Below are 1,068,684 nucleotides of genomic sequence, written 5' to 3'. Positions count from 1 at the left end.
GAGTCCTCCAGGGTGTTGAGGAAAAGGCTAGACAGCACTCCACCCCACCCTCGCACATGCACAGAGGCCTGGGGCTTGGTCAGCACCTGCTTGCTGAATGACCAGGGGCAAGTCCCCTGACATACCCCAGGCTGGACTTCTCTACTATGGAGCAGGCCACCACTGCCTACCTCCTGGCCTGAGTGCAAATTCAAGGCCAAAACATTCGGGCAAGCTCAGTCCCCACAGTAAAGTGACTAGCAAACCATGGTCTCTTCCTGGCCTGGCATGCTCTCCCTTCTCCAACACCTGCTCTACTTAGATACCCACTCCAAACCCTTACCCAGCACACACACAACTCTATCGCTTGGTCTTAAAGGGCTCCCCACACCCACCCTCTTGCCTGTCTGTCTAGCATTACCTGCTTGGATGCCCTGGACCACACAGAAAACAGCCTGTCAACACCTAATGCCACAGTTATGGCTCTGAGCCATGCTGAGGATCCTAGGTCCCAAGCCTGCAGTATCCTGTTTTCTTCAGGGCTCACCTGCACTGCCTCGGTGTTGTGAGAGTTTTTACCCTGGGGGGAACTAAGCAACATCCACATGCCCCTTCCCAATGTCCCCATGATTAAAAGTTGGAGTCTATACCTAAATTCACCCTGGGAACCACTGGATGTGTTAGGTTCAGTTATAGGGCAGTGAGTGAGGGGTGTGTGTTACCTTAAAGCAGCCACACTGGAAGGGCTTCACCCAGCAGAGATGGCGGAGACCCACCACCCTTTAGTCCTTCCCTACCTATATAGTCTAGCCCCTCCCTGAGACCCAACCTCCTTAAGGCCATATAGAATAGAGCAGAAATGCATACAGTCGATTGGGGGGGCAGCTGCATGTGTAGGTGAGGGTCCTATAACCCTCCCAACCCTCCTCCTAGGAGGAAACATCAGCAGTTAAGAAGCCAGGTGGGATGACATTTTGGAACAGTCCCTGCTGGCCCCCGATGATGGTGAACTTGGCATGGAGAATAGTCATGTACGACCCTCTCTGACCCCCAGTCAGAGCCAGGCCTCCCCTTTGGGCCCCATGCCCAACACCTGCACCTCTCAGCCATAGAACCCATTGTCCCTGTTTATTCTGTGCATGTCCATCACAACAGAAACATGAGTCCCCGTGGACTCTCTGCACAGACTCCTGCCTTTCTGAACTCGTGGTGAATGTTGCTGTGTCCCTGCTGTCCAGCCATGTCCCCATAGTGACACCGTAGAGCCTGAATGGCTCAGATGAACACCCTGCTTCAATGGGTCATGATGATGAAGAGTCAACTGGGGCTAAGCTAGAGATACACCAGCAAGGTCCTCCGGAGCCTCCATGTCCCCCTCATGAAGGAGCAGCCTCCATTCCACATCCGCGTGAGCTCCCGCCGCTTCATGGCTGATGCTAGAAGAATCTACACAGATGCCTCCTCTTCCTTGTCCCTCAGTCACTGCCACAGCTCTCCCACAGCTCCTTCCAAGAAACTTTCCAGTGAGTGTTTCCTCTCATATCCAGAACACGCACAGAGGGCCAGATGTGCCCCTAATCCTGAGGCCTGGATCCCAGAGGCAGGCCTCTGGCAAGGGTTAGGGTTAGTGACATGGATAGTAGCTTTACAAGAGTAGACAGAAGAGCTATTAGATGTGAGATACCTTTAAACCAGGAAGAAAGCCCCCTCCACAGAATCATGTTGGCCTGAATCTCCACCTTGGACCTGATCTTGAACTGTAACTGTCAGAGCTATGTGAGAAAATACATTTCTGAAAGCATCCAGGCTACAGCTTTGTTATAATGTCCCAAGTTGACAAATGTGCATAAAGCTTACATGTCCTTCGTGGATAACCACTAAGTAACTAGACAGACTTGCTATATCCTTTCTTCTGTAACTGACCTCTCTGCCAGGAGGAGGACACAGCCCCTCCAGGCCTGCCACAACTTACTCTCCCCCGAATGTGAGTGTCCTCCTTAAGTCCCCTGTTGAAACCGAATCAGTACCAGGAAGAAGGTCTTTAGGAAGTGATGAGATTGGGACTGGAGAGGTGAGTCATCGCTTAAGAGCACTGGCCGCTCTTCCAGAGGACCCCCGGATCCCACATGACAGCCCACACCTGTTTGTAACTCAGTTCCAGGGAACGTGAAACCTTCACACCAATATACATAAAGTAAAATTAAATTATTTTTAAAAAAATCCTCCCAGGTCAAAATGAAGCAGAGAAGTACTGCTTACTGGCTTGCTCTCTGCTTAGTTTCTTATACACGATGGGCAGGAATGGCACTGCCCATAGTGATCTGGGCCCTCTTTTTTTTTTTTTTTTTTTTTTTTTTTTGGTTTTTCAAGACAGGGTTTCTCTGTGGCTTTGGAGGCTGTCCTGGAACTCGCTTGGTAGTCCAGCCTGGTCTCGAACTTACAGAGATCCGCCTGCCTCTGCCTCCCGAGTGCTGGGATTAAAGGCGTGCGCCACCAACGCCCGGCTTGTGATCTGGGCCCTCTTACAACCATTAGCAACCACTATAATGCCCCATAGATAAGGCCACAGGTCAATTTTATCCAGACAGTTCTTCATTTGAGGTTCTCTCTCCCAAGTGACTGAGTTCTGTCAAGTTGACAACTGAAGCTAACTCTGATAGGTGTCTATATAGCACCCCAGAGATGACCACTTTTACTAGTTTGGGGACTTCCTATAAGCAGACTTATGGGATCTGACTGTAGTTGGAATTTTCTTTGGCTGCCAACCAGCTCCCAAATAAAGACACAGGTACTTAATATGAATGTTGGGCCTTAGCCTAGGCTTGTCCCACTAGCTCTTTTAACTTAACCTGTTCCTATTCATTTATGTTTTGCCTCAGGACTTTTTTACCTTTCTTTCGTTCTGTATGTCCTACCTTCCTGTTTCCTCTATGTCTGGCTGGCTGGCCCTTGGCATCTCCCTGGCGTCTCTTTTTCTTTCTTTTTTTCCCCTCTGTCTCCCTCTGTCTCTGTTGAGCCTAGATCCCTCCTCCTACTTACTCTCTATCTGGAAGTCCTGCCTATACCTCTTGCCTTGCTATTGACCAGTTAGCTTTTTATTAGACCAATCAGGTACCTTAGGCAGGCAAGGTAAACAAATGCAACACATATTTACATAGTTAAACAAATATTCCACAACATAAATAAGTCCAACACGTCTTTACATAGTTAAACAAATATTCCTCAGCATAAACAAACACAGCACATCTTTGCACAGTTAAACAAATATTCCGTGTCATCTGACTGTCTCTTTTGCTAGATGCTATGATGTCTCTGAGACTCACTCAGGCTCTTCGGTATGTAGCTGTGATTTGTTTCTTATGTGCTGCTGTGTGTGGTTTCCCATTGCTGAACCATGCTGCAGTCTATCCAGTTTTAATGGGTGCACAGGGTAGCTGTCAGTTTAAAAGTTGAATGGTCATGTCTCCTGTATCTCAGCACTTGCATGGTTTGTGGGTGTTCCTCTCTGTGTGGATGTTAAGCATTGAGAAGATTGTTCCTGCTGCCCAGCCTCCTACAGAGAGCTGTTGCCCTGGCTTGTGGGGTCAGCTACTCACTGTTCCCACTGCTGAGTCCAGCACCCTCTGGCTGGGCCCTCATACCAGTGATAATGGCCAGACATCAACTCTGCATCCCCTGCCTTCCCTCATCCTCCTCTAGGCAGCCTTGTAGGCCCCCAGACTCTAGGGCTCTTCTCCCTACTTCCTGTACTCCAGGCTCCCTGCTTCCAGATGCTAGGCCTAAATTCTGAAGTCTCATGGTGTATACCCCAGCTGCACTTCCCTGTATGCCTCATTTGCTCCTCCACTAGACACCGGCAACTTCTGTGACAAGGTGAACCCCTCAGACTCTGCATTTGCACAATCTGGTCACCGCCTAGCCTGCTATCTTCAAATCACCCCTTTTTCTCTCTCCTTCATTCAGAATCTACAGGCTAAATGACCTCTCCAATGGCAGCCAGTGAGCCTCAAGAAGATCCTTAGATAACCCTGAATCTCACATCACACTTCTTGCCTCCTGTAGAAGTACACAGCCCATCACTTCTTGAATTAGGTGTGACTGTGAGATATGCTTTGGACCAAGGAATGTGAAGCATTCAGAGTGTCCTCTGAGATGGCACACTACAGCCTCTGTGTGCCTTACTGAGTCTTTTCTTTTTCATGTCCAGGAATCTTAGGGAAAATACTCATCCAAGTAAAGCCTCCATAGACCCTGAGTGACTACAGATACCAAGACCCCTTATCACATGTGTAGGGTTAGCAAGTACAAACCCATGCTGCATGGAGTCACTAAGTCCATGCTGCTTGTTTCTGCAGCACACCTTTACCTGCCCTGACTATACCCTTGTGCACCAGGTGGAGGCAAAGCATTCCCACATGCTTTCTCCTCCTGTCGCTAGAACGGACCAAGTGACACTGTGCCAGGAAAAGCAGTTCACAAGCACCTCTTGGGCATACCACAGGCCATCAAGAAGAGTTGGCTTCAAGGACTAGGGGCATAGCTTAGTGGGAGCTTCCCTAGCAACATGAAAGGTGCTGGGTTTGATCCTCAGCATTGTAAGAAACATAACAAAATGAATTGGCTGCCGGTCTGACCCTCACCATCTTCATCCAGAACCTAGGCTCATCAGTGAGTCAGTGTTTGTTACAGCTCCTTTCATTCAAGACATAAAACCAGGGCTGGGGAGATGGCTCCATGGGTAAGAATGCTTGCAGTCCAAACATGAAAACTCAATTCAACCCCCCACACCCGTGTAAAAGAATAGGTGTGGCTGTTCCCCAGTCTATAACCCTGGCCCTGTAGGGGCCAGAGACAGGAGGATCACTGGGGTTTGTTGGCTGCCAGGCTAGTTTCAGGTTCAATAATAGATGCTCTCTCAAAGGAATAGAGTTCTGATCCAGTGTCTTCTCTGGCCTCTGTGTGTACACAGCCATGCATATCTGCACACACATGTGTACACATACCACATCCATATACCACACTCTCTTAAATCCTTATGCACATTGAAAGAAAGGCAAGTGAGAGAGAGACTGAGACCTTTTCATGCCTTCTGGTCATACCCTCCTTCTTCCCTTCTTCCCAAAGGCAAACACTGTTCCAGAGCTAGCCCTTACACTATTCATTTCTATTCTTTAACATGTGCACACACATTTGAATTAAATTTGTGTAATTTTAGAATTTATATAAACATTATCATATCGACTTCCCCTTGCTGCAAATCGCTTTTTCCCCCTCTTCAGAGCATGGTTTCTTTCAACCCTACGTAATTTCCCTCATTGATCTTGAGTGCAGGAAGGAAGCAATCGATGGTGTGTGTGCTGCACTTGCTCTGAGAACCTTCTTCACAGATCTGGTTGTGTGTGCCCTGGCTGAGTCCGTGTTTACTAGCATCATGGGGATGGCAGGAAATCAGCCACAGTGAAAATTTACATCCCAGGAGCCATCAAAAGCTACAAGTTTAAGCTTTACTCTCCAGACAGACTGTTGTTAAGCGTTTATCTGTGGCCGCAGTGAACTCTCATTTCTCCAGCCCTGCTTCCACTCCCCCGATGGGCATTTGCTTGTCTCCAAACTCTCAGGACTGCAGCAGCACTGCAGTGCCAACCTCTCGCACAGGTCCGGACACCCAAAGGGCAAGGCTTCTGGGGACGTGGAGGGGGTCCCTGGGTGACAGTGAAGTACATATTTGACATCTGCTTGTTGCCATCCTGAGAAACAATGTCCTCCTGCTGCAGGGCATGAGTCTCTGCCACAAGGACTCATAGAAGATGCTAATCTTCATGCAGTGAAATTTACCAGTGCTGTCATTTGGATATGTCACCTTCTGTCTCCTGTTGGGTCCATAATCTCCATACCTTGAGCTGTGGGGGAGATCTGCAGTGTGTGTTCTGTCCCTGTTCACAGGTGAAGACATGCATTGGAGAGGTGACCCATCTCAAGCACACTACTGTGCAGTTGAGGAGGGACCACACTACCCACTTCCCCATATGAAGAGCCTAATTCCAGACCATCCATTGAACGGTACATCCCCTCCCCACTCACCTCTGCCACCACTTGGCTTCTGCACCAGGTCCCTGTATAGATGTGAGTCTGCTTCCAGACTCTGTTCGGCTCCATTAATCTTTTTGTCTGGTTCGTGTAACAGTACCACCCTGCTTAGGTAGTATAGTCCATACCTGACAGACCACGGGTTGCATCGTGGCTTTTCTTCAGAACTGTCTTAGCTACTCCTGGGTTTTTACTCTCTACATAGATTCCTAACCATTCAGATCCATTACAAGTACTTGTGAGGGAATCTGAGATGGCTCTGTAGTATGTGCTCTTGCAGAGAGCTCAGGTTCATTCAGTTCCAGCACCTACATCGGAAGGTTATGACTCCTTTAAAAGCTGTGGTCTCATTGAAGGAAGTGGGTCACTGGAGGTGGCTCTTGAGGTTTTGTAGCCCAGCCCCTTCTTGCTTGCTCTCAGCTTTCTGACTGTAGAAAAATGTGTCCATGCATTTCCACTACCATGCCTTACCTGCCCCGGGGTTGTACCTTCAAACTGTAAGTAAAAATAAAGCCTGCCTCCTGTAAGGTGTTTCTCATCAAGAATTTGGCCGTGATGATGACAAAAGGACCCAATTCAATGATCTGTCTGTAGGTTCATTAGATTTTCTCTCAGCCTTATCAATTAAATCTTATTGTTTTCTTCACAACAAAAGTAGCAATCATGGGGCTGGAAAAAAATGTTTCATAAGTTAAGAGTACTCGTTACTTTTGAAGAGGACCCAGGTTTCATCCTCGGCACCCACACAGTGGATTCAACACTCTCTTCTGGCTTCTGAGGGCATTACCACACAGGGTGTGCAGACATACATGCAGGTCAACACCCACACATATAAATAAAAAGAAATCTTTTTAATGATAGCAAGCATCCAGCTGGATACATTATGCGTCAGCTACTGCTTTAAAGTCTTTACATCTAATTTCGTCTTCCCAGCTCTTCTCTGAGATAGGCATTGCTATGATCTCCCTATGAGAAAACTGGGGTGATTGGACAATTCATGAAAGCCAGAAAGTAGCAGTGACCTGAAGCCAGGTGGTCTGGGATGGGGACTCTGATCTGGCCTGCTGAACTACTCCCCACCATCACCAGAGAAAGCTGGGACACACAGTCTTCAAGTTTGCTATAAGTCTCTGTGGGACTGTTAGCACTACACAGAGGGTTCCCCCTTCTCACTTATTCTAATTAGTACCACTGTCCAACATGAACACTGCTCATTTCTCCGTTGTACAGTACCAGCAACTATATTGAATTGTCATATACTTCTAACAGCTTAGAGTGATTCTCAGTCCCCTCCCCATTTTGCCCGCATTTCTCTTTTTTAATGTTTGATTGGTTGGTTTGATTCGAGACAGACTCTCCTGGAACCCAAGTTGTCCTTGAACTCCAGACAGATCCTCATGCTCCATCACCACACCCAGTCTCTCTTGGGTTTTCTATACAGTCATATTATCTGAAGCCAAAGACAGTTTTGACTTTCCCCTGCCGTTCCTCAACACTTACCTGTCTGTTCCAGTCACTCTCAAGATGGCTAAGTACTGAGCAGTGGTGGTGACAGAGACACCTTTGTCTTCGTTTAAAAACGCTTTTAATGTCTCACCATGAAAAATGATGTTAACTGTTGTGTTTTAGTTTGGGGTTTGTCTTCGTTGGGTGCTGTGAAAAAAATATGACCAAAAGCAACTTGAGGGAAGCAAAGGTTTATTCCATCAGGGCAGGAACTCACAGCAGGGACTGAGTCAGCGGCTGTGGATGGACACAGCTTGTTGGTTTGCTCCACATGGATTACTCAGCCTGCTTTAAAGTACCCAGGACAGCAGCCCAGGGGACACCATCTACAGTGGGCTGAGCCCTCCCACATCAGTCATCAAGGAAGAAAATGGGCCACAGGCTTGCCCATAGGCCAGTGTGGTGGGTGCTTTTTCTCAATCGAGGTTCCCTCTTCCCGAATGACTCTAGCTTGTGTCAAGTTGACAATAATAATAGTAACAATAACCAGCACTGCGGTTTTTGTTTGTTTGTTTGTTTATTTGTCTTTCTGTTTGGTTGGATTTGATACAATGTCTCCTGTAGGCTAGACTCAAACTTGGTGAGGATGACTTTGAACTGCTGATCCTCCTCCTTTGTCTCCAAAGTGCTGGGTTACAAGCATGTACCACCATGTCTGCTCTCTTGTGATCCTAGGGATCAAATTCAAGGACCCATGCATTCAAGACAGGCACTTTACCAACTGAGTCACACACACACACACACACACACACACACACACACACACACACACACACAGCTGCCGTGGCTTTGATGTTTGATTGCTGTCTTGTGAGTTGGGAACTCCCTGGTTTTCTGAGAGGGTGGTCAATGGATTTTTCTGTAACTGGGATTATTTGCCTTTTACCATTAGTCTGTGATAAGAGTGAGTTAGAAAGAAACATTGTCTTCAATCAGCCTCATGATCCTAGAGAACCCTACTTGGTCAAAACAGAAATAAATAGACACATGTCCAGCTTCTTTTTTATACTATTTTGGAGTTTTGCATCTAGGTGTAGCAGTTACCCTGGTTAGTGAGTCTCTTTTCCTGTGGTTTTCTAGCAGGTCAATCCCCAGGTCACAAAATCAGTTGAAAAACTTTCTTTGCATGCTTTGAGGTCTCGTGCAACAGAGGCCATTTTCCAAATTGTATGGTCATCAGGTGGGGACTCCAGTTTCTCTGTGTCTTTGCCAACACTCAGTGGCCCAGGCTTCTCGCTATTGGCCTTTGCAGCAGGGTCAGGGGAGCATTCATTGTGACTTTAGTGCCCTGCTTTGTGGCTAACACCATCACCTTTTCTCCTGTTTGTCATCTGTGCAAACAGCTTTGCTTAAGCGTCAGTTCTGGCATTTTGCCCACTTGCTAATTAATTCGTTGTTTTCTTATTAGTGACTTTTGAAAGATTTTCCCCATAGTTTTAATACAACTCACTGTCAGACATAAGCTTTGCAAAGATTTTTCTCCCAATCCAGCACTTATCTTCTGTTTACTTAATATGGTTTCCAAAGAAGAGACATTTTCCATTTTTGGGAAGCTCAAGTTCTTTGGGATTTTCTTCTTTTTTGGGTCCTGCTTCAAATGCCAAATCCAAGAAACATTTTGTTAATTCAAGGCCACAGAATCACAAAGGTGTATACCCTGTTTTCCTCAACCGCAAAAATTGGCAGTGTTGGCAACTGCCTATTTTGAGCTGTGGAGTGTCAGAGGAACACAGCTGTCCCCATCCATTTATGCATCTTACAGCCTCTTTCACAGTACTGTGTCAGGCTCGCCAGTGACCACAAGACCCACAATCCTAAAATGCTTCGCTCCTTTAAGACAAAGGACCCTATGAGAACATTCATAAAATTATGGCTTGTGTATAAGATCTGTGTGGTTCATTTTGATTTCATTTTTTACATGGTGCACAGTATGGACTGAAGCTCTTCTATGCTATCTACAATCATTTTCATGTGTGTGCATGTGCATTATGTACATGTGTGTATATGTATGTGTGTGTGTGCATGTGTGTGCACAGTTGTCAGAGGTCAATACTTAATGTCTTCCTCTATCACTTCTCTCCTTATTTTTTTTCTTTTTTGAGACAGAATCTCTCAGTGAAACCTGAAGTTCTCCTTTTCAGCTTGACTGACTGGCCAGTGAGTTCCTGGGATCCCCTGTCTCTACCGTCTCAATGCTGAGGTTTAGACACACATTGGACACCAGCTTTTACATGGGTTCTGTGGATCTGAACTCGGGTCCTCATTCTTGCGTTTATCCTTTTGTATTTCCTAAAAATCAGGTGTGTGAGGCACCATAGCATGTGAGTCTATTTCTGGTCTCAGATCTCTCCCACTGACCTACTTATCTGCCTTGGCACCAGGAACCCCTGAGTCAGTGGCAAAGCTCTTCGAGTGTTTAAATCAGTTAGTCCTCTGGCTTTGTTTCTTTATTTCATAGTTAAAGTTCTGCCAGAACCTTTGCATTTGTAGATGACTTCTAGATTCAGTGGTTGATTTCTTTCCTTTTTTAAAAAGTTTTAAAGTCTTTTGAGACAGGATTTCTCTGTATAGCCCTGGAATTCACTTTGTAGACCAGGCTGACCTCGAACTCACAAAGACCCACCTGTCTATGTCTCTCCAGTGCTGGGATTAAAGGCTTGTGCCACCAATGCCTGGCATCAACTTCTTATAAAAAAAATGTAAGCCAGGTGTTGGTGGTGTACGCCTTTAATCCCAGCACTCGGGAGGCAGAAGCAGGCAGATCTCTGTGAGTTTGAGGCCAGCCTGGTCTACAGAGTGAGTTCCAGGACAGCCTCCAAAACAATACAGAGAAACCCTGTCTTGAAAAACCAAAAAAAGAAAAAATGTGTTCTGTTCCGATTTCATTTGGATGTTAATGCATGGGTTAGTTTGGACACATTTGACTTATTAGCCATTCTCAGTCTTCTAATCCACTGGTATAATCTCTCTTCATTTTCTCAGATCTTCTGCATTTTGATTTCTATCACCAAAGTCTTACAATCTTAAGTACATCACTCTCCATACTTGTGTCAGAAATATGTTCCCACCTTCTGTGAATCAGCAGTGTTCTCATCAGGCAGATGGGAGCAGGTGCTGTCCTCGGTCGGGTGAGCCTGCATGCCATTCCATGGATCCCTCTGGCTCTTCTTCCTGCTTCGCAGCTTCCTCATGCGTGTGCTTGTGAGCACCAGAGAGCTCAGGCTAGCCTCTGATATCGAAAGCTTACCCTGCTCCATTCATCTGCCTGGGTGAGTCTCCCACCCCTGCTCTGCCATCTCAGCTCAGAGGCTCCACAGGGCTGGGTGGGTAATGTCTGCCTGGTGTTCAGCTGGGAGAATGATGGAAGCATCCATGCTGTGCCCTAAATTCTGCTCCTAATAGTCCTTCTTGGGCAGAAGCCAGAATTCACATTTACCTTTGAATATAGGGAAGCCAGGCACCCTGGGTCCTGCCCTTACCAAGTGGGATTCCAGTGGTATCCCCTATAAACCTCCTCCATTGCCCACCAAAGGTGGAAGGATCTTGCCACCAGCCCCAAGCGGCCAGTTTTCTTTGGGAATCTGTTCTCTTCCCCTTAGCAGATCACAGTTAGTTGACTTGGATGTTTAAGAAGGAAAGGAAGCCATGGATGCTACTTGAGGATTGGTGGGGCAGAGAGACACCTGACTTTGCCATTCCAGCAGGTGCAATGCACCCCGATCCCTGCCAGTCCTCCCTTGGGCTTCAAACTTAAAGTGCAAGGTGTCCCTTTGTCCCCTACCCCATACACACACTGAAGTCAATAAAAATAAATGGGTACAAAGCTAATCCCTCGCTGAGGCTAGCCCTGGGGAAATTTGGAGAACTGGCCATTAAGCATGATCGAGCAGTTTGGCCTAGAAGTGATGTGAGCTCGTCTGTGTGCGCCTCTCTGGTGAGCAATAATTCACAGCACTTGCTGGCCCAGCAAGCATAGATGCCCACATCAGCTCTGGTCTCAGGAGCCACACTGTAGGTCCTCGCTCACTCTGCTTGCCACCTGGGCCTGGTGACGTCAGGAGGAAAAGACAGACCCTCAGGGTGGGCTCCGGAGAGCTTGATGTAATGGCCCAGGGGCCAGCCTGTCATCTGTGGTCACACTCTGTCCATCAGTGAAGTGATCACTCTGTCCAGCAGCATCCATAGAGAGACACTTTCTCCTGTGAGCCTTCCTTTATTAGCTCGGTGCTTAAAGACATCGCTAAGCCCTGATCGAACTAATTTGTTCATTTAATTTTCAAATGACTGGTCAGGGCTAGAAGGATGACTGGCTCAGTGGGTAAAAGTGCTTGCAGGGTTAAACTGGTGACCTGGGATCAATTCCCACATCCCACAGCAGAAAGACAGAACTGATTCACACAAGTCGTCCTCTGACTTACACACACACACACACACACACACACCATGGCACATGCACCACCCCCTCACACACACAAGCACATATCAAGTTAATAATAAACACATTTTAAAAAGCAACAACAACCATAACATAGTCCCAAGGGAGATGGCTGGGGATTCAGAGGGGGCAGGTGAATGAAGAAACACCATAGACCATGCATCCCCAAGAATGAAGGACCCCAAGTGTCTGACAAATGGCCCACGCTACAAGGACCATACCCACCCTATGAATGTGCGAATGCTCTAAGTCTCCCTCGAAGATCCCACAGGTTGGACTCAGTATCTCCATGTCACTGATGGGAAACTCTGGCCTAAGGACATTAGGTAACCTCAGCCACCTATGAGCGGGTACCAGCCCTGAGGCCAGGAACCTGGCTCAAGAGCAGTAGCAAACAGGCAGGACCTGGCTAGACGTTCAGCTCCACCTCAGCACTGGGCTGCTAACCTTCAGGGAGCAAGGTCTGGGAAGAGCCCATGTCAACGCCACCTGCTGACTTTGTCGCAATGCTTGGCTGCACCAGAGACAACAGGAAGCTCAACCAGGACTCTGCAGGAGCTAGAAAGGCAGTCTGAACTAGTTTAGTCTGAAAGGGGACACACGCTACACAAAGAAAAGCCAGAGACTTCGCCCTGCCTGGAGGCCAGACTCCGCCCACAACACCTGGTGTCTTTCCACATCCTGTTCTCAGATGTTTTTTTGGGGTCACCGGGTCATGATCTTGTGCGGGGTAGACTGGAAAAGTCAGAGCCTCCATGGCAACCTGCCACCAGCCAGAACCCAGAAGATTCAGAATTGCTCCAGCCTACCTGTCCTTTGTAACTCACTTCTAGAGCCTCTGAGGAGGAGAGGGTGGGTTCCCCAGTCTCTGTATCATGGACATTCGGATATGTCCTGGGATCATAAATGAACCATCTACATCCCCAGGCTTCTGAGAAACTCAGACTGTGGTGCTCTGTGGAGAGATAGTAGGTGCAAACTAGTCAGAGAAGAGCGGCTGCCCTCCAGAGCCAGGGCCTCTGCAGCAGTGCCCGGATCCCAGCTGTGGGGCTGGGCTTTGGGGTTTATGTATTTTTATTTTATGTATATGGGCGTTTTACCTGCATACACATATGTGCACTACCTGCACACAGTTCCTGTGGAGGCCAGTAGAGGGCACCAGATCCCCTGGAACTGGAGGTGCAGATACTGCCAGCCTCCAGGCGGTGCTGGAAATCGGACACTGGGGTCAGTGCTCTTTCTTAACCACTGAACCATCTCTCCAGTCCCAGGGGACTAGACTTAGGAAAACTGCAGTTCCGACCTGTCAAGGTGACAATGATCTACAGTGCCTTGGGGACCCTATAGGAACCCCCACTCCTTCCACACTGATCCCCATTATTCTTCCAACGTAGCACGCATGCCTTGCCTCAGACCTTTGTATCTGCTGCCTCCACTCCATGCCCATCCTACCTCACCCTATCATTATTTCTTAAGTCCCTTCAAGGCTTAGTCTCTCTAAGATATTCTCAGATGTCACCTCCGTGGGGCTAACTAAGCTCTCCCTCTTAGTGCTTATCTCTTCTTAACAACTTGAGAGGCAGGGAGTGGGCTCCACGATAGGATGCTTGCCTGGCTTGCCTGAGGCCCCAGCACCACAAGGAAACAAACATCATAAGATACCATTTGGTCTTTCATCTTAGCCACGCCTTATTGTAGTGGTTCTCACGACCCCTCTGGAGTCACATATCAGATATCCTGCGTATCAGACATTGGCATTACGATTCATAACAGTGGCAAAATCACAGCTGCAAAGTAGCAATTAAAATAATGTTATGGTTCAGGGGGTCACCACAACAAGGGGAACTGCATTAAAGGGTCTCAGCGTTAGGAAGGCTGAGAACCACTGCCTTATTGTCTGACCCCCCACCCCCAACTCTAAATACAAGTCGTCATTGTCCCCAGGCCAGTCTCCTAGCATCACCACCCGTCTTGACTGAATTGTGCTGTGGGTGATGACAAAGTGGTCACCAATTTGACCATCAAAGTGACATGCTGCAGTCGGCATGCTAGGGCGTGACATCAAACACATGATACGTGTTAGATAGATTCACTACAAAATAGGAGGTACATCCAACACTGGGCTTTTTCAAGAAGCATCAGCAGCTAGCTCTGGGTTACCTGGAGTTACACTTGCTCCTGAAGGCTTGGAGGATGGGAGGGGCAGAACCCCCATCTCCATTCCAGTTGCTTCTAACATCTGAAGTGCTCTAGGCTTCACTGAGCCCTCCCCCACTCCCACCCCACCCCCCATTAATGATTTTTCTCTTTGGTCAGGAGCCACAGCTTTAAAATCACACCCACCTCAGTGTACTCTGTTGCTTAGCAACAGCCATAAATCAACAGAACATGCTGGAATGTGCAGGCAACCCTGCCTGGCTGTTAGACGCTTTGGCTTTTTAAAATCCAAATGTGTCATCTGCCCCACATCTTGGCTGTCAGCCCCCAGGGTTCACAGAGCTCCCGGTAGATGCCTTCCCAAACCATCCCTGGTCTGCTGGACTTTTCACCGAGTTGTTTTGCTTTCCTGGCATTCTGACCAGCACCCACAGATGGGACAGGGCAAGCTCTCTGCCATGGAATGGAAAGGACCCTCCTATCTGAACTGGAGGCCTCTATTTTTTGCTCTGCTCCTGACCCAGATTGCCCTGCAACTGTGTGGGCACACAGGGTATGTTGTTTCCTTGCCATAGGTCCCCCAAATAGCCCATCAGCACAGCGCTCTGGGCCCATCATGATATTTTTCCTTGAGTACCCAGGGATCCCTCACATGGACCCATTCTTCTTCATTCACCCATTCACTCAAGCACTCCCGCAATCATTCAGTTGGTTAACAATCTAGAGCACTTCTTGTACCCAGGACCCCTCAGAGAACTAACCTTGGAGAGCTTGGATCCCTTTTGAGGACAAAAACAACACTGGTCCCCTAAGTAGGGACCATGTAGACCAGGCTCAGCACCAGAAGTCCCAGCTCAGTCCTTTCCTGAGCAGCCAACAGCCCATGCCATAGCTGGTGAGCTCCCAAGATGCTCATCGGCACAGGTAGGCACCTGGGGCTGCAGGAGGCAAGTCCACGAGCGGGAGCACGGTGAGCAGGAGACCAGCCTGCTGGAAAGTGGCGGCTGGGTGGGCTTTCTAGGTACAGAAACTGGAAATGAGCAGTATAGGAAGGAAGCAGCCCCCATAGTTGGCCCATCGTGTTGGTGGCTAGGGAGGTGGGCCAGAGAGCTGTCTCCCTGCCCCTTAGCGCCTTACCTGCTTAGCCTGCCCTGCCCAGCACAGCCATGGCACTGGGCAAAGGCAGCTCACAGCTCTGAGCACACAGGGCCAAAGCCCATGCCCATTCCTTCGCTGCCATTCACCCATCTGCCACTCCTAAGCCCACCCTGGCAACAGTACACTGGCCTCGGCACCTCAAATGCCACACTGACTAATGAAGGGCTGCAGCACAGGCTGAGACCCCAAACAAAGTGGCTGGGAAGGAGGACAGTATCAGCCACCTTTCTCCTTGCAGTGACGAAATACTTGGTAAAAGCAGATGAAGGGAAGACAGCCTTCCTTTTGACTCAGTTTGAGGGCACAGCCCGTCATGGCTGAATAGTCATGGGGAGCCGAGCAGAAAGCCACATTGTGTCAAAGTCTGGAAGCAGAGAGAGACAAATGCTCCAGCCCATGGGAAGGGGCTCTTCAGCCAAACCTCTTTAGAAGCATCCTTGAGGACTGGAGGGGGCCCTCAGTAGATGGTGATGAAGTATTGCTCCCTCACTGGAAGGAAAGGAAGTCTCACCCTGTCTCAAGCTCTACTCAAAAATAAAATTACGACTAAATTATAGAGCAGACCAAAAAATCAAACAGCTTTTGGAAAACATTACAGAAAACTACCACCATGACCCTGGGGTAGTACAGGACTTCGCAAAACGTCCAAAGCGCACATGGCCAAAGAAAGTCACTTTTGGCTCTCCACAAACAGGTGCAAAGACCAGGCAGGAGCTGGAAGAACACATTTGCCACCCACGGAATGAGCAGCTGATAGACTGAAAAAAAATGTGTGAGGGATTCTAGTGTCCAGTAAGAAATCCAAGGACCCAATTAAAACATTTGCAAGAACTAGAGCATAGCACTGCCCATGGAGTCAGACAGAAACACTTAGAAACAGGGGAGGGCTGCCAAGAAATGGAAATTATAGACCCAGGAGAGGTTATGGGCATGCCCAGACCTGTAAGGGCTAAAGAGCCAGGGCTGGGACTGTAGCTCACTGGTAGAGTGCCTAGTTAGCATGTGCAAGACCCCAGGTTCAACCCTCAGCACCAAAAAACCAAAAACCAAAAAACCAAATATGAGTGCCCCCCACCAAGGTGGGCAAGTCCCCAGGGCACATTCATGTATGGCTGGTGATGTCCAAACCGTCTGTGGGATGCTGTAGTCAAGACACAATAACGTTGGCATGCCACCCCAAACCCAGCAGTTTCTCTCTAGCTCCTATAGAATCAGCCCCAGGCCCCACAGTCTGAGAGATGTGATAATTGCCTCAGGGCATGGTCATAAGTACAAAAAGCAGGCTATCAGGAGAGGTGGATCCATGCCAGGTCTGTCACTAAGGGGACAGTGCCCAAGCATAAAGAGCCACGTAGCTACTACCTGCAGTGACTTATAACTGAGATAAAAAGGCAGTCATTAAAGAACACAGGCACAGAACTCAGCTAAATGAGGGGGCAGACGTGATCAACCACTAGCGCTGACTGGCAGGGGTTGTGGGGGAGGGCTACAAGGGAGGACACAAAGTCATGCTCTGTGCATAAGGGACAGGTCTTGGAAATTGTGTCCAGTCTGTGACAGGGCTGCAGGTGCATGCTGAACCACCCCAAATGGGTAGTGCATTCCTAGGTGCCACACACACCTGCTGGCCCAGGACTTGAGGACCTTCCTAGATAGAACAAAGTGACTCCAGCAGGCACCAACAGGACAAGTATCACTCCTGCCACCTCACCATCCTAGAAGGGACCTTGCCATGGCATCTCAGGCATACGACTGGTGAAACAGGGGAACTAAAACTATTACACCTCTCCTCTTCCCCTCTCTCTTCCCCTCCTCCTCTTCCTTCCCCTCCCCCTCTCTTCCCCTCCTCCTCCTCTTCTTCCTCCCCCTCCCCTCTGTCTTCCCCTCCTCCTTCTCTTCTTCCTCCCCTCCCCCTCTGTCTCCCCCTCCTCCTTCTCTTCTTCCTCCCCCTCCTCCTTCTCTTCTTCCTCCCCCTCCTCCTCCTCTTCTTCCTCCCTCTCCCCCTCTCTTCCCCTCCTCCTCTTCCTTCCCCTCCCCCTCTCTTCCCCTCCTCCTCCTCTTCTTCCTCCCCCTCCCCCTCTCTTCCCCTCCTCCTTCTCTTCTCCCTCCCCTCCCCCTCTCTCTTCCCCTCCTCCTTCTCTTCCCCCTCCCCCTCCCCCATTTAGCTTGAGAAACACAAACCAGTTGGGTATCACAGAACAAAACAGACCCTGCAAAGCAGCTAAGGGAAAACAGCAGGAAATGGTGACAGTGACGAGGAGCAGAGGGCCTGGGATGAAGGTACCAAGTGACCACGCTTTGTTTTCGGGCTTTCCAACAATCTGAGGCCCGGCAGCCAGGCCATCCTTGTCCTCTCAGGCCAGCACTCAGGTTCCATGGCCTGGATGCCTGGCTCAATGAAAAAAAAACCTTGATGCATGGAGGGCAGATGAACTCAGTCATGGGCATGTCCTCTGTCCTCTGAAAGACCTGGCCTAAAAAAGAATGAGATAGGCACGAAGTCCACTTGAGCCTCCCCAAAGTCTTAGTTAGGGTTTCTATTGCTGTAATGAAACACCTTGATCAAAAGCAACTTGGAGAGGAAAGGATTTATTTGGCTTACACTTCCACATTGCTGTTCATCGCTGAAAGAAATCAAGACAAGAACTCCAAAGGGGAAGCAACCTGGAGGCAGGACTTACAGAGGAGGAGTGCTGCTTACTGGCTTGCTCTCCATGGCTTGCTCAGCCTGCTTTCTTATAGAACCCAGGACCAGCAGTGCAGGGAGGGCAACACCCACTATGGACTGGGCCCTCCCCCATTGTCCTACAGGCTTGCATACAGCACAATATTATGGAGGCATTTACTCAATTGAGGCTTTCTCATGTCCGATAACTCTAGCTTATGTCAAGTTGACGTGAGACTAGCCAGTACATGCTGTTAACCCCCAAATCACTATTTCATCTCTTTTTTTATTGTTAATATAGCTGATTACAGTTTCCCCTCTCTGTACCCCTCCCAGTTCCTCCCATCCAGATCCACTTCCTTTCTGTCTCTTATTAGAAAAGAACAGGTTTCTGTCAGGCATTGATGGCTCACACCTTTAATACCAGCACTTGGGAGACAGAGGCAGGCAGAACTCTGTGAGTTCAAGGCCAGCCTGGTCTGAAGATTGTGTTCCAGGACAGCCAGTGCTGTTACACAGAGAAACCCTGTCTCAAAAAACAAACAAGGAAGAAAGGAAGGAAGGAAGGAAAAGGTTTCTCAGAGATAATAATGAAATGTAACAAAATAAAATATAATAGGATAAAACAAAAAAACATCACACTGAAGTTGGACAAGTCAACTGAAGGAATAGAGCCCATGAGAAGGCACAAGAATCAGAGACCCGCTTGTTCAGAAATCCCATAAAAACATTCAACTGAAAGCTGTAATATATACTCAGAGGACCTGGTACAGACCAGTGTCAGCCCTGCGCAAGCTGCTTCAGTCTCTGTGGTCCTTAGCAGCTTTGTTTACATTGACTTAGATACAGGGTCTTGTTCTCCCGATGTCCTCCATCCCCTCTGGCTCTTACACTCTTTCTGCCTCCTCTTCTGAAGCTCCAAGGTGAAGGACTTGGTGGAGACATTCCATTTAGGACTGAGTGTTCCAGGGTCTCAATCTCGGTGTAATGTCTGCCTGTGGGTCTCTGTATTTGTTCCCACCTGCTTTAGGAGAAGCATCTTTAATGATGGCTGAACAAGGTCCTGATCTATGAGTATGGCAGAATATCATTAGGAGCTATCTTATCACTGCTATTGTTTTGTTTTTAAGAACAATAGTATTTGATTTGACCCTAGGTCCCAGGGTTATCTAGTCTCTGGCTCTTGGTCACCAGGAAGCATTTTCTTAATTGAGGCTCCCTCCTCTCAGAGGACTTTAGCTTGAGTCATGTTGACATAAAAATGCACAACACACCCAGCCTCACACCCTTCCTTCCCTCATCCTTTCTGTTGTCCTTCCCTCAGTCTTTGTGAGTTCAACATGACCAGCCCAGACGCAGCCCAAGGCCTTTACACACACTTCCGTTCTGCATGGGACTCTCCTCCCCGCTGACTTTGTACCCTATGGGCTCCCTGGGCATTAGGTGTCACCTGCCCTGAGTGGCACAGATCTTTCCTGGTCAATCCACACTCAGACACACTCAAATAATGCTTCCTAGGCACTGCTCCTTTGTGTAACATAAAAACTGGCCCTTGAAGTCATCACCACACCTGGATACCCGAACGCTCCCCATCACTGCAATCCCCCGCTCCAGTATGAGCTGCACCCAGCCTTCTCCACCTCCACAGTACTCCCAGATGTGACACACAGGAAGTTGCCTCTCCTCCCACTGCGTGTGAGCTTCTGAGGAGAAACGTGTGGATCTCTTCACTGCATCTCCAGGTTAGAACTGTAAATGCTGAAGGACAGATGTTGGGGCGGCAAGGCAGGTGTCTTATGGAGATTCCTCATAAGGACAGAGAGAAGACAGGGTTTGTCCAGGCCTGTCCACCCCATCTGTCCAGGCTGTGGGCTTAAACAGCATCGTTTGGAAGGTACCCTGCTCCCATAGGAACACACCTGGCTCCCATTACCCCAGAAGGGGCACCAATCACCTTCCTAGAGGCTGCCATGTCATGTGACCAGGAAGAAGGGAGGTGTGTGCTGGTTAGATTTATGTCAGCTTGACACAACCCCTGTCAGTTTGGAAGAGGGAACCTCAACTGAGGTCCGCACCAGATTAGCCTATGTGCAAGCCTGTAGTGTATTTTCTTGATTGATGGTTGATGGGGGAGGGTCCAGTTCACTGTGGGTAGTGCCACCTCCAGGCTGGTGGTCTGGATGCTGTAAGAAAGGCTGAGCAAGCCAATAAACAACACACCTCCACTGCCTCTGCATCAGCTCCTGACGCCAGCTTCCAGCCACTTGGTTTCTGCCATTCTTGAGTCCCGCCCTGACTTCCTTCGATGATGGACTGTGACGTGGAGCTGCTTATGGTTGTGTTTTATCACAGCAACAGAAACTCCAACTAAGACAAGGTGTGTTTAAGCTGAGTGCAGGAAGCTTCTCCATCCACCACCAGTGACAAATAGCCTAAGGGCCCTGCACAGCACACATTCTCTGGACACCCCAGAGGGAAAGCTCCAAAATCCCAGACACAGGATAAATTGCTCTAATTTAGGAGATCATCTCTAATTCTGCAGGGCCCTGGGGGAGCTCGGTTTAATGGTGACAAAAGCTGATACTGGCAGAACGGTCACATTAGCGGCAGTCAAGCACAGGCACCCGCACATCCTTGTGTGTTGGGGGCAGACTTCAGCAGGGAGGACGGTGGCGCTCTTCCCTGCTGCCTTCCAGATGAGCAGGACGTGTCTGTGCAACTCTGGAGGAGGAATAATCATTGCGAAGGAGGCTTTTTTAAGCTGGGATAGTGAGCTATAAATTATTCAGCGATCCGGATGCTATTTTCTGACAAAAGCTCAGATTCTGCACCTCCCTTGCATGGGGTCCAGAATGCTGGGCTTGGATCCTGCGCCTTGTCTGCCCAGGGGCTGCCATAAAATGTGATTTACTAGTCCTAGGAGCAGAGGAAATAATTACTATGGGGCCTGGGAGCATCTCTGAAAGTAACGTGGTGGCTGGACAGGATGCACTCCACAAGCTCATGCGCCCCATCTGTACCAGGGACGCCAGCCTGACAGAATGGGGATTTAGCTAGAGTCCCGTCTTTCCTCTGCAAATACTTACAAAGCCCCCATAGTAGAAGGAGCACTACTGCAATCACAGGTGCTCAGGACTGTAGTGCACAGTGGTGAGTGGACACTAGCTGTCATAGTTACTGTTGCGTATTACTGTCATGTTATTTTGTATTGTATGTCTATTACTGTGAAGAGACACCATGACCAAGACACTTTATAAACAAAAGCATTAAATTGTGGGCTTACCTACAGTTTCAGAGAGTGAGTCCATGACCATCATGGCAGGGAGCATGGCATCAGGCAGGCACAGGGCTGGAGCCATAACTGAGAGCTTACATCTGATCCTCAATCAGGAGGCAAAGACAGACAGACAGCCTATTGACACACCTCCTCCAACAAGGCTTTATCTCCTAATCCTTCCAAAACATTCTCCCCACTGAGGCATATATGAGCCCATGGAGGTATTCTCATTCAAACCACCACATAACTTGTGGAGGACAGTGAGTGGCCGGGGGTCTGTCCCAGGAACAGCACCAAGGTGTGATCTTGCCTGTGAAGAGCCATTTTTTTTTTTTTTTTGGTTTTTCGAGACAGGGTTTCTCTGTGGCTTTGGAGGCTATCCTGGAACTCGCTTGGTAGTCCAGGCTGGTCTCGAACTTACAGAGATCCGCCTGCCTCTGCCTCCCGAGTGCTGGGTAAAGGCGTGCGCCACCAGCGCCCGGCTTGTGAAGAGTCATTGTTAAGTCTCTAAAGAGGTAATGTGTTCTCTAGTTGGAGGCTAGCGGGGCACAGGGGAACTTGTCCTAGTTTTGTTTCTGTTGCTGTGCTAAAACGCCTTGACAAAAATGCAGGTTAGGGGAGGAAGTGTTTACTTAGCTCATAATTACAAGTTATAGTTCATCCTTGGGCAGAATTCAAGGCAGAAACTTCAAACAGTTAATCATATCATAGCCACAGTCAAGAGCAGAGAGAAATAAATCCACAGATACTGACTGTCTTGTTTGCTTGATCTCAGTTAGATTCCTCCTCTCTTACACAGTCTAGGACACTAAGCCTAGGGAATGGTGCCACCCACGGTGGACTGGGTCGTCCCATATCAGTTAACATAAAGACAGTCCCTCACAGTCATGCCCACACGCCAACCTAATCCAGACAATTCATTTAGCATTCTTCCCAGGTCATTTTAGGCTGTATTAAGTTGAACAATTTAAAACCAGACATCAGGGATCTGAAGCCTGGAAGAGGGGGCAGGGAGTGAGCAAAGCTCCATCCTCCTGGGAGATGAGTCTAGTGTGACTACAAGGAGCCTTGTTACTGGCCTCCACAGAGGAGCTGAGTGGAGCAGCTAGACCCGGTTGGCCCTTCCTTCCTGAGGCCTGGAGGGGGCATCCAGGAGGTGAGCATGGAAGGGAAGTCAGACCCGAGGTTGGAGCAAACAGACACACCAGGGTTCCCAGCTCCACCCTGTCAGTGATGCAGCCTCCAACAGCAGGTGTGCAGAGTAGCCCTGCGGAGGCCTGGAGTGGGTGCCCAGGCAGGCAGGCCTGGAGGGTTTCCTAAACCTCCCTCCTCCTACTATGATTTGTGTGTGTGGTCTCCATAGAGGAAGCACCCTCTCTGAAATGGCCATCCCCTAGTCTCTGGAACGAATTGCCTTGGTTCAAAACAACCTAGGAAACTATTTCACAAATCCCTGGTGACAGTAAATTAAATCAACACTTGTTCTGAGGCATGCTAAAAATATTCAAATACAGATGGGGTGTAGAAGCCAGGCCTCTTACACTAGGCAGCTGGGAAATACAAAAGCAGCCACATGAACAAACCCAGATTCACTTTATGTGAGGGAAAACTCATTTTCCTCCTTTTCACATTTTTTTGTCTTTTCAGGAAATACAAAGCCTGTTATAATTGGATTATTCTTTTCCTATTTATCTAAGTATCAGGTGGAAAATGCCCTGCAATTAATCTTTTCAATTCTCTGAACCTATGATTGCAAAAGATTTAATTTCATTTGCTGAATGAGCCAACTGGAAGGCTCTGTATTCAATTAAAGAAGTATTTACCACAGGTTGGAGAGATGGCTCAGCAGTTAAGAGCACTTGCTGTTCTTGCAGAAGACCAAGAGTTCAGTTCCCAGCACCCACACCAGGCAGTTCACAATCACGTGTCCATACTCCCAGGTCCAATGGCTCTGACGTCCTCTTCTGGCTTCTGTAGGTACTGCATACATATGGCATATACTCACACAGCACACAGACACATAAATAAGTCTTTACAAAAGAAAACAGGAGTGTTTATCAGCCATCCCGGTGACCTAGACCTGCATTCTCAACTGTTTCAAGAACTGAGGCAGGAGGATTGCAAGTACGAGGTTGGCTTGGATAACTCAGTGAGACAATGTCTCAAAAAGTAGAATGAAGACTGGGTATCACTGACCATGTCTACAATGATCCTATGTCTAAATTATGACTCATATGCCAGTATTAGGAGTGAGGGCCCACTATACCACTTGGGGGCACACTGTTCAGACACAACAGGGTGCCATGTAGATGGTGCTGCTTGGAGACACCTCTTGAAGGAAGCAACAATTTTAAATGTTAAAGGTAGCATCCAGGCAGTCCTGTCTCTTTAAATCTTAACCAGGAAGATGAAATGAGAATGCAAACACTTGAAAACTAGGACTCTCATAAGATTCAGAACCTTCTCAGGCCCACTGGGAGAGCAATAGACAAATACTTGTGGCCAGCATCTACTGAGTGCCTATCGTGTGCAGGGCACCAGGCTGGAGAGGGGTCTGCACTGTTGAGCAGCAAAGGCCCCGCATTCTGAACTGAGGTGGATGTGATCTGAGCTGGACAGTTCAGTGGGCATGGGTCAAGACCTGGCTTCTCCTGCTGGTTTTCTCAAGCATAACCTGAGAACCACAGCAGAACTCACCTCCAACCACTGGCTATGAGTTAAAGTCAGTGCTGCTAGAGATATCACAGGGGTGCATGCAAGGTGTGGGAAACAGAGTGGATTCTTCTGGAAAAGCTAGCCGGGACCCCTACTCAGCTCACACTTATCAAGCCTGCCACAGGTCACAGCACATCAGGTGATTGGGACCACGTCTATATATTGGAAAATGAGGTATGGACTGGACCACATCCCTCTGGAACCTACAGGGAGTGCCCTTCCTTGCCCTGGGCCTTTCTGGTACATGAGGGCAATCCTTGGCTCTCTCTGGCTTGTAGCAACAGCACAGCTGTCTGGGTCTGTGGCCATGTGGCCCTCTCTGGTGCTTCTCTTTCTGGGGTCCTCAGTCCTGGTTCACTCTAATGATCACACCTGCAGAAACTCACTTCCAAACAAGTTCAAAACTGAGGTCTGGGAATCAAGGTTTATGACAATATACCTTTGGGGGGCACAATTCATGTTGTATCAGTACTGGGGACATTTTTCTGGCCCAGGTAACCTTAGGACTATCCAGTGTGTTTCCAGATACCTCATGGTCCCAACACCTCCCCCTTAGAGTCCTGCCCCAAGAGACCCAAGACCCTGGGAGTATCTCTTAATTCTGTGATCTATGAAGAGGAAAATTACAAGGACATTGCGTCAGAAAGCTGAGTGCACCACAATCCCCACTGTGCCTCTTCCAGCCGTCAATGCTCCTACCAGGTGGAGATGGCTACCCTGCTTATAGATAAGCTGTCTGCATCTCAGAGTCGGACCTTTATCCCTGCCATGCCTGGGACCTAGCCCAGTCCAGCTTCCAACCCCACCTACCATCCATCTGTCTATTGCTCCAGGTGTGGGTAGCACCCTAGACTTCAGTGTTAGGAAATCTCACTACCAGGCACATGCTGACTGTCCTAGTTTGCTTTCTGTTGCTATAATAAAACACCGGGGGGGGGGGACAGGTTGACTAGGAAAGGGTTTACTTGCCTTACAGGTCCTAGTTCATCATCAAGGGAAGTCAAGGCAGAAATTCATGGCAGGGGTTTGAAGTGATAGCCGTGGAGGGATGCTGCTCACTGCCTGGCCACCTCTGGCTTGCCACCTCTGGCTTGCCACCTCTGGCTTGCCACCTCTGGCTTGCTCAGATACTTCCCCTAGCCCAGTACCATCTGCCTAGAGATGGCACCCCAACTTGGGCTAGACACTCCCCATATCAATTAGCAGGGAAGAAAATGCCCCACCAACAAATCTAAGGGAGGCAATGCCTCAGTTGAGACCCTCTGGGTCAGACCCTTCTGGCAAGCCCACACCATGACAAACTATCAACCAACCAATGTGGATCCTAACACTTCAGGCAGAAGTCACTGAAAAGTAATTTAAGAATGCTCTATCAAGACACCAATGTGCAGACAGACTCCTGAATAACAACACATGACCGAAGCCACTCAAAAGTGTCACTCAGCCGGGCGTTGGTGGCGCATGCCTTTAATCCCAGCACTTGGGAGGCAGAGGCAGGCGGATCTCTGTGAGTTCGAGGCCAGCCTGGTCTACAAGAGCTAGTTTCAGGACAGCCTCCAAAGCCACAGAGAAACCCTGTCTCGAAAAACAACAAAAAAAAGTGTCACTCAAAATTGCTATGCTAAATCACCTCCACTGGCAAGATTCTGCAAAGGTGTGTGTGGACAGTCAAGCATTCCGGATGCTCAGCTCAGGAGAGGCCAGACCAATGTCCAGTTTCTTCCTTTCCCCAGCAAGTCCAGTATGTGTTGTACAACCACGTTAGCAGAGCCTGCCCTGGCACTTGGTCAACCTACCTAGAGTGACGTTATTAAAGAAAACTGACTCACCTTCTCTCAACAACTATCAAATGCCCGAAACTCCTCAGCTAGTGGTGTGATTTTGTGCCCATCTTCCCACGCACTTTCCATGCTGGTGTTTTTGACCAGCTTGAGTTTGCCCAACGTTGGATGGGTAGGGAGGTGAGGGTGGAGAAAATGGTCATGGGAGGAGTTGGGGATGTAAATATGATCAAAATTCATTGTATGAAATTCTCAAAGAATTAATAAAATATTTTAATTACTGTCCAGAGTTAGTGAATGGCTCAGTGGGTAAAGGTGCTTGCCACCAAGTCTGATGACCTGAGTGTGATTTCTGGGACTCACATGGCAGAAGGCGAGTACAGAGTGCTACAGTTTGTCACTGTGGTGGGTGCATGGGCACATACACAGCTATTTAAACGCAATTAAGAAAAATCACTGCACTGCACAGGGGCAGGCTCACTGGTTAAAAGCACTGACTGTTCTTCCAGAGGACCTGAGTTCAATTCCCAACTCCTACATGACAGTTCACAATTTCAGTTTCAGGGGATTCAACACCTCATATGGACATACATGCAGGCGAAACACCAATGTACATAAAATAAAAATAGATAAAATTTTTTGAAAAGAAAGAAAAAGAACCCCCCCCCCCGCATCGAACCTTTAAAAAACTGGGCAGGTTTCTTTGATGGAATGCTGTCTTTTTAGGATAGTGCGAGGCTTAATCAGAGAGCAAGGGTCCACAGAAGAGGCGTGGGTGGGGCAGGACCCTGGATCTCATCCCAGGTGAATGCTGACTTGTTAGCTCCAGACCAGGCTTTGCACCTCATGTCCTTAGCTTCTCTTGTGGACACTGAGCTTTCGCTCATGTGCCAGCTGGGGCTGCTGTGACAGCTTATTCTCTTTGTTTGTTTGTTTGTTTTTGTTTTTGTTTGGAGGCTGTCCTAGAACTCACTCTGTAGACCAGGCTGGCCTCGAACTCACAGAGATCCGCCTGCCTCTGCCTCCCGAGTGCTGGGATCAAAGGCTTGCACCACCATTGCCCAGCTCTGACAGCTTATTCTTTAGAGCCTCAGTTCCCACACTAAAAACTGAACTCAATGTGTCCAGATGTGCTTCCATCTGGAAGCCGCCATATGGATTCCAACAAGGTATAGTAATAAAATCAAAGTGACTAGCCATGTATCCACCACTGACTGTTGCAGACCCCATAGGAGAAGTTTTCTCAAGAGACTGAAGAAGCACAGAGACTTGAGCCCCCTCCCACAGCAACGCAGATTTGACTGGTGGCTAAACGATAGTGACCCTGGGGGAAAACAGTGGCAGCTGCTGACTTAACACTAAATAAGTTCACAGCCACAGTACTTAGAGCTGTGCAGCCCCACCCAGGCAATTCCTGCAATGTCCATCCCTGCAGAAGCAGGGAATACAGGTCAAGAGAGTGGTCCCATTTCACTCACAGTTAGTGGAAAGTCACCAGTGAGACGGGGTTGGTGGCATCACCCCTCCTGATTTTGCACATAAGGCCATGTCCCTGAAAGATGGTTGACACAAAGAAGATGCTCAGTAAGCACCAGGCATGGCCACAGAGACATAAATGACAGCACTGAGAGATACCCCACTTCCGCAACCTCAATGAGGTCCACAAGAATTACTTTAAAGTGGTTATTCAGGGAGCTGGAGGGGTGGCTCAGAGATTAAGAGCAAATACTGATCTTCCAGAAGATCAGAGTTCAATTCCCCGGCACCCAATGCAACAACCTGGAGCTCCATCTCCAGGGAGACCCAACTCCTGTGGTCTCTATGAGCATAACAGTCAAATACACATACCTACACACAGACACACAGACACACACACACAGTTAAAAACAATAAAATTAAAACATAAAGTAGTCATCCCCATTTTACAGATTATAGGATCAAAGATCAGAGTGGTACTGTAACTAGTCTAGAGTCACACAGCTGGTGAGGCCCAGTTCCAGCCAAGACTCCCAAAGTGTATACCTGTCACTAAGTATTTCAGTGTCCCTTCTAAACTCAGTAGTGCAAAATCCAGGGATCACAGATACTTGATAATCTAAGGCGATAGTTGTTTTTTTATTTTTAAGCTTAAGCATGTGTTTCCAAAGGGAGAGAGAAATGAGAATGAAGGCCCCAAGGGCTCATGGACCCATAAGGCTCTCCATGCGAGGTCACGATTTCAGCACCAAGAACAGCGGCTGTCTGAGTCTCAGCGCCCTCTGGTGTCAGACACAGGGAAGAACAGGACGTGACAAGGGGCTGTTAAAACAGGAGCTAGGGAAAGAGAAGGGAGGTGTAGAAAGCTGAACAGAGAGAGAATGGTGCTAGGCACAAGTGCAGAGGTTTCCAAAAGCACTCAAAGACTTGCATTCACCAGAGACCCTGGAGGTGAGGCTTGTGCAAACCAGACATGGGTTTACACCATAGGTCCTCTATGATGGACAGCTTTAATTGTTGACCCAAAGCAGTCTAGACTCGTCAGGAAAGAGTCCCAGTGAGAGACTGTCCACATTGAGTTGCTCTGTAGAGATCATCTTAATCAACTTAATGGAAACTGAAGACCCACTGTGGATGGCAGCATTCCTAGATGGGGACCCTAAAACATATAAAAGTAGAAAAATGGAGCAGAGCATAAACATACACACATTCTCTTATATTTCTGTTGGTGAGCCTAGCCTTTAATGGCCGACCTATCCCGTCAGCCCGCATGCATGCATTCTCTCCCTGCCCTTGACCTCAGGTAACCTGCTGTCTCAAGCTCCTGTTGCAGCGATTGACTACACCCATTTTCCCTAAGTGGCTTCATGTCTAATATTATCACCACAGCAACAGAAGGACAGCTACGACATTCTGCAAGCACACAGCCACTCAGATCACTATGGTGACCCTGCCACACTTGCTTCCTCTGTCCCATCCCCCTCCTGCCTACGTCAGCCCCCTGTACTCCAGTAAACATCTCTAAAAACATGGCTCTTTGTACATAACTACAACAATGCTGGCACTCTAAAAAGCAGCAATTGCTCTTTGTTCTTACCCACCAGAGGCACGGGCCACTAGTGGATGGGTCAGCAGACACTAGGTGTTTTCAAGGAACAGTTGGGCACTTGCCTCATCTATACAAAGTATCCCTGCCAGGAGAACAGCATGAGCCTCCTGTAATAAAACCCATGCAGGCTCCACGTTACAGAATGCAGAGAAGACTGGGGACATGCCCATGACACTGCAAGAAAGCTCTGTCCAGAAGGCAGGGTGCTCTCTGGGGCCAAGGACTTAGTGTCTGCAGTCAGTTCCCTCCAATGTGTAGAGGGTTTATCTTTCTACCTCACGTACTCACACAGAGAAACACAGAGACATGTTCGTGCATTTCTCACATATCGAAAAGAAAGTTGTACAAAAGGGATCATAGGCCTAAATGATGTAAACCAATAACTATGATTCAACATTTCTTTTCTTTTCTTTTTTTATTTAAATTAGAATCAAGCCTGTTTTACATGTCAATCCCAGCTCCCCTCCTACCCTGATCCCCACCCCCACCGGCCCCCTATCCTGTTCCCTTTCAGTTCCCCGGGGATGGTGAGGCCTTCCATAGGGGATCTTTAAAGTCTGTCATATCATTTGGAGCAGGACCTAGACCCATGTGTGAGAGTATCTCTCTATGTGAATTGGGCTCCCAAAGTCCATTCATATACTAAGGATAAATACTGATCCACTACCAAAGGCCGCATAGATTAACCAGACCTCCAAACTAAAATCCTCATTTAGGGGGTCTGGAACAGTCCTATGCTAGTTCCCAGCTATTAGTCTGGGGTCCATGAACAATCCCTTGTTCAGGTCAGTTGTTTCTGTGGGTTTCTCCATTCTGGTCTTGACCCCTTTGCTCATTACTCCTCCCTCTCTGCAACTGGATTCCAGAGTCCAGCTCAGTGTTTAGCTGTGGGTATCTGCTTATGCTTCCATCAGCTACTGGATGAAAGCTCTAGAATGTCATATAAGGTAGACATCAATCTCATTATTGGAGAAGAGCATTTAAGGTAGCCTCTCGACTATTGCTTAGATTCTTAGTTGGACTCAACCTTGTAGGTCTCTGGACCTTTCCCTAGTGCCAGATTTCTCTTTAAACCTATAATGGCTCCCACTATCATTTCCTTGCTCTCCTCTATTCTTCCCCTGACCCAATCTTCCTGCTCTTTCCTGTCCTCCTCTCCCCTCCTCTTCTCCCCTTCTCTTTCTTCTAACTCCCTCTCCCTTGTCCTTTTGTCTTGTCCTTTTCCCCTTCTCCAGGGAACCATGTAGGTCCCTTTAGGGTCCTCCTTGTTTCCTAGCTTCTCCAGCCGTGTGGATTGTAGGCTGGTACTCCTTTGCTCTATGTATAAAATCCATATATGAGTGAGTACATACCATGTTTGTCTTTTTGTAACTGGGTTCCTCACTCAGGATGGTTTCTTCTACTTCCATTCATTTGCCTGCGAATTTCAAGATTCTATTGGGTTTTTTTTCTGCTAAGTAGTACTCCCTTGTGTAAATGTACCACATTTCCTCCATCCATTCTTTAGGTGAGGGGCATCTAGGTTGCTTCCAGGTTCTGGCTATTACAAATAATGCTGGTATGAACATGATTAAACAGATGTCCTTGCTGTATGAATGTGTATCTTTTGGGTATATGCCTAAGAGTGGAATTGCTGGATCTTATGGTAGACTGATTCCCTTTTTTCTGAGGAAACATACTGATTTCCAAAGTGGCTGTACCAGTTTGCACTCCCACCAGCAGTGGAGGAATGTTCCCCTTTCTCCACATCCTTTCCAGCATTGGTGTTTTTTATTTTAGCCATTCTGACTGGAGTAAGATGGTACCTCAGAGTTATTTTGATTTGCATTTCCCTGATGACTAAGGATGTTGAGCACTTTCTTATGTGTCTTTCAGTCATTTTAGATTCCTCTATTAAGAATTCTCTACTTACTTTTGTACCCCACTTTTTAATTGGATTATCTTAGTGTCTGTGCTACTGGTGTTATAGTTAGGAAGCAATCTCTTGTACCAATTCATTCCAAGGTACCTCCTACTTTCTCTTCTAAGAGGTGGCTGTATTGATGTTGAGGTCTTTGATCCATTTGGACTTCAGTTTTGTGCATGGTGATAGATATGGATATATCTGCAGTCTTCTACACACCAGCATCCAGTTATGCCAGCACAATTTGTTGAAGATGCTTTCTTTTTTCCATTGTATAATTTTAGCTTCTTTGTCAAAAATCAGGTGTTCGTAGGTGTGTGGGTTGATGCCAGGGTTTTCAATTTGATTCCATTGGTCTACCTGTAAAATTTTGTGCCAATACCAAGCTGCTTTCAGGACTATTGCTCTATAAAAGAGCTTGACATCAGGGATGGTGATGCCTCCGGACGTTGCCTTGTTGAACAGGGTTGTTTTGGCTATCCTGGGTTTTTTGTTTTTCCATATAAAGTTGAGAATTGTTCTTTCAAGATCTGTGAAGAATTGTGCTGGGTTTTGGTGGGGATTGCATTGAATCTGTAGATTGCTTTTGGTAAAATTGCCATTTTTATTATGTTGATCCTACCTATCCAAGAGCATGGGAGATCTTTCTATTTTCTGGTGTCTTTTTAATTTCTTTCTTTAAAAACTCAAAGTTCTTGTGATACAGGTTTTTCACTTGTTTGGTTAGCGTTACCCCGAGGTATTTTATGTTGTTTGTGGCAATTGTAAAGGGTGATGTTTCTCTAATTTCTTTCTTAGTCCATTTATCATCTGTAGATAGTAGGGCTATTGATTTTTTGGAGTTGATCTTATATCCTGCCACTTTGCTGAAGGTGTTTATCAGCTCTAGGAATTCTCTGTAGAGTTTTACAGGTCACTTGTGTAAACTATCATATTATCTGCAAATAGTGAAAGTTTGACTTCTTCTTTTCCAATTTGTTTCCCCTTGATCTCCTTTTGTTGTCTTGTTGCTCTAGCTAGAACTTCAAGTACAATATTGAAGATGTATGCAGAGTGTGGACAGCCTTGTCTTGTTCCTGATTTTAGAGGAATTGCCTTGAGTTTCTCTCCATTGAGCTTGATGTTGGCTGTTGGTTTGCTGTATATAGCTTTTATTATGTTTAGGTTTGTTCCTGTTATCACTGATCTCTCCAAGACCTTTATCATGAAGGGGTGCTGGATTTTGTCAAAGGATTTTTAAGCATCTAATGAGATGATCATGTGATTTTTCTTTCTTAGTTTGTTTATATAATGGTTTACATTGATGGATTTTCCTTTGTTGAACCATCCCTGCATCCCTGGGATGAAGCTTACTTGATCATGGTGGATGATTTTTCTGATATGTTCTTGGATTTGATTTGCCAGTATTTCACTGAGTATTTTTGCATCAATGTTCATGAGGTATAATGGTCTGTAGTTCTTTCTTAGTTGTATCTTTGTGTGGTTTGGGTAACAAGTAATTGTATCCTCATAAAAAAGAGTTTGGCATTGACCCTTCTGCTTCTATTGTGTGGAATACTTTGAGGAGAATTAATATTAGCTGTTCTTTGAATTTCTGGTAGAATTCTGCACTGAGGTCATCTGGCCCTGGGCTTTTTTGGGTGGGGAGGCTTTTGATCACTGTTTCTATTTCATTAGGGTTTATAGGTCTATTTAAATAGCTTATCTGTTCTTGATTTAATTTTGGCAAGTGATATCTATCCAGAAAATTATTCACTTCCTTTAGATTTTTGAATTTTGAGGAGTACAGGTTTTCAAATTATGACCTGATGATTCTCTGGATTTCCTCAGTGTCTGTTGTTATGTCCCCTTTTCATTTCTGATTTTGCTAATTTGCATGTTCAGTCTCTGCCATTTGGTAAGTTTGGACAAAGGTTTGTCTATTTTGTTGATTTTCTCAAAGAACCAACTCTTTGTTACATTGATTCTTTGTATTGTTTTCCTAGTTTCTACTTTATTGAGTTCAGCCCTCAATTTGATTATTTCCTGTCATCTACTTCCCCCGGGTGAGTTTGCTTTGTGTTCTAGAGCTTTTAGTTGTGCTGCTAATTCTCTAGTGTGACTATTCTCTAATTTCTTCATATGGGCGCTTAGTGCTGTGAACTTTCCTCTTAGCACTGCTTTCAAAGTGTCCCATAATTTTGGGTATGTTGTGTCTTCATTCTCATTGAATTCTAGGAAGTCTTTAATTTCTTTTTTTATTTCTTCCTTGACCCAGGAATGGTGTAATTGTGCATTACTCAGTTTCCACGAGTTTGTAGGTTTCCTGCAGTTTGTGTTGTTGCTGAATTCTAACTTTAAAGCATGGTGGTCTGATAAGATACAGGGGATTATTCCAATTTTTTGAACCTGTTGAGTTTTGCTATGTTGCCAAGTATGTGGTCGATTTTTGAGAAGGTTCCATGTGGCACTGAGAAGAAGGTATATTCTTTTGTGTTTGAATAGAATGTTCTATAGATGTCTGTTAAACCCAATTGGGCCATAACTTCTATTAGTTCCTTTCTCTCTTTGTTAAATTCTGTCTAGTGTTCTTGTCTAGCAGTGAGAGTGGATTGTTGATGTCTCCCACTATAAGTCCGTGAGGTTTTATATGTGATTTGAGTTTTAATAATGTTTCTTTTATGAATGTGTCTTTGGGCCATAGATGTTCAGAATTGAGACTTCATTTTGATGGATTTCTCCTTTGATGAGAGATACCTTTCTGTAAATCTGTCTCTTATTGGTTGTTGAATAAAGCACTGTTGGCCAATAGGGAAGTAATTAATTCATAATTAATATAGCATCCTGTGTGTTCATTTGGGACTGATGTGGCTCTGGGACCAGGCTGGCAGGAAGGTTTCTCTCTACACTCCTTCATCTCTTATTATTGATTTTAGTTTAAAATCTAATTTGTTAGATATTAGGATTACTATCCCTGCTTGTTTCTTGGGTCCATTTGATTGGAAAATCGTTTCCCAACCCTTAACTCTGAGGTACCATCTGTCTTTGAAGTTGAGGTGTGTTTCTTGTATGTAGCAGAAGGATGGATTCTGTCTTCATATCCATTCTGTCACCCTGTGTCTTTTTATGGGTGAGTTAAGACCATTAATATTGAGGGATATTAATGACCATTGTTTGTTCATTGTTTGTTTTGAATTTGTTGGTGGTGGTTGAATTGTGTGTGGATTTCCACCCTCCTTTTTTTTGGATGTTGATAAAGTGGGATAATCTATTGCCTATGTTTTTCTGGTTGTAGTTAACTTCCTTGGGTTGGAGTTTTCCTTCCAGAACTTTCTGTAGAGCTGGATTAGTCTGGGCTGGCATCTGTGGTCTCTTAGTGTTGGTAGAATATCTATCTAGGACCTTCTGGTTTTCAGGATTTCATGGAGAAGTCAGGTGTAATTCTGATAGGTTTGCCTTTATATGTTACTTGACTTTTTCCTTAGCTGCTCTTAGTATTCTTTCTGTATTCTGTATGTTTGAGGTTTTGATTTGTGTGGTTCACTCCAGTATTCTGTAAGCTTCTTGTACTTTCATTGGCATGCCTTTCTTTAGCTTGGGAAAGTTTTCTTCTATGATTTGTTGAATATGTCTTGTGCACCTTTGAGGTGTGTTTGTTCGCCTTCTTCTATACCTGTTATTCTTAGGTTTGGTCTTTTCACCGTGTCCCATATTTCCTGGATATTTTGTATTAAGGATTTGTCGGACTTAAGATTTTCTCTGGTCGATGAATCTATTTCTTCTCGTGTATTTTCAAAGCCTGAGATTCTCTCTTCCATCTCTTGTATTCTGTTGGTTATGCTTGATTCTGTAGTTCCTGGTTGTTTACCCAGCTTTTCTATTTCCAGAATTCCCACAGTTTGTGTTTTTTATTGTCTCTATTTCAGTTTTCATGTCTTGAACTGTTTAAAGTGTTCCCTTCTGTTGGGCCTAAGAAAGGCTGGGATGTGAGGCCCAGTGTAAGCTCCTGAGCCTGACTTGAGTTTTGGGCTCAGATGTGAGACTCAGTGTAACTAACCTCCTGAACCTGGCTAGAGTTTAGTGACCTGTCTCTAACCTGTAACCTCCATGTGGGAGTGACTCAGCTAGATCTGATGCAAGATTGCCCCCTGCCTAGCTACCTGCCTGCTTGGTGGAATACTATTGGCCCTTAACTCCTCATATCACCTTACTCTATCCTAAGATTCCCATCCCCTACCTCAGTCCTATATAAGTTCCTGTGTGTTGGAATAAATCGAGATCCTGCTTCTACAGACTCCCGACTCAGTGTGTGTCGTCCCCCCCCCGTAACTAATGGAGGGAGGGTCTGAGTAGTAGGCACTCACCATCCCGCTCAGCCCCCTGGAAGAGGCCGGCTGGACCGGTCCTTCCCCCACTCTACCTGCAGGGAGAGCCCTGCACCCTTCATCTGTTTGATTGTTTTTCCTTGGCTTTCTTTAAGATTTTGATTTCTTGTATTTTTGGTTTGGTTTTTCTTCCATTCATTTAAAGGATTTTTCTCTTATCCTCTTTGAGGGCCTCTATCATTTTCATGAAGTTGTTTTTAAAGTCATTCTCTTCTGTTTCATCTGTGTTAGGATGCTCAGGTCTTGCTGGTATAGAGTCTCTAAACTCCCATGATGTCATATTGGTTTTTTGTTGTTGTTGTTGTTGAATGTGTTTTTATATTGTCTTCTTCCCATCCCTTCTTCCAGTGGGTGCAGAAGGAGTCTCTTCCTCTCCTTTTGGGTAAGGGACCAAGGTTCCCTTCCGGTGGGTACAAGCAGGTCCAATAGTCTGATGGCCCTCCTCTTCCTGTGGATGGAGGCAGGACTAGTATTAGAGCCTTGGCAGTCTCTGGGTGGACTGGACCCTGCTGGGATGGGATCCACAGTGCTCAGTCACCAGGCCTTACGTGGCTCCGAGCAGGGCACTGGAAGGTGGGCAGGAAACAGGCCCATGCTTACCTCATCCAGTGGGTGAAAAGGGCCTATGATGCTGGCAGTTTTGGGTGGGCTGGAGCCTGCTGGGATGGAATTCGCAGTGCCTGATTCAACATTTCTAATCTTGGGAACAATACAAATTAGAATCATAGTAGAAACTACTTGGATGGTGGATGTGGTCACATGACATCTGAGGGGACAACAAAAAGCCCCATGTATCCTCCAGCTAACTGGAACGATGTGTTTTCCTACCCAGCGTGTGCCATGCTGCAGACACCAACTGGGAGGTTTGTGACTGACCTAACCCTGGCTGGCAGCTGTAACTTGAGCATCTCCCAAGACAACATCTCAGTCAGATGTTGGGAGAAATGCACTCAGGTGACATTGCAAAGCTGATTATTTTTAAAAAGTGGCAAAGCAAACCCTCATCATGTGCCACCACTCAGCACTTTATTTCCAATTTGTCACTTGGCTGTTTGCAGCACAAAGAGCAGCTGAGATCATGGGCACTGAGGCAGAGGCTAGTCCCACAGGCCTGGGCTCCAGTGTATTTCACACTTTGCCTTTGTAACCTTGGACAAGTCTAAAAAGTCTTGTCCCCATTGACAAAGTAAGGCTGAATACCTGCCTTTGTCCCCACTGGTGCCTGTGGCCCCCTGCTGGCAGCAGTTCTGATCAGCTCTCTTTTCCATTTGTCATTCCACATCTCCAGCCAGCACCCTCAGGTGACCTCCATTCTCTCAGGGACACATGAGACCCTCCTCAGATATCCCATTGGCCTCTACATCCATACCTCACCACTGTTTTCTCCACTAACCTTACCCTGGCTACCCCCAACCCATGCCCTTCAGCAAACACCAGCATTCCCAGGACTTGAGCCCGACCCCTCTGCCAGGAATCTGCAGGATCCCCTCCTCCATCCTCACTGCCCAGCTTCATGGTTCTCCTCCGGAAGGGGCCCTGCCCTGGACAGACCTGGCAATCCTCACTCCGGCAGCAGGTTCTGGGATGCCAGGGACCAGGATTTCTCCAGACCTCCCTCCACCAGGTATATCCCCTTCCCATTTCCAGTCTTTCCTAGTCTCTAAGCTGTGCAGCCTGATGATTAGTCGGGAAACTCTACAGTTCAAATGCCAGCCGTCCCACATGTGAGCATCTTAAGTAAGCTTTGTCCCCCTTTACGTGTTTACCCCTGACCCAGGCAGGGACAAGAAACACAGAGGGTCAGGTGGTAATGGCATATGCCTTTAATCCCAGCACTTAGGAAGCAGGGTCAAATGGATCTCTGAGTTCAAGACCAGCCTGGTGTACAGAGTAAGTTCCAGGATAGCCAGGGCTACACAAAGAAACCCTGTCTCAAAAAAAAAAAAAAAGAAAGAAAGAAAGAAAGAAAGAAAGAAAGAAAGAAGGAAAGAAAAGGAAAAGAAAAGAAAGAAGGAAAAAGGAAAAACCACCACAGAAGGTTCACAGGGAAGTGGGTCCTTGGTGTGGCACATGCAGGCCATTCCCATGGGGGTCTTGTGGAACTGGTTCTCCTCACCTTCCAGCTCCTTGAGGCTGCCCATCCATCATGGCCTTGGCCCCTTCCCTCTTACCCCCTACACACACCCGAAACCAGCAATGGCTTGCTGAAACTTTTGGAGATTCTTCCTTCCTCTTTCTCATATTGGCTATTTCGCTGTCACTAGAATAAAAATGAAGAAGAAATGGGTTTTTTTTGCTCACAGCTGCAGTAGGAAAAGAATTTATCATAGCTTGGAAGGCATGGCAGCAGGGGCACGAGTGTGGCCTAGCAGGAAACAGTGACCACTTTTCATCCACTCTCAGGAAGGAGGGGGGTGTCAGGCTATAAACCTCAAAGTCCTCTGCCAACGAAGCACTTCCTCCAGCACACCCCATCCTCCCCGAACAGAGCCACCGATGGGACTAAGTGTTCAAACACGAGTCTTTGGGTGACAGTTCTCATTCAGGCTACAGCAGACACTCATCAACATCCCATGGCACAGCACTTTATTGTCCTTGGAGGTGAGAAGTACTACCTGATGTCACTCAAGAGCCAGCCTCAGGGCAGGCATACCCATTCCTCAGGTATGTATGCCTCCATATTTGTTGGGCTATCCCTGAAGGCAGAATTCGCCCCACACTTTGGATCATGGATGGTTTCACCTACAGAAAAGGCAGTGGTTTAGGGGACCAGTGAAGCACCTTGGGACTCCCAGAGATGTATAATGAAGACCTGAGCTCAGATCCCCAGCATCCATGTAAATATGGTGAGAATCTGTAACCCCAAGACTAGGAGGCTCTCTGAAGCTACTGGCCAGCCATCTTGACCAATCAGTGAGCTCCAGGTTCAGTGAGAGATGCTATCTCAAAACATCAGGTGTAGAGTTGTACAGGAAGATATTCCAAGTCAACCTCTGACCTCCACATGCATGTATACACACATGCACACACAGACATGTACATGCACCACACACATACAAATAAGGTACAGTAAGTACAACATTCTAACTTACAATGCAAATATACACTTTTGGTTTTATGCTTATATGCTGAGAAATGATGAAAGGGAAATATTAAATAATTGTTTCTGAGAGTAAACAACTTATGTTTCTGTGAGAGCAGAAATGTTATCTGTTTAGTGAAAACAATGCAATTCATAGCACATCTGAACCGAGATGTTTCAAGTGGTGTTTGCTATGTGGCCTGTCAGCCTGTACTGTGCAAAGTGCTTGTGCTGTGTTTTAAGATCCAAGGCTGCAGTGACATCACCTGAAGCCAAATGAGTGATCACAGCCAGAAATACCTCAGATTTTTTTTACAGGTTTGAGTGTGGTATTACACGTACAGAAACCTTTTTCCATAGCCAAGATTTTTGCCGCCTCACACATGTGGTCATGACACACAATTTAAGAAGCTATGGTCAGGCTGAAGAGATGGCACAGCAGTTGACAGCACTGGCTACTCTTCCTGGGAACCCAGGTTCCCTTCCTAGAGTCCACATGGCGGCTCACACCCCATTGGCGAACACTTGTCATGCAAAGGAGGCTGGGAAATGTAGCCCAACTGTGAGTCCGCAGGGGGCAGTTTCCACACAAGTTGGTAAACTGATACTCACATCTGCGTGGAATCTAGAGAACTTCGGGCCTGTGGGCAAGGTGGAGAGGGATCAATGCTTGCTCAGAGAATAACCTGTCTTCAGGTCGCATTTGCTGAGGGGCAAGTGACAGAACAAGTCAGAGTCACAGCTCTGCCCCACACTGCCCAGGAAACCCCCAAACCATAGGCTTCCTGCTCTCCAGGGAGGGACCACAGAGGGGCTCAGAGAATTGCTCTCCTACTAGCTGGGAAGTCACCAGTCCTAATGGGCTGGGAGATGGGAACTTCATTCATGTAGACCTCATTTCCCTCACAACTCATGCATCCCCTATTATCACATTCCATTTTATGGAGATCAAAGAGATTAAACACCTGTCCTAGCTCACCATCCAGGACCCCAGATTTAATTCTAAACCTACCAACCTTGACCCCTCCATATCTATGTCTGTAAAAGCCAGTTTTGCTCCATTGAAATGGACTCAAAAGTTTCGAGTCAAGCCACCCTGAGGCTAGAAGTCTGCATGCAGGCGATTGTTATCCCGGAAGGCAATCCGGTGCGGGAGACAGCTGCAGTCTCCAAGGTTTGGGACACCAGCCTTCTTGGGCTGTAAGGCCACCAGCTGGGGACGAGAACTGCACCGAGTACTCCAGCCGACAGGGGGCGCAGCACCGCGCCAAGCTCGTGCCCTACCCGTCGGCGCGCACTCCCGCCGACAGGGGGCGCCGAGGTCCACGGACCCGGAAGTGGGCCGCTCCGCCGGGGACCCGCCGCTGGGGCAGCGTCCCGCCCGCCCAACTATGGGGCCGCTGCTCTGGCTGTCGCTACTCGGCCAGCTGCTGCTGCTGCGGCCGCCGGCGACCTGGTCGGCCGGCCGCATCCAGGTCTTCGTGTTGCCCCACAGCCACATGGACGTGGGCTGGGTCTTCACGGTCCAGGTAAGTGACGGGTCCCTGAGCCCTTGCACAGTTGCTGCCCCCTGCGGGGTGCACTCGGCCCAGCCGGGAAAGGGGCTGGCCTGGGCTCCAGCCGCCACCCTGGGACCTGCTGTCTGAACCGCAGCCTTGGGAGGGCCACTTCCTGCCTCGGAGTCCTAGTATCACATCTTATTGGATGGTTCCTGAAAAAGTCAGGGCAGGGGAGTGTGTCCCCAAAGTGTGGGTTGACAGGTAACCAATCTTCAGGAGTAGCATACAGTGCGGCTTGCTTCCAAGCAGGTGAATGTCAGCTGACTACTGAGAAGTGGGCGGCCCTCTGGGGGTGCTGACACAGGGTCTAGCCGGTTCAGCTTCCTCTACACACTCCAACCCAGCCAGATGAGCTATGTGTTGAGCCTGTAACCTCGTGATTCTTTCTGTTCAGAACCTTGGACAGGGCGGCTTTTTCCGTCCATTGCCTCAGTTTCCCCATCTGTAAAGAGAAAGTGGTGATCCCTACCCATACCCCTTGGTCTCCGGATCTTCTCTTTGGTCCTTTGGGCTCACCACCACCCGCAGCCTCTCTGGATCTGTTGTGATGGCGTCTGCCTCCTCAGGAGAGCATGCGGGCCTATGCTGCCAATGTCTACACCACCGTGGTGGCGGAACTGACCCGCGGGGAGCAACGCCGCTTCATCGCTGTGGAGCAAGAGTTCTTCCGGCTGTGGTGGGATGGTGTGGCCTCTGAGCAACAGAAACACCAGGTAAGGCAGGGACAGGGGTGGCAGGATATGGGTCCCCAGGTACCCCAGGTGTCATATGAAAGTCCCAGCAGAAGACTAGATAGATAATGTGCTCAAGAACATGCCAGCTGAAGGGGGGGGGGGAGGCTGCTGCCCAGAGACAGGGTGATGTGGTCTTTTCTTTTTCTGCCTGTTCTTGGGAGGGAAAAAAATCCCCTACAAGCCAGCACTCCTTCCCAAGAGGCATGGGGGTTGGTGCTGAATCAACACCAGGTGAACCTTGCCCCCTCCCCTATCTGCACACACTGACTTTCCCCTGCCCCTGCTGGCTGTGTTTGGGATCCTTGTGGCTCAGGGGCAGTTAGTATCACACAATACAGAGAACCTGGGCAGGTTGGTGCCTGGTCCTGCCACTGGCATTTGTAAGCCATGGCTTCGGGAGATAGCTGATTCCCCTCTCAGACAGCTCATGCCAAGAATGAATCTGAAGAAACACCTGGAACAGTGCTTGGGAGCTCTTAGTTTTCTTCCCAGAATTTTTCTTTTCTTTTCTTTTTCCTGTGTAGCTCTGGCTGTGCTGGAACTTGCTCGGTAGACCAGGCTGGCCTCCAACTCACAGAGATCCGCCTGCCTCTGCCTCCCCAGTGCTGGGATTAAAGGCATGCACCTCCACTGCCTGGCTGCATTCTGAACAGTCACTGCACATGAGCTTTAAAGAGCATAAGTAACTTGAGGTAGCATACTAAGCAGGCTTAGCAAGGGACTGTTGGGTCTTTCTGGGGCCAGGTTGGGGAGTCTTGTCAGGCCTGTCAAGTCATAGTGCATAACCTCATGTTTGAGGCCCCTTGCATGTACCAGCGATGGGGACTGTCATGTAGACTTACAGAGATGATCCGGCTAGTGTCTCAAGGGTTTACAGTTTATGAATAAACAGGTGTGATTTTGAAACAGGAATGTCAGACTTCAAGCCTGCCTCTTCTGGTGGGGTCTGTCTCCAGTCCTCTGAGAGGGGTGTGGCTTTTGGGTAAAGCTCTAGGTAGGAATCTACTAGTACAGTTCCCTGGAGGCCAGGATTTTGTCTGCTACGTTCAGTGCAGAATCTGCAATAGCTGGACAGCCCCCCATATGTAGCAGGTGGCATTGGGAAAGCCACCTCAGCACACAAGCCGAAAGCACCATACAGACAGCCTGGTAGCCTATTGCCCACCTTCATGCCCATCATTTTTCTCTACCTATCCCTGCTTTCATTTATCTAACATACATTCACCAGCAAGACCACACTGAACCCAAACCTGTCTCCTTCCAAGGCGTCAGGCTCCCAAAGAAGACAGCTGAGGAACTGTTGCCCGAATAAAGGATCTGAATGAAAGGTGACAGTTTAGAGTGACAGATGGCCCCAAGCTGGATGGGTGTGCCAGGAGAGGAAACTGGTGGGACACTTGGAGAGTCATGTGAAGCCTGGGGATTGCACAGGAAAGTCTTGGTGTTCTGTTTCCTGGTTGGGGTGATAATACTGGGGTCAGCATCACCCTCATTCCACTGCGGCATGCTCAAAGGCGCTCAGAGTAGGGCAGGCTGCGGCTAACTCACCGTAAGTTATTTGAAAATTAAAAACACATTTACGGTTACAGACATGGATCTAGGTCTGAGACAGCTGTCGTGGGCTGTGTGCTCCTGGAGGACTTGGTATGCAGCGGGACAGTGTCCGGATTTTTGTGAAGTGAGCCGGGGTGGGGGTTTCATGAAGGCACCAGAGAAGGGTTTGGGACTTATGACCTGGCTGTCTTCTGCCTGCCTGTGCCCAGGTCCGCCAGCTCCTGGATGAAGGACGCCTGGAATTTGTTCTCGGAGGCCAGGTCATGCATGACGAGGCTGTGACCCACTTGGATGACCAGATCCTGCAGCTCACAGGTTTGGCCACTGTATTCACTTCTTTGTCATTGCTGATAAGCAGCAGCTGAGAACACCGGTTAAGCTGTTTGCCCGGCTTACAGTTTCTGCGAGTTCAGTCCCTGGCTCTGCTGACTGTGGGCCTTTGTTGGAGCAAAATGGCAGCAGGACCATGTGGATGAGGAACTGTTGATGTCATGGTAGACAGGAAGGAACCAGAGACAAAGTGGACCTGCCCCAACGACCTACAACCTCCAGTCAGACCCTGCACCCTAAACTTTCCAATGCCTCCCACAATAGGACCAAGCCCCCAGTATATGCGCCTATGGGGCAGTGGTTCTCAACTTGTGGGTCTCAACCCTCTGTGAGTCGCATATCAGATATGTACACTCGTAACAATAGCAAAATTACCGCTATGAAGTAGCAATGAAATAATTGTCTAATCAGGGGTCGCGCCATGGGAACTGTATTAAAGAGTCACAGCATTAGGAAGGTTGAGAACCACTGCTGTAGGGGGTATTTCACATTCAAGCCATAACAGCTACCCTGCCCCGTCACTCAGGCCTGGAGTGAGTAGAAGTGTATGCTGGCCTCCATGTCCTGAGTTCAGCCTGCTCCTCTGAGCAGGGTGCTTCGGCAAAGGGAAACAGTGATCTTCCCGGTCTACAGGGGTTTGAGTGGAGGGGTGAAAAGTCAGGGGTTCAGAGTCAGGTGACCAAGAACCATCATGGCCCCATGGACCTTGGCCTCAGGAAAGGGATGTATCAGCAAACGCCAGCTTCTTCCTTGAGAGATTAGTTTGATATGCTACTATCTGCCTCTTGAGAGAACTAAGTGGGGGTAAATTCATCTGAAGTACTTTAAGTAGAATATATGGTTCCCAAATGAATGCCCAGTGTATGGTATCTGCTTCCACCACCGGCATCACCATCACGACTGCCATCATCACCGCAGTCACCGTCACCACCATCATCTCACCACTGTCTCCACCGGGGTCCCATCACTGCCACTGCAGTTACACCTGCTCCTCTGTGTCCCTTCTCCCTTCCGTCACCTCCAGTTGCAGGGATGCACTGTGCTCACACAGTCCTCGTGGAGGCTGAGGATGCCCGGGGATCCCCAGCCTCACTTAGCACATGTGAAAACTGAGCCCCCGGGGACTGCAGAGATGCCAGTGGTTAAGAACAGTTGCTGTTCCTGTAGAGGGTCTGGGCTCAGTCCTAGACCCACATCAGGAAGCTCACGATTGTCTGCAACTCCAGCTCCGGTCTCTGTGGACACCTGCACTCACATACACGTGTCTGCCTAGAGGCACGTATTTTCAAAACTATAAATCTTAAAAATAGAGTTGTAAAAACTGCGACCCAGTGAACGAAGTGACTCAGCCAAGGACCAATAACCGGTACTGGGCTCAGGGCTGGTGACTGAGCAACAAGCCCCACGATCTCTGCACTCTGGCCTGGGCCCAGCTTCCCCCAGTAAAGCACAGAAGGACACCACAACATACCATAAAGGACATCAGCAACTTTCTTGGCTCTTTTGAAATAAGGGAGGAGATCTTCACTTGAGGCCCACCCAGCTTATTAGCCCACATGTTATCAGCTGTCTCCATAATCCGTGGTGTTAAAAGATAAATTTAAATACATTAAAGTGATGGGGTTGATTTAGACAAGCAACACCAGGCAATGCCTGGAAACATTAACAAGATTGAAGGGGGACGTGGAACGAACACCTTGGTGGTTCCTGACTGAGCTTACTCTCCTGTGGAGACGTCGCGGTCTCATGAATTATCCATCACTGACTAAGCTTGTTCTCTGGTCCTGTTAGCTACAAGATCAAATGTCTTATGGAAGAGTTAGCATGCCTTTGACTCAGACTCACTGCATCCTTCACCACAGGCTGGCACTGTGCCCTGAACAGTGAGGACTCTGCCAGTATGGGAGTGGCCTAGGGAGTTTACCTGCCCTCAACATGCTGTTGACCATGCAGCCTCTTGCTCCAACCTCCGTTTCCTGCCCATCCCGACCTGCCCCGCTGGCAGAACGATGCTTGTCTGTGCCCTCTGCCTAACACTTACCCACGCCACACACCTAACCCACCAGACCACAAGCTTCCCCCGTTCCTTGTGCCCTTTCCCGACCACCCTTGCTCTCTGTGTCCCTACCTTGCTTACGATCTGCTATCCTACTTCCAAATCCTGGCACCACCTGGGGCTCAGTCAGAGTCTCAGGCCTTAGAGAGTCACTGAGTCCCTGTTACCAGTCCATTGGGTAGCAGGAAGACTGCACTTGGAGAAAGGTTTGGGGGAGATTGTCAGTGGTTCATTCAACACATGAGTTTCTTTCTCCTATATCCCCGAACCCAGTGATTATTCCATTGTGGTGGCTTCTGATTGATGTTCAGTGAACAAATGGTCGGATAAGTCTGGCCCAGAGTGCTCTGCTCTGTAACAAACTACCCCCAAACTTAGTAACAGCCAACAGCAAACATGTAGTATGTCCACTTTCTAGATGAGGTACTCAAGGTGCCTTGGAGTTGTCCTCAGGGTGTCAGGCCTGGCTGCATAATCTGAGACAGGAAGCTCCCTCACCTAGTCCTAAGGGAAATGAGCCACACACATAAGGACCAGTGCTTTGGGTTCCTCTTACAGGAGACCCCAGACTCCACCAGATCAAGAGAGACATTTAGAATGCTGCTCCTGGGGGGTGGGAAGTTATGTTTTAGTTTTGCAAGAATCAAAGTTCTGTAACTGAATGATGGTATTGTGAATGTACTTAAGCCTAGTAAATTGAATTCAATGTGCTCAATTAAGAGTTAAGATCAAAACCCTGCTCTGCCACCCTGACATGCTCAGCCTCAGAACTAACACTGAAGCTTCACAGGGTACCCAGAGAGTCGGGGTGAAAGTGGTGGGAGAGACCACCCTGGCCAGCCCAGCTAGGTGACCACTGTCTTTGCAGAAGGACACGGCTTTCTCTATGAAACATTTGGGATTCAGCCACAGTTCTCCTGGCACGTGGACCCCTTTGGTGCATCAGCGACAACCCCGACCCTGTTTGCCATGGCAGGCTTCAATGCCCATGTCATCTCCCGGATTGACTACAACCTCAAGGATGCCATGCAGGAAGCCCAGGTATGTCCCACGCTATATCTGCTGTCACCTCCTCCTGCCTTCCTGCCCTTTACTGGGCTTCATGGCAACTGCCTGACCCTAGCCTGCCTCCTGTAGCCGCCTCAAAGGGTGGCCTCTGCCTCTGGGCCTTTCCACCCTTTAGCTGGGCCTGAGCCAGGGTTGGCTTCTTCCCAGGGCTGTCTGTGAGGATTGGAGCTGAGCTGCACTCTAGAAGTGTGGATGGAGGACTAGAGGGACAGGCAGAGCATTCAGCTGGGGACGTCACACAAGCAGCCACAGTAGGCTGACTGTGTACTAGGAAGGACCAGGCCTGGTGCCACCTCCATCCGCCCTGGACCTGCTTGGGAGGTGAAGTGTCAGCTAGAGGCTGCAGGTGCTAGGCCAAGGCGGTGTGTGCCCGTGGAGTGGTGGTGAAGGACAGGGTGCTGTTCCTGAAGGCCAGGGCTGCGGTCTGCCGTAGCCTCTCCCCTTGGCACGCTGGTAGCCATTTTCTCCTCACATCTCTACCGTGGTGCGCCATGTCTATGACTCCCACCCCGCATTTTTCTCTCAACAACCTTTCTTCTTCTCCCTTTACCTCCTCTCCTTCCCCTCCCTTCCCCTCTTCCTCACTGCCTCCCCCTCCTCATCTCCTCTCCCTTTCTCTCTCCTCCCTTTACTTTTTCTGGTCTGTTCTGTTCTGTTCTGTTGGTGCTAGAAGATTACAGCTGGGGCCACCTTACAATGTTCAGAGAACACTCTGCCACTGGGTCACATCCACACCCTTTCCATCTGGACACCGGCCCTTCTGTGTTAGGAACCTTTTTTTTGAGATGTATTTTATTTTTAATTACATGTGGGTGTGTCTGTGTGCAGATTATGTATAGAAAGGCCGGAGGGTCAGATGCCCTGGGCCTGGAGTTACAGGCAGTTGTGACTGCCTGGCATGTCTGCTGGGAATCAAACTCCAGTCTCCTGAAAGAGCAGTTTATGCTGGTAAGCACAGAGCCATCTCTCCGGTCCCAGTTAGGACCCTCCTGATGACCTCATGTTGACCCAGCCACTCCACATGGAGTGCCATTTGTGCTAACAGAGAGCATGTCTTTGTGCGGGGCTTTGTTAGAGTTATCCTGCCTTGCAGATGGGGAGAGCAAGGTTCCAGAGGAAAAGATATCCTATGCAAGATTGCCCCAGGAACAGTGGTAGAGCTGGCCAGCCAGAGTCACACAGTGGTGGTGTCTGATGCAGGAAAGCATGATGAGGAGCATTTCGTTGTCACCTACAAAAGCACAGGCTACTATTCCTGAAGCTGAGCTCGTGCACATTGCTAATTTCACCCGTGGATGGCCCTAGAGTACTGAGCGTGGCTTCTCCCCGTTTTTCACTCAGACACCAGGTCAAAGATGGGTCTGGGGGTTTGTACAGGGTCCCCAAGCAGTGCTGAGAAGAGCTGGCTCTGGGACCGCAAGCCTGTCTTATGCCCTCTGAGACTAGACTGCACAGTAGTGAGCTTGCCATAGCTGGGGGTATTCAGACAGAGTAGAATGAGCTCCTGTGAGGCCTGGCCTTGGGGAGCTGGCACTGAGGAGCAGGTGCTGTGGGGACACGTGCAGCTCCAGAAGACTGATCTCCCAGCTACAGGTGACCCTGGTAGTACCTGGCCTGAGAGAGTCTTACAGAGGTGGTGACGAAAGGGGGCCTTGTCCCTGAGCCTCTGAGAGAGGCTAAGGGTACAGACATGCCATGGAGGCGCAAGGCGGCTGAGGGAGGAGGACCAGGATACAAGCATTATCCTTGCCCCTGCCCTGTTGTTCCTGGTTCACAGGCGCTGCAGTTTGTATGGCGCGGGTCCCCAACCCTGTCAGAGAAGCAGGAAATCTTCACTCATGTCATGGACTGTTACAGCTACTGCACTCCCTCACACATCCCCTTCTCTAACAGGTAGGTGTCCCTGTCTGCAGCTGCCCTGCCTAGCTGTGACACCGTCTGCTCCTGGGAACAGCTGCGCAGGCCCTGGGCCCTGGGGATCAGAACAGCTTTTTTTAGCAGTAGCTCCCACAAGGTTTCCCATGTCCGAGTCTTCCAAGCATGAGGGTGCTTTACTAGTCCAAAAGCCAGGGGTTGACATCTTAGAAAACAGAGGTGACTCCTGAGGTGTTGTCCCCAAGGTTGTCCTCTGGCTTCCATATGCATGCACACATGCCCGCACACATATACAGGATGAGGGATTTTTTTCAGGTGTGGGCTTATTTGTCTCCACGTGTGCCTGGCTTTGTGGGGTCAGCTGGAGAGTCATTTGTTAGCTAAACCTGTAGTTCAAGGTCCTTGCCCCCATCAGGGATCACAATGTACAGGTGTCTGGAACGCAAAGGGGCACCGTACTGTCTCACAGAGTCAGCGGGCATGCGCCCTGCGGTGAGGAGGTCCCTCCGCCAACAACAGACAGCCTGCACTCTCAAGTCTGGCAGGCCGAGGTTCAGACCCTGCTTCTGTGCCGTGCACCTGCAAGTCCCCTTATGAGGTGCTCACGGCCTGGGAGTGGAAAGTGAACACGAGGAGGTGGGAACTTGCCATTTGCCAGGCCGCTCTGCCAGGCACGGTCTCTAGCTTCTATGCCACAGATTGTTCCTGTTACTCCTCCCATCGTCTCATTGTTTACCAAGGGAAACAGGGCTTGGCAAAGGTGGTCTGGCCATGGCAACAGGGATCTCATGACTGCCACTCAGTGCTGCATGGCATGAACAGGGGTGGCAATTCCTGGGCTTCTCTGGACCCTGGAGGCCGGGAGAACCTGTTAGAGAGAATCCTGATGCTGTATACTCATCACAGATCTGAGGGTTGGTTTTGAGAGGGGATTTTTTTTTGGTATGGTTGGGTGGTTCTGGTTTGATTTATGTGTGTGTGGGGTGTGTGTGTATGTGTGTGTGTGTTTCAGATTTTTTTTTCATTTTATGTGTATGGGATGTTTTCCCTACATCTATGTGTGTGTACCAGTGCCTGCAGGGGTCAGAAGAGGGCACGGGATTCCCTGGAATTGGAGTTGCGGGTGTTTGTGAGTCTCCATGTAGGTGCTGGGAATTGAACTCAGGTCCTCAGCAAGAGATGGCTTGGGACTACTAAACCATGTCTTCAGCCCCAGGGTTTGTTTTTTCTGATGCAGTTTCCCTCTGTAGCCCATGCTGGCCTTAAACGTGTCTGAGTCTTCCTGTTTTGGACTGGTGAGTGCTAGGGTGACAGCTGTGAGGCATCACTCCCTGCTTTAATTTTTATTTAATTGCATTAAAATATTCAGTAGCTTAACGTCTGATATTTGGGGGCAGTTTTTACCCAAGATGAATCTTCACCCTGGCCTCAGCCAAGCAAGGTGGCGGCTTATAGGAGCCAAGGCACAGGTGACCCTCATCTGATCCCCATTTGGCCATTGTGAAGGGGAAGACAAGGCAGCTGGCTCCATGTGGCCCTGAAATGATATTCCCATGATCCAACTGGCAAACCACACTCAGGGCTAAGCCATCGGTGTCTCCTGCTCTGCCTCTGTTCCCCCCTCAGGTCTGGATTTTACTGGAATGGTGTAGCTGTCTTCCCGGAGCCACCCCCAGATGGCGTGTATCCCAATATGAGTGAGCCCGTGACTCTAGACAACATCCACCTATACGCAGAAGCTCTGGTGGCCAATGTTAAGCAGAGGGCCACGTGGTTCCGGACTCCCCACGTCCTCTGGCCCTGGGTATGGCATATTCCACTTGGGTGTCCTCAGCATGACCAGGGCCTTCATTGCAGCCTGGATGTGACCCTGTGACAGGAACAGCCTGCACATGAGACAGACTCTAACCTAGCCCATCTCTACGTGGTTCTCAATGCTCCATCTTTCCCTGCACGCCCCTAGGCCTCACCCACTATTCCACCCCACCCTGCTGCCCCTCCAGGCTGATAGATAACCTCACAGCCATACCTACCTCTACTCCCACCACCCACATTGTTTGGGCTGAAAACCTGACTGGCCTTCTTAACTCTCCATACATCAGGCCCCCCATCTCCCCATCTGTGCACTGGATTTATAGTGCTACCTGCCTTGAGGCTCGGGAGAGGGGCATTCCTGGGGGACAGCCCCACACCCCATCACCAACTTTATTAAACTACCAACTGCTCTGCAGGGTATTTGTCTCATCCATCTAACTGGTACCACTAAACCCAAGAGGAAGGCATTTCTGAAATCCATTTTGCAGGAAGGATCTGAGACTTGGAGAGATTAAGGAAGTGTCCCAAGGCCACACAGTTACTTAGCAGAGCAAATAGAAAGGGGGAGGGCTTCTGTATGGAGCTGGGCAGGTGACCCACAGCCTGCCTTCCTAGTCCATGGCTGCTTGTGGTCAGGACATGTGAGTCACGGCTATGGAATAATAATAATATCACATTATCACAGTTAGTCCTAGTGATGGTTACTTAGGAAAGGCCTGACAGCTATAGGAGTCTTTCCAGTGTCCTTGTTGGCCAAGGAGGGTCAGCATGCTGCTGGGGATGGCAGTGATAAGCCCTTTTGCCTGGGCAAAGGCTCTGAAGGTTCTTAGAGCTTCAGGCCACTGCTCTGTGTCCTGCAGGGATGTGACAAGCAGTTCTTCAATGCCTCAGTGCAGTTTAGGAACATGGACCCCTTGCTGGAGTACATCAACAACCGTGCTGCCCAGTATGGCATCTCAGTGCAGTATGCCACACTCAGGGACTACTTCCAAGCCTTGCATGCCTCCAACATGACCTGGGGCATCCATGACCACCATGACTTCCTTCCCTATTCTTCAGGTATGAGCCTCAGGAGGCTGCGGTGCGAGTGGGTGGGAGTGGCAATTTAGTATCGTACAGACCTTTCTCTGAGCTCAGTGTGGGCTGGGGGTGGGGGGGGACCAGGATGGTTCTCACCTGCTCTCCCCACATAGACCGCTGTTTCCCGTCCCCACACTTGTGCAGTCACAGGGCCCCCTCCTAGGAGTGCCCTTATGCCCGCTCTTCCTACATGCCCCTCCCCTCGGCAGCACCTTCTCACACTGAGGGCAGGCTGTTCAGTGCCTCCCTTTATTAGAGCAGCCATACTGTCTTCTTGCTGTTCTGTCATTGTCATTGTGAGGGACGTCATCTGTTTCTTACCTGTGTCCTCAGGCCTGAGCCTAAGCAGACTTCAGCATTCAGCCTCTGCTGCCAGGCTGGGTAAAGTCTGGGACCACCAGCCTCATAGTAGGGACCCTGATGGTGCCATTGTGTCCCTACGACTAGAACTATGACTATGACTATGACTATGACTATGACTATGACTATGACTATGACTATGACTATGACTATGACTATGACTATGACCCATCCTGTCCCTGTTCTGGATGCTCCACAATATAGTGAAGGCATCCAGCTTCAGCACCTCCTGCTGGCAGCTACAGCAGGCAGGCTGATCTCCTCTGCCTAGCTTCTAGCAGAGAGCCAGGACATGTTGAAAGCACTTTCCTCAGGCCCTGTGTCAGAACATCACAGAGTAATGCTTTGTGTCTTTGCTGTGGGGCTGGGGTACAGCTCTGTGGTAGAGCACTTGTCTAGCATGTAGAAGACATGGGCTCCATCCCCAATGCCAAAGACAAAATGCAAATTTCTTGGTTGCATATGTCACAGTCTGTGAGGGGCCATATGACCCAGTTATGCCTTTGCCCAGATACGGAAGTCAGGCAACATTGGTAGGATGCTGACTGCCACGCTTGAGCAGGACAGCTAAGAGGTCAGAACAACCATACCTCCCAGTGAGCTTTGCCCTGCTCACCAGTCCAAGACCTGGGAAGGAAACAAACTTGGATGGTGTCTGCTGGCTGACCATTTAGGACCATGTGATCAGGAAGCCAGGAGCACTGGTTTTATCAGTGAAGGATTAGGAGAGGAGACCTCTGTGAAGGTTCCTTCCCTTCTCCCTTGCAAAGTCACTGCACACATAGGCACACATAGGCTCCAACTTCAGGGTCCAGGACCTGGGTTGCCTGCCCCCCTTGACTCAGTTGCTGTAATTCTCAGGCCCCTTGTACCACACTATTTGCAGACATGGAAGGGATGGGGGCAGGAATGTGGGCACCACCACAACAATAGTAGGATAGGATGTGTTTTGTGAGAATAGTTAGAGTCCAAGTGGGTGAGGTCTCATCTGTGGGCATCATTAGAGATGTGGGCATGTCACATGCGCATGGCTGAGTGGAGGTGGCCGGGTACAATACAGAAGTCAGTGTGTGGATGGTGCCGGACACACAGCTTGGGGAGCAGAGTTACAGTGAATTCCTAGCCTCTGTCCACTCGCTTTGTTGGTGCTACTTGACTACCCACCTATGGCCTTTCCTTGGGGCCGTGTGACCACTCTCTGGAATCTGGTCCCAGTCCTGTAGAGAAAGCCTAGGAAATAGAGGAGGAAGCTGGACCTGGAAGAGGCGAGAAAACAAAACTCACAAAAGCCTAAGACCTGCCTTCCAAAAAAGGAGGCTGCCAACCGGGTGTTGGTGGCACACGCCTTTAATCCCAGCACTCGGGAGGCAGAGGCAGGTGGATCTCTGTGAGTTCGAGGCCAGTCTGGTCTACAGAGTGAGTTCCAGGACAGCCTCCAAAACAATACAGAGAAACCCTGTCTTGAAAAAATGGGGAGGGCTGCCTCCACCCTGGTCACTTGCTCTGCCTCTGACATAGACCACTGTTTCCCGCCCTCACACTTGTGCAGTCACAGGGCCCCCTCCTAGGAGTGCCCTTATGCCCACTCTTCCTACATGCCCCTCCCCTCGGCAGCACCTTGCTGACATTCAAGCTTACCTGGGACTTCTGAAGCCCACCGAGTCCCTAACCAAAGTGTCTGTGGCTGTTCAAGGCTCCTCATTGCACGCCGCCCACTGAAGCCTCACGTCTCCCTCCCTCCCCCAGCTCTTCCAGCCCTTCATTTGTGTGGAGGCTGCATGTTTCCTAAGTATGCCATGGGCTGTCTTCTGTCTATTGTGGAACTGCAGCACCTACCTTGTCCGCAGTCTGCCCAGCGTAGCCTGATACTCCCATCAAGCAACAGAGCCTGTCTAGAAATCCTAGGTCCTGGTGTCACCAGTAGTCCTGCATGGTGACTCTGAGTGGCCAGGCAGACCTAGTTAGTACCCTTAGCTGTTCCCAGATCCACACTCAGCTTCACAGGCTAGCCCCTCAACCTCACTGCATGTGCTTACCTCCCAGAACCATGGCAGGCCTGGACCGGCTTCTACGCATCCCGCAGCACCCTCAAGGGGCTAGCAAGGCAAGCCAGTGCCATGTTGTATGCCGGGGAGTCCATGTTCGCACGCTACATGTGGCCAAAACCCCATGGGACTATGGACCCTACGTGGGCCTTGCAGCAGCTCCAACAGCTTCGCTGGGCTGTGTCTGAGGTAAAGCCCCTGGATGGCCTACTGAGACCGAGTCCTCATGGTGTAGTGTATATCTATCTCCTCATGACTCGAGGGTCCACTGTCTAGGGGAGAAAACCGTGGTCCCCTCTGGTTGCAAGCCTGGTACTATATGAAACTGAGCCACAGCTGGACCCGTCTCAAGGCACCCAGTGGGTGGCTTCCCCAAGCTTCATGCCTGATTTTACAAAGAACGGAGAATAGAACGGCACTAGTGGAGTGCCAAACGTTCATGACTTTCCCTCTCTGGCTGCAACTTCTTCCCTGTAATCCACCTCCACAGGGTGGTATGGCAATGGAATGGCATGGTGGCCATCTCTGCCTGCCTCCCTCCCCTGTATCCATGGGGAAATGGAGACAGGGAAAGTGGCTGGGTCAGTCAGGCTGTTTTACAGACTCCTGGAAGTAAATCTCCAGGAGCTGTGCTTAGAAGAAGCTGGTAGAATTTCATTGTGTGTCAGGCTAGTGGAATATGTGGTTTCCACCAGGGGACATCAGTCTCCTGCTCTGTGAAAGGAGACGGTCCAGCTCCCCCTGGTGCAGTGGGAACTATACACCCTACACAGTGTACCAGGAGGAACCAGTGCACACGTGGGGAAATCACGATTGAGGGGAAGCTCGATCCCTACCAAAAGGAGGACACTGATAGGGCATCTCTATGAGTTCAGGAAAAGATGGGCCAGTTCTTTAGCCTCTTGCCTCAGTTTCCCTTCTATAAGACAGGAGGGATGCTTCCCTTCTCCTGATCTTCTGTAGAGCAGGTATCTCCCAGGACCAAGTTTGACACCCTTCTTCCTTGACTCTGGTGGCACTAGGTTCAGCACCACGATGCCATCACAGGCACCGAGTCCCCCAAGGTGAACAACATGTACGTGGAGCATCTAGGAACGGCAATGCTGGGCATACGCAAAATGATGGCCTCCATCGCCCTGGACAGGCCCTCGGTGTCTGACATAGGTAAGCCAGACCCTTGCAGGGAGGCAGTGACTTTGCATTGAAAAGAATCTTGGACCAGGAGTGGCAGCACATACCAGCACTAGGGAGGCAGAGGCAAGTGGATCTCTATAAGCTTGAAGCTAGCCTGGTGTACATAACAAATTCCAGGACAGCTAGAACCATGGAATAGAGAGGCCCTGACTCAAAACAACAACAACCTCAAAACTGGGATAGTTGGAGGAGACCAGAAGCTCACATGAGCCTGAGGCCCTGATCCCAGTACTGTGTATGACCTTGCCAACTGGTTCAGTGCTTTGGGCCCATTTCCTCATCCTGGAAACCAGGATGGACTAACGGCTCAGTTGGACTGAGCAAGACCACTAATGAGTTCTGGGTGTTTTCTAAGTCTCAAATGTTCCCTGTAGGCATTTAATGCCTTGCACTGTCTATGAGAGGGAGTCTCGTTTTTTTGAACCAAAGAAACTGAGATTTAGAGGGGTCAGGGCTCAGCTCGGTCTCACTAGCTAGGGAGAAGAAAAGCCGAAGTCTGAACCTGTACTCTGTGCTCCCTGGGACATTTTCTAGCCTAGCCCTGCCTGGTCTCTGCTTTCCCTCTCAAGCCCAGCTGGACTGCTGGTCACCTCCAGGCAACCATGGCCCAGCCTCTTTGTCCATCAAGGATCACTCCTGTAGAGTGACCCATCACACAACTGGGATGTTTAGGTTTGAAACCAGGGAAACCATGAGCAGACAAGGACAAGGCTCTAGGCCCCTTCTTTGCTCATCTTGGACTTTTTGCTGGTCCTTTCTAGCCCCTCTGGTCTCCTCACTTCCCTGATAGGATCTGGGCCGTGCCTCCCACCTTCCCTGACCTTCCATTTCTCTGTGTGTGACTCAGTCTGGCCTGTAGTTTCTGCCCAGGGCTAGCACAGGGGACACAAGTCTGATAGGAGCAACAGTGGCAGAAAGAAGAACCTGGGTTGTGACATCAGTGCCAGGTAGGGCAGTAAGGTGGGCTGTGCCTTCCCGTGAGCACACAGGTGGGCTTCCCCCAGCAGGGAGTAGGTAGAAAAGAACCAAATAGTGACTAGATAGAGGGGACAGCAAGGCCAGAGGAGGGGGCTGGAGACTGAGCAGTGTGTCCAAGAATCAATGCACAACGGATGGAAGAGACAGGGAGCCAGACCCACACCACAAAAGCCTCCTGTGCTGGCCGGGCACTCAAAGCCTTGCATCCAGATCTTACACCTCCCCCCCTCGCCCCTGCCCGAGGGGCTCTGGAAGGCCAAGTCTTACCTACTTCATATTCAGGAGCTCCCAAAAGCATCAGGAGGCCTCAAGTGACACCAATTCTCTCTGTAGACACAGGTCCTGTGGGATACTTTGCCTCTGTATACAACCCGCTGGCCTGGAAGATCACCACCATTGTCACACTGACTGTCGCTTTCCCCAATGTAAACGTCACGGATGAGTTGGATCAGCCAGTGTCAGCACAGGTATGGGGGAGAAGTCTTGCTGGAGAGTGTTTGCTGCTGTCGGCCACTTGGCAACCTTATGCAATCTATCTGGCTCTGGACATCTTTTGCTTTGTTTTGCTTTTTGTTTTTCGAAATAGGGTTTTTCAGTATTGTTTTGGAGGCCATCCTGGAACTCACTCTATAGACCAGGCTGGCCTCCAAGTCACAGAGATCCGCCTGCCTCTGCCTCACGAGTGCTGGGATTAAAGGTGTACGCCACCAATGCCCGGCATGCTCCGGGCAGAAGTGCCAAGGTTGGGGTGGGATCTAGGCCTGCCCCCTCCACACTCCTAAGACACTCAGTATAAGTCACATAGTCTGCCTTCCAACCCCTCCCACTGCCAGGATGGGGAAGGGCAAGACATACAGAGAAGTGAGTGGAAGGAAGGTCTGTTCAGAAAGCAAAACCAAAGCTTGTAAAGATGTCATCTGCGTCTTTACAGGAGGTAGAAGGATACCACTGTCCGAGTGGATGGTGAGCACCCGTTCCAGGAGTGTGAGGCAGGGTTATGGGGTGACTAAGGAGACTTCCTTCCCATGCTGCTGGCTTGCAGATCCAGAACTCTACGAATGACCCTTCTGCCTATGACCTGCTTATCCTGACCACCATCCCAGGCCTCAGCTACCGGCACTACAAAATTAGGCACACCTATGGGGACCAGGCAGACACCAAGGAACCGGTCGTCCCCCTGGCCAGTACCCTCAAGTTTAGTCCCAAGCTGAGGAACCAGACCAGCCAGGAAGTCAAGCTCCTGATACCTGTGACGAATGACTGCTATACTTTGCTGTTCGACCAGGACAGTAACATGTTACATAGTATTCAGGAGAGGTAAGCTAAAGCCAGCACTGCCTGGGAAGTGTGCCTGGTGCCTGGACAGTGTCCTATGATCCCCTTCCTGCTCTTGTGTTCCTTTAGAGGGAGGCTTGGTCACTCAAAAAGATCACTTCAACTGTCTTATTCCAGAGCCCTGACCGGTAGGCAAGAGGGACTAAGAGGCCCCACGAGAAAGGTGCTCCTGCGGTCTACTTGTCTAACTACAGAAGCTGAATTTCTGTTCAGGAAACAGTTATGCTGTTTACAACACAAAGGGCCTTTAAACCCTTTTTCCACCCACCACCCCTCACTTGTCCGTCTGTCCACTGAGCCAGCCATCTTACGCGACTGTGTATCCATATAACCAGATTCCCCCTACCCATGTATCCATCCATTCACCCACACCCGTGGGGATCAGGAGACTCTAAGGGCATGAAGTATCTCTGGCATGTGGCACAGGGATGGCTCCTGTTAGCGTGACAAATCTCCACTCTTATGCTAGTGTGGCTCCCGGACCACTAAATAGCGGTCTGGGGAAAATGCTCCCTAATGGCATCGGTGTGTAGGCTCCCTCTTGTGACTTCACCTGACAGTCCTTAGCTATGTGTGGGGTCAGAGGTTTTCCCTGAGGCTTCTGGTAACTTCCTCAGGCTCTTCCAGGGCATCTTTTTTCTCTCCTGATCCCCAGCAAGTGCCCTGCTGCAGATGAATGATCTCGTTGAAGGTAACACCAGCCATTCTCCTCTTCTGTCCCTGCAGACAGAGCAACCGCACGGTGCGCATGACCCAAGAGTTCCTGGAGTACTGGGCCAATGGAGATGTGAAACAGGGCCCCATTTCTGACAACTACATGTTTACGTCCAATGACACCGCTAAGCCTACCTGGGAGGCAGTGGGGATGGAGATGGTGGTGGGCCCGCTGGCAACCGACATAAGGCAGTACTTCTACAGGTGCCTCCCCTGGGTGCCGCAGCCCCTGCCAGGTTCAGGAGTGGGTGGGGCAATGAGCCTCTGTCCCTGTGCTTGGGCATGGCTCTGGCATGTGACTAATTAATGAATTGTTAACTTCTACCTGTGCTTTTTGTGTACGCCTTAACAGTCATGTTGTTGGTAGTTGAGTCAGAGAATGGGAGAGAGACTTTTGTCACAGGGGCCATAGTATCTTCATGGGGTTGCTGTGTCCAGTATTGCCAGGGCGCACCAGCATATAGCTGCCCTAGCTCCCAGCTTCCTATATGAAGGAGCTGGTGTCCAGCCGAACAGCATTCCCTTCTGTGCCCCCTTCCCAGGAATATAATAGACCAGGATTACATCTATTCGATTCACTCTCGTCTGGCCCATGTGCATCCGAACCCCGCTGGGGAACTGCTCTGCCAACGGATAGAGCAGCAGTACCGCGCAGGCCCCCTGGAGCTGAACCGTGAGGCTATCCTGAGGATCAGCAGTGACCTGAACAGCCAGAAGATCCTCTACTCTGACAACAATGGCTACCAGATGCAGCAGAGGCTCCACAAGGCTTTCAAGAGCAATCCCATCGCCCGGGTATGCCTGCAGCAGCTCCACACTACACCCCAGCGTGTTTTTCCTGACCCTGTTAAGCTTCTACTCATAGCAATAGAGGCTTCTTGGGAAAGCTATTTCAATGGCCCTAGCCAGCATCCTGCCCTGTGGTCTCTGCATCTTGACAGTGCCACTTCCAAGACCTATTCCCCTGTCCCCTCTTGGCTTTGTCAGAGGTTGTTCTTGATGCCATGTGTGTTGAGCACTTAGCAGGGGCCCAGAGTCCTGTCAGCCAGGCTACGTGACTAGGAAGCAGCAGACTGGGAGCTGTGCCTCTGTGCCTCAGGGACAGCTGGTGTCTGCCTGATCCTGTACTGAAGCTGCCACTGGGGGGCATTTATGTCTGCAGAATTACTACCCCATGGTACAGTCAGCCTTCATCGAAGATGACAAGAGCAGGCTGGTGCTACTGGCAGATCAAGCGCATGGTGTCTCGAGCCAGGAGAACGGGCAGGTGGAGGTAAGAGAGGCCCAGTTGTCCTCCCGTGGGCCCTCATAGCCATCCACTGCATGGCCAGGGGCAAGGAAGGACCTCAGGTGATCTCTGCAGGTAATGCTCCATCGGCGCCTGTGGAACAACCTGGACTGGAACCTGAAGTACAACCTCACGCTGAATGACACCTCCGTTGTGCACTCGGGGCTCTGGCTTCTGCTGGGCCCTAAATCCGTCACTACTGGCCTGTACCCGAGGAGCGGCGTGGCGCTGCAGCACAGGCCTATCGTGTTGTTCAGAGAGCTGACTGAAGAAGAGGCCCCCATTCAGAGTGAGCATCATGGCTGTCCAGGATGCGCCCATCTGGGCCAGTGGCCTCTAAGAGGCTCCTGCCTCAGGATGCTGGGCAGCTTTAGAAGGGACCTCAAAGTCTGTGCGCTGACAGTGGCCCCCTCAAGCTTACTCTGCTAGTCAGGGCAGAGCTGAGACTCACACCTGTTCTGCTCTCTCTCTTCCTGAGATCTCCCTCCCTGATACCTTTTTTCCTTCTTAGCATGACCCTGCATCACAATGGTATTTCAAGTGTCGAAAGCACACCGTTTAAAAGACTGACTGGCTGAGTCAGGGTAGGCTGTCAGTATGGGAGAGTGCTTCTAGTTCCAGGGGTGTCCAGCCTTCTGGCTCCTTCTGATAACACAAGACAAAGATTTGTCGTGGGCACACACATTAAATCCAGGAGTACACAATGCATGGCCCATGGCTTGTAAGAGTGTACATATTTATTTCATGTGATACCACAAAGTGACTGTCTCCTGCAAATGCTTACACTTGAGAACTGCAGTTGGTTTCCAAAATGAACAACAACAGAATCACTAAATGACCTCAGTGTCTTGGTTAAGTTTATGATCTTATGATGGCTGCACCTGTAGCTGTCCTGGGCCATAGGTGGACACCCCTGCAGAACCACCTAACCATGATCCAAGTGCAACATTTGTGTCATGCCTCCTCTAGGGCTTTTCTCTCTAGGAACGTGGCTGGCTCCATGTGCTTTCTTCCTACTCACCAGCAGAGGCTTGCATTAGAATGCTTTATTTTTTCAACCAGAATCCTCCCCAGGCATCAGAAGAAGGCAGGTGGCTGTCACTCACCCATGCGAGGAATGCTGTCTCCTCCATGCAGTGTGTAAGGTCCAGCCTCTGCCTACTAGCAAGGGCCTGGCACCTTGTGTTTGAGAGAGCATCTCTCTCTCTCTCTCTCTCTCTCTCTCTCTCTCTCTCTCTCTCTCTCTCTCTCTCTCTCTCTCTCACACACACACACAGTCAGGGTACCAGGGACCAGATGCAGACACAGTGACTGATTGGGCAGCCTGGTGAATTCATTAAGGAAGAGCTAAAGCCAAACATGGCAACCCATGCCTGTAATCTTAAAACTTGGAAACCTGAGGCAGGAGAATTGCTGTGTGTTTAAGGCCATCTTGGTCTAAACTATAAACTCCTCTTAAAAAGAGAGGAAAATATCCATGTATTGATGGTATATGCCTTTAATCCCAGCACTTGGGAGACAGAAGCAGGCGGATCTCTAAGTTCAAGACCAGCCTGGCCTACAGAGTGAGTTCCAGGACAGCCAGAGCTACACAGAGAAACCCTGTCATGAAAAAAGAATTTAAATACTAAAAAAAGTAAAAAGAGACAAATGAAAAGGAAGGAAGGGGAGGGAAATAGAGAAAGGAGAAGCTGAGTGAGAAGGCAGGATGGCTGTGGGTATCCAGAGAGCAGGTATTCCTGGTTCCTTCCTGTCCTCACACTGCACACTGAGGATGGCGGTGTGAGGTGTGGGCTCCCCCTGGTGGCTAGGATCTTTGCTGCAGGCGAAGATTCAGTATGTCTGAGAAATCTGTCTGTCTGTCTCTGTCTCTGTCTCTGTCTCTGTCTCTCTCTCTCTCTCTCTCTCCTTCAATCCCTCTTGAGCAGCTGGGGCCACCGGAGAATTTAATCTGAGGCCGAAACACCACAGGGCTGTACTTGAGCTCAGGGTCCGGAACCTCCATAGGCCGTCCCTCATCTCACCTGTCTGCCTTTCCCTCCTCCTCTCCCTCTTTCTCTTCCTCTCCCCTCCTCCTTCTCCCGGGACAGGACTATACACCTCCTTGGCTTCTCTCAGAAAACAGCTGTCTCACACTATGTAAATCGTATGTTTGTCTGTGTCGCAGAACACCTGTGATAACCAACTTAAAAGCAAGGACATTTTATTTTAGTTCATGGTTTCCTGGCCTTAGTCTGCGGCCACCTGTCTCTGCTGCCTTTGGTGGCATACTACATCATTTTGGAGAATACAGAGCAAAGACAGCTGACAAGCAAAGATGGAGAGGAAGCGCCTGGAGTCCCAGTGACCTTTACAGGGGCACAATCTAGCGACCTAGCTTCCTCCCTGGGACTCACCTCCTAAAATTCTGAAAATTGCACCACCCAGTAACCCACAGTCTGCAGACAAAGCTTTTAGCACACGGGAAACAGAAGATCCAAACCTCACAGTGTGCAAAAGGGGCTGAGACCGATTTTCAGGACTGATCCTGTTGGTTCCATCTGAATCAAGTGACCCATGCCTAGGCAAGCCCGTGTCACTTGGTAATGAAGAAAGGGACAAGTGAGCATTCTGGGTCCAGAATAGAAAGCAGGCTGTGTAGGCTTGTCTTGTGAGTGTGAGCAGATGTGTCCCTCTCTGGCCTTAGTCTCCTTATCTGGAGTCTGAAGTGGCCAGGTGGCAAGTTGATGTCCCTCCCTAACTGAAGCTGTGCACACTCAGCAGCTGGATGCGGAGAGAGCAGCATGGGGGCAGAAGAGGCCTGTGGGGTGGGGCAAGGGTAGAGCAGGGCACTGAGATCTGATCTTCAGGCTCACTGTGCTGTGGGTTGCACATGGCCAAGTGGGGCATGGTGGGAGGGCAGAGGCCCCCATGCGGACACTGAGTGCCTGAAGGAGTTAGTTGCAAAGCCTTCCTCACTATCTGTCTTCCTCGCAGGACCCCAGAACCACCGGGCTGTGACATTGCCCCCCAACCTGCACCTGCAGATCCTCAGCATACCTGGCTGGAACTACAGCAGCAACCATGGCCTGCACCTGAAGAACCTTCAGAGAGGTGAGGCAGCCTACCAGGGTGACTCCCTCCCCTAGTCCACCAGGCAGTCTTCACAGCTCCATCAGGGCACATAAGAGACCAAGGCCTGTAGAGGGGTGGAGAATTACCAGTCAGTCAGCCATCTGGGGCAGTGTGGTCCCAGCCTCTGGCCCCCAGCCCAGGACCAGCCACACTACTCTGCAGATGAATGACGTGCAGCCCCCAGGCGGCAGGCCACATGCTGCCCAGCCCTTGGGGCTGCCCTGCGCCAGTATCTATGTTGGTCAACCTTTTCATCTGATGACAAAACACCTGAGAAAATCAACTGGGGTGGACAGGGCTGATCACACAGCCATGGAGACTTCAGCCCTTCGTGGCAGGCAACATGTGGCAGAGTAGCAGCTCAGTGCTTGATGCAGTTTCTCCTTTCCTCTCGTTTTCCACATGGGCCTCTATGGGAAGATGGCAACGGCATTTAGGGTAGGTCTTCCCACCTAGCTTGAGCCTCTTGGAGAACATCAAGAATGTGCTGTGCCAATCTCCTAGGTGTCTCTTAATCCAATCAAGCTGTCAATCAAGATCAACCATCATGTGCAGACAGTCCTCCTATAGCTCCCAGGACCTCAGTTTCCACTTACCGTCAGAACTAGGACAGCCTGACAGTCGGGAGTTTCATTGACTCAGAAGATGCTCCTTTCGGGTGCCAGAGTCCTGTTTCCTGAGCTTGTTAGACAGGCTGACAATGAGAAGGGAAGCAGACATCAGGGATGGCACCCACTAGGAAACAACATTCCTCTTGTGCTCACTGTGTGTTGAGCCATGTGACCGACCACACAGCCATATGATCACACCCAACTCCAGAGGGGACAGAGAGGAACTGGAGGATTTGAGGACAGGCCCAAAGTTGGGTCACTAGAGGAATGAGGACACTGGCATCAGCCCCGTTAGTATGCTAGAGGTACAGGGCTGGCGCAGCCCATCTGGGCCCAGCCTCCGCTGCACATGAGCCATGTGACCATGGGCAAATGATAGCCGCTCTGGCGGCCAGCTGCAGGTGCCCTGAAGAGAGGCTGGGATGTGGAATGGAGTTCAAACTGTGAAGTGCCAGGTCAAGACTGTAGCTTTGAGCAAGCTTGGTGGGGTCCTCACTGCCACATCCACCCTTACAGGCCACCCAGAGAAGCCCCAGGCCAACCTGCAGCGTGTGCTGCTGCGCCTGCACCACCTGTATGAAGCAGGGGAGGACTCAGTGCTCTCTCAGCCTGTGACAGTGGATCTCAAGGTAAACAGCCATGCTTACCCCGCCCCAGCCTGTCAGGCCCCAAGAATGCCCTTCCTCTGGGGAAGCAAGTCCGGTCCTGAGCTACACCTTTGTCAGAGGATCACTGGGCATGTTCACAGATGAGACATGCTGGACTCCCATTGTATGCTCTCCCTTCAGGATGAACAAAATTTCCCAGTTAGCTCCACAGGCCACATCTGGTGCTTTTGTGTTTGATTCTGTACTCTCTGGGGGTGGGACATATGGTGCACATACATGTTTGTATGGCTCTGTGCACATGGGATCAGGACTCAATGTCAGGGTACCATCGTCTCATTTTTCGGCCTTATTTTTCAAGGCTGGTTCTCCCACTGAACCTGGAGCTCACTAGGTGGCTGGACGGACCACTGGGCCCCAGGGAACCTCCTGTCTCTGTCCTCCGCCCTCATCCCTAGCACTGGGGTTCCAGACAAGGCAGGCAGGTGAGCTACTGCCTCAGTCCACTGCAAAACCTTTCAAACAACATGGACAGTCATTTGTAACATCAGAAAACCAACCAGGACTCCCTGGACTTTCCAAGAAAGGTGACTTAGAGTCAGAGAATTGAAGGTCTGTGTCCAGGTGTGCAGATAGATCCAGCTCCCCCGACCTCCTGAGCCTCAGTCTCCCTACCAGCAAAGTTAGGGAGGTACCAGTTCTTGACTCGGAAGGCTGCAGAGAGACTCTGGGGCAACTATGTGAGCATAGTGCCCTCTGTCTCTGCAGGCTTCCAGGCACCTCTCCTGGAAGCCCTGGAGCCTGTCCTCATGTGGGCTTGCTCATCTGGCAGATCATCTATGGAGGCTCACACTGCCGGGCCTAGTTTCCTTACCTGTGAGCAGGTTGGCAATCTGCTCTTTCGGATAAATTGCTGTAGGTGCTAGGCACTGAGGCAGGGCCTCAGGACCCGAGGCACAGTTGGTGGCCACCCTTCTGTCTTGGTTAAGTGAGCTTCCTGGATCTGAGGCATCAATAGAGTCCACCCCTCCCTTTGCTCCGGCCCCTGCAGGTTACACTTCAAGGACTAGGGTCCGTAGTAGCTGTGGAGGAACGCTCACTCACAGGGACCTGGGACATGCACAGGCTGCAGCGCTGGCAGTGGAGGACAAGGACTGGCCACCAAGGTTTGGGACCCCTGGATATCCCTGCCAGGCTGGGGAACAACACAGACCTTCCCTGTGCCGGGTGGCCTCGTATAGCTACATTCCATCTCTGGATCCACAACCTTTGTTAATTACCAGATTAGGTTAACAATAGCTTTGTGTCAGTCCCCTCCTGCCAGGGCTCCACACAGGTGTGGGGGGGAGGGGGTCTGTCTGTGTGGGAGAGTGGGGGATATTTCAGCTATGCCTGGAGGAAACAGGCACATGAAGAGGCTTCCTGCCAAGGCTGGAGCCCAAGCCCCCAGCAGGACTTAAATGGAGCTGGTAAGATAAAGGACTGCTTTGCAAATGCTCCCACTCAGTCCTTAGGTGTTCAGTGCAGCCCCACAGGGAAAGCAGAATGGTGGGCAGTACACTGGCCTCAGTGTAGCCCCAGAAGAAGCTAAATGGTAAGACCCACTTTAGCAGGAGTCCTCGGAGGAGGGGGCAGCCAAGGGCCATCTCCACGGGGGAGCCATAGCCGACTAGAAAGCTGCTGCGGTGTGTGGGGAGTCCGGGAGGAAGAGGCAGACAGACTGACTCCTTGTTGTCCACAGGCAACCCTACCTCCCCAGCAGAGTCAGCAGGAAGCTCCATCATCACTGTGTACCCCAAGGAAATCCGGACTTTCTTCGTTTACTTCCAGCAGTGATGCCAATGCAGTTGGCCCCAGGGCCATGGAACTGGGATCCCCCACCCCCCCACCCCCAAAAAAGAACGATGAGGAGGGACTCAGAGGGAGGCGAAAGCTGCTCATTGGATTGCTGTGTGGCAGAAAGTAGCCATGTGGGGAGAGGATCTCTCATTTTTATTTTTAATAAAAAATTAAGGTCTGGGCTCTTCCTTCCCATGCTCAAGCCAGCCCTTCCCTCCCTTGTCACATGAATGGCCCCTCCCTGCCTTGTTCCCTTCCCTCCCTCCTTCACCCCTCCTTGCCTTAACCCTCCCTCCGTTTTCAAAAAGAGCCTTTATTCTTCAAAAGTTAATGTGAATGAATTGTTGAAAACTGGAAGACAGCAAGAGGAGGGTCAGCCACCGCTCATCGCTCACAGCAGATCTTTAGGACCTGTGTCTGAGCACAGCATGACCCAGTGTGTGCCCAAGATGTACCGTGTGTGTCTGTCATACTTCCCATACCTTTACTGATCCAAAACCCCATTATGTGAAAATGTTGGTGACCAAGAATACAGTTTACTGACTCCAACTATTTTACAGAAAAAAATCTGGCCTCAGACCTTGTGTGCAGCAAATATTGTAGATACTGTACTGGTGGAGTTGGGTTAACCTCATGCTCTTCTTAGACACAGGGTACACTGTGGGATATCATTAAGAGTGTCCAGTATCATGTTCATACTGTTAATAATGCTGCTGTGGGGGTACCCACCTGTAATAATAGCAGAGGTTGAGAGAAGAGGATTGTGAGTTCTAGGCTGGCCTGAGCTACACAGTGAAACTCTTACTGTTAAAGGGGGGGGGGCGCTGGGGATGACAGCTGGCAGAGTATTTGTATAGTATTCACAGGCTCAGAGTTCAGTCCCCAGTATTGCATAAACTACATGTGGCTGTATACACTTGTAATCCTAGCACTTGGAAGAAGGAGGATCAGGAATTTTAAGTCATCCTGAGCTATATAGCAAGTTCTAGGCCTGCCTGGGATGCATGAGACCCTTCCTCAAAACACACACACATAATTAACACTAGTGAGAAGGTGTATTGCACCAAATTGCCTCATGCGTCTCTGTAGTGCAGCCAGCCAAGATTGGTGCACACAGCTGGATTTGAGCTGCTTGCTAGTGCTTGCCCTGCCTGTGTGGGGCCCTAGGCTCATCCCTAGCACTGTCCACCCCTTCAACAGTCAATCTGATCCCAGCTTTCCTGTGTACTCCGTTCTGCCTCTGCCACCTACTGAACAAATCCTGACACACTGTTGCTGTAGCAGACGTCCATGTTCATCTTTCCTCTTAATCAGAAATAGATGCTAGAAAAGCTGCTGGCCCCCAGCTCCTCACACGTCACCTCGGAACCCCCATAAAGCCTGGTGCTTCAAAGTAGAGCCAACTGCTACAGTGAACACGGACGCCGTATCTAAAAGTGGAGACACATGCAGAGTGCTGGCAAGGGACTCTTCCCACCCCACCCCTGCTTCCCTTCTCCATTCCCAGCACAGTCCCTGCGAGCTCCTCCCCTAGCAGAAGTCCCTTCTAAGGACTAGCAGGATGTCCAGGGATCAGCTACATACCTTGAGTATTAGGCTATGTTTACCCTTCAGTAAACAGCTGGGATGGGGCAGTTGGGCGCAGTGCCTTTGTGACCAGCAGTTCTCCTCATGTTGTCCCTGTTACCCAGGAAGCAATCAACACCCCAAGGGGCCAACATTAACAACTCTGGTCCCAGAGAGCAACTGCCTTGGGATCACAAAGCCACCAAGCTTGCCTTAGCCTCTGCTGCTCTGTTGTTCCCCCAGTAGGGATGAGCAAACTGTAGCAGACAGCAAAGGCTGCAGACTGAAAGGGACTTCCAGATATGGACTGGGAGCTAGAGACATCCCCTCTCTCTTCTGCCAACCCAGGGACATGCACCCACCTGTGATACTGGGGTCTTAACGTATGTCCACTGGTGATTTTGCAAAGTGGCCCTTGTCTGTTCCCTCGCTGCACTGGTCACCATGGCAGTCTCTAGCATCTGGGAAATGAGATGCTGTGAACTAGGACCTGACTGTTCCTGACATCTAGCGTATACAGGGAACAGTAAGGTACCACACAGTGACACAGGGACATAGCTCAACCACTCCTGCTTATGCCTTATTGAAAGCCCCAAGACAGCGCTCTACATACCCCCTCCATAACATGTGTGCAAATCAGTGTCTGAGTCTCGTAAAAAGGGTTTAACCATCCTCCCACAAAATAACATTTCACTAGAACTTCAACAAAGTGACATCTATAAAATGTGTTCTGTCCCTGCATCTGCTTTTAAAAGACCTGGCACTTTATGTCTCAAAAGCCCAAGCACTTCAAGAAGGAACTACCACCATTATCACATAATACAAAAGTGCCTTCCACACATAACAGTGTGCCCATAACCCTTTCCAGTCTTCTGCCATTGTATGGGACCCCAGGTATGGTGGTTTGAATAGGTATGGCCCCCATAGACAACATGCATTTGAATTATTCGCCCATAGGGAATGGCACTATTAAGAGGTGTGGCCTAGTTGAAGTGTGTATAGCCTTGTTGGAGGAAGTGTGTCACGGCAGGAGCAGACTTTGAGGTCTCATATGCTCAAGCTACACCCAGTGTGTGGTACACAGTTCACCTCCTGTTACCAGTGGATCAAGATATAGAACTCTCAACTCCTTCTCAAAGCACCATGTCTGCCTGCATGCCACCATGCCCCACCACAATGATAATGGACAAAACCTCTGAAACTAAAAGGTAGCCCCAATTAAATATTTTTTTCTTTATGAGAGTTGCTGTGGGTTGGGCAGTGGTAATGCTCACCTTTAATCCCAGCACTCAGGAGGCAGAGGCAGGTGGATCTCTGAGTTTGAGGCCAGATAGGTCTACAAGAGCTAGTTCCAGGACAGCCTCCTGATGGGAGATGCTATTCTGTAAATTTGTCTCTTATTGGTTGTTGGATAAAGCACTGTTGGCCAATAGGGAAGCAAGATACGTGGGACTAGGAGTTGAGGAGGATTCTGGGAAAGAGAAACATGAGAGTCATCATGTAGCACCATAGAAGTAAGAGGTCCGGACCCTTTCTCCAGTAAGAGAAATACTTAGATTAACAATTAAGGGTTAAATACTTAAGTCAGAGATAGCCAGTAAGAAACCAAGCAAACAGCCAACAGCTTCATGATTAATAAAGCCTCCTGTGTGTTCATTTGGGACTGATGTGGCTCTGGAACCAGGCTGGCAGGAAGACTTCACTCTACAGCCTCCAAAGCTACAGAGAAACCCTGTCTCGAAAAATCAAAAACAAAAACCCAAGAGTTGTTCTGGTAATGGTGTCTCTTCACAGCAATAGAAACCCTCAGATACTGGGTGTCATTCCATTTCACTTCCTGGAACTGGGGCGTAGCTCTGAGGTGGTAGATTTGACTATTATGTTCCAGGTCTTATCTTCTCTCCCCACAACATCAGAAAGAAAGAATAAAGGTAGAAGGAAGGAAAGAGGTCATTTTCAGAAAATATTTCTAATAGAGGAAATCTACAGGTCCTTGCAAAGTGACCCTGTGAACATATTTCCGGGAAGCTTCATCACATTTTAGTAACATCTTCACCCCTGTCTGGCCCGGATGCTCTGGAGGCACAGAGCCCACTTCAAATTGTATAAAGCTGGCCTCCAGTAAGGCCTTCACATCTCGTGTGCATATTGACCTCACACACCTGCACTTCTGAGGCTCACAGTTCTGCCTCCACCTCAGTGTTGAGATTACACGTGTGCACCACCATGCCTGGCTCCTCCCTCGTGAGTATGAAAGATCTACTGTTTTTTTCCTAGCCGTCACTTTCTAGTGTTTGAATTGCTGCTTGGGTTCATTTGTTTGACTTTGGTCCTAACGTTTTGGTGTGAAGACCGCAGACAGGAAAGGAGTGGAACCTGTGAGTTTCCCTCATGTTTAGGGGCAGAAACCAGCGGTCTCAACCAACAGGAGCCGCTATAGCAAACTACCCCAGGTAGGCATTTGTTTTTTGCACTTCCAGAGAAAGGTATCAACAGATACCTGTTTGGGGGCTGCCCCCTGCTTTGCAGATGATTGCCTGTACAATGCATCCTCATGTGACAGATAGCAGAGGGCAAGATGAAGCTTCTGTGACTCTGGCTGCCCTGGATCTTGCTCTACAAACCAGGCTGGCCTCAAACTCAGAGAATGTCCCCCTCTATCTCCTGAATGCTGGGGCTAAAGGCATGTGCCATCACTGCCCTGCTACGGACATTAATCTTATCATGGAGGTCCCATACTCAAGACCAAATCTAGCCCTTAGTGCCTTTGAAGAGACCCATCTCCTATGAATGGTTAGGAAATCAATAGATGAATTTGAAAAGGGTCATAGGGTGGTTTGAAAGAAAATGGCCCCCAAAGGGAATGTCACTATTAGGAGATGTGGTTTTGTTGGAGTAGGTATGGTCTTATTGGAGGAAGTGTCATTGTGGGGGTGGGCTTTGAGATTTCCTCCTATGCTCAAGCTACCCTGAATGATACCGTACACTTTGATGCCTGTGAATCAAGATGTAGAACTCTCAGCTCCTTCTCCAGCACCATCTCTGCCTGCACGCCACCATGTCCCACGGTGATAATGGACTGAACCTCTGCAAACCACCCCAGCTAAATGTTTTTTGATTTTTTTTTATAAGAGTTGCCATGGTCATAGTGTCTCCTCACAGCAATAGAAGCCCTAACTAAAACAGGTCATATTTAGTACAAGGCACAAAATTCCTTCCCGCCTTGACAACGAAGCCTATCATCAACCTTGGAGCACCTATCCTCAGCACCAGCTGCAGTGCAGAGACCACAGATGTGCAAGGAGCTCCCTCCCACGTGCCCAGGGCCATGCTGTCTCTGGAAGTCATTTAAGACAGCTCCATACTCTAAGTTTCTAAGCATGGTGCATTCAGGGTCACTTGAGAGAGAATCAAGAGGGAACAGAAGCTGGCACCTCTTGCCCTACAGGTCTGGACCTGAGCCGCAGGACTTGGAGTTGAGGTTTTTCCCCAACATAGCCTTCCTCGCCACTTCTAAGACAAACTGTTTTCCATCTCCAGTTGGGGAAATGAGGCTGTTTACCAGTGCTGGTCAGCTGATAATCCTACACTCTGTTTATTTCCCAGAAGTTCCTGCCATGCCCTGAGGTGGCCATGATCAAGCTGATTGCAAAACTGCATCCTCAACTTCTTTATTTTGAGACAGGGTCTTACTATTTCACCCTGGCTGTCCTGGAACTTACTATGTAGACCAGACCTCATCTCAAAAAAGCAAACTTAAAAACAATTCAGAACAGGAATAAACATACTCCTGTTTGTTTTTCTTTTCTTTCTTTTCTTTTTCTTTTTCTTTTTCTTTTTTTTTTTTTGGTTTTTCGAGACAGGGTTTCTCTGTATTGTTTTGGAAGCTGTCCTGGAACTCGCTCTGTAGATCACGCTGGCCTTGAACTCACAGAGATCCACCTGCCTCTGCCTCCGGAGTGCTGGGATTAAAGGCATGGGCCACCAAAGCCCAGCTGTTTGTTTTTCAAGACAGGATTTCTCCGTGTAACAACCCTAGTTGTCCTGGAACTATCTCTGTAGACCTGGCTGGCCTCGAAATCACAGAGCTCCATCTGCCTCTGCTTCTGCCTCTGCCTCCCAAGTGTTGAGATTAAAGGTGTGTACCATGTGCACCACTATAGCCCTGCTAAACATACTCTTTAAAAAAAATATCCAAAGTTATGTGAAACATCTCAAGTCACACATCATCAGAATTTAGGGGCTGAAATGCTATATTAGAAACAAAGAAAAGTGCTAATTTCAATTTTACTTAAGGAACTAAACATAATAAAGAAAAAGGTTAGAGAACAGGGCTAGGGAAAAATGACTTAGCAGGTAAATCGCTGAAAGCACAAAGGCCAATGTTTGAATCCCCGAACTCAGGTAAAGCCAAGCACAGTAGCTCTTGTGTACTTCTTGACCAGATAGAAGGTGGAGACAGGAAAATCACTTGAAGCTTATAGGTCAGCTAGCCCATATAAACAGCAACAGAAACAAACAAAAGACAGACCCTGCACATATGCTCTCGAACACACATGTACACACACACACACACACACACACACACACACACACTCATGGGAGTGGGGGGCAGAAGAAGGACAGAATAATGGCTCAGCAGATAAGGGTACTTGCTGCCAAGCTTAAAACCTGAGTTTGATCCCTCAGACCCACATGTGGAAAGAAAAAACAAACTGAGCCCTACAAATTGCCCTCTGCATTCTACAAGCCCACAAGAGCAATGGCACCTCCTCCCCACCCTACTCTAACATTAAAAACAAATAACCAAAAGAAGAAAGACCAGAAACTACAAATAGAAAGCAAAGCTCCAGGGATGACCACTGCACAGGTATGCTTTGTGCCCTGCCCCTGGAGCAGTGAGAGTCATTTGGTCATGACCTGTTCTTGGGTGTGGGTGAATGGTGGGTAGGGTGGATATGACCATTTGTGAAACTATGAAGAGCAGGGGTCTACATGGGTGTCTTCCTCCATTGCTCTCCACCTTATTCTTTTCGAGACAGAGTTTTCCCTGATCCTGGTGCTTCCCAATTCAGCTAGACCGGCTGATCATCAAGCTTGAGATGCAGCTGTCTACACACACACACACACACACACACACACACACACACACACACACACACACACACGTGCTGGGGTTATAGACATGAGCCACTGCACCCTCTTCACATGGATAATAAGGGTCTGCACTCAGGTCTCCCAATTTGCACAGTGAGCACATTAGCGTCCCAGCCTGTCCCATCCCCTTTCACATCATTTTGTTCCCCCCACAGGGCTTTCAGGTTCCCAGGGAGAGTGAGCAGAAAGGGCAGAGTTCTTGCATGACCTCTCCCACCAACAACCCTACACTAGTGGAGCATGGCTTCCAGCAATGAGCCTACAGTGCACAGCGCTAGCAGCAAAGCAGCTTCTGTTATGGTTCTCACCTGGAAACTGTGTGGATTCAGACTAATGTATGATGGCATATGTGCATCATTACTGTGTCTCTGAGTCCTAAAAAACTTCCATGCTCTATCTGCTTGTTCCACTATTCTGAACCAACCTTTCATCTTTCTGTATCCCTGCCTGCCCTTTCTGGAAGCCCAAGTAGTTAGAACCATGAGGTAGACTTGCAGGTGGACCTCATCCATTTAGTAACACTTAAGACTTGGTGTATCTTTTCATTGTTTGGTTGCTTATTCCTTTTAGTGCCGAATGACATTCCATTGTTCATTCATCTACTAAAGCTGTTTGCTTCTGACTTTGCACAGTAACAAATAAAGGGGTAGTAAACATTATTGCAGGATTGTAGCAGTGCAATGTTATAAAAAAAATATCTTACATTCTAAGAGACTGGAACTTTTGCTAAACAACCAAAGTTAATAATACACCTGAGGTCACTATGACTACTATGTACTCAAACTGTTGGTTTAACTCACCTTTAAGAGAACAATGAAAAACCAATCTTACTTGCCTTGAATGCCCTATGTAATCGACTTTTACAACCTAAGCTAATGCATCTCTATAAATTATATACTCTTCCATGCCCTTGACCCAGAAAAGTAGAAAATATAAAAATTGAAAATAGGCCGGGCGGTGGTGGCGCACGCCTTTAATCCCAGCACTTGGGAGGCAGAGGCAGGCGGATCTCTGTGAGTTCGAGGCCAGGCTGGACCGATAGCCTCCAAAACAATACAGAGAAACCCTGTCTCGTAAAAACCAAAAAAAAAATTGAAAATAACTTCCTAAAATCTACTGTAATGGTTGAAAACAACCATTTATGGCTATTGGTTGATAATGATGCTTGTTTGTTGGGTCATTTGGAGTTAGTGACTTAATCCCTTATACAACTCTGTTAAAGATTTCTGTAAAGTGTCCCATTCCTTCCCCACATGATGCTTTCAATGTCATTCAGTAACGATAGAGCAAAACCCTTTGTTAAGGACAGATACACCACACACAGACAGAAGAGACAGCTCACACCACACAGAGACACAAGTAGACAGGAATGGTCACAGGGACAAACCGATTCACAAGGCATCCTTCAGGCAGGCACAGATTCAGACTCATGCAACAGACAGACAGACGACAGAAAACACAGGAAGTGTGAGCAGACAATTCTCCACAGGGAAGGACTTCTAGTTCTTTCCTTAATGTGACACTGATGCATTATTGGCAACTGGGAGCAAATCACTAATGTGTGTAATCCTTGCACTGGGTTTTGTGGGGATATATGGGCTCAACTCATTTGCTGGGTTGTACAATAGAATAGAGATCACATCCCTCCCTCCATTCTCCCCAAAAAGGATTTCCCAGGTCCATGCTTACCAGATTTTCCCCATGTCAGGGATTTGCAATCTAACTATCCTAGTGCCATGAGAACAGTATTCATTGTGCTTTAAGCCATTTGCTTTTTTTTTTTTTTTTGCATCCTCTGATGTCAAGAAAACCAAGGGATGTATTTTTTTTAAATAAAAGCCACTGAGTGTAAAGAATCTAAGAAACTAAATAAAAACCTGCACTTTAAGCAAGACAGTGGTGATGCACACCTTTAATCCCAGCACCCTAGAGAAAGAGACAGGAGGATCTCTGTGAGTTTGAGGTCAGCCTGATCTACAAAGTGAGTTCCAGGACAGCAAAGGCTATCACATAGAGAAACCTGTCTTGAAAAAACAAAAAAACACATGAGTTACCAAAAACATGCACTTTATATATGCCTATGGTTGGTATTTACAAAGTGGTTTCATGACTCTTGACTGGGAAACCATCCAAATACAGTTCAGACTCCAGAAAATACTGTCTGATCAGTAGATTAAGAATTCTGCATCGTTCCTTAAAGTTCTGTATTGAGTGACTGTTAACACAAACTTAAGCTACGTGAGCCAAGTTCTGTCCTTTTCACACCAACTGAACTTTGGTCAGCTGGGGCCTCAGGATCCAGGAGACAGAAGTTTCACTTTAGAGAGCCAGAAGCTCTGTCTGGTTAAAAACACACCCAGCACAAGTGCCTGGCTGAAGAGGAGGGGCTATGAGCAGGATGGCTACCCTCTGTACAGATTAGAAAAGCTAGTTTGCTTGGTTGGTTTTGTTTTGTTCTGTTTTTATTGTTGGAGGTTTGTTGGTTGGCTTTTTTTGTTTTGTTTTGCCTTGCTTTGAGACAGGGTCTCACTATGTAAATATATAACTATGTAACTATATTGGAACTCACTATGTAGATCAGGCTGGCCTCGAACCCAGAGATCCACTTTCCTCTGTCCCTGAGAGCTGGGATTAAAGATGAGAACCACCACGTCCAGCTTTTTCTTTTTCTTTTCTTTCTTACTTTCTTCCACCCGGGAATTTGAGGCAAGAGGAGTTCAAGACTAGTTTTAGCCACATAATTGAGTTCCAGGACAGCTTTGGCTACAGCGTGAGATCCTGTCCCCCCCCCAAAAAATAATAATAAAATAAGAATAAGATACAGTAAAGTGTGATCCTGGCAACATCCAGAATCCACAGAGAGCTGATGTACGCGCGTGGCCGCGAAGGCGCTAGCCCCGCCCCTTCATGGACGTGCGCGCGCCCGCACCTCGCCGCGCGACCGTAAAGAGGGGCGCGGCGGTGTCGTGAAAGGGGTCGCAAGGCGCAGAGCTCTGGTTGACGGTTAGAACTCCATTTTGTTCGCCGCTCGTCAGCTCGGCAGTCGCCGCTCTCCGTGGCTTCACCTAGGCGGAAAGTTGAGCAGCGGCGGAAGTTTTGAGGACTCGGCCGGAGCTCGGTCACTGAGTGTCCCGCAGACGAGCATAGCGGCAGAGATGCGGCCCCTGGACGCGGTGGAGCTGGCGGAGCCCGAGGAGGTGGAGGTGCTGGAGCCCGAGGAGGACTTCGAGCAGTTTCTGCTGCCCGTCATCCACGAGATGCGCGAGGACATCGCGTCGCTGACGCGCGAGCGCGGGCGCGCGCCCGTGCGCAACCGGGGCAAGCTGTGGGAGATGGACAATATGCTGATCCAGATCAAGACGCAAGTGGAGGCCTCTGAGGAGAGCGCGCTCAACCACCTGCAGGGCGCGGGCGGCGCCGAGCCCCGCGGCCCCAGGGCGGAGAAGGCCGAGGAGAAGGCGCAGGAGATGGCGAAGATGGCTGAGATGCTGGTGCAGCTGGTGCGGCGGATAGAGAAGAGCGAGTCGTCGTGAGCGGGCCGCGGTAAGGCAGGGGGCCTGGCAGGGCGTGGGCGACCGTGGGGAGGAGGCTGGCATGTCGCCCCGGGAGTGAACTAGGCCCCTCTGGGTGAGGGCTGTAGCAAATTGTCGGTGGGGAGGCCGTGGAAGATTCCAGATTGTGCTGGAAGGCGTGGGCCTCCGAGTGAGGCAGCCTCCAGGAGAGGCCCGGTGTTTGCTGTGCGGTCCGGCGGGATTAACATCTCGGTGATGAATCTCTCCCGCCCGTGCTTTAGGTTTCCAGCCAATGGAGTCTGGTCGAGTGATGACGATTGGCTGACATGACACCCTAGAGAAGCTGAAACCAGAGAACCTTTTGTTTTCCCTTTTTTCTTTTCTTTTTTTTCAACCCCCCCTCCTCTGTCTTCACTCTGTTCTCACTGACACTACGTTTCTGCTACGGTCTGCGGTTGACGACCTCGATATGAGTTTTTGATTATCCAGTGGTTCCTTTTTTTGTTTGTTGGTTTGTTTGGGGGAAATAACTTTGATTTGGAAAATGCGCTCACATACGGGAATTAGGGCCTAGATTGTAAGCCCTTGTGGCAGTCGAATGACGTTCGTTCCTGGCCTTTGGTTGTTGTTTATGCGTTTTGAGGTGCTTTGCTCTTTCTTGGGTGACCTAATAGCTCCCTGGAACTTTGGGTCCTTGTGACACTTGAGACTCGGGTTAGAGCTCACTGGCTCTGGAAGTTCTGGAGGAGCTGCATTCGTTCTAGAAGACCACTCCATGCAGCAACGGCAGAAGAAGGGACCAGACTTCATCTGGGACTGTGGATGGACCTTACATGGCTAACCCTGATCACCTGGGAGAAGGGTCAGAGGATAGTGTTGTTTCTATGGGGGGGGGGGGGCTTTAATTTCTGTGTGAGACCAAAGGAGGAGAGATGTATTTTGTGCAAAATTTAAATTTTATGTGCTCCACTCTCTATTGTAACCTGTCTGGTAAGTTTGTTTGGACAGCCTAACTCATTTCTAAATGAAATGGAATCCAGAATGGGAGATGAAGTCTTGTTATTCTGTACAAGTTGGGATTTTATCCCCATGTATTTGAGGAGATCCTGGGCATAAAATGAAAGATACTTGCAGTGCCCTTTGTGGACTGGGAAGGAAAACTTGGAACTGCCTGCAATGGACCCTAAACTTCGAGGAAGAGGCGTCTTCAAGGTTCATATGTAGTCAAGCTATTAAGTGTATTGAGTAGCAGACCTGAGAAGCATTTGAGGACAAAACCCCTACCGTGTTTGAAAAACAAAATCTTACATGTTAATAAAAGTATTCGTTTGCTTGAAAAGATAATAAACTCAGAAAATTATTAAGAAACACTAAGTGAAGTCTTCAGTGTTCTGTGCTTAGTTGGAATGAACATCAATCCTGCAGTGTTGGGAGCTCTGGGTAGGCAGACAGAAGGGAGTTTCCACTCTGGCTTCTGTGGGGCCTGAGTGAGAACAGGAGACGCTTGGTTCCCATAAGAAGGAGCCGTAAGTCCACAGCCTCGTTCTGCCTCCTGTTCTGCACTGTAGAGGAGACTAGTGTTGACGTACTGTTGCATGTCCAGATGACAGCTGCAAGAATGCATCAGCGCCCTTCAGAAAAGGGCTGGGCCCCCAGCTGCTGGGATTGACCCTCTTTGCGAAGTACTCCTACCAAACTAGCCTTGGCCCATAACCCTCTTTCGTGGGTAACTCAAGCCTATAGGCCCCTGCCTTGTAAAGACTTGCCAAACATCTCAGAATTCCTTGTCTGCTGAGTGAACTGCAGCCCAGCCCAACTTGTAACTGCCCAATGTGTTCCTTTCTGGGGGTGTTAATCTCTGAAGAACTTCACCTGTATAGTTCCTTCTTAGTACTGCTTCCTGAGGTACCAGCTTGCAAGCTCTTACCAGACATAACTAATTGCCTTGGAACATGGTAGGGAGGTGCAGGAAGGCTTTCCAGAGCAATGGGTTGATAAGCTTGGCCTTGGAGGGTGAGCACAACTTCCAAGGTCAGGAAGAATGGGAGGTGGGCGGGGCACTGAGGGAAGTGTGAGTTCTGGTAGTGGAGAGAAGGGTCCAGTAGGAATAAGACTCAGGAGGCAACCACCATTGCTACAGATGTTACTCAGATTTTGTTTTACTGATCCAGGATAGCGTATCGCACTGGTGTGCTGATTCTTAAAGTGGATAGTCAGGACTGGAAATGGCTAAAGGGTAAAGGCAAGCCTGTAGCCATGCCTAAGGAACTGAGGTTGGTCTCAGGGACCCACTTGGTAGGAGGCAAGAACTGATTGCCACAAGTGGTCCTCTGACCTCCACATGCCCGTTGTGACATGTGAGAGAGATGACGGTTCAGCAGTTGAGGGCCCAAATTCAGACCCAGCACCCCCATGGCAGCTCACAACTATAAACTTGCCTTCTGAACTTAGGAGACACTGGCACATTTGTGGTGCACATGCATGCATGCATGTATGCATGCAAACATACACATAAAAACAAAATGCTTTACTTAAAAATGACACAATTCAAGGTAGAGGTGTTCTCCTTTCTTTCTTAAGCATTGAACAGCCACTTAATCATCTAACCCTGCCAACGGTGCATATATTTGACATAGTGGCTCCTTCCAGTTTCTGGTTTTTGGTTTTAGATAGGCTTTCGTTGTATAGCCTAGGCTGCTGGCCTCTGAATTCTCCTGCCTTAGCCTCCCCAGTGCTGCAATCATGAGTGCACACCATAAGCCTTAACACCCCTCCCCCACGCCATCTAAACCTGGCTTGGAAGCCTCTCTGGGTTTTCCCTTCTTGTGATGCCAGAGATGGACCCCAGGGCCTCTCACCTGCAGTCACTTCTGAACAGCATCCCCAGCTTCTTTCCTCCCTCTATAAAGACTGAACAGTAGTCATTGTACCGGTGGTTTTTACACCTAAGTTGCCAGCAGATGGAGATCAATAGAATGTTGACTTTGTAAGCACAAGAAGGAGTGAGTGGCTCTAAGAGGCACTCTTGGTAGCATTGCAGCACTGAGTTGATCTGGCTCCATTTGCCATAATTTATTATAGAATTTTAAGTCTTTCATGAGCCTCTGGCTCCAGAGGTCACATCATGGAGGGCTATGCAGAAAGGCTTATTGGGGTTCTTGGGCCAGGTGCAGATGCCATCTCAAGCTCAGACAGGTCTGTTTCATAAGGTGTTATGGGCATCAACAAACTGCTTTATAGAATGAGGTGTCACCTACTCTGAGGTCAGAAAAGACACCCAGGGTGACGGAGCATGTGACATGAACCGATGAGAAAAGAGCATCTAGTGAACAGCTCTTTGGCTTCTGAGCGCTTCATCAAGTAGAGATGACCTCTAGGAAGAACGAAGGTTTAATTTTCGTGAACATTGTAGTCCATGGTACAACACTGGAGTGAGGGAACCATTAACAGATGTTGGCTTCCAGGAGAGGCCTCCCCGAAGAACTCTGCACCCTGCTGAAGGTAGTGGGTTCAGGAGCAGAGCAGGGGAACAGAAAGCCTTCACTCACCTGTCCAGCTCCCTGCTTCCCTGCTTATGGGGTTTTGGGCAGGCACTAATCTGTTCAGGTTTTGCCAGAACTAGAGTGGAATACCATAGTCATTAGTGCCACTCACACATGAACTTCGCTTCTCTACCTTCTGGGCACACAGTAGGGTTACATGTCCTGGCCCCTGTGTTTAAGTGGGGCCATGTGAATGATTCTACCTATGAGATATGAGGGAAGGTGACACCTGTCGGTCCAGCCAGAGACTCCAATATGACACTTTCCAAAGTGCACTCTCCAGTCTGGCATGGAAGCAGCAACATTTTGAGTCATTTATAGTCAGCTTTTTTTTTTTTTTTTTTGACAAGCATGGTTTCTTGCCACTCTATGGTCAACATGTAATACAAATGAGGTCAATTGCTATGCCTCTGAGATGGGACTGTGTGCTAATGGTGTCATAGCCTTCACTAAGGTGACCAGTGTAAATGCTTGCTCCTTTACTGGTTTACAGGAAGGCCTGTTCACCCTATCAGAGACAGTGTTTTCATCTGTGAGCAAATCATCCCCCTGCCCAGAGGCCTTGCCAGGTACATTGCCTTCCACTGGTTTCCTTTGCTGTACCTTCTTAAGGACTCCAAGGCAACAGGAATCCCAAAAGCAAGCTGAGGCCCTGGCCACCCTCCCTATCTTGAGAGCAGATCAATCTGGAGTACATGGTTTCCAACATCATCTAAAGATCAATAGGGTTTGTCGTCCCATTCATACTGTAGCCATGTAAACCAGGCAGGGCTTACTTCAGTCACTGCCCCAACTATGTGGGACTTTACCAAGACCCCCATAGTGTCCATGGCCCTTATTCCTTCATCCTGTCAAACTAATTCATGATTCACAATCTTTTTCATAAGTTTTACCAGCTGAGGCCAAACTGCCCAGAACATCACCCTGCCGGTGATGGGGTCTAGCAGCACTCAGTCACGGCCTGTGCAGACAGACAGTGAACTGCTGGAGTCATCGGGGCTACATGTAGCCAGAAGTTAAGGAAAACAAAACAAGCTAGGAGTAGGGGAAGGGGCATTACTGCAACACTGGACCATGAAGTACCAACAGATGTGTGAGGAAATGAGCAGAGAAAAGTAGCTATTGGCATGAATTGAGGGCCAGGAAGATAGGCGGGACTGCAGCCATCACCAGCCCCAGGTCACTTTCCAGAGGGGTTTATGTGAGAACCAGACAGTGGTGAGCCCACCCAGTGAACACTGCTTTCTGTTGAACCTTTGGTGGTGTCTGTGGACTGAGGATACCAGGGGCTTCCTATTTTGTGCTGTTGGAGTTGAAGAATGTGCTGCAACACTTTATCACAGCACTGCCTGGAGAGCTCACTAGGCAACAGTTTCCCCAGGGGAGTGACTCATGAGACCCAGAGAAGCTGGAACCCCAGGTGTCACTATCCCTTCTCTGTGCTCTGTCTGTCAGAAAAAAGTGCAGCCAACACTCCAGCAGAGGCAGGGAAAGGAATGGTGAAGACCGCGAACACAGCTTTCCGCGAACACAGCTTTAAAACTGCCACAGGCAGGGCCGGAGGGATGGCTCAGCACGTGTTGCCCTTGCAGAGGACCCAGGTTCACAGCCACTTTAACTCCAGCTCCAGGGGATCCAGCGCCCTCCTCTGTTCTTCTCCAGCATGAGGTACACATGATGCACAGACATACATGCAAGCAAAATATCCGCACATAAATTAATCTAAAAAAATTAAACCATTAAAACCAACGCAGTCAGGGCTGGAGAGATGGCTCAGTGGTTAAGAGTACTGATTACTCTTCCAGAGGATCTCGGTTCGATTCCCAGCACCCACTTAACTGTTCACAACTATCTGTAATTCCAGTTCCAGGAGACCTGACACTCATGGCAAAACACCAATGCATATAAACAAAACAAAAAACCACAGCACCATGACATGCCCACAACAGACTATCTAAAATATTGTAGATCCAAATAATCTGTTACCAATATTAACAATAATAGCTTCTGGGTTTTGAGAGACCATGACAGCACATTAAAATGTGAAACACTTCTAACCAGAAAGCAAAGGGAAGAGGTCTACAAAGTATAGTATGAACCAACAAACTAATGGTGTGCATGTTTCCTTGGAATACAATAGCAAGTGGCTACAAACTTACTTGCTTAAAACAACACAAGTTCTCAGTTCTGGAGGCAGGCCTGAAATCAAGTGTGGGTAGGGCTGCCTCCCTCTGAAGGATGCAGAGAAGTCTCCAGTCTCTCTCCCTAGTCCAGCACAGACAGTCCTTGGCTTCCCTTTTGTTGATTCATCAGTCCTATCTGCCTTCTCATCAGTCTCTCTGTCTTCACATGGTCTCAAAAGACACCAGTCATTGGACTTGGGGCCCACCTTAACCCAGCACCTCAAATGGTTGGGTTGCAAAGACCTTGTTTTCAAAAAGTTCACTTTTTGAGCTTTGAGTAAACACGAATTTTGGAAGGGCACTCCAGTACAATTGATAACAAGATTTTTTTTGAAGATTTGTTTATTTCTGTGTAAGTGTAAGTTTTTCTGTGTGTATGGCTATGCACACTTGTGTCCCCACAGAGTTCAGAGTAGGTATTGGATCCCCTGGAGCTGGAGTTACAGGAGGTTGTGAACTGCCCGGTGTGGTTGCTGACTCAGGTCATTTGCAAGAGAAGTGCTCTTAACTACTGACCCATATCTCTAGCCTGAAAATTGTTACATAGGTAAAATTTTGTTTCTGAGACACAGAGCCCAGCTATGTAGCCCTGGCTGGCCTAGACCTCCCTGTGTAAACCAGACCAGCTTCAAACTCAGAGATCTATCTGCCTGCCTCTGCCTCTGAGTGCTGGAATTAAGGCCCAGCAGCAATTTTAATATGTGAAAAGTTTGAGTAAAATCATATCAAATCAGAATGAATTTAAAAACAAGAATTACAGAATTGGTATTATAATTGTCCAAACTGGTCCAGTGAGTCAACAGAACCACTAGAAATCTCTTCAGGAATTCCAGGACATTGGCTGGGGTAGCTCAGTTGGCAGAGTGCTTATCTAGCATGCATGAAACCCTAGGTTCCACCCCCAGCACCTTAGAAGCTACTCAAGAGGTAGAAGCAGAAGGATCAGAAATCCAAGGTCATTCTTGACTACATAGTCAAGTAGTAGGATTGCATGGGACACATGAAAAAAAAAGGAAGGAAGGATAGGAAAAGAGCTGGGTGATGATTCAGTCATGCAAGTGTGAGGACTGGAGTTTGGCTCCCCAGAACCCCGAGCATGGTGGCCTGCCTGTAATTCCAGTACATGGACAGCAGAGACAGGCGATCCCTAGAGCAAGCTGCTACCTAGACCAGCATCATTGGAGAACTCTGGGTTCAACTGACAGACCTTGTTTCAGTGACCAAAATGGACAGTGATGCATGTCAGCTTTGGGCACATACACGGAGATACATGCAAAGGGAGAAAAAAGAGAAAGAAGTGATCCTCCATGAACTTTAGGGCACCTCTTTTCACCATTTGGGTCTGGTGTTTCCTGTCATGCTGACTGGTAGGGGGTCTTTAGTCTGGAAGAGGAAAGAGAGAGACTGGTCAAATCTAGGTGAAGTTAACCATGTGTTACAATTTAAAGTAAATATTTCTCAGTGGCCAATGTGTCTGTGTAGAGCTGGCCAGGATCCAATCCAAAGGCTAAGACAGCAAAGGGGACAGATCCAGCATGACAACAGAGATGCAGACCTCCCCCAGCCCAGTCATCCACAATGTCTGTGGCCAAGTGAAAAGTCAAAGCTGGGAGCAGAAACAGCAGTGACTTAGGCCACTGTTACCTCAACCACAGAGCAGAGGCATGATCTGGGAGAAGTCTCACTGTTCTGTCTAGCTGCGTGACCTCCAAATCAGTGACCTTTAAGCCAACTAGGAGCCACTAAAGCAAAGAGGCTGATTTGGGGCTTTCATGGGTAAGGCAGTTTATAGTAATTGCCAGTGTGATGTTGAGCCAGTGATGGGGCCAGCAGAGCAGAGTGAGTCTTAAGAGAGCAGACCTGCAGATGACGGGGCAGAAATGACACCACCGACCAGAGGCATTGGTGAAAGTCCAGGGTGCTGAACCCGGAGAACCGGCCACACACACAAGGGAAGCTGCAGTTAGGTCCCTGCCTCAGACACACTGAAGTCACTTCCAGATGGCTAGGAAGAAGGAAGCAGTAAATACTTTCAAGAATATAAAGAACATTTTTGTCATCACAGGACAGGAAACAGTGTCTTCAAACAGAAAGGAAAAACATAAAAGGAAAGCTTGATGCTGCCTTCTTCAAAACTAAAAACGTACACATACATGTTTATACCAACAGTTTTCATAACAACCCAAGGGTGGAAACAACCCAGATGGCAGTCAGCGGGTGAGCGGATCGACACCTCTCGGAACAAGACAGCGCCCAGCTACAGAAAGGAATAAAGGCTCTCACACTCACACAACCCGATGAACCTTAAAAGACCAGTGAGCAGAGTTAAAGCAGAAGGCCACACTGTGGGGGTGCTGTGGCCAAGCCAGGGCCTGGCTCATGCTAGCCACGTGTTCTGCCACTAAGCTCAACTCAAGGGTCATATGATTCCTTCTCTAAAGTGGTGGCCTGTACCATGCTTCTCTCCCAAATTCATCCATGGAATCACTGACTAAACATGAAAATACGCTCTAAAGAGGAAATTGAGGCAGATGAAGAATGTGAAAAACGGGTCCCTAATCCCATATGAACAGTGCCTTCTAAGAGGGCAAACACCAGGGAAAACTCCAAACTCTTCAAGAAGAGAGGCATCAGGAGAAACCAGCTCTGTCATCGACCCGAGTGTGTGAGAATGTGTGAGTTTTGTGAAGTGACCAGTCTGTGGCATTCTGTGACGGTGCCTGGTCATCTTAGAGGCAGACGGTAGGTCCGTCGTTGCCAGAAGAGGAGAGATGGAATGTGAAGTGAGTGGATGCTGGATACTTCCCGGATGACTCAAAAGGTCTGAGACTAGAGAGAGCTGGTGTCTGTCAGCACGCTCACAGCCTCAGAGCTTACAAGTTCACAATGTCATGTGGACATGTGAGTTTCACCTCAGGTTTCTCAGAAGCAGGGGCAGTCGTTCCTAGAGGCAGTGAGGGCATTAGAGAGCCTCAGAGCCAGGAGCAGTGCTGGGTAGTTAGTGTTTAATGGGAACAGTTCCAATTTGGGGGAGGTGAGTGTTCTGGGCATGGAGGGACAGCCGGTACAGGGTGTGCTTAGGGCCACTGAATTGCATGCCCTGGCAGTTATAATGATGAGTGCAGGTTGTGCACATTTTACCAGAAGAATTTAAAATAGAATGATGTGCTTATCAATTAAGTAGTAATCTTTTTTTTTTTAATGGACAAGGTGTGGCAGCACATGCTAGTAATCCTAGCACTGGGGAGAGTGAGACATTTGAGGCCAGCCCTATACTGTGACACTGTCCCTACTTCATATTAAGAGCAAGCTCATTTCATAGTAAGAGCTCTGGACACTCAGAGTAGTAGGGCAGTTTATTTCATGACTTGCAAAGTCCTATCGGGCTAGGATAGCAGCAGGAAGGCTGGTTGAGCAAAGAACAGTCCTTATTTATTTTTCTCTTTTTGTATTTCTTTTTTTAAATTAAACTTTTTCGTTTACATACCAACCACCTCCCCCCATGTCCCGTCTATCCCCCACATCCACTCCTCCTCCAAGACAGTCCTTATAAACACCAATGTGGTCTCGAGAGATGGTTCAGAGGTTAAGAGCACTGGGAGCTCTTCTCAAAGACCTGGGTCCAGTTCTCTGGGTTCAATTCCCAGCACCCGCATATCGACTCACAGCTCTCTGCAACTTCAGGTCCAGCTGATTCTATGCCTTCTCTGACCTCTGTGGATACTAGGCACACACGTGGTATGCAGACATAACATACAAACAAAACCCCATACACATAAATAATAATAAAACTCCAATACATGACCCTCCCTCCCTTTTTTGAATAATTGGGAGGGAATAATCTTTTTTTGTTTGTTTGTTTTTTGGGTTTTACGAGACAGGGTTTCTCTGTATTGTTTTGGAGGCTGTCGGTCCAGCCCAGCTTTGAACTCATAGAGATCCGCCTGCCTCTGCCTCCTGAGTGCTGGGATTAAAGGTGTGCGCCACCACCGCCCAGCAGGAGGGAACAATCTTACATATCACCTGGGCCTCATTTTCCCTCTGTCACTTGTTGGCCCATTTTTCAACAAAAATCTTGTATGGGTTTTGAAGCAAAACCCATAGCTTTCATCTCAAAGAGAGTAAGAGCCGTCTTGAGTGACCATGGCCAGGAAACACAAATTCAGGTTACCCAAAATTCCATGTTCTAATATAGAAGCAATTTCCTGGACTTTTTATAGTTTTACAGAGCAAAGAAAGCCATAAACCAAAGAAAGTTTACGATACACTGGTGCCTACATCAAAAAGGCAGGAACATCAAGATGAGGAAAGTTGTTCTATCGATAGGCTCAAAGTGCTATCTGGTGGCATCCTTAGCTTTTGGATTGGTAGAAGCTAGTTGCCTGCAAGTCAATAGTTTCTAAAAAGGCTTTTAATCTAGTGTCACAGATGTTAGTTTTGACACAGGAATGGCTGTTTTAGAGGACTGGTAGTCAGTCCGAGTTAAGGTCATTAGCCTCTGGGCCTGTAACACTCCAGTCTCTCTGCAGTAGGAAATTCTGATCAGCCAGTTAGTCTCTGCAGACAGATTCCTTTCATGTTCCTTCATAGTCGGATGCAGCTTCTTTGCAGAAGTTTTCCATCACAGGGCTGGTCTCTACATCTTACATCCTGTTTATTTAGAGCTTATCAGACACAAGATCTTGCAGGCCAGCTTGACCATAATTTTCTACTCTAACTTATAGTTTGGCAGGGAGGAGTAGCTTAGTAGAGTTGGGGAAGGAGTTAGACCAGCAGGCACTAGCAAAGGGGGGAGGGTAGGATAGTTAGACCAGCAGGCATTAGCAAGAGGGGGAACAGTTAGACCAGCAGGAATTAGCAAAGGTCTAGTGTTTTCTATTCATTTGTAGCTGGACGGAAGCTGACTCCTGGCCCCCACCCCACCCCACCTCTGCTGGTTTTTGTTGTTGTTGTTGTTTTATTTGATTCTTTTTGGTTTTTCAAGACGGTGTTTCTTTTTGTTTGTTTGTTTGTTTGTTTGTTTTTCGAGATAGGATTGGATTTCTTTGTGTAGATTTGTACACCAGACTGGCCTCAAACTCACAGAGATCCACCTGTCTCTGCCTCACAAATTCTGGGATTAAAGGTGTGCGCCATCACTTCCCAGCTCAAGACAGGGTTTCTTTGTGTAACATCCCTGACTGTCCTGGAACTCACTCTGTAGACCAGGCTGGCCTCGTTCTCACAAAGATCCACCTTCCTCTGCCTCCTGAGTGCTGGGATTAGAGCCACCACTGCCCATCTGACTCCTGTCACTTTTAAAAGAACCAGAAGATATTATGTCTAAGAGATGCACACTTGCAATCCCAGCACTGGGAAGGTGGAATTAAAGATTAACAGATTCCTTTGGCTCCATGGTCAACCAACCTAGCTTACTCAGTGAGCTTCAGGCCAATGAGAGATCACGTTCAAAAATGAATGAATGAATGAATGAATGAATGAATGAATGGGGCCAGGTGGTGGTGGCACAAGCCTTTAATCCCAGCACTCAGGAGGCAGAGGCAGGCAGATCTCTGTGAGTTCGAGGCTTGCCTGGTGTACAGAACGAGTGCCAGGGCTCCAAAGCTACACAGAAATTCTGTCTCAAAAAACAAAAACAAACAAACAAAAAAGTGGTGAGGGCTAGAGCAATGGTTTAGTAGTTAAGAGCACACACTGCTCTTGCAGAGGACTGGGTTCAGATCCCAGAACCTAAAAGGCTGTTCACAACCATCTGTAATGCCAATTCCAGGGAATCCAACACTCTCTTCTGACCTCTGCAGACACACATGCAGTGCACATACATACATGCAGACAAAACTTTCATACACATAAAAGAAATAAATCTTTAAAAAAAAATCTCATGACATCTGTCACACACACACCACATGCAAACAAAAATAAATAGAGGCCAATAAGACAGCTGAGCAGGTAAAGGCCCCTGCTCCCACACTGATAATGTGTGCTCAATCTGCAGGACCCACAGGGAATGGCCCAGGGGCGGGACTGTGAGGAGGTGTACCTGTGGGGGTGTGGCTGAGTGGGACTATGTACATGTCCATGGGGCACAAGATTGTGAGGGGCCACAGGTTGAGGGGGTCTTGTTGAGCATCAAGGCAAGGGTCAGGGACACCAAGTTAAGGAGTCTAGTTTTTATAAAGATGGCCATCAGGCGGGGCTGTCACTCAGTTAGCAGAGCACTTGGTCCTCATGTCCTCTGGGTTGACCTCCAGTACCACTACAGACCATACAAGGGCAGCCTGGGCTAAAAAGGGAGGGAGGAAGAGGAAAGAAGAAGGCAACTTACTGACTTGCACAGGGTTCTAAGTTGCCCACAGGTGGACTCTGGTTAATTGGAAAGGGGCATCCATACCCAGCAGAAGCCATCCTTCTTTTCCCTATCAGTGTTAAACACTGTTTCCAGACTTTATTAAGGGACTTCAATGTATTAGGTTTGGAAAAGGCAGCTCTGATGACATGGTGTGTGTGTGTGTGTGTGTGTGTGTGTGGGGGGCACACATGAGATCATAGGCACAGTGACTACATGCAAAATGGGTCCTAGGAATTTGATCTCATGCTCCCTTGCTTCATAGCAAGTATTCTTGCCCACTAAACCATCTCCCCAGCCTTTTTACCTTATTTTCCAAGATGGGGGCTCTCCCTGAACCTGGAACTCATCTATCTGGCTATGCTGGGCCAGCCAGTGAGCCCTAGGGATCCTCTTGTCTCTTCCCAGGAGTGGGATTATAGGTATGTGATGCTGCACCTGGTGTTGGAATTTATCTAAAACGCCTCAAAGAGAAGTCACACCATACAACAAGGCTCACAGGTTTATTTGAAGAGGAGAGAGAAGAGGCAGAGAGGTGGGCAGGGGCCGGCTCCTGGGGACATGAGGAGAGACTGAGTGAAGAAACAGACACAGAGAGACAGGATGTGGACAAGGCCCACCTTTTAAAAGGGAGCATAGTGAATGTGTACAGGAGGTGCTCTTAGTGGCTGCAGCTGAGGACATACCCTGTGAGGACCCCAAGGGCAGGCCAGTACACATGCCTGAATACTAACACCTGGCCTTTTACATGTGTGCTGGGTGTATAATCTGATGACATGACTACTCCACGGTATGGTTGAAGGGAAGGTTTCTATTGTAGGTGTGAGAGAGAGAACAGCCAGAGGCGTCTGGAAGAGTCCAGAGCAGAGGGAGAAAGTAGATTGAACATGGCCAGCATACTGGACCTGGCCAGGGCTATCTGTGAGAGAAGAGATAATAACAGGGATGGAGAAAACACAGTGAGAGAAGCAGGAGCAGAGCATAGAGAGGGAGCATAGGAGAACGAGGAGCTGTGGGGAGGAACGTCCCCGAGCTAGGGAAAGTTTAGGGTAGGAGAGAAGCTGAGAATGGCTGGGTACTAGCATGGGCTTTGAAATGTCCAACAAGTACTTGTGATATTGGAGGAGCCTGGAGGCCAGCATGCCCTTTGACATACTGATAGGCACCACAGAAAGTCCTATGTCCCTTCTGCCAGAGGTAAAGGAATGATTCCTTTTGGCAGATGGGAACCAGTTTCACAAGTTCCTGAGGAACTCTGGCTTTTAACCAATCTCCAGAAATCCTATAGTCCAGGTTGAGCTCATTTCTAGATGTCTGGACTACCCTTTGGAGTTTCCGTTGGACTTAACACTGGGGATCTGAACTCGGGGCCTCATGTTTGCATAAGAAGCACTTTGTCAGCTGAACTGCCTCCCCAGCCCCCATTTTGTGCTTTGATCTTTACTATTATTTTTATTACTTACTTATTTAGTGTGTGTGTGTGTGTGTGAATGAGCTGTGAGAGTGCCATGGCATCCATGGAGAGGTCAGAGGACAACTTTCAGGAGTCCTTGCCTTGCACCATGTGGGTTCCAAGGATTTCTCCCAGATCGGCAGGCATGGCTGTGGGCATCTCCACCAGCTACACTGTCTCACCAGCCCCTGATGTGTTTTTTAAATGCTGCCTAATGGAATTTTAGGACACACTTCTGCAGGCAAGAAGACAGAACTTGTTGCAGATGGAGAAGTAGCTAGAGAAGATTGAGAGGGTCCAGGAGAGTCTCAGGCTTGAGAGGGGTGGGCAGGAGTTGGGAGATTCTGGGAGATGGCATTTCCAACGGCCAAAAGCAGCTTTTTGCTTTGTTTTGTTCTGTTTTCCACAAATACAATTTTCTTAGCGTGATAAGTAGCACACACATGTGATCTACCTGGTGAGTTACTTGGCGTGGAGAGGTGTGGAAGTTAGGTAAAAGGCAGATGGAGATCTGGAACTGGGAGAAAGGAGCTGAAAATTACTGCTCAAGCCTGGTCCTGTGAACAGCCAGGCAAACTATTGTAAAACCTCTGCCCCAGGTTTCACAATAGGCCTCCATTTAAAAAATAACAATGTCTCAACCATAGGACAGCCAGGAGTCAGTCCCGGGAGTTAGAGATGAGATAAGCAAGAAAACTGAAGCTGTGCCTCCCAATGGTCAGAATGTCCCTTTGTGGTTAAGCGTCCTTGAGGCTACAGACCGGTTGTTCCCTCTGAATCAGAAGTAAAGACTCTGGGACATTTTCCCACACAGGCACTAGCTGGGGACAGCAGCCTCAGATGAACTCGGCTTCATTGTAATATCATTTATTGTGTGGTTTTTTTCCCTCTCCCCTTTGTGAGCTTTTCTAGAGAATTATGGGAAAAAATACCCTAAAGGAAGAATACTTTTGATCAGCTATGATTTGGGATGGACAAAAAGATCACCTTACATTATGAATATGCCACCCACCTAAAAATATTCATAACCCTTCTTTAAAATTCAAAATGCAGACCCACTGGGCTGCTAGACCACCTGGGAGAGCCCACTTCCAGTCTCTTTGGAATGCTTGGCTTGCTTTGATAAATAAACGGCCTGTGTCTCTCAATGGAATTCTTTCTTTTGAGTGGACAAGAACCACAAGGAGCCCACACGATAAGCACACACACTGCTTTAGGTTAAACTTCCCTGATAGAGCACATTCTGCCTTGGGGCCCTGGTGAGCTGGGGAAGGAAGGGTGGAGCTAAGCTCAGTGGGGATGGCAGGGATGGCGGGGATGGCGGGGATGGCATTTTCCAGGCTAGGCTTTCAGCACAGGCTTTACCAGGATGTGTTCCGATGATGTTCTTTTTCTTGAGGAACTAATGGCAAGCAGCTTTTAGAATCTCCACACAAATGATCAAAGCCATTGCCAGGAAAATGAGGAACATAACTTTTCCCCCCAAACAAAAGGTCTCCTTGTTTGTGATCTTTGTTGACTGGTTTAGGAGGTGGCTATGGGCCTGGAATAGGAAGGAGCATTGATTGCAGGAGTAAGGGGGGTGGGGCAGATCTCAGAGTGAGACAGCCCTCCTGAAAACTTTCAGCATCTGAGACTCATTAGGTCATCAATCATGCGCTGTGACCAGAGAACTCCAAGGGAGAGAAAGCTTTTCCAGAGAGTTCTCCCAGGTGATCCAGTGGGTTGATGGGTCTATAAGGCCACGATTACAGTGTAGAAGGTTTATAAGCCCATGGTCATGGTGCAGATCCACAGATAAAGATACTTAGGGAACAGATGCTTGTATAGCTGGATGGACACTTGGAAGGTGCTTGGTCACAGTCAGCATGGCCTAAGTACATGTTAAATAAATAGGTTGGGCCAGGGGTGTAGCTCAGTTGTGTGGCATGCTTACCTTGTGTGTGTGAAGCCTTGGGTTTGATCCCCAGAAACACATAAAATGGGCGTGGAAGTGAACACCTGTAACCCCATCACTTGGGAGGAAGAGGAGTTCAGGGTTGTCCTCCGCTAGTACAGCAACTTCAAGGCCAGCTAGGCTATGTAAGATATGAGTCCCAGTCTCAAAACAAACACTTCCTGGGTGAAGGAAGCAGGAAATGATTGTACCAGCGAGTACAGGAAAGAACTCAAGGGGCTCTGGAGGAGGAAGGGAAGGGGACAGAGGTTGCAGTTTATGTAGAATGGTCAGGTGACATGCCTAATATAGGGACGTTTCAGTGAAAGTAGATGTGTGGAGAATACGTCAGGGTAAAAAAGTGTTCCAGGAAGGTAGACCAACCTGAGTTATCATGAGACCTGGGTCAGTATGGCATATCAAGGTCACAGGGGCAGTCTCTAGAAGGTGAGTGACCTAGACAACAGATGGGGACACTCCGAGGAGCCTTAGCTGGACAGAGTAAGGAGCAAGCAGGGAGAGCTATGGTACACAGCAGAGGTCACAGACTGTCCAAGGAAGGTGTTGCTGAGGCCCCTGGGACCTAGGAGGCATGAGCACATGTTTAAGGTGGCCCTCTTATCCCTCACACAGGGCCACTTTAGAAAATGAAAAGTGGCCTTGTGGGTAATTGCTCTGGGACTGACTTCCAGGGAGCAAAGCTGTGGAGACCCTGTGCCTTTTTAGTGTTTGGGCGTGGCACTGAGGGGGTGGGGAGAGCAGTAGGGGAAACTTTCAAACCGGCTGACTCAACTCTAGGACAGAGCAGGAGCAGAGGGAACAGTGAAGGACAGGTCAAAGTTCATATGGCCTGAAAAGCTGGACAATGAGTTAGATAAATAATCACACTGACTGATAAAGCAGGTGTGGGGGGCGCAAGGATGGGTGGACAGCAAAAGCTCTCCCATGACTTGGCAGAAATCTGAATGTCACCTTGTGGACCTGTGCTCCTCCCACTGACTCCTTGTACTCTGGGGTACACCTGTAAGAAAGGGAACATCCCTGGAGCCCAGTGATGTATCGGTGTGTTCCTGATGGGTTTATCTGCACATTTGATAGGCAAATACTTTCTAGTTTTTAAAATAAGTACCAAGGGCCAAGGAAGCCTCGCCTAGTGGGGGATGTAGCTGGCTCTGCCCAACCTCTAGGGAAGTACCATCAGAGGCTGAAGTGCAGCCAAGGCCTGGACGGGTTCAAGGCCAGCTTCTGTTCCTGAGTTTAGGGCCTGCCACTCTGCATTTCTGGCTGGACAAGGTCTCAACCCTCTGAAGTAAAGGATGATCTGAAAACCTTCAGGAAGCCCGCAATAGTGGTGCAGGCCTTTAACCCCAGCACTTGGGAGGCACAGGCAGGCAGACCTCAGTGAGTTCGAGGCCAGCCTGGTCTACAAAGTGAGTTTCAGGATAATGAGGCCTGTTACACAGAGAAACCCTATCTTAAAAAAAAGAAAGGAAAGGAAGGAAGGAAGACAGGAAGGAAAGAAAGAAAGAAAGAAAGAAAGAAAGAAAGAAAGAAAGAAAGAAAGAAAGAAAGAAAGGAAGGAAGGAAGAAAGAAAGGAAGGAAGAAAGGAAGGAAGGAAGAGAAAGAACCTTCAGGAATCAGAGTGAGGAGCAGACACGGAGGACCAAGGACGCAGCAGCACTTGTGTTGGTGGATGTGGGGGTGGTGGGTGATGAGAGGTCATTGCTGTGAGTGGTTGGAGGTGAGCAGACCTCTGACCTGTCTCTGCTGCCCTATAACCGCAATATGGACAGAAACAACTTAAAGGAGGAAGAATGCATTCTGGCTGAGAGGTGACGGGGCTTCCCGCCATCTTATGGGGAGGGGGGTGCTTTGAATAGAGTGGCCCCCACAGGCTCAGATGTTTGAACGTTTGTCCACAGTTGGTGGAAGAGTTTGGGAGGAGTTAGGAAGTCTGTCTGGTCTTTTTGGAGGAGGTCACTGGGGGTGGGCTCTGAGGCTTCAAAGCCCACACCACCCCCAGTGAGCTTTCTGTCATCTGGCTGTGGCTCAGATGTACACTCTCCACTACTGCTCCAGGGCTCTGCCTGCTGCCATGAGCCTTGCTGTGATGGTCGTGGACGCTAGCCCTCTGCCACAGTGAGCTCTCTCTTATAAATTGCTTAGGTCATGGTGTTTTGCCATGGCAACAGGAAAGCAACTAAGACAAGGGTAGTAGCCATGCTTGTGGTAAGGGGAGCGTTTGATAAAGTTTGTGACATCAAGAGCCGAAGCTGCCTTTTCTGTTGCTCCAGTGCGAATTCCTCCCTCAGCTTCTTTCTGGTGGTGTTGATCTCGGTACAGCTGAGGACCCTTCTCAGAAGCTTGCCTCTCCTTTGCATGCCTCTCTCGGCCAACACTGTTCTACCGAATGTCTTTTGTCTTTCTCTGTACTCTTGCTCACAATTCCCACTGTAAACCTGGCTGAACAATAGCACCAATCACCATGTCAGGGCCTGGATGCTGAGCTGTTTAGAAACGTCCTCTGCCAAATCAGAGTTCAGGTTCACTCAACATGTTAGGACACAGACTAAATACAGACTGATTCCATGCTGGAAGGTCACATGAGCCATCTCTTGTCCACTTCCAAACAAAGTCCTTTTTCCCACGGAAAACCTCATGAATGTGGCCTTCACAATCTGAATTTCTGCTGGCCTTGTGCTCTTCCGCAGCTCCCCCCCAGAAAGGTCCACCGAGCTCTTCTGACAGCATCCTAAGGCTTCTATAGCTTCAAACTCTTCCAGATTTCCTAAGAATCACAGCAACAGCACCTCTCTTGGCACCAATTTTCTGCTTTTGCATCTATCTGTGTGGCCACAAAACGTGGCAGAAATAGCGTGAGGAAGGAAGAATTTTCTTTTTTGAGACAGGATTTTTCTGTGTAACCTTGGGGGTCCTGGAACTCTCTCTGTAGACCAGGCTGGCCTCAAACTCATAGAGATCCACCCTACCTCTGCCTCCCAAGTGCTGGGATTAAAGATAGATGCTGCCGGGCGGTGGCGGTGCACGCCTTTGATCCCAGCACTTGGGAGGCAGAGGCAGGTGGATCTCTATGAGTTTGAGGCCAGGCTGGACCGACAGCCTCCAAAACAATACAGAGGAACTCTGTCTCGGAAAACCAAAAAAAAAAAAAAAAAAAAGGCATATGCCATCACTGCCCAACTTAAGAATTTATTTTTTTATATATTTTATTTTGAAAAGCCTTACAAATAAGCATGTATTTTGGCTCACCGTTTCATAGGGCCTTAGTTCATCATGGCAGGGTTTGTAATGGCAGAGCGTGTGCCAGAGCCGCCTGTACACTGGAGCAGAAAGGAAACAGGGAGGCCAGGCTACAGCCTTCAAGGCCTTCCACTAGTAACTCAGCTCTACCAGCTAGATCTCACCTCCTAAAGACTCCTGTAGCCTTCCAAAACAGCACCACCCACTGAGGAGCAAACTGGGGAATGAGCATTCAAAACATCAGCCCGTTGGGACTGGAGAGGTGGCTAAGCAGCTAAGAGCATGGGCCGCTCTTCCAGGGGACCTGGGTCTGATTCCCAGCACTCACGTGGGGATTTACAACTGTCTGTATCATCTGTCCCAGGGGACCTGGTGCCTTCTGCATTCTGCAGGCACCAGACACACATGTGGCTATCAAGACACCCATCTGCATAAAATAAACTTAAAATTTTAATTATCAACAGTGAGCTCATGAGAAACGATACAGATTCAAACCATACCCAGTCCTGTGCCAGGCCCAAGCCTCCCTCTGAATCCCACAAAGTTCTAAGTGGCCTAGCTTTCCTTGGATGAGTGGACCCCAGCCTTCCCTCCTTTTTTTTTTTTTTGGTTTTTATGAGACAGGGTTTCTCTGTATTGTTTCGGAGGCTATCGGTCCAGCCCGGCCTCGAACTCACAGAGATCCGCCTGCCTCTGCCTCCCAAGTGCTGGGATCAAAGGCGTGCGCCACCACCGCCCGGCGCCTTCCCTCCTTTTTCTGAAGCCATAGTCAGAGGTACAGCCACAAGAATCTTCAGTTCTACACATCCCCCCAAGTCATTCTAGTCAAGACCCATGTGCCCCTTCACACCCCACTTTCTCTTGACATGAGTCCTGTACTCTGAGGACCAAGGTGTCCCCAGCCCTGCTTGGGATCCCCAAACACAGCCTTGTATCTCTTCATTTGGACCAGGACCATCCCACTAACCTTTCCATTGACCCCCCCCCCCAGTTCTTTTCCTGGCATGATCTTTTTAAAACTATTCATTTATTCATATATATTTATTTACATGTCTGACTATATCAATATCTGTGCATGGTGATGTACCTGTGAGCACAGAGAGACGACAGAAGAAGCAGAGGGTGTCTGACTGTATCACTCTTCATCTATTTGAGCCAATGTGTCTCCATGAACCTGGGTCTTTCATTTTCTGGACCAAACTAGAATTCAGTGAGCCCCAGTGTCTCTCCTGCCTCAACCTTCCTCAGAGCTGGGGTTACAGGCATGTACAGGGCACCCAGCTTATTACATAGATGCTGAGATGGCAACTCTGGTTCTCATCGTTGCACAACAAGAACTCTTAATGGGTAAGTTCTCTCTCCAGCCCCTCCTTTGCAATCTCATGTAGCTGGGTTCTTTGTGGGATAATAGTGGGCTCCTGATTCACGTACTAGCATACTGCTAGGAAAGTGTTCTAAAGAAGCTGGAGCAGGCTCCCAAATAGGCTGTCCCTCTGCCTACTAGGCCCCAGGCAGCCCTCTGTGGACAGTGGATAGCTCACCAGCAGCCCCAAGCTCCTTGCTGACAGATACAGTTGACAACCTAAGGAATATCTCACTGTTGAGGCAGCTCACTGCTTTGCATCTTGGGATGAGTCTGTCATGTCTTGCTTCTTCCTGCCCAAATGCAGCCTTCGTGGCAGCTGCATCCCTCCTCCTAACCCAATGCTCAGAACATAGGCAGTGGTCTTCTCAAGATGGGCAGTGTTGTCACAGTCTCCCCCATACTCTCTGCATGCTGAGATGGATAGAGACATAAGCACTCCTCCTTTACCAAGATAGTGGTCCATGAGCAGGGATTGTGTTCTTGTCTTGGGATGCTGCCAGCCCACCTCCTTAGACATTTCATACTTAGTCAAATAGCATAGTGCTGAATACATGCTGGCTGCCAGCCAGTCAGAGGGAGGGCAGCAGCCCTAGACTTCTCTTTCCACAATCTACCTCTGGCCCTGGCGTAGGCAGGAGGAGGTAAGGGCAGATTAAATTACAGCCCTGGCTTCTGCATCTGTGGGCTGTGCCACCATAGGAGAGGACCTGGCCTTCGGAAATCTCCTTGCGTCTTAGTCAGGGTCTGCATTGCTGTGATTAAACACTGCAGTTAAAAGCAACTTGGGGAGAAAAGCATTTATTTCACCTTGCAACCCTCAGGTCACAGTCCATCACTGAGGGAAGTCAGGGCAGGAACTGAAACAGAGGCCAAGGAAGAACAATGCTGACGGGCTTGCTCCCTGTGGCTTGGTCAGCCTGCTTTCTTATAGATCACAGAACTGTCTGTCTAAGGATGGCCCCGTCCACAGTGGCCTGGGCCCTCCCATATCAATCACTAATTAAGAAGACGCCCCACAGGCCAATCTTATTGAGGCATTTTTTCTTTTGGTCAGACATGGTTCTCTGGTTCTGTATTCTTAGATAGCTCTAGCTTGTGCCAAGCTGACATAAACTTAGCTTGCACGCTCTCATTGTATCCATAACATGGCCAGCTTGTCACTGCCTGTGTCCCCAGGCTGGTGGGAGAACTGCTTTTAAGAAAAAACTTTCCTGTAAGGAACTGGATAGCAGATGTTTTAGGGGCTCTGACCCAGCTTTGCAGCCTGGGAAGTGCATCCCTGCAGCTCCCCTCATTTGAAGGAGTGCAGAGGAAAACACATGGGACACACAGGCAATCCAGCCCTGCAGCTCTCTCTCTCTCTCTCTCTCTCTCTCTCTCTCTCTCTCTCTCTCTCTCTCTCTCTCTCTCTCTCTCTCTCTCTCTCTCTGTGTGTGTGTGTGTGTAAAGCCACACCTGCACTAAGAGAGTAGAAGTCTCCACCTAGCCAACATTTCCACCAACAGAAAGATGAGAAACAGGGCACACATCAAGGCAACCTGGGGCTGGACGCGGCAGGAACGGTGGGATAATGGACAGACACAGCCGAGGTGAGTTTTAAACACTTGCTCCCATGGATCTGAAGAACTCATCACCCTCTATGGACAAGCCAGCATTCAAGAGCTCTATGAGATGGAAAGAAAGGCCTCTTTCAGTGGCCTGGGTGCTCCCAAACCATTGCTCCCAAAGCAACATCTTAACCCTAGAGTGCTTGAGGGTCATACACACAGGATAGGAATGAGGAGAGAGAGAAGTAGGCTATTGGACATGTGAGGTATTTATGCCCTGTCTGGGAGTGAGTGGAGATCTTTGGAGGATCTCAGTGTTTCCTCCTTTCATTTCTTTCATGGCCTGCATTTTTCAGTAGATGTCTTTAGCACTGAAGTGGGGAAAAGATATCTAGGGCAATAACCATGTATTACAGTTCCGGACAAAACATTTCTTAATGATCAGTGTGTCTTCGTGCAGAGCTGACCCAGGATCTGAGAAAAGAAGATAGAGATGCTGACCTCTCCCCATGCCAGTCACAGTAGATGCCTGTGGCTGAGTGAAGAGTCAGTGCTAAAAGCAGAAGCAGAAGAAACCTAGGCAACAGTTATCCTTGCACCAGAGGAGTTCCATCTGTCGCAGAGCTGGGGGTGGGGCTCACTGGGCTGTCTAACTGCAGGACTGTCAGATTTAGTGACCTTTGCTCCGACTGAGAGCCAGTGAAGCTGGAAGACTGATTTGGGGCTCTCCTCTGTACAGAGGCCACATTCCTTCTCATCTAACTGCAGAGAGCTCCTCTAGCCTGTCTAGGCAGCAGAGTGACCAGGATGCTGGCCTTTCATTCTGCCCCGGTTGCCCAAAGCTCCAGGAAAAATGGCCCTCCTCTGGCATTGAAAGTCTCCACAACCCATACCCCTGTCCTGTGAACCCTTCAAGCCCTGCTCCCCAGTTACCCTGTGTGCTTCTGAGAGTCACCAAGATGTGGAGCTTGGCAGGGGCTACTGGGTGCAAATGGAGTTGAGATATAAGCTGCTTATCCGGATCACAAGGGCTATCCTTTCCTTCACCCACCCACCGTTCCTTCTCAAATACTTCTCAACTTGACCTTCTAAATGCTGGCACCTTCTGACATAGTGGGGAAGTCCTGTTATGATTCATTGGTGACTCCAAGGGACCACATGGCACAGTGTGGTCCCCTCAGGAGCAGGCTGCAGAAAGGGTCACAACCACACCTTCCATAGGATCCGGTTAATCAAATGGGGAGGGACAGAGCTATTTACCACCCCATCCTCTGTTGGTGTGAGGCCAGCCTTATAAAGGTCCAGGGACCTCCGTCTAGAGTATTTGCCTTTGGCCACACCAATCCCAAGAGCAAGGCAGACCCACACCACCACCATGACGGGGCTGGAAACAGCCATTTGCCCAGTCATCAAAGTCATCAACAGGTAGATGGTCAGTGACGACAACAGTTGGAGGCTGAGGAAGAGGAAGCTGAAGAGGCTGATGGAGAAGGAGCTCCCAGATCTCCTGAAGGTAAGGCCAGGCAGGCAATAATGAGAGCCTGGGAGGCAGGAAGAACAAGGGCCAGACCCATCGTCTGTGACCCACAGTGCTAGGAGGAGGAGGAGGCAGCAGACCCTGAGAGGTGTAAGCACAGTCGAGGAATGGCCCATAAGCCCCACCGAGGAAACAGTGGAGCACCAGAGTCCAGAGGGCATGCTCAGAAGGAGCCTAGGAACATAGAGAAGAGCCCCAAGGCATTTGTGACCAGGAATCTTTCCCCGTAAGGACAGGACTCCTGCCTAAGACAGAGAGTGGGATGTAGCTGGAGTTTCTTTCCAGCCTGGTCCCGCAGCCGATTAGCCCCAAATAAACAGGCAAAGACTTATATTAATTTGTAAGCTGTTGGTTACAAATGGCTAGGGCTTCTTACTGGCTAGCTCTCTCTTAATTATTAACCCAAAGCTACTAATCTATGTATTTCTACATGGCCTTATCTTACCAGAGAACACCTGGCACATCCTATCTTCCCGGCCTCTACATGGATTCTCTCCCTGGCCTCTCTCCCCACACCTCTCCCCAGGATTCTCCTCATCTGGTAGCCCTGCCTATGCTTCTTGCCTGGATACTGGCCAATCAGTATTTTATGTATCAACCAATAAGAGAAACATAAATACAGAAGAACATCTCCCATCAGTGGGATCCAAGGCAATCCCTGAGGCTGTCCACCTGACCCTCAGAGCTATTTGTCTCCAGGACTTCAATCTTCTAAAATGTTCCTTCACCCATGCCAGGTCCCCTTGTGACCTGGTATTAGTGGAACCACCAATAAGGATTAGTGAGGTCTTCACCTGGCTGCTCTAGACCCCCACCCCACCCCCACCCCTGCAGGCAGCAGTCTCCCTTGAGCTCATTGCTCAAGCAGGACCCCAGAGCCAGGAGCCTCCCAAGAGGCCAGAGCCAGGCAGCTTTTGCTGTGGGTGGCCCACGGTGGATCTAAGCAGTCTCCCTCCCTCCATCCTCCCCTTAGTCTCTTTGATCTTCTCTCTGCTCATTTCTCTTTTTTCACCCCCTTATTCCCCACCGCTCTGCCCTCCTGCCATCAGATCCACATGGATGCTGGCAACTGAAGATGAAAGTTAGAATGGTCAGCCCCGCTCTTCCTGTAAGCGACCTCTGGTAACCTGTGAAGATGGTTCGCTACTCTCTCAACCCAAAAACCCTACGAAATCATGCAAGTCAAGAGGTTCAAATCTCCAGGTTCTCTTTAAGAATACCGTGAAACTGCCCAGGTCATCAAGGGTATGCATATCCAAAAAGTCACCAAATACCTGAAGGATGTCACTTTGAAGAAGCAATGTGTGCCATTCCGTCGGTACAATGGTGGAGTCAGCAGATGGGCCCAGGCCAAACAGTGGGACAGGACACAGTGTCGGTGGCCAAAAAAGAGTGCTGAGTATTTGCTACACAGGCTTAAAAATGCAGAGAGTAATGCTGAGCTTAAGGGTCTAGTTGTAAATTCTCTGGTCACCGAACACATCCAGGTGAACAAAGCAGCTAAGATGCGTCGATGAATTTACAGAGCTCACGGCCAGATTAACCCATACTTGAGCTCCCCCTGCCATATCGAGATGATCCTCACAGAGAAGGAACAGATTGTTCCAAAGCCAGAAAAGGAAGTTGCACAGAAGAAAAGATATATCCTAGAAGAAACAAAAACTTATGGCGCAGGAATAAATTCAGCATAAAATAAAGGCTGATAAAAGTAAAAAAAAAAAAAAAGAATGTTCAGCCCCAAGTGTCACTCAGAGTCACCTAGTACCCCAGAACATTGTGTGTCTGTCCTAAACAGGAATACAGTGACGACATATTTTTACAATAAAATCCATCTGTTTTGTTTTTACTAGAAATGTGTTTGTAAATGACAGAAAAATACAAACTTGTGAAGAAAAAAATGAGCCATCTTGAATACAAACTTTCGTTTTCTTGTCTTTTCCTCAAATAAGCATTTTTGCTAGTAAAATTCTGATTAATATGAAAGTTGCTATTGTTTGGGGGTTAACATAATGGTGTGGATTCTCTATTCTGGGCTTCTCTGAGGACAGCCAACCCATTGCTGACTTGTGTGTGGGGCATGGGCTGTTCTGAGGATTATCAAAGTTTGAGAAATTAATCTTCAGTGAGTGAATGTGTGTGTGTGTGTGTGTGTGTCTGTGTCATGCAGCATGGGTGTGCACCTGTGTTCACGAGTGTATGTACATAGGTGTACATGCTTGTGGAGGTCAGAGGTCAACCTTAGACATATTTCCTCAAGAGCTCCTACCTTGAGTTTTTTAATGTTTATTATTTTTATTTTTTGACAGTTTCATACACGTATTTTTGTTTGTTTGTTTTTCAAGACAGGATTTCTCTGGGTAGCTTTGGAGCCTGTCCTGGAACTCACTTTGTAGACCAGGCCTGCCTTGAACTCACAGAGATCTGCTTGTCTCTGGCTCCTGAATGCTGGAATTAAAGGCATGTGTCACCAATGCTTGGCCTTCATACACATATTTTGATCATTTTCACACACCCATTATCCTCCCTCATCATTTCTCTCTCCTGCTGAGCCCTCTTCCAATAATTCCTGCTTTTGTGTTTTTTCTGTTTTGTGTATGTGACCCCATGAGTTTAGTTAGGATTGTGTGCACAATCATTGGGAGGTTATTTACTGGAAATGAGCAACTCACCAGTGCCTACATAGCTGAAGAACTAGCGTCCCTGCCCCAAGCACTGCTGACTGCCAGGAGCTCCTCAGACAGAGGTGTCCCACATGAGCCTGTCCCCTCTCCATGGTGGAATGTTGATGGACCCCATCTTGTGCAGGTGTTATACAAGTGACCACAGTCCCTACAAGTTCATAAGTGTGACAGCCACGTCAGCTTTTAACAGCACCCCTTCCCATCCTCCAGCTCTTAACCCCCCCCTTTTCTGTGATAGTCCCTGAACTTTCGAGGAAGGGAGTGGTATAGATGTCCCATTAGGGCTCAGCACCCAACAGTCACTTACCCTCGGCATTTTGGCGAGTTGTGTCTCTGCATTGACCTTTGCACTGCAGACAGAAGCTTCTCTGCTCAAGGCTAAGAGCAACACTCTGATTGTTGGCGGCTTCTCTGGATACCCTTCCTTCCTTCCTTCCTTCCTTCCTTCCTTCCTCCTTTCCTTCCCTCCTTCCACAAGGTCTTTGACCTGAACTCACCAATTAAGCTAGGCTGGCTAGCCAGCAAGTCCCAAGGGTTCATCTGTCTCCACCTGCCTGGCCCTGGGATTACAAGCACATTCTACCCCCTTCAGCATTTTTATGTGGGTTCTGGGGATCAAACCCACATCCTGCAACAAGCACTTTATGAACTGAGCCACCAGGTGCAGGTATTCTGATGTGTGTGGGGTGTCTAGGTGGGTGTGTCCCGCTATCTTTGACTGTGAATTTGTAGCATCCCCTTATTTAGCCATTCTGACCTGCCATAATTAACACCTACTTCCATGCACACAGTCGCTGCTTAGTGAGTGGTCTGAACTCACACTTTCTAAAACAACCACAGGAACATAAAATGCTTCCGTCTTCAGGTGAGTTAGTAGTCCCCAGCCCTCAGCCCCCACCCAGCCATGCTGATGCTCAGATCTGCCCTCTGTTCTCTCTGTGACGATGGTGTATTAGCCCTAACTGTCCCGTGAGCAGGCGTTCAGATTCTGCACCAGACTTATCCTCTCCAAAAAAAGACCTGGGATCTGAGTGGAGTGCTGGCGCAAAGAAGAGCAGGGCCTCTGTGCAGGTCCCTTGGGCTCTCTGGGCCTATTAATCTTCATCACTAACAAACACAGGGTGGCAGAATCCTTGCCTTATAGTTGTGAGTCCTGCAGGCTCCCGTAAAGCAGATAACCCAGTCAAAAGCAAGGAGGGGCTGGGAAGATGGCTCAGTAGGTAAAAAGCTTGTCATCCAGGCATGTGGATTTTTTTAAAGATTTATTTATTACATATACAGTGTTCTGCCTACATGCCAGACGAAGACACCAGATTGAATTGTAGATGGTTGTGAGCCACCATGTGGTTGCTGGGAATTGAACTCAGGACCTCTGGAAGAGCAGTCAGTGCTCTTAACCTCTGAGCCATCTTACCAGCCTGCATGTGGATCTTTTTTTTTTTCAAAATTTTTTTAATTTTAAATAGCTTGTTTTACATGTCAATCCCAGTTCCCTCTCCCTCCCCTCCTCCCCCACTCCCCTTTCCCCCCACCCTCCCACCCTATTGCCAAATCCTTCCACATAGGGGATATCAGAGTCTGTCATTTTACTCTGGGTAGGGTCCAGGCACTCCCCTAAGAGTCCAGGCTGAGAGAGCATCCCTCTTTGTGCTATAGGCACACGAAGACTGTTTGTATATCAGGGATAGACACTGATCCACAGCTCAGGGCCCCATAGGTTGCCCAGGCCTTCTCGCTGACACTCACATTTGGGGGGTCCAGATCAGTCCCATACTGGCCTCCTCACTGTCAGTCTGGGATCCAAGAGCTCTCCCCTGTTCAGATCAGCTGTCTCTGCTGGTTTTTGCCAGCCCATTCTTTGCCAATTTGCTCATCACTCCTCTCTCTCTGTCACTGGGTTCCTTGGGTTCAGTTCAGTGATTAATTGTGTGTTTACCTCTGCTTCCATCAGTCACAGGATGAAGGCTCCCGGATGGTTATAGACATCAAGTTCATTATCAGGAATGGGCATTCGAGGTGGTCTCTCCACTATTGCTTAGCTTGCCAATTGGTGTTATCCCTTTAGATCACTCGAGGTCGCTCTGGTGCCTGATCTGTATTCGATCCTATGATTCCCTCTTCCCCCTATTCTACCCCCCTGCATGTGGATCTTAATTGAGATCCCCCGGCACCTACATAAAACTAGGTGTGAGAGCCTGGGAGATGGCTCAGAAGTTAAGGCTAGTTGATGTCCTGTCATACCACCCAGAGCATCTCACAGCCTGTATATAGCTGTGTGTCTTTGCGTGGCCAAGGCGTGGCTGGCTCCACAGCTGGACTGGCATGTGGCCCACTCATGGGTGCCTTTTCCCTTCCTTCAGACACTGGGGCTGGAGCTGCCTGAGGCCCACTGCATCCCTATTGCTGACTCCGGCCCCTCTCTCCTCTAGACTGGGGGAGATGCAGAAGGCCTGAACAAGTGCTCAAGGAGCTAGACACCAACAGAGATGCCCTGCTGGACTTCAGTGAGTTCATTATGGCTGCTCTCACCTCTGCCCGGCACTGTCGCTTCCTGAGAGAGGAAACGAAATGATTCAGGAGGGTGTTGAATGATGCCTTGGAGGACAGATTCCTCATGGAGTTCCCAGGAGGGCCTTGGCAGTGGATCATCAGCTTCCAGAAAGTTCTTGCTGGCAGTTACTTGCTTGGGCTGATCTGGCCAGTGTCCCTCTGGTTAATAAATGCTTATGAAGTACTAGTGGGCTCAGGGAACCCAGACATTTCCTTTATACCTTGAAGTCTTTGCCCAACAAAGAGATACCTCATTGGGAGGACCCAGCTGGGCAAACCTGTAGTCATCTGCATCATAGTCACATTTTGATGGACAGAGGGTCCTGGCTCTGTAGAGTTATTACCATGGATAAGCATTGGTGCACTGGCCCCATGGCCACTTGAGACATTAGTAATTGATGCTGCTCTTAGCAATAGTTTTTGAGAAAGGCCAGATACACCCAGAGGCAGACTGAGAAACTATGCATTACAAGTGAGAATGAGAACTGCCAATGAACCACTGTCCTCACTCATTTAGTCTCACGATATTGTCTTTAGGAAGTGAAGAGTGACCCAGGTGAAGTCATGGAGAAGTCACTGGTGACTTTGTCTGGTTTCAGGGATTTTCCCATCCTCTGGATACCCAACGTGTGACACCTGTCTAAGTGTTCTGAAGGAATTCTGAACTTCAAGAGGACATGATATGTGGGCTACCCCTTTACGGAGGAGATGCAGACATATCTGTAAAAGGGATAGTCTTGGGTTGGGCACACACATCTCAAGATGGATGGGAGGTGATGTTAACATGGCAGGCTGGGACGTAAAGGATGCATCAGAGCCCAGACTGTTTTCTCTTTTTTCTTGCTGCTTAACAAGTCAGTCGCCTTGCTCTGGGTGACAATCTCACAGCTTGTTAGTTTTGGGGAGAGGTGAAGCCTATGGAGCTTCTTCAAGCATCAAAGTCCCCACTGTCTAGCCTTACTCAGACCTGAGGTGTGGAAACCTCACCAGGATCCCGGCTTCAGCAATTGATGCAGAGAAGCAGGACATGTGAAGGTTACATTTGGGGGGGGTTGTTTTGTTTTGTTTGTTTGGTTGGTTGGTTTGGTTTTTCGAGACAGGGTTTCTCTGTGGCTTTGGAGGCTGTCCTGGAACTAGGTCTTGTAGACCAGGCTGGCCTTGAACTCACAGAGATCTGCCTGCCTCTACCTCCCGAGTGCTGGGATTAAAGGCATGCACCACCAATGCCCTGCCTGGTTGCATGGGTTTTGTAGCAAGCTTCAGGAGGCCTCGAGCTGGGTAGCCCTGAACTCAGCTCTCAGAGAAGTCTTCTGGAATTCAGTCACTGAGGGTGGACTTCTATGCTTTCCAACCAAGACCTAGAGGTGTGTAGCATGGAAACGTCAGTGTGGCATCTCTGCAAGCATCCTTCTATAACAGGACTTTTTTGCTGGGCTTTCTTTGGACTGCCAGCCACCAAATAATGACACAAAGACTTATTAATTATGAATGCTTGACCTTAGCTTAGGCTTGTTCCCAACTAGCTCTAATAACTTAAATTAACCCATTTCTATTAATCTACGTTCTACCGTGTGGTTCTTTATCTCTCCTCCATTCTGTATGTTAGACTCCTGTGTCTGGCTGATGAATTCCTGCCTTTTTTCTTCCCAGAGTTCCTCTTTCTCCACAGAAGTCCAGCCTATCCTCTCCTGCCTAGCTATTGGCTATTCAGCTCTTTATCAAACCAATCAGGTGCCTTAGGCAGGTGAGGTAAACATAGACACATTTTCATACGGTGTGATCAAGTATCCCCCAACATCCTTCTCCAGCTTCTCTGATTGGGCCTGGTAAACCTCTCTTTTTCTTTTCTTTTCTTTTTTTGGGGGAGGGGTTTGGACTTTGTTTTGGTTTTTTTTCTTTTTCGTTTTTTGTTTTTTTACGAGACAGGGTTTCTCTGTATTGTTTTGGAGGCTGTCGGTCCAGCCCGGCCTCGAACTCACAGAGATCTGCCTGCCTCTGCCTCCCGAGTGCTGGGATTAAAGGCATGCCCTACCACCGCCCAGCTCTCCCTCTCTTTTTCTTAAGACAGTCATATGTACAGCTGGCTGACCTCAAACTCATTATGTATCTGAGGACAACCTTGAACTTCTGATCTTCTAGCCTCCATGTCAAGTGCTGAGATTACAGGTGTGCTTTACTTACTTAATGTGATACTGAGGATGGAACCCAGGCTTCATGCATGTTGGGCCAGCACTCACCCGAACCATATCCCTTGCCTTTCTGTCAATCTTTCTGTTTCCTCCACAGGAGGGACTCTGACTGAATGCCCTATATTTTCTAGAGGTAAGACTTTCATGACTTCATGGTTGCCCTGGCAATTCTCACCTCACTGTGACTCCTCTTCTGCTCCGACAGTGGACATTGTGTCTGGTTTCCCCTTCTCTAAGAGACCTGTGGCTCTCCACCACCCCACTATGGAGCCTGCTGGGATGCAGACACACACTGTACCTCCAGAGTGAGGACCACAACCACCTCTTTGGAGTTCACACCTTCCTGGGTGTGAAGTAAGAGACACATTCAAAGAGCACATGAACCCCCCATCCAAGACAGCATTAATATATTCATGAGATCCTGACTGACTGATTACCTTCCACCATCTTCACGCTATGCTAGGTGTAGTAGTTTGAATGAGAATGACCCTCATAGGCTCATAGATTTCGATGCTTGGTCCTTAGTTGTGGAACTGTTTGGAAAGGATTAGAAGATGTGGCCTTGCTGGAGGAAGTGTGTCACCAGAGGGCTGGGCTTCAAAAGCCCACACCATTCCCAGTGGCTCTCGCTCTCTCTCCACCTCCTACTTTTGTATGTAACTCTCAACTACTGCTCCAGTGTGTTGCCTCGTCTTCCCTGCCATGATGGACTCTACCCGTCTTGAACTGTAAGCAGAAATAAGTCCTTTCTCCATTAAGTTGTTTTTGTCAGGGTCAGGGTATTTTTATCACAACAACACAACAAAGTAACTGAAACAAAAATGAAAGAAACAGACTCCAATGATAAAAGCAAAGCCTTCATGATATGGTTGCTTTTTTCTCCTCTGTGGTATTAAGCACTGTGGGGCACTTGTGTCTTCACATATTGCTGTTGGTATAAACCAGTGATCTCCCATTTTAGTCAGTGGGCTGTGGTTTGTTACTATTATTTTGCTTTTTTGATGATCAAATTGTTGCTGAACTAACAAGAAAGAGGTAACTTAAGCTGACAACTGTATACTCTTGGTCCATGCCCAACATTCTTTGATGGTATTCTCCTTGTTCTGCCTCTAGAGCAGATCATTTCCCTAAGCAGTCCCTTTAGTGGAAAGTGGTATCTAAAAGCCAAGATCTTATGGGTAGGTATGCTTCTAGTCCTTCTCAATGTACAGAACTAACAGACATTGTAGCTATACACATAAGATTGTGTGCACACCCAGAATTCTATATCCATTCCATATATTGAATTCCAAAAAATTACTATTGAGAACTCTACCCTAAACAATGTCAGAGTTCCTTCTATATGACGGTTCTCCTTTGCCCTTCACCCTGCTCAGACTCTGTACCCCCTAAAGTCTTTCTCTGAAAAGACATCTTCCTCATCTCCCAGGTGGTCATTTCTAAGACTTCCCTCTTCAGTTACTACCTCATCCTCCTGGCTCAAGCAGTACCATGATGATGACCCGTGTGTGGACACTGTCCTTGCTCTACTAGAATACCTCTGAGAACTGGCTTCCCTCTCAGAGCTGATTTCCCAGCAAGGATTTCCATCCTATACCAGAAGCTCTCTCCACTGAATACACTATTTACACTGGGGACACTCTCCCTACCTTCTCATAGGGGCTCTGAAACGTGTAGGGATTCCTTTCTACTCCACTTGGACTCTGGACCCTGCTCTGGATGCAAAGCCCCACAACTTCTCATCAGGACACCTTAGGCTAATTACCATGTGTGAGAAGGGAGTATAGCTAGTCTGCCTTTCTCGTGGAATTTATATTTGAAGATTGCCTTAGTTTTGCTTCCTGTTGCTTTGATAAAATAACATGGCAAAGCAACTCGAGGAAGACAGGGTTTATTTGGCTCAGCAGTTACAGGTGCAGTCCATCATGAAGTCAAAGTGGTAGGAGTGTGAAGCAGAGCCATATCAAATCCACAGCCAAGAGCAAAGATCAGTGAATTAATGCATGCTTGCATATACACAGCTCAAATTCTCTGTTCTCATAGAGTCCAGGGTCCTCTGCCCAGGGAATGGTGCTTCCCACAGGTGGCAAATCTTCCAGCCTCAACTAATGTAATCAAAACAATTCCTCATAGGCAAACTTGATCTAGTCAGTCCTAAGACTCTCATCCGTGGTGATTCAAGTTTATGTCAAGCTGACACCACTTATTGAAGTGTGAGCCTTCAGGGTACTGGAGAGACAGCTCAGCGTTTAAGAGAGCTGGCTGCTCTACCAGAAGTCATGAGTTCATTTCCCAACAACCACTTGGTGGCTCACAACCATCTATAGTGTGATCTGATGCCTTTTCTAGCATAAAGGTGTACATGCAAATAGAGTACTCATACAGAAAATAAATTAATTAAAAAATAAATTGTGAGCTTTCAAATCACAGCAGATGCAGAACAGCACATCTCTGACTCTCTGAAACTCCAACTGGGAGTCATCCTGCCTCCTCCCATCACTCCTGTGCTGAAAATAAGAATCCTTTATAGAACTCAGAACCAACTGGGGCATTTTGTCTTTTTGAGTGTTTTGTCTGTTTGGCTGGTGTCACTGCACTGTTTAAAGCGGTCTTCCTGGTTCTAATGGCATGAGCAAATAAAACATCTAACACAGAATGATTTTTTGAGACAGGGTCTCATTATGAAGCTCTTACTGTCCTGGTACTCTCTCTGTGTGTGTACACAGAAATCCACCTGACTCCTCCTCCCAAGTGCTAGAATTAAAGGTGTGTGCCACCATGACCAGAAAACAAAATGAATTTCTTAAGGCCAGTAGGGGAATGAAAGCCCAGTTCACTCAAGCTGATCTGCTAACAGGATTGGGGTAACATTGAAGGCTGAGAGCCTGTTAGACAGTTAAATGCTTGAGGCAGCTGAAAACAAGGAGATGAATCCAAGGTGCAGGCAGACTCCATGCACCTTGGTGACAGACTGAAGCGGGGAGGTGCTGAGCAGGGGAATTGTCAAGAACAAAATGTTTGCATTGGTAGCTTACAGTTAAATTTAATTTTCAAAAGCTGGGTATAGTGGCACATTTGTATGACATTGCTGCTGTAGAGGTGGAGACAAGCAGGCCTCTGGAGCTTGCGGGCCATCCAGTCTAGCCAATCAGTAAGCTTTGAGTTCAGGAAGAGGCTGTGTCTCAAAAAGTAAGGTGAGGCTGGTTGGATAGTTTAGATGGCAGATGCATCTTCTACAGAGCCTAATAACTTGAGTTACATCCCCAGGACACACATGGCAGACAGAGAGAACTAATTGGGTATGTTGTTCTCTGACCTCTACACTTGTACCTTGACACACAAAAGCCCACACAAATAAATATGCAATTAAATCTTAAAATATAAGATGGAGAATGACAGTGGAAGATACTAATGCTAATCTCTGTCATCCACACATCTGTTCATAGACACACATACTTACATGTAGGTACACAAATATGACACACACGTGCACGCATGCCCACACACACACACACACACACACACACACACACACACACACTCAGACACACATTTACTTTTCATGCCTTATTGACATTTGATTGTCCTGAGTATTTAGCACCAACCATTTGTGTGCCACATGCTGGTCTACGTTCTTGGAATTCAGCCGTGAACAACGTCTATCTCCAGAGGCTGATAATCTACAGAGAGAAGCCAGATGATTCTATTTGCATTTTAAGTATTAATAAGAAAATAGAGAATAAGGGAGGCTGGCAGTGCCTCTGGATCACAGTGGAATAGGAAGATGTTGGCAGACTTGAAACCTGGAATGATGAATCATGTGGACATCAGGCTCTGACAGTGTTTCCAGAAGAAACAGAACTCAGTGGTCAGTCCAGTCATCACCAGCCAGTGCAGATGAAGGCAGTGGAAACTGCTGGGTCTTTTGGAAGACAGCACAAAATCTCAGATTTCAGAGAAAGGGGAGTTTTAGAATGACAGGACAGACTAATGGCTTCCAGAGCTGCTGACAAAGCCAATATCAGTGGCAAGGTGACTAGGAAGTTGCTTAGATTCTACAAATACATGATCACTTATGAAATGAAGATGAGTTAAGTGAGAAATACACACGAAACCATGCGTGCTTCTATATTCCATTTCATCAAGCAAGGACTATGGCTATGGAGAGATGGCTTAGTGGTTAAGAGTGCTGGCTGCTCTCCCAGAGGACCCACATCAGGTAGCTCACAGCCTTCTATGGTTCCCGCTCCAGGGGATCCACTGCCCTTTTCTGACCTCCATGGAGACCTGTACACATGTGACAAACACACACATACACACATAAAAATTTCAGGCTAGACAGTGGTGGCGCATGCCTTTAAGCCCAGCACTTGGGAGACAGAGGCAGGAAGATTTATGTGAGTTTGAGGCCTGGCTGGCCTACAGAGCAGCTTCCAGGACAGTTCCAAAGCTACAAAGAGAAACCCTTTCTGGGCTGGAAATATGGCTTGGTGGTTACAAGCACTTGTTCTTGCAGAGGACCCAGGTTCGACTCCCAGAACCTACATGATGGCCCACAACTGTCTGTAACTCCAGTTCCAGGCCATCCAATGATTTCTTCTGAGCTCTGCAGTCATTAGGCATGAAATGGTACACAGACAACATGCAGACAAAACAGCCATACATGGAAAAATGTTTTTAAGATTTGTTTTTATTGTATATATACGGGTGTTTTGCCTAAAAGTATGTCTATGAGCAATATGAGTACCTGGTACCTTTGGAAGTCAGAAGAGGGCATAAGATCCCTGGGAACTGAAATTATAGACAATTATAAGCTATATGATGAGGGTATGAGGAATTGAACCCAGAACCTCTGTAAAAGCAACCACAAAGCTGCCTCTACAGCCCCCATGTAGTCAGTTTTTTAAAATGTGTATAGTCAATTTGACATACAAACTAGAGTCATCTGAAATGAGGGAACTCAAATGAGAAAATGTCTCTATAAGATCTGTCTGTAAGGTATTTTCTTAACTAGTAATTGATGGGGGAAGGGCTCAGCTCCTTGCGGGTGGTGCCATCCCTGGGCAGGTGGTCCTGGGTTCTATAAGAAAGCAAGCTGTGATGAGTGGTGGTGGCACACACTTTTAATCACAGAACTTTGGAGGCAGAGGCAGGTGGATCTCTGTGAGTTCAAGGCCAGCCTGGTTTATGTAGTGAGTTCCAGGGTAGGCTTCAAAGCTACAGAGAAACCCTATCTTGAAAAACAAAACAAAAAAGAAAGAAAGGAGGGAAGAAAAAGAAAGAAAGAAAGAAAGAAAGAAAGAAAGAAAGAAAGAAAGAAAGAAAGAAAGAAGCCTCCATGGCCCCTGTATCAGCTCTTGTCTCCAGGTTCCTGCCCTGTTTGAGTTTCTGTCCTGACTGCCTTTAATGATAAATAGTGATATGACAGTGTAAACTGAATAAACCCTTTTCTCCCCAACTTGCTTTTTGGTCATGGTGTTTTGTTGCAGCGGTAGAAACCCTAACTAAGATAGTTCCCTGTCTTCCATTCTTCCACTAACCACTAAACTGAAGTTGAATAAGCTTTGTGAACTACAGGCATGATCATCACTTCCCAGATAATCAGAAATTGTCAATGGCCCCAGCAGTACCTGTCCACTGAAGAACACAAAGCCAGGAACACGAGGCTTGGGAGCAAGGCAGGGAACACGAGGAGGTAACAGCTATGTTTTATGATTTCATTTTGCACATAAACCCAAAAGGTGTGTCCATGTTTATTGTGAGCATGTATTTTCTCTTATAAAATTGTATTCATCACTGGGCAGTGGTGGTGCATGCCTTTAATCCCAGCTCTCAGGAGGCAGAAACTAGCATTCTGTGAGTTGGAGGCCAGCCTGGTCTACAAAGTGAGTTCCAGGACAGCCATGTAGTTACACAGAGAGATCCTGTCTTGAGGAACAAAAGAAAGGAAGGAAGGAAGGAAGGAAGGAAGGAAGGAAGGAAGGAAGGAAGGAAGGAAGGAAAGAAGAAGAGGCTATATATAATAAAGTATTTATGTTAAATGAATTGTATTTGTCAGTTCTAGGAACCAAAGCCTGCTTGTTTGGCTATGACTGTGAGTGAAACTCTAGAGTGAAAAGACCTCACTGAAGTGCAGGCCTTTGACAATGAATGAATTTCTTAATGAAAACCTCCATTGCATGTCTCCCAGAATGCCTCTCCCTCTGTAAATTGTAACCCTAGCCATCTCCCAGCCTGAACTAGGGTTTTTCACTCTGACTGTTGCTTCCTGCCCCTCAGATGCCTTTGCTGTTTTCCCTTTCAGGGTCTGTACTCAGCATTCAAGGCCCAGCGATATCACGGTTGCTCTGAAAAGCATCCAGATGCCCCTGTCAGCTGTGACTCCCCCATCTGGCTCTTGAGATAACCGTAACATCATTCCCAGATTTCATTTCTCTCCACACCTCTGGTCAGTCCATGTCTTGCCTTTACCAGTGCCTTACACAGGATGTGAACTGCACCACATCAGACACTGCCACAGGCAAAAGACAGGGGCTTGGGTTAGTGGAAGGCCTGAAGCTTGTTCTACCATACCGTTGCCATGACTCCAGAAACCATTGTCCCCCACAGTACTTACTGGGAGTCTTGCAAGATACACAAGTCTATCCTGCTTGACACTGAGGACTCAAGGGAGAACATCATTTTTGTTCAGTGATTCATTTATGACTCCATTTATTAACACCCACAGGGACTTCTGTTCTCTAAACAAAAACTTCATTATTCTTTTATTTAAAGATTATTATTGTTGTATGTGTTCTGTGCACGTGCCAGTGAGTGTATTCCACTTGTGTATAAGAGCCCATAGATGCCAGAAGAGAGCATCTGGTCCCCTAGAGCTGGAGTTATAGGCAGTTGCAGCTGCCTGATATAGGTGCTGGGAGCCAAGTTCAGGTCCTCAGAGAGAACAGCCTGTCCTTTTAACCACTAAGCCACCTCTCCATTTCCATCATTCTTTAACTAAATAAACAAAAGACAAAAAACAAAAATACAATTTAAAAAAGCAGAAACAAAGCCCAGTTTCCTAGTGAATCTTTTGAGGCAAATGAACACTCAGTGAGTGCTTGGTTTTGACCTTGAATAGCTGTCAGAGCTGCTGCCTGGGCCCTGATAATGTTTCCCCTTATTCAGCATCTCTGTCCACCATCTCTGATGCTTTTCTCAGAAGCCCCTGTGACAGTGAGGGCTATGACAGTCATGTACAGTTCTTGCTCTCTATTCAAGCTTCATTACCATACAGTATCAGATAGATTTTTAAAAATTAACCTGAAGTTACACAACTCAGACAATGTGCCACAACATAGTTCTCCTCTTTTGTCTCACAGAGCAGCTGAAATTCCGAAGTACAGACAAAGCCATCCATTTTCTGAATCCTCCAGTTTGTGCAACAGAATCTTATCCACACAGTCTTCACTAACTACCGTACAGTCTAGTCATGCCTAGAACTATACCAACACCAGTAGATTTTGACCACAATTCCCCACAGATTTCGAAGTGCCAGAAAAGGATCAGGTCATACAGATAACATCAAAACCCAGCCATTTTCACTCTTCAAAACACAGCAGAGTGATGAGTATTCTGGTGTGAACCAACTTCCTTTAATGAAAGATATCTTTGAAGACCCAAATGCATTGAAGATCCACATTTGATTCAAAGTCACCACACAGACACCATAAGGTTACAAAACCACGATGCAGAACATAATGCTAGTTCCAATAGAATGGTCACCCAAAGTATACCTGCCTAGGCATAGCATATGGGGAAACTGAAGACCATTCAGCAAGACAGGAGAATATGAATGTAGGAAAGAGAAACAAGCAAGCATATAGGCAGAGAGAGGCTCTTACTAATACTTTCCAGATGTTTCTAGAAGGCAAGTATATCAGAGGACCCTGGACCAAGAAAGTAGCATTCCCAGAAGTGATTAAAATTCTCTTTTTTAACCTCTAGATTTGAAAGGCTGACCATTCACGGTGTGCATGACAAGTTCCTCCCAGCTGTGGTTTAGGTTCACAGGGATGGACTTGGGTCAGCTGGTACAGATGGACTGATATGGTGAGGAATTGAACAAGCTTGTAGTTTTCTCTATTTTGTTACTCAAAGTTGTTTTTGTTTTTCTTTAATTCCCAATTCCCAGTGGGGAAAGATGTCATGTAAACTTTACCCAGGAAGAGTATGTGTCGAACACCCAACTCTGTTTCCATCACCTGGTCTTTTGCACTGGGTGTGAGAGTGCCTACCTGTGTATGAGTGAGTCAACAGTCAGCAGTCCAAGTCTTCCTCAATTGCTGCCCACCTTCTCAACTGCTACCCTAAGACTGTCTTCACATGACAGTGTTGAAGAATAAGACCATACGTTTCCTAGAAATCTACAGGGATGCATGGAGATGCCACCTTGGATGTTTCTAAGAATCTTAAGGATTTTACCCCTATCTTGTGTTTTTCCCCTGGCAACACTGGAAAGCAAGGACATGAAGGGAATGCCCTGGCATGTCCACATTATCTTTGTGGGAAAGGCTAAGGCCTGGGAGGAATATTCTTAGCTCTTTTCACAAAACCAAAGAGGATAATGACACCTGGTATGTTTCCTTGCTGTTCTTGTACTTGCTTAAGCTGATTATAAACATCACCTCACGTTTTGCTTGCTTTAATAAAAATGAAAAGTGCTTTGCACTACTCTTGAGCTCAAATGTCTGGAGTCCCCTGACTCCTCAAGCAGGTCTTTGGAATATCATAGCATCTGCAGAGACTTAGCCTCGCTGGTCACAGGGCAGGTGGAGAAACAAGTAATCTGCAAGAAGGTCCCATGGACCTCTTCAGATCTATTTTATTGTATTCCTCTTACATTATCATTTATCAATTTACCATCTATCTACCTATGAATCATCTATTGGTTTGTTCAAGCAGGGTCTCACTATGCAGCCCTAGCTGGCCTGAAACCGGCCAGACTGGCCTTGAACTCAAGAGATCTGTCTCTGAAGCGCTGGGATTAAAAGCATATGCCACGATTGGCCTAATCTATTTATCATCTATCTTTTATCTATCTGCATTCTAGCTATCTTCTATCATCTAATCACCATCCTTTTTGGATTATCAACATGTGGAAAGAGAACCAGAACACATCATGAACAAGCAGGCAAGGCTGACAGTAGCAGATTGGACACTCTCGGGATCAAAGGTTAGCCGACTGGTAAAAAGCATGACGCATTCAAGCAGCGCCGGAAGCAGGGAACGCGGGACCGTGACGTAACCGCGTAGTGCCGGAAGCGGCTGAGCGGGCCATGGAGGACGGACCCGCGGGCGGAAACCTCCCGCGAGAGGCCTCGACTGAGGAGGCTGAGCCGCTGGGTGCTACGTGGAGCGGGGACAGCGGCCACGTGTCGCAGAGCCAGAGCAGCGCGTCAGGGCCGTGGGAGGATGATGGCTCCGAGGACGCGCCGGGCCGCGACCTGCCGCTGCTGCGCCGTGCTGCCTTGGGTTACGCCTCCAGCCTGCTGCCGGCCGCGGGGCCGCGGCCCGAGGTGGAGGCTCTGGACGCCAGCCTGGAAGACCTGCTGGCCAGGGTGGACGAGTTCGTGGGCATGCTGGACATGATTCGCGGAGACTCGTCCCACGTGGTGAGCGAGGGCGTGCCGCGGATTCACGCCAAAGCCGCGGAGATGAGGCGCATCTACGGCCGGATCGACAAGCTCGAGGCTTTCGTGCGGATGATCGGCTGCAGCGTGGCCAGGATGGAGGAGCAGGTCACCAAGGCCGAGGCCGAGCTGGGGACCTTCCCTCGGGCCTTCCGGAGGCTGTTGCACACCATCAGCGTCCCCGCTCTCTTCAAGTCCGCACCCACCGGGCCCCAGCGTTCCGCCTACGAACCGCCGGTCCTGTTTCGGACCGAGGACCACTTCCCCGGCTGCGATGACAGACCGCAGCTCTGATCCTGCACCTTTACCGCAGGAGAACTGCAGTAAGACTCTTGTTCCGAGTGTTAAGAGATCCTGCCAAACCGGTGTATATGATATCGGAATGTGAACTGTTAAAAGTGTATTTTCTGCAAACGACTCGATATCGTCAATATTCAATGTCGAGAATGTAGATCCCCGTGTCTTCCAGTTCTGATCCTAAAGTTGTTTGGTGGTGGGGTCTGGGGGAGCCAACTGAATTAATTTATCTGTGCAATATGGCAGAGCTGTTATTTTTGTGGCCTTTATTACAGTTAACAGTGTTACCTTAAGATTTATATATTTATATGATCAAAAGTGACCAAGAAATTAAAGCTGTATTCTTAAATCCTAACAGTGAAGTGGTTCAGTTTTTGTAGCTTTCTAGGATAGATGGCAGATTATTTAGTATCATATTCAACTTTACAGATTGTAGGCCAAAGGAAATAAGATAGTTTCTCGATGTAGCCAAACTGGGTGTGTTTTGTTGCAGCAAGTTTTGAAGTTGTATTTGACAGTATGATTCAAAGGCTTAGTTTATCATAGCAAGCATATTAATGTATGGTTATCAGTGTTCAGTTGATAGCACATTAATTAAAATGTTAAATTTCATTGAAGGAGGTTTCCTTCTGGAAATTATTTAATGTATTTCCTGTTTCGTTTGGAAATAAGCCTGTCGTTCATGTTTTTAATAGTGGAGTAAGAAAAGGCAGCTTCCTTCTTCAAAAGCTGGTGTGAAAAACCAACCTTGCTGCTGTCTTCACTGCTCTGCTTTCTCCCTGGGTCCCATGGGAGTCGTAGGAGGGATTTGTTCTTTCACTTCGGGGATACAGAATGTGTGAAGGCCTCTTACTAACAAACTACAGTTCCCTAAGTTGGTTCTCCCAGGCAGTAGCCTCAAGGAAGTACTCAGCTGGGTGCATTGCTGTCAGTGAGGGTAAGTAAAATCAGCAATAGAGCCGGGTGTGATGGCACACATTGCAGTCCCAGCACTCGGGACGCTGGCAGGAAGAGCACAGGTACCAGGATAGCCTGGGCTATAGAGTAAGTTCCAAGTCAGCTTAGATAGCTAGGAAGACCATGGATCAGAAAATAAATGACTTAGCCAGGCACAGTGAAGCATGTCTCTAATCCCAGCACTCAGGAGGCAGAGGTAGGCAGATCGCTATTAGTTTGAGGCCAGCCTGATCTACATAGAGAGTTCGAGGACAGCCAGGGCTACATAAAGAAAACCCATCTCCGAAAACAAATAAACTTGATAATGAAATCTCATTTTTGGCTTTTCATGGACCTTCTGTGTTTTATGGTGACATTTATTCATTTGGCTTGTGGTTCAAATCAAAGAACATGTAAGTTTAGGTAAACAAGTGGCCTACATTTGCTGTTCAGAATCTAGTGGGTGCTACTACAAGTTATGTATTTATTTCTGTCACAGTCACTGAATGTGAAAACAGAGTTCCAGACCAACCTGTGCTAAAGAGTAGCACCCTGTCTCAAAAACACCAAAAAAAGATTGCTTCCATAGGTGCATGGCTCTGCAGTTAAGAGCATGGTCTTTTCCCCCATCCACTTCATTTTTGTGAGAGCTCACAATGCCTGAAGCTCCGCTCCACAGGATCTACCTGATGCTCTCCTCTAGCCTCTGAGGTCACCTGCACTCAAATGCACAAACCCATGCTCCCGCACAGAAGTACGGATGATTGTAAATAAATTCTCTTTAAAAGATTGTTTATCCCTGGCCATGATGGCACATGCCTTTAATCCTAGTGGAAGGCAATGGCAAGCAGATCTCTGAGTTCAAGGCCAGCCTAATCCACAGAGCAAGTTCCAGGAAGCAAGGGCTGTGCAGAAAAACCCTGTCTTGAGAAACAACAAAAGATTGTTTGTATATCTTTAGAAAAAATGGATTTTAAACATTCTTCAAGATAGCATAGTAAATAGGACAAAGTGTGAAAATATTTAAAATGTGAAATTTAGTTTCTATACAGTAAAACCCTTAAATTTCAGAAAGCACAAATTAAGTGTTCTATAAAGTAATCGATTATGTTACATATTAGAAAACCATAAGCTAGGCTGAGAAAAAAGTGATAAGTGCTAGGGAAAGAGACTCAATGTTTTAAAGCTCATCATAAAGCCTTCAGATAGTATATGCAGAAGTCCTGGTTCCAATGATAACTTGCATACTTCCCTGTGAGCCTTATTTCCAATGCATGCAGGTGCCTGAAATTCCAGTTAGCGGGTACTTCTGGGAATTCCAGTAGAGATGTGTGAAGAGTTGCTGGCTTGCATGGTACAGGACATTAGATGAAGGTCATTTGCCTGCCTCAAAAATGGAGGTTGCAGCTAAATATGACTAATACCTGTAATCCCAGCAAAAACAAAAGGAATGTAGGTGCTCCTATACTGTTTGGCAGTGCTGCCTCCAGGCTTCTTGGCTCCCTCTTCTGACTTGGACACCTCAGGAACCTCTGGATCTTTGAAAACTGTTTCTTCTTCCCACGTAGGAAAAGTCTTTGTAGCCCATTCATTAAATATAGGACAGGGGCTGGAGAGATGGCTCAGTGACTAAGAGTATTGGCTGCTGTTCCAGAGGACACCAGTTCAATTCCCAGCAACCATGTGGAGGCTCACAGCTATCTGTAACTCCAGTTTGGAGAGCGTCAAGCCAGAACTTTCAGGGGTCAGTCTTGAAACTGTTCCTATTGCCTGGTGTGAACCTGCTAACCAATACAGGGAGCAGTCAATACTGCCCAAAAGGCCAGTTGGCCAAGGTTTTAAAATCATAGGCATATGGTCCCATGGCTGATCACCTGCTCTTACAGTGCAGAAACATCTGGAGACCATGTGTAAACCACTGTGCATGGCTGTATGCCAATAACACAGTTCTTGAGACATAGGAGATACAAAAGGGCTGAGGAGATGACAGTGGGTAATGTGCTGGCTATGCAGGCATGATGACCTCAGTCTGCCTCTCCAGCTGGGCATAAAATATGGCTATGGTGTTGTGCATCTGTAACCCCAGCCAGCACTGAGGGGCAGAGACAAGTGGATCACAGGAGATCTCTGGCCAGCCATTCTAGGTAAACAGCTCTAGGCTCAGTAAGAAACACACACACACACACACACACACACACACACACACACACACAGTGGGTGTTAAAACCCCACAATTAAAACTCTAATAATGGGAAGGCCCAGTGTCAGTTCCTAAGGATGTTTTCCTTGCTGTTCAAACTGAACAAGATGAAAGAGGGGTCAGGATGTGTGGCAGGGAGTGCAGGTCTTATGAGACCTAGTCACAAAAATGTGGAGTCCCACTATGGGGTCCTACCTGACTAGTGACTGACTTTCTGAACTTGGTCACAGCACTATCTTCTGAGTTCTGTTCCTGAGGGTGGTCTGCTGTTAAGAAAGAAAGCAGTGGCATCAAGTTGTCACTGGATTGTCCCCAGTGCACCCCCATAGCCCACAGGCACCACCAGCAGCTCTGGGTGGTTGCCGGTTTTTTTCCTTGCTCTCCACATTGTACACACAAGCTAGGGTGGGTTTAAAAGCTGAGTCTGGCTGGGAGATGGCTCTGTTTATAAAGTGCTTGCTCTGTATGCTCTAGCGCCTGAGTTTGAAAGACCAGGTATGGTTATATGCACTTACCAGGAGGCAGAGGCAGTAGGACCCCTGGAACTTGCTTGTTAGCCAGCCTAGCCTACATGGGTGAGCTATGAGAAACTCCATTGCAAAAGAAACAAAAACAAGGTGCATGGTGTGTCCTGAGAAATGATACGCAAAGCTGTCTTCTGTCCTTTCCATGCATGGTCACACACATGCACACATATGTACATACACACACACTCACAGCCACACACCCACAAAACTTGTGTGGGCACTAGAATAAAACCAGAAATCTGTTGTGGGCTGCTGGTTCCCATAGGACCCAAACCCAACACCACAACAACCTTATTTCCTGTTTGAGAGAGGCCCAGAGTGCCCTGTATATCAGTGGCTGTGGCATTCATTATCTAACTAACCTGCCTCACCACCTGCAGGCATGACCATGGGGATGCCCACTCTATGGATCCTGCTTGGCTTGCCTGGATTCTCAGCAATAGCAATGTGCTAGGAACATTCAGATGTCTGTCAAATGAAAGTCTGGCTCAGTGAGTGAGCTATACCATAACTGGGTACGGTAACAAAACAGAAAAGCAAATAAACTTATGTTCGCCAGGAAGCCAATACCATAGGAGGGCCAAGAACACACAGAGAAAATATGGGATTTCTGACCCAAGAACAAGGCAGACAGGTAGCAGAGACCAGATGCCAGTTTAGTCCAAACCATGGTTCCAAGACTACACTGGTTAAACCCAATACATGTATTTCTAGGGGAACCATGTGGGCTTTGTGCTAACGCCACCAAGCATAAGAGCAGGACGTGTGTAGAATTCACAGTTTCTAAGAAGATCTTAAATGTGCTATGAGGCTATAAAGTCAAGAACATTTTTCAAAGTGGCCTAAACCATTAGTCCATCAATGGAGAGCAAAAACATTCCTTTTAGGCTCTTCCTCGACAAAAGAGGGAGGGAGGGCATCCTTGCAGTGAAAGCCAGCTGGGGAAAGTGAGATAAAAAGGTGGTTTTATATATGTAAAAAAAAAAAGCATCTACTCAAGACCATCTGGCTGCAGGACAGCTCCTTCCCACCAGAGGGCGCGACAGGCGCAGGAGGGCGCAAAAAGAGCGAATCTAGCCACAGCCTTAAAAAATTCACAATTCACCGTCCAATATTCAGAGATGGACTCAGACCCAAAACTCAAACCCCATGATAGACACACAGAGGACAAATACAAAATGAACCAAAGCCAAGGTGCAATGTCTGTTCCACTTCCTGTAGTGGGGTATGAGGAGGAGGCTGCATGCTAGTATTTGGGAATAACCATCTGGTAGGCATCACAGTCGCCACGCTGTTCACCCTGCGCTATCTTCATAGCTCTGACCTCCCTCCAAAAGAAGCGTGGCCATTTATTTACTTATTTATTGTCTTCTGGTTAAGGGTAGGGCTTGAACTTTGTCCCTTTTGTCCATTCTGAGCCAGTGGCACCTAGGGTCGAGCCCATTACAGCAAGCACTATCGATGTATTAGGGATGAATGGAGGGGGCAATAGGGACCAGGAGACAGCTGACAGGGAGGTAGAGCGGGTGCCTGCAAGACTCTGGGTCCCTATTATGTGTTCTGGCCTTGGCTTTTGGGGCATCTCCTTCCAACCTCTTTTTGTGTCCTCGGGGTATAGCCATGTCTTGCCAGCCTGATGTGCACATGCCTTAGAGCAGCTCTTACCCTCTTAGCCCTCCTACGTCAGCCCAGTTCCCCTCTTCCTCCTCTCTGCCACACTGCATCAGTCAGAGCTCTCCAGAGAGGCCAAGCCAAGAACACACACACATAGCTCTATAGGAAGGGGTCCTTGGAGAATTGGCTCTTGTGGTTGCAGAGGCTGAAAAGGCAGCAGTCCGTCTGAAAGGCTCTGGGTGGCTTTGCCCAAGTCCAGTGCACCAGGGCAGCAGAAGGTGGTTGAACACGGAGAGGCTGTCTCTATTCTGAGTGGGACAAAGAGGTCTAGGGAAAGGGGCATCTTATCTGGCAGGAGCAGAGTGCCCAGTGTTGTTCTAGGGTATTCCAGGATGGACAGGGCCATTAGGCAAGTGGTGTTGCCTATGCTGAGCTTAAAACAGAGGCCAGAAGATATCCAGAATATGTCAGGAGGCAGAGCTCAAGAGGCAGCATATTGAGAGGCCCTGAGGTGGCCACAAGAGTAGCATGCCGCCTCGCCATCGGGTTTTGTTTACTTATTTTTGTCTTTCTTCTCCTCCTCCCCACACCTGGGTCTCATGAAACCCAGGTTGGCAGCAAAACCTTTCTCTGTAGCCAAGAATGGCCAGATCCTCTACGTCCTTGGTGTGCCCTGGAGTTACAGGCATGTACCACCATGCCAGCTCCTATCAGGTGTTTTTTTGGTTTTGGTTTTGGTTTAAGACATGGTTTCTCTGTGTAGCCCTGGTTGTCCTGGAACTCACTGTGTACACCAGGCTGTCCTGGAACTCACAGAGATGTGCCTGCCTCTGCCTCATGAGTGCTGGCATTAAAGGCGATACTCTCTCTCTCTCTCTCTCTCTCTCTCTCTCTCTCTCTCTCTCTCTCTCTCTCTCTCTCTCTCTCTCTGTCTCTCTCTCTCCCTCTGTGTGTGTGTGTCTCTGTCTCTGTCTGTCTCTCTCTGTGTGTCTCTCTGTCTCTGTCTGTCTGTCTGTCTGTCTCTCTCTCTCTCTCTCTCGTCAGGAGGACTCTGGCACTGAAGCTGAAATCGTTTCTACATGGGGGACTCAGCATCCAAGTCGTTTATCATGACTGGTGTAAGAACTCAGGCTTTATGCTGGCCTGCCCTTGTCGGTATGCCCTCAGGCAGTACCCTGGTCAGCCCAGGTTCCATGACTGCTAGTCTGCACGCAAGCGCAAAAGACCCCTTTAAAAGAAAGACCCACTCCCGCTCTTTTTCGAGTTCCTCTGTTTCCCGCTGTTCCCCTGGGGCCGACAGGAATTTTCCTGCCTCCCTCTTCTCTTCTGTCCTGTCTCTGTATCTCTATCTCTGTGTCTCTTTACGTCTTTTCTCTTTCCTCCCCCTGCTCCCTTTTCTAATGAAACTCCTCACTTAAGCTCTGTCTGCTCCTCATGTTTTTCCATGTCTAGAGGAACAGTGAAACTCATGTACGACCCCCAGAAGAGAGATCAGGGCTAGTGGGATGGTACACAGCTGTAACCCAGCACTCAGGAGGCAGAGGAAGGAGGATTGTGAGTTGGAGGCCAGCCTGGTCTACGTAGTGAGGTATTGTCTCAGAACCCAGAGATCGAGAGAGAGGGTCAAGCACAGAGAAGGGGAGGGGAGGGGAGGGGAGAGGGATAAAGGAAAAGGGAAAGATCAGAAAGTCTTCCTATTCCAGGTAAGAGACATGTATGTGCCCCCTTGTGTAGAGACACATTCTTGAGCATGAACACAGAGAACGCCATGGGGTCAAGAGGAGGCTGCCGGGTTTTCTAGGAAGAAAAGAGGAAAAGGAGCTGTGCTCGGGTCGGGATGGATGCGAAGCGCCTATGTTCAGGTCCCTCAGCCTGTCCTTTCTGTAAAGCCTGTTTTGTGGGGATTTTGACCGGGAGAACCAGGTGAGAAGTCATGGGGTTTATCTGAGGTGCAGAGCCCCCATCCCTCACTAGCACTAATAGCAGCTGTCACCCAGAACCCTGCCAAGGCTACCAGTTAGTCACTAGCCTCAGGAGAGCCTGGTCCCTGACTAACACCTTAGAAGCCCTGGCCTTGTGCTCAGGACATGCTACCTGTGGCCACGAGGGGGCAGTGTGGTGTAGCATTGCCCAGCAAAGTGGTCTTAAGCTGATTATTTTGCTCCCTGGACCTCAGTTTCCTGCTCTGGAAATAATGACGGAGAATCCATGAGTTCAATGTACCTATGAGCGTCTTCTGAGGTCCTGGTAAGCCCCACCCTGTGCCAGGCTCAGAGGGCATTTACATGCATGGATGGCTAGAATTGGGTCAGTGTTCATGACCAGCCATTGCAGTCCCCAAACCCCATTCCTTGGAGATGCTCCTCTAGAGGGCTATATGCTGTGAGAAAGCCCCAACCAGCTCCCAGGAAGGGCTGTGGGGAGAGGCCAGAGGAGGAGCTGAGTCCCCTGATGGACAGCCTGGTCACTGCAATGAGGACTGAGCAAGTCCTGGCTTTTCCAGCCCAGCAGTGTAGTCCCACACAATTCCAGAGCCCAAGAATCTTCATAAACAGTTGTTTGGTCATACAATCTTGAGTGATGTTCTCCATAGCCAATGTGATAAGAGTACTGACATACACCACACCACACCCACACCACATCATGAACCAGACCTGGGCTCAGGCAGGTCTGAGCTCCATGGCCCATCTGTCATTTACCAGCCATGAAACTGGGTCACGTGTCTGCGGTTCTTTGACCACCAGTTCCCATCTCTGTAGGAGGGGCTCCTGCAGCCCACCTCCTGGGCTTATAGAGGAGCTGTCCACTTCATGGCCAGGGCACTGAGACTCAGTGGCTGTTTTCATTGGCCACTGATTTCTTTTGTCTGTGTCCTGGAGTGGGAGGCAGAGGGAAGGAAGCTGGGAGCTGCGCCCTCTAGCAACCAGTCTACCTGTAAACTGTTTGCTGCGAGTGTACGTGCCTCCAGGGCCACCAGAGCCAGAGGCCTATCAAAGGCTTCAGATAGATGGCAGGTACGCTCACTGTTCATGCCAAGCTGGGCCTCCCCTTCATAAAGACCTGGTTTTTGTTGGCTGCTCTCCTGGCTCCAGAGCCAAGCTCGGTGATCTATTCTAAGCAGTCTGCTGTCCCTGGGCACACTCAGGCCTTCTGTTTGCCCACGGCCAGCCTGTGAAACTCTCATAATGTAGCCTTGTTCTCCTCACCACACAGCGGCCGGCTGCTCAGAGCCTGCCTGGGGAGGAAGCTGTGCCAGCTACACTGAGCTGGTTTCCAGGAAGACACAAACGCTGTGTGTGGCCAGAGATGGAGACACCTCTCTGTTGGCAATCCCTTCAAATTAGGGTCAATTTGTTATGGGCAAAAGGCATTTTCAATAAGCAGAGAAATCTGGCTTTCCACTGAGCTCCAACACACCAAAGCTATAGGGCCTTTGCATAGACAATCTGGCCCTTATGAGACAACCTCATCCTTCTTCAAGACCAAGCTAACGTTGCCCTGTTTCCTGCTGGATGGGCATATGCAGCTGAAGCCCTTCTCTGTCATCTTGCCCTGTTGGTTTTCCCTGTGTGTGTTTTCTGTCTTATCTATAAACTCTCACTACTCTCCCTCTCTTCTCTGTCCAATTCCTGCCCTGCCTTTCTCCATGGAAGTGATAAGTCTACCTATTTCCAATACAAAGAACTTGGGTTAGACCAGGCCTGTCCTGACTTGCCTATCCTCTGTCCCTGACATTCACGAAAAGTAGCTCATAGTACCCACTTGGTGACCATTTCTTGCGGAGTAAACAATGAACCTACTACCCTCTTAGTTCATTCTTAGGCTGGGTGGGTCAGAACCCTATGTACCAAACGTTTAGCCAGTAATATTGGTTTTGTGGTTTTTGTCGTTCCGTTTAGTGTTGCCAGTCAAACTCAGATCTTCTGCATATCATCAAAGTGCTCCTCTGAAAGAGAGCAAGAGTAAAGAAAGAGCTGTACCCCAGGAACTTCTGGGTACAGAGTTGGCTCTGAAGCCTCAAACCTGCCACCAGTTATAGCAAGGGTTGAAGGAACAGAGCAACAGGTAGGTATTGAGTGGTCAGCAGGGGCAGAGGAGGGCATGTGGGAGTGGCCAGGCGGGGATCCCCAGGGAGGAATCCACACTGGAGCCCCGGGCAAAGAACTGTGACTCTGTGTGTAGGGGCCCTGAACAGGCAGCGTGTGTGACAGACTAGAGGTGCAGGACGTGTGGAGCTGGCCACAGATGTACAGGGACCTGGATTTGTCCTGCTGAGTCAGTAACCAATGTCAGCAGTGAAGCCCAGGCACACATGCTTTATTTCACTCCAAGCGCACATTTCCCAGAGGTGGGGCCATGAGATCCGGGAAATTCAGGGCCAGGAAGGAGATTCCCATCCCTGGGGGTATACAAGTCCAGAGCTGTGGAGGGAGATGAGGGGCTTGCTGGGAGAAGAAGCCTGCCAAATCCTTTCTGACCCAGAGAATCTGCAGACTGAAAACTGCCTTGTTCAGGCCCAGAGAGTGTTTAGCTGGGAGCTTGTCTACAAATATGTGCAATGGTAAGTTTTTTTACTGCAATAGGGAAAACTCTTAGAAATCACACTTCCAGAAAGTTATCCTATTGGTCAGCACCCCTGTACCCAGCTGATGTCATTTCCACGTTAGTAACAGAGGAAGATTAGAATGTTCATTATACAGGTGACCTAGCTGAATGTTCATTATACAGGTGACCTAGCTGAATGTTCATTATACAGGTGTGGTCTCTTCCTGACAGCCTCTAAAATACACAGACACACACACACACACACACACACACACACACACACACACACACAGTTTCCAGCTGAAGGAATTAAATAAAGCTTAAAGGTAGCTTTTGTCAGGCCCCCTCTTGTTTTTGCTTTCCATTCTGTCTGCGATAAATAATTAGAATTTTAATGTGAGAACTTTTAAGGACTAATGAATGCCAGGATGACAAAAACCAAAACCCCTCACTCGCCAAACTCTGCGAGTGATTTTCAAAGCAAAGCTGCACCGTGGCAGGCCCCTTGGAACGTTTGTAGCAGCACCTTCGGCATCTAGCTACAGTCGCACCACCTCAACCCAGCTTGTTTGGGAAAAAAATCATTTTCTCCAGGGCCAGGCTGACACCACCAGCCCCGCCCTCCACGATGACTTCTATAGTTGGCCAGGACGAAGGCTCCACCCTTATCTGGGCTCCCAAGCTGTCCCCGCTGTGCCCTTCCCTACTCCACTTCTTTCTGCTGCTACAGATAGCAGATTCTCTGGTGGGAAGAATCACCTCTGAATTTGACTTCCAAAACAAGCAATCCCTCTCCGGGTTGGGGGAGGGGACAGAGCCAGCAACCTGTTGGAAAATGCTCAAGGCTATATGAACTGGTGCTTTCCTGTTCTTCTTTTGGACAAGCATAGGGCCTGAACCTCCAAGCTGGGCTGGTATCAAAGCTACCTGCCATTATCACCATTCATCGCCCATGACAGAAGAGGGCTTCCTGGTTACTACTGGTGATGTGAAAGGGCATGACCCATAGTAGAAAGTAGAGCCCACCTGGGATGGGTGGACACCAGGGTCTCCACCGTCTGGGTGGAGAACAGTGCTGTGCAAGACTCTCAAAGTGACGACTACTACAGACTATGCTAATCTTATCCTTCATCCCCAGACTCTCTCACTCCTACCCTTTCAGTGAGATGGATATAGGATTTTGCAGAGACACTAAGATTAGCTGGAGCAGGGCTAGTACTCTTTAGTATAGGGCAGACAGGGTATTCGCTGGAAGAAGAAGATGAAGGAGAAGGAGAAGGGTACCCAGGGTTCTTCAGTGACAGCATTAATCTATGAATCTCAGTGGGGTACCTGTGGATGGATGGGTGGGGGTGGATGGGTGGATGGATGGATAGGTGGGTGGATGGATGGATGGGTGGATGGAAAGATAGAAACTCAGCTGTGGTGAGGAAAGCACCAGGCTTCAGAACATCCCAGAATAATAACCCACCTGCTTCCAGTCCTGGCAACTGGAGAAAGAGCAGGAAACAGGAGTCTCCAAGTCACCGTCCTACGAAACAGTGCTAGGCCACTGAGAGGGCTCACTCAGGCACTTACCAGCATTGGTGCACACATATCTACTGGACACACACCCACTCATACCCAGCTGAAGTGCAGACTCTGAGGTTCTTTCTTGTCTTGAGGTAGGTCACAGTGTCCTGAGCTTGACAGGCACAAGCAGAACTTTTCTTTTTCTTTCTTTTTTGCTGCCTCCTAAGTCTGGGATTAATGCATATGCCACCGCTGCCCAGCAAAATGTTATTTATTTACTTATTTACCTATTTAATATGCATTGGTATTTTGCCTGGATGCATATTTGTGCATCATGTGCGTGCCTCATACCTGAGGAGGCCAGAAGAGGGCACCAGATGCCCTGGGACTGAGATTACAAACAGTTCTGAGATGCCCTTCTCTTTCCTCCCTGAAACTGACAACCACTAAGTCAAGCCCCCCCCCTTTTTTCTGCCACTTTCCCACTGCCCCAGTGGCAGGCTCCATTTTCAGATGCAGGTGACATTAGTGAGTCACCCCAGTGGTGCCATGGGCCTCATTCCCCGAGCTCAGGCCCTCCCGCTGGTGCCTCCCGCTTTATCTTTCCTGGCACAGAGCCACCTCAGAGGGTGAGGAGCTAAAAGGGGAAGTACTGAAGACGGGCGCAAAGGGCGCTGGCTGTCGGGCTTCCGAAAACACCTTGCAGGAAATGCCAGTGCAAGCGCTTGCCCCCACCCATCACCACTGTCACAACTGAACAAGGGCCCAGCTCATCAGCTCGTGACAACACTGCATGAAGCAGGCTCGGGCTTCTACCTGCAGCAGGATCTCCTGTCTGAGCTGTCACTCTCTGTGTACAGCCCTGGCTTTTCCAGTCTCCCCTGCACTCTGAGGAAGCCCCCAGGCTCTGTGAGGTCTGAGGAGGGGTTCAGTTCTGTCAGCTGAGAAGGTCCTCTCCAGAGTGGGTGGCAGGCATCTTGGCATCTTTCCTGGCACTGCCCTGTGAGCACCTTGCTTTTTGTCCTCTCCCACCCCCACCCCTAGGTTGACAGGGAATCAATGGTCAGTCTGTGACATGAGTTAAAACTGAGCATCATATCAGGGACGGTGGGGACCCACAACATAGCACAGAGGCCGAGGCACCCGTGGACCCAGAAGCCCTGAATGAGAAAACCCCTCAGGGAGGTTTGGCCTTCCTCAAAACAAGGGATGTGGGTGACTGAAGGGACAGCTACTTGCTGATGCCTGGGTGACGGAATGAATAAATGGTGGGAGAGATCGGCTCTGGCACTCCGTCTATATGGCATCTTTAGGGAGAATCTGCCCTGCTGACGATCTAGAAGGTTCCAAGGCCACACGTGTACTTTAGGCCTGGACTGATAACCCCCTGAGGGACCAGAGTGCTAGGCATAGCTGCCTGTGGCTGGCTCTGTGTTTGCTTCCCCAGCTAATCAAGTCCCTGTCATGCTAACCTGTGTGTGGACAACTGAGCCAAAGAGCCCAGTCCTCCACATCAGTATGCCCTGTGGTGTGTGCAGGGTGCTCGATACCGCGTCAGCAGAGCTGTGTGTTTGTGAAGGTGTACACGAGAGGGAAGGAGGTGTGGGGCAGAGCTGTATGTGTTTGCCTGTGAGCGAGAGGGGCATGCACAGGTGGGCTTCCCATGGGAACAGTGAGGGGGCACCAGGAAGTTTTTCCAGCTCTCTGCCTTCTCTCCACCTCCCAACACTTGCCCAGGCTTGGGCCGGGCTGGCTGGGCCCAGACCCGGAGCCTCTGGTGTTCAGCCCAAGCTCTTTTAAGGCATTTCATCCAGCCGCACCCCTTCCTGTCAGCTGCTCCCAGCCTCTCTTAAGCTTCTCCTCTTTTTCTGTCCCTGTCCCTGCTTCCATGTCCTTCGCCACCCCCATCTCTCCGCAGTCTCTGTCATACACCTCCCTTTTCAGGAAGCGCTGGCTGCAGCCCTGTCAGGCTTTCCTGGCAGACACAGCCTCTCTGTCCTCACCCCTGCTGGAGGAGGGAGGGCTCTGGGAAGCTTCTCCCTTGTTGGTGACTTAGCACCCTGTCACTTCCTTTTATACGACTTTAATGAGTCCATTCAGGCAGATGGAACTGCGGCAGGGTGTGGGGACAGACACAATAATTAGAGACGGTGCCAGTAGCCAGCATGGCTGGCACCATGGCGCTCAGGCATAAATATAAAAGGGAGCCTCGCCATAAGCCCTGAGGTGTGTCACTTCTGGGTCCCAGGGTAATGCCTGAGCAGATGTGGTCTCCGTGTTAGCTAAGGCTGTCACTCTCAGGTCCCTGGGAGCCAAGGTCACAGGGCACTGCAAGCCTTTGTGATGATGGCCCTGCCCTCAGGCTGTTCAGGCTGGGGAGAGGAACCTTGAGCTACCAGGCTCAGAAGCCAAGGGGGCTGTCCACCAGTGGGACATCAAATTTCCCCATAGTCTTCCATACTGGGGTTTGTCGTCTGCCACAGTGAAGTGTTTGTTTGTTTGTTTGTCTTTCACTGAGTGCATCCTGGAGTCTGGCAGGATACTGTGGATCTCTTCATTTTGTCTCATGCATTCACTTGTTTACCTCAGCTGTAGCGCTCACAGGCGCTATGACACTTGCTGTGCTGGACCCTGGTGTGGGGTGGGGCAGAGGAAAATGAGAATGTAGGAAGCAGTGCCAGGGGCAGAAGTAAGTCAGGGAGTCCCCCAAGGCCCGGCCACAAGTTGCCTCCCTGGGTTAGCTCTGTCTGAACCCCTGGTCCTGAGCCCCCACCCTCATGTTTGCCTTTCTGCCCATCTTGGTGGCACTCACTCAATGTGTTTGTCACCAGCCTCCACTGGCTTGTGTCTCCTGAAGCCACACATCCAGCATGGACAGCGAGATACCTCCTAAGCAGTGGGGCTCATGCTAAGCTGGGGTAGGGCTGTAGGAAGGACCTCAAGGCTGACTTTAGGCAGTGGTCTAGGAGATCAGCCAAGGCAGGGTGGCCTCAGGAGACCAGGGAGTAGCTTGGCCTTGGTCTCTGAGGATGATGCTTGTGACTGCCAAGAAAACCTTATGTGGTTCTAATCCCCTTTGGGGTGGTCCTTTCCCCAAGCCTGGTCACCTTAGGCCCCAAAGACTCCCCAGCTCAAAAAATTTACAGGTGGAGAAACTGAGGCTCAAAAGGGTTCTTTTTTGAAGATACTCAGCTACTAGAAGCAGAGCTAAGAATGCAAATCTCTGACTCCTCCTGAATCTAGCAGTCACCCTCCATCGACCCTGATAATAGGTCGGTAACAGGGACGGCAGCAGACCTTCCCAGCCTGAGCTGTTGAAATGCACATTCTCTACCCGGCTTCCAGGGACTCAGTGAGGCAGAAGTTCCTGTCAATTGGGAAACTGAACCTCAGAACCAGTCTACCTCACACGGAGGGAATGAGGCCGGGCCTGCTTCTTGGCGAGGGTTTGTCAGGGCAGCTGAGTAGGGACAGGGCTGCCACCCACCATAGATGCTGTAGTTCTGGTACTGGCCTACAAACATGTTGGGTGGCCTGGTCCTCAGGGAAGAATGACAGCTCCAAGAAGAACAGGGTGCAGCCCAGCCAGCCTGCTCCCACCACCCTGCTGGAGACACCAAGGAGGTCTCCAGTGTCACCCTGCCAGGGTCCGCCCTCTCTGACCTGTTTTCCTGGCAGCTGTGGCTCAGGGCGGGTCAGCTCAACCCTGGGTGTCCTGCCAAAAGCCGAGGTGGCTGTGGGGTCAGAAGCAGCTTCCTCCCCCCATGCCTCTGCTGTGCCACCTTGCACTTCCATGAAGGACTTAGTTGTCCATCTCCCTTCCCTAACAATCTGACTACCAGAGAGCCTCGGTCCTGTCCAGGAGTCCAACTTCCACCCTTTGCCCCGTAAGGGGGTGTCGCGAGCGACTGCCCTCTGAGCCGAGCAATGGCCATTTTGGGGCGTTCAGCTGCCCCAAAAGGTCATCTCAGCTTTTTGACGCGTCCACTCTCACATCGAGGGGCAGGGCAAGGCTGGGGTTCTCACCCGAGTATCCAGTTGTTTGTGTCCTACCACTAGGCATTGTGGCCTGGGGGTGGGGGGTAGAGTATACAAAGGCCAGGATGACTAGAGTGAGGACTTCATTCACATGGCTGTGAGGAAGCCCCCAGCTGACCTGAGTAATGCTCTTCATGTGCAGCAGGTTGTGGGAGGGGTGCCCGTACCCCTGTAAGTAACCCCACCTAGGCTCTGTAAGGAAGCCCAATAGGTTCATTAGTTCCCTAGGGTGAACTTTGGCAGAACCATGCCTTAGTTTTTTGTTGGGACCCCGGGAGGAGGGGTAGATGTGGCTTTATGCTTCCCCAGGGAAGAAATTTGAGCAACAGGGGGTCACTTTCAGTAAGCATGGGCCCTGTAACTCAGGATGTTTGCAAGACGGAGGGAATAGGTCCAATCAAGGTGTCCTACAGCCACTCCTAAACTGACTTCTCCTCTTGCTACTCATGCCAGGAAGGAGGAAGTGGCACAGAGGGGTCAGGAAACTTGCCCAGGATCACACTGAGAGTACGTGACAGACCTGGGTTAGAACACTGGCCATCTGGTGCTCTAGTCGACTCACTGTGCACAGATGGCTGCTTCACAAGGAGCTCTTTGCTGGTCCTTGAAGACTCACTCCCACTGGGAAGCAGAGCCAGAACATGGTAGGGCTAGCATGGAGGATGGAGGACCGCTGGATGCCAACTGACGGTGGGCTGCATGCCCTTAGCAGCAGTAACCATTCTGAGTGGTTTCTCATGCTATATGACTGGCCCCTTATAACTGAGAAATCAGGCAAGGGAGGCAAAGCGGGCAATTCCTGCCTCCTCGGGAGGTGGTGAGGACTACCCCAAACAAGGGCATAGAAGCACCTGCCACGCTGTAGCCAGGGCCAGCACCCTGTGCCTGCAGCTGTCTCCTGTGACTGCGCCCCTGCGCATGGCGGTTGGTGCCTGCGAGAATGTGGGGGTGACATAGCTCAGGGTAGAAGGCGGAGCACAGGCCGAGAGTTGGGGGAGCGGGTGGGCAGCACCAGGAGAGTTGCGGATCCAGGCTGGGGTGCACCTATACAGGGGCCTGCTGGAGGCTCGAAGTGGTCTGAGGTTGGAAGCTCTGGTTTGACTTCATCTGTAGACTCTGTGCTGGCTCTGGGCCAGGCACGGTTTACTTTCTTTTCTAGGCTCAGAGGGTTTCTGGGGTGGGGTGGGGTGGCACAACGCTGAGTCAGAAAGGTCCTAAGGTGAAAGACTATCTCAACAAGAGTTTCAGTGTGGGTGCCCAGGTCTTACCTTGCACAGGGTTCAGGTTTGCCTGCCAGCTGGGCCCAAGGTAAAAGGTACGAGCTAGGAAGTTTGGCTTCCTGTATGAATGTACAAAAGATTCTTGCTCACCTTAGGAGTGAAAGCAGAAGGTATGATGGCACATGCCTCTAATCCCAGCACTGGAGGGGCAGAGGCAGGGGGTTTGCAGCAAACTTGAGGCCAGCTTGGTCTCCATAGAGTTGTGGGCTAGCTAGGGCCCCACAGTGAGACCCTGTCTCAAAAACCGAAAAGACCAGCCAAAGAAGAATAAAAGTGGAAAAGCTAAAACAATACCAAATTTATACTGTAGTCTTCCTGTTGGCCCAAGGAGCCCTGCCACCCTGGTGGTGGGCGGCCCTCTGGGTGGTTTTGCCACATGAACTGGTTAAAATCTAGCTTTCCACGGAATTCACCGTCAGCAATTTCATTTCAGTCCTGACTCTAGAGTTACGTCTTCTGTTTCCGATTGGTCATTGTAAAAACAAATGAGTGACTGAAAGGTGAAGCAGAGGAAGCTCTAGGGAAAGGAAAGTGAAAGTCTCCACTGTGCCCAGCCCAGGGTGAAGTCTGCACGCATCCAGGCAAGGGCATAGACCAGGGGCATGTGTGGCATGAATCAGGCTCAGGCTGGCCTGGCCTCAAGTCCTCCTCTATAGATAACTCCTCGGCTGTCCGTTTCCTGTCTCTGGAACTGATCATCTGGCCCACCCCAGCTACTGGAGGGACTAAGAACCGACAAAAAGCACCCTGAGTGAAAATAGATAAAACATTAAGAACAGTATGCAGTAAGTGCTCAATAAATGCCTCGTGGAAACAAGGATGAGAGCCACACACTAGATGAGGACTTCATGTTGTAAGCTTCAGATGACTGAATTGGAGAGACTTTTACCAGAGGGCAGTGAGAAAGGTCACCCACTGAGTGGGGTCTGGGACAGCCATGGAAGGAAGCAACACGCAGGCATCTGCTGCAAACCTGTTGGCCTTCGAGACAGGCTCCACGAGAAATGCCAGCCACCAGAGGCTGAATACTGCACTGTGTGATTCCACAGGAAGCCAGTAGGGATGAGGCAGCTCAGCAGTTGCTAGGGAAGGGACAGGGGGAGGATCAGGGGTGGACATGTGGTAGGCATGGAGTTCTAGCTTTGATGGGGGCTAAGCTGTAGAGTACTTGCCAGGCATGTCTGGTTTCCATCCCCAGCACTTGAGAAATAAACAAATAAATAGATGTGAGGTCACCTTTGGAGAGAGGGACATGTTTTAGAACTACACAGAGATGACAGTCACACAATGTTGTAGGTGGATACATGCCACAGAACTGGCACTTTAAATGACTAAGTATCTGTGGTGTGCATTTTACCTCAGTTTTAACAACAAATGGGCTAGTATTGAACTCACAGTGATCCTCCGGCCTTTAACTCTTGAGTGTTGGGATTACACACATGCCCTTCCATGCTCTGCTTAATTTCAGTCTATAAAAAGAGAAGAGAAAGATGGAGTGACTTGCTACGGGCACAGTCTTCCATCTGTCAGAGTGTGTGTGACTCAGCATGACGCCCCGTCTCCCAAGCTGAGTCATCTAGTTAAAGATCACCAGGTCAAAGGTGCCTACATGGCCACCCATATCACCACCTGTGTGGGCAGGGGCTGACATTGCACTTCAGGATCGACGCCAGAGAGTCCCAAGGTCAGAGGCTGGGCGGTTCTTTGGCCTGATTTCCACATCTGCCTCCAGCTTGCCTGAGTTGTGGTTAATGCTGCCTGCACACCTTCAGAAACCAGGACTCAGTAGTCCTTCATGCTCCAGAGTCCTGTGGGTACCATCACAACACAGAATGGCCTTGGATGGCCACATAGTATCCAAAGTCACCTTGCTCCTCCTAGCCTCAGTTTCCACAGCTAAAGCCACATGTAACCACCACAGGAAGGTGGAGAAGGACAAGGAACTCGAAGTGTGTGTCATGGAACTGGGCATGTTGGGAAAAGGTACCAGGGACTATTGCTCTCACCTGCTCTCATCCTTGGTTGCTCCCAGAAACCTTCAAGCATTACCTGGATTAAAGATATGTCTGAGGCCACAGCTCAGGGAATGAGCACAGTGTGTGACCACCCAGCAGGCAGCCACTACTATCACTTATTCCAACTCTTTTTGTGTTTTTATTTATTTTTTGATTTTTTTTTTACACAGGGTTTCTCTGTGTAGCTTCGGGTCTCCTTGGACTCTCTGTAGACCAGGCTGGTCTCAAACTCACAGATATCTGCCTGCCTCTGCCTCCTAGGTACCTGGATTAAACGCATGTACCACCACCGCCCAGCTAAAATGTGTAGCAGAGGTTGGCCTTGAACTCATGATCCTTCCTCCAGCCTCAGCTTCCTTCAGCAAATCCTACCAGCATGTGCCACCACCACTGGCTACTCCAGCTCTTGATTGCTCACACATGCTTCCATACTCTCAGATGCTTCCAGGAGCTCACACTGAAAAGTTGTGAACAACCAAGTCCTCCTGGGAATGGCAGAGAAAGGGTTTTCACTGGAAACTATTCCGTTTTATTGAGCGTTTCCACCATGTACTGCTCTTATACCAAATCTTAATTTAAAATCAATTAACCTCTGAAACAAAAACTCCGTCTGAGTTCCCAGTGGAAGAGACGAGAGCTATGACTCTTGGTCTCCCCTCTTCCATGAACCCCACCGCCACCCAGGTTCATGCTTCTCCCAGCTTAAGGGCTCACACTGCTTGTCACTGTCTCCCTGTCCACTTCCCTCATAAAACTCAGAACTAGGAGAGCTACTTGGAAGGGCCTGTCTGATTCACCCCAGATCTCCACTGACTGAAGGAACGAGGCTCAGTGAGGGTTAGCTCGCTAGCTTGCCTGAGATCACAGAGTAGGCGGTTTGGCTAGACTCTGGGCTCTCATCATACCACACCCGGACTTCTTTAGGATTACCCTCCCACTCTCTAAAAATGTTTCTAAAAGGCCTACCTGGATGCTGTCCAGATGGCCTTCAGTCATTGTACAGATGCTGTGTCACTTAGGAATGGGGAGGAAAGGTCCTTCTGGCCCCAAGTGGCAGCTGGAAACACCAGCTGGGTATGTAAAATGCCAGCCAACCAGAAAAACAACAAAAGACATGTGGTTTGCCCTCTTATGTCTGCTTATCTGTCACTTCAAAACTAAGATCTCAGTCTCCTGAACCCAGGGGCAAATTCTCCTGATGCTAGAAATGTCCTCCAGGCAAAATGCCACTGTCCCAGAGGCCCTGTGAGGCAGTTCTACAAACTGACTCCGCAGATGAGAAAACTGAGAGTCAGAGAGAGGGAATACCTTACCTTAGATCTTAGGACTATCAGCATCAGAATAGGGTTTCAACTCAGCCCTTTGGAGCCTGAAGCTTTGTGAACAGTGACACAGCTTTAAGTTTGTCAGCCTAGCTTTACAGTTGCTATGAACTCCCAGGGCCTTATGAGGATAAAGTATCTAAGTGTGCAGAAATACTTTGAACCTGTGTTCTGCACCAATAGACACTTCAAATCTTGACATTTGTGGCTAATGATGCTCTCCCAGAAATGAATAAGGTGTCCCTCTTGGTGACCTTACCAGCACAATGCCATCTCCTCTCTGGAGACTTCAGTACCCTCTAAACACACAAAGTAGGCAGCAAGAATTGGGAAGAGGCTCCAATCTTTTTTGTTTGCTTGTTTTTATAAGCATACTATATTCTCATCAGTATTGGAGGCTCAACTCCCACAGGCTGAGAACTTTGTGTTATATGTTGTCCTAGTGAGAAATTGTTCCTAGTGTCATAAAGCCTAAAAATAAGGGTGTGGGGTGTTATTCATTGATTCATGGTACACAGGGTACACTTAATATTTGCAAGGCTCTGGGTTTGGCTTACAGAACCAAAAGTCAACCATTCAAGCATAGAAAATGAATCTAAAATAATCATGGTACCTTACTTACTGTTCTGTTGCTGTGAAGAGACACAAGACAGCTTATAAAGAAAGCATTAGTGCTCGCTTTGGCAACACATATACTAAAATTGGAATGATACAGAGAAGATTAGCATGGCCCCTGCACAAGAAAGCATTAGCTGAGGGCTTGCTTATAGTTTCAGAGAGTGACTCCATAACCATGGCAGGGAGTATGGCAGCCGCAGGCAGACATGAAGCTGAAGCAGGGGCTAAGAATTTGAATTCTAATGCAGGGGAGGGAAGGGATAGAGGGAAGGAGAGAGAGGGAGGGAGGGAGAGAGGGGGGAGGGAGGAAGGGGGGAGGGAGGGAGGGAGGGAGGGAGGCAGGCAGGGGGAATAAGGCTCCAATCTTACCTTTGTGAACCCTGCTGAACCCAGGGGTGGCACCCAGTCTGTAACCTGTAGCCTGCTGGACTGCCTGCCAGCTTGCCTGCTAGAAGGTCTGTGGCCAGCTGATGGTCACTCAGAACCACAGAAATCTGGCCTGTCCAGAGCAGACTGACCTCAGCCTCCCAGCTGCCCTTAGCTGCTTGTTTTCTGTGACCATTCTGCCAGCAGCCAACCTCGCCCATGCCCTAAAACCAGTAAGCTCAAATTTTAAATTTTGCTTCTAAAATGAGGGTACTTGGGGAGAAAGGCTCTTGATTTTCTTTGAAAAATGTATCCTGATGGCCTAATGACTTTGGCTCATATAGCCCCTCATAATTTAAACCCGTCTGGCTGAGACCCTCACCAAGTCTCCCTCAGACCTCTGGACTAGCCTTCTGCCTGGTTCCCCCACTTCATCCTCTTCTTCCTCTCCCTCCAAAGCCTGACCTAAAGTTTGCCTGCTTACTATCACCAGGAGTGCCTATAACCTGGAGTGCCACACATCATCCCCCAGGTGAGGCATTTTAATCCAGGACTTGGTGTTATCTGGCCCTGGATGGGCCTCCAGCCTTATTTCCTATCAGCTCCACTCCTGCCTCATACCACACATGGCAGGCTCATGTTCTGTAGGGGAGGGACCCCAAGGACCCACTCTGCATCTGCCCATCCTGGGGGCTGCTGGAATTTAATGAGATCTAGAATGCTGGCCAGAGAGGTGTGCTGTGTGGTCAGCGTTTATGTCCTACCCTCCTGCCACCAGCCAGAGTTCTCACCCTTTCAGCCACCGCTCTGGAGCATCGTGAGCTGAGCTTGCAGAATGGAAAGACAGCTGACCACAGGGCAGGGTCCGGGAGGAGATCAGGCCACTCGTAATGTATGTGAGTGACCTCAGAAGAGTCCTTCCTGTCTCCAGACTTCAATGCTCCATTTGCAAAATGAGGAGCGAGGATTATTGATTAGTGCCCCATGTTCCTGGGTATTTTCTCCTTCCATGTCCCTTTCCACGGAGCGCCAGCTCCTTGTTACTACGCAGCAGTCTGTGGGTGGGCTATGTGCCCCACATGTAGCCTCTTCACACATTTTTACTGCCCTGAACAACCCTCAGAACAGAGAACCTGGTAAACCCTGGCATGCAGCTTTTAAGGGACTCTGTTGTTAGCTTCTGAGGGGTGGTGACTCCTGGCAGGCTGAGGACAAAAGAAACTCTGTCCTTATGTCTGGTAACTGCTCATGTCACACCTTGGAGAGGAACAGTGCAGAAGAAGCTCACATGGACCCTCTTTTCTCACAGAAATGTGCTAGTGTCCAGAGGCTACGTGGAGGCCAAGCCTGGCATCTGTGAGGAGGATGGCAGGAGCATCCCCAGTGATGCTCAGGCTCCAGTTGCCGAGGTAGAACAGAAGGTCCAGAGTGGCTCAGAGGCTGAGTTAGGACTTGCCATCAGGATTGGGCAAGGTTCAGCCTTGGAGGGTGGCACTTTGGAAGGCACGTGGACATAGGACCCCCAGCCAACACCAGCCCAGGCCTGGAACTTCTGCTTGTGTGGTTCTCTTTTACATTTCTATGGAAATGTAGTTTTTATGTCAAATTATCTATGTGGACTCAGCGTGTCTGGCTCCACAGCAGCCCTCACTGAACTACAGATACTCACTTCACAGATGTCTTGTGGCCATTTTATTTCTGTGGCACTAGGGATCGAACCCAGGGCTTCCTGCATGGTAGGAAAAAAACCACCTGTGGTGGTTTTAAATCATGTCCCTAATGCCCTTGGTGCATCTTGCATTGAGTCCTGCATGGAACCTGTGCCTTTGGTGGTGGTGACTTTCAATGCCAATACCAGAAGACAGAGGGGACCTGTCCTGTGAGCCCTGGACTAACTACACAGTTTCTCTATTCAGGTGACTGTTTATCACCCCCAACTCACACGTCTCCTCACTCTGGAGGTAACATAGCAGGTGTGTGTGGGAGTAGGTTCAGAGATGACTAAGTCATGACTTTTTTTTTGGTTTTTCAAGACAGGGTTACTCTGTGGCTTTGGAGGCTGTCCTGACACTAGCTCTTGTAGACCAGACTGGTTTCGAACTCACAGAGATCCACCTGCCTCTGCCTCCCGGATGACACCCGGCACAGAAAAGCTGTGCCCACGGGCACTCCTCATATATACTTCTAGTCTCATACCATTCTACAGTATGGCAAAATGAATGAATGAATAAAGGAGAAAAGAAGAAGGCCAGCGTGCATTCATGTATATGAAATTCAAAATAGGCAAAAGCAAATGGAATCTCTGGAGACAGGATCAGAATGGAAGTGCTGAGGGGAAGGGATTTCAAGGAATATTTCAGATCATGAGACTGTCCTATCTGTTGGTTGGATGTATTTTGTAAGTCTGTCAGGCACATAAACTGTGGGGTTTTTTTGTTGTTGTTTGTTTGTTTTGTTTTTTGTTTTGTGAGACATTGGAACCTGTCCTGGAACTTGCTTTGTAGACCAGGCTGTCCTCCAACTCACAGAGATCTGTCTGCCTCTGCTTCCCAAGTGCTGGGATTAAAGGTGTGCGCCACCACTGCCCGGCCTCTACCATACTTTTTTTTTTTGAGACAGGTTCTCTCACCAAATACAGAGCTCCCTGATTCAGTTAGACTGTCTGGCCAGCAAGCCCCATGGATCCTCTTGGGGCTTCCATGTCTCTGGGCTAGGATCATAGGCACACACTGGTGCTCCTGAATTTACATGCTGGTCTTCATACTTGCACTTTACTGATTGAGCCATCTCCCAGGCTTCTGGCCAGTCTCCAGAACACACTTGTGTGTGCTGTTTGAAGTGCACACTGCATTCTAGACTATTGTGTGAAACTATGTTGCTTCTCTCTCTTGCCCAGCTCTTTTAGCTCAGTGAGCCTAGCTCAGAGTTCCTCCAGCATGTCTCAGGGTCCTCCCTGACTGCTTCCATGAGCCGGAGCAGGGTCCTGTATAAGAATGCAGAGAACCATATTTTAAATGTCAGTTACAATCTCTGAGTCCATGTACAATTCTCAAAAGTAGAAAATGAGCAGAGGGATGTGTAGTCACTATGAGGCTTCCTCCTGGTGCCAGCCAGTCTCCTTCTAGGAAGAGGAAAGTGTATGTAAAGAAATTTGCAGGACCAAGGCTGGGTGTGCCATTCTGGGATCTGCAGGGCAGGCCAGCAAGCTGCAGACCCCAAGGCAGGATTCTTTTTCCCTTAGGTAAGTCGCCTTGAGGAAGTGTCTGTTTTGCTCCTTAGGCCTTCCACTGCTTGGGTGAGGCCTACAAGAGCACTCGTCTTTGCTAACTATGGATAGTGGCTACAAACTACAGCTGCAGAATACCACCAAGCAACGCCTATAGTAGGCGCTGAATAAGTAGGACTGTAGCCTGGCCAGGTTGACACATAGACTAACCCCTTCCTGAAAGGGATCCTTCCCTCTATCTTTGATGTCCCTGTGGAAACAATTTCCCCAGGACACCATTTCCATTGCTTTCTTGGGGGCCAACTAGGCTGCCCAATTGCCTTTCCCAGTCCAGGAATCTTTCAGGGCACAAGAGTTGGGGGTTCATTCTTTCCTCATCTGGTTGGGAAGGAGAAGCTTGCCCAGGCTCTAGAATTCCAGCCTGAGTACAGAGCCCAGTTGGGACACTCATCCCTGAGGTGTCCAGAGGGTTCTGTTGCAGAGTCCCAGAGCTGGAGGCCTGATAGGAGGCCGTGGGGCCCCATAGGAACCCGCCAGCTGTTTGGAGCTAGGGTTGTCTCTCTTCCCTGCCCCCACAGGCAACTACACCACTTCCTCTCCTTCACTCTCACCTACTCTTCTCCAGGCGTCCCTATTCCTGCTTGCCTGTAGCTACCACCCATCCCTAGCCCCAAGGATACTTGCTCTGCTCATTTTGAAAGAATAAGAGCAGTCAGCTGGGGACAAATGTGAACACAACTCAAGGCTCAGGCTGTCCCAGGCGTGGCCCACTCTCCTACGTGACCCTGGGAACATTGCTGGCTTTAGATTTCTCCTTGTGCTTCTGTCCTTGAGGAAGCCAGCCTTCCTTAAAAGGCTGAGGACTGCAGACTCAGGCCATGGGTTCCCTAAGGCTCTCAGTTCATTTTTTAAAGTCACCCTGGCCAGGTCACCCCAATCTCCCAGTCCGTGGCCTGCCTCTAGGGACCCTTCCCCAGTTATGGAATTTTTGTCTTGGTTGTTTCTGGGGTTCCAGGTCACATATCTGGGGGTAAAAGGTCTCTATTGTGCAGCTTAGATGTCACTTCCAGGGGGATGAGTGGAGTCACTTTCCAAAAAAAAAAAAAAGTGCTTTGTGAGAGAACCTGCACACACCCACAGGCACAGTGAGTTAGGGTTTAGCTCTGTCTCTCAGGCCACCTGCTGAGTACCTGTCACTTCTGTTGGGCCTGATCCACAGTGGCTCAGGTGGCCATAGCCTGGACTCAACTAAGTGTTCTCAGACCCACCAGGTAGGTCACCCAGAGTTCCAGTCTGGGAGGTCTCAGGTCCATATGAACTCTCTACTCTTCATTCAGAGTTGAGTTTTTGTTTTTGTTTTTTTGTTTTGTTTTGTTTTGTTTTTTTTGGTTTTTCGAGACAGGGTTTCTCTGTGGCTTTGGAGGCTGTCCTGGAACTAGCTCTTGTAGACCAGGCTGGCCTCGACTCACAGAGATCCGCCTGCCTCTGCCTCCCAAGTGCTGGGATTAAAGGCATGCGCCACCAACGCCCGGCCGAGTTTTTGTTTTGTTTTGCTGTCGTTTCTAAGCCTATGTAAGACTTACTAGTAACCATGGTTGGTGGAGTGGGAAATTCAGCACAGAGGGCGTTTCCAGAAGCACCATGCTGGCACCTGTTCAGGGAGCCATAGCTGAGGGATATATTTGACTCACAGAGATGGACTTCTTCTCAGCTCGATGCCTTTAACTCCTTGGCACTAGACCTGGTGAAGCACCCTTCTTTGTAATGAGAACCTTAGTACAAGTGGGCATAATGACCCAACTAATGTGAACTCTGGTCACTGTTCCCCACGGTTTCCCGAAGGTATCCCACATTCCTGTCAAGACTGAGACAGAGTGAGATAAGAGACATGAACATCCGCCAGAAAAGCCTATCTTCAAGTTCACCTCCCACACAAGCAACAGACTGCATAAACCGCCGAGGAGGTTGCTGCCACTTGGTGAAGAACCTGGTACCTTAACTGGTTGCAGAGCATCTGAAGTGCTAATGATCCTCTGGTTTCCTAGGAAGTCACTATCACTGTAGTAGAAATAAGTAGCTAGCTGTGCCAAGTGGAAAGACATTGCAAGACCACCTCTAAGAAGAAATGTATTCATAGCTTCTTATCTGATGCTCCCTGCCACCCAGAATCTTACTCAGTAACTGTGGCTGGCCTAGAGCTCACTCACTATGTAATTCAAACTGGTCAGGAACTCATGATGATCTTCTAGCCTCAGCACCCTGAGCACCAGGATTATAAACATGAACCACCAAACCTAGCTTGTCTCCCATTTCTTTTCCTGTGGCGCTAAGGACTAAATACAGAGCCTTATGAGTGTGTCCCACTGAGCCACACCATCCAGCCCTGCCATCAATCCCCTTTCCTACTGCCTCCCTCACTGTGTCCATGAAAGATTTGCAGATGAGAAGACTGCCACAGACGATAAGTGACAGAACAGGTCTATGTGGCACCACAACCCTTTTCCTGTGAGCCATGCCCCAGCCTCTTTGCAGAAACATATCCGAACCCCTTAAAAGAGATTTTAATTCCTGGGGAGACAGGCACCTGTCCCAAGCTCATAACTAGAATTTGAATCTGCCCTGGGAAATTAACCATGAATGACATTCACTGCTAAGCAAACCCTGGTTCCTTGTAAGCCAATCACCCAGAATAGCCACTGGGTCCTGAGCAGGGGCATTAACCCTTGACAGTAGGTAGAGGCACTCTCTGGGAGCTCTGCCTTCTCACAGGACATGGTCATGCCTGAGGGTGGCTGAGCAGGAAGGTCACTTTCCTAGGCATTCACAGCCTCTCTGTGTGCTCCTTCCCCTCTGGCATCTCTAGCTTGTACCTAGCCTGGGCAAATGGAGTTGTGTATCAATACAGCCCAGTTGGTGCTTGTGAGCACATTCATTTCCGGAAGCCAAAAAAGTGGTGTTGAAGACAGTATCCCTTGGTTGGTCTCTCTTAGGACAGAGCACTGTTTTGGACCCTTCAGGCAGGCTGGCTTTCTATGGACAATGCTATTAAAGGGCATCTGGTGCAGCTTACACAAGGTGATAGGGAGAGAGTGGAGCCTGGGGTGACCAGTTACTCTTGGGAGCTACTGATTCAAACTGCTGACCTCTCAGTGAAAGGACTTTGTCTTGGAAGTTCATTATTTTTCCAAACAACCCCAAGGGGCAGCTCCTGACCACTGCCCTTTTACAATGAGCAAACTGAGGACCAAAAGCTTAAGTAACCTGTCTTAGGTCACAGAGATGGTGACCCATGGAGCTGGGCTTTGAACCCAGGGATTCTGGCTCTAAGGCAGGCCACCTCCACATTCCTGGACTTCTGGTTCTTCATCTATAAAGTGGAAGATAAGGGCGCCTCCCTTCCCAGTTCCTGGGTGAGTTACGACATCTCTCCCAAGCCAGCTCAGCTGCCAGTCCCAGAACCAAGACCCCAGTGATGCTCCTGGGTGCCACCCTTTCCTGGATGCTCCTGGGTGCCACCCTTTCCAGGGACTGGAAGGGCAGGGCAGGCTGTGTTTCTCAAGTGTGTCACAGGACAAGGTCCCTCTCCCTCTGGACATGGGGCACTGTAAGAGGTGGACTGCCTCTGTCTAGTGGAGGTTCCTTCTATCCTGTGCCTGGTGCCCCCAGGAGGAAGCCAGGCTCACTGGTAAGCTGGGGGCTATGCCCACACATTCGTCCCTGTGCTTGTTCAAAGGATGAGGGGCCCTCACTGGGACAGCTCAGGGCAAGTGAGCTCAGCCATGATTGTGGAGACCGGCTACCACACACTTCCTGGGATGAGGTCTTCCTAGGGGCCACAGGAATGGAGTCAAGTGACTCCAAGCACAGGCTCTGGATTACAAAACCAGGGAGGATTCTTAATTCCACCACCAACCAGCTATGTGAGTTGAGCCAAGTTGCCTGGCCTCTTTGAGCTTGTTTTTCTTATCAATAAAATGGGGGTGAATTTCAGAAAATTGAGGACAGTTTTGTTTGACTGCTGATTTTCGGAAAGGTCCTTGACTCCTCTAATTCTGAATGGCAATAGGGTGCCACATCAACACAGCCATCTCTGAACACCTACTATGTGCAGAAGGTATGTGAATACCTGCTATGTAGTACAACCCAGGTGTTCTTTGGCAGTAATGTGTGTCTGCACCCATGCCTCACTAGAGGGACTCTGGCTGACTTCAAAAGGACAACCACCTAGGACCTAGTGGGTTCAGGTTGGGACAGTGCTGAGCAGGAACCTTTTGCTGTATTTTGAACTTTGCATCAGATGACTGTGACTCTGTTCTAGATCTAACACTTACATTAAGATTAGCCTTAAACCGGGAGGTGGTGGCACCCACCTTTAAATCCCAGCACTCGGGAGGCAGAGGCAGGCGGATCTCTGTGAGTTCGAGGCTAGTCTGGTCTACAGAGCTACACAGAGAAACCCTGTCTCAAAAAGCAAAAACAAAAAAACAAAAAACAAAAAACCAAACCAAAACAAAACAAAACAAAAAACAAAGATTAGCCTTAGTGGATGTAGCAGAGACGGCCAGTAAGAACATTTGCTGGGCAAACACGAAGGCCTGACTTCAGGTCCTCAGTTCCCGTGTAAAAGGACTGATACCATCTGGCATGCTTGTAATCCCAGGACTGTGGAAGGTGGAGACAGGAGGACCCCAAGGGCTTGCAAGTCCACTAGCCTAGCTGCAGGTTTGGTGACAATATTTCAAGGGAATAAGGCAAAGAGTGCTAGAGCAGGACACCTGACACCCTCCCGTGGCATCCCTGTGCAGCCCCCGCCCCCACTACAAATACCACCCACACACTGCATATACACTCTCACACACAAATAAACAAGTAAATAAATAAATGTTAGCCTTAGCGATTTGTTGTTTGACCTTTAACATGACCTGCCAGGGAGCTTGATCTCCAAGCATTCGACAGAGAAAGGTGACATGACTTGTTTGGGATGACAGAGCAGGAAGGCCCAAGTGGGGCTTGGACCCTGATGACTCTGTCCCTGGTGACTAGCCGCCTAAAAAGCTCCCAGGCCTAAGTGGAGGGCCGGGAGCGCTAGATAGGAAGGAGGAGCCGCAGGGCTACGCCCACTGGCCTCAGGGAGGCGTGACCCTAGTGTCCTGGATCTGCGTCGCAGGTTTCACAGGAGAACCTGCCCCCTTGGGCCTCAGCTCTGCAGGGGGGAAGAAATAAAAATAACCAGGGAGAGAGGCCAGCGCCTGGGCTGTGGACAGAGCGCATGCCTTTCGCATGACTCTCTTTGGCCTGCCCTGAGAGGTCCTGGGTGCCAGGCCCTAGGCTGGGCCCCAAGAGGCAAAGCCCAGCAAGCAGGGCCCCGCCTACAGGGAGAGGCTCCAGAACTGTAGACAGATTTGTGCGAGACCTCTCACCCGCTCCCTCCTCCCCACGCGAAAGCTTCCAGAAGAGTCACGTTGGAGAAAAAACGGTAGTTACTTACGCAGAGGCGCTGGGGCCTTCCAGGAAGTGACAGAGACGGAACAGAGTGACAGACGTGATGCTAGAGAGAAAAGCAGGCCGTCAGGGACACATGGGGCCAGTGGGCAGGCTGCACAGTCCTGGCTGGAGCCAGGAGCTTCAGGACTATGGGGCAGTGGGCAACCAAAGGAGGTTTAAGGTGCAGGGGGTGCGACATGATCTCATCATCCCAAGATCCAGTTATCTTAACCTCAACCTGATGCCTCCCTTTTGCCACCTGAGTTCCCGGGGAGCGGAGGGTGGAGGGTGTCACCATTCTGGTAACTTGCATGCCTTCCCGCCAGCCGGTCCCCCGCCCCAACACATGTTTGTTCAATGGTCAGCTTCTGAGGGCCTCAAGCTAAGATACCTTATCTTGGGCTCAGAAGGTCTCTGCAGTCCAGTGAAGGGGTCAGCAAGACAGACAATGGAATGAGCTACTTAAGGCAATGCAGAGTGGGGTCTCTGTAACTCTAAGAACCAGAGTCGGCCACCCTCTTACAGACGAGGTAGTGCAGGACAGAAGGAGATGCTGGGGATGCTGGGAAGGAGGCCGAAAAGCTTTTTTAAGGGCTTTGTTTGCTATGGAATGAACAAATAATTGTGAGTAGTGACAGAGAACATCAGGTGATGAGTAAACATCTATGAATCCCAGTCCCCAAGAGCGTGCAGGGCGTGTGTAGCAGGAATCTAGGCTTTAGTTCTGGAATGTGAATTACTGTGTTTCTGAGAAATTTTGTCACTATATAACCAAAATGGAACAACTTTTCAAATGTCAAGCATTTCTGACTCTTATTTCCATAGAGAGGCAGAGAAGGAGGGCCGAAGGTGTCCATACTGCCCCTTCCTGTTGAATGTGGTCAGCAACCTCCTCAGGAGGCTCTTGGGACAGTTTACTAGTGGAAGTTTGAAGGAGGAAGCTGGGAGAAGAAGGGGTCCTTCCTCAATGGCCTCCAAGCCTCCTAATGTCTGTCCAGTTGCCTAACATTCTCCCCTGGAGAGTTGATGCTCTGAAATTATTTAGGAAATGGATGTCCAGTCAGTATGACTGCTCCTGGCTGACACTGGGGGAACGGAGGGCTTTAGGGCTTCAACTCTTGCTGATTTTCAGGAATTGAAAGGTGATCAAAGGTCCGTGACAGATGGAGTTAGACTGGACTGCCTGAGTGCCATGGACTGTAAAGGAGAGCAGATAAAATTAAGACAGTAGTTGAGTACATGAGGTCACTACTATAACCTAGCTCACTACTATGTTATAACTGATTAAACCTATTTTTACTATGAAGAACCTGGTTTAGAGCTGTTCACCAATGGAATGGTGATGTTTAGTGGGGTTTTTAGACCTCATGGACCAAAGGAGATAAGAGCAGAATTATCAGAAATATGTGAGTAGCGAGTGGTGTGTTAGGAAAAACATGAGACTCCTCTAGCTTGATTATGGCTTGTGTGGCTGTGACTACTCCACCTGGCATGTCAGTGGCCCATTTGGAGGCTAGTAAAGCCTCTTCCATTATTATTTGCTTTATATTATTATCAATTGCTTTAATGTTGGTTTATACTTTTCTGTGACTTCCCCTTGCCCGACAAGGCCAGTTGAGGGTCTGGTCCTCAGGGCCACTTGGGCCTTGAGCAAAGTCTGTGGCCCCTTGAGCCTTCCTGTTACCAGTTGTCCCATCTGTGTAGGGGTTTGTCAAGGGCCCTGCTTAGCCACTGCTTTGGTTGGAAACACTGAGGAAAACTTCCCCTCACATTGGCCTTCCTCTGTGTAGAATAGATACTGGTAAGGTCCATGTGGTGGGGTCTCCATGGTCTTCCTGAAAAAAATGACAGGTAGCTCATCAAGGCTAACCTGGGATCTAACTGACTTTGGAGGTAAGTGACAAAATATTGTCCCTTTTAATCCCTCTGTCTACTTTAGTATAGGCCTCTGAATATAGTTGTTGGAAACCCAGAAAGTCAGCTACACTCATCTGGCACTTTTAACTATCATGGAATGTAGAAATAAAGCTTAGATCATGAATAATCTTAAATAAATTTTGAGTAGAATACATTTTGTTTGGGGGGGTTGTTTATTTGTTTGGCTGGCTGCTGTTTTGTTTTGTTTTTGTTTTTGGAGACAGGGTTTCTCTGTGTAGCACTGCCTGTCCTGGAACTCACTCTATAGATCAGGCAGGCCTTGAACTTATAGAGATCCACCTGCCTCTGCCTCCTGAGTGCTGAGATTAAAGGCCACCATACCTGGCTACATTTTATTTTTGAGTCAGTGCTTGTGTTACCAATAACAAATCAATTACTTAAGAGAACTATTAGGTTAAATAGAATCGTGATTGAACTTTGACCTTAGAAGAGCTCTTGTGATTTGCTTAGGTGTTCCAGCTTTCTTTCTTTCTTTCTTTCTTTCTTTTTTTTGGTTTTTCGAGACAGGGTTTCTCTGTAGCTTTGGAGGCTGTCCTGGAACTCACTTTGTAGACCAGGCTGGCCTCGAACTCACAGAGATCCACCTGCCTCTGACTCCCAAGTGCTGGGATTAAAGGTGTGCACCACCAACGCCCGGCCCCAGCTTTCTTTTTCATTTTAGAAAAGTATTTAGACAAAATCTTAGCCCACAGAAAGCACAGGGTCTGATGTCCCCTACTGAATCTGATGTGGGAAATGAATGGACCTCATTACATGACAATAGAGACACCCAGGAAACAACATGTAAGCAGCTAGGGTAGGGGGAGCTTGGATCAGCATGATTGAGTAGCACCCCTTGGGGAGAAAGTGTTTGGTAAGTCAGCTGGGTCCAGAAATGGGGGCGAGGGCAGAAAAACAACTCTGTGAGCCTCAGTGTACATCTGGAAATGGGTGAACTCAGGGAGACGCATAGAGAACAGTGCATAGGGTCCAGAAGAACCCAGAAGCTTCTCAGGGTGAAGGAAAGGAAGAGCAGAGGCTCTGGTAAGATCAGAAGTCCAAGAAAGAGGGGACAGGACCCCAGAAAAAAGGTAAAGAGCCCAGCAAAGAGGAGATGCTGTCAGAACCTCAGCAGGAGGGCTAAAGCTCAGAGAGGCTACCAGAATCCTTACAGTGGGACTAAACCTGGAGGGGCCCCCAAAACCTCAATGAAATGTGAGGTTAGTGAGGAAAGAAGAGAGGTACCTGACTGTAAACAGATGGGCAGGAAACCTGAGGGGATAAAGGATAAATAGAAGAGTTAATGACAGAGCAGGTGCCAGGGAAGGGTGTGTCTATAATGCTTAATTCTTGCCTTTAGAGGAGGCCATAGGAAAGGTATCAGAGAGTGAGCATATATTTTAAGAGGGCTGTAGTAGATTTCTTTAATTTTATTTATTTTTATTTTTATGTGCATTGTGTTTTGCCTGGATGTATGCGTCATGTGTGAGGATATCACATCTTGGAGTAACAGATAGTTGTGAGCTGTCATGTGGGTGCCAGGAATTGAACTCGGGCCCTCTAGGAGAACTGTCAGTTCTCTTAACCACTGAGCCATCTCTCCAAACCCTAGTAGATTTCTTTAAAGTGAATCCCCTCTAATAATTTTTGAGATTTGGTCACAAAATATTGTCATAAACATGGAAGGGTAATAAATTGGCTATTGCAAATGTTAACATAGTCCAGGACAATTTTGGCTTTGGACCTGTAACATTTTAACTCTCTACACTCATCATTGAAGTTTTGGTGACACAAGTGTAGTTTGTTGATGGTTTAACATAACTGTAGCCTAGAAATGGTAATTTGCTATGAACATAATAAAATATTTCTGTTTTAAAGAAGCAAAGACAGAAGATGAAGGAGACAGGTGTTCTAACTTAGAAGAGTTTAAATATAGCCTCCCCCAAAATGGTTTAATTAAGGTAGGGCCTCTGGGTAAACACACATTTATTTATGTATTCCAGAAAGATCTAAAATGGTTTTTACTTGTAGTCTTATCAGAATCATGATTAGTGATTATTGTCACTGAGGAACAACCTGGGAAAAATTTAGCATCTTGTAAACATAGCAGGATTTACAAAGTATAAAGTACAGTCCTTTCCCTTTAGGCTGGAGGGAGTCACGATTTATTAGTAGCAAAAAAAAATTTAACTAAGGATCAGCAATGCTGTCTTCACCAAGACAGCAAGCTGGGTGAAGATGGACTTACCATTTTAGAAGGACTGAGAATTCAGGACTTGGCTTGATCTAAAAGTCTGGAGGAACTGCAGGTAGAGATGGGATGGGCTTTTCTCCCCCCTGGAAGGCAGTTCTGATCCAGGAGCCTACTGTGAAAGGGAATGGCCACTGCAGAGTTGGGTGGGCTTGGTGGCGGTGGTGGTGGGTGAGTGTAGGAGAATGGGAAGCAGGAAGAAATGGGGAGATTTGGCAAAGATGCTTTCAGAGAGGAGGTGTTGGTGGACACAAGGATACAAGCCAGAACACACATCTGAGACTTCTTATCTGATTGCAGCAGGGAATTTTGGTTAGGCATGGTGAGGTTTTTCTGATGAGAACAGCAATGGCTGGTTCCTAGACTGACAGGCCTGGAGGGGGGTACAGACCTGACACCACACATAAAGGGTGACTGAGCAGAAAGTACCCCTGTCACTCTCTGCTGGGAGAAACATAGAATTTTGCTGAAGAAAGAGAACCTGGGTATCCCCTGGAGAAGCTGGGACTGATCAGATCAGGGAGGTGGGTTAGGAAGCAGGTTTTGCTAGCTGCTAATTATGCAGCTGGCTTCAGGAAAGAGGCATAGATCCTCAGGAGCAGGCTTTGGGAGGCAACATATAGGTGACAGAGCAGGCAGTTGTGTGGTGAGAGAAAGAACGTGAGCAGGGCAAATTAGGAGGACCAGGTCTAGGAGACTGATGGAGAAAGAGGACCTGAGAGGCAGAGAGGGTGAGCAGAAAGATGGAAGCAGCTTCAGATAAAGTCTGGAATGCAGGAAACTTCGGATCATCATCATCGTGTTAATGCAAGGTCCTTTTAAATCTGAAAGTCAGACATGTTGCCTTCTGGTCAGTGGTAACCATGATGTGTACTGTTGCCAGGCTACTGCAATGGAAAGATTTTTGAGGAGACATGCCAAAAAGTCTCTAGGTAGTTAGAGGATTGCTGGCCCATGGCTATCAGGCGGGGTGAGAAAGGAAATTCTTCCAGGCAGAAAGTAGGTCTAAAGGAAGAAGTGTCCCCTAACCAATCGTTTGGTTCAGCAAGACCTTCCAGAGAACAGAGATGTCTCTATCGGACTCTTAAAGGAAAACCACAGTCCCATCTAGGAGAAGTTCTCCAACCAGAACTCGGGTTTCTGAGAAGTCTTCCTGGCAAATTTCAGAAAGAAAGAGTTTCGAAGAAGGAAAGGAAATCTCAAAACTCACACAAGGCCAGTACAACTGGTGGGGATGTATGGATTGAGAGACTGTGGAGTCGCTCAAGTAGATGAGTGGGTACAAGAACCAGAGGGGGAGATGAGGGGTGAGGGAAAAAGAAGCAGAGGGCCCTTGTCGGAGAGCCTACACACCAGCTCCTGGTACAGGCAACCAAATGGTAGTTCAGTGAGAAGGAAAGAAAGACAAGGGAACCAGTGACTTAAAACAGTAAAGACTTCTATTTGTGGGCTGGGGGTGACCTACAAAGGGAGTGTGGTAGTTTGAATGAGAGCAACCCCTCCACCACAGGCTCATACGTGGCCCCCAGTTGGTGGAACTGTTTGGGAAGGATTAGAAGGTGTGGCTTTGTTGAAGGAAATGTATCCCTAAGGGTGGGCTTTGAGATTTAAAAAGCCCACACCATTCCCAGCTCATCTTTTGCCTACTACTTGTGGATAAGGATGCAAGCCCTGAGCTTCTGCTTTAGTGCCATGGTTACCTACCTGCTGCCATGATCCTTGTCGTGATGGTTGTGGACTTACTCTCTAAAACTGTAAGCAGGTCCCCCAACAACTGCTTCCTTATATAAGTTGCCTTGGTCATGGTGTTTTTGTCATGACGACGGAAAAGTAACTAACATAGGGGCGGCCCTCGGGAATCAGAATGTGAGCCCACCATCTCCTTACAAACAAGGTGGGTGTAGGGCAGAAGGGGGTGCAGGGAAAGAGGCTGAAAAACTTCCTCTTTTGGTCTTTGCTCCAAGTGAATAAAGAACGGTGATTAGTCAGTTGATAGGTAAGCATCTCCTATGGCCAGCCATCATCAAGAGTCTGTAGGGGGTGTATGACAGGAATCTAGACTTTAGTTCTGGGATGCTAATTGCTGTGGTTTAAGTAAGTGTCAGTATTTAATGCAAATACAAGACAAATACCTTCACAGACAAGGGTAGGTTCCAATCCTGCCTCTGTCACTTTCTTGCTTTATGCCTTTGAGCAAATTGCTGTTCTCTTCCAGAGTCTGTTTCCTCATCTTACAAGAGGTGAGGGCCTTAGGGATCCCTAATCAGGTCAGAGAATTGTTGGATATAAACCCCTGTGCACACAGCAGGTACTCAGGAAAAGAGAGTATCACATCACACAGTGAGCTGTTGTTAGCTCTTGCTTTTCTGCCTTCCCCAGTGCAGAAAGCCCAGGCTTTGCTGTCCCCTGAGCTGTCAGTCTTCCTAGGGACAAAAGAAGCTTGTTTTGTTTCCTGGATGCAAAGTACCAGCTGATTGTTTTCTCCAAGCCTGGCCTTCTCCAGGCAGCCTTACTCCTAGTGACATTAGTGCTGTCTAGGAAACTGAAATTTGGAAGAGGGCTTTTCTGAGCGCCTCAAAATGAGAGGAAAGCACAGGCCCTGTTCCAGCCCAAGGGGCAGGGAGACCAGAAGGTTTCCAGGCAGAATCCAGTGGTCCCTGGGATGCTGTTAATTAAGCCATCTTGGGTGTGGCCATGACAACTATATGCAGTTTCTTTCTCAAAGTCAGGCCACCGTGTGTCATTGCCAGTCTTTTGTTCCATTTGACTTTGGAAATGAATCAGATAATAGATGCTGGTAGTTTTGGCCTTAAATTGAGAGGATTTCCTTTGAATAATTTTGGTTTTCTTCTTGAGCATGTATTTTAAAAATAATTTTTATCACATTTTATGTATTTGTTGGGGACCCGCACAGTTGGAGAGTGGATATCAGAGGACAAGCTGTAGGAGTCAGTTCTCTTTCCACAATAGGAGTCCAAAGGATCAAACTCAGGTTGTCAGACTTGGCAGTGGTGCCTTTACCTGCTGAGCCATGCCGAGAGCTCCAGAATGTATTCTTTTTATCGTGTCTTCAAAAGAGGTGTGAAGTAGAGCCTTCGTATAATTCTATACTTACTGGTTTGCTTTCGTTTTCCAGTAGGGCAACTAAGGAACACCCTCAGGGGCTGGGCACTGTTTAGTTACTAAGGGGAACAATAGCAGCTCAGAACCCCCATGGTGTGACCTTGAGAATGGTTTCTGTGATTTCATGAGTACATTGCATTCTGGATGGGAGAGGCCCCATGAGGAGAGAGGCCCTGTGGTGAAGCCCTGTGGAGAGGGGCCTAAGTGATGAGAGAGGCTCTGTGTAGGAGAAAGTCTTTATGTGGGGAGAAACCCTGTGAAGAGGAGAAATCTTTGGAGGGAGATGCTCTAGGGATGGGAGAAATCCTGAACAAGATAGAAGTCCTGTGAAGGGAGATTCCTTATGGAAGAAAGAAGCACTGTGAAGGGAACAGGTGCTCCTGAGGAGAAAGACTCTATGTAGGGAGAGGTCCTGCGGAGGAGAAACATTTGTCTGGATGAGAGAAATCTTGCATAAAACAAAGCCCCTGTGGAGGGGAGAGGCCCTAAGGAAGGGAAAGGTCCGTAGAGAGGTAGAGGCTTTGTGGATGGGAGAAGCTCTGTGGAGGGGAGAGGCCCTGTAGAGCAGAGAGGCCTTGTGGAAAGGCAGAGGTTTTATGGAGGGGAGGGGGCCTGTGCAGAGGATAGGGCCTGTGGAGGAGAGAGGCCCTGTGTGGGTAGGGGCCCTGTTTGGGGACAGGCACTGTGTGGGGAGAGGCAGGGAGGTGCAAAGCTCTTTGGATGGGAGCTTTCCTGTTGAGAGAAGCTCCACAGAGGGAAGAGACTCTCTGAGGAAAAAAGGCCCCCGGAAGGGAGAAACCCCATCATGTGGACAGAACAGTGTTAAACAGCTGACTTTGAGCCCTTTGCCCAGATCTGCCACTTCCTGGCTAAACAACCTTGGCCACAGTCACTCTTTCTATCGAAACCGAGGGCCACAGTAGCACACCAGGGCTGCTGTAACTCCTTGCAGTATGTAGCAGCAGCTGGGCTGGCACAGGCTGAGTGCTCAGTACATGCTGATGTTGTTGTCACTTGAGGCCCTGTGGCTGCTGAAGCAGACAGCAGGCAAAGTAATTCTTTCAATGCAGGAGGCACAAAAGCCGCTCTGCGAATGAGGCTAAGAAGAGAAGAATCACTGTATCTTTATTCCCAAATAGCCCAAAGTGGAAATCTACCAAGAGCTCACAGACAGCTGAATGGATAAATGAAATGTGAACTACCAGTTAATTCCATCGGGATATTAATTCAGCTTGGAAAAAGGAGGGAGGATCTGAAACACTTACATGGATGAACTGCAAGGCTAGCAGGCGATGTGAAACAACCCCTTCCAAAGAGACTATCCCTGCCCATCCTCTGCTGGATCCTGGGACTGTCATCTCCTGGATGTGAAACAACCCCTTCCAGAAAGACTATCCCTGCCCATCCTCTGCTGGATCCTGGGACTGTCATCTCCTGGATGTGAAACAACCCCTTCCAGAAAGACTATCCCTGCCCATCCTCTGCTGGATCCAGGGACTGCAGACAAAGGAGAAGAAATGAGTTGCAAACAAGAAGGAATTCAGCAAATGCTTGCTGAGGCTCTACCATATACTCAGCCCTACCTTGGGGCCACGTCCTATTTGGGGGGGGGGTAAGAGGCAGACACCTGAATGGACAGGAGCAGATTAGAGGAAGGAAGAGACAGACAACATGGTGGAGAAAGATGGGAATGAACAAGGGTGAGTCAAGCTCCTGGCTGGTGAGAAGGCACTGGACCAGGAACACCGGGGCTGCATCCCAGGCCCATTCTGAGCAGAGGTGCAGGAGTTAAATTCTCCCAGCCCAGCCAGCCTGGGAGTGAGGGTGGATGACCACTGAGAAAATATAGAATTTATATTTAATTCTTGCGTCTTGTGGGAATCAGTGAGAACTTTGAGAATCCCTTCCTAGAGCAAGGTTACAATATCCTAACCAGTTCCCTGCAGCCCCCCACCTCCTCAGGGCTCTGTCAGTTCTATTCCACCATGCTGGAACCCAGGATTTCAGCATATAAAGCACCAGAGTTAGCCATATCCAAACCACATCAATGGTCTGCCATGTGCAGAGCTCCTGTTCAAGGCTAGGAACCCTGAGGAGACCATGAGGCTGTAGACGCCTTTGTGAGTTGGTGGCAAAGGTCTGTGGGGGTGGGGGTGGGGGGTGGGGCAGAGTGGTGGGTATCCTCATCATTGAGGTCTTCCAGTATTTGATGAGGGAATCTGAAAGGCCTGTCTAAGTCCCCTGAGAAATATAATCAACTGCTTTTTTTTTTAGATTTATTTATTTGTTATGTATACAGTGTTCTGCCTGCATGTGTGCCTGCAGGTCAGAAAGCACACCAGGTCTCATTTCAGATGGTTGTGAGCCGCCATGTGGTTGCTGGGAATTGAACTCAGGACCTCTGGAAGAGCACCGAGTGCTCTTAACCTCTGGGCCCCCGTAATCAACTGCTTTTGACTAAGGGCTGGCTCTGGGTTGGCCTTGTACCAGATGGCCTACCTGGGTCGGGGAGGGAGAATCTTGCCTTCTTACCTCAAGTCATTTTTTCCTGGAAGAGACTACTTCCTGAACTGTCATCAGTCTGAAATAATTATGGTGTATAAACATAAATATGTCCATTTTAGTAAATATCAATTACATGTACTTCCCCTATAAAGACCAGAGCATTATTGGCTGTTAGTGTCAATTCTTTACAGTCCAAGCAAGGCTGTAAACCTGTGGCACTCCCTGAGTAACTACTACCCTTCTTGTCTCCCCGAGGATCTGGCACCATGAATGTGTCCAAGTCATCCTTCAAGCCTATAGAGAAAAAATGGCACAGTGGTAGGAATCTTCAGACATACTCTTGTCCAGACCATATGTGGTGCAGCAGTGTTTGTTACAGACTGTAGGGAAGTGTTATAGGGCTCACCTATAATATCTTCCCTAGCCTCTCACCACTCTCAACGGTACTCTTGGCGTTCTCTGGACATCCATGGATATTTGAACTGGAAAGATCACTGGAAGGGAGAGAGCATGACTAAAACTTAGGACTTTGCAGATGCTAGGCATGCAGGCTACTGTTACAACTCCAGCTTTTGTTTTTGACATAGAGTCTCATATAGTCCAACTACTCTCAAGGATGGAGCCAAGGATGGCCTTAAACTTATCCTCCTGCTTCTACCTTCTGAGTGCCACTGTACCCTTGTTTGCTTGGTGCTAGGGAACAGACCAGAGCGTTATACATAACCACTCTACCCACCTACTGACAATCTTTTTTCTTTTCTTTTCTTTGAAAAGGGTCTCACTCCATAGCCAAGGCCAGCCTGAAACTCTCTGTGTAGCCTAGGTTGGCTTCAAACTTATATTAGCTCTCCTGCCTCAGTCTCCCAAGTGCTGAGATTACAGGTATGAGCCACTCACTATACCTGGCTTCCAGACCATTTAAAGTTTTGATTTATTTGTTGTTGTTATTATTATTATTATTTATTACTGTTTAGGGTCTTGTTATGTAGCGAAGTCTGGACTCAAACTTATTGCAATCTTCTTGCCTTTGCCTCTTGAATACTAGGATTGCAAGTGTGAGCCAACATGCCTGGTGTTTATTTTTATTTTGAGACAGGTGTGAGAAACTGTCAGAATAGCCTTGAACTCTCAGTCCTCTTGCCTTAGCCTACCAAGTAGTTAGAATTAAAGTGCAGCCCTCATGCCTGGCTTAAGTGCCTTACAAAGGCTTTGGGGATGATAGGTAAAGTTGCAATGAAACAATATACATAAAAAATTTTAGTCTGGCGGTGGTGGTGCACGCCTTTAATCCCAGCACTCGGGAGGCAGAGGCAGGTGGATCTCTGTGAGTTCGAGGCCTGGCTGGACTGACAGCTTCCAAAACAATACAGAGAAACCCTGTCTCGTAAAAACCAAAAAAAAAAATTTTAAGCCGGGCAGTGGTGGTACACGCCTTTAATCCCAGCACTCGGGAGGCAGAGACAGGAGGATCTCTGTGAGTTCAAGACCAGCCTGGTCTACAAGAGCTAGTTCCAGGACAGCCTCCAAAACCACAGAGAAACCCTGTCTCCCAAAAACCAAAAAAAAAATCTTTATTTTAGTTTGATGGTGGCAGTACATACCTTTAATCCCAGCACTTAGGAGGCAGAGTCAGACAGATCTCTGAGTTCAAGGTCAGCCTCGTCTACAGAGTGTGTTCTAGAACAGCCTGGGCTACACAGAGAAACCCTGTCTTGATAAAGCAAGAAAAAACCTCACTCTGTACACATCTGTATGTGAGTGTACTTGATATGTATGTGAATGTAAGTGAATGCATGCCACACCCTAAAGTGGAGATCAGAAGACAACTTTGTGGAGTAGGTTCTCTCTTTTCACCTTCCCATGGGTTCCTAGGATAAAACTCAAGCTCTTAAGCTTGCATGGCAAGTGCCTCTATCCAACTGAACCATCTTCGTTAAATATTTGTTTATCTATTTATTAATGTGTACACATGCCTGAATAGGTTTCTATGCACCACAAGCATGGAACTGGAGTTACAGGTGGTTGTGAGTAGCTTGATATGGGTGTTGGGAACTGAGTTCATTCCTCTGCAAAAGCAGTAAGTTCTCTCACCACTGAGCCATCTTTCCATCATTCCCCTGTTGAGCCCTTTTGCTGGTCCTGTATGTAGAACTTCTTAGCATAGTGCCTGTACAGTGTATACAGCAAGTGCTCAATGCAAGCATCCACCACTAGCAATCTGGAGACTGACTGGCCTCCTGGAGGGTGATTTTGGCATGAAGCTCCAGTTATTGGTGTATTTTCTGTTCCAGATATGTAGAAGTCTTAGTTAGAAGATGAAGAAACTAAGGCTTGGTGACTACTTGAGGTTTGACAGCTGCAGCCAGATGTGGCTCTTCGCACTATATAAATGATTTCCCATACCTAAGACATTGTTAGGGACGAAGAATGGGTCACTAGAGGGAACAATCTCATCCCTCTTCTTCAGAGGTTCTGGGGGCACTCCACAGAGGAAGCAGAAATCCTGAAGGGGACATAGCTGGCATCTCTAAGCAAAGGCCACCCAGAGGCTAGTCCCTTTTCCTATGGCACAGCTCTTCAGACAGCTGGGGTCTCATTCCTGAATAATGGCCTTGCCTAAAGGACATCTTCACATTGAATTGTGACCTAGGGTCAAGACCATCCTTAGTGTGATCTAAACTCCGAGTAAGCACAATGGAAACTGGTAAGTAGAAAGAGGGTTATCCACAGCGAACTTACACACATTTCTGCCAGCATTCCACACTGAATTGTGACGTAGGGTCAAGGCCATCCTTAGTGTGATCTAAACTCCAAGTAAGCACAATGGAAACTGGTAAGTAGAAAGAGGGTTATCCACAGTGAACTTACACACATTTCTGCCAGCATTCCACACTGAATTGTGACGTAGGGTCAAGGCCATCCTTAGTGTGATCTAAACTCCAAGTAAGCACAATGGAAACTGGTAAGTAGAAAGAGGGTTATCCACAGTGAACTTACACACATTTCTTCCAGCATTCCTAGCATATTCTGAACTCGTGCCTCGGCGACGAAGTCCTGGCTTATCTGTGCTCTGTACCTGGATAGATATTACACCTCATCAAAATCACCTGAACTCCTCCAGCTGCGACCGACTGCTTTCAGTTTCTCAGTGCACTATGCCCTGTCCTAACTCAGGACCTTGTCCTTGCTTATCTTCGAATCTCATATATTTACTTCCCATAGCCTGTCATCCCTTCCTGATGGGAAAGAGTTGGCTCTCTTCCTCCCTCTCACCCTCCTTCGCTCCTTTTTTTTTTTTTTGTGTATGTATATGAGCACAGATGTGTGTGTGTGGGGGTAAGTCTAAGGTGATTGAAGGATGTAGTTCCTTAGGAGTCATGGGGTTTGGGTGGGGTGTCAAAATCAGGTCCTCCTGCATGACAAGCATGCTCTGTCTCTTCAGCTCCAGGAAGAAATGATCTTTCTTCTTCCAGTCTAAATCAAATGTCCTGCCCTAAAGAAGCTTTTTGCCGGGCTGGAGAGATGGCTCAGTCATTAAAGGCTAGGCTCACAACCAAAAATATAAGAAGCTTTTTGCGGACACCACCCCTAAATAGATTTCTCCATTTGTTTTTTTCTAATAGTGCTTCCCACAGTTGGTAACATTGTAACTTAACTTTGAATAATCCTCTGCAGCGAAGACTAAGGGTCCCATGAACACATTATTGCTGTGTTTATTAACTACCTCCTAAGAGTTTAGTGTTGAGTGTGCCACACTATTGCACACAGGGATGTTAGAATTGGTGTTTAACTTTGTTTTCCAGTCCTGGCACATACCAACTGAACTGTTAGTTATCTAAGCCTCTGTTTCCTAGCCTGAAAAACAAAGATGGTGGTAGTTCTGCCCTTTCCAGGGAGAATTGAATGAGATGGGATTGAGCAATGTGAAACACTAGGAACACCATGGGTCTCTTCAGACAGGTGCATAGAAGCCTCACCCCTAAGATGTCTGAGTGAACTATCATTTGGAAAGTTTGTCTTTACAGATTCCAATAGTGAGGATGAGGACAGACCTCAAAGGGTTTGCCTCTGGGCCACTGGGTGCTGGGTCTGTAGCAGGAGTGAGTCTCGAGGTAAGGGAGTCACATATTGGCACCTTATGATTGGAAGAAAGAAACAGTTTGCAATGGTGACATCCTGATTTTTATATAGCGTCACTCCCACCCAGGACCCTGGAAAGAAGGAGCCATTAACTTGTCTAGTTCTAGGCTTGGAGGTCAATGAGAGGGGTTCAGGTCCAGCCCAGCTCTGGTGCTGGGACCTGCTTCTCTACATAGTCTTCTCCCTGCCTTGCTGAACTTGGGGACAGCAAACACAGTTCTACAGAGAGGAGGTGGTCCTGCAGAAGCAGCCTCCTCTGCAGAGGCCTGGCTGCTGTGGCAGGCTGCAGGTTCTGAAGCTGCTTTCATCAGCCCTGGGGCCACGAGGGATGGAGGTAGCAGTGGAGTAGGAAGGAACTGGGGAAGAGGAAACATCAAAGGCAAGGTAGGAACAGAGCTCTTGCAGCCTGGGGGCTGATGCTGGCTTTGACTCACTGTGAACAGGGTACTGTTTTGAACCCTGTATGAGGATCATTTCCTTCAACAGCAAACCTTGACGCCTGATACTATCATTGTGAACATCTTAAAGATGAGAGTGGCAGGAGCTTCTCAATGGCAGTGATCTTAGACAAGTGGGGCCTGGCCTCTACTCAGTAGTCCAGTTCCATGCTTCACCTCCGTGCTAGCCTACCTCTGTGATGGACAGTTGTTGACTTCACTGTTTAACTCTATTGGATGGGTTGGTGGGGTAGGTACCGAATAGTCCTTGGAAGAAGTTTGGGAGGACAATGAGGGGACTTGACACTGGCAACTTAGTGTCTTCAGAGCATGACATACTTTTGACTTGGTTTGGCTCCAGTACAGGTGCAGGACAAAACTACAACTCCTCTGTCCTTTCGTGTATGTCTTAGTTAGGGTTTCTATCGCTGTGAAGAGACACTGTGACTCTTACAAAAGGAAGACATTTAATTGGGGCTGACTTACAATTTCAGAAGTTTAGTCCATTAGCATTATGGCAGGACATGGTGGTGTGTAGGCAGACATGATGCTGAGAGTCCTACATCTTTATCCACAAGCAGCAGAAAGAAAAACTGTGTACCATACTGGGTATAGCTTGAGCATATATGAGACCTCAAAGCCTACCTCTACAATGACACATGTATTCTAGCATACCAATACCGTCACTCCCTATGGGCCAAGAATTCAAACACATGAGTCTATGGGCACCATACCTATTCAAACCATCATAATATACTAGGGAATTAAAGGCTCAGAAAACTAAGCAGTTATAATCAAGAGGCCACATCAGAGGCGAGGCCTTGACTGAAGCCCTGGAATGGAGTTTGCACCATTTGGAGGAACGCAGGGCTAGTGAGAAAGGAGATGCTAGGAAGGGAGTGGTCTTGGGAAGCTGGAAGAGAAGTCTCCAACAAGTTTGGTGATACAGTCATGTAATACCAGCTACCTAGGAGGCTAATGCAGGAGAATTCCAAGTTCAAGGTCTGCCTAGGCTACAGACTGAGTACAAAGCCAGTCTGGGCAGTTTTGTATGACTCTGTTTGAAAATAAAAGAAAGAAAATTCAAGATATATGTCAGTGGTGGAGCACTTGGCCCACATGATGGATTAGGGTCAATGCCTGGAACCTGTAACAAATAAATAGGGAGAGAAAAGGGAAGAGATCTGAGGAGCACAGGACTTATGGTGTCTGGGCTGAGTTGAATGGTTAGGGGTGCCCTACATGAGGTGCTCTGTCTGAGACAGACCATGGAAACTCATCATCACTTATGATAGGTTTTCATGAAATGGCATTAATGTGTAACAGGGATAGGGCTGGGATGTTACCCAGTGGCTGCTTACTCACTGTGAGACACACAAAAAAAATCTACAAACCTCTTTGGAGCCTCAGCCTGTAGCTGCCAAGGGTGGAGAACCCCTTTTGTGGCAAAGGCCGAGTACAGAATGGTGTGTATAATAATGTGGGTATCATTAGCATTGGTCATGTGTTGAATACAGTCCCCTTAATCAGTGTTGCGTCACTGAAAATTTCATTTAGAAAGTTTTACAGACCAAGGGCAGGGTGGGCTTTGGAAATCTTCCTCCTTAAGTGCTTTGTTGTATACATGGGGAAGGTGAGGCTCAGTTAGTGAGATTAGGTATAGAAGATCCTAGATCTTAGGAGGCTTGGCCCTGCCTTCAACTCACCAGAGTGCTATTGAATGTCACAAATCACCTTCAAGCTGGGCTTTGGTGGCACACACCTTTAATCCCAGCACTTGGGAGGCAGAGGCAGGCGGATCTCTGTGAGTTCCAGGACAGTCTCCAAAACAGTACAGAGAAACCCTGTCTTGAAAAACCAAAACCAACCAACCAAACAAACAAAACCCCCCACAAACAAACAAATAAAAACAAACAAAAAACCAAATCACCTTCAATTCCAGCCTGCTCTCCAAACACATAAGTGACAAACTGCCTCAGCAGGTACTTTCTAGGATCCCTACTAGGGCTGAGAATATGAGTCAAATGGTGGGGGCTGTCATCTTCACCTGTCACTGATGTGTGCAGGGGTCAGGTACACTGGTAGGTGCTCTTGGACCTCTCTCTCGCTCTTTCTCTTCTATGATAGTTTTTTTGCAAATCATGGTGAATGAAGAGGCTCTGCCACTGCCTCCTTACTGCCTCTTCCTCTGCCGCTTTGTTTCAGCCAGAGGCCTCTGACCTCCTTTTTGTTCCCTGGGGACCACAGCCATGGCACCAGGGCTACAGTTATCCTGAGTTTACCTCTGCTGATCTGTACCCAGAAACTTTAAGGGAGACGGTGTGCGGAGTGGCAAAGGAAGAGCATAGAAGGCCAGGTTGCAGAAATGAACCCCATAGAGAAGGGCACTTCTCTCCTGGAATAAGGGTCTTGATGGGAAAACAAATGCACAGAGAAGATATTCTCAAGTGTTGATAAGAATGGGGAGCCCAGAAACAACACAAGATTGGGAAGGTAGACTGCTATAAACTGGGCATCAGGGAAAGTGTATCTGGATAGTTGACACTCCTGGCCATGGGACACGGAGGAGCCAGCCAGGCAAAGATCTGTAGGGCCTGTGCGAATCCTCAGCAAGTGCAAAGGTCCTGGAGTCCACCACCTTCTGGGGCTTTTGACCAACACGATCTCAAACACCAGAGTTGATTCCTTAGGGGAACTGTTTTCAGTCCTTGGTGAACTTCCTCACTGCCTCCAAATCCTCCTCATCCAAGTTGATTCCTAATCGCTATGAATTTTTTCTTTTAGGAAATTCTTCCTAAAACTTTAGGACGTTCTAGTAATCCATGGGTTATGAAAAAGTGGCCTGTGATTCAGCAACAAAAATAAAGTTAGGGGGTTGGGGTAGATGGCAGCACAGTTAGTAAAAGCCTCTGCATGTAAGCATGAGAAGTTAAGTTTGCGTCCCCAGAATCCATATTTAAAAAATAAGTAGGAATGGGGTATATGCCTTTTTCTTTTGGTTTTTGTTTCCTATTTACTTTGAGACCGGGTCTCACTATATAGCCGTAGGTGTCTGGAACCCACTGTGTAGAACACACTGGTCTTGAACTCAGATATCTGCCTGCCTCTATCTCCTGAGTGCTGGGATTGAAGGCATGTGCCACCACACCTGGCCTAAGGAGTGCACACCTTTAATCATAGCACTGGGAATCGAGAACAGGAGGATCCCTGGAGTTGGCTGGACAGCTAGTCTAGCTGAGCCAATGAACGCCAGGTTCAACAGAAGGCCATGTCTCAAAATAAAAGGAAAAAAAAAAAAGACAGAGGGCCCATAAGAGATGGCTCAGTAGGTAAAAGAGCTTGTTGTCACACCTGAAAGACCTAAGTTTGATTCCTGGAATTAATACGGCAGAAGGAGAGGAACTGGCTCCTGTGAGTTGTCCTCTGACTAGGGCTGAGTATGTGTATATACGCTAATAAATAAATCTTAGAGAGAGTGTTTCCCTCTGGCCTCTACATGCGCTTGCCCACAAAAACCCCAGGAACACATACACACAGAAAATAGTCAATAAATGGTATAGCTACAAAGTGACTGTGTTTTCTTTTCTTTCAGATATTTGAGATACATTGTTACTATTTTGAAACTTCTGTACTGTGCCTTTATATAAGGTACAGAAGACTAGGTGACAGTAATGTTAGGAATGTACCAAAAATATGTGCAAGTTCTCCATATTTTGGGAAATGTTTCACTGGTCTGTGCAACCCTGGGTTCTGGGGTCCTGAAGATTTTTTTTTTTTTTTTGGTTTTACGAGACAGGGTTTCTCTGTATTGTTTTGGAGGCTATCGGTCCAGCCCAGCCTCGAACTCACAGAGATCCGCCTGCCTCTGCCTCCCGAGTTCTGGGATTAAAGGCGTGCGCCACCACCGCCCGGCTCTCCTGAAGATTCTAATGCTATTTATCTCCACCTTTGCTTCTAGACGGCCCTGGATTTTCCACTGTCTCCCCATGTTATGAGAGTTCAGTTGGCTGCCCAGACACAAACCATGCCTAGAACAGGTAATCAAAAGATGTGTACTAAATATGGTTTGTGGCTCACCAGGGATGCACCCGAGGCAAAAAAGGGGGGGGGGAGCATGCTGATGAAGGGGAAGAATTGGGCAAAGGGAAAGACTCCCTCCCATCAGAGCCAAGGATCTGGGCTCAAAACCTGCCTCCATCCAGAGACACCATCCACTCACTGCCAGCCTGTTCTGAGCCGCACTTCTTTCCAGCGAAAAGGCCAGTAAGGCTTTCCCACTGGGGTTCTTGGGGAGAGTGAAAAGGGGTTTGGAGAAACAGCGTGGATTCTGTGGAAGGACAGTTTTAGGTTCCTGTCCCTGGCTTACAGACCAGTTGAGCCTATCTCAGCGGAAAAGTACTTCCAATTCTCTGCTCCTCCCACAAGCTGTGAGCTGAGTATGAGAACTTCAGGTTTCAGGCTCTGAACCCAAGAGCAGGGCCTGGTGCCTAGGGGTGCTCTCAGTGAGTTCAGTGAACACATGACTGCACAGGCCACTGACCTTCTAGACCTGTCCTTGCCTCTGTACAGTAGCACATCCCAGGCTTTCCTTCCTGGTACCTCTGACATCTATATCTGCTTTTCTAGAAGAGCCTAGGAGTCACATTTAGGGAAGGTGAGTAGGAGGAAAGAGACTTTGACTAAAAGGTTAGTGCGCATTTTTGGCTCCCACTTCCGAATCTTCCAGAAGGTCTTTTATTTTTTGCCTACTTAATAATAACATAAAAAAGCCATGTCACTTTAAAAAAAATTGAAGTCTTTATGTTAAGCCGCCCACTCCAGCCATCCCAGGACACGGTGAGGAGGGGGCGCGGACAGGTGAAGCTCGAGAGGGAAAGCGGGGGTGGGGTGTGTGTATATGGGGGCTCTCCGCTAAGCCTGGTCTGAGCGCCCCGGTGGGAGTCATCGACCAAGGCGCCGGCTCTCAGGATCTGGTAAATCTTCAAAGTCTCAGATCCCCAGGTCGGCATCCTGCCCTCTGCGCCTACTGCTCCTCCACCCACGGTACGAGGGCGGTGCCCCGGCGCGCTGATGTAATCCCGGCGCCTGGGCGGAAGGATATGGAACGCCGCACTGGCTGGCTGGGCGCTGAGGCCGTTGCCAGGTAACGCAGCGGAGCCGCTGCCGCGCGCCGCCTCCCGCCCTCCGCCGCTTGGCGCTGGGGCCGCCGCCGCCGCCGCCGCCGCTGCTGCCGCCGCTTTACGTAAGGCGCAGGCCAGGGCCGCCCGGCGCTCGGCAGTCGCCTGCAGCCCTCGGAGCGCAAGGAGAGGCTCCCTCCCGGCAGCCTTGGCAGGTAGGCGGGGGCCGGGAGCGGGGCTGTGGCGGGTGACTAGCTCGAGAGACGCCGGGCCCGAGGCCCCCGCGGGCGGCGTGCGATGAGTGCGCACAATGGGCCGCGACGGGCTGAGGCGGCCCGGCCTGAGGGACAGCGGCCGAGCCTCGCCCCGCGCCCTCAGCTTTGTCCTTCGGCGGCCAGGGGCGGGCGCGGCGCGGTGAGTGGCGGGCGCGCGGGCCTATGGCGCGGGGTCGGCGAAGGTGACGGCCGAGGGCAGAAATGACAGTCCCCCGAAGTCGCCGGCCTGTGCGCGTCGCCGCCCGGACCCTTGCGGCCCGGCTTCCGGCCGGCGTCCCTGGAGCTCCCGGCGTCTCCCGCCGGCCCAGAATCAGGCTGGCTGAGCGCTTTGCGCAGAGGCCGGGGACAGGATGAGCTCTGGGGAGCAGACCCCCGAACCTGGCAGTCCCTCCCTTCAGTGTTTGCCCTTCTGTAGACAGACCTCAAAGATTTAACCAAGAAAAAGTGGGATGGAGATAAGCTGGGGAGGGGGACATGGCGACTCCGGAGTCATTTACTAAATGGAGTTCTTGGTTCTTATCACCTGCATCGTAGACTTTGCCTTGTTGCCCAAGTAACTGACAATGCATTTTGCATTTCTGAGTCTTGGCTTGCTAAAGAAACGGTGGGAGAGGATTTCTGAGGAGCTGGGGACGAGCAGTTTGGAAAACAGGTGATGCCATGGAAAAGAGTATGCAATTAAAACCCCACACAGGATTTCTGCTATCAGTATAGGACCCGTTGCACGACACTTTGTCGGTTTTAGATACTTCAGATTTAAAGGGAGGAGAAAAAAAGTACCTGTCACTCTGCATTCTGAAGGTCAAATATTTGCCCGCAGATATTTTGGGCTGAACCATTCTAACTAGGTCTTAGGATCTTTATGACAAAAACCACTCTGTAACTGTGCCTTTGAAATACCCATGGAGGCTCCTTGAATTAATAGTTATTATCTTGGATTCAATTGCTGTTTTTGCCAAATAATGTACTTTAAAAATTTATTCTGGCCGGGCTTTGTTGGCGCACGCCTTTAATCCCAGCACTTGGGAGGCAGAGGCAGGCGGATCTCTGAGTTCGAGACCACCCTGGTCTACTAGAGCTAGTTCCAGGACAACCTCCAAAGCCACAGAGAAACCCTGTCTCGAAAAAAAAAATCTGTCATAAGTTCATGCATATATAAAAATGTACTTTTATCATATTTCACATTATCTTCTCATTCAAATAATTAGTTGTAGTCATGTATGTATTCTTGTGCTTGTATATGGTCATGTGTTTGGGTATGCATATATATACATGTGGAGGCCAGTTATCAATATTAGATGTCTTCAGTTGCTCTATACCTTATATTTTGAGATAGTGTCTCACTAGGTATACCAGGCTGGACAAGAACTCTAGAGATCTGCCTGTCTCTGTCTCGAATATTCTGGGATTAAAGTCATGTGTCACCAACCTTTAGCTCCACAGACAGGGTCTCTCACTGAACCTTGAGCTCACCAGTCAGGCTGGATATGCTGGCTAGTAAACTTCAAAGATCCTCCCATCATGGGCCTCCCCAAGGCTGGAATTACAAAGCATGAGTGTAGCACCCTGGACTCGAACTTGGGCCTTGAACTTGTGTGGCAAGCACTTTCCTGGCTGAGCCAGTCACAAATTTTTAATCATTTGAAAAGTAGTTAGGGCTGGGGGTGTAGACCAGGTGAAGCTCAGGATTAAATTCTCAGAACCTAAAACAAAATAGGGCTTCACCTTGAGTGTAACAGGTTTTCATGAGTCTGTTTTCATTTAAGAAAGTGCCACCTTGGCCGGGCGGTGGTGGCGCACGCTATCTCGTAAAACCAAAAAAAAAAAAAAAAAAAAAAAAAGAAAGTGCCACCTTAGTGAAATATTTATTAAGAGAAAAGTTTTGCTCTTGTCAGGAGATGTATTATTCTTTGAACGTAAGGGAACAGATTTTTAACATAGCAGCATAAGGCAAATCTGTTTAAAGGACTATCAGTTTATTTGAAACCTAAAGGTGTTTTGACTTGTCCCCTGTGGTCACGTATCTTCTCTCTGTGCCTGACTTTATCCCAGGGCTCTTTAAAAGAGGTGGACTTGTTATTCCTTATTTGTGTGGAAATGTACTGAGCCTGAGCTTTGCCCCTGTTTTTGTATCATTTGACTTGGAGCAGTTAATGGCCTCTGAGCCAGTTTTGTCACCTGTGAAATGGGAAGAATGGTGATACCTGTCTTGCAGGATGGATAAGCAGAGAGGAATGATGTGAAGTAATTCCATCCATACTCAAGCTCTCAAAATGGCTGGGTTACTGCTGATATTTCTAAGTCCTCAGATTGCCCTGCTGGCTCAAAGCTGTCACTTGTCTTTGGGCCACTATTGCTTCTTCTCTACTTTTCATGGGCTTCTAGGATTCTCTTTCCCAAACCCAAGTCTGCCTCTGGCCCTGCAAGCTTCTAAGTGCCTGCGATTTGGGGCTCAGAATGCAGTTGTACATATCAACACAGTGTTGGAGGCCCATTGCGGTTCACCCCTCCTTCTGTACTGGTCACCCCACTTCCATATTTCTTGCTAAGACTACTGCTGTTCTATACATGCCAAACAGTTTCAGACTTTCTTGATAGATATATACTCTTCCTTCTGATCTGAGTGGCCCCTAACTTATACTTTCCCTAGTTTTTAAAAGTATTTATAACCGTATCCTCTCTGGAGCCTTTGGAAATCCTTCAGAATTCCTCCTTGCTGTAGGCCTTGTCTTCTATTTTTTTCCATTATTATCTATGTGTGTGCAAATGCTTCCCTTGGAGGCCAGAAGACATCAAACTCTGGCTATGGTGCTCCTGCTATTGTTTTATTCCTAACATCTTGCTGGGATCTTTTTTTTTTTTTTGGTTTTTTATGAGACAGTGTTTCTCTGTATTGTTTTGGAGGCTGTTGGTCCAGCCCGGCCTGGAACTCACAGAGATCCGCCTGCCTCTGCCTCCCGAGTGCTGGGATTAAAGGCGTGCGCCACCACCGCCCGGCCTTGCTGGGATCTTTAAACACAGGGAAATGTGTCAATGCTTGCTAAATAAAAGTCTGCCAGTTCTGAACATATTAATATTATAAGTAATTTTAATAAAACGTTAACACCAATTAAAGTGTTAGAAATACAGTTTTTTTTTTTTTTTTTTTTTTGGTTTTTCGAGACAGGGTTTCTCTGTATTGTTTTGGAGACTGTCCTGGAACTAGCTCTGTAGACCAGGATGGCCTCGAACTCACAGAGATCCGCCTGCCTCTGCCTCCCAAGTGCTGGGATTAAAGGCGTGCGCCACCAACGCCCGGCTAGAAATACAGTTTTACCATGTTGAAGGTATAGTTACTATTTAAAAGATTTCTGTGCAGTTGTTTTTGGCTTCTTACATAATTATGTCCTGGGTGAAGCTGTCACTCTGCCATCTGTTTCTGAACTCTCAGAGTCTGCAAAGTGACTATTCTGCCCCATGTCATGGGCAGGGGAACCAGAGTCCAAAGCTGAAAACACTCCCTTGTACAAAGGGTAACTCTAACTCCTATGTTGGTCCATGGCATGCTTTTTCTTAAAAAATATTTTGGGATATTTAATATAGAATATTATTACTTTCTAGAAGACTTATGAACTCATTAGTACTGAATTGGAAAGACTTGAGTTACATTTTTGCCCCTCTCTTGCTTCCTGGGTCACCATGGAATCTCTTGACCTTCAGTCTTTCTGTGAAACAAGTTTCATCCCATGTCTTTTTTTATTTTTTTGAGACAGGATTTCTCTGTATTGTTTTGGAATCTGTCCTGGAACTAGCTCTGTAGACCAGACTGGCCTTGAACTCACAGAGATCTGCCTGTCTCCGCCTCCCGAGTGCTGGAATTAAAGGTGTGCGCCACCAACACCTGGCTCATCCCATGTCTTTTGCTTTGTAGTGAGCTGGGCTCTTGTGATTCAACTCAGATTTCTGGACTTGCTTGACAAATGCCTTTATACATCTTGCTGGCCCTAGGGGCTTCTTTTTGATGACCAAATTTTGGTGGTGCACCTCTTTAATCCCAGCACTCAGGAGGCAGAGGCAGGTGAATCTCTGTGAGTTTGAGGCCAGCCTGGTCTACAGAGCGAATTCCAGGACAACCTCCAAAGCAATAGAGAGAAACCCTGTCTTGAAAAACCAAAAAAAATTTTTATTTTTATATATGTGTGTGGACACCAGATGAGGGTGTTGGATTTCTCTGGTGCCATAGTTACAGGCAGTTATGGTCTGCCTGATTTGGGAGCTGGAAACGGAATTCCAGTCCTGTCAAAGAGCAGTACATATTCTTTGTGGCTGAGCTATGGCCTCAGGCCCAGGTACTAGATTTTCCAGCTCTGCATTTATACTTCTGTTGTCCCTGTTTCCTGTTCCCCTCCTTTTTGTGTGTGTGTGTGTGTGCTTAGGATCAAACCCAGAGCAGCATCATGCATTCTAGACAGATACCCTGCCAACTAAGTTACATCCCCTGCTCTGCTATGCATTTTTTGTTTTGGTTTATTGAGACAGGGTTTTTCTGTGTAACAATCCTAGCTGTCCTGGAACTCGATCTGTAGACCAGGCTGGTCTCAAACTCAGACATCTGCTTGCTTCTGCCTCCAAGGTATGTCAATCTTATTTGATTTTTTTTTCCCTCCCTGGTCCCCCTGCGCCTCATCCCCACCCCCAAGCTATCACCAGGTCCTTAGGGAAGAATGTACATTCTCTTCCCTTGGCTAAGAGGTAGCGTTGAAAGGGTTAAGAGTGCACTCTGAAAGCATTACCATCTGTGCTTATAGAGTCTCTTAATTACATCTGAAACTGTGTATCTTCTTGTTACCTCATAGGTTAGGCAGCTCCCAGAACACCTGGTATAAAAATCTCTGGGAGGGAAGATCTATTTTGGATCATTGTTTCTGAGCTTTCAGTCTTACCATGAAGGACTTGGTGGCTGGAAGATCTCAACCTAGTGGAAGCCAGGAAACAGTGAAAGACAGACAGATATCCCAAAGACCTGCCTCCCATGACCTACTACTATCTGCTAAATCTCACCTTCTAATATTTTCAGCATCTTCAAAAATAGTACTCTCAGCTGTTCAAATGAGACTGAGGGGCACAATTCAGATCCATAACATTCTACCTCAGCCCCCAAAGGTTAATTAATGGGCCCCTCATAATGCAAAAATGCATTTACTCTAAGAAGTCCCCAGTGTATTATATTTCAGCATTGCTCAAAGTCCCAAGTCCAAAGTCTCTTTCTGAGACTTGAGGCAATCTCTCAGCTATGAGTCCCAGTAAAATAAAAAAAAATGAAATTACATACATAAGGATACAGTAAACATTTCTATTCTAAAAAGCATAACAGAGTAGCCAGTGAGGATTGAACCAAAACAAGATCATATTCCAGCAGGGCAAACTTTAAATCTTGTTTCTCAATGCCTGTCATCTGAAGTGTGTTGTGAGCTTCACTGGACTTGGACAGCCCTGCCCCTTTGGCTTTGCTGTTCACATGCAGCCCATATGACCTCTCTTGGGTTGGCTCCACTTAGTGCCATCTTGGACTGTCATAGTGCAGGGACCCTAATTTTATCACACATTCCTGATCTCTCAGGCTTTTCTTTGAAATCTGGGTGGAAGCCTCTATGGCCCTTAAGTGTATTTTGCTTGCCTGCTGACCCAGTGTCACTTAGTAGTGCCAAGATTTGCTGCCAGCTACTGCAGAAACCAGGCTCCCATGGCTATAACAGCCTGGGTGACTGAGCACAATAAAACAAATCCTGGGAAACAGTTTTCCAGGTAGCCTTGTCGTTGTTCATGATGTTCTTAAAGCTCTCTCGTCTCAAGGGGTAACTATTCCAAATTAGTTTATGTTTTACTATCCTTGAACCTGCAATGTGTGGGGTCTGGCCAGTTTCTCAGATGCCCTGAAGACACTTTTTGTCTTGATGCTAATCCTTGACTTTTATAATGGCCCTAATTTCTTTAGTAGTCACACTTTCTTTGGCTTCATCTTTACCTCTGCTGCATTTTCTGACCACGTTGCAAGCTTTTCAGTCTTTTTTGCTTTTTTCTTAATATAATTTTTAGGAGCTGTTAGCAAAACTCATCCACAGCTACCTTGGAATTTCTAATAGATCACTTGTGAACTCAGGCTGTCACAGAGTTTGGAGTTTGGGGAAATGGATAAAATTTAGACATGTTTTTGTTATAATGCAACATGTGCAGTCTCTAGTCCAATTTCCAGCAGTCTTTGCTTCTGAAACCTGTCTTTATCATCTGCATTCCTAGTGGCTTCTGGTCTTCTGAGATCCCACTAGAATTGTCCATTAAGCTCTGCTGATAGCATTCTTGGCTTTGGCTTGTTTTTCTTGCTATAAGACTGGGTCCAAAGGCTTCTGACCCACATCAGCAACAGTCAGCAATGAATGACCTCACTTCTCTGGGGCCAATTTTCTGTGTTAGACTTTCATCATTGTCAAAAATCTGACATGCACAACTTAAGTGGAAGAAAGGTTTGTGTTGGTTTGTGGTTTCAGTCCTCTCATGGTGGAAGGACATATGTTGGGGCAAAGTTTCTCACCTCTTGACATCCAGGAAGAGAGAGGGAGAGAAGGGGAGAGGAGATGGGTGATGAGAGATGGACAGATAAAGTATCCATAAGATCTATTAGTGTCACCGGGCGGTGGTGGCGCACGCCTTTAATCTCAGCACTTGGGAGGCAGAGGCAGGCGGATCTCTGTGAGTTCGAGGCTGGGCTGGACCGATAGCCTCCAAAACAATACAGAGAAACTCTGTCTCGTAAAAACCAAAAAAAAAAAAAAAAAAAAAAAAAAGATCTATTAGTGTCCCACTTCCAGCTAACCTTTGCCTCTTAGGATTTCCAGCATTTCCTAGTAAAGTGCCACTAACCTGCAGAAGACCAAGTGTTCAGCATGTGAGCCTGTGGGGGACATTTCTGATTCAAGCCAGAGCACCTTATATCTTAGCAGGAAATTGCTGGCTGCCTCATGATTGTTCAGATTCTGTATTTGTTCTTTCCACCCATCATGCTATTGAAATGTTGAAGATTTCGCTGATATATTCTTTGTACTTCTGTAACCAGATTTTCAGAATTAACTCTTTACTCTTCCACACAGTGTTTGGCTGATACCTCAATTTTTTCCAGTTTAATTATAGTAATTTATTTAATGTGTGTGTTTGTGTTTTCATGCACCACATGTGTGCAGGTGCCTATGGAGGCCAAATCCCCTGGAATTGGAGGTATAGGTAGTTACAAGCTGCCCAGTGTGTGCGCTGGGAACTAAACCTGGGTCCTCTACAAGAGCAATAAATGAACCATCTCTCTAGTCTAATCCTTCAAATTGTTTTGTTGTTGTTGTTTACTTATGACATTTTAGGGTTTTGTGTGTTTTTGTTTTGTTTTGCATGGAGGTATCTCCTGGATTCTTATTTCTAGAGGGAAGAGGGAACTCTTGTTTGATGATTCCTTCTAGTGTGCAGTATAATCTTTTTGCATAGTACTCATTCATTAGATGTTTGACTGAATTAACTCACAATCAGTTTTCAATCTGATTTCAGAAGGAAAGGACTTGGGTCAGAGTAGCATTTTGGGAGAATTTTGTGACCCAGTGCAGGACCCAAAATATAGCAGATATATAAGTAAGTGGCAGCTTTTGGTTCATTTGAACACGTGTAGAAAACACTAGAGTTTGGTGTGTAGAGTATAGTCTTCCCACCAGCCTGGTTCCAGAGCCGCATCAGTCCCAAATGAACACACATGAGGCTATATTAATTATGAAGCTGTTGGCCGTTTGCTTGGCTTCTTACTGGCTATCTCTGACTTAAGTATTTAACCCATAATTGTTAATCTAAGTATTTCTCCTACCGGTGAAAGGGTCCGGTCCTCTTACTCCTCTGGCATCTCTCTTTCCCAGAATCCTCCTCGACTCCTAGTCCCACCTATCTTGTTTCCCTATTGGCCAACAGTGCTTTATTCAAACCAATCAGACACATTTTTTTATTTTTTATTATTTATTTTTAAATTTAAATTAGAAACAAGGTTGTTTCACATGTCAATTCCAGGTCCCTCTCCGTTTTCCCTCCCCTCCTCCCATACCCTCCCACCAACCCCCCCCAATATCTCCTCATTTCCCCAGGGAGGGTGTCAACCTGACAAGGGTTAGCTCTTGAATCCCAGGCTGGTGCTTGGGAATCCAGCATGGGTCTGATCAAGACCCCCTGAATGTGGGTGTCAGTGAGGAGGCCTAGGTAATCTATTGAGCCTTGGGCAGTAGATCAGTATTTATCCCGGGTATACAAATGGACTTTGGACTCCCATCCAACAATGTGAGATGCACTCTCCCCTGAACTTGTGGGGGAGGGTCTAGGCCCTGCCCTGGATGAAATCAGACACATTTTTACAGAATGACATCTCCCAACATTGGTGCCTTAGTTACTTTGGTGTTTCTGTTAGCATAGTACCTGATGGAAACAACTTCAGTGATTTTGGGCTCATGGTTTCATAGGGTTTTAATCCATTTGGGGACAGCATGTGGAAGTACTTCACTTCATGGTGGCAGGAGCATATGATGGAGGCTGTTCATATCATGGCAGCCAGCAAGCAGAAAATGAGACAGTAAATGGGCAGGGATAATAGAACCCCAGAGTCCCTTCTCCCAGCGACCTTCTTCCTTCAGCTAGTTCCACCTCCTGAAGTGTTCAGTCCTTAAGTAGCACTGTTGGTTAGGGACCAGGCTTTCAGAACATGAGCCAGTGGGGTGGGGGTAGTTCATATTCAGATTCTTATATTTGGCCTTTGCTGTCCCAAGGCTCATGGCCATCTCAAATGCATTTAATTCAAACTCAACTACTTAAACAGTTTTGATGTTGTTAGAAAGTCTGGTGCCAGGTGGTCAGCCCTGAAACCTTATATACACAGGTAACATTATATGGATTGAGCAGGTTGTATTTATATATTTAGGAAAAATGCACACATGCGCGCGTGCACACACACACACACATTTATACAATTAAAGAAAAAAAAAGACTATGAATTTGAGAGACAACAAGGGAGTGCCTGGGAAGACTTGGGAGGAGGGGAGAGGGGGGGAAGAAATGGTATGATTATACTGTAATTTGAAAAAATAAAAAGTTATTATAAAAAAGTCTGTCTCCAAAAGGTTCAAAGTAGTGTCTAGCTATTGGCCCTTTCTTCTGTGATAGTTAATTTTCATTGTCAACTTGACTAGATTTAGAATTACTTAGGAAAGAAATGTCTGAGAATATCTGTGAGAGTGTTCTAACATGAGTTTAACTGAGGAGGAAAGACCCTTTGTGTATGTGGGTGGTGCCATCCCACAGGTTGAGGTCTAGGGCTGGATAAAATGGATGTAAAGCTGATCACTATCATTCATCTCTGTTTGCTATCTGCAGACATGTGACTAGCCACCTTATATACTGCAGCCATGCTTTGCTTGCCTTGAAATCCTCCTTTAAGATGCATTTGTCAGATACTTTGGCACAACAATGAGAAAAGTACTTAACACCTTGTAACATCAAAAATGAAATAACATACTTTTGTGTACAATGACATAGTAAACATTACCATTCTAAAAGGGAGGAGATAGACTGGAAGGATGGACCAAAGCAAGGTTGGAACCCAGGTTGGTAAACAGTAAGTCCTGCAGTTCCTGGGGCAGATGGTGATGTGATTAGAGCTTTAGTGGCCTGGGTAGCTCTGTTCCTGTGGCCTTGGCATCCCATTCCACATGATCTCTCTACTGTACTGGTCCCATTTGGTATCTTTCTTCAGCAGATGTTCTGTGCTCTGGCATCTCCAATATCTTGGTGTCTGTTTTAACTTAGACTTTTTCCCCACCCTCACAGCTTTTATGCATGGTCTCTAGAGGAATCTGACCTTCCCACACATTGCCTGGCCTTCCTAACCAATATGTCTAGAAGCCTCTATATCTCTGTAACTGTAGCATTCTGCATACCTGCAAAGCCAGTATCCATCATGTGGCTTACTTCCAGTTTAGTCAGTAACCATGCTTATTTGGTGCACAGCTGTAGCAGGCTTTTGAGTGCTTGGATGGCTGGATCTGGAAAAACATTCCTCTAAGCAACTCCTATCAGAGAAAGGTCTTTCACAGGAATTTATAATTGTATTCCCCTGCAACCTGTTATTGGTGAGTTTGGTCAATTTCCCACTGTCCAGTGACAGTCCTCTTAGCTTCCAGTCTCTAATAACCACACACTTGTTTGTCTGCAGCTTCCAACTTAATCCTATTCTGTGCAGATTTCACATTTGTCAAATCCTCTGTTTTGTTTGTTGTCAGTTCTCACTGTAAATCTGACTAGAAGCCTTCAGCAATAACAGTGCCATAGCCCAAATATTCCTCTGCCACAGTAATTAGCCCATTAGCCTTTTTGCTTTTGTAGTCTTTATTTTAATACTATGTGTAGGTGTTTTGCTTGTATGTATGTTTGTGTATCAGGTATGAGCAGTACCCAAGGAAACCAGAAGTGGATATTTGATCCCCTGGGACTGGGGTTCCAGGTAGCTGTGAGTTGCCCTATGGGTGCTGGGAATTGAACCAGGGTCCTCTGAAAGAGCAACCAGTGCTCTTAACCACTGAGCTGTTTCTTCAGCTTCTGGTCTATTGGTTTTAAACTCAGCCTTCCACAGAAGTCTTCTAGGTCCCAACAGAATCATATATGATGGTCTTTTAGCATTCTGTAGCTTCTCTATTTCATTTCTATAAACTCTTTTTAATATTTCCCAGAAATCATTTCCAGAGGCTACTTGAACATATTTAGTCTACTGAGGTAGACCCTGTTTTTGGTATCATTTTTCTGTATCCACTTTTCACTGGTTGTTACCAAATGCCTAACAGAAACAGGAGAAAAAGTAGATTTTGGCTCATGGTTTCAGTTTTTCAGGTCGGGAAGATGTGGCTGGGGAATACAATGGAAGCATGTGGCAGAGACTATTCACATTATGGTGGGTGATGGAGCACATGGTGAGATGGGATGGTCATGAATATACCCCAAGGAACTAGGGCCCCTTCTCCTATGACCTATTCCTCCAGCTAGGTCCCACTTGCCAAAATTTCTAAAGCCTCCCAAAATTATGCCACCACAGGAGTCTGCAGGGGATATTCCAGATTTGAATTATAGTATTAAGTGAGTTGATTGATTATTTACACTACTTTTTTTTTCCTGAGACAGGGTCTCTCTATGTAGTTCTGGCCTTCAACATGTAGATCACAAAGATCTTAAACTCACAAAGATCTGCCTGCCTCTGCCAGTGCTGGGATTAACGGTGTGGCCAGCACCATCTCGCTTAGGGATGAACTGGAGAGGACTTTTGCACAGATTCAGTATGGAATCTTAAACTATCTTGAAAATGAGGAAGTTGTAGGTAAACAGGTTTTTTGTGTATGGCTTAGGTAATTTAGTGGAAAATCAGAGTTGTTAGATATTACCTGCTGTTTTCACTTTAATCTTTCAAAATGTATTTGGGGTAGCTGTTGAAATCTATATCCCCCCCTGCCCCCTGTTGCTAAGTTTTGTCCATACCATTCTGTCTCTTTTGTTTTTATCATTATCCCACCTCCCTTTAATGTTGATGCTATTTAAGTTATGTGCTTTACTGATTAAGTCTTCAAAAGTGGTACCTGTTGGTTCCGATATTACATAGAGCTCCTTCCCTGGAGTAGCATATTAGTGGTAATTTCTTGTGTTGGCTATTTCATGTTTATCTCATTTTCTTAATCATTGGAACCTGTGTATTGCTAATCTCTTAAAATCTGCTCCAATGATTTGGGAATGATAGTATTGTCTCAGCACATGAACTTGCTGTATTGCTAGTGTCTGTGTTACAAATAAAGGCATTAGGGCAGTGAATACAGAATGCTTGAGAATCTTCTCTGTGTGCATGTTTCTAACCTAAGCAGTGAATGAATGAGTTCTAAGAATGTGGGATGTGTGTATTGGGGGGGGGTGGTTATGGAGATGTGGCCAAGTAAATATTTAACATGAGTCAGTTGGTTCTGTGGAATGTAAAACACACGAGAGTAAATGAGTAAAAAAAATCATGCCACAGGATACATCCAGGTACACTCTGTGTGTGTGTGTGTGTGTGTGTGTGTGTGTGTGTGTGTGTGTGATAGTCTTATATAATTGTGACAAAGGTGTTTAAATGAGTAGGAGAGATTTGTTTTCCTTTTACCCTGGGGTCTGTTTCTAACTCAAAGCACCTTTGGAGTTATAGCCAGTGCATCCGTATTTCAAAACTGACTTTGACTACAACTTTTTTGTGGGGAGTGGTAATGGGGAGGTTCTTCATTTATAACCCCAAACTTGGGCTTTTCCTGCCTCATCCTTCCAAGTTGCTGCAGTTATAGACATGCTCCTGTCTTTGTACTCTCTGAAGGAATGTTAGGATACGCTTTAAGTTGAAGTTCATTTTGTTAAAGTTTTAGTTTAGCCAGTTTTGTCATTGCTTTAATGAAGTGTCTGCATTGTCCTGTTTGCAAAGAAAAGAGGTTTATATGGCTTACAGTTTTTGGAGGTTGAAGGACTGGTGGCTCCACCTTTCTGAGGTTACTACTGCAGTGTAGTTTACCATAATGTGTTTTGGGTATTAGTAGCTGTTAGAAAGCTTACTCTTTTTTTCTTAAATAAAATATTTGCTATTTTATTTGTGTGTGAATATATGTGTCTGTTACACATGTGTGGGTGCCCAGCCTGTGAGCTGGAATTACAGGTGGCTCTGAGCTGCTTGCTGTTGGTATGGGGAACTAGACTGGAGTCCCCTGGAAGACCAGCAAGCTCTCTTAATTGTTAAGTCATCTCTCTAGTCTATAAGCTTATTTTTCACTTTATTTTATGTGAATGATTGTTTTGCCTGCATATATGTAGGGTTTGTGTTTTTGTTTTTTGAGACAGGGTTTCTCTGTGGCTTTAGAGGCTGTCCTGGAACTAGCTCTTGTTGACCAGGCTGGTCTTGAACTCACAGAGATCCACCTGCCTCTGCCTCACGAGTGCTGAGATTAAAGGCATGTGTCACCACTGCCCGGCATATGTAGGTTTAATATATTTTACAGTTCGTAGCTGTAGAAGTTTTATACCTAGGCACTTTGACAAGCTATGAGCTAATATGTTACATGAAAAATGTTTTTCAACTTTGACAGAGTAAGTTTTGTGGAGAAATATTCATATCTGAGAAAATAAAGATAACAAGTCCCTATGGAGCAATTTTCACTATACAAGACTAGTCCAGAAAGCATCCTGAGGGAAAAAAAAATTGTGGAACCTTTGCTGTTGGACCAGAAACAGCCAAATGAATGAATTTGATTGTCAGCTTTCAGTTAACTGCAGCCCTGCTTTGTAACATTGGCTAATCAAAATTTTACCTTCATTTGCATGGCAAGAACTGCTTGGAGGAAGGTAGCTCTCCAGTCCCTTACCTCCAGCAGGCAGGTTGGTGGTAGGTCTGTCTGGCAGGTGTTTTGTTCCTGTCCCTGCTCCTACACTGTGTACTAGACAGTTGTCTTTTTCTGTTCTGGTCTGAAGGGTGAATTCTTTTGCCTACATGCCAATTCCCTTCACAGGTTTCATCATGTTTTCTAGTAACAGACATTCTGAAAACCCCCTTTTGTTTGTTTCTAGGTAAACTTGCTTAGGAAAAAAATGTGTTGGTTTTGTTTGTTTGTTTGTTGTTTTGGTTTTTCAAGACTGGGTTTCTCTGTAGCTTTGGAGCCTGTCCTGAACTCTCTCAGTAGACCAGACTGGCCTCAAACTCACAGAGGTCCACCTGCCTCTGCCTCCCAGAGTGCTGGGATTAAAGCAACAGTTTGTTTTTGAGACAATGTCTCACTGTGTAGCTCTGGCTGGCCTAGAACTCACTGTGTAAACTAGGCTAGCCTTGAACTCACAAAGATCTACCTGCCTCTGCCTCCGAATGCTGGGATTAAAGGCATGTGCTGCTATTCCCAAATTAGAAATTTTAAAATGCATATTTTAGAGTGAAGTTTTAATCTCTCTTAATTCAAGTTTTAATTTTATAAATTTTAGTTGTTTATTTTTCAATAGTTTTCATCAATTTCATGTTTTTTAATTAAAGACAATTATCATTATCATCATCATTATTATTACTACTACTATTTTGTGTGTGTAATGTGCCTTGGTGTGTGTGTGTGTGTGATGGTCAGAGGACAGTTTTGTGGATTGATTCTCTCCTTCTACCTTTTATGTGGTTTCCATGATTGAATTTAGGTAGCCTGCCTTCAGCAAACACCTTTTTACTTGCTGAGCCATCTCATCTGGCCTAATTTCATTTTCATTCATTATTTTTCCAACAAATCTTTTAGGATTCCATCCCACTGAACTTTGTTTTTGCCTTGGGATTTTGTTTGCTGGCTGTGATTTTTCTGCATGGGTACATTGTCTATTTCAGTTGTATATACATTTCTTTTCTCTTTGGTCCACATCTCTTAAGTTTTTAATTTTGTAAACTGTTGAACATGAAGTTTGCCCCTGCTAGGAAAAAGGATCCTTTTTTTTTAAAGGTATATAAACTGTAATTTTGTAGCCCCACTGAGTGAACTGAACATCTACACTGGTTATTGTAAAATGAGAAGGTATACAAGGTTTCTTCTGTACATAGCTTTTCAAACCAGACATTAGTAGACACCCATCAAATCTTTCAGAGAATTGGTCCAGATTGATGAGAAACTTCCCTTTATTGACTCATCACAGGTATGATGACCTAGCTCTTGATTGCTCTGCTTTAATGGAAATCCAGTCAGTACTTTGTGGAACTTAACTGCTTCCACCTACACTGGACTCTTATAAAAATTTGGTTCTTCTTTTAGTCTTCATCTTCATTTTTTCTTTCTCTTCCTCTTTTTTTTTTTTTTCTGTTGATGGTGGTCTAACCCGGGGCTCATGCCTACCAGCACATGCTTTACTGGTACTCTCTTCTTTTTCCTCCTTTTTAACTAATATTTTTCTGCTGGACATGGTCATACTTGTCTTTAATCCCAGTGCTTGCAGAGGCAGACATATCTCTGTGAGTTTGAGGCCTGCCTGGTCTACATGGTGAGTTCCAGGCCAGTTAGGCCTACCTACATGGTGAAACCCAATCTCAAAACAAAACGAAAACAATCCTTTTATTTATCATTTGACAATTTCATACATATATACAATGTATTTTGATTATATCCACCCCAATTCCCTTTCTACTCTTCCCAGACACCTCTTAAGACAGTCCATCCCCCTTCCCTTCTTCATCCATCTGTCTGTCTATGTATGTATGTATGTATGTATGTATGTATGTATCTATCTATCTATCTATCTATCTATCTATCTATCTATCTATCTATGTATCTCCACTGAATCCAATTAGTGCTGCTTGTTGGGATGCTGACTGAATGTGATGGCTTGTTTTTAATGCAGAAAGTATAGCTACAGTGAGTTCATGAGTGCAGTGTCTATGTCCTACGACAGTACTTTTCATCCAGCTCTTGCCTCTTCCATGATATTCCCTGAGCCTTGAGGGAGGAGAAAATTAATACAGCTATCCCTTCGAGAGCTGAGCATTTCCATTTTATAAAGGTATTTACTAAGTTAGTATCAGGTAGTAATCTAATAATAGTCCTGTGGTATGAAAAGAATTGTCATTGGGGAGACTGTGCTTCCTAGTATAGATCATTAGTTTGTTTCTGTTACTTGACTAGTAAAAATGGAGCTGCTTAATCTTCATGCAGCTCTTCCTGTTGCCATAAAAAGAATGTGATCCCATATTTGTTTTTTTATTATATTATCTTGAAAATAAGCTTTATTCATTTCCTACGACTTGACACATTTCTAGAATAGGGCAGAAACTAGGGCTAGAGAACTGTCCATTTGTATTTAGTCTCTTCAGATACATACAGGAAGCAAGTTGACAGAATCAGCTTTTAGCCCTTCTTTGCTGGTTTCAGTGCTAGTTTTAGTTTGGGTTGTAGAGTCTTCATAGTTCTTTTGGCTATACATAGGCTTTGGTGGCTGGATGCCTCCTAAAGTGAATGAGAAGTGTCTGCTTCAAATTGTGTGCCAAGGTCAGGAATAGTAAGCAAGGCTTAGTTACAAGTGTGTTACTGCTTCGTGTATGAGCACACTTCATGTTTGCTGGACAGAGAGTATGCTGGGGTTGGGTATAGCAAGCAAGGCTTGTTTACAAATGTGTAACTTCTTCATGTTATGTACCTCATGCTTGCTGGGCAGACACTGCATAGGATTTCCAGACCTCCCCGCCCCCAAAAAAGTAGCTTCTGAAAGCCAGAATCTTTTTTACGAGACAGGGTTTCTCTGTATTGTTTTGGAGGCTATTGGTCCAGCCTGGCCTCGAACTCACAGAGATCCGCCTACCTCTGCCTCCCGAGTGCTGGGATTAAAGGCGTGCACCACCACCACCTGGCCTGAAAGCCAGAATCTTAAGATTTCAGATATTCTTGCCTTTGTTCTCTTCTGTTTCTTTTTCTGGTCTTCTTCCTCTCCTCCATCTCCATTTATTTACTTTTCAAAAGTATACTTAAATGTGTATAAGTTTGTGTAGGCATGCATGTGGAGGTGAGGGTCATCTCTCTCCTTCCACCATGTGAGTCTTGGGGAATTGAACTCAGGTCATCATGAGGTTTAGTGTCAAGTGCCTTTACCTGCTGAACCATCCACCCCCCCCCACCCATCCATCCATCCTTTGTGTGAAACTCCCATTGACACCCAAGTTAAATAATTAAGGAAATAAAATTCCAAGTAAAATGTGTTGGCATGCTCTTTGTAGTTAGGATCTGTTAAAACACAGGTAGACTGGAGCATGTGTAGTGATAGATTCATTGTTTGTAATCTATCAAATAAAGGTTGACTAAAGATCAGAAAAGCCAAGCAGCCAACCACTAGAGAGTTCTTACTCTACCAAGGCTAAGGCCAAAGCAGGGGTGATTCTGTCCTCAGAGTAGCTCCAGACTGCAATGCTCTCAACCAAACCTCAGACAGCTTCTGAGACTGCACTGAGCTCCTTCCTGCCTTATATTCCTCCCTAGTGCTAGGATTAAAGGCGTGTCATCCCAAGTTCTGAGATCAAAGCTCTGTTTCTCTTTTAGATTGATTCGATCTCCTGTAGCCTAGGGTGGTGGCCTTGAACTCACAGAGATCCATCTGCCTCTTTCCTGAGCACTGGAATTAAAGATGTGGCCACCACTACCTGTCCTCTATGGCCAACTAGTGGCTTAGTGTATGTGTGGCTAACAGTGGCTCTGTATTCTGATCCTCAGGCAAGCTTTATTTGTTAGATTACAAACAATATCACTACAATACATACTGCAGAAGCATCCTATGAGATAGAAGAGAATGACTGCAGGATTGATTCACCGGGAAGTGGAAGTTGGCATATCCAAGCCTACTACAGAAGAGTTTGGAAACTACTGAGGGGGAAAACCTTTTGGCTGTTGTCTTTGTGTTGCCAGTACTGTGCATAGGGCCTGGAAGTAGGTAGCTCATGATACATGTGGGGTGGTAAAAGGTGAGTTAGAATCCTGGGTGACAGTCTTAATACCCATACTAGTAAACTCACAGTGTAATCAGAGTTGTATTCACCGTAATGCTGCTACATTGTTATTTCCCAAACCTCTCTTCTCACAATTTATTCTCCTGTATTTGGACTTAGGAAATCATTAGTTCAATGCAGTTTTGATCACCTGCTAAGGCCTAAGCATTCTACTAAGTAGGACATGGGAGTGTGTCACAGTTTCTACTGAAAACCTTGCAACCTCATTTGTGACAAAACCTACCCCAGAAGCCCAAAGTAGTCTTAAAGGATGTCATAGGCTCAGTGTGCTAAAGATGGTGATTGCCTGTTTGTTGGCAGAGTTGATGGCCTGAAGGAATAATGGAGGCAGGAGGCTAGACTCCTACTGATGGTGACAGTAGCATTTTAACTGACTCGACACTGTTTGAAACCTTTCTAAGAATAATTAATGTTTTCTCTTTTATAAATCACCTTTCTTTTACAGTTTTATTTGTGCTAATAAAATTTCCCCTATTTAGAGTGCTAATTTTTAAGACAATTTATTTTTATTTTATGAGCATTGACTGATGCATGTGTATGAGTGTGTAGGATCTCCTGGAACTGGAGTTATAGGTAGTTATGAGCTGCCATGTGGGAATTGTGTCCTGGGTCCTCTGGAAGAGAGCAGCTAGTGCTCATAACTTCTATCTCTGTAGCCCCCATAGCGCTCATTGTTAACTATGTAAAATGTTTTCTATTAATGTCCTTTTATTTTGCCTCTTGAAGTCATTGTGGCTGGTGACATCAACTCCTGTTAAAGTGAGGCCTGGGGACTTGCTTGAAGTATAAGCAGCTCACATCCAAGAAGCTTTCAGAGCATCAGGGTATACTGTGGCACAGGACTTGATTCCTTCGGTCCCTGGGTTCCAGATGGTGACTGTTTTATTACCTGTGTCCTAGGTGGATCACACTTGGTGACAGTGGCCTTGAGCATCCCTGCCAAAGCTAGATGAACATGTGGCATGAGGGAGTTGCAGCCCTTTTGAGTTAAGACATTAAAATTTAGGAGGTTGTACCTCTGCAGCACTGTGTACCTATTTTATCTGAACCTTTTTTCTTGTTATCCTGGTTATTTGGCTTCTACATTGTCAATGTGCTTCATTTGTTCTTGTTGTCCTGTACAGTCTGACCTTGTCATTGAACCATCCACAAGTTCACTGAGCTGTAGTGTAATTTGACCTGTTGGAATTTAGTCCTGTGAAGCATGATTTCTACCCTGTATTCATGGGAGAAGGGGCCTATAAGCTGTTGAAGGGTATTAAGTCTTTAGCTCAGCATTTGCAGGAGTGAGTCAAGGCCAGTATGCAGTAGAACTTCTGGGCAGTGTGAATGTCCCATATTATTACAGTAATCATCAGATGTATGTAGTATTTGGGCACTTGAAGTGTGGCTAGTGTGACAGAAAGACTAGCTTTTTTGTTGTTTTTGACTATTTCAGCACAGACTGGCCTTAAACTCTAGGTTCTCGTGCTCAGCCTCCAAGACACTAGAATTCTAATGTGCTACCATACTCAGCTCAAGAGACTGATTTTAACCTGGATAGTGCAGTGGCACTCTAGAGCAGTGTGGCGTATGACAGTGCTGCTGGGAAGGAGGCAAAGCATTTGCATGCTGTGTAGGGAAAAGGGACCAGTCAAAGAAACACACCCTGAGCAGAGCCAAAGAAACACACTTTGGCCCTGCAACCAGAACCAAAGAAATGTGCCTTGACCCTGAGACCAGTGCCAAAAGAACACACTTTGTCCCTGGAATCAGAGTCAGTAAAAAAAAAAAAAAAAAATGCACCCTGACCCTAAAATTGGAGCCAAAAGGCTAAAAAGGACCAGAGAAAGAAACACACTTTGGCTGTGAAACCAGAGCCAAATGTGACCCTAATCCTGTGCAGAAAAGTAACCAATCCCTGAGCAGAGCTCTAGCCAATCTGAGCTCAGCACTAAAATCTGACCAATTGCCACCCTGGAAGCCCTATATAAACCTTGTGTCTGTTCAGCTTATGTCTGTTGCCCTACCAGGCTGGCTGTCCTCTGCCACTCTGGCAGAGGGCAGCCACTCTCATGGATTCTTCCCTTCCAATAAACCCCTTCACTGAGCTTTGGGTGAAGATCTTCTTTTGCGGCAGCGTCGGAGCAGAGGCAACCCTGGGCAGAGCAGAGCAGAGAGCAGAGAGCAGAGAGCAGAGAGCAGAGCGAGCAGGGCTGTAACACTTGCCCGGGAAAGCTTCGCTTGGCAACTCCTCTCCCCACTGTCTGCTCTCCAGGAGCAGAGCTGAACTGTAGCAACTTCACCTGAGAAACCTCCTGCCGAGCAAAACTGGGGAAGCCTTTCTCTGAGGCAAGGCTGTAAGCAGCTAAGCTTACTGCAACCTGTGGTGGTCCTTGGCTTCTGAGCTCCAGGATGCCTTTCCATCTGAGCTGTGTAACACTCAGTATTCTGTGACTCCCCGAGTGCCAGAATACCTGATCCACTCCTGTTCCATCCCGAACTGGCCCAAAATGCCTACATTTGGTGCTGAAACCCGGGATGCTGTGTTTGACATGTGACACAATGAGATGCTAAGTTTTCAGGTGCTCAAATTGTGTGTTCCTATTTAAGAAACTTTTTTTTTTTTTTTTTTTTTTTTTGGTTTTTCGAGACAGGGTTTCTCTGTGGCTGTGGAGGCTGTCCTGGAACTCACTTGGTAGTCCAGGCTGGTCTCGAACTCACAGAGATCCGCCTGCCTCTGCCTCCCGAGTACTGGGATTAAAGGCATGTGCCACCAACGCCCGGCAGGAAACTTGTTTTTTTAAACTTATAAAAAAGTTTGTATACTTTGCAAGGTAAAGGAGCAGAAAGAAATAGTCTGCTCCCGAAGCAAGTGTAGTAGGCTCCACAGTAGTCAGCCAGATTCTCATAACTGTCTCTTGGCCACTCTGTGAATGGTTACACTGGAACACAAGAGAGTCTAGGAACAATTCAGACATTGTCTGTATTATCATGCCATAAAGATACTGTAGGCTGGAGAGGTGACTCAGTTCATAAAGTGTTCACCATGTAAGCAGAAGGACTTTTCAAGACAGGGTTTCTCTGTATAACAGTCTGTCCTGGAACTCTCTTTGTAGACCAGGCTGGTCATGAACTCACAGAGATGCACTAGCCTCTGCCTCCCAAGTGCACCACTATGCCCAGCAAGATATGTAATTTTTAAAAAAAACTTAAAAAATTTTATTGCATGTTTATTTGTGTGTGTGTGCGTGCGCGTGTGCATGTGTGTACATACATATATGCGTGTGTTCCACAGTATGCATGTGGAGGTCAGAGACAACTTGCAGGGACAATTCTCTTAGTTTATCATGTGGATTTCAGGAATGGAATTTAGGCCTCCTGGCTTGAATAGCAAGTGCCTTTACCTGCTTAGCCATCTCTCTAACCCTAAAGATGAAACAGATGTAGCTGGTATTTGTGACTGTCTTTGTTTCTTTAAGTGGATCCACATTTTGTGCTGGAATAATTTTACTTCTGCTTAAAGGACTTTTCATATTTCCTGTAGGGCAGGTTTGTTGGGAATAAGTTCCTTTAGTTTTCATATGTCTGAAAAAGTCTTATTTCATTTTTGCTTTGAAAGATAGCTTCATAAGTATGGAGTACTAGGTTGACAGGGTGCTTTGGTGTTTGTCTTGACCTGCTTACTTACATTGTTTCCAACCAGAACAGGATGCTAGCCTTACCTTTGAACAATTAATGTTTCTGTTTTACTCTGGCTGCTTTGGAATTTTTCTGTTGGTTACAGATTTGAGTTACTTTATTGTGCTGAGCTATTTTCTTCCTGTTTCATGCACTTGGGGGTTACTTGAATTCTTGTTCATTTAATTCCTATCAATTTTGAAATTAATTATTCAAAAACATAGGTATGTGTGTGCACACATGCATGCAAGTTTTTAGTTTATTTAAGTGAATTTATTTTCCTCTCATTTTTTTTCCTGTTTTGAATAGTTGTCAGACATTGTAAATTTATCTTCTTAGGTTCTCGTGTTTTTGAATTCCTATAAATATCCTTGGGCTTTGTTCTGAAATCATAGTAAAGTTAACTGAAAATAGTTTGGTTCTTTGGGATCCTGTAAGATTTGTTCTGGGACAGTCATGGTTGTTGGAGCCAGGTTAGGAGATGGAGGCTGGAGGATCAGTTCAAGGTCAGGCCACCCTGATCTACATGGGATCCTGTTTCAAGACAGCACCACCACCACCCACCCAAAAAGAACCAGCAAAAGACTTTTTAGGCAGGACCAGACCAGTATTTAGACAATGGTTAATTCTTCCCAAATACAAAGACCAGACTTGCTGAGTTGTGAGTTTCCTAGCCTGACTGGAGGTACAGCTTGCTGCTGTTGAGGATCAGGTACTGACTGACTCATCCTTCACAGGGATTCATCCTGTGCTGTGGGGCCTCTGTGACCACCAGAGCTGACAGAGTAACTTATCTGTGTGAAGCAATAGGATATACCATTCAACACATTTCAGTAACTAGTGTTGATTCAAATATCTAGAGTCTGACATCGGACAGTAGGTGTATTTCTGGTATAACATAATCTCATATACACAAGGAATCATAATTACATCAAAACTCTTCTGAAAGTACTGTCATCACTTCTTCCATGAAGATGGGTTCTAGAGATAGGCTGCATGTGTTATCTTAAGGGCTTGGGGGAGGATCTGACGTGGTCTCAGTCATATAGATAGCATAGAGGTCATTTAGACCATTAGCCACCCTTGGTCCTGGTTGTGGGAGCTTGGAGAAGTCAGGTATGTCCTGGTCCTACAGATAGAACAGGGGTTACCAAGACAGATGTGAGCGCACGCTCGCGCACGTGTGCGTGTTTGTGTGTGTGTGTACCCTTTCCCAGGGGTCATTTATCAGATATTACTATTCATAATGGTAGCATTACAGTTATGAAGTAGTAGCTAAATGATTCTTTGGTTGGGGCTTGCCGCAATATGGGGGTTGCAGCTTTCAGGAGGTTGAAAAACACTAACTTAGTCTATTAACCACCTCCATTCCCATCTTCTGGGTGGCAAACAGGTTATATACATTTTTTTCCTTTGAAAAGACAACTTGTATATTTAACATTCCTGGTTTCTGTAATGCTTATCTTGAGCACAAGAACCTTTGTGCTCCCAGCAGTGGCCTAGATTAGTTTCTTACTTATGCACACCCATGGATACTCTAAGTACTCCAGTACAGCCCATTGCAAGTCTCTGATGCTACTTTGTGCAAATCTTTCTCTAACTCCCTGTGAGTTCAAGCTGCCTGGATTCTGTCACTCTCCTTCAACTATTTCAAGTCCCTTCAGCCTTGTCTGGTTTTCACTAAGTAACTTGTCAACTTGTTTCAAGTGAGCTAGGACTGGATGTGTTACTGGCGATCTGTCTGTTATCTTGCCTGGGAACCAAACATTTATTAAATGATTTATGGAAAGTGTTTTAATTTTGAGAGACAGCTGGAAAATATCAGCTGAAGAAAAGAATAGAAAATCTTCACTTTATCTTTCATAGTTTAATAAAGACAGCGTATTAGTGAGGATATTTGAAAGTAGTATAACACTTAATCACACAGATTAGCCTAATAGCTTAGTTATACAATGAATTTAGACTTGTTTTATGTGTATTTGTGTAAATTTTATTGACACCTGGGAAACTCAGGCATACATCATTTCACCGAAGATGCTGCTCTGAGTTGTGCTTGGTGGCTGAAGTTCACGAACTAGGGTGATCAGTGTTGCTTCCCATTTTCATTTCTTAGCAAGCTACATAGCTAGACTCTGCATTAAAAAACCCAAACCTGCTGGGTGGTGGTGGTGGTGATGGTGCACCCCTTCAATCCCAGCACTCGGGAAGCAGAAGCTGGAAGATCTCTTGAGTTCAAGGCCAGACAGAGATTCCAGCACAGTCAAAGCCACTCAGAGAAACTCTGTCTTGAAAAACAGCAACAAATAAACAAACAAAAACCCAAACTCAAAAGATGAACAAATAAACTCATTATTGAAAGTGGTGTGTGTAGGGGATGGCGTTGAAGAAAAGATGTCACTGAAGCAGAAGTCCAGCAAGGAGAAGACAGCAGGTCTGACAGTGTGGCCTGTAGTTGTAAGACAGGTCTGCTTCACCTCTCGTTGTATGAATCCCTGATCACCATCCTCAGTTTTATACTTAATAATGACCTGTGAAGCTAAATTTAAAGATTGTTTTTTAACCATCATTTTGATGACACTATTTAACCATTGTTTCCATTGTATTTAAATGCAAACTAGTGCTTTGCTGTAAACATTTTACCAGTCCAGTCTCTCGAGATAGGAAATGATCATTAGTGTCATTGAGCACAGGCAGAGATCTCCCTTGTTCTCACTCAAGATGATAACAAGCTTTTAAATTTGCAGTGTTACTCAGTTTAAAATGCCAAATACTCCACAGGGAAAATATATTGTTCCAAGTTAGCAGCAGGTACATTTTAAAAGGAGGAACACCTTCCTTTTTAGAAAATCCTCCTCCTCTGGGTTGTGGCAGCTCACACCTGTAATCCCAGCACTTGGAAGGCAGAGGTCAGGTGATCTCTGAGTTTGAGGTCATCCTGGTTTACAGAGTGGAGTTCTAAGATAGCCAGGGCTACACAGAGAAACCCTACCTAGAAAAATCTAAATAAATGAATAATAAATACATAAAGATAAGTCACCTCACAACTTTGTCTCTACAATAAATAAATAATAAATGTATAAAGATAAGTCATCTCACAACTTTCTGTCTACATGTGACTCATTGCTTTCTTTTTCATTTCTGTAGGTTCTGTCAGAGACTGACATTTGGCCTCAGTGTGAAATGAAAGTTGAAAATTGCATCTCCGTGTGTGTTGCTATCATGGTGTTGATTCACTGGTCATGCCTGAAGAGGGAAATTGTGTTGTAGAGAGCTGACTGCTGTGCGGTCTCTGCTGTCCTCCATGTTCAGCTCCTCTCCTTTCTGCTGGAGTGAAATCCTCTCCGGATACCAACAGATCGTCCACTGTTGAAAATGCTTTGCATTTTAAGGATGTCAGCAACCTAAATTCATGTGCCCTGTCTCTACAGTTGTTGTGGATGGTTTGCCATCTGAAAGCACCTCAAGTTCTTATCCAGGTCTCGTGTCTGTTTCTGACATGTCTCTGCTTCATGCTTTGGGTCCAGTGCAAACCTGGCTGGGACAAGAGCTCGAGAAATGTGGCATTGATGCCATGATTTATTCGCGGTATATCCTCAGTCTTCTGCTGCATGACAACTATGACTATGACCTTCAGGAACAGGTATTGATGTGTGTTAAGTGCTTTGTGACACTTGATGGTTATGTCTGTGTCTAGTTACATTCTATTTTTGTGATAAAAATACCTCAACTGAAGTTTAACTTAAGGGAAAAAGTTTATTTGGCTCAGAAATCCAGATTATGGTTCCTAATGACAGGGTAGTCACAGTTGCAGGAGCTGGAGAGAACTGGTCTCATATCCAGTCAAGAGCAGAGTGAATGAATGCCTGCATGCTAGTGCTCAGCTTGCCCTCTCCATTCTATACAGTCCAGGATACTCTGCTCAGGGAATGATGCCACCCATAATAAAGATGGATTTTTCCCACATCAAGTCAAGCAAGATAATCCCTCACACATTCTCAGAGGTGCCTTAATCTAGACAGTCCCACACAGGTGTGCCTTTAGGCTTGCCTTTTAGGTATCAAGTACTCCCTTGGTATTTGTGTATTCTTTTATTTATTTTTGATGTGGAGGGGCACATATGCCACAGCATTTGTGTGGAGATCAGATGACAATTTGTAGCAGTTGATTCTCTTTCTACCTTGTAGGTTCTAGGCATTAAACTCTGGTTGTCAGGTTTCACAGCAGGCACCTTTACTTGCTAAACTATCTAACCAACCCTGTATGTCTACATTCTTAAGGATTTAAACTTTTTTTATTTTATGCTTATGTGGATATATATGCACCATGTATGTGCCTGGTGCCTATGAACATCAAAAACGTGGATCTGCAGTTGTAAGCCACCATGTGGATACTGGGACCTGAACCTGGATTCTTGGCAAGAGCAGCAAGTGCTCTGAACTGCTGGGCCATCTCTCCAGGCCCATAGGTGTACATTCTTAAGATTTCAAGTAGTCCAGCTCAGAAATAATCTTTGTAATGTGAGGAATTTGTGAAAATTCCTGTTAGTAACAAGATTGTAGTAGAATATCACTGTCTGTCCCAGTTGTTAACCTCGTAGACTTTATCCTTGTTGCTTCCATTCTCACATGGACTTTGTGTCTCATCTGTACTAGGAATACATTGATGACCTGCTGCCTTTGCATACCACTGCCCTGTATGTTGGCTTCTACTGTTAGGAAAGTTAGTCACATGTCTATTTTATTTCCTTCTGTTCCTAGGAAAATATTGTGTTTATCTGGAAGAATGATACTAATCACGGTTGACAAGACATATCACTACCCTTAAAAGTCCTGTCAAGGCCGGGCGTTGGTGGCGCATGCCTTTAATCCCAGCACTCGGGAGGCAGAGGCAGGCGGATCTCTGTGAGTTTGAGGCCAGCCTGGTCTACAAGAGCTAGTTCCAGGACAGCCTCCAAAGCCACAGAGAAACCCTGTCTTGAAAAAAAGAGTAGGTTTAATCAATAGCAATATATTTCCCAAGGCAAGGTATTTATGTACCAAGTGCTGTGGGATGTAGAGGGTAAAGTGTAGATGTGGTCAAAGGAGAGTGTGTATACACATGACTCTGACACACTTGGTCAACTGTTCTCTGGTTTTTTATTCATTGCAACAAGTTGGGGGTCAGGGATCAGAGAAATAGTGAGTCTCCACCCAAATTTGGTCCTCCTCCCAGGTTCTGGTTTATTGCTTATAGACAAAGTATATAAAAGCTGGGGAAAGCACACTAAGTCTGGAGTTATGAGGAGGAGTATATGCAGATTGACAGCCCTAAAGTACTATGGGGGGGCATTGTGTGTGTATGTGCATGTTCAAAAATGTGTCAGTACCAACAGAGGCCTGTGACATCAGATTATCTTCCACAGCTACTCACCACTTTATTGTGACAGGGCTGTTGAACCTGGATTATGCCAATTCCAATTCATCTCGTGAGCTTGCCTCTGGGGCTCTCTATCTCTGCCCCAAATGCTAAGATTATGGTTGGCTGCCATGCCTGGCCAACTTTTTACATAGGTTGTAGGAATCCAAACTCTGGTCTTCACATTTATACAGTGAGTGCTTTATCCATTGAGCATCTCCCCAGTCACCGAAAATACTTTTCTATTGAGTGTTGGTAAGGAAGAGGATACCTTGGCTTGTGGTAGGGAAGGTCAAATAAAAAAATTTACTGCTTTTGTTAAATTTATTTTCATTATGTTTTATTTATGTGTATATGGGCACATTTGTGCAGGTGCTCTTGGAGATATTTTAGATTCCCCTGAGCTAGAGATACAGGTGGTTTGTGAGCCATTCAATATAGGTGATAGGAACCAAACTGGGATCTGCTTCAAGGTCAGTCAGTGCTCTTAACCTCAATCCTGCAGTTGTCAACCCGCTGTGAAGGTGACAGAAAGAAATGTGTGTTTAAAATTAAAACTACCCTTGGGGCTGGAGAGATGGTGGTTAAGAGCACTCATTGCTCTTCTAGAGGACCCAGGTTCAATTTCTAGCACTCACATGGCAGCTCACAACTGTAACTCCAGTTCCAGGAGATCTGACATCTTTACACCAATGCACATAAAATACATCTAAATAAATTATTTTTAAAAGACAGTACTACCTATTAAGTGTAGAATTACTTTGTAGGAACATGTAGTGATAATGGGAAATGCTAAAATAGAAGAAATGTATGTGAGGAATGTGCAAGTCAGAGCAGCATCAGTACTCATGCTGATGTCATGAACTTGGCTCCATATTCTGCCCAGGACACCAGAAGAATTTATTTTTCTTTTTGAGACATGGTCTTATGTAGCCTAGCCCGGCCTTGACCTCACTGTATAACCAAGGATGACCTTGATTTTCTGGTTCTCCTCCTTCTACTTTACAAGTGCTAAGATTAAGTTGAGCACCACCATGCCCAATTGGTGTCATGCTAATAATTGAACCCAGGATTTCCTGCATGCTAGGCAAGCACTCAGCCAAGTGAACTACATCTGTAGCTCCTTTGTTTACATTAAAAAAATGTTTTTAATCATGTGTGTGTGTGTGTGTGTGTTGTGAGTATGGATGCCTGAAGAGGTTAGAGGCATCAGATCCTCTCGAATTGGAGTTCCATATGGTTGCCACCTGATGTGGGTTTGAGGAATAGAACTCATGCCTTCGGGAAGTGCAGTAATGGGCTTTTAATCTCACTGAACCATTTCTCCAGTCTGTTTACATTTTTTTGCATGTGATTTAAAAATATTTTTGTGGAACAAAGAAGTCTTGATGATAAGTATTGCATTTTGAAGATTCAGTTTCTACTTTTTTTTTTTTTTTTTTTTTTTTTTGGTTTTTCGAGACAGGGTTTCTCTGAATTGTTTTGGAGGCTATCGGTCCAGCCCAGCCTCGAACTCACAGAGATCCGCCTGCCTCTGCCTCCCGAGTGCTGGGATTAAAGGCGTGCGCCACCACTGTCTGGCTCAGTTTCTACTTTTTACTTAACATGTTGCAGCATAATACATGCCTAATACAGTATTGGGCTCAGAGACAACTAAGGATGGGTCCCTACAAGGTATTTGACAGTTTGCAGAGCAACAAAACACTGACTGGGTTGGCTGAGTTTGAGGACAGGGACACCTGGTGACCATGTGTGGGCTGGAGACTGTTGTAAGTGATAGAGCTGTGAGCTGAGAGCAATTAGGAGAAGATGCTGAAGAACCTGCTGTGGTACATATTTTTAGTTTAATCATAGAGACAAGAAACCAGCATTCCATCAGCCATCAGTGCAGAGCTCCATGGCAGTGGGGATACAGACTTTGGGTTGCTGAAGTAAGGGGGCCACTGAGGAGACATCCACTGTTGGGGTAAGGTGTAGAGGTTAGAAGTGGGTCTAGCTGCTGTGAAAATCCATTTGTTTGTTTGGAGTTTCCTGTTTTTTCTAGCAGCAGGCATTGGTTTTTAGCAGTGGGATGAGAGGTTAGTGGATTAATGGACATCTTTCTGCCATAGTTTCCTTTCATAAGTGCCTTAAAAAGTCCAACCTGAACTGGCTTGAGGGGATGTCACCTGGTTACACGTCCCGAAGTAGGGCTGGCCTTTGCTTTGTTTGATTCCAAGCTTTGATGTCACTGGGCTTCTCCTCTGCTTCTCTGGCTGCTTCCTCCTTTCAACTTGGTTTTGACCTAGCTCCTCGTAGGGGTAGAGAGTGGTGATGCTGAGCATCATGATGTTCTCACATGCCGTGCAGAACCATGCAGTGCTCATTTCTGACTGATCTCATGGCTCTCTTGAGCAGATCCTTGAAGGCGAGCCCTGCTACTTTGCTTTCAACCACCTAGGGCCTGAAGTGGGAGCAAAGATGTGAGGAAACAGGAACAATTTCAAGAATGGGGGTCAATGGGGTGTGCTTTTGAGGGTATATCTTGTCCCTGGCTGATTCCGCATTGTCCTTACTCTACTTCTCAGATGCTAGGAGATAAGAAGGTTCCTGTTGCTGTGCTCTTCTACCATGTTTCAGTATAAAACACTGAAACTTGCTGGGCAGTGGTGGCACATGCTTTTAATCCCAGCACTTAGGCAGGTCTGAGTTTGAGGCCAGCCTGACTTAAAGAGCGAGTTCCAGGACAGCTAGGGTCACACAGAGAAATCCTGTCTCGAAAAACAAACAAACAAGCCCAATGAAACCAGCCCACTATGAACAAATCTCTGAAACTGTGAGCCAAAATAATCTTTCCCCCTTTCAGTGTGTGTGTGTGTGTGTGTGTGTGTGTGTGTGTGTGTGTGTGTGTGCATGTGTATTTTGTTACAGCAACAGAAAGCTCACTGATGCATAGTGTTACCTTTTTATCATCTATGCCCCACTAAGAGTTGACTGGTTGACACTGAATAAGATCAAGTATGTTTTTCCAAAGCCCTAATCTGGAAGGCAGAACACAATTATCAAGTACCAAAAGCAGATGAGGCAGAAGAGCTCCCCAGGCGACCATCTATTTATTAGCAGTTGCTTTTCTAGACACACTGGTGAGGTGACATAAGGTTAGGGCTTTGATTGACTTCCTCATTCTGTCTCCTTTCAAAAAGGAGATTGGGAACTGGAGAAAGAAAAAGAACATGGTATTCTAAAATACAGCTGGTGTCACTGATGTCTGCTGCTAAGCACCCACCCATGCCTCCCATGTCTTCTTGTTAACAGCCTCCCGAGGAACAGAAGCCCAGTGAGTCTGAATGAGACTGTGTTCCCCTTCTCCCCTAGCACACACACTACCACTCACTTCAGGCCCTAGGTGGTTGAAAGCAAAGTAGCAGGGCTCGCCTTCAAGGATCTGCTCAAGAGAGCCATGAGATCAGTCAGAAATGAGCACTGCATGGTTCTGCACGGCATGTGAGAACATCATGATGCTCAGTGTCACCACTCTCTACCCCTACGAGGAGCTAGGTCAAAACCAAGTTGAAAGGAGGAAGCAGCCAGAGAAGCAGAGGAGAAGCCCAGTGACATCAAAGCTTGGAATCAAACCAAGCAAAGGCCAGCCCTACTTCGGGACGTGTAACCAGGTGACATCCCCTCAAGCCAGTTCAGCATGAACTCAGCAGTGGGGGACATTTATATTCATTATAAAACAGAAGTGTTTGAGTCTTTTTATACTATACTGTTTTAAGAATCTGATGATTAGTCCAGTGACTTTTTTTTTAGTAAAATGTTGGCTAATAACTTATATAATATATAAAACAAAAATATGAAATGGGAGAGCTCTCGAAGTAAGTGGAAAGAATAGAATGTAAAATGTATATGTGATGTGCTATATTTTTATGTAGCTTTTGTTACAGGTTTTATGTTTCCCAGAGAGTTGAACCTAAAGAGGGCAAATAGCTCTGTGTACCTATAATGCAGTGAAAAATTTAACAGATGTTAGGGTGATAAATCATACTAAACTGTTTCACATGCTTCTACAGCACACCAATGTATTAATAGGCAACCAAAAAGAAAAGATTTGGTTTTGTAAATAACCTTCTAAGTACACTTGGGCTTTCTGATTAATGCCAGAATTTGATAAGTGTCTGTATGAGGTCATTATCAAAAATAAAATACAGAAGATCTTTTTGTGAGTAACTATTAACAGGACAGTTGAGAAGAAAAGGCATCCAGATTAGAAAGAAGTAAAACTATCTCTAGTCAGATATGACATAGTCTTACTGAAGAGATGACAGTTAAAGGATGAATATCCAGATTGGGAGAAGGGAGAATAATTGTTGCTAGGGATACATTTCAGTGATAGAGTGTTTTCCTAGATTGTGGAGGTCCTGGTTCATCACTAGTAGTATAAAAACCAAACAAAGTGGGGAAGGGGAGAAGTGTAAGGAAGAAGGTACCCTAAAGGAATGACGACAATTCCATGTATAGTAGTTTCAAAAACAAAATATTAGTACATTTATCAGAAGTGTGGGACTTCTGTATGAAAGCGATAAATGTGTTTCAAAGACCTCAAAACCTGAATAAATGGGAAAATGTGTTCATGATTAACAAACTTGGTGTCATTAAAATGGCAGTACTCCTCAGACTGATCTGTAGACTCACCAGTCATCTTCAGAACCCTTACACTTTTATATTGCAAAGGTTGACATGATGATCCTGAAATTTATATGAGAAACTCATGGGATACACAGTAACCGAAATTTCTTGGAAGCAACTAACAAAAAGATAGCATCTTTAGAGAACTTACTTCCCAATTTCAGATTTCCTACAAGACTCTGAAATGACAATTTAGTCCTGGCTTATGACTAGGAGTCATAAGTCAGTAAACTGAAATCAAGAATCCAGAAATGAACCCTTCCATCTATGTTCAGGTGATTTCCAACAATGTGGAAGGACAGTCTTTCAGCGAATGGTCCTGGGCCCCTGGGTACCAGACAGAATGAAGCTTTGTTTATTTCAGCAGCACATACAATAAAATTGGAGCAATGCAGAGAAGATTAGCATGACACAGGGATGGCATGCAGATTCACAAAGCATTCTGTGTTTTTTATGATACTAAAATAAAGAATGGAGCTTAGCTTCTGCCTCCTACCATATTGAATGGACCAGACACTTGAATATAAGGGTTAAAAACTTGGGTTAGGCAGTGGTTGCTCAGATATGAGGCAAAAGCATAAGAATCTAGAGGCTATCTGTATAAACTAGTAAGACCTTACTACAAAACTGTTTGCACTTCAGATAACACCATCATGGAGGTGAAGAGGCAAGTCATATTGTCAAAGATGCACAGGCAGTTGGATTAGGAGCTCTTGTAGCTCAGCACTGAGAAGGGCCCTATGCTACATCTGTCACAGACAGTATGGTGATGACATTCAGTCCGCAGGAAGGGGCTTAGCATCAGTTGTTATTAGAGGGTGGGTACAACAAAGAACTTAAGACAGTTAAAAATGCTGGCTAAGTGCTGATGTGATTGTATAGCATCTTCTTTGGAAAATATCCTAGTAGTTCTTCAAATATTAAACACAGTTCAAATGTGGTCCAACCCATCCATCCATCCATCCATCCATCCATCCATCCATCCATCCATCCATCCATCAGTCCATCCTTTATCTGTACCAAGAACATTGAAACTTGGTGTCTATGCCAAGACTTATATTTGAACGTCCATAGCAGTGTGGAAATAGCTCAAACATTTTTTTGTGGATGAATTGATAGACAAAACACTTCTACCATATTAATATTTACATTAATTACAACCAATATTAATTTGGTCATAAACAGGAATGAAACACTGATCCAATGGTATTACAGTATGGATGAGCATTAGAAGACTAAGCCCAAAGGGTAGGCATTACATAACCCCTTTGTTAGTATATGCACAGGTAGGACTATGTGTGAATGGAAAGTGCTCACAGGCAATTTCTTTTTTGGTTGAAGGAAGTATTTAAAGTTAAATAGTGATGCCCGTTATGTAGCCTTGTGTATACACACACACACACACACACACACACACACACACACACACACACACACACACACACACACCCAAAAACCTAAATGATGGTAAAAGTAAAGGGTGGTATATGAAAGCTCTAGGTTTCATTTCTAGCACCAAAATTAAACAAAAGTTTTACAGTGTGTGAATCATGTCATTATTAGCACCTAACCTTAAAAGGTGGTGTGCATGGTGTGTGTGTGTGTGTGTGTGTGTGTACTTAGACTTACTATTTATTAGCGTGTGTGTGTTTGGAGGCAGGCATGCCACAGTGCATGTGTAGAAACCAGAGAACAACTTGCAGAATTTGGTTCTCCTTCCTCTTGTGGATCCCAGATATCTAACTCAGGCTGTGAGGTTCAGCAGCAAGTTTCTTTACCTGTTGAACCATCTCACTGGTGATACTTTTGTTTCTGAGACAGTCTTACTGTATAGTCCAAGATGCCTTGAAGCTCATGGTACTCCTGCATCATCTTCCTAAGTACTGAGATTACAGGTGCCTGACATCTAAGGTGTCCTATCTTATGTATGTCTTGCCTGATTTGTGTCTTTCTAGAACCGTAAAATACTCACTTTAACAACTGAATATTTGCGATTCATTTGTTTTGTTTTCTTGCAGTGGTCTTATTATTTTACCCAGGCTGGCCTGAAACTCCTGGGTTCAAGTCATCTTCCTGCCTCAGTGCTTGAGTATCAGGGACCACAGTCCTTCATGACCATGCCTGGCTTGGCTTGTTGGTTTTCATGGGTAGAAATGCTAACTTTGACCTCTAATCAGTCAAATACTACCCTCCTCCCAAAGAATTAGTCATCTTTGGCAGAGAGATGGAATCTAGGACCTCTGTGCTAGAGCCCTGCAGGTATGGGCCCCGCCTACAAAGCCCATTCTCACTAGTATAGATATATTATACAGATTTGTTATTGAATTAAATTTAAATTTTCAACAGTAAAAATTTTAGAAATATTTTTTTCTACATTGTTTCCTTAAATTATCTATTCTTTTAACCATCAACTATTTCTAGTCAGACCCTTTGTTGTTGTTGTTGTTGTTGTTGTTTTTTTTTTGAGACAGGGTTTCTCTGTGGCTTTGGAGGCTGTCCTGGAACTCGCTCTGTAGACCAGGCTGGCCTCGAACTCATAGAGATCCGCCTGCCTCTGCCTCCCGAGTGCTGGGATTAAAGGCATGTGCCACCAACACCCGGCGGTCAGACCCTTTTTTAAGAAAAATAAATTTATTTTATGTGCATTGATGTGAAAGTGTCAGATCCAAAGTGTCAGATTCCCTGGAACTAGAGTTGCAGACAGTTGTGAGCTACCATATGGTTGCTGGGAATTGAACCCAGATCCTCTGAAAGAATAGCCAGTGTCTTAACCACTGACCCATTTCTCCAGCTCCTTAGTCAGACTCTTTACAGAGTATGTATTTTATGCCTTGTGAAGTCCACCGTTTCTTCTGCATAATTTGCCCCCTCAGCTGGCCAGACTTCTAGTTAGTGTTTATAGTGTTTATAGTGTGCATTAGTGACCATTTCTCCTCGGAAACCATTGTTTATCTCTTAGACCAAGAAGAGAACATGCCTCTTTAGCATTTCCTTAATGATTGCCACCCAGAATGTTTGGCTCACTGCTTCTGCTAGACTGTACATCTCCAGCAAGTGGAGATTATGTTGTGTTCTGTGTTGCAACCTAATGCCAAAGGGAAAGCCTGGCACAAAGGCCTGGCAGACAGGAAGCCTAAGGATGTTGCCAGATTCCAGGTTCAGGTTGAGATTCACAGGCTGCCTCTTACTTCTGTCAACTTCCAAACTTTGAGTGTAAAGCTTTTTGAACTTTTTAAGTATGACTCATAAGACAGTATAAATGATAAAATCTTGTTTTGTTTCTTGTGATTGTATTCATAGCATTTCTTAGATGTTTGAGAGAGAGACTAAAATAAGATCATATTGTAGTTTAACTAGTATAGTACCATAGCATTCCATGCTAGTCCTCCTCAAGTTCCTGCCCTGTCCCATGTCGGCATGAATCATGACTTATTTAGCTATGTTCTCCTATTTGACATTTAGGTTGTCTCTCCTTATTCTCCATTATTGACAACGATACAGTCAACATAGCTTTGCTAAAATCTTTTACATTAGTGATTATTTCCTCAGGGATTCCCAGAAAGACTTATTGGATCAAAAGTATTGCTTAAGATGTTTGACATATGTTGTCAAATTGTGCTTCAGAAAGACCGCATGTCCTTGTGAGTTCGCAGTTTGTACAGACTGCTGAGTGAGTGTCACCTCTGTTGAGCTACAATAGATTTCAGGGTCCTGATGCTCATTAAGAGGAAAACTAATCTCAGCCCATATAGAACTAAACTCCATCCATTTGCAGTAATTTGCAAGAAGTTCTCCTGCATGCTTTTTTTAAATATACTTTTTTAGTGCATGTGTATGGGTGTTTTCCTGCATGTATATCTGTGTACCACATTCATGTCTGGTGCTTACAGAGACCAGAGGAATGTATTGGGTCACCTGGCCCTGAAGTTACAGAAAGATGTGTATGGGTGCTGGGAATCAAATCCAGGTGTTCGTTCCAGAAGAGCAACCAATGGTGTTAACTGATGAGTCATCCTTCCTGCCTCACATTTATTTATTTGTCTATCTATTTATTTATTAAATATAGTGTGAACCACAGGAGCTTGGAGCATTTTCTCTGTCTTGAAGAACTTTTGAGTCAACATTGTTAGGACTCTGGCCTATGTTCTTGTTATAGGACACAATCTGTCTCTGGAAGATACCCATGGATAAGAAGTGTTGGATCTCAGATGTTGTTCAGCTAGACAGTCAGTAAATGGAAACACTGGTCATTCTCATTTGACCACCAGCATTGTTTCATTGGAAAATGGAATTAACGTCATTCACCCAAAAAATGAATTCTAAAAACCTGGTCAGCAAATGATTATTACAGGTTCTGAGTGTGAGAGGCACACAGGGGTCATCTGCTTCCACTCATATTTGACAGTATAAAAAGTCATTTCTGTTTTGGAGCAAAGAAAAATGGGGTTGGCGGTTGATAGTTTGCATCTTGTTCTTAAAAAACATGGTTGGAATATATAGTTGTGATTCTTTTCCTTCTGTATCCCATGTCCTTCATTTGCTTTTCTCTATTTCCTGAGACCAGTACCCTTCTGAATAGTAACTTCATTCATTCAGTCATTATCTGCTCTGTCTATTCTTTTTACATCTTGTCTTTCTATTCTTTTAATCACTTTATCAAATAAAAGACTTTGCCTGCAAAACAGACTAGCAAAGTGATGGAAAGTAATTTCATAAGTTTCTGCTTTAGAGAAAGAGTTAAGTAAACCTTGATTGGGTTATTATATAGCCAAAGAGTTTGTAAAGTGGATAATGATCAGATACAAAGTTATTCAAGTCCTGCTATGCCTTGCTAAGTACCCTTTAAAAGAACCTGGGAAAACTAACTGAGGCATGCTCAGGTTTTCTCGTTTTTTACTGAGTGGCAGTATAGTGGCTGGTGTTCCCTTCTCACCTTCTTGCTTTTGAAATGGTCTTTAGATTTTTATACTGGCATTTATAAGGCAGGGAAAATAAAATGGCAGTCTCGGTAAAATGCTTTGTATCTGTTGGGTGTTCTTTAGACAATAAGGTAGAGAAAAAGGGATGTAACCATTTACCTGATAAGCTGTAAAAGCCACACCGTAATCTCAATACTCACTGAAAAGCAGAAACTAAAGAGACATTTAGTGTATAGTACAGTTTTTATTGGGTTTCAGTTACATTTCTGTTTATGCACAAGCATGAGTTGACTTGCTTGCCAGTTGGCTTATTTTACCACTGCAAATAGTCAGGTTCTTGAGAAGATGAATAATCTTAGCAGACTATGAGTGCCAGGTTCTAAGGTGCTCATCTTGAGTATTTGATAGCAAATGTGTGTGTAAGCAGTTGTATGCAGGGCTCCTTAAACTGATTCTCCAGTCTTAGTCGTCTAACCTGGTATAATCTCATTGCAGGAGAATGACATCTTGGGATGGGAGAAAGGAGCTTATAAGAAATGGGGAAGGAGTAAGAAGAAGTGTTCAGATCTAACGCTAGAGGAGATGAAAAAGCAGGCTGCTGTCCAGTGTCTGCGCTCTGCTTCTGATGAAGTAAGTTTGTTTTCTAATGCTTAAGGGGAGGGAGTGCTCCTAGAAGTTTATACCACAATAATGACAAAAACAACCTAGAAATAAACTACTCATCTCACTATTGAGAGGTAGACATTTTTATTTTATAAACTTTTTCATGTCTTGGGATTTTATTTTGTTTGTTTTGTTTTGTTTTTTTGTTTGTTTGTTTGGTTTTTTTTTGCTTTTGAGACAGAGTCCCACTATGTAGCCCTGGTTGGTCTGGAACTTAGTATGTAGTCCAGGCTGGCCTCAAACTCACAGAAATCTGCCTTTCTCTGAATCCTGAGTGCTGGGATTAAAGGTGTGACCACTATGCATGCCTTACATTTTGTTTTGTAAAATACATTTTTATTTCATGTGGCACTCTAATCTAATTAATGAATACACACATTGTTTTAAATTCAGGTCCTTGGAGTGGGCTCGGTGACAGCTCAGCTACTGAGCTATATCCCAACCCTGTGTCTTTTAAAAAAGAAAAAACAATTCATCCTGTTGTTATTTTTTAATTGTATTTCATCAAATAATATCCCAGTAGTATTTTAACATAGTGGTCACTGCTGGATAGTTGATTTACTCTTGATTTTCTGCTGTGGTGTCTGGAATATGATGTAGATGGTGCCTTATGTTTTATGTGTGCTTATTTTGGATATATTCGTAGACGTGGTCTAGTACTTCTTATGCCTTGAGTACCATTTTTGTTTATGATTCAGATCCTTTTGTTTTCTTTGTTAGAAGATTAGCTTATTTTAAAGCTCTTTATATAAAATACATTCTACACTAAATTTGCTTTAGAAAGTGATCATCTGTTTAAATAAATATTGCCAATTCTTTGTCACTCACTCTTATGATGAAATCTCTGAAATTATAATGACTTGAAATGGCTTTGTGGTGAGATAGTACAGTTTTTAAATGGTGTTACAATGGAAGGTTGAATTGAGAGGGTTGAGGAGGTCCTGTGATCTAATGCTGTGATAGCAAGTTTGCTTCATCTGTGACCTGTGGAGTTTACTCATCTGGCTGCATCTGTTCCAAGTTAGTCCTTGTCTTCCTCCTTGTCTCAGTCCATGCTATCCCCTCATCCCCATCTCCCACTGTGTTCTCAGCCAATTCACAATTCACAAACCTGTTTTCCTAGCTTGGTGGCCTCCATACTTGTGCATCACCCTATGTCACAACCTCAACCTAGATTTCCATTGTTAATTTGTGCCCTTTGGAGCAAAGGGTGGTCTGTCTGTCTGTCTTTTTTTTTTTTTTTTAACCTTGGAGTGCCTATCAGGCTGAATTCTGAATATAGATGCTATTGAATTTCTCTAGAAATAGTAGAGTATTCATTGTTAAGACCTACCCCCCCCCGCCGTCGTGGAAATTCTCTTCCTAGCTCTTTTTCTCTCCTCCTTCCCTTTGACTTTTTAATTCTAAATTGCTTGAAGTTACTGCTCATGCACCACATCTACTGGGGATAGGAATTTAAAAGCTGCAGCTTCTGTAGATAGTGCTGGTTACTTCTCTCTTGTAATCGGGTTTTGGTAGAAGCAACTTTAGGAAGGAAGTGTTTGCTTTGTTTAGGGTTTTGGGGATTACAGTCCATCCTGGTGGCAAAGGCATGGTGTCGGGGTAGATTGTCTGGGGCCAGGAGAACTTGAGGCTTAGTTTGTTAGCTTTTGGAGGATCAGGATGCAGACGTTTGGCCAGGCTAGAAGCCTTCAAAGGCCTTCTCCTAGGCACCTTGCTTCAAAAGCACCATAACTTTGTAAAATAGTGTTGCTAGCTAGGAAATCATGTTTATGCATATGAACCCCTAAGGCACTTTCCAGATTCAGTCCATAATGTACGGCTCTCTATTGTAGAACCATTGCATTACTGAAAGCAAGAACATCGTTCATGTAGTTTAACAAAAGTAGAACTGTCTCACTGAATTTGTGGGCTGAAAGTATAAAGGCCCCAAGAGGATCCTAAACTGGGAACAGCAAATAATGCTATTGTCTCCCTTGACTTAAAGTCTTCCATTGCCTTTCTCCCCACTTGGGGGTCTTTCCTTTCTTTGTGAATTCCAGCTTTCTGCATTAGCATAAATGTGTTAAAGAATGGCCCCTTCCAGCCTAAGCTGGGTACTGCTGCAGTATCCAGCGTTGGTCTCTAGAAAAGGAATCCTATAGGTTGTGCACATGTCCACCCTACTGTGATGAAGAGCGGTAATGAACAGACAGCAGAAGATGGTGGGATTAGACAGTCACGGAAGAGGATTGATAAGGTGAATGGAGCTTGTAAAGGCACCATTGAACATTTCAAAAGTGGGAGGTGCCTGTCTGGATGCTTTCCTCACATAGCGAGAAAGAAGTTGAGACCGCAATCACTAAGTCCAGGAACTGAGAACACTCAGAGCTGCAGTGCTGTCTGGAGCCTGGCCTTCTCTTCCTAGTGCACGAATGAATGTATGGATGGGCTTTGTAAAGTCTTTGGCTTTCCGCCAAGAAACCCTGAAGGATTGGAGGGTTTGGAAAAGAGGATGATTTGGTATGACTTAAATGATGATTATAGCTTATGGCTGCTGCCTAGAGACTGAATGGCTAACTGGGGTAGAGTGCAGAGTGGGGGGAATCAGTGAAGAACCTGTGTGGAGGCTGAGGATCATGGGTTGGAGAGCATTCTTACTACAGTGAGACTGTCTGAGAAAGCAAAAAGAAGCAGTAGCTGTTGCAGTGACCCTGTGGCAGATGGGAGAGCTAGTCAGACTCTATTGAAGGCAAAGTTGACCAGACCAAATTGCATATAGGGTAGGGAAAAGGCAAACAGTGTGTGTGTGTGTGTGTGTGTGTGTGTGTGTGTGTGTGTGTGTGTGTGTGTGTGTGTGTGTTGGGGGGGGTTGACAAAGGACTGTAGTCTGAGCACCTTCGGGAGTTCAGTTTCCTGTTTCCAGAGAAAGGAATCCCATCTGAGTGGGTGGGGGATGAAAAACTACTGGAGTGTAAGGCACCTCCCCAAGAGGGAGATTGAGGTATAGATGACTGCATGTGCAGGTTTGGTCAGCTGAGTGGCTCGTGGGCCTCAGAAGCCTTAAATAGTAAAATGCTTTCATGCTGCTTATGTAGCCTGGAGCTTCTCTCTCCAGAAAGATGCAAAATTGAGGCTTCTGCAAAAATTCCTGATCTTTCAAATATTTAAAAGTGAGGACCTGAGAAAAGAAACAAGTGGGAGAGACTGTTCTAAAAACCTCCAAGTTCAGTGAGGAGGGAACATAAGAATAGGCCTGTATGGGTTACAGTGTGAGGAACATTCCCAGAGCTTGAGCCTTCTGCCCACCCTCTTGGCCCTTCCCCATACTTGCTTTTATTTCTTAGGGTTACTTTGCATGTTCTTCAAATAGCACCATTCTATGTTTGTTTGACAACTTTTTTAAATGTTTAAAATTTTGTGTTTATAGCCATTGTGTTCCCCTCCTGTGTGTGTGTGTGTATGTATGTATATATATGTGTGTGTGTGTGTATATATATATATATATATATACATATATATATACATATATATACCCTCTCTCCTCTCTCTGTCTCCTCCAGCTAGGCATGGTGGGTCATATCTGTAATCACAACATTTGGGGAACGGAGACAGGAAGCTGGTGAGTCTAAGGTCAGCTGGGCTACAGAGTAAGATCTGCCTCAAATTATTTAAGCAGTTTTGCAAATCAAAATACAGTTTTGCAAACTCTAGTCTAAGTCCTGCTTTAAACTTGACCTTTCTTATTAAAGGGACAGTGCAATATTAATGAGCGTATCCAAAAAGCTCAACCCAGAACCTTCCAAGCTTCTGGCCTGAATCATCAGAGTTTTGTTTTTACTGAAGGCACATGGATATCTGAAGAGAAAAGAAATAGCCTAGTAACGATGGGATGTTTTCCTGTCTGTTGAAAACAAAACTTGCCTATGTTTACAAGATGACATAAGGAAATAGGAATGTTCGAGAACTCAATTCAAGTTATGCTTGATGGCAGCACAGAACAATTAATAGTTCATCTGTCCTCATACCTTGAAGGTTGTTTAGTGAATTCTTGTGCCTTTGGAGAAGTCCAGCCTACAACCCAACACAATCATATATTACTTTGATTTTTGTATAGTTACTGTTACTCAAGGCACTCAGTTCTCAAGGGTGAACTTTGCAGATGGCTGTCTTGTCAAAATGATAAATGACTCACATCATTTCCCTACTGAAGACTGAGGCAAAACAGAGTTGCCTTTTTGTAAGCTGTGATTGTGGTTTTTATTGTTTGTTTTGCTTTTTGGTTGGGGTTTATGTTTGTTTTGTTTTTTAGAATGGATTTCATTGTGTAGACCAGGCCACCCTCAAACTGGGCATCCTCCTATTTCATCCTTCAAGTGGCTGGTATTACAAGCATGTGTCACCATGCTTGACCAATGGTGTTATTTTGTCATCACTTATAGCAGATGTTGATAACCTCTTTTTTGAGGGGGTGGAGAAGATAGTGCTTGACTGGAACCTAGGGTCCACATATACTAGGCAGGTACTGTAGCAGTGACCTGTGTGCTGCCCAGACAGAACCTTTCCTCTTTGTCTGTCTTCTCTGCACTACCTCAGCAGGGTGCAGTCTATGTCCTAGACCTCTGTCCTCCCTGCATATGGCATGTGTCCATCCAGTGGGTGCTTCTCTCCTAATCTGTATCATTTCTAAAGAACTGGCGGCACCCTGGAGCAGCTCTTGTGTTCAAAGATGGAACTGTTATCCTCGCTGTGGCCTTAGAGCAAACAGCCTTTTAGTTTGGGGATTTAAAAATCTTTTACTATTTCTTGACCCTGAAAGCAAGAGTTTGTGAACATCAGCTCTGTGTTCTCAGTCTTCTCAATTGGTGTTTTTTTGCTTCCTAGTTTACCACTGACAGTTCTAAATTTTATAAAGGTTTTTAAAGCTTTCAGACATTAAAGTATGAAGCTGTTCCTCTACTGTCACCAGTAGTCATTCTTTCGATACCTTACCTGAGCTTCTTTCCATTCCCTTTCCAGCTCTGCTGTAGAAATTAAAGATTCTAATCCATAAAACTAAAAGAGACCCTGTGCAGTAGGGGACTGAAACCACTGTGTTTGATTTCATAGTTCTCTGGGAAATTCTGCTGGTTTTGTTTGTGGTCCCATGCAGATGAAATGGGGTAGCAATTATTCCTCTCTTCACAGTGCTAGTGATATAGCAGGCATAGTCTGTGGAGCCAGGAGTTGTCATTCTAAAAGCAATTTGCCCCCATTACTAATGTGTTTTCATTTGGGGGCGGGGTGCTAAGCAGCAAGTGCTGAACAACATGATTCACTTGTGGTACCAGAGTGAGGGGCTGCCCTCTAGCACTGATGTTCTAGAGAGACTGAAGCAGTTTGAACTGTGAGTTATTGGGCTTCATAGAGAGAAAACACACAGGAGGATGATCCAGCAGCAGAAAAACAGAGCAAATAAGAGACAAGGCACTCTCATAGATTCTAACCATGGCAGTAAATATGAAAACAAATTTAATAGAAGGCTTAGAGTATGCAGTTGTGACACTAGGAAGAACAGAGGAATGAAGAGGTTGAGGGACCAGTGTAGGAAGTTCAATAATCAGCCTCTGCAGGTGGTCTTCCAAACATGGAAACTGAGGCTGGAATAGGGCAGTGATTTATGTGAAGTCTTGTAGTTTACTATAACTTTAGACCCACATCTCTTGGAGTTGTTCACTGCTCCATGTTCAAATGGAAGTTAAAGATAGCTTAACTAGGTGAGTGTTGAGAGAGAACTGGAGCTATTCTTGGGTTTAGAGAGCTAGAGCAAAAGCATATCCCTGAATTCCTCTGTGTGTGTGTGTGTGTGTGTGTGTGTGTGTGTGTGTGTGTGTGTGTGTGTGTGTGTGTGTGTCAGGGCAGGAATTCAGAGCCAGGTGTGAAGACCCCAAGCCCAAGTCTTTCCCACTTAACCCTGTTCCCAGAAAAGTAAGAGATACTGCCATGTGACTTCTAGGAGGACAGGTCCTTATTCTCCATGTGACCTGCCTGGCATGTGGGCTGCCTATACCACTTGCTTGCTGGGTGATGGTTCATTATTGCCCGTTGAGTGTCCAGTCATGCTTCTAGGAGTTGTCTTCTAAACAGCTCTGGAAACAGGACCATCCTGCATATTGCTCCACTGTGCATTTTAGAGTGCACTTGCTCTGCAAAGCACTTCCCTCAAGTTTTGGACATTGGTGGATGAGTATGGTCACAGTGAGGAGAGACCAGGCAGAGTGCCACAGCAGAGCCACAGCATCTTCTCTCACAGGTGCTCCTGTGGGATTTCTAGCACACAGATACACCCTAATCTTTGTTCCTTCTTAAGACCTTTAAGCTAAGTATTTTCCAACACTTCTGTGGATGTGATAGACTAGTAAAATATAAATATTAAAAATTTCAATAGCATATATCATAGGTAGAAATGGAATTGAAATTTCTCAGTAACAGTTCTAATTAAACTCTTTAGAATACTTACCGGCATATAATGGTATGATTGCAGTTTTTGGTGCCTTTATGCTATTAATTTTACTATTAGGATATCATGATGGACTAATCATTATTAAAAATACTAACTAGAGTGAGTTTAGTCTCTAGTACTATAAAAAAATGTATGGTAGTGGTGTGTTTCTTTGTGAGTATGCATGTACACATGTAGGGTAGCACAATAGCTAAGGAAAGAAAACAGAAACCTGGTCAGTAAAGCTTGATATACATATAGAGTAAGGAGTAAGACACTGTTTCTTATGCTGTTTGTATTTGAAAACACAGGTATTTTATATATGAGTATATACACATATACACACTATGAATGGATGATAGTTACATGTATATTGCCTTCATGTGTAACTAGTTGCATGTGTGTAGTTTATGCTAACTACAAGATAGTGTGTATACCTTGCTCACAGGTTGTCATGGCCATTCTTCACGGGTGGGAAATGGTAGGCTATTTTAGAGGTTGAAAGGAACTTGGTAAACAGTTTCCAGAGGTTACACATTCTGCACTGGAGATAGCCCCAGGTTTGCAAGCAGTGACATAGACTTGTACAAGACAGTATGCAGCGTGTCAGCTGACATCCGTGTTAGTGTTTCAGGATCCTGGAGAAGGGACTATAATTGTCAGCCTCATTACCCCTTGACCATGATGGTAAGCAGACCTCAGTGGTGGAGTTAGGCATTCTATTACTGCTGAAGGTATTGTCTGCCTGCCTTTCAAAGTGTAAGTAAGAGGCAGCTGTCCTCTGGTCTGTTTTTTTCCTTTCTCTTTTAAAGACTGGGAAATTCTGTAGATGACAGTAACTGTGGGTATTTATAGTTTACCTTCCTAATTGTAATCTGTTTCTTGTAGTTAGAACTGTGTAAGGGGGTCTTTTTTCTTTAGAACATCTGCCATACTTTGCTGAGTCATTTTGGGTTCAGCGAATGGGTGATGTTTATTTTTAGCTCTTGGAGGCGAAGAGCAGAGGCACAGAGGCTCAGGCAACTCTTGTGTGTGCAGCTGTCCAGCTGTGTCCTTTCAAAGAAACAAGATTCCAACCCAGACATAGCTTGTCCCTGAAGAAATCCAAAGGTTTTAAGGCACACTCTCACTTTTCTGTCCATTGTGCAGATTTTTCTTTTTTCTTGGAAAAAAAAAAAGAGAGAATTTGAAGTAAGGGAAAGATCTTGTGCTGTGACTGTTTCTAGTGAACATTTTTTCTTTGGAGCTTGACTAATCCTCAGCTCCAGATCCTTTTGTGCCCTCTCTGTGTACTTATGGCCTGTGGAACTTGTGAGAGTCTGTTCTCTCCTTTCACTTTTTAGGTTCTGGGCATTGAACTCAGGTTGTCACACTTGGGGGCAAACGCTTTTACATCAGCTGAACCATCTTGCTGGCCCTCTTGCGTGTCTTTGTAGAAGTATAGTTGTGCCTGTCTCTTAAGATAACTTAGAGCTTCCATGTGTGCTTTGTGCTTCAGTTGTGTGAGTTCAATTTAAAAGGAGGAGGAGAAGAAGACAAGTAAGGGAAGAGAAGGAGCACTTACTCTGTTTTCTTTGGACTGTAATCTCCTAGAGGACTAAGGAGGTTTTGTAATCTTTTTGTTGAGTTTGTACGAAACCACGATTACAAAGAGTCTTGGTGCTGTTCTGTGGGTGACTGACTTTTGTCAGATGATGAACACTTAGATCTGCCTTACTGAGCAAGACAGATGCTATTCTGGGAGCTATATTCATATTGCCACATTGTATCAGGAAGTCCCACTTAATGCCCTTTATTAGTAAGATGCTAACACTAGGTTGGCTTTCCATGTGGATTGTTTTTGGACTCTGGGATTTACTTAAGAATTTCATACTGTTCCTTTTGGAACATGGAAGACTTGTATTCCTTGGTAGTAGCATAAAATGCCTGTCTTGTCTGCACCTGGTGATGAGCTGACTGTCTTCTGTCTCACACAGAGCTCTGGAATCGAGACTTTAGTAGAGGAACTCTGCTGCAGATTGAAAGATCTACAGAGTGAGCAAGGTGAGCATGCTGGGGTAGTCACCACAGCCCTGCAGGTTACTTCTTAGTATTGAGTGTGTCATCAGGCTGGTGTTTATCATCACCCTCAGTTCTGCAAGAGGTTGCAGTGAGGTCCCTAGTGGCCACATGGGAAAACCCTGCTCCCAAAGGAGGGCTGTAGTTGACTGATGCCCTGTCAGACCTGAAGGAACCTCTGTCTTCATTGAGTGGTTTGGGTAGGCCAACTTGCCAGGCTCATTCAGTCTCTTGGGTTCCTAAGTGCTTTGCAGGACCTCAGGAAGAGTCTGCATTTAGACTAAGGAACCTTGTTCCTGTCTTTGTCAAGGTCATTGTGCAGCACACTCTCTTGAAGCCTTCTGCTATGGGCACAGCTTGTTTTTAATTTAAGACAATCTCTTGGACCAGGCTAAGTGGATAGGCTTTGTTTCTGTTGGCACTGAAGCATGGGTTGTGCTTACTTACATGTTAAGTCACAGATCTAACTGGAGTGAGGAGTTTTCTTTACAGATTAGTATTAATCAAAATGAGTCAATACAAAGGCCATGACTCAGAATTTTGTGAGAAAATATTTTTGGAATATGAGCAGATGTTCACTCCTTCTGGCCTAATTAATAAGTACAGAGGGAATGTCAGGCTCTCGGTTAAGAGCCTGCAGTGTGGCTTTGGTGATGAGATAAAGGACTCTTGTTTAGCCTGCAGCCCAGTCCTTATGTGGGTTGGCCAGAGAGTGCCTTCTGTACACTCAGTACCTCAGTGTTTGCTGAAGAAGCACACTGGCATGGGCTTCTCTCTCCAGGATGTAAAATCTGTATCATAGCTGATTAAAATTACTTAAATGTTCTAAAGCATAATGTTTTTAACTGGATGCATGATAATTTTTTTCTGAATTTTTGTTTTATAACAGAAGAGAAGATTCACAAAAAGTTAGAGGGATCTCCCTCTCCAGAGGCAGAATTTTCCCCTACAGCAAAGGATCAAGTGGAAATGTATGTAAGACTATACTCGGTATGAACTATGCATTGTTAAAACCAGACTGGTTACTGCTGTGTATGGCTTCCATCTCTGTCATCTGTGTGATTTCTTCATTTAGAAAACACATTGAACACTTAAGTGCTTGGTACTGAGTGCAAAAGTAAATAAGGTGGTCTTGTATCCAGTCAGTGTTTATGAAGTGGAGGAAACAGGGACTGTGGCTTTTTACTGAAGCCACTTGTAGCAGCACCTTTGAAACTGACATACAGTCTTTGAGACAGCTATAAGAAATCATAATTATTCCTGTACACAGACTAGAAAGCTGGATTTCCACTGTCTCCCACACAGGACCTAACCAGACTTGTTTCTTGTATCTTTATACTTACAACTTCTGTTATAAGTGATTAACATTGAAATAATCTGTATTATAAACAGACTTCCTTGCTATGCATTTTATTTTAATCTCCTAAATCTCTAATAAAAAATTGCCTTTGTTTGGTTGTATTGTAAGTATAATGTTCTCAGTAGAGATGAAGAACAGTATAAAAACTACAAAACAGTAGTACATTAATCAGTTTAATATCAATTACATGTTGAAGTGATAATATTCTAATAAGTTATCGGAATTAACTTTACCAGTTTCTACATGACCTCTAGATTGCTAGAATGTTGAAAATTATGTATGGGGTTAGAGAGATGATTCAGCAGTTACGAGCACTTGCTGCTCTTCCAGAGGACCTGAGTTCAGTTCACTGCACCCCTGTCAGTCAAGTGGATCACAACCATTTGTCATGCCAGCTCCAGGGGATCCAATGTTTCTTCTGGCCCCCTCGGACAATCCTGCACACATGTGACATACACTCACACCCCCCCCACATACATATAAATAAAAAATCATTTTTAAAAATAAAATTATATATAAAGCTTGTAATATTTTGTACTGTACAGCTTTAATACAGATAGTCACATTCGGCACCTGTGTAAACATGGCATTTGCGCTTAGTATTGTTTCTGGAAGAGCAATGCACTCAGGAGCCAGCATAGCTTTAGACATCCTTTGGGGATCCATTTTGCTCTTAAGTCTTCAATAGCTGCCAGTTTTTCTAGCAAGTCAAAAGTATTTCCTCCTCTTTCATGGTCTTCTAAGCATGTCCAGGGGCTTCCAGGCCATTCAGGTTTCCATCCTAGAACACAATATGAGATCATACACCTCACATTGCTCACTAATCCCAACTGTGATCCCTATCTCTGATTGCACCAGTGTCCTCCTCATTCATGAGCACTTGACTGTGACAATCCCTACTATTCCTGAGAGACTGCTTAAATGCCAAGCTCCATGCTGTTGCCCCAGTAATATAGAAGAAGTGAGGACTTGGAATGGGATTTCTTGTAGTGATCCTTTATTCTTGCTCATGAGGTAGACGGACACTCTTACTCCTATTTTGTGCCACAGAGAGATTATGTAATATGCCTAAAGGTGCATAGAAAGTAAGCAGTAGAGTCAGTTTCAGTCTCAGGGGATGTGGCTACAGAGCTTCTGTTCTTGAGTCATATGCTAAGCATCTTTCAGCACCACTTATTTCTACTATTCACAACTTTGTGAGGTTAGTTATATACTCACTATTTTAGAGAGAGGAAGTGGTCTAAAATATCAGATTGTGAGTTTAACATCACAAGCATTGTAAGTGACCAAGATGAGATTCAAGTTCAGACATTTCCTATTAGCACAATACATTCTTCCTATTACATTGTTTTTGTCATTTCTTCCTAGTTGAAAATGATAAGTCCATTATCTTACATATTTTCATAATGTTTGCACAGTCTCTCAAGTCTGAGACTGACTATAATGCGTAGCACAGTTTCCTGCTTTGTAATTGTTTTGAAATTAATGGTTTGTTGATGTTGTAAATGCTAACACTAGTGAGCTGAAGTGCTGCCTCTGGTTGGCATTGCTGTCTTTGCATAGCAAAGTCTAAAAAGTGGCTTGCTTTTGAGTTTTTCTCTGTTTTGCAGGTACTATGAAGCGTTCCCACCACTTTCTGAGAAGCCGGTTTGCCTGCAAGAGATCATGACTGTGTGGAACAAGTCCAAACCCTGTTCTTACTCTAGCTCCTCTTCATCATCCACAGCCCCACCAGCAAGCACAGATACATCTTCTCCAAAGGACTGTAATAGTGAGAGTGAGACCATCAGAGAAAGAAGCACTGCCGCCTCCATCCCCATACATGAGAAAGCCCAGAGCAGGAGCAGACATGAGAAGGAGAACAAGTTGAGCAATGGCACCCTCGAAGAAAAGCCTGCCTTGTACAAAAAGCAGATCCGACACAAACCTGAAGGAAAGATTCGCCCTCGCTCATGGTCATCTGGTTCTAGTGAAGCAGGCTCAAGTTCAAGTGGTAATCAGGGAGAATTAAAAGCATCCATGAAGTATGTTAAAGTCAGACACAAGGCACGAGAAGTTCGAAACAAAAAAGGGCGGAATGGGCAAAGCAGGCTGTCACTTAAACATTGTGAGAAGGCAGAAAGAAGTGTTCATGCAGGCGGCAGCAGCAGCAGTAGCAGCAGTGGGTCCATCAGGCAGCTGTGCAAGCGGGGTAAAAGACCAGCAAAGGAGACAGGGAGGAGTGACCCCGGGAACACCGCCGTGAAAGACCTGTATGCGGAGAGCAGAAACAACAAAGAGTACAAGGAAGAGCCACTGTGGTACACTGAACCCATTGCTGAATATTTTGTTCCTTTGAGTAGAAAAAGCAAACTAGAAACCACATACCGAAACAGGGAAGATACAAGTGCTTTGACAGCAGAGGCAGTGGAAGACTTGTCTGAATCCGTGCATGGTCTGTGTATCAGCAACAGTAATATCCATAGAACATACCTCGCAGCAGGTACTTTTATTGATGGTCATTTTGTAGAAATGCCTGCAGTTATAAATGAGGATATTGACCTCGCTGGGACCTCATTATGTTCTCTACCAGAGGACAATAAATACCTGGATGATATTCATCTGTCAGAACTAACACACTTCTATGAAGTGGATATTGATCAATCCATGTTGGATCCTGGTGCCTCAGAAACAATGCAAGGAGAAAGTCGGATATTGAATATGATTCGACAAAAAAGCAAGGAGAATACAGATTTTGAGGCAGAATGTTGCATAGTGTTAGATGGTATGGAGTTGCAAGGGGAACGTGCAATATGGACAGATTCTACCAGCTCAGTGGGTGCCGAGGGCTTCTTCCTGCAAGACCTTGGCAATCTGGCTCAGTTTTGGGAGTGTTGTTCATCTAGTTCTGGTGATGCTGATGGGGAGAGTTTTGGAGGAGACTCTCCAGTTAGACTTTCTCCTATCTTGGATAGCACGATACTTAGTTCACACGTGCTTGCTGGCAATCAAGAGCCCTTTTCCAATATTAATGAAGGATCTGGTATAAACTCTTGTTTTTCAGTATTTGAAGTGCAATGCAGTAATTCTGTTTTACCATTTTCTTTTGAAACACTTAACTTGGGAAGTGAACCTACAGATTCTAGTGCTAATATGCTGGGGAAAACACAGTCTAGATTGCTAATATGGACCAAAAATAGTGCCTTTGAAGAAAACGAACACTGTTCTAATCTTTCAACAAGAACTTGTAGTCCGTGGTCCCATTCAGAAGAAGCACGCTCGGACAACGAGACACTAAACATTCAGTTTGAAGAATCAACACAATTTACTGCGGAAGATATTAATTATGTAGTTCCCAGAGTCTCGTCAGATTATGTAGATGAAGAACTTCTAGATTTTTTGCAAGATGAAACTTGCCAGCAAAACAATAGAACTTTAGGAGAAATTCCTACATTAGTTTTCAAAAAAAGATCTAAGCTAGAATCTGTGTGTGGTATTCAGCTAGAACAAAAGGCAGAAAACAAGAACTTTGAAACTACACAGGCATGTAGTGAAAGCAGTCCACATGGAGATGGCTACAGCTCAGGGGTTATTAAAGACATTTGGACAAAGATGGCAGATAGGAATTCTGTGGCTGCAGTAGAGACAGAAAGAACTGGGGAGGAGTTATTTTCCACAGATATAAATAACTACTGCTGCTGTTTGGACACTGATGCTAAGATGGAAGTCCTTCAGGAACCTAGTAGGGCTGTGCAGAGATCAGAGTATCATCTCTGGGAGGGACAGAAGGAGAACCTGGAGAAAAGAGCATTTATCTCTAGTGAACTGTCCAAGGTGGATGGTGGTGATTACACCACACCCTCTAAACCTTGGGATGTGGCCCAAGACAAAGAGAACACATTCATTCTTGGAGGAGTTTATGGAGAACTCAAAACATTCAACAGCGATGGGGAATGGGCAGTTGTGCCACCTGGTCACACAAAGGGGAGTTTGTTACAATGTGCAGCCTCTGATGTAGTGACAATAGCTGGTACAGATGTCTTTATGACCCCTGGAAACAGCTTTGCTCCTGGTCACAGGCAGCTCTGGAAGCCCTTTGTGTCATTTGAACAGAATGATATGCCGAAGAGTGGGGAAAATGGATTAAACAAGGGATTTTCTTTTATCTTCCATGAAGACTTGCTAGGAGCCTGCAGTAACTTTCAAGTTGAAGATCCTGGGCTTGAATATTCATTCTCTTCCTTTGACCTAAACAATCCATTCTCACAAGTTCTCCACGTAGAGTGTTCATTTGAACCAGAAGGGATTGCATCTTTCAGCCCCAGTTTTAAGCCGAAATCAATCCTTTGCTCTGATTCAGACAGTGAAGTTTTTCACCCCAGAATATGTGGTGTTGACAGGACACAGTACAGGGCTATACGAATCTCTCCTCGGACTCACTTTCGCCCAATTTCTGCATCTGAACTGTCCCCTGGAGGAGGAAGTGAGTCAGAGTTTGAATCTGAGAGAGATGAAGCAAACATTTCCATTCCTTCTCAAGTTGATGTATTTGAAGACCCACAAGCAGATCTCAAACCTCTGGAAGAAGATGCAGAAAAGGAAGGCCACTATTATGGGAAATTAGAGCTCGAGTCTGGGAAGTTCCTGCCCAGGTTAAAAAAGTCTGGAATGGAAAAGAGTGCTCAGACATCACTGGATTCTCAGGAGGAGGCAACAGGGATTCTGCCAGTGGGAAAACAAAATCAGTGTTTGGAATGTAACTTTAATGAATCTCTGGAGATAAATTTAGAAAGCTCAGCAGTAAACTGTAAAATAATGGCACAATGTGAAGAGGAAATCAATGATTTTTGCAGTTGCAAAGCAGGTTGTCAGTTCCCTGCTTGTGAAGATAATCCAGTGTCTTCAGGACAACTGGAAGAGGTATGTGGCAGTATTGAATAAGGGATTTGATCAGACATTAATGAAGAGTAGCCTTATCAGACAAGAAAAATGGGGCTGAATTACTGGGATATTAACTTACAATTCTTAGTTTACATTTAAGGACTTAAATGGATTTGTTATTTACAGATCTGAAGTACATAATTGGCTGTGTGGAAAAGGCATAATAATTCACAAGATGTAAAGTTCTTATGTAATAATGTATGGATTGTGGGTAAAACATAAGGCTTGTGTGTAAGTGTTCTAGCTTTCAGAGTTGGGGAGCCAGAATGTAGCTCTGAGTAAAGAATGTTGGCTAGCTGTGTATTCTGTGTAAAATACCTTGCATCTGAACACTGTTCTCTAAGTGTGTTGTGGTTCATGTATGAATGAACCATTGATCCAAGTGAAGTGACATGTCTTTTCCAGTGCTCTGCAAGCAGGGGCTCTGGAGCAGGGAGTTTCATGTGGAACTGTTGGGTGAGGTTAGGGTCATCAATTTTGTTAATGGAGTCCTCACACCCCTTGAGTATATTTCTAGGAAGTACCTTTAAGTTAAATTGACGACACCAGAACTGACACAACAGTAAGCTGTTCCATGGAAAAGCAGAGCTGCCTGCCCACTTTATTTGATGATTAGTTGGCATAGCAGTACCTGGCTTTTTTCCAGAATCAGGTTGTTAAGCAGAGTTGGAGGCAGTCACAAGCCATAACCATCTGAAATGGATGGATGTGTGTTGTTCTTCCTCTGGTTTGTCCTGCTCACTGGCTCCTGCCCATCCTGTGAGGCCTTCACATCTGCCTCCTTCACTGATACCTCTCTGAATCCCACCTCTTATCAGTATCCATTTCTCCCTTTCCTTAATTTATCTGCATTCTCTGTCTCTCTTTTATTTCATTTTTTGTCTTGTGAGTTTCTGACCTTTTTTTTTTTTTTTCTTTCTCCAGTACTTTACTATTGGCTTCTATGGCTGGGCACTGTACTGACTTGTTTAAGTCAGAGCACCTAGGTGCAGCTGCTTGCCTTTGGGTGGTTGCAAAAGCCTCAGGGGAAACTTAAGAATTGCTGCTCTAGTCAGTCTGCTTCTTGGTCCATAGAAGGCCAAGTTTAATGCTCTTGAATCCCTGAAATCTGAATTGCTAAGGAAAACCCAGCAATGTTGTTAGCCTTTATGTGTTGTTGTGTTGCCCCATTTTTCCTCCTTAAATGTTCCTTTATGTACTTTGTATTTCACCTGGTTCCAGATTGGGAAGAAAGAAAATGAGGAAAGAAGCAAGATCCCACCTACTACTACCATATTCCTTCGCTTTCTAGTATGTTGATGTATTTCCATGTTCTCAGAATTCTGGGTTTTGGTTGTTTTTTGTTTTTTGAGAGGCCTTATCTTGCAGCAGATGTGTGGGGACATCTTGAGACTGGGTGCTGTCATAATGTCAGCATCACTGCAGATTGGAGCTCATTTCATAGGCTAACTTGAGGGACAGTTTGGGACCAGACTGAGACTAAAACTTTTCTGTCTACCTCATCCATAATCACCAGGTCAGTTATGAGTAGTTCCTTAGAGTGCCTTTGCCTAAGCAGAGCCAGTCTCTGGAAGGCATGGATATACTACTTAAAGATTGCTAAGATTCCTTCTGTTTCAGTGCAAGAGGATGAAAACATAGGGTTTCCATTAGATTTAGCATTTAGGACCATGGAAAGAATATGATTTAATTAAAATTCAAGTCTAACTGGCAGACATGGTTTGGATACCTGTATGTGACTGTCACTAAGGGAAGAGCCCTAATGAGTAAGGTGCCCTCCTTGTCTGTGAGAAGCTCAGTCTAGGCAAGAAGCCTAGTTTGTAAATCATATATTTTAACTGAAATGAGCTGTTTATAAAGTTAAAGGAGGGAATGCTCACAGTGAAAAGGGCTCCTCCCACTGGCCCTTGTTAGTGCTAGTTGTGGCAAACTCCACCAAGAGTATTTTCCACATGATAAGTTTTCCTTTTAACTGAAATGGCCTTTATTCTAACTACTCTTATGAGTAACCACTTTATTGCAACCACTCTCCTTATGTCCCATATACTGTTCCACTGTGTGGTTTCACCACAGTGGACCAGTTTCTTATCTTTTGGGACATCGTGCTAGTGCAGTTGTCAGTGATGTAGTAGGCAGAACAGTGGAAATGAGGCCTGGAGGCTGTGGGAACTTCACCAGAATCTTCTCAGGGTATGGACACTGCAGGTGTTTTGAACACAACTAGATGTGTAGTTGCAGAGGGTGGGAAGCAGGCTGGCCATGTGAGCAGAAGGTCAGGTAGAGAAACTGGGCTGCAGAGGTGTGTTCCATGAGTTCTGAACACAGCTTATCCAGTTGTAGTGGAAGGCAAAAACTATCACAGAGGGAGATTGTACCCCATGTGTCTCTTGCACAGAAATAAGGCATGGGTGTCCTCTTCTCCTGAAATCTGCTGCCTGCTTAATGTGAAGAACTTTGAACATAGAAGAGAAGCCAGATTCTTAGTCCTTATCTTCAAGGACTTTTCAGTCCTTTGGGAGATGAGCTCATTTTGTCCCAGCAAGATTACACTGTGAAGGTTGGTAAGTGTGGAGGTTGGAGAGGTAGCAGGGTCATCCTGTCTTGTGGCACACATCCTTCCTGTACCAACTTTATTAGTATTGTCCTACTAGACATCCACATAGACTTATTTACCCACCTGGTAGCTAGGAATGTTTATGTTTCAAAAAGAGAATCAGCCTATCCAACACTGGGGTCAGACAGCACTCTTCTGACTCTATGCCTCCAGAAGCAGAGAGCAGAGCAGGCCCTTTCAGTCTCCCATGGATGTTTTCTTGTTTATACTATGCCTTTCTAAAGAGAGGTCCACAGAAAGCTTTCTTTGCCATTTGTGACCCAGTGATGAAGAATGACCAATGGGAAAGAGGTACTGGAACCTAAGGAAAGGAAACCCCAGCACCTTTCTCTTCAACAGAAATAGACTATTTAGTGGGAGTGTCAACTATGGAGTCTTTATCTCTTCTCTTGATTGACAGCTCCTGAAGAACTTCTTAGAGTTGCTAAGAACATCTGTGAAGTTTGTACCTTCCCTCCCTTTTCATTGTCCTGTTCATTATTCATGGAGCATGTATGGAGTGTCCTCTACCCAGCACTGTTACAGATGCTGGAATCATTAGCCAAGAGCCTGTGTGGAGTTTCCCTGCAGGTTTGTGTGCTAACAGCAAACATTGTAGGCTAATGCTGTGTGAGGTTGTAAGCACCACTTGAAGGAGCATTGGACTAGACACTGGATGGATTGGGAGTGCTGGAAGCAGTTTGCTGTGTTAAGAAAGAAGCCAGGCAGGCTTTCTCCCAGAGCTGCCTTTTGAGTATTCACTTGAGGTGGGCAGATGCATCTCCAATGGGTGGTGCTGCTCTGATGTGCCCTTTTCCAGTTTCTTCTGTTCTGTTGTTTCCCATTCCCCACCCCCATCCTAGGCTGCCTGTGAACTCATTCTGTATAACTAGGAGATTACCTTGAGTTTGTGATCCTCCTTCTTCTCCCTCTCTGTGTTCTTTGCATTCATTGAGTTGGAACATTAAACAGGCCTCATAGGAGCAAATCGTGGTAGTGTTAGCTGTGCTCCCCTAAAGCTGGGAATAACTGGGTGGAAAGGTGTCATGAAATGATGCATGCTTGTTGAATATGGATGTCTGCTGCAGCATAAAAGAGAAGATAGTCTTGGCCGTAGGAATTGGCACTCAAATGGAGGCTTCAGAAAAGACTCCTCAAATAATGGCAGACACTGGCAAGAGCCACAACAGGGTGAAGAGAGGACTTGATGTGTTCTGGAATCAGAGACTAAGCCTGGGAGCCAGTTTCTGCTCTGCCTAGAGGTGCAGAGATAGCCAAGAAAGCAATCTTGTCATTAAGCTTGCAGTGCCCTCAAATCTGATCATATCTTGGTGCGTACCCCAGTTCCTGGGTGGTGTCTTGGTCTGTCAAACCTGTTTGCCTCACCAGGCCTGACCTTGACTAACTCTGTATTTCTTCCATTTCACAAGAGGAGTAGAAGATAATTAACCTCACAGATGGGAACTCAGATAGCAACCTGTTGCCTCTTCTCTCTTCAGTAGTACAGTGGGATGGTGGAAATAATTCTGCCACTCTCCCTTGCTGTCCTAAACAGCATCAAGTAATCTCCCAGAATATAGAAGGCCTTCATGTGCTGCATATTGGTAATAGGTGTTAGTACCCACTTTTACTGCAGCCCATGTATACCACTGGCTTAATTTGCATTTAGCTCAGCCTTGTCGGGTCCTTCAGCAGTACTCATTTGTATTAGAATAGACCACAGGGGAAATAAGAAAAGTTAATTGACTACTCTGGACAGACGGTACAGTTTTCCTTTGTTCCTAATTTAGAACTATTTCTGAAAAGTTATATTAAATGAAAATAAAAATTTAAAATATATTTCCCAGTACATTATGTAATTCTTAAAAACTTACTAGATGGAGCAATTTTAGACCCATAAAGTAATTTACAGTTCACAGTACAACAAAACACTTGAAACAGTTCAGATTGTGAACTTGAACACATGATGTCATGAGATTGCACACAGTTCACAGGTATTCTGGTGTGAGCACAGCATGGAGACTTGGGAAAATACAAAGATGGAGAGCTTTTCTATAGGGAGCTGGTGGCAGGCCTCTCAGGCCCAGTGAAGAAGTGAGCCACCACCAGCATACCAGGGTATATGTATCTATAAGAGGGACTCTGAGGTTCATGACTACTCCAAGAACTTGTTGGTCACCAGTCTTCACTTCTGGTACCCAGTCTTCACTGTCCATGAGGGAGGGCAGGGTCCGAGCAGCTTTAAACAGTCCACTTGGGAAAGATGGAACCCTTTTTTTCACAGCCCCCTCAGGCTTAGGCTGTTGTTATCTATTGCACTTCAGTAGTCTAGGACAATTACTCATTTGTTGTCTTAGGTTTTGTAAGAGGTTTTTGTCAAGATTTTTGCTCTACTTGGATTTGAAGTACTTCTTAAAAGGCTTCCTTTATTGTGAGCATATGAACCTTTTCCCTTTGTAACTCACTAACCTATGTTTGTAGTCCTGCAGTAGTAATGCTTAATTTTTCTGTCTGTCCTGAAGGATTATAAACATGCTCTGTGTTTGGCTTCATTTAAACAGTTTCCTGTACTGAACACTGATGTGCACGAAGTGACGAGAAATCAAGAAAAGCAGAGCTGGTGGGAAAAAGCCTTGTACTCTCCTCTTTTTCCCTCATCAGAGTGTGAAGGTAAGGAGACTGTGTGTTATCAGTGTGTTCAAATTTCTAATTCACCAAGAGCAGCAGGCTGTGAATATAGTCCAGGAAACACCAAAAATGTTCCTGTGGCCAGCACTTTGTTACACCCTAAGGACACAGAAATGAATGCAAACTGGACCCTGCTCTTAGACCTAGCCACAGGCTGGTGAAGGGTTTGGAAGCATACATGGTTTGGACCTTTGATGAGATTGAGATGGCCACCATGACCATAGAGAAGGAAGTCCTCTGGCAATCTTTGGGCAAAGAAGGCCTCAGTGTAAGGCAGGTTGAAAGGCCAGGATCCCACTGGGCTCTGCTAGTTTGGAGCTGAGCCAGAGTCTGATAGGAAGGAGCATAGAGGTATTGGAGCCTGGCTGCTGCCTTGAGCTAGCTGTGCGTTGAGGGCTGGCACTGGAGGACTATAGTATGAAGGGTTGGGGTCAGATGTGTGCTGGAAGACTTTTAGCAACAACACAGATGAAATTGTAGCTGGGGAGTTAGGTAATGGGAGTAGAATGGAGAGATTTTGTAGTGGTTGCACCTGCCCTGAGACTGAAGCATGAACAACAGGAGGGAGTTGGGGAAGGCTCTAGAGCAATGGTTCTCAACCTGTGGGTTGGGACCCCATTGGGGTCCCATATCAGATGTTTACAATCAATAACAGTAGCAAAATTACAGTTATGGAGTAGCAACAAAATAATTTTATGGTTGGGGGGGTCACCACAACATGAGGATCTCTACTGAAGCAAGGGTCACAGCATTAGGAAGGTTGAGAACACTATTCTAGAGAGAAGGGTGGTAAGGACAGCTCTAGTTTGCCAAGGAAAATGTAAGGGTGATAGGTAGACCCAGTCTCCTGAGTAACCAGTCTTTGAGCAAGGTGAGTTTAAGATGCAGGTGCAGCTAACAGTACAGGTCAGAGACCCCCAGACCTGTGCCCAAGAAGCCCCTCCCTGCAAAGAGCTAGGAGAGGAAGGGGAATATCACTTTGTAGCAAAGAAACTACTTCCTTTGAGGATGATTTTAAACACTGAGTTCATACTTCCTTAGCTTGGTTCATTCTGTCCATTAGTAGGAACCCAGTTTCAACTCAGTTCTGAATTTTGGATATCCAGTCTATTGGCTGGTGCCAGTGAATGCTGTATGTAATGCTTTTGTGTGCGTATGTAAATGGTACATAAAGAAGCTTGGTGGAGAAAGAATGGTGACTTTTGAATGACAGCTGTAAGTTTAATTCCTGTGATACTCCCTTACAGTGACAGTATGAAGCATTCTTTCTGTTCAAATACCACGTAGCCTCATATGGGGAGTTATACAAGAAGACAACTAGCTACTCACCTTTTAAAAGAACCAGGCATTTCTGAAGGTTCTAGTATCAGAAATGGTTGGTAATGAACCCATTCTGTTCTGGAAACTGGCTAACTAAAACTCTGAGCGTCCCCGGGGAGAAAGACTATTTTCTTGTTGAGTCTGGTAAGGAGATGGGGTATGTCTTGCTGAAAGCCCATGTGCTAGACACTTGTGCTGTGTGTATGTGTCTCTCTGAGCAGAGTGCTGCTCTGGGGATGTGCAGACACACTGCCAGTCCTAGGTGAGTGTCTTCTGAGGGGCTGGGGGTAGGGTACAGACTAGCACGGTGGCTGGGGCTGTAGAGAAATTAGCACTAACTGCTGAACCGTGATGGCACAGGAGTGTAGTTGGGATAAGGCCACCCAGGGCCAGAGACTATGGAGGGGTTGGTAGCATTCTCCAGTATTTGCACTGCAGCTATTCTGTGCTTTGGAGGCTCAGTTGACATTGGCATGTATTATCCAGGTTGTGTGGAATGAATCCTTTGGGGAGCAGCACAGACGGTGATGGGGGAGCCTCATAAGGCTGAGCTGGAGCCTCATGCCTCTGTGCACAGCCACTGGGCCTTTCTGTGCTCCGCTGTCTTTATTTGTAAAGGAAGCCATCCCTGTCGGAATAATTGTGAGGAATAAAGATGTCCATAATTGGTTGTTTTTTTTTTTTTTTATGAGACAGGGTTTCTCTGTATTGTTTTGGAGGCTGTCGGTCCAGCCCGGCCTCGAACTCACAGAGATCCACCTGCCTCTGCCTCCCGAGTGCTGGGATTAAAGGTGTGCACCACCACCGCCGGCTAAGATGTCCATAATTGTAACCCACACACAATGATTACTCAATAAACAGAAGCTGTCCCTATGAACATTACAAGAAACATGGGATGAGTTGAGCATGGTTCTTTGCCAACCCTCTGCATGAAGGTGTAGAGATGGACATCCTTCTGTCCAATAGTATTCCTGAGTCAGAAAGAGCCGCCTTCCCTGCCACAGTCCCTCTTCTGGGCATAGTGTGTGTATGTATGTAGAATGAATGGGATGAAATGAGGGCCCCTCCATCATAGTGCAGTGGCCTCTCAGCCCTCTCAGAACCCATGTTCTGGGTTAGTGACTATCAAAGACATTGCTGTACCTGGCCACTTCTCCCATAGCATCTCCTTTAAGAGGATGGTGTTGCTTCTGTTTTATAGAGGTGGGGCATGTAGCTTTGAGAGTCATGTCATAAATAAAGAGTAGAACCTGGCATCTACTATGACTTGTCACTCAAAGCCAGGGTTATTCACGTAATGCCCAGGACTGGTAGATTATAGAGAATGGCAAGAAAAGTCTGTACTTGGTGCCCAGGAGTGTAACACTAATTAAGGCTGGACTTGTCCTCTGTAGTTCTGGGCACACAGTAGCCATAACTTCCCATTGCCATCTGTGGTGTAAACCCAGTGAGCAGGGCTGCTATAAGGGATCAGTGTTCCTGAGTTCTTCTCAGAGCCAGGTCCAAACTATTTTGGTTGGAGTCTCCACCTTCTCTGTAACTCCTATCACAGTTGACTTCTTCATGGGGTTGGTGGGCCAGAGACTACAGTAGACTAAGACTAGGTTCAGCAGCACAGGGTCTGTGGTCAAGAATCACCTGGAAGCTTCTCAGAAGGTATGATGGTCAGTCTTCTGGGGCCTAGGTTTCTCCAAGTTCTCTGGGTGGCTGAATAGCATCCAGCATGGTTGAAGTACAGTTGGACCTGCTGGTGAATTGGATTCATCAACTTGGTTTGCATTGCCTTCACATCCTGTGGGCCTTGGCCAACTGCACCATGAACCTCCTTTCCCCAGTGCACAAGTGTTTCAGACTGTGGTGGGTGTGGTGTTCAGCTATAACAGACCAGCTGTTTACCTGCTTTGCTTTCTCATTGGGCTGCCCCTGTCTGGAACCTCTGTTCCTGTTCCATGAGCATATCTGTGATACATCGTCTGTCTCCCTTCTCTTGACACTCATTCTTGAGAGTGCAGGCCTTGCTAGTCTTTTTCCCTGTGTTCCCAGGACCATCCCGTCATAGGTCTGTGTGTATATTTGTTGAATTGTTGAGAGAATGTTTTGCAGTAGAATATGCTTAAGCTGGATGGTTTTTATTATTATTCATTACACACTTGTGGCTGAAAGTTTTCAGTTGGCATCATGTTTTCTTGTACACTCTTAGCTGACTGCTTTCAGTGACAACTTCAACCTCCAGAGGGTGGGGAGGCCTAGCTTCTCAGTGAGGTTAAACAAGAGTGTGTGTTTCATAACCGTCTTAATTGAATTTCCCCCTTTCCCTCTTTTCCCTTCTCCATTCAAAATGATTAAGAATGTTATACAAATGCCAAGGGAGAGAATGGTATAGAAGAATATCCAGATGCTAAAGAGACACCCAGTCGTGAAGAGCGTCTGTTAGATTTTAATAGGGTAAGTGGACTATCCTCCCTACCACTCTAGTCACAAACTTGGGAGTCCTGTGACCCACCCTGGCCCCCATTCCCCAGATCCATGGGTGTTGCCTTTCTCCTCTTGGCCCTTCCTTTGGGTCTGCCTCACCCCACTGCCCACCCCTGACCATTTGCCAGACCTTCATGAAGAGCCCCTGATGTCCCCCCAGCTTTCCCTATGCTGCTGGTATAGGGGGGGATTTAATGCTGTGCTAAGCATGTTGCTCCTTGTTCAATCCTGGGGGCAGCATCTTCTTTCTTCCTGTGTACTTTTCCAACCTGTGTGGAACACACCCTGCCCTTCCTGTGCTCTTACGTAGTCTCTTGGTACAGCCCCACCGCCCCACATGCCCGTGAGCACCATGAAGGTACAGTCAAGACCTTGACCTACTTTTAGCTCAGTCTCAGGCAGGTTAACCAGTGAATCAAAGAAAACCAATTTTCTCCTCATATTTGTCAGTGTTAGCTCAAGCTCTGTGAGAATTCTCCAAAGCACCATGTGGTACCAATCCTGCTGACCTATCAGGTTGTTCATGTTTCCCAGTCCACATGCAAGGCCTCCCCATAGCCTTCCACCCTCAGGAATGGCTACCCCACCACCTGTCTCTCCACTGTCTCTTCCTCTCACCTCTACACACAGTGTGTCTACCAGCCTGTTAATGCACCTCACCTTCAGTTTCCATCCACCTCTCTCCTCCACACCATCCTTTCCACATGGTTCAGATCACTACCACTCCTCAACAGCGGTCACAGCCTTTCTTGTTCTTGCTTCTGCTTGTCCTTGATAATCATCTCCATTCAGCAAGACAGCAACCTCACAACAACCCTGTGAACTTAATAGTCTTGGCATACCCATTTGCAGAGTGGAAAATGGAGGCATCTGGAGATGGAACACAGACGTGGCTACCTGCCCCTACAGTCTAGCTGTAGGATCCATGCTCCTACCCTGTACAGTTGGAAGAACTCTAAACTCCTCCATGCCTGGGAGCCTTATATGCTTTGCTCTCACATGGCTTTTCTGTGCTTCTGCCCCTGGCTTCAATGTAGGGACTGTGATGGGGTGGTGCTGGTGGTGGATGTTGTGATGGGCCGGGAAGTGTTGCTAGTCGCTGTAAATGGTGAAAGGATTACCATTGGCATTTGGTGTCCTAGGGTCCCCAGATGCCAGCCTTCCTATGAACACAACAAAGAGACGCTCTGTACCATGCTAGGTAGTGCTAACACTGCAGTGCAGAGCACCAGCCTTTGCTCAGGAGTGCCACCTTCTAGAGCACTCTGTTCCTGTCGGGAGTGCCCCTTACCAGTAGTCTACAATCTGAAGCTATGTCCTTTGGTTTGCTTGTCTGCTGAAACTGTGAGCCCCATGAACATGACCATGTATCTTTCCAGGGGAGCCTATGTGAAGCTTCATAGGCTATCCTGAATCAGGTACCCAAAGACTTGTTGAGAGTTAAGGAGGCCCTTTGTCCTACCCTAATATGGCCACAGTATTCCTGTGACTAGACATGCAGAATTAGAATTGACCCTTCAAGGACAAGGGAGAAGAGGTTTCCTCTAAAAGTGTTACTTTACATCTTTGTTACTCTCCATAGGACACATCAGTGATTGCTACTTCATCTGTCTATAAATAGAATCAGTTCTTGGGGCGGAAGGGGTGTGTGTGCCTCTGATTTTTGGTGTAATGAAAATTGTTTCTTGAATTGTAGGTGTCTTCTGTTTATGAAGCAAGATGCACAGGAGAGAGAGGTTCTGAGGCAAAACCAAATGGCCTCCACAGGAAGATGTGTTCCAGCGCCAGCTCTGACACGGGTGACACAGGCTCCGAAGTCGGCGGAGAGTGGGTGGGCCCCAGCACAGAGGAGCTCTTCTCCCGAACACATCTCTGACCCTGCAGAGTAGTACCAGTCGTTGAAAATGCTGTGATGATGGGCAATTGCCTTCTGTGAGGCCTGTTAGTCTAAAGCAGCAACCTAGGTTTCTTCTCCAATTAACTGATCCGCATCAGTGATTACCTTTCTCTTCTTGCTTATTTTAGCGTTGAGGACGGCTGTCCTGTTGAAGATTTGTTTCCAAGCTGTTAAGTTCTTGCTCTCTGAAGTAGACTAGACTGTACTGTCCAGTGAGGAATGGGTGTGCATGTGCTTGTCCTAGCGCGTCCCGCTTCTGCATCGCAGCTGCAGGCCTCTGGTGGCAGTATCGCCATCACCTTGTCAGCACTGTGGCGACAACCGCCACCGTCCAGAGACTCTAGCTCTGTTCTCTGAGCCAGGAGATCAGTCCTCCCCAGCAGTGGGTCAGGGCCTTGCTGAAGGAGGAGGGAAGCATGGTGACTCATCTGCAGGCTCATTCAGAAGATCTCATGGACTTTGCTATAGGAACTCAAGGGTATGCTTTAGAGACTTACAGAATACTGTGCTCTCTCTTAGGATTCCCCTAAAGTACCATGGAAGATACTGTGGCTTGTGACTTTCTTGCTAGCTGAAGAAGCCAAGGATTTGAGGCATGGGGTGGATGGGGTAATTTCGGTGGATGCAGTGGGGTTCTCTGAGCTGCCTCTCCAGCACATAGTTGAGTACCTTACCTGCAAATTATTTCCTGGTGACTACATTGAACTGAAGTCTCCAAATGAACTTAAAAACATTTGACATGCAATGAGGCCACCTCATCACCCCAAAGAAATCTTTGGCTGCTGCAGCTAGCTGCTCTTGTGGCTGTGATGTAGTATAGCTTGTATCTCATTTTGTGTTTGAGAGAATGTTCTGGGCAAGTTCTGCTTGCGGTGGGCTGGGCTGGGTAGAGGAATTTCCTACATACCTGTGTGATTGCTGTTCTTGTCATTGCCTCATGTGACTTGGTGAAGCAGGCAGGAGGCACGCCGCTCACAGATGCATCTAAGCGCGCTCATCACCTCTTTGAGCTCTCTCTTGCAGCACTGCCACAGGCACTAGGAGGGCCAATTGTGCAAAGCCTAAACATCCAAAATTATTTTTCTTTTAGCCAACTTGTTTTTAAAAACACCCTGTGACATGAGTTCAGCATGTCCAGAACTTCAGGAATGACTGAGAGGTCTGAAGTAGCCAAGCTGGCCTCACCAGTAAGTGGGGCATCACTGGCCACAAGTCTGGCTGCCCCTGAGGTCTTGCTGGTAGTACTTGAGTTGGTTGCCTGTTTCTCAGGAACACAGGAAATACCATGGAGGCTGTGCAGTCACTGCAGTTCTGTGCATCCTCACCATGGGAAGCCTGGCTTGTTGGCTGGGGGCATCTTGCCACCTTAGGGTTTGTTTTCATACAGCACATCTTCTGACACTTTACAGTGGCTTGTGTGTGCGTGTGTGCATGTGGAAGGTTTCATGTTGCTCTTATTTATTTACAGACATCAGATAAGTTTTATGTATTTCTTTCTTCTGGAGCTTCCTAAAATCTGATTAACATCTGCACTGAAATATAACCTATCATCAAAGGTAAAAAGGATTGAAAGTTGTAAATTCCTAAAATCAATGCAGTCATAATTACTCTAGAAATTGTTGCTCTGACCAAATGGATTTCATACTCAGCCATGAGCTTGGATGACCTGGACAGCCAGTGTTTGTCAGGAAAGGGCTCCAGGTAGCAAAGACACCTACCCCCTCAGCTGTAGGGAGAGACCCCCTAAAGGGGATGCGGTGGTCATAAAAGGCAAAGGGATGAATAGATTCTGTATTTGGTTTCTTTTCGTAGTTAAGTGGCTGAAGCTCAGAAGCTTTGGCACAGAATTAAAGTGTGGTTTTTAGTTTCATGAATGGATGATCACAAAAAAGCATTAAAAAAAAGTTGGCAAACGCTGAAACGCACTGTGGTATGAAGCGCGTTGCATATCCGTAGCACTGAAGTATCAGCTCCATTCCTGGGCTGAGATTTTTTTCCGTGGTTGTATTGTTCTGATTTCACGTACACCAGAGTAACTGATTGTTTTGTTTTGTTTTGTTTTCTTGTGGAGTTAACACCAAATAAAAAAATTCAAAAATGCTTGTTGTTTATATTTATCATAGCAGTTTTTTTAAGTGAAGAAGCAGCCTCCTCTTACTTAACTGAGAACAACAAGAGAAAGTCAGAACCCTTCCTCTTGAGGGCAGTTATCCTCCTAGAGCAACTCCCCAGAGCTGGGAAAGAAAGCAGGTGGGGTGGCCCTGCCCCTCCCTGTTAGACAAGTCTTCCTCATTGGTGTTCTGTTCTGGAAGGAAAAAAAGTATTCTTCACATGTTAATGTGCATGGTGTTCATTGTACACAGAAGTCAGCAGGATGGCTTGGTGGGAAAAGGTGCTTACTGCGTAAACCTCAGAATCCACTGGAAGGTGGGAAGAGAGAATGACCCTACAATATTGTCCTCTGACTTTTGAATGTGTGCCATGTACTGTACTCACACATGTATGTATATATACACAATAATACATACCACTGCCGTGAGAAGCAGCTTCTAGCAGCTCAGGGATTGAAGGACAGCTGTGGAGTCAGTGGACTAATCACTCAACTTGTCTTTTCTATCCGAGGGAGTGAAACTTAGCTCTCTGGGGTTGGCGAAAACAGGAAAAAGCACACACACTCTTGGGGGTCTTTCTATCATCTTTTATCTCTGTTTTTTCTTCTCTTTGTTTTTCCTTTGCAGCTTATATGTTCCAACAAAATCTTCAGGCAATATAAAAATTACAGTGTGGTTACATTCTAATTTTCAAGTGAATGATTATAATGAATACAAGTAAAAAAAAGTTTCCCATTTCCCTTACATAATTGAACATCCCACAAACTATAGATGAAAAACAAATTATCCCAAGAATCCACGTACATTCACATCCAAGCAACTTGTTAGACTTGAACAGAGTGTAATAAGCAAGGTATTTTTCTCAGGTAGTTCTTTTACTTGCAGGCTGCATTTTGCAGTTACAAAGAAAGGGTTAATCACTTTATTACTTATCTCAAAAGGTAATCTTATAAGGAATCCTAAAAGAATCACAAACCTAAACTTTTATATATGAAAACCAGTCAATCAGCTCTACTTTAAAATCTTTAGGGCACATCCTCACTCATCAACAGTTTTTATATCAGGAAGCTGAGGGCAGAAATGGGCACAAAGAATTAATCATCACCCTTGATTACCAACCCATTCCTAGCAAGAAAGGTACGTCAGCCAACAATAACCAGGCTGTTGTTGTTCTTGTCCCAACCTCAATGAGTCCTTCACTCAACTATGTGCCTTTCTAAAGTTTAGGTTGTTTCTCGTTTTTTTCCCCCCCACAAAGCTATTAACAGAAACATCTTAACCTTAAATCATATTTAATAAAGCTTTATTGTAGCTATGATGCACACCAAAACCTGTGAATACATCTCCCAACATGAAGATTAAAAGATTAAAAGAGCGGCCGGGCGGTGGTGGCGCACGCCTTTAATCCCAGCAATCGGGAGGCAGAGGCAGGCGGATCTCTGTGAGTTCGAGGCCAGGCTGGACCGACAGCCTCGAAAACAATACAGAGAAACCCTGTCTCGAAACAACAACAACAACAACAACAACAACAAAAAGATTAAAAGAGCTAGCTAGGTGTCTGGGACTCAATTGTTTTCTTAATAATTAGCCTAAGCCACAGTCTATATGGCTTCCTCAAGAATAATTAGCTGTATGACATTTCCTTGTTCTAATTTTCTATCCTCTACAGCCCCTGCTTTTATGGGTGGGGTGTAACATCATATCTTGCTTTTACCTATATTAGTTTTTCCACTAAGCTAACTTCTGTCATAATTCCTTACTGTATTTATTAAAGACCCTCAATCATAAAAATTCTATTTAAACAGACAGTATTATTGTATAAAATCATGTATCAGTTAAACAGCACAGCTTAAGAGGAAGTCATCTTCACAATAATCCACAAGTAAAAATGCCCAGTAGAACAGGATATTTCCATGAGATAATCACACTACATTAAAGCAGTAGGGATCTCCCCATGTCAGATATCATAGAAAAGTGGCAGCAGCAAACAAGCAAAGGCACAACAATAGCAAGAGACATTCTGGAAGCTGAAGCCCTCAGGGCCTTGCCTATCTGAGATTCACTTATCAGAGCTTTACTTCCTGGTGGGCTGACCTCCCTGAAGTCAGTTGCCACTTACTGCTCTTTTGCCACGGCTACTGACATACCATAAGCCCATACATGTATACACAATAACAGTAAATAAAAACCCAGTGTCTGAAGAAGTATGAAGGAAAGTGCACTGTTGTCTCTAGGTGTGTGCGCCCATGTGTGCACAGTAATTCTACAGACTGTCTCGCCTGTCCTGCAACTTGAGAATCCCTGTGTTGTCTGCAGTCAGAGCTGAAACTCTTCACACTGTGACCCACTGAAGATTGAGCAGGTTCCTCACTGACTGACAGAGAACTTTCCTTTTTGTTTCTTTGGTCTTTGACAGGGTCACTGGGAGTCTACATGGATCTTGAACTTCTTAGCTCCTGATCATCCTGCCTCTACCTCTGAGTAAGGATTCAGCTTCATTGTTCACAACTCCTCAGACACCCTGACACAATTTTATAAAGCCCATGGCTTTGTGGTAACACCTTGGTGGATGAACCAAGCAACTCCACTGCTTGCTTCCTTCCTGGGTTTGAGTGGGAAGGGTTCCTCTAAACTGGCCTCTCGACATCATTGCAACTGCGTCTTCCTCAGGGGTGCCCCAGGTGCTCAGTGGGGAACCAAGGTCATGATATGCTTCTGGGTGTCCAGCTGGCACACACTGTGACATGGCTAAGCGCCTTTCCCTGTTGACTTGCTCTGAGCACAGATGTGCCCAGGGCTGTGCTGACTACCCCCTCTGCTTTCTGTGGAGTTCTTTATAGACTGTCAACCCAGGGCCTCACAGATGCTCTACCTGCACCTGTCCTCAGGAGTGTGACCAACCTGAGTTCAGAGAGCATAAAGGCTGTGACCACCAATGCTGTTGTCTGATACTGTACGCATCACTTTCTAGGTTCTAGACATGCGATAAGTTGCCAATTACAGTTCCTTGCACCCTGCTTCTATCCAGGAGTCTGGGAACAGAAAGTAAGGCCCAGCAAGGCTGCTCATCAGATGCCTGCCCAGGTTGGCACTGTTGAAAGCACCAAGACCAAGAAGCCCTGCTGGCACAGAACTGCCTTGCACTTCAGGCTCTAGAGCATTTGCAGAATAGTTGTCTCATGGTCAGGCGGGCGGTCGCTGACTGCTCCAATAGCACTGATTGCACCAGCTAATGCTGGGGATCAGTGTTCCAGGCACAAACACACCATGTGGCCAAGAAGACTAAGGAATGGTGATGTTACGAGGAGCTTGCTCAAGGTCTCAAACCTGGTCAGTTCAAGGCTGAACTTTGCAACTCATGTTTGTCAAGTCAAAACTTCCTCATTCCAGTTCATTCAGTGTGTGAGGGAATCGGCCAATTTCTGTAGGCAGCCATTTTCTGATTCCAGTAAGCATTGCTTGCCTATTTGCAAGGATGTTGTTCCCAAGAGTCTGTTTCCATTACCCTAAGCTTCGTGTTTGTGTAAGCCCTGCGTTGTATCCATGGGTCTATTAGTAGTCTTTTGTCAGGCTTCGACCAGTTCATCCCCACTGCACAGTAAAACACAAAGGTACCAAGATGTCCTTGCCCCAGAGAGCTGTACCAATTTCCTATGGACTGCTGGTTCCTTGAGGAGAAACTGCTCGTGGCAGAGGTGCCACATGAGTGGGCAGCAGGAGAGAATCACAGGCATTTGTGCTGCCTTGTTTTCTCTGGTAACAATCTTTCAAGGGTACTTCCGAGGTCTGAAACCCCAAACCACCCGCAGAGCCATACCCTCAGTCTCTGTGGAACCCACAGAGCTGACAGATGTCAGGCCCTGATAGGCCGTACACCATGGCTCCTCTGGTTGTCCTGTACTCTGAGCGGTGGCTGGGCTGGAAGGCTGGGGTCAAGGACAAAAGAAGAGCCAGATCGAGGAGCTCAGAACACCATGCCATTGTGGAGAGTGAATAGTGCAGCCTGGGTACCACAGTCCAGGTACCACTTAGAGCCCCACAGATGGTGAAGGCCTTATATCCCTATAGGCCCTGTCATAGATAGGGACAATGTCCCTTCCTAGATTGTCTTGAAGGTTAGTTGAGAGGCACTTACCAAAGCTACCAAGGAAATGGATCTTCAGGGCAAGCCAAAGACCATGTTGTAGGGTACTTCAGCCATTCTGCTTTGCTGTCACCTGGAATGGCATGATGGGAAGATCCCTGCCCTCTCGCTCCCCCACTCCCATGCAGCAGAAACTTCACCTCACCTTGGCAGGGTCTACAGGCTCTCAAGCACTCCTTGCCTTCTTACACTCCTTCATCCCAGGGGGTGGCAATATTCCTCTCCTGTCCTCCCATGTTCCCACCAGTGCTCAACTTAACCAGCTGCACAAAGCATATCCAACTTGCATGCCCACCATTGTCCCCCAAGTTCTGAGAACGAGGAGCTGAGGTGATTTACTAGAATCTCAAGCACAGGGCTATCCCCCGACACCAGAGAACTCCAAGTTGGAAAGCGCCCCACTGTTGCAGGCAGGGAACTAGGGTGTAGGTCTCCCTCGAGGGCTTAGAGACCCTTGCTGAGTACCTTGGGCACAGGCGTGTCCTCCAGAAGAACACAGGCTATGAACTCAAGGCAGCACCCCAGTGTACCATGCATTCTAAGCTGCCTCCCCTCCAAGGGTGTCAAAGCATGGGCTGGTGGAGAGGAGGCTCAGGCTATGGGAATAGGACTATCTGAGGCTGAGTTGGGGGTGCTTCAGGGCTACAATGAACCTTGACTATCTAGGGTCATAGGAAAACCACAGTTGGGAACCCAGGAAACATTCTGGAGGCCATAGGGTGGCTGGAATTGTAGCCGCAGCCTCTTGGAGATGGGCTGTCCCTTGATACCACTCAGAAGAGGTGGTCAGAGGGTACTGCCATCCTTCATGCTCCTCTACAAACATCCTTGGGGTTCTTCTCGACTCCTCTCCACAGATGCTGCTCCTCATCTTTAGGGAAAGAGCAGACCTCATCATCTCCAATCCTTAGTTCTCAGCCCTGAGCCAGCTGAAACCAACTAACCAGAGACAGGATGCCTGATACCGTTGGGACAATAGCACGAGGAAGGCCTTCCAGAATACTGGTTGCTATCTCACCTTGTTCCCCAGGCTGCCTGTTCTTCACCCTTCCAAAGCTTGATCTCTGGATCTCCATCTTCCAATAAAACAAGGCCAACGTAGGCCCACATGCCTAAAAACTCAGCATCCAAGAGGCTTAAGAAAGGAGGTGGCAAGTTCTAGTCCAGCTTGGGCTACATAGGGAGAACCTGTCTCAAAACACAAAGGGCACTCCTGTCTCTTGTCCCCCAGGTAGGCATATAACCCTGAGGGCAATGTGGTCAGTGCTGTGTGGAGGTTCTGAGAGTAGAGAGGATCCCAGGCCTTTGCTCATTTTCCTGTCTCTGGTATTATGCGCAGTGCCTGACTCAGAGATGAATGTGAGGGAGGAAAGCAGTGGCATAGTTGGGGAGGGACAGCTGGGGTGGCAGTAGTCACGGAGAGAGGTTAGTTGGCTTCAGCTGGCTCAGGGCTGAGAACTAAGGATTGGAGATGATGAGGTCTGATCTTTCCCTAAAGATGAGGGGCAGCATCTGTAGAGAGGAGTCAAGAAGAACCCCAAAGATGTTTGTAGGGGAGCATGAAGGATGGCAGTACCCTCTGACCACCTCTTCTGAGTGATATCAAGTCACTCCCCCCAAAACTGAGACAGGAGATGTGCCCCTTCTAAAAGAGAGAGCCAAGGTTCAGAGAGTCTGAATAACTTTATCAATGTCACACACAAAACCCTAGAACTGGGATTCCAGCGTAGGACACTGCAGGCACCTCTTCATCCAGGTGCTACCCACAAACAGTACCACATCCGGTCAGCCTCTGCAAGCCTCTGCATCCATAGGTGGAAGGTTCCTCAGAGAGCCTTAGTTTCTTGTCTGTGAGTGTGAGGATGAAGGAGGCTCCATACACACCAGAGAGCCACATAGAGGAGGCGGAGGGTCTTTGGGAGTGCACCCTTCTGGAGGGGAGAGAGGTGGGGGAGTCAAGGGTGATTTTCTGAGGGTGGCAGCACCTGGTGACAACCTACACAAGTCATTTAAGGAGAGAGGACTCAAAGAGGGAGGTTGGGGAGGTATGAGCATGGGGGGGGGTGGAGCAGGTGCAAGGGTATGCCCAGGAGGGGGCTCTTGCCACTTCTGAGAAGTCCTGTGTATCCCTGTGTTGGGCCCAGAAAGGCCCGGACGCAAGACCTAGTGGAATTTCCTGAACCTGGCTAGAGTTTGGAGACCTGTCTCTGAGCTATCACTTCCGCAAAAGAGTGATTCAACAAAACTGCCTCTGCCCAGCTACTGCTAACGTGGTGGGTGTTTTTGGCTTTTACACCTCACCCCGTCCTGAGGTCCCTACCCTCTTTTCCAACCCTATTTAAGCGCATGCCTGTTACAATGAAGTGGGACTCCGCCTCGACAGGTCTCCACGATTCAGTGTGGTTTCCTCAGTGGGACCCTGACAGAGATCCCAGCAGATTGGTGCCCCATGTGAGGAATTCGTCTCTCTTGGAAGATGCTGATGGGCCAATTGGTCTTTGGGTAAGTTTACCCCCATAAATTATGGGGCAGTCCTTCAAACCAAACTCCAGTTCCTTATGCCAGCCTGAACCCTGGTTTCTGTCCTCAGACCCTTTTGGGAGCTCCCCCTGGCCTGCCGGGGAACCACCCTCCTTAAGTCCCCCCCACTAATCCCTTTCAAAATCCTTCTATACTGTACTGTCGCCCTATCATGGGGATGGCACCCCTGAGGGGGATAACGGCCAGTCTCTTTCCTGTAAATGTTAACTCCAGCGACAGTCACCCCAATGACTGGTACCTCTGGGAAGCCCAGGAGCACAAGAGACTGTGTCTTGCCATCAAAAGGTCTTGTTGGGGGCATATCCTAAGGAGCAACCTCACTTTTCAGAGGCACCTACCTTTTCTCCTATGCCTTTGGGCTGTTAGTAGGTATACACACCTGGGGGTAGGCATGAATCTTCCAGCTCTGACCGGGGGCCAGGTGCTAGTCATTACCTGTTCTCGGAGGGTGCACAGAAATGCTCACAGGTGTGGCTACTGTGACCTCTTCAGGTGGAAGGGGTTAATGGCTCTGAAGCAGTCTCAGATGCCTCTCTTTTACCCTATTCCAGTGGCCTCTCAGCCTCCATTCCCTATCACATTTGCGATGCTTTCAGGCACCGCTGATCAATTCTCTGCAGGCCTTCAACAGGCTGCCATTCCTGATCTGTATCAGTATCTGGTGCGAACGATAGGACTAGCTGCATGGAAAAAACTAGAGGAGGGTCCGACTGAAGCCCCTGTCTTGGGAATTACTCAAAAAAGCTAGCGAGGACCTAACCTCCTTTATAGAGAGAGTTGGAAAAAGCTTACAAAGGAAGTTCCCTTCTGGTACACTGCGGTGATTTCAACAAACTGAGCCCAATATGCAGCGCTGTCCACTTCCAGAGATGGTCTTTGTCTGCAGGGGCAGGATGGCCTATGACTTCTACCCACCAATTGATTGGGCCTATGTGTCCTAGCCACCTTAATCCCCGAGATGAGGCCCTTCCCCGACCCTCCTTTGATTACATCGGAAGGAGACCCGAAAGAGCTATACACATGATATCATTACTCGCTGGTTAAGAATAACTGCGAGAATGGCCACTGGGGTACGGTTATAAAGGAGGAGAAAGCTCTTCACCCGTGGCAGTTAGGTCCAGGACTGCCCCTACTTGGCGTAGGTGGACAGTCTGCATCATGGGAGACAGCTAGCTGGCTGCCTTGAAACTATCCCAACGGTAACCATGGGAGGCGCGCCCCCTAGTGGTTTCCGGCCTGACGGCCAACCTCCTAGATTAGGATATTCTTGGAGAGGCCTTTATCACTACTGATCATAAGGAATATTATGATGACAAGCATGAACAGCAATTTAAGGAAGGACGAGTTAGCCACCTTGATTATAGAGATAATCCTCATTTTTAAAAAACTTGGCGAAAACACGCCCAGGTTCACCTCCAATTCTAAGGGCCACTGCTCGTCCGGATACCTGGGGATCCCGTATGGGTTGAGCAGTGGCCTCTACCTACCCTTAAACTGCACCAACTCCACAAGCTGGCTACACAGCAATTGGCCCTGGGGCATGAGCAGCCCTGGACAAGTCCCTGGAATTCCCCCGTCTTTGTGATAAAAAAGGCCAATGGTTCTTGGAGGTGCCTACATGATTTAAGGAAAATAAATGGAAGGATGATACCCTTCGGAACCCCTCAAAGGGGGCTCCCCTGAATCCCGTAAATCCCCAACACCTATTACCTAACTATTATTTATATTAAAGATTGTTTTTTCCTATTCCATTACATCCAGATGATATGGAAAAATTTGCATTTTCATTACCCTCAACCAACTGGAGGTTTGCATGGACAGTCCTGCCCCAGGGCATGGCTAAAAACCCTCTTATATGTCAGTACTACATGCTACATATTTTTTCCTCTTTGATGGTCCACTCCAATATTTTATTTTTTATCTATATGGACGACATATTTTGAGGAGCCTCAACTCATCTGATCTTAATGACCTTATGGTGACCCCTGAAAAGATTCAAACAGGTTCTCCCTTTAAGATTTAGGCTCAATTCTGTCCCTTGATCCGGTCTCTTCTGTTAAGCCCCAATTACATGTCCAGGATTCCTATACCCTACCTCAGCTCCAAAAGGTGTTGGGGGAGATCAACTGGATGAAACCGTGGATACCCATTTTCACGGAACAGTTGTCTCCATTATTCGAGATCTTAAAGGGTCCCAACTTTTCTTCCCAAATTACTTTATCCCCTTACAATCGGCAGATTTTACATCAAGTCCAACAGGCCATAGATACAGCAGTGCTAAGAAGATTTGACCCCGACCTGCCTGTTTCCTTGTACATCTTCCCTGGGGAGATTTGTGCATGACACTAGTGGCACAAGAGGGTGAGCCCATCCACTGGGTTCACTTTCAGTGGGCGGGGACCCTAGGGTCCATTCTATGACCAGTAAAATAGCAGATTGCATCATTAAGGGCAGGGACACTTCTGTCAGGGCGTTTGGAACCCTTTAAAATAACAGACAACAGGATTGCCATGGCCCTTGAGGGCTTTATGGGAAACATTGATTGCCACTATGGCCCTCATAAATGGATGAGCTCCTTCTGATTAGAGTAGAGCCCCCCCCCAGGCTTTTCTTGTCTCAACCCAACCCTGATTTCCTCACCATATTTACTGATGGAGGACATGTGGGGGCCTCCCTGGTAATATTCCCATCTCCCATCAAATCCATCTCCCATGAAGTTGAGGGATCCACACAGTTCAAAGAACTATTTGCTGTGGTCCTCACCTCAGACATTGTAATAGAGCCCTTTATTTTTATTTTTGTTTTTTAGAGACAGGGTTTCTCTGTATTGTTTTGGAGGCTGTCCTGGAACTCACTCTGTAGACCAGGCTGGCTTCGAACTCACAGAGATCTGCCTGCCTCTGCCTCCCCAGTGTTGGGATTACAGGCGTGGGCCACCAACACCTGGCTTTTTCTTTCTTTTTCTTTTTGCTTTGTTTTTTTTTGTAATTTGTTCTCTGATAGTCTCTAGTTGATAATGTACTGCCTAGTTTGGTTGAAGCTTATATTAAATTAGACTCTAATCCTATTTCCCCTCTTATGATCCAGGAACCAGACTTTTCAAGTCTCAATTACAAAAACAAAGGGGGGGGGGAATCTCTGCCTGCACATGTATTTTAAATTTTTCTAAAGAAGACAAATACCTCTTTACTCCCATGATGCTTCGAAGGAGGCCTGCTTCCTGCACACATCTAAATTGGGCTTTACTCTCAATGGTTGGCAGCAGCAAGCAACTGGGTGATGCTTTAAAGACAAAGCTGTTTGGAAAATTCCATTTTGGTATGCTACGGCACAGAGCCCCATTCTTAGTTACAGTCTCAGGCTTACAGCATGGTCACTTCCTAGGGAACACTGAACTGGGCCACAGGCCATCTGCACCTCTCTCTCTCCCCCATCTCCAACCTGCTCCAGGCTGAGGTGAGGCTTCAGGGGGTTCCATTTCTTCTGTTGTGACTTACTCTTCCTGTCAATTAGGATGCATGGGATATGAGTGATATTGGGTTATGAGTCAGGCCTGCCTGGAACAGGGCTCTCAAGTAACTTATGGGCACCACTGGCCTCCTGGAATGGCTACAGTCTGGAGTCTCACAGCCCAGCAGTCACGGGGCTTGGATGGTCCTCACTCTCAATAGCAGTCAGTGCTGTTAGACTTATGGGGCTGGAAACTTCTTGGGTAGGTGTTGTCCTGTCCATCTAATGGCACAAGGCTGGGCTTAGCTCAAGGCTCTGGTGTGATGGGCTGAGAGCCTCACTCTTATGGCCTCAAGTGGCTGTGTGATACATAAACACTGCTTCCTTGAGAACCAGCACACCTCCTGGGGAAGTTTAAAAGTCACAACACATGGACAGAAGCAAGACACTCACATATGGCCAGGAGCTCAGTCTGCTGTTTCTTCCTCTCCTCCTCACTCACGCTTGGAACTGAACTCAGGGCACTGAGCTACCATCCCCCAGCCTCTTTCTTCTTTATCCTTAGGGATGGTGTGCATTTCCTAGCTTTTGAGCCCCAGCCTTGGAAAGTGCTTCCTCTGTGCTGTATTCAGATTTGTGAAAGTATTTAATGATGATTGAGAGAGTTGTACAGGAGTTGAACCATAACCCAATGTTTCAGAATGAGTGTCAATTAAAGCAGGAGTAGTGGGACGATCCTGTAATCCCAGCACTGGGGAGACAGAGGCAGGGGAATCAGGAGCTCAAAGTCATCTTTTTCTAGGTTGCAACTTTGAAGCTAGCATGAACTAAATGAACTAAGAGCTGTAACCAGGACAAATGGATCCCCTCCCGCATGCCTCCAGGTGTCTGCCAGGGCAGGAAGATTCCTCCTCCTGTAAGCCTATGATGGTTCAAGCCTTCCCACAGACTGAGCTGTAGCCAGACTTTGGGGTCTGTTTGTTTTTGTTAATTCCTCAGGCTCTGACAACCCCTAGGATAAACATAGCTAATTCTTAGTCTTTTAGGTATGAATCCAACAAACACTCTAGTCTCTATATTATTCCAGGATCAGTAAACGGTAGGCTCAGGAAGCGAAACCGGGTCAGTGATCTGGAGGGAGACATCCTCTACAAGCACCTGGCTGAATTCTTCTCGGCGATAGCATATTTTATCCTCTGAATTAGATTTGTTCATAGATTGTATCTCTGTAGTTTTTGCTACTTAAATAACCTGTACATAAAGTCGGGTGTGCTGGCACACTTCTTTAGGCAGAGGCAGGCGGATCTCTGTGAGTTCGAGACCAGCATGGTCTACAAGAGCTAGTCTCCAAAGCCACAGAGACCCTGTCTCGAAAAACAAACAAAAAAGAAGCAGTCTAGTGAGGCCCCGTCTAGTTCCTAAGCGAGTTCATCACACAGCCTTGAAAACACACTAATGAACCCTGTACATCACCTCCTGAGGACCGGCCTGCTGGACTTTGGGCACTGAAATATTGAAGACGAAAGTTTGGGAACTACAGCGCTAGGCACTGTGAGTCAGTGCGATGAGTCGGTGATCAGAAATGCCCGTTTCACATATGAAGAGTCTAAGGCTGTACTGGGAAGACGCACAGATCCATACCCAGCTTTCAGGTGTCCTCCCAAACACTCCCCGTGGGCCTTGCGAAGGTTCCCCCAGATGCTGGACAGGGGCACCCCATCGATGAGCTCCGCTCCTCGGCTCCCCATGCCTAGCCCAGCCCCGTGCGCTTCTTCCCCCTCCCTCTGCTTCCCACTTCCAAGATGGCCGCGGGCGGAGCTGACCAGGTAAGGGGCCCGGGTCGGGCTTCTGCGGTGCCAGTGTGGACGCTGTGACTCTCTCAGGACTACCTTCGCACCTCCGCTTGGGCCTGGGGATAGAGAAATGTCGGGGACACAACTCCCGAAGCTTAGGGCGGACGCTTGGGCAGGCCGGAGGAGCGACACCAGTGAGCGTCAGGCTCCAAGCTCAGCATAGGCGCGGCGGGGGACGAGAGCCCGGGCGGAAGAGCGGCGGAGGACTGATAGGGGCGTGGCCAGGGAGCGTGAGGGTGTGGTTAGGGAGCGCGGGGCGTGGCAACAGGGCTGTCCCAGGGAGTGCCCTAATCAGGGTGGACTGCCGGAACGGAAGAGCGGAGGGCATGGCTAGTGAGCTCTCGGTGGGCGTGTCTATGGAGCATGGGGCGTGGCGGTGCTCCTGAGGCCCCAGAGCCGGAGTTTGCAGTTGGGTGTTGGCTGCTGAGGCTCGGTGGAGGACGAGTGGGGGCGTGGCTATGGGGCACGGGGCGTGAGGGGGCGGGGCCCGGCGCTAGCTGCTTTTGGCCCCGGCAGCTGACAGGCACCTGCTGCGGCCGGGCGTCAGCAGTTTTCTCGGCCAGCAAGTTGCGGGCCCCACGGGGCCTGGGCTGCGGGCCACGGGCCCGGAGATGGCGTTGGAGCTGCGGTAGCTCGGGTACTGAGGGCCTCTGCGGGGTCAGGCTGAGTGGTTGAGGAGGGCTGGCGAGAGGCGCTGCCACCTGCTGCTGTGCTGGCCTGGCGGGGCCGGCCCGTGAGTGGTCAGGTTCCTGAGAGGGAGGATGGGAAGGAGGGTTGGTGTGCGGCTGCCCTCGGCCAGAGTCTGTCGTGACTTGTGCCTTTTCCACAACTTGGTGAAAAGTTTTCTCCTCAGATACCGTGCTGCGAGTCACAGAGGAGTCTGCCCTGCTCGTCCCGAGCTAGCGTCCTCCTCAGACCCCTGTCATGTTCAGATCTCTGCCCTTAGTCCTCCTCAAACCACTGTGGTATTCTGATCTCTGTCCTCAAACTCCTCTCTTCAGATCCTAGGCCTCCTCAGACTTCCTCAGGTCTCTCGTCCCCCGCCTGTTCGGATTCAGTCCTCAGAACCCCCCTGGTGTGTCTCGGACTCCTTTCCTCTTAATACCCCATTTCCTTGAGTTTTCTTAGGCGCTGGACTGCCGCTGACTCATCTGACTTGAGCACCAGGCTGTGGGTTGCGCATGAGTCTGACCTGAGCATCATGAGCCTGAATTCTCCTCATACCCCTAACCTATTCAAACCTTTGTTCTCCTCAGTCCTTCCTCCTCAGTCCTTTGTGGTGTGTTCATTTCTTCTTCCTCCTCGTACAGAGTTCTCAGACTGCCAAACCTCTTCCTTAAATCTCCTGACCCACTCGGTCCTCTGCCCTCTTGGCCCTCCTTACCTTGGTCCCTGGGCTGCAGAAGGTCCTCCAGTTAGGGACCTTAGACCCTACTCTCCTCAGATTCCTACTGCCTGGGCCATGTCTCCTCAGATCTTCCACTCATACTGTAGAACCTATTTTCTCTCTAGACCCTCAGTAGTAGGCTAGAGAAACAATCTGACCTCTCCCCCTAACTCCTACTAGTCTCTTGTCAACCCTGCAGGGGCTTGGCTAGCTTTTGAGAGGGTGCTAGCCAGCACAGTCTGCTGATGGAACCCCATAGAAGCTGGGACTGTCAGAGACACCTCCTGACCAGGCCTAGTAAAACTCAAAACTGCACCTGACTTAAAGTGAAATAGATGGGACCTTATCTCCCAGGTGGAATTAGAAGTTTTGCTCTGGAAGATTCTATATGTACTACTGCAGTTTGTCACCTGTGGAGGCCCTGGCTATCCTATGATTATTTCATGTTGGCTGGCTGAAGAGGGAGTCCTGGTGTTTGGTGACAGTAGTCCCCTTCTCCCCAGCACTCTCATCTGCAAGAGGTCAGCACAGGGTTGCCTGTGGCTGTTGGCAGCTCTGCTAAAGGGACTGGGCTAGCCTTTGTAGCAACACACTTGTGTGCCAGCACCAAACTGGTCTCAGCTTTGGTACGTCTCCCCTCCCCCAGCTCTTTCTCTGCTTGTTTTCGTGCTTTGTTGTGTGGGTCTGACCCATTGAGATCTGAGCTCCATTATCCTAATAAGACCTAGCTGAAATGGGAACCTGGTGTGTACCTGCTGCTTAGGGTTATTGAGTGCATTCTTCCGGAACATTGAGAGATCAGGAGATACGACTATGGGAGTTGAGGTGAGAGAGAGACTGAGGTGGGGTGTAGATTGAGGCTGATACATCACAAGACAAGACTCTGCTCACCCTGGTGTTCTCGGTGGCCCCAGCAGGCCCTGGTGTGTGTTTGTTTAGCACCTTTGTTACATGAATTAGGCTTGCTTTCTTCTTTTTGTACTCTGCCTCAGCCCGTCTCTTTACATTCAGCATCTCACTTGGCTCCTGGGGATCTGTGTCTTTTTAGCACCTTCAGGTAGCCCTGACTCTTGTTATGCAGAGAGTGAGTTCCCTATCTCCCTTGTCGGCTTCCCCTCCTCCACCAGGACCAGTTCTCTCTTTGTGTAAGCCTCTCTAACAGTGAGGCGAACTTTACTTCAGGGAGCCTTGCCTTAAAGTCTGACTCCCCATGGGTTCGAGACCCTTAACTTCATGTTCCCAGCCTCAGCACAGAGTATATTTGCCTCATGATGTGGGGTCCTGAGACCTTGGAGAGGATTTTTCAGAATAGACATTTAGGAATTGAGTATGTATGGTCTCCCGACATTTGCTTTAAGATTGGATATAAAGCAAGTGTCTTGGGCTAGGAGTATTGAGACTGTTGAGCTGGAAGTCTCTCAGGAGTAGATTAAGTTGACTAATTTCACTTTTTACTCTGGAAAATTGAGGCCCAGAGTTCAATCAGTGCCACATAGCATGTGTGACGAGAGAAGCTGCACAGCCCTGTGTACATGGAATGGCTATGTGTGGGCTTTCTTTTTCTTTGTTCATCTTATTTTTTGTGTGCATTGGTGTTTTGCCTGCATATATATCCGTGTGAGGATGTTGGATCCTCTGGAACTCAAGTTAGAGTTCTGAGTTGCCAGGTGGGTGCTGGGAATTGAACCCTGGTGTTTTGGAAGAGGCATCTAGTGCTCTTAATCACTGATTCATCTCTTCAGCCCCTAGAGTGTCTGAACTTTCTAATGCAAAGATGTTGTTAAAATAGTGGATCTGAGTCGTCCATCTCTGTGCCAAGAAGTATAACACTAGCCAAGATGTTCTAAGGCTTAGCGTATGCTAGGCATGGTTCTAAAAGCATTATGTGACTTTTTTTCCCTTAAAATTGTTAATTGCCTGGTAAAAGGCTAGTATTGACTTCATTTTGCAGTGGAACTGAGGCACATGAAGTTCATTTAATTCAAGGTCACACAATTGGCTAATGGAGGAACTGGGATTCGAATCCAGGAAGTCTACTCCAGAGTCTGTAGCTCCTCCCATACTACTTACTTTAAAAACATTTTGTAAACATTCATATATTTATTTGTGTATGTAGGACAACTTCTTAGTCAGTTTTCTCCTACTTGTGGGTCCTGTGGATTGAACTCAGGTTGTTAGGCTTGGCAGCAAGCACCTTTACCAACACCTGATCCATCTCTCGGATCCTAACAACTTTTATAAACTTTTTTATTGTTGTGTTTGATATGATGTGTGTGTGGTTGAGCATGCCATGCTGTGTGTGTGAAGGTTGGAAGACAACTTTTGGAGTCAGTTCTTTCTTTCTACATTTATGAGGGTTCTGGGGATGGAATTCAGGTTACTAGGCATGTGCACCAAGTGCCTTTACCCACAGAACCATCTTGCTGGCTCTATTTTAAAACAGTTTTTGGGACTGGAGATATGGCTCAATACTTATGAGCACTTGGCTGCTCTTCCAAAGGGTTCAGGTTCAATTCCCAACAGCCACATGGCAGCTCACAATGGTGTAACTCCAGTTCCAGAGGATCTGGTGTGCTCTTTTGACTTCAGTGGACACCAGGCACACACCTGGTGCACAGACATATATGGAGGCAAAAAAAAAACACTTGCATACATAAAATAATTTTAAAATTCCATTTCTATTTAAATTTATCATATAGAATGGTAAAAGTTGTGTTTGGTTTACTGATTAGCACAAGATTGAGGACTTGTATTAAGTATTTCAGCAGGCCATGTGTGGGGCTCTGATGTCATACCTGGCCTGAATCCAGTTTTCCTTGTGCAACTTTGAGCAAATTGCTTTGCTTATCTATATTTCGGTGTTTACGGTATAGTTAGCATATTTATGACTACTAGGTCATGTGGCCCCTTAAATGTACAGCACGTGGTGACTGCTAACAGTGGTCTCTTCTATTAAGAATCCAACACATCTTTACTACTCTGGAGGCAGAGGCAGGCAGATCTCTGTGAGTTTGAGGCCAGCTTGGTCTACTTAGTGAGCTCCAGACCAGCCAGCAGTACATAGTGAGAGAAATCCCAAACAGGAAGTAAAGAGTTTAAATTATGTTGCATTTATGAAGTGGTCTGCATATCTTCCTGATCCATCAATACTTCACAAATGTGTGTTTAGTCATTAAATGTAGCTGGAACATTTGGGAGAGGAAGGAACACTCCACATATTCAGTGTCCTTAATTTAAAGTGTCTCATTTAGGCCTTTTGATTATAGCACCTGTGGCCAGTGTGAGTTAAGTATCTGTTCTTTAGAGCTTTGAGGGAGACTTTGGAACTCTCAACAGTTTAGTGCCACAAGCTTTGAAGTCTGCTGTGCTGAAATATGCATGGATGGAACTGTTCACCCAGAATGTGGGAACTTCAGGTAAGTTGCCATTCATCTTCCAGAGGAGTGGATGAGTTTAGCAAATTGTTTTAGGACTGTTAATAACCCATCTAAAAAGAAAGCACTTTTATTATTGGCTTCCTTGCTGTGCAGTGGCAGTGATCAGTATTCCAGGGAGCTTGAGTTAGATCCAGGTTAGCCCAGCATGCTGTTTTCTTATCCCTGGCCCTTACTTAATCTTGAGCTTAGGTTTGCTAGTGCATCTCTCAGTAAGTAGATTGCTGTGAAGGCTGAGCATCTGGCAGGCTCTGGGTTCCTGGCAGGTGGTTGTTCCTATAAACTGGTAATGCTCTGGTACCTAGGACTGTCCTGGCCCCTTTGTCTTTCTTGCCAGTCAGGACTTATAGAGAGACTCAACCTCCTGGTTCGTTCCTGTGGAACTCTCTGCAGTACAGGGTAATTCACACAAGTGTACCACTTTTATCTGTGGGTCTCCTTGGGATTAGACCTCATTCCTGGCCTCTCCTGAGCTTAAGTTTGTCTTGAACACCCTGTGTTCTGGGCTGAGATGCAGTCTGGTGGAGCCACTGCTTCTGTGAGGAAACTAAAGGCCTCATCAGAACTCACACTGTAAAACATGGGGGACTCGAAGAGCTTTCTCAAGAATTTTGTAGGTGCTAGATACAGAAGACTTGGTGGGGCCTGTTCAGTTTCCAACAGAGCCTGGTCTGCACGGTGGTTTTATGGTGCTATGCAAGTGGAAGGTGTTACTGGTGTGACCCTGCTGTCCTGTGCTTGACTCTATGCGAGTGGAAGGTGTTACTGGTGTGACCCTGCTGTCCTGTACTTGACTCTATGCTAGTGGAAGGTGTTACTGGTGTGACCCTGCTGTCCTGTACTTGACTCTATGATTTTGTGACCCCAGGCATGACTGAGTAGAAACAAGCCATGGGTGCTTTGCCCTTAGAATAAGACCTGGAAATCAGGTAGAACAGGGCTGAGGGGAGGCGGGGCAGCTAAGGTGAGTATACTGTCCTGTCCTTTGGTGGTCAGAGAGAGCAGCAGTGTTGTTCCCTTATTGGTGGTTTCAGGAAGCTCCTTTCCCCAGGAACATCCAGAGAGGAGCTGGGTCAGCCTGCTTGGGTCCATATCCTTTAGTCAGGGGCAGTCCCCAGGAATGGTGCTGGGGCCTGTCTGTTCTGTAGCCACCAGGGAGGCTATTTCTCTCTCTGAGGACTAAGCTAAATCATTTGGTCTGGGTTTCAGAATTTTTTTTTTTTGTGAAGGTTCTGGCCATGTCCCAAGTCTTGGATTTTGGGGAGGATGAAATCAAGTGGTTGCTTCTGGATTAGACTGTCTCACATAGCCCTGTCCACATCACCGGTAGAGTCTCTTTGTCACTTGTCTTACACTAAGAACTGGCCTAAGGGGTGACAGTTGGGCTGTTCCAGACCCTCAGGGAGTTTCCTTTTGCTTCTTGCAGAACATATGAAACTCACGTGGTCTTGCTATGAGGTTAAAAACAGCCTTCCTCTTACGCCTGCTTCATATCGTGTGTGTTTTCCTCTAGTCCGGAAAGTGGTGACTAATCACCATTTACCCTGCGTTGTGTGCCTCCCCTGGCAGTGTGCTTCTTCCTCCTTTGATGGACTCAGCCAGTGCCTGAGTCTACTCAGACTAGATTGGCTGCTGCAGGCAGATTGTGATGCTCTGATGTTACTCATGTAGATGTCAGAAAATTAGTGTAGAGAGGGATATTGTTTCCTTTTCCTGACTTTCTAGATGGTGGTTCCCACTGTCAGATCTGCATGTAACCTGTTGTGCTGGGTGGGTTGCCCAGTTGCTGGTGTCTGGTATGTCCACATAGCCAGGACTCAGTGGGATTTTCCTACTTATATTGCTTCTGTTAAGTGCTTCTTAGACTATAACCCAGATTTCAGTTGAATGTGCACGAATGGGACTGTCTTGAAAACCTTCCCACTTGAGGACTTGGCTGTCAGGAATTAATTCAGCATGCATTTTTTAATCCTTAATCCATGGTAGGCATTTGGCCAGACACTGAAATTCAGAAATGTGTAGAACTGTTCCTGCCCTGAAGTCTGGGATCTGGTGGCAAGAAACAGGAAAATAGTTGTAGAATCCCATCATTTTAGGTGAGGGTGGCAGAAGAGCATAGAAAGAACTTTACAGCTTCTTGAAGGAGCTGGGGCCAGGGCGAGGGCAAAGAGCTCCTGCAGTGGCCCCAGTTTGGTTGCATGCTAAAAGGTGGGGATGACAGGGGATAGGAGCACCTTTGAGTCTGCTTAGTGTGGGGAATTCCAGCTCAATTTCTATTTAGAAGGCATGTGACTAGGAGGCAGGCCACCTGCTTTAGGCCGGCTTCCAAAGTTCACCCTACAGCCTTGTCTCAAAAGCATGTGCCTTGTTTGTGCAACCTCCCCCTTATTAGGGCACTGGCAGAAGGTAGGAGGCCTGGAGTGTGGCCTCTGGTTTTATGGCATTGGTAGTACCAGGTAAAAGGGCTCAAGGACCAAGTGGCCCTGGCCCTTTGCAGAAGTTGGTTCCAGAGTATTGTCTTCATTAGGGTTACTGTTGTGACAAAACATCATGACCAAAAAGCAAGTTGAGAGGAAAAGGTTTATATTGCTGTTCATCATCAAAGGAAGTCAGGACAGGAACTCAAAACAGGGCAGGAACCTGGAGGTAGGAGCTGATGCAGAGGCCATGAAGGGGTGCTGCTTATTGACCTGATTCCCCTAGGTAGCTCAGCCTGCTTCCCAGGACCACCAGCCCAGGGATGGCATCACCCACAATGGGGTAGGCCCTCCTCCATCAATCATTAATTTAAAAAATGTTTTACATCTTATGGAGGAATCTCACTTAAGATCCCCCTATTTCAAATAACTCTATTTGTGTGTCAAGTTGACCTAAGACCAGCCAGCACAAATATGTTGCAAGCTGGAGAACTCTTTCCCCTTTAGGCTTATTTCCTCAAAGATTGACACCCTGTTCCTGAGGCTTAATGAATCACCAGAGGCCTCAGAGTTCATTTGGCTTTTCCCTGGAAGAGGCCCAGGGATAGAGAACCATGGCTTTGGACTTGCAGCCCTACTTCCTTCCCCATTTCTTGACTCTGGGAGCAAAATCTCTTGTTAACAGTTGAACTGCATGCATTTCTTGCAGGCACTTTGGCTAGATGTGACTAGAAAACAATGAAATGTGTCTATGGAGCACCCGTGAGGTTAGCTGTCCCACTTCATCACACTGTCTTGTTTCTTTTGTATTCAGACCAGCCTGTAGTATAGTATTGCCATGGTTCATTGCTGGGGAGGCAGGAAGTTGAGGCTCAGAAAGGTTAAGTACTTCTTCTGAGGTCCTGAGGTCACTGCAGCTGGTAAGCGGCAGAGCCAGAATTTCAGCTGTGCATGTAAAGATTTCCTCTTCTGACCAAGGCTTTGCGCCAGTTTGATCTGTTGGAAGCTGATGATGGTGTTTTGATATCTAGTAACCTTTGCCTTTGTCAAAGATTAGCTCTCAACTATGTGATAAAATGTTTCTTATTGTGTTCTTGCTTTAGTTAAAAAGAGTACAACTTTCAGTTTGTGTATGTTTGAATCTATTGTATCTTTGTGCGATTCTTGTTTCTTTAGATAATTGATTAGGTTTCCCCACAGCAGGGAACACAGAGAGGGTGTCTGATGTCCTTGAGGGGCACGTGACTGCTGGACTCAGGGTGGACATTAGGGCAGTGTGAGCCATGAAAATCAGAAGATATTCAACACCTGCTGAAGTGACTCACAGATCCTTGTGTAGAAAAAACTGAGTTTTTGTCTGTAGGTTTGAAAACTTTTTTCCAGCCCTTATATAATTTTTGTTTCTGTAACAAGCTAAATTTGCCCGTGTTTTTCTTGTGACGTGGTTCACTGTGTTTCTAACTTGTAAGAAAAATGGGTTATCAGTACAACTCTGGAGTTAAATGAACCTTACTTTCAGGATCATAGTTTTCTGTGGCTGAGTCTATTTCTGAATTCCACCTTTCACTCCTGTTTCTATTTCTGTTCTTTGCTGTGTTGTCTGAATCGCTCCTTCAGCTTCTGGGAGGGGGAGATTACTTCCCTTCCTCTTTTTTGTTTTAATCAGTTTTGCTTCTGCCACACTTAGGAGACTGGCTTCCTGAGGGCTGAGAAGGCTTCTGGTAGAAGCTAGGCTAATTCCTAGCAGTGCCTTGGACCTTCAGCCACTTCTTGTTTGATGATAGCAGCTGTCCCCCTCGGCCCGCTGCCCAGTCATTACTTTCCTTGACATTTAATTTTCCCAAGGTTGTCTGTAGTGGGGTTACAGTCCAGGAGTTGTTAGAGTCTGGACTTCTGGTCCTTATGCTCTACTCTGTGGTCAGGTTACAGTGTACTGTCTGATCTCTTTAGTTCTGACATTTTAGAAGAAAAAGAGAAGGTAACCTTTCACGGGTGAGGGTTGACAGTGTGCTAGGGGTTGTGTTCCTCAGACCGGTGTTTTCTCCTTGCTTGTGCCTGCCTCTTTGGCTAGAGAGCTCTGGGCATGGTCTTTGAGGTGTATGTGACCAGTGCTTTAGACTCTTTCAAGTGTTGGCCTTTGCTCTTCTATTATTAACATATCTTTACTAAACTAGCCTCCTGACATGAGTTAAGGACACTGTCCCAAGCCAATTAAAACTAGGTATGGCCTTGCCTCTTGACCCCCAAATCCTACCTCTCTAGCTAAGTCTGATCTTGGACTATTCTGAGTGGTTGGTTTCTGTTGTGAAGGAATAGCATGCCCTGTCTAGGACTTGAGTGAGCATGGTAATGCTGTGGAAAGGTATGGCCAGTTGGGGTATGATGGGCAGTCTTACTGCAGATGGTGTGTTTGTGTGTATGTGTTAATTCACTTTGCTGTTTTTTTGTCTTACAGCATAACAACCAAGCTAATGATTAGGACTGAACCCATGGCTTTGCTCATTCTAGCCAGGCACCACTACTGAGCTATATTCCCAGCCCCTAAATCACATATTTTAGTCAGAGGTATCCTATTTATAGTTTGTCCCCTGTGTTATCATTATACCACTGTTACAGAATGCTTGGGATAAACAACTTGTAAGAATGAAAGGCTTATTTCAGCTCATTGTTTCAGAGATTTCATCAGGCCATGTTTTTGGCATTGTTGCTTTGGGCTCAGGGAAGTACACAGTGTCATAATAGGAGCAGGTGGCAAAAGAATCCTGATTACTTCATGGCATTCAAAAGGAAGGGCTGGGGGTCTAAATGTGAACTTTAATTCAACCTCCTAAAGGCTCCACCATCCTCTAGTTGCACAGTAGTCTTGGAATCAAGCCTTCAACATGTGGGCATACAAAATCCACATTGTAGCGTATTCCCACAAGATTTCCTTCCCACCCGGCACAGATTTTGTGCCTCCATTGCTGACCTGGATGCCAGAGATGTGACTGGGTGATGGAACTGATGATGACACTGATTGCTTTTCCTAGGCGATCTTCTGTGTGAACTATTGCCCTGCTGTTTCATGTCAAGAGAGTGTGTTCAAGTTTTTGCTCTGGGCCTCAGTTAGAACTTGAATGCCTAGGACATTTTCTTTATTTCTTTTTGATATTGGGTATCATACAGACTGCTCTCAAATTCACAAGCTTCTTGCCCAAGTCTCTTAGCATTGGTTTTACAAGTGTGTGCCACTGTGTACAACTTGTAGGACTCTTTCAAAGGCACCCTTTTTAGCAAGACAATACAGCATTTGGAGCTATGTGTCCAAAGATGCCTGAGGAATTGTATCTTTGGATTTATATACACATTTTAAATTTCTATGTTTGTATTTCTCTAGTTTCTTCTTGGACCAAGATGACTGATGGAAACCTTTCCACCTCTATGAATGGTGTAGCATTGATGGGCATTCTAGATGGTCAGCCAGGAGACTCCCTTCAGGATCTGCAACACCTGAGTGTCAAGACACCCAGATCTGTTTCAATGCCTGACTGTGGACACACACTAAAACTTGGTGCTTTGGAAGATCGCCACAGCCTTCAGTCAGTAGACTCAGGCATTCCTACCTTGGAGATTGGCAACCCAGAACCTGTCCCCTGCAGTGTGGTCCATGTAAAGAGAAAGCAGTCTGAGTCAGAGGTCATCCATGAACGGGCCTTCCAAAGTGCATGCCCCCTGCCGTCCTGTGCACCCTTAGCTCCCACCAGCAGCGAGCAGGAGCAAGTTGTGCGGAAGTCTTCCACATTTCCCAGGACAGGCTATGATTCAGTGAAACTCTACAGCCCCACCTCCAAAGCCTTGAGCCGAAGTGACAATGTCTCTGTCTGTAGTGTGTCTAGTCTCAGCACAGAACTGTCAACTACATTGTCGGTCAGCAATGAGGACATCTTGGACCTTATGGTCACAAGCAGTTCCAGCGCCATTGTGACCCTAGAGAATGATGATGACCAAAACTTTACTGATGTCACTCTGAGTTCCATCAAGGAAACCAGTGACTTACACCAGCAGGATTGTGTTGCTGAGACTGAGGAGGGGAGGAAGTTGAAACTATTCCAGCCATTCAGCCACTTCTTTACAAGGTAACATCTTTGCTATTTGGAGCAGGGCTAGGGCACCAGATGTAGACCTGTTGCCTTGTGCTTTCTTGTCTAATTGTGTAGTATGTCTTCTGTGCACATTATTAAGAGCTATGTCCTATAGACAGTTGTGCCTTTCTCCTGAGCCTCAGAGTACTGTGGAGTAGTGTGGGCCATGTCTGCTGCTGAATCAGCTGTTTGGCCTCTCACTGCCATCTCCTGCTTCTGTGTCCTTGGCTCACTTAAACAGTGTTTGTTGCTTCTTGGCCTCCTGCCTTTTGTGGATGGAGTCACCCACAGGTGGTCTTTACTCTTACTTTGTCAGTCACTGATTACTTCAGTTTCTTAGGTCAAGCAAAAGGATCCTGTTGAGATTGGTACCAGCATTAACAACTCTGTTTCTAATACTTCTAGTGGCAGACACGGGCTGGCGTTTCCAAGTGCTCCAGTCATACTTCCAGAGTACCTGTCTGGGCCTTTTCATGTGTTCTGGCCCTGGCCCTACAATTCTTACTGTGCTGATTCTGCCGTGTGCACCTTTCCTTTAGTGTCTTGTCACCCAGATCTCCAACAAGCCTATTGGGCTTCCTGTGTGTCCTCTAGAGCCCTGTGAGGAGAGTTGCTTCCATTTGTTTGTTTGTTTGTTTGTGTTCTTTTGCTTTTGAGAGTCATAGGGTAGTAGGCATGATCTTAGGTCATGAAGGAGGTAAACTTATAATCTGAGGTTGGGATCCCCCCATCAATCAGTTACAGAAACTGTGAGATTCTCTGCATAAGCATGTGGGGGCTGTGGATCATATGTACAGAATTATAATCAGCCCCATATTTTTCTTTGGAGGCTTCTGGGCTATGGGCTTGGCAGGTGAATCATCTGGCACATGTTTCTAGCAAGTCAGTGTTGGACTTTGAAGTACTTGGTGTGTTGTTGTGCCTAGATTCAGCTGGAGACATCCAAGTCTGGGAACATGTAGTAACCTACAGTTTCGCAGTTGCTTCATCAGGCAAATGTAGAGTGTCTCCAGTCAGCCTAAGACCAGTTCTGAGTGAGATGATCTTCACATGGCATGCAGGCTTCTGGGGACACCTTTTCTCTGGTAGGTACCCTGCACCTCAGTGGAGTCCTGGTCACAGAACTTGATATTCAGTGATTGCCTTCAGGAGCCTTAGGGAGCCCTTGTGTGTCAGAGTCCTTCTGAGACATCCCGTACTAGGGATCTCATCCTTGTAGCTGGCTGGTTCCTGCTAACTTAGATGAGTGTTTGTAGTTTTCTGGAGTGTCTTATGTGACTCCTCAGATTTATCTCAGAGGGTGAAAGGAACGAAGACAAGTTTTCAGTCACCTAGGAGACAGAGATTCTTTTTTTTTTTTTTTTTTTTGGTTTTTACGAGACAGGGTTTTCTCTGTATTGTTTTGGAGGCTGTCGGTCCAGCCTAGCCTCGAACTCACATAGATATGCCTGCCTCTGCCTCCCGGGTGCTGGGATTAAAGGCGTGTGCCACCACCGCCCGGCGAGACAGAGATTCTTTTTTTTTTTTTTTTTTAGGTTTTCCAGCTTAACTGATTTTTATTTTTTTTATTTTTTATTTTTATATTTTATTTTCCAGTTTAAATTTAGATAAGAAACGAGATTGCTTCACAAGTCAGTTCCAGGTCCCTCTCCCATTCCCTCCCCTCCTCCCATGCCCTCCCCCCAATCCCCCCCCATTATCCCCTCATTCCCCCAGGGAGGGTGAGGCCCTCCATGGGGGTGTCCATAGTCAAGACAGAGATTCTTAGTGAACCTGGAAACCCGTTTTGTTTTGTTTTTTTCGAGACAGGGTTTCTCTGTATTGTTTTGGAGACTGTCCTGGAACTAGCTCTGTAGACCAGGCTGGCCTCGAACTCACAGAGATCTGCCTGCCTCTGCCTCTCGTGTGCTGTGGAAACCCGTTTTTTAAATCGAGGTGATGTAGCATAGTGCGAACAGCTTGGTTTATAGGTCACATCCTAGCTATGTGACCTTGAACATCACTTACCCTCACTGAGGTTTCTGAATCCCTAGCAGAGTACTGAGAAAGGGACTGGGTGCCTGGTTTGTCATTGGTCCTTTTCACTCACCTCTGTTATCCCCATCATCAGGTGTTTGCTGTCTCGGCTCATTTCCCCCAGAATTGGAGTGAGGAGTCCAGTTGTGGTTGTGGAATTAAGTGGGTTAATATGTGCAAGGTTTAGTGCAGATTCTGACACATGGATAATATCTTTGTTAGGGTTACTGTTGCTGTGATGAAACACCATGGCCAAAAGCAAATTGGGGGAGGTAAGGGTTTAGTTGGTTTACACTTCATATCACTGTTAATTATTGAAGGAATTTAGCACAGGAACTCAAATAGGGCAGGAACATGAATGCAGGAGCTGATGCAGAGGCCATAGTGTGTGTGTGTGTGTGTGTGTGTGTGTGTGTGTGTGTGTGTGTGTGTGTGTGCACGACATGTGTGTGGGTAGGGGCTGGAGAGCTGCTGCCTACTGGCTTGCTTAACATGACTTGCTCAGCCTGCTTTCTTACAGAATGGAGGAGCACTAGCCCAGGGATAGCATTACCCACAATGGGCTGGGACCTCTCCCATCAATCACTAATTAAGAAAATACCCTACAGCCAGATATTATGAAGGCATTTTCGTAATTGAAGTTCCCTCCCTAAGCTGACTTTAGTCTGTGTCAAGTTGATATAAAACTATCCAGCACAGATGACTTTATATATCAGCTGTAAGGGGTGATCATGACTGTCTCCTGATTTATTGCTGTCTTTGTCTTATGGGGAAATGGCAGAGTTGAATTGTTTGTTGAAGTCTCTTCCCCTTTGGAGGAAATAACCTCAAAATTTGCAGTTTCTAGACCCTCTTATTTCTTGGTTCCTGCCTTTTATCTTTATCCAGCTCTGACACTGTTATAGGGAGCCACACTGAAATGCTGAAGCAGATGGAGTATAAAAACAAATGAATCAAGGTGATATGGTAGGACACCGGGTCTAGTGGTTTCCCTTCCCTTTTCTAGAGTCTTAAAGTCTTAGAGAAGAATTCCAACCTAGAACTTTGAGGGCCAGCGTCAGTGGGACACACACTGAACACAGGCAAGTTAAGTATAGCCACAGACAATGTTCAAGAATGTAGCCCAAAGCCTAACCCAGGTGTTTAGAGGACTGTGAACTGCAACAGTGTGTAGGGTGGACCAGGGCTAGAATTGGTCCTATGGGGATCCCAGGCCAGGCCATACCATCTTTTTCCTTGTCTAGCCCCTCACCCTCCTACATTCTTTCTACAACTTCAGCAAGTTATCTCTGAGCTGTAGAAAGATGTGTGGGTGGTACTGTGGGAAGCTGGTCTAGGAGAATATGGAAGTAGTAGAGATGGTCAGAGAGCTTCTGAACCTGACTTCTTGATGAGGTGCCTACATGAAGACAGGAGCAGCAGTAGTTGCCCCATGGAAGTTGTAGGCATAGCCATTATTCGCTCTTTCTTTACTTGGCTGTAACATACACCTGTGTACCAGATTACTCTGAGCTGTGACTGGTTCCTGTCCTCCTAGACATGGTGTATATCTTGTGAGAATGGGCACTACAGTTGGGAGCATTGGTTCAAGGCTCAGGTGGGCCAGGTTTATTGTCAGCTCTTCTCTTTCATAATTGTGTGACCTTGAACAGCTTTAATGGGGGAAAATGGCTCAAGTAAGATCAAATAGCTAAGGCATCTAGCTTCTTGGGATTACTTAAGTAGTAGCTTTCTCTGGTTTGAACAAACATATTTGTTTCCTAATGCACTTGTGAGCTTTTGACCCCATACTGTACATTCTTCAGTTGAAACCGTTGCCCAGTACCTTAGAGCAGGATTTCTGCACCAGGCACTGTTGATGTTTGAGATGGATACTTCCTGTGGGCAGCTGTTCTGTGTGTTGCAACAATTCTGACCTCTGCCCACTAGATACTCTGGTACCATCCTCCAATTGTGAAGACCAAAATGTCTCTAGACATTATTGCCACATGTCCTGGGGTGGAGGTGGGTGAAGAATGGGGAGAATCACCAACCTTTCAGATGCAGTGAGTTAACAGGTTATAACTTCCTCGGAGGTCGTTCGCTAGTGTCATATGAGCAGAATCTTTGGCTTATATGGAAGAGAGCTGTGTTAAGGGATCCTATGAATCCAGTGTAGTAGAACCCAGAGAACAGTGGCCAAGGAATTCAGTAGCATGCTAGTGATGTGGCTGTTTTCCTCAGGTGATGGGGCTGGTTTTCATGAAGCCAAAGGTTTAATCTGCTAATCTACATGGGTCTATGAAGTAATAATTAGCTTTTCCTGCTTATATCTTCTGTCATGTGGCCTTTTATTAAGCTCTCAGAGGAGGTGATCAGAGAGTTCTTTGTTAAAAATGTCCATTTGAAGCCAAAGCAGCAAAACAACAGCAACAAAAACAAAAAAATAAGAAAGATAAAAGGAGAAGAAAGCCAGGAGGTGGTGGTCCACGCCTTTAATCCCAGCACTAGGGAGTCAGAGGCAGGTGGATCTTTGAGTTTGAGGCCAGCTTGGTCTATAGAGTTCCAGGATAGCTCAGACTACACAGAGAAATCCTGTCTCAAAAAGCAAACAAAACAACAACAACAACAACAAAATGAAGGCAAAACAGATCTTGCCAAAGGAAGGTACAGGGGATAGAGATAGCCTTTGTAAATGTATCCATCTGGAATGATGGATTTTCTAGTCTGCTTCCTGGCCTGGCAGAGAGCCCTTTGGAGGTATAGTCTGTGTCTCACTAACCCTGCTTCTTCTTATAATCAAAAATAGAGTGGGAGGATCATGGTGGTTTGAGGGCTGGGGCTGGGGAGCCTCACCATCTCTGTCATTTTGTGCTATGTGACCCTGAAAAAGTCATTTAACCTCTGCAGCCTCTAGTGTGAACTTGAGTTCCTAGGACTAATGGTTCCTCTAGAAAAGAACTAATGTGAGAGGGATAGAGCCATACACAACTCAGTGTTAGAGCATATGCCTGGTGCATGTGAAGTCCTGGGTTCCATCACTAGCACCATAAAACAAATACAAAAACCACCCAGGTGAAGAGTTAATAATGCAAGTGTTAAATGAGGAAATAGAAGTTAACTCTCAAGGCAGAATGTGCTCAATACATAAACTGTTTCTGGTCTCCTTTTCTCCTTTTGTTGGGGTTTCATATGAGGTTTCAGTGTTATTTTAAAATTTTTTTCACTATGTTTGTGACCGCTGATTTAAAAGTGAATCTTCATTCACATATGACTTGAATGTGTTTAGCCACAGTCTTAGTTCTGTAAAGCTAGGCTAGGCTTTTGGGATTTGACCATTGACTGGTGACCATAGAATAGGGTAAGGAGGAAATTTAGGGACAGGAGGCAGCTTATGAAGAGGAGTTGAGTTCGTTTACTAGGAGGTGGGTGTTCTTTTGTGTGCCTGGTGCTGTTCTTTGCTTTGCATGACTGCCTTTTTCAGGGAGGCTTTTCTATAGCTTTGACAGTGTCTTTCCAGCTTCCTGGATGCTGAGAGCAGTTGTCGTTCAGAAGAGCCCCATGTTCCCTTCCAGAGGCAGTGATGTTACTTCCTACTGGGTTTCTTGAGTTCAGCAATTCCAGTAGCAGTTCCTGTTTGCATCTCAGGTACATCAGTTCCGTGTTGCTCAGTGACCTATTCCTAGGAGCCAGGGGATCGTTCAGAACCAACTTCTTCATATGATCTCGGAATCATCTTATTCCTTGTGTTAAATCCATTTCTGCGTTACATACCTAGAATTTCCCCCTCCCCCAACTGGGAACTTACTGATTCAGGAACATATTGGTAATTTTTCTTGTATGTGTGGAAACCATGACAGAGGCTGACTAACTTGCCAGGGGATTTAGGGCTTAGGTCACACTTCAAGTGTTGTTGGGTGAAATGGGGAGGGATGTACCTGGATGTATATTAGGTATGTGACTGGCATAGTAATAGTGGTTCAGTTATATGTTGCTTGACTTATTTTCTAATGCTATGACTATTTTAGAATTAGCACCAGTGAAATGAGAGGTCACATTTGAAATGATTTATAATTATGAGTTTTCTGCACAATCTGTTTGCTAGTGTCCTATGTCTTTGAGCATTTTAGGTATACCAGAACATTTTCTGTGTATTTGAGCTGCTGCTTGTGCATTGCTGGTACCAGGAGGAGGGCTGGGCAATGGTTTATTAACCTAGCTGTGTAATAGTGTCCTGGCCTGTGGTCTTAGACAAGGCAGACACTCAGGCTTAGTCTTTGTGTGCTTGTCTGTGAAATAAGCTGAGGTACTTAATTATGGATCTGTAAGAATGAAAAGAGCCATCTCATGTAATCAGCATATTGAGCTCCAAGAGCCAGGCAGAAGAGAAGGGAGAAGACTTCAAGATGAGTAGGCTGCTGCAGAGGCCACTATGTCAAATCTCTCTGCTGTGGAATGAGGATAAGAAAGACAATAATAAGATAAAATGAAAACCAATAGATTGGAATAGGACAGAACAAACAGAAGGAAAAGAGCCTAAGAAAAGGCACATGAGAGAGAGTGGTCGCAGCGATTGTGGTGCTGATCACCTGGGAGCAAATTAAAAATGGGCGATGTTGAGAAAGGTAAGAAGATATTTGTTCAGAAGTGTACCCAGTGCCACACTGTGGAAAGGGAGGCGAGCATAAGACTGGACCAAATCTCCATGGTCTGTTAGGGAGGAAGGCAGGCCAGGCTGCTGGTTTCTCGTAAACAGATGCCAACAAGAACAAAGGCATCACCTGGGGAGAGAATACCCTGATGGAGTATTTGGAGAATCCCAAAAAGTACATCCCTGGAATAAAAATGATCTTTGCTGGAATTCAGAAGGGAGAGAGGGCGGACCTAATAGCTTATCTTGAAAAAGCTACTAATGAGTAACTTCGCTGCCTTATTTACTACAAAACAAATGTCACATGACTTTTAATGTGTACCATAATTTTGATCTTTGCTAGAATTCAGAAGGGAGAGAGGGCGGACCTAATAGCTTATCTTGAAAAAGCTACTAATGAGTAACTTTGCTGCCTTATTTACTACAAAACAAATGTCACATGACTTTTAATGTGTACCATAATTTAATTCATAAACTAAAATTCATATCATGAATGGCTAACAATGTTTTTGTTGGACAGTCCTGATTTAAGTAAAAATGACTTGTAGTAAAATGGATATGATCTTTTTTAAAATAACAATTCCAGCTGCATAAATACTATCACTGCTCTCCCTTTCCCATATAGGATTGGACTGAATAATTAAAGTTCTACTTTCCACAAAAACGGGGGTGTCACCTCAAACCTATTGGATGGTTTTATACTTAAATTTATATAACCAGGCATATGAGTATGTTTAAACACTGGGGGGAAAAAACCTGTCACTGTCTCGGAAATGAGAAGACTCACTTGTGTTTTAGTTTATATTCATTGGCCTGTTACAGGCAATCATCAAGAAGTAACTGTCTGTTCTTGACTTGATGATGTCATTTTAGTTAGAATTCCTTAAGTCAAAGGATGCTGCCTTTTACCACTGAAAGGCACTTACTGTTGTCTATGTATAATATCAAATAAAGAGTATTTAGCAAAAGAGAGAGAGAGAGATAAAGATGTAGAGGCTACTTATTTATACACAGGAATCCCATGAAGATGCTCAACTGGAAGTCATAATATATATGCAAAGGACCTGTAGGGTAAAAAGAGAAAAATATATAAAAATAAAAGATAAAAATTTTTTAAAAGGCCCTAACTTGATATTATGACTGAGAAAAGGAGCCTACAATGATGCTGTTTGAGTTTCTTTTCTGTTGGCCATCTAGTACTGGACATGCAGCCTGCCCTTAAGAGGAGTTTGTTTCCCCAGTTGAGAGTTCCTTAGGAAAACTAAATTTCCATTTGCAAATGGTTGTCAATTGGAGATAGTTTCTGGCTTAGGAATGGGGGTATATGTCCATTTCTCCTTTCAGCTCTTAAGACTCTGTCTGGTACAGATCTGTGTACATGCTGCCTCAGTCTCTGTGAGTTTATATAGTTTTCTGTTGCTTTAGAGGGTATAACCAATTTTTAAAACCTGATATTTTTCTGTATGGATTTGGCATAGTTTATCTATTTACTCGATGAAGGGCATCTTCGTTGCTTCTAAGTTTTGGCATATATGACCAGTTGCCATTTGTAAAGATCCGTGTGGGTGTAGGTTTTCAGATCTTTTGGGTACTTGCCATGGAGTGCAATTGCTATACTGTATGATAAGCTTATTTAGTGTTGAAGAAACTGCCTGTTTTCCTTTCCACCAGTGATGAATGAGAATTCCTGTTGTTCTGTCCAGTGTTTGCTATTATCATTTCTCGTTTTCTGTTTTCTTGGCCCAGCAGGAAGCAGGGTCCTTAGTTGACAATGTTCTGGGATAAGTTTCTGTAACAAAATACCATTGAAATGAATGGGCTGGAAACACCAATTCTGAAAGCTGGGAAGTTAAAGATAGAGGTTCAGCAGATTCGGTATCCATTGACACACTGAGCTTGTTTTGATGGATGGTGTGTTAGTTACTTTTCTTGTTCCTGGGAGCAACTTAAGGAAGGACGGGCTTTATTTTGCCTCACAGCTTGTAGGTACTGTTCATCATGGCAGGGAAGGTATGTTGACAGGAGCATGAGGCAGCTGGGTTACATTGTATCTGAAGTCAGGAAGAGAGACAGGTGAGCCTATGGGATGGTGCAACTCATATTCAGAGTGGGTCTTCCTTCTTCCATTAAGTCTTTCTGGAAATACCCTTATAGATATACTGGGGATGTATTTCTACTGTAATCCTATATCCCATCAAATTAGCAGTCAAGATTAACAATTCCAGACAGCCATCTTTAAAAAATTAACAATTTTAATATTTATTTTTATTATGTGGAGGTTGGGTACATGGATGCCAGAGAAAAGTATTGGATCCCTTGGAACTGGAGTTACAGGTAGTTGTGAATTGCCCAGTGTGAATTCTGGGAACCAAACTTGGGACCTCTGAAGAACAGCAAGCCCTCTTAACCACTGAGCCATATCTCCAACCCAAATAGCCATTTTTGTTATACCCTCATGTGCCAAAGGGGCATGTCAACTCTTTGGGGTCTCTTTTAAATGGGCACCAATTTCAGTCATGTGGGCTCTTGCCTGAAATACTTTCCAAATCTGCCACTCAGTACTGTCAATTTGGGGATTAGTATTTCAGCATGTGAATTTGGGGGTGGCAAACACATACTCAGGCCATAGCCACAAGGGTGGAGTATGGGTTTGAGGGGAGGGGTAGTGCTAAGGTTATCCTGAAAAATGGATATTTGGGCAGAGAGGGAAACATTGCTGTGTCCTGCTGAGTGAGTGGAAACCAGTCAGTGTGCATCTGTATGCCTCAGTCCCAGCTATGTTCCCTGCACAGGCACTGGTGTAGGGTGGTGGTGTAGTTTTCTGAATACAATGAAGTAAGTCAAAGGTAAGAGTAAAGGATGCACTTAAGTGTGGTCACAGAAGTGAGGTTTGATTTTGTGCTGGGTAGCATAGGCCCCTTGTTGGTGATGGACAGTGAAAGGAGGGGTCAGCACCCTTATTTTCAGACCCAGTGAAAGGAAGGGGTCAGAAAGAGCTTGGTGGCAACTTTGAGGTTGGTCTGTATTTTCCTGCATGGACCTATTACACTTAACTGGTGATTTCAGCTATGTTTGGAGACTCTGGCCAGGAAAGGTCGAGGAAAAGAGGCAAGGTGCTCTCATTTTATTTACACACACACACACACACACACACACACACACACACACACACACACACACACACACACACACACACACACACACCCCTTATATGTTGGGGGTTGAGCAAAGCAGAATGCCATCTCGAGTTCCTTTTCTCATAGGTACTGCTTTGATGGGCAGGCCTTGATAAGAGAGACATGTGCATGGTATAAGAAGATTCCACTTATGAATAGCACCCATCTTTCATGGAGGGGTTGTCTTGGGCTGGAGGGTAGTACATGATTCCTATGTCTTGGGGTAGGGGAGGGCTCTGAATAGCCCTGAATGTAGGGCATGCAGATGCCCCTTCTCAAGGGCCCACTGGTGACTATAGTACTCCGGAGGTATGTGGGCCAGGGATGCTTGGCATACTCTCCTCTTAGGTGGGCATAACTAAGCACTGTCTTCTAGAGAGGTCCAGGTTGCTATAATAAGAGGAGAAGTAAATATAAGAGGAAATGCTCAGGAGGAACATGGACCATCATCATGTGGGTGTGAAGTACTACTTCCTCTTCTTTAGTCCTGGTCCTCTCTAGGGACCCCACCCTTAGTTCCAGCTGGTTGTCTACATTTAATGCTTACTTGGCATTCACCACTAGGTAAGAACCTGTATAGCTTCCCCTCCCTAGGACCAGCCTGCAGAAAAGAAGACTTACTCAGTGATGGTGTTTCTGTGCTTCTCTTAAGAGGCCATATCCTGAGTCATGTATGCAAATGCTTAACCTAGCCAGCATGTTTTCTCCAACTTTGGAGGTCTTCTGTGCACCCCAAATAGTTCGTATCCTCAGTAGACTAGCTCATAGAGGGTGCTGGGGGAGTATATGTCATCACAAGCTGCTCTATACTATTGCTTTGGCTGCTTTTTGTGGGTCCAATCTTTAGTTCCTTGGGTATTCCATGTAGCAACACTCAGCAGACTATCTGTTCTGATTGGAAGCAATCACAGACAGCATGGGGTCTGCAAGCTAAGGGGGATCCCTTAGCTGACTGATAGGGTGGCTGCACTCCTGAGCTTCTGTGGACTTACCTGGAGTGAGGACTGAAGAGACACAGTGAAGCCCTGAAGGTGTCTGATGACAGTCTCTTTTTCAGGAGTAGAAGCTGCCTAGTCATGCCATCCTTTCATGTGATTTATGGAGAAGTTGCTTTGTAGACTTTGTTTTCCTGTGTGTTACATAGAGATTTGGCCTGTCTGTTTTCAGAGTCACCCACTAAGAGCTTTCCTGAATCACAACTTACAGCCCATCTTTCTGTAGGCCAAGAGACCCCTCTGATTATGGGTTCCTTCTACCTCTTACTGCTGTGAATACTCTAACAAGGAAACCTCTGGAATTAGAGGGCTCCCTTCATGATGTTTTGCAATTACTTGTGTGTTTTTAGTTAGGGAGTATCGTTGAACAGTGTCAACTGTACTAGACTGAGAAAACATCTCTGATTAATTCTGTGCTTACACTAGACAATAACTCAGTAAATGCTTGTCAAGCAAAAGATCTGAATTTAGACACCACACATTTCCACATACAGTCTTCATCCAAGGACCCAGCTCTATAGTGGGCAGTACCTACTTGCCACACTTAAGATCCCATTTTGCCTGTGTAGTCTGAGTGCATTCTGGAGAGTGGTGGTACACTTGCTGCCATACTGTAGGTACCATGGGGGAGAGAAAGCAGGTGTTAGGGAATATGGGGGTGAGAAAACTGAAAAGGTTGTGTCTAGACAGGGTGTTTGGCAACTGGGGCTTGCTGAGCAGGTGACATTCAAGTAAAGATTTTAGTTTGGGGTAAAGGAGAGTGCTCTCCATGGATATCATTGCAGGGACAGAGTTTCTAAGACTGGTGGGACTTGCCTCATTTATTACATGTCTGTCTTGTAGTTGTTCAGGACCTGTGTCAGCTGGTCCCAGACCCCCATGACAGTTTGTACTCGTTTAGCAAATTTGCTCCTTTTGGTTGTCTGGAGTCTGCTTTGCAGAGTCTGGCCCTGTGCTGCCCAGTGTACTAGCCAATAGTTAAAGCTACTTAGAATAACTTCAAATGGAAAATTGAGCTCCTCAGCCTTACTAGCCACATTCAGGCACTCAGTAGCCATGTGGGAGTCAGCGACTGCTGCATTGAATGGCTCAGATGGGTACATTGCCATTGCAGTCTGTTGCCAGCCTACTGTAGAGGACAACCTGCGACTTTATTTTTAAACGTGTTCCTTTGATGTATAACAGCAAAACAGAGTGGCTGTTTAACTAGCACACCATAATAAAGGGGGTGAAGCTAACAGAAGCCTACAGAGAGCACCATGCACAGGGCCAGGGCCATGCTGACATTGCTCTTGACCTTCGAGCCATCTCTAGCACCTGTGTATAGGAGTAAAGCTTCTCTTTGTACGCAGCAAAGCTTTGGATGTCATTCTCCTTTCGTACCTACTATGATTTTTCTTTGTTTCCTTACAGACTTTTTACAAGTTTTAAACATTAAAAAACAAAGTGAAGTAGACTAGTGCTGGGATCTGCCTCAGAGGTAGTGACATGCTTAGTTGGGTCCCATGCTCAGTTCTGCAAAAATAAAACAACAGTATCAGCTAAAACCATAGGCTTCTTCTATGGTTTGGTGTCCTACATTTTAGCTTAGACAAGACAGTTTCTTACATAATTAAAACTTGTTGATATGCTTATTAACAATGTCTTTGTGGTCTTCCACCCTATGAATCATTTACTTGCCCAACAATAAGGAAGTGGTCTTTGTTTCTGCCATGTGTACTACAGCTTGCTTGGTCTGCATTTTAGATGATGAAATGGGGGATTGGCTCACAGGGCTTCTTTATGACCATTGTCCCTGACTGCTGATCAGCTCCCCCACCTCTCCCTGCTGAGATCATAGTGCTGTATGCCAGGAGCCTTTTTTTTTTAACCCCTCCCCCCTTGGAGGAAGTTTCTAGGCTCTCCTAGCAATGGCCAGTGGCTGCTGGAATTTGTCATGGCTTTGGCTTCTACTTAGTCTGATATGGGTTTGGAGAGGACTTTTCTCGGGTGTACCTTGAACCTTCTCTTTTTCTTATAGACTCTGGCTCCAGTGCTCTGGTTCATACTTCCTGCTTCTGCCTGAGGTACTCCCTCCCTTCTACTCCTTCTGTCTCTGCCCAGTTACAGCTTGTTTTTTGAGATACTTTCTTAGTGTACTCTTGGCTGTCCTGAAATTTGCTCTGTAGTTCAGATTGGCCCCGAACTCATAGAAATCCACCTACCTCTGCCTTCCAAGTGCTGGAATTAAAAGTGTGTGCCCCTACTGCAGGACTAATTGCAGCATTCTTAAGGGCCAACATAACGGACACCCTTCTCTGAAGCTTCTCCAAAGCAGAGGTAACTGCTATAGAGTACTGTATTCTTTCCTGTCTCCTACAGGTCACTATATACTGGAATTGTCACTCTGTCTACCCAACTCATGCAGGCCCACTGTAGTCTAGTATTACCATATAGCCCCTGCTTTTTCTGTGAACTCCCCAAGGACTGGGTCTGGGTCTTAGTCATTTCTGATCTCAGTTCCTCCCAGCTACTGTTCTATTAGTCTTGGAACATCAACAGCACATAGTGGCTTCACCTCTACCGTATAGACTCTTGTTTCTGGATTTTAATCCTGTGGTAGGAGATACTCTACGGTTTGATGTTTGCTGTATGAGGGAAAACAAGGGATCTGCTGGCTTATGGGGAAAGTGGCCCAGATTTGCTGGGGGACAGAGGGATGACACATTGGGTTTTAGAAACCCATTGGGTTAGGAATCTGCATCTATCTTGGATCAGTGAGCTAAAAGAATCTAAGATACTAGACAGCTCACATTGTACTACAGGGCAGGGCTTGCTGTTTTACTTTGCTTTGGCGAGTAGAAATGAGGCATAGATTTAAAGCAAAGTCTAAAGATAACCATAAATAGTAAGTTATCTTAAATGCATACAGAGTAAAACATCAATTAAAGAAGTAAGAAGCTTTTATTGGTTAAAGAGCAAAGTTCTCAGCACAATAGATGTGTCAGGGGACATGTTAATAAAAAGTTGAGCTTGCCATGCGTTGGTGGCAAACACCTTCAATCCCAGCACTTGAGAGGCAGAGGCAGGCGGATATTTGTGAGTTCGAGGCCAGCCTGGTCTAGTGAGTTTCAGGACAGGCTCCAAAACAATACAGAGAAACCCTGTCTCAAAAACAAAAAACAAAAACAAAACAAAAACCAAAATGTTCAGCTGGAGATATAGCTCAGTGACTGAACATGTGTTTACTATGTGGAGGCCCTAGATTCAGTCCTCAACACTGAAAAAGAAAAATAAATATGAAAATTCCTATTTGTTGAGAAAAAGCACCCAAGTCCCACTCCCAGAGGTTAGACTTAACTGGTTTTGGGTGAGATGTGTGCATCAGAACTTGTAAGCACTCCTGAAGCAATTCTGGAATGTAGTACAAGCAAGGCCAGCTTTCAAGTATGGGCTGTGCTTGGAGAGTGCTTCCCTCTGCTGCACACCTCAGGCAGGTAGTTTCCACATTGCCTTCTCTTTGGGGAAAGTCATCCCTTAGGGTATAAATAGTGTGCCGCCCAGTGGTAAGCTGCTTGGAGAAGGGGACCTAATCTTGTGGTTATCAGTGATTACTCCTAGTGTGTGTGGCATAGTGCCTAGGACATAAGTTGATTCAAAATGCATTTTTTGAATGAAAAAAATAATTTATATCAATATGTTTCATATTAAATGAGATGAGATGCTTGGTCTTATGTAACTAATCAGTTGTTCTCTGGTTGGGAACCGAGTGGTATCATCACTATTCTGTGAATGAAGGCTGCAAGGGATCATTTCTGCCCAGAGTCAGGCAGGCTAGGCAGCTGTGGTTTGAGTCCCTATCATAGGAATAGTTTCTACTTCAGTAGACTTTTCTTTTCTCCTTAAGATTTCTAGTACTAAAGGAGCATAGTCCTCTTATGGCTCTCTTGAGATTGTTGCAATTCCAAGATTACTTATGATTACCATGTGGACAAACTGTTCACTATTGACCTTTCTTTTCCCTCATTTTCTTAGTATTCAGTTGGAAATTAGGAATAGACTGTGTTTTCTTTCTTTTTTTGGGGGTGGGGAGTTTTTGAGGCAGGGTTTCTCTGTGGCTTTGGAGGCTGTCCTGGAACTACCTCTTGTAGACCAGGCTGGTCTCAAACTCACAGAGATCTGCCTGCCTCTGCCTCCCAAGTGCTGGGATTGAAGGCGTGTGCCACCACTGCCTGACTTAGACTGTGTTTTCTTAGTAAAGTACATTTTATATTAATTTACATAGATACCTCATGCTGCCTCCTTCTTTCAGATTTAGTTTGATTTTTTAAAATTGTGTGTAGGTGTGTGTGTCTGCATGTGTACATGGAGGCCCCTGGAGTGGAGTTACAGAAGGTTATAAGCTGTGCTGTGTAGGTGCTGGGAACTGAACTTGGGTCCTCTGGGAGAGCAGCAAATGTTCTTAATGGCTGATCATCTTTCTAGCACCTTTGCTCTGCTTTCTTTCTCTCTTCATAAAAATATAAGTTGATATGAGAGAGTGGAGCCCCTGCTTAATTTTTCCTTCCTGTATTTACATATTAGGGAGTGTTTAGAAGAGATTGGGAAGTTGTGGGTAGGAAAAATACAGGCCTTTTGGGATCTGTGACCTTCTGTGGAGACTTGCAAAGGAGTCATTTCAGGGTTAGATTAATGAGTTATTGAGCAGGTTTTATGCCAGGCCTCAGGATACAGAGACCGCATAGGAAGGCCCTCACCATGTAGTGGGAGGTAGACTTGTAGGAACTAGAATCCTGGGCCTGTCAGGTGTCTCAGCAGGTTTAGGCACTTGTCTCCTGCCAAGCCTGATGACCTGGACCTACATAGTGGTCCTTTAATCTCCACATGTGATTGGAAAAAAACCAAAAAAAAAAAAAAACAAAAATATTTCCTATAAAAAGGAAAGAAAGAGAAAGAAACTAGAATCCATGCTTCCAGCTCTCCTTGGAAAAGAGTGGTGATAGTGGTTTAGGAAAACAGGAGGGGCTGTGTTGGGAGGGACTTCCAGCCAGGCTGTAGAGGTGGTAGAGCTGAATCCACTTTGTTAAAGTTGTGTGTGCAGCCAAGCACACGGATCTTAGGCATTGAGTGTGAGCACCCTCATGTGAATGCCACTGGATTAGCAGCCTGCAGAAGCCTCTTTGGGGGGGGGCTTCCCTGACAATACCTGTCTTGTAGGTGTCCAGTAGTTTTAGCTAAATGGAGTAACATGGTTTGTACTCCTGGATCTGGCCTCCTTTGCTGTCACTGTGTGATCCTGTGAGTGGTCCTTTGCCGAGTTTCAGCACTGAAAGGTGATGCCGATAATAATACTTTTGTGCCTGTACTTTGAGGCACACTTACCTGGGCAGAATCTCAGTCCGCTTTGTCCCTGCCAAGCCTCTTCCTAGTGTGTATACAGCACTTCACACTTCACTGACTCTGTTGGCCATCAGCTTGGTCAGCAGCCTCTTTAGACATAGGTATTGGCAATTTTGTTTCCTTTGTTCATCTTGGTGACAAGATAGGGCTGTACAGGTTTTAATTTGAATTTTTGTTTTAATGATAGGCTGTATATTTTTATATTGTATTTGACACTTGTAATTTCTCTTTTTGTGGTTTCTGTTTGTTGTTTATTGTTTTTCCTATGAAGCTGGGAGGAATTTAGACCTTATGCTTGTTGAGCATCTCTGGGCTATATCTCCATAAAATTGGTTTATAGATACATTTTGTATATTCAGGATAAGTATCCCTTTTCTGATACATGTGCCACAAATACCATGTCCTTCTCTGTGACTTTTTTTTTTACATACTGCTTAGTATGTTGCTCACATTGATCTCAAATTCCTAGATTCAAGTGTTCTTCCCTAGTGCTTGGGAGTAAATGTATACACTACCACACCCAGCTCATAGCTTATGTTTTAATTTTCCTAATATTTGTTATGTTTTGTTTTCTATGTAGCAAAAATATTTTAGGCTATAACTAAGTCTACATCTATGTGAGTGGCCTGGTACCTGCCAAGGGTTCTCTCCTGCTTGTTCTTCTCTGGCATTGCCTTGGCTGGCCTTGGTGCTTTACATTTCCATGGCAATTTTATAGTTTGGCAGTTTTCCTTTTTAAAACATTCTCCAGGTTTTGTTTGGGATTTTATTGACATTATAAATCAATGAAGACTATTCTTGAATGTGTTAATTTCTCCATAAGTTTAGTTTTTTTTATTTCTTTAAGCTTAGTTTTAAAAATGTAAAGGTCTTATCTTTCTTTCAATAAATGTATTCCAAAAATAGGCTAGCGAAATGCCTCAAGAGATAAAGGCACCTGCTGCTAAGCCTGACAGCCTGAGTCCCACCCCCAGGACCCCATGATAGAAGGAGATACCAACCTTCTACAGTTGTTCTCAGGCCTTCACTTGCATGCTGTGGCATATGCTTCCCATAATACATAAATAAACATTTAATTAAAAATATTCCAAGATACTATTTGTGGTAGTCTTATACGATATAGTTGTGACTCTGGGTAGTGTTGATTTTTTTTGTTTGTTTTTGAGATAGGGTTTCTCTGTGTAGCCCTGGCTGTCACTCTGTAGACCAGGCTGGCTTCCAACTTGCAGAGATGGGCCTGCCTCTGCCTCCTGAGTTCTGGGATTTAAGGTGTACACCACCACCACCAGGCTCATAGTATTAGTTTTAATGTATATAGTTTGAGTTTATTTTTAAACCCTTTTGGATTTTTTTTCTGTAGACAGTAACCATTGTCTTTGCATGAACTTGTTTCTTTTCCATCTGCTACTTCTCATCTTGTTTGCTTGCCTTAAATTGCTTACTTACCCTTTCCACACGGTATTACATTGAAGTGGTGATAGCAGAATCCCTGCCTGGGTCCTGATCTCTGAGAGTGTGGTCCATATTGCTATAGGATATCTTTGGTCAGATGTGTGGCTTTCTAATAGATACCTTTTCCTTTTTGTGTGTTTTTTTTAATTTTTGTTTTTACATCACAAAATTTCCCCTCCCTCTTCTCTTCGAAGTTTCTCCCCCTCCCCACCCTCTCCACTCTCCCCTGAACATTCCTTTTTACTCCTTGTTTTAAGGTCTTAAAAAATCATGCCTGTCTTACACTTTATTGGATGGTCATTCTCCATCTGTTACTGGCTATGTTTTCTCCTTTAGCTTTTTTTTTTTTTTTGCAGTGGGGTGGGAATATCATTGTATTTTTCTAATGATTTAATATTCTTAGGACAATTCGTTTATGATACTTTATATTTGATAATGTTTTGGTTTGAATTTTTCTCTATTCGTGAGAATATGGGCTATGTTTTCCTTTTTGTTTTGGTATCAAAAACCTCATATGATGTATGCTCTTTCTGTGTTTTCAGTCTCTATAATTTTCTCTGGGACTGGTTGGATGGCTCAGCTGGTAGGTAGTTGCCACTAAGCATGATGACCTTTGTTCAGTCCCAGGGACCCCCCTTCCCCCACAGTGATGAGAGAAGTTGTCCTCTGAGGTTCACAGGCATGCTGTAGCAAATACACCTCCCCTCCACACACACAATACACAAAAATATAATAAAAAAGGTATTTTTCCTTTGGTGGTTGAATCTATGAATATGTTAAAACACATTGACCTATATGCCCCCAGAGTCAGCTTTACTGTATCTGAATTCCATAATAAAAATACTTCAGTGTAGTGTAGGGTACTTTTAAACATGTGTTCATACCCCACTCCCAAACTTTATATCAAATGTCCCTCGGAGGGACAGCAGAAAGTCCTTGAGCACTTCCTACCCCTTTCTTCTCCTTCACTACAGACTGAACCTAGGGCTCTGTGTGGTCTAGTCAGGTGTTCTGTCACTCAGTTGTTTTTCTTAGTAAATGATGCCAGTGAATTTGTTTTTTGAGTGATCTAATAAGTTCTTGGGATGAGCTTTGGAAAGGAGAAAGACTAAGAAAGACTTGTTTTTTAGTGTCTGTATTTCTTCTTTCCATGTTTGGAAGACTATCAGGGAGGCCATCTGAACCTGGAATTTTCTTTGTGTGTTTTTAAGTTACAGAGTTAACATTTTTTATTGTCCTAAATTATGTAAACTAAAACTACAGAAGGCTGAGAAAGTTAGAGACAGGAGGCTGTGGGCTTTGTACTGCAGGGGAACAGAAGGCTCCTCCTATCTCCTTCCTTCCCCTCCTCTTCCTTTCCACAGTGTATCAAATGACATTGCTTTCCTTGGAGTCACCACCTCCTTGTCCCAGAGAAGGTCACTGTTCAGCAAATGTTCTACGGTAGCTACAGACAGGATTTCTCTGTTAAGTGGTGGTAAAGGTGACAACTGCCGGTGGAGGGGCTTTTACTGGATGATGGTTGGCATGTGGTTTGATGACAGCCCCTAGGAGAACCAACCTGTAATAACTATTGGTGGGCTTAGAGCTGATCTCTTAATGAACATGAATTGTTAGATCTTTCTTGTTCTTGAGCCAGCATCTCACTATGTATCCTGGAACTCTCTGTATAGTTCAGGTTGACCTCAAATACTCGTCTCTCCTGCCCTAGCTTCTGGAGTGCTGAGTTTATGACTTATCACACTTAGGGTTTTTTTTTTTAAAGACAGGGTCTCAGTTGCCCAGGCTCATAAATTTATATATAGCCAAGGATGACCTTGAACTTCTGATCCTTCTGTTGTCACCTGTTGTTTTGTTTTGTTTTGTTTTTTGAGACAGAGTTTCTCGTGTAACGGCTCTGACTGTCCTTGAACTTGCTTTGTAGACCAAGCTGGCTTTGAACTCACAGATATCTGCTTGCCTCTGCCTCCCTAGTGCTGGGATTAAAGGCCACCATGCCCGGCCTGTTGTTAATGCTGGAATTATGGGATTGTGCCATCATGCCAGGTTGATTGATGCTAGAGATCAAACCCAGGGCTTCCAGAATGCTAGGCAAGCAATTGAGTTATATCCTTAGCCCTAACCTGTTTATTATTTTTTTAAAGATCTATCTAATTTTAATTTGTGTGTGCATGTGTGTGTGCCGTAAGATGTCAGTTTTCCTGGAGCTGGAGTTGAGGAACCGAAGTCAAGTCCTCTAGAAGAGCAGGAAGTTCTTTTAACCACTGAGTCATTTCTCTAGCTTCTGTTTTATTTTTTTTTTAAAGCAGTATCTGTATTTGTGAATGAGAGAGAATTCTGCCAGTGGTGGTTTTCAAGTGAGTGTTTGGACAGTGAGTCACATGATATGGTCCACTTACATACTTAACACTTTCATGTCTCCTCCACGCAGCACAAGTAGTCACAGGTGTTGTTTGGACAGCAATTTGTACAGTGCTGTTGTACTTCTAAGTGAAGTAGCAGTGGGGTTTATGATCAGGAGGTGGCCAGTCCTGTACTGTTTGATTTGTATTGGAGCTATGTTCTGGCCTGGGGACCTATGCACTCAGGCTTTGCTGCCCCACTTTGCCTGCCTTCTCTGCCTCCACCCTCCCTGTGACTGGTAAGGTGCCCCACCCCTTCCCTTCCAGCTGATCGGCTCCTTCCTGCAAGCCTTCACCGTTTGGAACAGGTAGAAGGAGGACACTGTGATGTGGCCCTGACATTGTGGCTTGCCAGGTATGTGTCACCAGATTCAAAGCATCTGCGGCTGGTCCCTGAGAGCTGTGTGGTCACAGTAGAATCATGGCTGTTTCCCCTGTGCTCCTGTTCATGGACAGGTGAGTGGCTGTTATGCCTCTCTAGCTTGGGTAACTGGAGACAGCCAGAGCAGAGTCTTTTTCACTGTAGTGGAGGATTTGATGCCCTTGATATGTTAGGGAAGTGTCCTTGGGTGGCCCAGTTTAAAACAGACATAACCGCTTGTGTTTAGGAAGGATATGGGGGTTGGAGCTCTCTGAGACAGTGTTAGTGCTGGCCACTAACCCCCATCCCTTCACCAACACTCACCCCTGATCATGAACAGGCTCTCTTTTACTTTGTTTCTGTGTAGTTGTGGGATTGCTGAGGAAAATGGGTAGCAGCCTTGTGGCTGTTGAAGTGGTTCTTTGTTTCCTTGCTTTCTCAAAGCAAGGCTAGAGGCAACTGTAGATGCACATACATTCAGGTTTTGAGGGTAGAAAACACTGATGAGCTGGAGAGGATCATCTATGTTCTTTCTTTCTGTGTCTCTTTAGGTCAGTGGTTCCTATTCTTCTTAATGCTGCCACCCTTTAATACAGTTCTTCATGTTGTAGCAATCCCCAAACATAAAATTGTTTTATTGATACTTCATAACTATAATTTTACTATAGTTATGAATTGTAATGTAAATATTGATATGCAGGCTATATGATAGTTCACACCTGTGAAAGGGTTGTTCAACACCCTTACCTCTACTGAGGGGGTCTTGACCCACAGGTTAAGAACCACTGTTCTTGCTGCTTCTTTGCCCTTTGCCTCTTTGTGTTTATTTGGTGGCTGGGTACTGGGAGGGGAATGTAAAATGCATGAGAAATGTCTGGTTCAGCTTTAGGTGGCAGGAAAGTGACCTATGACAGGCAGCTGTGACTAGGGAGTGGGCCAGCAGCTCTTTTGGAGAGGAGTACTGCAGTTCAGCTTTGTATTCTGATGTCATGAACCAAAGGAGGGAAAGAATAAGGCGTGATGGCTGACTCTAATAGCAAGCTGCATGCCCCTCAGACGTGCAGTACTCAAGGGTGGAGACCTTTAGCTTCACTTCCTTGATACCTCAGCAGAGTTTTAGAAATCCCTCAGGAGTGTCTGGCTGGTTGAACCTGCTCCACTAGGGCAAGGACGGTCATCTACCCACTCAGCCAGCCTCCTCCTCCAACACCTCATCCTAGTTCCATGCAGCTGGATGTCTCTTGGACTGCTCCAGATCCTAGCTTCCTCTATTGCAAGTGTACAGTAGTAATCCGCCTGTAACCCTTATAAAAATTCCTTGGCTAAGACTTTTATTTTTTATTTTTAAGACAGTCTTGTGTAGCCTAAGTTGTCCCCAAACTTATGTGTAGTCAAATGTGACTTTAAATTTCTGGTCATTTTGTTTCTACCTTCTGAATATTGGAATTACAGGCATGTACCGATGCACTTGTTTTATGCTGTGCTAGGAATGGAACTTCGTATGCAAGGACTCTGCCCACTGAACTATGTCCTTGGAGCCTGAACAAGCATGTTGTATATATCTAGAACCTATTCTGGGCACTACAGATGAATCAGTGAGTGGCAGAGGTACTGTGCAGCCTTGGAAGCTTTATACCTGGTGAAGAAACACATTAGACAACACATTAGGTTGATGTGTCCCTGTGCTCTCTGTGACTGCCTTCTGAGAGGGCAGAGTGTCTTGTCAGTGAGCATTCATATTGCTTTAAAGTCATCTTTTGATTTTAGCATATCCCAAAAGTTAATGGGGGATAAGTGTAACAATATTTGTGAAGCCAGCTCATATTTAACAATAGGGCACGAACTTTGGCTCTAGTGCTTTCTGGAGTCTCCTTGGCTGCTGACATGCTCCAGGCTTCACAGGCCAGAGTGCTGAGACTGAATATGGGACAATGTTAATGGTTCTTAGCCTCTAGAACCTCTCATTTATCTCTAATTTTGTGTTCATAGTTAATTTTAAGAAGATTCTTAAAAAATCTTCTGTCTAAACTATCAAACCTTAGAGTCTCTAAACCTTGGATCAGCTCCTCCCTGAAAAAAAGATGATGGAAATGCTGGTGTTGGCCATTCGATAAAATGTTGGGGGCAGTGCTGGATGATACAGACCAAAAGCATCCTAGAGAAGCCTGAAACCTAGGTGTGTGTGTGTGTGTGTGTGTGTGTGTGTGTGTGTGTGTGTGTGTGAGAGAGAGAGAGAGAGAGAGAGAGAGAGAGATTTCTAAAAAAAAAAAAAAAAAAGAATGTTCACCAGTACATCATGTTGAAGAACACTTTGTAGACAGAAAACAGGCCACTGGTGAGTCATCTTTGCCCATGACCTCTCAGCATCTCTAGCATGGAGCTACAAGTAAGTGTGGAACTCCGTGATTTGTCTATCATTCCACTTGGTTCTCACAGTGACTCAAGGATGAAGTTAGCCTTATCTTCATGTAGAATGAAGAGCATGGGAGTCCAGGGCTCTGAGATAGTGGTTGCTTGTCCTGGGCTTCTGCTCTGGAGGGGCAGAGCTGGCAGAATCAGCTGGTCTCCGTGTAGCTGCTTTGCTTCACTTCTGAGTTCTGTATGGGGACAGGAGTTTGTTCCCGCTGTTCACCTGTCTTGATGTAGATTGGGAATACCAGTGTGTTGCTGGGTTCAGGATTGGGGCTTTTCTTACCAGGAAGACGGTTTCTTTTTACCCCTTGATTCTGCAAATAGGTGGTCCAAGAGTGAGGGGAGTGCACAAAAGAGGTGGACAGTGAGCAAGCTGCTTTACCAGTCTCCCCCTTTCCTGTTTTTACTTAGAAGTTGAACAGAACTGGAGAATGTTTCCCACTCTGCTGAGAGGAGTCAGCCATTCATCATGTGCACTGAGAGAAAACCTAGACTTGTGGGCCATGTCCAGTTGAGCAGATGCCATTTATTTTCTGGCACTTGCCTTTCTATATACTCGTAAACCTGTGTTCCTTCTTCTTGTTCCTAAGCATGGCTCTGGCTGTTGTCTTTGGACACTGTCTCCTCAGCCATGGGGGAGGAATTCAGGTTGGTGATGGAGTAGTGCTTGGTACATAACACATTGGGGGTGGGGTGGGGAAAGATAGGGAGCGAGAGAAATGAGAACTGGTTGATAATTTAACAGGTATCTTGACTTCTGTCTTTTACTTCTTCTCCTCCCCTGTGCTGGCATTCTTCCTAGTTGCTTCTTACATCATCCCCTGTATGTCAGTGAGCCATTTTGTTTGGGGCTTCTTGAAGGCTCACCTGCCTGTTTTATGGTCTGTGCTTTGAGCACAGTAGTTGCTCACTAAGTGTGCCTGGGCCTGACTGGGCCTGACTAGCATCATGCTTCCTTATCTTAGTACAGTGGTTCTCAACCTTCCTAATTCTGTGACACTTTAATACAGTTTCTTATGTTGTGATGACTCCCAACCATAAAATTATTTTCATTGATACTTCATAACTGTAATTTTGCTATTGTTATGAATTGTAGTGCAGGATGTAATAAATCTGATATGCAGGATGGTCTTAGGTGACCCCTGTGAAAGGGGTTGAAACTCATAGGCTGAGAACCACGACGTTGGCTAATGGAATTGTGGATGATAGAAAAGAAGCTCAGAAGAAATGTCTACCAAGGTTAGAGCCAGGGTACAGGTCCAGCTTGTGCTGCCCCTCTAATGCCCTTGACCTGCTTGGATGTGCTCCACTGAATGCCTTGCCTTTGGTCCCTGCCACATTCCCTCCAGGCTCAATATGAACGCTGGGCTCCTTTCCTCTGCTACTGCTGTTTTTAGATTGGGGCAGGAGCTCAGCCTTCTGGAAGTACAGCATGAAAGGCCCAGTAAAGAGTTCCTGGGGTGTGCTAATCACATAGGGTGTAGGGATGGCATTCTTCATCAAGCCCCCTCTCAGCCCTGCCCACACTGTCCATGAGGCACAGCAAAGGGTTATACCTGAGTGCAGTGATTTGAGCCAAAGTTTATATGTCAGCACCTGAGCAAACTCATTAGTTCCTCTTCCAAAGGCTTTGGTTTGCGGTGTCTGTGGAATGTCACTGAGTAATTTCATTTTGCCTTTAACTTTTCCCTTGCTAAGGCTACTTCTGATCACCAAGAACTTGTTTGTACTCACTGGAGTTTTAGTTGCTGGGTCTGCAGAAAATTCAAGGACTTAGTGGGGCTTGATTGCCTATGGGAGTTATGCAGTGGGTGTCTGATGTAGTAGGGGAGTGATTCTGTGTGGGAGAGATGCTTTGGGGTGATAAAAAAGTGTTTTGATTTCTAGTGATAGAAATATCTGGCTTTGCAGTGGCCGTTTCTTATTTATAAACTTTAAAACAGATGATACATTTTCATGGTTCACAATTCAGAAAGTACAATGGAGTTTGTGGTAGAAAGTTGCATATGATATCTCGTAACTTGTCACAGAGTAGTGACTGTTAGCAAGTAGTCCATGTCTGGACAAGCAGAGGCTGCCACCTGTATTCTGTGGCTTACCTGATACTGTTAGGATCCTGGCTTTTATCTGTGACAATAGATAATTCTCAGTTTCTAAGAAAATGTTCCTTGTCCTTCTTTTGTTTTTTTTTTTGTTTTTGTTTTTGTTTTTCGTTTTTTTGTTTTTTGAGACAGGATTTCTCTGTATTGTTTTTTGGACCATGTCCTGGAACTCGCTCTGTAGACCAGGCTGGTCTCAAACTCACAGAGATCCACCTGCCTCTGCCTCCCGAGTGCTGGGATTAAAGGCGTGCACCACCACCGCCCGGCTTGTCCTTCCTTCTTAAATCTATTTTTAAATGTGCCACAAACTTTTGGTTTTCACTCTTTATGACATTTAAAAAATAACATTGTGTTTCAGTCACTGCCTTGTCTTCCATTTTTCAGACATTCAGTAGGGACAATGGGTAGTGGCTCCATTGTGTATAGTGCAATCCCAAACCCTTTGTCTGCAGGTAAGGAGAATTTCTGTCTTAGATTTAGTGTTCTTCTTGACACCTAGCACCTAGTCTCCTACTTCCTGTTGTATAGGGTACGGGGGGGGGGTGGCTTAAGAGTAAAGCCTGCTAGGAATTGGAGGAGGCTGGGTGCATGCTGGAACCCTAGTAGGTCCCAGATAAATGTGTCAACAACTGTCTTGTTCCCAATTCCAGTGACATCCTGTGTGTTTCACACTTGTCATTGTACCTTAGAGTTTTTTTCTGGCTTCACAGAAACTGACATACTACTGTTTTGATTATCACTTTGTCTTGAGTGTCTGTGTCTTTACCCAATTTATTAATTAGCTACTGAGATGAAAATAATGACTTTGCCAGCCACTGGATAAAACAGCTACAGCTCAGCTTTGCCTGCCTATGGTTATTTAACCCTCACTTCTAGCTATTAAAATTCATATTTAGTCTCTTGTGCTTGGCTGTGGCTTCACCATTGACACTTCTTCCACTGTCCCCCTACCCTAGTCTTAGTGTCTGAGAGGTTGAGACAACTTCAATAGGATTCTGGAATCACCTTGGTGCAGTCAGCTTCTTGGGCTGGTAGAGGAGATCTGGCTGCTGCTTCTTAGACTACCTTCTTTGGGAACTCCCTGTTCTAACAAACTAGCTCATTCTCTGCAAATTTCTGTGTTTTGGGGGTGCTAAGCATGGACATAGTAACAGTCCCTGCTCTCATTGCTCACTTAATGGAAAACCTTGGAATCATCTGATAGGTGGGGACAGATTTCCTGCAGGCCAAGAATGTGGCTATGCTGGGCTCTTGCCTCCACCTTATTTAACACTCACATCATTTTATTTCCAAACACTGATGGACCTGGGGAGCAGCCTGTGGCATAGGGATGGAGGTGGAGTCGGGCCACATGCCATAAAAAAAAAAACAGGTTCAAGTCACTGACAAGCCTTAAGAACAAGGCTAGTGTGAGGCATTTCTGCCTTCAGGGGGTAGTGCTTGTAGATGTATTTGGGGCCTCAGGTACAGGGCAGTACAGTGCCTGAAGGATAGCTGGAGAAAGGGCTAGGAGTTGTGCACAGGTACGACAAGCCTCTTCCTGGATCGTAGACAAGGCAGCTACTGGAAAGAGGCCTTTCTTCACCTGGGACTTCTGTCATTGAATACAGTTGAGGTCTTGGGAAATATGGCAGGAATGAGGCCTGGAGGCTGCTCAGTCCCAGCCTGCAGAAGAGCTTTTTCCCCAGTCTGAGAACTTTAGAAAGAGGTTGTGCCTCCTCTGTGGAAGGGGGATTTATTTGAGTGAGCATCTGGGAAGAAGTGAGTAGTGAGGAACTAAGACAGGCTTGCATCAGTGCGTGCGTGCGTGCGTGCGTGCGTGTGTGTGTGTGTGTGTGTGTGTGTGTGTGTGTGTGTGCCACATTAGTGTGTGTTCATTAACACACAGGATTTGTGATCTGGGGTCTGAGATGGTCAGGGAGCTATGTGGGCAGTATGGTGAAAGAGTATGTGGGGGCTTCAGGTACTACACTATCTGCTCAATGTTCTGGATCTCTTGGCTCAGAGACTGCTTGGGGGTCAGCAGCTATCTGTCCCTAATGTTTCAAGGTTACTTTGCCTCTTTGAGACATCAATGTATCTTCCCACTGAGCAGCCATGATTTGCTGGGGATAGAGAACAAAGGAGTCCAGCATTTATGGGAATAGTTTTCTCTAAAGTGCTTCTCTGTAGTGGACACTCTCCTCCTGTAGATTATTCCCCACCTTTCCCTCCCTAAGGGCATAGTGGATGCTCTTTCTCCTCTGGTGTCTCCAGTCTCCACTTTCCACTGCCCCTTCTTTTGTGTGTGTGTGTGTGTGTGTGTGTGTGTGTGTGTGTGTGTGTGTGTGTGTGTGTACACAGGCATGTGGAGGCCAAGGTCAACCTGAGGAACTGTCCATCTTGGGGTTTTTGTTTTTGCTTTTTAGACAAGACCTCTTACTGGAACCTGGGACTCACTTATTAGGGTAGCTGGCTAGCCAAGGAGCCCCAGGGACCTACCTGCCTCTGCTTCCTGCATGTGTACCATGCCTGACATTTCATTTAGGTTCTGGGGATTTAATTCTGGTCCTCATGCTTGTATGGCAAGCACTTTATTGACTGAAATGTCCCCTCAGCCTCATGTTGCCCCTTCTTTTCTGGGATCTCCTACTTCTGCCCTGAGATAATCTTTGTTGACCTTGTGGTATAAAAAGGTATAAGATTGTTGTCTCCTTATCTTCAGCATGTGTGACTGTGTGTATTAGTCATATTTCAGTCTCTGTGACAAAACCCCTGAGGAAAACAACTCGGAGGAGAGGACTTAATTTGCCTCATAGTTTCAGAGGCTTCGTTTCTGGGTCAGCTGGCTCCATTACTTCTGGGCTTGTGGTAAGATGAGCAGAAAGCCTTGAGAACAGCAAGAAGGGTCCAGGATTACATAATACCCTTCAAGAGTACTTCCTTTGACCTACTTATAATCAGGCCTTGCCTCCCAATGAATAGCCCATTCAGTTGTGAACTCAACAGTGGGTTAACCCACGATGAAATCAATCACCTTTCATTAATGCCACCAGCTGGAGACCAAGCCTTTGGCACATGAGCCTCTTGTGGGATTTCATATTAAACTCTGACTGTATTGTTAACCATGCTTTTTCATTCCCCCTGCCCCTGCCTCTTTGCAAACACACATGGTGGCCCCTCTACTTGCCAGAAAACACGGTGAACATCTACTGCTTGCTAGATAGACTTCAGGAGTGTAGGGGTGACTTCCCTGCCTCCTGCTAGGGATAAAAAGCAGAGAAGAGGGAATAGAGTCTATGTTAAAGGTACAGCCCAAAGTAATGAGTGCTATGGAAGCAGTACTAGGGCCTTGAACTACTGTGAAGGTCTATTGCTGGGTGGAGACAGGCATTCTAAAGTCTCAAAAGAGTAAACTTGAATACAGCTGCTCCCTGTTCTCTATCCCCTGGGCAGTGTAGGTGGATAGTGACTCATGGGGTCACATAGCCTTGGAAAGGGGCTGCTGAATACTAGGCAAGAGTGGCACCATGGGCATGGGTTCTAAAAGCTGTCCGGACCCTGGGCAGGAGGATTACACTGGTACAACAGAGTTCTGGCTTGTGCCTGCCTGTTCCTGTGTGCTTACAGTGTCTGACTGGGCACTGGCTTTGGTCATGTGACTTTTGGTCACCCAATTCTGAAGGGCACTCTTGTGTGTTCAGAGCACCTGTGTATGGTGCCATTTTATATGTAGCATTGTTATTTAGGTTTTTCAAGGTGTTAACTATAAAAAATATTCAAGATGCTTTCCATAAATCTGTCAAGTTTTGGTTTGTTTGTAAGTTTAAGATCTTAGAGCAACACTAACAAAGCAGCTTTGAATTTTGATGCTCTTTAGTTTTGTCTTCCAGTGTGCAGTCTCAGGCAGCATAGCTTCAGGTGCACCGTTTCATCATCATCTTTCTTTTGTTGGAGTGAATAGCACTATTAATGCTCAGTCTCCCAAAGCACAAGTGCAAGAGCCAGGTGCCCAGATCTCTTCATGTATCCCATACCTGGTTGCTCTGTGAGGTCTCAAATTCCTTCCCTGGACCTGTAGCACTATCCTTCCCTACTGCTACCGCCAGTGCAAGACCTTCCCTTCCCTGTGTCTTGTTATTTACCACCTGTGCCAGCTTCCTTCCCCTGAAAGGGCAGCTGCCCTTCAGCCAGATGTAACCCTTCCAGTAACTCAGGTTCTGGGCGTCCCATGTCCTTAGCATCTGTGGCTGCCTGAGGCTTTACTTGTTTAAATTGCTAAGTCTTTCCTAGATGATGAATGGGTTGGAGCTCTAGAGTGCCCAAAGTTCATTTATTTATTCATTTTTACAAATATAACTAGGAATTAAATTGGACTGTGGAAGTAGATTCCATTATAACTGCAACAAAAACATGGAAAGAAAATAGTGAAACAAGTTCATTCTCATAGTCCCTCCCTTCCTCCCTCCTTTCCTTTTCTATTTCTCCCTCCCCCCTCTTTCCACTCTCTTTTTTTGACAGTCTTGCTATAATGTAGCCCAAGATGGCCTCAGACTTATTACAAAGCCTAGGCTGGTCTTAAACTTGTAAGAATCCTCTTGCTTCAGAATCTAGAATTCTGGGATTATATGTGTCCTGTACCATATCTGGTCATTTGCTTCTTTTTGAAGTTTTTGTCACTTTGTTTTGATATATTTTTAAACTTACTGGAAAGCTGCAGCCATGTCTGCTTTTGGGGAGCCCTGGAGTCCATTTGTGCTAATGACTGCACCTGTACAGTGCATCTGAGAACCAGGCTGATTTATACTGCCAGTTAGGATATGTAGTTTTGGGAGCTTTTGTTTACATGTTGTTGGGAAAGATCTTGAGACCATCTAAGGAATGATGATGGGCTGTATAGATAATTTAAGCTAGAGATTAGCTACTAAAACAACTCTGGTCTGAAAGACTGGCTGTCCTTGAAATGTCAATTTGTAAATGAACTTGTGGATCACAAATGGGGTCTGTCTGTCACTCATTGGAAACTGAGACTAAGGTTACTCTCCTGGTCCAGACTCACAGCTAGTGAATGGCTGAGCCAGGCATTCAGTTCATTTTGGCCAGTTTCTGCTGATATACTTTATCATTGAACACATTTCTTATTCTAAATTTCAGAATTTGCACACATAATGGTTGATCAATAAAAGCTTGTGTCTGAGATCTGTATGTGTGTAGTTCTGTGTGTGTGTAAGCCAAGTGTGAGTTGTTAACGTGTGCTCAAGGCCCATAGTCCCTCTCAAAACAAAGTTTGATTTGTTCATGTCAGCTTGTCTTGGCTGTCGGAGTGTCTCTATAATACCCAGAAATGACCTAGCCCTTTTCTTTTCTTTCTATAGGAATTTGCTTGCTAGAAAACAAAATGCAAGACTTGATAGACAGAGAGACTTGGGATGGAAGCTATTTGGAAAAGTCCCACTTCGAGAGACTGCTCAGAAAGAGTCAAAGAAAACACAAAAGGTAAGCCACTATCTGTGAGGGTGTACTCATGAACCACACTGATGACCCTTGCTGAGGTTTGAAGTTGGAAAGCTCTCTGTATTTGTTACGAGCCTTGGTTCTTTTTTTTTTTTTTTCCGAGACAGGGTTTCTCTGTATTGTTTTGGAGGCTGTCCTGGAACTCGCTCTGTAGACCAGGCTGGCCTCGAACTCAAAGAGATCCACCTGCCTCTGTCTCCCGAGTGCTGGGATTAAAGGCGTGCACCACCAGCGCCTGGTGTGCCTTGGTTCTTAAACTTAAATTGTACTCAGTGTGTGCAGGGATTTAACTCTCTTCACTTCTTTACAGCTTTTAACATACAAACAGGGAAGTTCAGCTGGGCTTTAGATATTTAAACTTGATGAATTTTAGTCAGTCTTTCTAGTAACAGTTGCAGATGTGTTTATTTTTTATTATATATACATATAATATTGTATGTACACACACACACACATATATATAATTATATATTCATTATTTTGTCTGCATGTATCCCTAAAGGCCAGAAGAGGGTACCAGATCTCATTACAGGTGGTTGTGAGCCATAATGTGGTTGTTGGGAATTGAACTCAGGACCTCTGGAAGAGCAGCCAGTGCTCTTAACCTCTGGACCATCTCTCCAGCCCTGCAAATGTGTTTCTAATCAAGATTTTATTGTATTTGATACTGAAGTCTCCTCACATTTCTTAGAGCTTAGATCCTTCATTTTGAGTCAGGTGAAGGTGGCACATGCCTTTAATCCCAGCACTCGGGAGGCAGCAGGCAGATCTCTTTAAGTTCAAGGCTAGCCTGGTCTAAAGAGAGAGTGCCAGGATAGGCTCCAAAGCTACAGAGAAGCCCTGTTTCTAAAACCAAAACAAAAAATCCTTCGTTTTACTCTGGGATATGTGGATTTGGCCATCATGTTCCCAGGCTTTGGGACGACCCTGCCCCGTGCTTACTTATTTATTGTCTTTGAGGGTTGGGATTCAAGTATTCTAGGTCAGGCCTGCACCAACATCCCACTGACTTCCTTGCTCCTCAAGTCTGAAGCCAGGAGTACCTGCTTATCTTCTCAGGGAGAAGCCCATGCCAAATGGTGGCAGCCCCTAGGCAGCCCCGACTATTAGTACCAACAACTTCTTTGGGGCTCTGAACCTGTATACCTTGAAGGTCAGATGTTGCTCAAGTACTGTGGCTCTGAAAATTGTTGCCTTGAGGGTCTGCTGTTGGCCAAGTGGTTGTCCTCAGTAGACTTCTTCCCACCTTAGATTTAAATTCACTGATAGTTGTTCTTTGGATCCTCCTGAGAACCAACTAAAGCTGGTCCTTATGACTAACATTGGGCCTTGAGGAAGGACATGGCCCAGTTCAGGCAGGCAAGATCCACCTAAGGCAGGGCATGGAAAGTAGGCAGGTCTTTCTCCCTGAGGTGGCACAGCTGATAGGGGACCGTTTGCTCAGGGGTTACTATGTGCTAGTTTTAGACAGTACCATTTGTGCTTCTAGTTTTTTATTTAAAACAATGACCCATGATGTTCCTTGAGTCTCAGGTATAAGTGTTGTGTTATAGATGCATCAACTGGGACTAGGCATCCTACTGTCAGTTGTTCTCTTCATTTTTATCAGTTGTGACATTCTGTAATAGTATCCATCTACTGCAAAAAAGATTCTTTGACTATGGGTAAGAGCTATACTTATGTGCAGATAATAAAGATAGGTATCTAGGGGGAGCTGAAGACACCACCAGAGTCTAGAGATTCTATACCAGCAAGACCTAAACACCCTAATGCAGATGAAGCAGAAGGGAATGACCTTAAAAACAAATTAGTGAAAATGATAGAGGCCCTCAAAAAGGATATGAGAAAATCCCTTAAGGAAATAGAAGAAAAAACAAAACAAAAAATACAAGAAATGGAGGAAAAAACAAACCAACAAATGCAAGAAAGGGAGGGAAAGACAAAGCAAAAATTACAAGAAACAATTAAAACAGTGCAAGGGTTGAAAGCTGAAATAGAGACAGTAAAAAAAAACACAGTCTGAAGGAATGCTGGAAATAGAAAAGCTGGGGAAATGGTCAGGTACTACAAATGCAAGCATAACCAACAGAATACAAGAGATGGAAGAGAGAATCTCAGGTGTTGAAGACACACTAGGAGAAATAGATTCATCGACTAAAGAAAATCTTTTTTTTTCCTGGTTTTACGAGACAGAGTTTCTCTGTATTGTTTGGGAGGCTGTCGGACCAGCTCGGCCTTGAACTCACAGAGATCCGCCTGCCTCTGCCTCCCGAGTGCTGGGATTAAAGGCGTGTGCCACCACCGCCTGGCTGACTAAAGAAAATCTTAAGTTCAACAAATACATAACACAAAATATCCAGGAAATATGGGACACCATGAGAAGACCAAACCTAAGAATAATAGGTATAGAAGAAGGTGAAGAAACCCACCTCAAAGGTGCAGAAAACATATTCAATAATCCCACTTTACCAACAGCCAAAAGAGAAAAGGGGTGGAAATCCACATACAATTCTACCACCAACAACCATTCCAAAACAAGAATGAGCAATCAATGGTCATTAATATCCCTCAATATTAATGGTCTTAACTCGCCCATAAAAAGACACAGGCTAAGAAACTCAATTCACACATAAAACCTCACACACTTGTAGTGGGAAACCTCCACACCCCACTCTCACCACTAGACAGGACTACCAGACAGAAACTTAACAAAGAAACAAAGGAACTAATTAATAGAAGTTATGACCCAGTTGGGTTTAACAGACATCTATGAAACATTCCATCCAAATACAAAAGAATATACCTTCTTCTCAGTGCCACATGGAACCTTCTCAAAAATCAACCACACACTTGGCAACATAGCAAACCTCAACAGGTATAAAAAGTTGGGATAACTACATGTATCTTATCATACCACCATGCTTTAACGTTAGAATTCAGCAACAACACAAATTGCAGAAACCCTATAAACTCATGGAAATTGAACAATGTGCAATTGCACCACTCCTGGGTCAAAGAAGAAATAAAAAAGAAATTAAAGACTTCCTAGAATTCAATGAGAATGAAGACACAACATACCCAAACTTGTGGGACACTTTGAAAACAATGCTAAGAGGAAAGTTCATAACACTAAGTGCCCACATGAAAAAACTAGAGAATAGTCACACTAGAGAATTAACAGCACAACTGAAAGCTCTAGAACAAAAAGAAGCAAACTCACCCCAGAGGAGTAGAAGCCAGGAAATAATCAAGTTGAGGACTGAACTCAGTAAAGTAGAAACTAGAAAAACAATATAAAGAATCAATGTTATGAAGAGTTGGTTCTTGGAGAAAACCACTAGAAAACCACAAGCTAGACAAACCTTTATCCAAACTTATGAAACAGCAGAGTGTGAACATGTAAATCAACAAAATCAGAAGTGAAAAGGGGGACATAACAACGGACACTGAGAAAATCCAGAGAATCATCAGGTCATACTTTGAAAACCTGTACTCCATAAAATTTGAAAATTTAAAGGAAATGTACAATTTTCTGAATAGCTATCACTTGCCAAGATTAAATCAAGCACAGATAAGCAATTTAAATACATCTGTTACTCCTAAAGAAATAGAAACAGTCATCAAAAGTTTCCCAACCAAAAAAAGCCTGGGTTCAGATGGCCTCAGTGCAGAATTCTACCAGAAATTCAAAGATCAGCTTATACCAATTCTCTTCAAAGTATCCCATGCAATAGAAGCAGAAGAGTCTTTGCCAAACTCTTTTTACGAGGCCTCAATAACCTTGATACCCAAGCCACACAAAGACACAACTAAGAAAGAGAGCTTCAGACCAATATCCCTCATGAACATTGATGCAAAACTAATCAATAAAATACTGGCAAATTGGATCCAAGAACACATCAGAAAAATCATCCACCATGATCAAGTAGGTTTCATACCAGAGATGGAGGGATGGTTCAACATATGAAAATGCATCAATGTAATCCACCATATAAACAAGGTGAGAAACAAAAATTGCATGATCATCTCACTAGATGCTGAAAAAGCCTTTGACAAAATCCAACACCCATTCATGATAAAGGTCTTGTAGAAAGCAGAGCTAACAGGAACATACCTAAACATAATAAAAGCTATATACAGCACACCAACAGCCAACATCAAACTAAATGGACAGAAACTCAAAGCAATTCCTCTAAAATCAGGAACAAGACAAGGCTGTCCACTCTCCATACCTCTTCAATACTGTACTTGAAGTTCTAGCTAGAGCAGTAGGACAACAAAATGAGATCAAGGGGATACAAGTTGGAAAGGAAGAGGTTAAACTTTCACTATTTGCAGATGATATGATAGTTTATATAAGTGACCCGAAAAAACTCCATCAGGGAACCCCTGCAGCTGATAAATTCCTTCAGCAAAGTGGCAGGATATAAGTTCAACTCAAGAAAATCAGTTGCCCTACTATATACAGACAATAAAAGGGCCGAGAAAGAAATCAGAGAAACATCACCCTTTACAATTGCCACAAACAACATAAAATACCTTGGGGTAATGCTAACCAAACAAGTGAAAGACTTGTATCGCAAGAACTTTGAGTCTTCAAAGAAATAAATTAAATAAGACACCAGAAAATGGAAAGATCTCCCATGCTCTTGGTTAGGTAGGATCAACCTCGTAAAAATGGCAATCTTATCAAAAGCAATCTACAGATTCAATGCAATCCCCATTAAAATCCCAGCACAATTCTTCACAGACCTTGGAAGAACAATTCTCAACTTTATATGGAAAAACAAAAGACCCAGGATAGCCAAAACAACCCTGTTCAACAAAGGAACGTCTAGAGGCATCACCATTTCTGACTTCAAGCTCTATTATAGAACTATAGTCCTGAAAACAGCTTGGTATTGACACAAAAATAGACAGGTAAACAAATGGAATCGAATTGAAAACCCTGACATTAACCCACATACGCATGAACACTTGGTTTTTGACAAAGAAGCTAAAATTATACAATGGAAAAAAGAAAGCATCTTCAACAAACAGAGCTGGCATAACTGGATGCTGGCATGTAGAAGCCTGCAGATAGATCCATGTCTATCACTATGCACAAAACTTAAGTCCAAATGGATCAAAGACCTCAACATAAACCCAGTCACACTGAACCTCTTAGAAGAGAAAGTGGGGGTATCCTTGAACGAATTGGTACAGGAGACCACTTCCTGAACGTAACACCAGTAGCACAGACACTGAGATCAACAATTACTAAATGGGACCTCCTGAAACTGAGAAGCTTCTGCAAGGCAAAGGACACAGTCAACAAGACAAAAGGCAGCCCACAGAATGGGAAAAGATCTTCACTAACCCCACATCTGACAGAGGGCTGATCTCCAAAATTTACAAAGAACTCAAGAAACAAGTCTCCAAAGCACCAAAGGATCCAGTTGAAAAGTGGGGTACAGAATTCTCAATAGAGGAGTCTAAAATGGCTGAGAGACACTTAAGAAAGTGCTCAGTATCCCGAGCAATCAGGGAAATGCAAATCAAAACAACTCTGAGATATCATCTTACTCCTGTCAGAATGACTAAAATCAAAAACACCAATGATGGTTTATGCTGGAGAGGTTGTGGAAAAAGGAGAGTGCTGGTGGGAGTGCCAACTGGTACAGCCATTATGGATATCAAATATGGAGATTCCTCAGGACAATGGAAATCAGTCTACCACAAGACCCAGCAATTCCAGTCTTAGGCATATATCCAAAAGATGCACATTCATACAACAAGGACGTCTATTCCACTATGTTTATAGCAACACTATTTGTAATAGCCAGAACCTGGAAGCAATCTAGATGCCCCTCAACTGTAGACTGAATAGAGAAAATGTGGTACATTTACACAATGGAGAACTACTCAGCAGAAAAAACCAACAATGGAATCTTGAAATTTGCAGGCAAATGGACAGCACTAGAAGAAACCATTCTGAGTGAGGTAACCCAGCCACAAAAAGACAAACATGGTATGTACTCACTCATATATGGACTTTAGACATGGATCAGGGGAGTTCCAGCCTACAATCCCACTGCCAGAGAGTCTGGAAAACAGGAAGGGCCCTAAGAGAGATATGCATGGTACTCTAGAGAAGGTGGAATAAGGCAAGATCTCCTGAGCAGATTGGGAGCATGGGAGGAGGGGAGAGGGAGCCAGGAAAAAGAGAGGGGGAAAAGAGGAGGGGAGAGGAATACATGGGGGAGTAGGCAGGTTGAGTCGGAGGAAGAATATAGGAGAGCAGGATGAGAGATACCATAATAGAGGGAGTCATTTTAGGTTTGAGGAGAGAGCTGACACTAGTGAGATTTCCAGAGATCTACAAGGATGATACCAACTGGCAAACTAAGCAATAGTGAAGAGACTACCTTAAATGCCGCTCCCTGATAATGAGTTTGACGACTCTCTTATATATACCATCCTAGAACCTCCATGACAGACAGAAGCAGACACCTACAGCTAAACACTGAACTGAACTCCTAGAACAAAGGGGTCAAGACTGGGCTGGTGAAACCCAGAGAAACAGCTGACCTGAATAAGGGGGAGCTCTTGAACATAACATGTTCTATGTCTTTTTCTATTATGTTAATTGTTCTTTAGCTCTCCTCTCTCTCTCAACATTGCCTTCCCTGCCCAGATAACAAAGGGGGTAGAAATTTTAAGAGCCAGAGGACTAGGACATCTGCTGCAAGATAGTACATATGCAAATGACAGGGAACTGAACCCATCAAATCTTATCAGTATTGTCATCTAAACAGGACCTGTACAGTAACACTACCAGTTGACAGCCTATCACGATGGGGGGAATATCGACAGGTCCTCCCCCTAGATGAAGAGCTGCAAGTAACTGATGACTACTGAGAGAGTAAGAATCAGTCTTTTCCAGAGATTAACCCCCTGATGGGTTATCTAATCCCAAGTGGCCATCCCTAAACACATAGACATTTGAGCAATACTGAATGGACTCAGCAAATTGTATGTGTATATACATATAATATATATTATGTATATGTAATAAAATAGTTAAAGAAAACATTGTGCATTTGAGAGAAAGTAGGGGGACACACAGGAATACTTGGGAGGGGAAAGGGTGCTGTAGGAAGGATGTACACGCAGTGCCCTTCTCATAAAACAGAATAAAACTTCCCCCACCTTAGGAGGAAGATGCAGTCATTGTCTTCAGCTTACTGAGGACATGTGGAGATGCAGAGGCTGAGTGACTTGTGCAGAGTCCTCATAGTTAGAGAATTGTAGAGCTGAAATGCCATCCCATGCAGTCAGGAACCAGAACTAGTCAGGTGGTGAATGATATGAGCCCCGAGAGTTGAGCCTCAGGAACAGAGGAGAGGTTGTCTGTGATCTGAGTGGTGTGCTGGTGTCCCTCTCTGATGGGGGTACTTTCTTTAGCATAGTGTGGTAGGTAAGCTTACTTGCAAGTCCACGTTGGGGAAGAGGGTATCTGGCCCAGCTGAGGTCATTGTGGAGTGCCAAGAACAGGGCTGATGACTCTTAGGTATAGGGTATGCAAGGGTGAGACAGGTTTCCACACAGTGAATTTTCATATTTTTGCAAATAAAATTTATAGGAATATTGTCTACCATTTCCCTGGAAGACTCACTAAGGTTATCACTGTTGGAATTTATCTTTATAAATTATTACATTTTGGTTTTGAGTCATTGTGGAGGCTTTTTAAGTGAACGACGACAATTAAATATGAGTTTGTATGCAAAACTCAGCTGTAACTTTTCTAGGAGATGAAGTAACGGTACTGTTGTAAAGAATCTACACTTAAGGAGGAATGACAAATATGTTAATAGACATCCATATGGCTCCTGAGATCTCTTGTTTCATGTATTATCTGCTCTGGATTCTTATTGGTGAACTGGAATGCCTAGGCCAGCTGGCTGTGCAGTAACACGGCTCTGCTGAGAAGACCTTTGGCTTTAGCTATCAATAATGAAAAAAGTAACCGTACCCCCATGCATGAGTCACACAGTCCTGCCTGGGACCTGTTTGTATATCCTTTGTGTTTGGCCCTCTCATCTCTCATCCCAAGATGGCAAGGCCAGAGAGGGAGCCAGGGTCAGGTCTCCTGGGCACCAGTGGCTTGAGCTGGCTTCTGTTGCTACTGTTAGTGCTGACTTTGCAGAGGCCAGAGTTGGATCCTTGATTGTCTATACTTGTGATCTGATATGGTGATAGTAAACCTGTTTAGAGCTAAATCATAAACAAATGTCCAGGATTCTCTGTATTCTTTTTCTTAGTCTGGAATTTTTTTCTTTCTTAGAGAAGCATCATCAGATGGTGCTTTAAGAACTTAACTTTGGAGCTGCTGTGATGGCTCAGTGGGTGAAGGTACTTGCTGTGAGTGCAATCTATGGGATCCACATAGTGGAAGGAGAGAACTGTCTCTTGAAAGTTGTATTTTGACCTCTGCACAGAGGCACATGTGTACCAACACACAAGTGCACATACACACACACACACACAAACATACACACACAAAAGTGTGCTGGTTCTTTCTGAGGCAGCTGCTGGTTATGGCAAGCATAGGCTTACAAATTCAGTGTTAGCTTTGTATACCCAGGATCATCTTAGATGGTCTTCCAGAATCAAGTCAGTGTTTAGATATTAGAGAACCTCAGAAAGTAGTAAATCCAGAGCAGCTTGGAGTAACATTCATTCTCCTGTGCTCTGGTTTCTGAGAGCTCTAGGACATAAAAGGTTTACATATTACAGGAAGGATATGTCTGGCTGAAATCCTACAATTTTTAAAACAATAAGAAAACAATCTTGATTTTCATCAATACTCTGCTCAGTAAGTAAAGGCACTTGCCACCACGTCTAATTTCTAACCCCAGGACATGGTAAAAAGAGAGAAGCAACTCTTACAAGTTAGTTTCTGACTTCCACTTGTGTGGCATAGCACGTGCATGTATATACACATTAAAATTTTAAAGGAGAAATAAATAGAACAAGGTCCCAGTTCCAGGTATAGCAGAGTAAGCATGTACCACTTCTGCTTGCCCAGTAAACACACTGTTTGAACAGAGTGCACAGGACATCTGCTGTCTGGTGCTGGAGAACACATGGTAGCAGGACTGTTCAAGAAGACCCTAACTCAGAGTAATGCTGAATTGAAACAGAATTTATGGATTTTTTCCCTCTCTGACATTTTTATCCTGAACTCAGGCAGACCAAATGCAAAAAGAAGTGTTAACATACAGAGAGCACCAGAAGGGAGCCTGTGACTGGGGGAAGAATGAGTCCAATGCTGAGAGATAGGCAGAGACTCCCCTTTGCATTATTTTCCCTCTGTTACTAAAAAGGGCTTATTTACTTCATTATTTATGTGTATGAGTGTTTTGCCTCCCTGTATGTATGTATACCACATGTTTGACTGGTGCCCAAGGAGATCATTAGATGACGATAGAACCACTGGGATTGAAGACATACACAGTTTTGAACCACCATGTGGCTGCTTGTGGTTGAACCTGGGTCCTCTTAGCTGAGCCGACTCTCCAGTCCTCCTCTCTCTGTTCTTTCCAATCTAGTGCTCATACAGTTTCATGGCAGTACTCACAGTGTCTAACAGGAGCCTAACATTGTCAGGAGGGAAAGCTGGTAAGAGAAGGAGATTGTACCTCTGGTTTGTCCTCTCTCACCAACACAGTTGTGGGGAGACTCAGGGAACCAGAAGACACTGGTGATTACAAAGAGATGTGAGGGAAAGTGACTTCTTTAAAGTTGCTATGACTCCTGGATTTCCTGTCACTGTCTGTCTGGGTACATAGCTCTGACCCTAAGAAGTTTAAGTAGAACTGAATGGATAGAGCACATGCAAATCTCTGACTGGCCACTGGGTGGTGCACATGCAAGACAGAGTCAAAGTGCTGAAAACTGAGTTTGGAACCACAATTTGATAGAAAAACTGGCTGGAACTTGTAGGTCTTTATGTCTGGAATCCAAATAGGTTACAACAGTGTCAGCATTTACACAAGGCCAAGTCTTGTAACGTAGTGTTTGAATAGTCTATGGGCTGGAGAATTGGCTCAGTGGTTAAGAGCACTTGTTTTTTGCAAAGGACCTGGGTTCTATTCCCAGCACCCACATGGAGGCTCACCACTTCCTCAGCACCAAGCATGCATTTGGTACACAGACATAATGCAGGCAAAACACTTAACACACAAAATAAATCTGAAAAAATATTAAAAAATAAAATTCCAGTATATAGTTCAAAATCATTGGGCTTAAGTTCTAGGTTGTCTTTTGATGACCAGTAGACTTCAATCCTAAAAGCAATGCATGTTGGGATTGTGTAGGACTTTAAAGAACCTCCAGCAAGAAGGGTAGACACTCTTGAGAGTGGAAGACAGAAAAGTTTATTTGAGAAATAGAAAATATAAGAAATAAATGAACATTTATAACAGAAAAATACTAGCAGACCACTCAGTAGCAGAACAAACACATTAGGAAAAGGGTAAGTTTTAAGGCAGATTAGTAGAACTTATGCAGTCTAACAGTACTGATTAAAAGAAGGTCAATAAAGTAATATAATCTTGAACATAGGAGACACCACTAAAATGTTTTAAAATCCAGCAAGATGGAGATGGTTTAGCAGGTGTAGGTGCTTGGATACATGTCTTACATCCTGAGTTGAATTCCTAGACTTAATACTGTTGTAGGGAACCAACTTCTAAAAATTGTCCCCTGGCTTTCACAATGCTCCATGGACATATGTGCCTATACTCACACACAGTCACATACACAATAAATTATTTTAAAAATTAGAAAGTAGAAGCCATGCCGGGCGGTGGTGGCGCATGCCTTTAATCCCAGCACTCGGGAGGCAGAGGCAGGCGGATCTCTGTGAGTTCGAGGCCGGGCTGGACCGATAGCCTCCAAGACAATACAGAGAAACCCTGTTTCGTAAAAACCAAAAAAAAAAAAAAAAAAAAAAAAAAGTAGAAGCCCAGATCACTGAAGTCTGGATTTGTGCCATGGAAGACTCAGGAGAGAGAATGCATTACTTAAAAAAAAAAAAAACTAGAATAAGTAAATGACTTGGCCAGGTGGTGGTGGCGCAAGCCTTTATCCCAGCACTCAGGAGGCAGAAGCAGGCGGACCTCTGTGAGTTCGAGGCCAGCCTGGTCTACAAAGCTACATAGAGAAACCCTTTCTTGAAAAAAAGTAAATGACTGTGTCCCAAATTTGTAAAATACATAAACCTACAGATTTAAATCAGTCAAGTCAGTGACCCCATAAACAGGTTAAGTTCTAAGAAGCCCATGACTTGACAAGTTGTATCCAACTGCTGAAAATAAAGGCAAAAAGTCCTACACACATCTAGAGAAAAACAGGGCATTACTTACTATGAATTTCTCATCAGAAACCACAGAGGGGGCTGGAGAAATGATGGCTCAGCAATCAGAGCAGCTACTGCACTTGCAAATGACCATAGTTAAGTTCACAACACCCAGGTTAGGCGGCTCAGCCACCAGTAACTTGTGCTCCAAAGAACCAATGTCCTCTTTTGAGCCTTTACTAGCACACGCAGACACTTGCACAAAACTCCTACCTACATTCCCACAATTAGAAATACATTAAAAATCTAAAAAAACCCAAAATACACACACATCAAGGGAATCAATATTTTTGGATTTGTTGAGAGAAAATAATTGCTAACTGAGAGTGTTGTATCAAGAACAAAGGTGAAAGGAAAGTGTTCTCAGATGAAGACTAAGAGCATTTGCCGCCAGGAGCCTTGTTGAAAGAGGGTTGGCCAAAGGCTATACTTTCAGGGATCATTTTTTAGTTTGTATAAGAGTTGGCCACTGGAGGTTCATTGTACTAGAAGGAATCTTGGAACATAGGAAGAAAATTACATACACATATTTCAGCTCTGGGGTCAACCACTAAACTATGTTGAAAGATGACCAAAAACATGATAAATAAATTAAAATGGAAATACAAAATTCAGAAAACTTAAAATGAAGGTAGAAACAGGAAAGAACAAAGAAAAAACAAGAAAGATGACATTTAAATTAGACATACCACATTACATTGCATACAGATGACCTAAGCACACCAATGCAGTCAAAGAGGCTTGAAAAAAAGTAACTCAATTCTGTCATCTACAAGGAACTCTTCTAATATCCAGTATGTAAGATAACACTCTTAAGTGGTAGAATTTGTGCTTAGTGTGTATGAAGCCCTGGATTCAATCTTTAGCACCTCCCTTAAGGTAGACCTATTAATGTCATAAAAAGTAAAACCTGAACTTCAATGACAGTTCCCAGATATAAAGAGGACTGTTGCCTAATGAAGACCATATAGCTCTGAGTGTTTCTGCACCTAATGACTAATGCAAATCCACCAAACAGAGATCAGAAAACTGGATCTGTCTACTTTACAAGTGGAGGGCCAGGGCTGCTCTAAGACCTGTGAGAAGGAGCAGCTGCAGACAGAGCAAACCAGGATATGGAGAATCTGAACATTACTTTCCAGCAGCTGAATGACCTGTCCAGAACATCCCTCAAATAGTAGCCGTCCCCAGTGCATGTGGAGCATTCACCAGATGTGTGGGTCATAAAAGAAACTTTAAAGATTCAAAAGGATTAAAGTTAAGTAAAATACATTTCTAACTACAGTGTTATTAGACTACAAAACAGTATCAAATATTAAGAACATCTCTTTAAATGTGGATATTAAATAACTAGCAAACTTCTGAGGAATCCACAAGGAAAATTAGAAAATATTTTGACACAAATAAAAATACTACATATCAAAACTTGGAAGGTGAAATTTGGATAGGAAATATATATCATAAAAATAAAAGAAGAAAGGTCTCACATCAGTTATCCAGGTTCCTGTCTTAAGACTATAAAAAGCAGAAGTGAAACAAATGATACAGAAAAATAGAAATGAAATTAGAATTGTAGATGGTAGTGAGGGAGACCAGGGCTGATTCTTTGAATGTCCTTTGTCTTAACCAATCTTAGCTGAACAGCCAAGGAAAGAGAAACAAAATTTCAACAAAAGGAATGAGCAAAGGGGGCAGTTGCACTGTGGACCCTGCAGAACTAAGAAGGAAAATGAAATTCTTTGAGCAACTCTTTACAGGAATTTGTCATCTCAGATGAAATGGTCTATTTTCTCAGAAATTAGAAATCACCAGAACTCACCCAAGGCAAAAGATAAACTGATTCATACTGCAATTTTGGTTTTGTTCTTTTTTTTTTTTTAAGACAGGAAAATTAACAGTTAGGGCTTGGGAGATGGTTCAGTGGTTATGAGCACTGGCTGTCTTTCCAGAGGACCTGGGTTCAATTCCCAGCACCCACATGGTGGCTAATAACTGTCCTTAACTCCAGTTCCAGGGATCCAACACCCTTACAGAGATATACATGCAGGCAGAACACCAATGCACATAAAATAAAAATAACTAAAAAAAAAGAAAATTGCAGTTAAATACTGTGATGGTTTAAATGTGCAATGTTCCTCACAGGCTCATGTGTTTGAACACTTGGTCCCCAGCTGCTGGAGCTACTTGAGAAGGTTATGGAACTTTCAGGAGGTGGAACCTTAGTAGAGAAAGTGGACCATTGGGCAGGCCTTGAGGGGCTGGGGCTCCATTTCTTGTTCACTCTGTGCCTCCTGTGTGTTGATGCAGTATGATTAGTTGGTCTTTGGCTTTCCCTACCACTGTGGACTCCATCCTTCTTGAACTGTGAGCCACAATAAACCCTTTCTTCTTAAGTTGCTTTTTTAGGGTAGTTGACCACAACAAGGAGAATAATATGACTGATACTTTCCAGAAAATGTAGCTCCTGGCCCACATGATTTCACTGATGAGATCTGCTTAAAAACACTGCCAAATTTAGAAGGAAAAGGACATTTCCTGACTCATTCCTTGATGCTTGTGCTGCTGACACTGAACCCTGGCCCAGTGTCCTTTATGAACATATGATCCTCAGCATGTTATTAACAAATTGAACCCAAGACATTTTTTTTAAAGACAACATACAGGACTAATTGACATTTATCCTAGGAATGCAAGGCTGGCATGATGTATGAAAACAGTCACTGTCATCACTTGTATTGCTAACCTAAAGAAAACCACATGATCCTCTTGAGTCAGAAAAAGTATTTGACAAAATCGGTATTCATTTTTGATAAAAACTCAACAAAGTAGAAACAGAAAATTTTTCACCTGGTAGAGGTCACTAAAAAGGAAGCTACAGTGACTGGGAAGGACCATGTCACCGATGGGGTTTCTTACAGTGTGAAACCTAGATAGTTGTCTCATAGTGTCATGTGAGAAATTTGTTCCAGAACCTTCTATGGATCTGCAAATTCTGGGACACTAGAGTCCCTTTTATAAAATGGTAACCTAATATTGTCATGTACACTTTAAATTATTTCTACATTACTTATACTTCCTAATACAGTGTTGTGGTAATATTTTATGATCTAATAAAGCTTGCCTGAAGACCAGGAAAGCAAAGCAGCCAATGACCAGAGAGTTCTTACCTCTACCAAGGCTTGGGCCATCCTATCCTCAGTGTAAATGAAGACTGAATTCTGCCTGAGATCCTGTCTTATATTCTTCTCTAGTGCTGGGATTAAAGGCGTGCACCACCAACCGCCCAACTTCTATGGCTGACAAGTGTGGCTGTTAGGATTTTAAAGGTGTGTACCGCCACTGCCTAGCCTCTATGGCTGTGGCTAGCTTTGCATTGTGATCTTCAGGCAAGCTTTATTTGTTCATAAACAAAATACCATCACACAGTGTAACTGCTGTGTAAGAAGTATTGTGTTGTTTAAGGAATTATGATGATCAGTCCAAACAACATTGTTTTCCTCCTTGAGGAATGCTTTTGATCTGCAGTTGTTTAAATCTGACTGCAGAACTTGCAGACCAAATGTTCTTAAGATTAGCTTCCCAATCCCCTCATAGGTGTTCGCTATAAAGACGTTAAAGTTGGTGATGGTACAAACTCACCTGTATAAAGTTTCTCAGTGCAAACCCTCTTGGCTACTGATCACATGGGGCTGAATATGTGTTCTTTGCTATAAACTTGGAAGGACCACCTCCAAGTGGTCCTTCACACATTTTCTTCCTCCCCTATTCTGACTTCTCAGTTGCCCTATGCAACTTTCTTCAACGTGGTTTTCAAAGGGTGGTCATAGCTCAGATGGTGTCTTCTCAGATTTCACTTGACCACCTGAAGTCTAAAGGGATTTCATTAGGATTCTAGGATATTTTTTGCACAGAATTTTTCTTCATTGGAAATTCTTGTCCATGTGTTTGTGGCTTTATAGTGTGTCTCTCAAGCGGCACCAGCATGTATTCAGGAGAGCCAGGATCAGACTGCATTTGCTTGTTGATGGCTTAGGATGGTGCTTGGCTTTACTGTATGGTTAACTTATAGACCATCTCTAATTTTTGACAACACATGTATTTTTCTATAGCTTCACATATTGTTGCATGATTTTGTTTTCATTTAGTGGTCTTTGGAGTTGCTATTTCATAATTTACTGAACAGTACCCTGGATTGGGCACTGGAGTTATTCCTACAATCATCATTTGATCCTTGTGGTTGTTCAGTGACCTTTTGGGTGTTTGATATGCTGGGACGTGAACAGTGAGTGAGTCAGTCTTGCCTCCCTGACTTCAAAGGGTAGAGATAGAGATGTCTGTGTTACAGACACCCAATAAGCAGATAGTCCAAACACTCTAACGGAGAGGCAGGAAGCCTGGGAATGCACTATGGTTAATACAGGAAAGAGGAAAACTTGGTATCTGGTTTAAGACGTGTAATATTCCATGCCATTATTTGAGGGAGAAAAGTCTTGAAAGATGTGATTGGTCCTTTAAGTTTCATACATTGGTTAAAGCCACCCTGATTTCTATCTCATGGTATAATATGTAGTCCAAACTTTGTAAATGGTATTCATTCCTAAAGTATGATACAGAAATTACACATCCTACCACATTTTTAGTACATGCTTATGGCCATCTTTAACGGATTTAATGTGAGTGAATCTGTGGGCTCAGTTCTGGCTCCAGTTGGCTAACTTTTTTTAAAAAGATTTATTTATTTGTTACATATACAGTGTTCTGTCTACATGCCAGAAGAGGACACCATATTGAATTGTAGATGGTTGTGAGCCATCATGTGGTTGCTGGGAATTGAACTCAGGACCCCTGGAAGAGCAGTCAGTGCTCTTAACCTCTGAGCCATCTCTCCAGCCCCAGTTGGCTAACTTGTAAAACGTTGGGTGGGCACTAGGTGTTAAGAGTCCAGGTAATAGCAACAGGCATGGAGAGGCCAAGAACTTGCTCTTGTCCCTGAGAACTGAGCTTCACAGTGCTTAACTCTCCTCCAACTGCAAGCATTGTTTCTAGAAAGGCACTATTAATTGCTTTCTCTGAGACTGCAGTAGTGTTTGTTGTTCCCTCCTCAACCTCTGTTTTCTGTTACATCATTGAGCACTGGTATGGGCATTGCCTGTTTTTCTGTGAGTGACTAGGACAAGAACTTTGTTCTTTATAGCTAAGGCCAAGCACTTGGAGTACTTGCTGGATGGCAGGCAGGACAGATGGCTTCTTGTAATGGCATGCTGATTCCACAAGTGCTGTGTACCTTCTCTTCCAGGTGCTTCACTGGACCCTCACCAGCTCAGTGAGAGAATGTGAGTCAGATGGCCATGTAATGATGAGTTATACATGCCACTGAAACCAGGATGTAGGGCCTTGCTGAGCTAAGGCACTGGGGAGTGTTTCTGTGAGGGTGTGCAGTGAAGGTGAGACTGAAGGACAGTTACCTAGGTTCCTCACTGCATTCTTCCTCTTGGGAGCTGGATGGTGTAGTAGTTAGAAGAAGATATGGCGTCTGCAACTTCTTTCGAAGGGTAAAATGTTTTAAAACTAAATAAGGTGAATACTGTAACATTTTTCACTATTGTGATATGGGTGGAGTTTGTATATGTGCTCATTACATTATTTCTTGAGCACTTCCACAGATTTGATCCCCCCCTTTTTTTTGCAGTACTAAGTTTGATTCCAGTGCCTGCCACACTGGGCATACATGCTACCCACGAACTAATGTGCCATGAAATCTTCTCACTGTAAATGCTTAGTGACTCCCAATGTATGCACACTTACCCACCTGCCATTGCATCCAGCTTTGGAAGCTTTCCATCACCCAAAGTGTGCAGCCAGTCCCCACTCCCTTCATCAGACAAATATCAGTTGTATATTCTCTCTAGAGATTTTCCTTTTGTAAAGCTTCGTCTACATGGCCCCACCCTGGCTGGCTTCCTTCTGGCAGCTTTTGCTTACTGCACTGTTTCCGAGGCACTTTCACCAGCAGCGCGTGTCAGTAATTTCCTCTTGTTGCTGGTTCAGAGCTGTGTGTGCATTCCTCAGCTGGTGGACGTTTGTATTGTTTTAGAGTTTGGTTCACAAGTGCTGTGCGGTTTTGTAGGCAGGGCTTTTTGTAGGTGGTTTCTCTTGAATACATCCCTCAGGTGTGTGACTTATGTGGGTTGAACTATATAAGAAACTAGGAAACTTGCTTCCAAAGTGGTCCACTGTTTTGTATTGTCCCCAGGGATTTAGGAGGATCCCAGCTTTTCTGCATGGGTGCTACTATGTGCCACGCCAGTGCCCCCTTTTCTGGTTATTCTCCTGGGCCCCTTCATTGTGAGAAGGTTTCTGTTGTTGAATGAATAATTAGCATCGAGTTTCTAGAAATCCAGTGGTGGGTGAGGTGTCTTGTAACTACTAGTCCAGGACACTTGTGTGAGGGTCCAGTAAGGACAGAGAGCTATATGGTGTTCTTACTGGATTTGTTCCAGAGCACTGGATTGCCTACTCACTAGAAATAATTTTGGTCCTTATACAGATTTGTAAACCTTTTTTTAAAATAAGGTATAGTTTACAGTGGAGTCCTCTGATCTGAAGGTATTAATTCTGTTTTAATTAATATTAAGATAATACTTTTTTCACCCTGGAAGGTATCAGATGCCTCTCCAGGTAGCTTTCCAGAAACAAGCTCTATCATAGATCCTGCCAGTATGTACTTTATGCTCATAACCAGCCAGCTTCTGAGACCGTACCAGTGTTAATTATGCTTATGGAGTTTCTTTTGGTGACACATTTGTTTGTGTTTTTTGTTTTTTTGTTTTTCCCATAATCTTACAAAGTAGAACTTGGTCCTTTCTCTCCAGCATGCTGTCTTTTGCTTACTCCTCCCACTATAGTTAGAACTCCAAGGTTCCTCTCTGGGGCTGGCTGCCTCAAGACTGGCAGGGAGGCCACTGAGCTTTGGCTCAGCCAGCCCCGCCCATCTTCTGTGTAGGAGGTCCCTGCCAGTTAGACCAGCCCAACCTAGGAACACTGAGCAGGGATCCGGGAATCGCTGTATCTGTGAGCGATTGATTGTCCTGCCGTCCCGGCCGCCCCGCCTGCCTCACCCGCTCAGTGTGGAGCTGCGTGTAGAACCTTGGTCCAGAGGCAGGAGGGAGGCCGGCCTCCACTCACTGGGCATGGATCCGCCGGCCACGCGCCCCTGAGGCCTGGTGTTCATGGTGAGTCTTCTGTGGGTCTGGAGTCCCAGCTTGGCTTCCATTGGTGTCTCGGCCTGCCCTTCCAGGCCTGCTTGGTCCTGTGCGCGGTTTGTGCGGGTGTGTGCTTAGAAGCCCAAGTGCAGGTGTGAGTACATCCCATGCATCTGTTTTACCCATTGACCAGAGCTTGCAGGGGACACCAGTGAGGCACCTCCTCCCATAGCCTTCTTTGTGTCTGCTGCTCGCAGGATTTTCTTTTATAATCCAGTACGGAGAGATCGCCCTTCCAGCCCTTATTCTTACTCCTAGAGCCGCTGCTCCGTTTCCAGAGTCCCGTCAGTTTAGGCCAGGGATCACCTAGAGATGGAGTGGTCTTGTTTGAAGGAGTCTGAGGAACAGTAGACTCAGGACAGACCACAGCTGCGTTTCTCAGAACTCGTGCCGTTTGGTTCATTTCAGTTCCCGGTGCCCGTGTTAACTTTTGTGTTCTTAATGTTTGTATGTAATTTGACCACTAGAGAAGGTCTCCTGAGAGCTGTTCCCAGTGCCAGCATTCCTGGGAACTTAAGATGATTTCTGGGAGGATACCATGCAGAGAAGAGGAGTTTTCCCAGGTGTTCAGGGCCTTTACCTACCTGTGCTGTGGCTAAGGCTCTGTGTCTCCATCACTGTCTTCTGGAAGCTGAACACCTGTAAAACCTGAATGGGTCACTCCCTCTTCAAATGGCAGAACCACTCCATGCCTAGAACAGCAGTCTTCTCCCAAACACTTGCTTGTTACACAGCTTGGGGTTTATTTGTCTTTTCCACAGCTCCATCAAGTACTTTTCAGAGAAATGCTGTGGGAAATTATTTTATAGTAATACAGTGGCAACCATATACCTGACATTTCTGGCATCTCCTTTGGGTACATGTCTCATGCCTGCTTGTTCACTGAGCACCATCTTCCCCTCCATGCCTAACCTTCACCCTTAATAGACAAAGAAACAAGCATGGAGGAGAAGATGGTGCTCAGGAAGGCAGTGCTGGTGGGGGTGGCCCATCCTCCATCCACTCTGCCTGTGTCGTGGCAGACCCACCCCATGCTTTTTTTTTGGTTAGTTTATGCTATCCCAAGTCCCCTAAGGGATGGCCTATTCCAGGTATAGGTCCTGAACCCTGGACTTACATTAGCAGATAAAGTCTGCTGCTGTAGATGGCTGAGTCAGATGTGAGCACAGGCCTGATTGTTAGCCCTTTCTTCTTGGTGGACTAACCCAAGAAGTTAGTGGGGGTCTGATTAGATTGTTGGCATTCTTGGCTATCTTAGTAGCACAACTCCAGTTCTAGGGGTAGTATTGATGGGCCATCTCTCCTGTCTTCCTCCTGGAAGGCATTCTTCCATTGCTTTGAATCTGACCTTCTCTTCCTTTGAATACAAATTTTGTCTGTTGCAGGGTATGTGTGTGCATGTGCATATATGTGCGTGTTCTGTCTCTTTTTAAAGCAAATTCAGTTGTCTACTGATTTTCTTCTGGTTCTTGACCCTAAGCAGTCTTCAGATAAGGTCTAACACACATTCACACTCCACTTTACAGCACTATACCGAGTCTAACTCTTCTCCTCCCATGGGTAGCTATGTGTTTAGACCATAATGGCTAGGCAAAACAATTTTGACTCAATATCAACCCTGTTTAAAATGTTCTTGCTAACTCATGGACCAGAATCTATGTCTGAAATAGGCCATCCCATGAAGGAGAGATTTGAGCTAGCATAAACTAGTCTAAGAGACAGCATAGGGTGGGTCTGCCAAGAACACAGGCAGTATGCAGGGAGCACCATCCCACTAGCACTGGGTGCCCCTTGGCTACTGCTTGAGTTGTCAGAAGGTCTCTCGCCCTTTTGGCCTCAGGATTAAACCTTATTGTCTTTGCTTAAGTGGTATGGATAATGAGGTGTAGTGTCTTTTGTTTTTTCCTGACCCTTTACTTCTTGTTGCTTACCCATCCACGTTTCTCATGGTCTGCGCTGTGAGTAGCTTTTGCCTGCTTTCCCTGCAGAGTGACCCCTGCATGGTAGGGGGCGAGGGTCTCTTAAAGAGTAGGTCCACACGGTCTCTTCACAAATGAGCTTCTTCTTCATGTGGTCTTCTTCCCTCTTTTCCACTAAATTTGCCTTGCTCATAGCCCCTACCTAGAGCTGAGGCTTCTTGATGCTTTTCTCTGAACTTACTCATTCATCATACCACACCCTACAGCTTCTTCCATGGTTAGCAGCTGCACTGGCCTGGTCTCATCTTCTCCAGTGAGATTTATTGTCAACTGTTCAGGTCAGGGATTTCATCCAGGTACTTCTAAGTCACTGTCTTGCAAAGTGTTTTTGGTTTGTTTGTTTTTAATGACCCACACTTAGGTAGTTTGAATGTCTGCACAGATAGGCGTAGAATAGAGACATGTTTTTAATAGGTGTACTTTTTAATTGTTTTATTTTTAACTTTCAAATTACATTTATTTATTTTCTGTCTATATATCTATTCTATATATCTATACTATAGATATAGATATGTTTATGCATGTTTGCCATATTGTACATGTGGGAGTCAGGGGATAGCTTGTGGGAATGGGTTCTTTCTTTCAACCATGTGGGTTCTAGGGATTGAACCTGCTGAGCCTCTTGGCTCTTACTGTTTTAAGTCTTTCATGGCCAATTAAACTGACTTACAGTAGGACTTTGAAGAATACTGTCCTAAATTCCTTTCTGCTGGGTGGGTGAGGCCACAGTTGATTGTATAAGCAGTTTGTTTTACTCATTGGTCTGCAGGACTTTTGATAAACCCAGTGGTGCAGAGAAGTGTTACTTGACTTAAGGTAAAAAACTCCCTAACTTGGTTCCATGCAGGAAAAACTTTGGGGTGACAAGTTAGATGGACATAGACTGTACAGATTTTGCTTGGCATGCAGAAAGATCTCAGTCCATCAGAGAGCAGGCAGCCATCACAGTATGCTATCCTGTGTAACTCTCACAGTGGCCTTACCGGTCGCTTCTGTTTATAATGAGGTAGTGGATGCATGAGGTCGTCCAGGCTTGCCTAAGGTCATGGGCAGGACTTAGATGTTGGTCTTCTAAACCTTTACTTCTGTTGCATTGTGTATGGCGCTAGTGTTGATGAGTCAGTAGTGAGTGCTTTTTCTCAGGCCTTAGAGTGAATACCGTCTTCTTGTATCTGGAGCTGGTTTGTCTGGTTGTATAGAGAGCCTACTGTGGACATCTCTAGGTGGCTGTAGGAGAACAACTGGGTCTCGGGCAGGACTTGTGACCATTCCCAGTGCTGTTCCATTTGTATTTGCAAGTACCATTTGGGTTTTGAAAAGGTTCTACCTGGGATTTCAAGTTTGGGCAGGCCAGGCTCTATCATTTTACTCATGCATCACTGTGTGATGAAGCATACTCTTTGACCCCATTTGGCACTAACTGACTCAGGATTATAGGTTTCTTTCAGGGTTGAAAGCTTCGTTGAGGCTGAATGCAACGAGATTGCTTCCAATGGAGTCCTACTTATGAGCAGCTTACATGGTTGGTGAGGAAACGAACCCAGTGCTAAGAGTCTGATCAATTTCCCCATTCTCTACAAAGCAAATCTGTGATATCAGTGGGCCTCCACATATCCATTAGGATTGGGGTGGTGGTGGTAGTGGTGACACCTTTAGCCTCTGAGGATTGGTGTACAGATTAAATCAACTCTGCTTGTGAGGTCCCTGGGAAGTGCTTGCTGCATTAGCCTGATCAGCTGCCACTGCCCAGTGTTGTTACTCAAATTAGTAAGAAGTGCTTGTTGACAAAACCTGGTGTTCCAGCCTTGAATTAAGGCATTCCCTTTCTGTTGCTTCTGTATTTGGCTTGCAAACTTTGCTGGACTCCTTGATTGGTTGAGAGCTGCAGTATTTTCCCTTGCATTATGGAGTCATTTCAGGTCTGAGGGAAAATTTAATGGTGCATGCAATCCTATTCCTGGGTTGCAGGGGCTGTGCTGACTGCATGGCCATCTCCCTGCTGTTGGCAGCAGCCTGCTGTGATAGTGCTCATGTCCATTTGGTAGCTGTGGGAGCCATGCTTGAGAATTCTAAGAACATGCTTTGCCTGAGTCTTAGTGACTGGTTAGTGGATCTGTGTTTTGTTTCAAGTTCCACTCTAGTTTCAGAAGCCTCCCTAACCCATGTTTTCTCTCCCAAACTACATATTTGTTTGGGTATAGTCACAAAAGAGGTCTGGCCTCCTTAGGGTGGCAGTACAGAGAGATCTGCAGCTCCAGCCCTGAACTTTGAACTTGCATCACTTTGTCTGTAAGGTGGGGTGATAGAGCCACAGCAAATGGAAAGGAGATTCTGGGGTGTCTCACTTTTGGTGTGAGATTACTGGCCTTAGCGTAAATTGTGCTAGACCAGGCTCAGTGCATCCAGTGGGGTTATTGTTACTAATTCTTGCCGGATTGTTACATGCCTTAGAATCACTGTCAGCACACAGCTTTGGGTATATTTCATATTGACCTGAAGATATTGACATCTACTTACTGGATTTGGAACATCTTGCTACTGGTACTGAGCTGTCACCACCCAGCCTTGTACAGGATCTGAAGCCAGTATCAATCTCTCAGCTCTAACAGATAGGTAACTAGAAGGGATTTCCCCCTTCAAAGGGACCATTTCAGGGTAAGTAGGGTAGGATCCTAACTCTACACACTCCAGTGTAAGAAGCTGTTGCAGTTTTTAGAAGCCTTAGTTGACTTTTCTGGGTGAGAGAATAATATTCTAGCTTGTGCCAATAAATCCTCTTCACAGGATACTGTGGCTCATCATCCAGAATGGCACGAATTTATCAGAGTTCCACACTTGCTTTCTTTCAAGCCAGATAGTCTCCCTTAGGGATGCCCCTCACCTGTGTTAGACAATCAGAAAATAATGTTTTGATTTTACAGGGATCCCAAATCTCACATTATTCTAGAAGCTGACTCTCCTGAACCCTCCTACTGGGTGTTTCGATTGTGGGTCACTATGTGTGACTAAGCTTTTGTGGCTTCAGTCTGTGGATCAAATTAGCGACTCTGAATATGGAGGTCACTTTTAGATTTCCAGGGCAAGGTAGTATTATTGACAGAACAATGTGCAGTGATGGCATGGCAGTGGCCATTACAATAGCCATTCATCTCTTAACCAGAAGTACAAAAGACTTGCCACTACATGGGAATCCTGGTTAAGGGGCTACAGACCCTTGTAACTCCATAGCCATCACAAGGGAAGTATGCAGACCTGTCCTAAGGCATTACCATAGCAGGGAGCTCTTGGACTCCTTCAGCCTGTAGCTTTCCTTCTGAACAACAAGGAAGACTTGGAATGCATCCTTACAATGAATTCATTTACAAGCAGTTCCTTTTTTTTTTTTTTTTTTTTTTTTTTCCTTTTTGGTAATATGAAACTGGCTGGGCTTAGAGTCACCTTGGTGTTTTTGTCTTAGGAATATGAAGACAAGGCTGGAAGACCAAGCAGGCCACCCTCTCCAAAGCAGAATGTGAGGAAGAACCTGGATTTTGAGCCGTTGTCCACCACGGCACTGATCCTTGAGGACAGACCCGCGTGAGTCTGAGGAAAAGCCTCTGTGCTGTCTGCTGTTGGGATAAGGCTAGCTTGCCACTCCTTTTCCAAAGGCAGGAGAGGGGAGAAGAGTGGCTGGGTCTCTTCTTAACTCCATGTCAGCCTTCACTCAATGTGACATGAAATGGTGATTTGGGAAACTGTTCTGTGAAATTTAACCAGGATTTTTCTTTCAGGCAGTATTTGCCTTAGTTTATCATTCAGGTTCTCATTATGTAGCTGTTGTAAGTGCTAGGCCAATTTGGGAGTTCAAGAAACCCTACAAGTATGCTCCAGAGTGGTGCTGTAAAGGTACCTTTGTTTGCAGGACACCTCCTAGAGTGGCCTGTGCAGTCTCTTTGGTGGTTCAGGTCAGGATTTCTCTCTCTCTGAACCTTGGTATCCCTGCTGTGTGATGAGGAGATCATGCTTAGAGGCCTTCCTGGAGTAGGGAGTCATAGCTAAACTAGTTACTGAATTTACACAAAACAGTGTGTTGGGGAGAAGGTTTCCCCAACCTAAGGAAGAGCAAGAACAACAAGAGGCTAGCTGTCTAGTCAATTCCAGGATCCTGTCCATCTCTGATATTTAAAATTGTGAGGTCAGACCAGCGGGACAGTCAATGCGTAAAGAAAGACGCTGCCAAGCCTGATGAGTTTGGTTCCTAGCACTTATATGGTGGAAAGAGACAGCTGATTTTTGCAAGTTATTCTCTCATCCCCCCCATACACAGAGTGGGGGGGGGGTTAAGGGAGGAAAGAGGAAGAAGAGAAATGTAATTTAAAAAATTAAACTGTGAAGTCTAATGAGAAGTATATCTGCTGTTAGTTCCTGGTTCTTGGAGACAGGAGTGGGGGAAATCCTGAGAAGGAGGTTGGGACTTTAGTGTGCTGAGAGCTAGACTGGGGCTTGCCACCTTTAGCCAGCAGCAGTGGGGTTGCAGTCTCACAGAGAACTTAGATGGTTGATGTACTTGTGAGATGTAGGCCAGGTGCCACCACATCTCATTAAGTCAGCTGCCAGAGTCCAGAGGCATTTTCCACCGGATATGGATAGCTTCTCTGTGCATTTGTATGGAACAGAGCAAAGGAGCTACAGAACTACACAAGTTCTTGCTCTCATTGCTGTGGCAAAAGAAGCTCAAGGGTTCAAGGGTTTATCTTGTCTCGTGCTTTGAGGGTATAGTCCATTATAGTTGAGAGAGCATGGTGGTAGGCATGTGAGGTGCTGATGACATTGCATCAGCAGTCAGGAAGCAGAGATAATGCTGGTGCTCAGATTGCTTCCTCCTAGCTTTTGGAAAGGTGTCACCCACATTCCTTCTTTAAACCAGTCTGGAAATACCCTCACAGATACACCCAGAGGAATGTTTCTTAAGGGGTTGTACCAGACAGTGTGATTAACTATCACAAGAGCTGATCTGAAACTGAGCACTTAAATTGGCATATAATATATGCTGTGAGGTCATCCTGATGCAAGGGCCAGCTGTCGACACTTACTGCTTTGCAGTCAAATCCGAGTTTTTGGAGAATAGGGTGACTTCTTTATCAACATCTTTATAGCCCAGGATTTCACAGTGAGTATTTTGCTTTGTAAGAATTATCTTTGTAGGGAGATAGCTTGGTGGTGGAGCCCTTGGCTACTGTGTGTAAAGCCCCAACTGAGCAATGTAGCGTATACCTGTAGTCCCAGCACTTGGGAGGCTAAATTAGTAGGGTCTCCTGGGCTATGTAAAACTGTCTCAACAAAACAAATATAGTTTTAGTTTATGAAAGAACTGTAGTTTTAAATAATTGATTTTTTTTTTACTTTGGGTTTTACAACTTTTTGCAATAGTGCTTCAGGGATTTTTTTCTCTCTCAGACTTTTATCTAGTTGTAACATGCAAACCTATTTATTTCCTGTCAAGAAATCTCCCAGCAAAACCAGCTGAAGAAGCCCAAAAGCATAGACAGCAATATGAAGAGATGGTGGTGCAGGCCAAGAAACGAGGTACTGTGAAAGCGAGTCAAATTCTGTGGTGTGGGTGTTTTCTTCTTATCTTTTGGAGCTCTTTAACTTTATCCTTGATGAAGGTTTTCATACTTTGACATGTATAGTTTTTCCATTAAACAAACAAATAAGAATGCTTCTCTCCATTCCTGGCAGCATAATAGTCCCAAATGAGAATAGGGTGTGGTAACCCAGCGCTTGGGAAGTTAGATGGACTCTTGAGTTTAAAGCCAGTCTTTGACTAGACCCTGTCACAAAGAACATGTAGACTTACCTGAGAAAAGATAGTATAGGATAAGAAGTGTGTGCTGGAAAGAATTGGCACCAATAGTGACATGCAGCTGTTTTTCTCTCCTTGGACTGTTGTTTTCACAAGATGTAAGTGGATTTGATAAGTTCCTTTGCAACACACTTAATGTCTTAGATAGGGTTTCTATTGCTATGAAGTTACCATGACCAGAATGACTTTATAAAGGAAAACATTTAATTGAGGCTGGCTTACAGTTTCAGAGGTTTTGTACATTATCATGGTGGAGAGCATGGTGGCATGCAGACAGACATGGTACTGAAGAAGGAGCTGAGAGTTCTACATATTGATCCACAGGTAACAGGAAGTGAACTGAGACACACTTCCTCCAACAAGACCATACCTTTTAGTGGTGCTACTCCCTATGAGCCTATGGGGCCAATTACATTCAAACTACCACACCTAAAAAGCTAGAGTACTATGACTCTAGAGTGTTTGTTTTGTTTTTTGTTTTTCAAGACAGGGTTTCTCTATAAGCCTTGGTGTTCCTGGAACTCTTTTTGTAGGACTTTAGAGTATTTAAAGTACATATGATAAACAAATGGAATATCATTCACCCTTTAGAAGGAAATTCTGACACATTACAAAATGATTGAATTTGATTGATCCAAAGTGAAACAAACCAGGAACCAAATGACAAATACTATGATTCCATTTCTTTGGGGTTCCAAGAGGCAGTGTATTGAGATCCTTTTAAGTAGAAGGGGATCTACCCAGGGAGGGACAAACAGAGAATTAGTGGTTAATGAAGACAAGTTTGATCACAGAGAAGATGAGAAGCTCCTAGATATGATAGTGATGGGAGTGCATCATGGTATGAATAAATGTTATGAAATTATATAGTTAAGTTGATTAAAATAGTAAATTATATGTTATGTCTCTCTATCATAAAAAGCTAACTGTCCTCAAGTATCCATGAGTGAGTGGGTTCTACAACCTCTTGCTGTTGCCTGGATCTAAGTTGCTCAAGGCTTGTTTATAAAATGGCATGTACTGTGTACCTATAAACTTTATAAGTACATCTTCTTGTATCCTTCAGGTCATCTGTAGATTTCCCACAGTAGTTGTATGCTATGTAGATATTTATCAGAGGATTATTCAGGGAATATGTTAGGAAATCAGTCTGCACATGTTTGATACAGCCGCTGTTTGATTAGATTAGTCTGAGGCTGGTGAACCCATGGATGTAGAAGTTACCACGGAGTAAATTAAGGAAATTGTATATATGGTCTTCCTCAGAACTGCTGCTGGTAAATCAAGAGTAAATGCCAGGGGCTGGAGCCGTGGCTCAGTGGTTGAGAGCACTTGTTGCTCTTGTAAAGGACCCAAGCTGAGTTCCCAGCACACATATGGTGACTCACAACCATCTGTAATTCCAGTTTCAGGGGTTTGATGCCCTCTTTAGACCTCTGAGGGTGCCAGGCATATACATGATATACATACGTACATGAGGCAAAACACCCATATATATAAAATAATAATAATATAATAAAAAGAACACTGCACAAGCTGTTAAGAGTAAGCTTAGGGGTCACATTCAGAAAGACTGGGTTGGGGACCATGATTGTTCTTGTCATACATTCTGTTGTTTGATTGGATGGTTCCCTAGACTTGTATATTTTGTGTTCATTGAATTCTATTTGGATAATGTACTTTTCTAGAAGAATAAATTATACTCAATGTATTTATTGAAGGATAGATAGCATTAAGTGGTGTATATAGTCTATGGGGAGAAGGGTATGGTAGAGTATACTTATAATCTCAGCAAATCTGGAGTAAGAGGAAAATGATGGGTCAACCTGGGCTACATATCAAGACCCTGAGTTCAAAAATAAACCCATAGAATATGAATTGAGTATCAAGAGCAGACATTTGCTGTTTGCCCACACCCCCATCTGTGATCTGTGTGAGTGTGTTGTGTGTGTGCGTGTGTAAGTGCAGCACACGTGTGTTCACATAGTGGCCAGAGGAGGCCATCAAGTGTCCTATCACTGTCCATCTTATTCTTTGAGTCAAGATCTCTTGCTGAACTTGAAGCTTGCTAGACTAGTAGCCAACAAGCCCTACCAATCATCTTGTGTCCATGTTTTCCTCAGTGCTGGGGTAACAGGCATGCATAGGACCATACTTAGCTTTTCTATGGGTGTAGAGATCTGAATCCCAGCCTCATGCTTTTGCAGCCAACACTTAACCACAGAGCCATATCTCCAATTCCTCCACATGGAGTTTACTTTCTTTGTGGCAAAAGTAAGCCATTGTGCAAGAAAGTTCTCTTGCCTCAACTGCTGACCGTATGCTGTCCAAATTGAACAAGCAGGACACAAGAGAGAGTGCCAAACCTTCAAAAATCTGCTTCATAGAAAAGTCTGTCAAATATTCTAGGCCTTTAGGCCAAAGATGGAACTTGGGTGACTGTCCAGGTAGCCAGTTGTTCTCATCATTTTTCACATTTTTTTGGAAGTTGCTTGCTCACACTTCCCATTACTCAGTTAATATTATTTCCTTCTCAGGTCCCCGAGGGAGTTGAAGACTAGATATAGTTATAGTTTCCTTGTTTACTAGACTCAGAAAAGAAACTCAATAAAGAGGTGTCATGTGTAAAAGGTTGAGAGATATCAAAAGATAATTTGATAATGCAAATTAGTATATAAAGTGAATTAATTACAACACTTTGGACGCATTAAGATAGAATAGATAATGGAGTATTTTCAAATGCAAATGGACTAGACATTGTTGATGTATTTATTGCATGTATATATTGTATGTAGTTATTGTTCTTATTATATATAGTTTTTCTTATATGAGTTATATAGACATGTGTTGATATTTTATGATCTACCAAATAAAGCTTGCCTGAAGATCAGAGTGCAAAGCTAGCCACATTAGTTCGCCATAGTGGGCAGGCAGTGGTGGCACATATCTTTAATCCCAGCACTTGGGAGACAAAGGCAGACAGTTCTCTGTTAGTTCAAGACTACCCTGGGATGCATGAAAGTGATCCAGTCTAAAAGAGAAACAGTTCACACAAAGGTGATCCGAGCACTTAGAGTGACATGCTTTAATCCCAGGACTAAGGAGGTGGAGAGAGGAAGGTATATGTCTGGGTGGAGAGAGGAATATAAGGGGGTAGGAGACTGGAACTCAGGGCAGTCTAGGCAGAAGGCAGTCTGAGGAGCAGTTCAGTCTGAGGAACAGTGCAGTCTAGGCAGTCTGAAGGATCACCCCTTTGGTCTGAGCATTGGTAGAGGTAAGAACTCTCTAGTGGCTACCTGCTTTGCCTCTCTGATCTTCAGCATTAATCCCAAAATCTGACTCTTGAGTTTTTATTATTAAGAACAATTAGACTGGATGGTGGCAGTACATGCATTTAGTTCCAGTACTCGGGAAGCAGAGGCAGGTGGATCTCTGTGAATTCAGGACCAGCCTGGTTTACAAAGTGAGTTGCAGGACAGCCAGGGCTACAAAGAGAAACCCTGTTTTGAAAAACCACACACACACACACACACACACACACACACACACACACACACACACACACACACACAAAGCAAAAAAACAACTAGAATTTGTGCTACATCTTCACTGCTATTTTTCTGATGTTTTTGCACCGTGATTCTTTGTGAAGAATCACAGAACTTGTAAGTGGTGAGTACTGGCTATTCATTGTTTTTCTTCTTTATTTTAATTATGATTTATAGAGCTTAAAGAAGCCCAGAGACGGAAGAAGCAGCTGGAGGAAAGGTGCAAAGTTGAAGAAAGCATAGGAAATGCTGTTCTCACCTGGAATAATGAGATCTTGCCTAACTGGGAAACCATGTAAGCATTGTCTCACTGATGCTGTTGAGTGTGGCCACTCCTTTCTTGAGTCTGTGGGCAGCAACTGTAGTTGAATGAACACATTGTGAAGCCTTTGATAAAATCAGCTTTTGTCTTGGTGCAGTCCTGTTGTTCCTTGCTGAACATGGTGACAGCATCTTCCAGTTTATCTTTTGAGAACCTGAGTCATGCTTGCAAAGCTTATGCCTGTGTCACTCCATACTTAAAATTTGGTAACTTTTTGTGAGTCTCCATATGAAATTTGAACTAACTGTGTACCTAAGTGGACAGCCTTCTGTGTGAGATGACCTGCCCTGCCTCTGCAAACTTCCCTGGTACTACACCAACAGGAATTGCTAACCTATAACATCTGGAGCTTTGTCTGCCCTTTCCCTGTCTACAGTGTCCTGGACCTCTATGTCTTTCTCAATTCTGTTTTTTCTCTAGCTCAATCTTCCCAGGGAATTTACTCCTTCCCCCAACACCCCTCCCCCAACTCCCTGTAGAAATTCCTTTGAGTCTCCTGGAACAGTCTCCTTGAGCATCTGTCTCTGTCTGAGGGTAGAAACCACTTATCTTTGATGTCATCCTGCAGTGTCAGTACAGAGTTGCACCCCACAGTGTCTGGCAGCTGTGGAATCCTCACTTCTGAGGGTCTGTTGTACATCTCATTTATTCCTGTGTGGCCAGCACAGGCAGGATCATCGTGACTTACTGACTTGAATGACTGTGTTGTTCAGAAGTTCACAGTTAGCATCCTGTCTACAGTAGTGTGTGACTGTCACCTGGTTCTGGGCTGCCCTATGAGGCTCCTTGGAGCCTCCTTCCCTCTACACTTGTGTAGGAGAGAGCTGACAACATGCCTCCCCTATGCCCAACATGCTTCCCCAATGCCTGCACTCATCTGTTCACAGCTCTTTACAGTCCTGTAGGTGATCCCTCTGTTTCCTGTCCGTGTTTTCTGCTCAGAACGTCCTTTCAATCCTTCATATGTGCAGACTTCTACCAGTCACTCTCAACCTGGTTCTGGAAGGTTTCTTGGCTCTTTGTTCTGTGACATTCCCTTCACAGTGCCTGGTTGTCTGGTTTTCAGTAGACCCAGAAGGGTGAGCTCCCAAGGGAAGGGACAAGTGGGTGAGGCTCGTGTGCAATAAGCCATTCTCATCTTATCTCATCTTTCTCAGAGAGCAAACTCAGAAACTCGTGCTTCCATTCTGTTCAGGTGGTGCTCTAAGAAGGTTCGAGACTTGTGGTGGCAGGGAATTCCTCCGAGTGTGAGAGGCAAAGTATGGAGCTTGGCCATTGGCAACGAGTTGAATATCACCCACGGTGAGTGGCTTGCATGATCCTAGATGTTAAGGATAGTCCTGGGGTTCTGGGACTCCCTTGTGTCACTTTTGCCATGTTAGAGGGGTGGTAACCACTGCCATGAAGCCATGGTGAATATGTCTTTTCTGAGAAGGTCTCTGGGTAGTGGGTTCAATACTGGCTGCTCCCCTTTCTGGAGAGGTCAAAGCAGGTTTCTTAAAGAAGAGGACAGCAGACACAGGGCTCCAATTCTCAGTTGGAGTTGGGTAGACAGAATCTCTTCTCGGAGTCAGACAGGACATTAGAGGTGGTTAGGTACTTAGGGTACCCTTTGGTGGTTTTGTTATTGTTTGCTTGCTTGTTTTGTTTTTGTTTTTTTTTTTTTTTTAGCCCTAGAGAAGCTAGGGCTGGTATCATTAGGACATTAAGCTAATACGGGAGGGAGGGAGGGAGGGGAAAGAGGGAGGGAGGGAGGGAAGGAGGGGAGACCCTTCCTTGAAGTTTTTAAGTTGTTTATCATGTTTCTCAAGTACTTAGCTCTATAGGAGAGTGGTTGACTAGCATATGCAAAGCCCTGGGTTCGATCTCTAGTACTGGAATTTTGAGAAAAAAACATGTGGGCATGGTGGTATACACCTTCACTTGAGAGGCTGAGACTTAAGGGGTGTTGGGAGATTTAGGACAGTTTGTCGAGTGCTTAGCTTGTGTGTGCTCTGCCACACCAGCCTCAGTTCACTTCTGTCTCTAGTGCCCTGTTGGGTTCTGGATGTCAGAGTCCTAGGAGCACACAGATGAAACTGAAGCCTTGATACAGGGGAGTCCCATTTCCTTCCGTTGAAAGTAAGCTGCTCTGGCAGGCAGGCCTTCCTTCTTCCTGTTATGTCCCCGTGCCTACCTACACATTGAAATCAAGTTGCTTTTCCTCTGGTAGAGGCTTAAGTTTAAGGCAGATTGCTTCTGCCTCACCCCTCTAGTTAGGTTATTGTGCTCATCTTGACAATGTAGCTTCTCCCATGACTGTATGTAGCTGTCAGTTAGGTGATGATGACTGATTTCCTTCAAGAAGGATGGCAGTGCAGGAAACCTTCTTCTCCAAACTGTAACATGAATAATAAAAACCCAGAGACAGATATTGGGGTTCAAGCGGAGGATCAGAAAAGGAAAGCAGCCAGGCACTAGCTCTAACCTCTACCTTAGACCAAAATGGGTGATGCTGTCTCCATGAATTTTCAGAGTGCAATCCAGACTACTCTACTCTCCACCAAGTCTCAGACTGCAATCCTCTGAGCTTCTGTCTCCTCCCACCTTATAGTCCTCTCTCTGCCCAGACATATTACTCCTGTCTCCGCCTCCCTAGTGCTGGAATTAAAGTTGTGTGATCCCAAGTGCTGAAATCACCTTTGTGTGAGTTGTTTCTCTTTTAGACGGAATCAGTTGTGTGTAGCTCAGTATAGCCTTGAACTAACAGAGATCCATCTGCCTCTGTCTTCCGAGTCCTAGGATTAAAGGTATACACCACCACCCCTGGCCTCTATGGCTAGCTAGTATGGCTGCTAGTGTTAAAGGTGTGTATCACCACTACCTGACTCTATGACTATGGCTAGCTTTGCACTTTGATCTCCAGTGCCTTTATTGAATCATAAATAATAAAACACCACATCAAACTCCTTTTCTGGCTAAATCTGTTCCTGCAAAAATGTTCACTGTAAGATCTTTATTTGAGAAGATGTGTAATATGTGATTTGAAGTAGATCTTAGCCTCTCAGAAGAAGAGGTGAGAAGTTGCTGAGCATACAAAGATCTGTGTGCTTGAGTCTTCTAAACTCTACCAACATTTTCTGTATGGCTAATTGAATACAACATGTAGTGTTTGCATATTTAATTTTTGACTCTCCCTTATGCTTGGGTTTAATTTACTTAAAGTAAAACCTGTGATGGACTAGATGACAGATGGTGCTAAGCAGCTTCCTAATTGTGTATACATCTTGCCCATTTACCTGTGCCTTGGTACTAGCTCACTCTGTCATATAGTGTATGTCTTTCTGCAGTGAATGCGACATCATGTCCATTGTCCCCACTATAGTGACCTTACTGCACTGTTATCTACTCTGTCATTTGTGCCCAGCCTAATCTTCTTCACATGGCAGGCCCCTGTAATGAGCATTCTTCCCGCCAGCCTGGTCCCAGAGCCACATCAGTCCCAAATGAACATGCAGGACACTCTATTAATTATGAAGCTGTTGGCCGTTTGCTGTGGTTTCTTGTTGGCTAGCTCTGACTTAATTATTAACCCATAACTGCTAATCTGAGTATTTTCACATGGTCTTCTCTTACCGGAGAAAGGGTCTGGACCTCTTACTCCTCTCTCTTCCTACGTGGTGACTGACTGTGCCCATTTCCCAGAATCCTCCACCTCTCCTAGTCCCACCTATCTTGCTTTCCTATTTGCCAACTGTGCTTTATTCATCAACCAATAAGACAAACATATACACAGAAGACCATTTCCCATCATCTTCTCTTGGCCTATGGGCTGAAGATGGATGCCCCTGTCCAGATAGCGAGATGTCTCTGTCGATTCTAGTGTTTGTGTATTATCCTTCTGTGGTCTTTGATGGAGGTGAAGACAGGTAGTTATAGTTATAGTTTTCCTTAGTTATGATAAAAAATAAGCTACATATAATGACTTTAGACTCACACAGATAAGATAGATGATAGAATACTTTAAATCTTATTAAATGTTAATGAACTAAATATTGTAACTATAGTTCTTACTTGATAACTGTTTTGTTGTATATTTTACTATGTTAAAGTTAAAACCATTCTTTTTATTTAGACAGAAAAGACGAAGTATTTGTTGAGTAAATAAAAGCACTTTAGGAACTTGCTTCTGACCTCATCTTACTATTTTTCCCAGCCAGTCTGAGACAGTGCTCTTGATCTGTTGGGTGCCAAGCACCAGCTGTTGTTCACTACCTCATGTCTTATTTAACATCGGCTGTGATGGTTTCAGGCAGGTCTTGGGGCCTCATTGTCTTCTTGAAAAGGTTAGGCACTGTGCCCTGTATCTGTGGCCAGTGTGTGTGGGATCAAGGTTCTCATTCCACTTCTGCCTGGTTCTGAAGTTCATGTTCAGACTTGAAAAGACCCAGATTTTTTTTTTCTTTTTGTGGATATAGAACTGGAAACTTACTGAGCCTTACTGGGTGTCCAATAGCACTACTAAACTTTACTCTGGGACAGGCATTGTGCTCCTGTTTATATCTCATGAGGCATTGCGGGGGGGGGTAGTTTGACAACAACAAAATCCAATAACAAACAACACCAACTCCTCCTGATATAAACAACATGCACATAAAACAAAACACCCAAGCCTTACTCCCAGGGAAGATAGGCTTGTACTTTGAAATTGGGGCTGATGGCCTGGTCCCATGGCTTAGCAAGTAAAGGCACTTACCATGCAAACCTAGTGATCTATGTTTGATCCCTGAAACCCATATAAAGGTAGAGGGAGAGAACTCACTCCACAAAGTTGTCCTCTGGCCTCCACATGTATGCTGTGGAACATGTGTGTCCCTTCCCCCATCACACACATATGTGTTGCACGTCAGTAAGTAGAATTTTAAAAAGAGTTTGTAGGTGGGATCCTGAGATAAAAGTATAATCATTCTGCTCCATCTGCTATATATGCTGACAGTAAAACTGGAGGAGATTCTGTGAGCTCAGACATGGACTCTTCATTCCTAGGTGGCCAGTCTCTGCTTCTAGCTATCACATTCTTCACTTGTGATGTGGAGGCCTGATGGTCACATGCCATGCAGTTGTTTTGTGTACCTCCTCTGAGAATGACAAAAATGTTTTGAGCAAAACCCTGATTTTGGATTCCAAGCCTGACTTGCCCACTAAGGAAGTCTTAATAGTCTGAATATGTTTAGTTGCAGGAAATTTCCAATTGTTCAGTTTTTAAAAAGAACAAAGCTGAGGGTTCCCAAATAAGAACATGCCCACCTCCTGGAAGCTGAGTGGGCAGAGGTCCCAGCCCATGCTGTAGCCCCCCAGACCATCCTGTAGCACCACCCCCAGCCCTGGACACCTTTGTGTTTCTTTTGGATAACAACAATACATAGATGTATGTCACAACTGTGCCATTTTGCCATGGCACACAAGTATAGTTTGTATACATATTAGAGCTGTCACAAGACCAGAATGGAATCATTACTCAAGACATTACTTGCTTTATTATAATAGTGTCAATAGAATGAGTTACACTTAGTAAAATGCATGAAGGCACCTGTGCTTGGCTTTACCCTGCAGAGTAAATAATGAAAAAGGTAAAGTGGTAAACACTCTGCCGTAGTCTCAGTGAAAGGCAGTGATTTGTTAGCATCCCTCAAAGAGAGTATGAGAGCTGGGGATCATACATGCCAGAGGTACAGGGAGTAGGCGTGGTGGAGGAGCTGGGGCACTGAGACAAACCCAATGCATGGGACATGGATGTACCCAGGAGGTCTATGTGTACTGTTGAGTCATGAGCATGGCTTGTGCCCCAGTGGCCCAGTCTGTCAATGTGTAGTGGTTATTTGGAAGCTGAAGTTATCTGACTTATTAGCAAACTACCTGGGAAGCAGGGCTACTGAAACACAGATTCTGAAAATGGAAGAGATTTGGAGGCTTACGGCAATTTTCTGACGGCAAGAATACTTGTTCTTTGAGAGATCTGCCTGTTCAGGGTACTATTTCCCACTCCCAACCCCCTTCCAATAACAAGATGAGGAATTCTGTGCCATATGGGATTATTTCTTAATCCCAGAAATGATAGTTCTGAAAGTTAAAATTCTGAATATTGAAATCCTGGAAACTGAATTTCAAAAACAATTCCCGTGGAGAAAAGGCTACATGAGAAGGCCAGATTCTCTGGAAGAATTGATCATGCAAAGCAGCAGGGTCTAAAATGCCAGTATTCAAAAACAAACAAACAAACAAACAACAAAAACCATTTGTCTGCGGTGGTGTTTCTCCAAGCTAATGACATTCAGTAGCTTTTCAGGAACTCAAGCAGCATTTGCCTGAAGAAGTCAACAGTTACTTACTGGTTGAAAATAATTATGTGGGATACTTCTAGAAGCTGGCAGCAGTTTTACAGGATGATCACTGGAACTGCTTCTGCAGCTTCTGCTTCTGTGGTTTGTTGAATGCAAGTGGAATGGGTGCAGGAAGTATGGTGCACATGTCACAGGGAATAGTCATGTCTGTGTATGGTGAATCATAGAGGAATTTAGAAAATGAACATGGATATGTCTCCAAGGAGAACCATGACCTAAGGAAAGAGCAACGTGGTGTACTGTGTCAGCCGTTATGGGCTACCTCCATGGAGCTGCCCATATTCTACCCCTGTAAAATGGTTTCCTTTATAAAATGTCCTTTACTCTATTTTGTTTTTAAGCCCCCCTCCCAAATTGTCAGCATTTTTTGCAGTTTGCTATGCTGTGTGTGTGTGTCTGTGTGTGTTTTAAGATTGTACTTGACTTTTATTTTGGGGGTGTGGTATTTTGCTTGCACATATGTCTGTGTACTACATGTGTGTGGTGCCTGGAGAAGATGACATCCAGAGAGGCCGTCAGATCCCCTGGAACTGGAGCTAGCAGATGGTTGTGAGCCACAGTGTGGGTGCTGAGAATTGAACCCAGGTTCTCAGTCAGTCAGTGCTCGCTCTTACTGCGTAGCCATCTGTCTAGCCCCTGTGCTCTGTGCGTTATCTTCATACCACTTTCAATATGCCAAGTAAGAAATTGTATATAAACTTTAGATTGCCCCAATTCATTTTATGCATTTCTTTTGGATCCTACTGTGTGTATGTGTGTTACTACGATGTTGATTGTGTGCAGATAGGACATCTGCATTTGTAGAACATTCTCTTTGGGTGACTATATGTGCAATGGTAGCCTATCTTAGTTTTGATCAAAGATTTAGGTTGTCTGACCCAGTGTTTCACATGGCCAGTTAGGAACCTTGGTGCCCAGTTATGAACCATAGTGATAGTTGTTCATACACTTTGCTTTTTAGCATGTTTCTGTGTATATAGGTCATCTGCTTATGATTTAGACATATAATGTCTTTTATTCACTGTGATGCTTACAGCTCACACTGTGATGCGCATAAAGTATTCTGTTGTTTTTATGTTTCTCAAATCCCCCTCTTGATGTAAGTAAATGTCTTTAAATTTGTTTTTTTAGAATTGTAATTTTAGGATTTGTAAGGATTTCAACATTTAAGATTAAAGCATTTGGGGTTGTCTTTTGAGATTATGTCCATCCATCCCTTAGTCCATAGATGAGCTCTGTATCCAGGGCATTGGTCTGGATACAGAGGTAAGCAAGAGTCTTTGACCATCCAAGAAAGTCAGAGCAAGGCATGAATAAGTAGCTGCATAGCAGAGGAAGGCACTGGGTACTGTGGCAGTGTTCGTGCTCTTCCATTGCAACTGGCTGTCTTTAGGCAAGGTGCTTTCAAGCTAAGCTGGGAGGAGTCTTGGTGAAGGATATAGTTTTATGTTCTTCTCTGGGTTAGGGTTAGGGAGCATGTGTAAGTAAGACTCACCAGAGGCTTTTCTTTCAGAGCTTTTTGACATCTGTCTTGCTCGGGCCAAGGAGCGGTGGCGATCTCTCAGCACTGGAGGCTCAGAAGTGGAGAACGAAGGTATAGCTCTTCCCTCGCTGAGCAGTCACTCACAGCAGTAGTACTCCTCACCAGCTGCAGTGTGGCTTTATGGACTGTTAAAAATGGAGAGAAAATAACTTTTAAGAGAAACAAAACCCCACAGTTCCTGCTCTTAACCAGCTACTTTTAAGTAAAGTTGCCCAGTAGCCTGGTTCATTGAGTGTTAGAGGTGGCAGCAGTGCATATCTGTGAGGTTATGGAAATGCACACAAGAACAATACCTCTGTGGGTAGGCAGTATGACTTTTCATGCTATCTTGTACTGGAATTTAAAAATACGTAAAACATTATTTATGAATATTTGAACATAAACTTACTATTTTTATTATATTTTTTAATTGACAAGATTTTTATGCCTATCATGCACAACATGTTTTGAAGCATTTATAACACTATGATAAAAATGTAAGTAAATGTCATTAAGTTTTTTAAAATTTAGAATTATATTTTCAGGAATTTAGACGTTAGGTATTTCAACTGTTAGGATTTATGTATAAATCTAGGTAGTTTATACTAGGTAGTACACATTACTTCACATAGATTGCTCCCTCTCCTCTCTCTACCTCAGCACTGGGGATGGAGCTCAGGGCCATCCTTTTGGTTTTTTTGTTTTGTTTTGTTTTGTTTTAAAGATTTATTTATTTATCGTGTATACAGTGTTCTATCTGCATGCATCCCTGCAGGTCAGAAGGGGGCACCAGATCTCATTACAGATGGTTGTGAGCCCACCATGTGGTTGCTGGGAATTGAACTCAGGACCTCTGAAAGAGCAGCCAATGCTCTTAACCCCTGAGCCATCTCCCCAGCCCTAGGCCATCTCTTTTGTTACTGATCTATGTCCCTAGTCCTTAGTTTAGGGCTTTTTTAAATAGGGAAAACAACTTTCCTCTGTTCTCAGTTTCAAGGATACTATGTATAGTATATAGCTATATATATATATATATATATATAGCTATAGCCACTATTTTGTAGGGATTTTCTTTTATCTGAAATTTTGTATTTTTTGGCCAGTATCTCCCTCCTTCTTGCCCATCCTCCCCTGCCTCTGGTAAACCCATTCTGGCATCTTGTTTCTTTGAGTTCGATGTTTTTAGATTGAGTCCACAAATGATATCGTATAGTTCTTTCTTGTCTTTCTGTGACTGGTTTATTTGTTTGGCACAATGTTCCTCAGCTCATCTGTTGTCCATGTCTGCTACCTTTTCTTCATCTGTTACCCGCAGACAGCCATGCACACCCAGGAGTTTCGTGACTCCTGTGCATAGTGCTGCAGTTACATGGAGATGCCATCTCACTTCCTTCAGCTGCACACCAGGAGTGGAATTGCTGGATCATACTTTTAATTTTTTGAGGCAACACATAACAAATTCTCACCAGGGATTCTTTTTTTTTTTTTTTTTTTTTTTTTTTGGTTTTTCGAGACAGGGTTTCCCTGTGGCTTTGGAGGCTGTCCTGGAACTCGCTCGGTAGACCAGGTTGGTCTCGAACTCACAGTGATCCGCCTGCCTCTGCCTCCCGAGTGCTGGGATTAAAGGCGTGCGCCACCAACGCCCGGCCTCACCAGGGATTCTTTAGGTGAAACAGTCATCTTTGTTATGATTTCCCATGCCTGGGTTCATTGGGTGCATTCCCCAACTTGCATTTATTTTCCTGATTGCTGTTGATGACAAGTAATATCTAACTAGAGTTTGATTTTTAAACTCTAGAAGATAATCTTATATTCTGGCTGGTACTGTGAGGTACTTTGGTCCCTGGAGTGAGATGCTGCACTTGCCATGCACTCTTCATGAAGGTGGACACTGTGTAGACGAAACATAACTCACCTGTGCTAGCGAAGACTTTCTTTATTTCACAGTATAAAGCTCCAGAGCCTGGTAATGACTCCTGTTTGTCTAAGGAGTGCAATGACTTTGGCTTTTTTTTTTTTTTGACAGATGCCGGATTTTCAGCAGCAGACAGAGAAGCCAGTCTGGAGCTTATTAAGCTGGACATTTCTAGAACATTTCCTAATCTCTGCATTTTCCAGCAAGTAAGTGGTAGGAATTTGTCACAAGTGTTCTCTGTTTAAGTTTTAGGAATGCTGAGCCGCATATATTTGTAGGCTGGTTTGAAAGGTTAGCTAGGGTTTTGGTGGGAAATTAGGTTGGTGTCACTGACAGTGCATTTAGATATTTAAAATCAGTATAATTGGTTCTTATTAATCATATATCTGTTTTAAAGGTTTGTTTTGCATGCCAGAACCTCAGTAGGTAGTGCAGAGAGCTTATGGGTAGTTGTGTTGTCAGAATGTTCCTCATGCTCTTCTGATTTTAGGACTGTACGTAGCTGTGTCCTCTTGGTAGGAGCCTCCATGTGATTTCAGGGAACTGCTGAAAGTAGGTTCAGGAAGGAGTGCCTCATAGCTTTGATGTAGCCAGGATGGTTGGCTGAACAGAGGTGGTGGGATTTCTGAGATGATGAGCCAGGAGATAATCGGGAATGAACTCTTGTTTTTCTGGATGTTAGTGGAGCTAGAGAGGTCTCCCCTCAGTCATTTGGGCTCTGACTAGGATATCTGGCAGTAGATCTTAGAATCTTCTCTCAAGGCTTTGTGTTCTTTGAGCGAGGAGACATACACTCAGAGGTCTCCTTTGAGACCTTCCTCCTGAACTAACAGTATCACCAGCTCTCTTCCATAATATTTCTACAGGTTTCCCTTTTCAGTACTCACTGTTTTATTTGAGCGTCTAGCGGCCCCCGGGGGGAGCTGCCCTGCCTGCCCTGCCTCCTGATACTCCTTGCCTGTTGAACAGTATTAGAATTTCCAGTTATGCACCATGATTCCCAGCTTGCTTACATGGCTTACACATGATGGCTTGCTGGGAAAAGGTGGTGTCACAAACCGGGATGAGTTGTTTAAATGGCTGCAAAATGAACAGGCCCAGAGCATCCCAGAGCATCGGGTTTAGGTGGTCTTGGGAAGAATGTGGTTGGGCGAACAATCTGAACAATCTGACAGCACAGGAGAGTCAGTGTCCCCTTCTGGAGTATGGAGAATCAGAGGTCACAGAGTGAACAGTCTTGTCTGTGCATGCATTAGGTTTAATTAATGTAGTCTTGCAGAGAGCATGTGCCTAGTAGAAGCACAACTGGAACAGAAATGTTGGGACCCTGTTCCTGTACAAGAATCAGTGTAGAGGACACAGTTGTGCCTGCAACCTCCTTAGAGGGTTTCTCTGTCCTGATGGATACAGAACTGGTAAGGACTGCTTCTACGCTAGAGCAGAGTATGTTGACTCTGGGACTCTGATTTGTGGCTGAGAATCAGGCAGCTAGCATGATGTGGCCAGGCATTAGGGACTATCCAGCTTCAAGGGCAGCACCAGTCTGAGTACTGTGGGTGCTTAGGGAGGGGGAGGGTCAAGAGAAGTCTTTGGGTTCCAGTGACAAGGTTGTTGCTGTCTCAGTGATTCCACAAAGCAGGGTCTCAGTATCTAGGTGTGGAGCATCTTAATTCAGCTGGAAATGTTTGCATTTGAGTCTTTAGGACTCTTTCAGTCAAAGCTAGGGGAAAACTCTATAAAGCTGTTCAGAAGTACCATAAACCCTGGGAGTACTGCCCAGGCTTGGTGGCATGTGTGGATTCAGCTGGGCAGCATCTTCTGAATAGTCCTTTCTCTCTTAGAAGGATTGTCTTTCTCCTCTCAGCACACTTCTGTAGGCTTCAGCCCATACCACACCTTGTAGCCCACTCCCTGATCATCTCCTTAGAGGCCTTCTGCTTGCTGACCCTTTGGGCCTTTCCTCCTCAATGGGGCTCCTATGACTCCAGCTCTGAAGGGGCTTAGGCAGTGCTGCTTTTTGAAGGGGGTTGACTTTGGTCTCAGAGATTTGGGTTTCATTCTCATCAGTTGCCTCCTTTTTTGTTTGTTTGTTTGTTTTTTTGTTTTGTTGTTTTTCGAGACAGGGTTTCTCTGTATTGTTTTGGAGGCTGTCCTGTAACTCCGAAGACTAGGGTGGCCTCCAACTCACAGAGATCTGCCTATCTCTGCCTCCTGAGTGCTGGGATTAAAGGCGTGCGCTACCAATGCTTGGTTGCCTTCTTGTTAGTAGTTTGGTCTCAGGTAAAACATTTGATCCCTCTACCCCATAATCTGTTCATCTGTGACTGGGAATGATCTATGCAGCCTTAAAGCCTTGTTCATAGTGTTTGACTTAGAGGGAAGCCATCAGTGCTATACTGGCTGTTAATTATCTTTGACTGTATTTGAAACTAAACGACAGTGGGACCCACCAAACCCTTCGCACTTCAGGCAGCCCAGAAGTGGGGACATGGGAGTCTTCAGAGGGAGCTCATGGTGCCTGATCTCTTGACTGCCAGGGAGAAGCTTTGTACCCTTTCTCATTGGTAGAAGTAAAACCAGAGATTTTACAGGGAAGCAAGTAGGACTGAGAGCATGGCAGGGCAGGTGTCCCAGCATGTTTCTGAGGGTCCTGCTGTGCTGAGGGCCAAACCTCAGGGCTATGGAGCCCTAAGAGCCTGTGAAGGCTCTGCAGAGGCTGAGGCTCAACTTTGCATTACTGGGTTTGAGAGGGCTTCTCCTGAAACATGGTCCCTAAATTCTGCTTCAGAAATGTTGAAATGAAGAGTCCCTGGTGCTTACTTGGGAGCAGAGGGCGAACTCTAAAGAGAGGGGACATGGAAGCTCTGTGGTCCTTTCCAGGTAGATTGTTCTCTCAGGATTCCTTTGAGACCTCTTTGTTCAATGGTTTTTGGTTTTGGTTTTGGGAACGGATAGCGTTACATGTAAAGGCTGAGGGAAGAACCTGAGAACCCAGCACAAGCAAAGGACACTCAGGAAAAGGAGCTGGCACCAACATGAGCGGTGGAATGACAAAGTGGAAAGCCCTTTAAGGAAAGAACAGTATAGGTTCTCTCAGTCTCGGATCACATAGAATCTCTCTACAGTCACTCTGGTCCTCGAGTAGCTTGTGGATCTGCCTCCATTGTCCCCAGCCCTGTATCCCCCCCCATTGTATTTTCCTTATTTGGCTCTTTGTGCTTTGAAAATGTCTCTTTAATATAGCTTTTATATATAGGTGAGAGTGCAATGGTCTCTGCTGGGAGTTGTGGCGTATACATGTAATTTCTGCACTGAAGAGGTTGAGGCAGGGATTTGGCTCTCCTTGGCTATACAGTGAGATCCTATTACCAACTAACCAGCCAACCAGCCAACCAACCAACAAAATAAAAAAAGAAAATGTGATCATCTGGTTTTTGTCATTCCTTTGTAAGCCACCCAAAGGCACCTGTGGAGAGACTTCATAGTCATATATGCCAGAAAGAATATTTATTCCTGTGTTATATGAGGGCATGTGGTAGATTAAGGCACTAGGAGCTTCATTTAGGTCCAGCCAGTTCCTTTAGAGTGTCTCTGGCATACTAACATCAGTGTGGGACAGCTCTGGGTTTACCTCCTTGTTGCAAGAGCAAATGGGAGTCTTAGCAGGTAGAAGGGCTAGGAGAGCACTTGAAATGGAATCTACTAGGAGCTTTCCAAACCTGCTGTTGAGAAAGATGCAGAGGGAACAGAGTGATGGGCAGAAGAGAGGCAGGAAGAACCATACTTGTTGTGGGCACAAGGCTAAGTCTCAGCAGTCTTGTCACTTGCTGTGAGGAGTCTTGGCCACCTGGTTTACGTACTGAACTTGGAATAGAACATGATTCTATAACGTGAGCCAAAGGAAGGACATTTCTCGAGGGTACTGCTCACAGCTAACCCTTTAGCTTTTCTAGAATAGCTTCATAGACAGAACTGCAGATTTCTCATTAACAGCAAGTTAATAGCTCATTTATTAAATTGCATAATGCATCTAGAGCTGCTCAGCAAAGTCCCTCCTGTATGATCAGCAGGATGACAGTGGTGACAGTAGCAGCAATGGTATTAGATGCTATTCTAAGGCTAACAGTACTTATGCATGTGTTGATTGTGGCATGTCAATCCTTTTAGGGTGGTCCATATCATGACATGTTGCACAGTATTTTGGGCGCTTATACTTGCTACCGGCCGGATGTGGGTTATGTAAGTGATGCTTTCCAGTTTTTTTTATTATGTTACAGTCTATAAAGAAAGTCAAAGCATTTCCCCGCTCTCATATTTAATGCTATCATGACCTTTTGAAGAATATGAAAAATCTTGAGATAAATGGGTTGATTCAGTTTCCTTGGAGAAATTGGCTTGACATGGCTACTCTGTGGTATTCATCAGCACATTTTAACTAGGTTTGATGTTTATTTTTTGCATGTGATTTACCCCCGAAATTAAGTAGAGAAGGCTTTACCATTAACCATTTTTCAAAAGTGTGCTGCTGCTAAACAGATGTGTATGTATGCATGATCTTACTTAAACCTGCAAAGTTCATACATGTGACCACAACCCAGCATGGCACATACCAGATGGCATTATTTCAGATGTCAAAGGCCTAAAGTGTGGTTAGCTTATGATTTTCCATTAGAAGGGGGAGCAGATGGAGGGAGAGAGCAGGTGGCTGATAGGCAAAGCTGTGGCTCTGGGAGGGTGGGTCTGATCTAACAGGGTTTATTTAGGGAGTGAATGGGTGGCTGTGAGGGCCTTTTTAATGGGAAGGTGTTTTGGTTTCTCTTAACACGTAAAAACTGCTCTGACCTTTGTGGCCACATTAGTTAACATAACGTTTCTCTCCTTTCTCAGGTTCAGGGCATGTCCTTTATAGCGGCAGTGTTGATCTTGAACCTAGATACTGCAGATGCCTTTATTGCTTTTTCTAACCTTTTGAATAAACCCTGTCAAATGGCATTTTTCCGAGTGGACCATGGCCTTGTGAGTATGCTCTGTGTATGTCCCAGCACCATGTCTTTATGCAGCAAGAACTACCCAATCATTCTGTCTTTTCAAGGCATGATGGACTGTTTATAATGAGAAATGCATGAACTTAAGTATAGAAACATATAGTCCATTTCCCCTTGTATGAACAGATTACTACATTCTCCTAGAGAGACAGTGTGTCTGAAATGCTATATTCTTTCAATGGAGGTGGAGCGTGAGTCCTTTGCAAGTATGTGCACTTTGTGTTAGGGAGATATAACAGCAGTACTCTCAGTTGAATAGAATACCTGAGGGCTGATGTGTGCTGCTACTCAGAGGGAGATGTGCTCCTGACCATATTCCCTTACTTCAATAAGGCGGTGGTTTAGAGTGCTGTGTAGATGGCCTTTACCATTGGTGGCCGTTAAGAGACCCCCCACATACTTCACAGCTGAGTCCCCTGCATTGTCCAGATGTGGGAACAGACTGAGGAGGGAAGTGGCTTGTCCAAGACATGTCTGGTACATGGGAGAGCTGAGGGTTGAATCCATTCTGGGTCCTAAACTTTGTTCTTACTGGAAGAAAACTCGCTATTCCATTAGCTTTTAAGTTGGTGTTGCTTTGATTTCCTGGTCATTAACACTATTGTATCAAGACCTCAACTATTTGATGGTATATGTCAACTTGGAGCCCTTCTTCCTTAAATGTCTTCAGGATCCCAGTAGTCTTTGTTCTGAAGCTGCTGCTCACTCTGACTTTAGGGGGGAGTGTCAGGGTTAGGGTCCTTCAGGAAGATTGTTTGGTATTCCATTTCTGTAGCTCAAAGTGGCTTCAATACAAAGTTCTTATAAGAATTGGTTCTGAGGCCAGGTGGTGGTAGCAAATGCCTTTAATACCAGCACTTGGGAGGCAGAGGCAAGTGGATTTCAGTGAGTTGGAGGCCAGCCTGGTCTACCAAGCCAGTTCCAGGACAGCCAGGACTGTTACACATAGAAACTGTGTTTCAAAGAACAAACAACAACAACAAAAAGCCGGGCATTGGTGGCGCACGCCTTTAATCCCAGCATTTGGGAGGTAGAGGTAGGCAGATCTCTGTGAATTTGAGGCTAGCCTGGTCTACAGAGCGAGTTCCAGGACAGCCTCCAAAACAATACAGAGAAACCCTGTCTCGAAAAAAACAAAACAAAACAAAACAAAAAAAACAAAAAAAGGTGGTTCTGAGAAAAATCATATTTGTGAGCAAAGCAATATGCATAGAGATTATTATTTACAATTGTAAATATGAGAAGGGTTTTAAATGGGTTGGGGAAATGGGGTGATAAATGAAATCTGCCAAGATCCCTAGTGCAGCAGTGACTCACTGCTGTATAACGAGTGTGAGGTAGACCTAGTGCAGCAGTACTCTGTGTAGCACTGTTAAAAAGGGATTATACCTCAAAGCAGTAGCGCTTATGGACAGGTACTTCATGAATAGTATTTTTGTCATTTTGTTTCATATTTTGAGGCCTGGTCTTACTATGTAGCCCAGACTGTCCTTAAACTCCTGGTCCCCTGCCATAGTTTCCTAACTGCTAGTATTACAGGGAATACTACAGGCTTGGCTTGTTGCTTCTATGCTTAGTTTTCTTCACTGAGCAGTATAGGGACCCTTTCATAAGCAGATAAAAAGTTTCCAAGAAAAGAGTGAAGTCTTTAGGAGAGATTCTCACCTTTGAACAGCTTGATGCTACTAACCTACTGACGTTATATTGCCTATGTATTAGTCCTAGGAAGTAGTTCCTGAATGTCAACTTAAATTTGCTTTGTTTTGGAACAAGGTCTTAACTGATAACCCAGCTGACCTTGAATTCATAAGCCTACTGTTTCAGTCTCCTGTCTGCTGGGGTTATAGTTGTGTTCCACCATGTTGAGCTTTAATTTTCTCTTTCTATATATAGAAAGATGGTACCCGTTTTTGCTAATTTTGAAGACCCCAGCTTTCTGTCTTTAATATGGAATGAGGAAAGGGAGAAGCAGCTTGTTAGTGTTGAGTGGGACCTTTGCTCTGGGCAGCATGACAAACTTTAAGCCAGATGACTGCTGTAGGGCTTCCTGCTCATTGAAGGCTTCTGCACACTAATGCCACCCCATCCCACAAGTGTCCCTAGACATGGCCTCATGTCCTGTGGTCTACATGAAAATGAGTAAAGGAAGTCAGGGTTGGGCTCTGCCTCGGCACTTGGTGGATGATGAGTAGAGCAGAGTCGCCAGCCCAGGCATGGTTGCTCCCATCCAGCAGAGCTCTTCTTCCTACATATTGATTGCTCCATGCTGTTTCTCCCCCCACCCTGCTTCTTTCTTTTCTTACAAAGCTTATGAGAACCTGGCCTGTTGCTGCCTCCTTGCAGTGTCTTCGTTTGCTGTGGTCAAAGGCTTACATGTTTAAGCTGGAACTGTGTTGTCCTTCCCTCAGACTCTAGTCTTGTCTCTTCCTCTGTGAATGTGCTAGACTTGGGCAGCAGGCAGCTTGCTTTCCCAGGTTATCTCTCACAATGCAGCTGCAACCTTCATAGCATTACAGGCCGTGGTTCAAGTCCCAGCTCTACCATGTACCGGTACTTTGCCCCTGTGTGGCAAGTTAAACAATTGCTCTGGGTTTCAGTGTCTTTCCCTGTAACTTGAAGGAATGATAGAATGTGGACAGAACTGCTGTGAGAAGCTTAGAGACAGTATTATGCTTATCTACTTGTTACCTACCTGGGTAACAATTATTAGATTCTAAGTGCGCAAAACTCTTGACTCTTGTGGATTGGAAACTCGTACTGATAATTAGTTTACTAGTGTATTTAACATTGTCTCCCTAGATGTTGACTTACTTTGCTGCATTTGAGGTATTCTTTGAAGAAAACTTGCCGAAATTGTTTGCACATTTCAAGAAAAACAACTTAACTGCAGACATCTACCTAATTGATTGGTAAGACTCAGCTTTCTTGCTTTCCAGAGCACTTCTCATCCCTTGCCTGTTTTCCTGTTGTCACTGTCACTTTCTTGGAGGACTCAGCTGAGTCTCCTTGCCCTGCTTCCCAGCTCCCCTCTGCCTTGAATGCCTATTTATTTTCCAGGCTCTTTGTCCCAGTGACTTGACTGACCTTCTAGACTCCCTCAATGGACCTTCTGTTTTTAAGGCACTATTGCCAATCCATTAAATGAGATGTCTCTAGGCAGCAAGTGCATGCCACACCTTTTACTAGAAGTCCACTGATAGGAGCTTGAGTGAGTGTGGAAGGGAGAAACAGCATGTGAATTTCAGAACTTGAGTCACTGTGCTGCCCTGTAGGAGAGACAGATAGAAGGGGAGAGAAGAGGTGATAGATCCCAATCTAGGGTGATGGGGTGTGGGAAACAGCATATAGGGGCTCAGAATAAGCCAGAGCATAGCAGCTGGGCTGGTGGCATTGGGGGACATCATAAAAGGCTGAGGATAAGGGTGGGGAGTTTGGGAAACCAGAACATCTGAGTCTCAGAGGCCAAGCTGTGGGCCACAGGAGATGATTGACAGCCTGTGCTTGTTGTATAAGTCAGCTCCAAGCAGCCTGGGGGGTAGGAGCTCCTGGGTGAGAGCTCAATGAAGGAAAGCAAGGCCTGATGGAGATTAGGGAGAGGAGTCATTGACAGATCCTAGGAAATGTGTTGTGGACTTGCCAGGGGATCATGGTGTTTGTGATAGTACTGATAAGGGATTGCTTGTGTTAGCGGCTGATATCTGAAACACAGAGGAACAAATTTGACTTTGAGCATGAAGATTTTATGGGAGATCTAAATAGAAGTTTCCTGAGACCTGTAAGTAGGAGGCTCCAGAATTGTGAACTGAAACAGTAGATCAGTTACATCTCTGCACAGAAGTAGTTGTGGTCATAAAGAGAGGATGGCTGTCACCTTCAAGTGCACCAGGTTGAGGGCCAGGTAAGGGACCTGGAGACCTGAGTGCTGCAAGGAAAAGTTGTCATGTGGTAGAAGAGTGTGCTTCAGGACCCTTGTGCCCCAGCCAGGCATGATGTACTGTGCTATGGTCTACAGGGGCCAGGGAACTCTTCTAATTGTGCTCCTGCAGAGACCATGATAACTGGCTATTCAAGGCATTTCAGAGTGACTACTCTGTCTTGGAGAAGGGGCTTTTTGTGAGGAGAGATGTCATTTGGCCAAAAGGCCCATCTGAACTGCAACACTACCTCAGAGAGGAAAAATGAGCTCCTCTGCCACCCTGGACAGAGAACTGGCTGGTTTAGGTTTCTCCTCACTTTCTTCAGGAAGCAAGAGGACTTCTAGATGATAAATAAGTACTGTCCAAGCCTACGTCAAATCACTCAGTAGAGCAGACCTGTCTACATCCTTGGGAATGAGTGTCAGATATCCATTGTGTTGCTTCTGCCGTAAGCTGGTGCCTGGTTCAGCATGTATGAGGGTTTACACTTGTATATGAAGTCACTGGCGCTGATATAGAATGTAAGCACCAGGCTTAGATGGGCCATCATTGGGAATACTCAGCTGTTCTGTCTGCTTGTGCTACACATAAATGTTTGGAACATCCTTTTAAAGGGGTCCCTTTGTTTAACAGATGATTTTTATCCTCCCATGAACATTTGAGTGCACAGATGGCTCCTTGCCACCCTGAACTTTGTATCTATATTGGACTGTCAACTCTGAACCCTTAGATCTCCCTTGCTTAGAGCTCAGAACAAGAGATCATTAGAAGACAGACTCTCCCCACAACTAGAAGCCTAGACATCTACCTGGTTCTATTGAAGCCTTCCATAGGAATTTTAAGTTTTAGGCTAGATTCTATTCAAATCTTTTTTTCACCTTGGGTTAGAAAACACTGCATGTAACCGGGCGTTGGTGGCGCACGCCTTTAATCCCAGCACTCGGGAGGCAGAGGCAGGCGGATCTCTGTGAGTTCGAGGCCAGGCTGGACCGATAGCCTCCAAAACAGAGAAACCCTGTCTCGTAAAACCAAAAAAAAGAAAAAAGAAAAAAGAAAACACTGCATGTTATGTGGTAACCCAGTAGAACATTAACTTGTGTATACTGGGACAGAGACTCCATGAAGCAGAACCAGCTTGACATTATGGAAAGCGTTCTGAAATGTTCTGTCGATAATGGCAAACTCTCACTGACTTGGAGTCTGACTGTGTCCTGAAAGCCATAGCCTAAAGGGCAGCTTTGTTTTTTCCTGTCCCAGCCAGCAGGGCTGTGAGTTCAGGGTGTCCACAAGGAAAGGAAGCTCTATGGGGTTTTGTTCTGAGATATTACGTCGTGATGTGATTGATGCCAAAGCCTTCTGAGTACTGTTCTTCCCTGCAGGGTGGCTTGTTCCTCACGTGATGTTGTTGCGTTCTGGAGTAAGGGCCAAGTAGGGCACCTGCTGCATGTGCAGTCCCATTACAGGGTTAGGTGCACAGGAAGGCTCTAGAAGCGCTGTACTAAAGTTGAACTGAGTTGAGGGAGTGCCTTCTCCTGATTGTTGTTACTCTGCTTATTAATGGTCTGCAGTAAGTCTGATGTCCATAGGTGCTGATGGTCAGAGGAAGCCTCAGTCACTAGAGACTGCATGTGAAAATACTCATTGCTTTGTCTCTGACGTTTTCTCACCCAGTGTCACCCTCTAGTGTGCATGCTGTGTAGTGTGACTCCAGAGCCTTGCTCTTTTGTGTCCTACCACCTCCTCAAGCTGCATCTACACTTAAAATTGCCTTGAACTGTGTTCATGTGACCTGCACAGTGCACAGTGTGTGAGAGTGTCCAGCCCCAGGGATTAAGTGACTGAGCTACCTCCTCTTCTGTGTGGCTCCATGGGTGCTCAGAGATGGCTACATAGGGTGAGCAGACACCTGGATGCCCTGCTGTCTACCCTCCTCCAACACTACCTGTACACTCATAGTTCCTCTCAGAGCTTCAGGGTTCACTTCTATATCCTTAAGGCCTGACCCCATCCTTGGTTCAAGTCCTAGGCGGGACAAGGACATTTTTGTTTCCAAGAGTCCCTTTAGGTGCCAGTGGCCTAAAGCCACCTGTTCCCTTGTCCACTTTTCTGCTGCACAGGCTCCTCCCCTTATAGCCCTGCAGGACAGAGCTTCATGAAGAAAGCTGGCCAGATGACTTGTTTAGCTGTCTGCCTCTCTGCTGTGGACTTGAAGATCAGAGAAATGGCCTGTCACCTACCTTCATTTCCTATGGAGTTTTGAGTGGTCTGACTATCAAGGCTCTAGATGCTATAGGGGAGCTGATCAGAAGTAGCTTAACTTCCCAAAAGATTTCTCTCTTGTTATCCAGTGGCAGAGTTATTTGAGGATGTGAGTGAGTTTTATAACAATAATATTGAGCTAGTCAAAAGACCTAGCAGAGTGCTACATATATGATGATGCTTTGAGATGAAGAGCTGTCACTCTGTGGGGTTTCTCCTTGTGGGAAGGTTCAAAGAGGTGGATGTTGGTGATTTGGGTTTCTGTTGCATTCTGTACTAAGTTCATTCATGGGTCTCACCTTCTACCCAGGACACCTTGAGAATAGGTAATACATTGGACCAGAGGGGGGGGGAGGGAGAGAGAGAGAGAGAGAGAGAGAGAGAGAGAGAGAGAGAGAGAGAGAGAGAGAGAGAGAGAGAGAGAGAGAGAGAGAGAGAGAGAGAGAGAGAGAGAGAGAGAGAGAGAGAGAGAGAGAGAGAGGAGAGAGAGGAGAGAGAGAGAGAGAGAGAGAGAGAGAGAGAGAGAGAGAGAGAGAGAGAGAGAGAGAGAGAGAGAGAGAGAGAGAGAGAGTTTCCTAGTTTTCCTAGAAACATGGGGAACTGGGTAGGATAGTAACTGAGGGTGCTCCTGAACCAGCGGTGGGTGAAAGGCTCATTTCTAGGAACCAGTCAGGTTGAGGAAGTTGGACACAGCTAGAAGTTGGTGCCATGGCCTGTAGGTTCAAATCATTAGCCATAGGTTCTCTATGGGCAAGACTGTTAGGTGACATTTTCTCCACCCAAAGCTGTGATCAGGTTTCTACCATGCTCTTTGTTTTGAATATCATCATCTGCAAAGTGGAGGTGAGACTGCCTTCTCTTGGGGTTGTATTGAGGAGGCATGTCCCATGGAAGAGCAAGAGTACCCCTGGGTTGCTGTTTGCAGCCTGGGGCTGCTCACTTGTAGCCCAGGGTCTCTCTCTAAGAAGGACTGGCTCACTGGGAGTGGGTGGGGAGGGGGGAGATTTCTGTCCTGGAACTTCAGTTCTTTTCATAGCTAACCCAATGATTAGGCTGGGCATGGCTAGATAAACATATTTCTGGGAATAGTGAAGGATCAGCAGGAAAGATTATCCCTTCTGTCCACATCTGTTAGAGAGAAATGGATGCTCACATTGCTGTCTTGAAAGCCCATGGCACTGGCACAGCAGCACAGAAATGCATTGCTTTGCAATAGTTGGACTCAGCCCTGAAAGTGCCTTGCTTAATATTTTGTTCAGTATTTGAGGGGCCTGAGGGAGGGAACAAAGAAACATTTCTTCTTGAATTCTGTCTTCCCACTGTGGTAGGAACACCAGAAGGACCTGGGGAAGCCAAGGGCCTTCACTATCCACCCTACTCCAGAACATAGTCACTGACTGGGAGCAGGATGCAGCCTTAAGCCATAGAGAAGATGTGAATTTGGGCTCTAAGATGTGGGAGGGCTATGTGCATATATTGGCCCTCCTATTCCATCCACTTTTTCAGGGCCAGGGCTAACCTGGCATCAACTCCTGGCCTGTGACTGAGCCAAGTGACTCACCAGCCCATGGGTGTGCTGCCCAGATTCTTTTCTCTGACTTTTGAGTCTAAATGTTGTTTGAAATCTAGTTAAGCATTTGCAGTCTCCTGGTAATAAGGGGAGAGAAGAGAGTGGTGGCATCAGCTTCCAAGCATTTGAGCTGGGAGAAGGGAATATGAAGGGACTGTTGAGAACTGAAGGTCTGAGTCCTAGAGTCACTTGCAGCCAAGAGCCGAGGACAGGAGTTTAGTCACAGCCACATACTCTTAGAGGAAGCCCATGCTTTGATGGCTGTAGGTGCCCCCTGACCTGAGCAGAGGGGCATTTGGAAGCATGTTACTGAGATGCCTGCTGGAGTCTGCAAGGCCCTAAAGATGTGAAGGTACGAAAGGCATGAAAAATAACTCAGTATTAATAACAACAGAGCCCCTCCTTTCCAGCACTGCACTGTCTCTGAGAGAACTGTGGCTGCTCTTGATGACAGCTAGGAAAGGGATGCATGAGGTACAAAGTGAACATTGACAGGAAACACTTCGTTATGACTGTGTGGAGACACAGGGAGGAGCGGGCCTTCTACAAGCCAGGGAAAAGGTCTCAGAAGAAGCTGGGGATCCCTGCTTATTCTACCTTGATCTCATGAAGACACTGAATTGTGAGGAAATAGCTATCCATGTTTAAGCCCAAACAAGACAAACCAAAATGCCCCCAAACAAAACAACAAACCAACAGGAAGATTCATCTATCCTGAGGGTTAGAAATGGCCTCCCAAGGAAGTCACCAGGGCTGAGACTTGGATGAAGAGGCATCTTCTATGAAACAAAAATTTTCTTTAAAAGGCACATAAATATAAAGGTAATATAACATTCTAAGCCATAATCATTTGCACTCTTTTATAGAACAAAGAATAGTTGTTAACAGTGAGGTCAGGTAGACTCTTCTATGTGCAGTGAGGCTGGAGAGCAGTTTGATAGCCTTCACTTTCTGATCCTGGTTGTCTTTTCTTGGCTTGGTGCTTTCTACACAGACTATATGCACAACTATGTTACTGGCACAGAACTTCTCTTTGAACCGACAATCAATACATTTATCACCTGAATGTCTGACTTTCAGCACATAACATGTCTCCCACTCAGAGTATAAAATGACAGTTTCATCCTTTGGGTGGCTCAGCCAGTGACCTGATGTCTTGGGTTTCTCCTTTGCTTCCCCACCACTGTCCAGGTAGTACCTGATTTGGGCCAATTCTCCTGCTCCCTTTCTGCTCTATGACTGCAGCTATCTGGGTCATCTGCCCAGCCTGCATCCCCTCCAGGAACTGTCAGCCTGCTACTTCCTTGAACTGCCTCAGTTCACTGAGAATAAAGTCCAGAGCCTATAAAACAGTCCTTTCTCATCTGTGCCCATGTTCTTCCCAGACAGCCTTTTCTCCACTACCTGGTTTGCTTCATCAACTGGCATGATTCATCGTCATGCTGCCCTCAGACATGTAGTTATCCTAAACTCTGCTGCAGGTGTGGGGAAAATCCTGGAGCTCCTCTCCTGGCTGCCTGCTTCCTTTTTAGGGTGGATGGCACTGCTTCTCCTCAACATTGTGTTCTTCCCCATCATCCGATGTAGAAGAGCATTCGCATGCATTTAACCTTCTATGCATGCATAGTGCATACCCTCCTAACAATCCCTTTCTATCCTTAAGCCCCATCTGTGTGTGTTTGTCCTTTGTGCTCCTGAGCTGTCTGTTCAGCACTTTGTATCTTTATCACCAATCACTAGCAAGTAGCATACAGCAGGCTTCAAAAAAGTATGTATGACCTAGGACTCTGAGACTTGACACAGGAGGATGGCAAGTTTGAGGTCATCCTGGTCTACTGCTTTCTTTTTAAAGATGTCTAGTGGGCTGGAGAGATTGTTCATTGGTTAAGTGCACACCCTACTCCTCCAGAGGACCCAAGTTTGGTTCCCATCAGGTGGTTCACAACCACTTGTAACTCCAACTCCAAGGGGACCATGATGCCTCCAAGGAGACCTATACTCATGTGCACATACTCACACATATATACATATTTTAAAATATTAAAAATATATCTTGGTAGAAAAAAAGGTGCCTGACCTGAGCTATTTTGAATCAGAAAGGATTGGTACCATAGCCATCCTCAGGGAGACAGGGCTTTGCTAGTCAGTGCCCTTTCATACCTGCCTAAAGGAGTTGATGGAGATCCACATGCAAATCTGAATTCAGTAGTTTTATGCTATATGAGAAAAAGAATCAAGTTTACTTCATGGATTTGGGATAAAAACTGGGGGATCCTTTTTGTTGCTCTTGTTGGCCCCATCAGTCTTTAAGGAGATGGGAGACATGGTTCCCGTGTGTGGACTGCGGTTTGTGTGTGGGAAGTGTGGGCTAGGTTTCTACACTTTCGTTTTTAGTTGTTTTTATACAGAGTTCTGCTTTATAACTCAGACAGGCCTGAACTTGCTATCCTCCTGCCTCTCAGGACTGAGGTTACACATGTGCATTGCCATACCCAGACTTCTCACTTTATAATACTGAACAGAGCTCTAGCTCTGGACCTACATGGTGACATAGGCCCAATCCAGGTTAGAAGTGCTTGACCCCAGGGCACAGGTGTTATTCCAACACAGTTGTTAGGTAGTTTGGATTGTGCTTATCATTTGTATTTGAGTGCATTCACATGTACAAGCCAGGGGTCATTTCTCAGAAGCTATTCAACTTGGTTTTTTTGGGGGAAGGGGTTGAGACAAGGTTTCTCTGTGGCTTTGGAGGCTGTCCTGGAACTAGTTCTTGTAGACCAGGCTGGTCTCGAACTCACAGAGATCCACCTGCCTCTGCCTCCCGAGTGCTGGGATTAAAGGCGTTCACCACCACCTCCTGTTTTTGTTTTGGTTTTTTTGTTTGTTTGTTTTTGTTTTTGTTTTGTTTTGGTCAACTTGTTTTCAAGTACAGGTTTTCTCATTGTCCTGGAGTTATCAAGTAGACAGACTGCCCAGTGAGCCCCAAGGATTTGCCTTTGCCACCCAAGCTCTGAGGTTACAAGTGCATGCCGTTGTACCTGGGTGCTTTGTGTCAAATTCAGGTCCTCACATTACCACTGAGTTATCTCACCAACTTTCAATTATATTTTTAAGCTAATACCTTTCATCTGATGGTTTGCATTATTAAAGTGTAAGATCAGTTTTTAATAATCTACAGTCAGGAGCCGGGCGTTGGTGGCGCACGCCTTTAATCCCAGCACTCGGGAGGCAGAGACAGGCGGATCACTGTGAGTTCGAGACCAGCCTGGTCTACTGAGTGAGTTCCAGGACAGGCTCCAAAACAATACAGAGAAACCCTGTCTCGGAAAAAAAAAAAAATCTACAGTCAGATTTATCAAGAAAGCCAGGCATAGTGGCATACACCTATATCCCATCACTCAGAAGTTGTAATGAATTCCAAGCCAGCATAGTTTGCTACATAACTAGATTCTGTCTCAAAAACCAAACTATGACAACAGAAAAATTTACACCTTGCTGCATTGCTGGCCCCCTACAAGGAGAATAACAAATAGCACTCTGTCCTCTCAGTTCTCATTTCCTAGCTGACGCCAAGCTCTACTGAGGTATAAAACCTGTCTTATTAGATCTAGTATGCAACACCTGTCTCATTGAGCACATAGTATCTGATTGATAGACTTCTGCTCCAAGTAGGAATTATCTAATATCCATGATCCAGAAACTGTGTAGTGTTTGATAACACATTGATGCTGACAGTGCTGTTTTGTGTGACATGTAAATCGGCCTTCAGAGTGATTGCAGGACAGTGTTGTCCACAGTGTGTAAAAGTCAGGGACCCAGGATGTTGTGCATGCCTTATGCCATCCCAAACCTAAAAGCTCCATTTTTCCCCAGGATCTTCACCTTGTATAGTAAGTCCCTGCCCTTGGACCTCGCTTGCCGCATCTGGGATGTGTTCTGTCGAGATGGGGAGGAATTTCTCTTCCGCACAGCTCTGGGCATCCTGAAGCTCTTTGAGGATATCCTGACGAGGATGGACTTCATCCACAGTGCCCAGTTTCTGACAAGGCTGCCTGAGGACCTGCCAGCAGATGAAGTGTTCGCAGCCATCTCCACTGTCCAGATGCAGAGCCGGAACAAGAAATGGGCACAGGTAAGTCAGGATGTGCATAGCTGTGAGACACTGAACCTTTGAGAAGGCTGTCTTTGGAAATGGTGCTCAGGCTGAAGGTACACGGTCTGACTCATGGCTGGGTTTCTGACAGCTTGGAGGAATGTGTGTAGGGAGAGACAACCCCCCCCCCCATTCTGTATTGTCAGCACTTCTAGGTCACCTCTGTAGGACTCCACCAGAAAGGTCCCCTCCTCAACTTTTTTTTTGCATTTATTGTTTTCTGTGTGTATGACTATATGAGAGAGGGCCAGTGCATGTGCCACAATGAGAGTATGTAGGTCAGAAGGCAACTCATGGAAATTGGTTCTCCTCTCCTACTGTGTGAGTCCCAGCATCGAGTGCAAGTCTTCTGGCTTGGTGGCAAGTACTTTTACCCACTGAGCTGTCTCAACAGCCGGAGGCATTTCTTGAGGTGATGAAAATGCTTTAAAGTTGCCTTTTGGTGAGGTTGACTTGCATGCTTTATGTGGGTGAATTGCCTATGAATTATAGTTCAGCAAAGCAATTAAAAAGGTATACTTAGTTCACATGAGAGCAGAACTGACTGTGCTGTCATCAGGGATCCAGGGGCAGAGGAGAGCCTTTCTTTGACTAATAAACAAAGAAAAGTATGAATAGAAACATGGCCTTGGCTCTAAAGTTACTGAGAATTTCAAGATGAGCCTGAAGCTAAGGAGAGTCCATTTGAAAGCTGGGTGGGGCCAGTGTGAAGGTTTTTGGAATCTTCCAACCTATTGCTTATGGTGGCTTTTGAATCCACACGGAAAAGTAAGGTGTAAGATGATGGCAGTCTGGCCTCATAGAGTGCTCTGCTTGGCATGCAGTTGGTGTTCGGGAATGTTATCACTGCTGCCTAAAGGTGGGGTGCTCCTTAAAGTGTCAACCAAGAGCTGGGAGAGCAGAGGAGAGAACAGTCACTTCAAGACCATGTCACACCTCTGTCTGGCCAACTTCCTGATGAAAGGGATCAGCTATATCAGTAACATGGAGTAGGGGAGCTTGTTAGTGCCCTGGGGGAAACCTGGGCCTCTGCTGTGTTCAGGGGCTAGCCAGCAGCTCAGAGAACAGGCATATAGGGGGATGGGGTAGGAGTGTTAAATGGCTGCTGTTTTTCAACTGTTTTGTGAGGTTCTCAGGTCAGTGTGGCCTGTGAATCTAACCATAGCTGTCTTTTCTGTGATTCTAGGTGCTGTCTGCGCTGCAGAAAGACAGCCGGGAAATGGAAAAAGGAAGCCCATCCCTCAGACACTGAGGCTCAGGGGTGACTCCCACTTGGCACTGAAGCAGAGCTCCACATGGCACCTGTGTGCTTTCAGACTGAAGCCTGGGAAGAACAGGGGCTCTTTCCATGTTGGATTTCTAATGCTGAAGTTGGCCTTAAAACAAAACAGCTCTTAAAGAATTACATCCAGGCTTAGCCTTAAGCAGCTCAGTGGACCTGTGCACTGGCATTGGTCATGACTAGCCACTGCATTTTCCACATGGACTCAAGAAAGGGCAGGCTGTCTCCTTGCTCCTTTATTCCAGCAACAGTTAATTAAATTGTGATGCCATTATGCCAACTACTGGAAGGTACATTACAATCTTTCTTAGCCAAGATGCATGAGAAATATTAGGAGACCTCAGAGATGTTATTGGTTCATATGTTGGATAAGAAAGGAATTACTTATTTAGTTACTGAAATAATTTTTCCAGAGATGAAGGGTATGTTTTAAATTTCCCTACCAAGGAAAAGTGTAAGGAAGATGGACCCTGTAGGGTAGTTACTGGTGAGTGTTCATAGGCTCCTGAAAATTCACCTGACTTTAAAAAAAAAAATTGTTTCTTGAGACATGGTTTCTCTGTTTAGCTTTGGAGCCTAACCTGGCACTCCCTCTGTGAACCAGAGATTCACCTGTCTCTGCCTCCTGAGTGCTGGGATTAAAGGTGTCCACCACCAACGCCTGGCTTCACCTGATTTTTGTGTGACATTTGACCCTGTTGCCTTGACACATGATAGCAGGAAGGCTGAGAGTTCACATTAGGATCCCACTCTCTAGAGTAGCACTCACTGCATCTTAGGAGCCATAGTGGTTGGAGCAGGGGAGCCACATGCTGGAAAGGGATACAGATGGGCCCTGTAAAGAAAGGGGTAGGAAGAAACTACAAAATTTACTCCTCTCTTACCTGCTTGTTTCTGAGCAGCTGGGCATGGCAGCCTCTGAAAACACCGTTGTGTGGGAGATGGTTTCCTTGCTTTAGCTGAATGTCCTTTTTTTGCCTTTGTCACCTAAGTAGCTGGACCTCTTCTAAGTGCCAGTGGTTGTCTCCTGTCCCCATCTGGCTTTATAAAATAAGCTTCACACACTGCAGTGAGGACCACCAGATTCTCAGTGTCATCAGCCCTTCTCGATTTTTCTCAGCTCATTGGTGAGGTTCTTATTGTTGTACCTTTTCCTTGGCTTGAGAACTTTGTATAAGTAATTTGATTGTCCAAATTAACAGAAATGAGTAGTTTTTGCATAGGATAATACAAAAGACATCCAGTAGCTGTGGAAATTGATTACCTCCTGATAATCCACTGGCATCCTTGTTCCTGGAGGTACAGGCAGGCCAGGGTTGAGAACAGTTTCCAGCAAATGCCTGTGTGATCTTCACAGCCCTTTGCAACCAGACCTGCTACCCCCAGAAATTATCCTCCCCATTGTTATAGTTTCTGATAGCCATTGGGGAGCCCTTGACTGATTTGTGGCACGAAGACTTGGGCCAGCCTCATGACAGTGCGTTTGCATGGGTTTCTTTTATCTTCTATGCTTGTTGGTGATAGTCCAGTGCATCAGCAGGCTGTCATGTCCATGCCATTCACCATGCTACCACTTTTTTTTCCTGGAGTCTCATTTGTAGTCCCATGGCTTCTCCAGGGAGGCTGCAGAGCACCCTCCATATAGCTGTCTGCCTTAGTGTGAAAGGTTGATGCCTGACCTCTTGGAGGAGGATGTCTTCACCAGCCATCCAGTGGCCTCTAGATCCAGCCATTCTTGACATCAGTTACTGAATGTAGCCCAGGCCCAGCTGGCCTATGAGAAGCGGACTACCCAACCCTGTCTGCTGTCATTCCTTGCAGATGTACTTAATTTTATTCCATGACATGGGCATCTGTTCTCTCAAGATGTATATATTTTCTTACTGTACATAAAGACATTCCTTAAGTCATACAGAAAGTGTTGTGACAAGGGGACTTGGGCACCTTGTTGTGAATGCCATTGTGGAATCCTCTGTGTTCACAGCCCAGCTCTTAACTTTCTTGTTTGACATAAATCTGTGGGCATGCATGAAGTTCTCAAACAAGACTCCATGCCAGCCAAGCACTGACTGATCTCCAAACAGGGTTTTCATAGCCTGTTTGTGTGAGCCTGATGTTCCCTCTTTAGAAGCTGTATAGTTCCAAGTTCCTCTACTCTGAGGGCATCTCATAATCCTCCCTGTTTGGGCAAACTGGAACAGAGTCTGCACCTTCCACCTCACTTGCCATGACTTTCAGTCCCAAACTTGAGGGTGCTGGGCAGCTCTCACTCCAGAGGGAGCTTGCAGGAGAGGCTTCCTGTCACCTTGGGAGCAGTGCTCACTTCAAAGGTACTTCTAACTGTTCAGTTTGTGACTATTTTTAAACAGTTTGCCAATAGGAAACTCCTGATAACACTTGCTACATATCATGTTTTAATTGCTTGTACAGTTAACCTTTATTTAGTAAAGTGTATCAAACTAGGGCTTTTTGAATTGTAAATATGTGGTTTTATTAAAATAAAGTCATGTAAAATTGTTACTTATGTTCATTGTGTCCTTTGGTTTAAAGCTGACATTCTTGCTTTGAAGTGCAGCAGAGAGTATTTTAACTCAGGACTTGGGAGACACAAAGCAGAGCAGTTACTTTCCTCAGGGGATTCCAGAGTTCAGATGTCCTCTTCAAGTTGCTGGGGCTCCCAGCTGTGCTGCACTCCCTGAAGCCTGTTGCCTTGACCTTCCCCACCATAAGTCTGCAATCCCATGAGAGCCGACAACCACATTTGTTTACTCTGTGCTAGCTGCTGAACCAAGGCTCTTCACACTCTGGAGCTTTCCTAGAACCTGTAAACCTGGGGGTACAAGGGGTGAGCCCCTTCCTGTGAGCCACTTAGGAAAGTGGCTGTGTATGTAGTGGGCTTCACAAGCTACTTGGAGCCAGACGAGACAAATGCTTGTATATGTCACTCTCCTTTCAGTTCCCGCTGCTGTAACCTCCAAACTGCCCAAGACTGCTAGGAGATAGATTGCCCAATGTGTTACAGTCTCCATCAGGGACAGACACAGGACTTGCCTTCCCCTCTAAACCAATGACTTCATTCTCTGAGCCACTGTTCTTTGCAGGCAGTAAAGTGAGGTGATAGACTCTGGGGTTGCTGAGGGCTGGCTGCCTGCTCCAGCCACACCAGGCTATGGACCAAGTGTTCTACATGGATTATTAATCTCCACGGCAGCCCCATGTAAGAGACTGGGTGTTTCCATTCCAAGAATATGATACAAAATGCTTGCTCCAGCTCCTGCAGCAGATTCAGAGCTGGTAACCATACCACCTCTGAGAAAAGTGCTGGCTCCTGCGTGCCTTTTGGAGAAATGCTTGCTTTGGACCTTTTGGAACCCAAACACAGGGCTGGTTGTGGCCTAGATTTCTCATTCCTTTCAATACTTCCAGCGTGCATTGCTGGATGCCTTCAATGTGGGCCAGCAGTTAAGAAACCCTGCCCATCATGAGCTGTCTGAAGAGTGGGGGAACTGTTGAGCTCACATCTAGCAGGAGGAAAGTGACATTGCTGAACCTTGAGCAAAGCTTTCAGGTGGACAGAGCACGGGCCTGCCCAGCAGAGGGCAGCCTTAGACCCTAAGACCAGCTCTTAAATGGGACCTCATCAAGACCTGCAAATGCTTGAACTTGAATGGAAATGAGTAGATATGCTTTGTGTGGAACTAAATATGCTATGAAATATTTGATGTTATTCAGGCTTGCTGAATAACACGGGCCATGGCCATGATGTAGTGTGTATGTATCTCTTCTGTCAGCACTGCCGGCAGTGCCCACTGCTAGCTCATTCTGGATGATGTACTGCTCTCCTTAAATCAGCCAACAAAGCCCCCCTTCCCCCAGGATTCCTACATAGTTTTGTGTGGCATGAGGGAACCACTTCTCCAAATAGCTTCTTGACTCTGTTCTAGAGTTCCAGTAGATCTACTACTAACCAGAAATAAACCCAGATGGCAGATAGCTTGGCTAGAGGGCAAGAGCAGGACCCTGGAGTTGAATCTCAATCGGTGATCTTGGAGAATTCACTGAAATTCTCCAAACCTTTTTTTCTCCCCTTGTAACTAAAGGTTGTGGGTCTTAGCTCCTTTCCATAGGCTTATGGAGTATTAATAAGAGACAGAACTGCCCTTTTACCCGTGAACATTCTCCAGGCAGTTAGATTTGTACCTTTAGCCTATAAACTTTTAGTACCTGTGTGAGAGAGTGAGAGGAGAGAGAAAGGGAGAGAAAAATGTGGTCTCATTTTGTAGCTGATGATGCTGGAATTATAGGTATGTACCAAGCCCTGCTTAAACTGGTACGTGGCTGTACATTTTTCAGTTTAGTGCTGGGGAACCAACTCAAGGCCTTGCTCATGCTAGACTAACACTCTATCCCTGATGTACATCTTCAGGACTTTTATTATCTTCTGCTTGTGAATTTATGGGTTTAAAAATATTTCCTTGAATATTTGTATGTTATTTGCTATTTATATATTATAAATATCATGAAAAAATATGAGATAAGGATTTGAAGAAGCACAAAGGGAAGATTCCTCTTAATTTTATCATCCAAAGGAAGTCATTCTTCTTTTTTTCAAATGTTTCTACATTTTGTGAATCAGTACAGTGTGTCTCAGACAGGTGTCCATTCAGGTCAGCAGGATCACAGTTTGGGCATTACCATATCTTTTAGGTATACTTATATTCCTCCTTGACAGTATTTGGACAAAATGTTAAAGTTGACATTGGTAATAGTAGTATTTTGGGAAGATCAGTTGGCCTATATAGTGAGACCTTATCTAAAGTTTTTTTTTAATTAGGGAGTGTAATTTTATTGAGCTGGGGTGGTGGTGGTGGTGCATGCCCTTAATCCCACCACTTGGAAGGCAGAGGCAGAGGCAGACACAGACAGATCTCTGGGTTTGAGGTCAACCTGGTCTATAGAGCTAGTTCCAGAACAGCCAGGCTACACAGGGAAACCCTGTCTTAAAAAAAACAAACCAAATATTTTATTAAAATATGCACATACTTGTCATTGAGTATTTAAGTAAAAATAAGGATATTTTGAAGGGAGTTGAATTGGTCACTGCACAGCTCATGTGCTCTAAGGTGCTTTCCTTCCATAGTGTCTGTGTCACTTGCACTCTGGAACTTTCTGAGGTTAAATACATGAGCAGTACTTAGCTGGAAGGCATTGACTCTGCTACTTTATGGACAGAAAGCTCATACCAGTGTCAAAATCCTAAACTATTATCTGCAGATGAACGTACACAGGCCTATTTCTACTCACATAATTTAGTAACCTTAGTTGTAGCAAGTCCAGTACTTTAGGCTGTCTCTGAGTGGGTGGCTGTGTTACAGACCCTCCTTTGCTATTGAAAGGGACACTTCTCATGCATATCAACTTAAACTATCAGGCAGAATGTGTTCAGTGCTTACATTTTTTACAGGCCCTTAACTACTTGATGAAATTTCATGATCAAGCACTCATCATGAATCTAATTAGAACCACATGGGGAGGTAATCAAAAATGAAGGGTGTCTTGTAATTAGTTGTAGTCCCTCCAGCACATGAGGTGTTGTGATTGAGGACCTACTGGTGACTTACTATATAATAGGATACATTTGCAGCTTAGGGCATGCTAACCTTAGTGCCCTGCATGACCCACTGCTTACCTTGTTCAAGGTTCATGAGGGAGCATTCAGTTCGTTAGCTGATGGGGAGAAATCAGCTGAATGAATCAAAACCCTGAAGGACACCATTACAATGAAAACCATTCTTGTCACTTCCAGTACCACTGCAAGTTTCACTTGGGAGCATCCCCAACTATGGAACCCTTGGTCCCTCTGCTGTTGGAGCCACAAAGATGACATTGACATTTCCAGTTGCAGCAATTTACTGCTTCATTATGGTCTTGATAGACAGGGTAGAGGGAAAACCAAAACTGTAGCAACCAAGAGGTGGAGGTAGATGGGAGAAATCAGTTTTTGAGCCATCCTTAGTAATGCATTTGAATGGTCTTAGGTAAAAAGCCATGGAAGTCACAAAAGGGATTTTAACGTTCATTGACTTCAAAGCCAATATATTTTAGTAAACAAAACTGTGTCATCTAAAGGAAGCAGGGTTATGAAGTGCCAACAGCCATATCACTGATGCAGGTTATGGCTCAGAAGGCAAGAGTGTTTGTTTGAAAGCATGAGGATCTGAATTCAAATCCCCAGCACCCACATAAAAAAGCCAGGCTTGGCCTTGCATGCCTATAACCCCAGTGTTTGGCAACAGAGATAGGCAGATCCTAAGATCATCATGCTAGCTGGGCAGTCTAACCCAAACTGCAAGCTTCTGTCTCAAAAACATCAAGGTGAAGAGCAAGAGATGCTGGTATGTTCCTCTGGTCACCACATGCCCACACACACCCACAAACAGAGATGAAGAGAACTTGGAAGCTAACTGAGACAGTGATTCAAGACTATACAGTTTAATCAGTACAAAGGTGATCAGGGATTTTTCTGTACCTTAGCTACTGGTTAAACCTTTAAACCATCCTTACATATAGACAAGGAACAGTTTTAACACTCTTCTAGACTATGGGACTGCTTGACTAGGAAGGCTGTTCATCATTAGTTGGTTTAAAACTCCCCCTCTCGATATATTTTACTTAACCTCATGTAGAACTACTAACTGATGCTCTCAGGAGGAATTTGGAAGCTGGAAATGACAAAAATAAAGTTGCATCCCAAGTCACATAGAATGACAGTGGGAGGGCAGAAGAGAGTGGGGTGTAAAGTTCCTAGAGTTTTGGAGGTTTTGTCAAATGTCCTGTCAAGGAATGTCAAGAGGGGAGGAACGTTTTGGCTTCCCTGATCTTTTGCTTCACCCCTTTGCAGGACAAAGTGAGCCCTGCGTGATGGCGCTTCAGGGATTCCAGACGCTGGTTAAGAAATTCTGTCTTATCCACCTTTTCTTCTAGGTCTCGGAGGAGTGATTCCTTACCCAGAAGCCCACATTTCTGATTCAGTTTGATGTTGTCAATTCGAAAGCTGTCTCGGGCTTGCTTTGTCTTTGTCAATAGGTCTCTTCCCAGGGCCACCTGGGCCTCGATTTCCAAAAGTTGTGCCTTTTTGCATGAGTTCTCCATGTCTATGAAAGACAGCTTTTCCTTCACGTGGGTTATAATCTGCACGTTGCTGGTCACCTTAGTGCGCAGTTTTAGAAGTTCCTCATTTCTTTCTTCGACTTTCTCGTTGAAGGTCTGGTTTTCAATTTTGAGCTGTTCAAAGTCGATGAGGAGCAGCCCCTCAGCCAAGTCCTCCTGGGCCTTCATCCTGGTTTCAAAGTGTACCAGGCTCTGCTTCAGCTGCACGTTCTCGAGACGCAACACGCTCATCTCCTTCTCCTTTTTATCCTCCAGCGCCTGGATCTGTTCCACCTCCCTCAGAGCTGCTTGGCGCCCACCGCGCATGCGGCAGCTGCCCATTACCTGCATCACCACCTGCTTCTTGAGGGCCTGGAAGCGACGCCACTCTTTCTCCACCCTGGCCTGCTTCTCCTGGCACTGATGCTTCATCTCACGCACCTCCTCGCGGTACCACTCTAGGTCGTCCGCCTCCTGTTTTTTCAGCTCCTCCAGCATGGCCAGATAACGCAAGTATGCTTGCTCTTTCTCGGGAGAATCCTTTTCCGCACTCTTGTCCGCAGGTTCAGCTGCTTCCAGGCCCTTCTTGCGTAACGTCTCGGAGATCTTCTGCTGTAGGTACACATTGTAGCGCTGGTACCGGTTCCGCTCCACCAGCAGTGTGTGGTACTGGTCCACTAGCTCACCGCGCAGCTGCTGTTCTTGCAGCTTCCGAACATCTGCAGACCACTCAAAGTCCTCGAGGTCTTCCTTCTCTTGCTCTTCCTCCTCTGCAGGGTGAAGATGCTCTTCTGTGCTTTTCTTGCGTCCTTCACCTGTCACCTCGATCTCCTCGCTACCTCGCTTCTTCTCTGACTCCTTCTCTGACTCCTTCTCCTCCTCTTTCTCTTTCTCAGTCGCTGGGGCTGGAGCAGCTGCCTCCTCGTCGATCGTGGTCAGCGGCAGTAGGGGCCGGAACCGGGACTCCTTGCTCTTCACCCTCTTCACCTTGTCCTTCTTCTCCGGCCGGTCGGGTTCCTTGTCTTCGTCTTCATCGTCGTCTTCGTCCTCGTCCTCGTCCTCGTCCTCCTCCAGCTCCTGGAACTCCCGCTCGGTCTCGGGATGCGGCTCTGGCAGACTCTCAGGCTCCCGGGACTCGAGCTCGCTCGCGGCCTCTGCTGTCTCGCCCTCAGTCTTAGCGGCCTCCAGACTTTCCTGGACCTCGACATGCGCGTAATCACTCCCCTCCGAAGCCTCTGCTTTGGGGTCGTCCTCCACCGGTTGGGTCTCCGCCTCAGGCTCTGGCGGCTCTGACTCCGACTCCTGCTCCGGCTCTGCCTCCGCAGGCTCGGCCTGGGTCTGAGGTTCGGAGACGACCTTGCTCTCGGACGACTGCCTGGTCAGGGCTTCTTCAGCTCCTTCTTCTTCGCCCTCGGTATCCTCGGTTTCCTCGTAGTGGCTGTCCATGCTCGACCCGCAGTCTCAGGTCTGAGGACCGCTGCAGCCTGCTGTTAGGTTTCCCGGGGCAACCAGGGCGCGCGCGGTGGGTCCCGCGATTGGTCGCCCGCATTCCTTTCCTCGCCGCCTCCCAGAAATATTAAGCCAATGAAGGGCAACGAACAGGTGGATGTAGGCGCTGATTGGACGCTGGCTCTTGAGAGGTGTGGCGCACACGATCGACTTCCGGTCTCCGCCTTGCCGGCTGTCAGGCTTGGGGCGGGGCCTTGCGGCTGCGCGAGCCCATGAGGCCGAGGGAGGCAGCGGCGCGCAGGCGCAGAGCGCAGGCTTGGCCGTCCGCAAGAGGGCGCGCGCGGGGCGCCTGCGCGATGCGGCGGGGAGACGGCGGCGGCGGCGGCGGCGGCGGCCGGGCCGGGCCGGAGGGCGCCTGCGTGCTGAGGCGGGACGCAGCCCGCCTGGCGGGCTCCGGCGGCGCCTGGGCGGGGGCGGCCGTGGCAGCGGCCGGCAGCAGCGCGGGCGCGGCGGGCGCGGTGGGCCCGGCAGGCGGCGGGTCGCTGACGACCGGGGGCGCGGCGGCTGCGGGCCGGGCGGCGGGCGAGCGGGGGAAGATGGCGGAGCTGGGCAAGAAGTACTGCGTGTACTGCCTGGCCGAGGTGAGCCCGCTGCGCTTCCGCTGCACAGAGTGCCAGGACATCGAGCTGTGCCCCGAGTGCTTCTCGGCTGGCGCGGAGATCGGCCACCACCGCCGCTACCACGGTTACCAACTGGTGGACGGTGGACGATTCACTCTCTGGGGGCCTGAGGCGGAGGGCGGCTGGACCAGCCGTGAGGAGCAGCTGCTGTTGGACGCCATCGAGCAGTTCGGCTTCGGCAACTGGGTGAGCGGCGGGCCCTGACTAGGAGGAGGGCATGGCTGACTGGCTTGGTGCACACTGCGGAGGGCCGCAGGTGGCCGGGCGGGATCGTCCAGAGAATGCTGGGCGCCACACAGCTGGCAGAGCAGAGCCTTGACCCGTGGCCCCGACAGTGAGCTGTCTGCCCTTCACACTCGTCCTCAGAATGTGTGCATTGAACGCGGGCGGTGGGCAGGCCCTGTGTCTTGCCAAGCTTCTCCTCGAGCCAGATGGCAGCAAGCGAGACCCTACTGTCCCTTCTGAGTTCCCTGGTAGGGTTGGGTTCTCCTGGGCACAGTGATGAGGAAGGCTAGAAGCCTGGGCTACCCATCCCGCATGCACTTAGTCTGCTTCTTGTGCTTTCTGTGGGTGTCAACATGTGCCCTGTGCTAGGGTTCTCCGTGGGTATCAGTGCCTTGTTTAGTTCTTGTTCTCCACAGCACCCAGAACATAGTGTGATAGGTGGTCAGTAAAGAATGAACAAAGGCGTCTCCGTGAGGAGGCATGTCGCAAGGGGTCTGCTTTCTAGCTGTCAGGTTTCGGTAGAGGTGGTTTGCTGGTGGCAAGAGTGTTGGTGTGCCAGCCAGATAGTGTGCTGGGCTCCTGGTTGTTCTCTAGGGATCTCTAAGGAGCTCTCTTATTATTCCTCACCTATATTAGGGAAGAGCTGCATTGTCACCGTTACTACCAGGCACATGTAGTGTCTTAAGCTTTCAGAGAAAAGGGAGCTAAGTATGGCCTGTCCTGTCCAGACTCTTTCCCAGTGTGGCTGGGTCCTGCTTCTCTAATCTTCCCTACTCTAGCCAGACTGCCTTACTATTCCAGGTCATCATACAGTGATTGACCCTTTGGACCCACCTTTCCCCACCTAGGAAAGAGTCTACTCTACAGATTCTTTCCTGATGGCCAACACCTTGACTCCTGCTCTCCAAGAACATCTGGTTGCTTTGTCTATAAGTGGTGTTTTTTGGTGTATATTGAGCATTTGCTTTGTACAGATCAGGCAGCATGAAGCACCCTGAAGAAGAGCCTCAGAGCTGAAGATGTTGCATTTGTTTCCTCTGTTCCTAGAGCTTGTCTGTTACCTGATGACATCCATCCCTTTCTATCTCATTGCCCATGGTGATCCAGTCTCACTTCATCCTCAGCTACAGAGTCAACTTAAAACCTTCATCTACTCCCAGTTGGTCAGTTGTCATCTATTTTTTAAAAATGTGCAGAATGTAACTGCTAATTCTGGTCTGAACCATGCTGGCATTTACCTCTTACTGTTTTAGCTTCTCATGGTTTACCTGCTTTCTCCTTGTGTTCTATAGCCCTTCTTACACACCAGCACAGGGCTTTTAAAACATAAGCTGCATCTCTTTGGCCCTCAGCAACTTCCAGTTCTACTTAGATTACACTGTAATGCCTACAAGGCCTGACAACATCTCTGGTTCCCTGTGATCTCATGCTTACTCCCTTGATCAGTTTCCTTTCTTCTGCCTACAATGCCTTCACCCTAGTCAAGACTACCAACCGATCTTTGTCCTTATGTGTCATTGCTTCAGAGAGACACTTCTTCCTCATATCATTCCTCCAGGACTATCTCTAGAGTAGTCACTGAAAAGAGTGAGAGTGTTAGTTCTGGGGAGCCCAGCGCTGCTCTTGTTTTATCTCCTGAAACTTGGGCCATACTTAGGGAACCATGTGGAAGAGGAGGCAGAAAGAGTGTAAGAGTCAGAAGGGAAAGGACACAAGGAGAACAAGGCCTTCGGAATCGAGTGAGCACAGCAAGCACAGGGCCAACGTGAGTCTCTGCGTTTATATTACAGCTTTCAGTTTAGTATGTTTATGGGACTCATGAGTGTGTGAGTGAGTGGGTTGCTGATTCTTGTCACTTCTCTTGGGGCTCTTCTTCATTGGTTTGACTTGTCCAACTTCAATGTGATAGTTTTATTCTATCATATCATATTTTATTTTGTTAAAGAAAAGAAAGGGCTTGGGCTGTAGTGTTTGTGCTGCATTGGTGCAACACAGTCAGAATCACATAGCAGCCAGGAACAAAAGCATATAAAATGTGGATGAATAAACAGGCTGGATGGGAAGGCCTCTTCTGAAGCAGCACTTTCAGGCTTTAAGGCCAGAGGAACTTGAATTAAGATGCAGGTTCTCATGAGGTCCAGGCTCAGCTTTGGAAGAAGTAAAACCCAAGAGGAAGCATCTTGGGGCTTGGCTGCCTGTGTGTAGATAATGGATTGCTACTTGCTGAAGCAGTAGGAGTCTCAGGGGCTAGTCTGAGAGATGCACACAGTGACCCTGCTACCTGTGACCCCACTACCTGTGCTCTCTTAGACTGGTTGCTTTGTTCCTTCAGAGGCACCACAGCTTAGATATATGGTTCTGTTCTGAGCTTGCGTGCTATTACACAGAGTATGTCCCAGTTTGGACCTGTGTAGAGCCTGTGCTAGCTCTATGCTGTATCCTTGATGTACGCAAGTCATGTGACTTGCACAAGCTACACTGTGAGGGTGAATTTATGTTCTTAGTTTGCAGTTGAAAGACTGCAACCGTGAGAATCTAAGATGCTTGCCAAAAATTCTATAGCTTTGGCCATGATGGCTGGTGTGATTATAATCTGGGCCTCCACTACAACACTAAAAGCCTTAAGTAATGTAGTTAGAGACCAAGCTTACTGGTACAGTTGGTGGTGTGGTATTATCAGAAAGCTTTACACAAGCTCTAGTTGGGATCTGTACCACAGAGAAAGAAGTCCCAGAAAGGATGATACCATAGTAGGGAGGTTGACTGAGGAAAGAGGTGGGCGTCAGCAACACACACGGGTCAGGCCTGCCAGGGTGCTCAGAGCCTCCAGACAGCTGCTGCACTTGGTGGGCTCTGCTGGTTGAATGATGCAGGACCTCTGGAACGTGTGAACACAAACATGTGGGCATGCAGAAGTTCAGAATGACTAGAGCCTTTGGTAGATGAGCCATCAATTTTGTCACCCAGCTCTGAAGACATTAAACTGTCATAGAGGAGGCAGTTTGAGATGACTAGCCCTCCACAGGGTTATCCAGCAGAGGGAAGTAGGGTTCAGGCCAGCCTACACGGTTTTGAATGTAGTAAGAGGAACCAGTGGAGAGGGTTCTTGTGCCTAGGGGCAGGTGGAGTAGCCTGGGTAGTACATCTTCTGTCTTTAGATGACAATTGACATCCACAGGTGAACCATGCCCTGTGTGCAGATTGCCATAGCGTGCATTCATTCCTCTGTCCACTGGCATGTGTTTAACAATCTGGTATGTGCTAGCCCCTGTGGAGATGTTGCTGGGACAGCTGGGACAGCTGGGACCTTGCAGTGTGGGTGAGTAGAACTCCATGTCCAGTGGTGAGAAGGACAAGAAAAGTCTGCGTGGGTGGGAAAGTAGCATGGAGGAAGGAGGTATTTTGTGTTCTTCGAGTTGGTTATATTTGTGAGCTAGGCAGAAGCTGGCTTGTCCCAGGTGAAAGACAGAAGAGGAGGATTCTTCCTGTGGGGTGGTCAATGAATGCATATTAGCTTGCATATAGTCATGATTGGAAAAAACCTTAAGCCCCAGCCAGTGTGTGATTGGGGTGTTAAAATTCCCACTCCTTTGTGCCAGGTGACAGACAGGGCTGTCATGGAGTATTAAGGCTGATGCTCATTCCCTGGTTCAAGACATCAAGACAGGCATGTTGAATTGGTCTCTCATTCTTATGATTGTTTCAAACTCTGTGGCAGATGTCTCCCACTTACTGATGAAAAGCAAGTGTTCTGAAGGATGAGCCCAGCTAGAATCTGGGCCCAGGTCTTTGTGGTTCATGTCTCATTGGGTCACTGACAACATAGCACAGGCCTCCTGGTGCCAAGTACCAGCCCAGACACTGACTTGTCATCTGTCGAATCTCAGGGACTCCCAGGCTATAAAACCATCACCTTTTCACTAGGTGTCTTAGGGTTTTTATTGCTGTGAAGAGACACCATGACCATGTCAACTCTTATAAAGGAAAAACATTTAATTGGAGTGGCTTATGTTTTCAGAGGGTTAGTCCAGTATCATCATGGTGGGAATGTTGATGTGCAGGCAGACATGGTGCTGGCTACATCTTGATCAGAAGGCAACAGGAAGTGGACTGAACCACTGGGAGTGACTTGAACATATATGACACTTCAAAACCAACCTCCACAGTGATACATTCCCTCCAACAAGGCCATACCTACTCCAACAAAATCACACCTCCTACTAGTGCCACTCCCTTTGGGGGCCATTTTCTTTTAAACCACCCCAGGGCAGAAGGCTGTCGGGGTTAGTAGAAGGAGTGTGTCACCAGCCTGTATCTGACAGAAGGGTTGGTAGAGAAGATAAGGATGGGCTAGAGGAGGAGAGAGCCTAGGCAGGATCATGTAGAACACTGGCTCCCAATTGTTAGCTGAACCAGAACAACCTGAGGAGTGCACTAAACACAGAAGAGGTGAGGAGCAATGCCCAGGAAAATGAGATCTCAGGGCTGTCAAATATCCCAGGAGAGTAGTGTGAGTTGGCCATCTCAAGGACCAGTTGTGCCCTGTGAGGCAGAAAGAAAAGTCATTCTAGATGTCCCTTTGTATAACTGCTGAGCTAGCCTGCAAGCCAAGGAGCTTGTGGTGGCTCAGCCTGCCTTTTCCTGGCCACACTATCCTGCTGCCACTCTCTAGATTCTGGGAGGGTCTGAACTGAGGGTGTACAGAGCCCTGACAAAGTAGCAGGTTCAGCATTGACTTAGCTGTGAGAGCTCATGGTGGGCTTGAGAGGTTGACAGTAGCTTTGTTCAGCACTGGCCATCTGGGGGTGAGGAGATGAGGTAGAAATGCCTAGAAGTCATTTACATGATACTGTGATCAGTGCTTTGTCCCTGCCCTTCCCCTGGGTGACTTCAGAATGCTCTCAGGTGGATTATGTTTCCTGTTTCCTCCTGGCCCCTGAGGTACTGCCTGCTTCCTGGTGGCCCCTTACTGCACCTCTCCAGGAAAGTGGGCTGCCTTTGGCTTCTGCCCCTTTAGAAGCTCCTTCATCTGCAGGGGGGAGGGACAGAGCTCCCTCTAGACACAGGGAACACGCTCCTATCCCAAAATCCAGCCCCTGGTCATGGCCAACCTCAGCCTGCTTTGTTCCTCACAATCCAGTTGCTGGCAAAATAGACAACAATGGAGTTAACTATCAGCTGGGTTGTGGCAGGGTTGTCTGCTGAAGAGGAAGGACAGGAAGGAAATTGTGAGGCCCGCCTGACTCAAGGTTGTCTGCCCCAGGCAAGGTGCTGGAAGCATCAGAAGCCTTGTGCATAGCACCCTGCTGCCAGTCAGAGTCAGGACCTGCTGTCCTGTGGAGCTTCTTTGAGAGCTGGTTGAACCAGGAAGAAGCAGTGGCCTGCAGTCCAGCCCTGCCCTGTGTGCTGACAGTGCCAGGAACTGTGTGAGGCAAAGACTCCTCAGCACATACTGCACTGACAGTCACGAGAGGCCTGGGGTGACTAGCACTTGGTGACATGCAGTGCTCCTAGCCAGACTACTAAATTTGAGCTGCACAATGTCGACTGGCCTTGTGCCCTAGGGTAGCTTGCCCAAAGGTTTAGTGACCTTGAATTGTGGGTAGTGAGCGCACTGCTCTCCTGGGTGCAGCTGTTAGGTCTCAGTGAGATGGTGTATGTAGGTGCTCTTGCCTGTTACTTTTAATTGGACTCCAACAAAATCCCCAAGACAGACTGGGAAGCAGCAAGAGTGAAGAGAACAGGAGGTGGAGCAGAAAGTCTTGCGCGCGCACATGTATAAACACACACACACACACACACACACACACACACACACACACAGATTCCAGTGAACCTGATAGTTTCCAGTAGCAGGACTGATGATGCAGATCACAAACTGCCTGGGTACTGTGCTTGTGCCTACCAATGCGTCTGACCCTCCCTCTTACCTCTCTGTGAATAGGATCTCAGCTGAGGATCTCAGATCCTTGGGCATAGTGGTCAGCTAATAGAGCTGAATTGGTTCCGTAAGAAAGAGACCAAAGAAAGTGGGGAGTGATTAAGGAATAGACCTGATGTCATCTTCTGACCTCTGCAGTACATGCACATGTATGTGCAAATTAAGTGAGAGAGAGGCCTTAGAGGTCACCCCTAGAACTTTTCACCAAGGCCTGGAGGAGCATCTCCAAGGAAACCAGACCCTGTCTGATCTGAGTATGGTTGTTTCTTTTTAGACAGGATCAGAGGCTCTGCAAATACCAGCAGCAGCCAGGGATAGCCATGCTTTGGTGTTTTAGAATGCTTCCTGAGAGAAACAATTAAGGGTGAGGCTAATGACATTTAAAGTTGGAGTCCTATAATTGACCCCTAGAAGACCAGAGTATATCCCTTGCTGTAATCTTTACTTTTTTCCTTAGGAGTCTTAGGTGAACCTGCACCTGTGTCTCTGAACTACTTTTTTCATTCTGCTTTGTTAAGGTTAACTTTCAATGTCAGGCCAGTGGGAAGGGTCCCAGCTCCATGCTCCAGGTGTATGCCACAGAGAAGGCCCAGATGGAGGGCTGCTCAGCTGAGTTGGGCTTTTTTTTTTTTTTTACCTTCCACAGCACCTAGCTCCAACTGGCTGTCAGGGGCACAGAGACTGGATTAGGCATGACCATTTGGGGCCCAAAGCAACTTGCCCCTCACTGAGCTATGTATAACCTGAAACTCAAAGAGGTGCTGCTGGTTCTGGGACTAGTGTTGAGAATAGCAGCCGGGAAATGAGTGTGCATTTTGAGCAATTACTTTCTGAAGTGGCTTTAGTGGTTGACTTTAAGGAAGAGGCCTCTTGGCAAAAGGAAAAGATTGAGGGAGCCATTTAGTTTCCTCTCGTGCAGGAGTGGAGAATGTTTGCAGCGGTGGTGGCACTATAGTCAGTCTCTGTATGCCCGTCATCCACAGCCACCTAAGAGAGGAACAAGCTTAGGTGTCAGAACCTAAGGCTGGGACAATGCTGAAATAGTCCTGACCCTTTTTCTTCTAGAGCTGCAGCAAGGAACAGTCCCCTGCCAGATGATGGGGACATACACCTTTAATCCCAAGATTGGGGAGGCAGATACAGGCAGATCTCTGTGAGTTTGAGGCCAGCATCATCCTCAGAGCGAGTTTCAGAATAGGCTCCAAAACTAGAGAGAAACCCTGTCTCCAAAAACAAACCAAAAAAAAAAAAAAAAAGAAAGGAAGAAAAGAAACAGTCCTCTTTTGTCATGCTGCATGGACTTGCTTTGCCCTGTGGACAAGTTGGCAAGTCTGTTGTCTAGTCTGAGTGAAAAGTGTGTCAGGGTTTGCAGTGGCTAAAACAGACAAGAGCACATGGCTGAGTTTCTCTTTAAGAAGTCAGGGAATGAAGAATGATTTTCAGGCTGGGTGGTGGCACACGCCTTTAATCCCAACACTCAGGAGGCAGAGGCAGGTGGATCTCTGAGTTCAGGGCTAGCCTGGTCTACAGAATGAATTCCAGGACAGGACAGCCAGGACTGTGATAGAGAAAAACCTTATCTTAGGTTTCTTTCTTTCCTTCTTTTTTTTTCTAAAGAATGACTTTTAGGAGTTCTCATCCCAGCTTTGTCACCAGCTCTCACATAGCCTTGAACAAGTCTGTGGCCCTGGACCTTCCCTCTTGAGTACATCTGTGTAGGCTTTGTCAGTGCTAGGTGGGATGTATATCTGAACGCATTTGGGGAAATAATGGATGTGTGCGCGCATGAGAGAGATGGAGAGAGACAGAGAGAGGGGGTTGGGGGAGAGGGAGAGGGAGGGAGGGAGAGAGACAGAGAGAGAACGAGAACATTGATTATAGGAAGTAGCCCAAGTAAAACTACTATGAGAAATGAAGGAAGGACTTTGGTTGTCTGGCTTTTGTCATTTTAGGAAGATATGGCTGCACATGTTGGTGCTTCGAGGACTCCCCAGGAAGTGATGGAGCACTACGTCAGCATGTACATCCATGGGAACTTGGGCAAAGCCTGCATCCCTGACACCATCCCCAACCGGGTGACAGATCACACCTGCCCTAGTGGGGGCCCTCTCTCGCCTAGCCTCACCACCCCTTTGCCCCCACTGGACATCTCGGTGGCTGAGCAGCAGCAGCTGGGCTACATGCCACTCCGTGATGACTATGAGATCGAGTATGACCAGGATGCTGAGACGCTCATCAGTGGGCTTTCTGTGAACTATGATGATGATGATGTGGAGATCGAGCTCAAGCGTGCCCATGTAGACATGTATGTGCGAAAGCTGAAGGAGAGGCAGCGCAGAAAGAACATTGCCCGTGACTACAACCTGGTACCAGCCTTCCTGGGCAAGGATAAGAAGGAGAAGGAGAAGACACTAAAGCGAAAGATAACCAAGGAGGAGAAGGAGCTGCGGCTGAAGCTGCGGCCACTCTACCAGTTCATGTCCTGCAAAGAGTTTGACGATTTATTTGAAAACATGCACAAGGAGAAGATGCTTCGTGCCAAGATCAGAGAGCTGCAGCGGTACCGGCGCAACGGCATTACAAAGATGGAAGAGTCGGCCGAGTACGAGGCTGCCAGACACAAACGGGAGAGGAGGAAGGAGAACAAAAACCTGGCCAGCTCCAAAAGGGGTAAGGAAGATGGCAAAGATGGCGAGTTTGCAGCCATTGAGAACCTTCCTGGGTTTGAGCTGCTGTCAGATCGGGAGAAGGTTCTCTGTAGCTCTTTGAACTTGAGTCCCGCACGCTATGTGACTGTGAAGACTATTATAATTAAAGATCACCTCCAGAAGCGACAAGGGATCCCCTCTAAAAGTCGCCTTCCCAGCTATCTGGACAAGGTCCTAAAGAAAAGGATTTTAAATTTCCTCACAGAAAGTGGGTGGATATCCAGGGACGCTTCCTGAGGCCAGAGGATGCTAAAGCAGCTTGTGAGCCAAATGACCTGGGGTCCCCTCCCAACATTGTTGCTCTTTTAAACAAATTGAATTCTGTTTTTCAAAGCTTAAATTTTTTTCATGACCCTCTGGAAGAAGCAATAGTAGCAATCTTAAACTGACTTGTGGGGGAGACATATCTTTCTAACTTAGTGCTAAGGTAATCCTTTCAGAAGAGGGCTTGCCTTGTGTCCCTCTGAAGACTGCCCCCACCTCGAACTAGTCCCCTTTATTTCATGAGCCTTTCCCCCATTGGGTTCAGAAGCTGTTATGCTGTGGGAGCCAAGAGCTATGTGTTCCTGCCATCAGCTTTTACCTGGTGACACAAGCTTTACTCAGGTGGGCTGTTGTTGGCACCCCTTTGCTGAGCCCACTGCTGCCCCCAGCCAGTACCCCAAGCACAGCCCCGGCACACCGCACTTTACCAGGAGGCAGGCTGTGCACAGAACCCTCTGCTGTGGAGGCCAGAGATCACCACCAGGCCCTCTTCCCCCACTGAGCCACTTAAGATGAGCCCCTCATTTGCACACAGTGACCACATGAGCTTCCACTTACCTGACAGTAGCCTCTCTTGGCACATTCTTATCCCTGTGGTTGGGAAAGCAGTTAATGGGAAGGCCACAGGGTCAGGAGGGGGCTTCCCTTCACTGCTGTGAACCCCTATAGTACACCTGACTTGGGAGACCCTTTTGAGTTCAAGGCTGAGTGCAGTGCTGAGTTGGGGCAGTAGCTGCTCAGGACTTCACCACCATTGCAGATTCCCTTTCACTAAATATAGGACATACTAGATATCCCGGCTCAGTGAGCTGATCAGGGTATGGCCAGGTCCCTCCGACCGGGTAGAGCCACAGGACCAGCTGGCAGGGGCCCTGGGGAGTGCAGAGCATCCTGCCTGTGCCTTGGAGCCTGTGCGCTGCTTTTGTTTGTGGTCTTGAAACAAACTCAGAAATGGCTCCTTCCCAGATTGACTGAAAAGCTTGTCTCTGGGGGCCTCCTTCAAGGATTCATATGGTACCTTCCTTCTAAACTTGAGGAAGGCATTTGTCTTCCGGCTGCTCAGGGTTCTCACGCCCAGACCCTGCTTTAGAGTCCTGGAGTGACCACAGCCCCTGCCCCCTGTCCCTGCGGTACAAGAGCCTGTTTACCTCATAGAGTGTGTGGGCTCAGAAGTGAAAGTGAAGTTATTTTGAAGAAAAACAACTCATTTCCAAGGACGACTTGATGACGTGCCTTTTCATTTTACATCCACTGTCCCCTAGGGTAAGTTTTTCAGCATTAAATAAAACATTTCAAATATACTATATACGGCTTTAGTTGTAAAGTGCATTGTAGGCTAACAGGGAAGTGCCCTGTGAGCCAGGCCCAGATTTCTCTTGACACCAGAAGATGCTGAGCAGTGGTGTCAAAGGACCAACTCCACACTGCCCCCTACAGGTGAATAGTGGACAGTAACTGGTGTCACTGAACACCAATGGGGGAGTGCTCAGTGCCTAGTTGTTAAGCCAGTGGTTCTCAAAGTGGGGTTCTCAGGCACTTGTCAGAAATACAGAATTCTACCCCATCTAACTCTGTTGAGGCAGAGATTTGGGGACTTCATTAACAGGGACGACCAGGGTGTTTTTTCAAACCCTCCAGGTGGCTGGGATACAAACTCAAGTTTGAGAACCACTGGTTTTGTTCTGGTGTCCCAGCTTGGTGAGGTTTGAAGCTTCAGTGTCTTCTACAAAATGACAGCTAGACCTACATTAGCTTGAGAAGCAGAGGATCCTGTCAACATGTGGCCAAGAGCTGTCGGACAAAAAGCTGTGCTTAAGCAGGCGTATAGTGTGTACATCTTTCGATGATATGAATTTATTTGGGCGTGACTGTTTTAAAACACCATAATGAATGTATAATTAATTTATGTTCAAGTATTAATATTGTTACAAGGGAAAAGTAATATTAGGATTGTTTGCTCTCCTGTCTGCCCCAGCTGTTTCTGTCACATTACTCTTTGGTTAGCTCAGACCTTGACATGTTTGTATTTAATTCTCATGATAAATTAACTACCACAACCCCATGGAACCAAGTCTTTTCAAAACTAAACAAACTGTCTTTGAGTCAGGAAAGTTAGATAATTCTTCAACTGTTTGAGATAATGCTGTCTAGGAGGCCAACATTCCAAGAATGTATTAAAGAATCGAAACCCTACCATTTTTATTATTCTTTTTCATTAAACTGTTGAGAACAAAGTCTTGTCTGTTTGCTTCTTGGTCCTCCAACCTCACAGCACTTTGCTGTCAAGCCAGTTTCTTAAGAAGCCCAAGGTAGAAAGGTGCTGTCAACAAAGCAGAAGTCCCCCTGGGCCATACAGCTACACATCCAGTAAGCCTGATCCCGAGAGTACCAGCTAGGCCAAAGATGATTTCCAGGGAGCAGGGCCCATTTCCAGCTGCCTCTAAAGTTCTGGTTAACCACACTCTACAACTTAACCAACTACTACCATTCAGCTTCCAGTCACTAGACTTGAATTTCCAGGGGAAATGTGTGCGAATCTGTTTATCTCCTATTAGTACTGACTGATGAACTTGCCAACATTGTCACATTTAGGCTAGTCATTCCTGACTGGTTCCAGGACCCACCTCCCTTCCAGGAAACCAAAAAATAGCTTATATAAGACAGCAGACCCTACCTACACACTCTCCAGGATGCCATGCACAGACAGTGCACTTGGAGACCGGAAATCTGTCCATGTTTGAATTCAACAGTTCTTAACCTTGATTACTGTGTCTGAGTGCAGTCAGGGGTCAAAGGACAACTTTGAGTATCTTCTCTCTTCGTGGGGGTTCTGGAGATTGAATTAACGTTGTCAGGCTTCACAGCAGGTGCTTTTACTGGCTGAGTCATCTTGCTGGCCTTTGACAGTTTTTCTTGAGTCTAACATGGAACTTGTGAACAAGGCTGATCTAGATCTTGTGGGTTGAGCTTTGTACTGCCCAGCAGCTACCAGATGGTGTGTGCATAGCTATGCAGCATAAAAGCACATTGCCTCTGCTGTGTCACGCTGCCTTTATTCTGGCTTTTGTCTAAATAGTTCAAGGCAGCTAAAAGGAGAATGTATGAAGACTGAACCTTGAATTTTGGGATTACTTCTATCTTTCAAATTTTAATAGCAAAAAACTATCCCCTCAGCTCTATGCATTTACTATACTGCCTGGCTTCTGCCCAAGAGTGTAATCAATCCCTTACTCTGGCACCGGTTTCTTTACATCAGCAATTCTTATCTTTTTCTGAGCTCTCTATAGAAATGGGAAAGAGGACTTGTGGCTAGTGGGAGCCTGAAGTCAGCTTCTGCCATGTGGCTTTGGCTCCTTGGTTTTCTCCTATGATCTGTATTGTAACTACATGTAAGGTCAAGGTGTACAACCCAGGCACAGGCAACTTCTCTGCTGCATTCCTGCAGCTCCAAGCTTGAGCTGTGAGATGAGTGAACCAGGCTCTCTCCCTAGGAGCTCACCAGATCTCCACTAGATGACAAAATCCAATACCAGAAAATTAGGAAGACAAAAGAAGACTTTTAAAGAAAATCCTCTTAAACAACCTGAAAAGTAGAAATGCCTGAAGCATGCTAGCCACGCAGCTTCTCCATTCAAAATGGTCTGTGTTGACAGTGTGTAATGTCCTTAGCAACTACTTGGCTACTGACTTAAGATACTGAGAAGACTGGAAACAGGTAAAAACTAAGTATGTTCAAGTTCAGGTGGTCCCTTCCCAGTTCAAAGGCTGCCTGCCATTCACAGCAGCTAAATCTCACCTATGAAGGACTCATGCTCTTGAAGGTCTTAGCTTTGCTGGCAAGAACAGTGTTCCCACTCTGGCCCTTCCCTTTGAAAGAGCCCCACCATGCTGAGTGAGTGACACCAGTGCCTTGGCACCCAGAGGTAGACTGTGCAGCGCAGATGTAGCCAAAGACCTTTTATTTGTGTAGTTATCAATCACCAGGTGGAACAGATACAGTGTTAGTCAACACTACTCCTGAGGCCCTGCTGGCCCTCTTCTGAAGTAGGTGGCGCTAAACTCAGTGACCAGGCTCCCAGAGTCCCTGACACAGTATGCAAGCAGCTTCACGTTCTGCTTAGCTTACTTAAGATTTCCAACAAGGCCGGGCAAAGATCAGACGTGTTCACAGATGAGAAATTACAAGCCTGCCTTCCGAGTTCTAGCAAGTGACCTACAAAGTCCAGAGCCGAGGGAGGCAGCTAAGCTTCCTTCACAACCCCTACCAGAGCTGGCCTGAGGGTGCGACCATGTAGCTTGTAGCCCACTTTGCTAACTAGTGCCACTGTGCCCGGCTCTTTTCCCTCCACAGGGGTGTGGAACAAGGCCTCGTGTTCGTAAGGGTCAAACTTGGCCCCAATGGGGTCGAGCTTGAGCAAGCCATGTTTTGTGAACACCTTCTGAATCTGGACTTCAGTCATCACGAGCCCTTCATACAGGCTCTTCAAGTGAGGGTTATTGTTGCTGATTTCCTCCTTTGGAACACTCTGGGTTGCCTTCTCCAGGATGTCTGCAACCTCCAGCAAGTCCTTGCAGAAGCCCTGGATACCTGCATGAAGAAAAGATTTTTTTCACTTAGTATCAGTTGCATGGGCTCATCCAACAGGGCTGTTCTGATGTCTGGCCAAATGATATGTCATAGAACCACAGTACTTCTGAGATAAGAGCAGGAAATATGTACTAAAATGAGGAAAGGAAGAAAGCACAGGTAGTGAGAGAAATTAGCTTAGCGTGCCCCAGGATCACAACCCAAGGTGCCCCATGCTGACCAGGCAGGCCACAGCCAGCTGAGCAACAGGAGAGTAACATGAAGACAGCAGGAGCTCTATCTACATGCGAGTCACAGCTGCAGCTCTGCTCTCCCCACTCAAGACTAAAATGTTCTGCTTACCATACAACTTGGCCTCCTCCACCAGCTTCTGGCTTCTCTGCCGTAGATTCTCAGTATCTGCCAAAGCTCGTTTGTATTTTTCCTAAAGGAAAAAGAAAAACAAGAAAAGATTTAATTATGTCACAAATGTGTGAGAATCGAAATGATTATATAGCAAACTCCAAATCAGGACATAAAAATAAAACTTGTCATGAATTGAGATTTTTGGACAGTTTAAGACAAATAGTTTACACCTGTGCTGGTGTCTCAGAGGTGGGGGGACAGGGAATAAATAATGTGAGAGACTCCTACCCAAGGGCACAGAGGAAAAGAGCTAGAAAGTCCTGCTTATGTGCTCATGCCTTTGTTATCCCTCAGGGAAGAATGCTACTTTCCTGTCCAACTTAAAGGTGTCAAAGCACATCACTGGGGGTCACCTACCTCAGTTCCCTGCCTCCCCAGAGGAAGATAACCTGGGAGGAAATCTCAAAGAGGCCATGCCCTGCCAATTAATTACTGGGACCAGAGATAGGACAGATCTCCACCGTCTCTGTGGGCACCATTTCTGACCATCTCCAGTTTAATATCCACTGGTGGACTCCAGACGTCTCTACAACACCTCTGAACTCAGTTTTCAGGCAGTCATGAAGCAAGGCTCTAAGACAACTTGTCCTGGGCTAGCCTTGGTAACTTGGGAAACTCCACTATCTTTTTTGTACTCAGTTTCCTCATCTATGAAGGGACTGTGGCTGAGGATTAACAGAGTTCAGCACAGTGCCAGCCATGTGGTACTACCAATTGCTCCCACACTTAGGGAATTTGACTGCTGCCTGCTTTTCAATGTGGAGTGATAATCTATCACTGACTCCCACACTCAGCTCCTGTACATAATTTTCCGGTTTCCCTCCTAAGTCCCAGCTTTATCACATCAAGTATCCCTTATTCGTATTGAAGACCTTGCAATATTTTTGTTTGTTTTTTGACAGGCTTCTTCTGTGTAGCAGCCCTGGCTGTCCTGGAACTTGCTTTGTAGATCAGGCTGACGTGAACTCACAGAGATCCGCCTGCCTCCTGAGTACTGGGATTAAAGGCGTTGTTTTCCCATAATAAAGAAACTTTCCAGGTCGGAAGCAGAGCCACAGAGGGTTTGGCAGTTAGTTTGCCACCTGGGCCCACAGCAGGCGGTAGACAAATGATTAAATGTCCTTGGCTATACCCTGTCACCTGTGACCTTGGAAGTTGTCATGTGGACCATGCAGGTAGCAATCCAACAGTGTGTACACTGAGGGTCTGTGGTAGCCCTCAAAGGAATTGGCATGGTTAGGAGGAAGTAAGTGTGTCACTGGAGCTGGGCTTTGAGGTTTCATCTATGCTCAAGCCGTGCCAGTTAAACAGTTCACTTCCTGTTGCCTAGGAGATGCAGGACTCTCAGCTACTTCCCTAGCACCATGTCTGCCTGCACCATCCCCTACCAGGATGATAGTGGACTGCACCTCTGAACTGTAAGCCAGTCACCCTAATTAAATGTTTTCATCTAGAAGGACTGCCATGGTCATGTGTCTCTTCACAGCAACAGAAGCGCCAACTGAAACAGGGTCCTTACCATGGTCTCCCTCAGCTGCTCTTCCAGCTTCACCTTCTCTTCCAGGACGCTCTTGTCTGCAGAGGGTGGCTCTGTCTTTGGCTCACAATGACCCAAGTCCTCTTCCAGGTTCTGGCCATTATTCTTCTGTTTCGTAGCTGTGCACAACAAGCGAGGAGAAGGCCTAAGGAAAAGCCCACATGTAAGAAGTGAAGATAGACTAAAGACACAGACATAGAAATTTGGGTCTTTGAGATGGCTCAGTGGGTAAGGGCACTGGCCACCAAGCCTGATGACCAGAGTTCTAGTCCAGAGGACCCACACGGTAGGAAGAGAGAACAAATCCTTCACAAGTTGTCCCAATCTCCACACATGTACTGTATAATGTACAAACCCTCTTCCCCAACAAAGTAAATGCTTAAAGAAAAGATTAAATTTGGATAATTGCAAACTATTTTCTAGAAAAGACGTATCTCAGACCTAACAAAGGAAATTGTAACACACAAAATACTTGCACTGTAGGGATGGGGAGGTGGCTCGGGAGGTAAAGTCCTGCAGGGCAAGCAAAAGACCTGAACCTCCAGAACCCACATAAGAAAGCTGAGCATGGAGGCACACCTGTAGCCCTGGTCCTGAGGTGGCAGAGACAAGCAGATCCCTGAAGCCCACTGGCCAGCCACCCTAGCTGAAATCATGAGCTTCAATCTAGCTCATTGGGTCACGACATGAGTTCAATCCCTAGGACCTATGTGGTGGAAACAGAGAACTAATTTCTGCAAGTTGTCCTCCGACTGCCCCACATTTGCTGTGGTAGCTGTCCCTAACAAGTAAGTAAATGAGACAGAAGAAGATACCTGATGTTGACCTTGGGCCTTCCCCATGTGCTCATATTGCACACACCACACAAACGATATGGTGCCTCTTTATGTGGCCCCACATTTGCTGTGGTAGCTGTTCCTAACAAGTAAGTAAATGAGACAGAAGAAGATACCTGATGTTGACCTTGGGCCTTCCCCATGTGCTCATATTGCACACACCACACAAACGATATGGTGCCTCTTTATGTGGCATACTCAAGTATGCCACATGAGTATGGTGTCCTAGGAGACCAGAATGGTGTATCAAATCCCCTGGAGCTAGAGTTTCAGGTGGTTGTGAATTGTCTAACGTGAGTGCTGGGAACTGAACTTAGGTCCTATGGAAAAGAAGCAAGCACTCTTAACCAGTGAGCCATCTCTCCAGCCCTGTTCCCAGCCTGACTCTTTAACAGTGCATGACATATAGGTGGCTGTGGTGGTGGTAATGCACTGATGCCTACTACCTAACAAATCACCTGACAACACAGTTCACAGAAAGCTGCCCTGTCATTAAGTGACATGTAGTGTCCCTAACTACCTCCTCATATATTCTAAGGTGTCTCCTTGAGTCAAAGCACACTTGGCATCCTACTGAAGACAGTGGCCTGAGCAGAAATCCTTTCATCAGACAGAAAAAGCAAACACCCAGAACACATTGGCCCGTGGCTTCCGTGATGACGGGATCCATGGCTGCAGAAGGCCCAGAGCAGGGAGACCCAGGAGACTTCACTGTGTAACTCAGGCTGGCTTGGAATTCACTATAACAGGTTGGCCCTAGACTCAATGGAGTTCTGCCTGCCTCTGCCTCCCAAGTGTTGGGATTAAAGATGTGGACTGCAATGCCCAACAAGCTGACTGGAGGAAAATGTACTGCTATTATATCCAATTATATGTAAGTATGTCCCTGTTTGAGTCTTTGTATGTGTATGTCTGTGTAAGTGTAGATGCCCAAGCCAAAGCCACCAGATACTTTGGAGCTGGAATTACAGGCAGCTGTGTTCTGTCCAGTGTGGATGCTAGGAGCTGAACTTGGGTCCTGTACAGGAGTGGTGAGTACTCTTAACCACTGAGACTTCTCTCTCTAGGCCCTGGTTTTCTTTTTGATGCATTTATTTATCCAGACTGAGTCTGACAGTAAGCTTGCAATCCTCTTGCCTCAGTCTTCCATGTGCTGGGATTGCAGGTCCACAGAAGGCTCTGCAGGCCAGGTGAGTTACAGAGGAGTAGGGTAGACAGGAGATGCATTTCAGGGACCAGGTATCACTTGGACAGAGGGCTGGAAATGGGATTACAAGTGCTGTGCAGGGGAAATGGAAAGAGGAGTCCAAATGAATCCTGGAAGTAAGCCAGAAGAAGCATGGAATCTCCTTGGAGCTGGAGTCACAGGTGGCTGTGGGCCACCCAGTGAAGGTGTGGGGAACTAAACCCAGGTCCTCCACAAAAGCAGCCACTACTTTTAACCACTGAGCGCCCTCTCTGGCCCCAGCAGTGACTTCTAATTTTACTCTTCCTTTCATGATTTTTAAAAGGCCAAGAATCTGGGCTGCAGAGTTGGCTCAGTAGTTGAGAACACTTGCTACTCTTTTGGAGGACCTGAATTTGATCCCCAGTACCCACATAGCAGCTAACAAACCATCTAACTATAAATTCCAAATCCAGGGTATCTGACACTTTCTCCTGACCTCTGAGGGCACCAGGCATGCACCTGGTGCATGGACATACATAAATAAGGTAAAACACCCATACACAACAAAACAAAACAGAGCCTAATTTTGAAAAGCATAATTAAGGTAAGAATATAAAAACCTATAAAATGTGAAGCCCGTTTTCAGTATGAATTATTTCCACCCCTTTGGGATGACAATTACAGCCTTTGGGCAGGTCAGCTCTACTGTACTGATCCTCTCCCCTAGAGCCGTGTCCCAGAGGGAAGAGGGCAGCCAAGCGTAGGGATACTATGGGAGCTATGACTATCAGGCATACAGCTCTCTGGCCTCCCTCCTAGAGTACCTTTCTTCAAAACCACAATTTCAGGGGCTGACATGAACCAAGCTGAGGGGACGTGGGAGGGGCTGCCTTCCTGCCAATCAACTCCAAATGCAGCAGCACAAATGAGAAGGGCTCCTGCAGGAATATTCCAGGAGGCAGCTTTGCTCCCAGCTCTTTGCATACGTAAGCCTGTTTCCATCTTGTCGTCACCTTTCAAGACATCAACCACTTGCTTGCCCTCACCAGATGAAAAGACCAGCTCCCATTCTACCTAGTTTCCACAAGATTCAGCCAAAGTAGCTTTCCACTAACCAGTAACTCGGTCCTAACAAGGAACGAAGTAAGGATGGTATTTGCCTAACTTTGGAGCTGTGACTCAAAAGCCCGAAGTCACGGATTAAGGTATAATGATGGAGGAAAATGCGCATTTGTCTAAATAAACTGCAGACACACTAGTTTTGTTGTTCCTTGGACCTCACATTTCATCCCGAAGGACAACAGTGGAGAAGGAACGTTTGGGACAGTGGAAAAAGCCCGTAAACCGGCCAGCCCGAGTTAGCCCCGGCCCCGAAGTGCACACTGCAGCTACCTACCAGTATTAGCAACCCCAGCCCCTGAGCGGGCGGGCTTCTGCCTGGCTGCCTGACCTTGGGCAAGTCTCTGGCTTCTGGAGTTATCTTTTGCAATCCCAGCACGGGTAGTGCCCCGTGCCTGTGAGCAGGCGGTGTCGCCAGAAAACCAGTGGCGGAACCTTCCACCTGGCGTTCCACTGCAGAGCCCGGATCCCCACGCCTACACCCCAGCGGCTCTGCTCCTCGGCTCTCGAGCCCAGTTCGGGCAGCGTCGAACAGCAGATCTCCGGACGCCCGCGCGGAGAAGCCAGGCACGGGGATCAGGCAGTGAGGGAGGCTCCAGGGCGCACGGGTATCGGCTGTGGGGACCCCAGACCGCTGCGAAGGCCTCAGCCAGAACTCTCGGCGGCGAGTGGGTGCGACGCGGAGGGCACTCTCTTACCTGAACGACAGCGCCAACGCCGGGAGACTGCGCCGCGCCAGCCTCACGCACTGAGCCGCCATGATTGCCCCCGCGGCTGCGTCACTGAGCCCACACTGCGCATGCACGGAAGCTCCTACGCCAGCTTCCCTACCCACTGCTGCTTTTTAGCTAATCCGTGACCATTGTTGCTATGATGGACAACCGTGACCACCAATAATCGCTAGTCATGACGGAGTACCGGCTTCCCGGATGAGGGAGTACTGAGGCTTCTGGGAGCTCCGAAGGTGAGGAGGTGAAAGGTGAAGGGAGCGTGGGGGCGGAGGGGGGGGGCGGGGACGGAGACCCTATGGGCGGGGCGCGAAAAGGAGTAGCCAATGGGGAGAGAAAGCTCGGAGGCGGGGCGGGCGATGATGGAGGAGAGGACGAGACCCGGGAACTTGTGCAGGTTGGATGGTGCTAGTTTAAAGCTTCCGCGGCGTTTTGCGTGAGGAACTTGGGAGGACCGGGAAGGAAGGGTATGTGTGACCGGAGGAACATGACTTGGTTTTGTACCTTCTGTCACCTCCGGTTTTCTCAGAACGCAACATAAGCCGGGCGTTGATGATGCACGCCTTTAATCCCAGCACTCGGGAGGCAGAGGCAGGTGAATCCCTGTGAGTTCGAGACCAGCCTGGTCTACCGAGCGAGGTCCAGGACAGGCTCCAAAACAATACAGAGAAACCCTGCCTCGCAAAAACAAAAACAAAAAAACCATAAGCAAATGAACTAGCATCACTGTTCATCTGCTTATGTTTCGAGGAGAGGGGTGCAATGTTTGGTCAGTGCTCTGGGGGAGGTTACAGTAGGGCAGCGTCCTGTCCTATCCTCTCTGTATCTGCTTCATTCTTCGCCAGTCTCTCTCCCATCCCGAGACCTGGACTACAGCCTGCGAGTGCACTCGAAAGGGCCAAAACTCTTTATTATTTAGCTTCGCTCTTAATAAAATCATTTGCTCAACATATGGTACTGTTTGCCAGGGGTGGGGCATGTCCACACGAAAGCACAGCTCTCACCTCAAAAGGAATAAGTTTATTCTGGAGCCAATTATGAGTGACCCTGGCCCAGAAACACAGTTTTAGGATAACCCAAATTCAATGTTCCAACGTGAAAGCAGTTTCAGGACGTTTGTGTAGTGTAGTAGCAGGACAAAGAAAGCCATAATTCAAGACATAAAATGCATTGGAGGAAACATTAAGTAGATGATAAGACCAAAGAAGAAAATCCTTAGTTTATCAAAATGTTAGGTCTGACATAGAATGTCCAGAAACCTACTGGTGGAGATGGAGCAGCTACTTGGGGCAGCTGTCTGAGATCCTTTCAACAGTGGTCAGGGCAGTCCAGGGGAGACAGAGATGCAGGAGGATCAAATGAAAACATGGGGCAGACCCAGAGAGGATGGGGTGGTGTCTGTGAAGAAAAGCAGTCCTCAGAAGGTCATGCAGATGGCTCAACAGCATGACTGTGGGTGTGATATGCATTACAGCAGAATGCCTGCCATGTACCAGGCTCTTTAAGATGTCCGCTTGTGGAGCAGCCCCAAGACTTGCTGGGAGAGGAATGGTGGACCTGGTTAGGTGACTCACACAGCTGAAGAAGGCAAAGCTCTTGACTATTTCTTCACACTGACCCAGCATGTACTGGGGTGTAAAGCAGAACCAGCATGTTCTTTCAACGGTGTTTCTTGCTGCTTCAGTGGCATGGTGGTCTCTCAGGAGGTGACTCTTCATCCCCTCATGCAACTTGGAGGCTGGCCAGTTTTGCGACACCTGGGATTGACGGTTCATCTTCATTATCATCTTGACTGGATTTGAAATCACATTGGGGGACACTTCAGGGTGTGTCTGTAATAGTGTCTCCAGAGACATTTAACTGAGGGAAGAGCCACTCTAAATGTGGGTGTCACTATCCCATGGACTGAAGCCAAGACCGAAAGAAAGAAAAGGAGAAAGCCCGAGGAGCACAGTCATCATCTCTCTCCTGCTTCCTGGTCCACTGAAATGTGAGCAGGCAGCCTCAAGCTCCTGCCACGTGCTTTCCTCACCGGGATGAGCTATCACCCTCAAGAACCCAAATGAACCTTTCTTCCCTCAAGGTGCTCCTTCTCAGGTGTTTTGTCACAGTAATGGAAAAGGTAACTGGTACACAGGGGTAGCAGGCAGTTGTAAAGATGGACTCCAAGGGTCATCCCATGCCCTACCCATCACTCAACCAGACACTAATCTAGGTACTGCTGGACAGGAGTTGCACTTCGCATCAGTGTCCCAAGACCATTGTCCTTGAGGTAGTGAGCAACTTGTAAGTTTGAGGTTTTGAGCCCTTTAGAGGCAGCGGAAAGTGGGATCCAGGTGAAGTCAGGAGGAAAGGTAGAATCCCCGCCCCTGGCTGGAAGGCGGAGGTGTGACCCTAGGAGAGGCTGAAGCCAGTCAGACTATGAGCAATTCAAACCTGCAGCCTCCAAGAGTGGAGATTACCAGCCACTGGGTTGCACCTGAGCGTGGGCCCTTCCCCAGAACCCAGTGTCAGGAGAGCCAGTTTATTCACAGAAGCCACAGCACTGCCCCATGAGGCAACATTGCTGCCTTCTCCCTGCTTTGTTCTATTCTTACTGTGAGCTTTGATGTGTAGAATGGAAATGTGTCCTGAACCTTGGTTCCTAAGCACATAAGCTCCAAATGGAAAGATCTCTGGTAGGAAAAACGTCAGTGGAGGAGGGCGTGCCCTGGATGGTCCAGTTGAAGTCACCTCCAGCAGACACTTTGTGGGAGTTGAGCAAACACAAAATTAGCCTCCATTTCCTGGGAACATTTCAGGGCTGGATGCAGTTGACTGGAACTAGTGGCATCTGGGTTGTCCCCAGCGTACTCACAGGGGTGGGTGTGAAGTGGCCTTAGCTGGTCCAAAGGAGAGTTGGAGGTGCTGAAGTCCCAGGATCCTGATGACCACATCTTATGAAGCTGGTGGGTTGAGAGAAGGTTTGATTGTAAAAGTGGCTATGTTGTCTGCCTGAAGCCCCATGCTCCATGAACCCTTTGGTGGTTGGTCAGATTGGTCAGACAGAAAAATGTCAGAATTGGGAAGGTGCCATGGGTACAGTGAAGTGAGGAGTCTTATGCAATAGGGGGTGCTCATCAGGGGATGCTGGGAAGTGACTTACAGAATCATTTAGGAATGACAGTTTTTCCCTTATGGGTTCCCTTTCTATTGGTTGCTGGCCCAGGCATGCCTGCCATCCCAGTTCACCCACTATGGGGGAGATGGCTGTGTGGACAATTACTACACACAGCGCTATGAAAGGGCCAGCATTTACTCCCTCATAGTTCTGGGAGGCAGAAGTCTAGAGTCCGCTTCCCTGGGCTGAAGCCAGGGCATGACAGAGCTGGCTCTCCTTGGGGCCCCAGGGAAGCTGCACGAGGCTTTCTTGACTGTGTGCCGCCCGTGTATCTCCCACCACCATCTGCCCTTCCTCTGCGGCTCCCTCCAGCCCTCCTCACCCCCCACATCAGAGAAAGTTCATGATTACAGTGAGACACAGGTGTCCTCAGTTCCTTAACTACTTCTGTGTGGCTGTGTTACTGCAGCGCTCAGAATAGGGCACATCTGGGTGCCGTCATTTAGCTCTGAGGAAGAACAGTGCCACTGTTTGGATCTGCTGTGTCCCAGAAGCATGCATGCTGGAAGCTTGGTTCCCAGTACAGCAGTTTTCAGAGGAAGGTGACTGGATCGTGACTGGATCATGTCAGTGTGAAAATTCACTGATGTACTTAGAGGCTAATGGGTTTGGGGGCAGAAACTTGCTATAAGAGTCCCTCCCTTGCTTCCTGATGGCCATCGGGTGGGCAGATGCCCTACTACATGCTCCCTACCATAAATTCTTATCTCACCATAGGCCAGAATCAATGGTGGCAGGGGTGAAACCGCAGAAGTCATGTGAAGAACAGGCCCTTCCCCCTTTCAGGTGATTGTTTCAGCTATTTTAGCACAGCCATGGAAAGCTGACAACACACAGGGCTGCCAACAAAACCCACAAATGAACCCTACTCCTCTGTGCATTATGGAGAAAGAATATTCCAAAAGAGGTAATGTGGGAAGCAGGGTTTCCACTTGCCTGGGGCTAGGAAGGAAGGAGGATATGGCCTGAGGGCTCTCGTGGACAGCCCTACCTCCCTAGATGACTGCAGGGATGGACCTCTGACCTCTCTCTTTCCTGTGAGGTCACTCCTATATTTGCCAGCTCCTCTCCAAGTGCTCCTCTGTCCTCAATACACCATGGGCTTGACATAGGGCAGAATCGTTTTTCTTGTTTGAGACAGGCTCTTGTGATTTAGTCATGACTGGCCGGGAACTCAGAGAGATAGCTCACCTTTGCTTCCATAGTGCTGGTATTAAAGGTGTGGAATCAATTCCTGGATCCTACAGTGGATGGATAGAAAGAACTCCTGAAAGTTTCCCTCTCACTTCCACACATTCACACGACAGCAAATTTAAAATAAATCTAAAAAACCCATTTTAATAGGAAGGTATATATATATTTCTTTGCAGTTACTTTCAGGTACCTTTGCTTCCTGCCCCTGCCAAGATCAGCCCAACATAGCCCCTGAGAGCTACTGCCACCTTGTGGCCACATCTTTATCCCATTTTTTTTTTTTGTCTTACTTTTTTTTTGTCTAAGTGTCCTGTTGCCACTTAGATTTGTTTTCAGTCTATTACTATTGTGTGTGGGGGGAGGGGGTTTGCATGCATGCACAAGTGTGCTCATGCTCACAGGCACATATATACCTACGTGTGTGCAGGTAGGTGCCTGTGTGTGGGAATGCATGTAGAGACCAGAGGTGGCATCAGATGTCATTCCTCAGGAATAGCGCCCTTATTACAATCGTGGTGCTACTTCCAGCTTTCTATGTGGATTCTGGGATTGAACTCAGGCTTCATGCTTGGCGGCAAGCACTTTATCTACTGAGACGTCTCCCCGGTCCCCATCAGTACTATTTGTGAAGTAGCTTCTTGATCAGCTCTGTCCTCTACATGACATGCCTTCTGTCTCTTACATACCATTTCATTTTCTTATCTTATTGCATTTGCCTTGATTCAATGTCGATTTTTAAAAATTGAAATCTTTATTATTTTGTCCTATTTTGGAGATAGGGTGTCATCATGTAGCCCAGGCTGATCAAAATCATGACACCCTTGAAGCTTATTGTAGAAAATCCTTTGTTTATTTGGATGCATAAAAATTGTGCTTATTTGTGGGGTGTTGCATGACACTGTCACACATGCACACATTGTGTGACATTAGATCGTGGCAGGCCTGTCTGCTGTCTCTAATATTCATCAAATCTTTGTTGTGAAACACAAAACCTTCCCTTTAAGTTTTTGTTTTGTTTTTTGCCAATGCTTTGAGAATACAGTTGTAAGGGAGGTTGCCCCCTCAGGGTACAAGACATACCCAGACACCAAATTCTTAGCACGACAGAGATTATTGCCCTGGAGGGTCAAGCAGTGGGAGTGGGGGAGGGGAGGCTGCAAAGGCAGACAGCTGCCGCAGCGATGCTAGCCATGCTTGGGCCTGTGCGTTAGAGCCCTCCAACAGCACTTTACTGTCTAGTCATCTTGAGGGGCGACACTTATTTACATCACTCAGTGTCCATTATGCATCCTTTGCCACCCTCTTCTCCATTCAGCCGGGGTCTACCTTGCCTTGTCTCTGACTTCAATGAAGTCGGTTTGAAGCTTCCTACTCTAGCCCTTGCTGTCAGCTCCCAGTATTAAAGGGGACTCTGTTCAAGCATGCCCAAGACCCTTCCTGTCATGTCCGTGACATCCTCTCCTGGGGTGACTTCGTCAAACTCTTACTTCTCACTTTCACACTTTACAGCCTTCTCCCAAGTCTTTTTGAGTTGTCTCACAAAGTCACAATTGAGGCAGAGGTGGAGGGCTGAGGTGGGCTCTGTGGAGGGGTGAGGTGGGCTCTGTGGGGGGCTGAGATGGAGGGGTGAGGTGGGCTCTGTGGGGGACTGAGATGGAGGGGTGAGGTGGGCTCTGTGGGGGCTGAGATGGAGGGGTGAGGTGGAGGGCTGAGATGGAGGGCTGAGATGGAGGGCTGAGATGGAGGGGTGAGGCGGGCTCTGGGGCTGAGATGGAGGGGTGAGGCGGGCTCGTGTGGCTTGCTCATCCATCTGCCATTGTGTGCTTTGCATGTGGTGTCATTGAACTTGGCCGTGCTCACTCACTTGGGAGAGGGCCGTGTGAAGCTTTCCACTGCAGCACTGTGGTGGAGAGCACGGGCCTTAGGGGTGTGCAGTAATTGCCCCTTGCTCCTTATTACACGTTTGTGACCCTGAGTGTTACACGCAGCTAAATTCACACTCAGGGCAAAGGAAGCCCAAAGTGTGTCCTACTCACAAAAATGGACTGGACACAGCAAAGGGTAAATGAATGGGAGCCTAGAAATGCCTAGCAGCAGCCCCCCTCCAAAGCTGCCAGATCTGCGGAGGAGCGAGGTGGGGAAGTGGACCCATCTGTTGCTCAGTTAGCTGCCCTAATGCCCCGTTCTAGGCTGTGTGGCCACACCAGCCCCTCCTTTGCCCAAACTGGTGTGGCCTCCTTTCACAGCAGCTGTCCTTGCAAGAGCACCCAGCCCCCTCCATCACAGCCCCTGCACAGAGCCCACCTCACTCCTCCGTGTCAGCTCCCCCACAGACCTCATGCCTCCATGCTTTCCACATGATGATGATGGACTAAACCCGGGAACCTGTAAGTCAGCCCCAACTAGAGAGATGACTCAGCAGTTAAGAGCACTGGCTGCTCTTCCAGAGCTTCTGAGTTCAATTCCCAGCAACCATATGGTGGCTCACTACTATCTGTAATGATATATGGTGCCCTCTTCTGGCATGCAGGGATATAATGAATAAATAAATCTTAAAAAACAAAACAATACTTGCCATGGTCGTAGTGCCTCCTCACAGCAATAAATCCCTAAATAAGACAGTAAATAACTCAAAATAGCTTCAGGAAGTCCCTGAGACTGACCTGATTGTCTAGACTCCTCCCTGCCAGAGTAGACAGCTGAGAGTCTGCCACAGAGGAGAGAAGGTGCGCTGCAAGGAAGATTCCGAGCTGCAGAGAAGACTCTCGGAGGAGAAAAGCTGCAAAGAAGACTCAGAGAAGACCAGCTGACCACCTGGAAGAAGCAGACACCAGCGGAGCACCTGGAAAGGACACCCCAACCTGTCGCGATGCCTGCAGGCTGGGCAGTGTCCTCCAGGCTCCCAGCAGTGGGAGCGCTGACTCATGCTGGGGTGGGCTTTGCTGATGCAGCTGTTTTTGAGCCATTTCTGCTCCTGTAAGTGACCCCTCACCCACACTCCTGTGAGCAACCCCAATAACGCCTTCATTTGCCAAATTGAACTTTGGTGGTATCCATATTTCAGTCTGTCGTGGGTTCCCTATCTGGGATGAGCAGGCATGTGTTGAACCCCCCCCCAAATTTGTGTCACACAACAGGTGGCACCATCCCATAGACAGGGGTGCTGGAATGGGATAAAAAGGGAAAGTCAGTCAGCCTCTCTCTGTTTCTGCCTCCCCCTCCCCCACTCTGTCACTCTCTTGCTTTCTCCACCTCCATCTCTACCTCCCCCGTTTTCCTCCCCCCCATCTGTTCCCTTCTCCTTATCTCCCTTCCCTCTCCCCTCTCTCCCCCCTCTCTCTGTCCCCTATGCATCACCCCTCCTTCCCTTCCTCCCTGCCTTCCTCCTTCAGGCTTCCTTGAGGTAAGCAGGCTTTCCACAGCTTCAACCACCAAGATGCTCTGCATCACCACAGAGCCAAGGCCTGAACCACCCAGGAACCCTGAAGCAAATCCAGCGGTCCCTCTAAGGTACTCTTCTGTGTCAGCGCTTCTCAGCCTTCCTACTGTCATGCTGGCCCCGCCACACAATTATTTTCACTGCTACTTCATAACTAAATTTGCTGCTGTTGTGGATTATAAATGTAGACATCTTAGGTGACCCCTGTGACAGGGTAATTTGACCCTGGGGGTTACCACCCACAGGTTGAGAACTTCTGTTATGAACTCGCCGCTGAGATGGGAAACTGAGGAAAGCAGCATGCTCCAGAAGAGGAGAGCAGTTAGCAGCAACTTGGCAATCTCTCCCTGCAGTGCCCTTCCTGTGTGACACCCAGAGATCTGTGGGTAGTGGCAAGTTTTCTTTTCTTTGGTCTTAGCTACTGCTAATAATGAACATATATTATTTTTAAATTAAACATTATGTTACTCCACGATCCCTGTGTGTGTGTGAGAGAGAGAGAGAGAGAGACAGACAGACAGACAGAGAGAGGGGGGACAGAGAGACAGAGAGACAGAGAGAGAGAGGGGAGAGAGAGAGAGAGACAGAGACAGAGACAGAGAGAGACAGAGAGATCCAACCTTACAAAACTGAAGCTGGCAGAGCCCTAGGCTGTCTCCATTCAAGTGTCCCTCCCAGAACACCTGCAACCTGATTTCCTAGAGAGCCCCTAACTCACAGTTCTAGAACAATGTATACATAGGAGACCCATGTTCCTCACAGATACTGAGTTTTACCCACACTACACTGCTCATTTTTCCTTCTAACTAAAACCCCCAGGGCTATTTGGATATGCAAGTTGGCTTTTGCTGCCCTGTTATCTTGTTGAATGAATGCTGACTCAATTTATCTGAACCCTATCCAAGGGCATTTAAAATGTTTCCAATTCTTTTTTTTTCTCTGTATTGTTGTGGATGCTGTCCTGGAACTTGCTCTGTAGACCAGGCTGGCTTCAAACTCACAGAGATCCACCTGCCTCTGCCTCCCAAGTGCTGGGATTAAAGGCTTGCACCACCAACGCCCGGTTTAAAATGTTTCCAGTTCTTATCAGCCAGGCATAATGGTTTATTCCCATATTGCCAACACTCAGGAGACAGAATCAGGGTGTATCCCTGTGAGTTCAAGGCTAGCCTGGTCTACACAGCAAGTTCAAGGCTAGTCTGGTCTCATAGTGAGTTATAGAACAGCCAGAGCTCTGTAGTGAGATCCTGTCTCAAACAAATTAAAACAAAAAAGTTTCCAATTCTTTTGAACATGCATCCACATACTTAAATTGTAGAAGTGGTACAGAATTGTTATAGACACTTCTGGCATCCAGAATATAGAAAGTAAAAAACCTGAAGTCCGTCTGAGAAAAATACTTCTGGGTGTACCGGATATTAACATAGGAAAGACTTGACTGTGACCGCTGTCTCATGTTGGCTCAGAAAGTCCCCTCCGTGCAGTTGCAGATCTGTGTGGGAGGTGAAAATGAAAAGCTCCTAATTCTCAGAAGGGCTCCCATCCCATGAACCATTATCAACTGGCAACTTAAGAGCTTCTGTCATCAAAGAGGGTAAAAACAAACACCTGCCCCCACCCCAGACAGGCTTTCTCTGTGTAGCCCTGGCTGTCCTGGAACTCATCAGTAGATGAGTTAATGAGATCCTCCTGCCTCTGCCTCCCAAGTGCTTGGGATTAAAGATGTGTGCCACCACTGCCCAGCATGAAAGAAACTCTTATCATGAGGGCTAATTGGTTATAGCTGTAATCTGTGTGAGGACTCATGTCCAGAATAGAATCGTAGTTTACAGAGAATAGAAAATCCCATGGAGGATGGTGCACTTCACAGAATGTGTGTTAGTAATTTTTTCTTGTTACCTGGCAGAGCAACTTAAGGAAGAGTTTATTGTGGCTCTCAGTTCAAGAGTACAGCCCATCATGGCAGGAAGCAGAGCCACGCATGCTCGCTTTTCCTTTTTATTCAGTCTAGGACCCCAGTCTATGGGATGGAACCACTCACATTCAGAGTGGGTCTTCCCACACCCATCAGACAAATCTAGAAACTCCCTGGCAAATATTGCTCTGCAGTTTGTTTACATGGTGAGTCTAAATGTCATCAAGTTGACAGGATGAATCACTACCTAAGGATATTGGCAACAAACATGGAAAAGTGCTGAATTTCATCAACCATGAACAAGATGCACACACAATCACAATGTCAAGACATTACCTACTCCACCAACAATTGAAATGAGAAAGCAGTATTATGTGGGATGTCATCCTGAGCTGTTGGGTTTGGGATTGTTTGTTATGCAGCTGTAGAAGGGTTTTAGGAATGGTTCAGAGGGTGAAAGTGTTAGCATCCAAGCACATCTTGGCCCCACCCCTTGGGAACCTGCCACAGAGCTTAACCCCTCTGCGCATGGATGGCAAGCAGTACCCTGGTTCTGTAAGCAGGTATGGTCCCTTTAAGAGACAAGCCCTGCCCTCTCTTCTCTCTCTCTTTCTCTCTCCCATTTCTATGAGGAGGCAGGTCACTGTCTCTGTCTCTTTCTCTCTCTCTCTTGTTTCTTTCTCTCTTCTCTCTCCCGTCATTCCCCTCTCTTTCCCAATAAACTTCCTTCCCATCTAAGTTCTTCCTGATGGTGTGTTTGTCCTCTGCCATGGGATCCGTTATCCTACCTCAAGCCACATATCATAGAATAAAATGGTACCTTTGGGAGGCAGGTTTTTAAAAGATTTTTAAATTATGTGTGTGGAGGGGGCACTGATGGTTCCAAGTATGGGGGGCATCAGATCCTTGCAGCTGGAAGTTGCAAGGTGGTTGTAGACCACCTGGAATGGGTACAAGGAACTGAACTTGGGTCTTCTGCAAGAGCAGTTCATTCTTTTAAGCCCTGAATCATTTCTTCAGCCCCCTGGGACTCAAGGTTTTAGAGCTGGATGTATTTTCTATTCAGATATAGTATAAAGCCAAGCAAAGGCAGGGCTCACTGTAATCACAGCACTGGGAGGCTAGGCAGGAAGACTGTGAATATGAGGCCAGCCTCGGCTACATGAGTGAGATATGTCTTACCTCCCCAAACCCAAAGCTTTGAAAACATTGAAGGTTTTGGAGAGCTTTTTACTTTTATTGAATTAAGTCATAATGGCTCTGATCCTTACTTTCCATGGCTGACCCTGCTTTGATGTGCAGATTTCGTCCCTGTCCTGGGAAACTCACCACTCTGGGTCAGAACATCACTGAAGCTGCTGTGCCCTGTGCTGGATGCCAAGAGGGAAAGATAATTCATGTGAGAAAATGCTTGCAAGCAAGCATGCACGAGCATGTCACTGAGACGGGGTCTGACCTTTAAAACCAATTATCTGTAGGGACATGGCAAGCTGAACTGTGAGCTGCCACCCATGGGACACACTGCACGAGCTTTGGAACACACACCAGCTGTTCAGTCTGATTCTGCCCTTGGAATGACCAAACCATGCTGTGTCCCTAGAACCTTCTGCAGGGGACCCAACTCATTGCTGCAACCTTGCCCACAGATGGCATGACCATCCTTGATGGGACTTGCAGCAGGGGTAGGGACTGGCCCTTGTTCTGGCCTTCTGACAGGACAGCTTGACAGGCTGCTCCTGGGCTGTGCACTCTTTTCTCTGCCATGACAGCCATTCCAGGGTCAGGTCTCCTATGCTCAAGCTCCACCCAGTGTCACAGTTCACTCTCTGTGGCCTGCAGATGAAGATGCAGAATTCTCAGCTCTTCTCCAGCACTTTCTCTGCCTGTTTGATGGTGATAATGGACTAGACCTCTGAAACTGTAAGCCACCCCAGTTAAATGTCTCTTCACAGCAATAGGAGCCCTAACTAAGACAGCTATCCCGGTCACACTGGTATTCATTCCCACACTTACTCACACTGACCATAGAGGGCTATGACATTAGTTACCCTCTGCCCTCCACCACATCCTTCCCACATGCAAAATGCCTTCACCCCTATCATTCCCAAAGCCCTGTGAATTCTAGTATTGCCTTGAGATCAGGATCTCACACCATCAATGCTAAGTCCCAATGCTAAGTCTCTACTTTCTCTGAGGTTGGGCCTTGCATAGAGTCTTGAAAGTTGTCCTTTGACCTCCACGTACATGGCAGGATGTGTATCCCACCCAAATAAATAAGATAAAAACAAAAATATACATGCAATCTAGTGGTTTTTACTGTATCCACAAGCAGGTACAGCTATTGTGCAAAGTAAATACCCACTCACCTTATTCACCAACACCCACTTTTGACGCTCCGTTCTTGTCTCCCACCCTGCTCTGGGAACCCCATGTAAATGGGGTCTCACAATCCCTGGCTTGTGTAAATGGCTTCTTTAAATTGACATCAGATTTTAAAGGTACACCTATGCTGTGTCCTATTTCAGAGCTTCACTCCTTTCTGTGGCTAAATACTATTCCCTGCTGTCTCTTTGTGTGGACAGGCCATGTTTTCTTCCCTTGACATTTGATGGACATTTGGGCCACGCCCACCTTTTGGCGTCTGTGAATATCTGTATTTGCACTTCGTGTAGATATCTTCTTTCATTTTTAGATATTAGTCGCTTTTCTTGCTGCTACAACAAATGCTGGGCCTAAGCAACTTAAGGGAGAGTGCTATTTTGGGCTGTGGTTTGGGGGTACAGTTCATCAAGGCAGGAAAGTATTTCCACAGGAGGCAGTTGGTTACAAGTGTCCACTGTCAGGAGGCAGCTGGTTACATTGTATCCTTAGTCAGGAAGCAGAGCATGCAAGTGGATAGCTTGCTTGCTTCTTTTTATTCAGTCTGACTACAGTGGGGTGGTGCCACTCTGACAGAGAGGCTGCAGGACATCTACTAATTGATTTGGAATCTGGTGGGGCTGGTAGGAGAGATTCCCCACCATGGGTGTGTGTGTGTGTGTGTGTGTGTGTGTGTGTGTGTGTGTGTGTGTGTGTGTGTACCCAGAATTGGCATGTGGGCCTCATAGAATTCCACTGGAGAAGAGCAGAGTGGCTTCCAGAGCAATCGCAGTGGTTCATGTCCCCATCAGCAACACCTATGCCCTTATTTTTCTGTCTTAGTGGACTCATGCCATTATCTCCTGGTGGTTTGGATCTGCAGTTCTCTGCTGGCTAATGAGCCCAGCATCTCTTCATAGGCTTCCGCAGCACACCTGCAGAGGTCGTCGCCTCTTTATGATTCTGTTGCAGGACTGCTTTTTGCATTCTGATACAATCTCTTAGCAGATGTGCGGTTTAAAGTGTTTTCTCATAGTGGGTTGTCTTTCTCCTCTTTGAGCGTGTCCTTTGATAAGCAATGTAGCAATGTTTTGGTTTTGATGTTATCTCCTGTGCCCAACATTTTGTTATTGTTCAGTCCCCCCTTTCTGTTTTCATTTTTTCTGGTTGATGGTAAATTCGAGACTATGAGATGCAACCCTATGTATTCTGTCTGCATGGTGTCCATTACTGGCCTGAAGCTTGCCAATTCAGCCAGGCTGGCCAACCAGCAAGCCCCAGGGATCCTGCTGGCCCTGCCTCTCCAGTGCTCATAGAACACACGTGTGTCACCTTTGCTGAGTTTTTCCCATGGGTTCAGGTCCTCATGTGTGTGTGAGTGAGCCACCCCCCCCAGCTCCCACCCTGTGTCTTCTTGGGTGGTAGAGTTTGAGCTCCTCTTAGACAGCCATCTGATCCTATGTGAAGAAACCCAGCAGTTCAGCTTGGAACAGAGGGAAGGTCCATCCCTGCTGCAATCTGCAGAGCTGTCAGGGGACCTAGGATAGAGCTGGGCCAGTCAGTGTTGGGGAGTACTCAGTGAGACTGAGCCTAGCTCAGTTACAATAGTCTGGAAGCTTCAAAAGGTAGCTGAAAGACCAGCCATGGGTGCTCCCTCAAGAGCCTGCAATAGGATGGAAATAGGCATTGAGGGTCTTAAGGAGGAAGGTTTTCTGTCTTATAGAGACTAGGCAGGAATTCTCAGAGTTGAGTTAGAACCAGCTCCGAGCCCCCAGTCCCCACCTCCACATAGGGAAGAACTGTTGCAGGTTGGGGAGGGGCCCTGGTGGCCAGATTATAACCTAAGAGCCAAAGACCCATTGCCTATCCTTGGGCCTCTGGGAGTGCAGAATCTCCTGGACCACTCCATTTGGTATGAGAATCCTGCTTCAGGCTCCTTTATCTGGCTAACAGCCATCTTTTTATTTAGATCCTAATCTGGCTGTCACCTCCCTTGGGCAGCATTCCAGGATTTTCCCACTTTGGTTTCTGCATGTCCCTTCTCTGTCCCTCTCCCCCTGGCATGGGCATGCTGGGAGATCTTTGCTTCCACCTGGGCTGCAGGCAGCTGCCCCAGGGATTCTGAGGGAGCTGTTTTCCCTTCTGCCCTCCCTCTTTCCTGCTTCCTTGCTGGGAGCATTCACCCCCATCGCTTTGCTGATTCCCCCATGCTGGGATAATTGCAGAGCTGGCAGGGGACTGGCAGAGCCTGATGCCCTGTTGAGTCCAGCCTCCTTCTGGGCCCCTCCTTGCCTTCAGGTCCTCCAAGCCAGCCTGATTTACTGGACATAGTGGGCCTATTTGCCAGGTGTCTGGCCCCGTCTGGAAACAAGTGGTTTGCCTCTAGGTGATAAATGGGCCCAGTGGGGCTCAGCCCGAAGCCAGCGGGTGTGAGTGGTGCAGCCTGGCTGCCTCTGCTCTTATTGCAGACTTCAGCCAAGAAAGCATTTAAAATACAAAACCCCGGCCCTGAATTTTCTTTGTTCCTGGAGTTCTCTTCACACACTGTATATGTTTTGAGAAATCTATGCTCGGAACCATGTTCAATATGCCCTGTAGCTGGAAAGATGATGCTCTTTTGGTTCCTCGATTTGTATTCCTCCCACCTTGAGGTGACCATGGCATGGGGTATGTCCTCTCAGGGCTCAGCATGAACAGCCTTGTATCATGCTGCTTTGTGTCCCTGGGAAAGTCTGGCATCCTCGGCTTGTGAGAATTCTGAGTGACTAACATGGCTCAGTGTGGCCTTTCTGGGGCTTGCTGAGAAACTGTCGGAGACCCTGTCAACATGGTGCCGCCTGAAGAAGAACCCATCCATCCCCTTTCTGCTGCTGTGTACTGGGAGCCCAAGGCTGTTGATGGGGTTGATCGGGACCTTGTGTGTGACCCAACCCTGACCAGCCAAGGGAGCTGGATAGGAAGGTGAGGATTAGATATTCCCAGCCACTGAACACCCTTCTCCAGTTGTTCCAGCTCCTCCCACAGGCCCCTCGCATCTCCTTCTGAGCTGTCTTTTGTTTCAAGACAGGGTTTCTCTTTATAACCCTGGCTGTCCTGGAACTCTCTCTGTAGACCAGGCTGGCCTCAAACTCAGAGATCTGCCTGCCTCTGCCTCCCAAGTGCTGGGATTAAAGGTGTGTGCCTGGCCTTCTGTGCCGTCTAACAGGTTCTTCTGGGGCACTGGATAAGACAACCATACCCTTTTGAACAATGCCCTGTGCTGAGTGACCTAGTGCCCCTTGCTGTTCCAGTGTGTAGGCACCCTCCACATGCCTGTGTCTGTATACATACATGTGAGTGCATGTGTGTATGTTTTCGGTGTGGACAGGTGTAGGGGTATGCACGCATGTGCTCTGTGGACATATAAGTGAAGAAGTCCATATGTGTGTTCTGTATAGGCACGTGTATGAACTCACATATGTGAGTTCACATACATTTGTGTCCTGTTGACAAGGGGTAAAGTTGTGATGGTTAGGGTTAGCATTACTGGCCAACTTGACAGACTCTAGAATCATTAGGGAGATAGGCCTCTGGGCATGTCCCTGGGGGGATTTCTTGATTGCAGTAACTGAGGTGTGAAGACCCTCCCACAGTGGGTGGCACCATTCCCTCACCAGGGCCTGTATATGTGGAGAAAGGGAGCTGAGCAGCAGCAGCAGCAGCAGCAGCAGCAGCAGCATTCACCAGCTCTGCTTTCCAACTGAGGATGTGAGATGAGCAGCTGCTTCAAGCTCCTGATGCCTTGACTTGGACTTTGACGGTACAAGGCTCTATGACAGGACGTACCTTGAACTGCAGTGGAAAAAGATCTTTCTCTCTTGGGTTGCTTTCGTCATGGTATTTCATTGCAGAAATGGGGAAAAAGCCAACTAAATCACTGCCCCATCTGTCCGGGCTGCAGCCCGGCCCTCTGTGTGTGACCACTGGGTACAGGGCTAAGGCAGGGGAGACCCGGGACCTGGGCTGCCTGGTTCAAGCCTTGCCTCTGCCACAGCAGGCCACCAAACCTTGAGAGTTCAGGACACCTCTGTTCCTCAGCTTCTGCTTCTAGATACAGGGATGGCCTTTGCCCCCACAGCCCAATGGAAGGCCTATGGGGTGAAGCAAGATGGTGATTTTCGACACAGCGTCTGAGCTGATGGGTCCACAGAGATCCCCTCTGTGTAAGCAGAGTTAGGCTGAACGGGCCATTAGAGCCCCGCAAAGTCTCTCTCAGCCTTGGAGTTTGTCCTACAGGAGTGCCCCAGAAGCCTGGTTCCTGACTTATTCCCACTGTTCCCCTGGCCATGCTCATCTGGGGTAAGTGACAAACTGTGGCATCCTAGCTCTTGCACTCCTCAGCTCGGTTCTCTAGGCTGCTGAGGACCAAGGAGCTCTTTGGCTACCTTTTATACCAAGGGCGATTCAGGCCTGGCAGTTCCTGTTTGGTCACTGCTGTGTGACAGTTACCCTCTGAGTCTCCTTTCTCCTTCCTTTGCTCCTTGTCCTCTCTGCTTGAGTCTCCCTCAATATCCATCCAAGCCCTTGGTGTGAGATCTGCTCATACCTGCCCCTACTGTGGTCTCTCACAGGGACGAGGCCAAGGCCATTCCATTCATGTATGTGTGTGAAGGCAGCAGGGAGGGGAGAGGCAGCTCGCACAGTCAGGAAGCGGCCCTGAGCACCTCTCAGGTCCTCGTTTCCTAGCTGGATCATGGTGTCTTCTCGCCCACACCTGCTCCCCTCTAAACTGGGCTCGCCTGCTCTTTATAGTGCTGTCGAAGACCAAATGCAGTGTGGCTGCCTGAGATCTTTGGAAACAGCATAGGCCTCTTTGTATTTCTGTTTTGTTGAATGATTCTCATGTAAACAAAATGTCCCTGTTTAAACATAAAAAAACCAAAAACCTCACCAAACTAAAGCTCAAGCACTGAAAAAAGTTGAAGTGCATACGCATCTATAAAACGTAGTCTCACACTGTGTCTCAGGGGCTGCTGCTTGCATTAAGCCGGTTACAGGTTACAGAGATGGAGACAAGGCGAGGGGAGTCTCAGGCAGGGGAGGCTGGGCTCTTCCTGGCTCTGCATGCGCACAGCTGTGTGTTCTGGGCAAGTCATGCAGCCCTGGGGGCTTGGCTCTCCTTGTTCATGGCCAGGCCACCCTCACCGTTACCTCACTGCCGGGTAGGGTGACTGCTCGCCACCTGCCTGGGGGATTTACAGTGGAGAGGTGCTGGTTTGCTGATCTAGCACCCGCTGGTCACAGCTAGGGGTTTGCAGAGGCTGGGTGGCTCCTGTCAGGATTCCAGGGCAGTTTTCATGGTAAATAAGCCATACATTTTTGGCTTCCCCAAAGGAAACTAATGCTATCCATGCTGTGTATTTCAGGTCATCTGTCCAGAGACATTTAAAAATTGTAATACAATACACATAGCGTAAACATTTCCATCACAATGATTTTTCTTGATGTCAGTTCAGTGGCACTAATTACATTCATATTGCTTGGTGACCATTACCACATCTGTCTCCAGAACTCTGTTTTTATTTTTTGACTTTGCTTCTGTTCCCCGCTTCTTTTCTTTTGAGACAAGGTCTCATTTAGTCTAGTATGACCTCAAGCTCAGTATATAGCTGAGGGTAACCTTGAACCTCTGATTCTCTTGTGTGTCTGGTTCTCCAGAGCAGTTCGCCTCTGCAAAGACAGCCTCCTCATCCATCCCATTCTGTGGTCCTGGCACCCACCATCCCACTGAACTGTGACTCTGACACAGATGTGTCCTCTGAGCTGTGAGCAGACTGTGCAGGGTGCTAAGGAGTAGCTATGAATACCAGCCAGTCTTTCCCCAGATGGGGAAACCAAGTCATAGGAAGTCATACTGTTCGTCATAGAATTAGCTTGGAACTCAGGCATCTGTAGCGCCGGTTACTGCTCTTGACAGCTGCCTTGGCAGTGACTTTCTGTACAGGTGCCAGGAGGCACTCACTCTCAGTGGCAGGGAGTGGATGGCTCATCTCACAGGGAGACGCAGGACTGGGTGATGTTGAGCTGGGATTAGTTCTGCCTCTCTTGCAGACCAGTGCTGCTGGTTTCTCAGCTTAGTTGCATGTAGCAGTTTTTCCTGGCAGGCCGGCCTCCAAGGTTCCTGGAACTCAGATCGCAGAGCCAGCAAGCATCCCCTCCCTCTCGATCTGTGCACAGAATCGGGGAGGTGGTTTGGTGCCAAGAGCAGTCATTCAGTCCAAGAGTGGGCTGGTTCTACAGGGGTCTGGCAGTCAAGGGGACCCACATGAGGGCAGAGAAGCAGGCTGGGCAGGGCAGGGGAGAGCAGAGGGTTGGGACAGGGTGGGACACCGGTCTGTATCTGATGTGGAAGGCAGAGGCTCTAAACATGTTTCACCTGCTAACTGATTGAAGTAAAAAACAGCTCGCCTTTGAAGAACACTTCGAAGTCTACCACTGAAGGGCCTTCTGGTGTCTACAGGATGGTAGTTTATACTGGGCTTCACGGCACACATAGACAGCCCTCTGCCTGCTGCTCAGCACACAGAACCCTACCAGGCCTTAACTCTGTGTGTCCCACAGGCTGAGCTACATTTGTCCCAGCAGTGGCAGGGCCTGGGCTGTGCAAACGGCTCAGAGCCAGAGGCGTGGCTAGGGTTTTGTCCTGTGCCAGGCTGCTGGCTTGTGGTTTGTAAGTGGCCTCTGCAGCTGGGGATATGTATGGGAGTGTTATAGTTTATTGCAGAAAGACCCGAATCAATTGGGGGGTGTCCCCTCATCTTTCATCTCCTTTTACTTTCCCCAAGACATCAGGACCCTGGCATTGTCCTCCACAAGTTATCAGAACTGTATCTGGTTGGTGTCTGTGAAATTCTGAGCCCCTGGGAAACACAAGACCAGGTAAATCAGGTGGACTGAGTGGGCCCGGTGGATGGAGATGGGTGTCAGAACTGTGGGTGGCGTCCATGTGTGAGCCAGGGAGGGGATGCTGGTACCATACAGGGATCACCACTTGTGCTGATGTGGGCAGAGATAGGGGACCCAGTATAGAGGAGGGAACGTGGCTGCCCCAGCAGCAGTGACAGGCAAAGAAAAGCCAGGCAGCAGGCAGGCCTGGGCAGACAATGCTGGCATTGAACCTACAATGCTTTGAGAGGTCTGCCCTTTCTAGGAGCAAGATGGGCCATCATGTTTTATTGCTTTTTAATTTTAGCCTTTTTATTGATAGGCAGGCATTTCTTATACAGTGTACTTCACCCATTGGGCATGTGCAGCTCAGTGGATGGCAGTATGTTCATAATTGTGTCTTCATTACTTTGTGAAGAAACTGGATCTCTTCTAGTTTTGAGTTCCAAACCCATAGCAACTATGAATTTGTCTTCCTGTAGGTTTGCCTTCTGTGGGCACATCATAGAACAAAGACTTCTGAGCATGTCATGGAGTGTGATCTTCCCCTGGGCATGTCATGGAGTGTGGTCTCCTGGGAATGTCACGGTCCCTTTGTGCAGTGAGGTCTTTTGTGACCAGCTTCCCTGAACATCATGTTTTCATGATCAGTCACACTGTGGCAGGCCTTAGAGCTTCAGTCCTTTCTGTGGCTGGCTCATGTCAATCATCCTGATTTTCCTGAGGCTCTGGCAGGGAGGAACATGAGATTGAGGGCATGGTGGGTCGGGGGAGAATCGCAAAGGAGAAGAAAAGAAAGGCAGACCTGTCAGGCTAGTGGGTTGGAAAACTGTGCCTTTGAACTCACTTAAATGTCACGGCCGTTTTAGAAGAGCTGAGTACTGGTTTCCCCTAATGCTTGTGTTGAGCCTAGAATAATTCCTTAGGGATTGGATAGGTAATGTTTGCGCAGGACACAATGTTTGAAATATTCAAAGGAGAACTCCAAGGGTCCAGGCTCCTCCTCAGCCTGTCCCTGACCATCACAACCTTTTCCCTGCAGATATCTGTGACTAGCCTAGGGCCATATTGTCACCAGTCCAGCATCTCTCAGCTGGGAAGAGGGTTTCTATATGGTCTGTGACTCATCAGGCAGAGCTGAGTTCCACAGCACCTAGCCACCTTTCAGCACACGTATTTTTTACTTGTGATGGGGTCATGTCCTGGTGGACCTGTCTGCGTGGGCAGCTTTGTGTGGGCTATGTATGAAGTGCAGAAGTGTTCACTTTGGCTCATGTTTCTGGAGGCCAAAGTCTAAGTGGCCCCATTGGTCTGAGCATGTTGTGAGGCCAACATAGCGTATGTAGAGTGAATACCCACATGTCAAGCCAGGAAATGAAGAGAATGAGAGGAGACATATCCCATGTTCTTTGATGACCTGAGACCTTCCACTGAATTTCTCCTCCTAAAGGCCCTCAGTGTCTCCCAATGTTCCCATCCTGGGGGACCAAACCTTTGCATATTCACCTTTGAGGAACACCCACCCAAGGCTGAGGACCATCAGGTTAAAAAAAAAAAGTAAGCTGGAAGGAATTTACCACACCCTCCCTATGGACTGCCGTGGCTTCAAAGCTCAGAGCTGTAGAGACAGCTTAGATCCTTTCCCCTCAGGATCTCATGGCCCCGAGGACCTGCAGTATCTCAGGAGTGTGCCACCACATGTTGCCACCCTGGGAAAGTACTCAACCTCCAAGTTGCAAGTGCAATTCCTATATCTAGCGTACATCACTGTTGCACCCTTGTGGAGACAGAGTATGTAACAAAATGGAGACGGTGATGGTTGAAGTATCAACTTGCTGTAGCCTTGAGCGACACCGGAGGAGGTCTGGAGGAAGGAGTGCCTGCATCAGGTTGGCCTGTGGCACCTCTGTGGGATGATTGTCTTGATGGCCTCTCCCGAGGCGGGAAGACCCACCCTGAATGTGAGGACACCATCTCAGACTGATCCCTAACCCGTAAGAATGAAGAAAGCAAGCTGAGAGCAGGCAAGGACCCGTGCTTCTCTGGGCGGTGTCCAGTTCTCTCGTGTAACCCCATTGCCAGAGGAAGCAGAACTCTGGTCTTTGAAGCATTTCACTACCTCTTCCCCTCAAGGCCACCTGCTTCCTGTTACTGCCTTCCCAGCAGTTGGCTCTGCCCACACAGGGTCCTCTCCACCAGGGATGCCTCTAATTAAGAAATGTCTCCCCTCATCAATTTATTCTAATTGGTCAGTGTTAGTTCCACAGAGCTAACTATTATCTGATATAAGAAGCAAGCCCCTCCTGTTGGTGGGGAAATTCGTCACAGAAGTGCACATTTGTTTTGGGATGCACAGAAGCACCCTACACATAGTAGGTGCCTTTTCACCTTATTAGTGTTGGCTGTTTCAAGGCAGAACAAGGATTTGAATATTTTTAGTTATGTGTATGCATGTGTATCTGTATGAATTTATGTGCACTACATGTTCAAAGGAGTCTACAGAGGCCAGAAGAGGGAGGGCATCAGATCCCCTGAAACTGGAGTTACAAATGGCTGTGAGCTCTATGTGGTGCTGGGAACTGAACCTGGGTCCTCTACAAGAGCAGTCAGTGCTCTTAGCTGCTGAACCATTATCTTTCCAGCCCCCAGAGCTGGGATTTGAAGTCAAGTATTGCCTTAGTTAGGGTTTCTATCTCTATGATGAAACACTATGACCAAGGCAACTTGGGGAGGAAAGGGTTTATTTCAGCTTACACTTCCAGGTGACAGTCATCACCGAGGGAAGTCAAGGCAGGAACTCAAACAGGGCAGGAACTTAGAGGTAGGAGCTGATGCAGAATCATGGAGGGTGCTGCTTACTGGCTTATTCATGACTTGCTCATCCTGCTTTCTTATAGAACCCAGGACCACCAACCCAAGGATGGCACCACCCACAATGGGCTGGGTTCTCCCTCATCAATCAGTAATTAAGAAAATTCCCTACAGGTTTGCCCACAGGCTAGATCTTATGGAGGCATTTTCCTTCTTCTCAGATATGTCAAGTTGACAGTAGTTTGAGCAGTTTTGCATGCTTGCTACCAAATGGGCATCTGCAAAAGTACTTGGGTGGCATTGGCTCACAGTAGGAACTTTAGAGATATTGTCCAGCTGAAAGCTGAAGTTTTTAGTTGAAGCACTCATCTCTTGATATAAATGCCTTCCAGTTCAGGCCCCTAAGTGGACGCATAAGAAAGTGTGGACAGTGCCAGCACACAGTGCGAGTGTGCTAAAAAGGGAACCTGGGGGTTGAAGCATTATTATCTCCAAGGAGTGTTGAACATGGACCACCATCCAGACGTGCTCAGGTGGGGCTTGCACACATTGGGTACCCAGTGGTGCTTCTTGGCCCATAGCATCACTCTTTGCCTTAGCCCTCTCCCCAGTGCTTCCCCATGCTCTGTCGTCCCCCCAGTGTCATTGTCACCCCACCAGTGACAAGGGACTATGAGCAGAGGACGGGGCAAGGTTGCCAAAAATGCAGACTTGAAACCAGATGTTTCCACAAGAAAAAGAATTCTAGAAACTTGGGAGCTTTTTTTTTTTCAAGAGAATCAGTCAGCTGCAGCCCTCCTTGGCTTCTCTGCACACTTTTCCTCTGATTTTCCTCTAAGACATGTTGCAGAGACTAAGCTGGTACCCAGAACCCGAGCATCTGAGACGTGTTGCAGAGACTAAGCTGGTACCCAGAACCCGAGCATCTGAGACGTGTTGCAGAGACTAAGCTGGTACCCAGAACCCGAGCATCTGAGACGTGTTGCAGAGACTAAGCTGGTACCCAGAACCTGAGCATCTGAGACGTGTTGCAGAGACTAAGCTGGTACTCAGAACCCGAGCATCTGAGACGTGTTACAGAGACTAAGCTGGTACCCAGAACCCGAGCATCTGAGACGTGTTACAGAGACTAAGCTGGTACCCAGAACCCGAGCATCTGCAGCCCTTCTTTCATTGCATTTGCATAGCATCTCACACTTCAGCTCAGGCTGGCCTCAGACATGCAGTGATTCTCCTGCCTCAGTCTTCCCAGAGTGCTGGGCTCAACAGCAGGTGTGTGCCACCGTGCCCCCTTCCTTCCTTTTTTTTTTTTTCTTTGAGACAGGGTTTCTCTGAGTAGTCCTAGCTGTCACAAAACTTGCTCTATAGACCAGGATGGACTCAAACTTACAGAGATCGGCCTGCCTCTGCCTACCAAGTGCTGAGATTAAAGGCGTGCACCACCACCGCCTGGCTACTTTCTAGTTTATTTCCTTTTTTTTTTTTTTTTTTTTTTGGTTTTCGAGACAGGGTTTCTCTGTATTGTTTTGGAGGCTGTCCCAGAACTCACTCTGTAGACCAGGCTGGTCTCAAACTCACAGAGATCCGCTTGCCTCTGCCTCCCGAGTGCTGGGACTAAAGGTGTGCACCACCAACGCCCGGCTATTTCCTTTTTCTTAAAGATTTATCTTTCCAGCATTTGGGAGGCAGAAGCAGGTGGATCTATGTGAGTTAAAGGCCAGCCTGGTCTACAGAGTACCAGGACAGGTTTCGAAGCTACACAGAGAAATCCTGCCTCAACAAAACAAAACCAAAAAAGGATTTTTTTTTTATGTATACAGTGTTCTGCCTGCACGAATGCCTGCAGGCCAGAAGAGGGCATCAGATCTCATTTTAGATGGTTGTAAACCATCATGTGGTTGCTGGCAACTGAACTCAGGACCTGTGGAAGAGCAGCCAGTGTTCTTAACCTCTGAGCCATTTCTCCAGCCCCTACCTTTTAGTTTCTTAGCAGACATTATTCCTCAGAGTGGCATTCAATTTGTGGCAGAATTGAGCAGCAAGCATGGGAGCCCATGTGTGTTCCATCTGTCCCACAGTGCACATACACAGCCTCCCCAGTGTCATTGTCCCTCAGCATGGCCCCTTTTGTGAACCAGTGGCCCTACATTGATGTGTAATTGTTGTAAACTGACCTGAGGGTCACTCATCTACTGCCTGCTGACCCTGCCTCTCCACTGTCCTTTCACACAGAATAGTCTTTGCCTTGAGTGCCCTCCATGCCCTGCCCAGAATTCTTTTTTTAGGGGGGGGTAGGTTTGAGGCAGGGTTTCTCTGTGTAGCTTTGTAGATCAGGCTGGCCTTGAACTCACAGAGATCCACCTGCCTCTGCCTCAGAGTGCCAGGATTAAAGGCGAGTGTCACCACCGCCCAGCAGGAATTCTTTTTACTAGCATTTATGGATCGCTATGAAGAGGGCTTGTGGATGATGCTGTAAAATACGGTTGCTGAGTGACTCATGATAGATGCTCTTTACTGCTCTGACTGGCTGTGAAACACAACTTTGTCCTTCCTCCAGGGTTTAACTCAGGAGCCGCCCCAGTCACTGCAGCTCCTCTCTCTGCCTCTTTGGTGAGGGGCTGCTTGTGACTGAGAAGAACCGGATAGCCAGGGGTTCAGGTCCAAGTCTAGACTGCCAGCTGCAGGGGCTGGAGCAAGGTCAGGGTCCCTGGGCCTCACCTTTCCAGTTGTCCAGTGCTCAGGGCAGTGCTCACTCACCAATGCCTCACCTTCCCTGCCTCCCAATGAGCTTGGGACCCTTCTCTGCAGGCACCTGCAAAAGCAGTCGTGTGGGCTTGGATCACCTTCCTAGACTGGTGTGGAGAATGCATGTCGGCCTCCTTGGAGAGTCCCCATTACCTCCTTGGCTCTGTAGTGCTCAGGGATTGGGCATCACAGGCAGTAGCAATGGGTTTTCTCTGTCTGGGCTCAATACTAGGTTGTAGGGGCCCAGGACAGAGTCTGGGTGAGTATATAAAGTGGGGAATGCTCGAGATTATGGTCGTACCCTAACTTTCACATGCTAAACAGCAGGCTGTGGAGTTGTGCGAAATGAATGGAGACCCCTCAACTGGAGAGGCTCTCTAGGCAGGTATTTTAAAAGAGAAAACTGATGCAGAAACACGGGGGGGGTGCTTTGAGACCTCCCAATCCTAAATACAGGGTCTGGGGTGCACCTGCTTTCTGCACCAGCACAAAGCCCACAGCCTGTCTTTATGCACTGACTTTTGAACAGTTCCCTGGGGGCCAATGAGGCTGGCATTGATTGACAGCCCTAGGAGACAGACTGTAGTCAGTCTGAACCAACACAGGACCTAATTTGAAATTCAAATTCTCCTAAACAGAAAATTAATATGAATCTCATGTTTTCTTTTCACAGGCCCAGCTGTGCCTCTGCCAGCCAACATGGCAGCCCCACACAGTCCTGTTGTCCCCACTTTCTGCTAAGTGAGGAGGAAGGCTTTCCTCTCTTTGTATTTGACCTGCAAGTAAGAGGAGTTCCAACTTGGAACTCAACACAACCAACCTCAACCCTGAACCCAACACAGACAACTTCAACCCAGAACCCCAACACAGAAAATTTCAGCCCAGAACCCCAACACAGACAACCTCAATCCAGAACCCAACACAGACAACTTCAATCTAGAACCCAATACAGACAACCTCAACCTGAAACTCAATAGAGACAACCTCAACCCACAACCCCAACAGACAACCTCAACCTGAAACCCAACACAGACAACTCAGTTCAGAACTCCAACACAGTCAGCCAACTTCAACTCAGAGCCCTGACACAGATAACCTCAAATCCAGAAACCAACACATCCAGACAACTTCAACATAGATTCCTAACACAGTCAGCCAACTTCAACCCAGAGCCCCAACACAGCCAACCTAAACTCATTATCCCAACACAGGCAACTCATTCAGAGAAGGTACAGAAAGGGTACTTAGAGGCAGCCTTCTGGGTTTGCTTGGCAAGAGGCCTGGGATTTAGAGCAGCTTTGGTTGGGGCCCCTGGGACTGCTGAGGTCTGTGCTGTGGGCAGAGGGGACTATGGGAAGTCCTGGCTAGACCTGAGAGCAGAGCTGAGGAGGTCATTGGACCCCTGCAGTAGGCAGGAGCCTCCTTCCTGTCATAGATTTTCAGTCCTCACTGGTGCATACTCTGTTATCCCACATCACTCCTTACTACTGTGGGGGCAGGGCTGTGATCCGGTTTCTATTGCTGGTCTGATCTACTCTCTCTCTATTTAGCCCCTTTCAGAACATCCCAGCCATTCCCACACTCAGTAACCCTCAGTGACTCTCTATTGCTCGAGAGGCAAGATGGCATCATAATGGTGAACATGGTCTGTGAGCTCAAATCTTGACTTGGCGATTTCATTAGCAGTATCACAGCTGCTTTGAACTTGTTTGCTAATCCATGAAGTGGGGATTGGAGCGCTGTTGTGGTCAGGTGTGGTGGTATATGGGAGGCACTGGAGATGCTGTGTATGGCAAGCTCTGTTGCTTTTGAATTTGTTGCTGACCTGGGGCCTGGCCACCTCTTATACTCAAGACAAGGGCAAGGACCTAATCCTGGAGCTCCTTTGTGTCCTATCTGGAGCTCCTGTGCTTGGCTTCCACAGTTCTTGTCCTGGGGAAGGGCATCCCCACCCAGCACTTGTCAATCTTTCATCAGCATATGAGGATGAGGCTGGACCAAGTTCATCTTTATTGTCATACTCTGCCTTAGCATAAGCCTGCCTCATATTGGGATGGGGAACCTTGGGGACTCTTAGATCCTCTCAGTAAACTTTTGTTTTTATTCCTTCTAGTCTGTCTTAGGAGGTCCTCCTGGAGATAGATGCTCAAATCCTAGCTTCCTGGGGCCCTGCTGGTATCCCAGTCCCTAAAGTAGGGGTTTGGTGTTACCTGCTGCTCATCCATCCCATCTTTGTGACTCACCAACCCAACCAGAGCAATGATTTGGGCCTGGGATGCTAGCTAGGCCCAACATGACATGAGGACAAGGTATCTGTTTTCCTTGGCTGTCTTGGTGCAGATGAACCGGTTGGAAGCGGTGTCTATCTGCTTTAAGGGCTTTGGGAAGCAGGATGGGACCAGAACCGCCTCCTATGCTTGTTCCCAGTGATGTTTCGTGCCTGGCACACAGCAGTGCTCATTGATGAGTAGCTGACAGGTCACCGATGTCTCGCAGAATCGTCCCTCACCATCACTCACCTGTAGGGATGGAATGGGACTGCATAGTGTCTGGGTGTGAGCAGAGGTATCAGGTTGCTGAGACTTCTAGAACACTGTGAAATGAAACTACTCTGTGGACTTCTTGCCTTGGTCCTTGATAGACGAGATGCCTCTAACATTTCTACCAAGCGATCAGGAGGATTCGTGCTCACTTTGGTTGTGAACCATCCATGCATTCTGAGGATTCTTGACCATCAGACACTTATACAAAGTAGGTTTATGCTTGCTGGACTGTGCGTTTTCACCCTTGTGTTTTGGCATTAATATTGTCTGCATTGTGGTTGCCATTTGTCCCCTAGTGATTTACTTCTTGGGAACTGACTCCTCAGTGTGGTGATATCAGGAGGTAGTAGGACCTTCAAGAAGATCAGTGGAAGGCTGATGGTGAGTGTACCCTTGGAAGAGATTCATGTAGTTCTGGTGGGGCCTTGAGGGAAGGCTGGCCCCTCTCTGTTCTCTGTCTTCCTGTATTACTATGAATGCTCCCTCTCCTACACAAACTTCTGCCATGTGTCATCCACTATGAGGCTGTCACTAGATGTCAAATCAATAGTCACTTAACCTTGGGCTTTCCTAAGTAAACCTTCTTTGCTTATACCTAATTCAGATGGAGGTGTCTTGTTGCAGCAAAAGAAAACAGATGGATCAAAGTTATACCAGTGTTTGGGGTGGTAAATACTTGCCACAGGTAGCATTTTTATTAACCTAAAATTCCATGTTTTTAAAAAATATGCCTTCTCTGATCCATGTTGAGCTTTGTTTTCTGGAAGACAAAAACTGTGAAAGCGCTGCTGTCAGAGCAGTAATGTAACTCCTGGAAATGCCATTTAGAGGCCTCCGAGAAAGGGGGGGCTTTCATTTTGTTCCCTTTGTTTTTTAGTTTGAATTCGTGCAGTTTTGGGGAAAGAGCACGTGGCAGAACTCTTATATGTCCACATGCGCTTTGAAAATACAAACTCATTCTCGGCTCTCCATTTTATGGAGTCCTAAGCAGGGCAAGTCCCATCGCAGGGGACCTGTGCAGCAGCCACACTGCAATGTGGCTGGGGGAGGGCGGAGCCTGGGCTGCTGTTCATCCAGCAGCCTTGAAAAGAAAAGCGGGGGGGGCTTCCAAGCCAGCTCAGGCTCAGTGAGTCAGGTTCATGTCTACATGTTCAGCACCCACAGAAAGCCTGGGAGGGTGAGACATGAGGCTCTCCAAAGCCTGCTGATCAGTCAGACTAGCTTCATCAGTGAGTTCCAGGTATAGAGAGAGGCCCTGTTTCCAACAAACAAACAAAAAACCATAGGGTAATGACTGGAGAGATGGCTCAGTGGTTAAGAGCGTCAGGTGTTCTTCAGGGGACCTGGCTTCAATTCCCAACACAGTTCCAGGGGGATTTGATGCCCTCTTCTAGCTTCCACAATCATTGTGTGAGCATGGCACCCAGACACTCATGCAGAAGACACCCATATATATAAAATAAAAATATATTTATGAAAAAATAAGATAGGGAGTGATGGAGAAAAGGACCTATCATTGACCTCCTGATGTCCCTATGTACATGGGCACTCATGCACACACACTCATATGTACACACATGTAACATACACTTAGGGAATTCCTTCTGAAAGCTGAGTCCCATGCATGTGTGGTGCACAGCTCTGTCGGGGTCAGCCTTGTGGGAATCAGGGTCAAGGGAAAAAATACAGAAATTAAAGTCAAGACCAGGAGGAACCCTAAAATACCACCCTTGGGTACCAAGAACTACAGAAGCCACCGACAGTTTTTAGGTAGCTGTAGTCCAGAGCTTCCAGAAAGGAGCTGCTGTTGTGTCTAGAACTTTCCTTCTTGGCTCAAACATTTACTCTTGGGAGTTGGGGGAAGAAAGAGAGTTGGAATCACAGGGGTGGGTGTGGCGAGTGTATTCTCACTGGCTACAGGCTGGAAGAGTCTTTGTTTTCATAAAAATGGCAGTGATGAAAACTTAATTTAGGGAGATAATTATGGTAAAAACACAAAAGGAAGAAGTGTACACATTGTATGATACAGGTGCAAAATTTTCAAATAAAAAGCTTCCAGCTGATGGTGGGGATGGCTGAAATATTTCCATAGCTAATATTCATGTCTCATTCAAGAGAAAGGGTTGGGGCTGATAGCAGGATGTTGCTTTCTCCCAAGTCCCTTCACATCCCTGTGAGGCAGGTCTAAGTCCCAGACAGTGAATTTGGGCAATGTCATTCTCAGGGGAGGGAGACATTGTTCTCTGTGAAAGGTCAACAGAGGGTCAGGATGAGCACCTGACTCCTGTATCTGCTGGCTGTGATACCAGATCACTATTTCACCTCCCTAGTAGGGTTTACCTATCTGTAAAATGGGCTTCAACTGTCTAAGAGGACCTGCTTGTTACAAGGTATTGGCAGACAGTGTGCACCTGCTATGGTGCCTTAGGGTCTGTTTTGCAGAGAGATGACAGACAGAAGTAGACAGAGAACACTCTTTTGACACTGCTTAGCAGGAGGTGGGGCAGGCCTTGGCCACAAATCCTGCTGTCACTCAGGGAGAGGATTTCTTGCAGGGTTCAACTCCAGACAGCTCTTCCCCACATCCTGCTCCGACTGTCCTGAGGCCCCATTTGCATAGAAGCATTTCCACCCTGCACAGAGCTCAGTCAACAGCCTACTGTCCCAGAAGAAGGGAGCTCTGTTAGTCAGGCCTTGGGATCTGGGCCACAGTGCAGCTCCTCTCTGGGCTCCAACCACCTTGCATAGTTCAGGGTTGCAGACTCAGGATGTGTGCGCCACCTCCTTACAGGAAGCCTCTGCAGTCCATCTCCCTGTCTCTTTTCACAATATCTGTACACCCTCGAGGCTATCCATGGAGACCAGGGCAGTATGGGTGCTTGAGTTCTTCATGACAGCTGGTGTGGCATTTGCACAGGTCTGTGCACCCCTCCCACAGATGGGAAGTCATCTGCAGATGACACAAACCCTGCAGCAATGTAAGTGCTCTACAAATATTTGCCACGCTTTGTGTTGGAAATCATGACCATAAAGATGCCTGGATGGACATATTTGCAATAGATGCAGTTTTGTTTTCTTTTTTTTTTCTTTTTGGTTTTTCCGAGACAGGGTTTCTCTGTGGCTTTGGAGGCTGTCCTGGAACTCACTTGGTAGTCCAGGCTGGTCTCGAACTCACAGAGATCCGCCTGCCTCTGCTTCCCGAGTGCTGGGATTAAAGGCGTGCGCCACTAACGCCCGGCTGCAGTTTTGTTTTCTATATGTGCTTATTGTGTGTGTGCTTGTGTGTGTGTGTGGGGGTGGGTGTGTGTGGTCAGATGATATCCTATGGGACTCAGTTCTTCTCTGTTCTGTCCTTATACTGTGTAGGTTCTAAGAATTAAAATCAGGCTGTCAGCACCTTTATAGGCTGAGTCATCTCTGGCCCCAGTTTTTCCTTATTATTTTAGATCTTCCTTTGAATTCATGGATTTGAATTCACTGAATGCAGAACAGTCAACTGCACACACACACACACACACACACACACACACACACACACAAATACATACACCACACACATATATGATACATATACCACATACTACATACTTATATACCATATACACACATATATACATACTATATACTATACATATGCATGTGCTGCACACAAACATGTATACACACACTATACACACCACACACATTAAACACACATATACTACATATACAACACACACATATACTATGCACACTATACATATACTATGCATACTACCCATAGACTAAATGCACACACACAACACACAAACCATGCACATATACATTATACACACACACCACACTAAACATACATACACATATATACACACAACTCACACATGCACAACATATTCACATACCATATGATCATGGAGAGTATTACAAGGTGACTACCAGATGTACAAAGGGATAGATTATGTCAGGGTAGGAGGACAGAACAGGGCCACTTGAGTTCTTTTCTTATTACTCAGAGTCAGACATAAAAGAACATTATGGATGTTTAATTCTGGAAATTTCTGTTAAATAACTGGACTGAGGAGGACAGAAGGTGAGTGAAGCTGTGGAAAATGAACTTGGGGCTAAGAAGAGATGTCAGCCCACACCCCTCTGGAGAAGCCTGATCAAAGCTGGCCTGTGACATCTGGACTCGAGAGGCACCACGGCACAAGAGTCCTGAATCTGTCTCTTGGTAAGTTCCTCCTGGATTCAAGGGCCTGACTTCTCCTGCTGTCCATCTATTTGTTAGCAACCGCGAGGAACTCTGTTCCTACAGGAAATCCCATCCTGGAGTTGGAAAGCTGCGTCTCACATTCCAGCCACGTGCTCATTTCTGAGCCTTTCTCCCTGCTTCTTCCAGTGGACCATCCCTGTCCGGGAATTTCTCCAGTTCCTCCTGCGATCCTCCCCCGCACTCCTGCCCGGTACCTCTGGCTGACACTGCTCTCCTCTGGCTGCTCAGATCTGCCTTTCCTAATCTCAGCTCATAAATCACATCCCAGCCATTAATCATCCTGTCTCTAAGAGCAATCTCCCTGCTTCCTCCTGTGGGTAACAATGCAGATTTCCCCCTTCCTGTCCCCAAATGGAGACAGATTCTCTGCCCGTGGGTATGGGTAGAGTGACCACGTCCTGCGCTCACCCTGGGTGGGGCAGGAAGGCGCTCCAGCAGCCTTCCTTGCACTGCTCTGAACCATCCAGCCCTGCACAGGCACAGCTAGAATGGATATATGGAGACGGGGGAGAAGGAGAGGCTTCCCAGTAGTCCTTACCTGAATAATAGATACCACTGTGTCCCAGCCCACGCCAGGGGCCACTATCTGAACCTGGGCTCACCCAGTCATATACCCTGCCCACTTTTAGTGAGAGCAATCCTGTCTCAGGCAGATCTGACCTGCCAAATCTATGTGAAAGCTGAGGAGGGAGGGGGCAAATGCTCAGCCTCCCTCTGGGCGACTGCCTGACCTCCTTTGTTTATAATCTCCTCCGGTCAGGTCTAGCCCTGTGACCTGGGTATGTCGACCTACCCCTTGCCTCAGAGCCTGTGTGGGCTTTGCCCACTTTTGAGTCTCAGTTCATCCTAAGATAAATGTCAGCAATGATGATGCCATTCTGCTGCTGTTTTGCCTCTCCCTCATCTGCCTGGCACTGAGTTAAGTACACACTTGATGGTCACCATCTTGCCAATCCTTCTATAACCCCTGAGGACCTCTGTGGCTTTTGGCCTTCCTTTTGTAGTAACCTGTCCCCCATTTTAGCAGCCATCACAGGCTAACATGTGCTTGCATGACCTTGTAGCTCCTGTCCTGGTCACTAGGAGCTCAGATGCCCTCTCGTGGGAAGAAGCCAATCAGAAGTTAGCTGGCAGGGTTGTACTTCACAGCTCTGGGTGTACTTCACAGACAGTGCACAACAGTGACATGCAGAGCATAGCAACCGCCCTGGAGGGCCTATGGGTCATAACAACCAGTTGACCAGTCAACACAGGGTAGGTCACCCAAACCTGGAAGTGCACCAATCCTGAGACTGTTTCATACCCCCTAGACACCCCCCTTACGCTGCCCTTTAAGATCCCTGCTTTGAGGTTGCTCCGGGTTTTTCTCCAGCCATCCGCCATGGTGGAGGGGTGAAGGGCCCGAGCTAATGGGTTTAGCTCGTTAAATAACTTCAATAAAAAACTCTTTGCTTTTGCATCAAAATGGGCCTCTTGGTGATTTTGGGGTTCAGAATTGGGCACAACACTTTTTCAGATGGGAACACAGGTACAGAAGATCTGTGAATGTCTTACAGCTCGTATTACTGGGAGCAAAGGTTTGCTTGCTTTTTGGATACGGTATCTCACTATGAAGCCAAGGCTGGGTTTGAACTCACAATTCTGCCAAGTACTGAGATTTCATGTCTATGCTACCATTCCTTACCTGGCGCTGGGGTTTAAGCCAGGCCTGTCAAAACCTGGAGCATGTCTTCTTGCCTAGAACATGTGGGGGCCCAGCTGTCTCCCCTTTCCCTCTGCCGTGTCTGTCATTCATACCTACCACATACTATTCTGCAAGCTCCAAGTTTTCACCCCTAACCTCAGAGCCCACCAGTGTTTGCCGTGTTTGGAATGTGTGAGGGCTTCGTTGTGGCATTTTCCCTCATGTGTGTCAATATAATTTAACCCCCTCATAAAAACCTTTCATGACACTGATGCAGGCTTTGAAACGAGCTGGTCACAGAATATCTCTGCTTTGGGCTCATTGGCTGTTTAGAAAAGATCCTGGTGAACCGTTACGCTGTCTTCTTGGAACGCAGGACTCCACAGAGGAGGTTGGTTTGTGGCTGCAGCTTGGTTGCAATACTGGCTGAGCGGTTTCCACAGCTTGTCCTGGGGCTAAGATACTTTCCTTCTGTGATAGTTCTGTGACTTTAGAATGGCATTATTTTGACTGCGTTAATAGTGGCCGTGCATCACGGGTAGCCTGGGTCTCCTCTCTTACCTGCCCTGAAGCTATGTTGTCTCCTCTTTGTCCCAGAGTGTGGTAACTTGCCACTGTTACTGTCTTTTCTTTATAATAATGATTATGAATTCAGCCTGGGGAGCCCCTCCACATCAGACATCCTTGCCATTTCAAAAGTTCGTATTACTTAATTACTCTCACCATTTATTTAGTGCAGTGTTCCAGATCCATGCAGCCATATCTGCTCAGTGCACTTCAGGCTTGGCTTTCTTTGGTGGAAGCAGCTTGGGGTCCAGGGTCTTGGCTGAGTGATGAAAGGCCTGAGTTACCCCCTACCTCTATCAGAGACGATAGGCTGAGAGCAAATGACTAGAGTCAGAGCCAGCAGGGCAACAGCTGAGATCCCTAGAGCTGGCCTCTCTGGGGTGTTCTCCTTTCTAAAGACAGACAGTCCCCCACACCCCATGCTGGCAGAGAAGGTAGTCTAACACAGCTTTGGGTTCCCACCTCAGGAGGTGGACAGTCATTTCCCACTATGCCTCTTGGGGTTCATTGATCTGACATCATTCCTGGTTAGGTCACAGCTTTCCCCATGCTTAGGCCTCCTAGAACTCCCAGGCTATGCTTCTGTCCCTCAGGTGGGTCACTCATCTTTCACTGAGGGAAGAGAGCATGCCTGAACCAAGGCACACTTTCTGAATGCTCTGGAGTAAACAGTCTGCTCTGGGAGGGGTCAATCTGGCCTTGTTTCCAAGTTCTTGGACCCCACCTAACTCATCTGGACCAGAAGCGGCATTTAAACAGGGAAGTAGGAAACCTGGAAGGGATGATTAGGAGGAGGAGGCCGCCTCTCGTGTCCTGGCTACACACCCCTGCTTACATGACGTTGGGTGCGGGTTCCCAGGTAGCAGAAGGAAGAGTCAAGGTTCAGTGTCCAAGCCTTCCCTTTGTGTTGTCTGGCTGTGTCGCTCTGGATGAGAAAGCCACCTGGAGATCTTGGGGTCTAGTTTCCTGGTTCCTGGTGATAGCGTCTGTCCGAGCCCTCAGGTTTAGTGAGTTAAGAGACGAGTAGGAAAGAGCTGGCCAGAATCTGCCATGTGCTTTGTGGCTAATCAACAGTGGCTGGTGGTTTTGTTTTTGTTTTTGTCTTTTTGAGTTTTACCAAATAGAATAATGAAATTCCAAGTACATGGTCACTGGGCCCATTGTTAGTAGTTAACAGAAGCGGGGAGGGGCTCACAGTAGCTTTCCTCAGGTTTCCCACAGCTGTGACCTAAGGCCCATCTCAGCCACTGGGGACCTCAGCCTGCACTAAGTGAGGGGGGACTTCTGTTTCCTAGGATGTGTGGTGCTCCTCTCCCATGTGTAGTTGTGAAGTCAGGGGACAACTTGCGGGAGTCAGCTCTCTCCTTCCGCCATGTGGGTCCCAGGGATCAAACTCGGGTTGCCAGTCTGTGTGTCAAGTGCCTTTACCTGTTGCAGGGTCAAGGGTAGGGAGAGGTGTGGTAAGAGGAATTGGGGATGCCATGTGCTTCCTGAGACTCAAGTGGCACGGAGGGCATCAGGGCATGGAGGGACATAGCCAGACACTGGGCTGCTCGAGTGTGTGTCCTGAATACAGACTGTGCATGTCTTGATTGGGTCTACTTGGGGTTGCTGTGACACAATACTCCAGGCAGGATGTGTTATAAAGAGCAGCTTCATTTCTTTCAGTTCTGGAGGCTAGGCAGCCTGAGGTTAAGGTGCTGACGACATCTGGTTAGAGGCAGACATCTGGTGAAGACCTGCATGTAGCTTCACCCGTGGCAGAGGACAGAACAGCAATAATGTCCATGCATGAGAACAAGAGGGCACGATTCAATTCTGTATCAAACCCATCCTGCAGGCAGAGCTCATGGCCTTCACATCTCTTCAAGGCCCTACCTCTTGGCCCTGGGCCTTCAGAAGAGGAGGGCAGAGTGGATGGAGCAGAGCCATCCCTGAGGACAGACTGAATCAGTAGTGACTATGGAAACCATGAACCTCTAGCTAGCACCCACTCACTCTTCATTTATAGGTGCTTTGAAAGGAGAATGAGAGAGGTGGGATGAGGGGTGGGCAGGCAGACCCCAGGAAGGTTCCGGAAACGAGGAAAAGCATGACCGTGGCAACTTAAAAAAGACAGTTTATTTGGGCTTACAGTTCCAGAGGGATAGAGTCCATCATGGTAGAGAGGCATGGCAGTGGGGGCTGGCATGGCAGCTGGATCAGGAATCTGAGAGTTTGCATCTTGAACTGCAAGCAAGAAGCAGAGAGAGCAAACTAGAAGTGGCCTGAGGTCTTAATCTCAAAGCCTGCTCTTAGTGACGCACTTCCTCCAGCAAGGCTGCACCACCTAAACCTCCCCAAATAGCACCACCAACTGGGAATCAAGTGTTCAAGAACCCGAGCCTATGGGAGACATCACTCCTTTAAATTTCCGCTGGGCAGTCTGGGTTTGATAGTGGTGCAGTGAGAGCCAGGATCCTGTGTTCCAGGGGGCTAGGAAGAGCATTGGGCTGGGATTCAGGCATTGCTGGGGAAGCAGCCTGCCCCAACCCCTCAGGGGAGCATGTAGAAGGCCTGGGGCCACTCAGCTATTGGAAGTTATCCCACGGCTTGTCAAGTCTCTGTCACAAGATGGAGACACAGCTCAGAAGAGTCTGGCAGAAGTTTGGTCAAGGAGAGTCGGCCTCAGATCTCTCTCCAGCTTCTGGGGGTGGCAGCTGTCCTTGGCATTTCTGAACTTGGAGAAGCATCACACCAACCTCTGCCTTCGTCTTCCTACGGTGTCACTACGGGTACTGGGTCGAGCCCTTCCTTCTGTGTGATATCAATCCTGTTGGGTTAGGCACTTTTTTTTCCAGTGTGGCTTCTCTGATGTAGTGACCTGTATCCACTCTGTCTTTGAATCCTGGCTTCCAGGGACAAAACTCCATCCATGACAGGCAGTTTAAAACATTTTTTTTTGGTTTTTTGAGACAGGGTTTCTCTGTGGCTTTGGAGCCTGTCCTGGAACTAGCTCTTGTAGACCAGGCTGGTCTCGAACTCACAAAGATCCGCCAGCCTCTGCCTCCCAAGTGCTGGGATTAAAGGCGTGCACCACCAACGCCTGGCTTAAAACAATTTTTATGGGCCTGGAGAAATGGCTTGGTGGGTAAGAGCACTGGTTGCTGCTCTTCCAGAGAATCCAGGTTCAATTCCTAGCAATTCTGGCCTCCACAGACACTGCACACACATATTGCACAATTGAAAACAAAAAACCAAATACACATGAATAAAGAAACACTTAAAAAAAGGAAACCAAGTGGTGGTGGTCCATGCCTTTAATCCCAGCACTCAGGAGGCAGAGGAAAGTGGATCTCTGGTCTACAGCATAAGTTCCAGGACAGCCGGGATTGTTAACACAGAGAAACCCTGTCGCAAAAAACCAAACCCAAACCATTTTTATTACACATATTTATTTGTGCATGTGTGTGGTGGAGGGCTACATATGTCATAGTGTAGTTGTGGAGTCAGAGGACCACTTGTAGGAGTCAGTTTTCTCCTTCCGACATGTGGGTCCCAAGGATCAAACTCAGGTTGTCAGGCTGTGTGGCAAATTCTGCTTTAAATACCAGAGGGAGTGTGGGGTAAGAGATAGTACTTCCGGCTGTCCTTCATTCTGCCCCTTTCCCTTCACTCTGGAAGGATGCCGCATGCTCAACTGGTGCAAGCCTTTTGAACCCTTCACCTGCAAAGGGACTTACTCCAGACTGGAAGCTACCGGAAGTCTGGGGAGGTCAGAGGCACAAAGCTGGCCTGGCTGAAGGTCATGACTCTACCAGGAGTGGAGACAGGAGTTGAAGTGTGCTCCCGGGTGCCTCGTTTCCCATTACATAGTGCTGAGTTTGCCTGTCTGACCTGAGAAACAGCAGCCAGGCAGAGCAGGGAAGTTCTCTGGGGACAGTGAGTTCTGTAACACCTCTGGGGAGCTGCAGCCCACTTTCCAAGTGGACCAGCGGTGGCTCCTGTGGTTTTTCTGTGTCCATGTAGGGTGGCTGTCTGATTCAGCTGCCTCCCAGGCCTCGTCTATAGCCCAGGAACTCATGAATCAAACATGTGGGAGTGGCCTGAGGTTGCAGTGTAGTTGCTGGAGAGCATGGGTGACATAATGTGCCATGCTGACAGTGTAAGGGGCGTGGTCTGGGGGCAGTGAGGCAGTTCGCTGCTCACATCTAGCCCTGCCAATGCCTCTCCTTCCAGGATTTCATCCTTAGCCTTGGGACTTGCAGAGTTGGATCTGAAAGCCCTCTTTGGAGATCTGAATGAAAATGGTCCCATAGGCCCATAGGGAGTGGCATTATTAGGGGGCGTGGCTTTGTTGGAATAGGTGTGGCCTTGTTGGAGGAAGTATCAGTGGGTCTGGGCTTTGAGGTTTCAGATGTTCAAGCCAGGTCTAGTGTCACTATTTCTTCCTATTGCCTGTGAATTAAGATGTACAACTCTCAGCTCCTTCTCCAGCACCGTGTCTGCCTGCATGCTGCCATGCTTCTCACCATGACTATAACGGACTAGACTTCTAACTGTAAACCAGCCCCAATGAAATGTTTTCTTTTATAAGAGTTGCCAAGGTCATGGTGTCTCTTCACAGCAATAGAGATCCTAACTAAGACACCCCACCCACTCTATCATCAGCTTGCTATATGTCTGGGTCCAGAGTTGCACAAGTCAAGTTCCAGTCTCAGGTCTGATGCATGACTAGGGATCCAAAAGCAACTCATGAAAGAAGGGGCTCATTTGGCTCAAAGTCCTGGGTTATGGTCCATCATTATAGGGAAGTCAAGGTGGCAAGACTGTGATGGACAGGTCACATCCCCAGTCAAGAACAGAGAATGAATGCATGTTGTGCTCAGCTCACCTTGCATATACTTTTATACAGCTCAGAATCTCCTGCCTAGGGAATGATGCCACCCACAGTGGGCTGGGTCTTCCCACATCAATTAATATCACTAAGATAATCTTCTACAGACATGCGCAGTAAACTTCCTGGGTATATAGGACAGTGTTCAGGGGAAAGTGCTGTTTTTGGGTAGGTCCATGGAGTAGTGGAATCTGGAAACGGATGCCAGCTGTAGACTTCCCAAATACTAACCCCCTAATAAAAACCTCTGGAGATGGTCTGTTCCCATTTATGCCCACAGTCTGCAATGATACTGAGCTTACGGGTGGGGACCAGCCAGGCCACACAGAATTTAGTTCTATAAGCACCTTCCATGCTGTCTGTCTGGTCACAAAATGGGAGCAGCATCTAGGCTCTGTTGGGGAGTGGCAGTTTGCAGAGATAGACAAGCACATATCCAGGAACAGCAGAGCAACAGGACCTGTATGAAGCTGCACTGGGAATGAGGAGCACAGCCTATGAGAGAGTAGATGTCAGGGAGGACTTCCTGGAAGAATGAGCATCAGTTTTAAGAGATGGAAAGAACTAGCCAGGATCAAGGAAACGTGAACATGAGCACTGTGAAAAAAACCAAGGTGGGATTCATGGTGGTCCAAGTGATGTGGTGGGAGCCAGTTTGGTCCCTTCTTTTGTCCCATAGGACTTACTGGTGATCAGTCCAGAGAAAAGGCAGTGTTTTCTCATGGAGCAACAGCTTCTCAAGGCAGATGGTTAGGGCAGGGCTGAGCCTGGAGGCTGCATCTGCACAACTAGCCTCGGGCATAATTTATTACTCCCAATGGGGGCTTAAGCAGCAGCATCACTCTGGAGGTTGAAGGCTGAACCAGGGTACAGCAGGAAGTGAGTACCAAGTGGGAGGCTCTCTCTTGAGCTTCCATGTGGCTGCCTTCAGGGATAAAGAGAGGAGAGGTAGAAAGAGGAAGAAGGGAGAGAAGAAAGATGGAAAGAAAGAAAGAAAGGGGAGAAAGAGAGGATGTTCTTTGGCATCTCTTATTAAGTATTTTTATATGTTTGTATGTGTGTTTGTGTCTGTGTGTGTGCATGTGAGTGCAGGTGCCAACAGAGGCCAGAGGTGGAGCTGTAGTTGCAGGAGTTGGTGAACTGCTCACTGTGGGTGCTGGGAATTGAACTCGGATTTCCTGGAAGAGCAGTGTGGCCTCCTACGAGCTGAGTCATCTCCCAAGCCTGGTGTCTCTTCTTATAAGGGAGTTAATCCCATTACAGGGGCCGCACCCTCATGAATTCATCTAGCCTGATCACTTCCCAGCAGCCCTACCTCCACATGCCATCACCATGTAGGGTAGGGCTCCCAGGTGTGAGTCAGGAGACATTGCCTCAGTCTGCAGCAGAGGAAAACTCTTCCGGCCTGTTGGTCTCTCAGCCTCTGAAGTGTATGAAATCAGCCTTCTTCCATACTTGAAAAAAATGTGCTGATTTTGCACTCCAGCTCCCCTCCCCTGGCCCTGTCACACTGATCACCAGTGTGGACGGAGGGAATTGCACGCCACGAAAGGCCTGCGCTTTGGAGAGGATAAAACGCCCTCTAAATGCACATTATTGTTATTTTTATTACAGGCATCAGAGCAAAACCACTGGTTCAAAAGAGCTAATTTAGTTAGATCAGGAATAAGAGCTACTTGAGCTGAAAACTCATTCTCCTTGGTGATATTTTCTTTGGGTATAAATCAAGAGAAGGGCTTTTAAAATATTTTTAGTACAAATATATTTCAATCACCCGGTCAGTCACCTCTTAGCATGGTTACTGAATAGGGGCTCCTGGGAAGAGAGAACTGGATGGCTGTGGAGTTCTGCAATCCTCCCTTCCCTTCTCACCATATTTGATTTCATTGATCTGAAACAGGAGGATGGGAAATTACTGGTTTATGGCAAATCAGGTGTTCTGCAGGTGGCAGAGGGCTCTGTGACACACCTGACCTCAACCTGGAGTTGGACATTATTCTGGTAGTATCAGGTGGGGACTCCGTGAAAGTTCCAGCATCCAGTATGACCTGCTCTAGCCTTGCATTAAGGTCAAGTGTCCATGGGAGGCTATGGACCTTAAGTCATGATGGATAACCATGCCACTTGACTGTTGATGTTCCTAAGCCCATGACAGACAGACATTGCTAATGCAGGCACAGCTTCCCACTAAGTCTTGATCTCAACTGGGAGCTCCTGACAGATATTCCTGGTGGATAAATCTTTGGAATAGTTGATCTTGGTTGTCAACCTGATTGAATTGTGATTGTGAGACACCTGGGGGAGTGGTAAAGTACTTTTATGTGTGCTTCTGTAAAGATGTTTTTGAGCTGAGTGTGGTGAAGCATGCCAGAGGCAGGCTGATCTCTGTGAGTTCAAGGCCAGTCTAGTCTACATAGTGAGTTCCAGGATAGCCAGAGATACATAGTGATACCCTGTCTTGATAAAAACAAAAAACCAAAACCAAACCAAAACAAAACAAAACAAAAAAACCCCAACCATTTCTGATGTCCATTGATGTCTACAACACCGGAATGGGCTATTAGAGGAGTCAGATCTGTGGAAGGTGGGCTTGGTTGGAGGAAGTGGATACTTGGGGTGTGTCGTTGTGTTTGTATCTTGCCCTGGCCCCTTCCCATCATTCCTCAGTGTCTCCTGATGCCACAAGGCATGCTGCTTCTCTGCCCTGATGTTTCTTCCAGCTGTGATGTCCTTTCTCACCATGGGCCCAAGTGATGGAATCAACAGCTATGAGCTGAGACCTCTGAAACCAAGATGCCGGACAAACTCGTCCTCCCCTGAGTGTGTGCTCAGGGAAGAAGCTGCCTGGCACACTCGCCCAGCCTGGAAACACAGTGGGGCTGGCGAGGAAGAGCTGTGAGGGCTGTAAGTGCAACCCACATGCTTTAGAAGGCATGGGAAGGAGGGCTGCCTGAGTGACTGCTGGGATGCTCAGTTAGGAGGATTGGGAGTTCCAGGTCAGCCTGGGTTACGTAGTGAGACCTCCTCAAACAAACAAGAGGCAAACTAAAAACTAAGCCAGTTCACCCATTCACATATGATTCTCATCCAGAAACACTACCACAAACCCTCAGGACCCATGCTGAATCATCGGTGTGCATTCCAGTCCCTGTCACATGGACATGAAGTCACCTGTCACGATGGTGCTGTGAGGATGTGGCAGAGGGGCTGTTATGTCTTGCTGTCATGGAACTCTGTTAGGAAGTCCCCCCAGGAGATGCCCTGCTCTGAACCAGGACTTCTGTTTGGCTGGCCCTGAAAGCATGCTTCTTCTAGCTGTGTGCAAACTCCTTAGGTTCTTTCAATTAAGGTAAGACGCTGCCTCCATGGGAGGTGTGCCTTTTCAAAGATTATGCACAGCGTGGGGAGCAGGAATTGAAAGGCAGCTTCCGTCCATCCTGAGTCACTTTGTGTGGGAGCATGCCACCTTCCCCGTGTTTCCTGTCATTCTATAAGTGGATTCAGGCAGGTGGCCTCTGCTGACTGTGGTGACGACAGCCTCTTGACAAAGCAGCAAAGAGCTTGCTTGCCATAAGGAAAAGGTGGCAGAGGCCTGGTAGATGTAGCCCATAGCCCACTGTGCCAAAATAGCATTTCCAGAAAGGATAAGATCATTTGCGTGTATGCCTGCTGGTCTCAGGGAGGATACTCTAGTTGACGACTCAAAGACTTGCTGAGGTTTGGACCCGAACAATCTGTTTCCTCTGCTAGAATCTACTGATGCTGAGTCAGTGTGGGGCTGGGATGCAGGGTCCTACCTTCCTTTCCTGTGACTGCATCACAAATGACCACAGTGCTCTGTCATAGTAGAGAAGGCCATGAATACAAGGTCAGAGTGTGGGCAGGCCAATTCCTTCTGCAGCTGTGAGGGAGGCTCAAGAGGCCTCTGTCCGACTTCTGTTGCCATGTTGCTGAGGGCTGTCTGTGTTCCTCGGACTGCAGACATACTACTCCAGCCTCCCCTGCTCCACATGGCCTTCCCTCCAAGGTTGCTTCTCTCACTCTCTCCTTACCCCCCCTTTCTGCATGTATGCTGTATGATGTTCATGCGTATATTATATGCACTTGTGGGGGACACATATGTGAAGGTTTGAGGACAACTCAGATGTTGGTCATTGGCTCCCATCTTTTTGCTGTTTGCATCTGTAAGCTTCAGGGGATTCTACTATCCACAAGGCCATCTTGATGTAGGAACATGTGGTGGTTTGGATAAGAATGGCCCTCATAGGCTCATATATTTGAATGAGGAGGATTAGGAGGTGTGGCCTTGCTGGAGGAAGGTGTCACCTTGTGGGTGGGCTTTGAGGTTTTCAGAAGCCTAAGCCAGGCCTGGTGGCTTGCTGCTCGTTCCTGCTGCCTGCAGATCCCGATGTTGAACTTTCAGCTCCTTCAGGACCATGCCTACCATGTGTGCCAATGCTTCCCACCATGCTAATAATGGACCAAACCTCTGAAACTGTGAGCAAGTCCCAGGTAAATGCTTTGCTTTATGGGAGTTGCTGTGGTCACGGTGTCTCTTCACAGCAATAGAACAATGACTAAGACCAAGGGCTAGGATTACAGACACATGTTTCTACACGGGGCACATAGGATCTGGGGATTCAAACTCAGGTTGTCAAGCTTGTGCATCAAGTGTTTCAACACACTGAGCCATATCCCTAGTTTTCTCTCCTGTGTTTTATAAGGCTATGTGTCATGCCAGGGGCTTTGGACCACCCTGAACCAGGCTGTTTAGATTTAGCCTTGGGATCCCTAACATATCTTATTCATTAGGACCATGCTTCCAGATAATGGCATATCCCCAGCTTCTTAGTGTCAAGGTGGGGACACATCTTTGTGATGGGCACATGCCAATCACTATAGAAGAAAATTTCTTAGAATAACTCTCAGAGTGGTGTGCCTTGCTGGATGGAGGAAGGTGTCACCCTGTGGGTGGACTTTGAGGTTTTCAGAAGCCTAAGTCAATGAGGAAGCTGAGACTCAGAGGGTAGATGCCTCTGCACAAGGGACCAGGAAGCTCAGGACCCTGGCACAGGTTGTGGAGTGTGGCTGGGAGATGGGGAGGCAGACAAGAGCTATTGTGTGGCGAGGGGACTGAGGATCAGCTCAGGGGGTCAAGGATCAGGGCCAGAGTATGACAGAGTGATCCCAGCTGAGTCTTCAGCAACAAGCTGGCTCAGATCCGGAGAAGCTGAGACCCTGAGCTTCTGGAGGCTGTGTGAGTGTGGGATGGCTAAAAGCTGTGGAGTTCAAGGTGAGACTTGGACAGGTGGTGGGTTATGGAAACTGGCACAGTGTGCTTAATGTCTCTTTGCTCTTCTCATTTGTGGAAAGGAATGAGAGTAAGAGGGGAGGGCTTCAGGAAGGCAGGAAAATGCTTGCCTTTCAGTCACCAGTAGCCACTGGTATGGTCATTCCACTCTGTCCAAGATAGGGCAGACCCACAGGAATGGCAGTTAAACAAGCAGTGACAGCTGGACGCACATTTCTGTCTTTAAAAAAAGCTTTATTGAGGTATAACTTACACACCATAAAACCCATCCACATAAAGTGTGCCCTTCAGTGAGTTTTGGCCAGTTATAGCTGTGTGTAACCACTCCACAGTCCAGCTTAAGAGTGGCTGGCATCCTCTCCCTGTCCCATTTGCAAGCAGCCACTGTTCCACTCTGGCCCAGGGCCATACAGTATTGCTTTCTGTGTCTGTAAATTTCAAATAAGTGGAATCATACACCATGGGATTTTCTGTCTGGTTTGCTCTCACTGGGAAAAATATTTGGGTAGTGCATCCCTGCTACACCATGTCCACTAGTCCTTTTAGGAGGTACCCAGTACCTGGGACTTCACTGTGTGGGGCTGCTGGGCTGTACCCTCCTCAGGTGCTGCGTGATAGTGCTACCGTCTTGCTGAGTCATTGGGAATGACTGCTACGGTTCAACCATGCATGGCTAGCTTCTCACACCCTCTTTAACAGGGGACTTTTAATGTCACCCCCCTTTACAGACAGTTGAATAGGGGCCCAGATGCTGTGTTGTGAGATATTCACTGTGAACTTTCTGAAAACTACCATGTCTCCCCAAAGTGGTTGTGCCATTACACATTACATCAGCCATGTATGACATCTTCTGGGTGCTTCTTAGCAAGTGCTCTATCACTGAGCTACATCCTCAGAGTGGAGTCCTGTCTTCACTAGAGTTACTTGTTGGATATGGGAATTTGCAATGACTAAGGATGGTCTCTTGTGTGTGTGTTTGTGTGTGAGAGAGAGGGGGGAAGGAGAGAGGGGGAGAAGGAGAGGGAGGGAGGGAAGGAGAGAGAGAGAGAGAGAGAGAGAGAGAGAGAGAGAGAGAGAGAGAGAGAGAGAGAGAGAGAGAGACACTTTAGTAGTGGTGTAGTGGTGGCTGTCCTGGAATTTACTAGACTCTGTAGACCAGACTGTCCATGAACTCACAGAGATCCACCTGCCTCTGCTTCCTCAGTACTGGAATTAAAGGCATGCACCATGTCCGATTATGCTCATGCTTTGCTGAGTGAAATGCCCGTTTAAATTCAGCTCTTTTCTCAAGTTCAAATTGAAATTTATAATTAATGCATGTGTTTGTGTGTGTGTGTGTGTGTGTGTGTGTGTGTGTTGTGTTGTGCTGTAGGAGTTGGTTTTCTCCTTCTATCCTGTGGGTCTCAAAGATTGAACTCAGGTCATCAGTGTTCATAACAGGGTTCTTTACTCACTGAGCCATCTTGCTGGCCTGAAATTTCTTTTCTTCTTTTTTCTTATATTTTTGGTTGTGAGCCTAGCCTTTAACGGCTGAGCTATCTCTCCAGCCCCTTTTCTTCTTTTTTCCAAGTCTTGTTAAGTTTTAAGAGTTTTCTGTAGAGTCAGAAACTATTTGGTCCTTTCTGCAATGAGTTATTTTAGCCTTGGCCAGAAATCAGTTTCCTCAAAACCCATCAGCGGATAGCCGGCTGTCCTGACCTTTGGGAGTGGGCAGTGGCTTAGGGGTCAGACTGCACTGGTCCTCCAGTTTTGCTTTTCTTTTCAAGATTGTTTTGACAACTCTAGATCTCTGGTCTTTCCATTAAAATTCAAGACTAGCTAATCAACTACTATTAAAAGCCCACAAAACTTGACAGAGATTGGGTTGGTTTTATAGATTAGTCTGTGGAAATCGCCATCTTGATAATACTGACACCTCTAACTCAGCAGCAAAGACTGTTAACCTTATGAATGTTTATGGATGTTCATGTAGTTCCTGATGTTCTTTTGTTAAGTTTCCTTCTAAGTATTTTGTTCATTTTGATGCTGTTTGAAAGAAAACAATCCTTGCACAGTAACTTGTTTGGGCTAATTTTTATATATTGTCCTTATATTGCACAACCTTACTGTATTAGTTAGTTTTTTATTGCTGTGATAAAATACCACAACCGAGATAACTTATAGTTGATCTGGGCTTTTGACTTTAGAGGGACAGAGTCCATGATGGCTGAGGAAGCAGCAGAAGGCAGACATGGTGGCTGGAGCAGAAGATGAGAGCTCATGTCTTAAACCACAGGAATCAGAGAGAGTGAACTGGGGATAATGCCTGGGGATGGAAACCTTAAAGGCCACTCCAGTGACTTCCTCCAGCAAGGGACACCTCCTAAACCTACCCAAACAGCACCCCAACTGGAAACAAAACTTTCAAATGCCTGAGACTATGGGGCATCTATGTTATTAGCCTTTTTTAGTAGTTCTAATTTTTAAAAAATGAGGACATTAGAATTTTCTATATGAAAGGTCAGTTTAGCCATGAGAAAGATAGTTTAATTTGCTATTGAAAATTTATTTTGTCTTATTGTCTTATTGAGCATCTGGTAGCTCTTTTAAAACTAAAGATGATGAACACTGTACACATGCCTGCTTCTGTTCCGAGGGGCTAATGTTCTTTTTTTCTTTTCACTACTGAGTATGAAACTGGCTGTGGGTTTTTATCAATACCCTTTACCAGGCAGAGGAAGCTCCCTTTGTAGATAAAATTAAAATACCTTTGGTCAACAAGAGCACTGAATTTTTCATATATCTTTTCTTTGAGATAGGTGTTTCCTCTTTGAGGGATGCTGCATTAGCTGATGCCCTAATGCCAAACATCCATATTCCTGGTTAACTCTCCCTGGGCAGAGTCTTGATGAAATGCTGATTGGGTCTGCAGTATTTCTTTTCCCAAGGACTTTTGTCTTCACTTAGCAAAGGGTTTTCTTTTTTTGGGTTTCCTGCTGTGTTTTTATAAGGTTTTGCCATCAGGTGATTAGCATGGTTCCTTCATTATTTCCTGAAAAGTTTCTTTTTTTTTTCTTAGATATTTATCAGAATCCATCAGGGAAGTCATGTCTGGCTTTTCATTGTGGAAAGCTTTTAAATTGTCAATTTCACTCTTATTTGTCATCTTGAATCAACTTGGATACCTTGAGCATGTCCGGAAATTCACTTGTTTGTCTTAATTTGTTTAACTCATCAACATAAAATTATTTATAGAACACACTCTTCCTTTTTCTTCCCTCCACCACTTTCTTTCCAGAGTGTTGCTATGCAGCTCAGACTACTCTCAAACTCACAATCCTTCTGCCTCAGTCACTTGGTTGTGTGACTGCTAGCCTGCCCTACTGCCCTTGGCTGTCTTTATAGAACTTATGACTCACCTGTTTTTTGTTGGACTGGTAGTGATGTCTCTTTTTTGATTCCTGTTATAAATTCTGTTTGTGTTTCTCTTTCTCTCACTTCCTCTCTCATCTGGTTAAAAGTTTATCAATTTTATGATATTGTTAGCATTCCCTTTTGTTTTTGTTTTATTGGTTTCCCTATTTTTCTGCTTTCTACTTCTGACACAGTGTTTAAAGATATAGATTTTTATTTCTTTAAAGTTGTAGAAGTCTATACAATTTCATATACTGTGAGTATTTTATACCCATTGAAATTTCTTCTAATTTCTCTCATGATTTCTTTTTTAACTTGGGAGTTATTTAGAAGTGTGGCTTTCAACTTTGGACTTTTGGTCTTTTTTGGCTGCAGCATTGCCAGAGATTACGGTTCTCATGAGTTCAGTCTTTTTACATTCACTGGGGCTTATTCACATCTTCACATTCTTAGAGGGTGACCCATGTGTGTGTAAGGAGAATATACCTGTAGCCATGACTCAGTTAGTGTAGGATGAAAGAGAAGGTGCTCCAATCTTATGTTGTCTTGATGATTTTCCTCACTTAATTATCTCATAAGTTATTGAAGAGATAATCTGATTTCTGTAAAACTGCAAAAGACTTCTATTTGCATAGTTTGAGGCTGTTGTATTAAGGGTGAATGTGTTTGTAATTTTTTCTATCTTTTTAATGTTTTGAGCCACTGGCCATTGAAAATGACTCTCTTTGTGGCTAGTAGTATTCTTGTCTTTCAGTTTATTTTGTTAAACATTAGAATTATTGTAGTTAGTACATTTATGGCATATTATAGCTCTATTCTTATGTCTCTGATAGACTTGTATCTTTGAACACAGTGCATGGATTTTTATTTTTTTAAAAATAGAATCTAGTAATACCTTATTTATTTTCCCAGCTTTACAGTCTCTGCCTTTGATTGGGGAATGTTTAGGCTATTTATGTTTAGTGTGTGATTTGTATCATACTGTGTTTATAGTCACCATTTTTGTCTTTGTATATATCTCTTATTTTTTCTTCTATTCCTTTTTTACTGGTTTTTGTATTAAATATTTTGGGGTTTTTTTTTCAAGACAGGGTTTCTCTGTATTGTTTTGGAGGCTTCCTGGAACTCGCTCTGTAGACCAGGCTGGTCTCGAACTCACAGAGATCCTCTTGCCTCTGCCTCCCGAGTGCTGGGACTAAAGGCGTGTGCCTCCAACACCTGGCTTGTGTGTATATATAGTGTTCTGTCTGCTTGTCTGCCTGCATGCTAGAAGGTATCAGATCTCATTATAGATGGTTGTGAGCTACCATCTCATTGAATTCAGGACCTCTGGAAGAACAGTCAGTATTCAACCTCTGATTCATCTCTCTAACCCATATTAAATATTTTTAATGTCTGATTTTATTTCTTGCTTTTTAAAAAGCTATATGTGATGACTAGTTTTATGTCATCCTTATACAAGTTATATATTTGAGGATAGAGAACCTCCATAGGATTGAGGTTGAGAAAATGCCTCCATAAGATTAGATTATAGGCAAGCCTGTAGGGCATTTTCTTGATTAGCGATTGTTGGGGGAGGGTCCAGCCCATTGTGAGTGGTTCCATTCATGGCAGGTGGTCCTGGTTGCTATAAGAAAGCAGACTTAGCAAGCCAGGGGAAACAAGCCAGTAAGAAGCACCCCCTCCATGGCCTCTGCATCAGCTCCTCCCTCTGGGATCCTGTTCTGTTTGAGTTCCTATCCTGATTTCCTTCTATGAGGAACAGTGATATGGAAATGTGAGCCAAATAAACAGTTTTCTCCTCAAGTTGCTTTGATTATGGTGTTTCATCATAGCCACAGCAACCCTAACTAGGACACCATGTATTTATATTCTTGAATAATCTGTGTACCAAAAGCACTTTTAGCTTGTCAGATCAACACTAACTTTTAAAGATTTGTTTCGATGTGTGTCTCTTCTTACCCATCTATGTGCTAGACTTGTTGCCTGTATCTTTAAACTAATTCCAAAGAAGTCTGGAATTGAGAGTGTTTCACATCAGCTTTCACAGTTACCATTCCTCGTGTTCCCTGACTCTTCTTGTGGACTGCACTTAGCCCTCCCAAGTCTTTCTGTCTGATGGACTTTCGACATTTATTTATTATCTTTTTATTTTTGGCAAAGCATGTTTACTAGCAAGGAATTCTACCAATAGTTTTCATTATTTCTTTAAAACACTATTGTTTTTTGTATTGCTTTCCCCCCCCACTTTCATTTTGATAGGATAGTGTTTCTGGGTATTGATTTTTTAATTGACGTTTTTTTTTATAGCTATTCTATAGCCTTCTGTCCTACCATCCCCCCACAAAAGGCTGTTAATTATATTATTGTTCCTCGATATACGATGAATTGTTTTACTCTTGCTTCCTCATGCTTTTCTGTGTTTTTCCCTTGTTCAGTTGTGATGCACTTATGTAATCATTTATTTAGCCTGTATGGAAGTAGCAGGATTGTTTAGACATTTAAAAGTTTACATCAGCCTTAGGAAATTTCACCGTGGTTCTTTTATATATTCTTTTAGCACCTTCCTTTCTCTCTGCTTGTCTGGGTTTTTCTTACTTAATGTACTTGTGTATGGATGCTGTCTCGTAAGCAGTGAAGGATGATCTGTTTTCCTCCCTGTGTTCGTGGTCATGGAAAGCCTTTATTCCTTCAATTTCACCATTTTTTCTGCTCTTTCACATCTGTTGTTGAAGCAGTTCAGTGTGTTTTCCATATTACTATATTTGTCAATCTTAGAAATTTTGTTTCTTTAATGTTGGTTTTCCTGTATTTATTGAGACTCAGCTTATTGATTTATGGTTGTCAATAACAATTTCTGGGTTTTTTTTGGTGTGTTTCTTGCGAAGTCCAACATTTGTAGACCTCCATCCCTGCAGAGAACAGATAGTATTTCCATTTCTTTGCATTTCTCATGTTTTAGTAACACTTGGCATCAAGGCATGGTAATTCCCTTCATGGATGCCTGTGCTAACTGTGGCGTTATCTCTTTGCTATGTTGCTACTAGTGCTTGGGGTATTTTTTCCCCTAAGCTTAAGTTGGCCATTGTGCCCTGTGTCTGCATAACTCAGAGACCAGGCTAGCTTCAGACACTTAGGTCTTGTCAGCCTTCTATACATTGCCAAGGGCTTTGTGTGGGAAGGGAGCATTCAGAACTCAGATGTGTCCAGTCTGCTTGGCTGCTTCCTCTTGCTGGAATCTTCATTTGCTGCATGCTTTACTCAGCCTTAGGATCAGCTAGAACCCGGCACTCACTGGCGTCCTCTTCAGGCTCCACTACACCAGTGCACAGTCATGTTACACAGCCTCTCAGGCTGTCACTTTCAAGGCCAGTGTCACTGCATAGGCACGCTGCTCTCAGGTGTAGATTTTGGGGATTCACTAGAATGCAACATGTATGGCTCCTGCTGCATGTTTCCTGGGAAAGAATCCACCAGGTATGCCCAGCAGGAAAGGGATATGGAAAAGGCCTTGGGCCAGAGTCCTCTATACTCCACCCTCTCTCCCTGAAGGTCTGAGGCTCTCAGGCGTAAACCTCCCCAGCCTGGAGCACTGCTGTATGATTCCAGAGCGTGGAGATAGTGTCTCTATCAATCCTGTGCAGCTTTGGGGAGGATTTGCCAACCTCACATTTGATCATAAGCATGTGTGCTGCATCCCAGAGGTGTTTCTGAGTAGGAAGTGTTTTGGGCAGAGATGAGATCGTTAGGGAGGATGAAGTAGGAAGCAGTGGCTGAATATGAGGCTGAAAGATGTCCTGGCCAAGGCTGTCCATTATTTGAGGAGGAACATTGTGGCATCTCTCAGGGGAGGGATTTTAGGATGTCAGAGGAGACAGGACACTCAACTCCCAGCTCAGGGCTCTTCCCTATAGAACACATGGCTGGTTACAGCACTAACTGTAGCTGAGAGTTAAGATCTAGAAAACTTCTAGGTGACAGGCATATCCACCTACTTGTCCCCTATCACCCTTTCATCCTTACCCACTTACTCATCCATCCATCCAACCAACCATCCATCCATCCATCCATCCATCCATCCATCCATCCACCCATCCATCTTTCCACACACCATCCATTGTTCATCTCTCTACCAGTTCACCGACTCACTCATAATCTGTGCATTCATCCATTTACCTGTCCATCTACTGATCCATTTACCTAACCATCCATTCATCCACCCATTATCTATCCATCTATCCATTTACCCACTCATCTATCTATACACTTGTTCACCATCCATCCATTTATCATCCATCCATACACCCACTCACTCATTCATTCATCTACCCAGCCACATTCCCATTTCCCCCTACTTATCCTTCCTTCCATCCATCCATCCGTCCATCCACCCCGCACCAACTTATCCATCCACCCACCCACCTACCTTTCCATCCATCCACCCACCCACCTACTTTCCCATCCATCCATCCATCCATCCATCCATCCATCCATCCATCCACCTACCCACCTCAAAATACAAGTATCTGCTATGGTGAACAAAAACTGGGTATCCCATGACTCCTACAGCCTCAGAATGGGGTCCCTTTGCCTAGCCTCACAGATATGATTTGAAGACATAACCTGTGCCTGCTCACTCCTTTTTATTAAAGAAGTTGTTCTGAGGAAAATGAGTTTTAGTCAACCCCCAATCTGAAATTGCTCAAGTCATGATTTTCTACCAAATTTTTATGATGAGAATTCTTAAACCTGGAAGCAGTTTAAGTCAGCATCAGTTTCACATGGAGTAATTTGATAGCAAAACTTATGATTTCTGAAATGAATCTCACAAACAAGAGCACCACGAGGCTGCTCAAATGCCTATGAGAGTGGAGGGCTCTGGAAGACTCCTCCAGAGGAATCTAGAATGGGGAGGCTTGGTGGTGAGCTCCAGAGCTGCAGTGTGCACAGACCTTGCCAAATGCTCCTGGCTGCCAGTGTGGGAACCAGGAGGCTCAGTGGAGGATGGGGTTGTTCTTTCTAAATGGCAAGTAATTGGATCTCTGGAAACAGGAGCTTTGCACTAACTCCTGAGTCATCTCCCAAAGTACCTAGACAGCCTTTGAGTGCTTCCTTCTTAGTCTTCCCATTGACCTCCAGGAGTCGTAAGTCCCTAGACACAGCCTTGGAGGATCTTAGGTGCTTCCTGCTTAGTCCTGTCGTCGACCTCCAGCAGTCATGAGTCTTCAGCCATTCCCGAAGAGCTTCTGAGCTCTCCCTAGTGGGGTGTGGTATCAATGCCTGTGATGTCCCATGCTGTATGCCTCTCAGCCTCCCATGCTAGCCCCACCTTGTGTGATATGAATTGTGGAGGAACCCTGGAGCATCTTGGAGTTCACTGGCTCTCTCTTTTCTGTCATCTGTGATCTCAAAATCACAACTGTCATCTGTGATCTCAAAGCTACAGGTTCTAGAAAGCAAAGCTAAAGATAGAGGCAGGACCCTTGTCTTTTTTTCATTGACACCAGACTTTGGGAAAGGATAAAATGAACTTTTCTTGGGATGCACACTGAGACCTGAGGCTAGTTTGGCATGGCAGTCCCACCTGGCTACTCCCAGCTTATCCCACCAGGAAGACTCACAGACACTGCAAAAGCCATACCAAGACACACTGGCACCTTCTTCACGTAGGTGTGCTCCAGACAGAGGGTGTTATCAAACACCACAGGGTCCCCTGGCTGCCTTCTCATTCTCATCCTGTACAGTTCAGGTCCTGGGGTTCCCCTATCCCCTTCTCTGCTCGCCTCTCCTCCTGCTCACATCTCATTGCTCCTGGCCCTAGCCTTGTCCTGACTCCTCTGCTCTCTGTTCCCTCCAGCCTTTAGAAGCTGCTAGAACTCACTTTCCAAATCACAGATCTGATCGTGTGATTGCTATTTGTAAAAACACTAGAAGGTTCTCTTTGACTTCAGAATAAAACCTAGGCACCTTAGTTTGGAGACCTGAAGGCTCTGGGGCTGTCTTCCTGGAGGCTGGCCTCTACCAAGAGACTCACTTCTGCTTCCTGGGCAGCTGGGAGCCTCCCTACTCACTTCCATGCACCTGTGTGTGTGGTATGGTGTGGTGTGTGTACATGTCTGTGTGTGTATTGTGTTGTGTGTGTGTGTGTGTGTGTGTTTTGCTTCCACTGGGTCCTGACTCCATCATTCAATGCACATTGTATTTTTTTTGAACGCCAGTTCCTCAGGCAGAATAAATCCTTCTTAGTCTTCCTTCAGCCACATTCAGCACGTATTTCCATAATGGCCTGCGTTCTCCAGGGTGTTTGTAGCTGTTAAACAGAAATAAAGAGCTACAGGGTCAAAAAGTTGGGGAAACAATGGAATCAAGCGAAGTCAAGTAGGGTTTTAAGTTGCATTACCTTGCAAGTCCTTAGTGTGCAAAGTCACATGACTTCTTAAGACAGGCAGAGAGTTGGCAGCAACTTCCGTCTGAAGAGGGCCCCAGAGGATCTCTAGAGTTCTAAGATAACCCATCCTCTCTTTTGACAGATGGGGAGTCAGAGACCCAAAGTATACGACTGGAGAGACTTGGAGATGATGGAGGGACAAAGCATGCTTATGTGTGGGGGGAAGGGTAGGGTGATGGTGGTTGTGGCAGGATGTGGGTAGGGGTGTGGGTGAGGAGTGGCTACTCTTATGCAGAACGTGGTGCCCAGTAAATGCTTGTTTTGTAAACGAATGCTCTCTGTGGCTTTAGGGGAGGTGTCAAAAAGAACTGACATGGACTCTACCTCATAGGGATGTCAGTGGAACAACCTAGGGCTATCCCACTATTGTGGACATTTTAACAGCACACATGGCAGATATCATTTTCTAAATGGCTTCTGGAACATGGTACAGAGACTTGTTTATATGAATGGCAAGTGGGACTCCACTGTGATTGGAGGCTGGGTCACTCTAAGAGGCAATTCTAGTAGGCAGCCTGGGATGTGTCCTGGAAGTGAAAGGGGAAGCGGGAGCGCGCGTGTGTGTGTGTGTGTGTGTGTGTGTGTGTGTGTGTGAGGAGAATGCACACACACATGCCTTCAGCCTCTCTCTGCTTCCAGGCTTGAACTCTGACTGTCCCTTATCATTCTTCCTTGTCTGAGCAGCTGTCAGCATGCAAGCCCAAGGAGGCAGGGATTTTGCCTGGTTAGTCCCTTGCCATCTTCCTGTGGCCCTAAACAGTGCCAGGCACAACACAGATGCTCTGTGAACAGCTGGCGAATGGAAGAAATGAACATGTTCCTTGTGCAGTGCATTAACCATGCCTCTCATTAGCACCAGGGCTGGCTGGCCCACACATGTGTGTTCCAAGGGTCAAGGAGTCCCTGGCTCCACCACAAAGCAAGCCCTTTAAAATTTAGCACACCACAGAATGGCAGAGCCCACCTTTCTCCTGTCTCTACTCTCTTTATTGGCTCACCGAGGTGCCTGTTCTGCGCCACACTCCGACTCCTGATCCCAGTTAAGGATCTGACCTACTGCTGTCCCTGCTGCCTTGCTCTGTTGCCCCTGACAACCTGATGAGGAGATGTTGCGCTTGATCCTCCTGGCTCAGAGCTATTGCCTTTTATCCTTAGGAGTCCTAAGGAGATATCTCTGCTGCTCACTACTGCCAGAGACAGCAGAAAGATATGGGGTGTGCCCCAGGGGCCTCTCCTTGGTTGAATTCCTTGTTTCATGTGGCACTCACTCTCGGGTCCCTTTCCCGTCTCTGAGATTGGCCCCACTTGGGGCGATGCACAGTTTTAACTTCTCATGTGTATAAAGACTAAGATATCACCTCTACAGACCTTTGGCAAGCTGTGACTTTTAATGAGCCAGTGCAATGATTAGTGTACAAAAGACAGCATCCCTCCTCCTTCTGGGACACAGTATAGTCACAGGACTGGCAGGGGACAGGGTTTGCCACCAGAAAGTCAGGACTCAGCTGAGTTCTGCTCTCGGTCAAGGTTCTACTATGTTCCAATCCCTTAATATTCATTATCTCCTGAACTCTTTAGTCTTCCTAAATCATCCTTTATTTTACCTTAAACTTTTGTTCTATTTGTCTTCTTCCCTCCCGTCCTCTCTTGTTTTCTCCCCCTTCCTCTATTTTCTCCCCTTTTTACTTTTTGGGGGTCGGTTGTTGGGTCTTTCTTTGTAGCCCAGGTTGACTTTAGATCTGCTATCCAGACTCCTTGATGCTGAGTCTACACCATCATCCCCATCTCCCCTGACTTCTTATAAAAATCCATCCCTGGGACCAGCCGTGGTGTAGCATGCTCTTGATTCCAGCCCTTTGAAGTCAGAGGGAGGTGGGTTCCTGTGAGTTCGAAGTCATGTTAAATAGTGAGGTCCAGTCCAGAGTGAGGCCTAGGCCATCAGACCCTGTCTTGAAGAAGCAGAAGCAGAAGCAGAAGCAGAAGCAGAAGCAGAAGCAGAAGCAGAAGCAGAAGAGGAAGAGGAAGAGGAAGAGGAAGAGGAAGAGGAAGAAGAAGAAGAAGAAGAAGAAGAAGAAGAAGAAGAAGAAGAAGAAGAAGAAGAAGAAGAAGAAGAAGAAGAAGAAGAAAGTCCATGTCATTAATCAGGGCTGACCTCGTCAATTCAGACCTGGGGTGGGCATGTGTCTGGCCTGTGCAAAGCCCTATGTTTCACCCAGCACTGAGGGAAAATGATGGGGACAGGGGTCTGTATTGGAGGCACAGTCAGATCACCCCGGGAGCTTAAGATGACTGGATGCTGGGATTCCAACAGAAAACATGAGGCCTGGAGCGAGACCCCAGTGTTGGAATGTTCCTCAAGTTGCCAAGGCAAGTCTAAAATGCAGCCTGGGACACTGGGATAAGGTCAGCTTTCAAGTTTGGGGTGTTTGAGATCTACCAGTGATGTGCTAAGACCTAGGCCCTGGATCACAACCTGGGTCTTTTGTTTTTTCTAGGTCTGTGTGGCGCCAGGAGCCTGCATTTTTCACCAGTTCCCTGAAAACGTTGCACATGCTCACCCAGGCACTGCACTTTGAGAAGCTCAAGGTCATGGCAGGCTGGGTCTGTTTGACAGTGAGACATCTGAGGACCAGGTGGAGTTGCAGTACCTGGGGAAGTGGGACACTGGATAACCAGGGTCCCCGGCTGAGTTCCATGTGAGCTTCCTGTGGAGACACATTCCCTGTGGTCTGGGATGTATGAGTTTGGTGAGTGAGTCCACCTGGAGCCAGGTTGGCCTACAGTGGACATTCAGGACCAGATCCCGAGGTCATTGCTGGATCGACTCCCAGTCCCTTCCCTTGGAGTACCCGCTTAGTGTCACTGCCTGTGAGGCTGTGAGGTCCCAGGAGCAGGATCAAACTCTGGTCTTCACTGGGGTGTGGAGCATGGAGCTGAGCTGGTGGGGAGGATGTCCGGGGCAGTCTCTGTCTCAGGACCTCTGTATTTTGAATACCAGGAGCTTTACAGCCCTGAAGAGAATTGCATTTCTCTGATTCCCTTGGAGGGTCTGTGCTGAATCACAGCTCCCGCATGTGCTTGGACCCTAGACTCCTGCTAGACTTTAGGAAAGGCATCCCATCCGCCCTTCACATCCCTCTGTCTGCTGAGCCTCTGGCCACCCTGGCATTCATTGCTGATGGTGCTCCCTCTTACTCCAGTGGAGACATCAGACTCGATGCCTAGAGGTGGCCAGTCAGTTCTCTCTACTCTCCTCCTTTCCTCTTGCGCCTGTGTGTCCCCAAGTCTTTCCTCTGGTCTCTGAGGAAGATGAATCAAGGAAGTGGGAAGTTCCTGGAAGTGCGGTGACAGGTCTCTGTAGAGTTTTCCTTTATTCCCTCCTCTTTCCAGACTCTCTCTAGCCCTTTGCGGCAGTTCCTTCTGGGTCTCTGTGCCTGTCCTCACGGCCAGGGTGGCGGCTGTCAAAAAACCAGTAACCTCACTCCCCTGCTTCAAACACTCCAGCCACACACCATCAGCCTCTGAATACCAACTGAGCTACTCCTGGGCCCACCAGTGGGATCACCGCTCAAGGGCTCTTCCCTCTGCCACGACAGCACCTGTCATGGCTGTGACTGGCTCCATCTTGACCCTTGCTTCCTTGGTTGACAGTTCTGTTTCCTCGCAATAAGTGGGGCATCCTCCACCCCTGCTCCCTTCACCCTTCATCACACAGCAGCTTTCTTTTTTCCCGGTGCCAGCTAGTAGCTGAGATATTTAGTATCTGACCATTTTCCTGGGCCCGAGCCTCCTCTCCTTCATCTTTGTCCCTGGGTCCAGCCATAGCAGTAAACTGAATGATCCCAACTGCTTTGGGCTGTGGGTTCATGGAATAGATGAACTAGCCATACTCTCTCAAATTCCTTTAGCCTCACTGGAGTAGAGAGGCAACAGATTGTTCTGGAAAGAGCACTGGCAGGACATCACACCTGTATTCCAGGCTTGGACTGCCTCCTCTATTCATGGGGGGCCTTGACCAAGTCTCTGTGACCTGTCTCAGGTAGGCTGCGGTGGCCAGCGTGGTTCCCATCTCCCCCCTGTCTGGTTCCATCCTCTGGGGTTGAGTTTCTGAGTGGAGTAGTATTCCAGAACCCTATTCCCAGGTGATGAGAGGTATGGGTGGTACAGAGGATGCCACCTCGGATCAGAGCACCTGGGTTGAAATCTGGTCCCTGACACGCACTGGCTAGGTGACTTCAGGCTGGAACTGAACTTCTGAGTGTGTTTTCTCATTTGTAAATGGGCATGGTTCTATCCACTACCTGTTCTGGCCATGAGCTGGCAATTGATAACCTGCGGTGGCAACCTACCAGGCACAGAAGCACCCAAGAAAATGCCCAGCACGTAGTAGGTGTTTAGTAGTCCGTCATAGTATGAGGTTTTTCTCTTATTATTTAGAAGCTTTACAAAAAAATTAAAATGCAATAAAGCCAAACTTATTCAAAGCCGGAGGAGACCACAGCAATGGTGGCTTACAGTTGCGACTTGGAGCCGCCTCCCACCAGCTGGGAAAGGCAGCTTGGGAGTCAGAGCATCCTCTGCTAGTTTCCCATCCTCTCCCCCCCCCCCCTTCATCCCTTCACCGACAGCTTCACCATCCTTTCTTTGCTAGGACCAAATGTTGCCGCAGCTGTGCATCCTCCCTTCACGCTCGACTTTGGACATCAGCTCCTGAGGATTTCAGGTTGGAAGCTGACATCAGGGTGCAGCCCGAGCACATTCCACAGGAGGAGACCTTCTTAGACACCCTGTAGGGGCAGCCCTGGCCTCTTCTGAGCAGGAGCTCCTGGAGAGGGTACTGGTGGCAAGTTCAGACTTTGCTGCATGCTTTGTCCTCCACTCGATTTGGTTCTCTGAAGTGAAGAGACTCAGCAGGCAGTGGAATGTGACCTGGACCCTGAGATTGAGATAGGGAGGGGCCAGGGCTCACCTGCAGTCCTGGCCTTATTTGGAGGGCTCCTGCCCTCACAAGCGGGTCTGAATGGCAGATGGCTGCTTTCCTGGACATTGAGTTAAAGCGGTCAAATGACTTTGGCTGGGAACTTGGTGAGCTTTGGGTCTAGCGGTGGCCTAGGCTGTCTGGTTGGGACCTCTCTTTGTCCTTCTCTTCTGGCCACTGGTTTTCATGACTCTCAGGCATCCATCCCCGACCCTCTCCAGCAGCGTCCAGAGGAGGCACTGTCACTGCTTCTGCTGATGGGCTGCTCTGGAGTTGTCTGGCCTCTAACCAGGCTACTTGGGTGTGGCCTGCCTCTCTTTGTTGCACCCTGTTGTGCCCCAAGTGTCTGGAACTCTGGCTGGCCAAGTGTAAGTGCTCCGTAAACGTCCTGAGAAAGGCAGGGAGGATGGAAAGAGGGAGGGAGACGAGGATCTAGAGTAAGGCTGGGAGTCACCGTGAGGGAAGGAAGGGATCTTGGAAGTGCATCTGTGCTCAGGACATCCTGGTCTGGCCCAGCCCGGCCCGGCCCGGCCCGGCCCAGAGCTACGGTGACTCGCGCGCGGCCAGCAGGTGGCGCTGCTCTCTTGGCTGCGTGGAGGCTTTGAGTCCCCTCCTCCCGCGCTCCCTCCCTCCCGGCTCCTTTCTCTGCTCTGCGCTCCTGCTCGAGCTCCCAGCGCCCTCCAGCTCTCCCGGCCACGGTGTCGCCCGCACCGCCCCACCGCTGCTTACCGGAGACCATGGTGCACCAGGGAATCCCGAGCGCCCCGAAACGTCCTGACCTCACTGTGCCGGCCCCGAGGTCCCACGCTCCGCCGCCTCCGCGCTGGCCGCGCTTGTGGCCGCTGGTGTTGGTGGTGCTGGTGCTGGTGGCTGTCTGCGGGGCGGCGGGGAGCTCCCCCGAGTCCGGGAGCCTGGGTCCCAGCGTGCAGGTCACCCGGCTGCTGCACGCGGGACACCCGGAGTCCGGCGATCGCGAGGATCGGCAGGCACAAGGATCCGAGCCCAGCGCCTCGGGTCATGGTCCGGGTCTTGCTTCGGGTACAAGCGCAGATGGCGCCCCAGCTCCAGGCAAGGGGCGCAGGGCGCGGGCGGTTCCGGTGGCCGGTTCGGCTTCCCGCGCGCAGGTCTCGCTCATCAGCACGTCGTTCGTGCTCAAGGGAGACGCGACACACAACCAGGCAATGGTGCACTGGACAGGAGAGAACAGCAGCGTAAGTGACCTCCTTGAGCCCCCGGCCCTTCCCGGACACCTCTGAATACTCAGGGAGACCACCACAGCCCCCCCCCACTTCCGGACCACCCACGGTCACCCCCGCTGGGCATTCTTGGCTACTTGGGGGACGCGGGTCACCTCGGCGGCGCCCCTACTGGCTTCTGGCTATGGGTTACTTTTGGAAAGGTCCTCAAATTTGCGAGACTCGTTCTTTCTCAGGTGGCATTCCCGAGGCTCTGGGGACCCCCAACCATTCCTGGGCTACGGGAAAGTCCCTAGAGTCTTCAGGATCGGGGCAGCATGACTACAAGTCCTTGAGGGCCACCTAGCTCTGTGCTGCGTGGATGGTGGGTCGCCCACACACTGCACTGCACCCAGCGGCTCCAGAGTGCACCTCTGGAATTGCTGGCACTAGAGTCCTTAGGACTCAATCTACCCCGATCTTGAGAGCCAGGATAACCCTGTCAGTTCCATGTCCTATTCTAAGACTCTTAATCCTAGGATTGTTCCTCTCCGTGTGTCCCATGGCTGTCTTTGGGCCTCCCAGACCTAGGACCTAGGGGTGTTTAACGTATTTTAACGATGTGAGGTCTTTAGCTCTGGGTACCAACTCCCTGCCTTTCTCTCATACCTCTCCCTCTGGCTGGAAACCTCCAGCATCCTTCACCTTACACACCCACATCTAGGATCTAGCCTACCCCGTTCCTGTTTTGGTAGTGCACCTCAGGGCCTTTGTTCTTCCTGGTTAAAGGCCATAGTTACTCTGTCCCCGCTGAGCATTCCCAGGTGTATGGATGCCAGTTTTGCAAGTTTGTGCTATCCGGAGAAGTGTGTTTCATGAAGAGGGAGGCAGGAATCCCTCCTCACTGACTGGCCACCGCCTGCTCACACTTTCCAATTGCCCTCCACCCCCAGCAGCTGCTCCACCTCTTCTCTTTATCTCACAAGTTTGGGTGAAAACACACAGGACCAGAGTTCCTGCATTTACTGGAGGTGGAGTGGGCCGGTCTCTTTTTTTTTTTTTTTTTTTTTTTGGTTGTCAGGGCCTGCAGACACTTTTACCCCGTCCCTTCTCCTAGTACTCTTGGTGACTGCTAGGTTTCCATTTGTGCTGGAGAAGGGACAACCAAGTGGCCTTTGGCTGGCCCAAAGCCTAGTCCTGCTGGCCCCTCCCGCACTGGCTGGCAGCATTCAGGATGCAGGTGCCTTTACTGGTCCCTTGTCAATGGCATCTCCGGGAAGACTAGCAGCCCTCAGAGGGCAGAGCTAGTGCTGTGGATGCAGCTGGCCAGCAGGGGGCAGTCAGGGTGCTGATCAGCGTGCCTCACTGAAGGCGGGTGCTCTTCCCAAGGGCGTGGAGGTGCCCTGCTGCCCCCACACCTGAACCTTGAGCAAGCCCTCAGACTCTATGGTCCCAGTCTTTCAGAGATGGCTCGTAACTAAGAGAAACTGTGTCCCCTGTGCCACAGGCTATTCTTCAGAACTGAAAGGCAGCCAAGAAACCAAGAACTGAAAGAGACACTGAGAGTAAGCTCCATGCATTTGGAGTGTTGGGGTTGTTGATCCAACTAGCTTACTCCTGTCACTCTGTCACTTATCTTCGTGGGAGGAGGGCATGAAAGAAGTGTGGGACACTGGGTGTGTGGGGGGCGTGGAGGAACCACAGGGAAGGAGACCAGCTGCCTCTAGGATAGGTTGGTGTCCAGCTGGACCCCTTCTAGACTCCGAGCCTGGATCCTGAGTGACTTCCTTGGAGGGTTGAGAATGGAGAATGACTGGCCAAAGAATTGGAAAGAAGCCTTGAGGGGCCCTCTCCTGCAGCCATTATGACAAAGGAGCAGGCACAGGATGTGGACAGTAGGGCACAGCCTGGTACCTAGCTGACGCCTAGCTGAATGTGTGTGGGGCAGCATGGGCACAGTGCCCGGCATCTGACCTGACCCTTCTCCCTCCTCCTCCTCACTCATGAACTCAGCCCTGGGCCGTCAGGAAGATGGGATGGGATTCTTTCCAGGAAACCTGCTCACCCATGGTTGGGGATGCTCTCAGAGGTTCACTTTGCCGGGAAAACCCAGGAATGGAAAAAGATGGGTGAGGGCTGCACCTGGGAGCAGCCTCAGTAAACTAGCCCCTTTAAATGTGGTTCTCTCGGATCTGGTTGTGCACAGCACATTCTTGGCACATGGAGTGTCTTGGAAATGCACTGCTCCCTCCATGCTCAATGTGCAGCCACAGGGACAGAGATGAGAGCCAGCACTTGGCAGCTGGCTGTACCTCTTGCCCGAAGCACCGCCTCTGTGAGCTTGGATGAGAAAGGAGCAGACCAAGGGACTCTTTGCTGAGTGCTGTCTTTATGAAGTTGCCTCTGCTGCTTGCCCCTGCCCTCTGTGGATGTGGTCCACAGCAGAGCATTTTGCTTTATCATGTCAGGTGCTTTTCAAAATAAGAGCCCTGGGGGAGGGGCATGGACTCTCAGAAATGGCATTAGAGCACATCCCGATAGGGATGGGCTGAGGGATTGCGGGACTCAAGCTGGTTCCCAGACAGTCCCTGTCACTGCAGCTCTGGGAACATATGTGAGTTTTCCTAGCAAAGTCTCGATTCTTCCTGCTCCCATGGAGATAGGGAAGGGGGCTCTCTTGGAAGTTCAAACAGTGCCTCTCCAGCTGACGTTTAGCTGTGGCAACACATTGTTATGTGTGAGATGAATGCTTCGTGGAAACCGACCACGGTTGCCTCTTGATACACCCGGATTGGGCTACGCACACAAGGCCCTGGGTCTCCACACGGCCCTCGGAGGCAGTTAGGTTATATGAAGGCCACAGTGCTGAACTCCACCTGAGGGTGGCGGTTTCTTGTTAGCCTGGTAGGAGTGCTTTGGGGGAATTGTGTACTTTAAGCACAGCCTCCCCACCCCCCCACTTCCCACAAGGCACTTGCATTGCAATTTTGACTCATGGTTCGACTTGGACCTGAGCTTCCCAGAGCCGGGTCCCATCTCTGTACCTCAGACTGACCATTTACCTCCCTCCCGCCCGCCTCACCCTCTGCTGTGTCTCCCAGCAGTGGGGGTGAGTGTTCACAGCTAATTCTGGTCAGAGAAAGCACACCAACCAGGCATCTGGTTGGACTCCCTCCCTGTGTCATTTTGTGTAAATGCAGACAGCCCAAGCATTGGAAGGTTGAAGGCAGGCAGTCTGCCTCAGTTTCTTCTGTAGAGGTTTCATGGCCTCTGTCTTAGTTGTGTGGGAATTCTGTCATGACCCCTGTGCAGGTCAGATTCCTTGAGGGCAGGTGCATTTGTTTGCTCTAGCTTTGAGACAAAGGACCGTGATAGCGTGGGCCATGGACAGAAAACTCCTTTTGTCCCTTTGTTTGCACCTGGGATAGTGTTATTCCTTCCAATTGGAACACCAGTTGGGGTAGGGCCACCTTGACAGACTCATTATAATGGAATCACTGTTAGAAGCCCTACTCCAGATCCACTCAAGTTTGGAGGTCCCGAATTAGGATTTCAATTTATGAACCTTGGGGGAAGGGCTGACTCAATTCAGCCCCCAAGAGCAGGGAGTAGGTCTCACTTGTCATTCTCTGAGCGTAGCACCTGGAGCTCAGAGTCATCTGGTGGGCGAGATGAGATGGGGGTAAACAGGCAGATAGGTGGAGAGCATCATCAGGGAGGACAGCATAGAAGAGGCGGCCTCAGGGCTGGCCCAGAGGATAAGCAGGCGGAGCAGACGTGAGAGGGAGAATGCTCTGGCAGGAGGGACAGCCTGCGTGAGGCCTGCGAGGTAGGAATTGGAAGGTCCCAGGGCCACATAGAGACATTGAATGCGCTGTGTAGAAGCAGAAGCCGAAGGAGAGAAGCTGGGAGGAGAGTGAAGTTGTCCCTGCTCCCCAGATACGTGGCTGACGAGCCCGTGACGATGTTGGGTTGGTGGATAATTAAGCTTTGGAGCCTGCTGGGCTGGGTGTGTCTCAGGCTCACCTTCTGGCCTTGGCTCCTAGGACAGATGGAGATGCTCCAGGCCCCTGTCTTCACCAAGGAAAGATGGACTTGCAGCTTCGTAGGCTGGTTGTGCAAGGGTTAGATTTTGAAATGAATGGATCAGAGCATGGTGTGCAGCTAGAAGTTAGCATGACAGCCAGCCCGGGTGGGGCCGGAAAGGCCACAGGGGGAGAGCAGGGCTGAGGCTAGTGGGACTCTGTACTGTTCCGGCCGTGCCTGCACTGTGTTGGGGAGAGTGAGTCCAAAGGAGGTGCCCAGGTAAAGATGAATGGTGGGTGTCCTGTCAGCCTCTCACTCTTCGGTGCAGGGCTCTGAGGCCCCAGGCCAGTCTCCACCTACTGAGACCTTCTGAGGTCTGAAAGGAATGGGCCCTCACCTGACTAACAGTCTTGCTTCCTACGGCTGTGTTTTTGTGGTGTCCCAGTGGAAGCATCTCAGTGACTCCTGGGCATTGCAAATTCCTGAGTTCAAGGCTCTGGCGGGGGGCAGTGTCCCTTTGTTCTGGGGCTGGAGTCTGGCTTCCCATGGAAGCTGAGGCTGACAGCCTGCAGACACTGAGCATTTGTCTTTGTAGCCACTATGAAGGTGTCCAGTGGCCACCCAAGTGAGACAGTGACCAAGGATGCTGCGGCTGATGTGGAATGTCTGTCACATGGGCTGTCAGGAGCTTGCCGCTGGTGTGCAAGCCTGTCAGGACCTTACGTCTAGTGTCTGGATGAAGACTGAGGAGAGAGACATAGACTCCTGTGCCGTGTGACAGGTGGCAGTCACAGAGCATGTCTGTGGAGCAAACCACAGGTGCACACTCTAGGGCTTCCTCCTCTATGCTGAGGGTACCCCAGGGTCCTGTGCTGAGGGTGTCCAGGGTCTTGTACTAAGGGTGCCCTGGCTTCTGTGTTATGCAGAGCGGCATTATATGGAGCGATCACAGGTGCTGAGGGACCCTGCCAGAATCTGTGTGTGAGCATGACCATTTGTATCCTGTATAACTTTCCTCCCAATTGCGGGGGGGCTCTGGTAACACCAAGAGCCATTCTTGAGGGCAGGGAGGCATGCTGCATTTTCCCTTGGGCCCAGGCTGACACTCAGAGACTGAGCCGGGGAAGATGAAGAGGCACAGATGGGGTTTGGGAAGGGAGGAATGGGACAGCTCATTTTAACTATGGAGGAGCCTGAGGAGAATTAAGTCAATTGACCAGATTAGTGAGCCAGGTGTGGGGAGCAACAGAGGCCTGGGTGGGAGGGGGCACTTGGGGCTGAAGGGGCTGCAGGCCTCCCCCACTCCACAGTGAATGCCGCCTGAGTCAGGAGCTCTTTCAGGGATCTCCTGGCTGCGGTTTGAGGGGGGACTCTTGGCTCTGGTGGCACCACCCACTTCCACTTTCCCATTGGGCACCTTCTTTGGCTGGAGGTGGACAGCTGCCTTCCTTTGCATTCTCCTCTAGGGTTAACAGGTGTAGTGTCACTGTGCATTGATGTTCTCCTGCACCCTGTGTCACCTCTGGGCACCTCAGGCCTGATCTGTTCTTGTTGCTTCTCAGGATTACTTACGGTTCCCAACTTCACTCACCCAGTACCTCCCATGGACCCTAAGGTCCTGATCTGCTTAGTTCTCTCCTGGGCAGTCCAGAGTCTGGAAGACCTGCCTGTGTGTGTGTGTGTGTGTGCCTGTGGTGTGTGTGTGTGTGTGTGTGTGTGTGTGTGTGTGTAGCATCTAGGGTGGGTTCTTGCCTCCAGCTCTTCTGTGTAGGACATGCATGGCCAGTAAGGCCACAGGAGCTGTGTTTGGGAAGCTCTCATGCTCTTCTAGAGCTACTGAGCTCCTAGAGTTCGAATTGTTTGACAAGGGATGAGATGTCTGCTCCAGGCCTTGCTGAGGACTGTCAGCACTGGGTAGGAGGAGGCTGGGCATGCAGAGTGTGAGCTGGTGTGAGCCACCGTGAGGTGGGACCCATGGCAAGTGATCCCAAGGGTGGAAGACGGAGGGTGTGGTCACTAGTTTGAGCCCCTGTGTGGTGGGACGCATGCCTTTCTCTCAGTCTCTGACCCTGGGAACTCTGCCCTGTCCTCCAGGATGTCCACTCTTCTCCCCACTAACCCTGGACTTTTATTCCTCTCCACCTTTAGTCAGAAGCCCACTACTCCAGAGCCTGCCCCTGCTGAAAGTGTTTACCCATGCACCCATGAACCTATGCACCCATGCTTTCTTGGGTCTCGGTTTCCTCATCTGTAACATGAGTAGCAGTGCCGGGTGATCTCCAAATCACTACCAACTATGGGCTCTGTGCATACATTTAATTTATTTACACTTTATTTATAGATGTGGTGAGCAGGATTGAAGAGAGGGAGGGCTTGCAAGGACCAGTGTTGGTACACACAGCTCCCTCTTCTCAATGCTGCTGTAGGTGCAGGTCTTAATGCCCCAGAGGTTCCAGTGTGGACTCCGGCATCAGGCTCTGCCAGGCTCACCCCCGATCCTGCTGTTCTACATGGGTGAGATTAGAATATCTCTGAGCCTACTTCTAATTGATAATAAAGCATGGATAACAATTCATGTGTCAGGCTGGTAGTTGGGCCTGGGTACCTGTGCAGAGCCTGGGCAGCATGGGTGGGGCCTAGCCAGCATGTTGTCAACACCCTCTTCCACTTTGTGGTTTTCCAAGACCGTGGACGTCACTTCCTTGTTCTTTCTTTTCCAGCAACAGTGTAGGCCCCAGCTCCCAGGAGCTGTGAACTCAGCTAATATTTGCTAAGCGTTTCTTGTGTACCTGGCAAGGTCAACTGCCAGGGCTGCCCCAGTGAAGCAAAGGCTTTGCCTGGTGAGATGCTGAGTAGGGACAGAATCCTGCCCAGAGTGTCCTCAGGACTGTGTGAGCACATGGGCAGGGGAATTTGGTAAGACTTCCTGAAGGAGGTGCAGATGGAGTCAGTCTGAAGGACAAGGAGACCTGAGGCAGAGACTGGGAAAGTGGGAATACTGAGGCCAAAGGGAGATGAGGACCTCAGAAGCCTGGAGAGTTCGCAGGCAGAGAAGGGGCATGTCTGCCGTCATCAGGAAGCCTGCCTGGCTCAGAGGTGCCAGGACAGCCCTCCAGCAAAGTTCCTGACACACTTCACACACCCACTCCTGTTTTAATGAAGGGCCTCTTGTGTAGTTGCAGAAGGTTCTAGAACGCATTCTAAAAGGGTCACAAATTAGCTGGTCCCCGCACCCCCATAAATTAGCTCATCCGCGCACCCCCGCAGGGCTAGAGTGCAGCCTGTGGCTTGCACAGGCCTCTCCAGAGTTGCCGTTACTCCATGATGATGAATTTTCAATCAGGCCAGGACTTGCCAGGGATGATGTAAAGGCACACAGATTTGGAGAACCCAGAAAATCAGCTGGGTGCCTTCAGGGGGGCCTGAGCTTATATGCTGCCTTCTGGCTGGAGCCCTCTTGGACCCACCCTCTAGGAGGGGATTCCTTACTGACCTTGCCAGGAGCCCGCTTCTGCTTCATCTACTTGATGGCCCTCTTTGGGTGCTCTGGGGGGTCACTAAGGGAGGCTAAGCCCTGAGGGTGTAATGATGTCACTGGGACTGCTCCCCAGGGCCATTATATTGCCTCTGGAAGTTCAGTGAGCTGGGCTGGCCTCTGCCCCTCAGGACTTCTAGTTTGTAAAATATGGATAACAATCTATATGTGTTAGGCGGGTTTTTGGCCTGGGCATCATGGGCATCAGCAGGGTGCATGCTGGCTGCTTCGGCTATGGGAAAGCCTTTCTGGGTCTCGTGAGTGTGATCTGGATTGTGGGTGTGAAAAGAGGGATGGTGGGGATGGGCATGCCCACACAGCAGGTCCATGCCATCACACGCCTTCCTGGACCCGACCACAAGGATGGAAACTGAAGACGCAGACATCTGCCTCCCAACCTGTGTAGGTGCTGGGTGATGGTGACAGCAGGCGCTGGGCCTTTTCCGTGACACCCTAGGATCGCCGACACTTGGCAGTCCATAGAGTGCTCATCACCCTGAATCCAATTAAGCTCTATTCATCATTTGAACATTGACTAGGGCTACCTGAGTGAGAGCGGGCCCTGGAAAGCTAGAAATAAGAAATAAAAAGGCCATCATTCTTTGAAGGTGGAAAAGCCCCTTCCTCGCTTGCATTTCTGTAGTGGTTGGGTGCTTATTTGCACAGAAAATTACAATCATTTAATTAGTTTCTTCTCACATGGGCTCGGAGGTCTTAAAATAACAGCACTCTCCCTTCCTTACTAATTTTCTTGCAGAAGCAGATGATTTGCTCCAACGTTGAGCTAGCCTCAATTTGAGCACAGCACGGCTCTTGCGGACGCCATTTCCTGACGCTCATGGATAAATCGAGTTCAAATGAAAGCAAGAAAAGAGCCAGGCCAAGTTCAGGAGTTCAAGATTTCTTTTTGAGTTTGCTTGCCCCTGTGTATTTTGTGAAGTAGCAGAATAGCTACCGTTGCCGGGGCTCAGAGGAGAGGTGGCCTCCTCCAGTGAGGCTCGTTTCCTGCCTCTCTGCCTCTGGTGCAGTTTGACTTTATCCCTGCATTCTTCTGTTTGCATAGAGTTCTGGATTGTGAACAATAAAATGGATAACCGCAGACCCTTAGAACTCGCTACTCGTCAGTCTGTGCTCCCTCATTCAAAGATGATACTACCATATCATTTACAGCTAAGACCGATACGCATGCAGTTGTCCCCGGGGCTTGCTGGGCAGAGCCATTAAGGATCCCAGGCATGATTTGAATATCATTAGTCTTGAACACACGCTCTCTCTCTCTCTCTCTCTCTCTCTCTCTCTCTCTCTGTCTCTCTCTCTCTCTCTCTCTCTGTCTCTCTCTCTCTCTCTCTCTCTCTCTCTCTCTCTCTCTCTCTCTCTCTCTCTCTGTCTCTCTCTCTCTCTCTCTCTGTCTCTCTCTCTCTCTCTCTCTCTCTCTCTCGGGGCCAATGAGATGGCTCAGCTGGTAAAAAGGTGCTTGCTGCTTGGAACTCACATGGTAGAAGGAGAGTCTCTGACCTCTACATGCATGCCACAGCATGCGTGAATGCACACACGTATATAACACAAGAAGTGTAAACATTTTAAAAAGAAATATGTTTATTTGTCTTTGCTGTGGTTTGAGCTGTGGTTATATAACATATCTCGCTGTACCTATTTTTAAATGCACAGCTCAGCAGCATTAGGGCACCTGTGTTGCTGTGCAACCACCCCCACCATTCATTGCCAGTGTGCTACCCCAGCTGAAACTGTCTCTACTAAGTGTTATCCCCCCAGGTCCAGGAGCCACCGCTCTGTGAGTTTGACAGCTCTGGACCTCGTGTGAGTGGGTGTTACAGTATCTGCCCTCTGTGTCCTATGTTCATCCATGTTGTGACATGTCCAAGTATGTCCTCTTTTGGGGGGCATATACTACTCCATTGAGTGAATGGACCACATTTTGTTTCCATTCATCTGTGGATGGATGTTTGAATCATTTCCACCTTTGGCTACAGTGAATGAAGCTGTTGAGTGCAGACCCATTGTAACCTGTTTAGTCCTGGCTTCAGATTCTTTGGGTATTTGCTTGGAAGTAGAACTGCTGGGCCACAGGGTGACTGTTTAGTTTCTGGATTGAGCATGAACTTGAATGGTAGCAAAGTCCCTTTTGTGCTGCCTGGAATTTTGACACCTGCCAGATTGGTGTATGACTGCAATCCTTAGAGAACCCTGAGGCTGCCATGGCCTGCCTATGCCCAGGAAGGAGGGTGGCACGGTGGGTGCCGGAGCCAGGGTGCTTCTGAGACTTAAGAATGCTGGTGAGCCCAGGAAACCTATATCTATCACTTGTGTGGTACAGAACTGGGCTGTGTGGTGCCGGGCCAAAGTGGCCACCACCATCCTGAGGCAGAGGTACCCTCCAGGTATTGTGGAAGCTGCAGGTTGCATTTCAAGTTCATGCTTCCTTCTTTTTTTCCTAGTTTTTAGGCATTTTTCCCTATCGACTTCCTCATTGACCAGCTAAGTAATTCAATTTTCATTCCGTAAAAATAAAGCACTCAATAAAAATCTCTATGTTTTTCTCAATTTATTCTCATCAATACCTCTTAACCCTGTTGGAGTTTGTGTCTGATTTACCATTTGATGGCCAAGCAGGGCTTTTGGTGTTTGAGCCCTACAATCCAAATACCCCTCTCTGTGATTTGAGGCAGCTTCTGGGTACCTACCTTCCTCAGGCCCCAAGGGGAGCCCCAGCACACAGTGTGGCATTTCCTGGCTTGGTGAACCCCTTGTCCTGGCATGGGGGTTCCTACCTCTCTGCTATAGATTCCACCCACCTCATCCCTGGAAGAGTACATGAGGGGCTCTCTTGGAATTTGAATTTTATAGTTATTGTAAAATGTATAGATATAAAGGAGGCTGACTCTTTGTGAAGTTATCAAAACACAGCTAATTACTTTGAAAACATTTGACAAGAGGGTGGGCCAGGAGTAGGAATCATGGAGAATGGGTCATGCTATCCCCCAGTGAGTGATAGATGCTCAGTTAACACCTGCTTATGATGTGATATGTCAGGAGACCACTGACCCAACTCAGAGGCCCAGCTACTGAGCTCCTGTAAGCACAAAGGAATCTCCATCTTATGCTGTAAGGCCCAGGGCATATCTCCACAAGGAGAACAACTAAGAGGAGCCAGGCTGGAAGGGAGGAGCTACTTGCCCAGGAGGAGCCAGGATGGAATGCAGCAGCTACCTGACTCCTGTTGGGGCCTGTGCAGCCAGACTACAGCACAGGCTGTGCCCATTGCTGGACCAGCCTCAGTCCTCCTGCCTGAACAGGTCAGCCAGGAGCCAGGGTACTCAGTGGAGAGGAAACACTGGCTCCCAAAGGAATTTGGGTCATTTAAATAGTGGCCTTGTTCTCAGTCCATCTCACTTATGAAGGGCGGAGCCAAGCAGAAAACCCAGGGCACACAACTACCTAGCCGTTGACAAAGAGACTTGGCAGAGATCAGAGACTGTGGGCAGGTGGAGCTGCTAAAGAACTTTCTGGAAAGAGCAAATGGGAGGATTTGAGTGTCAGGGTTAGCGGGGAAGAGAGCTCTTCCACAAAGAGCACCTTGCTAAGCCGCTGGTCTATTCCACTGCCCACCTACTCAGTCACCCTCATTCCTTCTGGGACACTGCCTTACAGTCAGTGTCCAGGGATCCCAGTTTTGGGAGTCTGGGGATCCCTCTGGGGAGGAGTCCCTCAGATGACCTCTGCGAGTGTCCGGGGCCTTGACTTTATTCTGTATCTGGGAATTAACATGATACTTCTAAAAGGCTGAAGAGGTGCCCTCCTGCTTGTGGCCTTCTCCTGCCTCCTCCTGTCCAGTACGTAACCCCACCCCACCATGCAGCCTGAGATAGGGGGCCTCCTGCTTATGCTCTAATGTGTTGGGCTGTGGCCTCCTTGATGGGTGGTTGTACGCATAGCTCTGAGGAAGGGCTCTTTCCCCTGTATTACTGGGCCTCAGTTGCTCCTGGACTGTCAGAGAAGGGACTGGCCACCTAGTTGCCAGAAATCATAATTTTTCTGGCTTCTTAAAACAGGGGTCCACGTGGTTCCATTTTCTTCCCATTTCCGGAGTTGCCCACTTAAATAAAACAAAGGCTCCCGGCCCCTTGTGAAACACTCATCTCTAGGGCCTGTCTCTGAAGAGAGCCTTTCTCGTTGACATCTGGTTTTTCACAAGTTTCCCCGAGCTGAGTTATTGCTGGAATGCTACCTCTTAAGAGTAAGCCAGACTTTCTCTCCCAGTCGCTGGAGGCGGAGCAGAGGCCTGGCAGTGGCCAGGAAACCTGAAACCCCATGCTTCTGGGGCCAGTGTAGGGACAGGACCCCTGAGCTTGGAGCTCAGTGCTGGCTTTGCCTGCTCCTTCCTTGGGCGAGGCTCTGGGTGGCAGCCACTGGTATAGGGGAAACTGTGGCATTGAGGTGACCTCTCTCTGGTCCGGCTGCTCCAGCTTGGCATTTGATTCTGGCCACTTGAACTTGTGAGCTGGTGTTGGTGGGGACTTGATGCTGTCTGTCCATGTGGTATTGCAGAGAGACCTATTGTCCCTCTTTTTCAGGACAGGGAAAAGTACTGCTCCTACTGTGTTTCCAGTGGTGGGGTTTGCTAGAGGCTTTGAGCATGGCCAGACAGGAAGAACAGTGCCTGTTCTCTAGACATACTCTGTGTCAGGCTTGGCTTAAGGGCTTCCTGAGTTCAGAGTTGCAAAGACCCTCCTGGCTTGCTTGATTTAGTCTTATCCGTGTGTGTGTGTGTGTGTGTGTGTGTGTGTGTGTGTGTGTGTGTGTGTGTGATGGGCTAGCCCACCCACAAGAACATGGGCTACATGGGATGTTGCTCAAGGGCTCTGCAATGGGCTTTTTATTATTATTATTATTATTTTTGCATACATGAAGTCACAGGCTCTCACTTGTGATGTGGTCTCTTAGCTCTTAGTGTGTGAGCTCCGACACTGATCACTTGGGTCTCCCCGTCAGCCCTGCTGCCCATGCTCTCCATGACTCAAGTTCTTCCTTCAGGAAGGCCCTGTAGCTCTGCTCCCAGGGCCAGCCAGCACTGCTCACTGGGTAAGGTGAGGGGCAGCAAGTGGCTGTGTCTGGGGCACCTGCTAAGTGTGGCAGTATTGTATGGTTGTTGCTGCCTGTATCCCCACAGTAATGAAGAGGTAACTGGTGACGACTCTGTGCTCTGCCTCAATCCTAGGAGCCCAGCCTCACCTCCCTGGGTTTCCCCTCATCCTGGCCTTTGCAGGACTCGCCTGTCCTCCCACCAGGAGATTCTCTCCCTGGTCTTGTCATGGAGCCTGTGGAGGGCTGCCTCATCTCGTGCTGATTCTCAAGCTTCCGAGGGACAGGAGAGGGCTCTGAGACTAGTGGGGAGCAGAGTGCACAGTCTGTGTGCCAAGGGAGGGTGGCTCCTGCAAAGACAGCCATCCGCCTGCCCCGGTGGCCCTGCAGCCATCTTTGTCTGTGAGCACACCCTGTCCTCCTGCTTGTACAGTTGTGCAGCCTCTATGAGATGTTGACCTCATGAACTTGGTCCTGTTCCTCAGGCAATGTGATTGGCCAGGCCTGGTGGAGGCCACATGTACCTGGCACTGTGCTGAGAGACCATCACCGGCTCGCACGCTGCCCTCTCACCGACCCGTCACCCCAGCTCCCTGTCCGTGAGGATTTGGTCTTGTGTCCGACACCTTGGTCCTCTAGGCTTTCTCTTAGCTTCTGACTCTTCTTCTGTCTGGGTGGCCTATCCTGGGGTCCTTAGACTCCCGTGGTCCTGAAGAAAGGACTCTCTTTGGGAAGCCCCGAACCTCCTCTGCATACCCTACAGTGCCGAAAGAGCCTCTGCTGTGGGAAGGGACCTTCATGCTGGAGCCAGGGTGGACTAGCTCCCAAGGTGTAGTGGCTGCCCCATCCCTCTGGAGCTGGTCTGTGAGCTCTGAGACAGCCTCAATCTGGTTTTTCTTGTCTCCTGAGCTCCCTTCCGACCTGTGGGGTCAGGGTTGGGCATGACTGGGAAGGGAGCCGAGTGCCAGGTGAGTCCTCCAAGCTGCCAGTCTGCTTACTTTTGCTATGCCTGGACTTGGCCTAATTTGACTTTGACCCAGACAGTTAGTACTAGTGATGCTTTGGAGTAGCTGATTCATCCGTGGAGCTGTGAGGGATTTCCTGGCTAGATCCTTCACAAGGGGATTGGTATCTTCCTGCTGTGGTTACAGCCCAGTGGGAGGGGCCTGTGATAACCTGGGCACAGGTGGGGAGTAGCTTCGGGGAGGAAGCTCTGAGGCAGAAGCCCAGTGAAGTGTGTGTGTGTGTGTGTTGCAGAGGATGACATAGAATTGTGGTAGGGAGAGGACATTCAGGAATGACGTCGGGCTGGACCCTGCTCACCATAATTACCCACCTGCCTTCTGTCTGCTGGGGTCTATGTCCCTGTTGCTGACCTCTGTCTGCTGGGGTCTGTGTCCCTTGCTGACTTGATGCTGGCTCACAGCTGACCACTATGACCATCCTGCCTGTCTGCGTCAGGCAGATGATGCCTGGCCTCCCTGAACATGAGCCCCGGGAAAGCAGGCATATGTGGTGTTCTCCTTATACAATTACTGTCAGGGCTGCTCTCTATTCCTTTACCTCCTGTTGGTCCTCATCCAGGACCCCACGACCATTGAGCCTTTTAGTGGGGCTTAGTGAGTCCAAACACCGTGGTGCCCACAGGACCCTGAGTGGATTGTGGCTCGATGAACTTTGTCAGAACCCTGCTGGCTGATAGCAGAGTTGAGTCATGGTCTCAGACTCTGCTCAAGAAACCTCACATTTCTGTATATTTTTCTCAATTCTGCACTGAGCCTCCACTCTACTGCAAGAAAGAAATCCTCCAAACTCCCTGCCTGAAGGAGTCTGGAAGCTTCTAAGGATGATGGGGCCGAGGAGGGAGGAACTTAGAAGGGCGTTTCCTCAGGGCAGGCAGTGACTTGTGGTCATCCCCTTACACTCCCAAGGCAGCTTTTGAAAGGCTGTGGTTCATTCTTGTGAAATTCGACCAAGTACAGACACATCCCAATGGCCCTTAAGAGGGAAGCAGGTGTGCTGAGTGGGGGCCATTTCAAGAAGGGGCTATGTGTGGCTAAGACTCCATCCCTAATCCTCTAATCTTTAATCCCCTTTATTCTCTCTCTGGAAGAAAGTGAAAGGACACTTTTTTATGGCAGTGGAAGTAGATAATGACTGCTCTCTAGTGTTGGTAGCTATTCCATCCATATGACGGTGGCTGTGCATGTATATATGTGTGTGCATACGTGTGTGTGCATACGTGTGTGTGCATACATGTGTGCATACGTGTGTGTATGTGTGTGTGATTCTTACTGAAACTGAAGATAGGTGGAGAGTGCGTGTTGCAGGGTGGCTCCTTCATCTCCAGGATGCTGTATTCTGTCTCTTGGTTCTAGAACTTTCCTCTCCTACCAGTGTCTGCACCCCATCCTCTTGACCCTGATGGGCTGTGTTCTGGCTAGCCTTCCCAGTCAGGTTTCAAGTTGGGTGCATGCCTCCACTTCCTTCTGCTGGTGTGCCCTGTAATGTTATCCTCAAGAGCAGGACTCTTGGTTACAGGTCACAGAAGTCCAGCCTCTGCTAGCTGAAGTGTGGGATTGGAATTCACTCAGAACAGAATCCCCCCTGTGCTGGCGTCAGCCATGTCTGGTCCTAGGGGCTCTGATGTAGGCACCAGTCTTGGTCCCTTGAGCTGTGTGAACTCTGGCTCTCTATGCTTTGCTTCCTTCTTGAAGCCCTAAGTCACTCTGTGAGACTCAGGCTAAAGATGGCTGCATCTCTCAAGCTTGTCAAGAAGCTTACAATACAACTGAAGCTTTGGCCTCCCTTGAGCCCTTCTCCGTTGGCCAGGGACTAGAATGCTGGGTGAGCAGTCTGGATTCACAGACCCACCCTGAAACCACTAGCTTGGATTCTGGGGATGGAGTTTTGTCTCCATACATACATCAAGTACCCCCAGTAGAGCAGAAGGGTGCTTTGAGCAGGGAGGAGTCAGAATGATCTCAGCAACCACCTCTATTGGCTTCTTTACTGAGGGTCATTGCTGATGTAAGATAATGCCACCCCGCCCCAGCCACCCTCCATCAAGAGGTGTCAGCTCTGGGCTGTGACTGTTGCTGGGAATGGTGGCTCAGGAGGCCCTACAGTATCCTTCACACTTGCATTTTACTGTGTGCCCCTGGTGGTCCCCAGATCTGGTATCCTGGGGTCACTTGGCCCAGGTTGAGGACATTCACAGGTAAAAGAAGCGTGGCTGTCCTGCCCGGTGTCTCTGTCCTTCAGACCAGCATACTCTGTGAATTCACTGTGATGACGGGTCAGAGGGGGAAGTGCAGGTAAGATGACGAGCATGCCCAAAGGACCTCCGTTTCCTGGTCATGCAAGGCAGCTCTATCAGAAGTGGTTGGGCAAATATGTCAGGAAATGCGATTGTCATATCTCTTGAGATGGGGACCTCAAGATCACCTCTGTTTTCATCATACATTGATGATGTGTTTCAGCAGCTTTGGGTACACCCCAAAAATCAGAACCAAAGAAGTTGAGGATCTCTGTGTAGGGTTAGGGAAGACTGGCCATAATGTGTTGTGGAGCCTTGTCAGAGATCCCTTTGCAGAATTGAGAAAGGCCTGCTCGGAGATTGGGGGTGCTCAGTAGGGTTCCACCTCTGAGATTGAACATCCTATCAACCAGGTCTGGCCTTCCCAGGCTAGCACCTCTCCAGAGGGACCTAGAGAGTCTGGGATACCCCTGGGACAGAGCTTCAGGGTCTCAGAAGACAGAAGAGCTGTGAGGTTTCTGCAGTGAGTAAGTGAATGAGCCTCCCTGTCCCTGGAGGTGGGGTTGTTTCCTATGCCAAGAAGCTGCCTGGGAGGTTTTGTTTGGGTGCCTTCAGCCTCCAGCCTGGCATTAGTGATTGCTGAAGTGTTTATAGGAAATTGGAGTGGAGGTGAACCCCAGATGGGGATCCTTATGGAAAGCCAAAAAGGAAGCCAGGCTCTGCCCACGACTCTGCCTGCCAGAGACAGCTGGAAGACAGATCCATTCAGCAAACACCATGTGGGTACTTGCCATGTGTGTGGTGGTCTCCAGAGCAGTACCAGGGCACTCACAGGCCTTTAGAGTTTCCAGGGTGCTTGGAGGGTGACTGCTGGGATACCCTAGACGTGGGTGGCTTGCCTATTGCTGAATCAGCACATTCCAGTGTGTCTGGTCTTTGCTAAGAGGTGAGGTCAGTGGAGCTGGGCTTGTACAGGATGAGGAGGCTGCACCAGGGCCGCTTGTGCAGGGGATTTGAGGATGCCTGGAGCTGGCAGGAGCATTTCTACATAGGAAGCTCAGGGAAGGTGGTGGAGTCAGTGCTCAGTGGTGCTGAGCTCTGCCGAGTAGTCCCGGGTGCTGGCAGATGGAAGAAAGCAGATGTTAAAGAGAGATCGACTTTCTCAGCCTTGGAAGGGGGGGCTTCCCACCTCATAGAACACCTAGGTCATAGTGGGTCCACCTGGAGCTGGGGTGGGACCTCTGCAGCTTGAGGCTGCTGCAATGAACCACACAAACCACCATTAAAACAACTCAGGTTTGTTCTTGTCTATCTTGGACGGCACAAGTCAGCCATATTGAGTCAAAGTCAGTGGTGGGTAGGACTGGCTCTTCCAGAGGGGTGTGTGTGTGTGTGTGTGTGTGTGTGTGTACTTGTGTATATGTGTGCTTATGTGCATGTGTTTGTGTATGTGCTTGTATGTATATATATGTATGTGTGTTTGTGTGCGTGTGTACATATGTATGTGTGTATGTGTGTGCATATATGTATGTGTTTATGTATGTGTGTGTGCTTGTGTGTGCATATGGTTGTGTGCGTGTAGGTTCTGTTCATCTGTTCAGTTGCTTCAGATATCCCAGTTTCTGACCCTTTGATCTTTCTTCTCATTTGTTGTCTCTCTGCTCCTAATGTAACAGGTTTCTTTCTCATGATAACCTTCCTGGATTCCTCAGAGAGGACCCTGTGATGACAGTGGACAATCCTGCCCCCCCCTATTCTAAGACCTTCAGTGCCATCCACAATGTTCCTCATTAGAGAACCAATGCCTGACTCTGGGACTTGGCTGTAGGTGTTTCGGGGAGCATTCCTGTCATCCTGCAGTACAAAGGAAAAGGGGAAGTAAGTGTGAACTCTGGGCCATCAACACTGCAGCCCCTCTGAGGCCTTGGCTCTGATGTCATGTGTTAGCTTAGAACCCTGCAGAGGCTTCCTCTCCTGCTAGTTCAGGAGTGGGCCTACCTTTGTCACGGAGGTCATGCCACTTCACCCCTCTGCAGCCTCCTTCTAACCATTTCCGGCAAGCCCCTACCCTACTGGCTGTTTCTTTCACTTTCTGGCCCCTGGTTCCCTGCTGTTGCCCTTCTTAGGTCCTCCGCGCTAGGGTTCACCACCCTTGCTGACCTTTCGTGTCCACTGGTCCGGCCATGGCCATGGGCATTGTGGTACTGCTCAGCATGTGGCTGGGGACAGGGCTGTGCATGGGCGCTTGTGGAGAAGATGCAGGGAGCCACAGGAAGGGGGCTTAAAACGATGTGTGTGTGTGTGTGTGTGTGTGTGTGTGTGTGTGTGTGTGTGTGTGTGTGCCCATGGAGGCCAGAAGAGGGCGTGAGAATCTCTGACGCTAGAGTTGCAGGTGATTGTGAGCTGCCTGATGCGGGTCTTCGGGGCCAAGCTCAAGCTGTGTAGAAGAGCGGGAGGTACTCTTAACCATCGAGCCATCTTTCTAGACCCATATAAAAGATAAAGCCGTTGGCTAGACCTGCCACCTTGATGCCTCTCTGTTCAGCCTCCATCTGTGGCCGTGCTTTGGCTCCACAGAACATGAAGTGCAGCTGGAGGCTCAGTGTCACCTACTTGTCAACACTGAGGCCTTGGGGCTGCCGTGATGTCTAGAATGGCAGGTGGCTCCTGGGCTGGGGAAGGGAGTGGCCTCTGCACCTGCCACAAGCATGTCCAGAGCCTGTTGTTAGTGTCCTTGTTACTTCCTGCTCCGTGTGTGTGACAAACATAGAAACAAGGTAATGAAACAGTACCCAGTTGTTAAATATGAGTCAGAAGAGAACCCATGTTGGGTAGGGCCATTGTGGCCCAAAGGGTCAGGAGGACATCAAAGACAATAGGGTTTTTCCATGGATGTATGTGCTTTGGGGTGTGCAGTTGAGAGCCTGGGAGAGGGGACATCTGGCTGGCATCACAGGGACAGAGGTCAAGTCTTCCTCTGTCACAGTTAACAGAACAACTTAAGCAGGTGATGGCCTTCGAGGCCTGGCTTCCCTGAGTATAAATTGGGCCCTTGGCTATATGTGACCCACACAACTAGACTTCAGAGGTCAAGGTCTGGACGTTTATGTTCCCAAGGACTTGGCTAAGCTAAAGTTCATGGTAGACAACTGGAGATACCCTGGTGAGGGTGTCCATGCTGTTAACTGTGCCTGGCTCGCTGCCTTGCTGTGGCCAGGTAACCCCCATCTGTGAAGGATGGAGCCTAATGGTTCTCTTTGCCTCTGCCTCAGAGCAGAGAAGTTTCAGGTGCAAGCCTGCTTTCACTGTTAGAGACCAAACTATTTACCCAGAGAGCTGCTGATCAGGCCACACCCTACCCTAAGTTATTCCATGTTGTGTAAATGTGAATTTATCGTTATTCAGTGAATTCTAAAATTGTGGAAGGACACATGTGTTCATCTGTTTCTGTCACAACAAAATCTCCTGAGAATTGGTAGGCTGAGGAATTTTTCTTTCTTTGCCTTTAACGTTTCATAGGCATTAATTATAGATATTGACTCCAGCCCAGGAAAATAATTCCTCTCTCCAGAGACTAAAGGCATTTAAAGACAGTTCCCTGTTGAATCCATGAGACTCGTACTTTGTGTGGGGTGGGCATGTGGGCCTAAGGAGATTGAGGACTGTTTGAGGGCATGACCGACCTGTCCTTGGCCCCACCATCCCAGACCCTGCTTGCCCTGAAGCCTTCCTGCACTGCTCTTGTCCGTGCCTTTAGGAGATGACCAACACTCAGGGTAATGAGGCCACATTGTCATGATGATAAGAACATGTATCTCATTCCCTGTAAGCCACCCGAGACTCATCTGATGGCTTCAACACAAATCTGCCAGCAGTATTTAGAGATCAGCTATCTCCTCCTCCAGTCCCAGAAGCAGAGTCTGAACTCACTGAATCGGGTCGAGGCTGCAGATTAGAGGCCCTGATGATATTGTGTCCTGGTTGGTGGAGGGAGCTCTAATGTGGAGAGCCCACTGTTGAGGACACAAGCTCAGTGCTAGGAGCTGCCCTAAAGCAGAGATCGAAGTTTAGGGACAGTAGGCGACAGCCTAGGACCTCAGGGAGTGACTGAAGGTAGGAAATGAGCTTAGAACAGAGCCTCAGAGGGAGAGGGCCCGGAGTAGTCTCGTGGTGCCTCACGGTGAGTTTTCATACCAGTTTTCTGGAACTATCAACCCATCATTCACTTAGATGAATAGGTTGGTTCAGGCAGGTGGATTGGCTGCTTCCTGGCTCAGGGGCAGCAGGGCTGTGGATGCTCCCCAGTTCTGGAAAGTTCAGCGTGCGGAGACTTGAGTCAGGTGCTATTTTTGTGGGTGTGGTGTGGCTGCTGTGGACACTTGGATGTGTGTTCCTTCCCACCGCAAGCTTGGACTGCAAGCAGGGGCTAGGGACAGGGCATGAGATCCAGTGACATTTCCTGCACACTCCCATGTTGCTCTTTTTGTTTCCAAACTGCTGTAGAAACTAAATGATTAATTAAGTGGCACCCACACAGATTTTTTTTTCAAGAATGATTTTTTTTTTAAAACAAAGCAATGCTCCAGTGGCTTGTGTGGTTGTGGTGGGGGGGAGGTAGAAAGCTTTAATGGTCTGAATAAATCACAGTTACTCACATGTCTGCATAGATGCATCAGGCAGAGGAGGTGCCTGATTAAGCATCTAATTGTGTTGGCTGAGTTGGCCACGCCCCCGAGGGGTGGCCATATTGCCCAGAGATCCTGTGAGCAATCCCTACCACCGCTTCTTGTTTTCCTGCTTGTTGCAGAACCAGTGCTACAGAGGAGTCTCTCCTGACCTTTGACAGCCACCTTTTGGTGGCTTTACACCAAGGTGGATGTGGGAACCACCTTAGTTCTCTCAGGGGGTGGGGTGTGCAGCCTCCTCCTCTGGCAGCATGGCCAGAGGCACAAGGACTCTACAGCTGTGGCCTGTGTGGCCAGCCCCGCCCTAGTACCCTCAATCTCAGGTCTGTGATGATTGGGTTGCCAGGCGGTGGAGGCGCACACCTTTAATTCCAGTACTTGGGAGGCAGAGGCAGGCGATCTCCGCCGAAGCTGGAAAGAATGGTGCACTTAGGGCCAGCAGCATTCTGCAAGGGGACACTCGTGGAGCCCCCGGTCTCTTCTGAGGTAGCGGCTCAGACATGGCTCTTACGGGGAAACACTGCCATAGAGAGTGACATAAACGCAGTCACTGCTGTGTGGAAAAGTCTAGCAGCAGCCACCTGAAGGATCTAGAGTAGTGAGGATGGATGTGGGGAGGGAGGGGCATTTTCAGAGCCAGAGGTAGAAATGCGTGTGTCCCATTGGGGAGACAAAGCACGGCAGCGTCGTGACCCAGCAATCTCCCTCTGAAGCATAGTTCGAAGCTCATGCCTACATTGTGACTTGCACATGAATTCTCTGCTATATTTTAACAGCCCAAAGCTGTTGCTGGCAGCAACCCTAATGCCCAGCTGCAGATCTGCGAATAAACTAAATGTGGTATAGCCACACAACAGACCATTGGTTATGAGAGGGAGCGAAATACAGACGCTCACTAAAACATGGCAGCACCTCGAAAACCTTAGGCTAAGTCTCAGAGTCTCAGAAGGCCACATAGAGTTTGATTTCCTCCTTATGAAATGACTACAACAGGGAAACCTATGGAGACAGGAAGTGGACCGGCGGTTGCTTTAGCCTGAAGGAGGTTGGGGGTCAGTAGCTTAGGGTAGGGCAGCGGAATGCTCTGAGGTTGGTGTTGTGGGGGGATCGGCAGATGTCCTGAAAACCTTGGGCTGTACCCTTGGATGGATCAGAGCAGCACAGTAGTGACGTCTCTGAAGCTTTGGAAAGAGAGGAATGAGGGGAGACCAAAGGGTGGCGGGAAGGGGCCGCCTGCTGATACATGCAGGGGCAAAGGGAATGGGCAGAGAGCGGGGAGCTAGCATAGCAACACAGGCACAGCGGCAGGGGACCCAGGGCTGCTGGGTCAGGGGGAGGGGCCTTGGGGACCCAGGGCTGCTGGGTCAGGGGGAGGGGTCCTGCCAGAACTGCGAAGAAGATCATTCTTGCTAGTCTCACCTCTGCTGCAGCTCTCTACTGGGAGAGCCCGAGTCCGCTGTGGCTGTCTGCCCTGGGTCTCTCCCCCATGAGGTCTCTTCGTGGCTCTCTGCTGTGTCTCTGCCGTGGGCTTTCTGCTGTGGCCCTCTGCCTTGACCCACATCTTCCTTCTCTCAGTGTGGCAGGAGCCTTAGAAGTCACCGAGAGAGAGCCACTTCCCTTATCAGATGCCTGTCCAGGTTGGGGGGAGGGGAGGGTTGTTCCCTCTCCAGTGGAGTAATACCACAGAATTTGGGGCTTCACCTAAATGACACCATAGTGAGAAAGTGTGGCTCTGGTAAGTCTGAACCACAAACAGCCTCTTTAGCTCGAGACCTCTGAGATGACAGCACCCCCGACCTCTGTATGATGGAGGCCTGAAGTGCCCCGGGCCAGCCTGAGGTCACTGCTAGAGTCTGCCCTAGGCCTGACCCTTGGCTTCCACATATCTAGCCAGAGCCGGGATCCAGGGCAGGATGTGGTGGGGGCATGAAGCATTCCCTGGGTGCCGACTAGAACATCTCTGTTTGCTCAAGGGTTAAGTCTGGTCGAGGGTCGCCTGGTGTGGAGATTTATGAAGAGGATTTATTGCTAACAGGTGGAGGGTGCAGGCATTTCTGGAGACCCAGAGACAGCCTGCCAGATGCCTTGCAGATAACGAAATGGAACGGCCCTTTCCCCTGAGACCCACTAATCCAGAGGCCATCTGTCCCCATGAGTCATTTCTCTGGTTAATATGCAGAGACTCCCCAGGTTGCAATGTGGAGCTGCCGTTGGTCATAGCACACAGGGAAGGCAAGAGACTGGTCCTGAGTTCCTCTGGTTTTTTGGTGGGGGCACCCCCCACTCACCAGGCCATGCCTTGGAGGACATCCAGGAACTTCCGGGTGTGGCTCCTTCCTGTTTCATTTTCCTGAACTGGTCCTGACCCTGGATTTCAGCGTTCTAACTGAACAACATGCTTCACCAGGGGATGATTCATGGACTGGGGTTGAGGGAAAGGGAGTCGCTGTCACTCCGAGCGTGCCCCACACCTGCTCAGGCTTGGAAGTCAAGCATGCCTGTTTAGCACCTGAAGCTAACCAGACCTGAGCTGTACGTTCAGTCTTTCAGGCTGTGTGAGACTGGTTCCAACCTTTAGTCCGCCCCCTTTCTGACTGAAGATGTCCCTTAAATCCTCCACGAATGCCCAGGGTTTGGTGCTTACATGCTCTCTGGCTGCACACCCCGCTGTGTGGGTGGAGGTGAGCGATATCAAGCTTTTTTCTCAGACTCTGGAAAAGTGCCCTCAGCACCACACGGTGAGAAAGTATGTGGGTGAGGGACTGGTCAGTTAGAGTGGGTGGTGGTAGGGGCACCTTGCATCTTCTACATGGACAGGGAGGAGGAACCTGGGACCCCTTACTGCAGGGAGGCTGTGGGGACTGGGGACAAGCTTCATGTGTCTGCACCTTCCTCATTGTCACCTTTCTGTCCTCATACTCTGGGGCAAGACAAAGGTGAGGCAGGTCCAACTTCTCCCAAGGTCTCCTTTGACTTCCAGATGGCATCTTCCCCCTGGGTCCTTACAGCAGCAGCCCTTTGTCCCTGTGTCCTAAATATTTATGAAGATGCCAGTCACTGGATGTAGACCTACCCTTGTGACCTGTTAACCTCAGGTCTAGTTATGGGGTCCTGGGCTTAGTTTCAGCCTGTGGGTACAGGAGAAAGCCAAGGCCCCTGTTGTCTTGGTTACTTTTCTATTGCTGTGAAGGGACACCATCACCAAGGCAACCTAGGAAGCGTTGGATTGGGGGGCTTGCTTACATTTTCAGAGGGTGAATCCATGACTACCATGGTGGTGAACATGGCAGCAGGCAGACATGGTGCTGGAGCAGTGGCTGAGAGCTCACATCTATCCAGAGAGAGAGAGAGAGAGAGAGAGAGAGAGAGAGAGAGAGAGAGAGAGAGAGAGAGAGACAGAGACAGAGACAGAGAGACAGAGAGACAGAGAGACAGAGAGAGACAGAGAGACAGAGAGAGACAGAGACAGAGACAGAGACAGAGAGAGACAGAGAGAGACAGAGAGAGACAGAGAGAGAGAGGTCTGCCAATGGGAATTTCCTGTTTGCTCTCTGGATCAGGAGGCAGGGAGCCTGCTCTCCACAGATAGCCCTGTTTCTTCTGTTCGTCCTCTTTCCTCCATCTAGGATCTAGCAAAAAATGGCTACCCCCAGTAATAGACATCCCTCACCTAGAAAGTTCACAGTGCCAGTCTCCTCCATCCCTCACCTAGAAAGTTCACAGTGCCAGTCTCCTCCAATCCCCCAGAGGGAGAAGGAGCCTTCTTCCTTGTGCAGGGGCTGAAAGCATTTCTAGAAGGAACTTCCCCATATGGGAAGATTGTCCTCCAGCCAGAGCACCCTGGTGGACGTGACTACTGGTCCTCCAGGTGCTGGAGGCTGGGATGGTCCTCTTGGGAGCCTGGGGTTCCTCCTGGCCTCCAGGCTGGATCTCTTTGCTTACTCCAAGGGTACAGAGGATGGCTAGTCATCTAGGTAGATGGCCTAAGGGCCACTGACAGGGTTGGCTGTGGTGTGGCAGCAAGAAATGCTATCTTGCGGTCACATCTGTCATTAAAGTGCTGGCAGTGTCACCATGTGAGGGAAACAGACCCCAGCATCACAGTCAGGATCTCCAGCGAAATGAGAATGCTGGAGGCAGGTGGGCAGATAATGTGACATCTACGTCAACTAAAACATTACGTGTGTGTTTTGCCTGCTTCTATGTCTATACACCATGTGAGTGCAGTGCCTGTGGAGGTAAGAGAAAGAGTAAGATATCCTGGAAATAATAGCGCTACTGACGTGAGTTATCACGCGAGCTCATGCCCTCTGAAAGAACAACCAGTGCTCTTGACTGCGGAGCCATCTCTCTAGCCCCAGCACCAATGTTTTTATATTTGTGCACGGAAACCTCTTGTGGGTAGTGCCATCCTTGGACATGTGGTCCTGGGGTGTATAACAATGCCCCAGAATTCCTCCCATCTCCATTTCCCTAGCATTGGCATTACGAGCATACTGCTTGCCATTTTTGACTTGGGGTCTGGGGATGGTGCTCAGGCCTTCCCACTTGCAAGATAAGCTCTTTAGCAACTGAGTCACTTACCTTGTCCAGTCTCTGATTTTCTATAGCCAGGTTCATAGGGCCTAAAAACCTGTGCCACCATCACCACCAAGACACTGTTAGAGATGCCGCTGCTTGAATCCCCTCTGCATTCCAACAGAAGTTTTAGGTGTCACAGGGACGCTCAGGTTTGAGAAGCTGATGTTAGATGCTGCACTGGTTAGTTTTATGTCAACACAAGCTAGAGTCATTTGGGAAGAGGTACTTTCTTTTTTTAAATTTATTCTTAATTATTTCTAATTTAAATTAAAACAATCTTATTTTACATATTAATCCCAGTTCCCTCTCCTGTCCTCCCATTCCCCCCATGGGGGATCATCTAAGTTTGTCCCATTATTGGGGCAGGACGTAGGTCCTCCCCCATGTATCTAGGCTGAGAGAATATCCTTCCATGGGGAACAGGCTCCTAAAGCCCATTCGTGCACTAGGGATAAATACTGGTTCTACTGCCAGAGTTCCCATAGACTTCCCAGGCCCCCCAACTGACACTCACTTTCAGGAGGCCTGGTTTGGTCCTATGCTGGTTCCCCAGCTGTCAGACTGGGGTCAGTGAGCTCCCACTTGCTCAGGTCAGATGTTTCTGTAGGTTTCCCCAGCATGGTCTTGACCCCTTTGCTCATCACTCCTCCATCTCTACAGCTGGATTCCAGGAGTTCAGCTCAGTGCTTAGCTGTGATTCTCTGCTTCTGCTTCCATCAGCTACTGGGTGAAGGCTCTATGATGACATATAAGGTAGTCATCAATCTCAATATAGAGGAAGGGCATTTAAGTTAGCCTCTCCACTATTGCTTAGATTCTTAGTTGGGGTCATCCTTGTGAATCTCTGGAGATTTCCCTAGTGCCAGGTTTCTCATTAAGAACATAACAGCTCCTTCTATTAAGGTATCTTTTTCCTTGCTCTCCTTCTCTGTTCTTCCCCCAACTCTATCTTCCTGATCCCTCATGTTCTATTTCCTCCTCCCCTTCTCCACTCCTATTTCTCCTCCCTCCCTCCCCTCCTGCATGCTCCCAATTTACTCAGGAGATCTTGTCCCTTTCTCCTTCTGGGGGGGTGTCCATGTATGTCTCTCTTGGGGTCCTCCTTGTTTCCTAGCTTCTCTGTGGTACATGCACACAATGGAGTACTACTCATCAGAAAAAAAAACAATGACATCTTGAAATTTGCAGGCAGCGGGGCGGTGGTGGTGCATGCCTTTAATCCCAGCACTGGGGATGCAGAGGCAGGAGGATCTCTGTGAGTTTGAGACCAGCCTTGTCTTCAAAGAGAGTTCCAGGACAGTCTCCAAAAACTGCAAAGAAGCCCTGTCTTGAAAACCAAAAACCAAAAAAAAAATTTGCAGGCAAATGGATGGAACTAGAAGAAACCACCCTGAGTGAGATAACCCAGACACAGAAAGAAAGAAAAACATGGTATGTACTCACTCATAGTGGATATTAGACATAGAGCAAAGGATTACCAGTCTACAAACCACAACTCCAGGGAAGAGGTACTTTCAGTTGAGAAAACGCCTGTGTGACTGGCCCGTAGGCAAGTCTGTAGTGATTGACGAGGAAGGGCTCAGCCACATGTGGGCAGTGCCATTTCTGAGAGGGTGGTCCTTGCATGTACAGCAAAGGCTGAGCAACCCCGGAACCGAAAGCCAGTGAGCAGCACTCCTGCATGGCCTCTGTTTCAGTCCCTGCCTCGAGAACCTGCTTCGACTTCCTTCGTTGATGCACTCCAATCTGAGAATTATAAACTGAGACACCTTTTCTTCCTCAGGTTGCATCTGGTTATGGTGTTTTAGCAAACGGCGACAGAAACCCTAACAGGGCAGGTGCTGAGGGCACGATGGTAGCTGGAGCCGCTATCCTGTGTGTCCTGGGATAGCTCAGCATGGAGAAGGGCTAGAGGGTCACAGGCTGTGGGCCATGGGGTACCTTTGGGATGGCAGGTAGAGAGTTGTAGGGAGAGTCCTCAAGCAAGACTGATGGGAGACGAGGGACAGGGAGAGCTGTCTGATGGGTGGGAGGAGGGTGGTGTGCCCTGGCGACACGGCTACCTTAGCTTGGGGAGGCTGCCGTGGTCTGAGCCAGCGCAGGGTCATCCTTCTGGGCTCCTCTCTGGGTGCTGCTGGTTCCAGGGGCCCCTGTCCTGGTGTGCTAGTTAGTGAGTGGCAGGTGGCCTCATTATGCCACACTGGGCAGCTCAGGATGCCCATTCATTCTTTTCATCATCTCCACAGTCCCCCAGGGTTCCCATCCAAGCTCTTAATTTGCTTCTCTGCCAAGCCTCACGGTCCATGACCTTTAGACTTAGCTGCTTGCTTGGATCTGGGTCTGTGCTGGGCTTTGCATAATGTGTAGCCCCCCAGCCCGCTCCAGCTGCCCTGCCTCTGCAGGAGGGTGCCCCGCCGTCAGCTGATTGCCTGCTCTCCCTCACCCCGCTTTGAGTCGCTGTGGGCCGCCATGAACTCCATCTGTGGGTAGCAGTGCTGTGAGTGCACCAGGGGCCGAGTCCATGTCCAACCAGAAAACGGAAGGGTATCAGTCAAGCCAGGGAAAAAGTCCAGGGTTGGCAGGGTCCTGGTGACTCCTGTTTATGGGCCACCCCTGAAACGGCTCTGTGCCAGATCCGCTCTGCTCCCTCTGGTACAAGTTAGCCAAGCCAGGGGAACCTGACTCCAGGGCCTATCTGTGCAATCATGGCCTCCCTGCCAGTTTTCCTAGCTAGGATCAAGTATGGTCCTCTTTTCCCCGGCAGTGAGAAATGTCCCCAGGTGCTACAGGAAACCCAGCACCGGGCATTAGGAATGGCCTGGCAGAGGCATGGCGAGGAGAGCTGCTGAGGCAGGGCCAGGTCCAGGCAGCCCCGAGTCTGGGCAGGCTTCTGTGCTGGTGTACACAGACACTGCAGTGTTGGCTGAACCCTGTTCAGCCTCTTTCTACCTTCTTCTGCCACTTAAGGAAGGGATCCCGAGGTCTGTCCCTGGCTGTCACAGGTTGGGGAAAGTGGCTGCTCTGGGCCAGGTGGGTGGCAGGAGATGTTTGTCTGGGAGGAGAGCAGGATGTAAATTCTGAGAGCCGAGAGCTGGGCTCTGTGGTGGGACAGACAGGGGTCCTGCTGGCCTCCTCCTGGCCTCCAGTGACCCATCTTCTCTGAGCCTCAGTGCCACTTGGGGATCTAGATTCAGAGTGTGGGGAGGCACTCCCTGAGTGGATGGTGGCCCTGTGCTGGCCTCTGGGAGGTGTTCCACGCATTTGCCTCTCTGGTTATTGCTCTGGTTTCTGCTCACACTCTCTCTGCCAATGCCCAAATGTGTCTAGTGGGCTCTCAGGGGGTGGGCAGACACGGGCCTGGTGAGAGGTCAGGCTCTGGTATAACCTGCAGAACAGACCTTGAGTCTGGAGCTGTGAAGACCTTGTCACTCCAAGGCCAGGCCTGGTCCTTTCAGTCCCAAGGTCTCTGGTCTCTGTGCTCGCAAAGACATCTCTGGATGCCATGGAAGTGGGGTAGGTGGGCGGCTCTCTGAGTGACTGGAGAGAGAGAGGGGAGGTGCTCAGGGTCTGGCCCTGGTTGCAAAGTGTCTCCCCTGGGTCTGTGGGCACCCGCAGTGGCAGGCTTGGGAAGCTCAGTTGGAGGTGCTGCACCTGAAACAGAGCCCTGTAGCGCCAAGAGGTCCCTGGCTGGATGCCACAGCCACAGTTTGTGGCAGGCTGTGTTGTCACTGCCGTAATTGAGTTTACAGACAAGCGTAGGCACTGCTGAGCCCACAGGAGTGATCGCACATCCGGAATTTTTTCCTGGGCTCCTGTCTCTGTGAGGCATCCATCCAGAGTCTGAGGGTGTGGCAGCAAGAAAACTGGTAAAATCCTGCTCTGAACAGAATCTAAACAAGATGCATTGGTAAACGCACACTGGTTAACATGCACCTGTGCACTGTCATGTGTGGGGAGCCACACATGTATCCTCGTGTATCCGCACATCAGTGTGCACATGTGTGCGCAATGGAGATGAACCAGGGAGCTAGTCTGTGGACATGGATCGAGTTGCATCTTTGGGGAGTTTGTAGGCACGGATTGAGAAGGCATTTTCAATACGGAGGCCAGAGGAGGTCTTACTCTAAAGGGATCAGGGGGTTCTGTGAGGGAAGAGAGGGCCTGGGAGAGCCCGACATTCCAGACAGCAGCTCAGTAGGTACAGAGACCCTGAGGCAAGCATGCACTGATGGGTCTAGGTACCAGTGGTGTGTCATTAGCAGAACCATGAGCTGGTGAGAGTGTTCCCTACCAGGAGGTGATAGACAGCAGGGCAGATGGCCCAGGTGAGGGGCACTCATGTGAGCATGCTAGCCCCGGCTCCCACTGCAGCCCAATAGCCACCGAGGTTTAGACTCTAATCCAGGCTGATGTCCCTCAGGAGGAAGATGCCTCTAGTATGGAGACCCCGCCTTGGGGAACTTGCACATTCTGGCTAGGGACCAGACTCATCCGTGAAGGGCAAGAGGGCCATGCCTGGTTCACTTAGCTCACGACGCTAGCCTCTGTGACACACAGTTGCAGATGGCTATATTTAGTTCCTGGCAGAGGCAAGCGAGGAGTCCAGGGCCTCGAGTCCAGTCAGGAACAGCAATACAGAAATAGAAAGTGAAGTTCTGCTGAGCTACAGATAACAAGATGATTTCCACCGTTCTCTTTAGTAAATCCAACTTTAACAGAATTGATTGCAATAAAAATAGATGGCCTTTCACGATGTCGGAGAAAGCCTGCCATCCAAAGGGATTCCTGCTTCAAACAGTTTTCCTTTGTGGTTGGGAAAAGGGCTTTTCTTCCAGTGGCTCTGTGGGCCAACACCAGATCTCTCTAGAAGAGATACCCTTGGCTGCTGGCCTCTGCCCACCACAGCTCTTCCTTCCAGGAGGACCCCACCCATGTCTGCCTTTCACAGTCATGGCAAGGAACAGCCTGAGTCCCAGACACCCCACCCCCCCAACCCCGCCCAGGGCCTGGTTCCAATCTCAGCACTAGGGCTGTTAATGCATCACAAACACCATGTCTTACTGGTGAGCCTCTGTTTTTCCATCTGGAGAGTGGGAATAGCCTCAGCATGCTGAAATCCTGTGTAGAAAGCCCCATGGGACCATAGGAAGATGCACCCCAAAGGCAAGTCACTCCTATCTTCTGGTTGGAGAATGTCTTCAAGGCTAGAATCATGATCCTTTCACAATATGTATCTCTGCTCTGTAGCCCAGGCTGGCCTTGCTTTCATGATTCCTCCCATTGCCCCGCCCCTCTTCCTTCCTAGACGTGGGCAGATAGATCCAGGTCAGCAATACATTTTCGGTCATTACTAGAGACCCAACCAGTGAAAGCAAAGGGGCCAAGACTAAAATCCACGTGGAACCTCCCACACTCAGCGTAACTTCCCAGGCTCTGCAGGAAAGGGCAGGAATGACGCGGTCGTGTTTGCGGGAGCAAGATGAAATTATCATTACGGTGTTCTTCCATAAACAACATGACCTCAGAAGAATAAACGGCGATTTTTATTAAGTTTTGGATGCTGGCACTTGAGAGAAGAGGACTCAATTAGGTGTAATTGGAAGAGGTTTGAGGTGGAGGAGAGTTGCTGCGGAGCCCACACAGGGGCCCTGGGCACCAGCTGCTGCCCTTCTCCACCCCACTGTGCTACTCATGACAAGTCACAGGTGTACTGTCCATGACCCTCTCAGGAAGCCAAGGCCCTGGTGGACAAGGTAGCCAGACACTGAGGGGTGCCGTTGGCACAGAACGGCTGGGTTGCACTTGGATGTCCATGGACTGTGATCTGGTGTTGTGCACAGTGGAAGCTGGGCTTGTGCTAGCCTCATTGTGTCTGCATCATTAAATAGCTAAACTAGGTGTGAGGGCCTCCTCCTGAGCCTGACTGGATCTGATCCCTTTTCCCTCTGTTCAGCCCTGTGCTTCAGTCTTTGTCTGGAGAGAGTGACAATCTCCTCCCCAGTGCTAACAGCACAGACCGTCTCAGTTTCCCTCTGAGGTCCACCATGGTCCTGTGGCCATACTCCATGTGACTTGACCTGAGGTTCTTGCAGTTTGGGGTTCATGTCACAGGTATCCCTATCCTTAGCCAGAGCCATCATCTTCTCTTGTCCACTGAAGGTCCTTGTTGGTGTGCTCAGCCTGCCTCCTCCCTCCCCCCTCCCTCCCCCTCCCTCCCTCTGTCCCCCCTCCCTCCCTCCGTCTCTTCTTGTCCTCGTGCCCCAAAGCCTTCTCCTCTCTTGGAAGTAGACAGAGAAAAATGCTAGCTTTCAGTTCATTTTCTCCTCCTCACTCAGCCCAGAGCTCCGGCCCATCGGGTGGTGTCTCCCACACTCAGGGTGGTTCTTCCATGCCCTGTTATCCCTCTCTGCACTCACTCACAGACACCTCAGAAGCCTATCTCCTAGGTGACTGTAAATCCTGCCAAGCTGTCAGTGAAGATGAATGACCACATAGTGTCTCATCCTCACTCTCCAGAGCCTGGCCCTGAGGGACCCATGGCAGGACAGCAATCACAAGGCCCCTTGACTATGAAGCCCATCTACCTGCCCAGAATCTTCCAGGCTCCTAAACAGTAATGGTCACCCTAGAGACCCATGCATCTCCTTCTGCTTTTCTTTGTCTCCTGGGAGGAGTTCTGTTTTTTTTCAACCTTCCTAACCTGTGGCCTCCCCTGGGTCAAAGTCACTATCCTCAGGCTGCAGACCCTGAGCTTCTCAAGGGACTTAGTGAAGATAGTAAGAAGTAGAAGCAGCTTCCGGGGGAGGGGGACAGAGATGCTCTTGGGCTAGGAGCCACTGCCATTTGTGAGCCAGAAATCTGAGGCTGGACTGAGAAATTCTACAAAGAACATTGGCGCTTTCCCACATTAGGAGAGCAACAAAGGAGCCAGAAAACTGCCCTTTGACGTCGTCGTGTTTTGAAGTGACAAGCTCAGAGACCCATCAAAGAGGGCGAGGCCCCTGCCTCACCTGTCCCTGTCGCTGAAACTGCTCTGATAAAGGTGGGCATTGTGGGGCTGGCTTTGTGCCTGGCCCCTGTGGTAGGGGCTTTAGTGCCACAAAAAGGGACTCAGTGTCTTGATGGGTGTGAGCTCTATTTTCAACTCTGGGTTGGGCCTTCAAACTGTGGAGACAACATATGTTCTGGATTGTGGTAGTTCCCATAGGGGGCTCCTCACCCAAAGGTAGGTGTAGCTCAGTCAGTAGAGCACTTTAGAATGTCTGAAGCCCTGGGTTCAATCCCCAGTACTGCATGAACCACATCTGATGGAGCATACCTGTACACAGGAATGAGAGGCAGGAGGACCAGAAATTCAGAGTCATCCTTAGCTATATAGCTAGTTTGAAGCCAGCCTGGGCTACATGAGATCTTGTTTAAAAAGTAAAGAAGACAAACAAACAAAAAGCAGACAGTAAGGCCCAAGTAGTTGTATGGTCTCTGGTACCTCAGAGCTTCCTGTGTCCTGGGAGCAGGGTGTGGTGGCCCCAGGTCTGGCCCCTGGCCATGCACAGGCTTCACCTGCTCTGGAGGAAGGAGGGGGGAAGCCCACCAAGCCAAACCCCCCTCTAATCAGGTTTTACTTCTCTAAGAAATGTTTCACCTGCAAATTACCTTGACGAGTCTTTCCTGGGACTCATAATTTGTTTGATACGTAACGTGGTGTCAGTCGGAATGAAAGATAAACTCTAATTTGCTGGGAGCTCCGTGCCGCTGGAGTGAGGGTAATTAGAGTGATTTTCCTCTCGTGATGCTGTGACATTCCCCCTTCCCCTCATCATGGAGGTCGGCACCAGGGAAGAAGGCTGGCATCACAGGGTGCTGCCTCCAGGTCTGGCCACTCCAAGTGGTCCCTGGTCCCCGCTGATTCTGCAGCCCGAGGGGCCACGTTCTAATGTGGCCTTCACCTCTCAGTTGTGGTTCATTTAGAATCTTGAAGCTGCAACTTGTGTCTCTCTGGAGGAGCCTTAACCAGGCTGCCTTTTGCAGGGCACCTTTGTGGATAGTCGTTGACAAGGACAGAGCGCCTTGATCCACAGTTACCAGACACCACGCAGGAGGCTCAGCTGACTTCAGTTTCAGATAAACAATGGACAATTCTTGGAATAAGAACATCCTAGATATTGCCCAGGGACAGACTTAAACTAAGAAATTATTCTGCATATTTGAACTTAAAATTCAAATAAATATCTCGTGGGCTAGATGTTAAAAATGATTCTTTGTTTGTTTGAAATTCAAATTCAAAAATCACATGGGACACACTTACCTAAAAACAAGTCTTAAGAATCTGTTGTTTGTTTGAAGTCCAGGTTTGCCTGTATCTCTCGTTTTCGTTGGTTTTCCCTGCAGCCTGGACACATGCCTCCCTCTGTTGGTGCACCAGGGTGGAGTAGATCTCTCAGATTTGATGCTCCACTAAACTGATGTCCCAGGGTAGCTGGAAGCATTGAGACACCATGTGGAGGTCCTGCTGGCCTCACTAGCTAGGGAGGCCCAGCTCAGCCCACATACCAGCCCTTCTCCCATCTGTCACAAAAGCCTACCCCTTCATGGCTCTTTCATACAGTTCCCTGCGTCATTCAGGTGGGTAGCCTGCTGTAGGCTGGAGGGGCCAGGCCTTGGTGAGCTGAGGCTGTCCAGCTGTGTCCCAGCTTCTGCCTCTCTTTATGTCCGCTGTGGGTTCTGGCTGGTGCCAAAAAAAGGTCCATCTGTTCTGCCCTGAGCTTTAGGGTTGCCTGGGCCATGCTTTTATTCCAAATGCCTCTTCAGGAAGAGAAGTAGAGGGGGAGCAATGGCCAAGTGAGTTCAGGTGTGGGTCATTGGTGAGCTTGGAGATGCTCCCTCATTGTCTGTGGGTCAACTGGGTAGAGGGTCTACTTGGTCTATCCTGATACTCAGGACAAATGCCAGCTGGCTTCAGTGTGTTCAGCTGGGCTGTCTGGGGCCCCACCAGTGCTGCTGCCATCTGGGGTTGGTGGTTCCTATCGGCTGTTACAGCCCTGAGCACCCCCACCCTGACCATAGCTTCCACATTGGTTCTGAGGTTGGGTCTCAGAGGAAGGTTAAATGGGTGCTCCTCTCTGAATCATCCCCGACTCTTCGGGGACTGCACTTCCATTCTGTGCACCCCTCCTCTATCTCCTTCCTGCCTCCCCCTGCACCAGCCAACCGTACCTTTCCTTCCGTCATCCTGTCCTTATGGACAGATGTCTTCCTCTGCTCTGTTTCTGGAGTCAGCTCATTCTGGAGACCCAGTTCTGACCCAGTCAGCACGTAGGTAAAGCTTCCCCCAGCATCTGGACAGACTGCTCCGCTCTTCTCCCAGGACCCCAGCTGATGTTTTGATGTCTTGTATCAGAGTTAGCTGTATACGTCTTTTTTGTCACCCCAGTAGGCAGGCCCATGCCCCATCAATCCCAAGTCTCCTCAAGGTCACTTGACCTGATCACACTCAGGGCTTCAGTCAGTCCCAATGAAGATACTGGGATCAGCAGAGAGGAATCCTTCGTGGGCAAAGCCCAGGAAACCAGGCACCAGCTCCTAGAATCTTCTCACAGAGGAGTCACATAGGACACATCTCTACCCCCTGGCCAGGGACTTAGGGAAGATGCTGTGTTCAGGGTTACCCTCTGTCCAAACCCCAGGCTCTCAGGAGGAAAGCGGGTGCTGCAGACACAACCCTCATTGTCTACACAGCCAGCAGGGCCACAGGGAGAGCCTCCTACCTGCTGGGGCAGACACTGTCCCAAGTTCAGGTTATTGTTGTCTGCTAAGCACCAGGGCTCCCTATGGAGAAAAGACACTTGCTGTGTCTGCTGAAAGCCATAGAGCTCACCCCTGAAGCCTGATTTCCCATTGTCAGATGTATGCTCCTTTCTGGGACCCAGGCAGGGCTGGCAGAAAGGGGGATTCTAGTGTGTGCTGGGTGTGTGCTGGGTGTGTGCTGAGTGTGTGCTGGGTGTGTGCTGGGTGTGCTGAGGTTCATGGTCCGGAAGAAAACACCCACTCCTTGCAGTGTGGAATTGACCCACTCTGCTGAGCCGCCTGCCCCTGTCTCGGTTCCCACTTGAGTCCCTGTGTTGGGAATGAGAGCTTGAACACCCAAAACACATGGATGGGGCCTCGTGAGAGCCAGCCCCTCCTCTTGGCATGCGGAGTGGGCCCTTTCCTGGCCTTGGAGCTTGCGGCACTCCAGCTCTCCTCCTGAAGCCCTGCTGTGGAGGCCCTTATGCTCAGGGAGTTGGGGGGAGCACTTCTGAGTCTCTCACTGAAGCAGAGATGCCCCATACTCCCCAAGGACAGCCTGCCCTTTTCATGGTGGCGTGCTCCTCCAGTAATGACTGTCCATCCTTGATAGAGGCCCCAGCCCCCTCCTTGCTCCTGGCCACTACACTGCATGCTAATTAACAGTGGAGCAGGAGGCCTGCCAGGCCCTTTCATTGCCTTGCATTCCCAGGGGTGATACAGAGTAGGGCGAAGGCACTGTGGGTGTTGGGCCTGGCCCCACGTCCCTGGCTCTGAGCCCCAGGGCTCCATTGAGCCACTGGGGAGCTGCGAGCTCTACAGACCCCCTTGGAGCTGTTGCTGGGACCACTTCCCTCCTCTGCCCACCCATACCCACACTCTTGTTAAACACTCAGGGAAATCCTTTGGAGCAATTAGGGAAGTGTGGAGCCAACACAGGCTGCCCAGTGGGCTTCATTCTTAGTGGTGGTGGTATGGGGGCTGGCAGTGCTGGTAAGGGTGCTGGGCACTTTAATATGCAAGGCAGAACAACTAGGATGCCAGAGCCAGGTTCCCCAGCCGGACTCTGGCCCTCCTTGGCCAACTGGATGAGAAGCCAGGGGAAGAGAGGAAGCAGCCATGGGAATCTGTTCTTCACCGCCCTTGGAATCCTACAGGTACCTGGGGGCAACTCCCTTCCAGTTCGCCATTTGACCCTTGGCCCTGTAGCTCCCCAACAGGGACTCTTTTCTGAGAAGTGAACAGAATGACAGCAGTGACCCTAGTCCTGCCAAAGTGTCCTGCCAAAGAGGTGCAAGGATAGCTCACCAGTGACTTCACACCATATGGTTGCCATCCTTGATCAATACTGGCAAAAGCTATAGCCCGGCAGGATGGTAGGAGGAATGCTAACTCCTTCAATGACCCGACACTCTGGGACCCAGCACAGGCCTCTCAGGGTCTGATTTATGAGCATCCAGTCACACCAGTCAGGGCTCTAGACCACTCTTTCCTTGGTGGAAACTGCATTCCTGCCTCTACCCCATAGATGCCAGGATCCAGTGTCACAGTCATGTGACACTATTGGTCTCTCTTTGGTCCTCTGAGAAGACATGCCCGTCCCCCCCACCCCCAGATGTTTCTAGAAAACCCATCTCACTTGTAGCTTTGGTGATAGCTAATCTTGCCAGTGACTCCAAACCAAGGCACCATGTCTGGGAGTCAGGCCTTGATGTGCCCATCTGGTGGGCAGGACAGAGACAGTCTGTACTCTGACACCCTTGAAGGTGCCGTCCCTAAACTTAATGGGAAGGCTCCTCATGTGTGCTCCCTGAGGTGGGGGCGCCTAGCACTAAGAGGACCCAGAGGATGGCATGTTGAGGGTCAGAACTCTTCTCCCCAGTGCAGCCCAGCCCACAGCTCTACCCCTTTCCTGCGGCCTCTGCCTCAGTGGAGATGTCTGTTGCCCAAGGGCCCCAGAAGCCTGGCACTTGCCCTGCCCCAAATGGATGCTCTTAGGATCAGCAGACCTACCTAGGGCAGAGCCGCCTGCAAAGCTGGCAGAAGTCGGGCTGTGCCAGTGCAGGCATGACTCTGATGAGGTGCTGGGGCAACCCTAGTTGTTCCCTAAGCCCCTGTCACCAGTACCATTCATTCATACTACAGCAGGAGTGAACAGAGGCCATGGTGTGTCAGAGTGGGGGCATGGCCTCTCTGTCGGGATTTTGTCTGCTAAAGCCTGTTGTGGCTGCTAAGGATTACTGAGTGAACACCGTCCTCAGTTCGGATGTACTTACCAGCAGCTCTGATGTTTCTTGGGAATGGAATCATTACAGGTCTGCAGTGCAACACCTTAGCAGATTCTCAGAATGAATAAACAAAGTCCTATTCACCCCCAAACAACTCTTTTGAATTTCACAAAACCCGTTTCCTCCATACTTGCTCTGTGGGCCTGGGGACTGTGCACAGCCTGTGAAACAAAGCTAAGACGCAGACTTGTAAGCCATCAGCAGTCACTTCCTGTGTGTGTTTTCCTTGGCACATTTGTGATGAGCATGGTGTTAGGAGAGCTGGCAGGTGGCTCGGGCCCCATGTTGTTATAAGTGTGACTGAGGCTGGAGAGGGAGCATAGTCTGGAGACCAGGGGCAATCTGACTTTGCTGCTCTGGAGGAGTCAGGCCAAGTGGTGGATTTTGACCCTGGAGGACCACTGTGGGAGCACTAGATGGTGGTGGGGCAGGGCTTCCTGAAACTGAGGTCAAACAACCACTGTTGATGGCTCTATTACCTAAGGAGGGTGTGACTTTGCTCGACCCTCAGGAGCCCACCTGAAATGCTTGGAAAGCTAGTTCTTACAGAGAAATTGCTCCCTGGGAAGAATGCTGGAGACAAGGACAGCCATGGAGGCCTGGGCACCAGGAAAGGTTTTCATGGTTTGCCCAGGCAAACTTCAGCAGCCCAATGTGACCACTGCCTAAAGAGCTTCCCCAAGCCAGCTATCATCTATGAACTGGGGCAGCTGTGTGATTGTTCATGTTCTTGGAGGAGCTGGTAGGAGATGGTTTGGGGTGAACCCTGGCCAGATGGAGCGTTCTCTACAGCTGTGAGTTGGAGTGAAAGTCCAGGTTCCCCTTCTGATGATGTCCAGGGTGATGTGAGACGCTAGGGAGATGCAGTTTCCTAACAGCAACACCAGCTGTGTATCCATCCCATCTGTCAAATGTCTTAACTTCTCTTTGCCTCTAGTTCTTTATCTGTAGAAAGAAAGCCACTCCCTGATGGCTCCTCACAAGTTCATGTTCAAAAAGAGTCGAGCATGTGAAAAGTGGTTGCTCACTGACCACATGACCTGGACTAGCAGCTGGCAAGTCTCTTTCTCTCTGAAGATTTCCTCCTCCAGGCACACATTTATGTGGGATTTGTAATATTGCAAATTGTGCTCTGGTCAGACACCATACAACCTCTGTGGCAGAGAAGGTGTTCCCTGCATGGCCTTGTGAGTGAGGCAGCTTCTGTTGGACCAGGCATAATTTAGGCAGCTCAGAGGTAGAGTGTTGGGAGGTTGTGTTTGGGACTGGAGTAGTCATGACACCATGGGTGACCCACCATGGTTCTCTCTGGGAGCATCAAGGGCCCTTCATGTTTGTATATTGCACCCTATTTTGGCCACAGTGTGTGGGAGTATGTAGTGTGTATCAGTCAGGACATCCGAGTAATGCTGCAGTAACAAACATTCCCAATTCTCAATGATATCGAGTGCTACTTGCTAATTAATATGGCTCATGAAGCTGTGGCTTGGCTATCCTGTCTTGATGGCTTTTGCTTGGTTGGGGTTCTCTAAAGGCTTGAATAACTTCGGGTGGCCAGATCCACCACCCTCTCTATGAAGCCTTTCCTTGGGGGCTATGCCCTTGTGTCATCACGGTGGCTCACAGGAAGCAGAAGCTGGCAAGCTGCTGCACCTTATGGCAGGTCACAGAGCTGCCTGGACTCAAGGGAGATGATGCAGCCTTCTTACCTGCCATAGCCTCCACGTGTGATGGCTCAGGGAGCCAAGCACTGCTGTGAGCTGGCCACATCATCACCTTGAAGCCCCACACATATGCGGGGAGATGAGTCTTACTGTAGTCCCACTTTACAGTTGAGGAAATGAAGGAGTGGGGGAGCGTGTGATGAGACCAGACTCAGTTTCCCCTGCTGCAGCAGAGATGCTTGTGTCCCACACACGGAAGTTGCTGAGACCCTGATTTCTCCACTCTAGTGAGAGCAGATTTTAAAAAACCACACCCCATGAGAGTGGCCTAGGATACACAGGTCTTGTTCTCTGCAGGTGAGGTGGAATGTGTCTTCTACAAGAAAGGGGCTGCAAACATATGGTCACGTGGGCCTCATGTCTCTGCATCATTTTGGTCAGTAGGCTGTGGTATTCCTGATCCAAAGCTGCATGGATCCTTGGTCCTTCACAGTGGGAATTCTGAGATCTCCTGGTGAAGTTTCAAGCACCAGCTTATTTCAGCCAGCTCACAGAGAGTCTTAATAAAAACAGCGTGTATGTTTGCCTGTTTCCATAGAGACCTCCCTGGATTTATGTTCAAGGGATGTGTCTTGGACCCTGTGGAATGGCTTCTTCCTGACATCCCTCGATAGTCTGCAAGTCTTCTGGGCAGATGTGGTGTGTGTTTGTATCACTGGAAGAAAGGATGGGCTTAGTGGGTACCAGGATGCTCATGGTGAGGGTGCCAGGTGCTGAATAAAGCACTTGCAGCACAGTAATCAGCCACAGTAAAGAGGCCAGAGCCATAGGCAGTGGGACCAGCAGGTTCTCTCTGCTTTGCTGTGGAATAGTGGAAATCTAGGCTTCCATCCAAGACAAACACTAGAACACCTCATCAGCTTGGCCTGTGGGAAAGCCAGGACTTGCTGGGGCAGGAGTAAGCACAGAGCTCTTGTCTCTACAGCTGAAGGCTAAGTGGCTGGAGAAAGACAGAGCTCATTGGACAGCAGTTTCTTCATTTGCAAAATGAGATAAAATACTAGAAAACTAGAAATGAAAAGATGATGAAAAATGAAAGACCAGAGGTAAAGAAGAAAAGAAAGCGAAAGAGGAATTCTCTTGTTGACAACCTTGGTTGTTACCCTTGGAAGGGGCTGAACTGACCCAGCCAGGTAGACAAGAGGCAGCTAGGAACCATCAGAAACCACCGGACCAAGGGACACACGTTGACACAGAAGCAAGGGAGGCTGACAGGGTCTCTCACCACATCCCAGAACTGTTCTTGGGTACCAGAAGGGAGAGGGGTAAGGCTGTCAGGAAGAATGGTTTTCAGCCTAACGCGTCGTGAACAGCCAAACAGGCCAATCCAGCACCACTTACAATATGCAAGAACTCACATGGCTTAGCTGGGATATCATTTTGACGATGGTTGGTAGGAAAGGGGGTCCCGACAAGAGAGGAAAGAGGTGAAGAGTAGAGAAACCTGCCATAGGATAATGTAGGAAAATAACAGGAATTCCAAAGTGGCAATGTCACGCAAATCAAGTTTATACACATAAATAAGGGGTTCTGCCTCTGAGTGCTGGATGGAAGGATGGCTAATGAGTCACAGGCCATCTGTGACTCTAGTGAACTAGTGATTGCCCACGTTCAGAATCAATCTGCGGACGGAAGCCAGGTGAGAGTCAAACATGCGTGAACCTCACAAAGCGATGGCTACTAACCCCTTGGGGGCAGCTTGCCCATGTTCTCAATGCGACCAGGATAAACGGGCAACAAAATCAGCAGGAGCCAGGGTGGCCACTGGCAGGAAGAGCTAATGAATTGCTGGGAGCTGCAGGGCAGCCAAACCCTACGCATGTACACGGCAGACACATCAACACAATATTGGAACTATTATTACCTAAACACACAGGACAAGTTCCTGAAGAGTTAAAATTTGAGAGATAAAACCTTTCTGTGAATGGAGGCGAATAATGAATATCATTATACATTCAATTGCTTTCTGTAACTATGGGCATTTGTTACTCGAGATAATCATCTTTTCTAAAAATGTAAACAACTACTGAATTAAAACTTTAAGAAAAAATGGGTCCATTAAAGTGATAGACTTCCACTGTGGCTCATACTAGCATTAGAACGAGAGTATACTAGAGTTTCCAGGGGTGGATGTGTGGCTTCAGGTGTGGCTTGATCCAGGGGCCAGTGATAACTTTAGAGCTCTGTCTCTTTTGCTTGCTTAGTTTTTGGGCTCTGCTATGTGAAGGACTGTTGTTCTGAGGGTAGTAAGGAGGCTTAAACACACACACACACACACACACACACACACACACACACTAAGCTCTTAGGGGGTCCTGTGTCACAGAGTGCAGAGGCTTCTTGTGATCTAAACACTGTACCAGTGTGCTTGGGAAGAGAATTTGGACTGAGGGCCAGGACTGATAGTGGTTCTGGGAGGGAGACCCCCTACTTACCTTGGCTGCCCACTGATGCCTTGATGAGCAGCTGGTAACACTGGAAGAGACCATCCAGAACTGTTCTGGGATGCGGTGAGCAACCCTGTCAGCGTCTCCCTTGCTTCTGTGTCAACGTGTGTCACTTGGTCCTGTGGTTCCTGTTGGTTCCCAACTGCCTGCTGTCTACCTGGATGGGTCAGTTAAGCCCCTTCTATGGGTAACAACCAATCCCTGGTGGTGAACAGGGCAAGAAGGTAAGGGGTGTATTTACCTTGAACTGAAAGTTATCTGGGATCAGTTCATCTGTGCCAACATGGTAGCTTCTTTCCCTTTCACCTCCTGCCTTCCTGCTGTGCTCCCAACATGCGGCTCACATCCTTATGTTTACAAGATGGCTGCCATACCTGCTGGCATCATGCCTACATTCCAACCCCCAAGTAGGGAAGACTATGGAGGGAGACGTTCTTATGTCTCATTGGTTGGAAGTGGTTATGTGGCCCTCCTAGAGCAGTGTTGCAGAAAGCACAGTGATCAGCCAGTGCATTGCCTTTTGGACGAAATCTGATTACGGTTCACGGATGAAGGACACATGGGCCCTTGGGCAGCCGCACTCTCCAGAAGGCTTCCAGCACTAACAGTGCTATCCAGTATGTCTGTAGCCTGGCCCTTGCTATGCAGAGCATGTGTCTCATTTTGTCTGCAAGGTGGAGGGGACTCATAAGGCTCGGGGGTACCCTCTTCTTCCTAGCAGCATCATCTTCCGCAGGAAGTCTGCCCTCCCCACCCTGAGACAAGACCCCAGTCTGAGAGACCTGGCCCAGTGGATGCAAAGGAGCTGGCCAGCTGAGGTAGAGGCCCAGAGTGGGCATGACTGCAGACATACTGGATAGCACTTCCTGGCTGTGAGGGAACAAAGGCCTTGAGCATGAAACTCTGGGGAGGCGCTGTGTGGGCAGAACATAGGTAGTCATGGAGACAGAGGTGGGATGACAGGCTTGGGAGGAACGGGCAGGGGCACAGGGCCTGCAGGTGTGTATGCTCAGAGTGTATGCCAGGGGTCATGCCAGTGCTTCTCACCCCCTGCCCTTTGCAGAAACGTGTGCTCACGTGGACACGTGTCTGTGGAGGCTGGAAGTCAGTCTCCGCTGTTGTTCTGCAGGAGCTGTCCACCTCGTTTGAGATGGTATCTCTCATTGGTCTGAAGCTCAGACATTAGGTTAGCTGGTTGACTGGTGAGTGAGCCCAGGGACCCACCTGTGTGCCTCCCAGCACTGGGATTATAAGCACATGTCATCATGCCTGTCTTTTTATCCAGGTTCTGGGGTTCAAACTCAGGTCTCTATTCTTGTGTGGCAAGTACTTTACCTGCTGGGCCATATCCCAGCCCTGGTTGGGAATATCTGTATGGAATATATATTTTTATAATGAGAAGAAAGGAATGGAACAATTTTACTTTTGACACTAAATATTTTCCCAAACGACCATGTACTCCCTTGTGTCCATGACAGTCCAAATGACTGAGCCATTAGTTAGCTGGGATGCCCGAGGGGAGATGGGTGTGGCTGGTACATGTCAGGTGCAAGCTAGGACCACTGCAGTCATGCCAGGTCTTTCTCACCTGTGTCCCGGAATCAAGAGGCTTGTATAAATCAAAGGCAAAAGTCCACAGCTGGCACATGGCTCACGGACATCGCTCTGCTGGAAGACTTTGAAACAGGTGTACGGAAATGTCCTGGTAGCACTGGATTTCAGTATCACTGGTGATGGGTCCTGACTTTGTCAGCATTCAGGATGCAGACCCTAGCAGCCTCAGCTCGGAGGCCCCACTGTAACTAAGACCTGGCAGCTTTTCCAGGCTTCTGGAGGACTGATGAGATGTACGCTAGTCAGCATGTGAGTAGTGCAACCCATGACATGTGACCTTCCCTAGCATCAAGGTCACAGGCCAGCCACCCCCGAGAATGAGCCATTCTATCCTCCCTGCCAGTGTTCCATCCTGAGCCTGTGGTGCAGCAGCCCTGTCTCCTGCAGCCTGGCTACCGTTTGTCTCAGCAGTACCATGATAGAGGCACAGACAGGGCTTCTGTCCAGGAAGACAGTAGCGAGGACCTCCAGAGGTGGAGCTGGGAGCCATGGGAAGCAGACCACAGGCTGCAGACTTGCTCATTTGGGTTCTAGGCAGCTCGCAGATGTAATGGGGAATGGTAGATGCGTGGACATGTCCTAGGGACCAACCCCAGGATGGCACACAGTTGGAGGCTGTGTTCCTGTTGGGTGGTGTGTGACGTGGTGGTGTGTGACGTGTGCAAGCCTGGTAGGTGAAGTGCTGATCCCAGGCCCCAGCCAGGGCTACTCCAGGGGACTATGGACCTGACGTAGCGTTTCCCTGTTTTTGAATTCGTGAGAGATGCTGGAAAGCACTTTAGGGGACTGTTTTAGTGTGGATATTGACAACACCAAGTTAACAATACCCAAACAGAACTTATGACATCAAATCTGTGCCCATTCAGCTTGAGCCCTGGACAGGAGCTGGAAGCCATGGGATATGTTTGCCCTTCCCCACTGTTCTGTCGCTCTTTGGTACTGCTACTCTAAGGCAGGTTCGAGCTGAACTGGGTGTAGAGTATGCCCTCTAGCTTAGAACCAGGGGTGGGTCAGGGTAAGGCTTGAGTATCCTAAACTTATGCTTCAGACATAGTAGGGATGCTCATGGACAGGGAGGACCAGGAAGAGTCAGCCCCTGGGGATGTGGGGGTGAGATGCTCCTTTATTGACCTTGCATCTTGCATCACAGGGAATAGAGGTGCAGAGGTGTCTGGAAATCGACAAACACTTTGATGAGGGACTCAAGGCCCATTTGTGGAAAAAGTAAGAGGTTGAGGCTGGTCATAATGGCAGAATGTGGGAAGCCAGGTAGAGAGGTAGTGATTCTTCTGCTGAGGCCCTAGCTTCCCCCAGGCCGACCTGTTCCTGTCAGAACTCAGCCTGTCCTTAGAAGCCATGGCGAGTGACCCATCCTTCATCAGCATGTAGTAGGTAGGAGCTCATGGTGCCTGATCATCCTGGGAGACTTGAACTCAAACCTTTCTGAGTGGGACACAGGAAAAGTCCCTATACCCTATATGGATCTGTGTCCTCAGGGAAGGGACATGACTCTGTCCCTTAAGTGTGGGCTGTGTCCCTATCTTCCTGTCAACAAAGGCATTTGAGGAGGGCTGGCTGAGAAAGGGATGACCTTAGTCCCATCGTCAATGGTGGGTCCTGATGTGACAGAGTGAGGATTGTGTTTGCTGTTGAGCAGACCTGGCAGTGTCTCTATGTCCTAGCCTGGCAAGGAGTGGCTTCATAGGCTCCTCACTGAAGGACTTTTACTCCCTCTCTGGCCTCCTTTCTTCCAAAGACACGTCCAGGACCCTTCTAACTAGGTCAGGAACCAGGCAAGACAGCTTTTGGTGTCACCACTTGGTGTGCTCCTGTGTCTCATGGGTTGACACTGTGAAGTTTCTGGGGCCTGCACCAGAGCTGGGTCCCAAGGTCAGTGTGGTGACCTTAAAGAGCAATTCTGGAGGAATGTGAAGACCAACTTTGAGTTCAGTCTGTGTGAATTCTCCTCAGTTTCTGACCCAATGCCTGCTGCCAACCCCTTCTAGAAACTTCTTTATTAATATACATACATACAATGTTCTGCCTGAATGTATGCCTGCATGACAGGCGAAGGCACCAGATTTCATCATAGATAGTTGCGAGTCACCATGTGGATGCTGGGAATTGAACTCAGGACCTCTGGAAGAGCAGCCAATGATCTTAACCTCTAAGCCATCTTTCCAGCCCTCTTTATTAATTCTTAAGCTATTTTCCCCCTAGAGACTTCTTTCTTGCTTGTCCTAAGAGGCTCATGGAAAGAGGCAAGGACTGATTTATGGGGCACAGAAAACTGAGGCACGGAAAGGTTAAGCAGCTTTCCATGGTCATTCAACTAGCAGTGGCTGAGCTGAGCTCTGAGTCCAAACAATTGCTTCTGGAGGTCATAGAAGCTGCTGGTGTGGCCAACATCTTTTCTGAGAGCAGCCAAGACCTTGGCATGAGTAACCACAGGGGGTGAGTTGACAAGGGCTTCCCTGGATCAGTCTGGCATATGGTTCCCCGTCTCTCATGGCCTAGGTAGCAGTGGAGGTCACTTGTCTGGCCAACAACTTAAGCTCTGTGTTCTGTCCATTTCAGTCTTTAGTAGCTAGCAGGTGTCTATTCTGTTTTTGAATGCTAGGTTTTACAGGCAGTCCTTTCATTCAAGCTTCAGGGGTTGGGAGAGCCGATGAAGCCTTTGTGATGAGCTTAGGAGGAGATGGGTCTCCCAAGTGGCCCCCATGGGGCATCATGAAGGTCATAAGTGTGTCATGCTTAGATATTGGGCCAGACAGACTGTGTGGCTTCTTGAGTCAATGTTTGTTTTTGCCAGGGATGGCCTGAATGGTTGAGACCCTGGGGTTGCACTCATGCAGTGCAAATCACGCCATGGAAATTTATTTCCTCTCCTTGCACCCCATCTCACCCCTGGTTTATGAAACATACAGATCCTTCTTTAAACAATCCCTCAAAAGCTCTGACTTGCAAATTAGCTCCTTGAGTGATCAGCTGTATATATTCTGCATTTAATAAACTCAGTTATTAAAGAAGAGGCAATTGCTTATTTGATTACCATGGATGAGGAGTGAGGCTCTGCAGAACACTGCTGGAGACAAGGGTTGAGCATTAATAAAGGAAGGAAGACACCCTTGAACTGGCCTTGGCCTTGGTGAATTCCCTAGAGGCAGGGAAGGTGCCAGAAGGCCCAGCAAAGATCCCAGGTCCTTGCAGGAGTTTTGGGAAGCCAGCCTCGACTTCTTGCTTTGTAAAGCTGTCTGTGAGCACAGACTGGAGATGCTTCCATCTGATTTGTGTGGATTTGGGGGATTTGCACTGTGTATGAAATGCAATTTGCATTTCACTCCAGAAAAAAGAGCAACATTGATAAATGCATTTTATGTGTATACAAAATAGGTTTGGGCAAGACATGGGGGGTCCTTGGAAAGGAGGTGCATGCAAGGAAAGTAGCTTTGTAGAAATGGTGTTAGCAAGGCAGAAAGAGCTGATGCAAACTCCAAGAGCATAGCAAGAAATGTACGGTCAGACATCTCCATCTGCTCCAACAAGCCAGCCTATGCACAGCCTTCTGGGTTCATCTCACAATAACACACAGCTATGAAATCATCATTGAGGAGTGCAACACAAGTCTCTGCCATAGCTATCATCTGTCTTCTGATTGGTTCTCGTTGGAAGCACATGGATCTGTCCACTCACCTGCTCACCTATCATGTATCCTTCCATTCACATATCTACCCACCTATTCACCGTCATCCATCCATTCATCCTTTTACTTACTTATACACCTATTTCCATAGTTTTGGTCCTAAAATCTACCTATTCACTCATCTGTCCACATATTCATCATCTAACCATCCAACTATCTTCCTACCATTTATCCACCTACCCACCATCAACCATCCATCCCCTTCATCCACTGTGATAGTGACTTCCATGGCATTCCTCAATGATGATTTCATGACTGTGTGTTCTGAATTTTATGTGCCGTCCCACCAAGGTTTGGAGTATCACATGACCTTGCCCAACTATGCCTGCAGAAGGTGGTCTTCTGGCCTTAGGCCACAGCAGGAAGTTCCTGGGACCCTGTGCAGTGATAGCCAGCTAGCATGAGACTTGTTCAAGCCTGGTAACTTCTGGATTCCTCCACGGAGGTCTTTCCCTGGCTGGATCTCAGGAGTTCATTCCCAAAGCTTGGCATTTTTGTGCTGCTCCCAGGAGGCCACAGAGTGCTAAATAGGGGCTCTGGAACCAGACACTGGGGGTGACATGTGTCACTCACCAAGCAGTGGTTTCTTTGTTTGGGAAACTGGGCAAAATGACTCAGCTTGAGAGAGAGAGAGAGAGAGAGAGAGAGAGAGAGAGAGAGAGAGAGAGAGAGAGAGAGAGAGAGAGAGAGACACCATGGGTTCCTCTTACTGCTTTATAAATGAGTAGTGATGTCTGATGTCTGGGAGTCCCACAGGGTAGTATACTGGAGAAAGGATGGATCATGACTGGGGACAGGGTTAAGGTTAGGGGAAGGTACTTCCCCTGTCTGTTCACATCTGGGAGTGTTCTGGGGTACTGGTACTGGACCCTGGTATGAAGCCAGGATGCTATCAGTGGGGTTGCTAGTCTCTGAAGACACTGTTGTCTTGTCTGGTCAGAGCCTGTGTGTGACATTATCACGGAGCTAACAATCGTTCTGGTTCTGAGTTCACTGTTGCCTTCTTGGCTAGGGAGCCTCTTCTGGTCCTTGCTTTCCCCTAAACCCATAGGCTCTGCCAACCTGGCTTCCAGGTACCCACGGCTCCTATGAGGGTCACAGGCCCCTTCTGTGCTGGAGTTGTGGGGCTGGAGAAACTCCAAAGTGAACCCTGGGAGCCACTGGGGTGAGGGCCTGTGCTCGAGTCCTCACTAGATGTTAATGCCAGGCTGGTCATGGGGCTTGCCAAGGCCTCCAGGGCCTGCGTCCTTCCTGCTGTTGATCATGGTATCAGCAAGCTGATGGAGTGCCTCTTGCACCTATTCAGTCATTCTCTTATTCATTTACTCACTAATTCTCACACATAGACTAGTCTTGAGGAACTAATATATACCAGGCCTAGCAGGGTCCTAAGGTTCTTGTCCCTCAGAAGCTCCCAGGCAGATGGGTGCAGACAAATAGAGAAACATAACTACATGAATCACACACCAAGACTGAAGGAAACCAGAGAAGCTGTGGGGTTCAGCGATGGAACCAGAAGGCTTCTCTGAGGAGATGCCATTTGAGCCTTTCAAGTTGTTACCTGATACTGCAAGCAGGCATCCCTTGCTACAGAACGAAAGGGGGCAGTCCTGGCTTTACAGGCCGTTCGTGCCCTTCACTCTGAGCCTGGCCATTGGCCATGAGGCTGTGACCTTGCCTGTGCACTGTGGCAAGCTGAAGGGCGTTCCTGAGATCTGTGGGAAGAAGGCCCACGAGGCAGGCTTGTAGTGGGAATGTGCTCAGGGCCACCCTAGGGCCTAATGGACTCTGCTGTCCAGCAGAAGAGGTGATGGTCTCGAAGCTGTGAGTGTGTGACTCACTTCAGCTGGGAAATGTCTATCTGGGCCTGTGAGAAGAAGGCAGGATTTTCCTTTCCTGATGCCTTCAAAAGCCATTGCTATTATTGGGTTGCTGGTTCCTTCGGCACCCCCCTTTATTCCTAGAAGCAGGGTGTTAAATTCATGGATGCTTGTTTTCAGCTTCTTTGTATCACACACCTGCTTGGGTCTTTGGAGAAGCCTCACGAGAGAAGCTCCCCGCAGTTCTGAGGGCCAGCTCCAGTTGGAGCCTGCCCCTCCTACCTACCTGCAGCAGAGACGGGAGGATCACAAAGCTGGTACCCGGAGCTCCCACAAGGAGCCTCCTGTGGTCTTTCCCCTCTTAGGTGCACCCAAAGCCCCGAGGACTGGGGTTGGTGTTCCTTCCACGGGACTGAAGCTGAAGCAAACAGGAGACATTAATACCCTCATCAAGCTCCTTGTGGATCCTGACTAATGGTTTAAAGGGCTTTTCTTCCTTTGAAAAGCATACATTTCTTTGTTAGGTGTATTCATTCACAAAGCAACAGGCTTCCTCATGACAATCTGCTCAAATTTATGTTACAGTTTGACCACAGTCACCTCGTCACCTTCTCCTATCCTCCTCCTGCCAGTGTCTTTCCATACTTTTTGTACGTGTGTGTGTGTGTGTGTGTGTGTTTTACCTAGGCTCTCCATGTGAGAGAAAACTTGTAATGATTTCTGTTTGAGGCTGGCTTAATTCACTTAACACGGTGATCTCTCATTTCATCAAATAGAATAATGCATTTTCCTGCAAATGACATATCATCTTACCTTGCTATGGCTGACCAAAAATATTGTGAATGTGTGTCACATTTTGTGTAATCCATTCTTATAGCAATGCCATCTATTCGCCTTTATCTTTTCTTTTTTTTTTGTATAGTGGAAAATGGAATTTATTTCAACTTGTAATTCCAGATTATAGACCATTATTGTGGGAAGTCAATGCAGAAACTCTAAACAGCTAGTCACATCACATACACAGTACAGAGCAGAGAAAAAATGACTGTACAGATGTGCACTTGCTGCCTCCCAGCTTGACTTCTCCACTATTACACAGTTCAAGACCCTGTTGCTAGGGAATGGCACCGTTCACAGTGGGCTTGTGTTCACCCTTATTTTTGTTGATCTAAACTAGCAGGTGAGTTGGCTGAGGCTGAGTGTCTGGGCAGGTAGGACACAGACAGACAGCTTCCGCTTATCTGTGTATGGGCCTGTCAGTGACCCATCAGTGAAGGCAGGCCAGAGCTAAGTGTCATCTTGGTTAGAGATGACAGTGATTTGTAGAGCCAGGGTACTCCTGTGAGTAAGGAAGCTTAGAGGGAACATAAAGAAGGCACCAACCCACCCTGGGGGTGGGATGGAGAAGGATCCGGGGGTGGGGAAGGTGCTAAGTGTATCTCAAAGCTCTTGTGATGGTGTGACCCTCAAAGATACCCGCCCATGTTCAGGGGAGAGGACTAGAGTCTAGGGTGAGACACAGAGAATAAAGTGGGGAAAGGGAGGAGGGGGTAATGAGGGCACATTGGGACTAGGGAAGAAGAGTAGGGCAGGGATGGAGGAGGTCCTTAGGGATCTTGAGAACACTGATGACAGCTGGTGGTTGACTGGCTGTTGGGACTAAGGGAGGAGGGGGAGGAGGCAATGACAGCACATTCAGAGTTGGTGTCACTGGTGTCCCCTCTCCCAGGCCCTGGAAGAGTCCCGAGGGTTGCTACCTGGTAGAACTGACCACCTACTGGCAGGGTAAGACCTGGGTGACATCATGGAGCTAAGAGCACCCGGGACTTGAACTAGCAAGAGCTTGAGTGGGTGGGATAGGAAAGTGGCCGATGGTAGAGGAAGCCGGCTGGGTGAAGGTTGTGCTGACTGGTCAGGGCTGACAGGCATTGCTGGGGACCTACTGCTGACCACAGTGGACACTTGATAGTGTTCTAGAGGATTTCAAGGGACAGTCTTCATGCTAGCCCCTGCTGCCTGTGGGAGGGATTAATGTTGAGGTGTGGTCTTTACAGATGGAATTAAGTTAAAGACTTTTCAATGATGTCATCTGAGAAGGAGGGATGGGAGACCTACACAGAGCAGGCTAGGTGAGACCTCAACCAGGGCATGGGGCTCCAGTCCAAAGTGAACCAAAGGCTGAGGAAATGTCTGAAGCCATGAAGGTCTGAGGCCTTTGATTTCCTACAGACCACTGCTGGTCACGTGATCTCTCTCTCTCTCTCTCTCTCTCTCTCTCTGTCTCTCTCTCTCTGTCTCTCTCTCTCTCTCTCTCTCTGTCTCTCTCTCTCTCTCTCTCTCTGTCTCTCTCTCTCTCTCTCTCTCTCTCTCTCTCTCTCTCTCTCTCTCTCTCTCTGTGTTTCTCTGTCTGTCCCTATCTCTCAGAAGAATATCATGAAGCTCATGAAGTCCAGGCTTTGGTCCCCCTCCCTCTACCTCCTGAGTGCCAGGATTACAGGCATGCTTCACCTAGCTTTGCCCTGCCCCTTAGTTTCTTCAGTGATTCTGAGTTAACATTCTGGACTCCCGAGCTGCGAGGAAGAGACAAGCCTGTGGTTCTCAGGCCCTGTGTGTACTGCTCTGTCCTCAGCCCTAGCAACTAGTATGCTGTTAGATCACACCCAGACATCTGCCATGCTCAGGGACTCCACCCACCAGCAGGGTCACAGTACAGGCTGTAGGGGCTGAGGGCATGTGTGTGCATACCAGAAACACATGTGAATACAGGCTAGCCTGTGGTCCTCTCAAGTGTGGGCAGGACTGTGCCCTGCTCAGGATTGGGGGCGGTCCACCCCCTCAGCTAGGGCTCCACCTCCATCTCCTGGAGTTGGATATTTTTAAAGACACGTCTGGCAACTAATTGTTGCTGAGAAAATTGTGGCTTAGAACACTTAACCTAAAATTAAAATGTGCCGTTTCACTGGCAAAGGAATCTTCCCAAAGCCGCAGTTTCCTTGAAGCCACTGTCAAGGAGGTGAGGACCAAAATAGTTCCCTTTCACTTTAGCTAGGCGCCTGCCAGACGTAATGTGAGCAGAGGGGCCTCCAGACTGGGAGGATGTCAGGGAAGGAGAGGTTCCTTTCCTGAGTTTTAGTGCTAAACCCCTGGAGAAGGAAGTTCAAGGGCTCAGTGGCTTCCCTTCTAAACACAGGATGCACCGAAGTAGCGGCTGTGCTCCCCGGCACAAGTGAAAGACAGTCCTTGTGAGGGATGGGGCACCAGATGACTCCAACTGGTGGCTGCTGGGCATCTTTCTAGTCAGCATTGTTCCTACTTCCCCTTGGGGACCTTGCTGCTCTGCTCCGAGCATGTCCACCATTTTGCCATTCTTTCAGAGAAAGAGCCAGAAAGTCTTGGTAGCTCACAAGGCTCTACGGTTGGAGTCCCTGTATCTTTGGCTGCATCTGGTTTCCTCTGTCTCTCCCAGCCTCACTGGCCTCCACTCTCTTCTGCTTCACGAGCCGATGGGGCACCATCTGGTCTTGACCTGGTCACCTGCTCTTTCTTGGGTCTGGAAATGTCATTTCTTAAACAGCCAATGCCTTCCCTCCTCATCTCCTTCACGTCTGTGATGCCCCCTACTCAAGGATGTCCTCTCGCAATTCTAAAGTGCTGACACCCAGGACCTCACCTCACACATCTTCCTGACAGTGTTTGCTCAAGACAGTTATTCCCAGTGGGATACCGGGTGCCTAATCAAGCCTCTGTCTTACAAACAGCTCCTCCCCAGAGCTCAAGCTCGGTGAAGGCAGGGTTCCACCTGCCTGGTTTGCTGTGGCCTCCCAGTATTGGCTTTGGCAAGTGATAGGAGACAGTAGAACCCCACTAGAGGCCTGAGGTCTTGGGAGTGAATGAGTTTCCCACCTGAAAGAAGATTGTGTGTAGAGACTAGGGAGGGGGGGTATGTGTTTAGATTGTGTGCAGAGACTAGGGAGGGGGTATGTGTTTTGGGACCAGGGAGAGGTGGATCCTGAGTAAGGCCAAGATTTCTACAAAGGTTCAGGGGTGGGGGTGGGCTCTGGGGGTTTAATATGGAGTCCTGGTCCAGCCTGGCCCAAAGACAGCAGGGAGGTCTCTGGTCTTCTTTTTTTTTTTTTTAATTTCAAGACAGAGTTTCTCTGTGTAGCCCTGGATGTCCTAGAACTCACTATGAAGACCAGGATGACCTCAAACTCACAGAGATCTGCCTTCCTCTACCTCCTGAGGGCTGGTATTAAAGGCATGCACCCCACTGCCTGTCTCTGGTCTTCTTTTAACTTATGAAAATTACATATTAATTAATTAATTAGCTAACTAATTAATTAATGTGTGTGTGTGTAGGTCAGAGGGAGTCTCTTCTTTCACTCTGGGGGTCCTGGGGATGGAACTCAGGACGTTGGGCTTGGTGGCATGTGCTTTTACTCAGTTCACCCCTTTGGTCCAGTCTCTGAGCTTTGAAGCCTTTCGAAATGTGCTTATTAACAAGTGGCAGTGTGCGAGCATGTGTGCACAGGCTGGGACAGTCCGAGACCTTTGAAGATGGCAGATGTCACTGTAGAGAACTTGGGATGGGCCCTGTCATTCTAGGTAACTTGGATGGGCCCTTCATTCTGGCCACTGAAGTCCATTTAAAAGTCCCCTGCTCTCATTACCAGCTGCAAACGTAGTGACAAGTGTGTCATGGCTAGACAAGGAAGGAGGCCAACAGTAAGGGTATGGTCTTGCTTTGCAGTTTTTAACACCCGAACACTGGATTTCATCTGCACTGAAACTCTCAGATGTACTCCAAGACTGCCATTATTTGACTATCATTGAGGACTGGCATTGATTAAAAGCCACATCCTCACTTCAGAGATGATAAAACGAGAAAATAACGCAGGTCCAAGAATCAATTGTCTGTGAGAATAATGGACCATGCAGACACCGCCTGGCACGCTGGCGTCTTTGTAAATGTGGGCAGTTGTAGTTTATATTCTGGAGAGCCCGGGGGACCTCGGCTCACGTGCACAGAGGCCACCATGGAGGCCAAACCTCTGTGTGTTTACAGAGAGCTGGCCCTGAGATGGGGCTTGGGACTTTCAGCTGATAGACGCTTAGAGGAATTGTGCCATCTGGGGCCCCCATCCTGGGATAATGACAATCAGATCCTGTGCTTCAGGGCGTAAGCTGAACTCCCGAAGAGGCGGGGAGGAATGCACCCTCAAGTAGAAGCCTGCAAAAGTTTCCAGAGCATTCGAGAGTGCTTCCGCTCCAGTTTCCACCGTGGCTGAGGCTCTCCAAGACCCTTCTCTGTAATCATTTCTACTCACCCCGAGGGCTGGAACTTCCCACCCAGTGAGCCCTGGACTAATGCAGCAGGTTTGAGGGGCTGTGTGTGGAGAGGCACGGATGGAACCAGAAGTGTCAGGACCTCCTTTCTAGGATTGAGGAAATCTGTAGACCTACCTGCTGCCTTAACTGGCTGCTAGAACAAGTATTTTCAGGGTGTGGAGGGGGCTGTGTGTTTTAAATCACATCTGGCTGCCAGCATCTGATGAGATACCCAGTATCCCTTATGAATATTTAGGAGGATGCAAAGCAGATGTAAATGTACAATGTGAAACCATACCGTGGCTGACATGGCCTGTGTGGGGGAGGACTCTCTGAACAGCTGAGGGAGGTGAGGGGAAAAATGACACAGGGGCCTCCTCTCCTCCACTCAGTCTTCCCCTGCCTCGGGAACTCCATAAAATCCTGTGTGAGGTTTTATCACCACTCTGATGGGTGGTCTCCCAGAGCAGACCCTGGGATGAGGCGTGGATTTGAATGCAGGCGTGAGGCAGCTGGATTTCGGGTCCTATGGAGACTCTGGAAGCCAGTGGGGGACAATCACAGGTGGTGTTCCACCTGGAGAGTGAGAAAGCTGGGTTGCTTACCCATCAGCCTCCTTCAACCTCACTGCTGGGGGACTGCTTCCCTCTGGCACCTGGGGCCTGCCCAGGACAGCAGACTTGGAAACTCAAGGCCAGCATGTGGAGAGAGTCTCTATATGGAGCCAGAAGCTTCTAGAAAGGAGTGGGGGTGTGACTGGGGTCTAGGCCCCAGATTGTGGCTTTAACAATGTCTTTAAACTCTGAGATCAGAGAGCCAAGCACACTGACTGGTACTGACTCTGCCCAGAAGGGAGTATCCACACATGGGCGACTGCTTACTGAGCCTCTGGAAGTAGGCTGAGAGGAGAGCCTGATGCTTCCTGAGTGTCACACACTTGAGCCAACTTAGACGTTGCTCCGATAAAGAGAGAGGAAGAGGAGCTTGGGGTGCTGCTGCAGTACAAGGCAGGGCAGGTGTCCTGGGGGCCTAGGGGAAGGGCTGGTCTCCTGAGGTCAAGAAGGAGAATGGTGACCTTCACTGAGGCAACTCCAAGGGTCTCCGGCAAGGGTTCAAGAGCATGTGGCCTCTGATGGGAGAGTAGTAGTGGAAGTTCACGGAGACCATCCATGGTACATCAGCAGATGTGAGGGGGCCCAGAGGAATTCAACATGTGTGAAACCACACCAGTGACGGAGGGCATGCGGGCATCTCTCACCAGAAAGTGTCTAAACTAAGTGGGGTTAAGCTGGCAAGGACGGAGGTGTTGGGTAAGGGTCAGGAGCACAGGGGTAGGACCTGGCACTGCAGGCGAGCCTTCCTGCCCCAGGATGGGTGAGTGAAGTAGTGAATCCGTTTCGTGCCGGTGAAGACCAGCAGAGCACATGCGGAAGCACTGATCACAAATGCCCCGCAGCCTCTTTCCCAGGTTGCCCTTGACTAATGATCTTCCTGCCTCCACCTTCCTGATGCTGGGATGACAGGCCTGTACTGCCACTCGTCACGATAAATGCCAGCTTTAACAAGGGCTGAGAACCCACTCGTTCTGTCTGGTTGCGATTTTGTTCATGGCATGTTTGCACCTAGGGAAAGTACTAGGAGGAAAGAGCAGAGGCTGCCCTGGTGGAGTTTTGTCTTAGGACCCAGGCTCACTTATCCTGTTTCTGCCTCCGTTTCCTTGACCGTGATCATTTCCTTGTCAAAGGAGGCAGAGTCTAGGACCCCACGCGGGAGGTCTGAACTGTGTGCTCTTCTGGTTATCGTCTTCCACAGCCCCAGCCTTCCCTCAGGAGTGTCACCTGCAGCCCGTAGAGCTTGCCCTGCGTATTGTTTATGAGTAGATGGCTTGAGACTGTGAAGTGAGGTGCCCTTTATGAATATAATGTTCTGATTACATGCTTATTAGCATGGGCACCTGTGAATGGGGTCCATGTACATGGAGAAGGGGGATTTTATTCTTCAACAGAGTCTCCTTCCCCTTTTCCTCATCATCTGCCAGAGTGCCTGTGGCAGAACCAGAGACGTGTGCCAAGTTGGATAGCAAAGCCATGGCCTCAGGAACCTCATAAGCTAGCAAATGAGATGACGTTGGAGTTGGTGTAGACAGTTCTCCCAGCAAACTGCCCCTTCATATTAGCTGATCCCAGCTCTCTTGGGCCACTGAGGATTTCCTGGGTGGGCTGAGCAGGGGACAGGTGTAAGTTTATTAAAGGGGTTGGTAATGTTGTGGATCTGAAGTCACCTTAGGTGAAAGTGACTCCTTCCTTGGAAACCACGTGGCTGGCAGGATCCTCTACTCTCTGAACCTCATTCATCCTCTGCACACAGAGATCAGAGTGGATCCCTCCATCCCCCAGCTGTGTGGAAAGATGAGACACAGTAGTGTTTTGAGCACTTGCCTTGGGAGTGAACTTGTTATAGTAATAGGGGTCACCGAGGGGATAGTGTTGGGGTACCTGACATGGAGCCAAGATCTGGCAAGTGCTCTCCACACACCTGAATGGAAGTGGCTCTTCCTTGCCTCTCCATTGACCTGGACTCCATTAACTCAGCCCTGTTCCTTCTCGTGGACGGTCACTCTCTCCTGCCTGCCTGGCACACAGTCTCTGCTGCCCAAAGACAGAGTGGTCAGATTGAAACAAGAATCTGTGCTACTTCCCTTCAGGCAGCTCTGAGTTTCAGGTGTGCTGGTTGTGAGTAGGGCCCCTTCATGTGTCCACGGAGCTGAAGGCAAGGGCAGGGTTTGCTCATAACTGCACTCACTCTTGCGTCATTTCGGCTCTGCTCAGCCCGCATCCCTGTTCTCTGATGGAGAGGGATCAGGCTGGCTCCATGGAGACACTGGCATGGAGTCTTGGATCTGGGTCTCTGCTCCATCAGCACCATGCTTACTGCTTCTTGGGTATATTTTCCTAGTCTCTGAAGTTGGGGTTCTAGTGTGCATCCTGTGGGGCTGTCCAAGTGAGAAAGAAGATGGGTGCACACAGTGAGTGCTTGGGGAGCACCAGGTGCCTAAACCTGGCAACCCTTTGTTCCTTTTTTAAAGCCAGGGTTTTACTCTGTAACACTGGTCTCAAACTTTCAATAATCCTCCTGCCTCTCAGCCTCCTAACTGCTGGGATTGCAGGTGTACCTCACCACACCTGGCTCACTGACACCTGTAAATGCAGACACATTGTGTTTAATTCTCACTTTTGATGAAGGCCTTTCCAAAATGAATCCATAATTTTTTGGGGACAAAGGAACAGCTTCATCATGGCTATGCATGTTCTTAGACTCTAGAATCTAGAGATCTACCCTCAGGAGTCTGTCTTTTCATCTGGAAGGGAGAGGAGGACCACAGTTGTAAGCATTTGATGGACAATGTCCCTGGGATCCATCAGGTGTCCTAGAATAGATAGCAGAGGACGTGACTGTTAATCTCTCCCTAACTTGGAGTCATCATTAAATGCATGAGGACAGGGCCATAAGGATAAGGGTTGCTGCAGATGGGTTTGATCCTGGCGAGCTTTCCTACTAAATGCATCCAAATAAAACCTAGCAGTCAACTGTTTGCTCCGTCACCCAGTGCCTGTCACATGCCAGGCACGTGCTGGGTTCTGGCCAGTTGCTGGCATTATCTCGTTGTCAGGGGCAACTAGACTATGTCAGTGGCTGCTTAGCTAATGCCATGGGTCCCATGCTTCCTGGAGTCACCACAGTGCTGATTACAGACGTCTTTTCATGTATAGTGATGTGACCGTGCTTCTTGTTATCACTTCCTCATGCTGCTTGCATGCTGCTTTGAGTTTCTTCTGGTCTCCCATGGCCTAGAAGCCAGCACTGCCAAGTGACCACTGTTGTATGCAAGGTAGAGCATTGTACTCTCTGGGCCAGCAATAACGGACACTTTCCAATGGTGAAGCGAGGAAGCTTTGATGTGGGATACTGTGACATTTACTCTGCTTCTGGCCAGGAACTGACACCTATGTCTGACCCCTCCCTCCCTCCCTCCCTCCCTCCCTCCCTCCCTCCCTCCCTCCCTCCTCCCTCCCTCCCTTCCTCCCTTCCTCCCTCCTACTCACCAGAGCAAACACTATGTCAAGAGTGAAGGTTCCATAACCCATGCTTGGGGAAGGCAAGATCAAACATATCCAGGTAATTTCTGACCCCTAAGTTTGGAGTATGTGGAGTGTCAGACCACGGCCTGGTTCTGGCATGAGAAGCTGCCTGCGCAAGGATGGTGACCCTCCTTATTGCCAGCTCTTTGTGTGAGCCAAGCAGACTCTTACCTGAGCTCTTCCCATCCTCTCAGACAGGACTGAACTCTCAGCTGTGACAGTGACCGCTGGCTGCAGGGGCCCTGGGCAGTGTGGGTTCTGTGAACAGAACTTTCCCCACCATTTTCAAGAGGAATCAAAAAGCTTTACAGAAATGTGAGATGGCACAGATAAAGCAAGTGTGGAAATAGGTAGGAATCAGACAACACTGGTGGGGACAGGCTCGGGATGCGTCGTGTTGCCAAGGCCAGCCACAGACATGAGAGCTTCCTAGCAGCTAAAGCAAGGAGGGAAATCTACACAGACAAAAGTGAGGAGTTGCTCAAGGAATGCTCCCGGACCCCAGGGGTAACTGAAGTCTGCAGGTCTACAGGCACATCAAATAGCCCTGTGATGGACAGTCTGTTTCATTCAGCCACTGCAGCGCCTCAGATGCATTTTGAGGGATTAATCTTGGAGCCTGCTTCATAGGTGGTGTCTGCAGAAATCAAGACCCCAGTTCAAGGTCACGCTTTTCCCTGCTCCAGAGGGCCCAGTCTGTGCAGGTCTTAGCAGCCAGAGAGGCACATGGGAGGGGGCGGGTGCCAGAGAGGCCACCCACGGAGCTGGCTTATTCCTAGAACAGGAAACAATTTGACTACTCAAAACCTGTGAGTGACATTTGTATCCATAGTTAGTTAATAGGACAAGATGAAAACAAAATTGGAAAGAAATGTCTGTTTACGTGTATTCCAACTTGTTAATTCACCATGTTGTATATTGCGACCTTCAGCTGAATGTGTAATCTCCAATGGGGGGATTGTTCCAGGTAGATCCCACCCATACCTGAAACGGAACTTCAAATTCCTTACCTTTTTTTTCTCAAATGGACCAATTGGACCCAGTTTCTGTAGCTGTGCTCTGTAGCTCAGCATGAAGCCAGTGCCTGGCACCCAGACTCTGTGCTCTATCTGATCCACAGAAGGTGCCTGACCAGGGTCTTAGAAATGAGCCAAGGAGGGAATAATAATTGAGGCCTCTCTTCCATCTCCCAGGAGGCTGTTCCGAGAGCTTCATTAGTGAAGTGTGTCACAGCCCTGAGCACAGGTCACTGAGTGAAAGGCATATTGTTTGGAACCTCTGAATTTTTGAAGCTCAGTCACATAAAATAAGGCATGTTGACCAAGACCCAGCACAAGAGGGTGTGGCTTCTCGCTGCTTTTCCCCATCAGCCTCATGGGTGGATTCAGAACTCCGGGTCACTCTCATGACGGCACATCCCGTTCCCGCCATCCAGCTGCTGATGCTGTGGCAAGTCGTTATGTTTCAGTAAATGTTCCCCGTCTCTGTGTGTGGCAAGTGTGCAACTTTTTTTGGGTGTCCCGATGCTCTGTTGTGGGGACTCGGGTGCCTGCTCCCTCCAGCGGTCACCTGCACCACATCTTAGCTCACTTGCCCTCAGGAGACCCTTCCTGTCTCTTCCAGCTATATCAGGCCACCGGGCCACCAGGCGCAACTTTTCCCTGGCCACCTAGGGCATCTTCACTCCCGTACCGAGCTGTCAGCGAGGGAGTGAGGAGTGACCCTACCTTGATGGCAGCAAGCAGTGGATCTCAGGGTTCTGGAGTCACTGGATAGTTCTTCCTTCTCCTGCCCACTCGCCTGTCTTCTGGGGTCTGCTCGTGTGTTCCCCTACCACCTTCCCGTATGACGAAAGCCAGCCAGTGGGAAGGAGGCACCCTGGTCAGAACCTACTTGGTTTCTCCTCTAAGTGTGTGTCTTCAGCAATAGGGCCTCATCAGCAAAATTTTGGTGGGTAACCAAGAACACTCAATGTGATCTTAAATAGTGTCCCAGACTCCCCGAGTGGTCTCCAGGATACCCCCAGTGTCCTCATGGGTGAGATGGAGAGAGGATCCACAGGACCGTGACATGAATGAGGGGGACCTTGATTGTACTTGCCAGAGTGACAGGGGTCTGGGGATAGGCCCAAGAGCCGCTGAGGCAGCGGCTTCCAGATGTGGCTCCTTGTTCTTCTGGGCCTCTGGCGACAGCTTCCTCTGCCAACATTTTACCCATGCTAACTAAGTGCAGGACTTGGGGTTCCTTGGGGGGAATCTCAGTTCTTGCTTGGTAGTGGACCCAGGCTCTCGTTGGGAGCAAGCAGACAGAAGATGAGAACCTTCATTCAGATGAGGAGAGACAGGGCTTGCCGGGCAGAAATGATGGCTTTGGCTGCAGATCTTAGGCTGGGACCATCAGGCCTTGCTGACTGATGGGCACCCAAGTGGGTCTGAGGCTTCCAGGAGCTGAGTCCTGGCCCTTCTGCACAGAGGTTGCTTCGGCTGCAGTCACGCCTGAGCATCAGAAGCCAATACTCAGTGGGTGATACTGTCCAAGTGTCAAGCGCAGAAACCTGGAGCTCTGTACCCAGGAGGAGGCCAGAGACAGTGATCCTTGCTCTATCTGGTTTCCAGCAGTCTGGGGTTAAGTTGGCAAGATACAGAACTCTAGGTCATGGCCTTGTCATTCAGAAGTGGGTAGGTGGGTGGGTATATCCCATTCTCCTCTAGAGAGACGACTAAGTCTCACAAGTTTACAGACAATACTTTGTCTTAGAAAGACATCTTTTAAATGGGCTACTACAGTGAATGTGCTCACTAGGTAAGTACTCACTTTGCAGGTGTGAGGACCCACCTGAGTTTGGCTCTCAGAGCTTGCATTAATAAACTGGGTGTGGTGGTGCATGTGTCTTATCTCAGTGCTGCAGAGACAGAGGCAGGGGGATCACCGGGGCTCACTGTGGCTGGCCAGCCCAGCCTAATTAGTGAGGTCTAAGCCAATGAGAGACCCTGCCTCAAAAATCAAGGTAGACAGCTTCTGAGGAATGAAAACCCAAGTTGATCTTTGGCCTCCACATGTTTGCACACAGATGTACACGCACAGCCACCCCTCCCCCCCACTGCCACCAAGAAATATTCTCTGATACTGATATTGGCAATCTTTAATTTGACACCTGGCTGAGAGGGAATATAGTAGTTTTTTGGTAATTTGGAAATGTTGACCCAACATTGCAGGAGGCCTGGTTTTGTGACCTTGCCGATTTATTCAAAGAGTCAAGGACATAAGGGCTTTGCTCTTGAAGGCATGGTTGCTGCTTCTGCTTGCTTAAAAATGTTTTCTTGGGCTGGAGAGGTGGCTCAGTGATTAAGAGCACTGACTGCTCCCTCAGAGGACCCGGGTTCGATTCCAAGCACCCACATGGCAGCTCACAACTGTCTGTAACTCCAGTTCCAAGGGATCTAACACCCTCACACAGATGTACATGGGGCAAAATACCAATGCACATAAATAAATCTATTTAAAATGTTTTCTTATCTGGAGGTAAAGTTTTTAACCTGTGCCTCAAGGCTGTCATGCTCAGCCACCTCCAGGCTCTTCCCACAGCCTTGTTCCATCCCTCTGAATTTGGTCTAGAGGATGGGTTGTTGGGGTCACTAATCTGGACCATGACAGCAGGATGCCTTTATGAAAACCAGTCCCTTCAGTGGGCCTCATCTGATGGTTTTAGAGAGAGTCTCGGGGGGTTCTGTAGTGCAGGAAGACTCAAAAGCTTGGGACTAATGAGTGGCTAATCTGTGGAAATCCCTGGGAATTGGCCCGAATCATCTGCCATATCCTCAAGACGCTCCCTGACGAAGAAGCCGGCTGAGCTGTGAGAACTTGAACCTTTTGTGTACCTCCCCGTGCTTGGTGGGGTCTTGCAGTGTGATGTCCTGCTGGGATGGGGCCTCATTTTTTTTCACTTTGGAGGCTGTTAGGGACAGGGGGGGTGAGGGCTTTGGGCTGCATGCATACTCCCTGCTGCTGTGCACAGTGCCACAGATGGGGTGTAGACAATGTGATGTGGGCCCCACACTCCCCAGGTTGGTGGCCAGAGCTCAATGGTGGCAGAGCTGGAAACTGGGGGACGCTCATCAGCCTGCCTTCTGCCTTGCTTTCCCGTCTCCTGAGATCATGGTCCTCTCAGACGGGGCCTCCTGTCGCTACCTCATTAAATCCTCACAGTCTCTTCACAATCCCCGTCTCTTGGCAGTCTTATGGGAGTTGGGGGGCAGGGTATGGCTCTGTCTGTCACAGGGACCTAAGGCTAAGCCCCTCTTGAGGTCCTGTTGCCCAGACAGGTGCCCTCCTACTTCAGGAATCTTCCCTTCTCTCTCTGAGCTTCCATGCACTGACTAACCCATTCCTCCATTCTGGGGATGCCATTGAGGTTAGATTGGGAGACAGTTGGGTAGAGCTAACCGTAGAAGATACCTGCCCAGTCTGTTTGTGTATAGGTGACATATAGGGCTCCTTCTTCTAAGAAACCAGATACGATTAAGGCAGTCTAGGGGAGTGTGCAGTTAGGACCTTCTGGACTGTAAGGTCCCTGGTCTTCACAGGTGTAGACCTCTCACTGGGACACCCTGTTCCTCCTCTGCATCATGTCCTGGTCTGTAGCAGGCCAGACCTACTGCTCACCCTCTGTTTCAGATACCTGCCACTCTCCCTGGCACTGAGTGCAAGGGCAGTAAATAGTCATTGACGGAATGAAGCCTCCCGCTGCCCGGAACGGTGCCGGACACCAAGTGGGCACGTGATAAATGCCTGATGAATTGGATGCGTTGAAGTCAGCAATGTGGATCGGCAGCCACTGCCAAAGAGACGGGGGCTGCAGTTAATAAAGCCCTCACAGACCTGGGACATGAGTGAAATATCACAATTTATGTAAAGCTTTTCATTATAACTCTGCAGGGACGGCCCTCCAGTATTAGCATTTTCCAGACTCTCTTATCAGCCGCACTTCAAGGATAAAAGCCGGAGCTGCAGAAGGCAGCGTGGGAGAACAAACAAGAGCTATTTGCACATCCCAAATAGAGAGGGCAGTGGGCTGGATCTTTACCTGCTTCACCTAGGCAACATTGCTGCTTCAAAGGAGGACAAAGTCTCTTTTAAGGGCTGGGACTGTGTGTGTGTGTGTGTGTGTGTGTGTGTGTGTGTATGCTGAGTGTGGATGTCCTGATCTCCGTCTTATTTTCTTGAGACAGGGCCTCTCACTGAACCCAGAGCTAGGCTGGAGGCTATCCCCAACAGTGCTGGGGCTTCAGAGGGCATGACCACGATTTTTTTGAGTGTGTGGGTACTGGGAATTCGAAGTTAGTTTCTGTTGCTTGCTCAGCAAGTGTGTTTAACCACTAACCCATCTCCTAGCCCCTCAATGGCACCCTTTTTAATGTCTGCTGTCCTTGCATTGGGACAATCCTACTTTTTCCCGTGGACATCTGGGACGTGTGTGTGTGTGTGTGTGTGTGTGTGTGTGTGTGTGTGTGCAAACAGCATCTTCTCATCCTAGTGTGTAGAGTGCTCATCCTGGCAGCCTTAGCCCTATGCTGATAGAGAACACATTTTGAAGTCAAATGAGCTTTCAACCCATACCTGGGCTGGTCTTTCTGTCTGTCAGGGATCTTGGAGCCTGGCTGTGGTTACAGCTGTCCCTGTACCTATTTTGTAGGTCTTGGTGGCATGTGAGTGGTCTTGGGTACAGCTTGGTAACTGGCTGTTAGTGGTATATTGGTGACTGCTTCGAAAGACTATGGGTGCCCGGAAGCTGGTGGCTTTGTAGGCAGTAGCTCTTCTGCCTGCTGTGCCCAGGGCCACTTTGGGTTATCACCCTGTATCTACTGGGCTGCAGCTCCTGCAGAGCAGTGCCTGTCCTGCCAGATGAGGTAGGAGATTGGGTGTTGCCCGGCACTGTGCCCACAGGGCTCCCTGCTTCATGTATCTATTCACTGGTCAGATGGGAAATCATGGCCTGCTGAGGGAAAGGACTAATTCATAGCAGGTCAGTGATAGGTCTCCATGCTCCAGTATCACACACACACACACACACACACACACACACACACACACACACACACACACGAGAGAGAGAGAGAGAGAGAGAGAGAGAGAGAGAGAGAGAGAGAGAGAATGTGTGAGTAGGTGCACATGTGTTTATGCAGACATGTGCACATATGTGTGTATGTTGGGTGTGGATGGTAGGACTGCCCTCTAAGTTGGCATTCTAACTGAGTGAGACAGTTTGCTCACTCATTCATTCCACAGATGCAGGCAGGGCCTGAACGGGCTCCAAGCCTGATGGGGGATACTGTGGAGATCCAGGAAGGAGGCCCTTGCAGCATGACAGGAAGAGAACTGACAAATAGCTGTTTCTTTATTCCAACAGGTAATTAAAGATTCAATAGGGGCAGAGGAGACTCCTGGCTGAGATTGGGGGAGTCTTCTCTGAGGAAGGGCAGAGATATACCAGGGACCAATCAGAGAAGGCTGAGGAGGTGAGGTGCTTGAAGAAGTATTGTCCCCCACCCCGCCCTGCCCAGGGTAGGGGTTTGCAGTGTGTGCAAAGATCCTGGGGGGGAGAGACCTTGGCTACTCATTCCAGAGTCAGATGGGACACCGGAGGGATGGAGCCCAGTGCAGGTGAGGTAGGAGATGCGGTGTGAAGCCTGTGCTTCACAGGAGGATTTTATCAGCATCCAGCAGGAGAGGCCAGGTCCTCTTTCTGTAGGAGACCTGTGGCTGAGGAGCCTGTTGTGAAGTCAGCTGTGCTGTGAATGATACTGAGGCCTGGTTCAGGAGTCAAGACAGGGTAACAAGAGGACAGAAAGTCACCTGGTATTGGTGACAGCTGGAGGTGAAGCCAGGCCTCTGTGCCCACTGAAAAATCTCTGGTTTCTGTCTGATATGCCTGGGATGGTGGCCCATCCTGCCTCTGTGCTTCAGGTCCTATTCCCTGTGTGGGGATGTAGGCCTGTGACCATCCAAGTGTCTCTGTGGGCACAGTGAGTAAACCGAGGCATGTGAACTGACTGAGACCTCTCTACACAGGCCCAGCCTGTGGGGTCTCAGAAGGAGGTAAACAGGGCAGGGGGCCCAGGACTGTCCACAGGTCTTGTGCATGACCAACCCGTGTTCTTGTGTGGTTCTCCCTGGAGCCCAGTGATGAATTCTGTCTTGGAGGAGAGAAAGCCCGTGTGCAGAGGAAGGCCACATGGGTTGCTCAAGGTCACAACACATAGACCTCACAGCTTGTTCCACTTGAGTGACACATGCCAATCATCCTGACTGCCTGCACATTAGGGGTAGGGAAAGCTGTGCTCAGGGGTACAGCTGGCTGAGATGGGAGCTGGTGGGTTGGGGGACAGGAGACATTTCTCAGGGGAGAACTTGGGAAGTGAGGCCTGACCCTGGCTCTTGGCATTGACCAGAGTGCTGGAATCATTCCACTCCTTGGGGAGAGAAGTGAGAGGATGCCCCTTCTCATGCTCTGCCCCCTTCAAGCTTGCTGTTCAGGTACCCCCGGAGCTCCATGGATCTCAGAGGACCTGAGGCAGGGGTGCACCCAGACTTGCTAACAAAGGCAAAATGGCAGGTTTGTCCATAGTCAGTCACTCCTGGGGGTCTGGCTGTCCTGGGAGGGAACATCCACCTGTCACCAGCAGGACACAGGGGAGGAGAAGGCTGTGCCGGTTTAGGGGGTTTACAGTTCTCCAGCTCTTTGTTCTCTTATGTCTGGAGGGAGAGGAGGTCTAGGCTGCATTGAGAACGAACAAAAAGTAACAAAAGGGGTTGGGGGTCTTTGCTGACATCTGCCTGCTGCTACGTCAAATCCAGCCTCCATGATGGAGCTCGGAGGACAGGATAAGGTTCTGCATCTGTGGCGGGTAGGGTGATGAGGATGACTCTGGCACAGAGCCCATGCCCTTCTATGAAGTTTGGCAGCATGTGGCATGGGCTTTCTTTCAGAGGCACTTATTAATTGAAAATGGAAAACAAGGCTAAGAAAGGAGGAAGGAAGCTGGTCTATCTAGATAGCCACAGCTGGGTTCTCTGCTGTTCCTCCTCTGACTTTTCCTGAATGGTGGTGACTAAGGTTTTCTTGATCACACACCTTTGTTTCCTTACAGATTCCTCTCTCTCGGCTTGATGTCACACGGATTCCCTTCATGGTCCCCAGAGAAGCAGCTTTTAGTCATAGCCCAGATTTCCACTGAGTGGATATTCTAGAATGTGTTGGGTTTGCTGTGGTTATTTTTGGTTCCTTTTGAGTTGAGATGGTGTTTCTTCAGCAGGTGGTCCTAAAGATAGCCCTGGACAGAGGGATGAACATTTGGGGATCCAGGTGAGGCTTACCTCTTGCTTTCTGTAGCGTTGATGGACAGCCGACTTGGCTGGGACAGCAGACTTCTCCCCCAGGATGCTGGACACAGGCCAACATTTTGGATTCTGGAACAGGCAGCCTCTTGGCAGGAGGCTGCAAACAGTGCACATGTTGATGCACAGCTGGCTTTGCACGCACCAGGGCTCACGCACATGGGCTCATTTCCATAGCTTATGGCATTAGCTTCTTGTACAATGCTGACACCCCATCCAGCAGGTCATACTTGGAGTATGACCCCACTGGGATTTTCCCATTTGCTAAAGGTGCAGCTGTACAACCCAGTTACTGTAACACACACACACACACACACACACACACACACACACGAGAGAGAGAGAGAGAGAGAGAGAGAGAGAGAGAGAGAGAGAGAGAGAGAGAGAGAGAGAGAGTACATGTGTGGCTGAATCGGGCCAAGGATGATATATTGTGTCGTGGTAGGAGAGGTACATGAGGACAGGGAGGGCTTTTGTTGGCAGACAGGAGATGGGCTCTTATACAGGAAGTCTGAGCAAAGGACTGTTGAGGGATAGATGGAAGGACCAAGTGTACTCTTGGGTAACAGGACAGTGGCCAGGAGTTGGAGGGAAAGAGGAATCATGGTCCAAGAGATAGCTGAGATGAGACAAGGGCCAGGTGCATGGTTGTCTGCCGATGATGCTTGAGAAGTTACTGCATGGAACTTGGTCTGATCCATCTTCATTCTCCACAAACTGATAAGCAAAGCAGCAATGCCAGACCCATTTCCTGGTTGTTTATGTTCTACTACTACTGCCTTGGTCCTTGGCACTACCTGGCTGTGTACTTTGGGTGGCTCAAGAGGGGTACTGATACGTGACAGCCCACCCATCCTGAGATGCTTGCTGTTGCCCTATCTCCCATTGATTTACAACAACTGCAGCCCCCTAGATGAAGACCCTGGCATGGGGTGCTTTGTGGCACAGCCTGAGCCTATCTTTCTTTTTAAAATTTTATTTATTTATTTATTTTTTTAATTTCATTTTACATCCCAACCTCAGTTCTCCCTGACACCCCCCCCCTCCCACTCTCCCTCATATCCCCCACCCCCATCCACTCCTTTGGCTCCCATGAGGAGTCAACAAATCTGGTACATTAAGTTGGGGCAGGACCAAACTCCTATTCCATGCATTAAGGCTGACCATGGCATCCCGTCACAGGGAATGGGCTCCAACAAGCAGCTCGTGTACCAGGGTATATCCTGGTCCTACTGCCAGGGGCCCCGCTGGTAGTCCAAGCTTCACAACTGTCTCCAACATATGGAGTGCCTAGTTCAGTCCCATGGAGTCTCCACAGCTGTCAGTCTAGAGCTTATGAGTTTCCACAAGCTTAGTTCAGCTGTCTCTGTAGATTTCTCCATCATGATCTTGACCTCCCTTGCTCATATTTACCCTCCTCCCTCTCCGACTGGATTCCTGGAGCTCAGCCTGGTGCTTGGTTGTGTATCTCTGCATCTGGTTCCATCAATTACTGGACGAAGGCTGAGCCTATCTTTCCATTTGTACTATTAAGTGGGCCGTGGTCCTAATGTCCCATGGAGGCCTTGGTTCTTTGATGAAAACCTCCTGTGTGCCAGGCTCCTTGCAGTGGTTGTTGCTCTGTGAGTGTTTTGTTCTGGGACTTGTGTGGGTGGGATCTAGGCATCACAGCATCAAAGAAACCAGTGGCTTTGCCTTCCCGGCTCCCCTAGTGGACCACCCTTTATTGTCTCTGCTCCTGGGACTACTTCCTTTGTTGGTGTTTAGTTGATTGGTCTGTTCATGTCTCTGCTGGTGTAACTGGAAAGGAGTCAGTGCACCTGCCTGCTGTTGAGAAGAGCAAACATCAGAATTTGCCACAGCAGCTGGATGTCATGGCTTGGCACTCAGCCCACCTGGCACTAGGTTAGCCTGGGGAGGACATGATTTGCATTGGGTCAGGAGCTAGTGAGAGGCTATCGGAGATGGCTTGAGCCACTTCTCACCTTCTCCACCAGGAAGGTAAGATTAGATGCCCCCTCTGACTTGCAGGTGGGGAAACTGAGGCATCAGTAAGTGAAATCTCTGGCCACGACCTGAAGACGGTAGGCCCAAGTCTGAAGCTACTGTGCTCTTGCCTAGCAGAGCTGAGGAGGACAGATAATGCCCATTGCTCAGCTTGGGAGACAGAGGCTGGCTCCAGGCTGCATGCTCTGTGCCTGTGAACTCTGTTCTCCTATGGAGAGGGTGAGCCGTAGCCAGCCTTTGGAGAGATGTAGCTGTGGAGATTTCCAGGTCATCATAGTAGCCTCAGCACTGAGCAGGGAGCACCTTTGTCTGGGAGCACTCACCCTAAATTCAGGAGCCCATCAGTACCTGCTGTGGGCCCATCTTCCTGCTGTTTGACCCCGTGACCCAAGCATCCTCGTCATCTTCCACTTCCTGTCCTGCCTTTCCCTCCCTCCTTCCTCTTCCTTCTTTCTTGACTTTGTTTGTTCTTTCTCCCCCTTCGTCTCCCCTTTCTATTTCCCTCTAACTACAGCTCCTCCCACCCCTTCTGGTCCTTCCCTTTCCCCTCCCTCCTCCCATCTTCCACAGAGCAACCCTCATGGCCACCCACACAATGAGGCGATTGTGAGCTGGAGTCCCACTGAAGGGCAGGAACATGGCGGAGGCCTGATTTTCATGAATGATCAAATGCCCAGCCCGGCCCACTGCAGGCAGCAACCTGAGCTTGGGCGGCCAGCCGGGTGGTTTGCTTCAGGGCTTTGTCTGGGGATGAAGAGCCCCTGGCTAGGAGCCATGTTGCCTTGGCAGTGAGGAGGAGGGACAGGGATGGCGGTTGGAGCCTGTAGGATAGACTGAGTCAGCTGGGCCCCTGAGCCCAGCGGTCAGGATCCTGGTCAGAATCTATGGGTAGTAAGGGTCAGGCTGGCCTCCGGTAAGATTCTGGGGAACAGGCCTACTATGTGCTACTCACAACATTCCCACAGTGGCCAGGAAGATACTGGAACCATGTGACCACAGTGTCGCCATGGTGGGTGGGTTGTGGGTCATCCTTGGAAGACGGCCTCTCCACCATCCAGGGGACTCATTTTCTGGCCAGGGCTTTGGTTTTCTTATCTGCCTGGTGGGCATCTCAACCCTGCCCTGCCTGGGTGTAGTGCAGGCGAGTCAGGGTGGGGACACAAGGTGCCCAACACACAGCAGTAAACTTGAGTGAAAAATGACAGACCAGTGCAGATGACACTGTGCCCCAGGGCTTCTCTGGGGGCGGTGTGGCCCTGCCCTCTGCAGGTCTGTGTGGGACTCCTCCAGAACAGCCCTTTCCAGCAGTGGGGTTGGTACTCAGTGCCTGCCCTGTAGGCTCTGGCTACAGTGACACCTGCTGGTGGCCAGGCTGCTCCTGATCGTGTGGCTTCTGGGGTGGCCCTCCCAGGTCCTGCCTCCTAGCTACCCAGATTATCTACTGAGCTCTCCACAGGGGCATCCCTGGAGTGAGTGATGGTTTTTCTCCCTAGTGGCTTGTTGTTGAGGAACCTCATCTGGACCATGGTTTCTCTCTCTGATAGTGTGTTAGAGGCAAGCCTTGGTGTGGATCATGGAGCCTTGCATTTGGCTGGTTCATTTCCGGTAGTTAAGGGAGGCTTGTGAGCCAAGAGTGGGCAGCCCTGGTCAAGCTCTGCCTTCTCCCCAAAGGCCTGTGGGTGGGACTTGGTAGACTTGGCGAAGCCCTGGAACTCTGTGAGACTCCCACTCCCCATCCTACTGCCTTTCCACACCTGGCTCAGTGGTGGCCGAGGGCACTGCAGGACAAGTGGACAGACACAAACGTACACTTTACACAGTAACTAAGTTTCTCTAAGCCTCAGATCACTTCCCATCAAATTGGATCACAGTTCCTCAAGTCCCTCAGAATAATGGGAAAAAGACTGCAAAACTAACCAACTCCCAACCCCTGCCACCAAGGGAATGCACAGAGAACTCCCCAGGAGGCTGTGGGCCCTCTGCGATGGGTGGGTAACTTCATCCTTGTCCTCCATAATTTCATAGTCACTGACTGTTGGGGGCCACGAGGGGCCTGGGTGCCTCTACTTCCTAGTGTTCCCCAGGTAAAGTCCATCTGACTGGCCTGGCCTCTGAGGTACAAGACAGCCTTCATGACCCTCCTTGTCCAGAAACCAACATCTTCTGCTCTCTGGGGATCTGCTCATGCACTTGAGTTCTTGAGATGCTAATGCTCACTCTCCTGTCTTGAGATTAGATGACTCCATGCCTCTGTGGATGCCTGGGGACCAACCCTTGGACCAATCCCTCCTCGCTGGGATGATCACATCTTCTGCCAGGCCCCTGCTCTGTGGTAGGTGGTGACAGCAGGGATCCTACATGCAGCTTGCCATCTTCCTTCCTGAATGGCACACTGGCCACAGGAGGAATCATCAAATACCCGTTCACCACCAAGCCATGCCAGAAGGGGTGCCGTGCAGTCTCTGCCAGGCTGTCATCAGGGCATAGCCTTGCCCCTAGTCTGAAAGCTACTTTTGTGTTCATTTTATGAGACTCCACCCTTCCCTCACTTCAGAGTCCTTCCTCGGTCCATGACCCTCTTTGAAGGTCAGGGAGTCTGTGGGGTCAAGCAACCAAGCCATTCAGAGCTGATGCCTCCCTTCCAAATCCCCAGAACTCTGGCTTCCAGGGCCAAGACACATCTCTCTGGTTGTGTCCTTATCCCTGTGTAAGTCGTGTGACCTGAATGTGCCCAGGAGCATCATAGGGGAGGATGCAAGGGGGATGGGTCTTGCTTGTGCAGCTTGGTACCCACAAGGGAGCATACAAGGCCCCGGGGCTCAGGATGCCTGCGGTGCTCACTGTGCCCCTCACTGAGGGACAATGCAAAAGTGGGGTGTCGGGAGGGTGGCTTGATCCCTTCTGGGATCTTGCTGTGGACTCTGGGATGATTTCAGGGGTCATGACAATTTGAAACTGAGGGTCAGGGCAGAATTTTCTGGAAGATGATAGGAGCTTTATCACGCTCTGCTAGATTAGCAGCCCAGATTTGGGCTAGACCTGGCAGCCAGGACCCGTCTCCGGATTTGAAGGTGGGTGCCAGGACGGCAGGAGTGATGGACAAGGTGAGGAGTGGCTGCCCTGGTTCTAGCCTCAGGCTGACCCCAACGTGGGCGTCACGGGGAAGGAAGGCCTCGAATGTACTGAGCCACAACCTGGCTCAGTCTGCGTCAGCTCAGGCCTGAGCCCACTGCGTGTGGTACTGGGCACAGAAAGCCTAGAGTGGCTGGGACATATGTGGGGGCAGATGGGAGGGGTCGGGGAGCAGACAGCACGCAGGAGTTAACAAAGCGGTGGGCTGAGTCAGGCCTTTACAGTGTCCTTGCTGGCTCTTGTCTTTGGTGGTGGCTACCTTGTCAGTTAGTGTGCAGATGGGCAGAGGCCACTCACTCCTAGAGTTCTGAGTGTTTCAGACTGGGTCCTCGTGAGAAAACTGTTGCCCGTCAGGGGAGCAGCGGCCTACCAAGGGCTGGACCCCTATCTGCTCCGGCTTGGCCTGTTCCCCTCACAAAGCCCACCTCCAGAGCTGCCTGTCTCTGAAAGAGAGCAGCATCCAGTCCTGAGGGACCATCCGGCCTGAGACCTTTCCCCTTCCTTCTAAGGCCGAGGACGGTGGTCTGTTCTGTCTTGGTGCCATCTCGGGGCAAAGCAGCTTGAGTTCCTGGGCTCTTCCTGGGCTGTCTCCTCCTGTTTTTCCTTCTTAGAGCTGTGTGCAGAAGTTGCTCAGGTTTTGGGTCTGAAAATTGCATTCACCCTGTTTCTTTCCTCACCTCAAAGCAGTGGAACCCTGGTGGATAGGGTCTGGCAGGCAGCTTGTGCTCTTGCTATCCACCTCACTCTGGGGCTCAGATGGACCTGGAAATCACCTATGGGCATTTATGCTCCCCATACTCCAGGCTCAGCGCCTGCTTCTCCACCCAGCCCAACACATGGGTGTCCTTCCAGAACCACTGAACCCAGCAGAAGTGTGCATGTGTTTGTGTAAGTGTGTGTGTGGGGGGGCAGGTTCCTGCTACAGGTCCTCTACACTTGGAGACAGACTGGTGAGACAAGTTTTTCTTGTTGGGGACTGCTGAGTCAAGACAGAGGGGGATGCACCGCCCTCCACTGGCCAAGGAAGGATTAGAAGGCAAAGTGGAAGATTGCCACCAATGGGCACTGGTTGGGTCTCGGGACCGTCAAGGACAATGTTAATGTTACTACAGGCGGAGGTGCTAGGAAGGACTTGTCTGAAGGAGATAGGTAGTAGCAGGCTTTCCTCAGAACTCAGGGCTAGGATGCTGAGGGGTTCTGAGACTATTTCCCTGTGCTGTGAGAGATGTTTGTCCCAGTGTCTCTGGCACTTTGCCAAGGCCCGGGCAGAGCTCTGAGGACCATTAGCACCATCAAAGCTCCACCCTAGCACAGTGCACACACTGACTCACAGGCCGTGTATTGGTGTACTTCATCATCTTTGCAGATGAAGACACAGGCACAGGCTATATATGTATCATGCCAGGTTCTCAATGCCCATTCCCTGGGCTGCCAATTTTAATACCATTGTGGTAAGTGGGGCATCTCATGCGTTGGCCGGCCTGTTGTCAGACTAGTTCAATCTCACTTTGCAGCAGCCAGGTTGCCAACTGAGATCTTGAAGATCTGTATGCAGGGTAGGGCCTCTTCCCATGCCTTTCCTGGTCCCTTCTACTCCTTCACTCCAGCTTCCATCTTGAGTTGGCCTGCCCCGTATCTGAAGGGTCATGTGGCCTCGGACCAAGCTCTCCTGTCTCTCTGAGTCAGGGCTCACTGGGCTTTCTCTGTATTCCATCACACAGCCAATGAGCTTGCATTCAATGCCAACCACTCAGCTACTTGTTTACACCACCAGTGTTGGCTTATTGGCAACTGTGCCGGGCACCAGAAACACAGCAGCTGCCATAGGAGAGCTCCTGTTAAGGTCATTCAGTTCTTAGGAAGCCATCCTTATGTGCTGCAGTCCAGGATTCAAGGGCAGGGCTGCCACTGGCGGCCTGTGGGACGTGGAGTGAACAGTTCTCTGGGTTCTTCTCCCTAGGGGTGGCTGGGATCCTGAGAGTCTCAGCCCTGAAGGAGCCCTGTGTATGTGTCTTTCCACAGGAGGAGGTGGAATGAGGCATCTTCCCTCACATTCCTACTAGTGTCTCTGGCTCCTGAATGCTCTGAGGCTTACAAACACCAGAGGGTGGGGTTTACACTGACAAACCCTTTTCCTACAGTTCCTCCTTGCAGGGCTCCTCCTTACCCCAGTCCCTTCCCTCCTGGGCCCCTGACACCCTCAAGGAGCATCCTACCTACCTACCTAAGAGATGGATCTTGAGTTGTATAACAAAGTATGTGGGCAGCCCGATTGTCTACACTGCACTGTCTACACCCTCGTTAAGCCTTTCAGTGTGAGACACGGTTCCAGTCTCTGGTTCTCATGTCTGGTCATATCCCCATCAGCCACATTGTGAGCTCTTCACAGCAGACACCATCTTGTGACCCTATTTGTGGGTCACCACCTGCAAGGATGCCAGCTGGGAATACTGTGTGGTAATGCACCTCTCACAATCACCGGGGTCATTGCCACCCTGGTATGGGCTTGTTGGGCACATTCCTGCCACAGGCCTTGGCCTCTGCCTTATCGTCACCTCTCTTCTAGCAGCCAGGTGTCTGACTGGCTTTCTCCCACCCTATCAGCTTCCTCTGTAAAATGGCATCCCAGGGTCCAGCCTGGCTGCTCCGTGGCCCAGTTCCCTTCTGTTTTTCTACGTGATGTTCATAGCTGGACCAGGCTGGGTCCTTTACCGGTCGATTTTTTTGTCTTCCTTCCCCAGCAACGTAAGCTCATATTGTCTGTTTTGTTCTCTGTTGTATCTGCAGCTTCTAGAACCGTGTCAGCACATAGTGGACGATCAATAAATATGCCTCCTGTAAATGTGCATGCGTATGTGCCCCCAGCCCAGTGTGTGCGTGTGTCCTTGTTCCCATTGATGGGCTATAATAGGAATCGTGTCAGTATTTCATAGCGTCAGGAAACACAATTCCGTCTGACTGGCACTTCCGAACTCCTTGATCAGCCGTGACTAATCTTGGCGTGTGCTGTGAGAGGGTCCCCAACCCAGCCCTGGGCCTTTTCCTTGGTTGGAGAGGGTCTCCGTGCCCCTGGGCTGCTGAGGTGCCTCGGTGCCATGATGGGGTATTACTGTAGCAGGTGCTCCTGGCTATTCCTCTACATCCACATGAGAGCTCAGACAGGGTAATAAACAGCAAGGCTAATTTGATTTTCCAAAATGAGTGTCCCCAGAGGACTTTTAAAAAATGGAGCTGGCACAGGGTCAGGGAAAGACGGTCACTGTGGGGATCGTCGGTTCCAGAGGGAAATCCAATATTCCAGCCAACGAGGCAGTCCCAGCTTCATTAAGTGAGGGATGGTGACTTCTTAACCTTGTCAAGAACCAAAGGCCTTGACTTGACTCATGGCTGTCCCCTGCTGGTGACAGTGGTGATGAATAGGATAGTGAAGGCCAGGGGGGGTCTCTGCTTTCTCTGGTTCTGCCTTTGTGTGTGTGTGTGTGGTGTGTGTGTGTTCACACACATGCACATGAGCAAACACGTGTGTGCTCTGGTGCATGTGTGGAGGTCAGAGGTCAGTCCTAGGCATCAGTCTTTGCCACCTTGTTTGAGGCAGGGTTTCTTGTTGATTGCCCCTGTGTACTCCAGGCTAGTTGGTTCAAGACCTTCCAGGAATTCTCCTGCCTTCCTTCCATGTCCCTGTTGGTGTTCTGGTTTTATAGACATGTGCAGGTTACTGTGTCTAGACTTATGTAGGTTGCAGGATCCATATTAGTACGCCCATGACTTTTCCCTTTCTTTCCCCCCTTCTCCTCTTGTTCTTTGTGTGTGTGAGTATACACGTGCAGATGGAGGCCAGAGTTGACGTCGGGCGTCAACTCGATCACTTTAGGTTTTGAGGCAGGCACGTCGCTGACTCTGCAGCCCACTTATCTGGCTGACTGGGTGGCCAGCCCAGGGACCTCCTCATCCCCGCCTCAGACACTGGGATGGCAGGCACGCGCTGCTGCTGTCCACTTCCTTGCACAGGTTCTGGGGATCAGGCGCAGGCACAAATGCTTGAACAACAAGCGCTATGCTTCTGAGCATCGGCCAGCCCTGCCTTGTCTGGAAAGGAAGCAATCCTGCCCATCTGTTGCTTCCTCATCCCCTACACACTCTGTTGCTCCCTGACCTGCAAGGGGTGAACGCTATCATCCTGGATCCCACCGGTCCCCTCAACCAGCCCTTGTCTTGTCTTCCCTGTTCTGTTTTTGTCTACACCCTGTAACCCAGTGCACTGCCAAGTTCAACGCAACTTCTTTTTTAATCTCTCACATTATGTATTTATTTAGGGATAGGGTCTCAGTATATAATCAAGCTGGCCATGAACTTCACCACGCCTATACCTCCCTTTCAGTGTTAATTTCTGCCATTGGCAGTGACCTCAGTGCTCATTAAGCTCCTTTGGAAAGTGGGTGCTCATTCATTTTAGGGGCTCTGTTAGTGGTCAAGGCACTCACCAGGACCCTGAGCAGCAGCGTACAGCCAGTGGAATTCAGGGTGGAAAGTATCTTCCAAGGCAGACAGAGCTCAGGCTGAACCAGAGCTCACTGTTTAGGTGGCAATGGTTGCACCCACTATGGACCTGTCCTGAGACAGGAATGACAAAGGCAGAAGCGGAAATCCCCACAGTTGGGTACCCCACCCCCCAAACCGACCCTGTACACGTGTGTAGGATCCTTCCAAGACATGTGCCTTGGACTGTCTTCAGCCTTCATTCGTAAATGCAATCTGATGCCAGGCTAGCACATTGTACATTTCCTTACTTGTTCTCATTTATTTCTTCATTTGTTCAAGAGACGCCTGTGAGGTCTCTCAGTGCTAGAGGCAAATGGCCAAACCAAATCTTGATTTTCTGTTTTTCCTTTTGATCTCACGTTCTCATCTGCTTCTGATGATGACAAACCAAGAGTCAGGTTTGGGGAGATGGCTCAGAGTAAGACTGCTTGCTGGCCAAGTATGATGACCTGAGTTTAAATCCCCAGCACACATTTCTTTTTTAAAAGCCAGGTGTGACTTTGCAGAAAGCTAAAGCCTCATTGTTTGGGGTATGGAGACAGGAGGATTGCTTCGGCTTGCTGTCCGCCAGCCTAGCTGACAAAAAGCAAACTCCAAATTCAGTGAGACAGCCTCCCCCCCCCGACTGTCTCAGGAGAATGAGGCAAAAAGTGACAGAGCAGTACCCCTGATCTTCTTTGATCTTTGCAAATGCATCTGCAAACACATGAATACATGTATCACATACACAGAAACACTCACACAATGCATGTGTGCCTGTATGTGTGCATGTGTACACACACACAAGCACACACCATACCAAACCAAACTAAATAAAGCACAAGAGGCAACAGTCCTCTTGTGACAGGGATGACAGGGTCCCAGTGGATGTGTGGGGAGAAGGGTCTTTCCCTGGTTCTCTCCCACCCTCTGTGTCTCTGTCCCCTTCCCCTTGTCGTCTTCAGGCATTATTCATCTTAGCATCCCTCCTAGACGCTGTACCGAGGCTGCAGGTAGGGAACCTTCCTTTCTGTAAGTTCAACCAGTAGTGCAGGGTGCTTATTGAGCCAGTGGTCAAAGACTGGACACTGCGTCCTTGTCATAACACACACCTCATTCCCAACATGCACATGGGTGAGTGGAAATGGGACACATCCTGTATGTTCAGGAGACAGCAGTTGCTCTGAGCTTTTCTTCTTCCTCAGCTAGGGGCACCTCCAGCTGAGAGGAGAGAGTGGAGACCTGCAGGGCAGTGGGCCAGAAGGCCTGCTTGTCCGGAGGCACAGAGAGAGCGAGAAGATCCTGGAGGCTGTTAGGAGCCTTTCCTAGGCAGAGGTCAAGAGATCAGAGTCTGGAGAAGGACTGGAACTGCCCGAGTCAGCACAAGTCTGGGCTGGGGTGTGGCTCGGTGGATGCCTGAGGTTTACATTCCCAGCACCACACATGCAAAAGCCAGAATGACTCACTGGACCCTTTTGTTCTCAACCTGAAGTTGTATAGCATTTGTGGTGGTGCAGCTGAGCCAGTCTGCTGGGGAAATACATGGAGACTTTGCGTTAAAGGCCTGATTCCGACCAGTGGAAACCCAGGGGGTGCACCTGTCTCGGATTCTGTGACCCTGACTGGTGACATGGGAATCGTGGTGACCCAGATGATGAAGTGACCCTGTTTGTCCCATTTTATTGCTTTTCTTTTATTTTGTTTTATTGCGACAGGACTTGCCTTGCAGCTTAGGCTGGACTAGAACTCTCAGTCCTCCTGAGTGCTGGGGTCACAGATGCACCATCATACCCAACCTCTTGTCTCATTTCTGCCTCATTTTCCTTGAGAACTTCCTTGTGCTAGAACCCATCCAGTCAGGAGGGATACTGACCAGTTCTGAAACTAGATGTGGGGGTGCTCCCCCATGGAGCTCTGCTACCTGTGGCTGTGGGATCTGTCCCCTTCTTTTCTTCCCTGTAGGCACAGTGGGTGGTGGACAGGGATAGGACACATTTGTCTGCACCTTGGTTTGGAGCAGAGTGGAAGCATCTTGCTGGCTGGCATGTGTTGTCCAGAGTGGGTGTCTGACTGGTGGCTCAAATCAGGGCTCTGGGTCTCATCCACTCTCAGGTCCTGGTAGCCTCTGGAAAAGTGGAAAGGGGTGGGCACCATTATGTGGAGGTGCCCTTGGGGCAGGCCTGACTGTGCCCATGGTGTGTTTCTGGGCTTCAGTCTTTCACCAACAGGGTCTCCCATGCATTCCCCATCATCCCTTTGCGGGACGAATGCTTGCGGTGTACAAAGATGGATAGAGTGATCTCTGTGTTCTGTTTTGAGGTTGACTTTGATGCAATTCAGACAGAGCAGGCTCAGGACAGGGTACCTGGGAGGTAGGTGGGAAACACTGATGGGATCGCTGGAGGCCTGTGGCTCTGAATTCACAAAGGGTGACCACGGTGAGGCTGAGGTGTGTCTAGTGCTGTCCTAGGGTTGTCTCCCTTAGCGACACCTGTAGAGCTTCTGGCAGACCACAGTAAGGTGTGGGCCCTGGAAATGGTCAGCCTGTGGGCTCAGGGAACAGAGGAGGAAATGGAGGGACTTCTGAGTCAGGATGTTCATAGGGGCCAAGCTCTTGGTGTGGAGCAGCCGGGTCAGTGCATTGACAAGACAGTATCTGTATTCTAGTGTGTGGACCGGAGAAAGCTCCGTTTGCTTCTGTTTCTTGAGACATCTGATTCTTGGCTCTTTCTCTGTGTGGTGGGAAAACAGGCTGAGGAAGACTAAGCACTCTCCAGGCCGGGGTGAGTTGCAGGGGCTGGACCGCTCCGAAGAGGACATCAGCCGTACAGCCCCTGCATTCTCTCCCCCTCCCCTTCACCACAGCCTTTCAGAGCTAGACAAAGGCAGTGCTGTGCCAGGGAGGGCCTGCTCGTGGTCCCCAGGGTGCATTCCGGAAGACCCTACGCGTGACCTTCCTCGCTTGCTTCCGAGCAGTCTGGAAGTTTCTTCCATAACAAATTCATCTAGAAAAGGGGAGACAACCCATAGATGTGCCCAGTTTCCGGCCTACCTCCCAAATCATTCCCTGTGGGCCTATGCCCAGGAGTGTTTCTCTTCCTTAGTGGGCAAGGAGACTGAGGCCCAGGGAGTGATCGGCCTGCCCTGGTCACCACGAACCAGGGCTCAGCCCCATGCCTGCTGGACTTTTCAGGCAGGATTCTTCCTTGGACTCAGCTCTCTAGCCTCTCCAGCATTTTCCCTCTGAGGGTGGGTGCTGACAACTGTTCTGTAAACAGCCAGGGAGGACAGCTTGGTGGGGCAGCTGTGAGGCTGAGAGCAGGATCGTGTGTTTGTGTGTGCATGTCAGCCTATGTGTGAGGGAATGTGTGTGTGTGCACATTGCTGTGAGTGTGCGTGACTGCATGTGTGAAGTGTGTCAGTATGGGCATATGAGAGCGAGGAAGAGAGAGACAGAGACAGAGAGAGACACATAGACACACACACACACAGAGTCAGCATGCATGTGTATGTAAGGGAGTATATGTTTGCCTGTTGATGTAGATGAGAGCCTGTGTGTGAGTACATACATGTGCCTGTGCGTGTGCATGGTCGTGAGTACATACATGTGCCTGTGCGTGTGCATGGTCGTGAGTACATACATGTGCCTGTGCGTGTGCATGGTCGTGAGTACATACATGTGCCTGTGCGTGTGCATGGTCGTGAGTACATACATGTGCCTGTGCGTGTGTATGGTCGTGAGTACATACATGTGCCTGTGCGTGTGCATGGTCGTGAGTGGGGAGAGATGGTTTTTACCCTGTCTTTGCCTTTCTGAGGTGCCTCTTCAAGCAAACTGGTGCAACAGGACATGGGACCTGTTCTGTTCAGGACTGTGGTCTCCCCAAGCCCTTTCATCTGTATCCTCAGGGTCTGACTTGGCTCTGACCCAGGCTGAGTCCCTGCTAGATTCCCTGATGTCATTTTACTTACAGACCTCATGATGGTGGGGTCCCTCCCAGGCCCCCTCCTCACAGCTCCTGCTCTAGTCTTCTTAGCAGCCCAAGGCTTCTAGTTCTCACTCAGAGACCTGTGATGGTGCCTGGTGCCAGTGCTTGGGAGAGATTGGGTGACGTTTGGCAGCACCATGGCCTCCCCTGCTCTGTAGACGTTTCCCTCTTTCTTGCATGTGAATGAAAAACAGCCTTAGAGAGGTGAAGTGGCCCACCCAGGTCACCCTGCACTGGGGGACATGTGGGTGATGGCAGCAGAGTATTGGGCTCCTGACTTTGGTCTTGTTTCTTAGCAATGTGAAACTTGGGGTCAGAGTGCTTTGGGGGGCACCTGCTAACCACAAGGAGCTGTGTCCCTAACTATAGCAGAATATATCTTCACAGGATCCAATGACTCATGGTCTCCTCCTGGTGTGTCCTGGTAGGAAACTAATGGGGACATGGGTGGAGTGCCTAGATTCCCATGGACCCCAGGACAGCTGAGACTAGGGCTGTTCCAGGCCTATGGCTCCAGTCTGTGGCTGAGATCCTTCCAGGCACCAGAAAGGAGGGGACCCTCAGTGGCTGCGCTGGCCCCTTCCCAGGAAATTTGAAGGAAAAACAGATTTGGCCTATCTGTGCAGAAAATCCCCCATGCTGGCCTGGCCTGTCTTGGTCCATCTGGGTAGTAGCTCTGCATGGCAGGGAGGTTCCCCTGTGGAAGAGCTGAGGATCACATGTGAGAAAACTTCTATAGGGCAAGAGAGGCCATAGTCCTGCCAAACGCAACACCCGGTCTCTCCAAGTCACTGGCCTCAGAGACCACCACCTGGGGGCTGAGGGAGGTTTTGGCTTACAGAGAATCAGGACACTAGGAAACTATGGGGGATTCAACCCCAAAACCTGTGGTTTTCCACTTTAGAAGGAATTAGAATTGGAGAGCAGAAGGCAAAACTTCAAATGTAAAGGTGCTGCCTCAGGACCAGGGCACATGCTGTCTACACAGCCTTGGCTTTAGCAGTGGACTTCCATTCTGCACAGTGGGAGAGAGCTTGGGGAGTTGCTCAAGTGGCGGAGAGAATGCCTAGCATGCATGAGGCCTTGGGCTCCACACTTTCACATACAGAAATTGACGTTAAATTGCTTTTCTCAATGGGGAGGCGGGGTTTCTATGTATTTTATAAGTTGGCTTTTGCAAAAGATTCCACTGTAAACCTGGGTTGGGAATCCATGTACTGTATTACCCTCTGCCCCCAAATCCAAAGCCAATCCCTCCAGGACAGGCCCCATGGCAGAGCTGGAGCTGAGCCCAGAAGCGTTTCCAGGGTCCTGACCTTGTATCTAGGTTAGCCCTCTGTGGTCTTGAGAGATATTAAGCTGCAAAGAGATTTTTATCAAGAAATCTTGGCCAGTCACCCCAAAGGAAAATGCGAACTGCTCCTTGCTGTGAACAGGGTACGGCTCATTGAATTTTGGGGTCACACCACATCCTCCAAGGCAATGTACTGGCCTCAGGCAGCTTTGGAAAAGAGGCAGTTTTTTGTTGTTGTATTTTTTTTTGAGGAGGTTATTGGGAAATACAACAGGTTGCATGCTCTCACAGCATACAGTGGGGCTGAGTGTTGGCATAAGCACATGACCTGTAGCTGTCACTTCAACTGGATGAATGCGACAACCCACAGCCCCTCTTGTCCTGTTGATCAGCCCCTCATCCTCCCAGGAATCCACTTCCTGTTGGCTTCTCCTGGGATTTTGCCTGAGTGTGTAGCACATGCTCTTGTCTGGATTATGCCACCAAGTGTCACTCTTCTGGCATTCATGTATGTCATGACATGGACCCATAAACATATGTCCCCTTTATTTTCCCACTTGGAAAACTATTTTCCCACTTGTGTGTGGTAGGCACTTACACTATTGCCAGGCCTGGGCTGTTACAAATATAGCCACCACGAGCCTTCCTGCATCTGTCTTGTGGGGACATGGGTCTTCCTTTCTTTGGGTAAATACCCAGGAGAGATGATTCAATCACGTTAGGAATCCATTGCATGTTATTAAAAAGCAACCAAACACAGAGTTTTACATTAGCAATACCAATGGGAGTTCCAGTCCCTCCCTGGCCTTGTCCTGCTGGGTTTGGTGAGGAGAGGAGAGAATGACCTTGCTCTCAGTGCTCTCTGTGGCCTTGTGCAGGGGGACAACAGGCTAAAAGTCTGTGAGATGCAGGAGTGCATGTTTAATGAATTTTGATTAATTGTTAAAAACCTTACGTGGCTGCGCATACTTGATGCCACATATCTGTAATCGTAGCACTAGAGGGATGGAGGCAGGAGGATTGTCATGAATTTGATGCTAGCACGGGGTACAGAGTGAGACCTTGGCTCACAACAAGAACAAGGAAAGACATTATATGCAGAGTGCAGGGCCAGGGGACCTTGTGAATCAGCCTTGCTGAGGCCCCACCTCGGCCAGCATGACAAATTCATCCGTAACATCCATAACCAAGAGCCAGAGCAGGGGATGGGGGTGGAGGAGCAGCTGTTTCCTTGGCGCTAATTCTTTGCCATCATCCCCACTGCAGGAGGTCTAGGGTTTTGAGTAAGTTGTTGGGGTTCAAGCCAGCCTCTGCCAGCCCCAGGATGAGTGATGGCAGGCAGGTCACCATCTGAGAGCATCAGCCCTGACCGTGGTAAAGGCCATGGAGGGCCGTCTGCTGGTGCCTGTGGTGCAGCAGGTGCTCCGATTGTGTGTTCTGGTTCTTTTTTTGTGTGTTCTCATTCTGGGCCCTGGTTGACTCTCCTGAGGAAGCTGCCCCCCTACCTGTCTGTCTGCCTGTCAGATGGAGGCACAAGGGTCCTTGACCTGGAGAGCTCAGAGTGGGGCAGGGTGTCAGATGAGATCATTGGGCAGCCAAGGAGGTACTGGGCTCTCTCCTTTCTCATGTTTTTCTTCCCTCCAGGGACTCCCATATCTCCTACAGCCATCTCTGTGGAGAATCTTCCCTTTGTCTTGGTAAGGATGCATTCACACTGCTCTACCCCCATTGTGGTTGTTAATGTCCATAGCATCTCTCAGGGGCTTGCTGCAGGCTCTGTGTCTGCACATCTTTACCCCCAGTGTGGAAGAGAGGAAGCAGATACCCATGCCCCCGTCCTACTGTACACTCCTCCATCACCACCAGGCACCTCTCCACCCATCCACCTGCCCGTCTGATATCTCTCCATCCATCATTCCATGTGTCGTTTTGTCTATTCCTCCCTTCTGTCCACCTTCCCTCTTTCCTCCCTCTTCCCCTCTCCCCTTCTTCCTTCTCCTCCCTCCTTCCTTTTAATCATCCATCTGTCCATCCATCCACCCACCCACTCACCCATGTGTCCGTCCGTCCATCCGTCTGTCCATCCATCCATCCAGCCAGCCATCCATCCATCCATCCATCCATCCATCCATCCATCCAGCACATACTTGTCAGGTATCTCTAGTATGTCTGACACTGTGCTGCAGGAAGGTACAAAAAGCATGCAAGTGCAGTGTGGATGGGATACTCCCACAATGCAAGTGCAGTGTGCATGGGATACTCCCACAATGCAAGTGCAGTGTGGATGGGATACTCCCACAATGCAAGTGCAGTGTGGATGGGATGCTCCCACAAACACAAGTCAAGGGCTTAGAGCAGCCTTGGTGTGTGCTTGGGACAGCTGGCTCTTGAGATCTCATGAGTACCAGCACCGTGGCCCCAAGCAAGTCAGCTAATCTTCCAGTGCCTTTGCATGGACTGGATGAGAGGAGGGATATGAGGTACTTGTCTTAGCAAATGTCAACTTTTATTATTAGCTATGAGGGCTGACAGTGAAGTTTGAGTGCTGAGGTATCCTCCTATAGAACGAAGAAGTGTGTCTCAGAACAGCAGAGTTTGTACATGGCTCTCAGCCATTCTGGGTGTAGGTACTAGCCCTTAGCCCTCAGAGTCAGGAGTCAGGAGGTTAGGGGGATGTTACCACCCCCAGGCTTTTAAAGTACCAGAGAAGAGATGCAGAGTCACCACTGCCTTGAGGTGAGCCTCCATAGCTCACAAGTTCATGACGGCAGAGTTCAATATTACAAACTCCCCTGCCCTACTCCCCGCTTGTGTTCTCAGACATCACATACTATTGGGTGGATGGTAACCCCACTTGGTTTGGAGCAGTCAGTGGAGGCAGAGGTGCCCAGCCCACTGACAGCACGTGGGTGGGTTGAGGGCTTCCTTCCTTCTGTGAGCTTCTGTGGGAAGGTGTGCCAAGAAAGGACGTGGGTCTTAATTCCTATCTCAGCTGTGATAGGTGAATGCCGACGCTGTGGAGTTGGTTGCATTGCTGGAAGCCCCTCCTACGTGAAAGCCTGAGAGATGGAGAAATGACTTGGGTGAAAGAGAATGTCTCTGCCCCACAGCCAGGTTAAGACTAGCCCTGGGGGCAGTGTGCGCAGGGACCCAAGCTAGGAGAGGCTCTCCATAGCCTGCCTTGAGCAGCTGGCACTCCGGGAGGCTCCTTGGCCCCTCACACTCCTTATTTATACGTTTGCAAACACACACGGCTGCACATGCTTGCTTGTCCCAGGGGGAATTTAAGTCAGTGTTGTTGCTGAAGAAAGGTCATGGTCGTCTGGGATGATTCCTGCTATCTAGAGACAAAACACCCCGGCTTCCTGCCGTGGCTCTGCTCATGGTTCAGTGCTCACAGGAAATTAACCTTTCTGTCTCCATCTTTGAAGTGTCAGGATGCTGGATTCAGCCTGCATGGAGCCCTGGAGCCCAGGTTACCCTAAATCCCCAGGAATTCCAGGTACACAGCTGGGTACCAGGGCTTCATTTTGCAGGCACTCACGGAGTGCCTGCCTTATTCTGGATGTTGGTTAGTTGGGAGGACACAGAAGGGAGCAATCCTCTACCTCTGCAGTAGGAGAATAGCTGCATAATAAATACCCAGCTGCCTATGAGACAAAAGCTCAGGAAAGAGAGGTGGGGATGGCGGCCATGACCCTGCGGGATTCCTTCTGGTCCCCGGACTGCATTCTTCTGGTGCTCCACCTTAGTGGTTTGCAGGTGTACTGCCCCTTGTTAGATCAGGGGATGGGTCTGTTTGCCGAAGATGCCTCAGGCCTGGTAGAGTCCACTGAACACATGCATGCAGTCAGACATGTCGGGCTTTTGGCTTGCTGCTGGAGTTTGGGAATGAATTTTCCCTCTGGCTCCTGCTTTGCCCAGGAGATGCGACTAGAATCAACCCCTGGGGTTATGAGGAGGGTTAAAGGAACACACCCAGAGTCCAGTGGCTGGCACATTAAAAGACCTTGCTCAATGGTGAGAAGTTCTAAGTGAGTGATTGTCAACCTTTGGGGGGTAAATTGAGACTTTCACAGGAGTTGCCTAAGACCATCCTGCAATTAGATATTTATATTAAAATTCACAATAGTAACAAAATTATAGTTATGGAATAGCGATGAAATGAATTTTATTGTTGAGGGTTACCACAACAGCTGATAAGCAAGTGTGTGCAGCCACGGCAGCACTGCCGTAGTGAAACACAGATCACTTGTGCTGTGCCCCATATCTCCGAGTGACCCTGACAACCAGTAACTGGGGGCGTGCCCCTTTGTGGAATCCGTGGCATGGTGTGCATCACTGGAGACTTCTTCTCTGACTGTGCATTCGAGATTCATCCTTGCCATAGTCTCTGCCTCTTTCATCTGCTTCTTGACCATGTGTGGAAAAGCCACAGATTGTTTCTGACACTTGTCGCCTGGTTGTTCCCATTGCTGGGGGGCTGGTTAGAGGCGAGTTTGGTGTTTAGCTTGTGCTGCAACTGTTGTGTTGCAACTGATTGGCTGTGTGCAGGAGAAACACCATTGGTGCCACACTTGAGAATGACGGTACACCTCCCCACTTCATTAGCAAGGTCCCTTCTAAGTGGAGCCTGCTTGGGTTTTATGGCCTAAGGATCGGGTTGGACCCTCTGATTTGTGTCTTCAGACTTGCATGGCATTTCCCAGAATTTTCAAAGCAGCTCTGATGCCACCTCTCTCCTGTGTGTGTATACCTTTATGTCCACACCCATATGGATGTAGAGGCCAGAGGAAGATGCTGGGTGTTCTTCTCTATTGATCTATGTCTATTCCCATGAGACAGCATCTCACTGCACCTGAAGCTTGATTGTCCTCAGCTAGACTGGTGGCCAGTAAGCCCCAGGGATGCTCCTGCCTCTACCACCTCCCCAGGGATGGAGTTATAGGCATGCACAGCCACACACAGCTTTTTATGTGAATGCTGAGATTTGAACTCAGGTCATCAGGCGTTTACCCATCGAGCCACCTTCCCAGCCCCACTCTAGCTTCTCTTGAAAACAGAAATGTGGATAGTCATGGAGGCTTGGCATTGCCTGAGAGGCCAGGAGTCAGCTGGTGCAATGTCTGGCTGCCCACCCTTAGCCTAGATCCCTGCTAAACTCTTGCATTTCTCTTGTCTCTTCAGATGGTTGAGCTTTGGCATCTGACTACTCAGTTGTCCTGGGGGAGATGCATACATTTGATAAAAATAGGTTCCTGCCATAGTCATGAGAATTAAGCCAAAAGCAAGTTTTGCTGGAGGTTTTGGGAGACTCAGCTTTGGGGAGCTCTTTCCCACACATGATGGTGGCTCTAACAAGGGGTGGCTTTTCTTGTTCCCATTGGACTATAGCTCGGCACAGGAGGTGGGTGTGCCTGTCACCAGGCAGAGGTGTGGCTTTAAAGGTGGACCGTGGATCCCCTGGAAGAGGAGGCATTCTACCACTTTGTAGGAAGGATGGTCAAGAGACCTGTGATATTACCTGCTGGGAAGATTCACACTTGGCATTTTAGTTTGAGACTGAAGCTTTCTGTTGCCAGATGGCTGGAGCAACAGCTGGCATTAGCCAGACGACTGCGCAGGGATTGAGAAATGCAAACATCCACACATTTGCACATTGGGGGGGGGCATGATGGATGGAGTTGGTCAAGGCTTTGCTGACCCATAAGGGCTGGGCCCTGGGTCACCATCAGGTGTTTGTGGAAGCTGGGAAGGGGCAGAGTAGAAGGAATTGAGAGTGGTAGGCCAGGTCACGTTCTACTTGGCTCACCAGGGTCACTCAGTTCTGTGGGCAATAGTTATTTATTTACTTATATGAGAAACAAGCTTGCTTCACATGTCAATCCCATCTCCTCCCTCCCCTCCTCTTCTGCCCCCCAACCCCCCCCACAACCCCCCCACCCAATCCCTACTCCACTCTCTGGGGAGGGTGAGGCCCTTCATGTGGGAATCTACAAAGTCTGTCATATCATCCAGGGCAGGGACTAGGCCCTCTTCCATGTGCCCAGGCTGAGAGAGCATCCCTCCATGTGGTTTGGGCTCCCAAAGTCCAGTCAGATGCCAGGGATAAATGCTGATCTAGTACCCGAGGTCCCAAAGATTGTGGAGGCCTCCTCTGTGGGCAATTTTTGATCAATGGGCAGAAGCATTAAGACAAGGAGGCCAAGCAGGAGGCTAGTGAGGAGTGCTGGCCTATGTGTGTCTGTGTATGTGTGTGTGTGTGTGTGTGTGAGAGAGAGAGAGAGAGAGAGAGAGAGAGAGAGAGAGAGAGGACAGTGTTGTCACTCCACATGATGGAGTAACACGGGAACTCAGCCAAGGCCAAGGTGAGGACATATGGACATATACATGCCCTGGAAAGTGATATTGGCAGATGGACCTGCAGCCAGGGCCAGGAGGGACTGTTGGATTGTCACCATTTGGGCTTTAGGGGTGGTGGCCTGGTCTAATGTAAGGCTTACAGAGGTGCTGATCATTTGTTAGGCCCACCGACTTGTTCTGACTCCACCTGAAGCAGGCCTAGGACTTAAGCTAGTGAGCCAACCAGAGTCATCAGACAGGCTGGGTTAGAACCAGCTGCCTAGTTTGGAAATCCAACACTGTCCTCAGGGGCGGAGACAGACAGACACGGACACCTAGGCCTGGGAGTGGGACAATGACGATGACGATGAGGACACGGATGAGCTTCATACTCAACTCACCTTGGTGTCATCCTCGACTGTACAGAGAAAGTTGCCTCCCATCACCCTCCCTCCCTCCCTTTCTCCTGAGCACAGTGCAGCTCAGCCCATTCCTTCCCATGTTCATTTCCTTTCTCTGGATCCTACTGAGATGCTGTGTATGATGCAGTCCTGCCTGCCTTCCCCGACTTGAGATGGCTGCCTTCCACGTCTACCAGTGCTCTGGGGGCCACTGGGCGAATGTTGATGAGTGACTGGCTTACAAGAATTCTGTGATGGCAAGGACAGGGGCAGTGGCCTCTGCGGTATGGTGACCTGCCACTCCCCTTTGCTCACGGTCTCCACCCCGGCTGCACACCCTCCTCTAAACCCAGTGTCTGCTCAGGATGCCCCCCTACTCACAGGGGAAACCTGGCGCTCTGGTCCAGTGAGCAGGGCCATTGAGATGTTCACGGGTGTGCTGGGAGGAAGAGCTGGAAAGCAGGCCCTGAGCAGAGCAGGCTGGGAACATGGAGGGCACAGACCAGACAAGGCCATCGCACAGTCAGCCTCGGGCAGTCTCCCCAAAAGGGCACTAATGACGTTGTTTCTGACCTCTGCTATGACCTTAAGGACTATCTCCCTTTACTGTCCTCCTTGAGCTAGTTTGCTGGTGTTGTAACATGGAAAGGCCTTTATAACTGTGTTATTATGCAAACATCACTTAGTGATAAAGTAGACTATCACTTAGATATTCATAACAGCCTACCTCACAAGTGTGTGTGTGACTAAAATAACGAATTGTGAGGGAATTAGTGCAAAGTGCACACTGTGGCAGAAGGAAAACCAAAGGCCTCTAGGTGTGACAGTGAACACTGACAATCCAATTAGTGAACACCCAAGAGGCTGAGAGAGGAGGATGGTCACAAGTATGAGGCTAGCCTGAGCTACATAGTAACACTGTATTAGTTATTTTTTCTCAAGACTGATAAACTACCTGGAAAAAGCTACCTAGATAAGGAAGGGCTTGTTTCTGGTTCGTGGTCTGAGGGTGTGGTCCATCGTGGTTAGGAGGTTGTGGCAGTGAGTGGTTGTAGCTGTGGCAGGAGCCTGAACGGTCACAAGTTCATCAGCTGGGATTGGGGGGATGATCAGCTGTTCTTCTCTTCTTACTCTGTCCAGGTTGGCAGACTATGCAATGGCGTCACCCTCTTCATTTAACCCAATCTAGAAACTACGCTACAGATGAGCCCGGAGGCATGTCTTATAGGCGATTCTAAGTCTAGTCTAGTTGACAATGAAAATTAAGGCTCACAATGGTGCTGTCTCAGGAAAACAGAAACAATAAAAATATTAAAAAAAAACCCAAACAGCTAAAGGCAAATAAAACACGAGGAACAGCCTAGCAGCCCAGGGGGTGTGGGTGTCGACTTGGGGTGCAGCAGTCCATAGGCCCCTGCTCATGCCGGTAGGTGGCTGAGTCACGGTTTCCTTTAGATCCCAGCGGGGAGTGAAGTATACTCCTGGGCTTCAGTGTGAATGGGTAAAGGTGTTTCCAGCCCGCTTGTCTGGCTGTGAGGAGGGAGGATGTTGGGGCAGTGGGGGGGATCTGAGAGGCTCTTTGAGGGGGTGGGAGAGACAAAGCTATTCCTGTCTAGGGGTCAGTACAGTCACAAGATGGCTCTCTGTCATGGGTGGGTCTACACACTGCTTACCACTTCCTGGTGTCAAGTGCATATTTGCCTCCTCCATGCTAATTCTCTCCGAGTGTCAGTCTTCCTGCCTCGGGAGGAGGAGCATGGAGCCTTGTCAGCTAGGATCACTGGGGGCTGTGGAAAAACACATTCCAAGATCAAGGCTAGGCAGTGTGCCATTCTGGCAGCGGCTATTGTTTGAAGGATAGTGCTCTTGTAGGTATACATGTAGGTGTATACCGCACGCATATCACACGGTCCGTGGCGAGAGCCAGGGTATAACACTGACAACTCCCTGGGTACCACTTGGGCTACATAGTTCTGCCACCAATGCCATCATGCTTGTGTGGCAGATATCCAGGAGCGGCCAGTTGTTGCAGGCTCTGGAAGCCCAGAAGCACAGGTGACAGACTGGGATTCAAACCCAGGCAGTCTGGCTCTAAAGCCTGTTCCTTTTCCACTAAGCCAGGCTGCCTTGGTGTAGTCCTTGGTGATGGCACCCGGCTCTGTTCTCCTAACCCGTGTCTCTCAGTGACAGGTGGATGCTGGTGTCTAGCGGGGCTGCTTGGAAGTGCTGAACCTTGAGGGCAGATGCATGGCAGAGTGCCCGCCCCTCGCACCGGGTGCTCCAGTAGCTCAGATGAGGTTAGCAGGAGGGGGGAGGGGCTGTCCACTGCTTCCACCCCCACTAGCCCAGCTGTCATGAGGGACTGTTCCTCCGAGTCACTTCCCCCAGAGCTCTTGTTAAGAAGGGCGTGGTTCACCTCCTGTTTCCCAGTCTCCTGTGTGCTTTAATTGCAGAGGAAAGGAGATTGGGTCCTTGGGACCTGGACTGCCCTTGGGGCCCATCTGGTACGGCTGGCTGGACAGCATGCCTAGGCCATCAGAACAGATGACCATCTCATTCAAATATCTAGTTCTGCTGTATTTGGAGGGCAACTGCTGCCATGTGAAGACACACCACAGCAGCGCCCTGTCTTCAAGTAAGGCACTCTTGTCACTCTTAGGCTGTGCCAGTCCCCCGTGGGTGGCAGAGCAGTTACTGAGCCCTTGTACCTTCCCACAGGGTTGATGCTGCCTCTATGGAGTTGCTGGGATTCGGGGAAGCTGTTGTCTGGAAACAGGAGCATGGAGAGCCATGTTCCTGTCTTAGAGAAAGTTGGCCAGAGCAAAGGGCCAGACCGTCGCCCAGTGCTGAGTGCTAGTGCAGGCTGCTGCGCACCTCCCCTGGGGTCCTCTCAGCCGCTCTGGGGTGGTTGGGCCCCTTTAAGAGGAGCAGGTGCCAGAGGAAGAGGACTGGAGGAGTCATCTATGGCTCCTCCCCCCAAACACTGACCCTTTAAATGTGGGTAGATTTGATACCTGCTGGCCGAACTGCAAACCCCGCCTCCATGTGCTACAGTATCCCCATCTGTAAAATGAGCTTCTTATAGTGAGATTTAAATAGGATGACAAGGAAGAGAAAGCATGGGGCCCTGCACATACTAGGCGTAGGGAATAGGTGGAGGATTGGTTTATGAACAGATGCACAGATAATAGTTGGGTAAATGGATGGATGGATGGACGGACGGGTGGATGGATGGATAAAAATAAGGGACAGCTGAGAGGAGTAGCTGGATTTATCTGAAAGGAGAAGCTTCTGCAGGTTCTTGGGGTCCTGGCAGGGCATGCTGAGCTGGTGTGTGGGCTGATCCCCTGAAGATGACTTCCAAATGTTCCCCCTGGATGCAGTTGGGTTTTCCTGATAACTAGTGAGCTCATCACACCTGGGCTCGTGCATGCAGCACTGGGAGGCACCAAGCAGGGTGTGTTGGGGGTGCACACCATCTTGGTAAAATCAAGTGACCCTCAGTTTCCTGCAGCCGAATGCTGGGACTTAGTCCCAGCTGTCGATGCTCAGACACCTAGACCACCACATCACTACTCTCAGGCATCTGCTCGATGCTGGGTGGGTTTGCTGGAGTGGGGGCAGAGAGTGGGGACCCCAGCACCCCTAGGTGAAGGTAGAGATGAACAGGACAGCCTTCTTAAGGTACACAAAGAACACGGGACAGAGAAACAGGGAGGGGAGTCCCAGGTGGAGAGGTCAATGGTGACAGTGGCTCAGAGGCAGAGGCAGATGAGGGGGGACTGTATTCCGGGGGTGCAGAGCAGGCTTTATCTCCTTCTCAGATCAAATGCGGGGAGCTGAGAGGCTCTGCACAGCAAGGCAGCTTAGCAGGATGTGAGACAGGGAGTGTGGTTCCAGGGGAGGTCTAGCAAGGTGTGAGACTCAGCCACAGGGCTTCCTGTGTGGCTTCCTTGATTCAGCTTGCTCCTGTAAAATGAGGGTGTATTCCCACCCCCATGTGGCCCTTCAGCGCCCTCTCAATGCAACACTTCCATAATGTCATCCTGAGTGTAGCGCCCAGATCAACCTGCCTATGGCTGTCACTTCTCTTCTCTTCCCTTATATCTGATCTGGATATGTCTTGACCGCACCTACGTGACCCTGTCCATGGCCAGTCTTTCTTAGGAACATCTGTCACTGGAGCTGAACATTGGAAGGTTATTCCATCAGGGTTGGGTTGAGTCGCCATCCCACACTTGAGTGGCACTGAGGCTCAGCAGGGCTGGCTGCCTAGGCTGAGGGGACACAGTCCTACCAGTCAGGACAGTGGGTCTCCTCAGATGTGCCGGTTCTGAGCGCAGGTGGAAGGGCTGGGAATAGTGTGCAGCTCCAGCTCTGCTCACGCCCAAATGTCATCTCAGCCCCTGACCCTCTGGATCCTGTTGCTCTGGTCACCATAGCATTCTCCTCAGGGAATGGGACATCACATCTTTGTGGAACACAAGGACTGGCCCCAAGCTAGTGTCTATGTGTTCTAGGTGACCTGGGCATCATGGTAAACGATTCTATCTCCATTCTCTGTCCCCAGCAGAAGTCATTGCTGTTAGAGTGGGCACTGGCTTCCTGGGCAGTGGTGGGGACACTCAGGAGCCAGGACCTGGGTCACTGGAACCAAAAGCAGACAGAGACCAGGAGACACTCCCGCCCCTTTGTTCAGGCTGTGCATAACAGAGGCTGAGGCCCTGGGGGAGCAGAGCAAGACCATCTCCAGCCAGGCCTCCCGTGTGGACTGCCCTCTGTCTCTCCCTAATCAGAAAATGCCCAAGGAAGGACATCTTGCTGCTCCACAGAACAGTGAGGGGCCACCCAGGAACCCTAGCATGGGACCCCTTCTGGTATGCTTCTCTTATACTAAACCATATCTACCCACCTTCATCGTCTCTGACGGTGCTCTGAGGCCCTCAAAGGCAGGCAGTACGGGGCCTCCTGAGGTCTAGTACCTATGATGGAGTTAGCCTTCTCATCACAGGCAAATGTCCTAGTCACCTTTAAATGACCTCTAAATCTGGGATGACTGAGAGAGGCTGGAGAGACTGGACCTGGGCCCTGGCCAATGGCCAGCTTAGCGTCTGTGGACCCAGTGTTGGGCAGGAAGTGCTATCCACTGGAGGTTGAAGGGCAGGGCATCTGGTGTGGGTGGGTTTGGCATGAGGCCAGCACACCCTGGGTTGCTTGTGAAGGGCCTATTGATGGGCCGTGGCCCTGGGCTGGATAAAGGGCTTTGTGGCTGTCCCGTCTCCTAGGACTCTGCATCATCAGGACACGGCGGCCCCTGAAGAAGTGTGAGATCGAGGTGTGGGCAGTTGCCTGAGGTTTGGGGCAGCTCCTCCCCACCTCAGCTCCCTTGCTTTGCCTCTGTGTCACTCCCACCTCTGTCACTGTCTTCACGCACGTCTGTCCCCACACTGCTTTAGTGTCTAAACAGTCACTGGATGAGGCCTATCCAGTAGAGAAAGCCCTCACCCTATCCCACCAAGTGAATTTTCACTCTGGGACACCAGAGGTATATATGCAGGCATGGTGGTTTGAAAGAAAATGGCCTCCAAAGGGAGTGGCACCATTAGGAGGTGTGGCTTTGCTGGAGTAGGTGTGGCCTTGTTGGAGGAAGTGTGCCACTGTGGAGGCAGACTCTGAGGTCTCATCTGGGCCCAGTATACTACCCAGTGTCTTAGCTCTCTTCCTGTTGCCTTTGGGTTAAGATGTAGTGCTCTCAGCTCCGGCACCGTGTCTGCCTGCAGGCCGCCATGCTTCCCGCCATGATGATAACGGACTAACCCTCTGACTGTAAGCAAACCACCCCAGTTAAGTGTTTTCATTTAGAAGAGTTGCTATGGTCATGGCATTTATTCACAGCAATAGAAACCCTAACTAAGACGGGGGGGGGGACACTCTCTACCCAGCTATGGAACTTAGCCCCCGCCTGACATCCCAGGCAGACCCCACTTATTCTCCTCCCTTCACAGCTGCTTCTCCTGTGTCCCCTCTCCCCATGCTTGCCCCCCTGTTCTGGAAACATCCAGTGTCTCTCCAGACATGTATCCTGGCAGTTACGGTCCCTGAGATCTCTACTTCTGCTGGCCTCTAAATCTGTTTGCTCCTCCCAGGCCTGGTCCTCCTGTCTTCTTTTGTGAAGCCTTCTAAGAGGGCTCCAGCTAGTACAGTCCCCACTGTGGCTTTTCTGGAGTTGTTGATGACATTTAGTAGTTCCCTTTGAGGTCAGGAACTTCCTGTTCCATGTCTCAGCCAGCTTTCTTCCCCACTGCAGAGGGCGTGAGATGCCATGTGCCAAGCAAGTGTCACCACTGCATGCTCTTGGCCACTCCAGGAGGTGGCATTGTCATCATTCTCCTCTTACAGAGGAGGACATAGGCTCTGAGAGCTAAAGCCACTCACCCAGGACTCCGCAGTAGTTGGAGCTCAGATCTGTGTAGGTCCCCGTGGTAGGTGCTCCTTGGCTGTCACATGTGGAAGTCACAACCAGCAGCTGAAGGTGCTTACCTCACCCTGGCTCATTGGCTGGCTAAGGTTCTGGGGCCGAGAGACCCTGGGCAGATTACCCTTGGCGATGCAGTTGGACAGTAAGGTGTGTTCCTCCAGGCCCAGGTAGACAGGGACACTGCAAACAAGAAGGAAGGCCAGTCAGGAGGCACTGGAGGCTGTCACCACTGTGTCTGGAAATCTGGGATCCTCTACCTGTCTAAACAGGGGGCACAGATTCAGCTTCTCCTCCACAGGGATTCCAGAAGGTCTGGAGTTCTGAGCTCCTTTGCAGGTGGCCTGGGGCTCAGAGGGCAAGCCACCAGGCTACCTGCAATAAGCCTATATGGTAAGACCCACTAAGCTCGGGAAGTGGAGCTGGGAGGGGCATCAGGTCAAAGGGAAGAGAAGACTTACTATCCACAGAGGAAGACTGCCCAGTCATACTACAGCCCCCGGTAGTGCAGCCTTCCCAGATGCTAGGTGATGTTGGGTTTTCTTTTGTAAAGACTTTCAGGTCAGAGTTCCTACCATCTCAGTTCATGGAAGAACTGAAGGTATGAGAGCTGCCTGGCTGCTGTGACAAGCAGCCCCAGGCCCAGTCAGTGGCTTGGAATACTTGTGTTAGTGCACAATGTAGGGCTGTGGCTTATGCAGCTCTGGGTGTTAACCCAATCCCCTGCCTTTTCTAACATCCACGGGCCACTGTCATTCCATTCCTGTTCCACAATCACTCTAGCTACTGGCTTTGGGGGCCATGTGTCCTCTCTCCTTTTCATTTACTCTCCCTCTCCCTCTGGTGATGGGATTTCAACTTATGTGGATAATTTGAGGTCATCTGCCTAGTTCAGACCCTCAACAGGAGCAGGTCTGCCCAGCCTCTTTGCTGGGTGAAGTGACTGTACAGTGTCACTGGGTTAGTGCATATGTCTTTGAGATGTCCAGCATGCAGCCTGGGGACATTTCAAGCTTGGTTTTCCCAGAGACAGAGTGTGTACTTAAGTTGTGCCCACCACACATGCCTTCACTCAGGGAGCAGCAGAGACATCTTCTGCTAATGGAACATCCTGGCAGCCTCAGCCAGGACTCGTCCCCAGCTCTCTCCTCCTACTTGGCCTGAAATCTAGAAATGATGTCAGAACTTAGCAGTAAAATCAGAATTGGAAACACAGATGATTACTATCATGAGTAACCCTGCTTGCCTCAGAACTTTGTGGAGGTTTCTTTTGGCTCAGGAAACAGATACACAGAGGGAAAGAATGTTCTGGAGGTTTCCCAGAAGTCTGCAGCGAACTATGGAGCCTCTAGGCCCCCAGATGTCCCCCACCATGTTTATTTCACTGGGCTATTCTTGGTGCTGGGGGATGACCACGAACGATGCTCAGTCTCTGTTCCCAGGACTTGGGCTCCTTCCTGTGAGCTAGACAGACTGAAGTGGGAGTGAGGTTGGGGTTACGTCCTAGAGGGCAAGGATATCCAGTGGTTGGTGCCAGACAGGGAGGCAAGCTCAGACATCTGCGCTGGGGAGCCTGTGGCAGCTGTAGAGGGCAGGGTGGGGACATGGGAGGAGGACCAGCGTCCTTGTGGAGGACCAAAGTCTGAGCTTCATTTTTTTTTTTTTTTGGACTTGAGACAGATGCAGGGAGGTGACCTAGTCTGTCCTGTCCCTGGCTGTGGCTAGAGACAGCTTTTTCAATAGAGTTTCAAGGGGCCTGATCCCTTAGACTCCATGTGTCTGGGCCCAAGGAAGCTCAGATCTGGGCCACTACCAGGTGGGGGTGTCTGCAGGTGGCAAGCCGTTATGCTAGTTTGAACACTCAGTGTGTATCTTTGCACAGCTGAAGCGGGGGTGATCCTCGGACACCCTGGCTGAGGGGATAGCTGAACCCTGGTGCAGGCAGAAGCAAGGAGAGCAAGGGGGGCTAACCCATGCACTGAGTGGAGGAGCCTCTGTTTGTCCTCACAGTAGCTCTTTCTCATGGTAGTCTACCCACAGCCTCCAGGGATCTTCTAAAATGCTGGCTTTGATGCAGCGGGTCAGGGTGAAGGCCAGAGACTGTTTCTAACGAGATCCCAGGTGGCCAAGGAGGCTAGCCTACAGAGTGGGGGGGCAGTGGTGCAAGGCTTCCCTCCCACGTGACAGATGGGGGACTGGAGCACCATGAGAAATGAGCATCATGAGAATGGGAGTGACTGGTGCTCTACCTGGCTGTCGCAAAGGTTGGGGTTCTTCCCAGAGGGTGACCCTCTTAAAGCATGAGTACCTCATGCACGGGAAGGAGGAAAAAGATCCCTGTGTCTGTGGAGTGCCTCCTGTGGCCCAGGATTGCCCTTGCCCTTACTGCAGGTGGCATTCTGTCCTTGCTTCCTCCATGCCAGAAGCTCAGTTACTGAGACTTGAATCTCCAAATCAGGACAGGAGGACTCTGAACACCCACCTGCTGGTTAGCGACACCACTGTAGGTAGGAGTCCTGGGGACTGTGTGCATCTTCATCCATGACTTGGTTCTTCTGAGACTTTCTGCTTCCTAGGAAGCAACCCTTCAGAGGCACCCAGGGATCCCAGACAAGGGTGTTTTCCTGGAGTTAGATGGTGGCATTCCCTGTGCGCATGTGTGTGCGCGTGTGTGTGTGTGTGTGTGTGTGTGTGTGTGTGTGTGTGTGTGTGTACAGGCAGCTCCCATACCCACCCTACCTCTGCCAGGCTTAGGGTCGTGGAAGACTCAGGCCAAGGCATGGAGATCCCTGGAGCACACTCTGGGGTGGATAGGCCAAGGACGGATATAAGTCCCATAGAGCCTTTCTGGAGCACTGCAAAATGCAACACACCAGTCTCAACTAGACAGAGGTTGATGAAGAAATGTACCAACTTGTACAACCACAGTCTCTACCTCCCCCCCAATAGCCTAAAGATGATGTCATCTGCCCCATGCTAGGGCTCAAGGACTGTCACCTAGAGTGACAGAGCTGCTGGAGGGACAGAGGGATGGGTTTTACACTTAAGCCCCAGCTTCACCTTTTCACACTAGTGCTTGAACCAGACTCTGTTTTCCCATCAGTGAAATGGGGAACATCTTCCTGAAAAGACTGTTTACTGAGGCTTTGAGTGAGCATGAAACTGCTGACAGGGGGTAGACACTTGGAAGAGGTTGTTAGCATACGGTGGGCAGTGCCATCCGGGCATGACAGATACAGCCTGAAGAGGATGCAACTCATAGGCAGGCGGGCAGCTGTCCTGCTGTGCCCACACCCCTGCCGATAGGGGTCCTGTCTCTAGTTGGTTTTTGCTTTAGGATTTGAAGGAGAATCTGAGTCAAGACTTGGGAACCCACATCTGTCTCTGAGATGAGTGTCAGCGCCCCCTTCTCCCAGGGACAGCATTAATTCAGGTGCTGGGTTCTTCCTGCCCCACGGCTTTCCTTTAAGTCAAAAGGAACTGCCCATGCCTGCCTGGCCTGTGGTCTGAAGAATTGCTGGGGTTATAGTTACCTTGGCAAATGTGTGAAGTGAGCTCTAAGGTAGGGGCGGGTTTGCTGAGAAGGTCTGGTAGCCCCTAAGCTACTTTGCTGATTGTGTTTGGGTGAGAGACACTTGCCTGGGAGACTTGGTTCTGCCTCTGTCTCAAGAAGAGGAGACTGAGGGCCAGACAGAGAGCCTCCACCTGACCTGTAGAACTGGCCAGGGCCTGGCTCTGGGTGCCTCGTTGCTGAGCTGGAGCCCGGCACCCAGGTCTCCCCAGCAGTCTCCACGCTGGCTGCTTTCAGCCATCTGAAAGCAATAAGGGTGAAGCGAGGGATGAAATACCTTTAACATGAAGTTTTATCTTGTGGTTTGTGATTCTTTTGGTCAGAACACTTCTCAGTGTGGAGCTCGTGGGGGAAGGGCCAAGGAAGCCGGGTCCTTGCCAGGACCTCACAGGGAGCGGCCAGCTGCAGCCTCTGAAGCAGGCCGCTCACCAGAGTGTTCCTTGACCCCCCTCCTCCACCTCTGCTCCTCAGGCCGGACCGTGCATTTTCTCAGACCAGAGCTGCTGGGTTTAGACGGGCTCCCAAGCCTTCTATGACTCCATTCACCTTAGGACCTGGTGTAGCCTTGGGAGGCTTTCCGGGGTACCAAACTCCTAGAAGTGGGTCTGAGTGAGGGTCTCCTTGACCTTTGTGCTCCCCTGTTTCAGCCCTGCTTTCCCTTCTCCCTCCCTCCCTCCCTCCCTCCCTCCTTCCCTCCCTCCCTCCGTCCCTCCCTGCTGTAGCCCTCGGAGCATCCTATGGTTCTGTCTCCTGCCCTGGTCCCTGGCTAGTCCTCACCCCTGCTCCCCCAGATTCCAGCACGTTCTATGGCCCCTGTCACCTCTGATACTCCACATCCAGAGCCTGTCCAATCCTTGTGGCCACTCACTCTGACGACCAAGCCATGAATGTTTATCACCGAGTTCCCAGGTCATGCACTTAATGTTACATAGTGAATGTGTATGGCTGCTGATGGTGACTGGGTATCATTGCTGAACCTTTATTTGAGGCCTAAATTCAGCTCACAGATGGGTAGGATATTTGGATGGGCTGGGTCACAGAGAGGAAGAGGATGGGGTCTTGCAGACGTGGAGAAGAGGAGGAGGTAGACCCCGAGGACGTGGAGAAGACAGGACAGGATCTGGCTTCATCGGAACACTGACTGGGTGATGCTGGTGCGGCGCAATGCCCAGGACTCAGAGAGGCAAGGGCTTATTTTACGGCCGTCCTGGGGAGGCTTTGTGGAGGAAGCAGCATTCGTCATTTGGGCAGGCCTTGCAGCGGGAGGAGGAGCTGGCCAGGGGCATTCTTGGCAGGAAGATCGGCAAGTGTTGGACTGCTGGGGATTTGATGGCAGCAGAGAGCAGTGTGTTTGTTCCTGGGTCACATGGGCTTGGGGGGTGAGGATGGGGAGGAGAGAAGCTCAGGGGGTGGATAGAGCTGACCAGGCCAAGCTTTCAGCGTGGTGGCAGGGGTGAGCCACAGAGTTACACAGAGAGCACCCACCTCTCCCCTCCAGCAATGCTGCCAAAGCACCCAGCCGCCTGTGGCTGGATGCACATTTATACTGTGCAAAGAAGTTCCCTGTCCCTTTGTCCAGGCACACCCTGCAGATGTCATCTTTTGTTCCTCTAGTTGGAGGCCCTGCAGGTCTTTACTCTGGCAGTCTCTTTTCAGGTCTCTACTTGTGTGGGTAATGAGAAAGTGATTTTGTTCAAGACCTTGCTTTGGGACTCAGGGGAATCTTGGGGGAGGGGAGCTTTGAAATCTTAAACATTTTGCAGAGAACACAAACACGCCAGAGGACTGCCTCGGGTTCCTTCAGACCGACAAGCAGAGCACTGCCTTCCTGTTAGCCGGCCCCTGCTTCCCTCTTGCCTCGAATCTTTGTGCACTTCTTGGACACACCCCAAGGCCCAGCCTTTCAGGGAGACGGCTTAGCCTTGCTGCAGAGAGCTGAGGTGGTTACCCTGAGCCCCAAGTGTCTTTGACTTCCTGAGAACCCTGACTTAGACCTTGTCCCATAGGGCATCTAAGAGTGAAATGGGGGCTGGGTTGGGGGGCGACTGAAGGCTCCTCAACTGCCAGGAGTAGCACCTGGCCCACCACGGGGATGCTTTGGGAGGCCAGGGCACTTGGATGCTAACTAGTTACCACTCAGCTCTGCCCTCTCCTGGTGGGGCTTCCAACACACTTTCTCTCTGATTTGTGACCTGTAGGCCTGACCCAGGGCAGCCTTATAGTGTATTCTCTAAGGCTTGCTTTCTCAGCCAGTGTCCCAGGCAGGTGGCAATTGCCTGGTCCCACTTCCCAGTTGTGCTGTTATCTGAGGGAGCTAGGTGAAAAAATGGTGTAACTCTAACCTGGGCAGCTAAGGTCCTCTATCCCTAGCCTGGCTGTTTCCTGACCTATATGGCAAGGCTGCTTCCCATAGCCCCCAGCTCCCTGCCAGAGATCCAGGGAACAACTGTCTTTATTGTTGGGAGGTGACTGTGCATGCTTGTGGGTTGGTGACACAGGTTCAATGGGAGCTAAGAATCTGTTCTCCTTCCCCAAGACCCCATCTTCTTCCAGACATTTTCCTGGCGCCAGACGTAGGCCAATGAGAATAGTGAGTAGGCAGTTGTCCTCTTCCAGGTCAGGACGCTTCCCCGAATCTACCATCTTGCAGAAAGGCCAAGAGCAGTCATGGTGGCTGGGCCCGGAGAATGCTCTGAAAGCCAGGCTGTGTGGACTAGTGAGGCTGGGCCCAGGGGTGGGAGGGCTGGGGCCTGCTTGATAGACCTGAGTGCAGGTCTCATGTGACCTCAGAGTCACTCTGAGTGGCACAGAGGTCCCCATTCCCATCTCACATGGAAATAAGAGACTCTTACTGTACAGCAGGGGCAGGAGGACTTGCGAGGCTAATCTGGATACAAGTATCTGGTATACACCAAGGGTTTAAGTAATCCTGCCTCAGCAGTGACAAGACGCAGCTCTCTGCATCAGAGATCTATCGCGCCCCACCCCCAGCCCGAAGGCTCCCAGGGGAAAATCACATATCCCACCCTGGACTTCCTGGTTAACCAGCTGGCCCCTGTGCTTGTTCACTACTGAGCATGCTCTGTGCTGGGCTGAATGACAAGAGCCAACAGCCATGCTGGTCCCCAGTCTGTCTGAGAAGTACAGTCCAGTGGTACAGGAAGACAGCAGGGGTTTTGTGGTGGCTTGATGGTCAGGCCATGGATGGGGGAGAGATACTTGAGACAGTGACCTTTGGACTTATTCGGGCAGCGCTTGGGTGCTGTAGGACTGTTGTGCAAAGGCCCTGAGGCACAGGAAACCTGCTTTATTGGAAGAGCTGTGGGAGATCAAGCATGGTGAGGTGGCCAGACCACAGGGTGTAATCACGAAAGCGTCTGCATAGCCCCAGGAACGCCAGGAAGCCCAGCTACCCTCAGCCAACAAGTGTAGGGAAGACCTCGCTCCCTCTCGGGGGTCATGCAGCCACCGTGGGTGGCCCTGGGCTCTTCTCACATCTCCCTGGAGGCCCCTGTATCTTTGCATACTTGTGCACGAGCTAGGACCTCCCCTGACCTATAAGCTCAGGGCTCATCTGACTTCCATCCTCTGAGGCATCGGGGCAATGGTTCTGGGGAACCGCCCTCCCCCAGCTATAGAATACACTTTCAAAGCACAGGACTCAGCCCCTGGAAGACATTGGTGAATGAATGGATGGACCAGCGAATGAATGGCATGCTGGGCTGGATACCCCGTGATGAACACAGCTCCCAGATTAAAGTCCTCTGTTCCAGGTCCCTCTGTGCTGGTGGGGAAACAGCAGTGCCATATGGGGTGAGGAAAGATACCTTGACTCCCCCTCCAGTGTTCACTCAGTGTGCTTCCTTCTCCCTCTGCTGGCGCCTGCCCCCCCCCACGCAGCTAGCACATAAAATGGTAATGCTCTCATTTATTCTTTAAAAATTAATCTAAAAATATTTTATGCAGTGTCTCGATCACAGTTGGGAACCATTTAATTAATCCCAAGTGGTGGGACACCAGACAGCCGCCTTAATTGGTTACAATTCCTCTGGCCCACGCGGCCTATTTCGAAGCTGTGGCTCCCAGCCTGAAAGGCATTTCTGCAGAGTTTGGGGCACCTGTCCCTTCCACAGGCTCACTTTTGTTTCTGTCTCCTGGGCTTCCCTCTGCTGCTCCACCTTCCAATGGAGCTACAACTTATGCACCTTTTTAAGTCTCAAGTGTGATCCGGAGGGTTGGCAACCTGGTGTCACCTGACATTTGTTGGGGTCCAGATCTGATTGTGGGCTTCATGAAGATGAAGTGGGAGAGACCCTGCAGGGGAGGGAGCCAAAGTGTAACGTGCAGTGTCCTCCAGGGGAGGGAGGCATGGATGATTGGCAGGTGTCCTCCAGGGGAGGGAGGCGTGGATGATTGGCAGGTGTCTTTCAGGGAAAGGGGGAGGCATGGGATGACTGGCAGGTACCATCAGGAGGACTGTGTCCGTGTCCTACTTTAGAAACCAGAGGGGGATTCTGGGGAGTATCCCGCCTCGTGTCTCAGGAATCTCTGTCTGAGTGAACAGTCAATTTTACTATTCATGTGGCCTATACCCATTTACCAAAAATCCCTCCCTCCTCCAGGTTGAGCACAGTGGGAGTCTACAGTTAACCAGGGCATGGTGCTACCATCCATTTATGGACAGAGTGCTTATCTCATGTCAAACCCTAGCCTAGAAATGAGGCTGATGGGGTCTGCCTTTGCATCACCGCTCAAAGGGATTTGAGCCTGGCTAGCTGGGTCTGAAGGCTTCCTACAATCTCTGAGAGTTTCACTGGGACTGGAGTTGAGCAGGGCCAAGTGGTTGCATGTATGTGTGCGTGTGAATGAGTGTGTGTGTGAGAGTGTGTTTCCTTTGGTTTTAGAGACAGAGCTCTCACTGGCTCAGAGCTCACAGGTTAGGCTAAACTGCTGGTCAGGAAGCTCCAGGTGCCCTCCTGTCTCCATCTCCCCACTTCTGGGATTATAAACATATGCCCTTGTGCCAGGCCTTTTAGTGTGGATTGTGGGGATTGAACTTAGGTCCTTGTGCTTGTGAGGCAAACACTTTACACCTTGAGCCATCTCCCAAGACCCCAAATAGTGCCTTGTGCCTCTAGGAGCTGCTTCCCGGTCCCCAGCAAAGGTGGGTGCCGCGCCCGCTGCGCAGCCTGTATCCGAGAATGTGCGGAGGGTGTCGGGATTGATGACACAGAGACCAGTCGATGATGTAAAGAAAACTTTAAGCAGGCCCCAAGAAGACTCAAGAAAACTTCCCAAGAAAGGCTTCCCTCAAGAAAAGCTTCCGCTCCCTTCCTTACCCATGGCTGGTTCTGCTCTGACCCCAGAGACTGTGGTGGGTGGGTCAGGAAGAGATGGTTAGTCTTTTGAAAAGGTCGAGGTCAGGGCGTTCCTGTGGGTGAGCCCTTTTCAGGAACTTATTGCTCCAGTAAACATTTCTTATGGACACCGGATTGTTTTCAGTAAACATGTTTTCAGTAAACATTGTCTTACAGCTGCCTGCTCCCAGGCTGATGGGGAAGTGGGCCTCTGGCCAGGCCAAGGTCTTTTGTTCCCACAATTCCCCCTTTTTTATTTTCTTATGAGGCACTCCTGTCTTAGGTCAAGTGGGGTCACCCTCCCTTGCCCGTCCTTGGGGGACCTGGCGACCCCTGTCTTAGGTGGGAGGTCTCTACCCCACAGGTTGCCCATCATCAGGTGGGCTTCTGCTGTTCCAGGAACCATGTGGATCTTTGGGCACTGCTCTAGTCTCTGTATTTGGAGTCACTGGAGCTGGACCCTTGTCACATGGCCTTATATATTTTGTTGCCAGTCCTAGGCCCATCCAGTAGGAAACTGGCCTTTTCCATTCCTTGATGGAGGGAGCCCAGGAGATGTCATGCAGCCATTGGAGATAGTGGGTCTGAAAGGGAAGTGGCAGTGCACCTGGCAGGATTCCTGGGACCCAGCCTGTTGTGTTTCCTGGAGCCCAAGAAGAAGGCAATGAGGTTCTTCAGCCTTGCATACCCAAAGGGCTTCTGCAGCCCTGATAACGAGGTGTCCCTATGAAGTGTGGCATACACTAATATGCCTTCAAGAATGTCTAAGTGGCTAAGTAGCTGCTCATGTGGTTGGTAATTATAACCATTGTCAACCTTCCCAGCTGTGGGCAGGACACATGCTAATTGGATGTCTCCCATTGTAAATCACAGTTGCCAGGGTTGAAGGAAGAAGGAAGTACCTTGAAGGTGGCTACACCGTTTCCCTGGTGCCTGTGAAATCTCCGCCTTCTCTGAGCAGCCCCCAGGGCACAGATCAAGGGATTTCAGGTGGATGAGGGTCTGCAAAGGGAACTGTGGGGAAGGGAGAAGAATGACAGTTCTTTACCCTGTCACTATGGTCCTGGGCCTGTGCATGTCACGCCCTTGAGACAGAGACATGGGGTGGTGCTCAGCCTGCCTGTCTGCACCTTTGCTTTTGGACTGTGACGGGTGGATGTGTGGCCACTGAACCCAGAGGTTTCTTCAGGCTCACAGATGCGGGGCACATGTGGCTGTATGTGGCAGCATCAGTCTGCGGTGCTGGAGGAGGCACTTAAGCCTTGGGAACAGGCCTGAGACCCATGATGCCGAGTGAGAGCCCAAGCAAGGGACACACCTGGGCCTCAGCTTCCTCTATGTCAAGGTGGGGTGTGTACCCCCCCACAGAGCTAGCAAGACCTCCCATCAGCTAGTTTCTCTGCCGGCATAGGACAGTCACCGGGGTCTGAGACTGTGTGGGGCAAGCGGCAGACTTCACAGCCCAGTATTGCTGTGGTTGCTTTCCACCTGGATGACCTTGTTCACGTGGTTATTAACCACCTGCCTCAGCCTCCCCATCTGGAAATCAGACTCACAGGGAGACAGGATGAAGTGCTCGGCTAGGTAGGGAGGTGACACCTCCTTGGAACGTTGGAAGGGCGCAGCTAATGCACAGCATACAGTAAGCACTCAGAATGCTGGCTTACCAACTAAACACCTGCCACATCTATTCCTGCGTGGAGGACATCCCTGAGTACAGTCACTTGGTCCTACACATGTGCCAGGAGCCTGCCTTTAGACTCTTTGCTGACATGTCTTGGGATGGCAGTTAAGAGAACATGGCAATTCTCGAATGCTTATCACAGGCTCCCAGAGCTCTATTCCCAGGCTCACACATGAATGTGAACATAGGGCATGAATACATTTGGGCTGTACATCCTGACACTCCATACCTGACCCACTTACATGAAGGCAGGGCTACCTGTCTTGAATCATTTTGACCCAGTTTACAACCAGGCCTTTGCTCTCACCTTGCCCTCAGAATGGTCTTGGATTTACAGACATGAGCACCCCACCTGCGGAGTCTAGCCACCTAAGAATCCCACCTGCACAGTATAGCCGTATGAGCATCTCACCTGGGGAGTCTAGTCACATGAGCACCCCACCTGCGGAGCCTAGCCATATGAGCACCCCACCTGCAGAGCCTAGCCATATGAACACCCCACCTGCAGAGCCTAGCCACGTGAGCACCCCATCTACAGAAGCTGTCCATGAATCTTCTTTCCGACACTAAGCAGTCATTCAGACACAGAGGACCATGGCTCCCTGAGAGGCTAACCCAGGAACCCATGGAACCTCTGGAAATGAAAGAAAACCAGCCACCCTTTCTAGGCCTTCACTGCTGCTGGCCACTGACAGAAGGAAGGCTAGACAGAGAGTCAGGGACCATGGGCTGTCACAGCAGTGGGCCTGTGCCTTAGTCACCTGGGTCCTCAGAACAGAGCCACCAGGTGGCCTTCCTTCTGGGACTGAGGGCTACAAGGAGGTAAGGGGCCTGACCATTTCGTGCACCAGGGGAAAGTTCAGTGGGCAGAGTGGGGGAAGAGCATTCGAGGGTGGGATTGTGTGTGACTTTGACCCACTGAGCCCGTTCCAAACTAGGGCAGGAAGTCAGGAGGAAAGGCCAGGCTGGAGGGAGCTGGCTCATTTTTGGAAATGAGGCCTTAGTTGGCAAAGCTAAGAGAAATTTCCAGAGTCTGCCTCTACTTATCACCACAGACAGACTCATTACTTATCCTCACTGCCAACATATGGTCTGCTCAGCACTACCCTGGAGGAGGCAGGAGCAGGAGAGAATTTAGAAGCCTGCGCTGGGGGCCACCCAGATCCACAGCTCATTGGTACCCGGGGAAGTGGACGTCATGACACCCCGAGCCTGGTTCTCGAAGCTCCTCCAGGCAGCTCCCCAGTGAGGACGGTGCTGAAGAGAGCCTGGCTTTTTCCCCTTGTAGCTGACTGTAGTGGATTTCCTTCCAGGGACTTGGATAGATGATGGGACAGAGATACGTGAGAAGTTTACACTGTAATTAAAAAAAAAGTGTTACCACCCTGCACTGGGACTGGCTTTCAAAGCAAGCCTCTGGGGCTGTGGAAGTTTGCTCCTGAGGGCCGACAGTATTTATTTCTTCTCTGTGCCTGACGTGAAACCTTAAAACTTGACAGCGTTGTGGTATAGGAAGATTGAGTGCCATGGAACTCCCAGACCCACACTGCGTGGAGAAAACATGGATTAGACATGATTTCAGGGCAGTGGGAGAGTGCCAGCCTGCTTCTTTGCACAGTTATGTGTGCTTTGGGGAGAGTCTGCCAGAGCTTTGCCGGCAGCTACATCAGTTGGCAGGGGGATGACAGCACTCAGTAAGGGGGACTCAGGGTCTCTTGGCACCCCTTCTAATGCTCTGCAGAGCCCCATCAATGCTGTTGGCTAGCAGGCTTATCTGAGGTGAACCCCAAGATGTCTCCAATCTTCAGTTTCCCATCCACGACTTACAGTGACCTGAAAAAAATAGATGATCACGATGGTCCTCTTCTTAAGATCTTGAAGTGATGGCTTGGCTCTCCAGGAATGGCAGCGAAGCTCTAAGATCTCCTGTGGTCCTGATCAACAGACCCAGGCTGCCCTCTGGCACCCTCCCATCCTCGCTCCAGTTTCGGGCGTCTCCCTATCCATCCATCCTCTTCTACCTCTGGGTTTCCCTCTCTCGCTCCCTCCACATGTGGTGATTTCTTCCCCCTCAGCTCTGGCCAGTGCCTCTTCCTTCACAGACAGCCCAAGTGGGAAAGTCACCAAGTCTGTCAATTATCTCCCAAAATCAGCCTTTGGGTCAATGATTTGTCTTTGTTTATCTCCATTAAGATCTGCATTTATTTCCTCTGTCACGTTTGTGCCTCTTCTTGTGGCTGCTTGAGGTAGGCCTCGGTGGCTAGATTCACCCTCCTGTCCCTCACACCCATTGAAGCTGTGCATCTCCCTGTCAGGGCTGCTGCGGCTGCATCCCAGACAACACCGGGCTGAGCTTCTCCTAGCTCGCTCTTTGGTTTCCTTCTTTGATACCTGGGTTATTTAGAAATCTTTTGTTTTCAAATGTTTGAGGTTCCCCAACTTCCTTCTGTTGCTCATTCTTCTTTTAGTTCTATTATGGTTCAAGAGCACAGTTTGTGTGATTTAACTCTTAGACAGACAGTTGTAATCCGCCCAAGAGATGCTCCAGGTGCACTTGAAAAGATGTGTTCTGCTGTCAGGGCGAGTACTCTGTGAATGTCTATTAGGTCTAGTCGACTGGTTGATAATCTCACTCAGTTTTATATCCTTACTGACCTTATGTCTAGCTATTCTAAATCATTATTGAGAACTGCAAATTGACAAGTTGATTTTTCCCCTTTTTGTTCTTTGTTTTTGTGTTTGGGGACTGTGTTATGAAGTGCATATGTATTTGTACTTGCTTGCCAGACTCCCAACCATGACTTTCCAAGGATTCTCATGTTTTGTTGACATGAGGTAATGTCAAACCCATTCAGTTTTTTTTCTGGCCAGCACCTAACACAATACCTCCCTATTGCATGTAGTGGATCTTGTTGATCATATGCAATCTCACAGTCACGCGGGGCAACATATTAATAGTGGTTATTTTATTACACTTTTATTTGTTTGCTGTACTGTGCTCACACATGGAAGTCAGAGGACAGCTTGCTGGAATCAGTTCCATCCAGCACATGGGTCCTGGGCCTGGATCTTAAGTTATTAAGCTTGCTGGAATCAGTTCAATCCAGCACATGGGTCCTGGGCCTGGATCTTAAGTTATTAAGCTTGCTGGAATCAGTTCAATCCAGCACATGGGTCCTGGGCCTGGATCTTAAGTTATTAGGCTTGGAAACACACATCTTTATCTGCTGAGACATTGCACCAGCCCAACATTGACTATTTTAAAGCTGAGCATAGATCCTTGATGTGCTATGTACATGTATTTTAATGTTATTGGATTGGAACATGGACTTTCTCCAGGGAAGGTGTCAGAATAACTCCTCCAGGTCTCCATGTTTGGGGCCTCAGAATCACCTGTCTGAGGTGGGAATTTGTAGGAGGTGGGCACCTGTCTGAGGTGGATTATCTGGCTGAGGTGGAGCACCTGTCTGAGGTGGATTATCTGTCTGAGGTGGAGCACCTGTCTGAGGTGGGAATTTGTAGGAGGTGGGCACCTGTCTGAGGTGGATTATCTGGCTGAGATGGAGCACCTGTCTGAGGCGGAGCATCTGTCTGAGGTGGAGCACCTGTCTGAGGCGGAGCATCTGTAGGAGGTGGATCACCTGCCTGAGGTAGGCACTTGTGCCTATGCCAGTTCTGCTTTCTGTTTAAATTTGCTTTGGCAACATGTCTTACCTGCTTTCCTGCTTGGTCTCTTGGATCTGTTTGTGATGGACTCTCTAAGTTCTGTGTGCACCAGCTGTTATGAATATAACCGAATAAGGCTAAAGTAAAAAGCACTTACTATGTGCCAAGCACTCTGTTGAGCCTTCTATAAACCCATGTCAGTCTTTCTCTATCCCATGGCATTTTCATATCCCTCTGCAGATGAGGGACTCGAGGTCCAGGGAGTGTGGCATGTTTGGCCAAGACCACACAACAATCACATAACAGCTGGAAAGTTCATCTGGGTGTTTAGATCCCACCCTTAGTTCATTTTCTTCATTCCCCGAGTGCCTCGGATGCCACTCCCAGTAGTAGTAGTAGTAGTAGTAGTAGTAGTAGTAGTAGTAGTAGTAGTAGTAGCAGTAGTAGTGTGTGTGTGTGTGTGTGCGCGCGCGTGCGTGTGCGTGCGCTTTGCCTTTGACATTAGAGTTCTCTGACTTTAAACCATGGTATCTAAAACAAGGAGAAACTCTGTAGTAGCTATATTTTGAGGCAAATTAACCTTGATAAGATCTTCAGTGTCATGTATTAGACTATTTCCCTTAGTAATGCATTAAAACTGTCAAACCCGGTATGATTGCACAATTAGCGAGATTACACATGATGTAAATTTCAAGTCATGATTACGGTGTCTGTGCTAATAGATTTGCGATTAACACTCTCAAACCATGCTGGTTCAAAAGGACAGCTACCTGTGAATCACTCTGAGTGAGCAGCAGCCACAGCCGCGCCTGTGACGTGTGGTGGGGATGGGTCCTGCAACATCTAATGATTTCCCAAGATTAGCAGTGAAGAGAGAGTTAATTACGGGTGGTCTCTTGGTGAAGCCACAGAGTAGGGAAGCTGATGCGAGCATGTGTTGGGTCACCCTGCCTGCCTGTCTGAGTTCCTGGGGAAATGGCTCTCCGCAGACTCCTGTCCGTCATTCTGCCCACACTTCGTTCTTCCATCCCTGCTGGCTTTCTGGCAAGAATCATGAAACTGAAGTTCAGGCAGAGCTCATACTGTGAGAGGAAACTGTTCTGTAAACTTGAAGAATAAGGATGCTTAGCATCTGCTCATTGTGTTCTTACAAGATGCCTTGTGCTGTTTACAGGCGACCTTCTCTGTGTGTTCATTTATTCTGATCTCCCTGTAGCGTGACCCCCACTTCATGGAAGGGGAAAATGATTTCTAAACAATAAGCTCACATGGTTTGTTGGGAATAGTTCCCTGTGGGTCTCTAGCTGTCCCCCAACCCTGCTGTCACACTATGAGAAAGCCTGCTGCTCTGGTGGAAAAACTCACCTGGACAGAACATGTTTGCAGCATGATCCAGTGTGATTCTTGGTTGCTGGAATTTCAGATGTGTCCCACAAGTGGTCTGAATGTCACCCTTTTAGTGCTAGCCTGGAGTGAACCACATAGCTACGGTTGGAAAACTGGCTTCTCACGCTGGGGCTGGGTTGGATGGAGTATTAGACACCATACTAGGGAGATTTGACCCTTTGTGTTGGGTTCTGTGTCTGAGTCCCAATAGACTCTGAGGTTCATGTAGCATGATTGGGCATGCAGTTCTCACTCCCTAGCATGGAGCTAGCTGCAGAGACTGCTGGGTGGATTTTGAGGGAAGGGGTACTCAGGTGTGATTCTGCAGGCGGGGATGCAGGGAAGCAGCAGGTATGTGTGGGGGGGAGGATTTCTTGCGTGGCAGTAGCAGGGACAGCAAGGAGCAAGCATTAAAGAATTTTCATTAAGGCCCCTTGGCAGCCTTTCTAATAAAATACCACCAGTCATAACTGCTCTTTTAAACTGGCCATGAATAACTCGTGACTATTAATTGCTGCCATAATGGCTACAGTCCCTGGCACAGTCAGGCTCACTTTGGAGCACACCCCAGGTGCGGCTCCTTCAACCCGGCTCATTCTACATGTTTTCTGCAAGCTCAAAATGTGCCCTGCACATGTCTACCCTTGATATGCTGTGTTTGGCCCCATGGCTAAGAAGTGCTAGAGTGACCTCCTTCGATGTGTGTGTGTCCGTCCGCGAGCATGTATGTATGTGTGTGTTCACGGCTGATGCTCTATGTCACTGCACTCAGGGCATGATTAGGCTTCCACCAAGGACAGATGACTCTAACACACATGCCGACACACCCCTCACCTGTTGGAAGTATGTTGCACCCACTGCCCTTACTTCTCCATGGTGTCTGATGCATAGCGAAGCACGAGCCCAGTGCTCTGCTACAGGAGTCACAGTCACACACCCCAGGTGAGGTTGTGAGCATACAGCAGCTAGTTTGCTGTTTCCTGACACACCCTCCTGATGCAGCACTTCAGAAGCATTCTCAAGTGGAGTCTGTACTAAACCCATGTTGGGGTGACCGTTGTCTGTCACCTGACTATGACCTTGAGAGCTGGCACCACCTTCTCTCCTCTGCCCTCCCACCTCTTCCCCAGCATTGCTCTCTGCTTGTTTCCCTGTTCCCGCCCCCTTTCTCTGCCCACCCTCTCATTTCTTTTGGACTGGCTTATTTGTCCCTTTTCCTTTATTTATGCTTGCCTGACTCTCTTGTTCAATGGGTTCTGGGTCACAGTATTCTGGCCAGGACTTTCTAGGAGAGTATCTGTGGGACACAGAGGGGTAAACAGCTCCTATCCCTCTGCGGTCAATGTCCTGATTAGCTTCAACTGTCAACCTGGCAAATCTAGAGTCATCTGACAAGGGAGTCTCTACTGAGCAATTGCCCAGACCAGACTGTCTGTGGGGCATTGCCTTGCTAGTTAATGTGGAAGGGTTTTGCCCCTATAGGGAACACCATTCCCTGGGCAGGCAGGCAGTCCTTGACTGTATAGTTAGCCAAGCATGAACCCATGAGTGAGTCAGTAAGGCATTGTTCTTTCATGGTTTCTGCCTTCAAATTTCCACTTAAGTTCTGCACTCCTCCCTCAATGATGGACTACGACCTGGAAGTGAAAGCTGAAACAAACCCTTGCTCCCCTCAGTTGCTTTGGTCAGGGTGTTTTATCACAGCAACAAAAAGGCAACTCAAAGAAGTCAGAAAAGCCCCATTCACCTTCCTTACCTATTCACTCGTTTAGCTATGTATCTACTCACCTATTACTTATCTCCCAACCCATTGTCTGCTTACCTAACCAAAACATTTATTCACTCATTGCTTATCTATCCATGTTTATCCATCATCAATCCATCCACCCATCCATGCACCCATCCATCCATCCATCCATCCATCCATCCATCCATCCATCATCCATCCATTCGCCTCTCATCCATCCCATATACACACTCACCTATTCCTCCACCCAACTATGCATCCGTGTATGCATCCATCTAGCTATCCACTCACCCACTAGCCCTTCCTTCTTCTTTCTTCCCCACCTCTACCACACACAATTACCCTCCCATCTACCCACACATTCACCCACCAGCCCATTCTTCTACTTGCCCATTCACATACCTACTCGTCCATCTAGCCACCTATTCCTTACCAGTCCCTCGCTCCCTCCCTCCCTTATTTAACCACGGTTCCACCCATCCCACTCATCCCTAACTCTCCCCACAAACCCATAGGCATGTCCACATCTACCTATCCATGCACATAATTTTCCATCCATCCAACATGGCCTGAGACCTGTTATGAGCAAGGTGTTGTGGTTTCAGTGATGATGTGTGGGGTGGGGTCATTGCTCCTTCTTTGGAATTCTCAGCCATGGTTGCTTTAAATATTCAGTGTGTATGCAACTCTGTCTGCTCTTCCGATGCAGGACACCTCTACCCCTCAGTTCTGTGTTAAGGTGCCAACTTTTGGTGTACACTAATTTGGGCAAATGGATGGCATGGCACCATATCTTAGCAGTTCAGTTTTTAAGTGACCTTGGAGGTGATCTACACTTTGTAGCCCGATCTACACCTTGTGTCCAAAGTGGGGGTTGGACTCTTTCAGTCTCTTGGTTCCTCTTCCATTGCTATCCTGTGTCTTACTGTTTGTTTTCAACGGTGAGCTAGGGCTTAGCATGAGCATCAGTGTCTTTCCTGGGCTCAGACTTGGAGAAGCCAGTGGTTGGTCTTGCAGTATGTCCACGTGGTCCCGAAAGTCTATGCTACCTCTGCAATGACCTGGGCCCAGTGTTGTTTGTGTCCATCAGTGAGGCCTGGACAGATGTGTATTGTGGATGCTTAGGGCCATTTCAGGGACTCCCAGCTGTCCCAGTGTGGATGATACGAGGGGGTGGCCTTAGAGAGCAGGACACTGAGGTCTGTGGGTGATCAACTTCAGGATTGTGACTTCTTGGATTCTCTGTGGGCTAAGACAGGCATGAGGACCACCACATGGTCTCCTTTTCTGAATTAGCAAGTGACCAGGACATTCAGCCTCTTGCTCAGTCTGTGGTGAGTCTCCTCCATTCTAGAGCCCACCACTCAGTGCCAACACGGAAGAAAGGTACTGCAGTGATAGTCCTGTTGGAAAGGGGTAGAGGGGGCATCAGCTAATAGCAAGGGACCTAAGGATGCAGCTGCTGACAGGCAAAGGCCCTCAGAATAGATGGAGTTGAGCAGGGCCAGGGTGCTAGGCTATATAAACTTGGCACTTTACCTGGCAGCCACTGTGTGAGCTGGAACTTGGGGACCTGGCAGGGCTACAGTCAGGACCCTGGTTGGCTGTGGAGGTTATGCATATCTCAGCCTGACCAATGTGGGTACCCCTGGAGGGATACTTACAGGGGCTCTGAATGTTAGTCCATTGGTCCAGACCAAGGCTCGACGAACTCAAGGACAGGAGTGTAGCCATGTGCCTCCCAGTCTGAGAGTGGCCTACTCTGAGCCTACCAGAGCCTTCTCCTTGTCCCACAGCAGTGGTTGAAAGGGCCTGCAGGAGAATCTGGGACTGGTAGAGCCTCTGGAGACTGCCAGGGGATGAGGAGGCGGAGCCCAGCAGGATGGACTTGCCTGTGCTCTGGGGAGGCTGGCACAAGTCCAAATGTATCATTAGGATGTTGGGCAGGGAGTGTCCAGTTGGCAGTGAGGCTATTTTGGAAGGGTCTCCTTCCTGAACTCTCCTCAGATAAATATTTACAGTCCGTGAAGCGACTTGCAGCTTGTTTGTGACAGGCACCTCTGCTGCCTTCATGCAGGCCCAGCCTATACCTCCCTGCACGCTTACTTTCACTCCTGGAAGCTGTGACTTCCAGGGTCCCGAGTTCTCAGTGGACCCACATCTGGCACCAGTTTTGTATCTCGTCACTAGCAGGATTTTAGGCCCTGTTCCTTGTTATTCTCAGCACAGTTTCCTTTCCTCATGCCCTGCTGCACTGGGATACTCTCGGGAGGAGCCTCACAGTCCCACATGAGCCAAAGAGAGAGGCTGCCCTGCCCTGACTCAGCACATGGACAGGCAGCAAAGACACTCCTGCCCTTGATCTGGACATGCACCTGTGCATGTCTGCCCATGACAGGCAAGGAGACCTGACTCTGTTCTGTGACCCTGTAAAAATTCCAGAGGGCATCCAGGAGCTTTACAAGCGGGAGCAGAAAGGAACAAGAGCAGATTAAAGGAGAGAGCTTGTGTAGTACCAGCTGAGAAAGCAGCAGGGTGAGGGAGGAAGAAGGAGAAAAAACCCTGTGGGCAGCAGCTGGGATCTTGGGCTGAAATCCCAATTCTACAGTAAGCGCAACCCAACTCACCCTCATCCACAGATCATCAAACTACTGGTTCCTTTTCCTATGTGCTAGAGGCATTGTCAGGGTCCTCTTACATTTCATAATGATGTGGCTTTTAACAGTTCTTTCTGGATCTCAATTTCATTATTTGTTTCCAAAGAATAAAAAAGTGATAGAAAAATACTTCCAGGTTTTTAAACTCTATGTATTGCTGAAAATACCAGGATTCAGTTCATAAACATGTCTCCAGAACTGTATTTCCCTCTGTTGGTGTCATTCTGGATGAGGAAAGCATTCTGGACTCAGGGGAAGCAGCTTAAGCCCCACACTGATGCCAGCCACAGCTGCCCCTCCACCCCATATGATTTGCAGTTTCTGTTGTGCAGGGTCCTCATCCTTCCCATGGATCAGAACACATTCCCCTAGAGTGCTTGGAGACACACAGTTCTGACACATTTCCTGTGCACCAGAGGAGGCTGCCCACGGTGACTAAAGGCTCCATGTAGAGTACAGAGTGTGCGTCTGGATGTTAATTTCTCCATTCATGCTCCCACCAGGGCCTGGGCCTGGTGGGTAGGGCTCCTTCAGTGGTGATGTTGAGACCTTTACCTTGGGATGCTGACATTCCTGGGACTTCTGAGACCTTCATTCCCCACATATAGGAGGCTCATAGCAGGAGGTTAGCAAGGAGGTGAACAGGGAAGTGGATGGCCGCTGTAAACCTTGGGGACTAGGCCTCTGAAGTGCAGAGAGCAGGGCTGGGTGGTACACCATCAAACTGGACTTTGGGAGGCTGGGAAATGCCATCTTCTGCCAGCCCAGGAGGACAGGAAACAGCCTTGGTGTTGAATACTTAGTATTTCTCGACTCCTGTCTGTCATTCCTGTCTGAAAGAGATTGGGAAGCCAGGCCCCAACCCTACCTGACCACTCTGCTTTCTCTGCCCCGGTCCCCTTCTCTCTGGCTGCTGGATCTAGCATATTCTGGCCTTATGTCCAGAGTCTGATGATGCCTCAGTGCTGCCTGGACCACTGTCCCCAATCCTGCCAGGACCGGCCTCTTCCTGTCCTTCAGGTCTCACTCCTCTTCGAAGAGGACCTTTCTCGTGTGATAGCCTGAAAACACGTGTCCCTGGCCCTTGGGGACACTCACCCAAGAGACCCCTGTGCTCTGTTGAGTCTTTCCCTGCAGTGTGCGCTTTGCTGATCATTTGCTTTGGGTTTTCATATTCGCCCCTATGCTACTATATCAAAATACCAAAAACTGGGAAGCTTACACAACAGAAATTTATCTTTCATAGCAGCGGAGGGTGGAATTTCAAACTCAAGTTGGCAGCTGACTTTCTGGGTTGGCGAGGGCTCTTGGGCTGCTGGCCACCACATTCCTGTTGCGTTCTCACAAAGTCTACCATGGTGTGGGCATGGAGAGAGTTCTCTTCTCTTCCAAAGGCCCCACCTTCAAATACCGCTGCATTGGGAATGAGGGCTTAAGTATAGGGCTGGAGCAAGCCTCTGTGCGCAGCAGCTTCTCTGTACCTGGGACAGAATGCAGGGCAGGGAGCTCATGTGTCCCCTGTGAAGCTGTGTCTTTGGGGATTAACAGGCATCTAGTACATGATAATGGTTTGCTGAGTGAATGAATGAATGTGTTGATGAATGAACGTTCTGGGATCTCTACAGAGGCCCCAGCCTGGGCTCATCCTGCACCTACTACTGGCCATGTGTTCTCCACCCAGCCCTTGCCAAGCACCACACCACACGTTTTATGTCCATCATTTCCCATCTTCCCAAAGAGTTTAGGAGAGATCAGAACATCACTGTGGTGAGGAACTGGTAGGGAGAGAGAGAGAGAGAGAGAGAGAGAGAGAGAGAGAGAGAGAGAGAGAGAGAGAGAGAGACGGCCTTAGGAAGGGTCACAGGGCCCAGTGTGTCTCCTTTGCCTGTGACCTGAAGCAGACAGACCTGCCAGTTTTTTTCAGAACCACAGTTAATATAAGTTCTAACTAGACTGACAACTGCTAGCTTCTGAGTCCCTTGTGGGAAGTCAGTTCTTTCTCATGAATGGAAACCAAAGAGACCACACTCCCTGGTTCTCAGAGTCTAACAGAGACAACCTTAGCTAATGGGGCACATGTTGGTGAACATGGCCTGCAGAGCAAGCAGCACCGAGCTGAGATGTCTGAGAAGGGATGAAATAATATCCGGTTGTGCTACTTACTAATGCTGCTGCTCCCTGCTGCAGTGAGTGATGGAGTGATGGTGGTGATGCAACAATGATGAAGTAAAATGCAGTGGTAAGGTAGCAGTGGTAAGGGAGGGGATGATGATGCGGTGATAACAGAGTGATGATGTTGTGATGCAAGGATGATGAGTGATGCACAGTGGTGCTGGAGTGCTGATGCAGTGGTGCTGGAGTGCTGCTGATGCAGTGGTGCTGAAGTGCTGCTGATGCAGTGGTGCTGGAGTGCTGATGCAGTGGTGCTGGGGTGAGTGCTGATGCAGTAATGATGCAGAGATAATGGAATTATGGTGGAGTGCTGATGGAGTGATGATGGCACAGTAGGGTGATGAGGTAGTGATGATAAAATGATGATGGAGTGGAAATGGCAGAGTGATGATGCACCAGTGAAGTGATAGCGTGACGGTCCAGTGATGGAGTGATGATGCAGTGATGGAGTGATGATGCAGTGATGGAGTGATGGTCCAGTGATAGAGTGATGATGCAGTGATGGAGTGATGGTCCAGTGATGGAGTGATGATGCAGTGATGGAGTGATGGTCCAGTGATGGAGTGATGGTCCAGTGATGGAGTGATGGTCCAGTGATGGAGTGATGGTCCAGTGATGGAGTGATGATGCAGTGATGGAGTGATGTTGGAGTGATGATGTCATGATGATGGAGTGATGATGGAGTGATGATGTCATGATGATGGAGTGATGATGGAGTGATGTTGGAGTGATGATGGAGTGGAAATGTCATGATGATGTCATGATGATGGAGTGGAAATGTCATGATGATGTCATGATGATGGAGTGATGTTGGAGTGGAAATGTCATGATGATGTCATGATGATGGAGTGATGATGTTATGATGATGGAGTGATGATGTCATGATGATGGAGTGATGGTGATGATGCAACAATGATGAAGTAAAATGCAGTGGTAAGGTAGCAATAAAGGAGGGGACAAATGAGCCACTCTGTCCAACTCCCGAGCCCCCAAGGTCCTCCTTCCTCTTCACAAAGGTTGTGTTTCAGCCATATAAGTGAGGGGCCCCATTGTGCATGTCCTCAGTCACAGGTGATGATCCTGGAAAGTCATGGAGTGGCTCTCACTTCAGTGTCCACTGAGAGTGGAAGGTGCTGAGAACAGCAAGTTATTGGAGCAGAGGGTGGCTCTCCTCCTGGGCAGACTCAAGTGAATCTTCCTTTGGAGATGGAGGTGGCAGGTATCCTCTCAAGCTGTGAGTCAGCAGAAGGTTTTAGTAATACTGTTTGGGTCTCAGGGATCCTGGTCTGTTGCTCTTTTATTGTCTATCAAGGCCTAAGAGCAGGAATGGTAAACAGTTGTCTGTCTCATCCGTTTCTTCTGTCTCTCTCAGGTGCCTGTTTAATGAGCACTGGGTTAATGGGTTAATTTGATGACAACTTCTTACTGGTTGCATCTTCTTCATGCGTTACCTTCCAGGGTCAGTTCCTTCTGTCCTCACTGGAACAGACACCCCAGGTTGTCACCACGATGCGGCAATCATTTGGACTCATGATTTTCAGGGTGCTACCCCAGTTGACCCTGTTGCTTTGGGCCTGTGGGGAGGAATCACCTCCAGGTGGGAGCATGTAGCTGAGCAGAACCACTTGTCTTGCAGTCAAGGAACGAACGAGATTAGAGGAAGAGACTGGGGCTCTTCAAGGCCCCAGTTACCTGAAGCACTCCCTTTAGACCTCACCTCTTAGTGGTCCATATTCCTCCAAATGGTGACACCCTGGGGGCCCCAGCCTCCACCACACAGGCCTGTGGTCGATGTCCCAGATACAGTCACCACAGAGCACCTGCTGCCCAGGTTCTATTGTTACATCATCACCAGGGAGGGGTCGTTCTTTGGGGAGCAAGCAGTTTTGAGGCTCAGAGCTGCAACTGACTGCCCAGGCTTAGGTTCCAGGACCTAACCGGGTGATGTGCCCTAGGTACCCTGGATCACTGTCTGCATATGGCTAGGTGGACATGGGGCTCATAGTGTGCCACACCCCTGGAGAAGGTCCCTGTGTCTCCATCAGCTCTGTAAAGGATGACATCACTTATCACATCGGGGGTTCCCTCAGCAAGTCAGCACAGGACAGCGGCTACAACCCAGACACAGCGCTGCATGTCTGCCACACGGAGGGCTTGAGCCTCTTCAAATGAGCTTGTGTCTCACCCTGACTCAACAGGGAGCTGGAGGCTAAGGTCGAGCAAACTCAGGCTAGTCCCCTCTGTGTGTGTGTGTGTGTGTGTGTGTGTGTGTGTGTGTGTGTGTGTGTCCTAGTTTCTTCTGACTTCATTCAGATTGGATGGGGGCCATCCTAGTGACCTCACTTTATCTTACCTCAGAACCCATTCTGAAGTCCTGTTGGGCAGGGAGGCACACGACCTGCATACAAAGTTTGCAGTTACTGACAAATGTGGGATCTCTGGTTTCTGAGTCTGGGTAAGGATTGTTTTGACAAACGGGAAGGTATAACCACATAGGACCCCTTACCACCTAAGTCCTGCCCACTGTGCTGTAACCGTCTTCTTGTCCTTAATGCACTGTAGTTGGTGTCCTTTGAGACAGCGGTTGAAGATACATGTTCTTGGGTCCAAATACCATGAATTGAAATTAAAGAAGCCCCATGGCCCGGTGGGAAACCCTCTACAAGTTACAGGCCTCTGGGAAGCTATATTACAGCATGACCATTGCTCCCACTCCCCTCACATTTTGTCAGACTCCCCTGAGCCTGTCCTGGCTGAGCTAGACCTGGGACTTGTGCATAGTGAGCACCCAATAGGCTGTCGCTATTAGCAGTGACATGTTCGGGCCCCAGCGTGGAAAGCAGGTCAAGGGCATACAGCTGAGCTTCCAGGTGCTTCAGTGAGAGTCTCTTGCTCTTGTCCACTGAGCTGTGTCTGCAGGTCTCCAGCACCCACAAACTCCAGGCTCTACAGATGGCAATTTATTTTTAGGACGAGTCACTCAGGACGTGGGCTCGGGCTGCTTGGCTTGTTTAATTGCCTTTGTGGAAGCAGAGGCTGTCGCGGGATCTAAAAATACTCAGTCCACTTCCTTGTCTGTGTTGCTGCATTGGAAGGCTCTGTGGTATTTCTGAAGGCCTGAGCCAGAGGATTCCTACGACTGGCAGAAACACCTCTGGCTCTGACCTCTGCCAGCCACTGTGGGAGCCTCACTCTGCAGGAACGGACTTGCTTCCCTGCTGAACATACCCCATTTATGACTGAAAACATTAATGTAACTGGATGAAAATCAGGTCAACAGGATGAAAAATAAATAGCTCTTTAACCCGAGGGAGACAGATGGGCCCCTATGGGCAGCTTCCACCGAGAGACCACCCCTCTCACATCAGGATGACATCCGCAGGGGTTTGTACAGTGGCAAGTAAGATGGGCCCATCTGGGCCAGAGTAACATTTGCTCCTGTGTGTGTTTACCCAGATAGGGGCTGGGCAACACTAACTACAGTTGCAGTAGTATAGGTAATGGTGGCTGCGGTTTGCAAGAGTGTAACAGTAACAGCCATGATGATGCTTCGGTGGGCACACCGTTTTAATGGCTTCTCACAGTGTTTTATTTCAACCCACACTCATGAGAGGTGTAATTATCTTTTAAATATTCTCACCATTAATTGACTATTAAATGTCGCTGCTCTGCCAGCTGTGAGCTTGGAGGTAGACAAGGCCACCCTGACAATGTCAGTTCAGGCTTTCTTCACAGACCTGCCATGCCATCTTGTAGATCTTATAGGTGACTCAGGAATGTGAGACATGCCCCAGGTATCCCAGAGGAACAGCAGTGGGGGAAGAAATGTGATCCTTCTTGGCTGACATGACTGCCCCACTCTCGCCCTGTACAGCACTGTCTTAGTTAGGGTTTCTATTGCTATGAAGAGACGCCATGATCATGGCAAGACACCATGATCTTATGAAGAAAACATTTAATTGGGTAGCTTAGTTTCAGAGGTTCTGACTATTATCACCATATTGGGACATAGTGGTGTGCAGGCCAACATGGAGCTGCAGAAGTAGCTGGGAGTTCTACATTTTGCACAGGCAACAGGAAGTAAACTGAATGGAACACTGAGGGAAGCTTGAGCACAGGAAACCTCAAAGCCCACCCCAACAGTGACATAGTTTCTCCAATAAGGCCACACCTACTCCAACAAAGCCACACCTCTTAATAGTGCCACTCCTTCTAGACTTATGGGGGCCAATTACATTCAAACTACCATAAGAACCCTAGTGGGTCTTATCTCCAGATCCTGGCCAGGCCCATACCATCCCGAGTCCTTTTATGATCCTTAAGTCCCAGATGGGCCTTATGTGCTCCTGCAAAGCCACCATTATTGTCTTTAGGACAACATCAAAGTCCTAGACTGCATTCAGCCCTTGCTTCACTCCTTCCTCTTCTTCTGAATACTTCCTTAATGTCCCTGTCAAAAGGAGCAGAATGATACCTCCTGGCCCAGCATCAGCCTCTTAGAGCTCATAGCGAGTAGCCCATGGAATTCTGATGTCAGGGAGGCCATAGTCTTGATTGTAGTAGCAGTGCTCTCATGGACCAAGTGAACCTATTCTGGATGGATGGCAGGGCTTTCGCCTGTGTCTCCTGCTGTAATTTCTCCCAGCCCTGTAAGGTGACAAATGTGCAATCTGCCTAGTCCTGATGGACAGCCACATGGCCCCAGGGAGCATGGAGACCTGTGCTATAGAAGAGCTGTCCCATGTCCTATGTGGCCTGTAACTCCTGCAGGAGCAAGATGTAGTTGTGGAACCCATGGGATGGCTGTCCTGTGGCTTAGGAGGTGATCTGCAGCTCTCTGGTGGATCCTGCTAATCGGGAAAAGGAAAAGGGTGTCAGGAGTGGTTACTTTGGCATTATCACAGCTTGTGTTGCAGAGAATCTAGGCTGAATCTGCCCAATGTTTAATCCCTTAGGCTGTGGTCAAAGCTCCCTTGGGGACAGGATACCTCATGGGTGAATTATTTGTGGCCTCCAAGACAGTATAAAGACAAAGGAGACTCTTGAGAGTCTTTGAGATGCTAGGCTCTTCCTAGATGATGCTGTCTTCTCATGCTAAGATCTGTGGCTCAGAGTTGTTGTCCATTCAGGATATCACAGTAGCCCAGAAGCTAAGCAATAAGTGGATGTGTGTGTGGGTACCTGGGTTATAAACCTGGGATGTGAGATGAGGTGGGTCTAGCATCAGAGTCCTTGAGTGCTAAATGAGAGCTATAGTCCATGGACCCATGAACACGAAGTCACAAGAACACTACACTTAGAGTCACTGTTCTCCTGTGGGCTTGTTCTGCTTTTGTCCTTGAAGGCGGCACTTAGGTGGGCATTCAGTAGTACATGGTATGAGACAGTGCTAGGTGGCAGGGATATGGAGACAGGTCTGTGCTTAGTGGGGAATGGTGCTGGGTACTTGTGGTTCACGGTACCTGATTCCATAGATGCTGAAGGGCATTCAGTGTGTGGTCTCCTGACTGGCTCCCAAGGCTGTTGTAAGACAGTGGATGAGGGATGAGGACCCAGGAAGCCGGTGGAGTATCAATGCAGCAGGGAGGGAATGTGCTTGCATGGGGCAGGGATGCTCTTGAGAACCCCTGTTGACATCTCCCAATCAGCAGCCCTAAAACCTCAGAGCTTTGTTTTATGGGTCAGTTTTGCTGGGTATATATGTGTCCTGTCTGGATCTGATTTTTTTTTTTGTTTTTTGATAATGGGGCATGTGACCCTCTCCAGGCCTCTGGTAGCTCCTACTCTTCCCCAGGAAGCCAGAGTCAGCTAGCCTTGGCAGGAGTCTTGGGTGGCTGCCTGATTGAAAGATGAGGGCTTGGGTAAGTACAACAGTGCCACTTTGGATGCTCGGCTTTGACCTTCCTGTGACTTCATGGGTGTGGGTCTGTAGAAGTTGGGGGTCAATGGTTGTGTGGGGGACTAGTGTCAGGTACACCTCCCCATTGTGTTCCCGGAGTGAGCTCACTCCTGCCCATGAGGAACTCAGCAGTCAAGCGTCTGACTTCCTGGGCACTCCCTATCTGAATACCTGGTACTGGGCCCATGGAGGCTGAGCGTGGGGTGGTACTGTCTTCTTTGGTTTGCTTCTGACACTGTCCCTGAGTCTTTCTGACTATTTTGAACATGAGAGCACAGCTCCTGGCCAGTTCTGGTTCTGATCTGTCCAGTTTCCACAGTTCTTATACCCAGATTCTGGATCCTTCTGCAATTCCAGCTCCCAGGTAGCATACCACAGCCAGCAGGCCTTCTGTCTCTTTTTTTCTGGAGTGCTTTTTTTTTATCCAACTCTTATCACAGATCCTCCCCCAACCCTCCACACATACTCCCCATCAGCAGCTCCATAATTTAGTGAACAAAATACATAATTTGGAGGTAACTTCATTAGGTTTAATTGTACCACATGGATGCCAAGTGGATTTTAAAAACGATGATCGATTATGAGTTCCCTCATGGAAGTATCATCAACATAATGGCTTTGAAAATGCGTCCGTGTCTCCGGTGACTGCTGCCCCCATTAATGTCACCCCTTGTCAAGAAGGAGAGAGGTGCTCTCGTTGCAAAGTGAACGCCTACAGCTGTTACCCAAATTAGCAGTGCCTCTTCCGGAGCACGCATGGTAGACAGGCCTCCTGCCATGCTGAGGGAGAGCACATACCTCCTGTCCCACTGCCTGGCATGGGCTGGATGATGGAAGGGTTGTGGCTCCTGCCTCTGTCACTATAATCCCCAGGAAGTGGTTATAGGAATAACATTTGTTTATAAAGTGAAAACGGAAAGCCTGCTTGTCTGACTCTGGCATCACAGACTGAGACACCCCTCTTGCCAGTCAGCAGCTGTAAGGCTCCAATTAGCCATTCCTTCCCACAAGGAAGGGATCAGGGAGTGCAGGGAACTGTATGGGTGGAGGCTAGTGCCATAGTGCTAGCTTCCATGCTGGACTGAAGCAAACACTGGCACACAGATGCTGGCAGAGAACAGGGCCTGTATCCTTGGCTAGGAGTGGCCTCTGCATCTTTTCATGATGTTAAGGTAGTTTCAGGAAATCCGTGGCTCATCTGTCTGATGGGAGTGTCAGGGCCAAAGGAGCTCTGACCTGCATCCAGGTATCTGAGTTAGTGTTTGTCCTTGAGTTTCATGGCTAATGTCTCTTGTTGACTTAAATAGGTAAGAATCACCCTTGGGTACACCTGTGAGGGTGTGGCCCTGTCTCTTGGGCCTGGGTCCCAGAAGGAATAATGACAAAAGGGGGAAGACTGCTGAGTGCCAGTCTCTCTCCCTGCCAGCTTCTACATCTGCCCAGATGTGAGCAAGCAACCTCGTGGTTCCAGAGATAGGAACTGGTCCTACAGCTAGTCCTTTCCCACAGTGATGGAGCAGATGTATATATACCTCCGGAGCCACAAGACAAAACAAACGTCTCCCCCCTTCAGCTGCTGCTTCACAGATATTTGATCACAAGGAAAAGAGAAGTAGCTAATAGACTCAGTGAAGAGGAGGGCATGTGGAAGGCAGAGGGGTCATGTGTGTTGAGGCAGGGCCGTGAGAGTGTCCCTGGTATCTATAGCACCCTCCTACAGCTACAGCACCTCTGATTGCCCACCTCAGTCTGGAAACTAGGAATGTGGCATCGTAATGGGTGAGTGTTGGTGCTTGTTAGGAAATGGTGCCCCTGGCTGGTGCCCTTACTCAGTGTTCCTCCATGTCTCTAAACTTCTTCTAAGCGGATTTCACTGCCCTAGAGGAGGAGCTGACATCCCAACTTTAGGCCTCTGACAGATTTGACTTTTCATGCAGAATTGCAGAACTGTTGATAGGATTCACTGAGCAGTGGATCAACACCTCCAGCCATTGGCCAATTTATGGGTACCTAGAGCAGCCATGTCTATGATGTGGCCTGGTTTGCCCAAGAGGGCATGCCTTTAAGAAGCCACAGTTCCCAGCACAGGCTGACCACAAAGACTGGCACCTCCCTGGGTAGAATGTGAGCAGTGATTAGGCTAATCACCTCTGCCATCCCACCATCACAAACATCGGCACCGGCACCACCACCACCACCACCACCACCACCACCACAATCAATACTATTACTACTACTGTCAGCATCATATACCACCACCATCACCATAAACTCTATCAACACCATCATCACCACTATCACCACTATGACCACTACCATCAGTACCACCGTTACCACCAATACCATTACCATTAACACCACCATCAATGCCATCACCATCACCACCACATCAACATCACACACCACCACCATCTCCATAGACATCATCACCACTGCCTCCATCACCACCATCACCACCTCCCCCATCATTACCGACACAACCGTCACCCTTCAATACCATCACCATCATCCTCACCATCACTACCACCATATCCTCACCATTATTACAATCATGACCAACATTACCATCAATAGCTTCACCCCTCTTATTACCATCATCATCACCACTATCACCATCAATATCATCAATACTGTCACCACTATCATTACCACCATCATCACTACTATCATGAGTACTATTTCAACACCACTACCACTTGACCATGAACACCATTGTTACCATTACCATCTCTACAATCATCACGTCCATTTCTACCAACAACGCCATTGTCAATACCATGGCCATTACCAGCACCGCCGCCATCATCATCATCATCAGTATTGCCACTATCAACACCATCACTGTCAATATTGTTACGACCATCACTACCACCACCACACCCTGAATGTTCACTGAAACAGTTGTGGCCTGTGTTGTAGTAAAAGTCAGAGTCCAGTGAGAGCCAGGGTCAGAGTTCTGCCAGCTGCATGGCACCAGTGGGTCCTGGGAGGTGGTTGGTTTGATTTACCTTTTGGAGTCATGGCTTTAGTTGCAGCATGGTAGGTAGAAGGGAAGCCCAAATGTCCCCGATGACCATGCCGAGTGGTCTCTATGAGAGGGAGGGGCCCTGCTGGAGTGGACTGTAAGGTGCATGTGAGCAGAAGACTGCGCAGGACTGAGGGAACCCTAGTGTGGAGTTGGAGGGGAGCGTGTCAGTGGGGATCAGGTGGGCTACAGGCTAAGATGGATATCTGGCTCAAGGCAGAGTTTTGAGCCAGGGGCCATCAGGCATTCCACTTTTTATGTAGGAGGTCAGCGACTCTCATACATTCTGAAACCCATAGCAGTTTCGCACAGGGTCTTGGAGAGTGCTGGTGTGTAAGACAACAAGATACGGGATATTGTGGGAGACAGCTGTCTGCACGCCCTGCAGACTGGGCCCACGGGCATCTGCCATTCTCGGAACCCGCATGTGGCAGCCGCAGGCTCCTGAGTTCCACACCTGTGTTTGTGGTTGTTCCTCTCACCAGAGCTGCCTTAATGAGAAAAGCCATGCACACATTTCATAGACACCCCAGGAAGAGAGACCTCTCGCCTTGGTAGAGTGTCAGATCAATTCACAGCCAACCCTTGCTTCTGTCTCACTTGGCAGGGATCAGGGGCATCACTGTTTGGACTGGGCTTTCCCCACCGCCACCATCGAGACTGAACATCAGTGTAATAAGCCCAGAAGCTGGTGAGTGTGGCTTGACATCTCTAGGTATAGGATGTAGGCTCACCGTCCTTACTCTGGTTGTCATGGTGGCAGCAGCAGCAGCAGTATAGCTACATAGTTCTATGTCAGAGCCACAGAAGCTGGTCAGGGAGAGTGGGCAGGTACCCAGGAGCCCTGCCGCCACCTCCTCCGTGGTGCTTGTCATGTGTAGATGGGCAAGGGAAGCCTGGGGACCTTTTGGCACTGCCTCTCCTTCTCTTGTCCCTTGGTTTCCTGCTAGCTCTTAACTTCACCCCTTATTTCACCTGTGTGGACAGCACTAACCCACTCTAGACTTCCCTGGTGACAGCGGTCTAGTCAGACCCTCTGAGGGCCAGATGGCCTTGTCTTCTCAAGCATCCATCCCTCATGTCCTCACCCCTGATGACCTATGGTAAGTTCATCCCATGCAGAGACAGGCCCCCTTACCTGCTCCCATGAATATGCCTCACTGTGAGGTGGACCATATGTGGGTGGGCGTGAATGTGTGTGCCTGTGTGTGTGTGTGTGTGTGTGTGTGCGTGTGTGCGTGTGTGTGTGTGTGTGTGTGTGTCGTCTACCTTGAAAAGAATCAGGCATTGTCTCAGGGTGGAGGCCTGTCTGTTCTCTCCTGCATCTCTGGTAGATCTGGGTGCATCAGAAAGATTGAGGAGTTGGTTGTAAAACAGAGGTTTTTTCCCTCTATTGTTATCCTATTGGGTAACCCCTCACCTGAGCCTCCGATGAGAGAGGAACTTGGAAGTTCATGGGAGTTTGTGGGCAAATTGATGGGAGCCTGCCCTGGCCAGAGTCACAGGCGGGAGCATCTTCAGAAACAGGGGTTCAGAGTATTGAGGCTCTTTTTCTTTTAAAAATTAGAAACAAGGTTGCTTCACATGTTGATCCCAGCTCCCTCTCTCTCCCCTCCTCCCATGCTCTCCCAACAAGCCCCGCAGCCCCCATCCAATCCCCCCAGCTCCCTCTCCCTCCGCTTCTCCCACACCCTCCCAACAACCCCCCAACCCCCCACCCAATCCCCACTCTGTTCCCCAAGGAGGGTGAGGCCCTCCATGGGGGATATCCAGAGTTTGTCATTTCGTTCAGGGCAGAGCCTAGGCCCTCTCCTAAGAGTCCAGGCTGAGAGAGCATCCATCATTGTGGGATGGGCACCCAAAGTCCATTTGTATGTCAGGGACAAATACTGATCTACTACCCAAGGCCCCATAGATTGACTAGGCCTCCTCACTGACACTCACATTCAGGGGGTCTGGATCAGTCCCATGCTGGCCTCCAAGTCATAAGCCTGGGGTTCAAGAGCTCCCCCTTGTTCAGGTTATCTGTTTCTGTGGGTTAAACAAGCCCAATCTTGATCTCTTTGCTCATCAGTCCTCCCCCTTGTCACTGGGTTCCAGGAGTTCAGTTCAGTGTTTAGCTGTGGGTGTCTGTCTCTGCTTCCATCAGTCATTGGTTGAAAGTTCTAGGATGGCATATAAGGAAGCAGTTGAACTCATTATCAGGGAGGGGCATTTAAGGTAGTCTCTGCACTATTGCTTAGCTTGCCAGTTGGTGTCATTCTTGTAGATCTCTGGAAATCTCACTAGTGCCAGATCTCTCCTCAAACTTATAATGACTCCCTCTATTATGGTATCTCTCCTCCTGCTCTCCTCTATTCTTTCCCCAACTCAAATTTCCTGGTTCCCCCCTCCCCTCCTCTTCTCCCCCTCTCTTTTTCTCCGGCTCCCTCTCCTCTCCCTCCATGCTACCAATCTGTTCAGGAATTCTTGCCTCATTCCCCTTCTCTGGGGTACCATGCATATCTCTCTTAGGGTCCTACCTGTTTCCCAGACTCTCTGGTAGTGGGATTGTAGGCTGGCACTCCACTGATTCACGTCTAAAATCCATAAATGAGTGAATACATACCATGTTTGTCCTTTTGTGACAGGGTTGCCTCACTCATGATGGTTTCTTCTAGTTCCGTCCATTTGCTTGCAAATTTCAAGATTCCATTGTTTTTTTTTCCGCTGAGTAGTACTCCATTGTGTAAATGTACCACATTTTCTCTATCCATTCTTCAGATGAGGGGCATCTAGATTGCTTCGAGGTTCTGGCTATTACAAATAACACTGATATGAATACAATGGAACAAACGTCCTTGTTGTATGGATGTGCATCTTTTGGATATATGCCTAAGAGTGGAATTGCTGGGTCTTGTGGTAGACTGATTCCCATTTTCCTGAGGAATTTCCATACTGATTTCCAAAGTGGCTGTACGAGTTGGCACTCCCACCAGCAGTGGAGAAGTGTTCTCCTCTCTCCACATCCTCTCCAGCATAAACTGTCATTTGTGTTTTTGATTTTAGCCATTCTGACAGGAGTAAGATGGTATCTCAGAGTTGTTTTGATTTGTATTTCCCTGATGGCTAGGGATATTGAACACTTTCTTAAGTGTCTCTCAGCCATTTTAGACTCCTCTATTGAGAATTCTCTATTTAGTTCTGTACCCCCACCTTTTAATTGGATCCTTTGGTGTTTTGGCACGACTCCAGATACAGTGGGGAGTCCTGCCCAGTGTATCAGAGGATAGGCCCTAAGGGGCGCCTGGTGATGGCAATGACATCATCTCAGCTGTGTTAATGGAAGTACAGATTTTTCTGTAAGGAAGTGTTTATCCTGCCATATTTGACACTGACCTGACTATTCAAGCAAAGCCACCATTTGGGGGACACCACAACCTTGAGTATGTTTAGAGAGGAGAGATCCAGTCAGCTCAACAACAGTGAAGTGCTGGGTCTCAGACCTAACAGCCTGGGTGTGAGTTCCCACTGTTCAACCTTTGGCAAGTCTCTTAACCTCTCTGGGCTTCAAGCTCCCCATGTAAACATTCTTATTTAGGCTTCAGTGTTGTTGAAAGCCTTAGGCGTCAACTTTTCCGAGGGACACCCACCATACCAGTGCATGGGTGAAGCAGAAGAGGGTGTCTAGGTGTGTCCTCAGGGTCCTCCCCCACCTACCACCATTAGCTGTGCAGACTGACCCTTTGCAGAGAGAGGAAATGCTGCCAGCCTGCTCCTGAGCTGCTCTTGGCTCTGAGTCTCACTGGGAAATTGCTCGTTACAGCAGTGGTGAGAACATGTATCGGAGTCGCAGTTTATTTTTAAATAAATTTGGGGGAGTGGGAAAACATAAAGAGATGTTTTCAAAAGAAAGGCCTCCAGGCGTAATGGAGACATTGGCAGGGTCCCAAGCCCTGACCCCAAATCTCAGCTCTGGAGATCCCTCCCCTAACAGCTCCTCCTTCTCTGTCTCATGCACCATGCCAGCAGATTTTCACTCTTGCCTCTGTGTGTGGAACGGTTCAGCCCCCAGGCTTAGTCTGGCCCCAGGAGGCTTGGATCCTTTCTTCCCCTCAGGGTTCTTGGCCATTCCTCCAGTGCCCGGCTTCTGTGTCCCCTGGTCCCGGGTGTGGCGATGGTGATAGGGTGGGCACACAGGGCCCGACTCTGGTCATGAAAACCAGGAAACGGCTCCAGGACACCTTGGCACTGGAAGCTGCTACTGTGTCGAAAAGGTCCCAGTGTGTTGACAGGGATTTTACATGAGTCAGGTCTGCCCATCACAGCTGCCCTCTGGCACAGACAGGGAAGCCAGAGAACTAAGAATGGTATTGGCTACCTAAGCTACCGGACACGGCTCACAAGCCTCCCTTGGGGCTGTGTCTGCCACATGCAGAGGTCACATTAACAATCCCCAATTTCCCAGGGTAAGAGAGACGGGTGGGAATGAACTCACTCCAGCCTTTCCCCCTACAGGGCTAGAAATATCCTCCCGGTTCCGTCCCTTTTCAGTCTCCACCAGTCCGCTTGCTCTGCCTCTTCCCCTGTTCATCATGCTCTCTACAGAGTAGCCCCCGCCACCCCACAGTGGCTCTTACCAGGACACAGTCCCTCATCCTGGTCCTGCTGTTCTCTGTCCCTGTCTTCTGGCAGGCAGGGGACATGGGAGCTGTGCGAGCTTGGGCAGTGAGCCTCCTCCCCGAGTCTCTCTCGATTTCCTCACAAGAGAAGCTGGGGTTCCCAATGTGGGGGCAGCTTAGAGAGAGGCTCAGCACACCCAGGGCCAGCAATTCCAGCTGTGCTCCCATGGCAGGCCTGCCACATCCCACCTCCTGTCAGCCTTCCCAGTGTCCCGGCCAGGCCCTCCATTCTGACTGAGGAGTCAGGTCCCTGGCTCTCCCCAGAGCTGTGTGCAAAGCAAGCCTCAGAAGTCGATAGCTTCTGACAGCAGCTGGGCCGTGTTCTCGTCTTTGTAGCCTGCAGCCTGACCTCGGGTTTCAGTTCTCCTCTTACAGCCTCCAGCATCTCTGTAGAGTCCTCTGAGCTCCAGGGTGTGAACCCAAGCAAAGGCCTGCAGCACCAGGCCCGGAGCCTGCTTTGAGCCAAGAAGGCTCTACTTGGGGAGGAGGAGGGGGGAAGTGTATTCAGGGACAGCTGGGTTGCTTGGGAACCTCGTCATTACAATTCCTCGATAATGAGCTGTAGAGAAGGTGAGAGCAGAATTAACTCCAGAAGACACAATTAGGGTCGTCAGCAGCCAAATTCTTATTGAAAAACAATAAGCAGATGTTGCCTGAGATTTTCGGGGAGAGAGAGAGAGAGAGAGAGAGAGAGAGAGAGAGAGAGAGAGAGAGAGCCTGTGTCCTGTGTGAGCAGGTGAAGTCAGCGTGCTGGCACTACAGTGCCATCCCTTTTGTTACCATGCTGTGCTCTGTGCCGTGGTGGCTTCACGGGGCTCTCAGTGCTCCCTCAGTCCCGAGCTGTTTCCTTTGCTCGGGTTCCTCTGGCCTGACACTGCTATCGCTCCCTTTATTCTCCAGCTGGTGCCTCCTTCCCACATCCCAGCCCTTCACATCTGCAGGCTGTCTTCGGCCATTTTTTCCTTGGCTTCCCAGTCAGTAGGTGCCTGCTTGTCTCCCAGGCAGCCATGGCTTATCCCACCCCACCAACCTCAGCTGCTCATTCAGGAAGTTGCTCTCTTTGGGCCCTGCACCTCAGAAAGCCACCTCCCCCATGCCCACACTCTGGGAGCTGCACATGCAAGCCAAGGCTTTCCCAGATTGGGTTGTGTATTGGACAGGTAGTGTCCCCTCTGGCCCTTTGGAACTAACAGCATGTTGGAGGCACCAGGGTTCTCTCAGGACTGCTAAACCCAGCATGGAGCCCTACCATTCTCTGCAGCCCAGAGCTCAGGTGGCTCTGCTCTGTCCTCCTGGGGATGTGCCATGCTTGCCTGGTTTCCATGGTGATGTCAGTTTCCCATGCCAACTGTCTTTGGGAGGATTATGAATTCATTATTTCCCATGTAGGTCTTGCACTCCGCCTCCTTCTGCTTCCGATTTCGATGTGTTGGTGAGAACTTTATCCATTTATCATCAGATGAAGAAAGCACGGGTTGAGTCTGAACCTAGGATGTCCTTTCTCTTGTGTGTGGGCCCACAGATGGTTGGTGGTGTAGAGCTGTGGGCTCTAATGATTCTCAGTTGAACTGAGGTGCTGTGTAGCCGCCTACACTAGCCTGGGGAGCATGCAACCTGGAGCTTCATCACTTTGGGGTCTTGTACCCTGCAAAGGATGCTGTGTCGACTTCACCTCATCAAGCCTCAGTTTCCACGTGTGTTGGTGCTCGTGACAGCTCCTTGCTTAGCTGTCATGATGGTTGTGCAAGATGACAGAAATAGGTGCCTGCATGCTGGAGAACTGTGGAAAGGCAGAGTCAGCTCTGGCTGGAGGCTGTGGGGCTTGTGGGGAACTGAGCACAGCTGCCCAATGCTGGCATGTACCCCAGGACAAGGGGCAGGAAGAGGGCAGTATATGGGGAGCCTGGGCTAAGAGGACATCAGAGGTGACATCAAGGAGTGGACTTGGGAATCTCCACACTGACACATGCTGTTGAAGACTTTGTGGCAGTGTGACGTGACCCGTTTGCTTCGACTCTAGACACTGCAGAGGCCAGATGTGCAGAGGATGTATGGATCTGGTGTTTGTAAGCCAATGCTGACACAGTGAAAGTTCTTGTTATTTGATGTAGGTTTGTTGAGGTATAATTGGTTGTGGTACCTGTGCCACGAGTGAGCCTAATGTATTGGGTGAAAGCCTGGAGATTTAAATGAAAGACAAGACGTCCTGCTGTTTGTGCTAAGAGAATGTGTGTGTGTGTGTGTGTGTGTGTGTGTCTGTGTGTTTGTGTGTCTTGCAAGGAGGGAGCAGCCTTATATACAGACTTACAGCACAGTGGAGAAACCCCAGGTGTAGGAGTTCGTGTTTTCATAATTAGAGGTTGATACCAGAGGGGCAAGGCCGGGGCTGTAAGCCAGAACTAGAAAACAGGATGCACCTGTGGTTATTGGCTGACAAGCAACTCACAGAGACCCCGTGGGGGCTGGGGCCCAACACTAAAGCAGGCCTTTTAAAGTGTGTTCCTTGGTAAGTTTTGATCATGTGGTGTGAGCACCGGCATCATGCTCCCCCGTGACAACATCCAGCAGCCCAGGACCTCACCCTTTGTACTCAATACCCTGCACCTGTGACTCTGTCTCTCACTTTCCCAGAATGCTGTGCAAGGGGACTGATGTGGGGTGTACTATCTTCTGAGCCAGGCTTGTTCCACACTCCTGCAATCACGCGTATTAGTCTGAATTTTGTTTCTGTGGCAAATACTCATTTAAGGACAAAAGATCTTTGCTGGCTTGTGGTTTCAGCACAGCTCAGCCCACAGAGGTGGAGCATCATGGTGAAGGAGCATACATTATAGTGGGAGGACATGCATCATGGTAGAAGGGCATGCTAGAGTAGATATGCTCTCCTCATGGTGGCCATAGACAAACTAGGATCAGGGGTTCTAGAATCTTGTTTAAGGGCATACCCCTCAATGACTTCACTTCCTCTAACTAGGTCACAACTCTTAAAATTTCCTCACAAAATAGCCCCACTAGATTGGACCAAATCTTTAATATCTGAATCTGTGGGACACTTCATACTCAACTGTGATGCCTGCAGACCATCTGTGTAGTGTGTGGCAGGAGTTTGTTCCTTTGTGGTGCCTCATGGGCTCCTGACACACAGGCCAGAAGTTTCTCCATCCTTTCCCTGACTGAAGGACATCTTGGGAGCTCCTATGTTCCTTTCTGTCATGTGCAAGCCGCTATGAACCCTGCACTGGTCTTTGTGTAGACACACACTGCGAGGGGCCACTCATGTATGAAAGAATGTATTTAACTTCATAAAATAATGTCAATTGATTCTAGGACCATGCAGTCCCAAGCCTGGGTCAGAACAGCGCCATTTACCCCATCCTTGTAGTTCCCTGTATTGTCAACTTCTATATTTTGGACATTCTTGTAAGTGTAAGGTTTGCATTGTGGTCCGATTTACATTTCTCCAGTAACTAATGACACCGAACACATCTTCCTGGGCTCATTTGCCATCTGTAGGTTTACTTTGGCAATGGGAGTGTTCAAACATGGGACTTTGTTATTCTCCCCATTAGACTGGCCTGTATGCATATCTGTGGGGGCATTTTCATGATTGACAATTGATGAAGGGGGTGTCCAATTGATGAAGGAGAGTCCAGTCCTCTCCCTGGGCAGTAGCACCCCTGGACAGGTGGATCTACAATGTATAAGAAAGGGAGCTGAACAAGCTGGAGAGAAGAAGCCAGTAAGCAGTGATGCTCAGTGGTCTCTGTCCAACCCCTGCCCTGGCTGCTCACCCTGATGACTGGCCATGCACAGTAACCTGCAATGAATAAATCCATCCTTTCCAGGTTGCTTGTGGTTAGTGTTTTATCTCAACGAAAGAGAAGCTAACGACAATACTTCCTTCTCTCCCCTCTCCTTCCCCCGCTTCCCTTTGAGGTACTGGAGGGTGGAGCGCAGGCCTCCCAAGTGCTATCCAGGCACTTCACACCGAGCCACACCAGTCCACCCATTTCATAAGTACTAGTAGTTATCAGGCCCAAAAGAAACTCAGGACAAATACCTAAGTTTTTAGTAGTGGTAGATCTAGTTTATTCATATTTTTCTATCGTGCTGTATGCATTGATGTCTCAGCCATAAATCTTTGACTGACTCAACGTTGCCTATTTCCTGTCTACCATACTCTATAAGCTTGATAGTTCTAGTTTATCTCTGGCTCTGGGGTCTATTCTGAGTTCCCAGTTGTCTGGGATGTGGCATGGGGACTGGGAGTCTTGTTCACAGAGTGGAACATTTGGTCATTGGTTTAGACACTGTGTCAGTCAACCTCACAAGATGAGACAAGGCGTGGCAGAGAGGTAGTATGGATTCAACCAGACTCCTGTTGGGGGTCCAGGCTTTTCCAGTGTGTGTGTATGTGGGGGAGAGGCTGGGGGAGATCTGTGTGGCACTACCCCTTCCTGGATGATGTCAGCTTAGCATGGCTATCTGATTCTTCCCACAGTGGTGGTCCACTGCAGTAGTAGGCTACCACCGGGGCCCTGGTTTCTCAGATGGGCAGCAGTTACACCACCTGGCCAAACCACCTTTGTGGGACCCATGGTCAGACCTTGGCCCTGCCTGTCCTGAAGCCATGCATTCAGGAGCAACTTTTGACCCGATCACTCCTCTGACATGGGATCAGGTTCCTGAAGGTTCACCAAGTCACACAATTACCCTACCTCTGCCTGCACTGTTCAGTTGAGGTAGACAGTGGGGACTTCCTGCACGCCCAAGCTGACTATAGGGCTGGACAGAGTCTGTGGGAGAGGAGCTTGTCTTCTCAGGGGGACTTAGTCACAGGTACGTCTTCATCTGGCTCCTTGCAGAGAAATGTGCAGCCAGTGGCAAGTGTCCCCAGGGATTCTGGTACAGTGACAGGGACAGAATGCGAGGAAGGCTCTAGTCAGCACATGTGACATAAACACCTAAGCCAAGTGACTGTAACCACTTGAAGCCAGGTCAGGAAGTAGCACTTGCCTCAAAGTAGGAGCACATCTTTGTGCAGCTGTCACAGACACTACCTCTTCTGCTGTGCAGATAACTTGCTTGCTGGAAAATAGTAGGAATATGAAGAAGAGTGAGAAACTGACTCATGACAGCCAGGAGTCATTGCTCGAAGTGCAGATGGAGATGCCATTCTTGCCTGTGTGCTTTACACACACACACACACACACACACACACACACACACACACACACACACACACTCTCTCTTTGGGCTCCTGTGGATGTGTGCATGCACATGTGTCTGTGGGTCTCTGGGAAGATGTACACATACATCTCTGTTGGGGTTTCTATGGAGATGTGTATACACAAATGTCTGTATTGGTTCCTTTGGAGCCATGCAAGCACACATATTTTTAAATTTACCATAAAGAGATCATGTGCCACGTTCCAGTTCAATAAGTACTTACAGATGTCTGCTGGACCCTGGCTCTGTTTCTAGGGCTGGAAACGAACATGGTTTGTGTCTGCAAAGATCAGGAAATAGACAAGTAAACAGACACTTTAGAGTCCGTGTGGAAAAAGGGAGGGAATGCCACACTGTGTGGTAGTTGAGTGTTTCTGCTAGTTTCTGGAATGGTCCTCGACTGGGCTGGTCCCTGGCTTGTTATTGTAAATACAATGTTGTCATAAAGTGCAATGAGCACGGACTCCAGCCTGGGATGCTGACAAGCAGATGTGTCGGCACAGCCCCAGAGCTGCGATGTGATGGTGGCTACAGCTCAGATCTCTGCCAGCGTTCCGATGTTGAGGAAGGGGTGCATCAGAAAGCCACATGGCCCTGTGCCCTACAGGATCTCAGAAGATGCCCATCACTGGTTCCCAGATGCATGCCACGACCACGTCTTGACGCACATGAAAATAATTTTTGCCAAATTTGTACTATCATTAACTTTGAATCATGGTCAATTTTAGACAAGGCTCTTAATTCAGGTTTTTTGTCTTTGTCACAGTGATGGAGAGGGCTCTGTTTTTAGCCACAGGGGATGGTGTTGAGGCCCTCCCTCACCCCCAAGGAGGAAGGCTCTCTGCCACAGCTGAGAGAGACAGAGCTCATCAACCCGGAAGCTTGCCAGGGATTTGATGTGATGTGTGTGCTGTAGAACAGTTTCCTCCATCCAGGGAGCCTTCGGGTTGATGGTCTTAAGATGCAGTTCAGCCACATGCTTGGCCCCTGCAGGACCATCTGCAGTCCTTCCTTTGGAGAAAGAGGCACTGTGCACACCCTGGGGAGAGCTTGTGAAGTGGATTTCAGAAAGGAAATCGTTTCGCGTTCAGAAACTTCCATCCTCCCCACAGGAGTTGTCACATGCTCAGTGTTCACTAAGAACATAAGAGCAAGTTTTCTCTCGGCTCTAGTTATAACTGGATTGATATGAATGGCTTGCAGAAGCCAGGGTCACCGTTGTTCTTTATCACAGATGTGCCTTCATGAGACACACAAATAATAAAAGAAGTGGCTTTCCATAGTCACAAAAAAGAGACAGATGTGGTCACTGAAAGTCACCCATTATACCCTTGTATTCTTCCCCCTAGCTGATGCCCATAGCCAATGGATCCTTCTGGGGAATTGACTGTGTCTTTCTGAGTGTGCTGTTTCCCTGCTTCAGGTACAGCCTTCTCGTGAAGTCTCTCAGAGCATCCCCACCAATCTTGGCCACTCGCTGGAGCCACCCTTATCTCATTCCAGCTGCCCAGGTAGATGGGAGCCAGATCCAGTCTGTCTTGCCCACCCTATGGCTGTTAGAGGAGAGCTCACCCCCACCCCTGTGCAGCCCACTATGAATAGCCCCCAAGTTCCAAATGAACCTGCTCGAGATAGTCACTAAGAAAGCCCTGTGTCAGAGCTCCTCTTTTCTGAACTCGGTACCCTTGTTTGTGTCTGTTGTGTGTGCAGTGCATATGTCTCACCATCTGAACCCCAAACGTATGGTTGGTGAGAGGTCTGCTGGCTCCTAATCCTGTGATGGAAACAGTGGCTGAGACTTCAGGCTTGCTGGGAGTGGAATCTCCTGTACTACTGCTTTGGGGCTCAGTGGTTCAGTGGTAGAGCAGACTGTTTTGGGGCTCAGTGGTTCAGTGGTAGAGCAGACTGCTTTGGGGCTCAGTGGTTCAGTGGTAGAGCAGACTGCTTTGGGGCTCAGTGGTTCAGTGGTAGAGCAGACTGTTTTGGGAGCTCAGTGGTTCAGCGGTAGAGCAGCTGACTGCCACAAGCAAGGCTCTGGTTCCTATCCCCAACAATGCAAAAACAAATGTAAGGTTATTGAGACATATCTGCCATTTACTTCCTGGCTTATTGGTTTATGACATATTCATCAAGAGCTGGATCAGCTTAGAGGGAGGTCAAGGGTATTGTAAGATTTGTATAGTGTGGACAAAGATACAGATGCAGCCTGTGTGGTTCAACAGGGGCTAATGGGTAGGAACGTACAGGTCCAGCTAAACTGTCATTTGAGATATGCAAACCTAAAGGCTGCTTGGCTGGCCTGCTGTGATGCATAGTAGAGGTGTCTCGATTCATAGGAGAGCTGTAAGTGGTGCTAGCTTGGGCAGGAGGATGGGCAGGAGGATGTCCCAGCTGACTACTTCATAGACACATTTCTCTAGGCTCTGCGAGATTGGCGCTGTGCCCACAGCCACGTAGCCAGGGGAAGCGGAACCTTCTAAGCCTCTGGATTCCTTTTCTAAGCAGAGGCAGGGGACTCACTAGAAATATGTTGGATTTACACCAAAACCCTCTCAAGTGCTACATTCCTGTAGGCCACGCTATGCTTAGAAAACATGCTGCAGACAGCTGCGAAGACCTGCTCTAGAAATCACCAAATGTTGTTTTAAAAGAACGCCTTAAAATATCAAGTCTCGGGTCTTCAGAGCACCAATGTGACAAGTCTTCTTCCTCTGCCCAATATGCCAGCTCCGTCTGTCTAATAGGCCTCCCCGAACCCTAACTGGAAGATTCCTAGGCCTCCAAGGTTCTTAGCACTGGTGGCTTATGGAAATGACATGGACATTGGCAAAACCCAGGACTCCTCCCTGACCATCCTCAAAGTGGTGGTGACCTTGCAGAGACTACAAATGTCACAGCTGAGCAAGGACCACAGAAGTCTGTCTTCACAGACAGACTCCATATTAGGCAAAGTCTAAGGGGTCAGGGTGAGCCTCCACTCAGGGCCTGGCTTCTCTGAGAATGGCTGCCTGAGTTTGTGAGCCCTGCCTCTGGCCCCAGAGATGTTTTGTTTAAATGCTGTCATTCCCTAGTGTACTAGCTGTTTTGTTATTGTTGCAGCTGTGACAAAAGCAGCTTAAGGAAGGAATGGCTTATTTGGGGTTCACAGTCTTAGGGTACAGTCCATTGTGTCTGGGAAGGCACGGTGGCAGGACCTTGGTGTAGCTGGTCACACAGTGTTCACAGTCAGGAAGCAGAGGGAGGGATAAATGTTGGTGCCTGGCTCGCTTTTTCCTTTATATCCGGTCCAGGACCCCAACCCATGGCCTGGTACCTATGCATATCGTTCGGGTCTTCCCCTAGTTATACCTCTTTGGAATTATCTTCACAGACTTGCCCTGAGGCCTATCTACTAGGCAATTCTTGACCCCATCAAGCTGATAGTATTAAATACCATGCCCTGTGACTGGGTTTTTGGGGGTGTCAGGCTTTCTGCAGATGTTGAAGCTGTGAATGTTGAGTCTCCCTGATCTCTCATTGGGAGACTGGCTAGTCACATTTCCTTTCTTGTGATGATGTGCATCGTTCTTATTTAAGGGAAAGAAGCAGCATAATGAAGAAGAAAGCCCGGCAGTCGGCTTTTTGCTACTGTAATACACCCGAGAGTGCCAGCTTCTAACAGGAAAGCTTGGTCTTGGCTCATGGTTTTGGCAGTTGCAGTCCATGGTCAGTTGGCGCTGTTGCTTTGGCCTGAGTTGTCATCTTGGTGGGGGGGCACAGACAGGGACAAAAGTGCTCATCTCAGGGGAGGCATCAAAAGACAAAGAGCAAGGGGCTAGGACCTCATCATTCCCTTCAGGAGCGTGTTCTGATATTGCGAGGGCTCTCACCAGGTCCCACTTCCTAAGAGCTCCTCCACCCTTCAGAGACTCGCCCTGGGGACAAAGTCTTTACTGTGTTGGGCTTGGGAAGGTTTTCAAGACTCAGACTACAGTAAAAAGTCTCACAAAGATACCCTCCGGTGACAGCTCTGCTACAGTTGTTTGTTTCAGGGTGTCCCTGAATGTTAGGTTCCGGTTTGATCACCCAGATGCAGCTGATCCTGCTTGTGTGTGGCCACGATGGCCACTTTGACCTACTGGTCAGCTGTGTGGGCATCTGCATGCAGTGGCAGCTAGTCAGACACCAGAACACGGTGGGAGGAGGAGGCCCAAGAGACGCTTGCTATGCCTGAGGCTGCAGGCATCAGAGGCCAACCTTTCCCAGGAAGTAATGTCAGGCCCCTTCTGTAAGCACAACTGAAATAGTCCCGCCTGTAACAACTCCATGAACCCATACTCCCCTTCTTCCGGCTGCAGGGGACATCCCTTCAGCTGCCCCTACCACCCACCAAAGCAGCATTTAAATGTCCTCTTTGAAAGCTTTCCCAGGGAGCAGGCACCTCTAGCTCCCTCCCCAAGACAGCCTGGAGAGGCAAGGTCACCCATGGCTTCCCTTCCCACTGTACTGCATACCTTTTGTCTCACAGCTAAATGCAGCCTGGGTACCTGGGCTCCAGAGGGGAGAACTTGCAACTAAGAGCCATCAGAGAAGTCACAGAGCAGCCCAAAGAATGGGAAAGAAGCCCTTCCTTTAACAGCCCTTTCTGGCCCAGCCTGGACTGGGCAACAAGGTGTCTGCCTCAGCTGGTATCTGAGCCTCTTCTTCCTGAGCATGCCAGAGGCCATTGCTCCAGCTGACACTGCTTGCCACCTCCTCCTCCAGCAAGCCCAGCTCGCCACTACCCAGTGCCTGGCCCCTCAGCTCTGACATGACAGCTTGGTTCCAATAGAGACTATCAGAGGGAGTGAACATATGGCCATCTGGTGGGATCTAGGATCTGGGGGGGTGATTGAGAGTTAGCTAAAGAATTTCTGGTTTCAAAGTAGGCTCAGAAACTCTCACCTACCTGCTGGGATACCCCAGGCACTTCTAGTATTGAAGTATCTGAGCAGAACTGGCACCATGACTTGTCCAATTACCTCTCATTGCCGGAAATAGATCTGAGAAATGCCATCTCTTTCAGGTAGGAGCCCATGAGTGAGCATCGTGTGGAACAGCAGAGGCAAAAGAAAAGAAAAAAAAAGAACCAAGTAATTTCATTAATAATTTTTGCTTACGGTGACTATTAGGAAAGAGTGATGGGTGAATTAAAACTCAATCAGGTTATGAATAATGGAGAATAAATAGTATTTGCGAAGGATGGCTGCGGTGGAAATCCTGCGGAGACCCGCCCATTAAAACACACATTATCCCTTAAACAGAGTCAATGTAGAAATGCAATTCTCTACAGATCAGTAACGCTCATACATTTATTTTCTGCTGGCTGATTTTGATTTATGGGGTCCTTTCCCAGCTCATTCTCAGCTCCTCTTTAAAGTGCTGGTTTTGTGCCCGTGAAAGGCGGGTGACTGATGAGAGGTTAGGCTCTGAGTCATCTGAGCTCCATGACCTCTGCTGGACTCCCGCATCTTCCCAGGGGTCTGAGGAAGGACAAAGCAGGGTCTTTCACTTCCCTTTTCATCTGGGGACAGTTCTTGTGAGTAGCAGTTATGGATAGTGGAAAGGGGATGCAGATTTGAAGTTATCAGTTGCCAGTGGGGAGAGTTTCTGGGTGCATCATCTTGGCAGACTGAGCCTTGGTGCTCCCACGGGAGGCTATCAGTTTGTTGGGCTGTTGTAGCAAAGTGCCCAGATGTGGCATAGCAGCAGGAGTATGTCCTGGGTCTCACCTCACTTCTTGAGGGCTAGAAGTTGGAGAATACAATGATTCCATCAATTCCAGTCTCCATTAGCTGTACACATCACTCCCTCTGCTTGTCTTGGGATGTAGCCCCTGTTTTGTCTTGGATAAGGATGCCTGTCTAGGAATTTAGGGTCATTTCACTTTGAGAGCTTAAGTAACAAACACAAAGACTCAAGACCATACTCAGGTTCTGGGCCAATAGACTGTTTGGGGCATCACTGAGTCTACTCCATCTAAGAACTGCAGGGATCCAGATATTGTCCTACTTTGGCCTGGCCATAATGGAGAACAGGTCCCCAGAGTCACCCCAGACAAGGGCCTTGAAGTGAGCCCTGGGGTGCAGAGAGGTGATGGGGGGAAGAGGGAGCAAGCCTAAAGTTTGCTAGGAAAGAATCTCAGGCTTGGAAGGATGGGTGTGTTCAGGTAAACGCACATCTGCCCATCCTCATTCATGAGTGACTAAGCTTGGGGACTATGCCCATGTGCGTTTAATTGCTCAGTCCCCAAACCTTTAGAGTACTTGTGTCAAATGCAGGGATGGGAGCCCCTGTCCACAAGAGCCTGGCAAGGGACTTTGATACCCTGAGGAGCTGAACAGGATAACCCTTACCTGTGTGGGAGGTGGCCCTTCTGTCATGCTGGCTTGCTTCTCTGAACCATGTTGTTGATAGTTTTGCAACTCAGTTGTGCTGAGTTTGACTAGGTGGGGGAGTTAGAGGAACTTTGAAATACAGCCCTACCACCCTTTCAAACCAGAGCCAGCATCCATCCTTGAAAAGATGAAGGAGGCCTCATTCAGTCCTCTTCTGAAAGGGTTCATTATCATAGAGTGTGACAAGAGCACAGGTGACAGTGTAGCCCTGATGCATAGCCTGGGTTCCAGGCAAAGGCCACACAGGAGTGTGGCCTCCAGTGCTGCCTGCCTGTACCGGCTGCTGCATTGTGCTGGGGCTTCGCAGCTCCGCATGTGAGGAGGTGGCTCTGCAGAGACTACAATTCAGGATGTGAGCCTGGTCACAGCAGGGACTCAGATTGTTGCCACCTGACCTATCCTTACTTTCTCATCTGGCAAAGGGCACTCTTTCCCCCAGCAATGCTGATGGCAGCCAAAGGAGGCTACATGGTGGTGAGATGTCAGGCTAGAAGCCCAAATCTCCACCTTTGGGATGTGTGACTTTGGCCAAATAAGCCTCCCGTATTATGCCTAGCTTTGCACAGATGGGGACAACATGTCTCACAGGGACGAGAGCTATGGAGGTTTAAGAGAGGTGACGCCCATGCAGAGGGCTCAGTAGGACCTCCGTAAGGAGGTGGCATGAGGAGCCTTGCTTAGCTGTGTGGCAAGAAGATGCATCCCTGATGCCCATGTTCTGTCCAGTTAGTGAGCAGAGTTAGAACCTGGTGTCCCAGCCTCACCACCTCCCTGGAGGCCCAGCTAGCTATGCAGAAGGTGCAGGGGCCTCTTCAACATCTCTCCTTAAACTCTTGTCCACAATGTGAGTTATGACAAATACCAAGGCATATCCCTGGCCCAGTTGTGCGTTTGGTACCCCCTAAGACCTTGCCCGGGGATTGAAAGCTCTTGTTTCGCACCAACTCCTTCCTGGCTTCTCTCAGTAAGGAAGGGCAGTGGGCACCAGCAGGCTGGGTCACATGGGCCATTCCTGTTTCTGCTTCTCCCTTCCTCTTCCCATCTCCTGTCACCCAGGGGAGACTGTGTTCTGAATGCCTGGAGACATTTGCGATGTGTCCTGACAAGGAAGGATGAAGGGTGTTTCCTGGCCCACAGGGTGCAGGAGGCATTTGAGGACCCCACTTTCCTGTGTTTAAAGCAGTTTTGTTCTCTCTTATAAACTTTTGCTTTGAAATAATAAGAAAACAGTAACAAGGTGCAAAAACATTGTAGCAGGGTGAATGTGCTCTCTTCCTCCATTGAATTCTGCACACACCTCCTGGGGCTTCTTGGAAGGTTTTCACGGCCTCTCACAGTGGTCCCATATGTTAATGAAGAAGTGACATGGAATGGTGTTCAAGGGCTTCCCATTCATGCCTGTCTTCACCCAACCTGTGAATCCCCTTCTTGTGCTCCCTTGATTGCTCTCTCCCAGCCCGGGGTTAGAAGTGGGCTTCTTCCAGTCTTCAGCTGGAGCTGCCCAGGACATCTGTGTTTCAGGTGCAGGGACATCTGTGAACTAGCTCCAGATGTGGAGTTAGCAGGTCAGAAGACAAATGGGTTTAAGATTTCTTTAACTGCTCTGATTGTCCCCTGTAAAAGGGCAGGGCTGTTACTAATGTCCCCATCCTGCCTGTGACTCTTCTCAGGTTTTCCTCTGCTTGGTGGCAGATTGAGATGATTCCAAGAGAGGATAATTGGGTAGCTGTAAGAGGCTTCTGTGGTTGAGAATGGCATTCCCAGTGAGGGCTCTTGGATCCGGCCAATTCCTGACACACCTGAGTGGATGGGACACTGAGGCTCATGCTGGCTAAGTGTGTGACTTACACCAGGGATGGCCATCTTTGACTCAGGACAAGCTGCTGACCATGGCCTGAATCAATGGTACACTAATGCCTCCAAGGACTCCCATCCTCGGGGCCTCCAGAGTGATGGCCAGCCTGCTTCATGCTGAAGGGAGGGGTCATTCTGAGGCTGTCCTCATCTGTGTCTACCTACCTGTCAGGCTGTGGTTATTTGCACAGTAGACACTCTGCCATCTGCAGAGCATGGTTGTGGGCCTCTGTAAGCTTAACTAGGCCATGTCTAATCCCCTCTGGTCCAGAGGGGCCTCCTGAGAGCCCAGAACTCCCAGAGCTTCTGATTTGCTGGGGATTTGGGCCGAGTGTTTTTTCTGGTTAGTGCAATCACAATGGCCTCCAGTCTACCCCTTCCCTAGGGACAGCACTTCACAAGGTGTCACATCTTTGCACAATCATTCCCTGGAAGTCAGCAACCTTTTGATGAAGTCACGATGGAACGGGAACTCCATTTTAGAGACGCAAGTTGATGTTGTGTCAAGCCTGAACCTTGGGACAGAAGAAGTCAGCCTTAGCCTTGTGGAACCTGTGGAATGTCTCCTGCTGAGGCCCAAGAGAGCCAGGCCTTTCTAGAACAGGATGGAAGGTGTTGAGCCTGGGTCAGCCCGACAGAAGCACTTGCTTTCTCAGGAACGAGGAACTTGGGGCTTGCTGCAGGAAGCACCCTCTCAGGAGGATTCCACAGCCTCTCCAGAACGTTGTGCATCAAGACTGAGAGTGTGGCCACTGCTCCTCTCTACTGTGTGGCATGTGTCGAGTCACATACACCCTGGCCAGAGCCCTGCTTATAATCTTTAAGCTAAATACAGAGGCAGAATTGTCATTGCTGGGGCCTGGGAATGCAGGCACCATAGATGTGGACTCTGGCTGCCTTTCCCGGCCAGGGTCCCTGTGCCTGGTGTGTCAAGACATTTTTCAGGATGACTCCTTGAAGTTGTCTGTCCTCGTTGTTGATGCCACCATCCTTTTCACTCGTTCCCTCACTCAAATCGCAGCAGCATTGTTGCTGTGTGACCTCAGGAACACACTTTCATCTCTGTTCCCCCGCTCTGTTTATCTGTGCAGTGAAAGTGGTTGCCCCAACTGCTCACGGGGCTGTATGGGGTGCATGTCACACACTGAGTGGAGGCGACAAGGATTTACTTACTTAATGGTGTTGAAGATTTTCCCCGCAGCCTGCTCCCCCATCAGCATCTTCTCTCTTTGGGCATCTCCTGTGGGGGCCTGTGCATCACAGTACAGGAAGCTGGGAGTGCAGAACCACCAGCCTCGGGCTGAGCCTCTGACCCCGAGTTGTATGGGTTCTGATGGGATGGCCGGAGACCCCCCACTATTCTAGAGCCCATCTCCACATCTGGGTAGGTGACAAGCAAGACAGTGTGGGAACACCTCACCCGGAGCTGGTCTTGTTCATCTGAGCTGGTTCTTAGATGATTAGTCTGCTCAGCAATTACTGATGTGCTGGCACCTAGCAAGGCTCTGGAGACAGTGTGGACCAGAAGCAGACGTAGGTCCTTCCCCTGGATCACCCAGCCTGTGAGAGGACCTCCTTAAGGAAGGGGCTTAAGAATGATGAGGAGAAGGAGGCAGAGAGGAAGGAGTGTCCCAGGCATGTGAATCACATGCACAGTGGTCCAAATGATAGTCATGGTAACGAGGTCTTGATAAAGAAGCTGCCTGTCAGAGGCTGGCCTACCAGGGACCGGGCAGTGACAATGAGGATGGAGAGGACCAGGCCTCCAGGGAGACAGAGGAGATCTGATCCCTGTGCAGGTGGATGGAACATGAGCACTGGGCCAGTTTCTGAGGCCCGAAGTGTGGCCTGACCAGGATCTGCACAGACAAGGAGGTCAGGAAGCCTGGTGACTGGTCTCAGACTAGGGGGAATGAAACCCCAGGCTGGACCACACCAAGGGCAGGCTGTTCTGTTTGGGCAGGAGGATTTGAAAATGCATGGAGCCTCCCTGGTAAATGGATCACTGACCCTGGCCTCTCACTTTTCTCATGATTTCTGGTGCTGGATCCACAAAGCCTTTTTCCTTCCTCTTCTCCCTCCCTTCCTGTGGGGGTCACCCTTCCCCTCCCCCCTGCCTTCCTGGTGCCACATGGTGTCTGTTGATAGACAGTGAACTGGGTCTGAGAATTCGTGGGCTCCTCACCCCCTTTCTTTGGGATTATTCTTGGCTCCAGGAAGGCAAACTGCTTCTGAACCCTGCTCTGCTGGCTGCTCTGAAAGTGTGGGCCTCAGTGGGAGGCAAGGGCCTCCTGGTTTCTGGTCCTGGTGCCACTGAGGAAGCAGCATGTGCATTGACGAGCAGAAAGGTGACAGCCAAGTTTAGAGTGGTTCTTAAGGTCTAAGTGTCTCGAGACACTGAGACCCTCCCCTGAGCACTGATGTTCTGGGGCTCCCCCTGCAGCAACCTGAGAATAGCTGGCCTGGCAAGCCGATGCTGGTGGAGTGAGAGGAAGGTCTCAGAGTACTCCTTGACTCATGGCAGTCACTTTGCAAATCCCAGAGCGTGAGTGTCAGGTTATTCAGGAATGCGTTCTACATTGAAGGTGCGGAACAGGTTCAAAGGGCTTAATATCTGACTTGGGTTTATCCCTCAACAGCAATGCTGGCCAGGTCCTATTCTTCATGGGGCTCCCAGTCTGGTGGTCTCAGAGACTCCATAACTGGATGTCATGGCTAGCTTTCAGTGCCTTGGAGGACCACCAGAATCTTTATGACCTGCACTGGGAAGGTGAGGTCACCAGGGTTGGGGGCAGTGATGAAGTGAGCCTGGGTTTGGGCATGATATGGGTATGTGTATGATGTCAGGTGGATTTCTTAGTTCGGTATGTCAGTCTCCTCAGCACTAAAAGGGAACGGTTGTAATGGCCTCTCCTGTGATGTGTCAGTCCAGGTCAGATGGCCTCTGCATGGTCAGCAAAATAGTTACCCGACATCCTTGAGATAACCAGAAAAACGGAGCCAATTTCTAAGACCCAAAGATCAGAAGTGAGATGAAATGCAGGGTGGCAATAAAGGTAACTAGTGACTATTGCTCCATCAAGGAGCTACTCTTATTTCCAGCTTGGCAGTTCCTGCCATCTGGGCAGGGTTCCTGAGGGCCAGGGGTGTGGACAGGCTCTGTCAAGAGAGCTTCAACATTCCTGCTTCCTTTCTGTGCAGATCAAAGTGCCCACAGCTGTGGGGACTCCACCCATGCTGTAGACGGCTTCTGGGAGGTTTCAGTTGTAGCCAGGACCCCTGACGGGTGTGTCACAATTCTGAGGTCCTTGAAACCACATCTGATAGAAGCTACTGAAACTGTTTCTGGCCCGACATGGAGGAGCCTGTATTTGCTTGAGAAGAGTCGGGACTGAGACCCAGTTTGGCCCATAGCATGTATGGTTTGGCAAGGCATTTGGACTCTGTGTTTTGTTTTCTCCATCTGAGGGACAGGGATACCGATTAGGCCTTCTTGGGGGCTGTGTATGTGAAAGGTTTAGTGAGCCCTGCAACGTGGTTACATCCTTGTCAGGGTATAGCCATGCCTGTGGCTATGGCTATGGGTCTTCTCCAGTTTTGTCGCCACAGATCAGGAAACTGGGGACATGGGATAGGGTGGATCTTAGGTGGTGACTTCCTTTCTGTCTGGCTTTCCCAGTCCCAGATCATCTAAGTAGTCTCCTTGTTGCAGTCCCTAGCAAGATGATCCCAGGCCTCTAAATTGGAAGCCCAAACTTCCCCTGGGAGTTAAGGGGATGGTGGCGCAGCGACTCAGCCCTCCAAAACAAGGACTGAATGGCATGTCCTCTTCATGGAAATTGGGATGAGTTGTGAGTACGCAGTCAGTTAAGACCCCTGTCTGGCATCATTGTATTGATTTTTTTAAATTTAGGATCTAGTAGCATGTTTTTTTACATGGTGTGCACCATGCCCAGTACTTGTCCAGTGATCACATTTACACAGAGGACAGAGCTTAAGGAGCTGAACCTAGTGTAGGGGGTCTGGAAACCTTCTTAGAGGTGGTATGGTGTAGACAGAGGTCTGGAAACCTTCTTAGAGGTGGTATGGTGTAGACAGAGGTCTGGAGGCTAATGGAGTAGTATCTTATTTACTGTTCTATTGCTGGAAGAGACACCATGACCAAGGCAAGTTATAAAAGGAAACATTTAATTGGGGGCTTGCTTGCAGTTTCAGAGGATGAGTCCATAATCATCATGGTGAGGAGTCTAACTGCAGGCAGGTAGACATGACTCTGGAGCAATGCCTGAGACTTACATCCGATCTACAGGTTGGCTGCTTAGACAGACAGTGTGCAATGAATGGACTTTGGAAACCTCAAAGCCTACCCCCAATGCCACACCTCCTCCAGCAGTGCCACATCTCTTAATCTTTCCCAAATAGTCCCCTAACAGGGGACCAAACATTCAATATATATGAGCCTATGGAGGAACTCTCATTCAAATCACCACAGGTAATGTAAGGGCGGAGGGTGCCAGGCAAGGCACTTACACACAGGGCAGAGCTGTATACAAATGCCAGGCTGACCTGGCATGGCATGAGGCATAGTCATGAGTGGAGACTGACCCCAGGAGGGATGATTGGAACTATCCATAGCAATAGAACCTGAGTCATGGGGAGACTGCCCACCTCTCAGCTTCTGAGCCTCCAAGGACCTGGTCCCAGAATGGAGGGTGAGCCCCACCTGGTGGCCTGGGCCATGGACCAGGTCAAGGTGATGATTTTATCCTGAGCAAGTGGGTAAAACTGACTTTGAAGTCCCTTCCAGCTGTCACACCCCAGTTCCTCAGAAGCCCCCTGGGATAGCAGACTATATGAAATATAAATCAATAGGTTAAGACCGCACTTGTCTCCTGCCCAGCGAGGCCCTGTCACTCTGCCTACCTCTTCTGTATTTGGAGGATCATCTCTGACTGGGCAGGCCATGCGCTGATGGGAAGACATCTCTTTGTTCAGGGGTAGAACCAATCTTGCCTTCTTGACAAGGCTCTACTTTTCTCTTTAATCATCGCTGCCTCTTGGCTATAAGCTGCCCCAGCTCACTGACACCCTCTCTTTCTATTTCCCCGCTCTAATCATCAGGGAAAAACAGATACCTGATCAGTCATCCTCTTGGGACCCATGCCTGGAAAGTTCTGCTCCTGATGAGGGAGGGGCAGAGGGGTGGACGTGGCCAGTGTGGTAACTCCAAAGTAAGCAGTCTAAGGACTTCTACCAGAACCAAGAGTGCCCAGGTTCACCTCCCAGGGTTCCCATGACAACGGGACTGTTAGGTGTTGGTAATATGGACTGGCAGTGAATGAAATGGAGTTTGATGTACGTGAGAATCCAGCCACTAGCAGAGTAATTGCCAATCAATCTGTCTCCCCCTGAATTTCCTTCCTTCCTTCCTTCCTTCCTCCTTCTGTCCCTCCCTTCCTCCCTTCCTCTCTTTCATTCTTTGTCTTATATGCATGGGTTTTGAAGATCACCCGGGTGTTTGGAACACATTTATTTCCATTCTCTGAGTAGTTGTATTTTCTTGGCTGCTTTGTCATGGGCCCCCTGTGTGTTGAATAGTTTAACAAATAAAAGTGTCAGCTGGTGATTTATAGACCCCTCTGGGCTGTCACCCTCCCCTCCCAACCCCTGTCATCACTCTGCAGTCCAGGACAAGGAATGACAGCACAGCCTCAGGGGCTGGCTTCTCTCTAGGTCAGCCACATCAGGCAGCCATCTATGGGTTGCAGGGGCTGCATTGGCGCATTGATGCACATATAGCCCTGCCTTCAAAGGCTTGACGAATACACTCGGGGCCTGTTTTGCTTTATTTTCTTTGTTGCTGTGACAAAATACCCCACAAAAGAATTGTAACAGAGGAAGGGTGTGTTCAGCTCGCAGTTTGAGGGTACAGTTCATCACGGTGGGCAAGACTTGGCAGCAGGGACACGAGGCAGTTGGTGGCATTGCATCCACAGCAAGGAAGCAGAGAGACAGATGCTGAGCTCAGCTCACCCTCTCCTTTTCACCTAATCCAGGGCCCAGCCCATGGCATGGTACCACCCACCTCATGGTCGTCCCACCTCAATGAACCCAGTCTAGAAAAGCCATCACAGACCTGTCAGGAGAGTCTCCTAGGTGATTCTAGATCCTGTCCAGCTGACAGTGCTGATCATCACGGTGTGCATACTGTGACCACAGCCTTGCTGAGTATTTGGCCACAGTTTGGGCTTGCCTGAGGCTGCGTTTAATGATTCCCAGAGAGTGGCAGCTGAGATGGGATGTCTCCAGAGTCATTCTAAAGAGAAGAAGGAAGTTTCCAAAGCAGAAGCAAGGCTGTGTCTCAGTCTTACGATGCATGGCCATCAGGCAGTGGGTTTTGAGGCATCCTAAGCATTGGGATGGGAAGTGTCTTCCTGTCTCAGAACCTGGAAACCAGCTGATGTCCACATTTCCCTTTCTGTTGATACCACAGGTCATCTTGATCCTGACAAAGTACTACCATGCAGACATGGGGAAGGTTCTGGAAAGTTCTCTGTGGCGGTAAGTCAGCCTGATGGGCTTTTCTCTTCCTATACATGTGTGTCATCGTCTCCCAGTCTCCTGGCTAAGGCTGGAGTCCCACCAGGGCTCCAGCAGCTCCGGCCCACTTATGGGCCCCACCAATTTTCAGTGGCTAGAAAGACATAATGGAGATGTTGAAAGCGGATTAGGAGCTTCATCAGGGGGACAAAGGGCTCTGGCAGATGGACAACTGTTTGGAAGGCTTCTTTCCTCGCTCTTTTCTGTCTGTTGTTTTCTCCTGGCTCTTTTTGCCTGCTCCCTGGAGGAGGAGGCTGGCAGCATGAATCCAGGTCACTGCACAATATCCCTGGCTCTGCTCTGGACTCCATAGGCAGCTCCCGAGCCCCCCAAAGCTCAGGCTGGCCTCATTGTCGGGGTAGTTTGCTTTCTTTCCGGCTTAGCCAAAGAACTGTAAATAAATAACCCACCCAGGCGGGATATCTCTTTATATGTGAAACATGAATTGGGCCCAAGGACATCAGACCGTCTTTGATGTCTGAGAGGGGAGGAGGGAGGAGGAGGCTGCAGAGACCATTTTGGCCATTATCACCGACAGTTCTGCTCAAAGCATGAGGACCTCTCTGGGCTTCGGGTGGGCATCTTTCCTCCCACAGGAATTTTACTACTCTAGTCACTCTTGGTGTGGGATTGTTTTGCTTTCTCTGTGTGTTTTTCCAGTAGTGATTAATTCATTTTAATTTGAGTTTGAAAAATACCTGCCAGTTGGGACCATTTGTTCGTTTGAGATAGGGTCTCATTCTGTATCCCAGACTAGCCTGGAAACTCATCATGCAATTTCCTGCCTCTGTCTGCAGAGTGCTGGGAGCCAGGCCTGCGTCCCTGCACCAGCCTCATCAGAATGGTTTGCAGGAAGAGCCGCTTGCACTGCCTGCCATGGGATTTTGGCTTTGCTTACATCAGAAAGATTTGGCATCCCACTTGACATATCTCTGTGGTGTGTTCAGAATATGCTCCGATGGTGCCTGGAATTGTTGGTTTTTTTGTTTGTTTTTTTTGTGATGGCAGTGTTACCTAGGGCCAACTGACCAGGTCACTGTGGTACTAAAAACCCCTTGAGTTTTTGTCATGCCTCCCCAGCCTTTCTGGGCCAGCTCCCTCAGCTAGGAATTCACTTCCTCACACACAAATCTGTTCCTGCAATGCTGGGAAAAGCGGTCAGGAATGGGCCAAATTCCTGTGTGGAGGGTAAACTCTCCTCGTGGAACCCTGATGCTCTCAATGTATCTTGCTGCTCTGGTTCTTGAGGAGGGGGAATACTGCTGCAGAATAAATTAGGCCTTAAATTCCAGTGGTGGAGCCCATGAGGTGACTCAGTGGATAAAGGCGTTTGCCACCAAGCCTGACAACTTGAGCTCAATCCCTGGAACCATGTAGTAGAAGTAGAACTTCTCAAGCTGTCCTCTGACTTCCCACATGCGCACCATAGCCCAGGTGTCCACATTATACACATAATAAAACCTGCATAGATGAGGGAACATAAAAATTCTAGCAGCATTAGCTTCTCTGGGGACTCGCTCTAGAAGTCTGGCTCAGGGGTGTCACCTGGGGAGGGCACTGTCCTGCCCGGTGGAGTGTCTCCTTTCATTGCCATATGGATGGAGGTAGTCTTTATTCTTCTTGTACATTAAACAAAAATCCCAGACTTTGGACTCTAGCAATTGGGCTGTTCTGTTCCCCAACCCCTCGGATACCTTCCCTAGAGATTTCCAGAATGCTGGCTTCCTCCACTCTCAACTTGGCTAAAGGGACAGGAAGTGGAAGTCTCTGGAACAGTGTTTGGTGTTTGGATAGTGAGCTGCTTTCCTGGGGCAGTTGGGCTTCTGCAAGGCACGTGCCAAGGTTTAGGTCCTACTTACTTTGGGACCTCACGGGGTGTGGAGGACAGAGAAGGCTACCTGAGGTCAGGACTCCTGAGTGACAGGCTCCAAATTCTTCAGAAACAGATGGGGAAACCCAGAGGGCTAACCACCCCTTTAGAGCTGTGGGCCAAGCAAACTTCCTTCACAGAGCCTCAGTTTTTTTTAATCTGAGAGGGGTGAAATGGAGGAGAGGTGGTGAGACGGAATGACGGAAGTGGCTTACAAAACATCCCTAGGACGGTATGTTGTCTGAATTTGGATTTTCCCCAAAGCAAAGCAACAGATTTTAATTTCCCCTTCCTTCCTCATCACTGTCTTTCCACCCAGACGTTTTCTCGGCTTGATTAAAAATGCATTCAGAAGCACTAGTCATTTCCAGAAACTTCCCCATCTCCTCTGCTGGTGCAGTGACTTTCTATGTTTATATTATGCTTTTTTTTGTGCTGATGTGCTTGCACAGACTTAACAGTCTAAGGAGACTTGAGCTGAAGGTTTGCATTCCTTTCTCTTTTGCTCGTAACCAGGCTTCTATTTTGCACACTGTTCTGGAAGCCTGCACAGCCATTACTTTTCCGGCTGCTTATGGGCCTTTGAGCTGATTCTGACTTTGAGCTCCCATCCAGGGAGGGTCCAGTACTCACAGCACCAGTCTGACAATTTATCTAAACTTTGCCGGTTTGTCAGTATCCCAGCATCCACTTGGTTCCTGGTGAGAAGCTATTCTGATTACATTTTCTCATTGGAGTGTCTTCTGCTCTTATCTTGTTCCCACAATGGGACAGAGCAAGGAACACTGAGAGGCTGATAGCATGCCCGCGGGTCCTTTACTGGGTGCTGACTACCCGCTGTCTACATTTGAGGCCCGTGGACTAGATGGTTCAGGTGCCAGTGTCTGGGGAACATGTATTAAATCGGGTTATTAAAGGCACACTTATTGAATGCACACTGAGCCTCCCAAGAATTCTCCTGTGTAATCACAATAAATACATTTTTAATGGCAGGTCTGATATTTACATTCTGGAAATGGCTCTGGGAAATCGAAGCTGAATGCATTTTTAATTGTTCTGTGTTTAATGGACCTCGCGTCAGCCGCATCTCCCTCATGGCTTCCTTGACCCATCATCAGCACCTCTGTCTGCATCCTCTGAAAGTCTTGGGGCCTTAGAACAGTACAATGGTTTGGGAGAGACATTCCTACCTTAGGACATGTTGGCTGGCACCTAGTAATTGAAGTCATCTGTCTCCTTCCCTGGGCTCACAGGCCTGGCTAACGCCTCCTCACCCAAGCCAGAGTTGGTATACTGTCCATCCTTAAAACTCTGGGCACACTGGCTACTGTGCTACTACTGGAACAATTGACCACACTGGGACACTTAAAACAACAGTCATGGACTTTCATAATCTTGGAGGTCAAAGGTTCAAACCATGGTGTCACAGCCCAGAGCTTCCTCTGAAGACTATGAAGGCCCATTATGTCCCTGCCAGGCCCTGGTGGCTGAGTCACTGAGTCCTTACCTCTTCTGTGTGTGTTCATATGTATGTGGATGAACATGTGTGCAGGCACATATATATGTGTGTGCACATGTGTTCAGGTGCATATGTATGTGTGTGCACGTGTGTTCAGGTGCATATGTATGTGTGTGCACGTGTGTTCAGGTGCATATGTATGTGGGTACACACTGTGCAGGTGCATGTGTATGTGGGTACACACTGTGCAGGTGCATGTGTATGTGGGTACACACTGTGCAGGTGCATGTGTATGTGGTTACACACTGTGCAGGTGCATGTGTATGTGGGTACACACTGTGCAGGTGCATGTGTATGTGTGTACACACTGTGCAGGTACATGTGTATGTGTGTGCACACTGTGCAGGTGCATGTGTATGTGGGTACACACTGTGCAGGTGCGTATGTATGTGGGTACACTGTGCAGGTGCGTATGTATGTGGGTACACTGTGCAGGTGCATGTGTATGTGGGTACACACTGTGCAGGTGCATGTGTATGTGGGTACACACTGTGCAGGTGCGTGTGTATGTGGGTACACACTGTGCAGGTGCGTATGTATGTGGGTACACACTGTGCAGGTGCATATGTATGTGGGTACACACTGTGCAGGTGCATGTGTATGTGGGTACACACTGTGCAGGTGCATATGTATGTGGGTACACACTGTGCAGGTGCATATGTATGTGTGTGCACACTGTGCAGGTGCATGTGTATGTGTGTACACACTGTGCAGGTGCATGTGTATGTGGGTACACACTGTGCAGGTGCATATGTATGTGGGTACACACTGTGCAGGTGCATGTGTATGTGGGTACACACTGTGCAGGTACATATGTATGTGGGTACACACTGTGCAGGTGTGTATGTATGTGGGTACACAGTGCAGGTACGTATGTATGTGGGTACACACTGTGCAGGTGCATGTGTATGTGGGTACACACTGTGCAGGTGTGTATGTATGTGTGTGCACATGTGTTCAGGTACATATGTATGTGTGTGCACACTGTCTTGTCCCTCTTCATCCACAGCTAAATCCCTGCTTCCCTCCCAGCTGGCCACTGTACTGCCACCCACCCTTTCCCAGAAAGACCGAGGCACTTGAAAAACTGTCTGTTGCTGCTGATAGACTCGGTTCTACCTTGTGGCTCACACCTGCCCATCCCAACCCTCTGCCTAAACCCCTGGAGCCCAGGTGTCAGGGTTGGCAGGCAGAGCTGGAGTCACCACAGGGAAGTGGGGGACTTGGGTGCTCCTGGTCTCTGGAGTCTCTGTATGATATTTGCATTCACTTCCATAATAGAGCTGTGGGTTTGTGAGATAAAGAGAAGCGAAGGGAAAGAGAAATTCACAGCAACGTGCTCTGTGAGTGCCCTCTGGGAGAGAGCTGCTAGGCCTGCCCGGTGCTTCAGGACCCCACCCCATCACCACTCAGTATGGTGAGTGACTCCTGGAACTGAATGGGTCTCAGGACTCTGGGTTCTGAGTGTTAAAGCTGAGACAACCCTATGGACAATTCTGTCCCCTGAAGCCCACTGAAGACTAGCCTCTCAGGAGGTCTGCACAGTGCTGTGCCTGGGGGTCCTGTTTTCAGCCTTCCCATCACCATTGTCCCCAGTCTTTTAAAGCTTGCTTTCCTAATGGCCTCCCACACAGCTGTGTTTTCCATGAAGCACCCTGCAAGTGTGTTCTTTACATGTGGGACTCATATCCTTCAGACTCTTCAAGAACTAATATTGGCCACCTGGGGGCGCTGTTTACTCCAGTGAATGTGCCTGGTGTAGAGAAACTAGCCTCGCTTCCCTGGCCAGGACTCAGGATCTAGAGGAAATGCAGATGGATGTCAGGGTCCGAGGCGGGATCTTAGGTGGCATTCTAACAAGCTCTAGGAAATACTTATGCTGCCTGTCCATGGGACAACATGCCTGGTGGTTCTGGGCCACCCATGAGTCTACAGTGCTAAACAGTCCACTGGTAGAATCTGCTCAAGCTGGACTGTGTCCCCCTAGGTGTCTGTATGTGTGTGCTGCCTGCTGTCTGGCTTGCACTTAGCATTGTCCCTCAGTTCTGACTCTATCGTCATTCAGTTCAGCTCAGTTTTCCCCTAAGGAGCTGCCCTGCCCAACTCAATGTATACAACCACATCTCTCACCGAAACTTCTGTGTTCTTGCTTACATTGCTTCTGCCATTACTAGAATGCAAGCTGATTGAGCATGGAGACTTGTCAAGTCTGTATGGTTGACCACAGGATGCCATAACCAAGCACTGGCCTGAATGCATGGGTGAATGGACAGATGGGTGGACTAATGAATGGGAGGTGGTGGATAGATAGTGTGTAGATGTGTGTATGTGGCCAGCTGGATAAAATGATAGCTGGGCATGAAGGCTGATGAGTGGATAGATGGGCAGACAGATAAGGGATGCACGAATGTGGATGAGTCGGTGAGTGGCAGTGACAGTGTGTTTTTAAGAAACCACTGCCGGGACCCTGAGGATTCTTTATGATTATGAGGTCACTATAGGAGAAGCCAAGAGCACTGAGTTCTCTCTGATGCTGGCAAGCAGGGAAAGGAGGCAGGGCACATTCTGAGCTAGGAGAAAGCTGACCATGGTCTACCTTTCCACTCCTGCCCTCCATCCTGGGTTTCAGCCTCCAGGATCTACATTGAGGGTGGCTGTTGGGCAAGGTGAGTTTGAATTAGGGGCACACTTTCACAACCTAAAGGCTCTGTACCAGAGCCACCTCTGTGGCATCCCACAGGTACATTTGACCTTGGTGCCTGCCAAAGGGGCCAGGAGCAGCCTCTGCAGCTCGGGCGTGAAATGATCCAGGTTTCTGCTCCAGATGACTTGGTTGGAATCTGTCCTTTGTGTTGGGGGTGGAGAGTATTCCCTTTCTTTTGGCTTCTCTTTAATTATGGAATCTTTGACATATAGAGCAAAGTGCAGAATGCAGTAAAACACCAGCCTGGGGACCGATGGCAGTGGTGGGCTAGTGCACGTTTAAATGCCCCATCATTTCCTCCTAGCCTGCATCTACTGTACTTAGCCTGATGTCCTGTGGTCCTGGTGTCAGGGAGCAGGCACACTACCACAGGTAGGGAGTGGAATTAGGGCGCCATTTTCACCACAGCAGAGAGTCACCAGCTCTGCCATTACGTAGCTGCCCATCGTTTCCTCTCTACGTGAGAGCTCACACTGAAGTAAACAATGGATTCCAGTAAAGCCCACCCTTTCCCTCTGCACACCCCCTTCTCCTCTCCGCTGTCTACCTGGATGCTATCTCCATCTTGAGCTTGGGGTGGGCCATTCCAGTTTGCTTTACCGCTTATCTCTAAAGCAAAAATCTAAACACATGCAACAGCACATAAATCACAATTTATATCGGTTCAAGACAATATGTGTGTCTCTCTGTAATCAAATGCCTAACCACTGAGCTTGTTTTAAAAATTGATATGAGTGGCATTCTCCTGCTTTGGGCATTTGATTTATGTTCTCAACTTTGTTCTGGTAATTTCCCCATATTGCACATAGATCCTCTCTGATGTGTGCATTCTCTATCATGGGACTGTGATTTTGGTTCCTAGGGCATTTGCTATTCCAGTCAGGGCAGCAGCAAGTCAGAGAGCCATGGTGAGCTCCAGGGCCGCCCCTCAAGGCAGGCATTGGGCAGGGTGCAGGGCAAGCCAGGTTTCTTCTCTCTTTATCTTGCCAGCTTGTCAGTGGAATGGCTAACTCCTCCATACTTTGATATCATCTGACTTTGTGTTTTTACTCAAAGGCTACAGGGCTGTGACTCAGTGTTCTCCTAAGGTAGCATGTACCCTCCCATGGTTACAGAAATGCCTCCTCTCTGTGACTTAGCTACTTAGCACCCCTCTGCTTCTGTTAAGTTGCTTGACTCTTTCCTAGCCCTGTCCTCTTCATGAGGGGGGTCCAAGCCATTTCCAGGCCCCCAAATGTCAAGATCTATCTCCTCTAAGTGTGGTTTGTCCCCTCATCCCTGGCTCCTGGAGTCCTTTTTTTAGACAGGGTTTCTCTGTGGCTTTGGAGGCTGTCCTGGAACTAGCTTTTGTAGACCAGGCTGGTGTGGAATTCACAGAGATCCACCTGCCTCTGCCTCCCGAGTGCTGGGATTAAAGGCATGCCCCACCACCATGCATCAGCCTCTGCTCTTTCCAATGCCTACAAAGGCACTCTCTCTTAAGAATGTTTTGTCTTGTCATTGTTATGTTGGTGGCATCTGGAGGGCACCAGTCTTGCAGGGTTGGGCTGGTGTTAGATGTTTCAGCACCCTGTGTGCCAGGCTTTGGCATGCCTATGTACATGCACACAGAAGTTGGCTTTGATCTTTGTTGAATCCCTGTCCCTCCTGGTGATCTCAGGGGCTTCCTGTGCAAGGATCCCAGTGGTTCAATCCAGACCCCTATCCAACAGCCATTACACGCATGGCTTCTACCCCAAAGACAGCTGTTGACACAAAGATGGTATCTATAACAGTTATCTATGACATTCAGGAATTGTTTAGGGTTCAGAGATCCCTTCTGTTCCCTAGTGACCTCAGCACATGGCTTCTCATGTGCATACAGAGAGCTGGGTAAAACAAGCCTCTGGGCACATAGGGGTCTCAAGAGAGACCTTGACTTGGAAGCTTTTGAGCCTAGTCAATAAATGATCATGTGGCAGGAAGCAGCAGTTTGTGAGCCTGGTACACACCTGTAATCCCAATACTTAGGAAATTGAACTGGCATCCAGACTGGGTTGTGCTGTGAGGGACAGACCAACCAGGCATAAGATTTGAGTGACTGAGAATTTATGAAAATTTAAGGATAGCCTTCTATGTTCCCCATCTCCCACAACCTCTTATCCATCCATCCATCCATCCATCCATCCATCCATCCATCCATCCATCCATCCATCTATTTATCTATCCTCCCTCCTTCCCTGTCTTCCTCCCTCCCTCCTCTTTCTTCCATCTATGGTCTGCCTCTACCTGGTTCTCCTTCCCTCTTATCTATCTGTTAATCTCCCCTCTATCCTCTCTCCACCCCTTCATATCCATTCACCCATCCATTTCCTCACTTATTCTTCCACACAGCTCCCCATCCATCCATCCACCCACCCACCCATCCACCCACCCACCCATCCACCCATCCACCCATCCATCCATCCATCCATCCATCCATCCATCCATCCATCCATCCATTTGTGTATCATTCACACATCTTTCTACCAAACTATTAGTTCATCCACCATTCTCCATTCATCTATCTAACCGTCCACTCACTCAACCATCCATCTACTATGGTTTGAATGTCAAATATCCCCATTGACTTGCATGTTTAAGCACTTGTCCCCATTTCCTGGTAATTCTCTGCTTCCTGTATGTCAATTCAGTGTGACCAAACAGCATCTTGCCGCTGCCACCATTCCTTCCCTGCCTGCTGCAAAGTCTTCCCTTTATGGACTCCCTCTGGAACTGTAACCCAAAATATACCCTTTTTCAATTAAGTTGCATTTGTAAGGATATTTTTTCACAGCAACAAGGAAGTGACTATCAATCCATTATTTACTCTCTTATCGACTCTCCTGTCCATTCACTCATTCATCATCCATTCATCTATCCGTTCACCCACCCATTATCATCAAATATCCACCTATCCCTCCATCATCATCTACCTATTACCACCATCCATTTCACCCATCATTCATTAATTTGCCACCCACCCACCCATTGTTAATCTATCATTGTCCATCTATCACCCATCCAACCATCCATCAACTTATGTATGGTTACTCCACCTTTCCATCTACCCACTTGTCCATTCGTCTTCCAACATCTACCAGTCCATCTACCATCCATTCAACCATCGTCCATTCCATTCATCATCCATTCATCTTACATCCTCCATCATCTATCCATCTACCCACACATCATCAATCTAATCTTGTCAACATTTTCCATTTATCATCCATACAGCCATGCATTTTCCTAAACATACATATTTCATCTATCCATCTACCCACTTACTTATTCATCACCCAATATCTACCAATCTGTTCAGCATCCATCCACCCATCATACATTCCCCTCCTCCTTCATCCACCACCATCCATCTATCCATCCTAGCATTATTCTAATCTATTCATTTTCATTCATCATACATACATGCAACTATCCATCTATCCATGAATCCATCTATCATCCACCCTGCCACCCACCCATCCATTCATCTGTCATCCTTTCATTTAGACTTTTAGTTAGAGTAAACCATAAGTGGCACCCAAGACTCCAAGTGTAGAGTCTGTAGATGAGGAAACCACCCATGACACCATGATACAGTCCTCACTGACGTCAGACTTAGAGGAGCAGGGAAGCTCTAAACATGCCACTTTACTAGAGAAAGTGGTCATTATGAAAGGCTTCCTGGAAGAAGATGGTCTTCTTTCCCAGGATAGCCCTGCCTGTATAATGCCCAGCCCAGTTCCTCCTCATCCTCCCTTATGGCCCTCTGCAAACTTCTGTCAAGTCTATGCAGCCACCAATTCTTCAGTTAACTTAAACTACATCACTGAGAGATGCTGTGAGCAGCACTGGCCCTGGAGGGTAATGGCAGCATTGTACTGTCCTCTTCCGGTTGGGCCTGTAGGACCTGAACTGACACTCCTTTTCACCGACTTCACCCTGGCCTTCAGGCTGCCTGTCTTTCATCCATCACCCTCCAGAATCCCAAAATTTGACCTAGCTTTGGTGGACTGAAATGGTCATCCTGGATGATCACCCTGTGGTGTGGCCATCCCATGTACTGAAAGAGCTCCCAGGAGAAGCTGGCCTGTAGATCAAAAGCATGCCTCGGCAGACCGTGTTTGCCTAGAGTTGCTTTCCTAGTTGTTTGCACAGGCCTTGGCGTCTCACCTACTGTGATGGCAATTGTCCCAGGCATTTGAGCCCCACCTCCTTTTAGGTCTCAGTGACAGTGACTATCTTGGATGCTCTTTTGAGAAAATAAGACAGTACTGATGGAGAGGTCCTGGTGGTCTGAGCCTCAGGCCTGAGTTGAGCCTGAACCTCCTTGGACATTGAGACTTTCCCTCTGGAGTTGTCATTGCCTGCACCTGGGTTGAGGGTCTCCCTGAAGCCTCTGTTTCTCCCCCAGAAACCCTTCCCAATCTCATATCCCACTGATTGGTCAGGTGCCTCCTCCAGATCTCCCAGGACGGGAGCAACAGTCTGTCACATGTTCCCTGTGTTGTGGTCCTCTGCACCTGGTCTTCCTGTGTTCTCTGCTCTCTCAGAATCTCAGAGACGAAGTGAATCTGGGGTCTTGCTGAGCTAAACAACACCCACAAGGTGTCCCTCTGGCTCTCAGCACCCAGGCCTCTCTGCTCCTTTACACAGGACACTGGATAAGACTATAATCGTTTAGGAGGTCCTTGGGCTGGGTGTTGACAGATTTCTCTCTAGAAAATTCTCCATCAAAAAATTCCTGCTAAATATAACTCATAATCATCACAAAACTTATGGAAACTATAAAAAAGATGAGGTGTAAAAGCAATCCCTGTGTTAGTCCCACCCCATGAGATTAAAACTATTAATATCTGAGATGAATATTCTTTCCAGGCTTTTAAAGATGCAAATATATACATGATTTATAAATGTTGAATCCCAAAGGAATTATGTATTAAACATTCTCTTATGTGCCGAGTGTTTTCACAGCCGCTATTTTTAATGGCTGTATAATACACCCTGATCCAAAGAAGGTATTATTTATTTAACTAACTTCTCGGGTTTAGACGTGAATCATTTTCAATTTTCACTAAGATGAAGATGTGAAATGTAAGGAGTGCCGGCATCCATCCCCGCACACGTTGCTCTGCATCCCGGAGTCTGTTTGGAATAGGTGCCTGAGAGTGGATATTCTCTTTTGCGTGCCGGGGTTCGGGGTGCTGGGATTCTGATGTATCTGAGCATGTGGCAGGTTTGTTGAGGTTGCTGTTGGTGCTACTGGGAAATCAGGAAACTGAAGAGCCCTTTAGACAAGAAGGTTAACTGCAGGCCCTGCCTCCCTCCTGGTGTGGCTGTCTCCTGGCTGACGGAAGGCTTGGCAGGGTGGGGCTCAGTCATATTCGTGGTTCTGCAAACCCTGTTTGAGGACAGTGGCTTCTGAGCCCGAGCACCTTCATTAGTGACTTTTCTTAATGCTGTGACAAAATGCTGGACCAAAGCAACTTAAGGAAGGAATTGTGTCATAGCTTGAGGGTACAGTCCCTCACGGTGGAGAAGCTGTGACAGGAGCATGAAGAGGGTGGTCCCATTGCATCCACAGACAGGAAGCAGAGAGAGGGGAAGAGCCAGAGAGGAATGCTGGTGCTTGACTCCCGTTCTCCTTCTTCACCACGTCCAGCACCCCAGTTCATAGAATGGTCACCCGTATTCAGTGTGGGTCTTCCCTTTTAGTTAAATCTCCCTGAAAATTGCCTCACAGATGTGCGTGGAATTGTGTCTCTTGGTGATTCTAGATCCTGTTGAGGTGAAAATGGATATTAGCCATCATGCCTTAGCTTTGTCATCAGCCTGCTGCCTTCAGCACTGAGCTTGCTGCTGCGTGGGATGATAGAGATAACCCTCATCCTCCATCAGGTTAGCCTGGGCTCACACACAGCCCTAGACCAGGGATCAGGAAGGTGGAAGGATGAAGGTTCAGAACTTGCACAGCATCACTTCTGCATGTTTTATAGTTAAAGTAACTCCCAGAGAAGGAAAGCCTGAGTTCAAATAAGGGTTTGTTTACCAATAGAGAACCATTGCAAATGGATTTCACACCAGGAGGGAACTAACTGGAGCCACTTTGGCCAACAGTGCTGGTGTGTTAAGAACAACAGGTACACGGAGGTGAAAACTTGTTTCTAGACTTCCAAGACTGTCCTGGGGCCCAGGGATAGTGTGGTAGGGTCTGGATGGCAGAGAAAGGAGCTAGGGCTCAATCCTGGGGCGGTTTTTCTACTAATCAGGGTTCCCTTATGGGGACCAGCTGCCTATGGGCATTGAAGGTCCAACTCTGAGCATTGTTAGAGAGCTAAGGCCTGGGTGGCCTCTGATACCCATAGTAGGAGGCCCCCTATTGAGTCTGGACCAAGGATGGCTGGGCCTTACCTGACTCAGTTTCTATTGGAGATTTGGCCACTGCTCTCTCCGCTTCTAGTATTGTTTCCCAAGATGTGTGAATTTCTTGGAGGGCACTGGTGGATCTCTCCCAGGGAAGTGCTCCCATCCAAAGACGTTTGTCTTTGAACTCTACTGAGGAAGGGCTTGCTAGAACTTAGAGTGTTAAGTTCTTCAGTTAAAGGATGTCTGCACCATCCCAGGTGCCTGACCAATACTGGAAGGTGAAGTAGATAGTGGCAGAATAGAAGCTAGACTCAGAGGTGGCTTGCTGCCTCTAGTCCAGGTAACTGTAAACCAGTAATCTGGAGGCTTAGCTGCAGGGTCTTAGCCCAACCATTGAAGGCCTAGCTGGGTCCGAGGAAGGATAAGTGAGCTGCTCCTGTTCCTCGGTCTCCCAGAATCAGACAATCAGATGCAGCAGGGAGTCTAGTCCCACAGCAAGCATCTTTTAAAGCAAAAAGACCCCCGCAAGCAGGGGTGGGGCGAAGTGGGGAGGATGGGGGATGGACATGGTCAGCCTATCAAGGCCTAGGACCCTATGCTTTACCTAGTAAACCCGAGTATTATCATGCAGTGACCTCATCTGGTTCAATTTAGGCAACCAATAAACTTTTTTTTTGTAAACAACTCAGGACTCACCCATCTGACTTCCCTTCAGTGCCATCTTTGACTGGCTCATGTGCCCTATACTTAGTCAATGGTGTTATGTTTTGTTCATGTAAAGAACACTAGAGGAGTTGCCAGTTAGTGTTGCTTGACAGCTCTCCTCTAAGCATGACAAGGACCCAGGTTTCTTCCACATTGTGGCTCTACATACTTCCTACTCCTGACTAGGCCTAAGGCATCCAATCTGTGCCTGTCTCAGGCAGAGGAGTTCAGAACACAAGGACAGTTCATGGAATGCCCTGCCCTCTTGGCTCAGCCTTGGTCATATGTGTGTTCTAATGCAGGGGAGGGTCAAAAACATAGTGCACCCGGGAATGGACTTACTGTGAGAGCCTGGCCAGGCCTGGTAGAACCATAGTGCTTCTACCTACAGTGGGCCATAGTAGCACTGTGCACATTCAGGTAGGCAGACACATATGCAAAGCAGGCAGTCCATGGACTGACTGTAGAACACTGGGAAATTTCTTCTTCAGTGCCTACCATTCCAATCTTCACAGGGCCACAGCAGCTGTCCCCTTCTCTTCAGAGCTCTGATGACCAGGTCTGGCTAAGCACAGGCCCCAATACACATGACCAGCCTAGAAAAAGTGCCTCAGGCTCTGGTCTTGTTGATGAAGCAGGCCAGTGGGCATCTGGAGGACCTGGAGAAATTTGAGAAGTTTCTCCCCTGCCCCACCAGAAGCAGGTGCCATAGGTCACAGGAGGCAGGTGTTCAAGAGTGGCCTTGGACAGTGGCTCTGGTCTTCTGTAGACCCAACCCCACACCCTCTCCTCGCTCTGCCAAACCCATTGCTTGCAACTTAGAGCCCGCTCACCAGCTAAACTCACAGCAATGACACCCCAGGGAGGGTGTTAGAATTTAGAACTCACCACCTGCCAGGCCTGTGTGGTATGTGTGATGGCACATGGAGCTTAAGTAGTTCACAGGCTTGGCACTGAGCCACTTGCTGTCTCTGTGCCCACCATTCTGACGACAGCAAGGGGCTACCTGAGCTTTGAAATGTTGCGCCAGCAGATGGCCGCCATCACTTCTGTTTGGCTTTGTTTCCCTCTGTGGAGGAGTCTGCTCTGGCCCTGTTCCTGGTTCTCTTACACACGCAGGCTCCGCTGCTCAGCGCTTTCCTCACCCATGCTGCGTTTGATTTAAAGTTCTGCTTAGGCCCCCAGTGGGACTGCTGGCTGGAGGCCTGTGGAAAGCAGGGCCGTTGTGGGATCAGAGGGAACTGTCTCCCCTGACCCGTACCACCTCTCCAGCGTATCCATCCATGTTTCAGAGAGTCCATCCACAGCTCCTCCGTCTCCTCCAGGCAGCCGGAGAACAGGCTCTCAGATTGAAGATCTGAGTTCAAGTCCTGCCTGTACTTCTTGTATGGCCTTGGGAAAGCTGCTAGTTGTTTCCGTGGCCATGTCTGTGGACTGGGGATGAGTGTGTGACCTTGGTTTGGGGTCTGCTTTAATGGGTGTAGAATGGATAGGCCAGTACCTGGCTTCAGATAGTTCTGACATCACTTTATCATTCTTTGGGAAACACTTGTTCCTTAGCGATGGGGCAGAGGGACCAGGTTTCCAACTCTTGTGGATCTCTCTATATGGTGGTGTGTACCTCCAAAGTGACAGGTCCAGCATTGCTCTCTACTAGGTGCTGGGGGTAGCAAGTGACAGCCACAGTCATAGCCCCCAAGTGATCCAGAACTTCTGCCATCATTTCCTGTCACCACATCCCCATCACCTCTGTGGAGACAACTACTATGTCCTGACCTTCCTGTCCTTGGTATGCTCTTTGACCTCCTCACCCATGTGCAAGGAAGGGAGCCCTGTGGACTGACTTTGGGACCCATAGAAGTCCTTATCTATTGGTGCTCAGAATTCCCATCATCGCTGGGGCACAGCAATAGCCACTTTCCTACAGGGTCCCACATGTCACGTCAGGGGCTGTGATATGCTCAGACTCCCATTTGTCCTACAACTCAGTCATTAGCCTGCACCAGTGGCTCTCTGTTCTGGAGCTTGGACCTTCCTGTCCAGCTCTGGCAACTCCCACCTGGACACCTGCCCTAGCCATAACAAGGTCCCCATGCTTCCATCTTGCCCCTAAGGCCAAATTCAAATAACAGGAAAACCATTTATCCCACCCAGCTTGGAGCTGACCCCTGACTCAAAGGTCCATGTGACCCTTGGACACACCCCTTAGAACCCTCAACCTCCTGCCCCCAGTTAGTCATCCAAAGCCAGGTCCGCTCTCTCTTGTCACCCCTCCTCCCCTGCCCCCCCCACTCCCCATCTGTGTCCCAGCTCAACTGTGCTCTGAGCTCTCTAACCTCCACATGTCAGCTTCCAGCAGAATGGCCTCCCAGAGCTGTCGACTTGCCTGAAGCCTCTCTCTCCTGAGATGCTGTCACCCGTGTTGTTTTCTCTCTGCTGAGTTTCTCGAGGTCTCCTGGGATTTATATACAATGCTTAAGATTTTTGTATTATTTTGACATTATTGTAATGTCATTTTCCTTTTCAAATGTCATTGTTGGCATTATTTCTTCGTATGTGGCTCATCTGCTTTGCATGTTAAGTGGCAGGCTTGAGTGAACAACAGCCTTCTCTGTCACGGTCATGTGTCCCTCCACCTCCCCACCCCCAGGCCCCATTGGTCTCATCCCCACCCCCTGTACTTTGAGGGCTGCTGGCCCGGTATAGACTGTGGTCCAGTGCCAGCCTTCCCAGGTGCACAGAAAACCCCGCCTCCTAACTCCCCTTCCCCTGCACACACACTGGTGGAAAGAAGAGTAATGGGATACTTCAATCTAAGATGCTGGCCTGGCCTATTTTGTTTGGATGGCCAAGCCCTCACCCTCACTCAGCACCAGGCTTGCGATAACACTCAGGAAGCCTGGGCATCCTATGGCTCCTTCAGGGTATGGCACTTTCTGTGGCTCCTCATGTCTCAGGCAGGCCCTTGGGAACGGTAGGGTCTTCTGAGTGCATGAGGGTCAGAAGACCTGGACAAATGGGACTCCCCCTCCTGCAGTGTGCAATTTTGGCCGGTGTCAACTCAATTCCCCTGCCATGGCTAGCTTCAAGCTGTCAAGCCATGCCCCTGGATATACAATGGATTAGCGGTGCTGTCTTCATCCTGTCTCCACAGCCACGTGACCGCAGTGGCTCTCTGCTGTTTAGGACTTTGGAGTCCTGAGATTTCATAGGCTCTTCTGGATCTGTGGGTAGTGACCTGACAGGGCATGGTGGGCCCCACAGAGCAAACGGGGCATTTCCAGCTCTCCCCCAAGAGCTCTGGTCTCCTGTCTTGTCACCCTCCCCAACACTCCTATGTTCCTCATCCATGCATGAGTGGCTGGTGCTAGACACTGAGGTGCTGGTCTAGGAAGTGGCAACTCTGTTGTTTCTGGATGCTGGGCTTTAGAACGCTCTGTTGGCTCTGAGTCTCTGGTTCCATGCCCCCTGAAGAAAGCCCCAAGAAGAGGGGGTGTCCCCTGGCAGGAAGATTCATGGGGCTCTATCTCTGACTCATTTCCCAGAGCCTGTGGGCCCATTGACCTCAGAAGTGTCCTCTGACCACCGTTGACTTCACACCTTTGTCTGCCCTTCCTGGATGCCTCCTGATCTCAGGGCTATGGAACCTGGATGTACACAGTCCTCTGTGCTGAGGGAAGAAGAGTCCATGAGAAGTGCAAGTGGCTTGCTTTAAGTCTCCCAAGGTGGCGGGAGTGGCTGTCTCTGCTGGCGCACATCCAGCATGGGTGCCTGCAGCAACACACGCAGAACCTCAGTACTGGCGTGGCTTTCCCTAGGGGAGTCTCATCAGAAGTCAGCAGGGCAAGGGGCATTGCCGTATCATGCACAGGCACCAGGAGAGGCAGGCATTAAAGATTCTGGAAGCACTTCTGCCATACTGTCGCTGTGAGTGGCTCCCATTTCCCCGTGGAGGGTCACCCAGCTGGTATGTGTTGAGACCAGTGCTATAATCTGGGTTTGAGAGAATCATGGCCATGAGGTTTCTGTAGAAGGTCACGGGGGATTCTGGCATGCTTGCTGTTCTGTGTGGAGGCAGAATAGATCCGTGACCTTCTACGACCCCTAGGCCCAACTCAGGCAACCAGGGAACCTAGATGTACTGGTTCAGGTGTGGCTTCTGGATTCCAGGGCTGCGTGGGCTCCTCCCTGGGCTTGCTTCATCCCTTCAGAGGTCAGCACTGCATTCTGCCAACTTAACAGTTGGCAGGTTTTCAGGCTTGCTGTGTCCCCCAAATCCCTGACCCCAGATCACCGTGAAATGACCACAGTCTCCTGAATCCCATTGGACTTGCCTGGGTGGTCTTGGGCAGTGTCCTAAGTGACTTCCCTTCTGAGTAGGGATCACTGGATCCCAAAGAATCCTGCCTACAAAAAAAGGTCACTCTCCCTGCCCTCCTTACGGCTTTCTTGCCTTGTGGCCTAGGGATTGCCAGCCTGAGAAACTAGTTTAGATACAGTGTGACTTTCCCTTGTCTTCCAAAACTATTCCTGCTGTCCTAAATAAATGGCTTAAGTCTTCCCAGGGCAGAAGCCTAAGTGCTTCTAGTCCCTCCCAGTTTGGTGGAGGCCTCGAAGGCAGCAGCAAAGCTTGCCGGCTGTATGTGGGGGATGAGATGCCTAGGCCTTCCTTGTTAGCGGGTGGAGGGGCCCAGGCCAACCCACAGGCATGTTTGCTCTGGCCAGCAGAGGATTTTAGACTTGCTTTATGGAGCCGTCAGCATAAACACGCTCTAGCCCTGAGTTTCCAGCCCCACTGGAGGGCATTGGAAGGACCGGCAGTGGTTCGCTGTTCTCACAAGGACATTCCTCTTGGGCTGGCTTGTGGCATGGGGGAACCTATCTCCATCAGGTCCACTTTTGCTACCCATCTACCATTTCAAAGGATGTTTTTAGCAAATGAGCCATTTACCAAACCCTGATCCTACAAGGAATTTGGAGGCCATGGGCCCTGACACAGTTCCTACCTGTCTAGATCTTTGCTTGGTGGTGGCACCTGATAGATACCCATGGCCTGTGTGCTAGACGTGTCTGACACCTGTCCACCTGGGCAGCCTGCCAGAGCCCCTGCTCCCATCCTAATCAGGGCACCGTGGTCCCCACCTCCAGTCACTGCATCCTGAATATCCTTCTTCCCACCATCACGGGAAGGGTCTACACCACTTCCAGGTGTGGTGAGGACAGCTGCTCTTCGTGAGGTCCCTTCTGAAGCAAGCAGCATACAAGGCTGCCCTATTGGTCCTTGTCCCTCTGCTGAGCTGCCATTCCTGGCCACTAGGTGAATTTGTGGGTCTGATGGAAGCTGTTTCTGTCACCCGCAGTGGTGGGCTCCTCTCTCTCCTCTTGTCCCTCTGCCATCAACCATGAGGTGCAGGAAGAGTAAACAAGAGTGTGGATTGGGTGGAGTCCCCGTGACTGGGCATAGGAAGCCCGCGCCCTGCCAGCCACAGTCGGCAGTGGGCCTGTGGGTTCCTGCCAGGTGTGTGGAGCATGGGTGTGTGGGAACACATTTGATTAGTGGCCTGAGGAAGCAGCTGGTTCCAGGCTTGGGGGTTGTGTGAGAGTCACAGGAAGGGATAAGGAGAGGCCCACCCTGCCTATCCCCAACTGTAGCTCTGGATCAGAAGCGGTGATAGCAGTGATATGGCCTCAGAGACGAAGAGAGGACATGGCACTTACCAACTCCTGGCCTCTGGTAGGCCAGGCCTATGTGACTGCTGATGTCTCTATGGAAATGTCAGATCAAGAAAGCATGAGAGGTCACATACAACTAGCTGTTAGCAAGTGTCCCTCAGGATCACTGCCAGGACAGAGGAGGGACATCCACTCTGCTCTGGCTCAGGGTTCCTGGGGAAATGAATGAGCTTTGAGTGGTGACTATGGCGATCTCAAGCTGTGCTTTGGGATCTGACTTTTACCTTCATCCACAAGGCTACATCTGTGCATGGACCACCCAGTAGGCAGTTTGTTCACTGCCCCCCACTCCCTCATCTTGCTCAGGCCTGATCAGTGGGGCTCAGGCCCATCCAGGCAAGAGTGCCAGCACACAGGACTCTAGAAATTCTGGCTAGGGCTGCCCATGTTCCTGGATGATGTCCCATCTCAGAACAGTTGCTTAAGAACCCAGGTGTGGCCCTCAGGAGAGAACCTACTCACGCTGCTGGGCAGCCAGGCCAAGCTAGTCTCATCCCCACCCGTGCAATGGTGACCTCTGCACAGGAACTCATGTGCACATCACAGATGTTGGGCATCAGCTGCATGCAAGTCTGGTGCTGGGGCTTGAGACCTTGGTGATATCACAGCCACAGCCATGAGATACTGAAGAGTACACACATAAGAGGCAGGCAGTGGGTACCCCAAGGGACGCTTTCCACTGCAGGAGCACCCATGGGAGGCTATGAGGAGGGGATTTTGTAGCCCCGGAGGATGAGACCATGTTCTTCCATTAGAATAAGGACAGCAAACACCATTTGGAGAAAGCTTTTGGTTTATATAATGCTTGCTTGGTCAGACTCCCCAGAGGCCCTATCGATTCCCAAGATAGAGGTTTTGATGATCCTGGTAGGTCAAAGGGTTCTGGTCTCCAAGGGAAGGAGCTTGAGGACATCTAGAATTGTCTCAACATCCCTGTGAGGCAGGCATGATCCTCCCAGCCTACAGATAGAAAAACTGAGGCTCTGCAGATAAAGGGCCTGCTCCCTAGGGTGGAGCTCTTGCTGTGGCCCATGTCACAGCCATTCCATACCCCTCAGGCCTTCCCCGAAGCTCACCTATCGGGGATGTTCTCCTGATTTTCAGCATACCCCAGACTACTTAGCACCAGGGTGGCTGGAGTCCAAAGGAGAGGACAGATTCCACTTGATGGGACAAGACACAGACAGGAGTGCCATGAAGTCCAAATGCCCATCATGAGTGGTGGCCAATAACCCAGGGCCCTCCCTCAGAGAAGTCCAGAGGCACCCATGTCCCAACTGCACCATTGGGAACCAGCCTGAGAACACCCAACCCCCACCCCAAGCTATTGATAAGTCACTGGCCTGACCAGTGGCAGTCCCCTCTACCCATCCCTCTGCCACTGCTTTGGCTCACAGCTGGGTGTTCCCCCTGCATGGGAGGCCACTGACAGCTTTCTCCAGGCCATCAGCATCACAGCAGGGCAGGAGAGGGCAGCTTACTGGGGAAGGCGTGAGGACTTCCTGCTTAAGGCAGGGGTGACCGTGCTGAGGGCAGAGACAGAAAGGTGAAGTGGTCCAGCATTGGGAAAGCATGGCTTCCAATGTCAGCTCCGCTCAGTCCCAACTCCCTCCCCAGAGCCTCGGATTTTCATCTGTGACATGGTGGTGGAATAGCACCCACCTCATAGGGTCTCCTTGGGAGGCAGAAGCCTGCAAGTGGGACCAGCCTTGGCAGGCTTTGGGTTCTGGTGGCTACAGTCATGGCTGATCTTTGACTTCGGAAGCTGGCTTTTTCCACACAAGGCGTTGGCAGTGCTCCAGGGCATCACACATCTCAGCGGCCTCTGGGCTCTTGCACCAAAAGCTGGGGCCCATGACACACTGATCGGTGCCTAGAAGTGGGACTTTGGGGCTGTGGCAGGCCCCCATCTTCTTGCACAGGTCGTTGGGGTCCATCATGAACCTGAGGCTCTCTATGAGCACAGGTTCATACTCCGCCACGAAACGGTGGCACTGCAGCACGTAGGGCAGCGGCAGGACTCGGCAGCCACCTTTGAAGGCGTTCAGGATGTCCCGCTTGGTGCTCTTGCGGTCCAGATTCTGGGAAGACACACCCAGTATCCTTTTGCACCCCTGGCAGAAGCTTCCATAGTTCTCTTCATCCACCAGCAGGGACGGCGTGGTTGCCTCAGCCCTGGAGATGGACCTGGCCTGCCTTCTGCTGTTACACAGCCTGATGGTCTCACACACTTTCTCTGGGGTGACCCTGCTCACAAGCTGGACCAGGCTGGGGCTGTAGGTCTCCACCAGGGTGACGCACTGCTGCACTAGAGATTCGGGCATTATGGAACAGACTCGCTCTAGGGCGTGGGTGATGAGGGCTTCTGTGCTGTTGGTCATGAGCCATTTGTCCACCTCCTGGATCACGTTCAAGCACACATCGCAGGTCAGGCCCAGCTGCATCTGCATCTCATTCTTCCTCGGCAGCTCCAGCTCCAGAGAGGGGACTCCATTCACAGCGGCCACTTGAGCCAGCCGGTGGGCAGGCTCTCTCCACTCCTCACAGAAGCCCCCATTCCTACAGACCTCCTGTGGGGGGAGAATCTGCAGCGTCTGCTTAGCAGGGACAAATTGCTGGCGGATGTAGTTCTTGCAGAGGTCAGCCAGGCCAGACCCCAGGGATTCACACTGATCCTGGACAGTTACCTCTGCAAAGGTCAAGTTAGACTCTAGAGCACCCTGGAGCCGGGAGATCAGCTTGATACAATCTTGGCATACGGCACCCCCAGGCATCTGTGATGGGTGGAAGCTGAGGGCCCCGTTGGACAAGAAGGGCGATGTCATCTCAGTTGCATCCTCCTGAGTCAGTGGTCTCTCTGAGGTGGCAGTGGCTAGGTACCTCTGTAGTGGCTCACAGAGGGTGAGCGCAGTGCATATCGGAGCCAGGCCAGTGCCAGGGGTTCCACTGAGCATGTCCAGGACAGCTGGCCTGTGGTTGTCCACCATCCACTTGCACTTAGCTGAAGATTCCGGGCTCGGAAGCCACTCACAGGTCTTCATTATCGATGCCAAAATGTCAGCCTCTGTAGCATCTGGGTTCATCCCATTACCAGCAGCTGCTGCCACATCCTGGCACACACGGCAGGACAGGGACTGGACTATGGGCTTGCTCCACACAGCACTCTGGCAGTGCCTCACGGCCTGACACCTCACAGCTGCCTGCAGGTCCTGACACCATACCTCAGAGCCCCTGGCACACTCCTGGGGGCCCGAGATGGGGCTGGCCTTGGCGGCCCCCAGGACACCAGAGAAGAGAATCAGAACACGCAGCATAATGCCCACGGTTCCACTGGCTGCTACCTCTGCTTGGCTGTCCCTATAAAACTAGCTCTCCTGCCTGTCCTGCTCAGCAAGAGGCCCGCCTCCTGCTCCTCCCCAGCCTGAGTCAGCACCCCACCTGCCTGGGCGCAGGCTCCATCCTCTCTGGTTTCTGCCTCTTGGCCTTCTATCTTCAGGGAACACGAACCTCTCCTCCCCTGGATAATCGCTATTTTCAGTCTAGCTTCTTTGGAAATGGAGTTTCTGTTCTGTGGAACAGAAACAAGACTGGAATTCAAGAGTGAATTCCTAGAGGGGCTTATTTCTGACTGGGCCTCATGGCCATGTGCCTACCCCAGATTTTCTTCCCAGGGCCCACTGCGCAGGGGCTGAGTGGACTGTTGACCCCACAGTGCCTATGTGAAGGCTGCTGGCATGCACAGTCTTTCATTCTGGAGACTTCTAAGGGAGGCTGAGCGTGGGCTGGTACCTAGCAGATGTGCATGAGCGCATGATGTTTGCTGAGGCTCACATATACAGAAGGGTTTTGTTTCACTGTTAGGTCATTTGTTATCTTCCGTAATTTCCGAAATAGGCATTAGGCAAGAGCATTGGCGCCGGGCAAACACACAGGTGGACAGAGCCCCATCCTGTTGATTCTATGGAGGATTCTGGAGCCAGACTCACCTGTTATGATTGACATGCAACTCGTCATTCCCACAGGAGTGGGCAGATCAGGGACCCTGAGGGCTCTATGGAAGCCCCACACGCCTTAGTACTGTGAGTCCCACACATGGGTATCTGGGGCTTAGATGCTGGGGCTTTGGGTGCTCAGAGGAATCTACTTCCCAGTTATGTGGGGCGAGCATCCCAGCTGCCTTTGCAACAGCTTTGCAAAGAATGCAGATGGTGCCTCCTGTTGCCCTCCTTCTATGAGGCAGGGCTGCAGAAAGAATATGGAATGAGGTTTGCTGAGCCCTTGAAATGACTGCCAAAGACGCTGCTTCCTTTGGGCCAGGGGAGGGAACAACAGGCTTGGTGAAGTGGTGAGGCTGGGTTCTCTTAGCTGCAGGGCCACTGGAGCCAGCTGGGTGAGCTGTATGCAGAGGTGGGGCTGCAGACAAAGTGCCCTTATCTAGATCTGACTGGGCTGGCCCAGCTGACTCACCCTCCAGCACCTTACCTGGTTGCTGTTTATGGAACACCCACTTGCTTTGGTTTTGGGCTCAGGTATTTTTTCAACCCTACAATCAACTCTGTTTGCCAAATGTGTGACCTGCCATTTGACTCAGTTTTGACACCAACTCCCCGGAGTCTATCCAGACCCTGCAATCAGGGGTTCAGACTGCATACTGGCTTAGTGCTCTCCATTTGCATCTGTGTATCATGGTTCCTATGGCCCTTTTCATGCGCAGAGACTGTTAGGAAGGTTCGTAGAACATAGGCAGGCTCTGTGCCAGTGTTGATCAGTTAATTCCTCAGGACCCAACTCAGGAACCACCAGGAGAAGGTGCCAACAGCAAGAGATGGATGGAACATGGAACCGCTAGGCCCTAACTGGTAGTGTCAGTCTCCAGCCCATCTGTGGATTCTCCCCAGAGCACTGACCCCTCTCAGGCTCGTGAGTGAGGGATGGCTGAAAGCCTCAGTACTACAGGCCCTCTGGTGGGCAGCACTGTCCAGAAACTGCCAAGGATACTAGTTCAAATCACCTCACCAGGTAAGAACAAGTGTGGGCCACTCAGCAAATACTCCAGGCTTAGAGACTCTGTTGTAATTTTTTGATACTGTTTCTAGGAGGCAGTTCAGAGAATGTCTGACCTTCCCAGGCATGCTGATAACATTTATTCTCTCTACATCTATTTTCTTCTTATCCATCCAAGCATCCATCTACCAACCCATCCATCTATCTACCTGTCTATTCATTTAGCTATCTGCCCATCTATCCATTTGTCTGCCCAGTTATCTATCTATCCATCTGTTGTCCACCCACACACCCATTTTCCATCCATCCACCCACACATACTATACATACATACATACATACATACATATCATACATACATACATACATACATACAGCTGCTGTCCATCCATTCATTCATCCATCCAATTATGTCTGTCCACTCATTTGTCCATTATCTATCCACCTGTCCATACATCCACCATCCAACTTTCTACCTGCCTGTCCATCTAGTAGTCTACTCATATATTCATCCAGCTACCTACCCATTTTCCATCCATCCATCCATCAATTCAACTGTGTGTCTGTCTATCCAGTTATCCATACATCTGTCCATTTGTCTATCCATCTGTCCATCCAATTTTCTGTATGTCTTTTTAATCTACCTGTCCATCTTTTCATCCATCCATCCATGCATCCATCCTGTCTATCATCCGTCTACCATTCATATATCTGTCTGTCCATATGCATAAATATTTACATGTAGTGTGTCACAATGCTGTGGGAGGCTGTGGGCGAAGGCATTGTGTCCCTTTGCCCATTTCTTCCGTGTGTCATTGCTAAGAATGAGGACATTCTCTCCCATAACCACAATACATTTATCGAAACCGAGAGCTGCGGTGTTGATCCAGTGTTATCCACCCAACACTCAAGTCCTAACTTTCCAGGTGCCAGAGCTTATCTCCCAGGTCTAGCTTTACCCAGTCACATGATACACTCACTGCACACGTTGCTTTGCTCACGTCTGTCTGGAGTCTTAGTAGCCTGGCTTTATCTTCTGTCAATCTGGGTCATAGACGGTATTGGTATTATTGCCCAGGCCCTTCATTGGTGATGCTTCATGATTCTCCAAGCCGGGTCCTATAGTGGCACCCTTCTGCATAGCCCTGGGTCCTCTCAGGGCATTAGACCCAGAGGCACTTGAAACTGGTGTGTCTCTGTACAAGAAAAGCTTTCTCCTCTCTCTTCATCCATCCCCTTCTGCTTTCCTTATCTTTCTTTTTCCTTAAAAGAAAGACTCACAGCTTTTGATTTTATTTTTACTGTTCTTAAATCTGACTTACTGTGATTTTGAGCTATCATTTGTGAGTCTTAATCCACTTGCATCACTGGCTGCTCTTGATGCACAAATAGCTTCAGTCTTCTCTCTTCCAGTTGTCCTCATCACTCCTTGAGCCCCTCATGTCCAGCCATGGCGCCACCCCAGATTCAGTTTGTTCTTTCCTCAGTCAGCACGAATTCAGCTTTCCCTCCAAGGAAAGTATTTAGAAACCATATCTGAAGTCAGTTGAGCCTGATGTGCCACTCGCATTTCCAGTCTCTCATTGACACAAAACGATACTCCACTTATTAGTGAGGAAAAGAGGATGAAGGCGGAGGAAAGCAAGGATGTGTGCTTATGGAACCATAGACACATGTTCATAAAATACTGTTCACCTGTGTGCACATAGTGCATGTGACATATTTATCCATCCACCCACCCACCCACCCACCCATCCATCCATCCATCCACCCATCTATTCATGTATCAACCCATCCACCCATTCAATCACTCAAGTGTCCACCCACCTACCCTCCCATCCATCCATCCATCCATCCATCCATCCATCCATCCATCCATCCATCCACCCATCCATCCACCCATCCACATGACCCATTTTTGTGAGCCCCTTTGCTCATATGAACACTTCTGTGCAGCAGAGCACAATCCAGCTGCCCTCTTTTAAATGTTTGGACCTCCCTTGCCGAACAGTGAGAAGCCTAGCTCTTATTATTCTTTGTGTATCTATGCACTCTCAATGCATTTTGAAAGTTAGTTTCAGAAGCACTAGCCCCTTCCATTGTGAAAAGCAAAATCTGCTAACTAGAATTCTATAACTGTCGACTGGAGTTCATTCTGCTGAAGCAGAATTTACAAACAGCAAAGTGCATACATCTTAAGTGGGCAGGTCAGTAAGTGTCTACCAACACACGTGTTCCTTTAAATCATGCCTCAGTCAGGATTCGCAGCCCTTGCTTACGCCTCTTCCCAGTTGTTCAGCTTTCCTCATTGTTTCCTGCCATGGAGTCATTTCCACGGCTGTGCTCTTGTATTCACACTTAACCACCACGCTCTTCCTACTGCATAAGGTCTGGCTGTGCTTTCACAACTGTCTGCAGTTGGTTCCCTTGCAAGGTCACGCCAACAATGCATTCCTACAGGAATCTGAGTATCCACCCTAGGCTGACATGTCTGACTTTTGGTATGGGGTTTCTGGTCCCCTGGCACTCTGAGCATACTTGGCGGGATGATGTAGGCCACGCAAGTTTCTGTAGGTTGTGTGCCAAGGCTCCTCTCTGTTGAGTGTCAACTCTCCTGAGGTGTTCTGAAATGGCTGCACCTGCTGCCGCCACCCAGCACCACTGGTGCCTGTCCCTCTTTGGGGTTCTGATTTCAGCCCTTCAGAGACGATGAACAAATGCTCACTTAACCCCCACCCCCACCCCACCTTGCAGTTTAACAGTCCGTTGTGGTTGTTGAGGTTTTTAGAAATACTACTTGCTCCCAAAGCTATTAAAACAGCATTTGTTTTGTATTCCCAAGTAAAGACTGGTCTGGTCTGGTGGCAGCGGCATGTAGGCAGGTAGCTGGGGGCCACATTGTGATGAATCCCTGACCTGAAACCTGGGCCAGGGGAAGCAGAGGAGGCTCGGTGGCCTCGCCCTTGTGGGAGGGCTGCTGTGGAGTGGTGGGAGCTTTCTTGTCACTTGATGAGTAAAGAGCATCCTAGGATGCTAAGCCGGGCGTGACTTCATATGTGGCAAGATTCCCCAACTCTCACACTCTGCTCCCCGTGTCTGACCCGCCCCTCACCTTCGTGGTGTCATCGCCATCGGACTCCATGAGGACAGCAAGGAGGGAAAGGAGCTGCCCCGCCTGCTCACTTGCTGTTCCCACTCCTGCTCTGGGGTGATGATGCCACAGCCCGTCTTCTTCTGGAATGTGGGTCCCTGACCATATTGCCCTCCACTCCTCCACCCCAGTCACCCACCAAGACACTCTGCTCTCCCTCTCTCCTCACTTCTGTCCTTCCTGGGTCTTCCTGTCCCCTTCCCAGGACTCACCTTCCCTGTCTAGTCACGTATGGACCAGAAGGTGGGATTCACCAGTAACTCATTTCATGTGTATTCCCCAGACACCTGGGAGCTGGAGCTCACGTGGGAGGAGAACGGACAATGCCCCTGGACACAGAGCATTGCTGAGCAAACACAGAAGGACCTATCTTCCTACTAAGCAGGGTGACAGTGGGGGCATAGCAGGAAGCCATGTGGTGTCAATGGTAGAATGGGGTTCCCTAGAGAAAGCCTTCAGGAGGGCCACATCAATGGCACAGTAAGGACATAGGCCGTTTGGTAGGGATGGGGGTGTGCTGTTCCTATGAAGCAGCAAGGAGGGGACAGGTGGGCTGGCTAACCATTAAGCTGTTTCTCTGACTCAGAGGAGTCAAGGGCAGGTGAGAGTCCTTAGCATGTCTCTGGTGGTGGGTGTCTCCAGGAGGAATCATGGCTAAGACCATGATCTGATTCCTCTGGGAGTGCCCATCCATGAACAGGCCTGTGGAGTGGGGTGAGGTGAGGTGGGGGAGGACAAGTGGCCTGGGGTGGCGTTGGGTGAGCAAAAGGCAGAGCGCAGAGGGATTCTGGCCTGTGAAGGTCTCTAGCAAGCAGGTCAGTTGAGGCCTCATTGCTGCCCAACCCAGCAGAGCTGGACCTGTGTATCCACAGAGCCCCACTAACTACCTACCAACTCAAAGATGCTCAGCATATAGGGTCCTTGTCCTCCCCCACATAGGTCCCATGACTCCTGAGGGATAGAGGGTGAGGAGCAAGCTAGGAGGCCCGGTGGGGTCTGGCTAGGTTACTCATGAGGACAGTGGAGGACAGGCCTCTTTACTTCTGGAGTCTTGCTGCATCTTCTAAGAGGTCCGATGTGAAGTATTGGATTCTTCATACCACTCCCCTCCCCTGCTGGCTTTCCAATCAGAGCGGAGGCTGGAGTCTACCAGTCAGATCCTTGCACCCCTGTCTCCCTCAGGGACTGCTGGAAGGTACAGGAGTTCCTGCGCCTGCCTGACTGGTTCCTGCAACCTGAGGCCAAGTATGGTCTGGTTAACAGAAGAACAATTCATCCATCCTCCCAGTTCCAAGGCCAGAGTCAGAGCTGTCCCTCCAGACTCTCAGGGGCTTCTGCAGATGTTGGCTGAACCTATAGCCAGGCACTCATCTTTGCACCCGTCAACAGCTGGCTTTCTTCTTTATTCCTATGCTTGTTTTCTCTTTCTTGTAAACACCCATCATGATTAGAGCCCCAGTGGAGAATAACTCAGCTATGTTCTTCGGCGAAGATCCGAGGTTAGCTGTCAGGGGTTACACTTCAGCATACTTGGGGACTCCAGAGGCATATATCAACCTACATCCAGAGTGTTCTGGACTCTGGCGTCCTTGACCCTAGTCTTGTACTATGGCTTAGATTATTCCTGGTTCCAGGAAGCCTAGGGGCGAGGCAGTGTGTAGAAAGCTTGTTCAGAGCCCCATGCGTTGCTGAACCCCTGGGATCACAACGCCTGTGTGTTTATGAACCTCTCCTTTGCTTGCAGAATATCCTGAGCATTTGGTACTGTGGCTCCCTAGGTTGCACAAGCCCCCAAAGACAGGACTCAGATGAGATCCCAGGACTAAGCCTCTGCTACTGGTGACCTGTGAGCCAGACAGACTCTGCAAGTCCAGGAGGCCATCATGACTGTTACAGTGTAGCTATTATCTCTGAGACTTTGTGACCCCTTGGTGGCTGGAGTCCAAGCCCTTTTGGGGGGGTCTCTCTTTCTCTCTCCTCTGTGTGTGCACACACGCCTGTGCAAGTGTCTGTCTCTCTCTGTGTCTCTGTCCCTGTCTCTCTTTGTGTCTCTGTCTCTCTATCTGTACCTCCCTCTATCCCTCCCTCCGTCCCTCGGTCCCTCCGTCCCTCCGTCCCTCCCTCCCCCTCTCCCTCTCCCCACTTCCGTATGAGTGGGACAAGGCCAGGTTCCCAATACTGGTGGATTATCTTTGTTTGCTAGCTCCTAGGTGACCATGCTGTCTTCCTTGGAGCTCTAGTCCTCCCAGCATGTCTACAGACCCCTCTAGTGTTTCCTAGGCCACCTCTGTGCAGTTCCAGATCTCAGATCTGAGAAGCCACCTGGCCCACCCTGACTCTGAGCACTGCGGGCAACTGAAAGCTCTCACTCAAGCAGGTCAGCACATCCCTGGTGGAGGGAAGAGCCAGGCCAGGGAGCAGGGTCCCTCTTCCCGTGTTGGAAGAGGGAAAGGAGCAGGTCTCAGAGATCATGATGCTGGGCCTTTCTCATGTGTGCACTCAGCGGTTATTTATTGGGCATCGATTGTGCACCAGTACTATTCTGGGTGCTGCAGATACGTGAGTTAACTAGATAAACGGCGATCCAAGCTCCCAGGACTTACGCTTTAAGGGAGGGAGTGGAAATTAAGCAGCAGACACAGTGAGTGAGACAGTGCAGAATGGGGTGGGGTGGGAGCAGAGAGAAATTCTACAAGTTGCAAGGGGATTGGGAGAACTGAGAGTGCGTGTGGTCAGAAATGGCCTTGGGGACTTGCCAGCACTTGTGTGAGGATTCCATAGAAGGCGTGGGAGAAATCCAGGAGGGAGTCTGATTATGTGCTAAGCAAGGAGGCTGGCATGTACAAAGGTCCTGAGGTAGGTGGTGCAGGAATGACAAGGAAGCAGAAGTCCGGGACACAGTGGGTGGGGGAAGGAGCAGGAGGAGCCAGGATTAGAAGAACCACACACTGAGGGTTCTGGCTGGACCTCTGAGGGAAGTAGGGGGCCTGTAGGAATTCCAGCAGAGAATGACCTGAGAGGACCTTTCGTGGGGACCAGCCTCAGGCAAGGGTGGCTGTTAGGAGAGCCAGCAAGCAGGAGTTAGAAGCAGTAGGGCCCCAGGGGTGGCATGGGCATGACTGGTGACCTTGAATTCCAAATCTGCTGGCGGTTTGATTTGGTGGTTGGTGCTTTAAATTTGGGGCAGGAGAGAAAGCACTGGAGGCAGCACTAGGCATTTGGCCTGAGCTATGGAGAAAACTGTCAGGATGAGGAACTTGGGCAGACACACCTGTCCTGGGTGTGCCATTGCATCACCCAAGGGAGAGCGAGTGCCTGCTCAGGGTGTGGTGTGGAGGAGGATGGGGGAGACGGGGAATGGGGCCACACTGTGGGCAGTGGGAGGGAGGGATGGGCCAGCCCAGGCTTGCAGGGAGCTGTCCCTCCCCACAGGAGAAGCACACTAGACGAGGGCAGGAAGTGGGCACAGGGGACTAACATGATGTGGACATCCACAGGAGCATGGACCCTCCGCCCGGGAAGTAGGCCTCAGCAGGGCGCTGGGTCCAGGACCAAGTGTGGGATCCCAGTCTCTGGTAGCAGTTGAAGTGTGCCCGAGGTTGGGCCATTCAGGGAGCCAGAGATGGCTGGGAGCCTTGGAGGAACACAAGGCTGTAGTGTAGAGGGGTGAGGGAGCGGAGTGCATGGTTTAGGCTTGAAGGGTGGAAGACCTCAGTCAGGCAGAGGTCAGTGAGCAGCCATGGCTGGGCACCCTGGCCTTGTGATAGAAGCCAGCTGGGAGGCAGAAGCCGGGGTGGGGCAGTGGTGGGCAGTTGGGATTGGGAGCCTTTCTCCCAGAATGTTGTGACCTCTGACGGTTCCACACATGCCTTACTCATGTCTCTCACATGCCCTCTAGTCAGGGTGACACCTTGATGTGCTGAAGTCTGAATTCCCTGGGAAGCACAGCGCCCTGGGTGGGCCGGATGGACCGTTTAAACTTCCACCCTGGCCTGGGGTGGGGCAGGGGTGAGACTGGCTTGCCAGGTGCTGGGAGCACAATCCCAGGCTTTGGGAACACAGGGAGCACAATCCCAGGCTTTGGGAACACAGGGAGCACAATCCCAGGTGCTGGGAACACAGGGAGCACAATCCCAGGCTCTGGGAACACAGGGAGCACAATCCCAGGTCTGCCTCCTGCCTCTTTGCTTCCTGTCTTTCCCTTTTGCCCTCTGCTGGCCTTCGCTCGCCCCTCCCTCTCTTCCTCAGTTGCCCTCTCCTCTCCTTTCTTCCTCCCCCTGGGTTTCAGTGCTTGGCTATATTTTCCTTACAGGTAGTGAGAGAGGGTGGCTTGTTGAGGGATGAGGGAGGGCAGAGGCAGAGAAAGGCAGGCAAGGCACAGCTGAGAGGGCTCTGAGCATCCAAATTGTTGAGTAAGGCTGGCCTACCATGGGCTACACCGATCCCTGCCTCCTGCCAGCCTGCTGTCCCCAAGCCAACGCCCTTCCTTCCATAGAGCATATACCTTCTTCTGGGTCTGCTGTGGCAAAGTCCATACACAGTAGTCCTGTCTCCGCATTCTGAGACTGTGCCCCTGATCTCGGTGACTGTGTGCTTTCTTCCTTCCCTAGACTGCCATAGAGATCCAAGGTAACCTGTCATACAGAGGGCCCTGAAGAGATCCGGGTATCCCTGGGGTAGGGTCTTCCTGAGTCTCAGCCCCACCTTCGCCTGGCTGCCGGCGGCTCTGCCCACAGTGTTCCATCCTCACACTAGGACGTGCACCTGCTTCGCAGCCTTGGTGGGACCTTGTGCCTGGGGCTGCTGGGGATTGTGAAGGGGGGTCTGCTTCAGCTTTGGGAGCTGCCTTGATGCTTGGAGTTCTGCTATGGATGCAGCATTCATTCAGGGCCCTGCCACTGCCCTTCCAGGGTGTCCTCTCTGGGCCTCTGCATCCAAACTCCCCTGCATGCTGGGAGGGGGAGGGAGGGTGTTTGGCTGGCTACCTGTGGCCCCTCCCCTTTAGGTGGTGTAGGGGAGAGTTGATGTGGACCATGAGCTCCGGGGTAGAGAGGGGCCCCGGCACCGACAGCATCTCCGTTCTCTGCTGGCCGTGGCTGCATCCTCCTCTTCAGCATTCTCTTCAAGATCCTTCCCTGGCTGCCACAGGCCTGGGAGGGTCTACCTGAAACAGGCATCCACTGAGGTCACCAAGGATGCCTCAAGATTGTTTATGCAGCCTGGGAGAGGGTTCTGATGGAGGGGGTGGGGATCAAGGGTAATCAGATGACCTCAGGTCCAGGCTCAAGGAGACAAGTCCTGATCCTCAGGGAGGGCCCTAATACCACTATCCTTCCTTCATCCAGCAGGACTCAGAAGAGCAAGGACTTGCTCCAGGGGCACTAGGGAACTACTGGGCCTGGTGCAGGTGTGCTGGCCTGGCATGCAGAGCTTAGCTGGGAGGTAGAATCAGGCTGGGGAGGACACACCCTGGGCACAGAGGTGAGGGAGCGTCCTTCATTGGCTGTGGGTAGCTGTGCTCCGTACCTGAGTTAGACCCACACATAGTCTTTCCACGTGTACCCCTCATCTGCAGAGTACCCTGAAAGCTCTAAGACAAGGTGCTGAGTTTGGGGGCAGAAGGCGCCCCTCTAAGGAGAAGTCCCAAGCACAGGCATGACAGTCATCATTGTGGGCAGAGCTGTCAACTTGTGGACCCTGGGAGACAGTGGGGCTGTTCCACCTGAGGGAAGAAGAGTTGTTGCTACCACAACCCGAGTCCTGTCCGTCACAGCAAATGATAGGGGCTTCTACCCCAACCCTGGTTTCCCCTGACAAGCTGAGAATCTGACTTTGAACCACAGCAGTATTCATGGCTGGGGTACCTGAGTCAAGGCAGAAGGGACGGGGTCCCAAAGCCAGCTAATCTGCTTTCAAACCTTGGAACCCTGTCAGATAAGCACCCCAGTTTCTACCCCTGTAACCATGGCTTGGGGTCCCGGGAAAATGCACCCAGAGAGGCCACAGTGTGACCTCTGCACAGGGTTGGCCAGCAGGAACTTATTAACAAGCAGTTTCCATAAGGACTGTCAGAAGGGTGGTCCCAGGCAGGGCAGTGCACCTTACTGGGGTTTAATGTCACCAGGCTCCAGCTCATGGGACCCAAACACTCTGTGGTTCATCCTCCTCTTTATCCATCATTTTGGCAAGCTACAGATAGCATAAGCCTTATGCTAACTCATTCCCCTTTCTTGGGGAATCACTCAGCTCTGTATGGGTCCCAGGCAACACTTCTGTGGGCACATCCCTCCAGCAGAAAAGCCCATTCACACATTGGAAGCAATGTCCCAGTGTTGGAGCTTACAGACTCAGGGGTCTTCTGAAATGGGCTGGGAATGGAAGCCAGCTCTTGCAGGCTACTGGCTGGAGATGGGGAGGGTGCAGTTGTGCAGCAAAATCCTGCAATTAGGAAGCGATTCAACACACAAGGAGCGGTAATGGAGCCCTGCCTCTTCCAGGTTCATACACATGTGTGTGTCCTGAGCATGTGTTGTAGATTCTTGGAATGAGGAACGTCACAGAGCCAGCTATGTCCACCCCACCCCTTACATTGTTACTCACTCTATCCCCAGGTACTCATGTCGGCTGCCTCTGTGGCCTGTGCCTAGAGTGTTCAGGCTGCCCCCTGCTGCTCAGGCTTGTTCCTCTCACACGGTCCTGTTTAGGACCTGCTCACAAAAGCTTCATAGCTTCTTTTCTGAGGGACCCTGTGCTCCACATCCAAGCTCTCTGCTACTGTGGTCAGGTCAGCCCATGCCGAATGCCCTGGTGCATGGGGCCTAATGAGGGACAGCATCTCAGGAGCCTCCAGTGGCATCTGAGCTCCATGTGGGTTTCCTCCTCTGAGTCCTGGTCTGTCTGGTCACCTTCCTGGAGCGCCAGGAAGATTTCTTCCTCCTTCCCTCCCTCCCTTCTTACTTCCTCTCTCTCTTCTCTCTTTCTCCCTATTTAGAAGCTCAGAATATCGGTACAGTTAACCTATTTGCAAGATGAAGTAGGGCCAGCTGCCAGGGCTTCAGTCTCTGTCCCTGCCTGGGAGGCAGGCCTGTGCCCTCCTTTACCTGTCCCCTCTTCTTGGTGGCAGTGGCCAGTGTTCATGTGGGCATGCATGTGGCTTGGGAAGAGATGTGGTCATTCTGGGTACCTGGGGCATGATGACTGGTGTGTCCTGAGGTCCATGAACCCTAAGGTGTCTATACTGAACTTTCACAGCCTAGCTCCATGCCAGGGCCTCCTCCTTGTGTGCCCCCGAAGGCCACAGAAGATTGGTCCTGTGATGCCCCCTGATTTCTGTGCATCCAGGTTTCCAGGAATCCGCATCCTTCTTGGTGGTTCCACTACGTCACCCCCACCTGGACCAGGATCCTCCATGCCTCCCAGCTAAGTTCCTGAGAAAGGCTGTCAGGGGCAGCAGGAGTGAGCATGAACTGGGCAAACACCTGGGGTCTATTAATTTATCATTCATTTATTCAGTCATCTTTGTTACATAGCTCTGAATGGCCCAGTACTCACCCTGTAGTCTAGTATAACCTCAAACTCATGGCAGTCCTATAATTAGGGTCCATCATGGCACTGGCCCACTGGTACCCATGGCCTCTGTAACTGAGCAGTATTATGGACACTACTGGATGGGATTGTATCCAGGATCTTGGTGCCTCCTACCAGGCCATGTTATAGACTTGATTCTCAGCCACGATTCTATGGGAGGTGACAGCGCCCAGTGAAAGGCCTTGGGTCAAGGGGACCTTTGAAAGGGTTACTGGCATCCTGGCCCTTCTCTGTCTCTTTCCTGAAACAAATGGCAAATGCTTTCAGTGTCACGTGCTCCCACCATGATGCGTTCACTACCCCTTTGAAAGGTCTAGAAGTGACGCCTGGATTGTGGACTAATACTTCCAAATGTTACCCACAAAACTCTTTCTCTCCATAGGCTGCTCATCCCACGCATTTCTTACAGAGACCCAGAGCCAACTGGCACAGCAAGGAAAAGCCACCTGCAGTTAGATTACTTCCAACCCAGTCCATGCCTCACTTGCCCAAAAGTGGTCAGACCCAAGCTCAGTCACTGTGAAGCTGGACTGGATGATATCACAGCCCCAGCATCGGGGGCATGCTCCAAGGGCACCCCAAGAATGGAACTCTGTTTTGTTGGGACCCATCCTAGTGGTGGTCAGTGTACCTTTGGGAGTATACATCTGATGCCCAGACCAGAGGATGTCACCTCCTTCCCAGTCTCTGAAAGGCTTCCAGTGCCACATGACATTGCCTCTATTAACCGTCATGACCCTGCTGTGCCCCACGGTGTGGAGTCACATTCAGGGCTCTCAGGTACTTCTGCCCATTCACAGTCCCAGGTCTCTAGGGGTGTCCAGTGTCGTGGGAGGAGTTGTGGGCTTGTTGGCCTTCTATGTGCAGAGCGGTGTTTGGTGATTTGAGTGCACTGGGACTCAGAAGTTCACATCTAGGAAGCAATGCACTGCCCTTTCTAATCCTGGCTGTTATGTAGGATCAGTTTTCCATGGTCTTCCAACAAACCAGTGACAAACCGGTTGCAATTCCTCATACACTGCTGTGACCCTGCTATGAACTTCTAACACCCACAACAGCGTGTTTAACACACACCGCTAAGCCTGAGCTGTGAATTTTTCATGTGGCAGGCTAGCGAAGGCAACTCATTATCATCCAGGGCTTTGATCTTCCCCCTCACTCCTCCAGGCTGGAGGCATCAGAAGTGCCCAGGCTGAAGGCACTTCTCAAGTATTCCAGAACCTTCTTCAGGATGCCCTGACAGAAATGTCAAAGGAAATTAGCAAGAGATGATGTCAGGCTCAAGGAAGCAACATTCAATCAGTGGCACCATTCTCTCCCCAAATTGAATTATTCATCATTTCCCGGTCTTAATAAAATAATTACTGCCTCAAGTTTGCCCTCCCTTTGAGAGGGTCTTGCTTCCTATCAGAATGTGCAAAGGGCTAAGGAGTAGTCTGGGGGGAGAGCAGGAGGCCACTGATGCCTCTCCCATGACCAGTTCCTTCATCCAGACCCTCCACCGTCCCCTCCACAGCCAGCTTCCAACTGCCAGCCTGGACACCAACACCCTCCTCTGTATGATGACTGTGAATGCCATATGATGAGCAGGGGAAATGTTGAATGGCTGCAGCCAATATTCCAGGAACTCAAGGACTGCCACAGTAGGAATGGGGAAGGGTCAGATGGAAGAGGAGGTGGGATTCTATGCTATGGCTTACCAGAGAGTCCTATCAGTGACCTTGTTGGGGATGCCATGGAGCACACCGGGTGTGGTGCCTGTCCTCTGTCACCATGGCTGGTGGTCATCCTCCAAGGGTGCAACCCTGACCCTCACTCAGGCAGGGCGCTTAGCTCCACCACCTCTGAGTCTGTGCCATGACCCAATCCATGAGTCCCAGGAGCACTTTGGTAGCCTCAGCATCAAGCCCCATGCCCCGTGTCCCCAGCCCATGTAGTCTGGCCACTCTCCCCACCCCCGGGACAGCCCCCGGGAATGCCTCTGCCTGCCTCGGTTTTTCTGTCTCTTGTGGCAGTTAGACACGCCTGGAATCGGATGGGCTCCTGAACTCACCTGTCTGTTGTACGTGGCTCTGGGGAATACAAGTGAGCCTTTTGGAAAGGGCAGAGCACAAGCTCAGGAAGACACCAGGGCCATCCCTGGAGGGCATTTGAATCTGACTGTGTGCTCTGCACCCTCTGGACTGCAGTAACTGTGAGACAAGAGGACGGGGACATGGTCTGACCTCTGTCCTTGCTGTGGTCAGACACCTAAGAAGCAACAGGAAGAAGAAAGGGTTAACTTTTCACTGCAGTCTGAGGGTACAGTCCAAAGGCATGGTGGCAGGAGTAAGAGACAGCCGGGTACCTGGTGTCAGCAGTCAGGATGTCAGCCCGTGGAAGGGGAACACCCACATTCAGGGTGGGTCTTGTCTCTTCAGACACCTCAGAAGCCTGTCTCCTAGGTGATTCCAAATCTAGTCAGACTGTCGATACAGAACAGGCAGGGAGCCCAGAGCAGCCAATGGGGAGCCTACATTCATCCCAGCTCCCTACCCAGGAGTAGAGCCTAGATTCTTTGGCCTCTGTTGCTTCCTTTGCAGAATGGGTAGGAGGTTATTGTAAACTAAAGTCTGGATTCAGTGACTGGGTGTGGGGCTGAGTGCCAGCCTTTGTCTCATGCTCTTGCTGGATGGCACCAACTGATATATAGGAAATTAGAAGTGTGGCCATCCTCAGCACACCCTGGCATCCTGCCTTCCTTCCTGTGCACCATGTAGGTCTCTGCAGTCCACATGCCTGCTCTTACCACCACCTCAGAGACTCCAGGGCAGACCTATTCCTCATGGACTGTGTTCAGTATCAGATCTGACACTGATGCGAACTCAGTAGATGTAGGTCACTGTTGTTGCCTGTGTCTGCCTGGGACAGCTGTTGAGTGAAATGGATGAGCACATGTAATGGACACTCACTGAGTCTAATGGCCCGTCACATTTTCCTCATGACAACCCCTCATAGCAAATGGCCTACATTCCAGGACGTCAGTTTCTTCCTATATAGAATGGGCAGAACGCAAGCACCATTACCTAAAGATGGGGATTTCAAGTGCTTGGGTGTGGGACTGAGAGTGTTGTCCTTTGAGATTCTTGTAGGATAGCAGTGGGACAGTGACCTAGTGAACATTCAGGGAAACTGAGTCACTGATAATAACTGACCCTGGACTGAGAGACAGAGGCTAGGTACCTGGCCAAGGAAGCTGACCTCCAGACTCACTCTTGACATCATGGCTGAGCGCCTTTCTGAATGAAAGATTGTAGGATCGTGGGCTCTGAAGTCCTGCCTCTGTGCCATTAGGATGGGCCGCACAGCCTGGTCTTTCAAAGGAAATAGGCTTGTGTGAGGGACCGTGTTTTGAACTTGGGATGTATACTGCTGTTGCCTGTGGGTAAGAGACCAGTTATTTGGCTGCTAGAGCTCAAATCACATATTTTGAGCATGGATGACAGAATAGATTTCCACACACTGTAGGTGGTGTGTGTGTGTGTGTGTGTGTGTGTGTGTGTGTGTGTGTATGCGCATGTGCGTGTGTATGTATGTGTTGAGATCCCAGGGGTGGGGTAGGGGAAGTCTTGGCTCAAGGGTTTCAGGGATGAGCTCAATGGGGTGGGTTTACACCTTGTCCTAGCTGTAACAAGTATACATTGGAGACTGGCAAAGCAATTTGTTGTTTAACTTTGGGGGATGAGAGCAGTGATTTGTGCTTATTGGATTTATAAATGGTGAGAAAGAAAGTTTGGCAGACCTGGGGAGAAGCTGTCATTCTCATCCACTGCCCAGGAGTGTTGCTGCGTGCATACAAATGGCCTGATTAATCTTTCAGTGGGGGCCTCATGCTCACCAGCCTGCCATGAAATCGGCCTCCCCATGCTGCATTGGAAGCCTGGGAACAGGCATCCCCACCCCTAAGAGACCCGGGAGCCCAAACAGGGCCATAGCTGGGTGTCTAGTGTCTTTATTTGGTGCTTTGAACCAGTATTATCTCATTCATTAGTGATGCATGCAAGCTTCTACACTGGACCACAGTGAATTGGGGATGCCACAGTGAACTGGATAAATTCGTACAATTTACAGACTAGATGAGCAAAAAGGGTGCAAACAGTGGCACTGGAATATTGTAAACTGACCAATCTCCATGGAAGACCATCACAGGTGGCAAAGTTGGAAAGGCTCTGTGGGTTGGGATAGGTGGACTTTAGTGACAGTCTATGGGATGTTCACTGGGAGGAAATGCACCCTGTCAGAGAAGGTCCAACCCAAACCCTTATGTCCTGAGGGGGCTGGAGCTGTTTAGGAAACAGAAACACTATTTGGTTGGGGAGTCTTGAATGCCTCACTAGCAAGGGGGACCTGGGTCTTAACGCAAGGGAGCCATTGGAGGGTTTGGGGCAGAGGAGGGTCATGCAGGCGGATTGGTAGTTCAGCAAGGCAAAAGGTTGTGTGGATTTTTGTGGCGTGAGGAACAGGACTTGTGGGAGTGTCACTAAATGAGGAGTACCCAAAACTGTACTCTGACCATGTTCTCCAGGGTTGGTGAAAGGTTAAAAGGTAAGCAAAACCTGAGAGGGGGAGGGGGTGGGAGAGGAGACAGACAGACAGACAGACAGACAGACAGACAGACCAGTAGCCTGGGACGGAGAAGCTGGAGCTGACTGGCCCAGCTATGGACGTGAGTGGCCCAGCGTCACCTGCAGCCTCACTTCTAGCTGAGGGCCAGGCACATGATGGACCAGTGCTCTAGGTCAGAGTCCTGACCATGCCACTCACTCTCTACAGGAACCAAGTGACAAAGGCACACTACCCTGGAAGTGACTGTCATTAGATTCTTATTGTGTGTCAGGCCTGTGTGACCCCAATTATGGTCTCTGAGGCCTGATACATGGGCTTGTATGTCTGTGTGTCAGAGCAAGGCTGGAGGCAGATGCGGGCTTTCCTCCCGCCCGGATTCCTCCCATCACCAGGTGTCAGCGTTTGCCCTCCCAGCTCAGTCTCTGCTCACCCAGCGCTTCTCTCTTTTGACTGAAGCAGAGTGATGCCAATCTCTTTTCTCTTCACAGTGTAATGGCGGTGGCATTCTGGCTCCCCCAGGGTACCAGGGAAAGTTGTGACATCTCCCCAGACACCAGCACACAGACTTCCCTCTGCCATTGCAAGGATGGGATGGCAGCATCTTCAGGGAGCTCAGAGCTGGAGTTTTCTCATTTCCACTGATTTTAATGCTGCTGCCATCCCTGGGGCCCTGTGCTCCAGATGAACAGGCACTTTTCAAGTTTGTGTCTTGTTCTTTTATAAACACACATCCTCACTGTAGAACATATAGCAAACACTGAAAGTTTACCCACAATCCTACTCACAGAGGGCAATACAACTCGCTCCTTGAAGCAGCCATGTACTTGAAATGACATTGACATGCTCTCTGCATACCTTGTGGGTGTAAGTCATATGGAAGCATGGTTCTCAGCTGCTGAAGCTGGTAAGTCCCCAGCTGTGTCCTCAGGCCATGACCCAGGAAGGCCACCAGGGCTCTTCCTATCTTCAAGTAATGAGTCCGTAGAACAGAAAGGTCAATGCTATCCAACTCCAGACCCCCTTTGGAGAGTCCTTAGGGCCATCCACCTGTATGTCATGACAGCTTGGGCCAGAGTCCCCATGACCTGAGCTCAGGGCCCAAAATTATCCTCTGGGGACAGAGCACCAGCTTGTGACATCGACTGCCAAAGTAGAGGCTTCATCCCGCATTATCTTAAGTCCCTTGCTGCTAGGGCATTGGGAGTCTGCCCCTGGTGCCTTCCACCATGAGAGTGTCTGTTCTGTGGGGCCAGAGATTGCCTAGCACTGCAGTTGGAATAAGCTAGCTAGCATCAAGTGACTCTTTCCCAGAACTGGCCCAAGCCGCTGGCTTCAGGAGCCAGGTCTGTGCCCTTAAGCACAGATCCATTGCCGTGTGAACACACAGCTGTACTTTCCACACTGCCTGCCCCAACAACATCTGTGTCCATCATGTTCTCAGGTCCTCCTCCTCAGCACTGCCTCCCATCCGTGGGCAGCATCTCGCATCAGTATTGTACAGTGACTGGATTGCAGAAAGCTGGGTTAAAGACTGTTCTCTGACAGCCAAGGGTAGAGCCTGAAGGTTGTACCCCAACTTCGCAATTCAAAGCAATGATATGGGCCTAGCTATGAGATTTGGCCTATCCCTGTTGGAATCCTTGATCTTCCACCGAGTCTCTCTGTGACCTGGGACAAGTCAGGTTACTTCTCTGAATTACAGTGTACTAGTTGGTAAGATGGGAAATAACGAGCATTTCCTTGAAGAGTTGTGAGGGTATATTTGAGTGTTACCTATAAGTGAAAAGGATGGAATCTGATAGTGGATGTGTCTTAGGGGTTCTATTGCTGTGAAGAGACACCATGACTACAGCAACTCTTATAAAGGAAAATGTTTAATTGAGGCTGGCTCACACCTTCAGAGGCTTAATCCATTATCATCCTAGTGAGAAGCATGGCAACAGGCAGGCTGACATGGTGCTGGGAAAGGAGTTGAGAGCTCTACATTTTGATCCACAGACCACAGGAAGTGAACTGTCCCCCACCCTGGTTGTTGCTTGAGCATATGAGACCTCAAAGCCCGCCCCCTCAGTGACGTACTTCTTCCAACAATACCATGTCCACTCCACCAAAGCCCCACCTCCTAACAGTGCCACTCCCTATGGACCAAGCATTCAAACTCATGGGTCTATGCAGGACATACCTATTCAAACCACCACCACAGGGTGTTACATGATGCGTTGATGTGGTGATATGGTTGGTTATACTGGTGATTAAGCGATGATGATGATGGTGGTGAAAGGGATGCTGGTGATGAAAGTGATGAAGACAATGGTGATGTCATGATGCTGATTGTGGTGATAATGCAAGGCAAAGCCAGGGTCTGAATGATAGGCCCAGAGCTCAGGAGTAAATCTCACAGCAGAGGTTCTCTCGGTGCTCCCTGCTGTGAGAGCCCTCAGAGAATATCCTGTTGCTGAGCTGAGGGTGCATGAGAGTGGGGAAGTGATGTGTGAGACCCACCAAACAAGTCCCATTCAGAATGCAGGCCCATCCTGCTCCCAAAGCACCTATGTTCCATCGCACTCTTCCGGCCCCAAGGCTGGTGAGTCAAGCACATTTCTCCCCAGTCCTGGCTGCATACTCGATCCCTAAGAGGTCTGATTTTTAGGAGGCTTAGGTCTACCTGGTGATTCTGACAATGTCAGGTTACAGTGGGGTCTGTGACTGTTTGCAAATACCCCAGGTGATCATAGTCTTCACAAGGTTTGTCATTCCTGCAGAACACTTGGCTTCTTCTCACAGGGCTGCCTGCCAATGGACCTTTCCCCCTACCCCATATCTGTGGGAAGATCACAGGCACAGCTAGTGGTCTCCTGGGAGCTTGTCACAAGAGAGGGTCTTGATACTCAGACATTTGAAAAAGGACTGAAGGTTGTGAAGTCACAGAGCCAGTAGGTTCCATCTCCACAGGCAGGTGGTCAAGGAAGAAACGTCTCTTCTTCTTAAGCCTTGTCTAATCAAATGAAGAAATAGGCCCAGGGGGCCTCCCAGGTGTCTTAATTACTGTTCTATTTCTGTGAAGAGACACCATGACCAAGGCATCCCTTATAAGAGAGTGCATTTAATCAGGGACTTCCTACAGTTAGAGGGTTCATTCATTATCATCATGGTGCAGAGTGTGGGGGCACTCAGACAGGCATGGTGCTGAAGAAGTATTTGAGAACTCTATCCCACTTTGCAGGCAGAGAGGAGGGGAAAACTACACTGTGCCTGGCATGGGCTCTTGAAACCTCAAAGACCACCCTTGGTGACATACTTCCTCCAACATGAGCACAAACAAATCCCCACCTCCAAAACCTTTTCAAATAATGCTTCTCCTTGGTGACTAAGAATTTGAATGTATGAGCCTATGGGGGCCATGCTTATTTAACCATCACACCAGGCTCTTACAGCAAGTTGTATTATATGTGAACCATCCATGTCATCAACCCATTTAATCCCCCATCTGCTATGTATCCACTCTTCACCTATTTCCCATTTATCCATCTACATACTCATTCACTTAATGCATTCCCCACACATCTATCCATGACTTGATTCGTTCATCCATCTACCCATCAAGCCAGATGTCCTCCATGCATAAACCCAACTATTGACTGTCAATCCTTCTAATCATTCACTTGTGCACCATGCACCTATTCATCCACTTACCTGTCTGTCTTTCCATTCATCCATCCATCTCTTCTTCCAAGCATCCACTTATCCTTCGCCATCAACATATCCATTTCCTATCTAACCACACAACCAATCTACCCATCATCCCTACTTTCCTCTATTCAGCCACCTTCTACCCATCCATCTACCCTCTACCCATCCATCTATTCACCACCCCAGTCTGTCCATCCATCCCCTCACTCTTCATAATCCACTCAACCGCTCAATCACCCATAGACCATCTATTCATCATCCATTCATCTACATGCCCGTTTATCTACCTATTTGCCTGCCCATGCTCTCATCGATTCATATGCTTTGTAGAGACAGTAGTGAAATTTATGGACTCAGTGCTTCCCCAGCTCCTCCCTAAGCATCAGCTAGGTGGGCCCTGTGGGCATCTCAGGCAGGGAGGCTGGTGGGGCAGAGGACCAAAGTAAAGCTATATTCTAGACAGGGAGCAGTGAGGCAGAGTGGAGGCCTGGGGTCCCGTAAGAAGTGATGAGATGCATTTAGGAGGCAGGTAGTCCTGGCCTCATCAGGTGGAGTCTTCCCACCTGCTTCCCCACTTCAGCACGGCCACAGTTCATGTAGCACACTTCCTGTCACCGAGGGGAGTTTCACAGTCTTCCCCTCTTGTCAGAGTCCAGCATTTTTCAGTGAGGGTCCAGGGCCTCTGTGGTCCCCAGTTGTGATCTTTTCAGTCAAGTCCTAGCATTGCCAGGATTCCACTGATGAATTCACGAGGCCCAGCAGTGTCCTGGCTCTCATGTGCTTAGAATGGTGATTGCAGCTGATCTGAAGTGGGCCAGGCAGCTGGGACACCTAAGGAGGGAATGTGGAGTGAAGCTCATTGCTTCCTCGAAGGAGAGCTTCTGCCTTGAACTCGAGTTTCTAGAGCATCACATACCAAGCTGGCAGCACCCTCAGTGAATGGAGGAGGCCTGTCCCCTCAGTGCTGTGAGTGCAGACCCAGTGTTCCCTGTGCGAGACAGGTGGTCCTCACTGCTGCTGACCCTGGCTGTTCACCATGGCCATGCCCTTTCTCAGGTCTGGCGTGTGCTGCTTGGAGCTCTTTGTGGGATAGAAGTTGTCACTGTGTAGGGTCACTGTACGGGTCACCATCCAAATGTCACTGTCTCCTCCCGTTCCAACCCCAACCCTTGCAAGCTCCTTAGCCTTTGGAGGGAGATCCGAGGTCCTGGACCCTGAATGTATCCACAACAAAGGGGTTCTTGGCCTTGGCTCAGAGCTACAGCTTCAGAACACATTCAGATGCTGGTCCAAGTAGCTACAGGGGACAGCAGGCCTGTGAAGTGTTCCAGGACAAGAAGACAGTGTTTAGGCTTATTCACAGAAGCACCTTCCCACCTGCAGGGTGGGAACACTCAGACCAGGCTTCTAGAAGGAAGTGGCAGCCAAGTGCCCTGGGCAGAAAAACACAGTGGTGGAGGCCATATAAGGTGGTGGCATGTCCTTCTCTGGTATGAGTACCCAGAGTCCTCTCCACTGGTTAGTGGAAGGGAAGTATGGTAGGGCAAGAGGCACTGCACCCAGGGACCTTGGTGTCATATTGAAACCAAGCTGGTGCTCAACATAATCCTTCAGGCTGGGCTGTGGTGTGGAGAGCCCGCCCAACAGCCCAACAGACAAGGAGTCCTTTCCTACCCAACATATTTTGTGGGAAGATGCTCATCTGTCTGGCCCATTAAACAGGGCTGTTCAGAGGCTCGTTCTGGGGAGGGGGGCTCATTGCTGTGATCATTAGTCTCCCACAGTGAGGCTGCCACAGTCCAGAGCCAGCTTTGAAGAGAACTGGCTGGGATGGGCAAATCCAACCAAGCTTCCTCAGCTCAGTCACACAGAGGAACTTCCCCCAGCTCTCACTAGTGATGGAATCCATATATTCAGGAAAACATTCTAACATTGCTGTCAACTATAGATGTACACCCTTGATTCCTTTACCAAACGTAGTACTGAGCCCCTGGCGTGTGGTGTGTATGGTTTTCATGTTAGGCTTGATGGATATCTTGCCAGGCATGTTCCTCTAGCCTTGGGGTCAGCTGGCTGTTGTCCTGGACAATAGTTTTAATTAATTTTCATGCTATTAATATATAAAAGGTTACCACTAGTGGCACGTGCCCATTGGCTATACAACAAGCACCCACAGACATTCTGCTAAGGGGGCATAAAGAATGGGGACACATCCAGGTGCCATGACAAAGAGTCTGCAGGTCAAAGGATGAGCAGGGAGGCAGGGTGTGTGTCTCGCAGAGACCCAGCCTAGAGGGAGGCATGACACCTGAAGGGATAAAATCAAGGCAGGATGGGGTATCGAAGAGTGCATGTTGGGGAGAGCCAGCCTCAACCCAGGGCATTCCAGACCGTTGGCTTAGCCCATAGAGTCCAACAGGGAAAGAACAGTAGGTTCAAACATTCAGCAACCAAGTGCCCTTGGAACCTTCTAGAACCCTGGAAGGCAGGAACCTAAGGCTTGCAGTGAGGGGAGTCTGGGTAACAACACTGGAAGACATTGGGAACCCAGGGTAGAAAGCAGATCACCAGGGCCCTGAACAGCAATGTCACCCTAAAGGCAGTGACAGTGGATCTGGTATGAACAACACTCAAAGTGGGACTACTGGGTGGCAGGCCATTCTGTGGCAGGACAGGAAGGGGCAGATTCTGCTTGAGGACACCAGAGACCTGAATGCAGATGGAATAGGCTGGGCTCCCGTGTTTGGTGGCAGACAGGGGTGGTGGGTGAGTCACCACACCTGCTGTGGCTGCCCCAGATGCTTCTCATACAGTACATGCAGTGCATGACGATACCACTGCTTTATTTAAAATCAAGCATAGCAGAGCATCCCTGTCATCCCCGTATCACAGAGCCTGACACATGAGGATCACTGCCAGTCTGAGGCAAGCCTAGACTACATAGTGTCTTCCGGGACAACCTGGACTACAGAGTGAGACCCATGCCAAAATGAGCAACTAAACCAGCAAAGTCCCTTCTGCTGTACCCGGGAACTTGGCATTACTTAGGCTCCCAGCTTCATGTGCTGATGCACTTTGGTTGGTTGATAGCTGCCCCTGGGAGGCTGGAGCTTCTAAGTGGTCTCTGCTCATCCCTAAGTCTCTAGGTCCTTGGAGAGCCTGCTTTCTGCTCACCGCTCAGGGCTCAGTGTTGAGTAAGTATTCAGCCTTGATAAGTACTTGGTACTCAGTGCTGGAAGAATGAGCAATGATGAATGGGAGAGGGGCAGGCTTGACAATGGATGGATGGGAGGTTGTGTGGGAACTGGGTGGCTCTAGGCCACATGGGCTCCGGTTCCTTCTTTCTCAGCCTCTCATTGTGTGCTGAGGGTATCCTACCTCGAACTATCAGGAAGTGCCTACATAGGACCCCGCTCTTCATTAATGGATATACCATTGCTGGGTGAAGAGGAACAGAGGTTAGGATTGAAGGTATGTTCAGAGGACACAGCTCTGCCCATGATTCTTTTGAGAAAACAAGAGGACACTGGAGTAGGGCAGAGAGCATCCTAGCACCAGGGCTGGGCGGGTCATCTACCCAGCAAGGAGAGCCTGGATGGCAGGCAGAGGAACAGGGTCACATCCCAGGGTGCTAGGGTGCTGGATGAGCTGTCTGTGAGGGAGACAGATCCACCTATTTATGGCAGAGGATCCTGGCTGGGAAGGCAGCACTCATGGAACCTCTATGTGACAGTGCCTTGGGTTCTACCTGGAAACGTGGGTCACCTGACACAGGGTGGCAGAGTCCAGATCAGATGTCAACAGCTCCTGGCCCTTTGTCCTGAAAGGGTGACAATGATAATGGTGGCCGAGAGAAGTCTGGGATTGTATTGAAAGCAGGGTTGGACATACTGAATTTGAAAGCCTGCCATACAGCCCTGGCCTCCACTACCACAGAGCCAGGGTGACTACACTCAGAGCATGAGCTTGTAAGAACCAGGGCATGAATCCCAGACCCACCCGGCTGGGGATACCAAGCCATCCAGGGCTACATGCAAGCCCTTGAGGCTGTGGCTGAGACAGGTGGCTGACATTGGGTGAGAGGGCATGATCCAGGCCTTAACTATTCAGAGCCTTCTGTGCCTTGCCAAACTGTAGCCTCCCTTTCGGTGGAAAGGAAAACACTTGGATCCTGCACAAGGCAATAGGATTGCGGAGATGGTGTGGGTGGCATTCAGGAGCATGTGTTGCCATGGCTGCCAGCCCATGTCCCCCAAGCCAGTCTGTTATTAGCAGTACAAGTCCCTGCTCCTCATGTGCTACTTCCCTTTGTAAGTTGAGCTTTGATGCTTCAGTGTCAAACACGTCATCCCCTCTTGGCCAACAGATGTCATGTGGGTTAAGGGAAGAAAAGCTGAGGCAGGAGAGACCCATGGAGCAAGACTAGATGCCAGTCCTGCTACCAGGCCCCTTTCTCTGAGGCCTAGGGACCCACCCGCCTCCCATGAATGGGTGTTTTCTTTGGTCCCCATGGAAGCCTGTGAGCTAAATAGTGTCTTTCCTGCCCCTACCCCCACACACTCCAGCAGGCATCAAGAATGTCTCTCAGCTGTGGCAAGGACTACTTTTGAGCCCTGATGGTAGAAAGGTTGCCATGGAGATGCTTAAGTCATTGTGGGTTGAGAGGGAGATTCCAGGGGTGGGGGCAACTGTAGGATCCCTCCCAATGAGAATGGTTTTCACAGGTGACCTGTATCTCATGGTCACAGCCAGATATTGTGTTGGATCTGTCTTGTTCTCCCTTATTCAGTCGTTTCCATCCAGGTCCTGTCTTCCGATGAGAACTTGCCTCATTGCTACGTGGAGGGGGCTGAGGAAGCTCCTTCGCTGCCATAGCCACCAGGCCATCAGGACATGGCCTCATCTGAAGCAGGCTCTTTGCATCTGGAATGAGCTTCACTGAGAAGGGTGGTCTGAGGTCCCACAACTCGAGTCCTTGGAGGAAGAGAGACACTGAGAGGCAGAGGGGAGGCAGTGGGACTATGAGGCAGAGATAAGGGTGTGCGACCTCGGGAGTACCAACACTGCTGCCACCAAAAGATAAACATCAGGGAACACAGGAAGGCACCTCCCAGAGCCTTGTCCTAGTCTGGGACTTCTGTCCCTACCATGTGGGAGAATAAGTACTGTCACATCCAAGCCTCCAGCTTCCCACACTTCTTGCTAGTACCAAGCAAGTGTTGAGCCTCAGGCCAGCAATGTTGTCCATCCAGCTTACATTGGGGGATCTTTCTGCAGCCCTCTCTGTCTCCTGTGTCCTTCCCTTGTGACTTCTTCTGTTTTAAGGGCTCTGGTCATTGGCTCGACTTCATGACAGGTAAATTATGCATGAAGCATTCCCTCAAATGCTCATGCGCTGAGGACCTGGTCCCTAGCTGGTCACACTGCTAAGAAGTGATTGGATCTGGGGGTGCTATCTTTATCATTATGTCAGTCTATTGACCTGCTCAGAGCTGAATGGATCCTTGGGAGTGGGGTCTGGAAGAGTCTACCGCTAGTGGGGACTGTGCTGGAAGGGTATGTCTTCTCCTGGCCTCTTCCTGTCTTGCCTTTTCTCTGCCTCCTGGCTGCCAGGAACATCGATCGTCTTGGTTCCATCATGCTCCCCCACTCCCATGATGCTTTGCCTGCCTCACCTCTGGTGCAGCCAGCCAGTCATGTATGGAACCCTCTGAGACTGAGCCAAAGTAAATCCTTTCCTGCCTTAAGTTGCTTCTTTGAGTATTTTTGTCATAGTAACAAGGCAGTGAAACACAAGTCTAGGCTGAGGTTGGGAGCTGGGATGTGAATGCATTGGGTGGGGTCAGCACGGGACACCTTCTAAGCACTGGGAAGGGCTGGTGTTGCAGTCTCTCTTCACCCTGGGCCTTAGAGTACTCCTAACCCCTGCTTCCTGAAGGACCAGCTCCAGAGCCTTAAAGTCCGTGTGCTGCCCCCTCTCTGGGCGGTGGCCTTGGGATGCCATCTGCATGTCCCATTCCTGCGGCTCGAAGTTCACTGCTGTTACTGCGGAGACCACCTTGCCACCCCTTTCACTCCACCCATAGTCAACACATGGGCCGGGGGCCGGGGCGGGTGCTGCCCGCGCTGCACACAGGAGAGAATAGAACCTTGATGGGCCTAGGACATACCGAATCCTCCAGGGAGTGGCAGGGCATGATCTAGAGTTCCTGAGCAGGTTTCCTCTTCCTGTGGGTCACCTCCTACATAGTGCTAGGTGCCCATCTGTCAGCTACCTATGGGACAATCTAAGGTGGAGACTCAGAATGACTTCTCTCTCATTTGCCTCCTTGGCAGAGAGCAAACTGTGTACCACTTGCTTCCACTGACTTCTGTCTGGAGACCACCACCCTGCAGAGATACAGCCTGCAGAGCAGCTTCTGCCAGTCACAGTGATGGAGTGGCCCTGCTCCATGGAGCTCAGAGTCCCTCTGTGGTACCCTCTCCTGCCTCCACCCCCCTGCTGCTAAGCCATACACTTCTCTGAATCTCTTTCTCTCAATTAAGCTCCAGTAGCTAGGAGCCAAGGGGCTCCGGCTGTGTGCGCTCTGCGTTTTAATTAGGGGTCACTCTGAATGGTGTTATTTTCCAGGCTGGCTTTGCTATGATTCTATTAAAACCTCCCTTTGTAGACATCGGGTCTTGCCCTAGTCTACATAGGGACAAAGGAAACAGGATTCCAGACAGAGCCACTGGCTCATCAGGGAGTTGCACGCTTTCTTTCTTCCTTTCTTCCTTTTGCCTCGGGTGGTGTAGCCTGGAGGTGATTGATATAGGTTTTGACATTCAAGAATACTTGGGCTTTCTACCATCTAGACTCTGTGATGAGAGGGGTGTTAAGATCGTTTCAGTAGCAATAAGTACAGTAATCAATTAGTGATGCCTGTCCTGGTCTCAGGATAGACTTACAGGTCTGTTTGCTATCTCCCATCAAATCCTTCAGTCCTGTCACCAGGAGATAAGTCATTTCCAGCCCAAACAAATTCAGTGAGACTCCAGAAGTACCACAGCTGTTCAGACTGCTGGTCAGGTCCCATCTGGCAAAAGAGAATCAGAACCCAGTCTTAGGCTCTAGGTAGAATCCTGTGTATGTGCCCTAGTTTCAGAACTGTAGAAATTGGGCTGGGAGAAGAAGCAATTGCCCTCATGTGCCTGCCTTGCGACCTATGTGATGAGGATGCTCTTCCTGGACAGTCAATACCCTACTATCGTGACCTCCTACAGACCCAGGACCAGCTTTTCCTGGAACACAGATTCCTTTAGGGGACTTCCCTGTCCCCCCTGCCTTCATCCCCACAGCACTGGTAACTCCCCAGAACAGAAGGGGCTGCTGCCTTTACATCTTCAGCAACTGAAGCTCTGTGGGGTGGTGGTAACAGTGACAGGGGAAGGCAAGGTGGACAATGGTCACTTGGCCACTGAAGACATAGTGTCTCTGCCCCATGGACACTTGCTAATCACAATAGCCTCTTGGGTTTCCTGATTTCCAAGTTATCTAGATGACATCCTTGCATTGCCAATCCATACCTCTTATAAAGTTGCTCTGTAAATGAGCCAAGAGTGGGATGTTTAAACTCCTCATGCATGTAAGTCCACTGATTGTCACATGAGAGGCCTGCTCGACTTGACTTTACCATGTAAGTGGTCACTGGCTTCACCTACATATTCATGCTTTTCTGCTCATTCTCTTCTCTATCTCTCATCCATCCATCTATCCATCCACCCACCCACCCATTCATCCATTAGTTTATTCCTCCGTTCATGCATCCACCCATTTACCCATCCATGCATCCATCCATGCATGCATCCATCCATGCATGCATCCATCCATGCATCCATCCATCCATGCATCCATCCATGCATCCATCCACACACCCATCTATCTACTCACCTATCCATCATTCTCCTACCTCCTTTCAACTTACCCAGTCATTCACCTGTATACCCATCCATACAACATCTATTCTATATCTATCCACCCATCTGCCCATATATCCATAAACCTATATATTTATCCATCTGACCATCTTTTTACCTCCCTCATATATATATCCATCCACCTGTATATCTACCCATGCATCCATCATTCTACCATGCACACACTTATATATTCACCCACTCATCCATCATTCACTCACCTATCCATCTACCAATCTTCACACACATCTATCCACCTCATCATCCATTAAACACTCATCAGTATACCTACTCACCCACCTACCAACCCAACTACCCATTCATCCCTCCCTTTATTTATTATTTGGTGAGCATTATCCCATAGCTGGAACCACGCTAGTCTAGTGATGCCCTAGAGCCTGATCTCCTAGTTGGAGAAACCAGGCACTAATTGAATAACTGCTCAGAGAGATGGGAAAAGGGAAAGACCAGGTCCTGTGGTTTGCTTGGGCTGGTAGCAGAGGGAAAGCTCTGACTGCTGTGCCGTGAGTGTAGTTAAATGTGCAAGGCCTTTGTGGGCAGTCCTCACCATGGAAGACAAAGGTGAGGGGGTCCCTAAGACCAGGGAACTCCCCACCACAGGAATATTCCTGTCTCAGGATACAGTCATTAAGAAAGCATTGCCCTAGGGTTGGTGCTGGCATTCCATAATCACCACTGGAGGAGACAGCATTGGAGCTCAGAGAAGGTCTTTCTGGAAGAAAGAAGTGGGAAGGATCAGCAGGGGTGAGGGAGAGCCAGGCACAGAGTGTTTTACAAGCTCCCCAGAACTTAGCTTCCTCCTAATTCCCACCTATTGCTAGGCATGGGTCATGGTTCTTTCCTCTGTCCATCAGCTTCTCTGGCTGGCTGTCCTTCTCCCCAGCTGTCTGTCCTTCATTCCTGGCTGGCTGGCCCTCCCTACTTCCCCTTGCTGCCCTTCCAGAAACTTAGGTTTCTCTCCAGTTTCCCTGGGGTATAAACCAAGACCACTTTCCCAGTGTGCCCTCTTGCTGTAGGAGGATTACAAGGGTGTGATTTTGGGGTAGCAAGGCATCGTGCCAGACTTGAGCAGGGCATGCTGAGTGCAGCTCTAGCCATTTCTATCTGGCCTCTGGCTTCTTGCGAACTTGGACACCCCCAAATTGTGCTGGTGCTGAGACAGGGCCATGGAGGGCCAGAAGTTTGACTCCCATTCCTTGGAAGAACTAAAGCCTCATCCCCCCCCCGCCCGCCTTCTAGCCAGTCTGAAACCTTCATATGCTTCTAAGGGAAATTCAGTGGGCATGGACCACTCAAAGAGGGGGTGGAAGCCAGAGACTCTTGTCTTGGGTACACCAGCAAGGCAGCTGGTAAACTTGCCCTGAGCTACAGCTTCCAGGCTCTAGAAATAGATTGTTTCCAGGTTCTGCTACCCCCACTCAGCCCTGAAGCCATGTTGTATCTATCTCTCTGGGCTTGGCTGCTCAGATCCTGTACAGCAGTGCAGGTCCAAGGCACGTGGCTCTCTGTGCGTGGCTTACATCTTTCAGGGTAAAGTCAGCAAGGTATGTCCACATTGTTGTAAATGACGGGGTTTCCTTATTTTCTGTGGTAGAGTGGTGCTCCCTTGTATAAGCGTCTCCCCATTTCTCTATCCACTCACTCTCATAGGTCCCATGCCTGGCCCCTGTGACCAGAGCTGAAGTGAGGAGGGCTCTTCAGCACCTGGCTTTCAACTCCCTTTTCCTCCTGCTTGTGGGGTGGCAGATCACAGGTGGCTTTATTTTTAATGTTCTGGGAAATCCCCCACAGTGTTTTCCATAACACAAATGGCTCTGTGAATAATTAACTAGCAAGCCCCTCCCCAGATGTGGAGAGTGTAGCCTGACAAGCAATCTGAAGGAACAAGTTCTCAAAATGGATCTGGGTGTTTTATATAACATGAGAGTTTTGAAAGCTTTCTGCATAATACAGCCAGACTTGCAGAAGGTAGGGTACAAGAGAGAATGGATGCTGTGTGCTGAGTGCCTCAGCCTGGGGAGGCCTGGCCCCTTGGGTGAGGGTGGATTAAGGAAGTCCACGAACACCTGAATAAAAAAATAACATTTATTTGGGGAGCACTCACACAATAAAGGTAAATAACCTCCACAGTCTTCTGCCCCTGGAGGCTCAGGATGCTACGATGCAGGATGCTCAGAACATGAGAGAGAGAGAGAGAGAGAGAGAGAGAGAGAGAGAGAGAGAGAGAGAGAGAGAGAGAGAGAGAGAGAGAGAGAGAGAGAGAGAGAGAGAGAGAGAGAGAGAGAGAACACCTTCCTCTTCCTTATAAGGGATCACATTTGCATGCTGAAGTCACATCCTAAGGATGGTATCCCCAAACTAGTGGCAGAATGAATTTCCAATATACCTTGGGGAAGGCATGCTGGCTGCAATAGCCAATAAGCCCAGCTTCCATTGGCTCAGAGGCTGCAAACATTCCCTCTTGACTTTCATGGTCTCGATGACGGGGCTCCCTTAGGAGTCTGTAGCCAGGGACTCAAGGCTCAAGGCTCCTTCCATATGGAGTAGAGAATTCCATGGTCACTGCCACCTTCATCAGGTATGGGGAAAGATGGTGGGGGTCCCAGCTTGGAGGACTTGGGGGCCTAACCCAGAAGCCATGCGTATATGCCATTTCTGATGGTATCCACTAAAAGGGACCCACTGAATCCCAGGAATCAAGCTCCATGAATTTAGAAAATTCAGCCACTGTGTAGCCCAGAGCGAGGGGAAACTGAGTTCACCATTGCTGTGCCAGGGGCCGTCTCCTAACACTACCATGTTGGGGAAGAGGCTCCAGCACATATCTGGGGACCTAAGATTCAGTCTATTGAAACAGCTCCAGGTCTCTTGCCTCAGCGAGGGCCGTTGGAGCAAGGCATGCCGTGATTTCTCATATCTGCAGCAGAGTCTGGGTTTAGGTCAGCATATCCCCTGTACTCTGAAACAGAGCTGGCCTGTGGTGTATGGTGACAGGTAGGGTGGAGGGTTCTGGTGACAGGTAGGGTGGAGCTGATAGGGCCACCTTCTCCTTGTTTCTTATAGATGTCATCTCTCTAGCTGTGACCCCAGGCCCCACCATGACTTTTCTTGAAACAGGCCATGGGTTCTGCCTTGTCCTTTTCCTGAGGAATCCCCGTGAGTCTCAGTAAGAAAGTGAAGACTCTGGGCATGGCTCAAAAAGTCCTCACATCCGTGTAGCTGTGTGACCCTGCACACGCTTCCCTACTTCTCTGGAACTGTGTCCTCAGTGGTCAGGTCGGGGGCAATCATATTCTGCTCATATGTGGGATGGCTAGTGCCCTCTCTGGACCCACTTCCTGGTCTGCTAGGTACAGCGGGATGGGTCTCACTAAGGGCTTGTTATCACTTCCTCTAAGGGTTCTCCAACTCTGCCTCCTTGAGAGACCCCGGCACTCCCACCCTCCCTTTGTTGTTTCTCCTCTTCCAGCTGGTCATTGGAGTGTGATCTCTGACCCAAATAACCAGGGTGATTGCAGTCTCCCTTGCCCATGACCATACCTCACTTTGGCCCAGGTTGGCCACTTTGTTCCAGGTCAGCAGGAGTATAGACAAGGCTCAGATCCTCTTAGAACCTTGGGTTATATAAAGCAGGAACCATCAGGCTGGCCACCATTTTCGCATAGGGAAGGAAACTCATGTACTGAGAATCCACAAAATATCAAGTCTTAGCATACCACACCCTCCCCCATTAGCCCAAAGTACTCTCACCAGGCTCAGGGAGGGTGCATAGCTTGCCCAAAGTCTTGTAGCTGCCGAGTGGCAGATCTTAAATTCCCTCTGACTCAGTGGCCTGTGCTAGTCTAGTGTCCAGGCTGCTGGCTCACGCTGGCCATGGTAGTCATTTGAGATGATGTTGGGCTCCTAAGAACCATCAACCATCAAACACCACAGTTCAGTCCCTAAATAAGTACCAGAGTATGGAACACAGTAGCTGGTGTGAACTGGTTCAGGGCAGTTTCTGTACCTGAGAGGCTCAGTGTTTTACTGAGGTTACCCAGAAAACCATGCAGCACCTGCCTGGGCCTGGCAGAGCCAGTGTGTTGACAGCAAATGCGGAGCAAGGGCCAGAGTAAGACCCATGGGCAAGGGAGGGATGAAACTGGCCATACAGGGAGCAGCCAGACTCAGAGAGACCCTTAAGTTCCAGGCCAATGATCAACTCTGAAGTCTTGCAAAGGAGACTGGGTAGCAGGTGGGATGGGAATCTGGAGTCATCTTGAGAGCGTGCATATCTTGCTTCCTGAAGGTTCTTTGGTACTTTGTGAGCTGCTTTCTGAGAAGGGAATGGAGGACACGGAAGTCATTACCACATGGTACTGATGTTGCTGCCTGTCTATGCTCCCTTTCCTCACTTACCCTCCTGGAAACCCTGCACCCTGTCCTCCCTGCAAGCTGAGGTGAGGAAGCGAGAGTGTGATGGGCCACCAGATGTTTGCCGTGGGACTTATGCCTAGGGCTTTCACTTCCCTCAGCAGTCTACCTGGAGGGCTCTGCCCTTCAAACCTCACATGGTGCACATGTGTCCAGCTGTAGAGCGGCAAGGATTGACATGTGGATCTCATGCTCAGGTCAAACCCTTCTCTCCATTCCTCCCAGCTCCAGGGATAGAACTTTCCAGAAAGCTGCCAGAGTCTCCCACTGCATCCCTGCCCCTGGCTCAGGGCAGCTGGCCAGTGGCTCTCTGCACGGGAGCTAGAAAATTAGCAACTTAATTCTGGCTGTCAGGAAATCAGAGAGGGAAATATGTGTTTCCAGGGGCTCATTTTCTTACAAACCCAGCATGGTGAAAATAAAGAGAAAGGCTGAGTCCCAGGGAGAAAGGACACTTGCTAAATTTATAACAGATTCATTATTCATGGGCTGGACCTGAAAAGGCCACAGCTCCGGAAAGCAGTTGGGCTGAGCGGAGAGGATCCACGACGCCCCCATGAGCCTTCCCCATGGAGCAGAGGGCAGGGGGCACCATAGGATGCAGGATCTGCAGGCTGTGGATGGCACACGGCTTTGGAGATGGCTCAGCTCCATCAATGGGGTAAACGTGGCTTGAAAAGGATGGCCTCATGCTTTGCAGACAGAGCTTGTGTTCCCCCTGCAGCTTAGAATTTGTACAATTGCCTGGCATGGGATAGGGAAGCAGAGGACTGCAGAGTTACAATAACAGCAGCACAGCAGCAGAAGAAATGGATGGATTTGTCTGCCTTTGTATTGCTGTGATAAACACGATGACCAAGAGCGACCTGGGGAGGGAGGGTTTGTTTCAGCTCACAGCCCTAGCCCACCATGAAGGGAAGTAGGGGGAGCACTCAAGCAGGAACCTGAGTTAGGAGATGAAGTAGAGGCCATGGCAGAGCACTGCTTACTGGCTTCTTCCCCATGGCTTGCCCAGCCTGCTTTCTTATACACAGGACTATCTACTCGCCCAGGGGTGGCATGCACACAGTGAGCTGGACCCTTTCGTATCTAACATTAATCAAGATAATGTCCTACAGACTTGTCTACAGACCAGTCTGATAGAGACATGTTCTTAACCAAAGTTCCCTCTTCCCAGATGAACCCAGATTGTGTCAAGTTACCAGGACACTGAGGGTCAGCATGGTAGCCAGTTGGCCAGTATGTGTGGTTATTTTCAGTAGCCAAGGCCTTAGGTGTGAAGACAGGACCACTTCCATCTCTCTGCTGCTCTGTCTTCCTCTGATCTGCCCATTTCCACGTTCAGGCCGCTGGAAAATGTAAGGACACGATGGAATGTGGAAGCCATGCTGTGTGTCCCTTGTGAGGCCTGGGATCTCATGAGGAGGGTCTTGTTCTGTCCACTAACAGTCCCATAGGGTTAGCACTGTTGTCACATGGGGGCTCTGGGAGGCAGGGGACTTACCTTGAGCAGTACAACTTTTGACTTGGGAAGTGAGTATAGTGAGGAAATACTGGACCAAAGGAAGACGAAAAGCCAGCTGGGCAAACTCCAAACTCCATGGCCGATGTCAAAATGCTTCCCAGATCTCCAGATCCTTTCAGCTTTGTTGAGTGCAACACACTTCTCTCCCTTAGGCTGGTTCCACTCCCTGTTAGCAGCTCTCCTCAGCAGGTACCCCATGACTCTGGCATCTCCAACATCTTGGGGTCTCCAACTCAATGCTTTACCTTCACAGCTTCATGCAATGGCTTCTCCAAGCCTCTACGCAGGGACATACATCCCTAACATATGACTGGCATTAGTAGCTCTCCTTAGTCACAGAGGGAGATTCCATAATCTCTTTCTTGTATCCTTGATGCCAGAGCTAAAACCATGTGGCTGAAACTGCCAAGGTCTGATGCTAGCTAGAACTAGAATACAGCCCCCCCCAATAAATGTCACCAGCTTTCTGTTTTTGATGGTTTCCTTCACTGCCTAAGTTATCCTGGAACTTGCTCTGTAGACAAGACTGGCCTTGGACTTAGAGGTCTACCGGCCTCTGCTTCATCAGTGCTAGGATTAAAGACTTGCCATCACACTTGCTTGGTCATAAGCTTTTCTTTAACTTCTTTTCGCTTTTCTTTAATTTCTTTTCACTAGTTTGAAACTTAGCTGGGTGGGGTTTTGCCCTGAGGTCACCATTCCCTTTATTGCATTTAACATCAGGTTTTTTATCCCCTTGAGCACAAGACTTGACTTCATTACACTTTCTGATGCTCCCTTTCTCTTCAAACTGTACTTTTTGTATTTTTCCTTGCTCAGCTTGTTCCTTTTTAATATAGATCTTCATAAGTGTAGCTACTAATAACCAAGCAACTCAGTCAATACTAGGCTGTCTGGAAATCTCCTCTGCCAAAACTGTTAATCCATAACTTTTCAATTTAGCCTCAGACAGATTTTTTTGGACAAGGGCTGAAGATAGCCACAGGCATCACCAAAATATCACAAGAAAGGTTGCTAGGCCACACACTAATAATCTTCTCCTCTGAAACCTGTTGAGCCAGGCCCCCACAGTTCAAATCACACTCAACACTACTGTCTTCCATGCTGCTACTAGGATGACCCATTAAGCTTCAGGACATAGCATGTTACCACTCTCTGGGGCCTCGGCCACCTGCGTGGACTGCCTGCCTCCTTGCTGTGAGCCACTGAGCCTCTGGGTCACATGAGGAAGAATCAGTGGCATTGACCAAGTGTAGAGCCAGAGACAGAGATGCACAAGGTCCCTGCTGGGTCCTGTCAGCTTGTGTCCATCTAGGACATGACACTAGCTTGTAGGCACTTTGCCTGAGGGAGGCCAGGGCCTATCCCATGCCTGGCTCCTGGCAGCCACTGCACCATCAGGGAATGGAATGGCATGGACTTTTGAAACCTCAAATGACACACCTCCTCCAACAAGGCCACAGCTCACAATCCTTCCCCAAATATTTGGCTATAGGAGCCTATGTGGGCCATTGTCAATCAAACCACCTCAAGCCTGGAGAACCTAGAGCGGCAGGGAGTGAGGGAGTACTGGAAGCCCAGGCGTCCTTGACTACTGGGTTTGTTCTGTACCACTTACAAAAGGCTCCAGCAGCCTTGAGCTCCGTCTTTGTGCGTCTGTCCCTCAGGCTGACTCACCCTTCTCTGCCCCACCTTCTGACACGTACAAGTTGTCTTCTCATCCTGGGGCCCAAACTTCAGACTTGAGATGGACGGTGATGGAGAAAGACACGATTCCCACAGCTTGTATCCTGGAAGAGCCCTCTGGGACACTGAGCCCAAGCCATGTCTCCAACTGGAGGTGGCCGTGGCTCAAATCAGGAAGGAAGTGGCGTCCACAGGGAATGTCAGGAGGATCCTAGTACTCCCTGTGTGCCCCAAGGGCTTCCTCAGAGGCTTTCAGGTGCCTATAGATTTGGGCTAGCTATCAGCCTGAGTGGAATGAAATCCTGTAAGTGGGGCCCTTCTGAGCTGTGGTGACCTGGTGTCAAGATGACAGCAGCTGGCAGCCAGGAGGAACACTAGGCCTTCTGTGTCCTCCTTGGGGCCCTTTGTGGCTGACATGGCATTTTCAAACTGGGCTGTGAGCAAGGCAGCAGATATCTGTGCACCTCAGTTTCCTCATGGATAAGGCGGGGCGGTAGCGCTGTGTACTTGGCCTCTGTGCATCTCCAGACTGAAGTCGGGTGTAGGTGTTTTCCATTTCTGTTCCCCTATCTAAGTCTGTCTCCACTGGGGAAATCCTCCCCCACTAAGGCACAATTAAATTTCCCAAATTAATTATGTAGCCAACAGCAGGATTGGTGATTTCCTAATTCCCACTGTAATTACACGGCAGGAACAGTCACCCCGGTCTCCCTGGCGGGTGTGGGCTGTGCAGCGAGCATGGCATTTGGTCTGAACCTGGCTGGGCTGTGCACTTGCAGGGGCCCGTGAGGGGGGTTCTGCTTATAGACACAAAGTTCCTGGCCTGCCCCACACTGTGCTGTCTCTCAGCTCTCTCCTACTAAGGTCGCGTGGGTCCAGGCAGGGAGCTAGTGGAGTTGTGTTCATGAGGCGGCTAGGATGGACCATCAGAAGTAGGGAGATGGTCCCTAGGTTGTACGTTAGGGCTCGAGATGTACCTGGTGAGAGCCAATGTGTCTGACCAGAGAAGATGTGTTTGTAAAGCCAGGACTGGAAGCAGAATTTCAGATTCACAGCCAGGTCCCTGCTTCTCCACTTATGGGGGATGGGGGAGTGTCCTGTGCTCAGAGACCAGCTAGGAAGACAGGCAGCCAGCCTGGTGTTCAGCGGTAATGCCCCTGATGGGTGGGACCTCCATTTCTTCTGTACCAGTAGTCCAAGCAGAGAAGAATACAGTCAATAGAAGGTCAGCGACCAGGAGAAGCGGGACTGACTCAAACATGGCTTCCTTCCTTTGAAGGATCTGGCTACCTCTTCATCTCCCAGTGTGTTTATTGGCAAAGCTCTACTTGACTTCAGGCTTAAAATTACGCTTCTGGGGCTAGAGAGATGGCTTAGTGGTTAGGAGTGTGTACTGTTCCTCCTCCGGAGGAACTGAGTTCAGTTCGTCCTACCTAAGTAAGGCAGCTCACAAGTGCCCCTAACTCTGGCTTCAAGGAGATCTGATGTCTCTGGTTTCTGTGGACTACTGTATTCATGCACACACACACACACACACACACACACACACACACACACGAGAGAGAGAGAGAGAGAGAGAGAGAGAGAGAGAGAGAGAGAGGGAGAGAGAGAGAGAGAGGACATACACACACACAGACACACCTGAGAGGATGTGGCAAACACACACAGCAGCCTGTGGTAACTGTTAATGTCAATCAAATGGCAAACGTCAAGGCCCTGCAGGAAGTCCTCTGCCTCCTATTTCCAGCACACAAATCAAAGAATTGACTTCACAGTGTGGACACGACAGAGAACCACGGGATAGAGAGGTGGCCTTGAGTTTAGAGCTGTGATGTTCCCTGCCATAGCTGGAGCAGAGAGACCAGGAAGATGGGGACGTCCTGCAGCTCATGAGCCTGGCTAGCAACCAGGAACTATACTCAGGAAGGGGTGTGCAGCAGGACCTGAAAACACAGGCCCCTGCTGGGGACACACTGGCACAGAAGACGAGAGAGGCTTGTGTTCCCTTCTTCAGTCCTCAGCCTCCCCCAGAACCCTCCCCGATGAGAGCAACAAGAAATTGCCAACAAGTTGGTAGAGAGGCAGTGGGTGGGGTTCTGTGCCGGGCAGGAATGACAGAAGGGGCCGGGAACAGACGGGCTGCACAGTCGGGATGAATACGTTGTTCACAGAACACTCCCGTGTTTATTCTTTTGTGGCTGTTATGCTCTGGGCAGATGTGAGACCGGCACTCTCCCTAGAGTCACACCCCAGCTTTCAAGTTCATTCTTGGCAACGTTGCTCCAAAAGACTTGGACACCGATGCCATTTTCCACATAGGAGAGCATGAAGCTCCCAGAGTGGCAGTGAGGCAGGCTAGGGGTGGTGGTAAAAGAGGGTGGCATTGTAGGGTGCTCTAGGATGAAGGATGGCACAGCTGAGCCTCCCCTGACACGGGCACCCCAGCGCTGCAGAAGGACACACTCTGGCTCTGGTGTCAGACAGGTCCTGGCAGGAGAGCAGCTCAGAGCAGACTTCAGGAGGAACGAACGCAGCCCCTAACCACAATGCCACCCTTCCAAGCCACAAGCCCTGGCAGGCAGCGCCACCGTGGCTTCAGGGACCGCGGGATTACATCTCCCTCGAAACGTTCCTTTTTCTAAATTTTTAATTGCCATGACGGGCATAATCCCGCTTATCTCCGTCCACCCTTGACGGCGGAATTACTGTAATGAACTGTAACTGTGCCGCCTCTGATCTCCGAAGGCTGTTTATTTTCCAAGTTAGCATGGGTTCCATATTGGATGACAGTCTGCCGCTGGCCTGGGAAGTGGGTTCCCACAGCGGCTTGCTTTCTTCACAGTCACTGCAACTTAGGCTCTTCCCTTTCCTCGGGGTCCCGGGAACAGGCAGAGTTCCCTCTGCTGTGTGTTCAGCGCCCTGCCTGAGGAGAGCCCTGCCATCAGGACAGACAGCAACCCTGTCTTACCTCGCTGCCCACAGCCCTGCTGCATAGTGTTCTCCCGCCTAGCCTCTCCTAGGAGGACATATGGCCTCCCATTTCCAAGACCAGCTAGGTTAAAACACGGAGTATGCCTAGTCTAGATGTCCAGAACTCAGAGGGTGATGCAGTGGCCGGGGGGGGGGGGTCACAGTGGTGCCCTGCTCCATCTGAAGCATACCCAGGAGAGGCAACTGGGGTATGCAGTCCCGCCTCGGGGCCTTTACAGATGCTGATTTTCTGCCTTGATACCCACAGGGACCCGCTGACCCTCCATGCATTCCAGTCTCTGCTCTGTGTCACCTCCCTGGGAAGAGCTGTTTTGGTTTCATTCTGATGCTGTGACAAACACCATGACCAAGGCAACGTAGGGGAGGAAAGGGTTTATTGGCTTACAAGTCACAGTCCAACACTGAGGAAAGCAGGGCAGGAGCTCGAATCAGAAACCACGGAGGATTGCTGCTGCTGGCTTGCTTTGTGGTCCGCCCGTAGACCCACGCTTAGCTGGCTTTCCATATAGCTAGGGCAATCTACCCAGTGTGCTGGGCCTTCCGTGTCGATTACCGATGGAGACAATCCCCATACAGGGCAGGCGTGTCCCTGGGCAGTCTCTGACTGGGGCTCACTTTACTTGGTCCACCTGGTGACCCTGGGGAAGGCATGGCTCTCTCCATTCCACAGCAGAGGTCCCTGAGGACCAGCAAGCTGAGTGACCTGCTCAGCGTCACTGTGGCCTCTGTGGGAGTATGACACAGCCCTGGGGTGCTCGATGTTCCTCAAGAAGTGCCCTGCTGTCTTCATGCTGCAGGTGTTGATAGGCCTTGGGCCTTCCAGGAGCCCAGGAATGTGTGCAGACAGTGCTCTATGGGAAAGTGAGTGCTCCCTCAAATGAACAGGTCCGCACTCATCTCCTGCTTGTCTACAGCTGGACCTCAAAGGGAAAACTTGCACTCAGAGCCACAGCCTTCCCTGGGTGTTTCAGTGTCCTATGGGTGCTCCTCACTGTCTTATCTTCCCGTTAGTCCCCAACACTGTCTTCTCTGGGAAGTAAATACTAGTCATAGTGGGGGCCATGGGAGGTAGGGATGAAGTTCTCGGGTCCAGGAGCCTATGGTCAGTATGCTCTTTTGCCTCGTTCATTGTTGTCTTATTCTTGAGGAAGATGAATATGAGCTGCCCTCTTGCGGGTAATCACAAGCCTGGCCATTCCTAGGAGGCACTTGTGTGGCCTTCCCTATCAAACCCAAAGAGATAAGCACTATATATTTCTCAGCCTACCAGATCAGGGCCAATGGACATAATCTCTACCTGGCTACAAGAGCTGCCTAGGTCATCACTAGGGTCACTGACTCCCCGTCTTTGAGAATATACAACATCTGGTGGTTTTGGAACTGGGGGATCTGCCTCCTCCTGTGGGCTGGAAGGTGACATGGTCTTGGTCTGGCTTCCTGGAGGCATGCCCAGCTTAGGTTGGCAAGAGCAGCTGTGAAAGTGGGAATACCACTGAAGAATGACAGTCAGTGAACAGAAATAGCAATGTCTGTGCCAGGAAGGGGAGCCAGGTGATTCCAGGGACAGGGGCGTCATTTTGCCTGGAAGGTGACAAGAAAGTTCTGAAGACTGCCAGGGGGCAGTGCCTTTATAAAAGTCCCACTTGTGCCATTTAAAACCTGTGGGACATCATGGGAGGGATGCTCAGACCCTTTTCCCCCAGAGTCTAACTTCATCCTTGGTGACCAAGCAAGTGATGTCACCTCTAATTTGCCTCCTCATCTGCATGGGAAGAACAGACTGTCAGTCCTCAGTCACAAAGGGGGGTGGGGAGGGGACCACTGTCTGAAAGGTCTTAACACGTGGCAGCACCGAGTCCTCGTGTGTCTTCCCACTCTGCACTGGATACTCCTTACCTTGCTTTCCCAGGGCAGCTAGCCTGTCCTGGAAGGCCCCAGGATCATCCTCATTGGAACCCCTGAGAAATGTCCACCCATATTCCCACCCAACTCCCTTTCTCTCGGCCCCTGTGACTCCTCTGTCAGGTCCCCTTACACCTGAAGTAGGTCTATACGCTCAATGAAGACCTTCCTTGAGCCTCTGGAAATACCCCCACTTTCTCTAGGGCCTGGTAAGCCTGTGGTTCTCACCTTTGGCTATGGAGAGATTCTTACATTTTCCCAGGCCACACCTTCACTGGGACCCTGAGGTCTGCTCTCGGGCGCCATTTCATCTTTCACTCAGCCTGGAGGCACAAACATGTCTGGCAGAATGGCAGTCAACTCTATTGAACGGGGGTCCTTGAGGCTCCTGCATAGCCAAGTTTAACTGCCCCCCCAAGTGCTGTCTGTGAAGAGGCCTGGGGGCTGCTTGGAGGAGGAGGGGCCTGGACAGTGACAGGCACTCCTGAGATCTTCCCACAACGTGAAGTGGTACCCAATACCTCTTTCCCACTGTTCCAGCACAAGGTCTCAGCGTAGGGCACGCTCAGGAAATCTGTGGAAGGGTTTCTTGCAAAGGATTGAGTTCTCAGAGTAAAGGAGGTGCCAGGGCCAGGAGCCAGATTGTCTGGGCCAAGTTCACAACTACGTTTCCATCCCAGGGTGCTATCTGGATTGCAGACATGGGCTTAAAGGGGTCTGTGGGGTTGGTCAGCCCAGCCCGCTTCATTCCAGAACTGTCTGCCAGCAAACCTCACAGCACTCAGAGCCATTGCAGATGTGTCAGGGGCCAAAGCCATATGTAAAAGTGTGATCAGACACACAAGATGGAATCTGACCCTGGGATTTCAGGCCTAAGAAAATTGGAGCCCCAGTGTCTCCTGCATCCTCTTTCCAGCCCCTATCAGCTTTGACTGAGCTTCCTGGGGCTCGGTATTGGGATAGGGGGAGCCCTGAGCCCACAGCAACTCTCCCAGGCAATGACATGCTGCCCCCATGTCAAGGTGTCCACTGACCAGTTGGTGGCACATTAGCAGGTACCAGGATGGCTCTGCAGACACTGCTAGGGTGAAAAATGCTATCAGGAAGGCTCTGGGGGAGCCATGCCATGCCTCAGTCCCAAGTTGGTGGGACAAACCTGAAGCTGATACCTGGCTTTTGCTGACAGTCCTGAGGTTGCTATTCTTTGGGCCAGCAAGCTTCCCATGCCTCAGTTTCCTCATCTGCACATGGGCAGCCACAACCATGTCCCAATGTGGTTGGATGCCTCTGAAGTTTCTTCACTCTGTTACACAGGGCTTGCACATCGGGGGTGGGGCAGTTAGGGAGGCTGTGTTCTCTCCCTCAGACTACAGATGCCTTTCACATCAGAGTCCAGTGGACTTTGCTGTTGCTGTTTTGGTTTGGTTTGGTTTTTATTTCATGATGTTGTAAAAGCCAGAGGCATTCAGTAGAAACCACACTGCAAGCTTTGATCTTTCCCAGGCTGGCCATGTGTAAGAGCCTCTCTGACAATGTTGGGTAGCAGAGAAGGGAAGCATCCAGGCTGCAGGCTTGGCCTGCCAGTATCTTCTGCATCCATGCACTCAATGAGTTGCATTAAACAGTCAACACTTCCTTGTAGTATGCGCTATGTAGATGATTTTGCGAATGATAGTTAACAGGAGTGTGCTGAGCACACTTGAAGATGACTGGGCTCAGCTCACGTATTCTGGGGTGTTCTTCAGGCTGGAGTATTTTTGGATTTTTTACTTACAATATTTCCAATTTATGATTAGGTTTGTGGGACCGTAGCTCACTGTCAGCAGAAAAATATGTTTGGTGACCTGCCTGGCCCCATCCTTCCTGCACTCCTACCTCACTAGTTGACCCCCCCCGTTTCCCATTTCATACTCAGTTCACATTCCAGAATTTTTCTGAATGACACCATGGCCCTTAAGATGTCCTGTGTAGTAGAGAGTCCCTGTCCCCAGCTGATCCTGGGAAGGCTGATTAAGATGTCAGGGCGGTGGGAATCAAGGCTCCCTTTTGGCAGGTCCGTGAGCAGCCACTACTCTATGTGACTTAAGTCACAGCAGACTTCCTGTCCTCCGGAACAGGAACAAACTTTAGGACAGGCCTCTCCTGGAATCTCCAACATACCTCACCCCTGCTCAGAGACCAGGCTCAAGTCTGTGCTTGGTGGTGGGTGCCCATATTTCCCCTACTTGGCCTCTATTTCCCTGTATACAAAGTGGAAGTGTTGGACTTTGTCTCCAGAGTGATGAGGGGCCACCATGAGGTGCCCTGCAGGTTGTCACATGCAAACTCGTGATTGTCATAGAGCATAAGATGCAACAGCCACAGGCCCTTCCCTGAAGGCAGAGGGCAGTCTACCGAGTGGCAGAGAGATGGCCCTGGGCAACATTGGCTTCTCTAGGATGCTGCCTCTGAACCCATCCTCTCATTTCAGGACAGGCATGAGCATCATCCCTGGCCCTCTCCACACACATAGAATCCATGCCCCACACACGTGCAGGCCCTGCCCTGGGTCGGGACTTGCAAGTGGCCTCACTGGCAGGGCCAGGAGACACCTGCCTGGAGGAAGTGCGCCTTTCTCATACCTGGGCGTGATGTTCCGTTTAGCAATGGGAGCCATGTGTGAAAGCAGGGGCTCATGATGGGAGGGAGGGGGAGAATGTGCCCCACCAGCGAAATAATTATAGAATATGAAAATAGCTTAATGAAATCATTTTTAAAAAGAGAATGTGTGCAAACACACAGCAATTAAGCAGCGGATTTGCAAATAGCAATTTTCCAACTGTGTTCGCCTTCCGTGTTTCTACTTGCCCGGTTTTAGACTCTGGGCTTTTAATTTTTAATTTGAACGGATGAAGATTAGAATGGTCTCAGTGTGGCTAAAAATGGGGGCGGGGAAACAAGACATTGGACAGTTTGGATAATGAGCACAAGGAAGTCACCTAGGGGTGCGTCCTGTTGTGGGGAGGGGGATACTGTGAGTACTAGTGTCCCCTCCTTATCCCCTCCTTCTTCCTTCACACCCTTTCATAGGAACCAGATCCACTAGTGTCCAGGCTGGTGCATAGACATAAATTCAACCACCCCACCCCTCCCTTTTGCAATGGCAAGCTTGACCAGAGAGGAATGCCTGCTAGCTTAAGGCCACACAGCCTTCATGTCTGGTACCCAGAACACCACCAAAGGCCCCCGACAAGCATTGTCAGCTGCGTGCTTGGCTGTTGGGCCTTTAGAGTTTTATGGTGACCTCTCTGTCACTGGATCTGGCAGCCTTTGAAGGAGATAGCCTTAGGCCCAGTGGTGGCCAAAAGGTTCCACCATTGACCTGCCCGGACTGCTTGCTGGGCCCTGAGGCAGCCTGTCTTGTAGTTTTCACACGTGTCTAAGGGGGTAAATGTCACTGCCTTTCTTTGCCTGTGTTCAGGGTCCCCTAAGAGACAGTTCCAGCACAGATAAGCGGAGGTTCGTGTAGACAGGCTATGGCATCCCTCCTTCCTTCCTTCTGTCCAGCCCACCCTGGCCTGGGGCAGAGGCTGTGACCTGCAGCCTTTGCTCTCAGTGTCGCTGCCCACATGGCAGCTGAAGCGTTCTGAATCATCAGTGACCCCTGGCTGCTGCCAGCAGACCCTCGGCCAGCATGGGGAAGGGATTGGAGGAGCTCCAGCCACTCAGGCCCTGAAGTGGCTCTAAGTGTCCCTCAGCTGTTTCCTCTCAAAGGCAACACTGCCCTGGAGTTCAAGGCCACTCCCTGCTGCACAGCAGATCTGAGGTCAGCCTGGGCTATGTGGACTTGGTGGGGTTTGGTTTAGATGGTTTGGTTTTGTTCTTTGGAGAGAAACACCGGGGGTTAAAAACACAGCTCAAGACACCAGGTGAGGCTGCTGTGTTCTCTTCTTGGAAACATGTGACAGTCCCTGTCCCTTTCCAGTCTCATCTTCTCCACCTCTGACAAGTGGCTCAGGCCACTCCCCTGCTCCTACAGACCAAGCAAGAGCCAGACCAGCTTTTCCTGGATGAGGCCTCTGGCCCTGCAGAGGGGCAGCAGGGTCCTCCATCTCTTAAGGTGACCCCTGCCTCATCATCCCCATCCCTAGCAGGAAACAGAGTGTTCCAAAAAACAGGTGCTCATGTTTTGTCCTCTCCTGAGACTGCCATTGTCTCCTTGAGCTTCTTGAAGCATATGTCCCTTGGACACCTGTCACCATTGTTGGGTGTGTCTGTTTGAGAAGCAGATGCCCATGGGAATAGTGAGGGTCAGCATGGATAGAACGGCCCACTGGGAAGGCACATCCAGGCCAAGATCCCCCACAACCCACCTTATGAGGACCCATTCAACCGGTGCCTGTGCAAGAGATTCAGGCCTAGGACCAGTGACAGTTGCCGAAAGGTGTGGGTACCTGCAGGTTAGAGACATTGTCACAGGTTTTGCACTGACGGGGCCCTCAGAGGCCGCTGACTCCAACCCTCAGTGTGTCAGAGGAGGAAAGTGATGCTGACTCCTGAGCTGGCAGCCCAGGGCCCCAGCAGCTCAGAGCAGTGGGGGCTGAGCCCAGGGTGGGACTCCTTCTCAGAAGAAGGAGGTGGCACAGAGCCCAGGGTCACTCCCAGCTCGATCCCATCTCCAGCCTGGCCCTGTCCACAGCAAGGGCTGTCCTGACTCCCAGCCTACCCTTCTCGAGAGGAGCCTTCCTGAGCAGTGTCACTTGGCTTCCGTGTCACCTGTGGTGCCACTGTCTCTTCCCACATTCCAATCCCTTGTCTAGTTCAAGTCACCATGTGGCTGCCCCTCCTCAGGGCGGGCCCTGCCCCCCACAGTCTGAGCTCCCGATTTCTCCTGACATAGCAACACAGCGGCAATGACAAATCCTGTGTGGTGCATGCTGCCAACAGGTGCCCTCTAAGAGGACCGCACATGGCACTCAGCCGGCCCACTGGGACAGAGCTTTCCAGGTGTGTTCTTGGCCCTCCCAGGCCTGCCCCTCCCTCAGAGGCACTGCTGATGTCGTCTGTGTCCAGGCGTGAAGCCCTGACAAAGCATGCTAGGAATAGGGACCATGTGAGTTGTGCAGGCTCTGCTGGTCACAGAACCAAGAGACAGGACAATGATGTGGAGGAAACCTAAGCATATGGATGAGACGGAGAAGGGAGGCTCCTGCTGAGAGGCTCCGGCCACAGCACATTCTAGAAGATGCAAAACTGGCAGTCATGAAAAGATCGGTGCTGTCCAGGGCTGGCGGTGAGGTGGGGAGCAGGCTGAGGCGGGAGGGTGTTTAGGGCGATGGAATCCGTTCTGCCTGAAGCCACATGTCTGTCATGTTAAGTCTGCTGGGCTCTGGACAACTGCACCCCTGGGGCAAACGTGCCTTCTGAGGCAGCAAGGGGCTGTGTGTGGAGCCAGGGGCACAGGGAAACTGGGCTTACCGCACAGTTTTGTGGTGATCTGGAAACTGCAATAAAGTGAAGCCTATTAACTAAAACTAGGAGCAGGTGAAATTAATTTTAATAATGATTTTAATTAACTCAATATATTCAGAATATTAGTATGTCAATATGTAATCTACATAAAACTGACAATGAGGTATTTTACATTCTTTCTGGGCCTTGAGCCTCTGAAATCAGTGTTTCAAGGTTTTCTTGCCTTTTGGCCAGATGGACCATATTCCAAGAACAGTGACCTCAAGTGACCAGAGTCTGCTGCATCGTAAAGCAGATTCAGCCCTTTCTACCCCTTCCTGTTCCAGCCTAGTTGCCCCGACCTGGCTGTTGCCCAGAGCCCACTCCTCCCATCAGCCGATGTACTTATTATGCTCCCACACATACTCCAGACCCAGGTCAAAGCCCCACTTTGTGACAATAGAATGGTGCTACTTGATGGCCACAGCCTAATCCTGGAACCTGTACACATGTTTCCTACTTGGTGGAAGGGACTTGGCATGTGGGACTGAGAATTCCTGGGGGTGACTCTTGGGATTGTCCTCTGAGTCCTGAGGACCAGGAGAGGAGGACTTTTGTCCAGAGGTGGTTGATGTTGGGATAGACGCAGACTCTGGGGACAGATTTGTAAGACAGAGGCAGGCCACAAGCCCTGCATTGGAAGGAGTCTTCAATGGTTCTTAACCTTCCTAACGCTGCGACCCTTTAACACAGTTCCTCCTATTGTGGTGACCCCCAACCATAAAATTATTTCGTTGCTACCTCAAAGCTGTAATTTTGCTACTGTTAGTAATTGTAATGTAAATATCTGATATGCAACACCCAAAAGGGGTTGAGAACCACTGCTCTAGAGGGCGAAACACGCAAGACATAGGCTGTCTCTCAGCCTGCAAAAGAGACCAACACCTCCATTTTAGTCCCAGAAGCCTCATGTCTGACTTCTCTGAACTTCCTGAGACCACCATGTTTTAAGCACTGTGATGTGAGAGCTTCTTACAACAACCACAGGACACGCACGCCCTCCTGAGGAAGGCTGCCCGTGGCACTGTGCCCCCTCCCCGCCCCCACTCTAAGCCTTTACCCTGCCCAGGAGCACCTCAAGGCACGTGGGCAGGAAGGGCCTGGTCAGGGCAGGGAGAATCTGGATGGAACGTGGGGGTTGGGGCAGTCGGCAAGTCAGGCTAGGTTAGGTGATGTGCAGCCAGGGACTGTGGGTGTCCTCGTTAACTTCCCCTCTGCGCTTCCCAGGGTCCCTTGGACCTTCAGCTACGGTGCCTCCTTGTCTCCCCCACCCAACTCTTCATCTTTCTGTCGGACTCTTCTACCCCTCCTCTATCTCTGCCTCAGTGTATCTCTCTGTGTCTCTGCCTCATCTGTCTGTCTGTCCCTCCTCAGTCTGTCTCAGTGTCTCCTCTTTTCTCTCTGTCTCACTTTCTTTCTCTTCCCCGTTGCTCCCCCATCTGCCTGCCTGCCTGTCAATCTCTCTGTCTGTCTGTCTGTCTGTCTCTGTCTGTCTCTGTCTGTCTCTGTCTGTCTGTCTCTCTCTCTCTGTCTGTCTGTCTCTGTGTCTGTCTTTCTCTCTCTCTCTCTCTGTCTCATATGTGTGTCTCTGTCTTTGCTCCCCTCTCTCTTTGGAATGCCACACCTGTGTCCTATGGCTGCTGTGTGATGTTAAGGAACTGTAAAGGACCCCTCCACTGTTCTGGAGGCCCCAACCCTGAGAACAGGTGGCATCTTGGAGGTAGTTCCTTTAGGGAGCTGATGGAAAATCTGTTTCCACATCCTTCATCTCTCAGGGGCTATAGCACTCCAGCAGTGACCTCTGTCTTCATGTGACCCTTCCAGTGTGGCCTTGCCTTATCCTGATGACATCTGTGTGATGTACATTTCACTCTTGTTCTTGGCTGATGGGTATTCGAAAATACTGGTCAACCGGAGACAGGTGCCTTTCCCTGGCCAAGTGGGGGCAGGTGCCTTTCCCTGGTCAACCGGAGACAGGTGCCTTTCCCTGGCAGGCACAGTCCCCCTTCCTCCCTCAGGCCTCTGTGTATATATTACTTTGTCCATGCCTGTCTGTGACCCAGTGCTCCCATTACTCCTGGGACTCCCTGGTCCCTGCATTCCTCTTTCAGTGGGGTGCATTTTGCTACCTTCCTTAGCATGTGCCAGCCTCTCTCTGGACCACAGGTGTCCTTGAGCTCTCAGCTCTGGGCAGCTCCTGTAGTGAGGAGGATGGAAAGAGGCTGGGGTGGCTGGGCTGAGGCCGAGACAGCGGTAGCAGGAAGGAAGGGGTGGGATGTGAGGGTCTTGGGAAGGGCAGCTCACAGCATTAGGCTGTGAGCTCTGAGCTTATAAACAACCGTGTTTCTACGGGTCTCTGGGCCGTGTGGATCGATTTCTGCTAATGGGGCCTCTCACTTCCCCTTTACCAATGAAAATCAATTCTCTGCGGTTTGGAGAGCAAATGTGCCCTGATTAGACAGTAGGCACATGGTGTCATCTTTGTTTGCTTGCTCCAGTCCTCCTGGGGAGTCCTGAAGAAGCCAGACCTTGGGGACCTGTGGCCACCAAGTCCAGTGATAGTAAAGGTGATCATCTTCCTGGAGCTGCTTCGCCTGAAGATCTGACGGTTGGGTGGGGAGCGAGCGCTGCAAGAACAGTGAGCATAGACTATGAAAGCTCCCAGCCAGCGGGATTTACACTAACGTGGCTCAGGGTCTCACTTCAGCCCCGGAACAATACGCCCTGGCCTCCTCCAGCCTCTCGATAGGCCAAGAGGAGGGAAGATGCTGCTGAGGCCACACAGCAAGTACAGGTAACAGCAGCATCACAGCCAGGGGTTAGGCTCGGGCAGCACTTGGTGCTGAGGTCTTAGGCAGAAACATCGACCAAATCCAGAGCCCCTACCTGGCCCAACTCCCCCAGTGCTCTTGGCATAGTCTGCAGTTCCCATACATTTTAGATGCATCTTTATTGTGTTTAATTGTGTATAGCTGTGTATCTGCGTGTAGTTGTGTATCTGCATGAGGGTGTATATCTGTGTGCGGGTGTGTATCTGTGTGCAGGTGTGTATCTGTGTGTGAATGTGTATCAGTGTGTAGGTGTGTATCTGTGTGAGGTGTGTATCTGTGTGTGGGTGTGTATCTGTGTGTGGGTGTGTATCTGTGTGAGGTGTGTATCTGTGTGTAGGTGTGTATCTGTGTGTGGGTGTGTATCTGTGTGAGGTGTGTATCTGTGTGTGGGTGTGTATCTGTGTTTGGGTGTGTATCTGTGTGTAGGTGTGTATCTGTGTGTGGGTGTGTATCTATGTGTGTGAGTGTGTATCAGTGTGCAGGTGTGTATCTGCGTGTGGGTGTGTATCTGCGTGTAGTTGTGTATCTGCATGTGGGTGTGTATCTGCATGTAGTTGTGTATCTGCATGTGGGTGTGTAGCTGTGTGCAGATGTCTATCTGTGTGTGAGTGTGTATCCATGTGCAGGTGTGTATCTACATGTGGGTACATATCTGTGTGTAGGTGTGTATCTATGTGTGTGAGTGTGTATCTGTGTGCAGGTGTGTATCTGTGTGTGAATGTGTGTCAGTGTGTAGGTGTGTATCTGTGTGAAGTGTGTATCTGTGTGCAGTTGTGTATGTGTGTGGGTGTGTATCTGTGTGTGGATGTGTATCTGTGTGCAGTTGTGTATGTGTGTGGGTGTGTATCTGTGTGTGGATGTGTATCTGTGTGTGGGTGTGTAGCTGTGTGCAGATGTCTATCTGTGTGTAAGTGTGTATCCGTGTGCAGGTGTGTATCTACATGTGGGTGTGTATCTGTGTGTGGGTGTGTATCTATGTGTGTGAGTGTGTATCTGTGTGCAGGTGTGTATCTGCATGTGGGTGTGTATCTGTGTGGGTGTGTATCTATGTGTGTGGGTATGTATCCGTGTGTAGGTGTGTATCTGCATGTGGGTGTATATCTGTGTGTAGGTGTGTATCTGCATGTGGGTGTGTATCCGTGTGTAGGTGTGTATCTGCGTGTGGGTTTGTGCTCATGAGTGCAAGTGCCCAAGGAGGACAAAAGCACCATATCCCCCAGAGCAAGAGTTGCATACGGGAGCTGGGAATCAAACTCAGGTCCTCTGGAAGAACAGCAAGTGTTCTTAACTGCTGAGCCAGCTCTCCAGCCCAAGTTCCCATGTTTTAATGAGCTGTCATAGGAAGCCATTGTGACTTACACTTCAGTGTAGAGGTGTTTCCATGGTCTGGTGTATCCATGAATCACAGCACAGGCCTCAGCATGTCTCCCTCCTGTTTCTAGAGGCCTTAGGGTTTCAGTGCTCAGAGAGCTACTGGGACCTTCCTTCCACCTGCATCTCCTCATTTTAAGGCTGAGGAAAGGGGCTGGGTGGGACTTAATGGAGGTGGTGTGGAGTTATTGGCCTGTTCTCCCATGGTGAACTCAGTGGACCAGTTCCTGGTGGCACAGGTCCTGGGATCTGACTCCCAGCAGTTACCAGGTTTGTCCCTGCTATCCTGTGGTCCTGTGCTCAAGGCAGGGGTCAGCCTGCACCTGGATGCTCCTGGTGGCCCTGAGCTTTCAGAAATGGCAACGGATGAGTGGATGAGAGCATAGGGCCTTGGCTCAGTCAGTGGCTGTGCTGAATGGACTGTGACTTGAACCTTGTGTCAACTGAGTGGTCCCTCATGCAGGACCCTGTCCCCTTGGTGCCTACCGCTCATCTATGTGATAAACAAAATGGAATAGATCTTCAGGGTTTTGTGACACATTGTAGAGATGGAAGGATCCAGAAGTTCTGACTTCTCAGTGGGGCGGTGGTGGCACATGTCTTTAATCCCAGCACTTGGGAGGCAGAGAGGTGGAGCTCTGAGTTCAAGGTTAACCTGGCCTGTAGAGTGAGTTCCAGGCAGTCAGGTCTCACAGAGAAATTCTGTCTTGAACCCACTCCCTACCTCCCCCCAAAACATTCTGACTTCTGGTTCTAACTCCAGATCTGGGCTGTACACTTGAGCAAACCAGCTATCTGCAAGGGAACCCAGGTTCCTCATTTGCATTTGGGGTGGGGCATGCTTCCCCTGGGAAGGTGGAGAGAACAAAACTTGTTATCTCAGGTCTGCCAGTGTTGGCACCATGATGCTGTAAAGCCTACCTCTGAAGGACACGTATTGACAATTATCTCTGTTCCCATAGGTCCTCAGATTTTGGGACAACATACACCAAGATTACTCTCCAGCCTGGTGTCACCACTGTCATTGACAACTTCTATATCTGCCCAGCCAACAAGAGAAAGGTATGTACATACCAGCCCAGGGTGGCCAACCCTTGGGATCTGGCTCTCCATGGCTGCCTGTACCACTGGACTGGTTCTACTTTGGAATCATGGTCTGGTGTAAGGCATTTGTCCCTCAACTCTTGTTGCTTTGGTTCATTTTGATGAGTGTATTTGAAGCCATCAGCTGGGACTTTGGAGAAGGGCCTTCCTGCTTATCTAGGGCACATCCATCTTCCCCTGTCCTGGAGGCAGCCTCCAGCAGACAGGCAGGGAGGAGAATCAGCAGAGCTGGCAGCTGAATCAGATCCACCTGGCTCAGAGTCCTGGCAGCTCTGAGGCCTTCTCTAGGGTGTCATCTCTGGGGCTGGGTTGGCTCCATGTCAGAGCATTGCTTGCTGTCTCTTGATCTTAGTTACCGGTTATTGCTTCCTATCTAGATGTAGAAGAGAGAGGATCATGGTAAAGCCCCTCCTGCAGATGTGTGGCTATTTATTGGCCCATCTGGAGACCCCAGCATGAAGTCAGCATGCTGGACTCAATCTAGAGAATCAGTCTGAGGTCCCAGGAGGGGACTCAGACAGAGCAGAATTCAAATCCTGCTTCACTTCTCTGTGCTTTGGTGTCTCTGTAGGAAAGTGGGGTGTAGCCCACATCTTACAGAGACTTGAATGAGCCCTGTATAGTGCTCCCTACAAGATCAGTATCTGTCCCAGAGGTACTTGGGTGGTGGCAAAAAGAGAAATTCTAGCAGTTTTACTGGCTACAGGCCAATGCTCACAAGATGAGGTGGGACGGAAATGGAGTTTATTGAAGGCCTCGCCTTGAGAAGACAGGGTGCTCTCATCCTCAGATTTCCATGCTAGGCAACTCACACCATGGGCCAGCTTTTATTGGGAGGGGGAGAGAGGCATGGGGCAATGGGCAATGGGCATAAAGACTACATGCTGGGTGGTAGCTTCACCCATCCCATCGCTGCTGTGCTGTCTCTACTCCCAATGCCTCCCCATACATCATGACCAGACTTTGTCATCAACCCTGACCTCCTGGGGCACTTGTATGCTTCGTGTCAGCTGATGCACAGAATTAAGGAGCAATGAGATCATACTCCTATGGGTCACCAAGTGTTTCAGGTTCTAAAAATTAAAGAAATGTCATTTAGAATGTAACCTATTAATCACATAGTCATGGCTTTGTGTTTGTTTGATTGTTTGATGCTGGACAAAAAGAGGGGAAACAGCAATTCTGCCAAGGGCCAACCCCAGAGACGCATCCCTGTTAGAGCTTGGGGCCTGTGTTTGAGCCTCCCACAGAGGGCGTGGAAACACAGGATGGTGCTACTACAGGAGTACACCATGTACTCTGGGGGCTATAGTACTGGTGAAGGTTCAGGGGCTCAGAGAGACAGGTCAGCCATGTGGGAGGACAGGAGCCTGCAGAGCCCTCCCTGGACTGCAGTGGAGCTCAGTTGCTTGCACAAGATTTAGTTTTACTTTGCTTTTCTATGTACAAGTTTTTGCCTGCATGTATGTATGTGTACCATGTATATCTGGTACCCATGAAGGCCAGAAGATGACATCAGATCCCTGGAGTTACAGGTGGTTAGGAGATGCCAAATGAGTGCTTGGAACTGAACTCAGGTCTTCTGCAAAAACAGCCAGTGCTCTTGGCTCTAGTCCCCTCCACTGCTTTTTCATGGCGTGCCATCTTGTCTGCTAGAGCAGGTCATCTGGTTTTGTATCTTCCTCTCCTTGACTTCTGTTACCGTGAAAGCTTCCTCCTGGACAGAATGGGAGCAGAGGTTGGAGGACTACTGCAGAAGACAAGGGCACCCTTGCCTTGGGGCTTTGCAGCTAGGGAGGAGGAGGGTGAGTTGGTGTTAGCTTTCCCTGCCTCTTCCTAGACCTCTCTCATGCCTCATACAGACAATCTCACCCCATCCACAACTGTCCACATAATGAGGCATTGCTATCGCATTTTCCAGGGTAGAAAACGGAAAGGAAAGGTGAGAGTTACCCCATCACACACCTCATAGTAGGAGGCCTGGGTCTGAAACAAGCTCTCCTGAGTCTAAGCTAATGAGGCAGGGCATTGTCCATGCTCAGGGCAGCTGTGGGGACCTCTACCTGCCAGAAACCCGGAGTGCATGGAAGGAGCAGGGAAGACCCCTTGCCTCCCTGCCTGCCATGGGTCCTTCCTGCCGTAGCTGTGATGGTGTGTGTGTGTGTGACAGAAGTGGCCTTTGAAAGTCAGACTCAGTGAACAGGGCCATCTTCCCAATAATAGAGCAATTCCCAAGTCATGTGTGTTCAGCCACCCCAGTGTTGGTGTCCAGGATGGTAAGCTGCCTACAGGGCAGCCTGCAGGCTATGTCCATATATGGAAGGAGGAGGGCAGGGGAAGCTGGGGCAGAAAGAACCAAGAGAGCCTCAGATTCCTGAGGGTAGGGAAGGCTTCCCAGAGAGGTTGGGTGGGGAGCAGTGAGGTCAGGCCTAAGGTTCCTTCTTGGACTGGGACTTTGACCCCTCTGAGCCTCAGCGACAGCCCTACAACAGAAAGCTGAGATGGGTAACGGAATATGGGCCCAGCAGAGCGTTCTGGAAAGGGCCTCTGTGCAGGCTTGTTCCCATTCAGGATTCTTGGCTTCTTCTACAGGCCATCGAGATGGAAGATGGGGCAGTGGGCATTTGCAGTTTCAAAAGGACACACAAATCAGCCCTGTTAGGGAGGTATGATTCGAACACTCCAGGTTCACTGGGCTCCCTGTGTCTGTGCAAACCCAGTCCAGCCCAGCTCGGTTCCGTGTTGCCAGGGGCAGGAAAATGACAGGTCTTTGCCATATTCCAGACACAGTCGGCTGGCTGTTGGCTTGTGCTATGCGGCATATCCTGCTTCTGCTGTGGGCCTCGTCTTCCCCCTTGTGTAAGTGGGGAATGCAACTGAAGGCTGTGTAAGCCCCTATCAGTTCTCTTGTCTTGACCTCTGCTGGCCTCCTCCCGGAAACCCCATGGGCAAAGCGCTCACTGGGGAAGCAATCCCAGCTTGGTTCAGCCATCTGTGACCTCTGCAGGAGGAGCTCCAGGCAGTCCACTCATAGATCCAGGCATAGATCTGACTGTACACCGGGCTGAACCCTGGTGCTGGGGACAGAACGCTTTGCCCAGGCCAGAAACAGGCCGAGAATCTACTGTGACCGCATCTTTTGCTGGGTCTAGGAAGCTGTATGGATAGCTAAAACTTTCAAGAACCTTTGGGAACCCAATGGGGACCTGAGATCCTGGAGCCCACGCAACATGCTTGTAAGAGGATTAAGAAGCCAAAGTGGCTGGGCGGTGGTGGCGCACGCCTTTAATCCCAGCACTCGGGAGGCAGAGGCAGGCGGATCTCTGTGAGTTCCAGGCCGGGCTGGACCGACAGCCTCCAAAACAATACAGAGAAACCCTGTCTCGTAAAAACCAAAAAAAAAAAAAAAAAAAAAAAAAAAAGAAGCCAAAGTGAATGTCCCATCTGCCCCTGCCCCCACATTGACAGAGATGTGGAGTGGTAAGGCCCTCTACTGCAGAGCACCTGTGTGAACCACTCCTGTTGTAGGGTAAATGGATAGCTTTGCTGGAAAGTAGGAATCCAATTAGGAGACCATTTAGTAACAATTACAGACTGAGCAGTTCTTTTTGGCTTCTTAGGAGACCACTTTGTGAGCTGTCTTCAAAATGAGCTCTCTTTGATTTTGTCTTGCCTGCAGTATAATCAGAGTGTGGCCGCAGGCATGGTTTGCTGCCACCTCAGACATAACTCTGGCCTGTGACTTTCCCTTCTGAACCGCTGTGGTTCCTACACTGGCTTTAGGTAGCAAATGCATCTCTGAATGGTCCCCAAGAGTGCTAGAGCATGGAGAGGTGTGAAAGTCTGGTCTTGAGGGGATGCCTAGTGAGAAGCTGCTTTTAAGTATCATGTCTTGCATTAAAAATTCATGTGGATTGTCATCTTATACAAGGTATCTATGTTGCATTGAATGCCAACATCTCACACATACATTGTCACCAAGGAATCCCTTACTGAGTGGATGGTCTGGGAGAAAGTGATTCCTGGGTCCCCTGTCTACCCCGAGGAGGACCCTCTGTGACCTGGGGCCAGAGTGCCTCGGTTTTTCTTCACTTCTCGGGTTTGTGAGAAGGCACTTGCCAGCCCTGCAAAGTTGGGGACAAGTGGATCAAAGCCCTACATCTGGGAAGCTGCCTGCATCGCCAAGAGCCAGTACCTGCGTTTTTCAGGCGAGCCAGTGGTGGCAGGGAAGGTAGTGTCCCCTAGGACTCAGGTGCCAAGCAGGCTGCCGTGTGGAACCTTGCACACATGTCCTGGCAGACTTCCAGGGCAAGGGTTCCTGCACTCTTATGTTTTACAGTGGAGAGGGAGAGGCCTAGGTGGGTCAAAAAACTTCCACAAGTCCACAGAAGTGGGTCAAGGATGCCTCAGCCCCAGGTGCCCCATCAAACTTCATCCCCATAGGAACCCAAACAATGGGAGGAGATCTGTGCGAAGGTCCAGATGCAGAGCTACACATTAGCCACCGACAGCTACTGTGGATCCCGGCTCTGTGGATCTCCTGTGATGAAGTCTCTAGGATCCTGCAGCTCTACTGATCATCAGCTCTGTCACTGCCCTCGGCCCCTGCCTGTGAATTCCTCTGGGCCCTTCTGAGCTGTGTGTTGCTAGTCTACGTGCATGGACCTACCTGTTACCTTTACTGGTTCTCCCCACACTGCCGTCTTCATTGCTGGTCTGTCTTTCTCTACCCCTAAGATACAGTGAGTCTACAGGGCTGAGCCCCTCTCTGGCCTTGTTCCTGCTCCACCACAGCACGAGCCTCCTCCCTGCCCAAGCTCACAGAGGCCAAACGTCAAACCAGGTTCTCCTTCCTCTCTTCTCCGGTGTGGGCCAGAGCAGTGTGTAATCTAAGATCGGCTATGGCTCCGTGGCTGTGGCAGTGCTGTCCTAATTCTGTGCTTGGAGAATACCCAGGACAGTCCGCCCCTTCCACCCCCTCCAATCCAGTCAGGGCACAGCAGCCTGGTCTCTCTCTCTCTCTGTCTCTCTGTCTCTCTGTCTCTCTGTCTCTCTGTCTCTCTGTCTCTCTGTCTCTCTCTCTCTCTCTCTCTCTCTCTCTCTCTCTCTCTCTCTCTCTGTGTGTGTGTGTGTGGAGGGTTTGAGGAGCCCAGATCTGACCTCAGTCCAGACTTACCTCAGATTGTTCTGGCAGTATGTGCGTTCTCTTTCCTTCCTACACTGAAGTACATGCCTAGCTGTGCTGTCTGCTGCTTTTGAAGGTCGGTCCTTCCGAAGATCCTACTTTCTGCTCTGAACCTAACATCTGATCCAGAATGCAGCACAGGAAAGAAGGCCGTTGGGGTGGGGAGAACAGGTTTTTTGAGGACTTGGATGCCAGGGTCTGTGCTTCCTAGCCCTCAGCTTCTGCTTACAGGATATCGCATGCAGATCACGATGCTATCTCCTCCCTGCATTTACTGTGTATCATAGGCGATGATGTGTGGTTTCACAGCACAGTGCCCAGCACTGGCAGCTGAAATCCTCAGCACCATGGGCACTGACAAGAGCTAGTGACCCATCCCCCAAGGCTGCTTTAAGGGTCTGAGTCAGTGTGTGTAACTCAGAAGGGACCAAATCCCTACTGGGCATCCTTTGAGGATCTCACCATGGCTGACATCCTCTTTATCTGTCACCAGCAGAGCCACTGACTCCCTGTGGACCAGAAATGTTCTGAGATGCACGTTTAACTTCATGGTCATGTTTAGACTGGACTTTGGCAGATCTGGCACGTGGTACCTGGATCTTTTCTTTTCATGACATAGAGAACGGCCCCTTATGGCATACTTATACATAGCTTAGCAGCCATACTTAATATACTCACCATATAACAGGAGCATGAAAAGTCATGAGTGCGTGTGTGTGTAGTGTGTGTGTGTGTGTGTGTGTGTGTGTGTGTGTGTGTGTGTGTGTGTGTTGGGGGTCTCAAGCTGCCCTCAAGTTGTGTGTTTCATAAAGAGCAGGTGGGATGATAATTTTTCTCTGGGAAAATGTCTGTGTGGGTGCCAGGGAGCACTGACAGACCTCAGTGTTGCTGCACATCTGCAAATCAAGGTCATTCTCAAGGATCTCTCCATCAAGATGCCATGGGGGAGCAGAAACCTGCCCCCAGGGCTCCCTGGCAGCCCACACAGGGTGCCTCCCACCACCCTGCTGGTCCTGGTCCATGCATGGAGCCACCATGGTTTGCAGGGTTTGCCCATGCTCTCACCTGCAGGCGTGTCCATGCTCTCATCATCTTCAGGGCTTGTCCATGCTCATGCTCTCACCTGCAGGCGTGTCCATGCTCTCATCATCTTCAGGGCTTGTCCATGCTCATGTTCTCACCTGCAGGCTTGTCCATGCTCTCACCTGCAGGCGTGTCCATGCTCTCATCATCTTCAGGGCTTGTCCATGCTCATGTTCTCACCTGCAGGCGTGTCCATGTTCTCACCTGCAGGCGTGTCCATGCTCTCATCATCTTCAGGGCTTGTCCATGCTCATGTTCTCACCTGCAGGCTTGTCCATGTTCTCACCTGCAGGCGTGTCCATGCTCTCATCATCTTCAGGGCTTGTCCATGCTCATGTTCTCACCTGCAGGCTTGTCCATGCTCTCACCTGCAGGCATGTCCATGCTCTCACCTGCAGGCGTGTCCATGCTCTCACCTGCAGGCATGTCCATGTTCTCACCTGCAGGCGTGTCCATGCTCTCATCATCTTCAGGGCTTGTCCATGCTCATGTTCTCACCTGCAGGCTTGTCCATGTTCTCACCTGCAGACTTGTCCATGTTCTTACCTGCAGCATTCCTCCCCTGGTTCACAAGCTGGATCAGAGGCCAACGGTCACATTTTAAGAATCATAATCATGGACTGGTTGAATGGCAGGGGCGGCAGGGGTAAAGGAGCTGGAAACGACGGCTTCTCCATCAGACATCCTGGCAATGTGCCTGAGTGTGCAGCCCATGGTGAACTGACAGACTCTACAGTGAGTGTGCCTGAGAGAAAAAGTGCAGTCAGGGAACATGAGAGCAGACATGCCTTCTTTGGTCCCAGTGTTCTAACTTGAGTGGCCCAAGACACTAGCAGTGAGGCAGAGTCCCTGATGGCATACTTGGGGCGATGTGCCTGTGGTGATTTGTCAGCCCTTGCCTGTTCCTGTGGTGGATGCCCCTACCCTCCATACTGAAGATGAGGAATTACCTTGGCAGAGATGCAGGCTCGGGACTGCTATCAGGTCTCGAGATAGAAGTTAGGAAAAGAAATGTAACAGAAAAAGTATTAAAAGTCCTTTATAGGGATGGCTTATAATAAGAGTAAGGAGGGAACTGTCATGGATACCATAGTGGGACGGGTCCAGAGAAGAGCCTTCTGAGAAATCCCCAAACAAAGAGGATACCTGACTTTTCTAAGTTTTGGGGGGCTTGTGGGAATTTTGCACTATGTGAATTGGTTGGGGCTATGTGACAGACGAGCTTCGAGTAGCCGGGTACTGGGTAGGGAGGGCATGATCTGATTTGTTTGGTGTGTGAGATCTAGCCTCTTGGAGCCATTGATTGGCATCTTAAAGAGGCAGGTCCACGGTGTGATGGCTTGGTCATGGTAGCCCCCGATGCAGCCAAATCTGGGTATCTCAGTCCTCAGAACAACGGTCAGCACTGCTATTGCTCAGATCTTCAGCCAGAAGGCTGGAGCTCACAAAGCTTCGTGGGCTGATAAAGGATGCCATCTGGGATCCTGGGTCCCTGTTGCACATGGGCAATGCCCTTCTTCTACCACACCCCTCTTCCAGCCTAGGGCAGATGAAAGCAGGCACTGCCAGATCACCAGACCTACTCTAGCATCACTCCTGTGGGTCCAGGATTATCCTAAGCATGGGGAGATTGGACTCCTTTCTATAAGAATATGGCCAGCGAGGACACAGAGAGTGGAGGTCCCAGTGCCTTACTTTGTACAGTTGCAATTTGAGGGCCCTGGGTGTCAGGCTCAAGGACAGACAATGCCACAGACTCCAGAAGCTTCTGCATGGGAGAATGAAGAGATCTTGCAATTGATGTGATTTTTATGGAAGCCCTTTGGTTGGTGTGTAGGACTGGAGGAGCAACAAGAGCCAGGAAGAGGCATCTGTCCACTCATCTATCGTTCCATCTGTCTATCTATCCATCTACCCACTCAGCCAGGTCCATCCCATTACCAATGGTGCTGCCCCTGATCTCTTTCCCCATTTGATCCTGAGTTCTGTCCAGCCTTAGCACCAAAGAGAAAATAGTGGTCCCAGTGTGGTTCCCCTGCTGAAGGAAAAGGGTTATGGATCTGAACACTCCATCTCTCTGAACAAAACTGGGGTCCCTGGATCATCCCTATTGACTCCTGGTCTCTCTGGACTTGCTTCATGAGAAGGTTTGAGCTTTCAGAGCCTTTCTTCCAACAGGGTGGAGGAATGATGAGAGAAGCCAGAGCACATGGTCCTGGTGAGGGTTCTATAAGTCTTCCCTGCCAAATGGCAAGGCCTAGTGTCTATAGCCAGTCGCCTCTCCTGTCCTAGAGAACACTGACTCAGTGGGACCTGCCTATATACAAAGCTTTCGTTTCAGAAACAGGGAACCCCTTGCAATGCCAGCCTAATACACAGGGAATTATTCCTTCTGAAAACCATTAGGACATCACTGGAGAGAGACCAAGAGCCCAGGCTTCTCAGAGATACCGCCAGGCCTTTCATGTCAGGAGCTGATCCAAGGCAGATAAGACCCAATCCCGTCTTCTCTGAAGATATGTAGACCCTCATACATCAAAGCGAAGCTGACGGGAATGAAATGGAATGGAAAAGGCCCTGGGTCTCAGGACAGCCACCCAGGCCACAGTATACTCTCCCTCACTCTCATGGTGACCTCCATACCTGTGGCTGATCCTCATTCTCTCTTCTGATCCTTGTTCCCATTGCCCATCCCTCCATGCTGACCCTCATTTCCATGACTGATACCTAATCCTACGAAACCTTGCTCAGCCTCTGTTAAACAAGAAACGGGACTCCAGGACACATCATCTGATAAGCTGTGTCTGCTGCAGCCTCAATTTCATCCTTTCTCCCATTTATAGAAAACAGTAGCAAACAATGTTTTTATCCCTTGTGTATTGAGGCCTCTTATGAAGCTTAAAGGATTTCTGCTTGGTTAAAATAGCCAAAATTTGCAAATGGGCTCCACACTGGGCATCCCTAGGCTGCAGAGAACTCCCTGGATAGTGGGGGAGGGGCTCCAGTCTCTGCTTTTTATTTGCATCACCTTCTGTCTGCTTTCCCAGCCCCTGCATCCCAAGGTCGCTAAGCCAAATCTGACCCATGCCTGTCTGTCAAAGACAGTCTTGTCTGGGCCTTGGTACATGAGTGACACCACAAGGGCACAGGGCCCATGGCTCCCAGCCTCCCACATCCTGCCCCTCCCATGTGCCCATGACTTCAGCAGCCTCCCCCGGGGTCACCCTGGCACTCCTCTGCTTGAAGATCCAGCTCTTCCTGGAACACTCCTCATCCCTGCCACGTGCTTGGAGCTCTAGGTCTGGATTTGAGGTTCTTGCTTCCCAGCCTGGGTCCTCTCACCTTCCTGCCTCGGCAGGTCGGGCTGCCAGTGTGCCCACTGCCAGCTGACTGCACAAGTGAGCCCCAGTGTGCCCACTGCCAGCTGACTGCACAAGTGAGCCCCCTGACAGAGCTTTGCTCGGGCCTCACTTTCCTCCCTCAGTTCTCAAGGTTCACTTACCTCCCTAACACCAGATAGGCTCAGGACGCCTTCCCTGCGCACAGCCTGGCATCAAAGGTGTGCCTGTGTGATGCTCTGAAGATGCCCTCTGCACCAGGGGGAAGGGAAACACCCGCAGCAGAAGCTGCATCGGTTCTGCATCCCCTGGCACCCAGCCTCGTGCCTGAAAGAGTGAATGTGCGGTGAACAAAATGACTTTTAAAACTCCCTGGTGAAATTCAATGTAAGAATACAGCACCCACTTGTGGCTGTTTATTTCAGGCCCGTGTCTGGGCGTCTGCCCTGGGCATCATTCATGCCCTGCTTCTTCCATCCAGAACATAACAACTGTCACAGTCTTTTCAGAAACAAAGGGAATTCTTTCCCTACAGGTAGTCTGTGATCAGAATTGCTGGTCAAAAGATGGGATGGCCGGGTGTTGGTGGCGCACGCCTTTAATCCCAGCACTCGGGAGGCAGAGGCAGGCAGATCTCTGTGAGTTCGAGGCCAGCCTGGTCTACAAAGTGAGTTCCAGGACAGCCTCCAAAGCTACAGAGAAACCCTGTCTCGAAAAAACAAACAAACAAACAAAAAAGATGGGATAGTGTCACCAGAAAAGTGGTGAGTGGGCACCCAGTCACCATGTGTCTGTCACCACATGGGGAAACACACTGTCCACATCTCCATGGTCTTTTGTCTATCAGCCTAATGGGGGCTGTAGAATAAAGGGAGGAGATAAAGCCAGAGTTGAGGCTGTCTGACCACTTTTTTTCTATTATCTGTGTGCCTGGACTGACTCTAAGAGCCTCCTGGGCCTGCAGGTCTCTGTGTGCTGTGGATGGATGACACCAGCTACTAGGGCGCTCATGCTTGGTGTTATTTCTATGTACTGTGGAGATTGGGTGATGTCCCTTCCCCCCCAAAGACGTACACATCAGATCCCCAGAGCCTCAGATTTCCACCTTATATGCTAACCCAGCCTTTGAGGATGGGATCAAGTTGAGGATCATGAGAGACCACCACCCTGGATTGTCCAAGAGCCCCAGTGTCACTACAAGATCCTTAGAGGAGGGAGGGAGGGTTTAGATAGAGATTGAAGAAGCTGTGTTGTGGCTCTGAGGATGGGAGAGGGATGTGCAGCCAAGGAAAGCTGGTACCTCTAGAACCAAGACAAAGCAGAGGCTGACTCTCCATCCTCACTGCCATCTTCTGAGCAGGCCAGGGGCGTCACTAAGATTGTGAGTGGGATAAAGACACTCCACAGCACTCCCAGCTCTGTAGAGAGAAGCCACAGCCCTTTAGGGGCCTCCTCTGGAAAAGGAGTAACAAGGGGGAACATTGGTGGGAAACTTCTGTGGGAAAGTATGGTAACTTCCTGTTGCTCTGCCAAATCACCTTAACCCTGGTAGCTTAAGCTATCATGGATTCCTTGCCCTGCATGTTTGCAGGATGAAGTTTCAAGTCTGTCTTCTGAGTTGAGAGCCAGGACCAGCAGGGGCCATGGTTGCTGCCGGCTGGAGGCCCCTGCTGCCTACCTGCCAAGGGGCTGTGAGCCAGCAGCACCTCTGCTTTAGGGTAGGCCTCCTGTACAGATCATCTCATTTCTAAGGCTGGCTCTGGTGGCTTGCCCTCATCTTTCCTAGCCAGGGTATATCTGTGCTCCTAGCAGCTTCAGTGGTACCTTGATGGTTTGCTGTCCTCCATGGTAGAAAATGCTAGAACTGCTGAACACAGTGCTATGGAGGCAATCAAGCACAGCTTTTCTGTTGCTGCTGTGGGTCACAGTTGCACCTGCATCCCACCCTTCCCGAGGGGCCTTCTTTTATTTGTCAGCTGGGACTCCCCAGGGCTTTCCTTCCGCTTTGGTCCAGTGAACATCTGCATGCCATTGTGCTACTGGACATGTGGGGCCCAGCCAAAGGTCCTGAAGGAAGACAGAGGAGAAGACAGGCAGTGCAGGATAGACATGCCACTCAGAGCTAGCCCATGCAGAGGAGCCTTAACCCAGCAGCTAAGAACTGGCTGCAGTGATGGTTCTGCGCATGTTATGCTCGCTGGCTGTCTCCGCTGCAGAGATGGGGCTGCTCTACCGTCAGGAACTCGGTGTTCGGTGCTCACAACTGCCTCACCTTGGGACCTTTGCACCTGAACAGTAACAGCCTGTTAGTCCCAATCCCCTTCACATGGTCTTCTGTGACTTTAAATAACTGACTCACACCTACTGGGCCAGGTCTACTCATGAAAGGAGACTGGTTCACAAAAGATTGGTGTATGAATAAATTATAATATACAGATAATACCACCATGTAATTACTGGGGTATAAGAGAGCAGTTACATGGCTAATTATGCCTCGACACTGTGCCGCCAGCTCTGTACATTGCGGAGTCTGCAATGGCTACAGGCACAGAAAAACTGCTCTCTACGTGGGTCATAAATAGGAACTCAAGGACACGGCTGCAGCATGAATTCTAATTGTCACGTAATTAGAGAGCAATTAAATAGCTATTTGTCCCATATAAATTAGCCATTAGCTGTCCTCTGTGTCCTGCTGTACTTTTAATAAGGTGTGGTGTCTCCCTTACTGACAGGAAAGTAAATACCTTGAGCTGATGGGAAGACCCACTGAGAACAGGTGTGTGAGTCCCCAGGGCTCCTGGCCAGGGGTCTCTGGGGTTTCTGACCTTGGCACTGATGGGTTAGTTTTCTGACTGTGGCCTAGAAGATAAATATCATAGGATCATGTCTCTGTCCTCCAGACGCTGGCACATTTAGTGAGCCAAATGGTGATGCTACCTGCCCTGTGACCCTGTTACTGTTGGACTCTTCCCAGGAGGATCCTGGTTTCTCTTACATATCTGCACCAGCCACTGCTCCCCAATGCCGTGTGTGTGTGTGTGTGTGTGTGTGTGTGTGTGTGTGTGTGTGTGTGTAGTGGCTGTGAAGGCAGAGCACCCACCAGATAACTCCAGGAAACCAAGACAGACCCAAAGGAGTAGAGCCCTCCTGCTTCCTCTTCTTCCTATGTGCAGAGGGAGCCTAGGGCATCCTGGCTACCTTAGAGGCTCCACAGTGCCACCCATCGGTAGCCTCTCTCTGGTGGACCTGCGCCAAGGCAGCTGGAAGGTTTGCTTCAAACATAACCTGCCAACCTCTGTCTCTGAGCCGGTAGCCCATGTTCATACCATCTCAATGGCATGAATTGGGGTATGGTGGGAGCAGAGGCAGAAAGAGGGGTGGGGTGTGAACAGGATAGAGATGAAAGGCATCTGAGGGGAGGAGGCAGGGGTGAGAGGCAGGGGGCGCGGGAACAATCCTACAACAAGGAAAAGTTGAAAGGCCACACTGAGTCCCTGTGGATGCATGGGGGTAGGATGTGTGGAGGAAATGAAACAGGTGAGGTGTGGAGGATGAGCTGAGGGAGCTCTTGGATGGATCCTGGGGACAGGAGGAGAGTGAGGATGCAGGTGCTGGCTATAAAGATGACCAAGCACCAGCCTGGGAGCCCATGATCTCTGGGCGGGTGCTGATGTGGCCTTCAGGGAGGAGAACAAAAGACAATGCTACTGCTGAGTTGTTTTAGTGTTCTGATTTTTTCTTTAATTATAATGTACAGATAATTTGTCATTTTTTTCTCAAAATAAAAAATACATAGTTATCTCTCAAAGACAAAATATATTTTCAGTATTGAACTTGAATATTAAAATGTTTTTCAAAACTAACAGACACAGAAAGGTCTGAGCTCATGATTTTATACCCAACTAAACTGTCCTTGTAGGTTAAACTAAAGCGTACTATAAATAGCAGAATATTACAAATTAACTGCCCAGGGATGGTTTTTAGGGGAAGATATCATGGTAATATTTGCTGCAGAAGGACAGATGAGGCTCCACATGGGTAAGGCAGAAGTGATAAGCAGTGTACAGTGGGCACAAGGGCCAAGTGGATCCCACATGCAACTGACGATGGGAAACTGGTATCTGTGTCAAAATATTTTCCCAGGAAGGAAAATTCCAGAATACATCAATGAGGAGGTAATGTTGGGGAGTGGAGAGGAGAGAGACGGATGGGGAGGGGATATCAGAAAGTGCCACTTCCCTCCCTATATTAGACCCTGGGAGAATCATACCTTGAGAAGCAGTTTTGTACAACTTTAAATATGTTTTGCTATATACAGTCAGGATATGGGTCACCCGTGTAAGTGGAAAAGAAAAGAGACACATGGGAGAGGACAGAAACGTCAGGGAAGTGCTGACAGGGCGTACGTACACTCAGTGACAGGAAAGTGGGATCACAGACGACCAGGTGGCCTTACTATAGGTGCAGGTTTTGGCCTTGGCTTTGCATCTCGTGGGAGAGGGCCAAGAGAGAATGGGGTGAGCCGGAGACACAGCGTTTGCTTCAGATCATTCCCAGGGGCACACACCAGAGGCTGGAGTTGTCTATTATGGACCTGATAAACCTACAAAGTAGAGAATTCATTTGTCAACCGGTGGATGACCTTGTGATTTCAGTGCAGAGGTTATGATTAGGGCCCCACTATGTCATCTCCACGGTGAGCCCCCTTGGCCCTACCCCAGCCAAGAACACATTCCTATGAGCTGTCTCTGGTGCTGGCTAATCCACTATTAAGATATTCAGTGTGTGTGTGTGTGTGTGTGTGTGTGTGTGTGTGTGTGTGTGTGTGTGTGTGTGTTTCTGGCCACATATGCCGTGGCATGTGTGTAGAGATCAGAGGCTAGCTCTGGAAGTCAATTCTCTCCTCCCACTTTTGCATGAGTTCCAGGACCCAGCTTGGGCTGCCTGGCTTATGCAGCAAGTGCCTTTATCCCTTAAGCCATCTTGCTGCCTGCAGCAGCCACATTTGAAGTGGTTGAAGTCAGATGTTCAGGGTATTTGAAGGGAGAAAAATGAAAAAGATACTGCTGGGGCCTGGCAAGATGTACAGGTTTTTGCAAAATAATATAAATGCTGCCTTTGAAACTCTCGGTGTGCTGGAGCCCAGAGCCAGGCTATTTCCAAAAGATACCCACAGTATGAGCCAGTTCCTGAAAGCTAGCTATGCAGAGGAGAGTGGAAAGCAGTTGTCTGGCCAGAGTGTACCGGTAAATGTTGCAGCTCAAGGTGAGTGGTCGGAAGGAGCATTTTTTGTGGATGCTCCAGAAGGATGCTTAAGAGCTAAGGCTACCAGTGGGCAGGACTAGGTGCTACTACTCAGGTGTGAGTGTGCAGCCATCCTCACAGGCACAGTCTGTGTCCGGGTCCACAGCTCCGGCCAGGCCTTTACTTGGTCTGAAGAACAGGAGCACCACTGAGGTGCTCAGTGAGGTATCTTACTACAGCCCGTCAGGGAAAGTTCTGAAACACATGACGAATGACTTCTAAAGCCCCCTTCAGCCCTCACCGTCTGAAAGTAATGGTGATTGCATGAGATGGACCATTTGAGAACCCACAGCCCTGTGCGTGTGGCACTGTTAAACTGTCTCATTTTAATGGTCACTTTCCTAGGGAGCAGTTAGGTGCAATCTCTCCGAAATTGCCTGTGGATGACTTAGAGCAGGCAGAATTCAGATAGAACTTCCTAGAAGGCCCTTTCCAATAACACTGAAGCCTCAGCTCTGACGGGAACCTATAGGGACAGAGAGTAGAAAGCCTGGATGCCCCACACCATCCCTACAGGCAGGGGAGATGTCAGGGCAAATGCTTAGCTGTGTCTGCATCACCCTCCCCACATACACCCAATTGGGAGATGCTCTCACCTCCCCACCCATCTGTAGGGGTGTTCAGACTTGGGAACCCAGCCTGTGTTCTCATTCTGTGGGCATGGATGTAAAAGTCAGGAACGGCCAAGATTCCATGGAAAGATGGATGCTGGAGATCTGTACTTAAGTCCGGTTTTCATAAGGAGAAAATCTATATGCTTAAGCGTATGTGCTAACGCCCTCTGCTCCCCAACCATTCAGTGGTGTGTCTGTGGCCCCACCTGCCCAGTCAGTCAGCCAGCCGGCCGTCTGTCCATCCAGCCGGCCACATGTCCTGTCTGTTTATCCATCAAGCCATTCATGCATACACCAATCCACCTATCCAGCCATCCGCCCCACTCACTCAGTCTGCACCGAGCTATACCATTGTCTTGCTGTCTCTTCAGTGGGAGGTGAGTATGTAAAAATCACAAGTGGGTGGTCACGGCAGTTTGTAGGAATGGTGCAAAGGCTTCCATGGGAACACAGTGGAGGACAGTTAAGTTTGTATTGAGTTCAATGGTCCTAGAAAATGACCTTGCTCCTCACCTCTCCCTAACCCTTATAAAGATCATAAGTCCTTCAGTTAAGAGGTGAGACAGCAATTGACTTCTCATACTTGAGCCTCGCTTTCTCTGTCTGTAAATTGGGGGTGGATTCACAGATTTACAGATCTCATTTCTGGATCGTGTAAGATCCAAATGACGTAAAGGTAAGAAAGGACCGTGATGACTGTTGTGTGCTTTACAGACTGAAGTGTCCTAGCAACGCAGAGACTCATCTCTTTATCACACTTATTAAGTAGCTAGCGATTAATAACCGACCATGGAGACTGAGAATTGAATTAACTGCCGTGGGCTAGATTCTATTATCATGATAATCATGTGCTCATCCGATAGATATTGGCCAAGTGCCTTCCACAGTCAAGCACCTTTGGAAAGTCTCCTTCCTGTGTATGAACCATTAATGCTCCATGCTTGTGAGTGCTCTGTGTCTGTGAGTGTTCCACATGTGAGTCTTCCCTCCCTGTGACAGTTCCACATCTGCAAGTAGCTAATTGTCTGCCTGCTAATGGCCCACATCAGTGAGTACTCCATACATGGGAGTAGTCTGTTTTTGTGACTGTTCTATGCCTGTGAGTTCTTCTTCACACCCACGAGCATTCTATGTCTGTGAGTGTTACATACCTGTGAGTGTTCTGTCTGTGAGTGTTACACATCTGTGAGTGTTGTGTGTATGTGAGTGTTGCGTGTCTGTGAGTGCTCTGAGCCCAGGAATAATCTCCATGTTCCATCTCTATTTGCAAATGAGGAGGATCAGGCCCAAAGTGACATGGTGACTTACGATGACATAATGGACTGATGCAGGTTGGACCCATAAACAAGACAGAGGGGTATGTTTGGCAGGAAGGAGATCATCATGTCCCCACGTCAGGGCCCTATGGCCCATCACTCTCTCTTCAGCTGTCCACCTTGGCCAGGAGCGCTTCCCTGGGAGAAAGGTGAGTTAGTGTCCGTTTGGGAGCCTCACTCAATTTTGTCTGACTATAGTGCTTGGATCGCAGCCCTGCCCCCCCACCGTGGGACTGCTGTGTCTACAGTGCTGTGGAGCCTTCCTCAAGAGACTTCACAACTGTTCCAAGAGATTCATAACCTGCCCTCATACCCCATCTTTCTGGCCATGCTGCCCACTGGGACTACGGGGGAGAAGCAAGGCTTGGCTTACTCCTGTAGGTGGCCATTCAGGTCCATGGCCCAGCTTCCTAGGCCCCTTTGAGTGGTCCAATTGCAGGCCTTTTCTGCCATCTGTGCTGCCCTGCTCTTGGCATTTGACCTGACATGTGTCACTCCTCCCCAGAATCATGTCCCAGTGCCCTAGGCCCCTTTACTCCTCAACCACTGCTCCTCTGTAGAGACTTCAGCACAGTGATTGGGGAAGTGAGCACACAGGGCTCACACTGCAGCCGCGTTGTTCACACAGTGTTCCTGCTGCTCCAGCACCCCACTGCCCCGCCCCGCACAGAGCAGCACACAGCCCTGGAGCCCAGGCTGTGACCCTACAAGGCTCATGGGTCCCCGTGCCCAAGCTGCGTACCAGGATCTGACTGGGGCAGGTAGAACTTGTCCTCGCTCTGTGGAAAGGGATTGAAAAATGGCAAGGCTACAGATGGTCAGGGGATGACACCTCTTCCCCAACCCCTCAAAGCTACAGTCAAGTACTAGTAGGCCTCTTGAGGGACAGGATGTACCTAAAGACAGGCCACAGCCCTTTCATCTGAGAGAGGTGGCAGGCCTCCCTGGGGCTGCCTTTATTGGGGGAGGTACCATGGACAGATGGGAGCTATCCAAACATATAGGATATTTGATGATTAGGGCCAGAAAGGGCCCTGGTTGGACAATCACAACCCCTATCAGACTCTCTAGATTCCTAAGGCACGGCCTGGGCGTGGTTAAGAAACCAGTTGCAAAGGTGCCTTAGGTATGAAGAGGCCTTGGTTTGAGTACCACTTCCCACTGTAAGGTCTAATGAGGCCCATCCCACCCTTTCTCCTGGCAGAAGCTCGAGTAACAATAATCCACCTGTTCCCCATGAGAAAACCCTGCACAGTGACCACTCACTAGTATCATCCCAGCCACCACTGGTGGCAATGTGACGTCACACTATGAGCCATGTTACCTAGGGCCCGGTGTAGACAGTGTGTGGAACTGGAATTTCGCTCCCCTCTCCACCATCCTAAACTGCCCTTTATATATTCCAGTGGTGAGGCCTGGAGACTGCTGCAGAGGCCATGGCCAGAATTCTAGGACAAGCAATGAGCAGAATAGATGCTCCAGTCCTTGTGGCTTGGGAGCCTAGGGAAAATGTGGGTGACTGAGCTCAGGAAGCGGCTGGTAATTACCTCTATTGATCTGTTTGCTCGGTCTCACTCGTCCCCATCCCTGTCCGCCTGGCAGCGTGCAGGGAGGCTGTGGGCATGCTTCCTGAAGCCGCTCTTTATTTACTCAGTTCCCCCAAAGAGTGACAGAGCTTCGGCGCTGTGGGGGAGGGCAGGAGAATGGATTTCCACCTGGAAGGGGGTTATGAGTAGCTGCTTGCTGGAGGCAGGCTGTAGGTGAGAAGAGAACAGGCGGGGCTTGGGAGCAGGGCTGCCTTGCCCCCTAGGGGTCTAGGATGGACCCTCAGATTCCACCTCTGTGGAGGAGGTGACAGTGTACCTGTTTGGGGAGGCTGATCTCCGTGTCCGAGGCCTTGTTTGCTTTTCAGTCCCGGTCAAAGCATGGCAGCTCAGCCGCCTCATGCACACTCTCACAAGGTCATCTGTTGGCCCCCATGGATGGAACGTTTTATGTAGCATTTCCCTTTCTTGGGTTTGCATCTTCTTTTTTTGGTGGCATAATGAGGCACTTAATGTGACTGTAGTCAAGATGGGAGAGGCCCTGGGAGTGGGACAGCTGAGGTGTGCCACACTAGGTGGAAATGTGGCCCTCTGGTAGCAGACAGAAGCCAGGGCAGTGACTTACATATACATAAATTAGTTTGTGAGTGATGGGCTAGCCTTGAACCCAAGCCTTGTAATTCTACATCTTTGAATATTGTCTCTTGTCCAAAACTTCAGGGCACTGAAGCCAGCATCCGGGTCTCATTCCTCCCCACGTCCTGATCCCAAGCCTTGGAGGCTTTCATGACTTTGTTGGCCCTGTCAGCACTCAGGGCTGCTCTAAACAGATCTATCATGGGACTACTGGATCTGAAGTCCAGGCACCCAAGGAGCAAGTGCAGACAAGGGGTAGATTAGGGCCATTTTGGGAATTCATCTATCCACTCGCCTGTCCATTATTCTCTGTCTATCCATCTGTATGTCTTCTGTCTGTCTGTTCCTCCCTCCATCTATCCATCCATCCTTTCATCATTCTGTCCATTTGTCTATTTGTTTATCTGTCCATCCATCCATCTATCTACCCATCTGACCATCCATTCATCCATTTATCTTTCCATTCTTCTGACTGTCCATCCATCCATCCATCCATCCAGTGATCTGAATGAGACACCTATGATGGATACTAGTGGGGTCCCTACCCCAGAGAACTGACAACTTACTTTGGAGAGGCATTGGGAATATCTGAATTGTTAAAAGTTACAATCAACTAATGCTGTTAATTAGTCATCACTAGTAACTGTAGCATATTGCTCCAAGACTAATGTTGGAAGAGAAAGGTCAAGCGGCCCTGAACAATCTAGCAATGATCCAATGTTGGAGGAGTCAGGAAAGAAGGCTCCTCTGAGAGTAGGGGATAAGCTGTGCACATGAAGTGCAAAGGTCCTGGGGCAGGAGGGATAACTATCCAGAATGTGGCTTGAGGTGGCCATGGTGGTGGGCGGGCAGGCAAATGAGGGGATGGGCTCCTGAGCCTGAGCAACCCGCTTTGCAGGTTACAGTGCTGCTAGGGATTGGGTTCAAATGACAATAGGGACTGGCAAGCGTCCTCTAGGAAGGGCCTGACAGTAAGCTCTCTACAGACTGATGGATTCCTTGCTCTCTGCTTCACATTCCATTTTGGTTTGTGTTATTTCATGTTGTATTCTTTAGTCATCCATCCTACATTGCTGTTCCATGGCTGCTATGACAAAGCCAGGCAAACAGGTCCTTAAAATGCCAACAATTGACTGCCACTCTTAAGGAGGCCTAAAGGCTGAGGGGCGGTGGGGGGGCAAGATAAAGCCTCCTGCTTCTACCAGCTCCCAAAGGCTGTCCAGGCCATGGTCTCTGAATGACGGCCACAGCCCTGTGAGCTCTGCCCCATCTTTTTCTATATGTCTGTGCTGATGTCTCCTGTCAGCTGGAGAATGTGGTCGCTGGGGCCGCAGCCCATGCCAGGATGACATCATCTTCCCTGACCACAGCAGCAAGGATTCCATTCTCAAATGAGGTCATGTTCTGAGACACTGGGCAGACAGAAACCTGAGGTGTGGGGCACTGCTTACTAGATACACAATTGCTCTGGAAATGTGGGCACAGTTCCCCAGCCACACAAAAATCCCACCCTGGATTAGACCACCCGACCCTGCTCTTAGGAACAGCCATGGGGAACATCTTTCCTTTACGATGATTCTGGGCAGGGGTGGGCTCTTGAGCCAGTTTCTCCCTCCGTTTATGGACAGAGTCCGAGTTTCCTACTGTCTCCTCCAGACGGAGTCATCTGGGGGCTGCTTGGCTGTTTGGCATGCCCCTGGACCCTTGGTTGTGGAAGGGTCACCAAGATGGAATAAGAGGAAGAGACCCCAGAACTCCAAGGTAGGAAGCAGAAAGTCCCAGCCACCCATTGTTGACAGCACTTCAATAGCCCCGCTGAGGGGCTGTGGCACAGCACCACGGAAGCACAGCATTGCGATTGTTTATGTGCATTCTGGTCTACTGGCCACTTACTTAACTGTCAAGAAGAGGGAGCCCCTCCCTCCCCCTCTATCACTAAGCAACCTAAGTGGGAACAATTTGGCTTAAGTGTAAACAACCTAATTCCAGAGAAATAGTACTTGCTAGAAATTACTCTGTAACAGAAAATGTCAGATTAATTTATTTGATGACAGTGTCTCCTTTGCCTCTTGCCTTGAATGTTTGAAAATCAACCTGGAAGTAGCTGGCTGAGGGATCCCAACCAAACACAGCTTCCTGGAAAGTCAGCCTTGCTGAGGATTTCTCTGTGGGCTGTGAGGTCGCAGACCTGCCTTTACCCTCTGTCATCTACAGTCACAAGCTGAGGTCATTCTGAAGTGAATCTTATCCTGCATCCTTCTTGACCCATGACCCCTTGGTGCTCAAGAAGGCCACCTGGGCAGTCCCCAGCTCCTCCATGTCCCTGATCCTGGCCGGTGCTGGTCACGCTATGACTTCGTGGGCACTTGCTTATGTGTTATGCCCAAATCTCTTTCTTATATTCTGGATTGGGGTCCATCCTCATGAACTCACTTTTATAGTCACCTCTGTAGAGCTCTATCCACAGAAGGTGATGTTTCAGAAACCTGATGTCCTGGCTTCACTGTTTATGGTGCTAGCGGTCCTGGGTGGCAACTTCTCACACACCTGTTGGGAAGCCAGGCTCAGCCTGGGGAGGGCTTGTCTGAGCTGATGGCCTAGGAAACGGCTGTTGGCTGGACTTGAACCCAGCTCATCTGCATGCCTTTCCCTGGTAACCGGCATGTTCTCAGAGTCCCTAAGCAGAGGGAAGACTTGCAAGTTGGCCTCTGGTACTTGTAGGCTCTTATGAGCATTCATTTTATTTCAGGAATGAAACAGGCTCCCAGCATCTGGGACGTTGCTTCCCTTGGGGATTAACAGACCCAGTTACTTGCATCAATAGCTCATCTCTTCCTAGTCTCCATGACCCTAGGAGCAGCCCTTGGTTCCCTCCACAGAAGCGGCAGGATTTGGGGATGAATCCACTCCCCCAAGTGCTCAAGGGAGGGCAACAGCCTCCTGGCATTTTTGTATGAGGTAGAGACTATGCTGGCTCAAGTTGGATTGTTCCTCTGATCTAGGATCAACGAGACAAGATTTTAAAAATAAACAACTGTTTTCAAAAAATTTCCCTGCCCACAACTGAGACTCGAATCCCTGCCTTCCTGGATCTACTGAGGGGAGAAACAAAGGCCCTAGGTGCCTTTGCTACTGCCACCGGGAGGGGGTAGCCCTCAGGAGATTGAGGCTGGAAGTGTAAAAGTTCAAGGCAAGCCTGCACTGCATAGCGAAAGCCAATCTTGAAAAGGAGAAAAGGAGACAGGAGAGAAAACAAGGGTGGAGGGGAGGGGAGGAAAGGAGAGGAGAGGAGAGGAAAGGAGAGGGGAGGGGAGGCAGGGAAGAGGCAAGGAGAGGGGAAGGGAGGGGAGGGAAGAGGATGGGAGAGGAGGGAAAGGGAGAGGAGGACTGGGAAGAGGAGAGGAAGATGTCATGCTGGAGATGCTGGAGGAGACAGGGTGCTGTAAGGACGCTGATACAGTGGCCCTGATGTGACAGTAATGGTGACTAGGAGGATCTGCTGGGGAGGTGACAAAGGTGGTGGCCATAGAGATGAGGTGACCAGGACAGTGATGGTCTTTACTGTTACAGCTGAGCTTCTAAGGGGGGCCACATATCATTCTCTCTGCCATATATCATTCCCTGCTGATAAGTGGGTGGAAGCGGTCCCCCAACAGCTCAGAGCTTGGAGTGACTCACATGGCTCAGGACTTTCACACATCAGTGTGCCTCCTGGGGGTGGCATGGGAAACATACAGCCCAACTTGCAGGAGGAGCTTCGGCCCTCATCTCACTGCTCAGTATATGGCGTGCATTGTTCTCAGTCGCTGCATCTGGCCGGAGTTGCTCCCATGGCCTGCCTTGCCTCCGATGTAGCTGGGAAATGTCAGGAAGACACTGGGATGCTTCCAAGTGTGGACTTCCCAGCTGAAGAGTGCCGACTCCAGCAACACATTGTTTCTCATATGTGATTTTGTTTTGTGTATGTTGTATGTGCTATGTATGTGAACGTGTGTGTGTGTGTGTGTGTGTGTGTGTGTGAATGCACATGTGCATGGGTGTGTGGGGGACCAGGAGGATGGTGGGTATCTTCCTCCATCACTCTCTTGAGAGAAGGTCTCTCTGAATCTGATGCTCGCCATTTTTCCTATGCTAGTGGCCAGCAAGCCCCATGATGCTCCCCTCTATGAGTTCACACAAGTGCTAGGATTACAGGCGTGCAGCCACTCTCAACTGTTTACATGGGCACTGTGGACTCAAACTTAGGTCTTCACACTTGTGAAGCATGTGCTCATACCAGTGATCCGTCTTCCCCATCTGCCATCTGCGTCTTTCAGAGTTTTATATCTATAGAAGAATAGTGACAGTGGTATAGAAGTGGCTATGCCCAGTGTCTCATAGTAGTAGATACTGGCTCCTGGGGTTAACTGAAGGCTATAAGCTTCAGCTAGATGCCCAGGCTTTGCCAGAGTGTCACTCTTCATTCTTGGACCTTACATTGTGTTCACTGAGTCTACTAAGGCCTTTCTAGGGCATTTTCAACAGATTTTTTAACTTTGCCTCTTTGATGACTAACCATTTGATAACTTGGAGGGTGGGTCAGGAGTGGCTTCCAGTGTGCCTCACTGGCGACTTTTCATGGCTTAAATGCCATTGTCTTCGGGATGTATCTCTGATGGTACTGACCTTGGTCCCCGGCCTGAGCAGATGGCCACTGTATTTTTCCACTGTAAATGTCTCTCCTGTGATTCCTTTGGGTACCACACTCCCTGTAAGGAAGCCACTGTCAACAGCCCCTGGGTAGGGAATGCTCTCTCCATGGGACAGGATCTGTAGAGCCCGTGTAGAGACACTCGTCTCTCCTCCCTGATTATTTACTCTTTCAATCGGCTGTTTACATGAGGGTGGGCTCATGAATATTTATCTCATCCTCAGCTGTAATCCAGTAATGCTTTATTTATTTTATTGTTTAAATCATCCCAGAGCTTATTGCAGGGAGCTCTGTCAGCTGGCTCTGGGTCCCTGCGAACAGATGCCTGTCGTTATGAACCTTATTCTGGCTTCGAGCGCTTCTTGCAGGCTCCACACCATGCTCCAGGCGCACTGCATCACCGCCTGCCAAGTCCAGAATCGGCCACTACTCTAAAGAGCTTCAGTTCCTTTTACCGGAGATGAGTTAAGACCTGAGATCCACATGTGAGATGGTACGCTTAGCTTCCCGCCATGTCAGGGTGGGGCAGCTTGCCCACTCACAATGCCCTTAGCATCCCAGCACTCCTGAGTCACCCAAAACAAAGGGAAACTTCCAGGTGGTGAGAGCATCCCCAGAAACCACTGAATAATCTGGAGGGCTTGGGGGTGCATAGCTCTCAGAGGCAGGAAGCCAATGTGGCTCAGAGCTTGCTCACAGGCTCTGAATCTGGCAGACCCCACTATCCCACGGACCTCATGTTTCACGCATCTGTGATGTCTTAGCATCCGCAACCGTGGCTGATGAGCTAAAGGGTCCCAGGATGATGCTTGGGTTTCTAATGTATTCAAGGACACTGTGTCCCTGCTGCCCATGCTCCTGCAGGGAAGTCACAGGTCAGAAGGCACAGTCCTATGTGAGCCTGTGTGTGTGTGTGTGTGTGTGTGTGTGTGTGTGTGTGTGTGTGTGTGTCCTGACTGCTCTTCTTCATGAGTACCATAGTGCCTGGTTCAGCAAGGAGTGGGCTGGAATACAGGGAGGATATATTCCTCACTCCATCTTTACCCTTGTGCTGACATGATGTGAGCAGGGTGCCAGCTGGCTCCAACTAGCTGTCATCATCTCCATCAGCATCTTGGAGAAAGAGAAATGGTGTCCAAGAATCAGTTGCTTGATAGGCGAATGGCAGAGGTGACAGGCCCTTTAGGGAGACTCTACAGACACACTGGCCTCTCCATGTTTAAATAGTGAATTTGGGGAGATAGGGGGAACTATCCATCCTCTTGCCTCTCCCAAGCTCATAGAAGGTATCCTGGAGTACATCCAAGAGGAGGCACTGGCCCCAGACTGGAGATCCAGGAGGAAAGGCCCTCCAGAGCAAGTCAGGAGGTCTGCACCAGGAGACTCCCCAGCTTCTTGAATAAGGGCCCCAAGACCTTGACCATGCCCTGCTAGGAGGTGTGCCCCACAAGCTAGGACTCTCGCCTTGGACCTTAGGCAGGCACCTCACACAGACAAAGGAGATGGGGTCCTCATAACCACTTCTCTGCCTGGGTGGGCAGCACCATGTCAGCTGCCTCTACCTCATCACCATTAACCATGCTACTGCCTACCCTCCCAGGGCAAGGGTGAGGACTACTGGGTCCCATGAATGGATGGATGGGTGGAGGGATGGATGGATGGATAAGTGAGTAGGTAGATGGATGGATGGGTGGATGGATGGATAAGTGAGTAGGTGGATGGATGGATGGATAAGTGAGTAGGTGGATGGATGGATGGATGGGTGGGTAGGTTGGTGGGTAAGTGAGCTGGCACTGAAACCCCACTTTCTGCCTCCTGCCCTCCCCTTCCCTAACCCTTGGTGTAGACAATGTCCTTTCTACTGGGGATCCTCAGGATGAACCATGGTGGGCAGAGGCAGATAGGAGTATAAGTTGGGTCTTCTGCTATGCCTGATGGGAAATCACTTCCTCCCAGGGCCTGCCATGATCAGGGCCAGACTGAAACTTGAGATGTTGTATGTGTTAGTACCTAGGGAGATCCATGAGGCCCGAGCCCAGGACTGTGCCAGACTTGGATAAAAAGGAGGACCCTGACTTGAAGTCTTTGTACTGTGATAGGGTAAGACTGAGGTCCAGTGGGGCTTCAGGATGCATAAACAAAGGCAGAATCAGTGGATATTGGACTCAGTCACTTGCTTAGTCTATGGAGACCCATTGTGATTCAGAGTCCAGAGACCTGTGTCCAGAGAGGCCTAGAGAATTCAGCCTAGCTTGGGGCTGCCCACCAGGCATGTCAGACAAGTACTAACATTTGACCAAAGCTGCCTCATCTTGCCTACCCTAGACTCTGCAAAACCTAAGAGCATCGTGCTCTGGAAGGCCCTGGGCTGCCCACGAGCCAGGGTCCTCTTTCATTCACTTACCACTACTGGAAGCTGCAGGATGCTTATCCCTGCCTCTATTTCTGCACGTGTGTGATGCCCATGCTCCAGTCATATATGCTGTCTCTTGCAAATGTTTAAACGGAAGCACTGAACATGCGGTAAAGCATGTTGACCCAAACGTTCTCAGGTGAAAACCGATGTTTGTGATTGAAAATTTAATGTAAATAGTACTTGCTTGAGACAAATGAGATGAAGATATTCACTATTCTGTCTTCTCACCCTTGGGAACAAGTCTGGGTCTGTATTGGTTTTTTGCATGTTTGATGATAATGGCCTTGAAAATGAAATGTGTCCTGCACACAGACAGGCAGCCTCACAGGGGTGTTGACATCACCTTCTAAATCCGAGCTCTCTGTTAATCCCAGGCCAGTGACTTTCCCGAGTTTGCCCTGATTGGCTTGCATGTTATAAATACTCCCAAATGAATAACCATAAACACACCAAGTCTCTTTGTTTGGAAGTTTCAAACAGACCAAGAATTTGTTTCTTAGATTTGAATCTGTGCCTGGAGGAGAGCCTGTCTGAGCCGCGCTCATCTCTAGACCAGAAACAGCTCCAGCAGCCACCTTCAGACTCTCCCTCCCAGCCCAAGCCCCTCCAAGAGATAGTTCTCATCTTTTCAAAGCATCTCTTCATCTACTGCTTGTACGGTTAACAAACAGCCACCTTGGGTCCACATTGGGAGCCTGTCATCTCCAAGGTCAACAGGTCTGGTTTCTGAAATGCTGTCTATCCTCACAGGAACACGAGCTCTCCACCTGTGAGCCCATGCTGCAGGAGCCTGCCGCTGAAAGCTGTTGTCCTGGCAAGTTAACCTTTCCAGGGATGTCCCTTGCCTGGTTTGTGTAACTGGGTCACAATGACCAGTCCTCTGGTTGTCGGGTGGTATTCAGAATGCATTTAGTGCCATTGGGTTCCTCCGTAGGAGAGTTGATCTCTCCCCGGCACTCAAGTCAAGCAGAGGCTGAAGCAGAGTTCAGGAATTTCTAGTCCCCAGCTTTAAGGGGTTAGAGGTCAATGACAGCCTTCATACAAGGCACTGAGGAGAGGCAGATATCAGCCCGCCTGGCCTGGCTGCTCAGCTCAGCCTACTCCAGATAAACCCAGAGCTGGTATCTTCAAACTGTGCCCAGTAAGTCCCTTGAACACTGGATGAGCCCCAGTGGCTTCACCCACAGGATGGACAGCAGTCCCCCACCCTGGCCACCTTTCTTCTGCAGCTCCTCCAAAGACTTCTTGTTCTCCCTGGACCACAGCAAGTGTTTCCTGTCAGTGTTGTCCCTCTCCTGGCTGAGTCCCGTCTCCATCAGGACCTCTCTGTGGCCTCTTACACACACACACACACACACACACACACACACACACACACACACACACACACACATGCGCGCGCACACAGCAATGCCAGCTTCACAGAATGCTGTCCCTGTGAACTATGTCAGGTCTCCTAGTTGTTAGTGTTGCTTTATTCTCACCGGTGTGTTTCTGGAGTGCCAACCCCATGTTGGCTCTGCCCTGTGTACCTTCAATGCCACAGTGGCTCTTCCTAGTGAGTTATGCCAGAGGTTGTCCTGTCTCCTACCCCAGGAGACAATGCTGGTGTCTTTCTGCCTCACCTCAGAGGACTGAATGGAAGGTAGATTCCCAGGAACCAGAGTTGGAGCCCAGCACTTCTCTTGGACAGTAGAGGCGCGTCTATATCCACGCCTTAGGTTAACGAGTTCTCCTCTGACTCCCCCATGTTTGCCTCAGTGTCATCTTGGGTGCAGGCAGGTTTTGACAGTGGAGGGACCATGGCTTATTGTGGAAGATGGGGTAAGGAAGGGTGGAGGAGGGAGGGAGAGAAGGAAAATCGAAGGAGAAAGAGAAGGTGGCTATCACCGGGACACTGAGTAGAATCTATACTATTCCCTGGGGGCTCTTAGGGGTCCTGTAAAGCTGTCCCAGTCATTTGAAAGAAGGTGCTCCTAAGATGCCTTAGCTCAGAAGAGGCTCCCTGTCTCTGAGGCGCCTCCCCTCTCCACACTATCCCCTTCTCCTACAGAGACTACCTTCTTGGACTCCTGGGTATCCCTCAGTCTGGCCCATTCACCTGCATGTGACCTCCAGGCACTGGGGAGCCCTGAGGCCTGACATCAGTGAAGGCACAGAGGGACATATTCAGAGCATGGAAGCGTTCTTTGTTTTGAGGATGCACTGTGAGGCTGGGGACTGGAAATGGGATGTGGGGCTCCTGCTGTATGAGCCTGGCCTCAGCTCGGGCTCTTCATGAGGGAGTCTCCAGTAGATGTTCTCCCGTCCACCTTGCCCCTCTGACACCAGTGCACTTGGACACGCCAGACACATGTACACGGTTCACATGCTCTGTCTGCCATGTGTACAATATAAGGAGCCAGGGGTGTGCTGTATATTCTGTCCCACGATGTCTAAAACATGGCTGTGTCAACACACAGCTGTGAAAACTCTTGTGTCTGTTTCCATTCTTTTCCCAAGCTTCCACTGAAATCCACTGTGCATTTTACGTGTGTGTGTGTGTGTGTGTGTGTGTGTCCGTCCTTGTAGCTGATTGGTTTTCATTGGAAATTGTGTGGCCAGTGTTTAGATTTCATCACTCATGAGAAAGTAGGTACATGTGCCCACACTGTCCTAGAGATGCTTGGTGGTCAGAGCATAGCTTCAGGTGTGAGCCCTTGTCTTCCATCCTTGAGGTGGGCTCTGTTTGCTCTTTCACTGCTGTTCTGCCCAAGGCCAGCTGACCTGTGGGCTTCTGGGGATTGTCCTGTCTCCATCTCCCATCTCATCATGAGAACACTGAGATTACAGGCATGTTCTGCCGTTCCTGGCTTTTACATGGGTTCAAACCCAGCTCTTCGGTCTTGGTGGCAAGCACTTTTATACACTAAGCTGTCTCCCTGGTACCTAGATTAAGAGTTTTAGTTCCTTGGCCACACTCCCATGTTTGTGATCACGTGTGTCTGGGCAATCCCTGTCATTACAGAGACTTTAGAAATTACACAGGGTGCAGGAAGACTGGTGGGACCTCAGGCAGAGGTTCGGGTCTGCCTATCCCACATTCACGTGAGCTAAGGACGTATCTGTTTCCCTTCAGTAATTTGACAAATGAATGATTCGAGTTCACAATTAAGAAATCAGTGTTTTGAAAAGTTCTGTTGGTTTGCGGATTGATGACTGACTGCCTCATGTTTGAGGGTGGGGAAGTCACATCTCAAAGAGTAAGCAAGATTTGAGTAGTTTAACACAGCTATGAGATACGAGAGCAATATGAGAGATGAGGACGCAGGGCTCCAGAGTTCAGGTGCTCCTTGTCAATCCACGGGTAATGCGCCCGAGCCGGGTTAGCACCTGTGGTTTTCTCTTTCCATTCACACCACTGGCTTTGCTCAAATGCCATCCCATCAAATAAAAGGCACATAATAGGGACAAACAATCAGCCGCTTCATTCAGAAGACATGAATGTACTAGTGACTGTCACCATGGAAGATGCTGTAGAAACACTGGAAAATACAAAGCATTGCTCTATGCTGCCTGCAGTTTGCAAGAGGAAGCAATGGAAAGGAAGTTGGATGACAGAAGCCTTCCGAAGCCTGCCAGGCACACCCTGTGTGACTAAAACAGAGTCAGTTCACCCTGGGAGGTACCTTACTACAAGAGGGAACATTTCTCCTGGGTGTTGAGGGATGAGTAAGAGTTGAATGGAAGAAAACTCAAATACCTTGTGTTCACAGATATGTTTACGTGAGGAGGGGTTGTGGGTACACATGGATGCCACATGGACAAGGGGTGTGATGAGGCAGAGGGGCACATGGATCCGGAGCACTATCAGAGAGGAAGAGCTACAGGGAAGGGCTGCCAGAGGGCCAAGGTCTACCCATGTAAAGTGCTACAGAGCCAGCGGGTAAGGTATTTAGTAGAGCTGTATGGCTCTGTGTGTGTGTGTGTGTGTGTGTGTGTGTGTCTGTCTGTCTGTCTGTCTGTCTGTACATGTGTGTGTGTCTGTGTGTCTGTCTGTGTCTGTATGTATGTGTGTGTGGGTCTGCCTGTCTATGTCTGTCTGTCTGTATGTGTGTGTACATGTGTGTGCGCGCACACGTGTGTATGAGTATGTGCGTGTGTGTGTGTGTGTCTGTGTGTATGTATGTGTCTGTGTGTGTGTGGGTCTGCCTGTCTATGTCTGTCTGTATATGGGTGTATGTGCGTGCGTGTGTGTGTGTGTGTGTGTGTGTGTGTGTGTATGTGCATGTGTGTGTGTGTGTGTTCATGTGTCCCACACAGGACAACAGCCATCAGCTCTTGTGCTGCTCACCATCTGGGAACAGATGTCCTCACAGTCCTCTGGGATTTCCAGGTCACCAAAAATGGAGATAGCCTCCGAGCTTCCACAGCTGTGGAGCCTGGAAAGGTGCTCGACTCTCAGCAGCCCCACTGAGCCTGCTTTCTGTTCTCAGGGTCAGTGTTGGTAGGAGGGTGGCTGGGGGTGTGGCAGGGGAGCCAAAGCTGTAGCATTAGTCAGAGCAGAGGGGCCGGCGGGGACAGCCGGTGGAAGTGAGGACAAGGTGTCGCCGGCCCACAGGACAGCATCAGCGCTCACGCGGGCAGGCAGAGGTCAGGAGGCTAGTGAGGAGAAGGGCTCTTGACTGGAGTGCTCTGGAGCGTTTCCTGGAAAGCTGCTGGCAGCTGCTGGCCGTACTGTGAGCTGTGGATGAGCTCACAGTCATCCCCAGTTCAGCCATCTTTCTCTGGACTCAGTTTCCCCATCTGTAAGATGGACCCAGTGGATGATTTAGTCTCAGAGTTTCTCACAGGGCTTGAGTTGGGAGAAGGGGTGAGGGATGGGAAGGCAAATAAATCCAAACAAGGCGGGATTTTTACTTTTCACACTGTCAAACGTGAATATGGCAGTGGCTGCAGCGATGACCCCCTGGTTGGTGAGGAGGAAGGGACACGCATAGGTGTGTTTCTGGTCATCTTAATTGCACACATCACAGCTATTTTTTTAACTGAATGCTAGGACAAAACTCTGATGTCGGTACTAGTCAGTCTTCTCATTGCTGTGACTAAAGTCTGGCGAGAAGCAACTAAGGAAGGAAGGGATTTGTAGGCTCATAGTTTGAGGGTGCAGTCAGCCATGGTAGGGAAGGCATCACAGTAGGAGCCTCTTGTGGCTGTGGCAGCAGGAAGATGGGGCTGCTGGTTCACATCCCTGTGGAATCAGAAAGCAGAGAGATGAACACTGGTCCTCAACTCAATTTCTTCTTTTCATTCAGTCTGGGACCCTGGCCCATGGAATGTGCCACCCACATTCAGGATGGGTCTTTGCACCCCACTTAAACCTCCACGGGAGCACCTCTCAGACATGCCCAGAGGCACTTCTCCTTAGTGACTCCAAATTCAGTCTTGTTGACAATAGGATTAGCCATCACAGTGGATTGGTCACAGTGGCTCTGTCCTAAAGCAAAACAGAGATATTCTTATCTACATGACTACTGTGGCATCAGAGTGGAGAACTCCCTGTTGCAAAAGCAAGGTGCACACAGCCTGGTAAGTCTGCAAGTTCCTCCTGGGCCGTAGCTTGGGCACTGTCCAAGGAGCTGTACTAGCAGTGCCTGGCTGGTCTCTGCAGGTCCCGTGAAAGCCTCTAATTCGCCCCTCTGGGCCTGGTGGGTGCCTGCTGCCAGGAATCTGCCCAGGACTGAGTCCTAAGCCCACTTGTGTGGGAATGTTTGTTCTTCATAGGTGACACATGTTGGCGAAGTCCTTTGTCAATAAAGTACTGTTGAGCCAATAGGAATCTAGATAGGTGGGACTAGGAGTCCAGGAGAACTCTGGGAAGGAGAAACACAAGAGAGTTCGAGATGTAACGCCATGGGGTAGGAGCCCGGAACTATTCTCCAGTAAGAGACATACTTAGATTAACAATTATAGGGTAATTACTTAAGCAGAGCTAGCCAGTAAGAAACAAGCAAGGCCAACAGCTTCATAATTAATATAGCCTCCTGTGTGTTTATTTGGGACTGATGCGGCTCTACAACCAGGTGGGCGAAAAAGCTTCACTCAAGGAAATAGCTTCTCTTAACAAAATGGCGATGAGGATGGGATTGAATTTCCATGCAAAAGTCACCTGCAAATGAATCTACCACCTAATGGCTCAGTGTGTCTGTTTCCTTCCTGAATGTGTCCTTGAACTGTGATTACACGGTTGGGGTGTTTTATAATCTGAATTTCCCTCATTTTCCCACTTCAGTTGGAATGCTTAGTTAGTGTCATTTTATTGACTTCAAAATAACCTTTGGGGTGCCAGAGAGATGGCAGTTAAGAACATGGCTGCTCTTCCAGTGAACCTAGGTTCAATTCCCAGCACCCACATGGGGGTCTCACAACTATCTGTAACGCTACTCCTAGGGAGATCTAATGCCCTCTTCTGGCTTTTGGGGGGCAATGCCTGCACTTGGTGCACAGGCATACATGCAGGTGAAATTTCCACACATAAAACAAAATGGAAAAACATAGTCACTGAACAAGATGCTGAAGACTCTGCCATTTTTGTGGTTATGTGCTGTTTGTCAGGATATACGGTTCCAAACATGCAGAACTGTTCACAGAGCTCAATTTCAACATCCCAAAGAACCTGGATTGCAGGTATTACCCCTAATTGTACATATTGAAAGTGGAGCTCAAAGTGGGGATGCACGCTGCCCAAGGTCACACAGCATATGCAGATAAAGATGTCTGTCTGATGACAAAGGCCACTGTCTACTCCACGTGATACGATGATGCAAGTCTTGATCATGTCACGTAGTGTGTGTCCTTAGTCAAATAGCTGGGCATCCAGAGCGTGTGCATTTCAGAAGATGGTAGAGGGGGAAGGGTCTCTCTTGAGCCCTGCCTTATAGCCAGAATTAGCCCATATGGTGGGTGGCTGAGACCTGTTCCAAGGTCCAGGACAGTACATTGAGGAAGAAGGCACTTCTGTGCGTGGAGGCTGGAAGCAGTGCCCCTCTGTGGATACAGGTCTGGGCAGGGCTCTGCCAGCCTCCAACAAGACCCTTTCCTATAGGCGGGATGTCTGGGGTATGGCGAGTAGAGAGGATGGACAGACCCAACATCAGTCTCTGACAGAAACAGAGCCATGTCCAGGTATTCCTGGGTGATGAGTTGTGTCTCTGCCACCCTGGTTATGAGAAGCCAGGCTGCCCCTATGGTGCATTGTGGGAGCTGAGGCCTGCTCCCCTCTCCACCCCAGGGCTCAGCCAGAATGACTCCCATTCCAGAGAGAGTTTGTAGGTAGGGCTCCAGGAGCACTGTCACTGTGCCCCTTCCACTTGTGAGCAGTCCAAAGTGACATGAGTTCTCCCACGGCTCAGCTGAGCTCAGGGGATGGGTGGCATCAACCTCACGGAGCTGGATTGGTTTGACGACTGCAGCCAGAGGCTCTAGGGCTGTGAACCAAGCGTGTGGCTACGTCATCAGGGAAGATGCTGCTCAAGAGGTCATGGGGTGTGAGCAGAGTGTGAGCACCTAAAGGGAGCTGTGCCCTGCCTCCCGGTGAATTAGTGGCAACGCCTGACATATTGCTTGCTGGGGTGACAGGGAGAAGAAAAACCCATAACTTTCAGCATGGCACTGGGGAATATCTCCCTGGGGCTTCCATCCTCATGGCTGTGGATGTGTATGGTGGGACTTAAGGCCTTCAGCAGCAATGACAGCAGCGTTATTTTTTGACCCCAGTGTAGTTCACATCCCTGAACCTCAAAAGTTTGGAGCTTCAACCTAATCCTGGGGGCACCTGGGGAAGGGACACACCCCTAATCAAAGCTCAAAACTGGAAACTGCCAGGAGCTACCTGTAGTATGTGAGGAGTGGCCTGGCCTCTCCCTGCCTGCAGTCAGACATTTCTCCCATGCCAGTGGCCCTGCTCCGATGAAACCTCCCTGAAAACCCCAGGAGTAAAGGGGCATTGGTTCTGAAAGACCTGAATAATCAGTAATCGATGACGTCCCGAGCTCAATAACCAGACAGTTGGATGCAAACCGCAAGAGGTTTATTGTTCACACAGGTGTCTGTGGGCGATTCAGCAGCCTTAGCTAACTGAACGCGCTGGGCTTTAGGACAGTTTTCTTTTTATATACATACTTTTGGCAAGCAAAGCAATAGGGGTATTGGAAGAAGTGGAGCTACTGCAGGTGCAGATCTGGGCAAGCAATAGGGGTATTGTAAGAACGTGGGCATAACTCATCCTTCCTGGAGAAACCACAAGGTCAAGATTAAACTTATCTTAACAGCCTGCCGGTGCCCTGTATCAGCACTCTGGACCAGATGTTCTTTCTAATCAGACCTTGGTCCCTGCCTAGGGGAAGGGACCTTGGGGAATTTTCCACTGAGGCAACCTTCTGAGTCTCAAAAAGCGGGAGGGGGGGTGTATTGAGGTTTTTCAGTTCTAGTTACAGACTGCTGTCATTAGACTGTTGCTCCTGAGTCAACTGCTCCATGACCATGCTTTACCATGTTTACTACAATGGAGGCATCAGCGCTGCATGCCCTCTGGTTCCATTCTTTGTTCTTCCTTAGGCTCATCCCCCATGATTAAGGCATGTTTCCAGGCACCACTGTGGGGCAGGGTCCTCATTCTAGAATGTTCTATCTACTGACTTATTCACAGCTGAAGGGCTGGGCCCCAAGGATTCAGAGTTTCATCTTCCTTCCCTCCTAAGTGTCCCAAGGACTGCTTGGTGCCATTCGCTGCCACTCCGTCTGGCCTGTGGGATGTCCTGCTGCCGTTCAATCTGGCGAGCCTGGGACTGCTATGCCCTCAGTTTCCTCCCAGGGACTTGGCTTGATGCGGTGGCACCAAGTGGCTGTTGTCTGGAAGTCTTGTCTCCTTGGCTTTTTCCTCAAGAACTGTAGTTCTGAGGCAGGGTCTATGTTCTGTTCCCTAAAGCCATGTTTCCTCCTGCCGGCTGAACATCCACCATTGGTCCTTTTCCTGTGATGTCATCCTGACTTCTCTTGTCCTCCTGATGGCTCTGTCCTCTCACAGAGACGTCCCTCCATCTCTCGGGACAAGTGTTGGAGTGTCTCATAGTGTCCAAGCACCTATTTCCAGAGGGAGAGAAACCCATGTGTAAGAGGGCTGTGGGTTTGCTCAGCCCACCCTCTCCTCCTTGGCGCCCACAAGCCCACCTCACCCCTAGAGCACACCAGTGCCGGCAACTCTCCAGTGTCTCCGTAGCACTCCTCCCTGCCTTAGAGGACAAAAGTCCCCAGATGCCACCTCTCCCTCCCAGGACATGACTGTTTCACTCTAGAGACCCCAGCTCCAGACATGTTTCCTCTCTAGACGCTGCGGAAGAATATGGCTGTAGGGTTTCAGAACAGGGCTCAGCCACGTCCCTGCAAGCCCCATGGTGAATGGTTCCAATGGCGTAGGCCTGCTGCTTAGCCACAGGAGGAATCTGTATGGCATGCTGGGTCCCAGGTGAAGCGCAGCCTGCGATATCTGACTGTTTGCTTCGGGCCTCTGGCATTCCTCCTCAGGTGCTATCAGTTCACCTGGGCTAAGGGAAGGTCCTGGCCCTGTGGGAGTGGAGGTTGGAGGCTCAAGTACACTGTCCACTATGTCAGGGAACTTCCATTTCCTTGCTGTGTGACCTGTGTCTCCGTTCACTGTAAGGTGAAGATGCTGGTAGCATCTGACTCCAGGGTTGATCCTTTGGAATGAGACTCCCACAGCTCCACAGGCCATGTGCACCATATGTCATGTGCACCATATGCCTTGTGCATTGTTAGGAGGAAAACAGACCCCGCCCCCCCACATACACACTCAAGTCCAGCAGGGTCATCTGTGGAGCCAGGCTGGGCACACTGTAGGAGCGTTTCTACCTAGTCTATAACCCCTATTAAAGATTTATCCCAGCATAGTCTGCCTGTGCTTCCCTGCTGATTCCAAAAAGCCACCCTAAGTCATTGGGATGTAACATCCAATAAACAGGAGATGCCAAGGGAACCAAGGTGGTCCCCAAATCTAGTCCTAGAGTCTTTACAATAGGCAATGCTCACCTGCTGTCTCATGATGAGAAGCCTTCTTGGACTGAGGATTCAGATGCTCACTCAGTACCTCCTGCAAGGTGAGCCACGCCAGGGAGCCAAGAGGCTCCTTAAGACTCTGCCCTGTCCTTAGACCCCTGCTCCCTCCACTCTGCCTCCCCATAGCCCTAATAACCACAGCTTCACTGTGTCCCCTTGAAGTGACTGGCTGTCCTTCCCAGCCTTCAGCCCCTGGCTCTTGTCCATTATGAACATGCTGTTCCCTCTCTTATGACAGAGCATCAAGTGATCACTGACATCATAAGTAGTTGGGGGACAGTAGTCAGCCATGCTCACAGGTGACTGGGGACAGTAGTTAACCCTATCCACGTGTGGCTGGAGGACAGCGGTCAGCCCTGTCCATGTTGTGGCTGGGGACAGTGGTCAGCCCTGTCCATGTTGTGGCTGGGGACAGTGGTCAGCCCTGTCCACGGGTGGCTGGGGAACAGTGGTCAGCTCTGTTCACATGTAGCTAGGGGACAGTGGATACCCTGACCATGGATGGCTGGAGACAGTGGTCAGCCCTATTTGTGGCAGCACCAGGCAGATGATTCCCAGATGTAGGTAAAACATTCATTCACTATACAGAGTCAGGCAAAGGCCAAATTATGCATGCATACATACACATACACACACACACACACACACACACACACACACACTTCTCCTAATTCCCTACAAACAAACACACACCTAAAGAAAAATGGTGAAGTGCAGTGCTATTCCTTCCTAGCCTCTGTCCTCCAATGTCACCCGTCAGCATGTATTTCTTCTTGTTGGAAATAAAGTGGCCATGCTCAGTCCAGTGGGGGTCAACACTGCCACACACAATCCAGCATCAGTACATTCACTGTTGATTCATCTTGAACTAGACCAGAGCATTTGTGTCACCTCAGAGACACTAGAAAGCAACTCTTGGTTGTTCTCTTTGGATTGGCCAATTCTGCACTTGTCACATAAATGGGGCTGGACCATGGGTGAATTTTATAGATTGCTATTACAGCATGGGGTGTCAGGATGGCATTCCTTTTCATAACTGGTTAATATGCCATTGTGGGGGAAGCCACATTTTGGAGTACAGCTCTTTTGAGTTTCTCCATGGCTCTTTGGGTGGTTTCCATCTGTGGGTCATTGTGAGTGATGCTGTCAGGTGGGTGTGTATCTGTCCAAGTCCTTGTCGACTCTCTGGAGTATTGTTATGGACTGAATTGTGTCCTCACTATGGAGCTTTCCTGAGATACATTTGAACGCTGGGATTTTTTAAGAAGCTGATTGGCAGTGAAGGGAGCTGGGGGTGGGGCTTGATGGGTGGGATCAGTGTTCAAGTAAGAGAGACAAGGCATGCTTCCTGCAAGGAGTAGGATCAGAGTGAGAAGCAGCTCCTGCAAGCAGGAAGGGCACCTGTCCCAGGAGCTGAGCCCTCTGGCGTCTTGGGTTTAGACCCACTTGTCCCTCGCACCCTGTCTTGATTGAGAGGGGAAGGGAGACCTTTGGAAGACATTTATCTTCCTAGACCTGTCACCAGGACATTGCCTCACTACCAGACTGCTCAGTGATTCTGTGTCCTTAGCTGTGCCTGTGTCTCCTCTTCTGATACTGGGGGTCCATGATACCCCACCCACCTGCCAGCTCCATTCTGGGCACACAGCGAGAAAACAACACAGACAAAAGCCTTCTTTGAGGGATTTGTGACCAATAAGACATGGCTATCCTGGCTGGGCAAGTCTGACCAGCGGCTGATACAGGCGGCTACTTGATGTTAGAGTGGAGCATCCAGTGGGCCAAGGTGGTCCCAGATGCAGTAGCCACATGGCCCATGGTTTCCATGGAGACCCAACTGCCTAGAGTTTCCCTTTTAGGCCTATAGCATCTTGCCTCCCTCCCAAGGAGGGTGGACTCAGCTGCAGGCTGGGCTCCCAGGAGTGCCTCCGTCTTCTGTCACTTTGACAACACGAGCTGGCCCGTGGGAAGGTCTGTCCAGCTGCTGTTTCTCCCACCCTGCTGCAGATGACAGTGCCTTCACTAGCCCCAGCCCTGCTACTACAGAGGCTAGAGGGTAGGGTGGAAGGGACTCCTGGGTGGAGGCCAGCCAAGGCTAAGCAAATCAAGGAGGGCCACCGTACCCAGGAACTGAGGCTTGAGCCATTTTAGAGTACCCCACACCTGGCCCACCCCCTCAGGGAGGGTTTTCTGAAGCTCATTTGTCATCCTAGTAGCAACAGCAACAAAAGATAAATTGCTCTCCTTCATGCTGGGTGCACTTTATTGTGCCTTAAGGTCCATTTCTCCAACTGTGGAGAGAAGTCCTGGGGGATTCAGGGCCTCTGGGGTTTCCTGTCTGTCTGACAGCCACTGTCCTTTGTCCTTGCTTCCCTGGAGAGAGGTTAGTGACATCACCATTGGTGAAGCCCTGAGGTTAGGACGTAGCAAACCCCCATCTCTCCAGTGTCACACTGAAATGTCTCCAGCTAACATATCCTTAGTACCCTGGTCTCAGATCCAGAGAGGCTGCAACTGCTTGTTCTGTCATTCATTGGAGGGAAGGTTGTATCTTCATGTGCATCCTAACAGGTGGCCCCTTCCTTGTAAGTGGAGATCCACCATGTCCTGGTGGCCAGGTCCCCCCTGCCTTGCGTGTTTGAGGAAGATCCTGGGGACTGGATTCCAGAACATGTAAGGTGGATTTGAAGCTGAGGGAGCTAGGCTAGAAACCAGAGGGCAAATAAAGAATCATGCCCACCCCATAGTGCCTGCTGCTCGTACCTGAGGACAGCATTGCAGACACCGCTGCCCCTCTCCATTGGTGTGGTGCACCTGGAGGCTGTGTTTAGGGAGTGGGCCTTTACCCCTGAGGTTCACATAGAACCACTAAGGTCACAGATTATTGTCAGGGCATCCCACACCCTCTTTGGAAAGCTGGGGCTGGCTGTCACAGAGCAAGGTGGCCCGGCAGGAGGAAGGGGCTGGTAGAGGAGAAGAGGGACCAGAAAAGAGGTTCTTCTGTCACTGGCTCATCGACCCAGTGTGATGCAGTGGTTGTTCTTGGCACTCGTGTGGGTGTCCTTGAGTCTGTATGCATGTATGGCGTTCCATTCCCGGGCCAACAGCAACCCTGATCAGAGCCCTGCTGGGTCGTCGGAGGACTTGGCTTCCAGTGCTCCTTGGTACTTGACAATCAAAGGACCACAGACAAACAGCATGGCTCCAGGGAACAGAGCCATGGGGCGAAGACCCATCAGAGTTAGCCATGCCCCACAGAAGAAGTTGGCACATGGACCCCTGGCAAGCCATCGCCGTAGCCCACGGGGAGAACTGTGCCACTGAAGACCTGTGTAGGTGGAGTACAGGTCAGCCTGGAGAGACAGAGGGTGCTGGGTGACCAGCTGCATCCGCTCTGGCGGTGGCAGGATCCATGGCACCTGCTGCAAGGTGCCATTCTGATGCCAGATGCAGAGGGAACCATTGTTCTCCCAATTTCACGAAGGAAGAGACTAGAGCTCAGAGAGATATCGTGACTTGCAGAGGGAAGGTCACACCACTGGGAAGTGGCAGGCGTCTGCGTCTGGAAACGGGGGCGGGGTCTGAGAGTGTGACTTGTGCTTGTGGAAGGGTGGTGGAAACAGCGAAAGAAGAGGAGAGAGGAGGCTGCACAGTAAAATGGACTGTGGCCATTTCCAAGTGCCCGTATGAGAACACGGTCAGGTTAGAAAAGGCAAACAGTGTGTGACTGGGCTGTCCACCCTGTCGGGCTTGGGCCTCAGCGATTAAAAAAGTGTGCCACAGAAAGCATGACCTTCTCCCTCCATTTGTCCCAACATTAAATAATGACTAATTTGAATTTAAATATGTGGCAGAAAACTGCACAGGGCTCCATTCTCTGGGAGGAAGGGTGTTTGATTACTAGCGGGGTCATGCATATTCATGACCCATTTCCATCCACACCGCCAGGCTGTTATTTGCTAACTAAGAAAGAACAGTGTGTGGCAGAGAGCTGGCAAGAGAGGAGTCCCCTCCTAGGGACACAGGACCCAAAGGCCTCCAGGAGGAGAACAGGCTGTGATCTGGGTCTTCCACCGAGCTAGAGTGGGCATCGGTGTCTGGCATGTCTTCACAGGCTTGGTCAGGCTGATCCTTGTGAAATGCCAGGTAAAAGGGAGGTAAAGGCACAGTTCATCTTGGCGATGTGGGAACAGAGGCCCATGTGCAAAGCAACACAGATACATGGCTAATGGGGGACAGACTCAGCACCCCAATCCTGTGGTCTCCAGAGACTCCAGTCACCACCCACCCCACCCCCTTGTTGAGTGTCCTGTGCAGGGCTTCCCTGCCTCCCAGCACAGCTGGCTCATTGCAAGCACTTGCAGGCATGGTTGGTTTGCATGTGTTTTTGTTTTGCATGTTTATTTGCTTGTTTGGAGACTCTCCTATGATAGCTGAGGTTGGCTTCTAACTAGCAATTCTTACCACCATGCCCAGCTTTTAACTGAACTCTACCTTACTCTGTCCACAGGGAAAGACAGCCTATGTATGAACCTGGGGCTGTGTGCCTCCTCACCATGTCTAGGAGCTGATGGAGAGCTTCAGGCTGGGCACTAGTCACCTGGGGCAATTCATTTTGTGCCTAGATGGTATTTATAAAGGCACGTGTGGTGGGTGGCAGCATGTCCCCTTCCAGGAGTCTGTGTCTCCATCCCTGGAAACTGCACACGTCATATACAGAAAAACAGTCCTGGATCACCCCATGCCAGTCTAATCACAGGCTCCTGAGAGCCCTCCTGGACCCCGAGACAGAGAACATGGTGGGGTGGCTCTGAGCCACTGCTGGTTTTGCAAGTGGGAAGGGACTTGGAGTCAAGGAGTGCCAGAGTTGCAGTGCCACACTCAGGGTTCCTGGCTGGTCCTCATCAACGGGACACAAACCTAGGTGGGTCTAGGAAGAAGGGATCTCAATTGAGAGACTGTCCGCAGGATTAGCCTGCAGTCAAGTCTATGTGGGCGTTTCCTTAATTGATGATTGATGTGGGAGGGCCCAGTCCACTGTAGGCAGGGCCACCCTGCTGGTCCTGCATTGTATAAGGAAAGGTTGAGAAAGCCATTAAAGCAAACCAATAAGCAGCCTCCATGACCTCTGCAGCAGCTCCTGCCTCCAGGTTCCTGCCCTGACCTCCCTCAGTGATGGTCTGTGATGTGGAAGTATAAGCTGGAATACACCCTTTCCTCCCAAGTTGCTTCTGGTCATGGCATTTTGTCATGACTAAGAAAAAGGATCCTTCCTAGAGTCCCCATAGGGGCTGTAGCTTCTGCTGTAGTCTGACTTCTGACATCCAGAGTGCTGAAGGGGTAAACTTGGGTCTGAGGCCACCAAGTTTTCTATGCCTACTCTAAAGCCATAGAAAAAGGAAAGCAGCTCAGCCTGTGCTCCTGAAGGGGTTGGTTGCCAGCAGCTTTAAACCAAGCTGTAGCTGTGGCTTTGCGGACGCCACGGTGTGCTGTCTGGGGGCAGCACAGGAGGCTTGGTGTATACTGGTCCTCGTTTGTGAGCTCAGCCGAGGAAGTGGATCACAGAGCCCCTTCACACAGGAGGGAAACTGGGGCTGGGTCCAAACCCCTCTCCTGCTCCTCCATCCACCCTCATCCTCCACCTCCGCCACCCACAGCCCATCCTGCTCTTCTTGTTGGACTCAGGCTCCCAGCCCACCCTGACCCACTGAATGGGAAACCCGAGTCCTGGGTCTGGAAGTGTAGATAAGGACCCTACACTGCATTCTACTGTAGGCTGGCTGTTCCCAGGGAGCCTTGTCCATTCTTTGGAATTCAGGCCAGGAGGATTAAAGATGATCAGTGGGGCCTTTGAAGAAAACCCAGTCCGTCCTCCCTCCCCCCCTGCCCCAACCTCCCACTGTGGAGTCCAGAGAACTTTCTAAAGCTGCGCAAGAGAACATCTCAGCGCTCTGACCCAGTGCCCTGCTCCTCCTGGGGGCGCCTCTGCTCAGCTGAATGGGTTTTCATGGACACACTATTACCCAGTTCTGCCCTGTGGCCTGTGTTTATCCGGGATTAAGAGTCCCTGTACTCTCATGTAGGCCACTATTTCAGGACCCTCCCCAAAGCATCATACTATACCGGACCATTTCACCCGACCAACACAACATCCCAGCAGGTGGCAGAAGAGAAAAAAATCTCCTTTCAATTGACTGAATAGCCTGGAAGCAAAGCAGCTCCCCAGCCTGAGCTGAAACTCTGCCTGCATCCTCACTCCTCCCGCTGACACCCAGAAAGACAGGTTTCTTCCAGAATCTCACCTTTACCCTTTACCTGGGTCTGTTGTTCAGAGCCTGAAGGTCTCACCAACCAGTCATGCCCACCCCTCGTCTGCCACTCTCATAACCATTTTAAATAAAAGTGAGTGCAGGCTGTGCCAGGATGCCTTGGCATGTCTGCAGCCAGAGGTCAAGTAGGGCCCGTACTGCCCCATGACATAGGACCTGACAGTCGGACCTTAGGTACCTGAGCCTGGCATCTGGGAAGAAGGACAGCAAACAACTCCTTTCCTAGCAGTCCCTAAGGGTCCAGAAGGCCTCCTAAAGCGTCACCCAGAAGCCCCGCCCTCCTCAGGGGTTTACACCTCCCCCACCTTGCCCACACCCCTGCTGCTAATGTAGGAGGTACAGACCATGACCACAAAAGCTTATCTGCAGTTTCCCCCTCAAAATTCAACAACAGAGGGGGTCAGGTGGTACCCAGAGCAGAGCCCGGGCCAGCCTGTCTCCTGGTGGTATAGCCAGAGCCTTTGCTGCCCACTGAAGACAAGATCCCTAATGGCTGTTGGGACAGAGGATCAGGTGAACTTTTAGCAAAACCAGTCCATTCTTTGCACAGTGAAATCCTTGTGTCACCATTTAGGGAGGCTTTGCCAGTGGCAAGAACAAATGCCACAAACCACTGAGCAGAACCTTGTCTATGGTGGGTATCAATTCTGATGGTCACCCTACCTGAAGATCAAGGCCAACCGGGGGCTGCTCATGCTATTCGCTGCCACTTCACCAGATCGCCAGGTCCTGGCCATCCTTCAAGACACATGTGGACTGAGGCGCCGTGGCTGGGCTCCCATTTGCCATCTCTCAAGTGATCACTGTCAGATGTCAGCTAGAGCTGCCATTGCACGGTGTTTCCTCTGGGAAGTCACTCCAAGCAGGACACTCGTGTGGTTAGCAGCGATGCTAATCCTCGACAAAGGCCTATCTGCAGCTCCCCTGGGGCAGCCACAGGCCATTGGTAGCTTCGACGTGTGACTTTGGTGTCTCCCGACATGGTGGCTGGGTTTATAGAGGAAGGTTTCTGAGCACACACCCATAAACTCAGATGGGAGGTAAGTCTCCTACGATTGGTCCCCCAGGAGCTGAAGGACCTCCCCTCTGCTGCCAAATAGGTTGATAAGAGCATCCTAGAAGCTGGGATTGGCAGGTTACTGCAGAAGAGCAGGTGCAATGGGAGACATTGTATCCTCATTGAAGACCACTGTCTGCTGCAGGACCTGGAAGCTACATGCAGCACACCTGTGGGAGTCACAGTACTTGAGCTCTGTCCAGACGGAGAGAGAAGGATCCAGATGTTCTAATCTTCTTCCCTCCGTGCAGGGGTTCTGCCATCGTTACACCAGGCCTCAGCACCCAGTGACATGGCTGCTGATGACAGCCCAGCCACAAGCGGACCAGGTGCTGGCTATGCCTCCATGGCAGGGTTGGCCCCAGGTGGGCAATGAGAAGCTGGGACAGATGCTGGCAGTTATAGACGTGGGTTCCATGTGCCAATAGCTGAGGAGCATGGCAGCTGAGAGCAGCTGTAACTTATTTTACAGGGAATTGCTCAATTTTAAATGAATCATATTGTCATTATGGTTTGACTCGTCAACCCCAGCAATCCCTCTGCCCTCTCGAGAAGCTCTCTTGCGGAAGGTGCCGGTGGCAAAGCCTCTGCTTTTAAGTGTTGCTGTTTCCACAAGCAGAGGCAAAGTGAGCCAGTCAGGAAGCTGTTGGCACACTCTGCTTAGGGCCCCCTAAAGCCGGTCCTTTGGCTTGGCATTTCTCTAGCTGCCTGTCTGGCTAGAACCTGGCCTGGGCCTAGTGACTCAATGAAGGGGGAGCTTTTGGACCCCAGGCTGATGACTGTGTGGAAAGCATGGGACTGACCTAGACCCCTTGAATTGGGGTGTCAGTGAGGAGGCTTAGGTAATCTATGGGGCCTTGGGTAGTATTTACCCCTGGCGTACAAATAGACTTTGAGTGCTCATCCCACAATGAGGGATGCTCTCAGCCTGGACTCAGCCTAGGTCCTGCCCATGACAGACTCTGGAGATCCACCATGGAGGGTCTCACCCTCCCTGGGGATCAGAGTAGAGATTGGATGGGGGACCGGGAGGCCTGGTGGGGAGGGTGGGGGAGGAGGGGAGGAAGAGGGAGCGGGGATTGACATATGAAACAAGCTTATTTCTAACTTAAATTTTAAAAAAAAGGAAGAGAAAAAAATTTTTAAAAAATGAAAGTGCCCAAGTCCTGCTCTGAAATGTCCCTAGTCTCCAGGATATCAGAGCCAGGGGTCAGAGACAATGAATTGTGAAGATCCAAGTTCAGATCCCAGCTGTGTGCCTCTGAGCGTGTGCAACTCTGTTTCAAGAAGGGTCATTATGCATTTTGCAGGCCGTGGTTGGATCTCCTATCGTTAGAGCTCATTGCTCACTGCATCTGCACATGGCCTCGGGTGGGAAACAAGCGAGGCACATTTTCAGGGCAAGGGGAGATTCCTCTTTGCCCAGAGCCCAGAGTCTGCATCCATCAGCTCACAGGCAGCTGCCCAGGCTATGGGAAAATAGACGAGTTCTTATGGGTCTTAATAATAATAATAATAATGAGCCCAGAGTCAGATACAGGGTTAAATGCTGAAAGATCAGAGAGAGGAAGGGGCAAGCCAAAGCCACATCTTACCTCGCTAACTTCCCAGCTGAAAAGAGACTGAGCTCCTGTCTCCTCCCACCTTATCACTTCCTCTCTCTGCCCAGCCAGAACACTTCCTGTCTGTCTGTACAGACCTCCAGACCTCTATGGTGAACTAGTGGCCCGCTCCACCCTCTGATCTTCAGGCAAGCAAGAGTATAAACATGATATCACTACATGCAAGTGGACTTTGCTCCTTGCCTGACCCTGCTTACTAGCTTCGGAGATGGTCCTGAAATTAAATATCAACAAGATGCACCCCCTCTACCACCACTGCCAGGAAACAGTTACCTGGGGTTGTCTCTAGGTCTGTGACCAAAATCATAGGACTAAAGCCATGACTCCTGTCCCCACTTCCTGTCTTTAGCATCTTTTAATAGAAAATTTCTCCTGCTCAGCAGGGAAGCATAGATTCCAAAGAGAACAGGGGGAATTCTGATCACAGAAATCCAGGGCAGAGCCCTGAGGCCATGAGGCCGTGCTCCAGGTGGCCTCAGGCACACCTGGACTAAGGTGGCCCTCAGTCCTCTCAGTCCAGGGAACCTCTAGAGCCTCCATGTCCTCCAGTCTAGACATTAGATGATACCATGTACCCATGAAAGACCCTTTCCCGGCGCTACCCCTAGATGGCACCAAGGTGGTCCAGAGGTAGCAGCTACGAGCTGGTCTCCAGACACAGATGAGGCTCCTGGTCTAGAGTGTCAAAGGGCTTTCCCTGCACTCAGCACCACCGACAACGACTAAGCACCTGAGTGTGTGTCCTGAGCCAACACCCAGTCCATACCAGCCCATTGGGCACCTCCATCCCTCATCTGAAAAATCAGCAGGTCATCACTGCAATCTCACTGGGCATCATCTTGGGGACTACAGGGAGACGACTCATATGGTGTAGGCTGCTTTGACTCACAAAACTTCTGACATCCAAAATGTCTCCCAACACCACCACTCCAGCTGTGATAACGATGGCTGCCTTCCACCTCGGTTCAGTCTTGATGCGGCCTGGAGTTAGTGTCCTACTGAGGAGCTGAAGGTACAGACTGGACTATCCCAGTGCATGGATCAGGAGCAGACTGAGGACCTCACTTGTGTCTCTGGCTGATGGAGCAGGAGTTCTGAGGGTCCCTGTGCCTACTACTCGGAATGGAGAGTCTGCTTCTGATGCAGGGGCTCAGGAAAACACATCACTCACTGGTGGCAGTTGAGGATACTGCTCAGCCACATTGAGTGGAGCTATGTGGAGGCCCAAGTGTCAGTCTGGTGGAGTTCCCCAACCCTAACACTCTTATTAGAGACTCATGGTGGAGGGATGGGAGAAGCCCGGCTGCATGAACCGCTGGCGATAGTGAAGGCAGTCTTCAGTCACTCTTCCCTGCTCTGAAGTTATGTGGGTTGAAAAGCTCCCACCCTCCTACCAGCCTAGCCTTCCTGGACCACTTCCTTCTGACCCAAGGCTCTCTGGGGCCCCAGTCATCCCAATGGCACACCACGGACACCAAGGGGCCTAAGAGCTCTGTCCCGGGAACAGGACCAACATTAAAGGTGCACCTCCCAGAGCCACGCACAGCCCTTGCACAGCCTGGCAGTTTCCTGTACCCAGTACAGATATACTGCCATGATTCTGTGATGTCATTATCACATGGTGGAGTATAGGTTCTGTTTCACCCACCGGTGATGCGCCCCGAACCTCCACGGAGCATTAACAAGCAGACATGGCAATGATGGGGTGTCGCTGCCTGTGGTGGGTTTTATGGCCCAGCATCTGCTTCTCCTGAGAAAGCAGAGATTGTAATGGCTGCCTCCACCTCTCCCCTCTGCCTCCCTGCTGCGGGATGTTTGGTGGGTAGCTGTCTGTATCCCTGTGAACGGGGTTTTAATTGGCATGAAGCAGCATCCCCCCTTGCAAATCTAGCTCTGTGGCATGCCATATCTTTGTTCTCTGAAGGCATAAAGAACAGATACATTGTGAGCCTTGTGTGGAGGTCTACAATAGAGACCGCACAGAAATCAGCCAGGCACTCTGGGAGACGTACAGTAGCTGCTGACAGGATGTGGAGACAAGGTGGTCCGCAGAGGGACACGGCACCTCTCCTCTGCTGAGACGACTTCACCCCCGGTTGGAGCGCAGACAGCATTCTTTTGACTCATGCTGCTTTTTATAGGGACTTGCTAGACCTGCGTGTCGGATTCTGTCTGCAAAGTGCCCTTCGGGTGCCAAAACTCGGCTCTTTGACTCAGGGAAAATGCTGTTTAATTAGCAGGCTCCAAAAGATACTCAATTACCAGTTAAATTGGGCTGGAAGAAACTGTTCTTTCAAATCTTCTCTTCCATTGTGAAGATACCCATTTCCACCCCTCCCTCCACCTTGCACAAGCTTGTTCATTTCTCTTAATGCCATTTTTAAAAGATGCTACAGGAAGGGTCTGCATTCTTTGGGGAAGTACCTCGCAGCTGGGTGGGATGCCAGACAGGGATGATGTCTCTTCATGGGGACATCAAGGAGTCCTGAGGTTTACAGAGCAGGTGGGTACAGCCGAAAGCCCTTGCAGGGTCCCACCCATACCTTGGCCTATACAAAGTCCCCACTGAGAAGGCCCTTTAGACACCCGGGAAGCCACCATGTCAGGTTGGCAGGGTTTCCTGGAAGCCCAGGAGACTTTCAGGATTTAAGGTCCTGAGCTTTGAATCTGGAAATGGCCAAGTGGAACTCTGACAGAGTCAGCTGTGAGATGGAACTGTGAGCCTGGGGACCGTTAGCTTCCTCCAACAAAAACACGAATCTGTTATATATGGCTATATATGGACATTGCTGTAGTACAGGGCAGGCTATTTCCAGAGGGAGAAGGTACCTCGTGGGAAGGGGGCGTGGCAGTAGGAGGAGAGGTATTGCTGCTTGATGGGAGGGGCTGTTAAGATGGGGAGGGGAGGGGCTTCTGTGATGGGCCTAGGTGGGGCTGTCCCAGGGGGAGGGGCTATCACTATAGGTTGGAGCTGTCAGTTCCCTTAGTGATGGGGACACCAGGCTAAGTTTCTCTGTGGAGAAGATGTGTATGGACGCGGGCAGGGGAGCTGAACAGCACTGATGCTCTGCTGTTCTGTTGAGTCACCCCCACCTCTTCTGAGGGGCCCTCATGGTGTCCCTCCAGTTCCCATGTGGAGCATGGAGTCCTAAGCCAAGCTCGGTCAGGTGGGAGGGCGTGGGTTCAGACAGGTCAGTGGGATAACGCTTCAGCTGAACCTCTGTGGGGTGGGATAAGACTGGGCTGGGCTGTCTGTAATCCAGGTAGGCAAAGTGAACCAAAGTGCATCCCAGGGGAGAGATGGTTCTGGAGCATGGATGGAAGCTGAACTGCTGCTTCTCCAGGAAGGCAAAGTCCAGGGAAGGCCAACACAGTCATGCTGAGAAGACGAGTAATTGCTGCTGTAGTCCCTTGTCCAGAAGTTTTCCTGTGGCTCTCGGGGATTGCGTTGCTGCGTGCACTCCTGCGGGTCCTTCAGGGATGGCACTGCTGACCATACCCTTGGAGATACATCCACCGACGGGGTCAGCCTGGCTGCATATCCAACCAAGGTGGTCATGGGAAGTCCTGCACCCAAACCACTGTTTTCATCTCCTTTTGTGGGTCCCTGAGGAAACAGTTCTCTCCTCCCTACTGTGACCATGTGTCAAACCCCATGTGTGGGGTTCTTGATGGCTGGGGAGGCACCGGCTCAAGTGGGCCATTATTGGGGGGCAAAGGAGCATGTGGGAAGAGGGGCCAGCGGACACCCCGCTGCTGCGGCATGAGTGTTTTCCTCCCCACCAGCTTTGCCCTCGCTTTCTTCGCGGAATGGGTGGTTTCAGACCCCCAATGTATCTGACACCCTCAGACTTGCACAAGTTGAGCAAGAAACCCACAGCAGATCCACATGCAGCATGGCAGTGTCCGACTATGGGGACTCGTGAGCAGGGGCAGAGGACAGGGGTGTGGAGACATGTTGGGAAGGAAGGAATAGTAAACAGGGCCATGTCCTCTGGGGTGTTAGCTAGGATCCTCTGTGAGTGGGGAGGGACTTTCCTTGGCTGGTTTTGATGTCACAGTGCCAGTGTCTCTGGGAGGGGTGAGAGGGAGATGAGGGTCCCTGAGGGAGGCAGCAGGAGATTCAGGGCAAGGGGCAGGAGTGAAACTTGTTGGCCTCACTCCTCAGGAGGCCAAAGGCTGTCAAGGCAGGAAGAAACCCAGCCTCCCTTGCGTGGAATAGTTCCCATGGCGGCCCTAAGAGGTGGAGAACCCTGGTTTGTTCAGGGTGCACTCGACACTGACTGACCATGGTCACTTGACTGCAGGACATGTCTCTGCCCTTCTGTCTATGCCCCAGGTGTCACCCAGCAGTCATCCTGCATCCTTTAGAACATTGGGTCACCCCAGCCCTGGATTTAGATAAACCCTACAGCCAACTTATCCTGCACCTCCTGCTCCTTTATTGCCCTTGGCCTCTGTTCCTGGACTGCCTTTTCCATTCATGCCTCTCCTGCACATCCAGGTCCGTGTTGATACCTTCTTTGGTGAGTGGTACAACCTGGGGCGGTGGCACCTGCCTGCGTTGCCAGAAGAAGGCGACTATGCCATGTGATGTGGTGGTGGGCATGGGCTGATCAGGGACTCTTGGGCTTCCTCACCACGGTGAGGGGTTAGCCATGGGTTTCCTAAGTGCCTAAATGCCCAAGGTTTGGTACAGCCCTCTCCCTCTCTATATTGGAAGGCTGTACTAACTTATACAGTCACATTAACAACTGGCCACAGACATGGAACAACACACCCCTGGAAGCTGTCTGTCTGTCTTAGGGTGTCTACTACTGTGATGAAACACCATGATCAAAACAACTTAGGAAGAAAAGGGTTTATTTGGCTTACACTTCCATGTCATTAGTCATCATAGAAGGAAGTCAAGACAGGAACATAAACAGGGTAGGAACCTGATGCAGAGGCCATGGAAGGGAGCTGCTTACTGGCTTGCTCAGCCTGCTTTCTTATAGAACCTGGGACCAGCAGCCCAGAAATAGAACCACAATGGACTAGGCTCTCCCTGTCAATCACGAAGTAAGAAAATTCCTTACAGGTATGCCCTCCATTTTTGCCTTTTAGGTGATTTCAGATGTAGCAAAGTTGATAACAAAGAATAGTCATCAGAGTGCCCAAAGCAGTTTCACTGGCCAATGTCAAGGTGTCCACATGGCATACTCCCATCTGAGGCCGGAATGGAAAATCTACTCTCATCCTTTCCGGCTTCGGATGTTCTTCCCTCTGTCTCCTCCTAAAGGCTGAGACAACACTGGGCCTCCCCAGATGGGAATCTGCCATTCTGACTACCACACAAGTGATCAGACATCAGACTAGAACATGGCCTTTGAAGCCAGGAGAAGCTAGTTTGTAACATGGTGCATATAATTCTATCCAGAATGTTTTTGCCAGCGTCTGAACAGTCCTCCTGTGGTCTGGTTGACTGAGGAACCCCAATTGATGCTGACTTGAGCTTGTTGATGCTGTGATTTAAATCATTATACTAGCTAGGTTCATGTGAAATTGACACAAGTTACAGTCATTTGGGAAGGGACTTCAGTTGAGAAAAATGCCCTCACCAGACTGGCCTGTGGCATTTTCTTGACTGACGATTGATGTAGGAGGGGTCAGCTTTCTGTGGGTATATAAGAAAGCAGGGTGAGCAGACCATGAGGAGAAGCCAGTGAGCTTCACTCCTCCATGGCCTCTGCCTCAAGTCCCGCCTCCAGGCTCCTGCTCTGCCTTTCATGGCAGAGACTGCAGGGTATAAGATGGAATGAACCTTCTTCTCCCCGGGCTGCTTTTGGTCATGGTGTTTTATCACGGCGATGGGAATCCTAACTAAGACAATCATTCGAACTTAGTAACTTTGTCTGATTGACTGTGGATTTCCAAAAGAGGAGACAAAATTTCTAAAGTCAGTCTCAGATTTGCCAATTTTTTAAACTAGTAGTTCTGCCAACTTTTAAATTTTTTATTTTATATTAGAATGTTTATTTATTTATTTATTTAGAGAGAGAGAGAGAGTGTGTCCATCATGACTGGGAGGTCAAGGCAGCAGGAACTTGAAGCAGCTGCTCATTACATCCTCAGTCAGGAAGCAGAGTTGGATGCTGCTGCCGCTCAGCTCCCCTTCTCCATGTACACAGTCCAGGCCTCCTGCCAGGGAATGGTGCCGCCCACTGTGGGAGAGTCTTCACACCTCTATTAATATAGTCAAGGTGTTCTCCCACCCAAAGCATGCTCAGGGACCCAACTCCCAGTCAACCCTAGAGTCTCTCAAATGGACTATTAACAGCAACCACCACAAGCATTTGAATCTTAGGGGTGTGGAGATGGCCTCATTGGTTCACTGACTGAATTCATTCCCCCAGAACTCACATTAAAAAAAAACATGAAACCAGGTCCACTTATAATCCCAGAGCTGGAGAAGCAGAAACAAGGCCCTGGGGCTTGCTAGCCAACCGAGCTTGACTAATCGACAAGACCCATGCCAGTGAGAGAGCTCATTAAAAAGAGTGTGGACAACAACACCTAAAGAACAGTGCCTGAGGTTGTCCTCTGGCTTGCACACCCACACATATGCATAGAACCACATGCATGCATGCATGCATACATGCACACTTGTGTACCTTCATATACACATGCAAAAGAACAGTACCTGAGGTTGTCCTCTGGCTTGCACACCCACACATATGCATAGAACCACATGCATGCATGCATACATGCACACTTGTGTACCTTCATATACACATGCATACACAGAGAAGAAAGAAACCCGCACACATGCATGGTTACACTGTTCTGTGAGTCAAAACTTCTGTACATGTTGGTTGGCTCTCCCTTGGAAATGAGATCACCTTTAAAACTTTACACTTACATAGATAGACACGTTGACTTGCTTTCATTTGTTCCAGTTATAAATTCCTTTATTTAAAAAATTCATTTGTCCTTATAATTTAGGCTCTTTTCTTAATTAATTGTTCATAGATGGAGTTTTAAAAAGACATTTGTTTTAATGTTACATATATATGGGTGTTTTGCCTGCATTTATGTATGTGCACTGTCTGCACTACCTGTGGAGGTCAGAAGAGGTAGCCATGCTCCCTGGAATAGCAGTTACACATGGTTGTGAACCAACATGTGAGTGCTGGGAATTGAATCTGAGCTTATCTGGAAGAGCAGCCAGTGCTCTCAACCCCTAAGCCATCTCTACAACCCCTTATGGTAGTATTTTTAAAGAGGAGTCTAGCAGTCTTTGTAATTCACCAGGATTTCTAGAATCCTCAAGCATGTCATAACCATGGGTGATGTATAGGTTTTGCATTACTATCTTAATTTTTATTTCTATTTTAACATTTTCTGTTTCTACATTTCTTTCTTGCTGTTGGTCAGCAATTTAGTACTATACCTGATATAAACAACTTATAAGACAGGAAGGCTGATTGGTGCTCACGGTCTGGAAGCTTTTAGTCCTGGGTCAGCTATCTCTGCTTTGGGACTGATATGAGGCTGAACACTGTCCTGATGGCATGTGACAGAGCAGAGCCACTCACCTCTTGGCAGCTAGGAGGCAAAGGTAGAGGAAGGGGTTAGGTCCCAGTATCTCATCAAGGAGATCTCCCCAAAGTCCTAGCATTCTCCCTCCAACTCCCCAAAGGTTCCACACCACCCCCATAGCATCAAACTGAGGGGCCACCTTCCACACGTGGGCCTCTGGATACCTTCCAGATCCAAGCCTTCCTGGGTCAAGCTTGACACCTGTGTCCTTCCCTCCCATGCTTTCCCTTGTGTCCACAAAGTGTGAACATAAGCTCTTCTGTCACTTTTTTTTGTGCCTTTCAATCCCTTCAATTTCCTATCACTGCCAGTGGTTCTCAGGTTGTGGATGTCTTCAAACTTTTTCTGCTAAAGATTCCATTTTGGCTGAGAAATGTTTATGTTACACTGGATGCATAGGTATTTAGAATAAGTATACAAATCAAACACCCAATGGCAATAAACCACAAAGAAAGTAATTTCAAAAACAATTCTTGAATATAGCAAGCTTGCACACTGACATGGTTGGGCTTGCATGTCTAATTTGATAAGATCCAAGGATATACTGGTTTGATTCCTACTGATGAGTGGTGTGGTGATATATTGTTAATGACTTAATAAAGCCACTGGAGATCAAAATAGCAAAGCATCCATACTAGTTAGCCATAGAAGTCAGGCAGTGTTGGTACACACCTTTAATCCCAGGACTCAGGAGACAAAGACAAATGGATCAAGGCCTCCCAGGGCTACACAAGATTGAATCAGTCTAAAAGAGTAACAGAGCTCACACCTTTAATCCCAGGACTCGTGAGAGGTATTTAAGACAGGAACAGGATCTCAGAGCTGGCATCTATTCTCAGCCACATTGAGGATAGGAAGACATTCTGAGATTGATTCTCCAGCCTCGCAGAGGAGAGGCAGCAGTCTGAGGCTTGGTGAGAGCTTCTGGAGACAGGAACAGCCCTTCCAGCCTGAGGTGGAAGCAAGAGCTAGTGGCTTGGCTGCTTTGCTTTTCTGATCTTCAGTGGCTTTAATAAATCATAAACAATGTATCCCGACAGAATGGTGATAGGAAAACACTAGGAGTCTGTGTTTTCTGTAACTAAACCCTTAGGTGTCTGTAAGGACAGAAGCTATATATGCAGCAGATCAATGCGGTTGTAATACACGGTAATCTTGAAGGCAAGCTGGGCCGCTTTAGGTAATACACGGTAATCTTGAAGGCAAGCTGGGCCGCTTTAGGAAGCTCTGTTGGTGCTGTATGGTGTGGCAGCATGAGCGGTGCAAAGTGTGTGTGCTGTATATTTAAAACCAAGGCTGCAGTGAAAACACATGACACCACGTGGGCCAGCACTGTCAGGAACATGTGAGGTTTGTGACACATTTGACTCTGAAGTTAGTCTTTGGCTGTGGCTTGTTCAGAAGCCTCATACTGTTGCCAAGTAATTATAAAGCATGTTCAATTATTCAGCCCCATATGGGGTCATGACCTGCAGTTAAAGCTTTGGTCTAGATAACGTGAATATTACTGACAGCTTTTCTCTCCATCCCTCCTTGTATTCAGACGGTCTTTGAAAATTGCCTTGTATCCTGGTGTCTGATGCTCCAAGGCAGTGTCACCTCATCCCCACAGCAGCTGTAGACCCAGAATCAATATGCTACTCACAGACAAATCAGGGCACAGAGGACAGCAGACTTACTCCAAGACTGTCACACCCACTTGTGGGTGAATCTGAGATCCAGTCAAGGCTCTGACTCTAGAGCTGGGCTTAGGCAGCCAGGGTCCACCAGTGCAGATCCTTGTATAATCTGTTGATTAGGGGCATGCTTCCAGGGGAAGCCAGTGTTCCCAGGTCCCATGGTAAAGGAATGACAAATTAGAACTGGGTTCCCAAGCCCAGGACTCAGTCCTTCATGCTACCTGTCTTCCCAGGTGTTCTTACTAGTGCCCTCAATAATACATTGTGAGCTTGGCTCTGACCGATGCGGCCTTCCTGTGTTGGGAATGGGCTCCTACAGGAGTAGACCCAAGACAGGATCCAAAGACAAGCAGCTGCTTAGTAAGTAGCTCCAGAAGTGGTGGCGTGGGAGAGGGAGCTGGGACAAAGGAAAGAGGTCTACAGACCCAGACCGTCTGAGGTCACATGCTTAATTTGCTGCAAACCCCTGGGATCCAGTGTGTGGTAGGTAGCATGCCCCTGACCACCTGCCCCAACCTCCTGCCCTAAGCTGCCTGCCCCAGGTCTCTTGCCCCAACCCTCCTACACCAGCTGTCCTGCCCCACCATCATTAAACCCACCCTTCCACCCCAGCCCACCCTATCTACCTGCCCCCAGCTTCCTGCCTCCTCTCTCCTGCCCCTGGCCTCCCTCCCACTCCACAAGTAAGCTCCCCTGAAGCGAGCGAGTGCCGTGGAGACTGCAGGAGCTGTTTTCAGTTGCTGGAATGAGAGCAGCAAGGGTGTAAGTAGATCTCGTTTCTTGTTTTCTCAAATCATAGTCATTGAGTGACCCCATCTGAGGGGTCAAGAGCTGGTGTGCAGTAAGACACAGCCCTTGAGGGAATGCTGGGCACAGAGAGGAGGAAGCCCAGGGGGCCCTGAGCAGCCACTGTGAAGTCAGTGGAGGATGTAGTGCCCCCTCCCTAAACTCTGTGGAAGGCAGCGCTCATGCTAACTTCCATGAGGAGACTGAGTGTGAATCAAGTCCCGTGGGGGGGGGACCCCTGTGTGCTTGCTTCTGAGTAGGGGTGGGAGTGGAGTCCCTGGCCAGGGAACACTGTGAGATGCTATAGACCCGCCCCTCAGGAGGCTGTGGTCCAGACCGGAAGACAGTGTGTGGGAGGGAGGGGAACCTCAGCACCTTGAGATAGGACTGCCCTGCCCACTCCTAGAAGTGTCTAGGCAGGGACAGGGAAGAAATGGGACAGAAACCAGGCAGAGAGGCACTGAGGCAGGAGCTCCTTGTGCCTTCAGGCAAAAGTCCCAGCCTGTAACAGCCACCAGGGGTCAGCTCTACTCCAAGACCAGATTTAACTGTCACCACTCCCCGCACCCCACCCACCCTCACATACCCAACCCTGACACTCGTACCTGTCTCCACCCTGTGCCTCTCAAGTAAGGCCTTTTGACAGGTGCTGTTCAGTGGCCTTTTCTAGAAGTCACGCCCTCTTGCTGAAGCCCCACCTTCTTACTGAAGCTCCACCCTCTTGCTGAAGCTCCACCCTCTTGCTGAGTCTCCCTAATATTTGCCTATCCCTTCTCTTACGATTCTGTGGCTAAAATCATGGAATCTATCTGCCTTCCTTCCTTTCTTCCTTCCTTCCTTCCTTCCTTCCTTCCCTCCTTCCCTCCTTTCTTTACAAATAAAGACAGCAACCCACCATGGACCCTCCATGGACCCCACATTTATATTTTTGTAAATTGCCTTATTTGGCTCTTACAGCTTTCAAGCCTGGGAACAGGGTCCATGTTCCCACTCTACAGCCTGAATGGCCCTGAACTTATGAAGCTAGAAGACGCTTTAACTGCGCTAATGCAGTTTTTGTTTCTTTGTTTTGAGACAGGAAGCTCATGTAGCCCAAACTGGCCTTGAACCTGCTTGGTCGCAGAGGGGATAACCGTGGACCTCTTTCTGATCCGTCTGTCTCCCAAATACTAAGATCGCATGCATGCGTCACCACATCTGGTTTATGCAGCCCTGGGGATCTAACACAAGGCTTAGTGCAAGCTAGACACACACTCAGCCAACCGAGCCACATCCCCAGCCCACCACAAGCAGTTTTATTACCAGTTGAACAGGCACCCTGGGCAACAGATGCTGGGCGCCATCACAGCCTGCCCCAGGTTGAGAAAGCTACCCAGTCCCAACTGGTGGCCCTCATTGCCCCTCTCAGTGTGTGCTCTAGGAAGCCTGGGTTCCCCACCCTGGGCTCTGAGATGCACTTGACCATTGGCCAGCTGGAATAGAATAGGCTGGTGTTGCTGGTCCCCCTTAGCTTGGGATGGTACAGTTCAGCACATTTTATTCTTGAGAATAGTAAGCAGGAAAGAGAGACAAAATCTGGAGCCATGAGAAATCCCAGCCTGCTACACCCTCCCTGCTCTCAGAAAAGTCTCAGTCTTGGCAGAATTTCGTTCATTTCTGCTGTCACCTCCTCCAGGAAGCACTCCTGGTGCTTGCAATTCAGACATTCCCTCTCTGACTCTTCCCATCCCCACCCTCTGGGCTTCCCTGATCTTTGTAGCTTCCTAGGTTGAGCTTCCTGAAAGACAGGGACCGTGTCCTGCTCTGTGTCCTTGGCCTATAGACAAACATATAAATAACAGGATGACAGTATTGGAGTAACAGCAAGGGTGGCTGAGGGCTCCTAGGAGCAGAACAGAAGTGTCCCTGTGCCGTGCAGCGGGAGATGAGAGGACTGGCCTAGGACAGGCTCCGTGGCTTGTCCTCATGGTGCCATCTCTGTGTCTTAGTTCAGTATTCCACCCTCAGTCTGTTGCACAGAGTCCCCCCAGCCGCATGCGCCAGTGCCACGAGCTAACTCTAGTCTCTGTGTCTGGCATTGTGCCGCTTCAGCCCGCATGGCCCTCCCCTCCCTTCCTCAGTTGTTGTCCAAGTGGACACACTGGTGAGTCCCTGGCCACAGTGACCTGCAGGCTGCTGCTCTGTAACCGTGAGGTGGTGATCAGCTCGCTAACGCCTGCTCTGGGCTGGCTTCTTGGGCCCAGGCTTATTAAAAAGATGTGCTAAGTAGAACTCACAATGTCAGAGGCCTTTTGGGGGCTCTTACCAGTGCCAAGATGACTTACTTTCAGATGCTTTCAGGGAAGGCAGTTGGAGAGTAGCCTAGGAAATCGTGGAGGAATGCCTTTTAGAGGTAACGTCCACTGTGCCACCCATCCCTATGTGCAGCCCCCCGAGGTGCATTGCACCAGTCTGCCAGTTACATGATATCAGCAGGGAATGAGGGATGAGAGCACAGGGCTGTGCTCTTCAGAAGCTATAGCTCTTTGCCTCAGGGGACAGAGTCCTCCGTCCTCACTCTGGTCCATGTCTTTACACTGGGGTGTGGGGGTGCGTGGGTGCCTCCAAAGCTATGGCAAAGTAGTAGGGCTGTCTACTGACTGATCTCACTGGTAGTAGATCATTTCTTCTGTAGGCCCCTTGAAGGGTTTAAACCCCAGAAAGCAGGAATTGCCGACTCTAGGGGACTGCCGGGCAAAGGGGTGCCAGCCCTGCCACCACGCCTGGCTTCTGGAGTCTCAGGGAAACAGCTTCTCACTGGGTGGGGGAGGAAGAAGTGGTAGCAGGCGGTGACACCCAAAATGCGCAAGACTGGGCACCGGAGCGTCCCTCCCTCATTCACCGAGTTTCCAGCAGTTCATGTAGATGTCTAGCCTTCAACCCACATATGCTCACGGGGTCGAGAAAGGCAGCGTCCACCCATCGCACACAATAGGACTGAGCAGCACAGTGAACTGCCTTCCTGGGGCACACGTGAAGGAAGTGGCTGTGCAAAATGAAGGGTCGCTGAGGGGCTGAGGGGCAGACCTTCCTGAGGCCTGTCGCCTCTAAAGACTGGCACCAAGGTCTGGGCGGATCACCTGGAGCCTGTGTGACAGAGGTGCTGTTTGCTGAGTCTGCCAGGTGCAGATGAAGTGGTCGGGGACAGAGGGTCCCAGTTCTGTCTGGTTGAGAGGCCTGGGGTCTGCCTGCATGTCTCAAGCTGACACCGCACCCATGGAGTGGCCAACGCATGTGCTGGACTGCAGGGGTCACATAGGGACATGCTCTCCTTCAAGTCCTATCAGGATTTTACTTGTCTTGTGAACCTTGGACTCATCATTAAAGTCCCCTCTGGAAGTGGCCAGGGCATGGGACATACATGGTTTTGCTCCTTGGGCTTTATGTTCCTGTGCCCACAAGCTAAAGGTGGTTTGAATGCTTTTGTGGAGAAAATAAAAGGATTCACAGTCCTCAATGGCACAGGAAAGCCATGGTCACCTCAGCACCTGTACTGGCCGCTCCCACCACCTCCCTTTGTGACCTTTGGCTGCCACTGTGAGCAGTGGTGGACCTGGAGTCAGGCTGGAAGTTCCATGGCCTGGAACTGAAACACAGTGCCCTGCAGCTTCCAGAAGCAGCTACCTGAGCCCACAGTGGGCACCTGTGCTCTAGGGGACACCTGTGACAGAAGAAAGGACTCTGGCCTTGTCCTTTGTCCTGGCCTCTATGTGTGAGTCTATTTGATGTGTTTGGAAACATGGGGTTTAGCTTAAAATGAGGCATGGCATGGAGAGCTGAGGGATGATGGGTGACCTGTTGGGTACACAGGAGGAGGAGGAGGAGCTTGAGGTCAAGCTCAGCACCATGGGCAAGACACTGGAGTTTTATCATGAAATGGTGAGATCACCCAGACAGAACATGGGGGGAACCCAAGATGGCTTTAGGGTGGTTGGCTACAGAGTGGAAGGGAAGGGGGTTGGGTGTGGAAAGATGGAAAGGGGGCAGCAGAAGAGGACAATGCACCCTGCCTCCAAATCTCTCTGGATGTCCAGGTGAGCTCCAGGACAGTCCCCTACCTAAGCCACCAGGCTCCAGGAAAGGCCTTTGCCTAGCCATCAGCGTCCCCATGTGCGTGGAGGATGCCCAGGTGGGACCAAAGGTCCTTGTGCCCAGCGCACTCACAGCTTCCTGAAGAACTCTCCAGGAGCCCTGCTTGGCATAGAGGAGGTGTGTGTGGCAGTGTGACCCACCCCACTGCCACAGCATGCCCATGCTTCCAGGTTCTGTCATGTGCATTCGTCACACTGGACTGTCCTAGCCTTGTGGGACCAGGATGATTGGGACAAAACGAGTTGAGGCTGGCATGGAGTGCCCCATGGCAGGCCTGTGAAATTCACAGTTCAAGCACTGGAAAGATAGGAAGGGAGGACCCTGGGGATAAGCCATTCTTGAAGCCAGACCCCTGCCCTGATCCAAGCCCAGCTCAGCACTGCTCCCCAGGCTGAAGGTGGCTGCTGCCTCCTGGGATATCTGAGAGGGAGGGAGTGACGTGCGGTCTACAGCCTTCTATCCCCACTCTTGCTATACTCGGTGTCCCTTTGTCCACATCTCACTCTGCCAGGCTCTAGAGTCACATTCTGTTAAAGCGACTTTCCCAACAGGCTCCCCCTGCTCAGAGATGTTGGCATGAAGCCCCCCTCCACTCTGCATTCCCTTCCCCTAGTGACTGGGCATGCCCCTTGGCCCCTCTCGGAGCCAGACTTTCCTTTCACAACACGTGCCACTTATCATAGGTACGGATGGATGTGACAAAAAAGTTTACAAAGAACTGAGAGTTAAATTGGAATTTCACATAAGCAATGAACTATTCTTACTGTGCCTCAAATATACATATATTTATACTAAGCATTTGTTCATTTACTAGAAATTTTTATCCAACTGGTGGCCGTCCTATTGGCTGACAGCCCTGCTTCCTGTAGGCTCCAGCCGCTGAGGACATGTTTAGGGGTATCGAGTCAAGCCTGCCAATGGCCTCCAAGCTCAGTGGCTCAGGCCATGGCACAACACCCCAGTTAGACACTGAAAGGGAGAGACTGGCTTTCATCTGGAAGCATCCAGGGCCTTCCCCTTGCATGCTGAGAGTGATGTCTCTTCAGATGCCCTTCCCCGCAGCTCCAGCTCTGGCTCCCCTCCAGCTTCCTCATAAGACAACCCCAGGTAAACCCCTCCCTGGGAACTTCTAGGGCTAATTATGCCACATCAGGCCACAAAATGAGTTTTGCAAAGTGGCCTCAGCCACTATGGAGCTGCTGTGCAGCCTAATTATAAAACCCACTGTGCTAGAAATCCCAAGGCAGAGCGACTTGGACATGACGGAGACATGCTTTATGCTCATAACTCAAAGGGCTTGTTTTAAAAACAGACTGTAAAACCATTTAATTACTTGGTTTTAAAATCAGCCATGTGGAAATTATGTTTCTTCAGTGTGCATTTTGGATGCGATTTCTGGCAAGGGAACTCCACAGTGGATCATAGCACACCAGGCTCCCCAAAGAAGTCCCCCGTGCCTTCCTCAAGGCCCTTGTATGACCCACTGAACCTCTCAACAAAGTTGAGCAGACAGGGCCCAGAGACAAGAATGGCAGCTAGTGTGCAGGAGGCGCAACAAAACTTGGAATATTTGATGATAACCCTATGTTCTTCCACTGCCCGTCCATCCACCTATCCATCCACACTTCCACTACCCCCAGCCCCCACACACTCATCCACCTACTTATTCACCCACCCACTTATCTACCCATCTATCCTTCTACTCTTCTGTCCATCCATACATCCATACATGCACTCATCCATCCATCTACTCATCCAGCCATCCACCCACCTTCTCACCCACCCATTCACCCAGCTATCCAAGTGTCTACCCTCTACCCTACCTATCCATCCATTTCTCCATTCGCTCTTTATCTGTCCACTCATTTATCCACTCATTCAACCACCTTCTATCCATCCACCATTCACTCTTTTACCTTCCCACCTATCCACCCATCCACCCATCTACTCACTATTTATCTGCTCATCGGTACATCTACCCACACACCCATCCATGTACTCATCACTCACTCCCTGCTATTCATCTATTTGTGTTTCTATGCATGTATCTGAGTGTTTACTTAGGTACATACACACAAACTATGTATGTATGCATGTATGTATGTATATGTTCATCTGTCAGTCCATCCATAGATCATGCATGTGCCATCTGTCTGAATACTCATCTAATCACTGCTTATTGATATATAGATAGATAGAGATATATAATCCCTCCATCCACACATTCATGCACAATCACACAGCAAGTCTTCAGCGTTTAGATAGCTCTTCCTCTACCTGGTTTTTAGGCAAGCAGAAGTGGAGTGAGCACCATCTACTCTCTAGCCCCAGGACTGTCGGAAAAGGGAGACTCTGAAACCAATGTCCAGAAGAGCATGTGCTAAAGTAGAGGAGTGAGAACTTCTGGGGCCATGATGGAGAATGTACATAAACAGGGAGTGAGAAGTGTTCCACGGCAGTGTTTCATTTGAGTTGATTGCTGCCAGATGTGTAGGAGTTGAGTCTGTGAGAGAGGACAAGGACATTTGCTCTGAAATTCAGGTCCACTAAGCTCAGGTTCTAGCTCCTCCGATGGCAGTCCCTGTGTCTTGGAAAGTTTCCTCTTCTGTGAAGGCAAGGGAAGTGGGCTTCTTCAGTGTGACCCATCAGCCCCCTCCACTCTGCCTCCCTTCCCACTCTTGCCTGCCAGATACTCCTGGGGAGGAAAAGGGGTGCTCCTGATCCCCAGCTTGCCCTCTGTGTTTATGATCTCACTGTTACCACTTCAGATAGATACCACCCAGGGCTGCTCAGTCCAATGACCCCTCAGATTCCAACCTGCCTCCTGACATCTCCACCTGGTGGCCCACTGGCATCTTGGGGTCTCCATCTTGTGACATTCTCGTCTGCTCCTGCAACCGCCTCCCAAAGGCGACTCAGAAAACTGTTCCATGTGCTCTCAAGCAAAGGCTACTGTCTCCCTTCTCCCCATTCCTGCACCCCATATCTAGTGTGCCATATTCTTCGAGTGTCTGTTATCACCTGGGCCTGTGTGTAGTTATACACATTGGCACCATGAACACCACTGGCTCTGTGGCTTCCGCTGAAGACCTGTAAGGTAGCTATTGGGAGTTCTTTGCTTTGTTTAGAACCTAAGCTGAGATCAGAGATGAGAGTTCATTAGTGAAGGGCCAGGTCCATAACAGGGTCGCTTTTCTTAGCATATATATTGCTATCTCCCAACTGGCAGGTAACTAGGCCAATTGTCTTGTGTTAATCAATTAATCTGATGATCCCAGGCCTCCCAAAGTATCTCCCCAAGTATCCTTCCCTTCCTGTTGCCGCTGAAGGCACGTTACTACTCTAACCTATCATAGGTGAGAGCTGGCATCCACATGATAAATCAGAGGTATGAACCTACTTCAGTCTACTGTGACACCATCTGCTGCTGCCCATGGAGAGGAGATGCTTAAGCAGTCACTGGAGGCTTTGCTGGCACTAGCTGTGACCAGGCCCTGTAGAATGTCAGCAGGTGCCCAGATCGAGCCTGGCCAATGGAGGGTAGTATGTGGGAGAGGGCAGAAGAGCCATTAACAGCAGGTCCTTCCAGTGCCTATCTCTCACAGCTACCTGCAGGTGCCCCTCTCCCTCCCCCGTCTCTGTGTGTGTGTGTGTGTGTGTGTGTGTGTGTGTGTGTGTTGTGTGTGTGTATGCACTAGGGCAGTGATGATGAATTCCGAAGTTCAGAACATGTTTTCCCTGACTTGCAAAGCTCTTTTGCTGAACAAATCTTACACAATCAATAGATCAAAGGCAAGCAGAGCGGCTGTGACAAGGCTTGGAGATGGAACCGGCTTTATGGGCCTCTCACCTGCTCAGCCACACTTGCTGAGTTGGGCGCCCTCAGGGAAGAATGTTAGCCTCTCTGGAAACGGGCATCCTGAGGTTCTGCAACTCAGCAGGGACCAAGAGTGGACATGGTGAAGTGCTCAGGCAACTAGTAACAGTGAATTACTCCTGTCACCTTGTCTTCAATAGGTCAGTGTGGCTTCTGTACCTGAGTTCCACACATTGTCATATCTTCCCAATGTCACAGCAATCCTACGTTATAGTTATCATGATTGGGTTTGATTTAAATGGCATTCTGGTAAAGAGTACTACACCCTGCCCTGAAGCCCAGGGTCTTCTTCCCTGGAGTCTCCCAGAGGGAGAGGTGCCCAGCCCAGAGCAACCTTAATTAGGGAAGGACCATCATGTTCCTTGCCAGGTTGTAAACTTCCTCTCCGTGCCCTTCTGCAACCCCAGCCTGAAGTTCAGGGGACAGAAGAGAGAAAAGAGAGGCTGTCTAGGTTTGAGTTGAGGTTCCCGTGGGCCACTGAACTATTCCAGGCCATGTGAACTTCTGTGTCTAGAGTTCAGCTAAGGTATATCTACTGCAAAGCCCTTTCTCTGCTGGGATGACACTGTTGAGGACAGAAGCTTCCAGGCAGAGGTAAGAAGGTCTTCTGTCACCAGGAGCATTCAAGCAAAGCTCAGGGATACAGGTGATGATTTCATATCATAAAGCCTGTGGTCCAGCTTGCCCTCAGCCATCACCATCTCTGCAACTCAGCCAGGACCTAGCTTCAGATGCCACTGAGGTTTGGAGAAGATTGGAACCATTTTACCGGCTTCTCATCCAAACTCCGCCTTGCTCTCTGTTTTATGCCTGTGGGAGAGGCTGTGGCCAGGCCACCACTGGGAGGACTCTGGGCACAGAACAACATGCATCCTGTCTGTGAGGACACACCACCTATTTGGTCAGATCCCCTGTTTTGCAGTCTCCCTGCAGTGGCTGTGGGCCCTGAGAAATCCCCTCCAGAGCTCTCTTCTTGGGCATGTTAATGACATCACTATTCCCTTCCCAACAAGAAGCATGAGAAGGAACTGACAAAACACATGGCCACCACCACTGCCATGTTCAAGGACTATATGATAACATTAGAAGTCACACTTTGCTTTTTTAAATAAACTTTTTTCTCAATTTGTTTTTATTTAAATTAGAAACATGAATGTTTCACATGTCAATCCCAACTCCCTCTCCCACCCCTCCTCCCTTGTCCCTTCACCAGTCCCCCCATCCCCCAGCCCAATCCCCACATCTTTCCCCAGGGAGGGTGAGGCCCTCCTTGGGGAATCTCGAGTCTGTCATTTCATTCAGGGCAGGACCTAGGCCCTTCCCCACGAGTCCAGGCTGAGAGAGCATCCCTCCATGTGGAATGGGCTCCCAAAGATCATTCGTATGCCATGGTGAACACTGATCTACTACCCAAGGCCCCAGAGGTTTCTGAGGCCTCCTCCCTGACACTACATTCATGGAGTCTGGATCAGTCCCCTGTTGGCCTCTCAGCCATCAGTCTGGGATCCAAGAGCTCCCCCTTATCCGGTCAGCTGTCTTTGTGGGTTTCACCATCACAGTCTTGGCCCTTTTGCTCATCACTCCTCCATCTCTGTCACTAGGTTCCAGGGGTTCAGTTTAGTGTTTAGCTATGGGTATCTGTCTCTGCTTCCATCAGTCACTGGATGAAGGTTCTAGGATGGCATATAAGGTAGTCATCAACCTTATCATCAGGGAGGAGCTATTAATGTAGTCTCTCCACTATTGCTTAGTTTGCCAGTTGGTGTTATCCTTGTTGATCTCTGGAAATCTCACTAGTGTCAGCTCTCTCCTCAAACCTATAATGACTCCATCTATTATGGTATCTCTCATCCTGCTCTCCTCTATTCATACCCCGACTCAACCATGTCTTCTTCCCCCCTCCTCTTATTCCCCTCTCTTTTTCCTGGTTCCCTCTCCCTTCCCCCCATTTTCTCAATCTGCTCAGGAGAGCTTGCCTCATTCCACTTCTCTGGGGTATCATGCATATCTCTTGGGAACCTCCCTATTTCCCAGACTTACTGGCACTGGGATTGTAGGCTGATATTCCCTGATTGATGCTCCATATATGAGTGAGTACATACTATGTTTGTCTTTTTGTGACTGGGTTACATCACTCAGGATGGTTTCTTCTAGTGCCATCCATTTGCCTGCAAATTTCAAGATTCCATTGTTTTTTTCCCACTGAGTATTACTCCATTATGTAAATGTACCACATTTTCTCTATCCACTCTTCAGTTGTGGGGCATCTAGGTTGCTTCCAGGATCTAGCTATTACAAATAATGCTGCTATTAACATAGTGGAACAGACATCCTTGTTGTGTGAATTTGGTGTCTTTTGGGTATATGCCTAAGAGTGGAATTGCTGGGTCTTGTGGTAGACTGATTCCCATTTTCCTGAGGAGTCTCCATACTGATTTCCAAAGTGGCTGTACAAGTTGGCACTCCCACCAGCAATGGATGGGTGCTCCCCTTTCTCCACATCCTTTCCAGCATAAGCTGTCAGTGTTTTTGATTTTAGTCATTCTGACAGGAGTAAGATGATATCTCAGGGTTGTTTTGATTTGCATTTCCCAAATGGCTAAGGATGTTGAGCACTTTCTTAAGTGTTTCTGAGCCATTTTAGACTCCTCTATTGAGAATTCTCTATTTAGTTCAGACCCCCACTTTTAAATTGGATCCTTTGGTGTTTTGGAGACTTGCTTCTTGAGTTCTTTGTAAATTTTGGAGATCAGCCCTCTGTCAGATGTGGGGTTAGTGAATATCTTTTCCCAGTCTGTGGGTTGCATTTTTGTCTTGCTGACTGTGTCCTTTGCCTTACAGAAGCTTCTCAGTTTCAGGAGGTCCCATTTGTTAATTGTCGATCTCAGTGTCTGTGCTACTGGTGTTATGTTCAGGAAGCAGTCTCCTGTACCAATTCGTTCAAGGGTACCTCCAACTTTCTCTTCTAACAGGTTCAGTGTGGCTGGATTTTTGTAGAGGTCTTTGATCCATTTGTACTTAACTTTTGTGCATGGCGATAGACATGGATCTATCTACAGTCTTTTACATGCCAATATCCAGTTATGCCAGCACCATTTGTTGAAGATGCTATCTTTTTTCCATTGTATAATTTTAGCTTCTTTGTTGAAAATCAGCTCTTCATAGGTTTGTGGATTAATCTCAGGGAGAAGTCACACTTTTCTATGAGTATCAGTACCTCAGTTTCATTACCACTAGAGATCAGAGACACCAGCACCCCATGATTGACAGTTACTAAAACCCCACCACTTGCTATTAGTCTGTGGACACCAATATACCACTACTGACTAATGCCTTGAAACATCAATTGCCCACTATTAATATTCAGTGGACTCGGAAACACTACACCCCACCACTGACAACGGGCCTACAAGATAACACATCCCACTATTGACAACAGAGCTATGAGGCAACACATCCCGCCACTAACTACAAGGCCCAGACACCACACCCAATCACTGACAACAAGTCTCAGAGACACCACAGCCCGCCACTGGCAGTGGGGCTCAAAGACACCAGTGATGAGGCTTGGACATAGTGACACATACAGTAAGTCAGTGGGACTTCTATACTCACCATGGGTGAACTTTTTGGGGTGCTGCCCTGTCCTGATCCAACTGGCCAGTGACATGGTCCTATTCAGTCCCTGTCCCACCTCTGTGCCTCCTTCCCTGCCTTTGGCATGAAGAAGACACAAGACACACATGTGGCTTGGTACTTCCCTGTTGCACAGCTGCAGCCCGGAACCTCCCACAGTTCCTCCCAGCAGACTCGGGCCTGCCTCTCCGGTCCTCTCCACAGCTCCTGATGCCTTAACCTCCTCCCACGCCATAGCCTCGACATCACCTCACTGCTGGATGGGTCTCCTGGCTCATCCACTCTCTTTATGTTTTGTTAAAGCACTTCCTGACAGTGTGGGGCCTCCTGACTCCCCCTTTGTTAAGGGACTGAGTCCTCCTTTGAGTTCACAATTGCTTGTTTCTGCCTGTCTGGTCATTGTCTGTCTGTCTGTCTGCCTGTGCCTTGTGAAGCCAAGGATCTGGGCTTCACTTACCCGCTAGCTCAGTTAAGGTTGGGCACAAAGGGCTGGAGGACACCCTGTATGTGTCCTTTCTCATCTCTGTAGGTGGGGGTCAGAGTTACTGCCTCGCTTACATCCTGCCTCCATATTGCCAGGCACTGTGGAGCTGGGATTGGAGCTGCTGTCTCTGGGACCTGTGTGTTGCTGTCTCCAGCTACTTAAAATCGTCGGTTTTTAAGGAGGAAAAGCTCATGTGGCTCACAGTTCAAAGGTGCATGCCCCATTGGCTGCACTGCTGTAAACCTGTTCTGACTCAATAGATGATGGTAGGAGCTTGTGACAGAGGTAGCCTGACCCGATGGTGGCCAGGAAGCAAAGAGAGAAAACGTAGAGGAAGGGTCTGGGCCATGTCCCTTTCAAGGTCTCACCCCCAGTGGCCTTCCTCCCACTAGCCTTCCCTCAGGTTCCACCACTGCTACACAGTGGGTGTTATGATGCTTTGAGAGATTGGACCTTGGTGGGAAGCCCCAAAGTGGGTGGGTGAGGGACAAACACACCATGCAGACCAAACTTGTGTGGAAATTTTATTGGGGGAAGGAGATGGAAGACTTGCCTGCCTCTTCAAAGGAAGAGAGAGTGGGAGTAGGGGGGAGCTTGTCTCTTTTTTTAATTTTTATTTTTAAATTAAAATTAGAAACAAGGTTGCTTCACATGTCAATCCCAGCTCCCTTTCCCTCCCCCTCCTCCCACACCCTCCCACCAACCCCCCATGCCTCCTCATTTCCACAGGGAGGGTGAGGCCCTCCGTGGGGGTGTCCATAGTCTGTCATTTCATCCAGGGCAGGGCCTAGACCCTCCCCCAAGAGTCCAGGCCGAGAGAGCATCTCTCATTGTTAGATAGGCACCCAAAGTCCATTTGTGTGCCAGGGATAAATACTGTGTATTGGGTCCCACAGAGTACAGAGCCAGAGTTCTGCTTTCCATGCATTCAGGGGTGATGCACTCTGCCAGGTCCTGGATGCTAACAGTGGGGACCAAGCCTCCATCACATGGACTTTAGAGAGAACTCATCTAAACACCTGTAAGGACTTCAGCAGAACAGCATTTAAAAGACACAGAAAGCATTCTGTCCAGTCCTGGCACACAGTGAGTGAAAATGAGGAATGACTGTCCTGGGTGTGGTCAAGGAGAAGATAAGAAGGTTTCTATTGTAGATATGAGGAGAGCACAGCCAGAGGCACCTGGGAGAGTCCAGACTGGACACGGCCAGCAGACTAGACCAGGCCACAAGAGGAGAGAGAGAGGGAGAGAGTAAGAGAGGAGGGGAAGATAGAGGGGGAAGAGAGGAGAGCAGGAGTCAAGGGTGCAGTGCCAAGAAAGAAGCCAAGGTCAGGACCAAGACAGCACATGGCCAAAATATCTGAGTTACACAGGAATCGGAAGCTGGGGGAAGGGAAGAGAACCTTGGGGGCTGGAGAGGTTTGGGGAGGAGGAGGGGTGAGAAGTACTGAGAGGAGCCAGGACTCTGCAGCAGATACTTGTCATGCTGAGAGAACCTGGCAGCCAGATTTGATTTGTTAGTAAGGACCTCAGTCATTTGTCCGGGGTTTCTATGGGACCGAATACACAGTAAGTGTATATGCAAGCCAGATTATTTTGTCACCAGTTGTCCATGCTGAATGATCAGTTTGTCACTGCCACGTCACTCAAGCAAGGCATCAGCTGTAACTGAGACTGGGGTTTCTATGTAAGGTTCTTTCTCTGCCACAGAGGAAGCTGCTGCTGTAAGGGCCAAACAGGAAGTGACAGTGAGAGTCTAAAAGGAAGCTAAGGTAAGAACCAAACGAGAAATTGTAGCGGTCAGGCAGGAAGTTGCAGTAAAGGCTCAGCCAGGAAGCTGAGATAAGGGCCTACTAGGGGGTAAGGAGCCAGCAGGAAGCTGCGGTGAGTGTGGGCCATTCATGTCTGTTCTCACTGGGTTCTCTGAGCAGGTGGGCGGTTCCTAAGTGGACAGCCAATGTGCAGGGCTGTGAGGTCTCCATCGCCCACTTCCAGGGACAATGACCAGAATGACCTCAAGCTGAGGCAGCACTTTAGCCACCGGACTATTGACGACAGTGACATCGTAGGGACCCTGTCACTCCCACAGGCACAGCAAGCACTGCAAAGCCAGAACACTAACCGTGCTGCCATGCGTTCCCGCGCCTTCTGTTGTTCAATTAGGGCAGATGAATGAGCAAATTGTTCACTGATCTAATCTTACACAGTTAACACAACTGTCCTGATAAAAGACAATCTTGCAAAACACAGTCACTCCAGAGAATTCACCATCCTCCCTCCGCATTCTGCCCAGGCGAATGGGCTTCTTTGCATTGTCGGCGAAATGCCTTCAGACAGGCAAACAAATGCAATTAAACCACATTCCCTCCAGGGCCTCCATGCACAGTCCCTTGGAGAACAGAGGTCTCCACAATGGCCCCGCCTCGAGTTTCATGTTATTGAAAAGATTACCCATAAATCAAGGTTGTAGGACGTGGGTGGTGAGTTGTTTTTATGTCTCCTGAAATATGTCTGCCTTCTTCGATGACGATCGATCAGGAGCCAGGTTTCAAGGCAGACCCTGGCCAAGGGGAAAGCACGCTCGGCTTTCAGCTTATAAGTGTGCCCAGGGACGTTTCTTGGCATTTCAGCAATTGTCAAGTCAGTAATTAAAGTTGAACCAGCCCTTAGCTGACAATCAATTCCGTGATTGTGTTTGAGTGGCTGTTTTACTAAATCAACACTGCTTGCTCATCAGCGCACATGCTCACACGGAGGCAGGCTGGCGGGCTGCCACAGCAAGCAAAGCCATCCATGCACCTATGCGGGAGCGTATGGTTGTGTGGCACTGGACAAGTCACTTCCCCCGCCAGGCTCCAGCTCCTCTGTCTGGAAGAGAGATCAAAGTGTCTCCCACCCAGGCTGCTATGAAAGACTAGAATTTGTGTTTTTGAGTCCACACTGCCCAGAGGATGGGGCTGAGGATGGGGATTGTGTTCTCCTGGTCACCATGGTGATCCTAACCCTCCGCACAGCCCTGGTGTAGATAAATAACAGGAATCCTGTACACGGTGCCTCCACAACCTGTGGGTCCAGTTCTCCAGCTCCCCTCCTTCACAAGCTCTGAAGTGATCCCTTCCAGGTTTGGTGGCTTGAAGGAGATCCTCCCTCCCCCCATTTGAATACTTTGTCCCCAGTTGGTGGCACGGCTTGAGAAGGCTTGTTGAAGGAAGCATGTCACTGGAGGAGGGTTTTGGGAGTTTAAAGACTTGTGATGTTTCTAGTTCACTTTCTCTGCTTCACCTTGTGGTTCAGGGTACGAGCCATGAGCTTCCTGCTCCTGCAGTTCACTCTGTCATCCAGAACTCTAACCCTCTGGAACCCCGAACCCAAACAATCTCTTTCTTCTCCAAGAGACCTTGGTCATGGTATTTATTACAGCAACAGAAAAGTCACTATTATACCAGATAAGGACAGTCAGTCAGGGTGCCCTGCTGAGAACCAACTGTGTCCCTGCTTCTAGATAGACAGGCAGTACTACCCAGTCTTGCTGTAGTCTGCTAGCTCCTGATGGATTTCTTTGTGTTTATTCATTCCTGGGGGTGGTGGACACATGTATGCCACAATGCACATGTAGGGGTCTCAGGACAAGTCAGTTGGTTCTGTCCTTCCATGGGGGGGGGTCCCAGGAATCGAACTCAGGTCATCAGTTTTGTGCACCAAGTGCTTTTATGCCCTGAGCCCTCTCATCTTGCAGCACTCCTGGTAAAATTCTAAGACAGTCCAGCAGTTCACAGCTGGGAGGGGAGGGCACCGGGACTGTTCTGATGTATTCGGCACAATGGATGCTCAGATTGCAGCACTCCTGGTAAAGTTCTAAGACAGTTCACAGCTGGGAGGGGAGGGCACTGGGACTGTTCTGATGTATTCGGCACGATGAGAGCTCAGATCTCTTGGGAATCATGCTGTGAACAGGTGTCATCTGCATCCTGCCCCAACAGATATTTCCATTTGTTGCCTTGGTACAGGAATGAATTCTCTAGCTCACAGCAAGCTCATGCTCCTGGAGAGATTGCCGTGAGGAGGCTAAGTCCTAGATCTTGTAAGTCAGAGATGAGAAGTCAAAGACATCAGCACCAAAGACAGGGCTCTGTACAGAGAATGGTCTGGGTAAAGTGTGCATTGTCCAGTGAGTAAAGAGAGAATGGACCAGATCCTGCTATCTGACTGGTAGTATAGTTCTAGATGTTTCCTGTAGCATGTGTCTTTTGCTCAATATTGCTCTTGCTGCTTGTAGGTTTTAATTTGTGTATGTTTTTACATTTCCTTTTCCTGGAATATACTTGACATTTGTTATCATTATATATAGTTTTTGCATCAGGCTTAAAACCTTCTTTAGACTAAAAGGGGAATTGTAGTGGCATCTAGCCTTGCCAGTTTATTTGTGTTAGCCACACTAACTGGAAGGTGGGAAAGTGTGAGGGGAGCTCTCTCTCTCTCTCTCTCTCTCTCTCTCTCTCTCTCTCTCTCTCTCTCTCTCTTGTGTTGTGGGTCAGATCAGAAGGGCAGAGACTGCATCTTCTGGAGCAGGAAGGCTGCGGTGGTTCTTTATTATTATCTGTGTAAGTTGTTCCCCAACAAAACACCCATTTATCATTTATCTTGGGTCTAGTGAACTCATTATCCCCTGCCTTCAGTTTCCATCATCAGGCCTTGATCAGAAACCACAGCAAGTAAGGAAAAGAAAATTAATATTGGGCTCCCGAGGTTTCCCTACGTGACAGATGGGACAGCTGGAGTGAAGGTCATGGGCTGAGGTGAAGGTCACATGTTAGCATGACTGTCACAGGCTGGAGTGAAGATCAGAGTATGAGAAGGTTGGAAACTGCTGTTCACCTCCCCGGCTCTCTTCTCACCATGTGCTGGTCCTAGGAAAGAGTCTGGGGACACTGGCGAGGCCCAGGGCCAGCCTGGAGAATCTATGGAAGACCAGTGACCCTGCTCTTAACCTGTCAGCTCTTGTGTGAAGGCTGCTCAGCCCAGTATGTCATGATGGTGGCGGAATGGGGTGGCATCCAGGCCAGTTCTTTTCTGTATCACACTATCTCATTTCAAGAGAACACACTCTAAAATGACCTTCCCTGCAATAAGCCAAGCTGCATCTGGCTCCTGGCCCCATGTGTGACCATGTAGTCCTCAAATGCCTCCCTGCAGGCCAGCTCCCTACCAGGCACACTCTGAGTATCTCTCCCTCCACTGGGTATGTCTCAGGAACCTTGGAGGCTCAGACTGATCCCTGGTCATCTCCCAAGCCTGCCATCCTGTCTCATGTCTACATAAATGTGAATGACACTGCCGTGTGCATCTGCCCTCCCAGCAGATCAGAGCGTCCTCTGTGGCCCATGTCACTCAATCCCCACCGAAGCCCCTGAACCCCAACTATAAAGCATCTTTAGCACCCATCCATCTGTCTGGCACGATGCCTTTGTCTGAAGTCTCATTTAGCTAACCCACCTGGCTCCACAGGCTCCATCCTCTCGTATACACAAGGCCACATCTCATGCAAACTGTCTCCCAGGGGTTACCAAACAGATGACCACTCTTCTCACTCCAGAGATCCCACCTGGGGGTGCCAGCCCCGCTCCTCACCATCTGCAAGTCTTGGAGGATAAGAAAGGTGCTGGGCTGGAGAATTCTAATTATTCATGACTCACTCGGGCTCAGATGAGAGTCGAGCAGCTTCTAATTTCAGATCTGGGGGTGGGAGCCTCTGTGTTTGTCTCCACTGTCTGCATCTGCAGCCATCCAAACCAAGTTTCCTGAGTTCCCAGCTGGCTCCATCTGGCTGCCCAGGAACAGGTTGGTGGTGGTGGTGTGTGTGTGTGTGTGGGTATATTCAGTAGACAGGTGACACCAGTCTTCAGGCTGGCACCCCGCTCCTCTCCCCGCCACACAGTGTGTCACATGTATTTACATAATGGAGAGAGAGGAAGGTCTGTGGGGCTGTCAGGCAGGGCTCTGGCAAGCAAGGACGACATACTTTTTATAGTTTTCTGTAAGGCCCACATAAGTGATTGCAATCTGATGTGTGTCACTGGGGCAGGCTGGGGGTAGCCCTACCTTTTGGAAGAGATGGGCGGAAAGCTTCATGGTGGGAAGTGGACCAGGGAGGTGACATCCAGCATCTGGTGACAGAGTAACCACAAGAAACCTCCAAGGGCAGCGGTCACAGTGACACATCAAACTAGGAGGTTCAAGCTGGTGTTCCATGGACCACAGCTGACAGTAAGGAGATCTGACCCTTAAGCAGTCGGGATTCCTGATGTGGCCAAGGGAACAAGGATCCAGCAGAGGTCCCATCTAGCCTGCCCCACCTCTACCAGGAGCTTCCCTAAGCCCTTCGTGTGTGACTGCACAGACCGTCCATAGAAGACATCTGTCCTCTGAAGCAGGGTAGTGGGGTGGGGTCACTTGTTGCCAATACTTCTGTGTCTCTGCAGGCCTGAGAAACACAGGTACTTTGGAGGAGTGGTTCACTGCAATAGGGGCTTAGGACATGTGTGTGCACTGATAGTGATCTTAAAGGAACCCACAGACCCTGGAGGGTTGGGGGAGAAAGGTCCAAGGAGCCTTCATGCAATCAGAAGTCCAATCCCAACATTTTGGTGACTTGTAGACTTCTGAGAGCCATTTCTGGCCTTTGAAGTAGGGAGGGAGGCCTTTGTAGAATCCTCTGTTGTATCAAGACCCATGGTGCTTGCTAGTTGCCTTCCAGACAAAGGCAACCATGTCCTAGGCCTTTGCATTATTTGGGAGGTGCAGGGAAACATGAAGAGAAGGAAGTTGGTGCAACCAAACTAACAGTGAGCCTTTCCTAACCCTCTCTGACCTCAGCATCCCTCTGAGAAACAAGGGCAATTGCTGCTCCTCGCCAGGTATGCTGTGAGTGTCCCATGTACCTTCCCCTGTCCCATACCCGGACCATGTACTGGCCCATGCAGCCTTTCCCGAGGCTCAGGCTTCAAGTTGCCCAGCCATCAGTCAAAGGAATGTGTCAGGTATTTCCACAGCATGGTTGAACATGCTGTCTCTGATTTCAGGAAACCCAGCCTCACGGCCCCCAGGACCTAGCTCAGGTACCATATGTCTCCCCCAGAATAGTAAGCGGTAAAAATACACTGTTGAAAATAGTCTGCCTCTCAATTTGGAAGTGCAATCTGCCCACCTCTGCCCACGAGCTACTAATTGATTTGCTTTTTACCCCTTGCTCCCATCCTTGTGAGCACTTTCTCTCCCCTCTTCCCTGGCTCAGTCTTCAGTCAAAAGGCTGAAAATAGACCCTCGTGAGATTGCTGGACCTTTGGCACCTCTCACCTCAGAGTCACCTAGGCAGAACCCTGGGCCCACCTGAGGATGTGGTGGCCCTAGCCCAGGGCTCTCATTCAGTAATGAAGTCACAGCACCTACTCAGTTCCAGTTGAGTTGTCTTGGCTGGGATATGGCTATAGTAGGACCCAGCTTTGCCGGTCTGCGGGGAGGCGCCCCTAGAGAGAACACAAGGGGTTACAAGGTTCATGGTACAGGCCATTCTGGGTGAGGGTCAGGGAGCCATACTGACTGTACCAGGGAGGGCCTCCTGGAAGAGGCAGCCTCTAGAGAGAGCCTTGGTGGAAAGGAAACTGACTGATGAGCAGATGTTGGAGTGAGGCCCTGCCCCCACCCCCAGGTTGACTGCTGTGGGGCTGCCGGTGGGTAGGGCTTACCTTCGGGAGTTTGCACTCAGAGCATTGGAAGGGAACTATTTTGGTTTGTTCATATGTGATCATGAATCATGGCAGAAGTTCAAGGCCAGCATCTCGGTCGTCGGAGTAGGGATATCTCTATTCTCTTATGTGTCTGTGCAGGGAGCAGCACACACCCAGAAAGGCAAGGTGTCCACTGTCTCAGCCTACTGCAAACATGCAGAATTGGGGTGACTGATATAGGAGCCTGGGGTGGAGATGGAAGGTGGGCCAGGGACCCTGCTTTTGTGACCCTGGGCCATTCCCTCACTACCCTGGCCCACCAGTCAAATCTACCCATTCAAGGCCCCATCTGTGTACCCCTCCTCAGAGAAGGCCCTTCTTGCTCATGGTTCAGCAGCCATAGAAGAATGAATGAATGAATGAACGAATGAATGAACGAGCCTTCACTAACATGTGCTACTGGGAGCAGAGAGGAGGAAGAAGTGAATGAGACTTTCTGGCTGTTGGCCTCTAGCCTGCTTGAATATTCATGAGGATAGTCTCCCAAAGAGAAAAATAAACACAGGATCCTATGGGAGTCCAAGTGGAGGTGGGGCTGGCCATCCCCTCATTCATGCACGCATTCCATGCCCTTTCCACCCAGGATGGACCAATCGCCAACTCCACCCACACCTGTGCTGGTGGCCGCCAGAGGACACAGTAAGAGTTACTCAAGGGCGTGCAGTCCAAACAGGAGGCCCACAGCAAGCAGTGGCACTGAGCGTTTGGTGAGCCAAACGCAGGGTGTCTGGGTGGCTTGTGCCATTTTTCTTCTTGTCCAGGTGCCTACACATAGCTTGGATTATCTAAGGAAGGACAAAGGATGCACCCAAGGGACACAGGGAGGAGCTGAAAGTTCCCGAGAGCTACAGCTGGATGCTTTGAGCAAAACAGTTTATCAATTACAATGCAAAATATAAAATAAATATTCATGAGCCCCCGGTGATATAACTGCATGATTAAGTAAATAGCAGGGGAGGCGAGGCCAGTTCTAGTGCAGAATCCCAGTCACTCCATAGCTGCTTCACCCTCAGGGAGGCAGGGTGCCATCCCACACTCCATAGAGGGCAGACGAGCAAGCCACAGCAAAGGGGCCTGACAAATGCCACCTGCCAGCAGGGCACAGGCACCATGACGATCTTCCAGCAAACACTGTAGCGGTGTTTGCTGGAAGATCACAGGCAAATGTGGGAAAGACTACCCGAGGCTCCCTGGAGGGACCCCTGCAGGAACGGATCTGCATGCCTCTCCACTGCCACACGATAAAAGCTGGGGAAGTTAAAACATCCCAACAGGATCCAAGAAGACCTAACCAACTAATCACATGGTGCCGGCTATGAGGTCCTGGTACAGAACCAGAAAGCCAGTGACATCTGAGCCCAGTGTGGTATTCGGATAATGCTAATTGGCCGACACCGGTGCCCTCATTGGCACATCTTCTGCCTGGAACCACTACAAATAAGTTTATTTAAGTAAAATCTGGACTCCTAACTTTCTGCTTAAAACTGACCTCTGCTCTGGCTTTCCTCCACGGCCCCGGGTGTACCCTACTGTCACTCATTCCTGCTTACTGGCACATCATGTTGCAGAGTGCCACATGCTTCCTATAACTCAGTCACTGTGACACAGGGAACGGAATCCATCACCCTGTGTTCCCACACAGTATCCGTCTTTAATGCCCCGCTCCTCACAACCCACAGGCTCGTCTCTTTGTCTGTGTTGCGGAGAGTCTTTCCCAGGCCTTCCTGAACAGAGATAGTGGGCTTTATGCTGGAGGAGACTAATTAATGTTCCCAGGGAGCTCATTAGGATTCCTTGGAAAGAAAGCACGATGGGATTATCATCGGCTCACTTGGAGCAGGGCAAGCGTTCTGTGCAGCCCACCGCTCCTCATGGGCCCCTCATTGTCTTCTCCAGATAAGCTTGACCTCTGAAAGGCCATCACAGCAGCCTCCAGACAGAGGCTGGTCTCGGTGCCCCATGCCCTCCTGGAAGCTGTGTGTTCCTCAGCTATGCTGGTTCCCAGCCAGCCCTGCCCCAACTCCAGGCTCAGCAGAGGGTCTCTCCCACCACAGTGCCCCTCAGAGTATGTCAGTTGCTTAAACCCTGCCCCTGCTCGGATGGTGAACCATGTGAACTTGGTATCTCTTTCCCTTCTCTGTGCCTAGGTTTCCACACCTAGCAAGTAGGGGTGGTAATAGACTTCTATAATGTAACATAGTTGCACCATGGGAGTGTAGCTGGCCCAGAGTGAGGGATGCTCACCTGAGGACTTGAGTCTGCTGGCAGGAGAAGGAGAGTGACTGCATGCCAGCCATTACTACACCAGAGGTCGCAGCCCAAATGGAAGGCAGGGAGGACAGACACAGAAGAGCCTATGGCACTGCCTGTGAGGGTGGACTGTTTCCTGGGACTATGGAGAACCGGAGTTTCTGGGAACTTCACTGATGCCAGTGGTCTCGGGGTAGACAGTGGACTGGAGTTGGAGAGTTCATGGCAGGGAGCCAGTGCTCACTCTGCTATCACTGCTGTGTTTCAGGGATTGCAGAGCTAGTAACTCCGGCACCACTGCCTGGATGCTGTGTGGTAGGGTCACGTTCTCAGCTTACCCAGGCCCTGTGACCCTAAGGAGCTCTCCAACTCCCCCTTCCAACTCTGAAACCCTACTGTGACCCAGAGTGTGACAGCAGGGTCTCAGCTACCTTTCTTGACTATTCCATGAAGTAGAGGGGAGTCCCAAACAGCCCAAAGGAGAGGGCAACCATGGGGACTCAGCAGCATAAAAGAAGTTTAAAAGATGGTGGGTCAGGTGACCTCCCAGTACACAGGCAGGCCTCACAGCAAGGTTCCCCGAGGGTCCTGGATAGCACTAAGCTGGGTACTGTGGAGAGTTCTCCTGGATAGCACTAAGCTGGGTACTGTGGAGAGTTCTCCTGGATAGCACTAAGCTGGGTACTGTGGAGAGTTCTCCTGGATAGCACTAAGCTGGGTACTGTGGAGAGTTCTCCTGGATAGCACTAAGCTGGGTACTGTGGAGAGTTCTCCTTGGAAGGCTTTGATGAGGCAGAGCACAGTGTGGAACCACAGACCACCCCAGCCACGGGGCTTCATCAGATGATTTCAGAGCTACCAAGGACCTGCGGTGCTCATCCAGCCTGTGGGTCTCCAAAGAAGTGTATGGTGTGCACATCAAAGGACTGAGGCATTCCCACAATACCAAGCTTCCAGAGTCTCCCCAATGGCCCCTGCCTGTGAGCCTCTTGGGGATCTGCCTCCAGCAGAACCAAATTCATGCTGTGGAAACATAAGTCAGGTACCTCCCCCTACAATCACCCTGAGCAGAACTCCTGTGTGACGGGGCTGGGTATGGACTATCTCTCAGGGTGGAGGCTGGGCATCCAAGGGAGGGTGTGCTGGATTCCACTCCAGGAGGCCCAGGGGACCGTTGTTCCCTGCTTCTTCTAATACCGTGTGTACAGTATCCCGTGTCACCATCTCTGAGGACACTGTTGGTGACCCTAAGTCCCAGGATGGCCTCCTCTTGACCCTGCACTTGTCACCAGTGACCATGCTCCCAAGAGAGGACCTTGTTGTGAGTGTGCTACATCAGGGAGATGGGTGGACATGTTTCTGTCTTTCACAATGTCGGAATGTACTGACTAGTATTCAATTCACAGGCCACCTCAATCTGTTGGCTGCAATTACCTAGTCCGATTTCCTTGATAGCTGGCCAAGGTGAATACCGGTTCTTTATTCCGATCTTAATTACCAATATTAACTCTTGGAATACAGTTGCATGGCACACAGAAGATGTATGTGTGTGTGCACATGCTTTTATCTATATGTCTGTTTACCTATCTCTATAGGTAGATGTTCTCATTTGTTTTTGTCATGTTTCGAAGAGAGAACCTCAACTGAAAAAAATGCCAACACCAGATTAGCCTGTGGGAAATTTTCTTCACTAGTGGTTGATGTGAGAGAGCTCAGTTCACTGTGGGTGGCACCTGCTCTGTCCAAGTGGTCCTGGGCACTGTAAGGAAGCCGGTGGGCAGCACTCCTCCATGCCCTCTCCAGTTCCTGCCTCTGGGTTCCTGCCTTTTTCGAGTTCCTGTTCTGACCTCCTTTGATGGAGGGTGTGCCATCTGAGAGTTGTGAGCTGAAACAAACCCTTTGCTCTCCAAGTTGCTTTTGGTTGCAGTGTTTATCACAGCAATAGAAACCCCACTAAAACAGTAGGGTACAGCGTGGATACTGAAGAGGCCACAGCCGAGGTCAAGGAGTGAGAGAGACCTAGCTGAAGGCAGGCAGAAAGCCGATGGGGACGGGAAGAAAGTCCCTGCGGGAACAAGATGTTGAAGCCTGCTGGAGGCTGTGCTTCCAAGTAAGCCACAGGCTCAGAGCTGAGCTGAGCTTCAGGGTCAGTCATCATTCAGGAAGGAGGTGCAGAACAGTGGAGACTGTAAGATGGAGGGCAGGACCAGGCCCAGAGGGATGAGCAGATGGATGGATGAATGTCAGGTCATATGGGCAAGCAGGTGGGCAGGGAGGCGGGGCAGCAGTCAGAGTAGGCCATGTTAACCCTGGGACCAAGTTAGGTTGGAGCCTTCAAGGCAGTTGGGAATTCTCTGCGTCACGCTCCTTGGTGCGCACATGAGTCAGATGATAGTCCACCATCATGGTGTCAGGTGGCCTCTTCTTTATGGAGTCCAGGTAAAGGGGTTGCATCCTTTCTTCAGTCTCCCGTATCTGATAATTCCTGGCCTGTTTTTCTTGGTGTGATATAATACATCCATTTACTCAGAGGGGCCAGTTTACTTTGATAAACCCCAAGAGGGAAGCCCTGTCTGCTTTTAGGAATAAGTCATTTTGCTGGGCAGGTGGTCTTGTTTACATGCCCATCAAGGTAGTCATCCTGTCCCCTACGTTTGTGCTGAAAGCCAAATGCTGCTGGTAAAATGGACTCTTTGCAGGCGAGGAAGAGCCCCAAACCCACTATTTACACAGCATGGAAGGTCTTAGAGCAGGATGTGAGCTCATCACTCACTCTCCCAGAGACTTGGTGTATGGGTCCATCTTTTCAGAGGACACTAGTCATCTGGCTGCAGTGACCTTGCAGTAGCCCTCCCTCCCCATTAGCCCCTCATCCTCCCCTGGAGTTCTAGGCTAACACCCATCTAACTTGTCATTCTCTTCTTCAGGAAGACGCCTCCACTCCCGTCACCTCTTCCCACACACCCACACCCGTCTCAGCTCTCCCCGGAGCTTACTCCCCTGTATTGTAGAAACCTTGAACTTTGGAATTCCAGGCCAAGCCTCAGCTATGCCACAGTGCCTGCTGGGGGCCTCCATGAAAGAGGGGGGCAGTGAGGGAGAACACCTCTCTCAGCAGCAACCCCAATTTCAACCTCACATTCTGTGTTTCAGATCATCCTGGTGAGCTCGTCCCTTGGTGACCGGGAACAGAGCCTCTTCCTCAGCACCGATGAGGGTACCACCTTCCAGAAGTATCCTGTCCCCTTCCTCGTGGAGACCCTCCTCTTCCACCCGAAGGAGGAGGACAAGGTTCTTGCCTACACCAAAGACAGCAAGGTAAGAGGACATGGGATGTGAGGCCACAGGACCCAATGAGACAGACATCAGGACAGAAGCAGCTTTCCTGAGAGCTTTCCTGTCAGGGGAGGTAGGGCCTTGCTTGAGCTGGGAGGCACAAACCTCAGCATTGCCCTTGTTGACACAAACATGTGACTGTCTATCAGCATGGGGAGTCTCACACCAATGGCATGTGTTACAATAAGTAAGGTGGCAGCGAGCAGCCCTTGGCATACAGAGGCCTGTAAGCTGGGTCAGGAGATCCTAGTTAATGCCAGGCCTCCTCTGCCTCTCCTCCTCTGCCTTAGGCTAGCTCAGGTGGAGGGGCACTGGATGGTTTCCTGTAGGTATGGTGGCCAGGACCACAGATTTGGGAGCGTAAATGACAGAAATGTGTTTTGTCACAGACCCAGAGGCCAGAATTGTAAAATTAGTATCTCTGGGCTGAAGTTGAGTGTCCCTGAGACTCTAGAGACAGCTGCTCCCCTTTCTCAGTCCTGGTGGTCACCGTGTGCTTTGGGTTAAGGCTGCATTACTGTATCTTCCAGGCCAGCCTGGTTAAGTCTCTGCCCATTTTTAGAATGCCCCCTGCATGTGTACATGGACATGCTGGTGTACCCATGTCCATGACTACATATCTAAACCCTCCCACAGCTCCTGTCTTTCACAAAGACAGAGACAACTCCACCCCAGGTCCACCAGATAATTCCCATATCCTAAACCGCACCTCTGTAAAGCTGTTTGGGGCCGTATGAGGCCATGGCCACTAGTTCTAAGGATCAGACTATACCTGTCTTGGAGTGGAAGGATAGCCTGCCACTGTAGCACACAGCAGGCAGAGCAAAGGCCCCAGGAAGGGACCCTGGCCCTGGTGACAGCTATATCGTGCCTGCCACGCCATGATTATCAGGGACAGGAGCAGGAAGAAAAATCACAGCCCCTCCCCTCCTGCCAGCCAGTCTCTGCTCCTGTTCCTTTTGCCTCTACCCAACCAGAGGCCAGAACAGCAGCCAGTGGAAACTGCTCTTCATCAGCCCCTGGGACAGGGACAGGTGGTAGGGCCAGCATGGATCCATAGATGGATGGATGGATGGATGGATGGATGGATGGATGGATGGATGGAAGCTGATTAGAAGAATGAATGTATGTAACTGAAGGGCAACAGCATGGGCCCACCTTCCATGTTCTTCCAGGGTCCCATGCCTCTTCCGTGGTGCTAGTATGTAGTTTTGTGTTTCTTCTAGTATTTTATCACAGTCTCCAGCCCCCTCACACTAAGGCTGAGTTCTGGGAAGGTAGCCGTGCTGGATTTATAGCTCACAGTTTTAATCTCGTGTTTTCTGAAAATATATGCTGGTTGGATAGATTATAAATGGACATAGGAAATGGATGGATAGATGGATGGATGGATGAATGGATGAGTGGATGGATGGATGGATTGAAAGGTGGATGGATGATTTGATAGATTATGGGTGGATAGGTAATGGATGGATGGATGGGTGGATAGGTGGGTGGGTGGGTAGGTTGGGTAGATGGATGGATAAATGGATAGATGGATGGATGGATGGAGAGCAGCTGGTTAGGTGAATAAACATATGAATCAATGCCAATCCCTACAAACATGAATCAGTCAGGTAAGAAAGCCCTAATGGAGAGTGGTGATGGTCAAGCCCAGCTTTCCTCCAGATCCCAGCCTCCTTGGCAAGGTCTAGCATATATTATCTAGTGTCCCTAGCCTGTGGCTGCCTGTCTGTTCCTATCCCTTTCCCTCAGGGCTGCACACCCTTCTGGGTATTAATAGTGCTACTTAGCCTTCCATGTAATTAGACCAAAGCACAGCTACAGCGAGTTATTTTCCTGAAGAAATTGACTGTGTTGCAATTGCTCTTTAATTTATGGCGCCCTGAAAAATTAATGGAGCTGAAACCTTGGTTATTCTCCTTGGCTCTTTTCTGTGATGACATGGAAAGAAAGGAGAGGAAAAAGGTTTAATTGCTGTTATAAAAGGAATGAGGGATTTGGGGAAATTAGTCAGCGATGACCATCTTGAGTTGGGGGGGAGCTTGGTGGTCTGTCAATGCTTTTGGGTGCCCAAGAAACTGGGTGTGTAGTGGAATCATGCCAGCTCTGACTCTACAAACCTGTTGTTAGCCAGGCATCTGGACACCATGCTGAGAGGAGGACATTGCAAAGCTCCCTGGCTCAGAGCAGTACACTGGGAATTGGCCCTGGGTCTTCAGGTAGCTGGAACTCTGCAGGCTTTTGCTGGAATCCTCTGGATGTGGTTCCTGGCTACTAGGATGCAGGCTTCCATGTGGCTCTCATCTGGGGATCATGCTGTTCTATATGGGTAGAACAAAACACAGAAACTTTACCAACTTCAGTTTTACCAGACAGAGTCATACACTAAGCCCCGAGGGTAGACACAAATACCATATGAACAGAATTAAGTTCTTCACTGCCTGATTTTTCCCTCACCTCTCCTCCTTCTCTTGTCCTACCTCCTGCCTCTTCCCAGGTATCTGCCCTTGCTCTGAAAAAGGCTCTACCTCACTTGGGGTATCTTGCCTCCCTCTGTTCCTTCCTCACTGTCTCATTAATTGGGACACAATCTGAGGTACCTTACTGCAGTCTGGCCAAGCTTCCTGAGTTACATCCAATATATATATTCCTTCCAAGTCTTAGCAAGCTGCCAAGGCTCCTGGGATCAGGAGGTCCTTCCTACCCTGCTCTCTGGGGTCTACTGTCTCATCACCCACAGCCTCATCTTCTTGGGCTTGAGCTGTGGGCCTGCTTGCTGGCAGAGCTAGGGTTACTTACTTGTAAGACAAGGTCAGATTCACATAGTTTGTTTTGCTTTGCTTTTCCTTACTATTTTTTTCTTCCAGTCAAGAACCACCTCTGGGTCTTGGAAAATGACTCAGTCTGCAAAGTGGTTTCTTCACAAGCATGAAGACCTGAGTTCAGATCCCCAACAGCTATATAAAAGAAGAGTGGACATTTGCCTCTGCACCCCAGAGTTGAGCATACCCTCTGGGACATGCTGGATACCAGAAGTACCCAAAGGAAGGAAGGAAAATGCCTCATTTTGCTTTGGCTTTCCTAACCCTGTGAATTTATTCCACCTCTGACCCAGCAATCTAGCTGCAAGAGAGTCAGAGCAATGTTAGGCATTAGCATCCCCACCTATGAAAAATAATACAGCATTCTGAGTAAGGGAAGATGAAAACTGAGGATCTTTAATAGTGATGCCATCACAGTCCAGGGCAGAGCTGCTGTCCCTCTGGCCTCATATAAAGGTCACTGATGTACACTCCTAGGGTGCACCTTCCGTTGATGTCATCTTCTTGCCTTCTCAAGTCAGCAATTCCCTGAAGCACATTCCAACACTCTCCTGAGATATAACCCTGGAGCTGATCCACCGTCCTGCTACAGGATACCTCTATGTAGATTTTAGCTACAGGATCTAGGGCATCCCTCTGATATTTGTTATTGTTTATTTTCAACATTTATCTTTTATTAAGCAGAAGTGTTCTATTTCTGCAGCAATTGATGGCAGATAGTAAAATTACTGCCCCCCATGAGAATGAACTGGAAAGGCTCCATAAAGCTCTGGGATGGGCATCATAAACATAAGCACATTTGATGGTGACAGCAATGATAATGCCATTCACTTGTGTGGAAACTTTATCACCGAGCCCTTAAATGCTTGTCTTCTTGACTGACTAGCTGTGGGTGTGAGCAATGTTCTACCCATTTGCAGATGGATAAACTGAGTCATGAGATGGAAAGGGGCTGGCCCCAGTCATTCGGATGACCCAGAAAGAGGGCCAGGGATGGCCACCCATCGTTCCTAGGGACCTAGGGACACTGCTTCATCACTGACATAGTACTGTGAACTCGGGTCTATGAGATGGGAATCGCTGCTGTGTGTAAATGCTGTGATACATTGATGGATGTACTTAGCTCTCTCAGTCTTAATGTTCTCATCTTGTAAAGACAGAAAAACTTCATCTGATTATTGTATTGGTGAGTGTGTGTCTGTATGGGCATGAGTGTGTGTGTGTGTGTGTGTCTGTATGGGCATGAGTGTGGGTGTGTCTATGTGGACATGCGTGTGTGTGTGTCATGTGAACTTGAGTGTGTGTGTCTGTGAGGGCTTTCTGTGAGATAGTGTTTGATGTAGATCACAGCCACAGTGAGCCATGTGCCTTGGTAGTTGTTGAGTCTTAGGTCATGCCATGCCCAGGTCCAGGGGCTTCACAGGGCACAGGAGTACCTTGTATGGCCTGCAGTCATCCTAGGGAGGAAAACTTCCCCCTTTAAAGCCCTTTACAAATGGAAGGTAATGCTTTCTTAGCATGTGATCCAGAACAGGTGTCCAGCCACCTGTTAAGCTTCGTGGCATCCAGCCGGGGTTATGTGTCTAGCCTGCACTCTCAGCTTCTGCTCAGAAGGCAGAGGTGAGTGTTCCCATAGAGACCACTCAGGCCACCAAGCCAGAAATACTTCATCTCCTGCCCTTTCTAGCTAGCCCTTGCCCCACGGCCAAATGTGCTCACTCATTCAGAAAGCTCACTGGAGTACCTGGCAGACAAGGATCCTTTCAGTGGTGTTACTGAAGGTGAGCCAGGCGGATGAGTGCCCCAGGCAGCCAAGAGTACATGGAGATGGGAAATGGAGCGGAAGGAAGTGATCCTGAAGCTGGGGGCTCCAAACCCAGGGCCGATTCCCAGTGCACTCACTGTTGGAAGCTGAGGGGCACCCACTGCACGTGCCCAGATGCTGCCACTTTGTGAGGTGATTGAGATGTCCCACCCCCCCCTTTAAGACAGGAATGTGGTATCCTTGTTTTTAAAGAGGGAAACTGAAGCTTGAAAGAGCCCAGAGCAAAGGCACGGTCCCGCAGCTGTGAATGAAGGGCTCTGCCAGAAACCAGGGCTGCTGGAATCATAGGCTCCCCCTTCAGAGTGTCACTGCCAAGGATGATGCTTGGTGTCTGAGGAAACCAAGTGCCATACAGGCACAGAGAGCAGAGGCAGAGCCACAGACAGTACCACACAGTTCTAAACCTAGTTCAGATAAAGACGGACTTCAGTGTGCAGAATCAGGTGGGACCACATGTCTCCAGGAACAGAGGAAGAGCACAGTTGTCACAGTAACCCAGGGATGGAGGAGACACCTATGAAACCCATGGAATAATACAAGTGAAAAGTGTCTTGAGGAATGTGGTAACAGATTGGCCACATCCATTCCTACTCCCTCAGTATGGGAAGGGTTGGCACAAAAACCATTCAAGGAAGACATGGGATTTCAGGGACATAGGAGAATGAGGGAGATGTGTGTTAGGGTTCACTGAGTCTGTCATGTAGCAAATGCATGCCTGAGTTATCTGTCTGCAGCTGGACACTGAGACTGGCCAGCTGTGAGTAAGACTGACTGTTTGGAGAGAGGAAGCCAGTCTGTCTCTACACGTCCTTCCCACTGCCCATCATGAAAGTCAGAGGACCTGGCCAGCAAGAAGCCAAGGCCACTGCACTCAAAACTTCTCCCTGACCCAGCCTGAGAGATGAAGTCACAGCCCACAGTGACTGTGCTCTGTCACCCTCAATGAAAAGCCTTTTCCTCAGCTGCCTGCATACAGCAGCACTCCTTGTCCATGAGGTCCCCAGGGCCCATGCAGAAGTGTCCCACAGAGGGAGTTGGGATCAGGGAAGTCCTGAGAAGAGCTGGAAGAGGAAAAGAAGAGGCAGGGTCCCCCATGAATCTGCCAAACTGCATAGGCCACCTCAGGCTGGAAAGGGAGAGGAAACCCACCCTGGGGAAGCTTCAGGTGTTTGTTGTGTGTCCAGCCCAAGAACTCACCTGCCAGCCAGCCTCAGTGAGACGACCTCTGTGTGGAGCCCTCTCTGTGGCTTCAGCCCTTGCTGGTTGGCCTGCAGCACCAGTGTGCCCGCAGAATAAGAGTGACATCCCTTGGGGAGCCTTGTAGCAGATCACCGTCACTCAGACCTCCCTGCCAAAGCTCTGTCTTTTGTCTGCTCTGCAGCTGTACGTGTCTTCTGACCTGGGGAAGAAGTGGACCCTTCTACAGGAACGGGTGACCAAGGACCACGTGTTCTGGTGAGAGCCCCTTACATGGGAGACTTTATCGCAGGCTTTGCCTCCTCCTCACCCCAGGGGAACTCTAGGGTCCTCTTTGTGCTCCTGGGGGTGTTCAGGGCTCAGTATCCCTCACGCCTTGTCCCCCGGTGGCTTTGGGATGTTTAGACCCTACCTTGTCCTCTATATCCAGCTATTTGGATGAGGTAAAACATCTCAGGGTGGCTCAACACTCTTGGCTACCCTCCTCCCAACTCACCAATTCAGCCCCACCTGCTCCTGAGTGAGTCCCTGTGTCAACCTACCATGCTCCAGGGCTGCCCAGACCCTGTCTGCCTAGGCTCACTTTCCTGCCCACCAGTACCCTGGGACTCACTCCTCTGGCCCATGAGATCACAGTGTTCAGTCCTGCTAGGAAACCAAAGACCCAGGGTGCCCGCAGCCTCTGAGGGCTGAAGCAGGAGAGATGGTGAATGAAGGTGGAATGGGACTCAGGTCCACACAAAGACCATGGGGTGCTGGCTCCGCATCTTCATGACTTTCTGGGAGCCCTTTCAGGGACTTGGGCAGCTTCCAGCCCCACCACCCAAGTCAGGTAGCGCTGAAGTTCAGAAAGCATATGCTGTCTGTCCAAGCAAGACCTCAGAAGGCAGGCAGTAAAGAGAGGACAGGAAACTGAGGCAGCTGGATCAGAGCCCACACTGTACCCGGCCGGCTGTGACCATGGTTCCCTTCCTAGACGTGCACCTACCTGCACAGGCTTTCTCTTGCATACACACATGCACATACATACATGTACTTTCATATCCTTCCTGTCTTAGTGCAAATGGACATAAAACTTCGCCTGTGACCATGGTTCCCTTCCTAGACGTGCACCTACCTGCACAGGCTTTCTCTTGCATACACACATGCACACACATACATGTACTTTCATATCCTTCCTGTCTTAGTGCAAATGGATATAAAACTTCGCCTGTGACCATGGTTCCCTTTCCAGATGTGCACCTACCTGCACAGGTTTTCTCTTGCATACACACAGGCATACACATACATGTACTTTCATATCCTTCCTGTCTTAGTACAAATGGACATAAAACTTCGCACTGGTCCCCCAGCCAGGACACAGTCCTGTCTCTAAAGAGGATGCACGGTGAAAACAGCCCCCCCTTGTGACTCCATGCTGTCCTCACAAGGATCCAGTTCCTATGTATTCAGTTGATTCTGAACACCAAATCCTGGCATCTGTGTCCTCTGCTCCTGGAAAGAAGTAATGATTGTCCCTGTACAGCAGCCCACCAGAGTACCCTCTCTGAAACCAGAGGGCTGCTGTCAGTCACAGACCCAACAATGATGTCCTCTATCAGGAATAGAAACTACCCATGGAGTCACTCCCAGGAGGTGGGGACTAAGGCCAGGAAGTGTGATTTCTGAGCTCCATGGACATTAAGACCTCAGGGAGACTGTACATGGCCACTTGCCCCCAAGCCAGGCTAAGGAGTATCCCAGCTTGGCTCATAGAGACTCTCCGGCTAGAGAAACCAGCCCTGGGATTCTACCACTATCTTGGACAAGTCAGACTGGCTCTGTGCACAAACTTCTCCTGTGACTGAGGGCTGTGCCTGTTATGTGTGAGAGTCATGGGATGCTTGGCAGTGCAGCTGGTTGGATCCCTTCTGGAATGTGGTGACAGACAAGGGACGGCCTCTGTTGTATGAAACATATAAAGCTGTTTTGACAGCCTTGTCCTTGGATTGGCAGCAGAACGCACCAGAACCTCTGCTCTATCTCAGGCCTGACTCATTAGCCGTGTTGAAGCTGTACAGCACACTGGCTCCTCAGGGAGACACGGAGGGAGGGATGTGCAGCAGGGTGTCTGTTAAGGGGCTGCTGCCTCCCTCAGTGGTCAACAGCCTTGGAGTAAAAAAACCACAAAAGCAGACACTGGCCAATGCCTTGCTATGAAGGAGCAAATGAATGAATGAGTGCATTAGTACACGAGTAAGTAAATGAATGAGTGAGTAAATGAATGGGTGAATGAGGTAAATGAATGGCTATGTGTGTAAGGGTGTGAATGTGTATTTAAATGGCTCCCAGAGCACCTAGAATGTCCCCTGCTCCAAGGATCTGCCAGTGTATGTAGCTACTACATGGGTTCCTATCCCTCTGCACCAGGAGGAGAACTTCCCGCCCATGTGCATGTTTCCCCTCCCCCTCCCCTCTCCCCCTCCCCTCCTCTTTATTTCTTTTCTCTGGCTCTCCTATATAAATGAGCATATCTGGAGGTTTGGAAGAAGGGATGTACTGACTGGGACAGGTCCCAGCCTGAGCTTCCTGATCCCTAAGTACTTACTGACCTCTGTTCCCCAAATCCTGGGAAGATGCTGGCAGAGTGGGTTCCACTGGCTCCTGGAGGTGCTGTGGGACTTCTCTGGATGTCCCGTGACTGCCTTCCTCGGGCTTGACACGGCTTTTCAATAGTGTCCTAGGACATGGACCTTAGGAGCAGGGGCATACAGGCTCTGAGAGGAGGATGACTTCTGGGTCAGGCAGACCTGATGGGAAGTTCAGGCCACCCTGGCCAGCACCTGTGTCCTTGGGCAAGTCACAAAATCCCTGGCCTGTAAGATGCAAGACTCATCCACGGCTTAGGGGACTCTGGTGTAGGTTGGCAAGGGTGATATGGAAGAACACTGTTCTCACAGAGCCTCTGCCAACACAGAGGGATTGGGACAAACGTGGAAGGGGTTTTTCCCAGCATCCCCTGTGATGGGCAACTTGACCAGTTGGCCATCAGGTAAAGAAGAGGGCAGCCACTCAGATCCGGATCCTAGTTGGAATCCCAGTGAACCTGTTAGGGCTGTGTAACCATGGGCATGTCTCTATGTACCTCTGGGTTTCTCCTATGTGCAGATCTGGGCCAGAAGTCCCAGCCTGTGCCTCAGCTGGGGTGAGAAACCCAGGGGAAGAGGGGAATCTTATAAACAGTCCTATGAACAAGCAGGGGCCAGCTTCACCAAGCTTTATCCAGCTTCATCCAGACTCCTGTTGGCGCTTGTAGGTTTAGTGGGGAGGCTTGTGTCTTCTGAACCCACAAAACAGGAGCTTTCTCAGACCCAGAGAGGCCATGTGGCCAGTGGAAGCCCACGGGAAGGGTTTAGCCACCCCTTTGCTGATGCTACCCTCAGCCAATTCTTTTCCAGGGCTGTGTCTGGGGTGGACGCCGACCCCAACCTGGTCCACATGGAAGCACAGGACCTCAGTGGAGGTAAGTGAGAGGTGGGCACTCACAGGTGTCCCTGAGCACCCTTGTCCAGTGGTGCTGCTCTGCCCAGCCCTGTTCACTGGTACATCCTCAGTGGCCAGCCCCGTGCACCAACCTCACTGTTTTCTGATGTGTCATAATTAGAAGCGTGCTTCTTTCCCGCCGGGGATGAATTGGAGTAGAGGAAGGAGTCCTGCTCTGCGGAAAGTCTATTAAAAGGGCAATTTGTTTCTGCTCCTGAGCATTGGGTGTGTCCTACTGAGTGGCCCCACCCAGCCTGGCTGAGGGCCGAGATGGCCCAGTGTCTCTGTAGCTCCCCTCCCACAGACAGGGCTGGGTTCCCCCAGCGAAAAACTTCCTGCTGCTTGCAGGCTTCACACTGAGCAATCCACTCACTTGCACGTGCACGTTAGTCTCTTGTGTTGTGGAGGTGACAGAGGTCATTGTCCTTCCCTGCAGTCCTGTGCAGTTCACAGGCACCAGCCAGGTGGAGTCCTGGGGGTCCTGAGCAGGTAAATGTGGTCCCCCTACCTGTAAAGCAAGACAGGGTAACAGAATGGCTGGTGTATGTGTAGAGGGAAACATTGGGTCCACACAGGTTAGTTCCTGTGCAGGCAGCTTCTGCCAGATGATGACATGTGCCATTTCCAAGTCTTCCAGGGCTCCATACCTCAAAGGGTGGGACAAAATGTTACTGCAGCTACTGTTTTGGTAAGCAGGGGCCATTGGGTTTCCAGGTCTTAGGATGCATACCTCATAGAGAATATACAGAGGTGACTCCCAGAAGGTTCCATGTGGCAGCAGATCTGGCTGGAGGAAAAGATGAGCTGAGGTCTAGATCAGGGCTGTTCAGGTCCTTCACATAGCCTCCATCCTAGAGGAAACAGAGTCTGTGTGCAGCAGCCTGAACTCTGCATCAAGAGCCCCTGGATCAACTTGGCTCATGAGACCCTCCCCAGCTCATGAAGACCTCACACTCCCCTACCCCCTGCCTAGAGCCCTGTTGGAACAGTCTTCAGAGCCTGGCCACAGACCATTCAAAGTCCTAAGGCTCCACCTCCTAGCCCATTCTCCATTATCCTCCTGTCAGTCAGGCCTTCCAGAGGACCCTGCTCCAAGATCACCATACTCCTGTTAGCTGGCTGGGACTGCCTGCCCCCCTTTACCCATCATGGGGTTTTCCCCATCACCTGCACAGGCCACCTTTCCACCAGTCACTCCTCAGGACTCTAACCCCTAACACCCAGCTTCCCTCTGTATTCCCCTGGCCTGAGAGCTCTTTGAGGCTGAGTGCTCACTGGCTCTCCTCAGTGTCTCCAGCAGAACTGTTAAATGAAGCCAGATACCTGAGCACACCCCTGTGGGCATTCTGCCTTTGTGACGGACAGAAAGATGCTCACTGCCCTCACCACACTGCAGTGGCCTCGTCGGTTTATCTGCCTCTCTCCAGAGCAACAGTTCTCACTTCCACGAGCCAGTCTCCCACGACACTCACTCACTGCTTAGGACCTTCCTCCAGGCAGTTTCCTCATGAAGAGTGTGTGAGTGATAGTGAGAATGAGTGAATAAATGAATAAGTGAATGAATGAGTGAAACAGTGAGAGAGTGAAGAGTGAGTGAAGAGAGAGAAAGGGAGTGGATGAGTGAATGAATGAATGAGTTACTGGATGAGTAAGAGAAAGGTGAGAGTAAGTGAAGAGTGAGAGTGAGTGAGCGAGTGAGTGGATGGATGAGTGAGTGGATGGATGAGTGAGTGGATGGATGAGTTAATGAATATGTGAGCGAGCAAGTGGATGAGTGAGTGGATGAGTGAGTGAATGAATGAGTGAGTGAATGGATGAGTGAGTGAGTGAGTGGATGAGTGAGTGAATGAATGAGTGAGTGAATGGATGAGTGAGTGAATGAATGAGTGAGTGAATGGATGGATGAGTGAATGGATATGTGAGCGAGTGAGTGGATGAGTGAGTGAGTGAGTGAATGGATGAGTGAGTGGATGAGTAAGTGAATGGATGAGTGAGTGAGTGGATGAGTAAGTGAATGGATGAGTGAGTGAATGGATGGATGAGTGAGTGAATGGATGAGTGAGTGGATGGATGAGTGAGTGGATAGATGAGTGAATGAATATGTGAGCGAGTGAATGAATGAGTGAGTGAATGGATGAGTGAATGAATTGAGAGAGTGAGTGGATGAGTGAATGAATGAGTGAATGGATGGATGAGTGAATGAATGAGTGAGTGAGTGGATGAGTGAGTGGATGAGTGAGTGAATGGATGGATGAGTGAATGAATGAGTGAGTGAGTGGATGAGTGAGTGGATGAGTGAGTGAATGGATGGATGAGTGAATGAATGAGTGAGTGAGTGGATGAGTGAGTGGATGAGTGAGTGAATGGATGGATGAGTGAATGAATATGTGAGCGAGTGAGCGAGTGAGTGAGAAAATAACTGAGCAGTGAGTGGACAATCGATCCAGGGCTTGCACTAGTGTTATGTCCTCAGTGTGACTGTTTCCCCTGGCCCTGCAAACACCTCTCAGGTTGGAGACAGCAGCTTCCTGGCAGAACCCAATTCAGTTTGTCCTGCTGGAGCTTTGTGAGGACAGATGGGAGCTTTGACTTCAAGTTAAGGGGAAAGAGTGCCTAGAGCCACCTATGTCTTCCCAGTCATGTGCCCAGATCTGTGAGAAGGTGGAGGTTGGGCTGGGTGGGTCCTAGAGAGGTTCCTGAACTGTCTGGTTGTCCCTTCCTGTGGATAATAGCTCTCTGGCATGCCAGCCGACCCTCCCTAGGCACTAAAGAGATCTTGAGTGGTCCCTGGGCCCACTGGGCTGTCAGGCATCATAGGAAGTGAGGCCCTTTGAAAAGTAAAGCTCTAGGGATGGAGACATGGCTCAGAGGTTAAGAGCACTGGCTGCTCTTCTAAAGGTCCTGAGTTCAATTCCCAGCACCCACATGGTGGCTCATCACCATCTGTAGTGAGATCTGGTGCCCTCTTCTGGCCTGCAGGCATACATGCAAACCAAACACTGTATACATAATAAATAAATAAATAAATAAATAAGTCTTTTAAAAACAAAAGTAAAGCTCCAGACCAAGCCAAGGTGCTGGTGTTACAAAGTAGTGAGCTCAGGAGGTCTCGCTGCTCTGAGTCTCCACTGCCCTCGATGGGATCTGCATGTCTGGCTGCTCTTGTCTCCTACAGGCTGTCGGTACTTCACCTGCCTGATCCACAACTGCTCAACTCAGCCCCACATGGCACCCTTCTCTGGCCCTATCGACCGTGGCTCCCTGACTGTGCAGGATGAGTACATCTTTCTGAAGGTAAGTGTTCCAGGTGCTGGGAGGTGACTGTTCATGAGTCTATCCTATCAGAAGAGGCATTAAAACAGCACTTCAACTTCCAAATGTCATTTAGCAGGACTCAGTGTCTTTGTGCCTGTACTGTGGCCCCCAGGCACCAGAACCTTGACTCAAGATTGTTCCTGACTCCTCCCTCTGCACACTGGGACTCTCCCTACAAATCCAAGTATGCGTATTTCATTTGGTACCTTACATGCTTCTGGTCGTATCCTGGGTGCTCTGCACTCCTGTGGTCAAGACACTGCTGCAGTACTCCCCAATACATGTCTAAGGCCAATTGGAAAATGCTAGTGAGTGCTGGTGGGAAAGCTTCTTGACCCCTCGGGAGCAGGAAGACTGGCCTCTGCTAGTCTGCCTGGCCCTCGTACAGAGCAGAGCCTCGTTGTCTCATTTACTTTTCTTATGCTGCAGCCAAGTGCCTGATGACAGGCTTGTGCTTTACAATTTCGGGGAGACAGTCCATATGACAGGGAGGGTATGGCTGCAGAGTGCATGGCAGCTGTTCAGTTGCATACAGAGCAGAGAGTGAATGCTGGTACTAGCTCACCATCTCCTGTTTGTTCAGTCCTGACTCCAGCCCACAGAATGGCACTGCCTACATTTAGGGTGGTTTTCCCACCTCAATCATCCCAGATAACCTTTCATAGCCAAGCCCAGGAGTTGGTTTCCATGGTGATTCTAAATCCCATTAAGCTGACAACAAAGACTGATGGTCGGCCATCCAAGTTCATCTGCAGAGACAGGCCATCTCCTTGGATCCCACTGCTGGTCCCTGCTCTGCCCTCTGGAACCTGTGAGACAATCTCAGAGCTTCTTGCAAGAAACCTGCAGCCCAGTGCCCTGTCACCTGAGGGTCCTCCAGGTTCCCATGCTTCTCCCCTGTCCAGTCTCCATGACACTCCTCCCTCGGCATGGGCCGTTCTCTCCCAGCCGGGCAGGAGGCCCCAGACCACACTGGTCCTAGCTGTATCACCAGTGTCCACGTCCACCTAGTCTTCTGTGCTCCGCCTTTGTACCGATGGGTTCCTTTTGGTAGCTACTGGTTCCCACTCCTGCTCTGTGGTGGTTGCTGCTGCTGCAGAGAAAACCAAAGCCCAGAAAACACAGCAGCCCTGTCAAGCATCGTACTTAGGACTAGGCAGCAGTCCACCCTCTTCTCTGGGCATTCTCCTGCTGGGCCTGAGGTAGTCAAGTGGGGCTCCACTGCTTCTCCCCCTGCCTGGCTCACATCAGACCAGGTGACACACCATCTCCTTCCAGCAGGGACATCTGACATCTCGCGTGTCTCTTGTCCCATGGTCACATCTTGGTCTGTCCTGGTAGAATGGTGCTAAATTGGGAATCAGCAGGACTCCAGAACCTCTCTGCCAAGCCATGCTTGGGACTTAACCTAGAACCTCACCAGTATGGGTAGAGTAAATGCAAGGTTACCCCATAAGGAATAGATGTGGGGCCCATGGGAGGACACACCTAGGTATGGCAGCTCTTTCTGGATTTACCTCACAAAGCTGAGTCTGGGCTGGGCTGCTGTTGGTTCTGCTATTCTGGAGCTGTGCTTTGAGAAGGTGATGGAAGACGACGGGGTGGCTATGGAGGGCCTCTTGTCAGATCATGCTGGTGTCAGATGCTTCAAGGGAGCCACCACACATCTGAGCCTCTGCTTGCTGCTCCGTGTCATGGGCTGACGACAACACAGCACTCACATAGACAAGCAGCCATGCGGGGCCCACAGGTGGCACTGTCACTCCAGCCTGTCAGTGGCTCCCCACAATGTGTGGGGTCACTCTGGGAGGAATGACTGGCATGAAAGGGGCTGTGTGGGTTACTAACACACCCCAGTTTTACTGTTCAGGACAGTGCAGTGTGCTGTGCATGCTCCTAATCCATGCCCCAGGCAAAGGGAAGTCTTTCAAAACCGCTGTGCATTGTCCTGGTCCCGGTACCTGCAGGTAGGAAGGACCTTGGAGATGAGGCTCCTTTCCCACTATGCCTCATGGAAGGCCCTGCTGCCGTCACAGTCAGTTTCTGGCAGGAATGGGGGTGGCCATGTCCTTGTACACTAATTCTCCACCAACACACCCCATAGGCCTCCCCAGGGAATGAGAAGAAGTGAAGCCTGGCTCTGCTTCTGGCCCTGAGCTTGTCTGGGAATGGACCCACCAGCTTCTTTGGGACCCTCTGACAGGCTCAGATAGCATCCCTCACCTGTTGGAGGTTTTCTGTCTCAGTGAGTCCTAGTGTGTACAGGTTTCTGTGTATGCAGCTGTCTGGTGTGGAGCTGGAGTGCAGCATTCAGCTTCAAACTCCAGCTCTAAGAAGGCTCAGGGCCTGCTGATGGTGACCCCAGCTTTCAGAGCTCAGTTTCTTTGGAATGGGATAGTGCTCTCAGAGAAGCCCATGGAGCAGTCCCAGGGGCTGTCCCTGCACCTCAGTGGGTAGTTGCTGTGTGGGGGAAGGGTGTCAGGCTTTCCCACCACAGAGATGCTTTCTCCGAGTCCCCAGCACCTCTGCATGTCCAGGTCATAGCAGACTGCAGCGCCCCTCCCTTCACAGATGGGCCACCTAGTGAAGTCTTGTCATCATTGCAGAAGAGGAACCACAGTGGCCACTGGCTGAGCGGCCTGCTTTCAAATTGAGAGTGGGGGCTGACTGGAGACTCAGTCACTTGATGCTGTGTTTCTCCCCTAGGCAACAGCAACAAACCGAACCAAATACTACGTCTCCTATCGCCGCAGTGACTTCGTCTTGATGAAGCTGCCCAAGTATGCCCTGCCCAAGGTGAGGTGGCCCATCCCCACCCTGTGCCAGATGCAAAGACTGTGAGGCCTCATACTCTGGGGTTTGGGGCCCCAAGGCCAAGAGGGATGGAAACTAAGATTGGATGTGGCCACACTTCCTCAGCCCCTGCCTGCCCATCCACTGTTCCAGCCTGCTAGGCCTCAGGTGTGCCAGCTCTGCCCTCTGGGCACGTAGAACCTGAACAAGAAGCTTAGGAACAAAAAGCAGCTTTGGAAAGAGCAAGAAAAAGTGGTTGGGCAGAAGGCAGGGTATTACAAAGGACCTGGGGCAGAAAGCACAGCCAAGGGCAGTGAGGAGTGGCTGGGAGATGGGGGCCTCTAGGACCAGAGGCTGTATATCTGAAGGCCCTCATCTGAGAGTTATGAACTTAGCTACCTCAGACTCTTCCGAACCAAAGTGAAAGTCTATTAGGCCTTTCTTCACCACCGTTTGAAAACTAGAGAAGATGGGAAGGAAAGTAATGAGCTCTCTAAATTAGCTGTGGGCCTGGCTGAGTAAGCTAATTCAGAGCTAACGGTTCCATTTCAGCAAAGGCAGGTGTCCTGGTGGCGAGGGGCTTTCTGGGCTCGCTGGGGTCACAGCACAGCTCTAGGAATGTGAGCCCTGGTCCTGGTGTGGAGAAGACAGCACACCGTGGGGCTCTAACAAGGAGCCTATGGCTTGAAGTCATGGTTTCTATGACCTCGAGACAGCTCTCTGGGACCTCCCAGCACCTGAGCAGAGTCCGTGACCTCCTCCCTCCTTCTCACCCAGCTCAGTAGAGCACAGAAGAGCGTCTCATCAGCAACCCACAGGCCCACTGCTGAATTTTCTAATCAGATTTTGCTTTACTGTGAATTTGCAACTGCTTCCTGCTTCTCTCCCAAGCCATCCCTTCGTTTTTTTTTCTAAGTTACCGGAATGATGTCAAGAAAAGGAGAGTGGCCGGCACAGCATAAGGGGGTCACCTGCTTGAGAGCCCCTCCCCCCATTCCCACCCTATCCTGGTACCCCTGGTCACATGACCACGTGACTTTGGTGTGGCTAGCTCAGGAGCAGGGCTCCCTAACATCCTGCTTAGCATGACGGTGAGTCTGGTGGGTTTATCTAGGCGGCTGCATGATCCCCACAGTAAGTGACTGGCTGCAGGACTTGGAGCTGAGAGGAGTCTACTCAACCACAGTCAGTCTCTAGTTCAAACATGTGGGTGCCCCTGTAAGTGCACCCGCTACACTGTGGGGTTCACTGGTAATATTTTCAGGAAATGGACTAAACACACAGACCCTCAGCATCTTAGTGGGTTTCTAGTAGAATCCCATCCCACAGAGTTAAATCACACTCAGCACAGCTGTGTGTACGTTGCCTCCCCTGTTCTGTGTCTAAGGGGGTAAATGATGCCATTCTGCCATTTTGACACCCACTTCTGAACTCTCTGAAGGATGGACAGCTGTTGGGGTGAGTCAGCATCCTCGATTTGAGTTGATGACTTGTAGACTTGTAATGCCTGTTTTAAATGCCCTGAAGCTCCCTAGCAGAGAAAAATGCTCACAAGAAGTGTCTACAGAACCACAAATTACATAGAAAGCATTCACAGGGGTGAGGTGAATGCAGATTTACTTGAAAGGAAAAAAATCATCCTGTATTTGTAATGAATTTATTTAAAGCAAAATAAAAAGCATATCACACATAATAGAGGAGAGAGTGATGCTGGGAAGGATGGCCGGGTGCAAGCTCCAGGACCTTCTCCACCCTCCCCCTTGGCAGCAGCAACACAGCAGAGTGTAGGCTCATGACTATTCTGGGACTTTGCAGTCTGCTATAATGCCTCTAGTGTCCAGGCATCAGATAATATAGCAAGGTTAGTTTTGACAGTTTAAGCTTTTGACCTAGGAACATTATCCATGTCTGCCCTTGCCTCACAGCAGGCAAATGTGTGCTTTTCTGGAGCAGATATCAAGTACTCTGCATGGCCAGGGTGAATACTATGGGCCTTTTCCTCCAGACACTGAGAGGCCTGTGCTCTGCTGTCAACAGCCACAGTGAGATGAAGTAGGGCCAGAGCCCATCCATCTCCCCTTTTTGCCTCTTTTCTTCTTTGGGGGGCAGACTTTTGAGGACCAGTGTATCTAAATGTATAAGGGAGGCACAATAAGTCACCATGCCCCACACATGCTGGTCTGGGCCTCAGTATAGACAGGGCCTTTGTTGGTCAGAGGTAAAAACAAGACAGTCTCTGCAGAAAAGAGACAGTTGAATTTTCAGTTAGTATATCATACATTCAAATATCCAGTTTTAGGTGGGCATGATGGACCATGGCCTATAATCCTAGTAATCATGGGGCTGAGGCAGAGGGATCATGAATTTGAGGTTGGCATGGACTGAAAAGACCTTAAGAAAACTCCAAAACACACACACACTAAATTTCCAGTCATCAAAAATCACAAGGCACACAGGAAAACATGATCTGCTCAGAACTGAAATCATGCTTAAGAAAGGCCAGCTGGTCGACCTGCTGGATAATAGAATTGTCTCAAGATGCTTAGAGAACAGCAGGAGGACACTATGTACAAAAGAAATGTCTATGGAGAGACAGGAAATGTTAAGGATGCCCGAATAGAAACCCTAGAACTTTAAATAGAAAGAAATAAGAAAAATAAGAAGGACTCCAAAGCAGATTTGGGCAGGCAAAGAACGAATCGGGGGACCTGAAGAGAAAACAGTGGAAGTAAGCAGGTATGAGGCCCTTTGACACTACCATCAGAGCAGCACATACACTGTGAGAATCCCACAAGGACAGGGAGCAAGGGGCAGAGAGACTGATTTAAGAAACAGTGCCCCCCTACCCCCAGAATCACAAAGCACATGAATGTGAATATTTCAAAGGTTGGCCAGTCCCAAGACAAAGGCGCATGCAAAGATCCATCATGATCAAGTTATGAAGCCAGAGTGACGAAGAGGGAGTCTGGAAAGCAGCACTAGAGATGTGACTTGTCAAATGAGGATTTCCTCTGCAGATTTCTTACTGAAATCCCCAGAGCCAGAAGGCTGGGAGCCAGAGTAGCCAAAGCGCTAAAAAAAATAGGAGCTGGGCACTGGTGGCACACGTCTTTAATCCCAGCACTTGGGAGGCAGAGGCAGGCAGATCTCTTGTGAATTCAAGACCAGCCTGGTCTACAAGAGTTAGTTCCAGGACAGGCTCCAAAGCTACGCAGGGAAACCCAGTCTCGAAAAACAAGTGTTGGCTCATGGGATTGCTCATGAATTTCATATAGGAATCTATGCTGTGGCTGGAGAGGTGGCTCAGCAGTTATGAGCTCTTGCTGCTTTTGCAGAGGGCCAGCGTTTGGTTCCCAGCACCTGTGTTGGGCAGCTCACAACCTCCCGTAACCCTGGCTCTGGGGGATCTGACTTCCTCTTCTGGCCTCCATGAATGATGTGTATCCACACATACATACATAAAAACTTTGAAAAAATACTATGGAAAATTTCTGCTGGGATTCTATATGGTGGTCCACGAGAAATTTCTGCCATCATGCTTATTAAAATCTTCTAAAACCATTTCCATATATATATATATATATATATAGCATGTTGTCATTTATACACAGTTTGTAATTATAATTATAACAATAAGTTTTAATTTGTATGTGAGCCTTGTACAAACATGTAAATGGTGTGAGTCACACACACACACATCACTTCCATCTGCTTGCCCATTCCTTCCTCCATTTTCCATCTCTTTGCCTCAAGAGATAATGATACAGAGAAGTTCTTGGTGAGTTGTCAGTGTCCACCGTGCCCTTTGTCTTAGTTCAGCCAACCTCATAGAATAGCTGCAGCTGGGCTACCCAGGGAAAAGGCTGCGTTTCCTGTCTTCCTCTGGATCTACATGTGGTCACATGTTCACGGTCTGCCAATGAGATATTAATGAAGTTTCCTTGTGTGACTTCTGGGAACACCATATGGATGTCCAGTCTTCCTTCCCTCTTCCCCCTTCCTGCTGCCTTTAGTGTTACTGTGGAACTCCAACACCAGTCTTGGGCCCTGAAGACAAACACATGTCATGGGGCCACAGAATGATGGCCCAGAAGAGGCCTGCCCTTGGTGGCTTTGTAGGGCTTCTACACTAGCCTGCCCACCGCTGGGCTTCTCTCACAGGCAAGAGGGACGAGTACCTATCTTCTTGAAGCCTCCTAATCCTCCCTGATAAGAAATATTATCCAAAAACAATACAGAGAAACCCTGTCTCGAAAAAAACAAACAAACAAACAAACAAAAGAAATATTATCCAACTAGTGTTTCCCTTCTATAGATCTTTCCAGGCCACACGTACCAACATAGATACACACATGAAGGTTCTGTGCCTCTATTAACAATGGAGTGAAGGGATGTTTTTAGTTGCTACTCTGTAAATAGAGAGTAATGAAAGTAAATGGAATTTATGATGGTGCAAAGTATTTGTCACACTAGTCATCGAGGCTTTTGTGTGACCTCTCTCAGTGCTGGCCCACGGGAAGGGGCATAATAAGCAGCCTGCTGTGGAAGGAGCCAATCTGAACATCACAACAGCATGCAACAAGCATTCTAGAGACATTCCCTGCCCCTGCGGTGGCAATCTTCCTTCTTAGAATTTATGGGAAGGAAACAAGCAGAGAGGCAGGGAGGGACCCGGGTCTGGAAACATCCCCTCTGATCCTCTGGAGTAGGGGCAGGACTCAGTGAAATATGGCTGGGCCATAAATGCGTATCATGCAGCCATTAACAGTGGTGTTTATAAATAACATTCATGGCAGAGGAAGAGACACCCACGCAGTGTGCGGAGCAAGCTATAAACCAGACGTGGAGAGTGCGTGAATCATGCTTGGGGGAGAGCCTGAACATAAACATGTTGAAGTGTTCATTCCAGGTCTCTCTAGTGGGGCGCTGTGGATGGCCCCAAGCTGCTTCATAGCCTATAGCATTTGTCCAGGACTTCTAACCAGCTTATGAAAGTGGTGTTGGATCAGGACTGTCACCTGAATTACTGCACTGCTCTGTGCTGGCATGCTGGCTCCCTGTGCTTGCTACCCCCACATAAGCTTGCCCCTGCCGAACCTTCTTGTGGGAAAGACCCTTACTTTCCATTCAGTTCTGATGGATCTGTTTACCCACCATGGCCCAAACTGATGGGCATGACCTCCCTGGAGGGCAGCGAAATGACCAGCAGCCAGAAGCCGCTCATCCTGCCTCCTGCCCACAGCACAGAGACTGGGGGTGGGCACATGTTAACCAGCATGTTCCCACAGGCACCCCACAGACTTCCATCACTGTTCTGGCCTGGCTCACATGTGGGACTGGGCCCCACGGACTCCTTCCTGGGTCACACACCTCTTAGCTCATCATTTCTGTGTGTCCAATCTATGTTTGTAGACACAGGGCTCAGATTCTGTGCCTATGGGGTCCTCCAGCTGAGAGGTACATGATATGGGCTTTTCTGCAAAACCCCACCACCTCTGCATTTCTTAAGGCCCTTGCTACATAGTCCAAGATAGCCCCAAACTCATGATTCGTCTGCCTCAGCCTCCTGGGTGTACTGCCATGCCTGGCTCAGAAATGCCCTTTTGGACACATGGCATAGGGACCAGTCATCAGTGAGGGGATGGACCGGGTGCCATCACTCAAGAGCCAAGGGAGCCCCTCATCAAAGAGACACAAATAAAAACCACTTCCCCAAAGGGAGCACACCCAACGGGGCCTGAGTCTTCATGTGAGGGTACCTCACACCCTACATCCATCTTCAGCTCCTGTAGCCTGTGTCAGGGAGCTGGTGAGTTTCGGGGGATGGGAAGCAAAGCGTGCATGGCGGACACAGAGTGAAGTCTGTCCAGCTGTGAGGTGGAGGGTTCCGTCCCTAGGTGCAGCCTCCCTGGTTGCAGCTTCTCTGGGCAGCCCACACGGGGCCGGGACACCAGGGGAAACTTTTTTTTTTTCCTGAACTGTACAGCTGTTAACAGATTCTGAAGGTCTGTGCCTGGCCCACACGGGGGGAAACTGAGGCCTGGAGCCACTGCCTGGGCTGCTGTTCTTCTAGCCCTTTTTGCCCCGTGGTGCTGAGGGCTGGCTACAGAAGACAGTGGGCAAGCGGGGCTTGTGGGGCACCGTAGTCTGACTGCCCAGGCAGCTTCTCCCTTTCTGAAGCTCATGAATAGAGGCTAGACACAGGAAGGACCGCTTGACTCCCTGGAGCCTAGCCCTATCTATCCCTGCCACTCATTCTGAACATGTGGGGTGCTTAGGGGAGCCCATCTTCATTGTAGGGAGATGGACAATATCCCGTGGAATGGGGAAAAGGAGGCATCCCCAGGCTACCCCCTACCCTGGTGTCAGGGGTCTAAACATGACTCCCGTTTTAGAGGTGTGACATTGAGATCCGTGGAAGTGACGTCACTTGTCTAAGACCCCAGAGCTAAGCATGACTTACCGGGATGGAGCCCTGATCCGCCTGCCTTGGGGGCAGCAGGGAGGTGGTGTCTGTGCTCCAGGCAACTGTCTGACCATCCTCCACCCCCCAGGACCTGCAGATCATCAGCACGGATGAGCAGCAGGTGTTCGTGGCCGTACAGGAGTGGAACCAGGTGGACACTTACAACCTGTACCAGTCAGACCTGCGCGGCGTGCACTACTCCCTGGTGCTGGAGAACGTGCGCAGCTCGAGGCAGGCTGAGGAGAATGTGGTCATCGACATCCTTGAGGTAGGCACCAGGCAGGACAGGAACAGCTGCTCATGTTCCCCTCCCCCGCCCCTCCTTGCCTCCTTCTTGCTTGCCCAGGGGTTACGGATACCTGCAAAGCACCAGATGTTTCAGGCTTTAGTGCCACAGAGGCTGAATCACAGGGGCTTAAGACAGAGGGAAGCTGGTTTTCTAAAGAAGTTCATTGGAACAGTATTCGCTAATGAGAAGTAAATTCCTGGTGGGTAACATCTTGCAGAAGTGGACTCAGTTTTTTAGCACACAAGGCTCTCCCTGTGCAAAGGTGGCCACAGCCCATGTGGTCTTGCGGCCAGCCCTCCGGGAGAGGCTCTCTCCTCCTGCCCACGACTCCTCCTTCCTCTGCCTGTCCTGAGAGCTGGAGTCTGTCACCATCTCTGCTGCTACTCCTACCCCTCCACATATATTGTCCACCCTGACCTGCTGCAACACGGCCTTTCCCCCTGCCTACCTGAGATGGTAAGGCAGGGGTTCTGGCCTTGTCTGGCCCCATACAAGTTTCCATGGGTCCCCACTCATGCCAAGGCACCCATCCAAGCTTCTGGAATCCACACCAATGCTCTCCACTGCTGACAGTGGCCTGGCCCTCAGGTTCAATCCACAAAAAGTCCCTTAGGCACCTGACATGGGCCTGGCCTGGACAATGATCTCTTTTCCCTTGTAGACTCTATGACCAGGGGTGACAGTATCAATTAGCCCATGCTCAGGAGAGGACAGCCACAGGAAGCCTGATGATGCTTCTGTTGGATAGTGAGTCTGGCTCAGCGGGTAGCCCTTGGCAGACAATGGGCTTTGTCCCTATGATTGGGAGGGAACCACCCAGGTGGAGGGAACTTCAATGTGTCTCCAGCTGCCAGCAGCATTGTGGAACCATTATTCCCAGCAAAATGATGAATGTAATCGTTTGTTTGCAAGGAGAGCCCATTTGTCAGTGCTACCTCCCAGCTGGGGCCGCAGAGGGACAGGGCTGTCCTGTAGCCCTCCCCTAGTCCTCAGGATGTCTCTGGCAACATCTGAGCACCGGAACACTCAGAGGCAGGGCTATGGCCCTGGAGCCAAGGTGAGCAGTGATAGATGGGAGGGTACCATGAACAGGCCTGACAGGGGGAGGCGCTGTCTACCCTCTCCACAGACATCTGCCACACACACACACACACACACACACACACACACACACGCACACGCGCACACATACACACACACAATCACACAATCTGCCTGCCATGCTTGGGGTTTTATCCTCAGTCACCGGCAAAGATTCCTCACATGCTGCCTCCCTCAAGACCCCTGCCCCCACAATAAAGATATCTCCTGGCAGTGTCCTTAAGCCCATACTGCCAGTGGTCCACGGTGTAATGTCTAGGTAAGAGTCAGGGTGGGCCTCCTGGAAGAGGTGGGGTGCCCCATTGAGATGAGGCAGTGCGGGAGTCAGCTAGGAGGGGAAGCAGTAAGCTGAGGGCATGAAGCCGTTGCAAAGACAGCATCCACTGCTCACCCACTGGTGCCTCCAAAGTGACTTACCCTCTCCAACTTCACCCAGTGTGGGCAGCGTCAGGCTCAGCTCTGGTCCTGAATCAGCTGGGCTCCTATCTAGGCTCTGGTACATGTCTGCTGTGCTGTGCTGTCCAAGGAAGGTTACTTAACCTCTCTGGGCTTGGTTTCAGCTAGCATTTTGTTGAAACTAGCAATGATCTCTTTTAGGGCTAATGCAAGGATACAGGGATACTTTCCTTAGAAAAACAGCAAGACTCCATGTTCCCAGTGCCACCTACTCTGGGATTAGGGATGGTGGATGGGAAGGGCTTGACTTGGCAGCTAGCATGTGAATCTCCTGTACGCAGCCAGTATTGTCACTATCGTGGTCTCTGCTGTTGAGTCTCAGGGTTTTTCTCCTGGTCTGTGCATCCCCAGGTTGTGTGTCCTCCTCCGGTCCTATTGGGTTTTGACAGAACTTTTCTGAATTACTATCTATGTTAGAGTTAGGAAGAGTATTCAGGGTGTCACAGGCCAAATCACCTCACTTCGTGGATCATGTGGTCACATGGCATGTCACGGGAGGTCCTCTAAAGTGCTTCCAGATATGTGTTTGCCTCGGTGGAGGAATGGAGAGTCCAGTGCCGCAAATCCAGACACCGAGGTTCTGAGAATGTGCTAAGCAGAAAGACAGCAGTGTGGACTGCAGGGACAGAGGGGTGCATGGCAGAAGGGCGTGGACTCTGCAGACTCAGAAAATTGCTGGGCTGCCATCCTGAGCGGGGAATGCAGTCAGAGAGCAGAGCCCTGGCCACAAGCAGCTGTTCCCACCTGTGCCACCAGAGGGTGCTCTCTGCTGCATGGCAAGGTCACTTGGCAATGGGCTTTCTGTTTTTCCTTCTCATTCTCCATTTTTTTCTCTTCCTTTTTTTTAAAATTTAAGTTAGAAACAAGCTTGTTTCACATGTCAATTCCAGTGCCCTCTCCCTCCCTTCCTCCCCACCCTCCTCACCAGGCCCCCCATCCCCCACCCAACCTCTGGGGTGTCCTTCATAATCACCTTACAGTTGGGCTCACATTGTGGTTCAGAAGCAAGTAGCTCACTCTCTGGTTTCATAGGCCCATTTGTATTACTATACCTATTCAATAAGGTTTGCAGTCTTTGACCTGACAAAATTTAGACAGGAATTTTTATTACTTTTTTAACTTATACTGATGCTATAATAAGAGGAAAACTTTAGACTTTCAAATGGGTGAATGTGTTTCTCATGACAGAATCATGTGTGTCCATGGAGATCAAATGAGACACTTACTAAACAGAATGAGGCTCACCCAGCCATCTAGCTCTTCCCTGATCCCCCAAGCCCATGCTGGTGTGTGTCACACCACCTGACATAGGGGAGCCAAGGCTGCAGGTGGGCTTGAGACTGACACTCCAGAGACTGCTGTTATGCACTGTCTAAAGAACCTTGCTATAGAGTTCTTGAAAGTGGAACAGGGAGGCAGTTAGGGATGACAAAGGAAAGTTATGGTGGTAGCCAGAAACTCTGCATTGCTGACTCCAAAGATGAAGGAGAAAATCCAGGAACCAAAGGCTCAGTGAGAAACGGATTTCTCCCTACAGCCTCCAGAGAGGAGCACAAAATGAATTAGAGACTCAGGTCAGAGCTCTGACCACCACAGCTGTACATGATAAGTGCGTTGTTTGAAGCAATAAGTTTGTGATGTTGCAGCACCTATAGGAAGTAGAGATACCATCTCTCTGTCTACTAATCCACCCATCCATTCATCTGTCCATCAATCCACTCATTCAACTATTCATCTACCCAACTAGCCATCTTCCCATATCCTCATCCATTCATCCACATAGCCACCCATCCACCCATGCATCCACTCATCCATCTGCCCATCTACTCATCTCCTTACCCATCCATCATTCATCCATTATCTTCCCATTAATCCACCCACTCATTCATCTACCCATGCTCCCAACCAACCCTCCATCCATCCACTCATCCCCTAATACATCCTCTCATTCATAATCCAACCCATTCATGTTCTCATCCCCATGCATCCATCTACCCATCTACTCATCCACTCATCTACACATCAGTCCATCTACACGTCATCTACATGTCCACCCATCCATCTATCCATCCACTTGTCCACCAGTCCATACACTTATCCAACCTTCATCCATTCCTCTACCCAACCAGCCATCCATTAATCAATCCACCTATCCATTCATTCATCCACTGATCCACTCAGTCATCTGCCTATCCATTTACCCACACCTTTCCATCTGTGTTTCATCCAACCTACCGGTCCACTTGCCTACCCATTCCCCTCTCTGTTCCTACATCTGTAGCAGCACATCACTGGTGAACTATCCACCTGCAAACAAACACATGAAGAATAACTGCACTGACTTTTCAGATTCTAATGAGATGATGTATGATCAGTGCCTGTATGTAGAGTGCACCGCTGACCTTGGTAGCTGTGTCAGCCTAATTATAATCCTTGGCTCTAAAGTTCTGAGTAAAATGCACAGTTGTCTGAGCCCCAGTCCCCAGAGGAACTTTGTGAGCAGCAACACCATGCTATATCATGAGGAGTGGAGAAACCTCTGCTGTGAGCCTTGGATGAAGGAACATTCTTGTACCTGTCACATCACCCTAGAAGTGCTCAGTGAGTGTGACTTTAAGTCTTTGTCAATAAGGGGCTTGAAGAATAGGTTTTCCTTCAAGGGCACCACTGAGTCTAATGTGATGAAATGGCTGACTCTTGGGCTTTCTTATGAATCAGCTCAGTGGCCACTCTTTGATGTTGCAACCTGAACTGGGACCTTGTAAGAGCCCTTGAGAAAGGGAAATGAAAAACCAGTGTAGTCCTGCCAGTGCATACCAGTATAAACAGAGATCTTTCCATTGTTGTCAGGTGGGCTGTTGGGGACCCAGGGAAAGCCAAGGAGTGTTTGCTGTGGCACAGGACCTGCCAGCAGGTCTAACAGACACAGCAAGTGAGGGGATCCTGGGATCCATGGTAGGGATGGTGAAGGGGGGAATCTTTTCATCAGATACACTAGTTGGTGAAGGTACCAGGGTCCTTCCTGCTATCTGATGGTCAGAGGTCCTGGGTAAACAGTTCAGTGTCCTACAGATCCCCTGACCCTGGAGTAGACAGAACTCTTCCATCCAAGCCTGCCACCAGTCTCCATGTGTCAGGCTGCATCCAGGATGAGGCAAAGCCATATGCAGCATGCTCAGTAGGGGCAATGCCTGGCTATTGCTGCTCTAGGTGATCTGTGCGGAACGTTATGGGTTCTTATGTCTCCTCAGGTCAGAGGGGTGAAGGGAGTCTTCTTGGCAAACCAGAAAGTGGACGGCAAGGTGGCAACACTCATAACCTACAACAAGGGCCGTGACTGGGATTACCTGCGGCCACCGAGCACCGACATGAATGGGAAGCCCACCAACTGTCAGCCGGTAGGTACTCTACCCTGTCCAAGAGAGTGGCACAGATGCCACTGCCAGGGTACACATGAGAGACACAAGCCACCAGTTTCTGCTAGGCATAGGAATGCACACAGTGGGAATCATGGACATCATTCATCTCCAAGAAATTACAGTGTGAGAAACTGCCCCCCAAACCCCAGCCCCTCCCTCACTCTCAGCTCCACAGGACTTCTCCAGGTGGTTCCAAGCCAGGGAGCCACTGACATAGGTTGATGTCTGCTGTCCATACCTGTGTGCCCTGCCAGGATAGTGCTGGTGTGACCCCATGGTGCTAGCAGAGGTCCAAGGGACAGTAGGAGCAGAGTCTTCCAAGCCTGCTTCTGAACATTGCTGACATTGCTGAATGTCACTAAGGGCTGGGGGGTGATAGAGGAAGTGTGTATAGTGGCAGGTGCCACTAAAGGCGGCCACTGAGTATGAGCTGCCTAAGACTTTGCCTGGGCAGGGATGGCCACTGTCCTGCCTGCTCTATTCCACTCCTCTCTCAGGCCTCCTCTTCAGGCCTCACTGTAGATGCGGAAGGCTCCCAAGCCCTGTCCACCTGCGTAAGGAATGAATTACCTGCCACTTGTAAAAGCCCTTTCGGGTTCAAAGCCGCTATGAAAGGCTAATTTTCGTATCATCTTTGGGGAAGTTAAGCCACATTAATCTGACAAAGCAACTTTAAGCTAAGAGAAGGTTCTTGTCTGCAATTACTCAGCTCAGTGAGGAGGCAGCCTCTGTGATATTTGTGTCCAGGCATGGTGTGTTTGTGTGTGTGTGTGTGTGTGTGTGTGTGTGTGTGTGTGTGCAAGGATGCTGGCAGGAGGAGAAAGGGCCAAGTGGCCCAGGCAGACAGAGATTGCACTGGAGACCAAAGCAAAGTGCCTGGAAGCCAGGGGACCACAGACATATCAATGACAGTCCGAAGCCCTGGTTCCCACCTGAATGACTGAGGTCTCCATCCAGAGTGGGACAACATAGACTGACAGGTGACCAAACCCACGCCTTTAAGCCTGACAATGTCATTGTCTCAGACACTCGTGGACCACAGTTCAGACAGCAGTGACAGGGTTCCTGGGAGTTTGGGGTTGTAACGTCTGCCAGGAGCCATGTCACCCAGGAACAGCTGAGGTCTTTGTCATTGTCTTAGTGCATTTGTTGGTGCTGTCCTTGAGCCAGGGACAGGCTGATGGTAATTCTCTGCTGCCTGTCTTCTATTTCTTCTATTTGGTTATGCGTTGGCTCTAAGTTCTCTGACTAGCTTGGTGTGGTGTGTCTCCTTTACACACACACACATACACACACACACACACACACATACACACAATGGAGAGAGAGAGAGAGTACATATTTATGCGAGCACATGTCAAATCCAGAAGCTAATGGGATGTCTTCCTCTGTTGTTCTCGGCCTTATGTTTTGAGACAGTGTGGGGCAGGTGTCACTCCACTAAACACAGAGGTCAAGAAACCCTAGGATCCACCTGTTTCTACCCCCACCTCCTTGTACTAGGGCTTCAGGTACATGCAACTGTGACTAGCTTTCAGGATCATGTCGGGGATCAAACTCAGGTCCTCAAGCTTACACAGCAAGCACTTTTACCCACTGAGCTATCTCCCCATCCCGGATAACATCTCTTCTAACAAGATGAATTTCATTTAGGAAATGGGTTTGAATCTGTTGGTGTCTGGGATTCTGAAGGGAAGCCCATAGAAACCTATGTATTCAGAAGTACCAGTATATCAGAAATACTTCTAGACAGAGCTGGGTTTGAGTCAGCCACTTCCCTCTTGCCTACCCATTGATCCACAATTTGAGCTGCTGGGCAGTTCTGTAGAGGATCTGCCAGCTCCCACATATGAGAGGGCCAGCAATGGATAGCTCACCTGCCAGCCACCTTATCTGGGCTTGCTGCACAAGCTCTTTGGAGGTTCTGCTTGCCTCTATCACCTGACCCCACTCTGGGCAGCTTCGGAGGACCTTCCACCTTAGGCTCATGCAGGACCTAGGCAGGCATGACAGGCAGCAGAGGAATTGGACCTCAAGCCAAAGTGCCAAGTAAAGGTTCTGGATGGAGGAATGGATGGATGGATGGATGGATGGGTGAGAGATGGGGCTTCACAAGCCCTAGGAATCATATGCATTCTTTGACCCAGTGAGCCATGTATGGAAACCCATCCTGAGGGAATCCAGGCCACAAGGCCCCTCCCTTGAAGAAGCTGCAGCCACCTGAAGTCCTCTCTCTCACCTCGAGTCTCTGTTCTCCAACAGTGTCTGGTTGGCCCTTTCTCCACTCCTCGGTTCCCTAGGCCCCAGGTAGCTCCTGCTGAAGCCATCCTCATCCTTCGCTCCCAACACCCAGCAGTCAGTTGAGCACAGCTTCCCACCCTCCAAAGGCACCCCTACCCAGCTTTCACTGATGAAGACCATGGGGCAGATCTGGCCACAGGACTCATTTTCCTAGGATACTACCACGTGCTTACTGTTCTTCCTTCTTTTCTACCCAGCCGGACTGCCACCTGCACCTACACCTGCGCTGGGCAGACAACCCCTATGTGTCGGGCACAGTACACACCAAGGACACTGCCCCTGGCCTCATCATGGGTGCAGGTGGGTAGCTACAGCAGCCTTTACAGCCTGAGGGAAGCTCATATCCCGTGCATGGGAACTGAAGGCCATGAGCCTGGGGCCATGTTGTGTCCATTAGAGGTAGGGTATCTCCTCTCAGGGGGCAGGGGTTCCCTGGAAATCCTTGTGGTGAATGTGGGATGGAGGGAGGGAGGGAGGGCCTGACAGGTGGGTGGATGAGTGCATGGATGGATGGGTGGATGTATAGGTGGGTAAATAGATGAGTGGATGGATGGATGGATGGATGGATGGATGGATGGATGGATGGGTGAGTGGATGGATGGATGGATGGATGAGTGGATGGATGGATGAGTGGATGGATGGATGAGTGGATGGATGGATGGATGGATGAGTGGATGGATGGATGAGTGGATGGATGGATGGATGGATTTGTAGGTAGATGGGTAGTTGAATAGATGGGTGGATGGAGAGGTGGGCAGACAGGTAGATGATGGTCTATCCTGATGCAGCCAGCTGTCTCATCAGAAAGCCCCTATGCTCCAGGCCATGGTAGGATTCTGGGGAAACCAGGCCCCATTTGTGAAGCCATTGTGTGTCCCATGCTGTGAACCTACAGGCTATGCTCCTCACTTGAAACCTCCATCCCGTCCATAGCAGCCCGCATGAGGTAGCTGCTCTGGTCTGGTCTGGTCTGCATCTTGGATGAGATGCCATCTACCTGGAGCTGACCCAGGCTAGGGCTCAGCTCTTGCTGCCCATTCCATCTCCCTCACGTCGCACGGTCCCCTCCACAGGAACTGGATGTGAATCTGCTGTGTGCTTGCCCTTTACCCAGACTCACTATGGCCTCCCGTGCACATGGCCTCCAGGACACTGCCCCCAGATAATCATGAAGTCCTCTCCTCTCTCAGGATCCACAAGCCCATGCCGCCCCAGCCGGCTCAGGTCCTTCGGCCTGACCCTGACCATCATCACGCATTTTACCCTCAAGTAACACCCGAGGGCATTCTTAAGCACTTGAGTCTGTTCACCTTGGCACTAAGGCTGGAGCCCTTGCACTGGGCTCAGCTGGGTTGAGCTCTTTCTGCCCAGAGGGGACCAGCTGGAGCCCAACAGCCACACCAGGGCCACTGTTTGAAAAGGAAGGCAGCCAGGGCCTGCTGTGGGTGACCATGGCAGAAACACAGGCCTTCCTTTTCTTGATCACCTGGATCTGCCTGGTCTTAGAGCAACACAACCTTTTCTGTTGGGTCAGGTAACCTGGGCTCGCAGCTGGTGGAGTATAAAGAGGAAATGTACATCACGTCCGACTGTGGGCACACCTGGCGACAGGTAAGGTGACAGCGGTACCTGCTGTTCTTCAGGCCTCCAGGACTCTATCCCTTCTGCGCCCCTCCTGTCACAGGGGCTCTCTAGAGTCCTGAACCAGGTGTCTGCACATGACTACCAGCCTCAGGGTTCCAGAAGCAGCTGAGGCCTCTGCTGAGGGCTAGGATCTGTTGGGGTGGGGCCAGTTGGGGGGGCAGTCAGGGGGGGTCCAGTTGGGGTGGGACCATCTGCCCAGTGCCTTGTGGATTCTGCTGGGTATTATACACCCTAGAAGCACTTCCCACTCAGATGTGTCCCTGGGGACATCTGGGAAAGGGGACTGAAGACCACATGAGCACCTCCTACTTGGCTTTGACCTCCTTCAGGCCAAAAGGTAGAGACAGCGGGCACATAAACGGAAGAGGATGTGGGAAGGGCAGATTTAGGGTCCTGGGAGACGTCCCCTGTGTTGCTGTAATGGGGGCGTGTGTGACCCAAGATGGCAAAGGAAGGAAGGAAAATGAGGAAAGCCTGCCTGTGGGAGCCATCCCCTCAACAACAATACCCTGTGCATCCCCAACGCACAGCTCCACATGGATGTCATATCCACTGGTTACAGGAATACTGGCCACCGTCAGCCCTTAGCACAGGAACAGTGAGGACACTGACAGGAGGGTTGGCAGCCCCCACAGAGCCCATGGCACATAGAAGCTGCAGGTATCCACCCCCACACACTCCCAGAAGGGCCCTGCCCTGTGAGACAGACACTGGCTGCCTTCTGGGGTGGTGGGTTCCTGGCTGAGTTCGTCTACCGACTTCCCAGAGAGGTGATTCAGCTGTAAGATGACCTGAGCATCCAAGCCCAACTGTCTGCAGACAGTCCTGTTCCAGGGTCATCCTCTGTGCCTGGCCATACAGTCAAATCCCCAGCAGGCATCAAACACTCATCCCTGCATACAGAGCTCACCTGCGTCGAGGACTAAGACCACTGCAGTTTTAATGAGATGCACCGAGCAAGGCATCTTCAAAAGGGCAGGAGAGATTTATTGCATTAAATATGTCTATTTTGCCAAAACCAGTGAAGCCTCTCTAAGGTTCATAAAGGTCGCCATCTGTCCACCTTCACCCACGGCAGCACTGAAGAACCACCTCACTCAATAGACGTTTGCGGGGTCACTTTTGTGAAGCAGTGTGCTTAGGTTTCCCTGGGAGGCCTCGAGACCAGTGTTACAGGGTAGGGTTACCCTGCCAAGGGACAGCAGGCTTCACAGGTGAGATGCCTGACGGGGCAGCACCTGTGTGCATACGTGTGCACATGCATGTGTGTGTCAAGGAGGAACGGATGCAGACAGTGGTTGTCAGCAGTTATAGTTGGGGGCGGTAGTCGGGGAGAGGATTGGGCTGTCAACGGCTCCAGACCAGTGGGGCACTCGGGGCTGCTGTGGTGTTTCCTCCTTGGCCAGAGAGGCCCTGACACATGGAGACAGGCTAGAGGGCAGAGCATTCCTGGAGTGACATAAGCTTTAAGCCAGGAGCCACCAGCCAGGCCTGGTGGTGCTCACCCTAACCCCAGCATCTGAGAGGCAGAGGAAGGAGATTCCTGTGCAAGTTCAAGGTCCTCCTGGTTTGCAGAGCAAGATCTTGTCTCAAAACCTGGATAACAAGGCCATGAGCTCCTTGGAATGACCAAGGACCTCACCAACAGCATTCTAAGACCTGCTAGGACTCTGAGCAGAACAGAGAAAGGCTGAGCCAGGGATGGGTGTGTGTCCCCTCCCAGCTCTGCACCCCAGGAGCTGCTTAAGGTACCAGAGAGCCAGTGTGTCACTGTCTGAGGGTTCCTTAGCAATTTTCTTGATGCTGTCTCCAACCAGGTTACTGTCGGGCCTAGTTTCCTGCAGTCAAGACCTTTCCCACTCCAGCCAGGGCTGGTGTAGGCCACACCCATCTGGAAACAGTAGTTTGGCCCTTTCTCTGGCCTTACCTTCCTTGGAATATGCCCATCCCTCTAGCATGTTCCACCATGTTACTCATTTCTCTCTTGGCCCATGTCACCTTGCTGCAGATGGGAGCATTTACAGGGACCAGCCCATTGAGGTCTTGAGTGACTGCTGACAATTATTAGGTATTTTGCTAATCTCCTGAGCCCAGGCACTTCCAGTACCCACACCAGGAGGGGTGAAACCACTGCCCAGAGGAGAGGGAAGGAGCAGGGCCCCTACTCACAGCATCTGAGGACTGCTCTGTAGCCCATGTGTGCCAATCCACAGAAGGGCTCACAAGGCCTAGTGTCCTGGAGTGACTGAGAGCCACACCTGACTCTGCACTTCTGGCTGTGAGGCCTTGGCATAGCCTTACTGCTTTGAGCCCAGCTTCCTGTATGTGAGACAGTGCTTGCCCTAGGATATCAGCAGATGGCTGTGGCTGACAGAGTTGTCCCTCCTAGGTAGCCCCTGTCAAGATACCTTTGCCACCACCCCCCAAAAACCCTCAGTGGTCATTTATCCATTCATGAATTCATCCATATGGTGGCCATTCATTCATGTATTCTTCAACTTGCCAGAGTCCCAGGTACCCAGCTCAGATCTCCACAGAGATGGCCCCACAGGGCTCAAAGTCATCTATCTGCCTCCTACTAGCTCCCTGGCTGTAAGGGAAGATGACACATGTTCACTAAGTCTGGGACTTCAGGGAGCCAGAGGTGACCACGTCCACCTGCTTGCAGAGGTGTCAGGGAGCCAGGCTCTGTCACTGCACCCCCCACTGGCCTGGGGTCCATCCTGAACTTGGCTCTGAGTACTCTGTGCTTCCCTCATTGCTGGGCCATTTGCTGACCTGGGTTACCAGGGGCAGGATTCTGAGTGTGCACACCACAGTTGTGTTCATCCTGCCGCTGTCCCCCAAGCCCCACTCATTCCTCATGTGCTAAGTCGTGAGTGGGTATGGGGGGGCTAAATAGACAGCTGGCATCCCTTCCTGACCAGGCTCTGCTGGCCTTGTCGGGGCCTCACCTGAGTGTGTATCACCCCCACAGGTCTTCGAGGAAGAACACCATGTCCTCTACCTGGACCACGGCGGTGTCATTGCTGCCATCAAGGACACCTCCATCCCCCTGAAGATCCTCAAGTGAGAGCATGGGAGGAGGGCACTGGGCATTCCAGAACAATTCCCTGGGAACCTAACACAGGGATGCCCCACAGGGAACAGTGCCTGTGTGGTATCCCAACAATACATCCAGGGCAGCAGGCCGTCACCTTGCTAGTTAGTCAGGCATGCCCCTGGTGCTGGAGGTACTGCTGTGGTCTCTCCTGAGAGAGAGGCTGGGGTGCAGCTGAGGCCTGGGTGTGGCAATGGATGGTCCCAGAGCTGGCCTCTGTTGGATACGGATCAGGCCTGGGGGTGGAGAGCCACAGAAAAGGAGTAGGATCACACTGCTCTGTGAACACTGGCGGCCTTTCACAGGTTCAGCGTGGATGAGGGCCACACTTGGAGCACACACAACTTCACCAGCACCTCAGTGTTCGTGGACGGACTGCTGAGCGAGCCAGGGGACGAGACACTGGTCATGACGTGAGTGTGTGAAAGCGTGGGCAAAACAGGAAGGTGGGAGGAAGACACGTGTCAGAGCCACCCCAGGCAAGCCGGGTCTGGTCTCTGAGCCCTGAGGCGGCCTCGGACTGGGAATGAACGGAAGATGGAGCAGGGCAGGAGCTCATGACTCGAGCCTTGCGTCCTTTCAGGCATGTGAGATGAGAGGCTGTAAAACTATGCATTCCTCCTGCCTGACACAATAGCAGACATATGGGGGACGAGGATACAGCGACAACCTCCCCCATGCCAGGAGCTAAGGCAGGTGTCAGAGACAGCCAGACCAAGTGACCCCTACCAGGGACCAAGGACTGTTGGCCCAGGTGCATCTGCTATCTGCACTGGCCAGTGACTGCCAGGAAGAAGGCTGGGGGAGGGGACTTGGCCTGCATGCTTCTCTGGTCTCAAGGTCCCGGGGAGCACCCACAGAGTCCCGTGGAGTGTCCATGGAGCCTCCGTGGAGCACCTATGACCTTTATGGAACCCCACTGGGCATCCCAGTGCTCTATGGAGTGTCCACAGCTCCGTGGAATCCCAGCAGAATGTGCATGCCCCCCCTCCAAGAACAGATGGAGCCCCTCCCCCATAGTCAGGCTGCAGTGAAGAAGCCTGACGTGGTGCTGGCCTCATAGCCTCCTTCCTGGGTGGCCAGGGGAAAACCCCAGAAGACTCTGTTTGCAGGACAGAGTTGGTGTGTGCATCCTAGAGCAGCTGAGTGCCAGGCATGGAAGACTGAGCTGGTCCAGATCTTCCTCTACCTGACTGCCTGGAGGGTAGGCAGGTTGTTCCTGGTCAGGTCCCGCATGATGCTGTGACCTGCCAAGGTCCTGGGAAGGCTCATGCCTCGGTCTGTGGGCAGTCCCCTTGAGGCAGGAGGGGAGGTCAGAGACATGGCGCTTGGTGTTTGTCAAGAGAAGCAGGTAAGGAGGTCTGGCTCCCTGGGCTGTGGAGGACTCAGCCTCGTCCTCGGTCTCTTTGCAAGGAGGCTGACCAGTTTGCAGGGCTGAGCCCTCAAGCAAAAAGAGGGGCTGGCCACAAAGGTGACAGCTGTGACAGGGATCTCAGAGCCCCAGCAAGCGGGCCTGCTTCCTGGGCCTCGGCTTCCGTAGCCAAGCCCCACTGTGGGGCGCTTTCCACCCTGAGCCCCACCCCTCCCTCCTCTCCCCTCACTTCATCTTGTCGCCTGCATTTGGAAGCTGCTTTGGGCCATTAGTGCTTTGTGCAGCCAAGGTCCTCAGATCCAGGTCTGTCCCAGATGCAGCTTTCATCCCTGCAGATGGCATTTCATCCGGGGAAAGCAGCAAAGTTCACAGGCAGGCGCATTCATGTTTTAAGTTTTAAAAAGCTCCATGAGGCTCCTACGGAGCCTTTCACAAAGCTGCATCTTCAAACAGCTTTCAATTTCAGTGGACACGGAGATCATTCCCGCGCCTTGGAGGAGACACAGGCTGGCAGAATGAAAAGCTTTTCTGTCCCAGAGTAGACCGGGGCCCTGCCCATATGGCACCTTTATCCCCATCCACCCAGAGATCACGTCTAAGCTGACGACAGTCACCTTGTCCAGACATTGCTCACCGCACTGGCCACAGTTGCCTCCCACAGCACAGTACATGGCAGAGGGTCCCCAGCCCTGGGCAGGACTGTGAGGGCTCTCAGCCCGGCAGGGCTGTAGGCCATACCTGGGGAGGAACCAGGAGTGCACTCCACAGTATGGCCCACATTTCCGGCTCTCTGTCAAGCAGCCAATGACTCTCTGAGCTCTCCTGCTAGGACCATTCAACTAGATGAGAGATGCTCACAGTGGGAGCTGAGGTCTGGGCTTTCCTCACTGAAACGCACAGAGTGGATTAGATAGACCAGCCTGCTTCTCTGTTTGAGCTCAGGGTGCAGTGTATGGGATGTTCCTATATAGGGGGTTGCATGGCGGTCACACTCTGGCTAATTGGTTATGTGTCCCAGGCCAAGCCTCACAAATGTAAGCTAGGTACCACTGCTGGATTCATCCTGGATGGATCCCTTCCTTAATCTGTTTTCCTCTCAGAAGTCTGGGGTGATCAGCATGCATCCCTCACAGGATGTGGTAAGCCCTAAAGGGGAGGACAGAAATGGAACCCTCCCCCTCTCCAGCTGCTTGTCAAGCCGATGCTGGGGCCATGACAAGAGGGATGCCCATCTGAATGGCAGGTCCCTGAGACAAGGCCACCACGGTCTGCAGAGAAGTCGGATGGGAGGAGTAGAAGCCAGTGTGGGATGCTGGTCTCGGCATACCAAACTGAGCATGCTTAGCCTCTATGCATCACTGTTCTTCCTGTATGTCTGGCCTCCCTCTGTCCCGCTGTCTGCTCAGTGGGATGCACTGCACTGTCACTCTGACCCATTCATCCTACTGTCCAATCCACACAAAGACTTGTGATCTCTCTAGAGTACCAGCCTGAGGTAAACATCTTGGGGCCCAGTCCCATGAGGTCAGCAGAAAGGCAGGGAGACACCAGATAACACTACACACAGCTCCAGCCCACACAGAGCAAGTGTGTGGTGTGTGAGGCTATGGAAGGGCCTGTGGCAGCCAAGAAGGCAGGGAGCCTACCCTCCTGAGAGCCAGCTCCTGTCAGGAAGGGGATTGCATGGATTGGGTGGATGACCTGTGCTGGTGCAGTCAGCAAGTCACAGCAGCGATCACTCTGAAGATGAAGAACATCACTAGATACTCAGGGGCAGGGGAGGTGTCACAGGGAACCTGAGGGGGACATGTCTGCACACCCGGGACAGATCAGTCTAAAGCGGTCTTCTTGCTTTCTCCCCTCAGGGTCTTTGGCCACATCAGCTTCCGCTCTGACTGGGAGCTGGTCAAGGTGGACTTCCGGCCCTCCTTCCCCCGGCAGTGTGGCGAGGATGACTATAGCTCCTGGGACCTCACTGACCTCCAGGTGGGCCAGGCAGCCTGCAGCCCCTTTGCTCCTCCGGGGAATCTCACAGATGTTAACCTCTGGGCATCTTCCCTCCCAGTCATTTTCTGGGCCATTTTTTGTGCCTGTAGCTGGTTGATCTATGGTTCCTCATGACCCTAGGGCCTTTAGGACTTGATCCCCACCCTCATCCAGGAGTTCTCCATTGGATCTTTTCTGCTTGTGGGCAGAGACCACCTGACATCAGGGTCTGGGACATCCTATGTTACAGTCCATCATCAGTGTCTAACCTTCACATTTGGGTTGAACATGAGACCCCCACAGACGCTAACACTCCTAAATCAAGTTGGGGTTTGTAGGCAAGGAAGATCAGAAGCTACAAGGTTCCTAAGGAGAGACCCCTGAGGTTGGGAACTCTGAGCCTCTAGCTGGGAGAGTAGCTGAAGTCATCAAGGGGCCAGAAATCTCTGTAAGTGGAGATCCAACATCAGGAGTCCACGCATAGAGAATGGTCTGACCAGTGGCTCAATGGCCCTCAGCAGAAACTGGTTTATAAGAGAGTGTTAAGGTGGGCCTAGGGAAGGTTCCAGAACCTGATTCACTATAGCACATAGAGTTCCTGCCAATCCTGCCCCATCACTACAAAAGGGCCCTGTTATTGGGATCAGGGCAGTACTGCTCCGAGCACAACCTGAGAATCCACTGTGTGTCCACATGAGCCCTCTAGGCATGGCTCATCCCCAGATGGTCACACACCTGGCCCCTGTAGTTTCTGTGACCCCCAAGAGGCAGTCATATGGCTTAAGATGAGGGAAGCTAGGCCAGTTGACTGACATGTCAAGTTCTTTTGGACCTCAGTTTCCCTGTTCATCAAAGGGAACAAATGCCCCACCCCAGCTGCCACCAGGGCAGGAACAACAGGACAAGCCAGTGGTAGCTGTCACCATCTTCTGCTGGTTCCTCATCCTAGTGTTCTTGCTACAGGGCGATCACTGCATCATGGGCCAGCAGAGAAGTTACCGGAAGAGAAAGTCTACGTCCTGGTGTGTCAAGGGGAGGAGCTTCACATCCGCACTCACATCACGTGTGTGCAAGTGCCGGGACTCTGACTTCCTCTGGTGGGTACCGCCCCTTCCTCCTGGCTGCTCCGGCATCTTTACATCATGCTGACCTTGTCCCTAGAACCAGGGTGGAAGCCACAGTATCCTTCAAAGCCTAGTCTCACACACACACTGCCACCTCGACCTTAGAGCATCGTGGGAGCAAGTCACACTCACCTCGCCCCTCCCCTCCCTCTAGGAATATAGTCCGCTTAGAGGCCTACTGCCCTTTGACAATGTAGTTTGCGAAGTCTCCACCCCAAGCTGCCTCATCCTCTCTACTCAGCACCCCATATTGGGGTCTCCATGCCCTTTCCAAGGCACTGACCCTGTCACTCACTTCCCCCAGGAAACCCTCCAGGCTCCCCTTCATTTCCACCCTCCTTGTTCTGGAATGGAGCTACTATGTTCCATCTGTCCTCTGGGACAAACCTGTGGATTCACCCATCTCCCCACAGACGGACACATCTAGACCTGTGGTATAAATTTCTCCTCCCTAGCTGTCACCTCTAATCTCACCTTTTAACCTAGCTTTCCCTTCCCAGTGACTACGGGTTTGAGCGCTCATCTTCCTCTGAGTCCACTGCTAACAAGTGCTCCGCCAACTTCTGGTTCAACCCCTTGTCCCCTCCTGAAGACTGTGTCCTGGGCCAGACCTACACCAGTAGCCTTGGGTGAGTACGCCAACCCAGCCAACCTCTGGTCACCCAGTCATCCAGTCAGACAGCCATCTTCCTATCTACCCACCCATACATCCATCCAGCCCCCCAAGCCCTTCTGCCAACCAGCTCCAGAAGTGGGGCCCAGGTAAGCCCTACACTGTGCTTCCTGGCAGCCCACAGCTTAAAAGGAGAGACCATGGTCCTGGTGCTGGGCTCGAGTATGCAGAGCTCAACAAGTCGTCAGACTCACCAGACTGGCGCAATGGTCCGCAGATCCCATTGAGCTCTTGGGGCCAGTGTCAAGAGAGAACTACTGTGTGTTGACACATCATAGAGAACAGAGGGGCAGAAGTGTCTCAACTCTTCCCACTACTGTGGGACTGAGACCCCAGAGCAGCCTCATCCTTCTCTGGTCTTCCTGAGCCTTCCACACTCATACTGTGATGGTGCCAGGGACTCCTGAAGCCCGGGGGATTCTGCTTACCCCGGACTTCCTGGTGGGAGACTTGGTAGATCACTCTCCCAGCCCACACTTCCAGGGTTTCCTCTGCTGTAGTTGAAATCTCAGCCACTGCCATACTCATCTGCTAGTCCTAAGCCCACGGCGCACAATGTTCCTCCAGTTTGCTTCGGTGCCCACAAACTCTGTGGGATGGAGGAGTGGCAGGCAGGCCCTTCTCCCCACCCGGGGCAGGCTGAACAAGCTACTGGTAAAGTATCAACTTTGTGTAGAAATACCAAGCACATAACATCTGTGAACCTTCAGCTTCCACATGCTCCGTTGATGGGCCCATTTCCCCATCCTTTGTGAGGGATTCCTTATTACCTACTCTGGAGTACTGGATGAAACAGGCAGGACCAAGAACTGAATTCTTTAGCCTTGGCTGTATGTAGCTTGACATCTATCACCCATCCACTCACCTATCCAACCCCACCCATCCATTCAGCCAGCCATCCTCCCTTCCACCCATCTACCCATCCACCCATTCGATTACAACATCTCCTATCCATATATTCCTTCCACATATCCACCCTTTCATCCACTCATCTACCCAATCATAAATCATGTATCCAGCCACTCATCCTTATACCCATCTACTTCATCTATGCCCTGTTCATCTATCCACCTATCTATTCCATCAGTCTATTCATTTGCCCACCCACCCACATATCCATCCACCCATCCCCCCACCAACCCATCTACCCATTCTCTGCCCCCACAAATACCCATCTTTCCAAACTCATGTACTCTCGATTCAGGTCCCGAATGATGCTTCAGAAAGAGTTGCCAAGCCCTGGTGGGGCTGCAAAGAGGCCCTTGTGCCACTGATGGTTGGATACATGAGTAGTGGATGGGTGGAGACATCCCAAGAAGAGCAACATGCTTGCTTACCCCAGGAAGCCAAGGCCGAGCTCACCTCGGTCCTCTATAGTTCTCAGCAAGACCTTGGATTTTAGACTGTCTCCTTCTATCGTCCCTTAGCAAAACAGTTGTTATTACTGTGGGTAATATGGCCAGGCCATGGATGCTTCAGCTCTCCAAGGCAGATGGGCATGGCCAGCCCCTCCACCCTGGTCCTCTGTGCTCTCAGATCTACGGTAGACAGAAGCAGCCATGAGGTAGCACGGGAAGCAGGCAGTACGTGGAGGCTGTAGAGGCTGAGGCTGTGAGTTCCCTCAGGAGAGACCGTCCCTACCCGTCACACCACTGTGCACCTTGACCCTGACGCTCTCTCATCCACTCAGGTATCGGAAGGTGGTGTCCAATGTGTGCGAAGGTGGTGTGGACCTGCAGCAGAGCCCGGTGCAGCTGCAGTGCCCCCTCACAGCACCCCGGGGCCTGCAGGTGAGCATCCGCGGAGAGGCAGTGGCCGTGCAGCCTAGAGAAGATGTGCTGTTTGTGGTGCGGCAGGAACAGGTGAGCATCTGCCCTGGACTGTCACTGGAAGGACAGTCCAGGCATACAGGTTGAGGTTCTGGACAGTTTGGAGCATAGCCACACAGGCCAGCCTGCCCCTGAGGGTGGGAGCCAAGGACCAAAGTTGGCTTCTTGGTTCAGACCAGCATTTGAGATGAGACAGATACAAGAGCAAGTGTGTATCACATGTTCAGCAGGAAATGGACTCCATATCACATATGTATGTACTTGCAAGTACATGGATGAGTGTGTGTGTGCATGTGTGTGTGATCTTGTGGTTATCAAACATTGGTACAAAATCGATTCCTCCCCATAGGTGGCACTAAACTTCTTTTGTTGATTTGTTTCTTCTAATGCTGAGATTGGAACCCAGGGCCTTGCACAGATTAGAGAAGCATTCTTCTACTGAGCCGCACCCCCAGCCCAGTGCTAAAGCTATTTTAAGTCTCTAATTATATTGATTTAGCTGATCTGGAATCCCAACAAAAGCATACAGTTTTTTAATGACTTATAATCACACATCCAGAGATAACGCCTTCTGTGTGTATATGGAGATAGATATAAATACAAGTTTATATATATGCACACACAAATATATACATTTTTTCTCCGCCCAGTCTCCCACTCATTCTATTTTTACTTCAGAACAAGTGTTACATTTTCTTCTAATTTTAAAAATAATATATGCTCATTGTAGTATATATTTAGGAAATACATTTATAATTTTAAAAAAACACAGACATAAATATCACTCAAAATTCTGTTCCTCAAGGGAACTGTTAACTTTTCTGTTTCCATCTGGTTCACAAGACACATCCCCGTGTCTCTGCTTATAGAAGCAGCTAATGATCCCTGCAAGGAATTTTAAAATGACTATTAGAAAAACATGAACATTCACAAAACTTAGAGGCAGGGGAGGGCCCCATTTCTCCCTGGGGTTCTGAGCAGTCTTCACTCACAGAGGTAGGGGAGGGCCCCCTTTCTCCCTAGGGTTCTGGGCAGGCTTCACCCACAGAGGCAGAGGGAGTACCCTGTTTCTCCCCCAGGATTGTGGGCAGGTTTTACTCACAGATCAGCAGGAATCCAGATCTTCAGCTAACATGTGAAGGCTGCTATGGATGAATCCATGATCAGGCATGCTATGCTCAAACATCCTTTAAATGGTGTCTGTCTTTAGAAGCAGAGACCTAGTCTCCCAAAAACAGAGAAACTGAGGCAATGGAAGACTCAGACTGGCCACACTGAGCACCTGTGCATTAGGCACTGATGGCAGTCGCTTCCTGTTGGAAATGAGATCTTTCTTACCCTGTGCACTCTGTCAACTTAGAGTATTGTGGACGAGGAAGCTGAGGCATGAACAGTGACGCCATTCTCTCAGAGCTGCATGGTAAAGAGGCAGAGATGACTCTGTGTCCTCTAGGGGCCTCTGGACTCTAAGCAGACAGTGGCCAAGTCTGTGGTCCCCAGGCCCAAGCTATATAACCCTGGCATGCACACACACACACACACACACACACACACACACACACACACACACACACACATCACCTCCTGCTTAGGTCTTCTCGCTGACTATGACAGCCCTAAGGTTCACTTGAGCCATCAGGCAGCCCTGAGACAGGCTGGGTATCTCTGTTGGTAGCTGTGTATTGGGGTGACAGGAAGACAGAGACCCTGGTCAGCCTGGGGCTTCCTGGACCCTCAGACAGAACCAGGGGAGGCTCTCAAATTCCTGGCCAGACATCCCAGAAACTTGGCTATCTGCTGCCCCCTAGAGCTTAAAACTGGAAACTACAGCACATCTGCAGGTAGGTGCCCCTGATGGGCGAGAAGGACTAGAGGACAGAGCTTCTTTGGAACACTTGCTGGACTACAAAGATGCCTTGAAATAGGGGATCTTGGAGCAACCCAGGCCTGGGAGGGAAAAGGGTAGGAGCATGGGACTGAGGGTGAGCATATGCTCATTTACACTGCGACATAAACTCTCTAACACACTCATAAACACTTACAGGCACACTGTGCTCTCCTCTACCACATACACACCCACACTTACACATCACCAGGCTAGAAAGCAGGGCTGAGTATGGGGAGCCTGAGTTTTCTAAGAATTCACAGCATTGGGGGATGGAGGCCAGGAACAGACCCATAGACACCTGCCTGCTTTTGACAGGTGCAGAACAGACCTCAGACATGAACCCAAAATAGAGCACACACCTGCAGAAGACGAGGGAAAGTGTAAGCTTTTAGGACCCAGCCCAGACACAGGCTGAGAGTCTGCAGCACGGATGGGGCTCCAGGCCACACAACAAAACCTTGATGTGTCAGTGCCATCTATATTTGGAACCGGCAAAACTGTCAAGAAGATAAAGGTAGCTACGGACAGGAGGGTGTTGGTTGGCGCAGCCCAGGGGCAGCAGAGCAGGACTGTACGAAGAACTCCCGGCAACAGGTGAACCAGCCAGTTCGAGAATGGGCAAAAACCATGAGGAGACAGTGGGCACAGCAGGCTGCACGGATGGCAAGCACAGGGGATGACATACATGAAGACACGCACCGTGAAGGGTGGGAGCCTCAAAACCGTGGGCAGACACCCGCTTCCTGAATGCTACCCAGAGCCAGCCCCCTTATAGGAATGAATTTGGTGTGGACATTTCCCTCAACCCTCACCCAGCCCTGCCAGGAGAACAATGGGTGGAGAACCCACCTCAAGAGCCTGGATCCCCGAAAGCCTCAGTCTTGTGACCTGTAAAACGGGCACATGGAGCACCGTATGTGCTGGGTTCTGGGAATGCCCCCAACAAAAACGTGACCATCTTCTGGGAGCATTCTGGGAGCCCCTTAACTCATGACTGCACTTTCCAGGAACTGCCTCTGTCCAAACAGCCCTCTCTTGGAGCCTGAGTCACCACTGTTTTCTCTTCAAGGATCCTGCCCACGGGTTTCTTGCACTCCGTACCCCATTGTGACCTCTTAATGCCTTGCCTCTGCAGACTTATTTCAAGTGTCCACTTCAGAGGCTCCCAATAGACGGGGGTTTGGGGCGACTCTATCCAATCCAGTGTAATGTATTCACAGAGAAAGTTAAATGAACATCATTTACATACCAAATGCCCTTGGCTTTTGAGATCTGGGGGGTACGAGACAGGAAGACTGCTAGTGTAGGGTGACCAGGGGAAGGGGAGAGGACAGGGAAGGAGGGAAGGAGGCAGCAGACTGGGGAGGGAAACTTTAATGTGAACACAGGAACTCCACCTTGTCATGAACTTGAGAGTCAGGGTCAGCCAGCAGCTTTTATAGGGAGTTCAACGCCACTTGGGGACAAAGTCCCAGGAACCCCTCCCTGCCTGCTCCACAAGGCTGAGCCCCTTTCCTGGCACAGTGTAGGAAGAGATGAGGAACAGGGAGCAACCTTGTCATAGAAAGACAGTAGTGTGCTGTTTGCTGCAGTTCCCTGAAAAGACCTCATGGTAGTTACCAAAGCCTTCTCCATTTTCATGAGAGACTCGCAGTTTCCCTCCCAGCCCCATGGCCTGGCTCAGGCTCAGGCTTACTCCTGAACTCCACACAGCCTTTAACCCGTTTTCCTAAAATCAGGAAGCCTAAATCCTAAAAGCCCTGAAATCAGAGCCAAGCTACTGTCTGTGGCCCCATAGAGCCTTCATCCGAAGAGAGAAGGAGAGAAGTGAGCACTTAGTGTTGGACCCCGCCTTGAGAGTCACTCCTAAGTCACCCTGTGGTATTTCCCTACAGGGTGATGTCCTGACCACTAAGTACCAGGTGGACCTTGGGGATGGCTTCAAGGCCATGTACGTGAACCTCACTCTGACGGGCGAGCCCATCCGGCACCACTACGAGAGTCCTGGCATCTACCGCGTGTCTGTCAGGGCTGAGAACATGGCAGGCCATGACGAGGCTGTGCTCTTTGTCCAGGTCAACTGTAAGTCCACAGCTCCTTTGAGGCTGTGTCTCTCACACGGAATGGAGAGCCGGGGCTGTGGGGAAGCACAGGGAGTTCTGTGGGGTCGCTACAGTGAGGCCGTGGACAGAAAGGCAGGTTGGCTGGGCTCAGACCTGGTACTAATATTATTCACAAAAGTAATGGTGAGGGATGGTAATGGTGGTGGCCATGGTGATAGGAGTGATGCTAGTAATGGTTGTGAAGCTGGTGGTGATGGCAATACTCGTGATGATTGTGATGATGGATGTGATGCTGCAGGTAGTGACGGTGATGGCAGTGATGGTGATAATGATAGTGGTGATGACAATGATGGTGATATCAGCAATAATGGTGATGGCGATGATGGTGATGGCAATGACTGATGGTGATAGTTTTAGTAGTAATGATAGCGATAGGGATGGTAATATTGGTGATAATAGTGATGTTATCAGTGGTGGTGGTATAGCTGTGTTGATGGTGATTACAGCAATGTGGCAATGATGGTGATGTTGGCAATAATTGTGGTGTTAATAATGGTGGTGGTGATGATGATGATGGTGGTTATAGTGGTCAATGAGTGTGGTGGTGACAATGGTGGTGATTGCATTGATTATTTTTGCATGGCTGTGGCTGTAATACCTGCCAGAAACACCTTAGAAAGATTTAATTTGGCTCTTGGTTTCATGGGATTTCTGCCTATGACCTCAAGGAAGGCATGCTGTCATTCGTAGCAAGAACAGAATGTAGGACCCAGGGGCTCCTCACATCACGGTGGTTCAGGAATCAGAGAATAAGGCTGGAGTGAGCTGCTGGGCTGTCACCTCCAGGTCTGCCAATGGTGGTCTCTTCCACCAAGTAGACCCACCCCTAATGGTTCCCCAGCCTCCTCATAAAGTGTCTCTAGATGGGAAATGCAAACTAAGACATGAACCTAGGGGACATTTCAGATTTAAACCTTAATTGTCTGCCTCTGGCCCCCAGCAGCTCACAGCATACATTTCTAATACAAAATGCATTCAGTTCAACTTCATGAGTCACCATGATCTCAACGGTCCCAATGTTCAAAAGTCTAATCCCGGAGACTCCACTCGTGCCAAAAGAAGTCTCTTAGCAATCCTTGTAAAAGGCAATTCTGCACTTCCTGTCTATAATAAGCTTTCCCCCTGAAAAACAGAACAAAAGACAACAGCAAGAAAAGATTTGATTGGAACCAGACTGAAGTACATACAGCAAGGAAGCACGGAGTCCCATAGCTCTGTGCAGCACCTGGACCATGTGGTGGCATCGTGGGCTTGGGCAGCCGGGTCTGTGTTCTCTCCATTTCAGCATTCTGTCTCTCACACACAGGCTCCATTCATTGCCAGCAGGCTTTCTCTACAGACACCCCATTTTCCTGCATCCCATGCTGGGTCTCCAGTGAATCTCAGGCCTCACACTCAGAATGTCATGAATTGCCCTGTCAAAGTCTCTCTGCAGGGGTGTGGTGTTATATTATTTATGATTTATTGAAGCTTGCCTGAGGATTCAGAAAACAAAGTCAGCCACAAGCCATAGAAGCCAGACACACGTCTTTAATCCCAGCAGCCAGAAGCTAGGAGGTGGTTGTACACACCTTTAGTCCTAAGACTCAGGATTAAGAGGTAGATAGATCTCTCTGAGTTCAAGACCACCCAGGGATACACATGATTGAATCAGTCTAAAAGAGTAACATATCATATCATGTGCCTTTAACCCCAGCACTAGAGGGGCATAAAAGATAGAAGCAAGGTCTTCAGTATTAAGTATGAGACATTCATTCTCCTGCTATGTTAAGGAGAGGCAGCAGTCTAAGGTGGCTTGGTGAAGAGCTCATGCATGGATCAGCCCTTTCAGCCTGAAGTAGTGGTAAGAGCCAGTGGCCAGCTGCTTTGCGTCTCTGATCTTCAGGCTGAACCTTAATAACAGTCTCTGGATCTTTTATTAATTTGTATTACACAGGGTATTCAACCCTGCCATGCACACATTGCCTGGCTTAACAAACTTCCCTTTAAAATCTGCATACAAGCATCTATGACCCTGTAACACTTGCCTCAGTGTGCCTGAAAATCCAGTACCACTTTTCCAAATTCTTTTCCCAAAACAATAGTAACTCACCCCCACACACGCTAAATAGCTTAAACCTGCATGGTCAGATTTAGTGACAGCAACAACCCCATGTACCTGCAACCCGTTCTTTTGCTTCTCTGCCATCACAATACCTGACAGGAAGTACTTGAGGGAGGAAGGGTTTACTTTATCTCAGAGTTTCAGAGGATTCAATCCATCGTGGTTTAGAAGCACAGTGGAGTGATGCAGGAGTATGTGGCAGCCAGAGGCTGCTCATACCATGGTGGAACAGGGAGCAGAGAACAAGCAAACAGCACCACCAGCTGGGGAACAAACACTGGTGATGTGAACCAGTGGACAGCTTAGATTCAAACCTTAACATTAGTGGTGATGATGGGGATGGTAGTGATGATGAGGATGGTGAGTAGTGATGATTGTGATAGGTTGTAGTGAATGATGATAGTGATTGGTGATGATAATGATGGATGTGGGATGTTGATGGTGATGATGGTGATGGGTTGTACTGAGTGGTGTTGATAATGATGGTGGTGGTGATGACTCTGGAAGTGGTGGTGGTAGATGGTGACAGTTGTGGTGGTGATGATGATCATGGTGCTGATGGTAGTAATGATGATGCTGGTGGTGGTGATGATCATAGTGTTGATGGAAGTGATGATGATGATGATGGGGGTGGTCATGGTGCTGATGTAGTGATGATGATGATGATGATGATGATGATGATAGGGGTGGTCATGGTGCTGATGTAGTGATGATGATGATGATGATGATGATGATGGGGGTGGTCATGGGGCTGATGTAGTGGTGATGATGATGATGATGATGATGGGAGTGGTCATGGTGCTGATGTAGTGATGATGATGATGATGATGGGGGTGGTCATGATGCTGATGTAGTGATGATGATGATGATGATGGGGTGGTCATGGTGCTGATGTAGTGGTGATGATGATGATGATGATGATGGGGGTGGTCATGGTGCTGATGTAGTGATGATGATGATGATGATGATGATGGGGGTGGTCATGGTGTTGATGTAGTGATGATGATGATGATGATGGGGATGGTCATTGTGTTGATGTAGTGATGATGATGATTATGATGATGATGATGATGATGGGGGTGGTCATGTGGTGCTGATGATGAGTGATGATGATGATGATGATGATGGGGGTGGTCATGGTGCTGATGGTAGTGATGGTGGTGATGGTACCAATGAAACTGGTGGGAACAATGACTAGTAAGTAGCCACTTAAAGGTTCTGTGCCTCACTGTCCCTAACCCTGAACTTTTGGGTTCTCTTCAGCCCCTCTGCAGGCCCTCTATCTCGAGGTAGTCCCTGTCATTGGCATCAACCAGGAGGTGAACCTCACAGCTGTGCTGCTGCCCCTGAACCCCAACCTCACTGTCTTCTACTGGTGGATAGGCCACAGCCTGCAGGTGCGCCCCATTACCCTTCTCAGTTCCCCCTCTCATAGATTGCCATCTGGTGTATCAAGTGGAGCAAGGTGCTGCTCTTGGTACCTGACATCAGGGCACAATGTGAGACCATTGGAATGGACTTGTCCTGACCTTTCCCTCACTCAGTACCCACCCTGAGCATCTGCTAGGGGTCCCTCTGAAAAGCCCCTGGATGGTCCTGTGAAAGACATGGAGCAGAGTAGTTGACTATGTGTCACAGAGTAGGTCTGATATGTGTCACAGGTGAGCTCAGGGGAGGCTTTCTTTAGTGGAGTGGTCAGGAAGGGCTTCATTGGGAGGGATAGAACATGGCCTCACTCAGAGTGCTGTGATCCATGGGGAGCCATGGGCAGTTCTTGAGCAGAAGACACAACGAGGCAGCAGAGCATATGATGAGGGAGCAAGAATGTCCATCTTTAAGACCCATGGATGGGCACCCTTTCCTCACTCTGGATGCAGTAGCCCTGCACCTCCACAGAAGCCCTGATGCTAAGAGAAAGGAGGAGCTCCAAGTACAAGGTCATGTCTCTTGGGGTGGGAGCCTTGCCACCTGAATTCCCCCAAGCTCCATACTCAACTCCCAGAGCCTTTGCTTATATAAGGCATAGCCTGTCCTGTAACTCGGTGATGCCACCATTCACCCATGATGGGAGTATCTGCCTTCTATAAGGCTGAGGCATGGCTGTGGGTGGGACAGTGAATTGAACTGGAATGGGACACAGAGCCTGACCTGTGCTTCCTAGAGACCAACCAAAATGTTCTATAGGAGGCCACAGGCAGCCTCTAGAAGGATGTACCATGCTATGGAGGCAGGACATGTTCCCAGTTCAGCTTAGAGCTAGGGTGTGCTGGTGTTCCCCACCCCTCCCAGACGCAGCCAGTGCAGGAAACTCCAGCAGCCCACTTGTTGATGAAAGCCAGTACCAGCACAGTCCCAGTGTGGCCCTGACTATAGATCATGGCTCCCCATCCTGCCAGACAGACCTGACCCAGCTTGTGCCCACAGCCTCTGCTTTCCCTGGACAACTCAGTGACAACGCGGTTTACAGATGCTGGGGATGTGCGTGTGACAGTACAGGCTGCCTGTGGGAACTCAGTGCTGCAGGACTCCAGGGTCATCCGTGTACTGGGTGAGTTATCTGCCCATTCCCTACACAGACAAGCATGGGGGCACAGCTGCAGAGTCCAAGGGAATTTGGGTTCTATGTGGCCTTATTGAAGTGCCCCAGACTCTCTGACCTCAGTTTCTCCCCTATGTAAAATGAACTGTGTGTCTTGTGAGACCACTGCGTCTGTTGCTCAGCGATTTAACAAGAACAGATGAGCTCCATATTGCCATCTCCAAGGGCCTCTCCACTTGCCACTCTGAGGATGGTCCTTAAGAGGACTTGTCTATGCTTCCTGGGACTGTCAACCCCTCAGTAACATGCTGTGTCTGGAGCAGGACATTACCCCTTCAGCACACCTGAATGAAGCTCATCCAGCTTAGGAACATCCTCTGCTATGGACCACAGCCATCAGTCACATTAGGGGCCTGCAGGCTGAGGGATGAGGCTGCCCTGGTCTGGTCCCCCCTTCACTGTAGATCTGGGTCTGCCCACACCATAGGATGTTGGGTCACAGTTCACAAAACACTGTCCCCTGAGCCCTCTGCCCAGCATAGGAGGAAGTCAGTGGAGACGACAGTATGGTCCTAGGGCTCCTGTGACTCTAGAACAGAGATGTGGGCCCTGAGAAATGAAATGTGGGTAAAAGATGGGTCCTCTCATCGCATGGAACTGTTGATCTGGTGGGGTGGCTAGTGAGTTGAAGTCCATGGGTCCTTGAGGAAGTAGATGACATCATAGGTGTGTATTCTTGTGACTTGAGGAGTAGATCTCACGAAGCAGGTACATGCAGTGCCATGCCCCCGTCCCCAGATGACAACACTGCCATCATCAGTACATGCCAGGCACTGAAGGTTGAGGAAAAGTAGGGCTCTGATCTTCCAAACACGGAGCCAGGGCCGTAGGGATGGAGGTGAGGCTATCTGGACCATCTGGCATTGCTACCTTGTACAGGGTCCCAGCCACACCACAGACCTCACAGGCTTCACTCTGTCTCTTCCAGCTCAGTTCCAGGTGGTGCCTCTGCAGTTCTCCAGGGACCTGGACACCTTTAACCCCAACACTCCCGAGTGGAGGGAGGATGTGGGGCTGGTAGTCACCCGGCTTCTCTCCAAGGTAGCCTGTGACTTGGGCTTCAGTTCTGTCGTGAGCCGTGGCGTGGTTGTGAGCTGAGAAATGAGGATGGGACAAGGCTGGGGCTTCTTGGGAAGTAGTGGGTTGGTGCCCTGGGTCAGACGTTCAACAGGAGGGACAGGATTATAGGAACCCATGGGGCTGAGAGGCAGGAGTGTGGAACAGGACAGGCGGCCAGGACATACCTAGGCCAGGAACGGAGGGCAGATGCTGCGGGAAACTTAGCTTGTGGCAACGGATGAGGGACGGAAGAGGATCCAAGTGTCCTGCCTCCCCCACAGGAGACCAGCATCCCCGAGGAGCTGCTGGTGACAGTAGTAAAGCCAGGACTGCCCACCATAGCGGACCTGTACGTGCTCCTTCCCCCTCCCAGGCCCACAAGGAAGAGAAGCCTCACAAGTGACAAGGTATGTCCATGGCCACCTGAGCCCAGGTCCTCCCCGCATGGCTTAAAGGTTTACTTCTTTCTGTAATGCTGTCTGACCTGGGGTATCACCATCTGCCAGCATCCAAGGTTACTGAGATAGGCAGCTTCCAGGGGGAGGAGGCCAGGCCAGCGTGTGGGGACGGTTTCCACTCTGGCATCATTGTCTGGGGCTGTCATGTGATCCCAGCTTCACTGCTAGGGGACCTGGGACACACAGATGAGCACTGTGAGAGACCCTGGGCCTCAAGTTCCAGGGCAAACTGGAAGTCAGCTCAGCGATCCTAGAATATCCTCAATGAAAAGCCTTGACAGGGACACCTTGGGGATTGTTATCAGAGAGGCCCCCGTATGCTGAGTGCCGAGTAGCTTTTGAACCAACTGATTCCATCCTGAAGGCAAAGACGAGTTCACAGGGACAGTGGTAGCCAGCCAGACACTCAGGAGATCATGGGCTGATCACCTCCTGGTGTCGGTGTGCAAGAGTATATTTAGTGTGAGCCTATACTGAGGGTCCAGGGTACAGATGGAAACAAAACCATCTCTCCTCCAAAGACTGGGATTCTGTAGCTGTTACAGCTTCTGGCTCTGCCCAATGGATTTAGCTAAGGTCATAATCTTAGAGACATAGCCACTGGGAAATGAATGTCAGTGAGCACAGCTGGGTTTCCATGCCAGGTCCTGGACAGTGACTGACAGGTGAGGTCTGGGCGAGCTCTGACGTGTGCTGTGAGCATCACCTGATAGCCATGTTACAGGGATCTTGAGCAGGGCTGTGTCCCCTCCAGAACTCCCTAACCCAGCAGCTCCTTCTGACTCCCCTCTTAGGGGGGAGGGTGTCCTGTCTCATCTTTGTGGTCTTCCACTTCCTGGAAGCCTCACTGGCTTGTGGAGACTTCTGGAACACTCCAAGACTTCCACTCACACACGCTGAAACCTGTATCCTCTGTCTGTTCTGTGCTGAAATGAGAGTTTATTGATGGCGGGGATACCTGCACCACCAGTGGCTCCTAGTGAACCCAGGTGGTGGCCTCTCACGCCATGCCCTGATGAGAACACAGAGGCATCAGGCAGCATCCCTTCCCAGCTCCGGGGGACTCCAGTACTCCGGTCCCCAGGACACTCCCATCCTTCCTTGATTACAGAGACTGGCAGCTGTGCAGCAGGTGCTGAACTCTCATAGGATCAGCTTCATCCTTCGAGGAGGGCTCCGTATCCTGGTGGACCTGAGGGATACAGATACAGGTGACAGACCTGTCTTGGGTCTTCTCTGGGGCAGGGTGGGTGTGAGCCCAAGCCAGTGAATGCTGAGAGTGACTGTAGGACTCGTCGGAGTCTTTGTCTAGCTGCCAGCAACCCTTCTGGCTAGGGCATCCCTGGCTAGGTGCACCAACTCCTACACAGTCAGCCCTGGGCCTTACCATCTTGGCATGGTTTGTATGGAATCGGCCACAGCAACCAATCCACTTAAAAGCAGTGCAGAAGAAGGGTGCTGCTCCCCTCTGCAGGAAACCCAGACAAAGTAGGCCCTACTATAGTAGGACTCTGCCAGGAAGAGAGGCCAGTCCACCAAAGCCACATATCATGTCCACTCAGCCACACGGACACACGGACAGGGCCTGCTGGGCAACATGAAGTAGGCTCGTCTAGGCCGGGGCTGGGGACGCAGTTCCACAGCTTCTCCTCTTGCTGATCTTCTTGTAGGTCCTCAGAGGCCAAGTGGCAGTGGTGGCTACTGGGCTGTGGTGGTCCTCTTTGTCATTGGGCTCTTTGCAGTGGGAGCGTTCATCCTCTACAAGTTCAAAAGGTAAGGCCTCCTAGCAACCTTGGCATGTGGCAAGCAACCCATGGCCCCAGAGGTGGTGGCTTCCACAGGCCATCGTGGAAGGTGGCGTGAGTCTGTCCCTGTGCTGGTGACCAGGAGATTCCGTCTCCCTTCTTCTCAGCTTGTGCTCTTCACAGGTTCAGGGCAGCCTTTCCTTCATTCATCCTCCCTGGAGGGTGCACTGCTTGCCCTAAAAATGAGGATGCAAGGAGGCACAGTACCAAGTCCAAGGCTGCTGGGGCAGGATCGGCCTGTTGTGGTTCTGCCTCTTAGCATCCCACACCTTGCCTATGGCTGCCACAGGGGCTACCAGTCACCTGAGGTACCAGAAAATCGTGGGTGGGGTTGGAGGTTGGGAGACCATGTGTCTCCTATACAGGCCTTTAAAGCCCTCTTCCCTCTTTGGCCCATCCTCCCAGTGCACATGGGCTAGCGCCAAGGATGCTGGGAGGCAGCTTATGGCCCTCATCTTCTATGTCAGCATGCTGAGTGGGGCTGATTGCTGGCAGATCTCAACATCCTTTTCATAGACTCCAGTTGGAGGCAGCTCTGGGGTGGTGACCATGGGGCGGTACAAGCCCACTCTACCAACACAACTATAAGGAGCTTGTTGATAAGCAAAACCCCGTGTGAAACCCACCTAGGCTCAGGGCCCCATGCCTGCTATTTGCTACCCTCAAGCAGGGACACCCTTGGAACACTCTGCTATAGGCCAATGTGACAAGACCCTAGCACCCCTGCATCCCAGCACCCTTCATATTACAGGGCAAGGACCTAAGTGGCAGGCAGTCCTTCAGGTAGCCTAGTGTTGAGTGTACATGAAGATCTGGCCAGATGCTGTCCTGCCACAGGCCTGCCTCAATCAGATAAAGCCCCCCCCAGGTCTGTAATGTCATTGTCTATAAAAGGGGGTGCAAAGGAGGAGATGGGGGAGGGAGAATAAGAAGCCAGCTGGACAGTCTTCCTTCTTGCCCGGCTCCAGGATGGTGGCATATGAGCCCTGGGTGAAGGGGCAGGTGGCAGGACAAAGCCCTGGACCTGGCCGTGATGCCCATGGCCAAGCAGAGGGCTGCTTCTGGATGTCTGTGTGGATGTCAGTGTGAGTCTCCGTGCTCCTCTAGGCTTGGCCCCATCCCGTGTGGGACATGCAGGGTTGTGGGTGGTCAGTTACAGGGTAACATGCTTGCCTGCGGTAGATGAGGCTCGTAGCTGGAACAGAACTCTGGTCCCTGTGGGTGATTGTCAGCCCCACCCTCCAGACTTCACAAGTGTCCAGTGGTGCTTCTACAAATTGCTCCGAGAGTGCTGCATGTGGTGCAGGTGGCCCAAAGACAGGGCACTCCTTGCCACATGCCAAGAGCGGGAGGGGCCAGATGTGTCCAGAGGAGACTGGTCCAACATCCTCAGGGCAAGGCCGTCTTTCTGGACCAGCTCAAGCTTTGAGTTTGGAAGGGAGGGATATGTTGCCATAGAAACAGAGATCTCAGTAAGGGGCCAAATGCACCTTCCCAGAAGCTCCAGGCTGCTCCGGCAGGGAAAGGGAGAGGAAGGCAGAGAATTCTGAGCAGTCAGGAGAGAAACTGCAGAGTGACCCCCATCCAGTTCATTTGTCCTTTTGTCCATGTGGGCTTTAAGTCCTGCCCAGGCTGTGGCAGCTGGGGGCTGGCTGTGTTCTGACTGACAGTGTCCTCAGCACTGGGGAGCTAGGTAACAAGCCATTCAATGTTCCCGAGTCTCACAGCCACCAAAAGTCTGTTTCTGCCTGATACCGAGCCCCTTGCCGGGCCAGCAGGACTGCTGCTGCTTACCCAGGCGTCTATAACGAAGGAAGGGCTACCTCCAGCATCTAAGTCCGTCATCTAGACATCCCTTCCCTAAAGGGATGTGACCCATGCATCCTCTGGACACAGTTACCCTTTCCTACTCAAGGGACCGAGAGCTCCTACCTCCACACGCCTCCACGGGCTCTCACCACCCCACTCCCTAGGCCTCAGACTCCTTGTCTCTGAATGGGTTAGGTTGGAGTTAGTGAGGCTATTCTCAACACAGCGGGCCTTGCCTGTGTCTCTGGGCCCAAGTCCTAGTGAGGCAGAGTGTGCTCTGTCACCCTCTCTCCTTCCTCTGGGGCCTGGGCTAGAAAGGAAGTGGACAGCAGAGTCACAGGAAGTCTGGATGGACAGAGGTCAACAAGCGCCCCCTCAGAACTGGGTCAGCACTGTGTATGTGTGTGAGACTGTGTGTGTGTGTGCGTGCGTGCGTGCGTGCGTGCGTGCGTGCGTGTGTGTGTGTGTGTGTGTGTGTGTGTGTGTGTGTGTGTGTGTGTGTTACTGTCCTGGCTATGAGGACATAGGAGACAAAGAGGACAGAGCTTCAGCAGTTACACTATGCTTGGATAAAGAAAAGGTAGGTGACTGTATGCGCTAGCCGTGGACAGCAGAACTGGGTGAAGGGAGCTTACTGGAGGGGCTCCCCAGGGACAGTCTTGGGCAGCACTGTCTACACCATGCCCCCACAAGGGCCTTGGGGCCAAGTGCTCATTCAAAGCTGAGCTCTACCTCTGACCAGCAGGAAACGCCCAGGCAGGACGGTGTACGCCCAGATGCACAACGAGAAGGAGCAGGAGATGACAAGCCCCGTGAGCCACAGTGAAGATGCCCAGAGCGCCATGCAGGGTAGGAGCTGGGTGACCCTGCCTGCCCCTACCACAGAGGGGCCCATCAGAGCCCAGGGGACACGGGCCAGGCCAGCTCTGTTAGAGAGTGTCTTTGGGCCCTGAGTCCTGACACAGAAAAGATAGAGCCCAGGAGCCATACAGGGTGAAGCCAGAGGCTGTCTGAGGGCACTCTCCTGGTAGTGGGTGGTCAGCTTGAACAACCCTCATAGAGGCAGGGAGCTCCCTCACAGGAGCCTGAAGCTGCCCTCCTCCCTCAGACTCCCATTAGCTGTTTACTTAAAATGCAGAGTTCAAAAGCATGTATGTGTGGACCCTCAGGACAGGGCTTCACTGTTTACACAGGATTTTCACCAAGGTGAATTCCTTCCTGTCATGCCCACAAGGAGAGGGTCAGGCCTATCACCTTGGCTCTGGCACCACTCTCCATCTCCAGCAATGCCCTTATGTCATTTTCTCCATTATGTAGCTCCTTAGATGGAACCGTGTCCAGGCCTAACCAGAGCCCTGCTGCCCTGAACCTCTGTCCCACACAGGCCCTACCCACGCCCTATTCATCCTCAGTGGCACTGAGCATTCTGCTGGGGTGTCTAGGCAGAGTGTGTCACACAGCAAGGCTTTGTCAAAGTTACCTGTCACAGGCATTCACCTTAAAGGCCACACGTATCCCAGTCTGTTGGTTCTCAGGGTCATGATGGCCCTTACCTTGAGAATTAGTGACCCTGCAAGGTCTTTAGTCACCCTGGGTGGCATGTCTAGCTGTTGATGGCTGACCTTGGATCCCAGCAAGGTCAGTCTGGCCCCATGCTGCATCCTCCAGGCCTTCTCAGTGCTAGGGCAGCTTCCTCCACCCTCGCCCCCACCCACACCCCACCCCACCCTGCCCCGCCCCTTCCAGCCACTTCCCACATCGACCAGTCCAGGAGTATTGATCAGAAGACAGATTCACAGCCTCTGGGACTGTAACCCATCAGTGACTTACTAAGTGTCCCATCATCTGACCCTAGGAGCAGCTGGTGTTGCAGTGTTTGCAGATGGGTAGCTAGAACTCAGCCTTTGGATCGATCACATGACAAGAGGGAGCTGGAGGGAGATAGTCTTGTTTAGCCTTATGCTTTGCAGTCCTAAACACTGCCCAGATAGCCGTGCTCTACTGTCATGCAAGGAAATCATAGCCTAGGCTAGGAAGATATGGGGTCTCGGGAAGATGGTAGTCCTTTATCCCACAGCTACATGCTGCATGTGAATTCCTAGTAATAGTACCAGGACACTGTTAACGGGGACCTTGGCATGGACTAGGCACTGCCTATGACAGTTCTTCTCCCTGGTACCCTGGCAACTGATGTCACAGATTAACTAGGGCCATGAGGTGGGAGGCCCTAATGGAGAGTCACATGGATATTCAAGTAGTCCCAGATGCGGCCCCCACAGCCTGGGTAGCACCGGCCCCTCCTACCGGTGCCTTCTGTTTTGCACAGACGACGAGAGAAGGAGATAGCTTCTATGGAGAGCATCCCCTGGTCTCATAATGCAGCCCACATGGGGACATCCGTCAACCCGTCTTTGACCCTTACTGTGTTCCCTCTCTCCCCCTGTGGTCCCCTCTCCCTCCCTGCCTCCTGGTCCATACCTCACACCACAGTGCTTTTTGCCAAGAGTGGGCACAGCCTCAGCCCTTCCTGTGCCCCCTTGCTGCCGATGCCAGGGGTAAGCCCTCACGCAGGTCAGCGGGTACCTCACTGCACAGTCCTCTGGACCACTGCTTGTAGTGGCACTTCCCTCCTGTCACCACCTAGGACACTGGAGACCCCACCCCCCCACCCTGCACCAGGCACAGGGAATGTCACAGTGCCCGCTGCATGTTGGCCCTACATGCTGCTGAGGTCCCTTGTGTTCGTGTTTGGTTTGTTTCCTGCCATCCCCACTAATGGGCTACTTCCTTTTGTCCCCTAGGCAACCACTCAGGTGTGGTCCTGAGCATCAACTCACGTGAGATGCACAGCTACCTGGTGGGCTGATGGCACCAGCTGGCCAGGACACTCTCTTCCTGCTTCCTCCACAGAGGGTGCAGGACCACAAGAGCAGCTGGAATGATGCCCCCTGAGACCCGTGGAAAGGCCATCTCCTCTAGCTGTCCCCGCCCAGAGGACAGACATCTCTCCCTGTCAGCCCCAGCTGGCCCATGGGATCCTGGGGCAGCCAACTCATGACCTGGACACAGGTCTGTGGTACCACACAAAGTCCCAACCTTTGACTCTGAGGCATCACAGTCCTTAGACCTGAACATGCTGCCTTGGCTGCTCCAACTTGCAAACGCAGCTCAGGCCTGGCTTCTCCTGCCTGGAGTTGAATCTGGGGTGAACCTGCAGCCACCCCCAGCACCAGATCCATAGATCTATCAGCTTTGGCCCCACATTCTCTGTCCCTGCAGAGGACCCCAGAGCCAGGAAGTCTATGGGCCACACCTCCTCAGAACCACCCTCCAGATAGTCACTGGCTCCACTACAGTGTAAATTCCTGCCTAAGTAGAGCTATTTGAGTTTGGGGGCTCTTTCCTTTACTTTCTGTTTTCAAGGCCAGGCAATAGAAGCCATCTGAATCCTGTCAGAATCACACTCTCAGAACCCCCTTTTCAGGATGCCCAGGGTTGGGCTTAGAGGGGCAAAGATCCTCTGGTTTTCCCTCAGGGCTATGGGGTGGGGGACAAGAAAGGAAGGGACCCCTACATGCAGTTCCTGCTCAAGCAATAGGAGGCGCCCTTCCACTGATCCTAGGTTGATGACTCTGGCTTTTGGCCAGGTCTGGGCTCTAGAAGAGTCCACAGGCCCTAGAAAGGCACATTAGCTGCAAACACCAGGCTTTGATGCCTTACGGTTTGAGAGACCCATGTAGAACCAACCAGAAGAGGTGTAGGAAGGCAGCGTCTCCCAGCAAAATGAAGTAGACTGGTGACCTTTTCAGGGTCATAGAAAGAAGGCAGCAGAGGTAGCTCCAGGGTCAGCCCCTGCTTCTCCCACGCAGGGTGCCTGCTGCCTGCTCCCACTGCTGAGTCAGGGGCCCAGCACAGGTCGACGCTGTGAGCTGCTACAATTCACCTTTTGCCTTGAAACTGAAGTCAGTGCCCCCTTCCCTTCCCTCCTCTTCCCTCCTCCCACCTCCAGGTTCTTGCTGCCCCACCAGAGCCCAGGCTGGGCTCGGCCCACACATCAGCACTCACCAGCTCTCCCTGGGGAAGACATGTGACCTATGTAAGAGGAGAGGTCTAGGCAGACCCTCACATAGGACAGCTCCAGCTCTGTCTGTTGGGGGATGGGCAGGGTGTCCAGACGTTCATGTCACAGACAGGACAGCATAGAACAAGGCAACTGTGGGGCACACAGATGATCTGTGGGAGTCTCCCAACTGTACCCCAGCATCTCTCATATTCTGGGGGTTAGGGGTTCCTCCAGAGGCGACTTGCACTGTCCTCCTTGTGAGGGGCTACAAATGGGAACCTAGTACCAGTAAAGGCAGTGACACTTTAAGAGTTTTGCCCCACATACCTTCGTGCTGTCTCAAAAGAAACCTAATCAGAGACCTTTCCCCCATACATGTCCCCACATCCCTGCTTCCCAGTGTCACCCACCACACAGTCCCAGGTCCAAGGCCAGCACAGAATTCCCGGATGCAGCCCTCCACTTTAGCTCACCAGTGCCTGGAGTACCAACTGGAGGTCTTTACCTGTTGTGAGTACTCTGTGTCACTTGCAAGGACACTTGGGTAGGCTTTCCCTAGCTATTTGGATTTCATGTTACTGTTTCTATTAAGAACATTTGGAGCGTGTAGGCCCAAGAGCCTCCCCGGTTTTCATCTCCATGACTGCAGACCGCTATGCAGGCACAGGGTTCCCCTGCTTATCAGCTGAGGTGCCATACATTGCACAGCCAGGGGCAAAAGCACCGACAGGCAGCCCAGATGCTACCAGCTCAGGGGCTCACGCCACTCTCCACTGGGTCCTGTGCATACCTGTCATGTGGGCATAGCAGAGGTGGTGAATTCTTTGTTTTCCCTTTCTAAAAAGTACCAATAAATCATTTGTGATGCTTTTAAATCAGCAGGGTCTGCGTCTGCCTGAGTGTGAAGATTTGCCTTATGCGTGCACGTGCCTCCCACCACACACATCACCGCCTCACGCACCGTATCGCGCACACACGGCCGCACACCACAGCACTCCAAACAAACCTGGTCCACACTTACCTTAGAATGAGGGCCTGCTTTGTGCCTGTGTGCACATACTTCACACCACACCACATGCCACGCACCAGGGATAACTCGATTGATTTAATCAGGGAAGACAGGAGAGCACGCTGTGGAGAGGGAAGGTATCCCCTTGGGGTGGGGGGAAGGGGCCTAAGGCTGGCAGTCTCTAACAGACGCTGACTTGGGTTGTATAGGGTCTTGGGCGGTCCGCTCTCCTCTATTGGTCTTGTTCAGAAACCCACCTCCAATGCCTTCCCGTCGTTTCCTCTCACAGTGACTTCTGGGGACAAGAAACTGCCGTCCCAGACCTGTTTTTGTTTTAGTAGTTTGCTTATGTCCCTCTGGCTCTGCTTCATGCCCTGCCTCTCAGAAATGCACACCAAATGCGGTCATGGTAGGGGGAGGGACGATGGCCGCTCTAAGTGGTTCGTGCTGAGGGGAGGCAGTGCCTAGGGAGGTTTCTGTCTAAGAGAGAGATTCCAAGATTCCATGGCCTCCCTGAACAAGAGAACAAGTGACCAACTCCCTACACATATGCCTCAAAGTCGCCTGAGACCTAGCCAACCTTGGACGGGAGTGGGGATATTCTCCCTTTTAATGCCTCCAACCACAGCATACCATAGATAGGCTCCAAGGATGGTTGCTGAACACCTACATCAGTTACACCAGTCTGGAACCGTGAAATATTTGGATAAAACTTGGGCAAAAACCAGACATTTAAACTTGAATTAGATGTGTGTTTTTGGTTTTAAGCTAGTTGTTGTAATTGTTACAGAAAGTAGCCCGATAACTCGATTGATTCAATCAGAAGTTCGACATCAATGTTCTGAAGTTTGACCTTTTGCAAACCTGTATAATGTTCTCAGACCTTCATAACCTGCTTCCTTTCCAGATTTCTTTCCTACTCTGGAAAGACACCCAGCCACATTACGGGAAGCAAGGTCATTAACAAACCAGCACTCAACAAAGCCAGTCTGTGACAATCTTTTGCAAGTTGGCACAGGTGATGCCATGGCAGTTATTTGGCTTAGAAGATAGTGCTGTATAACATCTCCTTAATAAAAGAGAGTAGAATCCAAACTGCATAGGTAATAAATATTACTTGTATACATACTGTTAAACTATGGGTGTCTTAGTTAGGGTTGGTATTTGTATAAAGAGACACAAGGACAACAATATCTCTTATAAAGGAAAGTATTTAGTGAGGGTGGCTCACTTAAACTCAGAGGTTTAGTACATTATTGTGGCAGGAAGCATGGCAGCATACAGGCAGACATGGTACTGGAGAAGGAGCAGAGAGTTCTTACATCTTCACCCACAGGCAACAGGAAGTGGTCTGAGACACTGGGCATGGCTTAAGCATATATGAGACCTCAAAGTCTGCCTCCACAGTGACACACTTCCTCTAACAAGGCCACACATACTCCAAAAAAGCTTCTCCTCCTAATAGTGCCACTCCCTCCAAGTTTATGGGGACAATTACATTCAAACTACCACAATGGGGCTTGGTAAGTTCCCAGTAAGCCTTATAGAAAACACTAGACAGTCTTCATACAGTACACAGAATGACCTACCATAACCATGCTTCTGGTTTTGAAGGCTGTAAGTAGTAGATACAGATAGAGTTTTATATCATATATTACAGAAGTCACAATGTCCTCTCTCTTCTGGTTTTGAAGGCTGTAAGTAGTAGACACAGATAGAGTTTTATATCATATATTACAGAAGTCACAATGTCCTCTCTCTTCTGGTTTTGAAGGCTGTAAGTAGTAGACACAGATAGAGTTTTATATCATATATTACAGAAGTCACAATGTCCTCTCTCTTCTGGTTTTGAAGGCTGTAAGTAGTAGACACAGATAGAGTTTTATATCATATATTACAGAAGTCACAATGTCCTCTCTCTTCTGGTTTTGAAGGCTATAAGTAGTAGATACAGATAGAGTTTTATATCATATATTACAGAAGTCACAATGTCCTCTCTCTTCTGGTTTTGAAGGCTATAAGTAGTAGATACAGATAGAGTTTTATATCATATATTACAGAAGTCACAATGTCCTCTCTCTTCGGTTGTTTGTGGCTCTCTTTTATCCCTGTCACAGAGTTGGAGGGTCATCTGACCCAGAAAAGGTGGTTTGGGGGAATACTGAGGTAAAACACGCTTGGAGCTGATGGGAAACCCAGGCTCCATCTCCACAGCCAGTTTTTGATGAGTTCAAAGAGTACTGGCCAGGTAATATAAACACAAGAGGCATTTGTTCCTCTATAAAACTGAACCTAGTGGTTTACACTGATGAGAGACTCACTGCTGAATCTAGTGACAACTGTTTGGATCCAACACGTGTCTTCCTTATAAAGAGTACAGACCTGCCCAGGTGAGTTTCATCCACTGGGTCATTCACTGAGAACAGGGACTGACAAGCTCTTCTCTAGGCTCTCAAGTTTAGACCTAAAGTATTTGAATTGTATAAGCTCGTGGATTGGTGACAGTGAGCACTGACAGATGTCGGCTAGTTCCAGAATTTGACTTAAGTCCCTGGCTAGACTTGGGGTGCTCAACCGCTTGGTGACCCTCTTTTATCTTCAGGATCCACTAGCAAGAAGGCTCCATGAATATAGATGGGTACAAATTCCCCCACCATGTCCTGCAAGGGAAACATCTCAGGGGATGCTGGAGCCATGCCCCTTGACAAAATAAAATTGGGTTTACTTGCCTGAGTGCCTAGGAATCTAAATCCACCCAGGGTTTGAGAAGGTAGCCAAGGGGTAACTGTGGAGGAATTTTGAAACAACTTGTCCCATCTGCAATGAGATGGAAGAGGGAGAAGTTTTGGGTATTAAAGGTGTGCACCACCATGCTGGGCAGCAGGTGTTCTTTTCTTAAGGCCAGTGGAATAAAGAGTTCCTAGGGCTCTCTGCTGCTGTTGACCCATCTGTAGACAAAAGACGATATATTGGAACCTCTCCCAGATCTTCTTCATCTTCCGCTCCACAGAGTCCTTTGGAGATTTTACCAACATGGACTTAGGTCCCTATATTCTCTCCTGTCTTATTAAAGACCATGAAAGTAGGCGAATCTGTTCAGATGAGTGTCCTCAGGGATGTGCCTCTTTAGCAGTCTGTGAACCCTAATGGTATACCACTCTCCTCTTGCTTGTATAGGATCCATCATTCAAAAATGTTTTTAGTAGTGTTTGACCTGTTTTCTCAAATGTATAATCCATAAGCAAGCATCATATGTACTCAGAGTGAACAACTTGCCTGTAAGCTAGAGACCATAGAATGCTCTTTTTTTCTCTGAGTCTGTTTGTATCATAGCAACTGGGTAGTGAAAACATAAGCAGGTATCCAGGGCACAACAGGGCAGAAACCAAAGCACAGAGGAGAGAATAGAGACAGACTTGGGGATGCTGGGCACTCAGAGCGGAATCAAGACCAAGAGGAGTCCTCATCTCCAGCTACCATACCAAATACCACACATCAAAATACAGCACATACAGCACAACACACACACTGCAACATGCTCACACCATACCACACCACGCACACACCACACATCAAAATACAACACACACATACTGCAACATTCACACCATTCCATACATTCCATAGCGTACAACCCACACAAACACAACACACACCATACACACCACAAGACGCATACCACTATATACACAACACCACTCATACCACACTAAACACACTACACTACAATATACACACCATACAACAACACACACACACACAACCACAAACACCTCTGACCCTGTGGCCCCGGGGCAATGTGTGCCCCCAGTGGATACTTGAGTAGAAATAAGACAGATGTGGGCTGGGCAGACGTTCATGTGCACATTGCCTCTCTGTCACATTTACTGGGTCACAGATGTTCTTTTCTGAAGAGTGCAGGAGGGTTTTCCAGATCAAAGTCTTTAAAATGCCCTCCAATTTTAGGCACCTCTGATCTTGAATTACCCCTCTGCGTAGGTGCCAAACTAGAGCAGGGCCAGGATGACAGTGAGACCAAAACCCTGGCCATGAAGGTGACCCCAGACTGAGGGAGTGTACTGGCATGTTTTGTGTGTCAACTTGACACAAGCTAGAGCCATCAGAGACAAAGGAGCCTCAGTTGAGGAAATGCCTCTATGAGATCCAACTGTAAGGCACTTTCTCAATTAGGGATCAATGTGGGAGGGCCCAGGCCATGGGGGCTGGTACCATCCCTGAGTTGCTGGTCATGGGTTCTATGAGAAAGCAGGCTGAGGAAGCCATGGGGAGCAAGTCAGTAAGCAGCACCCCTCCATGACCTCTGTAGCTCCTGCCTCCAGGATCCTGCCCTGCTTTGAGTGTCTGTCCTGACTTCCTTCAGCGATGAATGGCACTGTGGAAGTATAGGCCAAATAAATCCTTTATTCCCCAACTTACGTTTTGGTAATGGTGTTTCATCACAGCAATAGAAACTCTAACAAAGACAGGGAATGAGAAGGTAACCTCAAGGAGGCTGATGACAACCCAGTTTAGGGACAGGAGCTGGGTTCCCACGGAGAAGCTGTGTTTGCATTTGTGCTTGATGGGAGCTGAAGGCTGAGCACCTAGGGAGGTGTACAAAGCAGAGAGGCTTGTTTGCAGTGTGGGAGCTGGAGAAGGAAGACAGGGTGCTTTAGAGATGGCAGATTCACGCCACGTTCTCTCCCTGCCGTGGCTCCTGGGCTACATATTGATAAGGTCCTTCCCTGAAGGTGTGCTGCAGTGTTCGGGTATGTCCCTTGGGAAACACCGATCCCCAGGAAGCAATACTGTGGCAAGATGCTCCACTGCCCCCTCATTCCCCACAGTCTTCTGAGGTGCACTCTGGGTGTACGTGGGTACCAGCTCCCAGGAGAGGCAGCCACATGTGGACAAAGTGGGACCTTGTCTGTTGTCGAGTCACGTCGCCTCAAGCATCACTGAATGCTGGTGGCCTCCAGTTTGGTGTCGAAACCATTTAGGTAACGGAAAGACATTCAGAAACTCAGTGTCGTGGACAGACTGTATGGGGTGAAGCCTCTCCTTGACTCTTGGCCAGCCACTGATGAGCCGGGCAAGTTTGCACAGTCAGTAACACAGGCTGAGCTCAAGGGCTGCCGGCTTTGTTCCAGCACATGAGTTGACAAGCAGGGCCAGCAGGGACTGTCGGCAAGGGAAGGGGTGCAAGACCATCTTCAGGCTTGTCAGATACCCAAGAAGTGCCTGGTCTTGGTCCCAGAGCCATCGTTTCTACAGCTCATGCTGTGAAGCCTCCAGAAGAGGGTTAGTGCCCAATCTAGGGATGTGACTTGTGGGCACGCTTATGGAAACTTCTCAGGAGGCGGGCAATACCAGTACATGCCTCCAAAGTGACAAGGCAGGCACAAAGGTCCTTATTCCAAAGTGAGAGAACAGTGTCTCTAGACACCTGGGTCATAGTGCCTGCCATCGCAGTTAACAGCCACCAGGGCAGGACAAAGTCAGGGAGAAACAGGCTGTGGTGACAGTGTTCAGACCATTGGACAGTATAGTCCAGTCTGAGAGTAGGGGCCTGTTGCTTGTCTTTCTGTCACCATCATTTCTCCTGGGTACCAGAGATGAAGATATTATTGCAGGTGACCACCTCCCAGTAGCACACCCCTTCACCACTCAGCCTCCCAAAGGCCCCCAGCTCCCTCACAGTCATCCTTGTCCAGGCCCTCACACCTCTAACCAAGGTGTCCAGGGTTCAGGTACCACAGAGCCTCCTGCTCTAATTGTGCTCTCAGGTCTTGGCTGGAAGCACCAGCAGTGAGTGCCTGGTGACTTACAGAAGGACAGGGTTCACATGGAAAGGAGATTCTGTGTGGGGATGTCTGTAGTCACTCAGCAGGGAGTACATGGATGCTTGGCCCAGCAAACCTCCTTCCACTAGAGCTGTGAGAGGCATCCATGGTTCCTCTGCCTCATACCAGGATGACCAACCATGGAGGTACCTCAGGGTGCAGGAATAACAGTCAAGCAAGGTTATGTTCATTGGAACTCCGTGGTAACGTTCCCTTGTCACAGTATGGATGAGACTGTTTGTCACAGGCATCCCAGGCCTAGCGTGCCCAGACCCAGGATGCCACAGCACTTGGCCCAGTCCAGGAATTGCTGGCTCACCACTGGGCTGACAGCGGCATTGGCAACCTTCAGCTGACATCACTACGGCCCACATGCTCATCTCCACTAATGACCTACCTAGATCTTGTCTCAAAAGGCACTAAGTATTGAGCTGTGCCTGCCAGCAGGGCAGTGATGGGGCAATGGCAGCCCAGCCACAAGGACAGCTTCAGTCTTGGTTGTGCATCAATTCCAGCACAAGGCCCCTCCCACAGCCCCACGGGCCATTCTGGCAGTTGCCCTGAAGCAGATGTGCAAACCACTCCACAATTGAGGGAGAGCCTGAGTTGCAGTGCCGGCCACATCTGGGATTGCTCAGACCACCAATGAGCACAGCAGGTGCCTGTCTGGCATGGTCACACAGCAGGGACCAGCGTGAGAAACAAATCCTCACTTCTTATTAAGAGCACTGGAGACTCCAAGTAGTGAAAGTGATGCGGTTATTTGAATGACCTGGCAAAGTGTGGGTCAGCCTAGGGAAAAGGCAAGGATGGCAGGAGCACAGATTTAGTGCAAAAAAAGATGGTGGCTGTGTTCCTAATCACATTCTCTCCCCGCTGATTCTCCATTACCTGAGTTTTTCAGGGAGGCACAATCTTCAGTGGCCTAGCGTAATCCCTATCCAAACTCTGCATCCCCGGAGTCCCAAGATTCCTCCATTTCTGCTCCATCACACAGCTACATGTCACCTTCCAGGCTGAGGATAAACTGAGAGCCAAGGCAAGCAGGCCCCAGCTGCAAGCTAAGGGAGACAGGGGCCTAGTACCTCCCGTAGTTGCAAGTCTCTGATGTGCTCTTTACATACCGCATACTTAAAATGGGCCACAAGATTTATTTTTCATCAGTGGGACCAGGAGGGGTAAGTGGTGAGAAGAGAGAGGGAGCCCTGGTCAAGAATGATGTCAGGAAAGAGAAATGATGCCACAGGCCTTCAGGTCACTCAAGGTCAATAGGGGAAGCTAGGAAAAGAAGCCACAAACAGCCCAAGGAGCCTGGGCCATGTGACTGCAGTGAGGAAAAGGCCAGTGGAACTCAGCTGTGGCTGAAGAAAGATGTCACTTAACACCTAGTTTGGAGCCTGAAGCCCTAATGGCAGGTGTTGTGTCGGGAGCAGAGTGAGTAATGGGCGGGGGTCCAGCTCCAGAGAATAGACAGGGTGGACGTGAGAGATTAGTGCTGGCCCACCATTGCCTACTGGGCCCAAGATGTGCTCCTGGGAGGAGGGGTAGCTGAGACAGGACGGCATCCAGCATAGAAGTCACAGCACAGCGAGGCCAGAGTGGTCAAGTGTGGTGTAGCCCGGAGCAGAGGGGCAGAACCAAGGAGCAATAAGGTGCCCAGCCTCAGGACAGGGCACCACGACAGCAGGTGTGAGATGAGGTCACGAGGAGGTGAGAAAAGACATGAAGTTATCTGGGAAAGGGAGAAAATGGCCGTTGAGGCAAAGAAAAAATTGACAAAAGGGAGAGGGGCCCCTAAAGGTTTGGAGCACAGAGCACCACGGTCTTCTGATTGGGTGCAGTGGCGGGTCCATGTCCTTGGTTACCAAAAGGGTGCAACACCTCTGGACTCCACATCTGCCTCCCGTGGAGTGTATAGGTTTCGATTAGATCACTTGGCAAACACAGAAGGAAGCCTTCTGGTTCATGTTATGGTGTTTCCTGCACCACCTGTTAGCTAGAAAACCAGAGGGCAGCTTCCAGATAAAGGTGGAGCCGGGCAGTGGTGGCACACACCTTTAATCCCAGAACTCAGAAGGCAAAGGCAGGCGATCACTGTGAGTTTGAGGACAGCCTGGTCTACAAAGCCACACAGAGAAACCCTGTCTCTAAAAACATAAATAAAAAAATAAAAAATAAATAAATAAATAAATAAATAAGGCGAGGTGGCCCGAGCACCCACAGATGGGTGTTATCCAAGGTCTCTGCATTTGGCACCAGAGACAACCAGAGATGCTGCCATGATACGTGCCTGGACCAGGGTTAAACATTGGCTGTGATAACCCAGACTTAGTTCTAGGATGCAGGAGATGGGCTGTGGTAATAGACTATGGGTTTCCAGTGTGTGTTGCTAAGTGGCTTCTCTCTCAGTGTGTCAGGAAGCAGGAGTCCAGCAGCCTCTGGATTCTCCTCAGGCACAAGCTACACAAAATCAGCTTGAAATGAGTCTGTAGAGGCTCATGACTGTAGCCTGAAGTTGTCCTGTCAAGAGTTGATTGAGTACAAGGCAGCAGGGTTGATGGAACACTTAAGGTCCCCGTGGAGTGCTGATGAGAAGGTACGTGTGGCTGGATTTCTGTCCAGAGTGACATGCTTATAAAGGAAAACACTTGAAAACCTGGTTTTTAAAGATAGAAAATATGGATATAGCATTGTTCCGAAAGCAAGCAAGCAAGCACAAGGGCTCTTTTGCTGGCTGAGCGGAATGGATACACTTCTGCAGGTCCCCTGCAGGCTGTGATCACTAAGGCAAGCCTGAGGTTTGTGGCAAAGGGGGTATGAGCCTCCCTCATGGGTGTAGACTTGGGGATGGTTTTCCTGGGCCTTTAATTTCCCATTTCAATCTTTCCTGACACAGCCCTGGGATTGGTCTGTCTTACTAGACCCCTAACTTGCTCCTTGGAGACCCATCACAGAACGCTGTGTGTAGTTAGCATCACATCCGGCAGAATGCTGAGACTAGCATCCCCTAAAGGCCACAGGCTCTGGACTGGTTAGTCTGCACATGAACATCCACTTGGCATTCCTAGAGGCAGAATGTGCCATACTGCAAGACAGACAGACTCCCAGAGGGGAGGCTGGCACTCCAGGAAGGAGGCACCCAGCTCTGCTCTGACTGGGGCTTAGGAAGGTTTATAGAGGGTCTTTGTGGGGGCACTTTCCATGTTCCTGAACAGCTTGTGCACCCAGCTCCAGCTCAGGAGGAATGCACACCTGTCCCCTCCCACTGAGTATCCCAGCTATGCCTTCACTTGAGTTTTTGACACCTTGTCCCTTCCCATGAATAGAGAGCTGTGTTTTTTGTTTGTTGTTTTTTTAGCAGCCTCATAAAATTGACGTCTCTATCACAGACTTCCTGAGTCACAGACATCTGATACTGTTTCCCTGCTTCCCACAGAGGGTCCCAATGTGCACCTATGATAGGCTCCATGCCATTGGGTCATAGGTCATCACAAGAGCATGAGCAGCCTGGGGGTCTCTTTCCCAGCACCCCTCTTTCTCTGGCAGCACACAGGGACTCCAAACCCCAAGGCATCACTTACAAACAGGCTCAGTGACATTTGACCAGTGCTTAGGACTCAGTGGCCAACCCCGGACAAGGGAAGGTGGAAGCTGAATGCCCCTGAGGAGTTGCTCTGTGACCTCAAGTTGCCCTGGAGTCTGTGTCCCATTTCCAGATCCAGTGTGTAGGACCCCCCCTCTCCCCATCAACTGTGATAAATGGCTGGGATTCACCCAATGCTCAATACTTCAACCATTAGTGGTTTGAACGGGCCTTTGAGTTTGCCCATGTCCCTGAACACCACCAACAGCTCCCTCACCACAGTCCCCAGGTACTCACACCCAATAGCTCTTGATCCAGATGTCAAGCCCAGCAGTGGGTTCCTCTGTCTCCTCTGCTCCCTGTTCCACTAGCCAGCCATCAGGTGGCATCCACATGCAGAAGCCCTGAGCAGCCTTGAAGTCGCCCTACTCCTCTCTACTTGACAGGACTCTTCTCAATTTCCCCAATTCCTCCACGGCCCACCCCAGGCCTCTTCTCACCACCTGTCTCCTTGTCCTACTTAGCTGCAAGCAGCTATCACCTTTGTTTAAATGCCAATGCTAGCTACCGTAACCCTCACACCTCTCAAGACGAACAGATTTAAAGCTAACCGCTCATCTAAGATTTCCCACATCTCCAAGCAGCCTCCACTGGAAAGAGTACATCTGTGTTTTGCAGGCTTCCTGGCAGCAAGCATCCAGGGGACTCATTTCTGTTTCCAGAACTTGGCATGGAGCCAGGAGATGAGGAGGCAGTGACGGTGTCAACTGAGTTAAATACTCAGGTCCACAGACCAAAACTACTAAAAAAAAAAAAGAATTCCCAAGGATCCTCTAAAGCAGAGGGATTTCCACTTCACCGGTGAGATCCAGCCCTCCCACCTGTCCAGGGACCTCTGATACCCCCAGAAATGATGATTCAGGCAACTGTGGAAGTCTTGGACTGCACTGTAAGCCGCTGTCAGGAGGACATGAGGCTGGGCCTCACAGCACAGTTTTATTAATACACAAACAAGTTCCGCCAATGGGCGCCCGTCAATGGGTACATAGTTACAACAGTAGAAAAATCAGTAAGGAAAGCAGAAAGGTTGGATGAAGTGACTACAAAATGGGGGGGGGAATGGGCTGAAAACTAGGATTTTTCATTGCAAGTCTCTTTGCATAAAAATTTTTACTTTCTGAATTAAATACATTGAGTTGCACAATCAAAATATATTTACAGTCATTTCAAATGGGCTACCAACATAGTTATTAAAAAAACTTTCTCTTTTCTTTGCCTGTGTCTTTCCAAGATTATTTTAAATATGACTTTAGTTTTTTAAAAAATACAATAAGGAAATAATTACATTCATAACATGAAAAACATCTTACAACTTAGAGCCACGAGCAATTCATTTGGAATAACTAGAATGTAAAAACTGGTGTTAAAATGTAAAGTAAAACTTTGTTAGAAAATCAATTAAGAACATTATTATTTTAGAAACACCTTTGGTCCCTAAGAGTTATGAATTGAAGACCCCTCTTTGAAAGGATAATCCAACCCGGTGTGTGGGAAACTGAGGTTTCCAAAACCAGTATTGTCCTCAACTACTGGCAAAGGATACCCTTCAAAACTAAGGAGTGGACTTCCCATGCCATCGACGTGGCCACACACTGCTCAGCCTCTTCCTGGGGCCGAGTTGAGTGCAGACAGCACAGGAGTTTTATTGTTAGTTTCAGTTTATTTCACAGTAGAAACCTGCCCGCTGGTGTGGTTATCAGTATGTCAGTGGGAACAGGACCCAGACATTCAATTACTTTAAAAATACGTCATGGGTTTGAAATGTTTCTGGTCTAAGAGTACTTTAGAAAAAAGAAGATGAGGAGGAGAAGGGCAACAGTCGATCATTTTGATGTTGTCACACCCATAGAATGGACCTTGGGGGCGTCCTGTCTGCTGGCGAGGGTGGGTGTGAATGGAGGACTCACTTGCTTGGCTCAGGTATCCCTGGAGCACAGGATGATAACAGCTGCTGGTAGGCTGTTGCAGGTATGGGTGTCCCCTGTCTTTGGGAGGAGAGACCAGGGACACTCCTGTTGCTGCTTGCATGTGAATTCTAACTGGAGGACTGCAGTCCTCACACAGTGGAAACCTTCCTTGTTGGCCTCGGGACCTGGGACATTGCTTTTCAAAGTACCAATTCTCCAGTCCATTAGCATGGGCTTAGTGACAAAGAAAAAACCAAAAGCAAATTGGGCAAGCGGACAGATGAGGTGGACAGCTGGTGAGGCAGTTCTCAGTACAAGGCATGCATACTGAAGAGACAGGGCAGCAGCAAGGACTCCGGGAGATTCTGTGTGCAGTGGGCCCATACCCAGCCTGCAGGTCATCCTGGTACCTGCTAGGACCTGACTGACCCATGCTCATCCTTGAAAGAACACTGGTACATGAGACTGTGTGACAGTGAGGGTTCACACCTGTGCCCCAGGCAGGGACCACAGCAAGCCCACAGGCCAGCATGGTATTTGTATGTGAAGTGTTAGTTGGTGAACGGACATGAAAGTGGAGGGGACTGTGTGAAACCTGACGACGTCTTTGCCAAATTGTGACAAAAGTAGACCCCAAGAAACACTGTGGCCTCAGACAAAGAGAAGTCCCAAAAGGTGGGGTACCTCCCATGGTCCAGAGACCCAGTAGCTCACAGAAAGGGGCTGGCTCGGCCCTCTGCCCACCTGGTTCCACACAAAGCAAACCTGTGCCACCGATGGCTGGGGTCACGCCTGTGGCTTTGGGAGGGTCATAGAATGAGAACACTGAGAATCCTGACAGGATGTCTCATGGGTGTCCAATATGTACATATATAAATTAAAACTATATTTATTGAACATATACAAATAAATAACTTATTTTGAAGCAAATGTTTTAAACTAGCTTTCTGACCAAATCTAAGAACATGAAGGGGAACACAGGACAGCAGAACCCTGTGTCAGGAGCCTTGCCTTCCCTGGGACCTACCTTATGCGGCTCTGTGGAACTTCCAGGATCCATCAGGGCCAAGTGAATCACAAGCCTAGGTTTCTTAGCACAAGACATGAACAGGAGGGGCCTGGAGCCTACCACGTCTTCATCAGGTCAAGCTCATCTGGGGCTTATTTGCTAGACACGGTGGTCCACTAACATCCTCCACTCAATTGCAGATGTCCCTCTAAGCTGGCCAGAACTGGATGTTAAGTTGGGCATGTTCTCCTTGTCTTGGAAACCATCAAAGCCTGGCACAGATTTCCTGGCAAAGCAGGCTACCATCAGAGTGGCCAAAAGCGCTGCTCAGAGACCCACAGGCAGCAGAAGTATATGGCAGCTCAAACTCTTTCCTTTCAGGGCACCAATGTCACGTGACACAAAATGGTCACAGCTCCCTGTGATGACCCAAGGGGCTCCCCCAATTGCTGCTCCATGAGCAGCCTGTATCCTCCTCCAGGTCCTTCTACACGGTTTCCTAACTGCCCTGTGGAGGAAGGCACTAGAGTGAAGCACCATCAGACAGCTGGCAAGCAGCTCTACGCTGGTCTAGCTTGAGGAGGACCTCCAGCCGAGCAGCTTCAGATGCTGGTGTGATGTCCCTGTACACCGGTGGCCACCTTGCTGCTCTTTGGTGACTCTAAGACAGCTGCTGCAGGGCTGAAGCATAGAGCACAGACCCTAGCCATGAAGGCTGCCCAGAGAGCAGGCCCAAAAGGCATCTCTACAGAGAGCCCAGGAAATTTTCTTCTGTGTGTGCAAAGGGTATTCTGGGCTGTGGTGGGAAGGCTGCCTCCTGCACAGCATCACCAGGTCCTCGGTCTAAGGAATGAGCCAATTACCTGTGTATAACTGTGTATAACTGGCCCTGAACTAGTCTGCAGAGATGGCTAACTCCCCTTGACTGCCTGCAATTCTCTGTAGTGGAAAGGTCTAGACCCTGGAAGCCCACAAGCTATAGGCTGAACATATTGAGCATCTGAACTCTCCAGGAAACAGTGCACAGAGTAGGCAGGACAGTGGAGGAGGCCCACACAGCCAGAACCTTGGCATGGCAGTGCACCTGTGATCCCACGGCTTCAACTATAAACTAGAGGGAAGTGCTCTGGAAAGATTCATCTCCGTTCAAAGATGGTCCAGGCTTGACTATAGGTTCTCAAACCTACTCTGTTTCCAAAGGAAGCTCTGGCCTGGACTGTTAGATCTACCAGTGCGCCTTCTGGGCTGAGGAGTTCCTGCCCAGTAGCAGGGGAGGCTGGGGTCTCAGGTCAAGGGGAAGGGGTAACTACTAGCCAAGGACTTAAAGTTCTGTGCTGCCTCTCAAAATACATCATAAAATGGGAAACAGGGTCTCTGAAAAGTCCCTAAAATCCAAGCATAGCCATGATAAAAAAGGGACATTTTCTTTAAAAGAGAACAAATGAAAAACACTAGTAAAAAGAATGATAATTTTTCCATCCTGGTGACAAAAGTATGTATCCAAAAACAAAATCAAACCTTAAAAATCGCTTCACAGCACTATTCCTCATGGCTTCACCTCCAGTGACAAGGGGGCAGGCAGGGTAGGGTGTGGGGCTACAGAGACACAAGGCGTTCATGCTGCCACAGAGCAGGACCCTCTGGCAACAGGGCGATGTGTGCGGCTCTGGCTGCACGTGGTGAAGGCCTGTGCCGCTCCATTTCACAGGGACACATGGTCCAAGCTAGGCTTGAGCTGTGGTCCTCAGAACCTTGACTGCCCCATCTGCCAGAGGGTACTTCAGAACAACTTGTCAACCCCTTTTGTTTCTGCTTTTTAACAAGTAAATTTGGACACCAAAGTCGTAAAGTAAACTTTCCTAAAGGGCACCGTCGTACAGTAGGAAGTGCGCACACAGGTTGGCCACGGGTCAGCATCAGACTCAGTCCAAACTTCTGAAATCATGCTCAGGGCACTTTGGGAGGCACACATGTCACACTTGAGGCTGGTGGCAGTATGCCGTCTCTGTCTGGGTGCAGCTGGTCTCTCTCTATGTCCCATTCTTCAGCTCCCACTCCTGAAGAAGAGAGATTTGTAAATTAGGGGGTTTGAACCTGGCTGTCATAAGCCTCCACAAGCCACCATGGTCCGACACAGTGTGGGGGCTCAGCGGAGTGCAGGTTCCCTCTGAACAAAATAATTGCCAAGCACCCGCTTCTATGTAGCCAGTCAGAGATAGACACGATCCAAGTACCAACAGGGGCAAACAGGTAAATGCGGCCTCCAGACACGGGGTACTCATCAGGCCGAACAAGGAAGGGAGCACTGACCCCTGATTCATCATGGATCTCCAGGATATCGTGTAAGTAAAGACCACATATAAGCTGAGTCTATTTATGAGGAAGTCCAATTCATAGAGACAAAAAGTATCATAGTGGGTACTAGGGACAAGGGAAGAAGGTGGTGTTGGTGTTTCAGGGACAGAGTCTAGGAAGATAAAGTTCTGTGGGTGGATACCAAGACACACACTTGGAAGTTGCCAATTGGTCAGGTTGGCTCTGCTTATTTTACCACAAGAAAGTGAATGTTGGAAGGTGTAGATGGATGGGTGGGTGGGTGAATGGGTGGGTGGATGTGTGGATGGGAGGGTGTGGATGGATGGGTGGTGGATGGGTAGGTGGGTGGGTGAGTGGGTAAATGGGTGGATGGATGGATGGATGGATGGATGGGTGAATGGATGGATGGATGGGTGAATGGATGGGTGGGTGGGTGGGTGGATGTATGGATGGGAGGGGGGTGGATGGACGGGTGGTGGATGGGTAGGTGGGTGGGTGGGCGGGTAGATGAATGGGTGGGTAGAATGGCAGCAGGCCCTGAATGCTGCCCTCAGATATGGTCCTCTCAGCGCCTATTCTCAGCCACCATGGAGGTATCTGTGGAGGTTGAGAAGAGGAATCTAGTCAGGCACGTCCCTTTGCAGAACCAAGCCACTGGTGAGCTAAGCCTGTGGTACACCCCCACCGTCACCCTCCACGCCCAGTGCGTGTTTTTGTTTCTGCCAACAGCTCCATTAGGCTCTTATTTCTGCCAGTGCTGTGCCATCAGCCATTAATTACATTTGAACTTTTAATTCTAAAAAAGTCAAGAGACTTGTCAATCCAGTCAGTATGTCCAAAGCCCAACCTCATGTCTAGTGGAGCCCCTCCAGCACGAGGGTCATCCTGCTCAAGTCCACTCTTGAGGCTGTGTCACAGAGACCAGCTGCAGTGACAAGAACCTCTGCACCTCCTGTCTGTGTACTGCAACTGTGACCAGAAGCGGAACCTCCCTTCTGTGCTGTCTGGGAACTGTCTGGGGGTGGTTGTGTCTAACTCTGGAAGTCACAGACTTCATGTTCATCATCAGAAGGAGACAGGGCTGAAAAGCCTGAGCCACGGGAGCCTTTTACTTCATAGCACAGCTTGACTTCTCCTACCTCTTCTCTGATGGCAAAGAAACCTGGAGGGGAACCACACAGCTCCATTCTAACATGGCTCAGGCAAAGTGGTCCTCTGCAAGGAGAAGCTGGCTGTATACTAAGAAGGCCTAAGGAATGTTCAGGGAAGTCACTAGAACGCCAACTCAGTAACCTTCTTCCCCATCTAGCCCACGGAGCCTTCTAGAAAGCATGCTCTCTGGGAAAGCACACACACTGAGAGCCTGGGCAAGCAAAGTTCCTGCTACCATCCCAGGACACCCTGAGAACACAGCCTTGCATGCAGTCTGCCTGCTGAAAGCAATGTGCTTCCAGCTGCTGAGAAACAGGCTTGGGCTGAGGAATGGCACATCGGGGCCAGTACTATGAGACCCTGAGACAGTGTGGGGTGCTTGCTCAGCCCCCTCCATCTGGACTCATGTCCTATCCATTCCCAGGTCAGCTCAGGCTGACCTACAGTTGCTTCCATCACCATGGATGAAAAGTGCTGGCTCTGGTCTTCTGGAAATTATGCTCTGGGAATCCCTAGGATTTAATCATGGCAATGTTGTTGGTGGCTCCTCTCCCTGACTGCAGGGGAAGAGGGACTCTGGGCTGATGGCCAGGGTTCTGGGGACAGCCTGGAAAGAAAAATGCCTTTCTGGCTTTTTCTTCTTTGGAGAATCACAGCATGTAAGTGCTAGAAAGGACTCTGTGGTCACTCAGCCCAATCTGTGCTGCCCAAAGGAGGACAAGCCCAAGGGGATGAGTCTGTCCACCTGGAAGATGGTTGTCTTTGAACCCTCGTCCCTACGGATGTGTGTGGGAGCTGGAAGAGGCCGAGTGCAGTGGGTTCACTTTAGGTGCGGGCACCGCGCTCTGCAGGGACGCTCACCTTGGCCTTCTGCAGCACGTGCCCACGGCAAGGGGAGCTGCCTGAGGATGGCTGGCTCTTCTTCAGGACGGCTGCACTGTTCACAGGCAGGGGCCCCTCAGCGTCACTCGTGTCACAGCTGGAGATGGGAGAATTTTCCAGAGTCCGATGCCGAAACACAGGAGACTGTTAATGAGAGAGCCCTGTGAGGGGGGTGGTTCTCAGCCACTGGCATTTCTCGGGGAAAAATCGTTTGGTAATGAAGAAATTGATTTGGAAATGGGCAAAACTAGGAAGGATCACTACAGCCAGTGCCTGAGCACCTCTAGACAAATCATTTAAGAGAAGAAAGAAAAGCTGAGGCCAAGGGATGGAAGACCAAGAGACAGGACTCGGGCCCACACTCCTACCCTCACTACCTCTCATCCACATGGTGCTTCCTGAGTCTGCGAATGTCTCCTGGAGCTGCCTGCTACTGAAAGGGTCAGGCCTGTGGCAGAAGCTTCCATGACCAGACAGCATCAGCTTGGGGTCCAGGGATGATGAGTGGCCCCCAAGTGGCACTGAAGGTTGTAACCACTCTCTCTTTGTACATGCTGGAGAGAAATTTCTGGAAAGCTTATAACGAAACAACTCATCTCTTTAGCTGCCTTGGGCCTGGCTTTGGCTTCCTGGCTCTTCTGCATAAGATCGCAAACTGCCCTTTGGGAAAGCGTGGCACTGTGGAGACCATGTTATCATCACTTACAGAACCCTGAAAATATGCTTTGGGATACACAGGAGGCTGACCCAGAACCCCTGTGAGTGCTCCTGACTGGGGCACTCCCAGCTCAATGTTTTGGTAATATAGATCTTTCCTTGTTGGACATCTTCAGAGGCAGCACTGACTCTGGGTGGGTGTGGTCGCTGGTACAAAGGGGGCGTCTCTGGAGGTGGCCAGGCAGTAAGCTGTCTACAGCAGAAGCGCCTGCCTAACAAGCTACTCTTCTGAGGAAGTGGTCTGGTCACAATTATACAGCTGCCACCAATGCCAGGAGGTGATGGCAACCACAGTGCATAGAGAGAACCCTCAGGAGGCAAGGAAGCAGCAGAGCACGAACACCCAGCCCAAGCCTCTGAAGGCCATAGCGAGGTTCATTGGCTGAGTCATGTGAGGATGAGGAGCCATGATTAAAGGGAGGGGTTCAGACTTCACGGGTGATTCCCTCGTGACAGACTTAGGTACACAGACCATGTTACTGTCACCTCAGCAGACCATGTTACTGTCACCTCAGCTTCTAGACACCTGGTAGTATTGTCAGGGGCTCACGGGAATGAGTTACAGCCTAGCAATCTGGAATCAAGTCAGATCTGACCATGCAGAGGAGAGACATGGACTCAGCACCGGCCTTTAAATGCTCTGGTGACTCTAAGAGAGTTCAGTGTATCCACACGTTGCACACAGTAGGAACGTTAGCTGGATGCCACCCATGGTAGTGAGAGAGCTGCCAGAGAGACCGTGGGGCTCTTCCCTGTGCTGTCACTTACCTGTGGACTTGATGTCCCCGACTTGGGCTCGATGGCCAGTCCTAGGGTGACGCCACCTGCCAAGGCCTTCTTCAGGCTCTCCTTGACCTCAGTCAGCTCCAGCTCCAGGCTGACCCGATCTGCCTCCCTCTGCTTGCACTCTTCCTCCAGCCTCTTCAGCTTCTCCTCCAGGGCCACCTGGGTCTTCCTGCCTAAGATCCCAGGGACACATGGTCACCTCACAGAGGGACGGACATAGCTGAGTTCTTCCAGGTCTTTCCCACCAGCCTGATCCCACTCACAAGCCTCAGGGGCCTCTCGACACTCACTTAAAAGGGCATGGTGGCCCAAAGGGGCCCCCGACTGGGACATTGAACAAGGAGGTCTCAAATTCTACCAGTTATGTGTGGGCTATTGTATATGCTGCAGTGGTTAAAAAAAACAAAAAACAAACAAACAAAAAAAACATGGTGTACGTCTCTGTAGGACTTAGCATATATTTCTCCAGTTAACTTACGTATTTGAAATTTGGTTTGGTGACCAATATGGGCAGGAAATGCACAGAAATGAACAAAGAAAACCAAGCCTCAGGACACAGACACGGGGAGCCTGGCCTCTGAGGACAGAGCTGGGGGCCTTTCTGCATCTCTGTCCTGTGCCTTGACACAGGCAGGTAGAGAAGCCAGTCGATATACCAAGCTCCTTCCATGTCACAGACTCAGCTTTCCATCTCTCCCAGGCAGCCTGATACTGACACCCTGCCCAACTTGCTCCTGCAGACTATCCCAAGGGCCCACACACACCTCCCTTCCTATTCTCCGCTCCTAAAATTACTTCCCCGAGCAGCCATGATTTGGACAGAGTTCAGTTCTGGCTAACTGTGATGGGCATCTGCACCAGCCTCAGCCTGCACTGAAACCTTCTGGAAACCAATGTCCCCTCTGGGCTTCCTCATCTGCTGCTCATCTCCCCTTTTCAGCTGGCAGAAGCTAAATTTAAAAAGTCAGCCATGCCTCTGTGGGGTGCCAGCCAGGATCAGAGGGAGAGGTTAGTTTTCATCCCAGATTGGGAGGTCTGGCAAGAGGAAGGCACAGCCTGGGCCTGGGTACCACTCGTCTCCAGACACCACTACCGTGACAGCTGTCCCTTGTTCAGGACCATGAACATAGTCTTTCCCCCTGATCCCCAAATCCTGGTACAGCCTTGTTCTCTCCAGGCCTTTCTAAGAATAGAGAGCTACTTCTTCCTAGGCAGAGCCCAGTGAAAACTGCTCTGCCCCGGTGACTGCCTTCCTCCACAGAAGCCCCAACCTCAGACAAGGAACAAAACCTGCCAACCTTCTTGGCTCTCAGCAGCTGAGGTTGAAATTGCTGGTGTCACACTGTGCAGCTGGGGTCAGGTCACAGCCCCTGCCTATGGGGGCACTGCTCAACCAACCCCATGCTGCCCTGAGCTCCCCCACGAGGCCAGCACCCCAGGAGGCAATGCTCCCTTGTGGCTCACGGGTCTGAGGGTGAGCTGAACGAACGATAGGGACACAGGTGCATGGGCCATCAGGGCCAACCCCTCCCACCTGCATTCACTTCGATGGCGGCCCTCAGGTCCTTTCTCTCTTTCCGGAGCTGTGCTAGCCTGTTCCGCAGGGCCTCTTTCCTCTTCAGCAGCTCCTCCTCTTTGGACTGTAGCAGCTTGGCGTCTGCTTCCACCCGGTTCTTACCATATTTGTACTGGTCAGCATCTAAATAAGGAGCACCAAGCGTTAGTGTAACCAGAGGATTCAGGCTGCCAAGGCCTGAGGCTCAGCAGTTCTTCAGAGTACTGCAAGAGCCGCTCCCAGCTGGTCCTGAGGGGAAAGAGAGGCTTGGAGCAGGGACTCTAGCGACTTGCCTCAAATCCTCTGATACTTTGATCTGTACATTTATAAATAGAGATGAGAAGCAACCTTGTTTCTTATCTAAATTTAAAATGGAAAATAAAAAAAATATTAATAAAAAAAAACAAACAAAAAAAATAAATAAATAGAGATGAATACTGGGGAATCCCTTAAGGGCTCCTCCCTTCTGTGCTCCTCCCCCTCAGCTTTCAAGTAATTGTCAATAAGACTCAGAGTAAAGATGCTGGAACCTTGGCAGGCAGTGACCTGGACAGTTTTAACTGTCAACCTGATACAGTCTAGAGTCATCTGGGAAAAGCATCTTAATGAGGCATTATCTGGTCAGTTTGGCCTATGGCCATGTCTGTGAGGGAGTATCTTGATTATTAGTTGAGCTGGGGAGACACACCCTAGATGTGTGTGGCACGGCATCACGAGCTGGGGTCTGGAATGTGTAAGAGCAGAGAAAGCTGGCTGCGTACTAGACATCAAGCAGGTAACCATGGGTTTATTCTCTCTGTGCTTGACTGAATGTGAAGTGACTGGCTGCTTTAAGTTCCTGCCTTGACTTTTCCACAATAACACACTGTAACCTGTAACTGTAAACTCTGTCTTCCCTAAACTGCTATTTGTTACAGCAGAAGAAATGAAACTAGTAACCATCTGTTACTGTCAAAAACAACCTCTGCTGGGGCTGGAGGGATGGCTCAGTGGTCAAGAGCACTGGCTGCTCTTCTAGAAACTGGAGTTCAAGTCTCAGCGCCCACATGGCAGCTCACGGTCATCTGTAACTCCAGTTCCAGGGGATCCAAGACCCTCTTCTGCCCTCCTTAGTTGCTGGGCATACACAGGGTGCACAGATATACATGTAGGCAAAACACACACAGAAATGAAAATAAATCAATTAAAAAACCTAGAGTTTATGCAGTCTGTGTGCATAGCCTCTCCTCACTCCCATTTGTGTAATTACAAGAATGCTTTGCTCTGACTGGAGGGAAGATGTCTCTTTGGCCTGAGATTCTGGCCTGGATGAAGCAGATAGGGAGGGATTCCCCACTGAATGAAAAGGCAGAAAGGCAGTACATGATGCCTGGAGACCTAATATTCAGAGAACAATCTTGGAGCACTGTGACCTAGAACAAATCTGTGCCCCAGTTTCTCCTCCTGTGAAATGGGGTTAAGAGCAGGTCATTCATAGGCATCTATAAGAATTCAATTAATATTTACAAAGCACTTAAAGTAACTCCCCAAATGAGTCTTCTATAGATGACTGATACATGTAATGAGTGAATGAACAATGAATGAGTGAATAAGTAAAAGCTTGGGGGAAACCCAGCACCCTGGCCGCCAGCACATAGCAAGCAGTACACACAGCGTTGGACCCAGGCCCCACAGTCTCTTCAGTCTGGCCTACAGTTTCAGGCCACAGTGTGTTGTGGGGAACTTCAAGTGGCCAGATTGGAATTTAGGAAAAGCATCTCTGGAAGGATGCTGAGGAGCTAGAGAGCCTAGCATGACTGGCCAGGGCTCACTGTGAGGCTTCCGTCATCTCTAGTGGCTGCGTCACCTGCCAGCTCCAATGGTGGCTGCATCACACCTGCCCCTCTGTCGCTGCCCATAGGAGAAGACACGGAGGGACAAGGGATGTTGTGTGAGTCTTTAAAGTAGATGCGTGTCTCTAACCGATAACTGTGTGCTAAGATGCCTGGGATGGAGCAGACACTCACAGGCAGCCCCCACGGCAACCAGAGATGACGGGCTTGTCAGAGGCTTGCTCATGCAGTGCTGCCCTGAGCTAGCTCTACCATCACCTCTTCCGTAATTGCCACATTCATGGGGATTTATGGATTTCCTATGTCCAGTCAGCATTCCCTCCCTCACCAAAAAAAACCCTATAAACTGATATTGCCAGATCCACAACCCAAGGATAACCACCCTATCTCACGAAACCAAGGTACTTCCAGAAAATTCCAAGACAAACTGTACAAACTCCACTGTCTACACCAATATGTCCCCTGACAAATCTACAGATGACAGCTTATAAATTTCCCCACCATTTGGTCCCCATGCAATAAACTCTATACAACTGTAATGCAATTGGCTGAACTCCGCAAAAGCACAAGATGCGATTATTTTTCTCTTTTGTTTCCATTAGATGTCACCAAAGTTAATAAAGCATTCCCTACAGAAGGTCCCACCAGATATTGAGATAAATCATCCATAAAATAAAATTGAGCAGAGGGCCATGAGAAATGCCTGGCTGAAGGAGCCCACATGGGATTCAGATCTTGCTTAACAAGGCATTTTAGGCCGACTCATCCCTCTGGCTCCTGCACCTCCCTGAATGAACAACACGAAGAACAAGAGTGTGAAAACACCCAAGGCATTGGGAACGAAATTACAGAGAGGGGGCCAAATGGAGTCAGTGGCAACGAGGAGCCAGTCTGACAGGCCCCTGATCTGCCTATTTGAAATGCAGGTTTGGAAGCAGAGGCATGGACAAGATCCTGCTAAGGAGCAAAGGTTCTCTGGGGCTGAAGCAGCCAAGTGTTGCTGAAGTCCCAAGGCTCATGCATGCTCTGGCTACAGAAAAACATAGCTTTTCTCTGCCCTTGTGTACTCTGACTAAAGCAGATACCAGCATGTGCAGGTTTGAGGCCCCTTTGCTCCTGCACCAGGTGGGTGTGGAGGACCCCAGGTGAAGGGAGCTAGCCTTGTCTACACTATCATGGAGGTTGGTCTACCAACTGCCTGACTGCAGACTGGAATGCTCAGGTAGGAATCCCAAGTGACAGTGGCTCGTCATGATTTGGCATGGACACTTCCCTGCTTGGCTCAGACTGATGGAGGAGCCCCAGGACCAGTGGAGCCCCTTTGCGGCTCCTAGGCCTGCCTTTTAAAGCTGCCATGATCTTCTTACTAGATCCCCAGCAGCAAGTGGAGTGTCCTGAGTGAATACACCCCACCGACTGGCAGGCTGGCTGAATGGTTGACGGACCGCCCAATGCATTGAGGGCTGGGCAAACAAACTCAAGAACCCAGCACACCCCAACTTAGCTGCTGAACTCCCAGGCAGTCTGTTTGGTCTATACAGTGGGCTCTGAAGTCTGAAGGCCTAGTCCATGTTCTAGCTCAGAGGCTGGCCTGCTGTGAGACCTCTGGCTGTCCTGTTCTACCTGGGGTGCCTCGCTCATTTGTGTAAAGGGGTGCATACCACCTACCCTGACAGCACAGCTATCGGATGTCAGAGGAAGACGCTGGCTGCAGACTGTGACAGGAGTCTGTGAGGAGCTGGCAGCGAGGCCTCCCTCCTGTGTCCTTGAGCACCAGGGACTTTGCTTTCAGTGCCCAGCATCACCCTTTGCACTGCGTCAGCCACAGTGGTCGGCCATCTGCACATCTCACAGAGGCAGTGGCTGCCTTCAGTCTATGCCACTTGTCAATGGTGTGCTAGGGACACAAACTGGAATCTCCTGGACCAAAGCCCCAGTGCCTCGTGACTGAACGCTATATCAAGAAGCCAAGCAACACTCACAGAAGCTGGGTTAAAGATCCTGGCCAGTAGGGAGGGGTGCACATTGCCCCCTCCCAACACACCCCCAACCCGGCCTCTGGGGTAGGAGTGGCTCAAGCCGGCAAGCTTTACCAAAGCAGAAAGCAGGGAGCCAGAGGGAAACTCACTGGATGCTGTCCGTTTCACGCCACCTGCTGAATCCACCTTTTTTTGCTGGCTGCTTGGAGCCTTCCCCTTTCCAGGAACCCCATTAGATGCCACTGGAGGCTTCTTGCTCTTCAACTGTTGAAACACACAGAGAACGTTAAAAATAATGAAACAAAAGCACCCTTTTGCCTAAAGGTATCTCTTTTAGTCTGACTCTTACGTATAACCTACCAGCATGATCAGAGGACAAAGGAAACCAACTCAGTTTCCAGCTACTGTGACTTCCCTATGACAGTTGGGAAGCTTCCAGCACTGAAGGCGGGACACCCAGGACTACCAGGAAGTCTGCAATGGGAAGGATGCTATGTTTCTGCTGGGGCCTCGGGGTGCTGATAGGAAAGCGTCTGAGTAACCATGCACAGGTATTGCAGCAGCAACCTCTGAGAGCCTGTATTTCTAGAGCTAAATCGATTTTCTATTACTGGGGCTGCTACTAAGGGAAGGGCCTGGCTCTGCAGGGAAGTTCTTGCCCTTAACTGAGTGATGCAATAATGGGATACATAACCTCCTTTCAGATCACTGATGGGTCTGAGGAAGGATGCAAGAGACACATATATAGAAATAGCATAAACACACATAAAGCAAGCCTTGACCAGCTACAGGCGTAAAGAAAATCCAACAGTCCCCTGCTTACCCTGCAAGCCACAGTTTCATATCTGGCAGGTGACACTACATGCCAGGCAGTGAGCTTGATATAAAGGGAACGTGACACTTAGACCCTGCCATTCTCCCCCCAACCTCTTCTGTTGGAGGCACAGTGTGAGGCTGCACACAGATCTAGCTGCAATTCTGGCTTGTCATTAAGGGGACTCTGAGCCAGTCCTTCAAGACTTCTGAAACCTCTGTTTGCTCACTTAAAAAATGTAAAGGCACTGGCACCTCCCACAGGACTCCTAAATGGTACTGCACAGCCATACACAAGATGGCATCCAGGAATTCTCTGAATGTATGGTCTCACCACTAACAGGTTTCCAAAAGAATGGCCACACAAGGTCATGACAAGTAAAGGCACTAGAATTCAGCTGGGGACTGTTTCCTGTTTGAAACAGAAACCAGGCTGAGTGACAGTGGCAGTGCCACACCATGCATTGTGTGGTTCCTGACTAGTGCGGGAGAAATCCAAATGCACGGGTAGCAGATTTACTAAGCTAACCAGAGACAACTCTGACACCAACAAACAGACAGATAGGTAGGACCCAGTGGTCAGATCTGGGCAGCGATCCTATGACACTGGCAGAGGCCAATGGCCTCACACTGGTCACTCAGTGGTCCACACCCCTCGGACTCCTGCAGTCAGTTCTGACAAAGCAATGTCTGGAGGTACAACCATGAGTCACCACTATCTGGAAGCCTAGACCCTGACTAGTATCTGTTATTTTCTCAAAACTACCCAAAGAATGGACCAGAATGTGGAAAGCCTAGCCTCTTCCTTTATGTTCTCAGAGTGTTCTTAAATGAGGCACTCAGAACTCCAGGCAGAGCATTCAAAACACTTAGGTTAAAAATTCATGAAGGCAGTTGGTGTCTGCTCTGAAACGTTGATGCATGTCAGAGAGTGCGAACAGGGGTTCAGCCACAAGCCTATTTGCCACCCAGAATCAGAGCCCTCCCGTCACACAGGTGCAGGGCACATGTTATACTCTCCCAGGCAACACACTGGCTCTTGGAATGTGCTGGCCACGCCTACAGACTGAAAATAACCACTCCCCAGGGAAAACCCTTGTTCATATATACACAAGATAGACTATACTAGAGAAACCTGCCATTCCAGAATCTTGTGGAAAGTTGCATGGCCTCTTTTCATAATCTTTGACATAATTCTCAAAGTGAAATTGGGAATTCTCCAGGAGTGGGGATGGGGTAGCCAGACAGGAACCAGACAAGCTGGGAGCTGGTCACAAATGGCTCTCCAGTCCCTTAGTGGCTAACTGTGGATTAGGCTATGGCTGAAGACTGTGGCACTCTGGTGTTTGAGAGGAGGCGAGTACACGGTCACCGCAGGTCCACTGGTGATGTCAGGGAGTTTGTGAACGCAATCTGTACCTGGGAGTGCAGCCCGAGAGATGCCCTCCCCACAGAAGAGGTGTTAGTGACAGGTGGGGAGCAAGGTGGGCTGCAGGAGGTGGGGGATTTGTAGTGGTTAGAGGACAGCCTGTCAGCGGGTGGCCGAGACGCCCTCCGGTCAGCAGGAGAGGATCGAGCAAAGATTGTCGGCGATGGCAAGTTATCGTAGAGGCCCGCGTTATCATAAAGCACCTCGTCCGCCAGGCCTCCGCTCCCACAGCCAGGAAAGCCGCCATCCATGTCCCACTGCAACACACACAGCCTGTTCGTTAGTGGCCAGACAGGACAGAGAAGATCAGCATAGCGAGAGTCAGCCGCCCCCCAATGCTCTGCATGTCCCGCACACACACACATAGGGCAGGCACAACTCCCACAGCTGTGGGCGGCTTTATGAGGGCCCCTTCGCCTTTGGAGTCATGAGAAAGGTTTCTCTGTCCTTGAATTGTTCCCAGAGTCATTGGATTGTGATGGTTTTGTTCTGTGTTTCAAAATGAAGAGTTCTGAGCTGACGCACAGGAAGTGAGGTCAGGGGAGTTGGGCAGTGCCTGGAGCTCTTTGCTGCACAGGAAGGCATGCGTGAGATCATGAGCAAGGGCCATGGCACCTGTTGTGTTCCGGACACACTGGTTTACGTGTCACAGCGTCTGCTTGGCAAGCAGGGGAAACTGAGGAAAGGCAGAGCTGGGCAGAGTCTAGCTCATGGCCACACACTGTGCTGCCACAGAGCTTCAGGCTCTGATGGAGGAACATGACCCATGTCAAGGATACCCTAAGTTCATCCATGCTGCCTTGTGGCCAACAAATTCACCATCAAGGTCAATATAATCTAAATTCTACACTTGAGCATCTTTTGTCACAGCCAAAAAGGCCGGCTGAAGACAGAAGTCACGTTGTCACAGAATGCAGGGTGCTTCAGACGTCGATGGAACAGTGACATTATGCTAGCAGAGGACCTGAACAAAGAGTTAACAGTTCAAAGCCACTTCTTAGGACACAGGGACTCCAGAGCACTGGCAGGAAAGTGTAAAGAAACCCCAAACTCTTAACTGCTGCCAGATCCCTTCAGGGCTTAAAGGTCTTTGTAAATTGCCCTGCGTTATAAAAGGAAATATTAATTCATATATTCTGCCCATTTCAGCCTGTTTTTATGTTCTCCTTTTGCAGTGCTCCTTCTTGCCAGACTATAATTGCAGCCCTTTGTTATAAAAATAGGAAAGGCCTAAAATCCCGGGGTGGGGGTGTCTTCTTCTGCAGCCATATCAGGTCTATTTTTGTGATGCTAGGGACAAGCGAACAACCTAAAACAACGTAGAAAAGCCAGGATGGGGCATTTCAGTGACAGCCGCACAGATATACAATGGTCTACACTTGACTCTCATTTTCCTAAAATAGCAAGGATCAAGTCATGTGGAATACTTAGTAAACAGTGATGAAATCCCACAGAAGTTTCTAGAATAAAGGTGAGTGTGTGCAGAGCCCTTCCTTCTCAAAGAATCAAAGGGAGTACAGAATGAACAGAATTTTTATAGGGGAAACAGTACTGACACTCTGAGCCTTTGGTCATAAAGTGTAGACTTTATGGAACCCGGAAATGAAGCCTCCAAAACGCAGTCATGTGGTAACAGAGGCCTACACACAGGAAACAGGCTGAGGAAGCCGGAGCAGGAAGCCACGAGGGAACGAAAAGGCAGGACACACGCACGCAAGGCATTATGTCTCAGCTCCTAAGGCCCTGCGCACGCATGTGGGGAGGGCTCCTTAGCACAGAGCAGTTGATCTCCAAACACACGTCAAGCCATGGGTGAGCCAGGGGAGTCGCACTGAGGCTGCCTGAGCCAGCATCATCAGTGTCTGCCCTGCAGGTGACTGGGACACATGAGCATGGTATGATTCGCCAGGCCCTGAGGCACCTTGCTCACCTGCTGCTTGTGTGTGTGTGGTGTGTGGGTATGTGGAGGCAGAAGACTGCTGAGGCCACAGGCTGGGAGGGGCAGCTCTCCCTTGACAGGAGCCTAGACGCTGGAGTTCAGAAGCAAGCCCACACAGTGATGCTGGGGCTGCGCGGATACAGGCGCCACCTTGAAAACGATGCAATGGCAAGGATGGGGAGGAGGGGGCTGGGGACCATGATGATGCACGGGCTGGCTGAGAGCCCTGCACACAGCACCCACCAGATGTAGTCCCTAGGGTAAGCACAGGTGTGTCCACAGGGCTACAGAGCAAAGGACAGAGGGCACCAGCAAGGATGCGAGTCTAAAACAAGGCCTGGCTCCTCTCAGCACAAGGCTTCGTACACATACTCTCCACACCTGCTCACGGCACAGGCAGGCACAGGCCTGGCCACCAAAGGTACACGGTACACAGCCATCAGCCAAACAATAGAGACCCAGCAGGGCTCTGCTAATGATCTGGAAACATTGGACAAAACAGAAAAAGTAAAATCTAAGGGTGGACAGACACACCTAGAGGCAGGCTTGACGATGATGCTGCCACAGAGCATGCCCACGTTCACATGTGAGTGCTCCATACCAGCCATGCCAGGAGCCATCCAAGAGTGCAACGGGCAGTCACTCCAGGGCACTGTCTCTGCCTGATGGCCGGATGGCGCCTGCAGCTGTACTGGGCGTAACTAGCCAGGGTAACTTACATGTGTTGAGTCTGACTGATCTAAGTTGTGAAACTGACTATTCTTTCAGCTCCAACTATTTATTCTAACTTAATCCACTATCTTCTGTCTCGGGTGATGCGATGGTAACGAGCAGATGAACTGTCTACTGGGGATCACATGTTCCTCAGAAACCAGGGTTTGGAGGAGAAGTGGTATAATTCTCAATCTCAATTCACTAGCATGGAAAACTAGGTACTCCAGGACAGAACCAACTAGCAATTTGTCTCCTAACAAGACTGACGTTGGCTCTTGAAGGACACTCACCGAGCCGTTGACACAGGGGACATCATCGTAGTGTAGTGCTGTCCCGCTGGGGTGGGCGTAGCCATTGGAGATGCTCCCCAGGTATGGGCTCGTGGACACTGCCCGCCTGTTCATAAAGCTGAGAAGGAGAAAACATAGACACACCAGTTAGTCAGCAGAGCCTCTGTGAACTTTGATGCAAGCGAAGGCTACGTCAGGCTCAGCGGCAGAACCCTTAGGGCCCTTAGGCAGAAGCACATGCCATCTTCAAGGGACTTGGGCCAATCCTCACCCAGAGCAAAGACAAGCCCCAGCACAGACAATGGACACCATGCATGGGGAAACACCACGACACCTACAAGCGGAGGGGCCCATGTCCAGAGAAAGCACACACTCAGAGAGGGCTCAGCAGCTCTTTCTGAAAGGCTGGTCCTCTCACATCATGAGCTAGTTTCAGTCTGTCCGCAGTCTGTCCACTCCCAACGTCGAGGGACAGCAGGGCCACAACACTCCCTGGCCTTCTGTGGGGTGTTCCTGGCTGCTCCCCAAGCGCTCACTGAGCTCTGGCAGCCACAAAGCACACCTTCAGTTGGTCCCTGATCTTCTGAAGGTCCCAAAGGAGCCACGCTTCAGCAGCCTGTGCTGCTGGGATACAGATGGCATACATGCTTGGGTCTTGGTTCCTGTACTTGGTCAGAGCCCCTAAAACGTTGGAATTCCCTAATGATAATGGGAAACAGGCCACCTTTGCCCATCAAAATGAGCTGCTCACTCTCCCTGGAAAGCCTGAAGGATCTGAGGATGGGGGTGCTAGCGGCTAAGGAAACAGCTATGTGATCAGAGTCAGGGACTCTCGGCTCTGAGGGTGGAAGAGCTTCTGGATTGGAGGCACCAGGAAGGTGGTTCATCCAGGGAAGGTGCTCACTCTCGGAGGGCACTGAATCCAAGGGAAGTGTTGCACCCAGGGAAGTCACCACACCTAGAGAAGGCATGCGTCCCCAAGGAAGGTGCCAGATCCAGGCAGAGCACTGTATAGCGGGAAGAGGGGCAGCTCCTGTACCCCATAGCTGCCCCTCTGCCCCTCCTACCCAAGAGTTCCTGCTGGGGCATTCCTAACACTCCAGTGGCCTAGCAAACAAACCACCTCCTGGGGTCTAAGAAGTGTCTGTGTTGTTGTGAGAATCTCATGTTAACATCTGCTCTTTAATGAGCATGGGTGACAAACTGGATTTGTGAATGACGTCTGAAATGGACAGAATCCTGGGCAGCAAAGCTTTTGATCTTCAGGACCTGACACTGTGTCCTGGTGGACAGTGTCAGAATTGCCCCACAGTGGCCCCCTGCTGGAGCTCACAGAGAACTGGGCCTTCTGTCACCTTGTGTGAGAGGAGCCCGTACGGGTCGACCAGAGAAGAACAAGTGTACATATAGAGAAAGGACAGCTTGCCTCTCCTCCCCGTCCATGTTCCCGGAGGAGAGTAAGAGCACATTAGCCCTCTGCCTACCGCCACCCACGGGCTTCAGAAGCCTCGGGAAAACCAAGTGAAGCACCACCAGGGGCAGGCTGCTTCACCGGACTCCAGCTCCACCCCTGGCTCCTCCAGCTTCCTCCTTCCCGGCGGGCATGGTGTCAGGACCGCTGGAGGCTCCAGCATCTTCCTCCTCTTTGCTGACCCTCTTCCCTCCAGGATGCTGACTTTCTTCCTCTTGTATGCCCACCTGGCCTATGCTGTACCTGCTCCTCCTGGGCCTCTCCCCTCCAGAACACAAGCCTCTGAAGTGTGCTGCCACTCCAGACTCCAAAGCACAATGAGGAGAGATGGGCCGGCCTCTCAGGAAGCTGGGCTTGTTTTAGGAGAACTATGAAAACCTAGGTAGCATTTTCTCCTAACTGGGCAAACCAAATTCACATAAAGTTACCGCCCAAACTTTGTTTCTCTGAGGAAGGTAGCTTGGGGCAGTCAACCATGTGGCTCTGCACAGCCTAATGGCCACATTCTCTCATAGGGCACTGCTGCCCCCTGCTGGAAGAAGATGGCAAGCACGGCTCCTCTGGCAAATGCAATGACTTAGACTTCTTAGCTCATGAACAGTGATACGATTATTCTACACTTAATCTACATCAAGTCACGGGAAGGAGAAAATACAAGAAGGAACGATTTACTAGCCACTTAGGAGTTCCTGCATGTTTCACATACATGTTTAAGGCATTGAATAAAAGACTCGGTAGAGGACTGTCTGGGAAGAACGGCAGGACGCCAAGTGTGCCTGCACCTACTGGTGCTGAACGTCGCCACTGCTGGACACTGAGTGCTGCATGTGTGTTCACATAGCTCTTTCCCTCCACACAGCAGGGGCCTCAGTGGCTTTGCGGCATCAGGTTCCGGCAGCATGCCCAGTACTCACACTTAGACACAGTTATCAGGAAGGGTCAAAGACAGTCAACAGAGTACGTGCACCCTAGCTGGGTATACTTTTGCTTCCCCAACAGGGATGCCCAAATATTCAAGAAGCACATACACAGAGGCCTTCTCCACTGACAAGAACATCCTAATTTACAGAGGGGCACAGCTCAGTAAAGAGAACTCGCGCATGCAGTGCCCATAGTGGGCAGGGGTCTCACACTGCCCCCTAGTGCTCTTTCTACAATGACTTTCAGCCAAGTGTCTAAGTGGAAAAGAGGCTGAATCTAAAACATAAAGACACCCCGGGGACGGGGGACGGGACGGGGTGGGGGGGGGATTGCACTGCTGCATGTAAATGCAGAGACTTGCAGGGACCTGGAGATGGTGGCTGGAAGGTGGCTTTCCCCACACTGTCGCCCTTTAGTCAGGCAGAAGCAATATTGTCACCATCGCATTCTGCTAGACCTGCAATGGCAACGCTTGTGAGAGGTGCAGGGGAGGTGCCAGAGAGCTGTCCTTCTGTCACCTGTCTCTGGTTAGCCTCAAGATGTGTCCACACCATCCACACTCACACACCAGTCTCCTGGGAGAGTCCTGCAGGGTTTTTCCTCTGTTTTCTGTTTCTGTTCAGAACAGTATTACCTTCTTTCCTTCTGTCAGACACAATTGCTGATAATTCTCATAATCATTTGGCAAAGAATCACCACACAGCCGCCAAGTTGTAAAAAGCGAAAAATTAACTTAATCCCAGACTATCTATCGCCTTGGCAAGCTACCATATTTTGAAGGCTGTTCCCTTGTTCAGTCTCCTCTCTGTATAAGTTTTATGGGAATGTTTGGCTAGAAAACTAAAACATAAAAATTAACTTCATTGCTAGCTAACATCCCTAAAAGGATTTTAATGAGGTAAAAAAAATTCCTAGGCTAAGTTTATGGCATGCGCCTTTTTAATGAAGAGAGTCTGATACAGCAACTGCGTTCCTTTCTCCAGGCTGCTGCTACCCCACATTTGGTTTAGATTAAAATTCTGCTCAGTTATAAAGGAAAAGCTGAGTTATGTGCAGGAAATTCAGGGTTTCTCCTGGATGTGGTGATCTGTTTGCTGGTTGGAGTCAACATGAAGTGAGTTTTATTTGGGAGATTCTAGTAACTTCCACATAAGTACAGATAACTGTTAATATATCAAGTTAAAAATCCCCCAAATATTGCCAGTGCTATTGGTTACTTCCACAACCTGATGTTGAGATCCTATTGCTGAAGATATGGCTTACTTATTCCATCAAACCCAGAAAAAAATAGAGTTAGTGCCCAAAAGGAAGTTTCACCACTACTGACTTGTGCTCATAGTGCTGGAAGGTACTATACGCACTACGGGAAGAGAAAAATAATCACTAACATGCACAGCTACAAACCCTATTGACCTACAACAGCAATCTGTCTGCCCACTGGCACATTGGCAGCACAAATGTCATGGTACTAACCAACCTTTTTTAAATTGACATTAAAGCCCACTCTATGAGATGGAACTCATACCTACCACTGCTAAAGTGACCAAGAACCTGAGAGTAAATAGGTACGTGGGGAAAACCTACAACACTGATTCTGCTAAAGGAATATAGCAATCAAATGACTCCTAATGAAATACTGCTGGCCCCAAAGATCAGAGCATTGCTCAACCCTTATCAGAAAGGCTGCTTCTTACTAACACAGAGATGTACAACAATGTGTAGAGCGTGAGAGACTTTGGAGGACTCAGTTCTAAATGGAATGTTTCCGTAGATTCCTGAACCCCTCAAGGTTCAGGGATCTATGAGGAAGAGACAAAGATTGTAAGAGCCAGAGGAAATAGTGTCTTCCAGATACAACAGAACTGATACATGTATGAACTCAGAGAGACTGTGGCAGCACACTGTACATGTTTAAACCAGACAAAATCCCAGCACGGGGGTGGGGGGGGTAGACACAAGGTTCCACCATGACCCAAGAAGCTATTTGTACCAGTTATGGTGGCTCACGCCTTTCATTTCAACACTTGGGAGGCAGAGGCAAGTGGGTCTCTGTGAGTTTGAAACCAAACTGGTTTATATAGTGAGTTTTAGGGAAGCCAGAGGTAAGTAGAAAGACCTTGTCTCAACACCTTCACCCCCTAAAAAGAAGCTATTTGCAGTTTTTAGCTTCTAGGAGAGGGAAAAATCCATTTTTCTCCAATGGAATGTTACCAGAAATATCAACCACATTCTAGGCCTGGCCCAATGCCCAGGAGTAGTTGCCAACACAAAAAATGACCCCAGGTGTTTTTGTATGTGTGCCTTTTTGGTTATGGTTTGGTGGTTTTTGTCTTTTGGACTTTGGGCTTTGCTTTGTTTTCTTGGTTTTTTGTTTTGAGAGAGAGAGAGAGAGAATAAAGTTGAGTGGGCAGGAAGATCTTGGAGGAGTTGTGGAAAAAAAGAATACAATCAAAATATATTACATGCAGAATATTTTTAAAATACTTTTAAAAAAAAAAGAGGTCAGATACAGGGTAAGACCTATGTGTGTGGGTACATTTGGACACATCACAACTGGTCCAGGATGCTTTGTTCAGAATTCCTAGTGTTAAGGGACTTGTGACTGGCTCCAGCTCTTCTGTGAAGAGTTCCTGCCCACTACCTACTGAATCTCAAAGAAAATGTGAAAAATTGTACTCATTTAAATACAATAATCATGAGTCTATCATATTTAATCAGTTAATACATATTTGTGCATACGTGTATTAATGTATATACATATATATATTTATACATATGTGTGTGTATGTGTGTTTGTGAAGCTTTTCCGATATAAACTATTAAAGAAGGGGACAGTGTTTTTTAGGTCTGTACATATCTCTCTGAGGTTGGTAACTGGGTTCTGCTCCTGCTTCTGCACCTGCTGACCACACTCTGCTATTTGGATGACATATGTGGGAAAATGTAGCCTCACAGGGTTGTGATGCTGGGAGTTAGGGACCCATACCCACAGCTTCTCAGGTGGCTGTGGACAGTCTTCCATGCTGCCCTGAATTTAGAGAGTGGCAGTCTCTTAGTGACTGGCTGTTAGACGCTCTGTGCGCTGACCTGGAGGTCACAGGCTGGCACTGTCCTAAGGAATGATCCTTATCCTGTCACATCACCACTATGTACACCAGAGAGGTCCCACTCTGTGACCCTGCCACTTTACCATCAGAAGGGACCCTGTGAGCTGAGGAGCTGCCGAGCTTACGGTGCTGGTACAATGTAGAAACCACCTTCTGAGTAAGCCACCCCAAGAGGCACCAGACTTTGCTAATTGCTTTCCCACAGTGACTGGGGCAATGGTCCATTCTACGGTTATGTATGTCTGAAAGGCCCAAAGTCTATCAGTTGTCCTATTTTTTGAGAGGTGGTCTCATGTATTCTAGGACAGTCTTGGACACACTGTGTAACCAAGGATGATCTTAAATTTCAGATCCTCCTACCTCTACCTCCCTCATTAGAGACTGCACCAATTTGTGTGGTGCCTGGGATTAAACTCAGGGCCTTGGAGATGCTTAGGCAAGTGCTATACCAACTAAGCTACATCCCTAGCCCATTGATTGTCTTTCAAGGTAAAAACAGGGAATTCTGGAATGGCAGTCAGACAACCCATGGGCATCCCACTGCCCGCAAGTCCTCCCCATGTCTGCTGTGTAACTCTGCACCCCTGGGCAATGTGGGGCTTCACTGTGGCACTCAGAACACCAGAACAACTGGAGTCTGCCTAGTCCCAGGCCACCCCAAATGCATCCAGCATTCCCTACAGCCACTGTGTATGAAGGGATGCACGCCAGGGACACAGTGCTGTAAAGGAACCTGTTCACCACCACAGCCTGGACAACAGTGCACATGTCAAAACGCTGAGGAAGAACACATCTCAGGTAGTATGAAAAAAAACTTGTGGAACAGCCAATGATGCTGAATGCCCACGAAGCTGAATGCCAGCAATGGGCTGAGGCCCACTGCTGCTACAAACCCCTCACTATTATTATATTCAGAAAGCATTCTGGCTCAAAAGTATGCTTTTGCACAAAGTAGCATTATTTGTCACAACTTAAATTTAGAAAGTGCTGCACTGACGACCTTAAGATCTTAGGGTTTGCTGTGGTGGCACACACCTTTAATCCCAGCACTTGGGAAGCAGAGGCAGGTGAGTCTCTGAGTTTGAGGCCAGTCTGGTCTCCAGGGAGAGTTCCAGTTTGACCAGGGTCAAACAGAGAAACCCTGCCACAAAAAACGAAAAAACAAAACAAAAAATATCTTGGGCCTTATTTCAACAACACACAGACTCCTTTTTGCCTTCTAGAAGGCCCTGTCACGCAGGAGCTGGCAACAGCTGCCCAGTGGCTCACAGGACAAAATCAGGACCACCACCTGTTGGTGCAAATAAAAACAGCCACAATCCCCTTATTGTCTCTGGCTGCAAAGGCAGAGCTCCTGGCCGTAACAGGGACCATCTGGCTCAGCAGGCAAGTTTGATGAGCCTGCTCTAGCAGAAATCCCAGAGGGCTGACATGAGCAGCATCAGGGCCATCAGGGTCAGCACCCCACCGAGGAGAAGTCCTCAGGTGTACGTCTGCTCTGCACGCTAACCCAGCACCTACTGTCAGTAGAAAGAAGAAGGATGCTGCTAGTTCAGGCCTTCCCCGGGGTACGCACGAGTCTTACCAGAAGGTCTGCTTGGCCGTCTGTATGACATTTGCTGACATCTCCACATCTATGTAGTCGTAGTGCAGGGCTCCCGGATCTGTTGATGACCCCGTCTCAGCCAGTAAGATGCCAATCCATCTGCCCATGTCTTCAGAGGACGATGCCTGTCACGGGGAAGAAAGTGGGATTCATTTAACCAAAGAAAGAGATGTGTGACAGGAAGGGAAAGGAAACACGGATGGCTGAGTATGGCCGAGAAAAGAGCCACATGCACGGCCTGAGTTAGAGGGCTGGCCTTCTGCTCACACTAGGCTGGAGAGCTGGGGCTTACAGGACAATTATGTAAAGGAGCTAAAAGCCTGACCCGGGAGAGGTCACCAAAGTGGAGGAGACCGAGATTCACAAGTATTTGAGCCATAGCATCTTCTTCACAAACCCTGCTGAGGGCTTGGCCTGGAAAGCCTGAGGGAGTTCTATCTGCCCCCTGGCTCCCACATGTCCTGAGCTGCGGCCGGTGTGGTCTGAGATGGTGAGCATGTTTCAAGATACTACTTAAAAAAAACAAAAACAGGAAGGCTGCTTATCTCCATGTCCTCTGCATCCCCGCAGGAGTGACACTGTTCTGTGTTTTCACCAGCCCTGTGTGTGGTCTTTAAGACACTGTAGGTGCCAGACCTTGTAACCTCTTCAATGTATCTCTTAGACTACCTTTAAATTTATCCTTATTAAATTTTTTCTGTTTTTTTGTTTGTTTGTTTATGAGACAGGGTTTCTCTGTGGCTTTGGAGGCTGTCCTGGAACTAGCTGGTCTCGAACTCAGAGATCTGCCTGCCTCTGCCTCCCAAGTACTGAGATTAAAGGCGTGTGCCACCACTGCCGGCTAAAATTATCCTTATTAAAATTTTAAGCCATCCTTGTAAGTGCTTTAGAAACTCCATTACCTTTGAAGATGGTACTTGAAATTTTTAATTAAATTTTATTTAAAGAAGTTGGAGAGAATTTTTTAGAAAAGTACTGCTTTTATAAATAGAGAATGATCTCTAAGTTAAGCTTAAAGAAGATCTGACTCTATAGTTTCATCCAGGCCACACACACAAGTCTGAGCAGAGGAAGAGCCCTTGTCAGGAAGCTGCGTGGCTGCAGGCTCCCCGTGGGGGCTCACTCAGCACGGCACAGGGCGCCGTGCATGACTCACTGGAGGAACCATCAAGGTGTACCCAATTAACTAAACTGTTGTGAGCGTTTACATCAAAAGTAGAAATCCTCTTCCGGGGCCATTGTCCTAGCACTGGGGCTGGGGGCATGGCTCAGTGTGCAGGCCTACTCTGCAGCATGTTGTAGGTCCATCCCTAGTGCACGGACACAGACACACATAGGGAGTAAATCTCACCTGGGTGTCTATAGCTACTTCGTGGAAGCATTTATTATTTCTTTAAGATTTGTGTATTTATGTGTATGAATGTTTTGCCTACATGTGTGCACATGAACCATGTGAATGTATGGTGCCCAAGGAAACCAGAAGAGGGCATTGAATCCTCTGGAAGTGGAGTTCCAGATGGCTGTGGGCTGAAATGTGGGTGCTGGGACTCAAACCTGAGGCCACACCTCACTGGTGCTGCAAAACAAGCAAAGAATTACAGTCGGGGGCTGAGGGCCCTGAGATTCCTACACACGGGTGAATGGCTAATCACTGAAATGTGTGGAAAGAAGCCTTGCCTCTCAGTAGAGGCTCACTAATTTAGGTAGAAGGAACCGAGGAATGAATGTCATCACTTAGCCACCGTCATCATCACGGGGACTGCTGCAGGCCAGCCTCCAATGCTGACATTAGTCTCAAAGGTCCTGCCCACATGACAGAGGTCGTGTAGTGACTTTCATCTGGGCAATGCCCACGGTATCTGTGGTGGCTTCAATGAGAAATGTTCCCCCATGGTCTCAGGCATCTGATCACTCCATCTCCAGTTGGAGGTACCTTTGAGGGAGGTTTAGGTGGTGCAGCCTGGATAGGATGGAGGAAGGATGTTATTGGGGACAGGCTTTGAAAGAAAAGGGCCTCCTAAGCTTCTGGTTTGCTCTCTCTGCTCCGTGCTACGGTAAAGGACGCGAGTTCAAGTTTTCTACTCCACTTGGATGTCTGCTGCTCGCTGCCATCCCTCCCCTGCATGGTGGCTCTTGTTGCTCTGGAACCCGTAACCAAGCAAACTCTTTCTTCTATAAGGTACCTTGGTCGTGGTGTTTTATCACAGCAATAGAAAAGTAACTAATACGGTGTTGAGATGAATCATAGCACTAGTGAGACACGTGACCTCAAGCACCTCCCTGCAGAACACACCATACAGTGACACCACTTCCAACCGGCTCCTGCTAAGAGTACCAGGACAGCCCAGCATCAGTGCAGAAGGCACATCCCAAAGGAAGGATCTTCTATGATATATCAGGTCTATGCCCTGAGGAGCATCAGCAGCACACACTGCATGGAGAGGCTGGGAGACTTGGAGGATAAACAGCCACAGGGTTTTCAGATACTCATCAGGCACCAGGGGCCATGCTGGCACAACTGGAAAATTGAGATTAAGACCTAGGCATCATGGGAGAGCATGGCATCAGTATTAACTTCTATTCCTGCCATCACTGTGGTTCTAGAAAAGTGGTGTCCCTTGCTTTTGTTTTTAGTTTTTATAAACACGCATTGAATTCTTTAAGAGTAGAGGGGGAAAATCCACATGGAAATCAGTGTGTTGAAACAGCAGGAAACGCCACTGTAGGGAAGGACATGTGGCCCTTTGCACTGGTTCTGTAATTCCAAAAGCATCTATAAATTCAAGTTAAAATGTGAGGAAGCACAGGCAGCAGCCTTCAGCCTTCCTTGCTGGCCCACTGCAGGACCACCAGTAAGGTGTGTGTGTGTGTGTGTGTGTGTGTGTGTGTGTGTGTGTGTGTGCGCGCACATGTAATGACTTTTTTGTGTGTGGTATTGGGGATGGAATCCAGTACCTTGTACATGCTAGACGAGTGAGCTATATCCCTAACCCTGTGTGTGAGCACTAAGTCACCTCAGCCCACAGCCCTGTGTGTGAGCACTAAGTCACCTCAGCCCCACAGCCCTTTGTGTGAGCAGTAAGTCACCTCAGCCCCACAGCCCTGTGTGTGAGCACTAAGTCACCTCAGCCCCACAGCCCTGTGTGTGAGCACTAAGTCACCTCAGCCCCACAGCCCTGTGTGTGAGCACTAAGTTACTCCAGCCCTGTAGAAACAGTTGATGAGTTGGGAAGATGCCAGTTCAATAAGCTCTTGCTGTTCTTCAGGAGACAGAGTACACTCTCCAGCACCTGCTAGGGCTGCAGGTTTTCTGGAAGCTATGGAACTTTCTGCTCTTCATGGACTCAGCACTAAGCACCCCCACAGAGGTAGCTCCCACCCACCCCACCCTGGGCTCCTCTCCTTGTCGGGACACACAGCCGAGATCTCATCCTGCCGTGCCAACCCCTGCTTCCTCTTCCCTGGGCCCTCTGGCATCTGTCGCTGAAGCTGCCCTTGAGACCTGCATCTGCTCTGAGGACAGCCCCCTTCAAGGTCTCAGCCCACACGGAGGTTTGCAAAGGACACTGACTCTAGCCCATTGCTGGTTTTTACAGGCAGGTAAGAGGCTAAGAGGGAAAACAGACTTGGCTGCTGTCGGGTCAGCTGAAAGCTAGGGGCATCCCAGACCTGGACTAAAGCAGGCCTTCTGGGACATGGGTTGTTGCACAGCAGCCACCAGGGGGCGCAGTCATCCTCCTGGTTCCAGAGACTACAATGAGCTCTGTAGGGAGAATGCAGTGCCTGTGCAATCCCTGACTCTCCAAAAGAGAAACCCAGAAGAGAGCACAAAACAGAGAGGGCTAAGAGGGGGAAGGGGCTGGATCAAAATCGGACCCTGCAGGAAGCTAGGGTCTTTTGCAAAGCGCCTAATCATGATGCTGTTGACAGAACCTGTGCATACCTCTCTGTACAGAGACCCAGGGAATCCCATACCTCTAGCACAGCCACCTCCTGTCCATTGCGAAGCAGCCGGAAAGTCAGCGGGTGCTTGGAATCCAAGCCGGGAATCACCTCGCAGCCACGGAGAGGGATGGAGACGATGTGGGTCTTCAGGTCAGACCTGTCCTTGTGGAAAATGAGCTTGCTGTCCTTCACTCTGCACCAGCGCTCGCGCCAGCGACTGTTGGAGAGCACATTTAGGTACCCTGCAAGGAGAGGATGCCACAGCTCAGCCTCCTGAGCAAGCCAAGGTACTAAGAGATCTACCCGGGTCCCTTGTCTGTGGTCCCTTGTAGACCAGGGCAGTTCCATGCATGAAACAGATGCTTACAGCCAAGGTTTTAAGTGTTAATAAAGAGAGAAGAGCCATTGTTACACAGCTCACTCTCCACAGGACCTGGAAGCCATTTCATGGTATAAGAACCAGTTTCGGCTGCTTGGTGTTGACATGGAGACCTGGAAACCACCTTGAAACAGTGACAGTGGATGTGTGGTGGCTAGACAGCAATGGGGACTGATTGCCCGCACGTAACAGAAGAGACATCGAATGCAAAAAAGATCCAACTGCAAACGCTGCAAGCAGGGCATGGAAGACAGAGAAGTATCCGAAGAAGAAAGTTCTCCAGGAAGTGGGAGGCCTGGGGAGCGGTGAGCTCCCCAGCACTGGATGTGTTCCAGCAAGTGACAAAACGTGGCTGGTATGAGCTCCCCACCCACAGGCCTCCTCCTGGTCGCTGTGTTCTATCCCCACATGTGGGAGCGAGGGCTTCATTTCATGGGGAGACTCACACAGATGAAACCTGACCGCCTAAGTCTGGGCCTGTGTGATGGTGTTCCTGGCATATCTGGCATGATACTGCGTTTTCAGTGTATTACACAGAGGTGTGGTGTCACACGTGACAATTACAGGGAGAATTATCCCCCGAAAGAGAAAAATCCTCAAACACAGGAAAATGACAATTTGGGGCTATCATAAACGCAAAGCACATTTTTCTAGAAATACTGAGGCAAGAGTTGGAGTTTCCATGGTGACTGTGGCAGCTGTGGCTATATGGCCTCCAACTGTTCCCGTATCGCAGATACCAGCCCTCTGAGATCTGAGAGGGATTGGACAGTGGAAACGGGTAAGCAGCAGGTGAAAAGGAAGATGGTGAAGAGCGCTGGGTACCACTCAGCACCTTTCAGTCCTTATACGTGTGTGCACATGCTCAGTGTCCGAGCCAAGTTTCGTGTATCTCTGATGGATATTTTCAAGATACAGCTCAGTGACTGCCCACCTCTGCAAAGCGCAAGTCTTCATCTAGGTGTGGGTCACCTGTACCCACACACCCTAAAGTATACCTCTTGATGGACAAAAGTTGCCATTAGCCATGCCAGTCAAGAAATCTGTGAGGTCACAGGCACAGGGACAGACAGCTGTGGGCTCCAGGACAGGGGACTTGCCCCTCTCTTGTGTTCAGGCAGCTTTTAACTTGTTTCCAAGAGCCATCTGGGAAGGAGGAGGCACCCCCAAGTGTGGGGTGCCTGACCAGAGGCCACAGTCAGACCTGATGCCTCCGTGAAAGCAGAGGAGACAGATAAGGAAGGCTATTCCTGGTACGGCTGCAGGCCTCACTGGATCCTCCTCCTGTACAACACCACAGTTAAATGATAACTGCTCTTTTTAAAAGGCTTTTAATGTGAAGATGGAACCGTTCTGGTTTGTTACTATTCTAAATGGAAAGCTCCTGCCTTACAATGCAGTCAGATGAGCATCTCAGTGCAACAGTCGCTCTCAGTGCTCTGACCACCACCTACAGCTATCAATCATGCCGAGAGCCACATGCTGGACTTCTGAGTAGATGTCACCTGTGTCAACAGAGCCTAAGCGTTTTCTGAGCACAAGTCCACAAACAGGAAGGCAGGAAGCCCTCGAGTAACTTGATATACTCTGTAGGCAAGGCTCACACACGCCTGGACTGTTTAACCACTGTTAAAGAGCCACCCTCCCTGGGAGTGACAGCACGTGCCTGTGATCCCAGCATGTGGCAGGGAGGATCATGAGTTCAAGGCCAGACTTGGCTATATAATAAGACCCTGTCTCAACAACAACAAAAACTAACCAGTGTGGGAGTACAAGGCTATATTTTCAGCACTCGGGAGGTAGATGCAGGAGGCCTTGAGTTCAAGATCAGCCTGGATGACAAGGAGACGCTACCTTAAAACAAACAAATGAGCACTGAACTCATTTGGGCATGGTGGGTGTTGTGGAGCTACCAGATAGAGAAAGGACATGGCCTGTGCAGGTCTGCAGAGCCAGCAGCTGAACGAGTGGCAGATATGGGACTCCAGTGACCACACTGAAGAGAGCCTCAGACACCAGCCTGGGCAGAAAGCCTCAGATACCAAGCCAGGAAAACAGCAGCAGACATCAGCTTGCACAGATAGCCTTAGACACAGGCCAGGCACATAGCAGGCAGGTAGACTCAGGCAGCAGACTGGGCAGAAGGTACTAGGGCATTGTGTCAGTAGTAAGACTAGTGAGACTAATGCACACCTGGGGAGCTTAGCAGCAATACCCCTAAATTGCCCATGACTCTGATTTAGGGCTCACAGCTGGAAACTGCCTCCCCATGCTCACACAGCTGTCGCTGGACACCGCCCACCATCAGAACAGACAGCCTTGCGCTCTCTCCAGACAGAATCTGGCCACAATCACCAGATGCTGTAGCTTTCCCAACATTTCAGCCACAGAGGAATGATTGCATGAGACAGGTCCTCCCTTAATTTAGACCATGACTTCATGGGATATTACCATATTTTAATACATTCTTGGGGTTTACGTTTCAGAGAAAGAGAGACAGAGGGAGAGGGAGAGAGAGAAACAGGAGAGAGAGAGAAAGAAAGGGGGAGGGAGGACAGAATGAAAGAAAGAACGAAAGGAGGGAAGGAAGAAAGAAAGAAAAAGAAAGAAAGAGAGGAAGAAAGAAAGAGAGAGAGAGAGAGAGAAAGAAGGAAGATTCCCTGGATGACAGGCCCGATTCACATAAACAGGAAGCTCTCAGATGTGTTTGTCAACTGACCTCCATGGTACTCTATTTTCTCAAAAAGTGGGTTCCGAAGTTTTGGCTTTCTTGGGGAGGGAACACAGAGATAGGCAAGGCCAGGCAAAGAATGGCAGAGACTGAGGAGTCAGGGATCTGGAGTCAAAGGGTGAGTCCCACTCTTGCTGAAGGGATCAGCCAGATTTTCGAGCTGAAGCATAAATCTGCCACCAGAGGGTGCCAGAGTGCAGCCAGGACCTGAAGGCCTGGATTCCAGACTGGCCAAGAGGTTGGAGACTTCAGGGAACTGTATCCCAAGCTTTACATAAACAATTACACATAGGGTTTTGTTGTTTGGTTTTCCTGGTTTTGTTTTTGTGTTTTGGGGATGTTGTTTTTTTTTTTTTGGCTTTTTGTTTGTTTGTTTGTGGATGCATAGTTTCTCTTTGAAGCCCTGGCTGCCCTGGAACTCACTCTATAGACCAGGCTGGTCTCAAACTCACAGAGATCCGCCTGCCTCTGCCTCCCGAGTGCTGGGATTAAAGGCATGCATGTGCCACTACCACCCGGCTTGACTGTTTTATGTTTGTTTTTAATCCCATCATATTATATATAGCAAGTTGCTAACATATCTTAAAAAGTGGGTAATTTCAGTCTGATATTTTGGTATTCTTTCTACTCCAAATTCTACAGGAAGAAAGGCAAGACTAAACAGGTTTCATTAGAATTGCAAAGCTAACTTTACAGGCCTGAAATTCTACATTTTTTTCACCTGACCCTGAGCAGGGCTGGTGCGCAGGTGTGTTTTCTTGTCTCTAAGGTGAAGAATGGACAGTGATGTAATACAGGCGCTCAGCACTGCACAGCTTAACTTCCACTCGCACGGAAACCAAGGGGCTGCTGGAGCCCACGTCCCAGACAAGCAGCCTGAATCTCCAAAGCACTGACCTTGCTACCGTGTGCTGGGCCCCGATTCTGGGTGATGGGGACCCGGTGGAGCAGGGTCATAATCTAGTAATGCAATGGGAGGCTTGGACAGGACTGAGACCTCAGGTGGGTAGCAGTGACCAGTGTAAGGTGCCTGTGGAGAGCAGCCCTGGCCGGGGCGGGGTGGGGTGGGGTGGGGCGGGGTGGGGGGCAGGAAGGAGAGTTACTGAAAGGAGAGCACACTTGCAGGTCTTACGGCTTTGCTTATAAAGCAACAAGAGCCCCAGCACTACATCAGCCCATGGAGAGCCTGATGAAAACCACCTTGGGTGTGGAGTCTTGGTGCTTGGCTAGGATACAGTACCTGGAGGGCTGTGGGAGAAACTGCCCAGACCAGCATTAACATATCCATCCCCCAAAGGTCTCTAAGGAGGAAAGAGACAGATCTGGGGCACTGCAGCTGCATCTGCAGGTCTGCTCCTCAGCCCGTGGAAGCCCTGCAAGAGCACCCAGGAAGCCACAGCGCCCCACACACCATTACCAGACTGCAGTGCATAGACAAGCTGTGCCTGTGCCTGTGCCTGTGCCTGTCAGTAACTCCAGGGAGTCTCTTCTGCCTGCTCAGCTGCTCTGCCCTCTGGCCCAGCAGCTCAGCGCTGTCTCCCAGCAGCTGCAGGGGCTCAGCTTGGCAGGGTCAGCCCCTCGGGCTCGAGTCCAGCCCCTTTCCTCTGCCCAGAGCCCTGCAGCTGCACTCAACGACTGAAAATGGCCATTGTTCCCTGTTCCCCTAGAGACAGTCCCCTTACCCCCTGGTCTGGCAAAGAGCTGCTTGGCAATTTTAGAGTTGTGTGTGGCAGATGCCTCAGGTCCCTGCCTTCAGAATCACCCAAACTTTCAAGAAAGTGACCAGCATAGAGATGAGTCACTGTGTGACAGCAACAGCCATGTGTGACAACAACTGCCTCTGTGTGACAGCAAGTGCCAGAAGAGCAGCCTATGGGGAGGCTTGCAGGCCTGTGCTCTTCTGATAAGGAAATACAGGAGAGGACATGAGTTACAGGGAGCCAGAAAATGTTTGTAGGGGGTGAGTGTCACCCATTCTGCCTTCGATGAGCCCTGAGACTCGGAGCAAGCCCATGCCTATCTCTGAGCATCAGAGGAGGATCCAGACTTCAGCCTCACTTGCCTGCCTTGTTAATGCTCAAACAATCCTCCTAAAAATATTTTTACCTCTAGTCAGGCCTTGAATCCCAGCACTCAGGAGACAGAGGCAGGCAGCTGTCTGTTAGTTCAAGGCTAACTTGGTTTACATGATGAGACCATGTCTCAAAAAAATAATTTCTATTTCCTCCACTGACCTAGAGCAGTTGGGGAAAAAAAGAAGTAAAGCTCACTTTAATTCTAAACTTTGCTCATCACTGACAAAAGCAGGGAGAAAGACTATGTGCCCAAGAGCTCCAGGAAGATGGAGGTTGGCCAGGAGCAGTGTGGCCGTGTCCTCAGACCCTGCCCACTCTGACACAGTTCTGTCCTATTGGCTTTACTGCAGCCAAGCTCTCTCCTCAAGTAAGGGAGTGTGATGTGGGGGCCACCATCACCAGCCACCCTGATTCTGTCCTGCTGTCCCCAGCTGCGCCTTAATGAGAGACAATCTGGGAATCTGGGGTGCACTGGGCTCCTGGTACCTACAGAGGTTATGATTCTTTCCTGATTCAGCCCCCAAGGAAGGCGCTCAGTGGGGGCAGAGGGGACTGTAAGCAGAATGACTCTGGATGAAGGAACTGTGTGTTCACACAGAAGGGAAGCAGAGTCTGACACAGTAATACACAAGGACAGTTGCAGCCCATTCTTGTTTTCACTTTGGTTTTTCTGATAGAGGACCTTCCTATACAGCCCTGGCTGGTTAGTGCTCACTACATAGTCCAGGCTAGCCTTATTGGCAGCAACCCTCTATGCTTCAGCCTCCTTGGTAGTAGGATTATAGGAATGTACCCCCATGCTAGGCTCTATTCTTGATTTTTTTTTAAAGAGAGAACACCAGCCTAGATCGTCTGTAGTACTGTAAAACAAAACAAAATCAAAAGACAAGCACCTCTCTTTCCACTTCTACAGTTTTCCTCCTTGACAGAACTGCACAGTTCTCCTGTGGTAATGGGGCCCTGAGGGTGTGATGTCGCCTCTACTCTCATGGAGACTGTACCCAATGGCCTGGCCACAGCCCGGCTTGGGTGCTATGACAGAGCCCTCCAGCCTTTTGCTTTCCCCATGGTGGTCACTGCTGGTCTTACACATGCATTCCTCTGGTTTCTTTCCCTGTTTGGTTCCTTTCTTTAGCCCCTCGTCCAGAGGCCATGGTAGGCAGGACTGGCTTGTTGTCGCTGTAGACCATATGCTGTAGACCCAATCCCTGACAAGCAGCCCCCACCCCCCCACCCCACCCCCACCCCCACCCCCGCCAAAACAAGGATGGAAGACAGACTGTGGGATGGACAGATGTCTCTGGATCTACAACTGAGTTGTGATGTGAAGGAGACTCAGTGCTAGAGCTTTGACCTGCTTGTGCGGTGTCCTAGTCTGGAAACGCTGGAGTGGGACCAGGGAAGGTGCCGTCATACAACAGAGAACATAGCTTTTTAAACTTGAAAGAACCGGGGGAACATCGCAAACCCCCCGAAGATTCTTCCATTACGAAACACTGAATTCCACAATTCAGACGGCCCCAGAGCATACCCAGGGACAGTCTGCTGCTGGCACGTGGGAGGGTCTTACCACAGGTGGGCACATCTTCCTCCGCGGATGATGTCTGCTCATCCGTGGATGGCTTCTTCTTCCCCAGACCAATGATCTTGGTGATTTTCTTCCCGGTGACCTTGGACACAGTTCCCTTGGCATCTGACTTGGCGGATTTCTTCCTCTTCACTGTCAACACAAAAGTGTGTCTTAGCCATTCATGTTAAATGGGAAAATCACAGCATTAATCACCAGACTTTTCTTCCCCTGAAAACTATTACTCATCATGCACCTGGGCATCTGGGATGAGCCAGCTGGAGGTCCGGATGTTGGAGTCGCAGGAGGATATGGCTACGCGCAGGAGACCCAGGCTTGTACGTATGTGAATACAGACATGTCTGTATTATCACACACACATGATGAACTGAAGGCAACAAAGGATGGCAAATAATGGCAAGAACCATGTGGAGATGGGAATGACTGGGAGAATGGCTGGGTGGTCAGACAGAGCCTACCCAGAACTGACTTTTGACTGGCTGCTCAGACATAAGGAAGGAGTTCTGGTGTCCCAGAGGGACAAATGCCCAGGCAGGAAGATAGGCTGACACATACCATCAACATGGTGGAGATCGAGGGGCCCAAGAAATCAAGGGAAGCTGCTGTCACTTCATTAGCAGCCTGGATGACAAGGGCTGGGTCTGCGAGGAGGGACGGGGAAGTAGGTTCTCATTATTGGTCTCTCTTGTTCATTTTGGACAATGCTTTGAGCTTCCCTGCCCAGAGCTCTCAGACCAGAGGCTCACCTTTCAGACCATCATCTCATTTGGCCAGGACAGTGATGGCTAGAAACTAACCATCAATATATAAATCTAGAAATATTTTATACAAAAATAAGTTTTGGATTCCCCAGCAAAATTAGAAGACCTGGAAATTCTGGACTCCTACATGCATCATCTTGGTGCAGAGTCCATGCAGGTGATAATGGCTCCAAGTTCTGGCATAGGGCAATTCTCATCTGTCCACACATGCCATGGAGGGAGGTAGACTGACAATTGTTGTATCTGCTCCTACTCAGCCCTGTGTACCCTCCTCTCCTACCCTCAGACTTCATCCATGAATCCATCAAAGGGACGAGGCTCAGAGAAGTGAGAATGACCGTGTAAGGACACACTCAGAGCTGAGAGACCCAATCCTTCCACTCAAGAGCAGCTCTGGACAAAGTCTTGTCAGCCCATCTCAGTCTCTTAAGGATACCATGTGCTAGAGCCAGGGTGCAAGCCCCTTTCTCAGGGGTCTCCTCCACTGGGACACAGCCTCGCTGGGGTACAGTTCTGCATCACTGCCAATAGCATCACCCCACTCTCTACACACACCTAGTACAAACCTTCAGCCATTTGTAGCAACCGTTTAGGCAATGCAAAGCCTTTTAGAATGCAGTGGGTATCTGGGGTCCTTTCTCCTTTTTCAGGAACAAATGGACCCAGCATATCACACAAACTACTAGAGACAGAACATCCAGGGGCATGTGATACGTTATGGAATAATGCCCCACCCTCTCCCCTAAGCAAGCATGCTCACTCGCAAGCATCCCTCCCACTCCTCTCTGGTGAGGAGTGGAAACAGCGCTCATTTGTATCTCCACCTGCCCCTACCCACTTCCCAAGATCAATAGGTGAAATCCTCGCCTCCTCTCTGGTGTAAAAGCAAGCAGCAGTGTCTGAGGAAAGAGGAGCCATGCTGTAGCTAAAAGATGAAGCCATAAAGAACTTGAGGGCAAACAACATTGTATACTGAATGTTCCTGCCTTGACCCTGCAATTGTGACCCAAGAGTATTTGGAGATGAGTAAATGAGGCAACATGGTATGAATGACTGATCAAAAAGTAGTGTCCTTTTTTAGACTGTGTATGCACAAAACATATGAAGACACAATCCAGGAAGAAAGGCTCAGGGACCAACCCTACCTGCGGCCTTCATCTTGAGCTTCTGTTGTTTACAACCTAGGCTGCAGCATGTATTTTTACAAACATGTTTGCTTATTTTAAATAACCCAGATTAAGGCCTCCTGAGATCTTATGGAAAGGGGGGAATGTCCATATACCCCCTTTTCCATGCTCTTAGACACACATTTGCTTACTGAGTACTGAGAACCTAGAATGTCCATACATCCCCTTTTCTACACTCTTAGACACACATTTACTTACTGAGTACTGAGAACCTATTCAAAGCCTTGGTGGGAGGATCAGCACTTCCCCCTCTACCAGACAGAAGCCCAGGGCAAGAGATCTGGGTCATTTTACTTCAGCCCAGCCAAACCACGGGGAGTGGAAGTGACAGTATTTAACTCTACCACTGACTTTCCAGGAACCTGTAGATGAGTTCATTACCTCCTATTACCAGGCAAGCTGGAAGTAAGGAGCCCAGAGACACTCTCCTCAAGGCTCCACCCTGAGATGACCCTCCCATTCAGGCAGCAGGACTCCGTGAGAGTAGGATTCAGAGTCTCAGCATAACTGAGACGAGCTCCTGCCAGCAAAGTGCATTCTCTGCCAGTAAGGCAGAGAATAAGCATATCCTAGGTCACCCTTGGAAGAAAGGTCCTTGTGTAGGGACATGACAGAAAAGCCATCAAGGACACATCGAGGCTATTCAGTGGGAAAGGGTCAGCACTTAGCACATTCCCAAATTCAGAAGTCAATAGAGAACTTGCAGCTCAGTGAGGTTACATGAGAGAACAGGGGGAGGGTTCAAAGAGTACAGATGGCCAAGACCAATGTCCCAGTGACAAAGACAGAAAGACAACATGAATATTTCAGTGTGCAAATGTCACAAACCTAGGCAGGCCCACTGTCTCCTAGAGATGGAGATAAAATGATTTTCTGTCTAGTCTAGGGGAACGAGGGGAGGGAGAGGTGACATCACCAAACTCCTAGTTCAACAGGTCTACCCACAGACAGCCCGTTGAGGACTATGTCTCAAAGGCACACGGTACTGGGTGTGGACTTGCGCCATCTTTCCCCACATCTGCTATAGGATGGTCATGACTCCCCACTGTCTATACAGGGGTTCATCTTGAAAGAAGAAAAGGGCAGCTCAGAGCAGAGCTATAGCTTTGATTGTTGCCTTTTCCGGGTGAGACCACAGTGTGTAGGCAGCAAGGATTTGCTCAAGCTTCCTCTGTGACCACCATAAAATCTATCACAAAAGGGCCAAGCTAAAAAAAAGCTCGACTCGTGTTTCTCCAATGCACAGCAGAGAACAGTAAGGATGAAGGGTAAGGGGAGCTTAGCGTACATCTGGACCGTGAGGTTCCTTTGTGGTCTTTGACAAGCAACTACAACACACACAGCCCAGTGTCAGACAAAAGGAAAACGTGTGAGCCAGGTCACCTGCCCAGTCACAGACACAAGCAGCTGTTCTTGTTAAAAAGATGACAAGGGGCTGGAGAGATCACTTGGCAGTTAAGAACGTGCATTTCTCTTAGAGGATCTATCTGAGTTTGGATAGCAGGTGCCTCTCCTCTAACTCCAGAGGCCCAAAGCTATCTTCTGGCTTTCATGAGCACCTACACACATGTGCATACAATCACACATGAATAATAAATAATTTTCTTTTGAAAAAGTGAAGAGGAGATTCCTAGGGACAGATACAAAACCGACACGAACATCCAACAGACACATTACTCCATAGACCCTAGTCACACAGGTTCATGGGGGCTGGCAGACATAGCAAGAAAACTGAACTGTTGACTGAGCTGCTGTTCCTCAGCAGTGAAATGGTAATCTGGTGTGTGGTCCCCTTGAGGTCCCAGCTTGGGAGGGAGAGGCTGGAAGACTGCTTCAGTTCATGAGGCTGAGATCAGCCTGGACAAAGAGACTATCTCACAACAAAAAGAACAAAATTCAGAGCAAAAAAGAAAGAAACGAGCCAAACAGTGAAGCAGGAGCCTAGAGACTGCAGGGTGTCCTGCCTCAGAACAAAAGTTAAAGATAGCTTCTCACGCTGAGGTCTTCATTATATATAACATGACTGATAGTAACTTCCAGAGGGCAGGACTAAAATTACATTTGGACCAGACTGCATTAGAAAACCACAATGAAGAAACAGACAGTGTGACCTTCCGGAGTGAACTGTCACACTGTCTGGGCTCCAGAATTCTCAGGGCTGGGATGGCTGCTGGCACAGCCCAGGGTTCACTCTGGTAGGGGTGCTCATCACACATGAGCCATGCAGATGAGGGCCCCAGCACCCTGAGCAAGGACTCGGGTCCACGGAGATCTAGCTCTTTCCACATACCTTCAAGTTGCACCCCTCGCTTGACTGCATACTCAGGAATAAAATGTCCAGCCATACAGGTGGGGGACAATCTTTAGATTTTTCATAAATGACTCTCAGGAAGAGTATGTGCAGAGCCTCCAGAAACTCAGTTACAAACAATCCCATAGGAACATTGGCAAAGGATCTGAGGAGACATCCTACCAGAGAGATGCACAGGCAACGAGAAAAAACTGCTCGCCACTGGGAGGCCACAGCTGCACACCATCACACATCTGTGCAGTACCAGGTAAAGACTGTAGGCCAGACAGGACCAAGATCCCACGAGAATACATGACCTTGCAACCCCCCACTTCCAGATAAGTCGTTAGGGGACATGGATTCATATGTCCAAGCAAAGCCCTACCTGGGAGAATGTCCCCACCGTCCCCACATGCCAGGCCTGTGTGGAGCCAGAATGTTCCCACAGTCCTCACATGTCCTGTGTGGGAGTCAGAATGTCCCCCACAGCCCCCACATGTCCTGTGTGGGAGTCAGAATGTCCCCACAGTCCCCATATGTTCTTCCTGAAAGTCAGAATGTCTCTGCAGTTCCATATGTCCCACTTGGGAGTCAGAATGTCCCTAGAGTCACTGTGTGTCCTGACATTGTCAGTGGGTAACAAACAGAGTCCATCCCCACAGGGAATGCTGTGCAGCAGCTCTCACACTGCGAATTGAGGTGCACTGAGATATGGGAAAGAAGCCCCCAATGGGAGGGACCCCCTAGATCCCAAGTGAAGGCAGGAAACAGCAGCAGCTACCAGGGGTGGGGTGGGGCGGGTGACAGAGAGGAGTATGAAGGAGCGTGGGGTGACATAAATGCTCTCGTGATTGTGGTGATGGTTACTGGCCGTAGGCATATTTTAAAGCTCAAAGGATGGTTAGGTCAAAGCAGACGTGTTTTCCTGGATGCCATCTATATTGCTATAAAGTCGGGCTTTAAAAAGAGACTTTACCCCCTGCACATCCATGTTCACAGCAGCTCTGTTCTCAATAGCCGAGGGTCAGAAGCAACACAAGTGCCACTGCTGGACAAATGGACAGCAAGATGCAGTCCATATAACAAAATATTTTTCAGTCTTGAAAAGGAAGGAAAGGCCACACATACTACAATGTGGACGATCCTTGAAGACATTACACTGGGTTAAGTAAGGCAGTTGCAAACGGGTAAGTGCCACAGGACTCCACTCACAGAGATGGAAAATGGAATGATGATTGCTGGGGATGGGACAGGGTAAGGGACCTGGGTTTCATGGGAACAAGGTTTTGATTTGTGAAGAAAGAAAGTCCTAGAAATGGACACAGGGAATGGCTGCACAGCACTCTTGTGTGTGTTTAATGTCCATAGGACACTTCATAATGGTGGGAAATTATACATTCTGTGGGACATGCATTTCCCATGGTTTGATAATGATTTATATGCAGGTAGGACAAGAGAGAAAGGTATCGGGCTGCTGCAAATTGAAAGGCCTTCCTAGTGTTCTTGGGGGGCAGAGGGTGTGATGCCCACATGGGTAAAACAGAGGCTTCCCCCGCAGTCACACTTCCCACGGCAGCTGGCTTTCTGAGCTCAGATATTCTTGGCATGTGTGTTAGACTCTCACCTTGTTCTTTTCCGTTACACGTGACTCCATTTTCCACAGCACCTTCTCCATCAGAGCTGGGCCTCTCTGAAGACAATTTCTACAAGGACACAAGGACCACATTATTTCCACAATGGTCATGCAGACATGGCGAGGAATGATGGAAAGTGAAATATTATCTCAAAAGCTAAAGGTCCCATGGACCGAGTTCTCAACACTTTGCAGACAGTACACCAGCACAGACCTACTGAGCGCTGCAACTGGGCACACTGCATTCGGACCTCATTTAATAGCTATGAATGAACCAAGTTGTTCACTCCTTGAAGTCTACACCTTTATCCTCCATTGGTAATAAAATAAGCCACAGCATCTGTGAGATGACTCCTTGGAGCTCAGTCCAAAGCCGGCACTGAAAATGGACAGGGGCAGAGCTGTAGTTGTGCCCACTGAAGTGCTGCAGCTCTGGCAGAATACTATTAAAACTGGCAATTAGGGATGAAAGGATTGAGGTCTGCAGACATGGCAGATACCTGGCTAACCAATACACCGCACACGTGCACTGAAATGTCTCACCAATTCCCCATAAATTCATCTGCACAGGAAACAAAACCATTAGCAAAACAAAAGGTTTCATGAGACCTGGTGTCTCTCACCTTCTCCAGTTCTGCCTTGTTCACGGGGGCACTGGCGCTGGGTGGGGGAGAACACTCTGGATCCACGGGGCCGCTGCAGCCACTGTAGGCCTCTTTGATCACCTGTAGGAAGGAAACACAGTCTGAGCTGGCCCAGAGGCAAGTGATGGGCTGAATCCTCTGTGGGGAGACAGAGGCCTGCTGTGTGGCAGGGGAACTTGAGGGGTCGACAGCACCTGGTGTTTGAACTCATGGGGACTTGATTCACTCATTTGCTCTCCAAATCGCCTGCCCTGTGCTGGCACTACACTAACTGGGAAATGGCAGGAAATAAGCCTCAGCTCTCTCTGGAAGTTATCTCCCACAGCACTGAGATGTCATCATAAGCAATGAGGGGCATCAAAAAGTGAGGGACTGGAAAGGTTCTCAGCATTCGTGTGCTGCTCCTGAAGAGGCCCTGGGTTCCGTTCCCTGCACCTGGCAGGTGGCTCACAGCTGTCATTCCAGCTGCAGGGGAATCAACACCCTTTTGGCCTCTTCAGGTGCCTACACTCCACAGACACACACACACACACACACACACACACAATTAAAAATAAAAATAGATCTCTGTTCTAAAAAAGTAGGTGGTATGCAACAAACTAAAGAACTACAAAAACGAAGCATGAACCTTTCACAGGAAGGTGTCGGCTACCTTGGAACAAAGGATTCGAGGCTGTCCCAGGATGACATATGAGGTTCTGGCCATGTGAACTGACAGGAAAGCTCCTAAGCAGGGCAAACAGCAGTGCAAAGGCCCCGTGGGAAGTGACAGGTATTTAAGAAGGCCCCAGAGTTCTGGGGAGAAGAGGACAGAGTAGTAGGGGATGGGTGGTGGATGTAGGGGTGCAGTCTCACGCCCCCCTCAGGCTCGGGGAGGAGACTGAACTTGACCAGTAAAGGGCATGCTCTGCCCCTCTCTATCCTGTACTTAAGGGTAGTTAAAGAAGAGAAACTGGGTACTGGGCAGTGGTGGCACACACCTTTAATCCTGGCTCGGTAGGCAGATGCAGGTCTACATAGTGAATTCTAGGTCACCCAGGAATACATAGAGAAACCATGTCTCTAAAACTAAGTAACTAATTAAGAGAAGAGAAACTTGGAGTTCAAGCATCATGGGAAAGCAGGAAGCAAGCAAGAGGATTGGTCTCAGGAACAGAGAGAAGGAAGAAGGGAGTAGAAAATGGACAGCAACCAGGCAGCCTGGGTCTCTCTAAGGCGATGGTTCTCAACCTGTGGGTAACTAAGTAGCAATGACAATAATTTTGTGGTGGAGGTCACCACAGCACATGGAACTGTATTAAAGGGTCCCAGCATCAGGAAAGTTGAGAATCACTGTGTAAGGGAAGCAGAGGGCACGGGAGGGGGCTCCTCCCTCCCGGTCAGGAGGACCTGCACAAAGGCATGGCTTCTCTGGGCTCCTTTCCTGAGCACAGTTGGGGCTCAGGAAAGCTAGTCACACAGGGGTGACCAGTGAATCTACTCCCTCAGTGAATCAGGACAGAACACCAGTCACAAACTCTGTGGCACTGGGAGAAAAATCGTCATCCCAAACCTCCATTCCTCACCAGCAAATGATGGAACTATGCCCAAGACAGCATCCAGCATGGACACTTTCACAGGTAGCAGCCTCGGTGACATCAGTGATGTCACTAGTGTGAGCAGCCTTCTGACTCATGCAGAGAGCTCTGCCCATGACCCTGGACTAATCACAGAGGCAGGAACTGCCAGACTATGGGTCACAATCCCAGTGTAAGTGGTTTCTCTGCTACCCTTGTATGGTCACTGGATTCTTGAGGTCCAGTGCACACGGGGCTCCTATCCCTCATCTCTGCAGTCAGTAGGTGGCTCTTTTAGGATACCCTTGTTCTTCTGGGAGCTAGGCTGCATTGGGACTCAAGCCCAGACTCCTGGGCAAACAGAAACACCAATGTCCCCAGTCTGCACAGTGACAGGCAAGTCAGTTTCCACGCCGATCCCATCCCTGTCACTTCACTGGTGCTGGGATCTGACCCAAGAATGGGCAGGACTGGGGTCCATTCCCAGACACTTTGCCACTCAGCTTTCCCAAGAGAACAGAATGCCACACTTATGATGGGAAGAAATGGAAGAGACTGATGCCTCACTGCAAGGCTCACTCCTGTGACTTCTGAGGTAAAAACCTGTGGGCAGACTCCACCTAGGGACCTGGCCTTCCTCAAGCAGCAATAGGGAAAAAGACCAGCTTTCCTCACTCCTGTGCTAAGTTCCTATCTCCCTTTTCAGGTTCCCCTTCCTTCTGCCCCAGGCAGTGACTAAATCTTCAAGTACAGGAGCATTTGCATTAAACGCAGGTGATCCTTTCTCTGGAGAAGGAACATGGCTCAAGTCCAGCGCCCCCACTCACCACCTGAGCAAGGCCACGCCTCTTACTAAGCCTTACTCTCTTTAGCTAAATCTCACAATGTCACTAGGAAAGGCCGTGGTGGGCATCCCTGTGGTGGGCATCCCTGTGGTGGGCATCCCTGTGGTGGGCATCCCTGTGGTGGGCAGCCTAAAAGCACCAGCCAGCACTTCTTTACCGGCCTCCAGTACCTCAGCTTGTAATTGTAGCTTTAACTAAGGAAATTGGCTGCAATTACAAACAACCCTGAACCCAATGAGTTCTTCATTCTCACCAAATCCTGCACTCCAGAGGCTGCAAAGGCATGGTCTAGCAAAGCTACATTGTCTTCTTTCTCTTTGTTTTCCCCTGCTCATAGGAGAAGCCTGTGGTAGCGTGTTTCACCTATTCCTACCAGTCCTGGTAGAGGCAAGTGCTGTGTGTTTGCATATGTGTCTGCCTCTGTGTGTGTGCATGTGTGTCTGTCTGTGTGGCTCTGTGTGTGTGTGTGTGTGTGTGTGTGTGTGTGTGTGTGTGTGTGTGTGTGTGTGTGTGTGTGTGTGTGTGTCTGCCTGTCTGGGAAAATGTGCCTATCTGACTCTGTCTGCCTGTCTACGTATGTCTAAGGAACTCTCTGCATGTCTGTGGGCCTGTGTGTCTGTGTGTGTGTGTGTGTGTGTGTGTGTGTGTGTGTGTGTGTGTGTGTGTCTGCCTGTCTGGGAAAATGTGCCTATCTGACTCTGTCTGCCTGTCTATGTATGTCTAAGGAACTCTCTGCATGTCTGTGGGCCTGTGTGTCTCTGTGTGTGCTGTCCCCTGGAGGAGATTGCATTCTTTTGACTCACTACAACTCATCCTCCAGAAGGCAGCCTGTTCTCTCCTCCAGGCATCCTGTTCCAGCTACCTGCTATAGGCTGAGTCTTAAATGTCTCCAGAGGCCATATGTTGAAGTTGATCATCTGCTTGGGACTTGATTGGGAAGTGATGAAACCTTAGGAGATGAAGCCTGGTAGGAAGGCATAGTGTGGCCCTCACCTCCACCCACTACCATCTTCCCAACTGCCCCAAAGTAAGCATCTTCCTCTACCATCGGCTCCTGCCATGACCATTTACCCTGCCATAAGCCTGAACGCAGTGGAGTGTACTAACCATGGACTGCAACGCTGAGCCAAAACTAAACTTACCCTCCTACAAAGTGTTTCACTCAGGCATTTTGTCTCAGCAGCAGAACTGACTGAAACACTACCCCAGGTTGGACACATCCACATATGCCCAGAGGCATTCAGGTGCTGATCCAGGAAAACAAGCTCACTGGATCTGTCTTACACAGAGTTTTCATACACTGACATATGATCATAGCAACAATTTTGTTTTTTTTTTTAAGACAGGGCCTCACTTATGTAGTTTTGGCTGTCCTGAAACTCACTATGTAGACCAGGCTGGCCTTGAACTCACAGAGTTCTGCCTGCCTCTGCCTCCCAAGTTGGGACTAAAGGTGTGTGCCACTGTGCCTAGCAGCAACAACTTTGAAGGTCCTTTTAATTAAAGAAAAGCTAGACCTGAGATTTTCTGTATTTTTTCAACTGAGCCAATGAAAAACGTGGAAAGAATAGAGACTGTCACTAAGGTAAAAGTCATGTGGCAAAGTCCACTAGTCCTTTGCCCTGATGTCAAAAATGCACAAAAGCACAGAGGGAAAAATGAGCCAGCCGGCACATGCACACTTCAGCCTCTTTTTTCCAGACCAGGCTGAGCTCTCCGGAGGAAGACAATGACCATCAAAGCTGCTTCACGACAACCTCTCCCCAAGCTTCCATGCGTCCCCCTCCCACACTCAACTCAGAGAGCTGTACTTGTTTTCCAGTGACTCAATTCTCTCTCGACTGGAGGTCAGGTCCCTTGCTGAGCACAGTCATGTGTTGCACTATGCCAGGGTGGGCATGCGGTAACCCAGAAAGACCCAGACATCCACCTAGGACAGGCCAAGAGCATAGACGGCATTGTGAGACTGTCTTTCTCTAGTCTTAAGACTGACCTGTCTGGACCAAGCGGCTTCATTCACGTATGGGGTCAACTCCAAAATGATAAAAGAAGGCTCTGCCACTCAAAGTACTGAGAGACTTTTTAGGACATGTCTATGAAAAGAGCAGCATGAGAAGTTCAATGTGTACTTAAGAGAATGGGATTCGAATTGAAAAATCACAACTCCTCCCTACAACAAAATACTCTGTGGTATTTTTGTTTGCTTTTAACTCTAGCCCTCTACCCCAGAAACACAATCTCTGCACATTTTTATGGAAACCTGATCACGCTGCTTCTGGGAATTCTGGCTCTTGTCTTGTGTTTGACCTCTGCACAGAGGCTCCCGTCTGCAGCTTCTGTAGACACATGTACATTTATGTTGGTAGACACACACACACACACACACACACACGCACGCACGCACGCACGCACGCACACACACACGAGGCTGGCTGGGTGATGGATGTAACAGGACACGTGGCTCTGGTGACACTTTCTGCAGAAGAGTGAGCAAGGTCCTGTGCTGGTCAAATGCTGCCCTGTGTTTACTATACTTTGCAAAGGCAAGGACTTTTTAATTGTTATATTAAACCTATTTCTAAATGTCTACACCTGGATCATAAACTCTGAACAAGCTTTGATAACAGCAGTCTTTCGTGATGAGACACTTGTCTTTGTTTATAAAACAATTTCTAGCAAAGAGTGGAAAAGCATTTCCAGAGGGACTCACAGTAATGAAGGGATCACTCCGTGGGAAACTGTTCCTAGCATATGTGAGGCCATGGACTCAATGCCCAGGTAGAAGCCTGGGACCCTAAGGTGCGTTCCTGGGGCCTTTACTTTACCATGTCTTGGGTTAAGAAAGGCAATACTGGGCCACCAGGGTTACTTGCTAAGACATCATCTTAAAAAGCAAACAAAAGAATTTTAAAAATAAATGAGGTGGAAAATAAGTCTTACTGTAGAAAAATTAGCTGATCAAAAAGTTTATTACATAACTGGCAAAACCGAGACAATGAAGAGGGCGCATAGTATTTAATTTTCAACACACAGAACAGCACATAACAACCTCACCCTCACCCTGACAACACAAAACAAGCTAGAGAAACAAAAAAACCCAAAACCAAAGACAACAGTCATAGCACTTTTCAAAGCCACCTAAGCATGGAGATGCCAAAGAGCTGCAGTGAATGAAACTCTGAGGATGAAGGGGCCTTGTAGGAAAGAGGCTCCCCACAGCTGCCCCCCTGGCTGGTAGATGGGAGAAGGGGCGGTAGGGTAGCCCAACAAAACTCAGGTGCCCAGGGCCTGCAGGAGCCCGTTATCACCCTTCCCATCTTCCCTGAGAGGATAAGGAGAGTCCAAAAGGCAGACAGAGTCAGAGTCCTGAGATTCAAGGCACTTCATCAGTGCAAGGTGCCTGCTTTACCAAGGACTCTTCAGGAAGGTTCCAGCTTCTAGAATCAAGGGGAGCCAAAGTCACAAGCTGAGGATGAGCCCAAAGCAGACAGTCTGGCAGGCTAGACCTAAAGAGACCCACAGGCTGATCCAGGAAGCTGGCCACTTTCCAACAACAGCAGATGAGAGACTTCAGGCCTCTCACCAGCTCTCCGGTCCCCAGTCATGCCTCCATGAGAACACAGCACTCATCCCGAAGGCAAGAAAAGCAAAGAAACATGGCCACAGTTCTACCATGCCCAACAACAGACTCACAGGGCTACACCTGGCTCTGGGGAAATGGCAGAGAGTAGTCTCTGTGGTTTCCTTCCACAAATTCCAAAGCCTATGCAGTCTCCTGGGGGCAAATTCAGACGCAATCCCAGAGATGGTTCCAGTACTGGAATGGCCAGACACTAAAACAGCTATGACAGAAAAGCTGAAACAGCCAATGGAGTGGAGGGTAGCAGACAGACAGGTGGGATTTCAGACAGACATGACACACAGGGAAAGATGGGAAAGTGCTAGAATGGAAACTGGGGTCCGTATTGAAGTGGGCATGAGGGCACAGTGGGCCAGAAGCTTCCGAAACAGTGAGGACAGGCTATGAGGAGCACGCAGCCAGAGGGCCGCAGGGGTGAAGAGCCGCAGCACAGTGAACCCCAAGTCTGTGGGAATAGCCAGTGATAGAAGACGAACAACAGAGCTTCCAAAGGAGGGGAGAAGGGCAGACACCCCTGGAAAGACAATAGTGGCCCTGCTGCTTCAGACCCAATGAGCGACCGCATCTGTCGGACAGATGACAAAGACCAGGGAGGCTGACCCTCTGCACCAACAGCGCAGGGTCACCTGCTGGAAGCCCAAGAATAAAGCAACTTTAGGGGCTCCAGTGACAGTGACACCAGACTTGGGAACAATGACAAGACAGTGGCTTTCACACCACCTGGAAGTCCATTTTCAGAAGGCTGGCACTGTAGGAAATGAGCTTCCAAACATTTTTATACTTACTTAAAAAAATACTTTTTTGTGTATGCCTATGTGTGTGTGTGTGTGAATGCACATGAGTGCAGATGTGTCATATCCCCTGGAGCTGGAGTTACAGACAGCTGTGAGTCACCTGATATGGGTGCTTCAAACTGAACCTGGCTGCTCGGCAAGAGCAGTATGTGTTCTTAACCACTGGGCCATCTTTCCATCCCCTCCCACATTAAAACAAAACAAAACACCAGCTTCTTTGGAGTAAAAGGGAATGACACGGATGGAAGCTCATATCTAAGAATGGATGGAGAGACCAGGTATATACCCCACTCTGCTTCTCTTTGTCCCCTTCTCAGGCAGGAGTTCATGGTTCTAGAAACTAAAACAGAAGTTCCCTGAGAAGAGAGAGTTAAGCAGGGGAGGTATGTCTCAATCTTATCAGCATAGGGCAATATTTGGGGCATTAGAAAGATACAAAAAAAGTATAAAGACTTCTAGGCTCCCAACCAATCTGAACTTGTCAGAATCTTGTTTTTAAAAGCTCCACACAGTCATCCTGTTGCCCTCTCTTCCCCTGCCCTGTTGTCCCCTTCTTTCTAATAGCCCCTCTACTTACATTTTTTCTTATGACCTAATGAACTTCTATCAGGGTTAGCTACAGAAACATGAGTAGTAACTTACACAAGTACCAGCATGGCATCGTTGGTACACAGCTGAAGAAAATGTCCCTTCCACCCCAGGTAACCACGAACTGGCTACAGAGCCTCAGGAAAAGCACAGGTGATCACATTTTCCTCACTGGCAGACCTTACCTAAAGATCCCCAAGGAGGGCAGGGCTTTGCGAACCCCTCCACCCTCCCTCTGGGTCTTCCAGTCTTCCCATCCCCCTCCCACAATGTTCCCTGGATTTGGGGGGTGATACAGACACCCCATTAGGACTGAGTGCTCCTCAGCCATTTCGACTTCCATTTCTAGGACTTCTTGGGCCCTGGTACTGCAGAAATAATAGCGCAAGTGTTGAATAGAGTAATCAGTTCAAACTCTTCAGAAAACAGAATATTTGCCTTGTAGTATTTACTTCCCTTGTAAGAAATATACTAAAATTAAAATTCCTGCAATTAACTACCATTCATGAAGGGAGCTGTCACACTATAATTAGTTAAGCGCCTCATTTTGTAAGCAGCACACACATGGGGAAGTAGGAGTCAAGGTTATTTCACTCCATCAGCATCTTGGAAGCACGCTGTTTCGCTTGTCTGTTTGCCAGCTGCTCAAGGACTCAGAGTGACTTCATGTCAGATGTGCAGCAGTTAGAGGGAGCTCAGCAGGCTGAGTATGTAAGGCTGCAGGCAGAGGGTGAGCAGGAACCGTCTGCGGTTCATGGTGGTCCTACAAGCCTCCCATAGAACAGTGAGCACCAACTGAGGAAAGGAGAGTCCAGGCAGCCAGGAAAGGAGCCCAGAGGAAGAAAGAGCAAGAAAGCGTCCCACTCCACAACCGTCCTTTCTCCTTTAGTGAACAGACAGGCTAACATCATGGGAAGAGGGGTAAAAGAGAGTAAGCCCAGCGTCAATCACTCAAACAAGGGCAAAGCTTCAGTCAAACCAAACACCCCTTGGTGCCTGGATGGATCCCTGCAGAACATGACAGCACGTGGCCTCACACTCAACCTCTCGGTAGTCAATAATAGTGGCAGGAGATTAGGAGACCATGAGTGACTGTGGTGCTAAGTATGAGGACCCACATAAAAAAACTGGGTGCAGGATTAGGTGCTTTTGTAACCACAGCATTGGGTGGCAGTGAGGTGGCTCCCTGGTCAGTCAGTCTATCCTTCTCTATGAGTTCTAGGTCAGTTACAAGGGGGAGGCCCTACCTGAGGAATGACATCTGAGCTTGTCCTCTGGCTTTTACATGCACATGCGGCATGCTTCACACACACACACACACACACACACAAACACACACACAGAGAGAGAGAGAGAGAGAGAGAGAGAGAGAGAGAGAGAGAGAGAGAGAGAGAGAGAGAGAGAGAGAGAGGCAGCATGAGTCAATGAGATGGAGACACCTCTGTAACCCTGGGAGGCTCTGAAGCCCCAGCAGCAAAGTGAAGCTCTCAGTCCAAAGGCTACACAAACACCCAGGAGAGATTCCTGAGCCTGAGGCTTGCAGGAGGGAACCAAGAAAAACCTCTCCCCAACCTACTGGGTGTCACAAATTTCAGGAAAGCCATAGAGAATGCTGACAGAGTGGAACAGGCCACCTCTGTGTGGTTCTCTAGGCAGCCAACAAAGCATCTTCATGGGCCTAGAGTCTGACTCTGTGCTCCTGGGAACCATGGGGAATCAAGTTCATGGTTTCCCAGATATGGTGTGCGTTCATATTCATTGTCAAGTTGCCAGGTTTTAGAATCACCTGAGACACAATTTTCAGGCATGTGTTTGGGGATGCATCCAGAGAGGATTAACTGAAGAGAGAAGACTCACTCTAAATGTGGGTAGTGCTGTCCCAAGGACTGGAGGCCTGCCTGAATAAAGAGGGAAAAGTGAATTGAGCACCAGCATCCATCTCTGCTTGCTGGCGCCAGATGATCCTCACACCTGTCGCCATGACTTCACCACCATGGTAGACGACAACTTCAAGTTGTGGTCCAAGGTAAGCCCTTCCTTCATTAAGCATTTGTCAAGTTATTTTGTCACAGCAGTGAGGAAAGTGGCCTTTAAACTGAATATCATAGATATCCAAGTTCATGTCACCTCCTTCCAGCCCTGTCCTCACTACAAGCCACATGAACTAAAAAGCCTTGGGAAGACAGACATGCACAGCTTCTTCCTAAAGGCACAAGGAGCAGCTGTGGCTACAGAATCACTTCCCAGGACCATGGAGCATGGAAACTCAAAGGGATCATGGAATTGTATTTGCTTTAAAGGAGTGGTTTATGGTTATATAAACAATACCCAATATTGCTGCCATAAATATTATTTCAATATATTTTCTTCCCAAATACCATGACCAGCAAGGGCATAGGAATAGGACAAACACAACAGACAAGGGAACAAGTTCCAAGCAAAGGGCAGGGTCAAAGCCACCATGCCCACCCTGTTCAGGTAAAGTCAGGGTCACAGCCACCATGTCCATCTCATTTGTAGGTAAAAACCAGACCAGCATTTTAAGAGAAATTTAAAACTGTAGAAGAGACATTTCAAAATTTAAAAAGAGACAGCTAGAAATCCAAGGGCTTAAAACTATGAACTCCTAAGCTCCAATATAGCAATGCTAGGAGGTGCGGCACTTGAGCTGTGATGAGGTTATGGGGTGGAGCCCTCAAGGGTGGGATTCATGCCCATTGGTGTAGCACAAAAAGGCTACAGATGTCCACCTCCCTCTTCACTACATGAGGGCAATGGGAAGTTCTTATCAGAGGCCAGATCTGCAGTAACCTTGACGTATGCCTGCAGTAACCTTGACGTATGTGCTCCAGCCTCCAGAGCTCAGAAGTAAATTGCTGCTGTTTAAGGCCCACCCCACCTGGGCGATTCAGCAGAGCAGCCTGAGAAGAATAAGATAGATCCCGATACCAAAATTACAACACAGCAGCAGAGGGACCAAACAGATCAGAAACAAGGGAAGTGAATTGGACAGGACCAAGAAATAAGTAAGCAAGACCAAAGGATAATAAGGGATGGAGAGAAGTCAAAGGGGAATAAGGGACAGAGAGTACAAAGAGGGTCTTTCATTTAAATCTTATTTCTGGGAAGGGCAAATGAATCAAAGCAGTACTAAAAACAACAGCAGGATGGATGGACAGCCTCCTGGGACAGACAGCCTCCAGCAGCTGGGAGTCAGGTGAGTGAGATTCTACCAATGAGTGTTCACTACCAGAAAAAAAAATAGTTCTGCTGCTAAAGTCTAAGACTCACAACCAAAACTTCAAAACAAACGGCAATAACAAAAGGATGGCACAGTGGGTAAAAGCATTTACTAGAAAGCCTGATGCCTTAGGTTCAATCCCAGACATCCACATGGGGGGACCAGAGAACCAGTTTACACAAGTTGTTCTCTGATCTCCATATGCATGCCATGCCGTGTGTGTGTGTGTGTGTGTGTGTGTGTGTGTACATATGTGTGCACACCCACACCTGTGTGTGTCCACACAAATGTGTGAGAAAAATTAAAACATAAATTTTTTAAAAAACGCAAAACTCCCAGGTTAATCTATCCAAGTTCTTGACAATTTATCAATCAAATGAGCAAGAGCCCGGGAAGAGATCTGGAAGTGAAAATGGCTCAGAACCATGGCAGATGGCCTACCTTCAGCCACTGCTCAGCCTGCTCCTTGCTCTGGACGGCGAGAACCAGCGGGTCTGTGCCTTGCTGGGTGATTTTCAGCTCATGTTTCTTCTTCTTGCTGTCTCTTGGGATGTATGTGATGCTGCATCCTTGCAGCGGCAGCTCCATCTGAGGCTGCTGGTCCTTGGAACTTTTGTAGCACTGCATGGAACACAGCAGACCAATTAATGTCATGAGGACAAGTGATCAGAAACAATGATGAAACCCAGTACAACCAAACCTCCAGTGCTGGCCAGGTTTCAGGAGGTGCTGGGACAGAGGGAAGGCAGCAGCCAGTTAAAAGGTGTGACATATACAATCTGTGGCCTATCCACTCCCCTTCTACATCTGGCACACACCGTGTCTGTTAATCCAGCTGAGGTCTAAGGAACATCTAGGCCATTACTAAGAAGACACTGATTCAGCATGTGTACTGTTGGAGCATCTTCATAAAATTACACTTATTTTCATGTGAATATGAGATATATAAAAGGACTACTAGATCTGTTGCAACTTCAGAGACCCACTATGGGCAGTTAGTGCAATAATGAAGATGCCTGGAGCTGGAGAGATGGCTCAGCACTTGAGAACTCACACTGCGCTTGTTCAGAACCTAGGTTTGGGTCCCAGCATCCACATCAGTTGGCCCACAATCACCTGTAACTCCAGGGCTGTCTGGAGATCCTGTTAGAGGCAAGCCCAGGCTGCCTCCAGACAGGACTCTTCCAAGGCTGCTGCTAAGAGCCCAAGGAAGAGCAAAAAAGCAGGACTCGGTTCAAGTGAAATGCCCCAGAGGCTGACCTTGACTCTCTCAGCACTAGACACAGGTGGCCCTGGGAAAGAAGGGTGACTTTATCTCAGAGTTTCCTCAATGGAGGCAGCTCTCCCAGGGCTACCCATCAGCTAGGGAATGGGTGCTTCAGTCTCAGGGAGCTGCCTGAGTGGGTGCAAAATTGTCTGGGCATGGAAATAAATAGAGATGGAGTCAATCAAGTAGGTAACCGTGACACCCACAGGAAGCCATGCAGGGAAGAAAAAGCACTTTCTCTCATCTGAGTAGTAGAGTTATGGGTTATTTCTAAAAGAAAAGAAAACACACACATACACCAACAACAGCTACTTTAAGCCAAATGTGGTAGAGCTTGCCTAAAATCTCATCATTCAGGAGACTGAGGAGGGAGGACAGAGAGCTCGAGGCTAGCCCAGGCTACATAGTAAGTTTGGGGTTACCCTGAGCTATAACAAGACTCTGTCATACAAAGTCAAAATCAAATGAAAAGCAAAGTTTCATCTTGCATTTTGTCTTGCATAGTGTCTTCCCTCGTTTTCTATTTATTTCTTCAATTAAACTAGTCTCTATGGAAGTCATTACCATCATGGAGCAGAGAGAGGGATCTCAGAGGAGGTCAAATTTCAGGAAAAAAAGTAGGGGAAGAGGAAGACAATAAATAGGTGTGGGACAGGGACCAGGAACCTGGGCCTCAAAATGCTGACCCTGCATCAGCCCTGAGGCTACCTAAATTGGCAATAAAACTTCTCTTTCACATGAGAGTTGAGTTCTCTTAAAGATATTTTATATAACATGTCACCACATTGCAGCTATTGCATCAGATTATAAATAAGGGCTGTGTTAATATTTTTCATGCTTTAAAATCCCTGATGGCATCATTTTTGGCATATTCTATATTTGGAAGAAATTCAGGCCACACATGTGGAAAAAATATGCACTTTGTTTTAAAAAGCTGAGCAAAAACATGAAGCACACACAACGTCCTAAGAGCCTACGCAAGTAAGACACCCGTAATTCACTGGGGACCATGATGGTCTCTCTTACTGTGTTATCTACTCCACTAAGTGTGCGGAAACAGAAACTCAGCTTCTCTGCTTTAATGACTCACTTTTGAGCAATTGTTTCCTGAGATTAATTTGAAAGACAAAAGGCAAAAACTGTGCAGTAAAGCCCCTGACCTAGTGACCAGCCATGGTTTCTACAGGAAGTGGGGGTGTGCAGGAACACAGTCTCCAAGGCTGCTCCTTCTTAGAGCCCCCAAGGGGACGGCACATGTGGCCTGAGCTCTGTACCTTCCACAGCCCTGCTTCTGAACTTACTCCACCTTCCTGTTTGCCTCAAAAACAAAACGAAACAAGAAAACTTCTTTTTGGAAATCTTTAGGCTTCCCAAAAGAATGCCCTTTCCCTCTGCCCTCCCCAGGCGCCTCCACAGTCTCAGGGCCTCTGCTGTGACCTGGCTGGGAGGAATTTACTGACTCACTACAATGAGAAAGTCTATCTTGCAACTTCTGGCAAGTCTCAGCACTGCTCATTTCCACTGACACAAGCCACAGGCCCAGCAGGATGGGAAGGATTTGGGTGGGGTAACCGTGAGCCCTCCCTGCAGAGGAGACAGCCTGGTTGGGCTGGGCCCTGCCCCGGGCTCGCAAAAAGGTCCCAGTGCTTGCCTCCCCTGTGGTAGCATCTGCAAGTACCAGCTGCCATCCTGCACTTCAGACTGCCAACGGTGCAGCCCCACTGGGCTCCTCACCAGCAACTTGGTGTCCTTGATGACACAGAGCAGCTTGGTCCACTGGCCAAAGCGTTTCTTGCGCAGCAGGAAAGCGCAGATCTTGGCATCTTTCACCAGATCCATAGAGGCCTCCTCCGAAGGCCACTGGTGCCGGGTTTTCTTCCCTTTTCCGTCCTCCTCCTCCTCATCATATGACTCATAGGAGCTGCTCATGGCATCAGAGTCATAATCTGCGGAGGAGAAAAGGACAGAGGTGAGAGGCAGACCTCATAACCCACCGCACCTGGCCTCATTTCCAACCACTGTGGGCTTCAGTAAGAAGGGCTTTGGCCCTGCGGATGAAAACTCCAAGACTCAGGCAGTAGGAACTCAACAAAATGCTTCAAATGCAGTGACCAAAACATTGAGATTTGTTTTTAAAACCTCCAGACTCTTTCACATAGACAGGATGATGTCACCATGATGGCAGCATTAACTTCACTCTGCCTAGGGTGGCCACTCAGAACCTTGTCCATATAGGGTCTCTACTCTGTATCTGTCCGTATTAAATACCTGCCAAGTCTGTCTACTGACACTGTTGCCCACAAACCCTCCAGACCCCTCAGGATCCACTGCTCCCCATTGTGTCACTTTGGATCTGTGATGGATTTGTCCCATCTTTCTGACAGAATGTCCCTCACACAAGGACACATCAGCTTAGGTTAGTTTCTCCACACATATCCTGCTCTATCTTTCCTCTCTCTTCTCTGCACATACCACAAGCTGCCCCCATCTCCTCCCTCTCTGCGGGTATAGCAGGTGCTCGTGTACTAGTATTAAGCTCATGACTTCCGCTGGTGAACACTCCTTGCTTTCGAAGCCCATGTCATGGGCTCAAGAATAATGTCCTGGTACTCATGTGCTGAGGTCTTCAGGCTAACATGACTGCATTTGGAGATGGGGCTTTGGGGTTATACTTCAGATGAAATGTATTACCAATATGACTATGACCATAAGTGTAGAGTCCTAATCCAATGGGAGTGGTGAGGGAAGGACAAAGGGAGAGAGGGAGGGAGGAAGGGAGGAAGAAGGCACACTGGCAGGACAGGACTGAGGACACAGCCAGAAGGCAATACCTCTAAGGTAGGATACCTGTAAGAGAAGCCACTGGGAAGATAAACCAACATTCCCAATAATTTCAGCCTTCCAGCAGCCTGTGCAGGCCCTTGTGACACCACACAGAGCCTAACAGACTCTTCACTGTGCTCACGCTGGTCAGCCATCTACACCAGGCTGTGAGCCTGGGGAAGGGAGACCATCTTGCTGCATGTGAGAGCTAGATGCACAGTCATTGAGAGAAGAATGGTCACATGGGTTCAACCACACATGCAGATCCTTCAGAGGGACAGCAGCACATTCAGGCCTGGGGCAGACTGGAATGGAGGTGACATACTTGCGCATCACCTGGGGAGTGGTAACAGGTCTGAGACTATACTGAGGATGTGAAGCCACATGGTCTGAGAAGTGCTGATGACACAGGAATGAGGGCTTCAGTTTGTACACACTGTGCACAGAGACAGACGGCCAGGCTCCCCCTGCCATCCTCAGACCAGCAGCCCTTCTCTCTCTAATCTCCCCCTGCTTATACCAGCAAGTGACTGCTCCTAATGTCTGCATCTGCCCAACACCCCCTCTTTACATGGCAGCCACAAAGGAACATTTCAATTTCCATTTTTATTAAAATTAAGTCTTGAACTCCCCATTTTCACATACAATTCAAGGGCCCAAGCTCTATGACTGTGTGGCCAGCAAACAGCAGGGCATAGACAGAGCACAGCCTCTGTTGCCAACTTTATGGAGAAGAACACACCATTAGAGAGGTTCATACTATCAAAGACAGGGAACTAAGAGTCAGATGACCAGGCACTGGGAGAACGAGACTGTCACTCAGCCCATGGAGAAGCTGCTAGCAGCCAGCCAGAAGTCTGAGACAATCCAGAAACAAATGCACCCTGTGAAACACCAGTTTCCAGAGTATGTGGCTACTTGGTATTAGCAATGGTGTGGAAGCCCTTGAGCAGCACGGGGCAGGTGGTGGTGGACACTACTGTTAGCACGTGCTGTACTCCACCCTAGTAGCCTGTCACAAAGACAGGAATGTTGGGTGTACATGGACACTTAAAAAGGTTTTATTTTTTCCCATTTATTTATGTCTTCGGTATATGTTTTTATTTAAATTAGAAACGTGAATGTTTCACATGTCAATCCCAGCTCCCTCTTCCACTCCCCCTCCCTTGTCCCTCCACCATCCCACAGTCCCCCACCCAATCCCCACATCATTCCCCAGAAAGAGTGAGGCCCTCCTTGGGGGATCTCCAAAGTCTGTCATTTTATCCAGGGCAGGACCTAGGCCCTTCCCCATGTGTCCAGGCTGAGAGAGCATCCCTCTGTTTGGAATGGGCACCCAAAGATCATTCATACACCATGGTAATCACTGATCTACTATCCAAGGCCCCAGTGATTTCTGTGTTCTCCTCACTGGCACTACATGCATGGAGTCTGGATCAGTCCCCTGTTGGCCTCTCAACCATCAGTCTGGGATTCAAGAGCTCCCCTTTGTTCAGTCAGCTGTCTTTGTGGGTTTCACCATCATTGTCTTGACCCCTTTGCTCATCACTCCTCCATCTCTGTCACTAGGTTCCAGGAGTTCAGTTCAGTGTTTAGCTGTGGGTATCTGTCTCTGCTTCCATCAGTCACTGGATGGAGGTTCTAGGATGGCATATAGGGTAGTCATCAACCCTATCATCAAGGAGGGGCTATTCATATAGTCTCTTCACTATTGCTTAGTTTGTCAGTTGGTGTTATCCTTGTAGATCTCTGGAGATCTCACTAGTGTCAGCTCTCTCCTCAAGCCTATAATGACTCTATTATGGTATATCTCATCCTGCTCTCCTCTATTCTTACCTCTACTCAACCTTCCTGCTCCCTCATGCCTTCTTCTCTGCTCCTCTTATCCTCCTCTCTTTTTCCTGGTTCCCTCTCCCTTCCCCAATGTTCCCAATCTGCTCAGAAGATCTTGCCTCATTCCACCTCTCTGGGGTACCATGCATCTCTCTTGGGAACCTTCCTGTTTCCCAGACTCACTGGCACTGGGATTGTAGGCTGACACTCCCATGATCCATATCTAAAATCCACATATGAGTGAGTACATACCATGTTTGTCTTTTTGTGACTGGGTTACCTCACTCAGGATGGTTTCCTCTAGTGCCATCCATTTGCCTGCAAATTTCAAGATTACATTGTTTTTTTTTCCACTGAGTATTATTCCATTGTGTAAATGTACCACATTTTCTCTATCCACTCTTCAGTTGTGGGGCATCTAGGTTGCTTCCAGGATCTAGCTATTACAAATAATGCTGCTATGAACATAGCAGAACAGACATCCTTGTTGTGTGAATGGGCATCTTTTGGGTATATGCCTAAGAGTGGAATTGCTGGGTCTTGTGGAAGACTTGAGTCACATTTTCCTGAGGAATCTCCATACTGATTTCCATAATGGCTGTACAAGTTGGTATTCCCACCAGCAGTGGAGGAGTGTTCACCTTTCTCCACATCCTCTCCAAACAAACTGTCATTGGTGTTTTTGATTTTAGCCATTCTGACAGGAGTAAGATAATATCTCACAGGTGCTTTGATTTGCATTTCCCTAATTTCTCGGCCATTTTATACTCCTCTATTGAGAATTCTCTATTTAGTTCAGTTCCCCACTTTTTAATGGATCTTTTGGTGTTTTGGAGACTTGCTTCTTGAGTTCTTTGTAAATTTTGGAGATAAGCCTTCTGTCAGATGTGGGGTTAGTGAATATCTTTTCCCAGTCTGTGGGTTGCATTTTTGTCTTGCTGACTGTGTCCTTTGCCTTACAGAAGCTTCTCAGTTTCAGGAGGTCCCATTTATTAACTGTCGATCTCAGTGTTTGCGCTACTGGTGTTATATTCAGGAAGTGGTCTCCTGTACCAATTCGTTCAAGGGTACCTCCCACTTTCTCTTCTAACAGGTTCAGTGTGGCTGGATTTATGTTGAGGTTTTTGATCCATTTGTACTTAAGTTTTGTGCATGGTGATAGACATGGATCTATCTGCAGTCTTCTACATGCCAATATACAGTTATGCCAGCACCATTTGTTGAAGATGCTATCTTTTTTTCATTGTATAATTTTAGCTTCTTTGTCAACAATCAGGTGTTCATAGGTTTGTGGATTAATCTCAGGGTTTTCAATTCGATTTCATTGGTCTACCTGTCTATTTTTGTGCCAGTACCAAGCTGTTTTCAGGACTACAGCTCTATAATAGAGCTTGAAGTCAGAGATGGTGATGCCTCCAGACATTGCTTTTTTGAGCAGGGTTGTCTTGGCTATCCTGGGTTTTTTGTTTTTCCATATAAAGTTGAGAATTGTTCTTCCAAGGTCTGTGAAGAATTGTGCTGGGATTTTGATGGGGATTGCATTGAGTCTGTAGATTGCTTTTGGCAGGATTGCCATTTTTACTACATTGATCCTACCTATCCAAGAGCATGGGAGATCTTTCCATTTCCTGGTGTCTTCTTTAATTTCTTTCTTTAAAAACTCAAAGTTCTTTAGATACAGATCTTTAACTCATTTGATTAGCATTACCCCCAAGTATTTTATGTTGTTTGTGGCAATTGTAAAGGGTGATGCTTCTCTGAATTCTTTCTCAGCCCTTTTATGGTCTGTATATAGTAGGACTACTGATTTTCTTGACTGATCTTGTATCCTGTCACTTTGCTGAAGGTGTCTATCAACTGTAAGAGTTCCCTGGAAGAGTTTTTTGGGTCATTTATGTAAGCTATCATATCATCTGCAAATAGTAAAAGTTTTACCTCTTCCTTTCCAATTTGTATCCCTTTAATCTCCTTTTGTTGTCTTATTGCTCTAGCTCGAACTTCCAGAACAATATTGAAGAGGTATGGGGAGAGGGGACAGCCTTGCCTTGTTCCTGATCTTAGAGGAATTGCCTTGAGTTTCTCTCCATTCAGTTTGATGTTGGCTGTTGGTTTGCTGTATATAGCTTTTATATGTTTAGGTATGTTCCTGTTATCCTGGATCTCTCCAAGACCTTTATCATGAAGGGATGTTGGATTTTATCAAAGGGTTTTTCAGCATCTAGTGAGATGATCATGTGAGTTTTTTTTGTTTCTCAGTTTGTTTATATGGTAGATTACATTGATGGATTTTCATATGTTGAACCATCCCTGCATCCTTGAAATGAAGCCTACTTGATCATGGTGGATGAGTTTTCTGATGTGTTCTTGTATCTGATTTGCCAGTATTTTATTGAGTATTTTTGCATCAATGTTCATGAGAGATATTGGTCTGACATTCTCTTTCTTAGTTGTGTCTTGTGTGGCTTGGGTATCAATGTTATTGAAGCCTCGTAAAAAGAGTTTGGCAAAGACCCTTCTGCTTCTATTGCATGGAATACTTTGAGGAGAATTGGTATAACCTGTTCTTTGAATTTCTGGTAAAAATTCTGCACTGAAGCCATCTGGCCCTGGGCTTTTTTGGTTGGGAGACTTTTGATGACTGCTTTTTGATTTAATTTTGGTAAGTGATATTTATCCAGAAAATTGTCCATTTCCTTTTAAATTTTCAAATTTTGTGGAGTACAGCTTTTCGGAATATGACCTGATGATTCTCTGGATTTCCTCACTGTCCATTGTTATATCTCCCTTTTCATTTCTGATTTTGTTAATTTGCATGTTCATACTCTGCTGTTTGGTAAGTTTGGATAAAGGTTTGTCTATCTTGTTGATTTTCTCAAGATAGACATTGTTACATTGATTCTTTGTATCGTTTTCCTAGTTTCTACTTTATTGATTTCAGCCCTCAATTTAATTATTTCTTGGCATCTGCTCCTCTAGAGTGAGTTTGCTTCCTTTTTTTCTAGAGCTTTCAGTTGTGCTATTAATTCTCTAGAGTAACTATTCTCCAGTTTCTTCATGTGGGCACTAAGTGCTATGAACTTTCCTCTTTCTTAGCACTGCTTTCAAAGTGTCCTATAAGTTTGGGTATGTTGTGTCTTCATTCTCATTGAATTCTAGGAAGTCTTTGATTTCTTTATTTCTTCTTTGACTCAGGAGTGGTGCAATTGTGTATTATTCAATTTCCATGAGTTTGCAGGGTTTCTGCGATTTGTGTTATTGTTGAATTCTAACTTTAAGGCATGATGGTCTGATAAGATACATGGAGTTATTCCAATTTTTTTGTACCTGTTGAGGTTTGCTATATTGCCAAGTATGTGGTCGATTTTTGCAAAGGTTCTGTGTGGAGCTGAGAAGAATGTATATTCTTTTGTGTTTGGATGGAGTGTTCTATAGATGTCTGTTAAACCCAATCGGGTCACAACTTCTATTAGGTCCTTTGTATCCTTGTTAAGTTTCTGTCTTGTGGTCCTGTCAAGTGGTGAGAGTGGGGTGTTGAAGTCTCCCACTACAAGTGTATGAGGTTTTATATGTGCTTTGAGTTTTAGTAATGTTTCTTTTACAAACGTGGATGGCTTTGTATTTGGGGCATAGATGTTCAGAACTGAGACTTCATCTTGGTTGATTTTTCCTGAGATGAGTATGAAGTGACCTCCTTCATCTCTTTTGATTGATTTTAGTTTAAAGTCTAATTTGTTAGATACTAGGATTGTTACCCTTGCTTGTTTCTTGGGTCCATTTGATTGGAAAATCTTTTCCCATCCCTTAACTCTGAAATAACATCTGTCTTTGAAGCTAAGATGTGTTTCTTGTATGCAGCAGAAGGATGGATTCTGTCTTCGAATCCATTCTGTTAACTTGTGTCTTTTTATGGGCAAGTTAAGACCATTAATAAAGGGATATTAATGACCATTGATAGCTCGTTCTTGTTTGTTTTAGAATGGTTGGTGGTGATGGAATTGTATGTAGATTTCCATCATTTTTTCTTTTTCCTGTTGGTAAAGTGGGATTATCTATTGTCTATGTTTTTCTGGTTGTAGTTAACTTGGACTGGAGTTTTCCTTCCAGAATTTTCTGTAGGGCTGAGTTAGTGGATATGTATTGTTTAAATCTGGTTTTGTCATGAAATATCTTGTTTTCTCCATCTATATTGATTGAAAGCTTTGCTGGGTGTAGCATTCTTGGCTGTTATCCGTGGTCTCTTAATGTTGGTAGCATATCTATGGAGGACCTTCTGGCTTTCATAGTTTCCATGGAGAAGTCGGGTGTAATTCTAATAGGTTTGCCTTTATATGTAACTTGGCCTTTTTCCCTAGCTGCATTTAATATTCTTTTTTTATTCTGTATGTTTGGGTCTTGATTATTATGTGTCGAGGGGATCTTTGGGGGGGTCCACTCTACTTGGTGTTCTGTAAGCTTCTTGCACCTTCATTGGCATGTCTTTCTTTAGGTTGGGAAAGTTTTCTTCTATTATTTTGTTGAATATGTTTTCTGGCCCTTTGAGGTGGGTTTCTCACCTTCTTCTATACCTATTATTCTTAAGTTTGGTCTTTTCACGGTGTCCCATATTTCCTGGGTATTTTGTGTTAGGGATTTGTTGGACTTAGAATTTTCTTTGGTCGATGAATCTAATTCTCCTAGTGTATCTTCAACACCTGAGATTCTCTCTTCCATCTCTTGTATTCTGTTGGTTATGCTTGCATTTGTAGTACCTGACCATTTTCCCAGCTTTTCTATTTCCAGCATTCCCTCAGACTGTGTTTTTTTATTGTTTCTATTTCAGATTTCAGCCCTTGCACTGTTTGAATTGTTTCTTGCAATTTTTGCTTTGTCTTTTACTCCATTTCTTGCATTTTTGGATTGTTTTTTCTTCCATCTCTTTAAGGGATTTTCTCATATCCTCTTTGAGGGCCTCTGTCATTTCCATGAAGTTGTTTTTATGTCATTCTCTTCTGGTTCATTTGTGTTGGGGTGTTCCAGTCTTGTTGGTGTAGGGTCTCTGGACTCTGGCAGTGTCATATTGGTTTTTCTGTTGCTCCTTGTGTTTTTATATTGTCTCCTCCCTATCCGTTCTTGCAGTGGGTTCCAGAGGGTACCACTTCCTCTCCTGGTGGGTGTTGGACCAGGGTTCCCTTCTGGTGGGTGCAGGTAAGTCCACTGTTCCTGGTCTCGTGGGTGGAGAAATGGACTAGGATGCTGGGGTGCTTTGAATCCCACTGGTATGGATGGGAGCCCCAGTGGTATACCCAGGCACAGGAGTGTGGCCTGGAGACAGGCCCTGATAGTCTTAGTCATGTGGGTGGAGCAGGAGACTAGGATGCTGGGATGAGTTTGCTTCTGCTTCTGGGATGGCAGTCCCCAAGTACTGGCAGCTGGTTTAGTCCTAGTGGGTGCAGCAGGAAACTAAGGTACCTTGGCTCCTTCCACCTCCACCGGGATGGAAACCTCAGTGGCAGAGCCCAGGCTTAGGCAGTCGGTCCGGATATGGGACTTGGTATACCTGGTTCCGTGGGTGGAGCAGGAGACTATGGTGCAGTGATTCCCGCCTCTGGGATGGAAGACACAATGGTAGACCCCAAGCACAGGCACCCGGCCTAGTCCAGTGGTTGGAGCTGGAGATTAGGCTGCTGGGGTGCCTTGCCTCCTGCCTCTGAGATGGAAGCTGCCCGCCGTGGCAGTCCCCAAGCACCGCACTTAAAAAGTTTTAAACAACTCTTTTGGTTATTTACTGGGGAAGACAGAACAGGGGAGAGGCCATGGCATGGACCATTAATGCTCTGGAGACCTCATGACCCAAATCAGCAGTCCCTCTCCTTCCTACACAATCCATCTGTTCCCTGAGCACACAATGAGATACCCAGCATCCTAATGAGAGGGCAACAGTGTCTGACACTGGAGAAGAAGACAGCATCTGTAACAACACCTGAATTCCAGGGGTAGTTAGAGAATGTGTCAGCTTCAGAGTGCCAGTGTGCATCCGGGCTTAAAAGGATGATTACTGAGGTTGGCATCAGGGGTCTGAGGACCATGACTTCAGCAAAAACTGTCCAGTAAAACCTGCTCTCCCCACCACAAAAGAAAAGCCTGCACCCAACAGGAGGCCTGGAAGAAACCTCAGCCTGCAGGACTGTGCTTTGTGGAGACCAATAGAGGGCAGGGTGGGGCACACATGAATGTGCCACAGAAGCACTTCTCTCCCAACCTCAGGGAACCTCTTCTGCCCACGCCTGGCTCTGTGGCACAAGGCACCTCTGAGCCTGGCTAACCATAGCTGTATTCATTGCCTTCCTTAGGTCCCAGATCCATCGCACCCACATTCCTGTGGTGATGTTCTACACTGTCCCTCCACACCCAGTGCCTTGGCTCATCACCACTCCTGTGAATGAAGGGACCACCCCGATGGGCAGCTGCCACTCACTTGATGTGATGTACTCTGGAGCTTTTCCAGGACTCAGCGGCACGGCTTCCTCATAGTAACCCTCTGGGAGAGAGGACGTCGGTAAGGGTGGAGGCCCGCTATCAGGAGGCTGAGGGCAAAAGGAAAATCGTGCTGGATCAGTGTAGCTGCTGAAGGCAACCCAGTATCTCCTCTATAGAGGAGGTTCAAGGTCACTAGGACCTACACTACTTTTCCTGCTCATATCCAACCCCAAGCCTCATCCTGGCTGGTCACAGACCACTCAGCTCCCACCAGTACCTAAAGGGAGTCCAGCTTCACATGGGGACATCTCACCTGACTACTAGTGGCATGCAGTGAGCCATCAGAAGCCTGCCCCCAAATCCATTTGGGCTGACTCTCACTTGCCCTCTGAGCCCTTCTCCAGCTGAGATGGGGTCTGTGTGTTCCTCTTCACCTCCATAATGCCCTCCAGACACTCCAAAGCTGAGTGCCCCCTAAAGACAGCACCAAGAACAGAGAAAATGTGTGCCCATTCCCAGGTATTCTTGAAAGTGCTGAACAGTGGGGCTAAATCAGTGCAAATCCATGAAACACTCCTGCCTGCCACTCTCTGAAGACAGAGTCTGTTCTTTACTTAAACCATCCAGTCAGAATTTCCTACAAACTCAGGCTGTTTCACTCACTATAAGTACTACAACATGAGACCATCAAAGAGGTAGGAGTTCCTTAGCCTCAGCCCAAACACGATCCTACCAGCCTGCAAGATGCAGCTCAGATCCCCTCTTCCTGAACTTTCCTGACCACTAATCCATGCCAGTCTCTTCTTTGCTCATCCATGGGACCCTGCTGGTCATCGTTCTTGCTGGTCCTTCTGCCAAGAGAAAAGGACAAACGGAAGGAGGTCTGCTGTACCAGGGCCCCTGCTCCCTGCCTGGCAATGCACTGCAGTTTCACTGCTCACAGGTCGAAGCAGTCAGCCGGACAGAAGCCCTGCAGGAATGCTACCAAGTAGCCTCACACTGTGCAGATGCAGAGGGCAAGGCCCAGAATCTAAATCATGCTGCTCAAAATCAGACTTGCTCCAGCCACGGTTGTGTTTTCAGACACCCTGGCATCTGTTAAAGACCTTTTCTAATCTTCCCCTCCTCTGTGCACAGCCGATTCACACTATCTATGTTCTGTAAATAACCAGGAAGTGGCAAGCTCCGTCCAACTCAGACACTGCTCCACTGACATCATGGGCTTTGTTTTTATTCTTATGCAAACCCTCCAGAATGTGATTCCATCACTTTCCACTAACTCTCAGTCCAAAAAATCCTTTGTGAGTGACTAATGGCCACTGCACGCCCACCCTGCCTCCTCCTGCAGCTGCAGAGGATTGATTCCCAGTTCAGCTAGCTGAATACTATTATCCAACCTCCCAGGCCTGCTCCCTGCAGAAACACCTCCAGTTCCTTCCTATCCCTACCTTGATCCCTGGGTGGTCACCGTCCTGCCATCTACCTACAAGTTAAAAGACCACCTTTGTAGGCAGCCATCACTCATCAAAGGGGATGCTGTCCCAGGGCCCATGCTGGCTTATCCACAGTCTTCCTGCCCTCCCTAGGGGACTGTCCTAAGAAGGGACCTGACATGCTGTGCTTGGCACTGGATGAAGATAACCATCCAGACTGGAATTCTGCAGCTGCTTGGGGAAGCTCTTTGATTCACTGAGTGTTTCATGCATTAGACAGGGACTCCACCTTCCTCTGAGCTTGGTAAAACTGACAGCTCACACTCTGGACTGTTTCAAAGAGCTGAGTCAAACTGATGTCAATCTGTATCCAGGTCAGACCTCCCTCCAAGGAGTTGAAAGTAGGAAAGAGGTGAGAAAGACTGGTGTGTACTGGGTGGGGTTTGTGAACAGATGCAGTCAAGTCATTGAGGACACAGCCTTCAAAGAGACGCACTTTAGTTAGACCTCATGGTCCCACCTCTAGAAACACAGCAGGAAGATCTTTGGACCAGTGAGAAAAAAAACAAGCTCAAGAAGTTCAACAAACGTTTCTGGAAAAATCTAAACAACCATCAAAAGAATAATTCTGGCCCAGGAGATAAAAACACTTGGAAAGCAGGTTTCTGTGAGTTTGAGGCCAACCTAGTCTACATTTTGAGTTCTAGGACAGCCAGGGCTGAAAAGGAAGGAAGGAAGAAAGGAAGGAAGGAAGGACCATAAATTATTTTTGAATCCTTTGATTTTAATTTACTTGAAAAATGTCAAGAGGTAGTAACTGCAGAAAACTAATGTATAAGGATACACAAAAGAGACAGAATTCTTATTTAAATGATCTTAAACAGTGATGAACTTTGTTTCTGTTGCTGTGGTAAATATCTTGATAGAAAACAATGGGAAGAAGAAAGAGTTTTCATTTGGCTTCAATTCCAGGATCCAGTACATCATTGGGGAAGCAGCTGCCTGGCTGCTGCTTCATGAACATTATGACCATACACAGATTCCTAGTCAAAATATCACTCGCCTGGCCCCTGGCCCAATCCCTGATCAAGTCCTTGCTTCTCTCTCAAACATAACTGGAGCCTCTACTGTCCACCTAACTCTCACCATCTTCCAAACCCCCACAAAAATGACCCATGCAGCTCTGAGCATGGCTTTCCAGCTGAAAATTCCAAAGTCTTCCACATTATTCCCTACAAACAGCATGATCATTTTATCACAACAGCAAGTATTTATAGCAACAGGCAGAAGGCAGTATCCAATGTTACAAGCCACAAAAAGGCAAAAACCAGAACATAATAGCAGCTTGCAAACATAGGAGATAATTGTAACCAGTATAAGTCACACGCTACTCTGGAATTTTTGTCGCCCCCCACCCCCACCCCGCCCGATGCCTCAATGATCAGGACACATAAACCAGCTCTTTCTCCACTAAGCTGGTCATGGTGTTTAGCACTACAACAGAAAGCAAACTAAGACAAACATCATGCTTTCTCCTGATAAACTCACTGCTCCTGCCCATCAGCTTGCCCAGCACTGAGGCCTCCTCTGGGCATTACTCACCCAAAATCCTAGCATCTACCCACTCACAGGTACTACACAGTTCTGGGTACATCTGGCTCACTCTTGGGTTTGTGCCTTTATTTGGTGGCCCCTCTGCCCGGTATGGTCTCCTTCCTATTGAATCCTTATCTCACAAGAAGCAAACTCTCCACAAAGTCAGTCTGTCAAGATCAATGATGCCTGGCCAAAAGCCAGTCCAAGGAAAACTGAATTGAGTTTACTAACTGACAAACTCAATTTTCACTAAGCACCCTAAGAAAGACAGGCATGTTGGACTGTGTCTATGATCCCAGTACTGGGAAGCAGAGGCAGGAGGAGTATGAATTCCAGTCCAACCTGGCATATTCAGTGAATCCAAAGTCATCCTGAGCTACAGGCAGGGACCTACAGGCCATTATCCTCCAAAAACCCTCATAAAAATGTCCTAGAGTGTCTTAGCCAAACACTGAACTGTCATGGGTTGACACAGATATCATCCAGTCCTTCTGCAAAATGACCAGACTGGTGGCCACATAATGCTAAACGTTCATGGCTGGCAGGCTCTTCTCTAAAGTGCTGACCAACCTGTCTCTGGGTGAACTGAGGGGAAGTTCACAGAAATGCAATGCACAAAGCACTGACCCATCAGTGAGAACACTTGTTCAGAAACTAGCATCCAAAGGGCTCTGTCCCTCTCGATGGCCTTCAGGATATGCAGTCCAGAGCAGACCAACTGAAGACTGACCAGGAGGAGCCATATAGCCCTTATAGCCACCACCACTCTCCTGCCTGCGTCTAAGTACAGATTCCTCCTCCTCAATCCTAAGATGCTCCTAGACACAACATGTGACGATGGAATGAGGTACTGCACACTGGCCAGGTACAGAGTGCCACAGGATCAAGACAAGCCTAAGTTAAAACATTTAAACCAGAAAATAGTAGACCACTGATTTCCATCCAGCTCATAGTTTGGAAAAACAATCTACCAGTAAAAACTATTAACATTGTTGAATGAAATACTTTTGGAATATGATTTCATGTAGATAAAAACAGTAAATGATACGATAGTAATAACAATAATAAAAGATAATTAAAGTTTTTACGACAGGAAAGGAAAAGAAAGCAATAATTAAAAATAAGTTTATGGTCTAGCAAGATGGTTGCGCAGGTGAAAATAAAACCCTCGAGCCTGACCCTAACCCTGGAAGGAGAAAACTGGCTCCTGCGAGTTGTCCTCTGACCTCCACACCCTCCCCATGACCCTAACCCTGGAAGGAGAAAACTGGCTCCTGCGAGTTGTCCTCTGACCTCCACACCCTCCCCATGATCCTAACCCTGGAAGGAGAAAACTGGCTCCTGCGAGTTGTCCTCTGACCTCCACACCCTCCCCATGACCCTAACCCTGGAAGGAGAAAACTGGCTCCTGCGAGTTGTCCTCTGACCTCCACACCCTCCCCATGACCCTAACCCTGGAAGGAGAAAACTGGCTCCTGCGAGTTGTCCTCTGACCTCCACACCCTCCCCATGATCCTAACCCTGGAAGGAGAAAACTGGCTCCTGCGAGTTGTCCTCTGACCTCCACACCCTCCCCATGACCCTAACCCTGGAAGGAGAAAACTGGCTCCTGCGAGTTGTCCTCTGACCTCCACACCCTCCCCATGACCCTAACCCTGGAAGGAGAAAACTGGCTCCTGCGAGTTGTCCTCTGACCTCCACACCCTCCCCATGGCACATGTACGTGCTGGAGCCCATTCAGAGAACAAGCCCAAGCCTGACAGGCTCCTCCCACCTGTGGGCTATGCCAGATAACAATTTCTGCTTTTCCTGCTTACCAAGTAACCTTCAGTAAATCACACACCCTCATAACCTTTTCCAAAAAATCAGTAGCCACGCTCTTCACATGTTATAAATCAGTGGTTCTCAGCCTTCCTCATGATTCAGCCATTTAATACAGTTCCTCATGTTGTGGTGACCCCAACCATAAAATTATTTTTGTTGCTACCTTATAACTGTAATTTTGTGACTGTTATGAATCCTAATGTAAATTATCTGTGTTTTCCAATGATCTTAGGTGACTTCTGTGAAAGGGTCATCCCTTTGGGGGTTGAACAATCCACAGGTTGAGAACCACTGCTATGAAGTGTTTTAGAGTTCTTAAAAACCCTGCCAAAAGGATTACATGAAATAACAGCTGTCCCCTCATCTGTGGTTACCACATTCTTCAGCCTTGATTGCCTATATTCAATCAAAAGCATGATGTGCAAAGTTCTATAAATCACCACTAAGTCTTAAATCCTTTTTACTCCAGCACATTGTTATAATTGCTGTTTATTGTTAGTACTCATTATTGTCATTTACATCTCACCCTGCCCAATCATAAATTAAGTAAAGCCAGAGACAGGTGCAGCACTGTGCAGGGACACCATACCATGGGCAAGGAGCCACAGCATGAGGAACGAACACAGCTGTGGAGACAGACAAGACATGATCCTGCCTCTTCCGGTTCAGACCCTGGCAGAAAGAATACATGACCTAGCTGGGCCGTGATGGCACATGGCTTTAATCCCAGCAAGCAGATGGCAGAGGCAGGCAGATCTCTGTGAGTTTGAGGCCAGCCTGGTTTACAGGGTTCCAGGACAGCCAAAGAAACACAAAGAAACCCTGCCTCAACATCCACACCTGACACAGCAAATGTAGATAGCTTTGCTATCATTTTCATGAAAGTCAAATTCCCTGATTAAGCAAGCTGCAGAATATAAAGATACAGAAAGGGCTGAAGGGAGATGGCAATGGTATACGAGGACATCTCCAGTTTGAAAAATATATATATAGCAAAAAAGAGAGTCCTGAACCCATCTGAAATACATGAACTCAACTGAAGAGTACATTTCTGGAATGTGCCCATTTTTCTTTCTCAGGGGGAAAAAGCAAAAACACAGCAATGAATGTCAGGTCACACAGAAAGATGGTAGAGTCTTCGGGCTTCGCAAACAGGATTCTGCCTGCTGTGTTTTCTGATTCCCCTGCATGGCTTAACAGACTTCTAAGAACCTGGGTTTCCAGGATTCTACAAAGAAACTTGAGCTCCTTCTGTTAGAGGCGGCTTCAGGACCCTTGAGACACACAGTGCAACAATCGCCTCAGGCACAGAGAAGTTTTTCACCTTCTGGCTTCCATATCAGGCTGAGTGGCTCAGGCGTCCAGGGCAGTGTGGATGGTGGGCAGATGTTAACTCACCAGCCATGGCTGAGGGATCTCAGGCAGAGGCATCTGGGGAGGTGCTGGCAGGCTGTTGGCCTCTGCCTTCTGAGCATGGTCCTTCACTTCAAAGCCTGTAGAGATTAACCAAAACCACAGATGTGGGTGAGGAGGAAGAGAATGGTGCAAATATTTATTCTCTCTGATCCTTCCCAGCAATGCTGCATGGGGGCATCATGTTCTCCACTTAACTGTCTGGTCTACCTGAGACCAGAACAGACACCCAGGGAGGGGAGGGAGAAGGGCTGCAAGGATTCATGAAGTGGATAGTGTCAGAGAATATACTGGAAGAGAACACTTGAATACAGTTTAGAAATACAGTGGAATTAAAGAGGGTTTGGAAGCCTAGGAATCTAGCCCAAGGACACCCAGTGGCCTTCGAGACTCACCCTTGGATGATGACTGTATTCGCAGCAGGATGTTGGTAAGCACAGCCTTTTTCTCTCTGACAGTTGATGTGAGGTACTCGTGGTCCAGGAGCTCCAGAAAAAGGCGAAGTTCAACTATTAACTCTTCCATTGCTGGAAAGAAAGGAGAGAGGAGGAAGGGGCTCGTTAGGCTGAGGGTTTGCAGGGGCCAAATGGAGTATGAGCTCCACTCCATTGCCTTATGTTCAATCTGATCACCGAATGAAGCATTCTACATTCTAACACAGTAAGTGAGCTTGCTAAGCCAGGCCCACCGCAAAGTCACTATCCTCCCCACACGCTCACGGCTCCTTCACCCACACTTCGAGGCAGCAAAACTCACTAGAGAAGAGCCAGAGTCAAAACTGATGGACGGAGCAGCCCCGGAGTAGACATTTTTCCATGTCAGTGCATGGTGCTGAGTGTTAGTGTCCAGAAAGAGATCAGAGTTCAAACATCAGTTTTCAAATAGCCATCAGCACACAGGTTACAAAACCCTGCCCAAACTTGCTCCCTGAGCTGCCTCCATTGCCAGGACGACAGGGATGCTACACACACTGCAGCAAGGACACTGGGTGCCAGGGCAGCAAAAGTTCAAGTTCAGGTGGTGATCACCCCCCCCCCCGGTGTCCTTTCCCATAAAATGATGGCAGACATTGACATTTTGCACAAGACTGGAATGCTGGGTTGTATCAGCAATTTCTAAATGATTATGTGAGCTCCAGGGCAGTTCAAAACCCTTTGCAGGGTTGGCAGGTCCACAATAGTTTCACAACACTGAGACCCTGTCTTCCTGCTGCTGCAACGAGGAGCAAATAAATACAAGGGTGAGACTACGCGCATACACATGTCAAGCTCTGGTACCTAGCCTGGAGCACTGGCACAAAACTTCAAGAACTGGCACCTAGCCTCAAGCACTGGTGCCTAGCACTTAGCCTCATCAGTGACATGGTGTTTGTTCCTTGTAGCTGAGAACCACTCTTCCTGAAGAGTGCCCTTGAGACATCCTTGATACTACTCAGGTAGCAAAAGCCATTGCTTGCATCAAGTCTCAACCCTTGAGACTGGCCCTCTCCCCTGCTGTAGCAGACAGCAGCATGTTGGTCCAGAGAACAAGCTACAGAGCCTGCAGCTATCTGTGTCACCTGACTTGAATGAATAATGAGCCAGCTACAACTCTTCATTCACCCTTTCTTGTCTTCTCTGCTACTGGCCAGAGCCTCCTGTGTGCTAGGCATGCACTGAGCCACACCCCAGGCCTACCTCTTCAGCACTTCACAGTCACCTCTCAGAAACAAGCTGACTGTACGCGGCAGCTGATAGGTGTTTTCAAATGATCTTTTTGAGGGTTCAGTAAGAATTTTGGAGTCTGTGTCAGCCACTGTGAATGCAACAGCCCCCAAGACTGCGTTTCTAACAAGGTCAGGAGTAATTCTGAGAAACGATGCATTTGGGTGCTGCACAGAGTCACCCGTCCACGGTGAAAGCTATCTGCACAGTTCCGGTATTGTACAGCAAGTGTGGGCAACAGACAACCTGAAATGCAAAATGACCTGACGTTGTCCCCTGTGGTCCAGAGCCAGATAGCATCAGAAATGCCAGTCACCAGGCTTATGGCACAAAGAGAGCAGTCACCATTTTCTGTTAACTGAAAACCCTCCTTCCCAGCTATCTGACCGATCAAGGGTGCTTCTACCATTAAGATGTCTTCCCTCAGTCTGAATATAGAGAACCCAGCTGTCTTCCACTGAGCCTGATGTCAAACACACCAGCAAATTGAGTGAGCAATGTCTTTTTCTTGTTCTGGTAAATGAAGATATTTTTCCTAAACCTATCTAATATGTGTTAATGTGTGATGTTGACCAGTGTTTGATAAATTAACAAATGTCTTTAAACTGCTAGCTATGGAACACAGTACAGTGGGCAAAGCTCATTGACTGGTGAGAGCTGACTTATTCTTCCCTTACCTCTAGAAACCTAAAGCAAGTCACACATAAAGCACTGGAATGTCACTGGAGGAATGACACAGGACATTCACTGACAGCTCTTATAGGAGAAGCAAACTATGCCTGCCCAAGTCACTGTGAGGGCACTTGGCATCTTGTTCTGGGGCGTAGGGGGAACAGTACTTTACAGGGACAACAGTCAGGTCTCATGGTGGAGGGAGACCGGGCTGGAACATCTGTGGGGCACAGCTGAAGTAAGAGTCCCACTTTGACCTGGAGAAGTCCCCTGTGCATGGCAGTGAGAAGGGTAAGTGATTGCGGTAACTCCTGGGCAAACACCGAAAAGGCCTCTCTCAGAACACAGATGCTGAACACCTGCACATCTGACAGCCTGGCCACAAGGCCTGCCTGCGTCACTAGGAAAGGCAATGGTTCTGGGGGGCCAGGGGAATGGCAGTGCCCATACTTGCTGGGGCACCTGCTTCAGCCCTGAGGCAGGCACTGCCTCATCATCTAGAGGTGGGAGGAGAGTCTTGGCCAAAGTCACTCAGGTAGAAACAGGAGCCCAACCAGGAGTTGCAACAGGTGGACCAGGGAGGAGCCCTTTCAAGCCTCCTTTCAGACCACAACACTGAGTTCTACTGTCTTTGTGAGAGACATTAACTCTTCCGAGGTAACATTCAAAGAACCCTATCTATGCTACAACACAGAGGGTTTAGTTCCAGTCACTCCAGCTGTGCTTTGCTCAGAACTTTGCAAATTGCTCCTCAAGACAGAGTATTGGAAAGATGGCCAACTCGCCAGTCCCGGCTTGCTTTCTGCTGCAGTGATAAACACCATGACCAAAAGCATCTTGCGGAGGAAAGGGTTTATTTCACTTATGCCTTCCAGTCCATTACCAAAGGAAGCCAAGGCTAGAACTGAAGAAGAGACCATAGAGGATGGCTGCTTACTGACTTACTGACCTACTGGCTTACTCAGCTACCATTCTTATATAGCCCAGGCTCACCTACCTATGAATGGCCACCCCCACTGCTTACAGAGCCCTACCTAGGGATGGCACTTCCATGGTGTGCTGGGCACTCCCAACTCAATAAGCAATTAAGGAAATGCCTCATAGACACAGTCAGGTGCCAAATTGATCTGAGAAATTAATTCTTCAGTTGCAAGTGTTTCCCTTAGAGGACTGAAAGTCTTGCTCAAGGCTGCAGTCCACTCTTTCTGCTGAACCCTGGTCCAAGGACTGCACACACACTAACCAGTAGCCTCCTAACACCTGAGCATTTTTCAAGCTCTTTCCTCATGGGACCCTCATGATCTTATCATCTCCAAAACAGGTAGCAGCAGAAATGAGTTAAAAACAGCAGGTGACTGGCCGGCGACACAGACTGAGAAGGAGTCTCTGCACAAGGAGCCCAGCCCTGAAACCCAGCACCCTATGCTGGATAGAATGGCAGTCACTGAACACAACTGGGTCAAGAGCATAAGAATTGCTGACCTCCCCCCACACACCCCCAAATACCCTCATTCCATTCTGCTTGATGCTGTACAAAGGAGCTCATAGTCTGTCTCGTCCCCCAGGCAGGAGGCAACTTGCAGCCGGGAACCACAGTGTGCATCTCTCTGCAGGAATGTCTAGCATGATTCCTGACCAGTACCTGCTCTGTGTGGTAAGCAAGTTCACTAAGTGAATTTCTAGTCTCCTTCAGAGGCAGGATCCCTGAGATGTGCCTTAAAGAGAAAATTGCAGAGGAAAAAAAATCTGTCCCTGAATAGTAACTGTGTCTTCTATGACATATTTAGAACTGAAGAGAAGTGTGGCGGGAGGCCAACTGGGACATGGCCCTTTTCTTGGGCAGTTAGCACACCTGGCAGGGCCTCCTCTGCTAAAGCACATTCTCAGGCGTGGGCTGAAGTACTCCAGTGGCAAGGAAGGGAAGCAGCCACCACCCAAGTGTAGCCATGCATATTTTCCCTTATAGGGTTACAGCTCAGACTCCTCCAGCAGCTTCTTCCAAACATTTCCCCAGGCCTCAGCAGATAATCTAAGGAGGCTGCTTACAGGTTGGCCTCGAGCTCCCCAAAGCAGTAGCCAAGCTTTAAGTTTCCCTCAGCCAGACAGCATCATCTGAGTGTCTGGGTGACTGTGGACATGAATCACTAACCTTCTTTCAATTCTCTAATCCATGATGTCAGAATCTGAATGGTCAGCTGCCTAGCCACAATGCTGGGAAGATCCCAGAGGCTGTGAATAAGATCCTCATCCCAGCCAGGCCGTGATGGTGTACTCCTTTAATCCCAGCACTAAGGAGGCAGAGGCAGGCGGATCTCTGTGAGTTTCCAGGAAGTATTATGATTCTTAAAATTGGATGAATTCAAGGAAACCCTAAGAGAAATACCCTTGCATTGGTTTGGAGAAAGCTAAGACAGCCAGGATCTGGATGCAATTTCTGCTCATCAATGTGTACGTTATCACAGCACCACAAGGCAGGACTTTCTGATTCATATGAAGAGACATATGAAAGTCGTGGGTCACTTGGTCCACTACAGACATGATACGAGAAACATGGTATCCCCACCCCACTTATATCTGTACTCCACCCCAGTTTAATTAACTAGCTGGCAAACACTATGCTCACAAGGTTGTATTCAAAATCTAAATGCCAACATGATCCAGTCCTGGGCATCCATGCTCCCACAATCCAGAGCCACACACAACACAGGGAACAAGAGTGACAAAGGTTTTTGAAAAGATAATTCCAGAATGAGGATAGGCTGAGCAGAATTGGTGAAAGGTTGGAATTCGAAAAGGCACAGCCAGATGAGGGGAAGAGATGACTACTGATAGTAACCTAAGGATGGTTCCTGTGTGTGTGTGTAGGAAAAATATTTAGAATTCTAGGGTATCCTCATATTTCCAAGAACCCCAAAATTACCATTATAAGAGGCTGCATAGGAGAGACGTGTCTGACAACGCATTTCTGCCACTATACTGAACACCGAGAACATACAAAGGCAAACAGCTCAGTAATGAGCAAGCCAAGGAGTTAGGACATTTTTCCATGAAAGTTGCAAATGGCCACTGAATGTGTAGGAAGGCACTGCAATCGCTCATCACAGATACACAAACCAAACCACCATGGCATTCCTACATTCACCAGCTGACTAAAGTTTAAATGACAGAAACACATTTCCCCAGTGAGTGGGAACAGGGAACCTTATTTCAATCCTAACCCTCAGAGAGCAGTGTGACAGCATCCATGTGGCCAGGAACCTGTGCCCAGGGATTTACCCAAGACACATTACTGCACACATCCACACAAGAATGTTGGCAACTTTATTCAAAACAACACCAAACCAAGCCCAACCTAAAGGAACACTAACAAGACCCAAGGCTGGGCCTAAGTATGTTACACTGTGTTCAGCCCAGAATTACCCTCAGCAGTAAAAAGAAATAAAGAACACACATTTAAAAAAAACAGGTAAATAAGCTGGGTGGTGGTGGTACACTTCTTTAATCCTAGCATTCAGGAGGCAGAGGCAGAGGCAGGCAGATTTCTGTCAGTTCAAAGCCAGCCTGATCTACAAAGTGAGTTCTAGGACAGTCAAAGCTACACAGAGAAACCCTATCTCAAAAAAAAAACACAGGATGGATAAGATGGATGGAGACACACACACACACAGAGAGAGAGAGAGAGAGAGAGAGAGAGAGAGAGAGAGAGAGAGAGAGAGAGAGAGAGAGAGAGAGAGAGATCCCAGGTAGATCTCTCAAAAGAGCTACATGAACACCTATCCATAAAATGAACCCAGCAAACAAAATCCCAGAGCCAGCCATTGTACCTGGCCACAGAACCGATCAGGGCTGCCCCAGATTGAGTTGCAGGGAGGTTGGCAAGATAACTCCAGGGTTGGCAATGAGTTCTGAACTCACAGACTGAGACTCTGTGAGTCACAGTAGGAGAGATCTGGAGAAAACCAACAGGTCAAGATGACCAGGTTAAACAGGAAATAGTATTTTATCTGGTAATATGAGGTCTGCATAAATATAATTTTAAGAAAAGACTACTGGCTGGCAGCAATAAATGGATTAGGATCAGGGATGGGGACTCTGGTCAGTTTCCCACAGGAGGTAGGCAGGCTCTGCCAGGGGCATCAGGGAAGCAAGGGCCTCTAATCACCGCCCCTCTGGGGTTCTTCCAAGCGGAGGGAGTGAGAAAACACCCACTCAAACACAAGGGAAAGCATGGAGCCAAATAAAACAAGAGTAAGTGGACTTTCTCATCTTGTTGGTGAGGAAAATGAAGTTTAGAGAGGCGAACAGCTCGCACAGATAGAAAGAACAGGAGGCATTAGGTCAAACCGGTTCAGTCTTCATCCAAAGATTCCAAGAACCTGACAAAATACAGCTGGCCAAGTCTCAGAAGAGGTCAGGAATGTGCAAAGCGTCGGCCCAAGGGGTAGAACACATGGAGAGGGGCACAGCTGCCTAGGCCTGAGCATGGTGTGTATTAGAGAGGTCAGGTGCTAGGGTATTACATCTCTATGGTCCTCTCGAATCCCATCGACTAGCTTCCTTCACAGTTACAAGGCTTCTAAGTCACAGGGACAACCAGGAGGTGTGTCCTATGCATCATGCTGTGGTTGTAACTAAGCAGACACTGCAGCATAGGGATAAAAGGCATGTTCAAGGGCTCAAGGATCAACAATGGCATGCTTCCTGCAGGGACAAGGCTCATGCGTGCAATGGCCCTGGCCCCACCTCTAAACAGGAACAACCACAGTGAAAGCTACTCAAGAGAAAGAAATGAACAATCCTGCACCCTGCAAGCCTGTGCCACAGCCCCTGTACTACACAGCCGGCACGGCCTGACGATGGGGACAGCAGGCTCTATGCAGGAGGGACATTGGCAGGCAGCTGCCACAGACCTTCTGCCATCTCCAAGGGAGACATCCAATGCCATAAGGACCTCCAGACAGCTAGTCAGGTCCAACCTGGTCATGTGACTCCCCACTGCTTTATTAAATAAAAAGCCTACCCTAATTAAGTTCTTAAAACTACAATTTCAGGGACTGGCGAGATGGCTCAGTGAGTATAGGCATCTGTCACCAAGCTTAATGACCTAAGTTCCATCCCCAGGACCCAAATGTGGAGGAAGAAAACTAACTCCGACAAGTTGCCCTGTCCTCCACATACTCTGTAGCACACACAGCCCTCCCGCTCACATGCACACAAAATTAATAAAAATAAAATTTACAAGAACTACAACATAGGACATGAGGAATATAGTGGAATCAGAATCTTCCAGAATCCTGAGACAGCAGGCTTCCTGCTAAGCAAGCTTCTGTAGCCTGAAACTCCTTAGACTACTTCCTGCCACATTTCCTGAACCCACCCCAGCCAGCCTTCTAGTCAAGGAGAAGGTGGGGGAGGGTCACACAGTACTCTCTTGTTGGCAGAAGGAGAGAAGGCACAACCATGACCCAGGAAGGCCTCCACATTGTGTCACAGACACAGGGAAAAAAATGCATCAAGGGGTCACAAGGTCTGCTAGTCATACCACAGGAGTTGACAGGACACCGGGTTTTCTCCAGCACGTCTGATGAGTTCACACCTCTTTGCATCTCTTTGCGCTGTTCCACAAGGGTCTGGGGCATATTTAAGGGTGCAAGGGTCAGCAATGGACAAAGGACTACTCACACTCTACATCCCTGCAGGGACAGGGCAGATGAGCACAATGGCCCTGGCATCCCCTTTCTATCAAGAACATGACACTGAATCATGCTGAGAAGACACCAGCTGCCTCCTGAGCTCCGTGAAGACTCAATCACACTTCCACTGCAGGAAAGCCAAGGCAAAGGTATGGGCAGCATGACTCCTAAGGGCAGACCTGCTGTGGGACATACGGGACCTTCAGAGTGCCACCTCCCTCTCTGTTCCACACCCACCCACCCACTCAGTGGAATATTCCCTCAGAACTGCTGGGTTATTTGCAAAGCAGAAAAAGAACCTACACCACATCAAAGCTCCCCTGCATCTGCTCTGGGCTCAGGGAAATAAACTCCATAAGGAAGGCCTATAATCCAAGGCAAAACACACTATTCTAACACCGTGGAAGCACTGGGGAGGTAGCACAGAAGCCAAGAGAACTATAGTCCTGGGAGGACCTGGAAGCATGGTCAGTGTGCGTGGTGGCTTCTCAAACAGTTGCATCCGGCCTTTACAGGAAGTCCATCCTCACGATCTCAGAAGCTTTCTCACTGGCTCCTGCAGTGCAGCTGTCCACAGAGCCTGCAGCTGAGCTTCTGTGTCCTTCTGTCTTCTCATCCGGTTATCAGAAGGTGCTGAGGCTGGGATGGTGTGTCATCCAGTCTCTTGTGACAGCTACAAGGAAAAGCCTGGGGCTCCCAACAGCAGGTGTGAGTCAGCCTTACTTAAAGCTCCAAGGAGGAAGGGCCATGGCTCTCGAGGGAGTGGAGGCTGAAAGCTAGCATCTGTCTCTCCTCCTGGATCCCCAGGCAGATGGCTTTCCCCCCTGAGCATGTGGGAACAGGAGGCAGGGCGGTGGGCACTCACTCTGGGTAACATATGCCAGGGTGTTAATAGAAGCAAATTAGAGGCAAAGCTTGTCTCACAGGCTGCGCTTTGGAGACTGGAGCTGCAGCACTCCCAGGATGGGTGAGAGCCAGGTTCCTCTGGGATGTGAAACTCTGGGCCCTGGAAGTTCTTCTTCCAGCTCTTTGGATGCATCCTTGAGTGTTCTCTGTAAAGCTGTGGTGGTCAGAGGCTTGACTGAGATGTTATTTTGTTAAATGGCCTGTGTATAGAGCTTGGTATAGTCTTTGACACAGAATAGACTTTCAGCAAATCCTGTCAACTGCCACTTTTCATTACTGGTATCAACTTCTACACAAAATAAGTTTATCAAGGACTCCTCTCCACCCCAAAGAGCAGGTGGAAAGATTAAAGACAGACAACAAGCAGTCTGCCCCCTCTATGGCTGCCAGTCAGCACTCAGAAAACCATTGCTCTTGCTGCCCCTCAGGACCCACATTAGTCTCCTGTGTGCTGCACAAGGGAGCTGTTCCTCCAAACATGTGGCTCCTTTTAAAAGGAATGAACTGTGATGAGAAGACAGCACTGCTTCATAAGACAGTAAGGAAACTTTATAAAGTATCCAGACTCAACAGTGTTAGGAACATCAGGAATAGTGTGTGTGTGTGTGTGTGTGTGTGTGTGTGTGTGTGTGTGTGTGATACAAATACAAATGCAACACACACACACACACACACACACACACACACACACACACACACACACACACACACACACACGCCCTGGATTCCAACTCCTACTTCCAAGGGGCCTTCTGAGGAGAGCTCAGACATAACCACTCTGGAATGCGGTGACAATGACTAATCACAGGTGTGAGACACCCAGCCTCAGGCAGTGATAAAGCTTTACAGAAAAAAAATAACAACAAAACAACAAAACAGGCCTCCAAGGGAATAGGAACTATAGGAAAAACAGGGCTTTCAAGCAAGATACCTCCTGGTTACTCAGAACAGGAAGTCAGTGACTGACATTTAACTTCATAGAGGCAGAGCAGAGCTCCAGCTCAGGCCATTATCCACCCATCATCCAACCCAGAAATAAGTCTCCCTAGGCTCTCCTTCCAAATGCAGTCAGTCTCCTGGCTCCCAACCAGGGCCCTAAGCTAGCCTCGCCTCTCCCCCCTCCCCCTCCCCCTCCTCTTCCCTCTTCCCCTCCCCCTCCCTCTCTTACTATAGTTTGGGTAAGGTTCAAGGGTGGCCCCAGGGGTTCATATCCTCTGCATGGTTGAATAAATAGGTAGTGGGACCTTTATGAAGTGGAGCCCAGAGGAAGGTCATTTCTGGCTGCTCCATGGTCTTTCCTGGGCTTCCTGTCTCATCCAAGTTCATGCTTCCATGATGCCATTTGCTGGGAATTCAAGGCCACCTGATCACCAATTTTCAGCCACAATACTGTGTGAGCTGAGGAAACTCCATAAAGGATCCAGGCTTGTCAGTGTTAGCAATATGAGGATACATACATACATGCATACATACATACATACATACACACATACACATACAGACAGACATACATACATACAGACAGACAGACAGACAGACACACACACCTTAAGGATATATACCCTACAGTTTGTCCCTCAAATAGTCTCAATTTCACAGCAATAAAATCCATGTAAATGGAGATTTTCAAGGAAACATTTAGAGTACTTTGATGCTGGGAAAGAGGGTGGAGCATGCAGAGATGTGAACTTCTCTGGCCTGTGAGGCAGGAATTAAGCTTTGCACCTGGGAGGCTCCCTACTAATGAACTCAAGGGAAATTTCTCCATATGTGCCTTTCTGGGACCCCAAGTCCCATGAGGGTCACTCCAGACCTGAGCAAGGTCACACTACGACAGGCTCATATGTACCACCTGATAACTAGTGTCTGAGTGTGTGGGGGGGATGGGGCATTTCATCAGTCAATTATCCACCACAGAAAATGCACTACAGCAAACTGGAATTATCATATTGGAAAAGGATGGGAACAAAAATTATCTTTTTCCAAGAAGGATGGATATCAAAAGGGTCTTCTCTCTTCAGCACAAGACCTCATCTTTACCAGTGGCTTCAAACTAATGAGCCTCTGCCTCTTCTGAACCTCCAGAAAAGTGTGTGGTGATTTCTCACCCACCTGGAACCCCACAGGATCTGAGATAGACAACAGAAGGTAGGCTGAGGAGCAGGTGACTGGGCCTAGCAAACTGAGGACTGGGAGCGGGTGGTGGGTGGGTGACAGGCTTCAAGCAAGATGGCAAACAGGTTTCAGCCAACCCAAAACACCAGCTGATTGGTAGTGGCTATCTGAGACGCTGGGATCTTAAGGGAAAGCAAAGGGAGTATGCCTGGGGAAAGTTCAAGAATTCATCATCACCTCTGTGATTAATTACCAACATGGCAAACTTTGTGGGGGGGGTGCACATCTTTAATCTTAACATTTGAAAGACAGAGGCAGGTGAATCTCTGTGAGTTTGAGGCCACCCTGGTCTTCAGAACGAGTTATTGGATAGCCAGGGCTACATGGAGGAACCCTATCTCAAAAAAACCAGATAGATAGATGATAGACAGATAGATAGGTAGATAGACAGATGATAGGTAGGTAGGTAGATAGATAGATAGATAGATGGATGGATAGATAGATGGATGGATGGATGGATGGATGGATGGATGGATGGATGTGCTTTCACTCTTCACAATTGCATTGCTTCCCTTCAGATCAGGCAATGGTGATAGGCCCCACAAATCTATTTGCCTGGAAACTTAGCTATCTCTAACAGAGTAACACTGAATAAATCCTGCAAGAATAACATTCTCAGTGACTCCAATTATCACTGAGCCATGAAAACCTGCAATTGGAGAGAAGCATGAGTTAACAGTCATAAATCCAGAATGCACCCATCCTGCTCCCCGTGGCAATTGTTTATTGGCAAATGGTCTTTTCCTGTCCAAAATCTCTATTCTTTTTCAGAGCCTGAAACTGAATGTTAAAATGGCCAAGGATACCAAATAAAGATGGAATGTGCAGATTCCAGGAAAATGAACAGGCTGGAAAGGGGGGGGGTGGCAATCTCCACATGAAGAAGACAGCTGTCACCGACTGCCACTGGCCCCATTACTTGACCCTAACCATGCCAACCTAAAAAGCACTAAGTGTACATACCCTCAAACAAATGGCTTCTGAAACAAGACCTGCAACCAACAATGACCAGAGCCCAACTCCTCAGAACAACTGAAAACCTGGAAAGACAGAAGCTGTGGTTTCCAGCTGCCATAATCTGGCAGTTGTGCTAGGATTCACTGAAGCAAAGGAGCGGATGGCGGGAGCACAGGGTAGAGCAGCCAGGAGAAGCATGGGTCACAGGCAGAGAAAAGGCTCTGCTATAGCTTGGATCAAAGGACAAGAACACCGCCAGCACCACTGCGGGGAATTCGTGTCTCTGATCCCAACTCTGCTTCTATCTATCGGTCAGCAGCGTTGCCTGCCTTAAGCCTTGCTGCCATCAGACTCCTTTGCTGGGAGTCCAGCCCAGACCTTAGCAATGCCCTCCCCCTTGATAGTGAAAGTATTCTCTTTATACCCAGAATAGTTTCTGAGAGGAATGCAGTTGGAGGCCTACTGCTGAGGAATACTGCTGGAAGCCTGCTCACAAGGTGTGCTGACTAACAGGGAAACAAGCAGAGTGTGCCCAGTAGGGAGATGAACAAGTAAAACTTACTAGAGCTAAATGGCCTGCTGTACCCCAACTTCTCTAAATTAAACTGTGAGTATCACATGCCTGTACTTTGCACAAGAACACTCTGACTAGGCCATCACTGGGACCATTCTTTTCAGGTCTCATTTGTACAACAACCACACGCAATGCCTCCCTCTGTCATCCCTCAGTCTCAGAGCTGCAGAAAAGCTCCTTCTCGAACCATGCACCATGGTGGCCCTGGGTGTGAGGGAAGAGGAAGAAGGGGATGAGAAGACAGTGTCAGCCAGGGCAGACCCTGGGGTCAGGGAGAGCTGCCTCACCCAGGCAAGCAGCATGCCAAGCATGCCCTCTCAAGGAGCCCCTGGATAGCTAGACTGGATGAGCAAGAATGCTCCTCCAAGTTCTGTCATGTTCCTAGATACAGCTGGAGCAATGAAGGCTGGAACTCTTTAATCTAAAATGCTCCCACATCCTAAACTTCATAACTTCATGCAGCTCCACTGTGGAGTTCTGGATTAGGAATGTTTGACCAGTGAAGTCGAGGAAAGTATTTCAAAATCTATACAATCCAAGGTACTCTAGCCCCAAGCACTTTAACTAAGAGAGGCTCCATCAATAAAGTTGCAAATTCTGGTTAATATAAAAAGGGACACTAAGGGCCAGAAAGCTTAGAATCCTGCAGGCACAGTCATTCTCCACATCCTGGAGATGCTACAGTGGAAACCGCCCTCTCATTCCCGTCAAATCCACTTGGCTAGGAGTGGAGACAGGACTCCTTCAGCTCTTGCAGAGGACCCAAGTTTGGTTCCCAGCATCCATATCAAGTGGCTCATAACTGCCTGTAACTGCAGCTCCAGGGGATCAGATGCTCCTCTGGCTTCCCCAGGCACCTTCATGGACACACACACACACACACACACACACACACACACACACACACAAATTTTAAACTTACAAAGCACTAAGTTGATCATAAAAAAGACCTCAACTTGCTTATATACTTAAAAAGAAAGAAAACCAAGTTTTTTATTTTTATTATTTTTCTATTTTAATTTTTTTTCATTTAATATACCAACCCTAGTTCCCCCTCCACCCTCTTCTCTCATCCCCCACTCCTGTCCACTCCTCAGAGGGGGTAAGTTCTCCCTTGGAGAGTCAACAAAGTCTGGCATTCCAAATTGAGGCAGCAAGAGCCCCTACCCACTGTATCAAGGCTGAGCAAGTTATCCTACCACAGGAAATAGACTCCAAAGAGTTAGTTTATGCACCCAGGATAAATCCTAGTCCCACTGCCAGCCTCCCTGCCCCCCAACAGATCAAGCAACATAATTGTCACCCACATTCAGAGAGTCTAGTTCGGTCCCATGCAGGTTTCCCAACAGTCAGCCCAGAGTTCGTGAGCTCCCACTAGCTCGGGTCAGCTGTCTCTGTGATTTTTCCCCATTATAATCTTGACCCCTGCTCCACTGCTCAACAAAGGTTCATCTTTGGAAAGTTCTACTTGTAGAATTTGGAGTGGGATAAGTAAAATTTTCATGATTCCCAGAAAATCAACAATGCATCTTCACTGGCTGTAAAAAGAGCAATCTTTCTGAGCCAAGCATGAAAGAGGACACAGCTGGTAGATGATAATCAGTTCTCAGCAGGCTCTTGGTCCCAACTCCCAGGGCGAAGTGTGGAAGGAAAAGGCTATCAATGGCCAGGCATCTGACCACTTACTCATCACACCATCTGCTTCTCCCTTGTGCAAATGTAAAATCAATGCACCCTGCCCCTTGAGACAGAGCTAGGACTGCATCTGTCTCTCTAAGACCCACACAATGATGACTAAGAGATTCAAGTTGCACCTTAAGTAGGATCCTATTGTACCTCGATTCTAGTCCAAAATAAATAGAAACTCTAATATTCTGGATTGATTCCCCTCCTTGCCTAAATTTGCCATTTCCAAAACTCCTTCTGTGTTTTAGCTGCTGATAAAATGTATGAGAAAGGTGGAGTTGAAGGGCCTTGAAAATGACTGCCTTTTTGAGACCCAAGATGTGGACATTTCTAGCTGGTGGGTTTCCTTTCCAAATCTATGGTGCACAGCACAGTGCTCCCTCATTGCTACACATTCAGGAGAAGGACAGGAGCTCACAACACAGGGAATTATGGGGGAAAGCCAAGCAGCTGAGAAGCTTCAGAGTCCAGGGGCATGACTCATGATACAGTGCCTCTGCTTAGCTTCACATAGCCTTGGGTTTAATCCCAGTACAACAGGACAAAACTGCACCCAGGTGACCTGCAGCAAAGCTATGCCTGACTGTCACTTCTCTATGAGAATAGAGACCTCCACCCATGACTTCAGGGATATATCATGTCTCGTGTGACCCCCCACATTCATCTCTGAGGGTATTATCTCTAGATTTCTATTCTAGAGCCACACCTTGCAGCTAAGCATGGAGGAGAGTCAGCCACCCAAAGCAAGCTGAGGGCCCTCAACTAGCTAAAGACCCTGATCACATGACAGCACCAGTTCATTCACAAAATCATTCAACAAATGGTTAAGTATTCTCTGTGCCAGGCAGTGGCTAGATAATGAGAAATCTTTTTCTTTTTTTCTTTTCTTTTTGTTTTGTTATGGTTTTGTTTGTTTTTCAAGACAGGGTTTCTCTGGGTAGCCTTGGAACACATCCCATGGACCAGGCTGGTCTCAAACTCAGAGATCAGCCTGCTTCTGCCTCTGCCTCCTGAGAGCTGGGATTAAAGTGTGTGCCACTACTGCCCGGCCTAAAAGATCTTTTTTTCAAGTGGAGACAGATCAACCAAAACACAGGAGGGGGTCAAGGCTACAGAGAAATACAGAGTAGGAAAAAAAGTCCCTGCCCTGTAGCCACAACAGATGTAAACATGGAATGAGAATAGAGGCTACAAAGAGATAGCTCAGCAGTTAACTACATGAACTACTTTTGCAGAAGACCTGAAGTCAGTTCCTAGCACCCACATCCAGTCCATCCTAACTGCCTGTAACTCCAGCTCCAAAGGAGATCTGATGTTTCTGACCTTCACAAGCACCTTCTCCCCTCTCTCTCCTCTCTGTCTGTCTCTCTTTCTTTCTTTGTCTCTCTCTCTTTGTCTCTCTCCCTCTCTCCCTCCCCCCCACACACACAGGCAGGTACACACACACACAACTTAAAATAAACATTAACTAAAAGGAAGTCACGGACAGATCACTCCTTCACTCCTTCAGTCTTTGCAAGGAGACACCTTTGTCCCCTACATCTTGTACTCACCATAAACAGCCCAAAAAGATGGGGAGACACCACAGTTACTGTTTTAAGACAGTTCAGGTTTCAGATGTCTGATAGGCATATAGGCATACTTCTGCCCTTTTAGGATGAGGCTCTGTAAACCATCTGGCCAATGACAGGATGTCATTTTTCTTTAAGAGGAAACTTTAAATGCAGGCAAGTGTGCATATTTATTTAAGTGCTTTTGTGCTCGCACACGAGCAGACTGCGCTAACAGATTTCTCTGTATTTGGCTGACTTTGCCAGCTTGTCATAAACAGGCTTCTGCATCTTTTCTTAATTGTTTATAAATAGCACCAACACCCGAGAATGTAAATCAAGGCAAGCTGTGCCTCCACTTGGCTCTGCTGTGATGGCAGTACATGACAACGGCCAAATCCAGGAGGGGCGGTCCAAGGCCTGCAGTGGATGCCACAAAGCTGCCTTGCATTCCTCTGACAGCCAAGGCGACAGAAGCAACTTGCTGCCACAAAGACAGCTGATTCCTTTGTTCAGCAGATAGATGCTTGCTGGCTCTGTGTTGGTCTGCACTGTCATATCCAGTGAGATTTCATGTAGTTGAGCATCCTGGAATCCCCCACAGGAACATAAAAGTGCTACCAAGTGCATCTTAGAGACACAGGAAAGGAGAGCTGAATACACTGTCCAAGATATCAGGCCAAAAGGAGGCTCTAATCTAGGACAAAGGCAAAGCCCCAAACACCTTCCCCATCACACGGTCAAGATGAGATTCAAGTCCCTTCCAAGAGCAAATATAGAGACATTGTCCTAGTTTGCTTTTAGTTGCTGTGATTAGTGCCATAACCAAAGGCAACCTGGGTGGGAAAGATTCTACTTCAGCTCACAGTTCACAATCCTTCATCAGGGGAGCCAGAGCAGGAGCTCAAAGCAGAACAGAAGCAGAGGCCATGCAGGAACACCGCTCAATGGTTTGTTCCCCTAGCTCACTCAGCCTGTACTCTTATACATCTCAGGCCTATCTGGCTCAACACCACTCACAGTAGACTGGACCCCCCCCCCCCCGCATCAATCGCCAATTCAGGAAATGCTTCATAGACAAGCCACAAGGTCTCCCTTCCCAGATGTGTCAAGTTAACCACTGAGATTAGCCATTGCAGACACACTATGTGAAGTCACAAAGACCAGCCAGTGTTCTGTTCCTCTGACAATGCTGGAACAATCACTCTGGCTAGCAATCACCATGCACTGCATTCTCCTCCATTGTCACCATGATTCTATGAACGTGCTGCCTTTCACCCCCACCCGCTTTACTGATGAGAAAACCGAGGCCCATACAGAAAGGAAGTCATCTATGAACACCTGTCAGGATCTTTTTGGAAATACTCAAAAGCAAATATTCCTTTAATTACAAATGTTTTGCCAGCCCATTCTTTCCAATTTGCTCTTCACTCCTCTCTCTCTGTCGCTGGGTTCCTTGGGTTCTGTTCAGTATTTAACTGTGGGTGTTTGCCTCTGCTTCCATCAGTCACTGGATGAAGGCTCCAGGATGGTTATAGACATCAAGTTCACTATCAGGAATAGGCATTCGAGGTGGTCTCTACACTATTGCTTAGCTTGCCAAACAGCTGATCCAAACAGGGGAGAGCTCTTGGACCCCAGACTGACAGCTGGGAGGCCAGCATGGGACCGATCCAGACCCTCTGAATGTGAGAGTCAATATGGAGGCCTGGGCTACTTATGGGGTCCTGAGCAGTGGATCAGTGTTTATCCCTGGAATACTAACAGACATCGTGTGTCCATAACACAAAGAGGGTTGCTCTCTCTGCCTGAACTCTTAAGGAAGTGCCTGGACCCTACCCTGAATGAAATGATAGACTCTAGATATCCCCTATGCGGAAGGAATTGGCAATAGGGTGGGAGGATGGGGGGGTTGGGGGGTGCGGGAGGAGGGGAGGGAGAGGGAACTGGGATTGACATATAAAACAAGCTATTTAAAATAAAATAAAAGAAAAAACAAACAAATGTTAACCAAACATAAAAGTACTGAACACCAGGGGCTGGAGGGATCGTTCAGCAGTAAGAGAACTGGCTGTTCAAGGATCAATTCCCAGCACCCTGCCTGTAACTCCAGTTCCCAGAATCTGACATCTGTTGGCCTTTGAGGGCATCAGGCATGCAAGTGGCACAGATAGTGAAACTGTGCCTTCCCTATAATCTCTACCCACCACCTTCTCAGCAGCAGCCAAGGTAAACAGCATGCTGAATGCTCCTCAGGAGCCTTTCTGTGCATTTAGAAATAACCACACACACCTAAGTGAAGAAGACCCGTCCATGACCTGGTGTCTGTTTGCTGACCTCTGACTCCTACAGTCCTGGAACAATGCAGAAAGATGAGGCTCCCTGCCAGTGGCCCCTTCCTACAATCACGCATGTGGCTGCAGAGTGTCAGCCCTATTTCCCTACAGCATCCAGAAGCACTTGTTATCTGTGACTGGCAAGGCTGTGCCATCCAGATTCTTCCACAAGGAAGGGTGCACTGCCCTGAAGAGCCATGTTGGGCACTGCATGGGTGACACTCTTGAAAAGCCACCAGTAAAGAAGGAGTAAAGACTGGGCCATGCTGGCCCATAGGTCAATACACTGGTGAACACAGTGTCCTAGACATAGCTACAGGTTCAGGCTTGCCAGGCCCATGGCACAGACCACATCTCTGCTCCAGCAGCTTCCTCCTGCCTTCACTTCCTGGCATTGATTCCCATCATCACCTGCCTCCAAAGACTCCACTTATGATAGCTTTTCTCCTCCTTGAAATGTCCTTGACACCCTTCATTCTTCTCTTTGTCTCCCTACTACCATTTCTTGAGCTATAATTGTAATTATGCAAGATTAGACAGCTCTTTATACATCACATACACACACACACACACACACACACACACACACACATACACACACAGGTATCCTGAAGAGAGGAGAATAACATCCCAGCAAGCAGCCAATGTGTTAGCAGGTGTGCTGGGAGGAGGTGCCTTTGTTAAGGTCCCTAAGACTACCAAGGGTAGTGATCCACAGATACCCCTGGTGGGCATAGACACTCACCCAGGCTAAGATTCTTTGCAACAAGGAGACTCAATACAAAATCAGCAGAGGGTAGGTATGGGTATGTTTGGGAACCAGGAGCAAACTTCCAGAATCTCCTCACTGGGGAATCACACAGGACACACCTACATCTCTGCAGCAATGAGCTGTGACAGCACACATAAGATATTTCTGCAGAACCCAGCAGAGACTCAGAGTTCAGGGTTATCACTGGGGGCAGCTCACACCAGTGCCCTCTACACAATATGTACCAAAACTCCAGTCTCCCAAAAAGAAAGCAAGTATGGGCAAAAACTACATCATCTACACATCCAGCAGAGGCCCAGGGAACCCCCTCCCTCCAGTCAGATCAGGCACCATCCCTGACACAGTCAGCAGACTCCCTCACCCACGGGCCTCTCCTGGAAGGGAGTCCACCGCCATGAGGTCTCTCCACGGCTCTACTCAGTACCCTGGCACTGGCGTCAGTTTGTGCCTATGGACTCTCATCTGTTTACTTTATCTGCTCCAGCCTTCCTGCAGGAGATCCTCTCTAAACGCTGAGCCAATTCTCAGATCTTTTTGCACAGGAAAACTATTGAAATTCTGATACTGGAAAACAATAAAAGACATCAGAGAAAGGCAGAAAGGAAGAAGGCAAAACAAGAATGCCAGAGAAGAAATCAGGGTCTCACAGGAGTGGTGCGGAGACAGGTGAACAGTGAGCTGTCCCTGAGGCTCCCACCCACCCAAGGGAAACGCCAGGGCTCTGTGGGGGTTTCACTGACACACAGACCTCCACGGGTGGGACCTCAGTCGTCAGAGGATTCATCTTCCTTACAAACCGCACTGTGTCTAGGAACACAGCCCTTTCTACCTGCACTTCCTTCTGACAACCTGCGCGAGAAAACAGGATCTCAGACGACCTTAAAGTTCAGGTACGTGGAGCTGGAGTATGGAAGCCCCGAGTTCCAGCCATGGATCCACTCTCAGCATTAATCTTATCCATGAAAGGGAGGAAACACTCTATCATAGCTGCAAGAGTCAAATGAAGACACAGATGCGTACGATTCTGTTCAATAACAATGCTGTCAATATTAGAAAACCCTCGAGTAATCTTTCAGCAGTGCCTACTATGTGCCAAGTTATCAGGTCAGACCTTGGAGACACAGGAGACTGGAGACTGTGTGAAAAAAAGAAAAACAGTGAGGGGTGAGGAGGAGGCTGCTTCTATAGTAGGCACATCTGGGGTCAGAAGCCTGGGTCTGAACCCCAGAACCACCACTTGAGGGTTCAGTGACAGCAAGGTTGATAACAATCAACTTAACATTTGAAAACAGCCAGGCAGAAAGTTCCCAACACTAAGAAATGGTATGATCATGGTGACAGACCAGCTGGCCATTCAGATCTGATCATTATCCACGTGCTGCAATGTTACTTTGCTCCACACGCACCTATAATTACCGTGTGTCCTTTAGAAATAAAATGGAAGGCCTGGTGTGGTGCAACATGCCTATGATCCCAGAACTTGAGAGGTAGAGGTCCAAGGATCTGGAATTCAAGGTTAGCCTTAGTTTCTAAACAAGTTAGAGTCCAAACTAGACCACATGACACACTGACTCAAAAGTGTCAAAATGAATGAAGACATAATTGTTTGAAAAGCATTCTGTGGCAAGGTGTCTAACTCTACTGTGCCTCCCTCTTCTTACCTGTAAAACAAGGCTAATCACAGTACTTTATGGTTCTCACGGCCTAGAATGACATTAAATCAGTGAAAACATCATGGTGTGGGGCTCGATTGCACCTATAAAGGCTTCAAAAACGCAAGCAGGTTTGGAATTTTCCAGAATGAAAAGTAGAAAGGACTGTCACAGACATTATCTTTCTGACCCTTGGAACACCTCTCCTAAGACAGCACAACAAAGACAAAGGGCCTTGGGGACCCTGTGACTTACCGGCAGGGAGGGAATTACCTCCTTTCTCCACACTCTATCTAGCCTCACACCAGTTTTGCTCCTAAACATTGGAAGAAATGGCAACTTGGACACAGAATAATGGACCTAGAACCACCGGCCCACAGAACCAGACTGCTTCGTTCACAGGCCTAAGAGGTCTCTCTCTCCTGGACTGCCAAGGCAAGAATCCAAGACTAGGAGCCTGGAGCACCATGCTCAACGGCTGGCAGGTCATCTTTAGAGAAATCATCCCATGAAATTAGTGTCACACTTTTCAAAAGGACAGTGTGACTTTTATAGAACCATCTACTCCACTTGGAAGGAAGGTCAAATAAAACCACAGAAGGAAAGCACACTCACACAACAACAAATTAAATTCATCTGTCATAGGCTCAAGCCTCAAAGCCCTCTGGGCACACAGATGCTCTTCTGAGCTGAAATTGAATTGCAAGGGACAAATAGATTGACTTGTTGAAAGAGATTTAAAAAAATAAAATGTCCCATGTAAAAATTCCTTTACCTTGTTTTTTTTTTTGTTTTTTGTTTTGTTTTGTTTTGTTTTTTTGGTTGGTTGGTTGGTTTGGTTTGATTTGGTTTGGTTTTTCTGGTTTGAATGTCTTATCTGGTTCATAAGACAGCACATACTGATGACATGTACACCTTGGTGGGACCAAATCAGGCACTACAGCAATGCAAATAGCTACTGTAGTCCACCTTTGTGAAGCTCACAATTCACAAGGGAGGGCTGGGTAGAGAAGGATCAATCAGGTACAATTCCAATCCACAGATGCACTGCTTACAGCAATGGTTCTCAACCTGTGGGTCGACCCTCCTTAGGTCAAAAGGACCCTTTCACAAGGGTCATATATCAGATATCCTGCATATCAGATTATTTTCATTATGATAGATAACAATAGCAAAATTACAGCTATGAAGTAGTAACAAAATTTTATGGTTGGGGCGTCACCACAACATAAGGAACTGTAAAGGTTAAGAACCACTGGCTTACAGCAATGCCAGCTCTAAGAATCTGGGGCCCTAGGAATTTCAGCCCTATTCCAAGCTCCACCAGGACCCCAGGCCAGCAGCTTCTGTGAGCCATAGGAAAGCCATGTAGGAAGGAGGAGGCCTGTCCTGCCCTTTTCACAGAACTCCTGTGGGCAGAAGATAAGATCTTGGGTTTTAAAAGCCTGTAAGAAACCACCATTGCCATTAATAGCAACAGGGTGAGATGAGGTCAGAATATTCTCCCCAACAAAGGAAAGGAGCCTGTAACCATGCACGTAGCCAAGCATGGTGGTCCATAAGAGTCCGGGTGATGCCAATGCCCACCTCTTTCACTGCTTCCCTCTCCAAGTGGTCACTCACAAGAGAGGTGCTCAAAGGGAGAGGCATCTGTTCCTGACGGTTTTGATGTTGTAAGAAGTAGATGATGAAGGTGTATTTTCAGCACAGGTGCACTTAGAATTCATCAGAGTTACAGATAAGCAGGAGGCACCACATGTCCCCTCCCTACCCCCTCCCCCAGTCTTAGGACTTGAGGATGGACAGGTACAAGTGGCTGAGCCAGGATCAGAGAAGTCTTGAGCCCCACATCATTCATAAGATGAGGCTGTGTCCTGAGCCAACAGGATGGAGAATCTGGGAATCCGGCGAGTCCTGACCATGGGTGAAGAGCACATTGGCCCTTCTTGCGCTTTTCTCTCAGCTGATGTCTCTGCAGAATTGGGTATTAAAACCTGCTTCATTTTCACAAGTCTCTTAAATTTTTCGCTGTCTTATTGCCCACAATGTCACCCAAACTCACCACTCAGTGAAGCAGTTAGATGTTTTTCACCATTAAATGCTTTCATTAGCCTGGGCAAGGGCTCCTAGCAAAGGTCAAAGAACATCCCAATGTCACATGATGGCATTAAATTTCCTGAACACAACACAGAGAAGTACAGGGCTAGAATCCTTGAATCTACCCCCCTCCACAAAAAAACACAAAGCGATTTCACTTCTGATGTACCGGGTGTAAGCTACCACAGTGTGTCTCCCCTTTCCAGACCACTCCATTCATTCAGAACACTCTTAACTGATACCAGGAGCCTTAGTACAGCTTGGTACCCCACAGCTGAACAAACCACCAATGCCTGCCTCCAGCTCACTGAAGATGATCTCGCCCTAATTCAGGCTGCCAAGTTCAGAAAGTAAATGCAGAAAATAATTCTCTGGTTACCTCATCCTTTGTCCTATCCTGAGGGAGACAGAAATGAGTCTCAATCAAAACAAAACAAAAACACAGAGAGAGGGTTGGAAAGATGGCTCAACACTAAAGACTGCTTGCTGCTCTTGCAGAGGACCCAGGTTCAGTTCCCAGCACCCACAACAGGAGGCTTACAACCATCTGTAACTCCAGTTCCAGGAGATCTGACAACCTCTTCAGGCTTCCAGAGTGTCTTAGTGAGCATTTCTACTGCTGTGATAAAACACAGTGACCAAAAGCAGCTTGGGGAAGAAAGGGTTTATTTCAGCTTACATGTCCTGATCACAGTCCTTAATGGGGAGACGTCAAGACAGGAACTCAGGGCAAGAGACAAGAGCTGACGCAGAGGTCATGGAGGAGTGCTGCTTGCTGCCTTGCTCGTTCACCAATAGCCTCTCCTGGGATCACTTCATGGACTCCAGCCTACCACACAGTGCAAAAGCCTCAACTGCTCTCCATGATCCCTTTATGCCTTCAAAGTCAGTACCATCTGGCTGACTGCTCCATTACCAAGTTTTTCTGCCAGTATGAGGTATAACCTTGGCCCCCAATGGACCACAGCTTCTGTGTGCTGACCCTGAGAAAACCCTTCCAGAAAAATTTGCCTCAATGATGCCCATCCCTTCTTAATCATAGCTGATTCTTTTGCCCCAGCTGACCACTATAAATTGTCCCTGTAAAACAGAGGTTTCCTTTAGTGGTTCTTAATTCAAATTACTACATAAATGGATATAAAAGAATCTTTGCTTCCCTCTGAAACTTCACAAGACAGACCTCCATTGTCTACACTGCTGTTAGTATTCTTATCTTCCAAGTTCCTACAAAAGCCTATTAAGCACTAAATTCAGTGACTTCCCCCGCTCAATGTTCCCAAGTCCTTCCACAATCCTCCCAAAATATGATCAATCTATCACATTAATACCCCAACTCCTGGTACTAATTTATGTCTTAGTTGGGATTTCTATTGCTCTTATAGAACTCCAAGACCAAAAGCAACTTGGGAAGGAAAAGGTTATTTCATCTTATAGCTTGGCTTGTAGTCTATATCAACTAGGAAGACAGGGCAGGAACCTGGAGGCAGAAAGAGACCATGGAGGAATGCTATTTGTTGGCTTTGCTTAGCCTTCCTTCTTATAGCATCCAAAACCACTAGCCCAAAGGTAGTACTTCCCCAATGAACTGTGTCCACCCACATCAGTCATCAATCAATAATATATACTACAGACCAGTGTATAGGCAAATCTTATAAAGGTATTGTTCCAGTTAGGAATCTCCCTCCAAATGACTTGAGCTTGTAGTCAAATTACTATAAACTAGACAGGACATTTGTGCACCAGGTACACATATGCTGTACTCACATACATGCAGGCAGACACTCATACACATAAAATATAAGTAAATCATTAAGGGGTTAGGGGACCTGGAAAGGTGGCTCAGTGGTTAAGAGCACTCACTATTCTTGCAGAAGACATTGGTTGGTTCCAAGCACTCACATGATGGCTCACACCATCTGTAACTCCAGTTCTAGGGAATTCTTCTAACTTCCACAGCACCAGGCACATATGTATACATACATGCAAGCAAATATTCATACACATAATATAAAAATAAGTAAGAACAAAAGGAGCCTTACGTATCATATACACAGCCTCCCTCTCCACAGCTAAGCATGTAATGCCCATGGAAAGGAACAGACTAGACTGGCTTCAGGATAGAGCCAAATTCACCAGTGAGGCACTAGACTCCAGCTTAGAGAATATACCATGATACGAATATACCATGATACTACACTACTTCTAATGAAGGAGGAAAAGGCTGAGCACAGGCCATCCCAACCACATCACAGCCATTCATCAGGTCAAATGGAACTGGTGGAAAGACCTGTGCTTCCCAAGCACTGTAACTGGCTACATTTCATCACTGTATATTTCACAGCATAACTTGAGACTTTTCCTTTATTCTGTTAGAATATGAATTCAGATGTATAAAGAGTATATAATATGCACTGGCTGTTGAGAGGTGCTGGGGACTCAACACTGACAAGAACAACAATCCCTGTTCAAGAAGAGGTGGTAGGCTAAGGAGGAATAATGGAGAAAGAGGCTGATGAGAGAGTTAATAGAATGAAGGGGGGCTGGATGAGAAGCACCCACCTGTGCTGGGTAGCACCTAAAGAACACCATTTGAGGGTTACATGTCACCCCCAGGTGACTGAGGATGCTGCTATCAATTGACTCCCTTGGTTCCAGGAATCATGGTTGTGTGGTTTGAATAGGAATGTGCCCCCATAGGCTCATAGATTTGAATGTTTGGTCATTAGGGAGTGGTGCTACTTGATAGGGTTAAGAGGTGTGACTTTGTTAGAGTAGGTGTGACCTTGTTGGAGGAAGTTTGTCACTGAGAGTGGGTGTTGAAGTTTGAAATGCTCAAGTCAGTCCTAGGATCTCTCTTTCTTCCAGATGCTTGCCCAATCAGATGTAGGACTCTCAGCTACCTCTCCAGCACCATGTCTGCCTGTGTGCCGCCATACTCCCCACTATGACGATAATGGAATAAACCACTGAAACTGTAAACAAGCCTCAATCAAATGTTTCCCTTTATAAGAGCTGTCAGGCAGTGGTGGCACATGCCTTTAATGCCAGCACTCAGGAGGCAGAGACAGGAAGATTTCTGAGTCTGAGACTGGTCTGATCTACAGAACAAGTTCCAGGACAGGCTCCAAAGCTACACAGAGAAACCCTGTCTTAACACACACCCCCAAAAAAGACTTGCCATGGTCATGCTGTCTCTTCACAGCAAAAGAATGTTGACTAAGACAATGGTCAAAGAACTCACAGCATATAGTTAAGGAGAAGAAAGCAAAGCAATGAACCAAACATCATGAAGATTAAAAATCAGCTTTTAGTAGCAATGGTCCAATTATAAAAATCCTTTAGATATAATGTATTTGGTTTTAACTTGTATGTTTAAAACTCAAGTATCCCAGGGCACAATATTTTAGTAGTAAAGTAATGCTACCAGTTAAAATTTAAAATAAAAATACCCATAGTTCAAGACCTAAGGATGAGTTATCTTTGACAAGTTTATTTCCTTTGTTTGGTTTTATTGCCAACTTAACACAATCTAGAATCACCTAAGAGGAAGGACCCTCATTTGATTGCCTCAATCCAATTAGTTTATTGCTGCTTGTATGAGAGGCTGTCTTGATTTATGATAGATATGGGAGGCCCCAGAACACTATGGGTAGCACCTTCCCTAGGCAGGTGGGTCTGGGCTGTGTAAGAAAGCTAGCTAATCCAGAGACAGTGAGCAAGCTAGTGAGCAGCATTCCTCCACACTTTCTGTTCTAGGTTCCTACATGACTTCCCTCAGTGATAGATTTCAATCTGGAAGTGTAAGCCAAACAAGCCCTCAGGTTGTTTTTGTTTGTGGTGTTTATCACGGCAACAGAAAGAAAACTAAAATTTGCAATATTTATGTTGGAAAATGACAAGGATGATGAGGGTGGTGGGGCCACGGCAGCTTCACAGAATGCTTCCAGGGCTGGCACTGAGTTGAGTGGTTTACACATATGCATGGAAACCTCAGACAATCCTTCTGGACAGCAACAGCCCATTATCCACTTCATAGATGAAGCCAATTAGATGCAGACAAGTTTTTGCACTCACCTAAAATTAAATGGCTTTTGGGGAGGCTGAAGACCAACCCTTGCTAAGGAAGTACTGTTGTTTACGAACCATCCCTCACAGTGCTGGGGGGACAAGAACCCAGTAAATACCTGCTGAGTACTTCATACTCAAGGCTATCCCACACACTGAAATGGATGTATGGTGGTCTTGCAAAATTAACATCAACTTTCCTCCTCCATGGAGAGAGGGGGAGAGGCGTCAGAACAGAGTGAAGGTCAGTGAGTGTGCTCATGGAAGATTCCAGAAGAATGGCGTGGCAAGCTGTCCCCATGGTGTCTGCATGATGCTGACATCACTTGAAGCAAGGCACAGCTGGGGAAAGGCAGCAGGACTGCCTCTACCTGCGATACCAGTTCACCTCAGACCAAGGTCCCTCTTGCTGTACACTGGAACCATTTAAGAGACTCTCAAAGCAATAGCTCCCTACACTCCCCACCCACAGACTCTACCTCAGTTGGCCTGCTTTATAAGCAAGTGTGTGTTTCTCAGAGACCCCCAGAGGCAGCCGGGGTTGCTAGTCCCAGGCATTCACACACTTGGCCCAGCTCAACATACTCATTGAGATTCTGAACACTAGAGAACAGCTCAGACAAGGCAGCCTCTACCCCTTGACAACCTGTGACCCTTTGCTTTCTTCTTTGGGATAAAGAAACCAGGATCTCTGATTTATTTCACTCAAACCAAATAAACTCGCAGGTGAAGAGAGATTTGGGCATAGACCTCTACACAAAATACTTCCTGTTGCTCCCTGTCAGAAGCCTGGGGACTAACTGAACCCGGGGAATTCTGAGAGGAAATTCATGTCTGAACCACAGGGAAAGTGCAACTGTGCACACACACCCCAAAGCACATCAGCAGCTCAGATCTACCATCCTAAAAAAGGGGGGAAAGGAGGACAGAGCAGAACAAAACGAGACAGCTCTGCTGGTCTACTCCCTCACTGCCACTACTGGCTCTGACCTGAGCCCCGGGACAGGCACAAAACAGAAAAGGTGATGGCACTGTAGCTGCAGAATCTACCTCAGGAGAGAGGCTAATGAAAGAATTCCAGCCACAGACCAAGAAAGTGAGTGAAGAGTCACTTTCTCTGTTCTTAGGAGATGGGAAGGGCAGTGGACACACACACACACACACACACACACACACACACACACACACACACACACACACACCAGATGAGGGAACATTTAAGGTGTTTCACACCTTCACGTGCTCCACAAATAGCAATTCAAGCATCATTTCTTGCAAACCTTGTGACTTGTCCTGCATCACTAATCTTTCTAGAGGCCCTTTGCTGTTAGGAATGTAATGGATGAGACCAGAGTAGGCTAAAACATGTATTAATGTAAGAATAGAGGGCTTTGGTGTCCCTTTGGATGCCACCCCACCCCACCCCCTGACACCTGTGTTCCTTTCATTGTCTCAGCCTCTTGGCTGACCCAGAATTCCCCAGAAAGCTAGCAAGCTGGCAGCCCTGCCACTGACTGCTCTGAGGCCACAAAAGCCATAAAGCACTGAGCTGACAGGATCCATCTGCCTCTCACAGTCTTCTACTTGTCATGCAGGTCACTCTGTGAGCAGACTGGCTGGGAAAGGCTTTTGCAGGTTACCAGAAATGGACTCCTCTCTTCTGTCCTCCTTCCTAGGAGTGCAGACTGCCTGGAGAGCAGAGAGATGAGAGGGTTTTTTTCCTGCCAGACACGATGTGCGTTCCTCCCCACTGGAGACACCCCACCACACGCAGGCAGGAGCGTGTGCCTCCTCCCCACAGCTACACTGTGGGGCAGGTGTCTTAGGTTACTGCAGCTTGCCATGAAGACCTAAGTGGGCTGTCTCAGGCTGGACCTCGCCCAGGGGGTCACAAGCATGACCATGCCATACCTTTCAGGTCTTCAGGCATATTACAGATGTGCTTTCTTCAAATCCCAGAGAAGCTGTTTACACAGCTGTATTCCCCAGAGATGTGGTGCCTTACAGGCTTCAGAGCCACATCACTGTGTGTCTCACCGGCTCTCCCTGTGACCTCGAGAGACACGCCGCTTCATTAGCTCCAGTTTCATTGAGAATCAAACCAAGAGGGGTGAGAAATGGTTCAGCAGTTACGAGCACTTCCCACTCTTGTAGAAAACCCAAGTTCAGTTCCCACTTGTGATGCCTCACAATTGTTTGGGACCCAACACCCTCTTCTTACCTCTGAAGGCATTGCATTCATATGCAATGCTCCCACACATAGTTAAAGATAAAAAAGCTTAAAAAGATAAGAACACCAAATTCACAAAAATTCAGCAAGTTTTCCAATACCCCTCTTGTTAGAAGCAAGACATAAAGATCTTTTGACTCTGGAACCAATACTTTGGCCAATGTGCCACGCAATCCCTGTGGGGCTGGGAGTCTTCCCTGACCTTAAAACTGCAAACAGAAATCTCTCACATGTCTTCCTCACAGAAGGCAATTTATAAATCACCAACTGTATTTGGGAAAGTGCACAGGCCACTTTCCAATGTACCTTCATTTGTGTCCTGGACAGATCGTTCTAAGGCAGAGGGGAGAGGGGCATGAGACGTCTTTACTGAGGGCAGAAAAACAGTGCAGTCAGCAGTCACAGCCACACGCATCCATCCCTAAAAAGCTGTATGTGAGGAAACGTAACATGAAATCCAATCAAACACAGACATGAAGAGGGGAGAAGAGAACAAAACGGCTCTGGAGAGATGGAGAGGTGAAAAGCACATACTGTTCTTACAGCGGGCCTGGGTTCAGTTCCCAGCGCCCATGTCAGGTAGCTCATAACCACCTCTAACTCCAGCTCCAAGGGATCTGACAGCTCTGGCCTCCTCAGACAACACCTACACTCACATTCACACTCATGCTCACATGTATGCACATGCACACACACATGCACAATTAAAACTAAACCACCTTTAAAAAGAAGAATGACAGAGGTTTGAAAGACAGGAGAACTCAACTCATCTCCCATTCCCCACACACATGGACCACAGTTGTCTCGTCTTGTCATTGCCCTTGAATGACATCCTGATGTTCCAGAATAAAACTACTATGTACACACAGGTTTTGAGTGACCATATCTTCTTTTCTCTGGGACAAATGCCCTTGAGTGCAAACGCCCATTCACACAACTCCCAGTTTGGCTTTGTAAGAGACTGGCAACATGCCTTTGGAGGACTACCCCACTTTCCTTTCCACCGGCACCTTTGACCCAACTTCACACAGCACTTACTATTTTTCAGAAAGAGTCCGTTTGGGGCCAGGATCCATGAGATTCCACCTTTCTGTGATTGGTCTACTGTGTCACTTGCTGGCCATGGGGCTGCGAAGTTCCTTTAACCACAAGAGCACGCTGCCTCATTGCTATCAGGATAAACGTCCCTTGCCTCAGGTGGACTAGGAGCCTGGCAGGGAGAACAACAAGGCAGGATGACTATAGCCGTCAATGTCTTCATTGGAGCCGCACAGGAGCTCCCTCACTCTCTGCTCAGATAATCAGCAGAGAAGAGCATACAGAATGGCCAAATGGTTGTTGGGTTTCTAATTTAATAAAAAAGAATTTTTAAAGCATAGGAAGAGATGGTTTGGGAGGAGAGGGGGGGCGTGAGGGACAACAGCCTTCACAACACCCATCCTTAATTTCTTGATCAGCAATCACCTATCCTATCATGGCAGGACCTCCTCACCACCAGCTTCATCCACCTGGACCACCTCCTTGACAGTGTGCAAAAGTCAGCAGCACCTCAATGTGAGCAATGCGGTTTGGATAGGAGAGCTGCAGACAATTTCCCCCAAGAAACCACAGCACAAAAGCTACAGCTGCCATAATACTCAGTGGCAAAAACTGATGTCATGCATTTCCTACAGGGACTGCCTCATAAAGCCTGCAGGGCAAGCAGTGGTCACTAGCACAGTCAAGGTAAATCCTAATATTTCAGAAAGACTTCTCAGACCTGGGGAGCCCCAGGCACTTTGTTCCCCTGCACCGACAGGTGTCTCAGAAGTGCATTTTCAGAAAAATAATATTCTCTAAATCTGAAATTCCCTCTCAGAAAAAAAATGTTTGCACTCTGGAAAAGAAGACAAGAAACAACTCATTCAGCATGCTTGCCACGAAAGCAGATGGACACAATTCCATCTCCAGCAACAATGTAAAGAGCCAGGTAACAGCACACACACACACACACACACACACACACACACACACAAATCCATGAATACACACACACTGAATACACAAGTGGAAAAATCTAAAAGGAAATATACTCAACGGTTATTGACCCATCAGGGCAATACTTCAGTTTCACAGCAGCATTCATGAGGTGAACAAATTCTGAAATTATCGGATAAACTCAGGCCCTAGTCTAACACATACTATGAGACCCAGTAAATTATTGTATCATCTAATCTTTCCACCTATAACATGACAAAGAATAAAACATTTGGTCAAGGAATAGGAAACAGGCCATCACACACATACTGAGAATAAAATAGAACCTGATAAAGGGAATCATCTATGCCAATCAAAATTCATGTGTGCATTTTTTATCCCACCTCTAGGAATTCAACCCACAGACATGAAAATCCAAGAGAACTAGGAGCAACACAGCACAGCTTGTTATTACAGAAGACTGGGAATGACCTTTCCAGGAATGGTCCAGGGAGACAGCACAACTCTACAGTAACACTATGAGTGACCACACTTCCATGGATGCTCAGCTGAACACAGCCTCCTGGATGCATTCAAAAGGAAGCTGCAAGGGTTCCAGAGCAGCCAAGAAAAAGCCTTGAGAATGGTGCTGCATTGCTTAGAGTCAGGGTATGTGACACAAGAGTCACTGCCTTATTATAACTACGAAATCTAATACTGCCTAATAGGCTGAAGCACTGCACTAGTCAAGCTCAGGGGTAAGTGCTGTCAAAAGAGGCACAGTTGAAGGATGCCCTCAGAGGCAGCTGTGACTGGGACATCACAGATCAATGCTGAAAGACAGCTGTTGGAGGTGTGAATGGTGGTAAAGAATGAGACGACAGAAGCAGCACATGACAGGGCAGGGACACAGAAAAGCACAAGCCACTAAGTGCTTTAGGAAAAGGTTGAAGCTACTGACTTGATTATGAGTTGATGATGGCGACTAAGAGGCTGAATGCTAACTTGGAGTCTGCACCCAGATTATGAGCCTTGAAAGAGGCTTGTGACTTTACCCTGCACCGTAACAGTGGAAAAGACTGAGGGATGCTACACACACACACACACACACACACACACACACACACACACACACACACACACACCATGTAGGTCATCAATGGGAAAAGAAAAAACAGGAAGCTGTCTGATGCAGGGAGCCTGGCTTATAGAAGGAAGGGAATCATCAGGAATTATCAGGTTCTATTTTATTCTCAGTATGTGTGACGGCCTGTTTCCTATTCCTTGTCCATCTTTATAGACAAAAGAATGTAAAGCTGTATCTATTTTTAGGGCACTATCAATGTTCTACAACCCTATCTATATCTGTCTGCCAGCTGCCATAACAAAATCTCACACCCTGGGTGGCTGAACAACAGAAACATATTTCTCAGCGTCTGGAAGTCGGGATGTCCAAGATCTGGCTCCTGGAGAGGCCGCTCTTTCTGCCCTGCAGACAGCCACCTTTCTCAAGGATGGAGGCAAAGAAAGCTCTCTTGTGTCTCTTGTCAGGGAAATGACTTCATCAGAAATTCCTCCCCACCTCATCTAGCCCTTGATTCCATCACACTGGTGTTAGGGATTTATCATTAGCATGGGGGAGGACACAAAGTCCAGTCCCTGCCTTTCAATAATTCCTAAAATAGCAACAAAAGGAGTAAAAAAAGCAATAATGCACCTGTAAGTAAATAATAAGCTGATCCTTTTATTATCTGATGACATATAACAGCCAGTCTATGATAAATGTCTACGATATGAAGAGTTGGAATCAGAGGTAAATGAAAGTCAGCCTGGCAACGTGGTGCACACCCACTACACCTCCACTTTGGAGATGGAGACAGGAATATCAGGAATAAGGCCAGCTTGTGCTGCATAATGAGTTAGAGGCCAACCTAGGCTCTACAAGACTCTGAGTCAAACAAAAAAGGAAGTTAGTCATAAAACAGCATCACTATCAGCCACATAGTTGCCTTCTCACAATCCCATTGTGTCAGAGTGTTCTTTTCTAATTATTTTATTTTTATTTTATGTGTATGAGCATTTTGCCTTGTAGTAACTTGAATGAGAAATGTCCCCTGCAATAGACGTGGGCATTTGAACACTTGAGCCACAGTTAGTAGCACTGTTTGGGAGTACTGAGTTAAACAGCCTTACTGGAGGAAGTATGTTACAGAAGGTGGGCTTTGGTTTCTAAAGCCTTATGCTCCTTCCTGATCACACTCTACTTCTCACTTGCAGTTGAGTGCTCCAGCCGCCACGTCTGCCACTGACTGTCATGCTTTTCTACTAGAATGGTGTCTAGTCTCTCTGGAACCTTAAGCTCAAACAAACTCTTTCTTCTATAACACTGGTTCTCAACCTGTGGGTTGTGACCCCTTTGGGTTGAATGGCCTTTTCTCTGGGGTCATATACCTGCCTATCAGATATACACATCACAATTCACAACAGTGACAAAGTTACAGCTATGAAGTAGGAATGAAAATAACTTTATGACTGGGAGTCACCACAACATGAGGGACTGTGTTAAAGGGTTGCAGCTTTCGGATGGTTGAGATCCACTGCTCTATAGGTTGCCTTGTTCATGGCACTTTATCACAGCAATAGAAAAGTACTAAAACTGCCTGCATTGTTTGTCTGTGCATCATTTTGTGCCCGGTACTGGCAGGGGCCAGAAGAGGCTATTGGGTCCCCTAGAAGTAGAGTTACAGATGGTTGTGATCCACCATGTTTGTGCTGGAAACTGGACTCCATCCTCTGCAAGAGCAGCAAATGCTCCTACCCACTGAGCCATCCCTCCAGCCCCACAGAACACTGCTCTGTCTCCAGCATCACTGTACCCCAGTCTACATACACATCAGGAAGAACCCTTCCAAGTCACAGACTTCACAGAGTCCTTTGTTCCAACAGCAGAGGTCACAAAAGGAGCTGCACTAAGGAGCTGACCATACTAAGGCTGACACATAAAAATCTAAAAATGCAGATATTTTGCATGCAAATTAGAAAATAAAATAGCTCTTAAGGAATCTAACTAAATCTTTGAAACCAGATTGGCATGTGTGCTTGTGCCTGTGCATGTGCCTCTGCGTGTATGTATACACATGTACTACATATCTTCCCCCTCAAGGACTATAGGAGTGCTTGAAATTTAAAACATAATGATAAAATTTTCATACAGAGTTCTAGAGAGAAAGTTGGGAAAATATTCCTAAAAAGGAATACACAGTGCTTCAAGGGCTCCTGCAGAGGTTCCATCATGGAAACTGACTGGTTACAATGCTGGCCATTGCTGATTAGCTCAGCCTCTAGCCCCGTGCTCCCCAGAGGCTGGGAGGTGGGGCTGAGATTCTCCACCCTCATCCTGCCTTGAAGATCCTGGCAGCCAGCCCTGAGCCTGAAACCTCCAGTCATCTCACTGTTATGCAATCCTATGGCTCTAGGAATGCCAAGGGCCTCGGATGCTTTGGACACTAAGACAGAGTATCAGAGGAAAGATGTTTCTATCACCTCCATCACTCCAAACAAAGAATCAAAACACAAGACTATACTTAGGAGGATGGAGGGCAAAGAAGTAGGCATCAGGGGTTGGGAGCAGAGGGGGTGACCCCAATCCTCTCCTTCCACAGTCCCAATCTCACATGCTCTCCCTGTCTCTCCCTGCTCCCACTTCCTGCTTCTCTCCTCCCTCTCCTCTCCCAGCTCTCCCCTTCTCCTCTCTCTTCCCCCCTCTCTCTCCCTCCTCTTCTCTACTAAAACATTCAAAGTGATGATCCCTAGGGATAAGCGCTGGGGTGGACAAGGGTAGGGTTGACTACTATGTTTTTGTTTTAAACTTTGAAGAACTTTTGACTCTTAAAACTGTGCGCTTGTGCAACTGTGTTTAAAATGGGTATTTAATGTTTAAACAGAACTCTGAGACTTGACTGACAAGACGATAGTACTAAGTGTGCATTCCTAAACTTTAGGGAGCCCAGGCACCTTGAAGACATGTGGAAAGCTGTAAATCCTCTCCCAGGAAACACACACCCATATGCACAGGAGTTCAGGGCATTCCTCAGTCCACCAAGCTCAGGGTCTATCTTGAAATTAAATGTCTGGACTCCTTATTGCTACTATTCATTTTTTTTTCTTACAAGGTGAGGGTGAGACCCGGGGCATCCTACACCCTAGGAAGCACTTCACTGCTGAGATACACCCCAGTCCAGATTCCTGTTGGCTCTGGTTCCTCCTAAAATTCCTTTCAGAGAAGAGATCTCCTTTACTACCCAGAGATGGGAGTGGTCAGGGAATTGAACTTAAATGAGAAACAATCAAAAGGGCTTACACTTGGTGGTCCTCTCCAGTGTCCCCTAGCCCAGAGACACACTGACTACCATTAAGGAGACCTGAGCATGATTTACTGGGCTTGCCTTCTGCCTTGAAACAGTAGATATGCCAACCTTTACAGTGTGACTGACAGTTGAGCTGACTGAGCTGAGTTCATTCCAGAAACAAGGGGTCCTCCATCTAAACCTGGAGAAGGCAAGGTCCCAAATTCCCCACCTGGGTGTTTCTTCCGCCAACAGAATCTCTCTAAGGACTTCTTGGCAAAACTCTAATCTCAGCAGGTCACATCAGTGCTCCAAAACAAACTTGAGCTGTACATGGCTGATCTGTCTCTGATAACTATAAACCTCCACAGAAAGTCAGAACAATATGTCTTTGTTTTTGAAACAGGGTCTCCATATGTAACCTGGCCTCAAACTCTCAATGTAGCCCAGGCAGGCCTGGGACTCTTGACATCCTGCCTCTGCCTCCAAGGTAAAGGGGCTTGCCATAAAAGCCTGACAACTTGAGTTTGATCCTTAGATCCCAGCATGGAATGGGCAAACCAACTCCTGAAAGTTGTCCTGTAACTTACATGTTTGAGCATGTTTGCGCTCGCACGCTTACACACACACTCAACACAGATACTCACACATACAAACACAGTGGAATCTGTGTCCTTGACAATTTGTTTAAGTGCCTCAGTTTACATGTCTGTGAATAGAAAGTAACAAAGCAACCTCACAGGATGCTGCAATAAGAGGACCAGGTGGTTTCAGTGGGCAGAATGACAAACCACTATAGACACCCATACCCAAACCCTGGAACCTATGACTGTCAAAATACATGGCAATTCCTGGATTATCTAGGTGGTCAATCTAAACACATCAGCCTTCAAATCAACTTTGGAAATTTCTCTGGGGGGAAAGAAACATGCATAGGGAGACCACAGTCTGATCTGAGGGTCACATGTGGCAGCAAAGGAATGAAGGAAGGAAGGAAGGAAGGAAGGAAGGAAGGAAGGAAGGAAGGAAGGAAGGAAGGAAGGAAGGGAAAGAGGGAGGGAGAGAGGACGGTTTTTCAGAGCAAATGGTGGTCCCTGGCTGGTAGGGGAAATGGGAAGCTACTCCTATGGTTGCAAGAAACACCTAATGACCAGTGATACACTGAGCCTCAAGCAACTCTTTTGAGCAATACTATCCTGCCAATTTCTGCCCTGGAACAGTGAGAGATGGTGTGTGTGTTAGGTGGCGTGGTTAACTTTGTGGAACAGTGAGAGATGGTGTGTGTGTTAGGTGGCGTGGTTAACTTTGTGGAACAGTGAGAGATGGTGTGTGTGTTAGGTGGCGTGGTTAACTTTGTGGAACAGTGAGAGATGGTGTGTGTGTTAGGTGGCGTGGTTAACTTTGTGGAACAGTGAGAGATGGTGTGTGTGTTAGGTGGCGTGGTTAACTTTGTGGTAGTCAGAGCAGCAATAGGAAACAAATACAGTTGTGAAATAGCTAGGGTATCCAGCAGTGTGGCATTCAGTAACTTCCTTAAAGTAGAGGCCGAGCTTGGGGTTAAGATTTCATTTAAGAGTAAAGCACTTGCCTAGCAAGTCCAATGTCCTGGGTTCACTTACACACACACACACACACACACACACACACACACACACACACACACACACACCACAAAAGGGAGGGATAGTCATATTCCACCAAAAACAGCAAATCTCAGACTTCCCTACAGTCACAGAGTTCTGGAATTCTAATGTGCCTAGAACACTACAAACTAAGTTTCCTATAATGTATTGCCTCTCGTTTACCCTGTAAGTTGAGCAATACCAGTGTTCCCAGAAAACTGGAGCATAGACCCCCATAAGAAACACTGGCTGTGCTCTGCTGGAGTCCAGGTGTGCTCTCCTGCTGGACTGAGCCCGGCTCTTCCTGTCTGAGCCCCTGGTTACAGTACTGAACCACAGCACTGTGCTTCCACACACCAATTCTGCATGTCTACTGACACCACACAGGATGGTGTGTGTTAATACTTGCATTTTTAAACAGAAATCATTTGAAGCCCACTGCTGAGTTTGTGAGCTCTGTGTTCTCCTATTACAATAATAGAGCAACAAAACTGTTCGGTGGAAGTTGGTGAAGAAATGGGGACAGGACTGACAGCTGGGCCTGAGACACTGCATACCTTCCAAGATGGCCTGGGGAAAGGATGGTCCAAGCCAACCTCCTATTATAAGAGCTGGACTCTCCCTGAGACTTGCTCCTCACTAGTGGGATACTGAGTTGCAACAAGAGTCTACTTTCCTGGTCTTGACCTCTGATTGTCTTGATCTTTGTCTTCCCCAATCTCCAATAAGGGACCTTAGGATCCAGAACATCAAGAAAGAAATCAGCCATTAAAAGAAGGTGCTTGTAAACCAGGCAGTGTTGACACACTCCTTTAACCACAGCACTTGGGAGGCAGAGGCAGGCAGATCTCTGAGTTCTCCACCAGCCTGGTCTACAGAGTAAGATCCAGCACAGTCAGGATTATACAGAGAAACCCTGTCTTGAAAAAACAAAAAAAAAGTGCTGTGGCTCTGAACTATTACAGAAACCACCAAAAGCTCTCTGCTCTCTCTCCTCTCTCCTCTCTCCCTCTCTCTCTCTCCCCTATCCCCCCCCTCTCTCATACACACACACACACACCACACACATTCATACATTCATATGAACCATATAAAACTGGAATTCGAACTTGATGATTTCTTCAAAATGTCTCTTAAACAGTAGTGATCATTCAGGGTGTAAACAATGCTAAGGCTTGTCTCCTGACACCACATCTAGGACACTGTGTGTGTACAGAGAAGCAGAGGAACTTGATCCTTAATGCAGCATTTTTTTATAACTTTGGCAACACAGCATTGTACAACTTTAAAAAATCTTTTATCTTTTGTAATTGAATTGAATTTTCCAAGTAATAGCCTTGTTTTTTGTTTGTTTGTTTTTAAGGTATTACTAAGACCCAAAGCACTTGCACAGATCAAGGAACTGAAGCTGAGAGAACCTGCCTTAAAAAGCCTTGTTAGGGCCAAAATTTAACTCAAGTCCCCTCCTGGAGAACTACAGGAAGCTATCCTTAATACCACTGACATCTACATCCTGTCAGCACACAGGAAGATTCTGGAACCAACAGCAATAACAGGCACAGAGCCCTAATGATGGAGAAGGTAACCCAGGAAACCCTGGGTGGTAGTGACACCACAGACCTAGACATACAGTCTGACAAAAGCCACAACACTGTTATATGAGGGATATGTGGAGATTACAGAGTTATCAAACTCCAGAATACGGGAAGTGACACCATGATTTAAAACCCTCCTGGAAGCTGCAGAAATCTCCCAGACGTAGTGCGGACACATAGCACCTAACCAACATAATGTGTTTGGTGATGGGTGAACATGGGCAAGAAGACAATACTGAAACAGAAACAGTCCTAATCTATCCCTGTCCCCATGCAGTCTCTCCACAAAGATGACTGTCACTTCATCTGGCCAGAAATCAAGGTAACTACAAATGAAAAAAACACCCATCACAATGAGCTTTAGAGGGTTAGAGTTAAGTTAAATATTAAAAAAGAGAGAAAGAAAAGAAAACCACAGAGAAAAATCCAGTGGACTCTAAAGATGCCTCATAAAGTAAACTTCTCCAGTATAACAAATCATGTGGAGTACTGAACAGAAAAAAATTCAAATTAAAAGGGTATAGATCATAATAAATGTTGCACTGAGGCTCATCAACCCTGGACAGAATTGCCATCACTACTTTCAATCCCTGTCATTATCTAAATAATAGAGAGAAACGTGTCCTTTCTATAGACTAACACCAGGCCAGAAGAAATGCTGCACCTCACTACATAGACACAAGGACTAGCACTGAAGTGTTGGTTTCTGCTCCTTTGAACTGAACTTCTCTACCGGTCCCTTAATATCCGATGTCTCTTTTTACATGCACTAAGATCAAATGATGTTTTCCACATTTAGACAGAGCCCAGGATATCTATGCAGGGTACTCTCAAAATTCCACTTGTTTCAGAGTCTCCCAAATAAAATCTCAGCTATAAATCGGGACCTGGAAATGCACACAGTTGGCAGACTTCATATGACAACAGACCAGCAGATGCTCTTGAAAACAGATCTGCACCCAATGATGTCATCAAGCGAGGAATGCGAACAGTGCAGATGCAAACAAAACACGGTTATAAAGGGTTTGCAGGGGCTGCAGTGATGCTTTGGGGATAAGAGTGATGCAAGGACTGAGAGACAGCTCATGGTCAACGTTGCTTGCTGCTCTTGCAATGGACAGAATTTGATTTCCAGCACCCACATGAGGAGGCTCACATCTGCCTGCAGTTCCAGATCCAGGGGATCTGATGCCCTCTTCTAACCTCCAAAAGCATTCCAGCATGTGTGCACACACCCACACCCACATCCACATATACACACACACACACACACACACACACACACAGAGAAAGAGAGAGAGAGAGAGAGAGAGAGAGAGAGAGTGTGTATATAAATCTTTTAAAAGGTAAAAACTAAAATTTAATTTCAAAACAGTATGCAAGACAACACCAAAAAACAAACAAACAATAACAACAAAAAAACAAGCTTCCATCATGGACACCCAACATTTAAAAAATTATTTATTTTAATGTTTATGGGTGTTTTGTCTCCTTGTGTGTCTCTGCTGAATTCATGTAGTGCCCACAGAGGCCAGAGATGGCGTTGGATACCCTAGAGCTAGACTGAGTGGGTGTAGGGACTCAAACCCAGGTCCTCTGCAAGCGCAGCCAGCACCCTTGACCATGAGCCATCTCTTGGCCCTTGTACAACCTTTGTAAAAAGAAACTGAAAAGCAAGGAAGTAACTTGCTCTTTAGACTACATTTTTCAAATATCTCCTTTATTTATACCTTTGCCATAGGCCAACTTCCCTCTGCTATATTTGGTTAAAAAGAATGAAGGTTTTAAGAGCCAAGAATGTTCTTAAAAGTTGTCTAGTTTAAGACCCTCAAAGGTGAGAAGGTTAAAACATAAAAAAGAAACTACCCAGGAACAGTAAATCAATTTCAGGGCCAAAATTAGACTCAATAAACTCTGTTCAAGTACTCTACACCATAAAACAAACCCCAGTGAGACAGGATAAAAAATGTAAACGACTTTGGAGAGTCAAGGCTTTGTAGCTTTAAAACAACATGAAAATACCTGGACTTGTGGTGTAGACAAAGGACCTCTCATCTGGCCCCACCTCCTACTTGCTCCGGAACAAACTAGGTCTGTATCAGTGCATTTTTCAAGCTATGCCAGGTAACCACTTTTGGTTCAAACTCACAAGGCCCCTTTAGTTCAGAATGTAGGTCCTCAGGCAGGACTAACGCAGGGAGTCTCAGAGAGAAAGCCCTCACAGGCAGGGGCTGACCAGAGCAGAGACCCAGAGAGGAGCGGTGGGAGGGCAGAAGCAGTTGAGAGCAGAGACTTAAGTGTGACTCTTATAGAGACCATGATGGCTAGAAGCTCAGTTTGGTATTGTATCCCTGCTTAGGCATAGGCTATCTTTCAGAACAAATTGCAGGTTGCTTACTGAAACTCCTTGTTCCTACTGCCGCCTGCCCTCTCCTCCCCAGAAAACCACTGTCCTGATTTCCACACACACACACACACACACACACACACACACACACACACCCCACCATCATCATCCCTGAGACATGACAAGTGGATTTTAAAATGCTAGAAGAATCGGTAACTAATGAATGGCTTCCACGTTTGTTCGTAGCTGAGGAGGGCCCAGTCTGAGGGGCATCATCATCAGATCCCCTCACTAGACCTCACCCCAGGGATGCCTTCATAAATCTGATCTCCAACTGTAACTGCTTTGGCTTGGTTCCCTGGGTGTGGATTTTCTTGATTCAAATGCACTCTGCAGCCCGCCAAGTTCTTGGGAGAGTTTCCTCCACTTGCCAGGCACTGGCTGGGAGCTACAAAGTCAACTCTGGCTTTCCAGATTTTTTTTTCCTTCCCAACAGAAGAAATCAAGAAGCAGAGGGCAGAAAGGCTCTATTCCCTTCAATCAGCGTGAGGTCCTGAGTTGCCAAGCCTGGAGTTGGAGTAAGAAACTCCCAGCACAGTGACAGCCCCATGCTCCCCAGGGACCAGCAGGGTAAGGGACAGGGATCCGCAGGCAGGCTACTCAGGAGCCTGCACAGCCCTCCACCTCCAGTCTCCCTGCTGCGCTTCAGCTCACTGGGCAAGGACAATACCAATACACATTGAAGAACCGTGGCAGTGGTCCACCTCAGGCCAACTGCGCCCACGCGCACGGGGCTTGGCTCATATCACCGAAACACCAGTGTCCAATGCGTACTCAAAGCAGGGGCCAGGACTGGATGGGGAAACCCTGGGTCGACAAGCCATGGGGCACAGGAAAGACACACACACATGCTAGCGGGGGAAGCAGGATCCCACGCGTGCGTGTCCACGCTGTCACCCTCAGTGACACACGAACAATCAGTACAGGGACAGAAACAGCCTTCTCCACCGACAAGCTCCCCCACTCACTAAGTCCACGTAGTTATCTCCGGAGTCACTCACACCACTTAGATGGCTAGAAGGAGAGGGTCCCTTCTCAAGTCCCTCTCAGTGGCAGTCAACCAGCTACACAATGATGGAGGGCCGAAAGAGACCACTGGTAGGCTGACCAGGACCTGGAGGCGCAGAGCCCTGGGTGCCACAAGACAATGACAGAGTGCACGGACTCGCTAGTGCTCGGGTCCATCAGGGCCGGTCCCCTCGGAGTTCCTGTCCCTCGGAAGCAAAGCGGCGGCCACAACCCCAGCAGCGCACGCCGTGACCCGCTTGGCCGACCACATAGCCAGGGACCACAGTTCAGCCTAGTGACTGCCCTGAGAATCCCAAGACATGGTCTGCTCTTTGGGTCTCCGATGTCAGGATCTTTGCCCAGTCTCTGGAAAACCACCCCTGCCTGCCGAGGCTACCCAGCCTTGTCTGAGGACCCTGCAGGGCCTCGGAGACCCTACATAGCCCTGGGGACTCTGTTCTGTCCAGGGAGGGACCCTACCTAGCCCGGGAGACCCTGTCTAGTCCTGCATAGGGACCCTGCCTTGTCCGGGGATGCCGCCCTGTCAGGAGTCCCTGGTCAGCCCTGTCTAGTAACCTGAAGGGCCTCGGGGACCCTATCCAGCAATGGAGACCCTGCCCAACCCTGTCTAGGGACCCTGCCCGGCCTGGGGCACCCTGCCTGGGGACCTTGACGAGGGATACCCTGGGACACTTTTCGGGTTCAAAGCCGCCGCCTCCTCACCTCAGGATCTAGGTGCTCGTGCGCTCAGGGCGGCGGAAAGGAACGCAGCCCGCGGAGAGCCGGCTGCCTCAACAATGGAGCCCGGGGCGGGGCCCTACGCCGCTCAGTGATCGCCTCCCGGTCGGAGCCCGGCGCAGAGACAGCGGGTGTGAGCTGTGGTCAGAGAACTCTGCGCAGGCGCGTCAGGCCCCGCCCGCCGCCAGAGCCCCGCCCCCAGGAACCTCTAGAACCCGCCCTCTAGCCAATGGCGAGGGAGCTACGTGAAGAGGGCGGGGCCTGGAGGAACAAAGAGAGGTTGGGCGGGGCCGCGGTTCGTGGCCAGAGTCTAGGACCCTTCGCTGACCTGATTAAGCCGCTGGGCTCAGTACTCACGTGGACTCTGCTCAGCTGCTCTTAATGCTCATGTAAAGCTGAGAGCCAGACACAGGCCTGCTAGACAGAAAGGGAAACTGAGGCTCAAGGAGCAAGATCTCCTGCCATCCGTATTACTATCCTCATAGCCTTGTCTGTCTTCTGACCACTCAGCAAACATTTCGAAGAATGTCGATATCGTTAAGAGTGGAAAGAAAGCGAATTTGGGCCCTCCCTTTAGGAGCTGTGCCAAGCAAGTCCGTTTCTTTGCCGCACTTAAAAAGCCCAGTGTTAATATCGTTCCTTTCCTTCAGACCTTTGGTTTTTGCAATCCATCGCTAGGCATGACCCCTCTCCACCTACCATTCCCAATGATCCCGTCGTTAAAACCCGCGCAAGACTTAAAGGATTCTTCTGGAAGGTATCCCTACAAGATGGTGGGTTTCCCTCTACCTCACAACCTGCCACTCCTCCCCTCCAGGGTTTCCTCTCTGCCTCTACCCCAGGGCTGGAGCCAGCATCCTTCTTTGGTAGGGATACACTGGCTAGGAGCCCTTCCCACACACATGGTCACTTCAGGATCCAATCCAGCCAGCAGTGACCTCCACCCGACACCAGTTGAACTGCACAAAAATCACAAACCGCTTAATGCCAAAACAGCTTCCAGAGACAGTCCAGCCTGCCCCTCTCCTTGGTGAGCCCCGTCAGCACACAGAAGTCCAGGTAGAGCCTCAATCCTCCCATCGCACTCCACCAACCAACAGGTGATCTGCTTGCTCAGGCACTGGGGCCTTTCAGTACAACCCCTTCTGAGGGAAGAAAAACTATCCTCACAGATGGGTTCGATTGGTGTAGTCACCTTAACGGGACAACCTGTGAAGGGCTATTTCGTCTCTGAGGTTACCTGCACAGAGATTTGATTGCTGATACTAAATATGGGCAGCACCACTCACTGGGCTTGGGTCCTGGTCTGTATAAAAAGGAGAGATCTAGCTGAGCGCAGGTGTTCACTGGCCTCTGCTTCTTGATGGTAGGTGTGATATGACCAGATGCCTCCAGCTCCTGCCTCTATGACTTCCCACAATGATAGTCTGAACCCTCCAGCTGTGGACCAAAACAAACCTATCTTTCCCAGATCGTTTTTGTCTGGGTATTCTGTCACAGCACCAGAAAAATAACTAAGACACTTGGGGATGCCCTCCTGCTATAAGGGCCTGGGCTGGGCTAGAGCAGCAAAGTGCTGAATTGCTGTGCTCAAGAATGGGGCTATGTTTGAATTGTTATGTTCAGGAATGGGGCAGCTATGCTTGGGAACAATGGTGGGGGCTAAAGGAAGTCAAGGAAGAGGAGGGCGGGGTGGCAGTGAGGACAGGAGAGGTGGCTATTATATCCGGGAACATTTTAAGAGCTGTAATGTCTATGGCCAGGCAACCTAGGCTGTCATCAAGAGGTGACCTGTCCTCCAGTGGCTTCGGGCCTGCTTTGTGTGGGCTGAGAGGAGTCCAGGGAGGACTGGGAGATGGCTGGCGCAAGCTGGAGTCAAGAAAGGGTCGGCTATAAAGGAGTCCTCTAGAATGTCACACTTTTTTCTGATGCAACCCAAGTTTTAGAGTTGGCTTTTTCTAAGATAATAGATGTGGTTGACATCTGCATAGATTTCAGGCCAGCTCACTCCACAGCAATAAAATGTAGATGTGGACAGTCCCCAGGCTCCAAATGTAAGTGCAGATATTTCCTTCTAGAATGGATCAGAGCTCATGCAAAATGCCTTTGCCTACTTCTTTTTGAGCCCTCTGTATTGACTCTGGTCTGTGCTGAACTGAGGGTGGAGGGCATGAATCACTGTCCTGGTTCAGGCATCAGGTCACCTCTTTCTCCTTCATGCTCACGCTTCCTCTTTCACAACCCAAGCAAGGGACAAGAAGGCCTCTGAGGCCCCTCCCATGCGTGTTTGAGGACCATGATGATTTCAGTTAAACTCTCCATCCTTCCTCTCTTAAGCTCTTCATCCCTCCAAACACACATTTGGCCAACGGTGACCTGGCATTAGTGGGTGGGCTATGCTTTTTGACCAATGCACAAACACTTGTGCTAACTAATGTTTACTTTTGGCTGTTCCCCACCACCCATCCCTAACAACGGCCACACCATATACACCTGTCTGTGTCGATGTTTGACCCTTGTGTGTAAGGTAGAGAAGAGGAGAGGGCCAGGAACTGAAGGCAGGGCTTAGAGCTCCCAAGTCCCAACTTGAGTGCAATAGTTCACCAACCTCCTGTCTCAGCCTCTTGTATGTTGGGTCTGGCCAACACAATTTATTTTTTGTCTTTTTGAAGCGGGTTTCATGTGTTCTCAAACTGGCTTTGAACTTGTATTTATCGGGGATAACCTTGAACTCCCAATCCCTCTGCCTTAGCCCCTCCCCCAAGAGTTAGGATTAGAGGTGATAGAGGTGTGAGCCACCATGCCCAGCTTAGTTTCTTGAAGATAGCTTTGTCAATTCTGATTCTTTTCAGATTCCAATGCAATATGCATATTGCCTTTCTCTAATTACATTTTATATGACACAACCCCAAACCAAGAGGACTCCTGAGGATGCCAGCAAAACCATGACATCATGCTTCAGTGCTCCCAGGAACAATGCAACAAATGATTGTTTGTCTAACTCAAGCAGTATGCATGCCTGTGTTCATTTACACAATTTCACTTCCATTTTTTAGAGTTTAGGAGCTAGAGAGATAGCTCGGTGGTTAATAGTGCTTACTATTCTAACAGAGGATCAGACTTCAGTTGAGGCAACTTACAAACACCTGTAACTCCAGCTCAGTGGTTCTCAATCTTCCTAATGCTGTAACCAGTTAATACAATTAATTCCTCATGTATAGTGACACCCAACCATAAAATTATTTCATTGCTTCTTCATAATTGTAATTTTGCTATTGTTATGGATCTTAATGTAAATATCTGATATGCAGGATTTCTGACATGTGATCCCTAAAGGGGTCAAGACCCACAAGTTGAGAACCATTGCTCCAGTTCCAAGAGCTCCAACACCCCCTTCTGGAATCCATGAGCATCTGCACAGATGCACACAGAAGCAAAAGCTTCCCCCCACAGTTCATAACTAATACAACAGTCCATAAAGACATTTGTGAGAGACATCTTACTTGTAATCCCAACATTGAGGAAGCAGAAGCAGGAGGATTCCCAGTGCTCACTGGTCAGCTGACCTAATCAGTGAGTCCCAGGATAATGAGAGACTTTGTCTCAACAAGAACAAAAACAAAGGGAAGGATGCAGAGAGATGCTGGAATGGTTAAGAACACTGGCTGCTCACTCTTGCAGAATTGATTACCAGCACCCACACAGCAGCTCATATCCACCTGTAACTCCAGTGCCATGTGAGCAATGCCTCTTCTGACCTCCACAGGCACCAAGCATCAGGTACCAGGCACCAGGCACCAGGCACCAGGCATGCATTTGCTGCACAGACATATATGGAGACAAAACACCAACACAAATAAAAGTAAATAAATAGTTTTTTAAAAAATCAAGCAATGACATCCAAAGGTGACCTCTGGCCTCCACACATGCACAACCACACCACACTTGCACACGTGTGCATGTGTAAACCCAATATCTAATTTTGAGGGGCATTAGCTGGTCTTCAGCTCAGGAAGCAAAGCAGGTGGCTTCTGTCATTCCTGAAGCCCAGTTCAATCGTGGGTGCCCGGGGACATACCAACCACCCCACTGCATTGGTCAGGTGCCCCTGTGCTGGGAACAGGCCTCCCAACTGGGGCTGGGCCAGGCAGCCCCACTCAGCCCTTAAACAGAACAGGAGAACAGACTTCCCCACTCCAGAACTCTGTCTGTGTTTGGAGGAGAAGCCTAACTTCTGGAAGGATCCACGACTGATGTAATTTGTCTGAACCTGAATGAGCATGATCAATCAGGGGACCTCCTTTACCTCTGAAGAGGCAGCCAGGGAGCACAAATGGTCAGTAGAGCTGACCCACACTGGGAGCAGAGCTGACCCAGAGCAGCTCTCAGAGGCCAAAACACAGAGAGGCTCAGAGTGAAGGTACGGTCAGCAACTCTGGAAGGAGGCAGGGAAGGATGGGGCTGGGGTCAAGACCAGGAGGTTCACCACCAGACAGAGGCATGGCTGTACGAAACCTCAGAGATGCTTAGTGTCCTTTGGGACTGGGGTCATCTCAGGTCTTAGAAAACTCACATGACAAATCAGGCTCAGGACCCCGTGGCAGGGCTTCCTGGAAGGAGTGTCATTCACCACACAGACACCACCCTTGTTAGGTGTGTCCACCAGTCCCTACAACTACAATCCAGAATCCAGCCTCACCCAAGTCACCCACAGATAGGAAATGAGGACTCCTCATAAATCTTGGAAGGTGTGACCTTGCAGGACATGTCCAGCCCCATCTACTGCCTGCTACCCAGACAAAAGTGAGTCTTCTCTAGCAGGTGACATAAAGATCCAGAAGCCATAGCCAGCCTGGGGGCAGCCAGGACAGGCTCTGCTCAGGAGGAGGCAGACATATCTCCAACCCACTCAGTTAGGTACCTGTGGGTGTGTGCAAGGTGCCTTTCTCAGGTCACTATGAGGACCCCCTTTTCCCCTGTCACATCCTGGTCCCAGAGACACAGACCTTAGGTGAACTAACAGGTAGGCTCACCAAGTCTAGCCAAGTGAGAATGGGTCCAGCCTTGAGGTGAGGACGGGTGGCCATCTTTGAAGATTGTTCTGTCCTAAAACAACTAGGACACGTCCTCTAGCTCAGTGTTTCTAGCTTGGTACTGGACATAGGGATGTGTCTTAGTTTGATTTCTATTTTTAGAATAAAACCCTTGACCAAAAACAACTTGGGGAGGAAAGAGCTTATTGGCTTATATGTTCTGGTCATAATCCCTCACTGAGGGAGTCAGAGAAGGATGAAGCAAAAGCTTGGAGGCAGTAACTGAAGCACAGACCATGGAGGAAGGCGCTTACTGGCTTGTTCCCCATTGCTTGTTCAGTTAAATTTTTTTATGTGCTCCAGGACTACCTACCCAGGGGTGGTACCTCCCAAGGTGGACTGTACCCTCCTGTGTCAATCAATAATCAAAATTCCCAATAGGCTTGCCTACATGCCAGTTGTATGGAGGTATTTTCTCAGTTGAGGTTCCTTCTGTCCAGAATGACTCCACCTTGTGTCAAGTTGACAAAAAAACTAGCCATCACAGGGTGCAATGGGGATCCCAGCAGGCATTGTCCTGGCTCATCCTCCACCTCAAGTGTGTCCTTTCCCTGCTGGCTCAACAGCAGCAGGCTCTGTGAGGAGTACAGGCGGACCAAACACTCAGGATTGCCCCTGGCTTGTGGCTTGGCTCTCCTAGCTTCTCCAGTTCTGCATCCTTTCATGACCACTCCATCATGGCCTCTACAACTCATGGCTACTGGCTGGACAACCCTTGCTCTTGGGCTCCCTGTTATCTGAGGTAATGTCTGCCTGGGTGGACAGATCTCAATGTTGAATAAAGCATCACATCACTGAGTCACCAGGGAGTCCTCTCTGTGATGGCTCAGGGGCCATCTAAGGTCCATTTCTCTTGTGAAGGATAGGAGGTCACAATATGGACCATAGTGCCTATAGGGGTCCTGGATGTAGTAGGGTTTTGAAACATCTGGGCCATTCTATTCAGAATAGTCAGGTTTACACAGAGGACAGGTGGACAGTCATCCCACAGGAGAGAACTGGGCTACTTCTAACGAGGACTAGTACTCAGCCATGGGCACACTGTGGCTGTGGGGAAGAGAACTTGGCCTGTCTATATCATGCTTTCCTGTATCTCTGGCTCCCTCCCCTTCTTGGACACAAACTGTCTGAGCTTCCAGAAGCCTCCCTTTGTGGGAGTCATGTGATCAGCTCTAGCCAATGAGCTGTGACTAGAGACACCAAGTCTAAGACATGCTAAGACTGCTAAGACTTTCTGTGGACCTCCCATGTTCTCTTCGTTCCCTGGTTGGTGCATGAAGCTCTGTGCTCAGACTTAAGAAGCTTGCCATGGGCAACCGCCCTGGGTAGAAGGCAGAAAGATGACTGTGCGGGCTCCGATGTCTATCTGTTTCATCTGTCCTGGGGATTCCCAACGTAGGTCCTGGCTGGTACCAACTGGGAAGGCTGGTGCTAGCAGGCTTGGCCTCAGGCCTCAGGTATGACAGTATGACATTGTGAAATATATGTTTTATTTTGTCTGTTTCCTTGGAATCTTGGGGTTTTGGTGTTGTTTGTTTTTTGAGATAGGGTTTCTCTCTATATAATAGCCCTGGCTGTCCTTGAACTCACTCTATAGACCAGACTGGTGTTGAGCTCATAGAGATCCTTCTGCCTCCACATCCCAAGTGCTGGGATTAAAGATATGCACCACCACTGCCCAAAGAATCTTGTATTTTTTGAGGTTTATGAGTCTGACTGATGGCTGAAGGCTACTGGCTAGCTTCAACACAGGGAGCAAGGGAGGGTAAGAGGCTCAGGACTTCTAACCCATTCCCAGGGGACAGAGTGGCAGCCATGTGTTGTCACCCATGGCTCTGATATAATTAGCTGTGTGTAGGTAGCAAAGCCACAAAACCAAAAAGGACCAAGTATGGAAGCTCCCAACCAGCTGAGCCCAAAGAAGTGCCCAGAGGTAGCACCCCTTGCCCTGTGCCTTCCCTTACCTATGCCCTGACCTGGACAAGGTCCCTGACAGTGAACCAGTGATGCAAACGAGCTCCTGAGTCCATGGTACCTTCACAGTGAACAGAGTTAAAGGGTGATGGGAAGGGAGGGGTCATGAGAAACAAGCCTGTGAGACAGAAGCAAGGAAAGCCACCTGGAGCTCCCACTGGTATGAGACAGAGCCCTCAGCCCATAGAATGGTGTTGGAACTAAATTGGTCAGGGTCACCCAGTAAATATCTCCTGCAGGGCCTGGTAGGCTGATGGATTTTTGCTAGTGGGGAGAAAGCCCTCTATGTTGTCTGGTGAGCAGAGGTCATGGGGTTTTAGTCTGCCAACTGTTACCAGGACAAGTATGCATTTGCTTTGCCTTTGCAGGAAGGTAGGGTCTCACATAGTACAGGCTGGCCTTGGCCTTCTTTCTGATCTTGCTGCCTGGCATCACTAGCGTGTATCATCATGTCTGGCAGATGTCACCATTGCTAAAGAAGGAAAACCTCATAACAGGGCCTCACATTTGGGACAGACAGTACACTGTGGATGCAGTGGAAGGACTACCTGTGCAAATACTTACTGCTAACCAGGCGGTGGTGGCGCATGCCTTTAATCCCAGGACTCAGGAGGCAGAGGCAGGCGGATCTCTGTGAGTTCGAGGCCGGGCTGGGCCAACAGCCTCCAAAACAATACAGAGAAACCCTGTCTCGTAAAAGAAACAAACAAACAAAAAAACTTACTGCTAAGCAGGAATGGCAGGAGCTCTGGCCCAAGTGAGAGCAGTAGCAACTATGAGTCTTCTGGAGGTGCCCAGACACAAACAACACTGATTGTCATTTAAAATTAAGCCACAATGGCCATATTTCATATTTGTAAGTGGCGGCGTAGATGGCATGGCTCTAGAACACTCCCGCCTGCCATCACACAAGGCAATGGATACCTTGCTGATCTAGCAGTACCACTCCTTGTGACAGTTTAGAGTGGGCATGGATGCGGCTGGGTGCAAACCTAGTCATAAAACAGCCTAGGACAGTCCTTATGTGTATCCGGCTAATGATGTGCAAGTCTGCCCCTGCGGGCTTAGAGCTATATGGAGGGCTGCAGTTAGTGAATTGATGTAGTGCTTCCAGGCGTATGGGAGCTCCAAAAACTGCTTGCTCTGCAAAACTGACGGCCTTTGAGGACCTATGTTCAGCCTAGTACCCACATAAAAAACAAACAAAACACCAGAAATGGCAGTATGCTATAATCCCAGCACTGGGGAGGCAGGGACAGGAGCATCCCCAATGCTCGCTAGCCAGCCACTGTAGAGCGAGTCAAGTGGGCCCCAGGTCCTAGTGAGAGACCCTGTCTCAAAAAATAAGGTGGAGAACTCAGGCCCTGCGCTGTAAACCTGGTCAGGAGCCCATGACTGGGGAGGTCACAGGCCCGTGAGAACCTGCTGCTGTTGCTTTGTGAAGTGGACATGGTGTCAGGCTTCCCTCTAAATAGTTACGTTTATACCAATAGATTAGTGAGGCTCTCAGCCTGCGTCAGAGGAGCTACTCTTTGTAGTGGGCTACCGCTAATGCAGAGACTCAGTACTGACTGAAGTACTAACAATAAGTGACTGACTGTTGAGTGCTCAGCCGTAAATGGGACATTTATATAGTCTTCTCTAAGGCTCTGTGCAGGAAAGAGCAGGAAGAGAGAGGGAGAGAGAGAGAGGGAAGGAAAGGGAGAAAAGGAAGGAAGGAAGGAAGGAAGGAAGAAAGAAAGAAAGAAAGAAAGAAAGAAAGAAAGAAAGAAAGAAAGAAAGAAAGAAAGAAAGAGGGCCATAGGTTGGGGAGAAATGCTAAGCAAAGCTGTCTTCTGGACATGTCGTGGCTGCTACACACATAGGCTCATGGCAGCACTGGCTGTGTAAGATTTACAGAAGTTTGAGGCCATCAACATTCCAGCATGGATGGGGAGATGTTCTTAATGTCCCACCCCTTTGTGTGTGTGTGTGTGTGTGTGTGTGTGTGTGTGTGTGTGTGTGTGTGTGTGTGTGTGAGAGAGAGAGAGAGAGAGAGAGAGAGAGAGAGAGAGAGAGAGAGAGAGATTCCTCAGTGGTATAGCCACTGGCAAGTTGCTCCCACTCAAGTAAACCCCCCACCCCACATACACACACATTCCCATCAATACAGTGGGCAAAACACTAATTAAATGCAGTAAGGCACACACAAAGAACCAGAAAGATGGTTCAGCTGCGAAGTGCACTTACCACTGAGCCCAATGACCTGAAGTCAATCCCAGGAACCCTCATCTTGGAATGAGACAACTCCCCCAAGTTGTCCTTTGATCTCCACACCTGCACTGTAGTATATGCACCTCCTACAACACACATTTTATATTAAAATTTTAAATTCCTTTAAATTTTAATTAATAATTTATTTATTGTTAATTAATGTTAATAATTAAATTAAATTGTATATTAAAAACATGAAAGTCAGAGGGGGACTTAGTGGAGGAAAATAGAGAGTTGACAGGAAGAGAAGGACATGAGAGGTCAACGGGAAACATATAAATGTGTGTATATAAACTGAGGAGTAATAAATACAATTTCTAAAAATAATAATGTAGAGCCGGGCGGTGATGGCGCATGCCTTTAATCCCAGCACTCAGGAGGCAGAGGCAGGCTGATCTCTGTGAGTTCGAGGCCAGGCTGGACCGACAGCCTCCAAAACAATACAGAGAAACCCTCTCTAGTAAAAACCAAAAAAAAAACAAAACAAAACAAAACAAAACAAAAAAACAAACAAACAAAAGAAAAATAATAAGGTAGAGAGCAACCAAGGAAGACACCCAACATCAACCTCTGGTCTCCACAATCAGAATGCACCTGTGTGTATGTATGCGCGAACGCGCACACACACACACACACACACACACACACACACACACACACACACATACACACACACTGTGGCACACACAGAGGAGTATGAGCAAGTACTTGAGGAATCTGGGGCAGGCTGGAGACTTTGAGTCAGCAAAGAGTCATATGGGAGCTGTTTCTGAGAGGACCTGGGAAGGAAGAGCAGGACTCACCTGGGATGAAAACCAGTATGCAAGACAAGGCCCTGCTACCCAGAGAGTGCAGGGTGAGCAGACTGTGACATTCGGCTGCCCAGGAGGGGCAGGAATGACCAGAGACACTGAGTCTGGAGCCATGACTGCCAGTCGCTTGGCACTACTGTGTCGCTGTTCGAGAGTTTTGCTCCTGGCTGTGGGGTAACAATAGGGCACTTGGGAAGTGAGGAGTGAGTTTTAAGTGTGGCCTGGACCACAATTCCTAAGACAAAAGGCTTGTGCCTGCACCCATGGCTCTTTATCATACTGCCACCACACTGTCCTTGGCTTGTCCAGAGACATCAGTGCCCAAGGAGAGACTGCCAAGGTGGAATTGCCAAGACTCACCGAGGGAACAGAGAATGCACTGGCTTCTTGCTTGAGTAGCAGTAGACTATGGTGCTGCTTAACACAGAAAGCACGGTGTGGTGCTGGGTAAACACCAAGTTCACCAGAATTGTCAATTATTGGTATAAGATTAGAGAGTGTGACACATTTACCCCAGGATGCCATCAGTCATCCCTTGAAAACCCCTGCTGGACTTTTATTTTTCCTTCCATCCCTCTTCCCCGGCCCCGTGCTCAGCTATTTCCAGACACCAAAGCTTTCAGAATTATATGAGTGATTTGCAGCCTCAGCATCCTAAGGCACTGTTTCATCTGCCTGTTCTTCCCCTGCCCAAACCCTCCATCTTTCAAGACTGAGCCTGGGCACCTTCTCTAGAAAGCATGCCTGACATAAGGGGGTGCACGGGGGCCCTTTGGACCTTTACTGCAAAGCATCAGCTAGCCCCCTCATCCTGCCTTGGGTAGGCAGATGCCAGCTGTTGGCACTATGCTGACTCACCAAGGCTGATCAAGCCAGGACTCCAGCCCTCATGGCCACCTCTGGATGGGACAGGAGTCCCTCCGGGGTGGCCTGTCCTGCTCCACAAACCCACCCCTGCCCATGCCTCTGAAACCAAGCATGCTTGAACACATTTTGTCCTTTTACAAGTTACAGTGTGTCACTGTTTATTTTCCCAGGTGCCCTAGGAATCGGATATGACATGACACCTCGTCAGGGAGGAGATGGGGGTTTCCAGTTGCGCAGGTCCGGACTGCTAAGTGGCAGGAAGCAGATTAAGTACCAGAAGTTCCCCTCCACAGCCCAGCCAGCCCGGTGAGAACTCCAGCACAAAACAAGACTCAACATGTCATGGGATGTGAGAAAGTGAGAGGGACAGCCCAGAGGAGGGTACAGTTAGAGCCGATCAGAACCACAGTGTCCACACTTTCTGTGGCAGGCACCCAGTTAGCTCCCCCTTCTCGACGCCCAGGTTGGAAGAGGCATCACCTCTACTGTCTCTCCCTCAGCACTCAGTGCCAGTGTCAGGGCCTCGTGTGACAGCGGCTCCTGAGCAGGCCTGTTTTGTGTTGTGGGGGCTACAGTAAGTGTCTTTACCAAGAAGACTTGTCAGGTTCTTGTGAGACTAAGCCACAGTGGGGGAAACCTTTATTCCAGGGATTTGGCCCTCAGGGGCGCTTTTCTCTTTGAGACTTAGGAAAATGACGGTGAGGAAAGAGACAATACACTGCACATGTATTTACAAACAGCACTACCGAGTGAGCGAGTCCTTCTTTGAGGCAGTCTGTGTGACTTGTACGAAGGGAAACAGATGGGCTCCTGTCTCTGAGGAACGCTGAGTACTGGAAGCACAGAGGCCTGCATGGTGGGGGGGGGGTGTAAGGCGGAGGCGCTCCCCTTCTGAGGGACCGTAAAACTAAACTCTGCATATATGTCTTCTTATGTGTAAGGAAGCGATACTTTTTAATAAAATAAAACTTCTGTGTAACTTGAAAGATATCATTTAAGCAACTAAGGGGGTGATTTGGAAGGGCACAGTATACACAGAACACTAGTGGGGGGCACCCTGTCATGTCGACATTCATTCCCCAGAAAAGATTCATCGCAGTTAGTCCCACTGCCTCTCAGACATGGGCCCAGCTTCCCTGCCTCAGCCTGCCTGCGTACTGCTCATGCTTAGAGGAGCCTCACGCTTACCCCACACACAGCAGGTGCCCTGGGACGGTGCTGGGCTGGCTGAATGCTGTGGCCCATCTCCTAGGACAGCTGGCCGCAGCACTGCCCTGATGCCAAGTTGTGGAGGGAAGGGGTGGATCAAGCTGGCACCTGGCCCTAAACTACGGGCGGGAGCAGCCTTGCTACAAAGGGGACCATGCCTGCTGGATGTTCCTCAGGGCCTGGCACCACCCTGCCTCCATAGGTACCCCGCCTGCCCCACTGACACAGAGAAGCAGAGCAAGGTGCAAGAGGGGACCTGGGGGGCAGTGGGGTCCCTCAGCTCTGCTCCCCCAGCAGGCTCCTGGAAAGGTGCCGGCGGCTGTCAGAACAGCAGGGCTTTCTTCTTGAGATCATTCCTCTTCCACAGGGCCAGGCGGTCAAACTCCTCGATGCTCATCCCAAATACTTCTTGGAACTCCTCAGGTGACAGATGTCTCTTCAAACAAGGGAAAACAGGACAGTCAGTGGTGTTTGAAAGCCGGCCCGAGAAGCTGCCTATGCTCTGAGAGACACTGGCTCCTCGGGTGGACCTTCGTTGTAATGGCAGTGCAGACGCTTGGCCCTTTTGCCTGCATTTTGTGTCTGTGCCTTGGGTCCAATTCCTACTTAATTCTGTACATGGGCTTAACCGTGCAAGGATACCTAGCCTGTCTCTGTCCCTTGAGGGTGACCAGTGCAAAGATAAGAGCTGAGTCTTCTCAGTGTTTACAGTGTCTCATGCCAGACAGAAAAGGAGTCTGAATGTCTCCAGTCCTTGCTCTCAATCTGCAGTCACCTTAAGTTCCAGGAACAACAGACTCACAGACAATCACTGTGATGAAATCACACTCTCCCCCCCCCAAACCCCAGCATTGCCTCACAGGAGCTTTCTTGTCCCTCAAGCATAAGCATTTCCAACCACCTGGTGGAACCAGCCAGGACTGAGTAGCTCAGCGCCCCTCTCATCCTGTTCCAGTTGTTTCTCTCTTTACAGCCGAGGATCATGTCGGTGCCTGAGACAGCTGGAATGCTTGCTTCCCATCTTCCCAAGGCAGCTGCAAACTGACCTTTGTCTCACTCTGCTGCTTAACAGTTGTCCTGGGGCCAATGGGCAAGCCTGGTCTACAGTGACTTCAGGCTCTGGGGCTTTTGCCCTAGAAATCTGCTTACAGCTTTTGCAGCACCATGCCTGCCAAGCCAGCTCTCTGCTGAAGCAGGGCTGCCACTGAGGATGAGTGGCCTTGTCATCGTGTCCAGGGCCTCTTTGAAGTGAAAGAAATAAGCCTAAAGGACAGAGTCTTGGTAGGGACACACAGGGACTGGCATGGAGCTACCTCAGCACCCTTGACTACTGACTCCACTGACAAAACTTCCCTGTGGCCAAGTTCAATAGCCACGCCCTGCGACATGATTCCTGCCTGCTTGGAGCCTTCTATAGGCTCCTTTACGCTGCCTCGCTTGCAGTTTTAGTTGTGATAGTGACTGCTCAGACAGTATATAGTGTTCTATCCCCATCTCCCAGCTCAGAAAGCCAAGGGGGTAATGTGCTGTCTAGTCTAATGTCAACTTGACACAAGCTGAAGTTATCCGAGAGGAAGGAACCTTAAGAGCTACCATAAGATCAGGCTGTAGGCAAGCATGCAGGACATTTTCTTAATTAGTGACTTACTGTGGAGGGCCCAGTCCACTGTGGGTGATGCTATCCCTGTGCTGGTGATCCAGGGTTCTATAAGAAAGCAGGCTGAGCAAGCCATGTTGAGCAGGCCAGTAAACAGCACCCCTCCATGGCTTCTGTAGCTCCTGCCTCCAGGTTCCTGCCCCACTTGAGTTCCTGTCCTAACTTCCTTTGACGATGAACAGGGATATTGAAGGACAAGTCAAACCCTTTCCTCCCCGAGTTGCCTGTGGCCATGGTGTTTCACCACAGCAACAAAAACCCTAACTAAGACAGGTGGCTATGCAGCAAAGAAGCCAAGCCAGGCCCAGGCCATGGCACAAACCCTTCCTCACCTTGACTCTGACATGTGATCCGAAACCAGGCATTCCGAGTCACTGAGCCAGCTGCTGAGTAGCTGTGTTCAAGGGCGTGGACACCAGCACCTCTGTTGGCCTGGATGACTGAACTGGCTTCTGAGAAGCCATCTGAACATCTGCACCATAGTCCCCTCCTGAAGTTTTGGGCATGGATGGATGGAGTCAGTGCTGGTCAGCATTTAGTACTGGGTCCAGCTGTGACTGTGTGTATGAGTCCAGGCCTTGTTCACAGTGGTCTGGGATAGTAAGAACAATCCTGACAGATACCCATACTACCCACATTATAATGCAACCTGTCCCTTATCACTACCCACATTATAATGCAACCTGTCCCTTATCACGCCTGGCCTGTTACTCTCACAGCCGCCTCACACAACAGGCTCTGAGAAGTCACTTCTCAGCCAGGCTTGGTGGCCCACGCCTATAATCCACGCCTATAATGCTAGCGCTTGGGAAGTGCAGGCTGGAGGATCAGGAGTTCAATGCCATCCTCTAGTTCAAGGCCAGTCTAGGCCGAGACCCTGTTTCGCTACCTGCACACCCTTCCAAGAAAACAGAGGAAAAGAAAAGAAGCCACTTCTCATTCCTTGAGGCACACTCAAGCTACCTCAGGTACTCTCCTGGGCCCCTGGCTTCCTCTCAGCTCACCAGGGAGACAGAAAAGAATCAGGCAGGTGGGGGTGGGGTGGGGTAGGGATAGGATGAGGCAGCAGGAAGGCCAGAGGGGGTAGGCCTGGCTAGGACAGCCTCCTGCCACCTCCTTCCCAAGCAGGGCCTCTTGACTGTTGTGTGGGAAAGAGACAGGCAGGTCCTCAACAAGGTGATAGAGTGAGGGATGACAGCTCCCTGCCCAAAGCAGCCACCCAGAACAGTGATAGGGACTCCCACGGGTCCCCAGGTGCCCACCTTCACAGCATTCTTCCCAAGGATCAAACGCAGAAACAACCCAACTCTTGGATACTGGGAAAACAGATGCATTGCAGCATCATTCAACCCAGAATGACAGGAAATTCTAGGCCTCAAAAACATCAGGTCAAGTGTGAGGAGCCAAACGTGCCACACACTGCACTGCCTGGTGGGGCAGGAGGAGGTGGGTACTGTGGCTGATGAAGCGTGTGGGGTTTTCTTCTGGGTGATGAGAATCTTCTGGACCCAGTAACGATGATCGTGGAACTGGAAAAGTGCTGATGCTTAAGTTGCACATTTCAAAATGGTAAAAGCAGTGGATTTTGCCACAATTAAAAAGTTGTTGGCAAAAAAAGAGCACAGTTTCCATAACTTTGCAGCAAAGACCCTAAACTAGAGGTTGCTGTAGTGATCAAGAGAGAAAAATGGATGAGAGACTGGGTGTGGTAAACTGAGGCAGAAGGATCAAGAGTTTGAGGACTAGCCTTGTCCACATAGAAAGTTCAAGGCCAGCCTGGGCTATAGGAGATCTTGTCTCATAATGGACCAGAGATTTCGGTAATTTCTGGAAAGTATAAATACAAATCTTGTCACTGAATCTGTTATGTGCTCTGAGTTTTAGAGCCCCAGCAGTGGGCGATCCGGAAGACGGACCTGGAGTCACACATGTACACACACAGCCATACTCACAGCATCCAGCAAGACTCCCCTAGGGGGAGGCTCTCAGCCTGTGGACTGTCCTGTGGTTGCAAACAGGAAAAGCATCCAGCAAGACTCCCCTAGGGGAGGCTCTCAGCCTGTGGACTGTCGTGTGGTTGCAAACAGGAAAAGCGTCTTGGGCTAGAAACGAACCATCTGCATGGTGAGATTGGGGTGATTTGATGTGCTGAGAAGTTTACTCCCAGACCACCAAGATTTAGAAGATACTGGGTTGTCTCACCAGAGCCCTTTGAGGCCAACTTACTCTAGGATGCTCTCAGAGAGGACAAGGGCACAAAAATAGGCAAGGGTGGGATGAGGCCAGTTTAACAGGACCACCAGAGATGGAAGTGTTGGGGAGGTGGTTTGAGGTATGGTCCCTGGTTTTGTTGCCTGTTGTTTGAGACAAGGCCTCACTATGCAATCCAGGCAGGCCTTGAGCTTACTATGTAGCCTAGGATGACTTCAAACTCCCATCGTATTCTGTGTGATGCAGTTGCAAGGGAGAGCGTGGATGGGGCACGTGATGGCTGGTATTGAGAAGGTGCATTGATTGGCATGGCAGGGTGGCAGAAGCGAGTGCTTTCAGGGAAAGACCTGAAGCCAGTGGCCCTAGCCCCACATCCCCAGCTCCTGATGGATTTGCTCATCATGGATGTTCACGTTCTGTTGAGTCCAGAGTGTGGGCAAGGGTCAGAGGAGCCAGTGCCTGGCAGAGGATCTGTTAGTGTCTTCTGGTAGGTAGGTTCTGGCTCTCTAGGTTCCCTTCCCAGCAGGAAGAACTATGGGGTGTACCTGACTACAGGGGCCCACATGGCTGTTTTAGCTTAGCTATTCTCTGGCCCCTGGCTCCTCAGGTGCTGGCCAATGCCAAGGGCTCCAAACTTCTTTCATAGCTACAGGAAGGGAGACCCACATGGCACCTTTCCAGAGAGTGGGCCTGCCTCATTCCTGGGAGACACCATTGCATGGTGGGAAGCCCTAGGGCCTTCAGCATCTTTCTCCCTGTGTCACCAGCAACATCTCCAAATTCTATAGGCCCTGACTCAAATGTCACCCCTTTCAGAGGTGAGGCTGCCTGAGTTGCGGTACCTGGGAGGGTACCCAAGGCCACATAGAGTCCCCTGCACAAAAGTCCAGCTAGCCTGCAGGACTCAGCTCCAGAAGGGCAGCAGGCCTCTGCTCACGATGTTTGTTCTCCCTTCCTCGGGGAACACGTGTGTGACTGCTGTTCTTCAACATCCTCTGCCACCTGCCTCTGCCCACCGCAGCTCCACAGTGAGCTTCCTGGCAGCTGGCATCCACCAGGCCACTCCCCAGGTCTATCTGTCCTTCCACACAGCACTCAAGTACTTCTTCTCCACCTGAATCAGGAAGGGCCTGGGGGGGCTCTGAGCCCCTCATGGTCACCCCTGGCCATCATGGTTCAAGGTGCTGTGTCCTCATCATACTGGATGGACACAGAGAAAGGACACTTGAACCTCAGGGTCCTCACTTCCCAGGTGCTGTCACCCTGGGCTTATTGCACCAGAAAACACATACATCGTTAGCCTCTGGGCATGTGAGAACCGTCAGGGAAACCCCAGGCCCTCTGCAGCAGCCTCTTTCCAGTCAGCAATCCCTGGTGGCCCACAGGGGGAGCTCAGAGTCCCAACTCAGCACCAGCAAACGCTGAGTGACACACATCAACATGGTCACATAGTGTCACTTGCAGGCAGGAGCCCCTTCAGCACCTCACCCACTGCACTTGATCTCTGCATTGGATATACCAGTTCTTCCAAGCCCCAGGGCTGGGGGCTTGGTCAAACACTGGCTCCGTGCTACTGCAAAGCTGTTTTGCGGCCATGGTTATCATCAATTGCTGACTATGAGAAAATGGTTGCCCTAGAAAATGTGGGTGGGCGTCAGTCAAGGGGTTGAAGGCTGCAAGAATCAAAGGACAGGGAGTAAGCCTGCCTCAGAGCTCAGCCTCTTGAGTCAGGACATCCCAGAATTTGTGAAGCTCTCCTCTGAGCGTGTACCTTGGCATGTGTTCTGCACCTGCACATGCATGTTTGTATATGTCTGTGTGTTTGTGTGCATGTGTATGAATGCATGTATCTAGGGTCTGTGTGTCAGTCTTCGTAGTTGTGGAAAAATTATGAGAAAAGCAATTTAAAGACAGGTTCGTTTGGCAATTCATCTACATATTGTAATTGATCTAGAAGGCAGGCTAGCCGAGTGGCTCTGAGTGCTGAATCCCATCTCTGCCTCTTGGGAACTATGGCCCTGGAAGCCATCTGGATGCCTTGTGGTGCTGTGAAAGAAGTGTTAAAATACGCCGTGTGCTTGGAATGGAGCCGACCACACAGAAGGGGCAGCAGCACTATCTGCACTGCTTAGCCTTGTTCACGCTAAGTCTGCCACACAGCACCGTGAAAGCACGTTTCTCCCACAGCGGACTGCATGGCCCTGCATCCATGTACAGAGTGACACTAGTTCTTCCTGTTTTCAGCAATCATCATTTTGGGCTACATTCATGGCCATTTTCCATGGCAAGCTTGGTTATCACTCAGGGTTATCATTCAGTTTGGAGGATGGGGTGCACACGGTGTCTACCTGCTGCTTAACACTGTAGATGCTCAATTAAGTATTTCTGAGCCCCCGTTTAAATGCTTGCAACTGTCCAGAGGACAGGTGCAACCCTTGTCTACTGACAGAGACCAGGCCCAGTATGGTTAAGTTACTTGTCCATAGCCACACAGGCAGACATTACGGAGACTAGGTTCACATCAGCTCACACTAACTCCAAGTGCTCAGCCCCTTCCATGACACTATTGGGGATGGCAGAAGATTACCTTGGAAGCAAAACAATGCTACCTTTGATGAACAGGGCAGGGCATGCAGTGAATGGCTCAGATTAGGACATGTCATTCCATCTGGGGCCAATAGAGATCCCATCCCTTGGACTGGGAACTCTGGGCCCAGAAGGTCTTCAGAATTCAAGCATTTAGAACACACTGGGGACTGGGTCCCTCTGGGAAGGAGGCCCTAGGTGTACTATGGCCAAGGGCTGAGATTTAGATCTTCCAGGACACAGAGCTCCACGTTCGAGGACGGAGACTTGGCCTTTGCTCCATGTGTGGATGTCGTGTGAAGCACTTGACTCCCTGCGGAGTCAAAGAGGAACAACCGGAACACAACTCACTGACCTTCATCACACACTGTGCAGGACTGGCCACCTGTGTGGCACCTTTACCTGCTGCCAGGCTGTGCCCAAATGCCATCACCTTTGGTCCCAGTGTACCCTGTTTTTCTGGGAGATAACCACATCCCATCCCACCCAGTCTGACCACAGCGCAGTCTTCATGTTTAGGGTCTGTGACTTCCCAAACATGGCTGAATTAATCTACATCTCACCTGCAGGCATGCTACCTTATCCAAGTTACCATCATGCTTTCTAGATGACTCACACTGCCCCTAACGTCTCCCTCTGTACCCACTGCCAGCTAAACTCCACAACACAGCCACAGGGCATGTTGTAAACTGCAAGCCAAATCTTGTTACTGTCACCAGGCTAACAGCCAAACTGCCTAGCTAGCGCAGCCCAGGGCCCTGTGAGGCCAGTTCTATCCTTCCCTCTACCTGCTCAGGTCTACTCTTGTAGGTTCACTTCCTCAAACAGCCCATGTTCCCTTCTGCTCCCTGGCCTTTGCACATGTAGTTTATTAATCAAACCCTCACACACTCAGGCACACACATTCAAGTTTGCTTAATTACACCATTATTATCTGCTCATTTGAAACAGAGAGGCCCAGGTTTCTGGCCTTCAGATCACTAATGCTGGCACGTCATTATAATATTCTTTTGGATAATCAGTTGACAGACACCTCTCTACCAGGGCAGAGCTCATGTCTGGTTTTGCTCAAAGACTTCCCTGGGGTCCCAGTCAGTGCCCATGTCTATGAATGATTGGGGCACTTGGCTGTCAACTGTGACACTGGGTTTCAATGATAACAGTCAGTCAGGGGACAAATCCTGCAGAGCTACCGAGGACACCGTCTGCTGCTATCCGCATCTACACCCTCTTCCTGCACATAGCTAACTTCACTTCCCCGCCTGCCTTGCAGCAAGTGATGCCATGTGACAAGCTCAGCCAATGAACCTGTGAGTGGCAACGCTATCCTTAGGACCCTTCAGGAAGCTAGCCTTCCTGTGCCTGCTTGGCCGGGTGAGAGCAGAATGCCATGGATTGACCAGAAAAGGTCTGTATCAAACCCCAGGGGGAAAGTGGGTGTTGAGTTGAGTATACAGGGAGCCTTTCTTACCCAAAACACAGTTTGGTTACTGTCAGAGTCGTACAAGAGAGATTTGTGGAAGCTTGTCCACTGTGAAGAGATGGCAGTGGGGACTCCCAGGCTTTTCTACTTCTCATTCCTCTTTGTAGCTGTCTGGATCTTTACAAGTTGTAACTTGGTTTCACTATAAACCTAAAGTTCTCTCCCATGACACACACATGGGGTGGGAGTTGAGAGGGGTGTCTGGTCCTGCAAGAAAGCCCCACCATACTCCTTCCAGAGCCACACCCCTGTCTCCAAGCTGATAAGGAACAAAGGACAGAAGTGCCCCACTAGAAAATGTTCCAGTTCCTGAGGCTGCTGAGCCTGAAGGGAAAGAAAAGCTGAGAGTCACAGTGTGTGTTCACCTGAATATGAAATGTTTAATCCCCTCCCCAGGCTGCAGCTGGCTTCAGTGAGACACGCCCCGTCCCTAAAGGGAAGCAGGGAGTCCCAGCAGGCTCTCAGGAGGCTGTAGGAGCTGCTACTGACATCATCTGAGCTCTGAGCATCACCTAACCATCATCCAAGCACCCTCAGTAACCCGCAAGGACACACCTTTTAAAGAGCCGAGACACACGGCAGACAGGATCCTGACCCATGAGCTGCCAATGGCCAGCAGTGCTTCCTTTATACAGTAGCTGTGCTCTTGGCCATGATCCCACCATCCAAAGCCCAGCTTCAGCCAGAGGCCCAGACACCCCACTTTGTGCCATTGATGCCAATGTCACATTTGACACAGAGGCAAGGACTTTCTGGAGCTCAGTCTCCAAGACCATAGGCAGAGCCCTGTCCCTTAGTGGCCTCCAGCCTTTCCCTATCCAGCCAATCTCATACAGCATCCTAGCCAGCCCAGCTGCTGGCCCTTCCCAGGAATGATACACACATCAAAATACACAAAAATGCTTCAGCGGCCCTTCCTCATTGCAGTGAGTTCCAAGTATCTTGCTAACCAGAGCTCTGGATCCACGGATCGATCCTTGGCTGGTATGATGGGTATGCACCATGTGGACTGGTTGTTCTGAGCAGCTACTTTTGGAGATCTTTCTGTTTTGCTATGCTGTGCTGTCCCCTCCCCAACCCTCCCTGCAGTCGACACTTGCTACCTGCCTGTTGCCCAACAGCCTCTTTCCATCTCACATGGCAGGTCTCAGTTTCTTCCAGGAACAACCTGGGTCTCTCCAGCTCAGGTGACACCAGCGGCCCCCTTAACTCCAGGTAAGCTGGTTGCTCAGGTCATGATATGCCCTGTGTAGGACTGGTTGGTTTAGGGGTGGGGTGGGATAATGACCACCAAGAGGCTCAGTGTGGGTTGTATGAGGACAGATAAGAGAGATGACTTTCTCCCCCAGAGACCTTGAGCTTCGGAGGGGACATGAAAGTCTCACTGTGTAAAGGAAGCATGCAAATACTGCTTAGTCCTTGATCCATCCATACCCACAGGGGCTCTTCAGGCATGTGAATCCATTGGTTTCCAGTGTAAGTCACTGTAGGCCAAGGACCCACAGGTCTAAGGGAGTACCACCACCCCATGCAGCAGCCACGGTTGTGTATTCTGTGTCCTGCTGCCTCCTCCCTGTGCAGAGGGACTACTGTTTACTAGACCTCAGGGAAAGGGCTTGAAATGATCTCTGACGACTCAATGACTCACTTAAGCAGCTCTGGCTTTTCATCCTAAGTAGAGATGAAGGCTTAAGCACACGACTGAGGAAAGCCAGTATTCTGCCCCGATACCGCTCCTACAGGCTCACAGATGCCTTACTCACACTGCCCTGTGTTGTTGCCTGTGAAAGTCCTGGTTGGCTCTGGACAAACCTGAGCTCATTCTGTGTAACACAGACAGGACCCTCACACTCTGTGCCCAAGAACAGTCCCTGCCTGGCCCATCAATCCCAACTGAGAGGCCACCTCTTTATGGAGCTACTGAGTTTCTGCTCTACCGACCCTCCAAAGCCCCTCCAAAGTCTGTTTCTCTTATTCCTGTTTCTGGCCACACAGGAAGCCGCTGCCCCCATGAGAAGGATGGATGGGGTCTAGTGCTTACCCAAAGCACAGGTAGGAGGTAGCCTTTGCCCTCAGAAGCCTAGAGATGTCCTCACCCGGGCAAGAAACATGGGAAGGCAGTGCCTATGTGCAAAGCTCAAGGAAGGAGTCCTCTCACAGATGTTGCTGACTTCCAGGTGATTTCGAAGGAACAGAAAGTCATGCATAGGGCACTTTAGCCTTGCCATAGAGTGCTTAGCAGGGTCTGTCCTCCCGGCCAGAGTGCACAATCTCACACTGCAGCTGCACAGACCTTTCAGACACACACTTGTGTTCCTCAGATGAACTGCCTGTTCTAGATCAGCACAGAAGCCTAGAAATTTCTTCTTCAAACTGGCCCATCTTTTCACACTTGGGATGGGACCACAATGGGCTCCTTGGTGCACCATGCCACCTAGCCTTCTCTCCTCCAGCCACAAGCCAGGGCCCCTGTGCAGAGCCAGCATAGTTGGGTCTGTAACCACTTTCCTTTACCTTTGAAGATTCCTGTGTCTTAGATCTGAACCCTGTGCTGTCACCACAGTGGCGTCACCTCCTGGTGTGTGTGTGTGTGTGTGTGTGTGTGTGTGTGTGTGAGAGAGAGAGAGAGAGAGAGAGAGAGAGAGAGAGAGAGAGAGAGAGAGAGAGAGAGAGACAGAGACAGAGAGAGAGAGAATCTGCGGCTGAGATCTGTAGAGTCTCAACAGATACCACCCTACCTTGCCTTACCTCCAGCCGCGTCCGGTCCACATCTTTGGGCAGTTTCACACGGATTCGGTTTGTTACGATGAGGGAGTCATACGGGTATATCTGAAGGGAAGACACCACAGGGTTATCTCAGAGGCCAGTACCCCTGGGGTGACCAAAAGAAAAAACCAGAATACGTACGTGTATGGCTGTGGACAAGCACATTTCACACAGAAAATGCAACAAAAAGAACTTTTAACCTGGGCAGGTGCATCATGGTGGGAGAGGTCAGTTAGTGCAGGAGGCCCCTTACCTTGTACTCTGTAAAAGAGAAGAGCAGAGACCACAGGGATGGCTTAGGAATAAAAGAATCCATGCCCAGGATGGGAACAGTCCTCTGTCTGGGAAACCCCCTCCCCCAGTCAGTGGGTCCATGCTTGGCCTCTGGTCTCTGGAGCAGCTTTCATGGACCTCTGGTCTTGTATTTCAAGGGAGGGACCAAGGGTCTCCTACGGAATACTGAGGGCAGGAGGCATGGCCAGGAGGCTGGAGGCCACACTGGAAGCTGGGTAGTGGCACTGTGCTCCTAGGCTGGGAGATGTCGTTCCTAGTGTTCTGGGCTACTCTGAGGAAGATACCCATCTCAGTTTACCCAGACATGCAGTGGATTCTCCAGGGAAAACTTTCTGAGAGGTGTTGTGGAGTCTGACACCTTTACCAATATGCATCCTGTCACCCCAGTCTCCTACTGCCCCCCTTCAAACAAGGTCTCACTGAGTCTAGGTTAACTTTGAACTTACTATATAGCTGAGAGTGACCTTGAACTCCTGATTCCCCTGCCTTCCCACCCCAAGTGCTGGGGTTACAGTGTGCACCATCATGCATAGTTTGCGTGCTGCTGGGAATAAAACCCAGAGTTTTGTGTGTGTGAGGCAAGCATGCTACCACCCAAGCCACACCCCTCTTCATCATGCTTTGCTTCCTACTCTAAACTGCCTTGCACTGTGCACTCCTTGTGACAAGGTCTTTCCTCAGACTTAAGGTGCCATCATATAGAAGGTAAAGCGGTGCAGACGGCAGGGGCTCCACACACACAGGAAGGACTGACCACTAGAATCCTGGCTTCAGATCACTCTGGAAGCCAGATACCTAAATGAGGCAGGCTCTTGGTCTTCCCACGTGGGACTCTGTCTGAAGCGCCAGCCCTGAGGCTGGAGACTGGGACAGCCACTTTAAGAGCAAGTTGTGATGCCTTGGCACTGCCATCTGTATGTGAATTGGTCTACAAGAGCGGGGCTCCCCCAGCATCCCAGAGGGTAACAAGGAGGCGAGCATGGCCAGGTGCATGGCCCTATTCAGAGTTAGGTGAGTATCCGGCAGTGGGGCACCCACAGGACCGTGTGGCCACCCACAGACGTGCCAGCAGACACACAGTGAACGAGGGGCGGAAACGGGTTTGACCTACACTGTTCGGCTCAGCCCTTGGACACTGCCTGCTCTTGACTCTGTGCCCTACTCCAAGAGATTCCCAGCACCTAAAAGCCGTGACAGGTCCCTGCAGCACAGGATGAGAGTGCTGAGGGGCCAACAGGTATCCCCAGGGGACCCTTCATCCATGGTGCAGAGCCTTCTGCCAGCAGGTCCCGGAGGGACGGCCTCAGAATGAGACTGGTAGACGTGTGCCAGGGATTCTGGCCTAGCCAGAGACCCACAGGGGTCCCCATTGTGTGTACCTCGCGTGCCCCAGCTGGCATCCGGGTCTGCTCCACAAGGGGCCAGGTTGGCATTCTGGAAGAGAGAAAGAGAGAGAGGCCGGCAAGAGGCAGGTTGCATGGAGGTAGGCAGTAGGGGGCTGGGAGGCAGCCCCCAATGCTTCCTGGATCCTCACACAGCTGGAGGAGGAGGAGGGTGTTTGACAGGGTTAGGTGATAGACAGATGGCAAAGCTGGGCTTTGGAAGGTGAGTGCTCAGGGTATCTGCCCTGTGGGTATGGCTTTCATGCCTACCTCAATAGCCTTTGAACCCTGCTTGTCTGACCAACTTTGCCCCACCTTTAAAACTGAGCTCTGGTGTCTGGGTCCTGCTCTCTAGCTGGCATGGCCTAAGTTCCTGTATTCACACTGTGATGGGTACAGTTTGTAATGCCCCTGCTCCTCCTTGTGAAAAGTAACTACAGTCTGCTGTTCCATGCCCTAGGTAGACCCAAGAGTCAACCCAGTCCCACTGTGCCTACAAGACAGCAAAGGACACTCACTGGTCACTGCCTCCTGGGAGCTATGCATCATCCCCACCCAATTCTCAGAGTCCTCAGTGACCAATCGAGCTACACAGCTCAGAGTGACAATGTCCATGCACCCCAAAGCTCCAAGACAAGAGGGCCTCTGCCTCCCTCTGGAAACCATAGGCACCCCCACAACTCTAGGCTTGCCAAGAATCTTGGTGTCCAGAATCCCCTGGCACCCTGGACAGAGTGGCCTTGCTCTGACATTAATACCCAACAAGTGACATTCTTAGGGGGAGGGTGTCACCTGACTAGGGCACAGACCTCATCTCCCATGTCTGTGATTAGCAAACTGTCATGTCAGCGACCTCATAGTCATTAAAGTTCTTTCTCTCTTCTGTCCACTTGGAAAAAGTCATATGTGCAAGCTGTCTATAGGGGCCGCCACTGCAAAGTGCACTAAGCCCCCGTGGGGCTGCACCACCCCATCTTATCAGACTCCTGCCCCTGCCTTACCTACTGTCTGCACCAGGCCTGTGGGGTGAGCTGAGTTCCCAGTCCCTAGCACAGTCCAGGGGTTGAAACAGGGTCAGGGCTATCGGTCAGAGTTTCTGAAACTGGGCCCAGGGATTGCATTTCAGGAGGGCACATCAGGTAGAGGCACCACGTGCTCCACCTGCGCATACGGTTACGAGAAAAACTGCTTCTGACGGACCTACAGCAGGCGACAAGCTGGGAGCAGGCTACACACCCCAGAGAATGTTGAAGCAGAGGGCCCTGCACACCAAAATCCTTCATCTGAAACAGAGGCCCAGGGATATGCCATTACCTCCTTCCTGCCTCAGAGCCGGATCCAGCAGGCTGCGGCCGACCAGTGAGAGGGTAAGTGTGGAAAGCAGAGGGTTGAAGCAGGCCTTTATTTCAAATCTCTGATACTTGGCTTCTCGTGGACTTTTGGACATGGATTTGGGTTTCTCTCTCTCCCCCAGTTTCTCTCGTTTTGTTTTCTGTTTGTTTGTTGAGATGCCTTGACTGGCCTGAAACTCACTATGTAGACCAGGCTGGCCTCAGACTCAAAGAGCCTTGCCTGTCCCTGCCTCCCCAGTGCTGGGATTAAAGATGTGCACCACCAAGTCCAGTGGACTTGGGCCTAACACCAGGGCAGTAACGTGATTTACTTCACTATCCTTGGGTTCAACCCTAGTTTGCCTCTCTGGGTCCTAAGCCAGGTGCCTTTGAATCAGTCAATAATGCTCCATGACCTCTCACCGTTTCCCCTTCCAAGTCTTCAAAAACAGCTCTTGGAAACATTGTCTTAACCTCAGACCAGCACCTCAGGCCTCTTGTCAAAGGGAGGCCAGTCTGCCTTGGCCGCCACCTTTACAGTCCGGATTTGTGCTAAAGAGGAATGCTGCCACCTAGTGTTGACTCTTGTATCACAAGCAGTCAATCACCCAGAAAGGAACCAGCTTCCTCCAGCCTTCTGGGTCCCAGGAAAGAAAGGAAAGATGGCAAGTGGACTATCCTTCAAAGGGAGTAACAAGAGACTTGGCCTAGAGCAGGAAGAGTGGAGTCTATGCCCCGTGTGGTTCTATAGACCACTCAGTGCAAACAAGTCTTGAGCTAACCTGTCCGTGTCGACCAACAGCTGAGAACCAGGCCAAGGCTGCTCTGGCTAATTCCTCTATGGTTCTCAATGAGGTGCCAGGATTTTTAAAGGTGACGTGTTATTCATCTTCCCCATCTGGGCACTTACCAGCTTTACTGACACATTCTCCAACCTTGCTTCACCCTACAAAGCAGGAAGCACCCTCAGGCTTTACGGACGAGGCTCAGAGAGGTCGAGCAATCTTGCTGAATTCACATAGAAAATGCACAGGATTGTAGGAGTTTGATCCTGTGTGCTTGCTTTCCCGAGACTACACCATGGTTGCTGGCGGGAATGAGATCCCAGCTGCCCACACTGGCAGCTGTGATTTTCCTGCTAAAGCCAGGGAGGAATGAGCTGCCTGACTCAGCAGATGCTGGTGCCGAAGAGGGGATGGGGACTTCCTTTTAAAGTCCCGACTCATGTGGAAACCACGCTACAGAGCTTGGGGAAAGATCTCACAGCCACATCTGTTCTCATAATCACTCAGTTATAAGACTCACGCCCCCACCCTGGTGGGCTGGAGGAAATAACGACTCGGAACGTTCCATAACTTGCCTCAAGATGGCTGGGAGTTCAGGGCTGTCTAAGAAACACATACTCTTTCTGGGATCACAGTTGAAGATCTATAGTCACAGACATAACAGTCCCCCCTTTGCTGTGACTCTCAGAGATAGGTCTTATGGAGTCCAGTTTAGATTTAGCTTTGAACTCACTATGTAGCTGAGGGTGGCCTTAAATTCCTGGTCGTCTGGCCTCTGCCTCCTAACATAAACACTTTAAAATATGAATTTCAATATTTTGAGACAGGGTCTCACTATGCAGCCTAGAATATCCTGGAATTTTCTATACAGACCAGGCTGGCCTTGAACCCACTGAGATTTGCCTGCCTCTGCCTCCCGAGTGCTGGGATTAAAGGTGTGCTTGATGGACATAAACATTTTTAGAGTTTTATGAACATATGAAAACTGGATTGAAAAAGCATACATTTTGCATTTACCTCCTGGGTTAAGCTTGGGAGTGAATTACAGTGTAGTTTCAAGCAACTCTTGTTGACTGCATCTCTGTTTTAAGACCATGTAGAACACCAACGTGAGTTGCCTGCGATCTCTGTGTTGAGTCCTGTCACGGCTTCATTAAAACTGGGACACAGTATTCTGCGCCTTACTGAACAGTTGAAACTTATTTTCACTTTGCCACGGCATCACCGCTCCCACCTCCCATTTGTGATTTTAGCGTCTTTCATGTCCTTTCTAATCAAGAATGCATTTTTAGTGCATGTCTTGTAATGACGCACTACAATAATGCTATTTTTTAACCGAACCTGACAGCCTGGTTTTTTTTTAATGTTTGAATTTAGTCTCTTCACAGGTAACATCAGCATTTCTCCAAGCATGACTTCTTCCAAGGAGTAGCCACAAGGACCTTCAGGTAGCCAGTCACCATCCTCTTACTGACGGGCCATGTGGCACATGTCAATCATTACTGCCTCATTCACAGGGGAACCTGCGGCAGGCAGTTGCTAGTCGGCTGAGCTGTATCTTCCTCCTGCGGCAGGTTTGGGCGTCAGGACATTCTCATGACCCTTGCATATACAGAGCTAGGGGTCACTAGGTCTCTGTGACAAAATTCTCTTAGATCAAGACTCGGGAGGACGCCTGCCCCCTCAGATGAGGGTGACTAGATAGTCATGGTCATGGCTATCAAGCCTTCACTACCAGGACACATGAGTGACGCTTTGGCACCTTTACTCATACACTGCCTTTTGTATGTGACAGAAAGTTCTCCGGAGGCCTCCCTCTTTTGGATTTTGAGCTCACTGAATCTGTGCTTTGACCTAGACACACACGCACACGCACACACTTGCACGCACACACAAACCCTTTCTGGTAACAAAGCACCCAGTGAACAATCCTGGGGCACTGCAAGTCACCAGCAATGTGGGCAGGCACTGCAGGAACTCCAGGGGGGCAGATTTGAACTGCTGGGCATGGCTGTAAAGGCTGCTCTGGTGATGGAATAGCCAGCCTTCTGCTGAGGAGGAAGGGGAGTACACACCAGTATTAGATGGAGTGAGAATGAGCAGGAGCATGGGTGAGAGACAAAGGATCCCAAGGCCAAGTGGGAAGTCAGAACTCCTCTTGCGAGGATGGGCTCCACCCTTGGGAGAACTCAGAGCTCAAGCCCAGGGCACTCATGTCTGCTCACTCTCCCTCCCTGGTTCACATAAGGCCTGCTTCTCGGTCCTAAAGATGACATTCACAGTAGTTCCAGGATGAAGATGGACCCATCAGGGTCCAGATCACCTATTCACAACTGGACTAGGAGGAACCAGTAGAAACCACGACCTCTGCAGACACAGAAGCTCACTTATGCAACAGACAAGGTGAGACTCTCCCAAGGGATCACCTTCTCAAAGATGGGTGATTGGACAGAGGCTAGGCATGCTGACAGTCCAGTGTCCTTACGTTCCTCCCATTCACCAAGCAAGCCCCAACCCCAGGACCTCACTTGAGCAGGAGACATATTAGCTAGGTCAAGCCAGGATGCTGGCACCTGTGGGCCCCTTGCTTAGAGAGAAACTGTTCCAGGCAAAAAGAGAACCTTCCAGAAAGACAGACAGGGTTCTCACGGCCCTTAGAGCCCTGACTCTGAGTGGAAGGTTTTACATCTGGTGTCAGAGGAATCCTGTGTGGTTTCTAGCCAGCTGCTTTCCCTGTGGAAGACAAATACCATTGGAGAAAAGGCAAAGCAGCAGGCAGCATGCAAGGTCCATTCCAGAGCAGGAAGAGAGGCTAACGGGAGGGAAGCCATGGTCCTCTGGATTCCATTCATGGGGAGGCATTGTATGGGGACACCCTGAAGCTGGGTCTTGGACAGAAACAGAAAATCAGAGCCTGGGAAGATAGAGAAAACAATGGCTTGTCCCAAAGGACACAGCCTCTGGAGATGTCTCCCTGGTTCTGTGAGTGCCCCAGAGCCTTAGAGAGAAGGGTATTCCAGACATTTGGCCCTGAGTTCACATTTTGATAAGACCACTCCAGCACCACACACACACACACACACACACACACACACACACACACACACACACACACACACACCCCACCTGATTCTCTTAAGAAGTGAATTGTCTTGGTTTATATATAAACTTCCTAACACCAGGAAAAAACCTCTTGGATGATGGAGGTTCTCCGGGAGCCACATGAGGCTTGGGGGTTCTGGATCATTAGGACACCCCAGACTACAGATATTCACTGAGAGCCAGCATGGCTATAGGTTCCTCATAAAGGGCACTGCACCAGGGCACATGCCAGGCTCTCTTTGGGGTGGCAGGCTGAAGGCCTTGAGACTGGGAAGGGTGTAAGGAAATATTCCTAGTGACCACGTGGTAGTGTCATGGGATGGGTATGGCTCCATGGGCACAGAAACATTACAGACTTGGCTGGCTCTAGCCCCTGACAAAAGAGGAGGAATTGAAGAGCAACTCAAAGCAGCACTAGTCACTCTGGGTGACCTACATCTCCCCTGCCTTGAAGCACACTGGGGACACCTTGGTTTCTGGGGCACAGCAGAGAGAAGCCAGAGTATGGCTGGGTGTGGTCTGGTCACTCAACACGGAAAAGCTACAGTGGCACATCTGGGAGAGAGCATCAGGCAGAGGCAGATGGGCAAGCAGGATTCCTGCCTCTTCTGGCTGTGAGGTCACAAAGCTAGGGGAACTAGTGCAGGTAGGCAGCAAGTGGTGGTTAGTGTCCCACAGGTAGGGAGGGTCCAAGTACCTACCCGGAGGTCCAGGCCATCCTTCCTGGGTCCTGGGAGAGAGTCGGGTTTGGAATAAGGGAAGCCTGTAACAGACACAGCACAGCCTTGTCACACACTCAGCCAGGCCAGGGGAGGGCAGGGCCCGTGACGCTTCCAACAGAGACAGGACTAGGCAGCTGACAACAGAGGCCACTAAAGATACTCTGCCTGCCTTGTTTATGACTTTCTATCCCGAGGACACAGAGGGGGACATGTGAGCCAGTTATTCACACCACGAACATCATAGGAATGGGGCCCAGCCCAGCTGGTACACAAGTATCACATCTCCCAGGCTAGCTGCTCTCCCAGACTCAGGACATCCTAGGCTAGATAGGACGGTGCCGTCCTGTGCTATGATGGCCACCGCCAGCTAAATGGGGCTGGGGATCTTTGAGGTTGGAATGTCAAACTCAGATAGGGATTACTTCTTCTCTTGAAATGGAATGGGCTAGGCAGAAACACAGGGGTCCTTGATGCTCACTAGCATGAGGTCAAATGTCATGGGAGCTACTGGGAAGCCAGGGAAAGGCTGGCACCCCCGCCCCATTCACAGGTGTCACCGAGGACTGGCGTGAGTACCAGGTACAAAGATGCCCACCCCATCCTGTCCACCACTCCTGCTAAGCATGCCAAGCCAGGCATCACATTGAGGTTCCTTGTGGGTTCAGGGACCCTGCCCCAAGGGACCCACTGAGGACCCGGAGCCCATGCCTGCTGAAGTTGCCAGATGCAGTTCTTCTCAAAGAGGAGGTTAGCAGCAATAAAGAACGTGTCTGTTGGGTGGATTCTCAGCTCCACTCAGACCCTACTGAGTCAGAAGCCTATGATTCTACCAGCCTCCCAGGCCTTTTGGGTGAACAAGAACAGCAAATGTCTCAACTGTGTTTCTGACCCTCTAGTCAGGGGCTGCACATGGCCTTCCCAGGCTCAATCTTCATTCAACCTCTCCCACACGGTGGCAACCTTATTTCCATAGACCACGTGTGTCTCCCACATTCCTAACAACTATCCCAGACAGGGCTGTGCAATTAAAAATAAAGATTCACTTTATTTTTAATGATGTATGTGTGTGGGAGAGGGGGGAAGGGTGGCATTTTCAGTGCTGGCACCCATAGGCCAGAGGAGGAGGTCAGAGCCCCTGGAGCCGGAGCTACAGGTAGTTTTGGGCTGTCCAGTGTGGGTGCCGGCATCTGAGCCTCGGCCCTCTGCAACAAAGCAACGCTCTTACGGAGCCATCTCTCCAGGTCTGCTCGTGCTTTTTCCTTTCAGTGTGGGAACATGGGGCTGATGGTTCAGCAGTTAAGAGCGCTCAAGCTTGATTCCCAGTGCCCCATAGTGGCTCACAACCATATGCAACACTCTTCTCTGGCTTCTATGGGCACATGGTACATGTCATTCATGCAGGAAAAACACCCATACACACACAACAGTTAAAAAAATAACCTTGAGAAGAGGATTGGTGGCCATGCTACCCCTCCCTCTTTGCTAGGCGTTTCCCTTTCTGAGGTTTTAGGCCTGTGCAGCTATCATTTTCTTTCTGGAGAAGGCCACAGCTTCCCTCAGCTTTCCCTCATCTGAGCAGATCCCGGTGCCTTCCGTCCAGAAGCATATTCCCAGCGAAGGCAGAACTCGCAGACAGGCCTTCCCGTTAGCGCAGGAAGACATGCCACTCGCTTCCGGCCCCTGTGGCTTCCCTGTGGAGTCAGCTGCCACCAACTAGTGCTTCCTGGAGATGACATCGCCTTGCTCACTGTGACTTCCACCAAGTTTTTTTTTTTTAACTTAGCGTTCAGGAGTTTAGTACCACATCTTGGTGTGGACTTCTTGGTTGATCTTCCGGCTTCACTCAGTTTCTTGACCTTGCAGATTTACGCCTTCTGCTGAGTCTGCGAGGTTTTCAGCCATTGATGCTTTGAATGTTTCTAACCCATTCTTTCTCCCCGTCAGGGAACTGAAAGACACAAGCACCATTTCCCAGGTCCCTGGTGCTTGTTTTCCTTCTCACACCAGAACGAAGATCCCAACGTCCTCTGTTAGAGTCGGTTATTCTGTCCCTGGACCCACACAACCGGTTTTTACATTATTTTACGTTTCAGTTCAATGTCAGTTCCCAGCTGATTCCTTTTCAAAGTGATTTGAGTTTCTTTGGTGAGACTTTTTCTCTGTTCCAGGTTTGACACAACTGCTCTCTGGAGCATCTTTGTGACGGATGTCTTAGAATTCTTGTCAGATGACGTCAACACCATGTCTTCCCAGAATTCAAGTCTGGTGTTGCAATTTTTTGAATGAATCCTGAATATTCAGTTGTTGGGATGAGAGATGGGATCTTAGGTAGTCTTCCATTTTAACAGGCCACAGTTCTGTTGGGCCCAGTGTGCAGGACCGGGCATACAGACTGGTTCCCATGGTCATCATTTTTCAGGGTGCTTAATAGTACACTACTCCATTCTTCTCAGCTTGCCTGGGGTTGCTGGTGCCCACCCTATCCCAGTCCTTGATAGAGCTTCCTGTGTGTTTGTCGCACCAGCTTGGAGGCAGAAGACCATCTCCCTGGGCCTCCTCTCTGCACGCCTCCTGCTCCATACCCCTCCCTGCCCCTGTAGATGTGGCCAGCCTCTCCCTCCTTCCCACCATGTGCTGCTTGCTCTGCTATAGTCCCCTTCTTTCAGGTGTACTTAGCAGGGAGAGCTGGACAGGCGTGTCTACTCTGGGAGTTCCTGCCCTCTGAGTTGCTATCTAGGTCTTGTTACACTCCATCTCTCTGAGGGAAGACTCATATGCTGTGTGACTTTAAAGGTTCCAGAGTCCCGCGTGCAACAAAACAGATAATTTTTGTATTTAAAATTCTTCCACACAGGGACTGGAGAGATGGCTCAGAGGTTAGGAGCACTGGCTGTTCTTCCAGAGGTCCTGAGTTCAATTCCCAGCAGCCACATGGTGGCTCACAACCATCTATAATGAGATCTGAGGCCCTCTTCTGACCTGCAGACAGAACGCTGTTTACATAATAAATAAATAAACATAAATCTTAAAATAGATAGATAAATAAATAAAATCCCTTCACACATTCAGAGTGTCAAGCCCATGCTTAAGTGCCTCTGCACCTTGAACACAAGGGAGCTGGGACCTGGGGAGATCGAGTGACCTGCACAAAGATCAAATGGCCTTAGCAGGTCTTCTAGGGACCTGCATATCTGATGTGGTCAGATGGCCTTCAAGAGTGTGTGGTCCAGTGTGGATGCCAGAGAGAAATGGGCGTGCACAAGAAGAGACAGGTACAGAGGACAGAGGATCCCGAGTAAGTTCCCAGCTGTGTGTGTGAGACGAACGTGATAACCACTACACTACGGAAACAGGTTCCCAGCTGTGTGCTCTTGACCCTAAGTTATATCAGGCCCTTTAGGCACCGGACACCCCCAACTCCCGGGCTAGGCCCAGGCTTAACCTAAGTACAGAGCCCTGCACCAGCTCTCAGGCCACCCACAGCTGCTCTGAAGCATGCTGCCGGCTGCTCTTGGAGTTGGCTCTGTTCCTGGCTCTATCCTCCTCTAGGATGGCTCCTAAGAGATCCAGACAGCCACTGAAGACTCAAGATGTGTGACTGGGAGAGATAGCATGTGTTCCTGAGGCAGTGAGAGTGCAGGGCTCTCACAACATCCGAGGTCGTTCTTCTGACAACTGACTGGCAAGCCACAGCAAGCTGCCATCCCTTTGCTGGGGTCCAGGATGTGACCGCCACTGCCTGCTCTGTGCAGGGGAGCTCCTCTCAGCTCTGAACATCAGAACTCAATGTCCCTGGGCACATGAGCGTCGGGATGTGGAAACCGGTGGGGCAGGCTTGAGCTGGTGGCTGCAGGCTCGCTGCAGTCTGGCATGTGAGTCTGAGTGTTCTACCTGAATGTCCTCAACAGGACCACAGGCCCAGGTGTCAGCCACTCATCCTGTAGGTTCCTGGATCATGCTCATTGTTGTAGATAAGGAAATTTCATACCATAGAGGCTTGTTAGGGACCCAAGGTCACTCAGCAGTGCCTAGCTGGGACTCCACCAGCTGGACGCAGATACAGGTTCAGTGCTCTGTGTCAATTTCTCTTTTGGTTTCTTGGACGTGCTCGTCACCTTCAGAGCTCTCCTGAAAGCCATGCCTGTTCTTATTTTGCATCTGGCTAGTCCCTCTCACACTATACCATTGTGTCTCCTGGAGCTCTGCAAAATCCAATCCCCAAACCTTCACGTATGCTGTGCACTGTCCAGAATATCTCCCTCACACAGATGCTGGCAGCCATCTCCTGTCACCCTCCACCAACTTGGTCCCAGCTCATGGGAGAAAGTGAAAAGTCCTGTGGGGCTGTCATTGACCAGGGTGGGGAGGGGGCTGGTAACAATGGCCTAGCCATGCACTTGGGCATGCTAGCCCTGCCTCCACCCTCAGCTGGATCAGCCCTTCCCAAGCATTCACTGCTTCCAGGACCACATCTTGAGGCCTGCTGGATACCAGCCTCCTCCCCACGGACTTCTTATATTCCCATGACACCTTTCCCAGCATGCCCTAGCAGCCAACCCATATGTCACCTGACTTGTCCCATCTCACTGCAGTGCCACAGGACAAGAGGCCTCTTCTGCTTCAGGCCCAGCTCTGGCTCCACACCTAGAACAGTCTGGGTCATAGAAGGTGTTCAAGGACTGTGTGCTAGGTGACTGGACTGCTCCTGCTCATCTGGACTCTGATTTGGCACTGGAAATGCCAAAGATCTTCCAGTTCTGCCATCTGTGGACTCTATCACCCAGGGGTCTTAGCCACAGCTCTACCACCAGGCACTTGGCTACCCCACTCAGTAGTCCCAGGGAGGAGGAGTCTGCTCTTCTTAACCACAGAATAGGGAATGCAGGGCAGCTCTTTCTCATCATGAACTCTGCGGGGGTAAAGGGGTGAAGGGAAAGATTGGTCCTTCCTTCCTTCCTTTCTTCCTTCCTTCCTCCTTCCCTCCCTTCCTTTCTCCATCCCTCCCTCTCCTTCCCTCCTTTGGAAGAGAATAGAGTCCCAGAGACCTGTCCTGTGGCTGGCTGCTGCTGAATGGCTCAAGGGGAGGGCAATGAGCTAAGGAGCAGAGACTGGCACATTCCACTACTCCACACACCACAGGGGCCTCATGCTGAAGAATACAGAGTCCAGGCTGGGGTGAAGTGGCTCCCACTGAAGTCTCCCCGTACTTCCTGAATTGCTAAGCCAGAGAGACTTCCTCATTTGTCTCCAAGCCCCAAGCCACCCTGAACGACTCCTACCTTTCTCTTCACCTGGTGATGTAAAGCAGGGGTTTGCTCCCTCTGGAATCTTTGGGCCTTGCTAAGAACCATTGAAACCCCTGGACATTGTGTCTTCTACAGCCAGGGTGCTTGAATTATACCACCAGATCTCTGACTACCACGCCTGTGTCTGTGCATGCACATCTGTATTCACATCTGTGAGTGAGGGACCTCAAAAGAGAGGATAGGACAGAAAAGGTCAGGAACGTGGGGCTTAGAAGACATGTGTCCATAGGGTGAAAACTACGGAGGAGACTCAGGGCATCAAATCTCACTCTATATGTAAGGACTTCAAGGCTCTCTTCTTACAACAAAAGCCAACCTTGTCTGCTTTTGTGCAGACTCAGGCAGTCACTGATGACCACGCACAGAACCGGGAAACATGGGATACAGAAGGGAAGCAAACACATCTGGAGTAAAACACGAGCCCCACTGATAGGACAGCAGTGCCTGGCAGAGGACTGTGCAGTGCTTCTGGGACAGAGGTAAAGGCACAGGCACAACGCTATGCCCTGTGGGCTTCCTGCTGGGGAGACCTGAAGTCAGGACACCAGGGGAAAGCAGAGGCCGGAGGATGTAGTCATGACTGTCGGCACATAACAAGCGCCCAGGTCCAAGCACAGGTGGCTGGGTTCCCACGGGCCAGTGCGCCCACACAACAGCTACTTCCTGTCCACACCACTTCTGTTGGCTTGCTGCAGGGATGCGGTGGAGGAATGGATGGCAGGCAAGCCCTTGTCACTGTGGACACCTGGAGCAGCCTGCCTCTCAGGGTACCACACTCAACGGTGCCTGGGATGAGCACCCTCGTTCTGGCGTCAGCCGATGAGAAAGTACTACAGAGAGGCAGAGGATGCATGCACAGGCCACACAGCGTAGTGACAGCAGAAGCAGGACCCCGAGAAGTAACATCTCCAGCTGGGCTTCTTCCCACACTGTGTCCCGTCCCTCCCCTCCCCCCAGTCCAGAGCCACGGGCAGTCCATACTTCCCCCAGTCCAGAGCCACGGGCAGTCCATACGCTCCAGTGGGGAGTCTGGGTGAGGTCATGGGAATGGAACCAGGCACTTCCCTAACAAAGCAAAGACCAGAAACTGGAAAACACCGTCCTGAAATACCAATATAAATTTTTGGCCCCCAGGACACCACACAGGGCAGTAAGAGCTATGCTATGGGCAACCCCTAGGCTCTGCTATGTGAAGGAGCCTCCATTACTCAGACGCAAGTGCCTCAAAGCACGCGTGCACATCCATCAGGAGGATCCTTGGGACAGAAGGCTGAGGAGTGGCATGAAGGCACCCCAGTAGGCACAGGCAGGTACGCGGGATCTCCACCTCCTCTCACCATGACTGCAGCTTGTTCCTCCCCCAAAAGAACCTATAGGAGGACCTAGACCTATGGGGCCATTTGATGTGCCCTCACAGTTGACATCAGCCTTGTGAGCATGCTCTGAGATCCCAAGGGACCTCATCTGCTTACAAAGACCCCATACAGAACAGCATATCCATTTCCCGTTAGCCACAATATCCGACTGTCTGCATCTCCACGCCTCCCTCCACTGCAGGGCACCTCCAGTGTGCAGTGGTCAGAGAGTGCCATCGTGGCCAGCAGGGAAGGTGGGTGGGAAAAGCCATGGCTGTTTGCTGCTGGCCAGCCAAAGCGCTCTTGCAAAACAGGACCTAGAGACCCAAGAGTCAGCATTTCTGCTCTGGCCTCTATCATAAGCCAGTCATCAGAGAGCTCCAAATTCACTCAGAGTCCTGCCACCATGATGCCGGGGGCTTCCTCTGTTTTTTTTTTTTTTAACACCACATAGATTCTCATGATCTCAACTTCCAACCATAGACAGAGAAAGCAACCCCCTGCCCAGCTTAGACCACAGGCTGCTTCTTGGAGAACCTAAATCTGCCTGCAGCCTGTGCTGGCTCTGTCTGTGACCTACAGCATCCCCAGTGGGTAATGGTCATCTGTCATGGTGAAAACACCCCACCAGAACCTTCTAGTAACATCTGTACTTCTACCTTACAAGCCAGCTCTCACTGCTTTTAGTACCAGTCTCACTATGCAATGGGCAATGCTATGGGCAATTTACTCCATACTTGAGAATCCCCCCCCAAGCCAGGCTTCACAACACCCCCAGGGCTAGACAGATGCCAGCTTTGTTGCCTGTGACGCAGGGCCACATCTCCTAGGAATCTTCAAGTGCCTTGCTCAGGATGTCACAGGGACCAGGACAGTGCCTCGTACCAGTTCCAGGTCTGGACTCGCCCCCTGACCATGACCACATCTGCCCCAAAGGGAAAGAGGCCTTGAGAACTGTTCTCTTTGCTTTCATGCCAGCTCTGAGAGAGCCACAAGGGGGCGCTGTGTGCATACTAGCTAGCTGTGTCACTGCAGAGAGTGGTGGCTGAGGCCATTAGGTTGGCTTGATTCACATATGAATGCTCTTTGGGTGGATTTTATTTTAATTTTTATTTTTGAGACAGAGTCCCCGCATGCAGCTCAGGCTTGGCCTCAAACTCACAGCAATCCTTCTGCCTCAGTCTCCTAAATACTGGGATTGCATGCTGTCTCTGAGATTTGGGGGCCCACTCACTGGGGGCCCTTTGCTGGCAGTCTCCAGTGCACATCAGAAGAGCCACTCACGTGAGAAGAGGCTGTCCCCAGGCATCCTCTGCAGGGATTCGCGCTCGGCGCCGCTGCTGAGGGACAGAGACTGGCTGTCCAGGTCTGGAGAGTTTGTTCTGGTGTCTGTATCTCCCTTGAGGAGCAGCCAGGTGGTCTTCTGCAGAGGAACAGAAAGTTATGGGAACACTGAGGTAGTCTGTCACGGTGAAAACTCCCCACCAGAACCTTCTAGTAACGTCTGTCCTTCTGCCTCACAAGCTGACCCCACTGCTTTTAGCACCAGGCTCGCTATTGAAGGTACACATTCATACACTCCTGCAAGTTTGGGAAGCAGCTGGAGGGATGGCCAGATGTGGCCCGCGGCGGGCTGTTGTGATGCCCCCCACCCCATCATCTCTGGCCGCTTTCACAGCATGGCTGGCCACATCAAAGTAGTATATCAGAAAGGTCTACGACACTACTCTGGCCATTTATTAAAAAAAAAAAAAAAAAAAAAAAAAACACCTGCCAAGCTGTTCTAGACCCTTCACGTCAAATACCCCCAGAACGCACTGGGCTTGTTTCCTTATCAGAGTTTACACCTCTCAGTTCCGGAACCACGACCTGGACACTGGCAGAGCATGTGCTCATTTGAGGGTAGGAGGCAGGTGGGTGTGGCTCCCACCTTGGGCCTCCCGGGACCCTAGGAGCCCAGTAAGAGAAGGAGGAGGTGCGGCTGGAGGAGCCATCCCACCCTGCAGGACCGTGGCCCCCCTCGTTACCTTCCTGCTGTCCTGATCAAAAGTGCTGTCCTCCACGTCCAGTCGCCTGGCAGCTGGAAGGGAAGCGTCTGTTTGTGAAGGCAGCTCACCACGTTTGTCGTGGGGCCCTGCTTTACACAGCACTCAGAAACCAAAGAAAACCAAAGAAAAGGACAACAGAGTGAACGCCTTCCACCGGCCAGAAGTGCACACCAGAGCAGCCTCCCCGGGGCCGGGGCTCAAAAGGTGGGCATGGACCTGAGCTCACTGTGCTTCTGGCCATGCCTCCAACCCGAGAAACAGAGTCACGTGTTCAGATACAGTCACTTTTTCACTTGGGTTGGATAGGCATGCTTTTGACCCTTTGAGGGGGGACCCTGAAGGGACAGGAGGTCTCAGCCTCGGAGTCCTCGGCGTCACCCCCGGCTGCACGCTTCTTGGGCATCACTGTTTCTTTCCCATCGTGAACTCTTCAAAACCGGAATTTGACCCATTTCACAGATGGAGAGACTGAGGTTCAGGAAGGTGTCTTGCTTTGAGGTCATGGACCAGCATGAAGGGAAGCGAGGGGGCTGAGAGTGACACGAACTCAGGCAGTCAAAGTCCAAAGTCTCCCCTGCCTCTCCCTCTGAGCTACCTCCTGCCCGCCCAGCCTTGAGCTCTGCCACTGGGAAGAGTCCATTAGGTTCTGCAAATAACAACAGTATACCCGGAGACCAGCTCACTTGGAGCAAGAGTTCACACCACGGCAGCCTGTTTGCCAAGACTGTTGGCAGCGTTTTGCCATCCCACTGGGATGACCCTGTCCCAGGAAGAAACAGAATCCATGCAAGGCATGCTGGTGTGTTTCAGGACCCACTCAGTGCAGGGAGGCCTACCCCAACACTGCACACAGCAATTGCTGGAAGCCCTGGGGTCCTCCCCAGCTAGGGCTCAGCTCAGGGAGGAGAGCAGGCGGGCTTCTTACCTGCAGCCTGCGGTGGGCTCAGCCCTGCCCGTCTCTTGGAGCGCCCTGCCTCCTGCACCACCAAGGACAAAACTGACACCAGGTCAGAGAGCTTGGACATTGGGGACTGGGCTACAGGACCTTGACAAGATAGGGCCAAAATCGAAGACTGAGTACTTCCATTCTAGACACGAGGACTCTGCATTCCCCCCTGCGGCTGCCTGTTTTCCCAGTGAGGGACTGGGTATTTTTAGGTGAAAGTAAACCTTTCTCTGCCCTCTCCACATACAGGGATGAATTAACTCCAGACCTGCCGGGGAGGCTCAATGGAGGGACACAGATGGGTGGGCAGTGTGACTCCTCTTGCTCAAACAATGGCTGTCACTGCAGCAGCACTGACTGTGGCTATCACCAGCACCGACTCTCAGCAGCTGAGCAAGGGTGCAGGGATAAGCTGTGGCCACTCCAAGCTCTGACTGTCCTACCTCACCATCTGTGCCAGAGACTCCGGACCAGGGGTTCTTCAGCATGTGAAATCCCACCCCAGCACCCTGGGCCATAGTTTTCAAGATTCCACATAGCTACAGATGGCACACTAGCCAACACGCTCTGGCGTCGTGCTACCCAGGGCTCCAGAATGCCCCTCCACTTGCTGAGAGCAATGTTCTGTGAAGACTAAACAAGGGTCCTCTGTAAACACCACAAACTGTGACAGGTGTGTAGTTTGACAGACCAGACCCGAATTCGCCGGGCATTTTGCAATGTTGGTAGTTTGCTTCCATAACAACTTGGAGCCTCAGTTTCCTGATCTGTAAATTGGGGAAATGCCACCCTACCTCCTCTAATTCATGAGGACCAGGTGAGTGTGTCTGAGAATACAATGGCAGGCTTACAGCTCTGCAAAGCTAGGAATAGTCAAGAGGTCAACCCTGAAGGTAATTTGCAGGCAGCTCTCCCCACTTCCCACTTTAGTCTGAACATACCCATGTACTACTTCTGGGTCCCTCTGGGTGCTCATCTATTCGCTTGTCTACTTACTCTCTTAGTATTCCACCCCTCTGCTCATCTGTCTACCCACCCAGACATAACCCACGCTTCTGTTTATGTATCTACTCCTATCCACTAACCCAACAATCCTCTTATACAGTTTATCCCATCCACCCACCTGTCCTCTATCTATCTATCTGTCTGTCTGTCTATCTGTCTGTCTATCTATCTATCTATCTATCTATCATCTGTTCATGTATACACCAATCATCAATTTCTCCATCCATCCACCCATACACTAACCTACCCACCTATTTATTCATCCATATACCACTCACCCATCCATTAAGCCATATAACTGTATCTATAAATCTATCCATCCATGCATCCACTAACCAACTCACCCATCCCTGTATCCACGGTTCTCCAGTTATTCACCCACCCACCCACCTATGCATACCTCTCTTTGTCCTCTGCAGTCCATTCCTTTGTTCACTGATGCATCCATCCATCCATCCACGCAGCCCTGTCCCCCATCATACTGGGATTCTGTCACTTAGCCCTTCAGCCTCACCCCTGCACCTGCCCTGTCCTGAGCCCGGGAACACCAGAACAGACATGATCCTTTTTGGCCTCAACTGGCTGACTTTGTTCTCCCACAAGATGTAGAAATTACAGGGCCTCATCTTCACTTCAGAGACCTGTGCACAAATCTGCCTCCCCAATGAGCAACTGGTAGATGTTCAATGTCACCACAGCATCTGATATGCCCGGTGACTCCCTGAACACATAAGTGGACACAGAAAGCTGATGGATGGACGCAGCCTAGAGCTTCTATGGGAGTCAAGCAATTTGCCTTGTTGGCACCTACACTTCCACAACTCTTGGCTTCCAGGAGGCCATCGACTGTTCCAGGTTGTTCAGGAATAGTCTGTGACCATCAGGTAGTCTTAGCTATGGTGCCTACTGTAGCTCTGTCCGCCACCAGTGCAGAGCCATCCCTGCCAAGCTCCATAAGGCTTTGACAGCTGGGTCCTAGACACAGCTGGTTGGACTATCTCCAGTAGATGAAGGAGTTTCTGAACACATGGGGAGGGGCTTATGGGCTTGGTGTCTCTCCTTAGACCTCAGGGTTACAGAGAGTGGGGATGGGGTCTTGCTTCTCTACTCAGGTCCAGACTGGGTTTGAGAACCAGACCCTTGACAAGACCTCTCTTAGCTTGCCCAGAGCTCATCAGCCACCAACCTGTTCAGTTTAAACTGCTGTGGAATTGCATTGAGAGGAAATGAACATGTGTGTGTGAACCCTCTGGGAGCAATCCTACAGACTCTCAGCTTCACAGGGCAGGTATGTACTTGGCCATATGTTCCAGGGGCAATTCTATGTACTCTGCCTCACAGGGCAGGCTGTGTCTGGCCATCCCTATGTCTCCAGCTCTGAAGTAGAGTCAAAACATAGTGGATGCTCCAAAGCCACCCCTTGGATAAATTAGTGAAACCCCTGGCATCTCTGGACACTCAGCACCCCTTGTATAAATTAGTGAAAACCCTGGCATCTCTTGGCACTTAGCTTCTTTCTATGAAATTGGGGGAATGGCATCTGTTTGCTGACTGCTACCAGAACTGACAGTAACATCAGAGGAAGGGCCATAGAGCCAACACTTCTGCTTATTGGCTTCACTCCCACCCACTGTCCAGAGAAGGGGGATCATCATGTCATTTTGTCCACACAGAGAAGCTCTTCTAAGGCCAACAGGCCTGTGCCAAAAGCCCTCTCTGAGAAGACTGACTTTCTGACACTCCTGTCCCACACCCCCCAAGAACTTCTGTTAGACATGCCCCATGGGGGTACCCAGTCACTAAAGGACACCAAGCCTACCTGACATCTGGCCTATCATCTATCCCAGAAGAGGACCCCAAACCAAAATGAGGCTCAATCTTCCAGGCAAGAAACCCCAGAGAGGACAGCAAGCCCTTATCCCCATCTTCAACCAGGGACCAAAGAACTTGGAATAAAAATGTCCTACTCGGATGGGGGCCCCGAGAACACGGGTGACCAGATAGGCATCTTCAGCCTGCTGCTGTGGTGCAGACAAAAGCTGCAGGAGGGGCCTCTGCCTGCCAACCCCCCCCACTCACTCATGTCTGTGTCATGCTCACACTTGCTTAGAAATCAAATGAAAACCTGGAAAATTGGCAGCTCCACTCTGGACCTGGGCAGTCAAACTGTCTAGGAGATCTTTGAAGAAGCACTATTTGCCTTAGTTGTAACGAACACTGCAAACTGTCAACCTCTGAGGACACAGAACCACCTCAGAAATTAACCTCCAGCCACATCCATGAGGAATCATTAGCTTCCGGGCATGCCCGGGGAAGGGTGGTATTGATTACGGTCACTGAAGTGGGAAGACCCACACTAAACATAGGTGACCTTTCCCTGAGCTGTACAAAAAGGAGAAGTCTAGCTGGTCAGTTTCCTTCAACACTCTGCTTCCTGATGGAGCCCATGGCATGATTAGGTGCTTCCTGCCATCATGGCCTCTCTGCTAAGAGGGATGGTGCTCCTGAACTGTGAGCTGGAGTAAACCCTCCTACTTCAGTCACTTTTGTAAGGGTGTTTTATCACAGCAACAGGAAAACAAACTAAACAACAGTCTAAAAATGGATGCCTTCCTTCCTTTGAGAGATGGCCTCCAGAGAATCCCTTCTGCTCAAGCCGCTCTGCCGTTTTCAGAAACTGCCTGAAAGCTCTATGAGGCACAAGGCCTAATCCCGGCTTTCTGGAGGGAATGAGCCCTGAGGAAGAAAACATTTCTCTCTGTGAATAGCTGGATGTGGACAGCTGTGTTTTTACCCATAACTGCCTCCCCAAGGTGACAAGGTTGGATGCAATTTTATCTGTATGCAGGTGTGTGTGTGTGTGTGTATGTGTGTGTGAATGCACATAGGTGTGTATGTGTGTGCAGGTGAGTTTGCATGCAAGTGTGTGTGTGTGTGTGAATGCAGGTGTATGTGTGCACATAGGTGTGTATGTGTGTGCAGATGAGTTTGCACGCAAGTGTGAGTGTGTGTGTATGTGTGTGCTTGAGCCTCCAGCCCCCCCCCACACCTAGTATTTGTTCCATCAAGGCAACCTGAGCACAGGCCTTCCCTGAGGAGCTCTGGAGCCTGATCCAGGCATGAGCAGCATTATTTTAATCCTTTCTCTAGCTTTAAACAGCCCCTGGGGGATGACAGTGAATCACAAGACCATTCCATTAGATTAAGATACTATATTTAACATGTTGGAAGCAGCCAAGCATTTCCCTGGATGCATTTGCTCACTATGTTCAACTATGATATCACTGGACATGGTCGCTGCTGGTGACAGTGTTATTCTTCTCTGATGCCCGAGTCTCATTCCTGCTTCTGAGCATTTTATGCATGCACATATTCTCACATGCAGTCAGGGGTAGGGAGACCTTGAGAATACCAAAGGTATCAGTGCATGAACTGGAAACCAAAGGCATCCCTGTACATCTCTTTCCCAAGGGTTTTTAAGGAGCGACTGTCTGCTAAAACTTTCTAGTCACTTGCAGTTTGCATGGCTCTCTGCGTTCCTGTCGTGAGTTTGCCTTGCCAAATGCGGCCAAGGCAGTCCGCTCTAAGATCTGCTTCTTTACAGAATCAACATGAAGAACCTCAGCTTGAGTAAATAATTGCTCAGGCTCCTTCAAGCTGGAGTTGCCTGCAGACAGGCAGTGTCTTATGTCTAGACTACAAGGCTGGTGCCTGGGAACTATGAACCTGATCTCTCCCAGAGGTTCAGGTAAAGGATTTGAACTCCAACACTCTGCCTCAGTCTGGCCCTATCGAGACACCGCTGGTCAGTTACATAAAGTGATTTTTCTAATGCTGCCCCTTGCCAAGGCCTGGACCATGGGTATGAACCACATAGTTAAGGTGCCAATTGTAATGCAGAGGCGGCAGTAGCTAGTTAAGGCACCAGGAGCTGATCTTTGTCCTGGGCTCCAGGGGGTGCAGAACCCATGACCCTCCTTGAAAGCCATCCATCATGGTACTGTAGGGGCTACCTAAGGGGGTGCTGCTTCCTTTGACTGAGCCTCAGTTTCCCCACTGCTCCCACCCATCCCTTGGGGAGATGTGTGCTCTCTATTTGGATTCTGGAAACCAGAACTTCAATTCCTTTTTTTCCTTCTGAGAGGAGGAGGAAAGACACGGAGCACAGGGCCTCTTGCCACCACTGAGGAATAAAACCCAACACAGCAGGCCTCCGATAAGCTGGTTACCGCTTGTCAGTGTGAGAAGGGGGTGACTTCTTGGACACACCCAAAAAAGAGCTGTTCACATGGGAATCTCTCTTCCCTCCCGTCTCAGTGACGGCGGCATAACAGCCTCCACATTGTGCACAGCCCTTTTACAGTTTAGAACTCTCTCCATACTTATTGTTCTGTGAGCATCCCATGCCCAACCCCACAGGGATGACAGGAAGGGCAAGGGCAAGGAATTGGCAGCGAGGAGGTGGAAGGCACGGTGGGAAAGGAGTCTGATTTTCAGATGAGGAAACCGAGGCAACTGCCCCGTCACCAGGAAATCCCAATTCTGACTCCTTTAGAGCCCTGCTCCACAGCCCAAGCAATCTCCTCGCACATCTGCCCCGGGTAAGTTCTCGTGTAGAAGAAATGGGGGTCAAAGGGACAGAGACACCTTTGCTGCCAAGCATCTCTAGATTCCACACAATGCCAGGAGCCTCAATAGCCAAGGGCAAGGGAATAGCACAGACACTCTCAAAAGACAGGGCCTACAGTCTCCATCGATTGTGGCTGCTTCTGAATTAGTTTCCAAAAATCGGGCCTGTGTCAGGACATAGGTGAGAAGCCCCCAGTCCCTCACCATCTCAGCTGGGGCCCTCATAGTAGCATCAAAAACACAAAACAAAGGTCTTAATTCTAGCAGGCGCACCCCAGCCCCAGATGCCATGCATTAGCCTCTCCTCATGTCTCCTCTCTTGTGAAGAGAGGCCTCCCAGGAGCCTACTAGTGAGTGTGCATCTAGTGTTCAGCCAGCAGGGCCTCCCGGAGCCTCGGATCAGGACACAGCAAAAGGAGCATTCAGAAGCAAGAGGGTGCAACGGGCATGCAGGCAAAGCATGGCAGCAGAGTCCGTCAGAGCAACCATACCGTGCTGTTTGTAGATAGGGGGTTTCCTATAGATGTTATCTTTTACGCCAGTGTCTGGGAAGAAGAAGGAAAGAGAGAAGGAAAGAACGTGAGGGAAGCGGGGAGGCAGCTGCGATGCTCTCCACACAGTGGCTTCTGGCAGCCTGGAATCACCAGGAAGGTTCGAGAACAGCAAGTAGGCGAGGTTGGGGCCCACACATCCATCAAGCATCCCCTAGTCCAGGCACCACCTCAGATGGGAAGGGACAGGGAGAGGGTGGACAGGGAGAGGGTGGACAGGGAAGGCAGCAAGCGGGACCTTGGGTCACAGGGGGTACAACTAACTCAACCCCTTTTCTCCACCTTGACCCAGAACAAAAACCATTTTCTCAGTATTTGTGAGACTTGGAGAAAAACATGAGCATATGTCAGTTTGGGGGGTCATGCAAACCCATTGCTTTAGGGTTTTATATTGTTTGTTTGGGAATAAAATCTTTTTGGGATTTTTTTTTGTGTTTTGCTTTGACTATTATTTTTCAAGATAGGGTTTCTCTGTGTAACAGCCCTGGCTGTCCTGGAAATCACTCTGTAGACCAGGCTGGCCTTAAATTCAGAGAGATCCACCTGCCTCTGCCTCCTGAGTGCTGGGATTTAAGGTGTGCACCACCACCCGACATAATCTTGTTTTCTAGTCCAGGCTGGTCTTAAACTTGTGATCCTCCTGCCTCTACCTTCTCAGTGCTGAAATAACTGGTTTGCACCACTATACCCTACTCCATGGAGTAACTTTTAAGGAGACTCAGTGTTTGGGGATGCGCTGGCAATCTGGGTGTGGCCACAATGGTGCATGAGGAACCCGACAAGCACACGGGGACCTACCTGGGACGTGGAAGTGGCGCGGCGCCTGCTGATAGGTAGAGGAAGGAGGCCTGCTGTCGGAGAGCACTGAGAGACTTGGGGTGCTACGGCCACTTTCGCTGCCTCCAGACGGAAGAGCAGAGGCAGCAGATGAGGGGTAAGAAAGCAAAGCAGACGGTTTCAGGCAAAAAGAGCTGGTCTGAAGTGAACCCCTCTCTCCTGCCTGAAGGAAGCCCACACCTGAGTCTTCCAGCCTGGGCTCTATGGCCTCTGCCCCAATCTGCAATGTACCTGGCTCCAGGGAGTGGAGGGGACAAAGGGACAGCGATAAGAGGGCCAACCGCATGTTAGTGCGTGGGCAGTGAGCAGAGCCCAGGACCCTAGGGTGTGAGCACACACTGCAGGCTCTCAGTTCCTGCCTCCCTGATGTAGTTTATGCAGAAAGGTCCTGCTTGCTTTGAGATTCAACCAGTTAACTGTCAGAATGGGACTAAGGTGTGGGAATGGGTCAAAAAGCATCCCTCACAAACACTTTGCCCATGTAGGAGACTGGGGATCAACATCCAGCAACTTCCTAGATACAAGCTGTTTCTGGCAAAATGAGAAAGGTATTCTGCTTCCTCCAACTTCTGCCTCAGCTGGAGCTATGCTTTGTGTTCTGTGAAGGAGACTGGATGATCAAATCACCCGTCATAGACCTGATGACCTGGGTGGATGCCCCGCCTCCCGCCAATGCAGGATGTGATGGATAAAAGACAGTGGCACTGGACAAGTGATGAGGAGCACGGCTCACAGCAGGACACCCCAAGGCACAACTGTTCCCCTCCGTTACACATGGGGAATTCTGCAGGGCAGCAGCTTATTGCCTGGCAAGGAACGGGCTCTCTAGATTCGAGAACTATGCTTTGGAATGGCAAGATCAAGCAGTAGGACCCTAAAGCCAATGGGACAGATGCCAGGTCTGGACGGACAGGAGACAATAAGGGCATCACACACAGGCAGGGAGGGCCACCAAAGGAGACCAATGGCTCCTGCTTTGGGTGTCTTCTCCTGCCTGAGCATGGTCACTGATTTCTCCTGCAAACATTGATGGAGCTTTAGAGAACTAAAAGATTTTGTTCCAGAGCTGTATAGAGCCTTCTGATTGGCTGCATCCATTGAGCTTCTGTTCTTCCTAGCAGTAGTAGGGGCCTCAGCTGAGGAAGGAGGGAACCACAGGCTCCTTCTATGTATGATGCCATGGCTCCACGTGACACTTAAGTCATGACAGACGTGGCAACTCTGAAAACACACCTGTACACAATCCACCCTGGCTGAAGACTGTCCCTGATGGCTGTCATCTCTGAGCTCATCTTCTGTGGCTTGGCCTTTTTGAGCCTAGAACTTCACATGAACAGGCCTTTATTTCTTCTATCTCGATTTCATGGTCATTTCTGTTACCCTCACCCAGCTGACTGAGGATTCTATAATGGTCCAACATTCCTGTCTTCAGAGCTTGGCCTACAGTATGATGCTCCCTGAAATGATAAATGAGAGCTCCACACATGTTTGCACTCACTAAAAGGGGCTGCAGTTTCTCAGTTGTTCAGAGACCAAGGGAGTTGAGGCACAGTGTGGTAGCCTTGATGACCCACAAGGACCCTGTCAACACAAGCCACATTGATCCCTGCCTGGGACACCACCACCAGGTCTTCCCTGCCCCTGCCTGACCTGCAAGGCCCTTACCAGGCTCCAAAATTTCTAGACCTTCCTGGTTTCAGATTCAGGATTTACCTGGCTGACAAAACCCTCAGGAGGCCAAGGCCACCATGGGCCTTTCTGTTTTCTGCAAGCATGCTTGCCTGTCTCATGTAGCTGAGAAAACATCCTGCTGGACTTGACCCCACAGACCTGCCTGGAGCTTTGCTGTGTGCTCTTCCAGTGTGCCCATGTCAATCCCACACAGTGGGCACCATCTCTGAGGAGGGATGGCTATGTGAGCTGGGCATACTACTTGGAAGCCAACTTTCCCACTGGACCTCTGTGATGAGGTCCCCAGGACCATGATGTCACCCAAGGCCAGCCATGGAGGCTCCTTTGTCTCTTTTTGAAGGCTTCATATCCAGGGTATTTCTGACACCATCTAGGGAAGGACCCTGTCATGTTAGCTATGCTTTATTTGAGTTTCACCCACTTTTGCTGGACATCCTTTCTGTCTCTGAGCCACCCAGGACATCACACTATACCCACGGTCACATCTTGGTGTCTCCCAGCTATGACCAGCACATCCCATACCACAGGTCCTAACAGTTCCTAGGACACTGGCAGGGGAGGGGTGTGCAGAATGTCCCTCACCTGGGACTGTGAGAAACAGGGGTTATATAGAGAGGAAGAAGGCGCAGAGGTGGAACATCATCCCTGTCACCCCTTGTTGTCTGCAGGACCTGGAGCTGGAGCTAAGGCCTTGCCTAGGGGTGGTAAAGCTCAAAATATTACATAGCCTGCACTTGGTTATGCATTGGAAGGACTCCTGCCTACCCCCATGACCCACCACCTCCACAAATTCTGTGCAGATGTTGTTACCAAATAATCTTATTTAGCTGGTCTTTTCAGTATAGAAAAGCCCAATAACTCATCATTCACTTTCTTGCTCCAACTCTGGTTGCTATGGCTACACCTGACTCTGACCTTGAAGATGATGTAGTTGGCTCTAGCCTGGATGCTATTGCAGTTGGCTCTAGTCTTGAAGATCCTGCAGCTGGCTCTGGCCTTAAAGACATTACCCCTGGCTATGGCCAAGATGCTGCCATTGCCTCTGGTTGAACTTTACCAAAGTCACATCAGAGCAAGTCTGGTTTACAACCATGTGTCAGGGACCTTTGAGGACCATAGCCAAGACATGTGTAGTTTCTACCTGGAGCACTGACCACAGATCCTGAGGTTGAGGGACCAGGGCTTAGGGACCTGTTTCAGAGCTGTGGGAGGGGACCTTTGGCAAAACGAGAATCACCTACTGGACACAGTGCATGCTGGGATTTTGACCTGAGGCTCTGCCCCTAAGATCTTCTGCCTCCCTTCCTTTTCATGCCAACAGTGCTGCGGAAGTCCCTCCAGTCAGTTCCCAGAAAAGTGGCTTCAGCAGCATGGCGTCCCCTTGCCAACCTACATCTCCTGTCCTTACAGCCTGTCTCTTATCAAGTAAGAGTTGGGTTTAAACCTTATACCACCCCAACCAAGGTCTAGAATTCACACTAATGTTCCAATAACTTTCATTAGTCCTTCACCTGACTGTAGGTCTTGGGGCAGTGACACCCTAGGCACTGAGACACAGCAGAAGAATATGATGTCTGGGCTAGGTGGAAGGTGAAAAGAGGGAAGGGAGTGAGGGGTCCTGCCACTATACAGCTAGGTCAGGAGAGGGCTGGCACAGGAAGGCATGTCTACCTGGGGGCCCTCACCCAGCATCAGACAGTGAGGTATCTCTACTGTGTCCCAAATACTGCAAAGCACCCATGGGGGAAAGGAGGAATTTTCCAGACACTGGGTAGATGCCACGGCTGTGATTGTGCCCTGTGGAGAAGCTAGGAGAGCTGTTCAGAAGCTAGGAACGGGATGATCTTCACGAGGATCTCAGGGTCTGTACCTCCTCATCTATTTCCTTAAGGAGTGTCCTGGAAAGATGCTGGAGAGCCCAAGGTCACAGCCTCCCATGGAAGTCAACTGGAGGGCAGAGCTGTGGGTTCCTGTTCCATCCCATTAAGAAAAGGGACAGCATCAGCCAATGTCTAGTGTGTGCTCTTGTCTTTGGTCACAGGCTGACCAGGGACGCAGAGTGTAACAGATCCACCAAAGGCAGGGCCACACAGACGGGGGGGGGGACCATGCCCAGGGCCATTGAGCAAAGGAAAGAAGACATGAGACTGTGCAGTCTGACTCTTCAGGGTAGTCAGTCAGTCAGACTCCCTCCAGGTTCCAGGAGCACCCCTCACTCTGAGACTCCCACAGGCATATGACATACGTGTATCAAGGCCCCAGAAGCTACTTTGCTGCTCTGGGGATGTGCCATGTGGACTCACTGGAACTCAACTCCTGCTAGAGACTGGGATGTGTGGAGAGCCCATGAAGGGGCAAGGAATACATGATAAGCCCAAGGGCTCTTCTCAGAGGACCAAGAGTGAGGCCGGGGTGAGAGTAAAGATGAGGGAGAATGGGTCATTTACTGACTGCTAATGACAGGAGCTGTCACCTGTGCCTGCACCCTGTGGGAAGGAGCCTTCCATGGGTACCCATGGCATGACTGTAAGAGTCAGAGACTTGAGAAAATGGTTGCTGTGTTTTCTAATTCTCCAGATGCCATTCGTTGGTGTATCTATCAGCTGGGCTGTGTAACAAAAACTCACAGCTCAGGGCCTACATCCATTTCAGCCTCTCATGTCTCACACTTCTGGAGTCATGATCAAAACCCAGGAGTAGGTTTTTGGTGTTGTTATTGTTGTTGTCTTTGTTTTATTTTTGTGGTGTTTCATCCTGTCTCGTTGAAGGTCTCTTCACTGATCTTAAATGCGTGGGCAATGCCCAGGGCCTCCTCTTCGCCTTACACGGCCACCAGTCACAGTGGATGAGTCCCACCTTGTGGCCTCACTCTATCTCTACTGCTGCCTTCACTTTGTTTCTTCAAACACTGCTACACGGAGGTTTGGCTATCAACATGTGAACTTGGGGTATACACAACTCAGATCTTAGCATGGAGGAAACCACAAGGGCGTCTCCCGTGGAATTCATGTGAATAGGTCACAGGAAATGGATCACAGCTGGTTCTGCATCCTGGAAAGAGCCAGGGGTTGGAGCCACCTGGGTTGAGTCCTGGCCCAGCCACCAGGGGTCTGAGACTGTGGACATCACCACCTCTCCACACCTTAGCTCCTGCTCCTGAAGGCTGACACTAACAGCAACCCACCACATAGGGTGGATGGGTAAATGTGTACAACAACTCCAGTGAGGCCCTAAGCACGGAGCAAGATGTTCATTGACATGCTCCCTCCAGCTGCACTTTTAGTGACAAATCCCCCTGCTCCTTCCAGGAACATGTACACACTGACAAAACAGAGCCAGACGCACACAACACAGGAAGAACACAGGCATGAGACACAGGGCTCTGGAAGCCATGCTGAGACATGGGACGAGCACCCCCCACTGTGCACTGCACGCCTTACCTCGGAAGTAGGGGATGTAATGATGTCTGAACACGGATGTAGGGCTTGGGTGTTGGGACAGGGACAGACAGCTACTGGTACCAACACTCACAGTACCAGCTGCGGGCAACAGAGAGCAGTCAGTAACCCTGGGCTCCTCTACCCCAGAGCCACCACCTTGTCCTAGTCCCCACTTGGCCAGGGACATGGTCCCTCTGCTCTCCTGGGGCACCTGAAGAGGGTCACCCAGCAGGCTGTGGGCCATTCTCCTCCAGGTGGGATCAGGATCTGCTGCCTCTGGGACACAGGGTGGCAGCCAGGACTTGGGACACAGCCTCTGGTCCTGCCTGTGGCTCACTTTTGGGTGTCCTTGAGATCAAGAACAATGGGAGGGCAGCTTCCAGAGGTCAGGGAGTGGTCTGTCACCAGCATCCTCATGGCACTTTCCAGATATAAAGCATGGCACTGTAGGCTTTACCCCTGACCAAGCAGTCAGTAGTCAGCTCCTCTTGGGGATGCAAAGTCAGGAGTCAAGTAACAAGGGGCCTTAGCGGAAGGACTCAAGAAAGTAGCTTCTATTCACACACCTACTCATCTGTTCATTTTCTCACTCATTCATCTCCATTCACTTACTCGATCATTCACTCACTCATTCACTCAATTCACTCATACATGCACCAAACATTCATTAACTTACCCATTCACTCACCAACTAACCCATTAACTCATTCATTAACTCACTCATTCCCTCTCTCAGTTGTTAATCCACTAGGCCACTCATTCATTCAGACACTCACTCATTCATCACGGCCTCTCGTGAACACACGCACACACCCTCTTCCTTCACACTGCTGAGCAGGAGGGACCAGGCATACTGCAAGGGATCATGAGAATGACTGCAAACAATTAAGTTGATTTTTCCACACATTTTTCAAAAATAAGAGCTATGGTCCATAGGTGTGAAAATGGGTCATGCACAGCTGGAAGGGAATAAGCAGGCTGGAAAAATCCCTCCAAAAGGCATTGCTTTTGTGCATGGTCCCTGTGGCTTTCACATGCCAACTCAAAGCTGAGGAAGACAATACAAACTGGGGGGGGGGAATGAGGCACAGGGCTCTCTCCCAGCTTGGAAGGGCATAGGGGCCTTTTGCCAACTACTTTATTAGGATGCTTGTCTCTAGGGTTTCTGATTTACAGGCGTGTGCACCATTAGACATTCTGATTGTGTATTGTTGTAGCCACTGACCCTGACTCCTCAGCTCAAGTCTTCCAGAAATCCTGTGGGATCACAACATGATGTGACTTGGTGTCCTGCCTCATGTGCTGTCACATCCTGATTGCTCTGTCACTACATCCAGAAGCCCACTCTGGTTGTTCTGTGTGGGCCCTGGGGCTGTATGCTCCTCAGGATGTGCACTATGGATGCAGACAGCTCCTCCAGCCCCAGGGTGACCGTCTGCCTCAACGCTACCTGCTCCTGGGCATAAGGCAGTCCTTTCCATTATGGCTAAGTGACTCTCCATTGACCACCCACTGGCATCCCCCCACCCCCAAATTTGCCACTTTGCCCAACCAATAAAGAGGCCCTTTTATGTCAGCAAACTCATTGAGAAGTACAGCCTCATCGGGGGTCAAGGGAAGCAGAGTGTGGGATAAATACCTGGGCGACTGTAGTGCTGGGGTGACCGTGATGTTGGGGTGTAGTGCCCGAGGCTGACGGAGCCAGCAGAGCTGGGGCTGGAGGTCCGGCACTGCTTGTAGGACCGATCATCCTGATCCCCCTGGGTGGGAAGACAGTGTGAGAGCACCTGGGTCAGGAGCACTGGATTCGCCCTCTGGATCCCAGGAGCAGAAGCAACACAGCCTAAAACAGGTGTCAGAGTGCTAACAGAGCACATCTGGACAGCAAGGGGGTCTGAGCCACAGCAAGCCCCTTGGTCTGACCATGGGCCCACTGGACATCCACCCCTCTTGTCCATCGGACCCTCTGGGATGGGGTGAAAGGACCCCACCCAGCCCCTCCCTCTTAGCCCTCCCCAGCACTCTGGACCCCTGGAACAGTTTGAGAGCACTGAAATTCTCCTCACATGTGAGGGAGGCGCTAGACGCTCTGGGGCACCTTCCGAAGTGCAGAGCCGCCCTCTGGGGCTCAGAAGCCAGCACAAGACCCACAAGAAGCGCTGAGGACACAACCCCTGTCTTAGCAGGAAGAGAAGCTTCTGGGAGCAGCCAGAACAGGCGACAGCAGCATGAGATGGCATGGCACCATGGTTCAGGAATCAGAATGCCCATCCCTCGGCAATGAAGCCTGGTGGCCTGGGTCATGCCACCCATCCTAGCCTCATCTCAGCCCCAAGCATCCCACAGCACCAGGGTCCTCACAGTGCCCAAGGAATGGGGACAGGCAGGGCTCTTGCCGTAGATCCTGCTTCTAAAGCTACAAGAAGTGCAAAGCATTGATCAGCCTGAGATGATGAGAAGATCTTCACTCTTGGAACCATCTCTGTGGGCTGGAATGGGACACTCCCACGGATGGGGAGGGCAGGAAGAAAACATCTGGGCCTCAGTTTCCCCATTGGTAAAATGGAGAACTCCTGGAAGCTACCTCTGGGTGATGTTCTGGGGTAAAAGAATTAGGTATAAAATGACTGCAGCAGTGTCCAGCACAGAGAGAGAAAACTCAAAAGTGTGCTGTGCCCCTAGGCCCTCCCCAGCCCCGGGTTCTGCCACACGGCCTGGAGTCTGAGGGGCCACAATCTGTAACCACTGCTTCAGAGGAAAGAAGCCCTGGAGCGCTACTGAGCTTATTTGACAGCACAGCTCTCAGAGAGTGCTCGGTCCCCAGGCCCCAGACCTTCCTGTATACCTAGCCGGGTATACAGTGGACCTCAGCTCCCCCAAGGAAGTCATGACCCAGGCCAAGAGCTGCTGGGCAACACCGCATCCCCACTGTTGGTGAAGCCCTGTCTGCACACACATGGGGGAGCATGCAGATGAGGTGTGATTATACAAACAACCAGCAGGAGGGGCCCCTCCCCGTGATGTGGCTAGGGCCCCGTGGCCCTGAGGGTGCCATGCTGGTCATCTCTATAACCCTGCAGGTGGCAGCACCATGAGCACACAGGGCGCAGGCATAGCTGGTGGTTACCTCAGTCGGCGTTGGTGAGAGCAACTGAGGCGACTGTGGACACAACAGAGCCGTCTGTTAGTGCGCTGTGCCAGGGGTTGCTTTGGGGTAAGAGGGCTGCTTGGTAACCACAGGCAACACAGGCACCCACATCCAGTGACCTGAGGCGCTAGCTGAGAAAGAGCCCCACCACAAGGGACGGGCTTTGGGGCTGCTTGGCCCAGCGCCTTCCTCCACTCAGTCCACCTGATCCCGTCTTTACTCTCCACAGAGACCATGAGGTCAAAAGCAAAACTGTTGGTGGTTCAGGGGCCACTGTGGCACCACCCACTGGGCCCATCCCTTTCCTCTTCTCCGGGAGGACAGATGGGGTGGGGACCGCAGAATGGGAGAGGTCAGGGGGACAGAGGAGAGGCGACTCCAGTCCTTATGTGTCCAGTCATTCACTGGCTCCCCTCCGCTAGAGGATGGCTCTCCCTCCTCGTTCAGGGCACCCAGAGAGCAGGGGCCAGAGCCAACTCACCTAGCTGAACCTCATTTGGCCTTGGCTTTCTTAGGTATAACTGGGAAAAATCATTCCCAGGGGCTGGGGCTGATCGTAGGGACAAAAATGAAAACTCTGTTCATGAGAATGGTCCAGAGGGATGAGGCAGTAAGGCCATAATGAAGCCATTGGATACTCTGTGTAATGTACCTGACAAGAGCACTGAGGTTTTCTATTTTATTTATTTATTTTGTTTTTTTTTTTTTGAGACAAGATTTCTCTGTATAGTTTTGGAACCTATCCCGGCATTAGTTCTGTAGACCAGGCTGGCCTCGAACTCACAGACATCCACCTGCCTCTGCCTCCCGAGTGCTGGGATTACAGGTGTGCACCAACACTGCCCGGCTGGTTCTCTACTTTATGTTGCCCTACCACACACCATCCAGGGCTTCAGGAGGAAGTGGTTTTGGTGGGAATACCCATTCCTTCCCCGGGACACCCTGGTACTGACCTCTGCTGAGGAAGGGCTCACAGGCAGTGTAGTCAGAAGGTACAAGCAGATACTGGAGAGGGTGACTCCTGAGTCACATACATACTCTCCCATGCTGTCTCACTGCCCTCTGAGGGACAGGCCCTTAAGTCGGGACTATTTGTGGGTGACACGGATCCTGCTCTATGGTCTCAGATGATGAAAGAAACTTCACAGGTTTCCAGACCGTGTCCACAACTCTATGCCACACACGTGAGCAGCAGCATTGTGTGACCCATGGATATAGGACAAAGTTGTCAACAGTCTGTGGTCCTTTATATCACTGCGGCCCACTGCAGCCCTTCCCGCCATGGCTTCCTGAGGCCAATGTGGGAGCGGGAATGCCAATGCCCCAAGCAGGAGAGCCCTGGCGGCATCCTGAGTACAGTAGGACTTGAACCCAGCTCTTAGCCTGAGGATCAACCAAGGAATCAGCCAGTAGACAGTCTGTAGGGGAGAAAATCTTTGGATCTCAGAGGAATACAGTCCAGTTGCTTGGCCTCTGACCCTCTTCAGTTTCCTGCTGTCCAGAGGTTAGATGTGGGATGGTGAAGCCCACACCCAGCTCAGGTACATGGTGGGTGGTGCAGTAGCCACATGGCTGGTGACCCCCCCCTCAGGCATGCACACCAGGAGGGTCACCTGCTGGTCCCTTTGGTCTTCTTGGTCCCTGAGTGGTCCTCAGAGCATGCAAGCCTGCCTAGCAGCTGTGACCTATGCAGGGCCAAGCTGGGTAACTCAACACGACTGTGTAAGTATGCCTCAGGTCTTGGCCCTCACTCCATACAAGGCCTTGCTGAAGCCACAGAAAGGAGTCAAAGGGGCACATGTTAGGAATAACCATTTTGCTGAACGGTGGTGGCACACACCTTTAATCCCACCACTCCGGAGGCAGAGGCAGGCGGATCTCTGTGAGTTTGAGACCACCCTGGTCTACAAAGCTATACAGAGAACCCTGTCTCAAAAAAATTTTAAAGGAATAACCATTTTTCTGCCCCAGGTGAGCAACTGTTCTGAGCTCCACACACAGCCAAAGCCACATTAAGACCTCCTGACAGAAGGAAAATAAAACTCAACAGGAGCTGCTGCAGTCAGTGGAAATAGGCAGCCTGGATAAGACTTCACCAATATATGCTATCTACGTTCAAAGTTCACCAATAGATGCAGTTAATATTCAGGCATCTGTACTGGCCTGCCTTTGGAGTGCTGACAAGATACCTCAGCTGCTGCCACTAAGAACACCACCTGTGCCTAGTCACCATGGTCCCTTTAAAAGAGCCCTGCCCACCTCCCATCCCTCTCTTTCTCTCCCTCTCTCTATCTGTTTCTCCCCCCCTCTGCCTCTTTCCTCTCTCCCACTGCTCCTGTCTACAGAGGCCAGTCTCCCCCTTCCCCTCCCCCTTTCCCCTTTTTACAGTCCTTTCCCTTAATAAAAATCCCTTCCACTTGAACTTTGTCATATGGTTTCCTTCTCTCTCAAACCACTTTTAAAAAATTACAACAAATGCTGCCTACTTTCAGACATCACCAATAGATGCTGCCTGCTCTCAGACATCACCACTAGATGCTGTCTACTTCCGGACATCACCAGTAGATGCTGCCTACTTCCAGACATCACCACTAGATGCTGCCTACTTCCAGGAACACTGGGAATCATGACCCACACTGTTGAACCAGCCTAGGGATGGGCTCGAGACACCCACAGAAGAGGATCTAGCCTAGGAATAGGGGCTCAAGACCATATGGCCCAGAGAGGGAATATGCCACACTTCATGTGTCATGAAAGATCTCAGTAGCCAGAAAAATGCAGACATTTTCAGAGTGTGCTTCCCTTTCCTCAACTCTGTTCACAGCCCATTCACTCAGACTCACTTCCCGAGGGGGCGTGGTTGAGTGGGAGTGCCTTAAATAAGATGGACTTGCTGTCTGGGGAGGAAGAAGCTGAGAGTCGTGGCAATGACTCTGTCCACAAGAGCCAGCACTGGGGGAAGCATGCAACACATCGTGAAGAGCCATACCTCGCCATAGCTCTGCCTGTCCCCCATGGCCGAGTGGCTGATGTAGGGCGAGTAGGAGATCATGTCGGGGCGGTCAATGTTATAGATCGCTTTGTTTTTGGGAAGAGCAGCCAAGTCCCTGTAGTCCAGGATCTCATCACCGAGCTTCGCCTGATGGAGGAGAGAGCAGAGGAGGGGACACTGATGCCACACACCGGGCAAGAGCGACTCCACAGCCAGCAGGGACGATGGCCTGGGCTTGCAGGGCTCCAGCGGGGTTTGAGCACATCCAGACCCCAGCAAAGGTGGCACAGGGATGCAAGGCCAAGGACCTGATCACAGGAATAGCCCTGGGGTTAGACACTGAGGTTGTTGGTTGTGTCCGTAATGCAGGGCCGGACAATGAGACTCAGGCTATAACCGGAAACCACACATGGCTACAAGTATATAGCATGAACATATATCACAGATGGACATGTACACAATCCACTACTCACATCAATGCACACACAGGGATGCCTACAAATCAGGACACACAGAGAGTGTGTCTTTCTGAGGGGATGCACTAACAACTACACCCACACTCACATGATAACACACACCTGCTGATTCACAATACATCTCCCATATATTGACACGCCTACTTGCACACCAGGACTGGCTCCTACACACTTACACAAGTGTGTGTGACACACAAACACTAGCATAACTCACCTCATCCACACCAAATGAGGACACACAATCACAGTTTCACTCATTCTCATTCTCTCTCTCCTCATCCTAGCAGCTTTGAGCAAGTACAGAAGAGCAGCCTTTGACATGGTGCTGGGGCGTGGTCCACACGCACTCACTGTGAGATGCTGTGAGCCATCTGGCTGCTATTGCTCGTTCTGCCCAGCCTTCTCGGGCAGTGTCCCACTGTGCCCATGCTCACTCTGTAGTCCCACGTATCTGCTCTGGCTCTAGGAGTACCTCGGCTCTTTCCAGCCTCCAGCCCAGCTCCAGGCTGGCCCCTCCCTGCTGAATCAGCCTTTGCCAGGTCTCCTCTGCTGGGATTCTGAGACAAAGGCTCAATAGCCACAGCAGATACTGAGCTGTATCAGTCACAGAAAGTCACAGCTCCCTGTGATGGGGACATTCTCAGTGCTCCCATTTACAGGAGAGTCCAGAGCTCAGAGTCATGCACCTAGGAAGGCATGGCAGCTGAAGACTCTGGAACCCTTCCCCCCATTGGTACTCCCTCCTGGAGGCCCCACCCTTACAAACCTCTCAAGCTGCAGCTACATCAAGTGGCTCTCCTGATGACACCTCCAGGCGTCTCCCACCTCAGCTACCCACATCTTTGCTTATTGTCTTTCCAGACCCTATCAGGCTCTCCAGAGCCCAGCAGCCCTCATCCGTCTCAAGGAAGCCTTCCTGACCACTGGACTCACTCCAAGACTCTCTGGGGACATTTGGCAGAAAAGAGTGCACTAAGACTGAAGGCCTAGTGCTTCACATCTCTGGCTTCAAAATATCTGAAATTAAATCTTAAACCAGGGTTTATGACCACCATGGATCATCCCATTAGAATTTTCTAGCTGTCTGGGTGAATGGAGCTCAGGGGATCTTTTCCTGACCATCAAACGACCTTGGTCTCCTGCCCCCATTCCACACTTCCTGCCCCTGAGCTCCTGCAGTTTCCATCCTTCATCTGAGGGTTTGCACACACTATTCCCACTCATGGAGGCCTCGCTGCCATCCGGGTCAGATTCTCTCTTGGTCAGAGGGTGGATCTTCTGTGTGCCCTCTCCCACATCCCTGGGTCAGGACTAGAGTTGCCCAGGACCCCACTGCCTTTGTCCCCCTTTGTCTAATGCTAAACAACCATTCACCTGCACAGACTGGGTGGGCACCCCAGCCTCTGTCTCCTGTGGTACTGGGTCATCACCTGTGCTTCATGCTCGGCTGGACTGTTATGAACATCTCACTCAAATGCTCTGCAGAGCGTCCTGCAGGCTGCAATTGGACACCCCAAGACCTGCACTTCCAGATAACCAGAAACAGTGTGCCCTTCCCAACTCACCTGTCCTCCTGGCTTTCTTAACTCAGCCCATAGTGCTTAAGTATCCTACTTAAGACCACCTGGCTCTGGGTGGTCCGCTCTTTCCTCAGGCTCCTGTACAACCTGGGCCTCAATACACTAGCAGTTGCCTGCTGCAAACAGCGGTTGCCAAATAGCTCATAGAGTTACTTTCTCTGTGCAAAGGCCTTGGATGGTTGCCCTGACAACAGGTTAAGCTTTCTAATTGGTGAAGGCTATTGATGTGCATATGTGTAAGTGGTTTTCCTTTTTCCTTTCTTCTTCATACTCCATGAGGCAAATTAAAGGTCACCATATAGGACACTACAAGTATATATGTTCCAGCTCAGGGTAATACACAGTGTGGTGACTGTCCTTTCAACTCATGCCCATGGATGCCACCAGAAAGAGGCACCACTTACTGTGGTTTTCCATTGCTGAACAGTAAGTCACACTTACGGTGAGAAAAGCAACCACGGGTCGCAGTCCGCAGAGCCCCAGCTGCAGAGATCCACTGGAGAGATAATGAGGGGGATCTTTTTCCCCTTCCTGCTGGTCACTGTTACTTTGTGTAAACAACAGGCAGGGGCTGGAGTATGACTCAGTCAGCAGGGGGCTTGCCTAGCATGTACAATGCCCTCCATTCTATCCCTGGCAATGGCATAGGCCAGCCACAGTGACATAGTAATCCCAGTGCTCAGGAGATGGAGGCAGGAGGAGCACAAGGTCGAGGCTGTGCTTGGCTAAACGAGGAGTTTGAGGTGACCATGAACTACGTGGAGCCCTGTCTCAAGGAAGGAAAGAAGGGAGGGGGAGCAGAAAGAAAGAAAAGGGCAGATAAATGGATCATTCAAAACAGGTGCTGCTTGATTCTTGACAAATGGGCAGGGCACGGACACACTCTGATGACACAGAGAGAAGATGCCACCCACAAACCAAGGAGAGGCCTCAGGAGGAACCAGCCTCGCCCTGCTTGGGCCTTGGCTTCTAGGATCCAGAGCTGGGAGGCCAGAAGTCTCTCTGTCCGGGCCGCAGTCCCTGATCTCGCATGTAGGCCCAGGACACTGAGAGCTAGCATGCTCTCAGTCCTTTCTCTGGACCCAGAGCTGTGCTGGGAACCTCACATGTCAAGCCTCACGGAGCCCAGGACAGTGGGGTTAGATTCACTGCCGCTTACTGATGAGTTTCCAGGAGCCCACAGGGGAAAAGGCTTTGCCTAGGGTACACAGTAAGACTCTAAATCTCACAGGCACAGGCTGAGGCTTAGCCTGGGTGTCTTCAGAGGGCTCCAGTACCCTCCCCCTCCACACTGTGGTCACAGTGACCCCAGGAAAGATGCCTGTTATTTCTGCCATCAGAGTGACGCCCTGACAACCACTATGGGAGGGTGTAAGCTAAGACAGGCAGGGGAGAGAACATCATTTCCCTACCATGCGGCGGAAGATCCAAGGCCTGGCCAGTATAGGCAGAGGATAGCAGAAGTGACTTGTCCCTGTCACCTGCCCCCCCCAAGTCCTGGGGCTTCTTTTGCCACTAGGCTGCCTTCACCCTATGCCTTAGGACTCTCAATGGCAAACCTTGTCACTCATACATAGTGCTGTAACACCAATACCCTCCTGTCTATAGCCTACCTTCAGAGGCAACTGTTGTAACAACTTTTTAAAATGGGTTCAATCCTTTTTATATTTTCGTGGGTGCTCTTGGTACACACACACACACACACACACACACACACAGTGCATGTGCATCCCCAGTGCATTTCTCTGGGGGTGTTGGTTGGGCAAGAGCCTTCTGTACACAAACGCAGACCTACACAGTGACTTACAACCCACAACATCCTTTCTTCAGGTGGCCTTGGCTCACTCTAACTACAGACCAGCCACTCCCCTCCTGCTATGCTCTATGCTCTCCCTCTCATCACCAGCCAGTTGGGGACAAACTCCTAGGGGCTTGGCCAGGCCACATGGACGTGTCCAGGCCTCAGGTTTTGAGTCACTCTCCAACTGCGCACCCATTTCTTCCCCAAGGCAGTGCTGAGCACCCATGCTCACCCTTGGTGCCCACAGTGACCATCCTCAGCAGACCGCAGTCTCCACAGCACTGGCCCAGTGATGACCCCACCCCCAGCCCACAGCACACTCCATGGCCCTCACTTACATAGATCACACGACTTGGGGACCCCGATGTGCTGGAGGCGGGCACAGACACAATGCTCTCCGAGGAAGTCCTGGTTTCCTAGAACAGAGTTGTACAGGTTGACCTGGAGTGGTGCTCTTGGGAACCTTCTGGAGGCATCTCCAGGATGCAGTCAGAAATGCCACTGAGTTCAGCAGGTAGAATTTTTCCCTTTTTGTGAGTTGAGGGAAGTCTCAGAACAAACACACAGGTTTGGGTGAACAACTGAAGGCTACAATAAACACAGCAGGCCATGAGTGAAGGTAGGTAAGGTGTCCACAACCTGATACTCACTGACTGAATGCTCAGAGTGTCCCAAGGGACGCTGGGGTGAGGTGATCATGTCTCTGCAGATGAAGGCAGGTGGGCATGTCTAGCAACCCCTCGATCTCCATGACACACAGAACCTCTGCTACTCACTTATGTCTAGTCCTTGGCTGGGCCCCAGTTCCTCAGCAATACTCTGCAGTCACACCCTTCAGCCACGCCCGCCACTCTGCTGACCTGGCTCTCAGGTCCTTCTCAGCTACTCCTTCCTCTCTTACCTAGGCTCAGCTGTCAGTGCCCGGTGATGTGTGATGTCACTGCACATTCAGCCTCCCCTCAGTCTCTACTGTTGACAGTGTTGCCCAGCCCTCCTTACACAGCCCTCCTCACCTCTCCTCTGCATCACCAGCTCTAGCGCCTCCTTTCCTTCCTTCATACAGACCTCCCACACTCCCCACACCTGACTTTCATCCTTTCAGGCAAGGCCTGTGCACCTGGCTACTCTACACCCCTTCTCCAGGTCTAGTGTCCCCCATGCCCATTCTCTCTCGCTCCTACTCACCTCATCTAAGAGGAACATATTTCCACCAGCTGTCTCAGAAGGAAAGAGCTGTGACCCCTCTGCCCTTGGCTTCATTTCCTCCACTGAACACCTTCAGTGACCCACACCATCACCCCTACCTCAGTTTTCCTCAGGAGGCTCTTCCCTGCCTCTAGAGTCTGCCATGTTCCTCTCCTGAGGCAGCTGATATCTGTTAAGGGCCAAGTTGGTTTCCCTAAATTTTCTAGGCTGAAACCCTGTTGACCTTATGGAGATGGGGGTCCTTGTAGAGGTCACAAAGGGAAAGTGGGCCACTGGGTGGCTCTAAGCCAATCTGCTTGGAGTCATCCTGAAAAGAGTTCGGAACTTGAACACACACACACACACACACACACACATACACACACACACACACACACACACACACACACGAGAGAGAGAGGGGGGGGCATAAAAGAGCAGGATGCTGCCTCAAAGTCCAAGCAGAGAAGCCTCAGAAGGAGCCAGCCTGCCATCACTTGGGGCTTCGACCCCTGCCACAGGAAGGCAGGAAAGTGCTGAAACCTCCAGGCCAGCCAGAAGAACCAAGCCTGACCTGGAGGAGGCCTCCCCTCCTGAGCTCCTCCTACACTCAACATGACACCAGCAGGGACAGGCAGACAGCAGGACCAGACGTGCCACACAGGGCAGCAGGAGGCACAAACCTGTAAGGCACAGGGCAGGGTGCCCGGGCAGGGCTGGCTGCAAACAGAGCTGTGCATCTAGAAGGGAGAGAGGAGGGATGGCGTGAAGCTTGCTCTCCAGATCCCTGCCATCCCCTCTGCAGGTCCTGTGCTCTGGGTCCTTCAGCACCAAGCTCCCCCTCCCCAGGAGCCCTCACGTCCTCAGCCCCTCAGCTCGCGACTACACTGACATGTGCCAACTCGAGGTGCCTGCCTGACCCCTGGGACCACAGGTTTCTGAGGCTGGCAGGAATGGAATCACCTCGAGGCACTGGCTGTCCTGTCCTCAGTCACGGCATACATCAAAACTGCTATATGCAGAGAAGGTGGCCCCCAGCATGCCTGTGACTGCTGCCTGTAAGACGGGGCCTGCTGTTCTAGCAGTGAGAGGCCAGGTGGCTACTATGCTCCACCGACCCTGGATGATGCCTGCCTAGCCCCCTTCTCTGGAAAGTGGCGAAATTCCCAGATAGGGTCCTGCTGTTCCTGGAGTGTACTGCAGACCAGTGTGGCATTCAGAGCAAAGTCCACTACGGGTCATGCAAGGGGCATATCTGAGCCAGCCCCACAAAGCAGACAGAGATGACCACTCCCCGCTCTCTTTGTGCTCTTTGTGCTGCGGGCTCTGGCCACTCGGAGCAGAAATGATGCAAGCCCTCCTTGTACTCAGTTACCAGCTGGGTGGGGGAGGGCAGAGGACAGAACCCGTCAGCAGAGGAGACGGGGAGAAAAGGTAAGGCCCCTGCCACCAGGGTGAGAAGATGGGCACCTTCCAGCCCCATCTGCCATCCCTGACCTGATGTCTGTTCCACAGTGAACTTCAGTGCCATGCTCCCCAAGGCTTGTGTCACCGCCTTGTCCCCACCCACAGAGATAAGAATAGGACCTGGAACTTGAAGGGAGTCCACAGGCCTCATTCACTGCCCTCTCCCAAGTTCCAGGTACAGAAGTTCTAAAACACACAGTGGAGGCCAGGTGCTCTACTAAGAATGCCGTGATGCCTGTGGGCATTGGGTGGTGTGCTAAGGATGCCATGATGCTTGTGGGTGTTGGGTGCTGTGCTATGCTAAAGATGCCTGTGGATCCAGAAAGTCATGACTGCATCTCCTGAAGTCCACTGCACCTATTCCAGATGCTTAGGACCCTGTAACCTTGGCCCTTGTCCACAACATACTCCCTGCCTGGGTGAAGGGGGGAGAGCTACAGGACTTGGGTGGCTTTCGAGACAGCAAGGAAGGCTTGTGTTTCTTCCTGCTGACCTGGCCCTGCACGGATAAGCCAGTCAGGAGCTAGGGGGGTTTTAATGGAGAATGAGTTCCCTGAGTGTCCTGGAGATGCCCAAGGTCCCACACCAAGGGGCACTTGTTATGGTGACTATTAAGCCCAAGACAGGGAAGCCATTTCTTGTCACTGTATAGACAGGAGATGCTGCTTCCACTCAGTGGCAGGTTTCAAGAGTCGATAACACAGGTGCCACCTATATACTGTGTCTCAGGGACAGAAGACTTCTTAAGCCAGCCAGACCTACCTGGCTTCACTTATTCAAGGGCTGCTCACATGAGGAACAACAGAGTGCAGGAGTCTGTCCCCTCCACCCCCAGGCCAGACCAGACAGCATCCAATCCTGGGGATCCCGGGCTCAACACCAAGAAGCAGCTGTTCTCAGGATGCCCAGGCTCTGCCCCAAACATTGACTGAAGGAAACAACATTCATGCTAACTACTTGTTCAATAGCTGTACAGACCACAGAGTCCTAGATGTAGAACCCTCCTATACAAGCCCAGGAAAGGAAGGCTGCTTTAGTCCCTGGTCTGGCAGCACCCACCCCTCGGGCCTTCCATCTGGCCAGGGACCAGAGAAAATGAGGAAGGCTGTTGTCCTCTGCAGCTGGTGTGGGGCATGGGCGACCCTGCCTGGCCCTTGAACCTGACTGGGGGAAGGGAGGGGAGGAGAGCAGTGTGTCAGCTAGCTCAGACTCGGGTCATGTTGCTTCCCTGGGTACATGCATGCGTGAGAGTGTATCCAGGGCCTCGGGACATGCCAGGACCCTTCCTTCTGCTGAGCAGTTGGGCAGTATAGAGGACCCTGCAGACAAGATGGTGTCAGGCTCTATGGTCACATCTCCACAGATCATGACTGAGGGCAGGGATGCCCTGAGTGGCAGATGCACAGTTTGCAGAATCAGCCATTGGTGAATACAATGTGCTATTGCTCATTGACCTCCCATCTGAAAAGCCACAGCAAAGACTAATAGGATGCAGCGCAATGAGGCAGAGTAATGCAGAGTCTCAGGGAGGGGAGACGGGGTGGGGGGACTAAGCACCCCACAGCCAAAGGCAGGGCTGCTGAGAGGATCTGGACAGCGCCCCCTAGCCACCGCCTCCCTGACCTCTGTGCTCCTCCCTGCTGCCTGCGTATTCTCCTGTTTCTCTTCCTCCTCCTATGCTCTTCTCCCCCTCCTCCCCCTCCTGTCCATTCTTCCCCTCCTCCTTCTTCCCTGTACCTTAACTACCCAAGAAAGAAGGTGCCACCCTGGAAACACTCCCATGCGGCTCCCAGGGCCAGCCTTTGAGCTCCGCACAGGCTGTAGCGCACCCTCTGAATGCTGTGCTTCCTTCCCATCCAGGGTGGCTATTCTCTCTTCATCTCTAGACCATAATCCTGGTGCCTGGCACACAGCAGGACATCTGTGGGGTTCAGAACCCATCCCTTCCTAGAGGCTGACCTTTGCTCTCAGTTCCTGGGAGCAGCAGCTGTGTTCAGTGAGGGCTGGCCACACCTGATCATCTCAGGGTATAGTGGCCGTGCTAGGAAGGCCAACCTACACTCTAGGACAAGAGCCTCGGGTTGCAGCGGGTCAGTTGACCTGACATGCGGGCTCCAAGAGTCACACTCCTCCCTGCCGGAGCCCCAGTAAAAACTCAAGCATGGAGCTTGCCTGGTTGGCAATGCTCTATGTGCCTTGTCCTGCATGTGCAGGAGGGTGACATGACCGTCTCCATAGGGACAAGAAGTTCTGAACTGGGATTTACTGTGTGTTTGGACAATTCTGCCCTCAACAACTTGTCCTATGCCTGGTAGGCCAGCTCTCGGTGAGGGTGTGGGAACTGTCAAGCCCAGGCACAACTTGGATCCATAAAAGTTCTGATGACCATAGGAACTATTTGGGATCCCCCAAACTGCCATGGCCATCTGTGTTCACTGACTGGACAAGGATGGCAGCAGGGCTGGGCCATCTGGTGTCCTCGAGGCCCATTAGACCTGCATAATGGTTCATTAACCTATCTACCTTCCCACCTCGTGACCCTCCGTCCCCTGAGTCTGGCTGTCCTGCGATGCCTCCGTGGTCTGGCTGAGAAGCATGAGTAGGCTGGCCTGCACCTCCCCCTCTAACCTGCATGTGGAGACCACACCAGGAAGCCACAAATCTCACCAACCTTGCTCTTGTCTTCAGACCTGGCTGCTTGCCGACATGCAGGGTGCCAGATGGAGGAGCCTGTGGACAGATTCCCAAGAGGAAGAGGTCAAGGAGTAGTTCTGGGTGTGGCATCCACGCATGAATACCTGTTCAATACCCTCCAAACAGGCTCCACACCTCTCTGCGGCACTGAGACCAGAGCACCTGAGCTCTAGTAGCTTGCCTCGTGTGAGGTAAAGACATGAGGGAAATGAGAGAACTTTCTAATGTGCGCAGATTACTCCTGTGGGTTCCAGGGAGCCTGGGCACACTGCCCAGACTAGGGTGCCCAGAGGGGTGCTCTCGGAGGCAGGGGTGGGGAAGAAGTTCTCATGGCCAGTACAACATGAAAGTCACAGGACCCACACTGACCAGCGCTCTGGTCACAGTATTGGCAACCTGCCAGACACCACCTTCATGGAGAGTCGGTGTGAGGAGCCAAGCGGAAGGCCTCTGGGTGGCCGGAAATGGTGGTATACCACGCAAGGGCTCTGGCCATAGGCTTTAGCTCACCAGAGAGCACAAATAAGTGCCCATAGGCTGATCGGACCCTCACTGCAGCGTGGAAAACCCATATCTGAGCGTGCAGCCTGGACTCCATGTACACAGGAAGTCCTGGCAGGTCCCCCTGCAATGGTTGGACCAGCCCAGACTCGTGAAGGGAATCTTTGTGTCCTGAGATGAGGACAACTTCGTGTGAGCACGTGTCCCCAAGCCACTATCCCAGTGAGCCGTGCTTGGCATCGGCTGCCCCTCTGTTTAAGGGCTCCATTTACATTTACAGTGGAGCCTCTGCAGAGGGCCTCCCACAAGGCAGCCGCAGTGGCTGGCCTGACTCTCAGGACCTCGCCTTGGGAACAACAGGCGACAGTGGGGATGAGACCGACACATCTGACATCATCCCCAGCCAGGGCTCGCCTCAGAAAAGGGAGGCCTGTCTGACACACAGATTGGAAGGCCTCTCTGTGGTTACTCAGCGCCAGACTGTAGTCAGAACGCAACAGATGCAGCTGCTACCACCAGCTTTGTCCCCTGCCCAGCCCTGCTCAGCTGCCCCGGGACCCCAGGAGAAAGAGTAAGTTGCCAAAGAGATGAAATACCAACACAAGGCCATCCTCACTTGGCCCACTGATCATGCCCACTCAATTGCTGGTCCTTGCCCCCACCACCACCGCCCACTCATCCCGGTGTCCTTTGGTCATGTGCTCCAGGTAAAGCCAAGCCACTCAAGCCTCCTGCTTCTGTCTGTTCTGCTAGCCCTGAGCAGGGGCTAAAGGGTGAGCAGGGGTGAGCTCTCTCCTCTTGCGGCATCCAGTCTGGTAAGGACCAGTTCACCAGGCTGACGACTCAATCCTCTGTCACCTTCAGCTTGAACGTAGGCTCCTGACAGGCGCTCTGTTTTTCTATTCACCTATTCATCCTGCAGCCTCCAGTCTCTCACCACGGGCAAGTCAAGCCCTGTCCACACCTCCTCTCTCCAAGCAGCACTCCCAGCCTTCTGCTGGTGTATCTGGGATAGCTTGGCCTCACACTAGCTCCCTCTGTCTAGCTGCTCTGGAGGGCGGGCTGACCTGCCTCACCTATCCAACCCCAGCACTCAGTGGGAAGTGGGAGACACAGGTTTCTTGTTCCTTGATTAAACTCCAGTCCAGACTAGGCTGTGGCCTCTGCCTCAGTCCTTGACCTCTGCTCCCCCTGTTTTGGGCCTATTTAGCCCAGTTTTAGGCATAATAATGCAAGGTAATTCACTGACACTCCTTCCCCCCAGGTGCCTGGCCACCCTTGCTGTCTTGTGACATTTCCTTGCCCTGCTTTCAGTGAGGATCCCCACCCTAGATGCGCATACTGGTTAGTTTTCACTGTCAACTTGACACAACCTAAACTCATCTGAGAAGACCTTCACTTGTGGAGCTGTCTACATCAGGCTGGTCTTAAATTTTAATTGATGTAAGATGATTCAGCCCATCATGGGCAACATCATTCCCTGGCTTTGTGCCCTGGACTGCATAAGAGCAGAGGTAGCTAACTGCGTACTAAGCAAGCAGGCAGCATGCATGCATTTGTTTCTCTCTGATCTTGACTGTGGATGAGACTAGTTCCTGCCTTGACTTCCCTGCGATAATGACCCAAACCTGAAATTATGAGACATTAGCCATTTCCTCCTCTATGCTGCTTTTGATCGGGATACTTTATCACAACATCAGAAATGAAACTAGGATAAAGTAGTTTCTCTCTTGAGATCAACTACCCCAACATTTGACCAGGCAGCAGCATGTGACACCCATGTTTCCTGTGGCAGAAAGTTCACTTTGAGCTGGATACCTGAGGAGGACATGGAAAACTCAGGAATGATACAACAGAAAGGAGGCCACTCACTGCAAAGGGGAAATTTAGATCTGTATAGAGTTTTCTGTGTATGAGCATATGTCTTCAGCTGGTAGATGGGGAGACTGAGTCACCAGGGGTCCCATCACTGGGGGGGTGCGCTTAGCACCTGCAGCAGAAAGACCCCCCCCTCATCCACACACATTCACACCCAAGGTCTCCTTCCTCCGTTTGACTTCTTCCCGATATTCTTCTCTCATGGCTAAGAGAGTAGTATGTCAGCCAGAAATCAGAGCTGCCTTCTGAGAGTCACCCTGGAGATGCAGCCATCCTCTCTCTCCTGCGTGTGCATGAGGGACACTCATTCACAAGCTTCTCTCTGCCCTTTTCTCTTTCGCCCACCTTCCATCACAGGGGTCCCCGCTAAGCTAGGAAGGGTGAGGAGAAAACCGCATTTCCTCCTCTACAAGGGCCACTGCCTCCCCGGCTCTGCTTTCCACCAATAGGAGAGAAATGAGGGAGCTCTGAATGCTACCATTGGAATTTAATAGCAGCCATGAAGCCTATGTGAAAGGCTCATCTGGGAAGAGACAGTGAAGCCTGGCTCGGTCTCCAGCCCCAGGAGTTCCATGGAATCCTCTCCATCACTACACTGTCCAGTGAAGACAATTGCTGAGGCTATGGCTTCGGACCAAGCTCTTGCAACAGGCCCCAACAGAACAGCTGGGGCCCAATCACGTCATCCCCAGTAGAGCCTTGAGATGAAGCCACGCTGCCTCTTCAGCTTTCTAAGAACCAGGGCTGAATGGGAGCAGGCATTAACCTCTCCGGCAGGCCTGGTAGGCTGGCAAGCTCCTAAGTGCCTGCGTGACCTGCAGCCACCTTCAGTGGTTGCTCTGTCTCCCACACTGCCAGGAGGCAAAGTGACCTGGCAACGCCACCGCATCCCTGCCATCTGCGGCTTCATTAGGTCTACACCGCCACGTCCTCTGCTCGGCTGTGGACCACTCAACCTATTTTAGGGAATGAAACATTGCATGATTCTAAAATGAGACACATAGCCACGAAGGTGGCTAGGCTACGTCACTGTCATTTTCCATCTTGACACTGTTATTGTGATTTATTTTCATTTTATCGTGGGGAGGGATGTATGGTGGCACATGTGTGACGGTCAGAGGACAAGTTTCTAGAGTCAGCTCTCCCTTTCCACCTTTATTGGGTTCCGGGGGTGGAACTCAGGCCACCAGGTTCGTGCAGTAAGGGCCTCCAGCCATCGAACCACCTCACTGGCCCTGTTAATAGGAGTTTTAATGGTCAGTGGGTAGGGTTCCGGTGAAAGCATTCGAAGGTTCCTTTCTCCCAATTTTCCTTTGCCAGTGCTACAAAGGCTGCTCTTTCCCACACTTCAGGAAGGCACTCTGGCCTTGCTGTCGTGCGACAGGGGCACCACAGGCCAAGGCTCCGGTGGGGCACGACTGAAAGTCCCTGAGTCCTCGAGTGGGAATGAGGCCTGACGGGCAGTGGCGGGACCTCACAGCCGTCTCATTGGTAGCCTGATCTCTCTCCCTCAGATTTACTGACACCCTCAGTGGAGATCACAGTCTGTATGTGTGTGTGACAGTGCCAGCTCCTAGCAGCACTAGGACCAACTTCACCACCCACACCTCACCACCACCCCCCCCCCCGGCACAGTATGCAACAGGCACATCCAAATGCTTACCTTGCAGGTACATTTCCTCGCCCTCTGAGAACATCTGGCCGCACCTGACACATAGCGCACACGAGGGGTGGTAGTGCTTCTCCCCCGCCTGGGGAAACACAAAGCAGGTGAGAGCCGCTACTGCAACGGATACCCACCATGCCATGGCGTCTGCCCTGTGCACACGTCTGGGAAACCTGCACAGTGAGCCCACCGAAGGCCCGGCAGCTACTGGGAGCAGAGATCTGCACAAGCTCGACAGGGGGCGCCCAGGGCATCCAGGGCCTGTCCAAAGGCTGGGAGACCTAGCTCCGCCCGCCTGATCCTTGATCTCGGGAGACCAGATGGGCAGTGACCCACTCCTGGGTGTGACTGTGGACAGGTCAGTGTCAAATGAGGGTCTGGTCCCTTCACCTCTGCATGTCCTGGGGGGGCAAGAGGTGGGAGCAAGGATTGGGGGTGAGAGGAGACAACTTCATTTCTCTGGTGATGGGGACAGCGAGGATAGTTTCGGGTTGTTTTGTTTTGTTTTTCTATCTCCGTGCTCATCAATCCTCTCAATTGACACTTTCTAGTTTGGTAATTCTTTAAAAACCATTAAATTAGATTACAAATTTTAATCCTAAAACAATAAATAGATTACACTAATTGTAATTTCTTGCATCTGGCTTACTTCTACATGGTGCCAAAAAAACAAGTCCTAAGGTGCTGATTCCACTATCCTCAGCAGTGAATGCTGTTGCCAGGGTGCCGCAGGTGGGCCTGCAGCTAAATGTGAAAGATGAAGACCGTGTCTCACAGCATCCTAAAATGGGAAGAGGCTCCACGCCTGCTTCTGAACTGGAATCTTAATTGGCACCTTCCTGAATAAGAGGGGGGTGCTCAGAGTACCTTACCTCACTCCCTACCTCTGCCTGTTTTCCCTTGAAAATCTAGGCCAAGGCCCCTGCATACGGGAAAAGAGAATCTAGAATCTCTCCCGTGTGGGCCTTGTCGGCTGCTCTGCCACTTTTCTCCTGGCTGTCAACTCAGCCCCCACCCATGCTCATGTCTTGGGCCAAGGGATTCTCAAGGCCGAGAAGAGAGACCCCATACATGGCAGCTGACCCCAGTCCAGGCCCTGTTCATGTTACCTCTGCCACCTGGGTTCCTCTGGAGCTCCCAGTCTCACCAAATGGCCCTGTTTCCTCCCAAAGCCACCTCCTTCACAGGAGTCTCCCCCTCATCTCATCCCTTCAGATCCATTCCTCACTGCTTGGTAAGGGTCCAGCCTTCTTCCTCCCAGGACACACTAAGCTTTGCTGTCAGGGGTGGTGCCTGGGCCCTTCCAGGACTGAACTGCCTCATGGACAGTGGTCACACCCATTCCTTACTGCTTGGTGAGGGTCCAGCCTTCTTCCTCCCAGGACACACTGAGCTTTGCTGTCAGGGGTGGTGCCTGGGCCCTTCCAGGACTGAACTGCCTCATGGACAGTGGTCACACCCATTCCTTACTGCTTGGTGAGGGTCCAGCCTTCTTCCTCCCAGGACACACTGAGCTTTGCTGTCAGGGGTGGTGCCTGGGCCCTTCCAGGACTGAACTGCCTCATGGACAGTGGTCACACTCAGTGCCAGTCTGAATGACAGGGTAAGGGTCTGGGTCATTTTGGTGATTACAATATACATCACAGTGAGTGGGCAGGGGAGCACTGTGTTTTGAGTTCTGACCAAAGGTTGAAAACCACTCGGTATTTTTAGAAAAGTCAGCTGATTGCCAGAATTGATGTTCCCCAGTTCGTGACCTTCCTGTCCTCCTCCACTCCCAACTTCTCCCAGCAGGTCTGTGACAGCCCCAAGGTAAACAGGCCCTGTATGCATTTGTGAATTTAAAGGGACATAGAACACTTGTGGAAACAGTTTCTGAGACACTAGGTTCAGGGCTGTAGAGATGGCTCAGTGGTTAAGAGAGCTTACTGCTCTTCCAGAGGACCTGAGCTCGGTTCCCAGAACCCAAGTCGGAGAGCTCACAATTAAGTCTAGCTCAATGTTATCCTGTGTCTTCTTCAAGCTTGCCACACACGTGGCTTCAGGCATGTGACACACATGGCATACATAGAGATATAAACACATTGGAGAGAGGGGGTGAGAGGGACAGAGACATAGAGAAACAGAGACAGAGACAGAGAGACAACAGACTGTATTTCCCTCCAAATCAGCTGTTGCCATCCCTGTGGCTTGCCATGCTGCATACACACACCACTCAGTTCCACACATACTAGAGGGTCAGTTCAATGGCAGTCCTTTATATAACACATTACAGCCTTCACTGTCCTAAGAGCCATGGGGGTAGTGGGGACTTGAGCAAGGTCATTTGGTGGGCAGGCAGATGGCAAAACTGGAATAGAAGCCCAGTAGACCCCAAGTGCACACATCCCAGCCTGGGCCTGCGGGCTCCCAACCCTACCTGGAACCCCTGGACTCCAGGGGCAGATCACATATTCACATGTCCCCTCAACTCGAATCCACTGAACAAAGAACACAGAGGATGCAGACTGTCTAAACAGCAAGGAAGAAAAGCCAGCACAGAGAGTGGGACCCAGGTTTATCAGAGTTCAAGTGAGAGGAAGTCTACATAGTCAGAGGGTGGTGACTATCCTGTGGCGCTGGAGAAAGTACACAGAGGCTGGGTGTGTTTGTGGTCCTAGCTGGAGTAGTGGCTGCCTGAGTGTATCTGATTTGTGAAGTATGGCCACTCACTCCTCTTTGCATGTCAGTGAATGCCGTGAACACTCAAGTCCAAGGATTCCATAAGCAGACAGAAGACCTAACTACAAGATCCAAAACAGCAGGACTGTCAAGAGAAGGTCTTGAAGAAAGGCCTTGTTAGCCCAGATGGAGACTTAGATTGGACAGCCAAACCATAAGCAACAGAGGCACAATCGCAAGCCAAGTTCGTCAAGACCCACCAAAAGCTCCCGTTCATTACAGGGCACAGGAGGAGGCTCAGAAGACAAGTTGAAGAAGGGGAAGACAGCTTTCCAGTCATAGATCCAGTAAGGGCATGGGATCCAAAATATGTAAAGAACAGCTGCCATGCAATAAGACAGAGCCCAGATAAGAAAGGGACAGCACTTTCTGCCTGTGGATGAGGCTGAGAAGGTGTTATTGAAAGCTCTCATATCCCTGCTGTCAGGTCTACACAGGCTCCTAAAGAGCCTGGACAGGTACGGAAGCAAGCTCTTATTGGAGAGCAGGGCTTGTAAACCAGCTCTGAAATTCTGAGGAACCACAGAGAACACTCACTGCCACAGGGCAACTGGTCAACAAAGCCATGAATGTAAGGCCACACAATGTGCATAAAATAACAGGGAGATCAGAGACAACTGACAGAAGCTTCTCAAAGACTAGGCAATAATTAACTGTGGGAAAGGTCTTTCCTTCTATGATCACATCCAAAGACACCTCAGCCACCTCTGCCACTGACCTGCCAGCCATCACCCTGCCCACCACTGAGGAAAGCCACCTGGAGACTATTTTGCACAGCTAGAGAAAGTGAAATAACTGGAATTGTGACAGACATCAGGGGAAGAAACAGCATTGCTCATCACCTCCAAGGACCACAACTCTGGGGACAAGGCTGTCATTCAGAAATGTCACACTGTGAGTGAATACCTTGATAGTCGCTGCCACAATGAGAAGCAAGAAAAGTTGAGAAGTGAATCCTGTTCATACCCGAGATGGCCAGTGCTTCATGTAGAACCACGTGGTTCTTAAAACTCTGGTGGTGGTTGTGGAGGCACCTTGGGTAACAATGACAATAGTGGTCATGGAGGAAACTTTAGTGACCATAGTGTTGGTGGATATGATGGCGGTGGTGGCGGCTCTAATGAATTTGGTAATGACAGCGGTTATGGGGGAGGCAATCCTGGTTACTCTGGAGAAGGCAGAGGCTATGGTAGTGGTGGGTGGGGCTATGGTAGGAATGGCTTTAACAATGGGGGGGCAGAGAGGAAGTTTGCAATGGTAGTGGCAGCAACTGTGTAGGTGGCAACACCTATAGAGGTTGGAAATCACACATGTCAGTCTTCAGATTTTGGACCCATGAAGGAATTTGGAGGCAGGAGCTTTGTCTCTGTGGTGTGGAAGTTCTTAACTCTTTGCCAAACTATGAAACTAAGGTGGCTGTGATGGGGCCCAGCAGTGCATTGCTACAGCAGGGGCAGAAGGCTTTAACCACTGCTAGGAAGCACAGCCTAGTAGGACAGCAGGGCCAGAGATGTGACAGGGAAGCCACAGGTGACAGCAGATTGTGAACTCAGGACAGAAGCAGTGACTGTCTGTGTAACAGGTTATTTGGTTTCTGTTCTGGGGGAAGCATGAAGCTCTCTAACAAATTGTTTCTGGTTTATTTGTTTGTCTGGTTGTGTGTTTGTTTGTTTGTTTGGTTGGTTAGTTAGTTGGTTGGGTTTGGTTTGGTTTTTTGAGACTGGGTTTCTTTGTGTAGCCCTGGCTGTCCTAGAGTTAGCTCTGTAGATCAGGCTGGGCTCAAACTCATAGAGACCTGCCTGTTTCTGCCTCCCAAGTGCTAGGATTAAAGGTGTGCACCACCATCACCTATCACCCAGCCTCCAACGAAGTGTTTTAACTTTGGCCTTTTTCATTTAGTCAGTTTATTGTGAATTGCACTGGTTTGATCATAACACCAACTAAGTGTTTCTTTAAAAAACAAAGGAAATGGGCTGGAGAGCTCTCCCAACTTAAGAGGGCTTGCTGTACAACCCCAGGAAATTGAGTTCAGATGCCAACACCCATGTAACAATCTGAGCATGGTTTCATGTGCTCCTCTAACCCTAGCAATATGGAGGGCAGAGCAGGGACAGGATGCCTGGGTTTGTCGGCCAACAAGTTTGAAGAGAGACTGTTTCAAGGAATACAGTGGAGAGGGATAAAGGAGAATACCCAACACCTTACTCTGAATGCAGGTGCGGGTGCACACAGTCACACACTTCTACACACACATGTACACACCACGGGGTAGGGGTGGGGTAACTTGGCTAGGCATTTCTCCAAAGATGATAAGAAAATGATGGAGCAGAAAAGACAATCAGTGTCACATGTCACTGTCGCAGGGACTTGCAAACCAGCTCCTGACCCATGCAGAATTGGAGTCTCACACCCACCCCAACAGCTGTACATGCACAAGAATAACCAAGAGCATGGGGGAGCTGGTGGGGAGTTGTGTCCATTCACTGTACAAACTAGAAATCCACTCCTTGGTGTCTGAGAAACAGCAAAGACGCCTATGCTCAGTTTACAGCAGCATGGCACGTGCTCACAAATGGCTCCTAAGCTCACACGTGCACTGCGAAGGGGGCAGTGAGGCACATGCATCTGTTGGATGCTGACTAGCTGTAGAAAGGAGGAGGTACCCACACGTGCTGCAGTGTGGACAGCCTGTGGACACTGAAGGAGAGGAGCCAGACGTGTAGGTCAGCTGTGTGACTCAGAAACATCCAGAAAAGGCAAAGCCAGAGGTGACCCTGCTTGTGTGGAGGGCTCCTTTCGGGGATGGGGAAGCTGTGGGACCAGTGGAGCAGAGGTTTGAGCAATGAACTCCTGGGATGCCCTGGAGTTTGTATGTTTCAGTGAATACCCAGGGGTTAACTGCACAGTTTGGGCTCCCCCTGCATCTGGAAGATGTCAGAAGTTGATGGTGTTCCTGTGACTGTCAACCATGTGTCAAGCAATGCATTCTGAGCTTTCTATGCATTCATGCCCATTATCTGTGTGGGCACTGTCATACACACCCACTGCTCAGATGAGGAGCCTGAGGCTCAGGGATGACAGAAGACCTACCCAAGGCTTGAAGACTAGTGAGGCAGAACCAGAACTTTAGCTAGGGTGGCAGGCTTCCAGCCAGGAGCAGATACTATTCCCCAAAGTGTGGCACATTCTTGGTCCTTACAGACTGGCTGTGTCTGAGCACCTGCTGGGTCTGTGACTCGCAGAATGGTTTCCCTGCACACCATTGTCCATGTAATCAGTTCTTAGACCTGGTGGTGCCACAGGGTAATGGTGAAGGGGAGGTGGTCACAGGGTGGCTGCTCTGTGTGGGTGCCGTCATGGCTCACACCTGACCCACTGCAGAGCTCACACCTGACCCACTGCAGAGCCCCACACCTGAGTCAGAGCCACAGGTGAGCCAGCGCCCCAGCACCACCCCTCCTGCAATGGCCACACTTGACTGTGTGTGAACAGGCATCCTCAGCCTCACAGCTAGGAGAGACAACTGTTCTCATTCTTTCTGGGGGCCACTCATTTGCAAAGCATGGCAGACAATAGCTAAGCCATGTTTTAAGGATGCTCTTTGTTCTAGAACAATCTGTCTGTGATGGAGATATAAAATAGAAGGCCTGTGTCCCAGGTATCATAAAGGACACAATTTGGCTGGGGAGCCCACTGAGGAGATGAGCCTTCAAGTCACAAGATCTATCCCAGGTCACAGCAAAAACCAGGGTGATGCCTAAGACCTTTACTTACTTTATGTGACCTGGGCCTTGTTACATGTCTTGGAGCACTGTCCCCTACCATAATGTAGAGGGCCTCTCTTGATTTAAATTGCAGTAGGACAACAGAGCTCTTTGACTTGTGAGAACACTCAGGTTTGTCATCTCTCTGTCTCTCTGTCTCTGTCTCTGTCTCTGTGTGTGTGTGTGTGTGTGTGTGTGTGTCCTGCTGCTACAGAGAAGGCCAGTGAGGGTGACAGAGTTAAGTACCTTTACTGCTGCAATCACAGCCCACTGTCACTGTGTTTCCCTTACAGCAAGGGGTCTTCCAGTCATCTATCCACTCGGGGATTTCCCACGGGAAGACCAAAGCATCAAGAGCAGGTTGCTTCAGCATGGACCGTCTATGTCACTAACCCTGCATCCAAGCAGACAGATGGCCTAACCTTTTGCCTGCTTGAGGCTCAAGATTTGAACAGTGAATCAGGAGCCCAAAAGGTTTGGGCATTGTGTGGTTTTAGAAAAATAGCTGTGCCTTCCAACAAGCAACTGTCGTCTTTAGCAAAACAGACCAAGGCTAGCAATGGAGACGTGAGGAGCTTACAAGGGCATGGAGTCCCTGCAGCCGCAGCAGGCCCAGGCCAGTAGGCAGGGCTCCAAGGACAGTCCCCAGCAGCCCTGCAGAAAGGGTCTGTGGCACTAAGGTGGGACACAGGCCACATGCCTTGAGACACTGCCTCTCCTCGGCAGGGTAGAGCAAGGGACCACTCCTCACATGGCCGGCAGAAATCCAGATCTTCCTAACTGAGCCTCACACATCTGAGACCAGTACCTTCTTCCTTGCACCCAACCATAAGGTCTGATGAAGCAAGTTATCTGGGGACCTGGATGTGCCTCCTACTGCCCTGGGTTCTCCTTTGGCTTCCCCATGGAAAGTACAGCTGGTCCTGCAGGTGGCTGATTGGAGACCAGGGCATTCCTTGGCTAGTCTCAAAAGTATGCATGCCTTTATTCTTGTTTATTTTTGTAATGTTGGGTTTGAACTCAGAGTCTTGCCTTTGCTGGGCAACTGATCTCCCACGGAGCTTTATCCCAGCCCTTGGTCTATAGAGACAATCTCACTTTGTAGCACAGGCTAGCCTTGAACTTGCAAGTCTCATGGCTTCACTCCATGAATACTGGAATTTCAGGTGGGTACCACCATGCCTGCTTTGCAAATTCCTTGTGAGTCTCCAGCACTGCATCCAGATGCTAAAAGTCCTAATTGCCAAGGTGCAGCCCAGGAATACCTGATGGCTGCAGGTGCACTGAGTCCCCAGGGCTCTTCTACCTGAGACCCTGTGGGAACCACTTGTTCCCAAAAGAAGAGCCAATAGTGCATGCCCAGCAAAGACCCGGAGGTCTGGAGTCCCATCCCAGATGCTGACTCTGTCCCTGTGCTCATCCCCCTTACCACCCCACTTGTTCCTCACCCCCCAGGATCTGTTACTGACATAATAGGACCCTGGGGGCCCCTGTCTCCACCTCCTCTCTTGATTCTCTCTGTCAGCTCCACTTAGGAAGTCATCTTGGGAATCTGCACCATCGATCCATACAGCCATCCTTAAGGCCCACCCAGGGATGCACCCATGAAAGCAGCTCTGAGGGGGAACACAGGCCCACAGTCAAGCAGAAAAACTTCCTGGGGACAGAGAGTTCTGGCCAAACGCATGTGGGAACCCCTGAGGATCCCAGCCTACAGTGGCATACACACTCATGCCTGTGTCTCTGTGTGTGTTTGTGTACCGATTCGTGTTGTTGGTATGTACATGTATGTCTATGTCTCTGTGTCTGTGTGCTTGCATGTGGCATGCTGTGTATCGGTGCTTTTCTGTGTGTCTCTGGGTATTGTAAACACGTGTAAGTCTGTGGGTTGCCTCTATGTGCATGTGTAAATGTGCATGAGTGTGTGTGTGTGTGTGTGTATGTGTGTGGGTGGGTGAAATGCAAAAATATCATTTCTAAATACTGAATAGTTAAGGTGTCAGCATTCACCAGGAGTGATTTTATTGTTTATTTTATGTAAGCCTTTTGATTACAGTTTAAAAATGAGCACACTGGTTTTATGGGCTTGAGATGCTGCCTTCATTGCTATCTTCAGCTTTCAGATGCTCTTAGCCATTTGAAAACAGTTTTTTCTCTGCCAGTAGTAAGGAGCCCATGCATATGGAGTGGCAAGGAAAGTGCCCATGGGATACGGAAGTGGGCAGTTGAAAGTGGCATCCCATCGTGACAGGAGATGGTGTATGGAAACAGTCCCTGACCCAGGGCAGAGCAGCCTGGACAGCCTTCTCTCCTGCAGAAGCTCCCTTCATCCTTCATGGCAAGGACCCGAGTACCCCATCTGTGTGGGGCTAGCCCACAGGAATAAACACCAGGAATGGAGAAGGAAAGAAAAGAGGGATGGAGAGAGGAAAGAAGTGATTAAGGAATTAATTAATGGTCCCAGAGGGACCTGGACTTCTTGTTACCATGGTGATAGCCACAGGTATAAAACTGCACTGGAAGAGAGGCCCAAACCATGGTACCATCGGGGTTAAAAGAGAACAGAGCCAAGTTACACCCCCACACCATCTCACCCCCACCTTTGCAGAAAGAAGAAATGGGGCTTATAAGATGGCTAGCTAATAACTAGGCCCTGAGCATCTCCAGGGACACACACTCCTTCCCCACCTCCTTCCTGTACCCAGCTCCAGAGGACTCCCTAAGGACAGGCCTCATGAGGCCTCCGGCAAACTGCAGCTCTCAGCATGTTGACATCAGCCACTTCAGGGCTCCACCTTGTCGCCAGGTGTGAGCTCTGCCTCATCACCCACACGCCACCTCTGCTCTCAACTGTCCACCTCTGCTAATGCCCCTCCTTGACCCTACCGGTCCCTGTGGAGCGGGCTCCTCAGGACTGCTGTTGGCAGCAGGAATGGCAGAGGACTAGAAGAGGAAGGAGTACCCACCATCACCAGGAACACACATCTATCTCCCAGGCAGTACTGCTGGCACCAAGAGCTTAAGATGGCACCGTGCCTACCTCACACAGTCACAGCACAAATGGGGCTGTCGTGGGGGAGCACAGGAGGCTCCCACTTGGGCTTCACAGAGAAGACAGCTGACAGCTGGGGGCTGAAAATGGTCTTAGGGGCCAGAGGGACTGCAGGGACCCCCAGCAGCCCACCCACCTGGCTCAGCCCAAGCCCTGGCAGCTCTGCCAGGCTTCCTACCTGCTCAAGGTCTGTCCCCAGCCCTTCTCAGCACGCGAGCCTGGACCGCCTGCTCTGAGGTGTCACCCTCACCCTCAGCCAGCCTCCGTACTCTTGTCCTTTTTTGTTCCTTCTTCCAATAAGTCACTTGTTCCTGCAGCTCCCCAAGAGCTCAGTGTCACTAGCCGGGCACCAGCCTGCCTGGCCCAGCTTCAGGCGGTGTCACTGCAGCGCTGCTCTCTTCTGCAGAGCTGGCTGTCTCCACCCGTGGCTCCCACCTCACACCCGCCAGGAGGATGCTCAGAGCTGTGCAGAGCCGGCAGCACAAAGACTCTAGTGCTACCACCTCCAGGAACCACCACCACCACCGCAGCACACTCGCCCCCAGAAAAAGCAAAACCGAAAGCACCCTTTCTCCTCCACTGTAGGCTGTAGAGGAAAACCAGGACCGTCCAGATCCTGATAGCCAGGAGAGCCCCTTCCCACAGTCGAGACAGAGTACACCAACAGTGCGTCACAGAACCTAGTCCTTACTTCTGCACTTAGCTCAGAGACACAATAAGGATACTCACTCTGCAGATGTGGTCATGTCCAATGGCCTCACAAGAATGTCCCTCTCACATATCATCCTGGGGCAACTCAGAGCTGGGCTATGGGACATGGAACATGTCGTAGCTCAAACCTTACCAACACTCTCACAGCCAGGTCTCAGCACTGGGCCAGGTCTGCCCATGTAGGCTAGCTTTCCTAGATGAGGGTCTGTCTGCTGGACTCTGCTATGAAGTGGGCCATGTTCACAAACTGTGCTTTTAGTAGCAACGGCAGAGACAGATTCCAGATGTGCCCACATCAGCCCACAAGGTCAAAACTTGATGAGACTAGATTAGATTACCATGCCACCCAAGGTCTGCTCTCTGCCAGAGGTCAGGAGATTTAGGGCAGCCTTTGCTCAAATGAGGCTCTGCTGGGGGATTCCCCACACTTGGCTGAGATCTAAAGGCTTTTTCACATCCAAGAAAGGGGGGGCAACTGTGTGGTCAGCTGGTGCACAGGTGCCAAAGTTTAAGGGAGAGGCAGGAGCCCCAGGTCCACACGGGAGCACAGGGCTGTTTTCTTGAGCTTGAGGTCCTCTATGGGAGGGCAGAGAACAGGCTTCAGTGTGCTATGGGGAGGGACACTGAGAGTCAGGAAGGCCAGTGGGCTGCCTCGGGAAGCAAAACCACACAGGTGTCATAGTCACTGCCGTCCCAGGGGCTAATGCTGGCAGATGCTCTTCTTAATAAGAGATGCTTAAGCTGTTTTAAAAGTTCCTGGGGCACATAACACTCTGGAGCAGGAGACAGGATCAGGAGTTCAAGGTCAGCCTCAACTGTGCAAGAAGTGCAAGGCCAGCCTTGGGCTACATGAGACCCAGATTCAAAAATATTTAAAATAAAAATAATGAAAACAAAAGCCATGAAGGATGAACTCTTGTTCAGGCAGAGAAACAGGGAAGGATCCTGGGCAGAGTGAAACTCCAGCGATTGTTGGAGGGACAAGCAGGGCAGAAATAGATGGTGTTGGGACCAGGCTTCTGTAGGATGGGACAGGCTGATCTTTTGTCCTAATGCAGGATTTGCCTGTATGAATACCAACTATGCTCTCCTCACAGGACTGACAGGAGACAAAAGTCACGATCTCGCTGCACAATCCATTCAAACAACTTGAAGGGCCCAGTGCGCAGGCAAGCATTGTTTATGAAAAAGAGGCACAGTAGCCAACCTGCCTCCGGGCTGGGGAAAGGCAAGGCCTTACCAGGTTGGCAAAGGCTAAGGCGGGAGAGGGCCAGAAGATTCTAACCAAAAAGCATGCAATTTATAGTGCCTGCCACCACCTGTGCAAGCGTTTGCAGTTTTGACCTGGCATCCATGTTTCTATGGACTTATCTGAAGGAAGAGTATGGAGATTACTCGTGTGAATGGAGCCTTGGGAAAAGATGTTCACTGCCCTCTTATTTACCACAGTAAATCAGAGTATGTCCCACCTAACCAGAGGAGAAGTCCAGCACATCAGAGTGTGTGACACGTGTTGACATGCGCTTACATCTGAGTGAGCTATGAGTGTTGGGCTATGGAAAAGAAGGGGGTCCCAAGAGATTACACACAGCGTGGCACCATCGATATGAACTCTGTATGGGGAGGAAAGGGCTTGGAGTGTGCTAAGGGCACAGGGGAAGATTCGGGGCTCTTTCTGAAATGACTTAGCTCTCAGAAAGTGCCAGCACTGGCCACAGGCTTCTCACCTCCAGCACTCGGCCTGTGATATACTTCTCACAGCCATCGCAGCGGATGCCGAACTTGGTGTGGTAGTCAGCCTCACAGTAGGGTAGCCCATCCCTGCAATGAGACAGGCAGTCAGGAGGGCATGGAGTCACCCACTTGGTCCCCAACATGCAACAAAACTCATAAGAGAACTTTCTCTCAAGATGGAGGCAAGGTAGCTTTCTCCTACTCCAAGGGACGATTCCTGGACACCTAGCATTCATTTATCACTCACTTTGAAACTTCATGAGAAATATGAAGGGTGAGTCCTGCCTTCTGCCCGAGTTTTCAAGTGTGACTTACACACCTAGTGCTGCTGACGGCAGCAGGAGTCAGTGTAGAGGCAGACTGGTCTAGAAGCTGTGCCCAGGAGAGTAGCCAACTCTGTTCTGTGTTAAATGGGCTAGCCATCAGTCCAGTGTCATGGGAAGGCGGTGTAGACAGGATATCCCCCAGCTTACCTATCCTTTTTTTCTTGGCACTGTGAGCCTAACAATAGATGAAGGATACAGAGGCAGGGAGAGAGGGCTCAGGGGAGGGAGGGCTCAGAGAGGCATGGAGGCTGCAACTGGGACCTTTATCATCCCCACTTAAGATGGGCAACAGTTGCTGGGAGGAGACATGCAATCAGCCTCGGACTCAAACGCCATGTCCCAAGTGTGTCACTTAACATCACTGACCCTCAACCCCTCCCACAGCAAAACAGGAGAAATGACAGTGAGGTCTTCACAAGAGGCGAGGTTGGGGACTTAAGAAATCACTTGTCATGTCCTAGACTATTGGCGTTGCTAGCTATGGTTGCCTTCAGCCATGGGCTACAGGCCAACAGGAGTTAGTGTAGAGGTGAGAGGAGGGTAGACTCTACTAGATTTCCACGGATTTCCACAGCCATGACAGGCAGGTATACTTGGGCTGCTGGGGTTTAGACTGAGTGCCACAGTCCTTCCCTTAATTCCAGGCCCCTCACAAGATCCCAGGATGAGGGTTACAGGGCTGGGTGCCCCTCTGTGACTGTCCTTCACTGATTTCAGCTCTCAGAAGGAGACAGGATGCAGACCTGGAGACCCCATAAGCTCATATTATCTACAGCAAACCCAGGAAGTTCTGAGATTCCATCTCCATGGCAACATCAATGTGATCTCCCCCTCAATTCTGGGATGGCTCCAGAGGCTGCTAAGTAACATGCTGGTGTGGGTGAGCCAACGCCCTGTGTGTGGGGGCACCTGATAAGGGGCCACATCGCCATTTTCTTCAGAGTCCTGCACTCCAGGCTCTGCCCAACTGAGTCACTCCCACAGTGTGATTGTGATGGAGGCTGGGGGACGAAGGCGTCACAGATTCATCCATCTGAGTGGAAGCTCACTTTGGCTTGGGGACATCACATTAGACAATGTTTAATTTTGTGATCAATGGGGCACATGGTATTGTAATCAGGAACGCAGAGAGGTCTCTGGTACTTTCTATTCAGTCTCCTAGTGACAGAGTGTACCTGGGTGACAGCATGAGTATATTGTCCTCTGGGACTCTGTACATGTACTCCAAGACATTTGTGTGTACATACACGTATATGCATGCACATATATATGTGTTCATGATTGTGTGCATGTATGTATGCATGTTCATGTATGCATGTGAATGTATATTCATGCATGTGTGTATGTGTTTGTGCAAGTATGTGCATACACTGTACATGTGTGTCCGTGCATGTGTACACAGGTGCATTCATGTGTGCATGCATGTATAGTACACATACTCCATTCTATGCACTCTTACCAGGAGACCTTTATCACCTCATCAATTCATGCATGAATTTCAATTTTAGAGCATGAAGGAGGACATTCCTGTGCTAGTGGGCACTCTTTCAGTCACCCCCAGCTCACTTCACCTGCACTGTGAGGACTTTTTGCCTCATCTCCCTGATCCCAGGGTTAAAATATATCCCAGTTCAAACCATGATCCCACAGTCTGTAGCAAATGCTGTCTCCTCCCCAGGCAGGCTCACCCCCTTAACAGCATCTGGGGGAACCCTGAGCCAATGGGTAGGGGATATACCAAAGTGCATCTATGCAGATCGAAGCATGCTCTTATAGGCTGCTATGCTCCCATGGAGACAGCCAGCCTCCTGAGTCCTTGCAGCTAGCCTCTACCATCTGTTATGTGCTCCACAGGGCATCCAGTGCCAGGAATGCCCAGGCACCAAGCAAGCAGTATCATCCTGGAACAGAGAGGCCACCAACAGAAGTCAAAGCCACCAGCTCCATTCCATTCCTCCGCTCCTAGCCGCAAGTCCGAGCTGGAGACTGAAAGCCACTTGAGCTGGCAAGGAAGAGGACTGCTGCAGGGACCAGAGCTTTATCCAGGAGCAGAACTACTCAGCCCAGCAGGACTGGACCCTGCCCCACCTGCAGCGTCTGTCAAGGCCTTCCTGAACTGGCTCTGTCTGCCACACTCACTTGCTGATGTACTCTGCATTGAGGAGTTTCCCGCAAGTCTTGCACTTGAAGCAGCCCAGGTGCCAGTGCTTGTCCAAAGCCACCAGGGCCTGGCCATTCTTGATTTCTAGGCCACAACCCCCACAACCTGGAACAGAGAACAAACAGAAACCTTCGCTGTGGGACCAGGGGCCTCCTACTGCAGGGCCCAGAAACCCCACCAAGGCATTCAAACCCTCAGAGTATTAGGCCACACAAAGTCACCCGGGACAGCCCTAGAGGAGAGAGACACACAGTGGCATGCTAAAAGGGCCCTGCCTCACAGTTAAAGGAAGCCTTTGCACAGCCCGTGGTGAGACTTGATCCTGTGTGTGAGGGACATTGACACTATGCAGCCTGGGCTGGAAGCTGGAAAACCAAGATGGAGATGAAGCCGTCCTTCTAAAAGATGTGATGGCCTGCTTGATCAGGTGCACTGGTAGTTCCTGGGACGGGAACTCCCCACCCTTTGCTGGAGGCAGAATGCTGAACTTCCACATAATATGGCATCTCACCAGATGGACATGACCTCTGCAGAGAGGAGGCCCCAGTCCCTTTTGCCATGCCTACTCCCGCCATCCGTTCTCACCTGCCAGGATTCCCCTCCTGAGGAGCTGAGTCCCAGCTTTCACCTCCAGTCCCTGCTCCACATCTCATCTGCTTGGAGCTCCCTCCTGGTGATTCCCTCTGATCCACACATCCCTAGCTCTTCCTCTGGCTATGAGACGCCTGCATTTGGAATTCTCCTCCCCTTTGCTCTGTGTTATAACCCCTAGTCAGCTGGGACCTATCCCAGGCCCAGACAGCTTCTTCCGTACCTGCCCTGCTCGTCTCTAACTTTCTCTCTCTGAAGCCCACCTCCACCCCTGCCATGGAGACCAGCATTCTTCATTGTGGGGTAGTGTCCTAATCTGAGGTCCTGATCAGTCTCCCCGGATGCCTCGGCCTCCCTGCTCCATGCTGCTGAGGACCCTGGACCTCATGTCCTGGCCCGACTTTGCTAAGTCAGCTGGTCCTCCACACAGGGAACTGTTACACCAGGGTCCTTGTCACTCACTGATAGATGTGTAGGCTATCATCAAAGTGGAAAAGGCAGTGTAGGGTAAGCATGCAGGGGTAACTATGGGGACTTGTGCATCATGCTCGCATGCACCTGGGCAAGGATGTGTGGTTATTTTTACTTTTTATTTATTTTTATCTTTTGGTTTTTGCCTCTGCCTCCCCAGTGCAGGATTAAAAGTGTGCATCCACCACCACCTTGCCTATATATAGGTATATTATGTGCTGTTTGCAGCCTGGGTGGGCACATGATATTATAATCAGGAACACAGAGAGATCTCTATTCATTCCCCTAGTGACAGAGTGTACCTGGGTGACAGCATGAGTATATTGTCCTCTGGGACTCTGTATATGTCCTCCCAGACATCTGTGTGTATGTACACGTATATGCATGTGTGTGTGTGTATGTTCATGATTGTGTGCATGCATGTATGCATGTGAATGTATATGCATGCATGTATGTATGTGTTTGTACATGTGTGTCCGTGCATGAGTACACAGTTGCATTCATGTGTGCATGCATGTATAATACACATACTCCATTCTATGCAATCTTCCCAGGGGACCTTTATCACCTCATCAATCCATGCATGAATTTCAATTTTAGAGCATGAAGGAGGACATTCCTGTGCTAGTGGGCACTCTTACAATCACCCCCAGCTCACTTCACCTGCACTGTGAGGACTTTTTGCCTTATCTCCCTGATCCCAGGGTTAAAATATATCCCAGTTCAAACCATGATCCCACAGTCTGTAGCAAACACTGACAGTGCTTGGACTGAGCGGCTTCTCTGAGCAATGGCTGGCCTGTGGGTGACACTATAACAGACCTTTATGAAGGTAAGAAGATGGGCCTCCTGTGGAGGCATCAGAGCGGTAACCTCCAGGTGAGGCTCCCAAGGCTCAGGCACTAACTGCCTCCCACCTGCTACATGACCACTGGCAAGTCACTTGTGTATACCAAGGAAAAAGCAATGTTCTTGTGGGCTAGTAATAGCTCTGACCCCATAGAAAGCAAATCCAAGGACAGATCCCAGGTGTGAAGGTTGTACCTCATGAATTAATAAAGGCAGGTACAGACCACATCTACCGGAGAGCCTGGCTCTGCTCTCACAACTACTGCTGCGGCCAGAGCTGGGGCTGCTGCAGAGGTCCCAGGTATGACTGCCACTCTGTTGCCACCAGCCCACCTGGTACTCCAGAGTAGGGAATGGAGGACTATCTGGGTTCCTCTGCCTGGGCTCAGCAGGGGCATTCTGTAGCTCTGGGCCACCATGAAGTTGCTCTCAATAACTACCCCCATCCCTGTCCATGCAAGGTGCATAAGGAGTGTTGTCATGGGAACACAGTGCTCACTGTCAATGCCTCTGGTGCCCTGATAGCCCTGCGTGGCTCTGCCAGTGGCAGAACAGTTCTGTGGCAGCTACTGCCTATCTGCCAGTCACAGAACATCCTCAGCGGTCTATGAGAGATCACAGGAGTTCCCAAAGATGTCTGTCTCCTGCCCCGCACGCTGCATATGACTCTGCCATCAAGATGGACCTAGTCTTGTGCCAGCACCAAAAGGGAAGAACAGAGAAGGACTGGGAAGACTTCTGGAGGAGGAGGCCTAGAGCTGGGTGACTGCAGAAGGTGTGTGGAATGTAAAAACTGAGGTGGCTGTGATAGGCATAGCCTGTGTAAAAGACTTAATGGCAGGAACAGGGTGGTTCCTTACTGGGTCCCCAGTGTTCAGTGCTCTGTTACTGTGCTGGTCCCACAACGTCCGGCTCGGCCACCCCCTCCCACATACTTGCAGCTCAGTACCCACCCTTATAGAGGCCAAGCCACACTTACTCCGGAGGCCCTGGGCCAGGTGAGCACTGCTGCCCAGTGTTGTGGGCGGGGAACACTTCTGGCACATACACTCCTTCCCGTTGAAGGTCACTCGGTCCCCAGGAGGAAAGGGCAGCCTGAAATGAGAGAGAACATCCTGTTGGCCACCTCTGGCCCTTCTCTCCTGATGTCACTCCAAGGCCATGGCTCCTGACTCAGCGGACAGTCCTCTTTCTAGGGGACCAAGAACCTACACAGACTAGACAGGGCCAGGTCCTTGCTGGCTGGTCCTCCAACCTTGGCCTTTGGCTGACCTGGGTACCCGGTGGCTCATGGATGCTTGCACTTGTCGCCTGCCAGCACTGTGATCTGAAAGCTACCATGTCTTAACATGATGCATCTCCCCAGGTAAGGGGAAGGTTAGGGCTAAGTGGGAGTCCCTAACCATTTCTAATATGATAAATTATACTCCAGCTGTGCAACTTGGATACATTACTCAGTGTCTCTGTGTTCCTGTTTCTCACCTGCAAGAGAAGACTAATGACATGCCACACAGACTTGTCATTCACTCAGACATGCCTGGTGGAACATGCTAGCCTAGACTCCAGGGCTGTGAGTATCCAGGGGACATTCCCCTACAAGCTCAAATGGCTTAATTGAAATCCATTCTAGCAAATGCACTCAGTATAATCAATGATACTGTGCTGTGGAACTCCTGACCAGTGCAAATGTCCCTGTGGCTCTCTCCCACTACCCCACTTCCCATACCCCAGACAACAAAGCTGTGTGAGTATTTCTTTGTTTGTTTGTTTGTTTGTTTGTTTGTTTTTCAAGACAGGGCTTCTCTGTGCTTTGGAGACTGTCCTAGAACTAGCTCTTATAGACCAGGCTGGTCTCGAACTCACAGAGATCCGTCTGCCTCTGCCTCCCGAGTGCTGGTATTAGAGGCGTGAGCTGCCACCGCCTGACGCTGTGTATTTTGTTCAATACCACACTGCCATTATCTACCCATGTTGTTGCTCCTCATGTCACCAGTTTGTTCTTTTTCAGGACTGAGTATTACTCCATTGCATCTGTTAAAAGGCATCTATCTGGGTTGTTCCCACTTGGACACCTGCATAATGGGACGTCCTTTCCCAAAGTGGAATTCCCAGTCACCTACTGTGTGACTCTGTCTCCAAGGAAACTGTACCACTTCGTATCTCCTAGCTATAATAACCCTTGCCATCCACCATATGTTGTATCTACAGCTGCCATTTCACAATTGCTTTGGTTGATGTCCCCAGTAGCTATGGTGTAAATGTAAGTGTGTATCTTTTGGCCATTTGTGTATGCTCTTTGGTGAGACATCTGTTAAACCCTTTTGCTCATGATGGACATTTCCTTTGGATTGTAGTTCTTCACATATTTGGACTATATCAATTACTTCCTCGTTGTTATGACAAAATGCCCTGCAAGTAACGTCTTAAGAGAGGAAGGGTTTATTGCCCCCTGCTTTAGATTTTATGTTTTTGTCTGTTCTGAGACAGAACTTTAGTCTATAGCTTTATGTCTCAAGTTCCTCGAAACTGGGATTGAAAGTGTGCACTGACATGCTGGGCTGCTTTGAGATTCTGTTGATATCTTTTGACATTATTTCCTTCCAGTCTGCAAAACCATCACTCCGTAGCAAGGCAGGCCTGCTGGAGCCAAATTCATTTAGCTCTTATGTGTACAGTAAAGATTTTGTCTTCGTCTCTTATGGTGCCTGTTCATTGACACTCACTATTCTCAGGCCTCAGTGTACAAATAACCCAATGAAGTTAGCGTGCCCAGAGCTGTAACACCATCACCACAATAAATTTCAGAACATTTCAATCACCATTTTGATGCCATTTTAATCAACAAGGTCGATCCACTCTGGGTAAGGTGAAATCATCCCACAGAGGGCCTTGGGCTCTGAGTCTGGCCTTCTTTTTCAGAAGGATTTTGGCTAAATACAGCTCTGGTAGATTTTATTTTCTTTTTGGTGCTTACAGACATCTTCTTACTGTTTCCCAGCATGCATAGCTCCTGGTGGAGGTCTGAGCTCATCCATGCTCCTCCACAGACATGGCATTTTGTTTGTATTGGGGGGGGGTTCTGTTATGGTAGTTGTATTTTTCCTGATGTTTTTAGATTTTTTTTTCTTGCAAATCTTTAGCAGTGTGGCTTGTGAACACCTCAGTGAGTTCTCGCTGGGATGTGATACAAGGGGTTGACGGTGACTATCTGGGCACTCTCTTTTCAGAGCCACTGAGATTTGGGGGCTATAAGCTTCTAGCTTTCATCAATTCTAGACAATTACATCCATTATTTCAAAAGAATTGGTTTTTGTCTCCCTTACCCACACAAACATCAGACAGACCGGCAGCAGACTAACAGAGAGGCAGACAAAAGTTCTGTATCTACTTCCATGTGGGCCGGTGTGAAAGCGTCTACTGCTACTTTTGAGTCCCCACTCATTTCTTGCATGTGCCTGATCACTTCAGGAGCTGCCAGTGGTTCCTTTCTCCCCCTCCATAGCCCTCCCACTTCTGGACACGGTCCCCTTTAAATAACGACAGAGTGGACAGAGCTGTCCCCATGTTTGTGTCTGCTGATGTCAACCCTGGTGGTCTCCACTAACATTTCTTCATGTTTGGCCTGTTGTCTCTTCTGGGCTCTACACTTCTGAGGAAATACTGAATGCTGTAGTCTTTATGTAGTTGGACGCAGTGGTCACACACCTTCCTGTGAGGAGGGTGAACTGCCAGCCTCTAGAGACATCTCAAGGAGGCTCACCTCCCCCTGCGGGGTCACTGCACAGCAGCCTCTGTTCCAGAGCTGTCTGAACCCCATCAATGAGGCCCACCCCTGCAGTGTCCAGCAAGGACCATCACTGTGCTTAGAACTCAGTGTCCCCTGGGAACTGTGCACAGTGGCTGACCCTCAGCCCGCTGATGGCTTGGCTGGATTGAGAAACATCTGGCAACCATTACATTACCTCTTGGTCTATCTGAGAGTGTTTCTAGAAAGGAACCCATCTTGAATGTGGGCAGCACCAGCAACATTATACATCTAGGGCGGCCAGAGTCTTCTGGAGTGATGTTGTGGGGGGAGGGGCAGAGCTCTTCCTTTTAAAGCATTTCCCTTGGGCATTTGTTACCACGGAGGGAAGGCCTCTTAATGGTGACATTGCTAGGTATTTGGCCTAATACAGCGCCCATTCTTTCCCTTGTCTCACACATCCATCTTTCCATTCATCATCTCACCCTGGCCAGGGAACACCTCACTCTGTTCTCTGTGGTCCCTCAGAGTCAGCCTCCAGCAGGAAGCAGGACGATGGCCTGTGCTTTGCTGCACCTGAACCCGGGCCCCAGTTCCAATGTGTGCTTGCTGAAGGTTAACTCTGTGTGGGGTCTAGTCTGGCCACGTGCAATGGCAGAGCCCCGCCCCATCACTTGTAGGTTGCCCAAGCTGTGCTCTCAGGCCAGCTGTGGCTGGGCCAACCTCATAAGAGTACCACATGGAAACCATCAAGGTGTTTCTGGAAAGCTCTGACCCAGCCACGTTAGAGAGCACACAGCAACTCTTCCATGGGAAATGTCCCCCACCAAGCTTCCTCCCTTGATGTCTCCTGGCCAAAGGCTCCATTCTGGCCTTGGGTACATGCTGTGACCACAGACAGCTGCTTGGAAAGGATGTAGGAAACACCACACAGGGAACTAACTAAGCACACTCTGATCTTCGCTCTAGCCTGTGTTTGCTGGCCAGGGGCCTTTCCTGAGGGCAGGGAAGGGATGCAAAAGGACCCAGGAAGGCTGCCATTGGTCAGAAGGCATGACCACAAGGCCTTGCTGCCAGTGTAACATCCAGACACTTCACAGGAAGTTCACTTGCTCTATGTCAGACAACAGGGACCAGGACTCCCAGTCCCTGCCCTCTCCCAGACACCTGAGACAAGATCACACCATGGTGTTGGGCAGGACACAGCTGTGGGCCAGGATGGGTCAGGATGCAAAACAGGACAGAAGGAGAAGGGAGGAAGGGAGAAGAGGCCTACTGGGTGGAAGGGAAGGAGAGGGAGAGGGAGGAGGGAGCTACCATATTCCTGCTTCCTGCTGGAGACAGACTTGGCAGGACCATGGAGTTACCCATAGGGCCTGCTTCCCTCTTCTGGAGGAATCTAAGAAGCTGAGGTTACAGGGCCAGAACCAATGCCTGTGGAACCCTGGGCCCGGCACACGTGGGTTGAATGAATAACGGAAAGAAGGAATGTGTGGCTATAATGGCTGAGACACCTCTGGGGCAGGATCGGGAGCCTGGGGGATGCTCCAGGGGTTCTGGGAACAGACTGCAGTGGTGAGGACTGGGCAGAGGGCAGTCGTCATTTGTGGAGTCTGGAACTGGAATAGTGGCTGGGTGGATTTGAGGACAGTAATGTGTGAAGCTTCTGTAGATGGAAACATGTCACCTGCAGGTTGGAACACAGGAAGTAGAGCCTGGGCCTGTGGGAGTGGGTGAGCAGGGACAGACTTCCACCTGGGCAGGCACGACAGGAAGCAATGTAGAAAAGAGTAGAGCCCAGAACAAGGCCAAGGGCAGGCTAGGGAGTGCCACCTAGGAGGCCAGAGGTAAGAGGATTTGGGGCCTGACAGGAGCCAAAAGACAGTGGAGGGCAGGAGGGCAGGAGAGCAGGAGGGCAGGGCCCAAGGTAGGTCTAGGTAAGGCGCAATAAGGGCTGTGGTGGGACTGAGCTTGGGAAGATAGAAGACTTGGAGAAGGTGCAGAGAGACGGTGTGCAAAGCGTGGCCCTTGCTATTCCTCACAGCCAGCTCTGCCTTGAGCCTGCTCTGAAAGACCCCAAACAGACTGCTGTACCTCCCTGTGCCTGATGGAGCGGAGTGGAGCCAGGACTGGAGGGAGATGGGCAAGGAGGAGGAGCAGAGGCCAGCATGGTACAGGCTGGGCCACCCACCTGCAGACAGCACACACGAAGCAGTCGGGGTGGTAGGTCTTGCCGAGCGCTGACACCACTTCCCCTTCAATGAAGCGGTCACAGCTGAAGCAGCGAGTGCCATAGAGCCTCTGGTAGTCACGTGTGCAGATGTGTTCACCCTGTCGTACGAAGAAGCCGCCCTCGGCCAGGTCACAGCCACATGCTGGGGAGAAGATCAAAGGCTGGGCTAGCAGACGGACCAACTCATGTCTCACAGCCAGCAGATCTGACCCCAGCCCACCTGACACAAGCTCCTACGAATCCAAATGTCTGACAGTACCTGCGATGGGACTCCAGGGAAAGACACAAGCTTCCCTCTGGCCTAGAGTCATGTGTCTTTTTCTGTGGAAACGTCCAGAAAGAGGCACCGAGGAACTGAGGGGAGAACCAGCTTCTCACCCTTGCTAGGACATGATGGGGCTCTTTGGCCTCTGGGACCCTGTGAGACCCTTCAAGCTGTTTCAGTGGTAGGACAACAGGTGAGCAGTGTGTGTGCGTGTGTGCATGCATGCACGCATGCATGCATGCATGTGAGAGAGAAAGAGAGAGAAAGAATGACTGTACATCTTTACCACTCTATGCTCTCCTCTGGGCTGAAGGTCCCAGTGGAGGACAACTGAGTCCACACTTGCTTCCCTATTCCACAGAGAAACTTTCCATTGCCTCCCACTTTCATTTGGTTCCCCCAGTTCTCAAGCCCTGACCCCTGTAACACAGCAAGGCCAGATTCAGAGCAGGAGAACCCACAGGCTCACTGTGAGCCGCTAATCCCTTGTCCTGACACACAGTTCCAGGGAGCCGGGACTGCTGAGCCTAGTGGAGGAGCAGAGAGGATTGCAGGCTATAGGCCAAAGTATCCTCCCTGGGACTGCTGCTCACCAACAGCTGGCAGGCCCCAAGTCAACTTCTGGGGACATAGTGCGCTCCTCCCTTATACTCTCCAGTCCCAGAAGCACGCCCAAGTGAACCATTCAATGTCTCAGATGGAACAGCCTAGAAGTTTCCACAGCAATGCCGTTTGCAGAGACATGGCTGCTGGTACAAAAGGAAAGGGGCCTTCCATGTCATGTGCGTGCACAGAGGAACGCCAGTGTCACAGCTAGACCGTGACATTCCTTACAGTCCTATGTCTCAGCCTATGGCTGCTGCTGCTGCCATCATTTCCACCATAGGCTAGAAGCCAGCCTGGAGCCATGCTGGATTCCTTCTCCACACCCAGTCTGGGAATGAAACCTAAGGTTTAATCTTGTCCTACTATAGATCAAACAAATATTCTTCTGCAAGAACAGGCCACGGGGCTGGCAGATATGCACAGGATTATACTGCAGTGCCTTGGAGACAAGACAGTCACAAGTACTCAAGATGCTGACACTGGGCTATGTCTGCTTGTCACAGCTGTGACAACACTGGCAGCCCTTAAAGAAAGAATGTGTGCAGGGGAGCACAGACACAGAATTGAGTAAGCCACACTGTGACATGGGGAGAGGGACACAGACAGCCATGCATCACACCCTGAGATACTCCACCAGCCCCTAGCCCTGCTGCCTCGGCTGCCTGTTGGTTTCTGGCTGCTCTGAGGATTCCAAGGTCACCCCAAAGAAGTGACATCCCGGACCTCTGCTCCTAAAAATAAAAAGTACAAGTTCACCAGTAACTCAAGTCCCTCGTGGAGACAATGTGCCTCTATCACATTTCAGATTGAAGAGGATCAAGTTAGCAGGGGCCTGGAAGGTATGGGGAGGTGTTCATCTTTGGAGGACACAAGGGTTGGCAGCAGCTGACAAGAAGGCAGGGTCAGGGTCACTTCTTGGAATTCTTTCTCTTTTTGTGTAATTTGTATGTGTTCATGTGCCTATGGAGGCCAGAGGACAATGTCAGATGTCTTCCTCATTTGCTCTCCACATTGCTTTTGAGACAGAATCTCTCAGATTCAGCTGTGCTGGCTGCCCGGTGAGCTGCAGGGAATCCTCCTGTCTCTGCCTCCCCACCAGCACTGGGTTAAGCAGATGCATACCCACACCTAACTTTCTCTGTAGATTCTGGGGTCCTGCGTCCAGGCTGCAGATAGTGGCTGCTGCTCTCTGTAGCAAAGTCCCCCGGAGCTGATGTATCCTTTCCTCTGGGGATGGGTGGTTTGGAGCTGTGTGAGATGACACAATAGGCTGCCCTCCAACCCCCAACTCATGCCCACTCTGTGGAGCCTGAGGCACAGGTTTTCCTGGCTATGCTGGGAGCGAGGTGCCCACGTCATCATTTTTTTCCTCAAGCAGTCCCAGTCACCATCCTGGGATGGCTATCACAAAAGATTCTGGGGCTTTTGTCATGTGCTGCAATAGGGGTAATAGAAAAATGGGGTGTCATTGTGAGAACACATCAGGGCCAAGGTGGCTGGGATGCGTAGGGGTCCCCCTCAACCCTGGTAGCTCTTGGGACATCACTGAGAACCAGCTGCTCATGCCCTGGGATGAGGCCCCTGAAGGCTGGTATCTGTTTCACCTTAAGTCAGATCCCTCGGTGTCCAAGAATGAGACCAAAGTAAGAGTTAGCTCAGGCTGACCTTGTTACTACCCCACAGGCCATGTTTCTCCATGGAGGCTGACCATCCAGAGCTGACAGCACCAAGGGTGTTTTGTGGTGGTCCCTTCTGCAGAAAATTCTCTTTTCAAACATCAGGGCTTTATACACTGTAGCTGAGCCAGAGGGTCAGCGTGGAGGGGTTGGAATGCCACAGACAGAAGCCCAAGTACCTCTATAGGTTCAGGGGCCAGAGAAGGACCTGGAATCAAACCCCTAGATGCTCCTAGTTTCGCCTCCGCTCTCTGAAGTCAGTCACCAGCCCCCCACCCAACGCACACACAGCTCACTTGGTAGGGTTGTTTCCCACCTAGGGCAGCCTTGTTCCTGCCTGGCAAATTTCTATCTTCAAGTTACAGCCAAATGCACCTCCTCTGACTTCTTTTTGGAGGCCTCTAGACACCCCCCCCCCATGCACTGACCTCCATGTCCCAAGGATTTGGCTCCTACTTTTTCTACTCAAACAATAAACTTAACATTCCCTCTCTTCACTGAGGGTCACCATGGTGAAGGCAGTGCCAGTTTCCAGAAGCCCAGAACACCACTGCCAAGCCAGGGGCCATGTGCATGAGGCTTGCCTGCACTGTAGGAAAGCATCTGTGGTCCTTTAACAATGCCAGCTCGTAAGTCCACATGCCATGTCCAGTGGGTGGATCCTACCCACTGTACCCTGTGAGTACTTTTTCTCACATTTCTTGGGCGTTGGATGGAGGTGTGCTCCGCCCCTAGCATGTGTGTGGAATGCAGAGCAGAGGAGAAGGCTCCAAACCCATTCAGGTACCCTGGAGAGGCTGCACACACAGGCACACCTGCTGGAGAGGCTGCACACACAGCTTCAGACCCTGTCATGTTATTGATATTATTTAAGATTGCTGTGGTTTTAAGGCTACTTTTTATAAGCAAAGAAAAATGAGTGACTTTCATTTAGAGCGTTTTCAGGGCTACTGCAGCAGGGATGCAGTAAGCCCCCCTGAACACTGCTACTGATTTTGCACAGCCAGCAAAGGCCACTGACACTCTCCACAGTACCCCAGTAGCTCCAGGACTGGTATCTCTGATTCTGGGCTTAGATGCCTGCATCCAACCCTGCGGATCCAGACTCTCCCTATCCCCCTGAGAGGATTCCTCCCTCACACCAGACGGCATTCTGGAAAGACACAGCCTCAGAACACTACAGACGCTCAGGTGTGACCAGAGAGCTTTCTATACCCAGAAAGATAGAGAAGGGAGGCTGGGAAGCCTAGTTCAGGACACTGTGTAACCAAGCCAAGGGTCAAGTACACGCTCACCTTTGCACACGAAGCACCTGATGTGGAAGTACTTGTTCTGAACACGCAGCACCTCACCCTTGCACACATTGCCACAGGTACTACACAGGATCGCAGTGCTGGCTGGCTTCTCCAGGGGGGCATGCGCAGCCTGGGGCTGCGACACTGTGGGGAGAGAGGAGCCAGGTTAAAGTGGGGGACACTCAGGACATGAAGAACAAGCAGGATGCCTCCCAGCATGCCCCCACCCACAGCACTGGTCAAGTGACACTCAAGTTGCATGACAGGTAACAGTTCTGAGAGTCAAGACCATTTGGTAAACCCACTGTGGGCTCTGTTTGTGGCTGCTCTACTCAGGAAGCATTCTCATCCCTATCGCTTACTTACCTATGACGTCCCTCATACCTCTATGCAGTGCTGATATAGCAAGGCCACCATTGTTCCCTCTTAAAGAGCAACTAACCCTTGTTGCATCCATCCAGTACAATGTTGACACCTAGAGTCTCAGAGTGACATCACTTCCAGACAGCTCGGTGCTCCTACAGTCCTGGGACCCTCAGCCTCTTCTTCAGACAGCTGCAGCCCTCTGAGAACTGTTTTCACATTTCCTTTGAGTCCCAAAACACCAGACTAAACATGGTCAGTGACCCCCAAGAGTGAGCCACAGCCAGGTAGACAGTTGAAAGAGGTATTGGAGACCACAAGTTCAAGAACCAGAGTTGTGGTCCTAAGACCAGGCATGTCCATGTACCAGGTATGACCCTGCAGCCTGCTAAAGTACCTGTAGATGCCGGCACGTGGGATGCTAGGTTATGGTATAGAAGCCTCAGGTCTGCCCCTCAACAGCCCTATAATGAGGAAGCATCCACGAGATTCTCAAGGTTTTAGGCTGAAACAAAACTAAGTGTATTTGAGGAACTAAAGAGCCATAGGCCCCAGGTTGCCATACAGGGACCATGTAGGTCTGCGGCAGGGACTACTGTGCCCTGGCCTAGAGAGACCACACACTCAGGTAATGCAAAGACTTTGCCACACCAGCAATGTACCCAGATATATATTGGGACATTATGAACATGTATGGGACTTGGGGTCTCCTAAGCTCAGACAAAGGCTAAGGAGGCAAAGGAAAGACCATTGGCTGTCCAGCATGGCCCAATGTTATCAAAGGACATTTCCTAGGTAAGCAGTCAGAGAGGTGCAGTACAGCTAGTCTCAACAAGGGAGAACCATGAGCCATGAGAGCTGGCATCTCCAGAAGCCAGCAGAGCTGAGGTGAGGGTTCCATCCGCAGCTACAGAAGGAACAGCCACAGTCTGAACTTCAGGCCAGCACAACCTGCTCAGCCTCGGTCCTCCAGTGCGACTCCCCTTAATAGGAGTAATCTACTGTGTGAAGCACCATGCTGAGAACGAATGCACAACCATGCCCAGGGACTGCAGATGCAGGGTGGGGAGCCACAGCCTACAGCCACAGGCCAGGGCCACCCACCACACAACCCTTTGCCACAGCCAGCTGTACAGAAGGCGGGCGTTATCTCCAGTAACAGCCCAGGGGCTTAGCCGTGCCTTCGCAGCATGATCCAACAAGATGAGCGAAATGTGATTGCTCACCCACAGCTGCTGCCTGGCCTTTGCCCCGGCCTCCCTCCTGGGACCAGCCATAGAAGCCAAACCGCCTCTAACCTGACATCTGCCTTGAGTCGCCACTTCAGCCCGCCCAGGCTGACGGCCTCCACGCAGCTCACCTCATCCTCCCTCTTCCACAGGACTCCCCCCACCTCTGTGATCTATGCCACTCCGATGGCCACAGTGACAGTGGTGGCCGCTCAGCAGCAGCACGATACAGCCTGCAGCCCTTGCTGTCACATGCAGCCAGTCTCCATCTCCACAAGGTCCCAGAGCCTTGACCCAGCCATGGTGGGTCTTCTATTGCACTCGACCCCTCCTTGACTGAGTGTGGCCAGGCCTTACAGCTATGGATAAGAAGCTGGGCTGCAGTCAGTGATCACAGCTGTGTATGACTGGGCCACAGTGGGGATCTTGTAGATGACATCCTTGTGGGTCACCCTGGTCCTGTGTGGCTCAGGGATGCAGGGTGGGGTGGCTCTCCAGAACTTTTATGTCCACCCAGTTTGGGACACAAAGGACAATGGGAAGTATCTTCTCCTGGTCAGACAAGGCAGAGATTATGTGGCCTGAATCTGGCTCAAGGCCAGGATGAGCAGGAAGTCATTTCAGATTTGGGGGTCCTGAGGGCTGTGGGGTGAGCCGGCCTGGGATACAGTCTCAGCTCTGCCTCTCGTGGGCTTGTGACTTTGAGAGAGTTCCTGTCCACCCGGCACCCCACTCCCGCCTTCTATCTGCCTTTCCATCTGTCCTGCATATCCACCCACCCTCTGACTTCGATCTGTCCTTCCATCTGTCCTTTCCATCCACCCACCCTCTGCTCACATCCCTTGGTCCTGGTGGAAACCAGGATCAAGGGCAAAAGGCTGTGCTTAGCAACCAGCCCAGCAAACACTGAAGTGTTCCACAACAATGACCACCTCGTTTTCAGGAATATGTGGGGGCTGGGTGTAGCCCAGTAGCCTAGCATGCAAAGGTCCTGAGTTTCATCCCCAGCACCAGTTCCCAAGTTACTGGAAATGCATCTGGGCAAGAGCTATATTAAGAGCATGAATCTGCTGGCCAGATCCCACTCTGCCCACTAGAGCTGCCTGAAGCTGTGGGTCTGGTAGTAGTGCTGCCCTCTGGTGGTCACAGGAAGAGCTGTGCTAACCCAAGAGAGGGATGCCAGGAAAACCTTGTAAGCTTCCCTCTAGGCTAGTGAACTGGTTGCAGATTTGACACGCACATCTTTTGCCCCTAGTGGGATTCAGTTCTAGAACCTGAGGCAGTTGTGGAATAGCAGTGTCAAGTGTACCTATGGAGAGGTAGCAGCAAGCCGGCCCAGCCTGTTCACTTCCTTCTCACCCCATGCCGTCAGCGCTTCCCAGAGGGGACCATGTTTCTCACAGTAGCGGGCAGAACCATGCCATCTCAGCCACTAGTGGATGACTTGAGGGTCTGAGACAAGACAGAGCCAGACAGGCAGGAGGACACCGGGAAAGCAGAGTCCCCAACTGTCCTATGCTGCACTGGGCATCTACGGGGGTAGGGGGACTGGAAGCTGAATGCTGACAGAGGAATACTCGGGATTCAGGGGGTTGGTGTGACTCTACCTCTTTAAAGCCACTCCAAATATAGAAATGCCCAAAGCAAGGCTGAACAAACTGTCCTTGAAGGTCAAAGACAGTCTGGCAGCCAGGGGCACACACGGTTAAGAAAAAGCAATCTTTCCAACTAATAAATTACCCAAAGAAAGGCGACAAAGACCCAGGCGCCTCTGAGGCAGACAACTCCTGTCCTCCTTGCTTGGCTGGGGCTGGGCGGGGCACTGATTCCCCCCTTCCTTGGCTCCAGCCCAAACACTGTGAAGTCATCACCAGAGAACACAACAGTGTAACTCGCTGCCTTCTCTTCAATACCCTGCTTAGCTTCAGACCTACTGGGTGCAAAGGGGTCTTTTCAGCCCTCCTGACACCCCTGTGACACCAGCATGGCGCTTACCTCACAAGCAAGGAACTTGAGACCAAAAGCAGCTGAATGGGCCAAGGCCAGCCATGCCAGGGCTTGGAAACACCAGTCAGGAGGGAGGGTAGGGGAACCTGCACGGTGCAGTCCTGAGGCTCATATGGGGGCCTATGATCCAGGAGATGCAGGATTTTTTGGCTTTTAAAACATCTTTGGTGACTCTAAATCATCCCACAGCTGCTTATTCCAGTCACTTTGACTGGGTACATGCCTAGGACCTGACTATCTCTTTTCCATCAGAAGGCCACTCTCTGGGCTGCGTTTGGGAGAGAAGATATCATACAAGGCCTGGAAACCTACATCCTGCCCCATTAGAGTCGGATTTGGGAGGAGGAGGCTTCACAGGATGAAGGCTGCCTCCAGGAGGCCGTTCTAGGGCCTGGGGTCAGCAGGGTCAGGGAGTGGAACCCATGGATCACTTCATCCAAGGTGAAATATCCACTGTGTCTTCCAGAAGGGCAGCAGACAGGAACCCGCACTCCCTGATTCATCAGATGCCAGATTCATTTCTAGGCATCTATGCTCTTTTCAGTGCCTGTCAATCTCCAGTGTCTCCTGCCACCCCCAGCTCTAGTTCGCAGGGTCACAGCTGGAAGTCTCTTCTGAGGTTTCTTGTCATTCCTGAACACAGGCTCCTGGAGCCTGAGTTGAAGGCCTCCCAGTCTCCATCACTGCCTTAAGAGCAAACCCCTGTGCCTCTGCCTCTGAAAAGTCCTCCAGGATTTCCTCTGGGATGGCAAGCCTTCACACCTGACTGCATGTGACAGGCACCTGTGCATGATGTCTGTATGCTAGAGGGCCACTGCCATCTGTCTGTCTACTGCCCCAGACAGGGAAGGCCTTGGAAGGAGCCAAGTGAGATTGATCACAGCCTCTGAGGCCCTGACTCAAAGATTTCATGGTGGACTTGAGAGACTGAGATGAGGCAGAGGTCTCCTGCATGCCTCCAGCAGGAGAGTAGAAAAACTCAGGCATGGAAGGTGACTTGGCATTAAGCAGAACTGGATGTCAATCCCTGAAGAGCAAAGGAGAGACCTTAAACACACGTCACCAAGGGAAAGCAGCCAATCTGGAAATGCTGCAGCCAATGATTTCCACTATGGCTTTCTGGAAAAGGCAAACCTGGTGACAGCTGGTGAGTGGCTGCTGGGTGAGGTGGTGTATGCCTTGAGGCACACACAGGCAGGTCTCTGTGAGTTCAAGGATAACATGGTCACTATAGCCAGTTTCAGGTTGGGAGAGAGGAATGAACTGGCAAACTCTAAGATCACTCTGATGACTCTGGGATGGTGGAGGCGTGTCATTGTATCTTTCCAAACCCACAGAGCTCACATCACTAATGTAGACCCTGATAGAGTTGTGGACTTTAGTTAATGGTGCATGTCAGTGCTGTCCCGGCAGTCCTAATGCACATATTACAGCATTGTAAGATGTGACAGTAAGGAAAAGCCATGCTGGGAACTCTGCCCTTTCTGTCAATCAAAAGGAACTGCTACACCCAAGACCTAAATGCAAGTGTGCAGGATTGTTGCTCCATAATTTCTAGATCGGCTCTAATAGGTGGTTAACAACCTCTTGCTGTGCTAATAACAGAAAGCGTCAACTCAAGTGGTAGGAATCAGTCACCCTAGGCTGTGACTACTTATATTCAAGCCCTGCAACAATGAACCCCCAGTGCCAGGGAGCCTTGGTGGAGCAAAGAAAACAGGTTGTGGAAACACCAACTTTAACTCCGTCTGTGGGGACAGCACCACAGGAATTCACTGCAATCCACACCTCTTGTCACCTCAGCTGGACTCTGGCTAGGCACCTGCCCTAGAGCCTGGAGAAGCTGAGATGGAGCAGGGCTGGCTGAACGATATTGGAGAACGGCCAGGCTCTCAAAGCCTGTGTGTACACCTGCAAATTAGGGCTGTCTGAGGAGTTCTGAAGGTCCCACTGAGGTAGAGAAGAGCCCTGTGGTGTCTGGCAGGGGTGGCAGCTGAGAGCAGAGCTCCCTCCTGGGCTCAAAGGCTAGGGTTTCCATAGGCTGGGTCAGTAAGGGGCTACCGGCAGCAGGGCCCACACACATTACTTGAAAGACTAAAGTGAATATTCTAGGTTCTGAAAGCCCTGCAGTTCCTCATCATCAAACCTGGAGGTGGCACCATGTATCACATGTGTACGTGTTATATCCAGCATCTCTCATGTGATCCCAAGCAAGCAGGGCCAGTGTCTAGAAGCTCTCCCTCGCCATCCCCGCTGTCCCAGAGCCATCAGCCCATCCTTTGATGATCTAAGTCGTTTGGGAACTCTGCAAAGAACTGTCAACTTCCCTGTGTAAGCCAGGCCTGCAGGGCCAGTGCTGTGACCCTCAGGACATTAGCAGGCCCCCTGCTCCTTCCTTCCTTCATTGCCTTGATCAGCTCTTCAGACCCTATCCCATGCAATGAACTACATTGGGTCTTGGAAAACCACAGTGAGCATGTCCTGGGCCCCATCTCACCAGAAATGGCCAATCACCTCATACAGAAAAGGAGGGAGAGGCTGGAGATGGTCACAGCTAGGAGGACCCAGTGTGAATCTGATGCTGGTCTGGGAATCACTGGCAGAGACAGATGTGCCAGCTGAACACACACACACACACACACACACACACACACACACACGTGGCAGGAGGGGCCACATCAGGCCCGTGAGCTGTGGGGCAAGCTCCTGTCTCATCAACTGGATGGCCAAGCACTCACCATGCTGAAATCCCGGAGCCTTTTTAACAATTTATTCCCTCTCTTGTCCTGACCCCTATACTTTGTTCCATCCTTGTCTAAGAGCCAGTGGTCCCTGGACCCCTGAACAAGGGCTCTGATCTGGCCAGAGGCCAGAAGCCCATGTTGATCATATTTTCTATTTTCCAGATCAGGAAGAGGGGTAGGGGAGGTGGGTCAACCCAGGTGAAGGTTCTTAATGGCTGTCACATTCTAGCAGCCAAGGTAGCTGTGGAGAGCCTTCCAGCTGCTGTGTGTATTACAGAAATGGCTGCTCTGGGGTTCCTGAACTGTTGATGTTCTAAATACGTGAAGCAAGTTTTCTGTGGCCAGGCACTGCTTGGTCCCATGCCTCTGGTTCATCCACAGAGAGTGGTGTGATGTCTAAGTCTATCTTCCCCTTTCAGATGGTTCTGTGACAATGAGCTGGGAGGACACTACAGGTCGAAGACAGACACAGCAGCTTGGTGAACACACAGCAGGCGGGAGGGCCTCTAAAAGTGACATGGGGTGGAGGCTCTAGGTCAGGGCAGTACCTTCTGGGATAGAAGCAAGCACATTCCCCATGCTGGTCTGGGTCACTGCACGACCCTGGGGGCCATGTCTGTGTGCCACTTCTGCCACTGTACCCATACTCTTCCAGGGGCATATGATGTCAGCCAGTGTTCCAGGACCTTGGGCACTCTGGAGGAGACTTGACGACCTGTGGAAGACAGCTTAATCTGTGTTGTAGGGCATGAACCCCACACTGCCATTCTGTGTGGATGCTTGGAGATGGATGGGAAGAGTGCAGGGTCTCTGGCGATTGTTACAAATCCCCCAGATTGTAGGGGGCAGAGGAAGCCCTGAGCGAGTGAAGTTCTGAGTGAATATGTGTTGTTAACAAAGGCATAGCCATGTCTGATGCCTCAGCCCCATGGGAAAATGCCAGAGCCTTCCCTTCTGGTCCAAGTGAAAATGTTGATAGTGTGTGCAGAAAATGTCCACCATAGCTTTCTGTGCCCCAGATGCTTACAGCCTGGAAACAGCACCCCTACAGAGACTGCTGCTGTTGAGATTAGCTGGAGCCCCTGCTTCCTTGTTCATCTTACATAACAACCCTGCCTCTTGGTTCACCCATGCACAATAACCCACCTCCACATTCAACTCCTTATAATAAACACACTGAGCTTCTGGGGTACTGAGGTTTCTCCATGAGAAAGCGTAGCCCACCTGAACCCAGTATTTCTATCTGTCGGTGTGTCTGTCTTTTCTTTGAGTCAAGTCACTGGGAACTGTGCAAGGATTTTCACCAGGGGCATCTGTGGCTGGGTGTATCCCTAAGACACATGGATGAATAAGCACAAGATCTAGGTATTGATTCATTGAAAAGGTGTTTTTGCTCCCCAGAAGGTTTAGGGTGTTGGAATTCATACCCTGCTTCCTTGCCCTAATGCAACAATCCTAGCCCTCAGAAAAGTTCAAATAGCTGTTTGCCAGCCAAGCACAGTTGGGTTCCATAATAACACTGCCCAGAGTCCTCACAGCATCTCTACAGTCCTTCATCCACAGTAGTCCATCCCCTGTCCATAGCAGCCACACTCAGGCCAACCCCTGTAGCACAGCAGTCTCACTCAGGCCAGCCCCCTGCAGCAGATCCTCCACCTGCACACACCATGGAGTCACATAGAAATGACTCCATCCAGCCTCTGACTCCGCCCTCTCGGTCTCATCCAACAGCCCTATTGCAGATAACCCTTCCCACCTGCCCACACCCGGATCTCAGACTCACCTCCACGACTACAGGACAGTACACCAACGTTTCCTGAGCCACCCTGTCTGTGGCATCTTGTGGCAGAGCCACGGAAATATTACACACCACCTGTGGGATGGACAACATTGGAGTGGCAGAGCCAGAAGCCTCCTTGTGACCAGCCCACTGCTACTCATCATGGAATGTCCACATGACGATGGCTGCACTGGGCTAGCCCTTGGAGGGGGTTGGTGAGGGAGAAGTGATTGGGATGGTCTCTTCTAGAAGAAAGATCTGGAAAGAAAACTGAGAAGCAGGCTTGGATGCCTCATCTGGCCATGCCTTCCAGTGAACACTGGCTTCAACTGAAAGCCCTAACTCTTGCAGCCTCAAGCAGCTGGTCAACATCATTGGCCACCCACATCCCTGCAGGGCGGCATTCCATTGCCGGATGAATCAGCCTTTCGGGACCAAGGGTAGCTGCTCTTACAGCAGCATGCACAGTCTGCCCACCACCCTCATCATCAGTGTCTAAGCCATGCAGATGGTCTATGGTGGCTTCTTCCCAGCATGTCCCCATGTCACACCACCTTGTGCTTCAGCAGCAACAGCAGCTGATGCTCACAGACGCTCCTCAAATCTAATAGGAAACAGAAGTGCATCTGGGGCAATCAATCATCTCCTAACAGCCAGGCCTAGTCCTGGGTCATTTCACCACAACCTAGCCCAGGGCTGCCGACATTGGATTAAACCAGCTCTGTTTTCCCAGCTCTGGTTTTTTATTCTAGAGTGGGACCTGCCAACAGGTGTATCCTGACTATAACTCAGCTGCCCCCAACTCCCCTCCAGGCCTCTGTAGACCCAGCCTGGTAAGTGCAGTAGACCAGCTGTCAGCCTTCATGCAGTCCAAATGGTCCTGGGAGCCTTGGCCTTGTGTTCAACACAAAGTGATGAGGATATAATGCTACTGAATCAGCAGCATTAAAATAATCAGTTTAGGGTTGGAGAGGTAGCTCAATTGGTTGAGTGCTCAGCTAATATTCATGAAGCTCTGGGTTCAATCCCCAGCACTGCCTAAGTTGGGTGTGGTGGCATGCACCTGTAAATCCTAGCACTCAGGAGGATCAGGAGTTCTAGTTCATTTTCCGATACATGACAAGTTGAAGGCCAGCCTGGTCTATGTTAGCACTGATGTGTAAACAAATAAATACACTGGATTGGAGCAAACTGTTCATCGCCAGTGCAGGCTCATTCAGGTCATGTGATGACACCCAAGTTTTAAATGTGCCTGCTAGGTGTGAGCACACAGTTGGCACTCATCTTGGCTTGCCACCAACTAGCATTAAGAGGCTCCTGTAGGCCATCTAAGGGATATAAGGTTCTGAGGTGTTCTGTAACCTAGCAAGGTCATACAGCATGGGACAAGCAGGCAGGGGTGGACCTTGGTGCCTCCCTGAGAAGCGGTTCCCTGTCCCTATAGCTCCTTCCCCTTGACCTCTTGGCTCTTCTCATATCCTCCTCAGTGAGTCCAAGGAAGGCTGGTGTTGGGAAGGCATTTCCTGAACAACTAATTAAAGCTGAGATCGGAACTGCTGACTGGGAACCTGGAAAGCTGACCCATAACTGGGCTGAGGTTCTGACAGACCTTGCCCAAGAAGCAGGCTTCCGGGCAACTTGCTCATGCCAGCAGGATCCAGTCACAGAGTACGAGATTGATAAAGCATGGTCAGGGTGCGCCAACACTCCATCATGAACTGCCAGCCCGACCAGCCCTGGCCAGGCCAGTTTCTGGAGACACAGAGACAAAAATACCTTGTAATTACATGAGTTCACTATTGTTGAAGACCCAAAGAGCAGCAAGAGTTGAGGGACATAACAGCTCCCAGTGCCGTATGCTGTTGATGGTCATTCTGATTCTAGGTACCATAGTAAGGTGCAGATACACAGTGATGTCCTCTCCCGCTGTAGAAGCCACACCTGTCCTGGGAGGCCCTGCCTTCACAGTCAATGGTCAGAGTGCCTGCAGAGCTCTGAGGAAGGGACTTATTCTGCTCAAACTGCTTCAGGGCATGGTCTCTTCTCAGCTGGGTCCTAAGCTCCGCTTTCACCTCCAACCCTGGGGGCCCCACACTCTTTATTTCGGACATTCTGGTGAAGGTGAGGAGCTGCCTCATTTTGGTTTGCCTGTCCCTGGTTGGTGATGTTAAATGCATTTATGTGTCTTCCTTGGAGACCCAGGCTCCTCTGCCCGGCTTTGAACCGGCTGTCAGCCGTGATGGTTTTGAGAGCCGGGTATCTACTCTAGCTGCAAGTCTCCCATCACACCTGTAAGCAGCGGGTCCCGTGGTCTTCCACGCTGTACGGTCACTTCTTCATGGGGCCTTTGCAGCACAAAGGGTTTCAGCGCTGATGAAACCTGATTTCTCTGTTTTTCTTCCGTAGTTCATGTTCTTGGAGTCATTTCTAAGAAACTGTTGCCCGATCCAAGATAATGAATATTTATCCTGTTTTTTATCTTAGCTCTTTCTATAATTTCCCATAAATAGAATGGCATCGCCCCGTCTCTGAGTGCCTCAGCAGATGCCAGCTCTCCGCAGTCTTCTCCTGGAGCCCTCCTCTGAGGAGAGTGGTGTGCGGTCGTCCCAGGGTGGGATGTGCTGATGTGCTCTTGCTATTGCAGTCTGCTCTTTGCCGTGGGGGAGCGGCATGCATCGGCCCCCACAAAGGAGACAGCCATTTAGGAAATGGGTCCCCAGCTCCAGCGTCCACAGCATCCTCAGAATAGCAGGAAGCAGGTGGCTAAGGACCCAGCCACCAGCCCCATTCCAGCCAGCCAGAGGCCAGCAGTGAGCACTCCTTCCTCGGGCCATCTGGTGGGGTAGCCACCGCTCTTCATTTTGGAGGTACAATATTGTGCAAAAGGGCTTTATGTCAACCTGACACAAGCTAGAGCTATCTGAGAGGAGGAAACATCAATTGAGAAAAATGCCTCCATAAGATTGGGCTGAAGGGCTGGAGACATGGCTCAGTGGTTAAGAGCACTGACTGCTCTTCCAAAGGACCCGGGTTCAATTCCCAGCACCCGCATGACAGCTCACAACTGTCTGTACCTCCAGGATTCACCGCCTTCACACAAACATACATGCAGGCAAAACACAAATGCACACAAAATAAAAAATAAATAAATTTTTAAAAAAGATTGGGCTGTAAGGCATTTTCTTAGTGATTGATGGGGGAGGGCCCCATTATGGGTGGGGCCACCCCTGGGTCAATGATCCTGGTTTCTATAACAAAGCAGGCTGAGCAAGCCGTGGGGAACAAACCAGTAAGCCGCATTCCTCCACGGCCTCTGCAACAGCTCCTCCCTCCAGGTTCTGACTTCCTTCAGTGATGAGCAGTGCTGTGGAAGTGTGAGCTGGATAAACCCTTCCTTTCCAACTTGCTTTTTGGCCATTGTGTTTCGTTGAAGCAATAGAAACCCCAAGACAGATATCAAGTGTGTGTTGTTTGTACCACCATCCAGGGAACAAGGATGTGGGCTATGGTCCTTGCTGCTGGAAAGACCCTGCTGGTCAGGCAGGGATACCACAGAGAGACGCCTGGCTCTTACTCCCTAGAGGCCTGCTGGGCACTCTGTCTGGTTCTCACTGGAGGGTGGGAGCAGAGTGAGTAGAGGCAGGAGCCTGGCTAGAGCTGGCTACCCTGAACTGTACAACTCTAGGCCACCCAGGTCTCTGCTCTGGGTCCAGCCCCCCCCATCAGCCCCCCCCAGTAGGCCCCCAGACCTGTCCCCCCATTCTCACTCTGCAGGTCATCCTGCCAGCACACAGCCCCCTGGGCTTAATGCTGCTTTCTCAGGGGCATGGCATGCCCCATTCTCCATGCCCACACCAGAAGAAGGAACATTCCTTGTATATTCCTCATCGACCGACTTCCTTGGAGTAACTGTCAAAGCAGTGGAGCCTGTATACTACAGGACGCAGTGACCCTTGGCCCCTTCTCCCATATACTAGCTGTGCCTTCACCAGCTGTGACCATCACAAATGCTTCCACACATAGTTAAATATTTCCTGGGGAACAGCAAGTCCCCTTTGATAACCACAGTTTTAAAGAAAAGAAAGAATGCCCAGAAACTCCACCCCAAACATAGGTCGGAGGTGCTGGAGTCCAGTCTCTGCTGGCCTTCTTTCCTGTGAGCCTCAGTTTCTACATTCATAATAAGGGGTCAGCTACCTCACCCCACACATTACTTGTGAAAGTCCCCGAAGCCTGTATATGATTGATATCTATAGGTGTTGGCTTTCACCACAATCACAAGACACCAAGCTGGATAGCACTAACTCAGGCTCTGCCCTCCAAGCTCAACCACAGGTATCATAATTTTTCCTTCTAGCTAGAAGCTGAGTCCTCCTCCCTGGCTGGCTGGTGTGAATGCAAAGCTATTCTGAGCTTTACCTGACCCTCCTCCAGGCATCCCCATGGAGCGGCCTCCTCCCGAAAGCGCCAGTAGCTCTCCTTCCAAGGCTAGGCCCAGCAGTGTGGAGGCTTCAGGTCGCAGCTGGGAGAGTGGAGAGCCTCTGCGGCCTTTGTGGCTGACACATCTCCCATTGACATGTCAGAGTCACGTGGAAAAAACCACCCCCAAGTCCGCACAGGGTAGGGCCAGGCCCTTCCTGGAACACTGAAATAGCACCCTGCCACACTGCTGCTCCAGAGATGCACCTGTTTTCTAGCATCCGGAAAGGGAACTCTGACACGGCACTGGCAGAGTAGTCCAACTGCTAGCCTCTGGGTTTGTTCCAGGGACAATGAGCTTACAACCCCATGGGGATCCATGTGGTAGGGGTCACAGTCCACACCAGTGTTCCCAGAAGCCCTAACAGCACCTCAGAGGGGGCACGCACGAATGTTTACAGCCCTGCTTTCCAGAGCTGTTGGACTTTTGAGAAACGGGGAATGCTAAGTGGAAAGAAAGATATCCTAGGCATAGTGAGACTGGCCTCCAGTGCCCTGTATACAGGGATTGCCAAGAGGAAAGAATGATACCCTGGGTATGATGAGGTCAGTGCCCTGAGGGCAAGATATCCCAGAGGTGCTGCAGGGTAAGCTCTGCCTGCCCATCCTCTGCACGTGCCTAGTGCTCACTGAGAAAGGAAGGACACAGAGGACCCATGATCTCTACACCTGGAGTTCATTCTCTATACTCTGTCTGCGTTTCCTTCTATCATAGGAATAACTGCCAGTGGTGGTGGCCACAGGAGCAGAGGCACAGGGAGGGGTAGGAGGCAAAGGTTGCCACAGGTCACCTTCCTGTGGAGTCCAGGCCCCGAGGAATCGGTGCTGCCAGCACCTGTGGACAGGGATAACCCCTGAAGAAAGGGATGCAAAGAAAAAGAAAAAGAGGAGAGAGAGAAATCACCCAGCCTTAGAGCTGAGTCCTGGCTGTGGGTGGAGTTATGTGTCTGCATCCTGCTACACGCACCTTGGTGTTGGAGGGAACAGGGAGCAGTGTGCTAGCATCCCTCTGGAAGATGGACCACAACTCTAGCTTCCTAGAAGACTCCCCAGCCCCAGCTTTCTGAGCAGGACAACAGACAGTCTGGCACAGACTCAAGAGCATCTTTAGCCTCTGTGTGCAGAAGCACCATTCCCATCAGGTACACAGTGGAGTGATGGGGCCCCAGGAGTTGACAGTGACTACTTCATAACCACCATGCCTTCCCCACCAGCTGTAGCACAAGGTCTCTCTGCTTGTCCATTCTCAATGGTACAACTGGGCTCCAGGCTAAACCCTAATCGGCTTACACTAATGTGCAGTCTGCACACTCCTTCCTCAGAGATATGTTTGCTTGAGGGATGAGGAACCTTGGCCTGGGCTTTGGGGAAGATACTCCCCTACCCCAGATCCTCCAGGATGTGCCCCCATTTTCTTCCTGAGGATTTGGGATAAGGATGTGAGGGGAATTGCTGAGGCACTATTCCTGCCCTCCATGGAACGTTCTGTGCCAAACTGCAGAAGGTCTCAGAGAGACAGAACTGCAGTCCTAAAACCCCTGAGCCCCGAGGGTGGAGTTAGGGTCCAGAATCCATTACACTATGTCCTCTGTCATTGGCTAGCAGCTTCCAATATGCTTACATAACCAGCCCTGTACCCTGCAAACAACACACACACACACATTTACCTACAGTGGGTAGAGTTCACTCCTCTAGAATCCACAGCCTCCCACCATTAGGAGTGTGTTCCTGTCCCATGACTCTGTACAACCAAGTTCATGTGGCTGATCTGGACTGTGGCTTCTGGGCAGAAGTGGCCATGTGACCCATTCCCCTTCTAAGCCTGAACAAGCAAACCTGGCCACCCCGGCTATGCCTCTGCTATTGTGGTAAGACATGTGAGGCAGCCTGTGGGCCTTGGAGAAGGTAAGAAAAGGAACAGAGGTCCCATACACCCAGCAAGGGCAGCTCATCTCCAGCCCACTGCAGATCATCACCAAGTGATAAAAATTCACTGTTGGAGCTAGAGAAATGCCTCAGCAGTTTAGAGCACTGAGTGTTCTTACAGATTATATGGATATGGGTTGGGTACTCATCACCTCTATGGTAGCTCAAAATCATCTGTAACTCTAATTTCAGGGGATCCAATACCCTCTTCTGACCTCTGTAGATACCAGGAATATACTATATATATATATATATATATATATATACACATACATACATACATGCATTCAAGCAGACCACTCATATACATAAAGTAAATAAATCTGTTTTTTAAAAAATAATTTATTGTCAATGGATGCCTGTGCCCTTGGGCTGTTCTGCTGTAAGTATATTAGCGTCCTAGGTCACCCAGGACTAGATACTTAGGATAACACTGCCAGGGATCAGAGGCCAAGTGAGAGGTCACTGGGAAGTTCAGGCATGAGCTGGGCCAGGGTTCTCTGGACATTCAAAGAGGAACTCAGTCCTTGCTTCTCCCAGCTGCTGTGACTGCCTGACTCCCATCTCTGCCTCTGGGATGATTTTCCTTCCTTGCGGGGCTGTCTGTACTTTCCCCTTTCTTGTAAAACTGTCTGTGACAGCGCCGGGGGGGGTGTCTGTCTCATGATCCTGGGCAATCTCCTGTCTCAGCATTCTTAATATAACCCTGTCTATAATACTCCTGTTTTCCAACTAAGGTGACAATTGCAGGTGGCAGGACCGGTAGTTTCCTTGTTTTTTGTTGTTTTGTTGTTGTTGCTGCTGCTGATGTTGTTGTTGTTTGGGGGTTTGTGTGTGTGTGTGTGTGTGTGTGTGTGTGTGTGTGTGTGTGTGTGTTGTTTGGGTTAATTTTTTACTCAGCCTCCCATACTTAGTAATGATTTGGCTAATGTGACATTAAGTGTGTGCCTGGTCTCCTCAAAGCCACACTTGTCCTTATTGTGAGAGATGCACTCTACCATTTCCTATTCAGTTCAACTTCTTATGTAAACCGTGCTGCCACGACCCACTAAACTGATTTCATGCCAGAGAACGGGTCGCCACCTGCAGTGCAGAACATTCTATCCCAGCCCCCACAGCTGTCCTGGGCGAAGCGGAGATGGGGGATGGAAAAGCAAGATTTCAAGGAAAGAAGCGAGCCGTTTGCATAAACCCACAGTAGAGCCTCCACCCCACCCCACCCCACCCGGACACTTCACCTACTCGCCTCCATACTTGGCCTCATGCCAGATCCCAAGGCCGCTGCCTGCACCCCAACAGCACATAGGTACCGGCTCAGACCCATGGGAGCCTGGGGGAGAGGCTTTTGCTGAAGGAAGCAAAGGTTTGGATAACAAGGTGCAGCCATCCAACTTCTCTCCCTCTTGAGCTCTGCTGATGGGTTGGGAAGTGCCCCACCCTGGGGAGCCCTTGTTCTCATTTTCACACAGCCCACCACAACTTTACACCCCAGTGTCATGACTTCCACTGATGAAAGCAATATCTGTGGTTGAAATTACAAGTGAGCATCCATGATCCAAAATGCCTGGGCCCACCAGTCTCTGATTTCTAGCTTCTGAAAGAGCTCAGACTCCCAGAAGTATACCTGAACTCAGGATATTTGCAGATGCATAATGGGATGATTGAGGGGACCCTGGCCTAAACTCAGATTCATTTACCTCATGTTGATCTTCTGTAGTTTGAAGGTAACTTGACATCATATTTTAAACAATTCTCTGCACAAAAAAAAGAAGATTCGTGCTGTGGAATTTTCCATTTGTGGCATTGGGCTGAAGCACCAAAAGTTCAGGGTCTGGAGCATTTTGAATTCTGTATTTTCAACTGAGGGATTCTCTAACTATAACAGCTTCACTTTTGAACATGCCTTAAAACAAGTAAACTCAGGTTCCAGAATCACTTACGACACGGCGGAGATTCCTCAATGTGACTTTAAAGGAAACAAGACATCACTGGCTCTTCATAGACACACAGGCTCAGGATGGGAGGGGTCTGAGAGCTTGCCTGGGCGCTGGTAAGGAATCTCAGTCCTGCTCTAATAAGTCCTGGACCCCCAGTCAGCTGCATGCTGGATACCTCCCTGGGAAACCCACACACTCTGCCACAGCCAGGAAACGCTTCACTGCTGTCTTCCCGGTCACCACAGGAAACCTTACCATCACCCAGAGTTCTGCCATTACATGCTCTCACCCAGCACCCCGTGACCTTTTCCTGGGGTCTGTCTGTCCCCCTGAAAATGAGGGATGTGTTTCACTTGGATTGCAGAAGGCTGAGGGGAAGATGTGCTGGGGCATGGCTTGCCCCCAGGGCAGGCCTTTTCTGTCAGTTCCTGTCAATATCCAGGCCAGCTGGCACAAAGTCCCATGAATAGCAGGCATTGATTCCCCCACAGGTCCAGAAAGCAGAGGCCCCCAAGTCGATGAATGCCGGGCCTGCATCCCCTCTGGGGCCCAGGGAGGGGCTTTCCCCATCTCCTTCCTGCCTTATTGATCACAGACCACTGGGCTGTCATTGACCTGTGGCTGTACCACTCCCGTGGTCATATCGTGGCCTCCTGGCTCTGTCTACCGTCTGCCTTTCCTCTTCTAAGGACAGCAGTCAGGCTGGATGGAGTCACCCTACTTCATGAACTCATACTGACAGTGGGGCGGAAGCTGGAAGTCGGGCATGTCTCTGGAGCACGTCCTCCCTCCGACATTCTTCTTCCCACTTTCAGCAAGGCGACCTCCAGGCTTGGATGAAGCAGACCCAGTACCACACCCTCCCTCCTCACACCTTACAGGGCATCCCATCCTCTTCGCTGCCACTGACTGCAATCCCTGCCCTCATGGCCTGGGCTTCCCTGCACAAAGGGCCATCTTTGCATGTTCATGAGCCTTCCCAGATCAAGAGGAAACCCCTCAGCTCTACACTTTGAGAGCTCAGCATAGCCACAGCCTTCCCTCAGCCCCACCCCCTTGCCCTTCCTCATATCCCTTTGCTGTGCACACCCTGGAGGCCAGCCCACCTGTGGTCTCCCACACATCAACCCATGCAACCCACCGCGGGACAGTGCCCCACACAACTCCCCTGAAGAGTAGTGCTCAGGGCCCCTAAGGAACCCATCAGTCTTGGCATACAGTCCTGAATACAATCCTGAATCTGGACAGTGATCTCCTTGGGCAGATGGTCTCCTCTATGAAGAGCACACACTACTGCTCTTGGCACCCCAGGGAGGGCCTGTGGAGCTAGGCATGGTGCCACAGGCAAGGTGTGCATGGTCTCATCATACATGTCACTCACAGGTTTGGGGCGTGGCAGATGATAGACAGGTAAATAACCTGCCAGGCTGACTATGGTCAGTGAAATATGGAGAGGGTAGGAGATGAGCTCCCAACTGCTTGAAGGCACAGGGTACAGAGGCAGGGGACCTCTCTAGGGGACAACAATCACACCAACCTTTAAATGATAACAAGAAGCTTAAGAAGGCAAGGGCAGATGGTAGGGCCCTACACCCAGGAGTCATCAGAGGCAAGAGGAGCTCTGGTGAGCCTTGAATACAGGATAGAGGGGTCTCTTGCTTTTTCAATAGGTGGTCAAGGTAATCAAATGAATAACAGATCTGAAGGGCTAGGGTCAATACTCCCTCTTCAGAGGCCCTCTCTCTACCACACCCTGCCTCTAAGTCCAGCAACAGCCTGCCCTAGGCAGGAAGCCTCCACCCTGCTGCCCGCCGCCAGCACACACCCTTCCCAGACCATCAGCCAAGCTAAAACCAGAAGTGACTCCTCTCCCTGTGTGACAAGATGCAGTCCACTCATCAGCTGCCATGACAACGCAGTCCACACTCCAATTTCCTCCTGAATCAACAAGGGCATGACAAGCATCTGGACAAAAGACAAACAAGGAGTGAACGGGAAATCCATGGATACATGTAACAGGCACTCAGGATCCCAATGCTAGGACGTGCCCTGCCCCCTCAGCTGGTGACCCGCCTGGTCAGAGCATGGATGAGGCCCACAGGCCACTGGCTGCACACAAAGTACAATTAAGCAAGCACCAAATAGGACCAAGCAGCACCAGAGCCCTGGCATCCAGCTTGGAGGTCAGTGCTCCACCTCCTGGCCCCTGGATGTGGAAAAGGGACCCTTGTGCCCCTTTCCTTGTGAGTATACATTGGGCTACTCTTGGGGAGAGCAGTTTGGCAGGAGGGATTCTTGGGTGGCCATCCCACCTACAGGAATGTCCTTCCCTCCTATCTCCAGGCGTATGCTGAGCCATGCAAGGGACTTTTCACGGTTGCAGGTACACACGGGTGTGTTTATTGGAGGCTGAGCCAATGCACGCCTTCAGACTCAGACCAACCTGATGCAGCACGTGCCTCAAGAAACAGGTCTTGACTCTTCAAGCACATCAGTAACATTAAACAAAAGCAAAAGGACATTCAAGAATAAAGGACAGAGGAAGGAGAAACACAACAGCCAGCTATGGTGTGTGAGCCTAACTAGGACCTCCAAGGAAAAGAGGGAAACAGGTCTAAGGACACCTGTGAATGTCCTGTCCTGGGATGGAGGCTTTCTCCCCAGTTAATAGTTGATAATAACAAGGTGGTGGGAGCTTCTGGAGGTGAGGCCCATGGGAAATGAGCAGCAGATCATGGGGACTCCATCCTAGGAAGGATTGATGCACTTCTCATGGGACTGACTGGACCCTGTGAGAAGGATGAGCTTTCAGTAGAACAGGCTGCTGTGACACCAGGCGTCCATTGACCAGATGCTAATGCAGCTGACCAGCTCCTAGCTTCCACACAGTGGCACGGCTGGGGCCCTCACCAGGTGCCGGCACGATGCCTCCCGAGCTTTCCTGCCACTGGAACCATGAGCCAAACAAGCTGTCCTGGCACTGAGCAGGGAAAAGCAAACACAAGAAGGTATCAGCAGCTAGTGTGCCCAATGTGATGGGTTACAGCGTGTTCAACACAATTTATTTTTTACAGTTTCTCTACATGCTTAAATTCCTTTTCCAAAAATGTATATTTTGTTAGAGCCGGCAGAAAGCTGATGGAGCAGAAGCTAGTTCCACCAGAGATAAGACAGAGACCAACTCACTCGCTTGCTCTTCAAAGACCTCTGCAGAGACACAAACAGCATGTGAGCACAGAACTGGCTTTGTTCAAACCTACCCTCTCCACCTCAGTTTCAATCTGTCATAGAATTGGAAATACATTTTGTAGTCTCACTTCCTCACTGTCCCACTATCTCTGGCACCCCCAGCAAACACAGTCAACCAATCGTCCGTCTATCTTACCCATACACCCACAACATGTAGACAAGCAGGAATACACAGAGAGAAAGAGACAGACAGGAAAATAGACACACACACACACACACACACACACACACACACACACACACACACAAATGTGTTGCCCACTGTGAATTCTATAGGACTGAGTATAGGTCACTGGCTCGGCCAAGTGCAGGGTAGGGAGCAGAAGCAGACAGTCCTGGGTGAACTAACATGAGGTTGGAGAATGAATGAAGCATATCACTGGCTGCTGGGTAGGAAATGTGATGAGGATGAGGCAGACTCCAAAGGGAAGCAGGTATCCTCTGAACCCTAGTGCCCACCTCAGAGACTGCTACCTAGGCAGGTTGCTCCACCACCTGGCTTCAGATTTCTCAACTGTGCATTGGGACCCACAGGCAGATGTGGAGAGGTAAACACGCTTCATCCACAGTGGCACAGCATCCAGTCTTAAAAGGAAGGGTGTTCTGACATGTTACCACATGTGTGCCCCTGAGGACAGTAGGCTAGGTCACCAAAGGACAAGAATGTTGTGGTTCCACTCAGATGAGGGCCCCAGTGAAAAGAACTTACACAGAGAGAAAGAAGATGGGTGAGGGCCAGGCCAAGGTGGGAAAGAGTGGGCCAGTCTCCGAAGGGTCTCACTATGCACGCCTGGCGCTAACCATGTAGACCAGATTAGCCTGTAACTCACAGATGTCCACCTGAGTGCTGGGATTAGAGGCACGTACCACCATGCCCAGTGGATTTCCATTGTACAAGATGGGAAATTCTGGAGGTGGGAGATGATGATGGCCATATTGACAGTGCACTCAGTACCCCTGAGTACTCCTAAAATGGTTCAGTGGGTGGTGCTGTGCTGTATTTATAATTCCATGACTAAAAAACAAACAAGCAAAACTGCCTGCAGTCACCCTCTATGCCTGGGGTAGGGAAGCTCACATGAATGGGAACTGGCAGAGCTAACTAGAGAGACGTACCATCCCACCCTGAGGCAGGTCTGGGGGTCAGCAACCCATCATTCCCCAGAACCCCTAGGCTGCCTGATAATATGGTGGCTGTGAACCTTGACAACAATGTCCATTCTCCAAGCCAGGGACAGGACATGCAGGGGGAGGTGGCACAAAGGTGCTTGCTGCCAACCTGCTTAGCCACACTTCATGGCATCAAGCAGCATGGCCATGGGTCCAACCTGACTCTCAAGAACTAGCAGCTGGCTTCCCAGCTCCAGCCCCAGCCACTTGGGGCTGCAGAGTGTTCAGATGCCTCCCTGAGTCTGGCACACTAAGGATGGCCAGTGTAGGCTACAGTGATCACCCCTCCATCCATAGGCTGGGAACCTGTCCCCAAGGTGGAACCTTTGAGTGGTGATGGAGCTGGAGCAGGGCCCTCAGGATGAGATCAGTGTCCTCATGAAAGACACCTAGAGAGCTTGGTAAGAGGGCACCAGCCAGAAACGCAGCATGGGCCCTCACCAGACAGTCTGCCTGGGCCTTGGAACTCTGGTCTCTGGGTGAGGAGAATCCACATTGGGTCCCCAGGCACTCCTGCAGCCTGGCACTGCCATCCCCAGATGTGTGCACACTTGCCCCGGCGCTGTGCAGCCATGGAGTTTCTGGAAGGTTCTGGGGCACCACCATGACTCAGAGGCTGAAGCATCAGGGCCTCCAGGGGTGGCAGAGGCACCCTCTTTCCAGGAGTGCCTAGTTAACGTGAATAGACAGAGAGGCCATGAGACAGGGCCTGGACAGACAGACAGACAGCAGAGTGTCGGCAGAGACAGAACAGCAAGGGGCAGCCAACAGCTGAGCCCTTCCTCCCCCACTTCCAGCACCTTCCCAGAAGAGCACAGCAGGGAGCTACCAGATGGGGAATCATGAAGGGGTGGGTGGCAGGGACAGAGGGGGAAGGCTACCCAAGACAGGGAACAGCCTGTGCAAAGGCGTGGCTGTGAGAAGCAAGAGAGGCCTAGGCGGAAATCTCCACAGCTCACCATAGTGGAGCCAGGGAATGTGAGGTGACAAGGGACGTCAGCGAGGGGCAGCGGGAAGGCAGCCCTCATCCAGGCTACTGTGAGGCTGCCGTCCCCAGAAACAGCCCCACCAAGTGCCCAACAGTGCAGGTCCTACAGGAAACAACATGGCAGTCCCCAAAACACCTAAGCACCACGGGATACTGTGGGGCCAGCACCACAAGCAAGTCCAGGGAATCAGGAAAAGTGAGACCAGATGTCCAGCTGTTTGTACTAAGAGAATGTATGTGCTGCCTTTATTGCCAGGAGAGTGTGTGTATGTGTCTCTCTTCATTGCAAGTGCTAAGAGGTCTCTCCCTTGTAAGAGGGAGGAGCTTTTTATACAAGTTTACAGCACAGTGGAAAAAACCCCAGGTAGAAGAGATGTTGTTTTCCTCCTGCTAGATGTTGATGTTAGAGGGTCAAGGCCAGGGCAGTAAGCCAGGACTAGAAAACAGAAAACACTTGGACTGGAAAACAAGTTGCACTTGTAGGCTGACCAGCAACTCACAGAGACCCCATGGGGCTGGGGCCCAACAGGATACAACAAATTCACTTCTGAACTATACACAAAGTCGAGGACACCAATAGGTATCCCCACCAGCCTCCCTGTCACACGGTGACCACTCCAGCAGTAGCTACCAGTGTCTGTTAACACGAACAAACACAGTGCCCATCCAAACTGTAAACTCACCTTCAGAGGGAAGGACAGCCAGGTGTGACAGCACAGACCTGTAATCTCAGCTCTCGGGTGACCGAGGCAGGAGGATTGCATCTTTCAGACCAGTTTGGGTTACACATCAAGACTCTGTCTCAGGAAAAAAAAGAAAAAAGAAGGAAGGAAGGACATTTTTCCACCATCTACAACATTGATGAAGTTTGAGGACACTGTTGGTTAGTAAGTTAGTGCTGAGAGACAAACACAGGAGGAATCCATTCAGAACAGAGAATGCGGGGAGAGGCAGGGAGGGAGGGTGGGGATCAGTGAGGACAGAGTTTTAAATTGAAAGAGTTCTGGAAATGGACAAATTACTAATGGCAATTATTAATTACTAATTACAACTGGTCACTTAAATGTGGTTTAAATAGTAAATTTTATGTTGTAAATATTTCACAATAAAAATAAAATCAAACAACACACCGAAACAAAAGCTGTCCCCCCCCCCCCGGAGGCAAGGAAAGAGTGTGCTTGAGCCACATACAGCGGGGCGCTGTGCGTGCTCAGTAGGGACAGACCTGTCATGGAAGGAGGTTTGATGCTGGCGGAGGCTCGTTAAATGGGTCTCAGAGGAGAGCAGGCACGGTACCCAAGCCAGGGGATGTCCAGAGACCACCCGGAAAAGCTGGAGGAAGCAGACTGTGGCGACAGTCCTCCCCAGATGGTAAAGGGCCACCTGCTCTTTCCAAAACCAAAGCTTCCTCTCGCATGCCTTGTCCCTCCTCCCTGGCCCTGTGCTGATGTAAAAGATGAAAAAGAACCCTGAGAGCACACAGGTAAGGGCACAGCCACAGCATCCTCGGTGATGTCACTCAGGCCAGCAGAGGGGACACCCAGATTTCCCACCCTCCAGGGTCAAGGGCAGAGCAGTGGCAGTTACTTTGGATGCTGAAAACACACACACACACACACACACACACACACACACACAGAGGAGGCCTAGGCATGTGGACAGTGCCTTCAGAAACTCCACACTGGACAGCAGAGCCAGCGGCCCTGAGGGCTCCCCTCTGAGTTCACACAGCATGACTACCAAGCTCAGACAATGTCACCTCCCCTGGGCTTCCCCCTGCCTGGCCTGGCCCTGTCCACACAAGTCACTCAAGTCCTGACAGACCAGATGCCACAAAGCATCAGAAGGTGGTGGGAAGGGCCTGGGACTTGGGCCTCCAGTCATAACTTTACCTCTTTTTAGCCATGTGGCCTGGCTCTCTCTTCCCTGCATGTTTCTGAGGGTGTCTCACAAAGTCTAATGAATCTCCAATCTTCTGACTGTTCTGAGGGTGTGCAGCCCTGAGCAAACGGAAGCTGTAATCATGGATCATAAACCCACAGGCCCAGGCCCCGGGCTCGACCTGCCTTAATTGCTGTCTTCTTCCTGCTCTGCCAACCGCAGCCTCCCTGCAGAGTTCAGAGCTCGCCCTGCAATTCATTTCTGCCCACCAGAGTTCATGGGCACCTGGGGAAATGGCTCTTGCCAGACACACACACAGTGCGTTGATGTGGTCAGGTGGCTGATAGCTGAACGAGCCAGTCTCCCTGAGGGGGAGAATAAGGCCTGTTCAGTGCCAGACTCTGACTCCTGCAAAATGGGGAGGCAGAGGTAGCTGGCCCCTCCTCTCAGCCTTGAGCCGCTGCAGCCCCCAGGACTAGGTGGCCCTTTGGGAAGCAGGCTCTGTCCACACCTGAAAGCAAGGACTGGTGGCATCAGGATCTCCATACAGTTCAAGCCCCTCCCTACTGCTCTGGCTCTCAAGGTCTGTGTGACCCTGGACACCATGGTCACCTGTCCTTAGCCAGGAACTCCCCGGGGCAGGGACCCTGCATTGTGTCACCATTGCCATATGTCTTAGCTGGGGATAACACAGAGGGGCCTCCCATGCCCAGGAGGAGCCCTAGTGGTGTGTTTACAATGGGCTTCCGCCTCCAGGTGTGGAGGGCATGTGTTCCGATCCCCAGACCCCATGATCATCCTCAGTGGTCCTGAGGTCCTACAGCCTTGGCAGCTTGGCTCAGTTCCCAGAGTGCTTGCATAGGCTGTAGCGCTCGTGGCTGGCTGATGGATCCTGGCAACCCCGGGGCATGGCTGTGGTCACGTCGTGGGCAGGGAAGGGACCCAAGGTGTCCCAGCCAGAAACCTTGCCCATGACAAGTCATGTAGCTCTGGGCTCATGGTCCCTTGCCCCATCATGCCCCTCTAAGAGCTGAGTCAGCCTGAGTGGTCCTCGACAGCACTCAGGGCTGGGAGGAGACAGAGCATGTGGCCTTGGTACCTGTTGCCTTCCCCTCTGCAATGACAAATGCCCGGCTCCTCTTAGTCACACCAGCTCCTGCTAATGTCCTCCCCTTCCTCTGTGGCAGAGCATCTTAAACATGATGCCACCACAGTAGTCCTTGTGGCCACTTCAGCAGAACCCTGTGCAAAGCAGGGGTGGGGCTCGAGGAAAATGTAGATCCTGGATCGGCCAGCTGCATCAGCCCAGCCCAGGGGCCCAGGAATCTGCATTACTGGTGCTCGGGTCATTTGACTTCTCCTCGTGTTCCTCGCCTCTACCCATGCTCCAGGGTTGGGGATCTCCCTGGACACAGCCCCACAGGACCCCCAGGGCTGAGAGGTCTCAGTGCCATGTACAAGTGTGGTGCCCAGGGATGCAAAGACAGGGAGCTCGAGAGGCAGACAGCACAAATGACACTAACTCCAGGACACCTTCCTGCGAGGGTGCCCTTCTCTTACTTCTTTGTCTGTCAAGCTCCGATTTGATTGTATACCACCTCTTCCAGGTAGCATGCCAGGATTTCACTGAGGTAAGCCTCTACCCACTGCCTCCTTGAGAAGTTCTTTCTCACCATGTGTAGTCAACATCCTGTCTGTCTTCCTCAGTGACTGGCAGGCTTCTGGGGAGGGGGGGGAGAATCGCATCAAGAACAACTCTGGCCAGGTGTTGACACAGAAGAGACTCTCCCAGCATATCTAAAGGCACTGTACTATACTAACTGTGTTAGGGACCAGTTGCCCAAAGGGCACTGTGGGGGAGGGGGCTGAGATCTGGAAGACATGCCTGCTGGCATCTGTCACATCAGCGAGTGACTAAGGACTTCTTAGGCACATGGATGGAAGACTCAACTCAAGGGGAGTTGCGATACCCAGCTAGCTGCCCACATCAGAGACGTGCCCTGCGCCCTGGTCTCAGATCTGATCAGAGACCTACCGAGATCCCCTGAGTCTCAGGGTGTGTGGGAGGACTCAGAGTCAGAAAGAAGAGGCATCCTAGCTTAGAGGAGGCCACCAGTGGAAAGGAAACCCCAGAGCCCCTGACGTGGAACAAAAATCGCCCCCAAGACTCCAGCTTGTGGTCAGATGCACTTTCCGAGGTGCCAGTCATGGGGCCAAGGTCCCATTTCAAATAAGAGGGAGTATTCATACATCCACAGCACACGAAGCACTACCATATGCCAGCACCGCAATGGCTGAAGAACAGGCGCCCCTGCCCCTGAGTGCTGACCGTCTGTGGGAAGGGGTGGCTGGAGAGAGGAAGAGATCTGTAAGAAGGGTGGCCCTGTCACTGGTAAGGTTTCTTCTTGACTCAGTGTGCCCACCTATAAAATGGGTGGCGCCTCAGGAAGGTGAAGTCATTGCTCTGCTATTGATGCCCCTATGCCATCCGCTCACGGGCAGTTTGCTCCACCTGTGGAGGGACATTCTGTTACTTCACATCTGGTACTCAGCCTGCATCTCCTGTGTTATTCCATCCGAGACCCCAGCCCATGGGACGGTGTTGCCCGTGTTCAGGGTGGGTCTTCCCACCTCCATAAACCCAGTCTAGGACTCCCTCCCAGAGGAGCCCCCAGGCATGTCTCCTGGGTCATTCTAGGTCCTACCAAGTTGACAGTCCATATTAATCACCACAGATGCTTTCTATCAGACATAGGGCTGCTGCCTCCACTGGCATTAGAGTTGGAAAAGCATTGCAGGAGACACATGTTCCTGGCCTGCTGTTCTGAACTCCATTGCCCAGCCCTACCTGCCACATGACCTTAGGCAGGCCACACTTCCTGTCCAATTGGAGCACAATGCTAGTAAATGAGAGCAATGACATCACAACACTGGGACTTATAAAGGTTGGAGGTGACACTACACATGTCCCCAGAGCACCCAGAGTCTTCAGGTGCTATAAAAACACGAGCATCGATTGCTATGAGATAAAACAATGGCTCCCTGAGGATCTGCCCGGTCAGCAGCCAGGGTTTCTGAGGTTGCCACACCCAGGGTATATTTAGCTCTCTGCTGGGGCACTGCCAGGTGTGAGCATTCCATCTGACCAAGGACGCTGAATTTCAGAGCAGCAACTAATTTCTCACCAACAACGTAGACTTCAGTCCTGCACAGAAATCCTTCTTTCATTTATGACTGTGGATGAAATCGTCACCAGAGATCACATCACACAAGCATTTGGATCCCAGGGCTGGTAGAATGCCAGGTGTCACTCAGAGTCCTAGCTCTGCAGTGAGTGGAGAATGCCATCTGGGAATGGGGAGGCCAACAGCTGCTCTCAGGGGAGCATACTTGAGACCAGTCTGGACAAAGCCATCACCCATACAGAGCTAGGAGGAAAGGAAGGATTGCCATAATGTCATTATCTCTTCATGGATTTTCCTTGTTTTAAATATCTCTCTAAGACACCGCTGTGTACAAATGTATATCCTAAATTTTGCCTCTATCACCGACTGGCACTGACGTACATTCTAAAAATCCCTTATAATTTTAATGAGTGCTTAATATTCCATCCTTGGTCAAATGTTCTCAGAGCTGTCCATAGATTCCTAGTAATCTCCAAGAACCTCTTGGGACTTAGTGAAGTCAAGACCATTTTGCTACTAAGACTAGGATGTTCTGGCCATTTGCTGATTTGGATACTGTGGTAGTTTGAATGAAAATGGTCCCCATAGGCGCATAGGGACTGGGACTATTGGGAGGTATGGCCTTGTTGAAGCAGTTGTGGCCTTGCTAGAGGAGGTGTGTCACTAGAAGGAGGGTTTGGGGTTTCAGAAACTCAAGCCAGGACTAGTGGTTCACTGTCTCTTCCTGCTGCCTGCGTATCCAGATGTAGAATTCTCAGTTACTTCTCCAGCACCATGTCTGCCTGCAAACAGTCATACTTCCTGCCATGATAATAATGAACTAAATCTCTGAACCTGAAAGCAGGCCCCAATTGAATGCTTTCCTTTATAAGAATTGCCTTGGTCATGGTGTCTCTTCACAGCAACAAACTATGACATACACTGAGTGTCCTCAAAAGGTGCAAGGTCTGAAGGCTTGGTCCTCAGGGTGGTCCTATGGGGAGGAAGAACCCTTACAAGGAGAGACCTAGGAGGAGGTCCTTGGGTCACTAGTGCTAAGCTCCTGTCTTCATCTCTTGTCCTGTTGCTGTGATGAAATACTCTGAGAAAAGCACTTAAGTGGATATTTTTGCTCATAGTTGAAGGTACAGTGCATCACAGTGGGAGGTAAAGGCAGCAGGAGGTTGCCTGGCCACATGGCATCCACAATTATCAGAGAGCTGAGTGACCATCAGTGACCAGTCACTTTCTCCATTTTATACAGTCCAAGACCTCCCTGTTTTAGGTGGGTCTTCCCAAATCTGTGAGCACAGATGATCCCCCACAGCCCTGTCTCCCTGGTGATTTTAGACAATAGTAACTGTCACAGCCTTGGAGCAGATAGTGAGGTCCCAACCTCTCCACTTCCTCATGCTTCATGCTTTTAAACTCTTCTAGACATGTCCCACCCTCACCATCGACAACTCAGAAGGGGCTTAAAGGCAATGGGCCTGCCCAATGAGGGACTGGTATCTCTAAAACTCCAGACCCAAATAGGTACTTTGTCTTCATAAGCTAAATGCCCCTGTGTGCTCCAGTCATAAATTGGGCCGGTAAGGCATCCAGAAGCCACCGCAGCAGCTGTGGTCCAAGCCAGCTGGAACACAATCCCCCACCCCATCACATGTCTTGGACTGTCCACAGGATGCTGGCTTCACAGGGATACAGGATGTGGGGTTACGGGTGATGATGGCTTTCACTGGCACGACAAAGGAAGGCCCAGAAAGGCCAGGCCAGTACTACAGGACTGGAATCCCTGAAATCGGCCCCTAAAAGAGTGCTGTGTAGGACCACAAACTGAAGCAGCAGCCTGTGGTGCCCCCACCTCAGGACCAAACAGACGAAGAGATGCTGAGGGAAGTTATAGGTAGCATAGAAAGAAGCCCAGCGAGCCAAAGGGGCAGCGATGCCTAAACCTTCAGCGGCCAAATCCTTCTGCAATGCACCTCAGATGCTGGTCTTGCAAACTTAGGGGTTAATGTCTGTTCTCCTGTGTTCTGGTCTTGCTTTGGGCTGATACCTCCGCTTTTCCTATTCCTCAATTTTAAATAAGAATGTTTACCTCAGAAGGCATAATTTCATTTTTTAAAAAATTTTATAGGGGCTCACAGATTAGAAACTTTGAGTTTCAGAAGCTCTGAACTTGGACTTTTTTTCCTTGATTTTCTTTTTCAAGACAAGGTTTCCCTGTGTAGTCCTGGCTGTCCTGGAACCCACTCTGTATACTGGCTGGCCTTGAACTCACAGAGATCTGCCTGCCTTTGCCTCCCGAGTACTGGGAGTAAAGCCGTGTGCCATCACCGCCCAGTTGAACTTGGACTTTTTGTTTGGTAGATTTTGTTGTTTTTATTTTGAATTTGAACTTCTAGGAAGCACAGGGACAGGAGAGACGTGTTGGGTCTTGGGAATGGAGGAATGTAGCCTGAACTCTGAGATGGATATGAGGTTTTGCATCATGCAGGGAGCTACAGTTTGGTTTGGGATTTTTTTGTTTTTTGTTTGTTTGGTTTTGGTTATTTTGGATTTTTTATTTCCCTAAGCCCCCAGCGAGGAAGGCTGGGTCCTCAGGTGGTACTCTTGGGAGATGGAGGCATAATCATTGGGGGTGAGGCCAAGGGAAGTTCCAGACCACAGAGAATGTGTCCTCAAAGCACACAGTGAGGCTCCAGCCTTTTCCTCATCCTTTTGCTTTCCTGCCACAAGATGAGAAGAATTACTCTGCCATGTGCCCCCACCATTGTTCCTACACCCCACCAGAGGCCTGAAAGCCCCGGGACCCCCATGGAGGGGAGCTCACCCACACCCCACCAGAGGCTGAAAGCCCTGGGACCCCACAGAGGGGTCTCACAGAAGCATTTCCTGTTTATAAGTGATTGCCATGGGTCCTTTCTGGTGATGACAGAAGCTGATGGTCACCCTCACTGTCTCCAGGCAGTAGTGCCCACATGTGTGATATCACAACCAACTGATCACAGAACCAGACATCAGAGTCTGGTCACTGTCTGTGAAGCTGGGTTCTAAGGAGATTCACAAATCTGAGGAGCAACTCCACACTCACTAACTATGCTCACGGGTTCACATGAGAGCGTTTATTACACTTTTAATCTAACAGCTTTAAAAAAGTCTGCATTTTAATTTCTAGCTCAGCAAATAACCTTAAGTGCAACCCACATAAAAGCACATCAGGGTCCTCAGCAATGCTGGGCCCTAGGGCCCCGGGAGTCCCAGAGACGCTGCTAGAATGGACCGTGGCTTTTTTGGCCTGTGATCTCTGCCTGGATGGACAGTGGATGACATCACCTTCCCTCTATTGTGGTTTCTGGTACCCAGCCCCCAGCCATGCTCAGAGCCACTCACTCCTTGGCAGCACCTTCCGAGGCAGCACCCTGCTCTCAGCAGCCCTGGGTACTTCAGGCTCACTGCTTCCCAAGAGACAGCCCTGTCCACCAGCTATGCAAGAGGCAAGCTCAAGGCATACAGGGCGCTTAAACTTAGTGAGCTAAGAGAAACATTGGTGGCACACCCTTTAATCCCAGCACCGGGAGGCAGAGGCAGGTGGATCTCTGTGAGTTCGAGGCCAGCCTGGTCTACAGAGCGAGTTCCAGGACAGCCTCCAAAACAATACAAAGAAACCCTGTCTCGAAAAATAAAAGAGAGAGAGAGAGAAACACTTTTTACCCCGTGAGAAGTCATTCTCACACTCTCAGACTATACGTACCACAAGAGGAAATGTATCTACCCACAGACTGTTCCAAAAGATGGGCTCCAAAAGATGCCCTCAAAATATGTGGAAATATGGTACTTATGTGGGTAATGGTGGTTTTGTGGTTTGATTAAGATGTTATGGAGTTAAAATCCTTGTCACTCAGGGTTGTCTGGTGGCATAACAGCTACTGTTACAAGAAGGAAGCAACGAGAATTTACATACCCAGGTCACCATGGGAAGGTGGAAGAGAGGGTTGCAGACCCTGGCCTCAGAGACTGAAGTGATGTGGCTACAAGCCAGGAATGCAGACAGTCACCCAATCTGGAAGAGACATGCACTGGCCGTACTTCAGACTGTGAGAGGCACAGCGACACACTGGCGTCAGCCAGGCTTGTCCCAAGCCACTAGTGGACACATCTGTGTTGCTCTGCTTGTTCCATTTGGCTACCGGGGACAACCAGAGCACCCTCCTGGACCTTGGCTCTGTATTACAGTTTCCAGGTGACCAAGGCCAGCACGAAAGGCCCTGGCTTTAGACCATCTCCCTTCACCATGAGCATCAAGAGCCAGCCAGGCCCCACATCTAAGACAGGGGAGGCATGAGAGCCCAGCAGGACACAACCAGACCCAGAGTCAGGGTTGTTCAGGGGTGAGAGACAAGAACCTCTCCAGCTTCAGCTATGCTCCATGCTACCCTGGGAACACAGAACCACACACAGTGAAGAATTTCATATGCCTTCTATGCTCAGAGGTGCCCCATGGGGATGTTGGGAGGGCTTCCTGGCACAGTGATGTTAGAGTCGGGAATGAACTCCATCAAAGCAAGATTCTCCCACAGGGAAGATGGTTTGGGGTGACTACAAAGGAGGACTTAGGGGGCAGCAAGGCTGATTCTGCCCTGTTGGCCTCCTGCATCCCGTGGCTTCTGACCCTTCCTCCACATTTGGAGCCAGCGGTCCAGAAGCTCCCCTCCTGGCTCTGTTTTGGTTGTCACTTTTCCATCTCTTCTGACTTGCCTTTCACCAATGAAGACCCACCGGATAACCCAGAATCACGTCCCCACGGCAAGGTCCTCATTTAGTCACATCCGAACACTCCCTCTACCCACGTAAAGCTGACACTGTGACAACTTCCAAGAATTAGGACAGGAGGCCCCCGGGAGCCAGTATCCAGCCCTTGCATCGTCTAAGAAGACACACATCAGAGAGGGTCAGTAGCAGCCCTGGGTTGCACAGCAGCCAGAAACCGACCTGAGTCTTCAGCAGAGAACTCCATGGGTTCAAAGGCTAGGAGGGAGGTGACAGAGCCGGGAGGCTCCGTGGTCATGTGGCCCTAGAGCAGCGAGGACAGAAGAGCCAGTGAACGAAGACTTCCAGATCATTGGGAACAGCTCTGAGCTTGAGAAGGGGCAGACTTTCATTCCTGCAACAAAGGAAGCCTCAGCCAGGCTGAGGCTAGACCCACCTGGCTCTGCCAGAAACACTAGGTGGCAGCCGCCTCAATGTGACCCTGCCATTCCTCTTCCCCCTATTTTTCCTCTCCCTTCCCTCCCTCTTCCTCCTTCTCCATCTCCGCCTCTTCCCTCTCCCCTCTCCCTCTTCTCCTTCCCTCTACCCCTCCCGTCCTCCTTCCTCTTTGCTCTCCTCTCCTCCTATGTCCTTCCCCCACCTCTTGTAACTTTTTCACCTGTCCCCTCCCCGCTCCCTTCTTGAAGCACACTGCCCAGCATCCCTGCAGAGACACCTTCCTCCACCTCGGGGAGTTTTGCTCACACCACCCAGGACAGTGTGGGATTTAAGCTCTCCCAGCAAACCCTGCTCCTAGGGGAGTCACTGCCTAGGAGAAAGACCTCAGCTTCCTCATGGGACTATGAGGATATTAATACATTCCCAGCGGCTGCAGAAGAATCAAGCCCATCACCCCTGGCGATGCCCACCCATCCTGAGACTCCCTCTGGCCCCTCCCCCAACATTCTCTCCCTCCAGTTTCCCAGGGTCCTCGCCTACATAACCAACAGCACCACCTCCCTTCTGTACCCACTGGGAACTGAAGCCAAGACCACGAGAGACAAAGCACTGGAATGTCACAAGAAATCTCGGTGACAATGAAGGTGGTCCTCGGGCCTCTGCTTTTGTGTCTACTAAAGTACCAATGGTGGTGGTGGTGGGGAACAGGCTTGAGGGTGTCATTTGCCATGCCAGATCCTGGGGACTCTGAATCATATTTTCTGAGTGACAGAGGAGCCAAGCTTGAGGCAGTCTCCATCTACATCCATTCCCTCTTCCAGGACAGGTATCAAGGAGCCATCTCTCTATCAGGAACACTCTGAGAGGCTCTCAGGCCAGCCTTGCCCTGAGAACAGACTCCTGCAGGCACAGTAGCTTCTATTCCAGCTTGCTGACTGGAATCACACTGCTGCCTCACTGTCCCTCCCTGCTCCTGTGTGTGAGGATCCCAAGCTCAACTCAGGAGACATGACTCAACACACCACAGGGACCTCTGCCCCTGAGACTACGCTGCCGGCTGATGCCCTGCCTGGGCACTCCCTAGAGATCAGATGTGTAAACAGATCTGGGGGTGTGCTGGGCTAGGAAGTGGTAAAAAGAGAGGCACACTGCAAAGTGACTTAGAAGGTAAGCTGACCGAGCAGGGGACCACTTTGGGTGTCCCCAAGTGGTGCAGGGTGTTTCAGATGTCCCTACACTCCTGCTTCCAAGTATCTGTCAGGTCTTGAAGAATCCCAAAAAGCTTGTCCTAGCTCTGCTCGTGGGTGGGAAAACTGAAGTAAAGGGCAATTGGAGGAGCATACCTAATAAGGAGGGCTAGAACCCCAGTGTGCCAAGGGGTGCCTATGCTCTCCACTGAGTACAAACTACCTTCAGACGGGGAACTCTTCAGCCTTAGAGCAGGTGGCGAGGGACCCCCTGATAGCATCAACACAGCACCTGCTTGGGACACACCTATTCACCACCAGCCAAAAGCCCCCAAGCAGAGAGCATCCAGGACCAGCCCCAGTGCTGAGCCAAACAGCAAAAATGAGGGTCTTTGATTTGTTCTTTTGGTTTTTCGAGACAGGGTTTCTCTGTATTGTTTTGGAGGCTGTCCTGGAACTCGATCTGTAGACCAGGCTGGCCTGGCCTCAAACTCACAGAGATCGGCCTGCCTCTGCCTCCCCAGTGCTGGGATTAAAGGCGTGCACCACCACCACCTGGCTAAAAATGAGGGTCTTAGAATGAAAGCCCAACTTCCACCTGCCCTAATCCTTCCCTCAGAGCCAAAAAGTCAGTTCCTGTGCATGCAACTCAGGTGCCCCTTCCCTGTTAGGCTGTCAGTCCTTCCACAGCAGAACCAAAGTGTGAAGGCCAAAAATCTTCTGATGGGGAAGTCCTTCTGTGTATATGTAAACAAAGCACTGTTAGCCAATAGGGAAGCAAGATAGGTGGGACTAGGAGTCTAGGAGGACTCTGGGAAATGTAGTGAAAGGAGCCGTCACTATGTGCTTTCCAGAAAGAGGGGACGCAAGTCTGCGTTCTCAGAAAGATAAGTCCTTATAAAAATATATATTGGTGATTATGGGTCAGTAATTAAGTCAGAGCTAGCTAATGAGAAACAATAACAAATGGTCAACAGCTTATAATTAATATAGTGCCCTGTATGTTATTTGGGGGCTGAAACTGCAGCAGGGCCCAGGCAGCTGGTGGGGAAAACTACAGGCTACAATCTTCCCCAGAAGGGAACATTGTAGAAACGTCAGACGTGGAAGACTGGCAGGCACGTTTACCTGAAATGGTATCAGTCTCAGAAACCAACTTCCTGGCCAGGCAGTATCACATACTCCAAGGTGCCCCTGTCCTTACACACAGGTACACGAAGGCTCATGGAGGGGCAATAACTTGCCCAAAGGGACACCCTGGCTGGGCGGGGCTGTGGGAACCAGAAGAGAAGTAGGCATTGTGACTGCCCCGTCAAGTGGATAGTGGACTCTGGAGGGTCAAGGTCCCACAGGCATGCTGGGGGAGTCTGATGCAGGAGTTCGAGCTGGACTCCTGAAGGGACCAGGAGTCCAGATGACCTATAGGAAGGCATGTGAGCTGAACATGCTAAGAGTCCCTCTCTTGTAATCAGAGCTGTCAACGTGTGTATCAACAAATCCAGGGGGAGACTTTGTAGAAGGCAGAGGAGGCTGCTGGAGATATGTGCCAGCAAGCCCTGTATCTGGGAAGTTGGAGCAAGGCTCCCTGGCTCAGGTGAGAAGACAGATGTGCAAATCCCTCTAAGATGCTCTGAGGTAAAGCCTCAGGGTTGGGCCTGTGCACATAAAGCTGTCATCCACGTGTCTCCAAGCAACAGAAAGTGCTCCAGCTGATGGCCAAGGCACACAACACAGGCAGAGAAAGACCAGACACAATCCACTCTACCAAAGAGACACAGGGCAGCTGAGCCCCTTGAGGTTCATATTCCAGCTCCTCCTCTTTACCAATCCTGTGACGCCAGGAACTGCCGGGACCTGCAAGGCCTCAGTTTCCCTCTGTGTGAGGGAATCCAGCACTAGACCTGTGAGGTATGAGGAAAACACAGGAGAAAGCAGATCCCCAGTCTGGCCCGGGGCCCTGAGGAAGTACCCCATGAGCATGGCTGCTGAGGTGACATATAAGCCTGTCTGTCCTGCCTGGGTGCTGAGGATACCCTAGAAGCCCTGAGCTGTGTGGTGGTGGAAACATTCCTGGAGTAAACAGAGATGAGGCGCTCCAGTTACTCTGCCAGGGACCGGAAGCCTTGGGGCTCTACGCAGCAACTTGGTTGAAGCCCAGAGTGCTTGAAGCAGCCAAGAAGCCCCCATCACAGCACATGATGGTGAGTAAATCTAAGAGTTAACACTGCCTGTCACACTGTCTTCCTGCGGGGGCTGTTTTACCTGCTCTGTGAGGCTCTGCCAGGCAGTTAGCAGTGGTAATGAGCGCCTAGCACCCTTGGTCCCCCAAGACCCTGATATATGATCAGGGAAATACAGAGGACAGCAGAGGCAAGAAGCCAGCCCAGGAGGCCCGACTCAGGGGAAGGCCTTACCACACCTCTGATGAGGCTGGTACAAGAAAGCACAGGAGGGGCACAAGGAGCCTGTGCAGAGGACAGTCACAGACTCTAGAGCAGGTGGGCATGGGGCCAGCATCCCTGAGTTCCAGCAGCTGCCAGTGTCAGCAACTGTGGCCTGGCCTGGCCCTGAGAATAGGCCATGGCCCCTTTTAAAGGGCCAGTGACAGGACAGGGCCATCCTCAGGGCTGGCCCTCCTCCTTGCCAGTTCAGAGCTCTCCAGTGTGTTGGGCAGGTGGTTTAGGAACACTCAAAGGATCAGGGGACATTCCCTTTCCTGGGATATCAGAATGGACTTACCAAGAGTTCACCAACTTCAAACCTAATTCTAGAAAATACCAAACTACCTCATTAGCAGAAACTTAATTTGGGGTAGCTAGCTTAGGAATTAACCTTGATCATCATGGGGAAAAATGTCAGAGCTTGGGAATACAGAGAAGATGGAACTAGAGAGTGACAGTCTATGGTCCTCGGAGTCCTGGCCAAATGTGACTCCTGACACATTTCAGTGTTAGGGGATTCATCTCTTGTACCTTACACAGTGGCATTGTTAGCGGAGATGGGATATGGTATGTCTGCCCAGATATGGACATGGACAATGAGATGCCCCTCTGTGCTCTGTGCAAAAGGCAGTGACTCCTACAGAATGGAGCATCCCATTTCTCTGCAATCATGGGTTTCCAAACCCACGTACACCATTCCCAGAAACAAAGCAACACTGCTTCCTGCTTTTGACTCTACATCTCATTACAAAGAAGAGCGGGCCGTGAGTGGCTCTCAGACGCCACCTCAGACATGCTGGTGATTCTCCTTCTAAGCCTTTCTTTCTTGTGTGGGAGAGCTGAGATGACATGAGATATGCAGTTTCACCCTCCACTGTTTGCTTTTATTTTTTATGTGTACCAGCGTTTTGTCAACATGTTTGTCTGTGCACACCTGTGCACCTGGTGTCTAAGGAGGCCAAAAGTGGGCACCGAATTCCCCTGGAGCTGGAATTACAGAAGGTTGTGAGCTACCATGTGGGTGCTGGGAATCAAATCCTTGGAAGAGCATCCAGTGCTCTTAATCATTCAGCCATCTCTCCAGCTCCCCTCAGCTGTTTCTTAATGAAATAGGTTTTCTTAGACATTTTCTGCTAACACTGAGAGATCATCATATCCATTGTTAGTGCCTTCCACACCTCCCTAGGATGCAAGTTTCACGTTTTTGTTTTCTGCAAAGTCTCAGAGCCTGGAGCAGTGCAGGCACATGCTGGGTACCTAGTAAATATTTCCAGGATGAAATCCTACATTCCCCTCCGTGGCTGGTGACCTGCTCTGCTATGTTAGTGGTGCCCAGGCAGACAGCTTGTGGCCAAATGCTACCCACTCCTGGGATAGGAGGAGCAAGTGCCACATTCCAAGTGTGTTAGATGACTGTACAACATACTCTTCCTTGACCCTAATGGGTGTCTGTTCTTCTCACATCCAGAGCATCCTCAGGTCCCTTCCAGGTGCCTACACAGTAGCCATGGGAGTAAAAGGTGGTTGAGTCAGGCTCCCAGGCCTCTACATGTCATGAGCTGAATTCACACAGTGCAGTCCTGACCCCAACACCTTAGTCTGTGTCTGTATGCAGAGATGAGAGGTCATCAAGATAAAATGAGGTTACTCTCATGCCCTCATCCAATCAGCATGGTGTCCTTAGAAGAGGAGGATATCAGGACACAGACACACAGAGGGACAACTCTGTGAGGACACAGGGAGAAGATGCTGCCTACAAGCCAAGGAGAGAGAAATCAGTCTGCTGATGCCTTGATCTTGGTTTTTGGGGCTCTAACCCTGTCCAAAGATAAAGTCTCTTTCTCCATAAAGTCCCTGGTCTGCGGCACCTAATTACAGAATCAAATACACACAGATACAGACATACAGACACACAAACATACACTCCTTTACCTCAGCTCAACAAGGCCTATAGCCACCTCCAGGGACATCTAGGCTTAGCAAGTACACAGGCCTTACTCAAGACCCAGTGCCTGTTGGCAGAGGCAATACAGGGTTCATCATGTCCACTCCTGGTTCAGAAGCCTTCCCGCCCCCTTCCCCCCACCGTGGTCACAAGGAATGCAATGCAAGGAAGCAACCTCTGCTCCCAATACCACTTTGCAGGCTCACTGTGTGAAGACTGGCACTGCACACACAGCTACAGAGATTCCTCCAACAGTTGGGGAAACCGAGGTACGGAGAACTGCATGGCTAGTATGCTGGATTCTGTCTGCCATGGAGTATCATCTCCTTGTACCTTGCTTTGGTATTTTGTAAACTCTTCCCTGGACACTTGAGATCAACAGGCAAACACAGTCAGGGTGGCATCCACAGGCATCAGTGTCACACCAGATCCAGCATGGAGAAGCACTGTGCTGTCAGACCCCAGCAGCACCCACTCTGTCCTCATCACAGCTGTGAAGGAACTTAGCTCAGGAGGTTGTACAGGTTACCAGGTGCTCCCGTCACCTACCAGTCTGGGCATGGCCAGGTCCAGTATCACCCCATGACACCTATCTGTGCCAGATCCCAGAGTAATGCCAGCCTTTCCCAGAGAGGCACAGGGAAGTCTTTCCCTGTTGATAGCAAAAGCTCCTGAGTTGCCAAATGTTCACAGCAGCCACGCACTAGAACCCATGTGCCTCTGTCCACTCCCCTCCACTGCAAACAAAGGCGACTCGCCACTGTGTATGTAATAGGCTGGCCAGAGCCAAGACATGAGGGACAGGTGAGTCAGACAACACTTGAGCTCCATTTTCCAAAAGTGCACCTAGAATGACAATGACTATCCACACTCCTGAGGGGCTGCTGTGTGCAGGGTTTTCCTGCTTAGAGAGGAACCGAAGTTCCGGATGAGCAGACCATGGCTGGGAAGACGCCCCAGTGCCAAGACCACCAGACACAAACACACCACAGCTCAAAGCCCAGTCTCCCTGCCATTATAACCCCAGCCCTCCTCCCCTGGGGACAAAAACTACAAATGCAGGGAGTGGGCACCTGTGCTCCCTCTGAGGGTAACCTGATTACAGGAGGGAGAGAGGTATCAATTATGGTCTGAAAGCATGGAATTACCCTACATGCACCCAGTCATTATCCCCACCGCCATTAGATAAATGTCTAGAGACCCTGCCAAGTCTGAGGATGCTCTTCCCGTACACACCCAGGTAACAGGTTGACCGTCTGGGGGGGGGGTCCCGCTTCCCATGCCTCTTGCTCTTAGTTACTCTTAACATCCACTGCAGAAGTTTCTCCTTCCTTGCTGAGGAAGGAGAGGGGACAGTCTCCTGGGAGGAGGTACTCCAGGCTGAGAGCTGTCCCAAGCTCAAACCCTCCCTATACACTTTCTCCCAGAGGAAGCAGCTGTTCATATTGGTTTATGCAATGTGAACAAGGGCCACACTGCTGTCTGTCAGTAGCAGCTTGGGCTTGGGGGGGGCAAGCTGGAATCAAGAAGTCCTGGGTTCAAATCTCTATCACTTGCCAGAACTCAAGTCATTGAAATCTGGCTGTAGCTCCTGAAAATGGAGGTCTGCCCCTCTCTGCTGGGGAATGCAAGGATCAGCCCTCCCAACAGGCCGCACTCATGAGGCTGTCAGATGGGTGCATCCCGAGGTGATGTGAAGATGCTTCCACTTCTGAGCCAAAGCCTTCCAGCTCTCGATCTCAGTTTCTCTCTGAGCACAGGCGCTGCTGGGTTGCAGGGAAGTGGGATTTTCCAGCATCGCACAGAGGCTGTCAGATCCCTTTGGGTGGGTGCGGCGGGAAAGGCAGGGCTGAGACGCTCAGGAGTGAGGTGCTGGAAGGACAACGCACACAGACAGCGACAGCGCTGGGACTGACACACATACAGGCTCTGGCACTCAGACCCGCAGCGGCGAACCTGGGTCTCTCAGGGTCTGCCAGACGCCACCACCCAGACGCTGCGGGAACCGTGCAAGGGCGGAGTCCCCTGCTGCAAAGCTCCGCCTGTCATCACACCTCTCTCCACCGTTAGGACTGCGGTGACCCAGGGCCCCTTAACAGGACCCAGGTCCCTTTACCGAAGCAACCTGGAACCCCCGCGAGAAGCAAGGAGTGGCGCCTGCCAGACATCCCTGCGCAGCTACCCTAGCTGACACGGAGGGAAAGGATCCTGGCACACGCCACGGAACTCCGCGACCCCGGCTCAGGAACAGGGGATAAGGGTCGATCTTTTGGGGCTGCACACCCTAGAGCAAAAGTTGGGTGGAGCCGCTGGACTCAGGGCTCTGCACTGCAGGTACAGCCTGATTGCTACCCAGTCCTGGAGACCCTGCCAGGGCTGCAGCTCTGAACCAGCAGATCCTCAGTCGCAGCACTCACCTGCACTCATGTCAGCGACAGCTCCTAATAGGGCGGTCCCCGCGCTGCGACAGCCCGACAACCGGGCCCGCAGGTGCGGCGCTCGCACGATCCTCGGCGCGCCTGTGGCCAGAGGCTTGGAGCACCCTCTGCCCGCAGCGCCACCGCAGCTCGGGGCTCCCGCCCCGCCCCGCCCCCTCCCCCGCCCCGCCCCTCAGCTAGGCCCCTCCCCTCGATGTGCCGCGGGAGGGTCGTACCCTGGGAAGTGTAGGCGCTACGCCCCCCACAGCCCGCCTGCGTGCCACCGCGGTTGGACGTGAGGACTACGAGTCCCAAAAGGCTGTGCGGTCCGCGCAGGCGCAGGCTGGAGGCAGGGCAGGTGCCCTCCCGCACCTGCTTCTAGAGATCTGCGGAGCTGTCAACACGGTCTAAGGGAGACAAGGGGACTGTGGCTCATCTCAGTACTGGGATCGCGAAGAGGAAGGCGCAGGGAAAAGAGATCTTGGAGTAACTGTCCTGGAGTGATGGAAGACCTCGGAACCAGATCGTCCCTTCCTTCACAGTGCACAGAAATGGGGAAACTGAGGCGGGGCGGGGAAGCAGATCAGGAGCAGTATTTAATGATACACACACACCCAGGGCGAGGTCCTGACGGGTTGGGATCCCGGTGCAGGTATCCAGACTCCGGGACTAAGCTGTTGGCCACCTCGCCTTACGCCGCAGGCGTCGCTCATATGGCTCAGCTGACGCTGGGCGGTGCACACTGAGGAGACGTTGGCACGTCCTGCCCTCTCGCCATCCTGCCCACAGGGTGACCGATTCCCTTGTGACGTCAGGCGTCCAGCGCAAGGCGTGGAAACAGACTGACAGGAGAGTCTGCGTGGGGAGGCACAGGTGGATTCTGCCGCGCGCCGGTGGTGACAACAGGTGGGCACAAGACGTTGAGAGGAAACAGGCTAGAGAGAGGACAGAGCACGGATGCGCAGCGCCCAGAGTGGAAGCGTACAAGCCGTCCGCTGCATGGAGAGGCACGAGCCACGGGCATTAGGCCCCAGTCAGGATTGTTCAAAGTAGTGCTGGGGCAGGAGCAGAAATTCCTCCCCAGTGATCAGTAACACCCGTCTATTTCAAAGGGGACCAGGCGGCCAGAGGCTGTGGCGAAGAGCAGAAGCCTTGGGGGAGCAGCATATACCTCCCGTCCTGTAAATCAGGAGACGCTGCTGGCAGCTGTTCTTGAAGCAGCAGGTACCCACAAAGAGCGGGGTCTGACTCTGGGATCTCTTGCCCAGAAAACCAAATCACCCAGGAAGTTGATAACCAAGGTAGGGCTGACTCAGCTGCCCAGAACCCTGCAGGACTGGATTTGACTTGTAGCAAATCAGTCTATTTGAATAGATTAAATTTAGACCTTTGTTCTGAGTCTGCAGGGCTGTGACCCATGGTTGACCCATGCTTTCGCTCAGTGCCTCAATTTCCCTACCTTTCCAGTCACAATGAATACCCTTGGGTTAAATTACTAATACAAGGAAAACTGTTCAAAGCTGCTAGCCTAGAGCCAATGCTGAATAAACAATAGTCAAGATGATAGGGCTTTTGACCATGATTTCAGCCAACAATGACTTGGGAAAATCAAGTCCCATGATTCACTGTTGTCAAGTTCCACTGCTGCTGTTTGAGCAGCCTGCCTGGAGAGGGCACCAGAGGCTTCAAGGAGGACACAGGAAGCTCTGCACCCTTTACAGCCAGACCATGGCCCTCTCACTGACCACTGAGACTCAGGGGCAGATGCAGATCAGATGTGAGAGACACATTCTTGAATATCCAGCCTCCAGAACCATGAGCCAAACAGACCTCTATTTTTAAAAACCTACCTGGCTCAGGTGTGTTGTCACAGCAACAGAAGTAAACATAGCACACTCACCTTGGCTAGTCTCTGTTTCTGGAAAACCCTAGAAGTGGATCTTTTCCAGGCACCAGGGCACCAGGAAAGGGGTGGGTGTGGCCCAAGGCCTGGGGCTGCTGGCATCTTCAGGAGGCATCAGTGGCCCGTGCCCTTTCAGGAAGGCTGTCTGCACACGGCTGCCTCTCATGGGATCTGCCTTCTTTCGGGTTAAGAAGCATTTAAGGACCCATGTCCCCACTGTGTTCTCCTCACTTGGAGCCTGGAATCTGGGGAGATCTCTTGTGTCATCAGGCCGAGATGTTGGAGCTGCTAGATCATTCAAAGTCATGCCGAAAGCCAAGGAAGAAGGGGGCGGGGTGCACAGGAGACAGGGCGGGATTGTCAGAGCCCCCGGTGACATCCAAGGGTGCTATGTCACTCTGGCCCTCAGGAGAGTAGCCTAACCATTGTTTGTGGAACGTAGATTCTATAGGATGAGGCACAGAACAAATAAACAGCCCCTGGCCTGTGGGCTAGTTAGTTCTGAGTAGTATGAGCCAGACACTGCTTTCTCTTGGGCAACAGGTTATAAACATGAGTGTGTTCCTGGAAGCATGAAGATAAAAGATGAGGGAAACAAATGATCTTGAATCTGACAGCGCAGCTAGCAAGCTCAGCCCATCCTGCCATGTCTTGAAGGAAAGTTTCTTCATGGTTGGGGCCTGTGAGGCTTCCTGAGACATGTGGGCTGTGGATATGATGAAGGCTCTTTCTTTTTCCACCAGCGCCCAGAGGACAAGCTCAGGTCCCTGCCGTGCTGCTTTGCTTCAAAACAAAGAGCGTTTGTCTTGGGAGTATTCACTTCCTTTTTCAGATACAAGGTCCCCAGAAACATGAAAGGACAGCAGGTGGAGCCCCTAGTGTCAGCCTCCTGGAGACAGCAGGTAGGGTGATGGCAGATGGCAGAGAGTCAGACCCCAGTGGCAGCCAGAGTTGGATGGACCTTACATGAGGCTTGGCTCAAAGCAGAGAAATGGAGGATGGGTGTGAAATTGTACTTGAGCAGCCAGGACTGCTGTGCCTCTGTGCCAAACCCTATGGTTTAGATGCATTGTCTCAAGGGTCCTAACATCTCCATTGTCACCACTAACATTTTACAGAAAGAGAAACTGAGGCACTCACTATTACCAAGTATGACCATTAGAATATTAGAATGTACCCAGAAGAGTGAGCCATTGGGTCATTGGTGCTGTGCCCTCCTGAATCTGCCATTGCCTGCAAAGGACGTAAGACTCTAAGAACACACATGAAGTAAGTGGTTAAAACAGGAGTCCTGCCAGGCGATGGTGGCGCACGCCTTTATTCCCAGTGCTTGGGAGGCAGAGGCAGGTGGATCTCTGTGAGTTCGAGGCCAACCTGGTCTACAGAGCAAATGCCAGGACAGGCTCCAAAGCTACACAGAGATACCCCTGTCTCAAAAAACCAAAACCAAAACAAACAAAAAACCAGGAGTACTGTTCTACTGGGTCACACCTTGTGCTCTGCCTCTGGCTGACAGGAATGCCCACTCTTCTGGAAAGCACAGGCTAACCCTATGGGCTCTAGTTAAGCCTTCTCCCTGTAGCAGGCTCTCCTGAACCTGCTAAGTCAGTGTCCTCCGTGTCCAGGTCCTCACTGATCACCACCATGTGACTTCAGAGCCTCAGCTTCCATCTCCTGCCTGGCTCCATCGCTGCCAGGTGACAGTAAGCCTTCCTCATCTTAGTGTCCATAGTGCACCTCCTGGTCTCTAGAGACCCCTGGGGTCTCTAACCCAAGGAAAAGATGCCACTGAACTATGGGGTCAATGTGTGCCCCACATTGCGACTCTACTGACACCCCCACTCCATAAAAGAAAGAGGCTAGACCTGTCAAGCCTCTACAGCCTCCTGCCCATCTCCCTGGGTCTGAGGAAGTTTCCCTTAGGGTGACTCTGGGCAGTGTGCCACAAGGCAGTGAGGCTCACCTGGGACCTGGTCTAGAAAGGTATGGGTCTGGAAATGTAGCAGTGCTCAGTTCCTGCCTGTAAGGCAGCCATGGCAGAGGGAGACCTCCTCTCCAGGGGCAGGACCAGCCTAAGCCATGGCCCCACATGGAGCGGAAGCATTGATCTCTTCACAGCCCAGGAGAGAAACAAATGAAATAGGATGTCATTGTGGGCCTTCCCAACCACTCAATAATTTAAAGTCATGCCATGTGAAACCAAGAGAGAGGCCAGCAGCCAACTCACTGCTCTGCACTGCTCTGTCAAAGGCAGTCTCCGCAGCCAGCTGGGGGTGTGGTACACACTTTTGATTCCAGCACTAGGGAGACAGAGGCAGGTGGTTCTCTGTGAGTTCGATGCCAGCCTGGTCTACACAGTAGGTTACAGGATATCCAAGGCTATATAGATAAACCCTGTCTTGAAAAACAAACAAAAGCAGTGTCCACACCTGGGCAGACAGCTGAGGCCCACCATGGCTCACCTAAGTTCTTCCTGGGGTACAGAGAAAGGGGGGGATGCAGGGATGATGGCCATCAGCCCGGACTGCTCCTGCTTCCCACTGATGCTGGTATGAAGTGATGTACAGGTACAACAGCGTGTCTTCCATCACTGAGCCATCGCGGCCCCGAGGCCCATGGTTGATCTGAGCCCTAGAAAGAGGCAGAGCACAAGGTCACATCTGAGAAGTAACACACACGAGGCCCCAAACTGCTAGCCACTGGACAGGCTGTACTCACGCAGCAGAAGCAGAGGAGGAGCCGGGAGTGTGTGGGAAGGAGAGCACATAGCAAACACTGGATGAACAAGCCCTGTGAGGGCTGTGTAACAAATACCACAGGCTGTGCTGAAGGTGGGCTCGAGCCCCTTAGAAATGTCTTCTCCCAAACCTAAAGGATGGAAGCTCAAGGTGGCCGGAGGGCTGCCCTTTCTGAGGCTGCTTTGTTCTGGGCCCCTCTCCTTGTCTTATCAGGAGCACCCCTTCCTCTTCACGCTCTGCCCGTCCTCTGGGTGTCCCCATCGCATTTCCCTTCTCGTAAGGATCCAGCTGTGCTGGGCTGAGGCCTATCCTAGTCTGCTCACCCTAACTCTGACATCCTCAATAGCCTTGTCAAAGTCATATGCTGTGGTGGCTGACATTGACTGTCAACTTGGAAGAGTCTAGAACCATCTCAGGCCTTGTGCATGAGAGGGCATCTGTAGGAGTGTGACTGAGATGGGAGGAGCCACCCTGAATGTGGGCAGTGCCGTGATCAGTACCGGGGCTTTGAGCAGGGAGAACCAGGCCAGCTCCAGCTAAGAAATGCTGTCCCTCTACAAAGCAGGCAGAGCAGAGCCCCGTGTGGGAAGGAGGGGCTAGGACTTGGTTTTGGGGGACGCGTAACTCAACCCAACATATGAGGCGTCCGGTCTCAGACTCCACAAGGAACCCCGTGATCCCTCCAGAACTGTGGATGCTGCCCTGGGAAGGAATAGGCAGGTGTACAGGCTTCTGGGGCAGGAGGAACAAAGTGGGAACAAAACTAGGTCACCAGAACCAGGTCCCCAAGGTCAGAATCCCCTGGACTCTGTCAGACACACGTCCCATTTACTGGTGGTGTACCCATTCAATGACAATGAGGTCACACAGCTCAGTGGTGTCTTAGACGACAGCTGTCCCTGATGGAGAGATCAGCTCTTGTCCTGGGACCTGAAAGGACCCATCTAAATTGAGCCTGGACTTGGTGTCATTGAGCAACTCCAAGCCTATGGTCATTTGCCACCTGTCACAGGCTGACAACCAATAGCTTTCTTGGGTGAACCAAGAATCCTCCCTCTTTCATGTAGAGAACGGGTCCCAGAGGATGTGTGTTGTGGAACAGGGGGAAGCTGACCCTCAGCCCCTTCCTGCACACCTCACTCCAGGCTCCACAGGCCCAGCTCCTTCTTCTGTCATCCCATGATGTCCTGGTGAAGAGTGCATCTGACCCACAGTTTCACCAAGACTATGAACAAGGCCAGTTTCCCTTAAGTGACACCACTGGGCCATCTCCACCAGGATTTCTTTTACAGGTTCTAGACAAGGCACTGGGAGCAGAGGGTCATGTGGCTCATGATAATACAAAATGTCCTGCCAGGGAAAAATCAAGGTAAGTGTTCTGATTTCTGCATATGAAAGCAAAGCCAAAACCAACCTGAGACCACGGCCTGTCCAACTGCGATGTCTGCCTCCTAGGGTCCTCATGCTCTAAGGAGCCATCCACACCCACTGTGACACCTGCACAGCTCCATTTACCCTAGTGCCACTCATCTGCCTTGGGCTCCACCCGGCCCAATTGCTGTCATACCCTGGGAGCCCTGTGTGGCTCTGCAGAGTGGGTACATTTCTACATTTATCTGTCTTGCTGTCCCCAGTAGACTCCGGTTTCTTCCTCTGTTCTGACTCTCACCCCTGCCATTGGGTTCTCCAGCCCTGATCTCTCTTTACTCTGCCCCCCTCACTTGGGCAAACACACTGAACCCATCCTTTTACCACCCACCCATCCAGCAATCTAACCATTCACCCACCTATTCATCTGCTGTGTCACCCACATCCATCATCCATCTAAATATTCATCCACCATTCCACCACCCATCCATTTATCCATCCATCCACCCACCTATCTATCTACCACCATCTGCCATCTGCCTACCCTCCCACGCACCCATATATTGATCCACTCACCCACCATGCCACCTTTTCCACCATCCACCCACCCACCCATCTGTATCTCTCAGTTGGCTTCTCTGGAGAGTCCAGATTACCACCTCTCTGTCTTTCAGCTGCTACAGCTTAGGCCTGGCCCAAGTGTGACCTATTCTCAGCTTCTTACACCTCATCCTAGCACTTGCTGCCACTTTTGTCCCCCTGACATCTGGGAATCCATTTTGGCACAGTTCCAAGTCCTGCATTCAGGTTCCTGAGCCTGCTTCTGCTTAGGCATGGCCAAGTCCTATATCTTTGGGGTGGCCACATCCACCTCTTCTTGGTCTCTTTGTCCCCATCCTGATCTCCCTGTCCCTCCTGCAGCAAGCCAAAGGCATCTGCTAACAATGCATATTGGCCCTGGAGGCCTCCCTGCTGAAGGCCCCCACCTGCCTCTTCCTTGCCCTGCTCGTGGCTCCTGCCTGGTGCCCAGCAGTCAGCCCAGCTGTCACCTCTTTCTGGAAGTTCCAACCTGGGTAGCGGACTTGGGTGTTCTTCTGAGTTCCCACATGTTCTGGGTTCCCCCTTTCACAGGTGGTAAGCTTTTGCATGCTGGCAGCCTCTGACAAAACTGAAGCTGATTTGGGGAAGGAGCCAGGTAAAGGATGGAACCAGGGAACCAAGGCTTTTCAACTCCAGGAACAGAATGCTAACACCCCAACTTGCTCTAAAGAGGACTTGGGGTCCTCCCAGGAAAAGCTTTCTATAGGAAGATCATAAGAGCAGCAGTAAGAACATTCATCTTAAGGAATAGTGGGGAAAGACTAGTCGATGCTGCAGGGCTGCACCCGAGCTCCCAACCTTGCTCAGGGACTGTGGTCAAGCTCCGAGCCCATACAGTGCAATGGATGAAGGCACAGCTGCCACTGAGCACAACCCTGTCCATGGGATTAAGACCATTGCTGTGGGGCTCACACTTGCCACCCAAGACTTGTGGAAATTGCTTCTGCAGGTCCAGAGGGGAAAGTCGTCAGGGCTTCACGCAGAGCCACGATCAATGTAGTGTATGTCTCACGGGGCTCCTTCTACCCATTCTTTCCCTTCTGTCCTGTTATGCTGCTGAACACAGAAGTTTGGAGTTTACTCTGGGTCTCCAAAGTGTTACATGTGTATACACATGTATAGTCTCATTATTATTTTTAACGTGTGTGTGTGTGTGTGTGTGTGTGTCGGTATGTTGCATGTGAATATGTGAGTGCAGGTGCCCAAAGAGGCAAGAGACATTGGATCCCCTCTGGATCTGGAATTACAGGTGGGTGTGAGTTGACAGCATGGGTGCTGGGAACCAAACTCTCAGCTCCTCTTCCGGATCAGTATGTGCTCTTACCTGCAGCACCATCTCTCCAGCCCCTCTCCTCACAGTTTTAACAGTATGCATGCAGTACAGAAAAACAGCGTTTTAACATATATAAATAAGAATACTTTAAAACTGAAGTTACACATAATTTTTACAGGGAAAATATGTGGTGTCTTCCATTTCCGGGGACACTTGCTGGAAGTGGCTCTGTTCAACATGTGTATTTACTGCGCTGCACCCTGGTGGGAGAGTGCTCCATTGCTGCCTGCTGTCACAGAGCACCATCGCAAGCCTCTGCCCTCACCGACAGAGGAACAGGATAGAAGCAACGGTTTTCTGCTGGGTTACTTCCCAATTCTGAGGCTTTGGTGCCAGTGTGTTCCTAGCCTGTGACCACTGTGTGATTAGGCCCAGGATGGGGAAGGAACTGCCTTAATCTCTTCTAGTCTCCTGGCTGGTTACCTAGTTACCTGACTCTCAGTTCCCTTGCTTCTAGTGGTACCCCACCCAACACACAGTTGACTGAGAAGCAAGCTAACCCCATGTCTAGTTCAGATGGTTCTGGATGATTACAGGATGAGCACATACCATGAAGACAGCACTAGACCACTTCAGCCGTCACCCAGAGTCCCCTAGACACAAAGGATTCTATCTAGGAGGGCAGAGGACCCAAGTCTGGCAGCTGGTAGGCCAACTAGTTGAGGAACAGTGTCTCTGATCCTCAAGATGATTTCAATGATGCCCCTCCTGGTCAGGACATTTTAGGAGTGGGTGCACACCTGTGACAGCCACGCCTCTCATGGGAAGTCAGCCTGTGAAGGAAGTCACATTCAGGACATCCTGCAAGAGTGAGCCCAGAGCCCCTGGATCAGGCCAGTCCTGAGATCTACCTCTAACCTTTAGGGCCAGAGCCAATGGAAACCTTTCTGTTTGAGCCAAGTGGACTTGAGCTTTTCTTGTTTTGAACACCCTTCCTGAGCTCCCAGATCATCAGGTTTTTACTCCAATGGAATGAATAAATGCCAGTGAGATTAGGCATCCTTGGTATGGCCTTGAGGTTTGGATTGCTTCTGCCTAAGTATGGGACATCCCAAGGTCCCACCTCTTGTTTGTTCCCACTTCTGACAGACATACTCAGAGAAGCCCTGCACCTACGGATGACCTGATCCCTCTCTAGAGTTAGAAGGGAAGATGAAAGGCCCTGCTCCAGGAGGGATTCAGAGGGAGCAAAAGGCAGCAAGTACCAGGCAGAGTTCCCAGCACCCCACTACCAACAAAGAAAAGGAGGACACGCCCACAACAAAGAAAAGGAGGACACGCCCACAGTAGCGTAGTCTCCAGACTCCAGTTTCTCACCCCACAGGGCCTTTTGAAAACCCCACTGAGCCCCCACAATCATCCCTCCATTGCTAATATACTTGGCAATATTGTCCTTGTAGGTACAGGAGGAAGGGCTTTAGAGTAGACTTCATGGCGAAGAAGGTATGACTTTTTAATCCCAGACCAGGGCATCCATTTATCTTTCCATCTACCTGATGCTTGGGAAGCTCTGGGTATTAGAAGGACACATCAGCAGGGCTGTTGTGGAGCATGCCTTTAAACCCAGCACTCCAGCAGTCTGCCTCCAGGAAAAGGCAGGCAGACCTCTATGAGATCAAGGCCAGGACAGCCTCCTGAGTGCTGGGATTAAAGGTGTGCACCGCCACCAACGCCCGGCCAGCTCTCTCCTTCTAAGAGCAA

The 1,068,684-nt window shown here is 49.2% G+C and overlaps 12 protein-coding genes, 5 long non-coding RNA genes, 1 other non-coding gene and 3 pseudogenes across 52 annotated transcripts; 14 read left to right on the top strand and 7 right to left on the bottom strand.

Moving 5' to 3' along the window:
• The first annotated feature begins 39,528 nt into the window (after window positions 1–39,528).
• On the top strand, window positions 39,529–64,897 carry Man2b2 (mannosidase alpha class 2B member 2). Its single transcript, XM_013112529.3, has 19 exons — window positions 39,529–39,723; window positions 40,320–40,466; window positions 42,251–42,356; window positions 45,296–45,468; window positions 47,273–47,388; window positions 48,997–49,174; window positions 50,046–50,244; window positions 52,669–52,859; window positions 53,693–53,834; window positions 55,176–55,309; window positions 55,885–56,159; window positions 56,904–57,095; window positions 57,434–57,686; window positions 58,054–58,164; window positions 58,255–58,468; window positions 61,156–61,272; window positions 62,421–62,533; window positions 63,561–63,675; window positions 64,251–64,897. Exons 1-19 carry the CDS (start codon window positions 39,586–39,588, stop codon window positions 64,343–64,345), a joined length of 3,009 nt encoding a protein of 1,002 aa, XP_012967983.1. The 5' UTR covers window positions 39,529–39,585; the 3' UTR covers window positions 64,346–64,897.
• On the bottom strand, window positions 61,241–66,068 carry LOC121140796. Its single transcript, XR_005877710.1, has 3 exons — window positions 65,933–66,068; window positions 61,890–61,987; window positions 61,241–61,357 (listed from the first exon to the last, which is right to left on the bottom strand). It is a non-coding gene; the product is annotated as an uncharacterized LOC121140796 (long non-coding RNA).
• A 7,987-nt stretch (window positions 66,069–74,055) lies between these two features.
• Mrfap1 (Morf4 family associated protein 1) lies at window positions 74,056–75,957 on the top strand. The gene is made up of 2 exons (XM_005068842.4): window positions 74,056–74,614; window positions 74,865–75,957. The coding sequence occupies exon 1, from the start codon at window positions 74,227–74,229 to the stop codon at window positions 74,602–74,604; it is 378 nt and encodes a 125-aa protein (XP_005068899.1). The 5' UTR covers window positions 74,056–74,226; the 3' UTR covers window positions 74,605–74,614; window positions 74,865–75,957.
• Window positions 75,958–98,890: 22,933 nt separating this feature from the next.
• Window positions 98,891–99,435, top strand: LOC106021051 (annotated as a pseudogene).
• A 15,021-nt stretch (window positions 99,436–114,456) lies between these two features.
• Bloc1s4 (biogenesis of lysosomal organelles complex 1 subunit 4) lies at window positions 114,457–116,415 on the top strand. Its single transcript, XM_005068843.4, has one exon. It carries the CDS (start codon window positions 114,493–114,495, stop codon window positions 115,138–115,140), a length of 648 nt encoding a protein of 215 aa, XP_005068900.1. The 5' UTR covers window positions 114,457–114,492; the 3' UTR covers window positions 115,141–116,415.
• A 16,213-nt stretch (window positions 116,416–132,628) lies between these two features.
• On the bottom strand, window positions 132,629–145,377 carry LOC121140795. Of its 2 annotated transcripts, XR_005877709.1 has the most exons (4): window positions 136,120–136,443; window positions 134,777–134,880; window positions 133,191–133,264; window positions 132,629–133,031 (listed from the first exon to the last, which is right to left on the bottom strand). It is a non-coding gene; the product is annotated as an uncharacterized LOC121140795 (long non-coding RNA). The 2 variants fall into 2 exon arrangements; XR_005877708.1 differs by lacking the exons at window positions 132,629–133,031; window positions 134,777–134,880; window positions 136,120–136,443 and adding exons at window positions 144,831–144,890; window positions 145,218–145,377 and having other exon boundaries at window positions 133,038–133,264.
• On the top strand, window positions 135,804–135,906 carry LOC121141066. Its single transcript, XR_005878004.1, has one exon. It is a non-coding gene; the product is annotated as a U6 spliceosomal RNA (small nuclear RNA).
• A 19,044-nt stretch (window positions 145,378–164,421) lies between the features above and the next one.
• Kiaa0232 (KIAA0232 ortholog) lies at window positions 164,422–229,365 on the top strand. 5 transcript variants are annotated; one of them, XM_040746991.1, is made up of 10 exons: window positions 164,422–164,531; window positions 188,995–189,490; window positions 201,327–201,461; window positions 209,931–209,997; window positions 210,902–210,983; window positions 212,983–216,271; window positions 217,514–217,582; window positions 221,447–221,555; window positions 225,241–225,338; window positions 227,065–229,365. In XM_040746991.1, the coding sequence occupies exons 2-10, from the start codon at window positions 189,260–189,262 to the stop codon at window positions 227,242–227,244; spliced, it is 4,260 nt and encodes a 1,419-aa protein (XP_040602925.1). In that variant the 5' UTR covers window positions 164,422–164,531; window positions 188,995–189,259; the 3' UTR covers window positions 227,245–229,365. The 5 variants fall into 5 exon arrangements, with proteins under 5 accessions (XP_040602925.1, XP_040602927.1, XP_040602926.1 ...); XM_040746993.1 differs by lacking the exon at window positions 201,327–201,461; XM_040746992.1 differs by lacking the exon at window positions 217,514–217,582.
• On the top strand, window positions 196,266–196,364 carry LOC121141001 (annotated as a pseudogene).
• A 6,528-nt stretch (window positions 229,366–235,893) lies between the features above and the next one.
• Tbc1d14 (TBC1 domain family member 14) lies at window positions 235,894–344,064 on the top strand. Of its 8 annotated transcripts, none has more exons than XM_040746987.1 (14): window positions 235,894–236,022; window positions 251,979–252,717; window positions 283,003–283,123; window positions 307,244–307,362; window positions 309,269–309,351; window positions 313,357–313,474; window positions 314,697–314,803; window positions 321,395–321,475; window positions 323,430–323,524; window positions 327,486–327,557; window positions 328,206–328,334; window positions 331,163–331,272; window positions 339,983–340,241; window positions 341,449–344,064. In XM_040746987.1, the coding sequence occupies exons 2-14, from the start codon at window positions 251,996–251,998 to the stop codon at window positions 341,512–341,514; spliced, it is 2,082 nt and encodes a 693-aa protein (XP_040602921.1). In that variant the 5' UTR covers window positions 235,894–236,022; window positions 251,979–251,995; the 3' UTR covers window positions 341,515–344,064. The 8 variants fall into 8 exon arrangements, with proteins under 8 accessions (XP_040602921.1, XP_040602922.1, XP_040602923.1 ...); XM_040746988.1 differs by lacking the exon at window positions 235,894–236,022 and adding an exon at window positions 241,293–241,337; XM_040746989.1 differs by lacking the exon at window positions 235,894–236,022 and adding an exon at window positions 241,858–242,001.
• LOC121140794 lies at window positions 257,331–260,425 on the top strand (annotated as a pseudogene).
• A 3,956-nt stretch (window positions 344,065–348,020) lies between the features above and the next one.
• Window positions 348,021–350,243, bottom strand: Ccdc96 (coiled-coil domain containing 96). Its single transcript, XM_005068846.4, has one exon. It carries the CDS (start codon window positions 350,137–350,139, stop codon window positions 348,391–348,393), a length of 1,749 nt encoding a protein of 582 aa, XP_005068903.2. The 5' UTR covers window positions 350,140–350,243; the 3' UTR covers window positions 348,021–348,390.
• Window positions 350,244–350,691: 448 nt separating this feature from the next.
• On the top strand, window positions 350,692–362,194 carry Tada2b (transcriptional adaptor 2B). The gene is made up of 2 exons (XM_040746985.1): window positions 350,692–351,008; window positions 358,941–362,194. Exons 1-2 carry the CDS (start codon window positions 350,739–350,741, stop codon window positions 359,931–359,933), a joined length of 1,263 nt encoding a protein of 420 aa, XP_040602919.1. The 5' UTR covers window positions 350,692–350,738; the 3' UTR covers window positions 359,934–362,194.
• Window positions 362,195–363,902: 1,708 nt separating this feature from the next.
• On the bottom strand, window positions 363,903–370,443 carry Grpel1 (GrpE like 1, mitochondrial). The gene is made up of 4 exons (XM_005068848.4): window positions 370,312–370,443; window positions 366,473–366,635; window positions 364,891–364,972; window positions 363,903–364,548 (listed from the first exon to the last, which is right to left on the bottom strand). Exons 1-4 carry the CDS (start codon window positions 370,371–370,373, stop codon window positions 364,202–364,204), a joined length of 654 nt encoding a protein of 217 aa, XP_005068905.1. The 5' UTR covers window positions 370,374–370,443; the 3' UTR covers window positions 363,903–364,201.
• A 61-nt stretch (window positions 370,444–370,504) lies between these two features.
• On the top strand, window positions 370,505–378,591 carry LOC121140793. 3 transcript variants are annotated; one of them, XR_005877706.1, is made up of 4 exons: window positions 370,505–370,577; window positions 372,026–374,408; window positions 377,371–378,205; window positions 378,380–378,591. It is a non-coding gene; the product is annotated as an uncharacterized LOC121140793 (long non-coding RNA). The 3 variants fall into 3 exon arrangements; XR_005877707.1 differs by lacking the exon at window positions 370,505–370,577 and having other exon boundaries at window positions 370,705–374,408; window positions 377,371–377,671; window positions 378,088–378,205; XR_005877705.1 differs by lacking the exon at window positions 370,505–370,577 and having other exon boundaries at window positions 370,705–374,408.
• A 50,875-nt stretch (window positions 378,592–429,466) lies between these two features.
• On the top strand, window positions 429,467–795,672 carry Sorcs2 (sortilin related VPS10 domain containing receptor 2). 3 transcript variants are annotated; one of them, XM_040746982.1, is made up of 28 exons: window positions 429,467–430,150; window positions 580,516–580,583; window positions 654,723–654,822; window positions 735,470–735,634; window positions 741,684–741,757; window positions 744,937–745,001; window positions 748,197–748,315; window positions 751,043–751,132; window positions 757,684–757,863; window positions 762,693–762,839; window positions 765,359–765,461; window positions 766,696–766,772; window positions 769,783–769,874; window positions 770,211–770,318; window positions 773,143–773,263; window positions 774,227–774,360; window positions 774,888–775,016; window positions 776,751–776,922; window positions 780,673–780,859; window positions 784,268–784,401; window positions 785,429–785,552; window positions 786,532–786,644; window positions 786,944–787,069; window positions 788,232–788,331; window positions 788,791–788,893; window positions 789,894–790,010; window positions 791,480–791,583; window positions 793,536–795,672. In XM_040746982.1, the coding sequence occupies exons 1-28, from the start codon at window positions 429,677–429,679 to the stop codon at window positions 793,598–793,600; spliced, it is 3,591 nt and encodes a 1,196-aa protein (XP_040602916.1). In that variant the 5' UTR covers window positions 429,467–429,676; the 3' UTR covers window positions 793,601–795,672. The 3 variants fall into 3 exon arrangements, with proteins under 3 accessions (XP_040602916.1, XP_040602917.1, XP_040602918.1); XM_040746983.1 differs by lacking the exon at window positions 789,894–790,010 and having other exon boundaries at window positions 429,523–430,150; window positions 791,477–791,583; XM_040746984.1 differs by lacking the exon at window positions 789,894–790,010 and having other exon boundaries at window positions 429,526–430,150.
• Window positions 430,162–438,782, top strand: LOC121140792. Its single transcript, XR_005877704.1, has 2 exons — window positions 430,162–436,654; window positions 438,433–438,782. It is a non-coding gene; the product is annotated as an uncharacterized LOC121140792 (long non-coding RNA).
• Psapl1 (prosaposin like 1) lies at window positions 600,313–602,971 on the bottom strand. Its single transcript, XM_005068849.4, has one exon. The coding sequence runs from the start codon at window positions 602,849–602,851 to the stop codon at window positions 601,277–601,279; it is 1,575 nt and encodes a 524-aa protein (XP_005068906.2). The 5' UTR covers window positions 602,852–602,971; the 3' UTR covers window positions 600,313–601,276.
• A 10,491-nt stretch (window positions 795,673–806,163) lies between the features above and the next one.
• Afap1 (actin filament associated protein 1) lies at window positions 806,164–921,163 on the bottom strand. Of its 4 annotated transcripts, XM_021226454.2 has the most exons (19): window positions 920,985–921,163; window positions 908,366–908,537; window positions 878,655–878,786; window positions 878,245–878,339; window positions 871,992–872,100; window positions 862,616–862,827; window positions 860,056–860,235; window positions 848,930–849,031; window positions 848,298–848,376; window positions 842,418–842,567; window positions 835,693–835,904; window positions 831,697–831,842; window positions 824,613–824,730; window positions 821,660–821,926; window positions 819,577–819,691; window positions 815,596–815,760; window positions 814,044–814,234; window positions 812,538–812,702; window positions 806,164–810,265 (listed from the first exon to the last, which is right to left on the bottom strand). In XM_021226454.2, the coding sequence occupies exons 3-19, from the start codon at window positions 878,782–878,784 to the stop codon at window positions 810,239–810,241; spliced, it is 2,463 nt and encodes an 820-aa protein (XP_021082113.1). In that variant the 5' UTR covers window positions 878,785–878,786; window positions 908,366–908,537; window positions 920,985–921,163; the 3' UTR covers window positions 806,164–810,238. The 4 variants fall into 4 exon arrangements, with proteins under 4 accessions (XP_021082113.1, XP_005068907.1, XP_040602915.1 ...); XM_005068850.4 differs by lacking the exon at window positions 908,366–908,537; XM_040746981.1 differs by lacking the exon at window positions 908,366–908,537 and having other exon boundaries at window positions 821,873–821,926; window positions 920,985–921,161.
• A 10,976-nt stretch (window positions 921,164–932,139) lies between these two features.
• Window positions 932,140–1,059,199, bottom strand: Ablim2 (actin binding LIM protein family member 2). 16 transcript variants are annotated; one of them, XM_040746966.1, is made up of 26 exons: window positions 1,059,042–1,059,199; window positions 1,050,836–1,051,007; window positions 1,018,924–1,019,067; window positions 1,017,075–1,017,200; window positions 1,015,040–1,015,223; window positions 1,010,083–1,010,198; window positions 1,007,171–1,007,297; window positions 1,004,699–1,004,792; window positions 992,721–992,808; window positions 988,656–988,714; window positions 985,201–985,257; window positions 983,671–983,748; window positions 979,473–979,622; window positions 976,463–976,495; window positions 974,975–975,095; window positions 973,336–973,434; window positions 968,165–968,266; window positions 967,307–967,360; window positions 961,161–961,280; window positions 960,215–960,267; window positions 959,472–959,610; window positions 951,506–951,567; window positions 945,584–945,638; window positions 944,164–944,171; window positions 943,893–943,973; window positions 932,140–933,643 (listed from the first exon to the last, which is right to left on the bottom strand). In XM_040746966.1, exons 2-26 carry the CDS (start codon window positions 1,050,909–1,050,911, stop codon window positions 933,530–933,532), a joined length of 2,340 nt encoding a protein of 779 aa, XP_040602900.1. In that variant the 5' UTR covers window positions 1,050,912–1,051,007; window positions 1,059,042–1,059,199; the 3' UTR covers window positions 932,140–933,529. The 16 variants fall into 16 exon arrangements, with proteins under 16 accessions (XP_040602900.1, XP_040602899.1, XP_040602902.1 ...); XM_040746965.1 differs by lacking the exon at window positions 1,050,836–1,051,007 and adding an exon at window positions 1,025,815–1,025,981; XM_040746968.1 differs by lacking the exon at window positions 1,050,836–1,051,007.
• A 208-nt stretch (window positions 1,059,200–1,059,407) lies between these two features.
• On the top strand, window positions 1,059,408–1,067,982 carry LOC121140791. Its single transcript, XR_005877703.1, has 3 exons — window positions 1,059,408–1,059,947; window positions 1,064,975–1,065,051; window positions 1,067,102–1,067,982. It is a non-coding gene; the product is annotated as an uncharacterized LOC121140791 (long non-coding RNA).
• The last annotated feature ends 702 nt before the right edge of the window (window positions 1,067,983–1,068,684 follow it).

This window comes from Mesocricetus auratus, unplaced genomic scaffold (genome assembly GCF_017639785.1).
Source record: "Mesocricetus auratus isolate SY011 unplaced genomic scaffold, BCM_Maur_2.0 Super-Scaffold_100006, whole genome shotgun sequence".
NCBI classification, from domain to species: Eukaryota; Metazoa; Chordata; class Mammalia; order Rodentia; family Cricetidae; genus Mesocricetus; species Mesocricetus auratus.
This window is presented reverse-complemented; position numbering and strand designations above follow the sequence as displayed.

What these genes read in the sequence shown, in the direction of transcription:
- Man2b2 (XM_013112529.3), top strand. Translation starts at nt 39,586, where the DNA reads ATGGGGCCGCTGCTCTGGCTGTCGCTACTCGGCCAGCTGCTGCTGCTG. An exon ending in ATCAGCCAGTGTCAGCACAG is followed by an intron (nt 55,310 to 55,884) that starts GTATGGGGGAGA and finishes GCTGGCTTGCAG; the next exon opens with ATCCAGAACTCTACGAATGA. An exon ending in AGAGCAATCCCATCGCCCGG is followed by an intron (nt 57,687 to 58,053) that starts GTATGCCTGCAG and finishes TTATGTCTGCAG; the next exon opens with AATTACTACCCCATGGTACA.
- Mrfap1 (XM_005068842.4), top strand. Translation starts at nt 74,227, where the DNA reads ATGCGGCCCCTGGACGCGGTGGAGCTGGCGGAGCCCGAGGAGGTGGAG.
- Bloc1s4 (XM_005068843.4), top strand. Translation starts at nt 114,493, where the DNA reads ATGGAGGACGGACCCGCGGGCGGAAACCTCCCGCGAGAGGCCTCGACT.
- Kiaa0232 (XM_040746991.1), top strand. Translation starts at nt 189,260, where the DNA reads ATGTGCCCTGTCTCTACAGTTGTTGTGGATGGTTTGCCATCTGAAAGC. An exon ending in GCAAAGGATCAAGTGGAAAT is followed by an intron (nt 210,984 to 212,982) that starts GTATGTAAGACT and finishes TCTGTTTTGCAG; the next exon opens with GTACTATGAAGCGTTCCCAC. An exon ending in TCCCTCATCAGAGTGTGAAG is followed by an intron (nt 221,556 to 225,240) that starts GTAAGGAGACTG and finishes AAAATGATTAAG; the next exon opens with AATGTTATACAAATGCCAAG.
- Tbc1d14 (XM_013112507.3), top strand. Translation starts at nt 246,134, where the DNA reads ATGGAACTGTTCACCCAGAATGTGGGAACTTCAG. An exon ending in ATCTCTGCATTTTCCAGCAA is followed by an intron (nt 323,525 to 327,485) that starts GTAAGTGGTAGG and finishes CAATCCTTTTAG; the next exon opens with GGTGGTCCATATCATGACAT. An exon ending in ACCGGCCGGATGTGGGTTAT is followed by an intron (nt 327,558 to 328,205) that starts GTAAGTGATGCT and finishes CTCCTTTCTCAG; the next exon opens with GTTCAGGGCATGTCCTTTAT.
- Ccdc96 (XM_005068846.4), bottom strand. Translation starts at nt 350,139, where the DNA reads ATGGACAGCCACTACGAGGAAACCGAGGATACCGAGGGCGAAGAAGAA.
- Tada2b (XM_040746985.1), top strand. Translation starts at nt 350,739, where the DNA reads ATGGCGGAGCTGGGCAAGAAGTACTGCGTGTACTGCCTGGCCGAGGTG. An exon ending in AGTTCGGCTTCGGCAACTGG is followed by an intron (nt 351,009 to 358,940) that starts GTGAGCGGCGGG and finishes TTGTCATTTTAG; the next exon opens with GAAGATATGGCTGCACATGT.
- Grpel1 (XM_005068848.4), bottom strand. Translation starts at nt 370,373, where the DNA reads ATGGCGGCTCAGTGCGTGAGGCTGGCGCGGCGCAGTCTCCCGGCGTTG. An exon ending in GCGTTGGCGCTGTCGTTCAG is followed by an intron (nt 366,636 to 370,311) that starts GTAAGAGAGTGC and finishes GCTTTTCCTTAG; the next exon opens with GCCTTCTCCTCGCTTGTTGT. An exon ending in GGAGGAGGCCAAGTTGTATG is followed by an intron (nt 364,549 to 364,890) that starts GTAAGCAGAACA and finishes TTCTTCATGCAG; the next exon opens with GTATCCAGGGCTTCTGCAAG.
- Sorcs2 (XM_040746982.1), top strand. Translation starts at nt 429,677, where the DNA reads ATGGTGCACCAGGGAATCCCGAGCGCCCCGAAACGTCCTGACCTCACT. An exon ending in GGACAGGAGAGAACAGCAGC is followed by an intron (nt 430,151 to 580,515) that starts GTAAGTGACCTC and finishes TTGATACCACAG; the next exon opens with GTCATCTTGATCCTGACAAA. An exon ending in AGCACAGGACCTCAGTGGAG is followed by an intron (nt 745,002 to 748,196) that starts GTAAGTGAGAGG and finishes TGTCTCCTACAG; the next exon opens with GCTGTCGGTACTTCACCTGC.
- Psapl1 (XM_005068849.4), bottom strand. Translation starts at nt 602,851, where the DNA reads ATGCTGCGTGTTCTGATTCTCTTCTCTGGTGTCCTGGGGGCCGCCAAG.
- Afap1 (XM_021226454.2), bottom strand. Translation starts at nt 878,784, where the DNA reads ATGGAAGAGTTAATAGTTGAACTTCGCCTTTTTCTGGAGCTCCTGGAC. An exon ending in AATACAGTCATCATCCAAGG is followed by an intron (nt 878,340 to 878,654) that starts GTGAGTCTCGAA and finishes TAATCTCTACAG; the next exon opens with GCTTTGAAGTGAAGGACCAT. An exon ending in AGGCTGAGCAGTGGCTGAAG is followed by an intron (nt 849,032 to 860,055) that starts GTAGGCCATCTG and finishes TCCTTCCTACAG; the next exon opens with GTGATCAAAGAGGCCTACAG.
- Ablim2 (XM_040746965.1), bottom strand. Translation starts at nt 1,025,911, where the DNA reads ATGGGTACAGTGGCAGAAGTGGCACACAGACATGGCCCCCAGGGTCGT. An exon ending in CCCCAAGTCGTGTGATCTAT is followed by an intron (nt 979,623 to 983,670) that starts GTAAGTGAGGGC and finishes CTCCTCCATCAG; the next exon opens with GCGAAGCTCGGTGATGAGAT. An exon ending in TTACATCCCCTACTTCCGAG is followed by an intron (nt 968,267 to 973,335) that starts GTAAGGCGTGCA and finishes TTCCGTCTGGAG; the next exon opens with GCAGCGAAAGTGGCCGTAGC.